At 44.1% G+C, this 1,153,433-nt stretch overlaps 3 protein-coding genes across 4 annotated transcripts; 1 reads left to right on the forward strand and 2 right to left on the reverse strand.

Annotated features, from left to right (window-relative positions):
* Positions 1–158,393: 158,393 nt before the first annotated feature.
* On the reverse strand, positions 158,394–192,920 carry LOC147688881 (uncharacterized). Its single transcript, XM_086939834.1, has 6 exons — positions 192,810–192,920; positions 190,559–191,321; positions 187,575–187,908; positions 168,263–168,324; positions 161,931–162,079; positions 158,394–158,510 (listed from the first exon to the last, which is right to left on the reverse strand). The coding sequence occupies exons 1-6, from the start codon at positions 192,918–192,920 to the stop codon at positions 158,394–158,396; spliced, it is 1,536 nt and encodes a 511-aa protein (XP_086795960.1).
* A 133,338-nt stretch (positions 192,921–326,258) lies between these two features.
* On the forward strand, positions 326,259–582,285 carry C1QL3 (complement C1q like 3). The gene is made up of 2 exons (XM_086939981.1): positions 326,259–327,371; positions 580,983–582,285. Exons 1-2 carry the CDS (start codon positions 326,805–326,807, stop codon positions 581,160–581,162), a joined length of 747 nt encoding a protein of 248 aa, XP_086796107.1. The 5' UTR covers positions 326,259–326,804; the 3' UTR covers positions 581,163–582,285.
* Positions 582,286–592,150: 9,865 nt separating this feature from the next.
* PTER (phosphotriesterase related) lies at positions 592,151–889,464 on the reverse strand. Of its 2 annotated transcripts, none has more exons than XM_086941785.1 (5): positions 889,173–889,464; positions 789,169–789,715; positions 681,836–682,101; positions 666,784–666,924; positions 592,151–594,258 (listed from the first exon to the last, which is right to left on the reverse strand). In XM_086941785.1, the coding sequence occupies exons 2-5, from the start codon at positions 789,685–789,687 to the stop codon at positions 594,048–594,050; spliced, it is 1,137 nt and encodes a 378-aa protein (XP_086797911.1). In that variant the 5' UTR covers positions 789,688–789,715; positions 889,173–889,464; the 3' UTR covers positions 592,151–594,047. The 2 variants fall into 2 exon arrangements, with proteins under 2 accessions (XP_086797911.1, XP_086797912.1); XM_086941786.1 differs by having other exon boundaries at positions 789,169–789,635; positions 889,226–889,367.
* Positions 889,465–1,153,433: the final 263,969 nt, after the last annotated feature.

Raw genomic sequence — 1,153,433 nt, forward strand, 5'->3', positions numbered from 1 at the left:
GGCTCATTGTCCATCCATTCATCTAGGGCTCTTTCTGTGGACTGAAAAAGATCTTCCAAAGAAGGATGTAATCTTTTAATTTTCAGTGACATACGTGGGGTTCACCACTTGGACCCAGGACAATGTCGCGCTACACCCAGGAAATTCATTCTATCTAGTGTCGGACTATCATCTTCCTCTGAGTCGTCCTCCTGTGTGACTTTCTCAGAGTGGATAGTGACAATTTTCTTAACCAGTTGTTGCGTGCTTATCTAGGTTCCTGATCGATACTGTGACCTTATGCCCCTATTCGGCTATAAATCCATTTATTCCCTATATTGGCATAACCGTTCAAGTGCGATTTTCTGAAAAGTCATCTCTGGCCTCACACGAACAGAGCCACATTCCAGCATGACTCTCTGCTACTTCCTTTGCGACCAATTAGTGCAATGACAGAGCAGCAGTCACTATCTGATATTCCTAGATAACACTCCGAGTTCTTCAACAAGATAAAAACTTAGCAAACCTGGAAATACCCGCTTGCTATGTTTTGATTAGTAATGGAACTCTAATGAGCAACTGATAACTGTCACTTCCTAGTGACATCTTTAATTGACGTCTTATGTCCAGCAAACTTGCGTCAAACCCGGCACCTGTCAGGTATAAATATTACCAACGTTGCCTTAAGCAATGTGAATTCGTTGCCTGTTGCTGATGCCAGCTGCCTGCACGACCCCGTGTTGGTAAATCTAGCACTCTGTCGCTGCAGCCTGCTATCCTGTGGTGGTGAAGCTGCTGATTACCATTATCGCCGCTACAGCGCGAACTATGGTGCAGTACGCTTAAGGAGCTGAGCAGCCGTCCTCTGCGAAGACATCCAGCCGATTCCAGCTGCCCGCGGACGCTGTCACCCCTCCTTCCTCGACGCGCTGAGAGGAGCCGCTGCCTTTCTCGTGCAGAGAAATCCAGTCCCGGCGCTTCCGGTTTACCCTCGCGGGTGACTGGGATATCGAGAGAGACCCCTGAAGGAGATACCAATCCTCCATCATTCTATTCAGAGGTATGGTGTTGACTAAACCCTTAGACGAGAATTCTTGAAACAAACCTTGGCAAAACCAACTTAACTTAAAGCTACTTACTTACTCCCTTTTCACGTGTTAGGCTTAGGTCAGGCACACTGGGGTAGGCTTAGTTAGAAGCACCAGTTGAGTATGTTAGCCTAATGTAAATATGACTGTATATATGTTTTATTACTTTTAAACCATTGTATGGCTAAGAAACCATATCAATGCTTTTACAGTTCTATTTCGCAATCCTTATCTTACTGTACGTACTTTTTATAATAACAATTATTGCAATTGTGGCAATACATTTCTCTTGTACGAGAAGAAAGACTGTTCAATAAATGTTAACCCTTTATTGATGAACGCCCGTCTCTCTATTCTCTACATACCGTGAAAGTAAACTGCACTAGACTGACTGAGTGAAATCTCTGTCTATTGTTTCACACGACCCTAGAGATTGACTCTTGATCTGAGGAGCAAAGTTGTCATGTTGCACGGTTGTTGGAAAACTGAATCCCTTCTTGTCTGTGCCAAGGAAGCTGATCACTTCCTATGCAGAGAAGAAAGTTTCCAGTGACCTCTGAGCTAGTTGGTAACACAACCCAATTAAGTTTAGCATAGTCAGTGGAGGCCTGGAATATAAGCAGTTCCACGTCGATACTACTGTTTATGTTATTCCAATGCGCAGGGCCTAGTGGGAAACTAGGAACTACACTACATGGCGCCCAAATGTTTGGAAAGGCGATAAACTAACGCAAGACTTGTAGAGTAACTCAGTCGTGCATATTTCACACCCCTTTCTCCCGTAAATACTCCAATAGACGTCTGGAGTGGGTGAAAGGTTAAAATCCGCCCGACCTTAGTAGGAAGAGATTCCTATGTAAAGCTCTGGTTTATTCAACGTTGAAGGATACAGTGTTCCAAAATATTGTGCATCTAATCTTTGTCTCCTTGGAGACCTACTCTGCAAAAACTGCATTTATACAATGTCAGTAGAAAATAACGGAACCAATGGGGCCGCAGCAGATGCGACTCAGCAAGGTCCCGAATACACAGACCCGGATGCTATTATCATCCCGGTCCAGTTAAGAAGATCTATAACTTTAAAACTTATAGAAAACGGACTGACACCTCAAGGTGGTACAGTAATTTTCGTGATAGAGGCTCACGAGTATCGGCAGACAGAGGTATTCTATTCATGGATAAACTTTCCAGCGGTAAACGCTATAACACAAGAGTTTCACTATTACAAAATAGAGAAACCTCCGGAAGAGTACGCTCCTTTCGAGGAGATTGAAATTCCACTTAAATTTCAAGAGCACCTGCTCTGGTTTAATGGCGCCCTAAAACATAATGATCACATAACCAGGCTCGGTCCACTAGGTAGACCAGGAGCCACGTGGCCGGTTCTAGCCAGCTACACACCACATCCTGACATTGCAAAAATGTCTAAGGGAGAGCTGTTAGCACAGCTAAACACATTAATAAAAATACATAGGCAATTAGTCCAATATGTAATGCGGACTGCAACAGTCCAGCCAGCTGTTAATACACCACAGCTGACCCCTCATCAGGGGAACACAAATAAAATTACACCACAGAACATACAGTCATGTCTTGGTAAAACACCCGTAAAACGGGAACAAATTCCTTTCTGGTTAGCCCAGAAAATCACTCAAATAGAGGCAGTATTTCCTGATACTACCCCTATAGAGAAACACAGAATCTTGACCATCTGCCTTCCTATGGGAATCGCACCACACGTGGAGGACTGCGACACTTGGGGTACAGTCTTTGCTTCCATTTACACAAAAACACACGGTGTTCCGTCTATGGCGGTAATACCAGAAGTGCTAAAACAGATTCAAAATGAATTCGGTCCAGAACCCGCTTTAAATCTAGGTATGAAATTACTGAAAGACTTCAAGCAGGTCACAGCTATATTATTAGCCAACATTAAAGGAGAAGCAGCATCTGTGGCGATTCGCCAGAAGTTGAGGGAAACAGATATAAAAGATCCTGTTGAGCTTGCAAAAATCATAGAAAAGTGCTATGAAGAATTAGGTAGAGACAGCTTGGGTGGGAAACCGGTAAAACCCCAACTGCTCGAAAATCCTGAAAAATTATTTATTAAAAATAATTTAAACACTCCTAAAAAGAGCTGGGATGGAAATAAACAATCCACTCCCAAGGAAAAAGTTTTCCAGTCCAGAGGAAGGTCTCCTCGACGGAGGGAAAGAACTCCGACTCGAGAACGCCTGTCTCCCCAGCGGGAGCCCTCTGAGAAAAGATATAACCTTAGAAATAGGGATAATCTGAAAAAACCTGATAGATATCAAAGTATTGATACACGTCCCTCTCGATCTCTTCCACAGAATTCGGAAAGAAGAGGACGGTCAGACCCAGGAGAGCACACCAAGTCCAAAGACAAGGAACCTGCTCAAAATAAGAAATCTCAATTTCAGAAAAAGAAGGTAGCCAGTATTAGAGTAATCAACCATGCCGAGAATACTGAGGACACAGTTGAAAAACGGGGAGTGGGCATTGACAATGTTGGACAGTGCAGCAGAAATCAGTATAGCGCGCAAGATCTTGATGAGTCATCTGGAGACAGTGGACACGAATAAATACATTCAGGTTGAAACTGCCGACGCCAGACTTAGCGAGCCCCATAAAATATACGAAATAACATTGCGTATAGAGGGTGATAAGACTAGGAAAATTAAGGGTCTATTTTGGGATAAGCTCTCAAAAGGCTATGATATTCTGTTAGCTGAAAAAGATTGGCCCCCGGAGTTTGTCAGGGAGTGCCCTCGTGGCGAAGAAGTGATTATGCCTGCCTTCTCGAATCACATACCGATTCACAAAAAATACACATATGCAAGGAAATGGGCAGTAGCCCAGGCACCTGCATTGTATAAAAATCATGTAGGATGGGATGAGGATTCACCACCTCACAAAATCCAATTAAAAAGTGAACCAACTGCCCAACGGCAGTATCCCATAAAGCAAGAAGCTAAAAAACAAGTCAGGGAGATCTTAGATCAACTTGAGTACCAGGGGGTGATTGAAACATGCACCTCTCAAATGAACAATCCTTTGTTTCCTGTCTCCAAGCCAGACAATTCATATCGTCTAGTTTTGGACTACAGACATCTTAATACATGTTGCAAAACCTTTGCAGTACAAAACTCGCATAGTGCAGCCCTAATGAATAACATAGTTAGGAAAAAATACAAAACGACATTAGACATTTCTAATGGTTTCTTTTGTCAAAACATTGCACCAGAAAGCAGATATTTGACCGCTTTCTCCGCATTTGGGTCGCAGAAAAAATTCTGTCGACTCCCACAGGGGTTCAAGAACAGCCCAGGACTATTCTCAGCTAGGGTAACAGAGTTACTACAAATCTATGATGATGAAGCATTGTCTTACGTAGATGATATTTATCTCACAGACGACGACTTGGATACTCACTTGAAAAGAGTGAACACCATTATACTTGGGTTCGCAGCAGAGGGTTACAAATTCAACTTTAAAAAGTCCCGAATAGCCCATCTGACAGTACTATTTTTAGGGTACGAATTATCAAGTGAAGGGAAAAGCCTAGCGGACAACTTCTTAGAGAAGTCCGCTGTACTCCAAGCTCCAAAAACGCTGAAGAATTTACAATCAATACTAGGTTTTCTGAATTTCGGAAGAACTTACATACTAAATTACGCAGAGAGGGTTAAACCTCTCTACGAACTAATAAAACCTGATTTAAAACAAATCAATTGGACTCAAAAACACACAGAAATTTTGAGATCACTGCAAACAGACATGTTAGCAAAAACAAAATTAAATACACGTGACAACACACGTGATCTTGTAATCCGAGTCATCCCAGGAAGATGCGGATTCACGTACCTGACCTCTAATGAGGGAGAAAAGGTACCAATAGCTTACAAATCACATTTGTACACAAAGGCTGAAATAAAATTCAGTTCAACGGAGAAAATTCTAACTGCGGTTCAGACTGCTGTAGCGAAAGAAAGGCCCCTAGCACAAGGTAAACGAATAATAATCGTAACACCCATACCGGCTTTAGAAGCGGTAACTAAAGCAAGCATTCCTAATGCTAAAGCTTTGCATCCAAGATGGATTCAGTGGGTTAATTCTCTTGCTGCAACAGACGTAGTTTACGAATTTGATCCTAACTTAAAAACACAGGAATTTTTACAATATGAATACAAATGTCCTCTGCCAATTGAAATCCTGCCTCTCGAAGAATACGGAAGTATTATATATACTGACGGATCAGCACAACCCGCAGTTGGGGGTAAGCAAGCTTACAGTGCTGCGTGCGCGATTGTTAAAGGTCGCTGGCACAAAGGAAAATTTAGACCATTGGTCACAAAAACACAATCTCTAGGAGATTGCTCGGCTCAACGAGCTGAATTAGTAGCATTTAAGATGGCGCTAGAAAATACCGATCGCGAATTCCCCACACTAATAGTGTGCGATTCTTTTTATTGCGTACAATCTTATAATGAATACTTGCAGAATTGGGTGGAAAATGGTTTCAAAGATGCAAAAGGTAGCACAATAAAGCATAAAATGCTTTGGGAACAGGTAGTGCTTTTACAGAAAGAACTACAAAAGACTCACGTGATACATACACTGAGTCATCAACGTGATGGCGTTCACGTTGCAGGGAATTCATTGGCTGATGAAGCCGCGAAAGCAGCTGTGCAAACGGCTTCCGTAGCTGCGATAACTCGGTCACAAACAAAAATAGACAGCGATATTCTACAAGCTGTCAGTACGTCAGTAAAAAATGATAAGAAAACACTCCCAAAAGGCTTTCCTAAAAAGTACTTGTACTTAACGGATACAAATAATGTTCCTTTTGCTCGAATCCCTGGAGTGGGGGATAGAGTAATTCCAAACAGGGAACACAGACTAGAACTGATCAAAGCGGCACACGAAGGGCTTGCTTCTGCACACGCTGGCGTACCCGCAACAGTATCACTATTAAAACAGAGATATTGGTGGCCTCGCTTGAGAATACAAACTAAAAAGTATGTATTAGAATGCGACATATGCCAAAGGATAAAAGTATCAACAGTGAAACGACCAGCGCAGACACCCCTTCTCATCTCGGATAAACCATTTGCATGCGTTTACCTGGACCACTGTGGTCCCCTACAAAGGGACGGCAACTATAGATATATCATGGTAGCAGTGGATTCCGGTACGAGGTTCATATGGATGTGGCCCCAGCGCTCGGCTGACGCTAGAACGGTTATAAAAGATTTGCGAGTCTTTATCGGCACATACGCAATTACCGCGTTCCATTCTGACCAGGGTCCTGCTTTCAGCTCTCGAGCCTATAAGGAGGCCATGGCCAGCATGGGAATTGGGTTGCGGTATTCTTGTCCGTCGCACCCCGAAGGGAATAGTGTGGTAGAAAGAAAAAACCGGGACATAAAGCAATCTATAACAGCGAAGGTATTAGGTTCAGGCGCTGGGTGGGTCAAACATTTAATAAGTGTCCAGACTAGTCTTAACAACATGCCAAGAAATTCTCTAAAAGGTTTCAGCTCATACGAACTATTGTTCGGAATTAGAATGAACGTTCAGGACCTCGATAGTCAGATGTCAGTGGTACAAGAAGAAACAACGCAGTTTGATGTAAAAGACCGTTTGGCTGTTTTACAGGAACTGAATGAAACAAGAAAATCATTAAGCAACATAAAGTTAAAGCAACAGCCAAGTACCACTGACGAGGCACCACCCGCAACAGCCCCAGCAAGGCCTGTCTGGATTCCAAAGATTGGGGATCTAGTCAGAGAAAAGATCGCGGTGAAGAAGGAATTTGGGCCTTCTTACAGAAAAGTAGTGCCTGTCTTAGCAGTCACCGGAACAAGATCAGTTGTGCTACCGCCCCTTGCTGGTAAAAAGGAGAACAGAGTTGTGTCTATCGATCTGGTAAAACCACAAGCATGTGGCCTATAATCAACAGTAGGCCCAGTGGACTCCCAAGAAACAACAGAATACCCAAACTTGCAACAATCCAAGAGGTTCAAACTGAAAGACTCATCACATTCGATCAGCCTGCAGTGCACAATGAAGGACTATGCAATAATGCCATGGAACTCGTGCCTCTTGAAACACAGATTGAAACAGTTCGTCAAGAAACAACACCAGTCTACAATGATGTGGCATCAGAAAGTGCTACCGAGAGACAGATTGAAAGAACAATCCCATCAATTGACAGAACTGCCTCTGGTTATTTCATCAACTTCGACAACTTCTCTGAAGATTTAAATGACCCCGAAGTGATGCCAGAAACAAAAAAGTCTTTTAAAGAAAAAGCAACGGAACTCTTTCATCAACTGAAGGAAATCTACCTAATTTCCCCTTGGCTAGAGTTCTGGTTCGGTCTAGGTGTATTTTTCCTCCTGCTTTGGCTCATCATGGTACTGTGCTTGGGAAAATTCATTGAAGGAAAATATATTACAATGGACACAGCAAGTCAGAACATCAACCTAGTCCTGAAACCACACAGATCATCCCACGTGAAGAAAAGAGAACTGTCAACAGTAAATGTCACAGCAATTCCAATACCTGGTGGGGTAGTATGGGAGAAAACAGACTATGAGATCTATGGTCCGGTCGAAATCCTGAAGTATCCTCATCAACTAAAGGTTTCCTTAAGTGACTTTGTGACACCAAGTACATTCTCTGATGATTGGGACTTTAACAGTATTAATGACATGATGTCTGATTTAGTAATGTCAGCTAGATTCACAGATCATGATTATTTACAAGGTTCATCTAGTTATGAGCAGTTATTCTGTTACACCCATTATGGGGATCATTACTTGCATAAATCTGCACAGCCTAGAAATGTTTTTATGTATAATCAATGGGAACATTGTGCTACACCACCTAAAAGCAGTTCTAAAGCATTTTTTGAGAAATTCAAATACTTCTCAGGGTTTAACACCAGTGATGCAGAAACGTTTTATTACAAACTGTTAGATAAAACAGGAATGAAAACAATGCTGACAAATTCTAAATTGATATATTCAGAAGCATTTTATGACAAAATGATGACATTTGGTTTTGATTATTGGAAAAATAATATTGAAACGAAAACAATTTGGGGTACAAAAGATTGGCAGGTGCAAGGCATAGAAGCACTATTTAGAACCTGCATGATACCTGAACAAATGTTATTTTTAAATGACACAATACACCAAACATCTTGTCTTGGCCTAGCTAAGAACAAAGACCTTAAAACACCGTCTATACCGAAGCCAATACCTGAAAATGCAACAGCTGATATTGAGTTAGACGTGTCACAAATTTTACATTTCAACAGAACACATCCTGATTGGAAAAAGTGGTTAATCTGGCCTACAGACACAAATAGCTGTCAAGATAGATTCCTGAATAAAACACAGGGGTTAAAAATGACCAGATTAGACCCTAGATATTCCCAGAGACAACATCCAGGGATTATAACAACATACAGTGTAGGGAAACTCTGCCTAGAATGGCTAACTACATCCACACTGGCTGAAATTAAGCAACACTTGTCTTTGCTAAAAGATGGTGCTGATTTGCGCGATTTCATTCTTGGACCACGCAAACAGCGTCAAAAGCGTTTCATAGCGACCAGTATCTATGCTGCTTACAACGAGGCTTGGAAAGTAAAGCAAATTGAAACTGCTGAAAAAATACGAGAAATTGATCGTATTAATTTGGAGAAATCACTTTCTGTGGTAGACAATGGGTTATTGACTCTGTCTTCCAGAATATATTCTTTGGACAATATTGTATCCTCTGCCTTTGATGTGATAGACAGAGATTTGCTAATGTTACAACATGGCCAGTCTCAATTACGCTCTATTATAGAATTAGGCTGGACGCTGCAAAATCTTCGTTCAGGCTATGTGCCTTGGCGTTTAATCAACACAACGTCATTATTTTACAGTTTTAACCTTACTGATAAACAGATCAGTTTGGCACAGAAAGGAGCAGACTATACAATCCTGAGCATCGAGAAACTCGAGAGATTACCATTGACAATGTCAGAGAGTCCTGTCATTGAATGGATAATACACGGATTTATCACAATTCCGATAACAACTTTCCGATTTCATAAATGCCTTGAGTACATACCTGCTGGCCAATATGAACAATTGGGTAAGGGATATGTTAAATCCGAATGGAAATTACCATACACTCATTCTTGCTATAGTGACAGCGACAAAAATGTATTTCTTAGTGGTGACAACTGTAAACGCTCACTAAGCGGTATACTTTTGTGTCAGGGTATTAATTTACACGGAGCATGTGATGGAAATTCAAACAACCTTTCATGCCACCAGCTAGTCACACCTGCAACTCAGATAGAGCCCTTCTTTATGCAACTCGCAAACAGGAGTTACATTCTTAGAACGGATCACAGGTGTTGTGGCCTCGCGCCAGGGAAAAGTTATCTAGTACAAGTAACGTCCATGGTCAAATGTTGTATGCAAGCATTGTTCCTGAGCGGGCCTCCAGACATAGTGACTCCCATCTGGCCTCGTCTGAATCTCTATTCTATACGAATTGATACATTAAGCAAAATGAAATCTGTGCTTTTACAGACAACAGTGCCTATAACGTCATCTAAAGAGACGTATGATCTTCTAGTCGCAAGGACGGCTACTGAAGTCCATGACCTTTTATCAACAAATTGCCCCGTGCATTTCGTAGAAATGTTCAGCCAACTCCTTAACATGTCTAGTGCAACAAGCATCCCAGGCATATTTAAGACAGTCTTTACGGGACTGCTAACACCCTTCCAGGCAATTTTGGGAATCTTTCCTAATTTTGTGCACTCCATTTTTGGCGGCATACCACTATTTTTGGGACTCGTTGCAGGGATTCTATTTTTGACCCTCCTGCTACGTTATGGCAAGCCTCGGCTCAGACATAGCTCCCATGGGAATGGAAGAGACAATCCTAGCAATGCGCTGCAGGGACAGGATAACTAACGTCCTCGGATTGGCCAGGCTGAGAGATCTAAACATGACCTGGTTCCTTTCATTCAGACCGATATGGCAAAATTGCATTTTACCTGTGCTACGGTGTATGATTTGCGGCGATGAATGCGTGTTGGACATCTGTCTTTCACTTCCATCAGCAGTACCAATGGACGTCGATACTTTGCTCAGTCCAATAACGGCTCACGCATTGTGTTGTCCCCAGCGGCTACCAATCCTGATGACGGCATTCGTGGAGACTCCTGTACTACAGCCAAGTGGTAACAGTGTAGCGAGTGACAAAAGCAACATCATCCAGGTACAACGTTCTGTGAGCATTGCTGGTCCTGCCTTCGATGACAGCAATCATTCTCACACCTGCCAAGTTACAGCGCTATCTAATTTGGTTGAACTATCACCTGATTTTGTAGACCAATTCTTTGCGAGCCTGTCTGATACGATGTTCTCACCCATAGAGAAACAATAACTTTGAGAAGCTTTCCGACACACAGCGTTCCCATGAACTCTGAATTCGGCCTTCAGTTTTGATCAACAAAAGCTGCCAAGAGCTTTGGAAATCTATTTTCTTTGAATTGGACAATTTTTCTAATATTGACCTTTTTTGGCACGAACAAATTCTTTGCTTAACGTAAAAACTATTCTTAGAGAACAGAAGCTTCACACTTCTATTTCTAAACACATCTAGAGACATAACAACATAACACCAGCCTCTAGCACACATGTTATTACAATGCATTTTTATGTGATGATTTATCTCGCATTTCTTCTGTCAGAGATACTTCATGTGTAATTCTTTTTGCATAATCGTTCATTGATTTCATATGCAATAACTTTTTGAATGATTACTATGCTTTTAAAAAACGTACAGTACCTAAATTCCATGTATTACAAGTACGCCTATTTCAAATGCATTTATGTATTTTGGGGTGGGCAATGTTACACATGCATCTTATTGCTTAGTTTTAGTAATTTTGATGGACATGAAAACGTGGAGTGGGTGTTGCGTGCTTATCTAGGTTCCTGATCGATACTGTGACCTTATGCCCCTATTCGGCTATAAATCCATTTATTCCCTATATTGGCATAACCGTTCAAGTGCGATTTTCTGAAAAGTCATCTCTGGCCTCACACGAACAGAGCCACATTCCAGCATGACTCTCTGCTACTTCCTTTGCGACCAATTAGTGCAATGACAGAGCAGCAGTCACTATCTGATATTCCTAGATAACACTCCGAGTTCTTCAACAAGATAAAAACTTAGCAAACCTGGAAATCCCCGCTTGCTATGTTTTGATTAGTAATGGAACTCTAATGAGCAACTGATAACTGTCACTTCCTAGTGACATCTTTAATTGACGTCTTATGTCCAGCAAACTTGCGTCAAACCCGGCACCTGTCAGGTATAAATATTACCAACGTTGCCTTAAGCAATGTGAATTCGTTGCCTGTTGCTGATGCCAGCTGCCTGCACGACCCCGTGTTGGTAAATCTAGCACTCTGTCGCTGCAGCCTGCTATCCTGTGGTGGTGAAGCTGCTGATTACCATTATCGCCGCTACAGCGTGAACTATGGTGCAGTACGCTTAAGGAGCTGAGCAGCCGTCCTCTGCGAAGACATCCAGCCGATTCCAGCTGCCCGCGGACGCTGTCACCCCTCCTTCCTCGACGCGCTGAGAGGAGCCGCTGCCTTTCTCGTGCAGAGAAATCCAGTCCCGGCGCTTCCGGTTTACCCTCGCGGGTGACTGGGATATCGAGAGAGACCCCTGAAGGAGATACCAATCCTCCATCATTCTATTCAGAGGTATGGTGTTGACTAAACCCTTAGACGAGAATTCTTGAAACAAACCTTGGCAAAACCAACTTAACTTAAAGCTACTTACTTACTCCCTTTTCACGTGTTAGGCTTAGGTCAGGCACACTGGGGTAGGCTTAGTTAGAAGCACCAGTTGAGTATGTTAGCCTAATGTAAATATGACTGTATATATGTTTTATTACTTTTAAACCATTGTATGGCTAAGAAACCATATCAATGCTTTTACAGTTCTATTTCGCAATCCTTATCTTACTGTACGTACTTTTTATAATAACAATTATTGCAATTGTGGCAATACATTTCTCTTGTACGAGAAGAAAGACTGTTCAATAAATGTTAACCCTTTATTGATGAACGCCCGTCTCTCTATTCTCTACATACCATGAAAGTAAACTGCACTAGACTGACTGAGTGAAATCTATGTCTATTGTTTCACACGACCCTAGAGATTGACTCTTGATCTGAGGAGCAAAGTTGTCATGTTGCACGGTTGTTGGAAAACTGAATCCCTTCTTGTCTGTGCCAAGGAAGCTGATCACTTCCTATGCAGAGAAGAAAGTTTCCAGTGACCTCTGAGCTAGTTGGTAACACAACCCAATTAAGTTTAGCATAGTCAGTGGAGGCCTGGAATATAAGCAGTTCCACGTCGATACTACTGTTTATGTTATTCCAATGCGCAGGGCCTAGTGGGAAACTAGGAACTACACTACACAGTGTTTTAGTTACTTTGTCAATCTGATGTCCCAGATCGTGTGCTCCTCGGTGTATCTGATCGCTAAGATCTATTAACTCAGAGTCTACACTTCCATTACCCGGGTCTAGTTCCCGGATCAGACAATTTATAATGAACCGCAGGAGCAGTCCTCTGATGGGAACTTTTCTGTTTTTCATGACCTGGACCAGAGCATCCGGACCTTCACCTGTCCGTATGAATTCGTAAACTTTATCCAAATGCTTCGTTATATCAGGGACCTTTTGGAGTTGACCCACGGCTAGTCTTAATCTCTCTGATATCGTGGCCATTGGGCCATTACCAGGTTCAGGGTCGTAAGGACACTCAAGAGGCGGGACATCGTCTTTATCCTCAGCCCCGTTCCCGGACACTCCTAGATCAGCGGTAGAACCACCGGCTACTTATTCAGGAGCACGTATGGACGGGCGTGTTCTAGGCATATTTACATAAGCGGGGGGTGGTTCGGACAGATAGGCAGGAAGGAAATTTTCGGGAGCAGTGGGAATTACTTTAACTGGGGACTTGGGGTGTTCTTCTACAATTTCTTCAGATAAAACGGGATAAATACCAGTAACAAGAACGTTTCTCTCTCTCTCCACCTGTTCGGCTAAAACTTTCTCACCTTCTTCCTGTAATTGTTTTTCTTTAGCCTGTTCCGACATTCTCTTACTTTTCTCGACTTTCCCTAGTTCTTTCTGGGCCCTCCTGTGTGCTTCCATACGCCATAACTCAATGGCTTCTGTCTGTGAGGGCCTCGCCTTTCTTTTCCATAACTCTTCCTCTACTCTCATAATGCATTCTACATCCCATGTGCCTGTGGCAGGCCACCTATACGCCATCTCTAATTTCTTGGTATAGTCTACCCACAGGTCTAAAAATAATATGGCACTCAACCCATGTTTGTTGTACATAAAATATCCAGGAGTATCTCTAGGCGGAATTTTAACTGGTTTCTCTAACAGATTCTTTTTGGTGCCAATTGTACGTAATTTGGAAAACAGAGGCATTCTTAAACTCAACAAATTACGATTTAAAAGACTTGGAATATACAAAAACAAAACAAACACTTTATACACTAGAATATAGTGCAACCGTACCGGTCTCACGAATGAAACACGTCTTTACAGTTTTCCAAAAATGGAACCCGTCTTTATACTATCTCAGTGGTACTCACCAAGAAGCAAAACTCGAGGACCTGGTCGTCGGATTCTTGACGCTTGCGCAGGAATTCAGGGCTCCCAAGACCTCGGACTCGGCACTCTCACTGGTCAGGCTCTGGGTTGGGACGCTCCGCTATCTTCTTCACCTCCTCGTGTGGATAATCAGTCGCAGTCTGCCTCCTCCTCGTCTCGAGGGAGTTAGCGGGAACACCCCGCTGTTGTGCACTTGAAGTCCGTCGAAAGTATGGAAGGGACAAGGACCCGACTTACATCTCCGGCGCGTAGGGAAGAGGGAGCGTCCCTGTTCAGGCGCCAATTATTGTGGTAAATAAAAAGCTAGTTATTTACGCCGTTTCGGAATTTCTATAATTACCCAACAAAATGGTAATGCATAAAATGAGGAGCAGAGTCCGTGGTCTTCGAGTTGAAAGGCTTTTATTCCAGAACTCGAGTTAAGGGAGAGCTCCTTCACCAAGCGGGTTCAGGAGTAGTCTACTTTGCTTGAAACATAACAACACTTATATACAGTACGAGTACAATCAAAAAGAAGGAGTTTCCCTTAGACTCGATTCAATCATTTCATGATGTAATCATAGCATACTTGTTCTCGTTTAAAGAATAACCTGAATAGCATTTACACATAGACAAACATATTGCATCGGGGCGATTGTGGTGGCAAGTTACAAAGTTGCTGGTATCTGAGGACAGAGAATCGAGGCATTGTTACTGGGTCATTTCTTTTTTTTTTCCTTTTTTTTTATTAAACAAGCCGTAGGAGAAACATTGGTACATTAAATACTTCATAATTAGACAAAGATTTCCAGGCAATATACAAGAGACAAAAAAAAAAAACTATACCAACTGCAATAGCATATGACTAAACATTTTTCCTTTCATAAAGTGCTAGAACAAAGACGTACTCAGTTGAGAAATACAACAATTACTGGTCTAGAGCAAACATCAAGATTACAATATGATTTATAAAGTGCTAGTGCTATGAGGAATGAGAGCCGCAAATTTAAACCAGCAAGAGTATTATTGTACATTTTTTTTTTTCCCTTTTCTTTCCTTTTTTCCCCATTTTTCCCCTTAAGTGCTAGTGCAATAACGTGCAAAGTTAGCATATATAAAGTGACTAGTCCATTAAAGTGCAAAATCTGTCCATGTATACCAGCAGGAGTATTATTATATTTCTTTAAAGTACAAATGCAGAATCGCGCAGAATTAACAAATATATATACGATGAGGTGCACAAACTGCTGATATAATATAAAAGATCAAATATATACTTGCAGATATTTAAAATGTAGAAGCGAAACCATCTAAAAATTAGCTTAAATAAAACAATCAACTGCATTTTATCGATTCAAGCATCTCAAAATATTTCCAGTTCCTTTCAAATCTTGCAATCGCTCCCACTCTACCTGCATAGGCTCTCTCAAAGTTACATGTCCTTCTCATTTTGTTAATCCATTTTAATTGACATGGAGCTATCATAGATTTCCAATTTTGAAGAATCAAAGACCGTGCTACAGCCGTAGAGATAAAAATAAACACTTCTTCTGATTTATTAAACCTATTCCTTTCTTTGCAGATACCGAAAAGGGCCACCTCTGCCTCTGGAAGTAGAATTTTCCCAATTGCCATCCCCAAGTCTGTAAAAATCCCCTTCCAGAAGGATTCTAGCTTTGGACAAGAGAAGAAGATATGGTACCAGCCACCCTGAGACCTAGTTTTACATCTGAAACATTTATTTTCGTATTCAGGAAATATTTTCTGCAAGGCCTCAGGGGTATAGTATAAAAGCCAACGAGAAAAAAAGGACATACGTTTGTAATTAGCTGCTCGAAGTGCTTTGTTTCCTAGATGACATATAACTTCCCAGTCTTTGTCTGTAAAAACACACTGGGTCGTAAGGCTTATTTTTTCTAAGTGACTAGTAATTATAGGAGATGATCCAGAAGGGAAAAGCTTTTTATACCAGAATCCAATACCCGTATGTTTCTCCCCATATAGAGCTGATAATAAAACATTGGGTGTTGTGTCTAACCCTATTTCTTTTTTTATAAAATTGACCATTTGTACATATTCAAAAAATCTAATACGTCTAGGATGTGCTCTATCTAATACCATTTGCCAACCAATTACAGTATTTTGAATTAGTAAGTGCCTTATTTCCCCAAATCCAGCAGATTCCCATTCTAACATGTGGGTTAACGATATCTTAAGACCCATCTTTGCACATTCTAACAATTTCAAATAAATAGATCCATCTGAGCCATGTTTTTTAAATAAAAGCCGTAATCTTGATGAGTATCCTATCAGTGTCTTATATCTCGTTCTTTTAGGAAGCTTTGCAGTTTTTAAAAAGAAAAAAATTTGAGAGCCTGATTCTTCAAGCATTTTATCCAAAAAAAAATTGTCCCTTGCCTGTCTATTCCTTAATAATCCCGCCATTATGTCAAAGAAAGCTGCTTCATAATAAGTTTTAAAATGGGGCAGGGCGAGTCCACCTAGGTTTACCGAAAGTTGTACCACCGAGAGCTTAGCTCTTGAGGCTTTTTTATTCCAGATAAATCTTCTTAACATGGATTCAAGTTCATTAAAAAATGCCATGTTGACTTTAATTGGAATATTGCTAAACAAGAATAAAAGCGGTTCGGTGATGGCGTCAATAGGCATTGTTGGTGAGACCAGGGTCGCGTTGGGGTATTGTAGCGGTGCCCTCTGCGGTGCCTTCAGGGCATGGGTTCAGCAGGGTCATCGTAGACGTCGTCGGTGGAGTTCTTTGGGTTGCAGCACAAAACACAGTCCCCAGAGCTGCTGGTCGAAGAACCTGAAGTCTTTGATGTTCCTGAGACTTCATGAACAGGGGGCAAGCTCTACCTCAAGCCCTTGGAGAGTCTCACCAATTTGGGTGCGGAAAGTCAAGTTCAGGCCTTTCACTGCCCAAGACAGAAGCAGCCACTGCAGGTCAGCCCAGCAAAGCATGCAGCAAAGCAGTCATTCCTTTCAGCAGTTTCTCCGGCTCTTCTTCTGTGCAGTCTTCTTGATTCAGATGAGTTTTAAAGTTCAGGGGTCTGGTACCCAGTATTTTTACACAAAAATCCTTTGATCTGCCAGGCAGAGGGTGTCGGTGTCCGGCCAGAACCGGTTGGGCCTTCTCTGGTGTGGTCACCAAGCGGGTTCAGGAGTAGTCTACTTTGCTTGAAACATAACAACACTTATATACAGTACGAGTACAATCAAAAAGAAGAAGTTTCCCTTAGACTCGATTCAATCATTTCATGATGTAATCATAGCATACTTGTTCTCGTTTAAAGAATAACCTGAACAGCATTTACACATAGACAAACATATTGCATCGGGGCGATTGTGGTGGCAAGTTACAAAGTTGCTGGTATCTGAGGACAGAGAATCGAGGCATTGTTACTGGGTCATTTCTGTCGGAAAGGTGAAGAGGACGAGGCATTGTGCGTTCTTTACTTCGTACACAAGGGTGGTGATATTTCACAATGGTATGTGTGTGCAGCGGGGAAGAGGAAGAATGGGCTGCAGTAAACTATTCTTCCTCGTGGCTGTCCCGTGTACTTGATTAGGTTTCCCCTTGGTTGTTAACCCAACCCGTGGCTGTCCTTGCAAACTAGGAAATCATTGACGAGCGAGAGCTGCTCGTTCGGTGACAGAGTCAGGGAAGGGGGTTTTCCGAGTCAGCCATCTTGACTGACTTCGTTCTTGTCTAAGGGGAAAATATCGAACGGGACGGAAACCCTTAGGTTACATGGTAGCTGGTTATTATTCTTGGCATGTGTCAGCTTTACGGAAAAAGAGCAGGCAAGAGGGGGTACAACGGGGTTTGTGTCGGAAATAGGAGGATCGGCTTGTCTGGTCGATGTCAGGGAGGATAGGGTGCATGATGGGACACCAGAGAAAAAGAGAGCTTTTTAGTCAAATTCCACACTGGTGTGAATTCCTGGCAGGAGGTGGAGACGGCTTTGTCAGAGGCACACAAGGCCCTTTAAGGTGCAAGGAAATCTCTTCCCTCTTCCCCCATCATAACCCAGGTCTATTTAGCCCTTTCCTGACCTACCTAGACTATCAGGAGCCACCCTGCTTCCCAGCCATCAGTCGTAAAATACCAGACAGGCAATCCACCTTCCAGCAGAGGCACACGGGATGACTGAGCAAAATAATACCCACTTTCTAAAAGTGGCCTCTATGAACTCAGAATGAAAAAGGCACCCACGCTAGAGGCTGCGTCTTTAAACGCTGAGTTCAGGCATACCAAACTTCAGTCACTTATACCTTTTTCAGACTATGTAGGTGGGTAGCACCATCCGTGCTGCAGGCCCACGAGTAGCGGTTGGCTCACAAGCCCCTGCACCCGCAGTGCCCTTTACTGGGGACTGACAAGTAAGTCACACATCCAATCATAACACAATTTACCACAGGAGCACCAGCGATTTACCACTGATCAGCAGTGCAAAAAGCGCACAGAAACGTTATACCAGCAGAAACAGAGTCAAAACTGGGAGGGCAGAAAGCAAACACTCAGGGGAAACACGCCAAAAGATGCCAAGTCTAACAATATTGCACCTCCTTTTGGCAGGTGGTTCTCTGCTCAAGGTTTATTGCATGCAGCCGTCCTGGCTACAATAAAACAGCATCACTTGCAATGCCATTTTGACTGAAAAGGAATTTTTCGGCCACAACATGATTACTCATACACTTGTAGTTTGGCCCAATGCCCAATGTAAATGAGTGCCCTTGCAATCCATTGCAACTAATGTGATACTATCTGGTTAGCCTGAAAATCTGGCATGGATTTTGTTCCCCTGGTTATACCCCAAACAAGCTGCAACACACCGCGATCTCACAGTTGTTTGCTCTGTATTGTTTTGGCCCAAACGGCAGGCCCAGGTAAGTTAGCGGGTGTTGGTAACCGCTCACACTAAACATTTCCTCAAAGCTGACTTCAGCTTCAGCTTTACCTTGCTCTTGTTGCGCTGGCTACTTTAAACTTATAAGTCCTGCTGCACAGCTTCTTTACAATGTCCTTTTATTACTTTTCTTTGTAGTTTAAAGACTTATAGCTGTAAAGTCCATGTCCGAAAACGTATTTTCTTTCCTTTGCCGAAATCTTGTGATCCAGCTTGGAACACCCCAGACACTGCATCGGTGCATGTCTGATGTTTGCTAGGCACATAGGGCCAAATTCATCAACATTTTGCACCAGGTTTGCGTCAACCGGGGCAAAGTGTTAGTTTTGGGATTTACTTTCCATCACAAAACCCGGAGAGGCCCGTGCAGGTGAGAGCGGTGGGGTGGGGTGATGGGGGGGGAACTCAACAGTTGACGAGGAGGGAACATTTTTTCTTTCATTTTCCCTCGTCACCGTCTTTCGAGTCCCCCTCACACCGCCCCTCCACTCTTACCTGCATGGGCCACTTCTGCACAAAACATATTATACTCTACTTAGTAGCCCCAAAGTAATGCAAGGTACTGCTTTGTGCTACTTTGCTTCAATGGGGCGTAACAATGTGTTTTACATGGGTGTTCCCATGCAATCACCCATGTTCATCTTTAGGTTTGTGTCAAAAATGTATGCCTTCTTGAGGCAGGCATAATTTTTGAGAAAACCTTTCTTTTCTCAATAGTACTTTGTAGTGTAATGGTTCCTTTCCAGTACAAAGTCTATGCTTGACATCCCTCACCTTGTAATATGGCACAAGGTTATCTGTATTGGTGCAATGCAGCCAAAATAGAGAGGAAAATGACGCTGTATCTTATTAGATATGGTGCTGTTCTACTCTCTCCCTTTCACACAACGCAGCATAGCAACATTGGTTGCGTGAATTCTTTGCAAATGTGCCCCTTAAATCATTTAATTCCAGTGTGGCCATATCTACTTTGTTATATTTACCACAGGGCTTTTCGAAGTAGAGCATTGATTTTGTGAGTCACATGTTGCCTTTGTGCTGGTAATACACAGCATGTCACACAACACGAAAGCAAGCATGGGACAAGTGAAAGCTTCAGAATATGAAATAAGATGTGAATGACAACATTCCCACAATATGATCCACTGGGCATGCAAAGAATATCAATGAGGATTCTAGAAAGAAATAATTGGTACAGGAAACCACCTTGACATTCTTATAATACCAAGGAAAGACCAGCTAAGAAAATAGGGTGTAAAAATCTGATCAATACTTATATAAAAATATTGAACAGGGCCTGAAGCAGTGACAATCCTTTCCGCGCACAATTTAGTTTAGGCAGACCTAATAAGCCAGTTGCTTCCTCCGGGCTACTTTATGAACAAGGTGACTGATTAATTAATGTGTAAGTTTATACACACTGATGCAAGCCTTCTGGCACACCAGTGAGGTAGGTAAGAGAGCTAGTGTGGCAATACTGTGTGTCATATAACGAGTCAATAGCTGCACATGACAATAGATTGTATCCGGTAACTTTGGTAAAGTTTGGTAATATATTTTTTAAGAATTTCTACCCATCCAACTTAGTTTTTGTATGACTCAGTGAAGAGTCCTGGGCTTTCTGTGTTTAGGGGACCTCACATGTCTCTGGCTGAAAACTATTTGTGCAGATGGAATCCTCGAGATCACCACCACTTCCTGTGACATCTTACTGCCCCTAGATATTACTCAGCCAACACAAATGTATATCCATCAATAAACTGACAACACCCAACTACACCTCGAAGTATCATCATCTCAAAGACTAGGTCACCCTATCACAGTCTAGAGAACGCAGATGATGATGCATAATATTCCACAAGCACTGGCAAAGATAATTGTTCTGGAATTGACTGCCAGACTTTTAGCCATAATTAGTGTTCCAGTGTTTTTTTGAGAACATTTTATTTCTGGGTGATCTACTGGATCCACCAGAATAAACAGTATACAGTGTCAAAAAGCAACAATGTTTTTGTTTTCAAAAACCCTCATTGTCAGAGCTGCCCCTGGTAGTGAAAAGAACGTTTTTGTGTGCGGATGTGGTCATTGTCACTCATAGTCACAAATAGTGAAGTTATTGGCCTGCCCTAATGCCCCTGCTGTATGCTGCACTGAAACACTCACCTGTTAAGCATGTTGTTTAGTGATATAGAAGAATATTAAATAAATAAATAAATACAAAAATAAATAAATACAATAAAGAAAATACATGTTGGGCTTCCTCATAAATAGGGATTCTACAGGTTTACTAACTAGGTCCTGAATTTCAGAGTGTACTTAGCAGTTGAGTCAAATTGAAATGACAGTGGACTCCTAAACGGTAACGGCTATCATTTTTCAGTGTACACCATTTTGAAAAAAGCAAAATATGTTTTGTATATACTCACTTTGGTTGCGGTTGTTCTTGTTTGAGTCTGTGTCGGCTGCCAGTGTATGAATTGAGCCATTGAGTCTGTGTTGGACTAACAAGCAGACGGGAATACAACAATAGCAGCCTGTAAACGCAAATCCGCATCTGACTGAGGAAACGGACACTCGGCGCATCCCCTGAGAACACAGAAATGGTATGCAACGTCACAGCCGTGTTAAAAATAAAAACACATGGGCACACAATTAGGATACCCGGCGCTGTCTTTTGCAACAGAGAACGATAAATCACGTCCCATAAGAAAGGTAACAAAAGCAAAATCACTGACGTTGAATAACAAAGAAATCAGTTAACGTTGCTGCTGCTCCACAGAAGCATTTTTTCATATTCGGATAGAGTTTTATAAGCTTTTCATCTACGTACTGCGTCCCCTGTGGTTAACAAAGGATTCACAACATCGCTTCTTACAGACAAAAATATCCTTGTCTGCCGCAGAGGACTCGGCTGAATATTGTCCTTTTTTAGTATTCGTGGAATGCGGTGCGTGCCTCGCTGGTATTCTTTGTCCGTTGGCGTTTTTTTCTGAGCTCTAAGGGGCATATTATCAAGGGTTGGCGATAATTATCGCTGAGCGCTCTTAGCTCTCTTTTAAATATCGCTAGCTATCGCTGGAATATATCGCCAAGCTAGCGCTGTATTATCAACGTTTAGCGGTATGGCAATAAATATTCCAGCGATAGCTGTGTTTTCCATGGAACATGGCTGGTTTTCCTGTGATGTTCCATGGAAAACGGCGAAACCAGCCATATGATTTGCATATGGCTGGGTCCAAACAGGGGTGGTGTGTTGAGCAAATGAATGATGGATTAAACCTAGGGGCATATTACCAAGCAATAGCAATAATTATCGCTATTGCTTGGTTAGAGACAAAAAGTTACCGCTGAGCTGCAGCGATTTTAACTGCAAATAAACTTTAGTATTACCAAGGTTTATCGCAAATGCGATAAAAATCGCCGCAATGCATGAATATTGCTGAAAAGTCAGCGATATTCATGCATTACCGAGCTAATGCTCTTAGCCATGTTATCCACCTCCCAATGGATAACATGGCTAAGAACTGCTCAGGGCAGGTGTTAGCTTTTGGAGATATTCGCGCTTAGCGCGAATATCTCCAAAAGTTGGTAATAGGAGATAGCGATGTTAGCGACTGTTTTCAGTCTCTAACATCTTGGCACGCCCACTTTGCATGTCATTAGTTATAAATATCACTGACATGCAAAGTGGGGCCCAAGATGGTCGCTATCTCCTACTAGCTGTCGCTAACTGGTGTTAGCGACAGCTAGGTAATAGGGAGATAATTTTATCTCCGCTTTCTTGGCTTTTAAAGCCAAAAAAGCGGAGATAAACCCCCTTGATAATATGCCCCCTAGATCCTTGTGACTGGGGGTGATTGTTTGCATTGTCCAGCATTCCTCCTTCAAGTGTTTCTTTTTACATATGTCACTCTAAGTGTGAAAGGTATGCCCAGACGTAGGTCCTGCGCTCACTACTGATCACAGATATTATGTCAAATCTGTGTTTGCACTTATTTTTTAGACTTGGAGGGACCGGGAGATAATAATAAATCATTGACATCTACCCAGCCCATCCAATTTTAATGTTTTTTCACTACTCACTTTCTATTCATTTTACACTGTTTTTTTCAGTTGCCACATCAACACTGATAATTTCAATTAAACCTCCCTCCACTGATACGTTTCTTTCACCTTCACAAACGGTCATGGTAACATCTGACCGGCCGTTTTATTATGTCTCCTGGGCAAGGAGTACCCAAATGATGTGAAAGAGGGCGGTACAGTGTGGCTTCTGATGGGAATCTTTCACTATGCCCTTGAGTCCAAATTCGGTCACTATCACACTTATTCCGCCCTGCCTGTTCCCACTCTGTTATCTGTATGGTGCTGGGTTTGGTGTCCATAGTTGAGTGACATATTCGTTTTGACCTCTAGGTACTCTTTGTGTGTTGAGATACCTGTGCTCACTACACCAATGGATTCAAGCTAGCCTGGCTGATGAAGGGTGGTGCCCTGAAACTGGTCCCAGGATGCTTGTTTCTGGTCGAGGGATGACCTGGCTTGGCTGTTTGGGCTGGACTGTTCCCACAAGGAACAGGGTCAAGACTGATTTGCATATTGCTGGGTCCAAACTGGGGTGGGGTGGTGAGGAAAAGAATGATGGATTAAACCCAGATCCTTGTGACCTGGGTGAATGCTTGCATTGTCCAGTATTCCGCCCATCAAGTGTTTCTTTTGCATATGTCACCCTTAGTGGGAAGGGTATGCCCAGACGGGGGTCCCGTGCTCACTACACCACTGGATTCAAGCTAGCCTGGCTGATGAAGGGTGATGCCCTGAAACTGGTTACAGGAGGCTTGTTTCTGGTCCACCAAGGAGGACCTGGCTTGGCAGTTTTGGCTGTACTGTTCCCACAAAGAACAGGGTCAAGACTGATTTGCATATTGCTGGGTCCAACCTGGGGTGGTGTGGTGAGCAACAGAATGATGGATTAAACCCAGATCCTTGTGACTGGGGGTGAATGTTTGCATTGTCCAGCATTCCGTCCATCAATTGTTTCTTTTGCATGTGTCGCCTTAAGTGGGAAGGGTATGCCCAGACATGGGTCCTGTACTCATTTCACCACTGGATTCAAGCTAGCCTGGCTGATAGAGGGTGATGCCCTGAAACCGGCCCCAGGATGCTTGTTTCAGATCCAGCTAGGACCTTGCTTGGCAGTTTAGGCTGGACTGTTCCCACAAGGAACAGGGTCAAGACTGATTTGCATGCATCCAGCATTCTGTCCAGCAATTGTTTTTTTTGCTTTTAAAAGTTAGGCACTAATTCTAAATATGATTACGGTGTTTGCCTGCAGCAGCATTGGAATCTGATTAGTTGGGACCTGTGAAGGACAAAAACTGCTGAATGACCGCATTTTGCATGCTTTATAATCTCTTAATTTGGTAGGATATACCAATGTTCAGAACATGGCTCTATTGAGGGGCACAGGAATCATGCATAAGGAAAGGACCAAATTATGCAGTCGGTTTATAAATTGTGCAGCAAGAAAAGGCACATTAAGAATTAAGCGCCTTATGTATCAAGCAAATTCGCATTCGCAAAGGCCGAAATTCTCAGAATTTCGGCCTTTGCGAATGCGAATTTGCTAAATGGTATGTATGAAGCCAGATGTGGTGCAAAACAAGGAATCGCAAAATTTGCGATTCCTTATTTCGCAATTGCATTTAAGGAATCGCACATTTTGCAATTCCTTAAATGCAATGTAAGAAGCAAAAAAAAAATGTGCAAAATGTCCTTAATGAATCGCAAATTACCACCAACTTCTAGTTGGTGGTAAGTTGCGAATTCCTTGAAAAATTCACATTTTGCATTTTTCAAAGTGCCATGTGACACACATACATGCCCCTAGGGCATGTATGTGTGCCACATGTGCACCCATGCATATTTCAGGGGTGCAACAGGGTGTCCTTTGGACACCCCTGCATTCTTGAAATTATTCTCAATTTGCGATTAGCAAATTGCGAATCGCAAATTGAGAATAACTTCCCATTCATTCCTATGGGCCTCCTGGCCCATAGAAATGAATGGGAAAGTATTCCTTAACTGTGATTCGCAATTTGCGAATCGCAATTAAGGAATTTTAAGAAATCGCAAAAAAATGCGATTTTGTACATGCATACCTATTTGCGATTCTCAAATAGCGATTTCTTAAAAATCGCTATTTGGGAATCGCAAATCAGTTTGATGATACATATGGCCCTTTGTACATACATACCTGTTTGCGATTCTCAAATAGCGATTCCTTAAAAATCCCTATTAGGGAATCGCAAATCAGTTTGATGATACATATGGCCCTAAGAGGCATAATGTAGCACAATTTCTGATTTTATTGCCTCATTATTTTTTGTTTTCACATATGTTAACACTCTCTGGGCTAAGGTTTCATCACACTTGTATCAGTCTGACAATAAGCAATTGAGGGAGGAATAGTTAACGCTTGCGAAAGGCACAGCAGCACATATTGCTGTGTTTTTAGTAATTTTAGTTTTTAGTAATTTTTAATCAGTTTAAGCTAGAATTTGTTTTCCATTTTTTTATGGATTATGTGACAAGTACGACAAATTCACATTTGTACAGAAAATGCCATGGGTGTAAAATCGCATATTTTCAGTGGGCCTGGCTATAGTCAAGGCATGGCTTCATTAGTACTCCGGCAACTTTTGAATGAAGTTTCTGTGAGATTAAGGGCACTGAATTTTTTAACAGCCTAATTTGATATAATGTGCCTTTCACCACTGCCCAAATCTGGGAGTTGAGACTAAGATCCGTATCCCAAATTGTGGTGCTACAATTTCTGACTTTGATAATGGTGGGAGTGGTATCCACAAAGAAAGTCAGACGGTGTAAATGCATTTTCCCTATTTGAAGGCATGGGAAGGTCCATGCAGAGGGCCTAAACCGTTGCAAGATGACTAGCAAGTTGTTCCTTCGCTGTTGACATCTGGTACTGAAGATCATAAGCTGTGATCAAAAGTAGTTGGCCTGGTCAACTCAGTCATTCGACTTTTTGAGGTCAATATATTGAGTACCATTAAATCAGATATAAAACACCAGTGATTTACAGCGGCTTTGAATGCAATAATAGTGATTTTAAGCACTATATACAAAACATGATACCCATATTATTATTTTTTGTTGCTGTCCATCATTTTCACAGATTGCATTGATTGCAACTACATCCTCCTTTAGGTTTTTACACAGTTAGTCATAAATCTGCCCATTTTGTTGCGTAGCAAATATGTGTGCTTCTTTATGTTGTACTGTAGTTCTTCTATGCAGCACAGAATCGAAAATATAATGAACAGTCTGTATGTCTTTGAGAAGCACATCATTATAAATACAGATGCTTCAGTTGTTTATGTCGCAGTTAACCTTGGATATTCCCACATTGGTAGTTTTACTACAGTTGAATTAATGGCAATGTCTGCTCTTATCAACATGGTATTGACTCTATGACCAATGACAGCATGGGACGCATCAGTGCTTTGTTTTCCTCAAAACAATTCTAGTTCTTTAATGAGTAGATGACATGATGTTAGCTTTCATCGTGATTCGTCACCATATAACTTGTGGGTTGAAATGTCTGCTGTGGATATAAACATGTGCATGACAAGGTCTTCCAAATACCTCTATCATTTGTGATGCGACTAGGACACCCAGTGTTTCATGAAAACAGGTAGTGCTGCTTGGATTTGTATTTAGGACCATTAGCAAAGAACGTAAAATCATTCTGGTTAGAAGTTTTTTTTATCTCTACGAAGCAAATTTCAGTAAGATGTTGGCGCCTAGGATGACATGAACAAGTTAAAGCAATTCCTTTTAGGGGCATGCACATTTAAATGTAAAGTGTTGTGACCACTAGGCATTGCAGCAGCTCTCTTGCAGTGACTGCTTGATATATATTCAAGAACATTAAGAATAATATTTTTGCAGAAATTAAAATTTTTACGGATTAAATGTTCCATTCCCGGAGTCGTAGAGGAAATCACCATCCTTAGCACGTACGAGTTATGATCTATCATCAAGTTGAGAGTCAGGTAGGAGTGGTATTCAACACAACATTATCTTTAAGTCGACATCAAAACTCCTTGTTTTAACTGGGTGTCTAAGTCACAAAATGTAAACACACAGTGAGGCTGTACTTAGGACCTTTGATGTACTCTACAAAAGCAAACATAATGGGTGTCAGTCAGGCTAGCTTCTGGGACTCAAATGTGCCATGCATTCAGCTTTTATACTGCTATTGTCTCAGCAAAATAAATTATACACTTCTCTCAATTACAGCCCACATATTATGTTGCATCTTCAGTTTAACTACTTGGTGCCCCATCACCCAAACCTAATTGTTTTTACAAGCTGGACTGTATATGCATGCATGTAATGTCAAGGCGTTTATGGACAGCCAATCCAAGCAATCATAAACTATAAAAGAACCATGAAAGCCAGTGGCTGGAGGGTGCTCCAGCAAAGCCTGCTCTGCAAAATCTGTCTGTATCTAGACCTAAAAACTAGGTGAATGTTCCACAAAAATATGTGTGCCGAACTATGGGTGCAGGGGACATTGTTTCTCCTGATAGTAGGAGAGATATATGTAGGGTGAGAGGCCCACATACGCCTCAGCTGAGTCGTCCTAGGGAAACTTCAGTTGGTTTTACGTCTATAGGTCAGATGTGTGGGCTGCTTTTCCTCTACAAACGAAGTAAAGTGCAATACATTCAGTTTACCTGCTTAGTTTACAACACTTTTCTCTCATCATAGACATGAATATTGTAACAATGTTGCACATTGTAAGATAAGTCAACATTAAATATCCGAAAGTTGCTAATTGACTAAGGGATCAATATCTAGCAGACAGATTGACACTCAAATAAAGAACAAGCCTCATCACTGCCCATGTCACTAAACTCCGTTTACACTACACTTTTCTGTCAGAAAGATGAAACTGCCATGTGACAGAAATATGTTTCTGTCAGAATGATAAATGATTTCAGCAATTTCAACATTGATTTTGAAGCCACGGTTATGGCACAGGATACTCTTAGCAACTGCAGACTGGCAATCTTCAAAATATATTACTGCCCATTCACGGCTGTACAAACTGTTGGACCAAATGTATTCAAAGAACAATGGTCTATGTTTTTTATTTTTAATTAAAAAAGTCAAATTTGTTGTAGGGCTTACATTTACAAACACTTTTGTGTTTGCTACACAAAAGTGACACAAACTGACTCAAAGTGTCGACTTGATATTTATTTTTCAGAACAAAACTTGTTATGCTCTGGAAAGTAGTCCTAAAGTAATATAAAGTAGGTGCTCTGCTCAACTGTCCCCTACTTTGCTTTACAGTAGTGTGCCATGGGTGGAACATCGATGCTCCCTTGCAACCACCCATGATTTTGACGCAAAGTGCGATCTACTGAGAGACATAGACACATACAAACTTGGAAACGTTTTAAGCTGTGTCTAAGCATAGCATTTTGTAGTGGAAAGGAACCCTTTCAGGACTTGTACTGGCAATGTATCCTCCCACTACAAAATGCAAAATTCAAAATAGGCGTTAAAGTTATCAAATTCAATGCTACTTCTTTTATCATTCTTGAAATGATTACAAGGCTTACACCCACCCCTTGCAGTTGCAGTGGCAACTGAGCACCATTAAAGGTGAGAGTGCTAGCATTCTGGACCAACCAGGGCAATGGATAGTCAGTCTGAATAGGAAATTTGGCCTCTTAATCCTTCTTGGCTATCAAAGAAGAGGTTGATGTCAGTCATGGCACAGCTAATAAGAAAGAGTGTAGTTTGAGCCTAGGAACTGTACAATACAGTTATCACATTTAAAGTAGGGATGTGAATACCCATTCATGGCACAATACTTTTAAATATTAGAAATAGATAGACAGACAGACAAACAGACTGACTGACTGACTGACTGACTGACTGACAGACAGACAGACAGACAGACAGACAGAGAGACAGAGAGATAGATAGATAGATAGATAGATAGATAGATAGATAGATAGATAGATAGATAGATAGATAGATAGATAGATAGATAGATAGATAGATAGATAGATAGATCGATAGATCGATAAGAAGATGTTCTGGTGATATCATAAACCATAAGGCCAAAGGCAAAGTAGTTTGTAAATGTCCTATTATTTTGAACAATTCATAGTAATTTTTGGAGTATTTACCTTGAAAAAGCTGTTTTCCTCAGAGTGGCAGACAATGGGAACTGACTCGAATTAGATTGTTTAGTTTTGTTTACCTTTTATGAATACGTTTTTCATAACATAATTTGAATCATTTACAGATTTCACCCAAAAATATTTGTAGCTAAACGCTCATATGCATTAATGATTATTACCTGATTGTAAACATTATAACAACCCTAAAGATTGGAGATAAAAAATAGAACAAACACAGGTTCTGTAAAATGGTTAGATTTTGCTTACAGTGTTCGCCAACATATGACATCTGTGATCACCTCACCATAGTGTGAAATAGTGTATCACAATCATCCTGTCACATTCTAGACTTTGCAAACTTTGCCATATAAATTCCTAATGATCCCAAATACAAAAAAAATATTCTGAAACACAATCAACACAGTGGCAATTGAAAAACAGAGCAAAAGTAATTTTGTATATTTATGAACATTTGTGTGTTTAAAAGTTTGAGAAAAGCATATTAATGGTCATGGAAGAAATTTCCTGGTTTGGAAGTAAGTGGTTTTTGTAACTTTGTGTGACTCTTTAAAGACAAGAGCTTTAAATATACCACATATAAAGCAAGATAATGCACTTAAATAAATCTATACAGCAAAGTCCACATGAGGCAAAGTTCAGAGTAAAAACCTTGATGGTTTATTTTAAAATTTAAGGATGTCAATACAGAAGGCAAAATACAATATGATTAGTAAATCAATTCAAAATGCTCAAAATACAAATAAATGTTAAATACAATTAGTACCAAGATGTAAGTCCTAATCTAATCAATAGCTAGAACCGGTTACAAACTAGCACAAGGCAAAAGAGAGTCAAGAAGCATTTGTTGTAAAGAGTGCTCGATAGAAGCCGGAGAGAGTACTTCAGAAAAAGTGCAGATTGTTAAGCAGACCTGGATGAGAGCTGCTCTATGTGAGGGATAGAGAAAAAGGCCTGTTCGGTTCCCAAATGGTGAGTTTTTATACACTTTTAGGCAGAAGAACTGTACAGTCACTGTGGTACAATGAAGAAAGAGACACTGAATCATCAAATAGTGAAACAGAAAACACATCACATGAATTTTATTCTGCATCTAAAAAAAAGAGTTGTATTATGACTCGGATAGTAAACAAAAGAACATTCAAAAGTATAAACAAGACCTCTTTTTGGCCTAAGGAAGTGGCCTTCAGTTGTTGTATGTTGTAAATCTGTCCTTTTCATAAACATCATGAACAGAAAATAATAAATTTTAATAATGCTACAGTACAAGCAAGACCATTGAGTAAAGTAATGAAAGTGACATTTGAGGTTTATCAATGCACAAGCAGGGGGGAGAAAACAAGTTATTGTCAGACACAGCGCCTCGTATGCATTTAAAATGTGCAGTTTAAAAACATGTGTAGGCTGAGACTACTCATGTCAACCTAACAATATGTCATTAGGTTAAACACTGTAAAAATACTGCATTTGTGCCTCATCTATGTGTATTTAAAGTGCAAAATTATTGATTTGTGAAATCTACCTCCACATGGTGTGGGCCTTTAAGGTAGGGATATATTGTAAATTGGGGGCTGACCTGCTCAAGTGATAAAGAGGTGTAGATAAAATCGGATGTCACAATGGCCACATATTAAACCCTTCAGGCTCCTCTTGATCTTTTAGCAGCAGGCCTAGAGGGTTATGGACATATGTTCATATAACATAATAAAACATTACAAAAGCAATACAAGACTGCAGAGAGAAATCACACACACTATGCAGAGTTATTAATCAGCTTAACTACACTGTTAGCATTTGCTTCTAGAGGCAGCCTTTATCTGATCTCCGGTTGTGGGTAGAGTCGACTTGTCGGTGCTTTGTCCACAACTTTTGACTTCTTGGACTGACTTGGGGCTTCCTTGCAAGTAAGGCACAAGGTGCGTATGGCCTGTAGAATTTCAGAGAGGCCCTCGGCTTTTTCCCAGCAAAGAGGAAATGGTTATCACTCACCATTAAGATCTAGAAGGGTCTCAGCAGGGCCAACGGAGTATGTGTTAAATAATGTGCTCCATAACATGCAAGGGATTTACAGCTTTTATGTACAAGTTCTGGCAGTTACGCAGCAGCCCACAGCTGGCCAGAGACGATGAGCTATGAAGAGGTGGGCATATTTTTTATCCTCAGACGGGCCTCTGGGAAGAGCGTCCCTTTCCTTTTTCCAGAGTTCACTCTGGTGGTCACTATCCACATGTAGCTGGCCAGGTACAGCCTTCACCGGCCTGCTTTATAAGGAATCGTTATATCTTCACCAAAAGAGGGTGTAGAATTGTGGTATTGGCTTAATGTCCACTGTGGGTCGCACCCATTCCATATCTTGCAACCAACATGTGTGATTAGTTAAAGGGTTACCCTCATTATAGGCAGATCTCAGATGATTGCAAGCTATCTCTTGAGTGCATGTTTCAATATTAGTGATCATTATTGCAAGCCTATGCACTTTCATTACAAACATTTCTACTTCTAACAAAATACATATGAAGGGACATCATCTATTACAGGACACTATACTTAATTAAAAAGGGAAACACGAAAAAAAGTACTGCAGGATGCAGCTAATGTACCACAAACGTATTAAGTCCGCCACTATCCGGAGCTTGAACTAACGGTTCCAAGGAAAGGCTACCACCTTGTGGCCTCAGGTTGGGAGACTAATAAAGGATCTCCTCAATCTCAGCGCACATCAAGTGTACCCCTAAGGAACAGCTGCTTTTCAGTGTGCGCAGTCTCTCAGGTCCATGGTCTACCCAAATGGTTGCAAAAATGCAAAAGTACTGCTGGGAGAAATGGAAATATGGCACAATGGCATAGCTGGCCAGGACGTTGTGGGCTATCTTTCCTACAACAGTGAAATTTCATTTTGCCAAAATATGATTAGAAACTGTGACCGCCAAGTCGCCTACAGACATTCACAAATAGAATTATTGCCTACTGTCTTGACAATTATATCCGGGTTGTACCCTGTTAATTCAATGTTTTACTGAGAAATAAAATGAGTTTAGCACTTCTAAATTAGTCACTGGTAAGTGGGCGCTACTAGAATGAATTGAGTGCAGTGGAACTGTGCAAAGAAACACTTTGAATATTTTTTTTAGTAGATACAGTAAAAATAACTGTAACAATCATCAACACACCTTAATCACATTTCCAAAAGGAACAATAAGCATATTTAATCATAGTGGTTTTCACCTTACCTCAACCCCTTTACCCTATATCTCACAGTGCTAACCTGTAACCAGATAGCCTTAGCCCCTAACTCTTTACCCTTAATCCTTTAACCTTAACCATAACCCTATAACGAATTTCATACCCTAATTATTTCCTGTTACCCTCACTTTTTTGACCCTTACACCACATACCCTAACACTATAGCCCTGATACATACTTCTATTTCCCAGAACTTTGAACATATAGACACCCCTTTAACCTTTAGCTCTAACCCCTATTCCTTAAGCACCACATCCTCTACCATTCTTCTGCCACACAACTGTTTAACCATAACACCTAAATCCCAAAGCCATAACCATCACCCTACTCCATATGCTAAATTTCCATACTTTATACTCTTAAACTTAACCCTATGCAACAAAACCTTAACTCTATACTTTTAACCCTATATGCCTAAACCCCGACCCCTAACCCCATAACCTTAGCCACTATACCTTATACTTTATAATCTATACTTTTACCCCTTAATTCTTACAACCTTCGTCCCTCACACACTGTCTATGCTTCACTATGTTTTGGTCAGAAACATTTTGTGAATTATTCATATTAGAAAGTATGTATTTTTTAGAGGTGGTAATTGGTAAGTGTTTTCTTTAGGAGTGTTATTTTTGAAGCGTTTAGAAAAGACCCCATATCTGCATGTCAAGTATATCATCTGGTAAGGTAGCTCAATCAATCAAGGCACCTACGAAAGGGATCCGTATTTATCCAGCAAATCGCAACGTCCAATTATGGTAAAGTAACTCAAGTGGTTGATGTGATGGTGGGAGTGAGAACCTGCTGTGCCCAAGTTAGAGGTGTACTAAGTGCAGTCACATCATGCTCTACTCACCACCACAAATGGGCGAGCACTAGATCTACCATAACATGTTGCAACTTTTAAACAATACTCTCCCTTCTTCCACACAAGCAATACAATCTGTACCAAGGCAATCAGCATCCTTCCACTAATGGTTAAAAGCATAGAGACCTGAGGCTCTCTCAAACCCTGAATTATGATTAGGGCTCACTGTTTATGGTATTTAATATTTTGTACATTTCTGTATGTATTTATCCATATTTATTGTTCGGTCATTTTATCTGTATTTATTCCTTTGTATTTTGTGTTTAGTGTAAGAAAATGAAGCCGCATTGGGTATCTGTCCACATTTATATAACGGCATATGTTTACTCTTGTTTGAATGTCCAATGGGTTTTAGCCAGTTACAGCATAATTACAATCAGTTGAAACAATTTGACTTGCACAATAGCTTAAACCACTGTTCAGCTACAAGTAATTATGCTTCATGAAGACTTCTTTTTAATTTTGTAAGCTCCCCTGGCTGTCAATAGGCATAGCTATTGGCCTAGCATTTGTGATTGACAGTAGTGACAATTGTCCAAAAAAACCTATTTCCTTATTTATCATATTTAAAAGTAAATACAGACAGGAAAATAGTTGATTTACTGTCTGTATTTATCTGTAAAAACCAGTAAAAATGAAAGCTGGGAGCCCAAATTATGGTATGACTTTAGTCATCTTCGCCTTAGACTGATATAATGAGGACATGACATGAGTTAATGTGCCGCAGCATAATACTGTGAAATCTCTTGATACCCTTTTTGAAACCACTATCACACTCACCAAAGATAGCTTACTGAATCCTAACATAGTGTGGAGGCATCTCTAATCCTCATTCTATCCTGGCACGAGGCCTGAGGTGTGACATGGTTTAATTCAGTATGAGAATATTACGCATGTTTCTTCTTTCCTTGTATATTAATGATCTTTGCACAGGACTGATGTAGTTGAAGAATAGATAGCTTAATCACTTGATTAGTATTATCACTCTGAATATTCAATGTAGTGCAAACTGTAAACAAAGTCTGGTATTATTTGGCAGGCTTTTTTTGGTAGAAACACAGTTCTTCCAATGAGGCTAATATTCCATGATAATCTAGATTGTGATTGTCCAACAGAGCAATATTGCTAGTTTCACAATCAGACACGTGTCAGAAGTATTTACGTAAATCAAATAAATGACTCAAATCAGGGTATGGAGGACAACCAAGTAATATCTTAGTTAAGTTGTCAGACCAGGGTCGACAAAAAGCTTTATTTTGCAATGTCATATTTGCCCAGAAACACTCTGGCCAGATCAGATAGCAGCCCTTATTGAACATTACAGGTTTGGCCTTATTTTCCTATCTGAAACATGGCTAGAAGAAGGCAGGCCCTACCCCTACTGAGGAACGTATCTCCACCCCGCTCCCCGCTCAGGAAAGGCCGACCACACAAAATGGGGGAAAGGTTGACACTAATCTGCCATTAATCTTTAAAAACCCACCCTGGGCTTTACAAGCAAATTGTAATATAGAAATTCAGTATGAATTTTCAGCAAATAATAAACGTAAGTTTCTTCTTGTGTGCCGCTCCCTGACTCTCCACTATCCACCTTTCCTAATAGAGGATCTTTTCATCCTGTCACTTCAAAATTAGATTTTAGCGGTGCTTGGGAATCTTAACCTTTGCCTAGAATCCGTCGAGGTTACAAGCCTAAAATATTTAAATGACCTAGTTGCCCTCAATTTGCATTTACTGAATATGAAACCTAACCCCTCTCGGTCATCTATTCGATCCAACCTTTGTTTCTGAAAACTTATTTCAAAGCCAAGACCCCATTACATTTACTCAGCCTGATCACTATAATATACAATTTGAGTTCCTTCTTGTGACAGGGAGGCTATCTTCACCTGAAACAACATGGAATTATCCCGTATCAGGTGACATTTCTATCCGGACACTGTAGCTATGGGATTTAACAAATACTTTTCGAAATCAGACGTGAACGTGAGCAAATCTGAATGTGCATCTGCCTTAAATCAATCCTTACCAGGAACCTAAATGTGGTAAAAGCCACACAACAGAACCAAAAAATAATTTCCATAGTTCTCTGAAGAAATAAAATAAATTAAGCTAGAACTAGGTTGTGCGTAGATATGTTGGTTAGAGCTCGCTGCCCAAAAACGAAAATGGACTTATCGGGCCTGACATCTACTTACAAACACAAAATCCTGAAGGCTACGAAAACCTTTTCTCGAATTTCATTTCTCGAGCTTCAAACCTCTCCAAAAAGGTGTTTCTTTTATAGAAGAGTGGAGTTACAATCTCCCACAGCCTCTTCTGCCACTCTAGCTTTTCCAACAACCTTGCGATGACCTCAACAAGATTACACTTCTTTTAAAGTCAAAGAATCATAAAAATTAATATCGCTTTTACTTTTTTTATACCAGTTTAGGCAACCAATTGTGACGTTAGGCTTGCAAGCTGTCACCTCACATTAGGAATTCCTCCTGACCGCTGCCCGGCAAAACTGATGAAACTCCTATTTGTTTTCCAGCTATCTGATTTGAATGATTGCTCCTTAAGGCTTGGCATTTTCCACCAGGCCTGGAAAACAGACTTTGGGAATCTCCTTTTGAAAAGTACCCTCACTGGACCCAACGGCCATCAACAACTATAGGCCATGGGATATTCAACCATGTATCATATTGTTGTATTTAGCCTGTCTCTTTTCTACCTCTGGGTTTTCATAGTCATTCACATGATGTCACCACTAGAACCTTGGGTGACATCATGGAGTGTTTGGGGCTTAGCCTGGTGACAACTGGTAGTTGGAACCAGGCAGGCTGAGTGGCAAGCTGGTCACTCCTGGTGGGTCTTCTCTTTAGCTTATCTTAACATCTTGAAGACTTGAATAAAGCAACCTAAATGATACCAGGCTCCGGGCTTCTATTTACAACACATATATAAAATACGAGCACGATCAACCTACTTCTAACTTTAAAAAACTTTTCAACTTTAGGCACCATGAATCGTATCTCACATTACTCTTTAGGAGTCTTCCCATACTACACTGCAACTGATATGAATTTGGAAATTGACAAACAAGACAATTTCAACAATTGTAGGAAGAAAGCAAGCTGTAAAACTCTTTTCAGGTTGGATTCAGGCCAGGGCACAGTATAGATTAGGTGGTACTCTCTGTCCTTGATGACCTGCTCTGCCTGGCAGATAAAGGCGATGTCAAGGCCATGGTATGCTAGACCAATTCATCTTGATAACAACCTTAACCGAAGCTGGACTAGGTGGTTATTAGACCTGGCATCCTTGGTGCGTTTTCCCCCTAACTGTTTGCCTTCAGACCTCCTGTTTTTGTCTGACTTCGTTTTTGCTGGTCTTTAGTCTCTGCACACTTTACCACAGCTAACCAGTGTTAAAGTGCTTGAGCTTTCCCCTTAAAACATGTTAGATTGGGTTATATCCAATCAGCATATTTAATTTACTTGTACGGCGCTAGTAAAGTGGGCATACCTGTGCATAGGACCAGTAAATGAATGGCTACTAATGGGCCTGCAGCACTGATTGTGCCACCCACTTAAATAGCACTTGAAACATGCCTCAGGACTACCATTGCAGCCTGCGTGTGTGCAGTTTTAAACTGCCATTTCAATCTGGCAAATGCAACCGTTTGCCAGGCTCAAACCATCCTTTTTAATACATTTGTCACCCCTAAGGTAGGCCCTGGTCAGCCCACAGGGCAGGGTGCAATATATTAAAAAAATAGGACATGTACCTTTAAGTTTTACATGTCCCAGTAGTGAAAAACTATTCATTTGCTTTTCACGTGCAAGGCCTACCTCTCCTATAGGACAAAATTGGAGTTACTTTTGTGCATTTTATAAGTGAAATTTCCAAATAGGAACCACTACCTAGTTCATGGTGGTGTCTCTGGGATTGTAAGGAAAATTCCTAACATGGGGAAGCCAGATTTTAAATTAGAATTTTGAAAATGTCACTTTTAGAAAGTTCCCATGAACATTTCTTTTAGCCATTTGGTGCTTGCAGCCTGTCTCTTTGTCACGACTGGGTGTAGCTGACAGTTGGGCTCTGTGTGTCCTCCTAGACAGCCATACACAATGGGGAGCTTAGGTGTGACTGGATGGGCCATCACTGGCAGGATGGGTGGGGGAGCAGGGCGCAGCACCACTTACACTTGAGTAGGCTGTGTCCTGTTTCTACACAAAGGGCTGCATAGCCCCTGTAGTTAGTCTGAAGCTAGGGCAGGGAAGGCAGGGCACCTGTGCAATTCAAAGACATGCCTCTCAAAGAATCTCCTTAATTCAAAGGTACAACTGTGTATAAATACTGGACCTTAGACACCACCTCTTCAGTGCCCGTCTAGACCTGTTGATACTCTGCCAAGAAGATGGACTTCTGTGCTGCCTAAAGGACTACCACTCTGCTGGACTGCTGCTCTGAACGACTCCTGCCCTGCTCTGCTGACACCTTGCCTAAGTGAGAAGGATGGGACTTGCATCTCTTGAACCTGGCATTTTGATCTAAAGCCTCAGGGACACAACAAATATTCTGCCAAAGTGGTGCACCCCAGTCTTGGACCCTTAGAAGTAGGCTCACGGTGCTCTGCCAGCCTCTGTGGATCCATGTGACAAAAAAGGAGTTTGGCCCATGCGGACAGAAGTGGGGTAAGGGCCCAAATACTTTGTTACGAAGAAGGTAACCCACACTTCAATATGTTTTACACCGTTCTGTTTTGGGTGAACAGATAAACAAAACTTAATATGTTTATCAAGGCGATTGTTTGCGCCGTTTTTATTTTTCAAATTTTGTGGAAAAAGGTTTTTCGTGTACAGAGAAATCCCACTGTCATTTACGTAATAACCAACCAAGTTTGAGGTAGTTCTTACTACACAAAACATGAATTTACAGACATAAACAATATGAAAACAGTGAGAAAAAAGTTTTTTGTTTACAACAAAGTGAACATATATCATAAACGGGGGGAGGGAAAGATGTCAAATTGTTCTTTCAAAAACATCAACCAACGCAATTAAGCAAACATATTTCTAACCAAAAGCAATTATTGCCCAAGGAGCAGCCTTTAGGTGGATCTGCATGAAAACAAAATAACCTCTCGGAAACAATGTTTGTAAGGCTATAGATTCCCAAGTATTTTTTACGTATTTCCAAACTTAGGACGTAATCCTGTTCGCCTACGCGTTTCGAGTTTGCAGGGTTTCTTCGCAAACTCTCTTCAGGGCCAAATTAATTCTTTCCCCTGTTTCTCAACCTATTAGTGAAAACACAAATAATTGTGGACACTCATTATAAATTGCTCTCCTCAGCCCACTCATACCTTCTCATATGTGCAACTTAAAAAAGAAACGTACCTCAGGGGACTTGAGGTAAGTTCGGTTTGTCCGGTTTGTCCGGTTTGTGTCTTTTAGAAAACGCACAGACTCGAAAAATCCAATTTTAATATTCTGGACAAACCGAACTTACCTCAAGTCCCCTGAGGTACGTTTCTTTTTTAAGTTGCACATATGAGAAGGTATGAGTGGGCTGAGGAGAGCAATTTATAATGAGTGTCCACAATTATTTGTGTTTTCACTAATAGGTTGAGAAACAGGGGAAAGAATTCATTTGGCCCTGAAGAGAGTTTGCGAAGAAACCCTGCAAACTCGAAACGCGTAGGCGAACAGGATTACGTCCTAAGTTTGGAAATACGTAAAAAATACTTGGGAATCTATAGCCTTACAAACATTGTTTCCGAGAGGTTATTTTGTTTTCATGCAGATCCACCTGAAGGCTGCTCCTTGGGCAATAATTGCTTTTGGTTAGAAATATGTTTGCTTAATTGCGTTGGTTGATGTTTTTGAAAGAACAATTTGACATCTTTCCCTCCCCCCGTTTATGATATATGTTCACTTTGTTGTAAACAAAAAACTTTTTTCTCACTGTTTTCATATTGTTTATGTCTGTAAATTCATGTTTTGTGTAGTAAGAACTACCTCAAACTTGGTTGGTTATTACGTAAATGACAGTGGGATTTCTCTGTACACGAAAAACCTTTTTCCACAAAATTTGAAAAATAAAAACGGCGCAAATAATCGCCTTGATAAACATATTAAGTTTTGTTTATCTGTTCACCCAAAACAGAACGGTGTAAAACATATTGAAGTGTGGGTTACCTTCTTCGTAACAAAGCCTCTGTGGATCCAGCAGAACCACACATCCTCTCTGCTGCGTGACACAAACCCGAGCAGAAATGGTGCAACTGCTGCTGCTGCGTGAATTGCATCAGTCGCAAAGACCCATATCGCAACGCAGCCCATTGGTACCACCATTGCGTGTGCATCCTCAGCGCAGGCCTTCACATCCCTCTTCAACAGCAGCCTCGACTATGCACTTTGCATCTCAGCCTTGCAGCTCTACGGAACCGACCCTTCACCCCTACCTCATGCAACAATCTCAACACCGGACTTTGCATCGCAAGCCTCTCTGATGGGATTCTCGATGATGATGCAGAACCGACAAATTGCTTCGGCTCTGCAACACATCTGCAACACCAATCCACGAAACGCAAACCAGGATTTAAGGTACGTTGTTCAGTGGGCCTAAAGGGGTCCCGGTAGCAGGCCTGCTCTCCATGACGGTCAGCCTGAACTTGAAACTTTGTCCCGGTCCAGTGTGACCAGATAACAACAGCTGGTGCGTTGTGCTTTTAGAGCTATTTTCACTAAAACCTTTAAAATTGCTATTTCTGGTTCTACTAATTGGATTTTTGTCATTTTGGTCTTGTTATATTTTTCTAACTTGGCATGGGATCATTTTTGTGTGGCGTTTTTCACTTTATTCTTGTTTGAAATGTTGCACAACTACTTTGCGCATTGCCTCTAACTTAAACCTGACTGCTCTGTGCCAAGCTACCAGAGAGTTGAGCACAAGTTAATTTGGGTTTGGCCTGTGCCTCCCCCTGGCAATGATTTTGTTTGCAGCTTGAGCAGGACTCACACCCCAGTCAGCCAACAACCCAATTTCTTACAGTGGTCTTGTCATCAAATGGATGACATTATTTCTTCTGGACCCCCAGGAGATAATTTCCTTACCCCATTTTCTATCAGGCTCCAGGAAATGTAAATTTTGGTGTCCCGCTGCGTTCAATTCTGTTCTCATTTCTCTTCAACCTATAGATATGCTATCACTGGCTACCTTTCGCCTACATCTATGGTCTTGTAGATGCATGAATGCAGAAGACATACAAATTATAGTTGGCCTGTCTAATCTTAATGACAAATTAAGCCCTGAACAAACCACTGCATCCATAACAAATTGCCTTGTTTTAAATCAATGCTCCAAGTGTGAACACTTCTTGAAAGTAAACTCGACTAAAACTGAGGTTTTGCTTACCACCCAAAAGCCTTCTTCTCCCACCTTAAAACATGCTGGCCAGACATCAGCCAGCCTTTTCATCCCCCACCAAAACATTGCAAAACTTAAGCCTTCTCCTGGAATCTCATATATTTATTGAAGCACAGGCGACGAAAGCATCTGTTATGTGCGACGCGCAACTTAAGACCCTGAAGAAGCTACATCAAAGACAACATATCATGATCCAATCAAGACACTATAGTGCTAATGCCATCTATACTGTGGCTCTAGGAGAAGGTTTTTTCAACTGCAACCGGTCCACAATACCACAGGCTTCCATTAACTGGTATTTTAAGACCTGACTGAATTACTCCATTCTAAAAACCTACACTGGCTACCATTCATTCCAGAGTTGACCATCAACCTCGAACATCCACAACAATGTGCGTCATCATACTACTTGATGTTTGTTGTCCAAATTCTGGCTTATCAATGCCCAAGAAGACCATTCATTCTCCGATCAGTTTCTGCCCATGGCCCTTCACCTTTGGAGCAAGATCCTTTTCCATTGAAGCAGCCAAAATGTGAAGTTCATTTTCACTCACTTTTTCGTTCAGAACCTGCACTAGTCACATTTAAGAAAGCCATCAAAACCTTGATTTTTAAACAGTCAATTTTCCTCCTTCCATCTCTTTAATTGTTACTGTTTTTGGCACCAGATGCTTTTGAGATGGTTTGTGCTTTTCAAATAAATATAACATATAATTTAACATTTAGAGTGATAGTGGCCCACATGTGGTCAGCTAGAAGGAAACTGAATTTCTGGCCACAGTGCATCTCCTGAGACTAGATAGGGAGCAGCTGGAAGTTCTGGAGGCTGAAGTTACATGAAAGAACTTCTGGAAGCCCTTAAAGAGCTACCAAGTTATAATACCCCAGGGCTCAACAGTTTTCCGTCTGAATCTATCAAACATAGGTGCACCTGCTTGCAGGTGAACTACTGAAGGGCTTTGCAGAGGTCAAACATTTAGGTACCTTGCCTGGGTCCATGAGGAAGGTGGTTATAGTTATGTTGCCAAAACCTGGGAAGGACCTCACCAAGCCTGGGTCATACCTGCCCCTCTCCATGATTAACACATAAACTAAACTATTGGCCAAAGTAATGGCCAACAGGCTGTGACTGGTAATAGGCATGCTGGTGCATGAGGACCAGTATGGTTTCATACAGGAGGATATTCAATGTTGAACATTCGGAAACTTACTTATGTATTATACTCAATGCAATATATGGAGATAGAAGACTCAAGAGTAGCACTACGTATCAAGAAAGCCTACAGTACTATAAGTTGGTAATACATATTTGAGCTGTTGCTACGGATGGGCTTTGGACTCGCATTCGTGGGCTGGGTTCATCTCTTGTATACAGCACCCAGTGTCCAGGTGTGACTTGGCAACATTGTATTGCCCAGCAGGTGAACTGAACGGCGTACCCATCAGGGCTGCCCCTTATCACTTTTAGTATTCACACTAGTAATGGAACCACTAGTGATAAATCTATACTTGTTCTTGGAGGACTAAAGAATTCTCGTTGAAGACACACTCTTTACAGAGTCAATGTATGTTGACGACACCCTGATCATGACTCACACCACTCCTTACCTATATTGTTTTATATGCTGGACAAGTTTGGGAACACCACTGGTTTGCGGGTGAACAGGGAAAAAGCTGTAGTGTTTCCATTGGGCAAACTGCTCGTCCCTGACCTGGACAGATTATCCCATGTAGAACACCAATGGATATTGTCCCATTTCAGATATCTTTGGGTGCAGATCACACATTTGCCGTAGCAGCAAAACGATCTTAGTATGGAGACTACTACAAACCTATTTTTGGACAACATTCCCACTTTCCCTGGCTGAACGCATTGCACTCACAAAAATGGTATTCCTACCGTGATGCCTCTACTGTTGTAAATAAAGCAGCGATAATGTTAAGCATTCGCTGAAGACATGTTATCCTGTCTTCATTCTAGTTTTCCCGCTCATACTTGAAATATGGCCAGACTCCATTTTCTTTTCTGGCATCCATCTTGTATGCTGCACTCCGCCATATGCTCACCACGAGGCAAGTCCTACTTCACTGACTGTCACCCCTGGAGTTTGCCCAGCAACAGGCTATAAATAGTTCCAGCTTGCCTAGCGCATGCCTAGTATGTGTAACATCTGTTTCTGCTTAGAGGGGATTGGAATGTGCATTCAGTGGGCTTCATGAACCATTAACTCCACCCATGTATCGATCATGTTCGAGAAATGTCCATATATGGTTGTAAATCATGCTTTTTGAGTTGTAACCGCCCACTTATGAGGCCCTTCTTTGTGTATAAAAGGGGACCGCATGTCTGAGTTCTTTGTTCTACCTTGTACAATACTGTAGAGTGTTGTGTGGGCTGTAGTACCACCTTTAAAGGTTTATTAAACTATGTTTTTATATTTCCAGTTTCCGTGCCAATTTCTTACGTAGTCTGAGGACTTTGTGAACCCTTTCGCACTTGCAGGCCTTGCTGAGGCCTGTAATTATCACTACCACCTACAGAGCTTGATGTTTGCAGTTCCATGGACTACTTTCCTAGAAATAGACACACTCCTGACCTCCTTGGTTTGGGTAGGTAAATGGTCTGAGGTCAAATTAAGTGTGTTGAAACTAGATCCCTTCTATTTGGCCAAGCAAATGCAGCATGCTGGTTGGTGGTGCGACATAGAGGATAACTGGGAACATTTCTTACTCAGGGGCTGCTGGGAAGTGAGGCTCGGGTGTGTCAACTTCAACTTTCTCCTGAGCATTCATTTCCCTTTAGAGTTGAATATTGCCTCTCCCCCCCTCCCTCTGCCCCCGGTCAGCTCTCGGCCGAGTGTAGACGCCGAGAGCTGGTTGTTGACAACTTTGGCGGCCATATTGAGTGGGGGTGCGTGAGTGACGCGCTCTAGCAGCGCTCATAAAGGGCCAGGGGAACTTCTGTTCGGATTGCTAACAGCTGGTCATTTCCCTCCTGAGGCGGAAGCCGGGAGGTCTCTGTCTCTTTCCTTTTGCACATTGCGCTTAGCGCCTGATTCATTTTTAAATTGCTCGAATTTTAATGCACTTTTGTTTACAGCGCCTGCATCTCCACGCTTGATTTAAATAGGCGTGTAGAGACTTTCCTTCTCGTGGGATCGCGTTTGTGCCTCTCCCCCCCTCCCTCTGCCCCCGGTCAGCTCTCGGCCGAGTGTAGACGCCGAGAGCTGGTTGTTGACAACTTTGGCGGCCATATTGAGTGGGGGTGCGAGAGTGACGCGCTCTAGGAGCGCTCATAAAGGGCCAGGGGAACTTCTGTTCGGATTGCTAACAGCTGCTCATTTCCTTCCTGAGGCGGAAGCCGGGAGGTCTCTGTCTCTTTACTTTTGCACATTGCGCTTAGCGCCTGATTCATTTTTAAATTGCTCGAATTTTAATGCACTTTTGTTTACAGCGCCTGCATCTCCACGCTTGATTTAAATAGGCGTGTAGAGACTTTCCTTCTTGTGGGATCGCGTTTGTGCCTCTCCCCCCTCCCTCTGCCCCCGGTCAGCTCTCGGCCGAGTGTAGACGCAGAGAGCTGGTTGTTGACAACTTTGGCGGCCATATTGAGTAGGGGTGCGTGAGTGACGCGCTCTAGCAGTGCTCATAAAGGGCCAGGGGAACTTCTGTTCGGATTGCTAACAGCTGCTCATTTCCCTCCTGAGGCGGAAGCCGGGAGGTCTCTGTCTCTTTCCTTTTGCACATTGCGCTTAGCGCCTGATTCATTTTTAAATTGCTCGAATTTTAATGCACTTTTGTTTACAGCGCCTGCATCTCCATGCTTGATTTAAATAGGCGTGTAGAGACTTTCCTTCTTGTGGGATCGCGTTTGTGCCTCTCCCCCCCTCCCTCTGCCCCCGGTCAGCTCTCGGCCGAGTGTAGACGCCGAGAGCTGGTTGTTGACAACTTTGGCGGCCATATTGAGTAGGGGTGCGTGAGTGACGCGCTCTAGCAGTGCTCATAAAGGGCCAGGGGAACTTCTGTTCGGATTGCTAACAGCTGATCATTTCCCTCCTGAGGCGGAAGCCGGGAGGTCTCTGTCTCTTTCCTTTTGCACATTGCGCTTAGCGCCTGATTCATTTTTAAATTGCTCGAATTTTAATGCACTTTTGTTTACAGCGCCTGCATCTCCACTCTTGATTTAAATAGGCGTGTAGAGACTTTCCTTCTTGTGGGATCGCGTTTGTGCCTCTCCCCCCCTCCCTCTGCCCCCGGTCAGCTCTCGGCCGAGTGTAGACGCCGAGAGCTGGTTGTTGACAACTTTGGTGGCCATATTGAGTGGGGGTGCGTGAGTGACGCGCTCTAGCAGCGCTCATAAAGAACGGCCATGACTCCGCGCAGCGGAAGCGCCGGACCTGCGCCGGAGTCGTGCCAGAGTCATGCCCGTCTGCGCCCGTCCGAGCCCAGACGAGCCTAGGGCCAGCCACTCTGCCGATTTCACCAGGTACTCCTCGCACCTATTCTAGAGATGCACTACTTCAGTTACGCTCCCTGCCACCTTCATATTGCTCCCTGTTCAATACGGATCCTTCACCTTTTACTCATTGTACCCTATGCCACCCCCTAATGTAGCACCGGGAAAACACACACTTCACCTCGGCCTGTTGAACTGCAGATCTCTCCCCAGGCACTCGCTTGAGGTGAATCTCCTCATCCTGGAACAGGAGTTAGACATCTTGTTTCTAACAGAAACATGGCTCACACAGGGTGTAGAAGCAGACATGGTTAATGCCCTCCCCCCTGGCTTCCTTATTCTTTCACAGGATCGGCCACTAGGTCGAGGAGGAGGTGTAGCCATTCTGTATAAGAACTCACTGACCTGCAGAATTCAGAAAGGCGAAGTGGAAGACTGTGAGAGCTGTAAGTTCTCCTTCCAAGTCTCACCCACCGTGGCCATGGCTGGGCTGTTAGTCCACCGCCCCCCAGGAAAGATGGGTAACTTTACCAGTTCTCTTATGGAAACGGTAATGGTTGGTGCTGTCTCTGCTACAAACTTCATCGCCCTGGGAGACTTCAATCTCCACTTCGATGACCAGGAAGAGCGGTTGGCGACTGCCCTCTTATATGACCTTAAAACCTATGGAATAGACCTTATAAACCTGGATCCCACCCACAACAAAGGCCACCTGCTAGATCCCATCTTTGCAAATATTTCCACCATGAAAGCAGCCCCCCCTATTCCCCTGCCATGGACGGATCATCTTCTGATCCCCTTCACCTGTGAAACTAAACGTGGAAACATCCCCCCCTTTAGGGTTGGTGCACCTGACAGACCATGGGCCAGGCTATCAGTGGAAAATTTCACTTGTAGCCTAGAAGCCTCACGTCCACCTCTCTCACAGGATCCTATCTTAGCTGAAGCAGACCTCTGCAGGTGGATTTCTAACACTTTAGATGCTGTCCTTCCTATAAGATCGACAGGCATAAGGGAGAAAAGAGTTCACACAGCTCCATGGTATACATCTGAGCTAAGGGCTATGCGGAGGGCATGCAAAAAATTAGAACGCTCCTGGAGGAAAGACTGGGAGGTTGCCAGTAAGATGGAATATCGAACGGCAATGAGGAGGTACAAAACCGCCATCCGGCTGGCCAAAACTCAGTTTTTCGAGGAGAGAATTAACAATGTCTCTAACTCCTCAAGAGAAACCTTCCTGGTGTTTAAAGAACTCCTGAAAGTCCCAACACCCTCTGCCCCTACGGAGAACTTGGAGGCCAAATGTAATAACCTGGCGGAATACTTTCATACAAAAAATGAAAAAATCCTTATTTCGCTACCCCCGCCCAAGATAGGACCCGAGCGATGGGAGGAGGAGGGATGTCCCCAGATAACCTTGGAATCCTTTGGGCCAGTCACTAGGGATGAAGTCCTTAAAGCCCTATGTTCAATTAAGAGTGGCTCCCCCGGGATGTTGCCCCTATGAGAATTCTTAAACAGGTTGCCCCCTCCATTGTGGAACCCATTGCTGAAGTCATCAACGCCTCGTTAGGCACTGGTATTGTTCCACCTAACTGGAAGAGCGCAATAGTGAAAGCCCTCCTGAAAAAACCTTCTCTGGACCCTCTAGACATGGCCAATTACAGGCCTATTTCGCTCCTCCCAGGGCTGAGCAAAATCTCAGAAAAATTGGTTAACTCTAGGTTATCCAATTTTGTGGAGTCCAATGGTGTGCTAAAAAGCTCCCAAACAGGCTTTCGCCCGGGCCAAGGAACTGACACCGCCTTGTTGGCAGTCATGGAGGAGGCACGCTGCATTCTAGACTCGGGGGGATCAGTGGCAGTGATCCTCCTGGACCTGAGTGCAGCGTTCGACACTGTGAACCACCAAGTGTTACTCCAGAGACTATCGGATGCCGGAGTGAGAGGGACAGCGCTAAACTGGCTTAGGTCGTTCCTTAGCGAAAGATCTTTCCAGGCATGGGAAGGGGGCGCACGATCGGCATCCACCCACCTCCATTGTGGCGTGCCTCAGGGCTCCTCTATGAGTCCTACACTATTTAAGGTGTGTATGGCTCCCTTGGAGGACGTGGTGGCTCCATTCAACATCAAGTTTGTGAGCTACGCCGACGACACCCAACTGGTGTTCGCCCTCTCCCAATCATCGGAGAACTCCCAGATACTCCATGCCTGCCTTTCACAGGTCCATTCCTGGATGGGGGACTCAGCACTCAAACTGAATGGGTCCAAAACGGAGATTATGGTGATGGGACCTAAAAATCCCTCCCTCTCCTGCTTAGCCTGGCCCGGTTGTCTAGGGTGTCTTCCTGAACCTAAGGATGAGATCAAGAGCCTGGGCATCTGGATGGAACGAGATCTCTCCCTCAGAACCCAGGCAGCCCAACTAGCGGGTATCTGTTTTGGTCTCCTCAGATCAGTACGTAAGATATTGCCCCTCATCCCTTTTCCATCGAGAAAGCTCCTGATCCAGGGTCTGATTATGTCCAGGCTGGACTTCAGCAATGCGATCTACCTTGGGGCCCCTGAGAGCACTCTGAACAGACTCCAACAAGTTCAAAACGCGGCAGCACGAACGCTCTATAACATCCCCATGTCCCGCTCTGCTAAACCAGCACTGAGGGCACTGCACTGGCTGCCAATACGGGAAAGAGTGAAATTTAAATCCTTATGCCTTGCACACAAAATCTTGCAAGGCAAAGGCCCCCCCGTCCTCCAGAAGATGGTGATCCCGTACAAAGCGAACAGAACCTTACGTTCAGACCAGAAACACCTGACTGTCGTCCCTAGGGTAAAAAAGGCCAGCTCAGGAGGAAGGAGATTTTCAGTCAACGTTTCCACCCTTTGGAATGCCCTCCCCCTAGGTCTACGCGCGGAACCATGTCTCCTGCGCTTCCGAAAACAACTTAAGACTCTCCTCTTCTGTTAAATCTTCTCCGGTTTCTGCTATTATTGATACTGGCTGGTGGCAAAGCGCAGGGATGCTCTAGGGTAACCGAGCGCTATACAAAACCGATTTAATAATAATAATAATAATAATTGTCTCTCTTTCTTATTTCTCTATTGAGCGTTTTTAAACCATTTTTACAATGTGTAAAGCAGCATGTTGCCTCTATGAAGTCCGTACATAGCTAATCAACCATTGGAAGCACATTGTCCACACTGAAGTAAATTGAACATACAAATAAAGACCCCCGCAGTCCTAAAACATCCAGTTCACCACCCATTTTCGTTTGTAGTACTAAGTCCCCATCGTACAACAATACCTCTCGCATGAAATATTATTGCCTCATGCCATTTACTGCTTAGTCCATCTCTTTCCCACTCTCACCTCCCAACACCTATCGTCTGACTATGTTATAAAGGCTGATCTTTATTCCCCCTTCTATTTCTATGTGACCTCCATAAGATATCTTGTATTTCGGTCTATCCCTGTCACACTGCTTGGGTCTCCCTGCATGTGCTCACAGTACACGTGGTGGGGTTCTCCCAAATAGGGTTGTAAGGAGTGTTGGATGGCGCCTCACAATTATCCATTATGGTTCAAGAAGGTAAAGAAATGCACCCCATATGTTTTCAAAAGAAAGGCATACATTCACAACGCAGTATTTTACATCGTGTTCGTTACAACGCAAGTCGTTACAACAACTTGCGCTAGAAGGCGCTGGACTTAGGAATAGTAGGATTTACTATTCCAACTGCAGCTACGTAACAGTAGTACTATTCTTTTGGAGGACCTACCTGCACATAAACAATCTTCCCTTCAACGCAGGCAGCCTTGCACTATGGTGCAAGGGTGCCTGCGTTGGCGCTAGGTAGCTAAAGTTAGCGCCACCGCATGGGGAAATGCAGGGTTGCACTATATTCTAGTAAATATGGTGCAGCCCTACATTTCTAAAGTGACAAAGCATGTTGTTAGCCTTCTTGGCTTAATGACACACTTCTGCACTTTATTTTATATATGCCCCTCGATTTGTACACACTCTAGTTGCTCTGTGTGTAATCCACGAGAAAATAGACAAGATGTGACAAATGATTCACCAGCTAGAATAGGAGCATGTCTGGTAATCGTAGTCCCTCAGCCTGTGTGTCCGCATGTAAGCTGGAGGGCTTGAGCCATGGTTTCCTTCCACCACATAAACTGCTTGATCTTCTTTTTGAGTGTTTGGAGTAGGCATTTGGATATGGGGAAAGGTAACATGACAAAAACGTAGCTGAAGCATGGCACCGTAAACATCTTTATCGTCTGGACCAGCCCCTACAGTAAGAGGTGTAAGGAGGTCCATCATAAGAAGTTCACATCCACATTGGTCAATAGCGGGCCAGGTTGTCAGGGACCATGTTTTCCAACCCCTTAATTACAGGAATGGCCAGATATTTTAGTCTGGAAGTTTTGTAGGTGAAACCAAATGAATTCCCCATTCAGACTTTAGAAGATGTGGCGATGGGGGGCTCTCTCTTCCCCCAGTTTATCTTGGATCTCGAGCAATCAGGGACATGAGAGATGGATAGATGTATCTGGGTCTGCAATCGCCAAAAGGATACTGTCAGCATATAGCATAATCGTAATCACTCCAGCTAAAGTGGAAACACCTTTAATAGCATCCAATTGCTGCATAGCTGCCGCTAGTGGTTTCAAGGCTAGGAGGAACAGGAGCGGGGCAGTGGGCATCCCTGGTGCATACCCCTAATATAGGGAACATCCATGACATGTGGCCACCCCAGTTCATTTGTGCAGTAGGGTTAGAGTATATCCACCTCGATTTGGCCAGAAGCAGGGGCCTGTGCCTGCCCTTACCTGCTTACAGAATAGGTAACCCCATTCGACATGGTCAAATGTGTTCTAAGCATTTAGAGAGGGGAGACTTTCATCCTCAGTGTCAATGCGGGCCTGTCATAGAAAGTTAGCCAGGGTTCTCATGTGGTTCCTGGATGAATGGTCAGGTAGTAATCCCACATGTGACTGATGGAGGCTTAGTAGGTCATTCTTGAGCCTGGTCATGAGAATAATGGCTAACACTTTCATGTCTGTGATTAGGAGAGAGATGGGTTGATAGCTTGCAAACTGGATGTGATCCTTTTCAGCTAGTTATGTTTCATATATGTACCCTAATATAGGCCCAGGGAACATCATACCCTTTCACCTACATCACCTCCCCTACATTACACAGTAATGAGCCTTTTAAGGATTGAACGCCTTTTATGGACTGAACCTTTTACCTAGTTTTAGGCCTGGCTGCAGAAGGGTTTTTTTCCTGAACAATAGTGTTCTATGACTTCATCTTTAGACTGACACTGCAGGAATTAATATTCATAAGGCTACTTGGAAACCAGGCAGAGGCTATACACCACCTTCCTAATATCTATGCACAAGGTTCATCACATACGTCATCCTCATACCCAACAAAGGCTAACACAAGAACAAGGGACAAAGGGACACACACTGACCAGAGACGCTGGGGCTCCTGCATGCAGACGCTTCCGCTGACAGTGATTTGAACATCCCTTGCGGGGTGTCCAACTCGAGACCAAGAAGGGCTGCGACATTCTCACACTTCAGGTAATGGAGTTTGACTAAATCCTAGAGGGATTCTTGGCTTTACACCTACTCACATGCTAGGTACACTTAGGTACATCTAGAAAGACATCACAGGAGTTTGTGCACCTTTATCATGAATTTTATTTTCATGTTTTTATTCAAGCTTATTGCAAAATGGTAGAACTGCACTATCCTTTATATTCATAGTACTGCTAATCATATTTCCTGTCTAATGGTTGTTGCAGCTCATATATTTTACACAAGAATATCAACTGTTCAATAAATCCTTATTGAAATGCCCAGACTGTTTATTCTGTGTACCGCTGAGATAAACTAAATGAACATGAGTGACTGAGTGAAAAGTATTACATTGTTTCCACGATCTTGAGGGATCAGGGTTGTCATGATCTGGGGTTGCCAGAAACTAATCTCTCCCTGATAAGAGGAGACACTAGTGGCACTGTGAGCTAGCTAATGCAAAAACCGGCTAATATACGTGGTAAGGGGGGTGCTCAGAGTTAGTCTGCCACCAATCCTACAGTTTATGTTATCCAAACGCGCAGGTCCTGCATGGGTACTATAGGAACTACACGACCTGGCATCACCAACATTGGTTGGGTACTTATTTAACAGTAGAATCTGAGTAGTTCAGTCATGCTTATTCTCAGAGACCCCTACTCACAAAACGCCAGAGACGTCTGGAGTGGGTGGGCACAAACTCTGCCACAGCTGAGTAGGCGAAATATCCTATTGATTGGCTGCTGGTTAATAAAGCTTGAAGGACATAGTGTTCCTAAAATTGTGCATAAAACCTTATCTCAGTTCCCTCGGATAAACTGCTTCCATTAAAAAATGACTGAGACTGGGACTGAAAATAACGCAGTAGCGGATTTGCACCTCTCAGGAGAAGAAGAGGTGGATGGAGTTTTCATTCTGCCTAAATTCTGACGCGCTATCACCCTGAAACTACTAGAACATGGTTTATCAGCAGGCGGTGGCTTAGTAGCCTTTGTAATTGTGGCACACAAATAAAACAAAACAGATGTATTCTATTTGTGGGTTACATTCCCAGAAGCAGATACTAGAACACATACATTTTACTCTTAAACAGAGGGAGAAGTACAAGCAGAATTTGGTCCTTGCGAGGACATAGAGGTTCCGCTCACGTACCAGGAAAATATTTTCTGATTTAAAGGCGCCCTACCCCACTCATGACATAGAATAAGATTAGGCCCACTCGGAGAAGACGGGGCAACATGGGCAATATTAGTGGCTTACACACCGCATCCTGACATTGAAGCAATGGCACAGCCATAATTACTCATACAACACAAAGATTTAATTAAAATCTACAGAAAACTGATGTCATTTGTCATGCAGACTTTCACAGTCCAACCAACAACAGTTGTAGCAAATGGAACTCAATCACAGGGTACAGCAATTAAAATACCTCCACAAACATTACACACAGTAATGGGCAAAATGCCCACAAAAACTGAACAAATAGCATTCTGGGTAGCTCCCAAATACTACTACAATTGAAAAACACAGAATGAGAAGAACCTGCTCACCAATGAGGATAACACCACAGTTAAAGGATTGTACCACTTGGGGTACAGTCTTTGCTGCTATATATAACAAAACTCGTGGTATTCCCTCATTAGCCGTGGTACCCGAAGTATTGAGACAAATACAGAATGAGTACATGTCAGAGCCTGCTCTCAACTTAGGGGTGAAGTTATTAAATAACTACAACCAGGTATCAGCCATAATACTAGCTAATATTAAAGGGGAAGCAGCTTCAGTGGCAATCCGCCAATGCATCAGGGAGTTTGCTCCATGAGATCAACCACAGGTACTATCCAAAATAATTGAAACTGCATATGCAGAGTTAGGCAGAGACAGTTTTGGTGAGAAAGCTTTAAAATGACAACTGATGGGCAGTCCTGAAAAGTACACTTCTAGGCAGATACCTGCTTCTTCTAAAAAGAAGTGGGATAATAAAAAAACCAAAAAGAGGTATAATATCAGGAATAGGTTTAATATCAGGAATCCTGACGGGTATCAGGATACTGATAGCCGTTCCTCTCGTTCCTTTCAGGGCTCAATGAAAACATAAGAGAGAAGGACGGTCAGAACATAAAGAAGAGCGTACAAAAACCAGAGACAAGCAGCATGCTCAACACTACACTTCTGAAAAAAAGGACAAGCTTAAATTAAAAACCTCAATTTATGAAAAAGAAAGTTGCAGGTCTGAAGATCAGACATACCAGGAATTCTGAGGATGCAGCTTCTGAACGGGGAATGGGCTCAGACGATGCTAGACAGTGCGGCAGAAGTAACAATAGCTCACCAGAACCTATAGGAATTTCTGGTGACAGTGGACTTGAATGATTACAACACAGTGGAAACACCAGACACCAGGGTGAGCGTCCCATATAAGTTACATATGATAACACTCCAGATGAAGGGGGACAAGTCCTGGAAAGTAAAGGGTCGCTTTTGGGAAAATATGTCATCTGGGTATGACATTCTATTAGCAGAACAAGATTGGCCGCCAGCATTCGTTATGGAGTGCCCAGGGGGGAAAATGTAATTTTTGCATCTTTTTTCGAACCTCATTCCCATACATCTTAAAAGTGCATATGCACAGGAGTGGGCAGTAGCCCTAGCTCCAGCATTGTAATCACCCCGGATGGGAAGAGAACTCAACCCACCACATGATGCCATTAAAAGTTTCACCAAATGCTCCGAGGCAATACACTTTAAAGCAAGAAGCTAAAAAACAGGTCCGGGAGATCCTACATCAACTTGAATACCAGGGGGTGATCAAAAGTTGCACCTCACCAATGAACAATCCAAAACCCGACAATTCATATCGTCTAGTTTTAGATTACAGATATTTAAACACTTGCACAAAGACATTTGCTCTCCATAATGCACACAGTGCCGCATTAATGAATAACATTGTGTATTCGCTCGTGGCCATGCTGGACTTCAACTTCCATGAATCCTTCCACTCTTAGCTAGAGCAGTACCTTAAATTGTATGGCCATTGTCCTGATGATGACCTGCAATCATTCAGGTTGAAAGTAAACGCCATCGACTACCCAGCAGAGAACTCAGGCGCTGTTGTGGTCATTCTATTTATCTGAATACCTTGTAAAAATACTGTATAAAACGTGCAATTTTGACTATTTCAACTTTATTGTCATTTTTTCGCCCTTCATGCTGTATTTCACACCCCTGTGTCATTGCGCCATCCCACTCTCTCACTTACACGTCCAGTGCCCATCTTGTGTGCTATGGTCATTATGTATTTATGCACTGTAGTGCTTCTTCACTACTTATGAAAATATACTTTGTTTTCTCCTACCCTACCATTACGTTGTGGTCTCCCTCTCCACTTCTTTTCCCCTCCCCAAATGCGAATTAAATCACTATTTTGAACTGTCTTGTTCTCTAAATATTGTCCAGTTGAGACACTGTTACTCGGGAAGTCAAGGCAGTCACGGCAAGACCTGGCTAGATCCCAAAAGTTGGGGATCTGGTCAGAGAGAAAATAGCAGATAAAAAAGAATTCAGACCATCATACAGAATAGCTGTACCTGTCCTAGCAGTACAGGGAACAAGAACTGTACTTTTGCCTCCTCTTGCCGGGAAAAAGGAGAACAGATTTGTCTGTATTGACTTAATCAAACCACACTATGTGGCTGATAATAAACAGTAGGCCTTGTGGACTACACAGCAGCAGACGCCCTTCTCTCGCTACAATCCAAGAAGTTCAAACAGAGAGACTCATCACGTTTGAGGAGCCTCCTGTACAGAATGATGGACTATGCAACAATGCTATGGACTTGTTCCTCTTGAACCCAAATTTCAAAATCAAATGAAAAGCAATACCCAAGTTGCAATTAGAGCAAATACAGATGTCTACATCAACATGCCCCGACAAAGGCAAAATACAATTTAAACAAATCCCGATGCCATTCCAACAATTGATTGAACTGCTTCTGGCTACTTCATGAACTTTGATAAGTTTTTCTTGTATCCAAGTGAACCGGAAACGGTGCCAGCCCAACACAAACAACGGATCAAGAACCTTCTTCACTTTTTACAAAAGACATACCTGGTATCGCCTTGGAAGAACTCGGGGTAATTACCGGGATACTGTTTTTTCTTTTCTGGCTAGGCTTAATAATAACTTTTAGCATGCTTATTAATGGATGATACCTTCAGCAAAGCTCTACAGCTCAAAAGGTCCACTTGATTTTAAAGCCACATCAATAATCACATTGTGAACAAAGAGACTTGTCATCAGTGAACATCACAGCAGTTCCTATACTAGACGGTATAGTTTGGGACAAGGTTGATTTCGATATTTACGGCCTGACGGAACTATTAAAGATTCCTCACTTATTTAAAATTTCATTAAGTGATGTCATTACCTCCAGTAATTTTTCTGATGATTGGCACACTGAAACTGTTCATAACATGTTATCTGATTTAGAAAAAATTGCTGCATTTCTGAATACTGAAATGTTAGAAGATAACTCAGTCTATGACACTTTGTACTGTTATCATCATTATGGTCATCATTTTCTACACAAATCTATTTCACCTAGAAATGTATTTGAGTACCATCAATGGGAGCATTGCCCTACACCACCAAAGAGTAGTTCGCAATTTTCATATTTTTTCAGGGTTTAACACCACTGACGCGACCTCATACTATTATAAAGTTACACCAACAACGGTACTGAAAATTATGCTGACTAACACCAAACAAATTTACTCTGCTTCCTATATTGCCCAACTGTCTTAACAGGGTTTTGACCTATGGAAGGACACAATTGACTTAAAATCAGTGTGGGGATCTAGGGACTGGCAAGTCCAGGGAACAGAAGCGCTATTTAGAGCATGCCTCATTCCACAGCAGATGATATTTCTAAACGAAACTGTGCAACAGACATCCTGTCTTGGATTAGCCAAGATAAAGACCCTAACACACCTCGGTTTCCAACACCATCACTGGGGTGGCAAAATTCAACTACAAAGGAAGGGGCAACAGTAGATGACATGTTACAGTACAATAGAACAGACCCCAATCTGAGAGAATGGGTGGTTTGGCCCTTAGACACAAACATATGTCTTAAGAGATTCTTGGGTATCACCGAAGGGTTAAGCATCCACAGGCCAGACCCACATTATGTACAACGAGAACACCCAGGGGTAGTAACAGCCTACAGTGTTGGGAAGTTGTGCCTTGATTGTCTAGAAACCCCAACATTCAAAGACGTGAAACAACACTTATCTTTACTCTTGCAAGACATGGATATTAGGGATTTTTTACAAGGTCCCAGAAATACAAGTCAGAAACGTTTCATATATGCTGGCATTTACACTTCCTATAATGAAATCTGTCAATATCCAACAAGAGGCCGTAGAAAGAATCTGGGAAATAGACCGTATTAACTTAGAAAAATTGTGAGCTGTGGTAAACAAAGGGTTTATTGACTTTTTCCTCCAGGAAATATTCTTTAGGCAACATTGTGTCTTCTGCGATAGACATACTAGAACAAGATTTGGCCATACTACAACACGGGCAATCTCAATTATGTTCTATTATGCTAATAAGCTGGACGCTGCAATCTTTCCATGCAGGCTTTGTGCATTGGCGTTTTATAAACAGTACGTCTCTGTTTTCTGAATATAATCTAACAGATAAACAGGTTGAAATGGCACAAAGGGGAGCAAAGTACACAATGCTGCAAATTGAAAAAACTAGATCAACTTCCATTTACAGTAGCGAAAGCTCCGTCTACTGAATTGCTTATCCATGGCCACATAACTGACCGGTCACTTATTTTCAGTTTCAATATTGCCTTGAGCAAAGGCAGGCGGGCAAATATGAAAAATTGGGTAAAGATTACATTAAGGAATCCTGGTATTTACCATATAGATTTCAATTTCGGAGTCGGGATCGAGAAGTGTTTCTAAGTGGTGCAAACTGCAAGAACGCTTTGAGCAATTCTCTCATGTGCCAGGACATTTTGTTGCACAGGGCTAGCAATGAGTCAATAGCAAAGTTGTCCTGCCACATGAAAGGGGCTACAGCTGCCATGATTAAACCGGTGTTTGAGCTGTTCTCGAATGGGAGTTACTTGAAGCTGAATGATCAAGGTTGCTGTGGTATGCTTCCGGGCATTGCCGATCTGGTCACTGTGAACTCCAGGGTTACTTGCTGTATGCAAGTATTGTTTCCACCGACAAATACTGTCAGGGAGGTGCCGCTATGGCCTTTGGTGAATGCTTCTTATATGCAATTTGATACTTTAAGCAGACTGAAAGCCTTGCTTTTACAGCAAACTGTACCCTTAACCTCGGCTTGAGAGACCTTTGATCTTCAAATAGCAAGGACCTCAGCTGAGATACAGGCACTTTTACGTATAAACTGCCCCCTTCATTTCGCAGAAATGATGAGTTGTATCTTCAATATGTCTGATTTGAGTGGTATTGTACACCTATTTAAGACCATAGGGTCCAGATTTCTTAATACCTTTCAGACAATCCTCGGAATTATTCCAAACTTTATACTGCCCAATCACCAACGAGATGGCAGAAACGTTCCTGGAGCGGAATTGCCATGAACTTATGGTACAGCATCTTGGCACACCTCCCCTAAGGGAACTAAGCGCCTCTTGGTTCCTATCATTTAGACCAGTCTGTATGGACTGCATCTTACCTGTTCTTCGATGCCTGTTTTGCGGTGAAGAATGTGTGTTGGATCTCTGTCTGTCACTTGCGATGGACACGCCTACGGACTTGAATACCAGGCTGGAACCCTTGAGGTCTCATGCTCGGCAATGTCCCAAGTGTATTCCAATCCTAAAGACCGCATTCCTTGAGAATCCGCAGGTCCCTTTCACAACTGAAGAGAGGTTTAGCTCCACCACTTGCACCCAGGTATCAACGACAGCACCGGCTGCCTCTATACCAATTGTTGACAGTACTGAATATCATCTGTGCTCCATTGACATATTCTGCGAGATGTTACAAGGACCGTCCACTGCAGCAGCAAGCAGCGATGATGTTGTGTCTCTCAGCCAGGACATTTAATCTATAATTGGCTCATTGTGTGTTGGGAAAGAATTTGGATTTTCCTTTTCATTTCAAAATCGGCTAAATTAAGAACACTTCCTAAAATTGACACTTTCACTAGAAACAGCATGGCCTTCTAAAAGCTTGTAGGGGTTTGATTTGTATAAACAAACTCATTAAGGACTGTGACTTACAGATCAATTTTAAGAAGTAATTTTTCAGAGAACATTTTTTCCCTTTTTAAACAGTTTTTTAAACGATTTAAAAATATATATTTTAAATGGCCCACTGATGATTTTATGCACTGACACCTAGTAAAATCAGTGTTTCCCCTGCATATTATTATTGTTGACTATTCGGAAGAGGAGTGGGTGTTATGTTTCATATAGGTACCCTAATATAGGCCCAGGGAGCATCATACCCTTCACCTAGATCACCTCCCCTACATTACACAGTAACAAGTCTTTTAAGGATTGAACACCTTTTAAGACCTGAACCTTTTACCTATTTTCTAGCCTGCGTGCAGAAGGAGGGTTTTCCCTGAATAATAATGTTCTATGACTTCATCGTTAGACTGACACCTCAGGAATTAATATTCATAAGGCTACTTGGAAACCAGGCAGGGGCTATACACCACCTTCCTAATATCTACGCACAAGGTTCATCACATATGTCATCCTCATACCCAACAATGGCTAACACAAGAACAAGGGTAAAAGGGACTCTATATACTTTTCTGTAAAAATACAGCACCTCTTGCTATCAGTAGTTAGAGGGAACCGGGCCGACACACTGACCAGAGATGCTGAGGCTCCTGCGTGCAGACACTCCAGCTAACAGTGGTCCGAACATCTCTTGCCGGCTGTCCAACTCAAGACCAAGAAGGGCTTCAACATTCTCACACTTCAGGTAATGGGGTTTGACTAAATCCTAGAGGGATTCTTGGCTTTAAACCTACTCACATGCTAGGTACACTTAGGTACATCTAGATAGGCATTGTAAGAGTATGCACACTTTTATCATGCATTTTATATTTATGTATTTATTCATGCTTATTGCAAAATGGTAGAAATGTACTATTCTTTTATATTCATAGTACTGCTAATTATATATCTCTGCTACTGTCTAATGGTTGTTGCAGCTCATATATTTTACACGAGGATAACAACTGTTCAATATATTCTTATTGAAACGCCCAGACCGTTTGTTCTGTGTACCTCTGAGATAATTTTATTGAGCACGAGTGACTGAGCGAAAAGTAGTAGACGGTTTCCACAATCTTGAGGGAGCAGGGTTGTCATGATCTGAGGTTGCCAGAAACTAATCTCTTCCCAATAAGAGGAGACACTAGATGCACTGTGGGCTAGTTAATGCAAAAACTGGCTAACATACGTGGTGGGGGTGCTCAGAGTTAGCCTGCCACCAATCCTACAGTTTATGTTATCTAAACGTGCAGGTCCTGCACGGGCACTATAGGAACTATACGACAAGCTTTGATATTAGCTCTGTTGTATTTGGTTAGTAGGTCACATTAGGTCTCCACCTCCTTGTACTCCTTATGAAGATGGGGAGCTTCTAATTGTCTATTCAACGTATACAATTCTGTGGGGTACCCATTGTCCCATGGGTCTTTTTATATGGCATGATCTCATCCTTCATGATTTCTTTCTCCAGCAGTATACAACTAGCACCGGAATGGGTGGGATAGGTGTATCCCATGTAAGAAATCTTGCTCCTGAGGCTCGTTGGATGCCTCTGCACTGTAAAGGGTACACAGGAAGTTAGTGAAAGCATTCACAATTTCCATACAGTGCATGATTGTAGGAAGGTAGGATCTTTCTGCATGGTTACCCCCACTTTTTGTCTGGTGCTAAGCTTTTTCTGACTAGAATGACTGGGGTCCTGCTACTCTCTCTGCTTTCTCCCCTAAATTGTTATGATAATTACTTAGGTATTTCCCAGATTGGATCCTGGGGTACCCTTATCAGTTCCTACTATATTGTACTAAGATACCCAGGGCATAGGTACCCAAGGGGCCCCCCAGGGGCTGAAGCATTTATTATGCCACCAATGGGAGACCAATCAAACTGTCGCCACAGGCCTGCCATTGCAGCCTGTGTAAGCTGGGGCTAACCTACATCTAGGGTCACTGCACTTAAAACCTATAAGTCACCCCTACAGCAGGCCTTTTCAATCCTGAAGGCTGGGTGGTCGGTTCTAAGTGTGAGGGTGTTCCTGCAAGAGCAGGACACCCCTACAGCCTTCAGAGTCCATTCTCCCGGGTTGTAAATGAGAAAGCCTTCTGACATATACAGGGGGACTGCGTCATTACGCAATGACCATCTCGAAACTGGCTGTAGTAAACCCTATCATATTTGGTATCAAACATGTTGGAGCCATAAGTAAACGGTGTGGGAGGTATGATTCTAAGTATGGTAAAGGCTCTCCATTAAGCCCTCAGTGCTCCCAGTACCAGTCTTCTAGACCCTGACACCACAACATGGCTGCTGCTGACCAGAGACACGATGCTGCCCTCCTGCTGCCGAGTCAAGCTCGAGCAGGTGAAGGCAGAACAATAGGATTCCTGTCACAGGGAGGTGTCACCACCTCCCAGACAGGATTTAGTGTATTGGGGCCGGGTGGGAGCGCTTGCCAGCACTACTCAGTCTACTTGAAGGGCACATTTGATGCCCTCCTTGCATAGTCCAGTTCAAACCAGCCACTCTGGCAAGAAACTGGACAAAGTACATGGGAGTATCCTCCCCATTGTCCAATCCCTCCCCTGGGAGGGAACCCTGAATTGCCCCAACGCTTTTTTAGGGTACTTAATGGCTTACCTGAGGGTGGGTCCTGAGATTTGTCGTGGGACACAATACAATTCAGACACCACTTAAACTTCAAACGTCTGGGGACTCTGGACTTCGCTGGACTTCGCTCTGGGTATCATGGCTGTAAGAGGGAAGACTCCTGCTGCTCCTCATCTCTTCGCCCAGCTTGTCTGCTGCAACGTCGGTGCCTGTGCTCCATACATAAAACCTTCTGAGGCCTGTGGGCATCCAAGACACCTGAAGAAATCTCCCTTGAAGTGTCCCTTCCCAGCATCTGCAGGCATTTCAACTAAGCTGACTGGTCCGCTGATCCTGATCTCCCATGGATTTTGAAAGGCTCTGCAGCACAGGTGGTAGTTCTTCACATCTCCAGAGGCCTCCCCTGTCCTCTTACCAAGTTTGAGGCCAGTATCCCTCGTCAGACCTGCCAGAACCGAACCCCTATCCACCGCGTTAACTTGCAGTTGCAAAGGCTTGGTGGCTTCCTTCCACCAAGCTCTTTTGGGCGCCAAGTAGCCCCAACCCAGGCATCTCCAGTGACCAAGATCTACATCCTCACCACATCATTTGCATCGTAGGCCTGCTTCATTGATGAGCTGCTTGAGGTTCTCTTGCGAATCCAGTGCCTCTGGCCTGTGGGTCCTATTGAGGTTCAGCTTTTAGTTCTTTGGGCTCCACTGATTGCTCTGGCCTTCCCTTACTCTCCTGCTTGTGGTGAGTCTCCTGGACCTTGCTGGTTCCAACATTGCACCTTTTTCCACTTCCACGTTGTTTGCAGTTGCCAAGGCTTGTTGGTGCTCCCGCCAGACACCGATCCCTCAATCCTCGACATCTGATGTGGGACAGCTTGTGTATGGCTCCTGGTATTCCACAGCATTGCCTGGTCTGCAAAAACTGCAGTTCCAAGCTCACCGTCAGCTCTCCTGCAATATCCGACACCGGTGGGCATTCGTCTTCCATACCTCCTTGTCACTCCTCAGTGGCATAGACTCTGTCCTCTCTGCTTGCAGGTTCTTCACAACCTGAACCCACCTTTGGGTTCCACCGGACACTTCACCTTCTCCTGCAGGGGCATCTTCTTAAAGTCTCCCATTGAGTTTAACGACTGTTTCCGATGCCACATCACACCTACGCACCCAGCTTCCCCTAGGCAGGTATCCTGGATCCTAAGGTATCGACGGGTGGGGTGGATTTCCAACCTCTGGTATTCTATGGGGTTTCTTCAGGGTCCACTAGGAAGGGTCCTCTTTCTTTAAAATTGCAACCGCGACTTACACATTGATTTGTACGGAGAACGTGTTTGTGTTCCAACACTGCACATGGCCTCCATGGGGCTCTTAGATACTCATCTTGGGTGGTGCTTTGGGTTCCTGGCACTTCTATGTCCTCTAAGTATGGTCTCGACTTGAGTTGTGGTTCGCATACCACTATTTTATTATATGGTTTGGTCTCCCCCTGGGGACCACAGTGTATTCTGTGCTATGTACCTGTTTCTTTTTCAAAGTATTGTGTGCATTGTGTATATCTCTGGCTAGGAGATATCTGTATGATCTAGTGAGTGTCTTATAATAAATATGTATTTTTATAAATACACTGTGTGGTTCTTTATCATTTAATGTATATCTAAAAGATTATTTTCTGGTAAAACAAGCTGCTTTACACTCCTTCTGCACTAAACCTGAAGGCTGCTCTCCACAGCTACTACTTAGAGAGCTTTCTAAGGTTATATAAGACCACTCAAATCATCATAAGGGTTGTCTGGATCAGTGCAAAGTGTCCACTTACATAAGTGTACATCATATACTGAGCCAGCCTCTCACAATGATCAATGTACCATTCGGACCTCTAATGGCCAGTATCACAAGGTGAGCCTTGTGTTGACTGAATTGCGCCACTCGCAGTCATCCCACTTTTTCTCCTTGTTCATAGTGCAGACACCACAGGTGAAGGAGAGTATATTCAGCTGTGGACGTGAAAAGCATATTCAGGACAAATTTTGCTCTCTCAAGCCACGGCAGCAGATGAGCAGTCAGGTGACCTATGCATTGACGCATCAAGTTTCGGGTCTCCAGTTCCTGTCTTAACTGTTTATTTACAAATATCTGCTTACGAAGTGCTGCATCCCTCAATAGTTCACCCCTCCCATTGGCCGCTTTACCTGCAGGCCAGAGAACTTGAGCAGATGTCACAGAGCCCCTTTTGTCTGCCAGGTTCTGTTGTACATTCGTAGCTAGTTTCTGATTGTCAGTGGGCAGCTTACAACAAGACATATTTAGGCACCATTGTTTGTACGTCGGGGCCACATGTCCCATGTGAAGCTCTAGTAATATGGTCTGATATTCACCAATCTAGTATCTGACAGTTACTCAGTATCTCCAGTGTGGACTAGGTCAAGAGACAAGTTGATTAAAAAATATGTGCCATGGGCTCCTGACACAAAGGTGTAGGCCCTATCTCTGGTATGAGTCAGTCTCCATGGGTCTGACAGTCCAAAGTCTATTATAATATCCATCCACTGGGGCAATCAGACAAACACTCGATGCAGGTAGTAATGCTGCCCTGATTAGATTAGACCTGTTGTCAACATTTGATTTGGTCGACCATGGCCTGCTAATCGACCATCTTTCTGCACTAGGAATAAGGGGCAAGGCGCAACACCTCCTGAAATTCTTCCTCTCAGATCGAGAGCAGTTTCTTGCCTTGGATGAGCTCATGTCCCCACCTTTTTCTTTACTAGGTGGGGTCACATAAGAGTCTTTGTTGAGACCTACTCTTTTCAAACTCTTTGTGACTACCCTGGCCCTGTTGAACAAATCATTCAACTTCACTCTGGTGTCCTATGCCGACGACACTCATATAGTAGTATTAGTGACCAGTAACCCTGACGATACCACCTCCTATTCCATGACTACATGCTTCAAATCAGGAATTAGATGGCCCTTAACTATCTAAAACTAAACTCGGGTAAAACCGAAGTGCTATTCTTTGGCAGGAACACGTCGTTTTGGTCTCCCAGATGGAGTCCACAAGATTTTGGGGCACTCCCCTCCCCTGTCTCCAGTGTTAAAAAGTTAGGTGCTCTTTTCTACAGTATAATTTTGATGGCCATGTTAATGTGAACACCTCATAATCCCTTTCCCTGCTAAAAACACTTAGGAAAGTTTATCCCTTTACCCGTGTGATCTACAAAAAAAATGTAGGTCCTCATTATGATGGTGGTGGGACCGCCAATGTCACCTCGTCAGTGGCGGTCCCACCGCCATCTGTGACTGCATTACCACCAACCTCATTATGATGGCAGGCGGTTCTTTGGCGGTTGGATTGACCGACCGCCTTGGATCCGACGTGCTCCTTGAGGTCCGTCAGAGGAGCAGTAATACCTACAATGGTGGCGGTGCCTGCCAGGCACTGCTGTAAGTATTACAATGTTTCTTTCCGCTGGCCCGTTCATGGTGGTGAATCCACCATGAAAAGGCTGGTTGAAAGGGACATTGGGGGCTCGTAGTAGGTCCCCCTCAATTACTGGGCCTCAGTTTTGGGTCTTGTGCCCCTCTAAATATCGCTGCATCATATGTCAGGCACCGCATGGTGCCTGCCACGTAGTGCAGGGATATGTGCAACGTCCATTTTTTGTACTGCGCCGTGTGCTGCAACCCGCAGCACCCGCCGCAATACAAAACATAGACATTGCAACCGCCGTGGTGGCGGTTGCATCCTAATTAGGCTGGTGGGACCACCGACTTGTAGTAGGACTGTCCCATTTCTGAATGGATGGCGGTCTGATGTAAGTCCGACCGCCATCTTAATGAGGCCCCTAGTCTTTACCCTTCTCATCCCTAAAATTGATCATAATAATGCTCAATTCACCAGCATCCAGAAAATATGCCTACAAAAACTACAAATACTATAGAATGTTGCTGCCCTGTTACTACTGGCAATTAACAAATTTCAATCTGTCTCCCAGGGCCTCTCCCAGCTCCAATGTCTTTCCATAAAAAGAGTATAGACTTCTAAGCCCTCTGCATCGCCTTCTAAGTGATGCACAATGTGGGACATAAGTATTTCAAACAATGCTTCCAATGGTACTCCCTCAGTAGAGTACTTAGATCATATTCAGCTTGAAACCTAGTGGCACCGAAATTCAAAAGATCAAATTGAGGCAGCAGGAGCTTCTTTATCTACACACCAAGCCCTGGAACTCAATGCCCTCAGATCTTAAAAAGAACAAAGAACTGTTGTCCCTCCAGAAAGCTCTTAAAAACTGTCTCTTTAGTAAATAGACTGTGCTTCCTCTCTGTTCCTACAGTTTTTCTGCTTCCTGAAGCAGGAGCACCTATATACCCCAGGGTAGAAGAGCTCTTTATACATTTATTTTTCTATTTTTCTTTTCAAGAACGCATGGTCTCTGCCATTGGATTTGTCATAACTGGGTTCACTCAATGCAGGGGTCCAGCACATGATTCCAGTCTCCGCCTATCACCACCCTGGTTCATCCAAACTCTACAAGGAGCCAGGACAGAGTAGAAAGGAAGGGGGCCCTATCTGTGTTATGTGCATATGTGGATCCCAGGACTATTGTCCGTCCCATTGTACTAATATTGGCCAAAGAATACCATCCCCTTCATGTTTCCAGATCCTGTGCACTGTGCACTGAAGCATTTTCCTGATACGCATGTTGACACCACATTAGTTTGTGAGGCAAGACCTATCATTAAGCATGGGTGAATTTTGCGAATCTCGCGTTCGCGAATTTTGCGGATTTGCGAACTCGCAATCCGCAAAATCTGCGAATTCTCGCGAATTTGCGGATTTTTTTTTGTGTGTTTGCGCGGGTTTCTGCCAGTTCGCGAGGGTTTTGTACAATGTCGCAAATTGCGAACTTACCTGTCGGGTCGCAAGTTTCGCAAACTTGTTGTTTCTACGTGTCCAGCCTGTTTGGGACACTCTTCTTCATCACTGCCACTCTCTGTCACCACTGCCACTCTCTGACTACTCATGCCACCCTCTGGCCCACCCATGCCACCCTCTGTTTCATCACAGCACCCTCTGGTTGTCCAGTCAGTGTACATTATTGTGGCAACGCAAGCACACCTTCCCTGCCTCAAGTGACCTGAATTAATTTGGGGCTGATTAATGTGTCACAGAATATTTTTTTTAGCTGGCACCTGCTTCCTTAGTGCTTCCTGATTAGTGATCTTTTGAACTTGCTAAGTGCTTTCATTGTTGCAAAATTAGTTACAACACCTGCCCTGCCCCAACTGACAATAATGAATTAGGGGCTGATTAATGGATTTGAACCTCCAGCCTGGCTCCTGCTTGTCTCCCTTAGCTGTAATTCAGGACCTTTGTGGCATATGTGTAACTATTCTGAGGTTCAGAGCAGGGTCACATAATAGTTGCAACTGGCAACTGAACTCTGGAGGGGCCCCTCAGGAAGCACTACAGGAAATGGCTACTAATGATGAGCCTGAACTTTTGAACCTGGTAAGTAGTTTCAGTTTTGCTAAGATCGTATTTCTGCAATTTTGCACTTATTCGCGGGGCGCGAAGTTGTACTGGGAAGCCGCGAACTCACGCGAACGGTGCGAGCAGTGCGAGCAAAATCCGCTGCTCGCGGATTTGCGGATTTTGCGGGAGATTCGCAAATCTCGCGGATTGCGAATTTACCGAAAATCCGCAAAATCCGCGAGCGAAACGGATTTTCCGCCCATGCTTACCTATCATCTGCATCGGTTCTATCAGCGCAACTCAGGCTGATAACCCTCTCTACCCTGTACCTTTTTAGTTTCTCTGATTCCACTTTGCAGAGGTGGGTTTCCAGCATTAGTGCAATATTGGGGGATTTAGCGCCAGATGTATGAAGGCAATTTGCATTTGTAAACTGTGCGAATTAGTAAATTTGACTGTTTGCAAATGCAAAGTAGGCTTTCTATATGTATGAAAGGCAATTGCAGTTCAATTTTAGGGAATCACAATTTTGGCAAGTCCCTAAAATTGTGACTCCTAATAGTTAGTTAGTGATTCGCAAATAGTTAAATACTAAATCTGTGTGAATGAATGAATGAGTACAGATTTGTATAGCGCTGGCTACCCGGGGGCATCCCAGCGCTTTAGACCCATCTCAGACAAATCACTCAGCAGAACAGGAAGGTCTTCAGCCACTTTCTAAACTGTAAATGATTAGGCTCAAGCCGCAGGTAATCGGGCAGCTGATTCCAACTTTTTGCTGCCTGTACTGCAAATCGTCGGCCCACTGTACGAGAATGCTTGATCCTCGGGACAGAGAGCAAATTGCGGTGGTTGGATCTAAGAGCTCTGGGCTAAGCATGGGCGAATTTTGCGAATTCGCGATCCACAAATTTGCGGATTTGCGAATTCGCGATCATAAAAAATTCGCAAATTTGTGCAAATTTGCGGATTTTTGTTTTTTTGCGTGTTCGCAGGTTTTTTGCGTGTTCGCAGGGTTTTTTGCGTGTTCGCGGGGATTTTTGCGTCTTCGCGAGCCGCTTGCATTGCGAAGTTACCCATGCAGTCGTTTATGGGAGAGGGAGAGAGAGATAGATAGAAAGATAGATAGATAGATAGATAGATAGATAGATAGATAGATAGATAGATAGATAGATAGATAGATAGATAGAAAGAGAGAGAAAGAGAGGGAAAGAGAGAGGGAGAGAGAGAACGAGAGAAAGAAAGAGAGGCCGGATCTCTGAAGGGCCAGATTCCTGAGTTGCCCCTACAGAACATACAGCTTTTTATTTTTAGCAAAATGCATATGAAAATTGTGCTGTGAAGGTCTCTTTTAGTTTAACCCCTCCTGACAACTCAAAATGGGTGTATTTGCCATCCTCTCCCTTCTTCCTGTTTTTTATATCTGTAAGTGCTTCCTGATGAGGTTTAATTCCTTGGACAGGTGCCTCGTTGCCTACTTGTAACTATTCTCTGACCCTGCTTCAAGGGTCAGAGCAGGGTCAGAGAATAGTTGCAAGTAGGCAACGAGGCGCCAGGAAGCAATTAACAGCAGGTGTCCAAGTTGAAGTTAATTTGATTTTACCGCGATTTCGCGAGATTCGCGGATCGCGAAATCGCGGAAAATCCGCAAATTCGCCCGCAAAACGGATTTTACGCCCACCCTTACTCTGGGCCCTTGATGGTGCCTCAGGAGAGGGCACAGAATGGCAGGGCCCTTGTTGATTATTGATTTGTGGGCCATAAACAAGGCCTTAAACTGGATCCTTTCCTGAACAGGTAACCAGTGTAGAGCCCGGATGGCCGTCTTCACCAAGCTGTGTCTAGGGACATCCATAAGCATTCGGGCTGCGCAGTTCTGGACTGACTGGAGTATCTTAATGGTCCCTAATGGTGCCCCCAAGTAGACCGCGTTCGCATAGTCAAGCCGCGAGAGGATCAAGGACTGAACCAGGATCCGTCTTGCCTCGAACGGAAGAAGGGTCAGGACCTTCCATAGGATCTTCAGAAGGCCGTAACAGGTAGCGGCGACCTTATGGGCTTGAACTTGAAAACTAAAGGTGGGATCAAGCCACACCCCCAGACTTTTAATTTGCTCCTTCGGGGGAGGGGGCGGACCCAAACATATGGGCCACCAAGCGTCAAGATTGATGGGGGCCTTATATCCCAGCATCATAATCTCTGTTTTTGAACCGTTAAGTTTCAGAAAAGAGGCGTCCATCCAATCGAGGACCTTGGTGAGACACGGGGAAAGGTTATTGACCCCAGAATCCACAGCATCTGCCCTAGCCAGGGAAACCACCAACTGCATATCGTCGGCGTAGGTGACCAATTGGATTCCCCAGGGAAGGACCTCATTAGCCAGGGGCCTCATATAGATATTAAATAGGGTCGGGTTCAATGAGGATCCCTGGGGAACGCCGTAATGCAGTGGGAATTGTTTGGATGCTACTTTCTCCTCGAAAACTGCAAAGGATCTGTTAGCAAGGAAGGACCGAAACCAATCAAGGGCGGTCCCCACAATGCCAACATCCCGCAACCGCTGGAGAAGGAGTGTGTGGTTTACAGTATCGAAGGCTGCGTTGAGGTCCAAAAGGACCACCGCAGCGCAGCCTCCTCCATCCACAATTTTCCTTGCCTCCTCCACTACTGCGACCAGAGCAGTCTCAGTTCCATGCCTCGTTCTAAAACCCGTTTGGGTGACATGCAAGGCCCTCATCCTCAATAAATGTTGATAGTATGCGGTTGACATATTTCTCTGCAATTTTGCTAACCCCTGGCAGGAGAGAGATAGGTCTATAATTGGGCCATTCTTCTGGGTCAAGGCTAGGTTTTTTTAGCAGAGCTTTGACACTGGCCTGCTTCCACCGAGGGGGAACTACACCTGCCACCAGAGAGGAGTTAATGACATCCTTGATAACAGGAACAACCATGTCAGAGGCCTGTTTTAAAACTGAAGGCGGGGCAATGTCAGAGGGGGAGCCAGATTTAAGGTTCCTGAGGAGCCCTTCAGCCGTAGGTAGATCTAGTGGCAGAAAGGACTCGAGTTTCGTGAGGGAGGTCGGTCCAGAGGGAGGGATCGTGGACTCGGTGAGACGTGGGGGTGGAAAAGTGGAGTATATGTTGGCAACCTTCTTGGCGAAGAAGTGGGCCAATTCGGTGCACCGTTTCTGGGGATCATTTACCTCAATAGACGGACATGGTGGAGTAACTAGAGATTTAAAGATTTTAAAAATTTCTCTGGGTGAATTGGCGGCATCAGCAATTTTTCCTTGGTAATAGGATGATTGTGCCATTTTAAGGTGCTTCTTATAATCCCTGAGAACCATCCTATACTCATTTTTATTCTCGAGGGAGAAGTTCTTTCTCCACTTTCTTTCCACCCTCTTGCAGCTCCGTTTAAGATCCTTCAGATCAGTGGAGCACCAAGGCAGTTTATTCCCGCCGGTGCGATGAGTAATCTCATTTACCGGCAGGATGGGATCGAGAGAGGTCTCTAGCCACCTGTTGAGCGCCTCATTCGCTGAGATAGGATCGGCACAGAAGGGAGGGAGAGATTTATTTAATGTGGATAGCCATTCCTCTAAAGGGAGTTTCGACCAAATACGCCCCAATCTCTTAGAGGTTGTGGTCAGACGGCTGACATCGGCCGGGATCCATGTGAAAGATAGCAGCGCATGGTCTGACCAAGGGACAAAGAGTGACTCATCCCAAATAATCTCTTCCAGATTAGTGAAGAAGTGATCAATTAGATGCCCTGCCAAATGGGTAGGTCCTGCTACAATTTGTTTGAGTTGCAGCATCCCCAGTCCTTCCAATAAAGCTTGTGAAGAAGGGGCAGATGGATCGTCTAAATGTATGTTAAAATCTCCCAAGATTGAGAAATTGGGGGCGCTACTATTGATATGGGTGACTTTATCATGAAGATTGTCGCAGAAACCTGTGTGTGATCCAGGAGGCCTGTACACCACAATCCCTGAAAGGGAACATGTGGAGGAAAAGGTTAATACAAACGAGAGGCTCTCGGAGTCAGCGAGCGGGCTCTCAGAGATACGGCACCTAAAAGAGTTTCGATATATAATTTCCACCCCACCTCCTCGCCCAATCTGCTGGTCATTCCTACAGATTACGAAACCCGGGGGGAGGGCACAGACTAAGTCCGGGTCAGAGGCCTCGGTTAACCACGTTTCCGTGAGGAACAGGACATCTGGCTCACGCTCCTCCAATATCATGCGGATTTCATGTGCATGTTTTGGGAGTGAACGGCAATTAATGAGAAGTAAAGAGTATTTTTTGGGCTTAGGGAGTGACGAAGTACCCAGTTCCTGCGGGACCAGCAAACCTTTATCGAGAGGACAGGGAATCATTACCTCCAAGGGGAGTAACACATGGGGACAGCGAACTGCGGGGTCATCTCAGAACCTCAATAGCTGGTCTCTACAAAACGTGATTCTACCTGCTCCCAAACCAGGAGTCGCTTCCGTCCTCCCGGCCCCTGGGCCCGTCCTGGCACGGACGGGCACAGACGGGCTATCCTTAGGCGCTCCTTCGGCACGAGGAGGCATGACCGCTAACGCGTCCGCTGCGCGGAGGGAAGGACTTCTTAATTTATGCGCTACAGCGCGTGTCACTAACTTGCTCCCCCGAGTCTAGAGCACCAACCAGCCTCCAACCCAACCCAAGATGGCCGCTCTAGTTTGCCAGCCACCTCAAAGCCCCCAACTCCCTCAGCAGCGTAATGGGCTAAAAAGGGTCGGAAATGAATGAAGATACAGCGAAAATGCTTGTGGGTGTCAGCAGAGAAGAAATACAATTTAAAATACAAATACAAATTTTTAAAATCGAATTCGGCGAGTGTATTAAAATGGGCAGAGCTGTGTAACTCCCGGCTACAGCCTAAGGAGTGAAGTGTAGGGGGCAAGGTCAGGGTGTAAGGAGCATTCACAAGTTGTGAATAGTAAGAAAAATGCTGAGAGTGCATCTGCATTTCCCACAATAGATGGTCTCTGCGTCATAGCGAGGATGATGACAATCCTGGCAGATTTGCAGAGAAGTAGGTAGAGACAGGAGTGCATTTTTAGAAAGCACATTACAATGTTTTGATCAGAAAGAGGAAGAATTCTATCATGAGTATAGATTAAATTCTGCCCTGATTATACAATCCCTAAATAATAAAATGATGGTAGCAACCAAAGTCCTTTGAACCAATAATCCAAGGGTTTCCCCATCTCACCACTGCTCACAAGCGTCAAACCCTTAATATAAATAAACTCACCAACTATCATTGCATCAATGGCCAGATGAGAGCATTATGGTCCAGGAGCTGGGCAACCTCTCCAAAAAAATGTTGTCTCCATTGATGCCCAAATAGATGACACACCTAGTCAAACTACGATATTGGGATGGAAGGGTGATTAAAAATATTTCAGACCCAGATACGGTCTCTCTAAAGACCTTAAACGTGGCAGACAGAAGTGCCTTGCAGGATAGAATTGCTAGGGCTCTTCTCTGGCAATCTAAAAAATTTGAACTACAGATTGGCTTGCTCCAGTCACTTGCAACACACCTGGCTGATGTAGGAAACAAAGTAACCCGAATGGATATTAAATTAAGCGTTCTAGAAAAGGATAAACTTTGCCCTTGGTCCCCTATTATCAACAAGCTAATCTCCTGTCTGGAGGTCTTAGACGCACTGGTGGAGGCCACCAAGGACGGTACTGTAAGATTAATGACATCACCTCAGGAAATAAGCTATGTTTCGGAGGCGCTAATAATCGTACTGATGGAGGGTGAGGGGGCCCTTGTAGACCTCCTGGAAGTTGGTTTCTGTAGTAGGGAGTTGAGCTACCGGCAACCCAGCCCATGCCAGTCTGCATAGAGTTAGGAGCAGCTAATGATAAACAAGCAGGGAATGGTGAACATGGAAGGCTTTTAAAGTCCAACGTCGTCCTAGCCAGCAGAAGCCAAGAACCGGTCTTTCAAATCTCAAGCCCCGCAGCCCTCCACACTATTTATACCCCAAAGGAGTTAGGTCCTTTTTGGACGTGGACCAGGCTGGACCATATATAAATGCAAAAAACACACAAATGCCTGGACCACTCTTTTTTTAAAAAAACAAGAACAATTAATGAAGGTCAGAATACTCTTTATTGAATTCTGACCATGTACTTATATTTTATACCTTTGACTTCTTTTTTTACTTTCAAAGTTTTTTTACATATATATTCATTAGCAAAGCTAGGACAAACTGTACATTTATTTACAATACTATACAAACCAATTTATAAACAAAACATGTCACAATGTATCTACACAAACTTAAAAAAACAACATAATCACAACAAAAAACACAATAAATTGATGTGTACTTAATCTCAATAAATGAGAGACAAAATCAAAAGGAGGAAAATAAAGGCAGGAAGGAAGGAGAGCGTAAGGAATAGAGCCAAATTAATGATACTCTTTCAAGGTGTTAAAGCTAACAAATAGTTCTTGTGAGTAAATTATTCCTTCAAATGTGCCTCCAAGTGTGCCTGTGCCTCCAAGTATGCCGACGCGTTTCGATTACAGGAAACCAGTTCCTGGAATCTCATCAGGGCCTTTTTTCTTTTGTCTGTATGATGTGAACAACAAAACAATAATGTTTTGTGTTTAAAAATCTCAATGTTTATCTCCATTAAAGTTGCACAAAAGACCAATGCAATGTCTCTGACTTAACCACATCGATGCTACAGCAATTCCCCTGCTGTGCTTAAGGGTCTTCATATCCATTATACATGACGAGCTCAGCTCGTCGTTAGTGCAGCTCCACTGTGCCTCATGACGAGCTGAGCTCGTCATTAGCATCGATGGGGTTAAGATAACATACCAGATTTAGGAGGTGGACTGTGGAAGACTCTATTGTTAGGCTCGGAAATTTTTCTTTCTTTAATTCCCCAACGTTTTGGCAGTGAAAGGTGCAGGGGGCTGTTAAGAAAATGCAAAGTGTAAATTATTCCAACCTAGAGCCTCTCTAGCCTAGTGTGAAGGACATTATGCGGCCTACCTTTGTATACGTTGTTGGCAGATTCCTTTCTGATTCTTCGCGTTGTATGTGGAGTTTATTCAACACATGTACACTTTCAAACACTCCATGTCGTGAAAATGCAGAGCTGCAAAACATTTAAAAACGTTTAAATACTGCTGTCCTGCCTTTCAAACAAATCTAGCTTATTGGGGGGCTCCATTGGAGCAATGAGGCCCTTACCTGATCATCTAAAGTGATTTATACAGCGGTTTTCTGCCACACACGTTCGAGTACGGTAAAAGACAAAAGGGGAACCTTGTAACCCCTTTGGATAGCATGCTTAGTCAAGCTGGTTTTAGCACAAATCTGGCAAAGCGCTTACCTATTTCTCAAGTCACTCTGGATGTAACACACGTCCCGGTCGATCTCAACAAAGATGGACGCTCGTTTTGTGGGCGTGCTTTATGTCATGCTCAGACCCGAGGATTGTGGTACTTGTAGTAAAATCTATCTTTTCAATTAAAATTCCCGATTGCAGTGTTGGAAATGGATTAAAGGTATGTGTGGCTAGAGCAGGGGTCTCCAAACCGGTCCTGGAGGGCTGGATCCATTCCAGATTTTTGGGATATCCCCATTGAGATACATGTAGTAATTTTAAATATCTGGCATGGATCCTGCCCTCCATGACCGGTTTGGAGACCCCTGGGCTAGAAAAATGTCGCAAGCTAGTCATGTAGTTATTCATTATGCCCAAGGACATGTTGTGTTTGCGCCTACTGTGTGGGCCTACCACTAAAACGCAGTATGTAAATTGAAGGGCTTCCTGTGCGTAGTGGCTAGTGCCTTAATCCGCGCAGCCCCAAGGTCACCGTTTTTCATTAAGGAAGAGGGCTCAAACCCAAAGCTTAAAATGAGATGAGGGTCAGTGATCACTAACTGCCAATTCGGTCTAAGTGAAGACGAAATTTCATAGTCTTGCAACTTCAGATAGGTTATTCAACCCTGTCTGAGTGCTATTGAATTTTAGAATGAGGTAAGCTTCCTTTTGTAAAAGGACTCTTTCTACATCAAGACAGCGATTTGTTTGCTTGGCCGTGAACAGGATAGACCATTTGAAGTCATGTTCATCGTGGCCTTTCTCGACAAAGTGCTCAACCATGGGTGCGGTCATAACTTTCTTCTTGATGCGTGAGCGATGTTGGCTGATTCGCATATTTACCTGTTGGCTTGTTTTGCCAATGTAAATCAACATGCACGGACACTGTATCACATAGATAACATGCTTAGTTCTGCAATTTGAGAAATCCTGATGTTTCCATTTTATTTCTGAATGGCAAAATTCTTTCCCTTCAATGGTATTGGGCCATGCCACACAATTCCCACATTTATGGTGGCCCTCGATAGGTTTCATGTTCCACTGAGTTAGCAAGTCATTTTTGGGTTTTGGCACTGTAATATCAGCCCTAATTAGTTGTTGCCCTATGCTCTGGTTTTTCTTGTAAGCAAATATTGGTTTGGGAAAGGGACAATCTAGACTTTCCAACAAGTGCCAATTCTTCAATACAGCCTGTCTCATTTTATGTGTATCTGGATAAAAAGTTGTTACACACACTGATTTGTCAAGTGCTGCTCGCTTTTTTACTTGTAGGAGGCATTCGCGGGGCGTGAAGCATGCTCTTTTAAAAGAATGTTTCAGCAATTTTTTTGGGTAACCGCGCTCTTTCATGTCCATACAAAAATTTTGGGCATGGGTATCATACTGGCACAAATCAGAGCAATTCCTCCTTATTCGCAACAGGTGGCCTTAAGGCAAGTTTGCCTTAAGATTTCTAGGGTGTTCACTTCTGTGGTGCAAGATGGTGTTCCTATCTGTTGGCTTTTTGTATAGAGATGTCTGTAATTGTCCCTGGAAGCATGTCATGGCAAGTCTCTCAAGGAGGGCAAAAATGAAACTAAAAAAGTAAACAAAGAAGCAACGCCTATTAAAAAGAGCAGCATCAAAACCTTCTTTGTGCAAATCCACCAATCTTTTTTCAACATTTGGTCAAGTAAACAAGGCTAAGTCTCTGTAGACTTCATCTAATGTCTTGGGATCGGCCAACCGACCAACAAGGCAACCCCACTGGCCGAACTGCCCAAAGAAACAGCTCCCTGGCCATCAGGATTTGCCCTAGCCCAAGGTTCCCTGTTTGACAGCCTGATTCAGCATCAAAATGAATCTCAAAGTTAGAAGAAGAAAGTACACAGACTGAAAGCAAGGGCCTGGATGTATCTCAGGGCTAAGATTCATCCCAGGGCCACATTCTAAGGATTACAACTTGGGATACCTCTACGGGAGCACTGTCCCTGGAAACTCAAAAGCCAGCCAGTGAGGGAATACAGTCTGTGGCTTGGAGTCTCACTCCACCACCGGTGATTTCATGTATCAACCCAGCATTCAGTCACTTGAAACGGGGTGTGAAGTGTGTAAAACCGCACAATAGCAACTCAGCAAAGTATGTGAGGGATTATTGGGACCCTCTGCTAACTACTCCTAACCCCCTACAACCTGCCCAACAGGTCTTCTGCTGGGTGGATGGCAGCAAGCCCCCTTAAATAATTTTTTACCCAGGTACTCTCCCAAGGAACATATGGGATGTACTTAACCATGGGAACCTGCTGAGCTTGTGCAGTTACAGCCCTGCTCTCAAGCATATTACCTTGGAGGATTTGATATGGGTAACATTTGACTCTCCACTCTTAAACTCCAAAGGGGAAGTCTCTAGAATGGCAATGGTATGTCCTACTGAACCCGCCTACATGGCAGCCAACACAAAGCATCCTCAAGGGCATGTCAGATGGAAACAGAAGCTGGAAATAGAGGAAATCGAAGGATCTAGAGCATTAATGATTATACAAACGCTTAATCAGAGAGAGGTGTGTTTCACCCCAAGAGCCGTTCATCAGGAGGTGGGGTGACTGGAGGATCACATGCACAGGACATTGGGCCACATTTCCCAGTCCTGATTGGAGTTCAAGTGAAATATAACGAAAGACAACTTTTAGATTTCCAATAATTTCACGCAGCTCAAGTCAAACAGCACGAACAACACATTTTAAACTCTCAATAGTTTCATGGAGCGTGGCAGGGCTTAAAAAAAATAATTGAAAGAGGTGAAGTGCTATCTTACCTGAATATAGGCAACCTCCTCTGCCTCCAAGAAACTTGTGCTTTGGCTCCCATGGTCTTGTATGGCTTCCACGAGACTTTCATCAAGGCATCCAGCTTTTTTGGGCGCCCGTCAGGGTCTATCGATCTTCATTAAACATGATGCTAAATTAAAAGCCACTTTACTTGATAGCAAATGCACGGCAGGTAAAGCCACCAGAATTCAGGTTCTGAAAATCAGCTGCAAACATATGGGTTTGATTGTGGTCAACTGCTATCTCTAAGCTCCAAGGAAAGCAATGACAGATTTGGTAAGCAAACTCCGCAAAAGCTTCGAAGAACTCCTTTTGGATAATCCTTGTCATGAATTTAAAATCAATGGAGATTTTAACATCAAGGGTTTTGGGGAATCCATCACTGAATCCTCCCAGTCAAGAGCAGGATCTGCCATTAAGGATTTACTGAAGCTCTACAATATAGTATCAGCTCAAATGGTGTCTGAGGATAAAGATAAGGAGCGGGTATTCCCCCCAACCTGTAAAGATATATCGACCATTGATTACACTTTCTATCGGAGGGTTTGGTTGCCCGCCTGGGTAATTTTTATGTAGTAGTCAGACCAGGAAACAAACACAATCCACTGAAGTGTACTCACAGTACAATGTGCGGTCAAAATCAAACAAGTGGGCACTTCAACAGGCTAAGAGCCCATGAAATTATCAATACAAATCAAATGGAAGCCTCATCATAGATCTAAGGTCAGGACCTGGCTAGGGGCACTGGAGCTCACTCTGAAGGCATCTCAACCAGAATACACCCTACAAAGGTGGGAGAGACATATTGATGATCTATGATTGCATCTACTGGAACAGAAGCACAAGTCCAACTTCCAACATGCGGGCCCGAAACAGGTGATACGTGAACACTGTAGCAAAGCAATTACCCTCTCCAAAAGAGCCCTCCATAAAGGCCAGTAAGCCCATCAACCTAACCCATCAAATACTACAGCTGCGACAGTAAGAATGGCCAGAATGTCATATAAATAAAACAGTTTGGGAGCATCAGAAGGAAAGACAGGGCCAGGGATGGGCCACAGTCTTTCCATTCCTAAAATACTCTAACCAGGCTTGATTCTGGGCTCATATCAACAAAATAAAAAACTGCAAAGAGACCAGGGAAAACAGAGTCTCTGAAGCAGCATAGGTGCGACATATTGTCGAGCTGTACACAGATCAGTCAGACATCATACCAAGGACCAGTCCGATTCAAACCACAGGTCGAAAACTAATTCTTGCTACAAACCAGGGAGCCAGTGAGCATAGGCCATATCACCAAGATGACCGTACTCACGTACAGTCTCATGTTAAGGAGGGGAGCCCATCAGACTCAGGATGTCGAACAAGCTCCAGGAAAGGGTGCAAAAAAACTTAATAACCAGCTGAAATCAGACTGGGCTCTGGGGCCGAATGGCCTTCCAGTTGGGCCAGAGTGCTGCCAGCACTTAATAATTATTCATTTCAAAATGTCATTCCTGAGGTCTGGAAGGGATCCATTTTATGCCCCATATTCAAAACTGGAGATCGGATGCTAACTGCAAATTACAGATTGGTCACCTTATTAGATATTGATGCAAAAGTTGATGTCCGAATTCTATTAGAATATCTAGAAGCCTGGGTGGCTGAGGAGGACATTCTGCCTTTCTTCCAATCAGGCATCTTGTTCGGGGCATCTACTATAGACAATATCCAAGCACTGTCAGTTGCTCAGGTACTGTACCCTTCAGAAGAATAGGCTACTGCTCCTTTGCTACTTTATAGACTACAGTGCAGCTTTCGACAGGATGGACAGGGCCACCCTTTGGAGGAAGCTCGATGGATTGGGCATACTGCCTAATCTCTTAAGTGCCATTATTTCTTTATATACAGAGACGTACGTGCAGGTGAAAACTGGTCCAAATATGGTTACTAGAAAAGTTGACACCAACTGAGGGCTAAAACAGGGATGTGTTTTGGCTATCATGCAATTCAAATTATCCTAATGATTTAGGGAAAGCACTGAATGCCAGTAGTTTCATTACTCCAAAGCTAAGCGACATCACTTTGCAAACATCCACTATACTGATGACATTGTGGTCATGGATCACACTAAATCGGGTTTGCACTGGGCTCTGGATGCCTTGAGCAGATTTAACACGCCCAACGACCTACTGGTGAACCAGGCCAAAACTAAAGACTTAATATTTGGCAGGTATCTGCTTAAGAAGAAGGCGACAGTTTTTATTTCAGTCGCAGTACTCCGCATCCTGATTTCAGCCGCATGGAAGGATACAGTGGCACCATCTTTCCAGATTTGGTTGATGAGACTCTTAGGTATGCATAATATAGAGGCCGCCCTATATGAGTTAAAGGACAGAAGAACACAGGGGATGGGTTTAAGGGTGTGGGCACCTGTAGAGTTGTGGAGGGCCTATAGGTTGCAGTCAAGTCAAGTTAAAATTTGTATAACGCACTACTCACCCAGAGGGTCTCAAGGCGCTTGGGGGAGGGGGTTTCGCTATTTATCAAACAGCCAGGTTTTGAGTTGTTTTCTGAAGGAGAGGTGGTTCTGTAAAAGGCGGAAGTGGGTGGGGAGAGAATTCCAGGTTTTGGCCACTAAGTAGGAGAATGATCTTCCTCCCATGGTGGCTCTTCGGATTCGTGGAATCGTGGTGAGGGCTTGATTGGACGTTCGTAGTTGACGGGTGGGGGTGTAAAAGGTCAGGCGCGTGTTGAGGTAACTGGGTCCTAGGTCGTAGAGGGCCTTGTGTGCGTGGGTGAGGAGACAGAACTTGATTCTCTTGTTGACGGGGAGCCAGTGAAGGTCTCTCAGGTGACCGGAGATGTGATTGTGGCGGGGTATGTCTAGGATGAGTCGGGCGGAGGAGTTCTGAATGCATTGAAGTTTTTTCTGCAGTTTGGCTGTGGTTCCGGCGTATAGGGTGTTTCCGTAGTCCAGTCGGCTTGTGACAAGTGCTTGGGTGACCGTCTTTCTTGTTTCGGTGGGGATCCATCGGAAGATCTTTCGGAGCATGCGTAAGATGTTGAAGCATGATGACGAGACGGCGTTGACTTGTCTGGTCATTGAGAGGGAGGAGTCTAGAATGAATCCCAGGTTGCGAGCGTGGTTCGTTGGTTTGGGCGCGCTGCCAAGGGTTGGTGGCCACCATGAGTCGTCCCATGCAGAGGGGGATTATTCTAGGATGAGGACTTCCGTCTTGTCTGAATTCAGTTTTAGGCAGCTGTTCTTCATCCACTCGGCTACGTCTTTCATCCCTTCGTGTAGGTTGGTTTTGGCGGTGTTTGGGTCTTTTGTGAGGGAGAGGATCAGCTGTGTGTCGTCCGCATAGGAGATGATGTTAAGGTTGTGCTGGCGTGCGATGGAAGCGAGGGGGCTCATGTAGACGTTGAAGAGGGTGGGGTTCAGGGATGATCCTTGTGGTACTCCACAGATGACTTTGGTGGCCTCTGATCTGAAGGGGGGGAGGCGGACTCTCTGGGTTCTTCCAGTGAGAAACGAGATGATCCAGTCCAATGCTTTTTCTTGTATCCCGACGTTGCTGAGGCGTTGTACAAGGGTGCTATGGCAGACCGTGTCAAATGCTGCGGAGAGGTCCAGGAGGATGAGGGCCACTGTTTCCCCATTGTCTAGTAGTGTTCGGAGGTCGTCTGTGGCTGCGATGAGGGCCGTCTCGGTGCTGTGTTTGGCTCGGAAGCCGGATTGTGAGGGGTCGAGGGAGCCGTTAGACTCGAGGAAGGTGGCGAGCTGGTTGTTAACAGTCTTCTCTATGACTTTGGCAGGGAATGGGAGGAGCGAGATGGGGCAGTAGTTCTTAAGTTCGGTGGGGTCTGCTGTAGGTTTCTTCAGGAGGGCACTGAGTTCAGCATGTTTCCAGCTTTCTGGGAAGGTAGCGTTGTAGAGGGAGCAGTTGATGATATCCCGGAGTTGGGGTGCGATGATGGAGTCGACCTTGTTGAAGATGTGGTGGGGGCATGGGTCGATTGGTGATCCGGAGTGGATGGAGTTCATCAAGCGAATGGTGTCTTCGGTGCTGATCGGGGTCCAGGCGCAAAGGGTGGTGGTGGGGGGCTTCAGATCGGTGGTGAGGGGAGAGAGTTGTTGACCGAAGCTGTTATGTATGTCAGTGATCTTGCTGTGGAAGAACAAGGCCAGAGAGTCGCAGAGGTCTTGAGAGGGAGTGATGTCGTTGGTGCCGGCACTGGGGTTGGTAAGCTCTTTGGCAATGCTGAAGAGTTCCTTGCTGTTGTGGGCGTTGTTATCGAGTCGATCCTTGAATGCTGATTTCTTGGTGGATCGGATCAGCTGGTGGTGTTTGCGGGTGGCGTCCTTGAGGGCGGTCATGTTGTCTGTGGTTGGGTTTTTTAGCCAGGCTTTCTCGAAGGTGCGGCATTTTTTGGGGGACTTTTTGAGGTCGTCATTGAACCAGGTGGCTCTTTTGCTTCCTGGCTTGTTGTGGTGGTTTTTCAAGAGTGCTAATTCGTCGGCGCAGCGGGTGATCCATTGTGCGAGATTGATGGCTGCATTGTTTGGGTCCGATACTCTGGCGGGGGGGTTTTGGTTTAGCGATGTGGTGAGCTGGTCGGTGGTAATTTTGTTCCAGTTTCTGCGGGGAACCTGTTGTGGGTGGTGGTGTGTCGTGGTTTTTCTGAAGTTGAAGTGGACGCAGCTGTGGTCCGTCCAGTGGAGTCCTGTGGTGTGGTGAAGGAGATGTGTTTGCTGGAGGAGAAGATTGCGTCGAGCGTGTGTCCGGCGTAGTGGGTGGAGGTGTTTACCAGTTGTTTGAGTCCGAGATTGGCGAGGTTGTCCAGAAGGGTGGTGGTGTTGCTATCGTTGTTCTTTTCCAGGTGGAAGTTGAGGTCCCCAGGGAGAATGTAGTCCTCGGAGGGGAGGGCGTGTGGGCTGATAAAGTCAGTGATGTCTTCGCAGAATTGTGTGCGGGATCCTGGGGGTCTGTAGATGAGTGTGCCTCTAAGTGTTGTCTTGGGGACAGTGTGAATCTGGAAGTGAAGATGTTCGGCGGCTGTGAGGGTGTCGTCGGAGCTGGTCGTGATGCGGATGGAGTTCTTGTGGACAATGGCGATGCCTCCTCCTGTTTGGTTGATGCGGTCCCTTCAGATGATCTTGTATCCTTCCGGGATTGCTATGGCTATGTCGGACGCTGATGAGGCGTTCATCCTGGTTTCCGTGAGAAAGGCAGCGTCCGGTGTTGTGGTGTCGAGTAGGTTCCATAGTTCAATGGGGTGTCTGTGGACCGAGCGGGTGTTGAGCAGGATGCACTTCAGGTGGTTGTTGTTTGGGCTCTGTTTGGCATTTGTGGTTGTAGTGTGGGTCCTAATGCAGCAGAACTTGCAGGATTGGCAGGTGAAGGGTCCATGGACGCGTCCTGGGGCGGCTTGGTGGCAGTCGGGTAGTCGGCCGGTGTTGAGTGCAGTGAGGGTTGCGGCCTCGTATGTTAGGCGGGTGGAGTGGTGATTGCGGGGTCTAGGGGTCTGGCACTGGGCGCTGTCCAGGCGCAGACGGGCGTAGACGGGCTTACCTTTGGCAAGCCTTCGGTGCGCATAGGGTGCGCTAGCTGCGCGTGAACGCTGCGCGTATGCCGTACTGCCATAAGTGGAGAGTGGGGGGGGGGGCGAGGGAGGAGCAGCTGGGAGGCGGGAGCGGGGTGGCGCGTGGGGAAGGGATTGCTTGAGGATGCTGTAGGGAGCAGGGGTGGGGCCGCGGGGGAGCAGCGGCAGGGAGCGGGGATGAGAGATGGGCTGGGACACAAAATGGCACCAAACAACAACCAAAGGCAATGCAGGGCGAGATCGGGGCACAGGCTGGCACAAATGTAATCAATTATAAGGTGCGAAACTGTTTAGAGATGTATATAATGTCTGCCTCCTTTTATACCCCTCTCTTTCTTTATATATATAATACTTGTATATATAATTGTACGAATGGTCTCACGATATCTTTTAAGGGTTTAAATGATTTTAATGGATTTTTAAGGATATTATCTCTTTTAATGTTGGATGATATATGATATTTGCCATTTTGTATAATGAATTGAATGAATTTAATGCTTTATATTGTGTCAATTAATTCTCAAAAAAAAAGAAGAAGGCGACATGGCATCTGGGCGGAACGACAATCACCACAGCCAGGCGTTATAAGTCTCTGGGCATGTGGTTTAGAGAAAGCAGCTCAGCCGAAGCCCACATAAATGATCTTAAAAAGAAGGCGACTGCTATTACATACAGGATTGTCCAACTAAATTGCTTTTTAAGCAGTGCCTCCGCAGCCCCCATTTTAAGACCAACTAAGGCAACTTTAACTTCAGCTCTACAGTATGGTCATCATGCCTACCCTTGTGCACTGGATGCTACTCAGGAGCTATGCCATAGTAGAGCAAATAAGAAATGATTTCAGCAACCACAATATGCTTGCAGTTCCAGATTAAGACTAGAGCTGGGACTAGTAACTCAATCTCTTGCAGGTAAGCCATCCTTGCTAAAATACTACATCATGTGCAGGATGGCTCCTAAGAACTCTGTAAAAAACCTTCTAAAAAATATCTATGAAAGCCCCAGTAACCCATTGTCTAGCCAATTAAGAGAAATGATCCTGACACTCAAGATTGAAGAATTTGCTTTTGGAGACAGTGCCATCCCATACTCTGTATGTAAGACAGCTGTTAACAAACAAACAAATGAAAATGGCCTCTTGGGAACAGGATCATACTGCAGTTGATAGTGGTGCACTGGCTCATCCTTTAAAGTGTGGGGAAACCACAATCTTATTTCTTAGATCTCATTAATGCAGAAATCAGGCCCAGATCCTCTATATAATATTACTAGCTCTACCAATAAGGGATTTTAATCCAGTCTAGGTAGGCTATGGTGACTATAGTGCCTGCAGGTTGTACCTAAAAAATCACGAGTAATTGGTTCATCTGCAGCGTAGCCGCCCCGTTTTAGACCAGCAAAGGAGACTCTTGCTCAATCTTATTATTTTTGCCTAGGGAGCACATACTTGCGCGCAGTCATACTTTTTTAGGTCTCGTATAGGGCAGCACATGTGCTGCCTCTATGAGGCATTAAGTAATTAGTAATTAGTAGTAGTGGTGAAACTCCACCAATTGCGTTTATAACTGTTCTTTAGCTTGCCATTGGTTAAATCTGGAATTGCTCTTTTTATGTATCTATTTGATTGGCTGGCGGTCCGTAACGTCACTTCCGTTTTGCTTCCATTGTGCAGGAAGCAGCACCGATCAACTACTATTTACTTCCTCTCCTGGCTGTTATCTATACATTTGGTACTACTTGTTTTTTGATTCGCGCTCAGCGCACCATACCCGCTTTCACTTTCAAAGCAGGGACAATTGCGGCATTCATCATGACTGTGCACCAGCCCTCACGCGCTCTCCTACAGTAAGTGCCCTTTTTCTTGTGAAACCGCTTTGCTTTTTGAGTAGCTTCTCCCATTCAGGCGGTCAGCGCACCATGCGCGCTTTCACTTTCAAAGCAGGGACAATTGCGGCCGTCATCATGACACTGCACCAGCCCTCACGCTCTCTCTTACCATAACTCCCCTTCTTTCTGAAACTGCTTTGCTGCCCTTCCCGCCCCATGCCGTGCCTTTCATTCGCATTGTGTCCGCGGGCTATATGCTTACCTTTCCCTCCGTAAAGTGTTAGTTGGTTTAATTAACTCCTAGCTATTACCTCACTATACTTGTGTAATCCTGTATGCAATCGGCACACATCAGGCAACACCTAACAAGCTCCATATATTTTCACTTGTTAGCTTGCTGGAAACCTTCATTAGGTGTTTTTAAAGTACATCTAGGGATTCTGTATTTAAATGTGTTAAAGCTGCATACACATCTAGAAATTAACTAAGCAAGAAGCTTCAACCCTTCTCAAAGTGAGACACTGATCGGTATTTAACTTTTATATTTGTTATTGATGTGATTTAAAAAACAAAACAAAAATCTGGGGAGTACCCTTGAAGCTGTGGGGTTGGTGCAGCTCATCATTTGCCCCAAAAGTGTTCATTTAGCCGCATTACAGTTGTGCTGGTTTTATGAAAACCAACAAGGTATATTTTATGAGGATAAACATGTAAAATAGACTAATTCGTTTTTCTCCTTAATTAGGACAGGTGCTCTCTATGCTTTAGCTGCTCTTTGTGCTTTTGGTTTTGTTAATAAATGTTACAATAAGCAGAAGCCATGCTCAGCTAGCATTCACTTTAAGCGCTTTTATTTTAATTTTTCACATTCGCAAAGCAATTTATTTCTTTTCCGAACCCCCACAGCAGCTTTTTCTTCTCCTATCCCGCAATCGCCTTCTCCTGCTGTTCACGATGATAGAACTTGTTATATAGAGCTGCAGCACTTCCCAGCTGTTCCCGGCTCTCCCCCCTCACCGGGACCCTGGCACCCCCCCCCCCTCCACCCCACCCCCTCAAAGACACCCCTCTTTTCCCCAACGATGACAGCTTTCGCCCCCACGGCCTCCTTTTTGCGGTGGAGGCGCCCCCACCCCCGGATCATGGATTTGTCGACTCTGAACGGGGCACGCTCAGCAGCAGGGACAGATTCAGCATAGATATGGGATATAGCAGGATATCACTGTGCACACAACAGTGCACCTCTCCGTGCACCATTATACAACAGTGCACAACCCCATGCACAACTTTCACCTCATACTGTCAATTGTTTTACCCACCCACGCACCCCGCCTCAAGTCCCCTCCCTCCTCCCTCGTGTCATGCATTGCAGTGGTTCAGTGCATGCAACGTCCTGCATGCATCCTGTAAAGTAGGACACCAAACACAAGGCTCAACAACAAAGGCTCGGACGTGCACAGCAATCTCAGCTTCGTCACAGGTTTATGTGCATTTATCACAGTGCACATCTCCGTGCACTATTATACAACAGTGCACAACCCCATGCACAACTTTTAACTTTCACCTCGTACTGTCAATTGTTTTACCCAACCACGCACCCTCCCTCATGTCCTCTCCCTCCTCCCTCGTGTACTCCACCAGTTCAAACTGAACATAATCTTCACAAAAGTTATTTAAAAAAGTTTAAGCTATTGCCATAATAAATTGCAATAACTTTAATTTAAGTATTAATTATTAAAAAAATTAAAAGCCATTGTTGTTTGCAATATCAATACATCTAAGTCACGTAAGTACAACACATATTGCATTACAAATGCTATAGGTGTCACATTTGCGAAAGTTAAAACTATTGGTATTGTAAATGACAAAGCTATTAATTCCGCTATTTTCAAAACCAACACATAAATAAATAAATTTGTCATTTACAATATGTATAGCTCAAACTTTCCTAATGCGAGACCTATTGCATTGCAAATGCTTGTTTGTTTAGCAGCAGGTCACCGAGGGTGCTAGGGAGATGTGCTAAATTTGCGAAAATCTTAAAACAACAGCTGTCTCAATCAAAGATAACAGCCCCTCATCAGGAAGAAAGACAGACTTTAATGACATCACTCGCTTTGCACTCCAGGCGACCCATGCAATAGCTAGGCTATTACCAGGACCAGTATAAGTCCCTCTACTCCTGAATAGCCTGAATGTCTCTTACCAATTTTAAATGCTTTTATCATGATATTTATAGCTTTTGCGGTGTGCACTTTGAATTTTAGCCTGTCCTTTCCTTTTAGTGTTGTATGCTGTTTTGTAAGGGCTTAGCAGCTAAACAACAAAGACCTATTATTATTATTATTATTATTATTATTATTATTATTATTATTATTATTATTATTATTATTATTATTATTATTATTATTATTATTATTATCCGTCAATACAATGCATAATGCACTTTACATGCCAAGCAATTGCATGCAATTTAGAACATCTAAGACTAATAACGGAGTGTAAGTTTACTCTGCTCACTTAGTACACTAAATATACTCTTAGACAAGGAACTTATCAGGCTGCTATGTAAGAAGGAAAAATACAGCATAGTTCTAAATAGCACAGTGCACTTTATACTCCCTGCAAGGCCAGTATCAACTTTGCTCATTTGCACACTGAATTATCTTTCTTATGTTGCACATTGAACACTAACTTTACATTAAATGTATATTTTGTTCGATAATTAGAATGAAGTCTGTGTTTTCCAGATTTTGGCTAGCCTCAAGTATTATGGGTTCTTAAATAATGTATACTGCTCAGACTATTTCCACCTAAGGAGTTAGGGCTTGACGTGATGTTAATCAAGTCTCTTTTAATTAAGAAACCTGTTGTATTCTGTCTATTTACGGCTAAAAGTGTTATGGTTTTAATTAGCTAAACAATAAAATTACCTTACCTGATAGGACACCTGTTTCTATAAGTCCACCATCTCACAATGAATACATCTTCAGAAATCGGAGTAACATCGATTCATTAAACTTTAAAGTGGTATACACTGCCACATACCTGATAGCTATAGTGGCCAGATTCCCTGGTAGTACACATGATTCCTTTTAAGTTCAAGAAAATTTTATTAAGGAAAAGCAGGGTGTCAATACAAAATGCGAAAACAGTTCAAGAGTGAAACGTTAACAATCAAGTGAAATCGTACATCAAAAGCAATTAAAAGAGAGTAAAACTAAAACGAAAAATGGGTTTTAAAGCTAAACGAAAAGTATACAATGGTTATAAATATAAAATAGTGCAATAATGAGGAGATATAATAGAGTAATGAAGAAATAAGGAACAGCTAGGGTGATTAAGGGGGCTCGGGGACTTCTTGTTGGGCATGTTGCAAATGAAAGGAACGTTTAGCACAAACATCAAGGTAAAGCATGATTGGGAGCCATAAATCCATACATTTTGTCGCCATGTGAATAGGGAAAACAAAAGCAGTATCCAGTCAATGGTTATGACACACATCATACCACCATGCTTTAAAGGAGATATTTGAAAAATCTTTCCAATTAACTGTAATCTGCTGAAACGCAACAGCTAACAACAAGTCAACAATTCGAACATTAAGTGAGAAATCCTCCCAACAAGAGGAAAGACTACCCAGGAAAGTGTGAGTATAAAAGAAAGAAATATGAGTATGAAAAATGTCATTAATTTGGGTCCAAACTTGTACCCAGAAATTATGATCAATTTTACAGGAGAATAAAATATGAAATAGAGTAGCGTCTGGAGAAGAGCAAGTCCAACATAGGTCTGGGGTTGTGGAAAATCTCTTAATAAGGTCTGATGGTGTGAGGAGAAGCCTATTGTAAATGAAAAATAAGGATTGTGTCAGATTAGCTGCTCTGGATGATTTACAAATTTTAGTCCAAATCTTAGTCCATAAGGACGTCGACCAAGATGTGGCAAAGTCACATTCCCATTGTTCTTCTACCTTAGTCTTAGACCTAGTAGACTCTGTGTGATGGAGGTACTTGTAAATGGCAGAAGCTTTAGATGTGGTGCGCAAGAAGGAGTGAAGTTGTGAAGCAGAGGTAGGAATTGTGAAAGGAGTACAAGATTGTGAGAGTCGAGTGTAAGTGGATAATACTGCCTCTTTAAGCAAAAGATATTTCTGAGCGAAAGAGGCAGGCAAATCAAAAGATTGACAAAGAGTTGAGAAAGATAGGAATGTAGAGTTAGAGAATAAGTGAGATACCCAAACTAATCCCTGCTGCCTCCATGACTTCCAGTAAAAGGGTTTATCGTTGATTAAAATATGTAAATTATGCCAAATGGTCAAGTCAAGTCAAGTCAAGTCAAAAGATTTGTATAGCGCGCTACATACCCAGAGGGTCTCAAGGCGCTTGAAGAAGGGTGGGGAGTTACTTGTCGAATATCCACGTTTTGAGTTGCTTTCTGAATGCTAGGTGGTTCTGAGTGAGGCGAAGGTGAGTGGGAAGTGAGTTCCAAGTTTTAGCTGCTAGGTAGGAGAAGGATCTACCTCCCATGGTGGTTTTGTTGATGCGAGGTACAGTGGCAAGGGCTTGGTTGGAGGATCGTAGCTGGCGGGAGGGGGTGTAGAAGGATAGTCGTGTGTTGAGGCATTCGGGTCCGATTTCGTAGAGTGCTTTGTGTGCGTGGGTTAGGAGCCGGAAAGTGATCCTCTTATTGACGGGGAGCCAGTGGAGGTTTTTCAGGTGATCAGAGATGTGTTCTTTACGCGGGATGTCTAATATGAGCCTGGCTGAGGCGTTCTGGATGCGTTGTAGTTTTTTCTGGAGTTTTGCGGTGGTGCCGGTGTAGAGGGTGTTTCCGTAGTCCAGTCGGCTCGTGACCAGAGCGTGGGTGACTGTTTTTCTAGTTTCGGTAGGGATCCAGCAAAATGTTTTTTTGAGCATGCGAAGAATGTTGAAGCAAGATGAAGAGACGGCGTTAACTTGTCTGTTCATCGAGAGTGAGGAATCCAGGATGACGCCCAGGTTCCGTGCGTGGTCCGTCGGGATGGGTGCTTTTCCAAGGGCCTCTGGCCACCAAGAGTCGTCCCAGGCGGAGGGGGAGGTACCTAAGATGAGGACTTCTGTTTTGTCTGAGTTCAGTTTCAGACGGCTGTGCTTCATCCATTCGGCTACTTCTTTCATTCCTTCGTGTAGGTTGGTTTTGGCCGTGTTAGGGTCTCTGGTGAGTGATAGGATCAGTTGAGTGTCGTCGGCGTAGGAGATGATGTTGAGGTTATGTTGGCCTGCGATGGCCGCGAGGGGGCTCATGTAAACGTTGAAGAGGGTGGGACTGAGTGAGGACCCTTGAGGTACGCCGCAGATGACTTCAGTAGCCTCTGACTTGAATGGTGGAAGGCGGACTCTCTGGGTTCTTCCGGAGAGGAACGAGTTGATCCATTCCAGTGCTTTTCCTTGGATTCCGATGTTTTTGAGGCGCTGTAGAAGGGTGCTATGGCAGACTGTGTCGAAGGCTGCGGAGAGGTCGAGGAGGATGAGGGCGACTGGAACTAAGAAAATTAGCCACCGTGGTAATGGGGGGAGGAGTGGAGGATAAAAGCAATTTAGTGCAAGGGAGATGATAGTGAGGACGGTTTGCAGGAAAAAGATAAATATTCAGCAAAAGAAAATGGGGAAAGTGAAATACGTTCTATCATGACCCAAAAAGGGCAAGGATCGACATAGTCTTGTAACCAGAAAGAAGCTTGTCACAAAAGAAATGCTTTCTGGTAGGCTGGAAAATCCGGAAAGTTAACTCCACGCTCTAGTTTTGGACGTATTAGTCTACTGAGAGACATCCGAGATTTCTTACCTTTCCAAAGAAAGGAGGATAGGATTGAGTTAATCTTCCTAAAAAAATTTGAGGGAATGGGTACTGAGATGTTGGAGATTGTGTAAAGAATTATAGGGGACAACATCATCTTGAAAGTGTCGAGGCAACCCCACCAGGAGAGATAGAGAGGGTGCCATCTGGTTGTTAAATCCGATAGTTTCTGGATGCATTTGTTCAGGCATAAATAAACTGAATCTGGAATTGAAGGAGTAACATGCAGTCCTAAGTATTTAATGTGTGAAGAACTCCAAGTAAATTTGGAGGCACTAAAGTTGGGTTTGAAAGTAAACTTTGTCAAGGGCAGAATTTCACATTTGCCATTATTAAGTTTATATTCGGAGATTAGGGAGTATTCAAGGACTACATCGAGAAAAGCAGGTATAGATTTAAAAGGATTGGATATAAAAAGCAAAATATCGTCAGCATAAGCAGACAGTTTTATATGTGACTGCGAAGTTCGAAAACCATGGATGTTAGGATGCTGACGAAGTTTGGAGAGGAAGGGCCCTAAAGCTAAATTAAAAAGGAACGGGGACAAAGGACATCCCTGATGGACACCCCTTCCTAGGTCAAAAAAGGAGGAAACTAAGCCATTAGCACAGACTGCTGCGCGTGGATTGGAGTAAAGGGGGGAAATCAAAGAAATGAATTTAGGGCCAAACCCAAACCATTTGGGGGCTGCAAAGAGATAAGTCCATTCGACCCTATCAAACGATTTCTCAGCGTCCAATGCAATTGCTGCAAGAGAGTGTTGTAAGCGTGAGGACTTCGATAGGACATTGAATAGAAGTCTGGTGTTATTAGTAATGAAGCGTCCTTTAACGAAACTGGACTGTTCTACCCCCAACAAATCAGGTAACAGACGGTCCAATCTCGCTGCAAGTGACTTAGCAAAAATCTTATAATCGATGTTAACTAGAGAAATGGGCCTGTAATTTTTGCAGTGTCCAGCATCTTTCCCTTCCCTAGGAATGAGACAAATGGGAGCGTCAGAAAAGGAACCAGAAGATCTGCCCAAAGTGAGGAATGTGCCTAAAAGGAAATGCAGTTTTGGTATCAGAAGTTTTGAGAATTGTAAATAGAATTCAACTGTGAAACCGTCTGGTCCAGGGGCCTTATTTTTTTTGAGGTGTTGAAGTGCGGCAAGTAACTCTTGTTGGGATATATCCGATTCAAGAGATGTGAGATCAAGAGGAAAATGTTGGGGTTTGTGAACGTTAGAAAAGAAATGGGATAAGGATTCGGGTGAAGGCTGAGTATCAGAGGAGTAAAGAGTTTTATAGAAAAGGGAAAATTCAGTTAAAATGTCAGCATCATTGTGTTTGAGATTAGAATAAGTGTCATAAATAGATTCAATATTCAACTTATTATGCTTAACTTTCAAATAATTAGCTAAGATCTTCCTAGCCTTATTCCTGCCCCCATAAAATTTAGCACTTGACTTCAGTAGATATAGGGAAGCATCTTCCGGAGATCTTTTGTTAAATTGCATTTTGGCGTCAACAAGGGCTGTCAAACTGTCTTGAGAATGCGATGTATAATAAGTGTGTTCCAATCTCTTGATCTTCTGTAGAAGATCGCCAGTAAATTTTCGGGCAATCTTCCATTTTGTGGCCACATATCTAATTACAAAGTCTCTTGCTGAGGCTTTGAAGGCATCCCAGATAGTATGCTTGGGTATAGAGTATCGTTAGTTTCAAAAAATCAGTAAAGAAGTCAGTGAAAGAGGTGGTGAACTTAGGATCCAATAAAAGAGCGTTATTAAAACGCCATCTCCTAGGTCCAGCCACTTTAGGGAGAATATCAATGTGAATAAAAACAGGACCGTGATCCGACAATAAAATGGGACCAATTTCAGCATTAGTGAGAATCTGGGCAATGTTATGGGAAACAAAAATGTATTCAATCCTCGATTGGGAGTGATGGGAATGTAAGTAAAAAGTAATTTCTTTTGCCGTCGGATTACAGATGCGCCAAGCATCAGTGAGTTTGTGTTGCGAAATAGCCTGAACTAAAAGTTTATGAGACCTATTTGGGATGAATGAAACTTTGGAATTCCTATCAAGAAAGGGGTCAAGGGGTTGATTGCAGTCTCCTGCCAAAATAAAATTGTCATCCACAAATTTGGTGATATGGGTGGAGAACGTGTGCCAGAAGGTAGGATCACCACCAGTAGGGGCATAAATATTAAGAAGAGAAATTGGTGCACCTTTTAAAGACAATTTGACGTGAGCCCATCTACCTTCAATATCAGATTCTTGGGTTAGCACAGTATAAGAAAGAGACTTGCGACACAAAATTGCAACGCCTTTACGTTTACCATCACCAAGAGAGTAAAAGACTTCAACCACCCAGCCCCTTTTGAGTTTGGCTGATTCTACTTCTGAAAGATGAGTTTCTTGCAAAAAGGCAAAATCAACATTCAATTTAGCTAGATGAGATAAAATTCTTTGTCTCTTAATGGGAGAGTAAACACCCTTAACGTTCCATGTAACTACTTTTAGCGACATACAATGTAATACCAACAATGGTGAACAAATCGAACAAATTCAAAAGAAAAACCTGTAAAAAGAGAACATGTAATAGATGACAAATTGTGAAAGAGAGAAAAATGAAGAAACAGGAGCAGTTTACTAAAACATAATGCAATAGAAAGGTGAGCAGGAAAATGAAGAGAAGAAGAGGAAAGAGAAGTAAGAGGGAGGAAGTCAATATTGTGAACTAAAAACCTAGAGAACAAATAATGAGAAGAAAAACGTGAGAGAAAAATAGATGTACAGATGCTAGAGCATGAGAAGCAAAATGACAATGAATGAACATAAGGATGCAAGAGAGAAAGAAGTAGAAAGATTAAGGAAAATGAAGAAGAAATGACACCTTCGAACAAGGGGAGAGCAAAAGGAAGGAGAAGGAAAGGGGAGGCAAAGACTGAAACAAACGTGCCAAACCGTTGAAGAGAGAACATACCTACAAAGGGGAAAGGAGAAGGAGCACAACCGGGAACATAACCAGACGTGAAGGAAGGACGGGGGGGGGGAGCCGCATGGAGCAGGCGGAACAGCTAGGGTCGGCGAGACGTCCAACTGGGAGAACAACACGGAACGAAGTACACAATCTATGAAACAGGAGGAAAACATTAGTAAAGTGCACCAATAAACACAAAAAAAAGAGTAGAAAATCATTGTGATCAAATACATTAGGCAAGACGAGAGCAAACAGGAAGCACTAAAGTGAAAATATTGTCATCTCAAAGAGGTTAACAAACATATGGGAGCACAAAAAGTAGTCCGAAAATTTGAATAACGGACATGAAGGAACAAAATTGGAGAGAGCAACAAGCAGACAGGAAAGTCAGATGGGGAAGGAAGAAGAAGGACCAGAAAGATCCATATCAGCTGCTCTGCAGGAATTCAGGAAGCTCTGAAGTCGCACAGGATCCTCGTATGTCGTTGTTTTATTATTGTAGGTAACCTTAAAGAGACACAGGTGAAAAAGTCTGTATCTGGCTCCGATGGAACGAAGATCCGCTCGCATGTCCAGGAAAGCTTTGCGACGGTTAGCCGTGGCTTTAGCGTAGTCCTGCGCGAAGAACAAGGAAGATCCTGACCATGTGAGACGAGGAGATGCTCTGGCAGACGACAAAACTTTTAGGAGATCTGTGTATTCGAAGAAATACATAATAACACCTCTTGGTCTCGACGCAGTGGAAGTTGAGGAAGGAGCTCGGCCAAGCCTGTGTGCCCGCTGGATGTTAAGCACAGTGTCCTCTGGCAAATGCAGAAGTTTGGGGAGAAAGGATTTGAAAAAGGCAATGGAATAGGACCCCTCACAACCCTCCACCAGGCCGTAGATACGCAAGTTATTGCGTCTATTTTGGTTTTCGAGGTCCTCCACCTGACTTGAAGAGAGGAGATTTGTGAATGCAGGTGAGAGACTTTGGTGGACGATTCCTGAAGTGAAGAGACACTCCGTTCCACTGACGTGACTCTTGCATCCATTTGTGGCCAATTATCCATCAGAATTTGTAACTTAGAATTGGTTTCCTCCATAAAGGGGCGAAGGAGTCTTATTTCCTCCAGCAGAAGCTCCATAGATATTGGCGATATTAGGCGAATTAAACGGTGAGGGAGGATCTTTCTTTAGTCATTTGATGGTGGCATTCCCTGAGGGCAGCACAGAGTATTCCATCATGGACTGTGTATCGCTAGTGTGGGGCCGTTGAGAAGCCTCAAGCTTAGCGAATTCGGAGAATAACTTGGAGTTTTTAAGAAAAGTGCGCTTTGAGGTTGTGTTGGCATGGATTGTCGTAGTCCTGCCCATAAGGTACTAGCCACTGCTGAAGAAAATGCTTAAGAAGCAAGACAAAAAGGACCTCTGTCACACATTAAAATATGTATAACAGCAGAAGGATGTGAGGTTGAAAGTCAAATCCAGCATATGGTGAGAAAGAGTGCCAGAAACAGTTTGGTCACTGACCAGGTGAGGAAATGCTGATAGCTGAAGCAAAAAACAAAAAGCCAAGCAGGTAAAATGCCGGAAATGTATGACGCGCTAATAATGTGAGAATATGACGTCTAACTCCAGGAGGGAGAAGCATCACAGTCAAAGCCAAGAAAAATCCAAATGCAAACATCAATTTTTAAAGAAAAATGCTAGAAGAGGCTGGGGATTACCTAAAATGGCTGCCATGCATGAGAGGAGATAGCGTTCCATAAAGGAAGAGATGAACGCGAATTGTCAATAGAATACTTTCAGTCTCTAAAAATAGCCCACCTTGCGTGAGGAAGTTGCAGTGCCAAGCATTGTGAGGGAAGGAGCCCAAACTGGGGAAAGGAGCAGCCGAGGTGGTACTTCATTCAGAGCGCGCTTCAGACGCACATCAGAGGCTCAAAATGGCGGCCGCGGCCGACATTGAGCCTCAGCCGAACTGTCCTTCGTCTAGAAAGCAGCAACGACAGCCTCAGGGATTTTCAAAGTAATCCTAAGGCGTGCATATAACCTTCCGACATCCAAATTCCCAGTTTGTGAAGCTGAGAGAAGACGCGAACCGCCAGTTCTCGCCGGTGCCGACGGAGCGCTCACACCAGCGCCGCCATGCTCACCGGGCGCCAAGCCACGCCCTCGTACACATGATTCCTTCATCTTTCGCAATAGTGGAATTTACATACAGCTTCTTGGTAATGAGTTTGGAAAAGGATACCTAGTAGGTAAATCTCCTTAATATTGTGCAGTATATAGTAGAGTTGTATTCGAATTTGTCAATACATCATTATTTGATCTTAATGTGTGCTCATTGATTTTAACACCATATTTGAAACCTGCTTCTGCAAGTGAACACCGTTACAACGATGTACTTAAAATGACCAGAAATGTGATTGAGAGGATTACTGGTCTGCTGAAGAGTTGCTTCATGTGTCTCCACATGAGTGGTAGAGCATTACAGTACAGTCCACAAACATGGTGCAACATCGTGGCAACATGTGCCATACTACGGAACATTGCATACCCCTGACCCTGTCAGGTTCTGAGTTAGATGACGATGAACAGCCAGTTCCACCACGGCAACCTGTAGCTGGATCAAGGGCAGCAGACAGCAGAGTAAGACATACAGGGAATACCTGCAAATAATTTTAAGGTAATGAGTAAAAATGCTTTTCAGATTGTATTTGCCAATGTGAATATTTATTACCTTAACTTCATGTAAAAAATGAAATCACATCTCAACTCAAGATGAAATGCACAATTTGTGCAATACCTCAATTGTCACATCAGGCATTATATAAATGTTAACAAATCTTCCTGAACAACAAACTTAAACAGACAAACATGTCCTAATTACTTTTTCCTCCCTCGCATTCCACTTGGCTGTGCTGGGTGCTCTGCACTTTGCCTTGGTGAGGCCTCCATCAATCCACTCTGTATGGCACTACAATGCCTATTTTCCATCACAAGGGCAGTAATACTCATGAGGCTGGAGAGTCCTCACTTTCCCCCTCCACCTAACTCACTATTTGCTGTCTGCATTGGTGACTTGCACTAAACCTTGTGCTATGTCTCCACTACAATGTGTTTATGTTTGGCGCATTTATAAAGCGCATAGCTGCCCAAAGGCTTCCCTGCGCTAAGACGAGAGGTGCTGGTGATGGAGCCATCTCCCCTTGCATGGTGACTGCATGGCAAAACTATAATGCATAGTTGATAGACCGATCTGGTAAACCCATCCAATCTGCGTATCAGTTAGTGATGGCGCCTACAGTGTGTCACATGATTGTGCTGCATGACTATGCAGAGTACCTTTAGGGCTTTTTGTAATTGTCTGCAGCTGATTTTTGCCCCTCCTCCACTGTTGTGTTCATCTGCATGATGCCATCTTGGATGTCACACATGTTTTTATTCTGTGACACCAACTGTTTTTGTAATGACTTCATATATGCTTGCAGTGCAGACACTGAATCTTTAGCATTGATGCCTCCAGGCCAACAAAAGTAGCTGTACTGTCACCTTCCTCTGCAGCATGGCTTACAACACATCTATGTTTTCTGAGGGCCTTGTTTAGGCACATGCTAAGGGGCCAACATCTTTGGAAGGATCTCATGTAAGATGAAGGTGTAGGTATGTCTGTTGTGAAGCTATCGTCTTCTTCTACAAAATCAGAGAGTGGAGACACTGTTGTATTGTGTCTTGTTGGTGCAGGTGTTGCTGGTGTTGGGGGAACAATGTTTTCAGTCTGTATCTGTGGCCGAGTGTCCGGAGTTTGCACTAGTTCATTTTCTCCTGCAACTGCTGCAGGTAATTCTGTGATATGAATGATAAATAGTTTAGTTCAATATATGTTGTTTGTATCAGTTCACATAAATTGTTTCTAATACATTTCTATAACTTACAAGGTGTTTATTCATGTCATTTGCTTTGTCACTTGATAACATGTGACCTGGATTAGTTAATATTAGTAGGTGAGTATGATTTCCTAATTGGTTACCTTTTTACATAACATATTTTTAGATGTAGCAAAATGTATTTCTTAGCTTTGCTGGTGCTAGGTGTGGCAGAGGTGTCAATGTCAGTGACCCCAACAATGACTTTGGGCTGCATAGTTGCCTCAATCATATCCTCCAGAGGTCTAGGTGGTGGCAGAGTGGATGCTTGCATCCTTCTCCTTGGTTTGTATAAGCAGATCATACCAACGCTTGCTTACTTCCTCAAATGAGCGCTGTGTAACACCAACCGCTCTGATCTTCAACTGGATGTCCTTAAAGAATTTGCGCTTCTCACTCTCTGGAACCTGAAGTGAGCTAATGCCAAACAGCTTATCATGGTGTTTCACACACTCCTCTGTGAGCACCTCCAGTTCTTGCCCACTGAATTTAAGCTATCTTTTGCACCCTCCTGCCTCCTTGACATTGTTATCAATAGCCAAGATGGTCAAACTGTGCCAAAAACCCCACAGAAGCTCCTAGCTCCTCTGCTGCCACAGTCTGCCTTTTCGTCTGGAGCTGGGTTCTGAAAACAGCATAAAATTAGTCACATTTGCAAGTGGTGACAGTATGGTCCATGGTAGTGTGTAAAAACGTGTCAATGTGAACTCTCAGGAGGCAGCCCAGAAGTAAAATTAAGCGGAGAGCATTAGCACTGTAATGAGCTGGTTTGGCTCTACCAGGCTAGGTCCGGGCAAGGTAGTCAATGCTAGGGCTTAAGGAACAGAATTCTATGATGTGGGGTGGGCTGCAAAGTGCTGTATATGAGTTGATATGCACTTAGATGAAGCAGAAGTAGTCCAGGGCCATCCTACTTTGTTTATGGAGTGAGTACGGAAGTACACAGAGGGAAAAGGTGAATAAAGGGAGATAAGCAAATTGGGAGTGTACAATAATAAAGTATACCACGCTCTTTGCTGGGTGTCTCCCAATGTTGGGGAACCTACCACTGCTTTCGTCAGGGGAGGCACCTCCTTCATTACTCTAGCGCTTCCCAGTGCCCCTCATGGCTATCGTACAAAAGTTCCCAGCTGTCTTCTAAGAACTGGCAATCCAATCTACAAGTTGATCAAGTGGGGGGCAGTAATCCATTACAATGGAGTGAGGGAGCCGGTGGATGTAGGTGCCAAGTGGTCCCCCCACCATCCCCCTAAAACCCCTGTATGGAGTGTCAAGAAGTTTCACATAGTGCATACTCCCATGTCCCCCCATCCATGACACTTCTACCCTTCATATTCACCCACTCCAATCCCACCAAAAGGCCAGTGATGATCAGATCTTCAAGGCAGACCAGGACTTGTCTCCGGTGTTAATTGAAGATGAACATCAAACATCTCTACCCTCCCATGTCTTCGACATTGTCTCCAGGCAATATCTCTCCTGGCCAGGACCCACAAGGCTGGACGCTAGGGTTGAAGAACTGGTGCCACCTCAGGTTGGAGCGGCAACTTTCTGCCCCTCCTCAGTGGTGGATATAGCCATTACCTCACAGTCGAGGTGTGTAGGAACTTCCAATGTTCGTCCGGGTCCATAAATTCTCTGTGGCTTCCATCAACAGGGATGAAGTCTAGGAGTAAGCGCACCAGTAAACTCTGCTCCACCTGTGATTGGTGAAGTTTTTGCCGAACTCCATGTTCCAAGCAGAGAGCAGAGAGGCAAAACTCGTAAACTTAAACAGCGGTGGCGTTTACAATCCACCCCTATCAGAGACTCACACACCCACTCATAGACCTACTCAGACACTCATATACCCACTAACATCCCCATTCATACTCTCTCACACCCACATACAAAGCTACTCAGACACTCATACACCCACTGAGACATTCATGCACTCACTCACATTCTCAGGGCCTCATTGCGATGCCCCCCTGTTAATTGCTGTACCATGTGCCAGGCACTGTGATGTGCCTGCCACACAATGCAGGGAAAAACTGAAGCTCCCATTTGGAGCTTGTGCTATTGCCAGTTTATAGCCATAGCACAAGCTCCCATAGAGAAATGGGAGTATGCAACTGCACCATGTGCGGTCACATTGTAAAAGCGATGTCCGCAGATAAGTCGGTCCTGAGACAGCAACCAATATCATAATAAGGCCCTCAGTGCCAAAGATTAGGGGGTATCGTTAGGAAATAAAATTTAAAAAACTTTCAAATTCACTGAAAGAAACAAAAGTTACTGGAACATTATAGCTAGGAAATAGACCTAAAAAAACCTTAGAAATCCATTGAAAAAAACAAAAGTTTCAGGTATTTTATAGTTAGACTCACATTACACTTGTTCAAAACAATTGAAATTCAACAGTTATAGTTACCTAAGTTAACTATAACTTATGACCCCGCAATGCACTGCTTATGACATCACATATTACAACACTCATGACATGGTCAGGTCAGTGACATCACTGATGGCATTATTGATGACATCTCACATTTTTCAAATATATTTAATTTTTAAAAAACGTAACAGAGTAGTTACTTTAAAATTAACAAAAATAAATAAAAAATGTCAATATGTACACAAAATAGATTTGTATAAAACTTTAATTTAAATAACCAAACTAAGCATTAAAAAAAGACAACATTATATATATAGGGAATAGGGTGGGCGCAATTCTGTTTTAAAAAAAACTCACAATTGATTGTATTTTTAAAATCCAGAAATTTTCAGGAACTCCCCAACAGATGTGCCACATAACCATTTTTCATTTATATAATCCTAGTAACTCATTTTAACATGTTTTAAAGACATTTCTGTATACCCCCAGGATTAGGCCACAATTCAGCCAACCCGAGGCTCATTAAGCATTTCTTGACATATTTTAACCATGGTATGGTTACTTTAGGATCAAGCACTGTTATCTTACCGAAAGATTGTTACAGCAAAGTGATGAGTCATTTGACCATATTCTAATCCAAAAGGCCAAGGGTCAAAATGAAGCCACATGTGCTATGTTGTTTAGGCCAAGATCCAATCATAATGGGATTAGGGGCATATTTCGGGGTAGAGCAAGGTCAGAGCTCAAGAAGATGTTCTATATTATTCTTAAGTCTTCTAGACTACTCGCTCCCCATACCTCAGCCGGATACAGTGCTGCACCAATACCTTTTGCCCAGTAGATTTCAGTTTGCTGCTGCTAAGCCTAGCCTAAAACGTGATACTGTCAACTTGTTGACTACAGCAGAGCTTACATGTTGTTGTGCTAGCTGACTCTTGGCTATTTGGGGACCAAGATAGGGAAACAGCGTTTACAATGTTGTCATTACATTGCGTCACACGTACAACGCGGTTGTACAATGATGGTGTTGTTAAAATGCGATACCTTTACATTGCAAGTCATTAGATCGACTTGCTGTAGGGGGCGCTCTAACATAAGAAATAGTATAATTTACTATTCCAACACCTTCCCTACTGTTGCGCATGCTGGAGTTGGGATAGTAAGTTATAGTATTCCTAAGTCCAGCACGCCCCCTAAGGCAAGTTGATCTAATGACTTATGATGTAAAGGCATCGCGTTCTAACAATGTGCCTGTTAAAGAAACTGACACCAAGGTAGTCAAGGTGCTTCATTTGCTCTAGGTAAGTGTTGCCCAATTTGACCTTCCCTCTAAAAGTTCTGTGGTGGTAAAAACTCATAAGTTGAGTTTTTCCGAAATTGATTTTGATCCCAAGTTTCTCACACAAGAGCAGGAATTGGTCAAGTAAATTTTGCATCCCCATAGAGAATTTTGAGACTAATAAAGTGTTATTCACAAATACCAATGATGCAACTTTCTGACCTGCAATTAGCAGGGAGTTACCATTACAGTCACTCAGAGATTCTATCAACCCATTAAGGGGAAACAGGATAGGTGCTAATACACAGCCTTATCGCACTCCCCTATCCACCATAAGTCTACTCAACCTTCTGGTTCGATCTCACTTGGACTTAGTTGTTTGTATGGAGCCTCTTTATTACATGTAATAAACTCTGAGGAATCCCCATCTGTTCATGGGTTCCCTATAGTTACCCTCAGGGGATGAGGTCAAAAGCTGCTTGCAGATCTACGAATACTATGTGGATGTGTTCTTTCTTAATGGTTGCATACCTCCAAACAATCAACAAGAACCTGGAATTTTGATCAATAGTACTTGTGTTCCCTCTAATTCCAGTTTGAAAGGGGGATAGGATATGTTCCTCATGCCTCCAATCTTTTCTGCTCTCTAACACATACCTGCAAAACAGCTACTGCGAAATGTCAATTAGATTAATGCATTAACCGCAGCGGTTTTTCTGCCGCGGTGCGGGCGTTCTATTAAGTGGGCGGGGCTCCGTCGGCTGTTGGCCGACAGCAGCACCCGCGAGGTAGTGCTCCCGTCGGCCAACGGAGAACGGGAGCACGGAACAGGTTAATGGACCTATAATTAAAAGGATTCTCTTTCTCACCATTTTTAAATACTGGGACCACTTCAGCTCCCAACTAGGAATCAGGTACCACTGCCCTCTTTGTGATTGTATTAAATCTTCAATTTAAAATAATGATCCATACTTCCAGTTCTGATAGGTAAGGTCACCTGGTATTTTATCAAGACCAGGGGCCAGATGTAGGTAGCCTAATACCGGTCGGTAACGGCCGAAAATCGGTATTTTTGGCCGTTACCGACCGGTATTTGGACTTTGAGATGTAGCTCGCCCAAAATTTACAGATCCGGAAAAAATACTGAATCGGTAGATTACCGGCTCAGTAAATAATCCGAATCGGTAATATTTCCGAATCAGTAAAATTACCGAATCTGAAAATATACTGAGTCGGTAAATGTTCCGAATCGGTAAAATTACCGAATCGGAAAATATACCGAGTCTGTAAATGTTCCGAATCGGTAAAATTACCGAATCGGAAATTAAGAAATGGAAAAACCAACACCATCGAGATGTAGGTGAGCCTTAAATTACCGAAGTTCACCAAAATTCGGTATTTATGAATCAGTATTTAACATGGATTGTAAGCAGGTGGTAATCAGGTGCAGCCTATAAAAAAGGGCCCCAAAATGCAACACTGGAACCAGAATGGCGGCTTTTTACGTCATAGCAAGACGGCTAAGGCTACAGGCAACAGGTGAGAGGGAATGGAGAAGGGAGGAGCAGGTCTATAGGCAAAGGATTACATTCTTCCAATTGACGGAGCCAGAGATACTACAGAGATACAGACTGCACCCCGAAACCATCATGGACCTGATCAGGGACCTGCAACCACTCCTGGACAACCCAAGACCAAGGGCCCACACCATCCCACCCCATGTCCAGGTGCTCTGTAGCATACACCTCCTAGCATCTGGGAGCTACCAGAGTGTTGTGGCAGCGGTAGGTGGGGTGTCCCAGAGCTGCCTGTCGCGTTTTTTCAGAAAGTTCCTGGATGCCATGATGCAAATAATGGATCATTACATCCACTTCCCAGACACTGATGCGGACTTGCTCAGGACCAAGACAGACTTTTACCTCATGGCAAATTTCCCACACGTGATTGGCTGCATTGATGGGACCCACATCCCCATTTGCCCCCCAGCTGCCACTGAGCAACATATACAGGAACAGGAACTCATCACACACAATTAATGTACAAGCAATCTGTGATGCCAAGTACATTATCACCGATATAGTGGGCAGATACCCAGGAAGCACCCACGATTCATATATATTCCAAAACAGTAGGATCTATACCCGCCTGACAGCGGGTGAATTCGGGGAAGGATACCTGCTAGGTAAATAAATGGGTGACACTCCCTTGATAGATGAAGCAGACGTATGTAAATGTGTGCCTCTGAGTAATGTATCTTTTTTCTTCCTCATTAGGGGATAGTGCATATGCACTCCGTTCCTTCGTCCTGACACCCTACCTCAACCCCACAACCCCCAGCCAGAGACGTTACAATGTGGCACATAAATCCACCCGGAACATCATTGAGCACACCTTTGGGCTCCTGAAGAGCCGGTTCCTCTGCCTCCACAAAAGTGGGGGGGCACGGCAGTACTCACCTGTAACATGCTGTAAGATAATTGCAACCTGTGCAATGTTGCACAACCTCGCAACTAAGAGGGGCACAGAGGTTGAATTGGAGGACTATGAACACCATGACGATGAGCAGGCACTACCAGCAGCCAACACAGTAGGAGTACCAACATCCACAGACGGAAGACAGAGATGGGCAGAAATCACACACAACTACTTCTGAGTAAGTATAGGGACAAAGCACGTGTTGTACGTCAATGCACGTACCAGATCCTAAGAAACAAGAACCCATGACTTGTGTCACCACGTTTACGCCAGCATCCAACGCGGCGAAAAGGGTATTGAAGCGTCACTGGCCTATTCTCAATACCGGCAACATTGTGTTTGAGCCGCCTAGGTTCGCCTTTAAAAGGTCACAAAACATGAGGGATATCTTGATTCACACGAGACCCAAAACACAAAAGACTAGGACACAGTCCACCCTGTGGCATCTTCCACCAGTCCAGGGCCACTACCCATGCGGGTCTTGTAGTATATGTCCGTTGACCAGCACATACAAAAGCATCCAACTTACCCCCACCTTCCATGGGAACTACGCAGCCACACTAACTGCAATACAGCGAAGTGTATCTACCTGATCTTATGTCCTTGCAGACTCTACTACGTTGGCATGACCACTCGCCCTGTTAAGGTCCTCATGGCAGAGCACCGCATCAACTTCCGTTGCAAGAAGACTAATACCAAAATGAGTAAACACTTTGCAGAGGCCAACCACAGTGCAGACTCATTCAAGTGGCTTATACAGCTAATTTAGGCTCAACCAAACAGAGCCTCTTTTACAAAGAGCAGCGGTGGATACATCGCTTATGCTCTGATAATGAGGGCCTTAATGAGGATATACCATGGAGCGCGCTGTAGATCAACGCTCCTCATTATGTGTAACCACTAGACTAATTGTCTTTAACTAGGTTTGATACAGGCTCCTACCGACCAACCTCTGTTATCAATGTTCCTCCACACCGTTCCAAAATGGCCACCATCTTTACACTTACCTACCTCTAGCTGTGACACACTCCCCAACCACCTAACTTGGAATTGTTTCTGAAATATTGCTTTTACACCTTAAATAATTTGTAATGGTCTTATCAACAGAAATACTCGTTTCTCCCCCCCCCCTATAACCAACACCTTGTCATATAGGGAGGTCTTGTTATATTTTACACCGCTAGAGTATGTACTATCAGACACTGAGCAATGGCCGCCACTTTTGCTGGAGTTCCACTTCCGCCTTCCCGACATGACACAGACCCCACGTGACTCCAGGCGCGTTTATCACCCCACTGCAGCACCCGTCCGGTTACCTCCCGGACCCGGCAGAGAGGGGTAGGTCTACCAGCGGAGACTCGGGATTCAGAATTAAGTGTACTTACATCCAGTGGTACGATTGAATGATCACAGAGCTGCCTGGTTCGGTTGTTCTCATGTATACCGAATGTGGCCAGTAATAAATGAGTGTTTGTAGATCTGCCGAACATTCGATCACAAGCGCCTTACTGAGAGATACTGGGTACTTCGGCTCACGCTAGGCGCTCTCCATCTTCAGCCACGCCGAGGGCATTTCCTCCACACTCTTCACATTGGGGAGACGTGCATGTGCCCTATTAGTTTAACAAACCCCCGGTAATCAGTAGAGGCACAACCTGTCTGTTACAGTATTAAATTTGCCCGGGTTCACTGCAAAGCTACCCAGATTGATAAGCATCAACTAGCACACCCTTGACAGTGGGGATACGTGCATGTGCCCTATTAGTTTAACAAACCCCCGGTACCCAGTAGAGGCACAACCAGACTGTCACAGTATTAAATATGCCCAGTTTCACTGCAAAGCTACCCAGATTGATAAGCATCAACTAGCATCAGACCTCCACACACTCCAATGCGAACTTGATGGACTTACTTTGCTGCCTCCATTGGTAACATTCTTCCTAATAGCAGGAGGGACACGCATTGACATTCAGTGCTCTTTGCCCACCTATGTCACATTCGATAACTCCGGTGTCTTAAACAATAAATGACTTATGTTTACCACCACTAGCCTGCAAATTAAAGCGGTTGTTCCCGGAACTTGACCTGCCGGGTGCTGATGTTGTAGCATACATCCACAGTGATAGGTGAGTGCCTGATCCATGAAATGGTATTAGAGAACATATTGCTGCACACCGTTTTTAATAAGTATTTTAGGGATTCTTCCCATTGAGAATGGAAAGGGGCGACCACTCGGTCCCCCCGAACGTATGGTGGAGTACCCCGATCCCCCCGGGAAGCCATCTTGGGCGGGAGGCGAGTCTCGGCTGGTATGCCCAAAGCGGCGTAGCCGAGGCGCGCTTTTTCCCGCCCAAGAGTGGGTTGTCCTAGACACCGAAGCCGCCAGCCACGCCCACGGAGGCGGGCGGAGGCGGGTTTACGCCCGCCCGAAGAAGGATAAAAGGAGCGACAAGCCAAGGAAGCATCCTCTTGTTCCTGTGCTCTGAAGCTGCACCTCCCCGCTGCACGTGAGCTCGAGATGGAACGAAGAGCCAATTTTGAGCGTTTTAATTCTTGTCTTTGTTCTTCCAGGAAATCAGCGTTGGAGAATGCCGGGCAAGAAAGCCGGAAAGCGGGTCAGAACCGATCAGATGCTCCGCATGCTCGTAAAAGACATGGCCGAGATGAAGAAACAGATGGCGGCAATGAACGGTGTAGGGGGCCCTAAGCGAGTCGTCGGACCAGCATTGCCGGGAGTAGTCCCTAACGGGAGAAGTAGAAGGGCCAAGAAGGGAGCAACTGGGGAAGAGGCCCCGGTTCCCGAGGCGCCGCCGGCGCACCCTGATACACCGACTGAGGCGCCGATCCCGGTCCCGAAGGAGGGGCAACCGATTCCCGTTGTGGTCACCCCTGTGAATGGGGAGGATATGCCTCCCGAGTTGGCTGCACAGCTGGCAGCGTGGTTGGGGAAAGAGAGTGAGGGGGCTACGGCAGATGACGCCAGGGTAGTAATGAGGCAGTTGCGGCAATCAAGAGAGGCTGCAAAGGCTCCATGTCCTTTTGTTCCCTCGCAGGCTCCAGTGGGTCAACCCGCAGCGGGCGTGAGTTCGGCAGCGACTACGGTTACAGCTTCTGGTTCAGGTAAGCAGCTACTGCCATTTGCGGGGGAGGGGTCAGTACCCTCGAGAAGGGAGAAAGTGGCTCAGCATATTCCGATGGAAATCAAGGAGAGGATATGGGCTGAGAAATATGTAAACATGTTTTCTTTACTAACTGATCATTACGAGATTGAGCACATGAAAGTTCAAAAAGAGTTTATGCACCCGAGTGTTTGGCGCGCCAAGATGGCCGCTTTTAGAGTCGATGAGACGATAGGTAATTGGGGTACAGCATTTGGCATATTCACTTCAATTATGGGGGAACGGAGGCCTGAACTGTTGGCCGAGTTACCCGTGTACCAGACACGTATTATGGAGTTTTCTCAGACATATGAGGGCAATCAGTGGTTTTGTTATGATAATATTTTTCGTAAGGCCAAGGAGTTCGACACATCTCTGACGTTGGATTGTTACGACTCCATTTCCTGGCAAAAAATGGAGAAATCAGGCATGACAAAGGCGCCATTGTTGGGGGGAAACGGGGGCGAGTTTTCCCGCCATTCATCTGGGGCGCCCTTTCGGGCGGGTTCAAGTAACGAGCATCACTCAAGGTCGAATGGCAATACAGGTAAAAAAGGGGTCTGCTGGAATTTTAACAGGGGAAAGTGTACAAGGCCCCAGGGGTCATGCAAGTTTAGGCACGACTGTGGGGGGTGTGGACAGTCCTCGCATCCCGAGACCATGTGCAGAGCCAAAACGGGTGATAACGGAAGTAGGGGAAGCGCCAAACAGGTCTGAAATAGTCCGAGGGGCGCCTTTACCTACCCCGGTTGATACCATGGCAATGATTCCTTGGCTCAAGGAATACCCGGATCATGTCTCCGCTGGGGTGTTGCGAGACGGTTTTTCGTATGGTTTCCGCATCCCAGTGGGGAATTTTCAGGGTGAAGCACATTGTAGGAACCAACTGTCGGTCCTGCAGAATACGGCGGTGGTACAAGCGAAGATTGGGAAGGAGGTGACCCGGGGTCGGGTTGCCGGACCATTCGACATGCCACCAGTTGCTAATTTTGTTTGTTCACCCTTGGGAGTGGTCCCCAAGAAGGACCCGGGTGAGTTTAGATTGATACATAACTTGTCAGCCCCAAGAGGTCTTTCGGTGAACGATGCGATAGACCCGGAGGTGTGTTCGGTGCGGTACACATCTTTCGATGATGCCGTCGCCATGTTAAATCGCCTGGGGCCCGGAGCGCTGATGGCCAAATCAGACATCGAGTCAGCGTTCCGGTTGCTCCCGGTACACCCAGACGATCAGCGTCTCCTTGGTTTTATGTTTCAGGGGCGCTATTACATGAATAAATGTATGCCAATGGGATGCTCCATATCTTGTGCTTATTTTGAGAAATTCAGTTGTTTTTTGCAATGGGCATTCACAAGAATGACGGGGTTTCAGCATGTTATGCATTATCTTGACGATTTTCTGTTCCTGGGGGCAGCCGGGGACCCAGAATGTGCACAGGCTTTAAAAGAATTTTGTGGTCTGATGAGTCAGTTTGGTGTGCCATTGGCGCCAGGTAAGACTGTGAGGCCATCAACTTCGCTCGAGTTTCTTGGAATAGAGCTCGATTCCGAAGAGGGTTGCTTCCGGTTGCCCAAAGAAAAGGTGAGGAAATTCAGGGCCTCTCTTGAAACATGTATGAGGGAGACTAAGGTGAATTTGCATCAATTGCAGCAGACTGTGGGTCAGTTGAATTTTGCCCTTAGAGTAATGCCAATGGCCCGCCCTTTTTCCCGCTCGATTGCACAAGCCATGGTCGGTCTTAAAGAGGGGCACCACCGCACGAGGCTCTCGGCAGAGATTCGCCAGGACATGCGCATTTGGTTGGCATTCCTGGCGGATTTCAATGGTCGGGTTGTCTGGAACAAGTCGGCGGTGTCCTCCAAGGAGTTGGGGCTGTGGACAGATTCGGCGGGGAGTATAGGCTTTGGCGCCATATTTGGTAATCACTGGTCGGCTCAAACGTGGCCGTCATGGTGGCACGAGTGTGGGCTTACAAGTAACATTGCTTTTCTCGAACTGTTCCCTATTCTGGTGGCCTTGAAAACATGGCCTGAGGGGTTTCGGGATCACTCGTTGGTGTTCTGGTCTGATAACATGACCGTGGTTGAGTGTATCAATAGTCAGGCAGCACGATGCAAATGGATTCTGAGATTGCTCAAGGAAATTGTTTTACTATGTATGCAATTGAACGTGCTCTTTAGGGCGAGACATGTGCCAGGGGTGCTGAATCAGGCTGCTGATGCGCTTTCTCGTTTCCGTATGCAGGCCTTCTGGGGTTTTCTGCCCACAGCGGACCCGGTGGCGGCACCATTTCCCGAAGCTCTCTGGTCTCTCGGTGCCCCGAACTACAAAACCTCGTGGGAGAGAGTTTAGCACCCAGGACAAGGAAGGCATATGAAGGGGCGTTCCGTTCCTATTGGTCCTTTTTGGGTTCTGCTAGGGGGGAGCTTTGGGGCCAGGAAGAGTTTGTCGTAAAGTTTTTGCTGTCATTACATCAGGCAGGCAAATCGGTAGCCACGGCCCAGAGGCATCGGGCCGCCATTTCCTTCATGGCACGGGCTCATGGTATCCAGGACCCTACAGCGTCTTTTGTAAGTACAGAAAGCGCTGCGTGGGTGGCAACGCCTTGAGGGTCGCAGAGTAGATGAAAGGCACCCGATAGGTCTGGAAAGGTTGGCCCTGTTACTATCCGTACTCCCTTCGACATGTTCATCCCAGTCAGAAACAGTGTTATTCCGGGCCGCTTTTGCATTAGCATTCCATGGGGCTATGCGGGTAAGCGAACTGGTGGCAAAGAACAAGCAGGATACGGGGGGGGACTGTGCCGAGAGCACATTCAAGTTAAGGGGGAGACGATGATTGTCTCGTTTGCCAGGTCCAAGACCGATCAGGGTGCGATCGGCGACAGTGTAGTAGTCCATCGGATTCCCGGATCTCCCATGTGCCCTGTCGTATGCGTTGAGGAATATTTGGCGCAGAGGGCGGCATCATGGGGGGGGGACCTTGCTGAGACACACTGATGCCACCCCACTGACGAGGTTTCAGTTCCAGCGGGTGCTTGCAATGGCAATTTCGGCCGCGGGCTTGAACCCGGGCGAGTTTGGGACCCATTCCTTCCGGATAGGGGCTGCTACAGAGGCTACAGTCAGGGGTCTGAGTGCGGAAAAGGTGAAACAGTTGGGGCGTTGGTCCTCGAATTGTTATAAAAGGTATGTGCGGTTGCACAAGTTGTGAAGCTGATATCATGTACTCACGCTTCTTGTTTTTGTTTGGTTTACAGTTTCGCAAGCTTACGAGGCGGGGCGGACTGTGCAGTCGACCCGACACCTGGGACCCAGCGGTCAAAGATCACCGGCTGAGAAAAAAGTGGTGTGGGTCGTGGGCCACTCATACGTGAGGCGTGCCGCGGACGTATTCAAAGCAGGTGACATGATTCACATGGCTGGGGAATACGGGTACAGGGTGACCTTCTACGGAAGGGGCGGGCTCTGTATTGACCAGTTTCAAACTTTTTTCGAGGGTTTGTTAGGGCGGACAAGGTCACCGCCATCTATAATCATAGTGCATCTTGGGGGCAATGATTTGGTGACCACTGGTAGACGACTACTTCTCGAGGCGATACTATCCACAGTAAGTTGGTTGGCGAGAAGGGTTCCAGGGTGCACGATTGCATGGTCCCATATGATTCCACGAAAGGTGTGGCGGGGGGCTAATTCAGTGTCTGGTATAAATCATTCTGTGAAGAAGGTAAATAACAAGCTTGGTAGACTGTTCCGTACAAGTACATTGCATTCGATTCCTCATGGGTGTATCAGGGGGGACCATATGTATCTAGAAGATGGGGTCCATTTGTCCCGGATGGGGAATTCTTTACTCATAGGAGACCTCGTAGCTTGGTTAAAGAGTTTACAGCATGACCTTTAGGTAGGAGTTTTGTGGGGGGTCCGGATAGCCGGTCAACTATCCGGCCTGTGGCGGTAAGGTCATGATCGGTGAGCAGTAATTGGAAGATCCCTAGGGGGGGGCGTCACCCATTACGGATGGGAGCGCCCGGGGGGAGGTGGCCATTGGCCCCTCAATGGGGAGGCGGTCCCTTCTAAGGATGGGACGCCGAAAGGAAAGGGAAGGCGGTCAAGGCCCCTCCCTGGATAGGAGGGGCTACGGGCCCCTCCTGGGAATTCCCCGGGGCCAGGACATCTGCGACGGCAGATGTGGTAAGTTGTGTGGGGTGGGGAGGGGGGTCTACGCTATCTTCTAGACACCTCACACGAGTCCTCGGACGACCACTAAGATGGCGTCGAGTTAATTGGGGCCCCCGTCAAGAAAAGGGAAATTGGTATGTGCACATGAGGTGCAGTCCTCTGTGCGGCCGCCCCTCACAAGTGAGGGGGGAGTTCTGGTTTAGGAATCAGACACCGGTTACGACCTTGCCGTTGGCCCTTAACGTTAGGATGTACAATTTCAATTTGAAAATGCATTTGTAGGATGTTAGTATCGGCTAGGAGAACCTTTGTATTAGAAATGTGTTAAGGTCAGCCAAAACATCGTAATGTGGAAATGAAATTGTACATGATATGAAACTGTTATTTTAATGTTTTAATTTTGTTTCATATTTTAATAAATACGGCCGGGAGGGTAACTCCCTCCCGCCTTCCAAAAGTTCAGAAATGTTTCCGTATTCCCATTCTTGGGGATTGTGTTGAGAGGGGGTGGCGGGTATCTCAGCCATATGGAAAGGGGCGACCACTCGGTCCCCCCGAACGTATGGTGGAGTACCCCGATCCCCCCGGGAAGCCATCTTGGGCGGGAGGCGAGTCCCGGCTGGTATGCCCAAAGCGGCGTAGCCGGGGCGCGCTTTTTCCCGCCCAAGAGTGGGTTGTCCTAGACACCGAAGCCGCCAGCCACGCCCCCGGAGGCGGGCGGAGGCGGGTTTACGCCCGCCCGAAGAAGGATAAAAGGAGCGACAAGCCAAGGAAGCATCCTCTTGTTCCTGTGCTCTGAAGCTGCACCTCCCCGCTGCACGTGAGCTCGAGACGGAACGAAGAGCCAATTTTGACCCACCCACCAGCCCCTGAAGACAGCAAGTTGTTTTTGAAATAAAGTTATTTGACGTGGTAATTCACTTTTTCTTACAGGTTGTTCTGAATAAAGTTGTGATTCAGTATGCAATAAAGTGGATAATTCTTTACAGTATGCTTTATCGAATAAAAGTATTTGCACCAGAGGTGATCAGTGATGTTTAGACAGTTCATACTTTGAATATCTTTTTGTCTTTTCCTCTTTAGTAATTAGTCTCTCTAGTTTAGTTTGTCGTATTTATTATTTGGTCGGGCGGTAAGGTCATGATCGGTGAGCAGTAATTGGAAGATCCCTAGGGGGGGGCGTCACCCATTACGGATGGGAGCGCCCGGGGGGAGGTGGCCATTGGCCCCTCAACGGGGAGGCGGTCCCTTCTAAGGATGGGACGCCGAAAGGAAAGGGAAGGCGGTCAAGGCCCCTCCCTGGATAGGAGGGGCTACGGGCCCCTCCTGGGAATTTCCCGGGGCCAGGACATCTGCGACGGCAGATGTGGTAAGTTGTGTGGGGTGGGGAGGGGGGTCTACGCTACCTTCTAGACACCTCACACGAGTCCTCGGACGACCACTAAGATGGTGTCGAGTTAATTGGGGCCCCCGTCAAGAAAAGGGAAATTGGTATGTGCACATGAGGTGCAGTCCTCTGTGCGGCCGCCCCTCACAAGTGAGGGGGGAGTTCTGGTTTAGGGATCTGACACCGGTTACGACCTTGCCGTTGGCCCTTAACGTTAGGATGTACAATTTCAATTTGAAAATGCATTTGTAGGATGTTAGTATCGGCTAGGAGAACCTTTGTATTAGAAATGTGTTAAGGTCAGCCAAAACATCGTAATGTGGAAATGAAATTGTACATGATATGAAACTGTTATTTTAATGTTTTAATTTTGTTTCATATTTTAATAAATACGGCCGGGAGGGTAACTCCCTCCCGCCTTCCAAAAGTTCAGAAATGTTTCCGTATTCCCATTCTTGGGGATTGTGTTGAGAGGGGGTGGCGGGTATCTCAGCCATATGCGAACCACTTTGCTTAGCTTGGATGAGACCATCTACATCTGAGTGCATGTTTAGTATACACTTACTGAGGCATGATACACTTTTTGTTGTTTGGTGTCACAATTTTATTTTAGTGATAACGCGACCTGTTGTGATTTGCTTTTTTTGTCTCCCACCACAGGCAATTACAGCACAACACAGGTACATTTGAACCTTTACACACATTGAAATACTTACCTTAGCAATGTAAAGGCTCTTTGTAGACAGTTTGTAACAGCACATACTATCTTTTATATACACGGTCCTGAAGAATCGCTTGTCAGAAGACACATAGCGAAAAACATGTTGGCCTATTTATCTATTCACTAGTCTAGACTCGCACCAGGGAGCATTATTTCCCTTCGAGTTTATTCTACTTTCTTTTTAACTTGGAGTAAGGGACCGCTAGAATAAACCTGATCCTGGTACCCTTTACCCCAATTTTAATCTCCATAAAAACGTCTACACAATACTGGCCCCTCACCCACACTTCACCCATACGGAAGTTGGCAAAAGATCTCCGCCAAAGAGCCCCTCTTTGAGGTGTTGCCCGTTGGGTATTGCACTGCCGACCCAACGAGGAGCATTGCCGATGATGAAGCACGACACCTGCAAGGGTGTGTAAGGCCATTATATCCAACAAATTGGATACTCAAGCGTTTTATCACTACGCACGGGTGTCACCAACACCAAACTTCCACCTGGAATAGGAACAGCCGGTTACCTTTTGTATTTCATAACAATTGGGGCGAACACCTAGCTGGGCCTACCACTCCTCCCGAGAGTGGCCAACCCGCCCCCTTAATGTCTCCCTTCTTTGAAAACACGGGGCACGGCAGTACTCACCTGTAACATGCTGTAAGATAATTGCAACCTGTGCAATGTTGCACAACCTCGCAACTAAGAGGGGCACAGAGGTTGAATTGGAGGACTATGAACACCATGATGATGAGGCACTACCAGCAGCCAACACATTGGGAGTACCAACATCCACAGACGGAAGACAGAGACAGGCAGAAATCACACACAACTACTTCTGAGTAAGTATAGGGACAAAGCACGTGTTGTACGTCAATGCACGTAGTTTATTTTGCACTACGTTGAAATGACATGAGCCACAAATGACACATACTAGTGTGCCTAGCACTACTTTGTGGACGGGGGTTACCTCACCCTCATATGTCCAACTGAATATGGCAGTCTCACTTTTTGCGCCCATGAACAGCCCCGCGTGATGCCTGAGGTTGGCTCAGTTCCAACTCTGCTGTGTCAGCGCCGGCACTCTGGCGTCTGCTGCTCCTCCTTACTTCAGGGACAGGGGGCTGCCCCTGCTACTAGTGGTATCTGTGTCCCCGACACCTTCTGCTCCTGTGGTGGCTGACTGGTTTGTCAGCAGCACTTCCATTGCTGTAATGACTCTCCCCATCCCCCGTGTGAGATCAGTACAGCAGTGCACCAGCCCCTCCTGCATCGCAACTGAAAGGCGACACATCGGTGAAGTCGCAATTGCAAGTTGGGGCATGCCGCTTGTCTGCTGGTGCGTTCGATGGCTCGCCCTGCGCCTTTGTGCACGGTCCTCACGTAGTTCCTCACAGAGTGTCATCATACACTGAGACATGTCCTTGCCTCCATCTGCGATGTCCCTCATGCTGTCTGCCATTGATGCTATTCCCTTGTTCATGTCACTGAAATTTGTGTTCAAAAGGCGCATTTGTCTGTGTACTGCACTTATTGCTTTTGCCTGCAGGCGCTGCACCTTGACCATTGTGGTCTCAAGGCCTTGGAACACATCCTCATCACGGCCACTGACGCATGACTCCCGGACACTACGACGTCTTGTTCCTCCGGATCGCCTGACAGGAGTGGATGTATGACCTGGTGCATTTACTGCTGTAGACTGTATTGACTCCTTACACTCTCCTTCCTCATTGGAGGATGTTTGTAGGATCCTTTGCGGGGGACCCTCATGCCTCACAGGCCTGCAGAAGTCAGACATCTCTGTGTCTGCTGGTGTGTCTCGTTGTTGTGACTCATGTTGTGGTGAGTCAAGGAGCACTGGAGATGCTTCAAGTAGCATGGTGTCGTCTGCCTCTGGTATGTCAGCTGCTTGTGTGCAGGGTGCTGTAGGTCTTGCACTGCTGGGCCCAGCATCCCTGCCTTGTTGCTCACTCCTATCCCTTTGGGGATGTGTCTTCTCCCTCACCTGCTGTGACTTGCGTGATGTCTCCCCTGTGAACAGATATGGACAGTGTCTTAGTGGTGCTTTCACCGTGTACATCACTATTAAATTACATTTTAATATCACTATTTCCTGCTCCTCCCATGTCTGTGATTGTATTGTGTGGCATGCCTGACGACATTTCATGTTGACTGCTCATATGGGTATTCTTATGACTACCACTCCCATAATGCATTGCAGGTGAATACTGTCAGAATGGATTTCCTCAATACATAACCACATTGGGGGAGGAACATAGGCAGGGGGTGTGGGATGATGGACATGTCCCTTACCTTTCTTAGCTGCAGCTCGGGCTGAGATGTCTGCATCACCAATCCCCACAACGCACTCTGGCTCCAGTGTGGACTCCACAAGCTCTTCCAGGTCCGTGAGAGCAGGTGCCTTGTTCTATCCTCCACCTGTAGCATTGGCCTCCTTGCTTCTTGCTGCCAGTTTTTTCTTAGTGATGATCCTTAGATCGTACCAACGCTTCTTGAGATCATCCACTTCCCTGTTGGTCACTCCAATAGCGTTTATTTTGGTCTGGATCCCCAGCCAGGTGTTCCTCTTGACAGCCTCTGGTACCTGCAGGGACTGCTTTCCAAAGATGTTTGGGTAGTGCTTGACTACCTCCTCCACCAGCACCCGAAGTTCACCAGTGCTGAACTGCATCTTCCTCTTTCTCGCTGCACCTTCCCTCTGCGAGTCTTGGGGGTCCATTTGTTTGTCCTGCAGGGCTCTGCTTCACAACAGCCTGTCTCTGTGTAACTGCTCTCCTGTGTGATCAAGTACACTGCACCTGCATGGGTGTGGCCACTTCCTGGTTGTGGGGTGGGGTCGATGCACAGGATTGGTCTATTGCTCAGTTGGTTGGCTGAGGGGCGGGGTGGAGGCACGTAATTGGTTGATACGTCAACTGTCTGATATTTTGTATCCCCGACTCTGTATTTACCGATTCGGTATTTACCGAATCGGTCAATACCGATTCGGTAGATTCAATGCATTCCTATGGGCCTCCGGGCCCATAGGATTGCATGTGAATTACCGATTCGGTCTTTGCCGTATTGGTAAATACCGATTCGGTAAATACCCAGTCGGGGTTTCCGAAATTTACCGATTCTGTATTTTTTACCGATTTTTGAGCTACATCTTGTTTCCCTTTTCTAAAATACCGATTCGGTAAAAATCGGTATTTTAGAGTCGGTAAAAATGAGTTACCTACATCTGGCCCCTGGTGTTTTATTCTTTTCTTTTTTAATGTGGCAAGGGCACTCCTAGTGTCATCCAAGATAAAAATAATTGTGTCATCAGTGTGCATGTTTCTAAGTATAATAGCCTGATCAGTATCATTTTCCACCCTCTGATAATCTGGCAGGTCAGAGAAAACTGAGCTAAAGTGAAGTACCCATATTTGTGGTTGAATATGGTACACTTCTTCAGTGATTTGATTTTTTGTGCCCTTGGTTATTATATGACTGTTTACTCTCTTTGGTAGTGGCAATCATAATATCTCTCCATTTGAACTCTTCCCATTTCCTTTTGGCTGCGTTTCATACAGCATTAGAATTTCTAAATTTTTCATTCACTGAACTCCTCTTGACATTTTTATAGCACCCATCAGCTCAGCCTTGCTATGGTCATTAAATCATTCAATTGTGTTGTTGCTAACCATCCCACTCCTATTCTCTTTAAAGATTGTTTTTAAGTTCTGTACTTCAGCTGCTAAATATTTCAAATGTTGTCTGGGCCTCTTCCTCAATCTCTTTCAGATCATACAGCAATTGGACAACAATGGTACACATTTTAGCTAGGGTGGCTACATTTTCCTCAATTACTGGCCATTTATCTCTTCTGCTGTTACTAAGGATTTTTGAATTTGTTGGATTCACCTCAGTTTGTGCGTGGAGGGTGTTAAGGGAATAATTCAATTCCAATTCTGAGGCATTGTGGTTACTAACTAGGCATTTGGTTACCTGCATATCTATCGAGTAGTGTCAGTGGGATACATCTAGCAAGAAATAATCTATTGTTGTGCGGCAGTTTGCCCATTTTAATGTATGGCTGAGAGCTACACCTGAATATGTCCAACCGTTACAGGTTCTAAGGCTGTGTTTTAGTTCAAGAGATGCTATTTGGAGTGCTACTAGAGTTTGTAGCAAAAACAACCTGGCTCAACTGCTAGTCCCAGGAAGCTATTATTTGCATTACTTTCTAAAAACTCATCAAGAGCTAAAATAGTTGGCGATTCTTGGTTCTGGGAGGTGAATATATTATAAATGTTAATCAAGACAATTGACTCTTCAAAATTTTCAGTTGGAATTCTTTCAGCCAGTACATATTTCAACCTTATGTCAACATTTTTAATAACACAGCTTAAATATATTTTAATTCAGATAATAAGGTCTCCTAGTTCCTGCCCTACTGGGGTTGGTGATGCCTCGATGCTAAAGTTAAAAAAGTCCACACAGTGAACAAGAGCTTAGGCCCAAGTCTCCTGCATAATGGAAATGTCGAACTTGTAAATAAAACGTCCTCAGTTCACAAATTTAAATTTCTATTTAAGACCAGCTAGGTTCCACAAACAAATCTTAAGTTTTTTATTTTTTCTTGATGATGGTTGAGTGGAATTTAGGGGTTTCCTTCCCTCATCTATAATATTACTAGATATGGACATCAATTGTTAACCTTTCCGTCCCATGACGAGGATGGATGATGGGTCCTCCCCATTCATACCCTTCTATCAACTACCTCTCTCTGAGGGTTGAACACCCTTAGGTCACCTTATGTTATTTAGGCTAAATTATCCAAGGCCTGGTTCCACTGGTGTTCTGCCCTGGTCCCCTTGATGGATGATTAAACTTAATTGTATCTGTGAGCCATTGGGGGGTGATGTGCATTTATCCAAATTCACGAGACCTACTCCAAGGGTATTGTGAGCTGGTTCTAAGACTGTGTAATCAAGTTTAGCATCAAAATTGTGCATGCGTGCATCTAGAATTTCAGATCTTATTAGTGAGCAACAGTTTCTGCTTGATCCAGTGTATGACTTTGTTTATCAATATCTCTGTTTCCTTGTGCACCCGCTGTAGTTTGGGGACATAAATCATATATATTTTAGTACTATGTTCTCTCCCACTAAACACAGGAACTGAGTAGTGGAGCATTTCTTGCACATGTACTGGATTCATCTTCAAGGGAAGTAGTGATATCCTACATGGATTCAATCTTAATCTGTCATCTTGTGTGTCATGCAAATAAGGAGAAAACAGCTCTACCCCATCACAATGTCTTGTTTATGCATCTTCATGGAAACCCTCAGGGTATGGTCACCTGTGGGATAAGTCTGGGCACACACAGGTGCGTCCTTCAAATTAGATTCTGTAGTATTTGGACTTGTCTAAGGACACTGCTGAATCTGTTGTATGAAAGAGCCACCACCATGTCCTCCCTTATACTTGATTCAGAAAAGGGGGTGGTGATGAACCCGGAAGCTTGTTTCCTTCCCAGTATAAGAATTGGCTTGGTAGTTTGGTTTGCCCTGTTCCCATCATGCACTGGGACAGGAACAGACTAATTTGCATGTAGCCAGGTTCTGAGCTGGGATGGTGCAGTGAGCTAAAAAACGGTGATGGATCAAGCCCTGATCTTTGGACTGGGTAAGAGTGGTCTGCTTAATTCAGACACTCTGTTCATCACCACCCCCTTTTCTGAATCATCTCCCCTATACTTGGCTTTCCTGATGTAATTCTTCAATTTGGCACCAGAACCCTTGCATGCAATTCCCTCCTATTTTCTTGGGACCCAACACCTGCTTTGCCTGTTTGGAACAAATGAACAATGTTGATTTTATCGATAAGCTTCCCCTAATTACACGCATGGAGACAACCTCATTAGCCAGTTCTTTAACCATGTCTTTGAGTTGGCTACCTTTCTCATATATATATATATTGAGTTGAGGAAACTTGAATCAAGAATGATTATAAAGTTTAATACCATGATACCTGCAGGGTTAAACTTTGATGAGAAATTGTCTATCCATCTGAGATAATAACCCAAAAATATGAATTTATGAGTCTATCCTTTGCGTCTATTTTTCTCTTGATATGTTTTTAACTGATCGTTTTTATATTACAATGAGAGAGTTCCTCCGATACTTAATTAGAAATTATATGTTTCCATTGCAGAATGAATTATATGAAAAATGTGAAGATCCGGAAGATGAATTTTATTTATGCTCACTTGAGCAGGACTCTTGTTTTCAGCCTAAGCAAAAGTGTAATGAATTTAAATTGATTGTTGTTTAGTGGCAGAAATCATGTAACACTGGTTTAAATATTAAGTTCAAATGCCCACTGGGGCAGTACATTTCAATACCAGTATTGTGACCAAATGCATACGGAAAAAGTTAGTCCGAATGGTCAGGCCACGCCCACTAGGGCTTCAAATGTTTTGACATTTCATTTATTTTGCATTTTATTTATTCAACTCGAGTATGGTATAATTATGGAGTACAAATTTGAGTTTTTGTAAAAATCGAGGTATTTTCACTGTTTACATTTGTTGAAGATATAGCAATGGAGTCTTTCCACTGTTTCTATCAGTAATGGGAGGAACTAGTCTCTAGCACTTTAAGAATACATGTTGTGTTGGTAAAACTTGACCTGTGAACAAGCTGTGACTGAAACAGCGAAACGCGTTGGGAACCCGTTGCATAACTTAATAAAGCGCTTGACAAATTGAGGCCGTGGCACCAGTGTGAAATTCTTTTTTCGTTAACCTGGATGTTGTTCGATATATGGGAGTGGCGTCCCTGCCGCGCTGCCCACCGCCATTGAGGCGTCTCGTTTGCCGAGGACTTCGTGTTGGGACTTTTCAAAATTAAACGAGAGCCCGCCCTGTATCTTGAGTCGAGAAAGGAGTGAACCAAAGGAATACCGGCAACCCCGCCGCATCGCGAAGGTGAGTGTGAGGTCGGAAGACTTCACTAACATTGGTAGCGGAGGGGCGTGTACGGGAAACCAGAGGAATGAGATCCGACTCAGTGTGTGCGTAAGGGAGAGCGGAGGACCGGGAGAAGCACCACGTATTGTATGTGCTCCCGTGGGTCTGTAAAAACGCATTTGATAACGCGGAGAAAAGCGTTGATTTAAATATGGCAATGGAGAGGTCAAATACACGCAAAGAGGCAGCTTTTATGCTGTTTTCGAAATCTGTGACCAATAAATCAGCTCCAGATGGGGCAGCAAGGGGAACAGTTGTACCCGACGATAAAAGAAAGTTATGGGATGCTTTATGGAAAGCTTCGAAAAAAAGAACAATCGAAAGGCTGGGAGGCAATGGCATTAAGACAATATGTAGAGGTTGGCAGGGTACCAAGAGGCCTCAGAATATACACTATTCCCATGTTCCAGAACCCTGACCCTGAGATGATAAGTGAATGGATGGGGAATAACGAGGAGTGTTCTGCAAACATGCTAAGAATCCTCATTAAATATGCAGAAAAAGAATGCGAGAAGCTCAATGAAGAAATCGAGGAACTCATGGGAAAATTAAAAGATCTGTGTAGTGCTGAGGAACTCGAGCTGGAACTCAAGAAGATGAATAAAAAATTATCCAAGATTGAGGAAGAAATCAAGCAAAAAATGTTATCCAAATTCGAACGTGATGAAGCAGATTACCGAAATGGCCAAATACTGACATTCAGTAAAAAATTTGACCACCTAAGAAAAGGAATCTCGAGTGGTCCAGCAGCAACTGTTACAGTTGTGGCGAAGAGACTGTAGGAGAACAAAATGAAGGAAACAATGTGCCTGCTTTCACCAGTGCAGCTTTTGACCCCAAAGACACGGAAGGGGTAAAAGAAAGATTTTTAAAGGAGATCACGCTAATGGCGAAAGGGAGAGCTCAAAATATCCAGGCCGGAAGCGAAGGCCCAGGACCAAGTCGTGGAAGAGGAGGCAGAGGAGGAGGAGGGAGAAGTCAAGCTACTCGCAGCACAGGAGAAACCCCAGTGGGAATGCAAACAAGGGGAAAAACGGCAAAGAAATGAGGTCTGACATCCATACAGTGGTAAATCTCTCTAATTATTTATTATCTGACAGTGAGGTTGAGGTATTGTCCAAAGGACACTCCTTCTGTCCTTCGACCAATTTTAATTATACTGAATCTCGTATTGACCTTTTTAATTTCACTAGACAATTAAAATTAAAGAAGTGGTTTGCGATGCACAAGAACAAAACGAACAAAGTCTCTAATGTTCCAACGAATCTCAATGTGCATGATGTTGATATCCTTCAAACTGTGCAGGAATTGGGAAATGAGGGGGATGTTATCAGTGATCCCTTTCTTAATTTGATTAACACTGACATTGACATTGAAATGACAAGTGATAGTGGCTTCAAGCCCAAATCGATATTTTTACCACAATTAAATAACGATGTCATAAACTGTTTTGAAAGAGGGATGATACAAGAATTCAAGAAGTTGGATTCTGAAAAGCACAGAAGTAAACAAAATCGAACTAAATCACAAAGAGATGCGATTCTAACATTGGAGGAACACAGAGACTTTGTTATCAAAAAAGCGGACAAGGGTGGGAATGTGCACCCGCTGTAGTTTGGGGACATAAATCATATATATTTTAGTACTATGTTATCTCCCACTAAACACAGGAACTGAGTAGTGGAGCATTTCTTGCACATGTACTGGATTCATCTTCAAGGGAAGTAGTGATATCCTACACGGATTCAATCTTAATCTGTCATCTTGTGTGTCATGCAAATAAGGAGAAAACAGCTCTACCCCATCACAATGTCTTGTTTATGCATCTTCATGGAAACCCTCAGGGTATGGTCACCTGTGGGATAAGTCTGGGCACACACAGGTGCTTCCTTCAAATTAGATTCTGTAGTATTTGGACTTGTCTAAGGACACTGCTGAATCTGTTGTATGAAAGAGCCACCACCATGTCCTCCCCTATACTTGATTCAGAAAAGGGGGTGGTGATGAACCCGGAAGCTTGTTTCCTTCCCAGTATAAGAATTGGCTTGGTAGTTTGGTTTGCCCTGTTCCCATCATGCACTGGGACAGGAACAGACTAATTTACATGTAGCCAGGTTCTGAGCTGGGATGGTTCAGTGAGCTAAAAAACGGTGATGGATCAAGCCCTGATCTTTGGACTGGGTAAGAGTGGTCTGCTTAATTCAGACACTCTGCTCATCACCACCCCCTTTTCTGAATCATCTCCCCTATACTTGGCTTTCCTGATGTAATTCTTCAATTTGGCACCAGAACCCTTGCATGCAATTCCCTCCTATTTTCTTGGGACCCAACACCTGCTTTGCCTGTTTGGAACAAATGAACAATGTTGATTTTATCGATAAGCTTCCCCTAATTACACGCATGGAGACAACCTCATTAGCCAGTTCTTTAACCATGTCTTTGAGTTGGCTACCTTTCTCATATATATATATATATTGAGTTGAGGAAACTTGAATCAAGAATGATTATAAAGTTAAATACCATGATACCTGCAGGGTTAAACTTTGATGAGAAATTGTCTATCCATCTGAGATAATAACCCAAAAATATGAATTTATGAGTCTATCCTTTGCGTCTATTTTTCTCTTGATATGTTTTTAACTGATCGTTTTTATATTACAATGAGAGAGTTCCTCCGATACTTAATTAGAAATTATATGTTTCCATTGCAGAATGAATTATATGAAAAATGTGAAGATACGGAAGATGAATTTTATTTATGCTCACTTGAGCAGGACTCTTGTTTTCAGCCTAAGCAAAAGTGTAATGAATTTAAATTGATTGTTGTTTAGTGGCAGAAATCATGTAACACTGGTTTAAATATTAAGTTCAAATGCCCACTGGGGCAGTACATTTCAATACCAGTATTGTGACCAAATGAATACGGAAAAAGTTAGTCCGAATGGTCAGGCCACGCCCACTAGGGCTTCAAATGTTTTGACATTTCATTTATTTTGCATTTTATTTATTCAACTCGAGTATGGTATAATTATGGAGTACAAATTTGAGTTTTTGTAAAAATCGAGGTATTTTCACTGTTTACATTTGTTGAAGATATAGCAATGGAGTCTTTCCACTGTTTCTATCAGTAATGGGAGGAACTAGTCTCTAGCACTTTAGAATACATGTTGTGTTGGTAAAACTTGACCTGTGAACAAGCTGTGACTGAAACAGCGAAACGCGTTGGGCACCCGTTGCATAACTTAATAAAGTGTTTGACAAATTGAGGCCGTGGCACCAGTGTGAAATTCTTTTTTCGTTAACCTGGATGTTGTTCGATATATGGGAGTGGCGTCCCTGCCGCGCTGCCCACCGCCATTGAGGCGTCTCGTTTGCCGAGGACTTCGTGTTGGGACTTTTCAAAATTAAACGAGAGCCCGCCCTGTATCTTGAGTCGAGAAAGGAGTGAACCAAAGGAATACCGGCAACCCCGCCGCATCGCGAAGGTGAGTCTGAGGTCGGAAGACTTCACTAACATTGGTAGCGGAGGGGCGTGTACAGGAAACCAGAGTAATGAGATCCGACTCAGTGTGTGCGTAAGGGAGAGTGGAGGACCGGGAGAAGCACCACGTATTGTATGTGCTCCCGTGGGTCTGTAAAAACGCATTTGATAACGCGGAGAAAAGCGTTGATTTAAATATGGCAATGGAGAGGTCAAATACACGCAAAGAGGCAACTTTTATGCTGTTTTCGAAATCTGTGACCAATAAATCAGCTCCAGATGGGGCAGCAAGGGGAACAGTTGTACCCGACGATAAAAGAAAGTTATGGGATGCTTTATGGAAAGCTTCGAAAAAAAGAACAATCGAAAGGCTGGGAGGCAATGGCATTAAGACAATATGTAGAGGTTGGCAGGGTACCAAGAGGCCTCAGAATATACACTATTCCCATGTTCCAGAACCCTGACCCTGAGATGATAAGTGAATGGATGGGGAATAACGAGGAGTGTTCTGCAAACATGCTAAGAATCCTCATTAAATATGCAGAAAAAGAATGCGAGAAGCTCAATGAAGAAATCGAGGAACTCATGGGAAAATTAAAAGATCTGTGTAGTGCTGAGGAACTCGAGCTGGAACTCAAGAAGATGAATAAAAAATTATCCAAGATTGAGGAAGAAATCAAGCAAAAAATGTTATCCAAATTCGAACGTGATGAATCAGATTACAGAAATGGCCAAATACTGACATTCAGTAAAAAATTTGACCACCTAAGAAAAGGAATCTCGAGTGGTCCAGCAGCAACTGTTACAGTTGTGGCGGAAGAGACTGTAGGAGAACAAAATGAAGGAAACAATGTGCCTGCTTTCACCAGTGCAGCTTTTGACCCCAAAGACACAGAAGGGGTAAAAGAAAGATTTTTAAAGGAGATCACGCTAATGGCGAAAGGGAGAGCTCAAAATATCCAGGCCGGAAGCGAAGGCCCAGGACCAAGTCGTGGAAGAGGAGGCAGAGGAGGAAGAGGGAGAAGTCAAGCTACTCGCAGCACAGGAGAAACCCCAGTGGGAATGCAAACAAGGGGAAAAACGGCAAAGAAATGAGGTCTGACATCCATACAGTGGTAAATCTCTCTAATTATTTATTATCTGACAGTGAGGTTGAGGTATTGTCCAAAGGACACTCCTTCTGTCCTTCGACCAATTTTAATTATACTGAATCTCGTATTGACCTTTTTAATTTCACTAGACAATTAAAATTAAAGAAGTGGTTTGAGATGCACAAGAACAAAACGAACAAAGTCTCTAATGTTCCAACGAATCTCAATGTGCATGATGTTGATATCCTTCAAACTGTGCAGGAATTGGGAAATGAGGGGGATGTTATCAGTGATCCCTTTCTTAATTTGATTAACACTGACATTGACATTGAAATGACAAGTGATAGTGGCTTCAAGCCCAAATCGATATTTTTACCACAATAAAATAACAATGTCATAAACTGTTTTGAAAGAGGGATGATACAAGAATTCAAGAAGTTGGATTCTGAAAAGCACAGAAGTAAACAAAATCTAACTAAAGCACAAAGAGATGCGATTCTAACATTGGAGGAACACAGAGACTTTGTTATCAAAAAAGCTGACAAGGGTGGGAATGTGGTGGTGTGGCTGCTAGATATGTATATTGAAGAAGGCCTGAAACAATTGAATGATGTAACTAAATACAGTAAGGCTTGTAAATCTGAGTATGAGGAGTCTAACAAAATGGTGTATGACAAACTTAAAGATTGGAGGGAACAGGAAATATTGGAGTATAGTGAATACATGTATTTATACTGTAAAGACCCAAAAATTCCTGTATTATACCTCCTACCTAAAATACACAAAAATACCACTAGACCACCATGTAGACCAATAGTATCATCTCGAGGCAGTACATTGGAAAATGTATCTAAATATGTAGATTATTTTCTACAGCCATATGTCCAAAGTCTGCCGGCCTATGTAAAGGACACTGGAGATTTTTTAACTAAGATCAACGGGATTGAATGGCAAGATGATTACCTGCTCTTAAGCATGGATGTATGTAGTTTATACACCAGTATTCCACAGAATGCTGGCGTGGATGCATGCAGACACTTCTTAAAAGAAAGATCATTATCATGTCTAGTACACACGGAAATGATACTGGAGATGATCTGTATTTGCTTGAAAAACAATTTTTTCACCTTTGATAAGACTATGTACAAACAAACCCAGGGGACGGCAATGAGGACCTGCTTCCCCCCCAGCTTTGCAGGTCTTTACCTGGGCTGGTGGGAGGAGCAGGTGGTCCGGAAAATCAAATTGTACCAAGACCATGTCGTCCTCTGGGCCAGGTACATAGATGACATTTTTTGTATTTGGAGAGGTGAGCAGGAGACAGCGGACAAATTTGACCGTACACTCAATGTGAACGATTGTAATTTACAGTTCACCAGTGAGACCAGTAGAGAAGAAATTGTTTTCTTGGACCTTGAACTATATATTGACAGTAACGCAATACAGAGCTGATTGCACAGAAAAAAGACTGCTGGCAATAGTCTGTTACTTTCTCAGAGTTGTCACCCCTGAAATCTAGTTGCCAGTATTCCTTATGGGGAGCTATTGCGAGCGAAACGCAACTGTAACTCAACTGAGGACTACTTAAAAGAAGAAACAGTTATGTGCAATAGATTTAGAGAAAGGGGATATAGTGAAGATGTTATTTCAGCAAGTGTGGAAAAAGTGAAGAATCTGAATAGGGAGGCCCTTTTGAAGAAATCCAAAGAAGATAAAGAGTCAGGTAATAAGCTTAGGTTTATAACCACGTACAATAACCAGGCTTGGGATGTACAGAAAAGCTTAAATAAATTTTGGGAAGTGTTAAGAATGGATGAGGACCTTAAAGAACATGTAGGACCATATCCATCTATCACTTTCCGACGGTGTAAATCCCTCAAAGACACTCTAATGACAAACTCCATAAAAGAAACTAAGAGGAAGAATCCAGTTGAAGGTTTTTTTACTTGCATGAAATGCAAGGCATGCAAGCATAGTCAGAACTGTAAAACCGTCAAATTAAGGAAAGATAAGCCAGCATTCAAAATAAGTAGACACTTTTCCTGCGGCACTGAGTTCGCAGTGTATGTGTTAAAATGCCCTTGCGACCTTTATTACATCGGAAGCACCATCAAGAAAGCAAAATTAAGAGTTCTTGAGCATTTAAGAGCAATCGCTAATAATGACAGACAGTATCCGGTTGCTCGTCATTTCCATGAAACCCATAATCAAAATCAAAACCTCCTCAAATTTTGTGTGTTGGATTCAATCCCCCAGAGGGAAAGAGGGGGAAACCGCATGATTGAGTTGAGAAAACTTGAATCAAGAATGATTATAAAGTTTAATACCCTGATACCTGCATGGTTAAACTTTGATGAGGAATTGTCTATCCATCTGAGATAATAACCCAAAAATATGAATTTATGAGTCTATCCTTTGCGTCTATTTTTCACTTGATATGTTTTTAACTGATCGTTTTTATATTACAATGAGAGAGTTCCTCCGATACTAAATTAGAAATTATATGTTTCAATTGCAGAATGAATTATATGAAAAATGTGAAGATCCGGAAGATGAATTTTACTTATGCTCACTTGAGCAGGACTCTTGTTTTCAGCCTAAGCAAAAGTGTAATGAATTTAAATTGATTGTTGTTTAGTGGCAGAAATCATGTAACACTGGTTTAAATATTAAGTTCAAATGCCCACTGGGGCAGTACATTTCAATACCAGTATTGTGACCAAATGAATAAGGAAAAACCACTGTTTCTATCAGTAATGGGCGGAACTAGTCTCTAGCACTTTAAGAATACATGTTGTGTTGGTAAAACTTGACCCGTGAACAAGCTGTGACTGAAACAGCGAAACGCGTTGGGCACAATTTAACTAAACAGAACATGCTATTGACGGAAATAATGTGCTGGTAGAAATTTCATACTTCACACTGTTATTCTGTATGAGATATGAAATTACCACTGTGATACTATCCCACTGGGGATTTGTATGTACTATACCACTATGGTGTTGTGATGGTTCACCAATTGATGCCGTTTGGCGCAATATAATATAATTTATACCAGCACATTATTTCCGTCAATAGCATGTTCTGTTTAGTTAAATTGTCTAAATGAAAATTATTCTGGCTCACAATAGAAACACCATTTCAAGATGGCCGCCATATCTATGATTTGCGCTGTGGTCCTTTGTTTATGTTTATGCAAGGAAGTGGTTTTGAAAACTTTATTTATTTGTTTCATTTGAGAACACATTTCACCCGTGACCAAGGCGAGTGATCGCTGAAACGCGTTGGGGTTGGTTCCATGCACTGTTTTTTCATGCTGGAAATAAACTGAACATTTACAAACTACTTTTGATTGGTTTAATGGAGTGGTGATTATCGCTGGTCTCTGAGTGCATTTACGCTACGTTGGGAGCGTGTGGTGAAACGAATATATATATATATATATATATATATATATATATATATATATATATATATATATAAACGTAGCTCGTCAATCAAACCAGGCAACAGCCAAAGTCTCTCACAAATGACGATAAGCAGACCCAAATTCAGTGCTCATTCAAGGTGTGTTTATTTCTCCAGCCAGCCAGCCACCATTGCGCGTTTCGCTTCCAACGAAGCTTGATCACATGGCAAGTTGCGATAGGCAGTGACCAGTATTTAAAGTGCCAGTGCATAGGTCATTCATAGTATCAGGTGAACAACATAGAAAAAATACTACTTAATGGCTGTGCAAATTTTGCATAATGCAAGTTTTACATTCAAATGATTTTAAAATGAATAAATATGGTAAAATCATATAAAATTCATATTATTGTTTTCAGAGTTTCGTATCTGTTTTAAAAAAAACTCATCTTTGATTTTTTTTTAAATTACCCCACACATATGTATATCTGCAGAAATAAATTCATTGCCAGTGCACAATTTAATTTCCTGCTGCAGATAAGGGTTATAAATATCTCCATTCTGCTCAATAGCCATTTTATTCCGGTAGTTAATACTGCCCAAGTGGGCCTAGTCCAACTTGTTGTTTTGCTCTGACCACAAGTCACATATAAGTCATACTGGTCCCTAGGAGTCATAGTTAGTGCGAATAACTGAAAAAGTGCTTGTGCTAGTGCAAAAAAAGGATAGTATACCAAGATCAATCTCGGTTTGACCCCCCACCTATTAAAAATTACTCACTTCAGGCGTGAGACTCATCATAATCATCTTAAAAAATTACCTAATTCCACAATTCATTGATATACCGTACAGGTGATACTTAAAACAATGTAGCAAGAGATTATATAAATTGCTGAGACATGCTCCTACACACACAAAAGTAAATAAAAATAAATATAAACTAAATGACTTTCAGATTTGGTGTACTTTCCCACAGTTGAGGCCTAGTTATTGTAAGCAAGTGTGCATATCCTCATTCACATTTAAACCATTAGGATGTTTACTGTCCAACTCCAGAAAATATCTTGTTTCGAGAAGTCGAAGCCTCGCTTCTCTGTCACCTCCTCTTTTCAGAGGCCACACTGAATCAATGACATAATACTGGAGCTCAGATGGATTTGACTCATGTACTTCCTCAAAATGTCTGGCTACCATTAAGCCTGATCTTTACTAATGATAGCCCTTATGTGCTGGAGTCTTCGCTTGTGGGCCGGTAATTTGGTACTTCCCACGTACCTAAGCCCACATGAACACTCCAGCACATAAACTGCGAAGTCTGTTTTACATGTTAGTCGTTTTGTAATCTCATGCGGAAATTGTGTAAACGGGCTGATGTAATTACTCTTATTACATCCATGCCGGCAGGCCTTACATTGAGTATATTTTTTAAAACATTTACTGAGGGACCCCCAAGTACTAGACATATGTGGTTCCAAAGTGTTCTTAACCAAAGATTTAGCCATAGAGGTACATCTTCTAAATGAGAGCATTGGATTATCTGGAACCCTCTGACCTATCACTGGATCCCCTTTAATGAGGTTCCAATTCCGATATATGATTTTCCTTATGTCAGAGTGTTGCCTGCTGTATGTCACAATCATGCATGATTGAATCTTGTCATCTTGTGAGTCAATAGCTATAGCCCGTGGTTTGCAAATTAATGCCACATCACGGGACATCTGTTGAGTCCTTTTAATAGCCGACTCAACAATGCTCCTAGAATATCCCCTTTCTAGGAACCTTTGCCTGCTAGCCTCTTGTGCAATCACACATTCATTCTCCACACTACATATGCATCTGATCCGCAGCATTTCCCCATAAGGGATGCTGCCGATCAGGTGGCGTGGATGGTGACTCGCCGCGTGTAGAAAGGTGTTGCCAGCTGTTGGCTTTCTGTAAAGTTTAGTGACTAGAGTGTTGTTATGCACATAAACTGGCATATCCAGAAAGCAGATGGAAGTCGCATGAATGTGGGATGTAAAACTAAGGTTCAAACCATTGGTATTCAACTCTTTGACAAATTAATTTGCTGCTTTCTCCGACCCCTGCCAAACAGAAAACAAATCATCAATATAGCGGAGATACAAAACAATATTCTGCTCCATGATACTTCAGAGCTGTCCGGACAGGCCCTGTTCCTCCCACAGTCCCATGTGCAAACATGCATAACTAGGGGAGAAACAGGCCCCCATCACGACACCCATGATTGGCTGATAAATGTGATTATTGAAAACAAAATAATTTTGCTCCAAGCACATTCTTATCATGGATAGCAGCATTCTATTGTGAATTGTACAATGCATCGGCCGTTTGTTCAGGAAGTATTCCACCGCCTTCAAACCATCCAGATGACAAATAGAAGTATAAAGGGAAGACACATCTAAAGTCATTAGAAGCATATCCGAACACCACTGAACACCTTCAATTTTGCGGATAAAATCAGAAGAATCCTGAACATAGGACCTCAGTCCCCTAACCCATTCTTGTAAAAAGAAATCAATATATTTCGATACGTTATATATATATATCCACACAAAGAGCACCCAACAGTGAAGGCGCCGCACACAATCGTGATTGCTTCCTTTTATTTTGCAAGGCATGCAGGGCAAACACCATCGCTTATTCCAGCTTTCAAATATGCCAAAAATATCAGACGCGTTTCGGGCGTCATCTCGCCCTTTGTCAATGATTCCGGCATCTATGGAGAAAAGGCAGCAATTAATCCCATCACACTCGCTGTGGAATTTATAGTTCCGCCTATATATGTATATATATATATATATATTTATATATATATATATATATTCACAGAAAAAACCATAGGTTATAGACCATATATAGTTAGGAATTAGCATTTACAAAACCTTATTTTACTCACACAAAACCATTGAAATTCGCATATATAGTTAGTTGCACTAACTATATATCGCGCACTAGCAATCCACTGCTGATGATGTCACATATTACATCATTCATGACATGGTCAGTGACATCACTGATGACATCACTGATGACATCTCAAATGACATCACTGATGACATCACTGATGACATCTCAATTGACATCACTGATCACATCACTGAAGATATCATTCATGTGATAATACGATGCACATCTTTACACTCTAATATAACCTAAGAAACACCCAGTGTTAAATACAAACTACCATTCTTGAAACCATTGACACACCAATACCAGTTACTACATACGCACACACTGATTCCTAGGTCTACACACTCAGTCACTCATTCACCCATAGAATCACTCATACATACAGTCACTCATCAATACAACACTATCATATGCACTCATACACCTATACAGACACTCACACTCTGCCACTCATCCATGGAGTTACTCACACATCTAGTCAGATATGCAAAGAATTAATCACACTTCCATTTCTTCAACTATACAGTTATACACACAACACCTTACTTAATCAAACATATACTAACACATACTTACTCTCTTATACAATCACTGATACAAGTACACGTTGATCTGCACAGAGTCACACAACTTACAAGCACTCACACACACACTCAGTCTCCCATACAAATACTTGGGCAACTAATCAATAACCCATATAGCCACTCATATAGCTAATAAACAACACATGCTGCAGCTTGCACAACAACAGACATAATGATGCCAACATTCAGACAGTTTAGTCACTAACCCATGCATTCAGTAAGACGCATTTAATCACTCACTCATACAGTTAGTCACGCACCTACTAAATCCTTCATCCAGACACTTATACATCCACTCATTCTTCAATATGTAAAACATATTTAAACTTTACAGAAACACAGTCACTGGATGATGTCAACAGTGATGTCATCAGCGATGTCATTTGAGATGTCATCAGTGATGTCATCAGTGATGTCACTGACCATGTCATGAATGATGTAATATGTGACATCATCAGCGGTGGATTGCGGGTGCGCGATATATAGTTAGTGCAACTAACTATATATGCGAATTTCAATGGTTTTGTGTGGGTAAAATAAGGTTTTGTAAATGCTAATTCCTAACTATATATGGTCTATAACCTATGGTTTTTTCAGTGAATTTCAATGGTTTTTTATTAGCAAATATCAAAAGCTGTAAAATGTATTCTTCTTTTAAAGGAAAAATATATTTTATATGTATTTAATATAATTTGTTTATGTATACCGTTTTTTATAGTTACATCCACTGGGCTCACAGGTATACTGATAACAGAAATTTACACAACCTCAATTTACAAAATGTGGAAATCAACTGGATTGGCCAGAAAGGATTGAGATGTCACCAATTGATTCCATTGGTGAAAATCTTTTTGCATCTACCAAACCCTGACCTCTTAATAGTGCACTGTGGTGGAAATGATTTGGGCACTATGACTGGGGTTCGTATGGAAATGCTTTTAAAAGACACCTTTAATCAATTCATGACACTTTTTCCACAAACTGCCTTGGTATATTCCAATATATGCCAAAGACAGAAATGGAACTGGTCCAACCAATTTTGTCCACAATTTGAGAAAGCACAGAAACATGTGAATAAATCTGTTTCTGCTTACATGAGAGACTTTAGAATGGGTTCATTATACAACAACAACTTGCGTTACAACATGCAAGACATCTACAGAGGAGATGGTGTGCACTTCTCAGATGAGGGGAATAGAATATTCCTCCTGAATTTAAGACTGTGCATTGCAACCTACTTGTAGGTACCAAAATCAGCCACAGAACCCAAAAGCTCTTTTCAGAGCTACCCTACCTCTGATCATTCTAAACGTTTATCTTTTTCTAACTTTTTTCACTTTTTTTCACCAAAGTACGCTCCCCGGTGCGCGTACCGGGCGCTCCCCCCGCGAAATTTTTAAATTTTATTTTTTATTTTTTGCCTATATGAGCGTCCTAAGCCCCCCTCAGGAAACCTAGAGGGTCAGGAAGTGTCTACCGTGCCCCCTTCTACCCATTCCCAACATTGTTTGCCCTCCATCTTGTGTCTCAATTCTACCGAAACACAAAATGGAGGACTCCCATAACGCTGCTGGTACGCGTACCGGGGCGCGCACCGGTAAGTGCTCGCTAAAAAAAGGTGGGAAAGTAATTTACAGAAAAACCACTGGAGACACTTTCATCAAATATAGAATAGGCCCTACAACATAGCAGTCCCTACCATTTACCCAAATTTGGTGGTATTCCATTGAGCCATTTGGGCTGTAGACCTGTCTAAATATCCTGAGGTAAATTACATATCAAAAACACATATGAAACTGTTTGAATTTTCAACCAATTAAAATGTTACTTACATTTTGTACTTTTATGTGCTGACATTTGATTGGTTAAGTACATGAATATATATTAAAAATGAGAGAGAAATACAACCATTTTGACTAACACTACCTAAGGTACATTTGAAAAAGAATTTGACAGAAAACTTCAACTACTTTGAAGAAGGTAAGTTGTTAATTTAAAAGGAGAACTATGTTATGCACTTTAAGTTAATTTTGTAAAACGTTTTCAGATAGGTATACACTGTCCCTCTATAAGAGTTAGACATTGAGAAAGGCTTATTTATTTAAATTATTGATTGACTTAGGCTTCTGAGGTATAATTATGAATTTACTTAGGCTTCATCACAGGCACTTTTTAATAGTTCTACTTCCTGCCTGAATTTGAAACCATACACTGCCCAAAGATAACTTCACTGTTAAAAACTCACAAGTACCTGTCTGAACTTAAACCCAACAGTGCCCTATCTCTACTGATATATTTATTTTTTATGCAATTTACAGCAAGAAAATGGAAGCACAACAAAATGAAAATAATATTTCATTTCAAATAAATATGGAAAACAATCCAAAGGAAGCCAAAGAAGAAATAGACTTTTTGGATGACACTGTAGACCAAGACTTAATTAAATGTGTTGAAGAAATTGACTCATGGAATGAAAAGGAGGACATACCAGATGAATTAATGTTGCAAATTCTTTTAGATTTTGAAAAATCGCAACAATAAATTTAAATTTAAAAAGTTAAAAATGTTTGAGACATTATTCTTTTTTATATGAAAATTATGAAATAGTACCCAAAAAGATATAATATAAAGTGAGACTTAAAATATACTGTGCAACTTTTTTGTGTTACATAGTAAGTTTGCTCATAGTTACTTCCTTTCTCCAACTATATTATCTCCAATGTGTATTTAACATCTCTTTATCATCTCCTGCCTCCATATTGTTTCTGCTTTCCTGACTGACTATGGTATGAATTCCATATACCACAATAACTTCTGAAACAACATGCAAGATATCTACAAAGGAGACGGTGTTTATTAATTTTTAGACTCTGCATTGGTACCTACATATTGCTACTTAAATAAAAAAAACAACAAAAAGAACAATCAATAAACATACAATATTTGAAAAGTCTTTCATTCTTTTTTCCCCATAGAACGCTCCCCGGTCCGCTTTCCTGTGCGCGTACCGGGCGCTCCCCCCGCAAAAAAAAACACGATTTTTTTTTTTTTTTGCCCCGCGGGGCCCATTTAAAGCCCCCACATCAAACCTAGGGGGTCAGGGAGGATCTACTCTGCCCCCTTATGGTCATTTCCCCCTTTGTTTTGGCCACCTCTTGTGTCTTGATCCTACCGAGACACAAGATGGCGGCCGCTCCGGACTGTTTAGAATGTTTACAGACACCCGAGAGCCAATCAGCTTTCCGCGCGCAAGTCGCGTAGCGCACCCTGATCGCTCCCCGGTGCGCGTACCGGGACGCGCTTACAGATATATATATTTTTTTGAACCTAAATTACTCAAAATCCACTAGAGCACATATCTTGAGACCTAGCAAAGGCACATCGGACTACCAGCCCCTACAATTTTGCCAAGTTTCATAGAAATCCATTCAGCCGTTCAAGCTAAAAGTGAGTCCAACCGTCCTATGGAAAACTCAATGTTAAAAACATGTTTTGGGACCCCCCTTTTTTCACGGCCCCCACTTCACTAAACCCCCCCAAACTTTCAGAGGACGCTCAGAAACAAAATGTGCCATTTTCCTGAAAATTTCAGCCAATTCCGTCCATCAACGCCAAAGTTATTCAACATAGAATTTTCAGAAATCCCTATTCAAAAAAATCCTAACTATATATACCTACTGGCGACCACCAGTAGGTAATATATATATATAATTCTGAAATAGAAAAATACATTTAACAATAAGATAAAATATAAAAATATATGAAAGAAGATATTATACAGTAAAATAATAAATATAACAATTTACATTTTAAAAAATTGCCCAAAATACATGTTCCTAACAATAATATACACTTTCCGAATACAAAACAGAAAAATTTGAAACAAACATTACAAAATAATTCATATATATGTTGTTTAACCAAAATTAAGGAAAGTATGCAACTTGCAAGGGGTTAATTTACTATTCCTACTCCAGTCTAAGCAACACTAGGAAAGGTTTTGGATACCGGAGGGATTGGCTTCAGTATCCCCACTCCAGCCTAAATAACAGCAGGGAAAGTGTCGGACTTCTGAGGGGTTAGATTTACTATTCCCACTGCAGACTACACAACAATAGGGAAAATATTAGTCTTTCAAGGGATTAGATTTACTATTCCCACTCAATTCTAAGCAACAGCAAGGAAAGTGTTGGAATTCAAAACAGCAAGATTACCTATTCTGATACCAGTGTATTCAACAGGGGGGCAGGTGTTGGATTTCGGATTATTGTACACAAAACCTTTAAAATACCTAATAACTTAAAATTCCTAAACCATATTATAACTAAATGCTACGTGCAATATAATAAAAAACTAATCCAATACATTGAAAATGCAAAATAAAATTTGAAAAAATTAAGTTTCCAATAAATTTAAATAATATTCACTTTCCTGCTAACAAACAAAAAGCAACAAATGCAGAAAAATAAATAAAATAATGAAAACAACAATATTTAATTTGAAATTATACTTACACAAAACAAATAAAATGTAAAATAAATAAAATTTATTTTACAAAGAGTATTATTCAAAAACATGCTACTAAATTAGTAAACAATTAAAAGAAAATCTATATTTTAAATAACAAGTGAACTATTAAAAATATATTTATTTTGAAAATGTATTAATTAAATATGATTAACTATTCATTAAAGGAATATCATAGCTTCAATAACTTCCCACCCTATTTCCCTCCAAAACTAAAAACCCTCTACTGAGATGTAAATTACTGACAAAACGTTTGACATTAAAATATATATTACATTTGAATAAAGAATTTAAAAAAACAAATAAAAGATTAAACAGTTTACTTAATTAGTACGAACCAAATAACCAGCTAATTAAAGAGAAATGTGAACATTTAAATACACAATAAAAATGTAAAAATTAACAAATGAAACGTAATTACATAAAATACAATTAATGTATTAAATGATTTATATAATTAATAATAAATTCCACATTAAATAACTTCCCACGCATTTCCTCAACAAAGGGTGCAATTACGAGTTTGGATTGTGGGAGCGGCCCACCACGCTATCATCCTACTCCAATACTGCCGAACAGGGCCACCTCCCATCCACTAGATTATGAGTATTATTGTGGTCTGGTGGGAGGCGTGGTGGTCTCGCTGAGGTGCAGTTTAAGGGCTTATATCTGAGCCTTACACTGCACCGCCGCATGATCACCAGTGCACATTCCTGCATGGCATGGACTGTGCAGTCTATGCCATGCAGAAATGGGGTGCATGCACACAGGGGGGCACAATAAGTGCCCCCTGCATGCACATGGCCAAGAGGGGGCTCCGTAGGGCCCCCTTTCTTCCCTCACTGCCAGCAGTTCCATGGAGTAAGAGCCTCCATGAGACCGCTTGCACTGATCCTTGGTGGTAATAAGGGGTGCTATGGCAGTCTGACTGCCCAAGTTGTAATCCGGCATCTGGACCACCAAACTCATAATTAGGCAAGAAGCCAACAAAGCACTACTAATATGTACATTTTTCTGAAACATATAAAAATGTTAATATACATTACAATTCATACATTACACCTAAATACTGAAAACAACAATGAAACATCAACTATTTACATAATTGCTAATCAATTAAATATTTGATTTAAAATAAAGAGATAATTAAGTTTAAATTTAAATTAATTCTAATTTAGTTAACATCCCACCTTATTTCCCCAAAAATCGAACAAACTGCTACTATATTATAAATTATAAGTAAATGTAAACTAATAATTAAGCATTTAAAATGAGAAGCTATATTAAAAAATATAAGAATACTGCTAACACTGTAAATACCCACAATTAAAATAATAGCTAAAAACATTAAATTAATACAAAAATCCAATACATTACGTCTATACAAAACATACAGATATTCTTAGAAATTCTATGATATACTACCAAAGAAAAGTGATATTCATACCTCCGATATTCTAGTCCATGATATTTTGGTACTCACGATATTCTTGATACAATATTCATGTCACACAATTTTTTAATTCAATATTTGTGTCATTCACCTTTGGTAGTATGCCATTGATTCGTTTATGGGTGAGAATAATGGTCTCACATTTAGGGCCTTATTTCGATGTTGGATGGACTTGCATCAGCCCAACACCATTGCGGATACGAGGCGGACTGACCTCCTTAAGCCTGTCGGGAGCCGCCGGTTTCAAAACCAACAGCCTCCATTGTAATGAGGCTTTTGGTTTTGAAACAGCAATGAGGCCCGAAATGTGGTATTCCATGGTAAGCCTCAGAAGTTGATGGAGCACAAGAGAAATATGGGCTTTTATGGCATTTGAATTTTTCTCAATGTCTTTGGAGCACCTGTTCCATCCAAAAATGTGGGGATTTCTATTGGTCTGACCAAGGTTGATCTATCTGGTAGGTAACAATTTCTTGTATGGTTATAAAATCATTTAGAGTACATTCCACCAACCTCAAACTTACAGAATACATTGATTCATGAAGATGTGAAGAGTTTAGTCAACATGTTATCTATACTAACATAATAAAGAGAGAGCCCAAACCTTTAAGGCGGGTAATCTCAGGAACCCCAGCACCAATCACAACACCCAATACAGCGTTGGAAAGGGCAGTTGCAGCAGAAGGACATAGGCTATGCAGATATATATATTACTGTACCCCAAAACCCAAACCTAGCCCTGAACCCTTAAAATACCCCTATACCCCAAAACCCAAACCTACCCCTGAACCCTAAAAATACCCCTGTACCCAAAACCCAAACCTAGCCCTGAACCCTAAAAATAACCCTGTACCCCAAAACCCAAACCTTCCTCTGAACCCTAAAATACCCCTGTACCCCAAAACCCAAACCTAGCCCTGAACCCTAAAAATACCCCTGTACCCCAAAACCCAAACCTAGCCCTGAACCCTTAAAATACCCCTGTACCCCAAAACCTAACCTACCCCTGAACCCTAAAAATACCCCTATACTGCAAAACCCAAACCTGGCACTGAACCCTAATAATACCCCTGTACCCCATAACTCAAAACTATATCTGAACCCTTAAAATACCCAAACACCCCAAAACATATACCTCAGTACCATAAAACATATACCCCTATACCAATACTTACCTTATCCAAACACTAAAAAAACATGCTTTTACCATTCATGCATTTACAACGAATTTCGTTGTAAATGTATGCCTGGTAAAAGCATATAAAATGTAATGTCATTCGTTATAATGGCATTGCGGAGTCATGGTACTTTCATTATGAAAGTATGCGGAGTGATGGTATGCAGAAATAAAGTTGCAGAATAATGGTGGGTGTTTACCCTCCCCCGGTAAGTACATTGGTGGGGCGGCGGCCCACATCTCCAGAAACATACTTATATTTTTTCACCACCCATTTGAAAAATGCACAGGTCTCTCTCATTGATGGCCAGCACCGACATACACTTTTAGACACACCTCCCGCCACAAGTTCTAGAATTGCGAACTTTAGAGCTGGGGAGCTACGTTCGAATCTCGGCATCAGCTCAACATCCTGTCATTCCAGGCAAATCTCTTTGTCTCCCCGTGCCTACCAAAAATGAATGTGTTTCTCTGTAATGTAAATTGTGCTCATGCCATGTTGTCGAGTTTGCGCTATATAATATTGCAAGGAAAAATAAAGTAGGGAAACTCGAGTTCACACACTACTGAACGCTCACTCTTATGTGCATCAGCAGCGCACTGTGAATCGGAGCGTTTCACAGGCCTGTCACAGATAAGAAATGCTCTCAAAACGAAATCCTACAAAACAATATACTACTGGCCGGCAGCAATTCATACCCGGACAACGTCGGGACGAGCTGCTAGTAGAATATAAATGTAAGTGGTCCGACCTAAAAGTAACACAATCTAAATGTAGACTATTAGTCATAGTCACATATCATTCTATCACTTTCTAGCAGAAGGAACCTTTAGATGATTGTTGTTGGTGTAACTATCTGTCACCACTGTAAAAATTCCCAATCATTGATAAGGTGTATTTTGTTCTGTTTTTCCAAAAACAATGATCTGTTTCAATGAGCTGAATTGAGGTTTAACCAATTTTTGACCATTCATTATACTATTCTATCAAACACCTTATTAGCTTAAGCCTGATATTTAGCTGGGCTTTAAAAAAATGAAGAACCAATTCTGTGTGATCAGAGTAGCCTTGAAAACTCACCTGAAGGTCTATTAGAAGCTTATGAAAAGGCAAGACATATATAGATTAAAAATTAAAAGAGGAATAAGAATGATCACCACGGCAGTCAATGTTTCACCATCAGCGTGTTCCCTCTATCAATCCCAGCTCACTTTTTTATTTTGAGGAGACATGCAATTTATTATAAAATTTAATAAGCTTTTTACATTTTCCCTATAATTTACCATTGGGAGAGCTCCATCCCAACTGTGGAGTCTTCCTATGGCAAACTATATAGAAAAGTAAAAAAGTTTTTTTTTCTCAAAAAAGTTTGTACAAATGTTTTTAATGTTAAATATGAATACAATTTCATTTATATATTTATATTAAATTTGGAACAAAACAAATTCATACTACAGTACTACTAACTTAATTTTGAATTAAATCTAACATTTTTGAAATATATTACATTAAATTATAAAAAATCTGAAATATACATGAAAAATTCAATTGACATATAAATTAAGGAAGAATACTTTTTTATCGTGCATTATTAATTATTAGGATTGGTGCATAGAAATAGTTATAAGGTAATGTAATTATATTTAATAAAAATGTATGTTACTTTAATTTATGTGGTGAAGAAATATTGTTAAAATGTTTAGAAGTACATAAAGATATGTTTTTTTGTATATATTTTTTAACATTAAATTATTTATATGTATAATTTGAACCATTTGAAATATTTTAATTTCATTGGACGTTATTTCATGAGGGAATTTTTAAAGTCCCAACCTCTTTTATGTTGCTCATATGTGGAGATAAAATTACTCCAGCTCTCAGCTGGAGACATTTGCTACTGTTTTGGGTCCCTTTTTTGCTGTTGTAACTTTAGAAGTGCAGATTACGAACAGAAAATTGCCTACTCTTTTTTAGTTGAGTGTATGTCCTCCCTCTCTAAACATCTCCTTAGTTCTCACTAAACGCATCTCATTTAGTAGTAGGGACGATGCTCCTTTTTCCAGCCACTCCCCAGTCCTTACCACATTTACTACTAATAGGCCTATTCTATTGTCGTTTGGAGAGGCTCCGAATGGGATTCGTTATTGCAGAATCCAATTCAGAACCCTTGTTTCCGAACTAATCGTACACATTTCCCAATGACCGATTGCAATGCCTGGAAACCACCCGAATCAGTTCCGAAAGGTATTTGGACAGCCTGAGTCTCTCAGAGCCGAATCGTACGGCTACATGGCATGGTTTCCGATTGAGCGATTACGATGACTGATTCAGACAGCCGTTCCCATTCGGTCTGCCCGACTCGAAACGGCTTTCGGAATCTAATACACAGCTTCCTACTTCAGAATGTCCCAAAATTCATACACAATATTGTGCAATTATTTTAGCATATTATTTTTTAATTTCTTTAAACCAGGATTCCTCAAGGAAATATATTTTCAACAAACGTTTATTAGCCAGAGGCAGGACAAATAAAGTTGTTCGATTTCTCCCTGATAAACTGAATACAAAAGGGGGGGGCAAGGTAACATCGCATTGTGTGAGGTCACCTGGGTAATCAAATTAATTCCATAATATGAAGAAACACAAGCATAAATGGATTGCTACCACAACTGTTTCAAGAGGGGCTGAGAAAAAAATAATTTACTGTATGAAAGGTTACAGACTATTTCTTGCCACTATCATGTGGAGAAGTGCCTGTCAAAACTTGGAGGTTTAAGTATGTCATGCTTAAGCGGGCAGACTCATCCTTCACTCAGATCACAAGTTATATAAACCACTAGACCATAAAAAACATTATTCTGTTGGAATCTTGGGGCATAGGAGAAAAGACTTGTAGTGCATTAGAAAAAAAGCATATGGAGAACAATAAAGGGAAAACATTTGTGGTTAAAAACATAGATAATCTGTTAAATAGAATGTAAGAAGCAGGAATATTTGGGGTGGAGGTTACCCACATCAAAGAAAAACTTACACCAACTTCTCAGTGTAAACTCCAAAGTCGCTAAATTAACCTGAGCTCAACCCCCTGGTAGTTATGTCACAGAGCAGATAGGCTTAACTTAGATCAATGTATGAAGTATTTATTGCAGTTCCAAAACAGTAATAAAGGTAAAACACCAAGGGCCTTATTTAGAAGATGTTTCCTTATGACAGTGCTGCAAGCCTTCCTGCTGTGCTGCCATACTGCAAAAGAAAAGGGCAGGAATGTGCCGTATCTATCAGATACGATTCAGAAAAGGGGGTGGTGATGAACAGAGTGTCTGAATTAAGCAGACCACTCTTACCCAGTCCAAAGATCAGGGCTTGATCCATCACCGTTATTTATCTCACTGCACCATCCCAGCTCAGAACCTGGCTATATGCAAATCAGTCTGTCCCTGGCCCAGTGCATCATGGGAACAGGGCAGACTAAACTACCAAGCCAATTCTTCACCAGAAAGGAGACAAGCTACCGGGGACCGGTTTCTGGCATTTCAGCCGTCTTCGGCCCGGCTTGCTTGAATCCTGATGGTGCAGTGAGAAAGGGACTCATGTCTGAGTATACCCTGCCACACCTATAGTGGCCAAAAACGATTCAGAAAAGGGGGTGGTGATGAACAGAGTGTCTGAATTAAGCAGACCACTCTTACCCAGTCCAAAGATCAGGGCTTGATCCATCACCGTTATTTATCTCACTGCACCATCCCAGCTCAGAACCTGGCTATATGCAAATCAGTCTGTCCCTGGCCCAGTGCATCATGGGAACAGGGCAGACTAAACTACCAAGCCAATTCTTCACCAGAAAGGAGACAAGCTACCGGGGACCGGTTTCTGGCATTTCAGCCGTCTTCGGCCCGGCTTGCTTGAATCCTGATGGTGCAGTGAGAAAGGGACTCATGTCTGAGTATACCCTGCCACACCTATAGTGGCCAAAAACGATTCAGAAAAGGGGGTGGTGATGAACAGAGTGTCTGAATTAAGCAGACCCCTCTTACCCAGTCCAAAGATCAGGGCTTGATCCATCACCGTTATTTATCTCACTGCACCATCCCAGCTCAGAACCTGGCTATATGCAAATCAGTCTGTCCCTGGCCCAGTGCATCATGGGAACAGGGCAGACTAAACTACCAAGCCAATTCTTCACCAGAAAGGAGACAAGCTACGGGGGACGGGTTTCTGGCATTTCAGCCGTCTTCGGCCCGGCTTGCTTGAATCCTGATGGTGCAGTGAGAAAGGGACTCATGTCTGAGTATACCCTGCCACACCTATAGTGGCCAAAAACGATTCAGAAAAGGGGGTGGTGATGAACAGAGTGTCTGAATTAAGCAGACCACTCTTACCCAGTCCAAAGATCAGGGCTTGATCCATCACCGTTATTTATCTCACTGCACCATCCCAGCTCAGAACCTGGCTATATGCAAATCAGTCTGTCCCTGGCCCAGTGCATCATGGGAACAGGGCAGACTAAACTATCAAAGCCAATTCTTCACCAGAAAGGAGACAAGCTACCGGGGACCGGTTTCTGGCATTTCAGCCGTCTTCGGCCCGGCTTGCTTGAATCCTGATGGTGCAGTGAGAAAGGGACTCATGTCTGAGTATACCCTGCCACACCTAAAGTGGCCAAAAACGATTCAGAAAAGGGGGTGGTGATGAACAGAGTGTCTGAATTAAGCAGACCACTCTTACCCAGTCCAAAGATCAGGGCTTGATCCATCACCGTTATTTATCTCACTGCACCACCCCAGCTCAGAACCTGGCTATATGCAAATCAGTCTGTCCCTGGCCCAGTGCATCATGGGAACAGGGCAGACTAAACTACCAAGCCAATTCTTCACCAGAAAGGAGACAAGCTACCGGGGACCGGTTTCTGGCATTTCAGCCGTCTTCGGCCCGGCTTGCTTGAATCCTGATGGTGCAGTGAGAAAGGGACTCATGTCTGAGTATACCCTGCCACACCTATAGTGGCCAAAAACGATTCAGAAAAGGGGGTGGTGATGAACAGAGTGTCTGAATTAAGCAGACCACTCTTACCCAGTCCAAAGATCAGGGCTTGATCCATCACCATTATTTATCTCACTGCACCATCCCAGCTCAGAACCTGGCTATATGCAAATCAGTCTGTCCCTGGCCCAGTGCATCATGGGAACAGGGCAGACTAAACTACCAAGCCAATTCTTCACCAGAAAGGAGACAAGCTACCGGGGACCGGTTTCTGGCATTTCAGCCGTCTTCGGCCCGGCTTGCTTGAATCCTGATGGTGCAGTGAGAAAGGGACTCATGTCTGAGTATACCCTGCCACACCTATAGTGGCCAAAAACGATTCAGAAAAGGGGGTGGTGATGAACAGAGTGTCTGAATTAAGCAGACCACTCTTACCCAGTCCAAAGATCAGGGCTTGATCCATCACCGTTATTTATCTCACTGCACCATCCCAGCTCAGAACCTGGCTATATGCAAATCAGTCTGTCCCTGGCCCAGTGCATCATGGGAACAGGGCAGACTAAACTACCAAGCCAATTCTTCACCAGAAAGGAGACAAGCTACCGGGGACCAATTTCTGGCATTTCAGCCGTCTTCGGCCCGGCTTGCTTGAATCCTGATGGTGCAGTGAGAAAGGGACTCATGTCTGAGTATACCCTGCCACACCTATAGTGGCCAAAAACGATTCAGAAAAGGGGGTGGTGATGAACAGAGTGTCTGAATTAAGCAGACCACTCTTACCCAGTCCAAAGATCAGGGCTTGATCCATCACCATTATTTATCTCACTGCACCATCCCAGCTCAGAACCTGGCTATATGCAAATCAGTCTGTCCCTGGCCCAGTGCATCATGGGAACAGGGCAGACTAAACTACCAAGCCAATTCTTCACCAGAAAGGAGACAAGCTACCGGGGACCGGTTTCTGGCATTTCAGCCGTCTTCGGCCCGGCTTGCTTGAATCCTGATGGTGCAGTGAGAAAGGGACTCATGTCTGAGTATACCCTGCCACACCTATAGTGGCCAAAAACGATTCAGAAAAGGGGGTGGTGATGAACAGAGTGTCTGAATTAAGCAGACCACTCTTACCCAGTCCAAAGTTCAGGGCTTGATCCATCACCGTTATTTATCTCACTGCACCATCCCAGCTCAGAACCTGGCTATATGCAAATCAGTCTGTCCCTGGCCCAGTGCATCATGGGAACAGGGCAGACTAAACTACCAAGCCCTAATCTCTTGACTGGGTGAGAGTATTCTGCTTAATTCAGAAACTCTGTCCATCACCACCCCTTGTTGTATCTATCAGATACAGCGCCTTCCAGTCCATTTCCCCTGCGCTGGTGCACTATGGGCTACCATGCGCCAACGCAGGCACCTTTGCACCACGTGGCAAGAGTGCCTGTGTTGCAATGATGATTATTTTTGTGCATGAAAGGAAACCTTCCTGTATAAAATCAATCAAGAGGCTTTTTCCTATTTTTATGTTTGCTTCAGAATGCAGAACATATAGGAAAAGGAAATACGAGGAGAAATAAAGGTTTTTCTCCACGTTGCGCCTCCCTTATGGCTCCCCTGGGAAAGCGTAAGTTTTTGGCGCTGCCTCAGAGTTATGATTCCTCGATAATCTGTGTCAGTGTCAAAAAACCATGGTTATTGCTGGGAACGCCCACAGCAACACCCATTGCATGCCCTTTTAAAACAGAAAACTGCTTTAAAGGGAACAATATTTACAATACCGCATTAAGTCATGCAAAGTGATTTAGGGCTGTCTGGTAAATATGGAGCAGATCTCTGCGCCACTGGAGCATAGCAAAAATTGATGCTCTGGTGGTGCACTTATGGAACAATGGAGTAAAACTTTTAAAACAATAGGACACCAAAACAACAAAAATACCAATAATGGGAAATAGCAATATAAATGTTTAAAGTAAAAATAGAGGCAAAAAGAACTAAGTACCAATTATAGTCTGTGGACGAAGTAAACTCGGACCCATGTTTAATTTCAGGCTGACAGGAATGGAGCGTAGGTCAGATTTACTGGGCGGGTTCATCCTGGTCAAAGATTTTACCATCTGGCTTAATGTTTTTTGTTAAGGAATTCAAAATCCTCAAGCGGACCAAACCTGAAGCTGTATCTGAGGAAGTTGAATTAAAATTGGACACTTTTGCTGTATCCCATGACGGCTGCTTAAGACTTGAAAGTCCAAACATTTTACAAGTTCACACTTTTCAGGGTTTCTGGGGTAGCTCCTCTAGGTCAATGCTAAAGTGCCCAGCACTTAAAACATAGAACTCATTCCAGCAATGCCACCAGCAAGGTTCAGTACAGGTGCAGTTGGAACTGCTCAATTGGTCACTTCAGGAAAATGGGCTCTTGCTGCTTCTTGTGTCACTGTAGCCACAAAGAAGATTAGCCAACTGACACTTGGAGTCCATTTCTCTGTCCTGTATACAAGATGGAGCAGTGCCAGTACTGTCGGGCTCCTCTCAGGTTACAGATAGCAGGGTCAGTCCCTTTCCTAACTTAACAGGTCCAGAAGTGTCCTGAGGAGGGTAACTTTGGATGCTGCATATATGGTTGACACTAGCTGGTAGGTGGGGTGTGATTCCTGCTACTTCCTAACCAATGGGGAAAAGAGTTAAAAGGGGTAAGTATATTCACTTTTCCACCACTTCCTGTTTGTTCTACTGTAATAAATCCCACAGTGCCCCTCACTCCTAAAATCCAAGATGGGGAAACCCTTCCTCCTTAGGGCAAAACCCTTGTGCCCACTTTGAGGTGTGGCCAAGGAAATGAGCAATCCTCTCCCCTTGCCTACTCCAAACTAGTTCTGAGGGTAGCTTCCCCCCCCCCCCACACTAGGTTAATAGCCAGCCTGGCTAGTTTGGGTCTTGGAGAGAAAGGCTATCCCTTCTTGAGGTCTCTCCTTCCACTAGTCCACTAGACTATGATAATGCAGGCCTCATCTCTATACCATTCAAATTAATGAAGTCACTGGGTCGATCCCAACTGTCCTTTTTTAGCTGATAGGGATCAAATGCCCCAAACCCCGTCCATCCTGTACTAGGCCTTCTCCATTGTTCGGCTCTGTGGGCAGTTTCCATACCTTATTATGATCAAGCACTTGTTGTGTAGCTGCTGGCAGGCTAATGCAAATTTGTCTCCAGGAGCTTCAGACAGGGTAAAAGTAACTTTTAAAAAGCTACTTTTGCTAAATATTTATTAAAAATCTAACTTCACTAATGAATTGAATATTTAATATATATGAAAGACAGTCTTTGATTTATGATTTAAGCCGTTTACTGTCAAAAGTTACAGATTACATTTATTATCTGTGCATTGACTTTTTCTAGGATGTAGCTACAGCTCTGCCCATGAAAATAGCTTTTGGGAGCTGTTCACTGGAGGAACAAGCCAATTTTAAATTTGCACATATTCCACTTTTGTTAATATCAGGCACAATACTACCTTGCGGGAGATGAGGTGTGCTTAGGGGTGAGTTATTAATAATTAAAAGCAGGATATTCCGCCTGTCAAACAAGTCATTTCAACAGGATAGACAGCAGGTTTTTAGCCTGCTACAGTCAGGCTACACATTTTAGGCCTAAAGTCATATTTTACAGTCCAACCGTGTGGATGGCACAATAGATGCTTCAGTCCACAGTTGGCATTTAACTTCCAGACTTTGCGTCTATTTCCTCCACTATGTACTAGGGACGCACTAGCAAGTTAATATGTCAATCAGGGCCAAGACAATTTAACCATGTTTAAAGGGTGACCACTGGCATGTTACTCCTGTTTAGCAGGGGTAAAGAGGTGAAAAAAAAGCATACAGAGGGCCGGAAAACTGTGAAAAATCTGAGCTCACCATGCAGAAAAGGCGGATTTGCTACATAGATCAGTATCAAAATCATCAAGAGAGGAATAAATGAAGGCCAACTCACTTAAGGAACTTTAGCAAAGGTTATTAAACTGAGGAACTAGTAGTAGGAACACTGAACATTCTTTCTACTAGGTACATTGTGCATAATGTACTGCGGTTGCACAATATATAACTACGGTCATGCAAATAGCACCACATGGAAGAAATACAATATACAAGAATACAAACCCCAATTTAAAATTGTAACAATTGAAATAATTAAATCTACGGTCTTCACAGGTAACTTTCGCAAGGTCAGTGGCAATTTAACTTAGTACTCGCTGAATAAACGTGGTATGCATCATACAACAAATAAAGAAGGAAAAATGTGTGTAAATATAGATGTCAAAGGAGAAACACCTGGTGGATTTATTTCTGATTCCCACATTTTCTCATATAAGCATCTTAAGGTAATGTTTAGTATAAAAATCCAGTATTGTTCCTTTAACTAAGGCAAGTGCTCGATATGTCTGCATTGAGGGTTCTGTTAGTATTTAAAGAATAAATTAATACAGATTACTGTTACATGTGTCAAACGAACAAAGGGCAATTACGTTTCTTAGTCGACCATTGTTTATTACAGATCGCTGAAGAGGACTATAGCAGTTGTTAAAGGCCCCAAACTTGAGTTATAAGGCTCGAGCCACAGGCAAGGGCCAATGACGAAGTAGAGGTTCTCTAACAACCAGTATAGCCTAAGGCACAGGGCTATTTGGCTATTAGAGCATTCCACCTACTGAGGGTAGAATGTTCTTAACTAAAAAGGGAAAAGCAGAAAGACTAGCATTGGAATGTTGGACCACAATATTCATATCTGCCATTATAAGCCCAGAGCCACTTCATTTTCTTCAATGGAGCTCCCAACAATCCAATGTGCTATTATAGCCTTATGGTGGGCTATACCGGCTATTAAAGGTCTGCTCCAGCGTTTTAGCGAGGGCCTTTAACAAGGGAGCAGGACTTTAATAGCCGTATAGCCCAGCTACGAAGGGCTATAAGGCTATTAGAACATTCTGCCACTAGAGGGCAGAATGTTCTAACAAATTAATCAAAGGCTTTATGGAGCATGAGGGGATTGAAATCCCCTCAGGCTCCCTGAAGCCTTTTTTCACAGCCACAGCTGTGAACAAAGAAGCATTGGAATGTTTGAGCTCCGGGCTTATACCTGCCATTATAAGCCCGGAGCTACTCTATTGTTTTCAATTGAGTTCCCAACATTCCAATGTTCTAATATAACCTTATAGCCGCCGCAGGGGCTATACCGGCTATTAAAGGCCCGCTACAGCGTTAAAGGCTTGAGCCAAAGGCGAGGGACTTTAACAAGGGAGAGGGACTTTAATAGCCGGTATAGCCCTGCTACGAAGGGCTTTAAAGCTATCAGAACATTCTGCCACTAGAGACCAAAATGTTATAACAAAATAAACAAAGGTTTTAGGGAGAGTGAGGGGATTCAAATCCCCTCAGGCTCCCTGAAGTCTTTGTTCACAGCCATAGCTGTGAACAAAGAAGCATTGGAATGTTGGAGCTCCGGGCTTATACCAGCCATTATAAGCTCGGAGCTACTCCATTGTTTTCAATGGAGCTTCCAACATTCCAATGTTCTAATATAGCCTTATAGCCCACCGTAGCGGGCGTTACCGGCTATTAAAGACCCGCTGCAGTGTTAAAGGCCCGAGCCGAAAGCAAGGGACTTTAGCTAAGCAGCAAGACTTTAATTGCCGGCATAGCCCTGCTGTGAAGGGCTACGAGGCTATTAGAACATTCTGCCACTAGAAGGCAGAATGTTCTAAAAAGTAAAATAAAGCAATCAGGGAGCGTGAGGGGATCGAAATCCCCTCAGGCTCCCTGAAGTCTTTGTTCACAGCCAGAGCTGTGAACAAAGAAACATTGGAATGTTGGAGCTCCGGGCTTATAACAGCCATTATAAGCCTGGAGCACTCTATTGTTTTCAATGGAGCATCCAACATTCCAATGTTCTACTAACCCTCGCATATTGTTCACTAATTTTTTTCTATATGTATTGTAGCACAGTGTTAAAGGAAGAAATTCACTATGCGATATAGCAGTTTTATTTATATATTCTGCCATTGGGCAGACTTTATCCTCACCTGGCATCCCATGCACTATATGGTTGCCACCATACAATGTCCAATCACTTAGGTTAAGCTTCACAACGTCGCCTGCCTTGTCTTTGATCTTGGATAGACTATTGTATGATTAAGTTTTCACTTTGTACTTTGTGAGTCCATTACCACTATGAATACGAAGGATACCTCAACGCCCATCAGACATCATCAAGGATGTAGGCTGAGTGGGTGCAAGCAGAAGGTTAGGTGGGATCCAGCTAGGTGGACCTGCTTATATGGGTGCCCAGTTGGTGAACCCTCTACCCCCACAGGCACCCGAGGTACCCCTTCAGTGACAGCAGAGCTATGACTGCCCCTAGAAAAAAGGGTCCTGAGCCTAAATGAAAAGGTGCAGAAACTAACAATTATTCTGGCTACAAGGAGTACAGATTCACCCATTCATTAATGGTGTGTGGCTGCACTTCCATGGTCTCTGCCACCACAAAATTGTGACATTACACACAATTTTATAAAAGGCACTTGCCAGTATCGCTTTTTAAAATTGGAAGTAAGGATATACCTCGCTTCAAAAGTCACATGAGATTCCGACACTATATCGGTTCCACAAGAGAAAATGCCATCCATAAGACATTTTCTCTTCAAATCATTCACCTCTGAGTAAAAAAAATCAGTAAATTACTTGGAATTTTCTAGAATTCACAATATGTTACATTTGCAAATTTCCTAAGGTTTCGCAGGTATGATATAAAAAAATTGTTCTGGTCTAGACGGTGCTCAATTTTTACAGACAGGAGCTGGGTGCAGATGGAATCATGGTAAACAAAAATACCTATCCCACATGCTTGTAGATTTGTGCGCGTTTTCTTAATTTATGAATGTAACAAATGACGGTAGAAGATAAACATCGTATGTATGTACATCTTCCCTTACCTTCGGAAGGTACTGCTCTGTGAATACGACCTGAGGGAAATGTGGTAGTTTGCTATATTTAAAAGCCGTGAAAGTGCGCTCGAATATGTACGGTACTCATCTCAGATTCAAAAGGTTCTGACGTCTGAAAGAACTGACTTGTGTTTGGGTCAGATAAAGTCAGGACATTGACAGAAAGAAGAATGAGGGAAATCATATATTTACCAAAGAAAGAACTCTGGCGTCAGATCAGCAACGCTGGGACCGATGGGGGGATGTGATAATGGAAGTGGATGTAGTGTTTTGTCTGCCTGATTTCTCCTATTCCTCTCCGCTGCAGCACTCGGGGCCGGGTCTCTTAGGAAAGAGCAAAATGTGAATCTGACATTTCTGCTCAAAAGGAAGAATCGATGCATATTTCTTTGCCGGTGTCAGGTTCTTTGACCTTATTGTGTTTCGGAGTTGAAAAAAAAATATACTGCGGCGAGTGATAATAAAATACCAGACAGGACCGCGTCCCTTCCGATCAGGAGCGAGTGCGCTTTGTGTCTGCGGATGTTTTTTTGATTCTGGCTCATTGCCTCGTACAAGGCACCCTCTCCCAACCAGAGTTACCGCAGTGACTGGCAAGCGCCGCTCTCTGGTGGCAGATATACACGGCTGCTAAAATGTGGTTTTGTGAGCAGTTGCGGGTGTTTGGGGGCTCCAGTGTTAACCGGGCACATAATAAGGCTGGCTAAATAGCAGGGGACAGCAGAAATAACAAGACTTCAGGACAATGAAATGTTCATTTTTTTGTCCCTGGTGGTCATTACACACAACCCCCTTATCTACTCAAATCCTATCTGATGTAGGCCGGTTTGGGAATAAAATCTGTTCTTCTGTTTCTCCTTATATTTCAAGTTCTCTGTCATGGAGATTATTTACCCCAAGGGCTTTGTAAGAAAGTGGCATGTTCGTTGCCAAGAATGTGAGTCCTTCACAAGCAATGAGTCCGATCCCTTTCCTTTACTCGGACCCAAGTGCCCCATTGTAGCACTTGACTCCCTCAGGGTAGAGAAGCAGAGCAGTCCAAGGCCTCCTCAGGGGAGGTGGTGTGGGGCTTGCTTGCTTGTATGCAACAACCATTACTCAATAAATCATTTTCCAGTCAGTAATATTTCCTTTAAAAATAAAAAGTACTTTATTATAAACATATTACTAGCTACTAGGCTTTAAATTATTACAAATGTGTGCAATCCAGTAGATGGAAATACATTTGAATGGAACAGTTTACACACCCAGAAAGCCCTAAACTCACAACCCACCCCCCACCTATACCGGATACAAAACCACAAAGCAATGGGATGTCAGTATCAATAAGCCAGGCTTTCTGGATTTGTCAGGGTGTCACAGCATTAGTAAAAGGAGGAAACATGTTATAAGCCGGTGCTGTAACTCACACTATGTGGAGGACAGCATAACTATATGTGGAAAAGAATAAAGAATAAAAGAAGGTAGGTGGGCATGGCCATTATATGGACATAAACCATCCCTCACCCAAGGGTGACATGCTTCTTCATAGGCTTCCTCCAACACAAAGGGAACGCAAGGTACCCAATGTGGGCTACAACTTCCCAGCTGGGAAGGAACGGGAATGTTCTCAAAACAAGCACGTTATTGTAATAACCTCAAGAGGTGTCAGTGAGGGGCAGAGTGCAAAAAACCAGGAAAAATGTGCAGGGATTAAAACTCCCTCAGTAGAAATAATCAACCTTTAATATTTACTTCCTCCTGGAGAGATAAAAAAATCCAACATGAGGCAGGGTTATGGATATCTACCCTGTAGGTAAACATGATTCAGCCCTAGTTGACAGTTCAATGTTCGGGGCATTCGTCAGGACTATGATGAAACACGTCACCCTTGGGTGAGTGAGGGTTTACGTCCATATAATGGCCATGTCCATATAATGGCCATGCCCACTTACCTTCTTTTATTCTTTATTCTTTTCCACATATAGTTATGTTGTCCTACACATAGTGTATGTTATATCATTTTGGAAGAGTGTAGGGTAACTGTAATACCTGTTTTGGTATGTACAGACTTCCATATTGACCCTCTTTGTGTGATACATAAGCCACTGCCGTATCACCACTGAAATCAGTGAAGAAAGTATCAACATTCCAGACTATTCATTTTTTCAGGAAATTCACAGTTTCTGCATGGTCAGCCCAGGTTTTTTGTTTCTTGCTGGACCCTACATTTTTGGCTGGTTTTAGAAATCTGTGAACTTTACCTCAGCTAATCAGTAGTAAAGTTTCTGTGCCCTCCCTTTAAACATAGTTGAATTGCCATATTCCTAACTGGTATATTTACCTTACCTATAGATCCCTAATATATGGTACAAGATGTACCCAGGGCCTGTAAGTTAAATGCCACAAGTGGACTGCTGTACCGTTTGTGCCATCCACTACAGTGGCAGTGCAAAAATGGCTTCTGACCTACCCTGTGTACCCCGACAGTGACAGTGTTAAAATTGCAATTTGACCTCTCAAACTATTTTGAGAGGTCAAAAACACCCTATTAAATACTCATCATCATCATCACCATAAAATCTTTATTTCTGTAAAAAAATAACATAAAAGCACAGGTTCAAACATGGACAGATTTATAGGTGTTACAGTTTATACATGACAACTAATTATTGCAAATCACATCCAAATTAGAACAATAAAATTGAATTCTATTAAAAACATGTCAGTATTTTTAAATGTTAAAAAAAGAGATGGAGCAAGTTTACCAATTAGCCCATATACCATGCATTAACCCTGGTCAATTAAAACAGTACGAATACACCACATACCCGCCAGAAACTTTGAAACAGCAAAAACAATTGGTCCAGAGGTGTCAGTTTTCAATATTCTGAGTGCATGCGCACATTGCTGGAAACCAAGGTTTTTGCACAATGGGATAAGCCAATGCCTCCTCGATTTTAAATAGGCAGGGCAAAAAAGAAGACATGTGTCTCCGATTCACTTTCACATTCGCATTGAGGGCAGTTTTTTGGAGCAGACATGGCCCATTTGCATGTGAAGGTTCTTAGGGGTAGAACACCATATCTCCATTGCACATACAGTTTTCTGGCTAACACAGGGTAAATTATATCTAGGAAACATTCAAAACGATATGTATCTTTCATCAAAAGAAAAGCAGCGGTTCTGGAGCCGATATTGGGATTACACAGGGCCATGTTAAAGTTCTCAGCGCGATATACCTTTGCCAGCGTAATGGCCGAAATCGCTTTGCAACCCTGCTCAGGGTCAGACCATAGGACGTAAAGTCCCAACCTGGTCAATTCCTTCTTGATATACATAAGCCAGGGGATTTTGAGTATGCTCGGGGAAATGAGTATTTCCCTGAGCTCCTGCCTATAGTTAATCAGCTTTGGCGTGGCCCAAAGCCGACGCCAGAACCTTAGTGGTTTTAGGGCTAACTCCTCATCGATTGGCAAAATCCCCATATCGAGTCTTAGTGGGAAGAGTGGGGTACTGGGCAGAAGGGCTAGCAAGTGCCTTAGAAAGTTGTTCTCTACCCTAGTGAATTGGGTGTTGTTACAATGACCCCATAGTTCACCGCCGTACATACTTGCACCCCTAGCTTGAGATGTGTAAACCTCCAAAGGGGGGCAAGAGGTTTAATCGTTGAGAAATTAGATAGTTTGAGGATCCCACCAGATAATTGGGCAAGTTTTAGTTGGGATTTAGTTTCCTGGGGACCCCACGACAGACTCTCATTAATTGTGACCCCTAGGTAAACAAAGGTACTTACCCTTTCCAATCTTGTTTTACCTATGGCGGGATTGGGTCTTGTGGTTCTAGGCGGGTTGAAGATCATGTATTTTGTTTTAAGTGAGTTGATCTCCAGTCCCCGAGCAACACAAAATTCTACAAAACCATCCAACGTCCGTTGAATGCCCATTGGGTATCTAGAGAGCAAGAGGGTATCATCGGCTACCCTATTCCCTGCAAGCTTGGGTGCTTCATTATGCTGGACCCCGTTAAGGTGCGCGATTACCCCGTTGACGTAGAGGCAAAACAGGGTCGGTGCAAGCACACAGCCCTGCCTTACCCCCCAGTCAACGGGTAATCTAGATGTTAATTTGCCACTCTTCCCGCATCTAACTTGCGCGAAGTTAGCCTCATGTAGCCTTATCAGGACTGAAAGGAGGTGGATGGGAACACCCAGCTCACGAAGAACACTCCAGAGTTTGCTACTGTGTACAAGATCAAAGGTAGAGCGAAGGTCAACGAACACCAGATAGAGGCTGCTACCCTCTATACGTGCAGTTTTCCAGTGCAATAGCACTAGTCGAAAGATTTGATCCATGGTCGAGGTGTTCTTCCTGAACCCCGCCTGATAAGGGCTGAGTATTGCATGCTCCTCCATCCAGTCCTGTAACCGTTCCAAAATAAGTCTTGCAAAGATCTTTTTGGGAACTTCAATGAGTCTTATAGGTCTGTAGTTAGATAGGAGCAGAGGTGAGCCCGTTTTAAAGATAGGGACTATCTCTGCTCCCAGCCAAGTACTGGGGAGAGCCATACCTCTTAGGATTGCATTAAATACAGTCCGGAAATAGGGACCCCAAACTTTCGGCTGGTGCTTGAAGAGGTCATCCGGGAGTTTGTCCAGACCGGGTGCTTTATTTGAAGCAATTTTGTTAATAGCGATGCACACCTCATCCACCGTTACCTCACACTCCTCTAACAGAGTATTATGTGGGAGAAATGTTGGGAGATTAGGGTGTTCATCCGGGAGAGCCTCGCTCGAGTAGAGAGCCTGGAAATGTCCGTCCCATACTACTGGCGCTAGGTTGAAATGAAATTAAATGAAATGAAATTTGATTTATAAAGCGCATGGCTGCCCAAGAGCGTCCCAGAGCTAACAAAATAGAACAGAGAACAACTGAAGAGGGAACCGAAAATTAGGTGTCCTTGGGGAAAATAAATGTTTTTAGGGCCTTTCCAAACTTAAAATAGCAGGGTTCAGTACGAATCCGACTGGGGAGGGAGTTCCAGTTTTTTTGCAGCATTTACAGAAAAGCGTCGACCCCCTGTACGTACCTTCCTGACTCTGGGAACCTTGGCTAGGTTTCCAAAGTCCGACCGAAGAGCCCGAGATGGTTTATAGGGGCAGATCAGGCTCCTGAGGACAGGAGGACCTTTACCATGAAGCGCCTTATGGGTGATGCATAGTGATTTAAAGATGACTCTTGTCATTGGTTGGGTTCTACAGCAGTTTTCGGTTGACCTGTGCCGTTATTAATTATGAACCAAAATGTTTTATAGTCTTTGGTGTCCAGGGCAGCAGATAAACTGGTCCACTTTTCCTGCTCCCACTCTTCCCTCGCGCACTTGGTGAGCCTTTTATATCGAGCCCTCCTGTCGCTATTCTATTGTTTTCTTTGAGGGCCATCACTAGCTCTGACTTGGCTTTCCTGAATGCCTTGTTATACCAGGAAGAGCAGGGGACCCCTTCACCCTTCTTAGACACCCTGGGATTCAATACCTCAGCTAGGTTATTTGCTAGGTCACCATAGAGCACCTCAAGTTGTGATAGAGAATCCACAGACAATAGGGGTTCAGGTAGGGCTGCAACCTCTGTCAGAAAGGGAATCGCCAATTTATACAATTTCGCTATCTGTTCTGTGTTTTTCTCAAGACGAGACCATCTAATACTGTGCCTATTGTTAGTCAGGGTGAGGTCTTTGTTCATATTTTGACCATCTCCCATCACTGGAGCTCCGTTTTTACCAACCTTTGGCAGGCCCATTTCTAAAATTAAGGCGTTATGGTCACTATCCACTCTAGACACCACAGTGAGATCAATTGCCCTCGACCAGAGCCTAGTTTCCAGTAAGATGTAATCAAGATGAGACGTTTGCCCTAGTTTATTATATGTACATTTGGCTGGAATGTCCGAGGGAGTACGGCCATTACATGCACGTAGAGAGTGGGTGATGGTTAGTGCCATGACCTGAACTGCTAGTGGGGACCATGCCCTAACAGGCGGGGCCTGGGTCATAGGGATTGACCAGTGGTCAATCTTTGCCATTAGAGTTCCTTCATTGAATCCCTCTTGGGGCTCAAAGTGGCAGTTTAGATCTCCCCCTACCACTATATTGAATTCATTTGGAATGGATGAGATGAAGATGGAAAGGTCATTGATAGTGCTGGACTCTTTGCCTATGCTAACGGGACGTGAATAGACATTAATCAGTGCTAGCTTATAGGCATTTGGCCAGCCAAGAACCACGCATTGAATGTCTCTAGAGTGAGTGGTTGTAGCTTTACAGCCCAGGTGTGATCCCACCCCGATAGTGAGGCCTCCCGAAGTATGAACTCGCCCTCCCCAAACTGCCGGGATATGGAAAGAGGCAAAGCCCACCCTGAAATGCTGCTTGCACGCCCAAGTCTCCTGGAACATGCACACATTGTTTGCATCCACAAAGGATCCCCATGCTGGGCATGCGAGTTTGTTAGCTAATCCTGCCAGATTCCAGGACAGTAATTTTATTACATGTTCATTTTGGCCCCTGGCTCTTCTCTTACATTAGTCTGCGTTGGCCTCCTCAAGCGGGCCTGTTTCACCTATAGAGCAATGGGTAGGCTCCCTCTCCCCCATAAGATTAAACACAGGCTCCTTATGCAACAGGCAGCTACTTGTAGCCACTATAGTCAATGCAACCACCTCTCGGCTTGTACTCTTCCCATCCCCTATTGCTTCCTGCGTCTGTCTACCTGGATCAGTCCCCTCTTCCGGGTCTTCCTCTGAATCCACCTGATTTATACCCCCAGTACTGCTAACCAATTTGCTCAGATTCAGTCAATCCACTACGTCTAAAGAACTAAGTCTATTGTGTAGGGAAACGGCCTCAGTTACCTGATATTCTCTGGGTCTTCTCTGTTTAATGCCAGTCCTAGCTAAGGGGCCTACCAGGTTCCATGATGAATCTCTACCAGTACTGGTGCATGCTGGAGCCCGGGGATAAAAATACGAGAGGGGGGGGACTGTATGGCTGTCTCACCTGTGGGCTGTGACACTTGATATATATGAGACACTGTCCGTGTGTCCCTAAAATTTATTATGACACAATCTCCCGTATGATCCTTAATTCTATGGCCCACCCATGAAACCCTACGGAAAAGCAAAATTTCGCTTGTTACCTTTGGCAGGAATGATCTGTGTTTATTAAGCCAATCAGTTGTTTTATTCTTTAATGAAGTGTGTGTCTCTTCGTTGCTATTCATCAACGGTGGGACCCCTACTAAAACTACAACAAAGGGGCTACTTTCTGGAGGGAGATCGATTCGCATGCTAGGTATTTTGGTGTTACAATGGGGATTTGGGGCAGCGTTTTGAGTATTTCTAGTGTTATCCTTACTCTGGGGGTGCCTATCTGACTCATTCATGGGTGGCCCAGGTTTGGCCGGGTGTGACCCCTCAGACCTCTGGCCCCGCCGCTCTTGCGTTGCCATGATGGGCCCGGGTGTTGTCGATCGCATGCTCTCAGCCACCTGGGTCTTTTGATGGTCTGCCATTGGCAGTGACCTTCCCCTGTTTGTAAGGTTTAAATCAATGAGGGTTGGGGGAGAATACTCAGTACTGGGATTGCTAAAGTTTGTTGCAACACCAGAGATCTGGTCTAAGGCGTTAGTAATCGTTTGTAAGTTTGCCTCAATGGCTGACATTCTATTCATTATGGGTATTAAACAATCCACATCAATGGACCCCACTTTCTCCCAAAAAGCACTACTCAAGGTAACCACAGGAACCACAGGAGTACCAGGGGCAGTTGGAGTCAATACAGGTATCACAGTCTCTGACTCTACATTATGTTCCACGGTTTTCTGGCCATCTTCAGGCGGCCTTGGTGACCTAGTTACTGTGGAGCATTTTTCATTATATTGCCCCCCAGCCCACTTCTTGTTTTTGGGACCTTGTTTGTCCTTTAGTGACTCCTTTCTGCCCTTATGGGGTGCATTTTTAGACCTGGTTATTGCACGGGCTGGCTGGACCAGTGATTTGTTTTCTGCCCCCGAATCCCCCAGTGTCAACAATGTAGCATTGCCCAGCAACAGAGGGTCATTGATGGTGAGATTAAAGGGTTGGGGGGGTGGGGAGTCCCGTAGATGTCCATCCTCCATTGGGGACTTTCCTAGTCCCGGTCCCAATGACAGATGTCGTTCCGTTACCGTGATCTCTTGGGAGATGACGTTAGATGCTCTTGTGATGAAGTAGTCCAAGGTTCTCATGGGACCCCCCACTTAGGCCCTTTCTTTTCCTTTGTGACACCACTTGCCATGTCTGAATATGCAACCCTCTGTGACAGTTAGCTAAATCCAGAAGTATAAAGGCCAGTCAATTAGTCTTACCGGTAAATTGCTCGACGGCCAAAGTTCCAGCAGCGATGTTAGAGGGTAGGCCCTGCCCGGCCTACTCCGGCCTCGAATGGGCTCAAACGGGCCCGCCCTTGGCCCTGGCTTCGCGTAGCGGGGGCGTGTACAAATATATAGGCTGAGAGCAGCAAGCAATCAGGCACAGGTGATACAAGTGTGGGGCTCGTGGGAGTTGGATTCCCGCTGACGCTCCCCACACGGCCTCGGATGCGGCAGGTCCCAAGCTGGCAAGAACCGTCCATGCAGTACGTGGCCATTCTCGAAAACTCTGGAGCCATATCTATTGTAGTAGTCGACACTTCTAAAGGGACTTTCTGGCTGGGAATTGTTGATGCGGCCCCTGTTGTAGATGGTCCACCAGCTTCCCGCTGCTTGATCGCCAGTTGGAAAAGTTTTCTATGATAGGTTTTAAGATGATATAACATGGACGTCATCCCACCTGGATATTTTTTGTTCACCCCTCTAGAGAGGGTCTTGTCACAGATTGTGCATTGCACTACTTTTGCAGCAGTTTTAGATTTCCCAGACACTGGCTCTCTTTTGTGAAGGCTCCTCTTCTTCTAAATCTTCAGTCTCCACCTTCTCCGCATCCTGGTCCTGCTGTTGTTGCTGCTGACCCCCATCTCCTTCCTGTGTTGCAATTTTTGTTATGAAAAAAGGGCAGAAACTCTCCACAGCAAGACTGAACCTCATGCTCAAAATAAAGTTCTATGTAGGAGGATTCAAGAAGGGGAATGGGGGTTTACTTCCTACTGATATTGCTTAAAAATATATTATCCAATGATATTCCTTGCTTTACCGTTTATGTGATATGCGCGGTGACAGGCATATTCGCTGTTACTGCGCAGAAGCGGAAATTCAAAAAACAAGTTTAAAGTAGTTTTCTTTAAAAATTGAAAAAAGCAGAACTTTCAATACTATATTAGTGAATAGCTATACTGAAACTTGTTCAGAAAATCTCTATATAGACATGTCTCAAAGTTGTTGAAAAACACATGGTATTCGCGATTACCGATTTTGTCGCGACTATCGCTGTCTTTGTGAAAACAGAAAATAGTGTTTGAGGACTTTTTTCTGGAAACTCACTACAGAAATGTTAGTTTGGAAAGTACACTAATAAATTTTAAATGTACTGTAGAATATGCCTTCATATATGTTTTACAATTTGTACAAAACACATTTCCTCCACGAATACCGATGTCACTGCGACGTCGGTAGTCTCGAATATGACATTTTTTTGCAAAGGTGATTTTCTCCTAAATTGATCACTGAGAAAAAATGTAAAACAATAATTTACTAAATATTTACAGTTAAACTTTCTTTAAACAATGTCTTTAAGTTTATTTTTCAGTTTGTGAAATACATTTGCTGATCACAGATTCTCCATAGTAAATGTGACAATGTTGTGCCGACTCAAAAAGTTACTAAACATAAAATCAGTTATCAATGTACCTTCTGACAAACTCATACCAAATCAATAAATTAGTGGTATATAATATAAATATAATATATAATATCCAGTAGTAAAAAGAAAATCTGTAAATAATAGAGGCTCACTTACCAGTTATCAATGAACTTTCTAACAAACTCATACTAAATCAATAAATGAGTGGTATATAATATAAATATAATATTCAATATCCAGTAATAGAAATAAAATCTGTAAATATGAGAGGCTCACTTAAAAAAATGTTAGAAACAGAATTTAAAATGACCATAGAAATTAACTGAAAAAACCTAAGGTTACAGGGACATTATAGTTAGGAATTAGCATTTAAAAAAACGTAGAAATTCACTGAAAAAAACAAAGTTTACAGGGTTGTTATAATTAGGAAATAGAATTAAAAAATACTTACAAATTCACAGAAAAAAACCCCAAGGTTACAGGGACGTTATAATTAGGCTCAGATTTCACATGCACAAAACCAGAGAAATTCAGCTGGTATAGTTAGCTGAGCTAACAATAACTAGGCCTGGGTGGTAAATTCCGTTCCACTCATGGAATTTGCAGAATTTGGGTAATTTCGGTTTCCGCGGAGAACACAAAATTGCCCAAAGTTCTGCATTCCACCGCCTTCGCGAAATTTTTTGCTTGTTTGCGTTCTCAAAATGCATGTTCACAAGATATTTCCCCCGAGCACGCAAACAGCGATTGCAAACAGTAAAAAAGCATCGCGAATAAGTAATTCTGCGTGCTCGCAGAATTTCTGCGTGTTCTCGGAGATTGTTTACCGTTTTGGGGAGATTTGCATAACACGATTACGTAAATTCTGCCCACCCCTAACTATAACCAGTGCCCCCACCATGCACTGCTTATGACCTCACATATTTCATCACTCAGGACATGGTCAGTGAAATCACTGATGACACAGTGTGACTGGTTTTACCTTCCATGGTATTCAAAGACTGAGTCCGAGGTCATCCATATCAAAACTAGGCCTGGGTGGTAAATCCCGTTCCGCTCGCAGAATTTGGTCAATTTCGCATTCCGCGGAGAACGCGAAATTGCCCAAAATTCTGCGTTCCATGACTTTGTGAAATTTTTGCTTGTTCGCATTCTCAAAATGCGTGTTCATGAGATATTTCTGCCCGAGCACGCAAACAGTGATTGCAAACAGTAAAAAAAGCATCGCGAACAAGCAATTCCGCATGTTCCCGGAATTTCTGCGTGTTCCCGAACATTTTTTACCGTTTCGCGGAGATTTGCGTAACGCGATTAGACAAATTCCGCCCACCCCTAATCAAAACATACATTGTTGTTATAGATTAAGCGCATCCTGTGATCTCTGAGGTAAGCAGAAACAGCTTTATTGACATTCTTCCTATCTTTCTCAATCTGTGGACAGAATTGATTTGACCACTTCCATCTCTGTCTTTGGCATATAGTATACAAAGATAATTTGAGGCAAAAGCAACATCAAATGCAAACATGCTACGTTATTGTAGCAACAAAAAATCTCTCAGATAGCATATGCCTAACCAATGGAAATGTGTTTCACAATTTAAAATAATGTAGGAAGCAATGTGATTTGTTACTTACATTTATTTGTGTGCAGAAAGAGAGCAAAAGTTTGTCATTACTGGTTTTACGTTGTTGAGAGTGGTGCATTATATCTATTGTGTGCAAAAGAAAATCTTTTATGAGTTTCTGATTTTTCATATTCTGCATTACTATTTGAAAGGTGAGTTAGAAATTTGTAAGGTGTGTGATGTATTATGTAGTAGTGCTTTATTGTTTGTAGTGATATTTTTAGATTTGAAAAGTTTTATTTTCAAAGTTTTGAAATTAGTTGAGCAGTGTGAAGTTTGAAATATGTTCAGAAATTGACAGATGTGTATTGTAGTTTATTTTATTGTACGGAAATGCTGAATGATTTTTTTTCATTTTTATTATTTTATTATTCATAAGTATAATACAATACATCACAAACAAACACGTAAGTAGATACAATTAGCACAATCTAATCATAAGTACAAGAGAGCACAAAGGATGAAACTTACATTACACAGTCAGAAGCAAACATGGAGAGTACATTTGTTAACTTAAGCACAAAACAAATTAAAATATACAAATCCTAATTCTGCTTAAATTTTAGCCAAGAACATGGTCCTCTAGCTTTAGCAAGTGCCATCTCCATTTCATATATATATATCTTTCAACAGAACCCAAAAATCTTTTAGACTAGGACTCATTGTTTAAATCCAGGCTCGAGCAATACACAAACGAGCACATTAAATTATATTTAAAACAGAAAATCCAGTAAGACAACCCTGTTCTTCATTTGTCCCCAGTATTATTTACTTTTCAGTCATCTGGATATCGTGGCCCACTAACATAGACAGACCCTGGTTAGCACCAGACCAAATTGAGCTCAGCCTTGGGCAACTATTAAAGATATGCCATAAGTCGGCAGAGAACTCCTGACATTTTGGGTAATATGATTTAGTTGTTAGTGATTGGTTCACAGCCCATTTAGAAATAAACTCAGGACTGTAGTATAGCATAAATATAGCCCAATGCTGCTGCAGTTTCAAATTCACAGATGTTACTGCTAAATCTAGGGTCTCTATAGAATCCTGTATTTCTTCTTTAGTTATGACTGTATTGAACATCCGACTTAGCTTTAGTGTGATCTGCATCCCATTTTCACTAACATTAGCCAACAGTGTCTGATATACTTTGCCTATACGCCCTCGACCTAAGATCAGAAAAAATGTTGACAAAACCTCAGATGAGAAGGGCGTTTGAAGTAGGCTAACTCCACGAATAAAGTAATCTCTAATTTGCAAATACTTAAAAAATGTATTGTGCGATACCCAATGCTTTTTTCTTTCAAAGCAGCATACGACCGAAACCCTGGCCCATCATACAACTGCCCAAGCCGTACTATACCCTTACTTTGCCACCTTTTCCCAACAGAGTCATGGAATATTTCAGGTAATATGGGGTTCCCCCAAAGCCTAATATACACATGTAACTTTGGAAAAGAATAGGCCGTAGAAACGTCCAGCTATATGCTAACAATATCCCTAACAACCTTAAAGCGAACCCATTTGGAGTAATTAGGGTCAGCAGTTTTATATAACAATAACCCGATATCACGACCAGAGGCCACTTGATACGAGAACCAAGATGTCCCATAATCGGGTCCCTGAAACAAGCTTTGAACTCGGCCGAAAAATGCAGCCCAAAAGTTCAGTTCAAAATCTGGTAGTTTGAAACCACCCTGCTTATATGACAGCTTGAAATACCGTAGGGCTCTCCTTCCACGCCGATAACTCCAAATGAAACTGCCTATTGCGCAATCTAAATGTTAAAAAAATGCCAGCTGTACCCTCAAAGGAATTGTACAAAATAAATACAAGAGGGAGGCGATGCAACCACCCTCTAAAGTAAAAATTTAATTTAATCACCTCCTCTACTCAACTACTAATACACACTCCTATAAAAGGTTGCAATTTCTGTAATGCCCAATTCGACTGGAGCCGACTCGGATTGATAATTTAAGATTGAATGTGTTTTGTTTGGATTTTGTTTATAGCCTGAAAAAAGCCCAACTGAAATGCTGATTGAAATAGTTTGTGCATACTAATATCTGTACTTTGGTAGAAGGATTAGTGACTATGGTAGTTTGTCATGCATGCATGCTATCAGGAATATGGTTAGACTTAAAACGCAGACATGTGAAGGGTTGCTGCTTTATATTTGGCTAGGCCCAACACGCTAAGTAGTTGTAGAATGGTGATGGTGTAGCACAAAAGTGAGGTTTAAGACATGTTGGTAGAGGGAATACTGATAAGGCTACTTTGTAACAGTCTGTGGAATGGTACACTTGAAATACACATAATTTTAGGTGTCTGCTTGAAATGCAGTCTGTGAGGTTTTATAGTCTGCATGGTCTTGTGACTGAGGTATGTCTACTTGCACATGTATTCTCATACGTCTTGTGCATTCGAAGATGCTAGACATATAAAACACAGGTATATGTTTGTTTCTTTTAGATATGATGGCACTAGCAAAAGGGACAGACACAAGCATAAATGCTTTCAGGAATATGGTGAGACTTACAACAGAGAAATGCGAAGGTTTGCTGCTTTATATTTGGCTAAGCCCAACACCCTGAGTAGTAGCAGAATGGTGAATCTGCAATTTAAACGTGAGGATTAAGCCATGTTGGCAGAGGGATTAGTGATTATACTACTTTGTTTGAGTCTTCGGAAATGTACACTTGAAATATCCTGCATAATTTTACGTATCTGCTTGAAATGGGAAGTGCAGTCTGTAAAGCTTTATGGTCTGCATGGTCTAAGGTATGTCTGTACTTCCACATGTATTCTCATACGTGTTATGCATCTGAAGATGCTAGATGTATAAAACACAGGTATATGTCTATTTGTATGTTAATTTTATGTATGATGCCACAAGGAAAAGTTGTAGACACATGCATGCATGCTATCAGGAATATGGTGAGACTTAAAACACAGACATGTGAAGGGTTTCTGCTTTATATTTGGCTAGGTCTAACACCCTCAGTAGTTGTAGAATGGTGATGCTGTATCACAAAAATGAGGGTTAAGACATGATGGAATACTGATTAGGCTACTTTGTATGAGTCTGTGGAAAGCTACACTTGAAATGCACCACATAATTTTAGGTGTCACATAACACACAGGTATACATCTATTTGTATGTTTGTTTTATATGACGCCACTAGGATAAGGTGCAGACACATGCATGCATGCTTTCGGGTATACTGTGAGACTTACAACCGAGACATGCGTAGGGTTGCTGCTTTATATTTGGCTAAGCTCCTTGAGTAGTAGCAGAATGGTGAAGCTGTAGCACAAAAGTTAAGTTAAGTTAAGACATGTTGGCAGAGGGATTAGTGATTAGGCTACATTGTATGAGTCTGTGGAAAGGTACATTTGAAATACACTGCATCATTTTAGGTCTCTGTTGGAAATTAAAAGTGAAGTCTGTGAAGTTTTACTGTCTGCATGGTCTTGTGGCTAAGGTATGTCTCTACTTGCACATGTATTCTCATACGTGTTGTGTATCAGAAGATGTTAGATGTCGTAAGACAGGTATTTAACTATTTGTATGTTTCTATTATGTAGAGATGCATGTATGCATATAATTAGGAACATGGTGAGTCATACAATATTAATATTGCAAAGATTCCTGTTTTGCATTTCTGGAGTTCTCTTGCTTCTTTCTGCACATCTCATGACTGTTTCTGCACCTCTGTTGCGTCTTTCTAAATTTGTGTTACACCTTTCTGCACCCGTCGTATCTCTGTTGCTTTTTTTCTGAAATTCTCTTGTTCTTTTAGGACCTTTTTTATTTGTTATAAAGAGAATAGCAATGCAATTGTAATTATTATTTACTAGTTATTATAAACATTGATATGTAATGTATTCAAAATACTTAATTGATTAAATAAACTATTAAAAATATTATTTCTTTTTCAAAAAATTATTTTGTCTGGGTTACAAATTGAAGATGGCAAGAAAACATGAAAAGAGAAGACAACTAAAAACAGAAGTACTTAAACAAAAGTAAAAAGAGGGAACTACAAAATACCAAAATGTTATTGAGGAAGAAGTCTGTTCTGTTAAAGAGTACTAAACAATATCTTAAAATAGTGGCAGAGAGATTAAAAAAGACAATGGCAATGAAAGGAAAAAATATATTTTTACAACAAAGCACAAGGAAACAAAGAATTGTAATGGAAAAAACAATAATTTTTGGGAAAAAACATGTCTCAAAAAGACAAAAACAATTTAAAGAGATATGTGTACAAATCTTTCCAAGTAGAGTAAATCAAAATGTATTCAAAGATTGTAAAAAGTATTAAAGAAGATCAGCAGCGTATAAGAAGAAGTAACACATTGAAAGTGTTGTAAATACTGCTTTTGAATTGAAGCAAAAATCATTTATATTATTATTGAAGAGAATGAAAACATTGAATAAAACAAAGCAGGTTATGAATGAGAAAAGCAAAAGAAGTGACTGGTTATTAGAAGTAACTTTTGTAAAACGTTTACTAGTGAATGGAAGCACACTTCTAGTACTGAGCCTTTCTTTAATGAAGAAAGCTATTTTCAACAGAACACATTAGTTCATGCAGTTGATACTAGTGGTCGATGCAATGAGATGAAAGATTGTTGTCCCATTCCAAAAGAAAAAATGGTTGTTAGGTGTGTGAAAGAAGTAATAGCTGAAGAAAAGAAGTTCAAGGGAAGAGTACACAAGCTCCTGTATATAAGTGGGATTGTATCAGAATTTGCAGTATTCAACAGGAATTTATTGTCATTTTAAGAATTTCTTTACAATAATATGCAAAAAAGTCTTAAACAGAAGATTATGATGTTACAAGGACTAGATCCATGTAATATAAGAAAATATACTAACTTGCAGGGTCATTCTCTGGCTTGTCTTTCAAGAAAAGTGTGTAAAAGTACTTTTCATAATTTAAGAATGTTAGCAGTACACCACTCAAAAATGTGAAAGTTAGTTAGCAGACTCTACTATGTAAAAAGTCTGGCATTATATTTAAGTGAAATGAACACAGCTCTTCTGCACAGTTCACTATCAGATGTCCAAAAAGTTTGTGATGATATACAGTTTCATTTTTTTGGTTCACAAGAAGAGTGTAGAGAAAGTGAGACCTTGATAAGTGTAGGTGTTGAAGAACAGGTGAAAGAAATTAGGATCAATGAGTTTGAAGAAGATATTACAAAGTTTAAGACAGTTTCATCTGAAAAACCAAACAATGTTTGTATTTATTGTTGACATACTCACTATAGAAGTCAAACTAGGAATGTTGATTTATATTTACAAAGTGAAAAGGAAAACAATGATAAGTGGCTGGTGCTTATTTGTTAGTAGAAGGTCAGATTGAGAAGGCTACAGTTCAACTTATTTGTAAAAATTGTTACAACAAATTAGAAAAGAACAAAATGCCAGCTAGAGCAGTTCATAACAACTTGGTAGCTATTCCTCAGGAACTGGCAGATTTGAAAGCATATGAGTTCATTCCTATGCAATCTGTACACCCATTTCAAGATATAGTTCGTATGGAGCCTAAAACAGGTTTCCAAAGAGGTTTGAAAGGAAGAATTGTATACTTACTTTTAGATTTTAGGAAAAAAATTGAAACTGTTGTTTTAGACAGGGAGGAAAATCAGCCAGTCGCTATTCTAGTAAATGATGTACCAACCAAGAGTTGATAAATATGGAAAGAGTTTGTATATATTAATAAACTTCAAAAAGCTACATTATATCTAGTACAAAATAATATTTATTATAAGAATGTAAATGTTGATGAACAGGTAAACTTGTTTGAAAATGAAAACAGAAATTTCAAGTGGCAAAATAGAAAAAGTGGGCAATTCCAATAGTGAAGAGAGTTATGAACATTTTTCTAAACATCCTCTACAATCAAAGGAAATGATTAGAAACAGTATTGAATTATTTCAACTGAAAGAAGCAAAAGGAACTCCCATGAGTGTATGGGAAAAAAGTTTAGAAGCTCATTGTTTTCCATAGCTATTCCCCACTGGAGAAGGTGGATGATTTGATAAGCGAGCCATAAGAATTCAAGCTTCAGAATACCACTCAACAAGATTGTACTCTGAAGATCCAAGATTTCAACAGTGCATTCCATATATATTTCATATTCTGTTTGAAAGTGATTTGCCTAAACTTTCATATGCAATGAACCGCATATTAAAAACAGGAGTTAATCTTCCACATGTTCCAGCAAAGAAATTCATTGACAAAGTTCAACAGAGAGCTGAAAATTTTGAATCTCAGTTAAATAATTTGATGACATGTCAACGTGGTACCAATGAGTATTGGTATCATCGTCATGGAGAACTTAAATGCATGTTAACAAACTCGGGTACTCCTACTTGGTTTGTAACACTTAGCTGTGCTGAATATGCATGGGACGATTTACTTGAATTTCTACGAAAAGCAAACTGTGTTTCTTGGATCCTGTAAATGTGTGCAGATATTTTAATTATAGGTTTCAATCTATGGTGTCATTTATTTGCATTAAAAATAATCCACCTCTTGGAGAACTAACTGATTTTTTTGGGGGGAAAGGAGTACCAAGCCCGCGGAGCTCCTCATATACACATGCTATTATGGATAAATAATGCACCATAATTTGGAACTGATACTGATGAAACTGTTTTGTCTTTTATTGAACAGTATGTTATATGTGCCATTCCAAAAGATGGAGGGGAAAAGAGCTTGAGACAGCAAGATTTATGCTTTCAAAGTGATCAGTTTCGAAAAGATTGCAGAAGAAAATTAAAGTTTATAGGAAAATTTTATACAAAATGTTGCTTTGGATTCCACCGTCCTATAGTTTCTAAAGGAAGAGTAAATAGATTTTTGTTAGTGGTAAGGTACACCAGAATACATACAACTCAAAGAGAACAGAAGCTTCAAAGTACATTATTGACTACAATCCAGTTATTTTGAAAATGTGGAATACAAATAGGGATATTCAGTATGTTGCAAACAATTCAATTTCTGTAGCTCACTATGTTACATCATCTATAATCAAATGTAAAAAGGCAGAGATGAAAGAAATGTGGGAAGGAATTTCACAAGAGAAGTGTCTTAGCAAGAAATGTAACAGCTTCAGGTTGATAACGATTTCTATCGAGAGATTGGATCCTATGAATGTTCGGATCGCTTGAGCTTTGACATTTTATATTCAAAGTCCAGAGAAATCATATGGGTAAGTCTAGGTCTTGTCGCCACATGGAATAGAGTATTGAAATCTTTGCAAGAAATCAAATACTTAGCACAGAATGAACCAGAAAGTACAGATATTGTTTAAACTAATATGTTGGGTACATACTATCCCAAAAGGAGTCCACATATCGAAAAGGTATGTCTGTATGAACAACTTCAACATTACAGCTTTAAAAGAAAAGTTACAGCAAATATAAAAGAAGAAAAATATGCAGTAATTGGATGTGATGGATGTTTGCTAAAACATGCAAAAGTAAATCTTATTAAGCACAGAAAACTCAGTTGTGAAAGACCAGATAATAGGGAATATTTCTATTTAGCACTTCTGCAACTGTTCAAGCCTTGGCGTGGTGAAACCGAATTACTTGGAGAGTTTGACTACTATGAAGATTCTTTTAATGCAAGTAAAGATAGTATTCAGTGCACAATTTCCCCTATAAATCTATAAATGTTAAACAATGATATTGAACAAGAAAGTACTATTGCAGCTAAAATAGATAGAGAAAGGTCTAAAGATAGTCACACTTCTGGTCCACTGAGTCAAGATCCATTGGGACAACCAATTATCGAAAATGAAGCAGCAATAGCCATGAATGAGGTGGAAACTGCAATGCAACAAGTACAACATGATGGTATTCAGTTGGGAAAGTTAGAATAACAACTAAATATTTTACAGAAAGGAATATATCTACAAGTCAAACAACAGATATAACATGGTTTGCTATACGGAAAAAAAAGAATGCCAGTGTTCATTTAATCCTTTTTAATGTACATCAGTGGTCAAGCTGCAAGAGGAAAACGTTTCTTAATTAAAGTTTTGACCAGTTATTTACACAAAACTACAGAATCACATTTATCTTGTGTTGTAACAGCTCCAACTGGATTAGCAGCACACAGCATTAAAGGGATTACTTTACATTGATGATTTATGCTACCAGTTGAACATGATAATAAATTAGAATATCAGAAGCTATCTAGAGAAGATTGTTATGAAGTCTCTAGTACTTAAGAAAATTAAACTTTTAATCATTGATGAGGTTAGCATGGTCTCCAACTTAATGCTTGCCTTTGTACATTTAAGAATGCAACAGATTTTAAAAACAGATTACGATGTTCTTTTTGGAGGAAAACATTCAATTGTATTCAGAGATCTACTACAACTTTCTCCTATAAAAGGACAACCTGTTTTTAAAACACTTGTCCATGAAGACACTAGGTAATATTTGGGAAGTATTGGAAATGTGAACATTTGGTTACATTTAGAATATAAATTACTTGTTAAGAATATGCGAAAAGCAAGTGATGAAGATTATGGAAATATTCTTCAAGACATAAGAATTGGTGTTTTGATGAATAGTAAACAAGCTTTAGAAAGTGGGCTACTAAGGAACTTGTTTACAACTGGAAATACAGCAGCTGAAGTAATGCACAACATGCTTGGAGAAAATCAGACTATAGTCTGCCTAATGCCTACACTGCAAGAGTGTTCTATGTTAAATCAACAACTTCTCAAACTGGAAAAAGAACAAATAGTGAAAATTGAAGCAATTGATCAAATTGAACACCAGGGAGTGACTATTCTTCTCACAAAGAAAATCCAGGCCAAATTGCATTCTTTAGAACAATCTGAATCTAAAACTGCAGGCTTAGAAAAGACTTTACAAATTGTTGGATCATTTTATGGCGTAATTTGAATGTAGAAAACGGTTTAGTAAACGGAGCAATGGGAAAAGTGATTGATTTTGTATTATTTCAGAATGTAGATGGAATAGAATGTTTGATTATAAAATTTGTTCATATTAAAGAGGTAAAACAGATTGGGCGTTGTGCTGTATGTTTTTTGCTTGTAAAAGGTTTGTATGTTCGCAGACAACAGTTACCTCTGTCTTTAGCATGTGCAGTAACTATTCATAAACCTCAAGGTTTCAGTATAGACACCGCTTTTGTAAATATTGAAAGTACAGTGTTCAAAAATGGAATGACATACAGTGCATTGTCTCGAGTAAGAACATTGTCTGGTTTGTATTTGATAGACTTTGATGAAAATTGTGTGAGAGAGTACAATTGTTTCAGAAGACTTTATACTCTTGATTTAGGTGAACATCCCTTATATTAGAAACGAATAGTGTGTCTAAAACGGAAATATGTCAAAGATGCAATTGAGGTTCAAAAAAAGAAAACAAATCAAGAGAAACTTGACAGCGTAAAGAAAAAGAAAATGGAAACAGTTGATGGCATTGTAGGATAACAGCTGGAAAATATTTAGGTATCTATAATAATAATAAAAATAATAATAATAACTAAATTTATAGAGCGCCTGGTTACACTAGGCTAGTGTGTCCCCACGTTATGATACGGCTTAGCGGAAGCCCCTCAGAGCCCAAAATGTCATCCCCTCCCGCTACCCAGCCCAGGCCTACCCTGTGGAAAAAAGATACGTTTTCAGCTCTTTGCGGAACGCCATCTCTGAAGTCTCCAGTCGGAGCCTCGGAAGGAGTCTGTTCCAATGTAGCGCTGCCAGAACGCGAAAAGAGAGCCCTCCCATCCTCGCTCTTCTGATATTCGGGACCTTAACCTGTCCCATCCCACTAGATCTCAGTTACCAGGTTGGATTATATAGGGTTAGCAGGATATGGAGATAAATTGGCCCTTTCCCCTGTGTGATTTGATGACTGACACATAGGGCTTTAAACAGCACACGTTCCCTGATCGAAGCCAGTGTACCATTTCCAGCGCCTTCTTAGAAGAGGCTCTCCTAGGCAGCATCAGACCCAAGCATGCCGCAGCGTTCTGAAAACGCTGCAGCCTCTGAATACACTTAACATTCGCTCCCAAATAAAGAACATTCCCATAGTCCAGCCTCAATGTTACTAAGGCATGGACCATGGTTTTCCTGGCTGTAGTTGGTAATAGGTCCAAGTTCTTCCTGAAAACCTTCAAGATGCCAAAGCAGATGCCTGCAATTCATCTTGTGTGGTACTCAAAAGAGATATTCCTATAAAGCCATACACCCCAATTCCTAACTTGTTTGCTAGGTTAGGGTAAAGTGCCCAACGCTTGAGGCCACCAAGCTGATTTCCACACCGACAGAGCCTTTCTGACGATCAGCACCTCAGTTTTATTTCCATTTCATTTGAGGCATTTGTTGGCCATCCAGACCGCCAGTTCCTGCAGACAACTAATAAAATTACTGGCTGCCTTCTCATCTGGTTGAGTCAGAGCCACAACCAGTTGAGTGTGGTCTGCATAGGACACGACTTCCACCCCAAATTTTTCAGTGATCTCCGCCACTGGTGCTACATAAAGATTAAAAAGAGTCGTGCTGAGACTGGACCATTGTGGCACCCCCTGTTTCAGGCTGATATCTTTGGACCGATATGGCCCCTGTGCCACTAGAAAACTGCAGTTTTGCAGAAAGGACTCCAGCCATTCCCACGCTTTACCAGCCACTCCTCCTCTTGTTAGACACTGCAGCAACGTATGGTGCGCTACCGTGTCAAATGCGGCACTTAAATCCGATAGAATTTACGCCACCGTCTGTCCCTCATCAACTTATTTTCGTAAGGTCTCTGTTGACAAGAGCAGAGCTGACTACATCGAATGGAACACACGGAAACCCGATTGGGTAGGATGGAGAAACTTGTGATTGTCAATATGGGCTGTCAGCTGATTATTAACAACCTTCTCTGCTATCTTAGCAAAGTAAGGTAGGAGCGAAATGGGGTGCAGGTTGTCTAATTGCTCCATGCTGACAGGATTTTTTTTCAAAGAGAGCACCACTGCCTCCTTCCAAGTTTTCTGCATCTTTCCTGAGCTAAAAGATAGCTCTAATAGGTGTCTGATGTAAGGCTCTAAGATCTCCACGCTACCTCTCAGTACTCTAGGCGGTGCAGGATCATTAGGCGAGCCAGATTTCATTTTAGCGGCTATTTTGCTTAAAGAGACCCCAGAAGGGACGCTGAAGGACACTAGTCACTCTGTCCCCATTAAATTAGTAGGAGCCTCATCCGCCATGCACCCTTCTCTGGCCGCAACAGGGAAGGAGGAATAAATCCTCTCCTCCTTATCTGCAAAAAACTCTGCCACCCGATTACAGGATTCCTCTGACCCTGTCACAGGTGCCACAATGCTGGACAGGGCGGAGATTTCTTCCTCCCTCTGTAGTAGGATGCCCGAGTCTTCCTAATTAGGGCATGATATCCCTTAAGACTGTTTTTATATTCGCTCCTGTCTGTCACAGAGAAACCTCTCCTCCAGCGTCTCTCAAGGCGCTTTTGTTTGTCTCATTGGTCCTTTAAACGACCAGGGTGCAGTACTATCAAGTGCCTCCCTGATGCGTCTATCCAGAGCCTTACAAGCTGACTCTATCTCCAGACCACCCGGAGGCCCGCCCTGGCCAAGGGCCTTGTTGAAAATCTCTGAGGAGAAGCCTGCCCACCTCCTTCGCTTCTCCTTGGTTTCCACCTTCCCCTGCGTTTTTACAGCAGGTGCCTCAACCTTAAAGGAGATTAGAAAATGATCTGACCAGACCACAGGTGTCGGGGGTTCTATTATCAAAGTCTCCCAATTTGCATAAATCAGGTCAAGTAAATGGCCATGGTAGTGTGCTGGCAGCTCTGATTTTAAAGTCATCTGTAATGCTGCTAGTTCCTGACGAATCTATTGCACCTCAACATTGGAGGCCTCTTTTAAATGGAGATTCAATTCCCCCAGGAGTAATAACTTCTCATACCTGAGGGCCGATTGAATTAAGCACTCAATCAGACTCGGAGCAAACCAAGTCTCTGATTCCGGTGGTCTGTACACTAAAAACCCCTTTAAAGCGTGATTGCCAAATGCTGAGGTCAAAAAGAACCCAGCTTCACTAGCCACAATGTCAGCAGACTCGAGGGTGCACTGAATCTCATGTTTGTAAACTATGGGAATCCCCCCTCCCCACCCAGTGGGTCTATCATCCTACTGATTCAGTAATCGTGGGCGAGTGCCTCTAAAATTTCTGGCGCCGAGTCCTCGTCAAGCCACATTTCTGTGATGAAGAGTACGTCCACCTGCCCATCTAGCAGGTGTTCCTGTATTTCTACTCTATGCTTCCTCAGAGATCTGCAATCTGTTAATTAAGGAAAAACTCAGCGACTGTCCAATGTCACTGAACTTCAACTGGTGGTTTACAGAGAAGGAACAATGCTTGCATCTCCTGCTGTAATTATTCAACTCAATGCTGTGTTTGCATTTTTCTCCATCGTCAGGCATAATGCATGCATCTGTTGAAAATTGTATTCACTCCTTAAAAGAAAACCGGCAGGGGTTCTGGCCCCTGGCCTCGGTCGGCTGCGGACGGGCGCAGACAGGCTTGCCTTTGGCGTGCCCGCTGGGGCATGTGACCTTTATACCCTGTCTCGCCCTGCAACTAGAGCGCTAACCGCCATAAGCGGAAGTGCCTGGTTCTACCTACCCAGCCCTCCACACAACGGTACTAGCTACCGCGTCGGACGAGGGAGGGAAAGACAGAACACTGGGCCCAATCCTTCGTAGTCAGGTAAGCGAGAAACTAGCAGCCCCCTTGCCTTCTTCCAATTAAAATGTGGCGTTCCTGTGCGCAGACTAACACGGTGCCCGCAGTGTCATAAAATGAATCTTATAGAGATTGCTAAAATAAAAAACCAGCAAGAGTCTTTGTTACCGCTGTGCCGCAAACAGGTCAGAGGGACACTGCCACCACCCCCCTGAGCCGTAATGCGGCCGCGGAACCAAGCGTCCTATATGCCCGGTCTCGCCCTGCAACTAGAGCGCTAACTGCCGTAAGTGGAAGTGCCTGGCTCTACCTACCCCACCCTCTGCGCAACGGTACTAGCTACCGCATCAGACTAGGGTGGGAAGGACAGAACACTGAGCCCAGGCCTCCGTAGTCAGGTAAGTGAGAAACCAGCAGCCTCCCTTGCCTACTTCCAATTAAAATGTGGCTCTCCTGTGCGCAGACTAACACAGTGCCCACAGTGTCATAAAAAACTGTTATGCTAATGTGATTCTGAATGCTGTGTTTTATCTACAAGATCTTCAACATGAAAAAGATTCTGTTCTTTACTACATCATGTATCTCAACAGTTGGTAACTGACAGAAATAAAATCCATTCTACTTCTGATATTTGGCATCTTTTAGATATATGTACTGGTTCTTTGACATTTACTCTTAATATACAAGTTGCACATGAATTGGGGTATTAAAACATGAAGGAATACAGATTGAAAACTTATTTGGACTAAGTTACGGATGGGGTCATAAATGTGAAGAGTGTTAATTTACCTCTACCAATGAAATACAAACAGAACAATTCATATACTTGACGATACCAGACTGCAAATCAGTACCTTTCAACAAATTGATAAAAACAGCCAATCAGGATGTGAGACATTACAATTTTTTTAGGTACTCTTCCTGGCACTCCCCCAGACTATACGGAGGATCAGTCCCGCTCGCAGCCAGAGGATATTGGGTCCTATCAATCTCTACCTGCTCATGAGGGTGTAAGCAGGTAAGTTATAACCAAGGAAGCAGAACCGCCCACTGACATTAACATTGCTACATCAGCAGGAATGCCTGCTGTAAAACGGAAGCAAAAGACTGGACCTGGGAAATCAATTAGTAGTAAAAGGGAGCAGCCTATTCGCAGTGCCCAGGTTCACAACAAAATACATCTTTCCACTTGGATACAACCCTCATCTGGTTCTGGTATAGCTGAAGCTCCTGATTCCCCTGCACCCACACAATTCTATTAGCACAAAGACTGAAACTGCACCTTATGTTGAAAATTACGTGGACATGTTGCCAATATTGTCACGGCGTTGGTGTCTGAACAAATCACTAAACTTATTAATAAAAATGTTTGCTTTAATACAGAGCCACCTAGACAACTTGGCCAGAATCATGGGAGGGGCTGGCCAACTGATAGGGGATGTACAAATGGCAATTGATAATGAGGATGGCGGATGCGGGGCAAACTCAAGCAAAGGTATGGTAATGAGGAACCCAAATGTTGAAACTAGAGCACAAACAGCCAGAACCACTGCTCCCATAAATAACCTGTACTTGCCACATGATTAATCCAGGGGCTGTTTCCAATTGCCCTTGGATAGGCATGGTACTGTACCATTCCCAAAACATACAATCATCCCAAATACACACTCTACTAGGGCTGGCGTTAATAGTTTAAATAGGCATAGTGGATTAGACCAGAACAGGCTGCCTAGTACAATGAGTGACATCAATCCAGCTGCCCTAAGCATTAACTGCCCAATGGAAAATAAGGATGTCATGTATTTGCCATCCGCTGCTTGCCCCTATGTACTGGTACTGGCAGGGGTACCAGCCTTAAAGAAGGACCAAAATGAGTCATGGGATCAGCTACGCAATAAATGTGCGGACTGGCTATCAAGGCAAAGGATGTTTTAAGTATCCGAAATAAAGGATATTATTATGGCACGCAGAGTTGGGTGGGTGGGAGCATCTAAAAAGGATATCAAAGGGGACTGCATTGTTATTAACTTTCGCAGACCATCTGTGTTGAGACACCTACTAAGGGATTGCAAATCTACCACCTTGAGCAATTCTAACATATTTGCATTACCCCTTCGTATCTATAAGCCCACTTTTACCACTCCTAGTATGTTTCATGCTCTGTCTGGATTAGATACCCAGGACTGACTACCAAATTCTGGGGAAAACATTGATCGTGTTATTAATTCACCCCGTGCTCTGCCCGTAACTGAGCCTACTAGTCCCCACACACAAATGATGGCCCCAGCTCATTCAGACCTTCACATTCTAAGTTGGAACATTGCAGGTCTGTACCCTAAACTACACAAACCAGACTGGGTACAACTTAATAAAGACCAAGACATCCTTTTATTTCAGGAAACTTGGGCTACTCAAGATTTGCACATTGAGGGATTTGAATGCCATAATATTTTAGCCACAACCACCAGGTACGGCCGGCCGTCTGGGGGTTTATCAATCTGGGTTAATATTGAGACAGGGGGCAGCATAAAAACTGTATACACAGATAATAATAACTTTCAGTGTATATTGTTTAGCCGAGGAATCTCCTTCTTGATAATACATTTTTATTTTAATGATTTCCACTCCGTTCCAAATACGCATGTTATAAATGTGTTTAATTTTATTGCATCTATTGAAAAATTCAAAGACTTTTTTAAGCCAGCTGGAATCTGCCTAGGGGGTGATTTTGATGCTAAGTTATCTCAATCATGGATAAGTAAATATCAATAAAGCAGTAGAAAAACATGTAATAGGGGTAGAGAGCTAATGGACTATTTAAATACCCACAACTTAGTCAATGTTATGGATATCGCTGCAATCACAAAAGAAAATGCCCCCCTGAACTGGCATTTAGAGGGAGGGGATGCTCATCGACAATTAACTATGTTTTTGTTTCCCCTGTCCTATAAGCTAGCCTTCTTAAAGCTGAGATTATGGTCACAACCTTTAGGGACCGCAATCCAATACAAATAATATTACGAATGCCCCCAGTTCCTGTGGCACAGGTAAAATGTGGGTCCCGGGATCTACTATCAACAGATAACCTCATACTGGTGTGGCGAGGCATTAATACCGCCGACCTATTCAGTTCAATGGTTAAGGGTAACATGAACCTCATTAACATCTGCCTTGAGGCCCTGACCCACACCCTGAGGCTATTACCTCCTTCACTAAACTCTACAGATCCATTAATTTCCCGTTGTCCAAACCCACCTCTACAGTACAGCTTGAACCCAGATGGTTCAATCAGGAGTGCTCCATTGCCAACAGAATGCTACACAAAGCCTTATCTCAAAATCCCAGGAGGAACAAACTTGTTAAGTCCGCAAGGCTGACATATAAGAGGGCTGTTGCTAATAGGAAGGAACAATTAATAAATGAGGACTGGGATGCGTTAATCGATGCTGCCAGTCAAAACAATGGTAATGCATTTTTGACTGCCATTAAAAAGTTCAGATCAATGGGGCAACCACTAACTCCCATTAGCTGCAACATAATGAGCACTACCTAGGAAAGCCATTTTTCTGCTATCTATTTAGCACTTGCCTTTGAACCCGATCTTTTTAACAACCGAGCATTATCTAGAATACCAATATCAATAAATGAGGTCGAGGAGGCCATACACCAAAGTGTGGGCTATAAAGCCCCTGGCCCAGATGGGTTGCCTATCGACCTTATTAAATACAGAACAGACTTTTGGGCTCCATTGCTAGAAAATATTTTTAATAATTTAACAAATGCTCCATTGTCGACAACATGGTCTACGAGTACCATTGTCCCAATTTTTAAAAAGGGTGATTATACTCTACCTTGTTACCATAGACCAATCTCCCTTAAAATTTTAGGCACACTTTTATACACAAAAATGTTAACTTGGTCAGAAGACAATCACATTCTAGAACAATGCCTACTAGGCTTTAGTGACAAAGGTGGCACAAATGAGCAATGTTTAAACCTCAATTTGATCATAGGGAATTATACAATTGCACAGCACTCGCCACTTTTTTGACCTTTTATGGACCTGACCTCAGCTTTCGATTTTGTTAACAGAACCCGTTTATGGTCCATTCTTTTAGAATATGGTCTGGATGAGGCATTCTTCCATTTTCTGACCTATCTCCATACGGACCTGAAAGCGCGGGTCAGAATTGGCGGCAGGGGTGAAGTGTCCAATTACATCAGTGTAGGTAGAGGGGTCAGACAAGGGTATGTTCTGGCTCCCATTCTCTTTATTATTTATATAAATAACTTATGTCACTGACTACATCAACTGACGATATCCCCAGAATAAAAGGCAAAACACACCTGGTGCTTTTATACGCAGATGATGCGGTTTTAATTGGGCGCACACCAAATGCACTACGTACTTTAGTCCGAGGATTCACAGATTTTATGACAGGATTAGATTTATCTACAAATTTTAAGAAATCCTTTCTAACTTCTTGTGGGCCAAGGAAATATCCTTTAAATGTTATCACTGTGGGTGACCAAAAACTAAATCGCACTGTTACCTTGCCTTATTTGGGGATGGTCTTTGCTGCGAATGGCTCTTGGTGTGACCGTATAGCATAGTGCAAAAACAAGTTCTCGAAGACCTTTAACTCAGTACTCAGTCTACCCCTGCCCAAAAGAAGAGGGACAATTCCCGCCATTTTAAAGTTTTCTAAGACCCAATGTGTGCCAGTAGCTACCTATGGGGCTAAGGTATGGGGCATTACCAAATGTGTTATAGTCCAATCTGAAGAAAATATATTTTGCTGGAAACTTTTGGGCACTCCAATCTCCACCCCGCTTTACATATGCCACAGCGAACTAAAATTAAGAAACATCAAAGACGTTATAAGGGCCCGCCCTGCATTATTCTGGCTAGCTATTAAGAAGAACCCTGAAGCATCCCTCACAAGGGATATATTAGACAATTGTCTCCTCTGCAAGGAAGGGATGGATATCCCATGGATTGCTGCTGTAGTTAAGAGTCTGGAAAGCGTTAATCTGGGTAGACTGTTTTTTAACACAAACACAGCCGTAACAATGGATAAAAAAGTTTTAAAAACAGCACTGTATGCACTTTATAGCACAGAAAGACAGATACGGAATCAATGAAAAAAACTGTTGTAAAATTCATGACTATTGACTACCCTGAGCATTGTCTTCCAAGCTACATTGCATTACCAATATCTCAATGGGAAAGAAACCACCTATTCCACCTGTGAGCAGGGTCTGTAAGATACCTGTTTTGTTTTCCATCTGGTATAATGCAGATTTATACTCTTTGCCCTGGCTGTGCAATGGGCACAGCGGACAAACACTCTTACACTTTTTATTTTTTTGTAAATAATACATAAAATATGAACAATGGTTGTTTATCCCATATTTTAAAAAATTGTCTCTGATTAATTTATCTGATGCTCTTGATTGCATACTTAAATTGGACAATGCTGAACTGATCTTGCGTACTGGCACCTCTTTGAGAGTAGCTACAGGTGCTTGGAAAACAATGTGTGATCCGTGATTTTAATCGTATCTTGCTATTTATTATATGTATTTTATCTAAGTTTATTGTATTTTGCCACCCTATGAACTTTGACATTGCTATTAATGTGTTTTTATTTGTATATGTCTACTTTTATGGATACACAGTTATCTGAATAAAGTTTGGAAATGGAAACGGAGTAATGTATCTAAATTACTTAAAAGGTAAGAATACATAATATAATATGCATGAAACATGAAACAATGTTTAAAGTTTAATTATATGTTATTTGTTTCTAATATAAATAATGTTGATCCTGTTGACTACTTGATATTATCATTATGTTGCTCATGTAATCAGGCAGGTAGTCATCCTTTCACATAGATACTACCCATGCACCTATCCATTCTCTGAAGCACAAGTCTTGCGCTAATAGGATAATACAGTCATTACCCTTGCATTCTTTCTTTCTTTCACACAGGCACTACCTAGGCACTCATGCAATCACCCAGGCAGTACTCTAGCACTTATGCAATCATGCAGGCACTGCCCATGCACTCATCCAATCACCCAGGCACTAATCTTGCATTTAACCATTCACTCAGGCAGAACCCATGCACTCACACATTCACTCAGGCACTACTCTTGTACTCATGCAATCGCCCAGGCACTACCCATGTACTCATGCATTCACTTAGGCACTACCCATGCAGTTATGCACTCACTCAGGCACTACTCTTGCACTCAACCATTCACTCAGGCAGTACCACACACTCATCAAATCTGCCAGGCATTAGCTGTATACTCATACTTTCACTTAGGTACTTCCCATGCACTAATACAATCACTAAGGCACTATCCCTGAACTCATTCAATTGCCTAGGCACTACCTATGTGCGTATACAATCATTCAGGCACTACTCTTACACTCAAGCATTCACACAGGCACTGCCCATGGCCTTGCACCCATACTTTCACTCAGGTACTTCCCATGCACGTATACAATCACCCAGACACTACCCCTTCACTCATGCAATCACCCAGGTCATACCCATGCACTTATGCAATCACTCAGGCACTACTCTTGCACTCGACCATTCATTAAGGCACTACCCGTGCACTCAACCATTCACTGTGACACTACCCATACACTCATTCAATCAGCCAGGCATTAGCCTTACACTCATACTTTCATCCAGGTACTTCCCATGCACTAATATAATCACCAAGGCACTAACTCTGCACTCATTCAATCACCCAGGCACTACCTATGTACTTATGCAATCATTCAGGCACTACTCTTATACTCAAGCATTCACACAGGCACTGCCCATGCACTCATCCATTCCATCAAGGACTATCCACACACTCATCCAATGGCCCAAGCATTAGCCTTGCACTCATACTTTCACTCAGGTGCTTCCCATGCACTCATAGAATCACCCAAGCACTACCGCTACAGTTATTCAATCAGCAAGGCACAGCCCTTGTACTTATGCAATCATTCAGGCACTACTGTTGCACTCAACAATTCATTCAGGCACTACGCATGCACTCATTTATTCACTCAGGCACTACCCATGCAGTCATCCAATGATCCATGGATTAGTCATACAGTCATTCTTTTACTCAGGCACTAGCCACGCACTGATGTAAGAACCCAGTTATTACCTTTGCACTCAGGCACTACCCATGCATACTTCCAATCACACAGGCAGTACCCCTGCACTTAGGTAATCACCCAGGCACGGCCCATGCACTCATGTAATCACTTAGGCACTACTCTTGCACCACTCAACCATTTACTCAGGCACTATCCATGCACTCACCCATTCACTCAGGCACTATGTATGCACTCATCCAATGATCCAGGCATTAAGCTTGCACCCATCCTTCCACTCAGGCACTACCCATACACTCATCGCATCACCCAGGCACTACTCCTCCACGTATGCAATCACCCAGGCACTAGCCATGCATTCATGCAACTACTTAGACACTACCCCTGCAGTTAAGCAATCACTCAGGCACTACTATTGCACTCAACCTTTCACTCAGTCACTACCTGTGCACTCAACCATTCCCCAAGGACTACTCATGCCCTCATGCAAAGACTCATGCACTGCCGATGCACTCGTCCAATGACTTAGGCATTACTCTTGCAGTCATCCTTTCACTCAGGCAGTACCCATGCACTGATCTAAGAACCCAGTCATTACTGTTGTACTTATAAAATCAGTCAGGCACTTCCCATGCACTCATCCAATCACCCAGGCAGTTCCTCTGCACCTATGGGATCACCCGGGCACTGCCAATGCACTCACACAATTACTCAGGCACTACTCTTGCACTCATCCATTAAATCAAGCACTACCTAAGCACTTATCCATTGACCCAGGCATTACCTTTGGACCCATGCTTCCACTCAAGTACTTCCCATGCACTCATCCAATCACCAACATACTATTCGTGCACTCATGCAATTACCCAGACACTACCCACACACTCATGCTGTCACCCAGGCACTACCCATGCAGTCATGCAATCACTCAGGCACTACTCTTGTACTCAACCATTCGCTCAGGCACTGCCCGTGTGGCCATTCCCTAAAGGACTACCCATGCACTCATACAATGACTCATGCACTACCCATTTACTCATACAATGACTCGGGCATTACTCTTGCAGTCATCCTTTTACACAGGCAGTACCCATGCACTGATATAAGCATCCAGTCAGTAACCTTGCACTCACAAAGTTGCTCAGACACTACCCTGTAGCAGGGATTTCTGCTCATATACAGAATTGTGCATAGAGACTTGGAACCTCAGTGAATTAGGGTGTGCCAAAACTCACCTCAGCATCCAAAATACCCTACCAGACTAGCTATCAGTGTCTCATTGGTGCTTACAAACCCCAATGATTTAGACAACCCAGAACATGGACTTAGAACACCTCTGTTAACGTGAAACACATGCACACTCTTTTGGTATACTAACATATCAATCCAGAACCAGGAGTCAATGAGGACACGTGCGAGTTTGAAAGGTTTATTTCTAAAGCAGTGTTCTCAAACGCAGTATCTTAGCTAATACAAGCAAACATATTATAAAGATCAAGGTTAACAGCATAGTTACTATTCCATAAAAAACAAAGGGTGAAAGCATGTTAAAATGCTAAAGGAAACAGGTCTAAATAGAACCTCGGTTTACCCTCCCTAGCTAGTATATTATATTATATCTACAGAAGGTCTCTTTGGGTTTAGAAGGACGGGCCCATACCTTTGGGTTCAGTGGAAATGGATCACATCATCTCCTGCACCAACACTCTGCATACGGATATTCATCAAGTATCTGTCCTCCTCTGTGCAGTGCATTATTATTCGTACCTAAAACCAAAGTTGGCCACAGCTGCATCCATATTATATCTACTCTGTGCACTGATCAATCCAAACAATAAGCGCTGTGTTGAAATAACCTTGAAGGCCTCGGCACTCACTGTACAGACATAGCTTACCAAGCAAGACTGATAATATAAGCAAACATGTTATTCTCGTGTAAAGCAAAATACCTAACTAGGCGAAAAGCATTAATAACAAAATGTGTCGTGTGCAGAGGCAGCAGGAAAGGAAAATGGCATTTAACTTCTAACCAGCCTATGCTAACTTAACACAGTGCAAGGTGAAACCAATACCCAAGACACCCTCCCTTTGATCCGAGCACTGATAGGACAAGAATAAAGGGACAATTTTAGGAACGCAGAGTTCAAGTTCGATGGTTCAAAACAAGTCTCTAATTTGGCACTCAAAAAATAAAAGAGGAGAAAAAAATGTAATAATCGTGAAAAAACACAGCATTGGACTTTGACAAAGTCAATGGGCAAGCCTTTCAAAAATAGTCTGAGAGTCCCCAAAAAAAATATGCAATCCAACGAGATGTTTTAGGTTAAGAAACCTAGACTGCAAACATAATTCATCCCAACAATGAATATGCAAAATATGCAGCAACAGCCTCCAACAGGCAGTCACTATTATCATCCAAAAATAGATCAGCCATCCAATTTAACAAAGGGAAGGAACATACATGCTCTTCGATGACCGGAGCCTCTTGCACCATCAGAGGACAACTCGGTGGCATCGCGAGGAAACTGCGAGCCAAGAAATCTTGCGCCGCTGCAAACACATTCCAATGACCCAATATATCATGCATCGCTGCAAAGGCCATAATCCCTCCATCAGAACAAAGCAATTCATGAGCAACTAAGGGGCTCATGAGCTGATTATAATCCGCATCGGGAGACACCATATTGCAGAGACACAAATCCAGGGCCCATTCGAAGTCGCAACTCAGGCAATGGAAAACAGGCTAAACGCATGTAAAGTAGGAATATCGAAATGATAATCCGTAAGCTCCACTCAGTGTAGCAAGAGGCAGAGCACCATAGTACTCAAGCATCCGGGCACGAAGAAGCCCTAGCCGAGACAGCCCGTCTTGTAACACAGAGTGTGCATCCATTTTGAAATAAACAGAACAGTAGAAGCACGCCTGCAGCAAGAACCAGTAGCAAGGGAAATCCACCAAACAGGCTGGAGAAAATAGAATGGAAGAAAGCTGGAATGACTGCGAAAATCATTTGGAAGGAACTTTAAAAAAATGAGCCAGCCCCGAAGTGGAGGATGCATTGAAAATAGTATGAATTAATTCACCGAAGTGCAAGGGCAAATCAGTATTTAATAAGGCATGCACCTCTGTGCGGGTGTTTGCCATGTGAAGGACAAATGTTTCACGAGCAGATGTGAGGGCAACTTCCTTCTGGGACAATAGAGCTCTTATGTGACTCATCTTATTGAACTCTACTTTCAAGGTCGGAATCTTAGGCCAGATGGAAACATCAAGTTTCCCATGCGGGGGTGGATACATTACATTCTTGCAACAAACTACTGTAACAACATAAGCAATCCCTTTTATTAACCCACAACAATCCTCATTGTTCAAAAGTATATAACTCCTGTTAGCCAGCAACGTGAATGTGGGAACTATTGCAAGCATGGGTGTACCTTTCAAAACACAGGCTAAATTAGGCTCGTCTTGGTTGCAAGACCCATGTAATTGGATATGTCGACACATTAAGGATAATCCGGTGTTTCAATGCATTCTTCACCATTCAAATAAATTTCTCTTACCTCCCTAAGACATCTATATGTAAAAGGAAGCGACCAGGCTTCATGGAGATAAGAACTTCCTAGAGGCTAATATCTGCCAATGGCAAAGTACTTCACACAATTTTTAAATGCAAATAACGGAAACGGCAGAGTTATTAAACCATGAATAAGCCATGTAGCAGCATTGGCTTCTGCCACAAAAAACAGTAAAGGCTCTAACTTCTCAATGTGTAACATGGAAAAAGAAGCATCCTTCATTGATAGTAAACGTTGCTTGTCAGTTAAATTAAAAGGGGCAAATAAGGATGACGTATTCATGTAATGCCACAGCACTTTTCCCGCCTTAAGGGTCTGCAATGTCCATGCAAATTGCATAATGGAACGTAACTGATCCTGACCGTGATACAAAGCAGACACTTCATCCTGCACAATATCTACAACAGATGACACAATATTATCCAATGTGTAAATGCAAGAAGAGAGCGTGTTAATGCTGTTTTCTACAACTGCTAGCACTTTTTCTAAATTGGCTTGATCTATAGCCCTAAGGTGAGTAGCCGTCTCAACCTGGGAAGCTTTCCAGATTTCGTTATAAACAGCATATATCCATCTTTTGGATCTACCTTTAGCCGGGCCTTTAATAAAATCATTCAAATCAACATCATCAGTCAGTTTAGACAAATGCAGTTTAACTGACACCAAGGTAGAATGTCTGAGCCAGTTCTGACACAATTTGCCTACAGAATAGGTAGTCACAGAATGGCCACTTTCAAAACGGGGATCTACCCTGACTTGTGTAAAGCCTGGAGCTAAACCCAGAAAACGATGCTGGCATGAATCAGCACTCCTGTACCAGAGCAACCAGCCTTTGGGATCCAAACTGGATATGTTAAAGGAGGAATTCCATAATAGAGTTTGTAACTCTCTCATGGAAAATTTAGTAAAATTACCCCAAACCGGCATATTCCTCTAAATCAGGAAAAGAAGGAGCATTTATCTTTTAGGAGTAGCCAATCTAAAGCATGTTGTCTGTGAAATTGTAGAATTCAAAAACAACATATGGTTTGGGACGAGGCATGCACGGTGCAAAGCCTCAGTGCCTTGCACTTGCCAGCTTTTTGAACCCCAAACTGATTTAAGGTCAATGGTATCCTTCCACAACTTGTAGTCCCCAACGGCCAACTGGTCTAGAAAGGACTTCAAATAAAATAATTTAGTATCGGTAAGTCAAACTTTGGAAATTGACTTTTCAGCCATTTAAAAAAAAAAGGCATTAGGATTAGATTGATTGAACTTTTTCAAAAAGGTAGCAGAACTGCCTTATATAGGAGCTGGACATCGTTCCCACTGGGTGTAATTTACAGTGTATCTCTTGTTATCTTATCTTTATGCAGGTAGTGATTGCCAAAATGTTGATAACAATACAAATCACTGTAATTAGCAGACTCCAAGTATAAATCTTCAGCATAAAAGGCAGCATAATAGTTCAAATCAGAAAACAATGATTCAACGGCCTGAACATCCCAATCATCAGAACGTATATTTTGTTTAACTACATCCCCAATAGACACTCTAAGCACATTAGGTACATTTATAACCTCAGTGGTCCCATGAATTTGAAATCGAACCGCATCCCATACAATCCCATCTAAGACAGGCCAAGCTGTGATGTTAACAAAAGCCAAGTCTCTCTGCACTCTCTGTGCGATGAGGAATGAGGAGCCAAAGTTCCACTGATATGTTGAATGCTAGTTCTCTCCTCGACATAGTGTCCATTGATGAGACGGAAAAAATAAAACACAAAACCAATCGACATAAAATGGTAAATCGAAAAAAGCACTATCCAAATATAAGTCCAAGGGGGAATCAAAAATGTTTTTTAAACAGTCTTGCCAAAACAGAAATCTTCGAGGGCTTTTTTGATGTGTGGGAAACAGTGTCAAATGAAATTCTGGATTCTGTAGCCAAGCGAGTTTGCAAATCAGGCATCGATAAGCCAGTTGGGTAGGTATAGTCAGTTTCATCATGTTGAGTACCAGGCAATATACTCAATAAAGGACTGGAAGTTGCAGGCAACTCGAGAGCAACATCAGGCACAGGATTGGAAACGGGGGCCAAAACAGAATTTCTCAAAATCGAAGGACATGAGACTGCCGGTGTCATACCAAGAAGAATCGGCCACTCTGTGTATCTTGACATTGTCAATGGAGATATATCTGTTCTCCTTACGACCTGGAAGTGGTTGTAAAATGACTGTTCTTGTGCCCGGGCCTTCACTCCAAGCACTGGTACCGGAGCTCGATAAGAGGGACCAAATTCTTTCTTGTTTTCGATCTTTTCACGAACCAGTTCCCCAACTTGTGGTAGCCAGCCAACTACCGGGATCTGCAACGCATCATCCGAGGTGGAGGGCAAATGTTCCTTTGCAAGACTGTCTCTTGTCTTTTGTAGATCCTGTAAAACATTGCAATGTTCATCTACGTCAAAGGAGGCGGCTTGAGCCACCGAGTATAGACCGTTAAGGTCCGGGACATACATCTTGATACCAAAGAGCATTTCATATGGGGTCCGCCCACCCAGAGACCTTCTAGGGAGATTATTAAGAGCACGCTGCACACCACTTTGATGGACCAGCCAGTTTCTGCCAGTGCCTATAAATCGAGCCATCAAAGACTGCTTTAAATTTCGGTTCATCCGTTCCACAACACTATTACCCTCAGGTCTGTATGGAGACGAAAACTTGACTTGGACCTCAACAAAGTCATGGCATCCTTATAGGCTCTAAGGCGAAAGCCGGACCCTTATCCGAATGGATGGTGCCACAGGCAAAAATCCCTACAAAGATACGCAAGTCTCTTATGACAGTCCGTGAATCAACGGTGCAGTGAGGCCATACCCACACAAAGCGTGTGCATGACTCAACTGCTACTAAGATATACTTATACGCAGTATCAGAAGAAAAAGGACCGCAATGATCTAAATAAACCCACCCAAGGGGTTTATTAGAAATGTACAACTTTGTCTGGGGCGGACGCGCGGCAGTTGAAGGCTTAATCTGCTGGCAAATGTCACATTGAAGGACATAATCACACGTCTGTTTGGACAGTCGCCTCCACCAGAAACGTTGTTGTAATTGAGCTACAGTAGCCGAAACGCCCGCATGCGCAGGCGCATCCCCTTCATGGGCTGCGTTAATCAGTGTAGGCCTGCGGTCCGCGTTGGGTCGTAACCTCTCTCCAACGTCAGGAACTTTCACATAAGGAACTTTATCAGGACTTAAGTGGTATGCATACTTTGAAGGGAATCCTTTTGGATATTTTCTTCCCTTCTCAGTTGCAGCAACAGCTGCCAAGATATCATCATCAATCTTACTTTTGGAACGTGTAACTGCTGCAACCAAATATGTCAATACTGCTGATTTTGCTGCCTCATCGGCAAGCGAATTGCCAACAACGTGGACTCCCACGCGCTGATGACCGAGAGTATGAATCACAAACACGAGTGGCAACTGCCCTTTAAGCTCAGCCACTCGGACCCAGATAATTTTATGTTTTATTGTGCTACCTGTGGAATCACGAAAATCCTTCTGAATCCAAAAGAACAGGTTTTCGTCGTAAGAAGAAGGAGCATTTAATCTTTTAGGAGTAGCCAATCCAAAGCATATTGTCTGTGAAATTGTAGAATTCAAAAACAACATGTGGTTTGGGACGAGGCATGCACGGTGCAAAACCTCAGTGCCTTGCACTTGCCAGCTTTTTGAACCCCAAACTGATTTAAGGTCAATGGTATCCTTCCACAACTTGTAGTCCCCAACGGCCAACTGGTCTAGAAAGGACTTCGAATACAATAATTTAGTATCGGTAAGTCTAACTTTGGAAATGGACTTTTCAGCCATTTTAAAATAAAAGGCATTAGGATTAGATTGATTAAAATCTGTAAAGTAAGTGAACCTTTTCAAAAAGGTAGCAGAACTGCCTTGTATAGGAACTGGACAGTGTTCCCACTGGGTGTAATTTACAGTGAGTCTCCTGGTATTAGCTTTATGCAGGTAGTGATTGCCAAAATGTTGATAACAATACAAATCACCATAATTAGCAGACTCCAAGTATGAATCTTCAGCATCAAAGGCAGCATAATATTTCAAATCAGAAAACAATGATTCAACGTCCTGAACATCCCAATCATCAGAACGTATATTTTGTTTAACTACATCCCCAATAGACACTCTAAGCACATTAGGTACATTTATAACCTCAGTGGTCCCATGAATTTGAAATCGAACCGCATCCCATACAATCCCATCTAAGACAGGCCAAGCTGTGATGTTAACAAAAGCCAAGTCTCTCTGCACTTTGTGCGATGAGGAATGAGGAGCCAAAGTTCCATTGATATGTTGAATGCTAGTTCTCTCCTCGACATAGTGTCCATTGATGAGACGTAAATAATAAAACACAAAACCAATTGACATAAAATGGTAAATCGAAAAAAGCACCATCCAAATATAAGTCCAAGGGGGAATCAAAAAATGTTTTTTAAACAGTCTTGCCAAAACATAAATCTTCGAGGTCTTTTTTGATGTGTGGGAAACAGTGTCAAATGAAATTCTGGATTCTGTAGCCAAGCGAGTTTGCAAATCAGGCATCGATAAGCCAGTTGGGTAGGTATAGTTAGTTTCATCATGTTGAGTACCAGGCAATATACTCAATAAAGTCCTGGAAATTGCAGGCAACTTGAGAGCAACATCAGGCACAGTATTGGAAACGGGGGCCAAAATAGAATTTCTCAAAATCGAAGGACATGAGACTGCCGGTGTCATACTAAGAAGAATCGGCCACTCTGTGTATCTTGACATTGTCAATGGAGATATATCTGTTCTCCTTACGACCTGGATGTGGTTGTAAAATGACTGTTCTTGTGCCCTTCACTCCAAGCACTGGTACTGTAGCTCGATAAGAGGGACCAAGTTCTTTCTTGTTCTCGATCTTCTCACGAACCAGTTCCCCAACTTGTGGTAGTCAGCCAACTACCGGGATCTGCAACGCATCATCTGAGGTGGAGGGCAAATGTTCCTTTGCAAGACTGTCTCTTGTCTTTTGTAGATCCTGTAAAACATTGCAATGTTCATCTACGTCAAAGGAGGCGGCTTGAGCCACCGAGTCTAGAGCATTAAGGTCCGGGACATACATCTTGATACCAAAGAGCATTTCGTACGGGGTCCGCCCATTCAGAGACCTTCTAGGGAGATTATTAAGAGCACGCTGCACGCCACTGAGATGGGCCAGCCAGTTTCTGCCAGTGCCTATAAATCGAGCCATCAAAGACTGCTTTAAATTTCGGTTCATCCGTTCCACAACACTATTACCCTCAGGTCTGTATGGAGACGAAAACTTGACTTGGACCCCCAACAAAGTCATGGCATCCTTATAGGCCTTAGAGGCGAAAGCCGGACCCTTATCCGAATGGAAGGTGCCATAGGCAAAAATCCCTACATAGATACGCAAGTCTCTTATGACAGTCCGTGAATCAGCGCTGCAGTGAGGCCATACCCACACAAAGCATGTGCATGACTCAACTACTACTAAGATGTACTTATACGCAGTAGCAGAAGAAAAAGGACCGCAATGATCTAAATAATCCCACCCAAGGGGTTTATTAGAAATGCACAACTTTGTCTGGGACGGACGCGCGGCAGTTGAAGGCTTAATCTGCTGGCAAATGTCACATTGAAGGACATAATCACGCGTCTGTTGGTACAGTCCCCTCCACCAGAAACGTTGTTGTAACTGAGCTACAGTAGCCGAAACGCCCGCATGCGCAGACGCATCCCCTTCATGGGCTGCGTTAATCAGTGTAGTCTTGCGGTCCGCGTTGGGTAATAACCTCTCTCCAACGTCAGGAATTTTCACATAAGGAACTTTATCAGGACTTAAGTGGTATGCATACTTCGAAGGGAATCCTTTTGGATATTTTCTTCCTTTCTCAGTTGCTGCAACAGCTGGCAAGATATCATCATCAATCTTACTTTTGGAACGTGTAACTGCTGCAACCAAATATGTCGATACTGCTAATTTTGCTGCCTCATCGGCAAGCGAATTGCCAACAGCGTGGACTCCCACGCGCTGATGACCGAGAGTATGAATCACAAACACGAGTGGCAACTTCCCTTTAAACTCAGCCACTCGGACCCAGATCATTTTATGTTTTATTGTGCTACCCTTGGAATCACGAAAATCATTCTGAATCCAAAAGAACCCGTTTTCGTTGTAAGACTGGACACAGTAGTAAGAATCACTCACAATAAGAGTCGTCACACTAGGATCAGCATACTCCAATGCAAGCATCAGAGCACGAAGCTCTGCCAATTGTGTGGTGCAGTCCCCAAAAGTCTGCGAGTGCACGACTCTGGACTTGAACTCATCATTCACCATGGCACCCACCACAATAGCGCAAGCGGAAACATATGCGTGTTTAGAGCCATGCGCAACCTGCGCAGAACCATCAGTGTATATGATGCAATGGAAGTCCTCCAAAGGCCGCATAGCCAAAGGGGCAGGATGAACAAATTCATACTGCAAAAACTCCTGCGACTGTAAGGAAGCATCAAAAATAAACGTGACATCCGGAGACGTCAATGATGCTGCCCATTGTATCCACTGAGGGTGCAAAGCTTTAGAATTAGGCACACTGGCTTTAGTCACTGCCTCTAATGCAGGAAACGGGGTTACAACCAACATGCGTTTTCCCTGCGACAGTGCACGTTCCTTGAGAATCGCCATTCGCACTGCTGTCAAAACTTTTTCCACAGGGGAAAACCGCATTTCAGCCGAAGTGTACAAGTGTGACTTGTAAGCGATAGGTACTGTGTCTCCTTTGTTAAAAGTAAGGTACGTGAAACCCACCGCCCCAGGGAAGATTCTAATGACCAGGCTGGTGTGGTTATCATGAGTCAGTAAGAATTTAGATTCTAGAAGATCAGCCTGCAAAGATTGCAAAATAGCTGAATGTTCCGGCAGCCAGCAAGATTTGGTAAAAGTTGGTTGTATCAAAGCATACAAAGGCTTGATACGCTGAGCATATTCGGGAATATAAGTACGCCTGAAATTCAAAAATCCCAGCAAGAACTGTAATGTTTTCAGAGTTGTAGGAGCGTGCAGTTGTACGCATTTCTCGAAGAAGTGAGGAGCCAATCCTCTACCTTCATTTTTGAGCTCGTAGCCCAGGAACAACACTGTATACTCTGCAATGTGGGACTTGGCAAAGTTGAATTTGTAACCGAAGTCCGCAAAGTTACAAATTATGCGGTCAACGCGACACAGATGCGCCCAAAGCTTGTCGTCTGTGAGATATATGTGATCCACATACGAACACGCATCAGTGTATATCCTCTCTAAAAGAGAGACTATACGGGCAGCAAACACGCCAGGACTATTCTTATAGCCCATAAGTAAACGAGTATAGTGGCGTTGTTTGCCGTCACAGGTAAAACTCGTCCACTGGGAACTCAGTCCGTCCAAATTGTGGGCAAAAAAAACGTTGAATATGTCAATTGTGGTTTTAAAACGTTTACGCACCAGACCATCCACAAGAGCAGAGCCGTGAGTATTCTGTACTGCACAGGTACGGCAATGCGAGTTCAAATGCCGGTAGTCCAATACCAAACGGTACGAACCGTCAGACTTGGTCACAGTAAAAAGAGGGGGTGACACACAAGTTTCAATCACACCTGGATATTCCAATTGTTCAAGTATTTTCACGACGGAAGCCATAGCTTCTCGTCGAATGGGATATTGAGGTTGAGGCTGTGGCATAGACCGTAAAGGATTCTCGTGGTGTGGAGATAATTTATCCCAACCACACTGTGTACTGTACAAAGCCGGCGCAAGAGCCTTAGCCCACTCTTCTGCAAAATTCAACGCATGCTCTTTCGAGACCGTGTGCGCGAAACTAGGGAGGATCACCTCCTCCACTCTCGGAGCAGCGAGCACAAAAGGCGGAGGCCAGTCAGCCTCCGCTAACAAAATGTCATATGTAGTCGTAAGATTTTCTCAAAATACCCCCAAGATTGTTTGTTGTATGTAATCTTCAATTAAAAGGATTATTTCATAAAGTCTATCAGGGGGAGCTACTCTAGTATCAGCTGTCTCCACAACAACATATCGATCAGTCGCTGTCACCTTCCCTAGCGGACGCAGGGCCTTTCGCACTATGGTAATCTCCACGGTCCAAACAGGAACACGGCCCGGATAGAGAACACGCTGCAACCCGGTCTCGGATACACGGAGACTCTGGCGTCCTCTTGATTAATATTGAAGTCGTACCCGACTCCAAGCTGGGGCGTTTTTAACAATAAAACCCCTTGAGACTGCTACTGATTACAAATAACATAAACCAACTATCCAATAGACTACCCAGTCTTTCGACGTTTGCTTCAATACGGGACAATTTTGCATACAACCTCCTCATACTGTTTGGAGACCAGTTCCCTGATCCTTCCTCATCTCGACACCAACGGTCACGGGTCCAGCTGGGTCAGAATTATCACCAGCTGCACGACCTTCTGGTTTTGACACAGCCATTATAGCCCTGAGGATTTGCAATAGCGATGAAACACGTGTCGGCTGGCTGTTTGACATAATAAAGGACTCCAACGGACTACTCTCCCTCTGGAGCTTCCGAGATACTTCTGTCGCTTTGTTCTTTGTACTATATGTTTACATGTCACATAATATATGTTTCACTGTTGTTTGAGTGCATTGGGTAAACCCGTAATCTCTACATTTGGTAGCTTAGTCTACTTAAATTTGAGTGGTTCAAAGGGCTCTCCACTCGCCCATCTGCACCACCTAATTATAGCTTATTTATATCCAGTGCGCTCACTTAGGCTGTGCACCCTGTTGCTTTTCTGACTAAAAGCCTTGCGGGATCCCTAAAGGTCAGAGCCCATGTCTGATTCCGAAGCTGCGTTCTCACTATCTGTGGCATATCTCGCTGTTAAAGCGGCAACTTTCTTTTTCTGAAACTGGGGTCTCTTCGGTGTGGAATCGTCCTGCTTGCCTTTACCCTCTTTCGGGCGAGGCTGGTCGCTTCCCTGCTGGCCACCCCAACCTCTGCCACCACCTCCACCACCGGTCGATGAGGCCGATGAGTCCTGAAAAGAACAAGGAGAGCGTTGTTCAGAAACCTGAAAACAATCAGGTGATTTTATCGCCACGCGATCGCGCAAGTCATAAATACGTTCTGTAGGCGCAGGCACTGGTGACGCAGGACGAGACTCCTGTTTCTTTTGTTGTTGTTTACCCAGTTTTTGTTTTTTCGGCCACTTTTGTTTTTTGGTCTTGGGCTGTTCGTCATTTTCTGACTTCGGCCCTTGGGGTTGCTTTTTCTCTTTTGTGGAAAATGGCTTGACACCCACGCTATTGCGGCCCACGGTCTTATAAGCCACCACAATAATCCTCGGTAACTGTTGGGGTTTGTCGGCATCGGGAACCGCCTGCAATGCATTGGACAACGGAAAGCTCAACGCATCTCCCTTGACATTCACAAGTATGAGATTGGAAACTACGTCAAAGGAGCCGCATAGGCGCATACCCAATTCAACCGCTGCCTCAGGTCCGTGCTCATCTTGAACACGTTTAATGACTGTAGGAAGGACAGTCATGGACAGAGTGCCAAAGCACCTCGCACAAACTGCCGTAAAGATCTTCCCCCAAGACTCACAGTCACCAATTTCTGGGGTCAAGTCCTTTGGGATGCTAATTGTCAGAATCCTGTGTTTTTCACCAGGAGTCGTGTTAGGAAATACTGCTTCCAGCTGGTCAAACTTTTCGGCAAGCCAGAAAGGAAATTCATCCTTATCCTGGGGGCGCTTGCCCATCACAGCATTGACCATTAAAGGACTAAGTTTAATTCCGCCCTGTCCAGCAGGAAGCGCCGCACCTCCTGGGGCCCGCTTGGGAGATTGCGGGTAATGTATTGAACTAACGACCTAATTACATTAATTGCGACTGTATGCATATCGGCACCGCTCCATGTCGAGGATGTGGTGTAAATCCAGCCAAAACAGGCCAGGTAGCACACGGAATTGACAAAGGGCCTAACCTCAGTGCCGTCAAAGAGTGGGATAGGATGCCATTAAACCAAACTCGGTGCTGCCAAGCATTAATCAGAACCTCCTGTGTCCTATATGGAGCATATTCATTTGGTACTGCCGTGGGAGTGTACGTGTCGAACACATTAGTATTTGCGTTCACAGCCAGGAAGGTCACCCACGAATAAAAAAAATTGTACGGGTAAGCTACTTCTGCACTCACCACCATGATCACAGCCATGCCATCCAAAGGGACATTATAAGTCTGCAAATGATTGCGCACCGCAATGCGACTATGTTGTGGAATGTCCACCGTGGCCATAGTGACACAGAAAGAAAAAGCTACAATGAAAAGTACGTAGCACAGCTGGGTAGTAGTTCAAGGAAACCGTTTTGAAAGTATCAAGCTTGAAAAGACCTACATTAATATAGGCAGGTTTGTCCGACACCACTGTTTTCCGGAAACAACAGTGAAGGTTGTTAAGGAATGATATAAGTACTACTCAAGTGTCATGTAATAAGACCACCAATGATCAGGCGTCATGTAGCAGGGATTTCTGCTCATATACAGAACTGTGCATAGAGACTTGGAACCTCAGTGATTTAGGGTGTGCCAAAACTCACCTCAGGATCCAAAATCCCCTACCAGACTAGCTATCAGTGTCTCATTGGTGCTTACAAACCCCAATGATTTAGACAACCCAGAACATGGACTTAGAACACCTCAGGTAATGTGGAACACATGCACACTCTTTCGATATACTAACATATCAATCCAGAATCAGGAGTCAATGAGGACACGTGCGAGTTTGAAATGTTTATTTCTAATGCAGTGTTCTAAAATGCAGTATCTTAGCGAATACAAGCAAACATATTATAAAGATCAAGGTTAACAGAATAGTTACTATTCCATAAAAAACAGAGGGTGAAAGCATGGTAAAATGCTAAAGGAAACAGGTCTAAATAGAACCTCGGTTTACCCTCCCTAGCTAGTATATTATATTATATCTACAGAAGGTCTCTTTGGGTTTAGAGGGACGGGCCCATACCTTTGGGTTCAGTGGAAATGGATCCCATCATCTCCTGCACCAACACTCTGCATACGGATATTCATAAAGTGTCTGTCCTGCTCTGTGCAGTGCATTATTATTTGTGCCTAAAACCAAAGTTGGCCACAGCTGCATCCATATTATGTCTACTCTGTGCGCTGATCAATCCAAACAATAAGTGATGTGTTGAAATAACCTTGAAGGCCTCGGCAGTCACTGTACAGACATAGCTTACCAAGCAAGACTGATATTATAAGCAATCATGTTATTCTTGTGTAAAGCAAAATACCTTACTAGGCAAAAAGCATTAATAACAAAATGTGTTGTGTGCAGATGCATCAGGAAAGGAAAAATGGCGTTTAACTTCTAACCAGCCTATGCTAACTTAACACAGTGCAAGGTGAAACCAATAAGCAAGACAACCCATGCACTCATCAAATCACCCAGGCAGTACCCATGCACGTATTCAATCACCCAGGCACTGCCCATGCACTCGTGCAATTACTTAGGCACTACTCTTACACTCAAGCATTCACTTAAGCACTACACATGCACTCATCCATTTAATCAGGCACTACTCTTGCACTCAACTATTTACTCAACTCTACTCATTTACTCTTCCAATCACCCAGACACTACATACAGGATCTAGCAAGTTTATTGATGACAGGATGTTTGACCAAACAAAGCTCTTTCTTTGTGTCACATGGGGTGCGCGACTCCTACGGGGTGCTACCACGTAACGGACGCAATTCCTTTTATTTTTGGGCATTTGAACAATAGTGTGTTATATGTTATAATATTTCAATTTCAAATAACTGTACCTCCTCATTTAAATAACAGTAAATAAATCTACATGTATATACAATTTAATTTTCTAAAAACGAATAGATTTGCGTCCCGTACGCGAGCCCGTAAGTTGCAATCTACGCGGATGTACCGCAATTCCTGAAATGACAATTAAACATTTTTTATATACGTTTTATTTATTAATAAAAAAAGTTTTGTAACTATCTTCACAAACCTGTAACCTTGAACTTCATATTGTTATTGTCTATATGTATGAAAAATATGTATGTGAAAAATCAAACAGGAGCTGCGTTGCGTATGCATATCCAGAACTAATGCTCGGTAATGTACAGGGATTTGCGTCCGGTATTATATATATGTGTATACATATTTTGTTTGAAGTATAAATTGTAATTGAAAAAATTACATACATTTTAAAAATATTTATTACATATGTATGCGTATATTTTGAATATGTCAGGACTGGTCGATTTCGATCTAGATCTGCTTGTTATCAGCCACTCTTTGGTCTAAAGATTGAGAGATTGTTTAATTAACCATTCAGCAAGAGACACAATATAATTTCTAAGAGGCTTTTTTAAGTGTGTTTTAAGTATGCTCATCACAGTTCACGGCGAAATTCCAAGATGGCGGCTGCCATCTGTTTAGTTCCCAGTGAGTGCTCTAGTGTCTTGCTCTAAAGTAAAGAGTAATGTTCTTAACGCTTGTGCTCTATGCACGCTGCACACTTCAACCTGTCAATTCAGGGCGTGACGCAGTGTTTAGTCTTCGCGCATGAGTTTCCTGACGAATTTCCTCAGGGGAGTAGCGTTAGCTGTTATCGCTGCTCTTCCTTATATTTGCTAAGAGTTTAGCAGCATTTCCTGAGGAATAATCTGAAACCCTGTCACTAGGTATTTTGGTGTTCGTCTATTCCTGAATCTAGTGATTTCCCAGTTTGAAAGCAGTTTCATTGAAATTTCGAAGAAGGATTACACACGAACTTCAAGTAAGTCATATGCATTTACCCTAAGAGGTGCCTGTTACTTCTCTCTGTCAGGCAGCCTCTAAAAGATAGTAATTACTGGACTTTTCGAGAAATTTGAGAGAGCAGAGAATTGAGAACTAAATTCGAGGCAGGTGATGTTTTGGAAGTGAGCTTGCTACGCAGTTAGAACAGTCAACGCTGAGAACAATATTCGAGACGGATAATAATCTGGAAGTGAATTTGCTTCACAGTTAGAACAGTCTACTCTGAGAACATTATTCGAATACAGATAAATATTCAGGAAGTGAGCTTGCTGCGCATTTAGAACAGTCAACTTTCAACCTACAACAATATACAGCAGTAGATATAAATATATATATATATTTTTACTTACCATCTTTATTCCCTTCCAGCACCTGTAAGAGAATAAGATATGGAAAGACTTTAAAACAAGAAATAGACTTCTAATCCAATACTACCTAGTAGGTGCACAGTCAGCAGCAGCTACTGAATGTAAATAACTAAATTATGAAGTAGGCCTTAAACTTTATCAAACAAGGCTAAGGAGAGCAGCTAGACCACTGTGTATTAAAGGTAATTAAGGTCAGTTGGGAGGCTGTTTGGGGATTAAGAGAGGGCATTAGAGTTAGAAGTAGTAAACTGTTGCTTGTATTTTCAGGTGTTGGTGAGAATCCTTGCAGGGTTTCCAGTGAGGAGAACACAGCAGTGTTAGTCTCTCTTGTTGTCCCATTCCTCTTTCCCCATCTTCACAGTGAGTGGATACTAATTACTGGCAGTAAAGTCTAGGATTTGCGACTTGCTCTTCTGCTTCTGTATATGTCAAGTTTCTCAAGGTGAGTGGTACTTGAAGACTTGATAGAATATGTATATTTATGTTACCTACTGGCGGTCGCCAGTAGGCAGTTATAGTTAGGACCTATTTTCCATGGAAAATCTGCAACATTCTATTTCCAATAACTTTGGTGTCTGTCGACAAATCTTCGCGACATTTACAGAACTCGTGGGGCGCTCCAGTCCGCTCCTATCCTGAAAGTTTCAGGGTGATTCAGCAAGCGGGGTCTGAGAAAAAGGGGGGGTCCCAAAACATACTTTCCCCATGCAATTTTCCATAGGAAACTTTAGTCACGGCTACAGCCTGAACTGCTGAACGGAATTACACTAAATTTGGCTAAGAGGTAGCCCTTGGTTCAGAAAAGTGCCTTTTTGTCAAAAGTAAACATATATATATATATCTACGGCCGAAGAGGATCACGCGCACCCTCTCGATTATGAGGTGTATGCTAATTGGCTGTCAACACTCCAAACCAGGAAGTGTTGGCAGCCATCTTGTGCCTTGGTAGAAGCGAGGCACAAGAAAACAGAAAGAAAACGTGCAAAACATGCAAAGGGGGCAGGGTTGAAACCAAAAAATTATTATTATTTTTGTTTTTAAATCTGCAATTTCCGCGCAGGGTGCGTGGATCCTGCCGATAAAAAGAAAAAATGTAGTGCGGGATCCCGCACTTTGTTAATATTCAGCCCCCGGGTGGGCCAAATCTTGGAGGCAATGTTAGAATTGCCACCCCCCAGGGCTTTATAAAAAAAATGTGTGGGGGGTTCACAGCCCCCAGCCCCAGAGACCGCCACCCCCGGGGCTCTGAAAATAAATGTGTGGGGGGGCTCAAAGGCCACCTCCAAGTCCTGGGGACTGCCAGCCCCGGGGCTTTATATCAATATATGCAGGGGCTCACGGCCCCCTCTGCAGCACCGGGGACCGTCAACCCCCGGGGCGTGTGTTTATTTGAAATAAAAAAAATTAAAAACCTGTGTGGGGGGGGGGGGGGGGGGGGTTTAAGTCCCCCTCCAGCCCTGGACATACTACACTAAAAAACATTTGGTCCTTGTGTAGAAGTCAAAAAAATAAAAGAAATAGTGTCTAAAAATTCATATAAACCTCATTATGGCATTGAAGCATAGCAGCAAAAATACATGCAAACTAAGCAGTATAAACGATTTAAAACCTAATTATATTAAGTAACAATCATTCATATAAAAAACAGTTTACAAGTAAAAAAAAAATCTCATTCTGGGTACCAATATAACCCAAATGGGTTTATATCTTACAATATACATGCTTCTTTATAAAATGTCTCAATCAGTAAACCAATCCCAAAGTGCAAGGGATGTGCGAAATTTCGCTATATAATAATTTGTGCAAATATTAAAATCATGGGAAACAGGAAGGAGGAGGTCAGTATTATATCATTTCTTATTCAATCGTTCTTATGTTCAGCTAAAACCCTGTAAAAGATCAGCGTACCCCTTGTTATTATGTCAGAAAATACACAATAGAAAGTAAAATATGTGAAACCTGGAGGTATTGTAGGATACAAAAGAGGAACTATAAACATGATTTTAGATATATATATATAATTTTTATATATATATATATATATATATATATATATCAGCATCCAAAGTGATCCCTCAGCCATGTGGACGCGCTCTGCAGTGTGTGCTCTGCCCAGGGGTCAGATCCTGACCCAGGTAATTTTTAGAACAAAGGAGGCGGCACAATCAGGAATCGATTTTAAGCCTTATTTATTACAAGACTTCACCCCACCAACGCGTTTCGGCCTCACTCGGCCTTGCTCACGGTTGGTTAGTCCCTCTACAGTGTTTGTATTTATACTAGCCCATTACTAGCCATTTATGAGGCATTATGGGAGATGTAGTTTCAATGCATTTCAGTGACCAAATTAAATTTAAAAAAGAAAGAAAGACTTTGCATGCTTTTAAATTATAGCACTTTGGTAACAGTTAATGTTCATAATGGTGGGTTTAGTACCCTTTGTCTTCTATTGATGTTTACTCTTAATCCATTATGAACATTAACTGTTACCAAAGTGCTATAATTTAAAAGCATGCAAAGTCTTTCTTTCTTTTTTAAATTTAATTTGGTCACTGAAATGCATTGAAACTACATCTCCCATAATGCCTCATAAATGGCTAGTAATGGGCTAGTATAAATACAAACACTGTAGAGGGACTAACCAACCGTGAGCAAGGCCGAGTGAGGCCGAAACGCGTTGGTGGGGTGAAGTCTTGTAATAAATAAGGCTTAAAATCGATTCCTGATTGTGCCGCCTCCTTTGTTCTAAAAATTACCTGGGTCAGGATCCGACCCCTGGGCAGAGCACACACTGCAGAGCGCGTCCACATGGCTGAGGGATCACTTTGGATGCTGAGAAATGAAGCCGAGTGACGCGCCCAACTTCCTGCACCGAAAGGCTGCGTGTGAGTGATTACCTTGCCGGACTGAAGGAGAAGCTGCGTAGCGCAACCTCAGAGCGAAGCAGTCCCGCACAAGGTAAGCGGAGCATAACTCCCATGAATGCAAGCAGGAATTTGAAGTGGCTGGCAAAATCTACGTATGAAGGATGCTGACTCCGTGAACAAAACGGGCAGCCTTACGAAGAATAGTCAGATCAGGATCGAGCCTTAAAGCGACAGAGACTAAAAACATTGTTTCGCCCTTTAAGGTGTAATAGCGTGCAGCACATTATTAAACTACAATGATGGAGTCTCGTATAGCGAAAAGGGCTTCAAAAGTAACCACGATGTGTAAAACTGGGGGCAAGCCAGATGAAACTCCAGTAACCTCGACAACGTCCTCAACACCTATCAATACTCTGAAGCAGCAGCTAAACGCTTTAGAAAAATTATACAAGAAAGAGATCAACAAAAGTTGGGAGGCAATTGCTTTAGAGAAATATCTAGAAGTGAAACACATCCCTAGAGGGCTCAGGATATTTACAATGCCAACACATACAGAGGTAAAGAAAGAATTAATTGAGGAATGGATAGATAACAATACCCAATGTTCTCTCAATATGATGCGCATTCTTGTAAAGCATGCACGCATTGAAGTGGATGAGATCACACAAAAGATCAAAGAGCTGGAAGATAACATATCAAATGAGACCAATCAAGATGAAGTTGCCAAACTCCGCAAGGAAATGGAAACTAGATTAGACTCTTATGAAAATGAAATTGAAGAACGCAAAGAGCGGAAATTCCAAAGGGATGAACAGGATTACATTCATGGCAGAATTTTGACTTTTGCTAGAAAATATGACAATTTGAAGAAGAACTATCCAATACAAAAATTAGTATCAAGTGCAAGTGAATCCAGCATTAGTGACGATGGGTCGACACGAAGCACCTACCAGTCAAAAAACTGGTCAGTTTTAGAGGAGGTCGAATTGGTCAATCTGGAAAAAAGCATTGCGAGAGGCGGAGGAAGGGGAAGAGGAAGGGGAGACGACCATACCCCAACCAAAGACACAGAGGAAGAGGCAGGGGGCAACAAAATCAAACAACCCCCACATCAGCGCCAGAAAAACCCGCAGGGCAAAACGAGGAAAAACGCCAGTGCCCACTGCGCAATCGCAATCCGAGGCCAACTTGATAGTAAACCTTTCAGATCACCAACTGACAGAGACTGAAAAGCGTGTCTTAAACAAGGGATTATCATTTTGCCCCGAAGCACATTTTGATTACACTGAAACTCGGATAGACTTCTACAAATATGTGAGAAAGTTGAAATTAGCAAAAGTGCACGCCAACAAACAAACAGAGCCCATTAATACTGTTGATGAGAATACAGAGAGAGTTCTTTTCAATACCATTGCAGACATCCCAGATATGAAAAATAGTTTTGAATCACTATTTGACTTAGATGGAACCTCCATATCGGATGCTGAACTGTTAGAGGAGCTCAATATCCCAACAGACGCCAGACCAGCGACCGGATTAAAAAGAAAATCAAGGTACTACCCAATACTGTCACCTGGGAATAAAATAGATCTATTCTCGGAAGCAATAGTAAAAGAACTGGACAATCTCTCTAAAGTCAGAAACAAGGCACGGGAAAATCTCTTGAAAAGTGAGCGTGCAGCAATCAAAACACTAATGAATAATGACAAAATCACCATAAAACCCGCGGACAAGGGGGGCAATATTGTTCTCATGAAAACAACTGATTATATAGAGGAGGCAATGAGACAATTAAACCAAGCAAACAACTATCAAAAACTGGAAACAAACCCGTATGAAAAGATGAAAAAAGAGCTACATGAACATTTGGAAACATGGTACAAAAATGGTTTAATAGATGAAGAAGAGAAAAAATACCTAACCATTGATCACCCAATAACACTGTGCAAATATTTTCTCCCGAAAATTCATAAGACCTTAAATCAACCACCAGGGAGGCCTATTGTTTCTTCATGTGGATCATTATACGAGAACATTTCCAACTACGTCGACAAATTTTTGGCCCCCATTGCCCAAAGTCTTCCATCGTATATAAAAGACACTGGTGATTTTTTGAGAACTCTGATGAATGTGACCTGGAACCCCGAATTTCTGCTACTAACTATTGATGTAGTCTCACTCTACACTTCAATCCGCCATGAAATCGGAATGCAAGCCTGTGAATATTATTTCAAACAACGGAACATCACATACCTGGACCATTCGAAAATGCTAATGTCAATGATTGATCTATGCTTGAAGAATAATGTCTTCTTCTTCAACAAACAACTATTCAAACAAATTTGCGGCACCGCTATGGGCATTTCTCTATCTCCGAACTACGCCAACATCACTATGGGGTGGTGGGAGAAAACCATAGCATGGAATGAAGAAAACCAACAAGATCTGGAACGGATAATGTTATGGGTTCGTTACATCGACGACCTGTTCATTATTTGGCACGGCACGAATGAGCAATTTCAAATATACTTCAATAAACTTAACAATAACGAAGTCGGATTACAATTCACATGCAACACCAGCACTAAGGAAATAGATTTCTTGGACACTAAAATATATGTGCTCAATGAAAAGTTGGAATCAACTCTGTTTCGAAAAAAGACAGCTACAAACAGTGTACTTCATGGGACAAGTTTTCATCCCACACCACTTCTGCGTAGCATACCGTATGGTGAATTCACAAGATTAAAGAGAAATTGCTCGGTAGCTGAAGATGCTGAGAAAATCATCGAAGAAAGTAAATGCAGATTCAGAGCGAGAGGCTATGAAAAAAGAGTATTGACCAATTGTAAAAGAAAAATTGACCAAAAAAAACGCACCCAAACACTGATGGAACAACCAAAAAAAAGTGAAACCCACACACCTCCAAGACTAATAATGACCTACAGCAAAGAAAGTTCTAACATTGCCCGAATAATGAAAAAATACTGGCATCTTCTGACAAAGGACCCTGATATTGGCAGTACCATTGGCAACTCACCACAAATAACATACAAAAAAAACACTTCACTGAAAGACCTACTGGTCAAAAGCTACTTCCAAGAAAAACCAAAACAGAACTGGCTGGAAATGCAGCGAAAAGGATTCCAACCCTGTAACACATGCAAAGCTTGCAAGATTGGAAAAAGTATGAAAGTGATTGAGGAACCGGATGGCAAGTTAATGAGAATAGATCAACAAATCTCATGCACCTCAAAAAATGTTGTTTACATAATTGAATGTAAATGTGGAATGAAATATGTGGGGTGCACAACCTGCATGTTGAAGAAAAGAATTTTGGAACATATTCGAGCAGTAAAAAATTCCAACATGCAATATGCCACTGCGAAGCACATGAGTACATGCCAGAACGGAGATTGGAGGCAAATGCATTTCTTTGGAGTAAAAGTGTTGGACAAAATGGAAAGAGGAGGTGATGTGGTTCGAAGACTGCGACAAATGGAGTCTCGCATGATAATTAGACTCCGAACCAAATACCCGAAGGGGATGAATTTTGGAGAGGATCTGCATATTCACCTGGAATAAGAACCTCAGAACAAAAATGGGTACTATACCCTTAACAGTAACGGATTAAGAGTAAACATCAATAGAAGACAAAGGGTACTAAACCCACCATTATGAACATTAACTGTTACCAAAGTGCTATAATTTAAAAGCATGCAAAGTCTTTCTTTCTTTTTTAAATTTAATTTGGTCACTGAAATGCATTGAAACTACATCTCCCATAATGCCTCATAAATGGCTAGTAATGGGCTAGTATAAATACAAACACTGTAGAGGGACTAACCAACCGTGAGCAAGGCCGAGTGAGGCCGAAACGCGTTGGTGGGGTGAAGTCTTGTAATAAATAAGGCTTAAAATCGATTCCTGATTGTGCCGCCTCCTTTGTTCTAAAAAATATATATATATATATACATTTTACAGTTATTTCATAAGTCAGTATCTATTGCAGTTGTAAACCGCTATATTTAGCAATAATTTTACTGACTTTCGTTATGAATTTCAACATCTATTTATTTACAGCATCTGTATTTTACATTTATTATCGTCAAGCAGCAACCTCAGAAAGTTTGGCATTTTTCACATGTACGAATGTTTTACATGGTTTGAATTGCTATTTTAGCATCTATTTAATGGATTTAATCTGGTATCAATACCACCATCCACATGTGTATAATGTTTGCAGCATCATTATAATTATGCTATTTATTGATGTTGGGCTGAAAAAGACGTACTGTTTGAACTGGGATAGTCATTTTGTCTATTTCCATGATGACGTTTCTAAATACGACATGCACTGCCACTTTAAATTTGTAAATTACACTCCATAGCGTGTCATGTGATCAAGGGCCAAGGTAGGCTCGAAACGCGTCATGGCTGAGGTGCGGGGTTTTATGCACAAATAAAGAAAATTGCACCTTCAACTCCTGGGTCCGCTGTCGTCCTTCCATTGCCTTCAAGTGTCGACTTTCCAGCTTGCGCATATATATATATATATATATATATATATATATATATATATATATATATATATATATATATATATATATATATATATTCACTGAAAAAAACATAGGTTTCAGGGGTGTTATAGTTAGGTTGGACATTTCACTCGCACAAAACCATAGAAATTTCCCCGTTACAGTTAGTTCAGCTGACTATAACTGCACTGTATTCTAATGTGTAGTAGAACATTTTGTGGAATGTGTGTAGTCACCTTATGTCTTATAGACTAGTCAATGTGTTTTGGTAAAATGTAAGGGATAGTGTTGCTTGTCTAGAATTACACAGTGAGTATGTGTGCATTTAGGAATCATTCTTAGATAAGCATTTTGTGTAGTTGAAAATATTGTGGAATGTGTGCATTCACCTTACGTGTTGTAGACTAGTAAATGTATTTTGGTAAAATGGAAGGGATAGAATAGGTTGTATAGAATCACACAGTGAGTCTGTGTGCATTTAGGAATCATTCTGAGAGAAGCATTCTATACTAATGTGTAGTAGAAAATGTTGTGGAATGTGTGCAGTCACATTATGTCTTGTATATTAGTAAATGTGTTTTGGTAAAATGTAACGGATAGTGTTGCTTGTCTAGAAATACTCTGTGAGTCTGTGTGCATTTAGGAATCATTCTGAGAGATGCATTTTGGTATTTCGTGTGTTTGCAGACATAACACTGATTAAAAACCTATTCTGTTCTCACATTTGGTAGGATTAGAAACTAGTCATTTTTTATGTATTTGCAAAATGAGTCAGGCTCCTACACTAATATGGAGTACCCCTTCCAGACTACTAAATGTGTTTTGGTATTATGCAAGGTATAGTGTTTATTGTCTGGAATCAGACTGTGAGTCTGAGTGTATTTAGGAATGATTCTAAGAGAAGCATTTTGGTATTTCATGTGTTTGCAGACATATATCTAATTAAAAACCTATCATATTCTTACATTTTGGAAGAATTACAAACCAGTCATTGGTTATGTATTTGCAAAATGAGTCAGATTCTATAGTATCGTGGAGTACACCTTCCAGGCTACTAAATGTGTTTTGGTAATATCCAAGGGATAGTGTTTCTATATAGAATCGCACTGGGAGTCTGTGTGCATTTAGGGATCACTCTGAGAGAAGCAATTCGGTACTTCATGTGTTTGCAGACATATAATTGATTGAAAACCTATTGTGTTCCACATTTTGGCAGAATTAGAAAATAGTCATTAGTTACGTATATGCAAAATGAGTTAGGCTTTAACAGTAAAATGCAGTACTTAAATATGTGGAATGGTTGCTTGATGTGTTTGCAGACACATAGGTGCATGTACTGAAGCAGTGAGCCAGGCTTTAGGCCACACAGTGCTTCAAACTCCTATGCACTATGCATGTAGTAGTCTACCCACCTTCAAACTTCTATTTCAGGCCTACAATACCCAAGTTAGTATCCATACACTTCAGCAAACACCCTGTGAGTGCTCTTGTAATCCCACAGTGACTCTTTCAGTAGCATGTAGTAATCCTTTCAGTAAAGTGAAAGGGATACTGTTATTTGTCTATAATCACACTGTGAGTCAGTGTGCATTTGGGAAAATTGAGAGAGAATCATTTGGTTGCTTGATGTGTTTGCAGACACATAAGTACATGTACTGATGCAGTGAGCAAGGCTTTAGGGCACGCAGTACTTGAAACTCGCATGCACTATGCATGTAGTGGTCTAACCACCTTCACACTTCTGTTTCAGGCCTACACTTCCACAGTTAGTATCCATACAGTCCAACAAACACCCTGTGACTGCTCTTGCAATCCCATAGTGACTCTTTCAGTACCATGTACTAATCCTTTCACTAAAGTAAAAGTCAATCAATTATGAATTCACCAACTGTATCTCCTTATAGTACTATAATCATTCAGTCAGTATGCATGTACTCATACAGTGAGGCAGGCGTTAGGGCACCGAGTGCTTTAAACTCCTATGCACTATGCATGTAGAGGTCTATTCACCTTCACACTTATGGTTCAGGCCTACAATTCCCCAGTTAGTATTTATACTCTCCAGCAAACACCCTGGGAGTGCTCTTGCAATCCCATAGTGACTCTTTCAGTACCATGTAGTAATCCTTTTAGTAAAGTAAAACTCAATCAATTATGAATTCACTCACTGTCTGTTCTTATACTATTGGTATTATTCAGTCAGTATGCATGTACTGATGCAGAGAGCCAGGATTTAAGACAGAGAGCGCTTAAAACTCCTATGCACTATGCAAGTAGTAGTCTAACCACCTTCACACTTGTGTTTCAGGCAATACAATTCCCAAGTTAGAATCCATACACTCCAGCAAACACCCTGTGAGTGCTCTTGCAATCCTATAGTGACTCTTTCAGTAGCATGTAGTAATACTTTCAGTAAAGTGCAAAGGATACTGTTATTTGTCTAGAATCACACTGTGAGTCAGTGTGCATTTGGGAAAATTGAGGGAGAATCATTTGGTTGCTTGATGTGTTTGCAGACTCATAGGTACATGTACTCATGCAGTGAGATAGGCTTTAGGGCATGCAGTACTTGAAAATCCTATGCACTATGCATGTAGTAGTCTAACCACCTTCAAACATGGGTTTCAGGCATACAATTTCCCAGTTAGTATCCCTACACTCCAGCAAACACCTGGTGAGTGCTCTTGCAATACCATAGTGACTCATTCAGTAGCATGTAGTAATCCTTTCGGTAAAGTGCAAGGGATACTGTTATTTGTCTATAATCACTCTGTGAGTCAGTGTGCATTTGAGAAAATTGAGAGAGAATCATTTGGTTGCTTGATGTGTTTACAGGCACATAAGTACATGTACTGATGCAGTGAGCCAGGCTTTAGGGCACGCAGAACTTGAAACTCGTATGCACTATGCATGTAGTGGTCTAACCACCTTCACACTTCTGTTTCAGGCCTACACTTCCCCAGTTAGTATCCATACACTCCAACAAACACCCTGTGACAGCTCTTGCAATCCCATAGTGACTCGTTCAGTACCCTGTACTAATCCTTTCACTAAAAAAAACTCAATCAATTATGAATTCACCAACTGTATCTCCTTATAGTACTGTAATCATTCAGTCAGTATGCATGTACTCATACAGTGAGGCAGGCTTTAGGGCATGGAGTGCTTCAAACCCCTATGCACTATGCATGTAGAGGTCTATTCACCTTCACACTTGTGTTTCCGGCCTACAATTCCCCAGTTAGTAGCCATACACTCCAGCAATCACCCTGTGAGTGCTCTTGCAATCCCATAGTGACTCTTTCAGTACCATGTAGTAATCCTTTGAGTAAAGTGAAACTCAATCAATTATGAATACACCCACTGTCTGTTCTTATACTATTGTAATTGTTAAGTCAACATGCATATACCGATGCAGTGAGCCAGGATTTAGGACAGAGAGTGCTTGAAACTCCTATGCACTTGCATGTAGTAGTCTAACCACCTTCACACTTGTGTTTCAGGCCTACAATTCCCCAGTTAGAATCCATACACTCCAGCAAACACCCTGTGAGTGCTCTTGCAATCCTATAGTGACTCTTTCAGTAGCATGTAGTAATCCTTTCGGTAAAGTGCAAGGGATACTGTTATTTGCCTAGAATCACACTGTGGGTCAGTGTGCATTTGGGGAAATTGAGAGAGAATCATTTGGTCGTGTGATGTGTTTGCAGACAAATAAGTACATGTACTGATGCAGTGAGCCAGGCTTTAGGGCACGCAGTACTTGAAACTCGTATGCACTATGCATGTAGTGGTCTAACCACCTTCACACTTCTGTTTCAGGCCTACAATTCCCCAGTCAGTATCCATACACTCCAACAAATACCTTGTGTCTGCTCTTGCAATCCCATAGTGACTCTTTCAGTACCATGTACTAATCCTTTCAGTAAAGTAAAACTCAATCAATTATGAATTCACTAACTGTCTCTCCTTATGGTACTATAATCATGCAGTCAGTATGCATGTACTCAAACAGTGAGGCAGGCTTTAGGGCATGGAGTGCTTCAAACTCCTATGCACTATGAATGTAGTGCTCTATTCACCTTCACACTTGTGTTTCAGGCCTACAATCCCCCAGTTAGTATCCATACACTCCAGCAAACACCCTGTGAGTGCTCTTGCAATCCCATAGTGACTCTTTCAGTACCATGTAGTAATGCATTCACTGAAGTAAAACTCAACCAATTATGAATTCACCCAGTATCTCTCCTTATAGTACTGTCATCATTCAGTCAGTAAGCTTGTACTCATGCTGTGAGCCAGGCTTTAGGGCATGGAGTGCTTCAAACTGCTATGCACTATGCATGCAGTGGTCTAAGCACCTTTACACTTGTGCATCACGTCTACAATTCCCCAGTCACTATCCATACACTCCAGCAAACATACTGTGACTGCTGTTGTAATCCCATAGTGACTTTTTCTGTACCATGTAGTAATCCCTTCACTAAAGTAAAACTCAACCAATTATGAATTCACCCAGTGTCTCTCCTTATAGTACGGTCATCATTCAGTCAGTAAGCATGTACTCATGCAGTGAGCCAGGCTTTAGGGTATGGAGTGCTTTAAACTGCTATGCACTATGCATGCAGTGGTCTAACCACCTTCACACTTGTGCTTCAGGCCTACAATTTCTTATTCAGAATTTATAGAATATGTGTTTGTATAGTAATAGAAAACTCAAATTTATAGTTATTAATATACATTTATTCATGATTATTTTTTACAGATACTGTTTATCTTTTTTTTGTCCTCATACCACCATTACATGCAAATAATAGCCTGCCAGCCAATCTATTCCTCCCCAGGCTTTTGCGATAATTCAATAGCTCCTTTGCTCGTGCCCTTCAGCGTCCTGGCTGCACAGACCACGCAGGTGTAATCATTGGACAGAAGAGGCTATACACTTATGTCTCCATCCCAATTCTGGAAGGCCTCCCATATCTTAGATTGTGTATTAGACCCCAGATCACTATCTATTTTCGCCGTTCTTCTTGCTGCACATATCAAGTCCATCCCTTGTGGTGGGGAAGGTTCGATCCATTTCTTGTACATTTCTTGCCTAGCAAGAAGGATTAAGTAGAATAGTAAGGCCTGTTTATCCCAGGTAATATTGTTACACGGCTGATCCACTATCCCCAGCGTTACTAGTAGGAGGCTAATTTTGATGTTCGTGTCAAGAATTTCATTGATTATCATTTTGACCTCAAACCAGTACTCCTATAACTGGGGACATTCAAAAAACATATGCTTATCATTAGCATTAGTCTTACCACATCTAAGGCATTTGGGGGGTGTGGGGGCATTGGTTCCAGACTTTGCTAGTTTTTTTGGGGTCCAGTACAACCTATTTGCTGTAACAAAAATGGTCCCTTTTCAAGTTTTATGGTTTGACTTCTTTGTACAGTATCTTGAAGGAGAGCTGCCATACTTTTTGCGGATCAGGGGTCTGCATCACCACGTCCCATATTTCATAGGGGGCTTTAATGTTTTCCTCCTCAGAAGTCAGTAATATTTGATACCATCCACTTTTTTCCTTCTTTATTATTGTTTCGCTCTTCACTTTTTGATCTCTTGGAGAAGTGTGGCTCACTGGTTAGAGGCGGCAGACCCGGAAGCTGGGATCGACCGCGGACCAGGGTTCGATTTCCCGCCTCAGCGGGTCTCGGGCTCAAAATTCCACGGCCTCGACAATTCTCGCTCCGGTGCCTACTCAACTCACGGGGTCTCACTCTGCAACTCTGGGCAATAGCTTGCTTAATCTCCACGACGGCCCCTTGCGGCGGGATGCCTGGCTTTCACCCTGTGGACACCCTGCCGGGGCCTCTCACAGGGGAATACCAGGACGGGTTCCCTATGCAAGCGCCAGGATGCCCTTTGGGTGACAGGTTGCGCTATATAAATACACCTACATTTACATTTACATTTACATCTCACGCCTGTCCGCTTCCACCCAAGACTTTAACTGGAGAAATTTAAATCTAGACCGGGATCCCCCTGTTTTACTCCATAATACCTCCCATGGGACCACTTCACCCATCACTATCAGTGGGACACTCGGTTGATCCAACAGCCATTCAGGCGTACCTGGTGAGCCCTATATTGGAGCCTCTCCTGAATAATATCCAATTCCTAACATGTTCCTGATCTTGACCCACAAAATCAGAGCTGCCTTCAATATTTTTAATTTTCCTTTTTTGAAAAAATTTCTTAGCACCAAACTTAAACAAAAATCCTTTCCCCCCAACTCCTTAATCATCTCCTCGCAAAGCCCTCCCCACACCATGTGCCCTGTTGTATTAAACAAAACCTTACAATTTTTGAACTGGAATGCCATGCAATATAATTTCACATCTGGTAGGGCAAACCCTCCTCCTGCCAATCTACGCCTAAGTTTCTTCCACGACATACGTGCTCCGCTATCTGCCCAGACAAAACTACCTAGTTTACCCTGTACCTTATCTATCAGCTTATTTGGAAATGATAATGGTATACAATTAAAAAGGAGTGTGAGCTTTGGCATAATAACCATTTTTCTCAGTGCACCCTTCCGTACTCCGTCAATGGAAGATTCCTCCACCTAGTTAAAATGTTCCCAATTTCCTTTAATATTTATTTCCAAATTGTGCTGTGGAATGTCCTGCACTGCATTAAGAATGTTGATAACTAGATATCTGATCTCTCTCTGTACTCTCCCTCTCCAGTCCGGGAAGTTCCAGCACATAATCCCTGTTTTTTCTTTATTTACCAAATATCCAGACAGAGCCCCAAAATTATCCGCCAATTGCTCTACCCTTGGGATTGTAATAACCGGATCTGTTGTATAAATAATTAGATCATGCGCATAGAGTGATATTTTTTTCCAACATTCCAATACAGAAGGCATACCTTGTCGGAGCACCTGGGCAAACGGTTCAATATATAGGTTGAATAACAGGGGTGAAATTGGACACCCCTGTCGTGTCCCTCTTGTAATCTTAAAACTCTTAGTGAGGACTCCATTGAAAAGAATCCTGGCTGTAGAACTATAATATAAGATTTTCATTGTAGTTATAAAGTGAGGCCCAAACCCCATATATTCCAGAACTGCCCATAGGTACTCCCAACAAACTCGGTCGAACGCCTGGGTGGCGTCTAATGTAACTACCGCCAAGGGGACAGATCTTTCTGACGCTATATCAATACATCCAATTAGTTGCTGGGGTAGCTCAGACATCTGCATTCCAGGGATAAACCCCTTCTGGTCTTCATGTATAAGTTGGGGTATTACTCTGGACAACCTCCCTGCAAATATGCTGACAAAGATTTTATAGTCAGCATTTAGTAGGGAGATTGGCGTATATGATTCTGCTTTAACAGGGTCTTTAGCAGGCTACAAAATTAAAACTACAGAGGCTGCATGCCATGATTCCTGAGCCTGCACTTCCCCTCCATATATATCGAATTAAATAGCAATTCCCACATAGATATTATTTCATCTGCTATTATTTTAAATACTTCTGGTGGAAGAGCATTGAGCCCTGCCGCCTTCCTGTTTTTAGACTTTTTTATTGCTCACCTTATCTCTTCTTGTGTAATTGGAGCTTCTAGAAAATCCTTTCCATCTTCACTTAATGATGGAAGGTCCAATCTTTTAAGCCAACACCTAGTATTTACATTGTCAGTGACAATAATTACCATATAAAGCTGTGAAAACATTGTAACTTTGTGGTCCTGCATAGAATCCCAACTGTCCAACGTTTCCCCTGTTTCATTTTCTAACTCTTTTATATCGTTCCTTGACCTTTCCACTCTCGCTTTCCAGGCAAGCAAATCACCTGCTTTTTCCCCATATTCAAATTCTTTTATATTCGCTGCTTGCCATCTAGCTTTACACTTTCGCTCTAGTTTCATTTTAAACTCTAATTGTGCCACTTTCAACCTCTCTTCCAGCCTCAGATGTTCTCCCTCTAAACTCACTGAATGTAAGGCCTCCTCTAGGATCCCTATCTCTATTTCACTAATCTCTAATTCCATACACGCTTTCCTAGTTTCTAACAAATTTAAATTTTTTAAGGATCCCCGAATATATGTTTTAAACGCATCCCAAACTATGCCCAGGGGAGCAGAACCTAGGTTATTAATAAAATATTCTGCCATTGATTTCCATAGAGGTGTCTCCACCGCCTCTTCTAAAAGCAGTGCGCGCCTTAAGGTCCATCTCCTACGCGGTTGTGGGCCCAAAGCTTGTTTAGTTACCATCACAGGCGAATGATCTGAAATATGGGCAGGGAGGTGCTTAATCTGCTTAATATTTGCTGAGGAGGCTCTATGTGCCAGGAAATAATCGAGTATTGAAAAGTGATGATGTTTTTTACTGTGGTACGTATACCCCCTTGTCTTACCCTTCAAATGCCTTCATACGTCCACCAAGGTAAAATCAATTATCATGCTTTTCAGAGCATTCCTCATTCTGGGGACATAAATATTCTCCCTTCTTATATACCGATCTAACACAGGGTCTAAAAGGATATTGAAATCACCACCTACAACTACAGAGACTGACACTACTGCCATCCTCAACTATAGGATTGTCCTCATTAGGACCATAATATCCAATACATAGGACCTCCATATCACCCCATTTTTTCCGGGCAACGGCCCATCTGCCTGAGCTGTCTGTACTTGACTCTTTCATTTCTACCCCAGAACCGATCCTGATCGGAATAGCTACTCCCTTGCAACAATATAATTGATCCGAGGCAATATAATTTTGAACCCAGCCACACCTCCCAAACAGCTCCTTACTCTCATTTGCCATAAGATGCTTCTCCTGAAGCAACATTACCTGGGCCTGACTATTTCTTAAATACTTAAGTATTTTCCTCTGCCTAGGTTTAGACCTCATGCCATTCACATTCCAAGTGAGAATTTTAATGCTTGAGATGTTAGTCAAAGTCATCTTCCTTAGTGAGCTCCCCTAGTTTTAATCTTGCTCCAAGAAGACATTCCTGCATAAAAGTATTGAGGACTTTTTAAAAAAATTTCACCCACTGCTCCCCACCCGTGCTCCCCCACCAGCCCTCACTTCTAATGTGCCCCCCATGAGAAATTCTCTCCTGAGGAACCCGCCCTACATTATTAGGCATAACAATGCCTATAGGCGTGCAGTCCTAGGGGGATTTACTAACACACACAATGTATTTATACATTGTTATACATTTTAAATTGCTGGACAGCTAAAGAACTATATATTCCTTTTTACTTTGGCAAATTCTTGCTACTCATTTTGGTTATTAATGCTTCAACATCCTCTACTGAGCGGTAATTATACATTTTATTGTTCCACATTATACGATGCATAGCGGGGAATTTTAACTGCACTTTTGCTCCTAACCTTCGAAGCGCCTCTATTTTCCTGCCTAGCTCCCATTGCTTTTGTTCTGTAGCTTTACACACATCAGACCTAACCAGAAAGGAATAACCGTTAAACTCAATTGGGACATTTTTCAAAGCCCTTTCAAGTATCTCCTCCTTAATGTTATAAGTAAGGAAATTCACCAAGATCTTTCTGGGTTTAGCTCTCTGGGGGCTACGTCGAAACAGCTCTCTGTGTGCCCTCTGTATTTCATTCTCAAGGTTAATCTCCCCCTTATCCTTCAGAATCGTTTGCTGTAGAAGGGAGATTATAAAAGTCTTCATGTTTAGTCCTTCTTCATTTTCAGGAAAATTTAAGAATCTTAAATTATTTCTGCGAGAGTGGTTTTCGATTCTCTCTATATCTTCCCTTAGCATTTGGTATTGTTTTCCCAGATTACAAATCTCAGTGACATTTTTCGCGACATCCTGTTTAACGGCACCAATTTCCTTCTCGAGAATTTTGGTGAGGGCAGTAACATTATCCAACTTCTGAGCTAGTTCCGAACAGGTTGCTTGCATACCTGATTGGTTAGCTTCTGATAGTTCGAAACGCTCTTTAAAGTCCTTTTTCAGCTCCCATAGGATACTAGCTAATGAGGCATCCATCTCAAAACCTCTTCTTTCTGGACTAGTAGTACAATTCTGGCTGTCACCATTCACTTCTGGTGTGGATTGTACTCCAGAAAGTGCTTCCAGCTCCTCAGGTACTGTTATAGCTGAGTATCTATTACTAGTTGGAACTGTAATAATATCTAGCTGCGGAGGAGTACACTCCTCTCTCAACTTACTTGGACTACCCAAGGTGCTTAATTGGCTTGTTACAGCAGTAGCTTCTAAGACATTAGCTTTCCCCGAATTACTGTCATGCACCATTGTTTCCTTAGATATTTCTTCTGGGCTGATTCTTGTGCTTACTGTATTATTATCTTTCTGCATGCTCGGAAGAACACGGAAAAAGGATTTAAGTGAGTGCGTAACAGATACTGTTTATCATCATTAAAATAAACTTATCATGCCAGACAAAATAAGACAAAGAAAAGAACAGAAAAAGGACAGTTACTTGAAGAAAACTTAACCACAAGTATTGGATGTCCAACATAATGTGGCTAATAAGATAAAATCTTCTGGTAAGCCCACAAAGCAATTTATTAAAAATGTTTGAAGGGCCAGACAGAATGTACAGAATGCTGAAACTACTGACAATGCTTCAACTAGAAAAATAGTCAAAATAATGTGAAAGGAAAAAAAGCAAATGGACAGACAAAGGGCACAATGTATGGTAAAAGAAGAGAAAATCAGTATAAAGAAATCCACAAAAAATTATTTTACAACAGAGTAGTACATAATTTGATGAAAGATACGAAGTAATGTAAAAAGAGAAACTATTTTATAAAAAGAAGAAACATATCGAATCCATTGTTGAAAAGGCTTTTGAAGTAAATAGGAAACTATTCATTTTAGTATTAAACAGAATTCGATCAGTAGATAAACCAATCCATTTAATGAAGGCCAAAAGTAAGAGGAAAAGAGTAATTAACAGAAGTATATTTTGTGATATTTTTTTAGGGGAATGGAAACACAGATCAAGTTCTGAGCCTTTTTTAATGAAGAGAGTTATTTTCAGACCAATGATTTGTTGCAAGCAGTTGACACCAGTGGTCGAGCTTATGAGGTTAGAAATGGTTGTTCAATTGACAAAGAGAAAATGGTTCCCAGAAATGCAGAAGAAGTGATAGCTGATGAAGTTCTAGGCAGACGTCCTAAAGCCCCAGTGTTCACTTGGGATTGTAGTAGTATTTGTAGTGTAAGACAAGAATCTATTGATAAATTATGCAATTTCTTACAAGCATGTAGTAAAATAAGTGTTAAACAAAAGATTAAAGTGTTGCAAGGACTAGACCCTTGCAGAGTGAGAAAAAATACTGGTATGCAAGGTCATTCTCTGGCTTGTCTTTTTAGGAAAATATGTCAAAGTGTTTTTCCCCATTTCAGGATGTTGGCAGTACATCATTCTCAAAGGCGGAAGTTAGTGAGAAGATTGTATTATGCAAAAAGTCCAGCACTAAAGTTCAATGAGTTGAACAGTGCTCTTTTGCGTGGGTCAGTATCAGATGTGAAGAAGATTTGTGATGATATTGAGTTTTGTTACTTTGGTCCTGAACAACAGAGTGAAGAAACTCAGACATTAATAGAAGAAAATGTTGTAGAAAATGTTGAACATAGTTGTATAAAAAGTTTTGAAAGTGAAATTACAAAGTTTAAGGTGATTTCAGGTGAAAGGCCACATTTTTCTTGTATTTGTGGTCGGCGAACTCACTATAAAAATCAGACTAGGAATGTTGATCTGTATTTAAAAAGTGAAAAAGAAAATAATGATAAGTGGAAGGAATTTGCAACTTATTTGTTGGTAGAGAATTGTTTTGATTTGGGTTCTGATCAGCGTATTTGTAAATATTGTTATAACAACTTAGATGAGAATAAAATGCCCGCTAGAGCTGTGCATAATAATTTAGAGTTAGTTGCTTTTCCTCCAGAATTGATAGATTTAAACACCTATGAGTCTATTCTCATTCAATGTGTGCACCCGTTTCAGGCTATTGTTCCTATGGAGCCTAAAACAGGTAAATTGCCTCCTTCAGATTTACGCAGAGGATTAAAAGGAAGGGTTGTGTATTTACCGTTAGATTTAAAGAAAAATATTGAAACTATTGGTGTAGAGAGTGTAGAAAGTGAACCACTAGTTATTCTCTTTAATGGCTAGTGGTTAGTGGGTGTTAGGAAAGTACAGAAGGCAACTTTGTATTTGATAAAAAAACAATACATACTATAAAAATGTTTATATGGGAGAAGATAGCAGAAGATACTGAAACGTCACGTGGACAAATTGAAAAAGTGGACATGTTAAGATGTGAAGAAATCTATGAACATTACAGTGTGCATCCACTTCATTCAAAAAAAGTGATGGGGAACACTATTGAGTTGTTCCAAATGAAAAAAGCAAAAGGAAGTCCCATGAGTGTATGGGAAGAGAGCTTGGAAGCACGGTGTTTTCCGCAGTTGTTTCCAACTGGAAAAGTAGGATGATATGCTGAACGTCCTGTGCAGATTCCTGCATCTGAATATCAAGATCATAGGCAGAAGATCAAAGATTTCGACAATGTATCCCTTATATATTTCATCTCTTGTTTGAGAGTGACTTGTCTGGACATTCATTTGCAGTCAATCACATTTTAAAAACTGGACTACATCTGTAAAATGTATCTGCAAAAGATTTTATGGATAAAGTGCATCAGAGAGATGATCATTTAGAATCTCAACTGATTAATCTGATGGCATCTCAGCGTGGTACTAATAAATATTGGTTCCGTCATCGTGGAGAACTGAAATGTATGCTACGGAACTTAGGAACGAATACATGGTTCCTTACCCTAAGCTGTGCTGAGTACGCTTGGGATGATTTACTTGAATTTCTTCGAGAGGCAAATTGCAATATAAAAAATATTTAATACAGACACCTGGGGAATTGTGCTCTCAGGATCCTGTTAATGTATGCAGGTATTTCAATCATAAATTTGAAGCTTTGATGTCTTTTATCTGCAATAAAAAATCCTCCTCTTGGAGAAGTTGTGGATTTCTTTTGGAGAAAGGAGAATCAAGCAAGAGGTGCTCCTCATATACATATGCTGTTATGGATCAAGGACGCCCCCAAATTTGGAACAGAAGCGGATGATACTGTTTTGACTTTTATTGAACAATATGAAACATGTGCTGTACCCAAAAGCACAGAAGAAAGCAACTTAAGAGAACAAGTCTTACTATTCCAAAGCCACCCATGTGGGAAATACTGTAGATGAAAGTACAAGTCTAAGGATAAGTTCTACACCAAATGTCGTTTTCCGTTTTCACGTCCTGTAATATTCAAAGGAAGCGTGAACAGTTTCTATGTCATCTTTGCAACATACCATCACAAGAAAGTCTCCAAAAAATACCTACAACTTAAGAAGAAATGAAGAGTCAAAATACATAAATGACTACAACCCAGTTATTCTGTCCATGTGGAATGCTAACATGGATATTCAGTACGTTGCGGACAAATCCATTGCTGTTGTTCGATATGTAACGTCCTATATTACAAAATCAGAAAAGACGGATTTGAAGAAAATGTGGGAAGAGATTTCTCATGAGAAGACTCTAAGTAAGAAATTATAGAGTTTCAGTTTGAAGATATCAGAAATCAGATCCCACGATGAGATGTATTGTTAGGCTCCGCCCAAATATATATCAATATTTTTTCCTTTAATATCTAAAAAACTACTGAACAGATTTACACCATTTAACATAAAACACCAGTCTGAACCAAGGACTACCTCTTTGCCGAATTTGGTGTAATTCGGTTCAGCAGTTCGGGCTGTAGCTGCGAATAAAGGTTCCTATGGGAAATTGCATTGGGAAAACATGTTTGGAACCCCCTTGTTTCTCAGCCCCCGGTTGACGAATCACCCCCAAACTTTCAGGATAGAAGCGGACCACAGTGCCCAACGAGGTTTGAAAATTTCGGGAAGATTTGTCAACCGGCACCAAAGTTATTGCACATCCTAACTACAACTACCTACTGGCGACCGCCATATATATTTATATATATATATATATATATATATAAATATATATATATATATATATATATATATATATATATATATATATATATATATATATATATATATATATATATATATATATGTATAACATTCTTTTTTTTTATCTTTGTCCTCATAACCACCATATAGACAAAGTACCAAAAGGAATTTACAGAGAGCAGCTGTCTCAGTTTATCTGGAAAACTGGAAGGGACATGAATCTTGTGGGGGCCATATATCCCTCAGCTGTCAACTGCATTCCAGGAAGGCACAGAGTCCGTGATTTACCAATCTGCGGCAAACCTTGGGGTAGTTTAGCAGCCAAATGGGGCCGGGCATGAACCGGATAACGGCTAAATGTAAATGTATAGGCATTTATATAGCGCACTACTTACCCGTAGGGTGCCAAGGCGCTTCGACCGCTGCGAAACCCTTCCTGGCTTCCCTGAGAGATGGTCCCTTAATGGGTATCTCCAGGGTGAGACCAGGCATCCCCGGCGGTCTGGTGGGGCCGTTAGTGAAGATGAGGCAAGCTAATGCCCAGAGTTGCCGAGTGTGTTCGCTGATCAGAGTGGGCACCAAGGCGAGAGAATTATCGAGTCCGCTGACCCTGGTCCAGAAACCTGCCGCGCCGGGAATCGAACCCTGGTCCCGGGCCGTCCTCTGCTCTCGGGTCTGCCGCCTCTAACCAGTGAGACACACTACTTCACGGCTGTTCCAGAGGTGCAAGATTTAGAAGCACCGTAGGAGATCAATCATTGGACCCGGGGGAAAAAAATGTATAACATTCTTAAACTTTTTAGAAACACTCAGTCACTGGTTGATGTAATCACTGATGTCATCAGTGATGTAATTCGAAATGTCATCAGTGGTGTCATCATTGATGTCACTGACCATGTCATTAGTGATATAATATGTTCATCAGTTGTGCATTGCGGGCATGAGTTATAGTTAGCTCAGCAAACTATAAGGGCTGCATTTCTCTGGTTTTGTATGAGTAAAATGTCAGCCTAATTATAACGTTCATGAACCCTACTTTTTTTTTGTGAATATATATGTTTTGTCTAGAAAATAATATATTTATTTTCACAGGGCAGCTGAACAGGCAAGAACGTGGTACCGCCAGTTATGCAAATCTTTTTCTTGGCTGGTGGGAGGAGCATGTGGCCTGGAGGGAAGTACCAGAAAAGTGGATGGACAAGGTCACATTTTGGACGTGTTACAGCGATGATCTTTTCATCATATGGAAGGGTTCATACTCCTCGGTTGAGGAGTTTATAACATTTCTGAATTCCAACAACCTGAACCTGGTATTTAGCGGCATATAAGCAGCACCCATGTGTTAGACCTGTCTGCTTCTGGAGAGACTCTAACCATTATTATTTATTTTTGTCCCCCTTAGCCTCCCAGAGTTTCTATTTTTATTTTTACATATGTCCATCAGGAATTTTTTAATGCTGTCAGGGGGCTAGGTGTTCCTTGGCGATGACGCCATTTTTCCCTCATAACCTGTGAGGCCTAGTCAGCCCCCTTGAAAATCTCCAGAAACCTAAGATGGTGTCCACCAACTGCCATAACGGACACTACTGGAGGACAGGTCCATAGGATAACATTAGGGAACTTTCTAGAATTGACTAGAGACTTCTGCAGGTCTCAGGCCACCCTATATAAGGCCAGTGACCAGCAGCCATTTTGTGCTGACCCAAGAGTGGAGGAGTGAGGCAGTGGTGAGAGGAGGTGGACACACTGAGAGCAGCTAGTTTGTCTCTGAGGCTGACAGTTTCTTCAGAGGGTTGTTCCCCCTTCAGCCTCTGACCAATCCCTCCCCATACAACAATTGCTGAGAAGAACAGCCACCTGAGTGTGAAGGGAGACCCTTCTCAACCTGCACCCCAGTGGAAGCTGACAGGACACTCTGTCTGAAGATCATTCCCACATCCCCTGCCCAGCGCTGCACCTACCAGTGTGACGAAACAGCTGTGGACCCCTTGACGTGCCCTGGTGAGGTCGGGGAACCGTGAAGCCTGTTGTGACCTGAGGAGCGAGGGCGCCGTGTGTGCACATCCTTCCTGAGAAGCCGGAGTGGGAAGTGACTGAGGAGGAGCAGCAGCGCTGCTACGATCGGCTGTGGGACCCCGGGGGGGCACCGGCCGCGGTAATTGATGAAGGAAGCGCTTCTGCGCATGTCCCCCGCGAGTTCACTGCTGCGGAGGCAGGCCCAGGAGAGTAGCGACCCTAAGGTGAGCAGCGGCCGCTAGAGGAGGCGGGAGCGAAGGCGGAGCCATCGAGGAACAACGCGCATGCCCAGAGGTTCAGCGCGATCATCGGTTTGTCTGAGGAGGCACCGGAAGAATTCCCGGAGCGCCGCCTCGGCTGCATTAATCCCCTGCGCTCGAGCGCTAACTGTGGAGCCAGCGCCTGAGGAGAAGAAGACTGACCGGCCCCCTTCCCCTAGCGTCCTGCTAATAAACGAGTCATCGCGCTGATCTGTAACAATGCCCCTTTGCCCAGCGCTGTTAAGTGGAAGCGCGCTTGGGGCTGAGGAAGTCAACAAGTTTTTCCCCCCACGCCAGCAACAGGAAAGCAGCTGGTTGGGGAAGTCCAGGAGTCGGGTACCATCTAGAGACCTGTGGACTGTGGCGTACCTGCCACTAAGACAGTAAGGAGAGTGGGGGTGAGGAAGGAAAGTGCTGGGCACTAGTGAGTAAAGTTAAAAGAAACCTTACCAGTTCTAGCGACAAACAGGGGGGACCCTGATCATTTTTGGTCATCTTTAATTCTAAACTATGACATAGTAGATAAGGGGATAGAGATCATAGCCCTGTATGTGATAGAATAACCAGTGAATTGGCAGGTTCAATTGGTGAAGTATTGCTGACATTGTGTATTAATGTAAAGTAACCCTGCTTAGTGTGAACCTTATAGGATCCTGTTAATTCCAAAAGAGTTTCCTTTACTCATTACTGAATCCTTGACAATAGATGTGTTATACTGTAATTTCTCCACAGCAAAGAGGAGTGACATGTATTGTTTTTCGCAGACAAAAGTGTAATGATTATTTCTAAGAGTAACTGATGTCGTATCCTGTATAAATTGAATCCAAAGAGTCATATTATTTTTATAAAGGTAACGGTATTTTTCCAAACATTGGTGTTGTGTCTTTTGTTTTAGTGGTTCATCACTGAGTTACTGTGAGTGAGACTTGTAAGTACTTAACCAACGCCTTGAGTTAGCTGTAGCCACTACTGTGCCAAGCTACCTTATGTAGACTTGGGTAAACTAGGTCCAACATAATTGGTGTTTCAGCGGTGGGATCTCGGATTTGTACTTACACTCACTTATTAGTAACGCAGTGCCAACCACGAGACCTCACCTGGAGTTTTCTCCCTGCGGCCCTCCTAATTTAAATTTTGATTTTTCTAAATTGACTTCTGGCGGTGGGTGGAGGTTGACCCCAGGTCACTTTGTGGATTTCTCCTGTGTAGCAGTTTATACTCCAAATAGAAATGGAGATAAATGTGGAAGAGCTGGAAAATTATACTGTGACCCAATTGAAGGAATGGTGTCAGCAGCAGGGGGTGTTTTTCAAGAAAGGCGCCAGGAAATTTGAGCTGCTGACCAGTATCCGGGCATGGGTGGAGGCTCATTCCGGGGAGGAGGTAGATCCTGAGGGGACTGACAAGGACACTGTCCTGGAGACCGCAACACTGTACCAGTCGGGAGGGGAGAACCTTGTAACAGGTCCTAGGACACCTTCCAGAGTGGGCAGTAGTGTTTCAGAGAGGGGCCTGACCGACGCCGAGTTAGAAGATAGGAGGGAGGAGAGGAGGATGAGAATAGAACTAGCCAGGATGGACATGGTGAGGGAGGAAAAGAGGTTGGAGCATGAGCGGACCATCAAAGAGATGGATTTACAAGCCCTAAATCTACGAACCCCCAAACCAGAGAATGGTGGCAGCGATATCCAGACCAACACCAGAGAACCCAGACCGTACCTACCAAAAGATATTATGGCATGCTATGTACCCAGTGACGACATTGCCAAATGGCTAGCCGCCTACGAGGTCTCACTGAGGGCCCATGGGATTTTGGAAGTCCACTGGGGGGGTGGGTTATATAAATACATGTCCCCCACTGGCAGGGATACCTTGTTGGCCCTTGATCAGAGTGAACAGACCTACTACCCGGCTATGAAGTCAGCGCTGCTAAGGAAGTTTGGGTTGACCCCTGAGAAATATAGGCAAAAGTTCCGGGGCAGCTACAAGCTAGGCACGCAAAACTGGGTAGATTTTTTGGACTACTCCAGGAAGGCCCTGGAGGGTTGGGTGAGAGGCAGCAAAGTAGGGGACTATGAGGGACTATATGACCTCATACTCAAGGAACACCTACTCGAGAAGTGTCTTCCCGAACTACGACAGCATCTGGTGGACAGCAAGCTGACCAGCCCCAGGAAGCTTGCTGAGGAGGCGGACATCTGGGTTAGTACCCGGGTGTCGACTAAGGGGGCTGGAGGGGATTCCCAGAAGCATGGACAGGGCGCCCCCCAGAAGAAAGAGGGAGGGGAAACTAAGAGGGAGTTCTCAAAAGGGCCACAAAATACTTCGCAAGGAAGGGGCAGAGGATTCATCCCTAAGAATAACCCCCCTCGCAACCCTACCCCTGGCCAAAGCCAGCAGCCAAGGGTTGTTCATTGTTTTGAGTGTGGTGGTGTGGGACACTATAAAGGAGATGTGAGATGCCCAAAAACACCACCCCCTCCCACTGGAGGAAAAGCCCCGGGAATCACTAGTGTAGTGCTCGGGGAGGAGATGCCTTTGGTTAATGGAGGGGAGCGGGCGGGTGTCACTTTAGTGTCCCTGGGAGATAAGGAGATGGTTCCAAAGACCCAACTGCCCTCTAATACTACTAAGTATGAGCAGTGGGTCACCATCAATGGCCGTAGAGGGGAGGCTCTGAGAGACACAGGAGCCAGCATGACTATGGTAAGGAGTCAGCTGGTGTCTCCAGAGCAGGTCATCCCAGATGTACTCCATCCCGCCGTAATGGCTGACGGCAGATTGGGCCACTACCCTGTGGCTGAGGTTCCCTTTGAGTGGGGAGGGGTTGCAGGTCCACTTCGAGTTGCCGTAAGCCCTGCCGTGCCTGTTGACTGCCTGTTAGGGAATGATATGGAGCACAATGCTTGGAGGAGGGTGGAGTACCAGACTCACTCTGAGATGCTGGGACCCCCTGACTGGACTTGTGTCAGCACAAGGTCAGCGACTGCCCGAAGGGGGAGTTCACTTACGCTGGAGCCTGGAACAATGGCCCAGCCGGCTGCCAGAGAGGAGAAGGACAGGAGGCCGGAGGACCCTGCCTCGACATCTCCACCTCGTGAGACAGATGGACCACCTGCGGAGGTGGATCTGGAGTCCACAGGGGAGAATGTTGCTTCCCTGGAAAACCTACCCATCCCTACTGAATGGCATGTGGAGGGAGGTCCTTCCCGGGAAGAATTCTGTGAAGCTCAGAAGGAGTGTCCTACTCTCGAGGGGCTGCGGCAACAGGCCAACGCCCAGGCAGCAGGAAACATTGAAGGGAGCTACCGGATTTACTGGGAGGATGGACTCCTCTACAGTGAGCCCAAGGCACCTGGCCATGGTTCAGCCAGAGCCTTGGTGGTCCCTCAATGCTTTAGAGCCTTTCTACTGGAACTGGCTCATGAAATACCATTGGCAGGACATCTAGGACAGGACAAGACCTTTGCCCGGCTTGTCCCCCACTTCTACTGGCCTCGAATGAAAGTGGCGTCCGATACATATTGTCGGACGTGTGTGTCTTGCCAAGCCAGTGGGAAAACAGGGGTGAAGCTAAAAGCTCCCCTGGAACCACTACCTGTCATTAGCACCCCCTTTGAAAGGGTGGGCATCGACATTGTGGGGCCATTGGATCCACCAACTTCAGCTGGTCACCGGTTCATACTGGTTCTGGTGGATCATGCCACACGGTACCCAGAGGCAATACCTCTGAGGACCATCACTGCACCTGTGGTGGCAAGGGCCCTGATGGGGATCTTCACCCGAGTGGGTTTCCCCAAGGAGGTTGTGTCCGACAGGGGGACTAACTTCCTTTCAGCGTACATGCGGGCTATGTGGAAGGAGTGCGGAGTTACCTATCGGTTTACCACTCCTTATCACCCACAAACCAATGGTCTTGTGGAAAGGTTTAACAAAACCTTGAAAGGTATGATACGGAGTCTACCTGAGAGCCTGCGGAGGAAATGGGACGTCCTCCTACCCTGTCTCTTGTTTTCCTACAGGGAAGTGCCGCAAAAGGGAGTGGGCTTCAGCCCCTTCGAACTTTTGTACGGGCACCCTGTACGGGGACCTCTCAGCCTGGTGAAAGACGGATGGGAACGGACTCCCAGGAAGCTTCCCCAGGACGTGGTGAGCTACATGCTGGCCTTCCGGAGCCAAATGGCTAAGTTGTGGAAGCAAGCTTCAGACAACTTGGAGGCCAGCCAAGCAGTTATGAAAGAGTGGTATGACCACAACGCTCACCCAGTGGAACTGGAGCCTGGACAGAAAGTGTGGGTGATGGAACCTGGAGAGCTAAATGCCCTCCAGGACCGTTGGACAGGCCCCTTTGAGGTTTTGGAGAAGAAGGGGAAGTCCACCTACTTGGTGGATCTTAAGACCCCGAGGCAGCCCCACAGGGTGCTGCATGCCAATCGCCTCAAGCCACATCATGAGAGGCCCGAGGTTGTCTTAATGATGGTAACCGATGGAGCAGAGGAAGAAGAAAGCGAACCTCTCCCTGATCTTCTCTCGTCCCAAGAAAAGGATGGGTCGGTGGAGGGAGTAATTCTCTCGCCATCCCTAACTCCTGAACAGCAGAGTGATTGCCGCCAGATCCTGGAGCAATTTTCTTCTCTGTTCTCCCTTGTCCCAGGTAGGACCCACCTGTGTACCCATGATGTGGACACAGGAGACAGCCCACCTGTGAAGTCTAAAATCTACCGGCTGTCGGACAAGGTGAAGGCCAGCATCAAAGGTGAAGTTGCCAAGATGCTGGAGCTAGGAGTGATTGAACCTTCTGGTAGCCCTTGGTCTAGCCCGGTGGTTTTGGTACCAAAAGCCGCCCCACCAGGCACCACACCTGAATTGAGATTCTGTGTGGACTACCGAGGCTTGAACTCAGTAACCAAAACTGATGCACATCCCATCCCACGGGCGGATGAGCTTATTGACCGGCTGGGAGCTGCTCAATACTTAAGTACCTTTGACCTAACTTCAGGGTACTGGCAGATTTCCCTTACCGAGGAGGCGAAGGAAAGGTCAGCCTTCTCTACACCTCAGGGACACTACCAATTTCGTGTGATGCCCTTTGGGCTCAAGAATGCCCCTGCCACTTTTCAGCGGCTGGTGAACAGGGTCCTTTCTGGAATGGAAGCTTTTTCTGCTGCATACCTGGATGACATTGCTGTCTTCAGTAGCAGCTGGGAGGACCATTTGCAGCATCTGCGAGCTGTTCTTCATGCCCTGCAACAGGCTGGCTTGACAGTCAAGGCCAGCAAGTGTCAGATCGGACAGGGGTCGGTGGTGTACCTAGGTCACTTGGTGGGCAGAGGGACGGTGCAGCCCCTCCAGGCAAAGATTGAGGCTATCATCGCCTGGGAGCCCCCCAAGACTCAAACAGAGGTCCGAGCCTTCCTGGGCCTCACTGGATACTACCGTCGCTTCGTGAAGGGGTATGGCACTATCGTGGCACCCCTCACTGAACTTACTTCCAAGAAGCAACCCCGACGGGTAGTCTGGACGGAGGCTTGCCAGCGAGCCTTCATGACCTTGAAACAAGCATTGTGTTCCGCTCCCATTCTCAAGGCCCCTGATTTTGCTAGAGAATTCATTGTCCAAACAGATGCGTCAGAACATGGCATTGGGGCAGTGTTATCGCAGCTAAATGATGAGGGCTTGGATCAACCAGTGGTCTTCCTGTCCAGAAGGCTACTCCCCAGGGAAAGGAGGTGGAGTACAATTGAGAGAGAAGCCTTTGCGGTGGTTTGGGCTCTGAAGAAGCTGCGGCCATACTTGTTTGGCTCGCACTTCCTAGTTCAGACTGACCATCGCCCCCTTCGTTGGCTGATGCAAATGAAGGGGGAGAATCCCAAGTTGCTAAGGTGGTCCATCTCCCTACAGGGAATGGACTTTAGGGTGGAACACCGACCTGGGACGGACCATGCCAACGCAGACGGTCTATCCAGGTATTTCCGCCTTAGTGATGAGGACTCCCAAGGGGTTGGGTAGTTCTCCCCACTTTCAGCTGGGGGGGACGCGTGTTAGACCTGTCTGCTTCTGGAGAGACTCTAACCATTATTATTTATTTTTGTCCCCCTTAGCCTCCCAGAGTTTCTATTTTTATTTTTACATATGTCCATCAGGAATTTTTTAATGCTGTCAGGGGGCTAGGTGTTCCTTGGCGATGACGCCATTTTTCCCTCATAACCTGTGAGGCCTAGTCAGCCCCCTTGAAAATCTAGGGATCTCCAGAAACCTAAGATGGTGTCCACCAACTGCCATAACGGACACTACTGGAGGACAGGTCCATAGGATAACATTAGGGAACTTTCTAGAATTGACTAGAGACTTCTGCAGGTCTCAGGCCACCCTATATAAGGCCAGTGACCAGCAGCCATTTTGTGCTGACCCAAGAGTGGAGGAGTGAGGCAGTGGTGAGAGGAGGTGGACACACTGAGAGCAGCTAGTTTGTCTCTGAGGCTGACAGTTTCTTTAGAGGGTTGTTCCCCCTTCAGCCTCTGACCAATCCCTCCCCATACAACAATTGCTGAGAAGAACAGCCACCAGAGTGTGAAGGGAGACCCTTCTCAACCTGCACCCCAGTGGAAGCTGACAGGACACTCTGTCTGAAGATCATTCCCACATCCCCTGCCCAGCGCTGCACCTACCAGTGTGACGAAACAGCTGTGGACCCCCTGACGTGCCCTGGTGAGGTCGGGGAACCGTGAAGCCTGTTGTGACCTGAGGAGCGAGGGCGCCGTGTGTGCACATCCTTCCTGAGAAGCCGGAGTGGGAAGTGACTGAGGAGGAGCAGCGGCGCTGCTACGATCGGCTGTGGGACCCCGGGGGGGCACCGGCCACGGTAATTGACGAAGGAAGCGCTTCCGCGCATGTCCCCCGCGAGTTCACTGCTGCGGAGGCAGGCCCAGGAGAGTAGCGACCCTAAGGTGAGCAGCGGCCGCTAGAGGAGGCGGGAGCGAAGGCGGAGCCATCGAGGAACAACGCGCATGCCCAGAGGTTCAGCGCGATCATCGGCTTGTCTGAGGAGGCACCGGAAGAATTCCCGGAGCGCCGCCTCGGCTGCATTAATCCCCTGCGCTCGAGCGCTAACTGTGGAGCCAGCGCCTGAGGAGAAGAAGACTGACCGGCCCCCTTCCCCTAGCGTCCTGCTAATAAACGAGTCATCGCGCTGATCTGTAACAAGGCCCCTTTGCCCAGCGCTGTTAAGTGGAAGCGCGCTTGGGGCTGAGGAAGTCAACAAGTTTTTCCCCCCACGCCAGCAACAGGAAAGCAGCTGGTTGGGGAAGTCCAGGAGTCGGGTACCATCTAGAGACCTGTGGACTGTGGCGTACCTGCCACTAAGACAGTAAGGAGAGTGGGGGTGAGGAAGGAAAGTGCTGGGCACTAGTGAGTAAAGTTAAAAGAAACCTTACCAGTTCTAGCGACAAACAGGGGGGACCCTGATCATTTTTGGTCATCTTTAATTCTAAACTATGACATAGTAGATAAGGGGATAGAGATCATAGCCCTGTATGTGATAGAATAACCAGTGAATTGGCAGGTTCAATTGGTGAAGTATTGCTGACATTGTGTATTAATGTAAAGTAACCCTGCTTAGTGTGAACCTTATAGGATCCTGTTAATTCCAAAAGAGTTTCCTTTACTCATTACTGAATCCTTGACAATAGATGTGTTATACTGTAATTTCTCCACAGCAAAGAGGAGTGACATGTATTGTTTTTCGCAGACAAAAGTGTAATGATTATTTCTAAGAGTAACTGATGTTGTATCCTGTATAAATTGAATCCAAAGAGTCATATTATTTTTATAAAGGTAACAGTATTTTTCCAAACATTGGTGTTGTGTCTTTTGTTTTAGTGGTTCATCACTGAGTTACTGTGAGTGAGACTTGTAAGCACTTAACCAACGCCTTGAGTTAGCTGTAGCCACTACTGTGCCAAGCTACCTTATGTAGACTTGGGTAAACTAGGTCCAACACCATGTCTTTTATCTGGACCTAGAAGTCTATGGTAATAACATTGAGATCTTAGCCCGATTGTACAGGAAACATGTGGCTGGTAACGCTTTGCTTCATGCCAAAAGCTTCCATCCAAAAAGTAAGATTAATAATATTCCTTACGGGGAGCTTCTGCACATGAAGCAACATTGTTCCACTGAAGAGGACTATACTATAGCAAAGAATGAAGCATGCAGTTGTTTTAAAGCTAGGGGTTACTCAATAAATCCCCTCTGTACATAAGTAAAAAAAGTTGAAAGGACATCTAGAGAAGAACTCTTAGGTCCTAAAACTGTCAGTGGAAGCAACACCTCTTAACATACTGAACCAACACGCATGATTACACGTTTTAACATGCAGTCTTCCAAAACTGTCCAAATGTTCCTAAAAAATTGGCATATTCTTAAAACAGACAATATTCTCAAGAACCAAATTCCCATTCAACCTCTGATAATGTACAGAAGATCTAAATCCTTCAAGGATCTCCTAATTTGAACTCATTTTCAATCCACCACTGGACCGAAAGAACCCATAACTGGGTTCTTTCCCTGCATGAAATGCACGACTTGCAAATATAGTCATAATAAGAACACCTATGAAACACTAGGAAAAGATGCAAAATCTATTAGAAACATCAATAAATTACTGAATTGCAACTCTGCTTTCACCGTATACTGCCTGGAATTCCCTAGTAAGAAAAGGTATATTGGCAGCACTATACACCCTGCCAAGAAGCATGTGTTAGAACACATGCATGCGATTGCAAAAAAGGACAGTAATTACCCCGTGCCTCACCACTTTGCAGATATTCATAAAAGCAGCCATGATCTTTTAACCTTTTATTTTTTAGTTCAGATTCCGAAAATCTAAAGAGCGGGAGATAGGGTCAAGAGATTGCATTCCCTAGAGTCTAAGTATATAATCAAACTTGGTACTATGGCCCCTCAGGGTCTGAATAACAATGAGGAGCTATGGGCCAATTTAGATTGAGGTCCATGCATCATGGGCTATTAGATGATGAGCTATACCATGAGTTGTATATACACAACACATCTATATTTGGTCACGACCGACAAGACTATGGGATTTCTGACAATTTATAAAGATTGGTGCTGAGTTGGGATAAAGACAGATGTCTGTTGCCATTCTTTATATCCTCTTTTTATACATTACCTATGTTGTATTATGATTTGGATGTTTTTTTCTTTGATCATTTTCTATTTAGTATTGTTAAAAAATGTAGGCTTTTGGTCTTGATAAGGAAATACTGTACTTTTTGTGTGCCTTCTTTTATTGTTTGGATGAGTTATGTGACCAATAGGTAGAATTGAATGTTCATTTATGAACTGAGGGTTATATAGCCTCCATTTGCTTTCTCCTCTTGTAGTATTGATCCTCTTGTTTGGTGTAACAGCTATAATTTCCCAAAAAAAGTTGAAGCACTAAAAGTAATGTATAGGGCTTCATATATGATTAAACTCCTTCTAAATATTGAAGAAAGAAAAGATATCTGCTTTTTCTTTAAAAATTGTTTATATACAATTTTTCTATATACTTTATGATACCTCTATTTATGAAAGATGTGAGTTTTGTCAAGATTTTGGAATTAAGACACCATGTTCCATAAACATAGAGGCTGAGCAAATCGATTATCATTGCTTAAAATAATGCTGCATAAAATGTTAAGATGGCCGACACAAAAACAAAGCATTACGCATGTATTGAGCTGTCTTTTAAATTTACAATTTTTTGCACTTTTGTTGACCATGTGATGAGTGATGTAATATGTGACGTCATCAGCAGGGCATTGCGGATGCGCGAGTTATAGTTAGCTGAACTAACTATAACGGTGGAATTTCAATGGTTTTGTATGAGAGAAATGTCCAGCTAACTATAACATGGATGAAACCTATGGTTTTTTCAGTGAATTTCTAAGGTTTTTTACAATGCTAATTCCTAACTATAACGTGTGTGAAACCTATGGATTTTTCAGTGAATTTCAAAGGTTTTTTAAATGATAATTTTGAAATATACTAATTATTATATGTCATTCTTTTTATAGTAATTTCCTACATTTTTATTATAAAGACTTATATTTATTTTATTTTTAAAGTTACATTGCATATTTTTAATCTAAAATAATAACAAAGGTAAATTCAAAAAGAATGCAGTGCTAGTGAAACTGCCTCAGTGAATTTGTAAGTGTTTGTTAGAGGCAGATTTACAACACCCTTGTGCCTCTTTTACACCACCGTTGCATCACTTTTCTGATGAAGCAGTGGTGCAAAAGATGCACCACAATATGTGCTATTTAGAATGTGACGTATCTGGGACATACGTCACATTGTAAATCCCTGTACCAAAAGGACACATTCCTACATGGGAGGGCGTTCCTGCGCAGAAACACCTCCTAAAAGTGGCCGACTACAATCTACAAGATTTCACTTTGCCACTTCTGGGCTCATGCTGTGTCAAAACCCTGCACTACCTTGAAGCAGGTGTAAGGATTGACACAGCAGTCTGAGCATAGGGCCCCCAGACCATTGCTGGAGATACGTTGCACTTCCAACATAAGTCAAACAATGCACCACCTTTACAGCACAGATATATTACATATGTGCCATTTTTATCCCATGGTACACCACATTGTAAAAACGACGCATCCTTTGTGATGGTGTCACGGAGCACAATAACTGACATATTCATGGGGATATGCCAGTTATTGTATATGTGCCCATTAGTGTTTTAATTTAGTGATAGGATTACTACATACCAATAAATGAGTTACTACAAAACTAAAACAACAGTGACAGAGTGTTTGCTGGAAGTGTAATGATACAAACTAGTAAATTGAACGTATAAAACACAAATTTGCAAGTACATAGAACACTGCATACATTGTCTATAAGGATTTTGAAACAGTCTATGCCCTAAGGCCTATTTTAATGCAGGAGTACTTAGATAGTGAGTGGATGATTACAAGACTGCAAGGAAAGAACGTGATTGAATTTATAACAGCCTCAGTTGTACCACAGTACACAGATAAACACATACTGCTGAATGGCTCACTACAATATTGAAACAGTAGTGTGAGAATGCTTGCTGAAAGTATTAGCATACACATTGAGGAATGGAACGTATAAAACATAAGTTTACTGGTGCATAGAACAGTGCATCCACATTCCATAGAGGTTTGAAACAGCCTATGCACTAAGTCCTCTTTTAATCCATGAGTATCTAGATGGTGACTGGATCATTACACTTCTGCAAAGAATGTTCCTCACTAAATTTATTACAGCTTCAGTTTTACCACCGTACAATTTAAAAAGAACATACTGCTGAGTGGCTCACTACAATACTAAAATAGCAGTGGCAGGGTGTTTGGTGGAAGTCTAAGGATACAGACTGGGGAATTGAAGGCATAAAACACAAGTTTGCACCTGCATACAAGACAGCATGTATACTTCATACGGATTTTAAAGAAATCGATACCCTCAAACCCACTTTGCATATTTTTAATCAATACAAACATTTAAAGAATATATAACTGAATCTATACCTGCTTCACTTTTAGTACAATAAATACATTAGTAGATAGTGCTCAAACCTTTATTATTTTTCAACAATAAATTTATTCTTGCAACATCTCCTAATTTAACAGACATTCCAATGCAACTTCATCAGATATGTCATTCAGATCAATTTCCTCGTCAGCAGGTTCTGATTTAATGTGTTCTAAAATGTCAACATAATTTAAAACTTCAACAAAATCTGAACCAAAGCTTTCGTCTTCAAAATTACAATTCATGTCTGCAGCACTAATTTCCCCTTCTTCAATCTCATTGCCTGTGACAGATACGATTAGTTCTTCAATTACACTCAAGGTAATATCCAAAATCCCCTGAGTATGAGGCTGTTTTCGTCCATAATTTTTCCTTTATGTTCTTGCTCCTTGTAAAAAAATAAAAACAGTTAATTTTATCACTTTTTTTTACTGTTTTCACCTATTTTGGCCTTCAAAAAATACTATATAAATACCATTATCTGATAACCTTCCATTAGTAGAGTTTTAGTCCTTTGCAAAATTATACAACTATAATTACTTTTAAGGATATCCTGTTCTTAGCTTTTCTTAAATGTTGAAAGCAATCACTCCTTATGACTATAGGAAAAGACTCAAGATGTTATAGTAAAATACACTACTAAAAAATGTAGAATATGTCTATTCACCTTACCCTTTCCAAAACAGTATGGGGGTCATTATGATTGCGGTTTTTCCGCATCCTCGGGGCCGGCGGAAGCCACCGCTGGCCCAGAGGATGCGGAAAAACCGCAGCGGACTGACCAAAGACCCACCGCCACATTAGGATGGCTGGTGGGTCCTGGTTTCCGTCCGCAGCTTTTCCGCCGCGGTCGGCTTACAACCGCGGCGGAAAAGCTCTAATATGGTGACGGTGTCTTCCAGACACCGTCCACCATATTAGGATGGCCTGTAAATTATGCTTTTCCGCGGCGGGTTTTCCACAGTGGAAAAGCATACGGAACTTCACTGCGGGGGCCCGTTGCGGGCCCCCTAGGTGAAGGGGGGGTGGGGGTGCACATGGGGGGTACCTATGGTACCCCCCTGCATTTGCATGCAGAAAGCGGCAGGCACCGCGCGGTGCCTGCCTCTTACTGCATGCAAATGCAATGCGTGCATTTTTAACATTGCCGCGGGTGCAGCTTGAAGCCGCACCCGCCGCAATATTAACAATAGAGGATGTGACCGCCAGGGTGGCGGTCACATCCTAATTGCACAGGAGGGAACTCCGCATGCCATGCGGAGGTTCCCTCCTGCTCTGGGGTTGCGGGCGGACGCAAGTCCGTCCGCGATCCTAATGAGGCCCTAAATGTGTTTTACTATAATGGAAAAGATACTATTCATTGTCCTGAAAAACACTGTGTATCTGTGTATATTTAGACATCATTATCACACTACTTTTTAAATACTTCATGTGTTTACTCTATCTCTATCTGCTAGAGTAGCTGAGCGCTTAATAAAACCTACGATAACATAACATAGCATATTCTATTCCTCATCTATAACTTAGTCTAACCCTACTAATTACCTACCCCTTCCAATTTCGAACTAGGCTCTCCTCTAGTATTTATCTGCAACCTTGTAGCTTACGGTTCTTTATTTGTCTCACTGCTTTTAACCTATAATTACGTAACATTCATTAACCTAAGACTCTCAGTTTATTGTTTAATTTTCATATTATTAATTTACTTGTGTTCTTCTACTAACATTTCTTTATGCAGTTGCTAGTTATCTATTCTGTCAATCCTTCAAGATCTTGTGTTTTTCATTAATGTTCTTTCTTAATTCAAAAGTCTTTCTACTATTCCTAAATCAATGTGTTCTTTTCCCTTAAGACCTTGCTTAACAAGAATGGTATCATTTCTTCTTTTAAGTTAGAGAAAATACATCGACTGAGTACATTCAATATTGTCTATGATGTCAGGTAAGTTTACTTACTCACTAACTTGTCAAACAACGTTCTTTAACTCTCACAGAAATATTTCCACTTTCTCTTCATGAATGTCTAAAGAGCAACTGAAAATGGGTCTGAACTCTGAAACGTCTTCGGTGAAGTGTGCACTCGTTAGTGAACGCGCGCCTCACCAAGGATTCCCCACAACTCTGTGGTAAAGGATTAGATCGCAACCGCGTCTTTCAGCCATGGCCCATGCAGAGACTTGCGATGGGGCAGGCAGGACGGGCGTGGGAGGGGCAGGGTGAGTGGTGATAAATAACGGAATCTGCATAATTGCAGGTAACTAAACAATTACATTAATAAAAGAATTTTGGGCCATATTATCAACAAAACGCAATATCAACAAAAGGCGACACATTATCCCTGCTTTTATCAGCAGGAAAGTGCTGATAAAGCGGCGATAATCTATCTTGTTTTGTTGATAATATGACCTGAAATGCATGCTAATGGCTTTGTGTTCACGATCACGCGTGGTTAGGGGGTCGTACATGCATGTTTAGGCTCCATTTTTTTTTAAAGAATAATCGCAGCGTACAGAAATATGTACAATTACGAGCAGGAGCTGCATGCTGATTGGCTGTCAATACTCCAAACCAGGAAGTGTTGCAAGCCATCTTATTTGTCACGGCAGCCGAGTCACAAGGAAACAGTAAAACAAAGTTGACAAATAAGGAAAGGGGGAACGATAGAAACATTCTGAACCTATAGTGTTGCTCAGGGGGTGGTAGATTTATTGTATGCGTACCAACCACGTATGGACGACGTACAGCTGTAATGTTGAAAGTCATCACGCAAGCGTACGTAAGCAAGAAAAGTAAAAATTATTTTAGATATTTATGAAGTGTATTTGTTTATGTGTTGTGTGGCTCTAAAATGAGCCATTGTGTTTATTGCGAGATTTTAGTACCTACAAGTAAGTACCGATGTAGAGTCTTAAGTTTATGAGGATCACTCTGCTTTCCTCATCTGTAAAATGTACAACATCTCTCCTATAGATGCCATGCATATTGAAACGCAGATTATTGTTGTAAATGGACCCCATTCAGTAGTCTCGGAGAAAGGCAGAAACAGATTTATTCACATGTTTCCTAGCTTTTTCAAACTGTGGACAGTAGTGGTTGGACCGCTTCCATCTCTGCCTTTGGCATATAGTAGAATATTTTAAGACAGTTTTCGGGAACAGTGTCATCAATTGGGCAAAGGTGTCCTTCATGAGCATTTCCAGAGCTACCCCAGTCAAAGTGACTAGGTCATTGCCACTACAGTACACAATTATGAGGTCAGGGTGTTGGAGATGCATAAAGGATTTCACCAATGGCATCAATTGGTACAACTTTAATCCTCTCTGTCCAATCCATTTAATGTCTACATTTGGTAAACCTAGGTCCTTGTGAATTATTTTCTGTTGTGCGTACCTTTGACTCCAGAAAATATAGCTGTGTCCCACAATCCACACTGTAAGCATTTTGAAGAGAGGTCTGGATGCACTCTGATGGCATATGTAAAAGAAATGCTAGTTTCAAAAGTAAGATTTTTCAAAAATGGTGGACAACATGCAGTTTTCAAAAAAAGAAAAGAAATGATTGGTTGTTTGACAACATTTTACAAAAAACTAGATTCCATGTTTCTGTTTTTTAAAAGCCTTATTTTTACTGGTTAAGAAAAAGTGATAAAAAAGAACGTTACATAAGATAAGCTGGTATATTCTCCAGTCAAGCACAATTGCTGTTTTAATTTGCAACAATGTAGGATGAACTTTTCATCAGTGTGCTGAGTTAGGTGTTCCCTGAAGTGTTTCTATGGTAACTGGCAGGTTCTGGAATGGGGGAAGGGTAGAAAGTTCTATTAGCTTTGGAATGTTAAACCAATAGAAATGTGTGTTTTATTTTGAATAATGTGAACAGGATTTTAATTGGTTATTTATATGTATGTATGCGTAAAATGAGAGGGAAAATGTTCAATTTGACGGTTGTGCTGCAAACACTGAACTCCAGAGATTTTGTAGAAGAATATCCACTGTGTGAGTGGTATTCTTGTTAATCTAGAAATCAATTTGAAAGGTGAGTTGAAAAGTTGTATGGAAGTGCGTCTGTGCGGTGTATCTTTGTACATTAACGAATTATGGGGTATATTATCAAGACTCGGCATAAATACAATTTATATATACAATATATATACAATTATCGCCACTTTATCATCAGGAAACTGCCGATAAAGTGTTGATAATGTTATCGCCTGTATTGATAATGTGCTCCTATATTCATCCGTTGTTAAATGTTTTATAGTAGTAAATGTGTTTTGCTATAATGCATGCTGTTATGTTTTTTTCTTTAATATCATTTTGTACCTCTGTACATTAAGGGATTATGGGCCATATTATCAATAAAGGACGATACATTATCGCCGCTTTTATCGACATGAAACTGCCGGTAAAGCAGTGATAATGCTCTCGATAATATATCCTTGTGAAATCCCTTAGAAACCCAGGTTATAGTGTTAACCTGGGCTTCTATGGAAATTCACAAGGATATATTATCGAGACCATTATCGCCGCTTTAGTGGCAGTTTCCTGCCGGTAAACACTGCAATAATGTAGCGCACTTTACTGATAATATGGCACTGACGGGCATATTATTAAGGACCAATGTTAAAATTATCGACGTTTTATGGACAGGAAACTGCCGATAAAACTGTGAAAATGGGTTTAATAATAGCTTCTTGTAAATTGCTATAGAAGCCCAAGTTAACTTGGGCTGGTGTGGGAATTCTCAATACCATATTATCAAGCTCATTATCGTCACTTTATCCGCACTTTCCTGCCGATACAAACAATAATAATCGATCGCCTTTTGTTGATAATATGTCCCAAAATTCATGTTATTATTTAATTGTTTACTTAACTGCAATGATCCAGGGGGCATATTACCAAGGGGGGCGATAGCCAATTATCACCAATTTAGCGTCCGTTTTCGGCCGCTAAGCGGCAATAATTCTATCGTTTTATTAGCAACCTGTCGCTAACTGATGTTAGCGACAGCTTTCAGACGATAGTGAGCAGTTTGGGGCCCGCTTTGCATGTTAGCGATGTTTATTGCTAATGACATGCAAAGTTGGTGTACCCAACCAGTTAGCAACTGAATCAGTCGCTAATGTCGCTATCCCCTTTTAGCAAGGCAGGCGTACCGTTGGAAATATTCGCGCTAACCGCAGTATCTCCAAATACTAACACCTACCCAGACCAGTTCTTATCCATGTTATCCAATGGCAGGTGGATAACATGGCTATGACCATTTCATCTCAAATGTGTGAATATCACTGTATTCTCAATGATATTCACACATTTCGCCGCTATCGCTGAATATTTTAGCACAATGGAGAAAAACGTTGCTAATAGCATGTTTTCTCCGCTAACATATCCAGCGATAGGCAGCAATAAAAAAATCATCGCTAACCCTACGTAGCGATAAAAATTGCTACTTGTTGGTAATATGCCCCCAGATTCCGTTGTTTATCACTCCTCACCCTGCCCCTCCTCCGCCCCACCTGCCTGCCCCATCGCAACTCCCTCCACGGGCCGCGGCTGTTTCTATATTCCGTTATATTGTACTGTCTATTTATACTCTCATTTTTTATTAAATTATCCTTGCTTCTTACTCTTTGTTCTTTTGTTGTAAGTCCTCTTATTTTTATACTCCGAGGTTTGTCCTCATACTCCTCCCTCTGTTCTTGTAAGTAATATAATAGAATATTTGATATATTTTTTTTGCAATGTTATATATATTTTTTTATTATAGGTTGTGTTTATCGATACTAAAAATACTGCATCATGCCAACGAAGGACCAAAAGAGAAAGCAACAAAAGAAAAGTGTTTATTTGAAGAGAACTCACCAAGAAGATTTACATCAAGAGAGATGTCTTAACAAACAGAAAGAAAGTCCTGGTAGGAGCAGGAGCACTTTTTTGAGGAAAATACTAAAGACTAGGGGACCCATTACGATATCGGGTGGATTGCCTCCGCCAGGGTGGCGGTGGCCACCGCCACCCAGGCGGAGGCAATTCGCCCGACAACCACTCTCATGTTCCCCTACGCCTGATTAGGATGGCGGAGGGGACAGCGGCGGACGGAAAGACCGTCCGCCACTTTACCACCGCGGTCGGCTTGCACCACGGCTGTAATAGATTAATATGGTGGCGGTGTCCAATGGACACCGCCAGCCATATTACAATGGCAAAAAGCAGAGGCCTTTCCGCGGCGGCAATGCCGCCACGGAAAGGCATGCGGTGATTGCTGCGGGGGCCCCCTGCAGGGCCCCCAGGTTGGCGCCACTGTCTGGGGGGCACATGGGGGTACCTATGGTACCCCCCCCATATTTGCATATGCAAAGCGGCAGGCACCGCGCGGTGCCTGCCGCTTTGCATATGCAAATGCAAAACAGCATTTTTTACATTGTGGCGGGGGGTGCAGAGTGCACCGCCCGCCACAATGCAAAAACTACAGGATGTGCCCGCCACTGTGGCGGGCACATCCTAATTCCCCCCACGGGACCCCTGCCCTTATGGCCGGCGGTCCCGTTCTACGATAGGGTGGCGGGCGGACAATGTCCGCCCGTCATCCTAATGGGGCCCTAAGAGTAGTGTTCAGAAACAGAAAAATGTCCTTAGTGTATCAGCAACGAAAACAAAACTACAAATAAAGAAGAGAATAATGGAAAATCAAGTGCAGACAAAACTGTGTATAGTACAAGGAGAAAAAAGCAATTCATGGAAATTAGGAAAAAAATGTTTTATAATAGATTGGTATCAAATTTAATGAAAGAAATTAAGGTATATAAGAACAAAACAGTATTTTATAAGAAGAAGAAAGCTATAAAAAATTTAGTTGAGAAAGCTTTGGAATTGAAAAGAAAAGTGTTTAATTTAGTAATCAATAAAGTTAGATCACTAGATAATCGAATCAATTTAATGAAGTCCAAAAGTAAGTGGAGAAGATTAAATAACAGAAGTACTTTTTGTGAGGTTTTTTTGGGTACATGGAAACATAGTTCAAGTTCTGAGCCTTTTTTAATGAAGAAAGTTATCTTCAGAGTAATGATTTGTTGCATGCAGTTGACACCATTGGCCGTGGTTATGAGGTTAGAAATGGTTGTCCTATTGAGAAAGAGAAAATTGTTCCTAGAAATGCAGAAGCTGATGAAGTTTTAGGGAGACGTCCTAAAGCTCCAAAGTACACTTGGAATTGTAGTAGTATTTGCAGTGTGCGGCAAGAATCTATAGATTTTTTACGAACTTTCTTACGTAATTATACCAAAAAAAGTGTTGAACAAAAAGATTAAGATGTTACAAGGACTAGACCCTTGCAGAGTGAGAGAAAATACTGGTTTGCAAGGTCATTCTCTGGCTTGTGTTTCTAAAAAAGTATGTTGAAGTGTTTTCCACCATTTTAGGATGTTAGCTGTTCATCATACTCAGATGAGGAAATTAGTCAGAACATTGTATTACGCGAAAAGTCCAGCACTAATGTTAAAAAAGTTGAACAGTGCTCTTTTGCGTGGATCTGTATCAGATGTAACAAATGTTTGTGATGAAATTGAGATTAGTTACTTTGGTCCTCAGGAAGACAGTGCAGAAAGTGAGAGATTAATAGAAGAAAATGTGGAAGAGAATGTAGGACAGTGCAGTGTAGAAAATTTTGAGCAAGAAATATACAGTTTAGGTGATTTCAGGTGAAAGGCCAAATTATTCTTGTATCTGTTGTCGACGAATTCATTATAAAAATGAGACCAGGACTGTTGATCTGTATTTAAAAAGTGAAAAGGAAAATAATAAGGAGTGGAAGGACTTTGCAACGTATTTGTTGGTAGAGAATTTTTTGATTTGGGTTCTGACCAGCGTATTTGTAAATACTGTTATAACAAATTAGAATAGAACAAAATGCCTGCTAGAGCTCTGCATAATAATCTTGAGTTGGTAAATATTCCTTCTGAATTGATGGATTTATATACCTATGAGTCTATTCTTATTCAATGTGTGCATCCATTTCAGGCTATTGTTCGTATGGAGCCTAAAACAGGAAAATTGCCTCCTTCTGATTTACAGAGAGGATAAAGGGAAGAGCTGCATATTTGCCTCTAGATTTAAAGAAAAATATTGAAACTATTGGGGTAGAAAATGTAGAGGATGAACCTTTAGTTATTCTTGTTAATGGCGTTCCTACTAAGAGTAAGAAAATCTGGCAAGAATTAGTGGATGTTAGGAAAGTGAAAAAGGCAACGTTGTATCTGGTAAAAAATAATCAATATTACAAAAATGTGTATGTGGGAGAAGAAAAAATAACTGTACAAGAAGATACTAACTTGCCATCTGGACAAATTGAAAAAGTGAAAGATTACAGTGTACATCCATTGCATTCCAAAGAAATGATAGGGAATGCTATAGAGTTATTTCAAATGAAAGAAGCAAAAGGAAGTCCCATTAGTGTATGGGAAAAAGCTTGGAAGCGTGTTGTTTCCCTCAGTTGTTTCCTACAGGAAAAGGAGGACGATATGATGAATGACCTGTGCAGATTCCTGCATCTGAATACCAGACATCAAAATTATATGCAGAAGATGCAAGATTTCGACAATGTATTCCATATTTGTTTCATCTTTTGTTTGAGAGTGATTTGTCTGGACTTTCTTATGCAGTAAACCACATATTGAAAACAGGTGTACATCTGCAAAATGTTTTGGCAAAGGAATTTATGGATAAAGTACAGCAGAAAGATGTTTTGGAAACTCAGCTGATTAATCTGATGGCATGTCAGCGTGGTACTAATGAGTACTGGTACCGTCGTCATGGAGAACTTAAATGTATGCTAAGGAACTTAGTAACTCCTACTTGGTTCCTTACTCTAAGCTGTGCTGAATATGCTTTGGATGATTTACTTCAATTTCTTCAAAAGGCAAATCCAAATATACCAAATATCGAATACAAGACACCTGGAGAATTGTGCTCTTTGGATCCTGTTAATGTATGCAGGTATTTCAATCATAGATTCAAAGCTATGTCTTTTGTCACCCAAAAAAAAATCCTCCTCTTGGAGAGGTTCTGGATTTCTTTTGGAGAAAGGAGTATCAAGCGAGAGGTGCTCGTCACATACATATGCTATTATGGAACAAAGATGCTCCCAAATTTGGAACAGACTCAGATGATACTGTGTTGTCTTTTATTGAAGAATATGCTACATGTGAAGTACCCAAAAGTACACAAGATAAGGACTTAAGACAACAAGTCTTACGATTCCAAAGCCATCGTTGTGGCAAATACTGTCATCGAAAGTACAAATCTAAGGACAAATTCTACAGCAAATGCCGTTTTGCATTTCCTCGACCTGTAATATCGAAAGGAAGAGTGAACAGTGTTATGTCATCTTTGCGACATAATATCACAAGAAAGTCTCCAAAAAATACCTACAACTTAAGAAGAAATGAAGAGTCAAAATACATAAATGACTACAACAGTCATTTTGTTCATGTGGAATGATAATATGGATATTCAATATGTTGCAGACAATTCCATTGCTTTTGCTCGATATGTGACATCGTACATAACAAAGTCAGAAAAGAGGGAATTGAAGGAAAAGTGGGAAGAGATTTCCCATGAGAAGAGTCTAAGTAAGAAATTATACAGTTACAGTTTGAAGATGTTATCTCATCGAGAAATTGGAGCATATGAATCCTCAGATCGGTTATCATCTGCAAGTCTGTGGAAAATAGAAAAATTGATGTACATAAGCAGCGTTCATTTGCCCTCTCCCGTCCCCCTCCCTGTAGGCACCACGTATACCCTGAAATATTGACCGTATCACTCCGCCAGTAAAAGCCCGTGCCCATATGTACATGACAGCCATTTTAGGCACCTTGGCCTCTTGCCCACTCATTAGAATCACTGGCTTCCCTCCTGCGCGCATTTGAGCACCCCCCTCCCACTCTCACATGCATAGACCATGAAACCCAGCACTCTGCGCGACCCTGCGATGAAAGGCAACCCTCCTGCTTGACCCAGGCACCCCCCCCCATTTCCCTCTTGAAGAAGCATCCTTCGCCTCTGCTGACATAGCCCCCCAGCTGTATCTGACTGCCCCTGTTCTCTCATGTACGGGTCTTAAGACCTCTCTCTCTCTGTGCGACTCTGACCCTGCGCGCACCCTGACCCCCTCCTTCTCCCTCACATGGACAAGTCATAAACCTTCCTCCTCTGCAAGACCCTGTCCTTGGGAGTCACGGCCGCGCCTGACCAACACCTCCTTTCCTTTCATGAATAACCCCTCTGTTAGCAAACCCTCCCTCCGCGATGGACTGTCCACACATGTCCGAGGCCATCGCCTAAGCCGGGAGACACTGTTTACTGTCCTTTATTGTATGGAGTCACTCCTCTTCAAAGGACCCACTATTGATCCTGGCCTCCCCCACCCCCTGGGCTACGATCAGGCGTACACATCCTAATAATCAGCGGAACATTCAGCTGCGTCATTGCCCCCTCTCTTATCAGCAGGTCAAGGGTCCCTATTGTGAACACATGTGGGGTAGGATTGACACGAGGATTATGGGGTTGTCTTCTCTTTGTTTCACAATGCTGTGACTGTAATGCCAAGTGTTTTGTAAAGTATAAAAGACAGAGTCTCAGCTCACTTGTTAGAGCACCTCCCGATGGCACCTTGTTTCGTGTCTGACATGACAGGCTCTCCTCATGAGAATTAAACTCTGTTCTTGATTCCTGCTTTCAGCGCCCGTCTCTTTATTTTGGTAATTATTCAGAATGGGAACTAAGAGGCGTCTTGCGCCAGCAGCCTGGGCATCGATGGTAATATGGGCTCCTGTTCCACAATTGGCGTCCCAACGCGGGGTCCATCAGTGACATAAGGTCCAGTAAGAGAGATCCAGACGATGAGGTGAACATCTAAATGATCGGAGTATACCTGCCTTGAGAGGGCCCTCGTCCGGCTGCCGATTAAATGAACTTCACCGATTCTGAACGGACCTCTCTCGAGTGACCTACTGTCCTGACTGGAATCCCACAGGACTGCTGCGGTAAAATCATGGAGTAAGAGAACGATCGGGCGCTGGAAGGAGGAAGGCGAAGAACTGCCCACACGGTCCGGTCCGGGTAAGGTCGCGTAAATGCGACAAATTGTGAAATGATTGTTTTGGATAATACTAGTATTACGCTTTGTTGAAACCTCTGGAGATTCACCGTCTGCAAACGGAGGAACAACAGGCTCTCCCTTTGCAAGCAGTGAAGGATAGGTAACGCAGACTTTTGTCCCCATTGTAATCCGTCGTGCCTATCTTCCTCCCCCACTGTTTCCCGAACTGTCGTTCGTGGAATTATTGTCTGGAGATTCTTTGTCTGCAAACAGGGAAGAACAAGGTCTCTCTTTGCAGGTAGAGAAAGAGTGGGTAACGATAACTTTTCGTGCCCACTTATTCTCCCCACTGATTGTTTTGATTGACCGATTGTTCGGTATTGGTTCTTTTGAGGTATTCACCGCCGCCAAACAACGGAGAATAGAAATATTCTGCCTAGTCTTTGCCCGCCGTGATAAGATAGGTAATGCAGACTTTTGTCCCCGTTGTAATCCGTCATGCCTATCTTCTCCCCACTGATTGGTAGCCTGTTTAGCCCGGACCGCTTATTAGAGATGAACCATCCAGCTCCACTGGAGGGCACACCTAATAAGGACATGTTCATTAAGTGTGGACTAGTCGCTATAGCTTATAATAGGTTATGGCATAAAAATACAAGAAAAAGAGTTGAGCGAAATCAGTAGGCCACTGATGAGTTATCAACTTCGCTAAAAATAAAATAAGAAACGTTAGAAATAACCTGCAATAAGAAACATAAAAATGGCGAGGGAAGACAAGCTTGACACCAAGGCAGCCACGAGGTAGCTAGGTTCCGTTGCCTATTCCTGCCCCAAACATGTCTGCCTCATTGCCCACCACGCCCAAATAACGGTCACATGAAATAGATACAAAATCAATAGGCACCTACCCCCATTCCGGAAGCTCCCGAAGTGCAACAGGTCCGCGGTTACGCCCATCCGGAAGGCGAGGCCTCGATGCGTGCAGGGCTCGCCTGGCCGGAGTTGGAAGGGGAGGCTGTTGGGCGGACGGCCCAAAGAATCGTAATGACCTCTCCTTCTCCCCTCTTCTGCTGCCCTGCAGGCCACGGGGGGGGGGCTGTCTTGCCTCAGCCACCGACCACCCCCCACCCTCTCTCTTGCCTGATCTGGCCATCGACGAGGACCGGAGCCAAGACAAGGTCGGACAACCCTGAGAGTTGCAGGTGGTCCCGCCACATGACCACGCCTGAAAATTACAGGTAGTCCCGCCACATGTCAGCGCCTGAGAGTGACAGGTAGTCCAGCCACACGGCAACGCCTGGACAGTTGCAGGTAGTCCCGCCACATGTCAAGGGGGGGATGTCTTGCCTCAGCCACCGACCCCCCCCCATCTTCAATAGCCGGCACGGCCAATACCGAAGCACTGGAGCCGAAGAACGGCGCGGGGTCGCTGGAAGGGGGAGGCGGCGCAAACGAGCCTCCCCCACCTCCCTCCAGGTGGAGGCTTCCAGCGACACCCCAACGCTCTTGCTTAAAGAGGGTCCACATCGAAAAGCGGTCTTTTGCCCGGGACGGGCACACGCCCCATGCCTTCTCTCCTCAACTTTGAAGATTCTATGAGAGCCGGGGGGGCACCCCGATCCCTCCGCATGGGCGCCCCCATCCCCCTCACTGGGAACCGTGGCATCGGCGCACTCCTGCCAGCGCCAGCCTCAGTTTGGAAATGGCTAAAACACAGCCAAGGTACAGACTTGTTCAGTTCCGGTGGAACACCAGAGTGACCCGGTAGGAAAATTGTTGCCGCCCTCCCCACTCTTTGATTGATGGTCCATATTGTTAGACTGTTACCACATTGCGCAAAACTTTTTGAACTACCAACGGAAGGTTCTGGTCCAACCACGAGTCATTTGAGACATTCTGACTATGTTGGAACCTGCCTGACCTCGCCCAAAATGGCGCCGATACACGAAACAAAACTTTCAAACTCCCTGTTCACCCGGATTGCTCGAATTTTGATGCTCTGAGATACGTGTGCATTTTTGGACAATGAAAGTCGATAAAATGGATAATGATTATGTGCTTAGAGAAGAAAGCAATATAGATATTGATCATATGTTTGGACAATGAACTGACTTAGGGTGGGTACTAATTATGATTTGGAAAATGAATTGGTGTAATTTAGACAGTGAATGAGCATTTGGATAATGAATTAATGAATCAATTGAAAAACTGAATTCTTGACATGCATCATGCTTGCTCTGTAGGGAAGTTTAATACGATTTTATTGCACTGCTGCACTTTATGCAATGGACTGCCACCAACTTCGTTCTTCTTATGTACAGTTTCAACCTGCTCCGTGGCCGGTCCACTGGGTTGTAGGCCTGTATTTATACATCAACACTTTTTATTAAAAGTATTTTGAAAAAGAAAGCATAGTTGTAGCGGTTGCATTAATGAGTTTTGGATGTTTTGCTACTGTGAGCGAAGAATAAGTATGATGAAAGCTGAAGGTTAAAAAGGACCAGATATTTAGCAGCTACATTATGTGTCACAGGCAGCCGGAAAAGTGTTTTAGACGCCCTTAAAACGACACCACAGAAATGCCACCTGACCGCCACCCTTGCACCCAACAAAAGGGGTTGCGACCAAGTAACTCATGTAGATACGCGGATCGTCAATGATTATCTATCTGACATTACTGGTCCCTCTGGGCTTAAACGCCGAGATGGTAAAGAAATGCAGTACGTAGAGATAGGTCGAGTATGTGGTAGGTAAAAACATTTTCGGACTACTGCATGCTGATGTGCTTTGAATGCTGCCCCCCCACCCCTTCTTTCTCCTCCCTTCTGCAGGTCACGTCAGAACGTCGGCTGAAGTGTGGGAGAGCGATGGTCGAACCACTGACGAAAAGGGAAGGAGGGAATATGTGCATAGTCCTTATGACGATAAGTTTTTTTAAAAAGACGTAGACTTAAACATGACTGTTCCTCCTTAGAACATAGCGACTGGGAGGATGGACTGACATAGAAACTTGACGGGTACTGTATGACGAAAATTGACTAGAAATAACACGTTAGATAATGTAACTAGACGTTTGACTAGGTAGGGAAAGGACAAAGAAAAGTGTGTGGGTAAGGGTTACCACGGCACCACCCGTCTGGGAAGTTAGAAATGTTGCTGATGTTCAAAATGCACTGCCCCCTTTCTCACACTCTTATAGATATAGCCAAGCTGTCCGACTGTTCTCCCGATCAATACTTGCCGTTGCCTCAGCCTGGAGAACTTCCCACCAAAGGAAGAAACTGAAAAATGGTTTAAGATCCAACCATGGGTAAATAGCGCGACCAGGTTAATTTCAGATCAACTGACGAGGTGTAAGTATTGGCAATTGAGAACGCTCGCAGAAATAACAAGCGAGAGGGAAAAGGAGGGAAAGGTAAAAAGAACTAAGCACGAAGATAAATAGGATAGTAAAGACATGAAGGATATAAAAAAAAAAAAAAAAAATAGATTTTGTTGGCCAACTGTTGTTTTCTGTTTTGTCGTGAATGTCTTATATATATGTAATACATGTACTGTCTTCCTCTGTCTGAGTTCGTGTGTATGTGCTGTAGGGGTTTATGTTCTCCCTTTGTTTGCGTCTCTCCGTTACCTGACCCCCTGCTGTTCTGTGTTGTGAACGCACTAAATGACCTATTTTTGTACACATCTCTCTGTCTTTCTCTATCTCTATCCCACCTTTTTCCTCTCTATATCTCTCTCCCTCTCTCTCTCTCTCTCTCTCTCTCTCTCTCTCTCTCTCTCTCTCTCTCTCTCTCTACATGGCATACGTGTACCAAATGGCTCGTTTAGATTGCGGACGACTCTCACTCTCTGAGAGTCTCCCTATTTCCTCTTCCTTTTTATGGTAAAACCGTGCCTCACTGGCACCAGCCTGATTGGATACTTATTGAACGCGAAGGTGTTCAGCGAAATTGACCGAAACTAAAATGATTGTATCTCGCCATATTACTACCTCTCCTTTCTGCAAAAATGAATGAACTCGAATTGGCTGAGAAGGAAAGGACAGGTAAGACGACTAAGGTCCCCCAATTTGGCCTTTTTTTAGGGGAACTGTATGTCAATGGAACCTTATTTTTCTGTTCATCAGAGACGAACACCAACGTCTAGATTGACCCCCAATGCCCAGATTGCCCCACCCCCTTTTGCACCCAAGCGCGAGCGCCCGAAGCATCCCCGCCCCATTTGATAGACCCCAGCTGCTGTCCCGGATATAAACATGATGACCATGAGTAACTGTCGTCCCTCGAGAAACCCCTGTTTTACCTGACTCTCGATGATAGCGCCCCGGCCCTGTTTGAAAAGGTTAGCCAGCCTTGAAGGGAAATGTTCCGAAATGTTGAATATGATGAAATGCACAGTTGATGGGAATCTTGTTTGTCCTCACTTGAGTTATAAATAGGACGATGAGTAAACTCGGCATGAACTCAGTAGGAATGCCGACATATGCACTGCTTGGTAATAGACCTCTGACTGTGACCGATGAGCGTATCTCCCAAATGCGTAGGATTAAGGGAGGAACTCACATGCATAAATGTCTTCGTCTGCCAGTTCTCTAAAAGCTTGTTTTGTACCTATTCAAAGATTCACGACCACCGAAGGAGAAGAGTCGGATGTGACGTACAGCCTGGCTGCAGATCTTGAGACACGTGTGACCTCGACCAAAGGTGGAGCTGCAGAGCAACAAGATGCGGGACGAGACAGCAATTTCAAACGTGGAAAATGAAACTTGACGGGCTGCCCTGAAGCCCTCCGTCTGCTAACCCACGTGTGCCTGGAGTCTCCGTCCCCCTTCTTTGGGCCCGATTGATGGGCCTGCCTGCTTGTTATCCTTTGCTCCCTTGGTCTCTTTTGTGTGTCCCAGGAACTCTGACCCAACTCCTCCTCTCTCCTATCGACTGTTTGAACAACACACACCCTCTTTTCCATGTGACTTCACGCCAAAAGGAAGAACGGCATTCAGGTGGGAATAGGGTGTTGCCACGGAAATATAGGTGCCGAGCATAAGGCGCCGCTAAACGGATTGTTTAGGGAACAGGACTGTGGTCTAACAGCAGAGGACTGACCGCACCCTGCAACGCGTAAGGATAGAACCGAGCTGGACCTATAGCTCCACCGCCGGTGCTCAACAGCGCCAACGAAAGGACACGGACTAGAGCCTACCAGTGATGGCTCACTGCTAAAAGACACTGTGACGAAGAGACTTTGTATATTTAACTGATTCCGCCCTCAACTGCTTGGTCAAAATGTTCATTGGTCACATTCTTAAGTCAGAAACATTTATGCTATGTAGTGCTTTTGAAATGATAGGAACTCGACAAATGCAATTTCCTATGTGCTGCATTCTGCCCATCACATCAACTGTTCATGATTTTTGTGCAATATGTTAGTATTGACAAATGCTATTTCATCAACCACATGTTTATATGTACGCCCCTTAACTAGGAGGGATAGGAAAATGAACTTTGTTGTTTATATATACCCCCATCAATTAGAAAAATGAACTCTGTTATGTAAAAAGGGGCGACTGTGGAAAATAGAAAAATTGATGTACATAAGCAGCGTTCATTTGCCCTCTCCCGTCCCCCTCCCTGTAGGCACCACGTATACCCTGAAATATTGACCGTATCACTCCGCCAGTAAAAGCCCGTGCCCATATGTACATGACAGCCATTTTAGGCACCTTGGCCTCTTGCCCACTCATTAGAATCACTGGCTTCCCTCCTGCGCGCATTTGAGCACCCCCCTCCCACTCTCACATGCATAGACCATGAAACCCAGCACTCTGCGCGACCCTGCGATGAAAGGCAACCCTCCTGCTTGACCCAGGCACCCCCCCCATTTCCCTCTTGAAGAAGCATCCTTCGCCTCAGCTGACATAGCCCCCCAGCTGTATCTGACTGCCCCTGTTCTCTCATGTACGGGTCTTAAGACCTCTCTCTCTCTGTGCGACTCTGACCCTGCGCGCACCCTGACCCCCTCCTTCTCCCTCACATGGACAAGTCATAAACCTTCCTCCTCTGCAAGACCCTGTCCTTGGGAGTCACGGCCGCGCCTGACCAACACCTCCTTTCCTTTCATGAATAACCCCTCTGTTAGCAAACCCTCCCTCCGCGATGGACTGTCCACACATGTCCGAGGCCATCGCCTAAGCCGGGAGACACTGTTTACTGTCCTTTATTGTATGGAGTCACTCCTCTTCAAAGGACCCACTATTGATCCTGGCCTCCCCCACCCCCTGGGCTACGATCAGGCGTACACATCCTAATAATCAGCGGAACATTCAGCTGCGTCATTGCCCCCTCTCTTATCAGCAGGTCAAGGGTCCCTATTGTGAACACATGTGGGGTAGGATTGACACGAGGATTATGGGGTTGTCTTCTCTTTGTTTCACAATGCTGTGACTGTAATGCCAAGTGTTTTGTAAAGTATAAAAGACAGAGTCTCAGCTCACTTGTTAGAGCACCTCCCGATGGCACCTTGTTTCGTGTCTGACATGACAGGCTCTCCTCATGAGAATTAAACTCTGTTCTTGATTCCTGCTTTCAGCGCCCGTCTCTTTATTTTGGTAATTATTCAGAATGGGAACTAAGAGGCGTCTTGCGCCAGCAGCCTGGGCATCGATGGTAATATGGGCTCCTGTTCCACAAGTCTATACTCCAAATCTAGAAGAATCATTTGGGTGAGTCTAGGTCTTGCTGCAACACGAAACCGAGTTCTTAAATCTGTACAAGAAATTGAATATTTAGCTGAAAAAGACCCAGAAAATAATGATATTGTGAAAACAAATATGTTGGATACATATTATCCAAATAGAAGTCATCATCTTGAGAACATTTGTCTCTATGAAGTGCTGCAAATCTATAGTTTTTAAACTGAATATTACCGAAAACATTAATATTGATATATATGCTGTTATTGGTTCTGAAGGATGTCTGGTGAAACAAAGAAAATACATTTGATTAATCACCGTAAACTGAGTTGCGAAACACCTGACAAAAGGGAATTTAACTATTTAGCTCTTTTGCAACTTTTCAAGCCATGGAGTTCAGAATTGGAATTACTTGGAGATTTTGAGAGCTATGAAGATTCCTTCAATGCAACTAAAGATACTATAGAATGTCCTGTTTTTGCAAATTATGTCAAAATGTTGAATGATAAAATTGAGCAGGAAGCTACAATTGCAGCTGAGATTGCTAGAGACAGTTCTCAAGACAGTCAAACTTCTGCTTCATTGAGTCAGGACTCACTGGGAGAACCAATTGTTCTAAATGAAGCAGCAACTGCTATGGAGGAGGTGTAAACAGTAATGTATCAAGGTCAAGAACATCTAATAAACTTAGGAAACTTGGAAGAGCAACTAAATCTTGAGCAGAAAGAAATATATGAGCAAGTGAGAGAACAGATTGACCATGGATTTCTTCATGAGAAGAAAGAGTGCTCTTGCTCATCATTTGAACCAATCCGTATGTATGTGAGTGGACAAGCTGGAACAGGAAAACATTTTTTAATTAAAGTAATCATAAGTTTTCTACAAAAAAGAACTGACTCGCATTTGTCTTGTGTTGTCACTGCTCCAACTGGGTTGGCGGCACACAATATTAAAGGACTTACTTTACATTGTTTATTAATGCTACCAGTAGAGCATGACAACACATTACAATACCACAATACCACAAGCTATCTGGAGAAGCTTCTTATGAAGTTTCAAGAGTGTTGAAGAAAATGAAGCTTCTCAATATTGATGAGGTAAGCATGGTCTCAAACTTAATGCTTGTCTTTGTGCATTTAAGAATGCAGCAAATTCTTAAAACATAGTATGACGTATTATTCGGAGGAAAACACGTCATCGTTTTTGGAGATCTTCTACAACTTACTCCTGTAAAAGGACAGCCAGTGTTTAAAACACTCGTGCAAGAAGATACTAGAAAGTCTTTGGTGAGTATTGGCAAAGTAAACATTTGGTCATATTTTCAGTATAATGAACTTACTTCAAATATGTGACAAGCAAATGATGTAGATTATGGAACTATTCTTCAAGATATAGAGTGGGAGAGGCGGGTTGCACTCTATGCAGATGACATCCTTATTCTAACATCCTATCTGGAGACATCATTCCCTGTGGTTATTAAGAGGGCTGAAGAGTTTGGTCGCATCTCGGGGTATGAGATAAATGCCAGTAAAACCAACATCATGGCATGGAACATCCCTAATTTACAGCCGGATGTGACCAACTCCATGCGATATCTGGGAATCCGGGTGATTCAAGAAGTTGGAGGCATCGCTCAAGCCAATTTAGAGAGAGTGTACAATGAGTGTAGAAAATTGCTATAAACTTGGTCCAATCTTCCACTTACCATACTAGGCAGAGTGAGTCTGATAAAGATGTCTATCCTTCCTATATTTACATTTATTTTTAACACCATCCCCCTGGCCTTTGATGGTAAAACCTTGGATAAGTGCCAGAGAGAGATAAATTCCTTCATTTGGAAATATAAATCGTCGAGGGTGGCATGGAAGAAGTTGAGGAGGAGGAGGGGAAAAGGGGGGGCTAGCCTTGCCAGATTTGCAATACTATGCATGGGCTTTCAGTTGTCCCACTCTAGAATGCTTTTAAAATCACCATCAAATACATCTGCTGGGAAAATGTTTAAAGCCAAGCTAGTAGGTGCTGCATTACCAACAGACGGATATCTGTTCAAATTTGGGGACCAAAAATACTTTTAAAAAGTCAAGTTAAAAATAATTTTCTCTCAGGCGGAAGCCTGGCTACAGATAAGGAAAAGACTAGGTCTGTCGTATTTTTCAAACTATGCACCTATCTGGGACTCCCCGGGCTTGCCACTATGTCTGAAAGACAGGCTAGCAATCCCGGTGAGGGATGGAGGAATAACAAGATGGGAAGAATTGATGGCAGGAAGGTCCTTGAGGTCTTGGGAGGAGCTACGGGAACAGTTGGGCCCTGGGTTCTCTAGATTTAAGTTCCTACAATTAGACAGTTGGGTCAAGGCTCTGTGTAGGACAGGGGTACCATTTGGGAAGATTAGTACCATGGAACAACAGTTGGTGGAACAACATAGGGGGGTAAAGAGGTGACTCAGTGGTACTGGGGTTTTCTCGAGGAGGCTGATGGAGAGTTCACTCTTCCGGAGGAATTGTGCGGGGAAGAGTTAGGTGCCCAATGTGCAGAAACTTGGAAAAGATCTTGTACCCTCCCATACAAAACTGTTAAACCAACATGGCTGAGACATAATCATTTTTATACGATACAACAAGCCTACCGCTCACCCCTGAAACTGTCTAAATTCATCCCAGGCAAGAAATGCAATAAGTGTAACTACATTGAGGCCTTGGACGTCCATATGTTCAAGGACTGCCCTTACATTGCCCAGTTCTGGGAGGAAGTGAAAGTAACTCTAGATTCTATCTTAAACATATCCTTGTCCATCACACTGCCACTTATTATCTTTGGCTGGGATGCTAGTATAACTGGTCATGAAAGGTCTCTTTTGTTCTATGCAGTTTTACTGGCCAGGAGACAGATATTTAAAGTCTGGGCAGAAAATACGGCACCATCACACGCAAACTGGTTGTCGTCTATGTATGAAACATCTAAGGTGGATGTGGCCAGAACTTGCAGTAATCGTAACTTGGCTTTCTGGGACCTGTTGGTTCAGTGGAAATAGCTGCCGGTTTTTATTTTTTTTCACGGTCCTATGATTATGCCATTCTACTCCAAGGACCAGGGCCCCTTTCCTTCGTACCATGGTTGGTCCTACAGGCTATTAATACCAAGATGGAGTAAGTGCAGGCCCGCGCCTGTTTATTCCCTCTACCTCTTAAGGTCCATCTACTGCCAATCCTCAGAAATCGTGTCACCGAGTGGGCAACAGTAAACACCTCGTATCTCGGAGTACGACACGCATGGTGGTTGGTGGCTTATTAAGAGGAGGGCAAGGCAAATGAGGACAAAAAAAAAAGATTAAAAAAATAAAAAAAGATATGAGAATTGGAAAATTGACCGAACATGGAAAACAAGCTTTACAGACACGATTACTTTCCAATTTGTTTCCAAATGCAAATATTGTCCCACAGAAAATATACATGAGAATTGCAGAAAACAAATCTGTAATCTGCTTGATGCCAACACTGCATGAAAGTTCTATATTCAGTGAAGAAATGTCAAAGTTGGAAAATGAAATTATAAAATTGGAAGCAATTGATAAAATAGAACATGAAGGAATCATTTTGAGTGAAAACTTGAAGAGGAAATTGGATTCTTTAGAGAAATCAATAAGTAAAACTGCTGATTTAGTAAAGACTTTGTATGCATCTGTAAATTGTAGGGTAATTTTGCGACGTAATTTGAATGTGCAAAAAGGTTTAGTAAATGGAGCAATGGGTAAAATTGTTGATTTTGTAATTATGTAAACAGAGCTGGCATTCAATTTTTGAAAATCTAATTTGATGAAATTGCTGAAGTACAACTAGTTAGTCTTTGTGCAGCTCGTTTTTTGCTTGTAAAAGATGTGTATGTCTGCAGAAAACAGTTTCCTGTTTGTTTGGCATATGCGGTGACCATTCATAAATCTCAAGGTTTAAGTGTAGATTGTGCTTTAGTAAATATTGGAAGTACCGTGTTTAAAGAAGGTATGGCATATGTTGCTTTGTCTCGAGTCAGAACTTTATCTGGATTTTACTTGATTGATTTTGATGAGACAAATGTTTCTGCCGATACAAACTATATGAAAGAGTATACTAGGTTAAGAAGAGAATATGCACCCAATTTAGGTCAATATCCAGTGATTGAAAAGTGTGTGGTAGGTAGAAAAAGAAGATTTGAGAATATATGTTCTGAAACTGTAGAGAAAGAAAAAAACAAGATGAAGTTGCGCCTCCAAGCAAAAAGACAAAGGACAGTGTTGAAGAGAATGTTGGTTATCGGTTTGAAAATACTTCTGGTGTCAACTGCTATGCTAATGTAGTTGTTAATGTTGTTTTATTCTTCAAAGTTTCCAACAGCAAATTGTAGAAAATCGGGACAAAAGATTCTGTTCATTGTTGAATTCTGTTTATGAGAAATGTATTAGTGATAAAAGTAAAATACAAAGTGTTTCTGATATTCGAAATGTTTTGGACATGTGTTCTGGTTCTAGTCAATTTACGCAGAATATTCCGCAAGATTGTCAGGAATTTTTAATGCTTATGCTTGGTGTACTGGAAGATGAAGGTATAGATGTTAAAAACCTTTTTGGCCTTTCTTATAAATAGCATCATGACTGTCATCAACATTATTTATACAAAGATATGGACAGTATGTTATTTTAATGCTGCAACGTTGTAGAACTGATGGAACAAAATTGAAAACTTTAATTAAACATTTTGTAGCTGGTCAATGTTCAATATCAGGAAGAACTTTTATAGCTGTTGCTATTATTTTTCATGATGGACCTTCTACCACATCTGGACATTGCATTGTTTATTTAAAATGTCTGAAAGGTTAGATACAGTGTAATGATACTCAATTAGTTTTTAAACAATGTTTGCCCAAAGAGTTACCAAATTCTTACCTAATATTTTTAAAGACAAAATTTTAAGATCAGAATTTGCCCTTTAGGGTTGCTGCTGTTAAGGTACATTAGTCTGGTGTTGTAGAGTATTTTGTAAGTGAGGGTGAGGAGCTTGAAGGTGATCCTTTTGTTGATATTGAGGCAGTGTAGGTGTATCAGGTGGTTGGTGATGTGGGTGCAGCCGGGGACATTGATGATCAGTCACTTAGTGGTCTTTTGGATTTGTTGTAGTTGTAGGTGTTTGGCTAGAATTCATGTGTAGAGTGTTTTACCACAATGTAGTCTGCTGATGATGAGGGCCTGTGTCACTGTTCTTCTTCTTTTGGTTAGGATCCACTTGTAAATGTGACGGAGCATGTGGAGGGTGTTATAGCAGTACGAGGACATGGTGTAGACTTGCTTACACATGGATAGGGAGCAGTTGAGGTTGAATCCTATGTTGTGCACATGGCTGATAGGTGTTGGTACTCTGTAGTCATGTAGCAGGAGTTGTCTGAGGCTGATGGAGTGGGTCTGAGGATGAGTACCTTCATCTTCTGCCAGTTTGTGTTTACAGTGCTGCTCTTTATGTAGTTAGTGACGTCCTTCATTGTGTCGTGGAGGTTGCTTTTGGTGGTATGTGGCTTCTTGATGAGGAAGAGGATGAGCTGGGTGTTCTTTGTGTAGGAGATGTTGTTGAAGTTGTGATGGTGGATACTTGTGTTAGGGTGACCATGTAGATGTTGAACAGCGTCGTACTGATGGATGAGTCCTGGGGGAACCGTAGATGATGTCGGTGGTTTTGGATCAGAAGGCTGGGAGGCGGACGTTCAGGATTACTATGGAACAACTTCCAAACAAAGGACTTGATGCATACTATTTGGCTGTAACGAAAAGTGTACAAAACCATTAAGGACTTTTTGCTGTGTATCTTGTCAGCATCTATTTGTAAGTAACATTATTTACAGTGTAAGAAAATTAATCAGAATGTATTGTTATTTTATGATTGTTTGAGATATGTTATATTTACGTAAGAAATTGCTCTTAGAAAAAAACATTTAAGATATGTTTTATTTCTATTTTTTATATTGTTATTGAGAATGTTGACTGGGTTTTATGGATTGTCTTTTTTGTGCCCGCTGTTATGTGATAAGTACTATTGAACTCACTGTTTGTAGTGAAATTCAATATATTCTGAGAACAGCAGAAAAGGCAAATGAAATGTTTTACAAATTATTTTGTGTTGTAAAATATATCTATGTTTAATATATAACTGTGTTTTTTAGTATCTTCCACAGGTGACAATTTTATAATATATACTTTTTATTTATTTATTATGCTTAAGGTAAGTACAAGTAACTGACTCAGCCATGGCCCGTGGAGGGAGTTGTGGTGAGGTAGGCAAGTGGGGCATGGGAGGGACAGGTTGGGGGGTTATAAACAGCAGAATATAAATGATTGCAGGGAAGTAAACAATTAAATTATTAAAATTAATTTCGTATCCTGCACCCTGCATCACAAAATACGATGCAGGGCACGAAACAAAGTGGCATATTATTAAAAAAACTACCCGAACACCACTGCACTACCCTAAACCATAAAACAGTAGCAGTCTGTTAGGTCACAGCTGTGCGTTTGGGAGCCGACGGCCCGTAGCTCTCTGTGTGCAAGCCAAGCCCACGGGTCGCAGGTGTTCCTCTGCGAGGCTGGTCGACGGCCCGCAGGTCTCCCTGCGGCTTTAAAAAGAGCCTTTGTGTTTATTAGTTGAAACTACATATAAGTTCAGATGCACAGCTTCAGGTTATTCAGAAACACTCTATTTCCCTGATCTGTGAAGTGTACGCCATCACTTCTGAAGATATCAGCCATATGAAAACATATGTTGTTATTGTAGATCAATCCCATTCTATGGTCTCTGAGGTATGCAAAGACAGCTTTGTGACATTCTTCCTAGATTTTTCAATCTGAGGACAAAATTGGTTTGACCAATTCCTCTTCTGTCTTTGGCATATATTGGAATATACAAAGACAATTTGAGGCAAAAGCAACATCAGTTGTCTCAAGGTGTCCTTAAATTAGCATTTCCCAACCTACCTGTAGTAATAAATAACCTGAAGGAGACACTGGTTGGGTAGTCTTGTGTGAAGTCTTTATTGAACAAGATCAGCAGTAAAATAACAACGACCCCAGCCACAGCTCTATCACTCGGGCGCTTGCCTTAGAACGCTGTCGGTGGTGACATTCTGAATGATGTCACCGTGCGTTCCAAGATCTAGAAGGGAACGGGGGTGGCTCTGGTGACAGGCGCTACTCCCTAAGATGGAAGATACCACACTACCCCAGTCACTGTGCCTAGGTCGTTACTAACCCAGTGCACAATCATGACGTCAGAGTGTTGGAGATGCAAACAGATTTTAACCAAAGGGAGCAATTGGTGCCACTTCAATCCTCTTTGTCCAAACCATTTAATATCCACATTTTGTAAACCTAGGTCTAAGTCAATATGTCTATGGTCTGCATACCTCTTCAACCAGAAAACATAGCTATGTCCTACGATCCACACTAGCATTTGGAAGGTATGGCTGGAAGGTATGGATAGACGTCTGTAGCTCATGCAGTCCGTTCGTAGAATAAAAGATATGTTTAAAAATGGCGAACTATTTTTTTTCTCATGCAAAAGGATAACTGATTGGGTGATGAAAAGCATTGTTTACTAAAAGGTAGGGTGCATATTAGTTTGTCGAAAAGCATATTTGTCACTGGTTAATAAAAAAGCAGTTTGAACGTGGAATTCATATAATAGGATAACATTTGCTCAGTTCAGCCACACCTGCTACTTGCATTTGGAAGGCACTGTTTGAACTTAAAACAATGGTGATCTTTTAACCTGCAGGTGCGTTAAGTGTTCGAGAAAATGTTGCAAAAAAATATCGGTAGGTTTGAAAAAATTATGACATTTTAACCTGCAGGTGTCATAGAATGTTCTAGAAAGTATGTTGATAGAACACATTGAACGTCTCATCTGTATGTGTTCTTACATTTTTTTTTAAACTGTTAATATTTAAAGTTGAAAAATAACCAATAGACAGAGTTTTGCAATTTGAAAAAATCAAGTAACTATTCTGTTTTGTTCCTTACATGTATTTATGTGTGAAATTCTGATTTGTTCCTTACATGTATTTATGTGTGGAGCAACAGGGAAATTGTGCCATTACTGGTTCCATTCTTGATGAGAGTGGTGCATTACATGTATTGTTTGACAAGGAAAGAACTACCTGCGTTTGTGACATTTGGAATCTGCATGCTAATTATGAACGTAATTTAAGAGTGATGGAACAAAAACCAGAAATGTTATGTGGACAATTTGTAGTCTAATTTTTTATTCTGAGAGGTAGATTTCAATATCAGTGAAGACTGGTGTGTTATTGGGAGGTTTTGAATTTTGGTGTTGTTATCAAATGGAATTTGTTAGGGAGCGTTTCTTCAGAAGACATTTTTTTGTAAATATATGAGCTTGCAGCTGTTCCTCTGTGAGCTGGGTTGCAGCTCTCCTTCTGTGACCCGACGGGCTGCAGCTCTCGCTCTGCGAACTATTGGTGGGTTTGTACGTCTTCCTCTACGAGCTAGCCCAGCGGCTCGCAACTCACCCTCTGTGAACCACTAGTTGGTTTGCAATTCTCTGTGTGTGAGACGTCAGGCCCGCAGTTGTAGCTCTACAAACCAAGACTGGAAATATACTGCAGTGTGTGTGTCTACGAGATACCACCTTCACGCTTCCTTTCCCCATATCACCTTCCCACACGCATGATTTGCAAGCCAACCGCCTGCATCTTTTCTTATAGCAGGCGGCCCGCTGCTGTCCTGTGCGAGCTTGCCCACTTCTTTCTTTCTGCGAGCCCACAGGCTGCAGCTGTCCCTCTATGAGTCAGCCCACCAGTACGCAGCTGACCCTCTGCCAACCATTATTCACCTTGCAGCTCTTCGTCTGCAAGCCGTCAGGCCCTCTGTTGTACCTCTGCAAGCCAACACTGGAAATATATCATAGTTCTGTCCGTGCGATATCTCCTTCATGCTCCCTCTTCCAACATTAGCGGTCATAGCTATCTCTTTGCAAACGGACGGCTTGTACTTTTCACTATAGTATTTGGCTGGTAGCTGTTCCACTGCTAGCTGGCCCATAGCTCTCCCTCTGTGTGCCATGTAGTTTAGCAATCCTGCTGTCAGTGTCATGCAGTTCTTCAATCATCCATCCAGCACTATCTACTTACCCTATCACTCTGCAAATATGTAAGCACTTACAGAATTACCATGCACTCTGTTTGCAGCATTCTGGTTAGTAGTTATGTACGTATTGAATGGCCTAGCCACTAAGACAAGTATAGCTATTATATTCTGTGCAGTGTCTATTCACACCTCTAACCAGCTACATACTATTGGTACAGTCCTGTAAATAACCGGTTAGTACCCATGCAGTCTACGAATTATGCTTTCAGTCCCAAGCACCTTTCTAATCACCATTCCCGCACTATATACTTATCATATTATTCTGGTAATATCTATCACTTACAAATTCACCATCCACTCTGTTTGCAGTAGTGTAATCATTCTAGTTAGTAGTCATGTACTTATGGAATGGCTTAACCATTAACACTACTATAGATATTAGTCACTAGCCATGTATTCATTGAATGATAGAGGCTGTTACCATGCAGTTCCATAATTAGATGTGTACTATTAATGCAGTGCTCTAGTATCTTTCACACTACTCCTACACTACTACAATTATGGAGGTAGCACTGTTCCATTGCTGTAATCATTGATCTAGTTCCTTTGTATGTATTTTTATAGTTATATATGTGAATATTTATATATAATTATTTTAATTATATTAAATTGTTTCAAAACTTTTCTTATTTTACTGATATTTTGCATAATTTTTAAGAAAGAGTAAAAATGACAAGAAAAGAGCAAAGAAAAAGAGAACACAGAAAAGAGATTTATTTAAAACAAAAGGAAAAAAGGAATTAGATCAACTACAACATGGATCTTTAAAGAAAAAGTGTTCTGGTAAGAAAAGTAAAGATTTTTTTTTAAAACTTGTTAAAACTGTTTCTAATTTTAAAAAGTAATAAACAGACAGATACAACAAGGACAATAAAAAAAGGAAAATAAAAATGTACAATAAAGTGGAAAATTGGATTATCGGGAAAAGAATTATGTTGGAAGTAGGGAAAAAACATTTTCAGAAATTCGAAAAAGAATCTATAAAAATAGAAAACTCTAAAATGTACTAAAAAATTGTAAAGTATATAAAAGAAGATCAGCATTTTACAGACAGGAAAAGGAGATTGTAAGTGGCATTGAAAAAGCCTTTGAATTGAAAATAAAATTATTTATCTTACTGATAAAAAAGATTGAAGACTTTAAATACAATAATGCAGCATATGAAGGACAAATGTAAAAGGATAAGAATTGTAAATAGAACTAATTTTTGTAAAATATTTTCCGGGGGATGGAAGCATAGTTCTAGTACGGAACCTTTTTTCAAGAAAATAGATTACTGCATGCAGTTGATACCTGTGGTCATTGTTATGAAGTAAAAAATGACTCTCCAATTGAAAAAGAAAAGATGGTTACAAGAAATGTTGAACAAGTAATAGCTGAGGAAGTTCAAGGGAGACGTACCCAGGCTCCAGTATTTACATGTGATTATAATAGTATTTGTAGTATACGTCAACAATCTATTGATATTTTACTAAATTGTTTAAGAGAATATGGAAGAAAAACTGAAACAAAAAATTAAGATATTTCAAGGACTATATCCTTGCAAAGTGGGAAAATATACACAGTTGCAAGGTCATTCTCTGGCTTATCTTTCTAGGAAAGTGTGTCAAAGTCGTTTTTATCATTTAAGAATATTATCTGTACATCATTCCGAAATGTGAAAGTTAATTAAAAGATTATACTACGTGAAACGTCCTGCATTATGTTTAAATGAAATTAATACAGCTCTTTTACATGGTACAGTGTTGGATGTAAAAAAAGTTTGTGATGATATGGAGTTATGGTTCTTTGCTGGTCAAGAGGAGTGTAGAGAAAGTTAGGGTTTGATAAGTGTAGGTGTTGAAGAAGAGATGGAAGATAGTAATGATGTGAAGTTTGAAAAGAAATAACAAAGTTTAAAGTAGTGTCTGGTGAAAATCCCAACTATGTTTGTATTTGTTGTTGACGTACTCATTATAAAATTCAAACGAGGAATGTAGATGTGTTTTTAAAAAGTGAAAACGAAAACAATGATGAATGGAAAGAATTTGCTGCTTATCTGTTTAAGGAAGGTTGTTTGGGTTAGGTACTGTACAATGTATTTGTAAATATTGTTACAATAAATTAGAAGAAAATAAAATGCCAACTAGAGCTGTCCATAATGACTTAGAATTAGTAGCTATACCACCTGAACTTAAAGATGTAAATACATATGAGACCATCCTTATTCAATCTGTGCACCCTTTGCAGGCTATATTTCGTATGGAGCCTAAAACAGGTAAGCTGCCTCCAACAGATCTACAAAGAGGTTTAACCTTTAGTCATTCTTGTTTATGGTGTACCCACAAAGAGTTGAAAAATATGGCAATAGTTAGTAGATGTGAGGAAAGTCCAAAAGGCTACATTACATCTGGTGCAAAACAATATTTACTATAAAAGTGTAAATGTAGAAGGAGAAGAAATAACTTTAGAAGATGAAACAGATATTTCAAGTGGACAAATAGAAAAAGTTGAGAATTCTAGAAAAGAAGAAATGTATGAACATTATACGATACACCCTCTACATTCAAAAGAACTGATAGGAGACACTATTGAATTGTTCCAGATGAAAAAAACTAAAGGAACTCCCATGAGTGTGTGGCAAAAAAGTGTGTAAGCTCATTGTTTTCCACAGCTGTTCCCTACTGGAAAAGGTGGACGATATGATGAATGATCAGTTCCAGCTCGTACTTTACAACTCTACTCAGAAGAACCAAGATTTCGTCAGTGTATTCCATATTTGTTTCATCTTCTATTTGAGAGTGATCTGTCTGCACTTTCATATGCAGTGAACCATATAATAAAAACTGGAACGCATCTTTCACATGTTTCTGCAAAGGAATTTACGGATAAAGTTGAAGAAAGAGACAAACATTTAGAATCACAGTTAATTAATTTGATGGCATGTCAACGTGGAACTAACAAAAGTAAGTAAGTAAGTTTATTACTTGATTATTTAAAATCTTAGCAGTACACACATCAATATAGAATTTATAAAAAGGATACATATATATAACATAATTTCATATTGTCTTAAAAAAGTAATGAATATACTTTAAAATCAAAACGATGTTCTGTTAAAAATAGGTACAATTTGTTTGCGGTAAAATTATAACATTTAAGTAATAGCTATAGGTAAGTCTTCGTCTGGGGGTGACGCCAATATCCGTAAATCTAATAGTCCTTTATGTGGTTGTGGACGGCTGACTCAGGGTCAGAGTGTAGTGGGAGTCAAAAAGAGTTGATGGATAACAGAACTTGAGTGTGCACGACTCTGCTCAGGCTGCGGAGAGAAGCTTCATTTGGGCAGTTTTCAAGAAGCGGATGAAACTACAGGTTAGTCTAACGTTGGCCCCGCTGAAACACGCCTTCACTGCCTGTCTGCACGACCGGATATGCATTTCATTTATATGCGGTTTAAACAGTTCTCTCCTCTCCCGGTCTAGGAACTTACATATGCATAGGAGATGCAGCATATCTTCTTTAGTTTCGCCGCATAGTCTGCATTGGAAAGATGTGAATGTACGTTTCCAGGGGGGCAAATGGGGTTTGACAGGAAGGATCCCCATCCTCAGTGTCAAAAAGCCTTCCTTTAAAGGCCCGGAGAAGCTGGTGCCGAAGTACGGTTGTGGTGAGCATTTTAGATAGCTTTGTATCACGAACCAGCTATGGGCCCTCTTATTTAGAGTTTCTTTATCGTTTTCGGTGGAGACAAGCTTTGTTGACTTATTCACCAAGTCTTTTACGTTCTTAAATGGGAGTCCTGACTCCCAAATGTTCTCCAGGGCTAACAAGCTGATCCCTGATTGGAGGTAGTCTTTGGCCGGTGAGGCATTTTTCCTTAACATTTCCTTCCATAGGAATGAGTTCAGCGAGCCTGCCTCTGCACTCTTTATTTTATACCAGCTTTTTACATACACGGCCTTCCTGCTTATTGTCTGGCTTACTATTCCAAATTCGAGCCGTAGTTGGGCTGGGGAGGTGTATTTAGGAAGCTTGAAGATTATTCTTAACGCTTTAGCAACCGTTTTGGTGAGGGTTTCTTCATCCGTCCCTCGAATGGCCTCACTGCCGTATGTGAGCGTGGGCAGCAGCTTTGCGCGAAGCACTTCAAGCAGCGGGAGCAGGTTTGGTCCTGCTATTTTGCTTTTAAGATTTTTCAGGGTGATTGCTAAGATGGTTCCTCGTCTCTGAATCACCTCTCTTTGTTGGTCTTATGTCCCATTCTTATCAAAGATAATTCCTGGATATTTATAGTCATGGACGACTTCAAGTTCTCTCTTGCCCAACTTCCATTTCAATCGCTTTTTTAGATTGCACTGGTTTAGCACCATTATTTTTTACTTTTCTAGGTTGATTTCTAATTTGTTTTTGAGGCGTGGTTGTTCGTGGTATGGAGCAGGTGTTGTAAGCCGACTGGGGTTTGGCTGATTAGAATCAGGTTGTTGGCGTACAGTAAATTTGAAAGAGGGAGGCCTCCCAGGTTTGGTGAATGATGGTTACAGTTATCTAGGTCAATTGAAAGATCGGCCACGAAGAGGTTAAATAGAGTAGGAGCCAAAACGCAGCCCTGCTTTAAGCCTCTGGAGGTTGGGATCCGCCTGGATACGATTGTACCACTCCCCAGTTTTATTTGAACCCATGTATCGGAGTGTAGTAGGATGAGTTGATTCAGAAGGGCGAGAGGTATTTCCCATCGTGCTAGCTTTGACCATAGCTTTCCTCGATCTATGCTGTCAAAGGCAGCTTTGTAGTCAATGAAACAGACAAATAATGGTTTTCTTGCTGCTTTTGTGGAATCAACTAAAAGGGAAAGAGCCAGGATGTTTGTGGTGGTTCCCAGGTTTTCTTGGAAGCCTGTTTGGTTAATTGAATTAGGGACTTTTCCCTTGCCCATTCCCGGAGGTCGGCTAGAATAAGTCCTGCGTAGTACTTGGCGTCGATGTCAATGAGGGCGATGAGCCTGTCATTTTTTGGATCGCTTTTACAGCCTTTTTTATAGATAGGCGAGAGGATTGAGCCTTTCCAGGATTCTGGGATTGTTCCTGTTACAGTGATGTTGCCAAAGAGCTTTAGTAAGGCACCAGACCAATACTTTCAATCTTGTTTGTATAACAAAGGAGGCAAGCCGTTTGGCCCGGGGGCACCCTCTTGGTGGCTTTGCTGTATTCTGGCCTCGATCGTTTTTACGGAGGAACTAGTTGGTATGTTATTCCTATAACGGGAGGGGGGAGATAGAGCAGCGTAGGGATCAGCTGGTTTTTGCAAGTTGCTTTGGGGGCATGCGTTGAAATAGTATTGCAGGTAGGTTGTCCAAACATCCTCCGTTATGTGTGAGTTGAACCTGGGTGCCGATGGATTTTCGATGCTCTTGACCATTTGCCAGAATCTAGCGCTATTATTCATTTTGGCGTCATGAAGTAGTTTAGCCCAGAGTGATTCCTTGTATTCCTTTTTTGCGCGCCAGATGATTTTCTTTTTCCTTGTTTGAAGTTTTCTTAATGCGTCTACGGTGCCGGCAGTTGCGCTGTTTTGGCGAATAGAGCGGATTGCTCTGTGTATATCGCCCCTTAGTTGTCTTAATTTGGCATGCTCGCTTGATGACAGGTGGCAGCACTGGCTTGTTCCTGCCCAAATGCTTTGTTCTGGCTGAGGCTTTTTTTGTACTGGTTGGGTGACGACGGGTGAGGCTGGTTGGCCCAGAGCTGTGGTAAAAATTTCCCATGCGTGGACGGTGCTTCCTTCGGTCAGTTTGATTTCGTCCCACATTGTTTTTGCAGCAACTTATAGCTTTTCTGGGTCGCGTGTTTTACATTGAATTCTCTTATGTTGGTATCTTGTGGACTGACAGGGATCTGGATTTGCGTATGTTATGGCAGTACCCTGGATACCTAGAGTGAGTTCTTGCGGCTGATGGTCGCTGTAATTGGACACCCCAATCCTGAAGTCTTTTACTAAACTAAGAAGTGGGAGGGCGACTAAGGTATAGTCGATTGCGGTGTTAACCGTATTTCTGTGGAAAGTTGGGGCTTGAGGTCTGTCCCCTGGCATACGGCCATTTAGTGCTACCATTGAGAGACTTTCCAGATCTCTGTGCAGATCTTTCGAGACTTTTGTTGGTTTGCCCCACTTGTAGTTGTCCTGGGAGACGATCCCCCATGCTCGATGTTTGTCTTCGTCTAGGTTACAGTCTCCTGTTGCCTCCCCTAGGAACATGTTGAAATCTCCTGTTAGGATATAGCTTGAGTTTTCGTCCTCCGTTATTAACTGGGTGAGTTTGAGTAACAACTGCTTTGCACGATCCTCTTACCCTGGGGGTGGATATAAGTATTTACCAAGGTTGTGCGCTGTTTGTTATTTTGGGCCCACATTTCAAATTGAATTGCCATTATTTCAAGAGATGTGGTGCTTTTGCTTATGTATTCTTTCCCTGCAGTTATGGCTGCAATCGAGGCGTAGACGGTTAGTCCTCCTTTGCGGTGGCCATAGTTCGATTGTCGAGCTGCGGGGAGGTGGTAAGTCTTGTAACCTTGGAGATGTGAGGGGTCCTCCAGACAGGTTTACTGTAGGAGAACTAGATCGAACTTTTGAAAGTATAACAATAGTGACGGGTCGTTGATTTTGGACCCGAGGCCGATGATGTTCCATGAGCAGAGTTTTAAGTTTCTTTCCTTGTTTCCCTGTTCAAGGTTCGGTCATGGATTATCGGTTCTTAAGTTTATTGTTTTGGATATCCAAGACCAGTCGGTTGGGGGGTGGGTTTCTTCTAGCCTCCTACCCCTCCTGGCTGTGAGGCTGGGTCCATCGGGACCCGTGACTGCGGGCTCCCTTGAGAAATGTCTTGGTTTGATTTTGGAGCAGCGGGGTCGGGTACCCAACTGGTTGATGCTGAAACACTCGGATCCCCCAAGCTTCTAGTTGTGCGTCTTCATTGAGAATTCTTTCTGCTAGCTCCGAAGTTGCCCATTCGGTCTTGGCAGCCTCTTGGTCTGAAAGATGCTTGAAAGTTTCAAATTCCACCGACAGCAGGTCATGGGTTTTTATCCCAGCCAGGTTTCTGATTGCTTTTAGAATTTGGAGGATGTTGCCATGATTTAAGATGTCCCTTCTGCCCTTGGACTTGTATTCTGGAACAAACAAAATTGTTTGTGAGGTTGCTTGTTGATGTTGGTTTGCTAGGTTGCTGCTACATAGGGGCTTGCGGCCTAGTTCTTCGGTCTGGACATTCATTTGGATTTTTTCTGTTTTATTTTCGGTTCCGTAAGTTCGCTCCCTGTGATGTAGTTGGCCGTCTATATCGGTTAGAGTGGTTGGAATTGCTTCAGTTGTCGCTGCTGAATTTAATTGTACAGTTGTGAATTGATGTTGAGTAGTGTCACATGCTAGTGGGAGTATATTCCTTTTTAAGTCATCGCTTCCGTTTGTGCTAATCTTTTTGCTGCAAGTCACTTTATCCTGAGGATTTGTTAGGGGTTGATTAAGGTCCTTGGGGGAGTCGTCTACCACTCGTACTTGACTTCCTGAAGTCTGGGTGGTGGTTGGGCCTTGGCCTAGCTGTTGGTTTATTGGCATGCTGGATTCTTTAATCTCCTGCGGAAGGGCATTCTGGGTGTTTGGTACAATCTGAAAGTATGATTTTATAGGTGAATTCTTATACTTCCCTTTCCTCCTTTGTTTCCTTCGCTGCTTGGAGGATTGTCCTTTGGTCTGCTCGGCTTTGCCTTCTAAAATTGTAGCTTCCTGTATTGTTGGCTGGCTGGCGGTTGCTGCTGCTGATTCCGGATGCTTGGCCTCAACACTCCTTGGAGGTTTTAAAGAAGAGAACGAGTTGGATGCTTTAAGGGAACTTTTAGTTCTGATTTCCAGATATTGGCCAGCCTCGTAGGGAGTTTGTGCCGTCGGATGTGATGCTTCTTCCTTTGTTCTTTCCCCTTGACCTTTGCTGAGGCTAAGAGAGTTACAGGTGGTGGGTGGATTGAACTCTTGGGTGACTGATTCTGATGCCCCTTTAAGTGTCCTTGTTTCAGAGACGGTTTGGCTATTGGCTACTAGTCCTCTAATTCTGAGGTTAGCGCTATCGAACTCGGGCTTCATACTAGAGCCAATGTTTTTCAGGTCGGTGAGGAGGTCACTCATCACTGTGGGTAACGTGGCGATTTTTTCCACGATTAGATGGCAGGTCCAGCTTGGTGGAAGTATAGTTGCCTCCCGTTGGGCCTTTGCAATAAAATTATTCATATCTGAAAGCTTACTATCAATGCTGGTAACATGTAGAGCAAGGCAGTTGAGAATGTTAAGCTGAATATCCATTTTGTCTGAATGATATTCCAGAGCTTTAGTGGAGTTGCATGGTATTAAGAAGTTCGCTTGGCGGAGTGTTTGCGTCAGCCTTTTTGGAAGGAGTTCCCGATCCTTGTGGGCCCACTTCCTTCTTTTCCTCAGATGTGTAAGTGGTGACAAGATTTTCCCATTCTTCCTTTGTAAGGGAAGCAAGATTGATGCTTCCTGAAATTATGTCGTCCAGATCGCCCTCCATGTTGGTCGTTGTAGGGAGGGGCTTAGGTAGGGCTGCTTCGGAGTGAGGTTCCTCCAGAGTGGAATTTGAACTGTTTCGAATGGGTAAGCGATTACCTGTCGGCTGTGTGAAGGCTGTGTCTTTCTTATGGTCTTTATGCTCCTGTCCGTGATTGTGTTTATTTGATTTATTGGATTCATGGTTGCAATCAATGGAGTTGAAGAAATAGGATTTCAGTGGTTGTAGAGAAATTGGCTCCCTGGCTTCCGTTGTGTTAGTTTTGTCTTCAGATGGGAGGGTCGGGTAACCTGTGAAATGAAATACTTCTAACACTGCAGGAGAAGAAACTGGGAATCCCATAACTCGGGGAGGGCTTATATGCTGGCGATGAAGTACTATGATTTTAGGCTCTAATGGCAGCCCAGATGGATCTGCTGGTAATTCCGTTTCATTTACTTGGTTTGACTGGGGAGCTGGTAGAGCTGGTAAGGCTAATAGAGCTGATGAATGCTTAGTTTCGTCGCCTGGCGGGCCCCTTCTAGAGCGCTCTCTGCTGTTTTTTCAAAGTTAGTTGTGGGGGTGTAGTAAATGTCGGTGGTCTGGTTGCGCCTGTTAAGGACTCTGTATTTGATTTGGTCGATGTTTTTAGGTAGTTGTTTCTTCTCTCCCCTGGTTCGGTTAATAAGAGTAGGCAGACCGGTATCGATATCGGGAGTGGCCGGTGAGGCTGAGAGGTAACCGGGTGCCCCTTCTGGTAGCTGGGGATGCAATGGGGAGGGAAGATTCGATTGATTACAGGTGTTGAGATGGAGTAACTTACCTGCGTCTTTAATAAAGGAAAATTTGGAATAAATTTTAGGTTGAAGTAATTTTTTCCCCTGGGGCACAGAGTACTTACAAATAGGCCCTTTTCCTACCTCTCTTGAGTCTTGAGCTAAGTCTACTAGCAGGATATCTGGCATTCCTGAGTTAGCTGCGATATCTGCGCGGGGTTGTGCTCTCCCGTCCAGTCGGGGTGGTCGGGGTAATCCGAGTTTGAGAGTTATTTTCACACGACTCATTTGCAACCTTGGAGTTCCTTGCTTTCCTTTTTATGGCATTGGTAGGGGAGGTTGTGACTCGCCTCACCCTACCAGACCTGATTATCGGCTGTTACCTGTTACCTGTTAGGTTGGGGGAATTGGCGGGTCTCGGGTCTTAGGTGATTCGTCCTTTGCATCCTTTGCATCCTTTGCTGCCTTTCCCCTGGTGGCTTCCTGGGTGTTGATGTTTATTTTCAACTTTTGCACCTCCTCCCAATTAGCAATGGGTTGGCGATTTTTAACAGTGATACTGATTGCAATTCCGACAATTTTGGGTTGGTTGCTGGAGACTGTTAGGGTCTACTGGCTGAATTTTAATCCGGATTTTAAGCAGTTAGGCACAAAGTTGGAATAACTATCGGGTCCTCTGTGTCGTCTTCGATGGGCCACCTTTGGCTTTCTTTTCTCTTTGGGTTTTGGGAGATCTTTTATTTGATAGTAGATCGTGGAGAGATGGTTGACGGTTGAGGGTTGTTGGGGGCTGCCTGCCTCTCTGGGTGTTGGTTGCCTAGTCTCTTGGGCAGCCCTCCTTATGCCTTAGAGATGAATAGGGGGGGGAGAACCAAGAACAGGGGGCAGAGACCAAAGTACAGTGGGTGGATGCCCCTCACCATCAATCAATCAATCAATCAATCAATCAGTGACACTTATAAAGCGCGCTACATACCCGTGGGGTCTCAAGGCGCTGGGGGGGGGGAGCCGCTACTGCTCGAACAGCCAGGTCTTCAGCTTCTTCCTGAAGGAGAGGTGGTCTTGGGTCAGGCGCAGGTCGGTCGGGAGGGAGTTCCAGGTCTTGGCGGCCAGGTGGGAGAAGGACCTTCCTCCTGTAGTCGCTCTTCGGATGCGGGGGACGGCGGCGAGGGCGTGGTTGGCTGATCGGAGGTGGCGTTTGGGAGCGTAGAAGTTGACTCGGCTGTTGAGGTAGCTCGGGCCTTGGTCGTGTAGGGCTTTGTGTGCGTGGGTGAGGAGGCGGAAGGTGATTCTTTTGTTGACGGGGAGCCAGTGAAGGTCTCGCAGATGTCCGGAGATGTGGCTGGTTCGTGGGATGTCGAGGATGAGTCTGGCTGAGGCGTTCTGGATCCGCTGGAGTCTCTTCTGGAGCTTGGCGGTGGTCCCGGCGTAGAGGGCGTTGCCGTAGTCCAGTCGGCTGGTGACGAGGGCCTGGGTGATGGTCTTCCTGGTCTCGGTGGGGATCCACCAGAAGATCTTCCGTAGCATGCGTAGGATGTTGAAGCATGCCGAGGAGACGTTGTTGACTTGCCTGGTCATGGAGAGGGAGGAGTCCAGGATGAAGCCCAGGTTGCGTGCATGGTCTGTCGGTTTGGGTGCGGTGCCCAGGGCGGGAGGCCACCAGGAGTCGTCCCAGGCGGAGGGAGAGGGGCCCAGGATGAGGACCTCCGTCTTGTCCGAGTTCAGTTTCAGGCGGCTGGTCGTCATCCACTCGGCTACCTCTTTCATCCCTTCGTGCAGGTTGGCTCTGGCGGCGGCGGGGTCGTTGGTCAGGGAGAGGATCAGCTGGGTGTCGTCGGCGTAGGAGATTATGCTGAGGTTGTGTTTGCGTACGATGGCCGCGAGGGGGCTCATGTAGACGTTGAAGAGGGTGGGGCTCAGAGATGATCCTTGGGGGACGCCGCAGATGACTTCGGTGGCCTCTGACTTGTACGGTGGTAGGCGGACTCTCTGTGTTCTCCCGTCGAGGAAGGAGGTGATCCACTCCAGCGCCTTGTCCTGGATTCCGACGTTGCTGAGGCGCTGCACTAGGGTGCGGTGGCAGACCGTGTCGAATGCCGCGGAGAGGTCTAGGAGGATGAGGGCCGCTGTTTCTCCATTGTCCATCAGGGCTCGGATGTCGTCGGTGGCGGCGATGAGGGCGGTCTCGGTGCTGTGGTTGGCTCGGAAGCCGGACTGTGAGGGGTCGAGGGATCCGTTCGTCTCGAGGAAAGCGGCCATCTGCTTGTTGACGGTCTTCTCGATGACTTTGGCTGGAAACGGGAGGAGCGAGATGGGGCGGTAGTTCTTGAGGTCGGTGGGGTCCGCTGTTGGTTTCTTGAGTAGGGCGCTGAGTTCGGCGTGTTTCCAGCTCTCGGGGAAGATGGTGGTGTCGAGGGATGTGTTGATGATGTCTCGCAGGTGGGGTGCGATGACAGCGTCGGCTTTGTTGAAGACGTGGTGAGGGCAGGGGTCGGTCGGTGATCCGGAGTGGATGGAGTTCATCGTGCGGATGGTGTCTTCGGTGCTGATCGGGGTCCAGGCGTGGAGGGTGGTGGTGGGGGGTGGTTGTTCGGTCATGGTGTGCGTTGGTTGGTTGTTGAAGCTGTTGTGTATGTCCGCGATCTTGTTGTGGAAGTATGAAGCCAGGGAGTTGCAGAGGTCTTGCGATGGGGTGATGTCGTTGTTTCCTGCGCTGGGGTTGGAAAGCTCTTTGACGATGTTGAAGAGTTCCTTGCAGTTGTGTGCGTTGTTGTCCAACCGGTCCTTGAATGCTGTTTTCTTGGCGGCGCGGATCAGCTGGTGGTGTTTCCGGGTGGCAAGTTTGAAGGAGGTCCTGTTGTCCGGTGTCGGTTCCCTTCTCCAGACTTTCTCGAGGGCTCGGCAGTTCTTCTTGGAGCTCTTGAGTTCGTCGGTGAACCATGGGGCTTTCTTGCTGCCGGGTCTGCTGGGCGGGGTCCTCAGTGGGGCGAGTTCGTCCGCGCAGTTGCTGATCCACTTCGTGAGGTTGTCGGCGGCCTGGCTGGGGTTCGCTGAGCTGGCAGGAGGGTGCTGGCTCAGGGAGGTGGCGAGCTGGTCTGCTGTGATCTTGTTCCAGCTTCTGCGGGCGGTCTGTTGCTGGTGGTGGTGGGTCGTTGTTTTCTTGAAGGTGAAGTGGACGCAGCTGTGGTCCGTCCATTGAAGCTCTGTGGTGTGGCTGAAGTTGATGTCCTTGCTGGATGAGAAGACAGCGTCGAGTGTGTGTCCGGCGAGGTGGGTGGGGGTGGACACCAGTTGCTTGAGTCCCAGGTTGGTGAGGTTGTCGAGCAGGGTGCTGGTGTTGCGGTCGTTGTTGTTCTCCAGATGGAAGTTGAGGTCTCCCAGGAGGATGTAGTCAGCGGAGGGGAGGGCATGTGGGCTGACGAAGTCGGCGATGTCCTCGCTGAATTGTGTGCGTGGTCCAGGGGGTCGGTAGATCAGGGTGCCTCTGAGGGTGGTGTTCGGGTTGGTGTGGATCTGGAAATGCAGGTGTTCGGCGGTGGTCAGGGAGTTGTCGGTGCTGGTCGTGAGACGGATGGTGCTCCTGTGGATGATGGCGATGCCTCCTCCCATCTGGTTGGCGTTTCGGTCCCTCCGGACGATCTTGTAGCCCTCTGGGATGGCGATGGCGATGTCGGGAGCTGAAGAGGCGTTCATCCAGGTCTCCGTGAGGAAGGCAACGTCTGGAGCTGTGGTGTCGAGGAGGTTCCAGAGTTCGATGGCATGTCTGTGGATGGAGCGGGTGTTGAGCAGGATGCACTTGAGGTGGGTACTGCTGGTGTTCGGCTTGGTGGGTGCTGGTGCGAGGCAGGTCCGGATGCAGGTGAACTTGCAGGCGTGGCAGCTGAAGGGTCCGTGGGTACGTCGTGGAGAGGCTTGATGGCATTCTGGGAGTCGGCCGGTGTTGAGAGCGGTGAGGGTGGCGGCGGAGTACGTCAGGCGGGTCGGTCGGGGTCTTCGGGGGCCAGGGGTCCTGGCGCTGGTCGCGATCCGGTCGCGGACGGGCGTAGACGGGCTTACCTTTGGCGCGCCTTCGGCGCACAATCGGCGCGCCCGCTGCGCGTCCGCACGGTCGCCATTTAAGGCGAAGTGCGCGGGTGGGCGGAGCAGCTGGGAGGCGGGAGCGGGGAGGGAACAGAAGAGAAAAAGGGGCGGGGCCAATGTCGGTGGCGGGAAGCGAGAGCGGAGGGCGGCGAGGTAGGCGGCCAATCAGGAAGGAAACTGGACACGGCACAGGGGATACAAAGAAATTAACAGGCACAAATTTAGGGCAAAACAAATAAAAACAGCAAAATACGCGAGCAGACGGCAGAAACAGACAAGCACAAATTTAGGGCAAAACGAGGAAAAACAGCAAAATACGCGAGCAGACGGCAGAAACAGACAAGCACAAATTACGGGCAAAACAAGGAAAAACAGCAAAATACGCGAGCAGACGGCAGAAACAGACAAGCACAAATTTAGGGCAAAACAACTGGGAAACCAGAGGGGAGCGACCACGGCGTCAGCGAGGCCGGCGGCGAGGCAGAAGGCAGGCAGAGGGGTACACACGCAGCAGCTGGTGGCCGTGCGGCGCGGGGGTGTCCCACAAGTGGGTCACACTCACCTGCGCTGCACGGTCGCCATTTAAGGCCAAGTGCGCGGGTGGGCGGAGCAGCTGGGAGGCGGGAGCGGGGAGGGAACAGAAGAGAAAAAGGGGCGGGGCCAATGTCGGTGGCAGGAAGCGAGAGCGGAGGGCGGCGAGGTAGGCGGCCAATCAGGAAGGAAACTGGACACGGCACAGGGGATACAAAGAAATTAACAGGCACAAATTTAGGGCAAAACAAATAAAAACGGCAAAATACGCGAGCAGACGGCAGAAACAGACAAGCACAAATTTAGGGCAAAACAAATAAAAACAGCAAAATACGCGAGCAGACGGCAGAAACAGACAAGCACAAATTTAGGGCAAAACGAGGAAAAACAGCAAAATACGCGAGCAGACGGCAGAAACAGACAAGCACAAATTACGGGCAAAACAAGGAAAAACAGCAAAATACGCGAGCAGACGGCAGAAACAGACAAGCACAAATTTAGGGCAAAACAACTGGGAAACCAGAGGGGAGCGACCACGGCGTCAGCGAGGCCGGCGGCGAGGCAGAAGGCAGGCAGAGGGGTACACACGCAGCAGCTGGTGGCCGTGCGGCGCGGGGGTGTCCCACAAGTCCTACTTCTCCCTCTCTTGCTCAGTGCTTCTCGTCTTGCCACGCAGAGCTGCTCGGTACGGAGATTCGGCGTAAAGAGTCCGTGGTCGCTGGTCACAGCTCGCAGCTCGTGGCTCTCCCCCCGTGGTCTTCCCAAGCTCCCGTGCTCTGTCCCCGTCACCCTCGCGGCAGAGGGGGCAGAAGGGTAGAAAGGGGGAGAGACTTTGCGTGATTAGTAATGCAGAGAGAGCTGGATCCTCCGCGGCGCTGCTCTCTCTGAGTCACAGGCTCTGTCTGGCTCTGCTCTGCCCTGCTCAACAATGCCAAGACCACTTTCAAAGCGCCCCCTGCCCCCAGTACACAGTGCAGTCTTCGGCAGCAGCTGCGGCCCCCTTGCAAATCGTTAATAAAGAGAAATGCGGTGCAAGGCGCGCGGGCGTGGGCACCAGAAGGGCGTGCGGGGATGGGGTGGTGACTTACCCGGTACTCGCCTTGGGCTGGTCCAGATGCAGCCGCTGAAGGCATCCTCCGGGGCACTGCAGCGCTCACTGCGGTACAAGGACCGCACTCTGGGGGGCAAAGACAGCTTGCACCTTGCTCCCCACCGCCGGGTGCCTGCAGCTCACTGTCACCTCTGATGAAAAATCCTCTGCGTGCAGGTCAGCAGGAGCGTCAGAAAACGTCAGGAAGGCAGATAGGCAAGCAGGCAGGAGGGTCTGGGGCCGTGCCTGGAGGGTCTGGGGCCGTGCCTGGAGGGTCTGGGGCCGTAGCGTCTCCCTTGTTCGTTCGCTTGTCGCTCGTCGTTCTGTGAGGCAGCCGTGCGTTGCGGTCAGAGTGAAACCACGGGCTGGACTGACCAAGCAAGCAATAATGAATATTGGTATCGACGTAATGGGGAATTAAAATGTATGTTAAGAAACTTAGGAACTCCTACCTGGTTTGTTACACTGTGCTGAGTACGCATGGGATGATTTACTGGATTTTGTATGAGAAGCAAATTCAAATATAAAAAATATTTAATTGAATACACCTGGAGAACTGTGTTCCCTAGATCCTGTAAATGTGTGCAGATATTTTAATCATAGATTTGAAGCTATGATGTCTTTAATCTGTAACAAAAAAATTCCACCTATTGGCGAAGTTATTGATTTTTTTGGGAGAAAAGAATACCAAGCTAAAGGTGCTCTTCATATACAGATGCATTTATGCATCATGGATGCATCCAAATTTGGAACTGATTTGGATGAGACTGTTTTATCTTTTATTGAAGAGTATATTACCTGTGCAATTCTGAACACAGAAGGACTTAAAATATTAAGACAACAAGTGTTTCGGTTTCAGAGTCATCGATGTAGAAAATATTGTCGAGGGAAATATAAATCAAAGGATACATGTTACACTAAATGTCGATTTGGCTTTTCATGTCCAGAAATTTCCAAAGGAAGAGTGAATAGTTTTATGTCAGCAGTGAGGCATACTATCACTTGAAAATCACCCAAAAATACTCATAATATAAAAAGAACAGAAGAATCGAAGTACATTAATGATTACAATCTGGTGATTTTGAAGATGTGGAATGCAAATATGGACATACAATATGTTTCAGATAACTCAATTGCTGTTGCTCGCTATGTCACTTAATATATTACCAAGTCTGAGAAGACAGAATTGAAAGAAATGAGGGAGAAAATTTCACAGGAGAAGAAACTTAGCAAAACATTGTACAGCTTCAGCTTTAAGATGCTTTCACATCGGGAAATTGGATCCTATGAATGTTCGGATCGATTAACATCTGCAAGTTTGTATTTAAAGTCAAGAGGAATCATCTGGATAAGTCTAGGCCTTGCTGCAGCACAAAATCGAATTTTGAAATCTGTACAAGAAATTGAATATTTGGTGCTGAATGCACCAGAAAGTACAGATATTCTGAAATCAAATATGTTGGATACCTACTATCCAAATAGAAGTGCATACCTGGAAAACATATGTCTATATGAAATACTACAACATTATTGTTTTAAAAAAAATGTTACAGAAAAAATAAATGAAGGAAAATATGTTGTAATTGGATCTGAAGGATGTTTGGTAAAGCATGTCAAAGGAAATTTGATTAATCACAGGAAATCAAGTTGTGATACTCCAGATAAGAGATAGTTTTTCTATTTAGATCTTCTGCACCTTTTTAAACCTTGTCAGACTGAAATGGAATTACTTGGAGAATTTGACTGCTACGAAGATTATTTCAATGCATGTAAAGATAGCATTGAATGTACAATTTTTCCAAATTACCTCCAAATGTTGAAGGAAGAGATTAATCAAGAAAAAACTATTGCAGCTGAAATTGCTAGAGATAGTTCACAAGATAGTCAGAGTTCTGCTCCACAAAGTCAAGATCCACTAGGAGAAGCCATCCTTGAAAATGAAGTGGCAATAGCAATGAGTGAAGTAGAAACGGTGATGCAGCAAGCAAAACTGGAAAATATTGATTTGGAATATTTGGAGGAATGTCTGAATACTGAACAGAATGAAATATATCAGCAAGTTACACAACAGATACTACATGGATTACTGCATGAAAAGAATGATTGCCAATGTACATCATTTAGACATATTCTTATGTACATCAGTGGACAAGCTGGAACAGAGAAAAGTTTCTTGATTAAATGTTTGTCAAGTTATCCACAGAAAACAACAGATTCACATTTGTGTTGTGTTGTAACTGCTCCAACTGGGTTAGCAGCACACAACATTGAAGGGATTACTTTACATCATCTACTTTTGTTACCAGTAGAACATGAAAATAAGTTAGAATACCACAAGCTATCTGGAGATGCTTGTTTCGAAGTTTCAAGAGTACTGAAGAAAATGAAACTTCTGGTAATTGATGAAGTAAGCATGCTCACAAACTTAATGCTTGTGTTTGTACATTTGAGGATGCAGCAGATTTTAAAAACAAAGTATGATTTTTTATTTGGAGGTCAAAACAACAAAGCAGTGTACCATCAAAGTAGGTGAAAAACAAGCATGTTGAAAGAATATAGAGAGAGACCCATTAGGTTTCTAAGAAAGCCCTCACTCCCCAACCTGGTTGGTGGCATGCTTCATCATCGGGCCCCACCAGGAGTGGCCGAATGCCACCCTAGTGTGCTACGACACCAGTTTTACTGCAGAGCTGGTAATAGGTGTTTGGTGAAAAGTGAATGGTGAATTTAAAATTGTCTAGACTGTGTCAAAAATGTTTTTATTAGTTCTGCCAATCAGGCATGGATAAAATATATATCGTTTGGGATAAAAACCTAAATTTAAATGTTCAGTTTTATCCCTGAAGGTGTGGTAAACATGTTTCTGCCAATGTGTAATTGTTAATCAGGCTTTCATCAGGACCAAAGTATAGTAGTGAACCCCGGTGGTATGGGTGGGCTAAGGCCCACCCTAACCAGGGGTTGCTAGTATACAAAATCTTAAAAAACACTAGGAGTTCATATTTCCTCAAGTTTAGAGAGGAACCAAGTTTTATTAGGAGGAACACATGTAATTGTACTTGGTGATCTACTACAACTCACACCTGTGAAAGGCCAACCCGTTTTTAAAACCCTTCTTCATGAAGACACTAAAAAATCTTTGGGAGGTATTGGAAATGTGAACATTTGGAGTTATTTTGAATATAAGGAACTAAGAACATGCGACAAGCAAATGACGAAGATTATGGAAACATTCTTCAAGATATTAGAATTGGTGTGCAGCTGAAACATTTTACCAAAGAATTTGCCTTAAGCTAATACTTAAAGGATGCTGTACATTCAATGAAGAACTGTTGAAACTCGAGATCGAACCAATAATGAAAATGGTAGATATTGATCAAATAGAACATGAAGGAGTAACTATTCTTTTGTCAGAGAAATTGCAGTTAAAATTAGACTCTTTGGAAAAATCAATATCTAAAACTGCTGGTTTAGAAAATACCTTATATGTATCTCTAAACTGTCAGGTAATATTACGGCATAATTTAGATGTTGAGAAAGGATTAGTAAATGGAGCAATGGGGAAAGTTGTTGACTTTGTTAGTTATGCAAATAGAGATGGGATTGAATTTTTGAAGATTAAATTTGATCAGATTGAAGAGGTGAAACGGATTGGACGGCGTCCTGTTTGTTTCTTGCTTGTAAAAGATTTGTATGTTGGTGGAAAACAGTTTCCTCTTTGCATAGCTTATACAGTGAATATTCATAAATCTCAAGGTTTAAGTGTAGACAGTGCTTTGATAAATATTGGAAGTTCTTTGTTTAAGGAGGGTATGGCATATGTTGCATTATATCGAGTAAGAACGTTATCCGGATTGTATTTGATCGATTTGATGAAGAAAAGGTTAGAGTAGGTGTAAATTCAGTAAAAGAGTACTGTAGGTTAAGAAGACTCTATGCTCTTGGTTTAGGTGAATATCCTATTTATGAAAAAATTTTAATACATCCAAAATGAAAATATGATAAAGATTTTACTGAGGTTGCAAAGAAAAAAAGATTTGTAAACAATGATGAGTCTGGAAAGAAAATAGAAGAGAACACGATTGCTAATGTTTTAGGATATCAGTTTGAAAATAGTTCAGGTATCAACTGCTATACCAATGTAATCGTCAACGTTGTGTTTTGTTTAGAAAATCTACAGCATGCAAGTATGGAAAATCGAGAAAAAAGATTTTGTTCTTTGTTACGTTATATTTTTGAGAAGTTGAAAACTGATAAAACGAAAATCCATACTGCTTCTGATGCGCGGAATCTTCTGGATCACAAGTTACACAGAATGTACAGTAAGATGCTCAGGAATTTGTTATATTTTTGCTTGCAGTATTAGAAGATAGAGGTATACAAATTGAAAATCTGTTTGTTCTACGTTACAGATGGGATCATAGATGTGACAGCTGTTCATTTTCATCTACAACTAAAATAGACACTGAACGATTCATATATTTGACAATGCCAGATTTGAAAACAGTGTCTAACAACGATTTAATAAAATCAGCTAATCAACATATGGAATGTACTGAGTGCAAATCATAAATGTTGTCAACATTATTTATACACAGATGTGGACAATATAGTATTTTAATGTTGCAACGTTGTAGAGCAGATGGAACAAAAGTGGAAACCAAAATTAAACATTTTGTGTCAGGTCAAGTTTCAATTTCAGGAAGAACTTTTAAAACAGTGGCTATTGTTTTCCACGATGGACCTACTTCAACATCTGGACACTATGCTATATATTTAAAATGCAATAAAGGATGGACACTATGTAATGATGCACATTTAGAGTAGACATGTCGGTTGCCTTATGAATTACCAAATTCTTATTTAATATTTTTGATGCCAAAATTCTGAGAAGATGTCAACATGAAGTAATCAGTATGGTTTGAATATATTCACAACAAATAATTTCACAGACATCGTTCGGCCTATTGGGAAGGTGTTAATATGAATTGAGAAGTTTATTTTAGATATCCTCAATGGAAATGTTTTCAGAAACATCATTTGGCCTTTTGGAAAGATGTTCAGAATTACGGTTTAAATAATTCATTCTGCTTTTTCATATTGCATTTTGAAAAATGTGTTCGAAAGAAGGTGCACATATATGTAATCTTTGTGTTATATACAATATTAATAAGGATGTTCATTTGTGAAAATGGAAATAGAGAATTGAGTTTGTAGTAGATATTTCCAAGATAGATGTGAGGTTTTTTAACAATCTTATTGATTTTATTTTTTTGCCCGTTGACACCTGATGATCAAAATTGAAATCACTGTGTATGGTGAAATTCAATAGATTCTGAAGACAGCAAGAAAAGGCAAATTGAATATATGATATAATTGTATACTTATGTTGTGTTGTAAAAACTATAAAATTATATGTACTAACATAATTTGTTTCTTTTCTTTTACAGACCTTATTATTAAGGTTTCAAATATTTTAAATTTGTATTAAAAAAAGAAGCGAATATCCTTTTTTTTACCCCATACCTGCAACGCCGAAGAACCGCAACGACTGTGCCCCCTGTAGCGGTTTTGCCAACACCCGGACAACAACTCCTTTGCTGTAGTCCCCCTGCCGCCGCTCTTGCCATCAGCGGCCGCAGAGCGGGGGACTACAATTACCTTGGGGCTTTGCGGCAGGAGCAGTCACCGACATCTCCCGCCCACAGGAGGCGCTACAAAGGCCCGCGCTGCCCGTGTCGCGGGACGCGAGCGGGACGCCATGCGAAGCCCGGGCAAAGGGCGGTCCGTTTTGTGGCCGTTCAGGGGCCGAAGGAGGCCGGGCTGGGCCACCCCCGTTGGCCACCGCGGGACTACTCTGCAGTATATAGTAAGAACTTGATATTTGTGAACATTGGGACTTACTACTTAATTGTATTCAATGAGCTAATAAAATGCCTCCTTCAAAAGCTAAAAAACAAGCCAATCCCACCTCGCATTCCCTAACAGCAATCGACCGTATGCTCCAAAAGACCATTGGAGCAGTGACGATTGCCATTGAGCATACTGAGAGACGCCTCTCGCTACCTGTGGGGTTATTGCCCCCTCTCCTTCTGACTAATATATCTGGGACAACCAATAATACTCAGGATTCGTACTTATTACCGTCGTTTATATCCCTCCCAGGTATGCCCTCTGTAACAAATGTACATCATAGTCAACCCCAAATGGACCTTACAACCATGGAACCATCTTTCCAGCCTATCACCGCAGCTCCTCCCCCTCTGGTCAATGATAACTGTGCCTCCCTGGGGGTAGTCAGTGAGGATAGGTCTCCTTCAGAACGAGCGGATGGATGAGATAACGAAGGTGATATTAGTATCCCCCTTCAATTGCGGGAGCAGGATAATTTACTTGATTCCACAAAAGATTCACTGCAATTGGAAACACCACTAGAGATCGTATACCATAGTAGGGAACGATAAAAGCTCAGGGAAAGATCGAACATCAAATACGACAAATGGGCTGGATAATGAAATTCTACAATTCCCCTTAATTAAAGAATTGGTTGGGAATTTTGAGCATCTGATTAAATCATTAATACTACCCATAGTACACAGGTTAAAAATGATTACAGATAAGATGGGAGACCTGGAAACTACAACACAAACCAATGTAGAACTGACCAGGGAGCTCATAAAACAGGCCAATAAAAATATAATATGCAAGAAAGTAACCATACAACCGCCCCCCCATGAAAATAATAAAAAGATGAATACTAAAATAACCAAAGGACAAACAAATCCCGACAGTATTTCCGAAAATAATAATACTTCACTACAATCACAGCCTGAGGTGGCCATTAATAATCTGCCATCTTCATCTAAAACCCAATTGGGCTCACAAAATACTGGGGGTAAAAGTACGAGGGCCGTTCCTGCTAATAGTATACCCAATAGTAGAAATAATAATAGGACAGAGGGTATTCTGGCCAAAAATAAGGAAATTCCCATACCCAGAAATAGCAATTTAAGTTCCCAAACGGGGCCAGAAAACAGAACTCCCCCAAATGTTCAAATTACTCTTCCCCCTGAATCAGCTCCTTACGTTGCTGTGCTGACGGGGGTTCCTGAACTGCTGGCAGGCCAATACGAGGACTTCAGGAGCCTTAAAAATAAGGTCATCTATTGGTTAAAAAGAAATATACCCCTCCCACCAAACATCAATGGAGAGATACTACACGTGAGAAGGACAAAATGGTTGGGTGTGAGACCAAAGAACATCAGTGGAGACGAAATAATAATTAATTTTAAAGATCACAGGGAAATGACCTGCCTAAATGACTGGTACCAAGAAAATGGAAATCTGGGCATACAGCTCCGGCCATTAAATTATTTTTATCCCAGGTTGTTGATATTACCCCAACACCAAGTTAAATTCCAATACCAGGGACAGCAGGAGGCTTATCACTACTCATTTTCTGTAGTAAATAGATATCATGCTCTTTCAAGTTTAGATGGTTTAGACTGACGCACCCAGGGTGACCCCCGTGAGGCAAATTTTCTGCTCCAAACACATTTGACTGGTGAACAATCAACAGTTGCTACCCAATTTACTAGTAATATGAGGGATACAAATGTCGTTTCTCCTCAAAGAATTAACACTGACTTTATGTCAGTGTCGCTAAGTGATCCATTATCTCCATCCATCAGTGAAAATCTTGGTTCCATAATCACCTGGAATGTAGCGGGCCTTGCTGGAAAATTTAATGATACTAGTTGGCAATCGATAACAATCACCCATTCTATTATAGCCCTCCAGAAAACATGGGCAATTGAAGAATCCCATTTTCTGGGATATAAAACTATGTTTACCCCAGCTGTACCTAGCAGAAGAGGAAGACACAAGGGAGGTTTGTTCATGTATTTATCAATCACCACTGGCCCAACCGTTCTTAAAAGCTTCACAGATAGTAATTACTATCAAATCTTAATTACAACTTGGGGCTCTCAAAAAAATCTAGTTATAGTAAATTTCTATAACAATATCCCCATAACACAAGTAGAGAATGTTATCAAATAATTTGCAGCTATTCTTAGTAACATTGAAGAAAGCTTATCAGAAGACATGGCCCTTATATGGGTAGGAGATTTTAATTGCTCCTTATGTCCGAGGAGTCTACAGGGTGTGTGTGGTCTGGAGGATCAAAATCAAGGAGTGCTGAATAATTTTTCTCATACTAAATTAGGGGATCTGTTGAATAATCTATTGGGAGATCACTCCCTAGCTTTCATTAATGAGGTGTGTACCCCTCCGAAAATATTTAGTCCCACTTTTAATGGTAGAGGGGCAAAATCAATTATTGATTTTACACTCCTTTCTTCCCGTTATGCTGCCCTGGCTAGTAACTGGGAGTCTGTCCTTACTGGTGTGAGTGACCATTACCCTATTTCGGTAACTTTCAACTTTGATCTGGATAAGCCACCTCAAAATACCTCCTCAAAGTACGATTTGAATCCTATTCTTGGGCAACAAAATGGGTTTTGCATTAAGTGGGACAAGGTAATCCCAGAAAATGTTATAAAAAGTTTGATTACTAGCTCCGAACAGGAAATTAATACATGTCTGTCATCAGAAGAAGATCCAACTTCTGTGCTTGAATCTTTTAATAAAATCTGCTCATGCATTAAACAGCTCCTGGTGAGAACCCCTCGTAATGCAGTTAAGGGCTCCCCCGGGTGGTTTGATGCAAATTGCACTAGGGCACTTTCTGCACTCAAAAAAGCCCTGCATTCCATTTCATCAACTAGAATACAGATTCAATCTGCAAGGCGTAGCTATCGTGCTGCCTTGGCTAACAGAAAGAAAGAGCTGAAACACCAAGCTTGGTCTGCTCTCCATGCAGCGTCTGAGCTAAAGGATAATGTTGCCTTCTGGAAGGCTGTAAATGCACCTTTCTATCTAGATCACTAGGGCCCTCGTATAGGCAATGCCATATCGGCACAGGAATGGGTGAATCATTTCCAGGCCCTTTATAGCATTTTACCCCCCCCCTAGAAGACTCGTCTTACTCAAGAACTGCATCAGAAAAAACATGTATTTCCTTTCCATTAGATATACAGTTTGAGATTGAGGAGGTCTATAAAGCACTAAGGGAAAGTCCTGCGGCTAAAGTCCCTGGACCAGATTGTGTTCCCATTGATGTTTTTAAAAATCTCCCGGATCTCTGGGCGCCAATACTTACTACAGTACTAAATTCCTCAAATAAAGTTGGCTTTATTAGGACCGGGCAGGAGGCAGTCCTGGTTCCTGTATATAACAAGCATTTACAATGCAATGGTCTCGGCATCATTAAAAGTAGAGCTATTGGCATTGCTCATGACATTTCTTTTTTTTTCCTTAAATCATAAATAACAGCACTCTGCACTCAACAGCACACACCACTCTGCACCTGCACTCACTGCTCTGCACACTCACTCTGCACTCACTACTCTGCATTCTGCACTCACTACTCTGGACTCACTACTCTGCATTCTGCACTCACTACTCTGCACTCACTACTCTGCACTCACTACTCTGCACTCACTACTCTTGACTCACTACTCTGCACTCTGGACTCACTACTCTGCACTCTGCACTCACTACTTTGCACTCTGCACTCAAACTCTGCACTCAATAGTCTGCAAACTCTCTACTCTGCACTCTCTACTCTGCACTCTCTACTCTGCACTCTCTACTCTGCACTCTCTACTCTGCACTCACTACTCTAAACTCACTCTGCACTCACTACTCTACACTCACTCTGCACTCACTACTCTACACTCACTCTGCACTCACTACTCTACACTCACTCTGCACTCACTACTCTACACTCACTCTGCACTCACTACTCTGCACTCACTACTCTGCACACTCACTAGTCTGCACACTCACTACTCTGCACTCACTAGTCTGCACTCACTACTCTGCACTCACTACTCTACACTCACTCTGCACTCACTACTCTACACTCACTCTGCACTCACTACTCTACACTCACTCTGCACTCACTACTCTGCACTCACTACTCTGCACACTCACTACTCTGCACACTCACTACTCTGCACTCACTAGTCTGCACTCACTACTCTGCACTCACTACTCTGCACTCACTATGCTGCACTCACTACTCTGCACACTCACTACTCTGCACACTCACTACTCTGCACACTCACTACTCTGCACTCACTACTCTGCACTCACTACTCTGCACTCTGGACTCACTACTCTGCACTCTGCACTCACTACTTGCACTCTGCACTCAAACTCTGCACTCAATAGTCTGCACACTCTCTACTCTGCACTCTCTACTCTGCACTCTCTACTCTGCACTCTCGACTCTGCACTCTCTACTCTGCACTCTCTACTCTGCACTCACTACTCTACACTCACTCTGCACTCACTACACTCACTCTGCACTCACTACTCTACACTCACTCTGCACTCACTACTCTGCACTCACTACTCTGCACACTCACTACTCTGCACACTCACTAGTCTGCACACTCACTACTCTGCACACTCACTACTCTGCACTCACTAGTCTGCACTCACTACTCTGCACTCACTACTCTGCACTCACTACTCTGTGCTCACTACGCTGCACTCACTACTCTGCACACTCACTACTCTGCACACTCACTACTCTGCACACTCACTACTCTGCACTCACTACTCTGCACTCACTACTCTGCACTCACTACTCTGTACTCTGCACTCACTACTTTGCACTCTGCACTCACTACTTTGCACTCTGCACTCACTACTCTGCACTCACTACTCTGCACTCACTACTCTGCACTCACTACTCTGCACTCACTACTCTGCACTCTGCACTCACTACTCTGCACTCTGCACTCACTACTCTGCACTCACTACTTTGCACTCTGCACTCACTACTCTGCACTCACTACTCTGCACTCACTACTTTGCACTCTGCACTCACTACTCTGCACTCACTACTCTGCACTCACTACTCTGCACTCTGCACTCACTACTCTGCACTCATTACTCTGCACTCACTACTTTGCAGTCTGCACACTCACTACTCTGCACTCACTACTCTGCACTCACTACTCTGCACTCACTACTTTGCACTCTGCACTCACTACTCAGCACTCACTACTCTGCACTCACTACTCTGCACTCTGCACTCACTACTCTGCACTCACACTCTGCACTCACTACTCTGCACTCACTACTCTGCACTCACACTTCGCACTCACAACTCTGCACTCACACTCTGCAAAGCGCGTCGATTATAATATTTTATCATGAACTTCCTTTAAAACACACCTTTCTGCAGTGTTGTGTCTCCATTGGCGCATGCACCGGAAGTCAGGCAATATCGCATATGACGGGGGCGGGGCGGCGTCCGGACGGGAAAAGGAGGCAGGCGGACTAAATGCGTATCGCGGCCCGGCCAAACGAACGGTCCGTGAATGATTACGCTGCCCGTTGGAAACATTTCCCAGGTAAGAGAAGCATTATGCCCCCCAAATAGTCTGAACATCTGCAGACTGGGACGCGTAGACAGCGTGTACACTTGTTCACAGCCTCACACTTCGTATAACTTTTTGAGAGCTACGCCGCGCGGGGAACCTCTCCGGATGCATTCAATACAGCCTGCAGTATCGTGAGCCGGTTTTAAACCCAACCGGTGCATTCTTTACATTCTGGAGCCTGTTTGTGTGCGACGGGGGCGTGGGGGAGGAGCACTCGTGTGTGTGTGTGTGCGCTTGTGTATGTGTGGGGGGTTGTCTGTATGTGTGTGCGTGCATGGGCGCTGGTGTGTGTGTGTCTGTGTGAATGCTCGACAGCAGCTGCCCACAGCGAGCGTGAGACTTTAATGCATAGTGAGGCGCGGCTGGTGCACTGAGCAGGATGGCAGCAACCGTTTGAGCTCTGTTACGGCGTAGAATTTGAATCTAATATACAGTTACATACAGTGAGAGTTAGCCAACGGGAACCTCTCCGGATGCATTCAATACAGCCTGCAGTATCGTGAGCCAGTTTTAAACCCAACCGGTGCATTCTTTACATTCTGGAGCCTGTTTGTGTGCGACAGGGGAGGGTGGGGGGGTCGGGGGTGGAGGAGCACTCGTGTGTATGTGTGCGCGTGTGTATGTGTGGGGGAGTGTCTGTATGTGCGTGCGTGGGCGCTGGTGTGTGTGTGTGTCTGTGTGAATGCACGACAGCAGCTGCCCACAGCGAGCGCGATTGCGTGCGCGTGCGCGTTTCAAATCGCCTCCAAGGCGATGCGCGCGGCCAGGAGTGTCTCCTGGGAAGCACACTCGCTAACAATAGTTCTCGGCGAGAACGCGCTTCGCGCGTTTTAGCCGAGACCTAAAAAGGGGGACAGGAATGATCCTGTCTGCTATCGGCCCATCTCGCTCCTAGATGGCTTCATGAAGATAGCGGGCAGGATCATTCTTGCCCGTATACAGGATTGGTTAGAGCAGCATGATGTTTTATCCACCCTACAATACGGGTTCAGAAGAGGGAAAGGGACAATAGAGCAAGGCTTAAATCGTTCCCTAATAACTTCTAAATATATACATGCCAAAAAAAACAATTTATATGTAACATTCGTAGACCTTAGTTCTGCGTTTGATTGCGTAAGGCATGATATCTTGTGGCAAACTCTAATGGACATTGGGTTGGATAATAGGATACTTACCTTTATTAGAGAACTTTACTCATGGGCTGGTGCACGCGTAAGATATGGCAGAAGAGGGGAATGCTCAGACTTTTTTTCTATCCATAGAGGAGTAAGGCAGGGGTGCATTCTCGCTCCCCTGCTTTTTAACTTATATATTAACGATGTGGGTTCACTAGTCTGCACACTCACTACTCTGCACACTCACTACTCTGCACTCACTAGTCTGCACTCACTACTCTGCACTCACTACTCTGCACTCACTACTCTGTGCTCACTACGCTGCACTCACTACTCTGCACACTCACTACTCTGCACACTCACTACTCTGCACACTCACTACTTTGCACTCACTACTCTGCACTCACTACTCTGCACTCACTACTCTGTACTCTGCACTCACTACTTTGCACTCTGCACTCACTACTTTGCACTCTGCACTCACTACTCTGCACTCACTACTCTGCACTCACTACTCTGCACTCACTACTCTGCACTCACTACTCTGCACTCTGCACTCACTACTCTGCACTCTGCACTCACTACTCTGCACTCACTACTTTGCACTCTGCACTCACTACTCTGCACTCACTACTCTGCACTCACTACTTTGCACTCTGCACTCACTACTCTGCACTCACTACTCTGCACTCACTACTCTGCACTCTGCACTCACTACTCTGCACTCATTACTCTGCACTCACTACTTTGCAGTCTGCACACTCACTACTCTGCACTCACTACTCTGCACTCACTACTCTGCACTCACTACTTTGCACTCTGCACTCACTACTCAGCACTCACTACTCTGCACTCACTACTCTGCACTCTGCACTCACTACTCTGCACTCACTACTCTGCACTCACTACTCTGCACTCACTACTTTGCAGTCTGCACACTCACTAGTCTGCACTCACTACTCTGCACTCACTACTCTGCACTCACTACTCTGCACTCACTACTCTGCACTCACTACTCTGCACACTCACTTCTCTGCACCCACTACTCTGCACTCACTACTCTGCACTCACTACTCTGCACTCTGCACTCACTACTTTGCACTCTGCACTCACTACTCTGCACTCACTACTCTGCACTTACTACTCTGCACTCACTACTCTGCACTCACTACTCTGCACTCACTACTCTGCACCCACTACTCTGTACTCTGCACTCACTACTTTGCACTCTGCACTCACTACTCTGCACTCACTATTTTGCACTCTGCACTCACTACTCTGCACTCACTACTCTGCACTCACTACTCTGCACTCTGCACTCACTACTCTGCACTCTGCACTCACTACTCTGCACTCACTACTTTGCACTCTGCACTCACAACTCTGCACTCACTACTCTGCACTCACTACTCTCCACTCACTACTTTGCACTCTGCACTCACTACTCTGCACTCACTACTCTGCACTCACTACTCTGCACTCTGCACTCACTACTCTGCACTCACTACTCTGCACTCACTACTCTGCACTCTGCACTCACTACTCTGCACTCACTACTCTGCACTCACTACTCTGCACTCACTACTTTGCAGTCTGCACACTCACTACTCTGCACTCACTACTCTGCACTCACTACTCTGCACTCACTACTCTGCACTCACTACTTTGCACTCTGCACTCACTACTCTGCACTCACTACTCTGCACTCACTACTCTGCACTCACTACTCTGCACTCACTACTTTCCACTCACTACTCTCCACTCACTACTTTGCAGTCTGCACACTCACTAGTCTGCACTCACTAGTCTGCACTCACTAGTCTGCACTCACTACTCTGCACTCACTACTCTGCACTCACTACTCTGCACTCACTACTTTGCACTCTGCACTCACTACTCTGCACTCACTACTCTGCACTCACTACTCTGCACTCACTACTCTGCACTCTGCACTCACTACTCTGCACTCACTACTCTGCACTCTGCACTCACTACTTTGCACTCTGCACTCACTACTCTGCACTCACTACTCTGCACTCACTACTTTGCACTCTGCACTCACTACTCTGCACTCACTACTCTGCACTCACTACTCTGCACTCTGCACTCACTACTCTGCACTCACTACTCTGCACTCACTACTCTGCACTCACTACTCTGCCCACACTACTCTGCACTCTGCACTCACTTCTCTGCACTCACTACTCTGCACTCACTACTTTGCAGATTGCACACTCACTACTCTGCACTCACTACTCTGTACTCACTACTCTGCACTCACTACTCTGCACTCACTACTCTGCACTCACTACTCTGCACTCACTACTCTGCACTCACTACTTTGCAGTCTGCACACTCACTACTCTGCACTCACTACTCTGCACTCACTACTCTGCACTCTGCACTCACTACTCTCACTCTGCACTCACTACTCTGCACTCACTACTCTGCACTCACTACTCTGCACTCTGCACTCACTACTCTGCGCTCACTACTCTGCACTCACTACTCTGCACTCACTACTTTGCAGTCTACACACTCACTACTCTGCACTCACTACTCTGCACTCACTACTCTGCACACTCACTACTCTGCACTCACTACTCTGCACTCACTACTCTGCACTCACTACTCTGCACTCTGCACTCACTACTTTGCACTCTGCACTCACTACTATGCACTCACTACTCTGCACTCACTACTCTGCACTCTGCACTCACTACTCTGCACTCACTACTTTGCACTCTGCACTCACTACTCAGCACTCACTACTCTGCACTCACTACTCTGCACTCACTACTCTGCACTCTGCACTCACTACTCTGCACTCACAACTCTGCACTCACTACTCTGCACTCACTACTCTGCACTCTGCACTCACTACTCTGCACTCACTACTCTGCACTCACTACTCTGCACTCACTACTTTGCAGTCTGCACACTCACTACTCTGCACTCACTACTCTGCACCCACTACTCTGCACTCACTACTCTGCACTCACTACTCTGCACTCTGCACTCACTACTCTCACTCTGCACTCACTACTCTGCACTCACTACTCTGCACTCACTACTCTGCACTCACTACTCTGCACTCACACTCTGCACTCACTCTGCACTCACACTCTGCACTCACACTCTGCACTCACATTCTGCACTCAATAGTCTGCACACTCACTACTCTGCACTCACTAGTCTGCACACTCACTACTCTGCACTCACTACTCTGCACTCACTACTCTGCACTCTACACACTCATTCTGCACTCACACTCTGCACTCACTACTCTGCACTCACTACTCTGCACTCACACTTCGCACTCACAACTCTGCACTCACACTCTGCAAAGCGCGTCGATTATAATATTTTATCATGAACTTCCTTTAAAACACACCTTTCTGCAGTGTTGTGTCTCCATTGGCGCATGCACCGGAAGTCAGGCAATATCGCATATGACGGGGGCGGGGCGGCGTCCGGACGGGAAAAGGAGGCAGGCGGACTAAATGCGTATCGCGGCCCGGCCAAACGAACGGTCCGTGAATGATTACGCTGCCCGTTGGAAACATTTCCCAGGTAAGAGAAGCATTATGCCCCCCAAATAGTCTGAACATCTGCAGACTGGGACGCGTAGACAGCGTGTACACTTGTTCACAGCCTCACACTTCGTATAACTTTTTGAGAGCTACGCCGCGCGGGGAACCTCTCCGGATGCATTCAATACAGCCTGCAGTATCGTGAGCCGGTTTTAAACCCAACCGGTGCATTCTTTACATTCTGGAGCCTGTTTGTGTGCGACGGGGGCGTGGGGGAGGAGCACTCGTGTGTGTGTGTGTGCGCTTGTGTATGTGTGGGGGGTTGTCTGTATGTGTGTGCGTGCATGGGCGCTGGTGTGTGTGTGTCTGTGTGAATGCTCGACAGCAGCTGCCCACAGCGAGCGCGAGACTTTAATGCATAGTGAGGCGCGGCTGGTGCACTGAGCAGGATGGCAGCAACCGTTTGAGCTCTGTTACGGCGTAGAATTTGAATCTAATATACAGTTACATACAGTGAGAGTTAGCCAACGGGAACCTCTCCGGATGCATTCAATACAGCCTGCAGTATCGTGAGCCAGTTTTAAACCCAACCGGTGCATTCTTTACATTCTGGAGCCTGTTTGTGTGCGACAGGGGAGGGTGGGGGGGTCGGGGGTGGAGGAGCACTCGTGTGTATGTGTGCGCGTGTGTATGTGTGGGGGAGTGTCTGTATGTGCGTGCGTGGGCGCTGGTGTGTGTGTGTGTCTGTGTGAATGCACGACAGCAGCTGCCCACAGCGAGCGCGATTGCGTGCGCGTGCGCGTTTCAAATCGCCTCCAAGGCGATGCGCGCGGCCAGGAGTGTCTCCTGGGAAGCACACTCGCTAACAATAGTTCTCGGCGAGAACGCGCTTCGCGCGTTTTAGCCGAGACCTAAAAAGGGGGACAGGAATGATCCTGTCTGCTATCGGCCCATCTCGCTCCTAGATGGCTTCATGAAGATAGCGGGCAGGATCATTCTTGCCCGTATACAGGATTGGTTAGAGCAGCATGATGTTTTATCCACCCTACAATACGGGTTCAGAAGAGGGAAAGGGACAATAGAGCAAGGCTTAAATCGTTCCCTAATAACTTCTAAATATATACATGCCAAAAAAAACAATTTATATGTAACATTCGTAGACCTTAGTTCTGCGTTTGATTGCGTAAGGCATGATATCTTGTGGCAAACTCTAATGGACATTGGGTTGGATAATAGGATACTTACCTTTATTAGAGAACTTTACTCATGGGCTGGTGCACGCGTAAGATATGGCAGAAGAGGGGAATGCTCAGACTTTTTTTCTATCCATAGAGGAGTAAGGCAGGGGTGCATTCTCGCTCCCCTGCTTTTTAACTTATATATTAACGATGTGGGTTCCTTTCTGACACAACAATATTATGATTATCCAGTAGTAAAAGGAAAACCCATCCCTATCCTCCTCTATGCCAATGATGCGGCTATTTTGTCACAGACAAGGATGGGACTACAAAAGGCAGTACAGACTTTTTCATATTACATGAGGGGTAGGGGGCTACATGTAAATGTTTCTAAGACATTCACTATGTCATGTGGACCGAATAAATGTAGAGCACCTTGTCCGATTACCCTGGAGGATAGGCGTGTGGAGTTAGCGGACATATTTTGCTACCTGGGAGTGCACTTTGATAGACAAGGCACATGGAAGCCCGCTGTAAATGCGAGGGCTTTAGCTTTTAACAGAGCAACGAGTGCACTCTCACATTTTGCCAAAAAGTTAGGGGCTAGGCCAGCATGGGAGCTTCTGCAAAATTTAAAGCCAAATCTGTCTCAACTGGAACCTACGGGGCGGGTTTATGGGGATCACAGTCCGAGGAGCCCATCCAACGTATTGAGAATAGGTTCCTACACTATTTACTGGCCATTCCTATGAGCACATCTACATACGTGCTGCATGCTGAAGTTGCCCTACATTACATTTCGGATATCATAAAACTGGCGCCGATCCTACTCTGGCACAATGTCTGGACTAACCCTGCTACAGCATTAAATAGAACTATTATAGAGGACTGCTTGGCCTGTGATGGGGCTAATAATATTAAATAGTTCACCTACATCAAAAATCTTGCATCTGAAATAGGCCATCCTGAATACTTCTCAAACCCAACTACTATGGACCTCATTTCAAGATCTGTGTTAAAAAAATCTCTATTAGAACATCTGGAAATGAAAAGATGGAATGAAGAAAGGACCAAGATAACCGTTATCAGCCACGATGAGGTCACATTGCACAGGGACATACAGTTGTATCTCGTTGTCGACCAACCTTTCTATTACCGTAGGCTTTTAACACATTTCCGTTTGGAAACTTTTTATAGATTAATAACTCTGCCTCGATGTAATGATTGGACGAGAGAAAAAAGAATCTGTCCCTGTGATGAGGTGTCATTTCAATCGAATATTCATTGCACCCTTTTTTGTACCCTCTATAGTTATCCGAGGCGGCAAATCTTGAGACCTCTTCTTTTGTCTTGGGGTCTAAGAAAATCAAGAGAAGGATATAATAAGTTAAGGACATTAGATGATCACTATACTATAAGTACTGTAACCCTGTATCTGAGAGCAATACTTAGACTGAGAAGGTCCATTATAATTGATTAACCCTAGTTTGTACCAATGTATTAGTTTTAACTTTTTAAATAGCTTGAATGTATTTTTTGTATTCTTAAATATTTTTAAGAACTTTCAATTGTTAGTGTTTTAATTATGAGTGTAAATGATATGAATTTTAATTTGTGATTTTATTCTGTATGCTTTTATGAATTGTTTACACACTTCGAATAAAGCTTTTGAATTTGATTTGAAGTGAATATATATTACTATTAATTTGATATCTATTTGGAAACAGGTAAGATTAGTTCACCCAGGTATTATCCTTGCAGTCTATCATAGACAGTGATACTTCCCATTCCCATCTCTAGTCACCCAGCCAGTACTATATACTAATGCAATCTGTCCACTAATACCCAAGCACTTATAAATACACTATGCACTTTCTTTACAGCACTATAATTATCTATTTACTGCTCATGTACTTATGGAATGACCTAATTACAAATATAAATACAGCTACAATTTTCTGTAAACAATCCATACAGACTTCTAACCACCTATATACTATTGATACACTCTAAATATACAGTTATTACCCATACAGTGTAAGAATCCTCCTATGAGTCCGATGCACTTGCCCAATCACCCATCCAGGCAATGCATAACTACTTATAAATTCACCATGCAATGCTTTTATATATTTGTTTTGTAACCATAGGTTTCAGAGAAGTTATAGTTAGTTGGACATTTCACTTATACAAAACCATAGAAATTCCACTGTTATAGTTAGTTGAGCAAACTATAACTCGCGCCCCTGCAATGCACTGCTGATAACGTCACACATTATATCATTCATGACATGGTCAGTGACATATAATCACAAAAGAGGGGCGAGGGTCAAAAAAAGTTTAAACTCTGCCACCCCAAACCCCCAGAATACATCACTGATGACATCTCAAATGACATTACTGATGACATCACTGATGACATCATCCAAGTGACAATCTGATGCACCTCCTCACACCCTAATATAACCTTTGATACACCCCCTGTAAAATACAATGCACCATTTTAAAAACCATCGAGACACCAATACCTGTTACTACAAATGCACTCACTAATTCCTATGTCTACAGACATATGCTCTCATTTACCCATACAACCAATATAACCTTTGATACACCCCCTGTAAAATACAATGCACCATTTTAAAAACCATCGAGACACCAATACCTGTTACTACAAATGCACTCACTAATTCCTATGACACATGCTCTCATTCACCCATACAACCATTCATACATGTACTCACTGATCAATACAACACTATCATATGCACTCATGCACCTACACAGACACACACACCAACATTCTTCCTAGTCAGTCATGCACTCATCGTAGTAGGTCATGGAAAGAATTAATCATACATCCATTTACACACCTACACAGTTATACACACACCACCTCATTTATTCATACAGACACTAACACATATTTACTATCTTAAATAATCACTAATACAAGTATACACTCATCCATACGGCCACTCTCACAATCACTGACTCTCACTTATAGTCATTTATATACTCCAACTCTAACATACACTGCCTTTTACATATGTAGTTACTTGGACATGCACCACTGAGACATCCAATCTCTCACCAACACATGCAAACACACACTCATCCGCCCATATAGCTGTTTCCACATGCACTCTTAAAGTCATATACCCAGTGAATCATCCACTCACACACTATGCAGAGTCACACACCTTCCAGCCACACACACACTCAGTCTTCCCTACAAATAGTCAGGCAACCAATCGATAACCCATATAGACACTCATGTAGCTCCTGACCAATGCATGCAGCAGCTTGCACAAAAACAGACATACTGATCAGACATTCAAACAGTTTGTCACTAACTCATGCATTCAGTAAGAAACATTTAATCACTCACTTATACAGTCAGTCACGTACCTACTAAATCCTTCATCCAGACACGTATACACCCACTCATTCTTCAATACACCTTGGCATATATAGAAAACATATTTAAACTTACAGAAACACACATTCACTGGATGAAGTCATCAGTGATGTTGTGTGAGATGTCATCAGTGATGTCATCAGTGATGCCACTGACCATGTCATGAATTATGTAATATGTGATGTCATCAGCAGTGCATTGCGGGGGCGCGAGTTATAGTTAGCTTAACTAACTATAACAGCAGAATTTCTATGGTTTTGTATGAGTGGAATATCCAACTAACTATAACGTCCCTGAAACCTATGGTTTTTTCAGTGAATTTCAATGTTTTTTTAAATGCTGATTTGAAACTATAACGTCTCTGAAACCTATGTATTTTTTTTCAGTGAATATAGATATATGTAGATATATATATCAGAAATGGGGTTCTCTCGTTTGCAATGGTTTGCACCATTGTCCAAGTAGGGACCCTTCATTCTAGTCAGGATAAGGGAGTTACATTCCTAAATAACCCCTGCTCACTCCCTTTGTAGCTTGGCATGAGCAGTCAGACTTATCTTAGAGGCTGTGTGTAAAGCATTTGCACATAACCAACAGTAATACAGTGAAGACACTAAAAAAGGACACCACACCAGTTTAGAAAATATCCAATATTTTTATAAATCTAAAACAAGCCCAAAAATGATTTTAAAAAATCCACCATACAGTTCTCAGAAATCTTCAGTAATCAAAATAGACTTGAAATGCAGTTCCTTGAAGTCGATAGCTCCGTCTTGGGCTATCACGCCATCATGAACAACGAATTCCAACAGTTCTGTCTGATCACGTATCGCGGGCAAGTTACGGTGTCGGAAAGACCCGTAAAACAGTACCTTCAGAAATGTAGAGCATTGGTGACCTCTTGATGAGCTCCGAATGGCCGACATTCGCAGGCGACGGTTACAGAGGTCGGTGCAGGAGTCGTTGGGTCCTTGAAGTCACACGCGCTGCAGATCGAACTCCTCGCTGTTGAAGTCAGGAGTGCCGGCATTAGCAGGTGTTGGGGCTGTGGTGCGAAGTGTAGCCGTGCGGCATGCGGTACCCTCAGGTCACGGTGCAGGCAGCGGCTTTGTGATGGTAATCCAACAGCGTTGGTGAAACCAAAGCTGCAGTGCGAAGTGATGCGTTGCTCGTTGCGGTGCTGGCAGGTCATGTTGCAACCAGTGGTGTCGGTGTTGCTGAAGCACTGTCATTGGCTGATGAACTGGAGTCAATGGCGCAGGTGTTGGTGGGCCAAGATTGCGGTGCGTGATGAGGATGGTGCATCTTGTAACTTACGAGCGGTGCCCTTGAACCGCGGTGCAAGCAGCGGTATCAATGTTGGTGTGGAGCAGCGTCGTCGAGGATACCAAGGAGGCATTGTAAAGTGAGGTATTGCAAAGTGTGTGCCCAAAGGTCATGGTGCAAGCAGCAGCTCGGTGGCGGAGATGGGTCACATCGTCCATGAGACCAGGGTTGCCATGTGGCATGCGACGGTGCCCTCTGTGGTGCCTTCAGGACACTGAGTTGTCAGCAGCGTCATATATGGCGTTGGGTTGCTTTTTCTTCCGTTGCAGCACAAAATGCACAGTCCCCTGCCACCCCAAAGCTAGACGGTCAATCTACAACCCAGCGGAGGCACTCTGGATGGTTAAGCAAGAAAACACCCACTTCCTAAAAGTGATATTTTCAAACACACAACATAAAAATCATCTTTCCTAAAGGATGCATTTTCACAATCTGAATTCAGGCCTGCTAACCTCCATTTCTCTACCTTGTCCCAATGGGAAATGATTATTGTAAGATGTTACAAAGTATTTCCCATTCTATCCTATGGGACAGATGGCCTTTGAATAGTGCAAAACAAAATACACTTTTTTTCACTATCAGAATATGTCACACTCAAGTGCATGTCCTACCTTTCACATACACTGCCCCTTGCCCATAGGGGTACCTTGGGCCTACCTTAAGGGTGACTTATATGTAATAAAAGGAAAGGTTAGGGCTTGGCAAGTGGGTGCATTTGCCAAGTTGATATAGCAGTAAAAACTGTGCACAGACACTGCAGTGGCAGGTTTGAGATACCTTTACATAGCTACTTCTGTGGTTGGCATAATAAGTGCTGCAGGTCCACTAGTAGCATTTGATTTATAGGCCCTGCACTCTCAGTGCACCTTACAATGGACTTACCAGTAAAACAAACATGCCAATCATGGAAACACCAATCCATAACATAGGATCACTAGAACATTATCACTGAACAGCAGTGAGAAGCTGCACAGAGACACTAACATAGCAAACACAGAGTCAAAACCAGGAGGTCAAAAAGCAAGAAGACTGGGGAAACATTCCAAAAGATGCCAGGTCTAACACCTACTCAAGTGACCCAGGATGCAAGCAGCAGACTCCAAATGGTTGGGATGGGAAAATGCCAACTTTTCAGAATTGCAACTTAAAATCTGACTTCAACATTAAAGAGGGCTTTAAATTGCAATTATTTAGCCTCCAAACACAACATTGCAACCTGCTCCCAATTGAAATTTTTCACTTGATATTTTTCACTTATTAAATGTAATACGTTAACCTAATGCTGTCCTATATAAGTTTTCAATACCAGGACACGTCAAAGTTAAAAGTACACGTCCAACATTTTTAATACACTGCACCCTGCCACCTGGATTATTTAGGGTCTACCATAGGGGTGACATATGTATTAACAAGCATTGGTAATGCATTGGTTTCACCTATGTAATAAATAAAGAGCTGTTTTCATAAATCATAGTCTGGGAGAAGGAAAGAGCTCCTGACAATTTACAGAGGAGTGGAGAGGATGTGGCGCCATGGCCAGAACTTCAGACTTGAGAGCTGGGGATCCCAATTTGAGTCTCTCTTGCACCTCCCAACACCCTGTGATTCTATACAAATCATTTAAACTCTCTGTGGGTATTAAATTGTTATATAAATATGCTGCAAGAGTCAAAGGCACAACTTTATGAAAATACAGTTCCACCAAAGGGGTTGATACAGTGTTTCGGCCACGGGAAACAGATAAGAGAAGCAGACGAGGACAAACATTGGTAAATGAAGGAAAAAATGCTACAGCCAATAGAAATGGAGGAAAGATAAGTATCACGTACAGGAACTAATGAAAAGCCAGGAAAGAGAGGAGGCTGGATGTAAGTCCCTTTAAAGTTCATATTAAAAACAATAGATTTCTCAAACATAGCACAAGCCCTGTGCAGGCGAAACCTAGAAAGGAAGCTTTAGGCCTGGCAAAAGATAAATTTTTCCAGGTTGAAACTGCAGCTTAAACTGCACATACAAGCTCTACAATGGCTGCCCTGAGACATGTTTAAAGGGCTACTTCAGTGGGTGGCACGTTCAGTGCAATGGCCACTAGTAGCATTTAATTTAAACCACTTTACTAGACACAAGTAAATGAAATGTGCCAAAGCAGTGTAAGCCAATTTCCCCATGTTTAAAGGACAGAGTGCACGCACGTTAGCACTGGTTAGCAGTGGCAAAGTGCACAGGGTCCTAAGGCCAATAAAAACAAGATCAGCAAAAATGGAGGTGAAAAGCAAAATGTTTGGGATAAAGCTGTCAATGGAGTTGAAAGGCATAACATTCTGGATCATGTTTTGGCAGTGGAAAAATTAAATGAATAACTTAAAAATCAAACCATCATTGGAACTTGCTCCACTTTATGACACACCTGGAATCTCAGGGAAGAACAATCATAAGAAGTGATGGCTGGACTCAGCGCTAGCTGTATGTAAAGTGTGTATTTGACTAAACTGGAATTTATGAATGCCCCTTACAGTGGAAGAATGGCAGTGGTGGCTGCCACAGAGTAACATGGGTGGGCGGGTAGTGGGGGGATAGAAAAATAATTAAAACATTTACTTACCTTGCTGCCAGACCGCTGCCTAGCGTTGTCCTCTTCTGTTCCGACTTGAAGCAGAAAGCACAAACAGGCTCACTTAGCCAATCACAATGTTACAATACAGTATTGTGATTGGTCTGAGCACCGTAGTTCAGACAGGCAGTGGGAGCCTGTGCATGTTCCCAAACCAGACTGTGAATTACAGCCTAATTGGGAACATGCAAAGTGAGCATAACTGTTTGGCCGTCCAAGACGGATGGCCAAATATTCACGTGCACTTGAGTGCTACCACTTCTCCCCTTCCTGGCTGTGACACAGTCAAGCCCGCCTGCCCCGTAAACTGGAAAAATAAAATGATAGTAACATAGTGTTATCATTTTATTTTTCCTTTATCTACTGCTCAAAATGCAGTGGGGCGAGGATCATCTGCTGTAGAGGAGTAGCCGGCGCTGAAGGATGGACTGATACTATGATGACAATGGCATCATATGAACAGCCGATCTATAAAATTACATGTTGCAAATTTTCAAAGACATTTGGGGACCATATATTATTTAGAAGACCATGGAATTTTGCAAATCTAATTTGTCAATCCATATAAATTCACCTGTCACAATAGTATTGAATCTGGGTGTAAATTGTATGTGAGATTAAAAGTTAGACCTGTTCATTTACATAAATGCACCATCTGGCAATATTGTGTTAGTGCTGTTCTAAGGTCTTAAGATTGGTGCAGAGAGATATAAAGGAGATATAAACCCATGTTCTTTCTCTCCTTACTTTTTCAATGAAAAGTTATGTAATTCTTTATCTTAAAGATGTTGTCCTGATGTATATCTTTTTGCAGTGTATTTGGTCTGTTAGGATACAATTAGAGTTGGTAAAAAATTTATTAATTAAAGCTGATATGCTTGACATGAGCGAAAGATGATGAATATCCTCCACAAGACATAAAAAGCCAGCTGGTCAACACCTATTATATTGTGTGGTGACTTGAATATTTCGGTTGATTTGAACACGTTAGGTGGGTATTCAGGACGAAAACCATGAGTATATCGGGCTTCACTTATGAAATCACACGGGCTGAAGGATGTCTGGGGTGTTAAGGAGCCTATAAATCCAGGTTTTACATTTTTTTTCGTACTCATGTCAGAAATATTCCAAGTTGGATTATTTTCTGATCTCTTCTTTGGAACTCAATAAGGTGCACATTATGAAGCTACCAAAATCAATTTTAGACCACAACCCGTTGATTTTATCTCTTGTAGTAGATAAGGTTGAGAGGAAACACACAAGCTGGACGTTCGAGAGGAAGCTCTTATCTGATAATAGGTTTGTGGAACATCTCAGACAGTGGGCAAAATAATTTTATGATATAAATCGTTATAGTACATCCCGAAATGGATTCTGGGAAGCATTTTAGGCCTCCCTAAGGGGAGAATCGATAAGTTGCTCAGCTAGGCTAAGGAGAGAGGATGAGAGGGAGGTTGAGAATTTGATCAGGGAGCTGGCGGCGGCAGAAGAACTGCATATTAAGGATATTGTGCAGGGGGCAGATGGTCAGGCGAGCCTAAATAGAATTGTTACTATTAAAGCGGGTCTTCAGGGAATAGTCACTCAGAAAGAGGCCAGAGAATATCAGTCTTCCGGGGCAAAGCGCTATGAAACGGGTGAGCAGGCGGGGAGGGCACTGGCACTCTGGATCAGGCAGGAGAGGACTAAAAACACAATTTCCAGTATACAAGAGGATGGTATCGATTATACGATGCCGAAGGATTTATTAAGAGTTTTTAAGACCTTTTATCAAAAACTGTATGATGAGGAAGATAGGGTGCATGATCAGAGTCCAGATTGCGATGATGTTGGTCCTGTGTTAGACAAACATAGCAGGGATTTATTGGACAGAGACCTGACCCTGACTGAAGTAAGGATGGCTTTACGGGAGTTAGCAGCAGGCCCAGACGGGAGCCCCCTGGAAGTCTACAAATGCCTAGAAAAAGAGATCGCTTCAATCCTTCTGGATTTATGTAATGGCATAGCCTATACAGGCGTAATCCCAGACTCTTGGAAAGAGACTAATATTGTTATATTTCATAAAAAGGGCAAACCCAAAGATAACCCAGGGTCATATCCACGAATTTCGCTTATCAACGTGGAACACCAAATTATATTCTAAGATCTGGGCGAAGAGATTGTGGGGGATCATTGGCCGACTCATCTCTCCATGGCAGCATGGGTTTGTGCCGGGCAGGGGCACAACGGACCATACCAGACGGGCCATTGCATTATTTGACGCCCACGCTGCCATGGGGGGGGGGGGATGACCATGATCCTCCTCGACGCGGAGAAAGCGTTCGACCGTGTGGTCTGGGAGTTTCTGTGGGGTATCCTAGCTGGCAGGGGTTTTGGGAATAAAAGCATAAGAGCCATTAAGGCGATGTATAGTGACCCGGTGGCGAGGGTTATGGTCATGGGCCAGCGATCTGACAAAATATTAATTAGAAGGGGCACTCGCCAAGGATGCCCGTGCTCTCCAATTTTGTTTTCTTTATACATCGACCCGCTCATCCAGAAAATCTTAGCCTCTGAACAGATTATCCCAGTGATGCTTAACGGTCATTCCACTAAATTGTTATCATATGCAGATGACTTGGCAATAATAACCACGGATCCTCATCAATCTATGATAGAGTTGTGTCTACTGGCCAAGGATTTTGGGGGGTGATCTGGGTATCGCTTGAACGAAGAAAAAACTCAGATAATTTGCACGAACAATATCAATAAGACAGATCAAAGGTTTGTAGACTCAGCCGTGTATCTGGGGGTAAGGGTGAATGCCAATGTGGATGTGATTGTTAAAGATAACTATCTACCCTTGATAGATTCTATTGAAACGGAGCTGAAAAGAATCGATGATTGGGATGGTGAATGTTCTAAAAATGACCATGTTTCCAAAGGATATGTATTTATTTCGGGCCATTCCACTGCTGTTAGAAGAAAGGGTGATCAGAAAAATAGAATCAGTATTCGCGCAGTTCATCTGGCAGTATGGCAAAACCAGACGATCGATTACCCGTATGTCTTTGCCATTGGCGAGGGGAGGCTTGGCTATGCCGAACCTTAGGTTGTATCATTGGACATGCTTATTGGTACAAATGAATATACTGTTTCAATTTGATCCTGTAGCACTAGAAAGCCAGCCGGATGATCAGGCAACCCCCTCCATCTTTAAGCTCCTATTGGGAAGAAAGGCTACTGGGTTACTAAGGTGTGAAGTGGACCGCAGGTATTATAAGAGAGCTAGATATAAAATTCTGGAAGGGGTGTGGGGGACATGTAAGGCAGTCAGGAAATTTTTGAATATCCCAAAAATAAATGGCAATATCGATCTTTGGAACTCTAACATTTTTCCCCATCTAGGCCAAAATAGGGACAGCCGACTTTGGAAGGAGCGGGGGCTAAAGTGCTTGGGGGACATTATGGTAGGTGATGATATCCTTGGCTTTGACATTTTGCAGCAGAAATTTGGTATTCCATCTAGCCAGTGGCTGTTATATAGTCAAATTGTCCAGACATTGCGGTCAATCAGGCCAAGGATCCCTCTCCCTGCGGCGAACCCAATGATCGAATATCTGAGAAAAGGGGGCAGGAAAATAAGAATAGGGTATAATTATTTACAACAAGGTCTTGAGGATGATCTGGAAAAAATGGAAGCCACCTTGTCCCAGAAGTTAGGGGACCCAGATGTTGACCTAGATCTTGCCTTACTCGTGAATAAGAAAATCTTCTGATCCTCAAATCTGAAGGCCCAGCATTACAAGACTCTGTATAATTTATACTACACCCCGCGAAAATATTTGCTTGGGGTGTAAGGGAAGATGACAGATGCCCCAGATGTAATATGGGTCCCGCAGATTTACTCCATATGTTTTATCACTGCCCCAATTTGGCTCCAATTCTAAGGGAAATACAGTTGCTTTTGGAGGGGCTGCTAGATCAAAACATCGATCTATCCCCTACCGTGGTTTTATTAGGTACTGATGGGAAACTGAAGGAGGCAAGGGATGCTGAAGCCCTGGTTTTCATCTCAGTGGCAGTGTTACGCATACTCATTTCTGCTGGTTGGAAGGATACCGCCGCGCCCACTTTCCAGATGTGGCTCACAAGGTTATTTGGAATGCATAATATTGAGGCGTGTTTATATGAATTTAAGGGAAAGAAATTGCAGGAAATGGGAAGAAACATCTGGGCTCCCCTCAGAAGATGGAGGGAATCTAGGCGTTGAACTTTTAAGAACTCTTTAGAAGAAATTTTCTAATAAGAAAAACTGTTCCTTTTATCCTGCCCGAGCTGTGCTGGCATGCATTTCAATTTTGTGAAGCCTTGAGTCGTTTTATTAATGCTATTAACTGATGCTTTTATCTTGTCCAAGCTATTCTGGTATGAATTTTATTAGACTGATGTCCTCTTATTAATGTTATTGATTGATGCTGATGTATTTATTTTGTACCTCAATCGCACCTTAACGTCTCAATAAATATATTTAAAAAAATAAAAAGACATAAAAAGATGACCTTCAAAAAAGATTGTGATGAAGTGTCAGAAGTCTCCACAAGTGGATTTTCCTCTAAATGTATTGCTTCTTCCACAGATAGGAGTTTTTTGTTTTGGCGCATAGCACTAAATCATGGTCTTCTTTGGCTAGATTATATTTAACTATCTAATTCTTATTCCAGGCAAAACCATGTTCTGAGCCAAATGGTCATTGCATTTGTTGAAATCTATGTATGGATTATGATGATTAATTCCCTGCCCTAGGTCCGATGCTATTGGCTATCTCTATCTAAGGGCATGGTTGTAATAGATCCCTCCTTCAGAGGAGTAAACCATTGGTAGACCTCGCAATCCAAGAATTGTGCCAGCGGCAGTGCTTTCAGAGATGAACTTGATGGTTAGCCTAAGGGTGGAGGGCACAATTGGCATCATAACAATGGTTACATTTGATGTTAATCTTTGACAGGTCAGAGAGAGAGATAAATACCCTTTTCCATGCCAGATATGAACGAGTGTACTGAACATGGCAACATAGAGGAGTTTATGACAGGGGGAGTGATAGAGAAGGTCTGAATGGAAAGGACTTACTGGATCCTAATGCTAGTGCAGCAGGGGCAGTATCCGTCATTAAGGGGCACCATAACAGTTCAGGACAGTAAAAGGCATTGTAGTGTCCAACAAAACACACAATGGGCATGCTTTCTTGGCATGAACATCTTGGGTGATCAGGGCCGCTAGTGGCACCCGGTGCAACATTTTTCTTGGTGACTCCTACCAATTACCTCCTTCTCCACTAATTCCCTTATCCCACCCTCCAACAGTGCCCTTATCCTTCAATAGCCAATCTCTGAAACACATTTCATTTTTTTATAGCGCAACTCATAGTTTACTCACACTCAAGTGATATGTACAAGGAGATACCGCTGCATTAAAGGGAGACTAGCCAAGAGCCTCATTTGAAACCCCACTAATGTCACGGATGTACTACTCATGCAGTTTGGAGCACCAAGAAGGCCACAACAAGCACCACCACTGCGACCGCCCCCCAGAACCACCATGGAGGCAGTGCCGAAGAAGACAGCGGCCACGCCTCACCCTCACAGACATAACGCCAGAGGATGTGATCGCCCATTACAGGCTCAAAAGGTCATCCATCCTCTGCATCCTGACCCAGATAGCCTACAGGCTGCAGGCACCAACAGAGCGGAGAACGTACATTCCTCTGCAGACAAAGCTGCTGGCAGTGCTGCACATGTTGGCCTCTGGTACCTTCCAACCAACCACTGCAGACTTGGGGAAGTCTCACAGTCAGCCCTATCAAGGTTCCTCACAACTGTCTTTGATGGCATCATCAGCCTAACACCCCAGCACCTATGCTTCCCCAACACTGCGCTGGAACAGCTTGAGACGAATCAAGGCTTTTATGCCATTGCTGGCTTCCCGCAGGTGTTAGGGGCAATTGACTGCACACGTCTTACTTGTGCCCCCTGGGATACTGCACACATATACCGCAACAGGAAGCACACACATTACATCAATGAGCATGCAATTGTGGACCAAAGAGGCTTTTTCACCAATGTCGTAGCCAAGTTCCCAGGATGTGTGCATGATTATGACATCTCCCATCATTCCATCACCAACCAGCGGTTTCAGAATGGCTCATATAGAAATGCATTGCTTGTTGGTAAGTGCTAACTTAACACACGACACACCTCAAGTACACAATCATGGAAATCACAAATATGACAATGCACGTGTAGCTAATTTCATACAACATGCCTAGTAACATGTCCACTTACTATACACAACAACCCAAGTGACTGTGGTTACTGGGGCGAGCCTTGTAGAAAATTATCCCCAAAGGCACAGACCCTCTTACCACACATTTGCAAATGCTGGGAGAGGTGGGAAGCAAGTAGGTGTGATGGAGGGTCTGGACCCATGAGGAAAGTATGAGCACAAGGCTGAGTCTTGTGGCCGTGTCCTGTACAGTTGGAGCTTGCAGAGCACAGACTTGTCTATGTGTGCATATATATGGCGTTTCCATACTCCAGTCTGATGGTAATGACTGCGTGGGTGACTGTCGTTCTTGACACGCGGGGATCCATTTGAATGTCTACTGGAGGATGCAGAGGGTGTTGAAGCAGCTGGGGGCCATCGCGTAGACCTATTGGTTAATTGAGAGGAAGGAGTTAAGTATGATGCCTAGGTACCTGGGAATGTTGGGGGGCTGCCGAAGGCGGTGGCCCACCAGGTGTTGTCACATGCTGATGGGGTGTTTATGAGGATGAGGTCGTATGTATCCTCCGAGTTGAGTACTAGGCAGCTGTTGATCATCGATGTCACAACTTCCTGCATTCCTTCCTGGAAGCCCAGTCCGGTGGGTGTGTGCACCTTGGTGAGGGAGAATATGAGCTGGGTGTCCTTGTAGGTGGTGAAGTATTTTGTGTGTCTTGATGTTGCTCCAGTTCTTCTCCATGCGTCTATCGATGCACCTGGCATCTTGGAGGTTGGTTGTGACCGATGCAGCTTTTCTTGCACACTATAACTTGCAGTTGCATAGTGGGCAAGTTTGTATGCACATTTGTAGATCCATGTGTGAAAATCCCTGGCAGCGCCGTCAGTGTCGGTTGCAGTGGTGTGGGTGTTGCCATAGATAGTGGAGTGGGGCAGCTCCTCAGTGACTCAGCTCAATTTCCTTAGTGTGCGGCGGGCTGTGGGCTTGGGTAGCTTGGGTGTTTCCACAAGGCAGTGTACCCAGTGGTGGTTACTCCATGAGGGCTGAGTGGTGTGTATAAAGTGGACACTGTTCCCACATATGAAGATGGGTTTGAGGGTGTGTCCTGCCTTGTGTGTCAGTGTGGTGAAGAGTTGGGTCAGACTGATGTTTGCGTGCTTTGGCGAGAGCGTACTGGAGTTGTTGTGGTTTGTGAGGTGGAAGCTCAGCTCAGAAATGAGTACATAGTCCTTTGAGTAGACGGCATGGTGTGTGATGATGTTGATGGTGTGGCCGAAGCGGTCCCGGCTATTGGGGGATCTGCAGGCCAGTGTGCCGGAGAGTGTTGCTTTGTGGCTGGTCTGGATCTGGAAGTGCAGGTGTTGTGTTGTGCGGTGGTGAAGGTCTTACGTCAGCAGCAGCAGGAGAACTGGATGCGAGTTGTGTCTGGTGTGGCCTATTGGCAGTAGTACATTACCCTAGCATTTACTTTGAGGAGGGCAGGTGAGTCGTCGTGCTAGAACTCAGGAGATCCTGGCTCCCTGCTGCTATTTACGTTTGGCTTTTGTATGCCATTGGAGTGCCAGTGATGGAAAAGTGCAGCACCCATAATAAAATAGGCTAGGGGGGAGCAATGATCAGTTGTGAGGCAATGTAATTTGCATTGATGCTGGTTAATTGTCTAAAGCTACACATGGCTAACCTGTAATCCGAAGTAGCACAAATCACACATCACAAAATATGAACACTGCAAACAGAGCATGCACAACAACTAATTGACACATCTCTCTATTACATGTTTCACATGATCAAGGATATGCACTCTCCCCATGGCTGATTACACCCCTCCGAGCTACAAACACCGAGGCCTAGAGGCAGTATAATTTGGCCCTTGGACGCCCAGGGCCAATGTGGAGTGCACTTTTGGCGTGCTAAAGTTACGTTTCCGGTGCCTTGACATCACAGGTGGAAGACTGTTGTACAGCCCGGAAATAGTGTGCAAGATAATCATAGCATGTTGTGTTTTGCGCACTCTATGTGTACGCGCTAATGCCCCATGGATCCAAGTGCCAGATGCACTGGACGATGCTGAGGATGATGAAGAAGATGAGGCTGGTGCTGCACACCCAACAGTTTCTGCTGCAGGAACTGCCAAGAGGAACAGAATCATAAACAATGTATTCACCTGAGCACATCACAATGTGAGAGTCCTGTGTATAATTGATGAGCAAAAGGCACCTCAGCACAGTGTGTGCAATAAAACAACACAACACACCTTGTTTTCATGTTTAGCCTCTACATAATTACATCTCTCAGACAAATGAAAGTGAAACATTTTGCATGAAGTATTGTACAATTGTAATTTTGAGTGTGCGTATGTCTTTTGTGGTCAGATATGCTTTTTAGGGTGTCATTTGGGGTCAGATATGCTTGTTAGGGTGTCATTTAGGGTCAGATATGCATTTTAGGGTGTCATTTGGGGTCAAATATGTTTTTAGGGTGTCATTTGGGGTCAGGTTTGCTTATTAGGGTATCATTTGTGGTCAGATATTCATTTTAAGGTGTCATTTGGGGTCGGATATGCTTTTTAGGGTGTCATTCAGGGTCAGATATGCTTTATCTAATACTGTTTATCTGTATAACAACTTTAACTTTGTGTGCAAAATATGGCCTTATTAACATTAACAAAATATTACCTCTAAGCCAATTAGTGTGCAGATTTTCAACGTGCAGCCAAAAAACGGGCTGCAAACACATAGGAAGTGATGTCTACATGCTTCCTGCTTACTGGAGGAGTGCTGTACACTTTCACTTTCTCTTTTGAGCACCTTGCTGGTGATTGTGGAGAGGGTTAGAGGTGTTTGGTGTTGTGTGCTGCAGATTTTGGATTGAGAGAGTGTTGTTGTGTCCTGTGTACTGTCAATAGTGTCTCCGTGAAGTGTTGTGTACTTGTTTTTACGTGTTTTTTGAGTCTAGTCCTAAATCTTGTCAGGTGTTTGTCTAAGGGATAGTTTAAATAATTAATAGTTTTTGGGGCATATATTTGGTTTCTTATTTTGTGGGGAGTGAGTTAGGTGTGTGCTGGGAGATGGTGGGTGTGGGTAGGGAGGGCAGAATGTCAGAGGGGGCTTTGGGGGGCTTCCTCTGGCTATTCAAATTTTACCTGCCATTGATGGTGGAGAGTGGTGGTCATATCCTTTTCGGGATATGCCATCCGTGCACGGAAGATCTGGTGGGAGCGTGTGAGAGCACAGATGCTGCATGTCTTTGGTGTGGACAGGACTGTCTGCCAATGGAAGCACTGATGGCAGGATTGCGTCGGACGTGAGGGTGACCTGTTGGACCAACTTGGAATCATCATTGACCTACAGTGTGGTAAGTTCAACTTAAAGTTGATATATGAACACTCATACGAAAGTGCAAAAATACAGTGTGTGACACAATGGACTATATGTGCACACATGTGGCGGAGTAAGGCGTTAGAAGTCATGCATTCACGCCTAACGTTGCCACATAAGAAATGCATTGCTGCACCATTTGTACAAGCATAGGGTGCAGGCTTGTGTTTCCCCCTGCACTGGCGCAACATTTAGCCCTGTAGTGCCAACAATGGTACCATTGCACCATAGTGCATACAGGGCAAATATTGTTCATGTACAGACAGGGTGACTGTACATAAAAAAAATCCAATAAATTGTTTTTGGGACATGTGTGATGCACAAAAAGAAGAGTAATTATGCATCCTGCATTGTTTTGCTAATTTAGGTGTGCTGCGCTTGTACATAGGCTTTGTGTTACAATGGATGATATAGGAACAATTGTTCTATTGGAATAGGACATCTCCAGAGTGTCATAGACCACCAACAGTTGTGACATAGCCATGTGCGATCTGCAGCTATGCTATTGTCCACAAAGCATGTATAACATTGTTTTGTGTGAAGAAATGAGGCCTGGGAATTAGTCACCCAAGTATTAGGCGCATATTTGACAGCATCATTGTCTTGTTGACCTGACTCAGCATTCTCCGCTCTTGTGGGAATAACAGGAAAAGTAGACACAATCATGTAGTAAACATGCACTGCAACTGTACAGTCACAGAGCAGTGTCAATGATGGTGATAAATTGTATGATGAATGTGACATATGTGATTTTACGACTGATAACAAAACAATTTTTTTTTCATGTCTCACAGCTAGAAGACAACTCATCACACAGGGGGATATTGACACCTTCAAGGACCCCCACACTACTGGTGAGTTTAGCAAATAAATATAGGCATTGTGAGATGTGATGAATGTCTGTGTGAAACCATCTTGCAGATGCAGTATGGGTGTGCATCACATGTACCTTGCCTCCAGTGTGATGATGTTTTGGGGAAGTGTGAAGTGTGTACAATTCAGTAAGTGAAGATGGAGGAATGCATATGTCTTCGCGATGTAACTTTGCACATCCCCAGTCAGTGATACACATGCAAGTTGGCCTAAAGGCTAGGGCGCTCAACCTCGGACCTGGGGATCTGGGTTTGAGTCTCATAACAACGCCAAACATCCTGTGATTTTGGGCACATCACTTAATCTCCCTGTGCCTAACAAAAATGAATGTGTGTCCTCAAGTAACGTAACTGGTGCTATGTAAAGCGCTCTGATACCTGATTTGGTTCGGGTCAAGTTCACGCTATACAAAACGCTGCAAAAAAAATATGATGGGTTCTGTCACTACAGCAAACACAAGGAGATCAATCAATCATAGCATTTGTAAAGCGCACTACATACCCGTGAAGGTCTCAAGGCTCTATGGGGTGGGGGGGTGCTGCTACTGTTCGAAGAGTCAGGTCTTGAGAAGTCACATGAAGGAGATGGTAGACAGAGTGCTGAAACTTTTCAGATACTCACCCCTAGTCACAGATCTGGGTTGAATCCATCATCATTCTTTAGCTCACTTCGCCACCTCAGTTCAGACCCAGCTATATGCAAATCAGTCTTGACCCTGTGCCTCCTGGGAACAGTCCAGCCTGAACTGCCAACCCAGGTCTTCCCTGAACCGGAAACAAGCATCCTGGGACTGGTTTCTGGATAACACCCTTCATCAGGCAGGCTAGCTAGAATCCAGTGGCAAAGTGAGCAAGGGACCCACGCCTGGGCATGCCCTGCCACCTTAGGGCGAACAAAGCACACACAAGGAGATGATGGGTCTGATCTGAGGTGGCAAAGTGAGCTAAAGCATGATGATGGATTCAACCCAGATCTGTGACTGGAGGTGAGTGTCTGAAAAGTTTCAGCGCTTCGTCCACCATCTCCTTGTGTTTGCTTTGTTCTCCCTAAGTTTGCAGGATATGTCCAGACGTGGGTCCCTTGCTCCCTTTGCCACTGGATTCAAGCTAGCCTGGATGATGAAGAGTGTTACCTAGAAACTGGTCCCAGGATGCTTGTTTCCAGTTCAGGGAAGATCTGGCTTGGCAGTTTGGGCTGGACTGTTCCCATGAGGCGCAGGGTCAAGAATGATTTGCATATAGTTGGGTATGAACTGAGGTGGAGAAGTGAGCAAAAGAATGATGATGGATTCAACCCAGATCTGTGACGGGGGTGGGTGTCTGCAAAGTTTCAGTGATCCGTCCATCATCTCCTTGTGTTTGCTGCTGTCACTACAGCACATGCATGTGGATTACAGAGCGCACAGGTATGAGAGGAGACATGTGAGTAGTGTTGCTAATAGGTATGACCAGACATGGAATGCATGTACATCCTTGATTGAGACGACTGTTCAAGTGGGCCCAATCATGCTCAAGGAGGTATTTGTTTTCAAGCCGTGCGTGGTCAGACACAGGTCTGCACAGTCTTATTGTAGGTATGCTGCATACCAGCTTCACAGAAGTAGCAGGGCGTAGATGTAAGCCAAGGATATCAATGGCACGTTCCACAAACACCTAGCTAAGATGGCCTTATGTATCTCATTGGCATGTTTTGCCCATGCAATGGTGTTGCCAAGCTGTCTCCTTGGGGTCATTAGCCTGGTAGACTCAGGGACAAATGTACAAGCCACTCTCGACAAATTTGTGACATTACTCTGCCACTCTCGACAAATTTGTGACATAACGCCACATGCATTTACCACCCATGCTTTTGCTCTGCAGTTATTTCTGCACAATTTATTTTAGAACGCAGGCCTCGATAACAGTATCCCTTAAAGCACATTCCACATTCTAACACAATTACCATTATGACTCCAGGGGCCCGTTACTTTGCGGTATGCATTGTAACAGTTTGCGTTGTGAAGCCCTGCGTTGTAAAATTGGCAGTTGAGTAAAAATGGCGGATCAAAGACATGAAGATGTATCAATTTGAGTAAAGTTGGTTCCCCCTCTTGCCAGCACCGCGTCACCTATTGTGAAGTTGTGTTGGAGCGAGGGACTGTACCTCATGTACAAGTCAGTGTCCAGCCACCAAAGGTGTTTCCAAGTGGGCTGCTTAATGCAGCACAAATGTAAGTGTAAGTAGGGCTTTTCCAGGATCGCTCCTGTGCAGGAAGGGTAACCTTCATACACATAAATAAGCATCCCATGCACACAAACATGAACATCACACAGTCGCTGGCAGACACGCAGGGCTGCACCTGATTATAGTACGTATGATTCAGCAGTGTGTTACAGAAGAGGATGAGCAAGGCGCTACACCCAGGGGGCCAATGCGTCACTCCTCAAATTCCTTGTACATGTCACCCTCAGACAGGGTATGTCAGAGCACCATCATTTGACACTGACAGTCTCATTCAGTTGTGCAACTACATGTCACATGCCATGCACTGTCATGTCAGTCTCCCCTGCACGTTGCTACTGATCCTGAATTCAACATTTCATTGTCCAGGTCTCTTTCTAACTTCACAATGTTATGTTAGAGTGTAGGATTCCATGTTTCCCTGACCTTGTGTTTTTGAGTTCAATGGAGAACATTTACATAGTCATTATGACTCACATATTTGACAGATAACATGTTGCCAGAGGAGCCACACACCTTCAAGGTGAAGAAGGACTGGTACCTTCATATCCACAACATCTCCAAGGGATATCGCAACATGGCACGGAGGTACCAAGAAGGCCGGGCAGCTGGGCTTTGGAAGTCGGAGCCCGAGGTATTGCCCCCAGTATGCAGAGTGTGACACACGCCATCCCTGGCTGCAGTGGCGTCAGGCGTGGCTCCTGGCGTGGACAGACAGCAACACACCCCCCTCTAACACCACACACACAAGGGGCAATGTCACCTGCCCCAGCAGATCAGGTGGTGTCGTTCACTGTGCGGGACAGCGCACAATTGTGGACAACAATGTTTTGTTGGCAGAAATTCGGAGGCAAATGGCAGAGCATATCAGGCACCTGGAGGACATGAAGGCAGCCCTGGGTCTCCCATATTGACTGGACATATTGAGCCCCATCTCCCTCTTCTCCCTTCCCCCAATGATCTTTATTGTTCTTAGTGTTAGGTAAGTATTTCAAGTGTTATGTAGTGTAGTTGTACTGTAGGTATAGTTAGTGCTAGATTTTAAGGTAGTTTTAGGTATTTATTCTTCTATAGTATTTGGGGTTACGTTTCCTTTTCCTTTCGGTGGGGGGGGGTTGATGTCTTTGTTGTTATATTAAAAACTAAAATTAAAAATACATATATTTGCGTAGGATAACTGTGTAGTTTGTTTGTGCATAGCTTAGATATCTTTGTCCAGTCTCATGATGTGCTTTAAGGGTGGGAGGGGGGTTGACGTCTTAGATATGTTGTTGCATGTTTAGGATTAGTTATGGTAGATAGTTTAGGTTATCAGTCATTTTTTCCCGGTTAGTTTAGATTAGGTTAGTTGTATTAGTGCTTAGTGCTAGTTTAGGGTATTTTTTTTATTTCATAATAAATGGTTACTACTTTAGAATTTTGGTTGTACTTGTGTCAGGGATGAATTGGTGGAGTGTTGCTTTTTACCTTCCATGCAACTTATTCTATCACAGAACAATAATTGTAATGTGTACATGTGGTCATGACATGTAATTTACCTGCACGGATTGTCTCATGATACTTTAGTTATGAGCATAGTAAACTTGCATGAATAAAATAGTCGAAAATAGGAGTTACGGTCTAGTCTAGGGTAACCCTGGGCGGAGTTGGCGGAGTTGGCGGAGTGGGGCTTCGCGGAGCTACGCGAAGTGGGCGAGAAACTACGCCCACCTCCGCACTCCGCGTAGCCCCACTCCGCAAACACCACTGGCTGCCAGACCCGCCACCCGCCTCCCTATCGCCCTCCCTAAATACTTTAAATTAAAGGAGTCAAATCATTTAAAACGCACTTACCTTGCCCGCCGCTGCCCGCCGGTCCCCGGGGCTCGCTATCTTCCGTCTTCCGTCTTCCTTACTAATGCGCATGCGCGGGCGGCCGCGCATGCGCATTTCTCACAAGAAAATGCGCATGCGCGGCCGCCTGCGCATGCGCATTAGTAAAGAAGACGGAAGACGGAAGATAGCGAGCCCCGGGGACCGGCGGGCAGCGGCGGGCAAGGTAACTGCGTTTTAAATTATTTGATTCCTTTAATTGAAAGTATTTAGGGAGGGCGGGAGGGAGGCGGGTGGCGGCCAGCTACGCTCCGTCTGCGGAGCGTGCATAGTCCCGCCTGGCTCCGCCCGCTCCGCAAAATGCGGAGTAGGCGGCACTACACACACTCCGTGCACGGAGCGTAGCTGGCCGCCAACCCCTAGTCTAGGGACACTCTTTTGTGAAGTTTAACATCTTAAGTGTGACTCACGGAGTTGGACAGCACATTGTTGCCCATTTACAACACAACTTAGTGACATGTGTTTGAGCAGATATTAACATTGCAACTCATTATGAAAATGGATGTATTCACAGGGTACCCCAGATTCCGTCCACCCCCTGCATATCACATGAGCCTGGTGCAGAATCCATCTTCCATGCACAGAAATCGGCACAATTGCTGCGTAGTACAAGTGTGTCAGCATCATTTGAATTGGATGGTCATGTGTATGTATGCTCAAACTCCTGCTCATGCTGAATGTTGTCATTTTGCGGATCAAATGTGCACGGCATATGGCACTACTGTGGGCCAGATTCACAAAAGGGATGTGAGACAAAATCCTAACTTTACAACATTCGGTATTCACAAAAAGGCATTTTGGACTAGAAAACTTAGAAATCCTGACTTCACTACTCCTAAATGCCCTTCATGAATACCAAAATTTGTAATAACAGGATTCTGTCTCAGATCACTTTTTTGAATCGGGCCCACAGTTCTACTGCACACATGAGGTGAAATGTAGCATTGGTCCCTGTAGTGACAGTGTCATAGCCACTTCTCCCAGATGCTACTTTTGGAATTGGCTCATAGTGAGGCCAACTGTGAAATGGTGGTACAGCATCTGTCTATATGATAATTGCAATGCACTACCCATCCCTAGACACATTGCCCTATCCGCTCACAGTGATTACAGCATGAGAGGATTTCTTATTTGTAAGGCATTGCTAGGCCACACGAAGGGGCTGACTGCAGACCTGCACTTTGGGATAAGTCCCTATTGCCAACACAAATTCACTGTAGCAGACATTGTAGTTCCAATAGCGGCTGGTAGACATGTGCCCTAATGATTCTTCATCTAGGTGAATATGGTGTGCTCCATCTTTGAATGTGACGTGCAATCAGCCCCATCACAACAAGCTTTGTCCACCCCATAGAGTGTGAGTAGATCTGCAAAGTGAGACATTGTAGCAATGGTAAAGGAAGACATTTCTTGTGGCATGCGACTGACTTGGACATATTTGCACACATGCCTATTTGCATCATGTACGTAGGGCTAAGTTGGAATCTCGCTAGAATGTTGTATTTGAGCAATGACGGCACAGCTAGTTCACACATACCCAGTCATCTCACTGCCTATCTAGGACACAGTTAAACATGGACATTTCTCATGTCCCTTGGTGTATGTTTTGATGGATTCACTGGACCAACATTTGTACAGACTTCTATACTTGAATGGTCATAGACAACACACACCTGTGTAACTTTAATATTTATTTGTTTTAATGTGCATTGTCTCTTTTGGAGACTGGGACAGTACTTGGCTCTAACCAGCCCCACATTCGAGAGATGCCAAGTGGAGGGCCTGACAGAGAACTTCAGGGGTGACATGTCCAGAGGAAGAGGTTGAGTTCAGTGAGCAGGCTGATTGCAGTGTCATTGGGAACCACACAAATCATGGCAGTCCATCCTGAGCTCCAAGGTGAGTGTCGAAGAGTGGATCTGGGGATAGTGGAAGCTGATGTTCCAGGGCATGATGCTAAGCACTGATTCAAGGCAAAACAGTCCATTTGACACAGATGGATGCTACCACTTTCTTCTTCGCAATAATGCAGAATCATCCACATCTTCGTCCTCTGATGTGTTATGTGCCTCACATGTGCATGGTGGTATATTTGCTGCAGCACTGTGAGGCACTGACACATCAGGGGGCCAAAGTGTAGATGTAGAAGCAGCAGCAGCAGCATTCATCTGTGCCAAACCTTGATGTAGCAATGCAGTGATAATCAGCTGCAGAACATGGAAGATTCCAGCTATGTCTCGTTTGTGTGCATCCATGGCAGCCATTTGTTCAGCTTGCATCCGCTCCATGTTCTCCATTATCATTTTCATGTGGGCCAACTCCTGGCTGGCATCGCTGGAGCCACTCGGACAGGATAGTTGTTCCTGTCTCTGAGTCATGACTCCAGCGGACTCTGAGTGCCTGTGATGTTCTGTAGGTGATCCCGAATGACACTCAGACACCCACGTATGGCATTGAGTTTGGCCGCCAGGTTGTCAAACCCCACCCATGCCTGATCAGCCATCTCCTGCTGGACCTCTACCGCACGGTGTTGAAATGCCAGAAGCGGGTCCTCAAGGTCCTGGGATATGGCTGTGGTGGTAGGTGCTTGCTGGTGAGTGGTTTGTTCAGGGGTGGAGTTTCCATGAAGCAACTGGATGGCCCTGCTTCTGCGGATGGAGTGCTAAATGAGTCCAGCAGCTGTTGGAGGGTGTTGTGGTTGATGGTGGTGAATTCTTCATCTTCATAAGTGAAGAGTGGGACAGGCTGCTGTACAGGAGGTGATGTTTCTCCCTCTGCAATCTAAAGGGGAGATGCAATTAAATGTGTGTTTCAAGTATGATCATGCATTGGATGAGTTTACAGGCATACTGCTTGACAATGTCCATTCTGACTATTCAGGAGGAGATGCCAATTAGATGCTGGATAGTGATTATTTGTACAACATCACGAATGTGAAGTTGTAGTTGTACATTATCATCTCACAGCTTACAGCTATGCCAAATGTGAATGGCAAATTTCTATACACCAGCGGCACCAGTTGTGTCCTCTGTTCAGTAGTGAATGTGATGCAGTTTGTACCACACTCTAGTCAATGTTGATTAGTTCAGATTTATGTGTCTGTGCACTGCATTGTGGGAGCATCACCCCTGCAACATTGGTTTTACTGCCCCTTATCCCTTCCAGCCAGTGAGCCTTTCACTTATGTGCATTTACAATGATGAGAAGTTGCAAGCTGTAGTAAATATGGGTGTTGGACAGAGTTGAGACAATGGTGCATTGTTTGGCAACAGATGTCTTCTTTATATCAGGGGTTGTGTGTAGGCCTGGGTGGTAAATTCTGTTCCGCTTGCGGAATTTGTGGAATTTGGGTAATTTCGCGTTCCGCGAAGAACGCAAAATTGCCCAAAATTCTGCGTTCCGCGACTTTGCTAAATTGTTTGCTTGTTCGGTTCTCAAATGCGTGTTCACGAGATATTTCCCCCAAGCATGCAAACAGCGATTGTAAACAGTAAAAAAGCATCGCGAACATGCAATTCGGCTTTTTTGCGGAATTTCTGCGTGTTCGCGGAGATTTTTTACCGTTTCGCAGAGATTTGCATAACGCGATTACTCAAATTCCACCCACCCCTAGTTGTATGTACATGAGGTAGTGTCAGAGTGTGACCTGCTCCTTTAAGGATGAACTCCACACTCAGCTACTTCAGTGACCGTGGCCTGTACCATGTAAAAATGTTTAGGGTTCAGGCATGCAATTCATCATGCACTGTCACTTGCATTATTAGTGTGGCTCACGGACAGTCAGCTTTGCTGTGTAGTGCACTTGTGCATGGGTTTGGTGTGAGAAAGGTTATGTGTGAGGAGAGACCCCTTTAGGCAGATTGGCAATGATGGAATAATTACTGTTTATATGTGTGCTGCACAATGCAGTACACATGTACAACCACGTAGCTTAGGCTCTTGTGATTTCTCTTGTGTGCATGTCGTTAGTCATGTTTTTCCTTGCATGCATTGCTTGCTGCCCTCCTGTTGGCTTACTCGTTGTCAGTATGGTGCAGCCTGAGTTTCTATTGTTGTTGCAGGCTGAACAGACAGTGACAATACCCATTACCCTCAATTTTGGCCCCACGTGTGGTGTGTACGTGGGCCTAGATTTGATGGATGGGGATTTCCAAATACCTATTATTGGTGCTCAGGCCCTATCACCCCCCACCCCGCCTATCAGTTGCAAATGGCCGGCTAATGTGTGTTTGTGTATTTGCCACGCAGATCGTCACATGGACGATACATGCTGTCCTGGTTTCGATTATTGAATGCCGGGGTTTAACAAACAGACAGGTTTACATGTACATAATGGTATAATGAGCAAACAACAGCAGGACTGATGTGGAATATCGTTTTGTGTATGACACATGTGTACACTTGTGATTGGAGGAGTGGATTTTGACATAAGGGGTGATTTTGCCATTTAGCTACTTGTCATTATTTGGTGCTACTTTGCCATTCTTGCTTGTTGTCATACTTAGGGTGTCATCCATCTTTACAGGAACATTGTAGGTTTGTGAGTATGGCACACAGAAAAGTCATGTAGTACATATTTGGGTGACACATTCCTGATATCCATATTCCATGCACTGTAGTGTTGCAGGCATATCCCCCCTGCTCATAGTATGACATCACATTTGGACTCAAGTCTGCTGAATGTGTTCATTGTGGGATATGCACCATTTAGACAGATGCCTACATGATCACTTTGTTGTGACAATGCATGTGTTTATGGTATGCAGACTCACTAGATGCTTTCTCACTTGTTGTACACAGGACTGCATCTCTTGAACAAGCAAGGGGGCACATTGAATGTAGATATGTCAAAATGTCCTCCTTGCCTCAACACCATGCATATACAATTTGCATGCACAAGGCTGCATCTCTCTGATGCCAAAATGAGGATGCACTGTGAATGTGACTGATCATGTGCATAAGTAGGCATGGCGCAACCAATGTCAGCACTCATGCACCATTGTGCCCGTGTGTCTGAGTTGTGTGCAAGATTGTGTATGTGCAGTAAGATCACCCTTGATGCTCATGCACATGCACATTCTTGCACATAACTCAGACACACGTGCATATGCATATGCCTGGTGTTGAGGCAAGGGGGACATTTTGATACCCTGCTGCATTTACAGTCAATGTGCCCCTCTGCTATGTCATGTTGCTCTAATTTTGCGGTCTGATGTGTATCGTGGACTATATTTGCATTACTTTTCTGTGCACATTTCCAAGACTGTGAGCCCACCAATATGTGTCTTACAATTTATTGGTTGAGTATGGTGATATGTTTCTATGCCACCAGGGAAAAGGGTATCCGGGCCAGGATCTACAGTCATTGTGGGTGTGCACTGAGAGACATTTCATTGTGCATGAGTGCCATTGGGCCCATCTACCCCGTCCCCCCAGTCCCTGGTTGTTACTCACCCTGTTGCTGATGTGTCTGATCCTGTTCAGCAGGATCCAATCCCTAAACTCTAACCACTGTCTCCTCGCTGATGACTTAAGACACCTGTTCCTCCAACGCATCCAGCTCCTCCTGTGGCACTAGACTCCCACGTCCAGTCTGCATTGCTGCTTTGAGATTGGCTTCAAGTTACATCTTGGTCTTGTGCTTAGCATCATGCCGGCGCATCTTGCAGTCATTCACTGTCCTCCTCACCTCTCGGACAGCATTTACCATGGCTGCGATGGACTGCCATATTGCAGTTTTTGATTGCCAATGACCCTGTGGAGCTGACGAAAAGCTGTTGTTTTTCTGTCACCTCCCCAATCAGGACCTGGTTTTCTGCTGACTGAACCTGGTCTTCCTCTTCTTCTTGCCCTTCCCCTGGGTCTCTGCCTGGTCCTCCTGGTTTTTTAGGACGAGCCTAGTGCAGCGCGCATGCGCTGGCTTAGGAGATGACCTTTTGGAATCGGTCAGAACTTTTCCTCACGTTCATGCATGTGGCGGCATCCACCTTGCGGGAGTGAGCAGCGGTGCGGAGGGGCCATCTGTTTCTAATTAGCATGGCCACACTTGTGTGCATTTGCTTGTCACTTTCACTTTCGTGCTTTATTGCTTTTCCTCATTCTGCACCAACCTTTGCGCTCTTGTTCCACAGAACTTCACAGATCCGATGTCCAAGCCGGCACTGGCCTTGAGTGTCTATTTGTTCTTCTTACTAATTCTGTTAATCGCTCGTTATAGTTTGACCTCTTCATCAGAAGTGCAATTTATTAACACAAGCCGGGCACGCAAGCAGCAGTAAAGACAGTGACATCTTGCACACAGCTTTTGCAGAGAAATAGTTGTCCTACAAATGTGATTCATAGATGCTTTATGTGAAACGTGCTGAGTTTTACATTCAATGGCTCATTTGTAGGTTTTTTAAAACCGTATACTCTTTGGTAAAAAACAATTTCATTTTCTTTCCTTTCTTGTGTCCCCTGTGGAGGTGAAAAAGCGTTATGTGGTAAGCAATAGGCTAAATTGTATGTGGTTCTCCTTTTTTTGTGTTTGAGGAAGCGTTGGCCTGGAGACCCTAAGTTGGTAGGCAACACATGGCATACGTGGGTCAAACTAATTTTTTCATTAAGACCATCCAAATTCTTTCAGGGCTTGCTATTATGCATATTTATCACATAACTGTTGTTTTAACTCTTTTTGATGACAGCGGAGGCGACGCCTATATGTGCTGCTGAGTACCACACTTTTTCTTATTTGAATGTGCTTGGGCACATACTACTGATGGTACTGTAATGCAACACAATTTCTTCTGGAATCTGTCAACCTGCCCGTCTTTAGAAAGGAGTTACATAATTCATCTTATGAACACAGACCATGCAGTTTCTATCTCTCTGTGACTGACACAAATCGATTCATATATGCTTTACAATCTAGATAAATCCTACTCCTTCGTGCGTCAGTTGCATTGTTATATTGTAAAAAGAAAATTGGCCTATGCTAACACTGAATAATGTTTGGGCTTGCATAAATGGATTCCCTACTATGTTGCACTCTACCTACCACCTGCCATCTCAAGAAGGAAATATCTTTCCTCAGTTTGTGGAATGGATGAATGGCTCAGAACGGTACTTTGCAAACTGATCTCTTTCATAATCTAATACAAACCTGTACCACCCTACAATCTGCCAAATATGGAAGGTTTACTTGGCACTCCCAGCTCCAAGGTAAATGTCTGACTTGTTGTCTAGTTTATACATGTTACAACCAACAGGGGCTTCCTTTATTGAGCCACCTGAACTGTGTGCTGCAGCTGAGCTGTTGCATAATATAACAAGCATTGGCATAGCCAATAGGTCTTGCTTTTGGGACCTTATAAGTATTTAGCTATGCAGCACAATATCCTTGGGGCAACAACATTAACTGTTGCATGGCTAAACACTTATAAGTTCCCAAAGGCAAGATCTATTGGCTATGCCAATGCTTGTTGGAGGGGGGGGGGTTGTTGTTTGCTTCAGTACTGGGTCCAACTTCCTCCATAGTTCTTCAGTAGTTTTTTTATATTTTTGTTTTGTGTTGTTTGGGTTGCAAAGCGGGCGTTTTATAGTGGTTTTGCTGTCTAAACATGAAAAAAGTGGCATAACACTAAATAGCGTGCAGTTTCTGGCCGCTAATTGGTCTAGCGCTACTTTTTTCACATCAGCGTGTGGATTGTCATCGCCGTGATGCTATTCTTTATGCTGGAAAGTTCACCCATTAAGAGAAACTATAGCCATTTAGCAGTGTGTTGGTAAAAGGCCACTAACACAGCAATAGTTAACCGCAATGCACGCCAATAAAGAAACGAATGCTAACTAGCATTAGCGATAGTTATCACCAGCCCTTGTACATATGCCCTCAGTTCTGTGATCTGCATGGTACACGTACTTTGTAGCAGGCCTGTTAACCTTCCGCGCTACCTTATCATCAGTGAAAACTGCCACTACACAAAACTCCGATCCCCCCAACAACGCCAACCCCCCACCCCACACGCACACACCTTCCAGGGCAGCGCAAGGCGCGGCTGCACCGGGTTGCACTCTCCTGAACCTGGCCCTGTGGTTATTACCGCTCTGGCGCAGTGATGATGGTTATTCATGTAGGGGGCAGATAGATGTTCTTAGAGTCCTCTGCCTCTGATTGGTCTTGTTCATTCATTCTTTCAGTCTGCCCCTCATTTTGTTCCGGAGGGCTGACGGGGCTGCTGGGTGCCACCATCTTAGAAAGGGCAGTCGAGGCCACACGGGTTAGCGCTGCAGGCATCGTGCTTCTAACCCCACTTAAGCACAGCCTCATGCCCATGCGCAGCGGACGCGCGTCGACGGCGCGTCAAAGGCAAGCCCGTCTTCGCCTGTCCGTGGCCGGCCGGGGCAAGGGGCACCCCGCTATGCCCGTTTTATCACTTATTCCTCTGAACAGCTGTGCTCATTCCAGGGCCCCTGGCCCTCCTACCCTGCCACTCTTGCCCACATTGATACACTTGGCCTTGCCCGAGTTAATCTCACGCCTTTTCTCCCAGCTTCCTTGCCATCACTACCCCCTCCCTCCCCTGCCATATCAGGACCCCTCCCTGCGTCTCTCCCTTCACCCACTATTTCAACCTTTCTCTTAAACACCAGGTCGGCAGTCAAGCACCATCTAGAACTGTTTGCATTTTTAGACTCCTACAAACCCGACCTCCTGTTTTTGACTGAAACTTGGTTCTCCTCTGATTCACTGCCCAATGTGCTAGCGGCCCTTACCTCCTCTTACTATGCCCTACGTGCAGACCGGCCCAAGGGGAAGGTGGGAGGTGGCGTTGCCTTGATTGTCCGTGTCCCACTCCACTTTCAGTTGCTGTCATTCCCTCCCATCATGGCGGTCGACGGCTTGGCGGTGCGCTCTGCCTCCTTCCAAGTTCCTATGACTTGCGCACTAATTTACCGTCCTCCCCAGGCAAGGCCTAACTTCATTTCTGATATTCAGGAGCTGCTAGCCACGCTGGCAGTTAACAATTCTTCTGTCCTCGTACTGGGGGACTTCAACTTTTGGCCTTCTGTCTCGGCGAAGATGCCACCTCAAAAGAATTCACTGAACTTCTCCTCAGCCTCAACTTTGTGTCACATGTCCACACTCCCAATCATATCCGAGGCCACACCCTCGATCAGATTTGGTCACTTAACGTTCCTGTCACTACTCCCATTGTTACGCCCTGCACTTGGTCCGATCACTTTTTGATATCATTTTTCCTTGATTTAAGTCTCGCTAAAAGACCCTCTTTCCCCAAAAACACTTGGGCTCTCAGCTGGAATAAAGTGGATATGTCCACTCTTTGCTCCTCCCTCTCAACTTCCTGCCCTGTCTTAGAGGACCTGACTACGCCATCCCAAGCATTCACCATCAATAGTTGGCTCTCTAGAGCATGGGACCAAGTGGCCCCCCTGAAGCGCGTCACTATCAGACGCGCCCATGACGCTAATAGATGGTTTAATGCCGATTTAAAGGCAAAAAAACTTGAAGTACGAGGGGCGGAGCGCACCTGGAGACGCGCCTATAGTCCAACGTTAAAATCTCTGTATATTTCCATTCTCAATCAATATAAAAAATCCAACCTTGCTGCTAAAACAGATTATTTCTCTGGAAGAATTCTCTTAGCCAAAAAACCAACCCAGGGAAATTTTTGCCACGGTCCATGAGTTGGCCTCCTCTGGTAGAGTTACCCTTAAACCCTCCCCTTTCCAATCCATCTGCGACTCTCTCAATGATTTCTTTATCGATAAAATTGCTATCATCAAGGCCAACATATCACCACCCCCCCCCCCCCCCACCCCCCCCCCCCCCCACTTTCCTCAGCCCTCAGCCACCATCAAATACTTCTTACTTGGACCAGATACCTCTCCTGACCAGGGAAACCCTCCTTCCTTTGTTGGTCCGAGTTAAGTCAGGTTCCCCCTTGGATATTTGTCCTGCCTATGTTCTGTGAGAGATCTTTTTAGCCTGTCCTCAGCCCCCTCTTGTTTTTTTAAACGAGTCCCTTAAACATGGTGTTGTTCCTAAACTTCACAAATCGGCAACAATAATTCCCATCTTAAAAAAGCTTGGCGCTGATCCTTCCTCCCTGTCCAACTATCGACCCATTTCCCTTCTCCCCTTTTTGGGTAAAGTCCTGGAGAACCATGTCACCCAAGCTGTCAGTACCTTTATGGAAAATAGTGGCTGTTTGGCATCATGCCAGGCGGGCTTCCGTCTGCTACATTCCACTGAGAAGGTTGTTATCTCCGTCATGAACAAACTTAGAGAAGGGATGAATGCTAATTCTCCCCAGGTCCTGGTCCTCCTCGACCTGTCCGCCGCTTTCGACACGGTTGATCACTCCATCCTTCTCACCCATGTCAAGGTGGAGGGCATTAGTGGGCCTGCTTTGGCCTGGCTAAACTCTTTTTTGAGAGACCGCACCCAGGCCGTCCATCTCGCCGATTTCTCCGCTCCTTCACACAAGGTGCAGTGTGGTGTCCCGCAAGGTTCTTCCCTTTACCCCCTTTTGTTTAACCTATACATTTTCCCCCTCATTTTTGCTTTACAGAAGATGGAGGTCACTGTTTTCAATTATGCGGATGACCTCCAACTTATTTTTAATCTCTCCCACTCCCCAGGTTCTATCCATAATTTTCAATCAGTCATGATCTTCATCAGGGACTGGATGAACTGCAATAATCTTAAACTCAACCCGGACAAAACTGAGCTAGTTCTCACCGGAGGCAGTCACAGTCCCTGGACCCCCATTTTCTGGCCTCTTTCTCTTGGCCCCCCTCTGTCACCTTCTTCAGTTAAAACATTAGGGATAACGCTGAATCACCACCTCACGATGCACTCCCAGATTAGCTCAGTAGTTTCATCTTGTTTTTTCACTCTTCGCACTATTTGGAAGATTTCCCTTTTTTTTTTCCTTCCCGGCCCTGAAACTTATTCTCATGACAACGGTTCTATCACGCTTAGATTATGGCAACATCTTGTATAATGGCGTCTCTGCTTATGCCCTCCGACGCCTTCAAGTGTTCCAAAATCAAGCTGCCCGCCTCACTTGTGGTCTCCCCAAATCTCACCACGTCACTCCCCTACTCAAGGCCTTGCATTGGCTCCCCATTAAAGAACGGGCCCTCTATAAGCTAGGCTGCATGACCTTTCAGGCATGAGCGGGGACTGCTCCCGCCTTTATCAACTCTGCAATCAAAGTTTATATTCCCAGTAGGGAGCTGCGCTCCTTCTTCCAGTCACTTCTCTCTGTGCCTCGGTTTAGGAAGAAAAAAATCAGGAGGCACTAAATTCTCCACCCTGGCTCCCATTTTTTGGAACACCCTCCCTCCACCTGTAAGATCGGCCGCCTCCTACATAGAGTTTTGTAGGGCACTCAAAACTTTTCATTTTACACAAGCCTTCTCGCCTTACCTTTAGCACTTCCTCTGCCTAGGGTTGGTATCCTCAGCTACAAGAAACCGCGTGGTAGTCGTGCGCTTAATAAATACTTTTTAAATTCAAATTCAAATTCAAATTTCTTATTTCAATGCTGCTGATTTTCACATTGAAAGAAAAGTCGATATTACTTCTTGAAACTCTCAAACTCTCTGACTCTTTTTATGGCTCAATGTCCCTCGCTCCCACAACCCACAGTTCCTCGCTTGTTGTTCGAATCTCTTTCCTCAATTTCTATACCTTCTTTTCTCACGTACATATATCATCTATATATGTCCTTCTCCGTCTTTGCCAATAAACCCCTCCCAGTTGACCTCCTCCTCGGGTCTCCACCTCCGCTCTCCCTCCTCCGGTGCCCCCGTGAATCTCTGCCACTCACAGACACTAATGAAGCCCGAGTGGTGGGAGTGGGCAGGGATCGCGCGCTCCCTCCCAGCAGCAGCGCTTCTCTCAAGGAGTGCCCTCCGCCTGCGCTGCTATTTCTTTCACTCTGGCAAAAAACGCGTACAGGAGAAAACGGGAGACCCCAAGCAGACGACAAAGAGAAAAGACAGCCGAACGAGAGAAAGTTCGCCGCAACTAGCACAGTGTGCAAAAAAAGGCGGAAAGTCGATGGTCATTAGTGCATAAAAGTGTGAGTGATGCTGTGGTGCCGGTAGGCTGCCGGGCACTCTGCCACAGGTGGACGAACCGCGCTAAGGAGCGAGGGACTTACGGATTGTATTTTTCTCTTTTAACCGAAAGCCGGCTTTTCTTTGCCATTTGCTCACCTCCTCCGAGGGGGGCAGAGGTCTGAGAGGGGGGCCGTGTGCCTTGCTGAGCAGACGCTTGAGGTACAGAGAGGAGCGTGCGTCCGAAGCCTTGCACTGCCCGGGACATCCCTTCCCGCCCCTGCCCCTCCCTCCAGGACAGCAGGTGCTCGTTTTTACGGCTCTGACGAGGTCCACGCCAGGCTTCAAGATTTCGTCCAAGGGCAGACAGGAGGATCGGCCAGCGCTGAGCCGGCTGGTGGGCCGGCGGAGGCTGGTGGCGGCCGGTGCGCTGGGGGTGGTGATGGTGCTGCTCCTGGTCATCCTCATCCCGGTGCTGGTCAGCTCGGCCGGCACCTCTGCGCACTACGAGATGCTGGGCACCTGTCGCATGGTCTGCGACCCGTACGGGACCCGGCAGCCGCCCAGCGCTGCCAGCCCCGCGGACCCGCTGTTGCAGTCCCTGCCCACGTTCATCCAGGGTCCCAAGGGGGAGCCCGGCCGCCCGGGTAAGGTGGGGCCGCGGGGCCCACCGGGGGAGCCGGGGCCCCCGGGGGAGCGCGGGGAGCCTGGCCGCCCGGGACTGCCGGGCCCACCGGGGACCCCCGGGCTCAACGCGGCGGGGGCCATCAGTGCCGCCACTTACAGCACGGTGCCCAAGATCGCCTTCTACGCCGGACTCAAGCGCCAGCACGAGGGCTACGAGCTGCTCAAGTTCGACGACGTGGTGACCAACCTGGGCAACCACTACGACCCCACCACGGGCAAGTTCACCTGCTCCATCCCGGGCATCTACTTCTTCACCTACCACGTGCTGATGCGGGGCGGGGACGGCACCAGCATGTGGGCAGACCTGTGCAAGAACAACCAGGTGAGAGGGGCAAGGGGGGCAGGGTGGATTTGTACACGGCGGGGGTGCCACCACCGCGTGCCCAGCCCTCTGCATGAACATGGACGTGACAGCGACATGGGGTCCATGGCAGAGGGGATATAAGCCTCTGGGCAGACCCCGCGAGAGGGGTGTGGGGGTCCAGGACAAAGTTATACACGGCAGGGGTACCACCATGTGGTCAGACGTGTGCATGAACTAATTGGCGATGCCTTGGGGTACAGGGCAGGGGGGCGCCGTCATGTGGCAGAGGTGCCCAAGAACAACCAGGTGATACGGTAATGGGTAGGTACAGGGCAGAGGGTACCACAGTTGAGCATAAGAGTCCTGGGCAGAGGGTACCAACATGAGGAAAGAGCAACAACCAGGTGAGTGGGCCACGGGGCTTCAAGACAACGGCAAACACGGCAGGGAGTACATCTTGTGGGAAGATCTGTGCCACAGCAACCAGGTGAGATTGGCATGGCGAGGTACAGGGCAAAGGGCACTACAGATGAGTGTGAGAGTCCTGGGAAGAGTTTACCACCGCGCGGGCGGGCCTGTGTAAGAACTACCGGGTCAGAGAGGAGTGGGGGAACAGAGCTGATGGAACCACCATATGGGTAGTATGTGAAACGCCAGCCAGGTGAGAGGTGCGTGGGGAGCACGGCAGAGGTCTACGTGGAAGGGGTTGCCATCCTGTGGGAGACCCGTGCAAGAACGAGGTGGGAAGGGCTTGGGAAGTGCAGGCAGATGGCACCTCCATTTGGGTGGTACTGTGCCCAAATAACCAGAAGAAAGCTATAGGGAGAGGCTTATGGAAGAAGGGTGTCCTGGATGAAAAGAGGCCACACTGGGCAAGATGCGAGAGGCACATGGACAGACTGAATTTCTGGCAGACGTCTGCCACTGTCCGTGAGCTGTTTGTGGGCAATGGTGGGACCCAGGAAAAACCTGCATATTTGCAGTTTTGAAGTGGCCCATCTAGCAGTGCCCGCCTGTCCGAAATTTCAGTAAAAAAGTGAACAGAGCTGGGCAATAATATCTGGTCTGGGACTTGGCGCTGCCTGGAAGAGGAGGCTAATAGGTTGTGCTTTATTTGTACCGGTGTTTACAGCCTTTGACCGCCTGCATACATTTTGTGGTACGGAGATTTACTTATTCACCCAGAGCGAAGATAGAAGGGAGACATTGTGTTTGGGGAAAACAAGAAAGAAAGAAGGCAATGCCGAAAGAGAACCTGCGAGACGACTGAGACGAAGCGATGAAGTGCGGGGTGGTGGAAGAAGCACATGACTGTAAATGAACGAAGACCAGGCACGTTTCACAACTTCAGCACTTGGCAGCGTCGGCGGCACGCTCCCGAGTCAAAGTTGAAGTTTCTCTACTTTTTTTTATATACAAAATAAATGCATTGCAGGGATTTGATGTTGCCCATAGTCGCGGTGGCAGTGTGTAGGCAAGGGATTTTAATCCTTTGTTTAGACCTTTGCAAGTACAACCAGGCGAGACGGGCGTACGGGGCACGTGGCAGTGGTGTGGTGAGTGAGTGGCATCTCTGTGCTGGCAGATATCTGAGGTTTTTGGGGCAAAGTGGTGGCGGTGGGCAGAGGAAATTCATCATAATCAGGGGGCACCGGAGCACTGTGGAGAAGTGTGGCTCAGGGGTTAGAGGCGGCAGACCCGGAAGCTGGGATCGGCCCTGGACCAGGGTTCAATTCCCCGCCTCGGCGGGTCTTGGGCTCAAAAATTCCACGGACTCGATAATTCTCGCTCCGGTGCCTTCTCGACTCACGGGTTCACACTCTGCGACTCTGGGCAATAGCTTGCTTAATCTCCACAATGGCCCCTCGCTGCGGGATGCCTGGCTTTCACCTTGTGGATACCCTGCCGGGGTTATCTCACAGGGGAATACCAGGACGGGTTCCCTAAGCAAGCGCCGGGAAACCCTTTGTGGGTAGCTGTGCGCTATATAAGCTCAAATACATTTACATTTACATTTGGAGAACGACGCCAGCGTTTATTTGCGGGTGCGAGGCTGGTACTGCCAAACTAATAACTCGAATCCGACCGGGCCCGGCTGGGGTGAGTGGCCTGGCGCCGGAAGGATGGGAGAAAGGAAGAGGAGAGCATCGCTGAGGGGCCCCAGCAGATGGGACATCGGGCAGAGAGGGGGGCTGAGGAAAAGGGATGAGCGGACGGGCATCCGTTGAGAGTGAGCCCGTTACCTGTGTGTTATTCGTTGCTGGACAGGTGCGGTACATGCCCCTTCATGTGTGTGTTTGTAGAGCAGTGGAGTTGTCTGTGTTTCAGGGGGTGTCTACGCAGAGACGTTTTAAGGCATGGGCAAAGTGGGCTTTGGCCTAGTGCCCCAGCCATTCAGGGGCCCCCTGATAGAGCCAGCTCTTTTCTGCAGAGAGTCTTTCCCTGATGACCTTGAATACATCTTAAATAGATTGTTTTAAATACGGATTCTTTTCATTTATTTTTAATGTGGGTGGTGTGTGAGAGTCGATTACAGACATTGTGCAGAGAAATGTTGTTTTTATGTTTCATACATCCATAAAAAAAGTTTTTATTACATGAAAACAGTACCTCACATATGAGAAATGGGAGGGTGTCACAGAGTTTATTTGCAGTAATATTAGTGAACTGCTGCTGTTACAATATTGAAAACACACACCACTATTCCTGAATGTTACATGTAAACATATTTAGAAATAGCTCTAATCGAATCATAAATTCAAAGTTGTTCCAAAAAGTGACCCCCAAAATACCTTTGGCCAAGTGTCCCTGTATCTACGCGTATGCCAGAGTGAGGGAGTTTTTTTGTCTTGTTGCAGTTTTATACAGCGCGATCTCGACTATCCGAGCGCTTTACGTGTGCGCAAGTTGCATTACAGAGGGACACAGTCATTTTATAGGCATGGGGAGATTAAGTGATTTGCCCAGAATCACAGGGTGTTTGAGCCTCCCACTAGACGCAAACCTGGTTCCCCAGCTTCAAGGTCGGCCGCTCTAGGCGTCAAGCCTCATCCTGTGTGTAGAGAAGAAGAGACGGGTTTTCAGTGAAGTCACAAGGAGTAATTCGCGATTAGAGACTTACAAAGTCTTGCTGTAACAAGTCAAAAGGGTTGTGTTCAAGAAAACTTCGAGGCGGGATCTGGGAGTGAGGTGCTGGGAGGGCACCTGGCATCACTTCCGTGCCAGGCAGCACGGCTCTGTGCAGAGCACTAATTTTGTTTCACTAGGGTAGTGTTCAGCTATTGTATGACTGGAAGAAGGCACACAGAGCGCCTAGTGTCAGAGAAGCCTGCTAAATGGACAAGGCGCATTTACCTCCAACTCCTGCAGCACCGGTACAGAGCCGAAACAACTAAACTCACTGATGTAGGTATGGATGCACCAACCGACAGAGGCACATGCAACGAAGACTCACCCCCTGCACGAATCTTCGTGAGGGGGCCCTTCAGGTTTCCCTGGGACAAACCACTTCACAAATCTACAGGGTCCACCGTCGAGGGTAGGCGCTTAAGCAAGGGTGTAAGTATCAATAGTGCAGCACGTGCGCGCTGTGAGCCCCCCACTTCACCAAGGCTGGGTTCACCAAGGGGTGTGGGGGCAGTGGCAGTTTCTGTGCTTCCACGGGGGCCTCCGCACCCTTGAAACGCCACTGGGCCAAGGACGGCTCGCCGCGCACCGCAAGGGCTTGAAGTGGCCGAGTGATTTATCTTTTGGCCCCGTATCCTCCCGCCACTGTTCCTGTTCTAGAAGCTTCCCCGCTCCTACAAGGTCTTGCACTGCCTGCTGTTTATTTCTTTAACATCATTGAGAGGTGTATCGAATACCCCTTCCGGGGCTCCCCGTGAGGAAACCTCAAATGCTTCTCGTTAATGTACGCACCTGGAGTAGAAGTGAGAGCTCTTAAATATAACCCTTGTTTGCAAACATTGATCAAGGGGGAATGGAAAGACCGCCTCTTTCCGCAATTCTGCGGCCCCTTTACAAGAGGAAATGGTAGCACACCTTGGGATACATGCGGCTCTGAGGGGTTCAGAGCACCGCAGACTACACCGGATCACCTTGAGGAGGCAGAACTCCGAGCAGACGTGCAATATCGTATTTATAGCAGAGACTCGGTACTGTGTTAATCCGGGTAATAAATACAACTGGGAGGGGGGGGGGGGGTAGGGGAGTGGTGCATGGGCGTTTATACCATTTATGCTAGCCTTGTCAGTGATAACTTGCAACGGGTTACTTATTACGTCGGGACAGGCCTGATATACGAAACCGAAGTAGAAATGTATACATTTATTGCGTGCTATTAAGTTTTAACACACCGTTTGCATTGCGAAAAGAAGTGAGGTTTCATATATTGAATATCTGTGCAGTGCACGCATCTCAAGCTTTACATTGTAAGGACATCACAGCAGAGGGAAGGCTCTGTTCCTTCAGAAAGTCACACAGCCGTATTCATTTGAATACGGAGCCACCAAATAATCTTTAATACTAAATGGCAGAGTCCTTGTCATGCAAGAAGCCTTCTGGGGCAGACAAGCAGAAGGTACCTTGTTACCCACGGAAAGACATCAAACTAATATGCAGCAGAGACTTATGGGTAATATAAAATTTAAACTTTTTTTGTGTAAGACAAGGTCAAAGCGGTGTTTGCAGTTTGAAGTAACCTTCACCCGACCCTTGCTCGTCTGACTCCCACAGGCGAGCTGCTTGAACACGGCCAGTCCTGCTTCCTTGTTCCTCACAGTTACCAGATTGTTCCAGTCCTGGGATGACCACTAACGAATGAACGCCTTCTGGACCGAAGTCTTTTAATGTATTGAATCACTAGGGCTGTTCCACCTGAAGCCGTAACCGGCGGAAGCAGACCCCGTGCCGGAAACGTTATTCCCCCGGGATATGGAGATATCTTCTAACTCCAGCCATATAATAAATGTGGCTGTCACCGGAAGAAGGCCCACGAGGAGGAATCTGGAGGAAGTTCTCTGGTGAATTAATTGTTTCAGAGTTATTTGCCATTGCACGGGTCTGTTTGGGTTGACCCAGAGGGCCTCTGTAAAGGTCTCGGGAGGTGTGAAGCAGTTTTTCTAAGGCAGTCGTTTGCCGAAGTTCAAATATGCGGTGATTCGATCTTGAAAACCAGGACATTCCATAAATATAGAAGTAGGACTCTCATTTTGCCTTGATCAAGAGGCGCTCGACTTGACAGCTCGCGCACATCGACAGCACCGATGCGGAGGCATTATGTGTAATTAAATCAAACGTGTTAACTCTCAGCAGTATCTGTGTTATTTAAATACATTGCTTCCTGTAGAGGGCTGCTGGTTAACCTTGCACTGGAGCGCATGAAGGCGTTTCTCCCTCGGTGTTTAGTTGGCTGCTCTGAAAAGCGGGGACATGTGTTACATTTATTGAAATTTGGTGGGACAATTGCTGAACAACAGGGATCACCCCGACAAAACCTGATCAGCCCTTACGGACAGTTTGCGAGAAAGCAATCGTGCAGATTACCTCGGTGTCCATTGGTGCCCGTTACATAGCAGTCACTTCCCTATTGGTTGATAGCTTTGGGGCATTTCCTTGTCTGAGTTTTAAAGATGGGGCGTGGGTATACGCACCTTGCCTTCCTCATCACCTGTCGTTGATGGGGGCACATACTTTTCTCTCCTCAGGTGTCAGTCAGTGCCTGGTTTACACATTTTCCCCTCCCAAGGGGGCTTTCAATGCCCTCTTCCCTCCAACTGGGGCTCGCCGTTTGGTGTATAACGCTTCTCTTTCTCTAGGGACTGTCAGAGTAATGCAATCCCCACTCCTGGGCTACGTCCGTTCTTGGTGTACACACCTCCCCCTCCCAGGGGTCTGGCACTTTTGGGTTAACACACCTTCCTCTCGCCCAGACTCTGTTAGTGCTGGGATTTATTCACCTCACCCTCTGCTGAGCTCTGTCAATGCTGGGGTTTATTCATCGCACCCTCTGCTGAGCTCTGTCAGTGCTGGGGTTTATTCACCTCACCCTCTTCTGAGCTCTGTCATTGCCGGGGTTTATTCCCCTCACCCACTGCTGAGCTCTGTCAGTGCTGGGGTTTATTCACCTCACCCTCTGCTGAGCTCTGTCATTGCCGGGGTTTATTCACCTCACCCTCTGCTGAGCTCTGTCAGTGCTGGGGTTTATTCCGCTCACCCTCTGCTGAGCTCTGTCAGTGCTGGGGTTTATTCACCTCACCCTCTGCTGAGCTCTGTCAGGGCTGGGGTTTATTCACCTCACCCTCTGCTGAGCTCTGTCAGTGCTGGGGTTACACACCTCACCGCCAGCGGGAGTCTGTCAATGTTAGAGGTAAAAACCCATCCCAAGGGGCTGTCCGTCCTATGATTACACCCCTGTCCCTTGCTGCGGTCTGTCAGTACCTGCGTTACATTCCCCATGCAAATGTCAGTACTGGGGTTAAACAGTGCATCTAGGGTGTCTGTAAGCAGAGTCACACAACCCCTAGCCCTGTCAACAATAGGCGACTTGTGACGTACTGACCATAACCTATTATGAAGAAATGACATCACAACTCAACTGTAATAACTTATTACATTTCACGCCGATGACCACCTTAAGCTTTGGAGGAAATCAGCAGCCGAATCCTCTTGTTTATCTCTCAGCTGCCCAGGAGGACCGAGCACTGCTGAGAAGTGAGCCCTGAGAAGAGGCGGCGAGCTCTTCCGTGGAGTACATAGCGGACGTGACGTGCAAGGCCGTAGGGTGGCCTTTGAAAAGTGTCAAAACCATGTTGTAACCTCAACACTGACAGACCTGCTGGGGAAGTTTGTAACCCCACTAAGAACAGACTCAGGGACAGGCCGTTATACCCCTCACCATGTTGACAGGCATCGGAGAAGGAGAGGTGTGTAACCCCGATAATGACACACCCCATTATCAGGGCCACTGGAATTATGCAATTGGGCAACCGCAGTGCTTCATGTATTATTACAGATTTGCTGTATTTGCCACATAATCCACCATCTGCCGCACAACCTGCAGATATTAACAAATATATTTTTCCTAGCTCAACTGGTTAAAAAGTTACTAAAATTGCAGCAACACTTGGTTCCACGCAGTGGAAGGTATTTGCAAAGCTGGACTGGACACCTTTCTATTGCTTATTGCTATACTTGGCCGTTAAATGTAAATTGATACTTGTATAGCGCACTACTCACCCGCAAGGGTCTCAAGGCGCTTGTACTAATACCGCTGTGGAACCCATCCTGGCTTTCCCTGTGAGGCATCCACTCCTGGGCACCCCCAAGGTGGAGGCCAGGCATCCTTAGTGTTGTGGGGGCCGTTGTGGAGATTAAGCAAGCTATTGCCCAGAGTTGCAGAGTGCGACTCCATGATTGGAATAGGCACCGAAGCGAGAATTATCAGGTCCGTGGAATTTTGAGCCCAAGACCCGCCGAGGCAGGGAATTGAACCCTGGTCCCGGGCTAGACCTCTGCATCAGGGTTTGCCGCTCTAACCATTGAGCCACACTTCTCCACTAAACTGGTACTAATGTAGTGGAACCAATGTCCACACAGTGAAACCAAGTTTAAAATGTTGAAATAATGAAGTAATACATTTACAAAATGTGGCACAGTATGCCACATAATTGACCTTTTCTTGCTGCATAAATTGCTCAACCTTGCCCTTTCCTGCCTCATAATTCCAATGGCCCTGCGTATTATAAAGAAGTTAGAAAGGTTTTTTATACAGTGATGGCTGAATCCCTGTATTATAAAGCTATATGCACCCAGATTTTTCATTTTTTTCAGACTTGACTACAGGACACTAAACATTCTCTATTTCTCATGGCCTCATTCCATTGTGCATGCTGTAGTTCAGTAATGACCGCACTCAACATATATGTTGAAGAGATATGGCCTTGCAGCCAGAGCTGCAGATTCTTTAACAAGGGAACAGCTACATACCATAATAATATTTCGTTTGATTTGTATTGTAGCTTTTTTATTATACAGCGCAGTGTTTGTATTTTTGTACAATACAAGGGAGCCTATAATCCCTGTAAAAAGCCTGTATCTATTTTCCTTATCAGAGACTACTAGTGACTTCCCTAGTCGACTTCAATAAAGTAATGAGGTTGTTCAACTGGAAACCCCGGGAGGAGTTCGCAGAGTTGCGCTACGCGAAACACTGCAAAGTGGGAAAAAAACTCTGTCGCGCTACGCGGTGCTCCGCAAGCGGCGGAGTGCAATAGAAAAATGCTGTTCGCGGTGATTGCACAGTGCAGGATGCTTATCCGCACTGTGCAATCATTGTGAACGGCACCATGCACAGCGCAAGCTTCCCATTTCTGCCGCTCGAGTAGATTTTTACTCAAGCGGCAGCTTTCTCATTGCGAATGTAACCACTCGCAATGAGAAACCTGACCCCTCCGCGGTGAGAAATATTGCCCGGAGGTTTATTTTCCACGCTCACGCTCGCCAACTGATGTTGGTGAACGCGAGTGAGGAAAACAACTCTGCTCTGCTGCGCAAACAGGAGTTTTTCGGGATTCCGCATGCTCCTCGTAACGCGGAGTGCAGAAAACTCTGCAAACTCCTCAAGCAGAGCAGAGTTCCCCACCCAGGGTTAGTAAGATAATACAGTTGCGTTCTGACCTGACATCACAACTGCAGTTATAAAATGCAAACAAAGCATGGCTTTTTCTTTTTCTGTTCTGCATTTTTAGATGAAAAGTGATAAGCAAAAAGGTGATTTTTATGGCAACATGTTTTTACTTTCCACAGTTTAGGTAATTATTGGAAACACAGAAACTCTTCATGTTTCTTCACATTCTAAACTGCATAGTTGTTTTTAAAGATGGCTTGCATTAATCTGTTGTAGTATCTTTTGGCAATAAATTATTTTCGGTCTGTTTAATATTGTTCTACAGAATCAAATTTAATTCTTCATGTTTACAAACAACCTATCTCTTTTATATGAGTGCGCACCAACCCAATGATTTAAATGGTTTATGGAATGGTTATGGTGTGTCCATGTATTACACGGAGTAAAGTACCCTTGCCATACATTATAAGGACAATACAAGTCACCTTGGAATTCCATGACCTTATAAAGGCATTCGGTCTTAGGCTTTGTTCACCTATTGTCAGAGTACTGGGTGATTTACAATCTCCTTATAATGTACGACGATGGATCTTTATCCTAAATATATAGAGTGTAGATCACTAGTGTGGCATTTCACGCTCCAAACGACACAAAGCGTATACAAGTGGCTCCAGTCTGTACTATATGTGGCTTGAATGGTGAGGCTTACTTACCTGCATGGCGGCGATCTGTAGTAAGGTGGATTTTATTATTATACGTCCTAACCTGTTCATTGTGGTGAATTTCTGACCCCGTTACTGCAACAAAATCGAAGACACGCACCACCCTTTGCTCACTCAAACAGCCCAGATGCATCACACATCAGCCTGTCAAACTCTCCCAGCTAAATTACGCAGCACAATACCAAACCGTGCTTCAGAATATATTTGGAAATGGCTGGCCTTTACGCCTAACTCACCTAAGCAGTAATAAGAATGACTTTTTAAAATACGATTCCCGAGGGCCGTGACTCTGCAACTGAGCACCCGAAGATCAGAGACTTGAAGGCAGCCAAGGGCCGCCGTTCTGTGCCCTCAGACAGCAATCGTATTCCTCTTCGCCTGCACTCGACACTAAGACAGGGTCGCAATTATCCTCAGGTTGTCGTGTTGCTGTTGCAGATTCGCCTGCTCTGGTGAGTGTGGAAAGAGCCGATGCAGATCACAAGTTGCTGAAGCAACGTCAAACCCCTTCCCCCAACGTGTACACAGGTTCCTTGACTCATAGTGAAAGTGAAACCAAACATAAGCAGTTTTTTGCCGACTTCATTGGTATGGGAATGTGCCCGCAGAAAAATAATATTAGCACACACGTATGTAAATATTGGGGATTTAAATAATATAAGGGAATATTTTACAGTTAAAAATGTTTCACCAGAACAGGGAATGGTACTTTTTGGACACGTCGAACATCGACCATATCGCAGGCGCGGTTCGTCCATTGGGGCGTGGGGGCGTTGCCCCCCCTGCCCAACGCCGCCCACAGCTCCCTCATGACAATCATGTCAATGAATCAACATGACATCAGACCGCCGGGCGGGCGTCATGTTGATTCATTGACATGATTGTACAGACGGCAACACAAGTACGCATGCGTGGGGACGGAGGGTGAATTTTTACCCGTGCCCACGCATGCACACTTGTGTTTTGGCGGTGTTGCGCATGCCCATCAGGAGCCCTAATGGGCGTGCTGCGGGCGAGAGGGTACCTGTGCCCCTGGCGCCAGGATTGGCCACGAGCGCTGTGAGCCTGTGACGTGTGCGGGACCGGCAGCAAGGTAAGAGTGTGTTTTTCGGTGTTCCAGTAAACTAGCTTGCACAAATGACTTGCGATAGTTAAGTGTGTTAAAGCATCTGCTGCAGAAATGTGTAAATACATGAATGATGGATGGATGCAGGGTGGGTGCATTAATGATTGTTCGGTGGATGGGTGGGTGGATGGGTGCATGGATGGATGCATGCATGATGGGTGGATGGATGCATGAATGATGGATGCAGGATGGATGGGTGGGTGGATGGGTGGATGCATGAATGAATGATGTATGGATGCAGGATGGGTGGATGCATGCATGATGGGTGGATGCATGATGGATGGATGGATGGATGGATGCATGGATGCATGCATGATGAGTGGATGATGGATGGGTGGATGGATGGATGGGTGGGTGCATGAATGAATGATGTATGGATGCAGGATGGGTGGGTGGATGGATGGGTGGATGCATGAATGATGTATGGATGCAGGATGGTTGGGTGGATGGATGGATGGGTGGATGCATGAATGATGTATGGATGGATGCATGCATGATGGGTGGATGCATGATGGATGGATGGGTGGATGCATGAATGAATGATGTATGGATGCAGGGTGGGTGGGTGGATAGATGGGTGATTGCATGAATGATGTATGGATGTATGGATGGATGCATGGATGCATGCATAATGGGTGGATGCATGATGGATGGATGGGTGGATGGGTGGGTGCATGAATGATGGATGGGTGGGTGAATGGATGGATGCATGAATGATGTATGGATGGATGCTTGCATGATGGGTGGATGCATGATGGATGGATCGGTGGATGGATGGATGGGTGGGTGCATGAATGAATGATGTATGGATGCAGGATGGGTGGGTGGATAGATGGGTGGATGCATGAATGATGTATGGATGGATGCATGCATGATGGATTAATGCATGATGGGTGGATGGATGGATGGGTGGATGCATGAATGCATGATATATGCAGGGTGGGTGGGTGGATGGATGGGTGGATGCATGAATGATGTATGGATGGATGCAAGGTGGTTCGGGCTCGCTCGCTGCGCTCGATCGCTGCTGTGCAACATGCAAATTAGTTTACGCCTCACCACTTTCAAATGTCACCAGCCGCCCCTGCACATAAGTATAATGAGGTATTGACTAAGAACCTCCTCATATGGATCATTGATGCTCAGTGGGTTGACGCACCTGCCGCTTAAGCTGCAGGTCAAGCGTTTACATCGTAGTGTAGTGGTCGCCTCTCAGTGCTTTAAACGGAGATTGAGAAGTTCAGGTACTTAAAATCCACAGTACATGTTTGCTCGTCAAAAGTGCTGGTACTCTCCCATTAAATGCATTGTAGCAGTGCTAAGAAGTGCAAGTAACTTTCGTTTCATAGTAGAGACGTGCAGGTACTCAGTGCTGCACAGCACCTGTCCATTTAAAGACAGCTCCGCCTCCGCCGAAACGGGTCTATGGCTTCACTTCAGGTAAACACCACGTGTGACATAAACATTTCTCGGGACTAGGGATACTGTCTGGCAGAGGCACAACCTCACTTGGAAACAGTTAACGAGGAAGTGCTAACAGGCTGCTTTGGTGACAGTATGCAGCTAGAGTGACCAACTGGCTGGGTGCAAATTCAGGACAGTCGGTGTAAACATTCAGGACAAAGGGCCATCATTCAGGACAAAAATTCAGGACAGAAGGTCAAAATTCAGGACAAAAATTTGGGACAAAACATATATTTTACAGACATATCAGAGGAGGTCGCACAATAGTATATAAGTACATTGACAACCAAAATAACGTTATATAGGTTTGAGACAATCGTGCACTTTACAGTTTATCAGTATGCGCGCAGCTTTGTGGAGGGACATCAGGCCCTTTCTGCAATCAAGATTTGTGCAGGAGAAGGCACACCACATGCTGTCACTATAATGAAGCCCATTGTCATTCTATCAGTGATAATCGTCTGCAGCCTCAGAATGACAATGGGCAGTCCACAGTTTTTGCAAGGTCCGGGAGGGGCTACTGCAGGCGGCTTCAGTCTACAGATTAAAAGATAAGAGTGAGAGGCCCGAGTGGAAACTTTTAAACTCATTGGGCCTCTCCAGGAGAACTGCATATCTTCCTGAAATCCCCCAATTTGATTTTGGACGCCTTACAGACATCATAGTAAAATAACAGACCGTCCGTGAAATTTACGGATGGTTGGTCACCCTATATGCAGCATGTGCACCAGGGTCTCTCCATATGCACCCTTCTGGAGAACATAACAAGACTTCCTTGGGTTCACAAAGCACAAGGTAGTAGCCTTACGGCTAGAGCGGTTGACATTGAAGCTGGAGAACAAGGATCGAGTCTCGGCAACCAGGCTCAACATCCTGCGATTCTGGGCAAATCGCTTAATCTCCCCATGCCCTAACAAAAATGAATGTGTCCTTGTGTAACAAAACTGGTGCCATGGAAAGCCCTCTAATACCCGATATCTTCGGTTCTAGTTTGCGCTATATAAAACTCAAAGTTTAGCTTCCCTCCTATCCCAAAGTTTAGCATCCCTCTCTTTCCCAACGTTTAGTTTCCCTCTCTTTCTCAGAGCAGAGTTTTCCTCTGCATTGATTGATCAAAAGCTGCTCAAGGCATGTCTTCTCTTTCTCAAAACATAGCTTCCATTTGTTTCCCAAAGCAGTTTCTCTAAGCATTGATTGCCTCTGTATAGCTTCTTTCAGGATAGCATCCCTCTGTTTCCAAAGCATAGCTTTCACAGGTTTCCAATTGTATAGCTTCCCCCTGCATAGCTTCTATGGGCATGGCTTTGCTCTGGTTCCCACTGTATGGCTTCCCTCTGCACAGCTTCTCTCAGCCTCACTTTCCTCTGTTTCCCATACCATGGCTTCCCTCTGCATAACTTCTCACCTGGTTCCCACAGCATGGCTTCCATCTGCATAACTTCTCAGGGCACGGCTTCTCCCTGGTTCCGATAGCATGGCTTCCATCTGCATAACTCCTCAGGGCACGGCTTCTCCCTGGTTCCCATAGCATGGCTTCCATCTGCATAACTTCTTTCGGCCTGACTTGCCTCCGGCACCTATAGCATGGCTTCCATCTGCATAGCTTCTTTGGGCATGGCTTCCCTCTGGTACCTATAGCATGGCTTCTCTCTGCGTAGCTTCTCTCTGCATGGCTACCCTCTGTTCCCCGCTGCATGGCTTCCATCGCATAGATTCATTGACATGGCCTCCTCTGGTCCCCACTGCATGGCTTCCATCTGCATAACCTCTCAGGGCACAGCTTCTCCCTGGTTCCCATAGCATGGCTTCCATCTGCATAACTCCTCAGGGCACAGCTTCTCCCTGGTTCCCATAGCATGGCTTCCATCTGCATAACTTCTTTCGGCCTGACTTGCCTCCGGCACCTATAGCATGGCTTCCATCTGCATGGCTACCCTCTGTTCCCCCATGCTTGGCTTCCATCGCATAGATTCTTTGCTCATGGCCTCCTCTGGTCCTCACTGCATGGCTTCCATCTGCATAACTTCTCAGGGCACAGCTTCTCCCTGGTTCCCATAGCATGGCTTCCATCTGCATAACTTCTTTCGGCCTGACTTGCCTCCGGCACCTATAGTATGGCTTCCATCTGCATAGCTTCTTTGGGCATGGCTTCCCTCTGGTACCTATAGCATGGCTTCCCTCTGCGTAGCTTCTCTCTGCATGGCTACCCTCTGTTCCCCGTTGCTTGGCTTCCATCGCATAGATTCTTTGGGCATAACCTCCTCTGGTCCCCATTGCATGGCTTTCATCTGTATAAATTCTCCGGGCATGGCTACCCTGTGGTTCCCACTGCATGGCATTGCTCTGCATAGCTTCTCTAGTCACTTCTTCCCTCTGTGTTCTACAGAATGTCTTCCATATGCATAGCTTCTTTGGCCATGTTTTCCCTCTGGTCCCAATAGCATTGCTTCCCTCCTGTTCCTACGGCATGGCATCCCTCTGCATAGTTTCTCTCTGCCTGACTTTCCACGCCATGGCTTCCCTCGACATAACTTTTCTGAACATGGCTTTCCTCTGGTTTCCATAACATGGCTTTCCTCTGGTTTCCATAACATGGCTTTCCTCTGGTTTCCATAACATGGCTTCCCTCAGGTTCCCACTGCTTGGCTTCTTTCTGCAAAGCTTCTCTCACCTTGGCTTCTCTCTATTTCCCACAGCACAGCTTCACTCTGCAGAGCCTCTTTGGGCATGGCTTCCCTCTGGTTCCTTTAGCATGGTTCCCTCTGGTTCCTACAGCTTGGCTTCCCTCCACATAGCATCTCTCAGCCTGGCTTCCCCCTGTTTCCCATAGCACCGATTCCCTCTGCATAGAGTTTCTGGGCATGACTTCCTTCTGCATAGCTTCTCTGGGCATGGCTTCTCTCTAGTCCCCACAGCATGACTTCCCCCTGGCCCTCATAACATGGCTTCCTCCTGGCCATTTGTCTTATTTTAAAACTTTGCTGCACAGAAATAAGCAACAATGACAATTGTGACAGTAAACCTGTTCTGGGTTACTTAATTGGCTACAGAGAGGCTGAATTTTAAAATATCATACAGGGTTAAGGTACTTTCTGCAGAGATCTTTGAGGGGCCAGCAATTTCAAGGTAATATTAATAATGGTAAAATGAATCTGGTTGTTAATGTGCCTGCTGGAGAGATCCTAATTGGGTCTGGTTACACTTTTGGCTCATAAAGTAGTATAGACAGTGAATGTGCCTCCTGCAAAGTATATTGTGTAACATTCAGATCACTAGTTGTATTTTATACAGATAGCTCAGTGGGTTCCTGCTTTTGTCATAGATCTCCTTTTGTTACTCGCATTTCATAATTTACAGTCCTTGTAATCAGTGCTTATTGTTTTTTTCTTGCTCTATTATTCCAAGAATAGCAGCCCATCCCGACGTTGTCCGGGTATGATTTGCTGCCGGCCAGTAGTATATTGTTTTATAGGATTTCGTTTTGATAGCATTTCTTATCTGTGACAGGCCTGTGAAACGCTCCCATTCCCAGTGCACTGCTGATGTACTTAAGAGTGCGCGTTCAGTAGTGTGTGAACTCGAGTTTCCCTACTTTATTTTTCCTTGCAATATTATATAGCGCGAACTTGACAACATGGCATGAGCACAATTTAAAATACAGAAGAACACATTCATTTGTGGTAGGCACGGGGAGACAAAGCGATTTGCCTGGAATCACAGGATGTTGAGCTGATGCAGAGATTCGAACATAGCTCCCCAGCTCTAAAGTTCGCAATTCTATAACTTGTGGCGGGAGGTGTGTCTAAAAGTGTATGTCGGTGCTGGCCATCAATGAGAGAGACCTGTGCATTTTTCAAATGGGTGGTGAAAAAATATGAGTATGTTGCTGGAGATGAGGGCCGCTGTGCCACCAATGTACTTACCGGGGGAGGGTAAACACCTATTATTCCGCAACTTTCTTTCCGCATACCATCACTCCGCATATTTTCATTACGAAAGTACCATGACTCCGCAATGCCATTATAACGCATGGCATTACATTTTGTGGGCCAGATGTATCAAAGGGTTTTGCCCATTCTGTGTCTATGGGGAAATGTGTTGATACGTATGGCCCTATATGCTTTTACCACGCATACATTTACAACAAAATTCATTGTAAATGCATGAATGGTAAAAGCATGTTTTAATTTTTTTTTTATAGATAATGTAAGTATAGGTATGAGGGTATATGTTTTGGGGTACTGAGGTATATGTTTTGGGGTGTTTGGGTATTTTAAGGGTTCAGATATAGTTTTGGGTTATGGGGTACAGGGGTAGTTTTAGGGTTTAGGGATATGTATGGGTTTTGGGGTACAGGGATATTTTTAGGATTCCGGGCTAGGTTTGGGTTTTGGGGTATAGGGGTATTTTTAGGGTTCAGGGGTAGGTTTGGGTTTTGGGTTACAGGGGTATTTTAAGGGTTCAGGGCTAGGTTTCGGTTTTTGGGTACAGGGGTATTTTTAGGGTTCAGGGCTAGGTTTGGGTTTTGGGGTACCGGGATATTTTAGGGTTCAGGGGTAGGTTTGGGTTTTGGGGTACAGGGTTATTTTTAGGGATCTGGGCTAGGTTTGGGTTTTGGGGTACAGGGGTACTTTTAGGGTTCAGGGGTAGGTTTGGGTTTTGGGGCACAGGGGTATTTTAAGGGTTCAGGGCTAGGTTTGGGTTTTTGGGTACAGGGGTATTTTATGGTTCAGGGGTTGGTATGGGTTTTGGGGTACAGTGGTATGTTTAGGGTTCAGGGTTAGGTTTGGGTTTTGGGGTACAAGGGTATTTTTAGGGTTCAGGGGTAGGTTTGGGTTTTGAGGTACAGGGGTATTTTTAGGGTTCAGGGGTAGGTTTGGGTTTTGAGGTACAGGGGTATTAATAGGTTTCAGGGCGAGGTTTGGGTTTTGGGGTACAGGGGTATTTTTAGGGTTTAGGGATAGGTTTGGGTTTTGGGGTACAGGGTATATTTATAGGGTTAAGATAGGTTAGTGTTTAAGGGTGTTGGGGTATTTTAAGGAGCAAGAGTGGGTTATGATTATGGGGTGGAGGGGTATTTAAAGGGAGCAGGGTGGGATTAGCACACAATATGAGACTTGGCATGAAGGGCGGAACGTCCCACAAGCCCCCACTGTTTGTCACGCCCCCAGCACACGCCCACAGCAAAACGCAGACACGCCCACAAGGGACTACTTTGCTGGTACGGTTCTTTTACCTTTTAAATGTATATGGTGGGCGTCTGCATAGCCTATGTCCTTCTGCTGCAACTGCCCTTTCCAATGCTGTATTGGGTGTTGTGATTGGTGCTGTGCTTCCTGAGATTACCCGCCTCAAAGGTTTGGGCTCTCTCTTTATTATATTAGTATAGATATAGATTGCAAAGAAGGGCTCCTCTGGGAAAGAATAAAGTCTTGTTTGTACAGAAGTCCCCCATCAATATGTTGCGTTTTACAGCCTTAACTTGTGTTTCTCCCGACTGCGCACTGTTAACATGTAATGTCTACAAGTAAGGACAATATATGATACCTACAGCTTGTGGCCCTCACTGTTTTAAGTAACATCTTCTGTACATCGATTTACACACTTGTATGATTTACTGTGCTTTGATGTGTGATGTAAAGCACCCTGACACACCACACTGAGATGAATAGTGCTATAAAAGAACAAAAGTAAAAGAAAAAAACAGTTACATTAAACTCATTATAAGTGTAATTACTCTTACATACAGATAAATCTTGCATTCTTGCATTGTATGCACAACTCTTGGTGGGAGTGTGTGGCGGATGTGGGGAGTTTGAACAAAGTAAAAAACCTGACTCAAAGTCATAGTTTCTCCAAAGCAATTGAGAAATGATAAGCTATGTCCCTTTGTTTCCATCCATTGTCGATTGCATTGGCATCTAGATGTTAAACTCCAGACAGCTGCCAGCCAGAATGATACTTGTCAAAAGAAGAGCTAATGGCCCTTTAAATCAGGCCCTTGTTTGTGTCCGGCTGGAAGTGAAAATAAAAAAGCCCTCTCTGTCTGCACTTTATAGCACCAAATGCACTGCAGACAACCTGTGGATGCTGCCGAATTGTGTCCTGGTGTCGGAAAATGACACCAGGACAAATTCAGCATCTTTCTCTGGGTCGGCTGGATCCCAGTTTAGGCCTCCAATTTACTACCAGAGCTGGGGTCTGATGCACTTCCTCTCCTTTCCAGTTCTGCTTGAAATATAGCACAGTGAGCTGTGAACCAGCAGGAAGTAACTTCATATTAATTGCAAGGCACGGGTAATAATAACCCTATTTTTTTCCTCAATCGTTCCTTATTCTAAGGTTGCTAAAAAGGCTCCTTTGGAAAGTTTTAATGTCTTATTAGTACAGACAACACCACCACGGCATTACATTTTGTGAAATGACTTTGTGTGTCTCCAGACCAAGCATTCTTAATTGTTATTAGCACCGTTACCCTCTCAGATACATAATACTCGTGGCATTCTTACAGTGCATACATATGGCTTATGTGCAGGGGTTGAACAAAGTAAAAAACCTGCCTCCAAATCATATTTTCTCTCATGCACTTGCAAATTAACAACAAGATGTGTGCCTTTGTCTACCTCCACAGCATTGACATCTAGTTGTTATGCTCCAGGTAGCTCCAAAGTAAGATGGAACTCCATAGGAAGGGCTATTGGCCTTTTAAGTGAGGCCTTTGTTTTGGACCCAGCTGGAAGTGAAAGAAAGAAACCCCCTGCAGGTTACCGCTTTAAATAAAAAGTGGACAAGAGCTTGTGCTGCTGAATGTGTGCTGGTGTCGCGTCCGTAAATCATACCCGACAAATTCAGCATATTTCACTGGAGCCACCTTCATCGATAACTACAATGGTGTCCAGATTCAAGATCCGTCTGGATCCTCCTTAAGTTATGTCCTGCCCTACTGCGGAACAACGGACATGTCCGTTGGCCTTGTCGTATTCAAAGTCACGACTCGCTGGGACCTGAGGCAGGCATTAACTCACTGAGCAACTTTGGGGCAGGAGAATGTCACAAATGACCAAAAATGAATAATAAGAGAGAATAGTTCAACGCTACCATTGTATAACATGCTGACTCTTCATGATCATGGCGCGCTTCCGAAATCTTTTACCTCCGATTCTGGCATTGCGTGGACTGCAGAACCCACGTGGGCGAGGTGCTCTGATGCAGTGTGTGTGTGTGCGTGTGTGCGCGCAATGTAGTGCCAGTCATGCAAGGGGGTTTTGAAGTTCTGTGAAGGGCGCTTATAGCAGACATGGCATTGAAAGCTGCAGCATGTAGGGGCGGTCTGCAGCATTTGTCTTTCATAAACTGAGTGGCAGCCAATCACGCGTCTCTTTCGGGACGTGATTCGTTCAGAGCCTTACTAAGGTTGATGTCTGAGCTCCCATATATTAGCCCAGAAGTCTGAGTGAGTAGACAAATGTCCTGTTCTGATTGACAATCCCCATTCATCTTTTCGAGATCGACCAACTGACGACCATAAAGAGGGACATTGTAACCTACGTCTTTCCCAGCTTGTGGATATGATGAAACGTGCGGTATGATGCACTATACCAAAAGCAAGTTCCAATACGTTCACCAACTGTATAAATCATCATACGGAAGACCCAGGCTACGTGCTTCCCAAGTGCTCTGGACTGCAGAGTGGTCTATTAGTGCTCATTCCCCATGGCACTGACCCACTTGTGAGCCACTGTCGATGTTTGTGAACCGCAGAACTGTATTGAACAATGCACACAGAATGCAATGCAAAATGCAGTAGTGATCCAATAGAATTGATTGCAATTACACCCAACAGCTTGGATGCAGCAGGGAGGCAGGTGACTGTGTGCAATGGTGTGGGCAGCGCTTAAGGAGGAGGAGCCTTCTCAGGGGGCGGAGGGTGTGTGGAAAAGCTGTGTTCAGAGGAATTGTAATTTTATTTATTTTTGCAATTTTATATAGTGGGGACATGGCCCCAAGGCCTCAGAGCACTTTACAGCAGTAGCATGATACAAAGGTACAGCAAGATACAGTTACAGTAATTACGTTCAGACATATTGCATCGGCAGGGGCTGATTGGCAATGCGGGCATTCGGGCATCGGCCGAAGGGCCGTGTCTCCGTGCCCACTGTGGGCCGTTTTTTTTCTCCCCTTTCCCAGCCGCACAGTGAAGCTGCATTCATTTCTCTGTCTCTGTCTCCGTGCTCTCTGTGGACTAGGAAAGGGGAGGAAAAAAAACGGCCCACAGAGGGCAAGGAGACAGAGAAATGAATGCAGCTTTGGCCACTCCTTCACCCCCTACCCTGCAAAGCAATCACGCTGAGGGTGGCTGGGGAGGGGGTGAATGTTTGCAAAAATCGGCCTCCCTGGTGGCCAGGTGTTGCTCAGGCCTTTGAGCCATTTTCACCTCGGCCCCCTTGGGGCCCGCAGCACATAAACAGTGTTAGTTTTAACACCTCGCCCACAGCCCTTCACATTCAGGGCATAGTGGGCGAGGAAGAATGGGTCTTGCTGTGGTGGCCAGGTGATCTTTGCAACTTGCACCATCTTCACCTCAGCCTCCCCCTGGCTACCATGGATGACCCAGCAGCTGTGTTTTGTGCTCCCCTGCCAGGCCATTGCCCTGAGGCCTGGAGGGCTTATTAATTTCTAATTGCAGGGTTCTTACTGCTATTCATGTGTTCCTGAGCTGAAGGTCTGGGGAGGGTTGAGTAGGTTAGTAATAGCAGGGGCTTCGCTGCTTATTAGGTGCTCCTTCCCTGGAGGGCTCGAATAATTTTGTGAAAGAAAGGGGCTTTGCTGTTTTTTTAGTTGCTCCGCATGTAGGCCATTGTCACCTTGGCCCTGTGTCCTGTGCAAGAACAGTAAGCAAAGAGAGTACCTCTGATTAGACCTATATTACTTTGTCACAGAAGTCTATCAAAAATATTGTGGAGCTGGATGCTATAGAAAAGAGAAAGGACTGTGATTACTTCTAAACATTATTTTATTATTTTTCTTTTCTGTTTTTGTTTTTTCAGTTTAACTGTTTATACATAAATACAGATCATTTTGAGACACGAAAACATATTCATAAATAACAAGCTTTCAAAATAAAGTGTAAATTTCATAAAGTGCAATTGAAGCAAAACACCCCTAACAAATCATCTTATCCTATTGCCATTCATTCTATCATGCATACCTCTACATTCACTACCCTTTCTAAAAAGACAAATATAGACAGATAGACAGAACCTTACATAAGACTAACACAAAATATATTAGGTAGACCTCTATAGATGTGAAGAAGAGAGGTCCTACCACTTAGGCATAAACTGATCTATACACTGTTTTCCAATTTGTAAAACATGTCCAAGTCTTTGGTGTGTACGGCCTACGTACGTTTCGGTGATAGTTGATAGTTAAATCACCTTCTTCAGGGCCAGAACATAAGACTAACAATTAAGACAACACATAAATACATCAATTAAAAAACGGGGAGTTCTTCAATTTCTATTTGTATTAATCGGGACAAATCCATGTTCTTACACGTAGTGGACTTTATAAGGGAACCGTTTGCCACAGGTATAATTACATCTGAGTAAAGAGATAAGCTGATTTTATCTTCAATTCCAGGAGTTAGGTAAGGGCCAAGTCGAGCGCTTTTTTAACAAGTTGCCTTTCAATTGTAGAGGTATGCATGATAGAATGAATGGCAATAGGATAAGATGATTTGTTAGGGGTGTTTCGCTTCAATTGCACTTTATGAAATTTACACTTTATTTTGAAAGCTTGTTATTTATGAATATGTTTTCGTGTCACAAAATGATCTGTATTTATGTATAAACAGTTAAACTGAAAAAACAAAAACAGAAAATCCAGCTCCACAATATTTTTGATAGACTTCTGTGACAAAGTAATATAGGTCTAATCAGAGGTACTCTCTTTGCTTAGTTTATTTTCTTCTCCCCCCTCTGGACCTAAAAATATATTGGGAGAACTCTTCCTCTTACTGTGCAAGAACAGTATCATCTCACTTTCATTCCTTGTCTGTGCCAAACATCTTAAAGATTTTGCGGGCCCTGGGCCCAACTTATTTTTGGGCCCCTGTTCGGAACAGATTTTGAATTTATAATCCAATTCCTGGTCTTTGATGCCCTCTTTCAGCTGGTCACTGGACAGTGCACTACCATACTTGTCCAAATTCTTAATGTATTTCCATCTAATATTCAAGGACATTGACGTGTGTTTTCAATATTACAACACAGTAGCAGCTCACTAAAAATTACTGAAAATAATCTTAGTGACATCCTCCCATTTCTCATATGTGATGGCCACTTCAGGTTGGACTCCACAGCACCCACCACTAGGAGGATCACATCCAGAAGTCGCAGCAGGAGATCAAAGCAAAGACCTGCCCAGGCCTCAGGTGCCCAGATAACCTGCTTCAACAGGCTGCTGCTTCAGCCTACATCTTCATCTCCTTAGGTGCCAACCTTTTCCTACATGTGTAGACCTTCAGTGACCCAGTCCAACTCCTAAGGCTTAGGAAGAAGACAATGTTACTTGCTCTGTAAGCTTTAAAAGGCTTAATTTACTAAATATTTCTCTACAAATTAGAACTCAAAGAGTAACCAAATGGTGTTTCATGAAAGGGCATGCCCCTTGAATGTGGGCCACGCCCCTTAATTGTGGACCACGCCCCTTGAATGTGGGCCACTTTTTTCGTCAGTGCCCGGGCCAAATTGTGATCCCAATCCGACCCTGTGCATCGGTAACTGTGATAAGGACAAATGCAGCCGTTGGACAAGAGATGTACACGGTTCCAGCATTGATTAAGATGGAGGGTGGACACAATCAAGGTAGTTCATTTAATGGATAGAGAAGTTAGCTATGGTTGCGGGTGAATAAACCAGGTGTCTGTCCAGGGGCGTAACACAGGTCCCACAGCCCCTGCGGTGCAGGGGGCCCCCTCAGCACTGCACTCTGACCAGAGAGCTCCTGATTGAGCCTGGAGGGGGCCCCTCTTCGTGCCGTGCATGGAGTCCCCCTCAATTTTTATTACGCCAGTGTGTCTGTCAAATAGAAGGAGCTTGAGATCCTTTTTGAAGGTGGCTTTGCAGGTTGCTAGGCAAAGGGAGAGAGGTAAGGTGGTCCAGATTCTTGTGGCACTACCAGAGAATGACTGGTTCATGTACCGTTGAAGGGGTTCCAGGAGCAGGGGTTGGGGCTGCTTTAATGTGGTGGATGGGGGTGGGGATTGCAAGGCTATGTCAGAACCCTCCAGTGACAATGATCTGGGAGAAGGAGGGGGTGATGTGGGGATGTGAGGAGACCACTGTAGGAAGTGGTAGCAGAGTTTTTCTTCACAGCAGGGAGATTGTGTATGACCGAGAATAGAACTGAGGAATATGGGAGTGATATAGTAGCAGCGTGTGGGGGTGACCAAGGCATCAGTGTGCTGCCTTTAGTGCTTTTTGGCACTACAGTAGCTGGCAAATTAGCATGCAAGTTTAAAATCCAGATCTTAATAAAATAGCAAAATATCCATCCCTGTTAGAAAAATAAAGTATCACTCTAGATAGTATATGTCTAAACATTCGTTTGGTACAAATAAACTTTGATTTGTTTCACTATAAATTCTCAAGGCTGCTGCTTCGCAGCACTAGACATACAGAGAAAATATTGAGACAGGTAGCAGGCTCCGAGCCTCAACACCTTCCTTAACCCATAAACATGATGCCTGGGTTTTACTCACAGTAAATTACTGCTGTTTCCCATTTGGGGTATCCACCTATTCTTGTGCAAAACAAGAATAGGTGGATTGGAAATCTCGGTTAGACTGTCACATAAACACAAGGGTACTGTCCCAATACACTACAATTACTTCATTCCACGAATTTAGAGTCAAGTACAACCTTCTGCTACAGAGCATTGGAACTGAGTCTCAGGCAATCTTTCAAGAGCTAGAGTGCAGGTATTTATCATCCTGATGCGATAAGAAATTTGATACTAAAAGTGTAAGCTATAAAATCTGGTGAGACGACTAAGGACACACTAAGGTCAAATGCACACAAACTTCTGATGAAAATAATATAGCTCATCAAGCTAAAAACTAGCAAGACGGAGAGATTGAAATAAAAGGCGGACTCCCAGATAAAGACTGGCTTAGATACCTAAATAGCATCCCGAAAACAAATGTTATTAAAGTTTTACATGAAAAAAATACAGCGAGTTATCTGGATTCCATGCACAATGGGGAAGATGTATTACACAAGCTTTTGGCGGTGTCAAAACCTGCAAGAAGATTTTAATCACGTTCCTTGACTGCAGACTAATATTAGAGTGGTGGAAAGAAAGTGATATTAGAAAATATGCGATCTATGACATAACTCCGTGAACGAAAGATTTTTTTTCAGTGACTACTAGGAAAAAGGAAATAATTATGGTTACAGAGAAGTTTTATGCTGGCGAAAAAGATTCTTTTGAAAAACCGAAAGACTGTTTGATACATGAACATAACTTGAACACTTGGGATGGTAAATGTAGAATAAAAGTTTTGCGGAAACTTGGGTGTCAATTGGAACTTTTTAAAATTGAACTTGGAACATTTTCTAAATGTATTTAAATGTTAATGTACTATTTACAATTTAGAAAGCCCATATTTGACACAAATGTTATTAGGGGTGGGCGCAACTCGTGGAATTTCACTCTGTGGATTTCCGCAGAGTTACATAAAAAATCTGAGAGATTCCACCGAGTTCTAGCCATCGGCCAGAAATATGCACTGTACGCTGCAATTTAGCACCGGTAGAGTGTTCCACAATGAAAAATTAGTGTGAAAACGGCACCACGAGATCGCAATAGTGCACAGCCATTCGAGTTGATTTTCCTTGCGCTCGAGTTGAAAATCTACTTAAGAAGTAGCCCACTGATCACAACTGCTCACGACTGTCTGCAATTAGAAAATCTTGCTAAAAGTGCTCCTAGCGGTTCTAACTCATGCTATGAGATGCCAAATATCGCTCACACTCACATTTCTGGAGCATTGTGGGAAAAAAATTCCACCATACATCGATTGGTGGGATTTGGTTGCCATCATCCCACCAATTCCGCGAGCGAAATTACATTTTCTCCCGTGGCCTAATTGTAATACAAGATTGTTTTCAGTGTTATCTTATGGTAAATAAATCATAGCCGAGTATTGGTATATTTGTTAAATAGTGTAATGATACTTTAGATGGGTTTGTAGGTTTGTTAATTCTCTGTACTTGTAATAACTGATCAATATTGTTCTAATCATTTCACTTTTTATGCTTTTTACCTGTACGGTAAGAACCTGAGAAAATTTAAATTTCTATTTTCCAATTACACGTTTTAGTGTACATTTGTATGAAATAAAAATATAGACATTAAACAGGGAGACAAACAGTTTAGGCAGGAGACCTGTTGGAGCTTCTCCCTCCCAGAAGCTGATGTGGTACAATATTTCATCCTTCCCAGGTGGAACTTGCGCTCAAGCAAAGTTCACAAATGAACACAAGAAATTCCACTAGGATGTCAAAGGAGCATCTACATACCATTGCATCAACCCTTTCATACATAATGGGATGGTCATGTGTTTGGACAGTTCAGTGCTATCCATAAAGTTATGCCAGGACCCAATAGTTGAAGTCCAAACTGTTTCAACAGTTCTATGTTACTTGGCCTCCTTGTGATGAAGGACACATTTTCCTTTACTATTTCCTTTTCAGTTAAGAAGAAGAAGAAGCCCATGTATTTATCAGATGAGTCAGCTCTATAGACAACTGTTAGGAATTGGGGTTCTTTTTGGGAGAGGTCTGCAACCTACCCAAGCAGGAACCACAGTCCTAGCCAGGGTAAGCCATACACACAAACTAAATTAACCTGTGTTTACCCCCGGTAGCTTGGCACAGAGAAGTCAGGCATAACTTTAAGAGGCACTGTGCAAAGTATTGTGTAACACTTCAAACAGTAAAAAAGTGAAAACACCACACAAAAGATACCACACTTGGGGGGTCATTAGGATGACGGGCGGACTTAGTCCCCCCGCCATCCTATCGGAATTTGGGACCGCATGCCATAAGGGCGGGGGTCCCGTGGGGGTATTAGGATGTGTCCGCCACAGTGGCGGGCGCATCCTGCATTGTTAATATTGTGGCGGGCGGTGCTCTCAGCACCACCCGCCACAATGCTAAAAATGCACATTTGCATTTACATTAACAAAGAGGCAGGCACCGCGCGGTGCCAGCCGCTTTGTTAATGTAAATGCAGGGGGGTACCACAGGTACACCCGTGTTCACCCCCCACCTGTCCTTCACTCCGGGGGGCCCGCAGGGGGCCCCCGAAGTGAAGACCGCATGCCTTTCAGTGGCGGCATCGGAAAGGCATCTGTTTTGGGCAATGCTAATATGGCTGGCGGTGTCTAATAGACACCACCACCATATTATACCTTTTCCGCCCCGGCCGCAAGCGACCGGGGCGGAAAAGCGGCAGACGGTTTTTCCGACCGCCGCGGTCAACCCCGCCATGCTAACATGGCAGGGGTGATTACGGGTAGGATGACGGTTGGACCAGTGGCAGTGGTTCAGCAGAATAGCAGTCCTAATACGTTGCAGAGTATCCACAAGTCCAGAAGTGTACCGAAGTGATCGGGTAAGAAGTTCAGTTCTTATACCCAGTGATGCCTTTGAAGTGGGGTGGGGGCTTCAAAGAAAGGATTTTAAGTCCACAGAGGTCCTCCCTTCCTGCCCTGGCTCCAGACTCACTACATGGGGGATATGCAGCCCTTTGTGTGGGGACAGCACACCGCCTATTCAGGTGTAAGAGTGAGGATGTTCCTAGCTCCTCCCTTCCATTCTCCCAGGCTGGCCCATTAGGTCAGACCCAAGTTCCCATTGTGTGTCTGTCTAAAGGGAATGCACAAAGTCCAGCTGTCACCCAGCCCAGAAGTGTATTGGAGACAGGCTGCAGACACGACAGACTAAGGGCAGAAAAAAACCATCCTTGTAAAAGAGCAATTAAAAAAATTGTAAATGCCATTAAAGAGAAGTCATCTTTACAATTCCATAGTTACTAAACACGACAGCTCTACCTCCTTTCAATTGGTAATTACAGCTTATTTAGTGTAATAAGGAATCCCCAATGTTAACCTAAGGTAGGTGTAGGCCTCACATTAGTGAAAAACGAATTTGGAAGTTTTTCACTGCTAGGACATGTAAAACTTAAAAGTACATTTCTTGCCTTTTATTTACACAGCACCCTGCCCTATGGGCCTCTAGGGCCTACCTTAGAGGTGACTAATATGTAATGAAATGGGATTTTAAGTCTTGGCAAGGGTTTTTTAATGCAAAGTCTACATGAGAGTGTAAAGTGCACACACAGGCTCGAGACATGTTTATAGGGCTACTTGAGTGGGTGGCACAATCAGTGTACAGGCCCACCAGTAGTATTTAATTGACAGGCCCTGGACACATGTAGTGCACTTTACTAGAGACTTATAAGTAAATGAAATATAAGAATTGTGGATAAGTCAATGGTAGCATGTGTTAAGTAGGGAGTACATGCACTGTAGCACTGGCTAGCAGGGGTAAAGTGTCCACAGTCCAATGGGCAGCAAAAATGAAGTAAGCAAAAATAGGAGGTCTGAAGGTAAAAAGTCTGGGGAAACCATGCCTAGGAGGCCAGGTCTAACAGTGTCATAATCCAAAATTAAGCCTCCCTCCTACAGAATGTGTTGAGCGGCACCTGAGACTCCCATATGTCACAACTATTCACAGTCATGATGCAGATTGGTGGCCCCTGTAGGGTGCCCCCACCATTCGGCACCGCATGATCTTCAGGGGCCTGTGTTAAGCTGCTGATCCTATATACTAGAGCAGCAAAAGGTCACTCAACATTTGTTGAGGTGTCACAAGGTAGACATCTTAGTGAGTTCAGCTCTTGTATATCAAATGCGATAGCAGCGTTGTTCAGGCAGCCAAGTATTTTTCAGTCAGCTAGTTATGCCAGGCAGATATCCAGGACTGGCGGGGTATGAATAAGAATTTCCCAAACAGGCTAGACAACTTAGTGAGTTCAGCTTGTATATCAATTACGATAGCAGAGTTGTTCAGGAAGCCAAAAATGTTGCAGTCAGTTATTTATGCGAGGGAGGTATCCAAGGCTTGCAGGGTATGAATAAGGATTTCCCAAACACCTCTAAACAGGTGACAGGATTTCCTACAGACATAGAGTACCATTCACCAAGCACAATGAGTCCCAAATATGTACATGCATGCACAAACAAAACCGACATGTTCAGTAAGAGATGAAGGCCCCCATTTAAAGGGTGCTGAACAGTTTTTCAGAAGAGTGTCAGCAGACACTCGGCGCGGGTTAGGGGTATAAAAATCTGTACCCCTATTCTGCCACCAACAATGTTACTCTCTGCATAGTCTGATGAGAAGGTAGTAGGCACCTTCAACAGTGGATTAGCAGGGTATGAACCAGGATTCCTCCACTGACCAGTGGAAACTTGCGCTCAGTTGGGTAGCAAAAGAAACATTTGGAGCAAAAGCGCATTAAATAAGAGGTCAGAGGGTAGCTCTTTCTACAGGTCGTAATTACTTTTATCCACACATAAATGACTTTGATTTTTTCACTAGAGGCTTTAGTCCACTGCCTCTGGTTCAACTATTTTGAGTTGGTGTCTGGAATAGGGACATACTTGCAAAAAAACTTGTGAAACAGAACACAAGTTCCAAATAATAAAGCAATAACTAAGCGATTGTGGATGGCCTGTGTGACTGTGACATGATTGGGTAGGAAATGGGAGACAATACAATTGTGCCCTATATCCTCCGCCAAACTATGCTTCTAAATTCTGTTTGAAGAATAGGGCTTGAATAGACCGGGTCTAGAATAACCAGATAGCCCTGGTTGGCACTTTATGCTTTTAAGCAATGCACTTCATTTTATTCTTTAAAAATTCATAACTCTGGTTAAACGTATTGGATTTTTGTTGATTTGGACTTGCTTTCTTCATTATATTTAGCTCTATTTTTCTAAGCAGGTGTGGTATTTTTTGGAGTGTTGTTTTGACTGTTTTGCTGTTTGAAGTTTTGCACAAATACTTTACACATTGCCTCTTAAGTTAAGCCTGACTGTTCTGTGCCAAGCGCCAGGAGCTCTCTCTTCACTTACAATGAGCTGGATCAAGTTCACATTTGAGCTTTTGGAAGTTGCTTTTTGAGCTTGATCACTGCAGCTCCAGAGCCAATCCATTAAGCTCTCTCATGTGAAACCTGAGGAGAAAATTAGGCAAAAGAGTAAACATATATTGACACCTTAATTTCAATATTGCTGTCCAGTAATGGCATTACAATTCATATGTCTTTCATGACTATTTGTAGTGCTTGTGGACTTGTAAGTGCTACCACTACATCTTGGGTCATATCCCAGGCTCTAGGATTCAAGAAATTCTTCTTTTGTTTGTAATTTCGTTTAATTTACCAACATTTCTTGCCAATTAATCTATTTCAAGCATTTATAGGAGTAGCAGTGCTGCCTAGAGATTAAGGCCCAGATTTACTAAGGGCTTGTGTTGCCTCTGTGTCATGCAAGGCGACACAAGCCCTTAAGTCAGTTTTACTATGCAACTCAGAGCCAACCTGCGTGCCCTGATTGTTAACTCTTAACATGTGTCTATAAGCATGGATGATTTGTGCTCCCAACACCTTATAACGCTCATTGTCTTAAGTAACATTTCCTGTACATTGATTTACACACTTGTATGATTTATTTTACCTCTGTGTGTGGAATAACGCACTCTGACACCCTGCATACACCGAGATGAGTAGCCCTATAAATAGAAAAAATATTAATAAATGACACCATGACAACTTCAGGATATTTTTTTGGGTCCGTCGGCCCAGAAATAGCTGCCAGTACTGGGGTCTGGCGCAATCCCCCACTTTCTAGCGCTGGATGTACCACATAAGTTAGGCAGACCTGCTCTTATAAAAAGTGTGTACATCTATCTTTGTTTTCTTCTGAGTGCAAAGTTAAATGTTTTACACACTCTTCTCTAGAAATTAGAAAGGGCCATGTTTATAAAGGGGCATTCTGTGCTTCCATGTAAGACATCATTATTTATTTTGGGGAATAACACCTTCATTCAGATCTAGCTATTAAGTATATGTATTTTGCTTAGCAATGGGATCCATTTTGTATTTATGTGTGTTAAAAGATCAAAGTAAATAGATCATAATGCAACAGATTGTGTTGTATAACCTATTAAATGAATAATATGCTGCTTACTATGCCTTTTTAGCTACTTAATGCAGTCAACAATGCCTCATAATTTGATCCACCATTACTGCATAATTCTAGTGGCCCTACTAATGGGATCCTTACATGGTGTTTATTTGAAATTGTGTTCTGTGCAGGGTTGTGAAATCTCCCTGCCGTTTTGTATAAAATGCATCTGGAGCTTAGCATAGGGCTACAGTTTATAAGTGGTACCTGGTTCGTTGGCAAATAGGTCTGCAGCAGTTTTTATGAGGAGAGGGTGCATTTGTTTTTGGATTAAGGAATGATCAAGCACAGTATTTGCATCATTCCTGATGTCATGTTAAATAAAAATGCACATCTGTCATCTGTGCCTAGGCTGCTCTTGTTGTCTACAAACATGAGTGAATACCTTGTCGGTTGTTTAACAGTGCTCTGTGAAGGGGGGAGGGGGGGACTCAACTGGCAGTTTGTGAGAAGAGTAGTGTAACTGCAGTTCTTATTCACAGCCTATTAGTGTGGATTTCTAATGGTGTTGTATGTAAGTGTATTGGAAGATCTGTTAGGGATGTTATATTAATGGTGTTTTGTGCGAGTCTACAGTGTGTCTGCCATGGCAATATGCAGCAGTTGCGAGGGGGTGGGGGGCTTGTATGTAATAGGAATGTCTGACATATTATCGATGTCGAAAATATTGACGTCAAAAATATCGGAGGCGTTATATGGCCGCCAAAAATATCGAAGTCCTATCTACATTAAGGTAAGTACAAAAATATCGAAAAAAATATCGTTGTTAAAAACATCATTTTTTAAAAAATATTTAAAAATAATATCAAATCAAATAAATAATGCATATAATTAAAATAAACAGTTAAAATATGTTTAAAATTATAAGTAATACATATAATGTAAAACAATTAAACATAAACATAAAATATAATATATATACTTAATAATATTTACAATTAATTACTCTAATAACTTATAAATTATTAAAAACATTTTACAAGTTATAAATACACACATACACATACAACATTAATATAAATAAAAATATCAAAACTATATATAACAAATTATAAAAAATAATTTTAAGTAAATTATACACTACATTAACTAAAACAGTAAATATTGGATAGCGTAGGGGTAAAAATTACTATTCGAACTCCAAAGAGTGCAACAGTAGGGAAAGTTTTGGATAGCGTAATGATTAAAATTACTATTCCAACTCCAGACAGTGCAACAGTAGGGAAAGTGTTGGATAGCGTACGGTTTCAAATTACTATTTCAACTCCAGAGGGTTTAACAGCAGGGAAAGTATTGGCTAGCGTAGGTATAAAAATTACTATTTCAACTCCAGAGGGCGCAACAGTAGGGAAAGTGTTGCATAGCGTAAGGGTTGAAATGACTATTCCAACTCCAGAGGGTGCAACAGTAGGAAAGTGTTGGAAAGCGTAGGGGTAAAAATTACTATTCCCACTCCAGAGAGTGCAACAGTAGGGAAAGTGGTGGATGGCGTGGGGGTTAAATTACTATTTCAAGTCCAGAGGGTTTAACAGTAGGGAAAGTGTTGGACAGCATTGGGGTTACAATTACTATTCCACCCCCAGAGGGTGTAAGAGTAGGGAACGTCTTGGATAGCGTAGGGATTAAAATTACTATTCCAACTCTAGAGGGTGCAACAGTAGGGAAAGTGTTGGATAGCTTAGGGGTTAAAATTATTATTCCAACTCCAGAAGGTGCAACAGTAGAGAAAGTGTTGGATAGCGTAGGGGTTAAAAGTACTATTCCAACTCTAGAGGGGGTAACAGTAGGGGAAGTGTTGGATAGTGTAGGCGTAAAATAACTATTCCAACTCCAGAGGGTGCAACAGTAGGGAAGTGTTGGATAGTGTAGGGGTCAAAATAACTTACTAATATTCAAAATAGTTTTTTTGTAAAAAATAATAATGTAATTATTAAATTACAAATTAATTAACAATACCAAAAATATTTAATTACCAATTGAATTAAATACAATTAAATAATAATTATTAAACATGTTTTACCAAATAATAATACAAAATATTTAGCAAAAAAAAATAATTAACAATAAATTATTGATAAATAGCAATACATTATAAATAATCACATTTAATCCTAATTAATAAATAATGAACAATAAATTAATTAAAAACCATATTAATTATTAAAAATGTATTACCAATTAATAATAATTAACAATAATGTTATCATCAATGCTCAACACTAAAATAAACAATGACCTAATGACAAATAAATGACTTCCCACCCTATAACGCTATAACCTCACAACACACTTCAATAATAAATTAATGCACTTAATATAATTAACAATTAATCAAGTAATAAAAATAAACGACCAATTAATAACAATTAATTACCAATTAATAATTATTGAACATAAAAATTATTATCAATACCAAAAGTAAAAATTAAATAATTACTTAATTACAATTAAATTACTTCCCACTCATTTCCCCTACAAACCCACATTCTGCTACAGAACTAAAACGCATATGGATTTAAAAATATTTAATAATTCCTTAAAAATATTTAATTAATTTACTATAATTAAACTTCCCACCCTATTCCATATAAACCCACAACCGCTACAGTACTAAAACGCATAATTTACTTAAACTAATCATTACTAACTTCTAAAATTTTAATACATATATTTTAAAACTAGTAAAAACATTAACAAAAATTATAAAAACATACATATAAAATACATAATAAAATACATGACACTAATTTAACCCCTTCCATGCTCATGCTCGTGTGCTCATGACGAGCTGAGCTCGTCAGAACCACACCCGTTTTTATTGCTGTCCAGCACAGCAGGGGAAAATCTCTAGCAGCGATGGTGATAAATATTGATATTAGTAACATCAATATTTTTACTATCAATATTACGAACTTTGATATTAACATAAACAATATTTCTTACCTTCAGGTCAATATTCTGGTCATCGATATTCCTGATTTCGATATTCTCTCCTTCCGATATTTTGAACTCGATATTCTTGTAGGTCGTAAATAAAAAGTCGATATTTAGACTGTTTACCATATAATATACCTGCTTGTAGGCTGGAGCTGGCTTGCTGCAACCAGAAAAAACTGAAACCTCAAAATATCGGAGCCAGTAAGATAAATAATTCCACTGTCTTTAAATGACAGCTTGACTTTCAAATTTAGCACCTTGGAAGGGTTGTATGTTACAATAACGAGGACAGAAATATTGTGTTTGAAAAGGTCTTGTGTTGTAAATATCGAACACTAAAATACCGTGAGGATAGGTGTACATAAACTGGTATAGGTTTACTCTTCATAAGTGCACATACCTGTACTTTGAAGTTATCTATCTTTAAGGTATGTACTAGCTATAGTACTTATCTACATCTATTTCTCTTCACAGTATTTTGGTACTTGATATTTTGGCCACCTGCACAAAAACAATATTTGATGGCATTTTCCTATTTCTATGTGTGCTGCAGAATGCGGCATTCATAGAAAGAGTAAAAAGCGAGAAGAAATGAAAGTATTTCTCCTCATTACGCCACTCTTACACCTACCATGAGGAGGCATAGGATTCTGATGCATTTCCAGCAGCTGTGGCCCATACAGGTAAGACTGGGGGGGATTTTGACAGACAATGAGGGAAAATTAATAATTTATTCAATGTTCCCTCACCGTCCTCTGTTGAACTCCCCCTCCAACCGGTCCAATGCTCTTACCTGCACAGGCCACAGCTGAATTCCAGGTTTACGAGACATTGTAAATCTGGGAATGCAGCAGAATCCATAAGTGTTGCATGAGAACACCCACAATAAGATCCATGGTCGCCACTTTCATGCAAAGTAATGTGTGAAAAGGGGCCATATTTACAAGGCCATGAAAAGCCATGCCTGCTTTGCAAATATAGGCCAGCACACTGTGCCGCCAGTGCTTCCAAAAAAGTGAAGCACTGGAGGCACAAGAGGCGTGTAAATTATCTCCTAGGTCTTTATTCTGTAACGGTTGCTCTTCTTATGAGACTCATTGTAAATTTCTCCTTGGAAGCTTACTGCGTTTATGGTTAATTTTTCTGTTCTGTATCAAGCTATGGCGGCTTATGTAGAGTATGAAATGCTTCACAATGTTTTTTACCGATTGTGCAAAAGATTTACTGTTGATTTATACATGCATTTTTATATATTTTTTGCATATTATTATGGCACTAGCTGCTAAAATAAAATTACTTTTACTATTGTCTTTGCCAGTGTGTGAGCTACATTGGCCAAATGAGTACCACAATAATATATAATCAACATTAGTAAAGTGAGACTTATGGCTTATGCCAATGTCTGATTTTTGTTTTGCAGAAATCTACTTCCCCAATGATAGGTAGGAAATGCTATGCCTTCTGCTCCTTACAATCTAATAGATCCTGCTGCCATACACTATTAGACACTATTATAGTTCCTCCCTGCTGCTATGTAATGAACACATGCCTTTGGTGCTTATTTAGACTTGTGCTGGTGTGCAGTGAATGGGGATCAAGTCTTTTGCGTTTGTGTTTCTATTCCAGTGCTTTGTGTATTTTTCTTGTCCGATGTGGTAGCCTTACCATAAGACTCAAACGGGTGTAGTATAGGAGTACAACTTGGCATTTTGCTTGCATTCATTTTTTCTTCTGTAATGGTTCTCTGAACGGGCCTCTATACTTGGTGATACGTATGGTTTTATAGTGTCTCCAGCATGTTAACTTTCACAAAGGTACACACAGTTTGAAATTATCATGGGATTGCTTCTGCTGTGCATGTGATGATACAAAAATAAACTGTAAGTAAATAAATGCACTAATGATAATCCTTAAATGAAGAAATGGGAAATTAGAAATAGGTACATTTTCCTTAAAGTAATGTTTAGGGTTTGATGTAGGCTTAAGGGCCCGGTTAGCTTTAAGGATTTTATTCTACATTTTTGCCACTGTGGATTTCTTTACTTTACATTTGTCATTATATTCAGGTTAATGGTCAAGTAAACCTTTAAATTATTTAGGGCCCCATTAGGATGGCGGGAGGGCTTTGCTATTGGAAATCGGGACCGCCCGCCCTAAGGGTGGGGGTCCCGCACGCACCATTAGGATGTGCCCGCCACTGTGGCGGGCACATCCTGTATTTTTAGTATTGTGGCGGGCGGAGCTCTGTGCTCCGCCCACCACAATACTAAAAATGCTTTGCAGCATTTACATAATCAAAGCGGCAGGCACAGCATGGTGCCTACCGCTTTGATTATGTAAATGCAAGGGGGTACCACAGGTACCCCCCGTGTGCCACCCCCTTTGGCCTTCACTCTGGGGGCCCACAGGGGGCCCCCAGAGTGAACACCGCATGCCTTTCCGTGGCGGCATTGCCGCCACGGAAAGGCATCGAAAAATGCCCATTGTAATATTGCGGGCGGTGTCTGATAGACACCGCCTGCATGTTACTCGTTTTCCGCCCCGGCCGCAAGGCGACCGGGGCGGAAAAGTGGCGGGCGGTGTTTGGCTCCGCTGCGGCCCCCCCACCATTGTCATGTGGCGGGGGGGAAAAGGGTGGCGGGCGGGCATTTCTGTCAGGCAGATCGCCACCGCCACCATGGCGGTGGCGATCCGCCCGACATCATAATGGAGCCCTTAGTCTCCATTTTCTATTCGACATTAGTGTATTTCCTCTTTATAGAATTTGCTGGAAATATGCCCTATCTACAGGCTCACCCAGGATTTTGTTTTCCGTTGGATGAACCCTATTATTCTGGCTATTTAACTTTTTGCACTTTACCCCTGCTAACCAGGGGAAAAGTGCTTGTGCGGCTCCTTTTAACATGATGAAATTGGTATACAACTGATTAGCCTATTTAACTTACCTATACGTCCATAGTACATTGTACCAAGTTGTACTCAGGGTCTTTAAGGTAAATGTCACGTATTTATTACAAGCCATTTCACTGGTAAATTCAGATTTGTGATACATATTTTGGAAAGATGTTTTATAAAAAGTTGTCTTTGACTTGCATGAAGTCCTTTGAAGCTAAATCTGCATTTCGTTCTTCAACTTCTGTCACCCCGTAATAAACATTTCACTAGGTGTGAATTTGCTCCAGGTCAGGGAATGGAAAAAAAGGCTTTAGGTGTGAGAAGGTGTTGTTGAGCCCTTGTCAGGTTGGCCTGTGGCCCGAGCCTATGAACTTGAGACATACTCTGTCTTAAGCCAATGTAGTAAAAACCTAGGCCTGCACCCATCTTATGTCCTCCCAGCCAGACCAGCCTTCATCACAGTGGGCCTCTTGTTGAAATCACAGTGTAACATCCTACTGGATTGCCAAGACCTGCTTGACTGATCTCCTGGTTTTTTTTAATATGACATATGGGGTTCACTTTAAAGTAGGGAAGCAAAATGCCAAAACAATTTATGTGTATACAGTGTCTGGTTGCTGAAAGCTCAGCTTTTGTTCTACCTGACATCGGTCTCTGAGTTTGTTGGGGGCACAGAGCCTGTCAAAAATTGGATTTTAGGCTAAAAATGTGAGAGGATGCCAGGATTACAATACCACACTCCTCACACACCACCAGCCCTCGAAGTCCAAGTTTAATGTGGCCAAAGACTTCCGCCATCATGAAAATGCCAAAGGTGATAGGATTAGCTCTGGGAACCTTTACCCCATTGGCTAGGGAGCCCCTAGGGGCATTCCCACTTAGATTGTACCAGGCATAAAATCTGAATCTCCACACATCACTTTAGAACATCACTGGGCCTGCGGAAGATCAGAAGAGGACTTTATGTGTTGTCTCCAACTGTCATAAGACTGACCTTCTGTTAAAGGTATAAGGATACAACAAGCTACAAGAGTCCTCTTCCTGCAACTCACCATCCTGATGCACTCCTGTGGTGGATTGGGACTCAAAGGACTAAAGTCAGAAGATAAATTCTTTGAGCAGAAATAACCTGGTTGGTTTATACGGCATGTGCTCCATAGCAGTCAACATCAAATTGTGCCTAGGTCTTGGTCTACTGCAGCAACTGATTGTCATTGTCACTTTGTGCTTCTTGTCTCTTTTTCTATTTCAAACTTTAAAAAAAGCATATCTCCAGTTTAGATTATTGGATTCATGTCATTTTAGTGTTATTTCAATTTCACTCTATTTTTCTAATTAATTTGGGGATTTTTATTGTTTGGATTTTTACTATTTAGCACTGCATACATACTTTACACCTTGCCTCTAAATTGAGCCTGCTTACTATGTGCCATAGCTACCAGAGTGTTGAACTCAGGTTTATAAAGTGACTTTAGGGGTTCACCCTGACAAGGGTTGTGATTATTATGTGATGTAGGTACTTACTCCCTTCTGCTTATAACCCATTTTCTTACAGTATTCTTCCTGTTCATATATATATATTTGACATGCTAACAAAATTATATATGCACCCAATACTTTTTTAGGAGGCTAATGTTGGTTTGAACATGGCTCACACATATTACGCTTGCTGCCCTAAAGATAAAAACATGCATCCAACCTTTCTTATGAGCCTGGGAGTGGTCCTAAATAGAGGGTTTGATATTAACCTGGAGGGTGTGGAGTTATGAGGAAAGGGGTCATGATAACAGGTTGTAATAAAACTGGTGGTGAGGTGATTCATCACACAAACGTTGGAAAAACCAACAGATCTGATTGACATTTTTAATCTTGACTGAAAGATTAAGACACATTCTGTTGCAGAGAAAATTTATGAAAAAATTGCTTTCTTAACACAATGAACATCTGGGTGAAATAATTTAATGTGCGAGGATTCAGTATACTTTTGAGATGTAATATATCTCCTCATGCTTTGGTATGGAAGCCCTCCACAGAAGATAGGACTATGCACCAAACAGTCAATAGAATGATGCGAGAGAGAAATGCTCTTTTGTCTGGCGCCCAAGACCACTTAATGTATACTTTAAACAACTGGTAACAATAAGTCATGGACAAAAGTGTACTGTCAAGCCAGAACTAAAAAACAATGGATGGTGACAACTACTCTGGTACTCTGGATTATGGCCCTACTCAAGACATATTAAGACCAGTTTCCTAAAACGTGAGACAATTAGAACATTAGTTCATAGTAAGAGCCCATCATTTTAGACTGGGTACCAGTTCAGGGTGCCTTCTTCCAAATGTAATGAGCAGTGGCTCACTGTAGATGAAAAATATTGATTGCTTAACACGAGTAAAAAATACTGAGCATTTAAGTCTTTTTCAGGTCTAAAATTTAGGCTCAGAGTTTCAGAACTTACACACTACACAGTGCAGCACCCAAAAATGTGTTTCTGCTTTTTATGAGAGGGAGCGAGAAGGACAACACCATATCTATAGAGCTATGGCACTCCCCTCCTCTCTCCATAGCGCTGGCACACAATGAGGCTGCCAAGTGCCACGCACACACCTGTGCAAAATAATGCAAGGGTGTGTGCGTGAGTCTATTTTAGGTTTTGTACTGGAAGGGTAGCCTTCCAGGACAAAGTACTACGCATAGCCTAACTTTAAAATGTTTTTGAAGTTAAAGGTTGAAGTTTTGTAATGTGTGCACAGAGCAGCACACGCACAAAGTGGGAAGCGTTAAGAGAAATAAAAGCATTTCTCCTTTTCTATGCCTGCTTCAAAGCTGCAACATTTTCTGGTGCAAAATCATGTATACTAATGTTAGTCGTTTTTGTGCGAAAAAGCATGGGTGGATGTATGGGAATGCCCATGTACCATCCATGTAACACCTCTTTGACACTAAGTGACAAATAGCAGCGCTCTGCTCTGCTTTGCATTTCTTTTAGTCCACTTTTCATTGCAAAACAAGTCCTGCACTGGAAAGTAAATAAAAACATTTTTTGCATTGGCTTGTGACACTTTTGTGACACAAACACAGATCAAAATGTTTCTAAATGTGGGCCAAAGTAATTGGATCTTAGCCTAATCCAGACAAAAAAAAGAACATATACGATGAAATGAGGGGTTTATCATCAATGAAACAAAGACCGCCTCCCTGCCCTTCCATAGGGTCCTTTTTTTGATCTTGTACATTGATTCAAGATTCCGGGAAGTCCTTATATAATAATGAGCTGCCTGTAAAAACAAAATATTGGACATGAATGGCCAAGGTTGAAAACTAATTTGGAGCTGCCCAGGAAATATGTTCTCTATGCATTATTTGCCAATCAAACTCTACACTATAAGAACGTTCAGAAACAATAGGCTGCTATAATGATTGTTAAGGTTCTTGACTGGAGTTTCAGTGAGCATTTTATAACAGGTAGGGACATTCAAAACCCAGTGTTTTAGGTAGTCCTAGTTATTTCCAATGTGTCAAAGCTCATATTGGATTTCTTTTTTTTCCGATTCAGCAATATTTCTCTGGATTTATTTGTCTTTCATGCTGTCTTCTGTTGGATATGTATCTGTCTGGTTTGATAGAAGAGGGAGAGGTTTACAAGCCAAAACATCTGCCTTTTATGCAAAGTAGGGTCCTGTATTGGAAGTGAGAATACATTCATGGAAGTATAATTACACCAATACAACTATCCGCTGTACGAAAACATGTACGTACAATTTAGTAACTAGTGTATCCTTTGAATATTGAAAGTTAACTTTGTGTTGTTTGTTGCAAATTTCAATTGAGAAAACATAGAAGACCATAGGGAGTACACATGAAGACTGTGGCCAAGTAACCCAGCTGCCAATGCCTAAATTAGGCCCATAAACAGTTGAAACGTTTAAGCAATGCATTAAGAATGGTTTCAGGATTGCTTGCTTGGCTTTTTGTTATTTGTCTAACTTTCCTGGATATACAGTTTTCTCTCGTAATGAATGTGCTTCATTTGAGAGCTGCAAAAAAATACTTTGTTGATTGGTTGTTATAATTGCTGAGATTTGCAAGTAGAATTTCATGGTCCTACATCATTCCCATTCCACCTGTAGAGTTTCACTGTCCACAACTTTGATGTCATCAGTGTGATATCTAGATACCCTTTGTAAAAAAGTTGTTTTAGGTTTAAGAGAATTTTAAAGTGTTATGATATTTGTGATGTCTACTTTGAAAGACTTTGCCATTAGATATTAAGAACTTTTTTCCAGGGAGCATTGAGTGCACAAGGGCTTAAGAGCCTTTTTTTAAATGTATCTTTTTGGCATTTGTGGTTAACAAACATTGATCGGTTATCCATGCTTCGCAGCGGTTATGATGACGTCTACTGTCATATGGTTACTACGTTTCTATATATTGTGTTAAGTTAGCATGTGCTTATTAAATGTTTAAACGCCATATTTTCTTTCTGCTTCGGTTTGCACACGACACCTAATTGTTATTGTAGCTTTCAACCTAGACGAAAGATGTGATTTATTTGAGAATAATATGTTATTGCCCTGGTATCAGTCGTGCTTGGTACACTTGGTACAACTGTCTGCACACTGAGAACTGCACACTCTAAGAATAACCTAACACAAGGATGCTGAAGGCCTGATCCTCGCACCACGTTAGTCATAACATAAATAATGTTGCTGCCAACTTTGGGCTCTACGTGGGTTTAAGATAGAGTTACAGAGAATGAAACAACACACTTGATGCTTCGCATGCTGAGAGCTGGTAGCGGTTGATGTGATCTCCTCCTACTGAGAATTAGAGGTATGGGTCCGCCCTGCTAAGAACCCAGATGAGACCTTCTTAGATATAATATAATATGCTAATTAGGGTGCGCGAAATATAGGTGATACAGAATTATATAGATCTCTGCATCATAACATGCTATCACCTTTTGCTTATTATGGATTAGTGACTATGCTGCTAACTCTGATTTTTATAATATGTATGTTGATATTATATAAGATACTGCGTTTGAGAATGTTGCATTGAAAAATAAACATTTCAAACTTGCACGTGTGTTCTCTGCCTCCCAGTTTCGGTTTGTAATGATTATTTAACGAAAGAGTGTTCATGTGTTCCACGATACCTGAGGTATTCTAAGTTCATGTTCTGGATTGTCTAAAGTCATTGGGAAGTATTTACTACCGATGAGACACTGTAGCTAGCTTGGTAAGGGGATTTCTGAAACAAAGGTGAGTTCTGGGTCACCCTGACTCACCCAGGTTCTAGATCTCTGTGCACAGTTCTGTGGGAGAACGGAAACCCTGCTACACTACAAAGCAGAGAGACAATACTGCCGGTAGCACATGGAGGCAGCAAGGTAGCACAGAAGAAAACTTTAGTTTATATAATTAACATAACAACCCTCCCCCCCATGAGAACTCACCACCGCAGAAGAAGAGCCTTTGTGCACTACATGAATTGAATGATGAGGCTGAGTGTTGTGCCTTGTCTACCAAAACAACTTTGAGAAGAAAAAAGAACATCTAAATAATACTAGTACTTGTAATAATAACATCAAAAATCCATGCCTAATTAGGGGCCGATTTCAAGTCTGGTGGGCCCGACTCGAAATCGCCCCCGACCGCCCTACTACAAGAAGGGCAGATGTTCTGCCATTGCCCCGCCGCAGCCTCCAGGGAATCGCTGTTCCCTGGAGGTGTTGAGGAGGTCAGGAGGTATTAATATGTTTGGCAGAACAGCTATGGCATCCCTAGAGCATATTACAAGTTTCCTCTCCACCACAGTTTTCATGGCAGTTCCACTGCCTTGATAACCATAGCAGAAAAGAAAAAAAGGGAGCCCTCCTGGGCCCCTGGTGCTTCACGAACTGGCGATGAACACGGGGCATAATATGTACCCCTCTGTGTGCATGCCTACCAGTTCCTGCACGGCGTGGACTTTACAGTCCATGTCATGCAAGAACTGTTTTTGGCAATGCACATTTTTAGAGGCACCACCATGGTAATGCCAAAAATAGTCCTGCCAGACAGGAGGAAACTGCTAATCTGGCGAGTGGCCAACCACGGCTTTGGCAGTGCAGCAGCAGGGTGGATCGAGCACCACACCACCAAAGTCATAATCAGACCCTAAGTGGTGTTACCACCACACATCCACTAAATAAACATCTATGGAAGAACAAATGGGCAGTGGTCTTCAAACTTGTTATTTCCACACTCCAGTGTTAAAAAAATGAACCAGGCCCCGCAGAATTATATGATTGCCAACATACTATGTGGAGCATGGCCTCTCTAAATTGAAAAGGTATCCACGGATTGTTCCTTTGTCTGAAATGGAAAGGGACTTTGCGATTATTTGGAGCATCCTGTCCCTTAGATATTTACTCCCAAGCCAAGACAAAAATGTAAAAAAATTTAACAATGACCCATCAAAGAGTGGCTCACGGCTACTTCTTACTAAAAACAGCACTGTTTTCAGCATGATGCTCCTGTTGGTTAGTGCCTGTGCACCGTCTAATAAATTCTGCGCCAAGGGGGGCCCACCTCCCAGTTTGAAGACCTCTGTCCTAGAGAATTGAAAATACCATGTCTAATGCTATTTATTAAAGCTGGGTCTGGTGGCTCAGTGGACTAATGTGTCTACTGCAGGGGCCTGTGTTCGACCCACTCAGGCTTTCATCCATCTGAGGTCGATAAAATGAGAACAAGCTAGTTGAGTAACAAAAAACATCTGTTATTCAGCGCCAAGATACCTGTAGTGGTGAACGTGCGCTTTACAAATATACATGTTTTGTTATGTTAAAGTATACTCTGTAGCCCTGGTAAGCATATTAGTTAAATGCTCATGAGTATGGTGTTTGAGAATTATCAGTTTTGCGTGGGGTAGTGCTTTTAGAATCATTCCCAAATATTTTAACTGGAATGGGCTTGGGTCAGGTTTGCAATCTCATGTTCATTTTTCACGGTAGCTGTATGCTGTGCAGGACCAATTACCACTGGTGCCTCAGGTGCAGTGGCACCCAGGACTTTAGCCCTGAGGGGCACATTGACACCGTCTGGTAATTGCTCTATTTTACTAGCCCAACAGCAGTAAAAAGAGAAATTTTCATTGCTTGCACCAGCGCCCAAGGCATCCTTGCCACAATACTAGTCGAAGCCCTTTTACACTGGATATTAAGGGGATTGTTAAGCTTCTAACGCCAATTTTGTTTTTAAAGCAAACGATCAGTATCTTTTGCTTTTGGTATTTGAATATATGTCACAGTCATCATTAGGATGCACCCAGATCTCTGATGCTCACGCAGAGTGAGAAAGTGAGACTCCTTCCCACTCTTCAGAGCAATTAACACCTGTAAATGATTCACTGTTAATCTCATTTTCTCAGTGCATAGAAGGTGGTAATACTATATTTTCAACATGGCAGAGAGCAATAATATGTGGTATGTACTACGATATTTCATGATCATCTCACAGAATCGTGTTCTTTATTTGTATACAAACAGAAAATGTTTACGTGAGGTAAACATTTCCTGTTGGTATACAAAGTGGATGCACTTATAGTTAACACTACCATGGGATTTGCAACATGATAATAAACCATAAATCAGAAGGGCCATTGTTTTGAGACTATCAGCCCAACCGAGATGTGAACTTATTGGGTCATAATACACATTACACCCAGTATGTATTTTTATGTTGCCTAGGTTGGGTTAGTGTAGTTTAGCTGTCATGAAAAGGGCATCATTCTTCAATGCAAAAATATGTTTATTGGAAGGAGTAAGTTGAATACCACGCCCTCGCCGCCGATCCACGCATTCGAAGAGCCACCATGGGAGGAAGATCCTTCTCCTACCTGGCAGCGAAGACCTGGAATTCCCTCCCCATCCACCTCCGTCTGACCCAAGACCACCTCTCCTTCAGGAAGCAACTCAAGACCTGGCTGTTCGAGCAGTAGTGGACCCCCCTCCCCAAGCGCCTTGAGTCCCTCAGGGTGAGTAGCGCGCTATACAAATTTCTTGATTGATTGATTGATTGATACTGTAGTGTATCATTTTCTTGTCTGAAGTCTAAACAAGAAATAAATACATTGCCCATTTATTGGGCGGAGCTTAAATGAAGGCTTATATTCTGTTCTTTAGATTATTGTTTTGAAAATGTTGCTATTTTAAAATGATGTAATGACTGTGGAATAAGAAAGTTGACAACGGCTGGTCTAGCTAAATACAGACCACTGATTGAGAAAAAGTGTAAGTACCTAGGATTGAAAAGACCTCGAGAAAATCAGTCATAAATTCTATAAAAGTGTGAGCATGAAACTCCCAAGCCATTGCCTGCAATCATTGCTGGTGATGGGGAGATAAAGCCACAATGGCATGAAATGGGAGGCTGAGGCATCCCTTTACAGAGGCAGTAAGAAGTAGCATGAAGCACAGGGAATATTTGTGGGATTCTTCTGCTTGCTTAGCTTCTGCTATCAGGTAATGGAGCGTGCATCTTTTTAGTCGTCATTTGTAGTAATTTTTAGACAGTGGATCCAATTGGTCTCAGGCTCATAGAGTGGCTCCACACCTATAGCTTATGTGGTGTATTGTTAGTTAGATTTTTGATTTTGCTTTTCTCAAACATTTGCATTAGCCCTGTCAAACAATGTTACTTTAATTCACTACCAGCTGAATGGAACCAATGCAGAGAAGGGAGAGAGGTGTTCCAGCAGTTCACAACAATTTGTAGGCTCCTTAATTGTAGGAAGCAGAAATTGAGGACCGAAATATTTGTTTGAGAAGTCACCACCTGAAAACAATCTACTTCTTGCCTGAACCTTTTAGCATGAATATTTTGTTGTGGCTCGAAAAGCAGCCACCCCAGTAGGCCAGGTGTGGTAGCCCAGGAGTACTCAATGGAATCTCCCCCAGCAGCAGCAACTTAGGACATATATCCCTGTTTGAGACATCAGTCTTATGAAAACAATCTACTCCATGCCTTAACCTTTTAGCTTGCATACTTACCTTTAAATCCAGCTAATCCTGTGCCTCAGATGTTGGTAGATCCAGAGTAATGCTTGGAATTTTCACTAGAGAATCATGGCAATGTCATTCTGGAATGATACATTTGCTACAGGGAAATTGAGTTTTACAGCACTAAAGCTGAGGAAGCTAAGTGGACAGCAATCTTCCAAATGCATCAGTTTTCCAAAGATATTTATTTGGTTCATGTTTGTCACAACTTTGCTACCAACCTCTCCCTTTTCATGTTCTCAGGTTCAGTAATTTCAGTCTTCTAATGTCCACCACAGTTCCTGACCATCAACCGAATATATTTCCTTGAGTTTCTTCATCTCATATTTATTATGTAAGGAGTACATTCTTCTTTGAACAACATCTGCTTGTGTGGGTGTGAGTATAAAGAAGAGGGCCAGAGCACAGTGGCCCACATGGCAATCGAGCATTCAAGTTACTTTCGCTGTCAGGTTCTTGTCTGTCACCTCCACCTGGTTAGCATTCCCGTGCAAAGAAGGAGCATGTTCACATCTGCTCCTGGATTCTGATGGAATCTGATAAGTGTATTGAGTGAGGTTATACCTTTTCAAGGACGTGGTCTGCTTAGGGGATAACTCTACCCAGGATGAGAGGGGCTGATAAATTTGCAAACGTGAGGAGCAGTTTCTGAGATATGATTCTGCTGCCGTCTCAGTTGCTGCTACAAAACTGAAATTGTCTGCGGCAATTCAATGCACTCTGAAACAGGGCTTTTCATAGCATCCTAGAATCAGTTTTCCATTTTTATGCACACATATACAAACTTCTACATGACACTTCCAATGGGGAAGATATCTTAAATACGCATTACACGAGCTCAAAAATGGTTTTGTCCTTTGATAAAAGAACAACCAAGAGACATTTTATCTATTGAGTAACTGCAGACAGTACTTTCAAACATGGCAGGCAACGCAAAGACAGGTCAAGCTTCCTCAATGGAGAACTTTACTAAAATGTAATTCTATATATGTAGGGCTTTCATTATATCCAGAATATAACAATGATGTTGGGTTCTATGAAATCTATTGCTTTATCATTCTTATAAATTTGCATTATACCTTTATGCTAAAACCCTTGCAACAAGATTTATTTCCAGCTGACAGTTTAGAGCCAACACCCACATTTTTATTGGAACAGTTTTATATTTTCAGAAAATTGAGACTCATTGGCTGATTGTTTAGAAACTATTTGACCTGGTGATATTATTTGGTCTGTTCCATTTCCTAGTGGAATGTCCTACCAGTTCATGAGGTAGTTCAATGATGTATGCAGCGAGCGGGGTTGATTTTGTTGTCAATTGTGTAGTTTGTCGTTGGAAAGAGGTGACCAGAAACAGCAAAAGGGATGCCCTCTAATCTCCTCTCCTCTTTACTATTTTTCTAGAACAATCAAGATCTATAAGTACAGGTGAAATTATAATTTCATTGTATACCTGAGATGCTCACTAAGATACAATTGTGCACAGCTGATGTTGCTCTACATTCAGTTGCTGAGTGGGAAAGTGTCAAAACAGCTATCATAACTTTTTCTAGTTTCATGGTAACCTTGGGATAAAAAATCACCTGAGGTAAACAAGGGCTATTTTTCAGGATGAATGTTATTCTACTTTGCCATCAGAGCACACAACTGCAGAATGCCCCCCCCCCCCCGAAAAATGAATGATACGTGGGGGTTATATTTTGGACATCCAACACCACTCAATTCTAATGAACATATTCGTGTCCAAATATGTCCAAACATGATTCTCCCCCTCACTAGTTGGAAGGTCACTAACTACCTTGGAAAGTTAAAAGCATTACACTATCAAATTACTAAATTTTGATACTCTTTGTGGATCGATTTCTATCTGGAAGATTCATAACTAGTACCTGAGACGAACCTCATTATAGTAGCTATACCATCAACACAGAGCTCATGACAGCAGCTAACTGTGAATATCACAGAGTTTTAATAAAGAACCAGAGTTTCACGTAGCTCACAGGATATGTCTGCATTGGCAAACCTGTTCCCGGAGAAGACACTCTTATAATATTTTACTTTCCTGTGCAGAAGGATGAGTATGTACAAAAAAGGAGTGTCATCACTGCTGCTACAAGTTCGTGAAACAACTAAGTTTCTAAAAACATCCCTTTACATCTGTTTCTCTGAAAAGGGGATGCCCAAGGGTAACCACGCGCTATATAAAACTCAATAATAATAATAATAAATAATAATAAAAAGTGTACGAAAATGGTGCAGTCCATAACAGTTTTCATTGTGCTAAAAAAACTGATTGCTCTGTCTTATTTAAAACCTTCCCTATTTTAGCACATTTTTATTCAATACCCATGGAAGTAGTTTTTTAAGATATACAAAAAGGTAGTTTATATCCAATAAAAATGTATTTTAAGTATTTTTTATCATTTCCATATATTTAACTCTCAATTAAAATGATTTTGAAGCAGTACACATTCATGCAGGGAGCTGCAACTACTGACAAAATGAAGTGGGAAAAATAAACAAAAAAGATAAAGTCTCTGAATGGAAACTCAGTGGGAGGGTGTCATTATCCATATTAGCACACATTTATTCATTTTAAATATGATATCTGTCTGCCAACGGCCTTCTACACATCTAAAAATAGACTTCCATGTATTTAAATGGAAGGATTTTTAGTTCTTAGAAAACTTTTATGTATAACAAAATGTCCGTATTTTAAAATTAGGGAGGTCTTAAACAGCGGTGAGGATGAATAGTAAGCGTAAGCAGATGGGAGGTGATGATGGAAATCTCTCACATTAACTATTTTAAGCCCTTTAAAAATATGTTTGCACCACTAATTATTAAACCCCCTAGACATGGTTTTGAAACAGCTTGTTTCATATCTGCCTTAACATCCATCTTTCAAGCCTGTCTGTAGACAACCAGCAGAGGAAGTGGAAAGTATATTGCTTGATTTCCTACATCAACTTTGAATGGGGCATTGATTTGCAGAAACACAATGAAGAACTGAATGCACATGTATCTACTTTGGTTATTCATTAAGATCTTGAGCAAGTTGGAGTCCACTCTTAAATGACAGCTGACGAAATCTTTCATAGACACAGATATCAATGGGTATCCTCAGATCCAAAAGGATCTATGTATGTATGTGGTATGTCTAGTGCACAAACCTAGCCAATAGGCAACGGAGCACTGCTGGGTTAGAGACATGCAAAAGGTCAACAGGTGATAGGAGAGGTATTTGGTTTGTGGAATGTTAGTGCATTCTGATGCAGTGTTCTTTAAAGATCTGTATCTGCAACTATATCCTTAACTGCAACAGTGTTAAGGCAGCCCTGATGGATACAGGGACGTTGCTCTCCTGACATGTTTTTGAAACACATTATCCAACTCAATGCATATTTACCTCAGACTTCTCCCAAGGAAAAGTTTTAAATTCAGCAGCTCCTGTTCCAGCAACACGGGATGCAGGAGTACCTAAATTTTTTATGAATGTTTAATGTTTCCATTCTAGTTGTCTATTGTAACTCTGGTGAAGCTGCAGTAGGACATTGGAGAAGCAACTGACAGATTGCTGCTTCGGTTGTAAGGAAGTTATATTCAGCATACCAGACTTTCTTTCTCGCATCAAGGAGTAAGGTATTTGAGAATGTCTCCTCAAATTAGCTTTCTGGAGCATTAACTCTCTTTTCTATGACAACATTAAACACTTCATTTTGTTCACTTGCTACAGTCACTCCAACATGTTCTTCAAATTATATCGCTGCTATTCCAACAAAATGGCATTTTGGCATGCCTCATAGTTTGTCATAGATGTGGAATGTTAGCATTCTAGTTGTTCATTGGAACTAGGTTACAAAGATACTAGAACATTGGAAAATTAGCTGACATACTGCAGCTTTTGTAGCACATACATGTTTTAATCAGCATGTCAGATGTTTGGGGATTTATTGAAACTATGTCTAAGTATAACCTTTTGAATCACCAACCATAATTTCCATGAGAAAGTCTTGCAAGAAAAATATTTTTTCTCGCAGTTGCTCATAAGATCCCACCAGAGGATCACCATTTTACCGGGGACGACAACACATTACAATTCACAATTAACAAAATAAATATGGCACTACCAATAAATTATCTATATTGTGACTAAACTGTGTTATCACCATCTCTATATGCTCATTTTTATGAATCTCAAGTCCAGACATTCATTAAATGCATTTCAATGTGACACGCATGGCAGAGCCTTATCACCCAAAGAAATCCAAGCAGAATGTTTCCTGTAACCTTCCACTTTAGGAGTACTATGAAAGACATTCTCTACCAAACAGTTTTGTGAAGTTCATACAAAATTTCGAGTGTTTGTTTTCAAACATTATTATTATCCTTAGGGGTGAAGGGAAGAGGCAGACTATCCCAGATCGTTATTGACTAGCGTGGAGTATGATGCTTGGTTTCACCTCTGAATCCATGACCGTCCATAAAAAGTTAGCAGTGCCCTCTCCCTTGAGGTGAATGTTGCTTGAATATGCCATAAGTCGGCTTCAGAAAATAGGTTCAGCTCCATCAGAGCTTACAAAGAGGTTAATCATAACCAGAGGTGGGCAATAAATTCTGCTCCCCCAGCAGAGTTGGCCGAGTTTTAGCCACTTCGCGTTTAGGGCCAAATTCCACCAACCCCCAAGTAGCACCAACCCCCAAGTAGCAGAGTTTTTTCTCATGTGTAGCTTCCCAATGGTGAGAGGCAAGTACAAGCAAGCTTTGCGTCCCTTAGTGCAACTTTCAGTCACTAGGAGGGCACCAGACAAAGCTTTCCCAACACGGGTTGTCGCGACTGTTCTTGGTCAGAAAGCTGCCACTTGAGTAGAAAATCTACTTGAGCGGTACCAAAATCAACTAGAGAAGAAGGGCCCTCTGGCACAACTTGATGCAGTTCGCACTGATTTTTCAGTGCGGAACGAGCTCCCGGAGCTAAAAATCAGTGCGAGCAGCACAACTTTCCTAATTGCGCCAGTTCAAGGAACTCAGCGGAATCTTGCTGAGTTTTCATGTAACTCAGCGGAAATCCACTGAGTGAAACTCTGTGAGTTCCGCACACCCATAATTGTAACAGGTCTTGGTAATTGCTGTTAGTCCACACTAATGCAACAATTTATTTAGAGGAATTACCAATATAACAAAAAAAAGTATATGCATTAATGAGATAGTTAGCATGTGTGGTTAGCAAGTACATTTGTTTTTTTATAAAACTATTCTAATTGAAAGACTTTGTATGAAAGGTTTTGGTTAGATGGTTAAGAAATCTCATTTCGCAGGAACCATTTAAGAGTATATTGTACATTACAATGGACACCATTTGGCATTCTTGGAAGTCATGTGTAACAGGTTGGCCTAAACTGGGAACAATGAGGGAGTGGCCCATCGAGGACTGTCCTGGACAAAGTGCCTCTTGAAAAAGACTTCCAGATAATCTTTTCTCTCTTCACACAGGGGGTGGAGTCAACAGTCGGCGGCAGTTGGCAGCAGCGACAGCGAGCAAGTGTGGAGTGAGCGAGTGGCCAAGTCAGGCCGCGGAGCACCAGAGTGAAGTAGCAGAATGGCAGATGGGGAGACTGTCGGGGGGAAATATTAAGAGGGCAGATCTTGCTGCTTTCTCTCTGACTACACCCCTGTCATAGACAGGACCTCCTGTAGTTGTTCACTGGCAGGACCTGTTTACTCGCCAATACTGCCAGTGCCACTCCCTCAGAGCCTGTCCCTGTCTTTGCCACACTATGCTACTGTAGTTATCTCTGCTGTGTTGGGATCACTTACGTTCATAGATGACTTAATTACAATGGCAGGGCTGAGTTGCGGTGGGCAGCAGAAAATAGTAGACACCAGTTACTGCACCAGTAACCTCCAGTCAAAACTTGCTGTTTGCCGGCTGCAGTACTCTGCAGTGCTCCCTGCTGGTCTACTGTGAGTAGTGATTCCCACGATGACTCCCATTTACTTAAGCTGCTCCAAATCTGCAGTGGGGATCCAATGCATGGTAGGGAGGGGATTGGTGGATGCTAGTGAGTACATAATGTGCCCTGGGGAGAGACCACTGTTGAATAGATTGTGAAAGGAGCATAATGAACATGTAGCTGTAGTGGTAGCAGACAAAAAGCAGTTACTTAGAGGGATTGGTGGTAATGGAACCATGCCTATGACAGCTTCCCTCCTGGGAGTTTTACTGTAAGTAGATATTTTCTGTTGGAGGAAATCCTGATGCTGCGACCCCTTCATCCAAAGTCCCCTTTTGTAAGTGGTGTGCTCCTGCCTGCCCACAGTGCTTATCTTAGTTCTAAGTAAGGCCATGGGTGGTGGCGGCGGCTATCACTCTATCAAAGGAAGGTATTGATGATTGAATACAGTAAGATCGGGAAGAATCACGTCCGAGTTACTGATAGTACTGCACTGATTTTTATTGGAAGCATCAGCGGCTGGATCAAGTTCTCCTATTCCTGTCACTTGCACCCATTATATGTTTGTAAAATCGTTTGTTGATTTATCTTACTCTGATTTTGCAATTTTATTTGGTATATTAATGACCTCAAGCCATGACAGCAAAAAGACTTCACTTGGTGAAGTTGATAACTCAACAAGCATGCAAAAAAACTAAATAAATCCCCTAAGGAACACATCAGTCCATATTGACTGCTTAAACGGCATTGCACCTGTAACTTTATTTTCTTCATTAAAAGGCAGAAATAACCCTTTTGCTGCGGAAGAAACAGAAGATATTTATTCAACCTATGGAAAATGTCCCTTATTTATTTTTTGCCTTAAAAGAAATTGTGATAGAAAATTTTGCGATAACCTCTTCCCAAGCAAATGTGCAGATGTTTAATAAAATGAGAGGTGCTGCTCTCCAAGATGTTGGATATCGACACCCCATCCTGGCTGAGATGGCAATACAGTCTTTAACTAGTTTCACTTTACCACATATTAATGTTGCTCTCCCTGAGGTGACCTTGTGGAGGGTATTCTGGTGTGATTCCTCAAAGGCATGCATCGTTTGTGAAAACTGCAAATCCTGTTTTACAACCTTTTATTCACACACCAAGTGTGAAATCTCAGTTGCTATTTAAACAATCGTCTATTCCAGATTTAAAGCTTCAATCATCTTGCCACCTACAAGGTGAGTATGTGTAACTTTCTCGGTCTCTGCAATGTATTGAGAGAATTCTCTCTTCTCTTCTAGTGCTACTAGAGAAATCAGTAGGTAATCCTGATCACATTTTGGATTTCCTTTTTTCAATTGTGAACTGTCTGATTTTTAAAAGGAAATGGATCTCTGATGAAAGAAGGCAAGATCCCTCAGATATGGAGCTCATTGGTGTAGGAGAGTAGGGTCTGCTTCCTTTGTTTACCCCACTTTTTGTTGCGTTTCGCTGGTTTTTCGACTTTAGTATGGCTGTGGCCCTGCTAATCAGGACCACAGCCTAGCTGGTCTATCTCTAAATTGATACCATGTACTTTAGGTACATTCCAGATTGGTTACCGGGTCACCCTTATGAGTCCCTGTATATGGGACCTTAGGTACCCAGGGCATAGGGACCCCAGAGGCCTACCAAGGGCTGAAGCATGTATTGTGCCACCCCTGATTAGCCTTCTAAAATGACACCAAAGGCCTTCACTTGCAGTCTGGGTAAGGTGGTGTAAGCACCCCTTACTTAGATATAGTATACCTATAACTACCCTTACATATAGACACATATTAACTTATATGTCACTCCTATGGCAGGCCTTGACAATTTTGAAGGCAGAGCGCTTGCTTTTGTGTGAGAGGGTGCCCTAGCATGAGCTGAGCCCCTCTGGAGCTTTCAGAAATATCTCCTTATAGCTGCTCTATGATATAGTCATACCATATACTCTTAAGTGCAATATGAACCTTGCGGTTAAATGCTAACTTTGGTTTGGCTTTATCAAAACATGTCGTGTAAGGTGTTAAACGATTTGGAATACTACACCCCCCCCACCAGTTCTGGTGGCGGGGGTAGCATTTCACCCTTCTAGAGGGATTAGACATGTACACATTGGTATACCCGGTTAAAGTTAAACAGAGCCCCAGCAACATAAAATGGATGCTGCTGCCACAGATACGAGTCTGAGCTCCTGCTGCTGGAAGAAACTCTGGCAGGGGAGGCCTGGACAATATGTTTCCTGTCCAGAGAGGTGCTGGCACCTCCCCAGACAGGCTTTAGTGTATTGGGGCAGGGTGGGTTGCATTCAGTGACTGCTTTTCAGACACTACCTGGGGTAGTTCAGACCGGTTGCTGGGGCACTCAGCCCCAGCTCTGGCGCACAACTGGACAAAGGGGAAGGGGTGTAACCACCCCCTCCTCAGGTCCTTCCATAGGTGGGACCTTAGAGTTAGCCTAACCCCTAAACTTAGTATAAGCAGTGGAACCCAGTCCCTAGGACTTTAGATTACCCTGGACAAAACTCTGAAGAAGAAATCCTGGACCTTTGACATTTCATTTTGACTTAAAGACTGAAGAATCTCCCTTGGGGTCAAGGAGTGACCCCCTTGTTCAAACCGGCACCAAAGAAGTGTCTTTGCTGGTCTGCATTTTTGAGGCTCCCGCCGGATCCCGAAGAATCTGTGACACTGGACATAAACTTCCAGACATCTCTGAAGCTGACACAAGTTCCCAGAAGAGCAGAGACCTGTAGTTGACACAAGAGACATGGGACCGAAACTCCTGAACATCATGCATTTTTGCACCTGCACCTACTTCCAAAAGGCTCCCGAAGTTGTGCATTGGGGTATTTGAAGCCCCTGCCCGAGCACCTTTTGCACCGATGTACAGGGGCCAGCACTTCCCGAGTGACCCGTGAGTAGTCTTTCTTCACTGTAGCTCTAGGCTCTTTTGCAGTTCCTAGTCTGTTGGCTAGTGGCCCCCCACGAAGGGCAATTATTTGTTTCTTGGGATTTCCTAATTGCTCCAGATGTGCTCTGACTTCCTTCCAAAGGGTGAGCCCCTCAAACCTTGCTGGTCTGCACCGAAGCCAATCTTGTCACCTTGTGTGGGTTGCTGTTGCCAAGGCTTGTCGGGTCCAATCTGAAATCTGCTACTGCAGCACTCGACTTCCTTTATGAGACAGCTCGAATCCAGCTTCTGGTTGTCATCGACGCCCCTGGTCCTCGTGGCTGAAGAGTCAAGCTTCACCTCTTTCACCTGAAAACACCCGACATTGGCTGGCATCTTCCTGTCACCATTCTGGTCACTGACTAGTGACGCAGACTCTGTACCCTCTGCTTTCAGGTTCTTCACATCTCCGATCCACCCTTGGAACCACCCGTACACTTTTCCTATGGTCGCCTGCAGCACTTCTTCGCAGCTCTCCATTGGAATCGACGACGAAACCCGACACAAAAAGACACCTATGCACCGGCTTCCCTGGGTGAGGTAACAGGAGTACTCCGGTGACTCTCGAAGTATCCTAGTCTAAAAGGGTTCCATCGAAGTTCACCTCTAAGTGCCCTTAATCGCTAAAATTGTAACTTGTTTGTTCTCCATAGAAAGTCAATGGTTAATTAAGTTCCTTGTACCTCTGACCTCATAAGGAGTCCAGAGGGGTTGTGTTTAGAATAAATACATATATATTTGATATATACCTTGTGTGGTGTACTTTCATTTGATCATTCAAGAGATTAGAAACAGGTAAAACAACCTGCTTAACTCGCCTTTAAGTCTTAGCCTGAAGGCTGCTCTCCACAGCTAACACTAGGATAGCTTTCTATAAGGTTGACTTCAAAACTACCATCAATAAGGGTCATTTCGACTGGTGCAAGGTGCCCACTAGAATAGTGGAGATCATATGCCAGGCCAACCTCTCACACTTGGTAAGAACAGGCCCACCAAAAGGCTAGTATTGCTGCTGGTATAGGTTGTCTAAATTAGAAAGCTACTTCCAAGATATAGCTTGTAAGATTGTTGTTGGAAAGTTTGGGGCGTCCCAGTCTGCTACAGTGGGTATTCAAACTGGGGGCTGAAACTGGCAGAAGATTCAGACATTACCTTAATTCCCATTTTTTTTATTGAGAAAGGCAATCATCTGTAAGATCTCTGCCGTTCCAGATTTGAACAACAAGAAGGAGATTAAATTCAACCAAAAAAAGGAAGAATAAGGAACTCACCAAAAAAGAAAAAGAAGGAAAATTCAATTACATCTGTATACCAAACATCCTCTGGCTCATCATGTATAGAAGAACCTTTTAACATACCCATACATAAAACAACAAACGTTTGGATGGGAAAAAATAATAGGAAAAAATGTAGAAAAGATGGAAGAAAAATCTATTTTTATTTTGTTGTGTGAACTTAGCCAAAAACTCCTCTTCTGATTGGAAACAGCCCTTCCTTAACCTCTACCTCAATTTTACCAACACTGTCTTAGTCTCCCACCTCTGAGATTAGGACAATATCTGTGTTATTGAACCCACAAGTAGTGGAGGCTTCTATCTCTACAGTACACAAACTGGAAGAGATGAGTAGGAGGGCTACAACCAACCTAAATCTTGGTGCAACTCTTTTCTCATTAATTGGCTCAGATAATACTCAAGTAAATTGTAACGACTTGAGAAAGAGTAATTTTTCAATGGGGACATCAAATATAGAGTCTAGGACTACTCATTGAAAGAAAGAAAGGCAGAAAATTGAATTGTCGTTAGGTCTAGCATATTAGCTTTTCCTTATTTGATGATCATGTTAAACCTATTAATCGATCATTTTTGCCAAACTGTTTTGCTGAAATGGAAACTCTTAATTTGTTGAAAAGTAATGATATTTGGCTGGTTGCGATTGTAAATTTGGAAAGGGGCGTGTGTTCCAGAGTATCTTTTCAATCTTTAATAGTTGTAATTCTTGTTTACCAAATTTCCTCCACAGAGGCATTGAAGTAATTTCCTTTTATCCGTAAAACCAGAAACTGATAGAATGAAAAAGGTCGCCAGAATGTGATTACTACTACTATGGCCTCTGAGTTACATGTGAACAAGGAGAAGTTACCATGGCTCAATCCACTATGGTAATGCTTCATTTATATGGCAGATCTGTATCTGTGTTACTGCAGGTCACCATGTCTTCCTTACCATTAAGGGATGAGGACTAGAGCAAGTGGTCATTGTTGGTGAGCACACTCAATTTTTGTCACTCTTCTACCTATAAATTGTGGCACCACCTTTAACAAATCCTTAAAGTTTATCTCTGTGAAAATCGGGTGCTGATATAATTTATATACAGGAAACCTGGGGTTTAACTGATATTTATCATAATAATTACCATGCATTTCATTTTCCTGCAAGTGTCAATAAAAGAGGTCATTTCAGTGTTGGGATTAATATATTATTGAAGTAAAATTTAACCTGACCATTTCATTGCTCTAAGCATCCATCTAATGTAGCATAATGAATCAAGGTATTTTGGAATGAATCAGCCAATCTGGCCATTGGGTCTCTTTAGATATTTAACATATACATTCCCAAGGTGTCAAGAATAACACTTTAGTGAGATCTGTATTTGGTTTCTAGGTCAGACATTTAAAGATGAGAATTGGGCCTCAGCTATTATATTAGGGTACCTAAATGCAAGGATTTCAACCACATATCTAGCATATACGTGGACCCAGTAAAAGAAGAAATGGGCTATATTCCTAGGCCTACTTTTCAAGTTAAATTGAAAGTTGCCCCCGTGGGACATTTTTGCTAGATTTCTAAGTGAAGTAGTGTTTATAACAGTTAATGGAAGACTAAGCAAAGATATTCCTGCCAATTTACACATACTTTCATCTTCCATCTTTGCCTCATCCACCCTCGACTACATAATTTCTTCCTATGATATGTTTGACATGCTCTCTGGTTTAGTGTCAGGCTTAGTCGTTCTTGGTCTTCGGAATTGTGCTGAAGATAAAAGGGTTCCACCTCCCGACGTCCCCGGTGTCTAGCTGAAAGCATACAGATCACCAAGGCAGTCGAGCGAGGGAGGGAAAGGAAGGGAACTGCGGGGAGGGAGAACTGTAATGACAATACAAGTACACTAAGTATACTCACAATGAACTAACACAGGTCATAAGAGTTTCCTTTCTTTACCTACAACTACAGTATGCTTCAGGTCCTACCTGGAAAGGAAAAGGTGGTGGCCTCAAATACCAGAAGAGATAAAGGAAATACCAGGGACCAAACCTACCATGAGGAAAACAAAGAACAGCCTGAGCACACTGAAGAGTTGATCATGTAACATGCAACAAGTTGCTTCACATCCTACCAGCATGCATCCAGTATAGTTCTCTGGTCCAAGGCTTCCCAGAATCCCTTGTGATCTCTCCTCTGAAGTTGAGACAAAATCAAAAGGTTGTGGAGACAAAACAAAAGATAGGTGCAACAGGACGTGTCAATACTTCTTAATACCATCTGCACCCAAAGGTTGGAACCGGCTCTTACAAATATATATATATGCCAATACAATGTTTATATCGCTGGATGAACTGGTATTGGTATCAGCACAGTCAGTGAATGATAATGTCTCCAAACAAATAGCAAATAAAGACTTGATCCTTCTCACAGTCTCTTTCTGCAGTTCAAATGAATATCCCCAAAGAACAAAGGACAATAGTTTATAGCTTTAGAAGTTCTGTAATGAATTGCTCCCGAAGGTGGAATTTCTCGTTCCTGAAGATTCCGAGTCGGAGCAAACAACAGTGATGAAAACTAGTTCGAGGAGAATGAGTCTCCTTGAAGGCAACAGCAGGAAGAACCAACCCGAGGTCCAGAGTCACCTCGCGCTCACCGCTGAACCACAGATTCGTACCCAACCCAGCACGGGGTACAAACAAGGAAAATGAGCTGCGAGAGTCCTCGCAATTACTGGTCTGTAGTTGAAGACTCGCACCAAACCTGATTCACCCGGCGAGAATAATCGGCAGCGTCTGACTCCCTCGCTGCTCGTTTATTTCCTGGTTGTGCGCGACTACCCGCGCCACGCCCCTTATGTTCCGGGCATGCCGGGAAATGTAGTTTTCTGGTCCCGCACTCTACGGAGGAACCACAACAGAAGCAAAGGCAGCGGCACTCATACAGATTATGACAGTACATCCCCCTTTACGAGGGCCGCTGACCGGCTTATCCGGTACAGGCGATGGAACCGAGCCACCAAACGAGGGGCATGTACCCCGCGGGCAGGCACCCACGAATTCTCCTCTGGCCCATACCCCTTCCATGAAATCAAATATTGCACCCCACCCCTCACCATCCTAGAATCCAACACCCTTTGAACCTCGTACTCATAGTCCTGTTGCACCCACACAGGCGAGGGTGCACGACGCACCGGACACTGCGTGGGTTTAAGGAGAGACACATGGAAAACAGTATGGATTCTGAGGTGTGCCGGTAAGCGCAGCTTCACCGCCACAGGGTTGACGTGTTTCAACACACGGTATGGACCAATAAACCTAGGGTTAAAAACACTATGCTTCTTGAACCGTATATGCCTGGTGGACAACCACACCCAATCCCCAGCGCTATATACAGGGCCTGGCCTGCGCCGTTTATCTGCCTGAATCTTGTACCTGCACTTGGCCCTGATAAGATTTGCACGTGTGGCAAGGAGTATACGGCGAACCCTCAGAACCCTTTCTTTGACATCAGGCAGCCTGGCATTGGTGTTAGGTAGCAACATAGGATTAAACCGAGGATGATGACCATAGGAACTAAAGAATGGGGTGTGGAGTGTAGATGAATGCTGTGTGCTGTTGTACGCTATTTCCGCCACCCACAACCAATCCACCCAAGCATCAGTGTTATCCCGCACATAACAACGCAGGAATTGTTTGAGTGTCTGGTTCAGACGTTCGGTCTGTCCGTCAGTTTGGGGTGAAAACTGGTGGAAAGGGAAGAGTCAATCTGTAAAGCAGGGCACCAAGTTTTCCAGAAGCGTGCGGTGAATTGCGTTCCCCTATCTGAAACTATAACCCTGGGGAGCCCATGTAAACGAACAACATGAACCAGGAGTATTTGTGCCAACTGTCCTGCTGTGGGTACCTGGTTACAAGGTATAAAATGTCCCATCTTCGTGAGGTAATTGATTACTACCACAATGGCTGCTTTTCCCTGGTCCTTGGGAAGGCCCACAATGAAATCAACAGAAAATCTTTTCCATGGCAGTTCAGGAGTGGGCATAGGAAGCAACAACCCTTGGGGTTGCTGCCTATCAGATTTCATCTGGGCACATTTGGAACACTCTTTCACCCATTTCTGCAAATCAGCACGTATGGAAGGCCACCAGAATTGGCGCAACGCCTTCTCCAAAGTCTTGATATATCCGACATGTCTAGCACATGGCGAGTCATGACACCATGAAAACAGTTTTATGCAGAACGATGGTAGGAATTAACACCTGTGTCCCTTTCATAGGTAGGCCGTGTTTCATTTTCCATTCTTTATGGTGTCTAAGCCAGGTTCGCCACACACAAGTCTGTGTTCCTTGTCTGACTTTCAACAGGAAATCATCTGTAGGTGTTGCGCATACCACCTTGTAAGTTTCAATAATGGCTCTTTTCGGCGTAACAGCGTGCATCGTTGTCAAGGCATCCGCCTTTTTGTTGTTTGCCCCTGGTCTAAAGGTTAACAGAAAATGGTATTCCGCAAAAAACAGCATCCAGCGCAATTGTCTAGGAGTGAGGTGACGGGTGTCTCGCATGTGTTGCAGGTTTCCGTGGTCTGTGTACACTACAATCTGGTGACGGGCTCCCATAAGCCAATGTCTCCATTCCAGAAAGGGGTCTCTTATAGCTAAAAGTTCCTTTTCTGCAATAGTGTAGTTCATCTCAGCGGAGTTGAGCTTCCTGGACATAAACGCTATGGGATGAAGCTGCCCGGTGTTTTCATTTCTTTGGGACAACACCGCCCCCAGTGCGACCTCAGATGCATCTGCTTCTACCAGGAAAGGCAAATCAGGATTGGCATGTACCAGAACCGGAGCAGTAGTGAATGCATTCTTCAACTGGGTGAAAGCGTTTTGGGTGTTGGCATTCCACGTGAACACTGGTCAGACGAGTCAAGGGAGCCACCATCTCAGAAAATCCTCGTATAAACCTACGGTAAAAATTAGCGAAGCCCAAGAGGCTTTGTATGTCTTTTACCGTTTCTGGTTGAGGCCACTCTTTCACCGCTTGGACTTTTCTGTCGGTCATCGCTTGACCCGATGGGGTGAGCATAACCCCCAAAAACTCAACCGTACGGACATGAAATTCGCACTTTGTGATTTTACAATATAACTGGTGGTCTTGCAGTGCTCGTAAGGTGTTTCTCACATGTTCCACATGTTCTTCAGTAGAATCCGAGTATATGAGTATATCGTCAATGTAGACGACTACGTATCGTCAAGATGTTCTCTCAAAACTTCATTTAAGAAGAATTGAAATCCGGCTGGAGTGTTGCAAAGCCCAAAAGGCATTACGAGATATTCGTAGAGCCCGTACTGTGTTTTGAAAGCTGTCTTCCATTCGTCACCCCGTCTAATACGAACGAGGTGGTAGGGTCCTCTCAAATCCAGTTTAGTATATATCTTTGCCTGTCTTACTTGTTCCAGTAGCACCGGGATCAAGGGCAGCGGGTATTGATTCCTTACTGTGATGGCATTAAGCGCTCTATAATCAATGCAGCATCTCTTCTCCCCATTTGCCTTCGGTATAAAAAACAAAGGGGAAGCGGCAGGGAATTGTGCTGAAGATAAAAGGGTTCCACCTCCCGATGTCCCCGGTCTTCGGAATTGTGCTGAAGATAAAAGGGTTCCACCTCCCGACGTCCCTGGTGTCTAGCTGAAAGCATACAGATCACCAAGGCAGTCGAGCGAGGGACGGAAAGGAAGGTGGAATCTCTCGTTCCTGAAGAATCCGAGCCGGAGCAAACAACAGTGATGAAAACTAGTTTGAGGAGAATGAGTCTCCTTGAAGGCAACAGCGGGAAGAACCAACCCGAGGTGCAGAGTCACCTCGCGCTCACTTCTTAACCACAGATTCGTACCCAACCCAGCACGGGGTACAAACAAGGAAAATGAGCTGCGAGAGTCCTCGCACTTACTGGTCTGTAGCTGAAGACTCACACCAAACCTGATTCACCCGGCGAGAATAATCGGCAACGTCTGACTCCCTCGCTGCTCGTTTATTTCCTGGTTGTGCGCGACTACCCGCGCCACGCCCCTTACGTTCCGTGCATGCCGGGAAATGTAGTTTTCTGGTCCCGCACTCTACGGAGGAACCACAACAAAAGCAAAGGCAGCGGCACTCATACAGATTATGACATTTAGAGGGCATGACTACCCCGATGGGTAAGAATAGCATTTTATTGTTTTTATGGAGGCATCTTAAATCAATTCTGATGCTTGGAATCAGAAGGAAGGACCTTTTTTCCCTGAATAAAATGAATGGTTGCACCTTTTGGGATGAGAGGAAAGTAGTTGACTTAAGTATAGCTTTAGTACAGGCAATATCCCAAATATTAATATCTTAGATAGATGTGAATCTGTAATTAATAGGTTGGTAGAAAACAACAGAGATCAGACTGAGGAAAAATATGTCCTTAATATAGATTTTACCCTGTCAAAGTAAATTAATGGTCTTATTAGGTGACAAATAAACTGTTATTCCAAGGAAAGTGGAAGAGTAGATATTTACTTGAAGAAGAAAAAAAGTAGACAAAAGGCTGATAATAGGAAATTAATTGCAGATCAAAAGTGGATGGCCCTAAGAGAAGTTTTGACTTCATACAATTGGAAATTGCTATAATATTTTGGAGTTGTATACTGCCTATGGTAATAATGGTTCCCTTCTACAGGTTGGAGTAGCTACCACCTTAGGGTCGATGGAGTAGTATGTCCCTCCAATAGCAATAAAGATAAAAAGTTACATTTATGAACCCTGATGAAATCCCAATTACTGTAATAAAGAGAGAGGCCCGCCATTGTTCCATCTTTTTGGCCCCAATGTTTTAATTGTAATTTTCTTACTCTAGTGGGGCCTTTCAATCATCATAAAATGGCAGTATAATATTACCGCTTTACAAAAAGGGAGACAAGTCTTCTCCAATGAATTATAGACAAATAGCATTGCTTGATGCAATAGGGAAAATTAAATTGACACTAGGCTTATACTAGAACACCTACAAGGATGGGTAGCTGAATGGGAAATCCTGCGTTTATTTCAAGCCAATTAAAAAAAAAAACCTGGTCAACAATAGATATTATTGCAGTAATGGAAGTAATATTGGAAAACTATTTGGTAACCAGAGGTCAATTTGTGTATGCAGCTTTTATTGATTGTATGTCTTTTGCTTTTATTACTTTTGTCAATTCATTTGAGCTTGCCGACCATCCAACATTTTGGAAGCAAATGGGTGCTTTAGGAATTCAACCAGCCCATTTACATTTAATAATTGCCCTACATTCTTTCTTATGGTGTCAATTACTTGTAGGGGTATCTCAAGGAGTTACACTGAAAATAAGAACAAATAATGTTTTTAAATATGTGTGTCTCCTGGCTCTGGAATTGTTTTCATTGTATATTCCTGATTTGTCGATGGTATTATCAAAGCCTGAAGGGGACTCCCTCACAGTCAGCAATACTGTATGCCAACAATATTTGAACACTTGATTTGTCACCCACAGGCTTACAAAGAAGACTGAATGATTTAAAAATGTTTGCAGATTGTCATTTCCTCCAAAACTAATATGTCTAGAAGAACACGGAAATAAATAATCAGAAAAATATAAATTTTTATTGGTATGTGGGGACGGAACCATTGGAATGTTGTTGGTGTAAATGTCTTTAGTGGTGGGAGGATTTGGCCTATCTTGGGAGCTTCTAAGCAGTTGTCTTGAGTGAAGGGGGTACGGAAAGTGGTGACTAATGGTGAGAGAGTTTCCTCAAGGAAGCTTTGATTCAAGATATCATCTTAATAAGGAGTGGTTTTGCCGAGTTAAGTATGTGGGCAAGATCTGCAAGAGATAGGACTTTGAAAGATGACCATCATTGAATGATGAGGGAAGAGGTGTGTGTAAGAGATTGTGCATGCTTAGTGTTGTCAATGTCTGCCCAACTTGAAAGCACAAACCCTCATGAATCACTTAGTGCCATTTGCCCCACCTCACAGAATAGAATTGGTTTATTTTTAAAATGTAAATTTAAGAGTTAGCCCACACAGTTGTGACGAGTATGGCTGTAGACTCTTCTTCCTATTACGAAACACTGGTAGAACTTCAGACATTATGATGTGCATTTTACTTGTGGAATATAAGGTCTTCACATATTGGATGTCAGGAAAATACATCCAGATCTTTATTTTCAGATTATTGCCATTTACATTTGTTGTTAATGTACTCCCCAGACTTGACCACCCAAATATTGAAATAACAGGAAGGTGTCAAGGGAGGTATATTTTAAATATTTGCGATAAACCTGAGACCACTAATTCTGAGGTTTTTGAGCATTTATTCTGCTTAGTTTTGATAATTCAAAAAGACATTCATAAATCAATTGGGCATGTCTTTTATAGGGAAACACCACCATAGTAAATCACACATTTGGGACACATTTGTATGCGCGATTTAGAACCATTTCTTTTGTGAGACAATATATACAACACATATATAATACCAAGCATTATTTGTGATAAAAATATATACAGCAAACCAATGATCACAAGACAAACATCGATAAATTATGTGTGACAGCCTGAAGTTAAACCAGGACTGCATTTGCAACAGCTGTTGAGTGTGGGGAAAGGGAGAACAGAGTGTGACACAAGGGCTGAATAGAAATGATTTCCCCCTTTTTCTAGGCTGTCAACACCCTTGAGTACGATGTGCATCCCCATCCTCCCACAGGCAGGACAGTAGACATGTGTCTTTGAATGAGCAACCGTTCGCCTTGTGTTTTCAGTGCAAATGCAGGACTGGTTTAATTTCAGACTGGCACACATAATTTATAGATGTTTGTCTTGTGATCATTGGTTTGCTGTATATATTTTTGTCACAAATAACGTTTGGGATTATATATGTGTTGTATATATTGTCTCACAAAAGAAATGGTTCTAAATCACGCATACACAAGTGTTGCAATTGTATGATTTACTAATGTGGTGTTTCCTTTTAAAAGACATGCCCAATTGATTTATGATGTATTTTTAAATTATCAAAACTAAGCAGAATAAATGCTCAAAAGCCTCAGAATTAGTAGTCTCAGGTTTATCGCAAATTTTTAAAATATACCTCCCTTAACACCTTTCTGTGATTTCAATTATGTTTGTACAGAGCAGCTGGAGTAGAACAAAAACTGATGTAGAAGCTGCATGGATAGTAGTGTAAGGGTGAAAGAAAACTGGACCATTGGAAGATTTATGTTGTTTTAGAGCTCCCACAATACTGTAAATTGCACTAACCTGTCAGCGGGTTCCTTAATCTCCTCTAACCTAACTCCTAAAAGAAAGATTTTGTAGTACTAGCAAACCTGAATCAAGTGAGCTCCAAAGCTGTTATTGTCTATGCCTTATTCTTACATGATCCATTTGACGCCTTTAGCTAATGTGGAAGCAAATACAGAGGCACATTTTTTCTGGAAAAAGTTTCATAACAGCCTAGCTGATGTATGGGTATATTCTCGTATTCTGCTGCTTTCCCTGAGACATCTAACAACACAAAGATGAGGAGTGTCAGAAAAAATCTGTTATGAAATAGATCTTATACAGGTTAAAGTGAATGTAACCCCATATGATGTCTACATCTATCTATTTATAACCAACATTCCCACATCTGAAACTCTCCTGCATTAAATTATACATAACAACATAGACAGTTTTCCAAATAGTTTGCATGCATGTCAAGTTCTTGAGGGAAAACCATTGTTTCAGAAATCTTATAACATACTCATTATAGGCTAGTTGGCCACTAAGGGATGATCAGAGGACATGGTGGATGTGTATGAATTCACAGTCCTTAAACCCAGTGCTTCTGTCAATTACAACAAACATTTAAGATGCTAATTACATACATCCCCACAGGATCAAAAACAATTTACATATAATAACCAGAACATCCATTTCATTCAGACTGATTTTGCCCATGTTTTGTGAATGTAAAAGGTAGCTCATTCTGACATTTCTGGGTCCTCCCATCATCCCTTGAAATCCTCCTTACAAGGAAGGACAACTGACTTGACCAAAGAATAAAGCTAGCCAGGTAGAATCCTCTGCATCTGTGGAGACTATGGAAGAAGGATTTGAGAAGCTATACCATTTCATGAAGACGTGGAAACCATTCTTTCCATCTCCACACTGACCAACTTCACTGATTATCTCATGAACTGTGCCTTTTCTTGTGTAATCATTACTAATAGAAGCAAACGCAATTTGGGTGCCCTAGCAAATCCCCAAAAGAGGCCTTCAATACTTAATCTCTGGGGTGTGGTCACCAGATGAAAATTAGCATATTTTCTTTCACACAGGAAGCAAAACAATTGTGGCTGTAATGTCCCCAAATCTCTGTCAGTCTCAAATTCATCTCAGAATCCAACCACTTGTCACTGCGGTCCCTGTGAAACTGAAAGTTGCTGAGCACCATTAGGTTCACTTTGTCTAGTATTTTGCCATGATGGACATTTAGCATTGCAGGCAGTAGAAGGTTTTGAGCAGCTTTTCCAAGAGTCTGGAGTGTTTACTTCCCAATTTGGTTATATAAATAATAGACATATATGACAACATATGACTACTATGTTTCTCTGCTTATATCAAGGGTCTTGCCCTAAATAAGTCGTCCTCTTACTTTTAAGAGAGAAATATTGACAGGAACTCAGCTTGTGTGGAGAAGATACATAAGAGAAATACACACTTTAAATGCTTCAAATCAGCAAAATGCAGAACACCATGTCCAGTCAACAGCAGAACTCCCTCATAGCTGGAGCCAATCCAGTTCCTCTGCTTTGGCAGTGGCCTGCAGGGTTTCCCATGAGTTGCAGGTGGCGTGGCATGTGAGTGGCAGCAGCGGGATTACAGAATGCTAAATGGCACACTGGATGTCAAACTCTGGCTTGTTATTTGAGGTGTAACAAACACCAGAAATTTCCAAAGAGGGGCAGAACCAAGAATTATAAAAATTCTCTTCCCAAGATCAAGGTCAGGCCATTATATTGTAGTATCCCAATCCTCGGTATCACTAAATTTCTTTCAGTGATTCCTGCTCCTATTTAAAGCATATATAAGATAGTATTTGAAAAGGAATGATGTGCTGCATGGCATTTTGTTCTCTGATTTCTCATCATGGTCAATGTTGATTTGCTATTCATTTTCTGAATAATTTTTTTGTCCTGTAGCACACTGAATAATATTATTTATCCCTTTGTGGGTTTTCCCTCCACACTGTAACTCTCTTAAGGAAATGATGTAACACATGGGTACTCACAAACATTTTCCCGGGGGCTGCAACAGTTGGTCTTTGGTGTGACCAAGGGCTGCACTGATGCCAGCGGTGGGTGTAAAGTAGGTGTAGGGGAAGCAAAGCATGTATATTTAGTGGCTGAACTCAATTGCACAATGTGAAACCCGAAAACCTGGGTTGAATCCCAGCTTCTCCACTTGACCAAATTGTGTGACCCTGGGCAATTTTTTTTTTTTCAATTTCCCTCCTTTTTTTCTTCATTATCACAAATAAGAGGAATTCGAAATACATGACTTCAGGGTGCGTGCTGTTCAAAACCACCTCCTGTGCTTGGATGTAATCACTAATGGCATTGTTGTCAGGGTGGGGGGAAGCATGAACTTTTCTAAATTCATGTTTGAAAAACATCACTTTAAGAAAAATACTTCTGAATGCACTGCTATAATTTGATTTACTAAGGTGATATAGATCTACAGGTCAATGAAATACACTTTTTGAATTTTTAAAAGTCTATCGTATTTGCATACATTTGCTGTCTTTAAAAATAAAGGTGTTCCTAAAGTTAAGGGACTCGTTACTTCCTCTCCTTATCTGCAATAAACATTTAAATAAGTGTATGCTGTATATTTATTTTTGTTAGTGCTGATTCGAGTAAACTGCAGCCCAGTGCTGCTGCTGCCCAAGGGGCCGCATGTAAAGGTCAGGAGGGCCGCATTCGGCCCCCAGGCTGTACCTTGAGTATCACCGAGGTAACAGCTCTTATATATTATTCTTTGCAGGGTGGCATTGTTGCTACTGACAGGTATCAAGCTTTCCGCAGGCATCCTAGAAGGACCCTCTATACACCATCTCAGCATTCAGTCCTTAACACCATCAGAACCCCTGATAATTTATAGGTAGCTGTAAGTCTTTGTTGGACCTCTTTCCTTCATTAGAAAGCTCCCCTACCTGACCTGCTACTGCCAGGTTCTATTACAAGCTCTGAAGACAACTCAAAGATCCAATTGCAAGATTTGTGATCTACCACAACTGGATTTACTGCCTGGCCTCTTCTGTCAGATGGTTTGCTTACATCAGGCTGTCCCCTGCATAAGTGAAGTAAGATAGCTTAAATCAAAAAAGAGAATAGTCCAACTACTGTGGCCTAAACTTGCTTTAGCAACAATAAATGATGTACTTCTTTTCTCTTAAATGTTATTTGCTCTGAAGTAGCTGAAGTGTTTGGGTTTCAGTCTTGAAACCCCAAAGTTCCATATATAATGTGGGTACGTCTTACTTGAGTAATTTGTAATCAAGCATGGATTGTAAAAGAATATAAATAGCTGAGGACTAGCAATCTCAATTAATCTGTAGATCATGTAAAATGAAAATTAGATGATCACCCCTAAAGATTTTGCTTACAATGCATCTATAGATGATTCCATATTGTTGGTTAAATACCATAGAGCTGTATGCAGGTAGAAGAGTAAGGCGACAACTCAAAAGTCTACCCCGCCACAATTACTGCTGAAACCTTTAATGACAGTAATTAGGTATGGATAGGTACACATCCTTCAGTTTTCGGTGAGCTGTCTAATTTACTTTAAAGAGAATGTCCCTCAACTGAAAGATAGTCTCTGTTCTGAATGTGATTACATTGGTCAAGCACCTAGTAACTAACATGAGATGAACCCCTTGTCCCTCTTTTTCACTAGAAGAAGGTTGCTGAGGAACTGCTATATATGAGGAACTGCAGTTTGAGCTCACCTTTGTGTAATAAATTGTTGATCTTGTCATGTAGTACCAGCTCTTTGTGTGTAAAAAGGGAAAATTGTCTTTTTTTCTTTAGGTGACTGGGAGGCCTAAAAAAACCTTTTAGAGCCATGGTAATTTTCCCGAAGACACTTACCACCACCAATGACCGCTGATGGGGAAAATGTAGAAAAATGGTTTTGCTCTGTCCATTTCACCCTCCTAGGCACATTTAGTAATCATTGAGGACCTTGTTATTGCAAGCAGTTGGTGGTGCGATTTCTGCCATGGTCATACATCCCAAAATTGAAATATGAGCTTCATCAAAGACCATGAAGATATTTACAATTTGTCTGAAATCCTTACAAAGGTGCGTCCAAAAGTGATTCAGTAGCAATCTGCCACTGAATCCCCCTGTGGACATCATTAGTCAGGTGTCGCAGCTGTGACTCCCTGCTAGGCGTTTATAATTCATAATTAATAAAAAATAATAAATAAAAAAAATATTTGTATTGAGTAGCTTTGGATCAGCATGCTAGAGCATTGCTGTATTGGTGTTTCATTCATATTTTGGTTGAGCCCGCAGGGCAATATATACAGATATGTGGAAGTGAGTCAGCCTTTTCCGCTATTGGCTACTTAGAAGTGTCTTTCACTTTTGTTATCAGCCCACAAGCACAGATATTCATTGGCCGATGGGTTAGCTTTTTACTAGGGTACAGTCATCATCCAGATCGGGTGAAAGCTGAGTCTGACAGGTAAACGTTTCCCTTAAAGAGAAAATGAAACTTCCAGCACACCTGCCTTTGGCTCCTATTTTGAGGAGTGGGATCTTTAGTGCACTAACAAAGGCTAACCCTCCACCAGGTTTATTTCCACCCTCCATGTTGCAGTTTCAGGACACCTTATGGTCCTCCCATCATCTTCACTACACCGCCCATCTCCTCACCGCAACTCACTGTAGTCCAAACACCTACTCTGCTCTGCGCTGCTCTCCGCTGCCTCTGACGCGTTCTCTGTTCTTGCACTACCCACCCTCCTTTCCACTGCGGCTTAAGTAGGTTGTGCTCTGCCCCATCACTGGTTTCATGGCGGTGTAGTGGGTTGGAAACGAGGATTGTTTTTGCAGGAGATTCCCCTGCCACCAGATAGGGAACCAATACCTTTTCACTGCCAATATCTTTATCCAGTCTTTCCTATCAATGCTGCTATGATCATCACTACTAACACTATTGCCACCTCCACAGCAAATGCTCCCTAAGGAGAATGGTCACTCGTTGAAGTCCATTTGGAAGAGATATTGGTTTCCTATTTATTGAACACCTTAAAAAGCAAATTATAGACTGAAACATGCCTGCGTGTTTGCCTCTGTTGCAACCTAACAATACAGTAAGCAGAGGAGAGGGGGCTCTCCCTACCTGCTATAACCTGTAGTGTAATGTTCCACCAGCCAGATTTAAAATTATCTACCTATAATTTCTCTACTCCTCTTATAATGCAGAAGGATTATTAAAGCCATGAAAAATACTTTTTTATTAAAATACACTGCATGAAATGGCATGCTTAATTTCCATGGAAATTGGATAACAGAGTTTCAGCATTAATGCTACTTCAGTGTGATGTATCGAATTACCTCACCTTTCCAAAACATATCTCAGAATGTTCACGAATGATAGGGGACCGACTTTAATGGTTTACAGTGACTGGAAAGTACTTGGGATCGCCATTAAGGATAAGGGCTGAAATTACAATGCTTCTGTTACCAAACTAGCCTCTCTCTTTAGCCGGTTTAATATCCATAAAGTATTCTGCCTGATTTTACTCTCAGCCGGATTTTTCTTGCAGTCTGGCGAGATCAGTTTAACTGAATTCCTATGTGAGCAAAAGGACAACCATTAACATCTAAATGACATGGGGTCATTTGCCATAGACTGCTTATCCTGACCTACTTTCTGGTGCGAAGTGTGAGCAAAACAGTGAAATGCTCTTCCTTCTCCTAACTTTACATCAACATGGTAACATATCTATTAAATATGTTTATTCTGCGCTGTAACTTTATAAATGTAATTCAATTACAGTCTCTCTAAAATGTGTCTAAGGTAAATTTGATACATCTTTGTTTAAAATAAGAACACTAGTGCTCTTGTTCACAATTAATTCATTGATTGTATATTGTTGTTGTTTACCTTACTGTATCTTACAATTTCTGGTCCTGGAGACATATTAGCCGCACAAATCTAGCACTTTGTTGCTCCACCAGAAGCCTTAAAGGGCCTTTTGACAAGAAGTCTTTCAGATCAGCACCACTGTCTCAGGCAGTAGACTCTGTTGTTTAGGCAAGAATGTCACGTTTAACCCCCAAGCCTTTGGGGGTGCGGCTGAGCTGTTTTCCTGGGCCAGTTTCTGCACATTTCGTTACAGCGGCTGATATTTCAGGTATGCTGCAAAAACAGCCCTGTAACAAAATCGGCCCCCAGGGGCGCAAAACCGGGCCCCCAACCCTGGCGACCCACCGGGAAAATGCCCGGTGCCCACAGTGGCCAGTCTAGCCCTGACTGAGTAATCTGAGGACAAAAGAAAATAACTGAGTGAGGGTGTTTTACTTTAGAATTTGGTTGGCTGGTTCATCTATTTTTCTCTGCAATTTGGGGTTAAACAAGTCACCAATCATAACATGCTTATAATTTATAACTAAGTACCAGTATTAACAAACGAAACATATCAAATCAAATAAAACAATCATACATTTTCCCAAATTGAACATTTTGACAAAGGTTTGAATAGCAAAGCCCTCACAGTTCCTGCAAGTTAGTTCATGGCTGCCAGACGCTCCCAAAGAAGGCCATATTTCAAAAGCGATGAAGTATGCTACATCCAATAAACTAAAGTGTTTGCGGCATCATTAATCAAAATACCTTGTTTTAATGACTGAATAACTTAGACATTAAAAAAACTCCCATTGCATATCAATTATGAGCCATTTTATGAATTGCTGTTCTGTTTTGCGTCACCCTATACAATTGTGAGGATATACTGAGTTGTAATACTCAGGTCGGCTGATGCTGGTATCTGGGGATCACGGTTCGATTCCCGGTGCCGGGGGCAGATTAGCCCAGCACCATGTGACTCTGGGCAATAGCTTGCTTAATCTTCCTGATGGCCCCAAGCGCCTGGAGACCCTTACGGGTAAATTTTTGCACTTTACAAATGTGGATTATTATTATTATAATTATTAAAATGCCACACATATTTTCTAGATTTTCAATACAGGTCACCATTAATCTGCATCTCTAGTCCACATGTACATTTTCCACATTTCAATTTATTTAGCAATTCTACCTAAACAGATTGGAACATTCAAAGTACGTAAAGCAAGCCCTTTTGTCGCATTAGACCGTAACTCTATCAGCACCTGATGGCATGAGGAGGCTGTTAGATAGCAGTGGTGTTGGAGCACTCTTTGTATTGGACCTCTAAGCTGTGTTCCACATCATTGACCATGCCATCATCATTCCAAAACTTGAAAGGATTCAAATTAGTTGTGGTTAAGTGTCTGGTCTAATTTCTGACAATTTGTCAATCATTCGCACTACCTCCTTACAGGTCTAAAGCCAAAGGTCTCAATTGTGGTGGCCCACAAGGGCTGATATTTTGCCCTCTTTAAATCTACTTGGGTCCTGTAGGCCATTTACTCCATCATATTGCTTTATCATTCTGCAAGCTGGGTGTCTACTATGATTCAAATCTAAATGTGGACAATGAAGTAACCAAGGTGACCATCTCTTGTTTTTTCTGCTTGGAATGCTTGGCATTCCATTTTTCTAACTCCTTATGCCTATAATCAATGTCCTTATCTAATCAAGAATGGAATATGGTATTGCTATATATCATGCAGCCCCTAAACAAATCTCAAAAGACTACTGCTCATCTTGTTAGGGACAGCAGAAAGTCAGCGATATCTCACCTATTTTGAGAAAGCTACACTGGCTGCATAGTCGGAAGAAATGTACTTTTCATGACATGGTGCCTGTCCATAAAGCTGTCCACACCAGGTCTCCTGAATTTTTGGCCTTCCAATTTCCCTTGTATTAACCTTCTAAACCTGATAGATTACAGTTACTTTTACTGACTGATCTTTTTCTTTTGTAGCAAAACTCTTTGTTGCTGTCTCTACATGGACAACCTACTTTGATACATTTCTGACAATTATTGAAAACTCACTTATTAAGTCTTTTGCTAATGCCTTTAGCGGTTTTTGAAAAAGTTTGTTTAGCAGAATATATCTTTCACTCAGGTCTGGATAGTGAGGTGGGTATATATTGATATACTCATCTCTAAGAGATGCTGGTAAATGTGCGCTATAAACGACCCTAAAAATAAATGAAATCTAAATACTAGATGACATGTTATTTCTGTCAAACGTTTAAAACATCACCACGGTATTTACCTCTAATGCAGGATGACTCAATTCTACTGATCATTTGCCTGCCAAATATGTTAAATATGAACTCAGAATTTTACCAAAGCTCAATTTCAATTTTATTTAAATATGATTTTGGAACTCCTTGGAGATCCACATATTACATAGTGACAAACGAAATATAATAAAATGAAACCATATGTAAACAACTTATACTAGCAAAGAATATACAAAGTTAACGTACCATTCATCTAATACAATTCTAAAAAACATTTGAAAAAATTAAAAATTCTGTTACAAAAAATTTCATTTGGAGGACTAAAGATGGCATCTATCAGAGATCTTGCAGATAAAATACCAAACTGAACACATACCGGCTTTACCCAGAGACGGCGATAAGCCATTAATGCTGGACAGACTAGCAGGACGTGTATAGAGTCTTGAACTGAGACATTGCAGAAGTTACATACATTAGATATGCCGTGCCATTTGGCCAACAACTTATTCAGGGGAAGGAGATCCTGCCTAAGAAGCAGCCAAAAACGGCGTAAACCGTGGGGTATGTTCCAGGAAGCGTAAGGTTGTATTTGTCTAACTAAACAAGAATCAACAGCTTGCGAAACCCCCTTCTTTTGTATAATCAAGTTGTGATCCCTTTCGTGGCTTAGCTTCCATGTGGCTTGTTTTAATGTTAATTTTAATTGGTGCATAGAAAGGTTTAGAAGAGTGGCTTCCTCCAAGTCCAAGAGTGTGATGGCCTTCCTGTAATTCTTTATAAGAATCGAATGCTCTTTTAGGGGGCCCATCAACTCTTTTGTGATTAGGGATCTTAGAGTGGCTGGTTTTCCTTTGATTAAACAGATAACTCAGCGAATAACTCCTGCTAGGCCCTGTGTCCAGCTACTTCTTAGACCGAATTCTAAACGAAGGACTGCTGCACTGCAACTATTATTAACCGAAGTTAAGCTTCTCAAGAGGATGCCCTCGGTAGTGTCCAAGAAACCCCATTCGAGAAAGTCGATTAATTCTACGCCGTAAAGCAGAGTTGGGGGGACTTTTGCCCGGAAAGCCTCCAGCAGGTGGACAAAGTGTCTTTTGCCGGTTGATTTGTACAATGCTCTTAAGCCATTTCCCTGAGACTTTGCCTTACGGGAGCTATTTTCTATATGGGATTTGTTGCTCAAGTTGCTGTTAACAACCTTGCCCAGGAATACATATGTTTTTACTCTTTCTTATTTTTTGGCCTCCCAGCTCCCAGCTAATGTGCTCCAACTTCAATTTTTTCCGCCCCTCCATACACATTATCTTGCTTTTGGAGATATTTATTTTCAGGAAATGCTCTTCGGAGAAAGTGTATAATGAATGCAGACGGTTGTTAAGACCTTTTGGGGTAAGGTCTAAAATCAATATATCGTCCGCATACATTAGACAAGAGATATATCTGTCTCCCAGGCGTGGCGCAATCCCTTCACATGCAGATATAGTAAGGGGAAGATCGCTGACGTAAAGGGAAAATAAGAGGGGAGCTAAAAGACAGCCCTGTTTAAGGCCATTCGCCGATGGAATGAGCCTGGATAGGCCCCTTTCTCCCCCCAACAGCACTTTGCACCACGTGTTATCATGCAAATCCTGTACCAAACGTAAGAGTCTATGAGGCATTCCCAGGGCATATAGTTTTCTCCACAATACTTGTCGGTCGACCTTATCAAAGGCCGTGGAGAAATCTATGAATGCCGCATAGACTCTCCCCTTTCTGGCTCCGATGTATTTGTCGATTATTACCTGGAGGGCGGTTAAGTTGTCCATGGTCCCATGGTTTTTCCTAAAGCCTGGCTGCTCGAGAGGGAGAATATTTGAGGACTCCACCCATGCGTTTATTCGTTTGAGCAGACATCTTGTAAAAACTTTGCCGATTGCATCCAGCAATGCAATCTGACGGTAGTTGTGAGGGGATAGGCGATCTCCCTTTTTAAACAATGGAACCAGGATACTTCCCTTCCAGGAGGGTAAGACCTTACCTCTTAGTAAACAGATGTTAAAAATTGGGCAGAGAAGCGTACTCCATTTATCCCTGTTCTGTTTTAGTACGTTAATGGGCAATTCATCTGGGCCCATAGCCCCTGAACGCCTCATTTCCCCGATAGCTAAGTCTATGTCCTTTTCTGTAAAAGGCTCTAAAGGTAAACTCATTTCAATTGGCCATTCTTGGGGAGTCACCGTATTATTGCTTGCATAAAGGTTAGAGACAAAATCCCTCCATATTTGTTCCTCAATAGGGATGGGTAAAGGGCTAGTTCTCAGTCCGCACCCCTCACCTATAAGGGACCAAAATTGCCTCATTTCCCCGTTAATAGCAGCTTCTCTTATTTTTACCCAGATGGCGTCCTCTTTTTCTTTACGTAGTGAGGCTGAAAGCCTTCTCCTTTTCCTTTTTAGCATTGTTATTTGTTGTGCTATAACACCTGTTCTATTTAAATATTGGGCCCTTACTAATTTATTAATTTCTATGTTAAGCAGTCTCAGAGGACAGGGGAATATACCAATGGACTTTTTCTTATTCAGCTTTTTTGTCCCTGTTATCACTGACTTCAAGAACAGGGAGAAATTTTCAATTTCAGAGCCATACCAGGAAGGAAGCTCCGATATTGCTACATCGAGCATTGCTTCCAAATTTCGATGTGCCCTTGCATTCCAGTAGCACCTTCCTGATTTGGTACCGAAATTTGTTTGATCACTATTCAGAGTCCACTGATCACATTTAGAAGACTTTACATTCATCGAGATGAAGAGGATTCTATGATCACTTAATGGTGTATCGATCACATCGATGTCCTTCAACAACTCAAATGATTGAGTCCCTAGTATTACATAGTCAAGAATTGATTCCCCTTGATAGGATTTATGCGTGAAATTAGCTGGGGAATCCGAAGGGAGTCTCCCATTTGCAATAATCCCATCCGTTTCTGCCAACTCTTTTAGTAATAGTTTGCCACGTTTGTTTGTTTTTATATTTTCAGGGAACATTGCTCGAGGAATATGGAGAGTTTCTTCTCTCATTTTGTCACAGAATAAGTTTAAGCTAGAGTTGGAGATCTTGCAGTTCAAGTCCCCAACTAAAATTATGACCGTTCTTGGATCTTTCTCCCTGATACTCTGGATATGAAGGAAGACCTTTTTTAAGATTGCATTTAAACCAACATCTGGAGGTATATAAGCATTTATCAGAGCCAGACGGTTACCAGCTGTAGGATTACCAGACCCAAATAAAGTTACTACCTGAAAGAGGTTACTCGGGTCCAAAAAATGCTCGTGGTCCCAATTTATTCGGTTTGATAAGAGGCAAGCTATACCCCCACTGGCATGTCCTTTTTTATTTGAGGAGGCGCTACCTTCCAATACATAATAGTCTTTCCCTATTTGAATGTTATCAGTGCACCATGTCTCCTGGAGGCATATTATATTTGCCTCTAGGGACAAAAGGAATGCTGTTTTCTCCGGACTATTTTTTAAACCGGCTGCATTCCAGGATATTATAGATAATTCTTTGCTAAAGGTGCGGATTGGATAGTTGTTTACTTAAGGATTTTTCAGTGAGTACTCTGGGAAGCCAGTTCCATTGGGCATTTTCCTCTCCAATAGCAGATTGATAGGAAAGCAAGGTAGGGATAACGTAGGATACTACACGGGAATCCTTAGACTTACATATTTTCAACTCTGTAATCTCACCCACCTTATTTATATTACCTGTTGCTGCTTGCAACAGAGAAAAGGGGGGCTTCTGTTGAGTTTGGAATTTGGGAACATTGTTTTGACTGGTATGCCCTAACACCGGAATTACATCTATTCCTCTGCTCTGCAGATCTTCTGAGCGTTGCAGAATTAGATTGGCTACTAACTTAGAATGAAACTTCACCCTAGTTATCATCCCCACTTCTGATTTTAATAGTTGAACCCTATCTAGATCGGCTGATTGTATAAGTTTCAGGTTAGCAGATTCTTGAAAATATTTAAGCAGGAGGGATCTATTCAGGATGCATTCAGCATCGAAGAGTGGAGAAAATTCCACCCATACGGTGTCGATATTTTTCTCCTTAGGCTCTATTGAAGAGACACCTCTTGCGGTTGCTCCCAGAAAAGATGTTGCAAGGGGGTTAAGTAATGAAGAATTTGAGAAATATTGCATGGAAAGGTCCCTTAGTAATCATAATGATTGTATCAGAAAAGAAGGTGGTATCAGCACATTGATTACATCTTATTTCCCACTTAAATATTCAAAATGTACTGAACCAAGTGTGAGTGTGTGTGTATATACATGTTTTGTAAGGTTTTTAAGGTTTTAATATTTAAATTATTATAACAACTTTTAGATGAACAGGTTTTATCTGAAAACAATGCACTTTAATAAGTGTAAAACCTTAATATGAATTTATTCCATATATTCTAAGTAAGATCATAGAAAGAAAGTAATATACAAAACATTTGTTATGGCTTGTGATTTTATTGATGTGAATTATCATGGTATTGATCAAATAAACTATATATATATATATATATATATATATATATATATATATATATATATATATATATATATATATATATATATATATATATATATATATATATATATATATATATATAAACAAGAACTCCTCCGTGGGAAGAAGAGAGGCCACAACAGGGGAAACAGCGAAGGCACCTTTATTATATATATTCCAGCTTCCACAGCGTCGGCGAAGGCAATCCTGTCCCCATCGCAGCAACTTTGACACGGACCAAATTTTCCTGCAGAATATTTTATTGTTTGTTGCAACCCGCCATATATATATATTACCTACTGGCGGTCGCCAGTAGGTAGTTATAGTTAGGACCTATTTTCCATAGGAAATCCACAACATTCTATTTGGAATAACTTTGGCGCCGGTTGATGAATCTTCGCGAAATTTTCAAAACTTACGGTCAGCTCCAGTCCACTCCTATCCTGAATGTTTCAGGTTGATTTGCCAAGCTGGGGCCTAGAAAAACAGGGGGTCCCAAAACACGTTTTCCCCATGCAATTTCCCATGGGACCTTTAGCCACAGCTACAGCCCGAACTGCTGAACGGAATTACGCCAAATTTGGCAAAGAAGTAGTCCTCAGTTCAGACTTGTGCCTTTTGTTTAAATGGTGTCAATCTGTTCAGTAGTTACTGAGAAAATTAAAGTTAAAAGCATGTATATATCCATGGCCTCAGTGGATCCGCGCATCCTGAGCGCACCGTGAGCGCACCATGAGCGCACTATAAGCGCTGAACGCTAATTGGCTGTCAAGTAGTGGTCAACATTCGAAACCAGGAACTGTTGGCAGCCATTTTGTGCTTCGGTAGAAGCGAGGCTGAAGAAGTCAATGGAATATGTGTGCAAAACGTAGAAAGGGGGCAGGGTAGAAATATCCTGATCCTCTAGATCTGTTTAGGGGACCCACAGGGCTGATTTTTTTTTTAAACCCGGCAGGTGTTTCCCAACAGGGCTTCTTTTATAATTAGCCCGGGGGGGCAAATCCCGGGGGCAAATTTTAAAAATGTATGGGCCGGGACCGCCATCCCCCCTGCTCTCTCTTTCAAAATACAAACCAAGTTTGCTATGGGAGAGTGAGACTCCCGCCCTCTCATAGCAAACGCAAAAACAACAGTTGATGGACAGAATGCAGAACAATGTCATACATTCACCCCAGTACAGAGATCTGGACCTAAATCCATAGTTTTTTTGCACTCCACACCACCCCAGTTCAGACATGGCCATATGCAAATCAGCCTGTACCCTGTGCCTCATGGGAACAGTCCAGCCCGAGCTGCCAAGCCATGTCTTTCCTGGACCGGAATCAAGCATCCTAGGACCGGTTTCTGGCTATCAGCCGTCTTCAGCCAGGATAGCTTGAACCAGTGGTGTGGAGAGCATGGGACTCACGTCTGAGCATACCCATCCCACTCGGGGTGACAAATGCAAAAACAACAGTTGATGGACAGAATGCAGAACAATGTCATACATTCCCCCCAGTACAGAGATTTGGGCTTAAATCCATAGTTTTTTGCACTCTACACCACCCCAGTTCAGACATGGCCATATGCAAATCAGCCTGTACCCTGTGCCTCATGGGAACAGTCCAGCCCGAGCTGCCAAGCATGTCTTTCCTGGACCGGAATCAAGCATCCTAGGACCGGTTTCTGGTTATCAGCCGTCTTCAGCCAGGATAGCTTGACTCCAGTGGTGTGGAGAGCATGGGACTCACGTCTGAGCATACCCATCCCACTCGGGGTGACAAATGCAAAAACAACAGTTGATGGACAGAATGCAGAACAATGTCATACATTCACCCCATTACAGAGATCTGGGCTTAAATCCATCGTTTTTTTGCACTTCACACCACCCCAGTTCAGACATGGCCATATGCAAATCAGCCTTGACCCTGTGCCTCATGGGAACAGTCCAGCCCGAACTGCCAAGCCATGTCTTTCCTGGACTGGAATCAAGCATCCTAGGACCGGTTTCTGGCTATCAGCTGTCTTCAGCCAGGATAGCTTGACTCCAGTGGTGTGGAAAGCATGGGACTCACGTCTGAGCATACCCATCCCACTCGGGGTGACAAATGCAAAAACAACAGTTGATGGACAGAATACAGAACAATGTCATACATTCACCCCAGTACAGAGATCTGGGCCTAAATCCATCGTTTTTTTGGACTCCACACTACCCCAGTTCAGTCAAGGCCATATGCAAATCAGCCTTGACCCTGTGCCTCATAGGAACAGTTCAGCCCGAACTGCCATGCCATGTCTTTCCTGGACCGGAATCAAGCATCCTAGGACCGGTTTCTGGCTATCAGCCGTCTTCAGCCAAGATAGCTTGACTCCAGTGGTGTGGAGAGCATGGGACTCACGTCTGAGCATACCCATCCCACTCGGGATGACAAATGCAAAAACAACAGTAGATGGACAGAATGCAGAACAATGTCAATCATTCACCCCAGTACAGAGATCTGGGCCTAAATCCATCGTTTTTTTGCACTCCACACCACCCCAGTTCAGACATGGCCAAATCAGCCTTGACCCTGTGCCTCATGGGAACAGTCCAGCCCGAACTGCCAAGCCATGTCTTTCCCTGACCGGAATCAAGCATTCTAGGATCGGTTTCTGGCTATCAGCCGTCTTCAGCCAGGATAGCTTGACTCCAGTGGTGTGGAGAGCATGGGACTCACGTCTGAGCATACCCATCCCACTCGGGGTGACAAATGCAAAAACAACAGTTGATGGACAGAATGCAGAACAATGTCATACATTCACCCCAGTACAGAGATCTGGGCCTAAATCCATCATTGTTGCACTCCACACCACCCCAGTTCTGACATGGCCATATGCAAATCAGCCTTGACCCTGTGCCTCATGGGAACAGTCCAGCTCGTACTGCCAAGCCATGCCTTTCCTGGACCGGAATCAAGCATCCTAGGACCAGTTTCAGGCAATCAGCCGTCTTCAGCCAGGATAGCTTGACTCCAGTGTTGTAGAGAGCATGGGACTCACGTCTGTGCATACCCATCCCACTCGGGGTGACAAATGCAAAAACAACAGTTGATGGACAGAATGCAGAACAATGTCATACATTCACACCAGTACAGAGATCTGGGCCTAAATCCATTGTTTTTTTGCACTCCACCCCCCCCCCCCAGTTCAGACATGGCCATATGCAAATCAGCCTGTACCCTGTGCCTCATGGGAACAGTCCAGCCCGAGCTGCCAAGCCATGTCTTTCCTGGACCGGAATCAAGCATCCTAGGACCGGTTTCTGGCTATCAGCCGTCTTCAGCCAGGATAGCTTGACTCCAGTGGTGTGGATAGCATGGGACTCACGTCTGTGCATACCCATCCCACTCGGGGTGACAAATGCAAATACAACAAAAACACGATGGATTAAACCCAGATCTGTGACTGGGGGTGAATGTTTTGCCATTGTACAACATTCCGTCCATCATCTTGTGTGTTTTGCTGTTCACCCTATCTGGGAAGGGTATGCCCAGACGTGGGTCCCTTGCTCACTACGCCACTGGAGTCAAGCTATCCTGGCTGAAGACGGCTGATAGCCAGAAACCGGTCCTAGGATGCTTGATTCCAGTCCAGGGAAGACATGGCTTGGCAGTTCGGGCTGGACTGTTCCCATGAGGCACAGGGTCAAGACTGATTTGCATATGGCCAGGTCTGAACTGGGGTGGCTTGGTGAGCAAAATAACAATGGATTAAACCTAGATCTGTGACTGGGGGTGAATGTTTTGCCATGGGGCAACATTCCGTCCATCATCTTGTGTTTTTTGCTCTCATAGCAAACAGCAGTGTCCGGGGGGTGGGCACTTCGGGACACTGCAGGAGCCAGACCTGGGGGGTTGAGGTCCCCAGGGGCCTCGAGGGCTCCAGGCGGGGGGCCCCGCAGACTCTTTTTCAAAATACAGAAAGCCCCGGGGGTGGTGGTCCCAACGGCTTGGGGGGGTCGTTAAGGCCTCTAATTTTGCAGAGGGGGGCCTTAGAGCCCCACCCCAACCATCTATTTTATAGCCCCGGGGGGTGTCTCTCACTCTTGCATAGCAAACAGCAATGTTGAAAAAAATCTTCTGGTAAGATAACAAAGGATTTTGAAGTCTATTTTCGCCCGTTTTATTGTAGTTTGCTGCCGTTAAATCAGTGACAATTTTAACACCGTCTTTATAAATATGCCCCTAAGTTTTGTACTGTTGACAATCCCATCTCCCATCTAAATATGAATGAAATATTTATTGAAGTGCATTGTGAATCGTGAAGCAACACTGTCTGATTGTGATTGATAAAGAATTGAAAGAGTTGTGTACTTCTTTTGCTCGTAATGTGCATAGGGTCAGATTTACAAGTTCCTTGCGTTACTATTGCATCACTTTTAAGATGGGAAAAGTGACGCGAAAGTGGCGCAAGGGGCTTGTAAATATGCTACACAGTGTTCTGTTCTGTCTTTCTTTGCTTTCCTTTCTGTCATGTAGAGGATCCTGGGTAAATATAACTGTTTCTGTACAGCCAGTACCTTTCAACCCTACCTCCAAACTGCTTACTGCCTGTTACCATAGTAACAGTTCATGGAACACTTATGTGAGCACAGAAGTTAGAAGTTCACCACAGAATGTTGCTAATCAAAACATTTACTGTGCTGGAGTTGTAAAAGTTTTCCATAGGAACCGTTAGTCGTAGCTATAGACTGCATCTATGGGCGTGGAGTAGGAGGGACATCTGATTGGCTGACGTGTTCCAAGGAGGACTTTCCCAAGCTTAATGTTGATTGGCTGTGAAGCATTAAAAGTTTAAGTTTTGGCAGTCATTCTTTCCTCCTTTGCGGAACCACATGGACATTTTATTGGCTAAAGTGTTTCGAGCACAAGTTTGCTCCTTATTAGTTGGGAACAGTTCACTGTTGTCAGTGATTTTGTGACACACTTCCAAAGGAGGATGGGAAAAGAAAGTAGTAGAGGGGAAGGTAGGAACACTGTTAACTCTGTACAGTGGTTACAAGGTGGTGGACAGGGATTGTGAAGGTAAAAATTGTTTTTATATGTTTTAAGGGCCATTTATATGATTGCCGTGAGGTGTACAAATCACGGCGGAAAAATGACAGTGTCTTGCAGTGTTTTTTTAATCAAGTTTGCGGGTAGGATACTTCCCTTGAGCACTATTTACTTATAATGTGGTGTTTACTTTTCTGATGGAGAGGTGCGGTTGCGCAGCAAAAAATTTCAGTCTAGGTTTGAAACAGTTTTTATTTAGCAAATATAGATAAACTTTCTTCAGAAACTGATGCTGTATATATGAAATGGGTGACAAATAAAAATGGAATTTCATAAAATATCAGTTAAGCGTGGCCATTCTCTCCTTTTTTCTGCTATAGTTTGTCAACGTGTTGCCCCATTTTGTTGATAATGTAAGAGGGCATCAGTTACTTTTAGATAAAGTAGAATAGAAGTGCTACAACAAACACTCCCGCACTACATTATCTGAGGTCAGGAGAACAAGTAAAAACTAGTTAAATACAAGTGACTTTATATTACATAGAAATGTATGCATTATTATTTTTAAAATTTGCATTTTGTACAATTCAGGAATGTTCTGTCGTAGTGTTTAGAGGTCCCACACTGTTTTGCTCACAAATCACATACTCACTTAAGAATATATAGGATAGTACTATTATAATATACAGTACTGGTCCTATATATTCTTTAGGGAGAAGGTGAATAGGAACCGTAACTCAGAAGAATAGAAATTAGAAAATAACATTCAGAATTGTAGGGTTTATCAAATATTTAAAGTAACAAAGGATGTATGAAAGCTATATTGTTTATTCTGCAATTTCGTAAGATATGCTCTCTGAAATTTTTTTTTGATCAAGTACGTTCTGTTGTTTCGTAAGCTGTATTTCCGATGGCGCCAAAAAATCTCCTATTCCTCTTCTGTAACAACAGGATGATATATTACAATTTAACGATTGATACCATTGTTACAGTAAAAAGAAAGGAAAATAAAGTTATCTATTTAACAGAACATCCATAACGAAATTCTTTTGACCGGTAATTATTTTCTGAGCTTCTTTTCTGCGGGAGGTCAAAAAGTTTGATCTTTGTGGCGACGGGTCATAAACTCCTCTGAGATCATGACTGTGAAAATTATAATATATATATTCACAGTATATGATCAAAAGGGGGGAACAGACTAAAAACCAGAAGCTGGTGACATTGCTTATTTATCTTTACTCTTTGTGCCAACGGGTCACGAACTCCACTGAGATCAGCATAACTGTTAATATTATAATATACATATTAACAATATATGTTCCCTAGGGGAAAACACACTAACAACTGGAAAGTGGTGACGTTGATTGTAAATGTTTAGGGTTTGCGCCGATGGGTCACCATCACCTCTGAACCGAAGTACAGTGTCAATATTATAATATAGATAGTCACACTATATAAGCTGAAAGGAGCCAGAAAAGGAGCAATATTTGTTGTAATCTATCTGTTTTTGAAAACAAGCTGCTGACATTACAGAGAAAAAGGGAAAAACATGCAATAACTCTTTTTTCTAGATATAAATGTTTAAATATTGACAAATAGCCACATATTATAACTATCTACTATGCCATAATGAAACAACTTACAACTCCGGAATATGTTTGTTGACACAAAACAAGAATCCGATGCTAGAAAAGGGAACCTGAATCACAGATTGGCGACGCAGAAATAACTTGTGAAAACGAAACTAATCACACAATAGGTGTGGTTTATATAGTTTTTGGTTGTTTAGTAGTCTATGGAAGGAAGATCCGGCTCCGCCTATGTTGATATCATATTTTACAGTTTACACATGCTCACGTTTTAACTGTTTTACTTGTGCACGTGTTGGGAAAAGTTACAAACTGTGAAGCTGTAAAGGTTTCGATTTCCGTAGTAACACGTATAAGGTCCTTATTATCTACGTACGTTTGAGAGTTTAAAAAGTGTTACCCAGTAAACTGTGTCCTTTGTATTCTCATGATTAAAACATCTAAATAGAAGACATAAAAAAAATTGTTTGCAATAGAAGAAAAACGTGTTAATATTTGTTATCACTATGCTGTTAAATTAAAAAAATGCCAGCATTTGTAAAGCGTAAAGCTACCCCCGGAAAGGTGTGCCGGCGCTTGGGGTGTTGGGAAGATTAAGCAAGGTGTTACCTACAGTGAGATAGTGGTGGGCTAAGATGATGATGGACTGTGAACGCTGTTGTTCGAAGTCAGGTATTATAGGTGTTGCGTCATACTTTTAGCACACTTATATGTTAATTACTGCTAATTAAGTTGAAAACATTCTTAAATTATAAGTAGGGCTCCTTGTTTTCTGTTTTTAGTGATTTTTACAGATAAATACAGATTGAAAAGTATTTATTTTCCAATGTATTTATTTTAAAGTGTGAATAAATACGGATATTGGATTATTTTTTGAGCGATTGTAAATGCTGTCAATGATGAGTACTAGGCCAATAGGTCTGTCGTTCTAAAAGTAAACGGGTAAACACAATAAAAGACTTTTAGCACAGAGCCTTAAAGAGCAATATATATGCTCGTATAAGAAAACTTGCACATTTTAATATGAAGGTTGTGTATAGTTGATCATCTAAGAGTGTTTACATGAGTGAAAACGGTCAATCTTTCAGCCATGAATGCATATTTATCAGTAAAATAAATGTGGAAATATACTAATTTCAGATTCATTTTTTTTAAAAAACTGAAATATATAGGGTAAATACAGATACAATTATTTAAAAAAAATATGTATAAATACAGATGGAAATGTCCCAAAAATAAATACCATAATACCAGGAGGTATAATTATAAGTTAAAAAACAAAACTGTTATGTTTGTTTTTACTATAAAAAGTATACATGTGTTTTTAAAATTTACTTAAAAAACACTATAGGTTATAGGGATATTGTAGTTAGATATTGACATTTAAAAAACCTTTGAAATTCACTGAATAAACCATAGGTTTCAGGCAGGTTATAGTTAGGAATTATCATTTGAAAAAACCTTAGAAATTCACTGAAAAAAACATAGGTTTCAGGGGTGTTATAGTTAGCTCGACATTTCACTCATACAAAACCATTGAAATTCCTCCATTATAGTTAGTTGTACTAACTGTATCTCTCACGCCCGCAATCCACTGGTGATGATGTCACATATCACATCATTCATGACCAATTCTATTTGGAATAACTTTGGCGCCGGTTGACGAATCTGCCTCAAAATTTCCTCAAAATGGCCTCGCGGCGTTCCGGTCCTTCCCTGAAAGTTTGGGGGGGATTCGTCAAGCGGGGGCCGAGATAAAAGGGGGGTCCCAAAACGCGTTTTCCCCATGTTAATTTCCCTAGGGCGGTCGATTTCACTTTTAGCCCGAACGGCTGAATGGATTTCCACCAAACTTGGCAAAATTGTAGGGACTGGTAGCCCGATGTGCCTTTGCTACGTCTCAAGATATGTGCTCCAGTGGATTTTGAGTAATTAGGGTTCAAAAAAATATATATATCTATAGCCGCGCACTGGTACGTGCACCGGTATGCGCCCCGGGCCCGCCACGCGAGGTGCGCACGGAAAGCTGATTGGCTCTCGGGTGTCTGTAAACATTCGAAACAGTCTGGAGCGGCCGCCATCTTGTGTCTCGGTAGGATCGAGACACGAGAGGTGGGCAAAACAAAGAGGGAAATGACCATAAGGGGGCAGGGTAGACCCCCCCTTGACCCCCTAGGTTTGATGTGGGGGCTATAAAAGGGCCCCGCGGAGCATTTAAAATATTTTTTTTTTCCGTTTTGCGCGGGGGAAGCGCCCGGTACGCGCACCGGGGAGCGGCCCGGGGAGCGTACTATGAGGGAAAAAGATGACAGAGTTTATAAAAAAAGAAGCCTTTATTTAGAAATTGGAGGTAGTTCTAAAAAGAACTTTTTTTTTCTTCTTTTTGTTGTTTTATATTTTTTTGTGTTTTTTGAACATTTTTGTCCTTTTTTTGGCTTTTCAAAACAGTTTTATATTTTTTTAATATTTTTTTAGGGGGAGAAACAAAAAAAGGGAATTGAAACTGGCTCAACTGGAGCAAAAAAACAAAAAACCCCAAAAATTACTTCTTTTTGGGGCACTTGTGATTATCACCTGCAAGGACGATGAGCTTTACGCTTTTTTCACCATAGGCGATAAGCTTGCCACATGCAGAACAAGTGATTTTAAAATCAGCAAATCTTGGCTGAATACAAGGCATCATCTCTGATGTTTCTGGTCCCGATGAAGTGGGTTGGTTTCTTTGGGAGGTGATCCTTGACGACTGGGGGAGGTTACTGGGCAGTTCCCTGAACTCTGCACGAGAGTAGTTGTTTGGGTGCTTTCGGGTCATATGACGAATCATGGTATAGTTACCAAATGAATATTTTTTGTTTGGGTTGCCCCGTGAAAGTTCTTCATTGCAGATTAGGCAAGTTACCTTGGCCGCATTCACTTTTTTCTTGCCCTCTGGGATTGAAAAAAACTCCCATACAATGTGTGGCTTGGGTTTGTATGGGGTATTTTCTTCAGGCAGCCATCTTCTCCTCCCCTCCTCCTCTTCCTCTTCCTCCTCCTCCTCTTCTTGACCACCAATATAATCTGGAGCTGGTCCTGTTGGTGGTGGTGGTGGTGGTGGTGGGGCAGATGCACCAGCTGCTGCTGTTGCTGCTACTGAAGCCATTATTAAGATCAAAAAGGTACAGAGATGTACAAACAGGATAAGGAAAAAAGGTGGGGTCTTTCATCATTTTGAAAAAAAACTGTCCTGAACCAATGAGAAGTGTTATTTTCAGGTCACAAGACCAGGGGCTTCATCATTATGAAACTAAAACTGTTATGAACCAATGAAAAGTGTTATTTTCAGGTCACATGACCCGACGCTCGAGTACTTCCGGGTGCGCTTACGCCGTGCGTATCACGCGGACGCCATGATCATGTTTTCGTTCGCGATATTGGCGCTTACGGGACGCTCCCCGGAGCGCGCCCGGGGGCACTTTATAAAACTACGCTTTTCGGGGCGCTCCCCGGGAAGCGCACCGGGAGCGCTCCCCGGGAAGCGCACCGGGAGCGCTCCAAAGCAAAAAATAAAAAAAAAATTGGGAAAAATTGTAGGGACTGGTAGCCCTATTCTTAAGTGGTTTTTACGAAAATTAACTTTGATAAAATATATATTGTGCTACATTGGGCTATATCTATGCCAAAATGTAGCCCAAATGTAGCCCAATGTAGCCCAATGTAGCCCAAAGATGGCCACCAGAGACCAAAAAATCCAAATGTAGCCCAAATATCAGCTAGATGTAGCCCAACTGTAGCCCAATGACAGAATGTACCAGAGTGTTCTAAAGAACAACTAGAGTGCTAACAGTCTTATTTATAAAGTGAGACTTATAGTTAGGAATTAGAATTTAAAAAACGTTTGAAATTCACTGAAAGAAACATAGGTTTCAAACCAGTTATAGTTAGTAATTAGCATTTAAAAAACCAATGAAATTCACTGAAAAAACCATAGGTTTCACACCAGTTATAGTTAGGAATTAGCATTTAAAAAACCTATTAAATTCGCTAAAAAACCCATAGGTTTGACACCAGTTATAGTTAGCTGGAAATTTTACTGACATAAAACCATTGAAATTCCCACGTTATAGTTAGTTGGACTCACTATAACTTGCGCGCCTGCAATGCACTGCTGATGACGTCACATATTACATCACTCATGACATTATAATAGGTTTTTTAAATGCTAATTCCTAACTATAACTGGTGTGAAACCTATGGTTTTTTCAGTGAATATATATATATATATATATCCCCAAAAGGGGAGGCTATTTTATATTTGGGAGCTTCTATATGTAATATAACATTTTGAAATTAGCACTTTCTAGTATTACGCACTTTAGCAACAAAATCCTGTCTGGGAAGGATTTATGAGCACACAGTCACTTTATTCACTTGTTGTTATTTGCACAAAATGTCAGTTGAATATAGGCAATTATGACAGGAATGGTATTGCACTGTTATTTGTAGCAATTTTAACGAAATTACCTTTGATATTTTATAAATGTTTGGTAAGCCTTGTTGGTCATCAGCATTTGCAGAAAAACAAGTATTTATAAAAGCATAATGATCTATTTGTACATTCTAAGTCTTTCGACTATATCTATTATTTGTTGAGCACTTGTCACTTTAAAAGAGCCGATCATATGAAAACAGCATTGTCATGTGATCAAGGCCAATAATGGCCAAAACGCGGTCTCGGGGATAAATACTCATTACATTTAATCTTTGCACTCAATTTGTGGTGTGTGTTTGTTTCTTCCCATCAGAGGGGTATATGAAGCGAAGATTTTATATATATATATATATATAAAATCTAGCAGCGGTCGTCAATAGGTAGCTATATTTACAACATAGTTTCCAAAGACAAACAATTTTTTATTTTATTAATAACTTTAGTGCCGTTTGATGAATCTTCACAAACATTTCAAAACTAGTATGCCATTCACCTCAGCCACTATCTGGAAAGTTCCAGGGTGATTCGTTAACCGGGGCTGAGAAAAAGTGGGGCCCCAAAACATGTTTTCGCCATACCATTTTCTTTAGGGATTTTAGACAAGACTGTAGTCTGATTCACTGAACAGAATTACAATGAATTTGGCAGAAAGCTAGATCTTGGTCCAGAAAGATCTATTTTTCGTAGTTTGGTGTCAATTTGTACAGTAGTTTTGGGATATTAAACAAAAAGGATTTATGTATATCTAGAGACATGCATCCACAGCGGTGGATCCAGGCATCCGTGTGCCACCAGCAATGCTGTTATCTGCAGGCCACAACCTCAGAGGAAAGTTGTGGCTGCCATTTTGTGTATCAGACACGGTTCCTGTGGGGTTGAAAATAAACTATAAATAGGATATAAGAGGTCAGAATAGAGTCATGCTGATTCCATGGGACAGATGGAGGGCATGAAATTGCCCCAAAATTAAATTTTTGGGGGATGAGCGAGGATCCGTTGAACCACTACAGTGCCCTGCACGGCCCTCTTCATGAATCTGGGCCAGATCGCTCAATGAATAAAAACTACACCCACTCACAGGCCCACTGACGCATTCTCTCACACCCCCACACCACCACTCACACACCCACTGACAGAGCCACAAAATCTCATTCAGAGGAATAGAAGCCACTCCCATGCCTACTCATACACCCATTCAGACATTCAAACACCCAATCAAACATCTCTACAGCCACTCACACACCCATCCAGTCATTGATACATCCATTCAAACTCAGAGAACCACTCACACACCCACTCACAGACCCTCGCAAACACTCACACACTCAACCACACACCCACTGTATTAAATGTGTTGTTGTTTACATTTATTTTATTGGGAGTTTTTGGATTTCATGGTACATTGGCATACATTTTGCGTTAATGCATGAAAACAGGAGTAAACAGGTTGTCAGTCCATATCAACAATTTGCAACATATCCATCCTACCTTATAACATGTAACTCTAGCACAAGATGACATAATTACATGGATACTGCATCTTCAGTGGACTAGTGTGTGTGCAACTAGGCTGACCAATGTCCAGTGTCTGCATGTGTGGGTTTCCGCAAAAATGCAAAAGAAGCTTTAGTCCCCCACTCTATCTCTGCACACTACTGCATTATATGCCCCTGCCTGAGTTCCCACTACTCATAAGCTACTGCCTGAGGTGACAGGGGGGTGAACGTATAACAATTAACTATGGGGAAGAAACGGGATGGAAGGGTGGTCAGGTGGTCTGCGCTTTGTGTTGTGGAAATCTTCTATCGCTTAGTTGGTTGCATTACCTATGTAGGATATCTGTGACGGTAAACAACGTTTACCACAAAACTTTTTGTCCTCAGGTAATCACAACGCAGTCGTTACTATGACCGGGTTGTGATTCTGCATACCATTACTCCGCAAGTCGGAACAACGACTTGCGGGGGTATGGGGGGCGGTGTTGGATTTAAAATCCAACACCTTCCCTACTGTCTGCACAGACTGGAGTTGGAATAGTGAATCATACTATTCCAACATCCAGCGCCCCTCCTCCGCAAGTCGTTGTTATGACTTGCGGAGTAATGGTATGCGGAATCACAACGCGGTCGTTCCAACAACCACGTTGTGATTCCCTGCGGACAAAAAGACTGCGGGATAAGGAGGCATATTCATCTGGGACATCAGTTGCTCAGGGCGTGTGACGTCCTAGGGATGCTACCTCTCCCAGGCTGAGTTAGGGCTCCAGTCTTGGGAGATCATAGTATATGGTCGGCCCTCCTCCCCCTCCGGCTATAAGATGTTGGTATTGTCTTGTGCCAATGGGGACAGGAATGGGGTTAGGGATTGAGATTGAGTAGCTCCGGGGGAGTCATCCTGCATAGTTTCCTGCATGAATTGGAACATGAGTTGTGCCCATTCCATGGAGATGGGATGTTTTTACGGATCCCCTTCACTTCCTCCTCCCTTATCGTTTCTTCTTCTGCCGACCCCCATTTCTCAACAGCGCCTATCCAGGCAGCTTCCGGGGGGCCTGCCCAAGCCCTCCAGTGCATGGTGCCTCGTTTCACCAGGAGAATGACCAGAGGCGCATATCTGCACTGCACCTTTTCTGTCTTCTGCCTGCGGAAGACCCCCAAGGCACATGCCTCCCATGTGTCAGTATTCGTGAGATGAACTGTCGCCTCCAGCAGCTGATGGACCCTACCCCAGAAAGATTGGATTATGGGACAGTCCCAAAACATGTGTTTGAAGTTTGCCTCGGTGTGTGACTTCTGGGGCAGGTGAACTGTGTATCTGGGAAAAAACGGTGAAGCCGGTGCGGCGTTAAGTATGCACGATGAAGAATATTGAATTAAATGTTTTTGAAGCGTGCGTTTCTTGAAACCTTTTTGGGGTATTCTAAAGCCTTTTCCAATTCCTTGTCATTGAGTACTCTTCCTATCTCATCTTCCCATTTCTGACGCAGGTTTTGTAATGGGGTCATGATCAGTTCCCTTATCGCCTTGTAAGGACACGTGACCAAGTGTCAAGCTAATGCCTTGCTATGGTTCCCCTGAAATAGGTTCTCAGGTGAATGGTATAATCTCACCACTAGATATCGAGGCGCTGCTGTGCTCCACCCGATGGTGTGGGGTCCTATCATTATTGCCAACGGGGCTAAGTGAGGGCTAAGGGGAAAGACCGTCGATTTTTCCCAGTTGGCTTGAAGTCTTGAGACTTCTGCAAAGGTTTGTAATATTGCTCAGATCGGCTTTAGATCACTTGTGATATCCTTCACATATATCAGGAGATGATCAGCATAAAACGATACGCTATGCACCGTGTCTGCAATTGGAATGCCCCAGGCCCCCCCCTGCCTCAACCTAATGGCCAAGGGTTCCACTGCTAGGGCGAAGAGTAGGGGGGGACAGGGGACAGCCCTGTCTCGTCCAACGCTCCACCCGAAACGGATTTGAGAAGTACTTCCCCACTCTCACCCTGGTGGTAGGGCCCCTGTAGAGGAGTTGCGTGTACGCCAGCAGATTCGGGCCAGCCCACACTTTACGGAGAACCACGAAGAGATATGGCCATAGCAATGTATCAAAGGCCTTTTCGAGGTCCAATATTAGGCAGGCTGCTCGTAGGAAGTGCTCCCGTGCTCTATCTTGTATATGTAAGAGTCTACGTATATTTTGCAACACGATTCGCTTAGGGAGAAAACCATTCTGGTTTGGGGGAATCAGTTGAGGCAGGACCTGAGTATATGGATCTGCCAATATCTTCCCCAGGATCTTACAATCGGCATTGAGTAGTGTTATGGGCCTATATGAGGCCGGGAGAGTGGGATCCCTGTGTGGTTTAAGAAAGGTTAACAGAGTAGATTCCCTGAGTGATCTAGGGAGCTCCCCTCTCTGTAGCGCATCCTCATACATGGTTACCAGTCGGGGGTCAATTGTCTCGAGAAATTGGTATAATATTCGAGGGGAAAGCTGTCCATTCTCAGCCCCTAACGTTGTGCCAGGGCCCGGATCGTCGTGAGTGACGTCTGGGGATTTTATCTTTGCTTCCAACGCCTTCCCTTCCTCCAGCTGAATTTCGGGCAGAGGCAGGGAGTGAAAATACTGGTCTAACACCAGCTGTGAGACCGGCGGTGGGGCGCGATATATTCCCACATAATAGTCGCAAAAAATGCTCAGGATATCTGTTTGTGACTGCTTAAGGGTGCCTGTCGCATCTACCAGTGCTGTGACGGGTTGCATATCCGTGTCTTGCTTCGCAAGCTAGGCTAAAAGTGTATCCGCCCTGTTCCCTTCCCGATGTACCCGGGCAGCATATGCTCTGAAATTATACTTGCGAAGGTCTCTCTCCTTTTCCGCATATGTCGTTTTTGCTGCCGCCACCTGTTTGGGGGTTGCTTCACCTCGATCCATGCTCTTCGTTAGGTATGCCAGACGCATTTCCGCGACTTGTAATGCCTGTTCTAGCACTTCCTCACTCCTACTATGTGTTGAATGCAGTGTCCCCTTGCCTCGACTTTAAACACATCCCATTCCACCAATGGTGTTGTTGCTGTGCCTGCGTTCAGTGTAAAGTGTTCCTGAATGTGGTCGCCATGTGTTCTACAGAAAGACTGCTCCGTGAGGCATTCAAGGGGCAATTTTCACATAGGTATCAGGGGGTGTGGCGCTCTCCATCTGAGGAGTACGGTGTGTGTATCATGATCCGACAGGACTCTACCTATATAGTCAGTATGTTGTATCTGCGGGCACAACATTGCCAAGCATAGGAATCTGTCCAGTCTCACTCTAAGATTGTGCGGGGCTGAGAAGAAGGAGTATACCTTGGTATTCGTGTTTTTCCCCGCCATACATCAACCAGTGCCCAGCGGGTTACCCAGTGTTTGAAGTGTTCTGTCTGTTTCAATGCGGGTGATTGTGCTGGTGGCGGATGCGATCTGTCCAGCTCTATATTAAGGACACAATTATAGTCCCCTCCTAACAGCCATGGCACTGCCGTGTATTGTGCTAATGCTCCAGTGAGGCGGTACCAATACGGCTCCTGCTCTATGTTGGAGGCATACAGGATTCCGATTAATATTTCTCTACCCTCAAGATGACCCACCAATAGGGAGTACCTGCCCTCCTAATCCACTAGTCTGGATTGTTCTCGAAAGGGGATCCCAGACTGAGAATCACCCTGTCGCCTCTGTCTGTGAAATTACCTCTGTCTTTTCAATATATTCTATCTATATTGAAGCATAAGTTGTTAAGGTGTATAGAGCCCATGTTGTGATCTCGGAGGAATGGTAGAAACGGTTTTATTGATATGTTTCTTGGATTTCTCTATATGTGGACACATTTTGGTTGACCACTGCCACTTCTGTCTTTGGCAAATGTTGGAGAACACCAAGGTAGTATGTGGGAGAAGTATTATTAATTTACCAAAGGTATCCTTCATTAGGATTTCAGTCATACCACAGTATTGTTGCCTAGGTCATTGCCACCACAGTGCACAATCATGAGGTCTGGATGTTGGCAATCCAAAGGCAGCAATTGATGTCAGTTTAACCCTCTCTGTCCAACCCATGTAATGTTTACATTAGGCAAACCTAGGTCCATGTCAATGCCACTCTTTCTAGCACTCTCTCTGTCCCCAAAACACAAGACTAAAGCCCACAATCCGGACTGTGGCATACTTTGGAGACAAGTAGGAGTACACACACGAAAAAGCAGCTTTTAAGATGAAAGGCAGCTAAAATACAGGACAACTAGTAAAATATAAAATAACTTATTTGATTGGATGGTGGATATGTGCAGGGCACTACAATTAGGTAGCGACTTTAAGGAAAAAAGTAACTACCTCTGTGATTGGCTTTGGAAAACTAGCAAAAAGTTATGTTGTTTGGGATATGCTTGAAATTACTACCAGTCAACCACACCTGCTACAGTTAATGTGAAGCTATTATTCTGTTTAGAGAAAGTCATGTGTACTTTACACCTACTGGTAGGGAGAGTCTACTGGAAACATGGTTACTGTGGAAACTGGGATAAAGAGTATGGGTGGAAGGGAACAAAAGAGACTGCAGTGTGAAACTGAAAAGCAAACTAGTGTAGAAAAATTCCTCAGTAGGCAGTGTATGTCTTGACATTTACAATATTTAACAAAATGAAACATAAATAAAAAGCATTACCAGCATATTGTTGAATACTTTTAAGGGCTTCCATGTGGATCCACCGATCAAGCACAAAGTTACAAGGGCACCAAGTTGGATCAGTGAAAAACCTACCAAATTGGGCTTCTTTACAGGAAACATGGAAAGGGTTAAAAATTGTTGCCATTTAGGAGTGGTATAACAAAAATAAAAGATGATTTGTACAGGAGTATGAGTAAGAGCACATGGTGAAGGATAGCCTTTTTAGCTACTTTTATACTGAAAATGGCGGAGGATTTATGTTAACAGATATTATAGTGATATTTGGACACAGCACAGAGATTTTACAAGTATTTTTATTACATTGTAGTGTGACAAAATGTGAGTGTATACAAGCTAAAAAACTGTGTAGCTTCTAGTGACTATAGTAAAAGGCAAAATAGAAGGGAGATTAGATAAGAACATGAACTAAAAATATAGTGAACATGAAAGGATGAAGAGGAATTGCTATACTAAAAATATAGTTATTTATTAAGTGAGTATGAATGAGTGTGCTAGCCATTATTATATGAGTGCTTGCTTATAGTTTGTAATTTAATAGTAAGGAATTTGCACCCACTCACGCAGTCAGGCAGGCACGTCCACACACCCAGTAATATGCCCACAAAAGCACTTAGGTACCCACCACTCATATGCTACAAGAACAAATGATGGCTGGAATGTTGAACAATGTCAAACACTCACCCCCAGTAAAGAGATATGGGCCTAAATTCATTGGGCCTCATTTATGAGAAATGACGGATCGCTGCGTGAAAGCAGCGATGTGTCACTTCTCAGTGCGCACTCCTTGCGCCATGATTGATCCGTCATATTTATAATATGACGCAACATGTTGCAAGGAGTTACAGATACGTCAGTGTTTCTGATGTATCCGTAGACGCAAAAGTGACGCATTGCTGGAGTGTGTCACAAAAGTGACGCAACTCCAGCAATGTGTACTTTCACATGGGCAAGTCCCATGTTGTTAGTGCCTGCGTCAGTCTTACGCCTGCCATGAAGCAGGTGTAATATTTTGATGCATTAGCGGCCAAGAAATGGCGCAGTGAAATCTTATAGATTTCACTGCGTCACTTACATGACCCTTTCCTGCGTCAAAACGCCCCCCCCCTTGCATACATTATACCTGGCTCAGGTATAATGTGGCGCAGGGGTTTACAAAGTGACGCATCTACCTAGATGCATTCTTTGTAAATATGGCGCAACAAGGTGCATTTTCTACACCACTGGTGCGTCACAAAAAGTGACGCACCGGCGGCGCAAATGTGACGCACAGCCTCATAAATGAGGTCCATTGTATGTTTGATCACCACATAATTCCAGGTTGGAACTAGCCATATGCAAATCAGTCTTGACCCTGCTCCCCATGCAAATAATCCAACCTGAACTGCTAGGCCAGGTCCTCCCCAGACCGGAAAAGAGCGTCCTAGGACTAGTTTCTGGGTATCACCCTCATCAGCCAATATGGCTTGACTCCGGTGGCATGGTGAGCACAGGACCCACATCTGGGCATACCTGCCAACATAGAGGAAAATACACTTTCAAGCACCCCCTGGTTCTCGGACCCCGCTTGGAGGATCACCCTGAAACTTTCAACACAGCAGCTGAAGTGAGCGTCATATCAGTTTTGTGAAAATGTGTCAAACTGTGACAAAGTTATCGGTAAATGAAAAACGCTCTTCCTATGGAATCTGGGGTTTAACTATAACAACCTACTGGCGACCAGTAGGTAATATATGTATGCATATACATATTCACTGAAACAGGAACGTTATAGTTGTGCTCAAGTTTCCCTCACATAAATCCAGTGAAATTATGCAGTTATACTTAGCAGAGCTAACTATAACTCGGGCCCCCAATGCACTGCTTATGACCTCACATATTACATCACCCATGACTCAAATGACATCACTGATGACATCATCCACATAATCACTGATGTACCCACTCACACCCCCAAAGAACCTTTCAGACACCCACTCCCACTCCCACAAAACCATTGACAGACCCATAATATATTTGCAGGTAAAAAAGATTTCAGTTCATCTACCCCTTGTTAATACATGGAACAATCACATTCACTTAAATATTTTGTACAGCATCAGTATTTAATTCATTTAATATTGAGTCAGTGTCAATTTGTGATAGAACTTTAAGATGTAATAGTAATAGCTATTGCATTTTTCTCGTATGTTTCTCTCAGGTTATGAAAATATGTGTGGGAATGCTATTGCCATTTCACACGGTAGGCTCAAAAACACCATTCTCTAAACTGTCTTTCAACCATCATCTGCCATTGAAACAGCCAGCACCACTCACACTCTGCAAGGGATCTGTTTGAGTATGTTACTAATACTTATGCCCCTGTCCCATTAGGGCAGTTCTTCTGTGCGACTGTGCGAGTTGAAAAGTTTCATTACTAGCTTTCCCATAGACAGAATGCCAACACCTCCATTCTGTGAACAAGTAAAGCTTCACCATGGGTGTTTAACTGCTATCTCCCAGAGCATAGGATTAAAGCTGTCCCTAAGCTAAAGTGGTATGTTTTCCTATTCAGAGCACATAAGTGGGCAGTGTATGGTGAATGGTGTATGTGCATCTCACTATCAGTTAAGGCATGCTGCCAAACTGAATATTAGTCATTATGACTGCCTTGGGTGAAATTTACCTTAAACAGGAAGACCTGTTTTAAGAAAGGTTACTATTTACAAGTTCAACAAAGAAATTTTGGAGGCAATTGGCAGCACTATACACAGCAAAGCATATAGTGCAGCGGCAGTAGCTCTGAACTATTGGGTAAAACATTAACCCCTTCGGTGCTCACAACGGCCCCCGGCTGTCACGCGTCTCGGTGGGCGTGTGCGCACAACGGTCGTGGGCCATCCGAATCCCGCACAGCGGGAGAATTAACACCAGGTGGGAGGGGTTAAAAAGTTAGGCTTCCAATAATATACAACTTGCAAGATGAAAATAGAGGACAAAAGCAGGAGAAATGCAGTAGCGGGACCAGAAAACTGTAGCGAAGACATGAAGACTGTTAGATTTGGGGTTCTCTAGTTGGCACAGGTAGCTACTTGTGACAAATAGGGACCCTTGCCACTAGTCAGGGTAAGGGGGTACACTCCTAAAATAACCCCCGCTCACCCCCTTGGTAGCTTGGCACGATCAGACAGGCTTATCTCAGAGGCAGTGTGTAAAGCATTTGTGAACACATACAGTAATCAAATGACAACACTACACATGGACACCACACAAGTTGTATATTAAAAATAAGTATTCTTTATATAGACTTATCACAAGACCACAAACCACAAAAATCCACAATACTGTACTTAAAATGGTAGGTTTAGCAGTGGCAATAGGGAGGAGCAAGATGGCAGGCTGACACTGCCATGGAGCACACCGCATGAGTGAGAGCCTCCCTACACTCTGCAGCATACTGAATCGTGTTTAACTCGGAGCAGGGGAAAAATAGCGGCGGTGTGATTAAGTGCAACCTGCTCATTTACCCATTCGTACCAAAAGGCTGACTCTCACTGACCTTGATCGAAATATTGGATTCGGGAGCGTATGTTGGTGATTGGCGCTGCTGGAGGCAGACGCGGGCTGCTGGCGATCAGGCTGCTGTGCTGGCTGTCTGGCTGTCGTTCGGCGCGCAACTGGTTTGGGTTCGCATACGGCTCTCTGACAATGCTGACAACACTGCAGCGAGATATGGTGCCTTCAAAAAATCCTCAGAGGGAAATGCAAGCTGGTCGTGCCCTCACTAATACTGAAACAGGAGATATGAGTGAGGCTGCTACTTCTGCTGCCAATGCTGCTGGGAGCAAGACTGGAGGTTCTGTTGTCGGTAAGCCCATACTACACTTATTTCAAACAGGGAAAGCTTCTGAGCTGCTTACAACCGGCTCAATGAGCCATATGGACAATAGCAGCAAACTATCTGAGACACTGCTCGAGGCTATACCGATATGTCAGAATGTGATTAAAAATGTATCCCAACCAGGGATACATTGTAACGTGGAGACTGGTGCTGTGACTACAAATATTGCTGGAATACAAATAGAAGCAGAGGCCGATCTGTTTATAGAGGATAGCCAGGTCACTCCTACATCAATGAGTTCACCGGATATGGGGGATTTAATGAATCAGTCCCTAATGGAGCTAAGAGGGGGACATTCTGACAGCAATGATCTGGGGGCTGCAATTAACAATGCTATTAACAACGATGGGAGAGAAAAACAAGATAATGCTTTAGAGGAGTGGGAAGAGCTGGTATCTCACAGCGATGATACTTTAGCAGCCACAGCAGTCCCAACAGTCTCAACAGCCGGTGCTAGATCTACTAAGACTCCTCCTGGGAAGAGAACTAAGGCCAAAGTCAAAAACAAGAAGACACCTCAGAGGCAGGATAACCTACAGCAGAGTTTGTCTTAAAATATTACCTTATTGAAAATGCAATTCAGAAAATATTTCTCTTCGTAAATGGGTCCAAGCAAAGGGAGGAGTAAAAAGTATGGTCACCAGGATTACTGGTAATAGTCCTAGTGAGGACAATACAGCTTGCAAAACGGTGAACGATAGTCCTGCTGTAAAACGAGTGGAGATGGGAAGTTGCTCCATTGGAATATGAAAGGAGACTGGTGCTCAATTAACATCTATCACAGCAGCCTTGTCTTCAGCGGAAGCAATTCAGCAGTCGGATACTTTGACAGGCTCTGACCCGACACTTGCCTCGATAATGCAGTTTCTGAGAGATCAACAAATTGAAGCTCAAGGTCATTTTTCACAGGCGAAATCAGATACAGATAAGATGTTGCAACTATTACAGGAGATGACAGTAAAAGTTGGTGGCCTTGCCAATGATATATCAGATTTACAGCAAAGAGTTGGAGAGATGGAGCCCACTGTAAGCCTTACAGATACTATAGTGCAGAAACAGGCGACTCAAATCTCGACTCTCCAGCTAAAGCTAGAGGATTTGAAAAACCACCAACGCCGCCACAATCTGCGCATATTTGGTATTCCCGAAGGAATGGAAGGGGCGGACCCTAGATCTTACTTGGTACAGCTATTTCGGAGGGCATTCCCAGACTTATCTGACTGGGACTGGGATTCTCAATTGCAAAGAGTATATAGGCTCTCAACGGTTAAACGCAATCAGGAAAGCAGATACTCTCGCCCGTTTATAGTGCTTTTTGGGAACTTTTTACTAAGGCAGGCAGTTGCTCTTAAAGCCCGACCTAGCACACCAGTTACTGTGGAATCTGTTACTTTCTTTGCTCGGTCAGATCTTTGTAAAATCACTACGGATAGACATTGGCATTTTCAACAGTTAAATTGATCCGCTTAAAGCTTCGGGGGCCCAAGTTTTTTTTACAGGAACCGGCACGTCTGAAGATCTTCAAAGATGGACGGTCTTATTTCTTTAATGACGATCATGATGTTAAGCTAGCAATCTCTAAGTGGCAAATGGAAGCTACTCAGAAGCCTTAAAAATGCTTTCCCAAAAAAAAAGGATGCTATAAATGTCTTACTAGGATACAGCAATTAGTTTCGGATTGGGTAATGACATTGCTTATTTTATGCGTTACTTTTTTTTTTCTTTTTCTCTTCTTCTCGATACGCTCGGGTGTGGTGAGGCAACTTTTGCGGTAATGGCTCTAGAATGCTGCCCAGTCAGCGGCAGCTAGCTAAAGGCAGGATTTCTCCTTCAAGGAACAGTGAGGGGGATGGGTTCTCCACAGCCTCTCAGGTCAGAGGGAGAACTGGGTGGGTTCTGGGGGTGGGGGTGCAAAAATTAAAAAAGGACATCACTAAGTTGAAATTTAGCTATAAGAGTTCACTAACAAATCATCAGGTAAAATGGTAGGTTTAGCTTAGTTCTCTTTAGTTCTTAAAATGCGACACTTTGAGTTAATGTACCTTAAGATGCGACACGCAGGGCAACGAAAGTGTTGCAAGATGGAAATGCGGCAAAGATCCGGTGCAAAGAAATAAAGACGTCAAGTTCTTCCTGATGCGGCAAGCTTCTCCGATGTTGCGAGAAGCCTCGGCTCGATGCGTCAGCTGCAGCGGCGACACCCTTGTGCAGTGATGCGACGACATCGGCTTTGGCAGCGACAGTCTCCTCGGACGATGCGAGATGCTACCGCTCAATGCGACAACTGCAGCGGTGACACCCTTGTTCAGAAATGCAACGGCAGCAGCTCTGAAGGCGGCATGCTTCTCCGTGGATGTAAGGCGTTTGTTGTGATGTGATGCGATGCCATGCGACAGCTTCAGCGGCGACATCCTTACTCAGTGATGCGATGGCAACGGCAACACTCTTCTTCCTCGTTGCGAGACGCTTCTCTTGATGTGGTGCAATGCGTCAGCTACAGCGGCGACATCCACGATGCGATGGCAGCGGCTGCGACGGCGACACGCTTCTCCCTCTTGAGTCGCGCTTCCAGCTCCTTGCGAAACGCAGTCCCTCAGAAGGCCCAAAACAGCTGCAGGTACTTCCAAAGACCTCTGCGGAGCTGGGGGTTGAAGTCTGTTGCCCCTGAGACTTCAGCAGGAGGCAAGCTGTTCTCTCAAGCCCTTGGAGATCCTTCATAAGTTGAAATAAAGCACACAAAGTTCCTCTCACCTTTCTTTGGCAGTCAGGCAACCACTGCAGGCCAATCCCCCAAGCAGCACTTCAGTTTAGGGATAGTCTCTCCTCAGTTTCTTTAGGTTCCTCTCCTCAGCAAAGGTTTCTTCTTGTTGTCCAAAACAGATCTAATTTCTTGGGATCAGGGTCCCAATACTTATACCCTAAAATCCTTTGTCCTCTGAGGGCAGAGGGGCCTTTGCCTAGTCCAAACCAGTTCTGGAGCACTCTGTTGACATGACTCCTTCTTTCCTTTCACAGTGCAGGGCAGAAACATCAGACGCCCCACAGGAGGTGGAGCCAGCATTGTGGAGGGAAGGCACAGCCCTGGAGCACTCTGTTGACATGACTCCTTCTCTCCTTTCACAGTGCAGGGCAGAGACATCAGATGCACAACAGGAGGTGGAGCCAGCATAGTGGAGGGAAAGCACAGCCCTATTCAGGTCCAAGGTGCAACTCCTCCCTCCCATCTAGATGCAGATCTCTCAATTCACCACTGGGCTGACTCACCCTGTCTCCTGGAATCCCCCAGTCCTGTCACTCAAACTCCAGACAAGGAATACACAACCTAGCAGAGGCAGGCTTGGATAGTTAGACAAGAAAATAACTACTTTCTAAAAACGGTATTTTCAAACACAGAATGATAAAATACATCTTTTAGTGGAGTTGATTTTAACATTCTGAGTTCAGGCATACTAAACTCAAATTTCTACCATGTTCCCTGAGTCAATTAGGATTATAAAATATAATAATCTAATTTACCATTCTGGCCTATGGAGAACAAGTACCCTTGCAATAGTGAAACACAAGAATGGCTGTAATTCACTATTAGGACATGCCACACACACCAGGGCATGTCATATCTCATACTTACAATGCTCCCTGCCCCTGGGTGTCTGATATGAAGAAAAGGGAAGGTTAATGGACTGGCAAGTGGGTGCACTTGCCCAATCAGCATGGCAGTACCAGACTGCACACAGGCTCTGCAATGGCAGACCTGAGACACACCTTTACAGGCTGCTTCTGTGGGTGGCACAACCAGTGCTGCAAGCCCACCAGCAGCATTTGGATTTACAAGCCCTGGGCGCACTCAGTGCACTGTACCAGGGTCTGACAAGTAAACCAAACAAGCCAATTATGGAACCACTAATCCATAAATCAATTTATAATAGGGAGAGCATATGCACTTTAGCCCTGATCAGCAGTGGTAAAGTGCCCAGAGTCATAAAACCAACAAAACAAGGTCAGACAAAATACAGGAGGAAGGCAAAAGTTCAGGGATGACCCTCTAAAAAGGGCCAAGTCCAACAAAGACAAAAGTGCAAACCTTTGGAAAAAAACTGTAAGACATTTAAAACTGAAAGAGCGCAATATTCATATACTATGGGCTGGGACAAGCCAATGATCTTGCAGGGTTCTCTATTCGGCAGATACAATGTCCTAAATGGGAGGAAGAACCAATCCTTTTGTTGCTCCAGAGCAGTCACTGAGGTAAAGTTTGGAGGTGATGTGCAATTCAGGCAGCATTGTCTGTCCCGGAACCTCTGTGTGACTGCCCTTCCTCAATGCTGCAGCTTATGTTCAAATGTGACTTTGTAAAACCATAGACAGAGAAGTAAGGAAGCACTTTGACATCTTTTTTTTCTGTGTCCGGACAGTTTTCTGTTGGCTGCACAAGACGTCGATGCCAACATGGCACCCTTCATGGCCAAATTTTCACAGCACAGCAAGGAATCTGGACTTGGTACCTCACAATTTGAATGGCAGACAACTATAACTCCCAGGCCAGTCGTAAAATAGACATTCTTAAGAGTCAGAGTTGAGGCCAATTGCTTTAGACTCATAGGGTCAGATGTATTAAGAAACCATTTTGCAACTCCATAATAGCAAACTTTTGCAATTCGCAATTAGGAAATTTGCAAAACGCCATGTATGTAATTGTGTTGAACACTTTCTACGATTCCCAGTGGTTCCAAATAACCTACCTTATGAATATTAATGAGGTAGGTCACAATTTGCCACCCATTATGAAATAAAAAAATCACAGGGACGGTGGCCTCCTGAGATCAGCAGACCACCATGTCTGTCATTACTTTTAAATAAAGCAATGTTTTTTTTATGCAGCCCCTTTTCCTTAAACGAAAACGGGCCGCTTTACAAAAAGAAAAATGAATAGTTTTCCTTTATTTTTGTAGAGCAGGCAGTTGTCTGTGGGACCATGCCTCCTACTAAAATGTTTTTTTGCATACATTCACAAAGTGGAAGGGGTCCCTTGGAGACCACTTCCCGCTGGCTACCACCAAATTGAAGATTGGGGTAAAATGTGAATGTTTTACAACCACATTCAGGGTCACAAAACATTCATATTTACTATTATAATTCGGCATTGGGAAGGGACGCCCTGAACACGCCCCTTCCAAATCCCGAATTGCAAACCCATTTTGTGATAAGGTAACAGGTTATTGAATCGCACAATTGGCTTTGATATATTTGAAAAGCCTATTTGCTTGATACATGCGGCCTTTAATGTTGAAAACCTATTTTATTTCAGGATTTTAAGTCCAATTCAAATATCATATTCGACCCTTGCTTGCGATGTACAGCTATAAAGGTCATTGAAATGTTCAGATTTCCAGGCAAGCTTCTCATTGAGGGAAACACATGTCATTCTCATTGCAGAAGTACCATGCGTGTAGTGTCATATCTTCTTGACCAATATGCTAAACAAATCTAGCTAAGTTATGTAAGTGTTAAAGAAATACAAATCTCTGTATATCAGGGTAACTTGTATTTGTGGTTTATATATGCATACTGATAAAGCCCTCGAAACTACATCACTTTGGGCTAATATGTATTGGTCTTCACATTTGCCTCTGAAAATGTACTGGAATTAAGACTAAAAAATATGACATTCGGGCAAGACTCTCCACTCCAATGACACTGACACCAGTCTTTGACGATATCTCCTCATCAATATAAATTAGACTTATAGGCCAATAGGAGCTGAGGAATGATTTTTACACCTTTTTTTGTTGATTGGCACAATGGGATAGTTTTTTTCAGGATTCAGAAAAGTAAGCATGATTTCCAAAAGCCTTGGACGCCTGGCCTAAGCAGTTATCAAACTGGTAATATGACAGCAGATGTCAGCAGGGCATTAATTCAAAAAGCCATCCCATTAGATTTCAGGCTCATGATAAAGTGGAATTTGCAGCTTGCTAGGAACAGGTGTACTCAGACATCTACCTGTTTTTAGCTCACTTCCCCGTTCGACGGTCTAAAATTCATACACTGCTTTTCAAAGGAATGTGCTGAAAATGAAATAGGATGATCTGCATGATTTTTTAGGAATTGCTTGGTTTCCTGCAATGTGAATATAATCATTCTTTAGAACAAGCATTGGCAAAGCCAATCGGTCTGAAATTTATCTGAAAGTGCTTTCATCCATGCAGTCAATCATTCATCTATCCATGCAGTCAGCCATAAATCCATTCATAAACTTTGACTCATTCTTGCATTCGCGCACTCAGCTACCCACAAGACCTCACACAAAATGTTGCCAATCAATGAAAAGACGCTTTGAGTTTTTAGTGAGACCAAGTGGCTTTACTGCTGGTATGTGAAGAGTGTTAGAGTGCTTTAGGCGTATGAGTGTTCCCCTTAGTATGTGAGTGATTGTGAGGGGTTTAAGACTGCTGTCACTTGTGAGGGTTAGACTGGCCTCTACGGCAATCAGCCAATGCCGGAAGGACTGGTCTGAGGTCTAGTGTGCAACCTTGTTTTTCCTGTTTGTGGGCCTGTTTTGTGATTTGATGGACCAGTTTTTATTGCTGATTTCTCTGATAATAAAACAAGCATTCCCCGCTGAAATCTTAAATCCATGCAGTTTTTTCCAGACCTCTCAAAACTCTTACACAGCATGTCTTTACAAGTTCAAAACTGCCCTAGTTTGCAAACATGGGACACTATTTTAGCTAGCTAATTCACTAATGGGGGGGGGGGGGGCGCTGTAATTCTGGTACCAGGGACTATTTCTGTCCCAATCCAAATCTGTCAGAAGTACAGGACGGCCAGTTTATGAATGGTATAAGAATTGTTCCAGTACTGGTGACTGCCATTTTGTGATTTGTGTAGGTATGCTATTTTTAGTGTGAAACTGTTCTGAATTATTTTCCCCGTACTCTGCCAATCATATTAGCAATAGGACATTCATAGGCACTATAAGTAGAAAGACTTTTATGAAAGTATGTGCCATTTGATGGGTGTCAATATAAACTAATTTCTTCCTAGTTATTGGTACCAAGTGGAACACTCTAGGTACCAGTGGAGGAATGAATAAATGGAGACCACAGGCTCGATACCACTCATGTTTTCCCGGCATGTCTGGCTGTCAAACGCATGGACTTATGAACTCCAGTTACACTTTATTTGGACTCTTGCAGTAAACGTTTGTTTCATCCTCTACCTCCACAACAAGAGGTTCCCAAACCCCCTTAACCGCCCGATACATTCCATTTCTCCTTCAATATATTATTTTCTCAAATTTTCTCAATGTTTTTATGATTGCCATATTTTATGTTCATGTATTTTTCCTATATCTCTTCTTCATTTTTCAATTTGCACCCAGATTTCTTTTTTATTGCTTAAGAATCTTTAACTTTGTATCCCATTGTATTCTGTTTTGACACCTGATTTTCTCTTTTTTATTACAACCAAATAAAATTCTTTTGAACTTAAAAAGATTTGTGCTCCATACATGCGGATATCATGACAAAGGGATGGGCAGAATAGTCTTTATTTGCATAGTAAACATGTTAAGCCTGGCACTGGCCCTTGGACACCAACCCAAAACAAGCTGAGCTTTCAAACAAAGTCAAAGCAGGGACCTTGTGGCTGAACTGCACAGAGTGAAACCGGAGAAGCTGGGATCAGTATCAGCTTCTACACTGCACAAAAAAGTGTGAACCTTGGCAAATAATTTATTTCCCAGAGACTCTTTTTTTCTGCATTATCACATATGAGAACACCATCAAATACGTGAGTTAAGGGTATGCGCTTTGCAAAAGTCACTTGTGATTCATTTAATAGATTATAAAGTTCCTCTATATATTAGAATCTAGGACACACACTGGGTGCACATGATAGCTGACTTGCCTCTTATTTTGCAGTTGTCAGGACGGAAGGGGGCAAGAATGACTCTAAATTCATATATTAAAGCTATTCCTCTTAATAAATGTCTTTCCCTTCAGGGATATAATCTGATGTAGTATAGTGAAACACTTCTGCGTTGAATAAATACACCATTTTGAATTTTGAAGCAACTTTGTCATATTTAAATTCTTTTTTTTAAAGATGGCAACACAAAAACCAACATGAAAAAATCGTAGGTAATTCTGCTTAACAAGAAATAAAGTGTAGTTCTTGCCAAATGCGGAGCCGCATGAAGGGGCGGGATACAGTTCTAGTGGGAACAGCATCTCAAAGAATGCAAGTTTAAGTACACAACAAAAGAAGTGAAGATGAAGTGCCAAATTTGGTAGGCAAGGAGATGCTCTACAAAAGCCATGATTAACGCAGAGAGATGGCTGAAGGGGGGCTGGCCAAGTGCCACTGGCAGCTCCTCCGCTAAGGTGAAAGAGCGTTGCCGCCACTGCATTGCAGCAGTGTAAGAAACGAAAAATAAAATAATAATAACGTGATGGTATTATCATAATATTTGTTCCTGCTGTGGCAACATGGGGGTGCTCTGCGAGCAGGGCAGGAGAGTTATGGTGGGCACACTGAAGTGCGCATGATGCTTTAGCCGGGCCGACTTGGGCCAGCCAAACAGGCATGTGCGCATGTTCTCTACCCACGCTGCAATACAGCCTGGGAGGAGTATGCAGCCTGGCCCCCGTCCCCGTCTGAGCGCCGATTTACGGTGCTCACACCAACCAATCCAATGCTATTTTGCAGCGTTGTGACTCGCTTAGGGGAATCAATCACAATGCTGCATGCAACATTGTGATTGGCTCAGGGGAGCCTGGTTGCTTAAATTTGGCCAACGGAAGAGAGACAACGTGGGGCAGAGTTGCGAGGAGGTAAGTGTATTTTTCTTTTTTTACACTCCCTTATCCCTTCACCTCCACCCGACTCACCAGATCCATGCCGGCCGCCACTGCCAAGTGCCCTGTACTGTATTCTGTAATGGGCGGGAGAAAAATGTGAATGACCCAACAGACCAATGAACGTATGAATAAGGCTGGCCGAAAGACCCAATATGCATGTATATCACATATAATTGAAGTAAAATTAAACTATTTTGGCTAATACCAGACCTAAAAATGAACAGATAAGTTGTGTCTTTTTCGAAGGAGTTCGGGTCCAGGCTGGAATACCGGTCATCTGGCGTTTTGGTGGGCTTGCTGGGTGGCTGGGAACCTGTTTTATTGCTGGGTGCCTGCCGGCCACATTCCTACTTGCAGCACTTCTAAATAAACAATTGTTTTATAGTAGGCTTTAAGCACGTTTAAAAAGCATTAGTTTTTGCATTGTTTATTTAAAATGCTGCAAGTAGGAACATGGCTGGCTTGTCAGCAACAAAACCAGCCCTCATAGCAGAGAAACCAGCTCCTATTCTGCCAGCCTACTGAAAGGCCTGTTCATTTAAGGTTCTTACTTCCACGACTAGTAAGTTAAAGTTTTGGATATATTGTCCACTAAAAATGCTTACATTTGATGCCCACCCTGTACTCCACATTAAAACATGATTCATGTTTATACACTATTCACACGATTGCACTGTAGTTGTAAAAGGGGACACTGTCAGCCACAGGATAAGGGGAATGAAATATGGAAGTCTGCACAAGATAACAAAGGAAGTAAAATCTCACAAAGAACAGGCAGTCAATAGGCAACTCAACATTCTGAATAAGCAATATTTGGAGTCTGCAAGTCATACAGCAATAATTCTAAAGAATATTGCTTTAAGCACTCGTGAACTCACCAAGGTAAGACTGAAGCTCAACAAGTATATCACCCACAACTGGTGTTTTGGGTACTGTCTACACAATCTACACAGGTTCTATGGAGCTGATAAGTTAAGGAATGCCAAATTAAGCGTTGTCCTCATAGTGGGCAAAAATCACCACCTAGATTGTCATATGTTCTTCTATAAATCCTAGCAATGACAGGAACATGTGAAGGAGTAACAAGGAGCCTGGGAACATAATACACAGCCATGACAGACAAAATATTAGTCAGGAATAATGTTTAAGAGAATAGAAGAGAAATAGGCAAGACTTGACAGAAAGAATGCAAATATATCACACTTGGAAACTAGAAACAAAGACGGGAATAAAGACAGCAACTTTAAAAAGTAGCACGTTGGGAATTGTGTGACAAGGAAGAAAGGGAAAGAAAGTCAGTGAACTGGAAAATAAGGCAAGAGGGAAATGAAGTTTAGGACTGCAAGTAGTTGAAGTACAAGATATGATTGCACTGAACTAGTGATATCTCAGGAAAATATTGTGTGCGGAATCAAGCATGCATTGCAGACAGAGATAGTCAAGAAAGAAGGATGCACAACTAAATGGTGCAGAATGAGGACATAAGGAATTGCTATAGCACAGGAATATTTGGGAACAGAGAGTCAACCAAACAGGAATACAGCATCAATGATCAATGCTGAACTGAAGCAGAGGCGTTGAAATAGCTCACTGATAATGTAATGCCTCAGAAGTGATCAAACTAACATTTACCAGCCACAGGCGTACCGATTCCTCTACCTAATCTGTGACACTAACTGCAATGCAACTCAAGCTGTGTACATGTACTGTTTGCAGCTTTTTGATACAGACAGATCTTCATGAAACACAGAGGGATGCATGCATGTTTGGGTGCATTCACAAACTACCTTACAACCCATGACTTCCCTAAAAACGGATTCCTGAAAGAAGACAGAGATTTCCTCCTACCAAGGGTAGGGGCAACTGCCTCTCTAATGCGGGAATGGGAAGGGAACAACCCTACAATTGATGGGGGGCTATGTGACACAATGTCTCCACAAGGAATCATATTTTCCAAGTCGACATTTCTTTAGCATGTGCATTAGCACTTCACCTGCCAATTTTTTCATGGAAGGATATGCGGGTTTACATTTTTGTACCCAGGGAAGGTCAGAAACCTGCACTTGCTGATTTCCAACTTTTATTGTGAATCAGGCCTTTTATTTTCGCCCAAAGTTGCCCATCAGATGCCCTTATATCCACTGATCTGGGACATTTCGCTTGCCTCTAACTAGCAAATTATAGAAATGGGCTTGCTTCTAACTAGACAAATGCCAATAATACTACTTTCAAATTTACATTTAAATTATCAGCTAAGTCTCCTGCAAAAATATGGATTATTCATGGTAACTAGATTTAGCGTCCCTTATTGCACAGAGAAATACAAGATTTCACCAGTCAACCTTGAATTTCTTCATATTGCTAATGTTATAATTAAGCATTCTCATACCTGGAAAAAAATAAATTTGCTCTAGAGATCCCACATTTCTTTTACTGGGTCATTTTATGTATGATAACATTGTCAATTTTGGAAGTCAATGTTTGTTTCCCCAATATGTGGAGTCCTGTTTGGCTTTATCTAGTACACAAGCATGTGGGTTTCCTCTGGGAAAGCAAAACTCCAACGAGGTAGTCTAAATAACAGATCAACCAGTCAAATTCCTATGGTTGCTATCAGGTCCTACTGTATTTTTTGATTACTAGTAGGGTACACCACTTTCCAATAAGATTTGTAACAAAAATCCCTTAAGATAGTCCTCTAAGAATCTTAGGCTAAACGTTTCTCATATTCCAAGTAGAAACCCAAATCAAATCTACAGGTTCAACAGCATAAGTATATAACTATGGCAATCACCTATTTTTCAAAAGAAACACGCTTTACAGATACTTAAATTAATAATACTTTATGCATTTGAGTATGCAGTGGCATTTGACAAAATTATCAGTGATGTAATTAACATTAGGGAGACCACTGTGCTTTTTAAGCATTGATACCATTTACATGTCCATGGAGAATGAAAAAGCCCAAACGAACCCCATAACTTTGTTACTCTGGTTTTTGGTTATAGAATACTGACAACTTCATCACAATATTATCACAGTTGTAGATGTTGGTAACCTTTCAATTTCTTTAGATGTTAACTTTCTTAGACCAACTGTCATGGCTTGATTGACAATGCAACAAAGAATTAGACTGTTCATTTACTGTGAAGTGCCTGATGGTCAGCAGAGCCTACTGTTTTAAAATTAAGTTGAGTGTTTGAAAATACTTATAAGTAAATAACTGTTATAGAAAATTATTTTACATATAGATGATTCCATTCTGACCACCTCAGCTAAAATAATTTTGAATATATAAAATTAGCGTGATTTGAGTAAGATATTTGGCTTAGATGTTGTGGATGGAGATGGAAGTAGGTAGTTTTAGAAGCACTGCAAGGTATGGAATAAAAAAAGGCATCTTGAAACTTTCAGTGGCATTGCGAAAGCCGAAAAAGTTGTAGAATGTGTGTTTTCCCTGAGCTGTATAAAAAAGGAAAAACGATAAGTAACACAATGTGTTCATACCAACTTAGAGAAATATGGGTAGACTCATCTCTACTATAGAGTTTGATATTCACTGCAGTAAATATTTGAAATCCCCAATGTTTGCACATGTCTCGAACTAAAGGATTTAAAGTTGACTAGCAAGTCCTATGGGTTTTGATCATATTTGGGCAAGCAATATGAAAATCAATTCGACACAATCCATTGACAGTTTGTGTGTATAGACATTTGTATATAATGGATGATGATTCAGGGATGAATGTTGGTTTGATTGGTAGTTTGAAAAGGTAAACAGACAAAATATCGACTTCAAAATATCGAATGGACAAAATATCGACTTAAAAATATAGAATGGACAAAATATCGAATGGACAGAATACAGTCATCAAAAATGTTGTTTTTAAGGTAAGTAATGTAATATCGAATTTTAAAAATATAGAAAGTCAAAATATCGAAGTATGTAAGAGGGGTTATTAAAATTATCGAATTTGTAATAATATCGAATTTTTTATAGTGTTTTTTATGGTATTATATGTGTGAAAAGTGTGTATTTATGTTATCATTTATTTTAATTAATTAATTTTATGTTATTTAATTTTTGCATAATTTAATTATGTAGCGGGTTGTGGGTTTATAGGTGAATAGGGTGGGAAGTAATTTAATTATAATTAATTAAATATGTAAATGTATTTATTGGTATTTATTTTGAATTCATTGTTAATTAATTTTTACTTGGTAATTAATTAAATTTTAATTGCCAATTAATTTTATTTAATTGATTAATTGATAATTATGTTAATTTTACAAATGTATGTTCTGTAGCGGGTTGTGGGTTTATAGGGGAATAGGGTGGGAAGTAATTTAATTATAATTAATTGAATATGTAAATGCATTTGTTGGTATTTTTTTTAATCAATTGTTAATTCATTTTTATTTGGTAATTCATTACATTTTAATTGCCAATTAATTGTGTTTAATTGATTAATTGATAATTATGTTAATTTTACTAATTAATTTTTCGTAGCGGGTTGTGGGGTTATAGGGGAACAGGGTGGGAAGTAATTTAATTATAATTGATTAAATAATGTAATGTATTTATTTGTATTTAATTTGAATTAATTGTTAATTATTTTTTAATTGCTAATTAATTAATTGTTAGTTTGTAATTAATTCGTATTAATAGGTAACTAATTGTAATAATTAATTTTAATTTGCATTTTTAATTGATTAATTATTATATTACATTAAATTGGTAACTAATTAATTATTTTTTTATAGATATTAATAGATCATCTTTTTAAAATAATATATGAAGTATTTACTTTCCCTACTGTTGCACTCACTGGAGTGGGAATAGTAATTTTTACACCTACGCTATCCAAAGCTTTCCCTACTGTTGCACTCTCTGGAGTGGGAATAGTAATTTTTACCCCTACGCTATCCAACGCTTTCCCTACTGTTGCACTCACTGGAGTGGGAATAGTAATTTTTACCCCTACGCTATCCAACGCTTTTCCTACTGTTGCACTCTCTTGAGTGGGAATAGTAATTTTTACCCCTACGCTATCCAACGCTTTCCCTACTGTTGCAATCACTGGAGTGGAAATAGTATTTTTTACCCCTATGCTATCCAACTCTTTCCCTACTGTTGCACTCACTGGAGTGGGAATAGTAATTTTTACCCCTACGCTATCCAACGCTTTTCCTACTGGTGCACTCTCTGGAGTGGGAATAGTAATTTTTACCCCTACACTATCCAACGCTTTCCCTACTGTTGCACTCTCTGGAGTGGGAATAGTAATTTTTACCCCTACACTATCCAACGCTTTCCCTACTGTGGCACTCGCTGGAGTGGGAATAATAATTTTTACCCCTACGCCATCCAACGCTTTCCCTACTGTTGCACTTTCTGGAGTGGGAATAGTAATTTTTACCCCTACGCTATCCAATGCTTTCCATACTGTTGCACTCACTGGAGTGGGAATAGTCATTTTTACCCCTAAGCCATCCAACGCTTTACCTACTGTTGCACTCACTGGAGTGTGAATAGTAATTTTTACTCCTACGCTATCCAACGCTTTCCCTACTGTTGCACTCTCTGGAGTGGTAATAGTAATTTTTACACGTACGCTATCCAACGCTTTCCCTACTGTTGCACTCACTGGATTGGGAATAGTAATTTTTACCCCTATGCTCTCCAACGCTTTCCCTACTGTTGCACTCTCTGGAGTGGGAATAGTAATTTTTACACTCCCGCTATCCTACGGTTATAATATTGTGTATTTTTTAATAATATTATGTTAATATATATATATATATATTTTAACAAATAACATTTTTTTATATATCTTAAATTAATTATTTAATAATTTTAATGTTTTTTAAGTATTATTAAGTATATTTTAGTTATTTATTTTTAATATTTTTTGATTTTACATTATTTTTAAGAAATTCGATATTTTTACATAGTATATATTTTTAAACGATATTTTGGAGTCAATATTTTTGTACTTACCTCTTTGTAGATAGGATTTCGATATTTTGTCTGTCGATATTTTGGCAACGATATTTTTAGTATTCTATATTTTGTCCCTCGATATTATGTCAGTGATCCGTTTGAAAAATGTTGTAGCCTGCAATCGTGCAGAGGAATTATCTGTGGGATGGCACACTTTGGGCAAGATTTATGGAGTTTAGACAGTAATTTCCTTAAGGCGCGACAAGGTGTAAGAAAGTCACAACATTTGAAGGTTGAATTTTAAGTGACATTAAATTAAGTTCCTTGCCCCATCTATTTATAGCCCCTTCTCTAACTCTCTAATCAACTGAAAATGGATGATGATTTTTTGCTATATATTTCTTTCAAAAGGCAGAAATGCCTTGAGGATGGGATGTGCATCATTTGTTAGTCCTCTTTACGAAAATGTGCCTACATAGCATGTTCTAGAATCTAGTCATCAAAACTAAAATGGAAATGAGAGATAAGCGAGGATCAATAAGCGTTTACATCGTATACCATTAATATTTTCAGATTTGATCAAACTACAGCATGCACAAAGTCCTGATTATGTTTAGTTTTTTTTATATATGTGGAAATCTATTCAGGACTTGATAAGCCTTTGCAGGGAGAAGTGTGCACATAGTGAAAAAGCAAATTCTTCTTCAAATGCTGGCATTTAAAATTGCATTTGATACAAGAAATTCAGCCTTTAGTAAAACTGAACAATAGGACAACCAAACCCTCCATTACTGATAGCCTGAATTACATTGTTAAGTCTTCTGCATGTCTATACCTCCAGAAGAATAAGATTAAACTAGAGTATATTTTATTAAATACAATACATTGTCAAGATGTGGGAAATCCAAAATAGATCTTTTGGTAAGTTCATCATTTTTACCTATTTCTTTACAAAACTGAAATATGAACGATTTCAAATGTATTGAGTAATATCATCATTTCATACAGATAGGAGGAAGGTTACTATAGGAAATATATTTTTTTAAATGTATGAGATTATTGTCAAAATACTTTGTTTGGATTCTTAAATACTTTTGACATAAATATTCCTTACATGGAGAAACAAGAGAGAGTGAAAACGAAATATCCAGGGTATTCCTCAGCTATCAATTACATGCTATGGAGACAATAATATCGCCTGTTTATTTCAGCAATCAGTAAAGTAAATGATCGTGCTTATGAATAACAACCTCGCATCAAAAAATGAATCGAGTATCTATGTGGGCTGTTGACATGGGTGTGCGAACTGAAAGAACACCCAACGAGCAACACTAGGCATTTGTGGGTAAGATGATGGGTCAACCTTGCATTGAGCAACCTTGCATTGTGTGCAAAATACATAAACAGATGGGCCTGCTCCACCTCCTCCGCATGTAACTGGTGTAAGAAAAACTACTGGTTTGTCGCCTTACACTGGTTCGCCTATGTATCACTACCACTGCAGACAGAATAAGCCTTAGCCATAACACAAGAAGATAGCACTAGGTGTTGGTAGTCATTTAGCTACAAACAGGGGCAAAGCTACTATATTAGCTGGCTTTATCTCATAAAAGTGACGCAAAACACCACAAAATGTTTATTTTGAATTTACTTTCCAATACATTACTTTGTGTCATGGGGTTGCTCAATAAGTAGTACATGCACATTCCCATGTAATCACATGTGGTAACAATAGCAGATAGGGGTTTGTGCCAAAAAATAATTCTTCCTGAGGCAGGCATAAAAAAGACAAATGCTTTTATTTCTCCAAATGTTTCCAGCGTTGCATGTTTGTTGCACTGTACAGCACACATCTAATGTATGAAAAGTTTTTCCGGGCCCCCCCTCCAATACAAAACCTAAGCTCGACATGATGAAGACACACAATGGTGCAAAGGTGTGTGTGTGGCACAGGTAGCGTGATTGTGCTATAGCACTTTGAAGAGAGCAAGACAGTGTTGTGTCTTAGTAGATATACCACCTTCCTACTCTATACAACACACACAAAACAGCACAGCAACTTTGGTTGAAGTGCAGCATTATGTGACATCTTTGTAAATCCAGTCCATAGTGTTACAAATGTGTTAATATGTTAGTCTATAGGTTTACTGAATACCACCTCTCAGTCAAGGTTATTACAGGGATTACCTTTGTAAATGGGGGTGCCATGTTTTACTGGCTTCTTATATCTGACAGACGACTAGGATATAAAACTAATTAAATCTCTCTACTCATGAAATCCAATCATTGTGTCCAAGTTAGGAGTGCTGAGTAAAAAAAAAGTAGGGAGCATCAGCAAGACTTACTAAACATTTCGGCGGAGATTTACCAAAAAGTCACCCCTCACAGCGCAGTCCCCCCGCGAGGTTGTACTGCGTTACATGACAGGGAGAGAGCAGGAGAGCGCCATATCTTCTGAGACATTGCTCACTGCTCCCCTTTCCCTTGCACCTGCGCTTATTTCAGTGGCCCACGGACTCACCTTAGCGTCATAGCGCTGGGTTAGTCTAGCCTATGTTTTGTACAGGAAGGGTAGCCTTCCTGTACAAAATATGATGCCCGGACATGATGCAAAGCTTTTCCCTCTTTGTATGCGTGCTGCACTGTGCGAAAAGGAAGGAGAAATTAAAGCATTTCTCCTTCCTTGCGCCTTCTTGAGAAGGGTGCAGTTTTCTCACACTAAACCCAATCTACTTTATTCAGTAAATTAGGTTTAGCATGAGAAACTTTGGGAGGTTCCATGGGAACACCCATGCTCCACCCTTGGTATGCCACCATTGCGGAATCGCTGTTTTGCATTACTTTTCCATTATTGTCAGAAAGTAAATTGGGAAAAAAAGATTTTACGCTGATTTGTGTCACTTTTGTGATGCAAACACAGTACACAATCTTTGTAAATCTTCCCCCTTGAGTGGTCAGTACAGTGATGTCTGCCACACTTAGGCGACATGCTGAAGTAGTACTGCAGTCTGTTGCAATTTTTGGGAATTCCCTACTCCCTAAGCTTCGTCACCTTGTAAACATATCAATACTATCATACACTGGTGAATGCCAAAAAATGGAAATGAGTCTAAAACTGTTTGAGAATAATAACACAGTCTTATATATTATATTATTCTGGCATTTTGGTTCTTGTCGATTTGTCAGTTGGTAATGTGTCAAAGATGTACTTGTCCTTTGATCAACAGGATATGTGTTTGGACTTTGTCCAGTTACAATTGGAGTTCGACTTGTTCTCTTGTCATTGATAGAACCATGGGCTGCATTTGTTCCTTGGGCTGGATCAGTGACAGCAAGAAGCATTGGTGTGCTCCACACCATAAATTATCGGTGAAGGACGTAATGGAGCCAATTCGGATTCATTGGAGCATGCAAGCAAGGAATGAAGATATCTGTTCCAGGGCTACACCACCCTCCACTGTCCAAGTTATGAGCTAGTTTGAGTATGAGGTCTGCAGGGGAGCTTTCTTCTGAATATGATGGAAGAATATATGCTGGAACTGTCTCTCAGAAATAAACCACGTTGTTGTGGAAGTAGCAGTGCTTGGGCCAGCTAATGGGATACCAGTGAGATTCTTGAAATACTTGAAATACTTGCAACTGTTTCAGGACCTCGTCTTCCCAGAGGTTGCCAGGGATGAGTGGTTATCGGATGACCAGATAATTAGAGAGCAGCATTAAGAATGTTATTTCCTTTCTCAAGAAACAAAATGTATTTCACATAGAGCCAACCTGGATACAGTGAGCATTACAAGCTTTATTCACAGAGGAGGGATCACCAAAACACGGGCATTTTCAAACATTTTTGGATGTGTATTGGCAGATAGAAAACCAGATTTTTAAAACCTTAAATATTTACACATATTTACATCTCTTTACACATATTTACAATTTGATGTGTGCAATTCTTTAGCAGTAGAACTAGGATCCCATTTCTTAAGGCTGGGTACTTACTTCCTTTCTAGGGAATGATTTAATAACAGCAAATGCAAATAAAATAAAATAAAAAGGATGCAGTATATTGGCAAAATCTAACTGTGGCCTCACGGTACTCGAATTTGTGAAAACGGTGTCTACAAGATGTGACAAACTTACCCATAGGGCTTCAGTAAATATTGCATCCAAAACATTTATGAACAACTTTTCCTTTGTCGACTTGGATGTGATTGGGGTCACATATGGGGTTTGTGTTTTAAATAATCTATGGAATACATTCTCCACTGGTTCATAGCCTTGTAGTGGATTGTTTAACCTCCACTTCAGCTACCAGGAAGTTTTTTGTATTCCAATAACCTAAGGGCGGCCCTACAAATTGAAAGAAGGTGTGAACTGCACCAGCATTATGCAGCATAAAGACTCTTCCAGCAGGGCTTTATAGAATGAAGCTGTGAGGTCACATGCAAAAAGCTAATGAAAGGGGACTTGACCCTCTCTGTAGGGCCAACCCCAAACCGTTTGCCGACAGCCCTCATTTCAGAATTTTGTTTTTGTTGCAATTAGGACTCAGTGTACTTTGCCATTTCTAACCGGTGCTAAAGTACTGGTATCCACCCCTTAAAATATGGCACAACATGGACTACACCTGATTTGCACATTTAATTTATTTATAAGTCCCAAGAAAATTGGGACAATTTGTCTAGGGCCTGTTATTTAAATGATACAAGTGAGCCTGCAGCACTTGGTGTGCCACACATTTAAGTATCTTTTTAAAACATGTAACAGGCCTGCTATTGAAGTCAGTTTTAAACTGCCAAATTGACCTGGCAAAAAAAAACATCTCCCAGGCCTAAAACTCACTTTTTAATACATATAAGTTACCCCTAAGTTTGGCCAAAAACAGCCCGGAGGGCAGGGTGCATTGTATCTAAAAAGTTGAACATGTCTTGTTAAGTTTTTCATGTCCTGGTAGTAAAAGAATCTCACATTCGTTTTTCACTACTGTAAAGCTTACCTCGGCCATAGGATAACATTGGATTAACTTTATAACATTTAATAAGTGCAAATGTTTGATTGGGAGCAGGTAGAAATGTTGCGTTTGGCATTTTGAAATCCTCTTTGATGGTAAAGTCAAGTTTTATATTACAATTTTGAAAAGGCCACTTTTATAAAGTTGGCATTTTTGAACCCCATAATTTCTGAGGTCTACTTGGAGATTCCAGCTGCTTGGACCTGTTTATTGCTCTCCTTTTAGGAATGCATATTGAGCATATTCAACAGTGAACAATAGGATCTGAATGTCGCTGGGAAGGGCCATCCTACCAGAATGGTAGGATGGAGATGGTTTCTGCCCTACTTACATTTCAAAGGAGCTGCCTTAGTATGCTCACAAAGTACTTGACACCAGGCATTTGTCACCCAAGACATCTTGGGACCTGGCCAGGAAGGAAGGAAATTCCAGAAACATCTGTTGAGGGAAAACTGCAGTTTCTTCCACTTTAAAGCTGGTACCAGGTATATATAGTGGACCCTCAGACCCACTCTTCTGTTCACTTCTGGACCTGTGGAAGACTACAGAAGGACTGTTTTGGACTTCAGAGGACTGCCCTGCAACCAGATGCCTGCCTTGTTTCTCAGAGGACTGCCCTGCTGCTGCGACAGTACTGCCCTGCTGCTTCAGTCCTGCCTTGTTCTTCAGAGAACTGCCCTGCTGATTGATGCCTGCCTAAGTCTAAAGAGAATACCCTGCTGCTTGAGGCCTGCCTTGCAGAGAGGATCATCTCATTGAACCCAAGTCTGCCAGAGTGACTCTAAAGGTCAGTTGGCTGACCTCCAGTTCTGAGCTACATGGGCAAAACAAGCTCCAATGTCCTCCCTGCACCTCCCCATCTAACCTGCTGATGCCTGGCCCTGCCTGGACCTGCAGCCGGACCTACCTGAGCTCTGCTGAACTCTGCTGGAGTGAGTGAATAGGGGTGGGAGTAACAAGTGTGATTCTCTTTAGTGTAATTTTCTCTGAATTATCTCCAAATGACTCTTAATTAAGTGTAAAGTGCTTATATTCAGTTTAAAGTATTTCGTCTTCATCCACCCAGCCAGCTCAGTGAGCCAAAGGCTAAAATTAGATGACCAGCTTTATCTTACTCATCATATCCAGAGGTAGTATATCACATTGAGAGCCAGACTTAATAGATTCAAACAGAATTTCTAAAATAGTTGAATTTAATGGGCATTGCTCTCCTAACGTATGTGTCAATGAGTTAAATGGGAGCATCCACTGATCCCAGACACCATGGTGGCTACAAAGGTGTACTTATCAGCAATCTCTTTATAGAAGAAATTAACTAGGTCATTACAGTTTTGCTGTGAAAGAGATAGAGGCAAAGATGCTTGCACTGGGTCTAAAAGAGACTTAACAATCATAAAGAGCTCCTTAGATTAATTATAATAATGAAGTATTATATTGGGAGTGGTGTTAGAACTGGGGGTCTCTAGTTGGCAGAGGTAGGTACATTTCATCAAATAGGGACCCTTGCTTCTAGTCAGGGTAAGGGGGATACATACTTTAGATAACCCCTGGTCACCCCCGTGGTAGCTTGGCACGAGCAGACAGGCTTGTACCAACACTCACAGTACAACAGTGAAAACACCACAAATGGACACCACACCAGTTTAGAAAAATAAAGTATCTTTATCTTAACTACACAAGACCAAAACAACAAAAATCCAACATACACAGTTTAAAAATATAACTTCAAAAAAGTTACAAGATCTTGTACCATAGAAATCTATGGATGCTTGACTTTGCACCAAAGTACCTGGAGATGCGACAAAAGTTCCCAAGCGCCACTTTCTAAAAGTGCTACATTTAAACACAGAATTTAAAAACCATCTTTACTAAAAGATGTGTTAATAAATTCTGAGTTCAGAGATCCAAGACTCCAATTTTCTATCTCACTCCTATGGGAAGATCTGCAGGTAAACATGTTACACAGTATTCCCCAATTTGGCGTATAGGCAAGATAGCCTTTCCATAGTGAAAGATGAAATTGGCAGTATCTCAATATCAGGACATGTTACACACACTAGTACATGTCCTAGCTTTCACATACACTGCACCCTGCCCAGGGGGTACCTTGGGCCTACCATAGGGGTGTCCTATGTGTAAGAAAAGGGACAGGTAAGGCCTGGCAAGTGGCTGCACTGGCCAAGTTAACATGGCAGTTAACAAACTACGTGCAGACACTGCAATGGCAGGCCTGAGACATCTCTTTGGGGCTACTCATGTGGGAGGCACAATCAGTGCTGCAGGTCCACTAGTAGCATTTTAATTACCACCCCTGGAGCACTCAGTACACTTTACTAGGGACCTACTGGTAAGACAAATATGCCACTCGTGGATAACCAATCCCCATAACAATTTACACAGAGAGCATATGCACTTTAGCACTGATCAGCAGTGGTAAAGTGCCCAGAGTCCTATAGCCAACAACCACAGGTCAGGAAAAACAAGGAGGAAGAAACAAAAAGTTTGAGAATAACCCTGCAAAAAGGGCCATTACCAACAGGGTTGTTATATCCATTCATACTGCTTGAGAATCTGCTGACCTAGTAAATGTAACTTACCTGAGCCCAGTTGATTCAAGTGAATATTTGGAGAAATGTGAATCAATAATAGAAAAGGCTGAGGTATTATGATCTAAACTATTGAACCTACGGCAGGACCATGTACTAAGTGGATGGTTCAATGCAGAGTGTAAAACGGCAAAGAAGGATCTATTTGAAACAATTAGTGATCAACTCAGACAAAAAGAGAGCCAAATATAACTCTTGCAGAAAAGACAAGCACACAAAAACTGGTGGTGGCATAAAAAAACGTGGTTGATTTAGTATGTCAAATTTTGTAAAGGGAGATTATGTTATGTATATGTCAATTTAGAAGCTCAGTCAATACTATTGATAAAAATATCTGACAGACAATATTTTGTTATGATACTAAGAAAATTCAGCTATAATCGGGTAAGGAGTAATGGATGAGTTAACAAAGAAGTTCAAGTTAAACAAGGGGCTACCAAAAGGGTGCCAACCTTGTTTCATCTTTTTATCAATCACTTAGTTTCCTGCCTACTGCCAGTATCGCTGGCGACTCATACTTGAACTAGAAATCCCAAATACAACTATAAACTGATAGTATGCACAGTTAGTCTTACATAAAATATTTTTATCTTTCAACAGCACTGCCAAAATAAAAAGCTTTACATCAATGAGACCAAGTGCAAGATATGACTTGTTGACAAACCTTATAGTCTAAAAAGTAATTTGCATTAAAAAAATCAAAATTGGAGAATATACCTTATTTTGGTTATTTAGGCCATTGATGTCAGTGGTGACTGGAATGGACAGATTAACAAATGTGCACTATATGAAATGGTCCAGTTTACTTGTTAAACCTATCACACTAGTGCACATTTAAAATTAATTTGCGAAAGCCCTTGATCCATTTGTGTACTTTCCAGTTAGTACGATTCCTCTAATAGATCTCCACAATTCCATGTTCAGAGCCCTGCAAAGGTTATGCACAAAAAGGCTCTTCCTTTAAACCAGCCATTCATCAGTCTTCCCCTTGATTGTCTGCTGCATGCCATAAGGCCAAATTAGCACTGATTAAACCCATCAAATCGGGAGATTGAGAGGCAATTAGGGCAGCGCGTTCTCAATTTAAACCCACAGTGGCTTCCTCCAAGTAGAGCTGGATTGATTCAAACTAGAATGCTCTTGCTGAGACCTCAAGGTAAAGTGACACTGAAGCCTTCTGGCATATCTTGGCACATGGTAGTGGAGGTTCTGCAAGTTCCCTCAAATATGTGTGTAACCACAACAGTGGGTAAACCACTTTACAGTAATGTATGCTGCAACTAGTAATTTAGGGGCATATTATCAAGGAACGGCATTACAATTATTACCGCTTTAGCGACAGGAAACTGCTGCTAAAACGGCGATAATGGGCTTGATAATATGCAGTAGAGAATTCCAACAGAAGCCCATGTTAACACCAGAACATGGGCTTCTATTGGAATTCTCAAGGGCAGTTTCCTGCCTCTAAAGCGGCGATAATTTTAACGCCGTTCCTTGATAATATGCCCCTTACAACGTCCAATTTGTTAGACCTCTGATGAATGTCCCATGATCCAGTTCAAATTACCCAAGAGGATACATAGTGTGCTATTTAATCTCTTCAACTAAAGAAAGCCGCTAGCCCAGATAGGATCCCTGGTGATTTATACTGTTCGGAACCCGCTGTGGGCGTCCTTACATTAATGTTTTGTCAAGATCATGGCTGGGGAAAGAATTCCAGGCATGGTGCTTAGATTATTCCATTATTTAATAAAGGTGACAAGACCATTCCTGGTAATTACTGTCCCATCAACCTGGTTGACAACTTACAGAAAGTATTCTGTCACCCGGTGTTAGATAAACTGTTTGAATGGATGAATGATTTGCAGGTTATTTTCCCATTACAGGCAGGGTTCCACGCTAAGGTTAGTATGGTCGATCAGATCATATGCTTCAACCTTATTCTGTGGAAATATCTGAAGCTAGCAAAATGCCACCTATATGTGGCATTTCAAGATTAAGGAAGCCTTTGATTTTATGCCTGAGGCAATGTCCACGGTCGTTGCTTGAGTCAATCGGAGCTAATCCTGCCCTGCTGGTTATTTTGATGAGACTCCACAAGGGTAATTTCATCCAAGTAGGATTGGGGGTGGCTACCTCACAGACCGCATACCTGTTGAGCGTGCAGTCCATCAAGGATGCATGCTCGCCTCCACTTATTTCTCCCTCTGCCTAAATGGTGTTACATAATACACAGGTTCCTGCAATCCTGATACTCCAAAGTTAGATGGTACCCCACACCCAGCCCTGTTGTTTGCCAATGACACACTTCTGGTTTCCCACACCCCATCAGGATTACAGACCCTGCTATATAATTGTGTGGCTTTTGTGACTACAAACATTTGGAAGTAAAACCAAGGTCATGATGTTCAGTACCAACAGGTCTTTTAGAGGTAGCTTCTTGATGAAGGGTTTGCCCTTGCATTCTGTTGATAAATTTGAGTACCTGGGCATTAGAATAGGCAACCCCAATTCGTGAAGAACACATGTATTAAAAAGTGAGCTGCCCTTGCTACATAGGGCCTCTGTGATCATTAAAAGATATAGAGCTGCTGCGCCTAAATCTGTTTCCCCAGCCATCAAGGTTTACCGCGCCAAAGCACAAATTGTGGCACTACATGGGGCAGAAATTTGTAGAGTCAGGAATTTAACTGGGCTGCCATCCAAGGAATATAGATTTGTCAACTCCCTATTTAGTCTGCCCCAGTGTACTCCTTTGATCCCTTAATTTTTTGATACAGGCTTAAAAAGGGCCGGAGACCTAGCCGCTTTGAGGCCATTGCTCTATTGGGTTAGATATGGGCCACTCCTGAGCTACACCATTATAGATCTATTCTAATAAAAATCATGAATACAGGGAAAACAAATGAAACCCCCTGATTGATTGAAACATATCAAATCTAATTTCATAATAAAGGAAAAATGTTGGTATGAAGCAACATCAATAACTAAAAGCACTTTGGCCCCTTTAAAAGAGGCACTACACGACCAACTCTTATTATAGTAATTTCAAAAAAGATAGACTCACACAGGTGATTCTGTCTAACAAATATGTTTCTTCTCTAGATCTGTATATGGATGTAATTATACTTTGCCAAGCCCAAACACTACATTCATTTTTGGCTTGGCATGCTGTTGGTCAGCAAGTTCACTAGCAATTGGAAGACCAACCCTACCAAATCTCCACACTACACAGTATGTAAGCACAAGGTTGGGGACATAGAACGCATTTTATTTTTCTGTCCATTGTTTATTAAACCAGGACGGGCATGGATCAGGTCACTCTGCCTGGCCCTAGGTGTGAGACATTATTAAGTTGCCCTCTGGATCCTTTGGGCAGATACTAGCCCTATCATAGTCTTTACACTTAGTCGCTATTTATATACAGACTAGCTTTTTGCAAAGAGATTGGGACTTGCTCTATGACTATTGATGCAGTTATAGTATTAATGAATACTATAATTTTTGAAAACCGTGGGTACTGTACTATTGCAATTTGCATGTATAACATGCACTTTATAGTTAAATCCACAAAATTATTTGTTCACATAATTTATTCTCCTGTTTTAATATTTTTTAGTCGTTCAGTGGGTCCCAGATTTGGTTGAGTAACTTAGGGCCCAATTGATATGTTAGTGGTCAGGCTTCCGCTCTAACCTCAGTACAGAAACAGCATTACTGGAGGTAACGGAGACCATAAAGGGAGTGACTAATCGCGGAGGAAAGGCAATGCTGGTACTATTAGACCTCTCAGCGGCCTTTGACACCGTCCCCCACAACCGGCTCCTTTCTAGACTTCAGGAGATCGGGATTAGAGGGACGGTGTTCAATTGGCTTAAGTCCTTTCTCTCCGAACGCCAACAATTGATCTGGTCACCCCCTTTTTCAGCAACAGTTCCATCTCTTGATGTGGGAGTGCCACAGGGATCAGTTCTTAGTCCCACTTTATTTAACGTTTACCTCTCTCCCTTGGCTGAACTAGTGGAGACCTTTGGCACGCGTATCGTGTCCTATGCGGACGATACGCAGCTGCTTTTTACCTGTGACAAGAACTCTGATTTCGTGGGTGACTCTATTAAAAGTTGCTTAGAGGCAGTCTTTTCCTGGTTTCAGTTGAACCAGCTTAAATGTAATTCAGACAAGTCTGAAATTATATTTTTTGGCTGCTCTCCTGATACTCAATGGAAATCTTGGTGGCCGGCAGATATGCATCCTCCTTCCTCTCCTACAGCGGTCGCTAAAAACCTGGGTGTTAAACTTGACAATGGTCTTACCTTCAAACCCCAGATCCTTGCTTTAGTCGGCCAATGCTTTGGCCTACTACGTATACTTAGGAAATTTCTTCCTCTATTGTCTCAGGCCCACAGGAGAATCACTGTTCAAGCAATGATTGGATCCAGGCTTGACTAAGCCAATGTGCTCTATTTAGGGCTCCCAGAATACCTCCTATCTCGCTTACAGTCTGTCCAAAACTCCGCTGCAAGGGCCATTTTCGGATTAAGCCGCAGATCTCATACCTCGTCCCTCCTTGAGGCACTCCACTGGCTTCCGGTAAGGAAACGTATCATCTTCAAGACTTTGACCTTGACCTTTAAATCCTTACACGGTACCGGTGCAGCTTACCTCAGGAAACATGTTCAGTTCTACCATCCTACCAGATCGCTTCGTTCAGCCACACAAGCCCTTGCTGTCATTCCATCTGTAAAGCATTCACGCATTGGAGGTCGCTCCTACAGAGCTTGTGCCCCGCAGCTGTGGAACAAGCTCCCCCTCTCGTTGAGAAAAACTGACAACCTTCTGTCCTTCAGGAAAGGCCTAAAGACCTGGCTTTTCAGCCTCTAGTGCGCCTGTTTTCTGCTCTACGTCTCTCTACAGATCTGCACAGCGCCGGGACACTCTGCCTGAGTAGCCGCGCGCTATATAAACCCCTTTTTAACATAACATAACATAACAGTGGTAAGGATACTCCATCAATATGTTGTAGTACCCTTACTGTCAACATATTGGTCCACCGGCAAGATTTCGAAGTGTACGGATCTTTGGTGTAACAAGTTGGAGGCTACTCCACCTTCTCCATGGTTACACCTCTCCAATGGCCCAACTGAGTAAGGACCTTCAGATACTGGCCTCTATGTCTGCGCATCTAATTTTGGTGGGTGGACATACAAATCAGTTTTCACTGCCCATCACCACTATGAAACCCCTGACTGTAATGGGCAGTAGAAACTGCTCAATGTGTCCTTGCAAAGAAGGAGAACTTCCACTGAGAGGTTACCATTTCTTTTTCTTTCATTTTTAAAGAAAATCCCTTTTTTTTCATGAAAATATAAAAATATAAGTTCGACGGACAGCTCCGTTATGTTAACCGAACCGTGCGTCAAACTTTAAAAAGCATTGGCAGGAACCACAGTGACGGTGGTTCCTGACATTGATTTTGTTAATGCTAATGTTAGAGAGATTTATAGAGCGCAATGTTACCAAACGGTGTCCTGGCACTGACCAATAATTTAAAGTTTAGGCACGCTTCTTTTATCAGAAATCAGATGTACTGAAAAGCCATGCTTTCAGCTCTTGTCTAAAGTTGAGAAGGGAGGTAGCAGATCAGAAGGATGTTAGAAGTAAGTTCCAGATTTTTACTGAAACGTCTTCCACCCCAATTCTTTCTGTTAGATTTTGGTACCACCGTGAGATTCAAATTAAATTACCTTAATGTCCAATTGGCAATATAACATCTAAATTTCTTTCCTACATATTGAGGACCTTGTTTGTGCAAGGCTTTGTAAGTAAAGCTCAAAGTCTTAAACCAAATCCTCTCATTTACTGGTAACCATTGCAACTGCTTAATGACCTTCCAAACTGAAACATGGTTGGGAGTACTTGAAAATACTCTGGCAGCTGTATTTTGCAATACCTGTAGTTTCCTAAGCTGTTCGGCCCTAATATTGAGGTATAGATCGTTACAATAATCCAGTCTTGGCAATACCAGAGCTGAGACCACCAGCCTTTGGGCATTTTCCGGGATAAATTCTAGAATCTTCCTAAATTTCCACATAACAAAGTAGATGGATGAGGTCAAGGCATTAATCTGACTCCCCTAATATAGCTTATTATCTATTATCATCCCAAGTTTTTTGGCTTTTTCATCTGGCTTGGGTAATTCGCCTAAACTGGCTGGCCACCAGCTAGGAGGTATCATTCCCAAACAGCACAACCTCTGTTTTGTTACTGTTTAGCTTTAAACGATTAAAGCTCATCCAGTTGTTTACTGCTGACATGCAGTTATTAAATTACCTACTCAAAGAATCAGATTGATCTGTGACTGCTATCACGATTTGTGTATCGTCAGCGTAAGAGGTTAATGCAAAACCGAATGATCTTACTACTGCAGCCAGAGCTGCAATGAATATATTTATAAAAGTGGGGCTCAACGAGGAACCCTGTCCAAATGGAAGCTCGAACGGAGTTGGCGTATATGATTCCATGGCCACAAATTGTATCCTGACCTCCGGAATATTACTTCCAGCTTTGTGGTTATTTCTAAATATTTTGGGCAGAGAACTCTTAGCCTGGCGGATGTTAAGTCCTCTGCTAGGCAGACAGAATTATCCACCAAAATTGAGATTGGGTCCACATTCTAGTCTGGTTGTCTATATTTTGTACGTTTGTGTGCTGCTCATCACAGTAGCTCTGAAATTCATTTATTTTGAGAACGAATATTTGCTGATCACCAGTATCAGAATATACACATTTTCAAAGTAAAGAGTGCAGTGGCAGTCTACCTTCTTCACTACAACTTCGAATTATCTAGCTCCATCCAGCCATGTAGAGGCCAAGGCCATTGATGTAAGATCTTAAAATATGTATGTTTCAAGTGGGCGTCCCTTAGTTCTCTGTCATGTTTGAAGTAAGGAATCCCAATCCTCTTCTTTGTACTCAATATCCAATAAAGTTTATCAGTGCTGTCTAGTTTCTCAGGTCCAACACACACGGAGAGAGTAGGGTCCAAGGGAATATTTAAAGACCAAAACACAGTTATAACCCCTTAATCAAGACACTATATATATCAATAATAACTGTGGGTCTAAAGAAACTCAGGTCTCTGTGTTCAAAATATGTCTAATCTTCTACAAAATACATCGGGACTCATCACAGTGTGATATGAATTCCCATCAGTTACCCACTCTGAACCGCCCTTCTTATCATCATTTGGGCCAGTTTCACAAGGTGGTATGTCCACAACATACATACAATTAACCTGAATAGTGGTAACCGAAAAGCAGTGCACAAAAAACTGTGAGTGAAAGTGATATAGTTAAAAATGGATAGTGGGTGCACAAATGACTTTAATGAGAAGCAGTGTGAGAGAAACAAGGACCCCCTGGGTATCAATATAGACTCCTAGGGCAGGGTAAACACCTATGTGGGTAAACAAACCTAGGACATCCGCAGAGTAAATGACCAATTCTTCCAGAATCAGTAGTGTGAAGAAATAACAAAAAATGTACTGTATACACATATATATTTAATTGGTATGAATAAAAATCATATAGGTAAACAAGCTATATGATAATATAAAAGTGTAACACATTAAAAACAAATACAAGTATTACAAATCAATATATATCCTATAAATCATACACTTAACAAAACACAATACAATCACATCAAATAATGACATAAAAGGTATGAAAATATTAATCATAAAAAAACCCGACGCGCGTTTCGGCAGAAAACCGCCTTCTTCAGGAGTCTCTGCTGATAATCTAAAAAAACATGTATAAAAAAGAGAAAATATACATCAGAATAAGTTTTGTTTATTTGGGTGACATACATCATTATTAAACAACACCTATATGTTGTAAAGGCAAAGAGAACATATAAGCAACAAATTCATCTCATATCTAAAAAATGTGTCAATCTTCACAATCTACCAATAAAAGACATTAAATTTGGTCATTTCTTGTCATGTGATTGACAGATATTTACGACTCTATTGTGCAGTACTTAATCATACAGAAACCTTTCTATATATAGGCAATGGTACCTATTAAATTGGGTTGTATACACATGACCTGCATAACATCGGGATAGAAACACACGGTCTTTATTTTTTTGGGACCAAGAATCCCCTGTGATATCGGTAATCACTTACATTGATAAAATTCATGGAAGCTGTTGATATCTTCATATATGCGGGTAGTCAGAGCCACTTGATAGAGGCTGATACCTGATTGAAAATAATATAAAGGATGAAATAAATAATGGAGAAATGGCCGGGGCAGTGGATATGCAAAATGATGAGTCACTTTGAACACAAAACGCCACCTAGATGTGAAGTCTGACACATTTTTTATGTTCCTCTATATAGATGGTAATATCTAGTGGGGGGATAACGGATTGAGGGGAGGTAGATACACATTTTCATACGTTTCTCTATTGAGAGGTGTTAGTCTTACAAACATAAAGTATCTATGCTTCAATTCATAATAGACCAGGGGGTACCGATTGATGATCTAACAGGTCAGTCGATTACCTAGTCATGTACTCCTAATGTCTAACTCTATCGGTAATTTTTATGTCTACTGACACCCAACTCTCTACTAGAAATGAAATATACATAAAAGCCACATGATGTTGGTGAAAATACCTGGAATAGCATTGACATCGTCTTAAGTTCAAAACGGTGCTGCTCCAAACAAACGGAGACGTCGCGCCTCGCAGGTACCTCCAGTCGGGAACGTACCGCTCCGCTATTACGGGCTGATATTTAAAACCCCGGTCATGGCACCAAAACTTTCAAACTCGGGCGAGGAAACTGGTGGAAAAAGATAACGGACTACTGGCAACATATCGAGGAGTCAGCCTGTACCAAAATGGCGCTCCATATTGTAAACAGCGCGACACGCCTGAAAGACTTATGTTGTCTAGAAAATGCGCACCGGGAAAGATTGTTTAGGTCATCGTCTTGAAAAACAAGATAAACTGTGTCTAAACAAAAAATAAGTTCTTAAAGTGGCTGTTGTTGTTGATATGAAATCCACAAAGCGAATATATATTCTGTAGGGGGGATGACCTATTCCAAGATGGTGTCTCCGGCTGATGAGGAAGCGTAAAAACAGAGTTATACTTTGTGTATCTTAACTATAGAACAAGGCATGTTATAATAGCAGTGGTTGCCTTTATTTCGAAGGTCGACATATAGTAAACAACGAAAAAGGCGGAGGTGGGTAGAGAGGGGGGGGTTGTTTGTTGACCACAAAATAAGTCAGAATAAAGATAAAAAACAACCGCTCTGATATTCTAATGTTCAATATATACCAAATGGTATATCCCACAAAATTATGGGGTTTGTCCAAAGTGACAATAATAGAACAAAGAAGGATATATCAAGGATATGGAAATTGTAATGGTTAGATAAAGTTACGGTTGGATATGTCAATTCATGAATATACCGGGATATTTTTATATCTATAACCTCTTAGGAATATAAGAGATATAGATAGCTCAAACCGGTGTAGATATGTATTAAAACAGGATAAATGTAAAGACAATATTGGTCTTATAGTTAAACTAGGATGTACCCCTTAATAGTAAAAGTGATATAGGTAGCTCAGAAAGGTGTATATGTATTCTGAAACTAGATCCATGAAAAAGCAAACTTAATCTAAAGAAGAGCCCTAAATGGATCATTACAGTTAAGGGTGCTGAGGCACAAAACATAGAATCTTGTGGCAGTGATCGCGCATTTAGATTATGGCGTTCTCCCAAGGGATTTCAGCATTAAGTCCTTTCTTAAAAGTTCCCAGGGCAAAAATCCAGAAGACTTCCCTTTTCCTTCTGACTTTGTCCCCACCTTTGCTATCTGGAAGTCTGATCTTTTCAAGTATCCGCCATTTAAAATCATCTGGGCCATGTTGTTTTTCCGTAAAGTGCTTGACTAGGGGCGCTAGGTTCTTGTTAGTACGGATGTCCGACCGATGTTCTGTGAGTCTAATCTGTATGGGTCTAGAGGTTTCACCTACATAGCCCAACAGGCATGGACACATGATGAAATAAATGCAATTAGCTGTTTTGCAGTTCCACATGTCGTTGGCGTTGACATGGCAGCCATTGTGTTCAAAGGACTCACCTGTGATGATGTTTTTGCAGGATTTACAGGATGAGCATCTAACAGTGCCTCTGACTGGAAAATTGTCTGAAAGAGATCTTTGAACAAATTCTGAACAACTTGTATTAACAGTGAAACGAGAATGTACAATTAGATATTTAAGGTTTTTGTTTCTCTTATGAGCGAACATAGGTTTGTCTAATTTGCAATTCGTTGGATTGGAATTCAAAATATGCCAGTTTGAATTTACAAGGTGTCGAACCGTATTATCAAGGGTAGAGTGTTTCGTGATGCAGACTAATTGTTTGTTCATCATAGGTGGCTTAGGTCTGAGTAGTGAATCTCTGTCGTAGAATCTCGCTCGCTTATATGAATCTCTAACTAACCTATGAGGGTATCCTCTGCTCAAAAATTTCTGCCGCATGATATTTGCTTGTGTGTCAAAGTCAGCTAGACTGGAGCAGTTCCTTTTGACACGAAGGAACTGGGAGAAGGGTATACTTTCTCTTTGACACCGAGGGTGGAAACTTTTGAAATGGAGGAGAGAGTTCCTCGCAGTGGGTTTGACAAAGAGATCGACGACTAATTTGTTGTTCCAGTGTTTTATTATTATATCTAGGAATTCAACCTGATTATTATTGTATTGAGCTGTGAACTTAAGATTTCTATCTACCAGGTTGATCCATTCTAGAAATTCACAGAGTGTATCTTCCCCATTGGTCCAGATAAAAAAGATGTCGTCAATATATCTGGACCAATGGGAAATTGACTCGAAGAATGGTGCTATTTCATTATAAATGGCTTTAGTTTCAAAAGCTGCAATATAGATGCCATACTAACGCCTTTAGTTTGGCGATAAAGGGTATTCCCAAATTCTACAATATTCTCAGTGAGAACAATATGCAGGAGATCCAGTATAAAATCTTTCGGGCAGTCAATGTTGAAAGTATTGATGAACCAATTTGTTGCAATCATGGCCTCCTTCTGGGGGATGTTACTGTACAGCGCTTCGATATCCATAGTAACTAGGAGGTCTTTATTTGGATCAAAAGGTAGATCTTCAACTTTGGATATCATGGAGCCTGTATCTTTTACGTATGAAGTAATCTTAGGTATATGCGGACGTAGGAATGAATCAATGAATTTGGACAGGGGCTCTGTGTTGGTGCCTATCGTGGATACAATGGGTCTGTAGGGTGGATCGATTACGCTTTTATGGACTTTAGGCATGCCGTAGATGCATGCTGTTTTGAATTGATGGTGGTTCAGGAAATCAAATTCCTTTTGGTTGATATCACCATTAGTTAGTGCTGTAGCAGTCAGATTATAGATTTTGTTGGAAATAGTTTTCATAGGGTTAGTTCTTACTGGACAGTAAGTAGCTGTGTCAGAGAGCATGGATATCATTTTTTGTTCATATTTCTCTGTATCTATCAGGACAATGCCACCCCCTTTGTCACAGCTCTTGACAACTAAGGTGTTATCTTGTCTAAGATTTTTGAGAGAATCTGACTCTTCTCTGCTCAGGTTATAGATAGGTTTGGGTATATACCGGAGGGCTCTTTCTAGTTGTTGGAGAACAACTAATTCGAAAGTCGCAACCTCCGGACCTAACTGGTCTAATGAGGGATTGAAAGTAGATGGCAAGGAAAGATGTCTAATTTCTTGGGGTATATCATTGCTATCTGAGTGCATGGAGAAATATTTTTTAACCTAATTTTGCGAAAGAAAGAGATGATATCTTTTTGCAGCTCAAAGACATTTAGTTGAGAATGAGGAACGTAAGACAAACCTTTAGACAGTAATGATTCAGTTGGAGGATCGATATTTTTAGAGGGCAAATTAAAGATCGGGATTACATCCCTTGCCCCCAATATTGGCGATTGCGTGTCTCGCGGATGAATTGGGGTTCTTGAGGTTGATGTTGAGGGTGTTGTTGGTATTGTTGGTGCTGATGTTGTTGTTGGTGATGGGCTTGTTGAAAATTGCCCCTGGTCTGATTTTGGAAATGCACCCTGGGTCTCCCTCTCCTCGGGCCCCTGTTGGACAAAAAAAGCTGCTTTGGGCGAGGGCCATTATATTGGTTAGAGTTATTTTCTGCCTCATATTAGTTACTTGCACCTTCATTCTCTGAATCGGAGGAGTCAGTAAAATTGTTTACTCTTTGAGGTGTTGTTCTAATATCGTCGACGTAATGGTTCTCTTTGTAAAAATCCTGTCTCAGATATGGGTATGTTCCTTCCAAGGTGTAATAACGTTTGTCTTTGGCTAATTTGTCATTCTTACGTTTATTTAGATATGCACTGAATGACTCTAATTCTTTGTTCGCCTCTTCTATTTTCTTCATGGCATCCTCTATATTACCCGAGGCTTTAAGTTTAGCTTCTAATGCCTCAATTTCTTTTTTGATATCGATAGCTAACTCTTTGGCTGTCTCAATAATAAGGATCATGAGATCCCTGGAGCATCTATTTGCGATAAGGCTCCATCTTTCCAAGAATGGCCTATGGTTTACAAAAAGGCCAGGGATGTTCCGAACTTTCAAACCCATTGGAATGATACCATTTTTCAAATAAGCCAGCATAAATTCCCCGTGGGCTTCCATACGGGTCAGTTTCTTTTTTAGTTTGGTGAGTTTTCTGCAATCCTCACTATTTGATATATTAGTTTGGCCTCCATTATTAGGAGTTACAGTGGTTCCAACAAGAGAAGCAAAAACTTCGTCAGAGAAACCAAATGTTGGTAATTGAGCCATAGATGTTCTCAGAAAAGCGTGTTCTGACACAGAATGTGGGCAAAAAACGAAAGTAAGTACTGACAATAATTGATGTATATTGTGATGATACAATTGGGAAAAGCCCTACACAGACAGGCTGTGGGTAAATGAGTGTGAGAGAAACAAGGACCCCCTGGGTATCAATATAGACTCCTAGGGCAGGGTAAACACCTATGTGGGTAAACAAACCTAGGACATCCGCAGAGTAAGTGACCAATTCTTCCAGAATCAGTAGTGTGAAGAAATAACAACAAATGTACTGTATACACATATATATTTAATTGGTATGAATAAAAATCATATAGGTAAACAAGCTATATGATAAGATAAAAGTGTAACTCATTAAAAACAAATACAAGTATTACAAATCAATATATATCCTATAAATCATACACTTAACAAAACACAATACAATCACATCAAATAATGACATAAAAGGTATGAAAATATTAATCATAAAAATACTCGACGCGCGTTTCGGCAGAAAACCGCCTTCTTCAGGAGTCTCTGCTGATAATCTAAAAAAACATGTATAAAAAAGAGAAAATATACATCAGAATAAGTTTTGTTTATTTGGGTGACATACATCATTATTAAACAACACCTATATGTTGTAAAGGCAAAGAGAACATATAAGCAACAAATTCATCTCATATCTAAAAAATGTGTCAATCTTCACAATCTACCAATAAAAGACATTAAATTTGGTCATTTCTTGTCATGTGATTGACAGATATTTATGACTCTATTGTGCAGTACTTAATCATACAGAAACCTTTCTATATATAGGCAATGGTACCTATTAAATTGGGTTGTATACACATGACCTGCATAACATCGGGATAGAAACACACGGTCTTTATTTTTTTGGGACCAAGAATCCCCTGTGATATCGGTAATCACTTACATTGATAAAATTCATGGAAGCTGATGATATCTTCATATATGCGGGTAGTCAGAGCCACTTGATAGAGGCTGATACCTGAAAATAATATAAAGGATGAAATAAATAATGGAGAAATGGCCGGGGCAGTGGATATGCAAAATGATGAGTCACTTTGAACACAAAACGCCACCTAGATGTGAAGTCTGACGCATTTTTCATGTTCCTCTATATAGATGGTAATATCTAGTGGGGGGATAACGGATTGAGGGGAGGTATGATACACATTTTCATACATTTCTCTATTGAGAGGTGTTAGTCTTACAAACATAAAGTATCTATGCTTCAATTCATAATAGACCAGGGGGTACCGATTGATGATCTAACAGGTCAGTCGATTACCTAGTCATGTACTCCTAATGTCTAACTCTATCGGTAATTTTTATGTCTACTGACACCTAACTCTCTACTAGAAATGAAATATACATAAAAGCCACATGATGTTGGTGAAAATACCTGGAATAGCATTGACATCGTCTTAAGTTCAAAACCGGTGATCATGAACAGCACCAAGGAGGATAAGGCCGAGGCTGTAGGACGGTTATAAAATCAGCATAGCAAAAGATACTATAATGATGAGAAAAGGGACATATGGGGATATCGTTTAGCATATGACCAAGTACATAAACTGATGGAGTGTAATTATTGCAAATAACACGTTAACTTGAAAACGGGGTGACACCCGATTAAAAATGGAAATACCTATAGGATTCTGGTGAAGGGGTATAGAATCCTGGAAGAAATATGGACATCCACAGTGGGCCAACCAGTTCGTGGCTGTAGTTAAAAAAAGGAGATACAGAAATAAATAACACTAAATGAAAATGGAGGATGACGAACTTTCACTAATATAGGGTCATTATACCAGAACCAAGCATGTACAAATGGTTCCAGGCAAAACGCATCTCATACAGTATAAAGTAGACACATACCTTCTCTATTCACGAAAATTCGTAAATTATGTGTCTTAATCCGTTTTTGGTCAATAGGGGTAGTTCGAAGTTGGCGTATAGTTGTGTTAGGTCTAATATAGCTGTAGGGATACAAAAAGGAAAACCGGCGGATATACAAAAGCTATACTTTAAAAATGATGGACAAATTACAAAAGGGAGGTGATAAGCGTAAAGTACGCAAGACGTGGGTCTACTGTTATCTAAGTACTAAAAATATCCTAGCCAAGTCTTACCGTTATGTAGACACGGTGAAACGGGCAGCAAGATGGTGCTGCTCCAAACAAACGGGGACGTCGCGCCTCGCAGGTACCTCCAGTCGGGAACGTACCGCTCCGCTATTACGGGCTGATATTTAAAGCCCCGGTCATGGCACCAAAACTTTCAAACTCGGGCGAGGAAACTGGTGGAAAAATTTAACGGACTACTGGCCACATATCGAGGAGTCAGCCTGTACCAAAATGGCGCTCCATATTGTAAACAGCGCGACACGCCTGAAAGACTTATGTTGTCTAGAAAATGCGCACCGGGAAAGATTGTTTAAGTCATCGTCTTGAAAAACAAGATAAACTGTGTCTAAACAAAAAATAAGTTCTTAAAGTGGCTGTTGTTGTTGATATGAAATCCACAAAGCGAATATATATTCTGTAGGGGGGATGACCTATTCCAAGATGGTGTCTCCGGCTGATGAGGAAGCGTAAAAACAGAGTTATACATTGTGTATCTTAACTATAGAACAAGGCATGTTATAATAGCAGTGGTTGCCTTTATTTCGAAGGTCGACATATAGTAAACAACGAAAAAGGCGGAGGTGGGTAGAGAGGGCGGGGGTCATATGCTAAACGATATCCCCATATGTCCCTTTTCTCATCATTATAGTATCTTTTGCTATGCTGATTTTATAACCGTCCTACAGCCTCGGCCTTATCCTCCTTGGTGCTGTACATGATCACCGGTTTTGAACCTAAGACGATGTCAATGCTATTCCAGGTATTTTCACCAACATCATGTGGCTTTTATGTATATTTCATTTCTAGTAGAGAGTTAGGTGTCAGTAGACATAAAAATTACCGATAGAGTTAGACATTAGGAGTACATGACTAGGTAATCGACTGACCTGTTAGATCATCAATCGGTACCCCCTGGTCTATTATGAATTGAAGCATAGATACTTTATGTTTGTAAGACTAACACCTCTCAATAGAGAAACGTATGAAAATGTGTACCATACCTCCCCCCAATCCGTTATCCCCCCACTAGATATTACCATCTATATAGAGGAACATGAAAAATGCGTCAGACTTCACATCTAGGTGGCGTTTTGTGTTAAAAGTGACTCATCATTTTGCATATCCACTGCCCTGGCCATTTCTCCATTATTTATTTCATCCTTTATATTATTTTCAATCAGGTATCAGCCTCTATCAAGTGGCTCTGACTACCCGCATATATGGAGATATCAACAGCTTCCATGAATTTTATCAATGTAAGTGATTACCGATATCACAGGGGATTCTTGGTCCCAAAAAAATAAAGACCGTGTGTTTCTATCCCGATGTTATGCAGGTCATGTGTATACAACCCAATTTAATAGGTACCATTGCCTATATATAGAAAGGTTTCTGTATGATTAAGTACTGCACAATAGAGTCATAAATATCTGTCAATCACATGACAAGAAATGACCAAATCTAATGTCTTTTATTGGTAGATTGTGAAGATTGACACATTTTTTAGATATGAGATGAATTTGTTGCTTATATGTTCTCCTTGCCTTAACAACATATAGGTGTTGTTTAATAATGATGTATGTCACCTAAATAAACAAAACTTATTCTGATGTATATTTTCTTTTTTTTATACATTTTTTTTAGATTATCAGCAGAGACTCCTGAAGAAGGCGGTTTTCTGCCGAAACGCGCGTCGAGTTTTTTTATGATTAATATTTTCATACCTTTTATGTCATTATTTGATGTGATTGTATTGTGTTTTGTTAAGTGTATGATTTATAGGATATATATTGATTTGTAATACTTGTATTTGTTTTTAATGAGTTACACTTTTATCTTATCATATAGCTTGTTTACCTATATGATTTTTATTCATACCAATTAAATATATATGTGTATACAGTACATTTTTTGTTATTTCTTCACACTACTGATTCTGGAAGAATTGGTCATTTACTCTGCGGATGTCCTAGGTTTGTTTACCCACATTTAATGAGAAGCAGTCCACTTCCAAGATTAAAAACGTAAAGTGCAAAGTGACAGTAGTTTGAAACAAATATCTACTGCGTGTATGGAAAGGTCGACATGTTTCTGCAGTTGACAGATACTAACGGTATCTCCTGCTTCTTCAGGACCAACAATGTACTTTGCTACTGCTTAGAAAGTGCGTGCGTGCATAATAGAAATTATATATATACCAGGATATCACCTGAATCGGCCCTCTCAATGCTCCTATTTAGGAGAAGCGGATTTCCACAAGCGAGAGGAATCATGTGCAGATGACATATATAAAAGAAAACAGAGAAAATAGGACAACATATTAGTGAAAGAGTTATCTCTCCTGAGTTTCATCAATTGAAATTGCTTATACACTGGTGTATCCCAAGAACATTACCCAACCATTTATTATTTGGATATGCCTCTCACTCACCTAGAGTTTGAGGGACCGGCGCCGCTCCTCACCTGGCCACAGCTCAGGAAATAGGGGCACCGCTCTGTTTTTTTAAAAACCATTAAAACGATAGTGAGAACCCCTCACAACAACTTCCAAACCGTAAATCTGATCCATCAACTCATTACCATGAGGTCAATGGTAATGAACGTATCATATTCATCATTAGTCTTATTCTTTTTGTTAGTATTTCTCAGAGCGGTCACAAGCTGTGCTCCACATAACAGGAGAGTATTATATCCACCTTGGGTGGAGTACTTGTTCTTAAGACATCACTCCGTTCTGTTCCGGTGGCCAATGCCGAAAAAACACTTCTTTGAATATCAATTTAAGAAGACACTACAAAGGTCAGCCCAAGCGGGATTACCCGCCAGCGCACGCAATACCTTTAAAATTACAGTCTAGTCCAGTATACACAGAATCGATTTAGTGCATACCTTTCCGTCGGTACTCCGGTCAGGCATCTGCACTGTTTGGGGAGGCACCCGGGTGCGATTAAGCGTCATATTTCAGGTCAGAAAACAGCCCATCAGTCGCGTACATCATCCAATGCGCACGCTCCAGTTCACACCGGCGAGAGCCCGTTGGTCGATGTTACACGCGTCATCCCTCTATGTCAAAATGGCCCATGGGAAATGTAGTTGGGGCGCTGTATGGCGGAATGTGAAGATCCCATCACGACAAACTATAATTTGTAGATCGTGATTTTAAGAAAATGTTCGTAATTTGTATAAAAAACCAGCAAGAATGCGAAGTCAATTGTATAATGGCATTTCGAGTTTTGTTGACAACTTCATTTAGAAGTGTAGGCCATAAACAGCGTCTCAAACACCCTCGTGAGGAATGAATGAATTTGGGATTTCTATAGCGCATGGCTGCCCAAGAGCGTCCCAGCGCTGAGATTGCATTAACATCTGGGGGTGGAAGCAGAGGAGAATGGGGAAGAGTTATTGCGGGAAAAGGTGGGTCTTGAGTAGCTTCCGGAATTTCATGTGGCTAGGTTCGGCACGTAGTTGGATGGGCACGGCGTTCCATAGAGTTGCGGCTATAACCGAAAAGCGACGTCCTCCAGTTCGGGCTTTTTTGACTCTGTGGACAGTGGCCAGATTACCTTGGGCGGAGCGCAGGGACCTGTTGGGTTTATATGGAAAGAGCATGTTCTTCAGCATCGGGGGCCCCTGATTTTGCATTGCTCTATGTGTAGTACAAAAGGCCTTGAATTTGACCCTTTCACGGATCGGCAGCCAATGAAGTGCCTTTAGGGCAGGTTTGGCTGATGTTCTGCGGGAGGTACCTGTTAGAATCCTTGCAGCTTTCAAAAAGGAGGGGAGACGCGAGGACACTATTTACCACTCAAGTTGGTGGAAGGTCCAGTAGCAGCTCAGTGTCCGTACCAAGTACTAGAGATTCAAACAAAAAGGGGGAATGCTGCACTGTTCCTGGAGAAGAAAGAAGAGGAAGTGGGGAGGGTTTTCCTGGCGTGACCAAGGGTGATTTAGTGATACCCTGGGGCATCCATTATGTTGGATGTAATTGCCTCACACACCCCGAAGAGTGTCATGCTTCATCATCGGCGGTTGCTCCTCGTCGGGGAGGCGGTGCAATCCCCGACGGGCACACCTCGAAGAGGGGCTCTTTGGCGGAGATCTTTTTTCCAACTGCCTTTTGGTGAAGTGGGGGTATGTGGGCAGGGTGGTGTATTCCTGTGAATAGGTAATTAAAATGTAACAAGGGGTACCGGAATGGATTTTATTCTGGGGGTCCCCTGGCTACTGTTAAAAGGTGGGGCTAGTTACCTAGGTGTCAACTAATTATGTTGTGTGACCCTAGGAGAAACTAGAGGTGCTTGTGGTCAACATGTTTCTCGCTAATGGTATGTTAACCGCGATTCTTCAGGACCAAAGTGAAAACAACAACATGCTAGTATCATATGTGTTGTGTTTGTTACCTTAGTGGATCGCTCGAGCTCGGCGGTCAAGGGTAGGTCAAGAAACGCGGAACCAGAAGACTGTAGCCACATTCTTAGGGCTCAACTCTGCAGTTCTGCCCCGCCGACCACTCATGTGGCCTCCATCATTTGACTAGTAGGCATAGGAGGATCCACTAAGGTAACAAACACAACACATATGATACTAGCATGTTGTTGTTTTCACTTTGGTCCTGAAGAATCGCGGTTAACATACCATTAGCGAGAAACATGTTGACCACAAGCACCTCTAGTTTCTCCTAGGGTCACACAACATAATTATTTGACACCTAGGTAACTAGCCCCACCTTTTAACAGTAGCCAGGGGACCCCCAGAATAAAATCCATTCCGGTACCCCTTGTTACATTTTAATTACCTATTCACAGGAATACACCACCCTGCCCACATACCCCCACTTCACCAAAAGGCAGTTGGAAAAAAGATCTCCGCCAAAGAGCCCCTCTTCGAGGTGTGCCCGTCGGGGATTGCACCGCCTCCCCAACGAGGAGCAACCGCCGATGATGAAGCATGACACTCTTCGGGGTGTGTGAGGCAATTACATCCAACATAATGGATGCCCCAGGGTATCACTAAATCACCCTTGGTCACGCCAGGAAAACCCTCCCCACTTCCTCTTCTTTCTTCTCCAGGAACAGTGCAGCATTCCCCCTTTTTGTGAGAATCCTTGCAGCGGCATTTTGTGTTCTCTGAAGAACATTGATCGTGGATTCTGGGGCAGCCAAGAAGAGGGCATTACTATAGTCTAATCTTGATAAGATTAGACCTTGGATGAGCATTTTTTATGATTGAGCAGGGAGTAGTGGGGGAATCTTCCTAGTTGAACGGAGTAAGCCCACACAGGTACCGGCTGTTTTTTTTGCCTGCGTTTTCAAAGAAAGGTCCTGTTCCAGCCAGAAGCCTAGACTTTTGAGTTCAGTCTTGGGTTGCGTGAGGGGTCCTAGGCATGATGGCCACATAGCAGAGGGGAGGGATGACATTTGATGTCCCAGCAGCATGAGCTTGGTTTTAGAGCCATTAAGTTTAAGCCTTGAGTTAGACATCCAAGCGTGGATTCCTTCTAGGCAGTCATGGAGGTTTTTGAGTTTGTCCCCTTCCAGTGAAAATGACACAACCATTTGGGTGTCATCAGCGTATGTGACAGTTTTTATCCCAAAGGGAGTAACCACATCCTCCAGGGGGGCATGTATGTGTTAAAGAGTGTAGGGCTCAATGAAGAGCCCTGGGGACCCCACACTGGAGGGGGAAAAGATCCGATTGCACGTTCCCTTCACAGACCTGAAAGGTTCTGTCCTTTAGGAAGGAGGAGAGCCAACAAAGTGCCGTGTCCCTCACTCCCAAGCTAAATAGTCGCTGGATCAGGATCTTATGGTCCACCGTGTCAAATGCAGTGCTTAGATCCAGGAGGATCAGTAGAACCGATCCTCCTGAATCCAAGATGCATCTGGCTTCCTCGACCACTTTCAGAAGGGCTGTCTCGGTCCCCTGACCTGGACGGAAGCCTGTTTGCGAGGGGCGAAGGAGATTGTTGGATTCAAGGAAAGCCGACAATTGCTGGTTGACCACCTTCTCTGCGATCTTACTCAAGCCTGGTAAGAGAGAGATTGGGCGAAGGTTGGACAGATCTGAGGGGTCATGGCCTGGCTTTTTCTGTAAAGCTTTGACTATTGCATTTTTCCAATTGGGGGGGACCACTCCTTGGCTAAGAGAGGCGTTAATAAGGTTGGTGGCCAGGTGTGAGATGGTAGGTCCGACTTGTTTGAGGATACGGATGGGAGCTGGATCATTGGGAGAGCCACTTTTCATGTCTGAGAGAGCTTTCAAAAAGTCCTCATTGGACAGCTGATTGAAACTATCCAGGGTCGGGCTGATAGTGGAGGGTAATAGGGCAACTGGGAGGTTGTTGTCAGCTTTAGGTGGGAGGGATTGCAGAATATTAGTGATTTTGTTTTGGAAAAAGGATGCTACTTGGTTGCATCTGGCAACTGAGGGTTGCTGATTTGAGGGAGGATTGGGGATTTTAAGAAGCTCTTTGACTATTTTATAAGTCTCTCGAGACGAGTTGGATGCAGCTTTAATTTTTTCGTCAAAGAAGGAAGCTTGGGCTGATTTTCGAGCTGCTTTGTAAGTCCTCATTGCTTTTTTGTATTCTTCCTTGATGAGAGGGTCCCATTTTTTCCTCCATTTCTGCTCTTGGATTTTACAAATTTTTCTTAGGTTCCTGAGTTCTTGAGAGTACCATGGAGATGTAAAGGTCTTACTTTTTTTCTTTAGGTCTTTCTTGGGAGCGACTACATCCAAAGTGGAGGTGAGCCATCTAGTGAAATTATCATCTGCTTTTACAGGGTCGGGGTCTGCGGGCGGGGCTGAGAGTGTTAACTCCCGGGTCCAGAGCTCAAATGAGAGTCTGGACCATATTCTGTCATGTTCTCTGGAAATTGGTGTATGGGGAGTATTTAAAATGGTTTGCCAAGTAAATGAGATGAGAAAGTGATCGGACCATGGGAGAGGGAGTGAGGGTAGAACTTCAATTTTGGATAGGTTGGCGAAGAGAGGGTCTAAAAGATGTCCCTTGGTGTGAGTTGCCTCTGAGTTGAGTAAGTGAAGGTCAAGTGCCTTTAGTTCTGATGTGAGGTCCCCTGCAATTTTGTCTGTACTGTCCTCGAAGTGTAGATTTAAATCTCCAAGCAAAATGAAATTGGAGGTCGAGGTGCAGGAGGAAATTGTGGATTCTAGTAATGAACCCACAAAATTTCCTAGACTGCCGGGTGGTCGGTATATAAGGATACCCGAAAGGGATTTATTGGGGGTTATTTGGAGGGAGAAGTGGACGCTTTCGCAGTCCTCAATTCCTCCTTCTTGTAGCCTGCATATGAAGGTGTTTCTGTATACAATCGCTAAACCACCTCCTTTTCCCTTCATTCTGTTCTGGTGCTGTATAAGGTAGTCATGGGGTAGCATGTTGACAATGTCAGCTTCCGAGTGAGACGTCAACCAAGTTTCCGTGAGGAAAAGTATATCTAATTTTGAGTCTTGGATCAATAATTTGATCTCTAGTGCATGTTTGGAAGCCGATCTACAGTCCAGCAGAGCAAGGCTAACAATGTTGGGTGATTGGCGAGTGGTTATCCCTGGAGACTCACCCTGAGGCGAGGGTGGAGGGGTGTGGGTGGGGGTTGAGGCGGCCGTGCAGAATTGTAGAAGGTAGTCACGTGAATGTCTGATTCGGTGACTGTGAGAAACGGGCATAGTGGGTGGCCCTGTGCCCGGCCTGGCCCGGACGGGCCCAGACGGGCTTGCCTCTGGCGCGCCTCCGGCGCGCCATCGGCGCGCCCGCTGCGCCCGCCCGCTGCGCGGACGGGAGGAGGACTCCATTTTATAGCGGTTGGGCCCAAATCGCCCAGCCACTAGAGCGCTGTCCATGCCCTGTTCCAAGATGGCGGCCGTGGATTCTTGCCTCGAGGGGGATTGTCTAGGAGACCGGGAGCCTTGAGAATGGCTTTGTGACTTGTAATTGAATCTACAGTGAAAGCGGCTCAGAGCGGTCGTCAGGGGCAGTTTACACAGAATGTGGTGTAGAATCAAGCGCTGAAGTTGCAGGTTCGATTCCCATACTCGCCATAGTATTACCTAAAGACGCTTTGGCCAATCATTATTTATAAAGTGGATGGACATAATACCTTCAATTGTATATGACTAAACCAATGGATGTTTTTTTCTTTTTAGAGATATTATAACAGATCACATGCCAGTAGGTCTCAAATCACGTGAAACAGTTTGTGATACTGTCCACATGTTCTTCTGTGATTAGTCACAGATTGATCGGTGTGTAGACCGTATTCTAGAGCATGTGATCATATTAGTAAAAGGGACATAGTTTATAATTAGGTCCTCGCAGAGCTCCTGAATATTATGTATATATATGGATACGCCGCATATAGCAAAGAGGCCCCCGACCTGTCGTCTCGCAAAAAATATGGTACTGGAGGTCAAAACTACTACTCTCCTTATAAAGACGTCCAGGGAATGTGTTCATTAAGACCATTTTTAACTGTATTCAAACGATACACCCATTTCTGCTCTAGTTTGAAAAGATGTTTAGTGATGTCTGTGACATGAGGGGGAATTCGCGGTTGTTCCAGGACGGTCCAGGAGAAATCAGTAGGTTTGTGTCCCACCTCTAAGAAATGATTGGTGAGACGGGTCGCCTGCTTTTTGCACCGGATCGTGCTTTTATGTTCCGAGATCCTTGTTTTAATTTTTAAAACCTACTGATTTCTCCTGGACCGTCCTGGAACAAGTACGAATTCCCCCTCATGTCACAGACATCACCAAACATCTTTTCAAACTAGAGCAGAAATGGGTGTATCGTTTGAATACAGATAAAAATGGTCTTAATGAAGACATTCCCTGGATGTCATTATAAGGAGAGTAGTAGTTTTGACCACCAGTGCCATATTTTTTGCGAGTCGACAGGTCGGTGGCCTCTTTGCTATATGCGGCGTATCCATATATGTACATAATACTCAGGAGCGCTGCGAGGACCTAATTATAAACTATGTCCCTTTTACTAATATGATCACATGCTCTAGAATACGGTCTACACACCGATCAATCTGTGACTAATCACAGAAGAACATGAGGACAGTATCACAAAGAAGTGTGGCTCAGGGGTTAGAGGCGGCAGACCCGGAAGCTGAGATCGGCCCTGGACCAGGGTTCAATTCCCTGCCTCGACGGGGCTTGGGCTCAATAATTCCACAGACTCGATAATTCTCGCTCCGGTGCCTACTCGACTCACGGGTTCACACTCTGCGACTCTTGGCAATAGCTTGCTTAATCTCCACAACGGCCCCTCGCGGCGGGATGCCTGGCTTTCACCTTGTGGATACCCTGCTGGGGTTATCTCACTGGGGAATACCAGGACGGGTTCCCTAAGCAAGCGCTTAGATGCCTGCGATGTGGGTGATTTGCGCTATATAAATACATGTACATTTACATTTACAAACTGTTTCACGTGATTTGAGACCTACCGGCATGTGATCTGTTATAATATCTCTGAAAAGAAAAAACCATCCATTGGCTTAGTCATATACAATTGAAGGTATTATGTCCATCCACTTTATAAATAATGATTGGCCAAAGCGTCTTTAGGTAATACTGTGGCGAGTGTGGGAATCGAACTTGCAACTTCAGCGCTTGATTCTACACCACATTCCTCACGAGGGTGTTCGAGACGCTGTTTATGGCTTACACTTCTAAATGAAGTTGTCAACAAAACTCGAAATGCCATTATACAATTGACTTCGCATTCTTGCTGGTTTTTTATACAAATTACGAACATTTTCCTAAAATCACGATCTACAAATTATAGTTTGTCGTGATTAGGCATGGGCGGAAAATCCGTTCCGCTCGCGGATTTTGCGGATTTTCGGGAAATCCGCAATCCGCGAGATTTGCGAATCTCCCGCAAAATCCGCAAATCCGCGAGCAGCGGATTTTGCTCGCACTGCTCGCACTGTTCGCGTGAGTTCGCGTGAGTTCGCGCCCCGCGAATAAGTGCAAAATTGCAGAAATACGATCTTAGCAAAACTGAAAGTAACTACTTACCAGGTTCAAAAGTTCAGGCTCATCATTAGTAGCCATTTCCTGTAGTGCTTCCTGAGGGGCCCCTCCAGAGTTCAGTTGCCAGTTGAAACTATTATGTGACCCTGCTCTGAACCTCAGAATAGTTACACATATGCCACAAAGGTCCTGAATTACAGCTAAGGGAGACAAGCAGGAGCCAGGCTGGAAGTTAAAATCCATTAATCAGCCCCTAATTCATTATTGTCAGTTGGGGCAGGGCAGGTGTTGTAACTAATTTTGCAACAATGAAAGCACTTAGCAAGTGCAAAAGATCACTAATCAGGGCGCACTAAGGAAGCAGGTGCCAGCTAAAAAAATATTCTGTGACACATTAATCAGCCCCAAATTAATTCAGGTCACTTGAGGCAGGGAAGGTGTGCTTTGCTTTGCCGAAAATAATGTACACTGGACAACCAGAGGGTGTGGTGATGAAACAGAGGGTGGCATGGGTGGGCCAGAGGGTGGCATGAGTAGTCAGAGAGTGGCAGTGGTGACAGAGAGTGGCAGTGATGAAGAAGAGTGTCCCAAACAGGCTGGACACGTAGAAACAACAAGTTCGCGAAACTTGCGACCCGACAGGTAAGTTCGCAATTTGCGAAAGTGTACAAAACCCTCGCAAACTGGCAGAAACACGGGCGAACACAAAAAAAAAAAAATCCGCAAATTCGCGGGAATTCGCGGATTTTGCGGATTGCGAATCCGCAAATCCGCAAAATTCGCGAACGCGAGATCCGCAAAATTCGCTCATGCTTAGTCGTGATGGGATCTTCACATTCCGCCATACAGCGCCCCAACTACATTTCCCATGGGCCATTCTGACATAGAGGGATGACGCGTGTAACATCGACCAACGGGCTCTCGCCGGTGTGAACTGGCGCATGCGCTTCGGATGATGTACGCGACTGATGGGCTGTTTTCCGCCCTGAAATATGACGCGTAATCGCACCAGGGTGCCTCCCCAAACAGCGCAGATGCCTGACCGGAGTACCGACGGAGAGGTATGCACTAAATCGATTTTGTGTATACTGGACTAGACTGTAATTTTAAAGGTATTGCGCGCGCTGGCGGGTAATCCCGCTTGGGCTGACCTTTGTAGTGTCTTCTTAAATTGATATTCAAAGAAGTGTTTTTTCGGCATTGGCCGCCGGAACGGAACGGAGTGATGAATTAAGAACAACTACTCCACCCTTGGTGGATATAATACTCTCCTGTTATGTGGAGCACAGCTTATGACCGCTCTGAGAAACACTAACAAAAAGAATAAGACTAATGATGACTATGATACGTTCATTACCATTGACCTCATGGTAATTGTAACGATTTGATGGATCAGATTTACGGCTTGGCAGTTGTTGTGAGGGGTTCTCACTATCGTTTTTATGGTTTTTAAACAGAGCGGTGCCCCTATTTCCTGAGCTGTGGCCAGGTGAGGAGCGGCGCCGGTCCCTCAAACTCTAGGTGAGTGAGAGGCATATCCAAATATTAAATGGTTGGGTAATGTTCTTGGGATACACCAGTGTATAAGCAATTTCAATTGATGAAACTCAGGAGAGATAACTCTTTCACTAATATGTTGTCCTATTTTCTCTGTTTTCTTTTATATATGTCATCTGCACATGATTCCTCTCGCCTGTGGAAATCCGCTTCTCCTAAATTGGAGCATTGAGAGGGCCGATTCAGGTGATATCATGGTATACATATAATTTCTATCATGCACGCAGGCACTTTCTGAGCAGTAGCAAAGTACATTGTTGGTCCTGAAGAAGTAGGAGATACCCTTAGTATCTGTCAACTGCAGAAACATGTCGACCTTTCCATACACGCAGTAGATATTTGTTTCAAACTACTGTCACTTTGCACTTTACGTTTTTAATCTTGGAAGTGGACTGCTTCTCATTAAAGTCATTTGTGCACCCACTATCCATTTTTAACTATATCACTTTCACTCACAGTTTTTTGTGCACTGCTTTTTGGTTACCACTATTCAGGTTAATTGTATGTACGTTGTGGACATACTACCTTGTGAAACTGGCCCAAATGATGACAAGAAGGGCGGTTCAGAGTGTGTAACTGATGGGAACTCATATCACACTGTGATGAGTCCCGATGTATTTTGTAGCAGATTAGACATATTTTGAACACAGAGACCTGAGTTTCTTCAGACCCAAAGTTATTATTGATATATATAGTTTCTCAGGTCACCTCGGTAGAATGCAGTGATGAGAATAGAGTGTTTTACAATCCAGAGATTGTTACCTTTGTATGTCATTTGTTAACATATAGAAGACTTGGAAATTCTGGAAATGAGAGGGACTCTTGGACACGTTTAATAGTTAGTGTCTATGTTGAAAGACTTAAAGGAGTTTGCTTGTAGTAGGCCAGCTAGTGTTATAAATCACAAGATGTCCATTGTTGCCATGTGAATGAGTGTTCTCCGATCAATAACTCCTTGTTTTTCCATAAAGGTGCAGCAATGTGAATAGGCTTCTGTGTGTAGTTGTGAAATATATTATTTATTTGCGTTTTTAGAAGGGAGATTGCGTTGGGGTTAAGTTAATTTAAGATAAATATACCATTACTTTTGCATTGAGAATGTTAATTGACAATGGATCATATAAAATAAAAATAATCTGGAATATATACTTTGCTTTCTGTCACTATTTTTTTTCCTTTGCTTTGTTCCCTTGTCACCGTTTTCCATTTGTAAGGTAAGTGGTCAATCCTTCAATGTCCAGGAGGCTTTCATTGATTTTTTGTTTATACTGGTTACCCAAGCCCCCTGTAACACACGTAAGCAGGGCACACTCCTTCTTTATTGATTCATAGATTGCCATGGGGTAAGTCAGATATCACTGAATCCATTTCCTCTGTTGTAATATCTCCCTCTAGTAAGGATCTGCCTCATCAGGTAACACAAGCATCTGCACATTTTCTAGAAATTCTCTCTCGGTCAAAGATGTATCTCTATGGTCTGAGTTATATAGGTGGCGGTGAAAGTATGTATTGTTTTGTTGATCCTCAGTTGAGGGACCACGGTTTGCAGCAGGAGGATCATGGAATAGACACAGTCCTTTCCAAACAGTTTTGGCAGGGCAATTGTACATTAAACCAGTTAGCCATGTGAATGCCTACTTGTGTAGATTACAATGAAAGGATTAGGAAGATCCCACAAGTGGAACAAGAAGTCATCTGTCTTCTTTTGTGGGATCTCGTGTGGGTTTAGATTGATGTCTGTCTGGCAGTTATTAGCAGTAGGCCAGAGGCTGCGGCCTCCTCATTGACGGGTATTTAAGTGTGGCAACGCTAGAGCTGTTGAAAGACTGGTCATGTGTTTCTGGTTAATTAAGTAAGTCCCCTCTCACCTCTGATGATGCACAACCTTTTTAAGGCAGAGACCAGTGTGGATCACCATTATCAACTCATTTATCTGATTCCTAGTAGTCCAATTACGTTAGATCTTTCATCTTTGTACAGTGCCTGCTACTTTGATTAACACTGCATCCATTTCTGTTTCTGTGATTATCCAGTCACTTTAGAGTGCCAAAGGGATAGCCAAAAAAAGCATGCCTTTGAACTGTGGTGGAGGACCTGGAGTGGCTGTAGTTTTTCACATGCAACTTCTCAGCACAATGAACATTCCCCAGGTGTTCCTTCGTCTCTGATATAAATGACTTCCAAGGATAAAACCTGGAAATATTCCTTTATGTATGTCAATACAATTTTTAGGCCATTATTCCCTGTCCCTTGTGCCATGCTTCCATGCCTACATCTATTTTCCTGTTGTTGTATCATTGTCCATTCAATCTGCAGAAAGGAACACGTATGATGCTCTGTGCTATTCTGGGTTGGGCACAGCAATAAGTCCATGCTGTAATCTTGCCCTAGTGGTAGGAGGGCCTTCATATCCGCATGGAGACCTTACACATTAGCCACCCCTCTTCTCTCTTCTGTCTGTGCCTGCTTTCCTCCCTTTTCGGGACCCAATCACTAATTTATGCCCCTAACGGTCCAACCAGCCTGGGTAATATCTTACTGACAATTACATTTTTCATCACTCCAGTGAAGGATTTTTACATTTTTTATTAAGGTCTTTCTTCTTTCAATACATTGTGCAGTTTCTTTTAAATATCAACCTTTCTAAAGATCATGTTTTGCTTAATAACAATAGTGACTCGATAATGTGCTCCTCTCAAACTATAATTCTTTTCTCACACACACCTGCATGAGCACCGCCCCTACAACAGTGTGTACGCGCAAAGCCGCCAGTCTGTTTTAGAGGGTTCGCCAGCTAATCAGCAGGCAGCCTTTTCAGATGCCAGCATCTGCTTGCAGGTCTCTGCATCCACTGTATGGCAAACCGTTTCCGTATTTGTTTTCTTACCACGTGCATGTGGTACAGTAACCACATTAAAACGGGTTGTATTTTTCAGATACTTATAGGCTGCTGTTTTGCCTCAATCCATGCACAGCAATACATACCACCCTGGGAGCGGTTCCATCTTTGCAATCTATTAGGTGACTGTACTTGCTGCCTATCTCATCAGTCACTCGACCTTTGCTTGGTGTACTCTAGCCTACACTAAATACATATTGTTTGCTCCTTTTTACAAAGCGTTTCTAGAATTTCTCACTGTAGTACTTTTTAATCTTTTTGTATTTTTAACTATGTCTCCACACTGGGTGTCTGTCAACATGTTTGCCCTTAAAAGTAATCCTAAATAAACAACAGGGGTTAGGGGCATACTAAGGGAGCCCACTCGAAGGGCAACACAGGACAGATGATTTTTAACCCTATGCCATGATTTTCCCTTTTCAGTGCCCTGACAAGTGGGAACCTTCTCAAGAAATACTCGGATTATTCCATTCCTTTTTTAAAAATAATATTTTTATTAGAATTTTTTGTAGGCACACGTATGGCATTACACAGAGTACTAATACATATGCTAATCAAGTGTTGAACAAATTATAAAAAGAAATTTATAGAAACAGTACATTGATTATGGTACAGTTTACAAAAAAGAGAAAGAAAGAACAGAAACCCTATATAACAAATTACATCGGTTTACCAAACTAAACATCTCTTAAGGGGTTAAATCAATTATGACTTTCATTTATCCTCTCTTTCCATTGATGAACTGGTTTCCATATTTTCCTTCCCAACCTCCTTGCCCTTCTTCCCTTTCTAGCATAAATGCCTTTTTCTAAATTAAAAATCCCCAGTAGCTGGGCAATCCACTGTTGTGTTACTGGAGGTATTTTGTCTAGCCAGGCTCTGGCGATCAACAATCTATACACCGCCATTGCTACAAACAAAAATTCACTATGTATCTCACCATCGAACCCTCTAACCCCTAACATAATTATAGTTGGTGTTAGCGTCACATCCAAACCAAGTGTACGACCCATAAAGTCTTCCATACCTTTCAACAAAGTTCTTAATTGAGGGCATGAAGCAAAAATATGTATGCTATCTGCTGCTGGATCGCTGCAGCGTGGACAGGTAATCCCTGTAGTTCCTCCCCACTGTGCAATGCGAGCCGGGGTGTAGTAAAGTTGGTATAAAGTTTTATAATGTTGGGATTGAAGCAGATTGATTGCAGAGCAGAGGACAGAATATCCTAATTCCAGCGAGTCCGAGAAGTATCGGCCCTGTATTCCTAATTTTCCTGCCCATTTATTTTCATATTTTTCAACATCATCCAGCTTCAACTCTACCAAGATAGCATAAAAAACTACGAATAGAACACACCCCTCCTTGTTCTATAGCTTCCAAAATACTATTTTTTAGCAAAACCAGCCTCTCCCCCTTTTTTCCTACTGAGAAAACTCCTGACCTGCAGATATTTGAAGAAACTCTGCCTGGCGATGTTAAACTTTGCCACAAGGTCGGAGAATTGTAGTAACTTTTCATCTGGGCCCAACAGATCCCCTATTTTTATGATTTCTTTTCTAGCCCATTCTGCCATAGTAGCATCAGCGAAAATTGAAGGTGGGAGGGATTTATTCCTGAAAAGTCTTGTGTATCTATTAAATCTACCCAACCCACATTTTTTTGCTACAGCTGTCCAGATGTTATGCGCCGCTAAAACAGTCCTAAACCGAGTACGTTTATAATATGAAGAGTCGGCGCAGCTTAGGAAAGCGTTCGCTGTTTCTGGGCCCAACACAATGGAGTACACCATGGTCGAAAAGGCATTAACGTTCAAATCTACACCACTCGTACCAATCAAACCCTGCATATATTGAAGAGCCGAAGCCCAATAATATAATCTAAGATCTGGAACCCCCCACTCTCCCCTTGCCCTCGGTAAGGTCATGAATTTATAAGCCCGCCTGGTCTTCCCATGTGCCCAAATAAACTTATTCAAAATTGACTCAACCTTATTAAACCAGGAGAACTCAAACATTAAGGGTATTGTTCTAAAAAAATTAAGAAATTTAGGGAGTATAAGCATTTTAATCACATTGGTGCGACCCACCAATGAAAGTCTGAGATTGTTCATTCTAACTAGATCTAAGCTTACTTTTGTCAATAAGGGGGTCATGTTCCTTTCTACCACTGTCTCAAGGTTAGCCGATATTTCAACCCCTAGATCGACTGCTGCCGGAACCACCCGTATATCATCGCAGCTAACCATTGAATTCTTAATGATTTGTGTTTTGGTACTGTTAAGCCTATAGCCTGAGATTACGCCAAATTTTTAGGCCTCCTGTTCTATTTCTCCCATTGCCATGGATGGGTCCGGGGTAATTATAGCAACGTCATCTGCATATGCCAACACATTAATATCTAAACCATTCAAGCAAAGGGGGAGAATTCTAGGGTTAGTATAAAGATATCATAAATAAGGGTCCATATAGAGTGCAAAAAGAAGAAGAGAACTCGGGCAGCCTTGCCTTGTCCCCCTTTTTATCTGTACCACAGCCGTAAGTTCTCGGTTAATTTTAATTCTTGCAGTTGGTGCCTTATATAGAACCTGGATTGCTCTAATATAACCTTCACCAAACCCAAAGTGCCTCAGTATTTCCTATAGATACCCCCAGGCGACCCTGTCGAAAGCCTTCTCGGCATCGAGAAATAGAGCTGCAACAGGGCCGCCCGAGACCTCCATGGCGTCGAAGGAAGTAATCACTGTTCTGACATGTTCTGTGGTGCCCTTCCCTGGGATAAACCCATGTTGGGCTGCGGAGACCAACTTCTCTATGACTGCCGCCAATCTTGTTGCCAAAATTTTCGAGTATAGCTTCACATCAGCGTTCATTAAAGCTATAGGTCTATATGACCCAGGGGCTGTGGGAGGTTTGCCTTTTTTCAAGATAACTATAATTTCAGTGCCTCCCCAGGAGTTTGGAATCGAAACCCCCCTCTGAGCTTGAGTGAGCATGTCTATTAACTCCAACCTGAGGGCCGCCAGAAATGTTTTATAGAACTCCACAGGGATCTGATCTGGGCCTGCAGCCTTTGATGATGGGAGGTCTGATAGGGCTGATGTTAATTCTTCTAATGTTATACTAGAATACAGTTTTTCCCTTTCAGCTACCTCTAACTCGTTCAATTGAAGATTTCCTAGATAGTCCGTAATTCTTTCGCTCATATAATTCTGAATAGTATTTCCTAAACTCTTCTCTTATGCCTGCAGGGTCTGAAATCAAATTGCCTAATCCATCTTTCATATTCTTAATATCTCCTGCAGCAATCTTCTGCCTCGTTCTAACAGCAAGAATATGCCCCACTCTCTCACTCAGCTCGCAAGCCTGTTCCTTCCTTGCCAAATAATTTTCTGCTATTTTATTAGCGATATTTTCCGCTATTTCAGCCTTTAATACCATAATTTCCAACAGCTGTTGATCCAGGGGCTTCCATTTAGAATTAACCTGCCCAGCTCTTCCTCTGCAGCTAAAAGAGAATTAACTTGTTGTTCTACCCTTTCTCTTTCCGCTTTCTGTCTAAACATTGTAAAACTAAGTGTCTTTCCCCTTATCCCTGCTTTAAACGCGTCCCATGCCTTAACACTACTGGTACTCCCCTTGTTAATCCTCCAGAACTCCCTAATCCAGATATCCATATGCCTACAATAACCCTCATCTTTTAAGAGAGCTCTCTTGAATGTCCAACTATATAATTTCCTTGTTATCCCTCTTAAGCTAACTGTCAGGATTAGGGGGTTATGGTCTGAAACCAAGCGGGCAGTTTCCTAACCTGTGAGCATGTAAGTAAGGAGTTGGAAATCAAGAAATAATCCAACCTTACCGGTATTCTGTGTGGGGCAGAAAAAAATGTGTCGCCATCCGCCTGAGGATAAAGATTAGCCCAAACATCAGACATAGCATTATGTAGTGCCATATCTACTATCGCCCTGTGCACCCTCTTCTTCCTCCCGCTATACCCCTGCCCAACTTGTAACTCAACACCAGAAGGATGGTTGATATTAAAGTCCCCTCAACATATAACGGGTTCGGGCCAGGTTGGTAGCTCTTGATCCAAGAAGTGAAATATGTCGGGATTATCGCCTGTTGAGCCGTACACAGAGACCAACGTAAACTTAGTCCCTCTAAAGCCCACCTCGATTATGACCCACCTCCCCCATATGTCCTCTTTTTTCCTAAAAACTGTACAGTCTCTACCTTTCCCTAGTATAGCTACTCCACGGGTCTTTGAACCTTGTTTTGTATATGCTAGTACATTAAAACCCAACTGTTCTAACAAATATCCCTTTCCTCCCTTCACGTGGGTTTCTTGCAGGCAGATCAGATCTGGATACATTGATTTCAGAAAGGCTGATACGCGTAATCTTTTCTGAAGATCATTTAGGCCACAGACATTCACTGTCATAATTCGGCAGGCCATTAAAAAAATCTAGAATTGGTACCAACTCTCTATTCCATTTCTCAAATTTTTCCCTTATTTCCCCCTTCCGCCAAATGAATAAGCCCTGTACCTGTACCTTCATATTGTAACTCTGTGTGTGCAACGTGCGCCCTGTTCTCCCCCTCCCCGGACCCCCCCCTCTCTACCCCTCCCCCACCCTCCCCTACAGGCAAATAGGTCACCCATGACCTATGCATGGACGCTAAGGAAGCCGCCGTCACCACCACCTCCCTACCACTATTCACGCCCCAGAGAGACCCCCTTAACTACTCCTCCTTGTACCCCAGAGCCTCCACCATATACGCCTTTGCTTTGATTTCATAAAAAAACATTTTAACCTGGCCTTTGGTAACTATTTTCAATTTGGCAGGGTACAACAAATAAGCCTCTGAACCCAAGGCCTGAATGGGGGAAATCAACTGCCTCAGTCTCCATCTGCGCTCAACTGTGGTATGGCAGAAATCCTGCCTTGCAAAAAAAGTTACATTGTTAAATGTACGTTTAGACTCTGGTTTGGCCTTATCTAATATGAGCTGTCTCAATAGAAAATTCCCAACATAGATCAACAATGCTCTGGGTCTCCCCTCTTGGGCTCCCGCTTGCCCCCTTTTAGCTACAAACGGAAAATGATGGGCCCTCTGAATCTCCGTTTCCCATTGCCAGGTTGCCAACTCTGGGAAAGCCCCTTTTAGGAGATTCACCGCAAACATTCTAGGGTCTTCCCCGTCGAGACCTTCTGCCACTCCTAAAAGTCTAATGTTATTGCGGCGCTGCCTATTTTTGTTGTCCTCCAGCTTCCAATTGACGTCTTCTCCCACCTTTTGGTGCTCTTGCTTATACGTTTTCAGATACCTCAGCTCATCTTCCCATCTGCCAGTTCTTTCCTCCACCTGTGAGACTCTCTCCACCACCTAGTCATGTCTTTTACTCATTTTCCTTAGCGAATTCTGGATTTTACGCGCTTCCTGTCTTGCTTCCCTACTTTCACTCCTAGCCTCAGACTGCATCAATTTCAACGTATTGAATAGCAAGTCCAGTGTGACCAGTGGCTGGGGTGCTTGTGTTGAACCTTGGTCCCCAATCGATGGGAGAGGGCTTTCTTGCTCCATAAATGATAAGGTGGTAGCAGAGTAGTCCCAAGCTAGTTTTTTTGAGGGGTCAGTGGTGCTGCCTGTATTGGAGAGGGCTTTCTTTTAGATAGTCGCTTCTTCTGCGTACTTCTCTGAGCCGGAGAACTACTGCCTGTATCAATACCAGTGGACTCATCTAAGCTTGCTTCATCCGAAGGCAGAGACTGGGACTGGGAGTCTACATTAACTGAAAAAAATGTATCTGGGGAGACAGCGCCATTACCAGTACCAGCTTCAACTAAAGCAGCAGACTCTTCCCCTAATTTGGAGAAACCATTTGCAAAGGTCCATGATCTCTACCCAGTCTGAAGTAGTATCTCCCTTCAATATCATCTGGCAATGTGATTCTGCCCCTGCGGCTACTCCAGCAAAACTCCCGCTTTGTCCGCTTTCACCGAGCAGCCCAGTATATATAGATATGCTATCAGGCCGCCCCTTACTCCCACTTGCCTTTTCAGCCGGCTTCTTGTCCGTTTTAGTTGTTTTAGCAGTCTCATCCTGCATTTCCTCCGAGATCAGATCGGGCGCTTGCTCTAACCTCCGTGGCGTTGCTGTTGCAGGCAATGTTTCTGACGGCTTCGTCTTCACCGGTCTTCCAGGTTGCCTAGCAACCACTGCAGCCGCTGCTCCAGCTTCGACGTCCATGGCGGCGCTGCGATCGTCTCCAACACCCAGACACTCTGCATCATTGCTGCTTACCCCGCTGCCAACAGGTATGTTAGCGAAGCTTTCTGCAACTGTAGGTTGTCGCAAAACACCCTCCTTCGGCTTGAGCTTGCTGATAGCTCCCAGTTCCTTCGAGGTAGCAACGGCATTGTCAGGGCCGTTTTTTTTGCCAAAATTCTCTTGTAGCCAGCGGTCCCTTTCTGCAAACCGCTTGTAGGATTTCTCTGGTCCGTTTTGCTTTTCTCTTTAAGGGTCGGATCTCTGGGCGTCTGTGTCTTTGGTACCCCCTTTCCATCTTTCACCTCGCTCCCTTTTAATATACGGGGAGGCATCCTAAGCCAGGTTTTCAAAATCAACCCGGCAACACCAGCCACCTTCCTCCGTGTACGGGACAGTACTTGCTTTAGCAGAATTCTGCTGGGGTGATTTTTCAGTATTCCTTCATCTGCTCTCAGGTCCGTGAAAATTTGAGAATTGTAGTACCCGAACACCGCAGCGTATAAGGGGGGTTCCACCATTTAGAACCACGGTAGGGAGGAGGAAAGAGTGCGACTCACTCACTGCATACCACTAGCGGCCATCTTGCCTCGGATTATTCCATTCCTGATGTGTTTATTATCCCTTTTCTTGATTTTTTACATTTGCCCATTGCATCCTCAATATTAAGTCTTCATGTGGCTCTTGTTTTACTGAGTTTGCTTCCTTTTTGGTCCTGATAAATCTAATCAAAATCTTTCGTTAGAGTTGAACCGTTGACATCTACACCAGCAGACTGATTTCATATATGTGAATATTTGTAAGCTACTTTAATTTTGAGTCATGTTAAAGGAATATTTGTACATCAGTCTCTTGCATTCTGCATATGCTTGTTTACTAGCACCTGACAACCTTTTTCCATATTTACCACTATTCGTTAGAATGCAATACCTGACGTAGTATTGATAAAGGTCAGCAGTGAATACATCTATTTTCATATTTTTTTTAAAGATTTTATTTTCAAAAGCATTTTGTTTTCTGTTTATAACTTGCCTTGGAATTATAGAGTCATTCTCCTTCTGAGGGGACCACTGTCTTTGTTGTTTTCATGTAACCACCCCGGTTTACAGGAATACAGGCTGCCCCACAATAGTTTGCATGAGGAGGGCCATTGTCAACTCTATTTGGAGGACACTTTGAAGAAGAAATGGAAGGATTCTTTGGAGTAGCGAGAACAGCAGATGGGCACCCTTTGACACGTCATTGATCTGGGGCAAACCTAAGGTCCTTTCATGGAGGAGGGTTCTAGGATATGAAAAGGGGTTTAGAAGGCTGTAAACCTTTCAAGGGCTAGTAAGTAAATATATAGATTTGCCCAGGACAAACATTTCTGTCCTTGGCACCTTTCATGAATAGAAAACGAATTTCATCCAGTGGAATGCGTGGACCAGATTAGGTGCAATATTGGGAAAATACGCAAGGTAAATTATTGCTGGGCGAGTTTGGGCATCATCAGCATATATTTGAAAGTCACCCTGCTATCACTCAAGAGCTAGGCCAGAGGACACACATTATGTTGAACATTAAATAAGATAAGGTATGCATTTACAGAGTGTATGATGTAGTGCATATTGTCATAAACCTGGTGCCCTGCTTCACTTGCCTGGTCATAGATACTGTCTCCAAGTAAACGTCTGGCTTATTTCTGTGAATGAAATAGATATTTCTAAAAGGGAACTTTCTCTATGGACGGCATTAGACGCCTTTCACCTACAAGGATTGCGTAACATTCTTACAAAAAGTGAGCAAACCAAATATTTTTCTTTATTTGTATAAAGAAAGTAGGAATTATATTGATACTTGTACATGTAAAAAGTTACGCACACAAATACTGCAAATGTAGGAATATAACCAATTTTAATATATCTCACGTAATCAAACTGAGGGCAGTAGGCCCACTACCAAACTAGTGTCGACTTGACCTGAGCAGACTACAGAAGAGCTGATCAAAATATATTTAAAAAAAAGTATTGCATAATTTTTCGACTGCACATCCTCGGTTTTGGGAAATCCCTATGCACACAGGCATCCTGTCTGAAAACACTCTTCAAACTAATAGGATAATTATAACATTTCATGATATTAAGTTTCAATTCATTTACATATTCATTTGATAATAAAAATATGGTCACTCAGTCTGTAATCCCCTCTGATTTTGGTGCAATACGTATACGGTGTCCTCCTTACCTTAGCATACAACTGCCACTATATTCTTGTAATAAAAACGCAGTAGTACATGTATTCTTCATTGACACTCCAGCTAATATATTCTGATATCATATCTGATACACTCTCTTATATATCCTATACTTGCCTCATTTGTAAGATCACCTCCCAATACATTTTCACACTTTTCATGCATAGGTGTTTTTGAACGGTTACATTCAATGAAAGCACGTGCTTCTGCATTCATTACAAGGCCATTTAAAGGGAATTCGTGTTGCCCTTTGTACCAATGTTTTGGCTTGTATTTCTTCAGGAAAAATGCTGTGTAAAGTGCTTGTTACATTATTAAATTATAAATGTTTTATCAACCAGATAAATGCAGACCCTTTGCTTCTGTAAAGATAAAAACAACATTTCTATATTTTAGCCTAATTCAGGGTCCTTTTGTCATTAGAATGTGGGGGCATATGTATGAGATTGCCTTTTTCCGAGTCCTTAATAGCGATTTTTAGCGAATCGCTATTATGGACTCGCAAAATGCTATGTACGTAGGAATCGCAATAATAATTGCGATTCCAACATATTCCTTAATTGCAAATTGCGTTTTGCAATTAAGGAATACCTTCCCATTCATTCCTATGGGCCTAAAGGCCCTTAGGAATGAATGGGAAGACATTCACAATTTGCAAGTACCCATTAGGTATTCGCAAATTGTGAATGCAATTTCAAGGGCGCAATGTTGTCAAAAGGACACCCTGTAGCACCCCTGAAATATCTATGTGTGCGCATGTGGCGCACATATATTCCCTAAGGGCATGTATGTGCGGCAAATGGCACTTTGAAAAATGCAAAAAAGTGCATTTTTCAAAGGTATTGCAAATTACAAACCAACCTGAAGTTGGTGGTAATTTGCGATTTCTTACGTCAAAATTGCACAACCTTAGTGCTTCCTACATTGCATTTAAGGAATTGCAATTTGCGATTCCTTAAATGCATTCGTAAAATAAGGAATCACACATTTTGCAATTCCCTATTTTGCGGGGGCCTTTTGGGATGTTAAATCTCAAAAGGCTTGTTTCTGTTTGCAAATGGGCTGATTCTGAGAATCGGCCCGTTTGCGAACGGTAAATGGGCTTGATACATATGCCCATGATGTATTATTCTAGAGTGTAGCCTTCCAACATTAGACTATATTATTTGAAAAGATCCCATTTGAAAGGAGACTAGTTAACAAGGAGTGATTTTATGTGTATCAGTTCAGATCCCAAAAACTCCACACAGAGATTTTAAGTCACAATCTCTTGAGACGTTGTCATTACACAATTAGTGGTTCGGAGAACATTTTCCAGAATAACATCCTGGCCGTAAGGTAACGTTGCCTCCAGAGCATTATTAGCTGCTAACCATTTATATATATATATCTACAAGTCATTGCCTTTCCCAGAGCCTCTGTCCGGTCCAGATGTCTATTAATTCTTATTTTCAGGATATTGTTTTACTGCCATAGCACTTTACAGAACCCTAGAACAGATATTTATTCACCTTGTATTTATTTAATGAAAAAACAATCCTAATGAACAGGTTCCTGCCTTAGATGACCATTGGTCTACTGTGTTCTACCTCTAGCAGTCAACTGAACCATAGCAGCCATGCAAAGCATGATGTTCAGAGGGCTGTCAGAGAAGAGGTGATTTTATGCCATTCTCCAGTCTCAGAAAGATGTCTAAACTGTATTATAGGAGTAAAGTAATAAAGGAAGAGGCATTCTGAAGACAAAAGCATTGAGCATCTAAAATTTCACCCCATATGTTCAGAGAGGTTTTTTTGGTCCTAAGGTTTTTGAACAATGCTACAGCACTATAAGATTTAGCAATGTCCATTCCTCAAGGTCTTGATGCACAAGTTTAACACCCAGATAACAATGGTGCCAGCTATCTCAATTTGAGCACAAAATCCCATTCACTTCCCAAATGGATTTTAAATCGGGATGTAAATCGCAGTTGCTTGTTTCTGCGATTTGTAGCAGGCAAAACGTTGCACAAATCGATTGAGAAGATAGGGCACATATGCTTTTTGTGCATAATGCATTGGGGATTAATATGTATAATGGGTACGTCATTCTTTATACGAGGATGTTAAACTCATAATCAGGTGCAAATAGAGTACCCACTAATTTGCGAGCCTATGCCTTGAACCATTAGGATTAAAACAATTACTGTTGTTCAATTTAGCTCTCTAAAGTTCATATAAAAATTTAAACCAGCATTTGGTTTTTACACTCTATTCAATAATAAGCTAAAATATTAATTTTGTCCACCATGGGCATATCCCTGAGCCTCTTGTAAAGATACAATATATCAAAGCAATGGGGAAGCAAATGTACAACTTTTCCTCTTGCCCTCGAAATAATGGATGCACCAGCAGCCATCCTGCCACTTGTGGCCACTCTGTATCTGGTGCCTGGTTGGGTAATCTCAAAACACTGGTATGTCGACAATTCACCAACATCTATGGAAGTGTGGAAGCCTTTGTGCATTATTGAAAATTGTGCATTATTAATCATGTAATAAGGTTACCCAATGTTATCCTATGGGAGAGGTAGGTCATGAAGTAGTGAAGAACACATTTAGGAATTTTTCACTACAAGGACATGTCAAACAAAACTATATGTCCAATTTTTAAATACACTGCACTAGGCCTTCTGGGTTGTTCAGAGTCTACCCTAAAGGTAACCTATATGTATTAAAAAGGAAGGTTTGGGCCTGGCAAAGATTAATTTTGATAGGTTGAAATGGCAGTTTAAAACTGTACACACCGGCTGTAATGGCAGGCTTGAGACATGTTTGCAGGACTACTTAAGGGAGTGACACCTTTTGTGCTGCAGGGCCACTAGTAGCATTTACTTTCTAGGCCCTGTGTAGTACCACTTTACCCAGGATTTACAAGAACATTGAATATGACAATTGGGTTTAAGCCACTTTTACCAGCTAGCAGTGGTAAGGTGCACAGGGTCCTAAGTCCATCAAAATGAGATCAGCAAGAATAGGAGGGGTGAAGGCAAAACGTTTAGGCAAATACCATCCTAAGGCAGACAGGTTAAACAATATGGCTTGTTAATTTGCATATATTTGGCTTATGCTTATTATGCCTCAGCTAGGCCTTGACGCTATCTTGTTCAAAATGGATACCTCATCCTGTTTGTGCTATGTTTATTATTTCTGCTGCACATATTCAGGCACATCATGTTTGTTTATTTCCTATTGACGCTGTCCACAAAAACTTTCTGGCATGGGGTCAGTTTTGTAACTTTCTTCGAGGTCTTACTGCTTGCACGCAGTATTACAATAATTCATGATGGTTAGAGAGAGGTGTGACACAGTGGCCTGCGCAGCTGACTCTGGAGCGTGGGGATCATGGTTTGGCACCGGCAGCAGCTCAGCTTAGCATCATGTGACTCTGGGCAATAGCTCACTTAATCTCCCTGACGGCTCCCCAGTGCCTGGATGCCCTATGGGGTGATATGTTTGCGCTTTACAAATGTGGTATTAAAGGTTCACTGTTGTTTATGTAACTAGTTTGTTCTGACATCTTTGAATGACATTCGGTCAAAGGGGGCTGAATCAATATTCTTGTAGTGGGATAGTGCTTGGGTGGTAAGGCTATATGATGCGTATTAATTCACTGTTTTAACTTGTTTAACTTGTATTTCCTTTGCTCACACTATGATGAATCTCATGTTTGCCTATGAGAACATTTTCTATCTAAACCCTCAAATTTGGGGGTGAGTCAGATGAATTCTGGGTCTTACTAAGGATGTTGTCCAATTTCTTACAGATTTTTCTCCTCATTTAGGGCCAGGAATATTTTAGATGTTGTCTATTATTCAGTATTGTCTTGTTAAAGAGAGCCTTCATGGCAATGATTTATGCATCTGCATTTTAATTATCCTGTATTGTACCTTTTCTCTAACTTTCTCATTCGACTCTAGAACTTGCTTACTGAGTCAGCCTTTACTTGTTGTACTGTATTTTGTTATGTTGTTTTGCAACTTATCTTGGGACACATTGCCTCTTTAAATTGACTTTTAACACTGTCCCCGATCCACCGAACCATGAGCATGCTATTGAGGTGTTTTTTGGGGTGTAAGATTTAGGGGTACCCTGTGCCCACATGTATGGAATGAAAATTCAGATAATAGCAAATGTCAACACAAGGCTCACAGATAAGAGATGAACCTAGCAACAGTGCTTTAAGGAAACATGCTGGTCTTTAATCAAAGAACATGTTTCAGTGTTCTCAGGGGCATATTTGCAATATTTTGGCATAGGGCAGAATCACAAGCCTTCTAGCTTTGCTGCCCTATGCCAAAAGAAAGCGGCAGGAATGCGCTGTAACTACACCTGGCAAGCAAACTGCAGCAGAGCTCCAGCACACGCACCCTTGCACCATGGTACAAGGGTGTCTCTGTTGTTGGTTCAATTGTTTTTGTGCCGGTAGGCTTAGGGGAGAGGATGTGGCTTATGGCTAGAGCAGTCGACCTCGAAGCTGGGGAACCAGCTTCGAGTCTCGGCAGGGACGTTCACCATCCTGTGATTCTGGGTAAATCACTTAATCTCCTCGTGCCCAATAAAAAATGAATGTGTCTGTCTGTAATGCACCTTGTGCCCATGTAAAGCACTCTGATATGTTCGGGTCAAGTTTGCGCTATGTAAAACTCTGGGGAAAAAAAGGAGGCGTTTTCCTTGTTCTATGTGTGCTGCAGAATGCAGCACACATGGAAGAAGGAAAAATAAGAGAAACATACATTTCTCCTCATTATGACTGCTTTGAGAAAGCATTAGTTAGATTTACGCTATGTTGTAAATCTGGAGCAGTGTCAAAAAACATGGGTGTTGTGTGGGAGCACCCACAGCGCAACCAAGGGAACACCCCTTCCACGCAAAGTAAAAACATTGCCTTACTCCATATTTACAAAGTCATAAAAAGCAACGCAGAGTGGCTTTGCGTGGCCTTGTAAATATGGGCTGGCACACTGCGCCCCCCGGAGCATCACAAAATTGATGTTCCAGTGTTGTCAAAGTGCCACAGAGGCATTGTAAACATGCCACTCAGTGAGTCATATGGGTAACTTACTAGTCAGAGTTATATTACAACAAAATAACTCACATTTTGGTTACAGATAAAGTTGAATGACTTACATGTTCCCCTATATCTTGCAAAAATCCTCCATCACACATGCCCTTGCACCAGAACAACCGCTTGAAATCAGGCATTCTAAAACAGACGTGAGAATTAATTAAGCAAGGTTTAATAATCGATAAGGATGATTATTCAGAACACATCAGGCCCATGGACATGGTTATAGATGTTCCTGCAAGATGACAAGATCACTGAATAAAATGGCCAATCTCAGAACAGGAAACTGAGCCTGGAGATGAAAGCTACCTACAAGTGTTTGTAATGTAGAACTAGACAAGCTTAAAAAACGGGCCATAGCAAATAAAATAAGCAGCACAGAGAAAAGAACCTACACAACACACATACAAACGTATTTTGCAGACCTGCAAGTAAAGTAAAAAGGGCCTCCTGTATTAAGTCCATTGGTAGCATTTGGATTTGAGCTGCCAATCTCTTAAATACACGTATTTAATTATATAAATTGGAAGTCCTGAAAATCCCTCCTCAATAGTTCTGCGCAAGTAATACAAACATAAAGCAGAGAAAGTTTTTTAAATCTACCTTGACGTGCACCACAGGTTCATTGTTGAAGCCAAATGGACCAAATGGGAATTTGAATACCATACCAGCCCCCATTTCCTCCAGGGAGCTAATTCAGTGTCTAAGCTCAGAACATTGCAAACATGGAACACTTGCATACTCCTTGTACAGGAAATTAGCAATAGCACCCCCATGCTTTTTAGAACAATGCAGAAACTAAAGAGTGAATATAATGGTTATTGCTAAACCATGTGTTCATCAAATCTGGTATTCATTCACATCACAGCAATTCTGGCTGGGCAGGGAAACCAGACAGGGGTTCCACTCTCGCCGTTGATATTTGCCTTAGTGTTGGAACCCATGGCGGTATGGGTCTGGGGTGACCCTTGAAAGGGGGATTGAAATGGACTGAGTAGCACGAAGACAGGATATCTCTATACGCAGATGATATTTTGTTATAAATGACGTCCCCTGCATCCTCAATCCACAGTATCCTTCATATTTTCCACATCTTCGGAAACCACTCGGGATACACAATAAATTTGTCAAAGTCTCAATTATTTCCAATACATGACCCTAGGCCCAGATTGCCGACAAGCTCCGACATACCCATTGCAACAAGCGGACTTCATTATTTAGGGATATTTATAACGATGGATCCGGCAAAATGTTACGGAACCAATTTGCTGGGCCTCTGAAACGCCTATGAACCGACTGGTTGGGCACTGGTGTGGCCTCCATCTGAGTCTGCTGGGTAGGGCTGCTCTCTTTAAAATGCTATCGTTGCCACGTTTCCTCTACCTACTGCAGAATACCCCCTATAGAGTCCCAGAGTCCTAGTTTTCTAACATTGATAGCGGAGTGCGTACATTAATATGGGTTGGACGAGCACCACGTATTGCGATGCAGAAGCTAACAGCAGGATGATATGATGGCGAGATTGCATTGCCAGATCTTAAACTTTATGACTGGGCATCGCAATTGACAGTTATTAAACGTTGGGTGTACGGCTCACAGGATGAGCCGAGCCTCCACACGGATAGGTGTCTGATGGGACCGGGAGGATACCAAAGAGCATTATACACAAATCCCAAATTTCTAGGCACAAGGGGACCCACAGCCCAAACAGCAGAAATTTGGCAGACAGTCAATAAAAAACTCGGCAAGGATAAAAAAAAACACGTTAGCAACCCCCCTCTGGGAGCCCGAGCAGTTGGACCTATTGAGTACCTGCCCCACGTTCGATAAATGAAACTTAATAGGCATCTCATCATTAGGAACTATGTGGAGTAAAAAAGGATTGGTTGAATTCGCAGACCTCCAGAAGGAATATCAGCTTGCACAGTCCGAAACCTTTAGATACCTGCAAATCCGCCATGCCCTTAAAGTAGCAATACCTGAGGGAGGCCCACTGCCCGAGGCATCTCCTCTCGAAGACAGGTTGAAAGCAGATCCCATGCCCAAGAAAGCCATTTCCCTAACATATAAAAAAACTGATTAACAATTGGCCGGATCAATTGACAGGATTACGGCAGCTATGGGAGGCAGATTTGGGCGTATTAGAAGATGACGATTAGCGCAACGCTTTGGCTTCCCCCAAGAAAATAACCATCCCCATGAGACTGAGGCTGATCCAGCTCAAGACCCTACACCGAGTCTATCTGGCTACGCGTGTCCTAGTAAAGATGGGAAGGAGGGAGGATACTCACAGTCCCAGGTGATGAGCCCTGGAGGGTACCTTCTTCAACACAATATGGGAATGCCCAATCATTTAAACATACTGAGTGGCGGTCACAACACAAATGGAGAACGCAGGGGGAAAAAGCTGAAGCCCACTACAAAACTCTGCCTATTAAATATAAGGGAAGCCATGGACTTAACTCAAACAGAACAATCATGGACTTTGCTGGGATGGACACTAACTAAATATAATATAGCACAAAAATGGGGAATTGCGGAACCATCGCTGCTACGGGGATGGGTGAGTGATATGGATAGAGCTATGATAGCAGAGAAGGATGTGTTCAAGAATAGAGGGTGCTCCAAAAAATGGGATAAAAAGTGGGCGGCATGGAATAAAATCAGAGCTGGGATTTCTGTTCCCCACGGTTGAACTATGCGAGGGGGTGAGGGGCATCAGTACCTGGAACATGAGGAGGGTTAGGGATACGACAATAAATTATGGTCAAAAGGGCTGTTTTGCATAAGGAATGTACTCACATTATGACTAGACTTTATCAAGTGGCTAACTGTACTGCTGTGATTTTGTTACTTTGTTTAATAAAAAAAGTTTTATAAAAAATAAATCTGGTCTTCATTACCTGAATGTATTCCCTTATTATGATCTCTTCTGTATAGCACAGAAAGTTATTGCAGAGTTGATGAAAATACTCATAATACAGAAAGTGAAGTTGATACAGCACAGCTATGCATACTAGGAATAGTTCCTGATTTTTTAGCCAAATAAACCCAGTTACATCTTGATGCACATAATATTCAGAATGCAAACAATCTGGTTTCTCCGAGCTTGAATGAAATCCAACGAGATGCCTTTTTTGATGAATTGCATTTGTTTTTACTGTAGAGTTGTATGCACTTAAATTGTTTGCCTACCTAGTCACACATGCAAAAGGAGCCAGTACTATCCAGCGACAGCTGCCTCGTTGCTTTTTGGTCCTTTTTACTAAAACTTCGCTTCACTTCCAAAGGATTAGCTGCCACAACAACAGCATGATATTATTAGCATGTTCTATGATTATGACGGACGTGACTCCATGCAGCCTGCCAAATGTGAGTTTATTCAAGCATTTGTTCATACACGTGACACCACACCGCCTTTCTTGAAAACCAGGAAGAACATATTTGTTTGAGGCAAGCTATTACTGATGAAAATAGCTTAGTTAAACTCTGTAATGTCTATAACGACGTAATAAAAAATAACATCTGATCAGTTCATTTAAAAATAATATTATGCAGAAATGTTTTATGTGCAGAGGATAAGGTCTCCAGAACATACATCACAATGGCTCTTATTTTTCAAGGGAAGAAAATGAACAATGCCAAAGTCTCATTTAAGAGGTTTAGAGTTGGAATGGATGGGACGATCGAATGCTCGAGCATACACACAAGAGTAGACCAGGTCTGAAGGTGGTGTGTGCCTGGACAAGTGCAAGCGAGAACACAAGGACACAGGTGCAGATGAACTAAAAGGTTAAGTAGTCACACAGGTCTGAATAAATCCCATCAGACCACCCAGTTGGTGGAACTTCATCATGCGGGAGTTGTTAATTATTCAGGACCATACCTGACCATATTAGTGTCAGGATAACATAGAGCGTCTATGTCAATCATTCCTCTACTCAGTAGTGTTCACAAAGTGCAGTGCTCAAAATTAAAAGTGATGGCTAAAATCGATTACTTAGACTCCAAGAGTATTCAAATAAGAGATCTAGGTATCAAAAATTATAAAAACACGCCAAATAGTTGCAACAGATACTATCATGAGGGCGCAAAGTAAGGGGGTCGACATGTTTCAGCCGTAAGGGGTATTACCCCGGCTTTCTTCAGGACCTATTTTGCAAAGATATCACTACCACTAGCATTGCTTAAATATGAGGAATAGTAAAAAAATGCGCTCAAATAAGTCACATATCTACCAGGAACTTTATGTTCTCCATTGTTCGCTGGAGGAAGGGAGACAAGACTTCTTCCTGTCAGGAGGTAAAAACAGTGCAACAAAACAGAATAATGTCACCTGCATGTATCCAAGCGAATACACAAACACAGCACAGAACAACACACCTGCGTGAACAATTTCTATTCCGCATTATAAAAAAAGGGGCATAGTAGCTACATCACATAGAGGCATTTCCTCTTAGTGATACTCACCCAACTTTGTGTGGGTGATGACCTCACCTCACCCGGCGACCGCTCGGGAGAATGAGGCCCCGCTCTGTAGTGTAGAAAAAAGGCATAATAAGTGCACATCATCTTATATGCCCAGCCACATGAACTCTACACAGAACCCAACAATCGTGTGATAGAAACCCAAAAAATCCGACCACAAAAATGTCTACACAGAAGTTAGAATTGACATAATTAACAAAACTCTGAATACTCAAAAGTGTGGCAGGATCGCCACACAGGTCCCATTATGTACCCATGGGTTGCCATTGGTCAGGCACTCTACTAATAACACGTAGTTACAGGTGAAGTCATAACATAAATTCCAGACCAGAAGTTTTGAGAGATGTCTATAAGCATTGGATCTTAGATTGCAGTGTCTAAAAACTGCCAATGGATAAAAAGCATGGTAGGAGCACTGTAACCGCAATATGTGCCATTAATCACGCGGGAACTACTTCCGCGCCCAAACGCCCCCTTGGTAGGACTCAGCTGTACCAAGATTAACCACAGGATTCCCAGAAGAGGGCGTCTCTCGTGGAGAACGCCGCAGAGACACCACCACGCCGGGTACAAGGACCAGTATAATCGGACGCGCATAGGCTGCGCCGGGTACAGGGACCAGTCTGGTATGACGCGCATGAGCAAAACGGGAGACGTTGGTCTCCAGCGCATGCGCTATGGACAAGGGTGCACAGCCCTAGGGCTGCATTCACACAACCATCGTCCCTCTAGGGGCCCGCCAAATTTAAGATTTACCTGACCAATCACTTCATTGCTGTGCTGTTGGGATACCTGATTAGACTAGTAAGTTGACGAAAGTGCTGCCAATACCGGATAGAATGAGGGAGAGAAGTTATTTGGGCCACAGCCAATATTCCCTCTTCAAAAGATGAAATTAGAGTGGAACTTAAACATGTTTGGGGTGGTGTTCCAAATGATTTTCTTAAAATTCGGAAAGTTAACCCGAAAAGGGTATTTGCCATGAATTAGGATGAGTGCCAGAACATAATGCTGGTTCATAAAGAATGCACTGGTGTGTTTTGAATAAGAATGTGTGCATTGAAGGAAATTAAGAATAATCACTGTAAAAGCGAGAACTCAAATCTGCAAAACACATTACATCTTGGAGAGGTGTGACATTTGGTAAGGAGTTAGCGTCGCAATACACTTCTAGCAGAGCATTTGAACCGATAATGTTTGAATTAGGGAGCGTCGCATAACTTTCTGCTGCATCTGAAAGTGCTTCCTGAGAATGGTCGGGAGGGTTCCTCATAGTACAAATTGCAGCATTAATGAAACAGTGCACATGGTGAGGCAAGTGGAACGATGGAGGCTAATATTTAGGAGTACAGGATTAACTTTGACTCCGATCTGGAGGTAGTTCTTGGAGTTTCCTTGCGTCTTATAAGCAGTTGCCATAATTGTTGCCCGGGCTTGATGATGATCAAGGTATTTAGAATGGTTTGTGCCAACCTGAAAAATGAAAAGTATCAAAGTTAGAGCATTGTCTGAGGAAAAATTAGCTTCAAATGTTTGATTTAAAGTTCCAGACTGTGCAACATTACTCGAAAGCAATGGTGCTATGAGTCTGGCCTGTGATTCCTCTATGTCTGTTATCAGCTCATCACCTTTCTGACTGCTATCGAACGGATGGATGTGTCATCGGTATCTGTATCTTAAGTTTCCATTTCAGGGATTTTGAGCATTTGGAAGAGGTTTTGGTGCTTTTATTTTGCTCACAAGAAAGTGTCACTCATAGTAGTTGAATGTCACTCATAATTACACTGAAATTATGGAAATGTCACACAAAAGCAACCTGAAACCTTGGCAGCTATGCTGTAGGGAAGTGCATGAATGTTCTCCCTTCTTAGAGGAGGTGTGTGGAAAAACAAAATGTTTCGACAAGCAAAAAAGGGAAAACGTGTTTTCTTTATTTCACTTCATGCTATGTTTGTTATAGTTGATTCAATGCCCATTAGATTCCCAATATGGAGTGGTGTGGCTCACTGGTTAGAGGCGGCAGACCCGGGAGCAGAGGACGGCCCAGACCTGGGTTCAATTCCCGACCTGGCAGTGTCATGGACCAGGGTCAGCAGACTCGACAATTCTCACCTTGGTGCCTACTCTAACCAGGAATTCTCACCTCAGTGCCTACTCTAACCAGGGATCACACTTGGCAACTCTGGGCATTAGCTTGCCTTATCTCCATAACGGCCCCCCCACATATGCTGGGGATGCCTGGTTTCACCTTGGAGATACCCAGTAGGGACCATCTCACAGGGAAAGCCAGGATGGGTTCCCCAGTGGTGTATTGCGCAGAGATACTCCTTCGGGAGTCGATTCTAGTGCGTTAGAAACCCGCAATTAAATTAAATTTAATGTTCTGATTTGTTACCTTTGCCTCAAATTGTAAAGCGTTCTGATATCCTTCGGGATCAAGTTCGCACTATATAAAACTTTATAAATAAAAAAAAAATTAAAAACTCGACAGAGACGGGAGATGTGGAAAGAGCAAGAAAACAGATGTTTGTATTAAAATAAACAAGTACTGGGATTGCTTTGAATGCAGTAGTGGCACCTGGAGAGAGTGCTGCCGGGCGGTGACGCAGGGCTGGGAAGAGGCAGGGTGGGGGGTAGTAAACTCTGAATTATGGTAAGTATACAAATAAATAAATAAAATAATTTTGTTTAGCGTGCAATGAAGTTTGTTTTATTTATTTATTTGGATACTTACCTCCATTAAGCCATAATCCGGAGTTACTACCCCTACCTTGCCCCTCCCCCGCCATGGGTCACCGCCCGGCAGCACTCTCTTCAGGAGCTGCTACTGTTTTAATTTGTTTTTGGGTCTTGGGTTATCAAAAACCTTTTGGTTTTAAAAAATTCTTTGTATAATATACTTATAAGTGATTCGGGCAGCCCTCTTCATCCATTGGTTTGTTATGATGTCACTTACATTATTCTTCTCCGCACTACAGCATACAACATGGGATAATAGTTCAGCCACCTCAGCCACTGGCTAACTTCACTGTGAGTGATAGTTTTCGGCCCTTTGACAAGGACATCCAGACTCAAAGTAGTTCTTTCCATTCGTGGGGACTAGGAGGACAATGTGTGCTTTTCGAGACCAATTTTTTGTTTTAGCTTTGAGACATTTTTTTCTGTTTAGTTTGATGACAGCTTCCCCAACAAAAAAGGTTTGCAAGATCCACGATAAACAAAATAAGGTTAGCAGCCAGCACCAGACCTTTTAGCTTTGCGGATGCTTGTTTTAACTGAAATGGGAGACCACATTATTACATAGCTAGCTTGCTGCTATCAGCCTGATTCATCATAGTGCCCTTTTGCGAGTTTGAAATAGCGAATCATAAGGAATCGCTATTCCAGACTCGCAAAACGGCATTCATATAGGAATCGCAAAAACAAAAGCGATTCCTACATATTCCTTATTTGCGATTAGCAAATTGCTAATCGCAAATAAGGAATAACTCCCCATTAATTCCTATGGGCCAAAAGGCCCATAGGAATGAATGGGGAGTATTCCTTATTTGCGATTAGCAATTTGCTAATCGCAAATAAGATTGCGATTTAAAGGGTGCCAGGGGTGTCCAAAGGACACCCTGTAGCACCCCTTAAAAGTAAATACGAACAGGTGTTGCGCACACACATGTCCAAAGGACATGTGTGTGTGCAACATGCAACTTAGAAAAATGCTTTTAAAAGCATTTTTCTAAGTTTTCGCTATTTACCACGAGGTTTGACCTCGCGGTAAATAGCGGGCCGAAATTGCGAATTCGCAATTTTTAAATGGAAGATGAATTGCATTTAAGGAATCTCAAATTGAGATTCCTTAAATGTAATTCATTGCAAAATAGCGAAATCGCTATTACCGATTTTTGCATTTGGGATGATGAATCCCAAATGCAAAAATAGAGCTCGCAAAGGGGCAGATTCTCAGAATCTGGCCCTTTGCGAGCCCATTTCGGCTTGATGAATCAGGCTGTATGTCTTTTATTTGTGTAAAACCTATCCAAAAATGTAGCACAGAACAGTATAATTCAACTCTTTTGAACTCTTTACCTTGTTTGTTACAAGCCGCCATCAACCATTAAAATGTAAGCCAGTTGTCTTATTTTCTTTAACTGCACTCCCTCTTGTATATTATTTTTAACTAGCTTTGTAATGGCGAGGAAGTGAGCTACAAATTCAAATAGTTATCATTGTACATTACAAATCTTTGTAAGATGCGTAAGTCAAATGTGAAGCAGTAACAATCACATGATGCATAATTGTGACGATATTAACCAATGAAGTTTTCAGTGTGGTATTTTGTGAAGTAAAGTTAAATATCGCAATAAACAAGGAAACTGACCTCAGAGTTTTGATGTTGCTAATATTAAAGAAATGCTGACCTCATTTCTATGTTTTCGCTCGTCTGTGCCCAATACAGATACCCTCTTATATGAAAAAAATAAAATATACACTTTTTAATGTATGCTTTCTCCAACTCCAGTACTTTCATATGAAGAACTTCTTTAGTACAAACCATGTTAAAGTTCTATGAATCTAACTGATCATAAAGTAAATTTTGCAGGTAAAATTATGCGTTGCAGGGCTTTTTGTGTGTATGCAGGTTTATCTGAATTTCATAGCTGCAGTAATGCAGAGGCTGGGGAGGTGTGGGGGTGATGCTGTCAACAAGGGCATGGTCACAGTCCTTGTCAATCTCACCTGGATGTTCTCATTTTTTTATAGTTATTAGGAAATTATTCACCCTGTACTTTGCTGTCATAAAATGTTGACCCTGGACATTTTCAATATATTTCTCACACTTCGTAGGACAATTATGAAATATCCTTCTCGAGGACTACAAGTAAGTGGCAAATAAATGGCGTCACACATTAGTAAATAAATCTTTCTAAAAAAAACTAGTACAGAAGTTAGTGAAGGGAGGATTTTTTTCTGAGAAACACACAAACCTGCATGCTGTGACATGTTGTATGTCCCAGAATTCACCACCCTGTGTCATACATACCAGTAGAGTCCTAGAGTGATCCATTTGCCTAGGTGTTAAAATCATACATTTCGATACTTGAGTCATGTGTCTAGTGGGATAGGTGCACATGTGATGGGCTATTCTTTATTTGGGGCTCCATGGAGTAGCAGGAAACCTTTCAATATTGAGTGCACGGGTGCCCAAGAGTGGAGGGAAATATGCTTTAAGCTACTCACTGGGGCATAGATTTTTTGTCCTCCAGTGTATTATCCCCTGAGGTTGTGCGATCATGAGAGGCTGCTAGGAAACGGGGTTTAAAAGGAAGAAATGCTCATATCAAAAGCTTTTGGCCTGTTTAGTCTGTGATAATCTATGTTAAAGCCAAAATATTAGTTAAAAGCAAATACTTTGAATGCTGTATTTAAGCAAATAGACTTGAGGTTTTAAAACAAACTTGCAATGCCAGAGTCTACAGGCCTGTTATTTCAATGTGTACATTTTGTGACAAAACCAGTAGGCCTGGGATTAGTTACCCACTGTGACCTTTTTTTTTATGATCTGTGATTCGCACCCTGATTATTCTGCAAGGCTTAATTAGGAGTTCCACATTGTATTCCACATCATAGAAATGTAGATTGTTAATAACTGTATTTTACAAAATATTTGATTTTGTCTCAAACCTGGGCCCATAGTGAATCTTTCTCTACCTTTGATTGTACAGAGCATACATTAAATTGGGGTGCTCCCTGGTGGAAAAAATAGCTTGGATCACATGCTGTTTGCTCCATACCAGCATACCATCCTGCATGAGATTTGGGAAAGAATAAATTATGGACTCAAAATTCCTCCAGTGGAAAGGGAAAGAATGTCCATGCCTGTCTTCAGGAAGGATGTCTTCATTTGAATAAAGTTTGGGGAAAATAGCCCAAACGTGACCTGGAGCCCCAGCAGAAACTTTGAGTAAAGTTTAAAAAAATTGCCTATACTGTGAGCTTTACAAGACGGGCAGCTGGTGAGGCTTTGAAGCTGTTCTGTAGAAGACTACAAGGTGCATCCATAGGCTGGGCTATCCATTGGTTGCATCATGCAGCCTAACAACAAGACAGCCAGACTGATGGAAATTGTAGGAGCTCCCATCCAAACTTTGTAGGATGCCCATCATCTTATGTGCTAGCTCAGTGAACCACTAGGACTTAAAAAATCCAAGTATCCCAGTTGCTTGCCCCACGGATAAAATACATGTTGCTTTTAGGTCTCGCCTAGGCAGCGCTTGCGCTGTCTCTTTGAGCCATGCAGTGTTCAGTATATGGGCATTAAGCTCCTCCCATGTTCCATCCATCTTTACAACTGGCTCCTTTTCTTGTCCTTTGTAAATGAAGGCTTTTGATTCATCAATAGGTTTAGCAGTTCCTCCTTTTGTGCCTCCCTCTCTCCGGTTGTTACCTCACATAAGTATAGCCCCTCTTCAATGTGTAATTACTCTGTAGCTTTCATTAGCTGTTCGGGAGAACTATTTGCTCAATTATTGTACACAGCACTTTCAGGACACCAGCTTTAGCAATGGTGGTCACTTCTTGTTTATATTTGCAGCACACCACACGCTTTCACTTTAACAGTGTCTACGGCAATTCATTTTAATTCGCAATGGCGCAGCACGTGATATTTTCATGAAGCGTGACTAGCCCAAATTGATTTTATTACCGTTGAGGGCCGAGCGTGATGTTTTAAAAATGCTTGGGTTGCCCGACTTGCACCTTTGCTGTCACGTTAACCAAGCAGCAGTAGGACTGTGAGGTTGCAGCGGGAGGCGGTAACAGTGACAGTGGTTGCGCAAGGACACCAAAATTGCAGAGGCACAGGGAGGCTGCAGTGGGAGGCTCTGGATGCCAGTTCTTCTCCAAGCCATCTCTGCTGGGCAGGCGCTGCTCCCGGGAAGCTTAAGGCTGTTCACACAGTGAGGGCCGCTCACACAGTTTCTTTCTTTTTTTACTATTCCATCACAGACCAACAGGATGCTTCAAACCTCCCTTGCAAACCTGTGAATGGCAGGGTCTTATGAACATTTACAGCTATGGTTCAGGAAGTTGGAATTAACTTTACATAGTTTGCATAAAGAGGGCTCTGTGACACCCGCAGTCTTCTCCTTAAAAACCCAGTCACAGCACTCCACCCTCAACCCTGCTGCTATCTTTTCCCTCCTCCCTTCGACTCTGCTTTAGCTCACCGCATAATTGTGTGGCACACGCTGTTCTATGTGAGTTCGATGCTCATACAAAATACATGACACAGTAGAAAAAATTGACATGTTGCGTCACTGCAGACTTTCATTAACTAGTTTACATTTTTGTGGTTGTCGCGCTCCATGAGAGTGTATGTTCTAGCTAGCTTTCTCCACTCCTCCCCAGTCCTTACTTGCACCTGCTCCCCACACCACTCCGACATCGAGCCTGCTTCCACCCACCCACTGCCCCATCAGAGCACTTCAAATGCTTGCATTTTCCAAAAGTGTAAAATAAATATTTTATTAAAGCCACCTCACAGGGGTTAGACAAGAGACACAAGAGTGTGTACAAGTATATGTGCACATGCATGCCTGCGTGCATGTGAGTCTGAGTGTGCACATATAGACAGGTATGTAAGAGTGCCTGTATGTGAGTGTGTGTGCATGTGAGTGTGTAAATGTATCTCCTCTTGCTTATGCTGCATATGTATGTGAATGCTCGCTTATGTGCATGTCCATGTCCCTGTGTGTCTGTGTTTGTATGGGCTCCTGCCTGCATGCGTATTGCGTATGTGTGCATGAGTGTAAGTGTGCATGTGTGTGCTTGAGTGGTTGCATTGATCTGTGTATAAGGCTGCAGATGGCTGTGTTTCCAAATGTGTGAATATCTGTGTGTGCGTTTGTATCTGTGTATAAATGTTTTTATATCTGTGCTTGTGCGTTGTGTGTTTCTATCTGTGCATTTATGTTGATTTTGGAGTTTTTTTTTAAATTGCAAATAAAAGGCCCAGGAGGTGGGTGAGAGCGCTTTACTAAAAACAATATCTGTGAAAATAACTACTGGCTGGGGAAAAGATTAACCTCATTAGTACCAGTTTAGTACTTGAGTTCAACAAACAGCAACTGTACGGTGACAGGTTAAACTTTGTATAGAACATGCCAGTGCCCAGCACCATGTGTCATGCTTTTTTCTTTGCTTTCGTTTCAGCTACGATTGTCATTTTCAACACCATGCGCTCTAGCTTTCACGAATGCGAGACCTATTGCATTGGAAATGCTTGTTTACATAAGTTTACAAAATATCTATTGGTTCTCTTGCATCTATATACTCAGCACTCTCGTCTAAGCCAGAATTTGAGGAACTACAAATTTGATACTATCCCAATACCGCTTTTTTTTTGTAACATCTTATCAATAATCAATGATATTACAATGAGGAAAATCAATCTTTAGGGGACATTTTCAGTTTGCCTTAAACAGGACAATACATAAATACAACAGTAGACATCTCAAAAGAACACAGGTGTTAAGCTATAACAGGTGAACTACGCACTGTTTGGATTGACAAATGATACTGCACATCCCAATTATCACTTTAATAATCACATTAAACTATTGTCTTCGCTGGGACATTTATATATATATATATATATATATATATATATATATATATATATATATATCAGCGACGGCCCGTGGAGGGAGTTACGGTGGGGCAGGAGGGCGGGGAGGGGGAGGGGCAGGGTGGAGGTTGCTAAAAACCGGCATATGGATAATTGCAGGTAAGTAAACAATTTAATTAATAAAACGAATTTCGTAGCGCGCCTTGCATCGCAAAATGCAATGCAGTGCGAGCTACGAAATTCGTTTTATTAATTAAATTGTTTACTTACCTGCAATTATCCATATGCCGGTTTTTAGCAACCTCCACCCTGCCCCTCCCCCTCCCCGCCCTCCTGCCCCACCGTAACTCCCTCCACGGGCCGTCGCTGATATATATATATATATATATATATATATGTATGTATGTATATATATATATCAGCGACGGCCCGTGGAGGGAGTTACGGTGGGGCAGGAGGGCGGGGAGGGGGAGGGGCAGGGTGGAGGTTGCTAAAAACCGGCATATGGATAATTGCAGGTAAGTAAACAATTTAATTAATAAAACGAATTTCGTAGCGCGCCTTGCATCGCAAAATGCAATGCAGTGCGAGCTACGAAATTCGTTTTATTAATTAAATTGTTTACTTACCTGCAATTATCCATATGCCGGTTTTTAGCAACCTCCACCCTGCCCCTCCCCCTCCCCGCCCTCCTGCCCCACCGTAACTCCCTCCACGGGCCGTCGCTGATATATATATATATATATATATATATATATATATATATATATATATATATATATATTTTTTTTTTTTAATTGGGAATTTACAACCTTGCATTTCAAAAGTATACATCATCATTTTCAACTTGTGCTTGATTGTGTAGTGGCCCTCATTGGCGACAGCGCCCACTCTCAGTTGATGACTTGTTCAGAGTTGTGACTGATTCCTCCCAGCATATTCAGTCCAGAAGCAGCACTGCGAAATCAGAAGAACTCTTCTCGCTCTCGGCAGGACACGATAAAAAATAGCCCATATTTCCCGAGGTCTCATTATTCATTTTTAGATTTGACTTTGTTAAAAGCAATTTCCATTTTTAGCACGTTGGTATTACTTTGGAATAAAAATGTGAACCGAAAAATGAAATGATAAGCCACTCAGGCTTTCTATCACGAACTGCCATCAAAGGCCCTCTAATTATGGCTCATTTCATGAAGTTGGACATGATACAATCAAAGACCACTGCAATTGGTAATTACCTGGTAAAGACTGGTTAAATTAACATGACTAGTAGCCCCCACTCTTGCATAGCATTGCACACGCGTAGTTATTAACCTTAACACTTTTCATTGCACGTGATTGAGCATGGGTGGTCAAGGGGACACTCCACTTTGTTAAGGGACATCTTAAGGATTTCGGGGGCCTTGGGCCAAATATATTTTGTGAACCCCTGTTTAGGACAGCTTTGAGTTTATGATCCAATGTCAGCGTTTCCTGCCCTCTTTGGACTGGTCACTGACAGTGCACAGGAGCACACTCCAAATTCTAAATGTGTTTACATCTAATATTCAGGGATAGTGACATGTTTTCAATATTTTAACACAGCAGTAGCTCGCGAATATTACTGCAACTAATCTCTGTGACACCCTCCCATTTCTCATATGTGAGGTGCTGTTTTGATCTAAAATGATCTTTTTTTTAATGGATGCAGCATTAAACATAAGCACAACCTTGCTCTGCAAAAAACACCAGCTCAACAATAATTCTCGCTGAGCTGCTATCGTTCGGCCCCTTCTCAGAGGAGGAGGTCGAAAAGGTCCTGAAAAAGATGAAGAGTGGGTCTCCTAGTGACCCGGCGCCTATGAAATCCCTCAAACAGGTGGCAAATGTTCTTTCCACTCCGCTTGCGGATCTTATTAATCTTTCGCTTGCACAAGGAATAGTGCCTCAAAGGTGGAAATCCGCTGTTGTCAAAGCACTTTTGAAGAAACCGGGATTAGATCCGTCTAATTTGGCCAATTTTAGGCCCATTTCACTCCTGCCCGGTTTTTCTAAAGTCGCAGAGAAGCTGGTCAATTACCAACTTTCTCGCCATCTTGAAGACCACCATTTGCTAGGGGACTCCCAGACGGGTTTTCGCCCTGGTCAGGGGACATATACAGCCTTACTGGCAGTGGTGGAGGAAGCAAGGAGCATTCTCGATTCAGGGGGGTCAGTGGCAGTGATCCTCTTGGACTTGAGTGCGGCCTTTGACACCGTTAACCATCAGGTGCTCCTCCAACGGCTGACAGAGGTGGGTGTTAAAGGGATGGCCCTCAAATGGTTGAAATCCTTCCTCTCAGACCGGTTCTATCAAGTCTGGGAAGGGGGAGAACAGTCCACCTTGTTCCCTCTTCAATGTGGAGTCCCGCAGGGCTCATCTTTGAGCCCTACCTTATTTAACACCTATATGGCTCCCCTTGAAAGAGTGGTCTCCCCTTCAGGAGTGAAGATCATCAGCTACGCTGATGATACGCAGCTGGTTGTGGGCCTCACCCAGCTGGAAGAACAACCCGAAGTCCTTCATGACTGTCTCTCCAATGTCCATCGTTGGATGTCTCAGTCTGCGCTGAAGCTCAACGGTGACAAGACTGAGCTGATGGTGCTGGGCAAGGCCTGTCCCTCTCTCATCACCAGTTGCTGGCCGCGGTCCCTGGGTGATCCACCATCCCCCAAGAAGGAAATCAAGAGCTTGGGGGTTTGGTTGGAGGAAGATCTATCCTTCAGGACCCATGCTAGGAAAACCGCGGGGGTATGCTTTGGCTTGCTGCGATCCGCTCGCAAAGTGTTACCTCTGCTCCCTAACTCTTCCAGGAAGCTTTTGATTCGCGGCCTAATTTTGTCGCGGCTCGACTTCGGGAACGCACTATTTTTGGGCGCCCCAGAAGCAACTTTCAAAACCCTTCAGCAGGTGCAGAATGCAGCAGCGAGGGTGTTAATGGATGTGCCGCGTAGACAATCAGCTGCCCCCGCCCTGAAAGCGCTCCACTGGCTCCCTGTTAAGGAGCGGGTGAAATTTAAGGCGCTATGTACGGCCCATAAAATCTTGTACGGCAGGGGCCCTTCTATTCTGTCTTCTATGGCACGCCCCTACAAGCCCACACGCCCACTGCGCTCGGATCAAAGACATCTGATACAGACCACAAGAGTAAAAAGAGCTCGCTCTGGGGGCCGACGCTTCTTGGTGCAAGTAGCGTCACACTGGAATTCCTTGCCCCTTAAGATCCGTGCTGAGCCCAATATCCTGCACTTCAGGAAACTACTTAAAACACACTTATTTCCAGTGTAGGATTGAGGAATAGCCTTTCGTGTCTGTGTTCACAGCGCCGGGATGCCCCTGGGTAACTGCGCGCGTTACAAATTTTATATAAATAAATAAATAAATAAATAAAATGTCTGTTAAAGAATCTCACACATCATCCACATTAAAAATAAATGCTTGAAAACCAACCAAGTACCGACCTTTCAGGCGTGGAAGGCTAAATTATTACGAATCCAGGGCAGGGAAAGAAAATACGCGCTTAGATCAGGGGCGCTCAAAAAATATGAAAAGTTTTGGAGTGTGTTTGAATCGTAAAATATATCTTCATAACCACCAGTCTGCTTATATGCACTTTTATGCACTTTTCCACTTTATAATTATTCTTTGCACTTTATAATCATGCTGTGGATACTTGAATGCCGATTACTTATTTATATTCATATGCCATGTACTGTGCGAAAGCGTTTACAAATGTATTTTGTAATGTTGATCTTGTTTTTATGAACTATTGATAAAAATAAATTTAAAAAAACATTAAAAATAAATGAAGGGAAAACGGCATTTAACATAATCTGTTTATGAATTTCCAAAGGTCATAAGGGCAAGACTCTGCAGGACATAGCCGGCTCTATCAGCGAACCCCCAGAAAAGCTGGGGCCCTGTGCTAGAGCCCACTTTGCCCATGACCTAAAAACGTCTCTGACTTTATTTCCATGTTTTGTGTCCACTGCAGCCCCCTTCTCCCCGGATTGCAATCCACCAGGGTTTTTTTCACTCACAGCGACAGAGCAGGGTCAGGCTGACACAAAAAAGGTCTTGGCACAGTCATACCAGTGCCACGTTGCACCTTAAAAGCAACCTAATTTTAGAAAACGAGATTGGCAGACTTGGAAGCGAGGTTCCTTTCCCGACTTTACATTGAAAATATAGGGCCAAACAGTGCACTTTACAGCACAGTTTCAAGAAAACAATAGGTACAAAGTACTTCTATTTCCTGACAGGAAGGCTGTTAATGGCTATTACAGCACCCCGGGCTCTCCTGTCGTACCCAGCAGCAATGTTTCTCCAAAACAAAAAATCAGGTATGCACTAACAAGAAAATTACGTGAAAAAACTGAATGCCCAGTGGGCAAATACATGTGTGTGTCTCATGAGAGGCAGTGCCTATCTCATACACTGATTGGAGAATATATTACTTGGAAATCCTATATTGGGAGAACTAACATTATTCTTTAGTTCTGTATCTTTAAGTTCTCTGCCAGACTAAACATACCAATCATTGTTTTTGAGACAATTAATACTACATAAAACGTTCCAGCTAATATTGTGCTGTTCAATGTACCAGCCCACTCCACTGTGCCAGAGTCCTGCCCACTGTACCAGTTTATTAGTGACAACCACTGATGCTGAGATACCAAGGCTCAGTGTGACATATGGCTGCTGACCGCACCTGCCAGCTTTTGGAGGCGTTTGTACACACTCACCAAAACAATGAGGACACAGACTTATTACAACATATGATGATACCAACCCTGATGTTAAAAGTGCTATACAAACAGAAGCTATTAATATTAAAAGGTATATTTTGACCCAGTTTGTTCAGTAATATTCCTCAAAACGTGGGAACATTTTAACTCTCAAGTCAATTGGCTAGGGCTGCTGGTTTTTCCTGGGGCCTTTGACGTGCCTGTGAGCTCATGGAGCGAATGCTAGAATTTGGTAAGATTTAAAGTCCACTTTCTGGGGTGGATTGTACGGTTTCCGAATAAAATCTTTCATCACATATTACATCAGTGCTATATGGTGTATTTGTAGACACTTTAGTCAAAACTTGGCAACATCTAAAGATAGATTTGTACTCACATTACAAGCATTGTGTGATAATTGGGAGAATTACAAATGCACTTTGAAGGATATACAATAGTCCAAACCCAATGAGGTTTGAGGCATGGTGGGGCTTATATATGAAATACTTGTGCCACCTGGGTGTTACTTTCTTAGACACTTCGGTGGCGCAAGTCTTTTTATCATATCTATGAGGCAACGCATATCCACTTTAAATGACTTTGCATGGCCTTAAAAATATGGGTAAGTCACTGCCTTGCTTTACTCAATGTTGAGTGAACATTGGTTGTTGGCCAATCGGTCCTGTGAAAGTTAATTTTTGTAAAAAGAAACATATAGGGACCTATACATTTGTGTTTAGGACCCAAATATACACAAACAATTAAAAGGCAAGTATAAAGCCGGACAACCTACAATTTTATCATGACATTAGTTTATTCATTGCAGAATATTTGTTGGCTCTTTTTATGTATAATTATCATGATCCAGTGCTCACAGAAAAGTAAAAAAAAATATGTGCTCTTGTAAGTGAAAAATATTAAGACATGCATCCCTTTAAAACATCAAAACACTCAAAGTCTTCCAATAATTTTCTATATTAAATTTACGGAATTTGGTTGTTCTAAGGTAGGTGGCGTTTCAATCTCATTCAGTTGAGATCAATCAATCAATCAATCAATCAGAGTACTTGTAAAGCGTGCTGCTTACCCGTGAGGGTCTCATGGCACTATGGGGAGGGGAGGTGCTGCTACTGCTCAAAGAGCCAGGTCTAGAGGAGTCTTCTGAAGACGAGTGGGTGGCGAGTAGGTCTTGGGTCTGCCGTATGTGGGTAGGGAGGGTGTTCCAGGTCTTGGCGGCGAGGTAGGTGAAGGATCTGCCGCCGGAGGTCGTTCGTTGGATGCGGGGGACAGCGGCGAGGGCGAGGCTGGCGGAGCGTAGCTGGCGGGTGGGGGTGTAGAAGCTGAGTCTGCTGTTCAGGTAGGCTGGTCCGGCGTTGTGGAGTGCTTGGTGTGCATGGGTGAGGAGCTTGAAGGTGATCCTCTTGTCGACGGGGAGCCAGTGTAGGTCTCTCAGGTGGGGGGTGATGTGGCTGCGGCGGGGGATGTTGACGATCAGTTGGGCGGAGGCGTTTTGGATACGTTGTAGTCGTCGGAGGTGTTTGGCTGGGATTCCTGCGTAGAGTGCGTTGCCGTAGTCCAGTCTTGTGCTGACGAGGGCCTGTGTCACCGTTCTTCTTGTTTCGGTCGGGATCCAATCTAGATCCTGCGGAGCATGTGGAGAGTGTTGTAGCAGGAGGAGGAGACGGCGTGACCTGCTTATCATCATCAGGACAGGTGGGTGAGCACCTAGCATCTCTGGAATCGAAAAGAGAAAGGTGGGGGTCAGAAAATTGGACCCCAGGGGCCTGGGTAATTATATTCAATTAATCCTACTTTCCAAAGTGTAAATCCTAAATTGATAAAGCGAATGGAAAATGTATGAAGTGCAATTGGTTCTTAAGGGGTAAATTAATTAAGGAACCAATGTTGGTCCTGTATGAGAGAATTCAATACTTTCATCGACATTTGATTAATCGCTTACTGGAGGATAGCCGTTGCAACTGTAAGGCAGAGTTCCAGTTGATCCCAGGAAGTGGACTAGCAAGATGCACTGTAGTGTGTGAACTAGACCACTGACCACACCAACCAAGGAGCATGCGCCTACAGAGTGGTGAGGTATGAATGCCCATGCAGAATGATTTACTTAAACCCGGAAGTGGATGGGCAAGGTGCACTGTGGTGTGCGAATTTGAGCACTGACCACAACAACCACAGAGCACGCGCCTAGGGAGTGGTGGGTCATTAGTGCCCACGTTCATCAGATTTTGGATAGAATCAATTAAATTAAAGAAGACATATTGTCTTCTGATAGAGTTGGAATGGGGTCTAACTAAAGGTTTATTTAACCCTGAACAAAGAGCTGAAATCTATACAAAAATGTACAGAATAAAAAAAAAAGATTCTTGCATAATCAACATTTACTACACATGAATTACATAAAAGATATGACATTTGTACTCAATTGGTCATGTGGTGAATATGAGATTGGGGGGATTTATAGAATTACTTTCTATTCTACTTGTGTGTTGAGTCCATTCCTGATCAATTGGCATTTAAAAATCCATTTGAATTCCAGTCTGTTGAGTAACATCTGGTTGTTGCCTTGTCTTGACTGTGGTTTCAGGATGTCGAAAATCTGCCATAACTCATTTTCTGAGTGACCTTGTTCCATAAAGGGTTCAACCAATGGTGCTGTGAGTATTGTGCAGCAGATCCTGCTCTTGTGTTGTGAGACACTTGACTTTATTTTTTGCATTGTTTGACCTATATATGCTAAATTACAGGGACGACATATACAATAGATGACATTACATGAATTGCAATAAGAAAAGAAGTCAAGAGTTTTTTTTATATTGGCATGTTCATATTTGTGGGTGTTAGTTTTTGAGTTACATGTCGAAAACTTCCCACATTTGAAATATCCCAGCACTGGGGGGGAACCCTAGCGAGGAATGAATTGTGTTGTCAATATGTTTGTGCTTGTGAACCCTCACCAGATGACCTGTGATAATATGGCCCCTTTTGAAGAAAAATAAGGACAATTCAGGTGACAGACTGAAGTAAAGACTGAAGTAGCTAAGACATTCCAGTGTTTTTTTTTTTAATATTCTTAGCTTGTTACTGATGGGACAGAAAGTTGTCACACACGTAATTCTGGACATAGATGCTTTCAGTTGGAGAAGTAAGAGTATTTCCCTTTGTGAGTACCAGGCCCATTTTAGTGACCGTTTAATCAATCGTCTGGGGTCACCTCTGTCCTGCAGCTTTTTAGAGAGTACTTTAGCTTCTCTGATGAAATTCTCCTTGAGTTTACAATTGCGCGGATGTGCATGAATTGGCCATAAGGGAAGCCATCCCTCAAAGCTCCGGGGTGGGAGCTGGAACATTGGAGTAAAGTGTTCCTCCATGTGGGTTTACGGATTAGTGTGGTATAAAGTTGTCCATCCAGGGTCTTGACTGTGACATCCAAGTAATCAATTAGTGTATTACTGGAGTTATGGGTAAATTTCAAGTCTGGCTGGCAGTTGTTGAGCCAATTGCAGAAGGTTGAGAGTTCAATGCTATTTCCTGACCAAATCAGGAAAACATCATTTATGCATCTTTTCTAGGTTCAAATTTTGTCATAAAATGGGTTACTGTTGTTTAAGATATATGTTGTTTCTATATCAACAACAAATATTTTGGCAACATTTGGGGTACAAATTGCCACCATTGAAGTGCCTTTACATTGCTTGTAGTACTTTTCATCAAATAGAAAGTAGTTATTGGTAAGTGCTAGATCTAAAAGGCAAATAATAAAGTCTGTGGGGATCTGATCGGGGGTGGGATAGGTGGTCTCACATTGAGGTTTTTTTTATTACTTCAAGGTCTTTGTCCTGTGGTACGTTGGTATATAGCGATTCTGTATCCAAAGTTACCAGGAATTCAGAAGAAGGATCAAATTGTTCCAATTCAACCAAATTGATAACGTGGGTTGTGTCCTTTGCATGAGTGGCTGTTGAGCGAACAAGGTCACAAATAAAAACTCTGCATCAAGGGCATGGGCATTGCAGTCACTTTTCCCAAACAACACCCATGGATTTTGAAGCTGCCCCAGATTTACTTAATCATGGAAACCTTTTGCCTCACCATGTGTAATGAGGAAAATATTTTTATTTTTTCTCGTTTTTTTCCTCTCTTCATTCGTGCTGCATCCTCTAGCAAACATAGAAAGAAGAAATTGACTCTTGGAATTGGTTTTGTGCAGGAAGGTGCCCCTTCCTGCACAAAAACAATCCTGCCAGCACTGTGGTGCAAGGTTGCCTACATTGGTGGTAGGCAGCAAATTGTGTGCCAGCACAGAGGGAAAGGATAGGAATGCACCATATTTCTTAAATATGGTGCATTCCTGCCCTTTCACATTGGAATAGTGCAGTGCAAAAAGATGACTTGCAGCACTGCACTACACCAATTCCTAATAAATGAGGCCCTGTGTCAAAAAATGCTGCCATTTTCAGGATATAAGCGTACTAATCAGTGGCATTGCAAAGGCACCAGGGGTCCTAATGTAAGCTAAGAATTCGGCCCGCAACCATCCCTTGTATCATAGTAATTAAATAGCCACTGATTGGAGTGGAATTGCCTCCTCAAATCTCTGGGTCCCAATGTTGCTGCACCTGCTGCATCACTAATAGCTACGCATCTTTACTAATTTTACAGGACACAAAGACCATTTTCTTGGAGCTGGGATAAATCATCAAGGAAATTCCTGGTTAATCTTCAAACACCACTCAGCTAATTTCATTTTTGGCTCTTGCCAACTGCAAATCTAGGGAAATCTTTTAATAATTGTAAATTGAATAATCACATGAACCATTAATATTGTGCATATCAAGTACAGAATTGTCCCACTTGAATCAGCAGTACTACTATTATTGACTGTGAGAAATGGGTTTGTAGGTTGGCTGGGGTGTGAGAACTGGGCAAGCAATATTCATAATCCCTTGCAGGGTGAACCACTAACAGTCACTAAATTAACATGTGCTCAACTCTGTGTAGCTTGGCACAAAAAAAGTTAGGCTTAACTTAAAGGCAATGTGTAAAATATCTATGCAGTACACAAACAGTAATAACGTGAAAACACAAGAGAAGAAAATTCCTGAACCAAATTAGAAAAATAGATTATATTTTAATGAATTATTGGACAAAAAACTACAACAACCCTATGAGTAAAACTGGAGTTACTGAATTTTAAAGAAATAAGTGAAAATAGCGCCAAAAAGAACTAATTGCCTACAAGGGCAATCTGGTTGCACTAGACTGGGACAAAGTGAAAGGTTTAGGCCCACCATGTTGGAGCATGGACCAGGTTGAGCCTGCTAAGCAAAGGTACTTTAGTCCTGGTTGCATCAACGTTGAAGATCTTGTCAATGAGGAAGATGCAGGATACAGCTAAAGCGACGAGTCAATGTTGAAGCAATGCATTTGTTCAAAGCAATGCATTGGTATCGGTCCTGATCTGTACAGCTGCGGGGATGTTTCAGGTCTGAAAAGTGCATGGGCTGCGATGCGGAAATCTCATCATCGAGGCTGCCGCCGACAGAGGTGCGAAGACTTGAGCCGGGGAGAGGGGCACGCAGTGGTGGTTCCAAAGGTGATGCGCCGGCATCGAGCCTCACAGCAGAGGAAATGTGTTGGTTCTGCTCATGCAACAGGGTTGATGGGCCGGTTCCGATCCACACAATGGAGCTGATGCACTGGTTCAAAAGAAGATGAATGGTTTTGGCTGAAGCAAGCACTTTCGGCCCTCTTCCAAGAATCCAGGACTGAGGTGGAACCACTTGGCAGGGCGAACTCACAGATGGGAAAGTCCAGGTGGAGAAGCAGGATCGTTGGAAGTCTTTTATATCCCAGAGGCTTCAAATCAAGAGGCCAGCCGATAAGCCATAGGAGGCACTCTGGGTTCTGGGAGTCGAGGAATGCAGGTTGGGTCCTTCCTACCCAGACAAGAAAGGCAGCAGGCAGCAGGTCAACAGAGCAAGAAAGCAGTTCATTCAGGGCAGCAAACCAGCAGAGCAGTAGCGGTGCCTGGAAGGAATGCTTCCGGGCAGTGATGCAGGGCCGGGGAGGGGCAAGGTGGGGGGTAGTAAACTTCGGATTATGGCCTAACGGAGATAAGTATACAAATAGATAAATAAAATGAATTTTGTTGTGTGTGCTGCATCGACAAATGCAATGCAGCGCGTGCAATGAAGTTCTCACACCCTAGCCAACCATAATTCAGAGTTTACTATCCTCCACCATGCCCCTCCCCCGCCCTGCATCACTGCCCGGGAGCACTCCCTCCAGGAGCCGCTACTGCAGCAAAGGGACAGTTTCAGCAGCACAGTAGTCCTTCTTCCTAGTGGAGTATCTACAAGACCAGAAGTGTACTGAAGTGGTGGGATTGGAGGTCCCACTGGTGCCTTTGAAGTAGCGAGAATCCAAAGAATGGTCTTTGGAGTGCATGGAGGTCCTCCCTTCCTGCCCTGGCTCCAGACTCCCAACAAGGGGGTATGAAGCCCTTTTGTGGGGATAGGACACACACTATTCAAGTGTAAATGTGTAACTGTGCCAGCTCCTTCCTCCCATCCTCCCAAAAGCCCATCAAGTCTCACCTAAGGCCCTATTGTGTGTGGCTGTCTAGGGGAATCTATAAAGTCCACCTGTCACTCTCTCTAGATGTGTATCAGAGACAAGCTGCAGGCACACGTGGCTAAGAGCGGGAAAATAGATCACTGACTAAATATCAAGAACAAAAATATAGAATTGACAGACTATCAACACCAAAATATCGAAGATCAGAATATCGACTCCCTATCTACAAACAGGTAAGTACAAATATATTGAAGACAAAATATCGTTGTTTAAAATATAGTTTGTGAAAAATATCGAATTTTTTAAAAATTTTTTTCACAGTAATATTAACTTAATAAATAATCAATCTAATTAGAAAAAACATACTTAAAATTAATTAAAAAATATTAAAATTAATAAATAATATATGTAATGTCTAAAAATAAATTTACATCAGCGTTGGATAGCGGGAGGGAAAAATTTACTATTCCCACGCCAGTTAGTGCAACAGTAGGGAAAGGGTTGGATAGCAGGAGGGTAAACATTACTATTCTCACTCCAGTGAGTACAACAGTAGGGAAAGCGTTGGATAGCGTTGGGGTAAAAACTACTATTCCCATTCCAGAGAGTGCAACAGTAAGGAAAGCGCTCGATAGCGTAGGGGTAAAAATTACTATTCCCACTTCAGAGAGTGCAACAGTAGGGAAAGCGTTGGATAGCGGGAGGGTAAAAATGACTATTTCCACTCCAGTGAGTGCAACAGTAGGGAAAGTAATGATTTAATTTTTAAATAAAAAAATTAATTATCAATACCCAAAAAAAATAATTCAAATTAATTACCAATTACAACATATTTAATATTTAATTAATTATAAATACAAAAACATAATATTTATTAAAAAATAATTACCTATTAATAATTAATTCACAACCCATTATTTTCAATACCTAAAATGTAATAAGTAATAAAAAAATACTAATTAATAGTTATTTAACAATACATTAAATATCAAAATACAAATATATTTTAAATAATTACTTAATTACAATTAAATTACTTCCCACCTTATTCCCCTATAAACTCAGAACCCACTCCAAATAATAAATTAATACAATTTACATAATTATCAATTAATCAATTAATAAAAATGAATTACCAAATAATATAACTAATTAACAATTAATAATTAATTAACAATAAAATAATTATCAATACTAATAAATAAAAATACATATTTACTTAATTACAATTAAATTATTTCCCACCCTATTCCCCTATAAACCCACAACCCGCTACAGAACGAAAACGCAATATTAAATACAAAATAATTTTAAATTCCTAAAAATTCATAGTTACTTTACTATAATTAAATTACTTCCCACCCTATTCCCCTATAAACCTACAACCTGCTACGGAATTAAATCAAGCAAAAATTAAAAAACATACCAATAATTACTTCAAAAAAAATAAACATACATTAGAAAAATAATACACATTTTTAACACATATACTAATATACAAACCATTTAAAAAATCGATATTATTAAAGAATTTGAAATATTTTAATGCTTTTATTTTGTACTTCGATATTTTGACAGTCAATATTACTTACTTGCATTTCGATATTATTAACCACTATATTTTGTCCATTCCATATTCTGTCTATTCTATCGCTTGACTTCGATATTCTGCCCATTCTATATTTTGTATTCAATATTGTGTCTAGTTACCTAGGAAAATGCCAGCTATCCAAAAGTGGCATTTGTAACATTTTAATAATAAATCCGACTTTGCCATTTATGAATATTTATCATTACAAGCCCATAGGTATCAAGCATGACAGATCTACTTCCTCTCAATTACAATTAGGAATGGCAGAATGTTAAATGCCATATGGAATCCCCAATGTTCTCCTATGAGAGGGGTAGGCCTCACAGTAGTGAAAAACGAATTTGGGAGTGTATCACTACCGGGACGTGTAAAACTTAAAAGTGCATTACCTACATTTTACTTACACAGCACCCTGCCATATGGCTACCTAGGGCCTACCTTAGAGGTGGCGTATATGTAATAAAAGGGGCATTTAAGGCTTGACAAGTAGTTTTAAATGCCAAGTCGACATGGAGACATGGAAATGTGACACTGCTTTCAGGCTGCAAGTGCAGGTCTGGCAAACGTTTTAGAGAGCTACTTAAGTGGAGGCCACAACACATGCTGCAGGCCCATTTGTAGATTATATGGTAGAGGCCCTGGGTATATAGTACACCAGTCTAAAAGGGACTTAGATGTAAATTAAATGTGCCAATAAGATATATGCATATCAAGCCATATTTACAGGGAGTGTGCAGGCACTTTAGCACTGGCTAGCGGGGTTAAAGTGCACAGAGACCTGAGGCCAACAAAAAAGAATTCAGTAAAATTGGAGGCAAGCAGGCCTCGATTTTGAAAGTGAATCAGCATAAAAACAAAATGATTATACGTCATTATAATGATCTATGTGAGAGGAAAATTTGTCACCAGAGGAAAAAAGTACTTAGGATGGTGGAAATTTGGAGTGGGAAGATATGTGTGTGCACGTATGTGTGCATGTGTGTGCACGTGTGTGTGTGTGCACGTGTGGGTGTGTACGTGTGTGTGTGTATTTTGAGGCACTTCCAGCATGGAAATTGCTCATAGCTAAACAATAAAGACTGAAAGTGGCACACATGGTTCAACTTGGCAGATATGCATATTAGGCCAGATGCAGTGCCAGGTGATCTATTCTTCAATGCTACAATATTGACCTCTCCTGATTATCGAGAAAAAACACATTTGTATTTCACAGCAACATTCTGTAGCCTGTTTCTCTTGTGTAGGCCTGGGCCACATTTTAGTTATTCACTCCATTAGGCCATGTCACATGATGAGACACCCATTCAGGGAGAAACTGTAGCACAGTATGTACCAACAGGGTCATTGTGTAGTGTGAGCAGCAGTTCCGTTACCATGGGCAATCAACACACGTTTTAGGTACAATTTTTGTCCAAGCCAACGGTACTGTTAATTTTTTGGGTGCACAACTACTAATCCGAAAGCTAGCGGCAGTGTTTTGAACACAAGAAACTAGAAATCATCTTAAAATTACAATTTCAAAATAAATATTTACCCGAACGGTTCGTTTAGGTAATTAGTTTGCAATCGATAGCTTCTTTGGTGGTGGGGGGTGGGGGGGGGGATGGGAGGGGGGAAATGCATTTGTGAGAGAATAAGAGATTATGTTGCATTGCTGAAAAGAGGTTCTCTGCCTTTCACAAGGGATGCGTCCCCCAACCTGGTGGGTCTCTGCAACAAGCAAGGACATTAGGCCTTAAAGCCAGTTGTTAAACCAACACTTGTTCTCAGAAGGCAGGGACTACATAGCAAGGAAAGCACTGTGTAAGATAGCTTCTTCTGCAGAGCAAGGCCAGCACTTCCGGCATGTCATGATGCTGTGGTACATTGCTATCAGCACACTAACTGAGGAAGGCCCTTCAGACTGGTATCAAAAGAGGAATAAGAGCACTACTATCCAACCGTAAATTGTCTTCTCGCCTGCCTTTAACTGAATTTACTAATCCTAGACATTCTAATTTTAAAAATTATATTTATCATCATTCTTCTCGTCCTAGTATTCTGAGGTAAAAGACACTTTTCACCGATTAACTGAGCAGCTCAACTGCACCAGCACCTACCACCCCTAGAAATGAACACCTTCTGACTGAAGTCGTAATATATTTTTCTTTAACTATTTAACTGCATCTCTATGACATACTTTTTATTAGTACTTCTTGTAATCTAATCCATAGTCTGGACTCTGTTCATATATGTTGGTTTGCTGATGAGCTCTTTTTAAAGCCTGTCTCAGTGGCGTAGCTAGACCTACTGCCACCCAGGGCAGTTTGCTGCCCGTGGCAGGTAAGATTGGGGGATAGGGGGATGGTGGTAGTCGACAGACAAGACTTGCTCACCTCCGCTGCCCCAAAAAACAGTCTGCCCTGGAGGGCTGGCCCACCCCCACTCCCCCAGCTGAGCCACTGGCCTGTCTTCTTTAATAGTTCTTTTCGCTCGATCAACATGGCCAATGTTACATTTTGAATATATATTTATATATGTATATTTGAATTTGTTTTTTTAACATATCTTGTTCTTTAAACCAATGTAAAGTGCTCTGAAATTGACTATTCGAGGACGGTGCTATACAGAACTTCATTAAAAAAAGTAAAAAGTCTGATTTGGTGCACAAGCCATGCACAAATTGCACTCCGTTTTGAATTGCTTGTCCCTGGACTCAGACACAGTCCATGGAAGGGAGAGACATGCCTTTAGGGCATCCTTGGTAGAGGGCGGTGGGATAGAGGGAGGGATGAGGGGATTTGTGGGGAGAGGTGGAGGTTCCTGAAAAGAGGCATGCTGAGCCAACATTTGTTCTAAAGAGACAAACTTATGTGTACAGCAGTTCTTGCTAGCGGTGCTGTCACAAATTTTAACTTCTCTGCCCGGCAGATCTTTCACGGATTCTTCTCAGTTCAAAACTTTTCCCTTGACCCCACTCTTGGGCGTTAACAATGGCTTCTAATGACCCCATAGAAAACACAGGATTTCACATGGGTTAGGTTTGACAATTGTGTTGTTTTGCAATTCAATTCAATTTAATGTTTAATTTTTTTATATGGAACTCCTACAGAGGTCCACAAAAGTACACAGATAAATTAAATGAGAGATACTTTACATACAATACAAAATTCTTCCTTTATACATTGCTTCCTCCTAAAAAAGACTTTTATCAAACATACTGTGTGGTCTGCAAAAGGAAATAAATGAATAGATACATAAATTAAAACATTCCGATGGAAAAAGAAGAGAAATAATAAACATGTATACAAACAAATATCTAACCATCAAGTGTTAGGACATACAAAATTAAAAATAAAAATTTCCTAATAAATAGCCTGAAGCGTTTTAAAAAAAATGATGTATCCTATAGCAAACCATTTCATTTGATGGAAAAAAAACAAATGAATGAGCCTTCTTGGCAGAATGGATATTACATTTGATAAATAATGATCTTAAAAACATGTGCCTGGCCTTTTGTAACTCCGTCCACATAAATAGCACATGATTACAATCTTGAATTTGTAAATAACATATCACAAATTCTCTTCTCTCTTGGTATTTTATCCCAAATACTGGTAACTTCTCTTAGGGGCAACAAGTTGAATCTCAATAGGAGTATCAGCCTTCTAATCCTGTGAGGTAGGTTCCAAGTTAAATAAAGCTGTGGTTTGTTCCTCAAAGCGCTCCCACAGACCACCTCATTACGGGACTTAGAGTGACTTAAAGCAAAGGTCTCTGGCTAGACTGATAGAAGTTATGGACTTCTTTATAAACAGCTTCAATACAGACTTTGGCATGGGGAGTCACTGGATAAGCTGAGCCCAAAAGAATCATTTGCTTGTGCAAAGGACCTAAAGAATGTTGATTGTTCTTTCAATTTATCGAACATTTCTATTCTCAAGGCAGCCATTAGAGTAGCCTCATCCCCCAACTGAAGGAGTTATAGACCTCAGAACCGCTGCCAAGGATAAAATATATGAGGATACTAAACCAAATTCTAGAGAGTTTAGATTACAGATTTGGTGCAGGATTCGGCCTTCGGCCTTATCAAAGGAAAGCCAATGGTTTATATGCAATACCTCAGCAGCAAATGATAATGTAGGGGGAATTTTAACCTTAAAGACTGACAGAACATGACCAAAATGGAGTCTCCCACAAGTTTTATAGAATCTGTTTAATGCGCTAGCCTGGGAGACAACCTTGCTAACACAAAGTTTGCTATGCTCTAGATTGCACCCTGTTTTTGCAAATAACTTCCCTAAGTATAAATAAGAATCAACCAATTCCAATTTCTCAAGCCCCAACGTCCACTTAAAACATCTCTGTTGTTTTGCAGCAAGCAACTCTGAGTGACGTTATTGACACTCAGACTGAAACTTGATTTATCCATGACGTCACACTAAAGCTCTAGGAGGAAAACATCCACTTTTGGATATCTTACAATTTGCACCATGCAACTCAATATCCTGCCACAATGCCCCTAATCTGATTTCATGGACAAAAAAAGTAAGCAGCATGGAGAAGTATAGTGTAGCAGCCAGACACCGATACCACTACTAGATAGCTGAAGGGGAGGGAGTCTGGTAGGAAATGGGGGGCAGGGCAGGGGGATGGTGGAGTTTTGAAAAATATAAAAACCCATTTACATTTTCTGCTGCCTCGCCTCCGTCTATGCTTTGCCTCTCTTCCTGACTACTGTCTGGAAGAAGCTACAAGAAGGACCCAAGCACACAGGCTCCACCTTGTGATTGGTCTGAGTGCTGTGGCTCGGCCCTCAGATGATGGCAGGGATCCTGTGTATATTTACCACCAGGCTATGCATTACAACCTGGTGGGGAATATGAAAAAGTGTGCATGACTGTTTGGCTGGGTCAAGACAGCCCGCAAAACAGTAATGCACACTTAAGTGTGAAAAAACCACTCCTCCCTCCTGAGCCACTAGCCCACCACTCCCTAACACAGCCCCGAGGTAGAGAAAACTGAAATGTTGCCTTCTTCCCTTTTTCACTACTCTTAGATCAGTGGGGGGATGCTCCTCTGCCCTAGGAGAGGAGCCGACACTGGATATCTGTCATCCTAGCAACTTTTTTTATGCCTTCACTGTTTGCTTTCGTCATAACAAAAGTAGACATTTGTCCTACCTTGCTATACTTCCTTACTCCCCTGAGTGTTAGCTGCTCCCGTTAATTCACTCATCAAACTATCAGAGGGACAGAAGTTTTGTCAACCACATTTCCCCACTTACCTTCACCCTCTAAGAATTCTGGGTGACGAGAAGTGGCAGTAAACGCCACACCACCACCCGATTCTCTTTGTATCCCCTATTTTCTGGGCTGATGGGGAAGGCAGGTACAGGTGTAAGAGGTAGCACCACACCATTCTTCCCTTGCTTAGGGGGCTATGACACTGTATAGGGTACCTCAACATTGCTTCCCCCACAGAGATCCAGGTGAGAGGGGAGGGAGCGCTGGCAGCAGGTATTCTCTTCACCACTTCGCTTGCGTCTGTGGAGACCAGGGGACTGTGACTCAAGCCATTTACATGCCCTATACATGTAAAATGGTTGTGAAAATGTGTTTATTAACTGTTGTAACTTCAGCATCTTCCAGAAATGCAAACTATAGATTGCTTTGGAAACCCTATACATCTGTTCTGCAATTGGATGACGCAATATTACGTACATTGGTCACACCGTAAAAGACCAGGCAAGTGTATGAAGCAGGAACTTAAACTGAGGAATTGTGCACACTGAATCCAAAAGTGATGGCAGTGATTTGCATTCTTGAAACTGTCAGACAAATTAAGATGCATTGATTATAAACTGCATTTCAACCGGGTGATTAAATCCGAAACCTGATTTGTAAGAGTGTTTGCAGACGAACCTCTTCATCAGAACGCACCCACAATACCAAATACTGGCTGTTCTCACAATGAATCCGACTTGTCTTCCATTATTGAAAGATTCGCAAAATGTTAAAATATGGGTTAGTATTGCCCACAGTGATGAAGTGCCAGAGGCATTTCTTCAGCCCCTGGGCAAAACACAAATGCATTAAATTATTCTCACCAAAAAAAAGATTTCTAGGCATTTTTTGTACTGGAACGAAAATTGTTATATTACGACCTCTTATTTGAGGCTATAATGTACTTGATATTTTTTGTTCAGAAGATTATTTTGTAACTTAGTTGTGCTGTTTTGTGTCATCTCTTAAGAGAATCCATATATTTACCAGCTAGTGTGCATATGGGCTGATTTATTGTGACCATCTAGATAGCACCACATCAATGACTAAATGCAAGTTGCCGAGGGACATATCTACTTCCTCATCGTCAATTCATTTTATTCTGTGCATTCCACAATGGTTAAATGTCACGGATTCACACTTTACTTTACAATGTGCAAACTGGAGTCTTTTGTTTTAGAAACTACACCATGATTAGCTACCAGATAAAAACGTGTCTAATTTGCGCTGTCACTTGACCACTAACATTTGAGAGGGGTAATTTACGAGCCGGAGTCACCAAACAGTAAATTGATCTTTTTACCATGTCCCTCCGGGAGAAAGGAAACTGAAAGATGTGCCTTCAAGCAATTTTCTGCAGAGACACTCCACCGATCACCGCGTAATGAGTGACAGTTCAAGTGCTTCAGTAAAGAATTGGCAGCTCCAGCCGCAACCATATTGCAGCAGACAACAGAAACTGAAGAATGGAGTGCTGTTAATATACTGGGTTGCATGTTATGTGCTTAGTTACATTACGAGGTTTCATACTTTTGCTTTCCTCAAAGTTGTTAATGTATACATTGTTAAATGAAATAATTTCAACAAATCCACATATTGAACAGTTGACTATTCACGGCAGCTTACTGCTTTACCAGTGAATTGCTTACTTACAAATATTTATTTATTTATTGGGTTTCTAAAGCACACACAATGCCCGTATTGGATTCAGAGTACTGCACATAAGTAATTATACAGTATGGTATATAATTGGAGCAAGTATAGGAAAAAGTATGTGACTGTAACATGGTAGGCAAGATGGGACCGTGAATAAGACTGGGGGCCCAGATTTAACCAAATTTGCATTGGGTTTGCATGACTTTTTTCACCAAAAATCCAACATAAATTCTACTGGTAGGATTTACAATCCAACACGAATCGAGATTTCACAGGATTGTAATTTGCAACCCAAAGTAATGCCAATGACAAAAACAATAGAAAATACTTTATTTAGACAATCAAGTCCCTTAAAGTGGCAACAACATGATATAAAAGATATGCGATTATGGAACATTCCAATATACTAAGCAGATAAAAGATGTCACTTTATACATTCAGGGTAACGGAGCACATCGCAATGCCCTGCCTTGCATTATTCTGGTCAAATTAGTGTTCCATACAGCTGCAGTCCATGAAGGTAACAGCGGTGGGGCCCCTTGGGGGGATTTCAAGGGACGATACAGAGGGAACATTAATTATTTATTGAATTTTCTCTCTGCATTGTCCCTCGAAATACCCCCATGGGGCCGCTCCGCCCCATCGTTGTTAACTGCACAGACCGCGGCTCGGTCCAGGGATGGTGTCTGGGTGTTCCCATGTAACTACCAGGTTTTGATACAAATTCCTATCTACAAAGAATTGTAGACATAAATATGCACCAAGACCCTTCACCTTCCAGAGAAAGGTGCAGTGAGGAAAAATGTTTTAATTTCTCCTCGTTTTTTCTCTCTTTGCATAATTTTTTTGCATTCCACAGCACACATAAAAAGAGGTAAATGCTTTAAGGTATGGTTTTGTCCAGGAAGGGACCCCTTTGTGATCAAAAACTATACTTACCACGATAGAGACACCCTTGCACTATGACTCAAGGGAGTCTGCGCTGGGGCATTGCAACAAAAGTGCACCATCACAAGGACAGAGCAGAACAGCTCCACATCTTAGCACCCTGCTCGACAACCTCGCCAACCTCGCCAACCCCCCACCCACCTCGCCGGACACACACTCGACGCAGTCTTCTCTTCCAGCACAGACATCGACTTCAGCCACGCCACAGAGCTTCAATGGACGGACCACAGCTGCGTCCACTTCACCTTCAAGAGAACGACGACCCACCAACACCAGCAACAGGCCGCCCGCAGAAGCTGGAACAAGATCACAGCAGACCAGCTCGCCACCTCCCTGAGCGAGCACCCTCCTGCCAGCTCAGCGAACCCCAGCCAGGCCGCCGACAACCTCACGAAGTGGATCAGCAACTGCGCGGACGAACTCGCCCCACTGAGTACCCCGCCTAGCAGACCCGGCAGCAAGAAGGCCCCATGGTTCACCGACGAACTCAAGAGCTCCAAGAAGAACTGCCGAGCCCTCGAGAAAGTCTGGAGAAGGGAACCGACACCGGACAACAGGACCTCCTTCAAACTTGCCACCCGGAAACACCACCAGCTGATCCGCGCCGCCAAGAAAACAGCATTCAAGGACCGGTTGGACAACAACGCACACAACTGCAAGGAACTCTTCAACATCGTGAAAGAGCTTTCCAACCCCAGCGCAGGAAACAACGACATCACCCCATCGCAAGACCTCTGCAACTCCCTCGCTTCATACTTCCACAACAAGATCGCGGACATACACAACAGCTTCAACAACCAACCAACGCACACCATGACCGAGCAACCACCCCCCACCACCACCCTCCACGCCTGGACCCCGATCAGCACCGAAGACACCATCCGCACGATGAACTCCATCCACTCCGGATCACCGACCGACCCCTGCCCTCACCACGTCTTCAACAAGGCCGACGCTGTCATCGCACCCCACCTGCGAGACATCATCAACACATCCTTCGACACCACCATCTTCCCTGAGAGCTGGAAACACGCCGAACTCAGCGCTCTACTCAAGAAACCAACAGCGGACTCCACCGACCTCAAGAATTACCGCCCCATCTCGCTCCTCCCGTTTCCAGCCAAAGTCATCGAGAAGACCGTCAACAAGCAGATGGCCGCCTTCCTCGAGACGAACGGATCCCTCGACCCCTCACAGTCCGGCTTCCGAGCCAACCACAGCACCGAGACCGCCCTCATCGCCGCCACCGATGACATCCGAGCCCTGATGGACAATGGAGAAACAGCGGCCCTCATCCTCCTAGACCTCTCCGCGGCATTCGACACGGTCTGCCACCGCACCCTAGTACGGCGCCTCAGCAACATCGGAATCCAGGACAAGGCGCTGGAATGGATCATCTCCTTCCTCGACGGAAGAACACAGAGAGTCCGCCTACCACCGTACAAGTCAGAGGCCTCCGAAGTCATCTGCGGCGTCCCCCAAGGATCATCTCTGAGCCCCACCCTCTTCAACGTCTACATGAGCCCCCTCGCGGCCATCGTACGCAAACACAACCTCAGCATAATCTCCTACGCCGACGACACCCAGCTGATCCTCTCCCTGACCAACGACCCCGCCGCCGCCAGAGCCAACATGCACGAAGGGATGAAAGAGGTAGCCGAGTGGATGACGACCAGCCGCCTGAAACTGAACTCGGACAAGATGGAGGTCCTCATCCTGGGCTCCTCACCCTCCGCCTGGGACGACTCCTGGTGGCCTCCCGCCCTGGGCACCGCACCCAAACCGACAGACCATGCACGCAACCTGGGCTGCATCCTGGACTCCTCCCTCTCCATGACCAGGCAAGTCAACAACGTCTCCTCGGCGTGCTTCAACATCCTTCGCATGCTACGGAAGATCTTCTGGTGGATCCCCACCGAGACCAGGAAGACCGTCACCCAGGCCCTCGTCACCAGCCGACTGGACTACGGCAACGCCCTCTACGCCGGTACCACCGCCAAGCTCCAGAAGAGACTCCAGCGGATCCAGAACGCCTCAGCCAGACTCATCCTCGACATCCCACGAACCAGCCACATCTCCGGACATCTGAGAGACCTTCACTGGCTCCCCGTCAACAAAAGAATCACCTTCCGCCTCCTCACCCACGCACACAAAGCCCTACACGACCAAGGCCCGAGCTACCTCAACAGCCGAGTCAACTTCTACGCTCCCAAACGCCACCTCCGATCAGCCAACCACGCCCTCGCCGCCGTCCCCCGCATCCGAAGAGCGACTACAGGAGGAAGGTCCTTCTCCTACCTGGCCGCCAAGACCTGGAACTCCCTCCCGACCGACCTGCGCCTGACCCAAGACCACCTCTCCTTCAGGAAGAAGCTGAAGACCTGGCTGTTCGAGCAGTAGCGGCACCCCCGCCACCCCCCAGCGCCTTGAGACCCTACGGGTATGTAGCGCGCTTTATAAGTGTCACTGATTGATTGATTGATTGATTGATTGATTGATTGATATGATGCTGTTATGCTGTCTCTTTTTCACTTATCACAGCAACTTTACTTGCTATGCGACATTGACCAATTTCTTTGTAAATTCATCCCTTAGTGTTCTGTTTAGGGAAAAAGGTTGCAATCTCTGGTGATGGCACATACATTTACACATGGGATATCTCAAGAAGATAAAACACCCAGTCTGTTTGTCGCAGTATAGCGAAGAACCTTCAAGACGTTCAGCCTCCTCCTCACGGTCTATTTCAATGTGAATGAAAGACTTTGCACTGACCTTTAAAGGTACATTTTCAGTGGGATTAACCTGGTTCCTGTATCCGATTTACGCTTCATTGTGTTTGACCTGAACTTGTGACTTTTACATGATCTAGTGGAACCAGATGACAGCGACTGGCATTTTGTGCTTATTAGGTGCTATTTTCACAAAGAATTTGAAAACTGCATATCTCCAGCTTTTTTATACTGGTATAATTTTATTTATTAAAGTGTACTCCTTTTAGGTCTCGCTTAGCGAATGTAGCGCATGCTCTATTGTCTTCGCTTTCGTTCGCGAAGGGAGACAAACCATGTGCACGCACTTGGCGTCTCCCAAGGCGCGCTTGATTTATTACGGCTCGGCCTCTCGCTCCCTCCCTGAGCACACGCTGTTTGCCTGCTCGCGGTTAACTTGTTTTTAACCCTGCTGCAGGAACGTATTTTAGGGTTGGTCTATATCTTGAAAGGGAAAACAAGCAGCTTGACATAACTCATGCAATATTGCTTGCCAGCTCGCGTTTTGATCTTGGCTTCCGTTGTGCCCAGGGCAAGGAGTGGGCATGCTTAAATGCCTGCGGTCCCTTTTATGCAACAAGAGACCACAGAGCCGTGGAGAAATGTGGCACAGACCGAAGCTGTGATGAATACGATCTCCAGGGCACCTTCGTGAAGTTTAGATCAGAGATAATGTTTTTAAAGTTGTAGGAGCTCATTTCACAAAAAACACAATGTGAATGTACAATGCACAGTGAATGGCAACAAGAGAGGCATAACGTTGCACCGTGTTTTGCTTAAACAAACGAGTATTTGTAACCGTAACACAGGTTTTATTATTAGGTGCTCCTGAGACCAATGTGCTCGACATGTGCAGCCTGCTTTTGCCACCTTGAGTACTTGTTCCATTCTCAAGCTCTCTATTCGCCCACTCCTTCCTGTTATTGGCTGTCTCTATCACTGTGTGTCAGCTTTCATCCATTTCCAATCCACCTATCTGGCTGCCTAAGTTATATCAAGCGCTTGTCTTGGTCTGCCCCCTGTCCTCCCTGTTTGTCATCACTGCTTGCCACCTGTGTCGCTGTCCCTCTGCACTGGCCATTCCATTTACAATCGATAATCTTCCTTGGTTTTTCACGGACTCACCCCACAACCCACGCATTCTAACCTTCAGCCTGTGTATATCGCTCTTTGCCCATCTCTCTAATCTGGTTTCTGTGTATTTCGTCTACGTGCCTATGCTTTGCTATGCGTGTCTCTACATTACGTTTACAGCGGTCAGTGCATCTCACCGCACTTCTGACTTTGACTTTCTCCTCTGATCCTGTAGTGCTCGTTTCAAGTGGTGTGTTTGAGCGCCTTTCTTGCCCTCTGTACATGCGTCCGTCTCCCTGCCTCCGTTCTCTGGCCTATCATTTCCATATTCCTTCGACCCCTCTGCCCATGCTGCCTCTGCCTCCCCTTGTTAAATCATACTGCTTATGTTTTGTATGGATACAAGCAATGGACATTGAAACAAGTCCTTTCCAGCCCTGTAGTCCCATTTTTAACTTTTCAGTCAAACCTGCTTTACCTAAATCTCCATTTCCTATGAGTTTTTGCTATTTTCAGGATGTTACCTTTTTCCAGCCAGCAAGTTACTCTTGTCTCCCCTACCTCATAACCTATTTCCCACTTTGAGGTTCTCCTGCATCGCAAGGTCATACGAATTGCAATAGCGCTATGCAGATATCATCACTCCACTGCATACAAAAGTAAAAAACATTGTCATTTTTAACACCAAAAGCTCTAGCTTTCAACACCAAAAGCTCTAGCTTTCACAAATGCGAGACCTATTGCATTGAAAATGCTTGTTCTGAATTGATTTGGTATTTTTTCTTGAATTGTGTTTTCACTTTGTTGCTGTTTGTGTGCTGCATAAGAACTTTATGGGTTGCCTCTAATTTAAGCCTGACTTCATTTGTGCCAAGGTACCAGAGGGTTTAGCACAGGTAAATTTACTAACTTTTGTAGTTCACCCTTCCAAAGATTGTGGTTGTTGCTGAGTGGGGCTCCCACCTCCCCTCAGCCAGTAACCCAATGTATTATACTACTGAAGAGTCAAGTTCGTGCCTTGAGAAATACTTCATCATAGTCGTTGTCTTGAAACTCGTTAGCTCCCTTAGGATTATGATAGCGAGATTTCACAAAGTTAGCCCTGCCATTGCCAACCTATTTCTGCCCAGTCTTTTGCGTTGTTATTTGGATGTACTCAGTTTCAGGTCTCCAAGGAAGCACAGGTTTCCTTCTGTTTTAACCTTTATATATGGGATAAAGTAACCCCCTGCTGTACATTATAAGGTTATTACAAGTCATCGAGGGGTTTGCAGAGTTCCCTTATTAAGCTTCTGGCAAAATCCCTAGCAGGTATGTCAGAGGGTATTTTATTCCTGACAATACAAGGTCACACCATCACCTTTCCCACAAACAACTTAAATCCTTGCTAAGCATGGGCGGAAAATCCGTTCAGCTCGCGGATTTTGCGGATTTTCGGTAAATTCGCGATCCGCGAACGCTCGCGAATTTACCGAAAATCCGCAAATTCGCACGCAGCGGATTTTTTTTCTTGGTGATACAATTTTGCGGCGTGCGGCGTAAGTTCGCAATTGCGAACATGTAGGTGCGGCGGGCAGCAACAATCTGGCACTCGCGAAATTACAAAATTTGCAATTCTGCACAAGAAATCCACTAGCAAGCAGCATAGACCTTCTGAAAATGATGATTTTTATCAGAATAACTCCTCAGGTTGACATTTGCCTGCCCTGTTTTTGGATTTGAGGCCTTTTGACTTTCTTTGGATCACTTTTGGATTAGAAATCAACTTTCACAAGTAAGTTTGTTTGGGGCTTTACGTTTGCTGTTCTGCAGAAAAACGAGTTTTGCTAAACTGAAAGCACTCAGCAGGTGCAAAAGTTCAAATTCATCATTAGTAACCATTCCCTGTAGTGCTTCCTGACTGGGGCCCCTCCAGAGTTCAGTTGCTAGTTGCAACAATTGTATGACCCTGCTCTGACCCTCACAGCCGGATCATAGAATAGCTACAAGTAGGCCACAAAGGTCCTGGAAAAAAAAATTGCACTGCAACAGAATTCAAATTACAGATAAGGAAGCAGGTGCCAGACTGGAATTTTAAAACAGTGACACATTAATAAATCAACCCCAAATTAATTCATGTCAGTTGAAGCAGGGCAGGTGTGCTTGCTTTTTCCCCCCATAATCTACAGTGATGATGATGAACCAGAGGGTGGCATTGATGTACCAGAGGGTGGCATGGGTGAAACAGAGGGTGGCAGTGCTGAAACAGAGGGTGCTGTGAACCTGTGATGATGAACCAGACGTAGAAACAACATAGTCGCGACCGTTGCGTGCAGACAAGTAAGTTCGCAATTGCGAACTGGTACAAAATCCTCGCGAACTGGCAGAAACCCTTGCGAACACTATAAAAACAAAAAAATCCGCAAATTCGCGAGAATTCGCGGAGTTTGCGGATTGCGAGTTCGCAAATATGCAAATTTGCAAACGCCAGATTAGCAAAATTCGCCCATGCTTAATCCTTGCTGTGAAGCCTTCTCGTATGAAAGGTAGAGTTTATTTTCAATAATGGAGAATAAAAGTAGAATTTCTAGTGCAAAATCAGGCACATCAGTAAGGCTTTAAGATATTTTTTCAAAAAATGTGGTAAAATCAGTTCGATAGAAGTCAGTCTTTTATTTGTTAAAACAGTGTAATAGCTCGGAATGTGTAGAAACATGCAAATAAAAACTATATTTTCTATAATTACCTAAGGAGCGCATAAAATAAACATATTGCCATGAATATTTTCTTTCTGCATGTCATTGTACAGCTAGAAACACAGCTCAGAAGAAGGAAAAGGCATGTTTAATTTCCGTTGTTTAAACAACTGCTTTCATTATGCTCCGTGGCCCCTTTCTCTTAGGCTGCTGGCTCTGGCAGCAGACCATGCGAGATCAGAACTCAACTTTATAACAGACAACTGGGTTTGTCACAAGCCGCTTATTATAAAGAAATTAGAGAAGGGGTTTTCTACGGGGTTTGCAGAATCACAAGTATTATATATGGGATAAAGTACCCTCTGAAGTGCATTATAAGTATATTGAAAGTCACCATTACCATATAGAACAACAAGGCTGAAAGTTGATTTCCTTTATAAGGTTATGAAACTCCAAGTTGACTTGAAATATCCTTATTTTGAATGGCAGGGGGTACTTTATTACTTATAATACATAGACAAAAGATCACCTTTACAACAAATCACTCAAATTCTTGCTACATAGATTTCTCATATGGACGAGAGAACATGTTTGCAAACATGAAGAAGAAAAATAGAATCTCTAGTGCAAAATGAAACACATCAAAAAGGTTGGGGGTACTTGTGGCAAAAAGATATTAGAATCAGTTTTATACAAGTCAGTTTGAAAACAAAAAGGCGCTGTAGCTCTAAATTTGAAGAAATACATAGAAAGAATCCGACTATTCAATAATTACCAAAGAATTAAAAAAATTAAACATGTTGCTATAAATCTTTCCTGCATGATTGTCTCCGTACAGCTTGAAAAACAGAGCAGAAGATAGAAAGGCCGCTTTTGTTTTCACATTCTATAACTTCAATTATGCCATGTGACCTGTCCTGCCTTTCCCCTTGCTACTTACTGGCTCTGGCAGCAGGCATTGTGACTCAGAACTCAACCACAGTAACTTATTCCAGTTGAGATCTGACATAATTTCTTCATATTAGCCGACTGGGTGCATAACAAGTTACCTACCATAAACAAATTAGAGAGAGGTGTTTATACAGGGATTGCAGAAGCCCATGTATTATAAAGAGCCTAACAAACTATTCAGGAACTAGGTGATGAAATGAGTTTTATATGATACTTATGTTGACTACTCTTTTGGTGAGGGACCAGTTCAGTTTGGAATTGGAATGTGCTGTGAAGAGATTCTAAAGATTCAGGCAAAGAACAGTCTGTTTGTGCAGATTTTAATTTAGACATGAGCTTTTAAGATGCATTGAGCTAGAATGTGGAGCAGTATGATAGCTGGCAGAGTGACTTTTTTTTAATTTATTTTGTATATGGACATGAGAACTTTCCATTTACATTTGGAGTTGATGGGGAAATGAAATGTAATCAAATAGGATTTGAAGAATACTCATTGTTTTAACAGGTGCTGAATGAGACAGATTAGATGTTCCAAATGTTAGAGTCTCTTTTTTGTGTTCTAACATAGGACATACTTGTCCATCCAATCCTTTATGGTTGATACAGAGGAGAAAAGGCTTAAATGTCTGTGAAGGTTTTATGCAAGTTCGGTAGGATCTTGGTGATGTCAGCATACATCTAGAAGCTCATACCTTTTTTATTTTTATTTTCAGGACATGGAGACCCTGTGTCCATTAGTGATGGCTGCAACATTCCTCTTCATGCTGTGTCCAGCCAATTAGAGCGTAAACACCCACATGCCCCTGGAAGCTGAGAGCATATACAAATATTAAATCTGCCAACGGACACATTAGTGTTTTGAGAAGAGTATTGAGACAGCTGTTGCCTGAGGAACCCATCACACTATAGGATTGTCATTAGATATGAACTGTCTGAGCTTGATACATTGAAACTGGTTGGTGAAAAAGAGTGGATGCAATTGAGGGCACTACCAGGAATGCTCAGCCCTTGGTGGAGATGGGTTGGTAACTGTTTGTGATCTGTGGTGTAAAAGCATTCAGATACATCTAGCAGGATCAAGGCAACACTATGGCCTCAGTCTTAGATGTTAAGTAATTATTCATAGTCATCAAGGACTGTCATTTCAGTAAAATGGTTGGGACTAAGCCTGACTGAAAGCCTGAAAGTTATAGGCTGTTTCCAGGTAAGGTTTGCAATAGAGACCTTACCACTCATCATGTAATTTTGGCAAGAATAGGTAGGTTGGAGATAGATTTGTAGTTGGCTAGACATTTCACAACCGTGCCGGGCTTTTTCAGCAGTGGATTTACAATGGCACACCTGATGTAATCCATCCCTCTATGCAGAGATGCACTTATAATTAAGGACAGGATGATGATATGCTATTTGATCAGAGAGTGAGGGAGTAGATCAGCAGTAAAGACTTTGAATGAAATGTGACAATAAAGACTATGACGTCAACTGAGATTTGTTTTAATGGGTGAACTGCTTGCACAGTGCTTCTGATGGCATTCTAGGGAAGGGTGGTTTTAAGTTGTGCAGTGTAAAATTATTTGGTGCAGTTTTGTGCATCATTGGTTTGTTTTTGTATAGTGCTCTTTAAGCAGAGAGAGCTGTTCTTTGTTGATGTGGAGTTGAGCTATACATGTTTGTTTATGTGCAGGAGATCTAATGTGAAAACGTTGCTAAGTTCATATTGTTTAAGTATCTCATTGGGATTCTTTATAAGGTCAAGCTCATTGGAGAGGGTGGAGAAGGTCAGGGGAAATTTTCTCTAGCAGGTCATTTGTGGTTTCATGTTAGTGTGCGGCAGACTGTGTTAGATGTGGTTTTGCTATGGTGAATAAGATTCGATAGGAATTTGTTAAGTGATCGTAAAATAGTATGTCCAGGAGATGGGTGTGAGATCAAGCTTGATGGGTGAAAGGTAAAAGGTTAAAGGTGAACACCACGTTCAGAATACGCTCTGCAGGGTGGGTAGGACTGTGAACGCATAGTAAGATGCCTGACATATTTGTGATATTAATTAATTTGCGGCCTAGGATACACTTTCGTCTAGATGGCTATTAGGATCGCCAAGGATCAAAGTATTGCTGCCTAGGGAACGAGGACCTTCACGATCCTCTTGTGAATCACTCAAGAATCTGTTTTTGCACTGAGGTGGTCGGAATATAAATGATGTTACAGGATGGACTGTGGTCCATCTTTCCTTTGACTCTGAGGGGCCTGTAGGATGAGCAGGTTTTGAATGTCACTGGGCTGCATATATAAATCTCCTACAGCAATGGTTCCCAAACTTTTGATTCCTGAGGACCCCCATTGAGTCACCACTGGAAGCCGGGGACCCCCAAGCAATTTATATGAGTTAAATTTCAAACATTAAAACAGTAATTCGAAAAAAATACACACGTGTGCACACAAAATAAATACTCAAAGAACTAAGGATTTTGGTGCCAGATGTACGACCATTTCATTTAGCGCCTCACAATTGGCGACACATTGCGAGTGGCAAACAGCGCTGAAATGGGAGAGTGAGTTTTATTTTCAATGGTTGGGAAATATGTTGGCATGCTCTTCTTTAATCACTTTTCTGGCGTAATTTATATTCATGTTCGTCGCTTCAATGTTGTTATTGTTTTCTTGTTTATAAATGGTTTGATCAGTTTTTTTGCTAGCTGTTTTTATTAGCTGGCAAGATTCTGCAAAGGTTCTGATGGGAGACGGATCACTTTTAGTAGAGATTTAATGGCAGGGGATACTGAACTAGAAGCATATAATACTGCTGGTTATTTGCTTGCCAGTAAAGAGCATAGACTCCAATCAAGGCGGAAGAGTGTAGTGTTGGGCTGTTCTTGGTGAACATGGTAAAACCCAATCTAGGTGAATGACTTTAGACCCTCTTAAAAATGTGGTTATCCTTCGTAAAAAAGATTGTCACCAAAAGAAACTGAGCAGTCGTGATAAAGGGGTCAGTGGGGGGATGCAGGTGTGGAATGAGAGTGTCCAAAGAAAGGGGTGGAGCAACTGGTAGATGTGTAATTAGCTCATAGCCGGCTTTAGGGCAGTGCGACTGGTGCGGTTGCACTCGGCGCTAACCTGTAGAGGGGTGCACCCAGTGACCCCAGTGGGGCACTGTGCTTGGCAATATCTTATGATAGGAGAGATGAGGGGCACTTTTGCATGTAGTAGTGAGAGAATCCGAGGAGGCGGTCATGGGCCATGGGGCGCCAAAAGTGATTGTCGCACCGGGCACCACCAACGCTAAAGTCGGCCCTGAATTAGCTCCTGAGTGACAGGAGTATTGTGCTGTGCAGTTGGTGTATGGTGACAGAGTACACCAAAGATGGCCACTGCACTAGGTCGAAACGTGAGCTTGGGCTGAGAGCTGACCATAGTGTCTGACGCATGAATGAGTCAGTTGGAGCGGCTGTGAATTAAAATAGCAATTACATACTTTTCCACAGCTTTCTGAACTTCTTTTTCAGGAGTAATGGTCTATGAGTGAGGAACGTACTGAGTAAGCAGGTGGAAAAAAAGCCAAAAGTTCCTTCACTTCCTGAGAAAGGCTCCTTGCACCTGGTAATCTTGGCTGTGGCTTGGATACTTCGAGGTGGTTCCCCTAAACATGGGAGGTGGTTGGCTGACTGGTTTAAGCAACTTCAAGAAACTGTTGAAAGGTTTGCAAATGAAAAGGTGCAGCAGTCCACCTCCCAAGATGCTAGCCATGATTCAAGCTGTCCTCGGCACAACTCCAAAGGTCTGCTAATGAAGGTGTAAATGTATTCGGGCTCCAGCAGTTAAGTAAGGCTCTTCTACTATGTGTTGTCCTGTTTGGTAGCCAGTGGGCCTGGAGGAAAGAGTGGTCAAATCATTGGAATATCCTAGAGATTGTATGCAAGAAGACAGGTTGTAGGAAAGGCCTAAAGAACAATGGAGAGTGCACATGGATGCAGGCCCACATGCCCATTAAATCAAGGGAGCATAAAACAACCATGCCTCATGGACAGCACTAAATGCGCAGCCTACAGCCTCCTGGTTTATGATGTCAGAGAACATCTCAGTGGCATTATAGGCTTGTAATTCAAAGCAAGTCATCAGTTTATTACTCCTTGCTTGAGAAGGCATATGTTATGTTGCTTGTGAGACATTTTATTAACTAACAGGGGGCTTAGAGCCCGCCAATTGCATACCATTTTTTGGCTTCATCGTTGGCCTCATTTGCTAGCTTATTTTTGATCAGTGTGTGGCGGCTAAACTTACTCTTCTTGTGTTTGGCCTTCCCCAGGAGCTACGGCTGAAGTACTGCTTCCTTGCTCAGTGACCTTCCACTGCTCGCACTTTCAGAGCTACTCCTTTCTTTTTGTGGAAGAATTCCATAAGAGTGCATGTGTCTTCTCCCTCTCTCTTCCTCTTGTCTGCTGAGTTGCTTGCTATCTTCAACCCTCCTCCCCCTGTCCATCATGTTCCTTGTCCCCTTCCTCCCTCCTCCCACTGTCCCTAGTGATGTTTGCCTCTCCCGCTATCTGTGGTGTTGCCTGGCTGCTCTCACTCTCATCCCGCTGTCTCTACCGACCTCCTCCCACTGTCCATGTTGGCCCTGCCCTTACCCACCAAAATAAGACAAATCATTATGATGCAGCCAGTGTTGGCCATGTCTTAGCACTTTTGTTTCTAACTTTATGCTTTTTTTCACTTCAGCTGTGGTGATTTGCTGCTTTGTTGCTTGCCCTCTCCTACCCACATGCACGGTGCTGTGTTGTTGCTTGCTCCCTCAATCCTTCCATGTGGTTGCTTGCCACGCTTGTCCCACCACAAATAAAAGCATTGACCAAGCCAAATAGCTCTCACCTATGCAAGATGCAAGATCTATTTGGCTTGGTAAATGTGTTTTTTTTAGCCATGTTGCAGAGCACTGCGGCTGCTGTGCAGAATGGTTGAATCTGTGAAAGGCGCTTTCACTTTTCCCAGCATTGACAGCATCATAGGGCTTTTTTCACTTTCAGCCATAGTGCACTGCTGCCATGTCGCTGTAAAACATAGTTAAAACCACATTTACAAAACCAATAGCTCTAGTGTAGGCAAGACCTATTGGCTTTGTCAAATCTTGCCATTTATCCACTGCAAGTCTTTTTTAGGGGGAGTCATATAATTCAGTGATGTAGCGACTAAATAAAAAATTAGGGAAAGCATGTATGGTATTGTTCAATAGAAAAGGAACATTAACTATAGTCATCTGAGCACAGCAGGGTCATCAAGGAGTACCCAAAGGTTGGGGATCAGGCAGTTCCTGAAGAGGGGTATAGTTTTTTTTTCTTTTACAGAGCGTATACTAACTAGATGCCCTAAGGTAACCTAACATCAGTGTCAGCAGAGACAGGTAAGTCTCAAACAATGGGGTATATTATTACACATCTCGCTGATACTGTTACCAACCTTCGAAGGATAAACATCTGAGTCTGCCATGTACAGTGAGTCGACTCTGGGATGCAGAAGTTACTTGCAGGTATGCGTGGGGGAAGGAGAGACACCACTGTAGCATCTGCTGTGCGGGGGGGTCGCACTTGCCTTGTGAGGTCTACTGAGGGTGGGAACGCCCCTCCTCAGGTCTCATTAAACATGAGGGATCAGACAGCGTGAAGAGAATAGAACTGCACTGTCATTTAAAAAGAGTTGCTTTTGGGGGTGAGGGCATTGGAGGCAAGGGCACACTTATGTTTGAAGAGTAGTGCTGGAGGCAGGTGGTTGGACAATGTAGCCCCCTCACATTGCATTCAATGGTTGGATCTATGCAGGAGGTGCCCAACCCTCATTAGCTACCTCCTGAAGTAGTGCAGGATATGTTGAACAGAGAAAAAAAAGTGTTCAGGCTGCTGAAGGACAGGGATGGATTGCCTCATTACTGAAACAGGAATTTGCCTATACCCCAGGACCCAGCCTGTATAGCCGGGGCAGAATCAGCCATTTAGCTCATCAATAACTCACAGGTACAACATTAAAGTTTCTTCCCAAATCTAAGCTTGGTAGCGCTGCTATACTTGAGTTCTTTGATTCCGGATGTAATCAAACCCCCCGCCAATATCTAACTCCTCATTTTCCGTATTAAGGGCACAATTTACAAAGAAGTCACACAATACAGCAAGACAACTTGCTTTGCTGCATGACAGAGAGAGTAGGAATGTGCCGTATCTAATATATGATGCATTCCTGCTACCTCCGTGCTCTGGCATACCAAGTGCTGCCTAGTGCTAATGCAGGCACACTTGCACCAGGCTGCAAAGGGTGCCTACGTTTTAGGCAGGAGGGTTTTTGTGCAGAAAGCGAGACCTTCCTGCAAAATAAAATATCCTTAGGGGCATTTTCCTCCCTCTACAGCACACATAGAAAGAGGAAATAACGAGGAGAAATTAAGATATTTCTCCCCGCTAGCGCCTCTGTTTGCACGGTGTACCGATTTTACATAATCCCAGGTTTCCTACCGTTGGTAAACCTGAGAAAGCATCAACATCCATGGGTGAATGCTTTGGAATGCCCATGCTCCACCCACGGAATGCTGTTATGAAGCATTAACCTGATCTAGATTCACATGCTGTTCATTATTCTGCCACCAAGTGGTTGTGCCACTATAGTGACACAAAAGCAAAGCATGACTTTTAAAAAGTGAAAGTTTAAAAAAGAAGTGAAAAATAATCTTGGAGTGCTTTTGCCTTTTTCACTGAGACTATTTTACGTGTCATCCTTTCTGCAGTTATTTTGTACAGTTTGAAAATCCCCTCTTCTTGTAGCCTCTAATTCAATCAATTAATTACATTTCTATTACCTAAACCTGTATGTTCATTTTTCAAAGGCAATTTAAAAAAGTTCCTATGTTATTAAATCAGACCTTTTTTAGTTGAATGTGGATAGTCCAGTGAGCTCCACTTGTATTTTGGTCTCAACTGAGACAATGCATGCGCTGTTCCTTGGAAGACATTTTCTTTACGTGCAAGCGGTGTAGAGTCTGCCCACTGCTTACTATCTTTTGGGTCCATTGTCACTCTAAGTTCCTTGCCTCTCTTTGGTCGGTGAATGCCAGCTTCACTTCCTCTTCATGTGTTTGTTCCTTAACCTGGTGAATGGTCCAAGCACCACTTCCCTGCCGAGTGCCCTTCTGGTGCGCGTGCTTTTGGAGCAAACGTTTAGTTTAATTGCAGCACTCCACCAGAGTGCATGTGTTTGCAGGCCATCTCCTCCTCACCCGCCTCCTCCCGCCTTGTTGGTGTTGCCCCATCCTAATTGTTTGCCCCATCATTCCTTACCAAATCCATGTGGTTTGCCCTGTCCCCCTGCTCCATCCTGCAATTCCTTCTGCATTGGTGCTTGCCCCACACTGCTCCTCATTGTTTTGCTTCCCCTGCATCCCCTGTCCTCTCCTCCGTTTTGTTGCTTGCCTCATACCCCCAGCTGACCTCCCACATTGTGTTGCTTGCCCTGCCCCTCCCACGAGGCTCTATGACATGGCCAGCACTGGCCGTGTCATGGTGCTTTTTGTTCTAACGTTCAGCCATCCTATAGAGCAGCCACACTGCTGTACAACATAGCTAAACAACATTGACAAAGCCAATAGATTTCTCTTAGGTAAGACCTATTGGCTCTACCAGTGCTTGTTCTTTGTATATTAGATCGTTTAGATTTAATACTTATTAAATGGCAGTGACATCAATTCCCAATACATCACACAAATAATGTCTGCTGAGCCCAATTATTTGGTGCTAAATATTAGGGTTTCGGCTTTCGAGTCACTTGGCTCCAGTTAATTAATTCCCTTTGTCAGGCTTCCTCTTCATCAATTAATAGTTCCAATCGCTTAGTTTCATTTATTTTCACAGCATTTGGTTCCTCCTGAACTACGTCCAAGAAGAGGACCCATGCTTGTTCTAATTATCAGAGGTATGAAACATCATACTATGCAATGACGCAAACGGGATGGAATGCAACTTATGAACACAATTTCAGAACCAACTTCAATTTTAATGCACATTAACCACAAATCACTCCTCTCGGAGACACCATAATCATAATAAACTACTGACTACCGAACCAAGCGTTTTATCGGATACCTCAATTGCACAGAGTAAGTCACACAATGCAATTTATACCTACGTTCTCCCACCACAGATCTCACCAATCATAAAAAGGGAAAGTAATAAAAAAAAAAAGCAAAAACAAAGTCCAGGTAGGATGTGCTAGAAAGGCTTTTCAAAAGAGCAAATCATATTCTCATTTAGGAATGACAAAGAGGGGCAGCAACAGATTAAAAACTAAAGTTGAAAATAAAAAAAGTAAACACGAATAACAGTTGATTAAATGCATCAAATATATATTTGAGCAACATAATCAGAGGGCTGGAGAACAGTAACTGAGAATTTCAAGAATTCTGAAAAACAAATGCTAAAAAAAACAGAGAAATTTAAAAGTGAGTAAACAAAAGATACAACTTAGTAAGGAACATGAAGGGTGTGAACAATAAAACAAATTCAGCTGACATTGCTCTGCAGATATTATAATATAGAAAATGTAATAGAAAGGATTCAACACTGAAAGGAAAAGAAACATGTGAAGAACAGTTTGACAGTCAGATCTATGGGGAAGGTTTAAGGTAAGGGAGAAAGGAGATGTAAGGTCATCATCGAAAATGTAGGAACAGGTGACGAACGCCTCAATTACTGAATGGTAATTTCCATTACTCTGAATCCATCTTCCTCATCCCATTCCTTCGGTGGATTGCTTACCTACCAGACATCTGTGGGATTGTGTTTAATATTTTTGTGCAATAATAATAATGTATGATACACAATTTGACAAATGATCCTGAATAAGTAGACAGAATTAATATAGTTGGAAAAGGAGTAGTTTATTTCCACTATAGTAGGTGCACTGCTAGTGTTGGACTTACTACGGTGTGGACGTACGATTGCAACAAGTATCTATCTCATTTGATTTCTTCACTGGGCCCATTCACTGGGAAACATGTTTAGTTGTTTCATATTTGTTTGCATATCTCTGGATGAAATTAGCATAGATGATGTTAAATACGTTTTTTTTTTTAAATGGAGTGGTGCTTATGTGTTAAGGTAATGCTGTGTATCCTTCTTCTTTTCTGGTTTTCTATCATCCCAGGTGGCTGACACCACAAAGCCCCAGTCAGGTCAGCTTTAAGCAAAGAAGTGTAAAGACAAGGCAGCTCCTCCATGCATGCACCCAGGATCTTCATCTACAACTTCATAGCCTTCAAAACCTCTCTGACCATAGTCTAATTTAGTAGTGAATTGAAAATGCACTGCCTGTCTATACTGCCTGTGTCTGCCTTTTAAGATAAGGCTGCTACAATGCAGCAAGGGTAAGGGGCCCCTGGTGGTCCGCATATGCACACAAATGTGGGCTGCGCTTGTAAGACTACTGTAGTGCGCAGCCTAGTATGTGCACAGGTAGCCTGGTGCAGTGGGGGTTCTGCAGAATTACATATTCACCTGGGGCAGGCCTTATAATATTAGTGGGCGCTCATAGGTGAAGTCAGTGTGATTTACTGATTTGTCTGCAGTGACACTTTATTAAACATATAGGGGAAAATCTGCCTTTGAGTGTAGTTACGCTTCCCTTTGGCCTATAAAGTCCATCAAAATTTCAAAATGAGGTGAAACTTATGCGCCAAGATGGATTATGCAAGTCCCACAAAGCTATATGTACATCTTATGTGTCATCCAGAATTGTCATAGTTCTCTGGCTCAGCTCAGGATCAGAGTCCAGGCCTTTTTTAATCCCTGCTGGGCAATGGTAATTATATTTTTCTCCAGCAGAGGGAACAAATGTTGCCGCACATAAAAGAAGTGATTAACAGTGCTTCCCTAAGCTCCTGATGAAAAAGTGGTGCGGCGTAAAATCAGCATCTGTTAATCAGATGTCACATTGTGCCACGGTTGGGTAATGCCCAGGCAAACAGAAAAAATGAGAGAGCCCAGGTAACTGAAGCCAACACAGGAGGGGGTTCCTCTTTGGTGCTTGGCAGGAAATGGCCTGGCAATGATGTCAGTGAGGGACGGAGCTAGGGCTCTTACAGCAGAATTGACCAAGGACTCTTGAATGATGCCATCTTGAACTACCTTCAACCCCCTTCAAAAGCCCTTGAACAAGGAAGAGAAGGGGCTTTTCCTGCTGTTTGTGGTGTTAGCTGCTGGGTACTGGACCTGTGACAGCCACAGGCAACTGGAAGAAGAAAAACCTGATGCCTAAAAGGACCAATGACTCTTTCCCAGTTAACCCCAGGACAAGTGGGTCTCTCCAAGTGCGAGTGGGGCTGGACCCTTTACAACCACTGAGGATCAGTTAGGGGAAAGATCTGGATTCTGCACCCAGAGATAACAACCAGGATGAAGCCTGGCACAGGGAGCCAGTGAATCCTGCTACAAGGTACACCGCTGTTTTGCGCAGGGGGCCTGCTGGAACTGCTATTGATGGCTAGACTTCACCACCATGATTAAAACGAGCACAAGAACATAAAAAGTGGACTATATTGATCAGAGTTGTGTCTGTTATAAGGTTGGTGAGCTTGGACCTAGTCAGTGAGGATCCAGCGCATGAGACTCCACTGCCCCAGAAGAAATTATCCCTGGAGTGGGCCAGGGACAGGGGTTGGTGCAAGGAGTCGTTTTTCTATTTTCCACCCAGAAGGGAGCATGTATGATGCCCCCTCTCCAGGCTTATCTCTGCCCCTTGGTGTCCACATCTTCCTGAAAGCATACCAAATCAAGGTACCCACATCCCCAACTCTGGGTCCCAGCTCCCAAAGAAGGCTTGGGGAGCACTGCTTTGCCCCCCCCCCTACCCCCAATGATAATGGCTCGCCCCCATTCCCATGCCCATGTCTGGTCTGGGGGAGCAGGGAAGCTACCATAAGATGCTGCACACTGCCTGCATGGAGCAGACAGAAAATAGAAGACTGCTGGCTCCTGCATCAGCGTTGATGAAGCCAGTCACATGGGGAGCCCGCTGGGCCATTAGGGAGAGTGCTCCCCAAGCGACCCTAACGGATTACTGGTCAAGGGTGCTTGGTTGGGACCATCCTTCCCCTCCCCCCAGCAAAATAAAACAAATGAAGGTGCGTGGAATGGTGCTGCGTGCCAAAGGAAAATAGGAAAAGCAGTTCTCCCAGCACAGCAGAAGAGCTGATCATCAATATTTACCACTTCTCCAGTACAACGCACCATAATGACAAGCACAACTAATTTGCATATTTTTTTTCTCCTCTTGTGGTGGGCCCAGGAAAACTGGGGCACCAACAACAAATTAAAAAGTGTAGTGGATGCTGTAGGATGTACAGCAGCTCCTTCCCCCCAGAATGAATTTGGCTATATTTCATGTGGCCTAAAGGTGTATAAAAAGAGAGGACACAAACATGTTATGTTTATTCTCAACACATTATTAATTCTGTATGTTCACAGTGATTTTGAATCATATAAAAATTGTTTTATTGTCATCAAGGGTTGTATTGACACATGATTAATGACCATAGTGAAAGGGCTATGATTCTTAACCTGTGGTTTATTTGCCTTGTAACGCGATGCCCCTTTGGCAAAGTCAATAGGCTTACCTTATGTGCTGGGATGACACTTGATAAAGTTTATAGGCTTATTTTATTTAAAGCGATACCCCCTTACATTGTGTTGTGCTATCTGGTATAGGCTGGGAGGGTCTGCGATTGTGAGGGCTATGACTCCATAGGGGTCAAATGTGCTTACAGAGTGTCATCAATGGTGTTTTCAATCTGCATTATGCATATATTTGTACATGAAAGCATAGTATTTAATAGTGCGTGTGTGGAAACCAAACTCATTTTATATGATTTATCATTTTAAATCATAAAAGCAGATAAGAATCACACAATTTAAAATGACATTTTCATTGTGTGAAATGAAACTCCCCGCTAAGAACCAAGGGGCATATTAACAAGGAACAGGGAAAATTAACGCTAAGGGTGCTTAGCCCGCTACAGCTGGATAATATCGCCTAGTTATCGTGTTATTAACAATGCTAACCGCCTAGGCGATAAAAATTTCAGCGATAGCGGCATTTTGGGAGGTTATCGCTGGTAATGCAGCAATTAAACTACAAGGATAGGGATATCCTTGTTGATAGCCCATGGTGGACTTAGCCATGTAATCCACCTCCCATTGGATTACATGGCTAAGTCTGAAAATTAGCCGACATACAAAAGCAGCGTTAACCGTGTTTAGCGCTGCTTTTTTTGTCTCTAACAGGGTTAGCGTGAAGCTTGATAATAGGAGAAATGTCGCTTAGCGACAATTCTCCTATTATTTTGCTCTGGAACGCCCATTTTGCATCTCATTAGAGATGCAAAGGGAAGCGTAGTGAAAAAGGGTGCTAACATGCAATTTTGCATGTTAGCACCCTGCTGTTGATAGGGTGATATTTTTATCTACGCTTCTTTGGCTTTTTTTTTCACAACAAGTTTATTGATAAAGATGAGCACATGTGATAGAGTGGCCCCCTACAAGCAGGATGGCACCACCAAACATACCGAGACAATCATGTAGATAGGACTAATCGTCCAGCCAAGAAATCAATGCAATACAAGGATACAGGAAACATTAATCCCGTCTTTATCTTTTCATCTACCCAACAACCCAACTCCCAGAACCCTCCCCCGGATCCCACCCTAACCCCAGGCATGTGTGTATATACAGTATCAACGTAAGTTCCTAGTGCGGCAAGTGTAGGTGTGGGGGAGCGGGGTCACCAGGCCACATGGGGCTAAAGATCTTCCTCCGGTTCAGCAGGGGGGTCCAGGTGTAAGCCCCTGTGGTCTGCCCACCTTTTCCATATTTTAAAGTGTTTACGGGGGCATCCCCGAGCCTCGAAGATCGGGCGTTCCAAACCCATACAGAAGTCAATGCCAGCCTTCCACGCGCTCAGGGGGGGGGGCCTCATATCCTTCCATGCTCGGGCCAGATCTCTCTTGGCCACCACCAGCCCCAGGAGGAGCAGGTGCCTCTTGTAGATATTTCCACCCACCCCCTCTAGGATGTGCAGCAGGCCCAAACGGTGGGTACGGGGGAGGGTCCAGCCCAATACCTCTGACAAACAGCCCCATACACCTCTCCAGAAGCCAATCAGTCTGGGGCACGACCATACTGTGTGGAGTAACGTACCTATCTCCGACCCACACCGCAGGCAGTCCGGGGTCTCAATCAGTCCCGCCTTCCACAGGCGCTCGCGCGTATAGTAGGCCCTATGGAGAATTTTGAATTGTATGAGCCGAAAGCGCATCGCAATAGCCGCACCCCTCGGGGATTCCAGGGCCTCACGCCAATCATCCTCATCCAACTGACCGACGTCGGCCTCCCAGGACGCCTTCAGCGGGAGGAGGGTGGAGGAGCAATGGATGACCATAGTCTGGTAGATGCGCGAAAGTTTTCTATCTCCAAGGTCGCCCATGAAGACTTTTGCTTCGATCGGGCTGAAATCAGGGAGTGAGTCAAGGTTGGTAAGACTGGGCAGCAGCGCATGCCGGAGTTGTAGATATCGAAAGAATTGAGTTTGGGGCATACCAAATTCGGTGCGAAGGGCCTCGAAGGATTTGAGCGTCGTGCCGGACAGCACATGGCCTAATTGCGAGATACCAATCGCGTCCCAGCCGTCGAAGCCCGATAGCTTAGACAGTTCCGGCAGCATGCCGTTATGCCACAGGGGCGTCTCCGCGGTCAGTCTGCCCCACCAGCCCATGCGACGCAAGGCCTGCCGCCATACCGCAAAAACAAGTCGCGTAACCCTCGGCAACGAGCGACGCAGTCTGGGTGAATAGAGGATGGTGTGAAGCGAGTTATCACCCATCAAGGCACGCTCCAGGGCATAAGCTGGGTCTCCACCATCGCCATACCACCAGTCATTCAGGATGAGAAGGTGCGCGGCCTGATAGTATGACAGTAAATCTGAAGTGGCCAAACCCCCACAGTAGGTGGACAGAAAGCAAGTACGCAACGCAACTCTGGCAGCACCTCCAGCCCACAGAAAGCGGCCCAGCACCGAGTTGACCTGCCTAAACCACTGAGGCGGGATGGGATACGGATGGTTCTGTAATTGGTATAATAGGCGCGGTAGCGCCACCATTTTAAATATAGCGGAGCGGCCAAAGATTGATAGGGGCATCCGAGACCAGGTTTTAACATCTGACTGTACCCGCTCCCAGACTGGTATGAGATTACGGTCCCATGCAATGTCCGCCGAGTCTGAGAGAAACACGCCCAGGTACTTCAGCCCGGTCGTGGCCACTTGCAGCCCGGAAGCCCAGGGGTCAGTCACCTCGCCCCCCTCCAACACCCACAGCGTGGATTTATGGGGGTTTAGAAACAGGCCAGAAGCCTCCCCAAACAGTTGCATAACCTCCAGGACACGCGGGCCTGAGCGCCGCAGGTCGGTAAGGAAGAAGAGGACGTCATCGGCGTACAGTGCGATTTTGTCGGACAGGGTGGCAGTCCACTGGAAGCCCCGTATCAGCGCGTCCTGGCGCACCCTGGCAGCCAAAGGCTCCATGGCGAGTGCAAATAAATAAGGGGAAAGAGGGCACCCCTGTCTGGTCCCGCAGCCGATACAGAACATCTCCGAAACTGCCCCGGCGACCCGCACCGAGGCCGTGATATCCGTATAGAGGAGCCGGACATACGACAGAAAGACTGGGCCCAGGTTGAGACAGCGCAGCAAGGCAAATAGGAACGACCAGCTGACGGAGTCAAACGCCTTATCAATGTCGGCCAGTAACAGTGCCGCCTGGTCCCCTAAGGTCCCAATGGCGTCGATCGCCGCCTGTGCGCGACGGATATTATGCCGCGTCGCCCTGCGAGGCATGAAGCCTGCCTGGTCCGGATGGACTAAGTCTGTGATATGCGGAGCGAGCCTGTTCGCCAGGGCCTTGGCCAAGACCTTGGCCTCAACATTAATCAACGAGATGGGCCTATAAGAGTCATGGCGATCCGGGGGTCTGCCCGGTTTCAAGAAGACCACTATCTCGGCATGGCGCCAGTCCGGGGGCAACACCCCTCGCCCACGCGCCACCTCAAGTGCCCGACGATACGGAGAGCCAAGCTGTACATGAAATTTCTTGAAAAATTCACTCGGGTAGCCGTTAGGGCCAGGAGCCCTGCCAGTGCTGAGCTGCCCCAGTGCATCACCCAACTCCTCTGCTGTGAGGGGCGCCTCTAGGGCCGTCTTGGTCTCATCCGATAGCTGTACCGGCGGCAGCTCTGCGAGAAAGCGAGTCAGCTCGCTGTCAGACAGGTGGTCGTGCGGGGCGTATTGGGTTGAATAGTACGTAGCAAAGCTCGTCGCCAGTTCGTGCGGGTCTGTCAAGACCTCTCCCTCACCATTCGTAAGGCCTGGCAGCAGGAGGGGTTGGAAAGTTTGGTGGCACAGTCGATGGAGCATGGAACACGACTTGTCCCCCCATTGATACACCCTACTTCTGGTGGCCAGCCATGCCTGTCTGGCTTCATCCATCAGGAGGGCCCCGTATGTTTGCTGTGCCTGTAACAGCAGACGTATCCCGACTTCATCGCCGCCGTCGCGGCTTTCCTGTTCCAGGGTCGCCACTCGCGCGGCCGCTTCGGTAGTTTGCTCCTGACGCTTTCGCCGAGCTGCCGAGCACCATGCAATATCTATCCCCCGTATGGTAGGCTTCATGGCTTCCCATACCGTTCCTACATCGGCATCCCCAACTAGGTTTTCCCGCCAGTAGTGGTCAATGGATTCGCGCAGGTGATTAGCATACTCCGGTTGCAGGAGATGCCAAGAGGACATCCTCCAACGGAACGGCTGCCTCTTCCGGGTGAGCTCCACAGCAACAGAGACAGGGGAGTGGTCGGACAGGCCCCTAGGCAAGATGTCAGCGCTCTTTACTCTACACAAACATTCCCCAGGCACAAACACACAGTCAAGCCTCGAGAACGAGCCGTGCACAGCTGAGACATAAGTATATTCCCGGGCTGCGGGGTGCATGTGTCGCCAAGCATCCACCCAGCCCAAACCCTCACTCATTGCACGTAGTCTGGTGGGTGAAGGGGACGGGGGCTGAACCTCGATCCCCCCTCGGCGCCTATGGCGATCCACGCATATATTCATCACATCGTTCCAATCTCCTCCAATCACAGCCAACGACCCGGCAATGTCCTCCCATACTGCAAACAACCTCTCAGTCAGGGCCCATTGGAGGGGGGGAGGGGCGTACACGCTGCCAAACACCACTGAGTCCGTGCCCACCATGCCTTTAACAAACAAGTAGCGACCCTGGGGATCAGCCCACTGCTTCTCATGGGTGTACGCCACTCTACGGTGGACCAAAATGGCCACCCCCCTGGATCCCCTGGAGAAACCCGCATGGAAAACTTGTTGATAACCAAATCTCTGTAAGCCCAGAGCCTTTGTACCCATCATGTGGGTTTCTTGTAGCAATAGAACATCTGCAGCCTCTTTTTTCCCCCAGCGTAGCACAGCCCCGCGTTTAATTTTGTCCAATAAGCCCCTGACATTCCACGTAATCACCCGCATAGAGTCTTCAGGGAGTCTATGAGTCCGTTCAGCCATGGTCCATGAAGATCCACCACACAAGCCCTCCACACCCGCGCCACCCACCACACGCCACAAGGAACATGTCTACGACACACATGCACACTACCGCCCACCCCAAGGAAACAAGCCCCAACTCTACAGTCCCACAGCCCCAAACAATCTCAACCCCCAACTCAGCGGTCCCCACCCCGACCGCCCACATCCCACCTCCCCCCACCCTATACCTCAATGAACTATGAAGTACCTGTCGCGGCATGGGTGGTCCCGAGACCAAAACGCAGGGCCCGGGCCCATCCATACCAATGGATCCCAACATCCCCAAAGAGAACAGCAAGCTCACCCCCCTTCCCTCAGGTCCTCTCTCACAAGAGGGAGAGTGGTAGCCACTATCACGTAGTCCCCGACCCCCCACCCCACAACCCTATGTTCGATCAGGAGTCGGACGCAATACAGTCCCAGGGCAGTAGCCGTGCCGGGCAGCCATTAAGGTCCAGACGACACAGTGAGCCCGACCAGGGGGCACAGCAGTGACCGCAGAAACAGAGAGTGAAGGTCCCGGAGTCTTCAGTGGTCCGTCCCAGAATGTTCCGAATCCTCAGTCCTACCACTGGTCTGAGTCCCATCAACCGAGGCCGCGCGTCTGCGCGATTTGGAGCGCTTGGTACGACCCTTCTTCGCCGTCTGATCTCTCCGTGCTCGCGGCGATCCTTCAGGAGAGCCCGAATGGAGCCCCGGTTGAGAATTTGGTCTGAGCCGCATCGTTTCATCCGTCCACTTGAAAAGGTCCTCCGGCGTATCAAAAAACAGTGTCTGTGATTGAAAGATCACCCTCAGGCGCGCCGGGTACAACAGGGAATATTGGAGCTTGAGACCTCTCAGTTTCGCCTTCGCGGCCATGAAAGAGTGACGCTGCTGTTGCACAAGTTTGGTATAGTCAGGGAAGACCATGATCTTACAGTTCTCATATAGGAGGGCTTCCTTGATTCGAGCTTCCCTCAGCACGGCATCCCTGTCGTGATAATTCAGCAGCCTAGCGATCACCGCCCTAGGCCGTTCGCCCTCAGGCGGCCTCTGCGCCAGGGCGCGGTGCGCCCTCTCGATAACGAAGCAAGTTGAAAGCGTCCCCGGCGGCATCCACGACTCCAGCCACTGTGCGAGGAAGCGTTCCATGTTGCCCTTTTCACAGCGCTCCGGAAAGCCGATAAAGCGGAGGTTGTTGCGGCGCGCCCGCCCTTCGGCATCCTCCACACGGAGCGCCGTGATCCGCTGCGCAGATTCCATCGCCGCCATTCTTTTCTTAAGGGAGGTGACGTCTTCCTCCACCACCGTTACCCTGGATTCAGCTTCGGTGATCCGCGCCACAGCATTCCTCAGGTCTTGGCGCAGTAGAGTCACGTCCGCTCCCACTGCCCCTATCTTGGCGTCTAGCGCATCCCTCGACTGGGTGATGGCCGCCATAAGGGCTGCATTGTCCGGCCCCCCTCCGGGCGGAGCCCCCCCGGACTGTCCAGAGCCCCCACTGGGCCCCGTGAATTTATCAATTGTCACCTGTTTGGCGGGGCCACCGCCCCCTCTGGTCATGGCCGCCGAGAGTAAATGGGCTTCAAGATGGGACGGAGGCGTGGGACCCCGACCGCCCTGGATGAGATCTATGGAAGGCAGTGAGGAGGGGAGGGAAGACCGCGACCGGTCGCCAGCCCTCGGGCAAGTCTTGACTGACCCGACCCAGTGCGACTCAGTGTCCAGCTCAGAGCGTGGTCGGCCCCGGCGGCCGCCAAGAATCAGGGTCTCCTCCGGTCAGCGAACCCCCCCCGGGGGAGGAGGTGGACAGGCCTGGTGGATCTCGCGTCAAAGCGCTGGTGTCCCCTCCGGTCCGGGTGGGGGGGGGGGGGGGGGGGGGTTTAGCCACTACTCACAGTTGCTGCCAATCGCCTGCGCCGTGGGTTGAGCACCGCTGGGCGGGAACACCAGGGCCACCGACACTGGGCCGCGAAAATCAAGGTCCGGGCTGCACCCAGTCCGCCAGGCCGCTCCGGCCGCTCCCGGTCACCCGCAGCCTCCACGCCCCCTCAGAATGCTGCTGGGCTCTGGAAGAGGGATCACACACCTTCCCCAGCGTCCTTGATGCCTCGGGTTGCAAGGTGTTGCGGCCGCCACCAGGCCAGGCGGGTTAGTGCGCAGCTCCCCGGCCGGGGAGCGCCAAAATCGAGGCCCCGGCTGCACCACTGTCCTCCAGGCCGCACCTCGCGCCTCGCTGCAGCGTCCGGTCACGGGACTCCGGACCACCGCTGGGCACACCGGAGGGTTCCTGGCACACCCGGCGGCCCTCGCCCCGTTGTTGTTGTGGGTTTCGGGGTCAGGGACCAGGATAATTAGGAGGATAAACGGCGGGCCGGCGGGAGCTCTAGTAAGCTGCGACCGCCATCTCCGCTTGCGTAGCCACGCCCCGCTTCTTTGGCTTTTAAAGCCAAAAAAGCAGAGATAAATCCCTTGGTAATATTCCCCCAAGATACATAAAAACAAACAGTAGAATTGTCTAAAAATGTAAGGTACAGTAAAGCAGGTCTCACTTGCTTAAAATTCAATGGCAAGAGGAGAGGACGTACATACTTATATCTCAGGTTGGCAAATTTAGAACAAATAAAAGTGTCAATTGCAGCAGCATATCACATGTGCAAATAGCAGGTTCTGACAATTTATGTCAGCCAACTAAAAGCTGGGGAAATACATTTAGATGAAAATAAGATAATAAACACCTGTGCAAAATAGGCATATGCAGTGTTAAATGCAATTCTATTTGAACTGGAGTTTAAACCATCACGTAATGGCTGCTCATGCTTTTCAGACGGAACGTTCTTCTCTTTTTCCTTCAACAAAGGCATTAAATGCATCCTTGACCCATGTAACTTCCTCTTTACAAATTAGTTCCAGGCCAGTAAATAATTCAGGCCTTCCCAGGTCACCAAAAAACACCTTGATGCAGTGTAACCAGGAGATTCAGTGAGAAAAACGATCCCAAAACAATCCTTCAGTATCACACTAATAAAATCGAATTAATATTTTACCCAAACAGAAAACCATAAAATTACAAGACGAATTCCTATGAAATCCGAGATGAACCCTATATTCAGTTGCTCCTGTACAATCTCTGCTGTAACAGTCTATGTCAACCTTAGGATTCTAGAAAATAATTTATTTTCATCCACTATACTAGACTATACTTGTACCCCAGATCTCTGAGCCAAACACCACAGTTGGACTGCATTTGGCTTTGTAAAAGTTCACTATAGATTTAACATGGGGCGACCGAGCCACCTCACAAAGGCATCAATGTGCGCTACCCTATTAAAGGATTGCACATGAGCTCTCAATGGAGGGTCCCAATCCAGTTTATGGTCTAGCCTGATTCCTAAATAGGTGAACTTGACGTATTGCCAACGGGCACACCAATAATTGAACAGATTTTAGTTTTCACGTTTGTTGGTCCCAGAAGCATTGTATAGATTTTACATTGATTATTTTGTAAATTTTATGGAACATTTGGATCTGAAAAGAAATCTATCAGACACTGCTGACCATTAGCCATGCATGCTATGAGAACGCTATCGTCCGCATATAGTAAAGCTGGGACCCTCCTGCTCTCTATCCTGGGCACAGCCTTATACTGAGCCACTAAAAATTAATCTAACTGAATAATATATAAGATAAAAAGGAAAGCAGTTGAGATACAGCCCTGGTGGAATTCTTTGTCCCGGTGACTATACTTTACACATTCTCCCTTGGCATTAAATCTAGCAGAGCCCTCCAAACCCACGTGCAGGTCACACAAGAAGGCTATTAGAGATCGATGTACCCCCATGGCCACACCAACACAGCTCATAACATTGTCCTGTCAACTGAGTCAAAGGCTGTGCTGAGATACATGAAGGCATGATGGATTAACTCTTTTCTTACCAAAGAATATTTGGTAACTAAGAGATAAAGATTATGGTTCTGTTCTATTGTCCCTCTTCCCTGCCTGAAGCCGTACTGAATGTCAGACATAACTTTTCCATTCTCAGCCCAGTCCAACAAACGCTTCAAGAGAATCCTGCTTGTGATATAAACTCCGGCAGATATTAAAGAAACGGGATGGTAACAGACCGGCTCAGTACAACTCTCTTTTTTAAATACCCGCACAATTACCAATTGTTTCAAGGAGAAAGGGATATTCCCACAAGCTACAACTTTAAAATCTTGGTTGATCAAGGGACATAGGGCTTATTGAGATCCCCTGGAACTCAATCTGGTCTGGGAGCTTTGTTTAACGGGAGACCCAAAATATCTTTGTTAACTTCACCCATATCAAAGTGAAGCAACACCTCACTAACAAACTGATACACAATATCCCAGTGAGAGGGTATGTCCACCTCATAGATGGATTTGAAATAGGTTACCCAGGCCAGAGCTAGAATTGTATGGACCATATCTGGGACCAACGACTCAGTAAAAAGGGGCTGGTTCACTATTATCCAGAAAGCAATATTATCTCTGTCCTCACAAGTGGACACTAACTGATCCCGACTATAGCTGAGGGGTACTGTGATTGCGAGGGTCATGTCCCTCCCTGCATGGGTCGAGTGTGATTACAGAGTGTCATTAATGCTACTTTCAATCTGTCTTATGAATATGTTTGTAAATTAATACATAATATTTAAAAGTGCTTGTGTGAAATAAATGTTTCAATAGCTTACCAGTAATCTTCATTATTTGAAGTTCTGTTTGTCCCCAGAGTATCTAGGCACTTGAGGGCCATTATTATTATTATATTTGAATTTATATAATAATAATAATGGCCCTCAAGTGCCTAGATACTCTGGGGACAAACAGAACTTCGAGTAATGAAGATTACTGGTAAGCTATTGAAACATTTATTACACACTGTAGCAGGGTTTCCGTTCTCGCACAGAACTGTGCATAGAGATCTAGAACCTTAGTGAATTAGGGTGACCCAAAACTCACCTTAGTACCAGAAATCCCCTTACCGAGCTAGCTACAGTGTCTCATTGGTCATAACGAACTCCCAATGACTTAGACAAACCAGAACATGAACTTTGGAATACCTCAGGTATCGTGGAACACATGAACACTCTTTCGCTCTATAATCATTCCAAACCACAACGGGGAGTCAAAGAACACACGTGCAAGTTTGAAATATTTATTTTTCAATGCAAGGTTCTCAAACGCAGTATCTTATATAATACCAACATACATATTATAAAAATCAGAGTTATCAGCATAGTCACTAGTCCATAGTAAGCGAACGGTGATAGCATATTATAATGCAAAATTCTATAGAAATCTGTATCACCTATATTTCGGGCACCCTATTTACCATACTATATTATATCTAAGAAGGTCTCATTTGGGTTTTAGCAGGGCGGGCCCATACCTCTAAATGTCAGCAGAAGAAGATCACATCATCAGCTACCAACTCTCTGCATGCGAAGCACCATCAAGTGTGTTTTTGCATTCTCAGTAACTCTATCTTAAACCCGCGTAGAGCCCAATGTTGGCAGCAACATTATTTGTGTTATGTCTAATGTGGTGCGAGGATCAGGCCTCCCAGCAACCTTGTGTTAGGTTATTCTTAGAGACTATAGATCTCAGTGTGCAGACAGTGTACCAAGTGTACCAGGCATGACTGATATCAGAGCAATAACATATTATTCTCAATAAATCACATCTTTCGTCTAGGTTGAAAGCTATAATAATAATTATGTGCCGTGTGCAAACCGAAGCCGAAGGAAAATATGTTGTTTAAACATTTAATAAACTCATGCTAACTTAGCACAACATATAGAAAAGCATTAACTATATGACACCCCCCCAATGATGCGAGGACGGTCAAGAAACAAGCCAATAATATAATAAAGGCATAACATGAAAGCAGAGTTCAATAATATTGAGCCAAGCTAAATGTATGTATATGCATATAAAAAATAACAATACAAAATATGTATGAATGACTATAGTGGCCAAACAAAAAATGTAAAAATACTCGAACTTGAGGCCTAATATAAAATCACAGGCCTAGAACATATGAAGTCAATTGTTCGTAAGAAAAATGGCACCATTCAGAATTACTAAAAAGTCACGTGCCCGTATAGTGAAAGTCTCCAAAGCCACTCATGGGTGGATAGAATATGCAAAATAGGTAGCCACAGCTTCCAACATGAAATCACTGTCATCATCCGAAAACAGTTCAGCCATCCAATTAAGCAATGGGAAAGAACATACGTGCTCCTCCAACACCGGACCCCTAGCAACATCAGAGGACAACTCGGTGGGTTCTCAAGAACGCTATGTGCCAGAAACTCATGCGCCGCTGCGGGGATGTCCCACGGACCCATTAGTCCATGCATTGTTGCCAAGGCCATAATCCTTTCGCCAGAACAAACCAACTCGTGAGCAACTACGGAGCCCATCAGGTGATTAAAATCAACTCCAGGAGATAACGGCAAGCAGAGACACAAATCAATGGCCCAGTCAAAATCGCAGCTCAGGCAATGAAACACAGGCTGGACACATGTGAAATAGGAAAATCGAAACGATAATCCAAATGCCGTGCTTAAAGTCGCAAGCGGCAGGGCGCCATAGTAATCAAGCATCCGGTTGCGAAACAGTGTCAGTAGGGGCTGAGCGGCTTCTTGCGCAGGATGGGCATCCATATTTTAGGAAGCAGAATAATATCAAAACGCCTGCAGCTAAGGCCAGCAAAACAGGAAATCCGCCAAACAAGCTCGAAAATATTGAATGGAAGAAAGCAGGGATAACACCAAAAATCTTTTCAAATGTAGTCACGAGACCACTGCTAACCAATTTAAAAAAATGAACTAAGCCAGACGTGGAGGAGGCATTAAAGATCTGATGTACTAATTCGCAGAAATGAAATGGCAAGTCAGTATTTAAAAGTGCCTGCACCTCTGTGCGTGTGTTAGCTATGTGAAGGACATAAGTTTCACGGGCCGAGCTCAGGGCCACTTCTTTTTGAGACAAAAGAGCCCTTATTCGGCTCATACCATTGAACTCGAGCAAAACTACTGCCAACAATCACTTATGGAAGTGAGGTTTTACGAGGCAGAGATACAACAATACTTGACAATACAATCACAGCTGCATATAGAATCATCTTTAGTCTTCCTAAGTGGACCTCCCCATCACAGATTAGGCTGGAGTTTGGCATTCAACAACAGCTCCTGGCACGCCAGGGGGCCCATATCTGTGTATGGGACAAAGTGAGGAAATCTGAACAGGGAACCTTGAACGAACATCTATGGAGGGAAATAGAGCAGACTTCGACCTCGCCTGCAGCTAAATATCTTGCAAAAAGTCTTGAAAACACCGGGCTGGAACAGCTCTGGGCATCCTCCTTAGACCATAAAACCTTCAATAAACTGGTAAAGAAATCTATCAAACACCAGTCGTGGGTACAAGACAAAACAGTTTTTGCAAAAAGAACGCATGCTTGGATGATTTTGAATTCTTACTCGGCAAAAGCTCCTCAGAACTATTTGGGCTTGGGCTATGCCAAAAAGACAAAAATGTGCTTCTTAAAATACAGATTTGGGCTGCTGCCCTGCATCCAGCATCTCCCGCACTGGTTAAAAAAGAAAGCAGGTTTGTCATGCCGGCTATGCGGTCATATAGAAGAAGACATGATTCACTTACTATGCTCTTGCGAGAAATTGCTGGATGAGGCGAAACTCCTTTTAAAACAACACTTTATTCGGCTTGGGATACGTACACGAAGGAGCGCAGTACTAACCTGTTTTGCATCTCAGGACACTCAATTGAGCTGCGGCCTGGTAAAATTTTTAAAGGCTGTGGGGGACAAAATGCCAGGGCCAGAATCTTGAATTGACTTGGTTCCAACTTGTCTTGTAACACAAATTATACTTAACTTCAAATACTGAGTGATAACTGAATGGCTGATATGATTTTATAATTACTAAGAACAGAACACAAATGCTCATACAATGATGGTTTTAAACATAGGTGATTTTATATTGTGTTTTAATTTTCATGTTTTGTATTGCATTGCATTGGTTTTAATTAACTGTGCAAATAAAATTACTTACTTACATACCATTGAACTCCGCTTTCAAGGTTGGGATGCGCAGCCAGATGGAAACATCTGAATTCCCATGCGTGGGTGGATATAACACGTTCTTGCAACACACCACACGTCCTGATACAGTAACCACATAGGCGATACCGACCATTAACCCACAACACTCCTCATTATTCAAAAGCAAATAACTACTGTTTGTCAATAATGTGACTGTGGGAACAATTGCAGGAACTGGTGTGCCTTTTAAAACACAGGCCAAATTAGGTCGGTCCTGATTACAAGAACCATGCAACTGGATATGTCTGCATATCAGTGAACGGTCAGGCGACTGTGTGCATTCTTCACCATTCAGATTCACTTCCTTTCCATCCTTCAGGCATCTGTACGTGTATGGTAAAGATCATGCCTCATGCAGGAAAGCACTGCCTAGTGGTTCATATCACCCTATTGCAATATATCGCATACAATTAGTAAATTTATATAAAGCAAAAGGTAAAGTAATAACACCATGGATAAGCCATGTAGCAGCAGCTGCCTCAGCTACAGAAAAGGGCAAAGATTCTAACTTTTCAATGTGCAACATAGAAAATGATGCATCTCGCATGGAAAGCATGCGCTGCTTGTCAGTCAAATTAAACGGGGCAAATAGGGACGACACGTTCATGTAACTCCAAGGAACGCGACCAGCTTTCAGAGTCTGTAGTGTCCATGCAAACTGCATTACAGAACGCAATTGATTTTGTCCATGGTACAATACAGATACTTCATCATTTACAATGTCAACTACAGAAGAGACAATATTGTTCAACGTGTAAATTCGGGAAGAAAGCATGTTAATACTGTTATCGACAACTGCAAGCACTTTTTCCAAATTTGCTTGGTCAATCGCTATTAGGCGTTTAGCAGCCTCAATTTGCGAAAATTTCCAAATTTCATTGTAAACTGCATAAATCAACCGTCTAGATCTACCCTTAGCTGGGCCTTTTATAAAATCATTCAAATCCACGTTTTCAGTTAACTGAGACAGATGTAGTTTAACTCCAGCTAAAGTGGAATGTTGTAACCAATTCGGACACAGTTTCCCCACAGAATAAGTGGTGACAGTATAATCAGTTTCAAAACGGGGATCAGGTCTGACTTGAGTGAACCCTTCAGCCAAACCCAGAAAACGACGTTGGCAAGAATCAGCACTCCTATGCCACATCAGCCAACCCTTCGAATCCAAACTGGATATATTAAAGGATGAATTGTGCAATAGAGCTTGCAACTCATGAATGGACAATTCAGTATAATTACCCCATCCTGAATATTCTTCCAAATCGGGGATAATTGGTGTATTTAATTTTTTAGAAGTAGCCAATCCAAAGCATGTTGTTTGGAAAATGGATGAATTTAGAAACAACATGTGATTCGGGATGAGACATGCACGGTGCAAAGCCTCAGTGCCTTGTACCTGCCAATCTTTGGTACCCCAAACCGATTTAAGGTCAATTGTTCCTTTCCAAAACTCGTAGCCATCTACAGCTAATCTGTCTAGAAAGGACTTCGAATACAGCAATTTTGTATCGGTAAGTCTAACTTTGGACATGGGTTTTTGTGTCATTTTGAAATAAAATGACTCAGGACTTGATTGATTAAAGTCTGTAAAATAAGTGTATTTTTTCAGAAATGTACTGGAGCTGCCTCCCAATGGGGCAGGGCAATGTTCCCACTGTGTGTAATTTACAGCAACCCTCCTGGAATTTGTCTAATGTAAAAAATGATTACCATAATGTTGAAAACAAAACAAATCACCATAATTAATGGAATCTAAATATAAATCTTCAGCATCAAAGGCAGCATAATATTTCAAATCAGAGAATAATGCTTCTACGGCCTGAATATCCCAATCTTCAGAACGTGTATTTTGTTTAATCACATCCCCAATGTTTACTCTAAGCACATTCGGAACATTAATCACTTCAGTGGGCCCATGTATTTGAAATCTAACCGCATCCCACACAATCCCATCAAGGACAGGCCAAGCAGTAATGTTGACTGTATTCAAGTTTCGTTTCAGTCTGTGTGCTGAATGTGAAGAGGAAAGAGGGGCCAATGTTCCATTAAGGTACCGAATTACTGTTCTTTCTTTAACATAGTGACCATCGATCAGGCGGAAAAAATAAAACACAAAACCAATTGACATAAAAAGGGAAAATGAAAATAGAATCAACCAAATGTATGTCCACGGGGGAATCAAAAAATGTTTTTTAAATAAGGTGGCATATTTTGCAATAGTTGAGGGTTTCTTTGAAAGTTCCGAAACAGAGTCAAAAGAGGATCTTGACTGGTCGGCCAAACGAGTCTGCAAATCTGGCATAGATAAGTCAGCAGGATAGGTGTAGTTCAGCTCATCAATGTTAGTAACAGGAATAGTATTTAATAAAGGACTGGATATGGCAGGCATCTCGAGGGACACCTCCTGTTCTGCACCAGAAGTAATAGCCAGCACAGAATGCCTCACCATGGAAGGACAGGATATAGCCGGTGTCATGCTATGAAGAATCGGCCACCCTGTGTGTCTTGACATTGTCAATAGAGATAAATCTGTTTTCCTTACGACCTGGAAGTGGTGGTAATATGACTGTTCTCGTGCCCTTCACTCCAAGAACTCGAACCGGTGCACAATATGAGGGACCAAACTCTTTCTTGTTATCGATCTTCTCTCGAACCAGTTCTCCAACTTGGGGTAGCCAGCCAACTACCAGGATCTGCAATGCATCATCCGATGTGGAGGGCAAATGTTCCTTTGCTAGACTGTCTCTGGTCTTTTGTAGATCCTGTAAAACATTGCAATGTTCATCTACGTCAAAGGCCGTGGCCTGGGCCTTGCAGTCTAGACCGTCGAGGTCAGGGACGTACATCTTGATACCAAAGAGCATTTCGTATGGGGTCCGCCCACCCAGAGACCTTCTAGGGAGATTATTAAGCGCACGCTGCACGCCATTGAGGTGGGCTAGCCAGTTTCTGCCACTGTCTATAACTAGAGCTGTCAAAGATTGCTTTAAGTCACGGTTCATTCGTTCAACTACACTATTTCCCTCGGGTCTGTACGGAGACGAAAACTTGACTTGGACCCCCAACGAAACCATAGCATCCTTATAAGCCTTAGAGGCGAAAGCCGGACCCTGGTCCGAATGGAAGGTGCCACAGGCAAAAATCCCTACAAAGACTCGCAAATCCTTAATGACAGTCCGTGAATCAGCGCTCCGGATGGGGCCAAACCCACACAAAGCGTGTGCATGAATCAACTGCTACTAAGATATACTTATATGCAGTATCAGAAGAAAAAGGACCGCAGTGATCTAAATAAACGCACCCCAGTGGTTTATTAGAAATGTACAACTGTGTCTGAGGCGGACGCGCAGCAGTTGAAGGTTTAATCTGCTGGCAAATGTCACATTGAAGGACATAATCGCGCGTCTGTTTGTACAGTCCCCGCCACCAGAACCTCTGTTGTAGCTGAGTTACAGTGGCCGAGACGCCCGCATGCGCAGACGCCACACCTTCATGAGCCGCTGTAATCAATGAAGCCCTGCGATCCGAGTTGGGAATTAAACGTTCGCCAACTTCAGGAATTTTCACATAAGGAACCTTATCGGGACTTAAGTGGTATGTGTATTTAGAAGGGAACCCCGCAGGATATTTACTTCCCTTCTCAGTAGCAGCAACCGCTGCTAAGATGTCATCATCTATATTACTTTTGGACCTCGTGACTGCTGCAACTAAGTATTTTGATACTGCTGACTTCGCTGCTTCATCAGCAAGCGAATTTCCGACAGCGTGGACCCCCACGCGCTGATGGCCAAGAGTATGAATTACAAACACGAGTGGCAACTTCTCTTTGAGTTCTGCCACTCGGACCCAGATCATTTTATGTTTTATAGTGCTACCTTTTGAATCACGAAATCCATTCTGAATCCAAAAGAACAAGTTCTCATTGTAAGACTGGACACAGTAGTAAGAGTCACTTACGACCAAAGTCGTCACACTCGGATCTGCGTACTCCAATGCAAGCATCAGAGCACGAAGCTCAGCCAATTGTGCGGTGCCGTCCCCAAGCGTCTGCGTGTGCACGACACTGGACTTGAACTCATCGTTCACCATGGCACCGACCACAATGGCGCAAGCGGAAACGTAGGCATGTTTAGAGCCATGCGCAACCTGCGCCGAACCATCAGTGTAAATGATGCAATGGAAATCCTCCAACGGCCGCATTGCTAAAGGAGCAGGATGAACAAATTCATACTGTAAGAACTCCTGCGACCGTAAAGTGGCGTCAAAAATAAACGTGACATCCTGGGATGACAAGGATGCAGCCCATTGAATCCACCGAGGGTGCAAAGCTTTAGAATTCGGTACACTGGCTTTCGTAACTGCCTCCAAGGCAGGACACGGGGTAACAACCAACATGCGTTTTCCCAGTGACAGGGCACGTTCCTTGAGAATTGCCATCTGCACAGCCGTCAAAACTTTCTCCACAGTAGAAAATCGCAATTCAGCCGAAGTGTACAAGTGTGACTTGTAAGCCATAGGTACTGTATCTCCTTCATTAAAAGTTATGTACGTGAAACCTACCGTCCCCGGGACAATTCTTATCACCAGGTTGGTCTGGTTATCACGAGTCTGTAAGTATTCAGAAGCGAGCAAATCAGCTTGCAATGATTGCAGAATAGCTGAATGCTCAGGCAGCCAGCATGATTTGGAAAAAGATGGTTGTATCAAGGCATACAAAGGCTTGATATGCTGGGCATATTCCGGAATGTATGTCCTCCCGAAATTCAAAAAGCCCAGTAAAGATTGTAATTTTTTCAGTGTTGTCGGAGAGCGCAATTGTGCGCACTTCTCCAGGAAGCGAGGAGCCAAGCCTTTTCCTTCATTAGTTAATTCATAGCCTAGAAACAAAACTGTGTATTCTGCAGTGTGCGATTTTGCAAAATTAAACTTGTAACCCATGTCTGCAAAGTTACAAATAATACTGTTCACTTGACACAGATGCTCCCAAAGTTCGTCGTCTGTGAGATAGATATCATCCACATAGGAACAAGCATCTGGGTCGATTCTCTCCAACAGAGAGACAATGCGTGCGGAAAATACGCCAGGACTATTCTTATAGCCCATTGGAAGACACCGAAACATTTTTTGGACCCCGCCGCATGTGAAAGAAGTCGGACTTTTGAGGATCCTGCTGTTGCCCTGAAGCCTGCCTAATTGTGCCCTTTACGTGACTTGGGAGCCCGTGTGCTCAGTCACCACTCGGACCAAGGGAATCAAGTTCAGAGACCCGGTGCGGGACTGCGAGGACCAGGAGCGCTTGCGGCAAGATCATTCCGCGCACCTGGTGCCTCTTCCCGCCCCCTCCTCCCAGCGAGCTCTTAACGACTCGCGGACCCCGCTTCGCGGGTGCCGCTCGTAGTCGGACTTTTGAGGATCCTGTTGTTGCCCTGAAGCCTGCCTAATTGTGCCCATTACGTGACTTGGGAGCCCGTGTGCTCAGTCACCACTCGGACCAAGGGAATCAAGTTCAGAGACCCGGTGCGGGACTGCGAGGACCAGGAGCGCTTGCGGCAAGATCATTCCACGCACCTGGTGCCTCTTCCCGCCACCTCCTCCTATTTAGCCCAGCCTCCGTACCCGAACGCGGGACGCGCGCAGACGGAGGCACGGGCGAAGACTGGGCAAAGAGCGGGCCGTTTGAGGCCGTTCGAGTACGTGAGAGTCCGGTCCAGGCCCCATCTCTTTCATCGTCACATTTAGGTCTCTTAACCACCAGTGAAATGAGCACCAGGGAAACTAGAAGTAAAACATCTTCCTTAGCCGCGGCCGGAGCAGTCAAAGGTCCTATTGACACCTACTTTGCCAAAGCCGGTTCTCTTTTGATTGAGGAAATCGAGGTGCTGGAGAGAAAAATCTCTCAGGAAATAGACTGGGTAAGGAGATCCTCAATGGGCCCAATGGCCCAAGCCAGAACTCCAGAAGGCAGATCCGGTTCACCAAACAGCGGAAGAACTGACCCAGTACCATGTTCACTCCCTGGTACCTCAACTATCAACCCAGAGCTTACTATTGAAGTCCCGAGTGACTTCGAAGACATGAGCCTAATGGCTCTACCTAACACCCAAATCCCCCAAACAACATCAACTGACAATACTGAGGCAGCTAAAGACAATGAACCCAACATAGATAGAGATAGGGGGGTGAGAGAAGGGGCAATACAAAAAAAGAAGAGGGGGGCCCAAAATAAAGAAGATAATAGGACAAAATCCCCTAAATCCAAACAACCGAGAGTTAAAGGGGGGAAAGGAGCCACCTCTGTTACCATGCTAGAGAAGTCGGGAATAACAACTCCCCCAGAACTATTAATACAACGCTATTACCACAGTCTACAAACACCGCCCTAGTGGATAACACCTCCGACGATATCACACTGGAGGACATAGGCACACTCCTTAGGTCCCTATTGAGTCCCCTTGAAGCTAGACTGATTAAGATCGAAGCTAGATTAGTTATCATTGAGAAAGCTACTGTTCAACTTGCTGACTCGAGGAAACTCGACAGCAGTGGAACTAAAGCTGCAAAAGGGGGACTGGAACCAAAGTCCAACAAGGGTAACGGACCACCTACAGCCATAAATAATAAGCTTCCACCCACAAACCCCAAAACTCCACAAGTCAGACCAAACAATACTCCGCAACCCCCAAATGCCAACAAGGCCCCAACTCCAATCCAGCACACAGTAACTGCCACTCCTAAAATAATCCCCCCGTCCAAAGATACTGCTCTGCCTCCGACTAATGCCAAGGGCGATCCACCATTTACTGGAGAGAAACCAAACCCCAACCGTAAACAAAAGCCTGTTAACCTCCCCCCAGAAGCAGCACCCTACACCCTAGTTCTGGCGGGGGTCCCGGAATTAAAACCCTCAACATTTGAATCAACTACCTCACTTAGGAATAAAGTTATTAACTGGCTCTCCATCAATAGACCACTCCCGAGAGGAATAACCAGTGATATCTCCATGGCCAGGAGGGCCACGTGGGTGGGTTATACCAGGAAATCTATTAGGGGAGACTGCATTCTGGTTACCTTCAGAGAGCCGAACACAGCTGCATATATCTGCACCTGGGCTTCTGATGAGGATTTTGGCAGTAATATTCAACCACTTCCTCTTTCATTTTTTTACCCTTCACGCCTTTATAATTTAGAGGACCAGGGATGGGGGCACCATCAAGAGCTGTTGGAGGACTGGGAAAACTGCCATAGGGAGAGTAATGTTCCCCAATACCATAAGGGACGACCAACAGACCATTTCCTTCCGTATGGGGAGGAGGCTGGCTGGGAAACTGTCACAAGGAGGAGGGGCGGGGGTGGAGGATATAGGAGAGGAATCCCAGGGCCCCATAGAACACACTATCCAGCCTATCTACCCACTCATAATAGATATAGTAGTCTGGAAATGGTAGATTGACAGGCAGATGAAGAGGGGGGTGATCTCCTAGTATCTCCCAGGATTGAGAACAACACACTCCCAGTGCCGGTTATACAGACAAGGGCAATTAACATAGCTGAATTTAGTCTGGCTCCTGAACCTAGTATGAAGGACCCTATTGTGACCCCTATTAATATAACACCTGACATGAACTACTCCCCCATAAACCAATTGGCGCCCACGGAGCATAATCCTAACAACTCGGTCACTATAGGCCTAGCCACTACCAAATTGCATCATATAACTGTGATCTCTTGGAACGTGGCGGGCCTAGCTAATAAAATAGACTCCATAGAGTGGGGCTCTTACATCAGCTCCAAAAACATACTTCTCTTCCAGGAGACTTGGGCGCGTGAGGAAATATCATTTCTGGGCTATGCATCCTTTTCCAAACCCGCTAAGTGGGGGGGAAGGGGCAGGCCGTCGGGAGGACTCACGACCTGGGTAGCAACGGACCTAGGCTGTCACGCTACCTGCCTAGAGACCGCCTCAGATGATATATTGGCTGTCCTACTTGAGTGGCCAGACTCCTCGAAGCTGCTAGTTATTAACATATATTCAAGGCCGGTACCCATGCTAAAAGAATCTGGCACCATAGATGAATTATCTGTGTTCCTAGAAGGCATTCCATGTGAACTCGCTTGCCTGGTGGGAGGTGACTTTAATTCACAGTACGAACCACTACCTGGACTACGTGATGGCCCTTCCTACGAGGAAGATTCATGTTGGTTTGTTCCAGAGACGGTGGCTCCTCCCCTTAGGGCCTGGACTCCCTTGGCCTTGCAGATAACTGCCCTTACTCTTAATCTAGGTCTAAGGGCCTGTAATGGCCGCTGCAAATCGGACATCCCTAGCATCCATACCTACAATAAAATAGGCAGCAAATCTAGACTGGACTACATTATGGTTAAACTGTTTATGTGGCCACTAATAGTTGACTTTAAAGTCACCGAAAGAATGGATAGTGACCATAACGCCTTGGAATTGACTTATTCCCTGCCAGGGCGTGAGGCCACATCCTATGGAACGAATAAAGATAAGGCGGGGCTACTACTTGAAAATAATCGGAGGAAAGTCAAGTGGGAGAAATTGGCCAATAGTCTAGATAGAATACCGCAGTTATACGCAAGGAGTATCCCGTATTTGGAGAAGGCCTTTCAGATAGGGAAGGAGGTGCAAGATGATGTTAACAGAGGGTAGCTTGCACAAACACACGCAGATATAATTAATACCTTAGAGCTGGATCTGTTCTCATCCTCAGGGAAAAGGAAAGGTCCCTCGTCCAAGACGTCCTGGTAGAATGCCACTTGTAGGGAATCCAAGGCCCAATTGCTACTTGCTATAAAAGGACGCCATAGTAAGGAAGAAATCCAAGCTAGGAGAAGATCCTATAAAAAGCTCCTGGAGAATGCGCGGGCGGAATGGGACCAAGACTACTGGGAAAACCTTGTTAGATCACTAACCAATAGAGACTCGCGCAAATTTTGGCGCTTAGTCGCCAATGGCACAGAGGATTTATCCTCAGCAATAGAGCCCAACATAGCCCCTACGATATGGCAGCGCCACTTTGAGGCGTTGTATTCTGAGGAAGTTGGGGACCCAAATAGAGCTGGTGGCATAAAGACATCTAGTCCAACGGGGGCTCCTTTTACTGAAAAAGAGGTGAGGGAGGCCATTACAGGTCTAGCTGCTGGGAAAGCCCCGGGACTCGATGGGGTGCCCGGGGACTTGTTCAAGTAGGAACCAGGGATATGGGTCCCATATCTTACATTGATATTCAACGCCATTCTGGGGGGAATGGAGGTTCCCGATACTTGGCTGGGAGCAGAGGTGGTTCCAATTTACAAAAAGGGATCCCCTCTGCTCCCAGCCAACTATCGTCCAATCAGTCCTATCGACATATCCCAAAAGCTTTTCGGAAGACTGATTTTGGACAGGCTACAGGCCTGGATAGATGAGATGGGTATCTTGTCCCCCTACCAGGCGGGCTTTAGACAGGGCGTATCGACAATAGACCAAATTTTTAGGCTGAATCTCCTTTATTGGAGAACAGCTGTAATTGAGGGCGGTACTTTGTATACTATTTTTGTAGACTTACGTGCCGCCTTCGATTTGGTACCTAGAGCGAGGCTGTGGAGAGTTATGGAAGAGCTGAACGTCCCTGGTGACATCTTGGCAATCCTGATGAGACTACATGATAACAACTATGCCCGCGTGAGGTGTGGCAAAGGTGGCAAGCTAACCGAAAGGTTCCCCGTTCGCAGAGGGGTTAGACAGGGTTGTGTGCTCGCACCGACCCTGTTTTGCCTCTTCGTGAACGGGGTGGTTGCCCACCTGAACGGGATTGCCAACACCGATGCCCCCAAGTTGACAGGCAGCAGGGTGCCTGCAATTATGTTTGCAGATGACACCCTGCTGCTGTCTAAATCCCCTATGGGCATTCAACGTATCCTGGACGGTTTTTTACAGTTCTGCTCTGAGCGGGGACTGGAAATTAACCCACAGAAAACTAAATTCATGATTTTGAATCCCAACCCCCATAACCAAGCCCCACCTAGGCTAGGCACAGTCCAATTAGAACGTGTGCATACTATTGAATATTTGGGGATTACTCTTAATGAACATTTAACGTGGACGTCCCACCAGTCAAAAGTGACCATCAAACTGGCTCAGTTGGCGGGTGGCACTATGCGACTGGCGAATAAATCTTCCTACCGCCCACTAACCCCAATTATTCATATTTACAAAACTCAAGCCCGTGCGGGTGTCACATACGGGGGTGAGCTGTGGGGACACACTCAACTGTCTAAATTACAGTCAACTGAAAATAAATTTCTGAGACAGATTGTTGCCCTCCCTCAGAGCACTCCACTACTTCCTCTTAGATTGGACTTGGGAATCCGACCGATAACGGAGGAGCTTGGTCTTAAACCCCTGACATTTTGGAGGCGTTTGTGGTGTAGCCCAGATCTTCTAAACTACAGAGAGGAGCTACAGGAATTCCTGCAGTTACGCAATGCCAAGAGAATTCCGTGGATGACTTATGTTAAGGGAATGCTAGAGGATATTGGTTACCCGGAACTATAGACGGACCCTTTAAACACCTGTCCAAAGACTCCAAAAAAGGTACTTGTGAGAGCCTACCAAGATCTGAAGCTCACCAGAGCTATTGACGCTACACGAGAAGGATCTTTGACCCACCTGTTCCTAAAAGCAAAAGACTCCTATCATCTTGAAAGCACTTTAGATGCCATGTCTCCTGTACTAACGAGGAAATTATTCTTTCAATGGAGATATGGAATTCTTCCCTTAGCATCATTCACTGCGTCCTGGTCATGCCGCTCCTCCATAGAAACTTGTCCAGTGTGTGCACATCCGAAGGAGAATGACGCCCATGTTGTTTTCTTCTGCAAGGGCTATGAGAGGAGCAGGAAATACTGGCTAGTCCCTCTACTCAGGAACCTGGGTTTTAGATCTTTCCAACCTGCCTACAGAGTTTTAAAGACAGACCTCTCCCCCACTGTAGTCTTTGCTCTCTCGAAATTTTTAACCTCCATGTGGTACACTCGTAGCCGATGGGTAAAAAGACTTGTATAAAAAGACTCCTCGAATGATATAGACTGCACTTCCGCCACCCTGTTTCAACACTGTTTTAATCATTGGATCACACTGCTGTTTAATACGTTTTTAAATTTTGTATAAATGTAATGCATCTTTTATGATCTGTGATGGAAATAAAGATTTTTGGAATGGAATGGAAAGAAGTCCATTGGGAACTCAGACTGTCCAATGAATGGGCATAAAAACCATTGGAAATGTCAAGCGTGGTTTTGAACCGCTTACGCACAAGACTATTTACAAGGGCAGAGCCGTGAGTATTCTGTACTGCACAGTTACGGCAATGCGAGTTTAAATGCCAGTAATCCAAAACCAAATGGTAAGAGCCGTCCGGTTTGTTTACAGTAAAAAGGGGGTTATTCATCGGTGACACACACGTTTCAATTACACCTTGATATTCCAATTGTTCAAGGATCGCTGCGACCGAAGCTTTGGCTTCACGTCGTATGGGATATTGAGGTTGAGGCTGTGGCTGAGACCGTAAAGGAATCTCGTGGTTCGGGGACAATTTATCCCAGCCACACTGATTACGGTACACAGCCGGTGCAAGCGCCAGAGCCCACTCTTCTGCAAAGTGCAGCACTTCCACTCTCGAAACTGTGTTCGCGAAACTGGGGAGGATTACCTCCTCCCCTCGTGGAGCTGCGAGCACAAAAGGTGGGGGCCAGTCAGCCTCTGAAAGCAAAATGTCATATGTAGACAAAAGATTTTCCCAAAATACCCCTTTAACCTTACGCTGTATGTCACCTTCAATTAACAGGACAATTTCAAAAAGTCTATCAGGGGGAGCAACTCTTGTATCTGCTGTTTCAATCACAACATAAGTGTCAGTCGCTGTCACCTTTAGTAGTGGACGGAGGGCCTCTCTCACTATGGTAATCTCCGCCGCGCTGTCCAGCAAGGTCAGAGCCCAAGTCAGATTCCGAAGCCTCGTTCTCACAATCTGGGGCATATCGATGCGCTGTCAAGGCTGCGACCTTCTTCTTGGCAAACTGCGGTCTCTGAGGTGTAGAGCCCTCCTGTTTGTCTGCACCGTTGCGCGGGCGGGGCTAACCACGTCCTTGCTGGCCACCCCGGCCCCTGCCGCCCCCTCCACCACCGGTTGACGGAGCCAATGAGTCCTGAAAGGAACGAGGAGAGCGTTGGTCAGAAGCCTGAAAACGTTCAGGTGTCTTAATCAATGCGCGGTCGCGCAAATCATAAACACGTTCTGACTGCGCAGGCAACGGAGACGCAGGGAGCGAAACCTGTGTTTATTGTTGTTGTTGTTGCTTACCCTGATTCTGTTTTTTAGGCCAATTTTATTTTTTGGACTTGGGCTGAGCATTCACCTCCGAAGACTGTCCCTGGGGCTTCTTTTTCTCCTTATCAGAAAAAGTCTTAAGACCCATGGCATTGCGGCCAACCATTTTATAAGCCACCACAATTATCCTTGCTAACTGACGGGGTTTGTCCACGTCGGGAATCAACGCCAAGGCGTTAGCCACCTAGAAGTTCACTGCATCCCCCTTGACATTCGCAAGGATCAGATCGCAAACCACCTCAAAGGAGCCACACAGGCGCATACCCAACTCAACCGCAGACTCCGGTCCGTGATCATCCTGAACACGTTTAAGGACCGCAGACAGGTTGGACATAGACGGGGAGCCAAAGCACCTTGAATAGACTGCTGCAAAAGTCTTACCCCATGTTTCACAGTCAACAAGCTCAGGGGCCAAATCTTTTGGCAAACTAAGCGTAAGAATCCGGTGTTTTTCACCAGGATTCGTATTAGGTAACACAGCCTCCAGCTGGTCGAATTTCTCGGCAAGCCAGAAAGGAAAGTCATCCTTATCCTGGGGCTTCTTGCCCATTAGGGAATTCACCATGACAGGACTGATTTTCAAACCAGCCTGACCTGCTTGAAGCTGCGCACCCCTAGGGGCTGCGCCTTGAACATTACGACTTGTGTAATGAACAAGTGCCCTAATCACTTCAACCGCGACCTCGTGAAGACGTCGCAGGTCACCCACGTTACAAGTGGCGCAATTAGGGTGAGGAGTAAATCCAGCCAAAGCGGGCCAAGGTGTGCCCGGAATGGACAAAGGACCTAACCTCGGAGCGGTTAAAGCGTGTGGTAGGGCGCCACCAAACCAAACTCCATGCTGCCAAACATCAATAGGTACTTACTGTGCTCTGTACGGAGCATATGCAGCCGGTACAGCTGACGGAGTGTATGAGTGGAACACACCAGAATTCGCGTCCACTGGCGGAAATGTCACCCACGAATAAAACAGTTCGTACGGGTAAGCATGTTCCGCACTCACCACCAGAACCACAGCCAAGCCTTCCAAAGGTACATCATAAGTCTGCAAATGATCACGCACTGCAATGCGACTATGCAGCGGGATGTCCACGGCTTGCGCCATGACCGCACAGGAACGAGAAAAAACAAAGATTACATCGTAGCACAACCGGGTAGTAATTCAAGGAAACCGTTTTAGATAGATTCAAGCTCGAAAAGACCAATTTCAAAAATAGGTAGGTTTTTCCGACACCGCCGTTTTCCGGAAACGGGAATGAAGGGGTTAAGGAATGAATGATATACCACTCGAGTGTCATGATATAAGGCCAACAACCGTTGGGCGCCATGTAGCAGGGTTTCCGTTCTCCCACAGAACTGTGGATAGAGATCTAGAACCTTAGTGAATTAGGGTGACCCAAAACTCACCTTAGTACCAGAAATCCCGTTACCGAGCTAGCTACAGTGTCTCATTGGTCATAACGAACTCCCAATGACTTAGACAAACCAGAACATGAACTTTGGAATACCTGAGGTATCGTGGAACACATGAACACTCTTTCGCTCTATAATCATTCCAAACCACAACGGGGAGTCAAAGAACACACGTGCAAGTTTGAAATATTTATTTTTCAATGCAAGGTTCTCAAACGCAGTATCTTATATAATACCAACATACATATTATAAAAATCAGAGTTATCAGCATAGTCACTAGTCCATAGTAAGCGAACGGTGATAGCATATTATAATGCAAAATTCTATAGAAATCTGTATCACCTATATTTCGCGCACCCTATTTAGCATACTATATTATATCTAAGAAGGTCTCATTTGGGTTTTAGCAGGGCGGGCCCATACCTCTAAATGTCAGCAGAAGAAGATCACATCATCAGCTACCAACTCTCTGCATGCGAAGCACCATCAAGTGTGTTTTTTCATTCTCAGTAACTCTATCTTAAACCCGCGTAGAGCCCAATGTTGGCAGCAACATTATTTGTGCTATGTCTAATGTGGTGCGAGGATCAGGCCTCCCAGCAACCTTGTGTTAGGTTATTCTTAGAGGCTATAGATCTCAGTGTGCAGACAGTGTACCAAGTGTACCAGGCATGACTGATATCAGAGCAATAACATATTATTCTCAATAAATCACATCTTTCGTCTAGGTTGAAAGCTATAATAATAATTATGTGCCGTGTGCAAACCGAAGCCGAAGGAAAATATGTCGTTTAAACATTTAATAAACTCATGCTAACTTAACACAATATATAGAAAAGCATTAACTATATAACAACACAAGCACGTTTAAATATTATGGGTTCTTGGACTGAGTTGAACAGCCAGGTCTTGAGTGCCTTTCATTGGAAGTCCATAGCTGCAGTGGGAGGTTGTTCCAAGTTTTTGCCACAAGGTAGGTGAAGGAGCATCCTCCACTCTTGCTTTTGTGGATGCAGGGGGTGTGGGCAAGTGGGAGAGATGCAGAGTGTAATTGTCTGGTAGGTTGGTGGAAGTTCAGGCAGGGGTTGATGTAGGTAGGTCCTTAGTTGTTCAGTCTTTGTAGGTGTGGATCATCAGCTTGAATTGGCACCTCTTCTGTATAGGGAGTGAGTGGAGTTTCATGAGGTGAGGGGTAATAGGGTCTGTCTTGGGAGATCGAGGATGAATTTGACAGCAGAGTTCTGTATGGTCTGGAGTCTCTGCAGAAAGTGGGTGGTGATCCCTGCCTAGAGTACATTGCCACAGTCTAGGGCATGAGTGACCGTATGTCTGGTGTTCAGGGGGAGATTTCTTGTAACATGCAAAGTGTGAGAAAACAGGCGCAGGAGACTTTGTTGATCTGGGACTTTATGGTAAATTTGCTGTCCAGGATTATGTAGAGGTTTCTGGCATGGTCGATTTGTTTGGGTGATGGTCCTAGTTCCGAGGGCCACCAGGAGTCATTCTAAGGGGCGGTGTTTTTACCGAGGATCAGTACTTCCTCTTTGTCCATGTAGCGCTTTAGGCAGTCGTGATTCATCCAGTCGGCGCCACTCGTCATGTACCTCTGGAAGTTGGTTCTTGTGGTGGCAGGGTCTTCTGAGAGTAAGAATATGAGCTGGGTGTCACCTCTCTAGGATATGATGTTTAGCATGTGGGATCTGAAGAAGCTGGCCAAGGGTGTCATATTGGTGTTGAAGAGGGTGGGCTGGAGGGAAGAGCCTTGAGGAACACAAAAGATGATGTCCTTGGGTTCAGAGGTGAACAGTGATAGGTGGACCTTCTGTCTTCTTCCGGTGAGCAAGAGGGTGATTCACTTGACAGTGTCTCCTTGGATATCAATGTGACGTAGCCTTTTGATTAGGGTGTGGTGGAATGTAGTGTCGAAGGCTGCGGAGAGGTCAAGGCGGATCAGAGCTGCGGTTTCTTCCCTGTCGATGAGGGCTTTGATGTCATTGATGGTTATGATCAAGGTAGTCTTGGTGCTGTGGTTGGTGTGGAATCCAGATTGGGAGGTGTCTAGGAGAAGTTTCTGCACCCAATGTTTCGTGAGTTGTCAGTTGATGGCTTTTTCCAGAACTTTGGGGGTGGGAAGGGAGCAGGGAGATGGGGCAGTAGTTTTTGAGTTCACCGGTTCAGCAGATGGTTTCTGGAGAAGTGGTTTGACTTCTGCATGTTTCCAGTCTTCTAGAAAGGTGGCCCTCAGTGGTGAGGAGTTGAAGAGGGTGATGAGCTCAAAGCTGATTCTATGGTATCAGAGATTGAAAATGTGGTGCTGGCAGGTGTCATGAGAGCTCTTGAATGAACAGAGTTCATGATGGTGTTCTGGGGGGTGAGCTTGTTCCATGTGGTAAGTCGATGGTCAGTGTTGGTTTCAGTGAAAGCATGAAAGTGGAGGAAGTCTGAAGGTTTGGAGGTTTTTATAGATGCTGGTGATCTTGTTGTAGAAATAGTCTGTCACATAGTTCTTGAGTGGGGGTGATGCTGTTTTTTGTGCCTGTGTGGTTGAAGAACTCTGACAATGTTGAAGAGCTCTTTGCAGTGGTTAGAGCTGGACTCAATGCAGTCAACTAGGGCATTCCTCTTTGTCTCTCTCAGTAGTCAGCGATAGTGGTTGAGGGAGGTCTTGAAGGGGATCCTGTCGGAGGTGTCCTTGCTTTTTCCCCATCTTCTTTCCAGTTGCTTGCAGTCTTGTTTTTCTCTTCTCAGTTCTTTGGTGTACCATCTGGCCTGCTTGGTGGACCTCCTGTGTCTGCTGGTCTTGAAGCGGGCGATGTTGTCAGCGCAGTTGGTAATCCAGGAGTTGAAGTTTTTGACAGCCTGGTCCAATTTTGATGCAGTGTCAGAGTAAGATGTCTTGAGGGCGTTGGGCTATTGGCTTTGTGATACTTTGTTTCAGCTGCCATGGGGGGCTGGGTGGTTCAGAGGTGGTCGTGCAGGGGCTGCAGATGTTAAAGTGGACAATGGAGTGGTCGGACCAGGTTGGTCCAGTGATGTGACTGTACTTGACCCTGTTGCTGGAGGTGAAGATGTGGTTCAGCGTATGTTCTACCTTGTGGGTGGGTGATCCACCTCAGGAGACAGACAAGAGAACAGGAAATAGCCTATACGGGTACACTTCACAGAGCATTACTCCTGAAACACCAAGCTCCCTCCAAAACTCCTGCATTCGGGAGGAATGTAATGAATCGAATGGGGACAAACAGGACTGAGAGTAATGAAGGTCACCAATAAGTAATTGAAACATCCCCTCCACGTCCTTTATATCCTCGTCCCATTCTTTACTAATGAGGAATACCAGAGCGGCCCACACAAGACCGTCTGATTATAATTGCAAAGAAAACACATTAAAACTAGAAATGCTGCCAAAACCCACACAGGCTTTAATGACAAACAACATAACAGAAATCTAGGGCAAGGCCAAACCCAAAACCCCAAGCCCATAATTTTTATGTACAATCAAAACATTCTGAAGTCGATAGTGCCGTACAAATGTTTTCGACCTGTCCATGTGGCTGCAGTGCATAATTTAGGACTAGAAACCCCTCTTGCCTCAGCCCAAGAGGATGAAAGGTTTCTAGTAGAGTGGCCTTGAATCCCCCCCGGGAGGGCGTTGCCAAATGTGGAATAAGCAAGGAAAATAGTCTGCTTGATTGACCTGTTCATAGAAACTACAGCTGACTTCTATCCTCTGTTAGAGGAACCAAAAGTAACAAATTGATACTCTGATATACGGAAAAGGCACTGCCCTCACGTAAAAGACCTGCAGTTCCCTTTTCACACCCAGAGGTGCCAACCAACTTCCTAGGAAGGCTCAGACACATCAGTGAGAGCTTGGGAAACCACCTTCTAATCCCTGTGAAAGGCAGAAACCACTCTCGTAAAAAAGATGGATCTGGTCGAAGGACCACCCAGCATCGAAAAAGTAAGGAAAGTTTTCCTGGCCATAAGGGGCTGTAAACTCCCCAGTTCATCTAGCAGATGTAATAGCTATTAAGAACACTTTCAGGATGACAAACGTATGCATAAGAGGCTCCAAAGGATCAGATGTGAAAGCCCTTAAAACCAGAAGTAAATCCCACAAGGGAAACAAAGGCTTGACCAGGGCCTAGAATAAGAACAACAATCAACAAATGGGATACCAACTCATCTGAATCACTCAAGTCTCTGCATAGGTCTCTAAAGGCCTTGATTGTCCCCTACTTGGCCCTCAATGTAGAAACAGACAAATGATTCCCATAACCATCCCGTAAAAACTGCAACCCATCAGGAAGAAAGGAAGCCGCATGAGAAATATCATGCTCAGCCCACCCTGTTTGGAAATTTGCCCATTGGTGCCAATATTAATGTGAAGTCGAAGAGCGATGGGAATTCTGAACAGCAACTGCCCAGTGACAAGCTAATCCTTAACACTGCCAACCCTGCCTCTCAACTCCCAAACTGACAGTTAAAGCCTCTGGGAGAGAATTCGGTTCGAGAACCTGAGAGCAGAAGGATAAAGAGGAAGCAATCAAGGATCCTGAAGGGCAGTGATTTGAGAATCGCAAACCATGATCTCCTGGGCTAAAAAGGAACCGACAGAATCAAAACCCTGTCCTCCCCAAAAGCCTGACCAGGCGTTTCAGAATTAGAGAAACAGAAGATAAGGATAAATAAGGTAGTTCGGCCATTGGGCTGTTAGTGCATCCCCTCTTCATGCTCCCCCCTGAGGAGCCCTTGTGCAACATCTTAACTGGGCATAAAGTTGTAAAACAAATATATCCAGATATGGGATCCTGAACCTTTGGTATATTTCCCTGAAAACGGATACTGACAGGGATAATTCCTGAGACGGAGGGAACACCAGATTCTGTAAGTCTGCCACCACATTGTCCACACCCCTTATTGTGATCCGCTGAAATGGAGAGTAGCTGGTGCTCTGCCCAAAACATCAGCTGCTGTGTGATCAAATTCAGGGTACTTGAAGTGGTACCCCATGGTTGTTTATATATGCTGTTGTCACCCTATTGTCTGTTCTGACACATGGTGCCCCCAAAGAACCTCTTGAAAATGTAACGGTGCCATCGAGACTGCCACAGCATCCTCCAATTGAAGATATTCCTGTTCTAAAGAGACCAATGTGCCTGAGTAGAGGCAGTCTCCAGAGTCACTCCCCATCCAAATGCGCTTCTATTCATAGTTAATACGCTTGTCGCATCTGGCTTGAGATCCACCCCCTTGCACAAGGAATGCAGGAGAAGCCACCAGGTCTGAACCTCCTAGATCCTGGGAGCTACTGGTGGCAGTCTCTCGAATTCCACCGAGGATGGGTACCAGAAGGCATGAAGATGAGTCCAAAGTAGACAAAAGGGCAACCTGGCCCATAGCACTGTAAAAGCTGATGCTGTCATATGCCCCTTCAGCCTTAACCAATGCCTCACTTTCAGGGACTGACTCTGGAGCGCTTGCAACATCAACCATCCCAGATTCATGCCATGGGAATCAGGAAGAAAGCCCCTACAAAAGTCTGATCCTGTGCAGGTTGGAATTGATAGTTGTCCCAATTGTGGAGAAACCCATTGTCCTGGATTTGAGTTAGAACTTCCCCAATTGGTGTACCACCTGTTGGTCCATGAGAGCATGAAGTAGCAAGGCATCCAAATATTGATACAGGTGCATACCCTCAAAATATAAGGAGGCCACCAAGGAAACAGAGCTGACTTGAGGCCAAAGGGAAGCAAATTGAACTTCCAGTTCTGTTGGTTGACACAAAAATGAAGATACTTCTGATGAAAAGATAACACTGGTACATGACAATACAATGACCCGTCATACCAATGGAATAATCCCCTACAGTGAAGAAATTGGTTCAAAAACTTGAGGTCGAGAACAATTGAAAAAACTCCTGTGGTTTTCTGAATCAGAAAAATTATGAAGTAGAAGCTCTGACCCCTGAACTCTATGAGAACCTCCAAGATTACCTCCTTCTGTAACAGAGAGTCTGTCCCCGGCTGGATTGCAAGCCTTTTGTCCATGTGGGATGGCGACAGAGTCTGCCCTCCCTAGAATCTGAAGGAAGAGAGACAGGCTTTATTATGGGTCCTAAATGAATCACCAAAAGGACCCAAGAATTGGAAGTTGATTTGAACCAGATTCCCAGAAAAAAAAACGCAGCCTTACTCTGACGACACAGGGCTCGCCAATCCCTTCACAGTCAGGACCCCTGCTTTTTAGCTGACCTAGATGTTGTCTCTGGCTCACTCCGAGGGTAAAACTTCTTTTACTGGCTTTGATGTTGACACCGAGAAGCCTGATGAACTGAAAACATTTTGGCAGGAGCCAGAAAAGATGACTGCTTAAGAGGAAAGGAATGCTTTTTTTCTTTGAATAACTTATGCAGCCGAATCGTTCACCAGTCCTTAAGAACTATCGGCCACATGCATCAATGTTGCCGTTTGCGAATCCTTAATTGCGAAAATTAAGGAATCACAATTAAGAATTCGCAAACGGCAATGCATCAAAATTTCGCAAATATTTTTGCGATTTCTTATTTTTCCTTAATTGCGATTCTCAATTTGCGAATCGCAATTAAGGAATCCCATTCCCATTGATCCCTATGGGCCAAGAGGCCCATCGGAATCAATGGGAAGGCATTCACAATTTGCGATTTTCAATTTGCGAATCGCAAATTGAAAATGCAATTTCAAGGGTGCAGGGGGGTCCAAAGAGCCCCTCCCTGCACCCCTGAAATTAAACTTAAGTGCAATTTACACACACACATGTCCCAAGGACATGTGTGTGTGTAAAATGCAACTTTCAAAAATGCAATTTTGTGCGTGTTTGTAAGTTTTCGGTAAATTAGCATGAAGTCCAACTTCATGCTAATTTACCTCTTCCAAATTGCGAATTCGCAATTTTGAAATGATCATGCATTGCATTTAAGAAATCTCAAATTGTGATTTCTTAAATGCTATCGCAATTTTAGAAATCGCAACACAATTACGATTCCTAAAATTGCAAAAATAGCAAAAAAGCTTAATGCATCCCAAATCAATGAATTGCATTCGCAAACGGACGAATTTTGCGATTCGCACCGTTTGCGAATGCAATTCAGTTGGATGCATGTGGGCATAAAAGCCTGGTTTATGAGGTTCTGACATAGGGCAGCGTTGCAATGAATCTTGCTGTGATGCCCTACTTCAAAACCAAAGGGCGGGAATGCGCGTTATCTCTGCAATACAATGCATTCCTGTCCTTTTCCTCAACTCGGTACACAATTGGCTGCCATGGTCCAATGCAGGCACCCTTGCACCATGGTGCAAGGATGCTTGGCTTGCTGGGCTGATTGATTTTGTGCAGGAAGACACACCTTCCTGCACAATATCAATCATAAGAGGTTATTTCCATTTTCTATGTGTGCTGCGTAATGCAGCATCACTATGCGGCTTACCTGCAGCACCACGCTAAATACTCTACCTCCATCTGTGGCCTGAAGAGTAGCTATACTTGAATGAACATGCTCGTTCTCCCCGGGGTCCAACACAAACGTAAGCCAACACAGGAAAAGTACACTGGGAGATTACAAACGACTGCCACACAAGGCTGTTTGCTCCCAGCAATATTAATTTCTGGTCTTTTCCATCTTACACTTTTATGTTACCTCTGTTCTCATATGAAATGGTTAGTTTTTGTCAACCAGGTATGTTGATGTGTCAATTCTTGCTGCTTTGTGAGTGATGTAACAGGGTTTGTAAATGATACTGTTTTAAAGGAGCAGCTGCTGTACTTCATTCAAAGTTAGGGTGATATGGTTGTGTTTGTTCAATTCCACGTCATGAAGAATGTTCTTCAAAGGAATCAGCGCTGATATAGGGACAATGTCACTCAACCATGTACTTCATTCAGTTGATAGAGAATCAGGGCTTGGGATTAACCAGTCATCTGCAGTCTAACTTTTGATACAGGACTTTATTTTTCCCCACAAGGAAAGTTGGTACCCCGCTGTCTGGATATTCATAGCAATGGGAATCTTGAAGGGGAAGTTGTTGTCAAGGGCGAACCTGAGGGATGTGCTATTTGTGGAGAGTAGACAGATTAATAAGTCTGGCTCATGTCATAATGCCCATTGCTGTTTGTTTGATGAGTAAATGTGGATTTTATCTTATTCAGGTTTAGATCAGTGCTTGCCATTCAGATCTGTATGAGGACCAAGAGGAGAAGATTTTCAAATAGAGTGGTATATCATCTGCACGTATGCTATATCTTGATATAAATATAAAAAAGTAGGACTCCAAGAACGAGGATCTCAGTAAAGATAATACCTGCCTGGAAAACATTCTACTTCCTGGCATTCTGAAGGCCCAGCTGGACAAGTTGCTGTTGGATGAGGGATTCATGGTAAATCAGTCATGTACAGTGTCCAATAATATTCCAGTTTCCAGAAAGTAAGAGTATGATGGTCAGTTGTCTTGAAGGACGTAGTGAGTTAAGCAGAATCAATAGTCAGAGATTACACATCTTTATGATCGTCAGGGTGTCACATTTAACTTGGATGTTTGCTGCTTCAGGGGTATAGCGTTGGGGACAGATTTTGCACATTTTGGAGTGTTTGCAAAGCAATGTTTTCTTGGAGCTGGAGCTTACCTCTAGCCATTATTGTGCAAAGTAAGACTGTTTTAGGAAGTATACTCTATCATTTTGCTCTTTATTTCAAAGGTCTATTTTCGTTAAAATGTATCCTCCTAACAATTTGCCAACCGAAAAATGCTTCAAACTAAAACGTTCTGTTCAGTTTTGCAGAATTCCCTAACATCTTTTAACAGACATTGTGCTTATACCATTTATAATTTCACTATTTTCTCCTTTCTATTTAAAACATAGTACAGAATAATACATTCTTCATTCATTTTGTCCTCCTTTTTTGAGAAAGAGACCCCATTTTAAATAGCTTTCCTGTCACTAAAATCTAACATGTTTTACCAATAAGTGAATGCAAAAGCTCTATATTAACTTTTTTCCTGCAAAAAAGATTTCAGGGATATCAATATTTTTATGACATGTTGTTACTAATTTAACAAAGTAAACAAAAGCAAAGTGGTGCACACTACCTCTCTAAATCTGCTGTGGGAACTGGTGCATTCGGGTGTACTAGATATTTTACTCCCTCAAAGATGGCAACCTTACTTGGGTGCAGAGCAGAGGATCAATTCTTTACAGTAGTGCTTGCCAATCAGCAGTACAAACAAAAATAGTCATAGCAATAAATATTTACACAAACATTTAACAATTTCGTTAGACCTCCTTTAGTCTCTCTGGCTGTGACATGTGTATCTAATACACCACCTCCGCACCAATCTACTTACCTTAAATATATCACACCACCATCTGTAGACCGACAGGTGAACTAAATATAATATGTACTTGTGAGATTTTGCTAATTAGAGTTATATCTATTGTGTTCAAATGAATAATAAAAATTGCCAAAACCTATTTTCCAAAATGTTGTATCATTAAGTTTGACAATACTGTAGTTTATTAGTTGTTAAGATGTGGGAATATACATAATTTGCTGTACACATTAATAAAATATGCAATATTTTTTAAGCATATATTTACATGTATTAATATAGACTTTTTTTCCAATATAGGTTCGAGCAAGCGCCATTGCACAGGATGCGGATCAGAATTATGATTATGCCAGTAACAGCGTGGTTCTACATTTGGAGCCAGGGGATGAAGTCTATATCAAGTTAGATGGAGGAAAAGCACATGGAGGAAACAACAACAAATACAGCACATTTTCTGGATTTATCATCTATGCCGACTAACTCATGATGATTAAACATTTGACAATTCTTGAGAGCCTGTAGATGGATTTGTTTGGCTATAGTCAATGGATCGAGCATCTATAGTGACCGCATTATCGTCACCACTCTGCAGCAGTGAAACAAAATCCAATGCTACCTGATTCACATCTGCACAACTCAGAAAAAAATTTACGTTTTGAAAAAACATTAAAACTTATATCTATACAGACCTTAAAGAGATGTGTGACCCTCTACTGCCAAAGCGAATACTCTTTATTGTTAATTGTCCATGTGAATGAAGTTCTATATAGAAAACATTTTTTACAGAACAATTTAAGACACTGATTTATTCCGTCAGCATACAAGGCGTTGATGTCCAATATTTTTTAAAGCTTTCCTCATGTCTTAGCTTTGGTTCTTGTGGCTTGTCTGCTAATTGTGATGCTTGGGCTGTGCTCAGTGTGGGAAGGAGTGATTTTGGAAGAATTGGGAGATGAATTGTGTTCACAATATGCTGCTTTCCACCATTGGAAATGTCTGCCTTTGGATGTTTGTTGCTGCTTCTCTTATCTTTGGAGATAGATCTTACAATGAAAGAGATTAGGATGGAACGAAGTGAAGAAGTACACTTGCTGCACTATATGCATCATCTTACCAAATGTGGATTTTGGGAGTCACATACAATAGGAAGGGCCATGCTCATTATGTATTCGCTCTCCACTGAAAGCAACATTACACATCAAACTTCAAACTCCACCTACAAGGGGGGCTAATTTGTACAACCAAAAATGAAAAGATGAAATGCCTCAGAAATACAGTACCAGGCAATTTTAGTTCTCACCAGTTTAGCACTTTAAGTCCTTAAATGCAGTGAGATAACTATACAATACTGGATAATCATTTAATATAACTACTACTCCAAATAGTGCGCCAGGTTCCAGCTTATACATGCAGCATATTGTAAATTGGTGCAGATTCTATGTTTTTATTTACAAAAGGTTTAAGAAAATATATGTGGATTCAAAGCTTGATAATATTTTTGTAGCAAGAAGTAGTTCAACAATGTGTGTGCCAACAATTAACAACATAATTATTGTTACTTTGATACAAATTTAAAGTCATTCTATCATTAAAGCACAACAGATGAAGCTAATGTTTGTAATTTTAATTTAAAAATTACTTCTTGGAACTGCTAGTTCTTTAGCACAGACTGCGAAAATAATTAAGGCTTTTAGGCTGGAATGAGAAGTAGGCAGTAAGCGCACTGCCTTGCACTATTTATGTATATTCAGCAAGAAACAGAAACAGTTATGTAAAAAAGAAAAAGAAAGGTTCAGCTCATATATGTGGCTCACTACATAAATACTTCCCCACCTTCCAGTTCATGTGAAATTTTCAGACACCTTAACATTTTCAGAGACTCAATATTACTTTATTATGTATTATATTTGTGGTCACTTATACAGTTGGGATTGTGTTGGCTTTGTTACACCTTTACTTTTTGGGAAATGTATAACTTATGTCTTACTACTATGTGCAAGCAGCTTTTAAAGTTTCCATCTAAGTCACTAGCTAAAATCAAGTTGGCTGGAAGTAAATGAAGAGGGTTATTATTTAGTGGTCTAATTAAAGCAACGTGTTACCAACTAACAATCATCCCAAATTAGCAGATCCTCTCAGCAGAGAGATGCTGAGCAAATATGGGGCTGATGTAGCATGTTGCTATCTGTAAAGTAAAGAATGTATGCTGTAACAGACAATGTGGAAGTCCTTACTACTGCTATCCGCTGACCTTTAGACACTGCTCTATGCCAGACACCTTTCATGGACCCACAATCCATGCTTTACATTTATTCAAGATTTTGGTTCACTCATCATCATCAGAGACTCTTTATTCGGTCACTAAAAGCCATAAAAGCACACAGGTAAAACACTTATAAATTCAATAGCTTAAAAAAGTTACAATACAAACATAGAAAATCCGGTTAGTTCGAATGAATTTTTCTAGTGCTGTTTATACAGAAAGATAATAATAAAAACTCATTATTAAAAACAGGTACAAAATGCCACTCTAAATATAAAATTCAAGGAATAAAGTGCAACAGTAGCAGTGCAGTGAACAAGCTGCGTAATCAAGCCATACCATCCACAAAAATAGTCACGTATATTTCACCGAGAGCATTAGACAAGTTCAGCCTAACTACACCATAAGCATCTTCTTCCTAAGTCTTAAGGCCCCTGTAAAAAAAAACTTGCAGCCCCAAAAGAGACCATAGGGGAGGAAAGCATTTGTAAATATAATAATGCAGGACTTACTTGGACAGATTGGTCGGATCTAAGGAGCAAAAGAATAATTTGTTTACGCAGGTGGGCATAAAATTCACAGAAGGTCAAATGTAGAGTTTCCTGATCAGGAAAATGATCACAGGAACATGGCTTTAGAGCACCGGGCTTAGTGTAGCCTTTGGGAAAGGCTAATAACCAGTGAGTGAGGTTTATTCTGAATCTGGTTAGCACAAAGCAATGGTGCATGTTGTTGACCAGTTATGAATAAGGCTGCACCGTTGAACTCAAACTTAGTTTGATATAGTTTTTTAAACTCCCTTACCCCCTGCTGCCTGGCCAGAAACAAATGTTTGATGTTCCAAATATCTACTGGGTGTAAAAGCCTGGGGTTAGTAAACAGGTCAGGGCAACTTAGCCACATCATCTGCTCCATAATGTACCTTAACCAGGGGGTACGTAAAGCCCCTTCAAGTGCAGTGCAATCAGCTATAACAGGTTGGTTTAAAGTGGTGGCTGGGCAGGACCAGATTGTTATCCAGCACAATTGAGGCGCAACAGCAATAATATAAGAGATGTATTCCTTGCTAAGCACCTCATGAAACGTGAGGCTGGCATGCAAGGGGGGACAGCGAAGAGCCTACGTATGAATTTGTTTTCCACCCCCTGCACATCACTCACGTCCTTGTTTCCCAACACATCACATCCGTAAGTAGCCATTGGATACATTTTTCTCTGTACACCTTTAGCAGGACGGATACAGGCTTTGCCCCAAGTCTTTTTGCGAAGTCCATGATTGCCCCCACTGCCCTTGCCAGAACCTTCTTTTTGTGGGTTCTTTGCGCAACCCAAGACCCTCGGTCATCAAACAAAACACCCAGATAAGGGAAGGTCGAATTTTTAAGTAGTTCTTCCCCTTACAAAAAAACTTAGGTCTAGTGGGAATACGTTTAGAGCTAGTTCTCGGGTACATCTTTCCTGCTGTCGGAGAGAAAATCCCTGAACTTGTTAATATAAACTGTAAACAGCAAGGGGGCCAGAATACACCCCCACCAGAACCCTCTCTTGACTTCCCAAGAGGCTGACACGCAACCATCCTCATTATATCTCACCGCCGCAGTGGTGTTATTATAATAGTGTAGAAAAGCCACCAGGTCTGCGTCCAGACCCAGATCCAAAAGAGTCAACCACAGTTTATATCTATTAATGCAATCGAACTCTGATGTTATGTCCATAAATGCCATGTGCAAGGATCCCTTCTTCGCTATTGTGTATTTCCCCTCCACCAAGTGTAGGTTGATACATTGGTCTAGCCTCCCTTTACCTTGCCTAAAACCAGAAATAACATTAAAATGATATAACCAAGAGGTTGGACGATGCAGAATCACTTTCCCCATAATTTTAGTGGCCGAATCTAAAAGGAAAATAGGTCTGTAACACGGTGGGCATCCCAAGAACCCTTTTTAAAAATAGGTAAAATAATGGCCTTAGCCCAGGAAGAGGGGATTCCACACAGACAGGCCGCATTGAAAACCTGTGTCAATATCCTGGCCCAAAACAGAGCTTCAGCTTTATACAGGTCCGAAGGGACCCCATCCGGACCCGGCGCTTTCCCTCCGGCTGTGGCCAGGATAGCTTTGTGTACCCAATATGTATTAAAATGCAAAATTGGTTCACTCCCTTTCTCATTCTATTATATTTTAAAATTACATGGCAGGCTGATTTCCAAATATTTGCCACTTTTTTCAGTTTAAATTAACGTAAGAAATGGTCCAAAATAAATGTTTGTTTTAATCAAAGAAAATATGTTACCCAGCAATGGATTAGCTAGTATAGCTTTCATGGTTATGCTATCTGAAAAATGCTTTACAACTGGATAAAATCTGTCTTTTTATCAAAATGATTAGGGGTCCTTCAGCATTACTTTATTCTCTTCCAAGAACTAATATGCAAAGGCAACGTTGAGTTAGAAAAATATTATTCATGTCCCAATGTTAACAACTCAACAATGTGTGAAACAACATTTGGTCTATTTTGCACTATTTTTGCCTCTTGCATAGAAAGAAAACAATGGAAGAGGATTTGCTTTAAAAGTTGTCTGGGGCTGTACTAAACACAATTTTGCACCTGAAAAATATTGCAAAGTGTATTTTAATACTTTTTTACTTTCATTAGAAAGAAAGGAATATTAATTTGCTAATGTTTTCAATTGCAAAATCGCAAGCTGAGTTGTAGGCAACACCAGACGGCTCTTCCACTCATAAGGAAAAACAGAAACAATTTAGCAAAAACCGTCAACCCCATTTTAATTCCATTGGCAACTTTATGTAATATGTTTTCTGTAATATTAAGTGGGGCTATCTTACCCAATTTATATTTTAAAGAATAACTTGCCTAACTAAATGAATTGTCACTGCTATCAGCTGTTTACATTTCTGCTCTTCCAAAGGCATAGTAGTTAGCTTTTAGGTTTCTGGAAAACTATTAAGTGGCCTTCAGCGTGTCCTTTTTATAGCTCATTTATTTGTGTACTTTTATATTTACTTGTTTAGCTATTTCACAGTTTTCTATAGGCTTTAGTGCAAGAACATGTTATAATAGATTTATAAAAAAGAGCATTAGACAGCATTTGACATTAGATGTAAAGTTTTTGACCGAGTCCCGGTGGAGCCAGAACAGTTGAGTTTTCAAGACCTTCCAAGTCTAGAAACTGGTTCCATTTTGGTCAGTAGTAAGAAGGCCTGGTCAGTGAACTCCGCTCCGCTCATGGAGTTAGCAGAGTTTTCTGCACTCCTTGGAGCACACAGAGGTTTGAAAAACTGCACTCCGCAGAACTATGCAAACTCCACCCAGGCCTAGTAGTGAGCTATAATAGGTTAGTTGCTGAGACTCAAAATCACTTATTCAGTGCTTGATCCGTTTCTTTTTATTCTGGTCTAATTCTGAAGCAGCATTACTCCCGGATATGTTCTGAAGGTTGGAGAGGTATGATGGCTTCTTTAGGAGGATTGCTCTTAAGGCCTTGTAACAATTTTTTTAATTAACCGTTACATCAAAGGGGAGCCAACATACTTTCTCCGTAGGAGCTTAATCTTAGCACTGAATAGAAAACAGCTTTTAATCAATCGAGGTATGACTGTGGCACTCAGATCAGGATGGCAATTGCGAGAGTCCAGATGTGAAATGATCAGGGTATAAACTGCTGAATTAAGTTAGCGGTGGGCTAACAAATGCTTGAGTGAAGGTGGAAATTATCAGTTTAGACATATTTGCTGATGTGGGCCATGAGGTGAAATGATAGTGTCAAATGTGAATCCTACTGATTTAGGTGATGAGGTAATTGCTGGGAAAATCCTTCAGTGTTGAGTTCATTTAGAAGTGTGGCGTTCAAACATACTAAGACTCTTCAGGTGATTACAAGGCATTTTATTTTTTACAGGTTTATCACCAAAGTATTCTGCACCCTTTGTTGGAGTTTCATGAGGCAGGCTTGAAGGAAAAGGATGACTTTAAATACATTTCTAAATGCATAATATCAGCATCCTGATGACTGGCAACCCCTGATCACTTCAATATCAACCTCAGTGATTTGTGGTCTAAGTTGAACAAAGTTGGTGCAGGTCTTGAATCCTGATGAATACCACATGGCCTCATTGCCCTTTTAGAGGTATGCACTCTTATCTTTACCAAATGAAATAAATTAAATAAACAGGAAGAGGACCAGTGTAGGACTTGAACTTGACACCCCAAGTAGTTAGCCAGAGTTCCAAGCAATCAAATACATTGAAGGTCATTGTTAAATTGAGCATTGTGAGAAAGAAGTACTCAACCCCATCCACAAGCACTGAAATTCATCATTAATTCGTATAGTGCTGGTCTCAGTACTACAAATGCTCCAAAAATCAGATTATAACCAACCAGAAGGAGTCTGTCATTGATATAGGAAGTCAGTTAGCTGAAGATACATTTCCCCATTGCATTCCTTAGACAGGAGAGATAGAAGAATCGTCTAAAAGTGGCAAAAATATATTCAGGTTTAGGTTTACATTTATAGGATGGAAGTCTTCCTTCATGTGTTAGGAAACTCCAGGAAGTATCTTGAGTAAGTGAAGCGCTGATTGATAAGCAATATGTTTGTTCAAAAAGTGAAGATCTGATTTTATGATGCAAGGCAGGAAAGAGTCTGAGAAGTATTAAGTACGTTAAAATTGCTTTTACCAAGTCATAAAGTATTTGGTTGGGGGATGTATTAGTGGCGAGATTGGAGAGAATAAGAATAAGTAGTTAAAGGGAATATTTTTGTTAGAGAAGAGCAATAGGAATGTATTGCAGTATCTCCTGATTTCCCTTGGAGTGAGACAGACGAAAAAGCAGAGTTGGCAAGTATGAATTTGAACAAGGAATTTGCACGATTAGAGAAAGAGGTGATTCATTTTCTAAAGGATTTGGCCTTTGCTCACAAATCATTTGTTTGTCATCTGTCTTCAAAGCTATTAGGTTGGTGGAAAGCTTCAGTGATTTGTATTGTAAGGACAAATGGTAAGTATGTCGACTTAGTTAGTCTTTGTTTGCAAGGACAGGTTATGTTCTGTAATCAATATTTATATTGTGCACAGCTACTCAAAGAGTGTCCTGGCACGTGCCCAGTGAGGTTAAGAACAAAACAGGAGAGCAAGCTAGTTAAAGAGGAAGGCCTTATGTTTCTTCCTAAAGATCTTCAAATCCTGGAGAGCACGTAACTCGAGTGGAAGTTGGTTACAGGCTGCAGCAGCCATATAAGAGAGGGAGCTGCCACCTACCCTTTGTCAACAGAACCGAGGAGTGCATGCCATAAGCTTTGTAGGAGAGTGCAACTGCCTAAAAGGGGCATAGAACCTGAAATACGTTCTCAAGTACACCAGGTCAAACCCCTGGAGGGCTGGGTGAGCATGACCAAGGACTTGAGTTTCACCCTCTCTTTCACCGGCAGCCAGTGCAGGCTACACAGGTGACGCTGACCGTCTTAGAAAGGTTCAGAAGAGCTCTGGCCGCAGCGTTCTGAACAACCTGAAGTTTATTAAATTGAATTGTTGTGACAGAGGTTTACTGAAAATATTTATGCTTGAGTGATTCTTTACAGATGATAATAATGCCAACCCCCTTCTTTCTGCTGCCTACCACCTCTCAGAAAGTTGTATCACTAAGTGTCCCGTGAATCTGCAATAGATTAGTAGTGAGCAGTCAGGGTTTGGTGCTATAGTGAAAATCAAATATCTGTGCATTTATGACATTGGCAATGTATGTATGGTGAGCATTCATGGATCTGGCATTTTGGAGCAAGCAGATGAGAAAGTGGATTCAAGAATGGGAGCTTCAAATATGACTCAGTCCATAATAGTTCAATGTTAATTACATTCAAATGTGTGAGAGCCGAGTTAATAGGAGTGCTTGTGATGGAAAGTGTGATGCATGGGAATATGTAGTGCAATTGTTTGGATGCAGCTATTCAGGGCATTAAGGACAGTCTTAAATATATGAAGCTGCAGTTGCTGTGGAAGACACTAAAAGGGAGAATATAAGAGTAAAGGATCAAATGGCATAGGGCAGATAAGAAATTACTGTACACCTCGGAGTTCCGGATATCCGGTGTTCAGGTAGTTTTATGCAAGAAATCGCAGACTAAACAGTCAAGGTTTGGAGAGAGGACAATAGAGGGATACTATTACAATTTAGAAGAATAATTGGCAAATAAATGAGCTGATGCAGATTATAGGCAATACAACGAGTAGCTAATATGCAAATTTTATGAGCACTTACATGTGAAGGGAACATGTATTATGTTAGAAAGATGCTCAAATGGGTTGGTTGTGTGATGAAGTTCAAGACTGCTGCTGGATAGATAGCAGATTTCCAGCTGCCTCTGCCTTATGGTGAAATGCTCTAACTTCCTCCAGAACACTGAACTGAAGGAGGAACTGAGGTAGAAATTGTTTGAAGGATTAATGATACTTGCATTTCAACACGTTCCCCATGTGTTGCAGTGCCTGGAGTTAACCGGACCCTTGCCAGAAGTGTAACTTATATTTCAAGGCCTGGTATAGGCACTGGGTATTCCGGCTTAGTCTGCCAAATCGATGAGGTCAGAAGGGAGCAGGAGTTGAGTGCCCCAGAGTCAGACCGTTTTCAAATGAATCTTGAAGAAGAGAGGTAACTGTGTCTAGGACGCAGAGCCACTGTAGGAGCTGGTAAAGTGGCAGCAGTTGTCCGCAGGACCCTGATGCCAGGGTTGGACTACATCCAGTTGGAGGTTCTTCCATCTGGGGTAGCCAGCTTGCCCAGCACCCACCCACACACACTCACCAGGGGGAGGGCAGATGCAGCAAACACACTGGTTTGGAGTCTGGCTGAGATCAAGAGTATGATGTTGTCTTTCAAAAAGCAAAAGTACTCTTCCTGAGGGTTGGAGCCAGAGCAACAGAGTTGTTAGAAAAGAGAGATCCCCCATCTGAGCAGGTGCAGGTTGGCGTTGAGGGCTAACATTAGGCTTGTGCTAGGCTGCTTCTCTTTGAGAGCCTGAAATGTAAGCTGGCAGCAGCTTTAGGTCAGGACTAGACACAGGTGAGGAAGATGTCTCAAGTAGGGAAACATCCGTTACAACGCGGATGTTTCAACGTGGTGCTGTTACGACGCGTCCGTAACAACGCAAGTCGTTACCACGACTTGCGCTGGAGGGCGCTAGAAGATTAAAAATAGTAAATTTACTATTCCAACACCTTCCCTAGTGTCCACGGGGACTGGTGTTAGAATAGTAAATTATACTATTCGATATCCGCGCCCCCAACGCAAGTCGTGGTAACGACTTGCGTTGTAAGGGACGCGTTGTAACAGCACGCGTTGTGACGGTACGCGTTGTACCGTCACCCATCCCTCAAGTATGATCCTAGTAGTTTAGCACGAACAACCTCTTGTAAATCTGCAGCTACTTTCCATGTGCGTCATCTGCACTTCTTTCTTTCCCAAAAGAAGCACAAAACAGCAGACAAACCTGAGCACACTGACATTATTCATCATTATCAACACACCATGAACATGTAAAAACCGGTGCGCACTCGTTTCTAATGAAAGGCTTTAATAAGGACCACTGGAATTATGTGGCAGGATTTAATAAATTATGCAAAAAGTAAAGGCAAATTATTTTACCCTTCAAGAGAGTAAGAGGAGGAGGAGTAAGGTCAGTGTTGTTCCCTGCCCAGTCCCACACACTATCGGGCAATGCGGGATGGCAGCAGTGAAAGCTAAAGAAGATTGTGAAATAATTGTACCACAAAGCAGGCAACACTTGTTAAGTAAAAACTTTAAAGGCATCGCCTCTGTGGCAGAACTGAAATCTAAATAAATGCTAGCAGTTAGACTGTGTGGGGGTCGCACAGGAACTTTAAGACTGACTCTTTACTAGATCAAACTGAATTTGTAACACTTTTTCTGGTATCTAGGGTAGGTCACCATTTTATAAAAGTTAGCCAGCAGTTTAACAGTGGCACAGAGTAGTTGTATGTTAAAATGCAGTCAAATCTCATAGATTTCACTGCAACAATTCTACGACCCTTTTTCGTGGGGGAACGCGCACCCTGCATACATTATACCTGACATAAGTATAATATAACGCTGGGGTTTACAAAGTGATGCATCTGCTTAGATGCATCACTTTGTAAATGTGGAGCAATGTGGCACATTTTTTACGCTGCCGCAGCATCACACAAAGTGACCCAACGGCGGCTCAAATGGCTCATGAATAGGTCCCAATTATATTATTAGTTGTACCCTGGAGTAAAGATGAGTAATTATTGTAATTATTTCTAAACATATTGAAAAATTAATCACAAGATTTCTCTATAAAAGCATGAATGTTGACATAATAGGATGAACTGATTTTGGAAACGAAAAAATGCTGCCCGAATTGCAGTTTATGATGAAAAAACTGACATCCAAGCAAGTGGTAGGCAACGTTTTGTGCTAACAATTTTTTTTCTCACAACAATCAAAAGACCATGACTTTTAAACCGAAATCTCTATTTAGCTCTGTATGAGTTTTTACTAGAACCCTACTTAGGCCTACTTAACTGTACAGGAATCACGTCACAGAATATGCACTCATCCATCAGCACATTTGTTATAAAAGAAGTTAAACAGGAAAACAATGCATCTTGGCACTTTATTTAAATACAAGCCATTTTCTTACAAGGATATCCAGGACGTCAGATGTTCTGTTCCAATTGAAGATTTCCAAAACATCTGTCTTAAAAAACTTACATAAGTGATGATTTGTAAATATTTAATTTATATTTCTAAAAGCTTGTTATGAAAGAAGAGCACAGCATTAGCAATGATCTATGTGAAATACATGCACTCATTTAAATGTTGCAATCCATTTTTTTCTAGTCATTTTCATATTCGAAGCACCTTTTAATTGAAGCCTAAAATAGGCTTCTTTCAACGAAGAATCATCATAGAAGACTTGCTTACTTGTTCAAATGTTGGTGGGAAAAGGTATTATCCGACTTTACCCTCTAGCCATGATTTCAGTATGTGGGGTCAGTTGATTCCTAATCCATTTTCAGATAGTGGCCCATGAGTCTCTGGAAACAGTGTCTCTGCTAAAATGTGTTTGACTAAACCATTCTTAACCCAGTTGAGAATATAAGATAAAAGAACAAGAGGCAAATTAAATAAAGTACTTGTACATCAAGTGGTGTTGTATTTTTTTTATTATGTGTGTAAATTACAAATGAAACAGCATTGTGATTTTAATGGGAGAAAACAAAAAAGTAGGTCATGGTGATTGCTATTCATCTTAAAAAATTACAATAACGAAGTGAAGTGGAACATCTTTCGCCAAACTTTCAGAGAATTGGGTACTTGTTAAAATTACTTCTTTAAAACAACAAATCGGCTCGTAATTAAAATGTATATTTTTGTAGTAGTCAGTTTGCAATTGGATCCCTGAGAGTGCATTTTCATTAAACCAAATGAAAACGTACAACTGAACGTCCTCTCCAGTACATACACAGGATCATCTTTATCCAGCGTTAATTAAAGAACAGCAGGGTAATTACAAGCATCATCAATAATATAGAGAACATAAAATTCTTGCAGGGGTGGGCATTTAATTGGATGGGCTAATTTCCCTCTAGTAGTGCAAAAATCCTTTCCGCGTATAGGTGATGTGCCTTTGATAGCGTTATGTAGAATAGCTGAATAACTTACTTTACATCATTTACTAGTGTATTAGGTTTTAAGACACTGAATCTTCTCCTATTGTCAAAAATGATATTAAAACACAGAAGGCTCCCAACAGCACTAAACACTGAACATAGAGCAAAACAAATTTTGATGCGACCTCTCCAGTAGGGCGCCCCAAAAATGTGACTATAAATTTATTGGGATTTGCGCTCATCTAGGTTAATCGATCTCTCCGTTCAACATAATTATAGGCTAAGGGCCAGATGGACGACCATTTTTTGCGATTTCAAACGGGAGATCGGCCCATTTGTGAGAGCAAAACAGGGTCCTGGCATGTACAAACGCTATTTTGCGAGTAACTGACTTACAAAACAGTGTTTGCTACTCTAGCTATTAGGACGAGGCGTCCCTTCCTAATAGCCAGTCTCAATGAAATGTACAATTGTTTTGCAACCGCATTTGCGACTGCATAACACTCACAGTTTACCACCTACTTCAAGTAGGCGATAAACCACTCACAAACAGGAAGGGGTGCCCAGGGGACCCCGTCCCCTTTGTGAGTGTTTGCGAAAATATTTTCTAAGAGCAGGCAGTGCCTGCACTTAAAAAATGAAACTGAAATGTTTCCTTTTTCTTTTTTAAATGCGTCCAATTTTCCTTTAAGGAAAAGGGGCTGCATTAAAAAAAAACTTTTATTTGAAAAGCAGTCACAGACATGGTGGTCTGCTGACCCCATTAGGCCACTATGCATGGGAGTGCTACCCATTCACAATGGGGTCGCAAATTGCCTCATGAATAATAATGAGGTATGTAATTTGAGACCCCATTGGGAATCGCAAACAGTGTCTGAGACACTGTTGTACACTGTTGCTTTTGCGAGTCGCAATTCGAAACTCGCAAAAGTGAATGGTCGTACATCAGACCCTAAATTCTTTATCTTTCTATTTTCTTCGGTCCTGCTATATGTCTGTACCTTTATTCTGCATATTTGTATGCATGATTTCGTCTGCATTCATACATTTATCTATTTCTCATGTGTGTATGGCAAACATACATGATGTAATATAGCTTTGTATAGCGTGCGATTGCCGCCAAGGTGTCCTGGCATTAAGGGAATGGAGAATGCCACTGACCAGTGGAAGAAGAAGATTTAAAATGCCAGGTTTGAAGTTTCTTGAGGAAGTCAGAGGGGTTAGAGGTGGTTTTAATGTCCAGGGGCAGGGGTATAAAGTTTGCCTGAGAGATGGGAGAAAGTCTGGCCTTCGGATCTGATTTGCCTGATAAAGGGTAATGCTGACAGCCTTGAAAGAAGAAGAACAGAGGTTATGAAATGTAAAATAAGGCTATATGTTTATGACAAACATCCATCATGTGAAAGCTATAACCATTGTTTATGAGGCACCTTTATTTAAATGTCAGCCATTTTCTTGGGTTCTCCACCAGGATCTTATTGACTGAAGACTGGGATATGCCTCGAATTAACATTTTAGGCCTGATATTAGTGAGGATATGAGAATACCCATGCCCTCCATATTTCATCAGACGATTCTTAGTGTGAATGTCTTGCGCAATAACAATCCTGTCTTCATAGCCTTCATCGATCAAACGCCGGAGTCTGAAAAACATAGAAATGCGAAATCAATCTTACTGGAATGAGGCGTCACAGACTGTAAACCACCCTACATTCTTGGCTTTTGTGCATATTTCAAAAACAGGCCTTACTACCACAGTAAAACAATAGATTTTAAAATACTATAAATATTGAGAATACATTCTAATTACTCCTGCACAAATAGTGCTTCTAGTTTAAAAAATGTATTTATTGCAGCAAAATAGGGTCTGAAAATATCTCTGTGCGAGAGAGATTTGAATAAATACAAGCAGGAAAGCAAACAATTACGGAACAGCAAAATCGGAATTTGCATTTGAGTGCACAGGTCACCGTTCTTTTGAAGAATCAATGTATGTGACTAGGATCGAAGCAACATGCAGCCCTACTTTACCACTAGTGAATCTATACAGCGTTTAAAGTAATACTTTCGTATCCTGACATAATTTTCTAGTTCCTTTCGGTTATTGTAGAATGCACTCCTATAAATTGTGAATATCATCCTGAAATTCTATGGGTGTCATCTGGACTTCTTTTTTCCCCAAAATCTGCACTAAACATCAGACAAACTCACTCATCCTAGCATAAACAAAATTATCAACACAGCCCAACCTACCCAACCTACAAACAGTGCAACAGTCGGTGCATTGGTTCCTATTAAATGACTTTAGTCAGGACCAATCAATCAATCAGTGACACTTATAAAGCGCGCTACATACCCGTAGGGTCTCAAGGCGCTGGGGGGGGGGGGGGGGGGGGGGGGGAAGCCGCTACTGCTCGAACAGCCAGGTCTTCAGCTTCTTCCTGAAGGAGAGGTGGTCTTGGGTCAGGCGCAGGTCGGGAGGGAGGGAGTTCCAGGTCTTGGCGGCCAGGTAGGAGAAGGACCTTCCTCCTGTAGTCGCTCTTCGGATGCGGGGGACGGCGGCGAGGGCGTGGTTGGCTGATCGGAGGTGGCGTTTGGGAGCGTAGAAGTTGACTCGGCTGTTGAGGTAGCTCGGGCCTTGGTCGTGTAGGGCTTTGTGTGCGTGGGTGAGGAGGCGGAAGGTGATTCTTTTGTTGACGGGGAGCCAGTGAAGGTCTCTCAGATGTCCGGAGATGTGGCTGGTTCGTGGGATGTCGAGGATGAGTCTGGCTGAGGCGTTCTGGATCCGCTGGAGTCTCTTCTGGAGCTTGGCGGTGGTACCGGCGTAGAGGGCGTTGCCGTAGTCCAGTCGGCTGGTGACGAGGGCCTGGGTGACGGTCTTCCTGGTCTCGGTGGGGATCCACCAGAGGATCTTCCGTAGCATGCGTAGGATGTTGAAGCATGCCGAGGAGACGTTGTTGACTTGCCTGGTCATGGAGAGGGAGGAGTCCAGGATGAAGCCCAGGTTGCGTGCATGGTCTGTCGGTTTGGGTGCGGTGCCCAGGGCGGGAGGCCACCAGGAGTCGTCCCAGGCGGAGGGAGAGGAGCCCAGGATGAGGACCTCCGTCTTGTCCGAGTTCAGTTTCAGGCGGCTGGTCGTCATCCACTCGGCTACCTCTTTCATCCCTTCGTGCAGGTTGGCTCTGGCGGCGGCGGGGTCGTTGGTCAGGGAGAGGATCAGCTGGGTGTCGTCGGCGTAGGAGATTATGCTGAGGTTGTGTTTGCGTACGATGGCCGCGAGGGGGCTCATGTAGACGTTGAAGAGGGTGGGGCTCAGAGATGATCCTTGGGGGACGCCGCAGATGACTTCGGTGGCCTCTGACTTGTACGGTGGTAGGCGGACTCTCTGTGTTCTCCCGTCGAGGAAGGAGATGATCCATTCCAGCGCCTTGTCCTGGATTCCGACGTTGCTGAGGCGCCGTACTAGGGTGCGGTGGCAGACCGTGTCGAATGCCGCGGAGAGGTCTAGGAGGATGAGGGCCGCTGTTTCTCCGTTGTCCATCAGGGCTCGGATGTCATCGGTGGCGGCGATGAGGGCGGTCTCGGTATTGTGGTTGGCTCGGAAGCCGGACTGTGAGGGGTCGAGGGATCCGTTCGTCTCGAGGAAAGCGGCAATCTGCTTGTTGACGGTCTTCTCGATGACTTTGGCTGGAAACGGGAGGAGCGAGATGGGGCGGTAATTCTTGAGGTCGGTGGGGTCCGCTGTTGGTTTCTTGAGTAGAGCGCTGAGTTCGGCGTGTTTCCAGCTCTCGGGGAAGATGGTGGTGTCGAAGGATGTGTTGATGATGTCTCGCAGGTGGGGTGCGATGACAGCGTCGGCCTTGTTGAAGACCACTGGAATTATGTGACAGGGGAGGACCAAATTATGCGGCAGGATTTACTTAATTATGCAAAATTAAATGGCAAATGATGCTGCATAATGCAGAACTTTACTGATAGTATTACTTCACTTTTTGGTCATTGGTACACATGTTAACACTATCCAGGCAAAGGGCTCACTCATTAGCACAGGTCTGACACCCAAATACAACAATTAGCAACAAAAAGTTGAATAGTCAACGTTTGCAAACAGCCTTTCATTTTTAATAACTTTTGATCCGTTTCAGCCAGATGATGAATTATGTGGCAAATATAGCAAATCTATAAGTATGTGGAAAAAGCATAATACTCAGACAAATGTCGGAACCAATCTCTTACAACAATTTTGAGAAAGTGTATTGTTACGTGGGGTGGGTGGTAGTCCATCACAAGTAATAATGGCACTATTCTTGGTAGTTCCAGTAAAGGTGTCAGTAATTTAAACCCAAGCTCAACCCTTAGTGTAGTGTACCTTGGTGTAGCGGTTTGGGCGGTCGATCTCAAATCTGGCGTATTCCAGGGATACTCTCATCACAGCGGCAGTTTAACTCTGGGGCGCATCACCCGACCACATTATGCTAACTCCTGGTGCACGTAACCTACTAAGCGCCAACCCTCCCCTTTTTTAACAGAAGTAGGACCCTGACTCCTTCCCATGCATTCACTCTGGAATCATCTCACCCTATTTTTGCGCTTTGTCTGTTACAGACATGGACTTAATTTCTTCTTTTTCTTGATTCTGTAGCACTCCCTCTAGTAACTGACACACAGTTCTCTCTGGTACATGCACTGTTGCCTAAACCATTTTATGATGTACAACTTGGGATTGGCTCCCTCTGTCAACTTCCCTATATGTCAACTTACTTAATTTAACTTGCACACAGACGTCATTTTCAGAGGATATAATCCCTAGATTTAATACAGTAACTATCAGTCTTCATTGTTCTTCTCGGGACCATATGTTGATTTTTTATTTTCGTTCTAACAGATTCTACCTGCTCACCGTTGTTTCGTCCTGATGATGACCTCCCAGTTATGAGATCGAAACGCCGTCGACCTCTACAATCAAAACTCCTCCATTGAAATTAATTAATTTGGAGTTTTGTATAAAGTTGTTGTCAATGCGATTTAATTTTTAATGTCACAAACACCCCGCACTTCACGCACTTTCACTGTATGTGTGAGCACAAGAACTATTATTGAAAATTATACTATGATACTCCATTTATGTTGTTAATACATGTGATGCCATACCATACCTCGTGTCCCAGCATACATTGCATAACTGGTCCCACCCGGACTACATTACTTTTGCTCTACCTGACTAAAGGCTGTTTAAAATAGTACAGTAGCCTAGGCTACATGAGGACCCGAGAGGCCTTCCCCTGACTGCTGTTTTTCTATACATGGCTGGCTAGGGGGACAGAGTTGTGGGCAAATAACTGTCGGGGCCTTTTTACTGTAAGGACATGTTTTACATTGAAACATTTACATGTCCTAATTATAAATAGCTTGCACTTGACTTATTGGGCATTATTGCCCACTTAGGTGGGATTTATAAATGTTTTTAGGAGAGTCTAGACTGGTTAAAAGGGTTATAGGGACAGGTCTAATTTACAGTTTTAAACCGGATTAGGCAGGCCACAATAGTAGGCCAAATCAAACATGGAGTATCTCTCTTGTTGTGAAAGTTGAAGAAATTGATGTACATAGACAGCATTCATTCCCCTTCTTCTCCCACTCCTCTCCCTGTGAGCACCATGAATACTGTAAACTATTGACCGTATCACCCTGCCAGTAAGAGCCCATACCCCTATGCATATGTACAGCCATTCTAGGCACCATGGCCTTTTCCTGCGTGTATCTTAAACCCCCTCTCTCATGCGTAGACCATGAAACCCTCTCCCTCTGCGCGACCCTGCTGTGAAAGGCAACTCTCCTGCTTGACCCGCACAAAACCCCCCCATTCCCTCTTGGAGAGGCATCCTTCGCCCTGGCTGACGTAGCCCTCCCCAGCTGCACCTGACTGCCCCCGCTCTCTCATGTACGGGTCATCAGATCTCTCTCTCTCTCTCTCTCTGTGTGACTCCGTCCCTGTGTCCACCCTGGCTACCCCTCCCTTCTCCTCACATGGGCAAGTCATAAACCTTCTTCTTCTGCAGGGCCCTGTCCTTGAGAGTCACGGCCGCGCCTGACCAACACCTCCTTTCCTTCCATGAATACCCCTCTGTTGACGAGCCTTCCCTCCGCGCCCGATTGTCCACGCGGCATGAATACCACTCCTTTGATGACCCCTTCCCCCGAGTCCGGCTGACCACACATGTCCGAGGCCATCGCCTAAGCCAGGAGATACCATTTACTGCCCTTATTGTATGAAGTCACTCCTCTTCAAAGGATCCACTATTGATCCTAGCCACCCCACCCCCGGGGCTATGATCAGGCGTACACATCCTACGGAACACTCAGCTGCGTGATTGCCCTCCCCTCTTATCAGCAGGTCAAGGGTCCCCATTGTGATCATATGTGGGGTAGGATTGACACAGGATTATAGGGATGTCTTTCTTTTGCGTCATACTGTCCTGATTGTACTATCAAGTGTTTTGTAAGGTATAAAAGCAAGAGTCTCAGCTCACTTGTTAGAGCACCTCCCGAAAGACACTGTGTTTCGTGTCCGAAATGACTGGCTCTCCTCATGAGAATTAAACTCTGTTCTTGATTCCTGCTTCCAGCGCCCGTCTCTTTATTTGGTAATTATTCAACATGGGAACTAAGAGGCGGTTTGCGCCAGCGGCCTGGGCATCGATAAAATTATGGGCTCATGTTCCACAATTGGCGTCCCAACGCGGGGTCCATCAGTGACATAATGTTCGGTAAGAGAGATCCAGACGAAGAAGTGAACATCTAAAATGATCGGGGTATGCCTGCCTTGAGAGGGCCCTCGCCCGGCTGCCGATCAAAAGAACTTCACCAATTCTGAATGGACCTCTCTTGAGTGACCTATTGTCCTGACTGGAATCCCACAGGAATGCTACATGGAGTAAGAGAACGATCGGGCGCTGGAGGAGGAAGTCGAAGAACTGTCCGTATGGTCCGGTCCGGGTAAGATTAAGTAGGGTGTTTTTACGCCTGATTGGTAGGGTGGTTCTATCCACCTGATTGATTGATTGATTGTATTGGAATCGGTATTTGTATACTGATATTGTTGGTATTGGTTCATTTAGCTTTGAATGCTACTTGACATATTGGTTCTCTTTTGAGAACGAGACATTCTCTGTTTGCAAACAGCGGCGAATAGGAACGTCGTCCCTCTTTGCAGATAGAGAAGGGTAGGTAATGCAGACTTTTGTCCCCGTTGTAATCCGTCATGCCTACTTTTCTCCCCACTGGATTGTTTGAAATCGATTAATAATCGATTGTTGCTCTTTGAGATCTTCCCTGTCTACAAACTGAGACGAGTAGAAATATTCTGTCTTCCTTTCTGGATAGCGAAGGGCAGGTAATGCAGACGTTTGTCCCCGTTGTAATCCGTCATGCCTGTTTTTCTCCCCACTGATTGGTTGGTTGCCTGGACATTGTTGTTCCAGGAATTGTTTCGTTTGAGGTATTTTCTGCCTGCAAACAACGTGGAGTAGAAATATTCTATCTAGTCTTTGCAAGTAGTAAAGAGTAGGTTATGCCCCTTTGTGAATTCGTCAGTCCTACCCACTCCCCACTGTTTGGTTATTTGGGGGGTAGCTCGCATGGTCCGCCCAGGAGACTACCCTTATGGAGGACATATGCTCCCCGCTCATGGGCCATTTAGTGGAAGTAGACCATCTGGTCCGTCCAGGAGGCTACCCTAGTAAGTGGAAGTACATCGCTCGGTCTGTCCACGATGATACCCTAATGAAGGAATATATGTTCCCCTTTTTGATCGATAATCTCGTTCCACCCCGGACCATTTATTGGAGGGAACTCGTCTGGCCCGTCCAGAAGTACCCCCCTAGTGAAAAGGACACATAAAAATATGAAGTGATCACCGTTCCCTACTAACAGAAAAACTTTAGCTCGAAACACGCTAAGGAAGAGAAAGAAAAATAAAAAGAAATCAGGCTAAGTCAGTAACCCCCTGATGAGCTTTTGACTTCACTAAAAATAAGAAACATTAGAAATAGTTCGTAATAAGAAATATAAAATGGCGAAAAGTTTGGCAGCAAAGATAGCCACGAGGTAGCTAGGCTCTACTGCCTATTCCTGCTCCCAACATGTCTGCCTCATTGCCCGCCACGCCCAAATAACGGTCACATGAAATAGAAACAATTCAATAGGTACCTACCCCCATTCCGGAAGCTCCCGAAGTGCAACAGGTCCGCGGTTACGCCCATCCGGAAGGCGAGGCCTCGAGGCACGAGGGGCTCGCCTGGCCGCGGTCGGAAGGAGATGATGTTGGGCAGGCGGTCCAGAGAATGGCAAGGACCTCTCCATCTCTTCTCTTCTGCCGCCCTGCAGGCCGCGGGGAGAGAGGGGGCTGTCTTGCCTCGGCCACCGACCACCCCTCTCTCTCACCCGATCCGGCTTTCGTTGATGGGCGAAGCCAAGGCAAGGATGGCGGCATTTCTTTGTGCAATAATGGCCGCAACTACACCCAACGCCTGACAGTTGCAGGTAGTCCCGCCACATGCCATCGCCTGCATAGTTACAGGTAGTCCCGCCACATGTCGACGCCTGGACAGTTCCAGGTAGTCCCGCCACATGTCAAGAGAAAAGGGGGGGCTGTCTTGCCTCAGCCGCCGACCACCCCCCCATCTTCAATAGCCAGCACGGCCAATGTCGAAGCGACGGAGCCGAGGAACGGCGCGGGGTCGCTGGAAGGGGGAGGCGGCGCGAACGAGCCTCCCCCACCTCCCTCCAGGTGGAGGCTTCCAGCGACACCCCAATGCTCTTACTTAAAGAGGGTCAACATCAAAAAGCGGTCTTCTGCCCAGGACGGGCACACGCTCCATGCCTTCTCTCCTCAACCTTGAAGATTCTATAAGAGCCGGGGGGGCACCCCGATCCCTCCGCATGGGCGCCTCCGCCCCCCTCACTGGGAACCACGGCATCGGTGCAACTCCTGCCGGCGCCAGCCTCGGATGGGAAATGGCTAAAGTGCAGCCACGGCACAGACTTGTTCAGTTCCGGTGGAACACCAGAATGACCCGGTAGGAAAATTGTTGCCGCCCTCCCCACTCTTTGACTAATGGTCCATATTGTTAGAACTGTTAACCACATGATTCAAAACTTTTTGAGCTTCCAACGGAAGGTTCTGGTCCAACCACGAGTCATTGGAGATATTCTGACTGCGCTGGAACTCGCCTGGCCCCACCCAAAATGGCGCCGACACAAAATGAGACTTTTGAATAAACTTTATTGCACCCTGACCACGCAGCTTTTTGCCCCGAGATATGTATGTAGTTTTCTTGGATAATGAAAGTAGATACGAAGGATATTGAGTATGTGCTTGGACAATGAACTGACTTAGGGTGGGTACTGATTATGATTTGGAAAACGAATTGGTGTAATTTAGGTAATGAATGAACATTGGATAATGAATTTATTAAAGATGAATTACTGACATGCATCATGCTTGCTCTGTAGGGAAGTTTAATACTATTTTATTGCACTGCTGCACTTTACGCAATGAACTGCCACCAACTTCGTTCTTCTTATGTACAGTTTCAATCTGCTTCGTAGCCGGCCCACTGAGTTGTGGGCCTGTATTTGTACCTCAACGCTTTTTATTAAAAGTATTTTGAAAAAGAAAGCATGATTGTAGCAGTTGCATTAATGAGTTTTGGATGTCTTACTACTGTGAGCGAAAAATAAGTATGATGAAAGATGTAGATCAAAAAGGATCAGATATTTAGCAGCTACATTATGTGTCACAGACAGCCAGAAAAGTGTTTTAGACGCCCTTAAAACGACACCACAGAAATGCCACCTGACCGTCACCCTTGCACCCAACAAAGAGGGTTGCGACCAAGTAATTCATGTAGATACGCAGATCGTCGATGATTATCTATCTGACCACTGGTCCCTCTGGGCTTAAACGCCGAGATGGTAACGAAATGCAGTACATGGAGATAGGTCGAGTAAGTGGTAGGTAAAAACGTTTTCGGACTACTGCATGCTGATGTGTTTTGAATGCTGCCCCCCACCCCTTCTTTCTCCTCCCTTCTGCAGGTCACGTCAGAATGTCGGCTGAAGTGTGGGAGAGCGATGGTCGAACCACCGACGAAAAGGGAAAGAGGGAATATGTGTGTAGTCGTTATAACGATAAGTTTTTAAAAGACGTAGACTCAAACATGACTGTCCCTCCTTAGAACATAGCGACTGGGAGGATGGACTGACATAGAAACTGGACAGGTACTGAATGACGAAAAATTGACTAAGAAATGACGCGTTAAACAACGTAACTGGACGTTTGACTAGGTAGGGAAAGGACAAAGAAAAATATACGGGTAAGGGTTATCACGGCACCGCCCGTCTGGGAAGTTAGAAATGTTGCTGATGTTCAAAATGCACTGCCCCCTTTTTCATACTCTTATAGATATAGCCACGCTGTCCGACTGTTCTCCTGATCAATACTTGCCGTTGCCTCAGCCTGGAGAACTTCCCACCAAAGGAAGGAACTGAAAAATGGTTTAAGATCCAACCATGGGTAAATAGCGCGACCAGGCTAATTTCTGATCGACCAACCGAGGTGTAAGTATTGGCAATTGAGAACGCTCGCAGACATAACAAGCGAGAAAGAAAAGGAGGGAAGGGTAAAAAGAGCTAAGCACGTAGATAAATAGGATAGTAAAGATACGTAGGATATATATAAAACAGATCTTGTTGGCTAACAATTGTTTCCTGTCTTGTCGTGAATGTCTTATATATGTGTAACACATGTGCCGTCTTCCCTGTCTGAGTTTGTGTATGTGTAATGTACGGATTTATGTCTTCCCTCTGTCTGTATTTGCGTGTTACCTGACCTTTGCTGTTCTGTGTTGTGAGCGCACTAAATGACCTATTTTCGTACACGTCTCTCTCTCTCTCTCTCTCTCTCTCTCTCTCTCTCTCTCTCTCACCACCCCCTTATCTCTCTCTCTCTCTCTCTCTCTCTACATGTCATACGTGTACCGAATGGCTCGTTTAGATTGCGGACGACTCTCACTCTCTATGAGAGTCCCCCTATTTTCTCTCCCTCTTTTTGGTAAAATTGTGCCCCACCGGCACCAGTCTGATTGGATATTTATTGAACGCGAAGGTGTTCAGCGAAATTGACCGAAACTAAAATGATTGTATCTCGCCATATTACTGCCTCTCCTTTCTGCAAAATGAATGAACTTGAATTGGCTGAAAAGGAAAGGACAGGCAAGACGACTAAAGTCCCCCAAATCTGGCCATTTATAGGGGAACTGTATGTCAATGGCACCTTATGTCTGTTCTTCAGAGACGAACGCCAACGTCTAGATTGACCCCCAATGCTCAGATTGCCCCACCCCCTTTTTTTGCACCTAAGCGCGAGCACCCGAAGCATCCCCGCCCCATTTTTGATACACCCCAGTTGCTGTCCCGAATATAAACATGATGACCATGAGTAACTGTTGACCATCAAGAAAATATTGTTTTGCCTGACTCTCGATGATGGCACCCCCGCCCTGGTTGAAAAGGTTAGCCAGCCCTGAAGGGAAATGCTCTGTAATGTTGAATATGATGTAATGAACAGTTGATGGGAATCTTATTTATCCTCACTTGAGTTATAAATAGGACGATGAATAAACCTGCCATGAACTCAGTAGGAATGCTGACACATGCACTGCTTGGTAATGGACCTCTGATTGTGACCAATGAGCGTATCCCCCAAATGCATAGAATTGAGGGAGGAATTCACATGCGTAGATATCTTCTTCTGCCATTTCTCTAAAACCTTGTTTTGTACCTATTCAAAGATTCACGATCACCGAAGGAGATGGGTCAGATGTGACGTACAGCCTGACTGCAGATCTTGGGACACGTGTGACCTCGACCAAAGGTGGAGCTGCAGAGCAACAAGATACGGGACGAGACCGCAATTTCAACGTGGAAAATGAAAAATGACGGACCGCCTTGAAGCCCTCCGTCTGCTAACCCACGTGTGCCTGGAGTCTCCGTCCCCCCTTCTTTGGGCCCGATTGATGGGCCTGCCTGCTTGTTATCCTTTGCTCCCTTGGTCCCTTTTGTGCGTCCCAGGAACTCTGACCCAACTCCGCTCTCTCTCCTATCGACTATTTGAACCATGCTCACCCTCTTTTCCACGTGACTTTTTGCCAAAAGGAAGAACTGCCTGCATATGGGAATAGGGTGCTGCCACGGAAATATAGGTGCCGAGCATAAGGCGCCGCCAAACGGATTGTTTAGGGAACAGGACTGTGGTCTAACAGCAGAGGACTGACCGCACCCTGCAACGCGAAAGGATAGAACTGAGCTGGACCTATAGCTCCACCGCCGGTGCTCAACAGCGCCAACGAAAGTACACGGACTAGAGCCTACCAGTGATGGCTCAATGATAAAAAGACACTGTGACGAAGAAATCTTGTGTATTGAACTGAATTCCGCTCTCAACTACCTGGTCAAAACTGTTCATTGGTCACATCTTTAAGTTAGAAGGATTAATACTATGTAGTGCGTTTAATTGTCAGGAACACAACGAAAATGCAATTTCCTATGTGCTGCATTCTGCCCATCACCTCGACTGTCTATGATTGTACGCCAAATGTTAGTATCGACAAAATGCTAATTCATCAACGATGCCTGTCCACCTGTAAACCCATCAATTGCAAAAATGACTGCTGTTATGTAAAAAGGGGCGACTGTGAAAGTTGAAGAAATTGATGTACATAGACAGCATTCATTCCCCTTCTTCTCCCACTCCTCTCCCTGTGAGCACCATGAATACTGTAAACTATTGACCGTATCACCCTGCCAGTAAGAGCCCATACCCCTATGCATATGTACAGCCATTCTAGGCACCATGGCCTTTTCCTGCGCGTATCTTAAACCCCCTCTCTCATGCGTAGACCATGAAACCCTCTCCCTCTGCGCGACCCTGCTGTGAAAGGCAACTCTCCTGCTTGACCCGCACAAAACCCCCCCATTCCCTCTTGGAGAGGCATCCTTCGCCCTGGCTGACGTAGCCCTCCCCAGCTGCACCTGACTGCCCCCGCTCTCTCATGTACGGGTCATCAGATCTCTCTCTCTCTCTCTCTGTGTGACTCCGTCCCTGTGTCCACCCTGGCTACCCCTCCCTTCTCCTCACATGGGCAAGTCATAAACCTTCTTCTTCTGCAGGGCCCTGTCCTTGAGAGTCACGGCCGCGCCTGACCAACACCTCCTTTCCTTCCATGAATACCCCTCTGTTGACGAGCCTTCCCTCCGCGCCCGATTGTCCACGCGGCATGAATACCACTCCTTTGATGACCCCTTCCCCCGAGTCCGGCTGACCACACATGTCCGAGGCCATCGCCTAAGCCAGGAGATACCATTTACTGCCCTTATTGTATGAAGTCACTCCTCTTCAAAGGATCCACTATTGATCCTAGCCACCCCACCCCCGGGGCTATGATCAGGCGTACACATCCTACGGAACACTCAGCTGCGTGATTGCCCTCCCCTCTTATCAGCAGGTCAAGGGTCCCCATTGTGATCATATGTGGGGTAGGATTGACACAGGATTATAGGGATGTCTTTCTTTTGCGTCATACTGTCCTGATTGTACTATCAAGTGTTTTGTAAGGTATAAAAGCAAGAGTCTCAGCTCACTTGTTAGAGCACCTCCCGAAAGACACTGTGTTTCGTGTCCGAAATGACTGGCTCTCCTCATGAGAATTAAACTCTGTTCTTGATTCCTGCTTCCAGCGCCCGTCTCTTTATTTGGTAATTATTCAACATGGGAACTAAGAGGCGGTTTGCGCCAGCGGCCTGGGCATCGATAAAATTATGGGCTCATGTTCCACATTGTCTGTTATGTTATGTTATGTTATGTTAAAAAATTTGTACCGCGCACGTACACCGAGACGGTTTCTTGGCGCTCATAACAGACATGACGAACCGGGGCAGGAAGTATTACTCAAAGGCCGACTTAAAGAGGTAAGTTTTCAAGGTTTTTCGGAACAGTTCGTAGGTGGGACAATGGCGAAAGGAAGAAGGGAGGGAATTCCAGAAGGTGGGGCCTAAAAAAGAGAAACGAAGGCCGCCGTGTTTTTTGCGGCGGTTCAATGGAATGCAAAGAAGATTGTCAGCAGAGGATCGAAGATTGCGAGATGGGAGGTATCGCTTGAGTTTAGAAGAAATTAACTCAGGGGCGTGATTGTGAAGGGATTTGAATAAGGTGCAACTGAGTTTGAAAGAGCACCGTTTAGCCACCGGGAGCCAATGAAGGCTCCTCAGGAGGGGGGAAACATGCTGGTGTTTGGGTTGGTGAAACACCAGGCGGGCAGCCTGGTTCTGAATTAGCTGAAGTTTCTAAAGCTGGTAGGCAGGGATCCCCGCATACAAAATGTTAGCGAAGTCAACCCTGGAGATGACCAAAGCCAATATAGCTAGTATGAGTGCCTCTCTGGTTAGAAATCTACAGATCTTGCGGATCCTGCGCAGCTGGAAAAAGCAGGATGATGTTACTGCGGAGATCTGAGGTTTCATGGATAGATCCTCAGAGATGATCACTCCTAGGCTTTTCACAGTGCTGACCGGGCGAGGGGGGGAGCCAAGGGAAGGGGGTCAAAAGTTGTCATCCCAAGGGTTGGTAGGGCCGCCCACCAGAACAAGTTCCGTTTTAGACGGATTCAACTTGAGTTGGCTATGAGCCATCCAATCAGAAATGAGTAGCATTGTGGTTTGGATGATAAGACGGGAAGAGGGTGAGGTGTCCAGAGGGAAAATCAATTGCAAATCGTCAGCATAATTATATATAGTAGCTGGGGAGTGACGAAGGGATGCCATGAGTGGTTGCATATATAGGTTAAAGAGAAGAGGGGAAAGAGCTGAACCCTGGGGAACACCACAAGTGAGGGGGGTGAAAGGGGCAGAGAAGGTGGAGAGGTGGACTGCCTGGGAACGGCCTTGCAAGAAGGATCGAACCCAATCAAGGGCGACGCCGCGGATGCCGGCGTTGCTGACACGGTCGATCAAGATGGTATGATCGACCGTGCCAAAAGCCGCCGACAAATCTGACAGTACAAGGGCTTGGGGGATATTATTGTCGGCACCAGTTCTAAGTGTGTCCATTACTGCCGCAATCACCATCTCTGTGGAATGTAGTGGGCGGAAACCAGCCTGATGAGGGTCAAGGAAAGAGGAAGTTTCCATAAAGGTGCTCAGACACTTGGTTACATATGTCTCCAAGATCTTTCCTAAGAAAGGGAGGAGAGAAATAGGTCTGTAATTACTCATCACAAGAGGGTCTGCATTGGGCTTTTTCAAAATAGGTAGCACTATGGCCTGCTTGAGAGCCTCTGGAACAACTCCTGATGTTAAAGAGGAGTTGAGAAGGGCCAGGGCGGGGTCGGGGCAGAGCCTAAAGATTTCTTTGAAGATATGTGGAGGACAGCAGTCCCTAGGGGAGCCAGAACTGACTTTATGGAGAAGGCTGTGAAATTCAGTGATGGAAATGGGAGGGAAGGTGTGGAATTTATGGGCGTTTTCAGAAGGGAGGGGAAATGATTTGGAAGGAGAAGGAGGAGAGATATTGTTTTTAATTGTGGAAATCTTGTCCTGAAAAAAGGCATTGAGCTCATCACACAAAGCCTGGGTGGGAGCGGGCGGGAGGGTGATACGATCGGGGAGGGAGAGCTCATTGACAATTAAAAAGATGTCCTTAGCTTTTGAAGCCGACTCCAGGATTTTGCGTGAAAAGTAGGACGTCTTAGCCTCTAGAATGGAAGATTTGTATTTATTTAGTAAGGTCGTAAATTCAATCTTGAGTGCAGGATCGTACTTCTGGCGCCAGTGACGTTCAGCCTGGCAGAGGGCTAGCTTATCAAGTTTCAGCTGGTCAGTAAACCATCGCTGGGCGTCATGGGGGCGTGGGATTTTGATAGTCTTTAGAGGAGCTACAACGTCGGCAGCTTCCTTCAGCCAAAGCTCAAGAGTGGAGGCTTGGTGAGAAACAGATTCAGGGGCTGGAGGAATTGAGGCTGCCAGAAGAGAATGAAGTGTAGTCATGTTGGCATTTTTCCAGTTGCGAGCCGTGATGCCAGCAGGGCGCGAAGGGCGGTGAAAACTGGGAAGGTCGACAGAAAGGGAGATAAGATAATGGTCTGACCAGGTACAAGGTGTGATCAGTGGAGGCGAAAAGTCAAGATTGGCCACCCAGACCTGGTCAAGTATATGACCCTTACAGTGAGTGGAAGTAGAGATCAGTTGCTGACAGTTCAAGCTAGTAAGGGTTTCAGTGAACAGTTCAGACAGTCGGCTTTCTTGGGGGTCGGAGGGCCAGTAATTGAAGTCGCCCAGGAAGAGAATTCTGGAGTGATTTATAAGAAGCTGGGAAAGGAGTTCCCCGACTGAAAGAGCGAAGGAAGGCATGTAGGTGGGGGGTCTGTACATGAGAACACAGATGGGAGAGGTAGTAATAGAGCGGAGCTGGATAACAAGGGTTTGGGAGTTGGGGATAGGGGTGCAGTCTAAGATGGAAAAAACGTGTTCTTTACGGATAATGGCTGCGACTCCACCACCAACTTGCCCTCCAGGACGGTTGACATGTAGGATGTAGTAGCCGTTAGGAAGAGCGGCTAGGATATCAGGTACAGAATCTTCTGTCAGCCAAGTCTCCGACAGGAAGAGAATATCTACATTGGTGTCATCTAATAGGCGGTAGATCTCAAGTTGGTGTTTAACCATGGAGCGCGTGTTAAGGTAGAGGATCTTAAGGGTACCGGTGGCGGGTGTAGGAGAAGGGGAGTCAGCGGGGACGGGGGAGGGGACAGGTCCTGGCGAGGGAGGGATCACCGTGCAAGGAAAAGTTGAAATCCCGCACTCCTGGGCCCTCCTAATGGCCTCAGGGGGCAGTGGAACTGAATGTTGTAGAGAACATAGGTCCGCTGACGAATAGCGGAGCGTTCGGGCAGGGTGAAAGGCCGCAGGGCGCGACCGGTCGCGGACGGGCAGGACTTGGGCTTGACTTCGGCGCGAAGTCGGCGCTCCCGCTGCGCTCGTCCGCTGCGCTTCCGCCAAGCCGCCATTTTATGTAGAGGGGGCGTTTAACCACTAAACCGCTAACCTGCGCTGTATGAGGCAGGGCGGAAGTGGAGAAAGGAGGCGGGTGAATGGCGCTCTGCAAGGCGACCCTCCGCGCAAACGGCACTCAGCCGGGGCGGACCGGGGTCTAGAGCGTGAGAGACAGGTAAGAACTCGCACTAATCACAAAATCAGAAGCCACATCGTAGTTGAAATAACAATAATGTTAAAATACAGACAGCGCTAAAATACGGAAAACCGCTTTAAAAGCTATTAATTAGCTCAACTTTAATAGAAGAAAGATAGCGAGTAGTCTACACAGCCTGCAGCCTGGGTCGCTGCGTCTATCAATTGTGTCCTGCTAAACTCAGGGATTTATACAACACGAACAACAACCACTAAACCGCTAACCTGCGCTGTATGAGGCAGGGCGGAAGTGGAGAAAGGAGGCGGGTGAATGGCGCTCTGCAAGGCGACCCTCCGCGCAAACGGCACTCAGCCGGGGCGGACCGGGGTCTAGAGTGTGAGAGACAGGTAAGAACTCGCACTAATCACAAAAATCAGAAGCCACATCGTAGTTGAAATAACAATAATGTTAAAATACAGACAGCGCTAAAATGCGGAAAACCGCTTTAAAAGCTATTAATTAGCTCAACTTTAATAGAAGAAAGATAGCAAGTAGTCTACACAGCCTGCAGCCTGGGTTGCTGCGTCTATCAATTGTGTCCCGCTAAACTCAGGGATTTATACAACACGAACAACAACCACTAAACCGCTAACCTGCGCTGTATGAGGCAGGGCGGAAGTGGAGAAAGGAGGCGGGTGAATGGTGCTCTGCAAGGCGACCCTCCGCGCAAACGGCACTCAGCCGGGGCGGACCGGGGTCTAGAGCGTGAGAGACAGGTAAGAACTCGCACTAATCACAAAATCAGAAGCCACATCGTAGTTGAAATAACAATAATGTTAAAATACAGATAGCGCTAAAATGCGGAAAACCGCTTTAAAAGCTATTAATTAGCTCAACTTTAATAGAAGAAAGATAGCGAGTAGTCTACACAGCCTGCAGCCTGGGTCGCTGCGTCTATCAATTGTGTCCCGCTAAACTCAGGGATTTATACAACACGAACAACAACCACTAAACCGCTAACCTGCGCTGTATGAGGCAGGGCGGAAGTGGAGAAAGGAGGCGGGTGAATGGCGCTCTGCAAGGCGACCCTCCGCGCAAACGGCACTCAGCCGGGGCGGACCGGGGTCTAGAGTGTGAGAGACAGGTAAGAACTCGCACTAATCACAAAATCAGAAGCCACATCGTAGTTGAAATAACAATAATGTTAAAATACAGACAGCGCTAAAATGCGGAAAACCGCTTTTAAAGCTATTAATTAGCTCAACTTTAATAGAAGAAAGATAGCGAGTAGTCTACACAGCCTGCAGCCTGGGTTGCTGCGTCTATCAATTGCGTCCCGCTAAACTCAGGGATTTATACAACACGAACAACAACCACTAAACCGCTAACCTGCGCTGTATGAGGCAGGGCGGAAGTGGAGAAAGGAGGCGGGTGAATGGTGCTCTGCAAGGCGACCCTCCGCGCAAACGGCACTCAGCCGGGGCGGACCGGGTTCTAGAGCGTGAGAGACAGGTAAGAACTCGCACTAATCACAAAATCAGAAGCCACATCGTAGTTGAAATAACAATAATGTTAAAATACAGATAGCGCTAAAATGCGGAAAACCGCTTTAAAAGCTATTAATTAGCTCAACTTTAATAGAAGAAAGATAGCGAGTAGTCTACACAGCCTGCAGCCTGGGTCGCTGCGTCTATCAATTGTGTCCCGCTAAACTCAGGGATTTATACAACACGAACAACAACCACTAAACCGCTAACCTGCGCTGTATGAGGCAGGGCGGAAGTGGAGAAAGGAGGCGGGTGAATGGCGCTCTGCAAGGCGACCCTCCGCGCAAACGGCACTCAGCCGGGGCGGACCGGGGTCTAGAGCGTGAGAGACAGGTAAGAACTCGCACTAATCACAAAATCAGAAGCCACATCGTAGTTGAAATAACAATAATGTTAAAATACAGACAGCGCTAAAATGCGGAAAACCCCTTTAAAAGCTATTAATTAGCTCAACTTTAATAGAAGAAAGATAGCGAGTAGTCTACACAGCCTGCAGCCTGGGTCGCTGTGTCTAGCTAGAAGAAAGCCCTTTTCCAACTGGATACCCTGTCATTTAATACTAAAGAAAAAGGAATCTTTTCCTTTTGTAAAACTCTAACCCTCTCTAGTACTGGCATGCTTCATCATAGGGGAAACCTAGGTCTGTTTGATATAGTTTATTTAGTCTAGCTACCCCTGTCACAGAAATATCTACAGTGTTCCCTGGAGTATGGTTGAGCCCAATCTGGTTTTCAGGGACCAGGATGAGACACAATGGGTGAGGGTCTTACAAAAAGAAAACATTTATTTTTTCTTTACAAATAAATGGCACGTCATCCAGTTGGGAAAGGACTTTCTTCTAGATAGACAAGGGATACCCCAAGTTTGATTTAGCATTGAGATTCTAGGGAAAGTGCATCCCGTGAACCAAATAACTCAAGGTCTCCTGTCCCTCCCCGTAGGGAGGGTTCCACTATGAGCCATACTTATTAATTGATGAAATACAGTAGTAGGCCTGCAGTCATGCTTTGCACTGTCATTCTAGTGGTGGCAGTATTGTGTACCACAGTCCACTGGTTACATTTAACATACAGGCCTTGAGCAAATTTTTTACAATATATTAGGGACTCATAGGTAAGTTAAGCATGCAAATTAGGAGCATAGCTAATTTCAACACGTTTTAGGGCTCACAGCACATGCACTGGACAGCAGTGTTCTAGTGTACTGAGCCTGAAAACCAATGCAAAAAGGGCATTATCCTACACAGGTCCCCTGGGTTAAAAAGGCATGGAGCAACAGTCATTACCTTGGCAGTTCTCCTTAATTTTCATCAGAGGGGATGTGGAAAAAACCCTCTACCTCGGAGGGGTAATTTCTAGCCTCATATCCTCCTGTCAAGTTCCTTTCATATAGGGGTTTGGGACCACATCAACAATTAGAGGCCTTCCCTCAAAGTCTGCCTTGAATAGGACTGTTACTCTATAAAGCTCAGCCTCAGCCATTTCCCATGCCCCCCCACCAGGATAAAGCTAACCCTTGCCTACCCACAGAGGCAACCCTGCATGTGAACTGCACCAGTACAGCTCACTAGGTGATGTGGCTCATATTGCCTCAAAGGCCAGGCTTCTGCCCTCAAGTGAGGGCCAGTGCTGCCCCAAATGTAAGTAATCAGTAGAGGCCACAGACACCTGCCAGTGTCAGGAACCAGGCCCCTAGCCATATACTGACATGGGGAAGGTCCAATTTTCTGCCTACAGTAGTCCTAGCTTCCAGCATCAGGGCTGGCAAGGAGTCACCCACTTGTTCGTGAGCTCATTTTGACCTCTTAAGTTTCTCACAGTGGGGGGCTAAACCTCAGGTTGCAGATTCCCACCTTAAACTCTCAACTCTGCCCTCGCAGGATCTGCACCCTGAGAATGAGCAGATACCTGGCAGGACAGAACTTCTAGAGTAGACACACAGTTCCCAACAAGTGTGACCCACTCTGGTCGTGTTCTAAGGAGTCTGACCCAGATCGCTTGTCTCCTGTCGCTGTGACAGTGCAGGCTGCACCCCTAGGCCTCATCATGGCCAGTCTGGGGGCCCTTTGCTGTCAGAGCAGGTAACCCCTGGCTCTTTGATCTTCAACTATGGGGGTCTCCTTTTCCTATAATGCCAGTCTGCGGGTCTTGTCCTGTCAGAGCAGGTAACTAATGGCTCTTTGGTCCTTAACTATGGTGGGCCTCCTTCTCATACCCTTTCCTCTTCTTTAGGGCCTCTCTACTTTTCGCTTAGGGATCATACACCCAGAAATCTGGCTTTTGGGGGCACATTGGGTAGCTGCCACAACCAGCTCTTTTTGCTTTTAGGATCTCAGTGCCAATGATGCATGTCTTGGGTAGGTCAGCACAGACACTTCCTCTCCTCTCATCAGCTACCCATGTCTTTCTATAGATACTAAGGCTAGAGGGCTGTCAGATTCCCAACCATGGGCATTCCTTACCCTGCAACCCTCTCTTGGCAGATACATTAAATATTTGGGCGAACCAACCTTTCCAAGACCATGGTCTGACTGGCATCTGTATCCCTCAGAGCAGCATCAGGTATCACATTCACTGTGATGCTGTAGAAATGATTCCTATCATCCTCAGGAATCACCAGTGTACCTTGTGTATCCTTTTCCGACCGAAAGGCCTTTTCTTGGTTAATCCTCCCCAAAAGCTATACTAGTCACTCCTGTGGAGTGCCCACCAGGTTTAGCCTTTGGTGTGGGCCATGAAGAATAACCCGTTCTGATCCATAGCAGGTGACAGTTAAAAGCACCTACCCCTCTCAAAGGATTTTATTCCTCCTACGTTCCCATTTTCCTGCTTGCTAGGAATGGTTTGGTACTCTCCCCTTCTCAGACAGTAGGTGCCTAAGGTGTTTTTTTAGGCTTGTTGCTCTACTTCCTTACCTTGTGTGAGCTTGGTTTCTTCTTGGTATTACTCCCCTGGGATCCTTTTCACACCCTAGTGCAGTTCAGTCAGCTTGAACTCCACTCGGTGGTGGAGTACCTCTGAAGAACAATTACTAAAGAGGTGCCCTGACATAACCGAACTGTACAGCCCATCATAAGTGTCAACTGCATTCCCATTCACCCAGCCCTTCAGTGATTGAGATTGTTGCGGGGATTCTGCACATACACAGAACTATGCACAGGAAAACAGGACCTCAGTGAATAGGTGGTGTACCAACCTACCACATCTGTATACAAAATCCCTTACCGACTAGCAATAGTGTCTTATTCATTCTCCGTCTACAGCTAGGCTACCAATGATTAGACATTGGAAATCGTTGGAGCCAGACACTCTTTAGCTTAGCCACTCATACTTTTCCACAATGCGAGTATTCAGAGACGCAGTATAGTTTAAAATGTTTATTTCAACTAACGTGCTCTATGGTGCAGTACACGAGCCAATACTAGCACCAGAATTCATAAACAAAATATTGTCAGCATTGTTACAATTCCATAGAATACAAACAGGGATGTCATGTTATAGAAAACAATGGAAAAGGACGAAATAACCTAACCACTCTCCCTGTGACAAGATATAGTCTTATATATATATATATAAAAACGAAAGTATGTCTGTTTGCCCTTTATGCATTACTACACCATTCATCCGATCGCCATGAAACTTTGGGAAGTTGTTGAGTACACTCCCGCGAAGGTTTCTGGCAAAAATAAAAAATAAATAAATCTAAAAAAAAATTGTTAAAAGTTGTTAAGTACACTCCCTCGAAGGTTTCTGGCAAAAAAATAAAAAAAAAATCTAAAAAAAATGTGTTAAATATCGGCCCCCGGCCCCCCAGTGCCCTCATAATCTTTCCAATACTGAACGTTTACAGTTTACGTTGCGACTCGCTTTTGCAATGACCATCAACAAAGCACAAGGACAATCGCTGCAAGTCTATGGACTACATTTGGAGAATCTGTGCTTCTCACATGGACAACTGTATATGGCCAGCTCACGCGTAAAAACTTCTGATTTAATTGTGTACGCACCAGATGGAAAAGCAAAAAATACCGTGTATCCACAAGCACTCGAATAAATAAACAGAATTAAAACAACACTTTAAAATGTTTTCCATATTAAAATCAATAAGTTTCAATAAAAATGACAATGTAAATTCAATGTTATCATAACAAGTTTCCTTAAATTTCCTTTCTTCTGAGATCGCAGCAACGCACAACGGGTAAGCTAGTTTCTTATAAAAAAGAAGACCTCTGGGCTTTGTCAGCAATGTTCACATCGCAGGACAAGCATGGGTCTTCTCTCTGGAAAGGTGTCTCTCCGTGTGTGCAAAAACAGCCTGTGGTTGCAATATTAAAGTACACGACTTTAAGAGGTGCAGCTGTGTGTAGCCTTTTATGTCTAGGTGCAAGGGCCAGAATGGAACCGAATAAAAAGGGGAATTGTTGTTTAACCTTGAACATCGTGTGCAGACTAAACCTCAGAGCACAGCAAAGAACCTGCAAAGCAGACAGTTCTCAGGTGTAAAAGGGGCCCAAATAAGTGTTGTGAAATAGATGCTTGCAGTGTCGAGCGCCAAAGCAGGTTCATGGCAGCGAAGCTCATGCTAATTTAGCAATTGTCGACAATGGACCTATAAGCCTTAATACAAGATCTCCACTGAATCTGCCCAAGTGAGTTGTAATTCTTTGTGTGTGCACCAGAATTTCTTCCTGTAATATTTATTTGTGAGACCAAATATCTGCAATAGCACATCCTTCACATGAGTTTATCAGTCAGTTAGCCATTTCTCTAGAGTCAGGAGCATATCCCGTCACAGTGTATGTACTAACAGCCTCAATAATGCTCTCAGGTGCTTCTGGTCCACTCTGTGCATTCTTAAAGCAGTTTCATAGGAGGCAAACCATTTGTGAATGTCATCCTTCATCACAAAACTAGGCAATAACCTTTCAGGCAAGTGAGGGCAGTGTGCCCTCTATAGACACTCAACATTGCTTCTACCATCATCACTGGACTCCTTTAAGGTCAGTGATAGGGCTGTCAGCTTGGCTTGATACACCCTCTCCAACTGCTTGTCTTGAAACTCCATTTAGTGGACTGCCAGTTGTGAGGTGCTTAGGCTGAGGGCACTTTCACTTCCCACCCTGGAAAAGGCACATTTGGGACCATATTACACAAAGTGCCCTGGGGGCGCAACAGGCGTTTGTGCCGGCTTAGTGTGCCCTGGGGCACTTTCGTAATACCAATAGTCAATGACTACATCAGCCTGCAAGGGAATCTCTAATCCACTTTAAAAGTGCAAGGTGGTTGCTCCTGCACTGTGAAAACACTAAGTGGCGTTAAAGCAGCCGGTCCGTTTTTCACATGAATGGCTGCCCCCAGTCCAGCACGAGTTCGTGGCTGCCCTGAGGGCAGTGTATTCATCATAATATGGTGCTTTATCCTTCATTGCACTGGGCGCACCTTTTAAAAGGTGCACCCAGCGCAATGAAGGGAAATGCGCTGCATGTTTTATGTAGTCCTAGAAGCTTTATTGAGACAAAGCATTCTCTTCTTCTACCCCTCCTGGATATTCATCACTGGCACTTCCTTCGCTAACGCAGTGGCAGAGACTGAACGCATGTCAAAACCTTTTAGCAAGAGAGTCACGCCCTAGCTTTGTCTACCCGATTGGAAGAATAAGTGGACACTTGAATAGTATGCTATATTGAATACATAAAGATATACCAGACATACACATCTAGTACAGTAGGGGGTGAATTCAATAGTAAGACAGCTTGTCCTGATGAGACACTATAAATAATCCAAGGCTCAAAAACATTGCCAAAAAAATCCCTTGTTCCTCTTGTCAGAATTTATTTAGGGAATAAATGTGAATAGTAACAGGCTTCAATTCATTGTACTTTAAGACCAAGGATTCTATGATATGAACTGCTGCTTTACTATGTACGTAATTACTGTTGGCACCTTGCTCACACATTGCCCATCTGCACTATTGTCACCATTTGAAAAGACGCTATTGCTATGCACCTACTTGAGGATATGAAATGGAATGCAAAGAATATTTTTTTTAACGAAGAAGGCCTGCCTCTAGAATTTAATATATTGATCTAAAAGATTGAAATATTACGTCTACCAGATATATGTACATAAACATTTTGCAGAAAAGAGTCTCACAGGATAAGTAATTCAATAAGACATAGACCCAGGTCCTGGAGAGTATACTGGGTTGTTCTTTCTGTAAAGTTATACAAAATGAGGCAGCCATCATTTTTTCATTTATTTATAGATCCAAGATAGATTGGTAAATGACATATTTTTTATTTAAGTAGCGCAAAATTGCATCTATAGTTTATAGTAGATAGACCAACAGCAATTGGATGCCTGCCATACACACACATATATATCTATATATATATATATATATATATATATATATATAGTATATATATATATATATATATATATATATATATATATAGATAGATAGATAGATATATATATATATGCTGCAAAGCTCGTCCTCCAAGACTTTTCTCCACCAAACTTGCAAAAAGACGAGGTTGACCCAATTCAGTGCGTCTTTTTTAATTTCTTTCAAAGTGCGACCACATCATCACGACGCGTTTCGGCAGCTCCCTGCCTTGATCACATGACAACAGTGTCGTGTGATGCACCTCCTTTTAAAGTGCTAGTGCATAAATAGACATAGGAAACATACTTAACAGTCGTACATGTTTGTTTTTGATGTGTGATAGGTAAAATACAGATTGGGTTTGATTCTATATGTAAAATACATTATTAAAAAATATGTGTATGTTATTGGGAAAGCAAGATAATTATATGTATAATACATTGCTTCATATATGCTTAAAATGCAGTAAAGAACCATAGGGTTTTGTTCTATTTGTAAAATACATAGTAGAAAACTCAAATCTAAACTATCAATTATTGCTATCCCAACATTATTTGCATTTTCCAAACCCTGAATTTATATCACCTCTGACTGTTGTTTTCCTAGACATCTATTCACCAAATACTATAGTGCATCTCCCTGAACCTTCATAAAACTGATATAAAAATAATATTGTGCCAAATCATAACACCCTAAGTGATTAAATAACTCTTCTTCATTTTGTACATGATGCATTTCTCCAGCCAAAGACAAATTAGACTTTATGAATGGTTGGATGTAAAGACGGAATTTTCATGGGTTTAATTGATTTAAGGCTTTTCTCTCAACTTTCTAAGAATGATTCCCACAATTGATAGAACCAATATTAATATCAATCAATTCATTTGTAGCAGGGTTTCCGTTCTCCCACAGAACTGTGCATAGAGATCTGGAACCTCAGTGAGTTAGGATGATTCAAAAACTCATCTCAGTGTCAGAAATCCCCTTACCTAGCTAGCTACAGTGTCTCATGGATCATTATGGAATGATCCATGTCTTAGACAAACCAGAACATGATCTTTAGAATACCTCAGGAGTCGTGGAACACATGAACACTCTTTCGTTATATAATCATTTCAAACCAAAACTGAGAGTCAAAGAACACAAGTGCAAGTTTGAAATATTTATTATTCAATGCAAAGTTCTCAAACGCAGTATCTTGTATAATACCAAAATGCAGATTATAAAAATCAGAGTCAGCAGCATAGTCACTAATCCATAGTAAGCAAAAGGTGCTAGCATGTTATAATGCAATTTCTATAGAAATCTATATCACCTATATTTCGCGCACCCTATCTAGCATATTATTTTATATCTAAGAAGGTCTCATTCGGGCTTTAGCAGGGCGGCCCCATACCTCTCAATGTCAGTAGGAACAGATCACATCAACAGCTACCAGCTCTCTTCATGCGCAGCACCAAGTGTCTACGTTCATTCCGTGTAACTCTATCTTAAACCCGCGTAGAGCCCAAAATGTTGGCATCAACATTATTTGTGTTATGTCTAATGTGGTGCGAGGATCAAGCCTCCCAGCAACCTTGTGTTAGGTTAATTTTAGAGTGTGCAGCTCTCAGTGTGCAGACAGTTGTACCAAATGTACCAGGCAAAGCTGATAACATAGAAATAACATATTATTCTCAAATAAACCACCTCACCGCTTCTAGGGTGAAGGCGACAACAACAAGTATGTGTCGTGTGCAAAACTGAAGCCGAAGGAAAAAAGGCTGTTTAAACATGTAATGCACTCATGCTAACTTAACGCAATATATGTAACGAAGTATCCATATGACACCCTCCCATTGGTCCGAGCACCGTCAAACATAAGGGAAAAGGCAATACTAAATCAGATACAAAAATTGAAAGCAAAGTTCAATAATCTTGAGCTAAAATAAGCTAAAAATATGTATGAATGAATATGTATGAATGCCTACAGTGGCCTCAAGTCTAAAAATAAAAACAAAACTTTCGAACCAAAAGTTATTCGCCAGGTCTCAAAAATATGAAAGTAGGACCAGGCCGCATCAATCCAAATGTCTGTAAGAGAAAAAACAAGGCACTTATCCGATATCCAAAGTCATGTGCCACAATGACGTTATCCTCAGCGACATCACGTGATTGAATTCTCCATCAGCTGAACACACTCCATCTCTCCAAGTCAGCGAGGGGAAAGTCATATTTCACAACAAAGCACTCCTCCCAGGCATGTCATGAATGGAAAGTATATGCAAAGAAAGTTGCAACAGCCTCCAGTATGAAATCACTGCCATCATCCGAAAATAGTTCAGCAATCCAATTCAGCAATGGGAAAGAACATACGTGCTCCTCCAGCATCGGATCCTCCTGTAACGCCAGAGGACAACTCGGTGGGTTCACCAGATCGCTGTGTGTCAGAAAGGCATCCGCCGCTGCAGAGATCTCCCATTGGCCCAAAACTCCATTTATCGCTGCCAAGGCCATAACTCTTTCGCCAGAACAGATCAGCTCATGAGCCACCACGGGACGCATTAGTTGATCAAAATCGACGTCAGGAGCAGTCCTCAAGCATAGGCACAAATCAATGGCCCAATCGAACTCGCAGCTCAGGCAGTGAAACACAGGTTGGGCACACGTGAAGTCGGTGAACCGAAATGACAATCTATAGGCCGTGCTTAATGCTCCAAGCGGCAATGTTCCATAGTAATTGAGCATCCGATTACGGCACAGTGTCAGGAGGCGTTGAACGGCGTCTTGCGCAGGATGGGCATCCATGTTTTATGAAGAAAAACACCAACAGAATGCCTGCGGCTACAGCCAGCAACACAGGTAGTCCACCAAACAAACTCGAAAAAATTGTGTGGAAAAACGTGGGAATGATACCAAAAACTTTTTCAAACGTAGTCACGAGGCCACTGCTTACTAACTTGAAAAAATGTGCAAGCCCAGTCGTTGAAGAAGCATTAAAAATCTGGTGTACCAGCTCGCAGAAATGAAACGGCAAATCAGTATTTAAAAGCGCCTGCACCTCCGTGCGGGTGTTAGCTATGTGAAGGACATAAGTTTCCCGGGCCGAACTCAGGGTCACTTGTTTTTGAGACAAAAGGGCCCTTATTCTGCTTAAACCATTGAATTTTGCTTCCAAGGTTGGAATCCGTGGCCAGATAGAGACATCTAAAGACCCATGCGTGGGTGGGTATAGAACATTCTTGCAGCACACCACACGCTCTGATACAGTTACCACATAAGCCACACCAATTAATAAACCACAACATAATTCGTTGTTTAAAAGCAAATAACTACCATTAGCTAATAATGTGAATGTGGGAACCACTGCTGGAACTGGCGTGCCTTTTAAAACACATGCTAAATTTGGGCGGTCCTGATTACAAGAACCGTGTAACTGAATGTGTCTGCATATTAATGAATGGTCAGGTGACTGTGTGCATTCCTCACCATTAAGATTCACTTCTTTCCCATCCTTCAGACATCTGTATGTGTATGGTAATGACCATGCCTCATGTAGGAATGCATTGCCTAGTGGTTCATATCGTCCTATAGCAATATACCGCATACAGTTAGTAAATTTATATAAAGGAAATGGTAATGTAATTAAACCATGAATAAGCCACGTGGCAGTAGTGGTTTCAGCAACAGAAAAAGGCAAGGATTCTAGCTTCTCAATATGTAACATAGAAAATGATGCATCACGCATTGAAAGCATGCGCTGTTTTTCAGTAAGATTAAAAGGGGCGAAAAGGGATGAAACGTTCAATGAGGTCCAGGGAACTCGACCAGCCTTAATTGTCTGTAGAGTCCAGGCAAACTGCATTACAGAACGCAATTGATTTTGACCATGGTATAACGTGGACACTTCATCATGTACAATATCAACAACAGAAGAAACAATATTATCCAATGTGTAAATTCTGGAAGAAAGCATGTTAATACTGTTATCGACCACTGCAAGCACTTTTTCCAAATTTGCTTGATCAATAGCCCTCAGGCGTTTAGCTGCTTCAACTTGTGAAAATTTCCAAATTTCATTGTAAACAGCATAAATAAAGCGTTTAGACCTACCCCTAGTCGGGCCTTTTATAAAATCATTTAGCTCTATATTCTCATTCAACTGGGACAGATGCAGTTTAACTGCAGCTAAAGTGGAATGTTGTAACCAGTTCTGACACAATTTGCCTACTGAATAAGTTGTAACAGTGTGATCTGTTTCAAACCTGGGATCTGGCCTGATGTGTGTAAAACCTTCAGACAAACCCAAAAAACGACGTTGGCAAGAATCAGAGCTTCTTTGCCACAAAAGCCACCCATCTGGATCAAAACTGGAAATATTAAAGGAGGAATTCTGCAAAAGTGCTTGTATCCCACTGATGGATAATGTAGTGAAATTACTCCAACCTGAATATTCTTCCAAATCAGGGATAGTAGGGGTATTTAATTTTTTAGATGTAGCCAATCCAAAACATGTTGTTTGGGAAATAGTAGAATTTAAAAACAACATGTGATTCGGGATGAGACATGCACGATGCAAAGCCTCAGTGCCTTGTACCTGCCAATCTTTGGTACCCCAAACCGATTTAAGGTCAATAGCATCCTTCCATAACTCATAGCCATCCACAGATAACCTTTCTAGAAAGGACTTTGAATACAGCAATTTTGTATCAGTTAGTCTAACTTTGGGCATGAATTTCTGGTTCACTTTAAAATAAAACGACTCTGGATTTGATTGATTAAAATCTGTAAAGTAAGAGTATTTTCCCAGAAATGTACTTGAGCTCCCCTGTAAAGGAGTAGGGCAATGTTCCCACTGAGTGTAATTCACAGGAACCCTCCTGGAACTTGTCTTGTGCAAGAAATGATTTCCATAATGTTGGTAACAAAACAAATCACCATAATTGACAGAATCTAAATACAAATCCTCATCATCAAAGGCCGCATAATATTTCAAATCAGAGAACAATGCTTCTACGGCCTGAAGATCCCAATCATCAGAACGAATATTTTGCTTAATCACATCTCCCATGTTTACTCTAAGCACATTAGGAACATTAATAACTTCTGTGGGGCCATGTATCTGAAACCTAACCGCATCCCACACAATCCCGTCAAGGACAGGCCAAGCAGTAATCTCTACTGAATGTAAGTCTCTCTTTAGTCTGTGTGCTGAATGTGAGGAGGAAAGAGGGGCCAATGTTCCATTAAGGTACCGAATTCCTGTTCTTTCTTTCACATAATGGCCATCGATCAGGCGGAAAAAATAAAACACAAAACCAATTGACATAAAAAGATAAAATGAAAATAGTATCAGCCAAATGTATGTCCAAGGTGGAATTAAAAAATGTTTTTTAAACAACGTGGCATATTTTGCAATAGTCGATGGTTTCTTTGAAAGTTCCGAATCAGAGTCAAAAGAGAATCTGGACTGGTTAGCCAAACGAGCATGTAAATCGGACATAGATAAATCAGCAGGATCTGCATATGTCACTTCATCAATGTTAGTAACAGGAATAGTATTTAATAAAGGACTGGATATGGCAGGCATCTCGAGGGACACCTCCTGATCTGCACCAGATGTAATAGCCAGCACAGAGTGCCTCACCATGGAAGGACAGGATACAGCCGGTGTCATGCTATGAAGAATCGGCCACCCTGTGTGTCTTGACATTGTCAATAGAAATAAATCTGTTTTCCTTACGACCTGGAAGTGGTGGTAAAATGACTGTTCTTGTGCCCTTCACTCCAAGGACTCGAACCGGCGCTCGATACGAGGGACCAAACTCTTTCTTGTTATCGATCTTCTCTCGAACCAGTTCTCCAACTTGGGGTAGCCAGCCAACTACCGGGATCTGCAACGCATCATCCGACGTGGAGGGCAAGTGTTCCTTTGCAAGACTGTCTCTGGTCTTTTGTAGATCCTGTAAAACATTGCAATGTTCATCTACGTCAAAGGCCGCGGCCTGGGCCTGGCAGTCTGCACCATCAAGGTCAGGGACGTACATCTTGATACCAAAGAGCATTTCGTATGGGGTCCGCCCACCCAGAGACCTAGCAGGGTTTCCGTTCTCCCACAGACCTTCTAGGGAGATTATTAAGCGCACGCTGCACGCCATAGAGGTGGGTCAGCCAGTTTCTACCAGTGCCTATAACACGGGCTGTCAAAGATTGCTTTAAGTCGCGGTTCATTCTTTCTACTACAGAATTGCCCTCAGGCCTGTAAGGACTTGAAAACTTCACCTGTACTCCCAACGAAACCATAGCATCCTTATACGCCTTAGAGGCGAAAGCCGGACCCTGGTCCGAATGGAAAGCACCACAAGCAAAGATTCCCACAAAGACACGCAAATCCTTAATGACAGTTCGCGAATCAGCGCTTCGATGCGGCCATACCCATACAAAGCGTGTGCATGAGTCAACTGCTACTAAGATGTATTTATACGCAGTATCAGAAGAAAAAGGACCGCAGTGATCCAAATAAACACAACCAAGTGGTTTATTAGAGATGTACAACTGTGTCTGAGGCGGACGCGCAGCAGTAGAAGGCTTAATCTGCTGACAAATGTCACACATAAGGACATAATCGCGCGTCTGTTTGTACAGTCCCCGCCACCAGAACCTCTGTTGTAGCTGAGATACAGTGGCTGAGACGCCCGCATGCGCAGACGCCACACCTTCATGAGCCGCTGTAATCAGAGACGCTCTGCGATCCGAGTTGGGAACTAGACGCTCTCCAACTTCAGGAATTTTCACATAAGGAACCTTATCGGGACTTAAGTGGTATGTGTACTTCGAAGGGAACCCCGCAGGATATTTACCTCCCTTCTCCGTGGCAGCAACAGCTGCCAAGATGTCATCATCTATTTTGCTTTTGGACCTCGTGACTGCTGCAACTAAGTATTTTGATACCGCTGACTTCGCTGCTTCATCAGCAAGCGAGTTGCCAACAGCGTGGACCCCCACGCGCTGGTGGCCGAGAGTATGAATCACAAACACGAGCGGCAGTTTCTCTTTAAGTTCTGCCACTCGGACCCAGATCATTTTATGTTTTATTGTGCTACCCTTGGAATCATGAAAATCATTCTGAATCCAAAAGATTGTAGACATGTAGCAGGGTTTCCGTTCTCCCACAGAACTGTGCATAGAGATCTAGAACCTCAGTGAGTTAGGATGATCCAAAAACTCATCTCAGTGTCAGAAATCCCCTTACCTAGCTAGCTACAGTGTCTCATGGATCATTATGGAATGATCCATGTCTTAGACAAACCAGAACATGATCTTTAGAATACCTCAGGAGTCGTGGAACACATGAACACTCTTTCGTTATATAATCATTTCAAACCAAAACTGAGAGTCAAAGAACACAAGTGCAAGTTTGAAATATTTATTATTCAATGCAAAGTTCTCAAACGCAGTATCTTGTATAATACCAAAATGCAGATTATAAAAATCAGAGTCAACAGCATAGTCACTAATCCATAGTAAGCAAAAGGTGCTAGCATGTTATAATGCAATTTCTATAGAAATCTATATCACCTATATTTCGCGCACCCTATCTAGCATATTATTTTATATCTAAGAAGGTCTCATTCGGGCTTTAGCAGGGCGGCCCCATACCTCTCAATGTCAGTAGGAGCAGATCACATCAACAGCTACCAGCTCTCTTCATGCGCAGCACCAAGTGTCTACGTTCATTCCGTGTAACTCTATCTTAAACTCGCGTAGAGCCCAAAATGTTGGCATCAACATTATTTGTGTTATGTCTAATGTGGTGCGAGGATCAAGCCTCCCAGCAACCTTGTGTTAGGTTAATTTTAGAGTGTGCAGCTCTCAGTGTGCAGACAGTTGTACCAAGTGTACCAGGCAAAGCTGATAGCATAGAAATAACATATTATTCTCAAATAAACCACCTCACCGCTTCTAGGGTGAAGGCGACAACAACAAGTATGTGTCGTGTGCAAAACTGAAGCCGAAGGAAAAAAGGCTGTTTAAACATGTAATGCACTCATGCTAACTTAACGCAATATATGTAACGAAGTATCCATATGACACCCCCCCATTGGTCCGAGCACCGTCAAACATAAGGGAAAAGGCAATACTAAATCAGATACAAAAATTGAAAGCAAAGTTCAATAATCTTGAGCTAAAATAAGCTAAAAATATGTATGAATGAATATGTATGAATGCCTACAGTGGCCTCAAGTCTAAAAATAAAAACAAAACTTTCGAACCAAAAGTTATTCGCCAGGTCTCAAAAATATGAAAGTAGGACCAGGCCGCATCAATCCAAATGTCTGTAAGAGAAAAAACAAGGCACTTATCCGATATCCAAAGTCATGTGCCACAATGACGTTATCCTCAGCGACATCACGTGATTGAATTCTCCATCAGCTGAACACACTCCATCTCTCCAAGTCAGCGAGGGGAAAGTCATATTTCACAACAAAGCACTCCTCCCAGGCATGTCATGAATGGAAAGTATATGCAAAGAAAGTTGCAACAGCCTCCAGTATGAAATCACTGCCATCATCCGAAAATAGTTCAGCAATCCAATTCAGCAATGGGAAAGAACATACGTGCTCCTCCAGCATCGGATCCTCCTGTAACGCCAGAGGACAACTCGGTGGGTTCACCAGATCGCTGTGTGTCAGAAAGGCATCCGCCGCTGCAGAGATCTCCCATTGGCCCAAAACTCCATTTATCGCTGCCAAGGCCATAACTCTTTCGCCAGAACAGATCAGCTCATGAGCCACCACGGGACGCATTAGTTGATCAAAATCGACGTCAGGAGCAGTCCTCAAGCATAGGCACAAATCAATGGCCCAATCGAACTCGCAGCTCAGGCAGTGAAACACAGGTTGGACACACGTGAAGTCGGTGAACCGAAATGACAATCTATAGGCCGTGCTTAATGCTGCAAGCGGCAATGTTCCATAGTAATTGAGCATCCGATTACGGCACAGTGTCAGGAGGCGTTGAACGGCGTCTTGCGCAGGATGGGCATCCATGTTTTATGAAGAAAAACACCAACAGAATGCCTGTGGCTACAGCCAGCAACACAGGTAGTCCACCAAACAAACTCGAAAAAATAGTGTGGAAAAACGTGGGAATGATACCAAAAACTTTTTCAAACGTAGTCACGAGGCCACTGCTTACTAACTTGAAAAAATGTGCAAGCCCAGTCGTTGAAGAAGCATTAAAAATCTGGTGTACCAGCTTGCAGAAATGAAACGGCAAATCAGTATTTAAAAGCGCCTGCACCTCCGTGCGGGTGTTAGCTATGTGAAGGACATAAGTTTCCCGGGCCGAACTCAGGGTCACTTGTTTTTGAGACAAAAGGGCCCTTATTCTGCTTAAACCATTGAATTTTGCTTCCAAGGTTGGAATCCGTGGCCAGATGGAGACATCTAAAGACCCATGCGTGGGTGGGTATAGAACATTCTTGCAGCACACCACACGCTCTGATACAGTTACCACATAAGCCACACCAATTAATAAACCACAACATAATTCGTTGTTTAAAAGCAAATAACTACCATTAGCTAATAATGTGAATGTGGGAACCACTGCTGGAACTGGCGTGCCTTTTAAAACACATGCTAAATTTGGGCGGTCCTGATTACAAGAACCGTGTAACTGAATGTGTCTGCATATTAATGAATGGTCAGGTGACTGTGTGCATTCCTCACCATTAAGATTCACTTCTTTCCCATCCTTCAGACATCTGTATGTGTATGGTAATGACCATGCCTCATGTAGGAATGCATTGCCTAGTGGTTCATATCGTCCTATAGCAATATACCGCATACAGTTAGTACATTTATATAAAGGAAATGGTAATGTAATTAAACCATGAATAAGCCACGTGGCAGTAGTGGTTTCAGCAACAGAAAAAGGCAAGGATTCTAGCTTCTCAATATGTAACATAGAAAATGATGCATCACGCATTGAAAGCATGCGCTGTTTTTCAGTAAGATTAAAAGGGGCGAAAAGGGATGAAACGTTCAATGAGGTCCAGGGAACTCGACCAGCCTTAATTGTCTGTAGAGTCCAGGCAAACTGCATTACAGAACGCAATTGATTTTGACCATGGTATAACGTGGACACTTCATCATGTACAATATCAACAACAGAAGAAACAATATTATCCAATGTGTAAATTCTGGAAGAAAGCATGTTAATACTGTTATCGACCACTGCAAGCACTTTTTCCAAATTTGCTTGATCAATAGCCCTCAGGCGTTTAGCTGCTTCAACTTGTGAAAATTTCCAAATTTCATTGTAAACAGCATAAATAAAGCGTTTAGACCTACCCCTAGTCGGGCCTTTTATAAAATCATTTAGCTCTATATTCTCATTCAACTGGGACAGATGCAGTTTAACTGCAGCTAAAGTGGAATGTTGTAACCAGTTCTGACACAATTTGCCTACTGAATAAGTTGTAACAGTGTGATCTGTTTCAAACCTGGGATCTGGCCTGATGTGTGTAAAACCTTCAGACAAACCCAAAAAACGACGTTGGCAAGAATCAGAGCTTCTTTGCCACAAAAGCCACCCATCTGGATCAAAACTGGAAATATTAAAGGAGGAATTCTGCAAAAGTGCTTGTATCCCACTGATGGATAATGTAGTGAAATTACTCCAACCTGAATATTCTTCCAAATCAGGGATAGTAGGGGTATTTAATTTTTTAGATGTAGCCAATCCAAAACATGTTGTTTGGGAAATAGTAGAATTTAAAAACAACATGTGATTCGGGATGAGACATGCACGATGCAAAGCCTCAGTGCCTTGTACCTGCCAATCTTTGGTACCCCAAACCGATTTAAGGTCAATAGCATCCTTCCATAACTCATAGCCATCCACAGATAACCTTTCTAGAAAGGACTTTGAATACAGCAATTTTGTATCAGTTAGTCTAACTTTGGGCATGAATTTCTGGTTCACTTTAAAATAAAACGACTCAGGATTTGATTGATTAAAATCTGTAAAGTAAGAGTATTTTCCCAGAAATGTACTTGAGCTCCCCTGTAAAGGAGTAGGGCAATGTTCCCACTGAGTGTAATTCACAGGAACCCTCCTGGAACTTGTCTTGTGCAAGAAATGATTTCCATAATGTTGGTAACAAAACAAATCACCATAATTGACAGAATCTAAATACAAATCCTCATCATCAAAGGCCGCATAATATTTCAAATCAGAGAACAATGCTTCTACGGCCTGAAGATCCCAATCATCAGAACGAATATTTTGCTTAATCACATCTCCCATGTTTACTCTAAGCACATTAGGAACATTAATAACTTCTGTGGGGCCATGTATCTGAAACCTAACCGCATCCCACACAATCCCGTCAAGGACAGGCCAAGCAGTAATCTCTACTGAATGTAAGTCTCTCTTTAGTCTGTGTGCTGAATGTGAGGAGGAAAGAGGGGCCAATGTTCCATTAAGGTACCGAATTCCTGTTCTTTCTTTCACATAATGGCCATCGATCAGGCGGAAAAAATAAAACACAAAACCAATTGACATAAAAAGATAAAATGAAAATAGTATCAGCCAAATGTATGTCCAAGGTGGAATTAAAAAATGTTTTTTAAACAACGTGGCATATTTTGCAATAGTCGATGGTTTCTTTGAAAGTTCCGAATCAGAGTCAAAAGAGAATCTGGACTGGTTAGCCAAACGAGCATGTAAATCGGACATAGATAAATCAGCAGGATCTGCATATGTCACTTCATCAATGTTAGTAACAGGAATAGTATTTAATAAAGGACTGGATATGGCAGGCATCTCGAGGGACACCTCCTGATCTGCACCAGATGTAATAGCCAGCACAGAGTGCCTCACCATGGAAGGACAGGATACAGCCGGTGTCATGCTATGAAGAATCGGCCACCCTGTGTGTCTTGACATTGTCAATAGAAATAAATCTGTTTTCCTTACGACCTGGAAGTGGTGGTAAAATGACTGTTCTTGTGCCCTTCACTCCAAGGACTCGAACCGGCGCTCGATACGAGGGACCAAACTCTTTCTTGTTATCGATCTTCTCTCGAACCAGTTCTCCAACTTGGGGTAGCCAGCCAACTACCGGGATCTGCAACGCATCATCCGACGTGGAGGGCAAGTGTTCCTTTGCAAGACTGTCTCTGGTCTTTTGTAGATCCTGTAAAACATTGCAATGTTCATCTACGTCAAAGGCCGCGGCCTGGGCCTGGCAGTCTGCACCATCAAGGTCAGGGACGTACATCTTGATACCAAAGAGCATTTCGTATGGGGTCCGCCCACCCAGAGACCTTCTAGGGAGATTATTAAGCGCACGCTGCACGCCATAGAGGTGGGTCAGCCAGTTTCTACCAGTGCCTATAACACGGGCTGTCAAAGATTGCTTTAAGTCGCGGTTCATTCTTTCTACTACAGAATTGCCCTCAGGCCTGTAAGGACTTGAAAACTTCACCTGTACTCCCAACGAAACCATAGCATCCTTATACGCCTTAGAGGCGAAAGCCGGACCCTGGTCCGAATGGAAAGCACCACAAGCAAAGATTCCCACAAAGACACGCAAATCCTTAATGACAGTTCGCGAATCAGCGCTTCGATGCGGCCATACCCATACAAAGCGTGTGCATGAGTCAACTGCTACTAAGATGTATTTATACGCAGTATCAGAAGAAAAAGGACCGCAGTGATCCAAATAAACACATCCAAGTGGTTTATTAGAGATGTACAACTGTGTCTGAGGCGGACGCGCAGCAGTAGAAGGCTTAATCTGCTGACAAATGTCACACATAAGGACATAATCGCGCGTCTGTTTGTACAGTCCCGCCACCAGAACCTCTGTTGTAGCTGAGATACAGTGGCTGAGACGCCCGCATGCGCAGACGCCACACCTTCATGAGCCGCTGTAATCAGAGACGCTCTGCGATCCGAGTTGGGAACTAGACGCTCTCCAACTTCAGGAATTTTCACATAAGGAACCTTATCGGGACTTAAGTGGTATGTGTACTTCGAAGGGAACCCCGCAGGATATTTACCTCCCTTCTCCGTGGCAGCAACAGCTGCCAAGATGTCATCATCTATTTTGCTTTTGGACCTCGTGACTGCTGCAACTAAGTATTTTGATACCGCTGACTTCGCTGCTTCATCAGCAAGCGAGTTGCCAACAGCGTGGACCCCCACGCGCTGGTGGCCGAGAGTATGAATCACAAACACGAGCGGCAGTTTCTCTTTAAGTTCTGCCACTCGGACCCAGATCATTTTATGTTTTATTGTGCTACCCTTGGAATCATGAAAATCATTCTGAATCCAAAAGAACAAGTTCTCATTGTAAGACTGGACACAATAGTAAGAATCACTTACGATTAAAGTCGTCACACAAGGATCAGCGTACTCCAATGCGAGCATCAGAGCACGCAGCTCCGCTAATTGTGCGGTGCAGTCCCCAAGCGTCTGCGTGTGCACGACACTGGACTTGAACTCATCGTTCACCATGGCACCGACCACAATGGCGCAAGCGGAAACGTAGGCATGTTTAGAGCCATGTGCAACCAGCGCCGAACCATCTGTGTAAATGATACAATGGAAATCCTCCAACGGCCGCATTGCTAAAGGAGCAGGATGAACAAATTCATACTGTAAATACTCCTGCGACCGTAAAGCGGCGTCAAAAATAAACGTGACATCCTGAGATGTCAAGGATGTAGCCCACTGAATCCACCGAGGGTGCAAAGCTTTAGAATTCGGTACACTGGCTTTCGTGACCGCCTCCAAGGCAGGACACGGGGTAACAACCAACATGCGCTTTCCCTGCGACAGGGCACGTTCTTTAAGAATTGCCATCTGCACAGCCGTTAAAACTTTCTCCACAGTGGAAAAACGCAGTTCAGCCGAAGTGTACAAGTGTGACTTGTAAGCAATAGGTACAGTATCCCCCTCATTAAAAGTAAGGTACGTGAAACCCTCCGTCCCAGGGATAATTCTTATCACCAGGTTGGTCTGGTTATCACGGGTCTGTAAGTAGTCAGAAGTGAGCAAATCAGCCTGCAAAGACTGCAGAATGGCTGAATGCTCAGGCAGCCAGCATGATTTGGAAAAAGATGGTTGTACCAAGGCATATAAAGGCTTGATACGCTGGGCATATTCCGGAATGTATGTCCTCCCGGAATTTAAAAAACCCAGTAAAGACTGTAATTTTTTCAGCGTTGTCGGAGAGCGCAACTGCGCGCACTTCTCCAGGAAGTGAGGAGCCAATCCCTTTCCTTCATGGTTAAGTTCATAACCTAGAAACAACACTGTGTACTCCGCAATGTGTGATTTTGCAAAGTTAAACTTGTAACCCATGTCTGCAAAGTTACAAATTATGCTGTTTACTCGACACAGATGCACCCAAAGTTCGTCGTCTGTGAGATAAATGTCATCCACATACGAACATGCAACTGGATCGAAACTCTCCAAAAGAGAGACTATGCGGGCGGAAAACACTCCAGGACTATTTTTATATCCCATTGGGAGTCGTTTAAACATTTTTTGTACGCCGCCGCACGTAAAACTGGTCCATTGGGAACTTAGACCATCTAATCTATGTGCATAAAAACCATTGGAAATGTCAAGCGTGGTTTTGAACCGTTTACGCTCAAGACTATTTACTAGGGCAGAGCCGTGAGTATTCTGTACTGCACAGTTACGGCAATGCGAGTTCAAATGCCAGTAATCCAAAACTAGACGATAAGAGCCGTCCGGCTTGTTAACAGTAAAAAGGGGATTATTCATTGGTGACACACACGTTTCAATTACACCTTGATATTCCAATTGTTCAAGGATAGCCGCGACCGAAGCTTTAGCTTCACGCCGTATGGGATACTGGGGTTGTGGCTGCGGCTGTGACCGTAAAGGAATCTCATGGCTAGGGGACAATTTATCCCAGCCACACTGATTTCGGTACACAGCCGGCGCAAGCGCCAGAGCCCACTCTTCTGCAAAATGCAGCGCTTCCACTCTCGGTACAGTGTGCGCGAAACTGGGGAGGATTACCTCCTCCCCTCGCGGAGCTGCGAGAACAAAAGGTGGGGGCCAGTCAGCCTCCGAAAGCAAAATGTCATACGTATCCGAAAGATTCTCCCAAAATACCCCTTTTACAGTTCGCTGCATGTCACCTTCAATTAACAGGACAATTTCAAAAAGTCTTTCAGGGGGAGCAACATGCGTATCTGCTGTTTCAATCACAATAAAAGTCTCAGTCGCTGTCACCTTCAACAGTGGACGGAGGGCCTCTCTCACTATGGTAATCTCTGCCGCGCTGTCCAGCAAGGTCAGAGCCCACGTCAGATTCCGAAGCCGCGTTCTCACTATCTGGGGCATATCGATGCGCCGTTAAGGCTGCGACTTTCTTCTTGGCAAACTGCGGTCTCTTTGGCGTAGAGTCGTCCCGCAGATCCCCTTCACTTCGCGTGCGGGGCTGGCCACGTCCTTGCTGGCCACCCCTGCCCCTGCCGCCCCCTCCACCACCGGTTGACGGAGCCGATGAGTCCTGAAAGGAACGAGGAGAGCGTTGGTCAGAAGCCTGATATCTCTCTGGCGTTTTAATCATCGCGCGATCGCGCAAATCATAAACTCGATCTGACTGCGCAGGCTGCGAAGGTGCAGGACCAGAAACCTGTGTCTGCTGTTGTTGTTGCTTACCCTGCTTCTGCTTTTTAGGCCAATTTTGTTTTTTGGACTTGGGTTGTCCACCCGTTTCCGAAGACTGTCCCTGGGGCTGCTTCCTCTCTTTTTCAGAAAAAGCTTTCAAACCCTTAGAAGTGCGGCCAACCATTTTATAAGCCGCCACAATAATTCTTGCCAGCTGACGGGGTTTCTCGGCCTCGGGAATTAACGCCAGAGCATTGGCCACCTGAAAGTTCACTGCATCCCCCTTGACATTTGCAAGGATAAGACCGCAAACCGTCTCAAACGAGCCGCTCAGGCGCATACCCAATTCAACCGCCGACTCTGGTCCGTGATCATCCTGAACACGTTTAAGGACCTCAGAAAGGTTTGACACAGACGGGGTGCCATAGCACCTTGAGTAAACCGCTGCAAAAGTCTTACCCCATGTTTCACAGTCAGCAAGTTCAGGGGCTAAATCTTTCGGTAAACTAAGCGTAAGAATCCGGTGTTTTTCACCCGGAGTCGTATTAGGAAACACAGCCTCCAGCTGGTCGAATTTCTCGACAAGCCAGTAAGGAAAATCATCCTTATTCTCTGGCTTTCTGCCCATAACGGAATTCACCAAGACAGGACTGATTTTCAAACCAGCCTGTTCTGCCCGAAGCTGCGCACCTGCGGGGGCTGCGCCATGAATATTACGACCAATGTAATGAACAAGCGCTCTAATCACTCCAACCGCGACCTCATGAAGACGCCGCAGGTCACCCACGTTACAAGTGGCGCGATTAGGATGAGGAGTAAATCCACCCAAAGCGGGCCAATTTGTGCCCGGAATGGACAAAGGACCTAACCTCGGAGCCGTTAAAGAATGGGGTAGGGCGCCACCAAACCAAACTCCGTGCTGCCAAGCGTCGATAGGTACTTCCAGTGCCCTGTACGGAGCATAAGCCGCCGGTACATCCGTGGCAGTGTATGAATGGAAGACACCCGAATTAGCGTCCAAAGCCGGAAATGTTACCCAGGAATAAAACAATTCGTACGGGTACGCATGTTCCGCACTCACCACTAGAACCACAGCCAAGCCTTCCGCAGGTACATTATAACCCCGCAAGTGGTCGCGAACCGCGACGCGGCTATGCTGCGCTATGTCCACGGCCATGTTAGCACAGGAAGTGAAAAGAGACAAAGAACAGTTTATAGCACAACTGGGTAGTAATTCAAAGAAACCGTTTTCAGAAGAATTCAAGCTTGAAAAGACCTATTTAAAAAATAGGTAGGTTTTTCCGACACCACCGTTTACCGGAAACGGGAATGAAGGTGTTAAGGTTTGAATGATATACTACTCGAGTGTCATGAAATAAGGCCAACCAAACCGTTGGGCGCCATGTAGCAGGGTTTCCGTTCTCCCACAGAACTGTGCATAGAGATCTAGAACCTCAGTGAGTTAGGATGATCCAAAAACTCATCTCAGTGTCAGAAATCCCCTTACCTAGCTAGCTACAGTGTCTCATGGATCATTATGGAATGATCCATGTCTTAGACAAACCAGAACATGATCTTTAGAATACCTCAGGAGTCGTGGAACACATGAACACTCTTTCGTTATATAATCATTTCAAACCAAAACTGAGAGTCAAAGAACACAAGTGCAAGTTTGAAATATTTATTATTCAATGCAAAGTTCTCAAACGCAGTATCTTGTATAATACCAAAATGCAGATTATAAAAATCAGAGTCAGCAGCATAGTCACTAATCCATAGTAAGCAAAAGGTGCTAGCATGTTATAATGCAATTTCTATAGAAATCTATATCACCTATATTTCGCGCACCCTATCTAGCATATTATTTTATATCTAAGAAGGTCTCATTCGGGCTTTAGCAGGGCGGCCCCATACCTCTCAATGTCAGTAGGAGCAGATCACATCAACAGCTACCAGCTCTCTTCATGCGCAGCACCAAGTGTCTACGTTCATTCCGTGTAACTCTATCTTAAACCCGCGTAGAGCCCAAAATGTTGGCATCAACATTATTTGTGTTATGTCTAATGTGGTGCGAGGATCAAGCCTCCCAGCAACCTTGTGTTAGGTTAATTTTAGAGTGTGCAGCTCTCAGTGTGCAGACAGTTGTACCAAGTGTACCAGGCAAAGCTGATAACATAGAAATAACATATTATTCTCAAATAAACCACCTCACCGCTTCTAGGGTGAAGGCGACAACAACAAGTATGTGTCGTGTGCAAAACTGAAGCCGAAGGAAAAAAGGCTGTTTAAACATGTAATGCACTCATGCTAACTTAACGCAATATATGTAACGAAGTATCCATATGACACATTCATTTAAGTCGCTAAAATTCCATAAATAATTAAAAACCCGTATTGTATCAAAAATATATACTCTAAAAATACCTCTCGTCTTAAAAAATATATGTTTCTTCATAAATATTGTACCAAAGCTAATAAGACATTTGCATAAAAATATTTGACGGAATTATGGAACATTTTCTCATCAATAAATAACCACAAAATATTAAAGTGCAATTTACATTAATGGTCTGAGTTGTTAATCCAAAAATGTGTACATGTCCTCACTCATTCAAACCTTTAGGCTGTTTCGTATCTAATGTTAATATGTAATGTGTTTCTAGCCGGCGAAGCATGCCTTCCCTGTCCCCTCCTCTTCTCTGCATTGGGACAGTGTCAATTATGAAGTATCTCAGGTCTTTGGGATTACCTCCATGTACTTCATGGAAATGTCTTGCCACAGGGTAATTTCGGTCATTGTTGTTGATCGCCCTAATGTGCTGCAAAATTCTTTTGTCGCTTGGAAGTTTTGTAATGCCAACATATTTCAGATTGCAGCTACATTCTAATATATAGACCACATATTCACTTTTACAGGTCAAGTGATATTTTATGGTCTGTGGTTTTGAGCTAAAGGCTGTCATATATGAAGTTTTATTAACTCCATATGTGCAGGCCTTACAACTAGGTCATTTATAAAATCCCTTCCGGGCTAGTGACCAACCCGTATTTTCCCTGTATTCTGGACTACTCTTTACCAAGACATCCCCCATCGAGGTCGCCTTTCTGTATGTTATTGCCGGGTAATCGGGGAGATTATTACCAATTACAGGATCATCTTTAACTAGATGCCAATTGCGCTGTATTATTTTGCGCAATTCTCTATGCTGTCGATTGTAAGTCATAATTAGTCTGGGTGTTTCCTCAGTTGTTTGTGTGTTACCTTTACTTTCTGTTGCAGAGGCATCCACACTACCCAAAAGTTCTTCCCTTGACTTTAATCTCGAATTAACAATTGCTGCATCTAGTGTTTTAGCGCTGTAGCCTCTATCCAGAAATCTACATTTGCTTTCCTGTTGGTGTTTCTTTAGTTCCCCCTCATCGCTACATATTCTGCGAAGCCTCAGCATTTCCCCATAGGGGATGCTGTGAATGAGGTGGCTTGGATGTGCACTGCTTGCATGTAGCAGGGTATTCCCTGCGGTTTCCTTTCTAAATAAAGTGGGCTTAATGTTGTCACCATCAATTTTGACTAGTACATCAAGGAAGGAGACCTGACTATTGCTGATGTCTGATGTAAAACACGGATTTACCTGGTTTGTATTTATGCTATCAATGAATGCCTGTGCCTCCTCTTTGTTGCCCTTCCATACTATTATCAAGTCATCAATGTACCGTAACCATGATACAATGTTGTCCCTACAGGTGCCTTGATACTGCCTCCTAAGGACCAGCTCCTCCCACCAGCCCATGAATAGGCAAGCGTAGCTGGGGGAGAAGCTGGCCCCCATGGCAACACCCTGAACCTGTCGATACATTTGCTTGTTAAAAAGGAAAAAGTTATGTTCCAAACAAAATGTTAACATATCAATAAGCATTCTGTTATGCATTGTAAATTCCATTGGTCTCTTTGCTAGAAAGTATTCAACGGCTCTCACTCCATCAACATTCCTGATACATGTATATAATGAGGAGACATCAAGGGTTATAAGGTAATATCCATTCTCCCATTTAACTTTTCCAATTTTGGACAAAAAGTCTCCAGTGTCTTTTACATAGGACTCTAATTTGCATACATGTTCTTGCGGAAAGAAATCTATATATTGGGACAGGTTTTCAAGTGGACCGTCGCATGCCGCAATGATCGGTCGTCCTGGAGGTCTCTCTCTATTTTTATGAATTTTTGGTATGAAGTAAATCACTGGCGTTTGTGAATGTTCTTTTTTTTAAGAATTTGAATTCTTCCATGTTTAGGAGACCTAGACTTTTCCATGCCAGTAATTTACTGGATAAATCATCCTGCATCTGTTTGTATTTGATGGGAGAGCTGTGGTGGTAACATTGTGTATCGCTGAGCTGATTGTTTGCTTCAGTTAGATATTGTGAAAGGGGCCATAACACAATGTTTCTCCCTTTATCTGAGTTTCTTATTACCACATTATTTTCTTTCTTTAGTTTTTCCAGCAATAGAGCATATTGGATTTCTTCTTTCGATCTTTTCCTTCTAGTCATTTGTATCTTAGTATGTAGTTTCTTAACTTGGGCAACCACTGCATCGTTGAAAACATCTATCGAGTCTTTTGTCATAATGGGCACAAATTTGGATTTCTTTTTAAAAGGGGTTTCCGGCTTTTTATTGGCCAGGCTCCTCACTTGTTGGGTGCTGAGGATTGGAAATGCTGATGATATTGAGACCTCTTCATCTTGTGACTCCATGTCGCTTTGTGTATTGTTTTGCATGTTGATTATGCTTTGAACCGATGTCACTAGTTCATAGTCACTGGCTGCCAAATTCATAGTGGTTCCTGTTTGGTCTGCTCTGGGTTTCAGTTTTGATTTACTGGTTGATTGTAACTTATGAAACTTCTGCAATTTAAGCTTTCATATAAATTGGAAGACATCGGCCCTTGTTTTCGTGTATTGAAAGTTACTTTCAGGGCAATATGAAAGTCCTAATGACAGCAGCTGTTTTTCTGCCATCGTTAGATCTATATTCGCTATATTTATGATGGTATTAGCATTCAAACTCCTTTTCAGAGTTCCTATGTTTTTTTCGGTTGTTTGTTCTTCCATGCCCCGCGGCCCCATCCCCCTCGCTTCGTTGCGTTTCCTTTGAGCGGCCCTCCTCTCCCGCCTGCTCCTTGTTCGTTTTTTGCCGGCTGCTTGATCCCTGCTGAACGCAATGTTTCACGCCGGCTCCTATGTATATATTCCAACTCTTCACCCATAGTTAGTCTGGTGGTTTCAACTAAATCATCGCCCCCTTCTGACCCACTTTCCGTATATACACTGGATCCCGATGGAGAAGACGTTTCCGGTTCTGGTTCCCTCGCGGGTTGTGAGGGTTGTGGGGTTTGGCGGGTTTTTTCATTATTTGGTTTGCCAGTATTGTTTTTTCGCATGGTGTCATATTTCCTGGAAAATGTGAAAATTCTTCAATTTTCGTAATCCTCTTTGTCCCTCCTAAATTTGTACGCCTTACGATTTTTTATTTTGTCTTCTTCCTTCTTTAATTTATGTTCCATTTCCTCCTCAAATTTTGTTTTGGACGTTTGTGGGTCACTCATCGCCTGTATTTCACTGCGCATGGTGTCTATCTTCGGTAGGATCTTTTTCTGCATGTTTTACCAGTAGTTCCACCAGCTTTCAGGAAGAATCTAGATTGCATTCCGCCCACTCTGCCAATAAAGTGGGATTTGACGTGTCGTAAGAAGGGGCAATCATTATTCTCAACCCCCTAGGTATACGGTTCACTTCTAAGTATCGGTGAAGCGATTTAGCCTCCCACCATTTGACCATTTCTGTGCACATCAACTTTTCGAGTGCTTTATATTTGTCCTTTAATTCCGTCCCTTCAGCTGTACTTTTATCGGTATTCATTTCCTTTGTCTTTGGCCGAGTTGCCTCATTAGAGAACAACTCTTCCGCTGCGCTCTCTCGGTTCTTTACTGTTGCCGCTGACATGGTCGCCAATTATGTGTTAGTTACTATTTGCTTCACCCACAGCCTTTTTCGACTTACTTAAGTCTATACTCTTTCGGCTCTCAGGGGTTACTGTAAGCACACCTCCCACCTTCCGACCTCTCCCGGATTTGCCAGGTACCTGCTCGAATTTGTCGTCCACTCTCACCGTCTTACACCCGCTCCTCCGAGCTGCGCCGGACCGCTTCAAGCGAACGCTTCCTTCTCACTAGACCAATATATATTCATTTTTAATTTTTTTTTACCTACTGGCAGTTATGGACCCCAAGCCCCGGGGACCACCACCCCCCGGGGCTTTGTAAATTGTGGGAGGGGGGTCATGCGGCCCCTCTCCTGGAGGCTTGTTGTGGCCCTGGGGACCGCCACCCCCCAGGGACGGCTCCTGCCCTGTCCCCGGGACACTGTAGTTTGCAATGACAGGGCGGGAGCCTCGCGGCTCTCACCCTGTCATTGCAAACTGCTTTGCTTCAACAAAGTAAAGCAGATTGCTTTTCCACATGGGGAGCAGCATGTTAGCTGCTCCCCATGTGGAAAAGGAACGCCGTCTCCCGCAGGACACAGGGAGCCAGCTGGGACCATGGTGGGATTGGGGACCCCGCCCATGGTCCCCAACAAAGAGGGCCAGCCCCGGGGAATAGGGTCCCTGGGGCTACAAGTGACCCAGGAGGGGGACCACGTGGCCCGCCTCCTCAGAAATAAAAAAATTAAATAAATTGGAATTTGTAGTCCGGCTGATTTTAGAGGAATATTTGTAAGTTTAAAAAATCGACACAAAGTTTTTCAGTAAAAAGCAGGCAATGATATCCTATGGAAGGAAATTCAAGTTACTGGTAAGTACGGTTAGAATTATTTTTCAGGATCAGTACTGGGCTCAAAGATACAGCACTGAGGTCTCTCCTGATAACAGGTGAGTAAATCGGAATTCGTAGTTCGGCTGATTTTAGCGGAATATTTGTAAGTTTAAAAAATCGACAGTAACTTTTTCAGCAAAAAGCAGGCAATGATATCCTATGGAAGGAAATTCAAGTTACTTGTAAGTACGGTTAGATTTTTCAGGATCAGTACTGGGCTCAAAGATACAGCACTGAGGTCTCTCCTGATAGCAGATGAGTAAATTCGAATACGTAGTTCGGCTGATTTTAGATGAATATTTTAAAGTTCCAAAACTCCACACTTAGAAGAATTTCCAAGTGAAACCAGTCAATGTTAGCCTATGGAAAAAAGTGAGTTATCGGCTTTTAGGTACGTATTTGACTGGCAGAGTTAAGGTTCTGGGCATAGACTCAGGGGTCTCCCAGGGTCAGGTAGGTACATTTGGTACACCCTCAGTGGCACAGGGGCAGCCGGGTGCAGAGGTAGTTAGGCCCAATGTATCCAATGAGAGGAAGGGGGCCTTTGGTTGGTGGCTGCTGGCTAGCAGGCCACGCAGCTGTGGGAGCTGGGCTCCAGGTCACTTGCTCAGGGAAAATGGGGAAATAGGATAGGGCAAAGGTTGCACTGCCAGGGGCACTCGTGCGGCTTGGTGCAGGGTGCTTTTAGCCGTCGGGCGCTCAATGTTATTCAATGGAGATCTTTAAAAGGGAACAAAGGCTGCAGGCTCAGGGACGGTGGATCTTCTGGAGCGACCAAGACTTCGAGGGGTAAGTTGGAATCTTGGAGGGTAGGTAGGCTCCCTGGAGTTGGGCACAGGAGGCTGGGGGGCACCGGGTGTAGGGGTGTCTTTGGACGTCGGGAAATCTTACCCTCTGCTGGTTGCGTTCGGAGGGGTCCCTGGTTCTGACTCTGCAGGCGTCGTCTGGGTTGTCGAGGAGGGTCCTTGGCCACTGGATTCCAGGTCAGAATCCCTGAGGGGACATCCTCAGGGTCTTTGTCCACTCGGGCACAGGCTGGGCTCGGCGGGTGCAAAGGGGGCTGGATTTGCGGTTCCAGGCTGGCACCAGGGGTGTTGCTGTTTGAACAGAGCCACTGCTCGTGGGAGTCACAGTCTCTAAGAGGGTCAAGGCAGGCAGGTCCTCTGGGGTTCGTGAGGTTGCTGTCTGCAGGAGATGCTGGGATTTAGCAGGAGCAGGTTGAAGGATCAACAGGCCTGTAGGGCTGGGGCCAAGTCAGTTGGTTAGCAGCTGCACGGCAGGTCTTCTTCTTCTTGGTCTTCTTTCTTGTTTTGAAATTGGGATCTGAGGAAGTAAGGTTCAGGGTGCCCCTAAATACTACATTTAGGGGCGTTGCTGGTAGGGGAAGGGCAGGGACCAATAGTTCCCTGTCCTGGGGTGAGTACACCCTCTATCCTGCTCCTCTCCTGTGGGAGGGGGGCAGGAGCCTATCTCAGATTGGGCAGGGCTCCCCATCCTCAAGATGCCTGGGGCCCGGAGTTGTGTTTCAACTCGCCTCTCCCACCTGAAGGGTGGTGTTGGCACAGGCTGGCCCACCTCCTTTCCTCACGTAGGGTTTCCAGCCAGTTTTCCCGCCCAAGTGGGGGTCAGAACCGGTGGGGGCCAGTTGCGGAGTACAGCAGGCAGTCTGGAGAAGCTCACAAAGGCTGTATGCCTTTGAAGCTTCACCCTGCCCATCCTGGGGAGGAGAACTAGCACCTCGCCTAGGATGTGCATTGTTGCAGGCCTAGGAGAACGTGGGGGCTCTCCACCCAGGGGTCCAGCAACATGTCTGCTGTGTGGCAGCCTAGGCAGCCTCTCAGACAAGACATGGAATGTAGGTTAGGTTTCAGGCGGCATCTCTACATTAAATCCCACACTGGCATCAGTGTGGGTTTAATGTGCTGAGAAGTTTGATATCAAGCTTGTCAGTCTTCAGTGTAGCCATTATGGTGCTGTGGAGTTCGTAATGACAACCTCCCAGCACCATATACTCTTAATGGCATCACTGCACTTACAGTGCCCAGGAATGGCCCTGGGTACTGTAGGGGCATAGGGCTCATGCACCTGTGCCCACACCACTGGCATAGGGCACCCAGCTAGAGGGGTGACTGAGGTATGCCAGGGCAGTGGGTTTGTGGGCATGGTACACAGGAATGTGTGCCATGTCAACTCCTTATTTAGTTCTGCACCAGCACACTCAGTCTGCAAAGGCAGTGTGTAGGTGTCAGGGTGCAGGTCCCCTAAGGGTGGCACAATAAGTGCCAGGGCCCTTAGGAGTCTTCTCTGATCACAATGCCCTGGGGACCCAGGGTACCATTTACCAGGGGTTGACATGTGGCCAGAGATGCCAATTGGGTTTCAGCTTCAATACAGTTTTAGGGAAGGAACACAGGCCCTGGGCATCCGATTGATAGGAGCATAGGGCACACTCAGTCAAAGCACATCAGCAATTTAGCAAAAAGTGGGGGCATACCATGCAAGAAAGATGGCACTTTCTCACACATGGGGCCTGAGGTGACATGTGCAAACATGCCCTGAGGCAAGTTTTAAAATGGGGAAATAATTCCCTTTCTATCCAGATGGACACTGGTGGCCAACTAGTGCACCAGGTGCTTCCAGTAAGCGCCACTGCGCTGTGTTTCAGAGAGGTGGCCAAGGCCGTGCCCCTTTTTACACCTCTCTGCAATGCAGCTCTGTGGCGCTTACTGGAGGTACCTAGTGGGCTAATTGGACCCTAGGGACACTCAGGGTTCAAGGGGACTTAATCTCCCCCCAAAAAAAAGGACACAGTGCACGTTTACACAGTGGTGAAGGGAGGGGGTGGGGCCTGAGGTGTCGTGTGCAAACACACCCTGTGGGGGGGGTTTAAGATGGAAAAATAATTCCCCTTCAATTCTGGGGGACCTTGGGGGCCAACTAGTCCACCAGGTGCTTCCAGTAAGCACCAATGCGTTTCGTTGCATAGAGGTGGACCAGGCCGTCGCCTTTTTTACACCTCTCTGCAATGCAGCTCTGTGGCGCTTACTGGAGTTACTTAGTGGGCTATTTGGACCCTAGGGACCCTCAGGATTCAAGGGGCCTTAATCTCCCAAATTAAAACGGCCACAGGGCATGTTTACACAGTGGTGAAGGTAGGGGATGGGGCCTGAGGTGACGTGTGCAAACATGCCCTGTGGCGCGTTTTAAGATGGGGAAATAATTTGCCTTCAATCCTGAGGGCCCCTCGAGGCCAACTAGTCCACCAGGTGCTTCCAGTAAGCACCAATGCGTTTCGTTGCACAGAGGTCATTAAGACACACATTTACTGGATGATGTCATGAGTGATGTCATCAGTGATATCTTTTGAGATGTCATCAGTGATGTCATGAGTGATGTCACTGACCATGTCATGAGTGTTGTAATATGTGACGTCATCAGCAGTGCATTGCGGGCACACAAGTTATAGTTAGCTGAACTAACTATAACGGGGGAATTTCAATGGTTTTGTATGAGTGAAATGTCCAGCTAATTATAACATGTGTGAAACCTATGGTTTTTTCAGTGAATTTGCAAGGTTTTTTAAATACTAATTCCTAACTATAACGTAGCTGAAACCTATGGCTTTTTCAGTGATTATATATATATGCACTGGAAAACTAAACACACACTTCCTTTACAATGAAATGGAAAGTTGCATCTCTGCAACCTCTCTAATTTTTCACCTTACTCATCTTCCACTCAATCAACACAACAACCACAAATACACACACCTACTTGCTACCATTCTTGGCTGAGCTTATCAATTATTTTTCTTTAATTCAAATTCAAAGTGCAGGCCCTTTATTCAGCCTTCTTGGTAACTACTACCCGTGAATAGCAGTGGGTAATTTGCACACTTCCGTCCTTTCTTGCGTCTTTTCTACCACACACTGGGGCAGGTTTACAAGCCCCTTGCGCCACTTTTGCATCATTTTTCCCACAAGCTTGTAAATCTGCCCAACTGTGTGTACTTTATGCACTAGCTTTCTTCCTTAGATGTGGTACTAGTTTCTCTTGCTCCTACTGCGGAATCCAACACCCTATCTGTGTAATGACCTGGAAATCCAAAGATCCACTTCACTGACAATACAGTGGGTAGTTTGCGTCTCTCCACCCTTTCTTATTTTTCACGTTTTTCATCTTCCACTCAATCTACACATCATTCTCAAATACACACATCTAATTGCTGCATTCCTTAGCTGTGATTATCAACTATTCTTCTATTTTATATTCATATTCAAAGTGCAAGCCCTTTATTGAGCCTTTTTGTTGTAACTACTCTTCCAGGAATTCTGCTAATACACAGAACTGTGGATAAAGACTTAGGACCTCAGTGAATTACAGTGTACCAAAACCCACCTTACTACAAAAAACCCCTGCCAGACTAGCAATCAGTGACTCATTGGTTCTTCACCCTAGACCAAAAACACCAATGACTAGTCAACCCAGAACATGCGACTTAGATTACATGAAGTAAAGTGTATAACAAGAGCACTCTTTCATTATAGTATTACACCATTCCAAAACAAGATGTAAATAAAGACACGTGCAACTTTGACATGTTTATTTCTAACGCCATAATCTCATGCACAGTACCTTAGATAATACAACCAAACATATTATCAGAAACAAGGTTGTCAGCATTCTTACTATTCTATGAAATACAAACGGAAAAAGCATCCTATAAAGCTAAAGGTAAACAAATTTAAAATATACCTACAGTTGACCCTCCCTACCTAGCAGATTAGGTTATAACTACAGAAAGTCTCATAGGATTACATGGGCAGACCCATACCTCTGGTACTCAGCAGTAGTGGATCGCATTCAGTGCTCCACAAACTGTCAAGATACGAATGTTCTCCAACTGTGTGTAACTTTGCCTCCAAAATGTATTATATAGCGCGCCAGTATCAGAGGTGGCCACAGCTGCATATGTGTTATGGCTCGAACGTGCGAGGATCATTCTGAATGACAGACACAGTATCAAGATAACCTTGATGTTCCATGCTCTCACACACAAAACTAGTGATGCAGTTTACAAATCTAGCATACCAAATTCTTCTCATATAAAGCAAAATACTCAGCCTTCTCTAAACAATATCACAAGTACGTGTCGTGTGCAAAGCAGAGCAGGAAAGCAAAAATAGCGTGTAAGCTTCTAATAAACCCAGGCTAACTTAACAGGGTGTGAGTGCAAGGCTCAGCCCCACGGCACACTTCCTTCAAAGCACGCGATATAAACGTGAGCGAATTAGGAGCGCAGAGTCCAAGCCTAAAAAGCAGAGTCAAGTTCACATTTCCAAAAAAAAGTTATTCGCTAACTTGGGTCATCTTTAATGTAACTGCGTGCCAAGAACTCAAGCGCCGCTGCAAAAACATTCCAACGTCCCATTATTCCATGCATTGCTGCAAAGGCCATAATTCCGCTGCCAGAGCAGACCACGTCATTAACCACTAAGGGGCTCATCACCTGGTCATAATCCGCGTTGGGAGACACCGTACTGCAGAGACACAAATCCAGGGCCCAGTCGAAATCGCAGCTCAGGCAATGGAACACAGATTGAACGCATGTGAAAAAGGAAAATCGAAACGATAATCCATAAGCTGCACTCAATGTAGGCAGAGGCAGCGCTCCGTAATAACTAAGCATTCGGTTGCGAACCATCAACAGCCGGGACATATTGTCGTCTGCTGCAGCAAATGCATCCATATTTATGTAAACAATTTAATAAAAGCACACTGGCAACTAATGCGAGTATTAAGCGCAATCCACCAAAGATGCTGGAAAAAATCAAATGAAAAAATCCCGAAAAGACACCAAATATAGTTTCTACAAAAGTCACAAGGCCACTGCTTCTAACTTTAAAAAAAGAAAGGTAACCCCATAGTCAAGGATACATTAAAGATACTCTAAATTAACTCCCCAAAATTCAAGAGCACGTCTGTATTTAATAAAGCATGCACTTCTGTGCGGGTGTTTGCTACATGAAGGACAAATGTTTCTGTAGCAGATATAAGAGCGACCTCTTTTTGAGACAATAGTGCTCTTATACGACTCATTTGGTTGACTCTGCTTTCAAGGTCGAAATTGACAGCCAGATGGAAACATCCAGCTTCCCATGCAGAGGAGTTAAGACAACTTTTTTTTAATCAAACCACACGCTCATTTACCGTAATCATGTTAGCGATGCCTGCTAACATTGCACAACAATCTCCATTATTTCAAAGTAAATAACTCCCGTTTCCAGTAAACTTATCGTTGTTTTGATAGCACGTGTCAGACTACCTTTCAAAACTCAGTCCAAATTAGGCGCATCTTGTTTACAAGAGCCATGCAATTGTATGTGTCAACAAATTAAGTGATCTGGTGCTATTGTGCAATCCTTGCCATTCACTTAGACTTCTTTTCCCTCCCTCAGGCACCTACATGTAAATGGTAATAACCAAGCTTCATGGAGGTAAGGGCTGCCTAACCATCCCTATCTGCCTATAGCATAGTATCTCATGCAAACCTCAAACAGGTTAAAAAATAACGTTATGATACTGTGGATAAGCCACACACCTGAATTGGATCTCCAATAAGTGACCACTTCTAACCATTCTCATAGCGCGCCCTGTGCTCTGATTCAACAGTGAGAGAGTGATCGCAACATAGTTTGTACTGCTAATCATTCTCAGCATACGCTACGAATACGCTTTGACGTTACGCGTCGCATCAAAGCTTCCGTGTTACGTCATGTACGACGCCCGTACAAAAAAGTCGAGAATGTTTTCAATTGTTTAAAAACATATATTCATGTATTTAATGAACATACTAACAGAAGACTTAATCTAGGATAATTATGAAATCATTTTTTTTAATTTTAAAAATCCTATATTACTTCTATATTGTATGAGTGGAGCTGCGTTGCCCTCCGCCTGGTGCCCTAGACTCCACCACGCCCAGACCCGGTTCATAAGCACGCGTAATCGTCACCACAAAACCAGTAGCACGCATATCGCTTTACCACACATGCTTTTACAACTAGTATGCATTTACAACGCATGATAAACGCATAATCTTAATAATGTTTTTTTGTTGAAGAACACGTGTTGTAATGGCTGTGGCTTACGTCCTTCAGATTAGTTTCTAGGTATACTTGTGACAAAGTCTGATAAGATCGGAGGCCAAGGACAAACATCGTGGTGTCTGTGGCAGGAAATCTCATTGATCACAGAGAAAATATGCGCAGGGTAAAATGAAAGTAACAAGTATAATAAAAATAAAGGAGGAAAACTACTAAAATGGCGGTTGGACGGAGTATGTAATCAACGTTTGGCGCCTCGACACTACAGTTCAAACAAATATACATACAATATATTTATTAATATATTACAAAAGTATAGCACCGGATGACACACACGACACAGGAAAAGATAGCGGCAAATTTAATACCTAAAATCAGGAGAGGTTTGCTTGGCGAACTTGAAGAAAAAAAGAAAAATGTGCACTTGCAAACAAGGCTGCGCATACGTAACTAGTACAACTGATGCAGGAGAAAAAACGGAAAGTTTTACATACTGTCATAGAAATATAGCTCTAAAACTGCCTCCGGAATTTGCCCCCGAGACCTAATGAATAAAACAGACTTCTATTTTTTATTTCCCTTCTCCACCGCATACGTATACCATACGCATACCCCCCGATTTTTTATTTAAAGAAAAATAAAAATTGACCCTAAAGATCCATGTACGACCCCCTGAGCAAGCCTAGAGGGTCAGGATGATTCTACCCTGCCCCCTTTCCTTATTTCTCAACTTTGTTTTACTGTTTTCTTCTGACTTGCTTCTAGCGACGAACAAGATGGCTGCCAACACTTCCTGGTATAGAGTGTTCACGCACAGTTGACAGCCAATCAGCATGCAGCTCTTGCTCGTAAATGTATGGATTTCCTTACAGGTGCAGTACTCCGTCTCTAGATATCGCTATGATTTTACTTGTAATTTTCTAAGGAACTACTGAAATGATTTACACCATTTAACAAAAAGCACAATCTGCGAACCGAACTCTACCTCTCTGACAAATTTGGTGTAATTCCGTTGAGGGCGTGTGGTATGTTCCGCCCTTCATGCCATGCCTCATATTGTGTGATAATCCCACCTTGCTCCCTTTAAATACCCCTGCACCCCATAATCATAACCCACCCTTACTCCTTAAAATACCCCAACACCCTTAAACACTAACCCATCTTAACCTTATCAATATACCCTGTACCCCAAAATCCAAACCTATCCCTAAACCCTAAAAATACCCCTGTACCCCAAAACCTAAACCTAGCCCTGAACCCTATAAATACCCCTGTACCTCAAAACCCAAACCTACCCCTGAACCCTAAAAATACCCCTGTACCCCAAAACCCATACCTAGCCATGAACGTTAAAAATACCACTGTACCCCAAAACCCAAACCTACCCCTAAACCCTAAAATACCCCAGTACCCCAAAACCCAAACCTAGCCCTGAACCCTTAAAATACCCTGTACCCCAAAACCCAAACCTAGCCCTGAACCCTAAAAATACCCCTGTACCCCAAAACCCAAACCTAGCCCTGAGCCCTTAAAATACTCCTGTATTATAAAACACAAACCTACCCCTGAACCTTAAAAATACCCCTGTACCCCAAAACCCAAACCTAGCACTGAACCATAAAAATAACCCTGTACCCCAAAATCCAAACCTACACCTGAACCCTAAAATACCCCTGTACCCCAAAACCCAAACCTAGCCCTGAACCCTAAAAATACCCCTGTACCCCAAAACCCAAACCTAGCACTGAACCATAAAAATAACCCTGTATCCCAAAACCCAAACATACACCTGAACCCTAAAATACCCCTGTACCCCAAAACCCAAACCTAGCCCTGAACCCTAAAAATACCCCTGTACCCCAAAACCCAAATCTAGCCCTGAACCCTTAAAATACCCATGTACCCCAAAACCCAAACCTACACCTGAACCCTAAAAATACCCCTATACCCCAAAACCCAAACCTAGCCCTGAACCCTAAAAATACCCCTGTACCCCAAAACGAATACCTATCCCTAAACCCCATTAAACTACCCCTGTACCATATAACCCAAAACTATATCTGAACCCTTAAAATACCCAAACACCCCAAAACATATACCTCAGTACCCCAAAACATATACCCCTATACCCATACTTACCTTATCCAAACATTTAAAAAAAACATGCTTTTACCATTCATGCATTTACAACAAATTTAGTTGTAAATGTATGCGTGGTAAAAGCATATAAAATGTAATGCCATGCGTTATAATGGCATTGCGGAGTCATGGTACTTTCGTAATGAAAGTATGCGGAGTGATGGTATGCGAAAAGAAAGTTGCGGAATAATGGGTGTTTACCCTCCCCCGGTAAGTACATTGGTGGCACGGCGGCCCACATCTCCAGCAACATACTCATATTTTTTTACCACCCATTTGAAAAATGCACAGGTCTCTCTCATTGATGGCCAGCACCGACATACACTTTTAGACACACCTCCCGCCACAAGTTCTAGAATTGCGAACTTTAGAGCTGGGGAGCTACGTTTGAATCTCGGCATCAGCTCAACATCCTGTTATTCCAGGCAAATCGCTTTGTCTCCCCGTGCCTACCACAAATGAATGTGTTCTTCTGTAATGTAAATTGTGCTCATGCCAGATTGTCGAGTTCGCGCTATTGCAAGGAAAAATAAAGTAGGGAAACTCGAGTTCACAGACTACTGAACGCGCACTCTTAAGTGCATCAGCAGTGCACTGTGAATCGGAGCGTTTCACAGGCCTGTCACAGATAAGAAATGCTATCTAAACGAAATCCTACAAAACTATATACTACTGGCCGGCAGCAAGTCATACCCGGACAACGTCGGGGACAGGCTGCTAGTAGTTTACATGAGTCATTTTGTGACTGTGTATCTGTGTGTGAGTAGGTGTCTGAGTGACTTTACAGGTGTGTGAGTGGGTGGTTGAATGGCTGTTTGGGTGTATAAATGGGTGGCTGAGTAGCTGTGTGGGTGACTTAGTAGCTGTAGGAGAGGCTGTATTGATGAGTGAGTGGATGTGTCAGTAGCTGTATGGGTGGGTGGGTGAGTGAGTGGCTGTGTGAGTGGCTGTATGGGTAGGTGAGTGGGTGTGTCAGTGAATGTATGAGTTATTGACTGGGTGTCTGAATAGCTGTATGAGTGGGTGACTGGTTGTGTAAGTGGCTGTATGGGTGAGTGAGTAGCTGTTTGAGTGAGTGTTTGGTTAAGTGAGTTGCTGTGTGAGTGGCTGTATGGAAGAGTGAGTGTCTGTGGGATTGTCTGTATGGCCGAGAGAGTGACTGTGTGTGTGATTGTATGGATGTGTGAATGGGTATGCAAGTGGTTGTGTGGGTCTGTGAGTGAGTGTGTGAGTGGTTGTATGGGTGAGAGAGTGGCTCTGTTGAGGGCTATATGAGTGAGAGAGTGGGTGTGTGAGTGAATGTATAGGTGAATAACTGAGTGTGTCAGTAGCTATAGCGAGTCTATCTATACGTGCAGTGGCGTTCCACTCACCTCAAGGTGACAAAAGTCCTACCAGTGGTTTATAGTTAGTCCAAAAGATGAACCTACTTCTCAACACATTGTTTCAGAAATGTTCAACTGCCCGTACACAAGCCAAAAACTCTTTTTCAATTACTGGATACATTCTCTCCATGTCACTCAGTGTTCTGGATGCAAATGCCACACACCATTCATCCTTTCTACATCTTTGCCCCAATACACCTCCAACCCCATGTAAACTGGCATCCACAGTTATAATGCAAACCTTGTTCAATTCAAACAGTTTGAGTGTAGGCGCTTTTGCAACTGTTTTCTCTGATTAGTTGAATTGATGATCGCTGTTTCTTAAACCACATGATCTCAGTTATATTCCTCATCAGTTCTCTAAGAGGTTACATTTTGGTGGCAACACCTCATATGAACTTTCTGTAATATTCACACAGACCTGCAAAGGACAGTAGCTTTTCCTCATTTTCAAGAGTAGAAGCCTTATTAATTGCTTCCACCAAGGATATTTTTGGAATCATACCATCCCCAGACAACGTGTGGCCGAGGTACTCCACGTAGTTACAAAATCTTGCACTTTCCCCTTTAAGTGTTAATCCTAGAACTATCAAAATGTTCTGCGATGTCTGACTCCTCAGATCATTCAACCACAATCTGTATCCAAACTGTTGCACACAATAATCTTCAGTAATAGTAGTCCATGGCAAACCAGAATCTGCTATCAATTTCAGCTCTGCATTCAGTATCCGAACAACGTACTTGGGAGGCCCCAGAGTATCCTCCTTCTCCATATATCTTCCAACATCCCTGGTAGATAGTACTATGCCAATTTTGCCTCCATCTTCTCCACTGTGGTTAAAGTCCTCACTCGCACACAACACTTTCTCTTTGACATTGTTGCTCCTACTCCTTTTCTTGAAGTCCCTACGCACTTGCAGAAAATGTTGAATGTGGCTACATTGGCTACACTCCTTCCGCATTGCTGGGCATTGTGATGATGATGCAAGATTGATAGTGCTCCCACACCTAATAAAATGACAATTTTTGTCACGCTTCTTATAAATTTGAGTAACCCAACATGAATTACCAGCAGTCAAAGTGCACACACCCTCAGAGATTTTATTCTCCTTGTCCAAAGACTTCATCCACCTCTCTGACTGCTTAAAGGCTTTGGCAGAACTGTTGATATCCTGAAAATCCAGATCACCCATTATCCACAAATGTTCCTGCACTGTTTTTTTCTTAATATGTACAATAATCCATTCAATAATCTAGGATTATTTAGTCAGTAATGGGTCCAAAATTACAGTTTGTGGATAAAGCTCGTAATCCTGTGAGGAATTTGTCAAATAATGTATTCTCCTCTTGTGCACAGGTGTACAATTTAAACCTGTTGAGTGCAACACTAGTCGTGGACTTGAAACGATTCTCCACCCTTGGCATAGCTTCCCCATAAACATTCCTGTTGTCATTGCCTTCTATTTGTGGTAGTGTTCTGAAGACCACTCTGACCCTAAACAGTGTAAAATGATGTTTTTCTTCCTCTCTGCTGACATCCTTTCCCCAACTATGGTTTTGAGATGTGTTACAAACTCATATTTCCATCTCACCCATGGAATGGGAGGTTCTCATTTATTTTTCAGGAACTTGGGTGGCGGATCAAACTGCATGTAGTAACATGATGAAAGAGAGGTGAATTCCACCCAAAACCGTTCTTTGCAAAACAGTTTCCACACTTAGGGCCATATGTATCAAAATTCCCTTTTGCGATTCCTAAATAGTGATTTTTAAGGAATCGCTATTTAGAAATCGCAAAATGGTATGTATGTAGAAATTCGCTTTTTTTAGCGATTTCTTAAAATTCCTTAATTGCGATTAGCAAATTGCTAATCGCAATTGAGGAATAATTTCCCATTCATTTCTATGGGCCAGGAGGCCCATAGGAATGAATGTGAAATGATTCTTAATTTGCGATTCGCAATTTGCTAATCGCAAATTGAAAATAATTACAAGGGTGCAGGGGTGTCTCAAGAACACCCTGCTGCAACCCTGAAAATGACATGTGTGTGCATATATGCAAGGAACAAGGAAAAATGGAGAAAGGAGGGACCGATCTATACTGTTATTTCAAAATAGGAGACAATCAATTCACCTATTCCTATCCCATAAATTCAATGTGGAATTAATCAGACATTCTAGACATCACCACTAGCACAAGGGAACATGATTACACATTTTATTTTTTGTAATCAACATTAATTCTTTTTATCTCAATTCTTATTCTCTTTTTTTCTTTTAACAAAACAAAATGTTTTTTACGAACCCTTTATACACCATATACCACTATATACATACCTATATACACATCTATATACAACATTTAACAACATAAACACTTTTGACAAAAGTACAAAATGACAAAAAAATACAAACTTTTTCTTTTTTCACCCTAAATAAATGTTGCAGCAAAGGCTGAGTGCCCTCCCATTAACCTTAGGGGGTGCACTAGGAGGTAGTCAGACACCAATGGTTCAATACACAAATTCATAGAACCTAAATCAAAAAATGTGTCGCAGGGCATTAATTTCCAAATCAATTTCAACACAAGGACTCCTCCATTTGGAAAGTGTCGACGCGGTCGAGTTTCGGCCTTCCAGTAAATCTGGCCTCTTCAGGACAGAGCGATAAAGAACAAGAGAAATTCATTCCGGCAGCTGCAGGAAAAATGGGCCACTTCAAGGACCACCAATAACTTCTCTTGGTCAGCTGGTTTAGAAGTGTATTCAATCGCATCCTACTCTCTTTTTCTTTCCTCAGTTCACGGGCTCACTCTCCTCAGCGACTAACTCCTCTATTCACCACCGCACGGAGCCGCCATCATGGTCGGGATTACCCTAAGGGCATGTATGAGAGTCACATGGCACCTTTACAAATTGCATAAAGTGCATTTGTAAAAGAAATCGCAAATTACCACCAACTACAAGTTGGTGGTAATTTGCGATTCCTTAAGGGCATTTTAGATTTTTTTTTCTTCATACATTGCATTTAAGGAATTGCAAAATTTGTGATTCCTTAAATGCAAACGCAAAATAAGGAATGGCAAATTTTGCGATTCCTTATTTTGCACCCAAATTCTTTCATACATACCATTTTGCGAGAATGGGTTTTCAAACGCCGAAATTCTGCGAATTTTGGCGTTTGCGAACCCATTTGGCCTTGATTCATATGGCCCTTAGTCATTATATATTTGACAACAGATTGCACAAACTTCATGGATTCCCCCACGTAATTGGCTGCATAGATGGGACCCCCAGCAACCAATGAATATATGTATTCAGAAACCGGAAATCATACCATTTCCTGAACATACAGGTCATCTGCAATGCTAAACATATCATCAATGAAATTGTAGCCAAATACCCAGGCAGTACTCACAACTCCTTCATCTATAGATATAGTCGGATACACAGAGGTCTGAATGCTGGCAAGTTTGTTGAGGGCTATCTGCTAGGTAAACGCATGGAACACATACCTACATACAGTACATCTTTGGTGGGGGGGGCATTGATTCACCTCTTGTTTTCATCCCTGCAGGTGACAGTGCGTATGCAGTGCAGGACTTCATCCTGACCCCGTACCTAAATCCAGCCAATGCAAGGGAGAGGAGATACAACTGTGCACACAAATCTACGCGCTGTGTAATAGAGAGGACATTTAGGATCCTGAAGAGCCATTTCCACTGGCTGCATAAGAGTGGAGGAGCCCTCCAATACAGCTAATTCTAATTCGTTACCATTAAATTAGAAACCCAAGCAATACCATCCCCAGTGGAGGTGGAGGGTCTCTGAACTGGTCCATGAAAGATCCCCTACTAGGACTAGCCAGCCATTATAGATGTGAAAAGACACCAAAGGCAGAAAATAAGAATGAGTAAGAAGATCACTTAAGATAATCACAACACTATAGAGCATTCCCAACGGTAAACAGACAATTAGTGGAAGGACCTGAAGAACAAGGATAAGGGCAAATAACACGTAGCCCAAGCTCCTTGCCATCGACATAAGTGCTGCAAAAAGGACCACTCAAAGCAATAACAAAGCATGACAAACAACAACAACAAGGACGGCCATAGACCATTCTCGGCCTTAGGAAACACTTCCAGAAAAAAGCGAGCCCTCTAGGACCATACAGCGGAGAACCATAGAGAAGGAAGGTGATAAATTGCAAAGCAACAAACAAGTGAAAAAAAACTCCCTCCCAGAAAGGTAGCATGACATGACTGTCTACAGAGAGACCGATAAAAAAGAAGTATGACTACAGACATAACAAAATAATATTTACTGACATAAATGTATAATATATAAAATACATATAAATGCATCATATACACTGTATAATACAAGAAGGGTACATAGAAACATGCACAACAGTGGAAATTGGCCAAAATGTGATTACGGTGGGCCAGCAACAGCCATATGGTATAGCGTAAAAGAACATATGAAGTTGAAGATATCACACACCCCAGAAAAGAAAAGCAATCAAACATAAAACAACAATACTGACTTACTGAATGGCGACAATCAGGCAGCTGAGAGATGACTGAAATGGAAAACAGCAGGTGAAAAACAACCTGCTAGTATAGAGCAATGTAGACCACTCTCTGGGGCTGTAAAGGAACAAGTTGAACAAACACCAACACAGGGGAGTCTTATTGAGACAACCAGTCACCATCTTAGAAGAAAAAATATAGGAGACAGAAAAAGAGGGAGGGGGACTGACTTAAGCCATGGAGAATGACAGAATTATAAGTGTGGGGACCTAACAAGCAGAGATCCATAACCAACTGATCAGTATAAGAACTGGAGCAACAGACAGAGTGGCAGCGCACAGAGCATAACAAGTGCTGAGGCCACAAAAGAAATATATTCATAGGAGACTGGGCCCATAAAGGATCAGAAGGTATAGGTGAAGCACAGCCAGAGACCTGTAGTATACCATGACTATGGGGGGAAAAGAACCTCATCTCTTCCAGCAGAAGAGAAGGGAGAAAAAGAGAGAAAGTTCCACAAGCAAAAGGAAATCTCCAGCATCCACGGGGCAATCTGTGTCGAGTCAACAATTCCTCTGACGTCAAAAGTGAGGTTCTCGGCGTCACCCAAGAGCGTTATTAACCCACTTAGGAGTGCAAGGGATAATGATCCCCCAAGGAGATGGAACTGTATCCTCGCTCACGAGAAGAGAAGGAAAGGTCTAGAAGAATCCAAAAGGAGGACCAAAACCTCTGTACGAACCAACCCAAGAGAGGGTGATCAAGAAACACATACTTAAGATTAACAACCAGTTAAGTAACTAAATGTTGAGCTTAGCACAGGAAGTGTCATGGAAATGTTCCAAACAAAGCACAAAAACATTAACCAAAATGAAAAGAATGTATGATGATACAACGCATGCTTTTACAACGCATACCATTACAACGCATTTTTCACAGAGCAAAAACCATTCCAACAAATGACATTACTACGCATACCACTACTACGCAAAATAATAAGAATGCATTAAAAGGGGCATCACAACGCAAGACAATGCTATGCATACCATTACAACGCACTCCAAATTTTTTTATAAATCAAATTATGTAAAATAAAACCAGGCACGGGATGCAGGGAAAATAGGGGTTTTGGGTGTGGAAGTGTATTAAAATGTGGGAAGCAACGGAGCATACATTAATTTTAAAAAGAGCATGTTTTTACAAATTGAATACTCTGGTATTAGAAGGAATACTCGAGTATTAATCGATTAACAAAAAAGTTGTAAAAAATCATTTTCAGTCCTACAACAGTTTTCATGAAATTAACTGGAACGCTCCACAAACAAAATGGAGGAGTAAACACTAGCTAACAAATCAAACTGACACTTTTTTAACAATAAATTAAAATATACGTTCTCACATCAAACGAATACCAATAAAATGAGTAAAAAAATGATTATTTTCATGAAAATAAAGGTGAAACACCCAAAAAGGTATAAATACAGCTATGAGCGAGAGCAGACATAATTTACGCTACCTGTAACGCTCCAACAGAAAAAAACCTGTGAGATTACATTACAACGTTTCACAAAAAAACAAGTAAGTAAGATATATTTAAGTAATATTACTATCTCAAAAAACAAATTCTTTTTTTAAAATGATACTAATGTATATAAAAAAAATCAGTTTTTGACAAACTTGGCAGTAAATTAATCAAGGTGCTGAAAACATTAAAGCAATAGTGGACATTGGATGTAAGTAAATTAATGTTACAAAATATATATTTAGATAACAGAAAAACCTGAATATTGCCAGAAAAAAAAAAGAAGGTTTTCTCAATAAAGTTTTCAAAAGGAGTTTCATTCAGAAAACAAATCATCAAATAGATTCCCTTTTATAAAGCGAAAATACAATCTTTGTTTAAAATATGTTATAAAAAGACAATGTATGCAATGAAATCAAACAAATTTCAAAGAGTAGTGTTAAATTTCTGTCAAGCATTTTAACCACGAAAAACAGCCCTTTTTAAACCGTAAAAATAGGGAATTAATATTTGGAAAATCAACAGCCTATATATCTTATATTCTACAACAGATATCTACAAAATCATCTCAGGTGAAACAACAAAGAAAAACAACCAGCAGAAGACCAACTTCAATAAAAAAAATCAGCATATTCAATACATCCTACAACAAAAAGTAAAGGTAAATACATTTCTGAAAAGAGTAGTAAAATAAATTAACCCCTTTTTCTCCATACAGAGTAACATCAGCAAATGAAATTGGAACATCATTTTGTGTTTTAAAAAAATATAAGAAACATTTTAATGAAAAATTGCATTTGTATTAAAAATGTCATGTATTTTAACCTTGAAAAACTTCAATTTTATAAATCATAAAAATAGGGAATTAATAATTTTAAAATCAACAGCCTATATATCTTATATTCTACTACAGATTTCTACAAAAACATCTTATCTGAAGCAACAAAGGAAAACATCCAGCAGTACACCAACTTCAGAAATTAAACCACCATCTTAAATACATCCGAGAAAAAAAAACTAAAGCGAAATATATTTTTTGAAAGTCATGAAAAATAAATAAACCACCTTTTTTTTCATTTTTCTAACAGAAGAAGAAACTACCAGGTGAACCAAACAACAAGAAAATCATCCAAATCCATCTAAAAGAACCAGCAACAGTCCAAAAAGGTGAAAATAATTGTAGCATACTTCACAAGATATGTCAACAACTTAAAAAATTATAAAGTGAATCTTAAAAACTTGCAAACTGTTTAATCAAATCTTATAAAAATTGTAAAAATCTTTTTCACAATTTCTTATAATTTCAGATAATGTCAACAAATAAAACTGCACATTACATTACCTCCAGCAAAGGAAACAGACTTCTACAACATGCAGGGTACATTTATTGCAAGGAGAGAATAACAGAACCAAGGAGACATTGGAGGTGCGTACAATACTACTCATCCCATTTCAAAGGCAGAGCGGTTACTCTGGGTGACACAGTTGTCAAAACATCTGAGCATAACCACTCTGCCTCTGCAATGGATATTGAAGTAAGAGAAACAATAAATTAAATAAAGGATATTGCAAGCACCTCCAATGACTCCTCTGGTTCTATTTTGAGGGAGGTTGCTCAGCATGTCCTTAGTCATGTTGCTAGCAGTATGCCCATCATACCTAATCTGAGACAAATTATTCAACGTAAAAAACAGGCAAGTAACCCACAAAGAGTTACACCCCAAACATTCTCTGATATTCTCATTCCACCTGAACTCTCTATTTCTATTTCTAATGAACCTTTCATCCTGCATGACAACCAAAACCCTCAAAACGAATAATTTTCTTTAGTGCACCCCGTAATCTAGCCAAGTTAGAGAATATTGATATTTGGATGATGGATGGGACGTTTAAAAGCACACCCCATCCTTTCACCCAAATATACACTATTCATGCAAAAATGTACAATACAGTAGTACCCCTAGTTTACAGTTTGCTACCTGATAAACAATCCACAACCTACACTGAACTTTTGACAGTGATAAAGGCAAAAACATCAAACAAAAATCCTAAGAAAATAATTATTGATTTTGAATTCGCAATAATAAAACGTACCTGGATACCCAAATTCAGGGATGTTTTTTCCATTTTTTCCAGGCATTTCGGCGTAAGATACAAAAAACATCCCTAGTTGTGGATTACTTATCAGATAGCAAACTTTAATTCGAATTAAAAAAACTAACTGCACTTTGCTTTGTTCCTCCTGATAGTGCAGACAAGTATTACACTGCAATTACTGAATCAGAATTTTATACATCAAACGAAAAAAAATTGGCACCCTTGTTAAATTATTTTGAAGACAAATGGATTGGGCATCTAAGCAGGTCGGGTCGCAGGAGGAAACCTTGTTTCCATGTGGAGTGGTGGAACTGCTACATGAGCTGCTTAGAAGGAGGAGCAAAGACAAACAATGCCATAGAGGGATGGCACAACTCCTTCAACCACACAATTGGAAAACCTCACCCTAACTTTTATCCTTTTTTGGAAACTTTGAGGAAGGAGCAAAGTTTCCTAGAAATAAGAGTCACAGGCTTTAACAGGTAGTCTAAACCCACGCATTTCTAAAAGATCAAAAGAAATGTCAGAACGACTATTGGGTGCTTTCCAACAATTTCCGTTGTGTGTGGCTTCAGACTACCTGGATAATGTTGCACACATTCTACATTACTAACACAACCTACAGTATTACTTTCCTGTTTTGCCCTAAATTATATAAACACAAAATTAAATTGGCTTTTTTCGAAAACTTTTTAATAAATTAAAGTCGGGTCACCTTACCTTAGATGTCTTCTTTTTTCTTTTCTTCAATAATCCATTCCAAAACCATGCTAGATTTTTTTCCAATTTTTTAAACCACCAAATTAATTCCAATTCGAAAAAATCTTCTAAGCAAAAGTCATCCCAAAAAAATGATACACCATTCCAAATTCAAAACAATCGAAAAAGATTGATTTACAAAAAGCATTCCATTATAAAAAATCTTCTCCAATTCGAAAAAATTTGGAAGTCCCAAAAAATCCAAGTAACGCTCGATCATCATCCTCTTTTCAAAATCGGCAATCCTTCAAAAATCCTCTAAGTTTTGTAAAGTTCCATTTTAAAATACAACCATAAAAAGTAACAAATATATCTTCCACGATCCCCCCCAAAAAACATCGAAAATCGATCTATTTTCTCCTTTTTAAATCCAATGTTCGTAAATGGATCTTCTACCATCTCCGATGTTTTCACAACAAAATAAAGTTCCAATTTTTCATCCATAAACATTTGTTTGAATTGTAATTTAAACAGTAAATACAAACATAACATCCTTTATTAGAACTTAAATATACACTTGACCCGACGTGGGCATATAGTAACAATAGGATCGGGGACTTGCTAAAAACATACAAACTAAACATTACTTTTACATATCTGAACCTCCCTTACCTCTCCTTGCAATAAATAACACTCACACCATGGTTAACTATTAAAAAAAAGTTTTAAAAGTTTCCTACCTGAGCGCAGGTCTCCTTGCTTCTGCTCTCTCCTGCGACGCTCCTCAATATGGCTGCCTAAGTGAATGACGTCCTCGCGTATATGTCATCTAAAGCTAACAAAAAAGAAAAAGGACAAATAATTTTCTTTTTTCTTTTATTACTAATGTATGTTCAAAATTCATTTTTTAAAATAAATAAATCATTAAAAATATGTTTAATAAATTTAGAAAAATGTATAAAAAAGTTTCCAAGTAATAAATAAAGTTTATTTGAAATTGATATTTAAAAATCTGTCTCGAATATCTAATATATATTTATCAATATTTATTTTACAATGTTCTACTTTTTTTAAATAAATCTATTTCATTATTAAATACTATTCTTACCTTTAGAATGCTCCCTTTAGCTTCTGTTTCTTCAGGCGTTACTCTCCAACTAGCTTCCTATTTGTAAGACGCGACAGTCAGCTACACACCTATTGAAATAAAGGAAGGACTTTACTTTCTATTGAAATCAATGTAAAAGTGTGGGAAATGTATTTAAAAGTAATAGTTTAAAATATATTTCTAACACATTCATTATTTTTATTTATAAACTTTACAGATACATTTATATTAATTATAAAACAAAATTTTACATTTAAAAAAAATTCTTTATTTAAAAAAATAACAGAATTCTTTTTAACATTCAATCTCTTGTGGTTATTATTTTAGAATGTATAGCTAATCTTAAAAAAGTGATGGCTTGAGTAGGGGTTACAATTACTGTTCTAACTCCATAGGGGTTTAAAAGTAGAGTAAGTGTTGGATAGTGTAGAAGTAATAATTACTATTCTAACTCCAGGGGGGTGTAAAAGTAGGGTAAGTGTTGGATAGTGTAGGAGTAATAATTACTATTCTAACTCCAGGGGGTGCAAAAGTAGGGTAAGTGTTGGATAGTGTAGGAGTTATAATAACAATTCTAACTCCAGGACGGTGTAAAAGTAGAGTAAGTGTTGGATAGTGTAGGAGCAATAATTACTATTCTAACTCCATGGGGGTGTAAAAGAAGAGTAAGTGTTGGATAGTGTAGGAGTAATAATTACTATTCGAACTCCATGGGGGTGTAAAAGTAGAGTAAGTGTTGGATAGTGTAGAAGTAATAATTACTATTCTAACTCCAGGAGGGTGTATAAGTAGGGTGAGTGTTGAATAGTGTAGAAGTAATAACTGCTATTCTAACTCCAGTGGGGTGTAAAAGTAGGGTACATTTTGGATAGTGTAGGAGTAATAATTACTATTCTAACTCCAGGGGGGTGTAAAAGTAGGGTAAGTGTTGGATATTGTAGGAGTAATAATTACTATTCTAACTCCATGGGGTGTAAATGCTGAGTAAGTGTTGGATAGTGTAGGAGTAAAAATTACTATTCTAACTGCTTGAGGGTGTAAAAGTAGGGTAAGTGTTGGATAGTGTTGGACTAATAATTACTATTCTAACTCCATGGTGGTGTAAAAGTAGAGTAAGTGTAGGAGTAATAATTACTATTCTAACTCCAGGAGGGTGTAAAAGTAGGGTAAGTGTTGGATCGTGTAGGATTAATAATTACTATTCTAACTCCAGGAGGGTGTAAACGTAGAGTAAGTGTTGGATGGAGTAGGAGTAATAATTACTATTCTAACTCCAGGAGGGTGTAAAAATAGGGTATGTTTTGGATAATGTAGGAGTAATATGTACTATTCTAACTCCAAGAGGGTGTAAAAGTAGGGTAAGTATTGGATAGTGTAGGAGTAATAATTACTATTCTAACTCCAGGGGGTGTAAAAGTAGGGTAAATGTTGTATAGTAAAGGGGGTTAAAATTACTATTGTAACTCAACGGGGAGTAAAATACAAAACAAAACAAAATAATACTTACACAAATACTTACGTTGTAATCACTTGTGTTGTAATAATATCTGCTTTGTAATGGCATACGTTGTAAATGCATGTGTTGTAATGGATCATGCGTTGTAAAAGTTGCGTTGAAATGGTACTGCGTTGTAAAAGTTGCGTTGTAATGGATGTTTTCCAATGAAAAGCAATAACAGCTTTGTGTTGAGCAGAAGCAGAGCAAACACAGACGACGCAGTGGCATAGAAAAGAAAGTCGGCAGAGTAAACCACCGATGACAAGAAACAAACAAGGTACATCTACAAAGAACCTTGAGAGAAAGAGAAATTACAAGAGTCCTTTGCACCCGCCCGTGCATAATGGGATCTAGCACAAAGAGGAAGAAAGAAATAAAGAAAGAAAGAAAGAAAGAAAGAAAGAAAGAAAGAAAGAAAGAAAGAAAGAAAGAAAGAAAGAAATAAAGAAAGAAAGAAAGAAAGAAAGAAAGAAAGAAAGAAAGAAAGAAAGAAAGGACCCGCAAGGGTCTCAAGGCGCTTGTACGAATACCGCTGTGGAACACATCCTGGCTTTCCCTGTGAGGCGTCCACTCCTGGGCACCCCCAAGGTGGAGGCCAGGCATCCTTAGCGTTGTGGGGGCCGTTGTGGAAATTAAGCAAGCTATTGCCCAGAGTTGCAGAGTGGGACTCCATGATTGGAATAGGCACCGAGGCGAGAATTATCAGGTCCGTGGAATTTTGAGCCCAAGACCCGCCGAGGTGGGGAATTGAACCCTGGTCCCGGGCCTGACCTCTGCATCAGGGTCTGCCGCTCTAACCATTGAGCCACATGTAAAAAAAAAACAGGTGACCAGACCCAGTACAAACTTAGTACAGGGAAAAAGAGGAACAGGCGGTATAGCAATCAGGGAGTATGATTTTGCTCCACAAAGACTATCCCGAAAACAGTGTGAAGTTGTGTCAGTTTGAGGGCCAAACAGATGTTGTCCTTTGAAAGGAGTGGTAACCAAGGAGAATAGCCTCTGAAAAACCAGAGGTGTGTAGCCAGGCACACTGGGGAAGAGCTACTGAAACACCCATGGCTCGCCTAACCGAATCTGTGGTCTTCATGCCACTGCGAATCAGCAATTTAGCCACATGATGGTCATCCTGGAGCAGCTGAGTAAGAGTGTTCAGGGACGGAGGGGAGAAGGCGCAAGAATGAATCCCATAACACTTGAGAAAAACAGCCTAGAACACAAGCAGTATTAAGGGACCGCAAAGCGGAACTGGTGGCAGAAAAGGTATATCGACCAAGAGCATCAAGACTTTTAGAGTACCTGTCTGGAGTGACATCAGGCAAGGTGCGAATCTCAGGGGAGGCTGAACCACAAAGCTGTGTGGATTAGGATGTCAGAAGAGGCAGATTGAGTCTCCAGGGGCAGGGCGGTGCCTATGTTCTATAGAGCAGTCCACGGACACCAATGAAACAGGGTTAGCCCAAGAGCCCAACATAATATCAAAGAGGGTTTCACTGAAGGGGAGCACAGTCTCAGCCCCCATCTGGCCCTGATGAAGTATTCCAATTAGAGGATGAATCGCCACCTCTACAGAAGGAAGCTGCAGCTCCAGAACCAGAGCAAGGCTCTGCATGAGCTCAGCAAAAGTAGAGCTAGCCTCAGTAGTGCATGCTAAGAGAAGAAAACAAGTCTGAGGAAGGGGAAGAGTCAAGGCCACTAGCCTCTCCAATGTCAGACACCCAATGAAACTTCGGAGGAGGCGAAGTAGTGTCACCAATGTCATCGCAGACATCACCAAAATACATGTCTCCCGAGGGAAAAAAGCAGGGGGCTCCTCTGAAGGCGGTGGAAGGTAGCCCGAAAAGAACTGTTCTGCTGATGCCGCACCCAATGAAGAGGCAACACTTCAGCATCAGGGAGGAAAGCCAAAGTAGTGGTGATTGATGTTTGAAAACATGGTTCTTCTCTCACTAACCAGCTGTTGCTCCCCAGGTCACCAGTACTCAGCGCCAGAACACCTCAGGGTAGCAGTACGCTTAACAAGTACAAATAACATAAAATTGAAGCCATCAACATCAGAGCCGGTGGATCCAGCACTGACAACACAGATGGGAACTCCTAAGGGCTGTGTACCGGAGCTGATACGGATTCGGTCACAGAACCAGAGGGCCTCACTGATGCCAAGGGAGGTCTCTCCAGCATAAAGTTAGTAAAGGCTCATTTGGCCTCCTTGGGGCAGAGAGGTGCACCAGAAGGAGGCATAGAACCAAAAATATCATGAAGGGAGAGATGATATCCCCTCATGTGATCCAGAGTAGCCTCAGTGCCGGCAAATACTGGAAGACAAAGGGTATGCTCCCTCTGTCTCCAAAATCGGAAAAATTGGTTGTGTGTCAGAGACACTACGCAGGTGCGGCAAATTCGGAAATGACCGCGACTTCGACTGCATATGGCTTGACTTATTAGTCAACAGTGAAGATGAAGGACTTAGGGAGTAGGCCCTTGAGCGGTCCTTGGATGGGAGAAGAAGACCGCAACCAACAAGGTAACTATTCGACCACTGCGTCGCCAAAAGTGCCATGCCACGATCCTGCAATGCTGGCGACTGAAGCTAAAGACATGAATCGCAGCCTTCGGAGTCACGGTGCACACCCAGACACTACGTGCAAACAGAATGATGGTGCAGGGCTGACATCATCATCCACTGCAGATAATCAGAAAAAAGCATACGGTGTCATTGACAAACGTCGAGAATGGGCAGAAGTACTCCTGTCCGGATCTGGCAGAAGCACGGAAAGAAAGAAACTGACATCAGCTCATCAAGAGAGGGCTTATATGGACTCTGTTGATGCCAAATCCAGTGGACGACATTGTTACGGAGTCACTGGATGCCCTCTACTGATTCGCAGAGGTACTGCTGTAGAAAGTTTTCCATATTCAGTCTGGTGCCTGGGGATAACTCAAAAGTAAGGAATCTGCAGCTAAATGTCTCTATTAGATCTGCATTTCTGCAACTCATATGTTTTGCTCTGGAAACTAGTAGGACCTGGTTGTACTGAGCTCTTGTTTGGTTTTCTGGTCATTGCTCTACTAGCGCTGGGAAACCACTGTGGGGCAGCCATGCGCTCTCTAAATTCCATTTGAGTGATTGATTTTCTGTTCTTGAGTGACCTACCAAATCTTGGAACTTGAAAGCTTTAGCGCGTAAGGATGAGGTTGTTGTTTTCATACATCTCAGGGTAAGGTGAAGATACGCCAGCATGAGATTGAGCCTGAGAATAAGATTGATAAGAAAAATAATCTAAATTCAAACTAGGGTCATGTATATATAAGCATTTCAACGTTTAAAGTAAATATGGTACTCTTTCACGAATGCTCTCCTTTTCATAACCCTCCCTGCCTCAAAGGTCTCCAAGAGATGCACTTCGGAGGTCTAATCTCCCGGGCAATTACTGATACCATAACTCTTGAATGCCAGGTTCTAACACGTTTGATTTTCTGTTACCTACCTTTTTTACTGCTTTGAATATTTATATTTTAGCATATCATCTAAACCATTATTGGACACCTTAAGACATGAATACATTTTTCATAAACCACATTTAAAAAAAAATCAACCATTGAGATTCAATGTGATTGTGTGGATCGTACTTATCGATGGACATTTAAATGGGAACTGTTTGAATCTGGATTTAATATTAAAGTACCATGGGCAGAATAGGAAAGGAAGCATCTTTAATGGGTACCCTCATACGTGACACTATATGATACGCATGCATTTACTGAATCATTATCATCTACTGTGAATTAACGAATGATGATTGTCCACTTGGGCTTAATGCATAATATATTTGACCAATAAAGCAAAGATTAATAACCTATTCGAGCTTTACCACATAACTATGAATCAAATCACAGGCTGCTTAATATGTTTACAACATATTCATTTTCTAATTTAACAAGGTTCTGTGCCTTGACGAGATATATACCTTCAAGTTACGACAATGTGAAGTTAAGAATAGTACATATATACTTACCTATATGTATTTACACTCATGATATTTTGGTGGTCCATATTTAGGCAACGATACTTTGCCACCTCAATATTTCACGTTTTTTTCTGATATACAACCAAAACAGACTGAAAACCTGATGTAGTGCAACGTTCAGTAACGTAAAAGCAGCATACATCATTATAGTTTAACTTTCCTAAAACATATACACTTAACCTGTGATAGACTTCTTTTACAAAATAAAATGTTTTGTCTCACGCCTTCTTTCATCAAACAGAAATGTCCAACACAATGGTTTTGAAAGTATGCCTGCATGTATATTTTGATGTTTGAATAGACAAAGGGGCAGAGTATATTGGCACATGTTTTTCTATAAAATAAGACACTAACAGTACCTGTTGATTCTTTCATTGTCTGATGGCATATCCACTTTAGGGTTGAATTGGTAATTAAGTAGTTCCGTACCAAAGAGGTCATACTCCAGGTAACATCCAAGTTTAGCAAATTCAAGTAGCTTCTGCTCATCAAATATTGTTCTAAAAGGATAAACAACAAATTAGACATTTAAAATCTCAATCTTGAAGTAGACTTTACTTTATTGCTCATCAGTGTGGCAGAGTTGTTACATGTGGCACAATGATGGAAGAAAACTTGCTCCATTGTGCGCCTTTCGTGAGGATATTTCCAGCAAAGTATGTTTCTGTCACTGGAGGTGCTACCTTGAGGAAAAAACTAAGGGCCATTTTTTTTTAACATTACTCTGGTAGATAATGAAATTCCCATTAACATATATTGGCCTGAGGAATGTGCTCTTAAATTGGGGGTACAATGTCTTCATCAGGAGCATGAAGATCTACACAAATTCAGCAATACAATATAATGGCCTCGTTGTAGGGCCCCCTAACATGTGGAGTCTTTTTCCTTGAATGTTATGGACACTCTGTACTCAACTGTGAAAGACAGGCTTAATTTTCACAGTGGTATTTCATTCTGGCATTACTATCAACCATAGTTTTGACCTGGTCATTTTAGATGTATGGCCTAGTTCAATCCAAATGTTCAAACCAGCACCATAATTCAGGTGTCAAGAACTAGAAAGCTGCCACAGGACATGATTGTGCCATAGCAGCCAGCACATCATGCTTTTAAAATAGGCTCCCTAGCCAGTGGTTCACCTGGAAATGCCAGAGTGACGGAATGGGCAGTGTGGCCCTGTCAGATTGGGTGTCCATTGTGCCTGGATTTCTGGAGGCATTGCCAGATGGACACAATAGTGGAGCATCATGAGCTGCTTATGAGAATCTGACTATTTTCAGTCACACTCCTATACATTTGTGAGGTATTCCACAATTGAAGGAAAGATTGGTGTAGCAACCCGCTTTTCTGGATGGTCACCCCAGATTTGTAGCGTTTTCTGCCCCCTATTTGTGCTGGTTTTTTAACTCTGTGTACTTTAACCCTGCTAAGCAAGAGGATAGTGTATGTGCTTCCCCCTTTAAACATGGTTAACATGGTATATCCCTGAATGATATATTTAAATACCACCTGTTTACTGCAGCAACTACCGTTGCCATCCACAGGGTCACCATGTAAAGCATGGCTTTTGACCTACCATGTGTACAATTACTGTAGCGGCTAACAAAGCTGCAGTCAAACCAACTCTTTTTGACAGGTGGAAACCTCTGCTTTTTTCAATATTGATATGTCACCACTAACTACACCTTGTCAAGCACAAGAAGGAATTCCTGATATCTGACTCATTGTACTATCTTGGTAAACTTTTATAATGTTGTTCAAAAATTAGGCAGTGAACTCAACGCATTTATTAATGCCAGTGGAAAAGAGACTATGATAATTTGTGGGGGCGATTTTAATTGTGCAATATGTCCTCACGAAGATAGCAGGATTTGTGGTAACACTGATGAAGAGGGCACATGTTGTACAAACTTTTGTCACACAGTGATGGGGGATCGGCTTAACGAGTTGAGTGTGAGCACTGAGCTTCGCTTTGTGAATGATCTAGTGATTAGACCTTTTCCTATTCCCTCGACATTCAATGGTAGAGGTCTATCGACAACAATAGATTGTATATTGGTCTCACTTAACCACACTCACAGGTTGCGTTCTTTTAAGGTGGGTGACAACCTCATGAGTGACCACTTCCCGTTAAGCCTAGAGGTCAATTTGCCATCACGTAGACTCGCCAGAGTAGATAATGTTGTAGAAATGGCAGTAACACTCAATAGAACCAATGGTTACTACTTGCGGTGGTCAAAGGTCGACCCTGAAGCTGTCACAACACAATTAGTAACAAAATGTAAAATAGCCATTGAAAATTTTCTGAGTGAATCAGCCCCACGTGATAGTATTTTACTGTCTTTCCAGCAAATTGCGGCTGGGGTCAGAGATTTACTATTTGTGCAAATGAGTAACATGGCTAAAAACAGGGATGGTTTACCACAAAATGCACATGCGCACTCACTAATCTAAAACAGAAGCTGCACAAGCAACCTAGAAACCTTATCAAGGTCAGACAGGCAAGATTAGAGTATAGATTGGCCCTCAAGGAAAGAAGATGTGCCCAGAAAAGGGAAGCATGGGAATCCCTTCACAGTGCAGCACAACTGAAAGATAGTGCCGCCTTCTGGAGAGCTGTAAAAACACCATTTTTACAATCTACAGGTGGCCCCCATAATAGACATTGCCATATCAAAGGAGCTATGGATTAAACACTTTTCAACAGTGTATAATGGGCAGATGAATCCACACCTCCAAGTTAGTGATACACCAGGGTAACGTACTGACTATGCAGATTTACAGTTCACCTTGGAGGAAGTGGCAAGAGCCCTGTCAGCGAGCAAGAGCGGACAGGTGCCTGGACCTGACGGAGTACCTGTAGATCTCGTCAAGTCAAATACCTTGCTCTGGTGCCCTATTATAACTCAGGTGATTAATGACAGCTGCTCGGTCCCATTGCCCAAAGCTTGGGTGGAATCTATTATAGTTCCAGTCTTTAAAAAAGGGGACCGAGATGATCCAGGGTGCTACAGGCCGATCTCTTTAATAGACGCTATGGTTAAGGTTGTGGGATGAGTTATTCTGGAATGTCTGTAAGCCTGGGCTTAAGAAAACTCAGTCCTTTCAGATATACAATATGGATCTAGAGAAGGCCTGGGGACTATTAAGCAGAGCTTGAACCTGTCCTTATTGGTTGGCAAATACACGCGAGTCAAGAAAGGTCGTTTGTTGACCTTACTGCGGCCTTTGACTCAGTATGACATGACAGGCTGTGGGAGATTCTTGGAGCTGTAGGGATTGATCCCCACATTATACTTTTTCTAAGGCACCTGTATAAAGATGCATCGGTGAGTGTGCGCTTTGGATTGGCTGGCGAGCTCACACCTGCTTTTCCTGTTAAGAAGGGGGTATGACAAGGTTGTGTGCTGGCCCCCTTTCTTTTTAATCTCTACACTAAGGGTATAGGCCAAGCCCTTCTCAGGAATAATCAAGATTTCCCTTCTGTGAATTGTCGTCCCATACCTGTACTCCTTTATGCGGATGACACAGTTTTAATGTCTAGAACCCAAATAGGTCTTCAGAAGGTTTTAGATAGTTTTACTATCTTTATGAAAGACCTCGGTCTTACCACTAATATCTCTAGGACTTTTACTATGCGTTGTGGCCGTGGGGTTCAAAGAATGAAAACCATGTTCATGGATGGACAAAAACTAGCTCAGACAAAATGTTTTTCCTACCTAGGCATCCTATTTAATCAAGGGGACTCGTGGGCACAGGCTATCCTTGCAAAAAAAACTGGCATTCATTAAGACTACAGCCACCTTGGTGTCATTTTCAAGAATGCTAGGCAGGAAACCCCCAGGTGAGCTTACTCAAATTTATAAGGCCAAGTGCACCGATAATGCAATGTATAGGGCGGGAGTACAGGGTTTTGCTAGTACCCTTCCAATACAAATTGTTGAAAATTCTTTCCTATGATACATATTATCTGTGCCACCTAGCACACCTTCATGTGCCTGTCATGAAGAGTTAGGCCTTTCTTATATCTCAGACCTTATTAAGTTAGAACCAGTTCTCATATGGTATAGGATCTGGTCAAAGGATCAGCCAAAGTTAAATAGGGGGAAATCATACAGGATTGCCTCAAGCTGGAAGGGGTCTTAAAGATACCATGGATAAAGTATATCTGTGATTTTACGAAGGACATTGGGCACCCAGAATACTTCACCAACCCTACTGCTTTACAGATGAGTTCCAGAAAGGCTCTAAAAAAATGAGTGTCTTGAAGTATTGGGTATAGTAAGAATGTCAGTAGAAATTTTAACACCCAGTGTAAGGCAATATCCGTTAAATGTAACTGTATACTCACATGGAACCTTACCTCACATTTGTACCAGGTAGGTTTGATAGACAGCTATTGACCTGGTTCAGACTGAATATTGTTCATAGACTCCTAACCCTTCAAAAAACGAATGACTAGTCACAGGATCTGCCCCTCTGTCCGTTTGACAATCATTCTACCCAGTCCACAATTCATTTAGTGTTATTTTGTACATTTTATGCTGGGTTGAAGAAAGCATGGATCTTACAGTTTTTAAAACTACAGGGATTGTGGCAATGCCGCCCCGTATTAATTAGACTTCAGATGTTGGAGGACGAAGAAACTGTCTAGTGCTTAGCCATGTTCTTTAAGAAGGTACTCCTCCAAAGGAAGACTATATATAAAATGACTTTACTGCCGTTGCTTTCATTAACATCTGATACTTTCACATCGCTATATGATTATTGTTTTTAAATTGTGTATAATATTGTGATAATGTATCTTTTTTCTTTTATGTGCTTTTATGATTGTTAAAAAAATCAGTCAAATAAAGCTTTCCTTGACCTTGAGTGCCTGATATTTAAAAGTGGAACATGTGTAAAATACAGTTGGCTGTATGACTAGACGACAAAAGATTTTTCAGCAGCACAGCGGGAGCTGGAGCCTAGAAAATGTCAAAGTACAAATTATAAAATGTAATCTTTAACTTTCACCAGGAAACAGTTAAAAGTCTAATTCATTGATGTTAGCTTTTCAATAAATATCTAGGAAAAGTATCCTTCAAAAAGTAAATTTTTCTCTGCCGGAATCTCCTTGAGGTTAATTTGAATTAGCTTGCAAGCTACTGCCCAGCAAATGCTTGACCTCAATGAGGAGTAAAAACTGCTCAGAGAGCAAAACAATGGATTAGGGTTGGTGGCAAGATGGACTGGGTTTGGATCATTTGATTCCTAACAAAACAGAAAAGACAGCTAAGCTGACCCAAGAACGATATTAACTTGAAAGGATCAGGGGTGAGGCCTGCCCATTCATAGTTTAAATTACAGAGAGACATGAAGAAGGGAAATATTATTCCCCAAGGCCCACACGAGCCAAGTTAAATACAAACACAGTAGAATGGAAGAAATCCCCAGATCCGGTTTAGAGTGAACATGGGGAATAGGATTGATTTATTCCTTGGCCACATCTCTTGGTGGATAAAAGAGCTCAAAGGTCAAAGGGGTTTCTCAAGTTGGAATTTAGTAGTGAGAGGCACTGTGAGATTGCAGTAGGCCAAACAGAAACTGCTTAAAATGGGTTGGGTTGCTAATTGGAAATTTACCCTATTGGGAGGGGGACAAAATCATAAAACTTGCTTTGAAGTGCTATGGTTGCAAGAATATTGCAGCAAGGAGCTACAGGAGAATACTTCAGATTAAGATTGGGGACAAGCAACCTGTGATAACAAGAACATTTTGATGGAATGGGAGGTATCCTCAACTCCTCCCGAATTGATGGCCGTCAGACAAAGCACCAAATATTCACTTAGCCAGGAGAAGAAAACAGAGGTGGAAATGGTTGGAAAACAATAGGTTGATGCGTCATACCCAGAACACATTGAGAAAGATGACTCGTACCAGAATGAGAACCATATAATAAGTACATCAAATGAGGCTTCCCACTTAGAACAGAGTTTCCCTGTAATCACAGCTGCTAGATTTCAATTTAAACAAAAAGAAGTTCAAAACAGACTTAATGATAAAGCAAGCAACTATACTTCGATAGTTAGCTCTGACCACCTCTCTTTTTTTTAGTACAGAGACAAGACAAATTCTGCTGAACTTAATCGGCCAAATCTCTCTTGCCTAACTAAATCCAATCAAAGGCACAGAATGGGGAAGTAAGCTTTTCAAATCGAGAGAGGATAACAAGTCACTTAAATAGAAGTAAAAGGAGCAACTTTCAGTTGATCAAATTCCAGGAAAGTTTTGTTACCCATCACAGATAATAAAGTGGCCAGGTACCCTTACACTATACATCATATATTCTCCAAGAGAAGTCCAAGTACCAGCCTTAACATCAATAAACTTACTCCATTGTCACAAGTGATCTAGCAGAATCTAGTAATGAATACAGCATGTCATAGGGTCCTAAGAAACAGGAAGGGATTACAAAAGTGGCATAAGACCGAGAAGATAAGTTCTAAAATGTTAGAAGAAAGTCAGATACATACTGAAACTTCTGCTAAGAAGTAGCTGAAATTAATATTGAAGGAGGTCAGGTAGATTAAAACCCCCTAAAAGATACATAATGAGCAATTTAAATACTTAAATAGAAAGGAGGGTGAATTACCCCAAAAAGTGGAAATGATAGTATAAGATATTATTCAGACATACGAACCAGTGGAGAAATTAGAAACTGATATGTAAAAGATATTCAAGAAGGAACTGAACAGTATGAAACAAACCGTGTGCATAGGTGAGTAGATGGCAGATAGATCTCGTCTGAAAAACCTTCTGATCATTGGAGCACCCAAAGGTTCTGAGAATCAAGCCAAGGGGAGTTTCCTTCATTAATACAAATACACAACTGCTAAGAGCAAAATATTAGAGGAAGATAGGGACAATTATCAGAAGCTACTGCCAATCTCTAGGGTACATTGTATCTATCCCTTTCTTTCCACCAAAAACAGAGGTTCCTTCAAGAGCTATAACAGTGTTCTTTCAAAACTAGTAAACTAACTAGCTGTTGGGGATAGACCAGAAACACTACCTCCCTGAATGCTTCCAAGTGCATTGAGTATGAACCAAGAAGAGAAGGAACTGGCCTGATATTTAATATTGGTGATTATCAGGATCTCTTGCCTAAAAGTGTCTGAAAGGGAAGGTGAGGGGTGGGCTAAGGGACTGGTGACAAAAAATAACACTGCCAGGAGAAAAATATATATCAGTTTAAGAATAATAAAGAATGCTCAAGGTTGTGACTATTAACATGAATGGATTAAACAATGTTTGTAAGGTAAGCTCTCTATTAAGCACAGATCATATTAATTCATGAAACACAAGCTTCCAAAATAACCGTAGTTATTTTGTTCTAGGGATGGTTAAGTATAGTTGGATTCAGGAAATTATATTTGCTAGTGCCACTGCATGTCATAGAGGAACAGCCATATTCATGCAAGGGCTACAGAATGGTTGTATAATTAGGTTGAAGACTCATCCTCAAGGTCAAAAGGCAAAGGTACATTTAAATTGACTCAGTCATTCATGCATAATAGTTTTGTATTATGGTCCCACCATGAATGATCTTCAGGGGGACCCTTGGCCATAGGGACTCTTCAAATATATGGTAATGAGATAGTAAAGTAGGAAAAGATAGTAGAGAAAATGTTTGCTTGAATTAAACCAAACATATTAACTGATAGACATCGGGAGAGCACTGTACCCTTATGCTTGGCAATATACTTATAAAAGGCCATGGTTCGCTATCTCTGTAAGGTGAATTGTTTTGTGATATAAAATGTAGTAACACAAAGAGCTACATTTCTTCCTGTTATATTTGTAGATCATTGTATAGTTGAATTCATGAAAGAATGGGAAAGCATCATCCAAATGACTGCCAGACAGTCATTGTGATGCAGTGGCATTCTTTTAGAAAGTAGTAAGAATTGATGGACAGGATAAGTTTAGGTCAATTTTTCATGTGGCAAGCAATTTTAATGCTGGTAGGCAGACAACTAAGCAATTATGTTTAATCCAAAATATGGTGCAGCCATTATAAGCAGCAATGCACCTGGCAGGGAAAATAAAACCTGAAGGCATTTTTGTGCATTTTTAAACAATTTCGCAAATTACCACGAGGTTGAACTTCGTGGTAATTTGCACATTTTTTGGAAATGATGCATAGCATTTAAGAAATCGCAAAATTGTGATTTCTTAATTGCTATCGCAATTTTAGAATTCGCAAAAAAAGTTGCGATTTCTAAAATAGCATGATGCATCCCAAACATGCATCCCAAACAGCACTTTTGGAATCGCAAACGGGCGATTTTAAGGAATCGCACCGTTTGCGACTCCAAAAATGCTTGATGCATGTGGGCCTTTGTGTTCTTTTTAAACCAAAAAAAAACCCTAAACAATGAAGCTCATATGGTTTACTATACTTTTTAATACAGATCATAAGATCTTCATGGAAGTATTAGTTAATTTGTCAGTCAGTATGGATAGGGTAAATAGGGCCTGGTCAAACTGGTTTCATAACAGGACGACAGCCTGCAGCACACACGTTTTTAGCTGGAGGCAATTTCATACCTGTCGTAAAAAAATCAAACAGCCTTAAAGGTTTTCGCAGACACCAAAGAGACATTTGACCTGTCAAGTTGAAATTTCCCTTAGAAAATTTAAACTGAATGAATTCACCCACCAGTTCATCAAAGTTGTATTGTGTGCATATCAGTAGGAAAGGATTAAACAAAAAAATAACTGTATATTAAGCATCTGCTAACGGTCTGCTGAGGGACTAGCCAAGGATGTATCCAGTCTCCTTTATTATTTTCCTTCTATAGAGAACAATTTTCCTTTAAACTGAGGAATGATCTTGCCGTGAGCAGTTGTCTTTAAAGGGATATTAAAATTAGATGATAAGCTGATGCGCTACAGGGCACTGAAAATACTGATCAAACGTTTAAAATAATTCATCTGTACGAGCAGGTATCTGGGTATAAAATTAATTAAGGGAAAAGAATCAATACAATTTCTTTCAAAATGTGACCGCCCAGCTTAAAGGCACTGCAGTGAATAGGGCATATCTAGGTATTTACACAACTAATAATCTGAATAATTTATGTGAATTACATTATATCCTCCTTATCAGGAAGATATGGATTAAACTGCAAAGATGTTCTCAAAAGAGAAATTCATTGATAGGCTGAATGAACTTGATTAAAATGACAATACTATCTCAATGTTTGTTTCCAAAACATGTCATGTAATTAACAAAAAGATTCTTTGCAGAATGGAATACGATTGTAACTAAATTTATATCAGCTAGAAACAATTTTAGAATTGGCAGAAGTAAACAATGCTGCACTGGGTAAAGGGGCTACCCAATCTGGAGATATAATATAGTGAGCAGATACTTGTTTATCTGCAACACCTTATGATACCCGGTTCAGAACAATGGGCTAATAGCGTTCTGGAAGCAACAACTGGTCCAAAGAACTGAAATGAGTTTTCTGTTTAAATATGGCCACCTCAAATTCTTAAAAATAAATTAGACCTCAAATCCTTCATATTGACATACAATGTATATATTTGTTACGTAAGCACTGAAAATTGCCTTTTTGCTTGAGCTCACTCATTTCTGAGAGAACACAGAAATTAGAAAAGGTAATAAGACCTTGGAACTTTCCGGGGTCTCCCATTAAGTCTACCTAATGTATGAATTTTAAATAAAATCTATTTCTTAACTTAACCTGTTCCACGCTGATGACAGAACCGCTCCGTCACGAGCCTCAGGTGGGCTGTGCTGATGACGGAGCGGTTCCGTCATGGCCCGCTCGGCGCGCATGCGCGGCGCTGATTTCACGCCTGCGCGGCGGGTTTCATTAAGCGGGCGGGGCCGTGACGGAACCGCTCCGTCACAAGCACAGCCCACCCGAGGCTCGTGACGGAGCGGTTTCGTCACGAGTACGGGAGCACTGCACGGCCCCCCCTCCCCACTAGCGCTGCGGCGGAATAGCCGACACAGCTAAGGGGTTAAAGCACAGTTGAACAACCCACCTTAAGGTACTTTTGTATTAAATATTAACAAGTAAGGGATTGGCTAAGAGGTAATAAACTGAAATATACCTACATATGTAAAAGGAGAGGGATAAAAGGAATAAATGTCTAAATGCATGTACAATCGAGGTACAAAATAAAAAATTGAAAAATAGGCTCCGCTTTCTAAATTGAGACTAAATGGTTAGAGGCAGGAGTATCATTAAAGAAAGATGATTTAGCTCAATTCTATGAAAAAACATGCAAGGTAACAACAGGCTCAAACTATCGGCTTATATTATATTTTACAGTATTTAAGCTTTGTTGCACACCAGTCAAATTAAGAAATTGGTATTAGGTGCTGATGCAAAATGTCCTAGATGCAAAAAAATTGGTTCTTTGGAAAATCTGTTTGAGGGGTGGTAGAAGATACAAGGAATATGGGTTGCTGTTCAAAGCGTTCTAACTTTTCTATTCAGAGAGTACTAATAAGAAAGAAAACTGGTCTTACTGGCATGTATCCAATGTATAAGGGATAAGGGAAACCTAGAGACAATATAATCTAATATAATCGAATGCAACAGTCTACATTGCAACATTTGTGGTAAGCAGGTGGATCACCCAATAGCAGAAAGGCAACAATTCTCCCAGATTCTTGAATGATATATCACAACGAACCAATTAATGTGCTTGGAAAATATATCCTAAAAGAGGAACAGTTGCAATTCATAAATAAAAACTATGGGGACACTTTATGCAAAATATCATAAATTGGGGATAATTCTGATTATGCAGTCATAATTTAGGATTGAAAAACTGATCCAATGGTTTTTTTGGGTCTTTTTGCTGCTGCTTGATAAATCCAATATTGAGCCTTCCAAGAAGAACAGGTGGGGACAATTTATACTGTAATGCATGTACATGATTAATCATTACATTGATGTGAAGTATTGTTATATGGTTCCTACAAAGTTAGTAGGACTGTGTAATTAACAACAAAACTCCATAATATAGAGATTGAGTCTTCTTATATATCAGTAAACGTTGGTTTTTGGCTAGCTCACAGTATCATATATAAACCCATTTCAGAGTTATTGATGTTACTAATAACCTTGAACATGACCACTCTGATTACCAAGAAAATCGTGGAAACATATCTAACCCTTTTGTGTTTCATTTTTGCATGGCCAAAGTGTCACAAAGACATGGTACAACAAAGCATTTTCAAACATTTATTGAAAAGCTTTAATCTTGGAAAATAAAACATAATCTGTGGTTATTACAAAGAATCATTGTAATAAGCATTATTAGAAGGGTGGAAAACACAAACAATTCAACCATGGGAATTGTTCATAAAGTTACCTCGGTTACTCTTACCTATCACTAATATTCCAATGCTAAAGAGAACATGTTATGATATCCATCTGCCAGGTCTGTTGGAATGACATTACCCCATACCCTGGACCTATATTTCAGGAAGCGGCATTAGTGCACTAACGAACGCACCAGTCTAAGTGTGCAGACCTGCACACCTCTCTTGCACAGTTATCTTCCATTTAAGGATGAAAGTCGAAATAGGGCCACTGCATCTCAGTCACAGCTCACAGCAGTGTTCCATAATGACTCTAGCGGGAAGTGAACCTTTGACTGACTTCATCATGAGCACTGTTTAAACAATAATATGGCAAGCTTATCCCACTGTGACAGAGGTGCAGAGCACGTCTTCTCAGCTATGCGGCCCTTGAACTAAATGTGTAGATCACAGGCTGACAATGTCTATCAGAAATAAATGCATGCATGGCACATTCTTGCATTAGGGAAAACGTGCAAATCGGTGATCACCACTGGAAAATGAAAAACTAAGATGGAGACTAAATATAAGCTGCATATAGTATGTCCGATTCTCTTTTGGCATAATAAAAAATATATATATAAAAAAAATAGTAGTAACTTATTTTAATCTTGTGTATTTAGAGTCATAGCGCATGAACTGTGTGACTGAATGGCAGTTTCACATTACTCAGACAAAAACAAACCAGCAGGAATCATTCGATAACAAGGCGAATAATCTAGAGAAACAAAGCAGAATAGGCCAATTGCTACAACCATCCTTTTGGCCTATTGAAATAGGTCTTTGGTCACTTCTTGTTAATTCTGAACACAATTTATGGATCAAAACTGACAATTGCCTTCAGATTGATATTCAGGTGATTTCATTGATATTCGGCTGTACTAGTCAGCTAAGGAAACTTTGAAGGATAGTCTACCCTTTAGTCCAGCAAAGTGTAACATACAAGTGTCTGCACTGATTGCCAGCACATTAGACTTTGGTAATGTTCTGTATTCTGGGCTTTCTTCAGTTTTGTTAAAGGAACTGCAAGTAGTCCAATATAATATGGTTAGGTTAGCTACTATATCAGCAAATTTTCTGTTGCAAAATCTTGGTTCATGCATTATAATGTCTTTTTTTAGCTCCAGTGTCTCCTGAGGAATACTGTGCCCTGTTCATAGAGTGATCGTTGGTCATACCCCTTACATTTTTAAAAAACATCTTTACTATGCATTCCAGGTGTAAATCTTTGTGCTTGTTCTGAGAATTTGGTCTTGCTTTGGGTGTCCAAAGCTGGAGGAATGAGCTGGACTTTCTTGTGTTAGCTCCCAAGCTCTAGAATTTTCTAACTCCCCATTTGAGACAAATTTCTAATTTGTTTGCTTTGTGTACACTGCTGTTCTAAAATATCTGAGGTCTGTGAATGTTACACTCCTGATTCCTACGACCCAGTGACCCGAGGAGCGAGTTCTGCAATTATTCAAAAGTCAATAGAAAATCATCTCTATTGTCAAATGTGAACCTGAAAACCTTTCATGAATGATACCCTCCTAGGCATCTGTTAGACAGCACTGCTCCAAATCATTTTTCTCATTCCTTCCTCCAATAACTGGTAAAATATTTGTTGAGAAATTGGTGGGTCTTAGTTATCATTAACCCGTTTATCTAGCAAAAATTCTTACTTTTCTCAACTTTCTATAAAGTGGTACAAACTGTCCTACACTTTAAATAGGAACATATTATAGGGGGAGGCAGCCTCCTAGTAGGCCCAGCCGGGCTATTCTATGGAGTGAGATGTAGGAAGTATACGGCTTCTTAAGGTATGGAATTCTCTATTTTATTCCTTTAAAATCCAGTGAGGATTGCTTCCTTGTGTGAATGCCTTCCAGCGTGTAAAATTCTTCCAGCAAAGGCTGTATTGATTGCTAATTCTTTTAAGTACGGTCCCAAAGGATCCGAGGACATCAGAGAAAACCGGCGCAGAGGATCGCTCTGTCCCAGTTTGGCTTCATGATGTCATGGTAAATTTTCCGATTCGGTAAATATACAGAATCGCTAAATTTCAGGCCCCCTACATCTGGAAATACAAATACCCTTCGGTAATGGCCGAAATCGGCCGTTACCGACCGGTATTTGTCCACCTACATATGGCCCTTTATCCACTACTTTATAAAGTTGACAGCCTGTAAAACGAAAGTACTTATAAATGAATACAATTTATAAAGTATCTGGAAAAACTACAGTCGGTTTGGATACCTTGTTTCTCTTTCGTAATTTTGCATTTCATTTGCTCCTCCTGCAATGAATGAAATAATTGTAAAAAATATGAGATATATGAAGAAATATAGTGCACCCGAGTGAACCAATTGTGTATAATTTTGAAAAGGAAGACTGAACCTGCACCCTTCATCCCAGGCTAAAGTAATTCCAAGGGTCAATTGACTGGCCTTCTGTTTTGAGCTACAGGGACATAAGCCCCAGAAGCTTCCTGCCAATGCCTAGCTGAATGTCTGTCTGAACCTGCATCTGGACCTGCTTGAGCTCTGCTGGACGCCGCTGGAGTGAGATCCTGACTCCCAAGAGGTGACCATCAGGTCCTGAATTGTGACATCAGTTGTGCTCTCTCCTCCAGAAAAACGAGAAATCCTGAGTTTTTCGGCTCTTCACGATCATGAACTGGCTTGTTCGTGGCATGGTCTTTCAGAATCTGCGACCTACCAAAGTGAGGCTCTGGTGAACCCGAGTCTTTGCACCAAAACAACTGCAAGCGACACCCCGCAACGCAAGATCTGCACTTTGCGCTACAGCAGGAACAGATTGCGGTGACCACCAGCATGATGCTCCAACAACAACTTTCCACGACACCAGATAGGATCTTCGCAGCACAGCGAAGACCATCTGCGACTCCCGGCCTGCTATTCGTGCAGCATTAACGACCATCCATGACGCTCTCCCCACTCCATGAATGGGACTCATTGCACTGAACTTTTAAAGGTAACTCTTTCAGCTGGACTAACCTGGTTCCTGTATTCCCGGTCCTACTGATAAGTTTTTTGTATACTTGATCTCAAATAATTTATTACATTTTGCTCTATTTTTCTAAGCAGGTGCAGGATTTTTCTTGCCTGTGTTTTCATTTTAGTAGTGTTTGAAGTGCTGCATAAATACTGTACACATTGCCTCTAAATAGAGCCTGACTGCTTTTGTGCCAAGCTAGCCAAGGGGTAAGCACAGGTTAATATGGGGTTTGCTTGTGTTTCACCCTGATAGAAACTGTGGTTGTTGCTTAAGTAGGGTGTTCCACCACCCAACCAGTAACCCAATTTCCTGCAGCTTGTTACTGTAGTTTCAGTTTTGTAGGTACATTATTATTGTGTGGATGTGTTGTTGTTGCAACAGAGTTGTTTTAATGTTGGTGCAGGTGTGTTTTAGTTGTAGGGCTGCAGTGATACAATTATAAGGGTGGTGTTGTAATTGCATGGTTTACTATTGTAATATAGTTAAAGTGCAGTAATGGTCGTTGGAGGAGTTGTGCTTGCGGTAAAAAAGAGAAAAAAGTAAGGCTGGGTTGAGAGCAAGACCCTTCTGTGGATAAATACTCGTCCTGCAGTCTAATACCCACATGACAAAAACATTGCAAGATTACTTAGTTCTCTTGTGGCAATGGATGCTGTGTTACCCTGCTTCCTCATATTCATAGGTTTGGTCTGAGTGGCCCTTAAGCAATATTAATACCAAACCTAAGAACTTACATGTTCTGTTTAGGATTTCCTGGAATCACAGAATATTGCCAAAGATGTAATGCCTTTGCAAAAGCAAATAACCTTCTAATACAGAGTTGTTACACTAACTTCTACTATTAAAGTGGCATAACCAGTTACACAGAATGCAACTAATAGATAACGGACCAATCCAATATGCCTCACCAACTCTACACCAGGAATGAGAAAAAGGCCTGAGATGAGTTTCTTTGCAGGTTACTGACACTGTTTCCATTCAGACACAGTATTAAGATTATGCACAAGGAAAATAAGGTTTACCTGTCAAGATGAGACATTACTGTTTTGGAGATATCAGCGCCAGCTTCTTGGAGAATCTGGATAATCTGGAAGGGTGCTTCACTGTCCCGTCCTGGATGAACAATCACTGGACAGCCAAGCTGAATCTGCGCATGGGCAGTTGCATGAAGAACCTTCTTTTCGCTCTCTGTAATTGGCCAGGAGCAACCAATTTCTCCAATCACTCCACACTTGATATCGGTTCCATCCGCTCCGTGAACAACTTCATTTATTATCACCTCTGTAAGCTATAAAAAGTGGAATTCTTCAACAGATCTAAATATTGAAAATCAAAATTTGCAACAAAAACAAATCATGGAGAAACCATTATGAGCCATGTGTTTTAACACAACGCTAATCCTGCACCATAAATGCAGATTGCTGTGATAGCTGTACTTCCTGGACAGTCGTGCTATTAAGGGTTAGTTCCAGGGAAATGGGTAATAGTATTTGTGAATCGCTGGTTCTGCACTGATTCCACTATGTTTTCACTATTTTTTACGAGTGTCTCCCCAACACATTTCTCCTGTTGAACGTGTTTTCCTGCATTACTTAAAATCCCGATTCAAGCAGTTAAACCCATTTATTTACCTGTCGAATTGAAATCAGGAGTTACATCGTCATGGGGTTTCTAAAGTGATATCATTACATATTTAAAAGAATTGTGTTAGACATTAAGTATTTTATGTATCTTTTATTAATATTCACTGCTTAATAGTGTTTTTTTCCTGCAGTTATAAACAGCGCCTTTCAGAAATACAAAAATATCGTAGTCATATTACAGAAACCTTGTACTGAAAAAAGGGAGAGAAACAGGGCAAAGGGGAATTGGTTTTGCACCAGGAGAGCTGAGCTAAAATAATTTCTACTATATTTACACAATACATTTCCTTCATTTTTCCAATGTGAAAGATGAAGCTATGTTTGAAGCAAAATCAGTTTGTCCCATGTTTTATTACATTCCCAGGAAAAGGTTTTAGGTTAAGGTAGGAGTTGTTTGTATAGGGCAGCTTCACAAATTACTGGGCCTCTTGTTGCACTGTGTGGTATTGTAATTGCAGTTATATAGTGCTTTCTACCCCTGATGAGGTGTTGAATCACTTTTCCGGCAAGTAGCATGCTACTCCGGGACCCCTAAAGGATTAGTAATGACTTAGTACAGTGAAAATAGAAAGTAATTTGAGTGGTGGATATGTTAGTCAAATATTTGGATTTGGAAGGCTAGTGGAGAGATAGAAGAGGGAAAAAGGTTTGCATTTATGTATGTTATGTTATGTTATGTTAAATGAACTTTTTGAGCACAACTAACACCATTAGGATCCTTGGCGCTATACAGAGGGAGCAGGGAGGAAAGACAGAAAATAACAGCTAATTATAAGCCTCAGTGAAGAGGAACGTTTTAAGGGAGGATCTGAACCTGGAGTAAGGAGAGGACAACCTAAGAGATAGGGGTAAGGAATTCCAAAACGACGGGGCTAAAAATGAAAACCTGAGGCCACCGTGTTTCTTCCTCTTGAATCTAGGAACTGATAACAGGGCCATCTGAGATGACCGAAGGGTTCGAAGGGGGACATACGGGTGAAGCAAGGAGGAAATGAAAAGGGGGCTGTGACCTGTAAGAGATTTGGAAATGATGCAGCCAAGCTTGAATTTGCAGCGGGCAGATACCGGGAGCCAATGGAGACTTTTTAAGAGGGGGCGAACATGTTGATCTCTGGGTTGGTGGTAAATCAGGCGAGCAGCCTGATTTTGGATCAACTGGAGTCTCCTAAGTTGATAAGCAGGAATGCCTACGTATAATGCATTTGCGTAGTCAAGCCTAGACATGACTAACGCAAGCAGGGCCAGAATAAGGGCATCGGTGGTAAGTAGGCGAGAGATTTTGCGTATTTTCCTGAGTTGGAAGTGGCTTGAGGAAACTACGGCGCTTATCTGGGGCGTCATAGAGAGGTCGCTGCTTATGACTACTCCCAGGCTTTTGGCTGAGTTGACGGGGCAGGGGGGGCTGCCAAGGCTGGCAGGCCAGAAGGAAGAGTGCCAGGGATTGGAGGGTCCCCCGACAAGAACCAGCTCGGTCTTGTCGGGGTTGAGCTTCAGATGGTTTGAGCCCATCCAATCGCTGATGAAACAGAGGGTGTTTTGAAAGGTAGTGATAGATTCATCAGAGGAGTCGATGGTGAAAACCAGTTGAATGTCATATGTAGCGCCTGCTACTCCTGATAGGGTGTTGAAACCGCTTTTACTTCAAGTAGCACGCTACTCCGTAACCCATAAAGTATTAGTGGTGAATTAGTATAGTGAAATATGAAAGTAATTTGAGTGATGGATATGTTAGTCAGTAATTTGGATTATTGAGAAGGATAGTGGAAGGATGGAAGAAGAAAAGATTTAAAAATCTTTTTTTGGGGGAACTCAGTAGTCGGAGGAGGCTTAGGATGAGTAAAAGTGAGCTGGAGGGGGAAGAGTCAGAGGGAAAGGTTTAGAAAGGCTTGTTTTGGGGGATTGGAATAATAAAAGAGGTATGAGAAGATGCAAGGAGGGGTAGAGTAGGGAAGAGTCTAGAAAAGGTTACTTTGGGATCATAGTAGTGGTATGGTGAGGATATTGATAGAGGTGTAGGATGAGAAATAGAGTAGGGTAGGGCATTGGGAAGAGTAGTAGAAAGATGTTTGAGATGAGTGAGAGAGTTGAGGTAGAGGATATATTGAGAGCAGTATATGGTGAGAAAAAGGGTAGTGCATTGATTAAGCTGAATTAGAAGAAAAGTAATAAATATATAGATCTATAAGTACATGGAAGGTATATAGAAGCATAAAGGAAGGTAGTATATATAGATTAAAGATGCATTAAATAAACTCCGGCTTTCAAGTGTTGTTGTATTTAAAATACATTTTATGTACTTTTAACGGGTGTACCCCATATAGATGTGAGCAATAGGTCAACATGATCAGTGACGAGACTGTATATAATAACTGTGCTGTGTGTATATATTGTATATAGAGAATGAATATAAATTGATTAATTTAGGAATTCCAATGATGCATGATATGCTTATGATGAAATGCATTAATTTGTTTCGTCTGGTTTCATTGTCAAGGTTGAATCATGTGTTAAAAATTGCCATGACAACGGCGCCCGCCGACATTGACAAAGGAAGGATTGGCAAAACACATTTGTCCTTGATTTTTTAGCTAATAAATCTATAACAAGATTTCAATAATGAGAGTGCTGGTCCAATCTACTTTGTGTGGGGAGCGGGATATATATATAAGCAAAAACTCCGTCACTCCTGGCTTCGTTGCACAGACGGAGAGGGACCACTGGATTTGTGCATTAAAAGTATTTTATTGCGTGCTGCGGTCCTGCCGCGTTTCGGCTCGGGTGAGCCTTGATCACATGACACGGAGGTAAGCTTTTTTCTTGTTTTTAAAGTGACAGTGCATTGAAAAACTTTACACGTGGTATCATCATTGTACTAGACATAAAGGACATACTACCCATACATAAAGGGTTCAAATGGGGTTCCACCACAGCTAAAACCAGCTAAAACCAGGGATACTAGGCAAGTAAATATAATTGTAATTAATTACATAAAAACATTTGACAGTCATATCATGTAATCATTCATGGTCTGTATGTTTGTACATGTACCCAAGGTATGTAAAGAATGTTCGTTATCAATCATTATGAATTAATACATAATTTTTCTTCATAAACTGTGACTGTTGTTGTGTTCCTTCAGTCAGGGTGGCTATTTTATTTATGTTGTCTAGTTTGTTGTTGATCACCCCCTATGTATTAGTGCTCTATTAGTGTAAAAAAACAAGTGTGTTAAAAGTGATCAAAGTGCTCGTGCATTCCTGTATGTTACTCAAATACTTGCCAGACTTACTGTGTCTATGTGGAGTGTATGATGCCAATATACATTGTTTCCATATGAGAATATACTTCCGTTTGAGTTTTACATTGTCTCTCAATATCGATATCTTCTACCTTGGATCAATAGATTTTTTCTTTTTTCACATTTTGTTACAGTAAAATACCTTGTTGAGACCATAGGTTTCAGGGGCGTTAAAGTTAGTTGGACATTTCACTCGTACAAAACCATAGATATTCCCCTGTTATAGTTAGTTCAGCTAACTATAACTCGTGCGCCTGCAATGCACTGCTGATGATGTCACATATTATATTACTCATGGCATGGTCAGTGACATCACTGATGACATCTCAAATGACATCACTGATGACATCAGTGCATTGCGGGCGCGCAAGTTATAGTTAGCTGAAGTAACTATAACGGGGGTATTTCTATGTTTCTATGGTTTTGTACGAGTGAAATGTCCAACAAACTATAACGTCCCTGAAATCTGTGTTTTTTTCAGTGAATATGTATATATCATCCATATATATCCATATATTTATATCTATCTATCTATCTATATCTATATCTATATCTATATCTATATATATCACTCCCAACACGCCATCGCTTCAAATTCCACACGAACAGACGAGCGTGGACCCGGTATTTTAAGTGCATTCTTTATTCAGCCAGTGCCGCCATAAGGCGTTTCGGGAGATCCCTCCCTTGATCACAGAGGGGGTTACTTCGGAAGCACTTTATTTCTCAGGCTGTACAGGTAGGTAACGGCAAATGCATTTCAGCATCTAAAATGCCTTCTTCAGCGCCCTGCACCCAAAAGAGTCTTGCAATGCATTCAACTGCTCTGCTGCCTATGATATGGCGTTGGCGACACTAAGCTCCTCCCCAAGCAGATCCTGCTCACCTGTTTGCAATCCAGAGCAAGTAGCGGACTTAAACTCCTAACATGCAACAGTCCATGCATCTGGGTCGGCGGTATGGGGGGGCAAGGCAAATGATTCCAATGTCTGTAGCAGGCTTGGATGGCGTGTCTCCTTCCCATGCAATCAGGATCCAAAGCGCCTCCTCGGGTCCCCTCAGACTGCTAATGCCAGACAACAAAGGAACTCAATGTGCGGGGGCCGCCATGAGGCTCACAGTACCCTAACGGAGGTAAAATACCTCACACCGCACGCGTCTTCCAATTGCTGTGGCGGACACCGGAACTCCTGATTCCTCGAGTATCTATAGCGCTGCAAAGCAGTACAATGCCAGTAATGTCCGGGTCACTTTGAAAGCAGGGCCATCCGTACTGCGCATTCTGGCATGGTGCAGAAAATACATGAAACAACTCCTTCCCACGAAGAGAAACAGCGGAGGCCAGAGGGGGTTACTTCGGAAGCACTTTATTTCTCAGGCTGTACAGGTAGGTAACAGCGAATGCATTTCGGCATCTAAAATGCCTTCTTCAGCGCCCTGCACCCAAAAGAGTCTTGCAATGCATCCAACTGCTCTGCTGCGTATGATATGGCGTTGGCGACACTAATCTCCTCCCCAAGCAGATCCTGCTCACCTGTTGCAATCCAGAGCAAGTAGCGGACTCAAACTCCCAACATGCAACAGTCCATGCGTCTGGTTCGGCGGTATGGGGCGCAAGGCAAATGATTCCAATGTCTGTAGCAAGCTTGGATGGCGTGAATCCTTCCCATGCAATCAGGATCCAAAGCGCCTCCTCGGGTCCCCTCAGACTGCTAATGCCAGACAACAAAGGAACTCAATGTATATATATATCCCACAGCACACTTCTTTATAGAAGCACTCGCACTCAGAACAAACCAGAGTTTATTTTTCAAAGGCTACGCATTTCGACAGCAAAGCTGTCTTGATCACACCACGCATGCCTGTGGCGCTTACTGGCGGTACCCAGAGGCGTAACAAACGCCCCCGCAGGCCCCGCAGTGCGGGGGGGCCCCCAGGCTTCAGTAAATGAAGGAGGCCCGGGCCCCCCTCAGCTATTCGGTGAAGCTGTGAGAGAGGCTTGCGCTGAAGCAAGCCTCTCTCCCTCTGAAGCAGGTGCAGGCTGTCTGCAGCCTGCTCTGAGCCCCTCGCCCCCTCCCTCTGACTGAAGAGAAACAATGTTTCAACTTACATTGTTTCTTCAGTCAGAGCCGGAGGCAGGCCCAGAACAAGGGTGGGAGTGAGGGCCCCAGAGACAGCATTCCCCACAGGGCTCTGCTCCTCTGAGAAGTATCAACTACTCCGATCTCCCACAAGTGCCAGCCTCTCACTCTGCCACCAGTGCCAGCCTCTCACTCTGCCCCCAGTGCCAGCCTCTCACTCTGCCCCCAGTGCCAGCCTCTCACTCTGCCACCCGTGCCAGCCTCTCACTCTGCCACAAGTGCCTGCCGCTCACTCTGCCCCCAGTGCCAGCCTCTCACTCTGCCACCAGTGCCAGCCTCTCACTCTGCCACCAGTGCCTGCCGCTCACTCTGTCACCAGTGCCTGCTGTTCACTCTGCCACCAGTGCCAGCCTCTCACTCTGCCACCAGTGCCTGCCGCTCACTCTGCCACCAGTGCCAGCCGCTCACTCTACCACCAGTGCCAGCCTCTCACACTGCCACCAGTGCCTGCCGCTCACTCTGTCAACAGTGCCAGCCTCTCACTGTCACCAGTGCCAGCATCTCACACTGCCACTAGTTCCTGCCGCTCACTCTGCCACCAGTGCCTGCCGCTCACTCTGCCACCAGTGCCAGCCGCTCGCTCTGCCACCAGTGCCAGCCTCTCACACTGCCACCAGTGCCTGCCGCTCACTCTGTCAACAGTGCCAGCCTCTCACTGTCACCAGTGCCAGCATCTCACACTGCCACTAGTTCCTGCCGCTCACTCTGCCACCAGTTCCTGCCGCTCACTCTGCCACCAGTGCCTGCCGCTCACTCTGCCACCAGTGCCAGCCTCTCACTCAGCCACAAGTGCCAGCCTCTCATACTGCCACCAGTGTCAGCCCCTCCCACTTCCCACCAGTGCCAGCCTCTTACTCTGCCACCAGTGCCAGCCTCTCACTCTGCCACCAGTGCCTGCCGCTCAGTCTGTCACCAGTGCCTGCCGCTCAGTCTGTCACCAGTGCCAGCCTCTCACACTGCCACCAGTGCCTGCCGCTCAGTCTGCCACCAGTGCCAGCTGCTCACTCTGCACCGGTGCCAGCCTCTCACTCTGCCACCAGTGCCAGCCTCTCACACTGCCACCAGTGCCAGCTACTCACTCTGCACCAGTGCCAGCCTCTCACACTCCCACCAGTGCCTGCCGCTCACTGTGCCACCAGTGCCAGCCTCTCACTCTGCCACCAGTGCCAGCCGCTCACCCTGCCACCAGGGCCAGCCTCTTACTCTGCCATCACTGCCAGCCTCTCATACTGCCACCAGTGCCTGACGCTCACTCTGTCACCAGTGCCAGCCTCTCACTCTGCCACCAGTGCCAGCCGCTCACTCTGCCACCAGTGCCTGCCGCTCACTTTGCCACCAGTGCCAGCCGCTCACTCTGCCACCAGTGCCAGCCTCTCACTCTGCCACCAGTCCCAGCCTCTCACTCTGCCACCAGTGCCTGCCGCTCAGTCTGCCACCAGTGCCAGCCGCTCACACTGCCCAGGTTTGCTACACTCCTGCCCAGTGCCAGTTCCTTTACAGTGATGCCACCTATATCACACTGTGCACCAATGCCCAGCAGTGCCAGCTCCGTGCACTGCCCTCATGTGTACGTCAGTCCCCCTCAGGTAGTTGATGGAAAGGTTTAGACTCCTTGGCCAGCACTAATATTTGTTCACTGTCTTGCAGCTTATCTTTTTCACATGAAATCCCCTTAACTCCGTGCCCAGAATGCATTTGAAAAGGTACAGTCAAAGCGCTATAGCTTAAGATGCCTACTTCATTCCATAAACTTCTCACTACACAAAAGCCAAAGCAATTATCTCCATTAAGTAGGGTTCGATGAAGCAGTTGGAGCAATTAAGACAATTAGACACGCAGCTGTGTTCATTGGGGCCTCTTCGCAAAGGTAAGTTTACACATGTACATTTACTCAGGGCACAAGTCCGAAAAAAAGAAGTGGGGGGGGGTTGGGGGTTAGGGGGTGCTGTCGTCGCGACAGGAAGTGACGTCAGGAAAGGTGGCTTGCACCATCAGACTCATTGCCTCCGCTCGCTCACCCCTTAGATGTGATTGCATCAGAGAAGCCAGCGCATGAGCAGCGTTCTGAATGAGCTCCGATCTCGCCCCAGAGAGGCCAAAGAGTGAATGTGTGGCTCCATTTGCTCCAGTTATGGAGATCCCGGTAAAATAAGTGGGGGGACGCCGCCCACACGCGTGGTACCCCGACTCGAGCCCTGCATTTACTCCTGTAAACCCCTGCACCTAGGTGTAAATCTAAACCTTTTTGCCGTCCAGCATTTCCTACTGTAGATTTGCACCTAAGTGTAAACTTACATGTTTCCACCCACTAGTGGACTTTCCTTCAATATGATTTATGAGTCTAAAATAACTACTAGTAACTTTTCACTCGTAGGTAGTGATTTCCACCACTGTAGTGGATATCTCGGTATGAGGAAGTATAGGGAAATTATTAAAGCTTATTTTTAATTTGAAAACAAAATGAAAATATTGAAATATAAATGTAAATTCATTTAGGATATTTATAATAAATCTAGATGTAATAAAATAAAATGTTGCAGCTGGGGAGACAGTGGAGAGAGAGTGGAGAGAGACAGTGGAGAGAGAGTGGAGAGAGACAGTGGAGAGAGAGCAGAGAGAGTGAAGAGAGAGAGAGAGAGTAGAGAGAGAGTGGAGAGAGAGACAGTGGAGAGAGAGTAGAGAGAGTGGAGGGAGACAGTGGAGGGAGAGTGGAGGGAGATAGTGGAGAGAGTGGAGAGAGAGAGTGGAGAGAGCGGAGAGAGAGAGACAGTGGAGAGAGTGGAGAGAGAGAGAGTGGAGAGAGAGTAGAGAGAGAGAGAGTGGAGAGAGAGAGTGAAGAGAGAGTGGAGAGAGAGTGGAGAGAGAGAGAGACAGATTGGAGAGAGACAGATTGGAGAGAGACAGAGTGGAGAGAGAGAGAGTGGAGAGAGTGGAGAGTGGAGAGAGTGGAGAGTGGAGAGAGTGGAGAGAGTGGAGAGTGGAGAGAGTGGAGAGTGGAGAGAGAGTAGAGAGAGAGAGAGTGGAGAGAGAGTGGAGAGAGCGTGGAGAGACAGTGGAGAGAGTGAGCGAGAGAGAGTGGCGAGAGTGAGCGAGAGAGAGTGGAGAGAGAGAGAGTGGAGAGAGAGAGAGTGGAGAGAGAGAGAAGGGGGAGAGAGTGGAGAGAGAGAGAAGGGGGAGAGGGTAGAGAGAGAGGAGGGAGACAGTGGAGAGAGAGTAGAGAGAGAGACAGAGAGAGGGAATGGAGAGAGAGAGGAGAGAGAGAGAGAGAGAGAGTGGAGAGAGAGTGGAGAGAGAGAGTGGAGAGAGAGAGTGGATAGAGAGTGGAGAGAGAGTGGAGGAAGACAGTGGAGAGAGAGTGGAGAGAGAGAGAAGGGAGAGAGCATGGAGAGAGAGTGGAGAGAGTGGAGGGAGACAATGGAGAGGGAGAGAAAGTGAAGAGAGAGACAGTGGAAAGAGAGTGGAGAGAGGGGTAGTGGAGATAGAGTGGACAGAGTTGAGATAGAGAAAGGAGAGAGAGAGGGGAGAGAGTAGAGACTGACTGGCTGACTCAGAGACTGAATACTGACTGACCGAGAGACTGGCTGGCTGAGTAACTGACTGAGAGAGAGAGAGACTGGCTGACTGAGAGAGTGACTGACTGACAGAGAGAGAGACTGACTGACAGAGACTGACTGTTAGACCTGACATCATTGGCTTGAGTCTCTCCTCCATTTTTTCTGTTTTGCCTCCACTGTTTTACGATGTTTTGCTGGTATATGCTTTGGGCGCGGTGTCACTGCTGATCAGTGCCACAGCGCAAGTGCTCCCTATGATAAATTGATGTATCTATTGTATCCATGTTTGGCTTATTTGGTTTACTGTCAGTCCCTAGTCTAGTGCACCAGGAGTGCCATGGCTTGTAAATACAAATGCCGCTCGTGGGCTTGCAGCACGTGTTGTGCCACCCACAGGAGCGGCCTCGTAAAAGAATGTCTACGGGTCGGTCATTGCAAGACCCACGTACAGTCTGGTACTGTCACGCCGGCTGCGCAAGTATACCTACTTACCAAGCCCCCAACCTTCCCTTGACTTCATGTTAGTCACCCCTATGGTAGGCCCACGGGCAGGGTGCATTGTAAGTGTAAGGTAGGACACGCCTGACCAAGTTGGCATGTCCTAATAGTGAACTACAGCCATCTTCGTTCTTCACTATTGCGAGGTAGCCTGCTCTCCATTGGTTAGAATGGGCCGCCGGGATTATTAATGCTATGATCCTAGCTGGCTCGGGGAGCATGGTGCAATGTCGAGTTTGGTATCCCTGAACTCGGGGTTTAGTTACGCATCCGTTGGTGTGGATGGTTTTTGGACTCTGGGTTCGAAAATAGCACTTTTAGAAAGTGTCTATTTTCTTGTCTAACCATTTCGGGTTTCTGCTGGTCTTGCGTGTGTGTGACAGGAGCTGGGTGGCTCCACAGGTCTGGATGAGTCAGTGTGGGATGAGTGGGACATTTGCGTTGAGAGTAGGGGGAGAGTAGTTGTTGATAGCCTGCCCTGCCTGATACAATGCTGGCTCCACTTCCTGCCAAGCGGCTGATGGCTCTGTGCCTGCCAGGGACGATCCTAGCCCCACCTCCTGCCAGGAGGCCGATATCTCTGCTCCTGCCAGTATCAATGCTGGCTCCACCTCCTGCTGGGGGTCTGAGGACCCAGCCCTGCGCAATGAATAGGCCAGGTGCTTCTGCCTGGCTCCACCCACAACAGACCCAGGATGTTGGGAAATTCCCCTGCATGGACAAAGGGATCAAAGCCGAAAAGGGGTATAAGAGAAGGACCCCTGAACCAAGAATTTAGATCACTTCTGACAAGGAACCCTGTAACCAAGGACAAGAGGCCTGCTGATCTGAGGACTTGCCTACCCCTTCTGCCAGTGTGCTGTTTGCTGGGGGGAATCCTGCAGTGCTTCTTTATTTTTGCCAAGGAACCAGGAGAGAGGAACTGTGTGTGTACTCTCACGCTTGCTAAGAAAATCTCCAAGGACTGGAAGAGTGCTAGTCTCCTGCTGAAGTCACAGGGCTAAAGGACTTCATCTGCTTAAAGTGCTATTTGCTGGAACCGTGAGTCCAGCACCTCTGAAAGAACCAGCAATCTCGACGCCGACGGACGTCGCCGAATCCAGCTCGACGCAGTGGGTAACGGCCCCAGTGTCCCGCTTCCTCGACGACCGGCCGCCGGGCCCGACCGACGCCAGCAGCAACGCCAGTGAGTGGGAGTACGGCTCTAGCTCCAGAGGACCTCGTGTCTGCACCGCTGCTGATCGCATCAACTGTGTGCCCTCTCGACGCCGTGAGCGCTGCTCACTCTGTGCAACCGCATCATCGACGCCGCCTGCTGAGGCCTGATCGACACCGAAGACGCGACGCCAGATTGCTCGACGCCGCTGATCATCGTGTGCTTCATTTTCCTAAAGGTACTGTGTTGTTGGGGGTCCGTGTGACTCCGGGCTCGACGTAGCGCTCCTCGCGGTCGACGCCGAACCTTTGGATTAACTTTGCCTCGACGTCGTGTAGCCCCCGTGTGGGTTACCCTGTTGCTAAGAACTGTATTGCCAAGAAGAAGATTTGCTTTGATACTAAAGACTTTTGTGCTAAAGAAGAACCTACCTTTGAATTATCCCGCTCCCCTTCCCAGAGTATTTATTACGATTGTGTACATTTTTGTCGTTATTTGGTCTTGTGCTAAGCCTTATATAAAAATACTTATTTTTATAATACTACTGTGTCGTGTCCATTTGTAGTGTATTCACTTTATTACTGTATGTGGTCATAATTGCTTAACACACAGCCTCTGAGATAAGCCTGTTCTGCTCTGCCAAGCTACCAAGGGGGTGAGCAGGGGTTATCGAAGGGTGTGATCCCCTTGCCCTGACTAGAAAAGGTGTGTCCCTATTTGTCAGAAGTGTATACCTCTGCCAACTAGAGACAGCCGGTTCTAACATTGGATGCAGCGGTGAGGATTTGGACCTTGCATTTATGACCCATGTGCAGTGATTAGTGTGCGCTACATAGTGAAAGCAGACCATAACGCAGTCACAATCTAATTTGGAAGGATCCTATTTTTGGTTCTCCGCTTTTCTGAAGCTTGATTTTTTGAACACTGCCAGTTTTGACCATGAGTGACACCGGAGTCACTACCCCTGTTGTTGTTGTTGTGGAGGAATTCGACAGAGCGAAGATAAACGACTACGGCTTGAAGAAACTAAAATCCTTCTGCAAGCAGTTTAAAGTTCCCACCAAGGGCCTCTCGTTGAAGGAGGAATATCTCAAAGCTCTGGAGGCCTGGTTGGAGTCCAGAGATCCCACTGATCCGGTGGTGGTACCGCCAGTGGAAGGGGATGAGGAGGCGCCAGCGAATGGGCCTGAGTCCTCTCCCGGAAGCAGTGTTTCCTCCAAAGGTCTTTCCCCTGAAGAACGAGAAGAAAGGGCGAAGGAGCGAACATACAACTTGGAAATGGCAAGGCTAAAGATAAATGGGCAGTTGGAGTTAGAAAATGCAAGAGGTAGAAGAGAAGCTGATTTGGAGACCAAAAGGTTAGATTTTGAAAGAGAGAAGTTAGCTTTGGAGCGTGATACCAAGTTGAGGGAGTTGGACATCCAGGCTAAGAAGTTAGAATTGAATCCCTCTGGTGGCAGCATTCCATCTGGGCCTGCAGAAAGTAAGTTTTACTTTCCCAAAGATGTGATAAAGGATTATCACAGAAACGAAGATATCGGTCAGTGGTTTAAAGCGTATGAGTTAGCATTGTTGGCCCACCAGGTCCCTGAGAAGAATTAGGGAGCGGGGTTGTGGGGTCGCTTTGTGAATGAGGGGAGAGATACCCTGTTAGACATGCCTGTTGCGGATAGGATGTCGTATGCTCATATGAAAGATGCTTTAATGTTGCGGTATGGCCTAACCCCCGAGAAGTACAGACAAGCTTTTAGAGAATGTAAGAAGTTGCCTGGTACGACGTGGGTTGAATATGTGTCTTATTTTTGCAGAGCCATGGATGGTTGAGTAAAGGGCAGCAAAGTGGAAAGTTATGAAGCTCTTTATGATTTGTTTGCTTGGGAGCATTTGTCTAATAACTGTTTTCCAAAGCTGCGCCTGCACCTGATTGATAGCAAGATATCTAACCCTAGAAAACTAGGCGGACCGCTGGGTCAGTACCAGGGTCCACAAGGGTCCAGTGGGAGACTAAGCCAAAGGTGGGCAGGGTCCCCAGCAGAAGAGTGGGGGGGACAAGGGTAAACAGAAGGAGTCTCAGAAAGGGCCCCAAAGTAATCCCCAAGGGAACCAAGGGAAAGGTTCCCAGCCTCCCCCTGAGAAGAAGCCAGGGGCCCCGACGGGTAAACCTGTTCATAGGGGCCCCCTAACCTGCTACGGTTGTGGGCAGGTGGGACACCGGTTTTATGACCCCCAGTGTCCCAAAAAGGATTCGAATGCACCGCCGCGTGCACCCCCCGTCAGTTGGCGAGTGTAGCCCTGGGAGGGGAGGAGATGGTTGTCCATGGTGGGAGGGGTCCCGCAGAGATGTCCCTGGTCTCGCTAGGAGACATGCAAATGGTCCCTCCACCCCCTCTGCCTAGTAACACTAGTAAATATAGGCAGTGAGTGACCATTAATGGCCATAGAGTGGAAGCTCTGAGAGACACCGGAGCGAGTGTGACAGCTGTCAAGTGTCACTTGGTGTCCAGAGAGCAGGTGGTTCCCCACGCATTCTACCCCGTGATAGCTGCCGACAACTCCCAGAAAGAGTGTGAGGTGGCTCAGGTTTCCTTTGAATGGGGGGGAGTTTCAGGTACTCTTCAGGTTGCTGTGAGGCCCGCCATGCCTGTCGATTGTCTCCTGGGCAATGATTTAGAAGACTCCCCTTGGGCTAAGGTGGAGAGAGAGGCGCACTTGAAAATGTTGGGTGTGCCAGAGTGGGTGTGTGCAACCACTCGTTCGATGACAGCGAGTAAGGGTGTTGATGGGGTCCCGGAGCCTGAAAGTACGGCCCAGGACCCAGCTGTGAAGAGAAGAGGCAGGAGGTGCGGGAAACCGGCCCCCGTAGTTCCCGTGGTGCAGGAGGAGGTAGACCCTGAGGGGGATGCCCTGGAGCCCACAGGGGAACAAATTGCTGAACTGGGAGACCTGCCCGAGCTGACCCACTGGCAGCAGGATGGTGGTTCCTCCAGGGAGGAATTCTGTGCGGAACAGAAAGTGTGCCCTTCTCTTGTGGGCATGAGGCAGCAGGCCTCCGCCCAATCCTCAGGTGATCAGTCAGGGTCACATTTTGTGTACTGGGAGAACGACCTCCTGTATAGCGAGCCTAAGGCTGCTGAGCCTGGGTCAGCCCGTGTGCTGGTGGTACCCCAGCGCTTCAGAGCCTTCCTACTGGGTTTGGCTCATGACGTTCCGTTAGCTGGACATCTGGGGCAGGACAAGACCTATGACAGGCTTGTCACCCATTTTTATTGGCCTCAGATGCGTAGGGATGTAGACATCCATTGCAAGACTTGTCGCACTTGCCAGGCAAGTGGGAAAAGCGGGAGGAAGCAGAAGGCTCCCCTCCAACCTTTTCCAGTGGTCAGTACCCCCTTTGACCGGGTGGGTATTGACATTGTTGGGCCCCTGGACCCCAAGACAGCCCTGGGCAACAGGTTCATCCTGGTCTTGGTGGACCATGCCACACGGTACCCGGAAGCCATCCCTCTCCGAACAGTGACGGCCCCCGTGGTGGGACGGGCACTGATGGGTGTTTTCTCCCGGATGGGGTTCCCCAGAGAGGTGGTGTCAGACCGGGGCACCAACTTCATTTCGAACTATATGAAGTCTCTGTGGAAGGAGTGTGGGGTAACCTACAAGTTCACCACTCCTTACCACCCTCAAGGAAATGGACTGGTTGAGAGATTCAACCGGACCCTTAAAGGCATGATCATGGGTCTTGAAGAACCAATGAGGCGGAAATGGGACGTCCTCTTGCCATGCCTGTTGTTTGCTTACCGAGAGGTGCCGCAAAAGTGGGTTCAGCCCCTTTGAGCTTTTGTACGGTCACCCGGTAAGAGGGCCTTTGAGTCTGGTCAAGGAAGGCTGGGAGCAATCTCCCAGGAAACCTCCCCAGGATGTATACAGCTACATGCTGGCCTTTTGGAACCAGACTCGGCGCTTCAGAGAACTTGCTCAGGCAAATCTGGAGGCCAGCCAGGAGGAGATGAAGCGTTGGTATGACCGGAATGCCACTCTGGTAGAGCTTCAGCCTGGTCAGGAAGTGTGGGTCATGTCCCCTGTGGAACCTTGTGCGCTCAAGGACAGGTGGACTGGACCGTTTAAGGTTGTGGAGAAGAAGAGCGATGTCACCTACTTGGTGGACTTGAAATCTCCCAGGAACCCCTTGCGGGTCCTGCATGTCAACCGTTTGAAGCCCCACTTAGAGAGGTCCGAAGTGGGCATGCTCCTAGCTACAGATGCTGGAATGGAGGAGGAGAGTGAGCCTCTTCCTGACCTCCTGTGTGCTAAAGAGCAAGACGGGTCAGTGGATGGTGTGGTCCTCTCTGACACACTGACCCTTGAGCAGAAACAGGATTGTCGCCACCTGTTGGGACAATTCCCGGATCTGTTTTCTTTGGTTCCGGGTGTCACTCATTGGTGTGTCCATGACGTTGACACCGGAGACAGCCCTCCTGTGAAGCACAAGGCTTAGAGGGTGACTGACAAGGTCCGAGCTTACATTAAGGAGGAGGTCTCCAAAATGTTTGCGTTAGGGGTGGTTGAGTCCTCTAGCAGTCCTTGGGCCAGCCCAGTGGTCTTGGTCCCGAAGGCTGCAGCGCCTGGTGCTTCACCAGAACTCCGGTTCTGCGTGGATTACCGAGGACTCAATTCGGTCACGAAGACTGACGCGCACCCCATCCCCAGAGCTGATGAGCTCATCGATCGGTTGGGGGATGCCCGGTACCTTAGTATGTTTGATCTAACGTCTGGGTACTGGCAGATCGCCTTGACTGATGGGGCAAAGGAGAGGTCCGCATTCTCCACACCAGATGGGCTATACCAGTTCCGGGTGATGCCCTTTGGGATGAAGAATGCCCCTGCTCCTTCAAGAGGTTGGTCAACCAGGTCTTGGCTGGACTGGAGGATTTCAGTACCGCCTACCTGGACGACATCGCAGTGTTCAGCGCCAGCTGGGAGGAACACTTGCGCCACCTCCAGGAAGTGTTGTTGGCCCTGCGCGGAGCAGGCCTCACAATCAAAGCCAGTAAGTGCCAGATTGGGCAGGGTTCGGTGGTGTACTTGGGGCACCAAGTAGGGAGCGGCAAGGTTGCCCCCCTGCAACCCAAGATTGATACCATCCTGGCTTGGGCGCCGCCCAAAACCCAAACTCAGGTGAGAGCCTTCTTAGGACTCACGGGTTATTACAGGAGGTTTGTCAAGGATTACGGTAACATTGTGCACCCCTTGACTTCGCTGACTTCCAGGAAGCAGCCACGAAACGTGATCTGGACTGATGCCTGTCAAACGGCCTTCGACACCCTGAAAACTGCAATGTGCACAGCACCTATACTCCAGGCACCCAACTTTTCAAAAGAATTTATTGTCCAGACGGACGCTTCAGGGCATGGCGTGGGGGCTGTTCTAGCTCAGGTGAATGAAGAGGGCCGAGACTTGCCTGTGGCCTTCATCAGTAGGAGGTTACTTCCCAGGGAAACGAGGTGGAGTGCGATAGAGAGAGAAGCATTTGCTGTGGTCTGGGCGCTGAAGAAGCTAAGACCCTACCTGTTTGGGACTCACTTCCGGGTTCAGACAGACCACAGGCCCCTCAGATGGTTGATGCAGATGAGGGGTGAGAACCCGAATCTGTTGAGGTGGTCCATTTCCCTACAGGGGATGGACTTTACGGTGGAACACCGCCCTGGCACAGATCACGCCAATGCTGATGGTCTGTCCAGATTTTTCCGCCTTAGTGATGAGGACTCCCTAGGTCAAGGGTAGTTCTCCCCACATTTCAGCTGGAGGGGACACGTGTTAGACCTGACATCATTGGCTTGAGTCTCTCCTCCATTTTTTCTGTTTTGCCTCCACTGTTTTACAATGTTTTGCTGGTATATGCTTTGGGCGCGGTGTCACTGCTGATCAGTGCCACAGCGCAAGTGCTCCCTATGATAAATTGATGTATCTATTGTATCCATGTTTGGCTTATTTGGTTTACTGTCAGTCCCTAGTCTAGTTCACCAGGAGTGCCAGGGCTTGTAAATACAAATGCCGCTCATGGGCTTGCAGCACGTGTTGTGCCACCCACAGGAGCGGCCTCGTAAAAGAATGTCTACGGGTCGGTCATTGCGAGACCCACGTACAGTCTGGTACTGTCACGCCGGCTGCGCAAGTATACCTACTTACCAGCCCCCCAACCTTCCCTTGACTTCATGTTAGTCACCCCTATGGTAGGCCCACGGGCAGGGTGCATTGTAAGTGTAAGGTAGGACACGCCTGACCAAGTTGGCATGTCCTAATAGTGAACTACAGCCATCTTCGTTCTTCACTATTGCGAGGTAGCCTGCTCTCCATTGGTTAGAATGGGCCGCCGGGATTATTAATGCTATGATCCTAGCTGGCTCGGGGAGCATGGTGCAATGTCGAGTTTGGTATCCCTGAACTCGGGGTTTAGTTACGCATCCGTTGGTGTGGATGGTTTTTGGACTCTGGGTTCGAAAATAGCACTTTTAGAAAGTGTCTATTTTCTTGTCTAACCATTTCGGGTTTCTGCTGGTCTTGCGAGTGTGTGACAGGAGCTGGGTGGCTCCACAGGTCTGGATGAGTCAGTGTGGGATGAGTGGGACATTTGCGTTGAGAGTAGGGGGAGAGTAGTTGTTGATAGCCTGCCCTGCCTGATACAATGCGGGCCCCACCTCCTGCCAAGCGGCTGATGGCTCTGTGCCTGCCAGGGACGATCCTAGCCCCACCTCCTGCCAGGAGGCCGATATCTCTGCTCCTGCCAGTATCAATGCTGGCTCCACCTCCTGCTGGGGGTCTGAGGACCCAGCCCTGCGCAATGAATAGGCCAGGTGCTTCTGCCTGGCTCCACCCACAACAGACCCAGGATGTTGGGAAATTCCCCTGCATGGACAAAGGGATCAAAGCCGAAAAGGGGTATAAGAGAAGGACCCCTGAACCAAGAATTTAGTTCACTTCTGACAAGGAACCCTGTAACCAAGGACAAGAGGCCTGCTGATCTGAGGACTTGCCTACCCCTTCTGCCAGTGTGCTGTTTGCTGGGGGGAATGCTGCAGTGCTTCTTTATTTTTGCCAAGGAACCAGGAGAGAGGAACTGTGTGTGTACTCTCACGCTTGCTAAGAAAATCTCCAAGGACTGGAAGAGTGCCAGTCTCCTGCTGAAGTCACAGGGCTAAAGGACTTCATCTGCTTAAAGTGCTATTTGCTGGAACCATGAGTCCAGCACCTCTGAAAGAACCAGCAATCTCGACGCCGACGGACGTCGTCGAATCCAGCTCGACGCAGTGGGTAACGGCCCCAGTGTCCCGCTTCCTCGACGACCGGCCGCCGGGCCCGACCGACGCCAGCAGCAACGCCAGTGAGTGGGAGTACGGCTCTAGCTCCAGAGGACCTCGTGTCTGCACCGCTACTGATCGCATCAACTGTGTGCCCTCTCGACGCCGTGAGCGCTGCTCACTCTGTGCAACCGCATCATCGACGACGCCTGCTGAGGCCTGATCGACACCGAAGACGCGACGCCAGATTGCTCGACGCCGCTGATCATCGTGTGCTTCATTTTCCTAAAGGAACTGTGTTGTTGGGGGTCCGTGTGACTCCGGGCTCGACGTAGCGCTCCTCGCGGTCGACGCCGAACCTTTGGATTAACTTTGCCTCGACGTCGTGTAGCCCCCGTGTGGGTTACCTTGTTGCTAAGAACTGTATTGCCAAGAAGAAGATTTGCTTTGATACTAAAGACTTTTGTGCTAAAGAAGAACCTACCTTTGAATTATCCCGTTCCCCTTCCCAGAGTATTTATTACGATTGTGTACATTTTTGTCGTTATTTGGTCTTGTGCTAAGCCTTATATAAAAATACTTATTTTTATAATACTACTGTGTCGTGTCCATTTGTAGTGTATTCACTTTATTACTGTATGTGGTCAAAATTGCTTAACACACAGCCTCTGAGATAAGCCTGTTCTGCTCTGCCAAGCTACCAAGGGGGTGAGCAGGGGTTAAGGAAGGGTGTGATCCCCTTGCCCTGACTAGAAAAGGTGTGTCCCTATTTGTCAGAAGTGTATACCTCTGCCAACTAGAGACAGCCGGTTCTAACACTGACTGACTGAGGTAGAGAGATAATAACTGACAGAGAGACAGAGACAGAGACAGAGAGAGAGGCAGAGACTGACTGACTGAGAGAGATAGACTGATTGACTGCGAGAGAGACTGACAGAGAGAGAGACTGACAGAGAGAGAGAGAGAGAGAGAGAGAGAGAGACTGATTGATTGATGTAGAGAGAGAATGACTGACAGAGAGAGACTGACTGGGAGAGAGAGAGAGACTGACTGACAGAGAGAGAGACTAAGAGAGAGAGAGACTGACTGGGAGAGATGGAGACTGACTGACAGAGAGAGGGACTAAGAGAGAGAGAGACTGACAGAGAGAGAGAGTGACCGAGAGAGAGACTGACTGAGAGAGAGACTTACTGACAGAGACTGACAGAGAGAGAGAGACTGAGAGACTGACCGACAAAGAGAGAGACTGACTGACAGAGAGAGTCACTGACAGAGAGAGAGAGACTGACTGAGCGAGACTGGCTGACTGCGAGAGAGAGAGAATGACTGACTGAGAGAGACTGACAGAGGGAGAGAGAGAGAGACTGAGAGAGAGAGACTGAGAGAGAGAGTGACAGAGAGAGAAACAGACAGAGAGAGGGACTGACAGAGAGAGGGACTGACAGAGAGAGGGATTGACAGTGGGAGGGACTAACAGAGAGAGACTGACTGACTAAGAGAGAGACTGACTGACTAAGAGAGAGACTGACTGACTGACTAAGAGAGAGACTGATTGAGAGAGAGAGGCTGACCGAGAGAGACTGACAGAGAGAGACTGACAGAGAGAGAGACTGGGACTCTGACAGAGAGAGAGACTGACAGAGAGAGAGAGACTGACTGACAGAGAGAGACTGACTGACTGACAGAGAGAGAGAGAGAGACTGACAGAGAGAGAGACTGGCTGACTGAGAAAGAGACTGGCTTACTGAGAGAAACTGACAGAGAGCGACTGTGAGAGACTAACTGAAAGAAAGGGAGAGACTGACTGACAGAAAGAGAGAGACTGACTAAGAGAGAGACTGACTGAGAGAGACTGACAGAAAGAGGGACTGACTGAGAGAGACTGACAGAGAGAGAGAGAGACCGACTGATAGACTGACTGACTGAGAGAGACTGACTGACTAAGAGAGACTGACTAAGAGAGACTGACTGACTTAGAGAGAGACTGACTGACTAAGAGAGAGACTGACTGACTGACTGACTAAGAGAGAGAGACTGACTGATTGACTGACTAAGAGAGAGAGACTGACTGACTAAGAGAGACTGACAGAGAGAGAGAGAGACTGACTGACTAAGAGAGAGAGAGAGACTGACTGACTGACAGACTGACAGAGAGAGAGAGAGACTGACAGAGAGAAAGGGAGAGAGACAGTGATGGAATTGGGGCAAAGTGTGTATGAAGCTATGAAATGCCTCTTAAGATTGCTATTGTCTAATAATAAAAATGTATTATCAAAATGTGCTCTTTGTAGTTACATCTGCTTTTGAAATACTGCTTTGTCACATTGTGTAATGTTTTAAAAAGGAAATGAGAAGGAGCAGTGAATGCACTTTTGTCAAATCTGAACGATGAGTGAGCCCGGTGTTGTATATCATGACAGGAGTCTGCATCAGGAAACCCACCTAAAAATGGGCAAACTACCCCGGACTACTGATGGCAGGAGCCCTGTAATGAATGGTCCACCACCTATGATAGCCTGTGGGCAGACTAAGCCCAACCTTTAACTCCACCATCCAGTGTTACTTATAACGGCTGTATTGGTGACAGTGACGTAACAATAGCCCCGCATCCCCTGCAGTATGGCGGGTCGCTGGCCTGAGAGATCTAGAGTGGCACGGAGAATGGGAGGGGGGTCCCTCCATGTAGTTTGCAGGGGGGCCCCCTCAAGTTTTGTTACGCCATTGGCGGTACCTGGTGGCCTAGTTGGCCCCCAGGGGCCCTCAGGATTGAAACGGACTCAATTCCCCAACTTCAAACGCTCCACAGGGCGTGTTTGCACATGTCACCTCTGCCCCGCCTCATCTCTTTACCACTGTGCAACGGCGCCCTGTGGCAGGCTTTAAATAGGTGGATTAAGTCCCCTTGATTCCTCGGAGTCTCTGGGTCCAACTAGCCCACCATGAACCTCCAGTCAGAACCACAGGGCTGAGTTGCAGACAGGTGGTCCAAGGCCATGCCTCATTTTACACCTCTCTGCAATGCAACTCTGTGGCACTTACTGGACGTATCTGGTGGGTTAGATGGCCCCTAGGGACCCTCAGGATTCAAGGGGACTTTATTCCCCAACTTAAAAAGCGCCACAGGGAGTGTTTGCACACTTGTAACATCAGGCCACGCCTCCTCCCTGCACCAATGCGCAAATGCACCCCCTGGTGCGTTGTGAATTGGGGGATGAAGTCCCCTTGAGTCCTGAGGGTTCCTATGGGCCATCTAGCCCACCACTTACCTCCAGCAAGCGCCACAGAGCTGCGTTGCAGTGGTGTAAAAAGGGGCATGGCCTGGGCCACCTCTCAGTAAGGCAGCGCAGTGGCGATTACTGGAGGTAAGTGGTGGGCTAGTTGGCCCCCAGGGACCCTCAGGATTGAAGAGGAATTAATTCCCCAAATTAAAACGCACCACAGGGTCTTTTTGCACATGTCACCTCAGGCCCCGCCCCCTTCCTTCACCACTGTGCAAACGCACCCTGTGGTGCATTTTAAGTTGTAGGATAAAGTCCTCCTAAATCCTGAGGGTCCCTGTGGTTCAACTAGCTCACCGGGTACCTCCAGTAAGCGCCACAGAGCTGCACTGCAGAGAGGTGTAAAAAGGGGCGTGTCCTTTGAACACCTCTCTGCAAAGCAGATCCCTGGCACATACTGGAAGTACCCGGTGGGCTAATTGGCCCCCAGGGACCCTCAGTATTGAAGGGGAATTAATTCCTCAACTTACAACTTTTCAGGGGGCACGTTTGCACAGTGGTGAAGGAAGGGGGCGAGCTTGAGGTGACGTGTGCAAACACACCCTGTGGTGCGTTTTAAGTTGGGGAATTAATTTCTCATCTGTCCTGAGGGTCTCTGGGGGCCAACTAGCCCACCAGGTACTTCCAGTATGCGCCAGGGAGCTGCCTTGCAGAGAGTTGTTCAGAGACCATGCCCCTTTTCACATCTCTCTGCAATGTAGCTATGTGGCGCTAACTGGAGGTACCTGGTGGGCTAGATGGCCCCCAGGAACCCTCAGGATTGAAGAAAAATTAATTCCACAACTTAAAATGCTCCACAGGGCGTGTTTGCGCACGTCACCTCAGGCCCCGCCCCTCCCTTAACCACTGTGGAAACGCGCCCCATGGCGCGTTTTAAGTTGGGAGATTAAGTCCCCTTGAATTCGGAGGGTCCCTGGGGCCCAACTAGCCCACCAGGTACCTCCAGTAAACGCCACAGAGCTGTGTTGGAGAGAAGTGTAAAAAGGGGAGTGGCCTGGATTACCTCTCTGCAACGCAGCCTTGTGGCGCTTTCTGGAGGCACCTGGTGGGCTGGTTGGCCCCCAGGGACCCCCAGTATTGAAGGGGAACTAATTTCCCAATTTAAAACAAGCCACATGGAGCATTTGCCGAGTGTGTTTGTGAGGGGGCGGGGCCTAAGCATGATCGCGTGTCTTTTTATTGTTTTTGGAAGGGGGGCTGTGTAGCCCCCTTTCTTTTCTCTTTTTTGAGTCCCTGGGGACCCCATCCCCAGGTCCTCACAACCAATTAAAAAAAATATTTATATATTAACGGGAAGGGGGCCGCGTGGGCCCCAGTTTGCTATGACAGGACGGGAGCAAGATGCTCCCGCCATGTCATAGAAAACAGCAGTGTCCTGGGGGTAGGCACCCCAGGACACTGCAGGAGCCGGCCCTGGGGGGTGGTGGTCCCCAGGGCCATCACAGGCTCCAGGAGGGGGGCGCATGGCCCCCCTCCATTACATGTAGGGCCCCGGGGAGGTGGCAGTCCCCAGGGCGTGTGGGGCTCTAGCCCCCCACACAGGTATTTTTTTTTTTTTAAAGAAGCCCCGGGGTTGGCGGTCCCCAGGGCAGCGGGGCCATGTGCCCCCGCCCAATAATTACAGAAATCCCCGGGGTGGTGGTCCCCAGGGTTTGGGGGACCTTTAAGGACCCCATACATTTTAAAAAGAAGCTCTGAGGATGGCAGTCCCCGGGGCTGCGGGGATCCCCCTGGGCCCCCGCAAATATTTTGGGAGATGCCCCCAGGACTTGGTCCATTGGCTAATTATTAACGAAGCTCTGGTGGCCGCACATTTCGCCGTTTAAAAAAAAAAGGGGTCCCTGGGGGTCCTTGTGGGACCCTGTAAGCAGGCCTAGGGGCGTCAGGGTATTTCTACCCTGCCCCTTTTCTTGTTTTGCACTATAGTTTTTCTCTTTTCTTGTGCATCAGTTCTACCGAGGCACAAGATGGCTGCCAACACTTCCTGGTGTGGAGTGTTGACAGCCAATTAGCATGAAGCTCGTGATCGGCAGGGTGCACGGATCCAGCGCGACTCTATATATTAATATTTTTTTAATTTTAATTTTCTCAGCAACTACTGAACGGATTTACACCATTTAACGAAAAGAGTACTTTCTGAACCAAGGGCTACCTTTTTGCCAAATTTGGTGCAATTTCGTTCAGCAGTTCGGGCTGTAGCCGTGTCTAAAATTTCTTATGGAAATTAACATAGAGAAAACACGTTTTGGAACCCCCCTTTTTTCTCGGCCCCCCTTGCCAAATCACCCCGAAACTTTCAAGATAATAGCGGACTGGAGCGGGCAATCCGTTTTGAAACTTTTGCGAAGATTCTTCAACCGGCGCCCAAGTTATTGGGAATAGAATGTTACGATTTTCCTATTGAAACTAGGTCCTAGATCGAGGCTGGGGTATCCAGTACAAGCAGCACTCGAACATGGCTTAGATTTCTCAAGTAAAGCTCTTTATTGGTGTGCAGACAGCTTTCCTCAGTCCATTATTCCAAGGCACACGACCATAGCCTGACGTGTTTCGTTATCACTTCCTCAGAGGCATCGGTCGAAAGAAGCATGTCGGGCCACACCTCCCCTTTTAACCAATTCATACGCTGGTGTTCAGCTGCTCCAATGAGACCGCATGTAAAGGTTTTCTGGAATTTGTAGTCCGCTCTTAAAATCCACAGATGGATGCCTCTTAAATTAATGCAGATTTAAAGCTCCTCATGAGCCCCGAGGAAAGATGTGCCACTACATCCAAAAGCCTCATTTTATTTCCGAGTCCATCTTTGAGACTCCATGACCCCCATGAGTCCGTAGGGTGGTGCTGCTTAGCGGCTGGACAGACGCTTTGATAAATCGAGGCTCGGTGGGGTATCCAGTACAAGCAGCACTCAAACACGGCTTAGCTTTCCCCAGTAAAGCTCTTTATTGGTGTGCAGACAGCTTTCCTCAGTCCATTATCCCAAGGCACACGACTACAGCCTGACGCGTTTCGCTATCACTTCCTCAGAGGCATTGGTCAAAAGAAGCATGTCGGGCCACGCCTCCCCCTTTAACCAATTCATTCGCTGGCATTCAGCTGCTCCAATGAGACTGCATGTAAAGGTTTTCTGGGATTTGTAGTCCGTTCTTAAAATCCACTGATGGATGCCTCATAAATTAATGCCGATTCAAACCTCCTCATGAGCCCTGAGGAAAGATGTCCCGCTACATCCAAAAGGCAGATTTCATTTCCGAGTCCATCTTTGAGACTCCATGACCCCCATGAGTCCGTGGGGTGGTGGTGGTGCTGCTTAGCGGGGAAAGCTAAGCTGTGTTCGAGTGCTGCTTGTACTGGATACCCCACTGAGCCTCGATATTATATATATATATATATTCAGCCAAAGTTCTTTGTATTGCACCGCCACTGCTCCAAACCAAAGGGCGCATCGTCTTGCCGGACCACACAAGAAAGGTCTGTTTACTTATCTCTGTTAACCTTTCATAAAAAGGATGACGATGTCATGTGAAGATGCGTAAATATGTTTATTTGCCAGCCACCATTGGACTCATTTCGACTGCCCTGCAGCCTTGTTCACCAATACCGAAGTAAAGTTTTAAATCACTTTATAAACACATTTGTTTGCACATAATTATTGCGCACCTCAGACTACACGCATCAATTTAAAGATAGAAATATCTTGTTGCAACTATTTCGACCAAGTGGGCAATTTCCAAGTTATAATTTGAGCTTGTGCAATTATAGACTGTATTCTGCCCCACTTGGGCCAAATTGGTGCAACAAGATATTTTTATCTTTAAATTGATGCGTGTAGTCTGACATGCGCAATAATTATGTGCATGTAGGCAGTAGAATATCACTGATACACCAGTATTATGAGGATCATTTTGTAACATTTAAATCCAAAAATGTATAATTTTGTCGCAAAAGTGCAGTATTTACCTGTTTTGTAATGTAAAATCAGTCAGTATATATCTAAAAATATCAGTAATATGTACATTTGTTAAGCAGAATTAATGAATATCTATATTTTTTCTAAGCAATTATCCTACATGTCTATGCAAAGCAATTTACATATATGGATACATATCTATAGTGCAAATAAATGCCTATATACACTATCCCGCTAGATGAGGCAAGGCAAGAGATAACCCGGTGTAAGTCAGGCTCCCCAGAGGACCCTTGTCCACCTAAATTGTGGGCACCTTTAGCGGACGCTATTGCACCTTTGCTCCAACATATCTGGAATACTTCCATAGACACTGGGGAATTTCCAGAGAGTTGGAAGCATGCGACGCTCCTTCCACTGAAGAAGAAGCCAAACGGGGATGCGCAGGATTTAACTAACCTCCGTCCTATCTCTCTGCTGGCAGCTCCCGGGAAAATGCTGGAAAAACTAATTCATCGCCAGCTGAATGCTCATGTCGAATCTAATAACATCCTTCATGAGACTCAGTCTGGGTTCAGACCCGGCTTCAGCACGGAGACGGCGCTGATTGAGGTGGCTGATTCTCTGAGGTGGTCGTTAGATTCAGGAGACTCAGCTATGCTGATGCTCCTGGATCTCTCGGCCGCGTTTGATACGGTGGATCATGCTAGGATGATCCAACGTCTGGCAGACATCAGCCTACAAGATCAGGCACTCGGCTGGATGCAGTCCTACTTGTCAAACCGAACGCAGAGGGTCACTCTAAGCACTTGCGACTCAAAGCGTAAGCCGCTGCGATGCGGGGTCCCGCAGGGATCTGCCCTTAGTCCCCTTTTGTTTAACGTTTATCTTGCCCCTCTTTTCTCTCTCATTGCCAACTGGGGAGTCACCGCAATATCTTATGCTGATGACACCCAGTTGGTTTTCCCCTATTCTGAGGTTACAGATGCGGCATTTGCAAACTTTAAGGGGTGCCTTCAGGATGTGGCTTCCTGGATGAATACTAATAAGCTGATACTGAATCCGGGAAAAACGGAAGTGATCTTCTTTGGTAAAGGCAGTCACCCTCCAGCTGAGCTCTGGTGGCCGACTGAGATTGGTACTCCACCTTCCCCCTCCCAGGGGGCAAAAAATCTGGGGGTCAAGTGGGATGAAAATCTCTCCTTTGTGCCCCAGATCCATCAAGTCACAGGCTGCTGCCTGAGCAAAATGAGGAATCTCCGTCCAGTCTTGAAACTTTTGCCTGAGTCTTGCCGGAAAACCGTGATCCATGCTACCATCACTTCAAGACTGGATTATGCTAATGGCCTGTATAGCGGTCTCCCGAAATACTTGGTTCAAAGGATGCAGACGGTGCAAAACGCGGCAGCCAGGTTGCTTAAGCATATTCCTTTTAAAGAGCACATCTCCCCCCATCTTCGGGCCTTACACTGGCTCCCGATTGCCAGTAGAATAAAATTTAAAACTCTTACTTTGGCCTACGGCACCTGTCCCAATTATTTGAGAGCCCGTCTGCCTAGATATACACAGTCCCGCTCCCTTCGTTCAAATGATCAGGTGCTACTGAGTGTGCCGCGAGTCAAAAGGGCTAGATTGGGCGGCCGGACCTTTTCAGCCAACGTGACCCGTCTCAGGAATTCCCTACCTCCTGAGCTGCGAAAGGCCCAATCAGAAACAAGTTTTAGGAGACAGCTTAAGTCGTGGCTGTTCTCGGTGCCTCTCTAGGCTGCAGACTCCCAGCTAGCTTTCTTGTTAGGCCCTCACAGCGCCGGGACGCCTCCTAGTTGAGGCAGCTGTTCGCGCTTTAGAAATACTAGTATTAATATTATTATTATATGCTGTATATCTCTGTTTGCATATGGTGGTTATGTTGAGAAGAGACAATTCTTGAGTAGTTTTCTGAAGATATGGTGATTATCCATGGTTCTTATGTTAGGGTGTAAAGAGTTTCATAGTTTGGCTGCTTGAACAGAGAAGGATGTGCCGGTGTCATAGGAAGGATGGTTCCCACTGAATCCCCTCCACGACTTAGTGTGACACTTGTCAGGAGTAGGAAGCGCTATATAAATGCAACGACAATTACAATTCTGAAAAGGCCCGACAGGCCCATTCCTCAGCACTGTCTCCTGTGTAGCAGTCTAGTTAATCCCCTAGAGAGAGTGCATAATGTAAGAGCAGGCAGGGACGCGGCCATGCCTGATGGTCATGCAACCCTTCCCTGATGTCAGTATCTATGCAGCTAGGTACAACAGCATGTATGTGTGGGTTCCAAATATAGCAGGACTCCACTATGGAATGAAGGCTCTGTGGCCCTGGCATAGGCTGACCAGGTGTCCCAGATTTGCTATGACAGTCTCGGTTTTTCAACAGCGGTCCTAGTAGATTTCAACAAATTTGGCTCATGTGCCAGTTTTTAGAGATGGTCAACTGAAAACAGTGATAGGCATTTTTTTAGGTGTTCCAAAACAGGGCTAGTTAGCATCAGTTATAAGTAAGCAATTTAATTCACAGGTATGATGCTGGTTTGAAAAATGTCATTTTATATATCTTCTCAGTGCCTCTTCTGTGCTGCTGAGTGCTGTCATTCTCTGCCACTTTGTTAATGTAAAATTATAGTCCTTCCTATATTTTTGCGAAATGTCACGGTTTTGGGGTTGCAAGATATTGCCACCCTCCTCTGACAGCTTATTACACCGCCAGAAGACAATAGCCCCTCTACGACTGGAAGTGCAAACAGTGGTGGGGGGAGGTGCATGACTAAAAATCACGACAGCTTTGCTGCACAGTCCAGCCTCCACGTGCCTCAAAGATTTAACATGCTTCCTAGCATGGTACGCTAACCATTTGAGGCCTGCAGCAGGAGGGAGCTACTGTGCTGTGGGTTGAAGCTGTTGTGTACAGTAGGTTTATGTTTAGAGCCTACAGTTAAAGCAATATTTTTCTCCGAGCCAGAAAATAGAAGCAAGTTGGTGGTTTCTGTCTAAATGTTTTGAGGATAGTTCCAATGGTTCCAAGCAACTGGGAGAGGTGTGGCGCAGCAGCCAGAGCGGCTGACTCCGGAGCGTGGGGCTCAAGGTTCGATCCCTGGAGGCAGCTCAGCTCAGCATCATGGAACTCTGGAAAATAGCTCACTTAATTTCCCCAACGGCCCCCAGCGCCTTGAAACCTTAAGGGGTGATATGTTTGTGCTTTAAAAATATTAATTATTATTATTAAGCAAGAGGTGGGCATTGTGATCATCCAGCAGAGGCAGGCAAATGCCAGGTTGGCAATGACTGTGAATTGGAAGATAAGGGTCCTTTTGTCTGACTACTGTGTTTGCAAGATACAGGCAATTACAAAGGAAGTGCTCTAAAAAGAGGGAGTGATGTTGAACCTGGTGGCCTTTTTCTGATCCCAATTTGACTTCCATAGGCCACATAAGCATATGAGGATAGCCTAATGTTGTGTGTGTTTATGCGGGTCAGTATTCTCCTGGTGTCTGTACTTTGTTGACCAATACTTACTTGAAGAAGCTATGTGGGACATGGGCTGTTTGGAAGGATGAGAGTACAATGCCAAATGCCATATGACATGATTTAAACAATGTTTAATCAATGGTGCACTACTTAAATTGTATTGAACAGAGCAGAGCTAAGGATTCTGTTATAGTATGGAAGGGTGTGATCTCATGGACTGAAATATGTTGTTTGATGATATGGCATCACTGTGATATAGGATGCGTAAAGGTAAATTAGTAATATAGCATGTACAATGAGGTAGTGTGTAATGTAGTGCAGTATGGAGAGTTGTTGCAAGATGAAGTGGTAGAAAGTATGAAGTGGTGTGTATGGTATGAAATACAGGAATGATGATGAAGGAGCAATGAGAAATACTAGGGGTGATGTTCAGAGAAATGGAGGGTAATTGTTTTGCTTGTTTTGGTGACAGGGCAATGAGGAATGGTGGTATTCATATTTATGTCTCAGAGTTACCCTTGTTCCAGGAATACAGTTATGATGCTGAATGCAAGATGGCTAGACTATTGATGACTTCACACTTCATGTAGAGCTGGTGCATTCAACTGTGTATTTAGAGTTTCATCAAGAAATCCACAGATTTTTTAGCAGCCTCCAAACTCTCAATGAGGTCCCTAGATATTAAAAAAGCCAACAGCAGTGTATAGATTGAGTGTTGAAGTTACTCAGCTTGCACTGACACAACTTTACTAAAAAGAGAGCCCATGAAGTTGAGTGTAAGTGTATGTGTGTGTGAGTGTGTGTGAGTCTATGTGTGATTGCAGTCTTACTATTATGCGGGAAGTTGTAAGGTCAGGCAAGATGTGATTCAGTAGTGCAGAGATCAACCCAATCCACAGGAAAGTGTTGCAAGCACAACCCATATGGTTTACCCATGGCAAATTAATGTAGTGATGGCTGAAGTAGAAATTAAGGGAATTGTATTTTGGGTGTTAAGGGTTAATCAGTTTAGGAGTGTCTGGCTGCAGACTTTTTTCATATAACATACAGGATAGGAGGGTCTAAGGGAAGTTTGAAAACCTAACCAGGCTAAATCCCGTAACAACCAACATGAATTCATCAAAGAAAACCTGGGGGTCTATAGTTGAGTAAAATTAATACTAGAAAGTGATAAGACTAATGCCCAACGCTTAGGTGCAAAGTAAAATTATTTCAGTCTTTAGTATAATTCTCATATTCCAACACAAAGCTACCAGCAACAGTAGTTGTGACCCAATGTCCAGAGATGGATTCCCATCAAAGTCTTGTTAATGATCAATATTATCATCTGGTCATCCAAAGGTAGGGATGGTGAGTCTCTAGATCATTGAGACAAAGTCCATACCCTCCATAAGAGACAGGGTTACAGCCCCCAATTACTTGTAGACCATATGTGTGACCATTAAATGGGAACAAGTGCAGTGCAAAAAACAAAGTGTAAGTGAGATTAAAAATTGAATAGAGAAAAAATAGCAGGGAAACTTTAATAGCTATTAGTCTCTTTCAGATTAAAACCAAGAACAGCGCAAAAATAGCAGTTTTACCAAATAGCTGCATCTGGGCCCAGACGTTTCCCTGCAATTTTTTCTCTATTCAATTTCTAATCTCACTTACACTTTGTTTGATAATATTGATCATTAACAAGACTTAGAAGGGAATCCATCTCTGGACATTGGGTCACACCTACTGTTGCTGGTAGCTTTGTGTTGAAATATGAGCATTATACTAAAGACTGAAAGGATTTTACTTTGCACCTAAGCGTTGGGCATTAGTCTTATCACTTTCTAGTATTAATTTTACTCAACTATAGACCCCCAGGTTTTCTTTGGTTAATTCATGCAGAATGTTATCCCCAGTAATGTGTTAGTCAGGCCCAGGCAATCCAGCTGCACTATTATCTGACACCACAACCCCCAAATATCTGCTCCTATATGAGAATTGAAAAGAGTGATGATTTAAGAGTTATTTCATTAAGAAAGTAACACTTAAGACAAAGAGCCTTTATATGACTTTTTGGCGGAGCAGTGGCGCGGCAGAGCCAACTGTCACGCGAAGGTCGCTGTGTCCTGCCAGAATATGACCAATTTTGTGGTCTGGCGGGAGGGCGGTGTCTTGGTCCCCCTGCAGTGCATCTTTAAAAAGTGACCGTGCCTTTGAAAGCTGCACCGCAATGGGAATGCCACATGCGTTTCTGAACGGAATGGACTCGAAAATCAATGGAGTGCAGGAATCTGGGTGCTTGCACACAGGGGGGCACATGTTGTGCACCCTGCATGCATACCCAGGCAGACGGGGCACAGAGGGGCCCAATGGTCCCCTTTGATTCAGCACTGCCAGCCTTTTCATGGAGGAAAGAACTCCATAAACCGCTGGCTGTCCTGAGACTTGTAATATACATAGCGGTGCCGCAGTGGCACCACCTGCATATTACATAAGCTCCTGACTGCTGCGCCACCTCCAGGGAATGGCGGATCTCTGGCAGAGCTGGTGGTCCAATTAGGGTCTGACCACCCAAGTCGTAATAGGGCAGTCAGACCGCTGGTATGACGGTCACTGGACAGCCACTGCCGCGCCACCTCTGGTTTTGTGGTCCTTGTACGGCCAGACTCGTAATCTAGCCCAAAGTAAATTGCTGCACATACTGGAAAGAGTTTAGTGCGCTACACTGTTATTCATCAAAATCAAAATCCAGCAAACCAAACTGAACAGATCTCTATGAAATCTAGCTCCAGTATTGAAATGGGGCACACAAGCATCGATATTATCACCAACTTTCTTCACCATGTAAATGGAACATCCAACAGTCCTAAAACAATCAAACCTCTCTGACGATCTATGTACTGAAAAGACTCTGTTATATAAAAGTCTCTTTGCAAGAATAGACTGGCTCTTCTTTAACCACCTGAATCTTTTGAACATGAAATTCCTTCTTATTCCTCTCTCCTCCACACAGCCTGCAGACTGAAAGTTATTTACCGTATCAAATCTCTTAAGGATCACCTCTGAAAAGAGTCTGAAACTCCAAGCGCACAGCATGCCTGTCTATTGTGCTTTACTCTTTTGACACAAGAACAGACAGAACATTACCTCCTCATTGTCAAATCATGCTCCCCACTTGAATCTTGCTCACCCAATGTCTTGCAATTAGGAGCTAAGATTATTATTCCCCATCTCACTGAAACCTTGAACAAAGCCATCACATCTGGTTGCTTTCCTCAATCTTGGAAAAGGTAGGTGGTCAAGCCTCTGCTTAAAAAGCTTAATTTGGACCCTGCAGAACTAGAAAACTAGCGGCCTATCTTCTTGTTGCCTGAACCCACTAAAAGCCTGGAGAAAGATCTTAATTTCCAGATGATGAACTATCTAGAACAATACCAATTGCTGGATGGATCTCAGTTTGGCTTCAGGAACAACCATGGGACTGACACTGCACTAGTGTCTGAGGTCAATAACATCCGTTCAATGGTGGATGCTGGGGAAGCTGCTGCACTGTTCCTCTTGTACCTGTCTGCAGCCTGTAATACCATCTTCCTGACCTGCGCTGTTCAGAGGCTCCGGGAACAGGGGGTTACAGACTTGCACTCAAACGCCTGGCATCTTTTCTGAGTAACAGGTCACACACAGATGGTTATGGTAGATCAGTTCTGCTATAACGTTGCTATGCAGGCTGCCTCAGGGTTCCTCCCTGAGTCCTACATTATCCAACTTGAATGCCCCCACGCTGGCGAAATTCATAAGAGTTTTGCACCATCCTATGCTGATGACACCCAACTCATCTTGTCTGTCTCTAGGACATGGATGCGACTGCTACTGAGGTTCCGTGACAATCGTAAGTGGTGTTTTTGACTCGCACGAATATGGTCGAGTCTGGTATCTATGAACCGCAAATGACGAGTTTAGTAAGTGTGCGCAGTTTCGCTGTGCTAACTTAAACCGTTCGTTTGTTAGGTGGGTTTTTCATCTGTACCCACGGGTTCCATCTTAGATACGGCATCCATTTTGTCTCTTGCCCTCAAGTAGCCAGCGAACGGACGCTGTCCGCTTCGCGACCCTGGGACTCCCAAGATATTTGCGGAAGACACATGTTCTTTGTAATTGTCTTTATGACGAGGGGGATGATGCTGTAAGGCAGATGGCGCCGCTCGAGGCTCATCTTGCCGCACGGACTTATTGTCTCAGCTGTGCATCTCATTAGGCACGTCCCTTTGATGCCTGTTTTTCGTGTTTCCCGATACCTCCCCTTTTACACCCTTTCCGATCTCCCCACTGTCTCCGTCTTCCTCTACACCTGTCCTTGTTCCTATTTCGATCTGTTTTACTGCTGATTGGAATTCGCTAATGGTGGGAAGATGGTTTTTACAGTTGGGAACCACCAAATGTTTCCGCACTTATGTTCCGGACCTCATGTGTATCAAAGTGACCAAAGCGACCCCTCTGGAGGATAATGGTGGGAACCGGGTTGTAAACTTTTGTGTTCAATGTAACTCTATGGGTAAAAACTGTATAAAAGGAGCGATCCACAGAACCAATTTGAAGCAGTCTCCCCAAGTTGCACGTGTTGTACTTGTCGTGACTTCTGTGTTCCCTGCAGTAAATAAACCTTGAATCTTTGACGCCGAAGGAAGTGTCCCGTGTCTCTGTCATTCGTACGCCGGAGCAGGTTACCCACGAAGGTTTCAGGTGTTGTGCCCTGGCACCGCTGGGTCGTAAAGAACCCAGTCCTTCAGTTGGCGCCCAACGTGGGGCTGCATCAGTGGTACCGGTCCAAGCCCGACGATCGTGAGGAACTTCGTGTGAAATCTCCGAGGGAAGGTGCACTCCGCTTCATCGATCCTGTTGTCGAAATAAGTGGCCCGAAGACTTTTCCCGCGAAGATTCCCGCCTCCTGACGGCTGCGACGGACTGCTGCCCTGACTGTAGACCTGTTTTGGCGCCTGGCGTAGACCTTGGTATAGCGAGACGTTTGACGGGCCTTCCTGGAGACGCCATCGATCTTTGAGTTAAGTATTTGTGGGTCGCTCCCAGAGTCCTTAGTTGTTGACACTTTAGCGGGTGTTTTTGTTGTTGACGCTGTGTGAGTGTTTTTGTCGGTGACACTTTGCCAGCGTACTTTGTTGTGTTATTTGACGACTGCAGCCGCCAAAAACCGAGGGTATTTGTTCTTTGCTGGGACTTGGTAAATCCCGTAACCCTTGAAGTTTGTGAAACTCGGCTAGTGTGCAAGATGCCTGGCCGCAGTACTTTGTTTAGTTGTTTCAGGCCTTGTGGTATGGATTCCCGACTGGAGGACTCGTGTCCGATACCTCCGGTTGGAACTCCCACTTATGAGCTCTATAGTAAGCATGGGCTAGGCCCAATTACCTTTAATGAATACTGGATCAAATATACAAAGAAGGACGGTGACCTTCGTTGGCCACCGCATGGTAGCTTCGAGGCCCCGATCTTAGATAATCTAGAGGTTAAATTGTTCGCGAAAAAGTCAAGGCCGGCCATGTTTGATGCCTTTCGGTTGTGGCGTAAAGAAGCCCGACAGAAAGAAATCAGACAGACTAAACGAAATCAGCGAGATAGTGCTGGTACCATTGTAAAGAAAGCAGAGCAGTTTCAGCATGATAAGGAGATTAGGGAAAAGGAAGTGTTTGACAGATTGCAGCGTATGACTATAGATAAATGCTATCCCACTTTGCCTACGGAGTCGGACACGAAGGATGAGTCAGTTGAGGATCCTTTAATGTCTTATCTAATGAAGTCGCCACCTCCGTACGTACAGGGTACCACAGCCCCTGTGATTCCCCCTGTACCTGTTCTTGCACCTATTCTTCCTTTGCCTGTTCCTCAACCTGCACCCGTTCTTCCGATTGTTCCTGCTCCTACATCTGTTTCTATTCCTACTGCTCCTCCGCTTCCACATACTCCTGCTCACGCTACTGCTCCTGTTTTGTTAACCCCTGCTGTTGTTTCTGTTTCTACTCCTTTACTTGTTAGTCCTGTGTCCTATACTTCTCCCTCTACTCGTAGTCGCAATTCTCCTCTTGCGGCTAGTTTCTTTCATTCACTCGGACCTGTTCTTGGGTCCGCTGGTTCAGATGGTCCTCAGAGACGTAGTCAGCTTCCTGGAAACAGAGAACGCGTTGCGCTATATAATATGGCGATGGGTTGGATGATTAATCCACTTAGAAGTCCACCCCGTGTTGTCCTCGAAACATTTTGTCAATTCAACATACCAACCCAGAGATATGTGTTTAATGAAATGTGTAAGTTCCTTCATGATCAGATAGCGGCCGACGCACCTGACGAGGTGCTGACCGCGTTGTCTGATTTACAGCTTCAGTTTTCGGCTGGACTGATAGTGGATACCAATGTTCGACGTGCTTTTGAACGATTGCTATCTTTTCGTCCCACTCCTATACCTCAAGCCTTGTTTGTTGAGGATGTTGAAAGACAGCCAGATGAGTCTGGTCAGTATCCTATGCGGGAAGTTCCGCCGGTTTGGATGCCAGGTAACCCCGCAGCTGCTCCTCCGATCTTGCCGTTCTTCCAGAGAGTGTGGATTCATCTCCCATGGAAGCGATCGGAAGTGTTACAGGTGAAGCAATCTTTGCCTGACCCTCGCAAAAATCCTGCAGGGTATTATAAAGAATTATCGCAGCTCGTGGATGCTACGATAATGAATCTTGCCGATATTGATATGTTGTTTGGCAATGTCGTACCACAGCCGGTATGGGCTAAGATTCGCCATGAAAACCATCCGAATGAGTTAGGTGGTGCTTGGGCTGCCATTATAGCGGCAGATGCCGGACAAGTTGGTGGCGCTAAGCCCGACCAGCTGATTACTGATCTTCCCCAAAGAATTATAACGCTAATGAAAACTCTTATGCCAGCTATGAAGGTGAACTGGGATAAATTGTCAGCTTGTAAGCAAAAGAAGGACGAGAGTGTTTCCGACTACTTTACGAGGTTCGAGGAAGCATTCATTGATCATAGTGGTCAGGATATGAGCACTGAGGGTGGCCAAAGGTTGTTCGTGGATAAATTTGTCTCGAACTTATTGCCCGATTTGAGTAATAAATTGAGGAATTCAGAAAGTGCATGGGCTGTTTCTACTTCAGCTCAGATATTGGCTACGGCACAATATTATGAGAACAGAGAGAAAGAAGAAAGCGACCGTGCTGATAAAAAGACTAAAGAGCTTAAAACTAAAGTGTTACTTCAGCAAGCGTATCCTCCACGTTCGAATCAGAATAATACACAACAGAATAGATCGCAGCCGCAATCTAATAGATCACAAACTCGTAATGACTCCCCTTCCCAAAGATCTTCGTTAGGGTACAATCAATGTGCTTATTGTAGACAAGAGGGTCATATTAAATTCAATTGTCCTGTTCTAAATGAACGTACTAGTGGTAACTCGTCTAGAGGAGGTCGTGGTGGTTTGCAGCAGGCACCACGTGGTAGAGGTCGTGGTACTCAGAACGATCGTTTGGATAACTCATCAAATTCCGATAATTGTTTTGATCAACGTGGATCGTCGCAAGGACGATCTGCGCAGTACAATGTTGACGATTATTACGTCGATCAGGGAACTGACGACAGTAATTACTAGGACAGCCAAAGACAAGGAGAGGGAGTGGTATCAGTTCCGGTTGATCAGAGAGGGCCTTACGTCGCAGTTGCTACATCGGGCGTCGTTGAGCCTTTTCTGTTGGACACTGGTGCAGCGAAAAGTTCCATTAAGCATTCGAAACTCCCTGGCGCACCTTTGTCTGGCTTAACAAATGTTTCCGTTGGATTCTCTGGCGCCCCTGTTAGCAATCCAGTTTCTCGCCCTTTGCCCCTTAAAATTGGGCCACGTGAGCTAGAAGCTCCGTTGATTTTGACTACGGGTTGTGGTGAAAATCTTTTGGGCCTGGATTTGCTTAAACGTTTGTATGCGACTTTGTATTGTTCTCCTGCGGGTGTGAAGCTTACGTTGGGAGAGAGGGTTGTCTCTCCCATGTATTTGTCCCTCGATAAGCTTCCACCGGAATTGAGTTCTCTTCCTGCGTCTTTGTGGGCAACGGGTCCCAACGATGTGGGCCTGCTTGATATCTCCCCATATGTTGTTCAGTTGAAATCTAATGTGCGATTGCCACGTATTCCCCAATACCGTATCTCTCTTGATGGTGAACGAGCACTGTTGGCGATCATTTATGATCTGATCGAGAAGGATGTCATTGAAGAGACTAGGGGAAACGTGTGCAACAGTCCTGTACTACCCATTCTTAAACGGACTGATCCTTCAAAACCGCCTGTTTATCGCTTTGTTATCGATTTACGGGAGGTTAATAAAATTGTGGTTCCTCAATTCCCCGTTGTGCCTGACATCATGGCACTACTGACTCTGATTCCAGCTTCTGCATCATGGTTTTCGGTGATTGACTTGAAAAATGCGTTTTTCAGCATCCCGATTGCCGAGGAGAGCAGAGACCTTTTCGGTTTCTCTCTTGGTGGACGCAGCTTCCGGTTCAAACGCGCTCCTCAGGGCTACTGTGAAAGTCCATCTATTTACAGCCAAGCTTTGAAGGGTCAACTGGATGCGTTTAGGTTGCCGGCTGGTGCGGCTTTAATCCAATACGTCGACGACTTATTGGTAGCTGCAGATACTCAGGACATTTGCAAAATTGCTACGGTGTCGTTGCTGCAACATCTCTGTGAGTTGAATCACAAGGTGTCACCTACTAAACTCCAATATTGTTGTCAAGAAGTAACCTATCTAGGTCACTTATTGTCAAAGGAGGGAAGGAGGTTGACCCCAGAGAGAATTGCTGCAATTGCGCGAATGGCTGTGCCAACAACCCAAAGAGATGTGCGTGCCTTTCTAGGTATCACGTCGTACTGCAGGCAATGGATTCCTAATTTTTCATTGCTAGCGAAACCATTGGTGGCTCTTACGTGCAAGGATGTTTCGACTCCTTTACCATGGACGGAAGAATGTCAGAAGAGTTTTTCTGAATTACGTGATTCATTGTGTTCGGCTCCTGTGTTAGGTACTCCTGACTATAGCAAGCCGTTTACATTATATGTTCACGAGAGAGAAGGTTGTGCGTTGAGTGTCTTAACGCAACCTTTTGGTGGTAAGCAACGTCCATGTGCATATTTTTCCTCGACTTTGGACCCGGTAGCTAGAGCATTGCCGAGTTGTTTGAGAGCAACAGCGGCAGCCGCGGTCTCTATCCGACAATCAGCAGGACTGGTCATGGATAATATGCTTACGGTGATGGTTCCGCATGCAGTCGATACTCTTTTAAATCGTACGAAAACTCAGCACTTGACGAGTGCGAGGTTGTCTGGATACGAGTTGACGCTGTTGGCAAGCCACATTCAGATAAAACGTTGTAATGTTCTGAACCCGGCAACTTTGTTACCTATTAACACAGAGTCAGATGAAGTAGCAGAACATGATTGCTACTTGAGGACTGAAGAGGAAACAAAAGGTCGAGTGGACCTTAAAAACACCCCATTGGACGATCCGGATGGTACACTGTATGTGGATGGTTCATGTTTTAAGTTGCCGAATGGCGATGTGACTACTGCTTATGCTGTTGTAACGTTGAACACTGTTGTTGAGACTGCAAGATTAAATCAGAATTCTGCCCAGGCTGCAGAGCTGATTGCTCTTACTAGAGCGTGTGTGTTAGCGAAAGGGAAACGTGTGAATGTGTTTACCGATAGCCAATACGCATTTGGTGTCGCACACAGTTTTGGACGATTGTGGAGAGAAAGAGGTTTCTTGACGTCGCATGGTACGAAGATTCAGCATGGCCAGCTTGTGAATGATCTTTTGGACGCACTTACGATTGTTAAATGTAGTGCGCATCGTAAGGTGACGGATGATGTTGGTCGAGGTAATGCGTTTGCGGACGAGACTGCTAAGGAGACTGCCCGGAACCTTAGCACTCGAATGTATGTGACGAGTTCGGTTAGGTGGCCTACAGAATCGAGCATGTGTGAAGACACTATTGAAAGTGTGAAAGAAATTCAGAATGAGGCCACCGAGACTGAAAAGATGAAGTGGAAAGAAAGTACGGGAAAGTTGGATGCGAATGGTTGTTGGATTGATTTGTCGGATCAGAAAAGATGGATGTTACCGGATGCGTATGTGCTGGCCGTTGTGACAATGGCGCATGGGTTAGCACATATTAGCGCGAAAGGTATTTGCAAATTATTGTCTCATGTGTGGAAGAATGATGGTATCACGAAATGTGCTGAACGCTTGGTTAAGAATTGTATGGTGTGTATGATGTACAATCCTGGCAAAGGAACCCCAACTCCTCCTGGCAGTTTTGCTCCCTCTTCATGCCCCTTTGAGGTGATTCAATTGGACTTCATCCATATGGAGCGATGCAATAACTTGAAATACGTTTTAGTTGTGGTTTGCGCATTCTCCCGATGGATCGAGGCCTATCCTCTCAAAGACAATACTGCTTTGTCTACTGCGAAAATCCTGCTGAAGGAATATTTTCCTCGGTATGGAATGCCTAGAGTCGTGTGGTCAGATAACGGAAGTGAGTTTGTGGGTAGTGTAATGAAGAGTGTGTGTAAGGGCCTTGGAATTAATCAGAAATTCCACAGCGCCAATCATCCCCAGTCAGCTGGATTGGTTGAAGGGTACAACGGCACCCTTAAACTAAAGTTAGCGAAGATTCAAGCTACGACTGGTCTTTCGTGGCCTGACGCTTTACCTTTAGCATTACTGTCAACTAGGGCGACTGTACACTCCCGAGTAGGGCTTAGTCCCTATGAAATAGTGTTCGGTCGTCCTGCGAATGTGTGGGGGGTTCCTAGGCCAGGAATGTTCTGTGATCTTGAGTACCCAATGTTGATTGATTATCTTCATGACTTGACTGCTAAACTGAGGTTAATTCACCAACAGGTTTACGACGCATTGCCGACGCAGACGGAGGGTCCAGGCCACCAGCTCCAGCCCGGAGATTGGGTGGTGACGAGAAATTTTTCACGCAAGAATAACCTAGACCCGAGGTTTACTGGACCCTATCAAGTGCTCCTTGCCACGAGGACTGCAGTTCGTCTTGAGGGACGTAAGAATTGGGTGCATGCCACCCACACCAAAAGAGTCCCCATTCCTTTGTCGGCAGACCCGTGGGTAAGGAGGGGCATTGCGTCGTCTGAAACAGAAGCATTGCCGGCGTTTGTACCTTTTAGTGACGCACAACCTGTCGGAGAATCCTCAGTGCAGCAGAAAGACATTGTTGAACATTTGTCAGCAAAAGACTCAAGACCAAAACACTCAACTGATCATCGGGACGCTGTCTCTTCAACGGATCCTTTGTTTGACGAGCAGACACGTCCTGGGAAAACTCGATACTTTTTGCGATCTAGCACTAAAGACTAATAAAAGATCCTGCTTTGTTGTATTGATAATTGCATTATCCCGTTTTCCACGATCAGTTTTGAACATTCGTACCATTGTAATTATTTTGTACATATATATTGAGTTTCATTCCTTACATTTTTCTTCCTTTCACAGCTGAGAGACTTTGTTTTTGCACACATATATATTGTGCATTGAAGGCCGTAGGGCCGCGCGCGTACTTCCTTCTGGATAGTAGGTCTTGACGCTAGGTTAAAGGCCGTCGGTTCCTGGGAACTCCTAGGGATTGACTATTGCTACACAGAACGAAGTGCGTCAAGAAACGTTGCGGACGGTCGTAGGGAATGGCATTCTCGAAGCTGAATGATTTGGAAGGAGCTCAGGTTCATAGATTCAAGCTGCAGCAACTCAGTCGTACTAAATGTTTTAGATTCCAACTGTTCGTTTTGTTTTTGACTGCTTCTGCATTGTTAGCGGGTGGGGTGTATTACATGATGTCTTACTTCTTACCTTCTGCTACACCTACTCCTACTCCTGACCCTAAACCTACCTAAACTGTTTCTCCTCATTCCTTTCATATGTTACCAGAACACGAGCAGGCTAGACGTGTAGAATTCCGCAACAATTCCTTTATTCAGCTCCTACATCAGCATCAGTTAGTGGTTAACACTACTAATTGTTGGGTGTGTGGGTTGATGCCACATACTACGGATAAGGGAATTCCATATCTGGTGTTACCGTATAGTTCCCAAGGGTCAGCTCGAGCATTTCAAACAATGTTTCGAAGCGCACTGGGTTTCCACCCCATTCGGGAACCACGTTCTCCCTACTCTGGTCCTACCTCGTATCAAAAACCTTTGTCGATAGCAATAGAGGATTTAGATAGTGATATCTATGATCCCTCGCTTATTCCTGAAGAAGAGGTACAAGCTTATAGGGTCCTAAGTAGAGGTGAATATAGTGTGTTCACTAGCGAAAAGCAGCTTAAAAGCTCGCCTCCGCTATGGGTCGTACCCCACACTGGTAATTTTTGTCTAATAGGTCGTGGCCGCAGATCGAAAGCCCGACTTGGAGAAAGTGCTTGCACTGAAAATTACATTCTGCCGATGGTCTCGTCCCCTGTGTTTCTGGCTGCCAAGGGTACATACTTTATCTGTTATGATCGTGCATATGCATGGGTGCCCGCTGACTTCATGGGCTCATGCTTCATTGCAAATTTGTTGCCTCCGACGTTCACTGTAGATGCCGATTATCATAAGACTAGAGTTGTGCGAGGCGTAATTAGCGAAGAGGATACTGCCGGTCAAGAGGCAGGAGACTTTTTCAAGGGTTTCCTCCCGTTTTGGGGACCTATGGTTAATAGTAGGAACCTGAGACAGTTGACTCGAGTGGTAGAATCGACAGCTAATATTACTGCCAGTGCCCTAGGTAATATCACCACTGAACTTCAGGCGGAGAGACTTATGACGTTACAAAACCGTATGGTTTTAGATGTCATCTTAGCAGATCGAGGTGGGGTATGTAAGGTGATCCATTCGAGCTGCTGCATTTTCATTCCAGATAACGCTCCAACTGTCTATCAAGCCATCTCGAGGTTGCATAAGATCTCCGAATCCATACACGTGGATGTAGGGGATTGGACGCTACTTGGGTGGTTTTGGGGCCTGATGTCGACCTGGGGTTGGAAGATTCTGATGATCATCGGAGTCGTTGTGGTGTTCCTGTTCACGTGTTGCCTTTGTGTGCAGTGTGGTCCTGCCTTATGTGGCCTCTGTGCTACAACGTGTATGAGACAACCACCTGTTACCAAGGGGACTCGGTTGGACAGAGCTATGCTACAGCAACATCTAGATGGTCTGATGAATATCGAATATGATTCCGACTAGTGCTTGCCTACATGAGGGCAAAAGGAGCGTCTGAGGTTCCGTGACAATCGTAAGTGGTGTTTTTGACTCGCACGAATATGGTCGAGTCTGGTATCTATGAACCGCAAATGACGAGTTTAGTAAGTGTGCGCAGTTTCGCTGTGCTAACTTAAACCGTTCGTTTGTTAGGTGGGTTTTTCATCTGTACCCACGGGTTCCATCTTAGATACGGCATCCATTTTGTCTCTTGCCCTCAAGTAGCCAGCGAACGGACGCTGTCCGCTTCGCGACCCTGGGACTCCCAAGATATTTGCGGAAGACACATGTTCTTTGTAAGTGTCTTTATGACGAGGGGGATGATGCTGTAAGGCAGATGGCGCCGCTCGAGGCTCATCTTGCCGCACGGACTTATTGTCTCAGCCGTGCATCTCATTAGGCACGTCCCTTTGATGCCTGTTTTTCGTGTTTCCCGATACCTCCCCTTTTACACCCTTTCCGATCTCCCCACTGTCTCCGTCTTCCTCTACACCTGTCCTTGTTCCTATTTCGATCTGTTTTACTGCTGATTGGAATTCGCTAATGGTGGGAAGATGGTTTTTACAGTTGGGAACCACCAAATGTTTCCGCACTTATGTTCCGGACCTCATGTGTATCAAAGTGACCAAAGCGACCCCTCTGGAGGATAATGGTGGGAACCGGGTTGTAAACTTTTGTGTTCAATGTAACTCTATGGGTAAAAACTGTATAAAAGGAGCGATCCACAGAACCAATTTGAAGCAGTCTCCCCAAGTTGCACGTGTTGTACTTGTCGTGACTTCTGTGTTCCCTGCAGTAAATAAACCTTGAATCTTTGACGCCGAAGGAAGTGTCCCGTGTCTCTGTCATTCGTACGCCGGAGCAGGTTACCCACGAAGGTTTCAGGTGTTGTGCCCTGGCACCGCTGGGTCGTAAAGAACCCAGTCCTTCACTACCAACTTTAAAAACTGTATGCAAGCTGTGGCCACATGGATGGAAAAACTACTCAAGACTAACTCAGTACAAGACAGAGATCTTGATCTTTGGTAGTCAACCATTCTTGTGGTCCAATCTGTGGTGGCCAGGTAGGCTGGGGGCCTTACCTACTGCAACTGACTCTGCTAAGAACCTCAGAGTACTGTCTACAAAATCTATTGTTAGACCTGCAGGTCAGCGGAACGGATTTGACCAGTTTTTTGATAATTAAATCCCTTAGGAAAGTGTTTCCTTTTATCCCTCTCCCAGCACATAAGCGTCTCTGGCACTTATTATATGCTGGTTGGATTATTGTAATGATCTTTACCTGGATATTAATAAGATTGTACCTGTCACATTGCAGCTGGTTCAGAATGCAGCAGGCAGATTGATTCTTGATGTCCCCAAATGTCAGTAATTTTCCGAGGGGATTCGGAAATTTCACTGGCTGCGAATAAGAAAATTATCTTCCAGGCTCTCTGCATCCTTCACAAGGACCTGCATAAAACTGGCCCAGGAGAATTCATGAACTTGTTCCAATGATACACCCCCCAGAATGCTGCGATCCCCAGCAGAATCCTCTTAAGTGTTCCTAAGCATAGAAAATCGAGATGGGGAGGTAGAATCTTGTCGGTGGCCACATCCAAGCTGTGGAATTTGCTCCTTCATTCCGTTTCCACTCTCCAGTTTCATGTTCAATTTTGCAAGGCTCTGAAAACTCTGATTTTTTACTCTTTAACAGACAGGCAGTGGGATAAACATGGTGCTTCTTCTTCCCACTCCTATGCATAACTGTTACTAGCATGTTGACACCTCAGGGCAACTGTTGCACTTAAGTATTTTTTCATTCATTCACATAAACTCTTCTACAAAGAGTGCTCACTATCAAATCAAAAATATCCAAATTGCTTATTGCTTAAGTGGTCTTTAAAATTATAGTACAATCCCTAGCAATAACCAGACTAGAGTAAAGCACATTCTACTTGCGGGAATTTCAAGGATACACATAGCTCCAATGAAAGCAACCCTCAACATGACAGTGAGACTAGTGTCTGGTGCTTCAATCACATCAGTTGTGTGCTGATCACTCAACTGGCTGACAATAGAAACCAGAAGGACATTCAAAGTGGCTTGCAGCACTGAAAGAGCACTGCACTATGGTACCATGAAATACCTGCTACAGAAACATATCATATTGTGGAGTAACGGCTCTCTCAGAAGGGTTGAATCCCTTCTCCTGGAGTCACCTAGGTTCAAGTAATAAACTATATCCCAGTCCTTCTCTAGTAGTGCTCCCAGATTCAAGACTATGATACCTCCTGAGACATGCATGAGTCTTTCATTCAAAACCTTCAAGAACAACTTAACATACCTGCTGATACAGAAATACATACTAAGCGAACTCCATTGCCTTTTGTTGCTTTGCAAATATGCTCTTGGCCTATCTTTCTCCAATGAAGGTTAATGACTGAAATCCCTCTGCTATCACATTTTCGAGTGTTACAGTAAAGCACTCTGACACCCATGGGTCTTGTTTTTTCCATATAAAACTGCAAGAAAATAAATATATAAAACAAACATGTGACCGAGTATGTGAACAACCCCTTCAGAGGAGGAAACAGCAGATTTGATAATCAGGCAGGATGCAAAATCTCCTTCCGGAGACCAGGAGCACTGCTTTGACCTTTCCATGTAAGAAAAGGGCAACATTTAGGAGTCACCGCAAGAAGTTACTCTATAACTGGGATGCCCTGTCCAGCTTGTATTTGTAGAAGACTCCTATTGCCAGAGAGGATCTTAAGGACAGACCACACCAATCAAGCCACTGATCTTACCACTGGTCTCAGTAATGTGCCCCAGTGGTCACTTGCACTCACCAGTAAATCGCCATGGTGTCTGCAACCCCCAAAATATCCACTTATGGAGAAGACCAATCAACCCTGGAGGGTGTGATTGAGGGAAAACAGGGCAGTAGAAAGACACAGGGGAAAGACGAAAGGGCTCGGATTGCGACAGAAAAGAAAATGGAGAGAGACAGAGAGAAATAGAAGTTTGAGAAAAGGGAATGAGGCTTCAAGGGGCCATGGAGAAAAGGAAGGAGGGGGAGGGAAAATACATCAAACGGAATGGAAAGAAGGTAAATGGGCAAGAGGTCGTGGAAATAAATATTGGGAATGCAGAGGCATGGAGAAGATAGAAGCAGGAAAGAGAGAATGGGATAATCCAGAGTAAGCAAGTGAGACCCTTAGGGTCCAAATACAAGCGGTCATGGAGTAGGACAAAGTCAGCTTCCTCTTTTTTTAAAGTTTATTTGTGCATTCTTTTTATAACCTATTTTTTATCAAAATTATGAGGAAGCAATAGAAATTTAACACAGTTTCCCATTCCATTTCCTTAATTGTTGCACAGGTGGAAATATTTTTCTCTACAAAGGTGTGACAAAATCAGTTTGCCTCATTCAGAATTATACAATTACCAAAGATGGTGCAGTTGTATTTGTTCCAAAGAAAGACAGATTATGGGAAATAATTATCCCTAAAGAGAAAAAAGGAATTCAGATGATAGCTTCAAATTGTTACTGATTTCTTAACCCTGTGCATGCGGAATCAATGAAATACAGAGATTACTGCAAGCTCAGTTTTGGAAACCATTAAATTGAATGTGCATTACATACTCATCTTTAGCCATTCCGCCTGTATAGTTGGTGAATCAAATAAGCAGTTGTGAACTGCTGCAATGGTCAGCTATAAGCTATGCATTCCGGAATTTCCAACATTGGATTTACAACACTGATTATCACCTTAATTGTGTTGTTGTAATCTTCATAATTTTGCAGGATTTCATCCAAATGAAAGTTTTGTATTTGTACTACAGCATGATTACGAAAGGGCTACGGTTAGGCATTCCAAATGACAAAAGTACCCTATCAGAGAGATCACAAAAAGGTAGCAAAGTGCCTAGCCATCCATTACATCAAGGAAACCGCAGTGTAGAGCAAAGGATGCTGTTTTTTTGAAACGTCAATACCACCTCTGTACGGGCGTATATGCTGCATTTCATTATTGTAAAATTATGCTAAATCTCTCTGCTTAAAAGTCCTGTATTTGTTAAATATTCAAAATGTATCTACATGAGTTTGGATAGGCACTTGCGGGATATGCGATTTTCTTTAAAATATTTATAAAATGCAGAAACATTTTTAAAACATAGTAGAATGACTTCATAAAACTGGGTCAACACAATCTCATTATATCCTAAACCAATCATTAGAAAAGCCAGTAGGTATTGCCATTCAAATGCATAAGTCGAACTTTTGTCTTTGCCTTTCCAAGATCTGTGCATCTATCCTCACCCATTCCACCTGGCCCTCAAGCGGCAAAGCAAACAGCATTGGCAAGAGAGGGCATCCCTGCTTCGTGCCCCTGTAAAGATGGAATTCTCAAGAGAAATATCCATTGACCCATACATGCGGGCTTGGCCTATCATATAACAGCCTTCCACACCTCCTGTATTTAGAATCAAAGCCCATTTTCGTGAGGACCCCAAAAAATTACATCCATTCCAGGAAATCAAAAGCCTTGTGGTATCCAGCAAGGCTATCACCTGACCTGCAGGTAAGGCCATCATCACCGCCAAATTGTTATGGAGTCTACACAAGTTCAATGCAGTCAACCATGCTGGCTTGAATCCATTCTAGTCAGGGTGTACCAGGTGGGTCACCACCTTTCCGAGCCTGTTGGCCAACACTTTAGCCAGGACTTTGTTATCTGCATTCAGGAGGAATATAGGCTGATAGGAGTCGGATCTATCTCTAGGTTTTCCAGCTTTGGGGATAAGGGTTATAGTCGCTGCCCGCATATCCACTGACAGCACTCCAGACCTTCATGCATTCGTAAATGTTGCACATAAGGAGGCAGCAGTCCATCTATACAATTTAGGGGAATAACTCCACTGGGAACCAGTGGGGTCCCGGGGCCTTCCCGGCTTGCATTGTGCTCATAGCTGCAGACATTTCCTTCACAGATATGTCTGCCTCCAAATCCATCATTTGTTGTGCACCAAGCTGATGCATGGGGCAGTCAGCGATAAACCCCAATACCTCTGATACGAAAAACAGAAGTGTAACTCATAGAAATCCGCAATCTGTGTTGCCAGTTCTTCCACTATGTCTTGGCTACCCCATATCTAATCCTTAACAAGTATACTCTCACTTTCTTTGCTGCCACTCCATGCCAACAATTTACCCACCTTGTTCCTGGCTTCGTAAACCACTTTTTCATTGCAAGATAAATCATCCAGACCTCATTCTTAGCCACTATTCGGTACCCAACCCGCGTAAAGTCCATCGCTGCTGTATCCTCCATTGAGAGCGAAGCCATGTATTTCCTCTCTAGACATATCAGCTTGGACTGTACCATGGCCAGCCTCTGTCTGCGCTCCCTACGGTCTCCTGCTTCTTTTAATTATGTTATGTTATGTTATGTTATGTTATATAGAGTTTTATTAAGCGCACAGCTACTCGAACCGAGTGTCCTGGCCCAGATAGTAACCTTGTACGCTTCTCACAATGTAGTGCGGCTCTGCACTGTCCCCGTTCTCTGTGAAATAGAGCTTAGGGGCCCGTTCAAGGCACTTACCCTCCTTCTTATTCAGGAGCCACCATGTGTGCATCCTCCACCCACTCCTCCGCTTCCTCTACATCCTCCAGACTATGCCCTATAAGTCCTCGGATTCCTTCTTTGCGAAGATTGAGGCACTGGTGCAGACTCTGCTGTGGGTGGGTGGTCAAGCCAAAGGTGCCCCTGTGAGTTCTCCAGCGATCTAAATACAGGGGAGGTGGGGGTAGCATTGTTGAACATTAGAAAGTATTATGATTTAGCACAGGCATGCATCATCAACCACTGGGAATAAGCAGAATGGGTTGATCCTGTGTTCCTCTTAGAAAGGCAGGCGGCGGGGGGTAGGAGCTACTTGCACTTGCTTTATAGGGGTAGATCGAGACCCAAGATCTGTCTGGACACAGACACTGTGGTACAGACTTGGAAGAAACTGACCAGGGAGCTGGGGTAGGGGACAAGATTGACATTGAGAACGCCACTGTGGAAAGGGTCCAGGCTCTGGAAGGTGGTAACTGTGATGGGAAACTGAAAGTGGGACACTGTTGGTATTTCTACCTTTGCGGATGTCAGTGACACTAATGGGCTGGTTCCCTTTGCACTTTTGTAGTCTGAGTATTAGATGTCCCCGACGCAGTGCCTGAAATACGCTCAATTGAGGACCGCTTTAAAAAAACTGTGTGTCCCCCAAAGAAGAAATGCAAGAATACTCACCGTCAAGAAGGAGACTGTTGGATGGCCCAATCGGGAAGAGACTAATCTCCTTCACATATGGGACCCTGATGAGTAACACAGGCCCCCCTGACTCAACTGCTGGATAAGTGGTCACATATCTGCCAAGACCTATATGACGAGGACTGGCGAGAGGCACTAATAATTCCTGTGGAGGTGGCCATCCCGATAAACCCCCATTTGATTCAATTCACAAACTTTCACAGAGTATTTTATACATGCACTCTGCTCCATAGACTAGGTAGGGTTGAGGAGGTCTCCTGTCTCAGAGGGTATGGCCAGGAGGGTGCTTTTTACAATACACTTTGGAGTTGCCCTAAGATTTGGGGCTCTTGGGAGCTGGTGAGGGGCACTTTAAAGATAGCGATGGGTGTCCCACTGGAGGATCAGCCTAGACTTGCAAATACTGGGTGAATGGGGGCAGACTGACCTCTGCTGGTATCATAAAATGGTTGCAAAGCATAATATTACTAAGAAATGGGATCCTCCCTCATTATCGGGAATGAGCTTAGTGTATTGACCACTGCAGATAGCTGGAGCAGGAAGTATACCAAGACAGAGGGTGCCAAAGAAATTCGAGAATATTTAGGGTGGTTGGGAGCCTGCACTGGCCTAGACAGGACTTGTTATGTGGTAGCCTGCTACTGTTTTTCCTAATCTCAGAGGAGGGTGAGGGATGGGAATATGGGGGTCCCTGACTGAGAAGGAAGATACACTGACCAGTTCAACGGGGACATGGTGCTGATACAAACTAAATGTGACTTTATATGTTTTGCTTTAAGGGCATGATGGGAGCGTGGTGGGAGGTGGATACTGTGTTGTATTGTGGGTGTCAGGTTAATTTTGAAAATTAATAAACATATATATTTTTTTACTTTTGTCTTTGCCACTGCCTGTGGATAGTGACAAACCGCATTGTCAAAAAGAGAAAAAAATGCTTGCTGCCGATTGTGATCAATAAAAACATATTTATTCTATTTACCACTCCTAGAAAGCTTAGTTTGAAAAAGGAGCAATCTGTTGGCAAAACGTAGCTGCCATGCCCACCAAGAAAGTTAAAAAAAAAGTGAAAATAAAAAAAATGAAAAAGGGTGGGATGGAGGGAATGCAAGATATCAACAGACGAGGAGTGAGGAATGCAGGATCAAGTCAAGACCAACAAAAAAGGCAGTGGGTGGAGGTAGGCAGGGGAATAACAGCAGAATCAAGAGAGGTAGGGGAGGCACATTACTAGTTAAGAGAGAGCAACATGGCGAGAACTGAAGATCCGGGATTTGAAGGGTGGAGCATCACACAAGGTAGTGGGAGATAGCTCAAGAAAGACGTACTCCAATGTAATGCTGAACGCAAATGAAAAAAGAAGTTCCCTTAATGGAATCAGTGGAAGGATAAAGTCAAAATCATGGTAAAGAAACCATGCCGTGGGGGCAGAAACAATATATGCTACAACAAGCACAGGTAATGCCAAAAGCTCTGACTTTAAAGGAATTTTGTATGGTAACATAAAGCATTACAAGTAAATAGCATGGGAATTAATATGTATTTGTGTGTAGGCAAAGTACTGTGGAATAATATTGGTGTAGGTTAAAAGGTCAGGGGACAGTTGCACTGTCAAGACAGACCTAAAAAGGCATGTAGTTTAATGAGACTGCCCTCCTCTCATCCGTGCTCCTACTAGAGAAAGGCAAACATCATAAATTAACTAGTTTATTTAAGACACGTTTATAGCATTACAATGTCATGCATGTGTCACTGAAAGTTCAAGCTAAGCCAGCTTGGTAAATAAACAAAATGATCACTGCTGGTGGAGGGCAAAACCTCTGCCCAATGATAATATGTACTCCCATCTTCCAACTTGTGGTTGGATCCAAATCCCCTCTATTGATGCTCACATAAATGTATGGCAACAGCTGTGCTGTCAAGCCAGACCATAAACTAGCTCTGTCAGATACACCTAAGAAACAAGTTGTAAATAAAACACAAAGGATGTTTAAAGAAGATATTGTGGACGAAATGAGTACTATAACATACAGTTGTTTTAAAGGGCCTTTTTGACATTCATTTTTGCATGTTCTTTTTAGTCCTTTTGGGAGAAAAGGGATTGGTTTGTACCCTTTGTGTCTTTGTTACAAGTTGTTTGTTAAGTGAATCCGACAGAATCATAAATTTTTGCAGGATATTGTAGGAAGCCCAGGTACTGAGGAACATAGGATCACCCCATAGTTGGTAGCAAAGGGTACAGAAACAAACACAAGAAAACAAAGGAAATCCAGGAAAGAAAAGCAGTGCATGAAAGCAATTTATCTCAGATGATGTGTAGAAACAACAAGATTTTGTACCACCTTATTTATTTATTTGAGGTTTTATATAGGGTGGACAAAACCAGGAAGATTCGCTGCGTGTTGTACAGAGGAAAAACCACAATAAAAACAAGCTATGGCATAGCTAGTATTATTATTATTTATGACTATTCGCATGTTGTATTTTATTGCGCACTGTTCATTTCTCCAGCCCCAGGGCCCCGCAGGTCAGGGATAGGGTGGGCGGGGCTTGACTGTTTCTTCAGTCTGCGTGGCTCGCACTGCCTCCTTGGACCCTTTCTCAAAAGCCACCTGTCCCAGTGTCGAAACAGGTTTGTGTGCTATAAAGAGTGCTGCCATTGACAGAGTCCTGGGAGATACCGACTCCGCAGGACTGTATCCAGCCAGAACAGAATTCAAACTGGCTTTACAAAAGCTCTGGTGGGCTGAGCTGAGCTGAGCTGTACAGTGCACCCATTACTGTAAAGGGCAAACATGAATGCGGCTTCAAACATGTGTGCTAACAGCAACAATTAAAAGCAATATCCGGGGCTGATCCATAATACAGAAATGTTTTAAGCAGGGCACAAACATGAGGACCTATTACACCAAGGAGCTTAAGGGATTTAAGGATCAGGTCGTCCCCCTCTCCATATACTAACAGCAACACAGGACCTGTTCCTATGGTGGCAAGATTATACCTGGTCAACCCCACCTATGCTCGCATTAGGATAGGGAAATAGCCCACCATTCTGACTGATAGTTTTTTAGACCAGGCTCACCACTTTCAAAGTGTTCATTAAAAGAGAGAGCGCTGTTCACCCGATTTCCCCTGTCTTACTCTCCCTCCCCTGCCGACAGACTAGAGTCAGTAGAGAGAAAGTAAAAGGGGTAAAACCCCAATAAAAGGTGAGGAAAAGAGTGGTGTCGCCTCACGGGAGTAACACCATGGAGGCTTTGCAGGAAGGTACTCGCCTGCCGCCTAGGTTCTCATCATCAGCGTTCACCACTCGAACAAAAAAGTGTGGGGTGAAAAGAAGAAAGAATAGTGAAGGTGCTAGGGCAGCAGTACCTGCTTGTGCACCAAGATTGGTACACTGCAAGCCGGGACCCAACAGTGCAGAGAAGGGTGACACAAGTAGTGCCACTCTGCTCTAGTGAAGTTAAAAGTGAGCTAGTACTTGCTTGCCCTCACTACTTTATTCTCGGCTGCGAGTCTGCTCGTATTAAAACGCTGACATGTTTCGTTGCCTATTGAAAAACTTACATTATGTCGAGACTCCGCCTCCTGGAACACGAACAGAATTTAAAACAAGTGACACAGACACTACCAGAAAGGAGGTATAGGTATGCCTTCCACAGCATGTGAAATGGTAAATGCTTTATGATATAAGCAAACTAAGGGGTATTCAAAAGTGTATTCAACACTGAGTGCACGATTTCCCGTAGAGATAGTCAGCCGTCCATCTGATTAACACTGACAAAGAGAGCGCTCTTTTCTTCTGTTCTTTTTATTTCCACAGGAACACCAGTGAATTGGTGCAGGGTGGAGTGACAGACCTAAGCCCTGAAGAAGTTGCCGTAAGTTTTTCAATAGGCAACGAAACATGTCGGCGTTTTAATACGAGCAGACTCGCAGCCGAGAATAAAGTAGAAAGGGCAGTGAGTACTAGCTCACTTTTAACTTCACTAGAGCAGAGTGGTACTACTTGTGTCACCCTTCTCTGCACTGGTGGGTCCAGGCTTGCAGTGTACCAATCTTGGTGCACGAGCAGGTACTGCTGCCCTAGCACCTTCACTATTCTTTCTTCTTTTCACCCCACACTTTTTTGTTCGAGTGGTGAAGGCTGATGATGAGAACCTAGGTGGCAGGCGAGTACCTTCCTGCAAAGCCTCCATGGTGTTACACCCGTGAGGCGACACCACTCTTTTCCTCACCTTATTTTGGGGTTTTACCCCTTTTTCTTTATCTCTACTCACTCTAGTCTGTCGGCAGGGGAGGGAGAGTAAGACAGGGGAAATCAAGTGAACAGCGCTCTCTCTTTTAATGAACAATTTGAAAGTGGTGAGCCTGGTCTAGAAAACTATCAGTCAGAATGGTGGGCTATTTCCCTATCCTAATGCGAGCATAAGTGGGGTTGACGAGGTATAATCTTGCCACCATAGGAACAGGTCCTGTGTTGCTGTTAGTACACAAACATGAGAACCCAGCCATGGGTACGAGCCGCACTGCACTGCATAGCTGCGGTCGGACCAACCACCATTAAACAAGTGATTGTGATGCTAAATAATGAATGTGTCCTTGTGTAACATAACTGGTGACCTTCAGGTCTGGTTCGTAGTATATTAAACTGCAAAAAAAACACAAGCCTGACCTGCAATAGCCAGATGGGAGGAGGGAAGAAGGGGAGAGAGGCCATCACACACTGTAGTGTGTGATGGCAGATCAAAATAAACACATGTGCCTCCACCGGACGCGCAGCGGACGGGCGCAGCGGGCGCGCCGTCTGCGCGCCGAAGGCGCGCCTAAGGCAAGCCCGTCTGGGCCCGTCCGGGCCCAGACGGCCCTAGGCCCAGACACCATGCCCGATTCCCAAGGCCGTATATCTTACTCGCAGGATAAGCTCCGTGCTTTGAACCCGAGCAAACACCCCAATTGCTCACATATCCTCAGGGAAGATACCCCATTTCTGGGCTGTACCCTATGCAACCCACCAGAGGATCTGGCACACCAACAAACCCTCCGGCTCGGACTTCTTAACTGCAGGTCCCTAGTTAGACACGCCCACGAAATAAACCTCCTCGCTCAAAATCTTCTGCTGGATATATTGTTTCTTACAGAAACATGGCTAACGCCGCACAGCGATTTCGATATAGTCAACGCCGTTCCCCCCGGATACCAAATACGTCTCGCAAATAGACCGGTCGGCAGAGGCGGAGGCCTAGCCATCCTATATAAGGACCATCTCACCTGTAGGATTCACTTTGGCAATATCAAAGACTGTGAGAGCTGCGACTTCACCCTACAAATTTCGCCTACAGTCTCCCTTCACGGACTGTTAGTTTACCGACCGCCAGGTCCACTTGGGGAATTCCCCAGTTCTCTGATGGATCACGTGACTCTAAAGGCATCCACTACCTCCAACTTCCTTCTCCTTGGAGATCTCAATATCCATTTCCTTGACCCCACGGATCACCCTGCAGCTAACATATTGACAGACCTCTCCTCAGTTGACCTGCATCTTATGAATGCACAAGCTACACACGAAAAAGGCCAGCTTCTGGATCCGATTTTCACGAATCTCAATAACTTTAAAACCGATACACCCATTTCTTACCCATGGACTGATCACTTTTTGATCCCCATGCACTGGCGTCTCAAATCCACTCCGACGCAAACACCCAAAGCCAGGACCCTTGCGCGCCGCTGGCACAAGCTGGTACCCGAGATATGGGAAGCTAAGCTGAGAGAATCCGCCCCCCTCCCCTCTTTGGACCCCAAAACTGCGGATAGAGAATTTAACGACTGGCTTACCCATTCCTTAGACGATCTTATCCCCCAAACCAGTATGCTCAAACATGCCAAGAGGATCAACCCCGCCCCTTGGTATACCCCTGCACTAAATGCCCTTCGTAAGGAATGCAAAAAGTCAGAACGGTTATGGAGGAAGGACAAGTCTGCGAATAAAAAAAGAATTATTCCAGACAGCCATGAGAACATACAAAATGGCACTCCGCAGAGCCAAAAGCGTCTTCTATGATGAAAAAATAAAAAATTCTTGCTGCTCCGCCAGGGAAACTTTCCTTATTCTTAAAGAGCTCCTTCAGGTCCCTGACCCCCCTGAGAAACATCTGAGCCCCAAAGAAGCGGAGGACAAATGTATCAACCTAGCTTCATTCTTTGATGAAAAAATCAAAAAGATTCTCGCCTCCCTCCCTGCGACCGCTGGCGCTTTTAATGAAGGAGAAAACGGCATTTCCCCCCCGAACCCCCGGAAACCATCCTCCCCTCACCTGCCTTCATTCGGACCGGTTACCAGGGAGGAAGTAGCCACCACACTTGCATCCATCAAGAGTGGCGCCCCAAGCGACCCGGTGCCTATACGGTTCCTAAAAAAAATCATCCATACCATAGTGCCCCCGCTGACCGCATTGATTAATACCTCCTTACTTCAAGGAGAAGTACCGCCGAGCTGGAAAGCGGCGGTCGTTAAGGGTCTCCTCAAGAAACCTTCCCTAGATCCAGCAGATCTATCTAATTATAGACCCATCTCCCTCCTCCCATGGGCGGGCAAGGTCGCGGAGAAACTGGTCAACAAAAAACTGTCTGAGTTCTTGGAAACTAACCATCTGCTCAAGAGCTCTCAAACCGGCTTTAGACCAGGCCAAGGCACTGACACCGCACTCCTGGCAGCAGTGGAGAAGGCCAGAGACATTCTGGACACGGGAGGATCAGTGGCAGTGATCCTCCTAGACCTCAGTGCGGCTTTCGACACTGTCAGCCACCAGGTCCTTATCCAACGCCTGGGGAATGTCGGAGTGAAGGACAAAGCTCTGGAGTGGCTTGCGTCATTTCTCGGCCAACGTTCCTTCCAAGTCTGGGAAAGTGACAGCCGCTCTCCTACCATCCCTCTCCGGTGTGGCGTGCCCCAGGGCTCGTCACTTAGCCCCACGTTATTTAACGTGTATATGGCCACACTGGAGGAAGTGGTTACTCCATTTGGAGTAACCATCATCAGTTATGCTGATGACACACAGCTGGTGGTAACGCTTTCCCACCCCAAGCAAGACCCCTCGGACCTTCATGGCTGCCTCTCCAAAATTCATCAGTGGATGAATGACTCCGCCCTAAAGCTCAATGGGTCAAAAACGGAGATCCTACTCCTGGGGCACAGAGAGATCTCCCTTCCCCCAAACACCTGGCCTGCCTGCCTCGGTGAACCACCTTCCCCCAAAGCTGAGGTGAAGAGCCTAGGGGTGTGGCTGGAGAAAGATCTCACCTTTAGGACCCAGGCAAAGAAGACGGCCGGCGTTTGCTTCGGCCTTCTCAGGTCATGCAGGAAAGTCCTCCCCCTGCTACCTTTTAACTCCCGGAAACTGTTGATCCAGGGCCTGATTGTGTCCAGGCTGGATTACTGTAATGCCATTTACTTGGGAGCCCCGGAAGCAACCTTTTACACTCTGCAGAAAATTCAGAACGCTGCGGCCCGGATGCTCACGGGCACCCCAGCCAGAACATCCGCGAAACCCGCCTTGATGAAGCTGCACTGGCTGCCGGTCAGGGAGAGGGTGGTGTTCAAGGCTCTCTGCCTGGCCCACAAAACGCTTCACGAAGAAGGTCCTCCAATCCTCAAAAACTGCATCACCCCCTATAGACCGGCCAGAGCGCTCAGATCGGACCACGAAAACCTCTTAGTGGTACCGAGAGTGAAGAAAGCCCGGGCAGGAGGACGCCGATTCTCGGTGCATACAGCCAAGCAGTGGAATGTGCTGCCTCTGAAACTTAGAACGGAACCCAACCATCTCCGTTTCAGAAAATCACTCAAAACCCTTCTTTTTCCCAAACCCTCCTAATCTCCTGTTCTGTGCCCCCGTCTGACTTCTAGGTATAGCGCTGAGATACTCCCGGGTGATTACGCGCTCTATAAAAACCTTAAAAAAAAAATAAAAAAAAAAAAAAAATGCTCTCTGAGTGAAATGTCCGGAAAGAGGGCGAAACAAACAAAGGAGGGACTTTCACAGAAATACACCAATAAGAAGCAAGCATTTCTGAATGCCACAGATAGTAACCAATGGCAATTGGTGGGTTTGCCAAACTCCACAGAAGAGATATAACAGGTCGATAGAAGCTGACCGAAAAATGAGGACAACATGGCATACAGTCACACAAAAACAATAATTAAATGGTTTCATATAACAAAAGAGACATGAGATGAAGACTAGATGCTTATGAATCTTTGTACTAGAGGACCAATAATGCATGAATAAAGGACTGCAACAAAGGGAACATAGAAATGTAACAGAGTTCATACTATACATACTCCTTGGACGTCACCTACCCAGTCGGTCTTTAGACAGACTTCCTTTCGTCTCTCTTGTCATCTCCTCTCGCATCCTCCCTCTATTTATGTCTCTCCTTCTCTCCTCTCTCAATGTATTAAGACTGAACTTTTTTGTCTGATGCCCGATGGAGCTACCTGGTTTAGCTATAGGGGAGATGGGCCGTGGATTCCCTCCTTGGTTGCCACCTACCCAGTCGGTCTTTAGACAGATTTCCTTTAGTCTCTCCTAGTTGTCTCTTCCCTTATCCTCCCTTTCTCACCTCCCCTGCCCCTCCACTACTTTTCTCTCTCCTTTCTCTCCTCTCCTAATTGCATTGCCGATTTTTTTATGTATTGTGTAATTGTTGATCTTTTTCTGTTACATTTTTGATTCTCATGTAAAGCGCTCTGATACCTTCGGGTCTAGCCAGCGCTATATAAAACTCTTTAAATGAATAAATAAATAAAATAAATACATATTTATATTTGAAATCATTCACTTAGGGCCATATGTAGGTGGACAAATACCGGTCGGTAACGGCCGATTTCGGCCGTTATCGACCGGTATTTGTATTTCCAGATGTAGGGGGCCTGAAATTTAGCGATTCTGTATATTTACCGAATCGGAAAATGTACTGATTCGGTAAATTACCGATTCGGTAAATGTGCAGAATCGCTAATTTGGGATGTAGGTGGCACTGGAAACAGTGCCACAGGGCCTGAGAAATTCGTTATTTACCATGGAATACAATGGCATGGTAAATAACGAATTTCTGTGTACATGCACATCTGTGCATGTGCACCTGTGCCATGTGGCACATATACATGCCCTAAGGGCATGTATGTGTGTCACATGGCACACATGCCAGAATCAGGGGTGCAACAGGGTGTCAAAGTGACACCCTGTCCCCCTTGTCAAATCGGTAAATTTACCGAATCGGTATTTACCAATTCGGTAATTGCCATTGATTCCTATGGGCCTCAGGGCCCATAGGAATCAATGGCAATTACCGAATCGGTAAATACCGATTCGGTAATTACCGAATATTACCGATTCGGTAATTGTTTAAGGATTATTACCTACATGGCATTTACCGAATTGTAAATACCGAATCGGTAAAATTCAGTATTTACGATTCGGTAAATGCCATTTACCTACATATGGCCCTTAGTTGGCTCTGAATACACTGGATGCTGTAATTGACAACCCGTCACAATATAATGTCCCCTTTGGACAGATCATAAGCAGGCAAAAAGACTTGCATCTAAAACACACACTAGTCAGTTCAAACTTTCAATTTGAGCAACAATGAAGATGATGTAAGAATAGTCAGAAATTATAAAAAAGTACACAATTTATTATACCATTAAAAAGAATCACAATAAAAGGGATAAACAATATATCCTAATACTAGCAGCCCGCCCCGACGTAGTCCGGGGGCAATCAGGCTTCGCGCAGGCAGTCCGCCAAACTTTACCGCTCCTCCCCGCGCTCCAAACGGCCCACTCCAGTCCGCCAAAGTTTCCGATCCTCCCCTTGCTTGACCCTCCGGGAGCAATGAGGCATCGCGCAGGCAGTCCGCCAAACTGTACCGCTCCTCCCCACGCTCCAAACGGCCCGCTCCAGTCCGCCAAAGTTTACTGCTCCTCTCCTTGCTTGACCTTCCGGGAGCAATCAGGCATCGCGCAGGCAGTCCGCCAAAGTTTACCGCTCCTCCCCGCGCTTCTAAGTTAACCGCTCCTCCCCTTGCGTGACCTACCTCAGCCCGCTCCAGTCCGCCAAAGTTCACCGCTCCTCCCCGCGCTCCTGTCCGCCGCTCCTCCAAGCGCTCCTGATGATGTCAGCACGCACGTCGTTTGCGCACACGGCCGGCGCTACTTCCAAGGGACTACTTTTTTTTGGAACGTATATTTTTTAAGGAACGTATTTTTTTTGTGGTATATAGCCTATGTCACTCTGCAGACCAAGACAATTACAATGATGTATTGGGTGTTTGGATCGGCGCTGTGGTTCCCGAGTTTACCCGCTTCAAAGGTTCACAGTTCTCGCTTTATAATAGTAGGATAGATAATACATGCAGGTAATAATCACATAGTGGGAACAAAACAACACATTGGTTAAAAATAGAACGGGATACTGTAGTTCGACTTAAGTAAATCAAACTCCAAATTTATATGAGTATCTTTAAATTGGAGACGTTGTACAGCCCAATGATTTAGTGCATCCCAATACACAAGCCCTTGTGTATTGGGATGCGCTAAATCATTGGACTATACAACGTCTCCAATTTAAAGATACTCATACAAATTTGGAGTTTGATTTACTTAAGTCGTACTACAGTATCCCGTTCTATTTTTAACCAATGTGTTGTTTTGTTCCCACTATGTGATTATTACCTGCATGTATTATATTAGGATATATTGTTTATCCCTTTTATTGTGATTCTTTTTAATGGTATAATAAATTGTGTACTTTTTTTATAATTTCTGACTATTCTTACATCATCTTCATTGTTGCTCAAATTGAAAGTATGAACTGACTAGTGTGTGTTATAGATGCAAGTCTTTTTGCCTGCTTATAATCTGTCCAAAGGGGACATTATATTGTGACATACTGTCTTTTGGAACCCTACCCCTTTGGCTGTTGGGGTCCCTCTCTTTAATTAGAGATACAGGTAATCGACAACCCAGCAGCAACATCCTCTGTACTATTATCATATTATAGTACAGAGGATGTTGCTGCTGGGTTGTCGATTACAGCATCCAGTGTATTTAGAAATACCTTTTAGTCCTTGTACCTCGGCGAAGTGCTGTTATTTCAGACAAGACATCAACTCTCTTTGGATACGTCAAGTGATTCGGTCTAGTAGCACAGGGGGTGATAAATCCTCACCTTAAATGCTTGCATTTGAGCTCTTTTCTTCCTACATTTTCATCCTGAGCTACGCAACAGTCTTTGTCCTCCAGAAATGATCACGTTCTGGGCCAGCTAGTTTGGTGTTCGAGCCTGGACAGTTTTGTCAATTATGCAATCCAGCCTTAATATACTCCTGCCCTCAAGAGGGAACCACTTGAAGAAAATTAAGATTGATACCATGTGGTTTAACGTTATCCACAATTTCAGTCGCGTTTTGCAAAGTATTAAACATAAAGAGATTAAATATAAAGTATGGAGTTCTGGAAAGCAGGTACAAAGACTAAAAAGGCTTGATTCAGAGTTCTAGGATGTTTTGCCTTTGGAAACTCAAGCTGAAGAAAAGATCAGCTGAAGCAACCATTATATTTCTTACGATACCATTGAAACTATTGTTCTAAACATATCTAACTGCATTACTACAGAATAAAAAACATCTTGGCTGCCTGGGTGGGTGGTATTTCTTTCCAGTGAGTAAGCAGGATGAAATACTGAAAGTAATTAGTCTCTGTAGGGGTTTGTACTTCGTTGGCATATACACTCTGCATCCCCACTGAGATGGTGGAAGTGATCCCAGGAGACCACACCACCAGTTTCCAAGGTAACCGCCAGTGCTCGCTGCATACGCCACCCAAAACTGCCCTTATTTTGAAAGAAGCATGCCTGATCACAGTCAGGTTAGGTACTGCAGAATCAGCATTTTTGGGTTAGTAATGGTGCAGGATTCCCTGAAACAGCTTGTGCCTGTGTACTCTATGCTGGACAAATGCTACTGATTCTGAAATGTTCCCACCAGCAGGTGGGTCTGCACATCCCTAAAGGCCTTTGGACAACGTGGTGGAATTTGGAACCATTTAACACTGGATAAGAGCAACCGACTCTTAAATAATGAGGTCCATTAACTTTTTAGAGAGCAAAGACATTTTTCAGAGAGCTCTGTCAGTAAGCCTTAATAGTTTTACAAGACAGCATTACCACCAACCACCAAAATGAGTCTTCACCTGATTATGCCAAACTCAGCAATATCTCATATTAGAACAATGGAATGTTGCTAGCTCCATAGAAAACAATGGAGTAGCTCCAGGCTTATAATGGCTGGTATAAGCCCGGAGCTCCAACATTCCAATGTTTCTTTGTTCACAGCTCTGGCTGTGAACAAAGGCTTCAGGGAGCCTGAGGGGATTCCAATCCCCTCGTACTCCCTGAAGGCTTTGTTTTATTTGTTAGAACATTCTGCCCTCTAGTGGCAGAATGTTCCAATAGCCTTATAGCCCTTCGTAGCAGGGCTATACTGGCTTTTAAAGACCCACTGCCTTGTTAAAGTCCCTCGCCTTCGGCTCGGGCCTTTAACACTGCAGCGGGCCTTTAATGGCCGGTATAGCCTGCTACGGCGTGCTATAAGGCCATAATATAACATGTTGAAAGTGAAAACGTTCCTTCGTACTATGGCTCTCAAGCTTGTTGGCAAACTTTGTTCTGCTGAAAGCCTGATAGAATTCCTCCCAGTTTGAAGCTTACTAAACTTTTCTGCAAAACACAGTACACATATCCATTAGATTATTCTATTACATCTTCTAAAGCACATAGCTGACCATTAAGTGCTTAAAGGGTAGAAGTCCCTTCTACCATCGCATTATGCCACCAAGCTCCTCATTTTGCATTTTAGTTGGCATGGTTTGTTTTCCTGTGAAGAGGACCTGTCTTATGGGCCTACTGATAGGTGGCCTACAGGAGTTAGACTGCAAAGGTCCCCCCAAAAGTTTACTAATTTCATCTTGAGTTACTACTGATCCCATGACCAGGCCAAGGCATGACTAAACTGGTGAATTGATGGAAACTGATCTACAGTCATGAGTTACGGAACTTTTTAACTGCCCCCTACAGTGAGTTGTCTGACAATGGCTCTCACTTTTAAAATCTGTGTAGTCTCGTCTGACTGGGCCTCCACAATTGCTCTGGAGTGTAAGGAGGGTGTGATATAGTGCTTGGAAATATGAATGGTGGGGCTACCCAGGTTTGGAGTCTCTCCATATGTGCATAAAGCCTCAAGGGCTTAGGTTGATTTATATGTTAAGTGATAGTCCGGGGTATGCTTTCTTCTATTAATTACATGCCCCCACCTTCCGGTCACTCATTAGTCCAATGTATCTGGTTTTCAATTCACATTATCTTTGTGTCTGCCTTCCCTCGATCAAGTCAAATGCAGCAGGGTAAAATATGGCCTGAGGGATGAAAAACCTGCACACTGTCCACATGAGAGTAGGGTTAAAGTCAAGTAGCCTTCAGCATTGACCACTTCTTCCCTGTGGTTTGTGCACTTGGGACTGCTGCCCATCTGCAGTGATTCCCTGAGGCTACCTGACATTTTTGACCCTCGACTGCTACTGCTACGATCATCTCATGGATCGCTTGAGCTCGTCCTCCATGGTGACCTCTACACACAGAGTGAAAAGAAGGGGAAAACTTTAGGGCAGAGGATGTAATCTCCACATGCCTAACAAAAAGAATATGTCATCATGTAACGAAACTGGTGCTCATGTAAAGCGCTCTGATACCCGATGTCTCGGTCTAGTTCGTGCTATATAAAACTCTGAAAAAAACTGAAGAAAAACTGACAAGACAGCTTTTTCATATGAATAGTACCCCCACAATAAGTGCCAACATGCTGTCATCAAATTACCGTTTGTTTACGAGCCAAAGTGAGATGTTCGGTAAATTACTCATTTTCTCTCATTTGGCACAGATTCCCTACATCAAGTGGTAGGCAACATACTCAGTGAGGGCCATTTTATAGGGATTATATAATTTTCTAAATTACTGAAAAATTCCTCCACCCTTTTGTCTCTTAAAACATGTTCCTGGGCAACTAAGAAAGGGATTGGACAGGCCTATGTAAATCATTGTTGGTGCCTTCAGACTACACGTGCTTTTAGGCTGCGTACCCCTTCTTGGGGCACACATTTTTCCTGTAGTGGTACACTATTACATTGTTCCTGGCACTATGAAAGTAGTCTAAAACTCACATACAGCAGGTATTTTATCTGCTACAATGAGATTAAGAACACTTTAACTTTACATTCTTGCAACATGATCATTACCACATCTTAAACCTTCATTTTATTATTATTTCTAAGCCTCGAGTTTGTTTCTCCAGCATTCTCTCCTACTTTTGTTCTTCTAAAAGTGAAAGCATAATCAGTTTATCAAATGGAATACAAATTCTTCCTTAACCAGTAGGGAATATTTTATTTCCTGTCACCAGCACTGGCAATTTACGGCCTACTTTGGTGAATTTAAACCATGTCAGAGTGTGATGGGGAGTTTTTGTGTCAGAAGCGTTGATGAGAGGAATCTATTGCATGCTACAGTGCCTTTGCTCGCCTCGGTTTAAATATCTAGCACTACTTTAGCGTTTGTGACTACAAACATATCCCTTAATAGTTTAATATTCAAAGTTTTGTTATTCACTCATTTATTGAATAAGATTGTCTCCAAACACAGAATCAGGTACATTGCAGTCATTTGTGTTTTTGTGTGGCTTTTTGCTACCTCTTCAATAAAGCAGATGATAAGAACGTTTAGTAATTCTCATTTCATTTATTACATTCGATTAAGCAGTTGGAACCCCCATTATATTGAGAATTCAGAAACGGAACAACTTTGGTTATAGGTTGTGCGTAAAGAAAATTAAACTTTTAAAGCATGGGTGTATTTTGAGTAAATGCTCTTCAATGACTTTCAAATGCATATTATGAAATTCTGGTCGTTTTAGAAAGCACGTGGGCCCAACACCCTTCTATATTAGGAATACGACTTATTAGATTTATTTCAAATATTCATAGACTTGATAGCGGCTCCTACACATATCCACAAGACATTCTTTCTTTATTGTCGAACATTAATTAGTATTCCACAAGTCCACCTTCTCATATTGACTTAAGGTACTTATTATTACATTGTGGAACAAACTGTAACAATGACTTAAACAACAGTTTACTATCAAATCTCCAAAAAGAAGGTTGAAGTAACTGCGTACCAAGCATGAAATGTAAAAAATATTTTATATGTTGATATCATTATATTTAATGGATTCAAATTAATGAAATGTAAAGGTAGTCATAAAACATTTGCAACACTGCAGTACTAAATCTGCCCATTTATTCATTACACCATCTGTCCTGCCATCTGGGCAAGCTTGATTTTCTAGGATAACGGAAGGGAAGAAAAACAGGCTTATGAACCCACATCTTAGAATGTTCAAATGCAAAGGCGACAAATATATCACAGGGTGCACAAAGACATTCCTTATGAATCTATTTCTCTTCACACTATAAAATATTGTTATATATAATAGATCTGCCCAGATGGCTCTATTACCGACCAGCTGACTCGTTATTTCATATCTCACACAACGTGTGCAGAATTACACCTTATTTAAAACTGTTTCGTCAGAAGGAAGAAAGCCAGGGACTGGGAACGTGGCAGCCTAATCATTGGGCACTCAGAAGCCTAGTCGCCTCTAACCCAATTCCTCCATTGTTTTCCAGAATATCTAAATAAATGTGATATGGCAGGTGCCCAGCTATGAATTATTAGAGTCTGGGATTTGGAATGACTGTGGATTTATGGGATGGTGTAGTTGATGCAACAAGTCTCGAAAAATGCACATAAACCTATCTTGTTGAGACCTAAGGAGTAGGCCTCCTACATTAATTGTATTAAACCGTACTGCGGCTTTCTGTTTCAGTTATCAATATGCTTTTCTGGAACTTCTGGAAGCTAGATCATAGTCACCAAAATAACTTTATACCTTTTGATGCATCGTTTGACTCCACGACGCTCGTGCAATGAATGCAAAACAGACTGACTAGATTGCAGAATTGAACCTTTGAGAGGTAGTGCATCTAAAGTTATTAGACCTTTGTTGATATACACCTTACATTATGTAGGAGAACCAGAGAATTGATGATATTGCCCCGAAGAAGCCTTTGTTAAGGTGAAACGCGTTGGCTGTGCTTTTAGTAAAATGAATGAAAAAACTCTATTAAAAATATGCTACACTTACATCAAGAACCTATGAGTTATAATTTGAGATTGACTATTTAAGAAAAGAATTGTGTTCTTTGCCTCTCTTATATGTGTAAATAAATTGCGAATTTATGGTCAATGATCAGCTGGCCATTCAAGGTGGGCAACGTGAGTGCACTAATACAAGTGATACCTCCAGGTGGTGCAGCATTAGGTTCCCTGACTGCCATTTGTTTGTTCAGTACTCTTGTAACACGCAGCTGTTGGGTAAAACTGATGCCTTTAATCCATTCATGTCATCAGAATACAAAGATTATTCTCCTTAATTTGAGATAAAACTTAAATTTTCACGTTGGGAACCTCTTGTTTTACCTACTGTATTTCTCCTGGTCTGCTAATGTAAAAAGACAAACTCTCACCTCCAAATCTATCAAGAATGCAACAATTACTCCTGAAGAGAAAGTTACTTCAGCACCCATTTCACTCAGATTTCTAAAATTTGCAGTTTCCACTTTCACCTCACTCAGTATGGCACTTTTCTCCACCCATCAAATACATTATCTTACTTATCAGGATCACTGCCCTGCTGCTTGTGGTCTACTACAACACATTGTACGTCTGGCACCCTAGGAATCATCCATAACTTGTATACCATTAAAAAACAATTTTTGAAGCTAATGTTTGACGCATAGCCATCTGACGCTGTAACTGATCCGACTGCAGTGTGCGTACCTTTCAAGATGCAGTTCACCATTCCCAATGAAATTTGGAAAAAACACCATAGATTTCGCTACAAAGAGGTTTTAAACCTCAGAGTTCCCTTATAACATGAAGGTCTCGACACTAGGGACCATCCGAGCTGATCGGCCGGAGGGCAAGAGGGGTGGAGGAGTGGCCTTGATAGCTCGCACTGATCTCCACTTTCAGATCCTTCCCTCCCCCCTTATTCCGGAAGTGGACTACCTGGTAGCACGCTCGACCTCATACCAGACACCTTTGACTTGTGTTCTTATTTACCGTCCCCCTCAACTCAACCCCTCCTTCAATTCCAGTTTTCAAGATCTCCTGGCCACACTGGCGATAAATAACTCATCAGTTCTAGTCCTAGGGGACCTCAATTTCTGGCCCAATGACCCCGCTGAAAACTCCCACTCCAAGGACTTTACTGACCTTATGACCAGTCTTAATTTCATACCCCACATCCACAGTCCCACTCACACCCATGGTCATATGTTGGACCAAATCTGGGCTTTAATGTCCCCACATCACTTCCCATCGTTTTTCCCTGCCCCTGGTCTGATCACTTACTTATTTCATTCTCCCTTGCCCTAGCCCCTGAGGCCAAGCCCCTACTCCGCAAGAATATCTGGATCAGGATATGGGGCAAGCTGATATGCCGTCCTTCTGCTCGTCCTTGGCCGAGACCAGCCCTGACCTCTCAGGCCTTACAGCCCCAGTTCAGCTGGCAACCATTAACAACTGGCTGACCCAATCGGGCGACGAATTCGCCCCCCTGAGACGGATTACGGTTAAAAGGGCCCATGCAGCTAATAGATGGTTTAACTCAGACCTCAAGGCGAAAAAGCTAGCTGCACGGAGAGCTGAGCGAGCTTGGAGGAGAGCTTACTGCCCTGTACTGAAAACTGCATATCTTTCTGCCCTCCAGGCCTATAAAAAAGGCATTCTCGAGGCCAAGACTGATTTTTACTCCAACAGGATATTAGCGGCAGAGTCCCAGTCCAAAGAAATTTTCGCCACTGTCCACGAATTAGCCTCATCCAACAGAGCCACGGCAACGATCCCCCCTTCCCAGCATTTATGCAACTCGCTCAATGAATTCTTCATTGAGAAGGTTGCAAAGATCAAAATCAACATACCCCTCCCTTCACCAACATCCGTTAACCCCTCTCCCCCACCCACCGCTTCTAAACTGACCAGTATTCCTCTGTTGACCATGGACTCACTTCCCCCGTTGCTTCAACGGGTAAAGTCGGGCTCCCCCCTGGATTTCGGCCCCGCCCACGTCCTCAGAGAAATTTTCCTGGCTTGCCCTACCCCTCCCCTCACACTCCTTAACGACTCGCTCAGCAATGGAGTCGTCCCCAACTTTCACAAAGCAGCGGCTGTTATCCCAATCTTAAAAAAACCTGGCGCCGATCCCTCATCCCCTTCCAATTATCGTCCCATTTCCCTGCTGCCCTACTTGGGAAAGGTTTTAAAAACCCACGTCACCAGCACCCTGAGTACCCATGTGGAGGCAAATCACTGCCTCTCTCCCCGCCAGGCGGGCTTTCGACCTCTACACTCCACGGAGAAGGTAGTGATTTCGGTAATGGATGAACTTCGCGAGGGCATTGACACCAATCTCCCGCAGGCCCTTATCCTCCTGGACCTGTCCGCCGCCTTTGACACGGTGGACCATTCCATCCTCCTCACCCGTGTCAAGGCGGCGGGCATAGAGGGCTTAGCCCTCTCATGGCTTGAGTCCTTCCTGTGCGACAGGGCTCAGGCGGTCCACCTTGCTGGCTTCACTGCCGCCTCTCGTAAGGTGGAGTGTGGCGTTCCTCAGGGTTCTTCACTTTCCCCCCTTCTGTTTAATTTATACATCTACCCCCTCATTTTTATGTTACAGCAGCTGGAGGTCACGGTGTTCAATTACGCCGATGACCTCCAGCTAATCTTCAATCTTTCCCACTCCCCCTCGTCCGCTCAGAATGTTCAAACTGTTATGTTATTCATTCAGGATTGGATGAACTGCAACCACCTCAAGCTTAATCCAGACAAGACTGAGCTGGTCTTGACTGGAGGTGGTTGCAGTCCATGGTCCCCATCTTTTTGGCCCTCCTCACTTGGTGCCCCCCCCACTCCCGGTCCCTAATATCAAAACCCTTGGGATTCTGCTTAACTCTCAACTTTCTGTGCACTCCCAAGTCAGTTCGGTGGTATCCTCTTGCTTCTTCTCTCTCAGGATAATCAGGAAAATATCCAGTTTTTTCTCCCTTCCGGCGCTAAAGGTTATTGTAATGGCTATGGTGCTCTCGCGCCTTGATTATGGAAACATAATCTACAACGGCGCGCCGGCCTACGCCATACACAGCTTGCAGCTAGTGCAGAATCAGGCTGCCCGCCTGATTCATGGACTGCCCAAATTCCATCGAGCCACTCCATTGCTGAAGGCACTGCACTGGCTGCCCGTGAGAGAACGGTCCTTATTCAAACTAGGCTGCCTCACCTTCCAGGCCAGGATGGGCACTGCTCCTGAGTTTATTTGCTCAGCTGTCAGGCCCTATTTACCGGGCAGAGAACTCCGCTCTACTCACATGGCACTCCTGGCCATACCCCGTTCTAAGAAAAAGAAAGCTGGCGGGGCGAAATTCGCGGCCCTGGCACCTGTGTTCTGGAACTCCCTCCCCCTGGCGCTCCGAACTTCATCCTCTTATTTAGAGTTCCGGAAAAACTTGAAAACTTTTCTTTTTTCTAGTGCTTTTGCCACCTAGTATGTCCTCTCCTGCTGCTGTTTGCTGGTCGTAATCTCCAAAGCGCCATGAAACCGCTTGGTATAAGAGCGCTCAATAAATGTTTTTAAATTCAAATTCAAATTCAAATTGAAATTCAAATATATATCAAGATATCCATTTGCTATTCCCAAATAGCGATTTTTAAGAAATCGCTATTTGAGAATCGCAAATAGGGATGTATGTACAAAATCGCATTTTTTTTGCAATTTCTTAAAATTCCTTAATTGCGATTAGCAAATTGCGAATCGCATTTAAGGAATACTTTCCCATTCATTTCTATGGGCCAGGAGGCCGATAGGAATGAATGGGAAGCTATTCTCAATTTGTGATTCACAATTTGCTAATCGCAAATTGAGAATAATTTCGAAGAGCGCAGGGGTGTCCAAAGGACACCCTGTTGCACCCCTGAAATATGCATGGGTGCACATGTGGCGCACATACATGCCCTAAGGGCATGTATGTGGTTCACATGGCACTTTGAAAAATGCAAAAATGTGCATTCTACTAGGAATTCGCAACATGGTGGTAATTTGTCATTCCTTAAGGGCATTTTTCAAATTTTTTTGCTACATACATTGCATTTAAGGAATTGCAAAATGTGCGATTCCTTAAATGCAAATGCAAAATTAGGAATCGCAAGTTTAGCGATTCCTTATTTTGCACCAGATTTTGCTTAATACATACCATTTAGCAAATTCGCATTATCAAAGGCCGAAATTCTGCGAATTTCAGCCTTTGCGAATGCGAATTTGCTTGATACATACGGCCCTAGATGAGCAAAGGGAGATTATATAAAGGACAAACTTAGATGATCAATCAAAAACCACAACAGCAAAATGGTTTGAACCTCTCGGAAAAGACAAACATTGGTAAAGACCATGGATTTGATTAGGCAAGCAGCTGTAATCGCTATTTTTTAAAACAAGTTTATGCTGCAAAAATGAAAATAAAGAGAATATGCCACCACCTGAACGTGGCAGCATTATGAGTCCAAGACATACTGTAAATTATTCATTCTATATAATTTTAATAGAACAATAAATGTGCTTCCTTGTAGGCAGGTGCACTAACAACAGACACAGAAACCCAATTTAGTTTTGATGCACAGCATAGGAAGATGATTTGTATTGGCACTAGGAAAATGCTATCAGTTTCAAATTACTGTAAGCTGAAGGCATAGTTAAACAAGCATTTACAATGCAAAGGACTCGCCTTTGCAAAAGTTAGAGCTATTGGCATTGTAAATGACAACATTTTTATTTATGTGTTGGTTTTGAAAACAGATAAATAAATGGCATTGTCATTTACAATGCCAATAGCTTAATCTCTCGCAAATGCGAGACCTATTGCATTTGCAATGCAATAGGTTGTGTATTTACGCGAGTTTGAGCTATTGACATTGCAAATAACAAAGGGGTATCTGATGATTAATCCTCACCATTGCTGAAAGCCTATGACCTCTGTATATGTGTGCCCTGAACCGACGGTGTCTCACCACCTCACAGCATGAACCTCTTGTAGCCTTCGAGGTGTGAATACCTGTGAACATGGATCACCCCTGCGACATGTTTGTCTTTACAATGATGAGCTGAGGTCCTACGGCTAGCCGAGGGTGCACAGTGTTTGTGGCTAAGAAGTGACGTTGACGTTGTTTCATAAGAAATTCCAATAAAACGCACTTGGGTAAAAAAATTTTTTTTAAAAGAGTGGTGTTATTTCTCAGTTCATAAATATGGCAGGCCCAGGCCACTAACAGACCTAAGGTGAGATGGCCATCAGCAGGTAAGATCATAACAGAGTTTGGAATTGCACACAGCTTCCCAACTGAAACACGAACTGCGTGCATATAAAGTGTGCTTTCTAGTACTTGTATCACCCCAGTAACTTCAGGTTTTAAACATAATTCTGCATCGCGATGCTCTAAGCTGTGAGAAAAACAATCCTTGGTTTGAGTATTTGTGTTGTTTTTACATAGCACATGCTAAGGTAGTTTTGAAGGAATGTAAACGAACAGTTGTTTATAAACACCAATTCAATGTATTCAAATAAGGATTCTGAGGCATAAGCAGATTTCGTAAATGGCCTACAGTCAAGCATGTTTGTAGAAAAATTAAAAGCATATATTGGTACTCAGGCATCCAGCTTGGGGACTGCCGAACGCGTCAGCCATTAGGCAAACCCTGCAGCTAGGGTGAGCATCGCATTTCTTTGCGGCTGGGTTACAATAACACACAGACGCGTCTGTTTACCCCGTGTACTCTGGGCCGGTCGCTGTGTGTTTGCTGATAACAGGTTGTGTGGGGTCTCCCGGCCCCAGTAATCCACACGAGGCTGTACTGCGTCCAGATTAGAAGGGCATGGCACGCCCTGGATCCGAAGAGAGCCCTGTGAGCCTGGGCACGGCGCCCCGCCAGCACGATGCTCAGGGGCCCCCTCGCCGGCTGCAGAGACCAAGCCACAAGAAAAACTGCAAAATGGGTTCCATGCTGCCACCGGGAACCGAAGGGATCTACAAGATGGACTCGCAGGAGGGGCGCACTGCATCCCAGAACGGGCTGAGGACCGCACTGCCACCGCAGGACTGAGCCCAAGGCTCAGCATAACCACAAGAGGGGTGCAATGGTACCCCAAACACGCAATGAAACCACAGAGGGGAGTACTACCACCACGAAACCACAAGAGGGGCCACCCCCAATCGCTGGTCTCATCTTGAACCGCGCGAGTGGTTCACATCCACTCCAAGTGAGAGCGGCCTCCGCTCACCACCTGGGATGAACAGAGCCCCCACTGAACTCGCTGCGGAACAGAGCCTAAACGAATGAGTCCAGCACCATCGGATCTGCAAGTAACTGATCCATGTTTAACACTAGAAGAGCGCACCAGGCTCACTGCGGGCGCACTTACGTCTGTCCGTGCAGGGCCGGGCTTCTCGACAGCCGGAGCTCCAGGGTCGGCCGTTCCTCGGCCCGAGGTGTCACCGTCAGCCGCTCCCTGCCGGCTCTGCAGCCGCGCGATGTGCACGTGTAATTCAGGATAATTGTTGTGTCCGAGTTGCAGGGAGGGGCAGGCTCTGAGGATTTCAGGTGATTTACAATCTGCAGCTGTGCTCCAGGGAGAGCAGCCGGCTCAGCGCTCACGGGGGAGGGGGTGGGGGCAATGGGGGTCGGGCCGCACTCAGACTGCATGCCAAGGAGCCCGGAGGCTGCACATCCCAGCCGAGCGCTGCTGCTGAAAGGATGGGCTGCTAGGATGGCAGCTACAGACATACCAGAGTGCTCTTAACTAGGGAGCCCAGGAAGGGGACGGGAGCGCACATCTGTATCGCCCACCCCATTACCCCCTTTCTCCATCTATCAATGCCCAGTGGGGTTCTGCTGCTGTGAGGAAAAGCACCAAAAGGGACAACACCCCCTCACCCCAACAGCACCTGATAAAAAGATGGGGCGATCAGAAGCACATACCTGGACCATGCCATCATACTAGAGGTGTAGAGACGTACGGTTCTGGTGGGACCTCGCACCTGAACACCCCTTAACAAGCTCCAGAGCCCCAGTTAAAGGGACGGGACTTCGGTAGTTGTGCGCCCTTTCTTCCCACTGTTCATTCATTCGATGCTAAAACTAGTACTCCACACCTACAGACCATGAGTAGCAAGCACCCCATCAGGAGCGTGCAGTATATGAAAAGGAAAGAAGAAGTGCCCGACAAGCGCCTGACTTCCTGCTGGCATAAAAGGTTCCTTATCTCCTTTATGGGGCCATCTCAAATTCATTTCAAATTCATTTTCATGCCTGGTCTTCTCTTACCTTCTTATATTTGAAGTACCGAATGAATGCAGATCTTCCTGTCCTGTGTTCAACTTCAGGTCGCAGATTTTGTATGTTACCGTCTTACAGCTGACCTTTTTCTGTCCTGGTGATATGAGAAATACTTTCCAATTAAGGAATCATTGCTTGTTTTTCTTGTGCCACAGTCTGCCCTCTGTAAATCACCTCTTTCTCTTCTTGGGATGCAGAAGCACAACAGAACCCTCAGCTCTGTCAGCCACGACTCAAATAAAATAAAAAAGCTGTGCCACTAAGTCCCCCTGATTGTCTCGAATTTTTGGATGTGGCTCCCATTGCTGAGAAATATTCACTATTTGCTGTGGTGGAAGGTTAAATAACCTTCAAAGGATGGAAGTACAAGAATGCTTTTTAAACATGGCATACCGCCTGCAGACACTAGTGCAAGCAATCTCTGCAACGTGGTTAAATTGACATACCAAATTAAAACTAAAGGTGCATGTCTGGTGAATGTTGTCTGGATTTGGCAACGGTTATTAGCAAATTAACAATTGTTTCCTCTTTAGGTAGGCCTTCCCTTGATGAATCTGCATGGAACTCAACATATCAAGGGTAAGCTAAATGCACTAAGGGGACGATTAACACATTTTAGCACAACACAATGCAGCAATAGAAGTTGCAGTGCTTTGTTGCGCTAGGAGGAGACAGCAGGACAGCGCCAGATTTACTACAGTATGACGCTGCTGTTCTTTTTCCCAGTGCTGATGCTTTTTCATGGCAACTAGAGCCACACACACACCTTTGCACCATAGCCAGAACGCAAATCCAGTTTTTAGAACCAGTAGGCCCCACTTAGCTCACTGACCAGATCATCTACAGTGGGGGTCATATGCCGCTCCCTCTTGATGGCAGCATTTGGTGAGGGCACATCAACGCATATGTGTACCTCACAATGTTAAATGGGGACACCCACAGGGTATGTCCCATCACCTTTTTAATGATCCCAGCAGATTCTCAGCTCTTTCTCAACCTGGGGCCTTAAATGGAATGAAATCCACCTGTGTCAGAGGGCAATAGGCTGCACCAAGGGATCTCTGTGTAGCTTTATTTTACGGTCCTTCAAACATCCAATGCCATGAAGCACCTTGGGAAAGTCTTCAAGTATGTGCTTGATCTCCTCTTGATAGACCTCAAATACAAAAGTCACAATACCAAGGGCTTCTGCAGCTCGGTATCCCTGGAGCATGCAGTGGCCTTCTTCAGCCACATAAAATAGGGCCAATTTTGATCACAGCCCATAGCTAAGGGTCACCCAGAACTTTCCTCGCATGATTAGAGGCTGGTCCTGTCCATAGGCAAGGGGTGGGCGCATCGTCTGGTATATTTCAGCAGACATTATATTGATTGACGCCCCTGTACGACTGCTAGTATTGGGTTAGTGCCCACCTGTACTTGGCATTGAGGTAGTCAATGTAATGTTGATGATATTGTGACAATAGTGAAGATGGAATGGCTCGTATGTTCCGCACCGTCATCTTCATCCATGTCACTGTTGTGCTCTTGCACTTCCGGGACAGCATTGACTGTTAATTGAGGAACTTGCCCTTTGCTAGAGTCTCAGATAGAAAGTATCAACTGATTATTCTCGTTGCTGGCAAGGCAAAACACAAACCTCTCATAGTCCTGGTTCGTCATGGGTTTAAAATAGGCCTTAAGTGCAGTGAATAGGGTGGCGTGTATTTAGGGGCTGCCTCTCCGCTTGTTTTGGCGACCTTGAGTATGTATTTGCATCCAAGATGAAGGATCATTACCCTCTTCTGCTCATCTTCTACTTTTGTGGCCACAAAGAGAAAACCCGTTCAGCCCAGTCTCCCCATCTGGGTCCCTGTCCAGTAGGAGCTCCTTCCATGACAAAAGTGTAGTATCTTCATGTTGTTATAATGTTCTCTGTTATCTTGTTCCTAGCTGCTCAGCCAGTGTGAGTGTTCTGTGTGGAATGTTGGTGTGAGTGGTAATAGTTGGTGGATGGGCTGAGCAGCTAGCAGGTTGCTCCTGGTGGGGCTGCTGAATTGAATATTCTCTACATTATGATCTACTTCAAAAAATCTACTTATTCAACATGTTAACAGTACGTTACTACATTATATTCGGCAATGAGTTGGAGACTTTCTCACGCTCTACATTTGGTATGAAGGAAACTAAAAATGACACTGACAAATAGTCAACATGATGGAAGAAGCTTTACAGTCTACAAGTGCAGACAACACTCAGAGAAAAATGCAACAAGTCTGGGTCACAAGAGGCCATACATACAGCGCAAGTTGTCTTTCAAAAGGTTGTTTTGAAACCTGAGAAGCCACAAAGGAAACTGTAACAGCATGCCTTGCAGCCCCACCAGTGTCCTTTACATCGGACAGCCCCAACTCAAACGTGCTGTACTTTGTTTCATCTGGACACATCTACAAGAATTGCGCCTTCATGGAAACTAAGTCCCTTCACAACTCATCTAACATGGAGTCAGCAGGCCTATCTACCTTCATTTCATGTTTCTGGCAACCTGCACCTGGAGAACTTTATAGTGGAGGTTGTGATTGCTGTGTGTCTCCTAAAGGTTTTATTGGTTTGGTGTGTACAAATATCTGTTATCTCCACTGGAGCCGAAATCGCTACATACTGGGAATTTATACTTTGGCTCCTTGTCCTGTGTGGAATGTCAGACGGTGTTGGTTTTGCACGACTTACCAATTTGGAGTGTTTTTGGCATGTTTAGTAGTCGGCCTGGGTGTCGGTGCATGGTGCGGGACATTTATGGTGAGATATTTATCATTTTTTTTAATGATAATTTTCCTTTGAGGCCTCCCTCTCAACAGTGGCAGTTAAACCAATGTTGGAGTGGTTTAAAAACAGAGACTCAAGTCAGGTGTAGCAGGGGGAAAAGCTGCCGTCATCATGCAGACATGCAGACACTTTCCTTCGAAGTGTTCATCACTATGGATCCCGGGGTGCTGCTGAGGGACGTTTTCCAAATGGAATACACATCTTGACCAAATTAATGGATTAACCTTGCACACTCCACTGACAGGTGAGTGCTCATTTAATTATTTACCTGTCCAGAGTGATAGACAGGGCATGTAATATTGTGCCATGAGGAAATGGGCAGTTAGCCAGTTTTTCGTTTCTTTTGCATCATGTAGGTTGCCCTCATTCATTTAGTGTTGGGACGCGACCGGCTTGTCACCAGTTTTGGTAAAGAACCCAACCATTCATTGATTTGCACCAGTATTTCTCAACTTTAGTGATGGATTGAGTTATTTTAAACTATTTTAAATTACCTTGTAGGTCCCTCCTGTTGTTCCACATCCCCTCTCCCCATCCAGTCCTGAAGAAGACCCGCAGCAGAGGCATTAAACTCCCCTTATTGCGCCAGGGTCGAAACATCAGCAGTTTTTTACCCCATGTTTTGAGGCCTATACCACATCTCTGATGTTCCCTCCCTTCCCTGTTTAAACCATCATTGTATATAAAATTGTGTGGGTAGGCCCCTGTAATTTCTCCAACTAGAAGGATTGTATATAAAATTTGAACCTTGCTTCTCGAGCTCTCTTTTTTTCTCTTTAATTCACTTGAGCACCGCTTTTGACTGCATTCTTGCAGCCCTTTCTTCCCTATTATCTAATTGTTTTTTATGAATGTTGTAAATAAATTATTGACCAAAAAGATTGGTTGTTCCTTTAAATTGATTTGTGTTGGGTACAACATACTGATATGTATTACTGGCTTTGAAAATATTGATATTTTCTGTGTTCTGTTGTGGATTAATTTCCTTAATATATGAATAATGAGTAATACATTTATTGATGCTTGAAGATATATCGAAAATTGTTGTTTTATATTAATTGATACCCAGGTCCTTTGATTTAGTTGGGGAACCCCATTGAATTAATGGAGGGACGTTTTGCAGCATGGTCGTGGCGTGAGCCACTCTGTGCACGTGGAAGTTTTGACAGGTTCTCACTCCAGGTCGGTCAGTCTTTATACAACCAGTCTTTGAAGAAGTTATTTTGCCACACCGTTTTTGCAAATGGAGAGCTGTGGTGGAGTGTGAAGTAATTTGGTAGTTAAAAGTATGTAGGAGCAGCATTTGAGGAAGTCTGCCAAACGATGGTGAAAAGCAAAAGAAAGACGTGGTGAAGAACGGTAATTTAAAGGCTGTGCGGTAAGGAGAGGCACTTGGGGGATTTGGGCTGTGAAGTGTGCCCACTGCGGCCCCCGGGGGAATGCAGGTCGGCAGACTAGTCTTCCCCCGGGGTGTTCGCGTGATGATACGGCAGGCAGGAAGTTAGGTAGGGGGATAGGTCAGGGGTGGGAGGGGTTAGATAGGAGGCTATTTAGGGGGACAGGAGAGGAACAACTTTCTTTTCCTGTCCCCGGTGCCTCAGGGAAAAGTTAGACTTGGGAGCGGAGGCGGAGTGTGAAGTGGGTAGGCGGCTGCTTAATTAGTTGACCGGTGGTCGTGCCTGGTGCCTCAGTGCGACGACTAGGTTTGTTTACTGCCTTACTTGTTAGGTGGAGTGCCATTTAGTATTAATTTTAGCGTTACCGTCACAGGTGCTCCGGAGCATTCGCGCGGGTGCTGAAACCCACGCATCTCGAGGACGGGCCAAGCGGGTGCTAAACCTCACGCATCTCGCGGAGGGTGCGAACGGTACTGTGCTGCTATGTCTATTCCTGATGCAGAGGCTGTGCGGGCTGCCCTGCTAGTGCTGGGCCGGGCTGGGAGGGCAGATCTCCTCCAGCCCGGTGTCCTGGATCAGGCTTGGGTCGGCATGACCCGTCCGAACAGGTCTGCGTCTGCTGGGGTGGCTGCAGTTGTTGCAGCCTGTATGGATAAGCCCTCTGGGGCTCGTGAGGGGGGGGCCAAAAGAGGTAGGGGCAAGAAGACGCAAAAGGCCCCCAAGAAGGGGGGGGAGGAGGCTGAGCCTCCCAGCCAAGGTGGGGGCAGGGGAAGGGGTCATGGAGGAGGGGGAGGGGGCCGCAGGGGAAGGGTCTGAGGGCCCCCAGTTCGCGTTGGGGGATCCTGGGCAGGGCCAAGCTCCGCTGGCGTCGCAGGCCAGGTTGTCTAGGAGCTTGAGTCAGTTGGCAGGATATGGTGAGAGCAGTGACGGCAGTGGGGGGGAGGACTCTGATGAATGGGAGGTGGCGGCACGAGAGGAGTTTGCTCTCACGCTGTCTGGGGAGGAGTCCGGGGGAGAAAGGGGGTCTGCTACCATTGAGCAACCGGTCGACCTTTCGGGGGGCCGGAAGGGGGTTGTGAGGTCCCAGGGTTCCAAGGGCAAGGGCCCCCTGAAAGCGCAGCAATAAAGTGGGGGCAGGGCAGGCGGGGGGAGTGCTGCGGCACCCTTGCCCGGAAGGGAGGCTCGGGGGGGACAGGGCAGACTCCCATGTTCGACAGGTGGGCCCACATGACCGAGGAGGAGAGGGCCCGTGACCAACGCCGCGTCGTTGCGGAGTATGAGAAGGAGTGGCAGCGCTTATGTGCTGCCAGGGAGGCGAAGGCGGGTGGGGTGCCCAAGGGCGATGGGGCCCAGGCACCCGGGGGTCGGCTGGGGGTCCAGGAAAGGGAGTTCCAGGGGCCCAGGGGCAGTGGGGTCTGGGTTGAGAGTTCAGGGACTGCCTTGACGGATCAGAGACCTGGTGGCACCGGGGCCTCCCCGAGCGTATACGGCTCGGGGGGGGGGTGGACCAGGCCAGCAGGGACAGCTGGCAGAGGCCGGGGTGGGCCGGCGGGGCGCAAAACGGCCTCCAAATGCCGGGACGAAGAAGCAGGGGGGTCCGCGGCGGCCTGCCCTCCAACGAGGGAGCGGGCACCGTCGATGTTGGAGTGTGAATTTACGCCTGGAGTGAAAGGGAAAGGAGCGAAGAGAGTTGTGACGGAAGTGGTGCCGTTGGATGTGCAGGATGAATGGTTGGACTAGGAGGATGATGAGGATGAATTGGAAGAGGGTGAGTTGCGTGAAACTGAAAGGGTGTGCAAGGCTAGGGTAGCAGTACCCAGGGTTGGTGCTTCCCATGAGGCAAGAGACGGCGCCAGTCGGGCCAGCAGAGGGATGTCGAAGCTGCCGGACGCACGGCGACAGGAGCGGGACGCTCCTGCAACTTTGTTAGGTGAGGGCGCTTGGTGGGACGCCTGGCTGGACGGGGGGAGTGGGGGGAGGAAGAAGCCCTGCCGGTCGGTGGGGGTGGGGGATGGGTCTGTGCGCTCTGGGACCCCGGATGGGGTGGTGCCTGCGAAGGTTGATGGGGTAAGCAGGTCACGACGGCCAACGCACAGACTGACAAGGTGGAAGACTTGGAGGGGAAGGAGGATGGGGTGGAGAAGCTACGAAGGAAGTTGCCGTACATGGGGCTGGCGATGCCCCTGGGTTCACATTTGTCGGACAAGACTAAGGCAAGGATCTGGAGGCATGAATATGTGGATGTGTTTAAGCTCCTGCACAGGGAGATTCAGGCGAAGGAGGGGTCTAGAGAGGAGGAATGGGAATTGACCAGGCGGCCGAGGGTGCCGGTCACGATGGAGAATTGGACGTCTGCCTTCCTGATTTATGCGAGTATTTATTGTAAGAAGTATGGGGATCGGGCTATTGCTTTGTTCAAGTATATGGATGTGATAAGGAAGGTGCAGCTTCATTTTGGGGGTTTTGTATGGTTGAGCTACGAAGAGGAGTTTCGGGCTAGGGTCAGCGTTAACCCTGACAAACCATGGGGGGATGTAGATCAGGAGCTTTGGATTCAGTGGATGTCCTCGACGCAGGCGGCGGCGTCTACGCATACGGCCAGTGGTCTTCCGGTCACGTATCGGTCTTTTCAGCCGCGCCCCGCCCAGTCTGGGGCGGGTAACCAGGGAGCTACAGGTGGACAAGGGAGCCAGCCTGTGTGGTCTGGCTCAACAGGATAGCAGTACAAGCCAGTCGCTTCGGGGGCCTGCTGGGGGTTCAATAAAGGTTTCTGCAACCGCCCCTCCTGTAAATTTAAACATGAGTGTTCGAAGTGCGGGGGCGTCACCCGGTCACGCAGTGCCTCACCTTGGCTACGCCGTCAGAGCAGTAGAAATTTGCCAAGGGTAGGGGGCAGCCTGGGCCGAAGGGCCCGTACTCCGGTTAAGGTGGAGGCCATGGGTCCTTGGCTCTCCCGGTACCCTGATAAGGAGGCGGCGTTGCGTTTGTATTGGGTATTTGTGGAAGGTTTTCGGATTGGATATCAGGGGCCCAGGGAGAGGCGTTGGGCTGAGAATTTGCGGTCTGCTAAGGAGTTGCCGGGGGTTGTGGCGCGTAAGTCCGAGAAGGAGGTTTCTGAGGGCAGGATTGCAGGTCCTTTTTCGGATTGGCCGCTATCAGATCTCATTGTATCACCTTTGGGGGTGGTGCCCAAGAAGGAGCAAGGGGAATACAGGTTGATCCATCACTTGTCTTGGCCGAAGGTGGGTCGGTGAATGATTTCATTGCGGAGGAGGACTCTAGAGTGTTGTACGCTTTGGTGGATGATGCCATTGGTCTGGTACGGTCTTGCGGGAGGGGGGCAGAGTAGGCCAAGTGTGACATCAAGTCGGCCATTCGCCTTCTCCCCATTCATCCGGCGGATTTTCCTTTGTTGGGTATGCAGTTTGATGGGGCCATCTTTGTGGACATGGTGTTGCCGATGGGTTGTGCGATTTCCTGCGCGCTCTTCGAGACTTTTAGCTCCTTTTTGCAGTGGGCCTTCGTGGACCGCAGTGGTCACCGGCTGGTGTCTCACTATTTGGATGACTTTCTGTTTGTGGGAACGGGACGATCTGGCGAATGTGGTCAGGCTCTGCGGCAGTTTCAGTTGTTGGCGCAAGACTTTGGGGTGCCTTTTGCACCGGAGAAGACGGAAGGGCCCAGTTGTTGTCTGACATTCCTTGGTATTGAATTGGATTCGGTGAGTTGGCAGGCGCGTTTACCGGTGACGAAGGTGGCTGAGATGCAAGATGCTTTGAGAGGCGCCCTGAAGGTTCGGAAACTGGATTTGAGGTCGGTGCAGCATTTGCTGGGATTGTTGAACTTTGCCTGCAGAGTGGTGAGGGCTGGGAGGATGTTTTGTAGGCGGCTCGGCATGGCCATGTCGGGCATGGCCCTCCCACATCACAGGGTCAGGATCACGCTGGGGGTCCGGTTGGACTTGCGGGTGTGGCTGGTTTTCCTCGAAGACTTCAATGGCGTGTCTTTGGATTTTGCGCGGGACAGGATGGTGTGGCAGGTTCAACTCTACTCGGACGCGGCGGGAGCGGCTGGTTTCGGGATTTTCTGGGACGGTCGCTGGTGTGCAGAACGGTGGCCGGCTCACTGGCTGCGTCAGGGCAGGAGCATTGCGTTCTTGGAGTTTTTTCCCTTCTTGGTGGCACTGCTGGTGTGGGGCCCGGAGTTCAAGAACAGGTCGGTGTTGTTTCATGTGGACAACATGACGGTGGTGGACTTGGTCGACAACCAGAAAGCGGGGGACCTGCCAGTGCTACGCTTGCTGCGAAGTTTCATGCTGCTGTATCCGCGGTACAATGTGCTGTTTCACGCGCAACATGTGCCTGGCGCGAGTAACGAAATTGCGGATGCGTTATCTCGTTCGCAGTGGCAGCGCTTCAGGGAGCTGGCGCCGGGAGCGGAGGCTTGCAAGACCAAGGTGCCGGAGGGTATCTGGGCATGGGGGGGAGTGAGAGTGGTTGGTTTGGTGGAAAGGTCTTTGGCGGAGTCTACTAGGCGGGCGTACAGATTGGCGTGGAGTGAGTTTGGGGACTTTGTGAGCTTGGGGAAGGATGTGGTGAGATTGCCAAAGGACGAGTGCGAACAGAGGGTGGTGCATTTTGTGTTGGATTGCATGGATAGGGAGTTGTCGCAGACGACGATCGCAGGTAAGTTGGCGGGAGTTTCTTTCTACTGCATAGTGTATCTGGGTTTTGATCCAGCCAGATCGGATCTGCTGAGCCGAATGTTGAAGGATTGGGGGAGGGTGCGGGCTGAGTTGGGTGGGGGGGGAGTTGCCTAGGGAGGCGGTCACGTTTGACTTATTGAAGGAGGTTTTGCGGGAATTGGAATTTTGTTGTTACGACGGGGAAGAGGTGGCACTGTTTCGCCTATGCATGATCTGGATGTTCTTTGGAGCGTTTCATGTGTCCGAGCTGTTGGGGACTCGGGGGGCGCCGGGTCGGTTGTTTGCTGATGTGCGTGTGGATGGGTTGCGATTGGGCATTTGGGTGGGACGTTCCAAGACTGACCAGCTGGGGCGGGGCAAGTGGGTTTGGTTGTCTGAGAATGGGTGTGCGGGCGTGTGTCCGGTGCGGGAGTGGCTTAGTTTTGGTGGGAAAGTGCGGAGGTCAGAAGGGGAAATTTTTGTGCATGCGTCACGGAAGCGTTTGACGTCGTTTCAGTTGTTGGCGGTGTTACGGATGGCTTTGAGGAGGCTGGGCACGGATCCGGCTCGTTTTGGCAGGCATTCCTTTCGAATTGGGGCGGCTACGGCGGCGGCGGGTTTGGGTTGGTCGTGGGAGGAGATCAGGAGGATTGATCGCTGGCGGTCGCGGTGCTGTGAGCGCTATGTGCGCAAGTGAGGGTGTGGGGCGCAATGCTTGGACGGCTGTGCTGCAGGGCGTTTTTCTTGTCATGCCTTGGTACTAATATCCTTTTCTTCGTAGGTTGTGTTCGTGGACCGGGGGCCAAGAAGGTCACTTGGGTCGTTGGGCACTCTTTTGTGCACTGGGCTTCGAAATACGCTGACAGGCAGGTTTACGGCCGTAGCCTGGGCCTGAGGAGCAGCCATCACGAAGTTCAATGGTAGGGTAAGAGCGGAATGAGATGGGGTGAACTGTTGCCGTGGGTAACAAGGAAAGTGTCGCAGCTGGGCTGCCCGGACATGCTTATCGTCCACTTGGACAAAAATGACTTGGTGAAACAATCGGGGGTGTCACTGTTGCATTTGATGCAGAGGGACTTGGAGGTGATGAAACGCAATCTGGCTGGCGCCTGCATTGTGTGGACTGAATTTGTGCCATGGAGAATTTGGAGGGGTGCACTCAAGCCTGCGGCCGTGGAAAGGGCCCGCAGGAAACTAAACAGGGCAATGAGACTCTTTTGTGCGGATCGGGGGATTAAAGTGCTGGCTCATGTCGGGCTTCAGCTGGAACAACCTCTTCTTTTCAGGGACGACGGCGTGCACCTTTCTCACATGGGAAATGCATTTTACCTGATGGAGCTGCGCGATTTGATTAGTTTTTTATGGAATGAATCAATCTGGTGTCAGAGGGACTGAGTTTGAAAGGTGCACGCTTGGTGGGGCAGGTAACCACCCTCCAGGGGTTCCCTGGGTGGCGGGAACTGGGAGGGGTGGGGAGTCCATGACGGGCAGAATCACCCTTCCAGGGAGGGGGTTACAGGCGCAGGATGGGAGAGAGTGGTAGATGGGAGTGCGATGGATGGAAATGACCGAGGAGTCGGAAAGTGGAAAGGGGAAGTGAATGAGATGCAAAGAGGTTGTGGTGTGATTTGGGAATGGCTGGTGGAGCACGTGAGTGGATGACGGTTGAAAGGCAGGATGTTGGGGGGATTGTTAAGTTAATAATGTTATGTTTATTGTAAGATGTCATGCCTGTCCTAATAAATGACCTTTTACGCAAACTGATGCGTGGAGTGGTTATTGCGTGATGCGGCCCCCGGGGGAATGCAGGTCGGCAGACTAGTCTTCCCCCGGGGTGTTCGCGCGATGATACGGCAGAAGTTAGGTAGGGGGATAGGTCAGGGGTGGGAGGGGTTAGATAGGAGGCTATTTAGGGGGACAGGAGAGGAACAACTTCCTTTTCCTGTCCCCGGTGCCTCAGGGAAAAGTTAGACTTGCCACCCACCCACCCTACATTGTAAAAGGGAAGTTGGGTGCGGTTTTGTTGTAGTTGCCATGTTGGGCAACATGCCAGTTTAGGACAGGATGGCACGTGAGGGGTATGTTTCCGGGAACTGGGAGGGGTGGGGAGTGCATGACGGGCAGAATCACCCTTCCAGGGAGGGGGTTACAGGTGTAGGATGGGAGAGAGTGGTAGACGTGAGTGCGATGGATGGAAATGACAGAGAAGTCGGAAAGTGGAAAGGGGAAGTGAATGAGATGCAAAGAGGTTGTGGTGTGATTTGGGAATGGCTGGTGGAGCACGTGAGTGGATGACGGTTGAAAGGCAGGATGTTGGGGGGATTGTTAAGTTGATAATGTTATGTTTATTGTAAAATGTCATGCATGTCCTAATAAATGGCCTTTTACGCAAACTGATGCGTGGAGTGGTTATTGCGCGATGCGAGGGACGCGCGTTGAGGAAAAAAAAGAACTGCACAATTTTATCTATGACAAAGGGCAGGTTGTGCTGTAAGGAGCGCCGCATGGGTGAGTCAGCCTGCGGACTGTAGCTTAAGCGCTGAACTGTCTGCAAAGTGTGGATACTATAAAATAAAAGACACTCAACAACCATTCTTAGACAGCAGTTAGTGCAGTTACAAGCGACATGTTTTAATGTGAAGTCTGCCCTCATGTGCACAACTGACTGCTCTGTGTGGGACTAAATAAGCACGTTTAATAAAGCCGATATCCTACGAGGTTTAAAGTCAAGCTTGGGAAGACACAATGTTAGAAGTGTAAATCTGCCAGTTTACTAATGTTCTCTTATCTTAAGGCGCAGTTTTCACTTCAAGTATCTCCAACTTGGATTAATTATTAAGCTAACTATATTCAATATTTTTGGTGCATGTTTAAATAATATGCTTAGTATGTAGTTTTTAAAAGTAATAATGATTTGGTTGTTTGCCAACTGTTTTGGGTTCCACTGCAAAAAACTTTTTGGGTTAGCCTATTTCGTTTTGTTGGAGGCACTTACTCTTACAAGAGGATGCTTGTCTGTTTCTTTATAGTTGGTTTCCCAAATGGAATGGGTCTTAGTCCCAGATCCACACTTTATGACACAGCAGCCTTTCTAGAGGGTTGGGTTAAGGGTTTTTTGTTTCCCTTTTGCGCAAGAATGGGTTTTAGTCCCATTTCTTCACTGTGAGTCATTGTACCCTTACATGAGGGTTGGTGTAAGGGGTTTGTTTCCCTTTCACGCTAAAAATGGGGTTTAGTCCCATATTTACACTGGAAGCCACTTTTTCCCATTACACAAGAGATGGCTTAAGGGTTTTTGTTTCGTTTTCATGCAAGGAATGGGTGTTAGTCACATATCCTCACTCTACCCTTACATGGGGGGTGACTTTAGTTATTTTTTTCCTCTTTTCACGCACAGTATGGATTTTTGTAGTTCCACTTGTTGCAAGGTATTTTTGTTCCTTGATTCCGTAAGTCACCATGTGCTGCACATTCGTTTTGTTGGAGTGGGTGTTTTCACTACCTTTCTTTGGGGTTTTGGTACCGTGTTTACGGGTAGGAATTTGGGTCCCAGTCCCCTTTTCCACATTTTTACATGGCAGTTCTCCTTACATGGGGAGTATACACATTGTGTTTGCATTTACTTTTCGATTTTAACCTCTTAAGCGCTGCTGACGGCCAATGGTCGTCACGAGCGCTACCTCCCCAGTGCTGCGCACGACCATTGGACGTCCATTCAGCACTAGTTCCAATGGACAGCGCAGCACTGGGGAGGGATATTTGCGAAGCAGCTAAGGTGTTAAAGGGAGGAAATAATGGGTATTTCGTATGTACCTTTTCACTTTTTCTTCCTCCTGTGTAGTCCTTGTTCCCTCTAGTGATATGGTTCTTACTGTTCATCCATGGGTTATGGATTATTTACTGTTTTTATGTTCTTCGTTCTCTACAGTTATTTATCATTTGGTTTTATTTTTATTCTATTTAAAAGGAAGGAGATAATGTAGTATCTTCATGTTGTTATAATGTTCTCTGTTATCTTGTTCCTAGCTGCTCCGCCAATGTGAGTGTTCTGTGTGGAATCTTGGTGTGTGGGCCATGAATGGAATGCTTAGGTGACTGGTGTGAGTGGTGACAGTTGGTGGATTGGCTGAACAGCTAGCAGGCTACTCCTAGTGTTCTGCTATATTGGATCTTCTCTACCTTAAGATATACTTCAATAAACCTACTTATTCAACATCTTAAGAGCGTGGACTAAGTTACTACAAAAAGGTTCAATGGGCAGAATGGCGTTCATGGCGGGAGTCTGTGAAGATGGCGTACCCCGCTAATTCAGCAGTGGTGTAGCTGGCTCTGTTGAGCACTGTGGGTAACTATGTCCTGCTTCCATTTTGATTATCACTTGAGGCAGCACTTGGAGTTTCTCAAGAAACTATATGAGGCAGATAGAGTGCTGCCTTTAGGTTGCTAGGGCCAGAGAGACACTGGTTGTTTGATTTGTATACAGGTACCTGACTCTCACTTGTAAACTAGGCTCATTCAGTTCTTCAAAGTGAGTACTCTTTTTTTTAACAGACTGCTCGAAAGCATCTGATCGCAGTCAGCAGCCAGCAGCGGGCATGAGACCGGTGCTTTTTTATGGGGTTTTTCATTCTGATGTGAGGTCCCTGGTGGACTCAGGCAGAAGGAGCCTGGGAGTTGACGTGCTCCGTTGAGGTCCACACATTCCTCCTATAGTGTCAGGGCGTCATTCCTGGCTCCGCTCTGTGGGGCAACGCAGGCTTGATACTACGGAGAGGCAGGGGCAGGGCCGCAGAATCCCTCAGGCATGAGCACCGCACACTAGATCCGAATGTGTGGCCACCACTCTTGTCGCCAGTGCAATGTTGACAGAAGGGTGCCGATCAGCTGGCGCCCAAGTGGAGGGCGAGTGGAAGGCCTAGAACCCAGACTCTTAGGACACAGTGGGTGGTCTCATCCATTCCGGCGCAGGTGGTCTCTCTCGAACCCGCCTGGGCATCCCCGCATTTATTAACTCCAGTTCATGTGGTGCAGGGATCACACCAACCATTACAGAAACATGGTCAAGCACCTCTAAACCCCCCATGTTCAAATACACAAATAGGGGAGTGCATAATCATAATCTAGCTGAATAACTGAACCGACATTACAATTGCTAGCAGTAAACTAAACATCTGCTTATTTTGAGCAGGTTCATTAAACAGCCCTAAAATTAAAAACCACTCTGTGTAAAGTTCTAGTTAATGCCAAGTTTAAGTAATTCCGATCAGTGGATTTTACTGAATCAGAGACCTACATTTCCATTGGGAATTAAAATATCAAACACTGATTTTTTCACACCCTTTATTTCCACCCAGAATGGGTCGGTTTCAAAGCTTGATATACCAAAATATAGCCAGATTTGTTATTGGATTGAAAACATATGTGCAGACTTTTCCAATTACAACAAAGTTAAAAGCAAAAATATCCTTTTAAATCCTTGTCAGCCTGAATGGGTTGGGTAAATAGTCTGACTGAAAGCCAAACCCTTCAATTCACACATTCTGCACACAGCCACGCTGCAGGATTAGCCACTCACAGTATGTTAGCCTACAGGGCCTGGCTAAAGGTGAGGCCCCATGGCAAACCCCACTATGCATAGCCAAAATCACATGCACAATAGGCTCTGGCCACCCATAGTAGACTGGGCACAGGGCAGCACAGGGCCAACCAATGCTGTGCACGGCCAAATGCTGCATGCAGAAGTGAAGGGAAGGTATTCAAAGATGTCAAAGATAGTATATCATAAAAGCACCCTAAAAGTTTACTAAAAACCCTTGTTAAATTTAAGTTATGGCTTACTTTATTTGTAAAACCTTAACGTATCCTTAAAAGGTCCTCCAAATGGCCCTGTCCTGAACTTGCACAAGTCCAACTCAACTCTGAGGCCGCGCCATGTCAGCACAGCTTTTACTGCCCTGCAGAGCCTGGCCAATAATTCTTGCCAGGGCTGGCATCATTGGAAGTGCTTTTGCACTACCAGATTGACTGTTCTGGGACCGGTCGGCAGGGTCAAAAATGTTGGTACACATACTGCACCAGCTCCAGCATCCTCAGCTAGTGTAGGGTCCAGCAGGTGCGGGCTTGTACTTACACTCACCTGCTGATAGATCCAGCAAGTGTAGTTAGGCACTGACCAATCATGCCTAGCCATGCTTCATGCATAGTGCTCATTCGCTAAACTTCCAAACGCAGGTCCGCAGCAGATACATACAATGTATTAAATCAAGGAATGTGCTCTCAAGCCCTGCCGGTGACACTATAGCAACAAGTGAGATGAGTTATTTTCCCCACCAAAGCCCAGCTTGCAGGCCATAATGATGTCTCTGCAGGCAGAGCTTCAGCACAGCAGTTCAATTAAGCACTGCTCACACTGAGGCTGATTTTATGCCACCAGCTTGCCAAGGCTGACAAACAGCTTGGGGTCGCAAGCAAGGTGGCAGGGGTCGTAATGGGTGGCTTAGGGGGTCACAGTTGCGACCCCTCGCGACACCGAATTGACGTCCATGAGTGGAGTGCAGCAACAACAATGATGGCAGCATACCTACAGTGTCCTCTAAGGCACCCAAAACAATCTACAGGGAAAAGGGTTTGGTTCTCATTCTCAATCAGGCCATCAGGAGAAAACCTACCCTGACAAAAGACAGCGGCCCAAAACTCCCAAGTGCTATTGATGCTATGAGTATGTACACTACAAAGGGGATCCCAAGTGTCAAAAAAGAGCACCACCTCCCACTGGAGGAAAAATTCCAAGGGTGGCTAGAGTAGTGCTGTGGGAGTAGTTTGTCCCAGATAATTGGGGGCGGGTAGTTTAGTGGGGTTTCCCTACTGTCCCTGGGTGACAGGGTTCCTAAGATCCATGAGTCCCCAAATACTACAAAGCATAGACAATGGGTCACCATAAATGGGCATGGTGCTTAGGCTTTGTGGGACACAAGTGCCAGCATGACTATGGTAAGGAGTCAGCTGGTGTCCCCAGGGCAGGTAATTCCCACTACATTTCAGCAGGTTGTGGTGGCTCACAACAGAGAGGGTCTCTATCCAGTGTCCCTTGATCCATTTGAGTGGGAGGGGGGGGTCTCCTGAGGATCGCTATGAGCCCAGCCATGCCTGTTGAATATTTGCCCGTTAATGACCTTGAGCACACTGCCAGGAAGAAAGTGAAGCTCAAGGCTCATGCAGAGATTTTGGAGATTACCTGACTGAATCTGTGCTACAACAAGGTCCAAAGCTGCCCAGGATGGGAGTCAAAAACGGCAGGAACCGAGAACAATGGCCCAGCCAGCTGCTAAGAAGGGGAAAGGCAGAAGATGCAGGAAACCAGCCTCTGAGTGTCTACATAGTGAGGTGGATGAGGCACCTGAGTGGGGCACTCTTTCCCTTAGTGACCTGCTTGAGCTTGCTGGATGGCATATGGAAGGAGGACCCACCAAGGAGGAGTTCTGTATTGCAGAGAAGCAGTGCCCCACCCTTGTGGGACTGAGGCAACAGACTGAAGCCCAAGCCGCAGGTGATGCTTCTGGGAGTCGTCACAGTTACTGGGAGGAGAAACTCCTTTACAGTGAGCATGAGGGTCCTGTGCATGGGCCAACAAGAGCCTTGCCCCCCCCCCCCCCCCCCAAAATGCTACAGGAGCTTCCTACTAGACCTGGCTCATGCAATTCCCTTGGTAGGATACCTGGGCCAAGAAAAGATATTTTCAAGGTGTGTCCCCCACTTATATTGGCCAAGGATCAAGAATCCATTGAGGGCGTGGGAAACGAGCCTCTGAGTTTCTACCCAGTGAGGTGTGTGGACTATAGAGGGCTAAACTCAGTGACCAAAAAGGATGCTTTTCCAATCAGCTGCCCAATACTTAAAGAACCTTTAATGTTAAATTAGTGTACTGGCAGATCACCCTACCTCCTCTCACATTGAGCCCCACCTCCCCGCCATCCCCAACATCCAGCCTCCCACCCTTTATCACCACCCCCTCCTTTGACTTATTTTCCATCCCCCTCCGGATACTTTTCCACCCCACCCCCTCTCATATCGAACCACCCTTCCTCCTCTACCACCACCACCCCTCCTCCTCCCCATCTAGCCCCCCTCCTCCCTTGCCACCCCTCCTCTTTGCACACCTAATTCCCCTCCTCATTTTCCACCACCCCACCCCCCAAACCAAGTCCCTCCTCCTCTTCTTGCATCATCACTAACTTCCCCCTCACACCAAGTCCCCCCTCCCCCTCCACCACCCCCCTCCTCCCAAACCTAATCCACCCCCCTCCTCTCGCATCTCTCACACCTAATCCTCCCCTTGCTCTCACATCTTCACCCCCCCCCTCCTCTCACACCTAATCCCCCCTCCTCTCACACCTTCACTCACCCTCCTCTCACACCTAATCCTCCCCTCTCCTCTCACATCTTTAACCCCCCTCCTCTCACACCAAATCCCCCTCCTCCTCTCACACCTTCACTCCCCCTCCTCTCACATCTAATCCCCCCTCCTCTCACACCTTCACTCCCCCTAACCCCCTCCTCATCTCAACCCCCCTCTCCTCACTTCTACTCCCCCATACCACTTCGTGTCCCCCTCCTCCTATACCACTTTTAGTCCACCCCCCCCTATACCACCCCCACCCGGTCACTCCCCCACACCCTCTCAATGTTACCACACAAATCGCCTCCACTGAACTCCCTACCTCACCTCCTCTCCCTTCACCACCCTCCCTTACCTCCTCTATTCCCACCCCTAATACATATCCAACACTCTATCCACCTCCGCCCCCATACTCTTTCCACGCCTTTATCAGTTCTCACACCGTACCGAGTCAAATCTCCTCAACATATACCTCGCCCTTCCATCCCCACCACTACTGTTCCTAACTCCACGCTGGACAAGATTATGTCCACCCTTTTCCAAAGTAAAGACGAGCTACAAACCTTCAAAGAACTATTTGCAAATCAACTTAGACACCCCTCTCCACCTGATACCCTCTTATACCGTGAATCCTCTACCCCACCCACACCCTCACACAAGCACAGCCCTCCTCACTGGACATCTATCCCTGCCCCCAACTCTTCCACCCAATCCATTTGATGCATCAATCCACTGACACAGTATGACATACGTGCCCTTCCACACTCCTACAATACCGCCCCCATGGCCCACACAGCCACCACGCACCTCCCCATCCCCACTATCCATTCCAACCCTCACAGGCCCCCCACTCTAAATACTAGAGGCTCCATCTCTAACAATCTTACTAAAGTCACCCTCACTTTTGACCCCTCCGCCTTCAGCATCACCCCAAGGTTCAAATGCACATTACTTAACTGCAGATCTGCCCCCAGACACGCATCTGACATAGCCAACCTCAATATCGCACGTGACCTTGACCTTACCATACTCACTGAAACCTGGTTAACAGAATCCTCCTCCCCCTCATGGACATTCTAGTTCCCCCGAACTATCACATCATCAGATTAGACAGAGCCGGCAAGACAGGAGGTGGAATAGCATGTATTCACTGAAGTAACTTCTCAGTAACCAGAGCGGTCTCCCCTACATTCTCCTCTTGTGAACACATCTGCCTCAACGTCAACAGTGAGGGCAATCCAGTATGTTCTCTACATATTATTTACCACCCTCCAGGAGACAACCTCACCTTTACTGAACACCTCATGGACGTGATCACTACGAACTCAGGTCGACATATGACACAAATATTCCTTGGTGACCTCAACCTCCACTGGAATGATCACAATGACACGGTGGTCAACAGTCTCAAAAACTTCCTCAACACTCTAGACCTCTCCTAAATCTGCAACAGCCCCACTCACGACAAAGGCTCTATCCTAGACCTCATCATTTCCAAAGGTGGCGCCAGCCAACTAGACTCAATCCAACCCTGTGACTGGTCTGACCCCCACATTATCACATTATTCATCAACAAACTTGTGAAACTTTGCCCAGCCCAATCGTCCAAACCCAAGACCTGGAAAAGGGACCTGAAGAAACTTAATCCCGACTCTTCACCCTCTCCCAGCTACAACCTTCTCCTGCCCCCCACAGGCAACAATGATGTTCAGTCCCTCACCGATCACTACTTCAAGTCAATGACCACGATAATCAACAAAGTTCCCCCCTTCAGTTAAAAAGAGTCTCTCCCAAAAGCTCTAAACCATGGTACGACGGTCCACTTAATGACGATAGACGAGCTCTAAGACAAGCTGAATGTAATTGGAGATCTACCCCATCAGCTATGCACCTCAATACACTTAAGAAAAAAAATGCTTACTTCAGGAAAATCAAAAGATCTAAAGCTGACTTATTTTGCCATCAACAAGACCAAGCAAAAAAACGACCAAAAAAACTCTTTGAAATGATCAAATCTCAGTCCAAGGACGTTCAACGACTACCTAACACATCCAGCATTCTACCGTCATGTGCAGAATTCTTTACCTTCTTCAATCTAAAAACAGTTAACATCAAGACTGATCTCCTCATTGATCTAAACCTATACTCCAGTCCCCACAGCAAAACACCCATCAAACTAAAAAAAATTGCTACCTGGTCATCCTTCGATACTTACACAGAAGATTCTATAGGCAAGATCCTTCGTACCCTGAAACCCTCCAATCACCTATCGGACCCTCTGCCTGCAAACGCTGTAAAGGATTTCAGCCCTTGGCTTCTCCCGCTCTGGACCAAAATCATTAATAGCTCTCTTCAACAAGGATGCATCCCGAACTCCCTCAAAGTGGGACAAGTATCACCCATACTGAATAAACCTACAGCCGACCCTACTGACCCTAATAACTATCGCCCTATCTCCAACATCCCTACTTTAGCCAAATTGCTAAAAAAATGTGTTCACCTACAACTGACTAAACACATCGATCACTTTGACCTCCTCAACCGACACCAATCCGGCTTCCGTGCAGGTCACAGCACTGAATCAGCCATGACACACATTATTGATGATGCTCTTCAAATTCTTGACCAAAATGGTACCTGCCTCCTCATCCTACTCGATCTTTCCTCAGCATTCGACACGGTCAAGCACGAGAACTTACTTGATCTGTTGAACACCAGAATGAGTCTCTCAGGGACTGTACTCAAATGGTTCACCTCCTTCCTTCATAACCGGACTCAAGGATCATCCTTATCGCCAACCCTGTTCAATCTAGTCATGGAGACACTCACTGCACTGCTTCATGCCTCTAATGTGCAATTCCACATGTACGTGGACGATATCCAACTCTACCTCAAACTACAATCCCTGGAAAACATCAAACTTCTCAACGCAACGCTGAAGGACACACAGACATGGCTAGCAGAGAACCATCTTAAACTTAATGCTCTAAAGACAGAATTCTTACTAATAGCCCCCCCTCCAAAATCCCCATTGCTCATGACTGGCTTAAACACCTCAATGCATTCAATGTCCAACCTATCATTGTAGACTCAGCCAAATCCTTAGGTTTTACCCTCGACTTCAATCTCAATATCCAACGACATATCGGCAATGCAATGAAGGGAGCTAATTTCCAAATCAACACCTTGAGGAAACTGAAACCCTTCCTCCCAACCAACGACTTTCGAACTGCAGTCCAAGCGCTAGTTATCCCTCGGATTGATTATGGAAGTACCGTCTTCTGCGGCCTCCCACTATCTACAACTGCACCATTAAGAGCCTCTATCAATGCGGCAGCAAGGCTCATCACTGGATCAAAAAAACGTTCACACATCTCTCCCGACTTAAAATCTCTGAACTGGCTACCTTACGAAGCCAGAATACATCTGAAAATCGTGTGCATTACGCACAAGGCCTTACACCACAACTCCCCCAATTACATTGCTCAGAAATCGACAATCTCAGGATTCTCAAGAGCAACAAGAAGCGCACAAACTCTCCTCCTGAAACCACAAAGATTCCACAAGAAAAAAAACTTACAAACACTCCTTCTCAGGGATGGATCCCAGGATCTGGAAATCCCTCCCCCCAGAATCAAGACTTATATAATCCACTGCATCCTTTAAAAAGTAAGTCAAATCGATCCTCATGGCTACATTCACTTGAATATAAACTTTGGAAATATTGTTTTGACTGTCTATCTCTCCACTGTATTATTTTTCTTTTGTAGTAACATTACTATTTTAGAAATGGCACCTTTAAAAAGAGGACATTTATCTGCTCTTGTCTCCAATACATACCTGGGGTGGGTGACAGCTACACTTTGTGCATCCCCTCTAGACAGCCATAAACACAGGAAGGGTGGGTGTGACCGAGAACTCATCTGCATATTTATGCATTCCGATAGATCTTCCTGGTCAAGAATTTGGGGTGCTGACACTTATACCTGAATAGACACTGTCCTGTTTCCCACACTTGGTATAAGTACTGGGCCTCTGAACCTACCAAGACAGTACACTACTGGACCTGTGAAGAGCTCTTCCAGGAGAAAGGACTACTGTGCTATAAAGATTGCCACTTTGCTTGACTGGTGCGCTGGAAGAACTGCTTTTCTGTGCAGCCCTGCTGCTTGTTGCTCTCTGCTCTGCTGATGGTAAGGACACTGACACATCTCACTTGAACCTAGAGTAACTCCAAGGGCTTGCCCCATTTTCTGATGTCCCAGGGCCAAAGACTTCCTTCAATGCAGGAGATGATCGACGACATCACTTAGACAGACTGCATGGTTTAGCAATGATGGACGATGCAGCTTGACGACAATGCAGTGCCTGCATCGTAAAGGGGTTCATCGACGAAGCCTTTATCATCTGGGTAGATCAGAACTAACTAATCGAGTTTTCGTGGATGGTGATTCCTCCATCCAAGTTACTTTTTCAGCGGGACCTGCGCGAGTCTTGTAGCCAGTCTGCCCTCCATCGCAGTCGGCCTGAACTTTCACCCTGGTCCAGCCCGACCTCAAGTAACCTCTAAGAGCTAGTTGCTTCTAGTCACTACACTTTGATTTAATCTTGAAAAATGTATAACTCTTTTTCTACCTATTGGATTTTTGTAATTTGGTTTTGTTTTACACATAAAAATAGAATTTATTATTCTAACCCTGTGTGGAGTATTTTCGTGGTGTTTTCATAGTGATACTGTGTGTGTGTGTGTGTTACACAAATACTTTACACATTTCCTCTTTAGATAAGCTGGACTGCTCTGTGCTAAGCTACCAGAGGGTAAGCACACGTTATCCTTTAGTGTGTATCTAGCTTAACCTGACTAGAGTGGTGGTTCCTGATTGTACAGGGGGAATACTCAGACAACCTGAATCCCCAGTTCTAACAACTGCACACATTTTTGTGTGTTTTCCAATGGAGCAGTCCTTTTTTAACTTTTGATTCTTACATTCAATTTCCTTCATTGTATGCTATATATTTCTTATTCAATGCATTTCTTATAAGTACCCTGAATTTGACTCTTTAAGCCCTTTATTTGCTAATGGTATTGTTATTTTGAATAGTCGTGCTCATCAACCATAATAACATGTTCAGAAAAAAGTTCAAGGCTTCTGAAATGAAATGAAATTTAGATTTACAACCCGTGCTAATACCCGGAGGTGTCTAGGCGAGGTGGCTCATCATGATCAGTAAGCCTGCGCAGGGAGTTCGGAAAAAGTGGAGATAGGCTAGTTGTTAAAAAGCTGAGTTTTTAGAGCTTTACAAAAGGCCAGGAGATTGGTTTCTTCTTCAGTGCTAGTGGGAGTGAATTCCACAGTCTAGCTGTGTCTGCAATAAAGCTTCTCCCCCCCCCCATGAGGACGTTCTGTCCCTGGGAATTACAAGATTTGCGGATGTTGCGGAGCGAAGCTGCCACTCTGGAAAATACCACTTGAACTTGTTTGCCAAGAAGTCAGGGGCGAGTCCATGAAGTGCCATAAAGGCGATGCAGAGGGCCTTAAATTTGATCCTTCTTTTAACAGGTAGCCAATACAAGGTTGGTAAATCATGAGTCACTGATTGATGTGTCGGGATACCAAGCAGCAGACGAGCTGCTGCGTTTTGGAGGACCTGCATTTTGTTGAGGAAGTGTGCTCGTATGTTAAGGAACAGCCCACTGCCATAATCTACTCTGGACAATATAAGCGCTGTTACCACCGCTTTCTGGATCTCAAGTGGGATGAAGGGAAGGATCTTTCTGATAGTTTTGATCATGAAAAAACAGGTGGAGATGATTGCATTGATTTGCCCCTCGAAGGATAACTTGGAACCTTAGAGACAGGAATGGGAATTTCACCCATTTCCTGTGGTCACCAGCTTAGTTGCCAGAACGAGGTGTCACGTCCAAATAGAAGCACCTCGGTTTTCCCTGTGTTTAGCTTGAGGTAGTTATGGGATATCCAGTGTCCAATTTTGCACAAACAATCTTGGAATCGCAGTTCAATGTCTGTAGGGTATCAAGAAAAGGACACCACGATTTGCGTGTCATCGGCATAGGACACTGTTTTGAATCCAAAGGACTTTATGAGCGAGCAGAAGGGGGTGACACACAGGTTAAAAAGTGTTGGGCTCGATGAAGAGTCCTGCGGAACCCCGCAGGGCAAGGTGAACCAGGACAACCTGTGCTCGTCAAGCTCCAACTGTTGCTCTCTTTTTTTTGTGAAATATATTTTTATTGCAGGAATCAGCAAACTGTTACATATATGACCAGCATCAGAAATCCACTGAAATCAATTAACTGCATCCCGTCCACCCCCCGCAGCACGTTTTCATACATAATCATTCAGCCCAAAGTTCAAAGGTCGGGCGACAAAATCCAGTGGGGGCTCAGCAGGAGAGCAAGGCTGGTCCGGATAGTCCACTGTCCGTCATCTGCTTTTCTAAACAAGCCCCAAAACCCAAAAGAAAGTCCCACCCACAAAACACTAAATTACAAAGAAATCCCTCCCCACCCCAACCCCGCCATCAGTGTATGGTAGCAGCCGCAATAGGATTCGTGAGAGGACCCAAGATGAGCGTATCAGAAACAGAAAACGCAATCGCCTATCGGGACTCAGGGCGCGCTGCAATCTCACTATCAGAGTCGCTGGGGGCGCAATAGTCTCTGAGGGCCTGCACTAGTGTCTCCCATTCTAGCGCTGCCTCCTGTGCTTTTTCGTTACGCTGTCTCCCAGCCAGTTGGTATCTCAGCGTGCTTTCCCCCGCCGCCCACTTCAAGAGTTCGCTATGCCACCTGCTCCCAGTCGGACCAGCTCGTGCCTTCCAGTTCCTGGTCACCTCTCGTTTGGCCAAGAGAAGCCCTAAATCAATAAATTTACTGGAAATTTTGTTTTTGGGGGTATGTGGAAACCAATGCAAAAGACCCACCGCCGCATCGACCGATAGGGGTCTCCCCGTCACCTCCGTCAGAGTCTTCTCCACTTCCACCCAGTAGGAGGACAAACCCGGGCAGGCCCACAACATATGGAGGAGGTCCGCCTCCGGCGCCGGGCATCTGGGGCAGGTTGCCGAGCCCGTGGCGAAGTACTGTTGGATTTTCGCCGGGGTCAGGTATGCCCGATGGAGTACATAATAGTGGACCAACTGAAAACGGGCGTGGCGCGTCCCCTTCCAAGCTCGCCGCACGAGCTGAGACCAGGTCGCTTCCGGGATTTCCTTGCCTATGTCTGCCTCCCAACGGGCCTTCAGGGTCGTAAGGGGGGTCAGCCCTTCATTGATCAATCTGCCGTAGAGGCAGGTGACCGCCTTCACCGTGCCCGCAGACATCATGACGTATTGGCACACCGGAGACGTAGGAGGTTCCTCCTGTCCACCTTTCCAATGCGCCTGGATCGCACGGACCAGGGCCGAGTGCAACAGGAAGTCTCCGCGGGGAATCTCGAAGCGGTCAATGAGCTCCTGAAAGGGCAAGAGTACCCCAGCCTCATAAAGATCCCCCACCAACTGCAACCCCGCGTCCTCCCAGTCCGCCAATCGTGACCAATCACCGCCATGGGGCAAGGCCGTCAACATCCCCAATGGTATTTCAGGCGCATATGGTATCCGCAATTGGCCCCGGGCGTGAGCCCGGTTCCAACACAGGCGAATGGTCTTTTCCTCCAGCGTCAGGTCCTGCAAGGTCAAACGTTGGCGTAGAGCTATGAAGGATAGGACATGCCTGGCCATCCCTATACCTCTCCTGTCCTCCGGGCCTCGGAATTCCCTGGCAATCTCCTGGGTGAGGGTCTGGAGCTGCGCTGCCAGATAGTATTTCTCAAAATCCGGCACCGCGAGTCCACCCTCGGCTTTCGGCCTCATCAGGGTCTTAAGGGCCACTCTACGGCGGCCCGAGCCCCAGAGGAATCCGACTATCATCGACCGTAGGAGCCTAAATGTGGCTGGCGGGATCCAAACTGGTAGCGCCCGGAAATAGTACAGCAGCCGGGGAAGGGCCACCATTTTGAGGAGAGCGACCCGCCCCGCCAACGAAAGCGGTAGCGTAGCCCAGAAGTCCATATTCCCCCGTAGAGCTCGACTGCATCTGGTAATGTTTCCGTCCAGGAGGTCAGATGGATCATGATAGATGTACACTCCCAGGTACCTGAAGCAGTCAGGTTCCCATCTAAGCTCTCTATTGAGGACTGGACTAGGGGTGCCTCTGCGAACCGGGAAAAGGCATGTCTTGGCCCAATTCACTCGTAGGCCCGAGACCTCCCCAAACGCCGTGAGCGCCGTCTCAGCTCCATGTAGGGCCTCGACTGGGTCCTCAAGGAAGAGCAACAGGTCGTCGGCATATAACGAAACGTGGTGCGGGCCCGAAGGTGTCCAGAAACCGTTGTAATGCGCCCCCGATCGGAGTAGCAATGCGAGGGGCTCCACCGCCAGCGCGAAGAGAAGTGGGGATAACGAACAGCCCTGTCTCGTGCCTCTTTCTACCGGGTACTGCGAGGAAATTAACGGACCCGCCCGAACCCTGGCCGATACGGAGGTATATAAGACCGCGGTCCACCTGATGAAGCCCTCGCCGAGGCCGAACCGCCGCAACACCGTGTGTAGGTAGTCCCATTCCAGGCTATCAAACGCCTTCTCTAAGTCCACCGATAGGACCACCGGGCACGGAGCATCCATTAGCGGTTCACCCAGCAAGCGGAACAACCTACGGATGTTCATTGTCGTGTTGCGCTTGGGGATGAACCCAGCCTGGTCCTCATGCACCAGGGAGGCCATGTGGCCCAGCAGTCTCGAGGCCAAGATGCTGCTCAGAATCTTATAATCGACCGTCAGCATCGATAAGGGACGGTAGGACGCCGGATCGGTTGAGTCCCGCCCCGGCTTGAGGAGGGGAACCACCAGGGCCTCGCGCATCGAGCCAGGCAGTCGGCCAAGCCTCTTCGCCTCTCTATAAACAATCACCAGTCTCGGAGCCAGGAGGTCGGCATAGGCCGCGTAAAATTCCACAGGAAGACCGTCTAGCCCTGGGGTCTTATTCCGCGCCATCTTTTTAATGGCGCTGCGGATCTCCCCCAGTTCAATATCGGACCCCAGGGCTTTCGCCACGTCAGGCTCCATCACTGGGAGCTCTAGGGGCCTCAGATAGTCCTCGAGGAGGTCAGGGTCTTTGGCAGCACGACTGCGATATAACTGGTCATAGTAGTGCCGGTAGCAGCCTAAAATCTCCGGTTGAGTGTGCACCATGGTCCCGTTCGCCATGCGCATGGACGTCGTCAGTGAGGTCTGGCGCGTAGGGTTAGCCAGCCATGCCAGCAATGCGCTCGATCTATCCCCTTCTGCAAGGGACCGAACCGTATAGGTCTTGTAGTCGAAGCAGCGCAGCCGCTCGACCTCAGCCGCCACCGCCTCCTTCGCCTCCGCCGTGCGTCCCTGGAGTTCAGGGTGCCCGGGGCGGCGGAGTTCCAACTCACGAAGCCTCCGATCAGCCACGTCCAAGTCATCGAGGATAACCCGCCTCATACCTACCTTCTTGGTGATGCAATAACCCCTCACCACCACCTTAAAAGCGTCCCATTCCAGTGCTCTCGAGCTCGCAGAGCCCCCGTTGGACGCGAAATACTCCTCGATCTTATCACTAAGTCCGCTCTGAATACAGTGTCCTCGAGGATCTCAGGGCGTAACTTCCAGGTGGGCACCGCCGGCGCCCCCGGAAACCAGCGAAGGGCCAGCAGGAGGGGGTTATGGTCCGAAATGGTCCTAGTCAAGTATTCGGAACGGCTGGCCGCTGAAACCAGTTCAGTCGAGCCAAGAAACCTGTCCAGCCGAACGTGCAACTCGTGAAGGACCGAAAAGTAGGAGTAATCTCTAGCGTTGGGGTGTTGCGCTCTCCAAATATCCGTCAGACCCCACCGTGTCTGCCAGTCCCTACGGCCCTTGGCCACACGGCGGACCGGAGAATCAGGGAGGGGCGGGTGCGAGCGATCGGTCTCCACATCCACTACTGAATTGAAGTCCCCACCGAGCAGGAGGGGCCCCGTGAAAAAGTGGGCCAGCGAGCCCGATAACCTAGAAAGGAAGGCAATCTGGTCCATGTTAGGTGCGTAAACACAGCAAACGTTCAGGTCCCTCCCCCCCAGAGTGCCCGAGATGGCCACGTAGCGCCCCTCTGGATCTACCACTGAGTTTGTGACCTGGAAGGGAACCCCAGCCCTAATCCAGATTAGCGCCCCCCTGGCATACGCTGAGTACGACGTGTAGAAGACCTGCCCCCTCCATCTACGCTGTAGCGCCGCCCCCTCCGCCTTGTTCAGATGGGTCTCCTGCAGCAGCGCCATTTGTATTCCCCTACGCACTAAATAAGCGTGGACTTTGTGCCGCCTAGACATGGTATGAAGCCCCCGCACGTTCCAAGTAATACACTTGACATTAGCAACGTCAGCCATTGTCCCATACTGTCCGTGCAAAGTCTCCCCATCTGGGTCTCAACAAAAAGCGAACAACAATCCCCCCAGCACTGATGGCGGCTATTTCCCCCAACCAAAACTCAACAACTCTTACGTTAACCAAACCCCTGCCCACCCTCCCCAGAACAGGACCCAAATAACTCCATCTAGTTCCCATCCAAACCATGCCCTCAGAAAAACCCTTCGTCCCAAACTAATCCTACGGTCGCCTCCGTAGGAAGGCCTTAAGGGCCAGGTGCGGGCTGGGTGGTGGCAGTGGGCCCTCGATGCCCTGGCTACCAGGACTAAAGCAAGCCCCAAACAGTAACGGAAACCCTCAGGGCAAAGGCAAGGCACCCCACCCCCCGCTTCTCCGGAGATCATGCTGAACCATCGGCTCCCGCCACCCCCGCTACGGGCCCCCACCCAAAAGGATGCAGCTCACCCCGTCAACCCTGTCCATCAAGAAGGTCCTCAACCGATTTTGGCGTGATCACCGGTGTGCCGGTGCTATCAGTCACCGAGTTCTCCGAGTCCGTCGATGCCCCCTCGTCACCAGGGTTCTCTTCTTCCGCGATGGTATCATCTCGTGAACCAGACAGTGCAGTCAGCACCTCCAGTACTCCTTTCCGCTCCGTCGATGTCTCCGCAGTAGAAGGGCCGCCCGACCGGCCCCGGCGACTCCGCACCCTCGTGGATCGCCGTCGCTGTCCCGGCTCCGCCGTTGGCTGAGATGCGGAGGCAAAGCCATCTTTCCCAGCTCTATAAAGTTCAAGCCAGTTACAGGCATCCTCCGGGGTATCAAAAAATTGAGTCTTGTCATCGACAATGACGCGGAGCCTTGCAGGAAATAGGAGCGAGTATTGGATGCCCTCGCTCCGGAGCTCGCGCTTGACCGCCAAGAATGAAAACCGCCTGCGTTGGGTTTCATAGGTGTAGTCCGGGAAGATGTTCACCTGGCTGTTCTCCACCTTGAAGGGGCCATTATGTCTAGCGGCATTGAGGATGAGGTCCCTGTCGCGAAAGTGTAGGAGGCGCGCCACCACCGGACGCGGCGCACGGCCCTGTTGCGGTGGCCTTGCTGGGACTCTATGAGCTCGTTCAAGGGTGTAGAAAGAGGATAGGCCCTCCGGGGCCACCGTGTCTCGGAGCCAGGCCTCCAAGTAGGCCACCATGTCGCCATCCTCGATCTTCTCCGGCAGGCCTACCACTCCGATGTTGTTGCGCCTGTTACGGCCTTCCGCATCCTCCGCTCGCTGCTCCAGGGCAGAAATCCGGGTTAGGGCATCTTTCATTGCCGCGGCCAAGGTTCGCTGCGCCGGCTCCAAGGTTTTCACCGAGCCTTCCACTTCTTTGACCCTGTCCGACAGCTTGCCATGATCCGCCCTGAGGAGGCCCAGGCTCGTCGCCACCTGGGCAATGTCCTGCTGAAGGGCCGAGCGTGTGGTCGCAATCGCCTCCAGGACGCGATCAAACTGTTGCTGCAGCGGCGCGCCACCAGCACTCCCCGGGTTTCCATGGCCTTCCTTGTCCGGGGTCTCCGAGTCAGAGGCGGCCGGGGTAGTACCCTTGGCCCCTCTCGGCTTCCCCATGTCGCGGGAAGCGCACAGTGTGGACTCAGATGAAGGTGCCACCGAGTGCGGGCGCCGACTATAACTCTCCCGAATGCAGGCCCTCGGGGTGAGGGCCGGTGATCCTCTTCTCCAGGGCCAGGTGGATCCCCACAGTTTCGGCTCGCGCCACCACCGTGTCGTCTGAGAGCGCTGAGGAGGAGGCGGAGACACTCGGCGCCAGGCCGGGCAGGCCCGTCTGGTTGACGAGGATCCGGAGCGAGGGCCACCCACACCACCAGAGACTTTGTGGCGCCAGGGGGTTGTGCTTCCCATGGGATCGGGTCGATCGGGGGATGCAGCCAAGCGCCGCGTCGGGGGTCGGCACCACCGTCGGGACCTCCAGGCGTCCGTGTGCCGGGGTTCACTATGGTAGGGGCTTCCGACCGTCCGGGCGCAGTCACCAATATCAGAGTCTCAGCAGGGCAAAGTCCAGCTCCTCACTCTCCAGGAAAACACAAGAGCGGAGGGCACGCTATGACCAGCGACGTTCTTCCAGGCTAATGGTCCCGTCCAAGGGGACAAAGGGGTCCGGGCGCCATATTGGGTCGCTCTCCTCGGGACCACAAACTTCGAGTTTCGGGCGGATCATCACCCGTCCAGGCTGTGCCAGGCGTCTCAGTAGGGTCCAGTTGGGTCGAACGACGATTTGCGGGGGCTAGGGTGCCCCGCGGCCTCCGCTTAACAGGATAATCCCGGGCTCAGTCCCGGAGCCGAGCTCTCAGGCGACCATCGCCATCGGCGCCCAAGCCACGCCCCCCAACTGTTGCTCTCTGTCAGAGAGACAGGACTTCAGAAGCGCCAGAGCTTTGCCCCTGATCCCAACAGAAATAGACGGCTAACGAGCTGATCACGGTCAACCGTGTCAAAATCCGCTGAGAGGTCCAGAAGGATCAGAGTGGACTTCCCACCTTTATCCAGAACCTCTCTAATTTCTTCTGACAAATTGATCAGGGTCACCTCTGTACTATGTTGACTTCCGACGCCATGTTGCGCGCAGTCTAATAGCTTGTTATCCTCCATGAACTTGGCAAGTTCTTTGTTCATGGCCTTCTCTATGATGTTAGTGGGCAGGGGAAGATGAGAGATGGTTCTGTAGCTGCTCGCATCTATACCGTCCAAGTTTGTTTTTTTCAACAGCGAAAAGAGTTCTTTGGTGGAGTTGAGGGAAGCACTTATTTTGGTAGAAAAATACAATTTTTTAGTAGTCAGAGATTTGTAATTTATAATCTGCAATGGCTTATTTGTACTTGACCTTGTGATCGATTTCATAATGTGAGCGCATCACTTTTCCTGCCTTTGACAGACTTGCTTCTGTTGTCTCAGGTTATCGTAAAACCATGGCTCGGAGGGAGAGGTCCTTTTAATGGTTGTATATTTAAGTGGCGCTATGGATTCAAGATTATTTGTGATCCAATTATGGTACGATTTTGTGGCCTCATCCAAGTCCACAGGCAGACCCTGTCTGAATTGGTCCAGGTGTTGCGTAAGAATTTCTGCGATGATTTTGTGCAACGGGTGTTTTACTAGTTTGATTGGGAGAGGGAGTCCCAGCTCGGTAGCTGCTTCTGGGTAAATGTTAAACCTTAAGGCTGAATGATCCGACCAAGTTAGAGGGACGATAGAGGAGAATTTGAGATATCGATTGTCCGAGACGATCCTATCTAATGCATAGCCGGCCGTATGGGTAGGGCAGTCCACTAACTGGACCCGGCCCACATTTCCCATAAAATCGGTGAAGGGGACTGCGTCTTTAGATGTTACATTTTCAAGATTAAGCTTAAATTCCCCTAAGCTGTTGATGCTGTGAAAAAGGACTTTAACATCTGACTGTTGTTGTGTAGAAATGTTGCACTTGGACCTGGGCGTCTGTAAAGTAGTGCTCCATTAAAGGAATACTGGCTGGTCAAGGTGATTTTGAAGACCAAAGTTTCACAATTATGGGCGGCTTGAAGGAGACTTACCCTGGGAGATAATAGCTAAGCCTCCTCCCTTCTTTAGGAAACGGTCAAGTCTTGAGATGGTAAAACCCGGCGGTGTGGCCATAATAAGACCTGGGTCCGACCCGGCGTCTGCCCAGGTTTCTGTGGTGAACGCTAGATGCAGACCCTGGGAATCAATAAATTTGGCAAAGACCACTGTGTTTTTTTATCAGTGGCCTTGCATTGATAAGTGCTGCTTTGAAACACCTAGCACCTGTCTCGCACCGTGTTGAGTCTAAGATTGAGGGTTTTGGGTCGGACCGGAAACTGGAGGTCGTGATGGGGGGGTGTCCCCTTGATTTTATAATTAGTCAGAGTGAGATTGCAGAGAGGACAGGACCTCAGAGTCAGGGGATGCAGAGGTTTTAACTAATCGCGGACGGAGAACTCTGCTCCGCCCGCAGAGAATGCAGAAATTCGCCTTGGCAAATCTCCGCACACTCTGCAGCGGAGCAGAGTTGACCAGCCACCCCCCCATCTCCCCCAGTAAGATTTAAAGAAATATGCACTAAATGTAAAATAATAAACACTTAGCTTGCCTGCGGCATCCCCGGGCTGCCGTCTTCCTCTTCCTTGGCATTTCACGGTGATCTGCGCATCCTTGCGTGACGTCAATGCGCATTGCTTGCGAGAAAAGCACGCGTGGAGGCGGACGGCAGAGCGAAGTTGGTCCCCAAATCCGTGGACCTACACTTAGTGCCCCTCCACCAACTCCGCCCAGGGTTAGTTTTAACGTTAGACCAGAACAGTAAGTGCCTGTACTTCTTATCTGAATCACTTATCTCACGAATATTGCTGGTGTTCCAAAGTAAAATTGGCAGTTTGGCTGATGCTGAGCACGGTCCGACTGCGAACGGGTGCAGACAGCTTGACTTTGGCTGCGCGTCAGCAGTGACATTGGAATTAAATACCGAGAGGAGCCCGAACCACTAGAAGGTTGTCCTGTGGTGCGACCAGAAGTGGTCAGGCCTCACTTCACCTCTCTTTCCCTCCCAGCGCTCTCTCCACAACAATAGGGAGAATTCCATGGTGGACCGAAGAGTGGGAGAAAGGAGACCTCGGTGGCAATGAAGGTGAACCCTTAGTAAAAACAACTTAGCAGCTACAAAGAAAAATTTGATATTTAAGAGTAAGCTTTTACAAATAACAACAGCATGAGGCATGTACGATTGCTGCCTTCGTAGATCCCTCCAGTTGAAACTCACTAGCAGGGAGGTCCGTTGTGCATCAGATGTGACATTGGATTTAAATATCGAGAGGAGCCCGAACCACTAATCCGTCGTCCTGTGGTGAGACCGGAAGTGGTCAGGCCACACTTCCCCTCTCTTCCCCTCCCAGCACTCGCTACACGACAATTGGGAAAATCCTGTGGTGGACCGCAAAGCGGGAGAAAGGAGACCTCGGTGGCAATGAAGGTGAGCCCTTATTAAAAACAACTTAGCAGCTACAAAGTAAAACGTGTTATTTCAAAGTAAACTTTTATAAATAACAACAGCATGTGGAGTGTGCGATTACCACCTTCGTTGAAACCAGTTAAAACTCACTAGCAGGGAAGTCTGCTTGCAATAAGGCAAATAGGATAGCCATCACATTTCTAGAAAGACATCTCCAGCTACTTACTTTCCAATCCACAACTCTCCATATCTAGTATTGCAATACTTCCGCTTTGTCTTTCCCCCACATTCTGGACTATGGTACTGTAGCGGATTATGGTAATACTTTTTACTGTTTCCTCAAACACTTCTAGATTGCCAAAGGGTGTATCCACTGCTTACCACTCCACCCTTTTCAAGTGCAATCTCATTAACATCTTCCTCAACTTTGTGATAACTCTAAAATTATACAAGACCGATTTATGAATACTGAAAACAGCATTACTGGAATCAAACACATTAAAAGCTGTCCTATAATTGCACAAATTACTCCTAGTACAACATCCTAGCACATTCAGCTTATGGTCAGCAATCTGCTGGCAGTGTTTAACACTATAAAAGCACACCTAGAAAAACATAAAACTTAGTGCCTTACCCATTTTTATCAATTTGACACAGAAACAATATTTCTGGTGAAATCTGCACATTTTGCAAATGATGTGGCAAATGCAGTAAATCCATAAATTTGTGATAAAGGCTGCAGGCCAGAGTGCTATCTAAATCCACTGCCCTCCTCGATTATAAATGTGTTCAAGAAAGCTAAACAATGCCTAAACATTATAATTTCAGTCTCTCTCTGATGTTTGCTGCTCTTTGAAGAAAACAACTTTTTCAAGCAAACTTTCCCATAATAAACATGGAACATACAAAATACATAACAGGTAACACGTATAATATGGTCCTATAGTGCTATCTTCAGGTTTTCAACCTGTTGTTGAGGTTTATAATTTATCTAGAATCCTTCTATGGCAATTTTGGTCTATATTACACAGTCACCATTTTTGTATTTTAATATATATATATGAATATGTTTGTTTATACACATATACACACAAACTTTGGGCACACTCATATCCTTCTTAAGATAATATGGTTTGAACATACAAAATTAAAATGAATTCGCAAATCATAAATATGTATATTTCCGTAGATACCTATATAAGCTGCACAAAAATGTTAAAATAAAAAAAATTGCACTTTTATTTTTTTTAGTAACCTTGAATCAAGAAAGGTATTATAAGCACGTTCAATAGTGAGAAAGACTAAGGAACCAATTAGGATGGCAGGCGGATTGCCCCCACCAGGCCGGCGGTAGCCACCGCCGGCCTGGCGGGGCGATCTGCCCCCCATCCGTGCCGGAATGACCCCCCACCATCTTAGCATGGCTGGGGGGTCCACGGCAGACAGAAAGACCGGGGCAGAAAAGGATTTATATGGTGACGGTGTCTATCAAACACCGCCAGCCATATTTTGATGGGCATTTACCAATGCCTTTCCGTGGGGGCAATGCCACCATGGAAAGGCATGTGGAGTCTACTTTGGGGGCCCGTTGCGCCGGGGGAGGGAGGGGGTGGACATGGCGGGTACCTATGGTACCCCCCTGCATTTCAAAGGACAACATGGCAGGCACCGCGTGGTGCCTGTCATGTTGTGCTTTGAAATGCACAAAATGTATTTTTAACATTGCGGCGGGAAGTGCATTCAGCACCGCCTGCCGCAATGTTAAAAATACAGGGTACTTCACTGAAAGGGAGGCCACCGTAATAAACAAAATAAAATTTGAAGTACAAACTTTTAGCTTATGAAAGTAATATAAACTACATAGACCGTATCATATTTCTAGCTGAAACATTTAATTCGGATGTTATAACTTTGCAAAGTTAAAATAAGTTAAATCTAGATTCAACTCTTAGTACTGTTAAAGCACATCTTTTACTATCATCTCCTAGATTCTTTTTTCAAAATGTTTTGTTCCTTGCACAGCAGGGCTAATTCATTTGAAATTGAAATTCCCTATTAGACCTATATGCTATGTTTTAGCAGTGAAGAATATTTGTGATGAACTTGCTCAAAATGTAACTGAAAGGCTGATAAGTTCTTACCTGCTCAACTGACATAGCTTGTGTTTCAGCAGTGTGGGTGGGACCCACATAAAATCCAGCCCCAGCGATAATGTGCACTCCAGTCTTTTCTGCAAGCCACTTTAAAGTCCTCACATCCCTGCCGAGACCAGTTGTTGTATTTTCCACAATGGCTCCACCACCAACAGCCTTGTAATGTAACAACTCCTCCTTTACAGCTTCTGTCTCCTCATTCAGTTTAAGATTATCTTTGCTGCTGTAAGGATTCTGTTTCAGCCAAAACAAGTTTTTCATCAAAATAGGCTCATCAGACAGAGCTTCTTGGCCTGCTGGAGGGGGGCAGTAGAAGTTTTGGAATGTCATAGTTAAGTGTTCGTGGGTCATAGTGCAACCAAGCTTGGCAGGTGAAATAAGACCGAGAACTGTCTGCACTTTACCACTTAGTGAAGACATCTTAGGTGTATGATAAAACAGGAATTTTACAGATACTGAAAATAAAAATAAAAATGTTTTAGTGTATGAATATGACAAGTAGTTCATGGGACATAGACTACTGATTGTTCACAGGCTAGGTTATTACAGTATGATAGAGTTTACTTTTATGCGAGTATTGATTGTACATTAAAACTGACACTAATAAAAATCATTTCAAAATAACTTTTTTAATTGTAGCACAAAGCTATCAATTACAACAGAAAGGAGACATGTTTCCAGCATAAAAAGAAGTCATACTTGTGAGTCAAATTATTAAATTGGATATTAGCCAATTTACAGAAAACTATGGAAGAAACCAGAAGCACCACATGAATGTTGGCATACGTATTATCTTTAACTTGTATTAAAATTCATAATAAAGTTATTTCTGTCAAATAATTATTTCTTGGACAAATTAATAAAGTTGAGAACAGGTCATATTAGCAACTCTTAACTTAACTATAGATTACATTCCTTCAGCATCCTTTGCTTTATTTTAGTTCTTTCTTGTAAGATCTCTCAAAACCAATAAGTTGGGAATACAAAAATAACAAATGAGAGCAGGTCAATGAATATTGAACAATTAATTAATCATTACATGAAAAACAACAGAGGCGCATAAAGGAAAAAGGAGTGGAAAGAATTAGTGAAACAAGTTTAAAAAAGAGCAGAAAGGTTTAGAACTGAGTGCCTGAGCGGTCCTAAATTATTTTCCACAAATAAAGACAAAAACAATAGTACTGAGTGCAAATGTAACAATATAACACTACATGGTGCCTATATCAAAAAACAGAAATGTTTTTAAGATGGCTGTACAGTTTAAGGACACTAGAACAACTGTATGTAGAGTATGTCTAGATAATGACTTTTTCAAGATGGCTGCTAATGGTTCTATCCACTATATCCATGCACAGCCCTTCATTGTAAATTGTGTACTTACCATGTGTTACTGTGTCTATTGTAATTAACTAGCTTTAAATTCTTTCATTCAATGCACATTTGAGTGTAGCTAAAATGTTTGTTTTTTTAATCTATATTTAAGGTACAATATTTTATTTAAGAAATTGTATTAAAAAAACAGATATTGTACATTGAATAATAATCATTATGATAATGTCATTAAACGTCACAAGATCACTGACACAGGATAATTATCACTTGCTCTATTCCCAACCAACATGTGCAATCTGCAAACCAGCAACCACAGATCGTTCTCACTCCTGATGAACAAGCTGTGAAGACTAAAGCTGCTGGCCAACCTCTACAAACAACTTGCTCTAAACATTTAAAATTTCCATCACTTATTGCATATAGGAACACCATTAAAATGCATCTGTTCACCCAAGGTTTGTGCTCTTTTTCTGCTCTGCTTGCAACTAGAGGAAATTTCAGGCCCAAGGTACTAAACATTTTTGCGTTTGCAAACCCAGTGATTCACAAAACCACAGGATTTTTGACTGAATAACAGTATATTGTACTGTATAAGATCCTTCTGCTATTAGGAAAAGTGTTCTTGATTCACAAAAGAGGATCTCTGACTCATCTCGAATGGCAAGTAGGAAGGGGCATAAAAGGTGTGCCCTTCCTAACTGAGATTTGAGTTATAATGTATCAAATGTTACGCTTGCAAACCATTGATCAGATACCAATACCCAACTTTGATAGTATATGATTTGCTATGGGACATATTTCCTTGATGCATCAGATCCGTTGACCTTTTGGGGTGCAGACATAGGTCGAGACGTTCACTGCGTCCCCTCCCAACCCCCACTCAGATGTCCACACTTTCTGGGTAACATCTGCATGCATTGTCAAAATTGGCAGTATATGTGTGCATCAACAATGTGTAGAGTCGGAATTGGCAATGTCACAGGGTTGTGCAGCATTCTATTAGCCGGTCTAAGGGCCTTTGGTGATGATTGGAAGGGTCACCCTCTGCAGCATCAGTGCTCAGTGTTCTGGTGGACAGTGTTACAGTAAGCAGTTATTATATTCAATATAGTTACCCTATCTAGGTGCAGGTAACATTGCAACCTTTCACCTATATTCTTCCCTACTTTACATACATAAGTTCAGTTCAAAGTACTTTATTCAGTTAAAATTAATAACCATAAAAGCATACAGCGTACACATTTCATTTACAATAAAATATAATTAAAAAGACATAAATCAATTTTCCCTGTGGACAGACAGTAGGGAGTCAACCCAACAAGATGAATTTTGCAAGTTAAAAAAAAAAGACAATTACAATTGAGGAAGTGAAATAAATAAAAAACTGTATCTGGGCTATGTAAATGAGAGCACATAGGTTACATCAATTAAGATTCATTCCATTTAACGACACAAAAAGGTAACTGTGCTTATTGGATGCTTTCAGTTCATCAAATCTAAACCATAAAGATTGTAGGTGGGTACTCGTTCCTGCCCATCCCATGGTTTTCCTCTGCGCTCCATCTTGTGGCGGGCAGATACGTGGTTCTGGGATAGAAATCGGACAATTCTCTTGTTACTATCGGCCCGTCTCCTATTTGTGAGTCCCAGCTACGTAGATATGAGATGACCTGGTTGTCCCTGAAGTTAACAATTACCAGGTCTCCATCCATGTCTTTAGGATGGAAACCTAACCATCCCACCCTTCTGACATTTAAAATTCTTCCATCAATATTAGATGGAGGGGGTCTATTCTTAGTTAACAAAAATTGTACCTTATTTTTGAGGTCCTGATGCCCTTCAGTTTTCCCGTTTGTGAGCACCGATACGCCCGAGAGGGCGCACACGTAAGGTGTTGCCTCTGGTGGTAGATTTTTACAATGGATTTTTCTACTCATATTACTTTGGTTAGCAACTGACCCCTCAGAACTTGTGGCTACCTTGGACGGCCCTGCTCTGGCGGCAGATCTCGACTCCTTAGTCAATTGTTTCGGTACTTCCTTGTTTTTTGAGGGTAGTAATGTAGAATCTAGTGACCCATTTTGGGCGATTTTACTATGTGCAATGGTTTCAAGCATATTGGAATCAACTAGGCTCTGCGGTTGCTTACTTAGCTTGATAGTTTCTTTTATCGTCGTGAGCTTTTCCCCAATTGTCTCTATCCTTTCTATGAGCGGGGATAATAAGGTTTTAACCAGTTCTTCGAGCTGAGCCAGAAGATTGGGTGGTAAAATGGATACAGAAGTTTCCAATATTGGGCATGCTTTAAGTGCTTCAGGTGTGATGGTGGCATTTTCCGAGGGGGGGGGGCTTAAAATCATTTTTGGATGTTTCGCTAGACTCCCCCTATGTTCCGCACCTTTACGCTTTCTGTTCTGGGGAGGGACCTGGGAATGTGTGGTCGCTTGAGTGTTAGCTTTGTCTATTGATGGAAAGGGGGATTCCAGAGGACTATTATTCGAGTGGGGAGATTTACTAAACTGGGGGCTACTATTTCCCATAGGGCATGTTGGGGGACTGAAATGCTCGGTTTCCGGTGCGACTGGGAGGTACCTAGTATTACAAATTTCATTTATTTCCCTCAGAAATAAAGAATTCGGTGAATCCGTTGGAATCGAAGGGGATCGTTTGCAGGATATAAAATCGTTTGTTTGGATGCCCCTTTGAAAGCCATGGTACAACTAAGTTATAGCCAGTAATAACATACGCAAGCCTATATTGGTCCAGTGGGTATCTTACTAACCAATAAGTAGACCATTTAGAGAAAACAGAAGTGTTCATGAATAGTCTCTAGATGCGCATACCTTAGTTCATGTACCTTGTTCCCCAGAACCAAGGGGGCGTGCCCGGCCCGACCTCTTCTGGCCTCTGAGGGCCACAGAGGGCCCGCCCTTTGCCCAGGCTTAGCCCGGCACCGACGCGGGTGCTGGAGTCCTTTTTGAAGCGCCTCCTGGCGCCGGATTTCCATGTGGCGGCGTGTTCCGCCGCTAGGGCGTCAGGGTAGTGTAGTTTTTTGTGGCAAAGCGCCCCCCTTGCACTGCGGCCGCTGGTCTGGCTATGCGGGGGCGGAGGGGAGCGATGGTGCTGCGCTGGTCCCTGAGAGCTGGTCAAGGTATGCCCCCAAATGTAGTCTGGTAATGGTTCTTAGGGACTGACCTTTTACCGAGATACAACACTGCATTCAGAACGCAGGTTTTTCCCTAGTTCAAATCTCATACATTATGCATGAGGTTTCTTGGAAGCACAGCAGGACTACCATCTCCTGTATAATATCTCTGCATAAAGTTCAGGCCCGATGTCATCCTTTAGGCCAACACAGTAACACAGCAAGGTAGGACCCCTGGAGAGACCTAAGGGTATATATACACATCAGATCTTGCTTACAAGGATAGAGGAGACCAAGACTTCGTGGCAGACACACTGACCAGTGACGCTGAGGTTCCTGTATGCAGACACTCTAGCTTGCAGTAGTCTAACATCCCTCACGGGGTGTCCAACTCGAGACCAGGACTGGGTCCCATATTCTCTCATTCTCAGGTAATGGGTTCCCTAGATCCTAGAGGGATTCTTGGCAAAACACCTGCACAGATGCTAGGTACATTTAGGTACATCTAGTTAGGGAGGCATCGTAGGAGTACGCACTTTTTATCATGTATTTTATGTACTTGTAAATATCCATGATTGCTGCAAAATGGTAGATCTGTACCATCCTTTTACTTTCATAGTACTTCTAATCATATATCTCAGCTACTTTCAAATGGTTGTTGCAACTCATCTAATCTACACTAGAATAACAACTGTTCAATAAATTGTTATTGTAATACGCCCAGTATGTTTATTCTGTATATCTCTGAGACAAACTAAGTGAGCACGAGTGACTGAGCGAAAGGTAGTAAATTGTTTCCACGATTCTGAGGTATCAGGGTTGTTATGTTCTGAGGTTGCCAAGAACTATTCTCTCCCCGATAAGAGGAGATTCTTTGTGAAGGAATTGTGAAGGAATTCGGTCCGAATTCTTTCCTATTCTCTGCCAGTTATGTGGTCAATCCCTCAGCACAGGCACCCTACCGGTTGGATGGAAGCAGGCTGTTATCACACCTCTGCTGAAGAAACCATATCTCGACCCTAGCTGCCACAAGAACTATCAACCTATTTCGCTCCTGCCCTATCCAATTAAGATCACGGAACGTCTGGTTAGTAAGTCCCTGTCCCCCTTCTTGGAGACGAATAACATTCTAGAGGAGGAACAGTTTGGGTTTAGACCAGCCCATGGGACCGAGTCAGCACTGGTGATGGTACTGGACAACCTACGAATGAGGGCGGACAGGGGCGAGTCAGCAATTCTAATCCTGCTGGACCTGTCCGCCGCATTCGATACGGTGAGCCATGACATTCTGCTGACAAGGCTGGAAACCTTTGGAGTGAAGGGAATGGCGCTTAATTGGTTGTGTTTGTATTTGTCAGATAGGTGGCAGGCAGTGGCACTCCCTCCACACCAATCTGAATTTGGCAAAGTTCCACATGGGGTTCCAGAGGGATCATCCATCAGTCCCATCCTGTTTAATGCTTACATGCAACCCCTGATGGGCATCATTAAGGCTTATGACATCAGCGTGATTAATTACACTGATGACACACAGCTTATGATCTCCCTCAATGGTGCTCAGGCGGATTCACTAGAGAGTTTCCATGCCTGCATGCATGAAATGGCAGCATGGCTAAAGGGAAACTCGCTCCAGTTTAACGACGGAAAAACAGAGATCATGAAGTGCAAGGTGGGGAGAATTGCCAGAAGCCTGCCTGCAGACTTTTGGCCTTTAGCCTCGGATGGACCACTAACACTGGTGAAGACGGTGCGGAATCTGGGGGGTCAGCTTTAATGAAAATTTAAATCTGGAGACCAACGTCAATAAACTGGTGGGCTGTTGCTTCACTTTAATGCGAGGTCTCCGAAAGCTGCTGCCTTTTCTACCGGTACAGGCAAGAACAACTGTAGTCAGGAGTACCATCCTCAGCCGCCTGGACTACTGCAATGCCTTGTTAATGGAATCACCTGGATATCTGATTTCAAGACTGCCGAATATCCAGGCGGCAGCAGCTAAGTTGGCACTCTCACGAGCCTGCCGATCTTCTACAACTCAAGCGTTGGCTGACCTGCACTGGCTCCCAGTGCCTCAGAGGATCCTCTTCAAGTCCCTATGCACCGTCTTCAAAGCAGTACATGGGCAGGGCCCTAAACCACTCCAAGACAAGTTCCAGTGTTACGAGCCCACACAGGCCCTCTGCTCCTCTTCCACTAACCTTGTCAGAATACCTAGGATTAGAAAAGCAACCCAGGGTGGCAGAGCTTTTAGCATAGCAGCGGCCCGCCTCTGGAATAGCCTTCCAATTGAAATCAGGAAAATCAGCGAATTACTGCTGTTCCGTAAAAAAATCAAGACCTGGCTCTTTCCAAGGGTATAACCCCACCCCAGGGGTAGTAGTAACAGACCCTTATCGAGACACCCTCCTCTTGCTTTCAAGACTGACTGTTCTTCGTTGCACCTTTCTTCAGCGCCAGGATACCCGCAGGGTTACAGCACGCTCTACAAATGATATAAATAAATAAAAATAATGGCACTGTGAGCTAGCTGATACAGAGAGGCTAACATACCCAGTGGGGGTGCACGGAATCAGTCTGCCACCAATCCCACAGTTTATGTTATCCAAACGTGCAGATCCTGTATAGGTTATGTAGGAAATACACGACATGGCGCCCAACGTTGGTTGGGTACTTATTAAACAGTAGAATCGGAGTAGTTCAGTCATGCTATTCTCAGAGACGCCAACTCACAAAACACCAGAGACATCTGGAGTGGGTGGGGACAAACTCTGCCACGGCTGAGTAGGCAAAAAAATCCTATTTATTGGCTGTTGGTTAATCAAGCTTGAAAGACACATTGGGCCCGATTCACAGAACTATCTTAAGACAAAATCCTAAATGTACTACTTTTGGTATTCACAGAACGTACTTGCTACTTTTGGTATTCACAGAATGGATTTACAACTACTAACTTTACGTCTGCTCTCGGGCCGGAGATTCTGGCCCCGTGGGAGAGATTCAGGCCGGGTGGCGGAGATTTCGGCCCGGTGGCAGAGATTCCGGCCCGGAGGTGGAGATCTTGGCCGTGGCTAAGTCTCTGCCACCAGCCGGAATCTCCACCTCCGGGCTGGAATCTCCAACTCCAGGCCAAACAATCCAGCTCCGGGCCGGAATCTCCACCAACGGGCCGAAATCTCCGGCCCGAGTGCGGACTTAAAGTCAGTAGTTGTAAATCTATTCCATGAATACAAAAAGTAGTAAGTGCATTCTGTGAATACCAAAAGTAGTACGTTTACAATTTTGTCTTAAGTTAGTTCTGTGAATCGGGCCCCATTGTTCCTAAATTGTGCATAAACACCTTATTTTAGTTTCCTTGGAAAACTTCCTCTTTACAGAAATGACTGAGGATAGAGATAACGTAATAGTGAATCTACATCTCTCAGCCGGAGAAGAAGATGCAGACGCAATACACATTGCTGAAAAGTTTAGACATACATTCACCCTGAAATTGCTGGCGCATCGACTAACAGCTAGGGGTGGCATAGTAGCTTTCATGATTGAGGCACACTAATTATACAGAACAGAGATATTTTATTTGTGGGTTACATTCCCAGCAGCAAATGAAAGAACAAAAACATTTCACTCCTACACAGAAGGAGATGCACCAGCGGAATACTGTCCGTTTGAGGACATTGAGGTTCCGCTGACATACCAGGAATACTTATACTGGTTTAAAGGCGCCCTAACCCACATAAGAAAAGGAGTAAGACTCGGCCTGCTCGGAAGAGAAGAGGCAACATGGCCAATATTAGCGGCCTACACACCACATCCTGACATTGAAACTATGCCACCAGGAGGCGTACTCACACAACACAAAGAATTGATAAAAAAAACAGAAACTTGACGCAATTTGTCCTGAGGACATTAACAGTCCAACCAGCAATAGTTGCAACAAATGGAACTCAAGATCAGGGTACAGAAACTGAAATCACACCACAAACATTACACGTGGTGATGGGTAAAATGCCCACAAAATGTGAACAAATGACATTCTGGGTAGTTCAGAAAACAACACAGCCAGAGGCAATATTCCTGAATACTACCCCGTATGAAAAACACAGGATGCTAACAATCTGCTTGCCCATGCGGATAACAGCACAAAAAGAAGATTGTACCCCTTGAGGTACAATCTTTGCTGCCATTTATACCAGAACTCATGGTATTCTGTCATTAGCAGCGATGAGGTTAATAGGTAACTATGCTCAGGTATCAGCCATAATATTAGCTGATATTAATGGGGAAGCAGCTTCAGTGGCTATCCACCAGCACCTAGGGGAGTTCAGTCCTTCAGAACACGAACACAAACTACCAAAAATAATTGAAACTGCATATGCAGAATCAGGCAGAGACAGTTTGGGTGGGAAAGCTTTAAAACCACAACTGATGGGAAGTCTCGAAAAGGAAACTTCCAAGCAGATACCTGCTTCAACAAAAAAGAAGTGGGACAATAAAAAACAACAAAACTTTAAAGAGAACAGATCTCCTTCCAGAGGTAGATCTCCTCCACATGAGCCCTCCGAAAAGAGGTATAACCTTAAGAATATGGATAATGTTAAGAAAGCTTACAGGTTTCAGAATACTGATAAACATTCCTCTTGTTCCTTTCAGGGTTCATCGAAAAACTCAGAGAGGGAAGGACGGTCAGACATACAAGAAGAGCGTACAAAGTCCTGAGACAAGCTACACGCTTAGGATTACACTTCAAAACACGCATTTGCAGTGCCCTAGGTGTTGCATTAGTGAGATTTAGAGCTATTGGTGTTGGAAATTACAAAGTGCCTGTAAAAGAGGAACTAATTTTGGCCTACAGACATAACATCACGAGGAAACAACAAATGTACAAAGCATAAATACTACAGTAGATACTATATAATAAGATCATGTTTCTGTTGTAAGAACCCATAATGTGGTGTGTATGTGCAAAGCATTTCTTTCTATGTGTAAGCAGCTCTTTTTCCATAATTTATATTATATATTTGGTTAGCATAGTACCCACTGTTGCTGGATATCACACTTATTGTGCCTTATAATTGCAACACGTAACTTTTTAAATGAAAGAATCTGCAAGCGAGTAACAATGTGGTCTGCTGGAAAAGCGCTTCAGCGCCACATCAAGATCAGAAAGCACTACCTAAATGTTACTTTAAAAAAACAAGATGACAGTTGTAAAAAGAGCTGCGAGCCTAACTTGTTCGAAACCTCACAAGCACCGTGTCCAAGCAAGCCATGGTATTTTGCAGGAAAGGACTATGCAGTGATTGAGTTTGAACAAGCAGCATTTGACAGTGAACACACAGGATTGTAAATACTTTCAGATGGGCTGAGGGGAAGTTGTTGTGGAGCTTCTTTGGCAGCGTTAATGGGGCAGAAACAGAAGGCGAGCTTCAATGGCTAAATAAAGTCTTACAACAAGCTAGGCTTGCCAATAACTTGAAATTTGGGACTAAGCAACACTATTAAAAGGACTGCAAGGAGGCGTGGCACAATGAAAACAAACTACGATACAGGACGGAAGTCCACAAGTTAGAAAACATGTAATAGGACCCTTAGTAGTGCATAAACTGTTATAAACCAACCAGTAAGGTATTATGTAGTAGAGAAGAGGGCAATTATTAGACATTTACCCAAAAATCTATAGTTTGTGGGATGGTGCTGGCTTTTAACAGAGACCGTTAGCATTCCACAACTTTGCAACACATACGATTTCATTACAGCTCTAAATACTATACAATGTTTAAAAGCATTTGAGCTTAATCAGTTTTATAATTTTTTTTAATGTTTTCTACTTTTTGTTTTCCACATAAGCCCCCCTCACCCACTTTATATGTCATGTTGAAATAACTTCCAGAGAGCTGCAAACGATCGTCTACTAATATAATGCAAAGATTCCTGCTCAAACATGACAATATCACAATGTTTTATTGACTTTTTGTGTATGCTTAGAGAGGCTGTTGAAATATTCAGCTGAGTAAATAGCACCTAGAAAATGTAGATCTCTGTAAGTAAATAGTTTAAGTGCTTACATGTCTTGTGTTTCAGTTAAGTTAATGTTGCACAAACAGAGATGGAGACGTTCAGCACGCTATTGCAACTTCGTTAAACTACGTGCTTGGGCGCTGAGCACTTGAATGTTTGTAACAGCTGTTGGAAAGCAGATTTATTTTTACTGGGCAGATCTTCCTTTTTTAAACTGTGGGTGTTAGAAACACGGAAGGTTGTTTGCAGGACAGCAAGGAGTATAACAGTGGACGGAAGGCAGTAAATTATTACAAAACAATTGAAAACTAACAAAAATTTGTAATGAAAAGCAGTAGTGTGAATTAAAACAAACTGCACCGGGCCACAAGAGAAACTGTTATGGGTGGAAGGTGAAAGCAACATTTGCATTACTAAATTCACTGACACAATAGGGAAAATCCGGGATGGACATCAGCGCCAGTGCCAGGATGTTTTTTTCCGCCCGTAGGGTGCAGGAATAAATAGAATGAAAGAAAAGAGAAATGAAGGGTCACTGGAGGAACGGGCCAGATCTAAAAGAGAAATCCCAACACTTACTTGCAGGTGATGGCTGTTCAATAAGAGTCAGGATCTTGCAGTGGGAGGCGGAGGCCTCTTCCCCGTCTCACTAATGATGCAAAGCAACAGAGGCATGGGCAGTGGAAAAGATAGAAGACGGACACCATCTTTAGTGTATTTGATCTTCTTGTTCTGCTGTTTGCGATCAGGGAGATGAAAATGTAAGGAACACCTCATGTCTCCCAGCAAGCAGCTCACAGTGTAAAAAAAAAAAAGCACAAGCAAAGTCAGTGTATCTGATTTAAATGTGTTGATGCAAGGAAATAAAACCGAGGAGGACCGGAACCTAAATAGGATAGAATGCGGGATGACTGCTTAAACTGAAGACCACCCGCATTGTCTATCCAGTCTCCCGTGTAAAGGTCGAAATCCCCAAATTGGATGGAGTCTGGCAGATGACACACACATTCTTTTTACATAACACAAGGAGCAGCTACTCTGCCCTCGCTTTACTGATAGGATAGGGACCTCCAATCCTTTAGTTCCCTCACATTGGGGATCAATCTTGCCCTGAAGAAAGTCCTGGACCTTTTTGGCCATTACGGACTGAAACATGTCAGCACTAGGGTCTTAGGACCATAATACTCCAACAAAGACCCGATATTTGATCATTTTAATGACCCAGACAGGGTTCAGTAGTACCACTGACCACTGCGTGGTCAATTGGAGTATTTTTTGTGTTTTGTTACTACGTAGGGAGGGTATACTCCGGTTATAATTACCTCTCAAAACCCACTAGGTATTGGGATCTTTCCCAGCACCTTAATGTGTTGATGCCAGGAAATAGCTTTTGTATATGTCAGTATCATTATGCATCAACACATTTAACAACACCCACAGGGCTCCATCAGCAAATAGGCACAAGCACACACATGCCTATGTCCTCACCCTGAACCTAACACTCACAAGACTGGTCCAACAGAGGGGATGGACTAATAATGCTTTGTGACAGCGCATTTTAACATCACCAACATCAGCCTGAAGAGGTAGCAGAATGAGTTAACGGCAATGCAGCATAACAAAAAAGCGTTCCACAGACATCAAATGAACACTAAAGGCGAAAGGAACCAGTACTTTACCGGAGCTCCTTCTCCTTCAAAGGAAGTGATGTGCCGGTTATTGCAACAACTTAGGAGGCACCAAAGAAGAGCGTCACGAGAATCAATCAATCGCAAGCAGCAGGCTGGAAACAAAAGGCCAAATAACAATTACAGGAGGTCTTGCAGACAATGTGTGGAAATTTAGTCTAAACATCGTCTGCGCCAACCTGTCACCCACGTACAACATGCACGACAGCCATTTTAGGTATCATGGTCTCCCTGTCCTCGATCGATCGCCAGCGTGCTCCCCTGACCCTGCGAGCATCCTCCTTGCACCCTGGCTCCCCCCTCCTCCCTCACATGGGCAAGCCATAAACCTTCTTCTTCTGCAAGACTCTGTCCTTGGGAGTCACGCTCGCGCCTGACCAAACACCTCCTTTCCTTTCATGAATACCCCTCTGTTGGTAAACTCTCCCTATGCGCCTGATTGTCCACGTGGCATGAATACCTCTCCTTTGATGACCCCTTCCACCGAGGCCGATTGTCCACACAGGTCCGAGGCCATCGCCTAAGCCGGGAGATACAGTTTACTGCCCCCTATTGTTTGGAGTCGCTCCTCTTCAAAGGGGCCACTATTGATCCTGGCCTCCCCACCCCCTGGGATACGATCAGGCGCACACATCCTAAGAATCGGCGGAACCCTCAGCTGCGTGATAGCCCCCTCCTCTTATCAGCAGGTTGAGGACCTCTATTGTGGATGTATGTGGGGGTGGGATTGACACGAGGATTACGGGGACGTCTTTTTCCTTACTTCACAATGTCTTGATTGTAATAAAGAATGGTCACATGCCATAAACCAGTGTATAAGAGGCCAGGCCTCAGAGAGGCTGTTAGAGCACCTCGAGACGATACCTTGTTGTCTGATTTGATGTGTTCTGCTCCGTCAGAATAAAAACTTCTGTTTCCTGCCTTCAAGTCTCCAGCGCCTGCCTCTTTGTTTGATAACTAGAGTGGTATAGAGGCGGATAACGCCGGGCAACTCTGAAAAAGGTCATCAGCCCTACCCTTTTTATTTTTCTACAATTGGCGTCCCAAAGCGTGGGGCCCATCAGCGACACGTGGATCCAGTGGGAGAGGTCCCGACGACAGAGTGAACGACTGCAACGATCGGGAGAGCTCCTGTCCGATAGACCCTCGTCTGACAGCCGATCATCCGAACTTCACTAGTTCTGAACAGACCTCTCTCGAGTGATCTACGGTCCTGACTGGGAACCATCAGGAGTGCCGCGAACATCACGAAGAATAGAGGACGATCGGGCGCTGGATTCGGAAGACAGGAAACTGTCCATGCGGTCCGGGTAAGGTCGTGTAAACGCGACAAAATTACGAAATGATTGTTTGATTTGGATAATACTAGTATTACGCTTTGTTGATTCTTCTGGAAATTCACCGTCTGCAAACGGAGAAACAACAGGCTCTCTCTTTGCAAGCAGTGAAGGATAGGTAACGCAGACTTTTGTCCCCGTTGTAATCCGTCGTGCCTATCTTCCTCCCCCACTGTTTTCCCGAACTGTTGTTCGTGGATTGTTGTCTGGAGATTCTCTGTCTGCAAACAGGGAAGAACAGGGTCTCTCTTTGCAGGTAGAGAAAAAGTAGGTAACGCAAACTTTTAACCCGTCGTACCTACTTATTCTCCCCACTGATTGTTTGATTGACCGTACATTAAGTGTTCGGTATTGGTTCTTTTGAGGTATTCACCGCCTGCAAACAACGGAGAATAGAAATATTCTGTCTAGTCTTTGCACGCCGTGATAAGATAGGTAGTGCAGACCTTTGTCCCCGTTGTAACCCGTCATGCCTATCTTCTCCCCACTGATTGGTAGCCTGTTTAGCCCGGACCGCTTATTAGAGATGAACCATCCAGCTCCGCTGGAGGGCACCCCTAATAAGGACATGTTCACAAAGCATGGATTAGTCGCTATAGCTTATACTAAGTTATGGCATAAATACACAAAGAAGAACCCTGAAAGTCAGTGGCCACTGATAGGTTCCTTTGATGATCATAAAATAAAAACATTAGAAATAGCGCTCCAGAAAAATAAGACTACGCCCACTATGCTCGATAGTATCGGCATGTGGCGCAAAGAAACGGAACAACGAAGAAAAAGAGAAGAAGCAAAAATAGGGAAAGAATTACGAAAGGCAGCCCACCTAGCCGCTAAGCAACTAGAAGAAGAAATAAAAGAAAGAAAGGAGGCTACACAAAAACAAGAATCAGGGTCGACAGGTCAATGTCCTGTAAGGACCCCCTCTGCGCTCTACCCTGAATTGCCCTCCAAACAACGGGTGAACGATGAGTTACTACTAGGTCCCCCAATCATCTACATGCCCCCTCCATATGCCCCCTGCCAACAACACCTGCAAGCCCTGAGTACGAACGAGAGCGACCTTAGCGCTAGTGCACCAGCCCTCACGGCCTCCGCACTAGCCACATTAACAGCACTGCCAGATGACCCCGAGGCTAGCAAGCAACCACCAGCCAGACCAAATAGGTTGAGCAAAGATGAGCGGGATGGGATTGACAAAATAGCAAAGACGCTAGTAGAACGAAAGGAGAGCGAAGAATACACAATGAACATGTATAATTCGCATGCCGACAGCCACAGACGGCATTTCATTTTACGATTCAGCTACCACACCCTGAACGCATATGAGGATAGGTATCAGAGTAAGGGCCCCGCTAAACTGACAGCGCTGTATAGAAAGATCGATGTTGGAGATGGGACGGAACGCGATGCGACGGACCTCTTCATGCAAATGCTTGAAGTCTTCCGCCACCTCACGGAACAGAAACCAGAAGTCAAGGTTACAGTCCCTGAAACAACCGAGTCCTCAGTAGAAGTAGCCAACTCTATGATGCCCATCAGAGAGGCGGCCCCTTACTGGGTTCCGCCACGTGGTCAGGGAACAAACGATGATATTAACCATGAAGATGCAAAAGGGAGGGTTGTGTACAATTGGGTTTACCAACCATGGGACCGACAAGATATCTTAACTTTTAGACAAACTCTGCCCGATTTAAGAAAGAACCCAACAGCATTCTATACCGAGTTAGGCACAGCCTTGGGTTCGACGATAATGACTTTAGCGGACATTGACTTGTTTTTCGGGTTATGCCTGCCAGCTGACGTGTGGAAGCAAATCCGGAAGGCTGACCACACGGATCTGTTCGGACATACCTGGAAACAACTCAGTGACCTAGATAGACAACGAGAGCCCGGAAAGAAACCAGTAAAGGACATATTAGAACTCCCCGACAAATTAGTTCAGAAGTTAAAGACACTGATCCCAGAGAAAAAGGTAGATTGGTCGATCGTCACGGCCTGTCGTCAGAAACCCCAGGAAGATGTATCGGAATACTTCTCCCGATTCGAGACAGTGTTCTCCGACTACAGTGGCCAAGACATGACCACCGCAACCGGACAACACCTGTTTGTACAAAATTATGTAAAGGGCCTATCACAAGAGGTCTCCCAAAAGCTGCAGACGAGTGAGAGTAGTTGGGGGGCCTCCAAACCCGCAGCTATCCTTCAGATGGCTCAGTATTACGAACACCAGAAGAATGAGAGTGATAGGGCATCCGAGAAAAAGAAGAAAGATTTGAAAGAAAGGGTGATGATAGCACAGATACAAGGTATAGTGGTCGGACGGGAACCCCACAGGGGGAACTACCAATCGACTACCCCTAGAAATCCACCTCCCAAAGACCACACCCCAACACCCCACATTGGACGTAGAGACATTAGCGAGGACCAATGCACCTTCTGCAAAGGATTCGGCCATTGGAAATCCCAGTGTCCGGTTCTGTTAGAGATGAACAGAAATAGGGACCCCAAGGACGTAACGGGTGGGCCAAGAAATAGGGGACAAGGACGAGGGCACACAAACGACACCAACAATGACAGATCAGGGAGATCGAACACATTTGATCGTCCCCGACAGAACCAGTATCAACTATCCGACGGTGAGAATGCCCCCGATTTTGCATAGGACTGCCAGGGGCAAGGGAGGGATCCAGTCGAGCTCTGTGTTGACCAGCAAGGTCCTTACGTCACTGCTAAGGTCCTAGGTACAGAGTCTCCATTTTTGGTAGACACTGGGGCGACACGTAGTGTGTTATCGAAACGACTGATTCCAAGGGCACCCTTGTCTAGCTCACACATTACATCGATAGGCTTCGATGGGACGCCCTCCACTAACCCCCTGTCCGTGCCTATCACCTTTGACCTAGAAAGCAACACCACTGACACAACATTTCTGCTCTCCTCCAACTCCCCTGATGCCATAATGGGCATTGACTTACTGAAGCATTTTCGAGCTACCATTAGGTGTTCCCCAGATGGAGTCCGAGTCATCCTGTACGACAACCCAGGCATGCCCAAATCCTGCCCTGCACGACACATGTGCTCCATAACTGACGCTGATCTGTCCTTGCTCGACACCCTGCCCCCGTACCTATGGGCCAAAAATGACTCTGATGTGGGACGAATGATGATTGACCCCATTCATATAACTGTAAGACAGGACGCCATGCTCCCGAAACTCCCACAGTATCGGATATCGCCCGAGGGCGAGAAGGCACTGGTAGCGATCATTCAGTCTCTGGTAGATGCAGGAGTGGTCGAAGAAGTGGTTAGCAATGTCTGCAACAGCCCTATCCTACCCATTGTTAAAAAGCAAGGCGAGGGAGATGAGAAAGCGTACCGCTTCATCATCGACCTGCGAGAGATTAACAAGGTGGTTGTACCCCAATACCCCGTAGTCTCAGACATCACCACCATTTTGACCCTCATTCCGTCCACTGCCACCACCTTCACTGTTATTGACCTCAAGAATGCGTTTTTCTCTATCCCCATCCACCCAGACAGCCGTTATCTCTTCGGCTTCACCCTAAAATCCCGCTCGTACCGATTTTGTAGAGCTCCCCAGGGGTACACTGAAAGTCCCAGCATTTAAAGCCAGGCCCTCAAAAGACAGCTGGACGCCGTCCAGCTACCAGATGGAGTGGTGTTGATCCAATATGTCGATGATATCCTTTTGGCGGCCGACACCACCCCACTTGCAATCACAGCCACTATCCAACTCCTGCACTTTCTCGCATGGCCACAAAGTCTCCAAAAAGAAATTACAGTTCTGCCAGCCACAAGTGACATACCTAGGCCATCTCCTGTCCAAAGAAGGGAGGAAACCTACGCCCGATCGAATCCAAACCATCCTAGACACCCCCATCCCAAAAACACAAAAGCAAGTCCGCTCTTTGGTTGGCCTTACCTCTTTTTGCAGACAATGGTTACCAAATTTCAGCCTCATTGTAAAACCCCTACTTGCCTTGTTGACCAAAGATGCCCCCTTCCCGCTCCCTTGGACCCCTGAGTGTCAGACATCCTTTAAGGAGTTACGGGATGCCCTCTGTTCAGCACCCGTCCTGGGAACCCCGGATTACTCCAAACCCTTCTCCCTCTTCACCCACGAAAGGGAGGGGTGTGCATTATCTGTCCTAACTCAGTCTATTGGTCCTAAGCAGCGCCCTTGTGCCTACTTCTCTGCCACTCTTGACCCTGTAGCCAGAGCTTTGCCTGCCTGCCTTCGAGCTGTAGCTGCCGCTGCTGTCTCTATCCGTCAGAGCAAGGGAATCGTACTTTCGAACTCCCTCACTGTGTTAGTACCCCATGCGGTCGACACCCTTTTGAACCAAACCAAGACCCAACACCTGACTAGCGCACGACTGACAGGGTACGAATTGACGCTACTTGCACCCCACATCACACTAAAGAGATGCACGACTTTGAATCCTGCCACACTGTTGCCCCTGCCTGAAAATGACCCCGACGTGCCTCCCATACACGACTGTGTAACCCTCACGGACGAACAAACTAGGAGTAGAGTTGACCTCCGAGACACTGCTTTTACAGACCCTGATGGAAAGCTATGGTTAGACGGCTCATGCATCAAACTCCCAGATGGCACCACTTCAGCTGCCTATGCAGTCACGACAGCCCGGACAGTAGTTGAGACAGCCCGCATCACACAACGATCTGCACAGGCAGCGGAGCTGATAGCCCTCACACGAGCATGCATCATAGCCACAGGAACCATCGCGAACGTATATACAGACAGCCAGTATGCCTTCGGGGTGGTTCACCATTTTGGGCTCCTATGGAGGGAAAGGGGATTCCTGACGTCACACGGCACACCCATCCTTCACGGAGATCTGGTTTCTGCTTTGATTGAAGCAGTTCTCCTCCCCAAACGATTAGCAGTGATCAAATGCCAGGCACACAAGAAGGTGACAGACTTAGTCGGACAAGGGAACGCACTGGCCGACATCACTGCACGAACAACAGCTGAGAATAAGATGGTGACACACATATATGTGACCAGGTCACAAGCAGAGAAATGGACTGACGCTAGGGAAATGATTAGAGACATCCAGTCGGCCAGCACCCCTCATGAACTGACCGAATGGGCACGGGTGGGTTTGAAGGACGACGAGGGCTGCTGGCGGACAAAAGACGCAAACAGATGGCTGCTGCCTGACTCATACCTGATCCCGATACTGACTATGGCACATTCCCCCGCACACATAGGATCTGCACCCATGATCGAACTCATTTCCAAAGTCTGGTACAACAACAAAATCCCCGACTCAGCCAAACGCCTGGTCCAGCAGTGCCTTATCTGTTTACAACATAACCCCGGGAAAGGAACTGTGGTGCCCCGGGGAGGGTTTGGGATCCCCGATCACCCCTTTGAGGTCCTCCAGATGGATTACATCCAGCTAGAGAGATGCCAAGGCTTGAAGTATGTACTAGTCATTGTATGTGCCTTCAGCAAATGGGTAGAGGCCTATCCAACCCGTGACAACACTGCCATGACTACTGCCAAAGTACTACTGAAAGAATTTTTCCCTCGCTATGGCCTTTGTCGAATTTTATGGAGCGACAATGGCCCCCACTTCATAGCTGAGGTTATCCAACTAATTTTAAAAGGGTTGGGGGTGAAGCAAAGGTTTCATGCGGTCTTCCACCCCCAATCCGCCGGCTTGGTGGAGCGACATAATGCCACATTGAAGCTGAAACTGTCAAAAATAGTGGCCACCACTGGACTTAAGTGGCCAGATGCCCTCCCACTGGCATTGCTGTCGATGCGCTCCACTCCCACCAAACACCATTTGACTCCCTACGAGGTTGTATTCGGGCGACCGATGAACCTCTGGACTGCCCCCAAACCAACTTCCATTCATGACGTCCCGGACGTCCTACTGTCTGATTATTTGTGCAAGTTGACTAAAACGTTGTCTGTAATTCATTAACAGGTGCAGCAGGCCATCCCCGATGCTTCCAGGGGCCCAGGCCACGACATCCAACCGGGGGACTTTGTGCTAGTCCGAAACTTTCAACGGGCCAAGAGTCTGGAACCCCGGTGGACGGGCCCCTGGCAAGTGCTGATCACCACCCGGACGGCGCTTCGAGTGGAGGGGAAGCGGCACTGGCTGCACGCACACCACTGCAAGAAGGTCTCCCCGACCCTGGCCACGACAGAAAACGTCAACACCCAAGAAGAGCTTCTGAACAAAGACCGGTCAGCATTGAACTGTTATCCCGACACCGAGGCACTTGAACTTGCAAAATTCCCTGATCCCACTGTGCCATCCAGAGAAGGGTATTTCCTGCGACGAAAGGAGGGAGCTTCGGCTAAGCAGGCCACGGACTAAGTTAAAATCTCAGAACGGTGACCTAAAACACAACCAAGGGTTACCGGGAGAGAAGCTAAACAAAGTCTGTGGTTCTGCCCGCTACTGAGCACCTTGAAGATGATGGAAGCGCCAGATAAGAAGATGATGGAAGCGCCAGATAAGAAGATGATGGAAGCAACAGGAAGTACCCGCTGCAGGAACCCAAAGACTGACAATTTGCACAAATCAAAGACAATCGCCTTCTTCGTTGTCTTTCTCTTTTGCCTCCTCCTCATGACCTCCTTCTGGATCCTGGAGGAAAACACACCCGCTCGTCAGGTATTGCTGCCCACTGCTCAGCCAACCCCTACGAGAGAGCATCACCTAATCTCCCTGTCACCTCAGCTCCGAGAAAGGCGCAGGGAGTTCTGGAACAATTCCTTCGTGCAACTGTTGCACCAACACAACCTTGCTGCAAATGCCACGAACTGCTGGATCTGCTGGTTGCTCCCGCACGCCACTGGACACTCAATCCCTTTCATCCCTTCTCCTTTCTCAGTTCACGGCTCCTGCCTCGCCTGGCTGATCCTCATGCAAGAGAGCCACAAGGACAACGCCACTTCCGGCCAAACAGTATCACACTTCTACTATGGATTCTGGCTGAACAAAACCGGAAGGACCTCTGCTCCCCTGTGTCCTGTACCCTCGGGTGCCACCTTCCTTAAGAACATCCCAGCCAAAGAACGTGTTGAAGTGCAAGTGCTCCACAATCCGGCTAGACCCACCTTCTCTCACCTGCAAAAACAAACTGCCGCCACCCTGACTGCGGCTCTGTCCGTTATCAATATCACAGGACTTGTGTGTCTCGAAGGCCAGGGAACGCAGCTGGTGGGTCACAGTTCTTGCCGCATCACCAGAACATTGGACTCAGTTGATCCTCCTTCCTTTGTTGCTTCTCCAAATATGTACTTTGTTTGTGGCACCAAAGCTTACACCTGGTTCCCGAAAGGTTGGAAGGGTACCTGCTACATCGCCTTCGTTCTACCTCCCACATATGTAGCCCCTGCTAACCATCACCGGCAGAGGCGCGCAAATGACATTGAACAAGCCGACTCCACTGGAGCACAGTTCTTGGATGCAGCAAAGGGACTTGTTCCTCTGTGGGGCCCAATGGCGAACAGTCGCGCTATCCGACACCTGACCCAGGCAGTGGAAACAACGATCAACATCACGGCTGGCATCCTCGCTAACAACACGGCGGAGCTTCAGGCAGTCCGCCTTGTGGCCCTTCAAAACCGCCTTGTTCTAGATGTGGTTCTAGCAGATCGAGGAGGAGCATGCCGCATCATCGGATCTAGCTGTTGCACCTACGTACCAGATAACTCGCCCTCAGTCTACAAGGCAATTGAACACCTCCACAGACTTTCCTCGGAGGTTCACCAAGAACAAGAAGGATGGTCGCTTGGGAGCTGGTTCTGGGGCACTTTGAAGGACTGGGGTTGGAGGTTGTTTACCTTTTTATTGATACCGATTGCGATATTATGTGTGTGTTGCTTAAGTATTCAATGCCTGCCATCCTTGTGTGCACTCGTTTCTAACTGTATGTGCCCAAAGACTTTGGACTTCAGAAATGAGCGCATGAGTCCCCTCTATGAAGTAGAAATACGTGGCCTTATGGGGATAAATCCGAACTGACAAGTTGGCGAGACTTGTTAAAAGGGAGGACTGTGGAAATTTAGTCTAAACATCGTCTGCGCCCACCTGTCACCCACGTACAACATGCACGACAGCCATTTTAGGTATCATGGTCTCCCTGTCCTCGATCAATCACCAGCGTGCTCCCCTGACCCTGCGAGCATCCTCCGCGCACCCTGGCTCCCCCCTCCTCCCTCACATGGGCAAGCCATAAACCTTCTTCTTCTGCAAGACTCTGTCCTTGGGAGTCACGCTCGCGCCTGACCAAACACCTCCTTTCCTTTCCTGAATACCCCTCTGTTGGTAAACTCTCCCTATGCGCCTGATTGTCCACGCGGCATGAATACCTCTCCTTTGATGACCCCTTCCACCGAGTCCGATTGTCCACACAGGTCCGAGGCCATCGCCTAAGCCGGGAGATACAGTTTACTGCCCCCTATTGTTTGGAGTCGCTCCTCTTCAACGGGGCCACTATTGATCCTGGCCTCCCCACCCCCTGGGATACGATCAGGCGCACACATCCTAAGAATCGGCGGAACCCTCAGCTGCGTGATAGCCCCCTCCTCTTATCAGCAGGTTGAGGACCTCTATTGTGGATGTATGTGGGGGTGGGATTGACACGAGGATTACGGGGACGTCTTTTTCCTTACTTCACAATGTCTTGATTGTAATAAAGAATGGTCACATGCCATAAAACAGTGTATAAGAGGCCAGGCCTCAGAGAGGCTGTTAGAGCACCTCGAGACGATACCTTGTTGTCTGATTTGATGTGTTCTGCTCCGTCGGAATAAAAACTTCTGTTTCCTGCCTTCAAGTCTCCAGCGCCTGCCTCTTTGTTTGATAACTAGAGTGGTATAGAGGCGGATAACGCCGGGCAACTCTGAAAAAGGTCATCAGCCCTACCCTTTTTATTTTTCTACAAATGCATACACTGTAGCTCGACCTAAAAAGAAGAGAAACCAAAATAAAAGCCACAGTTTAAAACAAAGAAGGTTGCAGGTCTAAAGATCAGACATGCCCAGAATTCTGAGGACCCGACTACTGAACGGGGAATGGGCTCAGACAACGCTAGACAGTGCTGCAGAGGTAACAATAGCTCACCAGAACCAGATGGAATTTCTGGAGCTAGAGGATTGAATGATTATATCACTGTAGAAAAACCCGATACTAGGGTAAGTGTCCCACATAAAGTATATGAAATAACGCTCCAGGTGGAAGGGGACAAATATAGAACAGTGAGAGGTCTCTTTTGGGAGAACCTGACGTTTGGTTATGACATTTGGTTAGCTGAACGAGATTGGCCGCCGGTATTTGTCATGGATTACCCTAAAGGGGAAATGGTAATTGTACTGGCATTCTCAGACCATATGTGCAGGAGTGGGCAGTAGCCCAAGCGCCAGCATTATTCAAAAACCATGTTGGATGGGATGAGGATTCAACCCACCACATATTTTCTTTAAAAAATACTGCAATTGCACAGAGGAAGTATCCAATAAAGCAAGAAGCTAAAAAACAGGTCAGGGAGATCTTAAATGAACTTGAATACCAAGGGGTGCACCTCACTGATGAATAATCCTTTGTTTCGGGTCATAAAATCTGACAATTCATATTGTTTAGTTTTAGATTACAGACATTTAAACACTTGTACTAAGACATTTGCAGTCAAACATGCACACAGTGCAGCAATAATGAATAACATTGTGTGGAAAAAATATAAAACAACACTTGATATCTCAAATGGATGTTTCTGCCAAAATATAGCTCCTGAAAGCAGGTATTTAACAGCATCTCAGCGCTAGGTTTGCAGGCAAATTTTGTCGACTGCCCCAAGGGTATAAGAACAGCCCGGGAATGTTTTCCGCCAGAGTAACTGAGTTAATCAAAATTTAGATGAAGAGGCATTGTCCTATGTGGATGATATTTATCTGATGGACAAAGACCTAGAGAGCACTTGAACAGAGTGAAAACCATAACTTGAGGGTTAGCATCTGAGGATTACAAATTCAATTTTAAGTGCCCACCTCGGAGTCCTGTTTTTAGGATATGGGCTTTCAAGTGAAGGAAAAAAGCCTGGCAGCCATTTTTTTTTTTAATGCACGCTGCTCCAACCACCAAAATCATTGAACAATTTACAATCAATACTGGGATTCTTACATTTTGGTGGAATATACATTTTGGATTATGCAGAAAGAGTAAAACCTTACTATGACTTAATAAAACCTGATTTTTCAGTAAGACAATGTACACAGGAACACAAAGATAGACTTTGTTCCTTACAAGCTGACATGATAGCTTTCAAACACTTACAGACACGCATAAACATACACAACCTGGTGATCTGTATAGTTGCTAGGTCAATCTGTATACACCTATCTGACATATAATGAAGGTGAAACAGTACCAATTGCATACAAATCCCATTTGTACACAAATGCTGAGATGCGCTTCATATCAACAGAAAAGATATTTACAGACTGCTGTAGTAAGAGAGAGAGCACTGGCTCAGGGGAAATGAATAATAGTAGTAACTTCAGGTACAGCCTTAAAGGTTGCAACAAAGGCAAGTGTTGCTAACGCTAAAGCCTTTCATCTGAGATGGATACAATGGGCTAATTCTCTCACTGCAACAGATGGAGAATACAGGTACGACCCAAATTTAATGACACAAGCATTTCTGCAATACAAGCAAAAATATCCTCTACCAAACAAAATAATGCCTTTAGATCAGTATGAATAAATGATTTACACTGACGGATCTGCTCAGCTGGCCATAGGTAGTAAGCAACAATATAGCATGGCATATGCAATCGTTAAAGGTCACATGCGGGATGGAAAGTTCTATTCAGGTTGCACAAAAATGCAATCTCTCGGAGACTGCACTGCATAGCTGGCAGAGTTAAAAGCCTTGATACTGCACTGGTAAATACGGATCAAGAATTCCCCACACTAATTGTGTGCGAGTCCCTTAACTGTGTACAGTCCTATAATGAATATTTGCAGTACTAGATTCAGAATGGGTTAAAAGATGCAAAAGGTGGCACAATTATGCACAAAATGCTATGGGAAGAGGTAGTGGAGTTGAAAACCGAACTACAGAGAGCTCACGTGATACATACACTGAGTCATCAGCATGATGGCGTTTATGTTCAAGGGATTTCATAGGCTGATGAAGCCACAAAGATGGCTGTACACACGGCTTACATAGCTGCAATCACTCGTTCTTAAATGATAATTTATGGTGGCTGTCATTGCTTCACGCAAAACCAGCAAAGCAGTACCTAAAAAATTCCCACTAAAGTACTCCTACAAGTTAGATGCCAATAACATTTCAATTGCTCAGATTCCTGGAGTGGGGGATACAGTAATTCCAAACATGGATCGTAGGTTAGGTTTAATTCTAGCAGCACACAAAGGAATAGGTTCTGCACATGCAGGAGTTACAGCGACTGTTTCTATATTGAAACAATGCTATTGGTGGCCTGGATTAACAAAGAAGACTAAAGACTATGTCTTAAAATACGACATCAGGCAACAGATGAAAAGTTCAACCATAACACGTCTAGCGCAGACACCATTATTAATGTCTGACAAACCACTAGCGTGTGTTTACTTGGACCACTGCGGCCCCTTACAAAGAGATGGCGCTTACAGGTATATCATGGTTGCAGAGGATTCCTGTTCAAGATTCCAATAGTGTTGCCCCAACGCTCGAACTGTTATATAAGATTTTTGAATCTTCATAGGGACATAAGCAATTGGCACAGTACATTCTGACCAGGGCCCTGCATTGAGCTTTTGGGCTTACAAAGAGGCCATGTGAGGATTGGGTGTAGTATTGCGATACACCTCACATTACCATCCTGAGGGAAATTTGGTTGTGGAGAGGAAAAACGAGACTTAAAGCAGTCTTTTACAGCTAGAGTATTAGGCACGGGTGGGAGCTGGGTAAAACATCTATATGGAGTGCCACGAGCATTGACCAATATGCCGAAAAGTTCTCTAGGGGTGGTCACTTCATATGAGGTCGTATTTGGGACAAAAATGTGGGTACCTGATCTTGATTGTGAAGGTGCAGTAGCAGATGAAAAACTTTTTGACATCCATGATCGTTTGGCTGTTTTACAGGATCTAAATGAATCCAGGACACAACAAAGCAACGTCCATCTGAAGCAGACCGCCACTGGGGAAGTCAAATCAGTCATGTCAAGACCTGTCTGGATCCCAAAAGTCAGGGATCTGGTCAGAAAATAACAGACAAAAAAGAATTTAGGCCATCCTACAGAAAGCCTCTACAGGTCCCAGCAGTTGAAGGAACAAAAACTGTACTTCTACCTCCTCTTGCCGGAAAAGAGGGGAAAAGATTTGTCTCAATCAACCTAATCAAACCACACTATGTGGCCGATACGGAGTAGTAGGCCACGTGGACTGCAAAACAGCAGACGCCCTCCTCTCATACAATTCAAGAAGTTCAAACAGAAACACTCATTACGTTTAAAGAGTCCCTTGTATGGAATGAAGAACCTTGCAATAATGCTATGGAACTCGTTCAAATTCAGAATCAAAGTGGAAGACAAATTTCAATTTGACCAAATACAGAGGTCTACATCAACATGCCTCAACAAGAGCAAACTATGTTTTCCACAAATCCTGATGCAATATCAACAATTGATGGAACTGCTTCTGGCTACTTCATAAACCTTGAAACGTTTTCATTGGATTCAAGTGAACGGGAAATGATTCCAGCCCAACAATCATGCAAGCAGCAAGTTAAACACTGTCTGAACTTTCTTAAAAAGACTTACCTAGTGTCACCTTGGGTAGAACTATGGGTAATCACTGGGATACTTTTCTTTGATTTCTGGTTAGGCTTAGTAATAGTTTTTAGCATGCTTGTTAATGGAAAATACCTTTGACAAAGCTCTGCAGCCAAAAAGGTGAATTTAATTTAAAAACCACACAAATCATCTCATCAAGAACAAAGAGACTTGTCATCAGTGAACATTACAGCAGTTCCTATACCTGATGGTATAGTTTGGGACAAGGTTGATTTAGATATATTTGGTCCAACCAAAATTTTGAAAATTCCACATTTATTTAAAATTTCGTTAAGAGATATCATTACCTCAAGTACATTTTCCGATAATTGGGATTTTGAAACTGTTAATAACAGGTTGTCTGATTTGGAAAAATCTGCTGCATTTTTCAGTAGTGTAACATTGAAAAGCACACCAGATTTCGGATCAATGTATTATTATCAACATTGTGGTAATCACTTTTTGCACAAATCTGCTAATCCTAGAAATGTGTTCACATACCACCAGTGGGAACATTGTCCAACACCGCCGAAAGCAAGTTCAAAAACATTTACACAAAAGTTTACATATTTTTGAGGGTTTAATAGGTCTGACCCAGCCTCATATTATTATAAGGTTGCACCAACATCAGCACAGAAAAATATGTTAACAAACACCAAACTGATTTACTCTGCTTCCTTTATTGCCCAGTTGCCTGAACAAGGTTTCGACTTATGGCACAACACCATAGACTTTAAATATGTCTGGGGAACTAGAGAATGGCAAGGTCAGGGAAAGGAAGCTTTATTTAGAGCATGCCTCATCCCTCAGCAGATCATGTTTTTGAACGAGACAGTGCAACAGACGTCTTGCCTTGGACTAGCCAAAAACAACGACTTGGACACACCTCGGATGCCACCTCCATCACACGCCGAAGGTAATGACACATCACAGAAAGAAATTACAGTACATGCCATAATACAATACAACAGATCAGACCCTGATTGGAAGAAATGATTGATTTGGTCCACAAACACTAATAGTTGTCAGGCAAGATTCATGGGTAAAACCAAAGTGTTTAGTATCCATAGGCCAGATCCTCGTTATGTACAAAGAGAACATCCAGGGGTAGTGACATCCTACAATGTTGGGAAGTTGTGTCTTGATTGGCTAAAATCCTTAAACACTCACACAGCTGAAACAATACTAGGGGTGGGCGGAATTTGTGTAATCGCGTCACGCAAATCTCCGTGAAACGGTAAAAAATCTCTGCGAACACGCAGAAATTTCACGAACACGCGGAATTGCTTGTTCATAATGCTTTTTTACTGTTCGCAATCGCTGTTTGCATGCTTGGGGGAAAATATCTCGCAAACAAGCATTTGAGAACGTGAACAAGCAAAAATTGTCGCAAAGTCGCAGAATGCAGAATTTTGGGCAATTTCGCGTTCTCCGCGTAACACGAAATTACCCAAATTCCGCAAGAGGAACGAAATTTACCGCCCAGGCCTAAACAAAACTTATCCTTATTGTCACAGTATGTGGGTCTTAGGGATTTTTTACTAGGTCCCAGGAAGCCATGTCTACAATGAAATATGGAAAACAAGAGGCCGCAGAGAGACTATGTGAAATAGACCGTATACATCTGGAAAAATCTCTAGCAGTGGTAGACAATGGGTTAAGTACATTGACCTTCAAGATATCTTCCTTAGGCAACATTGTATCTTCTGCAATAGACATACTAGAACAGGATTTGGCTATATTACAACACGGGCAATCTCAATTACGTTCTACTATGTTGTTAAGCTGGATGCTGCAATCTTTGCGTGCAGACTATGTGCATTGGCAGTTTATTAACAGCATGTCTCTGTTCTATGAATACAATCTAAGAGATAGAAATGGCACAAAGGGGAGAAAAATATACAATGCTGCGTACCGAAAAACTGGATAGATTAGTCTTTACAGTGGCAGAATCACCGCCCACAGAATGGCTAATCTATGGCCACATAACGTTACCGGTCACTACTTTTCAGTTTCAGAATAGCCTTAAACAAAAGCAGGAAGGCAGATATGACAAAATGGGTAAGGAATACATTAAGGAATCATGGGAATTACCATACAGATTTCAATTCCGGAGTGGGGATCAAGAAGCTTTTCTAAGAGGTACAAACTATGAAAGCGCTTTAAGTGGATCACCCATATGTCAGGATAAAATGTTGCACGGGGCTTGTAATGGTTCTGTTGGAACTTGTCCTGTCATTTGCGGGGTGCACCAGCTGCAGTGATTACTCCAGCATTTAGGCTACTTTCACATGGGAGTTACTTGATGCTGAACAGTCAAGGCTGCTGCGGAATGCTCCCGGGCATCGCATATCTGGTAACCGTAAACTCCAGGGTTACTTATTGTATGCAAGTATTGTTTCCACCGACACATACAGTCAGGGAGGCACAGTTATGGCCTTCACTGAATGTTTCTTTATAATACGGTTTGATACTCTAAGCAGAAGGAACGCTTTTATAGAGGTCTGTGCCCTTAACCTCCGCTCAAGAGACTTTTAATCTCCAAATTGCAAGGTCTTCGGGAGAGATACAGGCACTTAACCATACAAATTGCCCTTTCCAATTAGCAGAAATGGTAAATCGTATCTTTAACATGTCTGATAAGACAGGCATGGTCCACCTATTTAGGAACATAGGTTCTGGACTTCTGGGCGCTTTTCAGACAGTACTTGGAGTTATACCAAACTTCATACACTCAGTGTTTGGAAGCATCTTTGGAAAACTTCCGCTAATCCTGTTTCGAGCAGCAGGTATCTGGATTGCTTTCCATCTGCTAAGCAATGGACATCCCAGTCACTAAGGAGATGGAAAAAACACTCCTTGAGCGTAAATACCATGACCACATGGTAAAACATCTAGGCACACCTCACCTAAGATAACTAAGTGCATCACTTTACTGATAGGATAGGGACCTCCAATCCTTTAGTTCCCTCACATTGGGGATCAATCTTGCCCTGAAGAAAGTCCTGGACCTTTTTGGCCATTACGGACTGAAACATGTCAGCACTAGGGTCTTAGGACCATAATACTCCAACAAAGACCCGATATTTGATCATTTTAATGACCCAGACAGGGTTCAGTAGTACCACTGACCACTGCGTGGTCAATTGGAGTATTTTTTGTGTTTTGTTACTACGTAGGGAGGGTATACTCCGGTTATAATTACCTCTCAAAACCCACTAGGTATTGGGATCTTTCCCAGCACCTTAATGTGTTGATGCCAGGAAATAGCTTTTGTATATGTCAGTATCATTATGCATCAACACAATTAACAACACCCACAGGGCTCCATCAGCAAATAGGCACAAGCACACACATGCCTATGTCCTCACCCTGAACCTAACACTCACAAGACTGGTCCAACAGAGGGGATGGACTAATAATGCTTTGTGACAGCGCATTTTAACATCACCAACATCAGCCTGAAGAGGTAGCAGAATGAGTTAACGGCAATGCAGCATAACAAAAAAGCGTTCCACAGATACCAAATGAACACTAAAGGCGAAAGGAACCAGTACTTTACCGGAGCTCCTTCTCCTTCAAAGGAAGTGATGTGCCGGTTATTGCAACAACGTAGGAGGCACCAAAGAAGAGCGTCACGAGAATCAATCAATCGCAAGCAGCAGGCTGGAAAAAAGGCCAAATAACAATTACAGGAGGTCTTGCAGACAATGCATACACTGTAGCTCGACCTAAAAAGAAGAGAAACCAAAATAAAAGCCACAGTTTAAAACAAAGAAGGTTGCAGGTCTAAAGATCAGACATGCCCAGAATTCTGAGGACCCGACGACTGAACGGGGAATGGGCTCAGACAACGCTAGACAGTGCTGCAGAGGTAACAATAGCTCACCAGAACCAGATGGAATTTCTGGAGCTAGAGGACTTGAATGATTATATCACTGTAGAAAAACCAGATACTAGGGTAAGTGTCCCACATAAAGTATATGAAATAACGCTCCAGGTGGAAGGGGACAAATGTAGAACAGTGAGAGGTCTCTTTTGGGAGAACCTGACGTTTGGTTATGACATTTCGTTAGCTGAACGAGATTGGCCGCCGGTATTTGTCATGGATTACCCTAAAGGGGAAATGGTAATTGTACTGGCATTCTCAGACCATATGTGCAGGAGTGGGCAGTAGCCCAAGCACCAGCATTATTCAAAAACCATGTTGGATGGGATGAGGATTCAACCCACCACATATTTTCTTTAAAAAATACTGCAATTGCACAGAGGAAGTATCCAATAAAGCAAGAAGCTAAAAAACAGGTCAGGGAGATCTTAAATGAACTTGAATACCAAGGGGTGCACCTCACTGATGAATAATCCTTTGTTTCGGGTCATGAAATCTGACAATTCATATTGTTTAGTTTTAGATTACAGACATTTAAACACTTGCACTAAGACATTTGCAGTCAAACATGCACACAGTGCAGCAATAATGAATAACATTGTGTGGAAAAAATATAAAACGACACTTGATATCTCAAATGGATGTTTCTGCCAAAATATAGCTCCTGAAAGCAGGTATTTAACAGCATCTTAGCGCTAGGTTTCTAGGCAAATTTTGTCGACTGCCCCAAGGGTATAAGAACAGCCCGGGGTTGTTTTCCGCCAGAGTAACTGAGTTAATCAAAATTTAGATGAAGAGGCATTGTCCTATGTGGATGATATTTATCTGATGGACAAAGACCTAGAGAGCACTTGAACAGAGTGAATACCATAACTTGGGGGTTAGCATCTGAGGATTACAAATTCAATTTTAAGTGCCCACCTCGGAGTCCTGTTTTTAGGATATGGGCTTTCAAGTGAAGGAAAAAGCCTGGCAGCCAATTTTTTTTTTAATGCACGCTGCTCCAACCACCAAAATCATTGAACAATTTACAATCAATACTGGGATTCTTACATTTTGGTGGAATATACATTTTGGATTATGCAGAAAGAGTAAAACCTTACTATGACTCAATAAAACCTGATTTTTCAGTAAGACAATGTACACAGGAACACAAAGATAGACTTTGTTCCTTACAAGCTGACATGATAGCTTTCAAACACTTACAGACACGCATAAACATACACAACCTGGTGATCTGTATAGTTGCGGGTCAATCTGGATACACCTATCTGACATATAATGAAGGTGAAACCGTACCAATTGCATACAAATCTCATTTGTACACAAATGCTGAGATGCGCTTCATATCAACAGAAAAGATCTTTACAGACTGCTGTAGTAAGAGAGAGAGCACTGGCTCAGGGGAAATAAATAATAGTAGTAACTTCAGGTACAGCCTTAAAGGTTGCAACAAAGGCAAGTGTTGCTAACGCTAAAGCCTTTCATCTGAGATGGATACAATGGGCTAATTCTCTCACTGCAACAGATGGAGAACACAGGTACGACCCAAATTTAATGACACAAGCATTTCTGCAATACAAGCAAAAATATCCTCTACCAAACAAAATAATGCCTTTAGATCAGTATGAATAAATGATTTACACTGACGGATCTGCTCAGCTGGCCATAGGTAGTAAGCAACAATATAGCATGGCATATGCAATCGTTAAAGGTCACATGCGGGATGGAAAGTTCTATTCAGGTTGCACAAAAATGCAATCTCTCGGAGACTGCACTGTATAGCTGGTAGAGTTAAAAGCCTTGATACTGCACTGGTAAATACGGATCAAGAATTCCCCACACTAATTGTGTGCGAGTCCCTTAACTGTGTACAGTCCTATAATGAATATTTGCAGTACTAGATTCAGAATGGGTTAAAAGATGCAAAAGGTGGCACAATTATGCACAAAATGCTATGGGAAGAGGTAGTGGAGTTGAAAACCGAACTACAGAGAGCTCACGTGATACATACACTGAGTCATCAGCATGATGGCGTTCATGTTCAAGGGATTTCATAGACTGATGAAGCCACAAAGATGGCTGTACACACGGCTTACATAGCTGCAATCACTCGTTCTTAAATGATAATTTATGGTGGCTGTCATTGCTTCACGCAAAACCAGCAAAGCAGTACCTAAAAAATTCCCACTAAAGTACTCCTACAAGTTAGATGCCAATAACATTTCAATTGCTCAGATTCCTGGAGTGGGGGATACAGTAATTCCAAACATGGATCGTAGGTTAGGTTTAATTCTAGCAGCACACAAAGGAATAGGTTCTGCACATGCAGGAGTTACAGGGACTGTTTCTATATTGAAACAACGCTATTGGTGGCCTGGATTAACAAAGAAGACTAAAGACTATGTCTTAAAATACGACATCAGCCAACAGATGAAAAGTTCAACCATAACACGTCTAGCGCAGACACCATTATTAATGTCTGACAAACCACTAGCGTGTGTTTACTTGGACCACTGCGGCCCCTTACAAAGAGATGGCGCTTACAGGTATATCATGGTTGCAGAGGATTCCTGTTCAAGATTCCAATAGTGTTGCCCCAACGCTCAAACTGTTATATAAGATTTTTGAATCTTCATAGGGACATAAGCAATTGGCACAGTAAATTCTGACCAGGGCCCTGCATTGAGCTTTTGGGCTTACAAAGAGGCCATGTGAGGATTGGGTGTAGTATTGCGATACACCTCACATTACCATCCTGAGGGAAATTTGGTTGTGGAGAGGAAAAACGAGACTTAAAGCAGTCTTTTACAGCTAGAGTATTAGGCACGGGTGGGAGCTGGGTAAAACATCTATATGGAGTGCCACGAGCATTGACCAATATGCCGAAAAGTTCTCTAGGGGTGGTCACTTCATATGAGGTCGTATTTGGGACAAAAATGTGGGTACCTGATCTTGATTGTGAAGGTGCAGTAGCAGATGAAAAACTTTTTGACATCCATGATCGTTTGGCTGTTTTACAGGATCTAAATGAATCCAGGACACAACAAAGCAACGTCCATCTGAAGCAGACCGCCACTGGGGAAGTCAAATCAGTCAGGTCAAGACCTGTCTGGATCCCAAAAGTCAGGGATCTGGTCAGAAAATAACAGACAAAAAAGAATTTAGGCCATCCTACAGAAAGCCTCTACAGGTTCCAGCAGTTGAAGGAACAAAAACTGTACTTCTACCTCCTCTTGCCGGAAAAGAGGGGAAAAGATTTGTCTCAATCAACCTAATCAAACCACACTATGTGGCCGATACGGAGTAGTAGGCCACGTGGACTGCAAAACAGCAGACGCACTCCTCTCATACAATTCAAGAAGTTCAAACGGAAACACTCATTACGTTTAAAGAGTCCCCTGTATGGAATGAAGGACCTTGCAATAATGCTATGGAACTCGTTCGAATTCAGAATCAAAGTGAAAGACAAATTTCAATTTGACCAAATACAGAGGTCTACATCAACATGCCTCAACAAGAGCAAACTATGTTTTCCACAAATCCTGATGCAATATCAACAATTGATGGAACTGCTTCTGGCTACTTCATAAACCTTGAAACGTTTTCATTGGATCCAAGTGAACGGGAAACGATTCCAGCCCAACAATCATGCAAGCAGCAAGTTAAACACTGTCTGAACTTTCTTAAAAAGACTTACCTAGTGTCACCTTGGGTAGAACTATGGGTAATCACTGGGATACTTTTCTTTGATTTCTGGTTAGGCTTAGTAATAGTTTTTAGCATGCTTGTTAATGGAAAATACCTTCGACAAAGCTCTGCAGCCAAAAAGGTGAATTTAATTTAAAAACCACACAAATCATCTCATCAAGAACAAAGAGACTTGTCATCAGTGAACATTACAGCAGTTCCTATACCTGATGGTATAGTTTGGGACAAGGTTGATTTAGATATATTTGGTCCAACCAAAATTTTGAAAATTCCACATTTATTTAAAACTTCGTTAAGAGATATCATTACCTCAAGTACATTTTCCGATAATTGGGATTTTGAAACTGTTAATAACAGGTTGTCTGATTTGGAAAAATCTGCTGCATTTTTCAGTAGTGTAACATTGAAAAGCACACCAGATTTCGGATCAATGTATTGTTATCAACATTGTGGTAATCACTTTTTGCACAAATCTGCTAATCCTAGAAATGTGTTCACATACCACCAGTGGGAACATTGTCCAACACCGCCGAAAGCAAGTTCAAAAACATTTACACAAAAGTTTACATATTTTTCAGGGTTTAATAGGTCTGACCCAGCCTCATATTATTATAAGGTTGCACCAACATCAGCACAGAAAAATATGTTAACAAACACCAAACTGATTTACTCTGCTTCCTTTATTGCCCAGTTGCCTGAACAAGGTTTCGACTTATGGCACAACACCATAGACTTTAAATATGTCTGGGGAACTAGAGAATGGCAAGGTCAGGGAAAGGAAGCTTTATTTAGAGCATGCCTCATCCCTCAGCAGATCATGTTTTTGAACGAGACAGTGCAACAGACGTCTTGCCTTGGACTAGCCAAAAACAACGACTTGGACACACCTCGGATGCCACCTCCATCACACGCCGAAGGTAATGACACATCACAGAAAGAAATTACAGTAGATGCCATAATACAATACAACAGATCAGACCCTGATTGGAAGAAATGATTGATTTGGTCCACAAACACTAATAGTTGTCAGGCAAGATTCATGGGTAAAACCAAAGTGTTTAGTATCCATAGGCCAGATCCTCGTTATGTACGAAGAGAACATCCAGGGGTAGTGACATCCTACAATGTTGGGAAGTTGTGTCTTGATTGGCTAAAATCCTTAAACACTCACACAGCTGAAACAATACTAGGGGTGGGCGGAATTTGTGTAATCGCGTCACGCAAATCTCCGTGAAACGGTAAAAAATCTCTGCGAACACGCAGAAATTTCACGAACACACGGAATTGCTTGTTCATAATGCTTTTTTACTGTTCGCAATCGCTGTTTGCATGCTTGGGGGAAAATATCTCGCAAACAAGCATTTGAGAACGTGAACAAGCAAAAATTGTCGCAAAGTCGCAGAATGCAGAATTTTGGGCAATTTCGCGTTCTCCGCGTAACACGAAATTACCCAAATTCCGCAAGAGGAACGAAATTTACCGCCCAGGCCTAAACAAAACTTATCCTTATTGTCACAGTATGTGGGTCTTAGGGATTTTTTACTAGGTCCCAGGAAGCCATGTCTACAATGAAATATGGAAAACAAGAGGCCGCAGAGAGACTATGTGAAATAGACCGTATACATCTGGAAAAATCTCTAGCAGTGGTAGACAATGGGTTAAGTACATTGACCTTCAAGATATCTTCCTTAGGCAACATTGTATCTTCTGCAATAGACATACTAGAACAGGATTTGGCTATATTACAACACGGGCAATCTCAATTACGTTCTACTATGTTGTTAAGCTGGATGCTGCAATCTTTGCGTGCAGACTATGTGCATTGGCAGTTTATTAACAGCATGTCTCTGTTCTATGAATACAATCTAAGAGATAGAAATGGCACAAAGGGGAGAAAAATATACAATGCTGCGTACCGAAAAACTGGATAGATTAGTCTTTACAGTGGCAGAATCACCGCCCACAGAATGGCTAATCCATGGCCACATAACGTTACCGGTCACTACTTTTCAGTTTCAGAATAGCCTTAAACAAAAGCAGGCAGGCAGATATGAAAAAAATGGTAAGGAATACATTAAGGAATCATGGGAATTACCATACAGATTTCAATTCCGGAGTGGGGATCAAGAAGCTTTTCTAAGAGGTACAAACTATGAAAGCGCTTTAAGTGGATCACCCATATGTCAGGATAAAATGTTGCACGGGGCTTGTAATGGTTCTGTTGGAACTTGTCCTGTCATTTGCGGGGTGCACCAGCTGCAGTGATTACTCCAGCATTTACGCTACTTTCACATGGGAGTTACTTGATGCTGAACAGTCAAGGCTGCTGCGGAATGCTCCCGGGCATCGCATATCTGGTAACCGTGAACTCCAGGGTTACTTATTGTATGCAAGTATTGTTTCCACCGACACATACAATCAGGGAGGCACAGTTATGGCCTTCACTGAATGTTTCTTTATAATACGGTTTGATACTCTAAGCAGAAGGAACGCTTTTATAGAGGTCTGTGCCCTTAACCTCCGCTCAAGAGACTTTTAATCTCCAAATCGCAAGGTCTTCGGGAGAGATACAGGCACTTAACCATACAAATTGCCCTTTCCAATTAGCAGAAATGGTAAATCGTATCTTTAACATGTCTGATACGGCAGGCATGGTCCACCTATTTAGGAACATAGGTTCTGGACTTCTGGGCGCTTTTCAGACAGTACTTGGAGTTATACCAAACTTCATACACTCAGTGTTTGGAAGCATCTTTGGAAAACTTCCGCTAATCCTGTTTCGAGCAGCAGGTATCTGGATTGCTTTCCATCTGCTAAGCAATGGACATCCCAGTCACTAAGGAGATGGAAAAAACACTCCTTGAGCGTAAATACCATGACCACACAGTAAAACATCTAGGCACACCTCACCTAAGATAACTAAGTGCATCTTGGTTCTTGTCATTTCGACCATTCAGGATGGGCTGCATCTTACCTCTCCTCCAAAGTCTGTTTTGCGGAGAAGATGCGTGTTAGACCTTTGTTTGACACTCCCATCATGTGCACAATCGGACGTGAATGCTCGACTGGACCCGATAACGGCCCATGTTCTGCAGTGTCCTCAGCGTATTCCGATGTTGATGGTGGCATTCCTTGAGCCATCACAGGTAGTAAATGCATCTGTTGGTATGAACACCGGCTCCTCCACTGACACCCAGGCTTTGGACAGTGCACAGGCTGCCCCAGCACCGACTGCGGACAGTGTGGAACATCATCTGTCCTCAATTGACGTACTCTGCGAGGTGTTACAAGGGCCGTCTACTGCAGAAGCAAGCAACAAAAATGTTGCGTCTACCAGTCAGGGCACACATAATTGACTAATTTGGCTCGTCGTGTGCTGTAAGAAATTTGCTTTTTTTTTTAAACAAGCTCAAATTTTGAACTCCAAAACAAATTTTACATTCCTTTCACTTATTGGGCATACATGGCTTTCTAATGCTTATAGTGGTTCGGACTATAACTACGGACACTTTAGAGCTATGGCTTGCAAACATTTTTCGTTTAAACAGAATTGTTTTTAGAATTGTATTTTGAAGTTTTTAAACATTGTATCAATGCGAATGTTTTATGAACTTTGATAGTACCTCTATCTAGTTAGGCTAATCGAACGGTAATAAGTTACATATGTAGTCCAGTCCGAACAGGAGTGGGTGTGATATTCCAAATAGGTATCCTATATAGGTGCAGGTAACATTGCAACCTTTCACCTATATTCTTCCCTACATTACATACGTAATGGTTCTTAGGGACTGACCTTTTACCTAAATACAACACTGCATTCAGAAAGCAGGTTTTTCCCTAGTTCGAATCTCATACATTATGCATGAGGTTTCTTGGAAGCACAGCAGGCCTACCCTCTCCTGTATAATATCCCTGTATAAAGTTCAGGCCTAACGTCATCCTTTAGGCCAACACTTGGGTATATATATGGATCACATCTTGCTTAGAAGGACAGAGGAGACCGAGACTTCCCGGCTGACACACTGACCAGAGACGCTGAGGCTCCTGCCTGTAGACACTCCAGCTCACATTGGTCTAAAATCCCTTGCGGGGTGTCTAACTCGAGACCAGGATGGGGTCCCCTATTCTCTCATTCTCAGGTAATAGGGATGACTAGATCCTAGAGGGATTCTTGGCATAACACCTACACAGATGTTAGGTGCATTTAGATACATCTAGTTAGGGACGCATTGTAGGAGTATGCACTTTTTATCATGTATTTTAAGTACTTGTATATATCAATGATTACTGCAAAATGGTAGAACTGTACCATCCTTTTACTTTCATAGTACTTCTAATCATATATCTCTGCTACTGTCTAATGGTTGTTGTAGCTCATCTACTCTACACTAGAATAACAACTGCACAATAAATTCTTATTGACAAATGCCTAGTATGTTGATTCTGTGCATCTCTAAGTGAGCACAAGTGACTGAGCGTAAGGTGGTATATTGTTTCCACGAGGGATCAGGGTTATCATGTTCTGAGGTTGCAAAGAACTATTCTCTCCCCAATAAGAGGAGATTCTAGTGGCACTGTGAGCTAGCTGATACAGACAGGCAGATCCTGTATAGGTTACATAGGAACTACACAACACTTTGTCTAAAGTATTAAGGACTACAGTGTTTTCGTTGTGCAGGTTTTTTGAATCGGGCATTCATAGAGGACAAAATGTGAGAGAGGCCAAACTTGTTATGAACACAGACCTAATCTGCTGCATTCACCAGGAGACGAGGGAAAGTTTGCAGTACATCCTAAACCTCTGGTTATTCTGCTCCGGTACAGGCAAGCACTCAGACATCCCCTTTTATAGGTTCCAATGTCTTGGAATTCAGAGATCCGTATCCCCAAGCATGTTCATATTCTCATCTTTCTCTGTTTAGTTCTTTGCCAGTTGCATTCCCTCTAATCCTGAATCACCATGGTATATTGTTAGAATATAGACCCTGTAAACTGTATTCTGTCCTAAGATTTACAATATTTAGGGAGCCAATTGCCTACCTGCATAAGAGGCCGTCCGGATTATGAATCAATTTAGAAAGGAAGAAAAGAAAGACATTGAAAAGGCCAAAGCAAAGAGGTGTTACCTGTGGAACTCCACAGTTGATAAACATTTGATACACTGAAAAGCAGAGGTAAATGAAATGAGGGCAATGGCCTACTTCCATGAAGACAGGCACAGCTGGATCCAGGACAGTAATGTTTATTTCAAAGCCTTGGATGTGGACAGCTGAGACCTCTTGGTAAATGGTGTCAGGTGGTTGATGGGTTTAAAACTAGAAGTGCCAAGAAACAGTCACTGTCGGCTGTAATTCTGTGGTGGTTCAACATGTAGAAAGGCTCTGATGCCGTGCCCAGACTGAACCTCAATACTGCAGCAATGCCTGCTTTTCCCCAGGAATAGAGCTGTCATTTGACACCACAGATTAGTGTTAGGGAGTTAATAAAAAAGAAATAAATGCCGAGTCAGGGATTTCAAGCTCTCACCCTCCAGTCTCGTGACCCCCACACCCATCCACCCAAGCTCCATTCTGGTGAATTAAACTAATGAAAAGATGAGGTATTCCCCTAATGAAGTGCCTAGCTAGTCGGGTTGTGTTCCTCTCCTTACTACCCATTAGACAACAGGAACTTGTACACAGGTAATTAACTGTCAAACATGTAACACATAGTGTGGTATCCCACTAGCACAACAACTGCTAACTGCTTTCACTTCCTTCCTTCACATTCCAATAGTAGTTTCAAAACACTTTCTGTTGATGGCCTGTTTAGGGCACCCTCATTGCAGCCAAAAACAAGGATCACTCCTAGACTTAACACACAACAGATGATGAGAGGATGCTTCCAACATGTTTAACCACTGGCATTGGCTTGGGGTAGCTTCCCAACACATCGTTATTTTGCCGGACATGAAACCTCAGATTGGGCCCAGCCATATGCAAACCAGTTTTGGCCCTACTCCAATGGGAACAGTCCAGCCCAAACTGCCAACCTGGGTCCTCTCCAAATGAGAACACAAGCCACCCAAGACTGGTTAGCCCCGATTATGGCTCTAAGGTTTGGTATAACTTGCACCAAGTGGCACAGTGAGCATGGGACGCACATCTGGGTAAACCCTTGGCCACTTCAGGTGTTGGTTAGATCAAACACATTTATTGAAGAATGCTTGCTACAAGTATAACTACTAGCACTCACTTGAGTAGCATTTTTACCCATAGTTCTTTTGCCCACCATTCCACCTAAGAATAGACCCAGCCTATAGGAGTTGAGTCAAAACTGATTTGCCTACCCTGGATCCGAACTGAGGTGGTTCACCATTTGAGGTCACTTGGAACATCTCAGTGTGAATAATAAAATGTTATCTACAGCTTTCCAACTCTAATTCCATGTGGTAGACAATTCTGAAGGTACATAGTCCTGAGATGACAAGTAGAATTTAAAAAGCTATAAAGAAAACACTTTGGCATGAAGAAAAGTGGTTGAAAGTTTGCATTACGATTTATGGGACAGAAAATAGTGAATATCAAAGGTAGGATGTCACCCATCCTAGTATCTAAACCTCTGTACCAACAGTTGCACCGCACTGGTAACACAAAGGATGTGCGGTACTATCAAAACAGTATTTCAGAGAATCAAAAATTTGCTAGCTATCGCACCAAGAATTTTCAATTCTATTAAGGACACGGAGGCGAGGGTTATGCTTCTCTTTCTTTTTAATGCTACAGACAGCAGCCAATGAAATCGTTGTATATGTAAAACAAACTACATTTCCCATGATGCAAACATACATCACTTCCTGTCATAGCCCATAAGAAACAGGCAACACCGGATATAGTCCTCTTTCTTTGCTACGAACATGAGTCCATTAATAACATTGATCCAACATGAATCGCCTCCAACGTGGAAGAACAGCCAACTGGAAAGAATTCCATCAGTTCGCAAGACATTCAGTCCATCTTCTTTTCAGATCCTGAAAAAATGACAAAATACGCCCGTAAAATCTGTCAAACAGATCATATCAGGGTGGACATAGTATTAAAATACATGTAATCAACTGGGTGGGATAATCCTTGCCTCCGTGTCCTTAACAGAATTGAAAATTCTTGGCGCGATAGCTAGCTAATTTTTGATTCCATTACAGGACCGGAGGCTTCGTATTATGCTAGTTTAATGCTCTTAAAACACTACAGAGGAAATATCACCCACTGGCTTATAGTAAAACTGTTTGAAAGTAGATTCGGAAGACCAATCAGCTGAATGCATTATATCTTGAATAGTACAACCCAGCATAAAACTTTTAGACGCCATGGCGCCCCTAACAGAATGAGCCCCAAACACCTGGGTATCAATGCCCGCTTCCTGCATAATATATCTTAACCACCTGGCTATAGTAGCCACAGTAACAAGTCTGAAAGGTTTCTGTAAAGCAATCAATAATTACATCTTTTGTACATTCTTCGTATGCTTTGAGGCATTGAACCACACAAAGTTTGGCATTGCTAGGAAAAGCATAGCAATCAACACATCTAGACATTGTTTTGGTTCTGGCCGTTATATTAAAGGAAACCCCTTCAGGGGTGAATACTCTACCCGTAACATCCAGGGACTTCAGAAGAACGTCGGCAAGCCGACAGACACAGTAACATAGCGAGTTCAGCTGAAAGTTGTTTCCTGGACAAAAGATCATTATGGGGCCATTTTGCGAGAAAATCGAGTACCCGAGAGACATCCCACAAGGACGTATATTTTGGCTTAGGTGGATTCGCAACCCGAATCCCCTTTAAGAGTTTACATACCATAGGATGCATACCTACCGGCTTATCATCGATCTGGGAATGGCCCGCCGAAATCGCGGAACGGAAGTTATTAACAGAACAATAAGCTAACCCTTCCGATGCTTTCGAAGAAAGAAAATTTGCAATGCAGGGTAGTCCTGCCCTCACGGGATCCACGTGCTGTTCCACGCACCAACGAACCCAGCCTTTCCAGGCAGAAGTATAACATTTCCTGGTGGAGGGAGCCCAGGCTTGATCAATGAAGGCTGAAGCTCGTTCTGAAAACTCCGGCATTTGCCAACGGAACGTGAACAGGTCAATCTGACACGTTCCCCACATCTTTTTCAACCATTGCACCACCATTTGGTTGAGTTGCCAATCGCTGTAGTCCTTCAGGTGACGTGAATGCCAATCCGCCACCACATTTGACTGACCCGGGATATACTCTGCCGCAACTGAAATCTGATGGGTCAGACAGTAATGCCAGAAATCCTTCGCTATGTCTACTAACATGGAGGATCTTGTGCCCCCCAGTTTGTTGATATAGCCTACTGCCGATACGTTGTCCATCCTGAGGAGGATGCAACAGGACACCTTCCTGGGTGCCGGAGTTCTGACCGCGAACGAACCGGCGAGCAGCTCGAGACAATTTATGTGCAGCTCTAGTTCCTGCAGAGACCACCTGCCGCCAGTGGAAATATTTCCACAACGCGCTCCCCAGCACCAACGGCTGGCGTCGGACTCTATGATGACCTCTGGAACGGAGCCGAAGATGGCCCGGCCGTTCCAAGCCTCCACGTGACCTAACCACCACTGGAGTTCCTGACGAACCTCCGATGACAAAGGAACTAGATCCGTATACGAGAGACCCTCCTGTAGATGCCGAATGTTCAACCTCCGAAGGGCCCGATCATGAAGGGGTCCTGGAAATATCGCCTGCACAGATGATGCCAGGAGACCCACCACTCTGGCAATAGCTCGCAGTGTCACACTCTGTCTGGACAAAAGGACGCACAACTCCTTCTGTATGTCGCGAAGTTTCGACCGAGGAAGGCTCAACTGAGCCTTTTGCGAGTCTATGACAAAACCCAGAAAGTCTATCCTCTGGGTTGGGCAGAGAACTGATTTCTTTTCGTTGACGACAAAACCTAGGTTTCGAGGCGTAGCAATGGTCAAGCGCAGATGTTGGGTTGACACCTCTTGCACCTGAGTCATGATCAGGATGTCGTCTAAGTACACTATCATACGGAGCCCTTGCTCCCTGAGATACGCAATCACCGGTTTCAACACCTTGGTGAAGCACCAAGGAGCTGATGAGAGACCGAAAGATAGGACCAAATATTCGTACCATTGGTCCCTCAATTGAAACTGTAGAAACCTCCGATGGGGTGGGAAAATCGGAATGGACAGGTAGGCGTCCTTCAGGTCCAAACGGACCATCCAGTCTCCCTGCTTCAACAGATCCGTCAAAAGATGGATGCCCTCCATCTTGAAATGCTTGTAAACCATGTACTGATTGAAGGTTTTTAAATTGACTACTAACCTGTAACCTCCACCTCTCGTCTGTAATAGAAAAATATTGCTGCAGAAACCACGAGGGCCCGCGTCGCAGCGTGCTATCACGCGTTTCCGCAGCAATTCTCCTATTTCTGAATCAATAAAAGTGCCCTCTGCCTTGGAAAAAACCAGCTGTCTGGGAAAACTGTCTTGCACAGGGACCTGAAAGAAATGCAGATGAAAACCTTGAACAGTCTCCAGGATCCAAGCGTCCTGAGACAATTGAACCCAATTGTGAAAGAAGTGGCGAGTACGACCCCCCAAAGGCAATGGGTAAACATCCAGAGCACTCACCTCTGATTCTGAGGCCTGGAAGCCACCACAGTAAGATCCCTTGTTGAACCGTCGTTTGTTGAATCGCTGCCTGGTAGGGTAGAAGGTTCCCCCTCTGGTGGAATCCCACTCGCCCCTGCCACGTCCAAAGTCACCTCTATGGGGGGCTTGGAACTGCTGACGGCCAAACGAGCATCTCCGGCCTCGTCCGGCCCTGTGAAAAACACCAGCCTGCAGGGCACGTTTGATACCAGATTGAGCCTTATCCAAAGTGGTGAAAGTACCCACATACTTCGCCACATTCTTGACAAAGCGGTCGCCAAATAAATTGCCATCTGCCAAGGGGCCAGGTTCTGCGGTGGCAAGCTCAGTGAGATTTGCATCCATCCTCATGAAGAGGGACTTACGCCGTTCAGTGGAAATTGCACAGTTTGCATTGCCCAATAGGCAGATAGCCCTTTGGGTCCAGTCCGCCAAAACATGCGGATCCATAGGTGAACCGGATTCCTGGGCCTTCAAAGCCATCTCGAGGATCTTGACTAGCGGACCAACCACGTCCAGGAGTTTGTCCTGGCAGCCCCTCCATGCGCGATCTATACCCTTCTTGGGGTCCTTCGCGAACTTTTTATGGAAAATTAGCATGCTGGGGTCAATATCGGGAGTCTCTGCCACCTTGTCGGTAATGTCCGGACGTGGGCACTCCGAAGGGAGTCTATTTCTGACCTCCTTGTCGAAACTCTTGCGGAGGTTGTCATGAATATAGGCTGCGATCTCTGGTGCCGGAAGCCAATCAGAAGATCGTGGGTGGACAATATCTGCCAGGTCGAAAGTAAAGGGAGTGGACAGAGACTGGATAGATTCCACATTCTTGGACTTCTTTGTTTGTTTTTTAGGTGGAGATTCATCGGAAGTATCAGTAGTAGTAGCAGTAGCCGTGTCGGTATCTGTGTCTTGTGTCTGGGATTTCTTACCCGAGTCTGGAGCAGGCAGGGAGGACAAAGAATCCGAATGAGGCCAAGCCTCCGAAGGTGCCTGAGAGGCAGCTGCTCCCTTCTGTACGGAACCAGTTGAGGTAAAACCATGCATTTTCGCAAATTTCTCCAGTTGTTTAGTGATTGGCTTCAGAGCGCTAGCCAGAGCCTGCTGAACAGTTCCTGGAACTGCCTTTTCCAGGGCCTTGTTGACGGAATCTTGGACCGAGGCATCCAGAGCCTCAACAATCTTTTCTTCAAAAAAAGGGGGGGTGACCACTTCCTCTGTATAGACATTCTCCTCATCATACGTCACCCAGTCCTCCATGGTGGCACCAACTTTATACAAAGACTTGCTCATGGAGCAGCCAAGAGCAGTATCAGAGGAGTAAAAAGGGGGGAGCCAACCCACAGCACAAGAATTAAGGTGGGCAACCAGGTACCTAGCTCCTCAGCCAAAGGCTGTAAAAAGTTATTGCAGCCCACAGGCGTCAAATGGAGCCAAAATTCACTGGGAAGAATAAACAAGTCCAAAGAGGTGTGCACCCTCTAGGCCCAGCAGTTGTTGCAGCTTGCCAAGCGTCACTGAACTTCCTCCGATGGAAGAGAGCCCCAACCTGCCTGAAAACTAACTAAACTAGCTAAAAAACGGGCAGAAGCGATGTGCGTAGCCCAATCCTACTAGAAACCAGCCCAATTGGGCTACGCACGTCGAAACTATCTAAATAACCCTAACTACCGGCTCCGAGCGTCAAAGGCCAATGAGGGAGGCCACGTGCTCATAATGATATAATATCTCGCCGTCAGCGAGTCGGTACCGTGCCCAACACAAATATTGAACCAAAAAATTATGCCCCAAAAGTAATTGGCAACCGCCGTTACCGCCGCGCCTCACAGCGCGAGTGAAACTTCACCGGAGCCTCTGTCGGGAGCGAGCGCGAATGTCAGCCCTGCTCCCGAAGCACCCGCGCGGCGTCCTGGCGAGATTGTGGCCTCCTTCTCAAAAGAAGGAGAGGCGCGATGTCACCCGGCGCCGAAGAGCGGAGAGTGCTAGCAATTCAGGCACCAAAGCAATAGCGCGCTGCAGCGCGAGCATGAGAAAACACACAGTCCCGAGGGACAAAGCGCCCAACAATGCCACACAATAGCATATAAGTAATAACAACTTAAATAATAATTAGATATTCAGATAGAAAGTAAAGGCACTTAACTGGCTGCGTGAGCAGCAAAGAAAGAGGACTATATCCGGTGTTGCCTGGTTCTTATGGGCTATGACAGGAAGTGATGTATGTTTGCATCATGGGAAATGTAGTTTGTTTTACATATACAACGATTTCATTGGCTGCTGTGTGTAGCATTAAAAAGAAAGAGAAGCATAATACGAAGCCTCCGGTCCTGTAATAGAATTCCAATCTCAGGAGTCAATGTATGGTAGACAAAGACATTCTATTCTTTGAAAAGGTTTTTTGTCTGCCATGACATACTTTAGGACCAGTTTGTCTAATTCAGTGTTAAAGTTGACAAATTAAGAAACTTCGGCAGTGAGACAAAGCTTCTTTCATGCAGAAAACTCAAATGCTGAATCTGATGCAAGGCATGAAGAAACCACTAACTACACCTGATTCAGAAGATAATAGAAGATGTGATTTTTGTTTACCTTAATGAGTTTTAGTTTTCCTTCCCAACAGCATCAAGGTACTCTCCCCAGGCAGGAAATAATTTAGTAAATACATGATAATGATAAATACTACATACTCATCTCTGTAATGCAACTGGTACCATGTAAAGCGTTTTGATACCTTTGGGGGCAGTTTGCACTATGCAAACACAACATTAAGGCTATTTTGAGAATAAATCACTTAAGTAGCTAATATGTCGCTTACCATTGCTGAAACACATTGCGGACTTAGGGCCAGATGTAGGTAAATCTAATTTACTGACTCTTAAATACCGAATCATACCGATTCGGTATTTATGAATCGGTAAATTAGAAGGAGGGAGATGTAGGTAATTTTTTATTTTAAATTACCGATTCTGTAACATTCGGTATTTACCGATTAATCGGTATCCCCCATTGATTCCTATGGACTTTGGAGCCCATAGGAATCAATGGAAAATACTGATTCAGTATTTACTGAATCGGTAAAAACCGAATCCATCAAGGGTGCAGGGGGTGTCATTTTGACACCCTCTAGCAGGCTCTAGCAGGCTTGTGTGCCATGTGGCACACATACATACCCTAAGGGCATGTCTGTGTGTCACATGGCACAGTTGTGCATGCACAGATGTGCATGCACACCTGGATTCGGTATTTTACCACCCAATAGGATTGGGTGGTAAAATACCGACTCTTAAGGGACTGTGGCACTCTGCGGAGTGCCACCTACATCTTGATTTTCCGAATCTGTAAAATTACTGATTCGGTATTTTTCAGATTCGGTAAATTTACTGATTCTGTAAAATACAGGCCCCTACATCTCAAAAATCAATTACCGGTCGGTAACGGCCGAAATCGGCTGTTACCGACCGGTAATTGGCGACCTACATCTGGCCCTAAGTGTTTGTTTGCTTACAGTAAGTTGGTGTTTGGTGTTTTGGTGCTGCTGAGTTTGACACTCACTCAATTGAGTCTTGAAAACTACTGCAACCAAATCTAAACTGAAAAGATTTCAGCATGCTAGTTGAGCGCCTGCAAAGCATTCACTTCTTGGTTAATGCACAACTGGTGAGTAAAACACAGCAACCAATAAGTGGAGACACAAATGGAAATCAGTGACTAGTTATAATATTACTCAACAGGGCACACTGCACAGCTATGAACAAACAGCAGTCTTTTTTTCTGTGCTAAAAGGAAAAGATGGTTAAGAGTGGACACTGAGGAAGGTGCGGGGAAAGGAGGGAGCAGAACAGGGCAATGAAGAGTCCAAGAGAGGATATGGTGTAACAGTTAGAGCACCAACTTTGAAGACTTTGAAGGTGGGGAACCGGGTTTGAGTCTCAGTAGGAGTTTGTAATGCAGCTGGGGCTCTTGTAAAGCTCTCCGAATGTAAAGCACTCCAATACCTTCGGTGGAGATTGCACAGAGGCCGTTTCTCCCCGTGGGCAGAAGAGCGTTGCTCACCATTAATTAATGTTGCCAGCCGCCACTACGTTTGCACTATAAAAACACATACACACATGCACTTGTATGGAGTGTGAGGACAAAAGTAAAAAGAGGACTTCAAAAAGGAAGAGGTAAAGTTCAAAGTGAGAGCTACACAAATAACATGGGTTGCCAAACATGCTTAAGAAAATGATAGTGCCATAAAAGGTGGAGAAAAAGTTCAAAGGGAGTACTTGGTCCAAATTCTACTGATAAGAAAAAACCTTAAGAGAAAGACGAACACAGCAGGAAATTGCAAAATAAGGAAAACAGAGTGACAAGCATACAAACAAACGAAAAGTAACAGGCGGGTGGTAAGCCTCGTTTATGTTTTTTTTTTTAATACAAAAGACTCAGCACAAGCTCTGTGCATTCGAAATCCAAAAATTTCCTCAGGAAATCAAACCAAGAATGACTGATTTCCCCACAATTCATCATTTCTAAGTGGATTCTTCAGGTCCAACTTGTAATGGGATGAATTTTCCCCAATCCCCTCGGACCCCAGAGATATCCACAACTAGCCACACATAATGAGTGCCTAAGAGTCTGTAAATTATTCTGCCAAGATTGTTCCGTTTTCTCGGTTTCTCATGTGAATGTTATATTGATAGAAGCAACTCAGTGTGGGATACCTTAATGAAAAGAGCTCGACCATTACACGCCTTGTCTGCTACAGATCACAATGACCTAGATCCCAGTGATTTATGGTTGAGGAATACGTGCACTTGGCTATAAATAAATACCCCCCTTCCCCCCAAATGGAGCATTCAAGTGGAAATGTTTGTATAATTTGCTGCACATATTTGTGAAGCCACTGAAAACATCGTGCTGTTCAGTGAGTGACTGCAAGAAATGTTTCAACTTTTGCATTTAGAAAAGACAACAGTTTCAAACAAGAAAAAAAACACTTTATGCAAGTCAATTAGATACTAAACAGGAAAAAGCGTTGTTCAACGTGCAAAGTCTCAGCTCTGGCGAGGAAGCTCATTAGTGATTGGCTGGACAATAGTGGGCGTAATGGCAGCTACAGCTAGTGTAGAATCAAACACTTCTGATGAACATGAGCGTATGCTATGTAATTAACACTTCCAGGGTTTGGGTGTTTGTGCATTTATGCTGCTTAAAAATGGCCCTCCTTTACTGGTGGTGTAACCAGATATATTAGATTTTTTCTACGTAACCAAGGCAATGTCTTACTGAAAACATTTATGTGACTGCTCCCAACGAAAAGACAAACAAAAATGCATCGCTGTATTAGTATTTTTTATTACTTTTGGATTTTTTTTAAATAATCAAAAAAATTCCAGAACATGTACCAGGACATGAAAAGTTTAAAAGTACATGTATAACATTTTTAATACAATGCAGCCCGGCATAATGGCACACCTGGGCATGTCAAGGTCTGAGCTGTTCTAGAGGACTAGAATATTTTCTGTGCCATTGTAGGTGGACATGCGGCCAGGAGGATGGGCAGAGTGCCGTGTTCTATGGTACAATGTACTACTGGGTGAGGTTGTATTTGTCATTCAGAATGCACAAACTGCAGTTAATCGTGGGCAGAGGTTGACTATGCACAGAGCATGGCTACTTTGCTGAAGAGGCTGTGCAAACCTTTTCAGAGGGTGTAGAGGCTATATGTGTGAATGAGTCAGGATGTGCAATATGCATGGTGACGGGTGAATATAGAAGTTTGTAGTATGTGGCTGAGTAGTGAATGCAGAGTACCACTGAGCATTTGAAGACGGCAGCTGCACATGCGCAGAAGGAAGCTAAAAACGTGAAAAGTAAAGTTGAGCATACATATACATATATATATATATATATATATATATATATATATATATATATATATATATATATGCAACAGCTGTAGCCTCCCAAAGCTCTGTGTTGAAACGACCAAGGAAAACCACACGAATCCAGCGTAGATGAAGGCACAAAGGTTTATTTAAAAGTTGAGCCCAACAAAATCTGACGCGTTTCAGGCATCCGCCCTTGCTCACATATCACAGATATATGCAGTGACAGTCGCCAACCACGAAATCCAAAAGACGACAGCAAACCCAGAAGTTTGGAAGTGCTAATTCTTTATTGTGCTTTTCCCCGCACCTCCGCCATAACGCGTTTCAAGCCTAAAGGCCCTTGATCACATGACAACGCTTTGGGGAAGTATCCGGCTATTTAAAGTGGCAGGGCAGTATAAGTTACAAACACGTCATCATGGACATAGAAAAAGTATCTAATGGAGTTCGTAATGTTTCTAAAACAATGTTGTTTTAAAATACATAAAACCTTTCAAAATTTTCAATTCATTTCATAAAATTGAGATAATCGTAAAATACGAAATAAAAAATCAATTCTAAAATAGAATATTGTTGCAAGGCAAACAATGGTCTGTTCTCTCGAATCTTAAATGCCACCATTGTGAAAGTTGGTGCATGTTGGACCTGGGCCTCTTGGCAGGGTCATCCCTAAACTTTTTGCCTTCCTCCAATACTCTCTCTGACCTATTTTGTTTGGTTTAATGACTCTGGGCACTTTACCACTGCTGACCAGTGCTAAAGTGCATATGCTCTCCTTACTGAAAAGTGTACATGTGATTGATGTCCATGATTGGTTCATTGGATTTACTGTTAGTCCCTAGTAAAGTGCACCAGGAGTGCCAGGGCTTGTAAATGCCAATACTGCTAGTGGGCCTGCAGCGCTGGTTGCGCCACCCACAGAAGCAGCCTTAAAATGTGTCTAGGGTCTGCCATTGCAGAACCTGCGTGCAGTCTGGTACTGTCATGCTGGCTGGGCAAGTGCACCCACTTGCCAGCCCCTAAACCTTCCCTTAACTTCATATTAGTCACCCCTATGGTAGGCCCTAGGGCAGGGTGCATTGTAAGTGTAAGGTAGGACATGCCCTGATGTGTGTGGCATGTCCTAATAGTGAATTACAGCCAAATTCGTTTTTCACTATTGTAAGGCTACCTGCTCCCTTTAGGCCAAAATGGGCTGCTGGAATTATTACACTCTATAATCCCAGCAGGCTCAGGGAACATGGTAGAAATTAGTGTTTAGTATGCCTGAACTCAGAATAATAAAATACTTATTTTAGTAAAGTTTATTTTAATATCCTGGGTTTGCAAATGCTACTTTTAGAAAGTTAGCATTTGCTTGTCTAACCATTTCAGCCCGCCTCTGCTCTTGTGTGTATCTGACTGTCTGAGTGTGTGAGTGACAGGGCTGGGAGTTGACAGGTTGTGTTGGACGCAGCGGTGAGGATCGCGAATTTACATTTGCAGTGTTTTACCTTAGCTACTGACCATTGCATAGTGATTACAGTCCAGTAACCTAAGCCACAGACTTTTTTTTGATTTATGTTTTGCTAGAAGAGATCTCCATGTGTTTTTGAAGTCATGCCTGTGTCAGTGAAAATGGAAAAGGCACCATCCATTTCTTCTATTGACTGTGATTGGGAGAAACTAGAAAACTATACCGGGAAACAGCTCAAGAGCTTCTGCAAAAATTTGAACATTTCTATGACCGGACTCTCCAGAAGGGAGCAGTTCCAAAAGGCGCTGAGGGCCTGGGTCAAGGCAAGGAATGCCCCTGGAAAGGATTTTGAATTTGAGGATGCAGAACAGCAGCTGGAGGGACCCCTGACTCCAGAGTGGAGGGGTGCAACCTCCCCATTGGGTAGCAGTGTTTCTGGCCGAGGTCTGTCACCAGAGGAGCTGGCGGACAGACAGGCCACCCGAGAACATGAAATGAAGTTGGCGGAGCTGAAATTGAATTGCCAACTGGAGCTAGAATCTAGGAAGTTAGCCCTGGAAGAAATGAAAATGGAGCTTGCGCATGACTTAAGAATGAGGAAACTTGACTTGGAGCTCGAGGGGCTTGAGGCCAGGAGGGCTTCAGCCCAGCAACAAGAAATATGTGTAGCTCAGAGATTGAGCTTTGCTGAGTTGGAGGTGGAGTCCAGCTCAGATGGTGGCAGCAACATTCAGGTATCTAGTGCTGACAGCATAGTGCGCGCACCTAGAGATATGGCACCTGACTTGGAGGGGGTTAACATACATCAGGAGGTTCAAGGGCATGAGGTAGCTCCAGTAGTGCGCAGCGTCCCTGAAGGGAATAGGGTGGCTGGCGTAGGAGTTCATGGTCCTAGTGGTGGGAGGGATTCCCCCATGGTTGAGGTCCTGGTGGGTGAGTGTAAGGACCGCCCAGAAGAGTGTGGGTTGTGTGACAGAGACAGTCCGCTACTGTCTGGCCAGTCTCAGAAGGATGGTGTGGAGTATGTGTGTGAGGCGCTGGATGGTGAGGTGAAGGATAGTTTGGTTAACCCTGCTAGGGGGCTGTGTAATCCAATTGTGGGAGAGCATACTTTAAGTCCCAGTTTTCCAGAGCTATGCCAACACCTGTTTGAGAGTGAGTTCTCTGACCCCAGGGAGCTCACATTGGAGGCAGACCTTGTGGTGGATTCCAGAGGGTCTGGAGAGGCATTGGGGTGTGATCCTGTGGGGAGTGGCTCAGGTATCTTCCAGCCCAGAGTGGTGGGAGTGGCGCAGAGTAGCCCAGCTAGGTCCTGTAGTAGTGAGAGGGGTGTAGGGCCTCACGTCCTGTCCTTGAGGGGAAGGAGTGAGAATGGGTTTTGTCCCGGTAGTGCCCAACCTCAGTCTCAGAGCATGGATGGTTCTTTAAGGAAACACCAGGTGGGGAGCCTAGGCTGTCTGGATGAGTCACCCGCTGAGGGGGATCCCCCAGTGGCTAGAGAACGTGGAGGCTCTGTAAACAGAGCTCCAGTAGTTCTGGTGTCTGGCAGTACCACTCCAGTTGGGAGGGTGCAGAAGTCCAGGAGGAGGGGCGAGAGGGGGAAACAGTCCCCAGTGGAAGAACCAGTGGGTCAGGGGCCAGCCAGCAGGGCTGCGTCCCCAGTGAATGACCATGGGGACACCACTTCTGTCCTGGGGGATCTTCCCGCACTGTCAGATGGACAGGGGTTGGGAGATCTGCGCCAGGCAGACTGTCGCACGGCACCTGAGCTATGTGCCACCCTCAGGGGGGGCATGCGTGCTCCCCGGGAAGTCCTGGTGCGCCAGGCAAGAGTCCAACTGCAGGGTTGGGTCCCTGAGTTGGAGAGCCAGGTTCAGGTGTTGTCTGACCTGGAGGGCAGGACCACTGTAATCAGTGTCCTGGCCCATTTCACTTCTAGGGGTACCACTCCAGTTGGGAGTGGGCAGTACTCTGGAAGGGGGTGCAGAGGGAGGAAGTCCTCGCCTCTGACCCCGGTTCAACTAGAGGGTCTAGACCCTAGGTTTAAGGGCCAGGTGCAGGGTGTCCCCCCTGACCTAGTGCCCCAGTTGCAGGATAGCACCCCTGAACTGGTGGGCGAATTGTGCAGGTCACCTGCCACAGGTGCCCTGACAATTCTGGAAGGGGGTACCACTCCGGGTGGGAGGGTACAGAGCCCCAAGGAGGAGGACCGGGTGTGGAAGAGCCCATCCCAGTTTTTGGTTCAGCTGTCAGGTACAGGCCTGGAGCTGGTGGGTCAGTGCCAGGATGACATACCTGACCTGACAGGAGGGAGAGTGGACAAAGGGTGCCAAGCACCTGGGGCTACTGCCCCCCACTCTCTGAGGCCACAGAGGTTTGGGAGCCCTGAGAGGCATGAGGCCTGGGTCTCAGCCCTGACTACTGTCAGTGGCCACTGTGATTTGAGGACTGCCTGTTGGGACACACCAGTGAGCAAGTTAAGGTTAGAGGCTGCACAGGTGGTGTCCACAGAGGAAGAGAAGGGTGCCCCATGGAGTAGCTGGGTGGACCCTGAGAGTATGTACAGAGGATTTAAAATAGGTTCTGATTGGCGTAGAACTGGAATGTGCCCCTGCTGTTGCGGGCCAGGTCCATGTTCTATCGCCCCAAGCAGGGAAGCCCATCACAGTGGTGATTGGTCTACCCTGCGTTTTGGCTGGAAGGGGGTTGTGTTGGACCTGGGCCTCTTGGCAGGGTCATCCCTAAACTTTTTGCCTTCCTCCAATACTCTCTCTGACCTATTTTGTTTGGTTTAATGACTCTGGGCACTTTACCACTGCTGACCAGTGCTAAAGTGCATATGCTCTCCCTACTGAAAAGTGTACATGTGATTGATGTCCATGATTGGTTCATTGGATTTACTGTTAGTCCCTAGTAAAGTGCACCAGGAGTGCCAGGGCTTGTAAATGCCAATACTGCTAGTGGGCCTGCAGCGCTGGTTGCGCCACCCACAGAAGCAGCCTTAAAATGTGTCTAGGGTCTGCCATTGCAGAACCTGCGTGCAGTCTGGTACTGTCATGCTGGCTGGGCAAGTGCACCCACTTGCCAGCCCCTAAACCTTCCCTTAACTTCATATTAGTCACCCCTATGGTAGGCCCTAGGGCAGGGTGCATTGTAAGTGTAAGGTAGGACATGCCCTGATGTGTGTGGCATGTCCTAATAGTGAATTACAGCCAAATTCGTTTTTCACTATTGTAAGGCTACCTGCTCCCTTTAGGCCAAAATGGGCTGCTGGAATTATTACACTCTATAATCCCAGCAGGCTCAGGGAACATGGTAGAAATTAGTGTTTAGTATGCCTGAACTCAGAATAATAAAATACTTATTTTAGTAAAGTTTATTTTAATATCCTGGGTTTGCAAATGCTACTTTTAGAAAGTTAGCATTTGCTTGTCTAACCATTTCAGCCCGCCTCTGCTCTTGTGTGTATCTGACTGTCTGAGTGTGTGAGTGACAGGGCTGGGAGTTGACAGGTTGTGAATAGCAGGATGACACCTTAGTGGGTGGTGGGAGTTTCCCCTGAATGATGCATCTTGCTGTGCTCTGCCTCCACAATGCTGGCTCCGCCCTCCTGGGGAGCGACTGATGACTCAGCCTGCACCTGGCCCAGGAAGGACCGAAGCTTGTCAACAAAGTGCTCAGGCTGCCCCTGTCTTCACAATGCCGGCTCCGTCCCCCTGGGGAGCGGCTGATGTGCCTGCCCTCACACTGAATGCAGAAGCAGAAGTACCCACCACAAGTGCTCAGGGACTGAGAACAGTTATGCAAAGGCCCCCCTGGCCTGTAAGAACAAAAGAAACTGGGTATAAAAGTAGGAGCCCTGCTCCTTGTAAATTAGATCCTGTTTGCACAAAGAAGAAGCTCTGCCCGAGGAGAAGGACCCTGGAAGCTGCATGGAGAAGTACTGCCTCTGACCCCAAGAGACTGGCCTGTGGTGGGTGCCTTGCTGCTGAAGGAGAGCAGGAGAAGAAAGACTGAAAGACTTTGCTTTTATTCAACTTGTGCCAAACTTTTACCAAGATCTCCAAGGGCTTGCTGTGGAACTTGCCCCCTGAACTGCGCCCCAGGAACAGTGGGCGCTACCCCCCCCCTGGAAAGAGAAGCTGCTGTGAGATCTGCATCTGCCTGGTAAATCCTCCTGAGGAAAAAGCGGAGTGCGCTGTGAAGGAATCACTGTGCCCTCTGAGAGGCCCTTGGCACCCCCGTCCCGCCGAGCAACGCATCTGCTTCCTGGCAGGCCCCAGCTGACATCGCCAGGACCAGCCTCGCTGGCCCCAGCACCGTGCCTGTCGCCTGCCTAACTGCGGACTGCACCGCAAGACCGGACTCTGCCTTTGCCCGCCTGCTCCTGAAGAAGAGAGTGCCTTGAAGCCCCAGCCGCCGCCGTTCGTGTGCAGCAGCGGCGTGGGGAGAGAAGGAGCACTCCCTGTGCTTTGCCAAGGCTTGTTTTGTGCCTCACTTTGCTGCCCGGGGCGCCACCCCCTCTTTCCAGGACTCGAGGCGCTTTGTCTCTCTGGCCCGGCCCGCGCCGCAACGCCAACCTTCAAGCCCGAGCCGAGCCGCCGCTCTGACTGGCCCAGGAAGGAAGACAACACGACTCAGGACACCGAGCCGACCTCGACCTTGCCGCCTCGACCCTCTTCTCATCACTCAAGGTACTGTGTGCCCCCGCGGTGCGAGCATCCTGCCCTTTGCAGCTCGCACCGCCCTCTGTGACCTTGTGTGCCCGGGAGCCCCCAGCTGCAGTCTGCACCTTGGCACGAGCCTCCCCTCTTCAGAGAGGCTCGCACCGCTCCTGGCTCCCCGAGGCCCCCCCTGACATTCCCTGTGGCCGGCGCCCCCCTCTACAGCGAGGCCCACACAGCCTGTGACTCATCCTGAGAGCAGACCCGGCCGTGCCCTTCGCTGCTCACGCGAGAAGCGTGAGCTTTGGCAGGCCGGGCCCGATTTTCAAGCAGGAGGTGCACAGAGGCGCTGGGAAGCACACAGAAGCGCTAGAAAGCACTATACTTGGCAGGAGCTGGGCAAAAGGCCCCAAAGAACACCTTTGAGAGACTAGAAGAAGCAGAATAAGAACTGTGGCCTATTAACAAATAGCTGGAACCATTTTTTTGTACCAAGACCGTATTTACAAGCCTGCGTTAAAATATATATAAAGAAGATATTTTTACAAAAATACAGTCTAGTGTCATTGTGTGGTGGGTTGGTGGTGTTTGGTGTGATACTGCAGATGTTTAACCCTATGTGCCCCAGAGATTAGCCTAGACTGCTTGCGCCACACTACCTAGAGGGTAAGCAGAGGTTGTTCTTGAAGGTAACCCTCAGCCCTGACCAGGAAGAGAGAGTCCCTGCTTGTCGCTAGTACTGCACTGCGCCAACTAGAGACTCCCCCTTCCAACAGTGCATAATTGTAAAATACAAAAACATATATTAATAGCAAATGCATTAATCTAACTGGCACCTATAGCATTATGTACATGCAAATTGCCTAATATCATTTCTTCTAGTCATACAGTCTCATGATAACCTAGTAACCAACTGAAAATACCCCAATGTGTAAATATAATGAAATGGTGCTACCTGATAGAATAGTGACAAATAATAAATAAAGTGCAAAAAATGCTATAACTTAATAAAAATATTTCATGTTCACAAATAATCAAACGACTAGCTCTAAAATTCACAAATTGATGGTACAACGTCCCAAAAAGTAAGCAAATGTTATTTACTTCAATTCATTTATGTGTAAAATCTATATACAAATACTTGATAATGAGTATGTATTACTGATAAGAATAAAGACTTCTATATTATTTGGAACTTTAGCTGTAGACATGTATAGAAATCCTCACTTGCATTTAGACCTGTAGGTTGCCTACTATCCAGATTTAAAATGTAGTGTGTCTCCAATCGGCGAAGAATACCTTCCCTATTACCCCCCCCTTCTAAGAGGCATAACTGCATCTATAGCATAGTATTTTAAATGTTTCACATCTTTATTATGGCAGTCATTAAAATGTCTAGCGACTGGGTATGTTTCGTCGCAGTTTGTGATTGCCCTCATGTGATGGAGTACCCTTTTGTGTACCGGGAGCTTTGTGCTCCAAACATATCTTAGGGGGCAAGGGCACTCCAAAACATAAACAACATACTCCGTTTTGCACGTCAAGTATTTGGAGATTGGGATTTTGTGATCTACATAGTGTGTTGAATCCAATGTTATATTTACACTGTTTTTGCAAGCTTTACATGAAGCGCATCTAAAGAACCCAGTGCGGGAGCTGAGCCAGTTGGCCTTGGATTTTGGATTTGGATTTGGATTTGGATTTATAGAGCGCATAGCTACCCTTGGGGATCCCAGCGCTAACAAGACCTTGTTTTCCTGAGGGGGGGGGGGGGGCGGTAAGGAAGACAGGGTTTTAAGGGAAGAGCCAGGTTTTTGATTGTTTCCGGAAGGAGAGGAGGTTATGTTCTCTCCTCATGGCTACTGGGAGGGTGTTCCAAAGTTTTGGTGCGTTGTAGGCAAACAAGCGGCTGCCGGATCTTGACTTTTTTATTCTTGGGATGCTGGCAAGGGCAAGAGAGTTGGATCTCAGGTTTTTGGTAGACTGGTGGGGTTTCATCAGGGATCTGAGGATTGGGGGGCCTTTGTCATGCATAATCTTGTGAGAGATGCAGAGCGTCTTGAAGGTAATTTGCTCCTTCACTGGGAGCTAATGCATGCTTTTGAGTGCTGGTTTTGCCGAGCATCTTGCTTTGGTACCTGTAAGGATTCTAGCTGCCGCGTTTTGAGCCACCTGTAGTTTCTGAACAACTGATGCCGGGGCTCCCAGGTATAGGACGTTACCATAGTCTAATCTGGAGTTAACCAGCCCCTGCATCAGTAGCTTCCTGGACTGGAAGGGGATCAGGTGGAGGATCTTTCGGGACATGCGGATAAGGCCAAAGCAGGTCCCTGAGGTTTTTCTGGCCTGGGTCTTAAAATTTAGGTCCTGGTCGAGCCAAATGCCTAGACTTTTGACCTCGGTTTTTGGGGAAGGGTAGGTTCCCATGCAGGGAGGCCAGGAGAGGTTTGTTGGAAGTTTGTTTGGGTTACCAAGGAGAAGGATTTCCGATTTGTCTCCATTAAGTTTAAGTCGAGAGTCACACATCCATTGGGAGACTCCTTCTAGACACCTGGAAAGATTTTCTAGGCTGGTATTTGATTGATTGATGGAGACCCCCAGCTGTGTGTCGTCAGCGTACATTACTGTTTTGACGCCGAAGGGGGTGATAACGTCCTCAAGGGGGGACATGTAAACATTAAAAAGTGTGGGGCTCAGGGAGGAGCCCTGAGGAACCCCGCACTGCATGGGTAGAGCTTTGGACGTGGAAGTACCATCTGACACCTGGAAGGATCAGCCCTCCAGGAAGGATTTAATCCAGGCAAGGGCGGAGTCAGTGACTCCCACTCGACTTAATCGGTGGACCAGGATGGCGTGGTCCACCGTGTCGAAGGCGGCGCTTAGGTCGAGGAGGATCACTGCCACTGATCCTCCTGCGTCTATGATGCTTCTCGCTTCTTCGACCACTGCCAGTAGGGCGGTGTCGGTGCCTTGCCCCGGTCTGAAACCGGTCTGAGAGTCACGTAGCAGGTGATTCGTCTCCAAAAAATTAGAGAGTTGCTGGTTTGCTATCCGTTCGGCTACTTTGCTGATCCCGGGGAGGAGCGAGATGGGTCTGAAGTTGGAGGGGTCCGTGGGGTCTAGATGGGTTTTTTTTAGGAGGGCTTTGACGGTAGCATTTTTCCAATTGGCTGGAACGGTGCCCTCTTTAAAGGAGGCATTGATGAGGTTAGTGATGGGTGGGGCTACAGTGGTAGCTACCAGTTTTAGCTTACTGATGGGAGCTGGGTCCGATGGGGAGCCACTTTTCACAGTTTGCAGGGTAGCTAGGAAAGTCTCCGTGGTGATATGAGTAAAGGCACGTAGGTGTGGAGCCTCAGGTTGGAGGGGTAGTGGGGTAGCGGATTGAGGGGAGGTGGGGACCGGGAGTGAGGTTAGTATTTTCTCGATTTTCGCGGAGAAGAATTCGGCAATTTGATTGCATCTAACGCCCTCAGGATCTGGAGGGGGTAGGGGGTCTTGGATTTTTGTGAGGAGACGTACAATGCGTTAAGTTTCCTTCGCAGAATTTGCAGCTGCTGCAATCTTTCCTTCAAAGAAGGTGGCCTGTGTACTTTTTATGGAATTCTTGTAGAGCCTGATGGCAGCTCTGTACTCATTTTTGGATTCCGTTGACCAAGTTACTCTCCATAGGCGCTCAAGTTTTTTGCATATCTTTTTTTGGTTTCGAAGTTCCTGGGTGAACCATGGTGATTTAGGCGTTTTCTTACTGCTGGGCAGGTGTTTGAGTGGGAGGGAGGTTTCTAGGGATTGATGAAGCCACTCCTGTAGTTGGGCGTCTGCTTTGGAGGGATCTTGGTCGAGATCAGGTATAGAGGAGGAAAGGGCTTGGGCCCAGGAGTTTATGTCCAGTTTATTCCATGGGCGAGCGGGGGGTTGGGGGGATGTCTGTCGGGGGCCTTGGTGGATAGATGTAGTTTGAAAGGGACCAAGAAGTGGTCTGACCATGGGAGGGGGATGGGAGGTTGAGTTGTTAGTCTCGTGAGGTTGGAAAATACGGGATCCAACAGATGTCCTTTGTTGTGAGTAGGTAGGTTATTTAATAATTCGAGACTGAAAGAGCCCAGGTCTGCTTTGAGGTCCGCAGCTGGTTTGCTGGAGGAATCATCGAAGTGGAGATTTAAGTCTCCCAGAAGCGTGAAATTCGGTGATAGGCAAGCGAGGGAGGAGATAGAGTCAATAAGCGACTCATTGAAGCGTAGTATCGGTCCCGGTGGGCGGTACACTAGCAGCCCCAAAAGGGTGGTCTAAGGCGGCCGGTGGACGGAAAAGAAGACGTTTTCGCAGTCTAAAATGGGGCTGTCTTTGAATTGGCAAGAGAGGTAATCTCGATATAAGACCGCTATTCCTCCACCGATACCTACGGGTCTGTTGTGGAACTTGATGAGGTATTCCGGTGGGAGAGATTGGATGATGTCTGGTTCTGAGCCGGCTGTAAGCCAGGTTTCCGTCAGGAATAGTACTTCTATATCCGAGTCCTTTAGAAGTAGATTAATTTCAGTTTGATGCTTCGGGAGGGATCTGCAGTTTAGCAGGGCCATGTTGAGGCAAATTGGTTTTGACGGGGGCTGAGGACAAAGCCTATAAGGGCAGTTAAGGCAGCGGGAGTGTCCTTCCTCTGGGGAGATCGAGCCGTAGCATGTGGGAGCTGGAAGGCTTCTTAAACTTAGCAGGGTGTCGCTAGAGTATTTGATGATGGTTTGAGTGAGGCGAGCAAGGGTTCTGGGCTCTGGGCGCGGTCTGGCGCGGACGGGCGCAGAAGGGCTTACCTTAGGCGCTCCCGCTGCGCTCGTCCGCTGCGCTCGTCCGCTGCGCTTCCGTCCCAGGCACATTTTATAGGTGCTTGCTGGTGGCGACTGTGAGGGGCGTGGCCTAAAAAGGGGCATGGCCTGCGTCCTCGCGGTGCTCGTCGAGGGGGAGTGAACAATGTCAGGCAGCGCGGTAGCGTTAGGCTCCGCTCCCCGTGCCTGGTGTTCTGCTCATGGGTGCCCTCAAAGTGGTGAGTTAAAAAGGAAGTTTTCCTGCTACAAGTGCGCAAAGTATACAATTTTAACAGTTTTTAAAAACAAACAAAGTGCTCTCCCGGCTTCCGCCTCGGGAGTGTGGTCGAGTTTCTGGTAGGGCGCTTGTATTCAGCGTTTTTATCCTGGAGGAAGGGGGCGTGGCCTAAAAAGGGACGTGGCCTGCGTCCTCGCGGTGCTCGTCGAGGGGGAGTGAACAATGTCAGGCAGCGTGGTAGCGTTAGGCTCCGCTCCCCGTGCCTGGTGTTCTGCTCGTGGGTGCCCTCAAAGTGGTGAGTTAAAAAGGAAGTTTTCCTGCTACAAGTGCGCAAAGTATACAATTTTAACAGTTTTTAAAAACAAACAAAGTGCTCTCCCGGGTTCCGCCTCAGGAGTGTGGTCGAGTTTCTGGTAGGGCGCTTGTATTCAGCGTTTTTATCCTGGAGGAAGGGGGCGTGGCCTAAAAAGGGGCGTGGCCTGCGTCCTCGCGGTGCTCGTCGAGGGGGAGTGAACAATGTCAGGCAGCGCGGTAGCGTTAGGCTCCGCTCCCCGTGCCTGGTGTTCTGTTCGTGGGTGCCCTCAAACTGGTGAGTTAAAAAGGAAGTTTTCCTGCTACAAGTGCGCAAAGTATACAATTTTAACAGTTTTTAAAAACAAACAAAGTGCTCTCCCGGCTTCCGCATCAGGAGTGTGGTCGAGTTTCTGGTAGGGCGCTTGTATTCAGCGTTTTTATCCTGGAGGAAGGGGGCGTGGCCTAAAAAGGGGCGTGGCCTGCGTCCTCGCGGTGCTCGTCGAGGGGGAGTGAACAATGTCAGGCAGCGCGGTAGCGTTAGGCTCCGCTCCCCGTGCCTGGTGTTCTGCTCGTGGGTGCCCTCAAAGTGGTGAGTTAAAAAGGAAGTTTTCCTGCTACAAGTGCGCAAAGTATACAATTTTAACAGTTTTTAAAAACAAACAAAGTGCTCTCCCGGCTTCCGCCTCACGAGTGTGGTCGAGTTTCTCCAGCCAAGACCTCCGGACTACTGCTCACCAAACAGTTTTCCATAGATAATGCTTTCCTGTAAGTGATTGTGGGGGCAAAGTAGGCCTGCATTTTTAAACTAGGGTCATTTCTAATCAAGGCCCAATGTTTATTCATGATTTTTTGGATAGTACGATGTTGTTTACTATACGTTGTGATTAGCCGAACTGGTTCAGACTTTGGAGCGGAGCTACGGGTTTCCTTCATCATCTTAATTGTAAGTGCTTCCTCTCTAGTTAGGGCCTCTGTTCTGCTTATAGCTGCCTTAATAACACAATCAGAGTACCCTCTAGCCAAAAATCGTAAGCGACAAGCCTCTTGTGCCTCCCTTACATCTTTTTGCTTGCTGCATATAAGTTTGATGCGTAGCATCTCCCCGTAAGGGATGCTATGAATAAGATGTTTCGAATGATGACTGGAAGCATGCAGTAACGTATTACCTGCACTGGCTTTTCGATGTAGTTTAGTTTGGATGGTACTGTTTTCTATGTATGCTTCCACATCCAAAAAATTCACAGAGGACGTGCTAAGGTGAGAGGTAAACCGTAGATTTAATGCATTGTCATTTAGGTTATCTATGAAAGCCAAAGTTTCCTTTTCTTCCCCCCTTCCAGATGATGACTAAATCATCAATATATCTAAGAAGGTATACTACATGTTCACAAAGTGTTTCTGAGTGTGTGACCCCCAGGACCTGCTTCTCCCAAAGCCCCATGTGTAAACAAGCGTAGCTTGGGGAGAAGCAGGAACCCATCGCCACACCTCTGGTTTGTTGGAAACACATCTGCTGGAACATGAAGAAATATATATATATATATATATATATATATATATATATATATATATATATATATATATATAAATATATATATATATTACCTACTGGCGATAGCCAGTAGGTATATATAGTTAGGATTTTTTCCCTATGGGATTTCTGAAAATTCTATGTCTAATAACTTTGGCGTTTGTGGACGGAATTGGCTGAAATTTTCAGGAAAATGGCACATTTTGTTTCTGAGCAGCCCCTGAAAATTTGGGGGGGGTTCTTCAAGTGGGGGCCGAGAAAAAAGGGGGGTCCCAAAACACGTTTTTCCCATTCATTTTTCCATAGGGCGGTTGGACTCACTTTTAGCCCGAACGGCTGAATGGATTTGCACGAAACTTGGCAAAATTGTAGGGACTGTTAGCCCGATGTGCCTTTGCTAGGTCTCAATATATGTGCTTCAGTGAATTTTGAGAAATTAACGTTTTAAACAAGATATATATCTGTAACAGCGCTCCGGGCAGCGCTCCGGTTCGCGTACTTTTCGCGTATCGGAACTTTGCGATGCGAAGCTGATTGGCTCTCTGGTGTCTGTCAACATTCTAAACAGTCCGGAGCGGCCGCCATCTTGTCTCTCGGTAGGATCGAGAGACAAGAGGAGGCCAAAACAAAGGGGGAAATAAAGGAAAGGGGGCAAGGTAGACCCCTTCTGACCCCCTAGGATTGATGAGGGGGATATTATAGAGCCACGCGGGGCAAAAATTTTTTTTTTTAAAAATTCCGATTTTTTCGCCGTAGAGACGCGTCCCGGTACGCGAACCGGGCAGCTAACCGGGCAGCTAACCGGGCAGCTAACCGGCAGCGTAACGGGAGTCTGAGGAGTAGCTGATTGGCTGTCAACATTGTAAACAGTCCGGAGCGGCCGCCATCTTGTCTCTCGGTAGGATCGAGAGACAAGAGGAGGCCAAAACAAAGGGGGAAATGAAGGAAAGGGGGCAAGGTAGACCCCTTCTGACCCCCTAGAATTGATGAGGGGGATATTATAGAGCCACGCGGGGCAAAAAAAAAATTTTAAAAAAATTCAGATTTTTTCGCCGTAGAGACGCGTCCCGGTACGCGAACCGGGCAGCTAACCGGGCAGCTAACCGGGCAGCTAACCGGCAGCGTAACGGGAGTCTGAGGAGTAGCTGATTGGCTGTTAACATTGTAAACAGTCTGGAGATCGAGAGACAAGAGGTGGAAAAAAAAAAGGTGTAAATGAAGGAAAGGGGTAAGGTGAACCCCTAGGATTGATGAGGGGGCTATTAAAGTTGCCCGCGGGGCAAAAGAAAAAAATATTGCGATTTTTCGCGGTAGAGGTGCTTTCCGGTACGTTAACCGGGCAGCTAACTGGCAGCGTAATGGGAGTCCGACATATTGTGTTTTTGGAACGTTTGTGATATGTGCACGTGTGGATTTTGTCTAATTAAGGTAAAAAAAATATATATATATCTTTAAGCGTGCTCTGGCGCGCTTACGTTACGGGTTTGGTTTGCGCTGCAGAGACGATACGTCACGGTTATGCGATGCATCATGAGGCGTCTCACGGGCTACGTGATACGTCACGTAATAAAGAATATATTTTACAGCTATAGATATTAGCTTTTAAAAAACCAATGAAATTCACTGAAAAAACCATAGGTTATAGACCATATATAGTTAGGAATTTGCATTTACAAAACCTTGAAAATTCACTGAAAAAACCATAGGTTATAGACCATATATAGTTAGGGATTAGCATTTACAAAACCTTATTTTACTCGCACAAAACCATTGAAATTCCATATATAGTTAGTTGCACTAACTATATATCGCGCACCCGCAATCCATTGCTAATGATGTCACATATTACATCATTCATGACATGGTCAGTGACATCACTGATGACATCACTGATGACATCTCAAATGACATCACTGATGACATCACTGATGACATCTCAAATGACTTCACTGATGACATCACTGATGACAACACCCAGTGACTGTATGTTTCTGTAAAGTTAAAATATGTCTTACATATTGAAGAATGAGTGGATGTATAAGTGTCTGGATGAAGGATTTAGTAGGTGCATGACTGACTGTATGAGTGAGTGATTAAATGTGTCTCACTGAGTGCATGGGTTAGTGACTAAACTGTCTTAATTTGGCAATCATTATATATGTTGTTCTGTAAACTGCTGCATGTTTAAATCAGTAGCTATATGAGTAACTATATGGGTTATTGAATGGTTGCCCAAGTATTTGTATGGGAGACTGAGTATGTGTGTGGGTGGCTGGGAGGTGTATGACTCTGTGCATAGATGTGTGAGCAGTTGATTAACTAAATGTATGGGTTCAAAAGTGCATGTGGAAACAGCTGTATGGGCGGTCGACTGACTGCATGAGTGTATTGGTGAGTGAATGGATATCTCAGTGCTACATGTCAAAGTAAGTACATATGTAAAACACAGTCCATGTGAGAGTTGACATATATAAATAACTGAACATAAGAGCTAGTGAATGTGAGAGTGGCTGTATCGATCATTGTGAACTTGTATCAGGGATTGTATAAGAGAGTAAATATGTGTTAGTATATGTTTGAATAAGTAAGGTGTGTATAACTGTATAGTTGAGGAAATGGAGGTGTGATTAATCTTTTGCATAACTGAGTAGGTGTGTGAGTAACTCCATGGATAAGTGACAGTCTGTGAGTGTCTGTTTATACTGATTGTATCTAAGGTTATATTAGAGTCTGAAGATGTTCATTGTATTATCACATAAATGATATCATCAGTGATGTGATCAGTAATGTCAAATGAGATGTCAGTGATGTCATCAGTGATGTCATTTGAGATGTCATCAGTGATGTCATCAGTGATGTCACTGACCATGTCATGAATGATGTAATATGTGACATCATTAGCAATGGATTGCGGGTGCGCGATATATAGTTAGTGCAACTAACTATATATGGAATTTCAATGGTTTTGTGCGAGTAAAATAAGGTTTTGTAAATGCTAATCCCTAACTATATATGGTCTATAACCTATGGTTTTTTCAGTGAATATATATATATATATATATATATATATATATATATATATATATATATATATATATATATATATATATATATATATATATATATTTCTTCATGTTCCAGCAGATGTGTATATATATATATATATATATATATATATATATATATATATATATATATATATATATATATATATATATATATATATATCACTCCAACTTGGCCCCGATCTTCAAGGAAGCCACTCCACAAGGAATGATTCACAGAATCTTTATTCCAAACTGACACCAGTGCTTCCAATCATTTTTCAGTCGTGAAAGATGCACCGCCCGTGTGAATGAAGGACGGGGCTGCGGGCAGAAACCCTTTCAGCCTGGTTGCAGCACGTGGAATTTCCGAAAGCAAAACTGAACTGGTAATTCTGAGGCCCACTGGAGGGTCACAAACATTGTTTTAATAATTGGATGCAAAATTGTTTGGCCAAATATCACGGACCCCACTGGAGGGGACAAAACGTACTACAAATCCCAACATGCTACTCACCTGGGAGTACTTGTTGGAAAAACGGAAATAAAAGTGCAATGCTTCCGTGTTGGTCAAAATTCCCCCATGAAGAAGGAGCAGGCGCTCTGAAACGCGTTGGGACTGAAAAATGATTGGAAGCACTGGTGTCAGTTTAGAATAAAGATTCTGTGAATCATTCCATGTGGAGTGGCGTCTTTGAAGATCGGGGCAAAGTTGGAGTGATTATATATATATATATATATATATATATATATATATATATATATATATATAGCTACAATCCTGATTAAATCCAGTCCAAAGGAAATCAGGTACGGACCACAGCGTGCTTGGATATAAAAGTTCTTTATTGCGGAAAATTCGAAGCATGACGTGTTTCGACCAGGCTCTCCCTGGTCTTGATCACAAGCTTGAACAAGTAGCAGTGTTATATAGTGACACAGTGATTACTTAAACCCTCCCTCTGACAGGATAAAGCTGAACAAAATACTTGGAAAGGACGGCATATTGTGTCGAGTAAGTCGGGACCCTGTGCAATATTGTATGAAGAGCAGGAGGGAAGGTGGATTTCGCGTGCAGTTTGCATAATATCTACACGGCCAGATAGCCATGTGAATACGTAATTAAGATTTTAAGTGAAAGAATCGTTTAGCCTCAATATGGATGAAACCTTTGCTAATCGCGAAAGGGCAGCAGAGGAATTGTTCCTTAATCTACCAGTGATTGAAGCACGTGTGAATCGAAATGAAGAACCAAAGGCACAGAGTGCAGATTTGAGAAGTTTATTTAAACAACTAGAAAAGCATCACAAAAGCGAACTCACCAAATGGTGGGAGGTAAAGTCGCTGGAGAAATATCATGAAGCGGGGCGTGTGCCGAGGGGTTTAAGGATTATGCTGGCGCCAAGTTTCAATAATCCTAATCCACAGCTCTTAAAAGAATAGGCTGAGAACAACTTGGATGCGTCAATGTGCCTGGTGTGCCTACTTATCAAGTAAGCGAAAATAGATCGTGAACTAGATCTTAAAGAAATAATACGCATACAACAAGAAATTGATGCATTAACCAACGACACCAATAAAGATTCTGTCGAAAAATCCACCAAAGAAATGTTGGACAGAAAAAATAAACAAGAAGAAGTCCTCAAAACTCGCAAAATTGATTACGAGCGAGGGCAGGTCTTTACCGTCACTCGGAAATACAATACAGTCAAGAAACAGAAGGCGTTAACAAGGTCTAATATGCTACCAGCCGGTTTAGAATCAACAAGCCAAGCCACAGCGCTAAGGAATGTTAACTCGAGTTCCGAATCAAGCTTAGTCTTTGTAGTAGCGCGCTCTAGTGTACGCACGTCACGTAAGCCACATGACGTGCCACGCCCGCGTAAGGCTGCGCGCGCTGCGTAAAGCATTGGCGCGAAGAGCCGTTAGCGGCAGTAGAGGCTCGGCGCTCTTTAGGGATAGACGTGTCTAATAAAGCACAGTTGAACCAGCACCAAGGTTGCAGCGTCATCTTTGGGGAAAAAGCAAGAACATTACAATGGCGACGAGGGTGGGATAGCCTATCCCCAACCCCCACAGCAAACCAACCGCGTTGAGGGGCACATCGAACACCAACGGCAAGAGACGCAAACAGGACAGCAACCACCAAACAGGTACCCTAAAGAGCGCGGCAGAGTCAAGCAACCCTGAGATCCCCAGGGGTCGAACGACGGCCTGGAAAAGGGAAAGAACAGAGGAAGACACTGCAAGAAGTGCGTCAGATAGGGCCAGCGTCCACCGAGCCAAAGGAACGAGCTGGATACCCTAGTAAAGAGCGAGGGGGCTGACGCAGGTAGTCCCCAGGACCACGCAGATAAGGAAGAACAAGATAGCGCGCCGAGAAGCCCCAGGGGCCAAACGAGCCACCAGCCCACGGTTAAGAGCGAGAGGATGAGCGCGCAAACGGGGTATGCGATGGCGCCGGTGCAGTTTCTACCCAGACCGGGAGAACCGCTGATGAAGTGGGAGGACTGGAGAGAGTATATCGACAACTTCATCAGGGTCCTGGAAGATGAGAATGAAGAGACATTTAAACCATCGAGGAAGAAACGCATCCTGCTATTGAACTTAGGCCCCGAAGGGTTGAGGGTCTACAAAAGCTTGGTGCCGAAGCAAAGAAACAGCACTGACGATGACGTGTACGCCCTTGCGATCGACGACCTTAACAAACATTTCAGACCGGCTGTGTGTTTGTCGGTGGACAGATTTAACTTCCAACAAAGGAAGCAACGGCCAGGAGAGACAGTAGAAGAGTATGTGGCAGCATTAAAACGTCTGGCAGCCACGTGCAAGTATGACAATTGGGAGGAAGAGTTCATAAAAGACCAGGTGGTGATGCACACCACATGCACATCCGTGCAAGACAAGCTGTGGGCCAGCGGAGACACTACCCTGAAAGACGTGATGGTCATTGTTAAAAGGGCAGAACTGGCCAGGAGGTGTGCGGACGCAATGAAGAAAGAGACAGCGTCCAGTGCCATAGTAAACAAGGTGGACGAGGAGGAGCCCCGTAAGGACCACCAGACCAAGAAGGCAGTGGACAGAGGTAACCCCAGGTGGAGCAGCAATGGAGGTCCGCCAGGAAAGCAAGCGGGAACCAACCGGAAGCCATGCTACAGGTGCGGAAACTGGGCACACGAAGCGCACGATAGGAAATGTCCGGCGTTTCGCGCCAAATGCATGTACTGTGGAATAATCGGACACTATGAGAAGGTGTGCAGAAAAAAGGCCTCCAAAAGCATGGTGAGATTAGTTGGCCACGACAGTGACACCCAGGAGGAGGCAACGGAGGAAGATGTTGTCACAGTATTATGCATATATGATCAGGTACTGGGAGTGGATGGACAAATCATGAGCATCGATGGCAAAAGAACTATGAAACCTGTTTTGGAGATGGCCATAGGAGGAATCACGATCAGCGTGGTGGCCGATACCGGCTCACCGTACACCATTGTCCAGAGAGCAGTGTGGGAGGAGAAGTTTGCGCCAAGATTAGGCCCGGAACTGGAAAGACTGGACATCCGCCCGGTCACGTACAACGGGGACCGCATTCAAATGGCGGGTTTTCGGCCGCTGAAATTCGAGTTCCGGGGCCGAGCCGTTAGCGGCAGTAGAGGCTCGGCGCTCTTTAGGGATAGACGTATCTAATAAAGCACAGTTGAACCAGCACCAAGGTTGCAGCGTCATCTTTGGGGAAAAAGCAAGAACATTACAGTCTTGAGCGATTTGGACTCAGAAAATGGCAGTGGCGATTCCTCCGCATCACTAACAGCCTTGGGTCCGATCACGTATGCTGATGAGTTGGATTTTATCAGGCAACAGAGACTGCACTCCTTACGACCGAGGAACCATCAAGGATTTCAAACAAAGAAAGGAACCAACGGAGGTGAGAAAGGAGGAAATGCGCAACTTTTACATACTTTCTACTTTCCCTAAACAAACTTTACAATTCTTCCAATTCATATTCTTCAATGGACTAAAACTTCTAGTGTTCCTTCAGTCGTTTATGGAACACTGTTGTATGTTGAAAATAGCTATCTGCCAACGTGCACCATGTGCTACCTCTTACATGTAATACTCACACCCACATACCTCTTTAAAAAACACATATCGATTGTCATTGCAATTCTTGTTTATATTTTTTTATGATTTCCACTCTAACATTGTGCAGAGAAATATGAAATGGCGACACAAGTGATCTAGGATGTTTTTAAGTGACTGAGACCCCATCAGCACAATGTAGATGATGAGTATGAATTGGTTTTGATTGGTCAGCATTTACATATGTGATTCTAATGAGGAAGAATGCTAACAAACCCAACCCAACAGGGGATCATCAGTAAAACAGCAGGTATTGGCTGTAAAGCAAGTTTATACAGACAGCCCTACAAACCTTTGCCTGGGAATGAGAGCTAAATGGTACCTGCATTTTCTTTACAAGTAAGACCTGAACTTATCTAAGGGCAGCATGATATATGGGCCGGGTGGATGACAAAACACACATCATAGAGAAAACAGAGAAAATTATAGTTGTTCTTGTCTTTTTTTTTTAATCGTAGCAACTTTCTAGTGCGTAAAACATTTCATAGGGATCAAACTGCTTTAAACCAAGAACACAATATCCTAAAGAAATAAAAAGAATCCTAGAATCAACCTGACAGTATAAAATGCTAAAATGTTAGCCATGAAAATAGATGGAACAGATATGTTACATGTACAGGTATTCAAGTTATTTTTCTTTAAAAAGTTAAGAAATTCCAAATGTACGATAGGAAAGCTCTTATAGATCCACAAGATTATTCAGTTATAATTCCATCCACGGGCTGTAAAATGGATAGAGCTCATAGTTAGCAAAAACATATAGATGATTAGTGAGAAAACGTCACAAAAATCCTACTTACGCAATGTTATGTTATGTTATGTTATGTTAGTGATCTTTTATATAGCGCACGTACACCCAGAGGTTTCATGCTGCTGACTAGCAGATACCCAAGGGGAAAGAAGGTTATGCCATGCGCCTAAATGAATAGCCAGGTCTTATGCGGTCTCCTAAACATTAGGGGGATTGGTGCAGGAGCGGATTTCCAAAGGGAGGGAATTCCAGAATCTGGAAGCGAGAGTCGCAAACTTGCGTCCTCGCTGACGTTGAAGTTTGAAGGAGGGAGTGGCCAGAAGATGAAGATTGGTGAACCGGAGGTTGCAATAAGGGATGTATCTGGGCAGGAGAGTGTTGATGAACTGGGGACTGCGGGCATGAAGAGATTTGAAAATGATACAGTTTTGAGTTCTACTCGTTGAGAAACGGGAAGCCAATGGGGTTCTTTTAATAGGGGCCTGGCAGATTGCCAACGAGCTTGCTGGTGGATCAATCTGGCTGCTTGATTCTGCACCAGTTGGAGGCTTTTACTGAGGAAAAGAGGGAGGCCCAAGTAGATGGAATTGACATAATCCAGGTGTGACAGTACTAAGGCTATCACCACCTGGATCAAGGCTGAGTGAGTTAACATCCGACTGATCTTCTTAATCCTGCGAAGCTGGAAAAAGCAGGAGGATACCACTGTGCCTACTTGGGTTTTCAATGACAAATCCTTATCGATGACCACCCCCAAGCTTCTTACCGAGACGGAGGGGGTGGGGCAAGTTCTGGAGGCCAATAATGTGGGCCCCAGAATATTTGACTTTTACCATTAAGGACTAATTCGGTCTTACCGGGGTTCAGTTTTAGGTGATTAGAATCCATCCATCGATAGATGCGCAGCATGGTACCCTGAAACTCCCTGATAGATTCGAGAGAGTTGTCTATGGTGAATATAAGTTGAAGGTCGTCTGCATAATTAAATGTGACGGCCTTGAATGCTTTCAAGGATTGAATCAAAGGGACCAAATACAAATCAAACAAAAGAGCGGACAGAGAAGAGCCCTGAGGGACCCCGCAGGAACTGTGGAGTTTGGGGGTAGTGAAGGGGGCAAGGCGGACCGCTTGAGTGTGGTCGCTAAGAAAGGACCTGATCCACCTGTAGGCTGGGTTACGGATGCCGGCTTGTTCGACACGGTCTAATAAGATGACATGATCGACCGTGTCGAACGCGGCTGAAAGGTCCAGTAGGACCAGGGCCTGAGGAATTCCTTTATCAACATTGTCACGAAGGGAATCCATAACAGTGGTAATGACAGTCTCGGTGGAGTGGACAGGGCGGAACCCAGGTTGATGGGGATCCAAGTAATTGGATTGCTCAATAAAGTTGGAGAGATGGGTAGTTACATAGGCTTCTAAAACCTTAGCCAGGTAGGGAAGAAGGGAGAGAGGCCTATAGTTGGAAAGGGTAAGGGAGTTTGCGCCCAGTTTTTTCAAAAAGGGTACAACTACCGCCTCTTTAAAAGCTTTAGGAACCATGCCCTGAGACAGGGAGGCATTGAGGAAGGTCAGGATAGGGGCAAAGAAGGTCGAGAAAATATCTTTTAAAATGTAAGGAGGGCAGCAATCCCTAGGGGAGCCGGATTGCACCCTTGTCAGAAGGGCCTGTAGTGAGTGTATATCAAGGGGTGGAAAATGATCAAAGAGGCAGTTGCTAGAGGTATATGCATGGAAATTCAATTTGAGGTCAGTAACTGGAATAGTAGCCTTAATAATTGTGATTTTATTAAGAAAATATTGATTAAGGGAGTTGCACAAATTTTGAGTAACTACCGGTTTGGGAAGAACCTTCTCGATATTGGATAATTTATTAACAATTGCAAAAATATCTTTAGATTTATTTCCTGAGTGTACAATTATGTTTGAGAAATACGAAGCTTTGGCTTGGAAAATCACTTTCTTATAGTCTGCGCGAGCGGCCAAATAGAGGGTCATAGTTTCTCCTCCAGTTTCGCTCCTTTTGGTGGATGTCCAATTTTTGAGCCCTCAAGTCGTTGGAAAAAAAATTCTGGGCATCCGAGCGGCGGCCAGTTTTAAGTCTTTTCAAGGGGGCATGAGTATTACTTGCTGCTGATAGCCAAGGTGAGCTGTTGGCTTCAGCCTGCTCTAGGTCAGTATTGTCGGCCGGGATAGAGCTATCTAGGCTGTCCAAAAGGGCTTGTTTGTCAACAGTGCTCCATTTTCTGATGGAGCACCCCTCCATTGTCGGGGCTTACTACCAGTCGGGATAAGAATGGTAAACGTGACAAGAAAATGATCAGACCATATGCAGGGACATATGATGGGTTTGGAGATAGTGAGATTTGTACTCCACACCTGATCAAGGGTATGTCCCTTAACATGGGTGGCGGAGAAAATGTGGTGACTGAAATTAGGGTCAGAGAGAAGGTCCATTAATTCGCTGGTCTGAGGGCCGTCTAGGTCATTATTGCACCAATAGTTGAAATCACGGAGGGGGAGAATCTTTGTGTAGTCTGTGACCACCGTGGCTAATTGTTCACACAGACAAAGAGGACATAAGGGCATATGTTGGGGGTTCTGTAGATTAATACACAGATTAGAGGGCCAGCCTTAGATTCAAATTTAATAATTAGATTGTCTGCTGCAGGAAGATTTAGAGCGGACATAGAGGTAAAAACATGGTCTTTATTATTGATGGCCGCTACTCCACCTCCAACCTTCCCTGGAGCCCGGTCAGCATGTAAAATATAATAAGTGTCTGGAAGAGCTGCCAGGATGTCCGGGGAGGTGTCAGTGTTAATCCATGTTTCTGTGATAAAAATAATATCAGGTTTGTCTGATAGGAGAAAAAGAAAAATATCTAATTGATGCTTCACTAAAGAACGGGTATTAAGGTAGGAAATGTGAAGTTTTAGGTCACTGGCTAATGCTGGGGTGTGCTTCAAGGATTGTCTGCCAAGAGGTTTCATGTTTGCTTGGATGTTGTGATTCAAATATCCCGATTTCGTGAATACCCAGTGAGGTGTCAGCAGCCCGATTCGCTTAAATGTCACCTACACTGACCACAGCCCAGGAATTCATCTTGATAAGTCTCCTGGCATTGATTAGAGTCCGGACGGCAGTCATGGAACTGTTCCCAGTCCTACATAGGGAGACACTTTTCAATCCAATGCTCTGTCTCCTTTCTATTTGGGTGACCCCAACGGAGCTGCTCATACCCACCTCCCAGCACCTTGAGACCCTAACGGGTGAGTAGTGCGCTTTACAAAACCCTGATTGTTTGATTGATTGCTTTTATTTAATTCACACAGAACCGGTGCAATTTCCAATATATATTTTCCCAAAAATATTTAAAAAAGGCACATTTTTAGAGAATGTGTTACATAAATAAAACAGAGATGTCTTAACAGAGCCAAAAGGATTGTACAACGATATAGATTTATATAGTTAATGTTATCCTATTTAAGAGAACCTATAAGATTGTAGAATGATATAGAGTTTATATAGCTAATGTTATCCAGTTTACTAGTATTACAAATTCAAAAACATTGATCTTTTTCTGCCAATCTTCTTCATGCTCCTGTTATATGACAGTGGGAAGCAACCCGATTAGAATTTCTCTGAAAGAGATGAACGCGAAGATCCAGTGTCACTTTAAGATCATATTAAATTTCCTTAATAATTGTGGGTTTACAAATATAAGTCTATTTTATCGCTGTACACACATAGCGTGTTTGCAATACAGCAGGCTTTTCTTAATAAATCATCTCTGCTGTAGTGTATCAGGAATCTCATCATTAGTGGCGTTCAATTTACAATAAGCCTCACTAATAGTTACTAAAAGGGAAATTTAAGGGAATTATCACGTGCTAGCCCTGAACTGATTAAACAAAGTAAAGTGTCTAATGGGGCACTGTCTAAGCAAACCACGTCCTGATTGTAAGTACACGTTACACTTTATCACATTTAAGGTGTCTTAGATGAGATGTGTATTTGAAAACAACAAGGGAACCCAAGTTAGTCGAAAGGGACCTTGGGGGTAATGCTATTTAAACAACAGTGGTCCCTTTGGCGGAATTTTACACGAAGAATAAATATAGGCACAATCGTAGCTATATTTTTGGGACATACCCAGCCAGGTAGAGGTCTAATATTTACTTAAAGATAGATATAAAAGATGTTACACAACAATTCATAAAGTGGGGCACAAGCCTGCACCCTACTCAACACATGTGCAACAAAACAATCATATGACAAGACAGAAACATAAGGGCTTGTAGGCAAAAACATGAGGTTTACAGTACCAGTGATTACACAGTGACCAGGTACAGTAAAGTATAACAAAACACATTTACAGTAGTAAGACACATGAGATTTAGAGCTTGTATAAGGTGTTATGAGAAGTCAACGGCGTTTCGATCCGTTATCTTGGTACACGGATCATCATCAGGACAAGAATAATATGCCTAATGTTTGTAGCCTCAGATGTCGAGTGCTAAGTGCAAAACCCACTGTTAAAAAATGTATTTTGAAAACTGTACTGTAATATGTATTGGAATGTTGAGCACTCCATTGAAGGCAAAGGAGTGCTCCGGGTTTCTAAGGGCTGGTAGAAGCCCTGAGCAGCAACATTCCAATGTTTGTTCCCAGCCATTGCTGTGAACAAAGGCATCACTGCATTTGAACCCCTGTGAGCCCTTCGTTTTACAAATTAGAACATTCTGCTCTCTAGGGGCTAATGTTTGAACAGCCCTAGATCCATCTGTAGCGGGCTCTACCAGTCATTATATTCCTGCTCCCTTATTAAAGCCAAAGCGGGCCTTTAATGGCCGGTAGAGCACACTACATTGGCTCGAAGGCTATATTAAAACATTTTCCATGGCTGGATGTGGTTAAAAGTCCTGTCCTGGATTCTGCCTCCAGCTTAAAAGCACAGGTGAATAGCCTACATTTGTTTTGCAAACAAAAATATTTTTTTTTTTCTGACTACAAATATGCACAACTTGCGTGATGATGAGAGCTTACATGTCAGAGCATATCTATTGTAGCTGCAATGAGTTGAAAGGTTTCCTGTTGGCACATTATACCCAGGGTAAGACTTGTAAACCATTTGTAAGGCTTTTCATACAACCAGGCCCACCTTTCTTGTTATGATAAGCCTTGCAAACCACTCATAAGGTTTTTAATGCAAGCAGTACCCTTTTTTCTCATAATGATCTATAATGAGTCTGTTAGCAGGCCTTTCCAGGAAACAAAAGAATACTTGTTGTCGACCACCTTAAATTAACCGGTTCCATGCTCATGACGGAGCCGCTCCGTCATGAGCCGCGGATGCGCTGTGCTCATGACGGAGCGGTTCCGTCATGGCCCTGCCGCCGCGTCTGCGCGGCGCTGATTTCGCCCCTGCGCGGCACGTTCTATTGAGCGGGCGGGGCCATGACGGAACCGCTCTGTCATGAGCACAGCGCAACCGCGGCTCGTGACGGAGCGGCTCCGTCACGAGCATGCGAGCGCCGCTCGGCCCCCCCTAGCGCTGCAGCGGAATTGCCGCCGCAGCGAAGGGGTTAAAATGCAAGGCTGATAGTGGATTTGCATTTTTCGTCCTATCTTTGTTCAATGTTGTACTGATTGCTTGAAAAACATTGGTATTTAGAAAAACTAGCGTATAGTATTGTAAAGCAGCATTTATTGCACTACTTAGGCTCCCATGAGGGGTGCCAAGTTAACTTTTATGGTAGATAGGAAGGCCTACCTTACAGGACTGTGTGGTTGTATGGACATTGTCAATGGGAGTGAGCCTACATGGGAAGCATTTTTTGTTGCACATGAGTAACCAGAGAGATGATTTTTGTTTGTTTTGGAGTGCAGTACTTAGTGCTGTAATGGTTAAAGGCAGTGTGAGACAGACACACAGATTAATTGTTCTAGCTTTGCAGATCCCCAATTGTTTGCATTTATGTTTTTTTCAGTACTGTTGTCAGAAATTGGGTTATTAATTTGGAGGTGGAGACCCATACGAATTTAATTAACGCAATCTAGATTAAGCAAAACAGAATTCGAAGAGAATCTCATCTCAGACCCTCAAGGCTGTGGCACAAGCAGAAGGGAATTGTCAGTGAAGAGTGTGTTAAATTCAAGCAGTACCAGCATTTTTAAAGTAAAGAACACAATTCAGTTTAATGTAACAAACAAAAAGACATACAATTGTAAAAGGAAAAGCGTAGAATGAATTTTTAGTTAAGGCAAAAAGCATTAAAAAAATTAAATCCCTATTGAAAAGCAAGAGTTCATGGTTTACATGGACCTAGGAGTGATTTCAGGTGAACTAAGAAGAAATGGACTCTAAATATCCCAAGCGGGTCTTTCCCAGTCAATGTTTCTATCTTCGGACTTCATCACTGAAATGGAAATTAAAATCTTCTAGTGGGACAAGGTGTAAGGCTGTGGCTAGCCAGGCTCCCTTGAAGTCAGATATGTAGTTGACAAGCTTCTGCTGAAGCCTTGGTTTTGGCCCAAAAAAGTCAGAGCAAGACAAAGCTGAATTTCATGGTCACCAAAGGCACTTCACTTGCCAGATAGATTTGCCACCAAGGTTTTACCTTTGGATGTAGTTATTTTTTGGTAGGTCTAAATCAACCAGCAGGGCTGGCTCTTTAGTATGGCAGGACATCATGCACTGCAAGGCCAGATTACCTTTACAGCCAAGCCCCACTTAACATGTTTCAGTGCAGCGAAAAGCTGTGAGCAGACAACCTCATTTACTTAGCTAAAAACAACAAGATTGGGGAATGTAGAAGTAGCGCCCTAAATGGGCACTGGAGGTGGATACATCCTCCACTTAGAATGAGTAACATAACAAAAGGATCCACCTCTAAAAGCGATACAGTCAAGTATGGTTATCACTGTGTTATGGCAAGTGTGTATCCAACAGTGGTTGGACGCACGCTGTGTTTGCTTAAATACCCCTCACACATCAAAAGGGCCCTTGGTGTCATGCTTCATCATAGGGACCTTCCCACCCCGCTGCAGGACGGGGCGTGCTATGATCTGCGATTACGCTGGAGCACTAGTAATATAATACTAATGAAAGAAGAGGAAAAAGGTCCTTTAGTAAAGGACCTTTTTCCTCCTCTTTCATTAGAACCCGGTGGCAACATCATTTTCCACCTGTTCTTGAGGCTCATGGGGCATTGTTTCTCATTTACATAAGTATGTATCAACCTAACCTTACGCTATTTGCATACTTTTCCTTTCGTGCATTTACTACAATTGACTTTATGATAGAGAGTGTGCTTTCCGTTTTTTGTGTGTCGGTCTTGTTTGTCATTTTCCCCACAGGTCACAGCACCTCATTTGATAATGATTACGGTTAAAATAACACCATAATCACAATGTGGTGAACTGCTTATTTTTGAAGGTACTACGTGCTTGCATATTGAAGACGCGTAGATATCTTAGAACTGTTTTTCTTTTTTACAGACATTGATTAAGACATACCGTTGAGTATTGGATAAATGCTTGATTAATTGCATTTTATTCTCACATTGTACATATCACATTATTCTAGATCACAACTTTGAGTAGCATAGTGTATACAGGAGGGATCTTTGTTTGTCCTGACGAAGAAGCCTTGAAGCTTCGAAACATGTTGACTCATTAGGAATATCCACACATTACGCAGGACATCTCCGAATCAAACTTTTAACAGCACCAGCCTCATTTGACCTATTAAATTTTGATTGTCTACGAGGGCAGGTTCTTTTTAACTCACTTCCCTGCATTCACCCCTGACCCTCCCTCTCACTTGCACCACACATAGCATTATATTACTAGTACTCCCCCGTAATCACAGGTCGTAGCACGCCCCGTCCCGCAGCGGGGCAAGAAGACCCCTTGATGAAGCATCAACCAAGGGCCCTTTTGGTGTGTGAGGGTATTTAAGCAATCACAGCGTGCGTCCAACTACTGTTGGATACGCACTTTCTATAACACAGTGATAACCATACTTGACTGTATTCATTTTAGGAGGTGGAATCTTTTTTTTTTTTTGTCACCTCATTTACTTGCCTGCAGTGGGTGCAATCTTTCTAGGCAAGCTCTGTACCCTGTGTCTGTCCTCAGGAGTGGCAATGGTTCCATTTTCCTCCAACTCCTGAGAAAGATCCTCCTGGTTAGTAAGTAAATAAGTGAGTAATATTTTTCTAAAGCGCGTGAATGCCAAGGCTTCTTAGCACTAATGAGTGTTATCACTAATCAAGAGACAAATAGACATACTTTAAACACTAGAAACAAACAGCCACGTTTTCATGGATTTTCTAAAGACCTCCCTGCTTGTTGGAGACCTCAGTGAGAAAGGAATGGTGTTCCACAGCTTACAGGCTAAGTGTAAAAAAATTCTGCTCCCCCAATTTGTCCCCCCAAATTTGCCTTCTTGACCTTGGGGATGACCACCAATCGGGCAGTGGATGATCTTAAGTTACGTTGAGGGACATGCCTCCTAAGTGACTTCTGAAAGATGGAAAGGCCCAAACCACAAGGGCTTTGTGTACAATACATACGGCCTTAAATGTTACCCTTGCCTGGGCAGGCAGCCAGTGTAGGTCCCTAATGATCTTTGATATGGGACTAAATTTTTTTAGTAGTAAGTGGGCTGCCACATTCTGCAAAGACTGAAGCTTCGACTGCAAAAGCTTTTGTGCTCCCAATTAGAGAGCATTGCAGTTGTCTATCTTCAATAGAACCAAGCCAACAATTACCATTTTTTGTAAGTCTAATAGGATGAATGGAGAGATTTTTTTTGAAATCTTCAATGTATAAAAACATGAAGATGTAATATTATTGAACAGTTCTGAGAAACACAATTGATCATTGCACATAACTCCCAGACTTTTTACTTTTCGAAATGGGGATAGGCACGGCCCAGAGACAACTGGCCTCCAAGAATTATTTCAGAAAGAGGTGATGTTTCCAAAAAGTAAAACCAATGTTTTCAAAGTACTTAGCTTGAGACAATTTTCCTGCATCCATCTGGTGATGTGTGCCATACAGTTGTTAAATTCTTTGGCCACACTGTCTGACTCAGATGAAAATGATACCACTATTTGTGTATCATCCGCATAAGAGATTGCAGAAAAACCATGAGATCGAATGAGTTGTGCCAATGGGGTGACATAGATGTGTAATAGTGTTGGGGATAATGGTGATTCCTGAGGCACGCCACAGGGAAGAGTGAAAGAGTTTTATACATATCCTCCCACACTACAGTCTGCTCTATGTTTGACAGAAAAGAACTGAGTAGTCTCAGCACCATACCATTGATCCCCAGAATCTGTAGTCGGTTGACAAGTACTTGATGGTTAACCGTGTCAAATGCCTCTGAGAGGTCGAGAGAATAAATGCTGCCTTCCCTCCCCTTTCTACCTGCATTCGAATCTCTTCCGTAGCTGCAATTAATGCTTATTCTGTGCAATGCTGTGGCCTTAAACCGTGTTGTAATGGATCCAACTGATCAATTGCCTCCAAGAAGGCCATCAGGTCTTCATTTAAAGCATTTTTTCTAAGATCTTAGAGGGGAGCAGGAGGCAGGAAATAGGCCGATAGTTTTTGACCTCTGTAGGATCTTGTGAAGGTTTTTTCCAAAGCTAGGGCAATCCAGCAGCTCCTTGGGGTAGGTCTGTAGGCACCAGGTTTCTCTTCAGCCAGGTCTCAAGTAGGGTCCAATCCTTTGTAATCAACTGGGCCCTCTTGGACTCAGGAGTCATTCTGCTGTTTGGGTCCATGAAGCAGGCCATCCACTTGACCCTGAGAGAGCTGTTCCAGCCCTTTGGTGCCAGAAGTTGTCAGGAGTCTTTTTTCAAAGAGTTAGTTTTTCAGGTGAATACTTCAAAAGTCAGGGAATATTCTGAAATCATGGGAAGGTGGTTGCGTTGCCAAATTTATGCTGTGCATTAGCCAGTGATTTTAGAAACTCTGCCAACCAATCTAAAGATTAATCCCATTGCCCTAAATCAGAGCGAAACCGGTCTTTGGTTGCTTGTGTAATGGTTCAGGGAGGACCTGGCCTAGCAGTTCAGGCTGTACTGTTTCCATTGAAGCCGGGTCAAAACTGATTTGCAAAAGGCAGGGTCCTAACTGTGGCAGCATGGTGTGCAAAAGAACGATGTGCTGGGCAATAGCACGAGTAAATACCAGTGGCTGAGACTAATCCAAGAATTCCACCCATCACTGTTTTTGTAATATGGGCATTGTATTAAATTATCCATAAGCCAAGAGAGTGCATTATCTTTCATTGTTTTAATCCAGCAGTCTGGGAAATTATTTCGAGAACTGGCAAGTTTTAAATTCTTTGCTGAATTTCAGGTGTTTTTGTATACTACGTATTCTAGCTGGCAGTTATTTCCACAGTCTAACCGCCTGTCTGAGAATGCAGATCCACTCCTAGGAATAGCTGGCGACTCAGACAAAACAAATGGCTAACACACTGGTGGAGTTTTTGCTACAGTAATATAGGCTTTAGGGAGAGGACATTACTTAACCAAAATGCTTGTGAAAGTAGAAGTGACATTACACAGACTTTGCTGCCCCACAATAGCACAGGTTGATAGTCCTAGTCCTACCTTTAATTATGTCATCTACGGTATCCCTTCTGCTGATGAGCCACACAAGGGAATTGTGGGAAAACTACAGAAATTAAACAGGGCTCATAGAATTTTCTTAAGGTTCTGCTCCTGCCCTCTTGAATCATGAGAACAGGGGTAGCGAGGGTGGTCTTGTGGGTAGCATTCCACTATACAAGACACTTAACAACTAAATATGAAGTTTCACTGGTATTTTGTGCTTACATTTGGTATAAAATTGAGGTTTTAATTATGAATTTTAGTTAACGACTGAGAAACAACTTTTTGTTTGATACCTACTTGCCAGCAAAAAAAATCTTCATCCAAATCCTAATCCAAAAATTCTTTATTTCAGCCATTTGAGACCATAAAAGATTCATTAAAACATTTAAAACACATAGAACATACAGTAAAATCAGGGCAAGGAGCAACATACAAATCAGTTCGGTTCCAGGAAAGTCAGGGGAGCTATGGACACAGTTAGCTACATTTCATTACAGTCCAGTACATATTTAGTGGGAAATTAGCCTTTCAGTATTTTTCCCCTTATCTGCCACATGGCCATTAAATACTTGGCAACTGCAAAAACTATATGGTGCATGGTACTGGTCTTTAAGATTCTATAGGATTGTAAATAGTTTCTAATGCCCAAATTCCTGCACAGTGGCGCTAGCCAATATTTCCTCGGTCTGTTGTAGGCAGGGCAAAAAAACAACACGTGTAGTTCGTCCTCCACATTCCCACTGCACCCAGGACAGATTTTATCGTCCGACATTGTCCATTTACTAGTAAGGGCTTTAAGGGGCAGCGTTCCAAACCTCCATTGAATGAACAGCTTCCTTGCAAGAAGGTAGTTAGGGTGCCAACTTTCGATGTACACACGAGCGAGATTAAGCTTTTATCCTTAATAATCTTAGTAACCACCTTGCGTGACACCCCTTGACAACCTCTTTCGGGATCATCCCACAACTCAGGCAGTCCTAGGCGGTAGAATTCTTGCTTGACATATGCCACCCATGGAATTCTGTCAGTGTGGTGTACGTCGAGGATGTTCTTGAGATCTTGCCTGTAGTGGGAAAGTTCGCCCGTGGTCCATAACCTGTGCCAAAACCTCAATGGTTTTATGGCCAATCCGTCCCCTATTGAGGGGAGCCCCAGATCTAATCTCAGAGGTAACAAGGGTGTGCCTTGGGCAAGGGCCAACAAGTGTCTAAGGAAGTTGTTTTCCACTTTGATGAGTTCTATCCCAGCTTTGTGGCCCCATAGCTCACCACCGTAGGAAGAGGCTGCTCTGACTTGGGTTTTGTACATCTCCAAGGCTGGACTAACAGGTTTGAAGGTTGATGAATTTGAAACCTTCAAAATTGCTCCCACCATTTGGGACAACTTTAAACGGGATCTTGCTATCTGCGGAGCCCACGATAAATTTTCATGTAAAGTTACCCCCAAATACTGGAACGTTCTAACCCTTTCAGATCCCAGGGTTGGGTTGGGCCTAGTTTTTGTGGAGGGATTGAATACCATGAATTTGTTTTTTTCTGCGTTGATCTCCAGGCCATGCGCCCTGCAGAAATCCCCAAACCCATCCAGTATCTGTTGGATCCCCATCGGGGATTTGGAGAGCAGGAGGGTATCATCAGCAAACATAATTGCCGGGACACTCCTACCTCCCAACCTAGGAGCATCGCTGTCCCTAACATTATCGAGATGGGATATGACATTGTTAACAAAGAGGCAAAACAGGGTCGGTGCAAGGACGCACCCCTGTCTTACTCCCCTGTGGACTGGAAACCTAGAAGACAACGCACCATCCCTCCCACACCTAACCTGGGCAAAATTGCCTACGTGGAGTCTGATTATTGCCTGTAGCAATTGTGGTGGAACGCCTAGCTCCTTAAGAACCTCCCATAATTTCCCGCGGGGTACCAGATTGTATGCGGACTTCAGGTCCACAAACACCATGTACAGACTCCCCCCCTCGATCACCACTGTTTTCCAGTAAAGAAGAACGAGGCGGAAAATCTGGTCCATGGTGGACGTGTTTTTCCTGAAGCCCGCCTGGAGGGGACTGAGAATGGCATTGTCCTCCATCCAGTCAAGAAGATGGTCCAGGAGAAGGCGGGCAAAAAAGTTTTTGGGATACATCTATGAGGCTGATCGGCCTGTAGTTGGCTGGGAGCAGAGGAGAGCCCTTCTTGAAAATCGGTACTATCTCTGCCCCCAGCCAAGTACAGGGGATCTCCATCCCTCCCAATATGAAATTAAGTATAACTTGGAAGTAAGGACCCCAGATCTCTGGATGGTGTCTAAACAAATCTCCGGGGAGTTTGTCAAGGCCTGGTGCCTTCCCCCGCGCTAATCTCTCCATGGCATTTACCACCTCGCCCAGTGTGAATTCTAAATTGTCTGCGGACTCATGGGTGGTATCGAGTGTTACCTCGTTGGCAGAAACGAGAGTGTCTTGATGCAGTTTACTAAAATGTGATTCCCAAACTGTGGCAGCAATATTCGGCTCCACAGCTGATTTCAACTCGCCTGTACCCGTATTGACGAGAGACCAGAATTTTCTTGAATCCCTGGTTTCCAATGCCAGGGATAGGTCCTGCCATCTATCCCAATCCCAATCTGACTTTGCCTGAGCAATGGCTTCCCTGTATTTACGTCTCAGCTCAAGTACCTTACCCTTATCGGCACCAGACTTTACCATAAAAATCAGCTCAGTTTTAATCTTTTTACACGTAGAGTTGTAACAAGCTGAGGTTAATGTCCTCTTCTTCCTAGTCGCCACCTTAGGGTAAAAGACCTCTCCTAAACTTCCCACTAAATCTGCATGGATTTGGGCTAATTTTTCATTTGAATCGGTGGTTCTTGGTTTGCCGATTAGTTCATCCATTTCAACTAGTTTTGGGAGTGGCAGGACATCAATTTTAGCGATGCACTCTGGTGAGTTGACCAGTTTCCCCCATCTTACCCTACGTCTATTATTGGATAGAACTAGGTTCCCTGTGTCCTCACTTAGATCTGTAGGTGGCATCACTTCTTCGGGCACAGGGTGTACCATATCTAAGCAAAGGGCATTATGGTCACTGTCTAGTCTTTCAATTTCCCTGAAATCCAAAACCTTGGGCCACATGCCTGTATCTACAAAAATGTAGTCCAAGCGAGACTCGTGATCCTTTCTATTAAAGGTACACAATGAGGGGGTATCAGATGGAGTACGCCCGTTGCAGGCCCTCAGGGCATAATTCAAAGTTAGGGAGGTAATCTGCACCGCTAGAGGGGACCATGATTTCGGGTTGGGGGATTGGCAAGGGGGAATCCCCCAGTAGTCATCCTCAGCAGTTAAAGCACCCTTCTTCAAACCTTCCAATGGTTCAAAATGGCAGTTGAAATCACCGCCCAACAGTATTTTACAATCGACGGGTAATTGCCCCAGAAATAAAGATAGATCATCCAAAGTGGGTGATTCCGACGACACACTGACTGGGGGCGAGTACACATTGACAATCGCATGATTGAGGGCGTTTGGCCATTTGAGAAGAACACATTGAATGTCCTCCGAGGAAGTTGGTATTACCTCCGCACTGCAGCCAATGTGACTCGCCACCCAGACAGCGAGTCCACCGGAAGGCCTGCCTTTACCACTCCACCTAGCATGGGTATAGAAGGTAGCATAACCCGCCCTGGGATAAATTTCCCTAGCCCAAGTCTCCTGGAAGAGACAGATGTCATAACTGTCTACTAGGGTACCCCAGTCATTAGAATCTAATTTATTGGCGATGCCTGCAACATTCCAAGAAAGGACCTTCATAATTCCCGAGCCTGACTTAGGTGCCATTCCCCTCGCTTTCTCACCAACATTATCTGCAGATGATGATAAAGGCCTATCCAGTAATGCTGCTTGCCCCTCAAGGACCCCCAGATCAGTTGTAATTTGGGATTTAAGTTACAATTAAATGATCTTAGGGGCGGGTTGGCGGGGTGGCCCAGGGTACTAATGGTAGGTGAACTCTCCAATGTTAATGCATTAGGGCTAGAGTTGATATTAACAGTGGCAACTGTCCCTGTTTCCAGCAGAGCGATATGGGGGACCACCCCTTCACTATCCTCAGTGCATGCACCCATCGGGAGTCAATCAACCTGGTCAAGGCAACTATATCTATTAACATGAACATAATTGCTGTATGCTGAAATGTCATGACGGGGGGGCCTATATCTTGAGCCATCAAAAGCAAATCCCACCCTAGTCCAGCCGTCGTTTGCCCCCAAGTTCAAGGTATCTCCACGTGGATAAAAAAACGAGAGCGGGACCAGTTCTATGGATGTGTCCCCTGTACTCCCGAACCAGTTACATATATGGGGGATAATCTGGGAATTCTTAAAGCTTACAAGGATACAATCTCCCCCCTTTTTCTTAACAGTATACCCTACCCATGGGACCCTCCTAACCATGCGTACTTCTCCTCTCAGATTACGTGGTAAGGGCCGGTGAACATTCAACCAATGAATGACTTTATTGCGTAAGGAATCAAAGGATTCCACCGCATTACTAGAAAGCTCAGGTACCCCGGTCAGGATTACAGTATAGGTCGCTGCCTCAGGAGGCAGGTTAACTATTTTTGGCCGATTTAAGCTATTACTAGTCCGGGTAGGGCAGTCGGTCATTGCATTGGGCAATTTTTCCTGCCTCATTGCAGTGGTCGAAGTGGGCAACTTCGACTTTCTAGCAAGAGGCCCCGGGGGGATTTGCCTTGGGAGAGGTAATGGGTCGGGTTGGGGTAGGGTGACTGTGGGAACATTCGCCGTGAGAGAGGAAGTGAGCTGAATTAGATTCACAGCAGTAGGAGCACTAGGCGGGAGGGGGATCCCACTTTTTGTCCCATTTACTCCGTTAGTGCTAGATCGCGGCCCTTGCTGGACGACCTTACCCCCACTTAAATTTTCTATGGCTAAAAGTCTAGCATCGATACAGTCGAGCTTAACCAAGAGGGGCTCCAGAAAATGTTTGAGGATGTTAGTAAAGGAATGAATAATATGGTCCGAACTGTTAGAGATTCCCTCTCCAAAAATAAACGGGCCAGGGGGCGGTGGTGTATGGGTGTGGATTGGGTGTAAAGGGCTCACGGGAGGAGATACTTCCGTGGCGTCAGTAGTGTTACCAATGGTGTTTAAGGTATGATCTACGTTTGCCCTCTTGGCACCCTTTGACAACCTAGGGCTTTTCCTTTTCTGGACTGCACCCTCCCGGAGACCCCTAGGATGTGGTGCAGTGGAAACATCCTCCTCTGCCCGAGTTGGAACTGAATGGAATGTTGAGGGAGGCGTCGACTCTTTGACAATTAGTAATGAGTCTCGATCTCTTTGTGAGTGAGATGGTGTCCTCAACTGCTGCAGCACTGACTCTATTGTTTGGTCGATGCTACCCAGAAGGGATAGATGTGTAACATCCAGCAGTTCGGGGGATCTAACAATCATAGATGAGCCCGGGGGAACCTGCTCCGAACTTTCAAGCCCCCCTACTGTCTGTTTTTCGAGGGCTGTGAGGCCGTTGTTAACCACAGTATTTGCCTTGACAAAGAAACTATCTAGGGTACCAGTAACCAGGGCGGCCGCTTTGCTCCTTGTCTCCCTTGATGCCATGTTGTTCAGCACCGGTTGCAAGGAGCCCAATCCAGGTAATGAATAAATCCGCTGGAGGAAAACTTAGGGTGGTAGCCCGGTCCGGTCTCACCCGGGCTCTAATGGGCTACAACGGGCCCGCCCTTGGCCCGGGCTTCGCCCCGGTCTTCGTCCTGCATGCGCGGGTGGAGACACACCTATATGCAGGGGGGAGGGGCGGGAAGAGTCACCCTGGTGGTGATCGCACTCCGCCTGCTGGGACTCGCAGTCCCGCACCCTCTGGAGAGTAGTTGGGAAAGTCACTTAGTCCCCGGCAGCATGCGCCCCGTTGAACTCCTCGCAGGTCTCTAAAAAGCCTTTCTCCTCTTCCACTCGGGAAACAGATTCAGAATCACCTCCACACGGCTGCGAGCGGCATAAAGAAACATAAAGAAAAACAGCAGTCGTATGGACCTGGCGCAAACTGTATATGGCTGGTCTCCAACTATTTGGATGAACTAATGCAATATTCCATTAATTATAACAATGTTTTCCAGCAATCACTTCTTCCATGTCAAATAGGCTTTGCAAATGTATAGTTTATACCGTGGTACTTGAAGCAGAGATGTGGGGTGCTGGAGCACCACGTGACGATGAAGTTCAGATGCGAATTAACAACAAAGAGGCATTTGTTGTTTAGCCTTGAACCATTTATTGTGCTTCCAAGTACAACTGTCTATTGATAGAGAACTTCCAGACCTGCCAACTTCTAAATACATTTCCCAGTGTGAGGATGGAGGTGTTGGAAGGGGTGGTCCATCATGCCAAGACATACCTATGGCTATGAGGCCCTCTGCCTTCCTCCAAGCCCACCATCCACTCAAGTCCCCCCAAAAAAACAAAAGGATGCTGAGGCTTTCACACACCTTAATGGACACTGGATGCTCACTGCCTCTAAAGACCTGCTGGAAAACCACATTGTGCCGTGATTTCCAGCTCGTCTTTTTTGCCACTGTGTCATTTTGGTGCCTCGTCAGGTGACCATGTGAAGGGAGACGAAATTGTGTAACACACGGTGTGAGTTGGCAGGTCTGAACTTCGAATGACAAAGTTTTGCTAACTCTTTTAACATGGAAAGCTGTGTGTTTACTATTACTTTCCTTCAGTGCATGTTTGGAGAATGTTCTCATTTTAACTATTAGCATAACTGCTGGGAAACAGGTTAAAGCTGAAGGCAACAGCATTCCAAAGATGGTCAATACATTTATAAATACAAGACATGATTGCCTTACAGAGTAAAGCACAATTCTCTCAAAATATATATCACCAGCAAGCAAATAACAGTCATTGCGCTTAAGTCAGGCAATGCTGATGGCCAGTATCCCCAGTATGATTCAGGGCTGGCCCCTCTATTAGAGCGCAAGGGCGTTTCTCCTCTATTTATTTTACCCCCTGAGATCCAGGTGATAGATAGATAGATAGATAGATAGATAGATAGATAGATAGATAGATAGATAGATAGATAGATAGATAGATAGATAGATAGATAGATAGATAGATAGATAGATAGATAGATAGATAGATAGATAGATAGATAGATAGATAGATAGATAGATAGATAGATAGATAGATTGTGCTTTTATTCAGGGTCCCTGCATAATGACGAGGCAGGAAGGCAGGGTTTATAAAAGATCGCCAGCACATCAGGCAGCCCAATTGGGTTGGGACACTCACTGTTTTTCAAAGTGCGCATTTCGGGTTGAGCAGCTGCTTTTTAGTGACAAGCCCGACATGCACACTAATAGCGTCTCCCCATCTGGTCAATTAATGATCCGGGGATTTTACAGCTGCAGCCTCCCGGACTCCTAATGAGCTTTTGGTTCTCCACCCCGGCCAATCCTGGTACTGCTCTTAAATTGTAATATAACAAGGGAGCAGTGTCTGGATTGGCCCCTGACACACTATTAGGCCTCTGCTCCAGTGGTCGAAAACAATATGTTGTTAAACACGCGGGCGCCGCCATCCCTGAAAAGTTTTTTAATCTGCGATTCTGCGGAAAAACAGATTATGGCAGGTGCAGCACTACAGGTTTGGAAAAACAGGGTTGAACTGCTGAGCTATTGTGCCTTTTCATGTGCCTTCATTTATGTCATTAAGGTTTGCTATTGTGTATGTGTAATTTTGCATGTGGCTTTGAACGACTATCTCCAAGCTTTGCTCTCTCTAGACAACATTGTCGCCTCTTTAAATAGATAATTAAAGTAGTCAACACCCAAAGTCGACCACTTAGCTCTAGTAACATGTCTAGCGCACAATCCACCGAGCATGCTGTGCAGAAACATTTTACTAACTTTTAAACCACCTGCAATAGAAATGCTATCTGTGAGCATTTGATCTGCTATCAGCAAGTCCATTCCTGTGCATATACAGTAAAGTTGCTCCGGCTCAACATGGAGTAGGCCTGGCTCCATCAATTATGGTTTGTCTGATTATTGTAGAATGCGGCACAATATATGTATCCTCATTTGGATGCAGCGAGATGAAGCAAGGAGTGGATGTGGCATCACGGCCGGAGCTGCCAATTTTAGAGCTGGAGAAAGAAGTTCAAGTCTGGACGTCATCTCAGGATCCTATGATTCCGGGAAAACCACTTAATCTCCCCACGCCTAACAAATGAGTGTCACTGTGTCACTTAAAGCCCTCCAATTCCTTCAGTACGACCTCGCACTATACACAATTAAAATACAGAAGTGATTTTACCAGGTACAGCCAGAGGTTTGATGCAAGGTACCTCAGACCAGATCCAACCACTGAAAAGTCTTCAGGCTCATGTCCCAAGCACAGGCTGGCCAGCATGTAGGTCAAACTGGTGTTTTCCTGCCAAGACAGCACAAGCTTTTTAAGGTCCCAGGACTGGGCCAATGCCAGTCGCATGAATGATTGAATGTTTCCCAATCCCAATGGCCTTCACAAGTAATGAAAGGGGACCTTCACTCTCTGCCTAGAAGGGCATTTCTAGAACATAGGTTTGTGCTTTATATGGTCCAAGCAGGCAGCCCATGTCTTATTCACATGAACACGAAGTTCTTGATATGGCATAACCGCACTCCAAACATATTGCCTTCGCCTAGACCAGGAAGCAGCTCTCTTGCCACAAAGGATATTCCTATTGTAATATAGGACATGCACAAAAATGAGATACGTACTAAGTTTTGTGAGTTCGCTTTTATCAGTGTCTCAAATTTCTGGCTTGACCTAGGCACAAGGGCTAAATAAATCAGACCTCTAGTTGGTATGCAGAGGTGGTGGTGGTGGTGGTGGCCTCCAGCATTAAATTTTGGGCCACTATATTAGCTGTAGATTCTGTATCCTAGTGCACAGCCAAGTGTAGGGCTTTGCAAAAGAAGACACTGATTACCTTCCTATTTGCAGTATTGGTGTATACAGGGATGTTGTTCCAAATCCTGGGTGCACAGATAGAAAAGGCCTGCAGGTTTGTTGTTTTCTTTTTTACACTTCTTAGTCTTCAGTTGAATTGTGTCCTGGCTGTGGGTTTGCCTACAGACCCCAAGAGATGGTGAGCTTGTCTACAAGATAAGAGGGAATCCTGCAGGGCAAGCTTTGGGCATGGGCGAGTTGGACCCAAAGCCAGCACGCCAATATTCCATGGGGCGCAGCAGGAAGCTGCCTGACTTGATGCTATGCAAACAGCAGCTCATCCATCTCACTTGGTCTGAATCGAGTCAAATAAAGACTTTGTAAATAGCCCTTAATGTACCTCAGTGTAATAGTTAGCACCCTTTCAAGCCCCTGCCCTCCTCCCATCTTCCTCATACCTCCAGCCGTCACATTGCATTGCCCCCCACCCCACAAGATACACCACTTTTTCATTTCCGCCCAGGGCGCTGTCCCAGTCAATCAAATTGAGTGCTGTGCTAGTAATCGTGGCTTTGCTGGCCCACTACACCATCAAACCCAGGCCATCTGTAAATGATGCAGCTGATATTGATGATGTAGTGGTCCAGCAAGGGTAAGTATTAGAGCTCCATCAGGGTGGTGGTGATGATGAGATCATATTTCTTCAGGCTCTGGCTAAGGTGTTCAACAGTGTGTAGGATGTCACTAAATGTTTAAGTCTTTTTGACTCATCATTGTGTCCAGTCAGCTAAATCATAGTAACTAGACCTTGTATTTTCTTAGTAGAACTAATTTGTAAAGGAATTAAATAAAGAAATATGTGAGAAACTATGCATTATTATCTCAAGTCAGTTATGATGTTTGCGGAACAATTGCATCATTATCATATTACATGTAATTCTTGATGTCATAACTAGACTGTAAGAAGAACATTTGGGGAAGGTTCATATAGAGAGAATGGAGGCTCCTACCATGTAATGTGTATATATATATATATATATATATATATATATATATATATATTCACAAAAAAAACCATTAGTTTATAGTTAGAAATCAGCATTTTGAAAAACCCTAGAAATTCACTGAAAACCATAGGTTACAAGGGCATTATAGTGTTTCACTCGTAAAAAAAACAGAGAAATTCCGCCGTTATAGTTAGTTCAGCTGACTATAACTCACCCCCCCGCAATGCACTGCTGATGATGTCACATATTATAACATTCATGACATGGTCAGTGACTTCAGTACAGAGTTGGGGACAGGAGATGGACGCTAGGCACAGGGCGCCGCACTTCATGTTTGTTAGGGTATTACCAGTTAGCGTGTTATGCATGTGTAAACAAACTTTGTTGTATACTGTGTGCATTTTAACTACATACCATTACCATCCCTGGTTTCACAACGCCTTTTAACTAAATGCCCAATTTCCTTTTGACAATCGCGGGGTCGTATTGTTTTAATTTTTATGCTGCGCGTTTTTTTTAACTACATGCCCACTTCCTGCAGCTCTCTCGCTCTTCCCTTCCCCACATGAAAGCTCTTGCAATTCCACCATCTTACCGCCACACTATTCAGGTACTGGATTTCTACGCTGCAGCTATTGGCGCCATATTGCTACACCCCAGTAGAGCCCCATTAGAAACATATATTTTTGTCCGGTGACAAAAGTACGTCTGCCCAGCCCACTGCAGCCGAAATGCGTTCAGGTGCACCACTGGCCTGCCAAGGAGCTAGGACATGCTAGCTCCGCTGCTCAAAAGGTGACGGTCACTGCACCAAACCTAGAAGCATCTGTTGAGGTTCTCATTGTCCCTGTGGCAGAAGACAAGTAGCGCATGACTGGGAAGCTACTGAGGGAATGAAAGGAGAGTATGCAACAGACCAGGAAAAAGGCCTGCCTGGGAACTAACTATCCAATATTTAACTGGAGCAGTTTAATGTTTATTCGTTACACTGAAGCCGAGTGAACCAACACTGTTCTGGCACCAATAAATGATTACAATCATGGCCTGCTTTTTGAGGGGCCCACAGTGTCTGCACATAGGGTGTGTATGCAGCAGTCTTCTTCTGACTGGGCTTCTGCTATTCTTCAAGGACTGCTTTCCTCTTTTTTTTCTTTAAATATGCTGCAGGCACCGTGTTTAGCACCTATGAACTCCCACAATCGGCCACCTGATCAACCCTTACCTCCCTCCCAACATGAAATACTCAAGCCGCTTGTTTGGAGTATTAAGAGTAACAAGCTGCAAAGCACAGCACAGAAGGCACACCACTTTTATACTTCGAGTAACTTTTTATTCAATGTTTAATTAGCGCGAACTAGCTTAAGTACATTATGTGACTTGTCCAGAACCACAGGGTTTTGAGCCAAAGCCTGCACTTATTTTTAAACATCCTGTTAACTAGCCCTCCCGTCCTCGCATCCTGTTTTCCACACTCAGCCAATGAGCAGAGCCAATCACTCATTTTCTATAGATTCTGGCTCTCTAACTTTTCCACTTTTCTGTTGCCCATTAGCCTTTGTTTGTCTGTGTATTTGTCTGCTATTCATCTTCTGGCTGTCTACTTTTTTTCAGTTTCTATGTGTTCTCCTTTGTGGCGTTCTCCCGCCTTTTAACCTCGGCACCTTATTTTTCTGTGCATTCATCTACTTCTTTTTTATATCATATTCTATGTACTGCGCCTCACGTCTTCCCTTTTTCTGGCCTCTCCTCTGCTGCCGTTCTTGGTGTATCCCCTTTTGGCTGGCTGTGTCTGTGGGTGTTACAGAGAGTTTGTGTCCCCGCCTTGCTCTCTGGGTCCCTTGCCATGTTCTTCTGTAGTTCCCCTCTGTCACTTCTGTTTATTGGCTGGAGTGGCCCAGCCATTTGGGGCCCCCGAAAATGCCCACTAAACATATTCAAATGAAAGCTCAAACATTTCTTGAGCAAGGAGCAATGCCACCAAGTTAAATTCATTTTAGACCTAAAGGCACCTTAAGGCAGGCTTGGAATTTGCATTTCTGTTTTTGGGTGCCTGCTTCTCAACACACTCAGGTCTTATTGAATTTGGGCAATTACTAACCATTTCCATAACCATGATTCTTTCAATATTCTGTTGCACATAAAATGTTGTCAGGTCTTTTATGGTTACCTCGGGGAACCACTATATGCAAGACTTGTCCCTTATTGTAAATATAACACTGATCCCTTATTGTGAATGTGAGATTTGTTTTCTTGTGATCAGGGTTTTTAGTGAAATATGGAAGTGCAGGGACTCACTTTACAGAGCCCTTGTTTGGTTCTGAGGAATGACACAGCTGCAGCAGTGCTGAGAAGTGCTTCAAATAAAAGGTGTGCAGGGACTCAAAAGCCGAGCGTACCAGCCATTACATCACTGCCTCCGATTGCTTGTAACATTCTATGCGTAAGTCCTTAAAGCATGCATTGATTTACCACAAACCTTGATGTTTTTTAATGGCTAATGTAATATTATGGACAATGTGCTGCATGGTTAAACACTTGTGAGGTCCCAAAGGCAAGACCTATTGGCTGTGCCAATGCCTGTTTAATTACAAAACCATGCATGTTATGAGTCCACCAATAAGACATGAAGGTCTTTCAGGTAAGAGTATTAAAAACCTTTTTTGTCACTCTACAATTTGCACACTAAAGTTGAACGTGTTTAATGCATTAGGTTATGGGGCAGTTTTTACTGTGTTTAAATATTTCAAGGATATATGTTCACGATTGCCTTATAAGGAACCATTTGTCTACTCTTTTAACAAAACTTTCTCGGGGAGTAGGGAGAACTTCTTCCAAACTCCCCTTATGTAGTATTGCTTGCGATGGAACAATCATGCCCAACTTTTACAGGTCACCACTATGAAATGTTACCAGCTGCCACTAACTATTCTCAACCGTCAATGAATAAACGAATGCCTGGTCTAAAACACCGAGTGGCAAAGCCCATGTAGTAAAGGATGTGGACCGTGTGCACAAGCTTCGCATGCTCCTGCTTTCTGTGTTAGATCCAAGATTCCCAGCGGCTGAGGGCGACTAAAGAAAAGCATGTGGATTTGGGATGAAATTCTGCAAACTTGCAAAGTTCACAGGACTGAGGAAGAAAAAAATAGAAGCTCTCGGTTTGTACTTGTGACAAATAGGAACTCTTGCCTCTAGTCAGGATAAGGGGATTACACTCCTAAAATAACCCCTGCACACCCCCTTGGTAGCTTGGCACGAGCAGACAGGCTTATCTCACAGGCAGTGTGTAAAGCATTTGTGACCACATACAGTAACCCAGTGACAACACTACAAATGGACACCACACAAGGTTTATATAAAAAATAGGTATTCTTTATATAGACTTAACACAAGACCCTTAAACGACAAAAATCCACAATACTATACTTAAAGATGGTAGTTTTAGCTTAGTTCAGTTCTTAAGATGCAATACTTTGCGTCAATGTAGCTGACGATGCGTTGCACTTCCACAACAAGCAATGTTGCAGCGATGGAAATTCGCCGAAGTTCCGGTGCAAAGAAATAAAGACGTGAAGATCTTCCCTATGCGGCACGCTTCTCCAATGATGCAAAAAGTCTTCCTTCGATGCATCAGCTGCAGCAGCGACACCCTTGTTCAGCGATGCGACGGCAACAGCTTCAGCTGCGACACTTCATCGACGTTTGCGAGAAGCTTCAGCACAATGCGACAACTACAGCGGCGACATCCTTGTTCAGAAATGCAATGGCAGCAACTCCGACAGCGGCGCGCTTCTCTGGGGATGCGAGGCGCTTTCCTCGATGCGGTGCAATGTAACAGAGGCGACACCCTTGTTCAGAAGTGCGATGGCAGCCACAGCGACGGCGACACGCTTCTTCCTCGTTGCGAGACACTTCTCTCGATGCGGTGCAATACAACAGCTCCAGCGGTGACACCCTTGTTCAGAAGTGCGACGGCAGCAGCAGCGACACGCTTCCTCTTCGTTGCGAGACACTTCTCTCGATGCGGTGCAATACAACAGCTCCAGCGGCGACACCCTTATTCAGAAGTGCGACGGCAGCAACAGCGACACGCTTCTTTCTCGTTGAGTCGCGCTTCCAGCTCCTTGAGACACGCAGTCCCTCATAAGGCCCAAAACAGCAGCAGGCACTTCCAAAGAACTCTGTGGAGCTGGGGTTTGAAGTCTGTTGTCCCTGAGACTTCAGCAGGAGGCACGCTCTGTTCCAAGCCCTTGGAGATCCTTCACAAGTTGAAAATAAAGCACACAAAGTTATTTCTCCTCTCTTTGACAGTCAGGCAACCACTGCAGGCCAATCCCCTAAGCAGCACTTCAGCTTAGGAATAGTTTCTTCTCAGTTTCTTCAGGTTCCTCTCCTCAGCAGAGGTTTCTTCTTGTAGCCCAAAAATTATCTAATTTCTTGGGATCAGGGTTCCAATATGTATACCCCAACATCCTTTGTCCTCTGAGGGCAGAGGGGCCTTTGCCTAGACCAAACCAGTTCTGGAGCACTCTGTGTACATGACTCCTTCTTTCCTTTCACTGTGCAGGGCAGAAACATCAGACGCCTCACACAGGAGGTAAAGCCAGCATTGTGGAGGGAAAGCACAGCCCTGGAGCATTTTGTTGACATGATTCTTTCTCTCCTTACACAGTGCAGGGCAGAGACATCGGACACACCACAGGGGGGGGGAGCCAGCACTGTAGGGGGCAGGCAAAGTCCTAGTCCTATTCAGGTCCCAGGTGCAACTCCTCCCTCCCATCTAGACGCAGATATCTCTATTCACTACTGGGCGGACTCACTCTGTCTCCTGGAATCCCCCAGCCCTGTCACTCAAACTGCAAACAAGGAATACACAACCTAGCAGAGGCAGGCTTTGGATAGTTAGACAAGAAAATACCTACTTTCTAAAAGTGGTATTTTCAAACACAGAATGTGAAAAACAACTTCACTAAAAGATGTATTTTATCATTCTGAGTTTAGGCATACTAAAATCGAATTTCGAACATGCTTCCTGGGTCAGTTAGTATTATAAGATGTAATAATATAACTGTCCATTCTGGCCTATGGAGAACAGGTAGCCTTGCAATAGTGAAAAACGAAAATGGCTATAATTAACTATTAGGACATGCCACACACACCAAGGCATGTGCTACCTTATACTTACATTGCACCCTGCCCTTGGGCCTACTATAGGGGTGTCTGATATGAAGAAAAGGGAAGGTTTAGGGATTGGCAAGTGGGTGCACCTGCCCAGTCAACATGACAGTACGAGACTGCACACAGGCTCTGCAATGGCAGACCTTAGACACATTTTACAAGGCTGTTCCTGTGGGTGGCACAACTAGTGCTGCAAGCCCACCAGCAGCATTTGGATTTACATGCCCTGGGCACTCTCAATGTACTGTTCTAGGGTCTTACAAGTAAACCAAACCAGTCAATTATGGAATCACCAATTCATACACAGCCCTGCCAAGTGTCACGCATCAGGCGTGACACTAGCGCATTTTTAGAGTGGTGGTCCGCACCACCGCACTGAAATGCATTGTCACGCATTATAGCGCCTCTTCAACTGCCACCTGGAGTGCTGCTAAAATGAGCATGATCAACTAAGCAAGCTGTGAGCAGGGTGGCACTTCTCCCAGCATGCAGAGGCTAAGAGGTGCTCGCAGCTCTGCAAGTACTGCAGTGCTACATTGAATGCAAGTGTTGTAGAGACACACCGCCCCGGCCAACACACATGCGGTCTAACTTAAACTGACGTCACAATCAGTGCCCAACGGTAAAGTAGACAGACAGTGAGATTCAACCTAGAGCGCCGTTCATGCTGTAATTTGTTTTGGTGCGCGCGGCCAAAAGGTATTATGCAAATGCATGTTGATGGGTTCCTTAGCTTGAGGCGTGCGTTTTAGATACGTTTGTATTTCGAAGTTCGTTAGAGTGAGGTTTATCGACACTGTGCATCAATGGAAATTAATGTGTCAGTGCTTTTTTGAAAAATGTGTCTGTCTTTCTCCTGGTTTTTAAATCATGACAGCTGAATTTGGGATTTGGAGATCTGTTTACAAAGGTCGGTGTTAATGGTAGTGCACATTTTGGCTATGATTAAGCAGCTGTTCTCTTCCTGCATGATAGCGGGCTTCATAATATAATTTTTTTCCCGCGCTTTCCTTTATAAGATGTTGATGTTTTTCGAGCATGTCTTTATTAAAAAAACATGTTTATAAGCCATTCTTTTCATGCAGCCAAACAGTGTTGTACAAATTACCATAAATAAGTGGTAACAACTTTAAAGTATTTATGTTTGAATGCATTATTAAATATAATACAAACTTTAGTTGTACACACTACTTAACAGACATCATTTGCTGTTCAACTTGAAAGGCACTCTGGGCCTTGACGAAAGTGCATTATAGCAGGATATCCGCCACCCTCAGCCTGTGTCCGAGTCTGGGCCCCCAGTTATTGTTGTTGTCCGCTGACATCATTAGAGCTCTCCTTCAACACATGCTCGGAGTCTGGGAGAGGCTGAGTAAGTGGTGTTTAGGGCAGGCCCACAGCCCGCCTCTTACATTAGCCGAGCAGTACCGCTGTGACCCGTTCTGCATTGAGATCTCCTCACCTCCAGCATCGTGACTGGGGACAGACAGACTGATTTGGCTACTGTACAGCAGCTGAGTGTATGCAGCCGGCTGAGCCAGTGAGTGTAACAGACACAGAGACACTTCTGAAGGACATTGGCAGCTGCATTATTTTTCCCCACCTAGTCGCATCAGTGTAGTGTTGTGAATTTACTAGACACAAGGTATTATTAAATTAAGGCTACCGCAATATTGTCACACTGAGGAGGGGTTAAATATCCCTGTTAAAAGTACTTGATTGTACCAATGATGCAACGCATATCCTCAAAACTACCATTCATTTACAAGGGTACTATAAGCTTCTGCAACGATTATATTTGCCATGACGTAAGCAACATGAGAATTAGATATTCATTGAAAATATATGTCAATGAAAAAAAGGTACATTGTTAGATTAACAATGGCACGGTGCTACCATTGTGCAAATCGAAAATGAAGAGGTAATACCAATACACAGCCATTACCTATTGAAATTGGAATAGCTTAGAACATGTCAAGTGTTGGATGCTATGTCAAAAAAGTGGGGTCGCTCTAATAGTGTATATTGGTTAATTATTTGGGGAAGGCCTAGCACATTATACGCCTAGCCAAGGCTTATATTGGTGCTTTCCTCTGCACAATTTTTGCATTGTGTATGTATATTCCTTATTTGACTCTAGTACTGATGTTACCTCATTCCCTCAATTTGTAAAGCGCTCGGATATCCTTCGGGATCAAGTTTGCGCTATATAAAACTGTATAAATATATAAATAAATAAATAAATAAATAAATAAATAAATAAGTAGGTTAAATCTCTTGGATTTCTGGTGATATGCAGCAGGTTTAAGACTTTCTTAGAGTGTCCTGTTGCTCAAATGGGTGTCATTTTTGATATTTATAGGTTTCCTTTGTCTTCATTGCTTGATTTCATTGCTTGATTTTGCTCGCGAAAAAGTGTCACTCACAGTGGTTGAAATGTCACTCATGATTATACCGATTTTAAGAATGTGTCACACATAGCAATCTGAAACCTTGGCAGCTATGCATACATTACTTTACAATAGGGAGAGCATATGCATTTAGCACCGATCAGCAGTGGTAAAGTGCCCAGTGTCATAAAACAGCCAACAACAGGTCAGAAACAAGCAGCACTGAAAGCGATCGCTTTCGCGATCGCTATTGTTTAAAAACAAAAACGTCGGCGAGTGGTGCACGCGCGCGCGCCACTGCCAGTATATATCTTCAACTACCACGGCCGTGACGGCCGCGATAATTGAAGATATATGGCTTATGGTGCGCGTAACAAACACCAATAGGCCATGGGCGGAGCTACGTGACCGCCCATGGCCTATTGCGTGTTCTGTTTTAAAAACACACGCACACCTTGGCCAATGATAATGGACCTCGGAAACAACAGTCACGATCTGCCTGGAATTTCTACGTCCATTTTCAAAACGCCTGGAAAAGGACTCTGGGCTACGCCCACACTGCTTACGCAGTGTAGGCTAGGCCCGATACCTAAAAATAGAGGAAGAAGGCAAAAAGTTCAGGGATGACCCTGCAAAAAGGGCCAATTCCAACATGCTTGCGATGGAACAATCATGCCCAACTTTTACAGCTCTCCACTTTGAAATGTTACCAGCCGCCACTAATTCAGCCGCCACTAATTATTCTCAATCGCCAATGAATAAGCGAATGCCTGGTCTAAAACACTGAGAGGCAGACCCCATGTAGTAAAGGATGTGGAGCGTGTGCACCAGCTGCGCATGCTCCTGCTTTCCGTGTTAGATCCAAGAATCCCAGCGGCTGAGGGATTCTCTAAAGAAAAGCACGTGGATTCGGGATGAAATTCTGCAAAGGTGCAAAGTTCACAGGACTGAGGAAGAAAAAAACCAGAAGCTCTCTGTAGCGATCTCGTTTACAAATGGGATTTAAGATCATGGCTTTCAAAAGTTTCAGATTTCTAACAAAGTCTAAACAGACCGGACCCCGTTCTTCCAGTTGCAGGATTTCTATTCCGTTGGAATTAAAACTAAAAATAACTCCGGCACATGCGCATTTGTGTTAGAAATCGGCAACCGGTCTTTCCCCCCAATTTAAGAGGCGCGTTTGTTTTCATTTTCATAAAACTTTGATTTTGTCTTTTAATTTTAAGAGAAAGCGCTGACGGTTCTCTGGTCGAAATGTCAGCGTTACAGTACAATCTTCCGGAGAGCACAACACTACAACGTCTGCGCTATGGCTATTTCGAGGATCACACCTCCCCTGTCACAGTGGCCACAATCCCACTCGGTCTTTCAGACTAGCCACGGTATTGGGGGCTTCCCTTCCTACCTTGTCTGCCGAAGCTCACTCCGCCCGGCTGGCAGTGCAGCTCTGCTTCCCGTTCCCGAAACGAAAGAGTATTCTTTGTCTGTGAAAAACTCTGAGCTTTTTGCCTGTCCAAAGCAGCAGGCAGTGACCCGATCAAGAAGTAGGCGTGCCAGGCAGGGATTATAAATGTGTAACTCGCCGGCCTGCTGGGAGGTGCGCGGGTTTGTCCTGATAATGTCCTGAACTCCGTACTGGTTTTTAGTACTCTGACAGTCACATGCCTCATGCTGCTCAAATGAAATGAAAGAGTAGTCAGCTCACTAACACTTTTTTTTTTCAAGTCAAAGATAGCTTTATTCGATTTCAGTATAAAAAAATCACAAAAGCACAGTAAATACATGATAAAATACAATGGAAGTTAATCATCAGTAAGCATTTAAAAATTCATTTAAAACAAAGCAGTTCCAGGATGCAGTTCTATTAAGGGTTCAGTTCATTGTTAATCTGCATCTAATCGCGCTTTTTAAAAACATTGATACTAAATACATTGACATCTCGTCTTCTAGCATTTGGAGTTTCAATAGGGCAGGTCTACATTGTCTCAGGCCCCATTTCTTCAATAAAAAAATTAAATATTTTTTCCTGGGGAGCGAGTAAAATTTACAAAACAAAATACAATGTATCGTTGACTGTTGTGATATGTCATCGCAGGGGCACAAAGTCAGGTTTTTAGACCAGGTATTGGCTTGGGGAATGTAATTAATCTGAAAAAACTTCCCCCCCTAAAGCATGTCAGTAACATCCGGGTATAACTACTCTGGATGAGGATTAGATATTGTTGAATACCCTGTCCCTGCAAAATTAGTTGATTCTCCAAAACAGAGACCTTTTTACGCTCTAGCTGCCAACAATTTTTCTCTAGCATGAGAGGGCAAATTTATTTCAGCTTTTTCCTTGAGATTGTTGCTAGAGAAGTCGGGGAGTCAAAATATTCAGGATGTCCAATCTCTTTTAGGAAGCCCTTAACTTATATAAACCAATCAATTTTGAGGGCCCCCTGGAGCTTTAAACAATCCCGGATTATTTCCCAATTGAGCTCAGTTTCATCAGAGGTCCATACCTTGTGCCACAGCAAAACAGGACTCACTTTAATAAGATACAAGACATAATCCAGGTCTAGTTCCTTGTGGCATGCATATGTAGAGGTTGATTTATCTATCTTTGACTTTGCTAAAAAATGTTGCACTGGACATTTCTCTTTGTTGTGCAACACATACTAAAGGTTTGCCAATATTAATTTTTAAGCCTCTGGCACCCATATAGTCTGAGAAGGTGGTAAGCGCTTTCTGAAGGCCCACTTGGGTCCTGGCCATGATTACCGCGTCATCTGCATAAAGTAAAATGGGGGCTGGGCATCCTCTGAATTGGGGGAAGTCCTGTTTGTCTCGCGTGAGATGGATAGCCACGCTATTTATGTAAAGATTAAATAAAAAAGGCGCAAGTATGCAGCCCTGGCAGACTCCTTTTTTTATAAGGAAATTAGATGTACATTCGCCCTTACTTCCAAATCGTACTTTTGCACCCACCCCCCGGATATAGTTCTTTAATAAAATTCAGCATATTAGTTTCAATGCCTAATTGTGACAGGGTATCCCATAAGATTTCATAGCTCAAGCAATCAAATGCCGAACTTAGGTCGACCAATGTTAAAAATAAGTTGCCCTTTTTTGCTAACACATGTTTACCTATTATTATTGCCAGTTTTAACCCTTGTTCCACAGTGCCTAGTCCTGCTTTAAAACGTACTGAAACTTTGAAAGAGCACCTGTGTCTTCTGCCCACGTCTGCAGTCTATTTAATATGACTCTTCCTGCCACTTTCATCAGGGAGTCTAATAACGAAATTGGTCTATAGCACTTTGGATAATTTCGGTCCCCTTTCTTGAAAATCGGGACCAGAATAGCCTCTTGCCATGTACGAAGATACGCGGAAGTGGGTGTAACTAAATACGGGCAGGAGTAGATGGGAAGAGTCCCAGCCGCCGCCGATGTTCTTGCGCTAGGGCTGCTGGTCCTCGCAGTCCTGCAGCGCTTCTCCCAATGGCAGCGGCAAGCCCAAGTTACAGATCCAGGTCAGTGCAAATACAGGCAAAGTCAAACCCACAGTGAAACACTTAATAATTAAGGGGCATATTAGCAAGGCAGGCGATTTGAAATTATCGCCGCTTTTGCGGCCGTTTTCGGGCCGAAAAGCGGCGATAATTTCAGCGCCCTTTCAGCAAAGACACGCTATTGCGTGTTCTGCTGATTTTGCGCCCTTGTCAACAACGTCCAGCTTTGCATCTCTAATGAGATGCAAAGTGGGCGTTCCAAGGCAAAATAATAGGAGAAATGTCGCTAAGCGACATTTCTCCTATTATCAAGCTGCTCGCTAATAAGCAGAGCGTTTGGAAAAGTAGCGCTAACCACAGTTAACGCTACTTTCCTAACGCCTGCTTGTGACCTGTACTTAGCCATGTAATCCAATGGGAGGTGGATTACATGGCTAAGATTGTCCTGCCCTATCAGCAAGGTTATCGCCATTTTCAATGGAATATCGCTGGAAAACCAGCGCTATTGCATTGAAAACGGCGATAATCCCCGCTATCGCTGGGATTTTTATCTCCATGGCGTTCAGCGTTGTTAATACAACGCTACCATGGAGATTATCGCCTACGATAGCGGGCGATAGAATTCCTCACGCTAGCAGCGGTCAGCGATAATTATCGCTACCGCTTGCTAATATGCCCCTAAGTTTTTATGTGTATGCTAATTTTAAGTTTAACCCCTTCGCTGCAGGGGATATTCCCCTGCTGTGCTGGGGGGCAGGAGGGCGTGCACAGCGCTCACATGCTCATGACGAGCTCAGCTCGTCATGAGGCACGGCGCTCCTGTGCTCATGACGAGCTCAGCTCGTCACGGCCACACCTGTTCCCGTGGAACGCTCAGCACAGCAGGGGAATTATTCCCACATGCGAGCGTTCCACGGCTCATGAAGAGCTGAGCTCGTCATGAGCACCGGAGCGCCGTGGCTCATGACGAGCTCAGCTCGTCATGAGCATTCAAGGGGCTAAAAAGATAAAATGCTGGATTTAAGTTTTTCCAATATTTTGCCAGCCTGGATTTAATAATAAAGGCCAGCTTGGTAACAACATCTACCTAGTGACGGCCTAGTGGTAATGTATGATACAAATGATTGATTGTTCAAATCTGTTGTGTGGCATTTTGTTTTTTGTGGCGTTGTGTTTATTTTTCTTTTGTGCGCTGTGTTTATGTACTGCGTTAGTGCAATGTGATGTGTTGTACTGTGGTTGTGTTGTAATCTGTTTTGATTGTTTTGTTGTGTTGTGCCGAACTATATTTAAATTGGGTTGGTATGTTTCTTTGCATATGTTATTGTTTTTCTCTGTTTATTACTCTATAGATATAAACAAATGCTGCTGCATTTACAGTCAAAAGCAGTACTGCCCTTAAAGTTCCCATGAGAAGCAACGTATTACATAGTCTCCAGATGCCTGCTTTTACCTTGCAGCCTTGAAAAGTCATATACTGGTGTGTCGGCACTAATGGTAGTATTTATTGACACAAGCTACTAACACCAGAATGCATCACAAAGGTAACCAATAGGGCTGTACTTATATTTTCCCCAGAAATAATACCATCTAAAAATCACAAGTGTGACTAAAAATCACCCTCACCCATCTCTGGGCCCTAAAGTTAATTTAATCATGGTGTTATTTAATGTACGCAACTCCACATTACAATCAAAACTAAGAAACCCATTGTTTTGCAAAAATCCAATTGTACGCACCATTAACAATTGTTTAACACCAACATTTTAGTTGTTAATCACCAGTAAGATGGGGTACTCCCCTTTGGCTGGAGTGTTCTAAGGAACAACTTGTACCTCATTTGCTCTCAAATACAAAACTTGATGTGTGGCATACTTATAATTTAAAATCAAATCTTGTTGAAGGACACTTTTTTTAATTGTTGACATTTTCATAAATACATCAACATCTGTTTTAAGGAGCAAAAATGATAAAGTAGTTGTCATAATGACAACAACATGCCATACACAATGCACATCTACACCTCCCTCCACTTTGAAAGCACAATGAGAAATGGCAATGGCATCTGTTTAAAACCATTAAACATTTTACTCTACTATAATGCAAAGTGAACTAATATCATTGGTTTATTCTTAAAATTCTATGGAAAGCAAACGCATCATGTATTTTTAAAAATACATTTATGGGGAAACAGTTTATAAAAACTATATACTTCTACAAATTCAGGTATTAGGCCACGAAAGGGGAAACTTGGCAAGAAATAGTTAAAAGTAAACGTTTTTAGGTTGAATGCATTGACATATACTGCCCTTGCCTTGCCACTGTCTGAATTAGTCCTACTGCTCTTTGGGATTCCCCATCACTGTATATTTTTGCCCAAATACCCCAGTGGGTGGGGAGGAGTGGTCATAAGAATGGGTGTCTAACCTCTCAACAACTGAGAATTTAGGGCTGGTAGAATGGATGGACAAGGGCTCGATAAATGTTGTCCTAGTTTTCCAGGAAGCAACAACATCTAGAGGCCTCCGGTGCCGGTCAGTCAGTGCACAGTGGATGCCCTACAGGATCTGGACCTTCCTGGTGAAACAGGGACATAAAGCACAGGGAACCCAAGCTCTTCGTCTCCTGGCCAGGGAGTGCCTCCTTTCTGGGGTGCAGGAGAAATGGTGGTTGTGATTTGGCAGCTCCTGCAGCCGTTGTTTAACTCTCATCCACCACCACAGGGGGGGCTGAACAGGGCAATGCAAGTCACTCACTGTGTGACTGCTGATTAGTCTAACGCTGATCTGAAATATTTGCCAGCCCCCCCCCCCCCCCCACCCTCTATGGAGCTTGATTCCTCTGTGCCGCATCGTCCTCCCTCTAACTCCAGTGGCATCTTTCGCATCAACCTAGATGATTGGCCGACATCTCCCTCAGCTTGTCCAGAGACAGCCATTACATCGTTACCAAAGTAATTAAAAACACACACTATTAAGATGTCCTGACCAGAATCATGTCATAAACACATACAAAGCATCACATGCAGAGTAATACCATCAGATAGCTCTCTAAAATTAGTACCAACAACACATTTCAAATCAAATTAGAAATATTTGTCCACATGTACAAAATTGTAAGTGTAATTGCATTTATATAGCACTCACTAACATTGATGAAACGTTAAAGCCCTTTTTGCCAGACAGCATACTGCTTCGGATTCCAAGGTTAGTGGTTAGTCAAGTATTGGTTATTGTTGATTATTGGGATTAGGCTTGTGTGCTCTAGCAAAATGTTCAATACATTCACTTAGGTTTCTTTGAGGTAGATTAAAGTAATAGAAGATAGCTGTGATCATTAGTGGGTAAAGGGGGATATGCAAGTTCATGCAGATGTTTAATCGCAATGAGAAACTGCCAGTCCGCATTTAGAAAGCTACTGCCCGCGTGAAAATCTACCCGAGCGGCAGTAAAAGACAGCTCGCACTGTGCAAGATGCAGTTTTTATTGATTGCACAGTGCGGACAAGCAATCACTGCAAACAGCACACTTCGCAGTTCTCTTAGTGCTACGCGTAGCTCGCTTAGTGAAAAGTGCGCTTCCCGTAGCTACGCTTAGCGCTACTTCTCGAACAACACCAAGGCTTCATTAATATATGAGATTAGGTAGTGTTAGGTTGCAGCTGTATCATTTTCCAAAAGTAGAGGTAGATTAAAGTAATATAAGATAGATGTGATCATTAGTGGGTAAAGGGGGATATGCAAGTTCATGCATATGTTTAATGGGGTTAATATTAACCCTGGGCAAAGTACTACGCTACGCTCGTGTAGTTCATGAAGTTTGCGCTACTTTTCACTACGCGAATTGCACGTAGCACAGTGCAAACACGCGTAGCGTAGTGCAGCGGTCATTTTTTGCTTGTCCGCGGTCCTTAATGTCAAGTTGGCTACCGCGAGCAAACAAAATGACATCCCGGCGAGACTTTTTCCTCGTTCGCGATCAGCAACATCAAGTTGCCGATCGCGAGCGTGGAAAATAAACCTCCCAGCGAGATTCTCAACGTGGGGAGGTCAGGTTTCTCATTGCGGGTGGTCACGTATGCTCGCGACCGCTCGCAATGAGAAACTGCCAGTCCGCGTTCAGAAAGCTGCTGCTTGCGTAAAAATCTACCCGAGCGGCAGTAAAAGACAGCTCACACTGTGCAATATGCAGTTTTCATTGATTGCACAGTGCGGACAAGCAATCACTGCGAACAGCACACTTCGCAGTTCGCTTAGTGATACGCGTAGCACGCGTAGTGCAAAGTGCGCATCCCGTAGCTACGCTTAGTGCTACTTCGCGAACAACACAAAGGCTTCATTAAGAGAGATTGTGATCATTGAAGCTAGTCATGGGCAATTTGCAGAAAGCAATAATAGAGTTTAAGGCAAACACATATAATTCATAGAAAGGTTGTGCTCAGAGCGAAAAAACATGCAGAGGATGGAAAGCAAGGAGAAAGCCATTTGTAAGGACAAAAAAGGTGACCATCAGGAGTTTTAAGTAAAAATCAGTTCTTAATGTTCGAATTCAGGGCAGGCACAAAGAGGACATTTTTTGAAATAGCATGCAAGACTATAGAAAGAAATAACATTATTTGCATGTGAATATAGTGTATATCAGATACTTTGGAAAGTGCTAGAGTAAGGCGATCAGCTCGTTCACTGCTAGATTACCACTAGACCATTTCTTCAGCAAGGAGGGCTGATCAGCTAGGGTTGGATGTGTAAAGTAATAGCTGGATTCAAACATTTAAAGGAGTCTCTGCAAATGCTGAAGTGGATGTCTACTGATGTTCATCCTTTTGAGCGGCTCAAAGTATTAATTATAAAACACCATGGTATTAATTTATGACACCTCTGATTTGGCATGGAACAATATAGAGGCTTAGGGCAACCTCCACTGACAGTGGAAGTATATTGCATGCAATTCTGCAGGCCAGGATCCAGACTCTGAGGGGGCTCCCTTTAACAATTAAATGAATACTTTTTTTTACAAGAGGTGCTAGTTAGACTTCCTGATTCACCGGTTTTAGTTAGTGGTAGGGGTGAGGGTGGGACTAGAGATTCAGTTCTGCAAGGTGAAGGGTACCCCTTAGAGGAGTCCCAGTCTTTTGTCTTCCTTGATCACACTTTCACAATGGATGTTGACTCTCAAAGAAAGGAGGTAATGTGTACATTCAACCCATAAAACTACTAGGGCACGATAAAGTTTGTCCCACCACCTCAGTTTGCAGTGTCTTGCCCTCCAAGCATTATGCATGCAACATAGAGTTCATGCAAAAATCTTATTCTTTTGTGCAGTTTGTCAATGGTAAGTTGACAAGCGCGATGGAGATTTGGCATCTTCTATCAAGATTTTTTCAATGCGGGTGGTTGGGACCGTTCAAAGTGAGAAAGCTGACGCTCAAGTAGAAAATCTACTCGAGCTGCAACTCAGAAGCAGTGCCCTATGGCTCACCACATGGTGCAGTTTGCGCTGATTTTACAGAGCTGAACAAGTCCCTCGTGCTATAAAATCAGCATGGTGTGGCGATTCTGTCCGCTTGCAGAACTCCACAGAATCTTGCGGAGATTTCATAGGAATCCATGGAATTCCGCAAAGTGAAATTTGTGAGCTCTGCCCACCCCGTAAAGCTACACAATAATCATTGTAGTGCAACTGCAACCCCTATTTTTTATCAATTCTTTGATGTTTAGACAGAATATTGGAACCAGAAATATCTTGGTGTCAAGAATATAGAGGGCAACAATATCCTGAAGGTAAATTTCTATAGGTTACCTAAAGTTTTTCTATATATAACTCCACATATATGTACCTTGGCAATATGTATATATTAAAGGTACATAGCTGTATATACCTATTTGCTCTTACCTTCTTGATATTTTGTCATTGATATTTTTGACATGATATTTGTCCACACAATATTTTTCTGATATTCTGTCAGTGATCCCAATTCCTGATTACCATACTAATTATCAATATACTTGTATTTCAAATACAGCATCCTAGGACCACATAGAACCCACACTTCCACGACTTAACTCATGTACTGGTTTCAACATTATACATCATTGTACACACCCCAAGTCTTCAATAGACAAGATACAGTCTCAAATGGTAGCCACAACATCAACCCACAACATAGCTAAAGTCGGTTGGTTATTGCCAAGTTAAGGACAGGCTGAAAAGAATCCATTGTAAAAAGAAAGGATAATGTTCTACTCTTTAAACCTCACTTGATAGCTTATCTTCCTTTCCTACCGCTTTACCCTCTAGGACTGTTCCTAGGTCCTGGTCCCTCCATGACGGAAATAAAAAATGAGAGTACAAACCATGAAAGAAACTGATCCTTATACCAGCTTTTCTAAGTTTTCAAGAATTGTCTGCATACTTCTTCAAACTGTTTCATTCTGTCATTGACTTTATAGATACATTTTTCAAACTGCTCTTTTTTGAGCATTTCTTCAAGCCATTGTCTATTCATTGGCACCTTAGTAGTTTTCCAAAATCTCAGAATTTCTACTTTGGCTATTGTCATAGCTGTCAACAAAGAACATCTTACATGAGAGGTTATCTCTAAGAACACAGTGGTATGATATAAAACTGCTATTCCAGCAGTAAAATCTGTTGTTATGTCTAATTCCCCTCGTAGTGTGCTCCATAACTGTTTCCAATATCGGTTTCCATTATGAGTCCACATTCCCATAAGAGATGTACTATATCCCCCCCACATCACCATCATAGGGAGTGGGGACTGTATGACTACGTGGAGTCTCATCAGGGACCAATGCCATCAGTGCAAGTTCTTAAATTAGCTATTCTTTACCCATGCTTCTTTCGATCTCCTGTCATGGTCTTCTAATAGTATCCCCAAGGCTTTGTCCTCAAAGTGTGTTTGTAAATGTGTTTCTCACTATAACCTCAAATCATGTGAATGAAGTACTCTGGCAAAAGGCATAGTAAATGAGAGGAGTGTATATTCCCGATATAGTGCCTCCAAACACTTTCCAGGTAAAAATATACTGCTGAGCAGGCGATGGTACCACTACATACAGTGTATTCCATAGTTTATCTTTTAGGGCTTTTGTCAGTGGGTATAATTCCAAATTTGAGTTCGTGGAAGAATATATTTGTGCTGAAGATCCAAATAGGACTTAAACGCCCCATCGTTATTCTCGCCAGCCACACTGTTTATCTTATAACACTTCCACTCTCTCCAACTGACGTTTTCCCCACCTATTATAATCAATCCATTATAAAGTTGGGGGCTGTTGAGTGAAGGTACTCCGAGACTCCCAACATTGTATGAGCCCTTTGTCAGGCATCACAGGATGACTGCAAACTTGGATTAGGCTTTCAAGTGTCCCATATTGATTTAGTATAATAGATTGCCAAGTCCTCCCTTGACCTCAGAAGATGTCATCCCAATGAAACCCACATTGGTGTCTCTCTATTGGTTTTAGTCATGTACACTGAGTGGTTTAGTTGATGGGCTGCCCTGTAGTATTCCATATGCGGTAATCACAGTCCTTCCATTTTCAGTAGTGGCATATAAATTAGAACTTTTCAATCTAGATTTTTCCACATACCCTTTGAACGTTGAGATACTTTTATCTGTGTGTTTCAAGGTGGTCGTTGGGATTTTTAAATGTAGCTTTCTGAAGACCTAATTAATTCTAGGCATAACCATAATTTTCACCACTTATACCATCCCCCATTAAAAAAGGTTGAGACATTACCACTTTATAATAATTTTGTTTGTCTTTTCTATTTATAGAGATATTGTCCTATACCATATTTTCTTCCCTACTGTTACTATAAATACCCAAGTATTTTAAGCATTGTTGTTGGAATTTAAAGGGTAGGTTGCCAAGTAAAGCCTGAGTCCTTATGCACTTCATTGGTAGGGCTTCACATTTAGACCAAATGCTACAGTTGCTGCAGTAACTAGAGAATCCAGAAAAACATTCAGAGTCATCAGTGTCCCTGCGATCTCTTGGGTTGGGACAGTGTCATCAGTATGTCATCACTCCTGTGGGTAATCCTGTCTCATGGCTATGGTCAGTGGTTCAAGCGCTTGGATAAACAATAATGGTGACATGGAACAACCCTGACGGATTCCACGATTTATCAATAAGTAAGGTGAAGTAAAACCTCCACAGCTAACGGATGCTGAGGGTTCTTGATACATTCCCCTGATCCATTATAAAAAGTTGCGATTGAAGCCCACCCAGGCCAATGTACTGACAAGGTATCCCAATTCCACCCTATCAAATGCCTTCTCAGCAAATAATGAGAGAAGCACCTTCTCATCCAGATAGTCCTTAACCTGCCACAATACATAAGACTGGAACCGTAAATGGTTAGTTGATGAGCGTCCAGGGACAACCCCATGTACCTGATTAGTGTGGATTAAAGTAGTGATACATTTTCTCTGGTGAGCTGCCAATATCTATGCCTGAATCTTGCCATTCACATTGATGAGCAAGATCGGCCAGTAATTGGCACACTCTCGCAAGTCTTTGTCAGGTTTGGGAACTAAAGTAATTTGGCCTTTAATAAAATCAGAAGGCAAGCTGCCAGTTATCAGTTATGAGGGCCTCTCAAAATACTTGCATAACAGAGAGACATTTTGGCTTAGTGATAGTGCAGAATTCTACAGGGTAACCATCTTCCCCCAGTGCTTTCCCTAACTTCATGTCATTATTAGCTTACTCTGTCTCTCCCTCTGTATTGTCATCATCCAGAAGTTCTGTCTGAGCTACAGAGAGCTTTGGTATGAATACTGTTTCTATAAATGTATCCTCTTCTACCAGAGCACCAGTAGTTTCTGATCTATATAGCAGTTTATAAAAATGTATACAATTCTTGGACAATGTCACATAGGGTCATCACTAAAACTACCTGCTTATTCACAATGGCGGGGATTGTTCTGCTTGCTATCATTTGTTTTAGTTGGGCACCTAATAAACAACCAGCTTTCTTCCCTCTCTCATGAAGTCACTCTCGTAATCAGAAGAGCCCTTTCCCCTGCCTGCACCATATATAAGTCATTCAAGCCATATTTGACCTTGGTCAGTTCCCCAAGAATATTTGGATTCGGTGAGTGGGCATATATGAATGTGAGTTGTTTGATCTTGGCCTTTGCATATTGTCCCTTACTTCCAACCATTTTTTGGGCCATGTCTAAATCTTTCATGATCTCCCCCTGTTAGACTTGGCATCTTTTGGCATGTTTCCCCTGAGTTTTTGCTTTCTGCCCTCCCAGTTTTTACTATGTTTTTGCTGGCATAGTGTTTCTGCGCACTTTTCGCACTGCTGATCAGTGGTAAAGTGCAAGTGCTCCTGTGGTAAAGTATGTTATGGATTGGTGTTTCCCTGATTGGCTGTTTGGTTTTCTTGTCAGCCCTTAGTAAAGTGCACTGGGTGTGCCAGGGCCTGGGAATCAAATGCTACGAGTGGGCCTGAAGCACAGATTGTGCCACCCACGTGAGTAGCCCAGAAAAGGTACCTCAGACCTGCTGTTGCAGAGTCTGCGCACAGTTTTTGACTGTCATGTCGACTTGGCGCGTGCACTCACTGGCCATTCCCTAACCTTCCCTTTTCTTACATGTCAGGCACCCCTAAGGTATGCCCAAAGTACTCCTGTGGGCAGGGTGCAGTGTATGTGAAAGGAAGGACATGTCCTGGCGTGTGTGGCATGTCCTCATAGTGAATTACAGTCTGTTTTGTTTTTCTCTGTATCAAGGCTACCTGTTCCTCATAGGACAGAATGGGAAGTTTGTTTAAACTGGCCTTGGGAATTAGGTGGGAAAATAAAATTTTGTACGCCTGAACTCAGAATCTAACGGTGCATATTTTAGTAAAGGTGATTTTTACAAAGGTGATTTTTACATTCTGTGTTTGAAAATGCCACTTTTAGGAAGTAGGTATTTTCTTGCTCAGTCATCCTGTGTGCCCCTCCTGGAATGTGGATTGCCTGTCTGGGTTTTGGACGACAGATGGCTAGGAAGCAAGGGTGGCTCCCAATAGTCTAGGTAGGTAAGGAAAGGACTGAATAGATCTGAGCTGAGATGGGGGAAGAGGGAGGAGATTTCCTTGCACCTCAAAGGGCCTGGTTTGCCTCTGACTATGCCGTCTCCTCCCCTGCTGTGAAATCACATCAGAAAAGGCAGGACTGGTTCTGGCTGGGCACAGACACCCTCTGCCTAGAGGATCAAAGGATTTTTGGATACGAATACTGGGGCCCAGACCCATGAACATTAGAACTCATCTGGATCAAGAAGACTGCCAAAAAGAAGTGCCGGAGAAGCGATAAAGAGGAACAACCGCTTTGCTGAGGGCTTTGCTGGACTGACCTGCCGTGGCTGCTTCTGTCTTGGGCAGTGAAAGGCCTTTGTGAGTCTCTCCAAGGACTTGAGGTAGAGCTTGCCCCCTGTTCACGAAGTCTCAGGAACCGCAAAGACTTCAAGCTCTTCTGCCCGCAGCACTGGGGACTGTCTGTTTTGTGCTGAAACAGAGGAAAAGTAATTCGACGACATCTACAATGCCGCTGCCGACTCTGTGACCTGACGGCACCGCAGAGACTCACCACAACCCTGGTCTCATTAACGATACCTGCTGACACTGCCACTGAGCCGCAGCTCGCACCGTGACCTGTGGGCACCGCACTCCACACTGCCTTGCTTCACGCCAAAGCCTGGGCATCGCACAGAGCACCGCCGCAATGCTGCACCGGGACCCTGGTCTCACCAACGACGCCTGCTGATGCAGCCACCTAACCGTTGCTCACACTGCTACCTGTGGGCACCGCACTCCGCACCGCCCTGCTTCACGACGACACCTTGGCCTCCCCGACGACGCTACTCCATGCCAAAATCAATGCTGCTGCTTGCATCGTGGTTTGAGGGCACTGCTCGTAAAGTTACATGAAGCATTGCCCTCATCCCACACCGCAGCCTTTGCCTCCCTACACCAGCAGCATCGACTCCCATTCATGAACTGACGACAGCGCTTCAGCAGTGACGATGCCGCTGCTTGCACCGCGACCTGCCAGCACCGTGACGAGCACCGCCTTCACCTTGCACCATGACCCTGGTCTCATCGACGATGCCATCTGACGCCGTCACTGATCCGCTGCTCGCACCGCGACCTGAGGGCACCGCAGAGAGTACCGCCACAACGCCGCACCACGACCCTGGTCTCACCAACAATGCCTGGTGACACCGCCACTGAGCCGCTGCTCGAGCCGTGACCTGTGGGCACCGCCCTCCACACTGTCTCGCTTCACGCCAAAGCCTGGGCATCGCAGAGAGCACCGCCGGAATGCTGCACTGGGACCCTGGTCTCACCAACGACGCCTGCTGACGCTGCCACCGAGCCGTTGCTCACACAGCTACCTGTGGGCACCGCACTCCGCACCGCCCTGCTTCACGACGACACCTTGGCCTCCCCGACGACGCTGCTCCATGCCAAAATCAATGCCGCTGCTTGCACCGTGGTTCGAGGGCACTGCTCGTAAAGTTACATGACGCATTGCCCTCATCCCACACCGCAGCCTTGGCCTTCCTACACTAGCAGCATCGACTCCCATTCATGAACTGATGACAGCGCTTCAGCAGTGACGATGCCGCTGCTTACACCGCGACCTGCCAGCACTGTGACGAGCACCGCCTTCCCCTTGCACCATGACCGTGGTCTCATCGACGATGCCATCTGACGCCATCACTGATCCGCTGCTCGCACCGCGACCTGAGGGCACCGCACGCCGCACCACTGCTCTTCGCACTGCAGCACCCGACGTCTACCGACGCCACCGCTCCTGATCCCAACAGAATGGAACTCGACCTGCAACGCCAGTGACTTCAAGGGCCTTGGCGCCCTGCATCTCTAACAGGTACTGTTTGCGGGTCTTCCCGGCACGTAGCTAGTCCTTGACGCCGCGACCAGCCTGAACTGTTTGGATTTGTTTGCTCACGATGCCATGATATCCCCAGACGGAGCTATCGACATCAAAGAACTATTTTTAAAGCGCATATTGATAACTGTAGATTTTTAAGTTCTGTATTGTGGCTTCTTATTGTTTTTGGTCTTGTATATAAAAATATTGGCTATTTTTTTAAACTGGTGTGGTGTCCTTTTATAGTGCTTACACTGTATTACTGTCGGTTATGTGCAAATGCTTTATACACTGCCTCTAAGATAAGCCTGACTGCCTGTGCTAAGCTACCCAGGGGGTGAGCAGGGGTTATTTTAGGAGTGTAACTCCCTTATCCTGACTAGGAAGAAGGGTCCCTACTTGAAAAAATGTGCAAACCCTTGCCAACGAGAGACCCCCATTTCTAACACCCCGAATGCATACTTTCCCTCCTCCCCACATCATAGATGTGGATTGTACTGGAGCCTCATTCTCATTCAAAGAGCACTTAACATGAGTGAGCAGTTCTTTTTTTATCAGTGGGGTCCTAATATTTAGACATATTCAAATATCAATGCATGGGGCTACTAGATCTAGGTCTAACTTGCTGTCCATCATATCATGATTGGAAATCCCCCTGGTACAATCATGGTGTCAACCAAATGTCATAAAACATAAAATGTTGTTAAAAAAAATGACCAATCCTGGTATGTGTTCCATGAACACATGAAATTAAAGTGTAGTCCCTTTCTCTGGTGTGCCTCCGACACAATGGGTCTACCAGGGTAAAGCCACTAATTAAGGGTATGATTTTGATCTTGGTGGACGGGTTAGACGGGTCAGTCACACCAGTGATGAATATCATGTCCTCTATAATAGAAATACCATAGGATATTCTTCACCATTTTGATGGAGTATCCCGTCTGGCAAGATCAAAATCAGGCCCTAATTACCTTAAAAAACAACAGTCCTTATCATGTTTTAAGTCTGGCTTACCTGACTTGTGTATTATCATATCAGGAGTGACACTCCAATCTCCTCCAGTGGTGACCTTCTTCTTCCCAAAAGACTCAAACAGTCTAGATGGCTTACAGAGAACATTTGAATCAATCAATCAATCAATCAATCAATCAATCAATCATGTCATTTGTAAAGCGCACTACTTACCAGTGAGGGTCTCAAGGCGCTGGGGTTTGTGGAATGCTGATACTGCTTGAAAAGCCAGGTCTTGAGGAGTCGTCTGAAGGCCAGCAGGTCTTGGGTCTGCCGTAGGTGGATGGGGAGGGTGTTCCAGGTCTTGGTGGCAAGGTGGGAGAACAATCTGCTGCCGGAGGTTGCTCTTCAGATGCGGGGGACTGTGGCGAGGGCGAGGTCGGCAGAGTGGAGCTGGCGGGTGGGGGTGTAGAAGCAGAGTCGTCTGTTGAGGTATGCTGGTCCGGTGTTGTGGAGTGCCCTGTGTGCGTGGGCGAGGAGCTTGAAGGTTATCCTCTTGTTGATGGGGAGCTAGTGCAGGTCTCTCAGGTGAGGTGTGATATGGCTGCGGCGAGGGATGTCGAGGATCAGGCGTGCTGAGGCATTCTGGATGCGTTGAAGCTGTGTCAGGAGTTTGGCCGAGGCTCCTGCGTAGAGGGCGTTTCCGTAGTCCAACCTGCTGCTGACGAGGGCCTGGGTGACCGTCCTTCTCGTCTCGGTGGGGATCCACTTGTTGATCCTGCGGAGCATTCAGAGGGTGTTGAAGCAGGAGGAGGAGACGGCGTTGACCTGCTTAGTCATGGAGAGGGTGGAGTCGAGGATGATCCCTAGGTTGCATGCGTGGTCTGTGGGTGTTGGAGCTGTTCCCAGTGCAGTCAGCCACCAGGAGTCGTCCCAGGCCGAAAGGGTGGATCCGAGGATGAGGACCTCCGTCTTGTCTGAGTTCAGCTTCATTCTGCTGCTCCTCATCCATGCAGCGACGGCCTTCATTCCTTTATGAAGGTTGGTTTTGGCGGTGTGGGGGTCCTTGGTGAGGGAGAGGATCAGCTGGGTGTCATCAGCATAGGAGATGATGTTGAGGTCGTGCAGTCGGGCGATGTGGGTGAGCGCTGCCATGTAGATGTTAAACAGCATTGGGCTGAGGAATGAGCCCTGGGGTACGCCGCAGATGATCTCGGTGGCTTTGTAGCGGAAGGGGGAAAGGCGGACGCTCTGTGTTCTGCCAGTGAGGAAGGAGGTAGTCCAGCCCAGGGCCTTGGATCCCGGCGTAATGCAGGTGCGCTCCCGCCCCACGGCCCGGGTGCGCATGTCCAAACACATTTGAGGACCAATAGCCATAGCAAGAGGCACCAGACAGGGTTGCCCACTCTAACCGCTCCTATTCATCCTGGCCCTTGAACCACTGCTCTGTAAACTCCGGACAGCGGCTCCCCGCTGTGGCATTCGGAGAGATGGGACGACACATATAGTGTCCGCCTATGCCGACGATATTATCCTGTATCTCCATGATCTACGGGGCAACCTGGATCCTATACCTAAAATATTCGAGGACTTCAGGTCATTGTCAGGCCTCACCATAAGCGAACCCAAGTCCTACGGGTTCACCTTTGCGGCCACTGGCTCGTCCACTCCGTTATCCTTCACACCACATACATTTCAAATGGCAGACACCACCTTCCGATATCTCGGGATACAAATTTACAGAGATGCCGAAGTAATGATTGATGGCAACCTCGGAAGAGCTATGAGAGCACTGAAAACACAAATACAATTTTGGCTGTCATTGCCCCTATCGGTGGCCGGCAGAGTGGCCATCTCCAAAATGGTAATGCTTCCCCGCCTCATTTACTACTTCACCAACTTGCCATTCCTGATCCCTGCCATGATGTTTAAAACACTAGACACACTCCTCACGGAACTCGTATGGGGAACAGGGCGAAGGCGCATAGGCCTTGCTAAACTGCAGCTCACCTCCGGAACCGGAGGCATGGGAGTACCAGACTTCAGGGCCTACAACTACGCATGTCATCTGCAATGGCTGGCCTATTGGCTAGCGGGTCGGAACCTACATGAGATTAACATGAAGGAGGAAGATCACTCTAAAGGGAAAATTCATGTTTTGCTATTACCCCACTCGGAACTGCCGAGAGACACCCCACCGCTTCTCTGACTTGCAGTACAATACTGGCGGAAGGCGTTGAAATGCACGTCACCGACGACATCCTATGCCCCCACAATTCCACTTTTGGGTATCCCACTGGAGTCGGGACCACTCACAACACACAAACTTATGTCATGGCACGACACTGGGGTGACTCATGTAGGAGACCTTTTTGCCGAAGGACAACTGCTGTCCTTTGAAGACTTCAGGGCCACGCATGGTGTCCCCGGGGGCTCGTTCCTCCTGCATGCTGGCCTTCGCCATTATGTAACGAGAAGGTGGACACATGAGGGAGTGGAACCACCCACAAACCCCTTGCCAACGATGCAGTACCTCATGGGGACGGGAAGCCACCTAACTAAATGGCTCACTGCTAGCATCAGAACAGGGAGAGCGGTCACACTGTCGCCTCTCAGGACGAAGTGGGAAGGTGATATAGGGAGGCCACTAAGGGACAAGGAATGGGAACGTATCATCCAATTTCCCAAAAAGGTAGCCAGAAACCCCAAGTTCAAGTTCATCCAGCTGATGCTACTACATAGAGCTTATTTAACGCCACACCGCATACATGTTATGTTCCCTAACGCTATCGAGGCATGCCCCCGATGCGCCGCAGATGACGCATCACTGGTACACATGTTGTGGAACTGCCCCAAACTGGGCTATTACTGGACCACAATTAATGAGCTGCTCACCGGAACAGGCGCCTTGCCACAAAAGCTCACTCTAGAATATGCACTCCTGGGGCTGGGGCCAGCAGCGCATACAAGGAGTGTGGCAACACGTTTTACTGACATGGCCAGACTGCTGGTGAAACGGGCAATCACGATGAGGTGGAAATCACCCAACCCACCTGATCCTGATTTATGAAAAGCGGAAGTGATACGTTGGGGCAAAGCGGAGGGTGAAGCGCTGCAGCGAGAGGAACGTAGAGGCCTTAGGAAAACACCGATTTTGCTGGACTGGTTTGCCATACTGGGGATGTTCGAAGCAGGGGACGATGGGGATTCTAATGATTTGATACCCATACATTAAAAAGTGTCCTACCATTATTGAGCTTCCATGTACCGTTACCAAACTTGGTGCACTAGACAATGGTACGGGAGATCCCGTGATGTTCATGCTTATGCCTCTGTCTGACTGTATGGAATGATACTTCTGGGAAAAACTGCAATATGGGTGCAGCCAAGTACAACCTGATATTTACGCGCATACGGTAGGAGTGTCGGGAGTGATTTTTGAGGATAGAGGGAGGGATTATTCTGGTTCTTGCGGGGTTTGTACACTTACTTAGAAACAAAACAAAACAAAACTAAAAACGTATAATGTAACTGTTATTATCGTGCATATAGGAGCATTCTCATTTTGGTTCAGTAATACAATAATTACTCTGTACTGTTGCTCTGATTACTATGCTAATAAACAGATACAAAAAAAAATGCAGGCGTGTTCATAGTGTGCGGTGGCAGACCGCGTCGAAGGCGACTGACAGCTCCAGGAGGATGCAGGCAGCAGTTTCTCCGTTGTCTAGCAGGGTCCATCGGTGGCGGCGATGAGGGCAGTTTCGGTGCTGTAGTTGCTGCGGAACCCGGACTGGGAGGGATCCAGAATCGTTACCCACAGGGGCATATATTGATCCAACACTGAGAAAGCCTCCAAGGGCTCTTACCAAGAAAAGTCAAGTTCTGGTAGCAATATAGTAAGTAGTCATCAGGAATCCTACCAGAGTCCAAAGTCCTTCAGTACCCACTGCAAGAAGACAACAAGCAAAAATCGTTCTGTAGGCCGAAATTCAATCCACAATTTTAACAGAATATAACATAAGTGTTAAAAAACACAACATGCAGAAAGAAAGGGCCATATAGTGCATACATCCCATACATTCCTTAACCATTAGAAAGTTATAAGTGACTTGTGACCAGAAGGTTCACACACAAAAGAACCCAAGACACTATGATCAAACAGTGCACATAAAGATACTAACAGCCAATTCATGAAGCAAAATTGCGCCCGCAATAGCTGCGAAAAAGCTATCACGGGCGCAATTTCAAAAATCGGAATTCACCATCAAAAATGCGAAATCGCAAACACAGATTTGCGAAATCGCTAAAACATTCGCAGAATGACCGCAGGATACCAATAGCGAATCGGAAATAGTGAGAATGCACGGAATTTGCGAAAATAATAGCGAATTCGCACATTACTCGCAATCGGTATTCATGAAAAATCGCTATTAGCGAAAAAGCCAAAAATCGCATTTTGCGAGGCGCAATTTAAGGAGAACCCAAAGCAGGTGGTAACCATCAAACCCATTGGAATTTTTTTTTTGAAAAACCGTTGGCCAATCAGTAACTGGTGCAGGCCTGGCCAAACACACTTAAGGGGAAGCAGCCACAGCAGAAGGAGTCTCACAATGCCAGGAATGTACATGGTGGTCAGGCGGCGAAGGCTACAGCGAGCAGCAAGGAGGAGACGCAGAATCCAGGAGAGGATATTCCGCCAGCGGGTCACCCTGCTGGGCCAGACCAGAGAGCAAATATACGCAAAGTACCGGCTGAATGGGGCTATGATCATCAAGCTCATACAGGACCTTGACCCCCTGATGCAGCACCCAACAAGGCGGACCAATGCCGTCCCAACACATGTCCAGGTATTGTGTTGCCTGCACCTCCTGGCCTCTGGGAGCTTCCAGGGGATAGTTGCGGTAGCTGGGGGGATATCCCAGCCCAGCATCTCCCGCTGCCTACGTAGTTTTCTTGACGCAATGCTGACCCAGCTACACCAGCACATCAAATTTCCCACCAGCCAACAGGAATTGGATGAGACCAAGCTACAATTCTACAATGTTGCCCGTTTCCCACACGTGATAGGATGCATTGACTGTACCCACGTCCACATTTGCCCACCTGCTGGAACGGAGTACATGTACCGCAATCGCAAGTCCTACCACTCCCTCAACATCCAGATGGTCTGCAATGCAAAGACATACATCACCGATATAGTGGCACAGTACCCGGGGAGTACACATGACTCATTCATATTCCGCCACAGCGACCTCCAAACACGACTGGTCAGGGGAGACTTCGGGGAAGGACACCTACTTGGTAAGTACACTTTGCCCACAATGTCACATTGCCAATGACTAGCTGCGCTGCACAGGCACTCACACTCTGCTCCTCTCATCCAGGTGACAGTGGCTACGCCCTGCGTGAATACCTCCTCACCCCATACCTCAACCCTGCTACACCACAGCAACGGCGTTACAACGTATCACACATACGCAATAGGAATTGCATAGAGAGAACATTTGGGCTACTGAAGAGCAGATTCTGCATACTTCACAAGACAGGTGGGGCCATGTACTACAGTCCTGAAGTGTGCTGCCGCATTGTGGCTGTGTGTGCTATCCTACACAACATTGCTACCAAGCGCAGGATACCTGTCAACATCTCTGGCAGTGAATCGGAAGGGGACGACCGGCCACCTGCACATGCGTGCCATGCACGCGGCGAGAACCCAGCTGAAGGCCACAGACGCCGCAACCACATCACAATGAACAGTTTCTAGTGCACCCTCTACCCTCACCCCACAAATCACAAATGCATGCAAAATGTAATAATGACACAACCCCAATGTGTGCTGCAAAATAAATTATTATTGTTTCATTCACAATAATGCTACCACTATAAATGTTGTCATTGGTAACAGTATTTCGGCATACTGCTGTGTGAAGGGACAGGGCAGGCTTATACTCAGCCTGTGCCAGAAATAGTCATATGAAGTCAATTGCGCCTCCTGCGCGTACCACCCAAGCGCCTCTGAGGCTCATCCTCTTCCAAGGCACGTGTACCTGCCGTGGGCCTGGTGCTGCACCTGAGTGACCCTACTTGTGAGGCAGAGTGGCTGCTCATGCTCGATGTCCCCTCACTGACATCATCACCCCCAACAGTTGCAGGTAGGGCAGGAGGGTGTAGTGCTGTCACGGCAGTGGTCAGGTGCTCAAGGACCCTGGCCACATCCTCGCAGCACTGGATGAGCTGCTGCTGCTGTGCAAGGGACCGCCGCGATAACTGTGATGTTGCATTGCCTACAACATAATTGGACCTGGTGTAGGCCGTCAGCGGGGTCAATAGCTGACGGTGGAGCCGGCGTGCTGCGTTGCGCTGAGATGTTATAGCTGCAGTGTTGCGGTCCATGCGGTCCCCCACTCCGGCCACATTGCGCCCAATGTTGTACAGCTGTAGCTGTATGGCACCTTGCCGGTGTGCCTGAAGCTGATGAATACGCAGCATGCGTCTTTCTACGCTCATTCGCACCAGCCGCTGTCCATTCCCCCTCCTGCTGATTGCTGCATTGGACTGCTGGCGAGACCTGCCACGCCTGCTCTGCTGGCCTGACACAGTGGCTTGCCACTGTGTTGCAGCTGTCGCGGGTGCGGCAGGGGCTGGAGGCACGCTAGTTGTGGGCCTGGCTGCGGCAGTGATTGCTGCGCCAGACGCAGGAGGCACACTGCTGGTGGACCTGGCTGCTGGTGTTGTTGCTTCGGCAGGGGCTGGTGCCTGTGTTTGTGGCTGTACCTCCTCCTCATCCTGGGCCTCCTCATCTATTAGCAGCCTCTCGCTGTCGCTGCTGTCTGCCCCACCTGTGAGGGTAAGTGGACGTTCATTAGTTGCATGTATCTGTCACACGTGCAGTTGCTGCTTGCATGCTGGGTGACATTCCCTGACTGGCTATGGCTTTGCGTACTTTGGAACCTGTCTGGCTGCATTGTGGTACTACTACATTGTGGCCACACTACATGTCCCACAATGCTTCAGGGCATTACCTGATGTGCAACAATGGCATGACTATGGAACATTATGGGAGCCTATATGGACATGGACATTCATAGGGGACAGGGTCGCAGTCGCATGCCACTTACCTTGGATGTCTTGGGTGGGGCGGGATGAGTCCAGACGCGTTGCTCCAATGCACGCCTCCCTCTCAAGCGTGTCTTCCACTTGGTCCTCCAAGGCTGTGTTTGGAGGGACTGTAGGTCCTCCCCCTCCAGTGCCCGATGCCTCTCAAAGGCGCTCTGCCACCTTCTCTTTGGCACGACCTCGGAGGTCGTACCATCTTTTTTTAAGTTCGTCCAGTGACCTATCAGCCACACCCACGGAGTTCACCGTGGACGCTATTCCCTGCCAGATCCTCCTTTTTTCCTGCTCCGCCACCCTCCTAGAGTCCTTGCCAAACAGTTTGGAGTGGTTGGCCACCACCCCTTCTATCAAATGCTCCAGCTCCTGTTCGGAAAATTTTAACTTCCTCTTCCGCCCTATGGTGTTGCTGGGCCCAGGAACAGCTTCCTCAGACATGGCAGCACTGTTGTTGCAGAGTAGGAATCCAAAAAGATTAGCAGGAGCTCTCCCAGTTGCTGAATCGAGGTCTGCCTCACTGTGGTGAATGGGGGTGGGAACTGGCTGCTTCCTGGTTGTGATGTCATCCCTGTGCTCAAAATGCGACTTCCCGTTTTCCCGATCTCGCGATTTTGCGATCTCGCAATTAGCGATATCGCTATTTGCGATATCGCAATCCCGAAACGGATGTAGCCAGAAATAGCGATTTTTCTGCGATTATCGATAATCGCGAACGGAATTTGCGGCCGCGTGCGAATCGCATTTTATTATCGCAAAACATCATGAATTCCGATCTGCGATTTCTCAATAGCGAATCGCAATTTTTCGCTATTTGAGAATCGCAGTTTCCGGTTTTCATGAATCAGGCTGAATGGGTTTTCCAATATGTGTACAACCAAATCCAAATTTGGAAAGTTCCACAGTGAAAACCAAAAAAGCGTAAACTTATATCCATATACCAGAGCAAAAGTCCAACAAATTTATAGAATGTAAATGAGATGCCTGTTCATATTCAAGCCAATATTTAAGAAGGTCTGTAGCTTTAACCAAGCCAACCGTCTCTCGGTACGCACATTTTTATATTTAGTTCCGGAGACAGTTTTCCCAGACAAATAGATACTTCAAAAAAGAAAAAGCAACAACAACATAAACAGACCTAGTACCTTTAAAAACATTCAAAAAGCACTACTCCTGAGGCGTGAGCCGGGAGCTTTCTTTATTTGGCTGCTGACAGCTTTTTATTGCTTCTTTTATAATTTGTGTAAATACTGTGAGGCTGCTATCTATATTTGCACTGACCTGTTCGACGCTATGGCGTGTTTTTAAAGTTTTAGCATTTTTGAAATAAAGGAATATTTTTTAAGACACTGACCTGTTTATTGTGCAATGTTTTGCATGGGGAGCCAGGGACATCGAGGGGGTGATTCTTGGCGGGCGGACAAATCTGGCCTCTCCCGAGACTCCAGTGTAGTCGGGACGCCATCTTGGGGGAAATTCCGGGCAGCAGACTAGTCTACATAGTCTACATAGACTATAAAAAGGGGAATATGGCGCGATCGCGTAAAATCACTACTCCTGAGGCGTGAGCAGGGAGCTTTCTTTATTTGGGTGCTGACAGCATTTTATTGCTTCTTTTATAATTTGCGTAAATACCTTGAGGCTGCTATCTATATTTGCACTGACCTGTTTGACGCTATGGCGTGTTTTTAAAGTTTTATCATTTTTGAAATAGAGGAATATTTTTTAAGACACTGACCTGTTTATTGTGAATGTTTTGCCTGGGGAGCCAAGGACATCGAGGGGGTGATTCTTGGCGGGCGGACGAATCTGGCCTCTCCATAGACTCCAGTGTAGTCGGGATGCCATCTTGGGGAAAATTCCGGGCAGCAGACTAGTCTACATAGTCTACATAGACTATAAAAAGGGGACTGTGGCGCGATCGCGTAAAATCACTACTCCTGAGGTGTGAGCTGGGAGCTTTCTTTATTTGGCTGCTGACAGCATTTTATTGCTTCTTTTATAATTTGTGTAAATACTGTGAGGCTGCTATCTAAATTTGCACTGACCTGTTCGACGCTATGGCATGTTTTTAAAGTTTTATCATTTTTGAAATAGAGGAATATTTTTTAAGACACTGACCTGTTTATTGTGCGATGTTTTGCCTGGGGAGCCAGGGACATCGAGGGGGTGATTCTTGGCGGGCGGACGAATCTGGCCTCTCCATAGACTCCAGTGTAGTCGGGACGCCATCTTGGGGGAAATTCCGGGCAGCAGACTAGTCTACATAGTCTACATAGACTATAAAAAGGGGAATATGGCGCGATCGCGTAAAATCACTACTCCTGAGGTGTGAGCTGGGAGCTTTCTTTATTTGGCTGCTGACAGCATTTTATTGCTTCTTTTATAATTTGTGTAAATACTGTGAGGCTGCTATCAAAATTTGCACTGACCTGTTCGACGCTATGGCATGTTTTTAAAGTTTTAGCATTTTTGAAATAGAGGAATATTTTTTAAGACACTGACCTGTTTATTGTGCATTGTTTTGCCTGGGGAGCCAGGGACATCGAGGGGGTGATTCTTGGCGGGCAGACGAATCTGGCCTCTCCCGAGACTCCAGTGTAGTCGGGACGCCATCTTGGGGGAAATTCTGGGCAGCAGACTAGTCTACATAGTCTACATAGACTATAAAAAGGGGACTGTGGCGCGATCGCGTAAAATCACTACTCCTGAGGCGTGAGCCGGGAGCTTTCTTTATTTGGCTGCTGACAGAGTTTTATTGCTTCTTTTATAATTTGTGTAAATACCTTGAGGCTGCTATCTATATTTGCACTGACCTGTTCGATGCTATGGCGTGTTTTTAAAGTTTTAGCATTTTTGAAATAGAGGAATATCTTTTAAGACACTGACCTGTTTATTGTGCACTGTTTTGCCTGAGGAGCCAGGGACATCGAGGGGGTGATTCTTGGCGGGCGGACGAATCTGGCCTCTCCCGAGACTTGAGTGTAGTCGGGACACCATCTTGGGGGAAATTCCGGGCAGCAGACTAGTCTACATAGACTATAAAAAGGGGACTATGGCGCGACCGCGGAGGAGCGCGCAGCGGGTGCGGCTGGCGCGCCAAAGGTAAGCCCATCTTCGCCCGTCCGCGCTCCATCGGCACAGAGCGCCAGTACCCTGCCCGTTGTAATACAGAAGGCTTAGCCCTCCAGGGATATAAAAGGGCACAACTTATGAGACTGAGACCAATCGGTAAGAGAACAGGCTGCCTGTGTCTCACATTTGACTTAAGTCCTAAGACTGGATTGATCACTTGCCCAAATTGTAACACCACACTCCCCAGGCTTACTTACATGCCAACTAGACCTACTAAGGCCGGAGTTGTGAAAACTAAATCTACAGATACTATTTCAGTGTTCAAATGTCTTCTACTTAATGCTTGGTCACTGGAGAAGCACAGTGTTGAATGTGCCTCGCTAATAGAAGATAAGAACATTCAAATTGCCTTCATACAGAAAGATGGACAGATACTAGTTCTGGTCCTGATATTTTTAAAGCTACTCCTCCAGGCTACCTCTGTCACCTCCTTAATAGGCCTAATAAAAAAGGAGGGGGTCTAGCTATAATATATCTTGCTTCAATTAAAGCCACCTTCCGTATAGCCTCTAATTCTGCCTGTGAGGCACTGGTCTTTGGTTTCCAATTAACAAGCCACCATACGTTTAAGGGCATCCTGGTATATAGACCTCCAGGACTGGAAACAACCTTTACAACGCAACTTTTACAACGCACTACCATTACAACAAAACTTTTACAATGCAACATCCATTACAACCCATGCCCTTACAACTCAACCATTACAACGCATGACACTACAACGCATACCACTACAACGCATGTCATTACAACGCATACCATTACAACGCATACCATTACAACGCATAGTACCCTTACACTATCCAACACGTACCCCACTGTTGCATCCCCTGGAGTTAGAATAGTAATTTTTACCCCTACTCTATCCAACACTTACCCTACTGTTGCACCCCCTAGAGTTAGAATAGTAATTTTAACCCCTACACTATCCAACACTTACCCTACTGTTACACCCCCTGGAGTGAGAATAGTAATTTTTACCCCTACACTCTCCAACACTTACCCTACTGTTGCACCCCCCTGGAGTTAGAATAGTAATTTTTACCCCTACACTATCCAACACTTACCCTACTGTTGCACCCCCTGGAGTTGGAATAGTAATTTTTACCCCTACACTATCCAACACTTACCCTACTGTTGCACCCCCTGGAGTTAGAATAGTAATTTTTACCCCTACACTTTCAATACTTACCATCCATGCAATGTAATGGTATGCGTTGTAATGGTATGCGTTGGAAAGGTAGTATGCGTTGTAATGGAATGCGTTGTAAAGGTAGTTTTTAAAAATTTGTTGCAATGGCATGCGTTGTAATGGAATGCGTTGTAATGGATGCTGCGTTGTAAAAAATGCGCTGTAATGGTATGCGTTGTAAAAGTATGCGTTGTAACGTCATACATCCCTCCACAACCCAGACGTCTGGCTACATCTGCTTTTGGGAACCTACTGGAAGAGGGAATGAGTTCAGATTCCTTTACCATCCTAGGGGATTTCAATTACCATCTAGAAGTATCTGAGGAATCTGACACAACAGCCCTCACAGATTTGATGAGAAGCGCTGACCTGATCCAACATGTGACAAGCCCCACACACTTGGCAGGACACACCTTAGATGGTATTTTTTCAAACCATCCCAACCTACAGTTAATGGGCATACTGACTTTGACCTGGACAGATCATAGGGGAGTGCAATTTGAAATCCTCCCTGATGCCTGTCCTTTGGTAGAGAAAAGCCTTAAGACCCAGATTTTAAGCAGATCCTGGAACTCCATTGATTGCACAGATTTACAGGCAGTACTTATGGCCTCTATCGGTCAGATACCTGCAGATCCAGAAGAAGCAGTTACTCATTATACAGCTTGGGTAGATTCAGCCTGTAGCAAGCTAGCCCCCGCTAGAATGAGATGTCTGAGGAGAACAAATCTTAAAGCCCCCTGGTATTCAGAGGACCTGAGGCAACAAAAACTTTCCTGTAAGCTCTCTGAGAGAATTTGGAGGAAACATTATTTGGAAGAGGACAAACAGAAATATAGATTAAATCTATCTACTTATAAATTTCTCATATTTGAAGCAAAGAAAAACTTTTACACTAAACAAATTAATTTGGCAAATAACTCTACGAAAGAGCTTTTTCAAACTGTTTCTAGCCTGGCCTCCCCCATTATGACAAAAGTCGAAGCAAGTCAGAAACTTTGCGATGATATTGCCAAGTTCTTTTTGAATAAAGTAGAAGCTATCTTTTTAAACTTTAGTCACCCCAATTCTGAGGAAAGCAGCATGCGGAGAGAGAGAAGGCTACCAATTACTGAGTCCTCGAGTTTTAATAAATTTGAGGATCTGTCCACAACAGATACTGAAAATCTTCTTCTTCCTGCCCGATCAGGTTCCCCTTATGATCCCTGCCCAGTTTCAATAATTAAAAAGGCATATGTGCCTGCAGCGTTGGTCCTTACGCCATTGTTTAATACAATGTTTGAAGTCGGACTCTTCCCTAGCCCCTGGAAATCGGCTTCAATACTTCCACTACTCAAAAAGCCCAACCTGGATGCGAAGGAGCCAAATATTTTCCCAACTATATTCCGTCCCCCGTTACCAGCAGACCTGGTCGAGAAAAATATGAATCTACAGCTCAGCACTTTTCTAATTGGGAAAGATGCTTTGGATACAACTCAATTTGGGTTCAGAAAAGGGCATAGTATTGAATCTGCATTGATAAAATCTACGGAGGAGATCAGAGAAGCTGTGGACGGGGGAGGCAAAGCGGCCCTGATTTTGCTGGACCTGTCCGCAGCCTTTGATACGGTCCATCATGATGTTCTGATGGACTGTTTGGCTGAATGTGGCATCCAAGGCAAAGCCCATGACCTCCTTAGATCGTTTCTGTCAAGCAGATCTCAGACGGTGGCATTAGGTAATTTTAGTTCCAAGCCCTTCTCACTGCCATGTGGAGTACCCCAGGGGTCTTCCCTTAGTCCTACTCTTTTTAATGTTTATGTTATTTCATTAGCGACCCTGATTAGATAATTTGGTTTCAGTTTGACGTCATACGCAGACGACACACAAATAGTGGTTAAGAGAAACAAAGGTCCTAAGCTAAAAGGAAATAACGAACAATGACTATATAGACCACAGTAGGTTGCTATATATTTTTCCTTGCCCAGCCAGAAAAGGAATTTATTATAGAACAATTCAAGTGTTTAAGGGTTTTAGATACATTTAGCAACAAACAATTTTTGCAGTAAGGCACAGTCCTGCACCGTACTGGAGAGGTACGAATAGAGAGGAAAGAAAATGAAAGAAAAGGTTCTTCAGGCAACAGGAGTGAGCAATCTGGGCACTGTTTAGAATCAATATTATCAGTGTTTCCCAGAGTAGCACATACAAACCATAGTGTACAATGATCAGCAGTATGTCTACTAGAAGGAGTCGACGTTTCGATCCCGTGCTCAAATTAAAATGGGATCATCTTCCGGACTTAACAATATGATTGCCTGGTTAAACAATATATATGCCTGTTAGGAAGGAAAACAGGGAAAAAGAACAAAAAAACAATGCGGTTTTGGTTTCGAGACGTTAGCTGAGCCACGTTACTTAACATTCGAATTTGCAGTGATTTAGTGCCTGCAAGGGCGTGCTGTTTATTTTTAGAGTAACCGTGATGCTTGGTGCATTTATTACTCTAGTGGTTGAGTGGGGGGAAAAAGGGGTTGGTTACTAGCTGGGGCCTCCGTGGTGGTGAGGAGGGCACCAGCGTGACTGATTTCAGGCATTGGTGGATGAAAGCCAGCAGGGTCTGCGTGGGGTTTCAATTGGGACTTGGATAATGGACCACGGGCGGCAGTGAATCTTCCCGGTGCCGGTGGTGGCGTGTAGAAGGGCAGTGAAACTGTGAGCCCTGGAGGTATCGGCAAGCAGACAGTGAGTCTGTGATTGTCAAGAGAAAGTATACCTCTTACAGAGTTAAATGAGGCCAAGGCGTACGAGAAGACAGTGTGTCCTGGAGGGACTCGAAGGCTCTAGCGGCAGTGCTCCTGGGAGCAGGGCGTATGATAACGCTGGTGGCACTGTAATGGGAGGGACTGGTTAGCGCTACTGAGAGAGGTCAGGTCCTGACAAATAATGTCGGCAATAATGCAGTACATACCTAGGGCTGATGGGAATTAAGGATTTCCTGTATGTGCAGCGTGGAGAGTCGTTACAGGCAACATGGGTTGAGAGGCCTTCTTGTTAAAAGTGCGGTCGACTGAATCAAGGTGATCCGCTGAGAAAAAAGGCAGCGCGGGTTAGTTGGGTAGCCTGTACAGCGGGGTCGACGGGCCTACGGGCGATTGACTTACCATTTATAGAACAATGTCTAGAGGATAGCTGGCCTCGATGGGGCTTCGCTCTGGGTCCAGCGCTGAATGGGGAGCCTAAGCTTTGCTGGAGCCATGTTGGTTTACCCTCGCGTTGTCATGTGATCGCGTCACGTGACGGTTAGTTGAGGCGTGTGCAATGCGCTAGGGGCCTCCGGGAGCTATGGCGGCCATCTTGCAGTGATGAAGATGGAACCGTGTAACTAAGGGGTGTTGAGCCAGAGGGCATAAAAATGGTGATTGTAAAAGAATTACGACGCAAGTAAGTGTCACATAATAGAGCGTTCGCTCAGTGTTAGAGTACATTGGAGCAGGGGCGAGCCACAATGTTGTGTTAATTAGTGAAATTAAAAGCTGGCGCAGTGAGTTGGTGACATGGTACAATGTGACATAATAAAATAATTTACATTGCAATTAGGAAGAAACAGGAAGAACCAGGTCCATCTCTCTTGGAGATATTATAAAGTCTGCCTATGGCTGGTCAGAGTGCCAGGTTGGTTCTTAAGCAGATGGTAAAGGTGTCGTCCTATAGAAGGGTTGTCCAGTCCTCACTTCTATTTAATCCGGCATACCACCTCCCCTGTATAAAGCAAAGAACAAAGAGTGGCCCGACATCATGCAACCACTATTTTTGGAAATCAGATTATTAAACACAATTTGAGAATCCTGGCAGGGTTCAACGATTGTCCCAATCCACAAAAAGGGAGATAAGGCTGTGTCAAACAACTATCGATTAGTAGCCCTTATTGACAACGAGGCAAAATACTTTGCCGGCACCATATTAGAGGAGGATACACTTTGGGCTGAGTCAAATCAGACAATTCCGCTGAATCAGACAGGCTTTAGAAAAACAACTGGAACATCAACAAATATTCTTGCCATGTCAGTAATTATTGATGCAGCAAAAATATCTAAGATTCCCTTACATCTGTGCTATATTGACTTCAGCGCCGCATTTGATAACATAGAGAGAGGCATACTTTGGGGGAAACTAGCGCAATGGGGCCTACCACAGCCAATTCTAAATATGCTAATGCTCCTCCACACGGACACATGGGTGCTGGTGAAATTAGGAAGCAGCACTCACCTGTCCTCAAAAGAACCAACTACTAAAGGCCTAAAACAAGGGTGCGTGCTTGCACCAACCTTGTTCAATTTTTTTATGGGGGATCTATCGAAAGCGCTTGATGCCTGTAATTCTCATTCTCCAAGGATAGGCGGAAAAACCTTGAGCAACCTTCTGTATGCAGACGACGTTGTGCTACTCAGTCACACTTATATCAACCTTAAACGTCTTCTTACTGAAATGCAGAACTACGCCAAGAAAAATAATTTTAAAAAGAATCTTAGCAAGACATGTTCAATGTCTATAAACGCCAACATAAAAACAATGCAAGTGCTGGCTGATCGGTGACACAAAAATTGACCGAGCTCGTGAGTATAAATACTTGGGAGACATATTTGATAAAGAAGGCTCTTTCGTGCACCGGAAGCAGGAAATAAGAAGGAGAGGCGCACTGATTGATTTGACGATGAAAAATCTGGCAACTAAACTGATGGGTCAGACCATGACCCCGCTTCTGAAGGTAATCAAGGCAAAACTGCTGCCCTCGATCACTTATGGCAGCGAGGTGATGAGGGGAAGGGACTCCAAGGATCTGGACAGCATACAGGTGAAGGCCTATAGAACAATGTTCTCGCTTCCGACTTATACATCTCCAGCTCAAATAAGACTGGAGTTCGGCCTGCAGAAACAAGATCTAGCTGGGCAAGAAGCTTACATCATTTGCTGCCACAAATTAAGAATGTCAAATTACTTTCCTTATTAGAGGATAAGGTCTTATTTTAAAAAAGATCACATGCATGAATGACTCTAAACTCCTACTAATTACTAATGCCACAAATATACTTTAATCAGGGGTATGCCAGAGCCATAAAAATGAGCTTTTTCAAGTACAGACTAGGGATTCTGCCATGCCCGCGGCACTTATCACCATGGCTGAGTAAGGATGGCAATGAGACCTGCAGGCTATGTAACTCCAGCAATGGTGACAACCTTCACGTAATCTGCATATGTGAAGACTTGCAACATGCCCGTCAATCGTTTCTCAAAGATCTATTTAGGCAGAGAGAGATTGGTACCAGAAGGCAAGCGGTGCTTGCCTTTTTGAATCCATCAAATACGCAACTAAACTGTAGATTTGTGAAATTCTTGAGAGTGGCCGAACAGAGAATGCCAAAACCGGCGGATAATACTACAGAAGTAGGCCGATCAACAGATAGACACTGAATGTCATCTTACTGAACATGAATGTCTAGCGCTAGTGCTACATCGTTGAGCAAGCAGATGCCATGGGGCAATCACAGTAACCGGCTGAACAGGACTAGAGATTCCTAACATAGAGTCTAGGACTACAGATAGTGAAAAAAAGGAAAGCACTCTATCCAGCTTTGCTGAGGTTCTTCATAACGAATTTTCTATTTTATGACCTATTTTAAGTGTTTTATAAGGATGTTTTCAGAATTTTTGATCTCTGTGTTGCATTGGTTTTAATTAACTATGCAAATGAAAAATTTCTGACAAACTGAGGAGTAAGAACAGGCCATTAGACAGATAGATAACTACAAACAAGGTAATCGATTCACTACAGAATATGATGTAATTCAGGGTCAACATTCAGTCCCAGCTTTACAGTATGCAGAGTGCAAATCCACCCCCTTCTAATTGTCTAAGCTGTTGTTTTCTATCCCCACCCCTTTTATCAGGTAAGGCTAAGTCAATGTCATGAAATCTAAAATTTGATCTATCAGACCCCATCTTCCATTCATGAATTACTAAAGAATATACAGTGTCTTGATTAATACATTCCCTATGATGTTCTTGGATATGTATTTTCAGTTGGCGTGTTGTACAGCCAATATTGGTCTTATTACATAGACAGATATTAGCATATACCACATAATAGGATTGGCAGTTAATGAAGAGGTGAATGGTATGTTTCTTCTGTACATTGTAGCTGAATTCTTTGATCTTATTACACCTCAAATGGCAAGTGTTGCAATCACAACACGTGTAGAAGCCCAAGGGACTCCTTAACCAGGTTAGTGATTTAGGTGCTTTTGGTAGGGTATAGCTTAGACATAGTGTCTCTCTTATAGTCTTACTTCTCCTATGGGTAATCAAAGGTTTCTCTGATACCAGTTTGCATCACCCGGTACCCCTTTGAGTAACGTCCAATGTTTGTTTAGACCTTTGAAAACTTGGAGATTGAAGCCTGAGTGTGTAGTTATGAACGACAACCGTTTATTTGTACCAACCTTCTCTTTACTGATCCATATGACCCTTCGGCTAATTCTTCTAGCTCTGGCCACAGCCTGTTGGAGGACTTGCATCTTATATCCCTTCCTTTCCATCTTGTGGCAGACTGTTTAGCATGGTACTCAAAGTTTGTCTCTGCGCTACAATTCCTACAGATCTGAAGTAATACCCCTAATGGAAAGGCCCATTTGGTGCAAGGGGGATGTGCACTATCAAGTGCAGAATGCTGTTTACGGCTGTTTTCCTTCCGGAATAAAGTGCTTGTAGTCTGTGGTTTGAGATATAGAACTCCACATTTAAAAGTGTATTCATGTTTGAGACATGTTGAGTGTGAATGTCACATTAAAGGCATTGTAATCCAAGAAACCAAAGTGCATTCTCATCTGGATTTCAGTTCTAGTCCAGATGATTATCACGTCATCTTTATAATGGCCCCAAAACTGAATGTGCTTGGTCCATTTTGCAGCCGCTACGGACCATCTATGAGTATGCTCTACCCACCCCATAAGGAGGTCTGCGTATGAAGGTGCAAATTCCGAGCCCATGGCCATTCCCTGTAGTTGTTGATATCAGTCTTTATCATGGAGAAAATAGTTGTTGGTGAGAATCAGTTTCACCATTCCTAGTAGTATCTCATTGTGTTCCAACGGGTTAGCCCTTCGTGTCATGTTTTTGGTGAGAATCCGTTTCTTTCACTATTCCTAGTAGCATCTCATTGTGTTCCATTAGGTTAGCCCTTAGTGTATTAGAAAGAAATGAACAGCCTTAGCTCCAACTTATCTCCTTATGCAAGTGTAGAGTAACTCTATGTCTAGAGTGACAAACCACATGGATTCGTCCCATGTCAGGTCTTTGAATTTACTCAGAATACCCATAGTATCCCTTACATTAGAAAGAAGATTTTGCACTAAAGGTTTTAAAAAATAATCGAAAAACTGTGACAGGTGTTGTGTCAGGGATCCAATCCGCTATATAGTAAGACGTCCCAGAGGAAAACATTCCTTTTTATTTATTTTTGGCAACAGGTATAGACAGGGAAATCTAAATCAAAATTGAGCATCTGACCGCAAACCAGTTTCCTTTCAGTGTACTAGTCTCACATGAACATATACTGTAGCAAAAGCACAAGGATTGCTTTGTAACGTTTTATAATCCATTACATTGTCCACTTGTCGGTGGACTTCTTCTTCGTAGTCCCACCTATTTATTAAAACAACATGACCTCCCTTTTCACAGGCTAAAAGCAATTCCTAAAAGTAAATAAATACAAAACTCACTCTGCTGTATATATCACCCAGTGGTGGTTCCCACTGGGTAGTTATAGTTAGGTCACATGTTCCATAGGAAAAACATGTTTTGAGATGCTAATAACTTTGGTCCCCTTTAATGAATATCCTCTAAACCTTCCAGAACTGTGCTACTTTTTGACTAGTTTGTGGATGGAAAGTTCTGGAGATCTGTCAAGTGTTGGCCGAGGAAAAAAAAGGGGTCCCAAAATTAAAAATCCTGATGCATTCTCGATAGACTTATTCAGGTAGGGCTACAGCAAAAACTGCTGAATAGAATTTCATCAAATTTGGCAGTAAGCTACATCTTAGTCTGCAGATTGTGCCTTATGTGGTTTGGTGTAAATCTGTTCAGCAGTTATTGAGACAGTAAGTGTAAAAAAGGATTGTATATCTGGGCGGTTAGGCCCATGAGAGTTTCACAAGATGTCCGCGAGAACGCAAAAAAAACAAGCATTGGTATAGCCAATAGGTCTCGCTTTTGGGACCTTATGTGTTTAGCCAGAACTCAATGAGTTTCTTTATAGTGCTTGCACTGTCCATCAACTGCTTCAAAGTGCTCTACCGGAGAGGGTGGAGGAGGGGGAGGTGAACAAGCCCGGACCCTGATAATGCACCAGGCAGAAATGTATCGGTAATTCTGTTCCAAGCAGTCCATTCTACAGGTTATTTTCTGGGGTTTCCAAAGTCTGCCTGGAGGCAAGGATGGAGGTTTAGAGGTCGGGGCTGCTCGGGATGTTTTTTGTACAGTCTCAGGGGAGTTGTCGTGTAAGATCACATCAGGGCAACTGGTAATGTTAGGAGGAAAAAAAGCAGAGGCAAAAGCAACCAAACTGGTTATTTTCCTGGGTTTCCACAGTCTGCCGGGGGGGGGGGGGTCAAGGATGGAGGTTTAGAGGTAGGGGCTGCTTGGGATGTTTTTTGTACAGTCTCGGGGGACATGTTGTGTAAGATCACATCTGGGCAACTGGTAAGGTCAAGGTGAAAAAAAGCAGAGGCAAAAAACAGCAGATTAGTGCCTGATCAGAAAAAACGTTTTAGTGTTTATTTTTTTTAAGGGGCCTTTTGAACTGGCAGAAGCTCTAAGCAGCAAAGAGGGAGAAAAACAAAGTTTAAACAAGTGCAGCCGCAAAAGTGACTGTGCTTTGTTTAATTATTAACATGAGCTAAGATAACAATAAGGAAGGAATGCAGCTGGCACAATGTGCGCCGCTGCTCGCTCCAGAGACCCCTAGGCCATGGGAATGAAAGTTTAGAAGAAAGGCGGGACATGCAACTGTCTTTGGTCATTTGCGTCCTTTCATTATTGAAAGCTACACGCAAAGGCAAATGGGCTGTGTGGTAGGGGTCCGACCCACACGGAGAAGTCTTTTGGAAGTCTGGCGTCATTCCAAGAGGCCTTCTCCTAGAGCAACGCATGCACGCTGCGCTTGGCTCGACCTAAAATGTGAGACCTCTGATTAGTCAAGAGGCCAATTTTTCCCTTGAGCCTTCTCGTTCCCTCAGGAGCGAGAGGATGCCGCCAGCCCTCTGATTGGCTGGCTGTTGAAGGTTGAACATTTAAATGGCTTCTATTACTCTTTACTGGGAAAAATTGCAGGTGTTGTAGAAATGAAGTAAAAAAGCTATATAATGGGGCAAGAGAAAGGCATCCTGTCCCCCTAGATTTGATGAGGAGGTATTCTAGGCACAACTACTGTGATAAAAGTAAATAATATATTTGTTTTGAGAAAATGTTGCAAACTCACGGGACTCTTGCGGGACAGTGAAAAGTAAAAAGGAGTAGGTGAGTTCTCAATATACTCTACTAGGAGAAATGCATATTGTTACCCTTGTTATTAAAAGGAGATGTGTAAGGCATAAGTACTATGATGAATAAACTGTTGATTCTTTCTTTAAAATGTTGCAAACTTGTGGGACTCTTGTGCGATCATGAAAAGTAAAAAGGAGTAGGCAATTTTTGAATACACTCTGGTATTCGCACTTGTCACTGTCGAAAGCAGTCTTACAGGAAATGGTAGTTGTTTATCAGAGCTTAGTATTCATGCCCATCAACTTGGGAAGTGGTCTGAGCCATACCCTACTACAGAGTTCTTCAATCTGTGGGGGGGCGCGCATTTCTGCCTAAACTCTTCGCTTTGTTGTAATCTTTTTCCTCTACTGTCCCACGGCGGATGTCTTCACCCATTCCTAATGGTGATGTTTGATTCGCTGCTGCTCGGCTTTCTCCAATCAGCCTGTTAATGAGTGGGACAGCAGCTAACATTGCCGGAAATGCCGCGAAATGTTCGTGCATAAAACTCCGGCATACATTACTTGCTGCCTTTTTTCGTGTTTCCTGTGGAGGCTTTCCTACGGCACCACGCTCTAAACAACTGCTGAAATCTGAAACAGGTGAGAGGGCTTTTTCGAATTCCGGTGGGGGTCGGGGGGTTGATTGTTGTGCAGAGGTTCCGCCATAACAGAGGGTTGGAGGGGGCGGAAGAAGGAGAAATCGGGCCCATGCTCCTGCACTTTCACAAGGTTAATGACTAGAGCTGAAATACTTTATGTGGGAGGCAAGGAGACTCCTCTGTTGAAACCGAAAGCGAACGAACTGACAGTCCACAGTGAACTGTCTGTTCATTTGCTTTCGGTTTTAGCAGAGGAGACTCCTTGCCTCCCCTGCTGAAGCATTTCACCTGTATGAATGTAACCCCCTCCTGGGAGTATTAGCTTTTCCCAGAACGGAAACAACGTTTTGTTTTATAATTATCGTCAGTAAAGTATCTATTAGCTTCCTAAACTGTATTGCTCTGGCAATTATAGTGCGTTTTTTGCTTACTGTGAGGGCTGAAGTACTTTTGGGAGTGATGAGGTACCATAGCTGCCAAGGTTTCAGATTGCTGTGTGTGACATTTTCATAAAATCAGTGTAATTATGAGTGACATTTCAGCCACTATGAGTGACACTTTTACACAAGCAAAATCCAGCAGTAAAGACGAGGGAAACTTATATAAATATCAGAATGACAACCATTTAAGCAACAAGAAACTCTAAGAAAATCTTAAACCTGCTGCTAATCATCAGAAATTTAATGGAATTAACCTAGTGCCTTGCAAACGGATCGTAATTTTGGGAATATGCAATGTAACATTCAAATGCTTTCCACAGTGGTAGACTTAATTTAATAATACCTTGTGTCTGCTGCTGTACAGTGGCCAAGTTAGTCTGTCCCCAGTCACAACGCTGGTTTTGAGGAGATCTCTATGCAGAACTGGTCATAGTGGCACTGTTCGGGTAATGTGAGAGGCAGGCCTGCCCTAAACACCTGCTCAGCCTCTCCTGGACTCAGGAAGTCCTAGTGAAGGAGAGTTCTAGTGTTGTCAGGCGACAGCAATTCCTAGGGGCCCGGGCTGGGGCTCAGGCTGAGGGTGGCGGATATCCTGTGCTATACATAAGCTACAATGCACGTTAGTTAAGGCCCAGAGTGCCTTTCAAGTTCAACAACATATTACGTCTTTTTAGCAGTGTGTCCAACTAAAGATACATATTTTAACGTTGTTACCACTTATTTGTCGTAATGTCATTTGTACAACACTGCAAAGCACACTCACAGACACAGACCCTGCACTCAAAGCATCTGAGCTTATTTTCTTTTCAAGCATTAGGACCGAGGTGATGATCCGTCGTGGTAGGGTAGAGTTAAAAGATGCAGAGGAGATGGACTGCAGTTATCATAAGTGCAGCAGGTGTAGTTGCATGGGTGTCGACCAATGTGAGGGGCTCACAACCTCCCAATTATGGGGAGCAGTTTCTTTGGGATGAAATCAGTTTTGTTTGATGCAATTGCTGTTTTATAAGTCTCATATTTAGTGCAGTTCATAAGCTATAGAAAATGTATTCCTGATATCCTCTCATGGCCCCGCTCCCTGCACGCAGCCATGTCCCCCCAATGCTTGCCATAAAGTTTTGGAGGGGGGCCCGACCTCAAAACATTTTGCTTAGGGGGGGCTCAGAGTAAAAAAGTTTGAAGACCTCTGCCCTACTACATAAAGCAGATGACTTGGGGATAGCTGTCAGCAGACAGGACAGTCTCTACCCACAGACTACTACGTACATCCGTCATCCCAGGGAGAGAGGCCTCAGTGGAGAGGCCAGTACCTCTCTATACCCCACTATGCACACCCATCATCGAAGACTGAGGTCTCAGCAGAGAGGCTAGTTCCTTCCAACACACTACTATATATGCTTATCACCCTGTCAAGGAGCATTTGTGGGGAGTTTATTCTCTCCCCACTCCCTACTATGTACACCAGATGCCCTGGGGAAATATGTCAGAAGAGAAGCTACCCCCTCTTCAAACTTTACTACGCACGTTCACTGTCCAAGAGAAATAACTCAGCATAGAGGCCAGTTACTCCCGACACATAAACACCAGTCACTTAAGAGAGGAGCCTTAGTGGAAAAGTCAGTCTTCAAAACACTCCAATAAGCACACCTGTCATCTGAGACAGGGGTCTCAGTGGAGAGGCCATACCCTTCCTACACCCTACTGTGCACATCCATTTTCCATAAGAGAGGTCTGAGCAGAGAGAGACTAGTTTCTCTCCACCCTATGCATGGTTATCACCCTGCGTAGTTGTCAAGTTTCCCAGGTGCATCCGTGATGTACTGATTCAGTTTGTGTCTTTTTCCCTTTGAATTCTGACACTTGTAGTCCTGTTTATATGGAATCAACATAACTACAAATCCCAGAATTTAAAGAAATAAACCAGGACTGGAACAGCACATTACACATGGACCTGGAAACTTGGCACGTCTGACCCTGTGGAGGGGTATTATTGGAGGTTAGTCCCACCACACACCCTACCACATACACCTGCCCCCTGGGGAAAGCTGCCAGCAGTGAGGCCAGTCCCTCCATACTACTACACACATGCGTCATCTGAGAGAAAGGTCTCAACTGAGAATCTAGTTACTCCCCACATACTACCACACCTGCTTATTACAAAGTGGATGGGTGTTGATGGAGCAATTAGTCCCTCTGCACACCCTTCAAAGCATACGTATCAGCCCAGAGAGAGGTGTCAGTGGAGAGGCTAGTCTTTCTGCATACCCTACTATGCACACCGTCATCCAAGAGCGAGGTCTCAATGGGGGAAGGGGCTAATCCCCTCCCAAATCATCATATGCACTTCTGTTATTCAAAAGAGAGGTCTCAGGAGAGAGGCCTGTTCTTACCCACATCCTACTGCATATTCATCATCTGAGACAGGGGTCTGAGTGAGAAGGCCAGTTATGCCACACACCCTACTATGCACAGCTGGATAGGGTTGTCAGTGGTGAGGGTAATCTATTGCACATACTATTACCTATGCTTATCACTCTGTGGTGGGGTGTTGGTGGAGCGATCAGTCCTTCCATACACCATACTAAGCACACCCATCAGCCCACGCAGAGAGGTGTCAGTGAAAAGTCTAGTGTTTCTACACACCCTGCTATGCACACTTGTCACACAAAAAAGGGGTGTCTCCAGACACCCTACTAAACACATTTGAGAAATGAAACAGAGGTCTCTCTGGAGAGCCTAAGCACCTCCCAAACTGTACTATGGAAACTCATCATCCAAGAGAGAGGTCTTAGTGTAGAATGCAGTCTGTTCTCACATCCTACTATGCACACTTGTCATCTGAGGCATATTCGTCAGTGAAGAGGCCAGTCTTTCCTCACACCCTACTATGCACAGCCATCAGTCAAGAGAGAGGTTATAATGGAGAGGCTATACCCTCCCAACAGACTACTATGCATGCTTATCACCCTGTGGAGGGTTGTTAGTGGAGAGGTTAGTCACTCAATATACCCTACTATGTACACCTGATGCCCTGCGGAAAGTTGTGAGCAGAGAGGGCTGTCCCTCTATATACCCATCATCCAAGAGAAGGTTTTCAGTGAAGAGGCCAGACTTTTTCCAATACTGTACTACACACAACTGTCACTTGAGCGAGAGGTCTCAGTAGAGAGGTTAGTCTCTCCTCTCACAGCCTACTATGTAAATCCATCATCCAAGAGATAGGTCTCCTATAAAAGGCCATTCTTTGTCTGTAACCTAGTAGTCTGAGTGATGAATTCGGTTTGGAGCCTTTCTTAAATATCAGACTCATGGGAGTCAGATAAATGTATGGATGACGGCAGCTGTTTGGATACTTCCACTATTGTGAGAGTCGTGTGGGTATGCATATCTCAATAAAAAAGGAGATATTATATGAAAAAAAATATTGGTTAAAGATAGTCAGTTTTGTAAAGGTGTATGGTATTCAATGAGCTAGCAATTCTGTGGCACTTCTGCAAGTGTCTTGCAAGAGTAGTTTGCATGCTCAGTAAGTGACGCTTTGCACATGAGGCTCGAACGATCCAAGACCTGCATGGAAAATCACTGAGTCAGCCTGCCAAGATGTGCTTTACGATCCAGCAAGAGTCTTTCGAGATTGTATGAGGAGAAGTAGAATAAAAGGACCAGGTTATATTAAGGTCAACAAATAGTTAACATTGTCACTACATGGTTGAAGAAATGCTGTGATGTGATTGGCTGCACAACCACATATGAGATTGGGCTTTGTGGTTTGAAGGAGAAGGAAGTCTCTTTGACTTGTGCTCAGCAGAGATGATTTTATTTGGAAGTAAAAGAGATTGGTGTCTTAAGCTACAGTTACAAAATAGCCTAAAATTCAGATAATATAGTTTATGTACTTTGTTGAGAAATGTCAGCATGTACCCTACTGTTTATAAACTGATAACGTTTTAGCAGTAGACATTAGAATGGAGAGAGATTTCAGGAGGGATTGCATATTATATTAAAAAAGAAATGTTCACCCTGTATACAGTTGTAAGTAAAAAATTGCAGTATTTTATTGGAGTGCATTAATATGATGCATAGTGTTTTCCTAAACTTTAGCACACATATTCTTTATTCTTATCGGAGGTTTCAGTGGATAGATTGCCATTTCTACAGTGAAACACCCTGCTCACTGTTAGCAAAGGTGTGTCACAAGGAATGTCTTACCCAGTAAACCTATGGAACCAGCTTTTACCTTGTATAGAGGTGTTAATAGTTAAAGTGTATGTAATACAATGTAGGTGCATTCACCTGCTTTGTCACTTTGAGGTATGTATAGTATGTTGCTAATGAGGTTCTAAGGCCAGCTAATGTAAACATTGCAGTTATGAATCATCCAACTCCTGGTTAATTGTGCTGTATTGAGCTTGCAAATGTTTGTAGGTAGCACAACCACACATATGAGGCCATCTTTCCATTTATCTGTAAACTATAAGAAAGATGCACTGGGAGAGGCTGTGGAATTGTTCAGGTGAAAGGAATAACAAGTTAGTGGTACACTAGATATAAATATGTTATTGTGGGTGAAAAATATACAAATGTTTAGACAATAAAGTGATGAATCACTGTTATCAGTTGTTGAGTAGTATATAACGTTTAATTTTTTGGGTTTTTTTTCTTTTTGTAGGAGGAAAATGCAAAACAGAGATTGTTGAAAAAAAATCTACCATTTGACAAACTATTTGAAGGAGAAAAACAAAACATTTTCATTTTTGAAGAAGCAGGAAACAATAACTTTGTGGAAAATTTGAAAAATCCTATTGCTTGGAGGAGTATTTATATTCCTGTGAAGCTTATCCTGGAAGGTGTACTTGTTTCACCAGAACAAAATTTTTTTTTTACAGAAGGAGAAAAATAAAGCCTTCTTAAAAAAGGTTGGATTGGTAGCAGCATATGTGGATAGTACTTGAGGTGGTATGTATTTATTTAGTTAAGAGTTTTATATAGCAACTAGCAGCCCGCCCCAGAGTTGCCTGGGGCAGAAGGGGGCTGGGGGCAGCATTTCAGGCTTGCGTGCACTCCCGCCCCGGCCCCCGCCCGCCACGACATTGTCCGTGTCCCGGACAATGTTGTGGCGGGCAGGGGCCGGGGCGGGAGTGCACGCAGGCCTGAAATGCTGCCCCCAGACCCTGAGCCTTACCGCCATTGTTCCGGCCCAACCTCCCGCACCGCCTCCCTCCCGTCCCGTGTCCCAGAGCCTTACCTGAGCCACCGCTCCTCCCCGAGCTGCTCACTTCACCGCCGCTCCTCCTCGTCATCACGTACGTTGCGGCCAGCGCTACGTCGTGGCCGTCAGCGTCGCGGCCGGCGCTACTTTCAGGGCACTACTTTTTTTAAAGTGATATTTTTAAATGTACGTTTTTTAAAAATTTTCTATAGCCTATGTCCATCTGCACACCCTGATGATTACAACAATGTATTGGGTGTGTGGATTGGCGCTGTGGTTCCCGAGTTTACCTTGCCAAAAGGTTTGTTTTTTCTCTTTATAATAGTAGTATAGATGGCAATACCCAAGGGTATCAGAGCTCTTTACATCCATCCATGTTAACGTCAGAATAGCAATTGTAATTAGAATAAATTAAGTAATATCAGTGGTTGGGCACATGGGCATGGAAATAACAGAATGGTTATTGGGAGAGCTGAGGGTGTAGATGCTGTCTCGATGGGTGATCTATGTTCAGCTATGTGAGGTGCCAGTTGAGGCAGAGCTCTTTTAGTTGTCTGTACAAGCTCAGGAATGAAGGAATCATCCTGATGTGGATTGGGATGGAGTTTCAGATTTTAGGTACTCGAAAAGGAATGTGCTGAGTTTTATGTTTCTGGACTTTTGGCGATGTGAGGAGTAGGGTGTTAGAGCTCCTGAGGTTTCTCGTCTATCCTGCCTTTTTGGGTTTAGTGGGGAGTATGTTGGTTTTCCAGGGTGTAGGACTTTGTGAGTAAGACAAAGAGTTCTGAAGTTGCAATGGTCTTCAACCAGGAGCCGTGACAGTTCTTTCAGGGCTGGGGAGATGTGTTCATATTTTTTGATTCCTGTGATCTTTCTGGCTGCTGTATTGTGAGTGGTTCTAAGGTATGTACGTTGGGATTTAGCAGTGCCTGTGAGGGTGGCATTTCCATAGTCTAATATAGACAGCACAAGCACATGTGTGGCAGATTGACATCATTTTGTGGTAGGTAGGATTCGATTTTGTGCAGAGGTTTTGGCTGAAGACGCCACTCTTCACACTGTTCGCTATATTGTATTTCATGAACTGTTTGGAGTCCAGTGGGATACCTAGATATTTGACTGTGTTAACTGGTGTTAGGGTGCAGTTAAGGGCGTTTATGGAGTTTATACATTCTTGGATCTGAGGTACTGCTTTCTCGTTGATATGAGCAGCATTTATGCGTTATCTTGTTTGCGTTTTAGGTGTTTACAAGGTAGCCATTGTTGAGCGTGGTATTTAATCATTGTATGCAGGGACAGCTTTAGGGCGGTGCGACCGGTGCCACCGTGCCAGGTGCTGACTCTTGGATGTGGTGCTGTGTTTGGAAGTATTTTATTGTTTTAAAACCACCTCCTGCTGCATTGCTGGCCTCTGCTATTTTCATAGAAAAATAAAAATGTCAAGATATAAAAGAATATGCAAAGAATATGTACCATGCAGATCAAAAGTTTAAATCGGTCAGTTCTTTTGTAAGAGAGATTCTTTTTTCCAAGCAGTGTAGTTGTTAAAATCCTAACATGGCACAGTGAGCTAATAACTTCTATGAAAGAGCTGCATGCAAAGGGCAAGGTATAGATTAGAGAACTATGATGCTTTCCATTTCCGTATGATGCTTTGCATTTCCGTAAAAAAAAATCCTTATTATTAAATGTAACCCCCAACCATGGGGTTATGTTTCAAATTCTGAATCTGTGCTTCTCCAGACCAAGCACTCTTAAACTATATTGTCTACCAGAATGGATGACATGCTACTCCTACACCTTGTAAAAGTTGCTATACACTGAGTTACTCACTTATGATTGAGTGTCGCTGTGTAGTGTTTGTGATGTAAAGTGCTCTGACACCCTACACTAGTTCAGGTGGTGCTATTAAATACATCTGAGAGAGAGTGGTTATGGAGACTTGAGGGGAACTGTTAAAGGGTAGTAGTGATGGAGTCTGTGGGGAGCACGCATGGGGGGTGCCAACAAACACTGTCGCACAGGGTTCCACCAGCGTTAAAGCCTGCCCTGATTGTATGTCATCTAGTGAGGAGAAATTCCATGTACAGCTGGGTGGCATCTGCGTATTGATACTACTGGGCTTATCGGCTGCCTTTGATACCGCCCCTCATGACCGTCTCCTGTTGGTCCTTCAGGAATCCCGTTTTGGGGGACTGAACTCAAGTGGTTTGCCTCTTTCTTGTCAGACCGCCAACAAACAGTCTGGGCTCCGCCTTTCTCTGCTTCCTTTCCCCCCTTAAAGGTAGGAGTCCCGCAGGGCTCTATTCTCAGCACTACACTGTTTAATATTTACATCCCCTAGCAAATCTGGCTGAGACCCATGGAGCAATATTAGTGTTGTATGCTGACGTCGCGCAGTTGCTCTTTACCTGCTACAAGGATGCAGACCTCAGAGGCAAAGCAATCAACTCCTGCTCATCAGAGGTGCTTGCCTGACTTCAGCTAAATCAACTGAAATACAATTCCGAACAATCCGAAGTTATGTTTTTCGGTCTGCCCCCCAACAATATGTGAAACAGCTGGTGTCCACAGGACATGCATCTGCCTTCAACCTCGGTTAGCTCAGTTAAAAACTTAGGGGTGGTAATTTAGGACACTCTAAACATGAAAGCACAGATTCAAGTGGTAGTCAGACAATGCTTCGGCCTTCTGAAAATGTTAAAACAGTTTTTACCCCTCCTTCTGGTTCCTCACAGGAAAACAGTGGTCCAGGCCCGATCAGATCCAGGTTGGACTATGTTAACATCCTGTACCTAGGATTACCGGAATACTTACTTACCCGCCTACAGGTGGTCCAAAACGCTGCAGCCAGGGCGATACTCTTACTTGGCCCGAGGACGCCGATGCCCCCCCACCTGAATTCTCTTCACTGGCTCCCGATCCATAAGAGGATCCAGTTGAAGGCTCTTGTCTTGGCCTTTAAGGCCCTACATGACATTGGAGCCCCTTATCTTAGGAAAAGAGTTCAGTTCTACCATCCTCGGCGCATCCTGCGCTCCTCGTCGTTGTCGCTAGCACGCACTCCTGTGTTCCTCCGCTCTAGAATTGGAGGCCGATCTGTTCAGGTGCAAGTTGACAAACTCTGGAACTGTATACCACCAACGCTAAGACAGATGCACGATCTTCTCTCCTTCTGAAAGGCCCTAAAAACTTGGTTGTTTCAGCAATAGTCTCTGTGTCGTCTTACTTAGCTAGCTCTGCCACACCCACCTAGCGCCGAGACACTCATCTGAGTAGCTGCGTGCACTGCCAATATCCTGTTAACATTGCATACCATAACATAACTGGAAGGGGATTTTTGCTTGGTTGAGGATGACGGTCAGGGGTTCCATGTATATATTGAACAGTGTAGGTAAGAGGATGGAGCCCTGGGAAACCCTCTGGTTATTGTTGTATCAGAGGTCTGATTGCTTATTTTTATTTGTTGAGCGTGGTTTTGTAGAAAGGATGTAGACCAGCATAGGGCAACCCCATCCTTACCTATTGCAGGTAAACCAAGAGAAGCTTGTGGTTGACTATATTGAAGCCTTCCAACTGGACTAGGATTATGAGGAGGGAGCATCGGTCTGTATCCAGGGATTTGTGCAGGTCATCTACTATGTTCAAGATAGCTGTTTCTGTGCTGCATTCTCTTCTGACGCCCGATTGGTGAGTGTCCATGTGATTGTTGTTGTGAATATATTGGTTAAATTGTGAGAGGACATATCTCTCTAGAGTTTTGTCTAGAAAGGGGAGATTGAAAACGGGTCTATAGCTGTCTTTTGTGCAACGGCGTGACTTGAACAAGTTTGGGACAGTCTTGCATCACTCCAGTCATTAAGGAGCTGTTTATTATTTTAATCCAGACGGGTTTTTAGGGCGTGTTTGAGTTTTTTTGCCAGGGAGGCTGGGAGGGGCTCCGGAAGGTGGGAGGAGGGTTGGGCTGAAGCTATCAGAGAAGTTATGTCTGCCTCCACAAGTTGGTTAAACACATTCCCACTTCTAGGGTTTATGTGGGAGTCTTGGGTTCTGTTCTAGTTGTTGATGTCCTGTGAAGTGATCGTTACTAGGGAGAGGGTGAGAGGGGGATAGTTATCTACATTTCTGGATCTACATTTCTGGATGGGGTTCCCAAAGGATGCCAGGGTGAGGTCAAGGGAGTGTTAGATCTTGGTGATTTTACAGTTGAAGAAGATGACGAAATTGTCACATTGTTTTTTGGAAATCTTAGGGTTTTGTAAGGCAGTCTTGGAGGGTTGGTGATTGATGATGTTGAAGAGTTCTTTTGGGCACTTTTTGGCCTTATCTAGAGAATTGAAGATAAAGAAGGCTTTTTCATTTATAAAGTGTTTTTTTATATTTCCTACGTTCCATCCTTAGCTGGTCCAGATGGGCTGTGGAAGAGTTTGTTCACCAGAGTCTTTCAGTTGCTTCGAGTGGTCTTTCAGTGTGAAGGTCTTTCTTGAACTAGGATCTAGAGGGAGTCTTTTTCACCTCTTTCAGATTTGGAAGGGCTACTTGGTCCAGGTTAGAGGACATTGTTGAGTTGTAGTGGATGGTGAGTTCAGTTGTTAAGATGTTCTCTGATAGGGGGGTAGTGGTGATGCCATTCTTTCTTCAAGGTCCTGAAGAACTTGGGTGGCGAGACACTTTGCCTATGTGAAATCAAATCAGGTGGCGGTCTGACTAGTCAACACAAAGGATGCTATCTAAGGTTAGTGGTACCTCATGAGCTATGATAGCTTCCAGGATTGAACCTTAATTGTGGGTTTGATCTTTGCAATGCTAGGAGAGGTTCTTGCTGCTGAGTAAGAGGTTGTTTAAAGATTGGATTGGAGTGATGATTTTATTGTTCAAATGAAGGCTGAGGACACCCAGGATGATATTACTGGTGTGTGAGCAATGAGTTATCATGTTTACTAGCTGTTCGCCAAAGTATGGTACATTACCTGATGGGTAGTAGAGAAGGTGTTGTCCTTCCTCCTCATGATGGTGCTGATGTATTCAAAAGCATTGTAAGAGAAGGTATTTGTTTCACTTATGTTGAAGTTGTTCTTGTGGATAGTGGCAATGCCTCCACCATGACAGTCATTCCTGTCTTTCTTTATGATTAATCACAGGATTGTTTCTGTAAGTTCTGTAGCATATTTTGTTGCGGATCTGCAGTTTAGGAGCATGCATTTGGCCTCACTGCCTTTCCTAAGATTTTGGAGGTTAAGAAGATGTTGATGAGGTGAGCTGGTGGCCTGGTCATTCTCTTTGGTTTTACAGTGGGATATTTCCCTCGTCCCATGATAACCTGGATTTTATAGGAGGGGTTGTGTTGATTAGATGTCAGGTTATTAGATTTGGCTAACTCCGTTGCCTCACTCATACAGTGTTTCAGTCTGTCTTTTGGGCCTCAGAGCTTTGTTATTGAGAGGTGTAGTGGTGAACCTGCAAGGCTGTGCCTTCGTATGACTACTGAAATGTGTGCTGATGCTAGTGGGGGTTGATGGTGGTAGGTAGTACTTGGACATCTATTTAGGTTCGTTGTGTGGTTGTTGAGATCATGTACTAATTTGTCAAGTAGGTTTTCTATGCGCATTAGTCAATTGTTAAGCTTGGACATGGGCATTTGTTTTAGGAAGGCGCGAATGCAGATGGATCATTTTATGTTAAGTGGGGTAAGGCTCTCTCTAGTCTGGGTCGCTGAGTCAGTGAATCGATTCCTGTTGTAAGGGGGAAGGCTGTCTAGAGTCATAAGATGTGTGTCAGTGGGGACTAGAGATGAGGTGTCTCTGGGGAAGGTACAAGGGCTGTTTAGATCTTTGTGACTAGTAAGAGTTTCAGTGAGGGGGTGAGTGGTGAATAGGGAGTGGATTTAGTAGTGTGACTTGTGAGTGTTTCATTTTGTATATTGTCCTGCGGGGAAAAGTAGCTTGAGGAGTAAGAGGTTTGCGGCAGTGATTTGACAGATTTTAGTGCAGAGAATATGGATTCAAAGATGTGTAGGTTGGCATCATTGCCATAAATAATTATAGTCTCATTTTTGGAGATGGTTATGGTGGCATTATGATTATCAGCCATCAACCAGGGATTCGCTTGCCATTTAAGGGCTCCAAGGAGGCTGTGTGACTGAGACAGAGACCGCAGCTGCAGGTGGCTTCCGAGATTCAGAGAGGGTTGCAGGTCAGACTCTCGAGTCAGTGTTTGTGACAGAGTATGTGAGCGATGATCTCTCCGCTTGGTCAGGAGTGGCGTCAGCACCACACAGTGCCCAAATTAACACCAGAGTTCTGGCTGGGTTAAGGGGGGACAGAATTCGAGGCCTCATCTTCCACCAGGGGCACAGGCATCTTCCGAGGTTCAGCGAGGGCTACAGGTCGAAGTTCAGAGTCTCTGACCTGAAATGTGGAATTTGAGTATTGGAAATGTCTGTGGATGCATAGATCTTAAATGTGGCTACATAGCAGTAGTGATCATGCTGTACTGTTTCTTTGTCATTATGCTGAATTCTTTGTTACAAACTTGGCAGATGCCTTTTATCTTCACACTTTAGATTTCAATATTATTACAGTATTGCAATGTTCAGTGAAACTGGTGGTTCTATCTCTTTGGACTGCACAGGTGAATCTGCATGTATATGTATTGATATGGTACTATGCACCTCTTTTATACCAGGGAGAGGTGTTAACAGAGAAGCCAATAATTTGTACTCTATACTACACTCACTTGTCATGCAAGAGTGAGGTCTAAATAGAGAGATTAGTCCATGTCAACACTGCAGTATGAAGAGATCTCATACTCAAGAGAGATCCTTGCAGAGAGACAGTCTGTCCCCATACTCTACTATGCATACCCATCATGCAAGAGAGGGGAAGGTTTCTCAGAGGTCGATCTCTTCACCCCTGCTGTATGTATGGACATTAAACTGATAAAAGGTCTTAGGTGATAGTCAAGTCTCTCTCTACAACGTACTACACAAGCCTGTTACTCTGGGGACAGGTCTAAGTAAAGAGGATAGTCTTCCTCACACCCTCCTGTGCATGGTTGTCATCCTGGGGAGAGGACTCAGATAAGGCACAATTCCCTCTGCACAGCCTACTATGTACACTAATGTTTCTTGCAGAGGGGTGTTACAGAGCAGGTCTGTGTCTCTTCACATTCTACTACTTATGGATGTGAGTTTGGGGGAGAGATTTTAGCACAGATGCACTAGTTGACACAATGTCGTACACATTCACATCAACCTGTAGAAAAGGAAGAGCGTTCATAATCAAAGGGGAATGGATCACATGTACCTGTCAGTACTTTAGAAGTACTTCAAAAAACCTCATTCACATAGACAAGTCGTGTGGCAGTTTATCTTGATTCTCCACTTGTATCAGGAGCATCATCATCGGGTCTCTTTTTGTATGCTTCCTCCACCTGGAGGGAACCACTGGTTTATACAGTAGTGATCAGTTATAGGTGACAAGGGGAAAGTGCTCAAGTGAAGTGTGTGGTTTTGTTAAAAAATGATCCTCATACTGTCTGTGAATAGATTTTATTCAGTTAGGTGTACAGGAAAACTATTTTTAAAAAGTGAGAATCGTGTGGAAGAGGACTGATTATGAGTCCACTGCACTTTTGTGTTTTAGATCAATGGTCTTGGCGGTGTGGCCACTAAATGCTCTATAGATTGGATGGCCCTCTCTGTTGAAACGGCATTGAGATTGAATGAAGAGGAACCAAAGCAATCAAGGATTTAGAGAAAGAGATTCTAGGGGACAGCACTATTAAAGATGCAAAGAAATTACTAGAAGTAGCTGAAAAGACAATTGCAGATTTTGCTATACATAACACCAACCTGAAAATCTCTAAGGTAGCAAGGGATATAAAGAACTTTAAGACTGAAGATATATACCCTTATTTGAAGGACAACTTTTTCACTACTAACAATCCAAACACGCTGAATTTGCAATATCGAGGTAGGTCCCGAAACAAATTTGTAACTTTTTCTGATACTTCATCGGATTCTAGCCAAGGGTCAAATAGTGGTAATCAACAGTATCCTAGATCCAGACCTCCTCTTTTCAACAGAGGAAGGTTCAGACCATGGGGAGGGGGACCGAGATGGAGGGGATACAACTACCAAGGGGATGCATATCCCCCACAGATGGTCTTCCAACCAGGGGACCAATATCAGAATCAGGAACCGGAACTCTTTCGAACCAGGAAGAGGACCTACAGACGATAACATCTCAGACACTGGAGAGAACACAGAGAGATATGATCCCGATTTATAATCTATCGGACCACATTCTGTCCGAACAGGAGATATCCATCTTATCCAAGGGCTTAACATTTGTGCCGATGAGACTACAAAATCCCATTGATACGAAAATGGAAGTCATGGCTTTCTTGAGAAAAATAAGGTTGAAAGCTTTCTTTTTAGAAAAGGAAAATCTCACAGCACTTAGCGTTAGTGGACTAAAAAATAAATCTAAGTTCCTACCTGATAGTGTCTTGCTACCCCAGAAATATTGTTTTTTGAAAACCAGGTGCTAAGAGACTTGGATTTACTCCAAAGTAAGAAATGTTTTTATAAATCTAACTGTAGTAAACTGGAAATGCTTGCACTTAAAAATCTATCTCAAAATTCTAATATTACTGTAAAGCCTGCAGATAAAGGTGGGGGGATTGTTTTGTGGGATACTGCAAAGTACAAACAGGAGATTATGAACCAACTATCTAACCAAATGTTCTTTAGGGCGTTAGATACGAACCCAACGCCACGCCTCAAAGAACAAATTAGGAACATCACACAAGAAGGTCTGGACTTTGGTTGGTTAAGTAAGAGTGAATTTGAATTCTTGAATAGTGAGCAAAACAAAATTCCCAACATATATGTATTGCCTAAAATACATAAATCATTGACGAATCCACTGGGGAGACCCATTGTGGCAGCGTGTGGCTCCCTATTGGAACCACTGGCCCAATACGTGGATATTTTTCTATTTCCATCGGTAAGAGAAATACCAGCATATATCAGAGATACCATGGATTTGATATCGATGGTGGAGGGGTTAGATTTCGACCCTATTAAACAATTGCTCTCCACCTTCGATATTGAATCATTGTATATGAACATACCTCAGGAGGATGCCCTGAGTGTGTGTGAACTTGTTTTGGACTCTAGGACTCTAGGCCACGACCACACCCATCTCATTTGTACCACGAACTCTGGCTCACCGGAAGATCCATGCCCCCCTTCCATTCTCAAAAATTTTCCAGACATTATGGGCCACATGTAGGTAGCCCTTTACTGATCGGAATCGGCCGAAAATACCGATTTTCGGCCGTTTCCGATCGGTAAAGGGCTATTGAGATGTAGGGGCACATTTTCGGTAATTTTACCGAATCGGTATCATTACCGAATCAGTAAATTTACCGATTCGGTAATATGTACCGAATCGGTAAAATAATTACTGATTCTGTAATATTTACCGATTCGGTAAAATTACCGAAAATGCAATGTAGGTAGGCAATGTACCTTCTGCACATGGCTTACAGAATCGGTATTTTACCATGGAATACAAATCCATGGTAAAATACCGATTCCGGTGTGCATGCACATGTGTGCATGCACACCTATGTCATGTGACAGGCAGACCTGCCCTTAGGGCAGGTATGCCTGCCACATGGCACCCAAGCCTGTTTTGGGGGTGCCAGGGGGTGTCAAAGTGACACCCCCTGCACCCTTGTGAATTCGGTATTTACCGATTCGGTAAATACCGAATTGGTAATGCCCATTCATTCCTATGGGCTTCAAAGCCCATAGGAATGAATGGGCATTACCGATTCGGTATTTACCGAATCGGTAAATACCGAATTCATCCGATTCGGTATTCCAGCACATCTGGAATACCTACATATCGGACCCATAGATTTACCGAATTTAAATTACCGAATCGGTAAAATTCGGTAATTTAAATTCGGTAAATCTTTTCTACCTACATCAAGCCCTATAGGTCCAAAACTCACAGAAAGTTTTAATGTCATGTTTTCGTCCAACATCTTTCCTTCCATTTGGAAGAAAGCGACCATCAAACCTCTCATTAAGAACAGTTCCTTAGACCCTTCTGTAGTCGCCAATTATCGCCCTATAGCCTGCCTCCCTCTTCCCGCCAAAATTGTGGAAAAGATTATGAACATCCAAATCTCAGATTTCATAGACCAAAACAACTGTCTTGACAATTCACAATTTGGTTTCCAGAAGGGACACAGGACTGAGACCGCGCCTATTAAGGCTACAGATGAAATTAGGATGACACTTGATGGCGGAGGATCAGCAGTGCTCATTCTGTTGGACTTGTCAGCAGCTTTTGACACGGTCGAGCACTCCATCTTGATCGACCGTGTCACAGCGGCAGGGATCACAGGGGCTGCTAAGTATCTTATTTCCTCTTTCCTCACTGATCGAGTACAATCAGTCGCCTTCGGCAATTTCAATTCACCTCCTTTCACTCTCCCTTGTGGTGTCCCCCAGGGATCCTCGCTACTATTTAATATCTATGTGTCGGACTTGGCGAGGATCATAAAAATCCATCACCTGGCGGTGACATCCTACGCTGATGACACCGAGATTGTCTTAGCCATTAACAAAAATGGAGATGAAGTGGCTTCCAATTTTAATCAGGGAATGTTAGCAATAAGTAATTGGATGTCCATAAATTGCTTGAAGCTTAACTCTGATAAAACGGAGGTGATGGTGTTTGGCAATCTCTCCCCAGCCTGGTCTCCCACCTGGTGGCCTGCTGCCCTGGGACCACCCCCTTCCCCAGTGACCAAGGCAAGAAATCTGGGAGTTTTACTGGATACCAAACTCACTCTCATGCACCATGTTAATGCGGTAGTGTCTTCCTCATTTTACACCATGAGAATGATTAAAAAACTTCTACCCTATCTCCCCATGAGCATGGCAAAAACTCTGGTCGGTGCACTGGTTATGTCTCGCATAGACTATTGTAATGCACTTTTAGTCAATGCTCAGGAAGGAGTTTTAAAAAAGCTACAATTGGTGCAGAATGCTGCGGCCAGATTGATCACGGCCACCCCCAAGTATACTTCCATCTCTGGCACTATTGAACAGCTTCATTGGTTGCCAGTGAAGAAAAGAACCAAATTCAAAGCACTCTGCATTGCGTATAAGGCAATCCACGCTCAAGGCCCAGCCTTTTTAAAGGATGCACTCTGCCCCTACAAACCTGTCAGACCCTTTCGATCTTCTACTGCAGGTCTTATGCAGGTTCCCAGGACTAAGAAGGTCTCCTGGAGAGACAAGTCCTTTATAGTGACCACTACCAAACTATGGAACAGTCTTCCAAGCCATATCAAAACTTGTACTTCCCTTCTCTCTTTCCGCAAACAGATAAAGACCTGGCTGTTCAAACAATAACTACTCATGGACAAGTTCAGTGGACACTCAGCGCCAAGACACCCTCGGGTATTTGTGCGCTTAACAAATTTCCCAAAATAAATAAATAAAAAAATAAACCAAGTGCCTACTAAATTCATTGTCCAATTGGCCCGGATTTGTCTGAAAAACAACTTCTTCCATTTTAAAGATAAATTGTACCTCCAGGTCTCAGGAGTGGCAATGGGGTGCAGTTTTCCCCCCGAAATTGCCAATTTAGTGATGGGGCAATTTGAACAGAGATGGATATATAGCGACACCAACCCATTTAAACATTATGTGGGTCTTTGGTGTCGTTATATAGATGACATTTTCATGATTTGGAATGGGGATTCTGGAAAATTGACTGAATTCCATACCTGGCTCAATCATAGAACCCAAGAGTTTAACTTTACGGTATCAAGTGACCCCTGCAAAATCAACTTCTTAGATGTGTATATTGAACATGAGGATGGGAAATTAGCTGTCAGTTTATATACCAAACCTACTGACCGGAACACACTTTTACACTTTAATAGTGGCCACCCAAGGTCTTTAAAAGAAAATTTACCCTATGGCCAGTTCCTCCGTATTCGGAGGAACTGTAGTAGTAAGGAACAATACTTTTTACATGCCAATAACTTAAGAGAAAAACTGACTGTACGAGGGTACCCTAAGAGACTGATAAAAGTTGCACTCAAAAGAGCATGGTACACGCCTAGAGAGACTTTATTGGTACCTAAAGACAAAAACACAAGTGACAGCCCATTGACATGTGTATTAACTTATGACCCCAGAGCAAATAAGGTGAAAAAAGTGATTCAAAACAATTGGAAATTACTGGGGGAAATTGATATTCCAAAACCCTTATTTGCATTCAAGAAGGGCTCCAATGTTCGCAACCAATTAGTAAGAGCCAAGACCAACGTGTCGAAACCTGTACCTAAAATTACTAGAGACTTATTGGGACTACCCCCGATAATAGGCCATTATAAATGCCACAATTGTGTGGCATGCGAGATGACAAAAGACTCCAAAGAAATTGACATCAATGGTATTTCACACATCCAAAACTCATTCTCCAATTGTAATTCGAAAAATCTAGTATATTGCATCATGTGTCCATGCAAACTATTCTATATTGGACAGACGACCCAGACTGTTAAAACAAGGGTCCTACGACACAAATCAAGAATGAAGTGTATGGCCACAGGGGCTCCTTTGGTTAGTCATTATCAGAGATACAATCCCTCTTTTAATGACATATACTGGACAGTATTATGCGTGGTAGTAAAGAGAAATAAAGAAGACACAGAGACCAAGCTTAATCATTTGGAAGCTAGACTAATTGAGAAATATCACACTTCGAAAACTGGGCTTAACGACAGGGATGAAATATGGTCTCTAATTGGCTGAAATTTGTAATCTGTTCTGGCCAGAATACTGTTTTGAAATTATATCATATTATGAAATGTACCTTTTCCGGTGTGCTTTTGTGTATTTGAAATATTATGTAATGCTTTGTATATATAAGAAGAAATAGAAGAAGAAGAAATATATATATTCTTTGGTGGTATCATGCAATTATCATATGGGTTTAGAATGGAAGAGGGGCGAGGTATCACACGGGGTAATGGTTTAAGCTTTCCCTCCCTTCTTATTTTCTTTCCTTTTCAGTTTATTTGATTTAGTTACCTCTTTAGATTTAATTTTGAAAAGTGTTTTTTTAATAAATTTCTATTCTTCGATATTTTCTTCCCCTGTATAATTTCGTACATATCTATAGTTGTCATAAGAGGCTATGAGAGTACACTCCTTGTATGCTTGAACGAGTGGATATCGAATATGCCTATACGGCGGCCATGTTAGCTGAGGCCGACTGATGGGGTAATAGTCCGTTTTCGATGTTTAGTGTCACAACATCCGGTTAGGCGGGTTCACTGCTCTTTATGGGTTTGAATTCTACGCCTCCCTCCCGGCATTGTTTTTCGAACGCCGAGTAGTAGAAGACTCGGGCACCTTTGGGAATATGTGGATTTGTCTTAATGTTCTGGCGAACTCTACGAGAGCTTGCAGTTTAAAACGAGTAAGGAGCAAGGTAAATGAAGAACGTTTTTGTCCGAATTTCATTAGTTCGCTAGGTTTTTGACATAGGTACATTAGAACCTCGGGGACATGCAAGATAGCGTGCATTTCCCTTGTTTCGTTTGCGGTTGAGAGAGTAGGTTAACACATGAGAGGTGTGTCGAATGGTAATTTGTATGAATTTTTGTCTAGCTCTGAGGGTATTTTGACGATGCAATCGCTTGTTATTTGCTTACTCCGAGTTTTGGATTACCAGTTTGGCGATCATTAGGATATACAGACTTGGACAAGCTGTGCGTACCAAAAGAATTCCAACCCGCTGTTTGCTAGGAGAAATTTACTTTTTTGACATAAACTATAACCCCTGGATACCTTAGCCGGATTTGGGCTAGGAGATAATTGAAACTATGCTGCGGTATGTAAGGCTCCATGCCCCATTTGATTGTTGCAGTTGGCACCTGGCATGTTTGATTACGACACCTGCGGTGTATGCATGGGAATTAAATAATAGTGGTATTGAATGTGTTTATAAATGAATAAGAACAACTTGGTGTGGGTTTGACTATGAACACTTTCCCCTTCGGTGTGTAAATATCACATGATACCAGAACCTTGAGGAACTTTCTCTATTTTTAGTGGTAGTGGCGCCCTCGGGTGCATGTGTCCGTGAAGCCTACAGTCGTGTTTTTTATATTACACCTTAAATAGATGTATTTATTGATATTTCTATTTCATTTGTTTTGTTTTAGGTTAACTATTATGAGTTTTGTTGCCCATTGTCCTGATGAGGCCTGAAACTGCTTGACAGGCCGAAACGCGTCGACAGTTACCATCGATTTCGACACCTTTTTTGATTTTTGAAATTTCATGGATATAAGCCTTAGGAGTACTATTTGTATAGAAGCTACAAAGACATTGATTTTTGCTTCTTATGCTCCTTGATACTTGGGTGTTCGAAAAAGGAAATTAGGCCAGTAAAGACATTGCCAGTATTTTCCTTGGAGATAAATAATTGGGCTTCATATATAACCCATGGATTAAGGGTTAATAAAAGCAGAATTTTTGGTTCTTGAATGTTGGAGATTGTTTCACACAAGATTAAAAATTGTTTGACCAGTTGATTTGTATATATGATGTAAAAAAATGAAAAAGGACTTTTAAAAGAAAAGTTACAAATCATAACAATCTTTTGTGTGTTTTCTTTTTTAGTTGGTTTAATAGCCACTAGATGAACGTTATAATAGTGTGAGATTGATTCTGTACAATCCATAATGTTTTGAGATAGATAATTAGCAGTATCTGTCTCAACAAATAACCTTTTTGGGAGTAGAAGACCGTTGGCATCACTTGTCTTTAGTTAGTTATATTAACCCAGATGCCTCTTGGTTTATCGGGTACCCCCTGTTGTTAATAATTTAGATCAATGGTCGACATGTTTCAGCCCCTTTGGGTTGCCCCTAGGGGGTCGTAGGGCTTTGTCCAGGACCTAGAAAAGGGAGCAAGAACAGTTGGGTCTTGTCCAAGGGGAGTAACTATGCGTTATTTATTTATGTAGGGTCAATTGTACCTAGAATAAAGAGGAAGAAACAAATAAGCAGTGCTAATAATGAGAAAAAATAATAATAAATAATAAAAATAAGGAATTACAAATTTTAAAAGCACTGTATGAAATCAATTTATAAGTTCTCATGATGATGTGTCCTATTGTTCAACTTGAACATGAGATAACCAAATATAGAAAAATGGCAATTCTTTATGAGCTGTATAAATCTGTTACACCAGGGTGGTTCACAATTTCCTACAGCATACATACATCCTACTAGGATAGTTCCTCCCGAACACTACGCGCATATATGTGGGGTGGCACACCGGTGGATTGATACAGGTTGGTGCTCTCAATAGTAGTGTTCATTATGGTTTGGTTTAAGTGTCTCGGTTGTTCTTAAAAAGACAGGTTTATAAATGCGCTGTGATAGAACTTTGTTATAGCGGAAGGCTTACTAAGCAGGGGCGGCTTGGTGATCATTCCGGCTTAAAGGTTCTTCACACATTGGCGGGCGCTATCCCCCAAAACTGGTCAAATGCTGGGGTTATGCCTATCAGCCCTAAGTGCGCGTGGGACCAAGGCCCTCCGTGCTCACCAGACTGTGGTGGGGAGGGTTAAATATTAGCGCTCTCAAATGCTTACCTTGTGAAATCCTATTTGGGCTTCAGCGGGCGGCTGGCAGCGCGAAGTCCGCACCGTATTAGCAATTTGTACGTTACGTGTCTTGAAAGTGGGAATCCAGCGATGTTCGTACCTCATCATGCAGGTTGCACAACTTGTGCTGGCGATGTCTCCAGGGACCCAGATGGCGCGGGATCTCATGGGAGGTCATTAAATGGGATTTTCATGTTGCGAGTAAAGATAGACTCCCATTCTAGGGGAAGACTCTGTCTGAAAGTGGCTTGTAACATAAATGTGAACACTCTAAATGGACACTAATTATGTGTAGAGTTTCAAAATGTAAATCCGTTGGTTATTAAAGAATATTAGAGAATATTAAAGAATATTGCTCTTTCAGTCAGTCATTTTGTCCCTTTTTTCTGGAGTGCAGAGTGGGTGGGGATGGTTTCCAACTCAAAAGGGAAAAGAGAGACGGAAGTGAGCAGAGTTCTTATAGACTGGAGGGCAATTATTTTATACTGAGCCAAGGTATGTTATCATTTAAACCTGATGAGTCTTTTTTAAGACCGTGTACCCATCTCTGCTCTTTTTCTAAAAGGATTTTCTCAGCATTTTGGATTGACCCTGTCCGTATCTCGAGGACCACTCAGTTTAGATTGTTGATAGAGTGTTTTTGTTCAATGTCATGTGTGCTCATTTTTGTCGTTTTATGTTTATATTTGACATTACTCCTGTGTTCAAAGATCCTCTGACTCCGCCATGGAAAGGCATGCGGAGATTGACTTTGGGGGCCTGATGGGGGCCCCCGGGGGTGGGTGGCTACACTGGAGGTACCTGTGATACCCCCCTTCATTGCCATACACAAAGTGGCAGGCACCGTGCGGAGCCTGTCACGTTGTGCATTGCAATGCAATGCACAACATGCGCCTTTAACATTGTGGGGGGTGCTGTTTACCGCACCGCCCGCCACAATGCTAAAGGTAAGAATGCGCCTGCCAGTGTGGCAGGCGCATCCTAATTTGCCTCGTGGGACCGCCGCTCCTCTGGCGGTCGGTCCCATTTTCCGTTAAGGTAGCGGGCGGACAGACTCCGCCCGCCATCAGTCTTTTATGAAAAACATTAATAACATCACGTAAACTTTCTTCTGCAAGTTTAAGTTGTGATAAAGATTTGTCAACATCTAACAAAAAATCTTATTGTTTTTGTAAAAAATGTAATGCCAGAAAAGAAACAGAACAACCAAACAGATTTAAAGAGAAGAAATTGCATCAGTTCTTCCCACAAAGAGTAGTGTTTAATATTATGAGAAGCATGAAGAAGGTAAAAAGCAAAAAAGCATCGCAAAAGCAGAGTTAGTTGAAGAGAATGAGATGTTTAGATAAACTCATTAATTCACTTAAACAAAAATTTCACCAAAAGGGTCAAGTTAATAAAACAAATATTTGCACTATTTTCCAAGTAGAGTGGAAACACTCTTCTAGTAGTGAGGCACTTTGTAATGAGGAGCACTGTTAACAGAAAAATGAGTTAGTGTGACAGAGATGCTAGTGCATAAGAAATAAATGAAAGCTCTCCAATTTAGAAAGAAAAATGAGTGCCTAGAAATGTAGGCGAAGAAATAACCAACGAAGTATTAGGTCAACAACCTGTTTTTGAATGGAACTGTAGAAAAGTATGCAACAAAAAAATAACAGTCTATTAACAAACCTGGACTCTTCTTAAAAATATACAGCAGAGGAACTGTGAAAAAAAAATAAACTACTGCAATGCCTTGATCTTGATCCTTGTCAAGTTAGGAGACTAATAAACCTGCAAGGACATTCATTGGCTAGCTTATCAGAACAAATCTGTGAAAGTACATTTCATCATATACGGATGCTGTCTGTGCGAATGTATGACGTTACAACGCATACATTCACAAGGCATACCATTACAACAAAACTTTTACAACGCAGGAACCATTATCCATTACAACGCATGCCATTACAACGCATGTCATTACAACGCAGCTGCTATTACAACGCATGCCATTACAACGTAAGTATGGGTAAGTATTTTTTTTTATTTTAATTAATGGGAATGTAATAGTAGAGTAAATATTGGATAGTGTAGGGGTTACAATTACTATTCTAACTCCAGGGGGGTGTAGTTGTAGGGTAAGTGTTGGATGGTGTAGGGGTTAAAATTAAATTAAATACTTACGCATACTTACATTGTAATGGCATGCGTTGTAACAGCAGCGGCGTTGTAATGGCATGCGTTGCAATGGCATATGTTGTAATCGATACTGCGTTCTAAAAGTTTCGTTGTAATGGTAGTGCGTTGTGAAAGTTGCATTGTAATGGCTGTTTCCGGTCTGTGCACCACACTAAAATGTGTAAACCAGTAAGAAGACAGCATTTTGTGAACAGTCCAGCTCTACAGCTTTAGAAATTAAATAATGTGTTACTAAGAGATAGTCATTCTGAAACTAGTTCTGATATAGATGATATTCAGATGACATACTTCGGTGCCTGAAAGGCCAACTGCAGAGAATGACATAATTGTGGAGACCAATGCTGTCATTTGTAATATATGCACAGTTTTAGAAAAGGAAATTGATGCATTGACAGCAACAACTACAGACATTCCTAGCAAAGTCTGTGTTTGGTGTAGGCTAACTCACAACATATCCCTAACCAAAAGAATTGATATTTGTGAAAAGCAGAATCAAGTGACCTTTTACAGTGATTTAAACTGGCTCTTTACTTGATAGCTGAAGATTGGTCAGTCTTGTGCATAATGCAGATTGTCTGTACGTATTGCATTAACAAACTGGATGATAATAAATTGCCTGCTAGAGGTGTTCATAATAAATTTGAGGTTTTTCTAATACCTCCTAAGCTTTAAAACCTCAACATCAATGAGAGTTTTCTCATACACACAGTGCGTCCCTTCTAGGAATTCTTAGAATGGAGACCAAAAATAAGAAACTATCTCCTTCTGAATTATTAAAGGGTCTAAAAAGGAAGGTTGTCTTTTTGCCTTTAAATATGAAGGAGAATATTGAAACTATTGGTGTAGATCAAGAAGAAGATGAACCTCTAATGGTTCTAGTAAATGGAGCACCTACTAAAGATAAAACAAATTGTCAGGAAATTGTAAGCATTGATAGGATTAAGAAGCTTTGCAACATCTTAAAATAGAAAATGTGTTTTACAAAGATGTTGCTGTAAAAGAACATGTTTCCTGTCTTAGAAGTGGAAGTTCTTCTTCAGCTCCTTCTGCTCAGTTTGAAAAAGTTGACTTAGGTAAAAGAGAAGAAATATATGACCATGACAGCATTCATACTCTACATTCAAGAGACATGATGGGTGATTCTTTGGATTTGTACCAAATGAAGCAAGTTAAAGGGGAACTGTTAAGTGTGTAGGAAAAGAATCTAGATGCACAGTGCTTTTTAACTTTGTTCCCTATTAGAGAACGTGGTCATTATGATGAACGTCCAGTACAGATTTGATTATATTCTGAAGATCCCAGCTTAAGGCAAAACATTTCATACATTCACCACCTTTTGTGCAAAAGTGATCTGTCAGTGCTATCTTATGGTGTGAGCCATGTTATGAGAAGAAGGACATAGTTTGCTGACATCACTGCATGGGATTTTGTGGGAAAAGTACATGGTAAAGATGAAGTACTAGATGGTAATTTGATGAATGTTATGACTTGCCAATGTGGCGCGAATGAATATTGGTTCCGTGGCCATGGTGAGCTAATGTGTATGTTACGCAATCTAGGTGCACAGACCTGGGTTGTCACTTTGAACTGGGCAGAGTAGGATTGGGATGATCTTCATGACATTCTCAGGCAAGGTAATGCAAACATTGCAGGAATTCATTTCAAGACTCCTGATGAACTGTGTTCTATTGATCCTGCAAATGTCTGTACATGCTTTATGCACATATTAAAAGCCATACTCCATTTTATCTGTAACAAAAAGATTCCACTACTAGGTGCAGTTGTGGACGTTTTCTCGAGGAAAGAATACCAAGTTATAGGTGCACTGCACATACATATGTTATTGTGGGAGGAAGATGAATCAAAGTTTGGTCAAGATACTGATGAGTCAGTGTTGTCATTCATTGGGCAATATGTAACTTGGGACATTACAGAAGTGTCTCAGAACTGAACTCTTAGGCAACAAGTCTTATGACTTCAGTCCCAAAAAAGTGGCAAATATTGTCAACGGAAATTCAGAGCAAAAGGGAAATACAATGCTAAGCGTTGTTTAGATTCTTTAGGCCTGTAATATTCAAAGGAAGAGTGAACAGTTTTACCTTTGAAGTCGGATACACTGTTACTGGGATATAACCTAAAAATACATAAAACCTAAAAAGGAGTGAGGCTTCAAACCTTTCACTGATTACAATCCAGTATTCCTGTCCATGTGCAATGCCAACATGGACATTCAGTTTGTAGCAGACAATTCAATTGCTGTAGTTCGATACGTCACTTAGTATATAGCAAAGTCAGAAAACACAGAAATCAAGGATGTATGGAAAGAGTTAGCAGCAGAGAAGTCTTTAAGTAAACACTTTATAGTTTTAGTTGGAAGATGCTCTCACACAAAAATTTGATCCTATTAAGCTTGTGACAAGCTCAGTTCTTCTAGCTTATACAGGAAGTCTAAATCAATAATTTGGGTCAGTTTAGGTCTGGCTTCAACACGAAAACGTGTTGAAACCATTTCCCGAAATTGAGTATCTTGATCAGTTTTATCCAGAATGTAGAAAGCTACTTAAAACAAATATGATGCACACCTATTCCTAATCGGAGTGTCCTTCTAGAAAACCTTTGTTTATCTGAAGTACTATAGTACTATACACAAATAACATAGATGCAAATATTGAAGAAGGAAAGTTTAGGATGACTGGCTATAACGGAGTTTAATGACACATTCAAAACCAAGTCTCATTAATCATTGTAAACTGAGCTGTTAAATAGGTGAGAAAGAGAATTCTTTTACCTGGCACTTTTGCCACTGTTAAAACCTTGATGTTCAGAGAGTGAACTGCTGGGTGACTAGCGGTACAAAAGGGGGTGGTGATGGACGGAGCATCTGAATCAATCAAACACTCACACCCATTCAAAAGATCCTGGTTTAATCCATCACCGTTCTTTAGCCCACTCTGCCACCCCAGTTCCGACAAGGCAATATGCAAATCAGTCCGACCCTGTGCCTCATGGGAACAGTCCAGCCCGAACTGCAAAGCCATGTCTTACCTGGACCGGAAACAAGCTTCCGAGGACCCGGCAGTTGTATGTATGTATGTATAGGCATTTATATAGCGCACTACTGTATAAATGTATTTTGTGCGAATCTTTTATGGTCTTAAGGACCGAAATAAAGAAATTTTGGATTGGATTGGATTGGCTATATGCAAATCAGTCTGACCCTGTGCCTCATGGGAACAGTCCAGCCTGAACTGGTGTGGTGAAGTAGTGTGGCTCACTGGTTAGAGGCGGCAGACCCGAGAGCAGAGGACGGCCCGGGACCAGGGTTCGATTCCCGGCGCGGCAGGTTTCTGGACCAGGGTCAGCGGACTCGATAATTCTCTCGCCTCGGTGCCCACTCTGATCAGCGATCACACTCGGCAACTCTGGGCATTAGCTTGCCTCATCTTCACTAATGGCCCCACCAGACCGCCGGGGATGCCTGGTCTCACCCTGGAGATACCCAATAAGGGACCATCTCTCAGGGAAGCCAGGAAGGGTTTCGCAGCGGTCGAAGCGCCTTGGGACCCTCCGGGTAAGTAGTGCGCTATATAAATGCCTATACATACATACATACAACTGTCGGGTCCTCGGAAGCTTGTTTCCGGTCCAGGTAAGACATGGCTTTGCAGTTCGGGCTGGACTGTTCCCATGAGGCACAGGGTCAGACTGATTTGCATATTGCCTTGTCCGAACTGGGGTGGCAGAGTGGGCTAAAGAACGGTGATGGATTAAACCCAGATCTTTTGACTGGGTGTGAGTGTTTGATTGATTCAGATGCTCCGTCCTTCACCACCTCCTTTTGTACCGCTTTTGGCCGCCTTAAGTGTGGCAGGATATGCTCAGACGTGAGTCCCTTGCTCACTTTGCCACTGAATTCAAGCAAGCCGGGCTGAAGACGGCTGGAATGCCAGAAACCGGTCCTCGGAAGCTTGTTTCCAGTCCAGGGAAGACATGGCTTGGCAGTTCGGGCTGGACTGTTCCAATGAAGCACAGGGTCAGACTGATTTGCATATAGCCATGTCTGAACTGAGGTGGCAGAGTGGGCTAAAGAACGGTGATGCATTAAACCCAGATCTTTTGACTGGGTGTGAGTGTTTGATTGATTCAGATGCTCTGTCCATCACCACCCCCTTTTGTACTGCTTTTGGCCGCCATAAGTGTGGCAGGATATGCTCAGACGTGAGTCCCTTGCTCACTTTGCCACTGGATTCAAGCAAGCCGGGCTGAAGATGGCTGGAATGCCAGAAACCGGTCCTCGGAAGCATGTTTCCGGTCCAGGTAAAACATGGCTTGGCAGTTCGGGCTGGACTGTTCCCATGAGGCACTGGGTCAGACTGATTTGCATATAGCCATGTCTGAACTGGGGTGGCAGAGTGGGCTAAAGAATGGTGATGGATTAAACCCAGATCTTTTGACTGGGTGTGAGTGTTTGATTGATTCAGATGCTCCGTCCATAACCACCCCCTTTTGTACCGCTTTTAGCCACCATAAGTGTGGCAGGGTATGCTCAGACGTGAGTCCCTTGCTCACTTTGCCACTGGATTCAAGCAAGCCGGGCTGAAGACGGCTGGAATGCCAGAAACCGGTCCTCGGAAGCTTGTTTCCGGTCCAGGGAAGACATGGCTTGGCAGTTCGGGCTGGACTGTTCCCATGAGGCACAGGGTCAGACTGATTTGCATATAGCCATGTCTGAACTGGGGTGGCAGAGTGGGCTAAAGAACGGTGATGCATTAAACCCAGATCTTTTGACTGGGTGTGAGTGTTTGATTGATTCAGATGCTCCGTTCATCACCACCCCCTTTTGTACTGCTTTTGGCCGCCATAAGTGTGGCAGGGTGTGCTCAGACGTGAGTCTCTTGCTCTCTTTGCCACTGGATTCAAGCAAGCCGGGATGAAGACGGCTGGAATGCCAGAAACCGGTCCTCGGAAGCTTGTTTCCGGTCCAGGGAAGACATGGCTTGGCAGTTCGGGCTGGACTGTTCCCATGAGGCACAGGGTCAGACTGATTTGCATATAGCCATGTCTGAACTGGGGTGGCAGAGTGGGCTAAAGAACGGTGATGGATTAAACCCAGATCTTTTGACTGGGTGTGAGTGTTTGATTGATTCAGATGCTTCGTCCATCACCACCCCCTTTTGTACAGCTTTTGGCCGCCGTAAGTGTGGCAGGGTATGCTCAGACGTGAGTCCCGTGCTCACTTTGCCACTGGATCCAAGCAAGCCGGGCTGAAGACGGCTGGAATGCCAGAAACTGGTCCTCTGAAGCTTGTTTCCGGTCCAGGGAAGACATGGCTTGGCAGTTCGGGCTGGACTGTTCCCATGAGGCACAGGGTCAGACTGATTTGCATATAGCCATGTCTGAACTGGGGTGGCAGAGTGGGCTAAAGAACGGTGATGGATTAAACCCAGATCTTTTGAGTGTGTGTGAGTGTTTGATTGATTCAGATGCTCCGTCCATCACCACCCCCTTTTGTACCGCTGCTGGGTGACTAGGACTGTTATGAATTCACTTTCAATGCAGTCAAAGATAGTATTAAATGTGATGTGTTTCCCACATATCAGAAAATGTTAGGTGATGAAATCCACCAAGAGGAAACAATTGCTATAGAGGTTGGAAAGGACAGTTCACTAGATAGCCAGCGCTTAGGGCCAAGTGATGAATGAGACCATTGATTTAGTGAATAAATAACAGCTAGGAATGTTTCAGCAAAGAATGCAATCTGTTGAATACTCCTACATGATAAGTCTGAATGTTGATGTAGAACATTCAAGCCTAAACTTGTCTATGTTAGTTGCAGGTAGAGGAAAGTCTTTCTTTTGAAAGTGCTGACTGCATTTATTCACAGGAACACTAGGTGTGATCTTTGATGTATTTTGACTGCTCCTACTGGACTAACTGCTCACAAAATTAAATGAATTACATTGCACAGTCTACTTATGTTGCTGGTGGAACATGACAACAAGCTAGAGTACTCGAATTTATCTGGTCAAACATGTCATGAAGTCTCCAGAATTCTGAAAAAATTTAAAGTTCTTATTGATGAGGTTAGCATGGTATCTAACTTAATGCCCGCTTTCATTCATCTAAGGATGCAAGAGGTCCTCAGAATTGAGATGATGTTCTGTTGGTAAACACATCATAGTTTATGGTGACCTTCTATAGTTGACTCCTGTCAAATGTCAACCAGTTTTAAGAAATTGCTTTATGAAAAAACTAAATGTCCTTAGGGAGTATTGGAAACGTTAACATATAGTTCAATTTTCAGTATGCTGAGTTGACACAACATATGAGACAGGCTGTACATGTAGAGTATGGCAATATATTAAAGGACAAAAGTATAGAAATTATTAGCAAAGAAAGCTCTTTATTCTCACATGGTTGGGTCTCTGTTACCACACAATGACTCACCAAATAATGCAAGATATTATGAAAACTCAGTAGCAGATTGTATGCCCCGTTCCAACATTGGACAAGTGTGTTCAATTTAACATAGAAATGCTTCATTTGGAAAAACAAGATATTGGGAGTTTTAGTAATAAATATAAAATGGAACATGAAAGTTTAAACTTACCAGTAAGTCAACCAGTAGTAAAGAAACTTGAATCGATGGAGAAAACACATACTGCTGGTTTAGAAAAGACTCTAAATCTGTGTAAAAATTGCAGAGAAATGTTGTGACAAAATCTAAACATCGAGGAGGGATTATTGAATGCTTCAGTGAGAAATGTGATTGACTTCATTGCATATCCCAATAGAACAGAGTACGAATATATTTTGGTTAGATTTGATCATATTGAAAAGGGTAAAATAATTGGAAGGAGCATTGCTAGATTTCTGTTGGTAAAATACCTCTATGTGAAAAGACAACAGTTTTCACTGTGTTTGGCCTATGCTGTCACCATTCAGCTGTCACCATAACCATCTTGCGCGCCGAGCATGGAATGCACTGCCATTGTCTTTGAGGAAGATGGAGAATCTGCTGTCATTTAGAAAAGAGCTCAAGATGTGGCTGTTCTGCCAATAATTGTCAGATACTCCCTTTTCGTGCCTTGCTGGGTCTGATAGCGCCGGGATACTCTGCTTGAGTAGCTGAGCGCTCTACAAAACACCAGTTAACATAACATAACATTCACAAATCTCAAAGATTAAGAGGCCGAATATGATGGTGGTGAGACCCCCACCGACAGCCCATCGGTGGCGGTTTCACCACCATCGCAGGCAAGTTTCCCATTTGCCATGTTACAATGGCGGGCAGTTTGTTGGTGGTCGGAAAAAGGGACCGCCACAGATCTGATGGGCTCCTTGAGCCCACCGATGCATCAAAGGGAACTATAATCCCTACTATTGTGGTGGTGCCTGCCAGGCATCTGCAGTAGCTATCATGATGTCCCTCCCCGCAAGCCATTTCATTGCCATTTACCCACCATGAAAAGGCTGGAGGAAAGGGACCTTGGGGACCTGTAGCGGGCCTGCCTTGCCCCCTGGCCCTTAATTTTGGGTGTTGGGGGCACCCATGGAGCCCTCCTATATATACGATTCAGAAAAGGGGGTGGTGATGAACAGAGTGTCTTAATTAAGCAGACCACTCTTACCCAGTCCAAAGATCAGGGCTTGATCCATCACCGTTATTTATCTCACTGCACCATCCCAGCTCAGAACCTGGCTATATGCAAATCAGTCTGTCCCTGGCCCAGTGCATCATGGGAACAGGGCAGACTAAACTACCAAGCCAATTCTTCACCAGAAAGGAGACAAGCTACCGGGGACCGGTTTCTGGCATTTCAGCCGTCTTCGGCCCGGCTTGCTTGAATCCTGATGGTGCAGTGAGAAAGGGACTCATGTCTGAGTATACCCTGCCACACCTATAGTGGCCAAAATCGATTCAGAAAAGGGGGTGGTGATGAACAGAGTGTCTTAATTAAGCAGACCACTCTTACCCAGTCCAAAGATCAGGGCTTGATCCATCACCGTTATTTATCTCACTGCACCATCCCAGCTCAGAACCTGGCTATATGCAAATCAGTCTGTCCCTGGCCCAGTGCATCATGGGAACAGGGCAGACTAAACTACCAAGCCAATTCTTCACCAGAAAGGAGACAAGCTACCGGGGACCGGTTTCTGGCATTTCAGCCGTCTTCGGCCCGGCTTGCTTGAATCCTGATGGTGCAGTGAGAAAGGGACTCATGTCTGAGTATACCCTGCCACACCTATAGTGGCCAAAATCGATTCAGAAAAGGGGGTGGTGATGAACAGAGTGTCTTAATTAAGCAGACCACTCTTACCCAGTCCAAAGATCAGGGCTTGATCCATCACCGTTATTTATCTCACTGCACCATCCCAGCTCAGAACCTGGCTATATGCAAATCAGTCTGTCCCTGGCCCAGTGCATCATGGGAACAGGGCAGACTAAACTACCAAGCCAATTCTTCACCAGAAAGGAGACAAGCTACCGGGGACCGGTTTCTGGCGTTTCAGCCGTCTTCGGCCCGGCTTGCTTGAATCCTGATGGTGCAGTGAGAAAGGGACTCATGTCTGAGTATACCCTGCCACACCTATAGTGGCCAAAATCGATTCAGAAAAGGGGGTGGTGATGAACAGAGTGTCTTAATTAAGCAGACCACTCTTACCCAGTCCAAAGATCAGGGCTTGATCCATCACCGTTATTTATCTCACTGCACCATCCCAGCTCAGAACCTGGCTATATGCAAATCAGTCTGTCCCTGGCCCAGTGCAGACGACGGCTGAAATGCCAGTAACCGGTCCCCGGGAGCTTTTTTCCTTCCCAGTGTAAGAATTGGCTTGGTAGTTTGGTTTGCCCTGTTCCCATCATGCACTGGGACAGGAACAGACTAATTTGCATATAGCCAGGTTCTGAGCTGGGATGGTGCAGTGAGCTAAAAAACGGTGTTGGATCTAGCCCTGATCTCTTGACTGGGTGAGAGTATTCTGCTTAATTCAGAAACTCTTTCCCTCACCACCCCTTGTTGTCTCCTATATATACAACAAAAATATCCAGGGGTCTAGAAGTCTAGAACAAAACAATATATGCGCCAACTTCCTTGACTAAGGTCGCTAACACAGAAAGTCCTATTCAAGAGGACGGATTCTCATCACTCACCAATGGTGACATGCTTCATCATCTGGGTCTCCTCTCGATGTCACACTAGTGGCACTCAGGGCTACAACCATTTCAGAGGGAAAGGGGAGCCAGAGGATGTTTTCTTAAGGATTATCAGTGAGACCCTAAACTTCTAACTGGACCTCCAGATGTGAGTGGTTGAATTGTGTGGGAAAGTAATGCAGTGTACTATGATAAGGTGATAAGTGAGTTTAAAATTGACCTATGAGAGAACCAACCTTTATTAATATCTCTCATAGCCCAAACTAAAAACAGTGCAAACGACAGTTTATAACAAATAACTGTCTGTTGTTCGTAAAAAGGTCAACATGTTTCAGCATATAAGGAAATCCTTTGTCCTATGCCTTCTTCAGGACCACTACTATTTTGCTACGGCAAATGTGACAAAAATAATTAAAAATGTTGATCAATACAAGTACATACGAAACAGTTGGAACAGATACAACCGAATCACCTGTAATCAGGAATGTACAACCCTTCCTCTGCAAATTCCATAATGCCGACGGCATCTGTAACAGAGTGAAGGGAATGGACGCAATTGTTTTAAAATTCATAAAGCTCTCATGTTCAAAACAGACATTATTTGCTGTGGTGACATTCTCATTATCATCTACATTAATTTGATTATAAGTACATGCCATTCGTTCTTACCCGAAATGCATGAGGAGAATACCTCACCTCACCTGGCTGCGGCTCCGGGAAAAGGAGGCACCGCTCTATGAGAAAAAGTGGAAAAATACCACACTCGTCATGGTTCCCTACTAAACTCAACATCTATTTGTTTATCTCTTTTGCCAGGCCTAAACCTTCCTTTTTAATACATTTAAGTCACCATTAGGGTTGGCTCTATACAGCCTATTGGACAGGATCTGTTATATTTAAAAAGCTGTGCATGTTTTACTTGTCCTGGTAGTGAACAACTCTCAAATTTGTATTTCACTGTTGCAAGGCCTACCTCTCCTATTGGATGACTTTGGGTAACCTTATTACATTTATTAAGTGATAATTTTTGTTTGAGAGCACGTTGAAATGCCATGTTTAGTGTCTAAGAAATTGTAATTTAAACACTTTGTTGCGGGGATTCTGCACATACACAGAACTATGCGCAGGAAAACAGGACCGCAGCGTATTGGGGTTGTGCCATCCTACCACTTTGGTGCCCAAAATCCCAACACCAACTAGCTATAGGGTCCCATTTGTTATCCTGAAAAATCACGAAGCTACAAATGATTAGTCAACCCAGAATACAACACTCCAGACTCTCTCAGGAATCGCAGTAGCAAAACATACCCTTTCGCTCACTCACGTGTACTTGTCCACAAGAAGGATTGTCAGAGTCACTGTATAGTTCAAAATGTTTATTTTAACTATTGTGCTCCAAAATGCAGTGTACGATCCACTACCAGCAGCAAAATGCATAAACCTAACACAGTTATCATTGTTACAATACCACAGAATATAAAGAGGGATGTCACCGTATACAGACCGGTGACTAGTCACAATATCGAAAAAAATATATCGACTGGACAGAATGTCGAGTTTTTTATATAGAATGGACAGACTATCTAATTGCAAAAATATAGTTGTGCAGAATATCAAAATTCAGGTAAGAAATATCAATTTTCATAATATCGAAGTTAGTAAAATCGACAGTCATAATATAGTTGTTAAAAATATCCAATTTCTTTTTAGTGTTTTAAGTGTTAGTATGTGTTTAAAGTATGTAATATTTTTGTAATGTATCTTTGATTTTTTTTAAAGTAATGAACTTTATGTTATTTAATTTTTGCTTAATTTTTAATTTCGAAGCGGGTTGTGGGTTTATAGGGGAATAGGGTGGGAAGTAATTTATTTATAGTAAACTAAATACTAATTTTTAGCAATTATTAATTATTTTTCATTTAATTTTGCGTTTTAGTTCTGTAGCGGGTTGTGGGATTATTGGGGAATAGGATGGGAAGTAATTTAATTGTAATGAGGTAATTATTTATTGGTATTGATAATTAATTTATTGTTAATTAATTATTTATTGCTCATACAGTTTTATTAATTGATTAATTGACAATTATATTAATGGTTTTAATGTATTATTTGGAGAGGGTTGTGAGTTTATAGGGGAATGAGGTGGAAAGTAATGTAAGTGTAAGTAAGTAATTATTGAAATTATTTTTGTGTATTGATATTAATTTACTGTAAATTATTTATCAATTGGTATTTTTTATTACTTATACATTTTGGTATTGATTAATTATTAAATATAATTGGTAATAATTGTAATTCATTTTTTATTGGTATTGATAATTAATTTATTTTTATTTAAATATTAAATCATTACTTTTCCTACTTTTGCACTCACTGGAGTGGGAATAGTGATTTTTACCCCACGCTATCCAGCACTTTCCCTACTGTTGCACTCTCTGGAGTGGAAATAGTAATATTTACCCCTACGCTATCCAAGACTTTCTCTACTGTTACATTTGGTGGAGTGGATGGAGTGGGAAAAGTAATTTTTACCCCTCGCTATCCAACACTTTCCCTACTGTTACACTCTCTGGAGTGGGAATAGTACGTTTTACCCCTACACTATCCAACACTTTCTCTATTGTTAAATTTGGTGGAGTGGGAATAGTTAATTATTCCTACCCACTATCGAACACTTTCCATACTGAATGGTCATTTTTACCCTCCCGCTATCCAACGCTTTCCCTACTGTTGCACTCACTGGAGTGGTAATAGTAATTTTCACCCTCCCGCTATCCAACGCTTTCCCTACCGTTGCACTCACTGGAGTCACCAGATAGGTCGCCCCCCTCAGCCGCCACACGGTCCCCCTGTGCCACTGTCCGCTGTGTCCTCGCCTGGTTGCCTGTAATTGTTTCTTCTGCCTCTGACTGTTTCTTTCCTTTTTGCCTCTGTCACTGGTTTCCTTTTTGCCACAGTTTGCTGTTGCTTCTTTTTGCCACTGTGCCCTACCCGCTCCCCTCCCTCGGGCATCCCGCCACTGCCTCCCTGTGGCCCCTCCCCCCTGGTACCCCATTCGCGGCCCCACTCCCACCTGCTCCTCCCTCCCATAGCCCCTCATATGGAGGCCGCGCGGAGCAGACGCTTGCAGCGGGCGCGCCGAAGGCAAGCCTGTCTGCACCCGTCTGCGCATGGACCGCGCCCAGCGCCAGAACGTCTGGCCCCTGCCGAAACCAAGAAACCCGACTGAGATACAACACCATCACCCTCCACGCACTCAACACCGGCTTACTAGCCACCTGCTACCAAGCCACTCCAAAACGCACCCACAGACCCTTCTCCTGCCTAATCTGCAAATTCACCTGCGTCCGAACCCACACCCCACCACCCAGACCAGGCAACAACAACAACCACCTCAAGTGCATCCTGCTCAACATCCGCTCCGTCCACAAGCACGCCGTCGAACTCTGGGACCTCCTCGAAACAACAGCACCGGACGTCGCCTTACTCACAGAAACCTGGATGAACGCCTCCTCAGCCCCCGACATCGCCATAGCCATCCTGGACGGCTACAAGTTCACCCGAAAGGACCGCTTCAATCAAACCGGAGGAGGAATCGCCATCATCTACAGGAACCCTTGTCTACAGATGCCCGGGCCCACGCACACAATTCAGTGAAGCCATCGCCGACTTCATCAGCCCACATGCCCTCGCCTCATCAGACTACATCCTCCTACGGGACCTGAACTTCCACCTGGAGAACAACAATGACAACAACACCACCACCCTACTCGACAACCTCGCCAACCTCGGACTCAAGCAACTGGTGAACACCCCCACCCACTACGCCGGCCACACGCTCGACCCCATCTTCTCTGCCAGCAGCCATGTTGCCTTCAGCCACTCCACCGGAATACACTGGACCGACCACAGCTGCATCCACTTCACCTTTAAGAAGACCACATCCCACCACCGCCCGCAACAGATCCCCCGTAGATGCTGGAGCAAAGTCACTGCAGACCAGCTAACCACATCACAGAGCCAGAACCCACCAATCAACACTACTGACACCAATGACGCAGCCCGCAACCTCACACAGTGGATCGTCAACTGTGCCGACACCCTTGCACCACTGAAGAACCCTCCAGGCAAGCTCGGCAACAGGAAAACAACATGGCTCACCGACGACCTCAAAGAATCGAAGAAATCCTGCCGAACCTTCGAGAAAACCTGGCGCCGCAAACAGATGACAGAAAACATGACAACCCTCAAGAACGCCACCCGCAAACACCACCAGCTGATCCGCACCACCAAAAAGACATCGTTCAAAGAACAGCTGGACAGCAACACACACAACAGCAAGGAACTCTTCAGCATCGTAAAAGAGCTTTCCAATCCCAGCGCCAACAGCAACAACATCACATTGTCGCAAGACCTCTGCAACTTCCTCGCCACATTCTTTCACCGCAAGATCGCCGATATCCACTACAGCTTCGGCACCCAGACTCCGCCCCCAGCCTATGAACCAACGCCCCCTACAACCACCCTCAGCGCTTGGACTCTCATCAGCACCGAAGAAACCGCCCACGCTATGAACACCATCCACTCTGGCTCTTCTTCCGACCCATGCCCTCACCACATCTTCAACAAAGCCGACACCATCATCGCTCCCCACCTACAGAATGTCCTGGACGGCTACAAGATCACCCGAAAGGACCGCTTCAATCAAACCGGAGGAGGAATCGCCATCATCTACAGGAACACTATCAACATCACGACCAACTCCGAAGATGCCCTCACCACCGCTGAACACCTACACTTCCGGATTCACGCCGACCCCAAGACTACCCTCAGAGGAACCCTTGTCTACAGATGCCCGGGCCCACGCACACAATTCAGTGAAGCCATTGCCGACTTCATCAGCCCACATGCCCTCGCCTCATCAGACTACATCCTCCTACGGGACCTGAACTTCCACCTGGAGAACAACAATGACAACAACACCACCACCCTACTCGACAACCTCGCCAAACTCGGACTCAAGCAACTGGTGAACACCCCCACCCACTACGCCGGCCACACGCTCGACCCCATCTTCGCTGCCAGCAGCAATGTTGCCTTCAGCCACTTCACCGGAATACACTGGACCGACCACAGCTGCATCCACTTCACCTTTAAGAAGACCACATCCCACCACCACCCACAACAGATCCCCCGTAGATGCTGGAGCAAAGTCACTGCAGACCAGCTAACCACATCACAGAGCCAGAACCCACCAATCAACACTACTGACACCAATGACGCAGCCCGCAACCTCACACAGTGGATCGTCAACTGTGCCGACACCCTTGCACCACTGAAGAATCCTCCAGGCAAGCTCGGCAACAGGAAAACAACATGGCTCACCGACGACCTCAAAGAATCGAAGAAATCCTGCCGAACCTTCGAGAAAACCTGGCGCCGCGAACAGATGACAGAAAACATGACAACCCTCAAGAACGCCACCCGCAAACACCACCAGCTGATCCGCACCACCAAAAAGACATCGTTCAAAGAACAGCTGGACAGCAACACACACAACAGCAAGGAACTCTTCAGCATCGTAAAAGAGCTTTCCAATCCCAGCGCCAACAGCAACAACATCACATTGTCGCAAGACCTCTGCAACTTCCTCGCCACATTCTTTCACCACAAGATCGCCGATATCCACTACAGCTTCAGCACCCAGACTCCGCCCCCAGCCTATGAACCAACGCCGCCTACAACCACCCTCAGCGCTTGGACTCTCATCAGCACCGAAGACACCGCCCACGCTATGAACACCATCCACTCTGGCTCTCCTTCCGACCCATGCCCTCACCACATCTTCAACAAAGCCGACACCATCATCGGTCCCCACCTACGGAATGTCATAAACAACTCCCTCGCATCTGCCACCTTCCCAGAGAGCTGGAAGCATGCAGAGATCAACGCCCTATTGAAAAAACCCACAGCGGACCCTAAAGACCTCAAAAACCTACACCGCATCTCTCTTCTTCCCTTCCCTGCAAAAGTTAACAACAAGAACATCAATTACCAGCTGATCACATTCCTCGAGGCCAATGGATCCCTCGACTCATCCCAGTCTGGATTTTGAGCCAACCACAGCACCGAGACCGCCCTCATTGCAGCCACCGACAACATCAGGACCCAGCTTGACAACGGGGAAACAACCACCCTCATCCTCCTAGACCTCTCAGCTGCCTTCGATACAGTCGGCCATCAAACCCTAATAACCCGCCTCCACAATGCAGGGATCCAAGGTAAAGCTCTGGACTGGATCACCTCGTTCCTCTCCGACAGAACCCGGAGAGTCCGCCTCCCTCCCTTCCTCTCCACGGCCACCGAGGTCATCTGTGGCATACCCCAAGGCTCATCGCTCAGCCCGACCCTCTGCAATATCTACATGAGCCCCCTCACCACCAACACAACCTCAACATCATCTCATACGCCGATGACACCCAGCTGATATTCTCCCTCACCAAAGACCCAGCCACCGCCAAACTCAACCTCCAGGAAGGAATGAAAAACGTCGCTGAATGGATGAAACTCAGCCGTCTGAAACTGAACTCAGACAAGACAGAGGTCCTCATCCTCGGACCATCCCTATCCGCTTGGGACCACTCCTGGTGGCCCACAGAACTGGGCACCGCACTGACACCCACTGACCACGCATGCAACCTGGGATTCATCCTGGACTCCTCTCTCACGATGACCAAGCAAGTCAACGCCTTCTCATCATCATGCTTCAACACCCTGCGCATGCTCCGTAAGATCTTCCGATGGATCCCTACCGGAACTAGAAAGACGGTCACCCAGGCCCTCGTCACCAGCCAACTAGACTACGGGAACGCCCTATACGCAGGAACCACAGTCAAACTTCAGAAAAGTCTCCAACGCATACAGAACGCATCCGCACGACTCATCCTCTACATCCCCCGCCACAGCCACATATCTGCCCACCTGAAAGACCTGCACTGGCTCCTCATCAACAAAAGGATCACGTTCAGGCTCCTCACTCACGCACACAAAGCGCTACACGACATAGGTCCCGAATATCTCAACAACCGCCTCACGTTCTGCACTCCAACACGCAAACTCCGCTCTGCCAGCCTCGCCCTCGCCACCGTCCCACGGATCCGCAGAACCACCACCGGAGGAAGATCATTCTCCTACCTGGCGGCCAAGACATGGAACTCCCTCCCCCGCCCACCTAGGGCTGACCCAGGACCACCTCACATTCAGGAAAGACCTCTTCGAGCAGTAGCGGCATTCCCCCCCCCCCCCCCCCCAGCGCCTTGAGACCCCTACGGGTGAGTAGCGCGCTCTACAAATGTATTGATTGATTGATAGTAATTTTTACCCTCCCGCTATCCAACACTTTCCTTACTGTTGCACTCACTGCAGTGGGAATTGTTATTTTTACCCTCCCGCTATCCAACGCTTTCCCTACTGTTGCACTCACTATAGTGAGAATTGTAATTTTTACCCTCCCGCTATCCAACTCTTTCCCTACTGTTGCACTCACTGGAGTGGGAATAGTAAGTTTTATCCTCCTGCTATCCAACGCTTTCCCTACTATTGCACTCACTGGAGTGGGAATAGTAAATTTTACCCTCCCGCTATCCTATGCTAAAAATATTGAATGTTTTTTTATATCATTAAGTTAATATATATATATATGTATTGAAAAACAAAAATGCATGTTTATTTTTTTTTAAATTACAATAATTATATATTAATTTTAAGGTTATTTAACTATTCCTAAGTATGTTTTACATAATTATATTTATTTGATTAATTTCACATTACTTTTAAGACATTTATAAAATGCTATATTTTAACAAACTATATTATTTACAACGATATTTTGGATTTGATATGTTTGTACCTGTTTGTAGATAGGTATTCGATATTCTGGTAGTCAATATTTTGTCACCAATATTTTTATAGGTCGAGATTTATTTCTTCTATATTCTGTCAGTGATTCCTACAGACCATGGAAAAATGACTATAAGGCCTAACCACCCTCCCCTTGGTAAGTTAAGGTTTGTTATAAAAAGGAAGATCTCTGGGCTTTGTCAGCAGACCCCATACCTTACAGCCTACATGGCGGGTTTACATCATAGGAATAGCATAGCTCTTCTCCAAGGAAAGTTTTCCCTCCAAGTGTGTGTGAACAAGCATCCCCGTAATATGAAAGCACTAGTTTCCAGCAGTGCCGCTGTGTAGCATGTTTTGTCTAGTTGCTAGGGACTGACCAGAGCAGAATATCAAGGGCTTATTCTCTCCTTTAGAGACCACTCGGACACTGGGCTCGACAATTTTAAATCCTGTCTCATCAAAATAGTGGATTGGATGACATCTAATACATTAAAACTGAATACAGATAAGACTGAGGTGCTAGTTTTTTAATTTAAAAACATCTCTACCCGCGTCGGTATGGTGGCCGACTGAGCTTAATCCACCACCTATCCAATAGTTTGTATGTAGGGGCTCCTGCATACCTATGCCACCGACTACAAGTCATTCAGAATGCGGCGGCTAGATTGATTTGTCATGTCCCCTATCGGCATTCCATCTCCCCTTACCTGAAGAAGTTACACTGGCTTCAAATCACCTACCGCATACAGTTCAAAGCCCTGGTCCTAGGCTTCTGAGCGCTCAATGCCCTCGGGCCACGCTATCTTAGAGATAGACTGAAGCAGGTACACTCTGTCCGCTCTTTAAGATCCAACCACCTCCGTCTCATAATACCTCCCCGTTTTCATCGTTCAAGAAGAGGTGGTAGAGCTTTTGCTGTAGTCACCGCCAAGCTGTGGAATTCTCTACCTCTTGACCTTAGACTTATCGAATCAGAATGTCTGTTTAGATCCAAGCTAAAAACATACCTGTTCTCACGCTGCTAGGTGTCTAATCCCTGCTGTCTCTGTTCTCAGCACCGGGACAACCCCGGCGGGGGTAGCTGTGCGCTTTATCAAATTCCATAATAATAATAATAATAATAATAATAAGGGGCATGTTTACCGACCTTGCACATCGTGTTCAGTCTAAACTCCAGGAGTAGTAGAGAACGCAGAAAGCAGACAGTTTTCATGTGAAAGGCACACACAGAGTCTTGCAAAATAATGTCATGTAGTAATGTGCGCAAAAGCAGCATCATGGCAGCAGAGCTCATGCTAACATAGCAATGTCAAGAATGACCCCAATAGCCATATAACACCTTCTTTAATGATAAAATCGAATATTTTAAGTTACAATTCTGAAAATGCCACATGACTAGGTGTATTTGGCACTTGGCCTTTGTGTATTCCTCCCAGTAACACAAAATGGAGAGTGGGTGTTGGCAGGATGGGCCATCCTGAGAGGATGGGAAGGTGGAGCTGAGCACAGCCTCACTTGCACTTCAAATGAGCTGACTCACCCTATACACAAATATATTTTCAATGCATTGTGTCCCTTTTGTGCTCCCAGACATCCTGGACCAGGACAGGTAGAAAAGAAATTCCAACACCATCTGTAGGGGAAACATTCTAGAAGCTTCTTCTACTTCAAAGTTGGCACCAGGAATACAATTAGGATCCTCTGACCCACTCTTCAGTTTTCTTCTGAATCTGTGGTCGACACTCAGAGGACTGCACTGTTGCCTGTAGCCTGCTGTGCACTTCAGAGGAATGCCCTGCTGCACCAATAGGACTGCCCTGCTACCTGAGACCTGCTTTTCTATTTGAGCCCAGGACTACCAGAGTGACTTCATGGGCTAGTTGGCTGACCTCCTGAACAGCCTCAGACAGAAAAGGCTCTAATCATTTTGATCGTGCATGTAGACCCAGCCTAACTGAGTCCTGAATTTCCGAATGGGATCCCTACAGTCCTGGACTCTTTGAAGGTGCCCAGGTTGGCCAAATCCAAAACTTGGTGCTGGGAACTTTTTAGCCAAAAAACGCTCTGAGAATCAAGACGAGACCGGGACCTACTTGCTTGCTGATCCCACCGAGTTGCATTGCCGGCCGGATGACTTCATGGTAGTATCTGATCCACAATCCATCACAGTTGGCTATAACTTTTAACTTTGCCCATGTCTTACTTGACTAGATGTCTGCAGTTGACCCTTTGATCTTTCAAGCACTATTTTCCACTTTAAACTTTAAACAACCATTCCTTCAATTTACTGATTTTGATTTAGGAGTAAAATAATGTATTACAATTTAATCTAGTTGTATAAATTGGTGTGGGATTTTTCTTGTGTTGTGTTTTGACTTCATTACTGTTTATGACCTGCATAAATACTTTACAGATTGCCTGACAGCATTTGGACCAAACAACAACAAGGTTAAGCACAGTTTAGGTTAGTGTTTTTTTGTGTTTCACCCTGATGACGATTGTGGCTTTGCCTTGAGAAGGGCTCCTTCCCCCATCAACCAACATCCCAATTTCTCAAAATATTTATCTATGAATTTGGTATTACTAAAAAACATTAAGGCAGATTTCTATGGTTTGTGAGGAATACTGTGTAGTTGTACACCAGGTGGCATTGGTGACACCACACGATTGGGAGCAGATGTACTACAATGACAAGCACATTCATGCAATCAGTGTGCTGGAGCAGGAGAAAGGAACAGCTTGAAAAATCCACAATGCGAGTGTCTGTTGTTGATTTTTGGTCTACTTCTAACAAAAAACGTGTCTTTATGTCAAAAGTTGACTCAAAGATGTTTTTTCACTAACATATATGCTAAATGACGGATGTGCCTTTCACATAATTTTCTATAATTTTGCCAAAGTTTCACATATTTCTGGGAAGCTAATTACATTAATTTCATACACTCCAAAGCCAGAGTAGTGGTGCATTATTTGCTAGACAAAACCATAAAAACAGGACAGACTTGTGGGAGAAGGCAGAAAAATGATACTGAAGTTGCATTACTGCACATTTCAAGAGTCTCTCCTAGAAAAGCAAGTTTAGCAAGAGCGTAAAGATTTGAGAAAGCAGGGATATCCATTTTGCAGTTTAATGAGCAGTTGATAAATTTAGTCAAAGTCCAGGGAATTCAGAAAGATGAGGCATTAATCATAGGAAACTAAATGTCTGTGATCTTAATAGAGATTATTTTTATTACAAAGACAGGAGTGTGGTCAGTATCCAACATTGCTTGGTTTTTACATTTTTGGAGATTGGGAATCTGAACAGTCACAATGACGATGTTTGAGAGGGGAGGAAGTTTACATGTTTGGCATTGTCTTAGAGGTAAACAGAGTGTTCTATATTTAGATAGAGAAGTAAATGGCCACCCTGTATCTTTTTCCATCAATGCAGGTGCTACCTGCTCTACTGTTAGACCTATGGAGGTACCAAACTGACCCTTCAGTCCAAGTTATAGGTATCTCAAATAAACAGATTGTGAATCCCGTTTAAACTAAAGTTCCTGAGAAAATAGGCCCCCTTGGAGAGGATTTACTTGGCAAACTTAATTGTGAGATGTATTGCACACTGGATGATGCTGAGCTTCAAGCACAAACGGTGAGGACGCTGACTTCAAATTGAGTACACCAGAGTCATCCCTTTGAATGACTTTCACAGTTGAGTAATATTTACCTCCTGACCTAAAAGATTCAGTAAAGGAGGAAGTGTGGGATTTTACTTGTAAAAATATTGGTGTGATCAGAGATATTGAACCAGCGAGAATCACCCTTAAGGCAAATGCAAAATATTCCTGTATACTCCATTACAACCTCTCACCAGAGACGGTGACTTGAATTACGCCTGTGATTGAATCCATGGTAGTGCAAGCATCTTAAAAGAGATGCTGGGAAGTTCCTGAAAATGAACTACAATGGGTTTGCAGAAGCCAAACTTAAATCAGGGCTTTGTTCACGACTCACCAAAGGTTAATCATATTGTTGTCCAATGTTGTCCTGAATTCCGCGAGATACTTTTCCAAATACCCTGTGACGCTTGGTGGTTCACCGTTATTGATGTTTCTCAAGCATTCCTTTCTATCCCTCTGCAGGAGGATAGGCAAAGTTTTGGCATTGTGAAGAGTTTTACAGGGGTGTACAGAGTGCCCCTTAATCTACATTTAGATACTGAAGAAGTATCTAGAGGCTGTACAGTTGTCATTTTACCCAGTCCTGGTCCAGAACATCGACGATCTACTGCTAGAGTCGACAAACCAATATGCATGCAGACAAGGCTCAAATTTCATTGTTGAGCCATTCATCTGAAAACCTTCACAAGGTATCTCCTCCCAAACTGCAGACTGTTGGAGGGAGGTCCCTATATCTGGGACATCATATTGAGAAGGGAGTTTTAAAAGTATCCTGAGGAAGAATCACTGCCATTGTGAGAAATAACAACATCACCGTGGCCAAATTGTTGTTGAGGGAGTTGATTCGTTTTTTCAGCCTACCGGTTTCTCTGGAGTCAGATCAGGGTACTCATTTCAAAAATGAAATCATGCAAACACTGTGTGTAGTTCTTCCGAGCTCGGCGGCGATGGGTAGGTGAATCTGTGAGTACACAGGAAGTATGAGCCATACCTGAAGGTTCTACCCTGATATTCTAAACCCGCCGAACGCTCATGTGGCATATATTTCCTGACCTTTAGGCATAGGAAAATACCACAGAGGTAACCAACACCCACAATATTGGTATTATACACATGACACTAGCATGTTGTTGAATGAATGTATTGTCTATATTTTCTATACTTGATAGGTCCTGATGAATCGCGGGCAATAGCCTAATGCGAGAAACATGTTGACCAATTCCTCTCCTAATCTCATCTAGGGCCAATATACCTAATTGGTTGGCACCTAGCGAGTTAGATTCACGTTTTTATTTGTAGCGGGAGACCCCCAGAATAAAGTAGTTTCCGGTACCCCCCACTACATTTTAAATCACTCCCTAGGCTACTTGCTTTATCACCCACATACCCGCACTTCACCATAAGGCAGTTGGATTCAAAAGATCTCCGCCAAAGAGCCCCTCTTAGAGGTGAGCCCGTTGGGGATTTCATCGCCTCCCCGACGAGGAGCAACGCCAATGATGAAGCATGACACCCATATGGGTGTGTGAGGCAAATACATCCAACAAAATGGATGCCCAAAGGTGTCATATCTACACCCCCGGTCATGCCAGATACACATAATTCCTTTACTAAGGAACGGTTCAGCAACCCACTTTGTTTACCTAGTTCTTCAAGTGGAACAAAAGTTTCATTATAGTTACTGTTGTGAGGCATATGGCATCAAAAAGATAAATCAATGGGATGCTGAAGTCCTCACTTGCAAAAATGTGTGTGTCCATGTCTCTCAAATTGCCTAATACCCTTCCCTTGATTCTGATGAGTCTCTGAAGCACTCCAGATCAGAGGGCAAGATTAAGACTGCCCTCCCACTGGATTTTGATGGGAAGAGCCATGAGACTTTCTGCCTTGCCTACAATTGTACTTGTGAATGTTATGGATTCTGTGGTTCTTGACTGCTGCAAAGGAATAGTTGATTAGAGGCGTTATGTCTCTTACCAGTTTGAGTAGACAACCCCTCTTCCAAGCCAAGAACAGTGTCATGACCTAAGTCCAGGACACTGGGTTCTGGTGAAGAAGTACATTAGGAAATTGTGCTTGGAGCCCCACTGGTGTGGGCCATAAAGTCACCCTTGTGACGAAAACTGCTGTGAAGAGTGGTGGTCTTCCAAACTGGCTCCATACTTCCCACACCAGTAGTGTGAGACAAACTGGTGAAGAGGTGGTGACAGCAACCACTAATTTACAGTCAAACTACACTGCAACCTCAATGCTCAGAGGGGGAAGAAGGTTGTGCCCACATGTCTCAAAGTCAACCCGCTGCAACTGCCGAGCCTGTGGCGGACGAGCCCAAAGTAACTACAATGAACCAAACTGAAGAAACTTTAAGCAATACCTCTGAGCCTGAAAAAGAGGCCAGCCACTTAGCCATAGGAGAGCTGAGAACAGAAAGATGGTCAAGGAAAGGTGAAAGTCTGAGAGCTATTGTGCTGGAGGAACACATCAGAGAAACCATTAAAGAAGAAATCAAGACAAATGAGCAGACAGTAAACAGCCAGTAATGAAGAAGTCAAAGACTAGTCCTCGAACCACTGGCGGCGTGGATAAGATGGGATCTCATGGTCCGAGTTCTTAAATGGAGGTAGGAAGATCGTATCTTCCTCTATGCGGATGATGTACTACTGTATATCACCTCACCCACGCGATCCCTCTATGAGTTACTCAATATCTGCGTTGCGTTTGATTCCTTCTCCGGATATGCCATTAATGTCAAAGCCCAGCTCACCTGAGCTTCTGTTCAGTTCTGATGGAGGTTGAAGACAGTCCGACCCCACCCTGAAACTGCTTGTTCCAGCACACTAGTTTTAAAACAGTTCACTAAGAACCAGAAGCTCAAGGGAAGGGGGGGAAGTGGATAAAATAAAAAAAGAGAGACAACACAGTTCTTGCGTTTCCACTGTAGAAGAGCTGCTAAAATCTGCGGCCCTCTCTGACTTCTGTAGAAACTGGTGCCTAATGAAACATAAACAAAGAACAGATAAGTGCAACCTATCCCTAAATGTGTTCCTGACTAAACCTTAATCTTATTGGATATTCTCTTCTAAAATAACCTCTTGGATCCTGGTCTAAAGCTTCCAGGTTTGGAATGTGTTACTGTTCTGGGATGTGCTTTCTATTACTGTAAAACTTCTGTAAAATCAAATGAATATCATTATCAGAATTACCAACATCTAACATTCACCTTAATATAACTAAAGCCTAAATGCTTAATAGCAAACTCACTTTTCACACATTTCCAGACTTTTTATAAAACAAATACTATACTTTTACATCAAAATACAGCAGGTAATTTGTGCAAGTCCTTGATTTACTGTTTGCCTTGTTGTCAATGGTTTCCTCTGTTCGATTCTTAAAAAAGTTCCATGTAAAACAATGTTTATTTCACAAAGTTCCACAAAGTATTCTTGTAACAAAGGGTTTGAACCACAAAGTTTGTGGGAGATATCTTGTTCCAAATTGTCTTTACATGAATCCAAAAATCGCTGATAAAGTTCTTTCAGGTAATAAAAGGTTTTGCACTTACTTGTTGCTGAAAAAGGGATACTGATCAGTCTAACCTTGACCTCTTTCTCTTTTGCAGGTCGATTGCAGTGGACAGAAGAGGGGCTGAGGCAAGAAGTAGCCGGAAACCAGAAGAAGGAAGAGCCAGAAGCCGCGCCCGTTGAAGTCAATGAAGGTCTGGAGAGAGCAGGAGTGCCAGCGCCGAAGGGTCTGTTCTCAGGTAAGTGGGAGGTAGACAAGCACAAGCACTGGGTGAGGCTCAGGGGCTGCCTTTTATAGACAGAGCTGGGTGTAGTTCGAAGAGCTGGGTGTGGTTTGAAGAACTGGGTGTGGTTCTCACAAGCAGGTGTGCAGAGCTTCAGTTATTATGCTAATGAGTTGAAGTAACACGTGGCCTAGGGAGTAGTGTTCTAAATAAGCCTTGATAAAAGCAAGGTCCAAAGTTTTCTATATAAGCGTTTGTAAAAGCAAGGTCCAATGTGCAAACAAGACAGCAAATTCCAAACTTGTGAATACATTGAGCAACATTCACAGAAGTCTTAGGGAGGGGCTGAGATAACAAGAAAAGGCTTTTAGTAGTATGTTTAAAGAGAGCTATTACAGAGACCACTAGTGCAATGAGAGGGGGCATGCTCTTTGCTGTGCCCAAACCCTAACAATTAATTGGGACAAGTCTGTGCTGTACATATTATTACATGGGCCGCCCCCGCGTCTCCCAAAAGGCTGCAAGGTTCAAATAGTCAAAGACACTTTTAAGTGCCTTGGCATACATGTAACATCAGATTGCGACACATTTTTAACACTTAACTTACAAGCCCCTCTCCAAAACTGAAGTGCAACATTAAGCATTGGAAAGCACTACCACTCAACGTATTAGGTAGAGCAGTTCTCTTTAAAATGATGGCCCTGCCCAGATTTCTATATGCCCTATACAATACGCCATATTCAGTCCCTGATTCATATTTTAGAGCAATGAATTCCGAGGTTGCGGCTCTCCTATGGTATAGCAAACCGGCAAGAGTTGCAGCGAATAAACTAGTGAAGAGGTGGTATGACGGTGAGATATCCCTGCCTGATATCAAACCACATACTGGGCTTCACAACTCACAGTCAACAATCAGTGGCTTCACGTGCCAGACACAGGCCCGGCCTACCACCTCGACAGAATGACTCTAGGGAAAGGCGGTGTTAATAGAGCGCTCTACAACAATCAGAAAGCCTGTGACCTTATAGGCCCGGCGTCACACACTATCCGCATATGGCACGTGGTAAATAGACACCTGGGTTGGTCAGGCAGACTTACACAACACACCACCTTGTGGGGCACATGTAAACTTGGAACAATGAGCAACAGCAAAGGATTTCAAAAATGGGATCTGATCAGAATCTCCCAGCTTGGGGATCTCTGGCATAATGGGAAAGTCATTTACATCTATAAAGAGCATTACACAATGGCTCAGAGCGAACAGTTCAGATATATGCAAATTAAACATAAGATAGAAGCAGCCCTCCCTACAGCTGAGATGCTCCCGTAATCATCCCCCTTAGAGGACCGACTACTCACCGACTTCCTGCATAAAAAAGGGACCTCACTAACATTTAAGCAAATCATTAACAACCGGGCAGATCCACTTGACGGGCTCAGGGAACTTTGGCAGTCAGTGGTGGGAGACAAGGATGACCCTGACTGGCGAGAGGCTTTGACTTCGCCGAAGGAGGTGGCAATCTCCTTTAGACTGTGATTAGTGCAATTTAAAATACTACACAGGACCTACTACACACGGACAGTATTACACAAGATGGGAAGGGCTCCTGACCCATGTTGCTTACGCCTCTGTGGGGAGATAGGTACCTATTATCACACCTTATGGGACTGCCCAAAACTTACATCATACTGGGAGGCAATGGTAAGAACTATCGCAGAAATCACAGAGAAACATGTCCAGCTGGAGCCTAAATGCTGCCTTCTTAACATCTGGGGTCCAACAGACGTTAATCACGCCAGTGGGCAACGAAAGGCATGTTAATAGCTAAATGGAACATAGCACAATAGTGGGGAGTGGGTTCGTACCGACCTTACTGAATTGGTGTAAAGATAAGGATATGGTTATAGTAGCAGAGAAGGCCACATTTATAAATAGGAAATGTCCCAAAAAATGGGGAAGGGTGTGGGGAAAGTGGAACATAATAGGGAAAACATCTGTACGCCCCCAAAAGAGGATAGTGACTCGGACGAGGACATGTAATGTTGTTAAAGTCATATGTGTACAAATGTAGAAATGTATATCAAGTGACTGTAAAGAAGTAGCATTAAGATTGTAAAATTATACAAGCAGATCATTGTTGTTTTAATAAAATCTTTAATAAAAAAAAATAAAAAAAAGAAGTCAAAGACAACAAAGGTGCCTAGTCAAAGGTACTCAGCTCCTGATTGGACTTACTTTGCTGAGAGTGACCCTGATTTAAAACACACGAGTCTGAGGGCAACAAAATGTTTTGAAAAACCTCCATGTATAGAGCTTCCATAGCAAATAATGATTGTTTTTCTATTGACTTAATTCAAGTGACATGTCTATAAGACTGAAGGTTTTTGCGGACAATTTGTGAAAACGTCTTAGGGTCTAGACTCCAAATAGAAGGGTGTGGTTTCCATTATTAGAAGAAACTTTTTGTAAGGTTTGAGTCAATATCTAAAGCTAAGTGAACTAACATATTAATCCTAAACCTATGTTTTGCACATTTGCACAAATCAACGTCAAGGAATAGAATTTGCATTTTGCTTTTGATTTTTGTGCTCTTTTTTTTATCTGACTGGAGAGAAACCATGGTTCTAATTCACCAAACAAGTATAGAGTGATAATAACCTTAGTGGCAATTGCTTTAGTTATTTTGATGATTGGTCTATTAGTCGGCTTCTGTTGACCATGCTTCCACTGTCACTAAAACAGAGTCTGCTCATATAGAAGAACAGTGTAGATTTAAAATGAAGATTTTACATAGTAATGGCACTGATGGAAATTTCACAATGTTTTCTTTAAAATGTCACATGAGCCCTCTTATGCATGCACATGACTGCTTTATTTGCACCTATTTACCCACATCCAGAGCATGTGGAGTTTGGAGTTATATGAAACCCCTTGCTCCTCACCGTCTTCTAGTTGAAAAGTTTGTTTTAAATATTTTGTTTTGCAAATTATTACACACTTTTAAATGAAATGCCTATGTATTAAAATTTTAATCTGCATACTAATGCTAGATATATATAGAGAAAGTGTCTCTCACTTTCCTAAAGAAAGACTTGCTTGTAAATTGACTAGACGCAAAAAGCATTTTATTGAAGAACTGGAAGAAAGAAGGGGAGAGATTGAGTAAGGGCCAAGAGAGGGGATTGGAGAAAAAAAGAAAAAAAAATGAAAGTTGCTGGGGTGCTTAAGCTCATGAAAGAGGTTGGAGTGTACCACATGTTATGTGTCAACAGTGCTACAGTGCTACAAGTATGTACCTAAGAAGAGTAATGCAATTAATAAATATGTCACTATTATTTCTGAGGTTTCTAAGGATTTGAAAGAGTTAAAAGAGACAGGTGTCTGGGAACTAACAGGGAAAAGATTTTCTGCAGTTGGTAGATGGCATAGTGGCATTGGAAGTAGATTATTGGGAATATACTAATCACTATACAAATCATTGCAATATCTGTGATATGCTTATTCCTATTCCTTTTCATAAGGGGAATTAAACGAATGACTGTGGCAAGTGGAGGAAAGCAGTAGATAAATGGGGATCTGAGAAAAGGAAAGAGAGAATAGGTGGAACTTGTGAAGTTGCAGGAATTTAAGAATGTAATGTGTGGTGACTCTAAGAGTCATCAGAGGCGAAATTGGTTAAGATTTTATTTTTTTAAATCATTTGCATATTAATTTACATTAATTGGCAGCACACATACATTTTCACTATGTGGTATTCACTTTAAAGTTGGTCATAGTGAAAGTAAGACTCAGTTTAAATGGCTATGTTTAGTTGCCATATTTCCTGCTTGTACTGTAATTTTCCTTTTTTTCGTTACATTAGTCAAGCTGTATCAGCCACCGTTAATTAAATATGTTTCTTGTCTGGTTTTCACGTGAATAGTTATCGGTGTATGTTCCTTGGAGAGTGAAATTATTAAAACACAACTACGAGTTGTAACATCCTGATTGAATTGTATCATCTCGCTACAATTTCCAGCTGAAGGTTATGCAGCAAATTCTCCATTGTAAGGTAGTTGTGGAAAAAAACTGGAACTTCTTTTATTGCAACATGTTCGATCCTAACCGGTCATGGGGCATTATATCTTTCTGTAGAAGAAATTATTTGACTATGCATGCTATGTTAGATGATTCAGGCACCCTTTCCACTCTCCTTAGAGCAGATTCTTCTTTGCTTCTTTTAGAGCTGATGTCCTTTTTAGGTCGAGCCTAGCGCAGCGCGCGTACACTGGCAGGGAAAACGCCCTCCTGGAATCACTCTGGACTTTTCACACTTTTTTTTTGCATTTTTTCTATTTGGCTTTATGTGCGTCTTTCTAAAAAGACAGCACACAATTGGGCATGGGGGGGTGCATGTCCCACCTTTTCCAGGAAATGTTTCCACCCACGGCCTATGGCGTATGGTTACGAGCAGGGGCGTCATCTGTTCAGGGTCATGTCACCAACTGTTTTGAATTAGCGCTTTCGCGTTCGCCACGCTGCCTTGCTCACTCGCCCTGCTTCTCTCTCGCATCATTCTTTTTAACCAGCTTTCCCTTCACATGCACATGCACAGTCCTGCCAATGCTCTATTTGCAATGAGAAACTTGTGCATTCGCTGTCATGCTAGGCCCATTACTGAAGACTTGTAGAAGGAGGAGGGCAGCAGAATCGTATTTTGACAGTGGTGGCCGAGGCAGAGGTAGCAAGGGCTTTGCTTATCCACACGGCTCCTGATTTTCTCTACTGTGCTCCCTTTCTGATTTGGGACTGGCATTATATAATGCAATCTAATTGTTAATTTAGTTTTCAGGAGACAATGCTCCATAAGCCTCAAGAACAGATTATGAACCTGGCCCGGCTGGAAGGGATGAGCACTGTGTGTTCATGTTTTGCTTTACAGTAAGGTCAGGGTATGACCAACGACCAGTGAAGCAAATCCGTTACCGGAGCTGCGGGTAGGTGTTTCATTGAGCGAGACAGTGTCCATGAAACTAATTCAGTTGCGACACCCTTCCCACCCGTTCTTGAGGCTTATGGAGCAATGTCTCCTAAAAAACAAAATTAACAATTAGAATACCAAAAAGGTATTCTATACAGTGCATGACTATTTGCATCATCACTAGTTTCACTTTATCAATATCATTCTCTTTAAGATAGTGAGAATAGAAGGGATCAGGTGTATTCCTGATGAAGAAGCCCCAGAGCTTTGAAACATGTTGTCTTGATTAGGAGTATCCGCACATTAACGCAGGACATCCCCAAACCACTGCTTTTAATAGGACCAGCTCCAGGGAATATTACAGTTTTTAGTCCATAGGGGACAGGTACTTTTTAATTTCACTTTTTCACTCACCCTTGACCCTTCCTCTTACAAACTCCTAAACCACACATAGTACTGAAGATCAGTGCGCCAGCGTAATCGTTGGTCTTAGCATGCCCTGTCTCGCAGCGGGACGGGAAGACTCCCCTGATAAAGCATGCCACCAAGGGATCTTTTGGTGTGTGACGGGTATTTAAGCAAACACTGTGTGCTTCAAACCAATGTAAGAGACACACTCTAACCAATGAGAGAACTTCCACTGAAATAAATCCATCTACAGGTGGATCCTTGTGTTTTATATAGATTTCCAGAGGAGGACGTATCTACCTCAAGTGCCCGTTAAGGACACTACCTCTTCACTCACTCCCTCCCTTGTTTTTTGTGGTGTTGTTCTCATTCACCTGACCATGTGTTGCGGACCACATGGCCTGCTCAGAAAGTTTGTGAGGCAGCTAGGCAATTTGCTTCACTTATCTCTGGTCATGCCCTGGCCTTACTGTAAAGCAAAACATGAACACACCAGTGCTCATCCCTTCGAGCAGGGCCAGGCTCATAATCTCTGTTAGAATTTGTCAGAGGCTACTGCCAGAGCAAGCCAAAATTGCACTGGCTGCTTTTGTGAAATGCAGCCAGTCATGTTGAGTGTCTTGTATTCTTAGTCCTTGGGATGCTATAATGCATGGCTAATGGATATAAGTACGGTGATATGGATACCAGCACTAACAAACATTAGTCTGTCCCCTGGTGTGTGGTACTTGGCAGGGCTGGCTGGTTTATATTGAAAACCACAAAGGGCCTAATAGTATTCACATTCACAAACCACTTTTAGCTGGCAAATGACACTGCAAATTGCAATGCAACCTATGTTGGTAGGTCGCCTATAAATTGTACCTTTCAACGCTGTGGGAAGATGACCTACCTAATGAATATTAATTACGCAGTTCACAATTTGCAGCCACATGTGAATTGCTACATATGCAGGCTTCCTAGAGACAGTAGACCTACTATCCCTATTTGGATTCCCAAATGGAAAACAGTTTTTAAAAGCAGTCTTTTTTCATCAAAGACTTGGTGGAAACGGTTTTAAATATTTTTTGTAAATGATTTACATTTCAGAACATGTTGGGTAGAGCTGGAAATTTGCGCCTGGACCATTTTCCTTCCTGAGGCTGTCAACATGATTTCGAAATGGGAATCTGTCCCAAAGTAAAAGTCTCCCCTTTGGTGAGTAACTGATCACTGGTTTGCGACTACAATTGCGTTCACAAGACCATTTACGCATTCAATAGCCAATCCCAAAAAGGAGGGGGACATCTCTTTCATGCTACTTTCTTATTGGGATACATATTGGATAGCAAAACCCTTCTTGAAATTCATAAAAACCTTTTAATATGATAAAAGGTCTTTAAAACACTTTAAAATTGTATTTTGCCATTGCAAACCGTTTTTTGGGAATCAAAGGATTTGCATTTACAAAACACCTATGTACTTAATGCCTAAAAATCTTTGTATAGTGAATTGGCAGCATTAACTAAATCCTCTTTTGTCCTTGATGAAACCACATGAACCCCTTATTTTCTACCTGCCAGTACCATTTGAAATTGCTGATTGTTTGATTTACTCTTGTCACATATTCCAAACTCTTTTAAACCACACCTACTTTAAAATTCTAAATACTAACTAAATAAAAAAAAGTCTTCCTAATGTTCTGACTGCAAATCTCTCAATCCCTTTGTCTCTACATAATTATTATGCTGTTTTTGCTTGAGTAGTTGTGCATCATAGTTCAGATTATTCTAAGATTCTCATGTCCATCTGTTGCTTACTTCTAAAAATCTAGGGGCATATTAGCAAAGCAGGCGATTTGAAATTATCGCTGCTTTTGCAGCCGTTTTCGGCCGAAAAGCGGCGATAATTTCATCGCCCTATCAGCAAAGACACGCTATTGCGTGTTCTGCTGATTTTGCGCCCTTGTCAACAACATCCAGCTTTGCATCTCTGATGAGATGCAAAGTGGGCGTTCCAGGGCAAAATATTATGAGAAATGTCGCTAAGCGACATTTCTCCTATTATCAAGCTGCTCGCTAATAAGCAGAGCGTTTGGAATAGTAGCGCTAACCACAGTTAACGCTACTTTCCTAACGCCTGCTTGTGACCTGTACTTAGCCATGTAATCCAATGGGAGGTGGATTACATGGCTAAAATTGTCCTGCCCTATCAGCAAGGTTATCGCCATGTTCAATGGAATATCGCTGGAAAACCAGCGATATTCCATTGAAAATGGCGGTAATCCCCGCTATCGCTGGGTTTTTATCTCCATGGCGTTCAGCGTTGTTAATACAACGCTAACATGGAGATTATCGCCAGCGATAGCGGGCGATAGAATTCCTAGCGCTAGCAGCGGTCCGCGATAATTATTGCTGCCGCTTGCTAATATGCCCCCTAGTCTACAAACACCTGTGCTTGTTCTTTCCATCTCTTCAAGCTTTACTGACATTTACAAATACATCTCAAGGGCTTATCTAGCCGAAAAGATGAGGGTTCAATATAAAACTCCAAAATGTGCCTACACTCTGAACTTGAAGTTCCGTGGGCAGGGGGAACTCAAAACAATGTCAGTGGAAGCCTCATGTGGCTCTTCTGTCTTTTTTTCTGGTGGCCAGACGCACATGCTGAATACTGTCCATGCTAATTCCTGGTCTCTTTTTATCGCAATAACTGTGTGAGGTAAAACTTGCTCCTGAATCTCTTGTGTCTATATCGTAGGACAGTGAGCTTATATGGGATGGGACTACATCTAGCCCCAGGGAACCAATTACACTGCATCATGCCGCCCCTGGCGTGCATGTTTTTTTAAAAGTTTTAACCATTTCTCCATAATATGCCAACTTTTTTTTCCATAGTTTCAATTTCTCTTGAACCATTTTTTTCTCACTTTTGTCCAAATCCACAAACCGAATGCAATGCCAATTTTCAATTTTCTAATATTCCAACTGTGCCTCAGGCCTCTTGAAAGAATACGGATAATACCATGTTCATCACAAGCAGTCTTTATTTGTGTTAAAACCCAATGCATTTCGGGCTATTAAGTGCCCTTCCTCGGGGGTCACTGCAATTCATAATAAAACAATAATTATTTACACTATGGTTCTCAAAACATGTATTATTGCAACACACTTAAGTCAATGCTACGCTTTTTGCTACAATGCCTGTCCGCCTATTACATTCTTTGCCTTTCATTTCTCCCCACCTAATATCTACATGGCACGCCCATCGTTCATCCACATCTATCTTTAACCCTGACTGTCTGTCCCAATCCAACAATAAACGCTTTCCATGTGATCCCAATAAACGCACCTCCCCTCACCATTAGCCTCCTCTAGTACCTTTTGTGAGCGTTTAAGAATCACCAAATGAAAACATGTTCCCTCGAAAGATGCTGCTGCGAATAACAGTTGTTAAAGATTATAAAAACACGCATCCTGCACAATTCCTGTACTGTTCTCTGAGCACTAAGAACATGCTCCTCTGTTTTCCCGTTATATTATCGAGTCAGAAACATTTCTGCCAGCCCAATTCCCTGCGTATATCGTAGGACAAGCATTTTTCATGGGATTGGCCACTTTTGTAACTTTTGGCACCATGATGGCCATTCCTTAGGAAGGAAGAAAAGGTAGTATTCATGCCCAAATGAAAAAAACAGTCCAACGAGTGATGCTAAGATCCTGTACAGTTAAAAGGAAAAGTTCCACCATCTTTTAATTACTTTTTTCATAGATGTGCTAATTTAAAGTGTACTGTTGTATGCCAACTAACACATTTTCTTTCAAATTATGACTTTTATAAATGAATGAGTCCTTAAAAATACAATTGCTGTTATATTTTACGCAGAATTATATACGTCCAAACGTAATGCTTTGTCATAATACGGAACAAACACAAAGTTAAACTAACACCGTGGCATCACATTATTGTAATTCATTGAACTAATATTATCTCCCAAGTAGCACTTTCTAGATTCTTCCTCCCTCTATCCCTCCTTTGGCTCTTCCCAAACCTCATTTTACTACTATGGTCTCTCAAATAACACTTTCTACACTCTTCCCTCCTCTGTCCCTCCTCTATCCTAATAAATCCAACTAACAGACTCACGTGTCCAGTGCTTAAATTAGCAATCTATATTTCCCTATACTATCCACAACTAATCCATTTTGAGTTCCAAAGTAACATGCTACTCTTCGAAAAGCACTTCAACGCCTCATCAGTGGTAGTACGCTCTTTAGCAATACAATTACAATTTCCGTTGCATAAATTTTTATAAGCCATTAGCACCACAGAGCACACATCGTGCAATCCAGCCATTCGTATCATTCCACATAAAGAAATGCCATCCCAGGTGAATGATGGTGGTACAAATGTGTCTTCATGTCAATCCATTCTCTGCAGCAGTATCCCCAACATGTTCATTTATCTCCCTCAAAAGTCAACAAGTGACAGGGGCCAGAGCCAGCATTGGTGCATCAGATGAAGTAGTGTAACTGAATTTAGTACAGAGGATGTGGAGCTGGGGACATCATAGCAGTGTTAGGAGAGAAATACTTTGGAGAAGAGGTCTTCTAGAAGAGAGATCAAGAGGATGGTTTGGATTTTTTGTATTATGTCATGCTTGCGATCTAGTTTCACTGTGATCAGTAGTAAGAGGGTATAATGAAGTATGGGGAGAGTAATCACACCTTACATATGAATAGTGCCTATAAGCGTTGGAGTCCTTCTGTGGACAGTCAATTTGTGTGTTGCTGATTTTAGAGTAGCAGGACTGGGGAGAACTGGGAGGTCGGTTCATGCAGAGTGACTATCAAACACTCACACCCAGTCAAAAGGTCGGCTGGAATGCCAGAAACCGGTCCTCGGAAGCTTGTTTCCGGTCCAGGGAAGACATGGCTTGGCAGTGTGGGCTGGACTGTTCCCATGAGGCACAGGGTCAGACTGATTTGCATATAGCCATGTCTGAACTGGGGTGGCAGAGTGGGCTAAAGAACGGTGATGGATTACACCCAGATCTTTTGACTGGGTGTGAGTGTTTGATTGATTCAGATGCTCCGTCCATCACCACCCCCTTTTGTACCGATTTTGGCCGCCATAAGTGTGGCAGGGTATGCTCAGACGTGAGTCCCTTGCTCACTTTGCCACTGGATTCAAGCAAGCTGGGCTGAAGACGGCTGGAATGCCAGAAATCGGTCCTCGGAAGCTTGTTTCTGGTCCAGGGAAGACATGGCTTGGCAGTTCGGGCTGGACTGTTCCCATGAGGCACAGGGTCAGACTGATTTGCATATAGCCATGTCTGAACTGGGGTGGCAGAGTGGGCTAAAGAACGGTGATGGATTAAACCCAGATCTTTTGACTGGGTGTGAGTGTTTGATTGATTCAGATGCTCCGTCCATCACCCCCCCTTTTGTGCCGATTTTGGCCACCATAAGTGTGGCAGGGTATGCTCAGACGTGAGTCCCTTGCTCACTTTGCCACTGGATTCAAGCAAGCTGGGCTGAAGACGGCTGGAATGCCAGAAACCGGTCCTCGGAAGCTTGTTTCCGGTCCAGGGAAGACATGGCTTGGCAGTTCGGGCTGGACTGTTCCCATGAGGCACAGGGTCAGACTGATTTGCATATAGCCATGTCTGAACTGGGGTGGCAGAGTGGGCTAAAGAACAGTGATGGATTAAACCCAGATCTTTTGACTGGGTGTGAGTGTTTGATTGATTCAGATGCTCTGTCCATCACCACCCCCTTTTGTACCGATTTTGGCCGCCATAAGCGTGGCAGGGTATGCTCAGACGTGAGCCCCTTGCTCACTTTGCCACTGGATTCAAGCAAGCTGGGCTTAAGACGGCTGGAATGCCAGAAACCGGTCCTCGGAAGCTTGTTTCCGGTCCAGGGAAGACATGGCTTGGCAGTTCGGGCTGGACTGTTCCCATGAGGCACAGGGTCAGACTGATTTGCATATAGCCATGTCTGAACTGGGGTAGCAGAGTGGGCTAAAGAACGGTGATGGATTAAACCCAGATCTTTTGACTGGGTGTGAGTGTTTGATTGATTCAGATGCTCCGTCCATCACCACCCCCTTTTGTACCGATTTTGGCCGCCATAAGTGTGGCAGGGTATGCTCAGACGTGAGTCCCTTGCTCACGTTGCCACTGGATTCAAGCAAGCTGGGCTGAAGACGGCTGGAATGCCAGAAACCTGTCCTCGGAAGCTTGTTTCCGGTCCAGGGAAGACATGGCTTGGCAGTTCGGGCTGGACTTTTCTCATGAGGCACAGGGTCAGACTGATTTGCATATAGCCATGTCTGAACTGGGGTGGCAGAGTGGGCTAAAGAACGGTGATGGATTAAACCCAGATCTTTTGACTGGGTGTGAGTGTTTGATTGATTCAGATGCTACGTCCATCACCACCTCCTTTTGTACTGCTTATTCAGTACAACAGGAGACCTTCAATTTACAACCCCCAAAAACACAGCACACGACTCACCTGAAAACAATCTATATATATTTACTTTTTCCTTCTCGATATATTAGCTAGTGTGTGTACCTCCTTCACACATAGTTGCACAGAATTACAATTGCAACTGGAATAAGTAACAATTGCTCTGTTTGTTCAGCAGAGAGGCCAAGGATTGGATGACCAAGTGTTCTGAACACATTTTTGACCCACTGCCAGGCACTTCGAGAAATTTGCACTGCCTTCAGCCTTTGTTCCAGAGCTGTCAGCTGTGGCCTATTAAAAAAGCTGTCAACCGTGGCCTGTTAAAATGCCTGAAGACGACTCAGTCCAAAGTAATCACCATACAAGAGAAATATGCTACCCGGAAAAAAAAATACAGACACACAACATCCTGAAAATAGTGAGCACATTTAAGGAATGCAAGATTAAGTGAAACATGTGCAATATAGACAGGAATTAAATCGCTGACATGAAATCGATCTGTGTTATTTGCCAGTTGTGGATGGGTGGATTGGTGGATGCATATGTGCAGGTATGTATGTATGTATGTATGTATGACAGGTGATGTGGATAGTTGGATGTATGGATGGGTGGGTGAGTGGGTGAGTGGATGAATGTTTTTGATTAGGATAGAAGGATGGGTGGGGAAATGTGCTGATGGATGAATGCACGGATGTGTGGGTTATGGGTGGATAGGTGGATGGATGAGATTGTCGGGTGAATCGATGGATGCAGGAAGGAAGTCAAGTCAAGTCAAGTCAAAAGATTTATATAGCGCGCTACATACCCAGAGGGTCTCAAGCCGCTTGAAGAAGGGTGGGGAATTACTTATCGAATATCCAAGTTTTAAGTTGCTTTCTGAATGCTAGGTGGTTCTGAGTGAGGCGAAGGTGAGTGGGAAGTGAGTTCCAGGTTTTAGCAGCCAGGTAGGAGAAGGATCTACCCCCCATGGTGGTTTTGTTGATGCGAGGTACAGTAGCAAGGGCTTGGTTGGAGGATCGTAGCTGGCGGGAGGGGGTGTAGAAGGAAAGTCGTGTGTTGAGGCATTCGGGTCCAAGTTTGTAGAGTGCTTTGTGTGCGTGGGTTAGGAGGCGGAAAGTAATTCTCTTATTAAGGGGGAGCCAGTGGAGGTTTTTCAAATGACCAGAGATGTTTTCTTTACGCAGGATATCTAGTATGAGTCTGGCTGACGCGTTCTGGATGCGTTGGAGTTTTTTCTGGAGTTTAGCGGTGGTACCGGCGTAGAGGGTGTTTCCGTAGTCCAGGCGGCTCGTGACCAGTGCGTGGGTGACCGTTTTTCTAGTTTCGGTGGGGATCCAGCGAAATGTTTTTTTGAGCATGCAAGAATATTGAAGCAGGATGATGAAACGGCGTTGACTTGTCTGTTCATAGAGAGTGAGGAGTCCAGGATGACGCCTAGGTTCCGTGCGTGGTCCTTCGGGATGGATGCTTTTCCAAGGGCCTCTGGCCACCAAGAGTCATCCCAGGCGGAGGGGGGGGTACCTAGGATAAGGACTTCTGTTTTGTCAGAGTTCAGTTTTAGACGACTGTGCTTCATCCACTAGGCTACTTCGTTCATTCCTTCATGTAGGTTGGTTTTGGCGGTGTTAGGGTCTTTGGTGAGTGATAGGATCAATTGAGTGTCATCAGCGTAGGAGATGATGTTGAGGTTGTGTTGGCGTGCTATGGCCGCGAGGGGGCTCATGTATACGTTGAAGTGGGTGGGGCTGAGTGATGATCCTTGTGGCACGCCACAGATGACTTCAGTGGCTTCTGATTTGAATGGTGGGAGGCGGACTCTTTGGGTTCTCCCGGTGAGGAACGAGGTGATCCATTCCAGTGCCTTTCCTTGGATTCCGATGTTTCTGAGGCGCTGTAATAGGGTGCTATGACAGACTGTGTCGAAGGCTGCGGAGAGGTCGAGGAGGATGAGGGCGACTGTGTCTCCATTGTCCAGTAGGGTTCGAATGTCGTCTGTTGCTGCGATGAGGGCGGTTTCAGTGCTGTGTTTGGCTCGGAAGCCGGACTGTGAGGAGTCGAGGGATTTGTTGGTTTCGAGGAAGGCGGCAAGCTGGTTGTTGACAGCTTTCTCGATGACTTTGGCCGGGAATGGAAGGAGCGAGATGGGGCGGTAGTTTTTGAGTTCGGTGGGGTCGGCTGTGGGTTTTTTCAAAAGGGCGCTGAGTTCGGCGTGTTTCCAGCTTTCCGGGAAGGTGGCAGAGTTGAGGGAGCAGTTGATGACGTCTCGGAGGTGTGGTGCAATGATGGAGTCTGCTTTGTTGAAGATGTGGTGAGGGCAAGGGTCTGTGGGGGATCCTGAGTGGATGGAGTTCATTAAGCGGATGGTGTCTTCAGTGGAGATTGGGTTCCAGTCATTAAGGATGTTCGAGGGGGGTGAAGGTCCTGCAGAGGGTTGGGTGGGTTGGTCTTCGGGTCGGTTGTCGAAGCTGTTGTGGATGTCTGCGATTTTGTTGTGGAAGAATGAAGCTAGGGAGTCGCAAAGGGTTTGAGAGGGAGTGATGTCGTTGGAGTTGGCAGTGGGGTTGGTAAACTCTTTGACGATGTTGAATAATTCCTTGCTGTTGTGGGCGTTGTTGTCTAGTCATTCTTTGAATGCCGCTTTCTTTGCAGTCCGGATCAGTTGGTGGTGTATGCGGGTGGCGTTTTTGAAGGCGTCCCTGGTGCTGGTGTTTGGGTCTTTTTTCCAGGCCTTTTTGAGGGAGCGACAGAGTTTCTTAGAGTTCTTAAGATCATCGTTGAACCAGGAGGCGTTTTTGCTGCCTAGTTTAATTTGACGTTTTTTCAACGGTGCTAGTAGGTCGGCGCTGTTGGATAGCCATTGGGTGAGGTTAATGGTCAGGGTTTGAGGAGTGGGCAGGGGGGTTTTGAAGAAGCGATGAGGAGATCTGGTCGATGGTGATTTTGTTCCAGTTTCTACGCAGAGTAGGTTGAGGATGGTTGTGGGTTGTGGTCTTATTGTAGGTAAAGTGAACGCAGCTGTGGTCCGTCCAAAGGAGAGCTGTGGTGTGACTGAAGGAAACATGTTTGCTGGAGGTGAAGATAGGGTCGAGTGTGTGACCTGCAATGTGGGTGGGGGTAGTGACAAGTTGTTTGAGTCCAAGGTTGGCGAGATTGTCCAGGAGGGTGGTGGCGTTGCTGTCATGGTTCTTTTCCAGGTGAAAGTTGAGGTCTCCCAAAAGAATGTATTCCTCGGAGGGGAGGGCATGTGGGGTGATAAAGTCAGTGATGTCGTCACTGAATTGTGCACGGGGTCCTGGAGACCGGTAGAGGAGGGTGCCTCTAAGTGTGGTCTTGGGGTCGGTGAGGATCTGGAAGTGAAGGTGCTCGGCGCTAGCGAGGTTGACGTCTGAGCTGGTTGAGATGCGGATGGAGTTCTTATGGACAATAGCGATGCCTCCTCCTGTTTGGTCGATGCGGTCCTTACGGATGATCTTGTAGCCTCCCGGGATGGCAATGGTGATGTCTGGGGCTGATGAGGCGTTCATCCATGTTTCTGTTAGGAAGGCGACGTCCGGAGAGATGGTGTCTAGTAGATTCCAGAGGTCGATGGCGTGCCTGTGGACCGAGCGGGTGTTGAGCAGGATGCATTTTAGGTGGTTGGTGTCAGATAGCTGTTTTGTGTTCGTGGATGAGGAGTTGTTCTTGTTGCCGTCGAACTTGCAGGAGTTGCAAGAGAAGGGTCCATGGGTGTGTCCAGGAGCGGCTTGGACGCAGTTGGAGAGACGGCCCGGGTTTAGGGCTAAAAGGGTGGAGGCATCGTATGTAATGCGGGTGGGGTGGGTGGTGCGAGGGCCAGGGGGTATGGCGCTGGGCGCGGTCCAGGCACGGACGGGCGTAGACGGGCTTATCTTTGGCGCACCTTCGGCGCGGCCGTAGCGTGTGGACACTGCGCGTTGGGACATCTGCTTTTAATGGATAGTGGAGGGGGCGGAGCATGGAAGGGGCAGCTGGGAGGCGTGAGCGAGGTGGAGGGAGGGCTCTGGTCAACAAGGAAAATGGCCGCAACAACAACAAACAAGGAGCAGTGGGGCGCTATGAGGGCAAATAAAGTTACAGGAACTGTCGCAGTGGGAGCGGGTTCAAGCGCGGAGACAAAGCGCTATGCTAATAGTGATACAATATCGGGTAATGAGCAGCCAAAACAATTACAGGTAATGCACAGCCAAAAACAATTACAGGTAATGCACAGCCAAAAACAATTACAGGTAATGCACAGCAAGTACACACAATCAAAGCGCTGTGGAAATGAATAAGCAAAGGTGCGCGCTAGCGGGATTGCAGAGGCAGAGATCAGCGCTACGATACCACAAGTGATGGGTGAAGGAGGGAGCGAGGGGAGCGACCACTCGCTTTGGAGGCAAGATGGTCACAGCTCTCCATGTGGGTGAGGACGGCCTGTAGCTCTCGTGGGTGGGAGGGGCAGCTGGGAGGCGTGAGCGAGGTGGAGGGAGGGCTCTGGTCAACAAGGAAAATGGCCGCAACAACAACAAACAAGGAGCAGTGGGGCGCTATGAGGGCAAATAAAGTTACAGGAACTGTCGTAGTGGTGTGTTGTGGAACGATGGATAACCTGGAATAACTTGGTGAATGGAAATATGACATGGATTGATGAGTGAATGGAAGGTCAAAAGAATAGTTTTGGTGGCAAGACGGATGGACAGGTCATGGATGGGAGGGTGGATAGAATCTTGACAGAAGGTTGAATGACTGGATATCAGTATGGTACGATGGGTGCATAAAGCACTCCTTTAGCACAATGCACAGTGCCAACAACAGTGGACAGACACTGTGAAATAGTGTAGCATGTACATAAAAACTGAGAACACACACTCAATTTCATGTGTTGTCTTCCACCCCCAGGCAGGACAATTCACAAACACAAGTTCAGTTTAGGCTCAAACACCACAATTTGTGAGTATATAGGTATATTTTTTATTTATAAATCATGCATTTATACTATGGTAGTGTTAACATGTAATATTACGCTAGTAGTGTAATGCGAAATGTGAGCAAATATGCTTCAAGTGTCTGTTTGACTGCTCCAGGACAAGAATGCGTACCAGAGTTGGAAAGAACAGGCAAATTTGTGCAGTTTGTGTGCATTCGGCAACAGTGTATATGGCTGAAGAGGTGTTCCTGTGAAAGGCAGAAAGAAGTGTGTGTCCTTGGTGGGCGCAGGGAGGGAACACTCCAAAATGCCAGGGCTCTAAGGGAAGGGGGTTGCGCACAGGAAAAAATAGTTTTAAGGTAAAATAAATCCATTTAGAAACTTAAAAAGTCAGTAAGTTAATTACACTCACATGGTAAATGTAGGCATGTTAAAATGAGTTCACAAGGGAGTAACCTGAAATGCACATCATTATCCCAGAACAACTCCTGGGGAATTGTGATAGTCCTAGAATCTTTTATACAGTGCAGACAAGTGAGACATACATCCAAATGTGTATATGAGTAACATAATTTCCAGCTTTTTTATGAACATAGCCTGTAGCATTCATGGACTGAGACATATAACTGGGGTGAGAGATTTAAAACACTGAAGCCTAGCTTCAATAAGTAAAGTTTGTAATGGGTGCACTGCAGACATACCGGATTAAACCCACAGCCGAAACTGCCTCGGCACTCACACCTTCCAATAGTGACTCACCGTCTGTCAGAGTTTCCTCCACTGGAGGCCATGTCTCCCTCCAAGGCATGCACTTGTGACAGCCCACCGCACAACATAGGCTCGACTCTCGATCTAATCATCCCCAATCCCAACTCCATTCAGCTGGAATTGATTGCCCCTTGTGACTGATCAGATCACCACTATATCACCTTCCTCATCTTTGAACGATGGAACACCAAAAGTATCCAACCGAAGAAACAGACACTGGAAAAGATTGCTTCAAAATGCAAACATGAATGAGCTCATATCCCCGTTGCAATGCATTCTTGCCGCCTCTGACGTTCATGTCAGATGTACAATAACTCAGTGAGCACTACAACAACTCCATGCGGAAAGTACTGGATGCAATTGCCCTCAACAAAGACTCCAAACCCGACAGACGCAACCTGAGACTGGCAGAACGCTCATGGAGATCTTCTCCATCTTTTGAATTCCTTCAGCCTTTAAGACTCAGAAGAAAGTTTTACAACAAACACATCAGAACGGTGAAAGCGACCTTCTTCAGAAGCCAACTGGACAAAGCCCAAAATTGCCCCAAAATGCTGTTTGATCTGATTAAACTTCAATCCAATAATACTACCATTCAATCATCACTCCTCTCTAGTCCACATCCAAACTGCGAGGACTTTTCCGCCATCTTTCTTGAAAAGTCTAACAAGATCGATTCTGATCCAAGGTCTGCCCTGACTGATCTATCATTCTTACCAGACTCCTCCTTACCTTCGCAGCCACATCTTGTGGAATGCCACACCCTTAAAACAATGCCTTTTGGAGTCAATTCTCACCCTTCAATGATACATCAGTTATCAATATTCTTTCTACCCTGATAACCTCAAATCACTTCAACGGACCCCTTCCCTTCAATTTCTTCATAAAGGTGATAAGGACATTAATCCCACTCTGGGCCAAGATTATTAATGCCTCCCTACTGCAAGGGGAGATGCCTGACTGCTTAAAGTCGGGCATGGTTTTGCCTATCCTCAAAAAACCCATGGCTAACCCAGAGGATCTGAATAACTTCCGACCTATCACAAACATCCATACTCTGACAAACCTCCCTGAGAAATGTGTTCATGTACAACTGTGTAACCACATTGAGGAATTCCACCTTCTTTATCAATTTCATTTGGGCTTCCGTCAGGGCCACAGCTCTGAAACAGCCATCACTCATATAGTTGATGACGCTCTTTCATTGCTTGACCAAAAGGAATCCTGCCTATTAACCCTACTTGACCTCTCATCAACTATTGACACTGTCAAACATGATACTCTCCTGAGATTTCTTGAACAAAGTATGGGGCTCTCCGGCTCAGTACTAAAATGGTCTACCTCTTTTCTCCATGAGAGAGAAATCCTCTCCAATCCCAGTTCTTGCACTCTGGGGGTTCCCGAAGGATCCTCTCTCTCACCCACATGTTTCAACCTATTCAAGGAACCTCTTACAGAAATCCTCAAAGCCTCTAACATCCAGTATCACATGTATGCGGATAAAACCCAGTTGTAAATGAAAAGCTTGTATCCGCATGATATCAAGACACTCAACGGTACCCTGCACAAAATCCCAAACTGGTTAACCTTCAACCATTGCAAACTGAACTCCCTCCTTATTTCCATATTTCATTGCCCAAGCAAGCCCCTATCGAGGAGAAATATATAAAAAATCTCTCCGCTCTCAACTGCACACCACACGTCATAGACTCTACGAGATCCTTGGGAATTGTGCTGGATAAGAACTTGAACATGCAGGATCACATCAGTGCATCTACCAAAGGAGCGAACTTCCAATTCAGCATCTTAAGGAAATTAAAACCCTTCTTTCCCCCTGATGATTTCAGGTCTGCTGTGCAAGGATTAGTCATCTCACGGCTGGAATATGGCAGTGCAACCCTCTGCGGTCTACCAAGGTACAGATTGGCCCCTCTCAGGGCTTCACTGAATGTGGCCGCGAGGCTCATTACAGGCTCCAAGAAATCCAACCACATTTCCCCGGATTTGAAATCTCCAAATTGGCTACCTTTTGAAGCAAGGATTCAACTTAAACTTGCTTGCATGACCCACAAAGTACAACACTACTCTGTACCTTGTAAATAAGCTAGTGGTGACCGTTCCTCCAGGAGCTCGAGTACCATGTTGCTCAAACCAAAGAAATTAAAAAAAATTGAAATCGTACAATCGATCCTTCTCAGACATTGCCCCTCAAATCTAGAACTCCCTACCAATGGAAACTAGACTGACATCAACAGTGTCCTTCAAAAAGGAAGTGAAAGCTTTACTGATGAGTACTTTTCTGAGTTAGAAGTTTGGCCTCGGCCTTTCAGCATACCAGTCTAGACCTGGCTGGTCCTCCAAGACTAACAGCCTGTTCCTCCTCCTCTAGTGTCACGTTGACGCTTCTTGCCTTACTCTACTTACATGCTCTTCTGCCTTCCTTGTCTTGCTCCTCTGCTCACTTATGATATTTTGCAATTTTATGGTTCTGATGCTCTCCATTATTACTTCATTATGTACTTGTTGTTATTTTTCTTGTATACTGCTCCTATTTTGCCACAATTCTCTCCTCTATGTGTGTTGTAAATCTTCTCTATAGAGCTCTGATACCCTCTAGGGTCATGTTTGCACTATAAAAAACTTTTTAAAATAAAATAAATAAATGCATGCTAGTTGTACTGGGATAGCAGTGTTTCGGAGCTGTGAGCATGACCTCTGCTGCGATGTCAAGGAAGGGGGGCTGGTGCTCAGCCACATCTTCATCACCTGCCTCCATACCTCAGCACGATGACCACACATGATGTCATATCTCCAGCTGATCGAGCTGTAAGTGACTGGACTTGAATGGAGTGTGAATGAAGTGTGAATTCATGTCGCTGGCAGTCCTGCACTGTGACACCGCTTCTGAGGACTCCCGTTCAGATGTGAGAAGTGGGAAGAACACTGTTAACTTTAAACTGCCTCCAGGTATTAATAGAAGTTGTGACGAACTCTGCATTTCCCAGTTCCACCCCCACATTTCCTAAGCCAATCTAGATGCTGCTCCCTTTCTGCTCATGCTAGTAAACAGCACGAGGGTGGCACAAGGATTGACTAAGTCGGGCACTACCAGTGCTCCTTAGGAGACTTAGGGGCTATGGCTTGAATCCCTCAGGCTCCTAACATTATGCTGGCAGGACTCGGTTCAAGTGCACATGTCAAAGGCGGAAGGGAATATTTCACAACTACTCATTTATTGAATAACCTCTCTACTTGTATTTGCAGTACAGCTCACCGTGCATTACATTATGCACATATCACGAAGATGCTCTCCAGGACTGAGAATAGCTGTACGTACAACTCCAAGAAGACCGTGGCTGATCTTGAAGGCATGCAAGTCTCTCTGTTATTTTGTCCCAAACCCCCTTCCCTTATTGGGCAGCAGCTGATTAATGGCTACAATTCCCTGACTTTGATGTTGCCTCACTGTGAGTCTCACCGTAGAGCGCCCCTGCCCTTTCCTGCAATGACTCTACTTGGTGTAAGAAGCAGACCTCTGCCTTCTGCACCTGCACCTGACTTCCCATCTATCCATACATAGTTCAAATGAGTGTGAGTTGTTTTCTTATCTGTACCAGTGGAACCCATGCTATTGTGAACAGATGTGGTTATGGTCATATTATGCATCAGGAGGCAGTCTACATGGCTGCTGGCCCTGGCAATGGTTGGCAGTGTTTACACAGTTTGTATCTGTTGATTTCATATAGTGCAGCATGAGGCAAACTAGCAAGACTTTTCTGTCTGCAGCAGATACACATTTCTTATGCACCTGGTGAGGACTCAATCCTTCTGCCATCCTGTGATACTGCTGATGTCGCTATGTGGTTTTGTCCTACCTTCAGTCCTCTTTTCAATGGAAAGCTTTCTGTCACATTGCAAATGTTGCTCCTCTGCCAGAACACCTTCACGAAAGATGACTAACTGATAGTGCCATTCCGTTTTAGCCAACAAAGTGTGCATTTCAGAAAACATGCCTGTGACTAGTCTGTTCGATGGTGCCCTAGAAATTCTCTTTTTTAGAAGGTTACACGCCCTAGGTCTTTGCTGGTCTTTGCTATTGCTATTGCCACCTAATATCTAAATTGGAATATTTTCAGGCTTAACTGAATTCTGCTGTGTGTGGGACTTTCCAACCACCTCATGTGTAAGTAACATTATATTTGTTGGTTACTGATATGTAATTTACTATTATATATTCGTTCTACCAGGGTCTATGATCTCTCCCCTAAAGCGAACACTCAATGCATATGTTAATCCTTCCAGATAAATATATAATGTGCCGGATCACTGAGCATATCTGTCTCCCTAAGAAAACCAAGCTAACTTTTTTTCCAATTATTCGTATAGAATTTTCCCATAGTGAAAAAATGAATACTCTCAACAAATTGCCCAAGCCTGTTAAGAACTTTCCTGTTGTTTTGATATTTTGCTAGTGGGAAACCTACAGCCTCCCCCAATTTAAAATTGTGTTTGATATCCAACGCTTAAATGATTTCTATTCAACAACATGTTCAACCCTAGTAAAAGTCCTTCGCCAAGTTATACTATAAGACCATGCCAATAAAACACTTTTTATGAATTCTGCAAGGTCTTCCTATGCCCCGAATAGTCAAAAGCTACTTCTCTGAATGGCAAAAGTTAACCCAAGTGTTATAAAAGTAATGGAAATTAATACTTGTCCAGTGAGAAATGCCTCACGTTGGTTTTGGTTGGCTAAAAGTAAACAGTTTTACATAATACTTTTCATACATACGCCTTGCTGTTGAGTTTTAATAACTACAACTTCTCCCTAAACACTGTTAGGCCTGTCGTTAGCCAAAACCTTTTGATTTTACTAAAAATATAGCCTTTGCTTTTACCGGATTTTAGGCCAGCTCTCTTCAACCCCAAAAAATATTTTTTCATTTTAACAAAGGTTTTTTTTTTTTAGAATAGCAGAGCCCAGCAGCTTTGCCAACAATGAGGTTTTACAAAACCTATGACAACAAAATAGACCTTTATTAAGTCAAAAGGATAGCAGCCAGCATCAGCCCTATTGGCTGTACCAATGCTTGTTTAATGTTTGCCATAGCTAAAAGTTGTTCACGCAAAATATATTCAATAATGAACCCGCACAACAATTTCAGACAGGAATATTTCAACACCTGTATACGTAGATGAAAAAGGGGAAAGGACGGTGGGTAGCTAATTGGGATGATGAATGTTAGAGGACTCTGAAGCCTACTTGCTAAATCTATAAGAATTCTGCAGCCCCAAAAAAACATCTCAACAGGGACTTTGAAGCACCATTACTGCCTTTATCTTAGTTGAGATCGATGGCACTGCACTTTGCTATTCATTGTAAATACTGCAGAGACTTGGGTGTGCTATTATTTCCATTTAGACTGTGCGGTTGATTTACGTATGCAGGATTTCTCTCCAAATACAGTGAGCAAGATAAGTGACTGATCGAGCAATACATTCTTAGGCATAGCATTACCAGCCCGATTGAAATTTAAGTCATAATCAAAGTATTAGAATCTATAATTAATAATTGTGATATTTAATTTTTTTTCTTCCTTTACATAAATCAAGAAAAACAACATATTTTTAAAAGAAGTCGTTTTGGGCATATGATATTAAGTTGTGCATGGTCAATTTTTTCCACTAATTTTCGGATTCAAATATTTAACTTAACTTAAAATGCTTTATTTCAGAATTTGTGTTCCTAAAATGTAATGCTAACACAGGTAAAATCTGGATTGCCGATAAACACAGATTTGGAAGTGAAAAGTGGTATTGTCGCGGAAAGACAGCCTATTTGTTTTGGGTAATTTTGGCATAAAAACAGAACAACCTGAAAGGTCTTCTTGTTTCCAGAGTAAAGTGGTGTTGAATGCCACACATTGCATTTCCTAAACTACGTGTCAAATTTCAACCAGGAAAATATCCACATTGGAAGTAACAGCATTTCCAACATGCAGGCAGGCGCGAGTCGGGGGTACACGCGGGTACACGGCACCCCCCACTATTTGCACAGGGTGGACGCCGTCCACCCTGCCAAGAAGTTGAGCCTCACTGAAATATGCTGCTCTTGCCCCAGTGTCATTTTGATACACCGGGACACTTTAAGCAGCTCCTGCACGTTGTCTTCTTTCCATTCCCAGCAGCAAGTGGAGGCGTAGGGGTTGCTTTCCTTATGTCCAGCTGGCAAAGATAAAGACAGAAGTTAAGGAGTCATCAAGCATCCTTTTGATCGTGTATCAGACTAGAGGCATCCTGTAACCCTACAAATGCAAATGCACCGGCAAGGAAACAAAAGCACACAGCTTGTTATCTCTTCACAGGTACTTAAGAGATGCATGCTTTTTACTTTGTTGCATATAAGTGTATGCACTGTAAGAATGTCAGATGGGTGGGTCTGTCATAGTATTTACACAAATAACAATTTAAAGAGCACTATTTTATTTCTTTTATAGCGCTACTCATCCCAATCCAGAGTGTTAGAGCGCTTTATATAACATACACACTATCCATTCCAAATAAATCATGTAAGTGTGTAAATCAATGTACAAGATGTGTTACATGAGACAGTCAGGAATACAAGGTGTAGGATTCAAATACTCTTCATAGCTCACTGTGGTCTACTAGAAGGATTACAATTTATTAACTGCAAGTAACAAAAGGATCGCTGGGTTCAAAGCTGTAATCCACATACCTATCTACATAAAATAAAAATCTGTGATATGCAGGTTACATGATATGCTTTGCAGGAGACAACTTAAAAAAACATATTTTATTGCATTTACAGTTCACCCCTGCTATAGCTATAAGTATAACGGATCACTGAAATAATATCGTGGACAAAATATCGACAGTCAAAATATCGAGTTTGTATCTACAAACAGGTAAGTACAAAAATATCGAGTACAAAATATCGTTTACAATAATATAGTTGTAAAAAATATCGACTTTATTAAAAACAGTGTTAAATTAAATTAATATTAAAATTTAATTACTAAAATATACTTAAAAATACTTACATTAACTTATAATAATTAAATAATAAATGAAAATAATAAAAATAATTTTTTACAAACTTATTTGTTAAAACATATATATATAGTAACATACTATAATTAAATAAGATACTATTATATTACCGTACGATACCAGAAGTGTAAAACATACTATTCCCACTCCAAAGAGTGCAAGCGTAGGGAAAGCGTTGGATAGCGTAGGGGTTAAAATTACTATTCCCACTCCAGTGGGTGCAACAGTAGGGAAAACTGATCCTGAACCCTAAAAATACCCCTTTACCCAAAAACCCCAAACTGACCCTGAACCCTAAAAATACCCCTTTACCCTAAAACCCAAAACTGACCCTGAACCCTAAAAATACCCCTTTACCCAAAAACTGAAAACTGACCCTGAACCCTAAAAATACCCCTTTACCCGAAAACTGAAAACTGACCCTGAACCCTTAAAAATACCCCTTTACCCAAAAACTGAAAACTGACCCTGAACCCTAAAAATACCCCTTTACCCAAAAACTGAAAACTGACCCTGAACCCAAAAAATACCCCTTTACCCAAGAACTGAAAACTGACCCTGAACCCTAAAAATACTCCTTTACCCAAAATTAATTAATATTATTTAAATACCAATTAATTATTAATTAACAATAACAATAAAGTAAATATAGTAGCACATTAGCTGTAATTAATTTAATTTAATAATTAATATTTTTTTCCCAATTAATTAATTAACAATAACTAAAAATGATATATATATAAATAAATTACTCTAATTAATGTAATTAACTAATTAATATTATTTAATTACCAATAATTTACTAATTAAAAATATGTACAAAATTATATTAATTAATTAACTAATTAATATTAATTAATTACCAATTAATTATTAATTAAAAATATTTACAAACATATATTAATTAATTAATTATTATTAAATTACTCCCCACCCTTATCCCCTATTAACCCAACATCCCGCTCCTAAACATTAACTACAATTTATATTACTATTAATATATTTTTTTTTAACCTTTTTTCTACATATTATCGAATTTTTTTACTTTGACTATTTATATATATTTTGTCGATATTTTTGTACTCAATATTTTTTTATCATTATTTTAATCGATATTTTGACCAACAATATTTTTGTTATTGATATTTTATTAATATCGATATTTTTAACTCAATATTTTGTCCATTCGATATTTTGGAGTCGGTATTTTGTCTGTGCACGAAGTATAATATACACATATCATAGCACTATTGCATAATTAAGTGGTACATTTATGCTCACAGCATTGTATAACAAACCCGAAGAAGGTAGCAACAAAATAGAGGTTCAACAATCCCCAAACCAGCCTCCCCCCAAGAACAGTGGGTGATTATGTTTTGGAGGAGACTACTTAATCTTCTATACTACATTGATTACAATTTGAGACTGCACAAAACACAGATGTCTCCAACAAATTTGTTAAGCTCCAAAGTTATAACATCATTATTATTTTTCCCTGAGATCTACTAGGCACCTCTGCAGCAGATGATTTAACCACATAAAATATTTTAAAACGCAGAATTTGCAACCAATTAAGCAGAACATATCCCCTACTATGCTTTTCCTCGTTGCCAATTTCTTTGTGGCAGGTTTAAAAAAAAATATTAGTTGAGCCCAGATCTTGCATGAGGATTGTGCCACTTCTCTGGCACAACCCCAAAGCCAAGTCTCATTTGTTAAACATCATAATGCACAGAAATGTACTCATGATTCACCTGATAAACATATGTGTTGTCACTTCTTGTGATGTCACTTCCAGCGAGGTCACTTCCTGTGATGCCATGTGGAATGTCACACGTTGTAACGTCATTTGCTTTGATGGCAAATGTCATGATGTTAATTGCATACTGCCTAAGGTGGTCAGTCCCCCTACTTCATTGTTTAGGACTTGTGCCCTGCATGCAAGGGTCTATAGCAGCAAGTGAACTGGGGGGTCAGTTACCTCAGTGCACTGCCAGCGTATAATAATCACACTCAACAAGCACAAAATGCTTCGTACACGGCCATTCATTGGGTAAAACGATGTATGTGTACCATGATAGTCTTTTCTGGCATGTTCATAATTTTATGTTATTTGTTATTTGCATATTGCAGCATTTGCCAATTAGTTATCCTCTTGATGTCTAATTTAAACATCTTTATGTGGTTTTGATTCATTCAGCAGTAATTCTCCACTATGGGACTCCTACCTGGATCACACATATTGTGTGTTGGAGGGTGTGTCTATCTCCAAAGAGGTGCAACACACACAAGATGATGGACAGAATGTTGCATAATGGCAAAACATTCACCCCCAGTCACAGATCTGGGGTTAATCCATCGTTATTTTGCTCACCAAGCCACCCCAGTTCAGACATGGCCATATGCAAATCAGTCTTGACCCTGTGCCTCATGGGAACAGTCCAGACCGAACTGCCAAGCCATGTCTTACCTAAACCAGAATCAAGCATCCTAAGACCGGTTTCTGGCTATCAGCCGTCTTTAGTCAGGATAGCTTGACTCCAGTGGCATAGTGAGCACGGGACCCACATCTGGGCATACCCTTCCCACATAGGGTGAACAGCAAAACACACAAGATGATGGACAGAATGTTGTACAATGGCAAAACATTCACCCCCAGTCACAGATCTGGGTTTAATCCATCATTATTTTGCTCACCAAATCACCCCATATCAGACATGGCAATATGCAAATCAGTCTTGACCCTGTGCCTCATGGTAACAGTCCAGACCGAACTGCAAAGCCATGTCTTCCCTGGCCCGGAATCAAGCATCCTAGGACTGGTTTCTGGCTATCAGTCTTCTTCAGCCAGGATAGCTTAATTCCAGTGGCTTGGAGAGCACGGGGGGATTGCCCGGTGCCAGCAACGGCCAGTCCGGGCCTGCCTCCAGTCCGTCATCTATCAACCGCCATCAGTTGTGCAATTTGTTCAAAGGGGCGCACTTTCAATATGTCGAGGTCTGGGGCATACGATTCACGCTTTATTACTCGTTGTAAGTACGTTCCCATATCCAGCCCATCAGGTGAATCAAATGCGGTAGGGATGAAAACAATCCCCCTCCCCACATCAGCAGTGCACCAAGCTAATGACTGTCATGTGTGCTTTCTAGCAAGGCCTGTGCCCAGTTGGGTTCGCCATCTAACCGGTGGATAGCATGTTGCATCTGGGCTGCTAAGTAGTATATTTCCAAGTGTTGGACTTCCATTCCACCTGTGTCCCATTCCCTTTTGAGAGCATTGAGACCCATTCTACATCTCCTGCCATTCCAGAGGAGTTCCACACGTAAGGAGTCCAATTCCCTGAACACCACTCAAGGTACTGAGTCCGGGAGCTGTTCCACCGGTAGGCCTCTCAGCCGTCCCATTGGGAATAGAATCGACTTGGCTGCATTGACCCAAAGTCCAGAGAATTCCCAAAATTCTCTCATTACATTAAGCAGTATCGGGCCAGACGTGTACGGTCAATGCAGATAAAACATGGCATCATCTGCATATTGTGAAACTATATGCTCCGTCTTTCCAAATTGTATGCCCTAGCCACTGAGAGTATGAGAGCCTGCAATCCAAGGGCTCCAATGTGAATATGAATATCAGTAGGAATAGCGAGCATCCCTGTCGGGGACCCCACTGCAGGACAATTTCGGCCGAGACATAGTGTCCTGTGCGCACATGCGCCCATGGGTCCCTATAAAGTAATTTTACCTAGTCGACAAAGTAGCATCCCAATCTCATTCTCTCTAACATCTGCCAGACATAGTCCCACTATTTAATGTCAAAGGCCGGCGTAATATCCAGAAGCACAAGTGCATAGGGGCAGATGTATCAATAATGTGTTTTGCGAATCTGTAATTGCGATTTTTAGCGAATCGAAATTGCAGAATCGCAAAATGGTATGTATGTAGTATTTAGCGATTATTTAGCGATTCCCAAAAAATCGCAAAAAAATCTGAGAATATTTAGCAATTTCTTAAATTGCGAAATTCGTAAATTAAGAAATCGCAAAAAACGTGAATCTGCAATGCAGGTACAGGCTGATGACATCACACCCAGGAAGAGGGAGTGATTTCCTGCACCTGCTAGCCTGAGCCACACCCAGTGGCAGTTGGTAGACAGTTTGGAGGCAGAGCAGACCTGTTTGGAGTGTAATGGAGTCCTAGAACACACAGGAGGGAATGGCAGGAGACAAAAGGAAGAGAAAACACAAGTTTTCAGAAAGGGAACAAGAAATTCTGATTGAAGAAATGGTGTGCAGCCATGAGTTGCTTTTTGGGAAAAAGGCATTAAAAGTTCCTGAATCAAGGAAAAGAAAAATCTGGCTGGAGATTCAGCAAAAAGTCAATGCTGTTGGAGTGACAAACCGTACCATAGAAGAACTGAAAAAAAGATGGTATGACATGCGTCAAAGATCTAGAGAGAGAGTTGCTGAAAAGAATTAAGGAAGCAAACAAAACTGGTGGTGGAACTTCAACAGCAGATCAACCGACACCACACGATGGACTTGTTGAATCCACTCTGCTGCCAGAGAGTGTCAGTGGAGTGGCTGATATAGACAGCTCTGACCCTACACCAACTGCACAAGGTAAGATGCATGCAAAGAAGTGCAGAAGAAAAGTTTAAAGCATGTGTGTTTGTGTAGTGCATGTACTCAGTGTGAGGAATGCAGTAGTATTGGGAGACAGTTTAACATATAGCAAGCAATGCATCATGGGAGTTGTAGTGCACTCATAATTATATCAAATTTCCATCACAGATACACTTGAAAAGTTTGTAATTTTACTTTGAATGCAGAAATATAGTATAGTGAAACTTAGTTGTACCAAAAAAAAACATTATATTTGTCAGAAAATGCACATATTAACACAAACTCATATATCTCACTCTACATCCACAGGACAATCAAAGGAATCCAGGGATCAAAGTGAGGGCAATGATTCACCTCCCCATGTTGTATCTGATGCTGAAGGAGGATGCACTGATGAGACTGTCTCCACTCTAATTGTGCGCAGAAAGCGCAGGCAGGTAGCTCCTCTGCTACCATTGGAAAAAGATGACAATAATGATGGGGATAAAGTAGACAGTGGCCATGACACAGTGTGCCCTTGTGACTCTCAAGAGCAACCCCAAATTCAAAGAAGGCCACGTTCATACAGTTTGAATACATGTAGGAGCAGCAATGGTCAACTGGAAACACCAACAGTTTTTGATGGTTTATAGCAGGACAAGCTTCACGTGCAGCGCCTGCAACATAAGGCCCCTAGATCAATAAATAGACAGCTACTAAATTTAAAAAAAAATCAAGAAAGCATGGCAGCATCAATAGACCGACAGTGTCTGACCCTCGAACATACTGAGACTTCCCGCAATAGGGCTGCACACCATGCACATGTGAGAATGGAAAGTTATACAAAAGCCATTAACCGGCAATGTACTGTGACATGCATCTTCACTAGGCGCAGCATCAACATGCAGCGTGAAATGAGTGAATGCACTCATAACATGGCAAAAGGCTTGGATAAAGTCACCTCTGCAGTTGAAATGTTACAAATTGCAAACTCTGGCGCAAGCGCTCTCATTGCTTCACCTGACAGCGAGGACACCTCCAGCAGGAGTAGTAGGAACCCCACACCAACTTCTCAAATGACCTAGTGCAGAAGTGGAAGGCGTGCTGGCACTGCACCTGATCATGAAAGCATGCAATCAGAAGAACGCCCTGAGCCAAGCCGCCAATGCAAGAAGTGACAGTTTACAGTGCAAAACATTTTTCAATAATGCATTGTCTAACATTGCTTTCTTTCACATTTGTGTTGCTTTTCCCTTACTGTGAACTAACATTTTCAGTTTGAAAACAGTACTATGGTTTGTGTGTTGTGAATAAAAACAACACTGGCAAAACAAGAGAACTTTTGTGAGATTGCTTGTCTTACCTAAAAGTAATTCTGTGTAATCTCAGACCGTCTTTGACGGCCAGCCGCTGCTCCTACTCCAGCTGCAGCCCTTCTCGGTGGAGGTATGTCATTATCATCAGATGTGTCTGACTCACTCACTTCAATGTCTGTGCCTTTGCGCATAGCCATGTTATGTAGCGTCTATGAATTCCACTATGTCTGAAAATGAAGGAGTCATGTGTGCTGCCTGGGTTCTCTGACACTATATCATTGATGATATATTTGGCATTGCACACAATCTGGATGTTGAGGGAGTGGTAGCTTTTCCAATTTCGAAATACATATTCTGTGGCTGCTGGTGGAGTGATGGCAATATGGGTTCCGTCAATGCATCCAATCACATGTGGGAAAAGTGCAATTTGATAGAAAATCAACTTGGTTTCTTGTATGGCTTGTTGGATGTTTGAGAAGTAGATGTGATGTTGAAGCCTGTTCAACATTGCATCCAGGAAGGCATGGAAAAAGCGTGAAAGGGCACTTTGTGACACCCCGCCAACCTCTGCAATGACGCTTTGAAAAGACCCTGAAGCCAAAAGGTGCAGTGAGCACAATACCTGCACATGGGTTGGAATTGATTGTTTTCTGCCTGTTGGATGCTCCAAAAAAGGTTTCAATTCATCAATGAGATCCAAAATGGTGTTTGGCTGAAGTCTGTATTTGTCATATATGTCCTCTTCAGTCTTCTGGAACAGCGTGATGCGTAGTCTGAAAATTCTCTCCTGTCTCTGTCTCCTCTGTGCAACAGCTTGAATACGCAGCCTCCTGGCTATCAGGTATAGTCCAGTCATTTTGCAAAAATACTCAGTGCATTGGGGGTGCCTTTTTATATTTTTTCTTAGTTACCACCTGCATGTAGTTGGTGTTAACTGCGATTTCTTAATTTGCGATTTTCTGAAATTCGCTAATTGCAAATTTTTCATACATCTTGTTGCGATTTCTTATGCTGAGATTTCTTCTTTGCGAATTTCGCTAAACTTGAAACACGCAAAATAAGGAATCAAGAAAAAATTCTCAAAATGCCAGTTCTCGCAAATGAAGTAATGGCAAATATTGCGATTTCTTAATTTGCGATGCGATCTTTAACATACATACATACCGATTTCATATTTTTTAGTCGCAAACGCTGTTTTTTTGCGATTCGTAGCATTTGCGACTAAAAAATTCATTGAAACATCTGCCCCTAAGTGACCTATGGACAACTCTGATGGCCATAGTCATGGAGGCAGAAAGTTCTCCTTTTTCCAGTGCCTCTGTGTACACTATCAACAGCTTGTCTATCAGGGTGTTTGAAAACATTTATAGTATTCCGCAGGAAGGCCATCACCCCCAGTGTCTTAGCAGTTTTCAAGGCAGACTGCACTGCGTAATTCCTGTCTGTTTAGCGGGCCCCCAATGCATCCCTTTCTACCTAGGTATGTCGCTGTAGTGGCAATCCTGCGAGGAAGGCGGACAACTGTTAGTTCTCCACCAAACATGATGGCCCAGCATATACCTTGTGTAGATGTGCTGAAAATAGATCATTAATCACCTGTTGCATATTCACTACTTGGCCCTCCCAGTCCCTGATTGCCAAAAATGGGCTGTATTAAGGTCTCAGATTGGATCAGTTGCACCAGCAATCGCCTTGTATTGTCCCCTTTCAAATACCAGCATCTCCGCCCTGATGTTCAAAAGTTGTCTGTACCAGTCTGCAAAGACGCTGCACTCATGGAGAGCATTCTCTCCAACTCCTCCAGTGCAGCCTCTTGCCGGGTTAAGTCTCTCTAGCGTTCAGCATATGCCTATTGTAGGCGCAGGCACCCGAATCCTCCGCGTAGCACCACCTTCATGGCATTCCATTTGACTGCCCTGATACCCACACTCTCCCAGTTGTGGTCAAAAAATAGCTTCTCTGACCGTGTACCCCTGAAGGCCTGGTCAGTCAATGCATCAGCATTAAGTCTCGCTGCACGATGGATTTAGGCCCAGATCTTTCTACTGGGGTGAATGTAAGACATTGTTCTGCATTCTGTCCATCAACTGTGTTTTTTGCAATTTTCACCCTGAGTGGGCTGGGTATGCTCAGACGTGAGTCCCAGGCTCTCCACATCATTGGAGTCAAGCTATCCAGGCTGAAGAAGTCTGATAGCCAGAAACCGGTCTTTGGATGCTTGATTCCGGTCTAGGAAAGACATGGCTTGGTAGTTCGGGCTGGACTGTTCCCATGAGGCACAGGGTCAAGGCTGATTTGCATATAGCCATTGTCTGACCTAGGGTGGTGTGGAGTGCAAAAAAACATGGATTTTGGCCCAGATCTTCGTACTGGGGTGAATGTAAGACATTGTTCTGCATTCTGTCCATCAACTGTGTTTTTTGCAATTTTCACCCCGAGTGGGCTGGGTATGCTCAGATGTGAGTCCCAGGCTCTCCACATCACTGGAGTCAAGCTATCCAGGCTGAAGAAGGCTGATAGCCAGAAACCGGTCCTTGGATGCTTGATTCCGGTCTAGGAAAGACATGGCTTGGTAGTTCGGGCTGGACTATTCCCATAAGGCACAGGGTCAAGGCTGATTTGCATATAGCCATTGTCTAACCTAGGGTGGTGTGCAGTGCAAATAAAACGATGGATTTAGGCCCAGATCTTTGTACTGGGGTGAATGTAAGACATTGTTCTGCATTCTGTCCATCAACTGTGTTTTTTGCAATTTTCACCCCGAGTGGGCTGGGTATGCTCAGACGTGAGTCCCAGGCTCTCCACATCACTGGAGTCAAGCTATCCAGGCTGAAGAAGGCTGATAGCCTGAAACCGGTCCTTGGATGCTTGATTCCGGTCTAGGAAAGACATGGTTTGGTAGTTCGGGCTGGACTGTTCCCATGAGTCACAGGGTCAAGGCTGATTTGCATATAGCCATTGTCTGACCTAGGGTGGTGTGGAGTGCAAAAAAATGATGGATTTAGGCCCAGATCTTTGTACTGGGGTGAATGTAAGACATTGTTCTGCATTCTGTCCATCAACTGTGTTTTTTGCAATTTTCACCCCGAGTGGGCTGGGTATGCTCAGACGTGAGTCCCAGGCTCTCCACATCATTGGAGTCAAGCTATCCAGGCTGAAGAAGTCTGATAGCCAGAAACCGGTCTTTGGATAGTTGATTCCGGTCTAGGAAAGACATGGCTTGGTAGTTCGGGCTGGACTGTTCCCATGAGGCACAGGGTCAAGGCTGATTTGCATATAGCCATTGTCTGACCTAGGGTGGTGTGGAGTGCAAAAAAACATGGATTTTGGCCCAGATCTTCGTACTGGGGTGAATGTAAGACATTGTTCTGCATTCTGTCCATCAACTGTGTTTTTTGCAATTTTCACCCTGAGTGGGCTGGGTATGCTCAGACGTGAGTCCCAGGCTCTCCACATCACTGGAGTCAAGCTATCCAGGCTGAAGAAGGCTGATAGCCAGAAACCGGTCCTTGGATGCTTGATTCCGGTCTAGGAAAGACATGGCTTGGTAGTTCGGGCTGGACTGTTCCCATAAGGCACAGGGTCAAGGCTGATTTGCATATAGCCATTGTCTAACCTAGGGTGGTGTGCAGTGCAAATAAAACGATGGATTTAGGCCCAGATCTTTGTACTGGGGTGAATGTAAGACATTGTTCTGCATTCTGTCCATCAACTGTGTTTTTTGCAATTTTCACCCCGAGTGGGCTGGGTATGCTCAGATGTGAGTCCCAGGCTCTCCACATCACTGGAGTCAAGCTATCCAGGCTGAAGAAGGCTGATAGCCAGAAACCGGTCCTTGGATGCTTGATTCCGGTCTAGGAAAGACATGGCTTGGTAGTTCGGGCTGGACTGTTCCCATAAGGCACAGGGTCAAGGCTGATTTGCATATAGCCATTGTCTAACCTAGGGTGGTGTGCAGTGCAAATAAAACGATGGCTTTAGGCCCAGATCTTTGTACTGGGGTGAATGTAAGACATTGTTCTGCATTCTGTCCATCAACTGTGTTTTTTGCAATTTTCACCCCGAGTGGGCTGGGTATGCTCAGACGTGAGTCCCAGGCTCTCCACATCACTGGAGTCAAGATATCCAGGCTGAAGAAGGCTGATAGCCTGAAACCGGTCCTTGGATGCTTGATTCCGGTCTAGGAAAGACATGGTTTGGTAGTTCGGGCTGGACTGTTCCCATGAGTCACAGGGTCAAGGCTGATTTGCATATAGCCATTGTCTGACCTAGGGTGGTGTGGAGTGCAAAAAAATGATGGATTTAGGCCCAGATCTTTGTACTGGGGTGAATGTAAGACATTGTTCTGCATTCTGTCCATCAACTGTGTTTTTTGCAATTTTCACCCCGAGTGGGCTGGGTATGCTCAGACGTGAGTCCCAGGCTCTCCACCTCACTAGATTCAAGCTATCCAGGCTGAAGAAGGCTGATAGCCAGAAACCGGTCCTTGGATGCTTGATTCCGGTCTAGGAAAGACATGGCTTGGTAGTTCGGGCTGGACTGTTCCCATGAGGCACAGGGCTGATTTGCATATAGCCATTGTCTGACCTAGGGTGGTGTGGAGTGCAAAAAAATGATGGATTTAGGCCCAGTTCTTTGTCCTGGGGTGAATGTAAGACATTGTTCTGCATTCTGTCCATCAACTGTGTTTTTTGCAATTGTCAGGGAAGCCTGATCAGCTGTCAACAGTTTGCTAATAAAAACTCCGTCGTCTGTGTTGGGCACAAATACATTAATGGGGCAGAGTTTGTAGGCATCAACCGAGCCCTCCATAATTACGTACCTCGCTCCCGCTGTACAAGCCGACTCGGGTGTATTTAAATGGGAACCCCGGGATCACCCTTATCAAAGCTACTCAGGCATACCCCAAGTAGGACGTGGCATATACCTACCACCTCCATTTGTTTGTCAGATATTTAATACAGTAGCCCCAAAGGTGGGTCTCCTGAAGGGACACCACTGCTATGCCATCCCTCCGGAAGCCTGCATGTACTATAATGCACTTCTCAGGACTATTTAGATCCCTCACATTCCATGCCATCAACTTGTATTTAGTTTCCAAACTCTCCATGATGGTTAGTAGATATTGATCCACACTCAATCGATCGGATAAATGCTTTGAGGTTCCACACATATTGTTCATTGTCCCTGGAAGCTCCCTTTCCCAACAATACAAACCACAACGGATTCCACCAACCCCCGACTCAAGTAAAGGCTCAGAAGGTAGTAAACCTGGCCTCAATTGCCCTCCCATCCCACCTACCCCAACTAAGCTATTAATCAAGCACCAAATAGCAAGTCTGTCGAAAATATCGGGACTCCCACGAGTCATGAGCCTCAAGAGAGAGCTCAGCAATCCACTTTGGCCTAGCTCCCGGACTGTTCCAAACAAGGAATTTCAAGTACATAGCCATTGTGGAATCCCAAGTGTCAAGCTCAGTAGTCCTCATTAGAAGAGCATGGACATTGTTATTGACTCTGTCAAACGTTTGTCTCTGCCTCATCTGAAGGCATTACCTGAGTACCAGAAACCAGCCTTGTAAGCCCAGCATTTCAAGTTTTACTCATTCCTTTCCATTTCCGTTGCACTGGGTTTCCTGAACAAGGCACAGTGGGGAGTAGGTGTTATGTGTCTCTAAGAGTTCTGGTTCGATTTGCAGCGTGCCATCCGAGCATACCAGGATGATTTTCCCCCTTATCTCCGCCAGGGTGTCCGACAGTGTGGTAGTCGCTACCCAGGTCGTAGTCGAGCGGTCCAGCCCTGACTTTTCGAATCTCGCCATTCAAGACTCTGATCTTCTCGTTGCAGGTACAATGATTCCAGCCAGTCTGCTGGTTCATGTTGCAAGTTGTAAAAATGCACCTTGCTCTTGTGTTGAACCCAAATCCTGGCTGGGAAAGTCAAGCTATATTTGATGTTGTGATCACACATTTGTTTTTTGACCTGCAAAAAGTGTTTGCAGAGGTCCTAGACTTTCCGCTTGTAGTCAGGAAAGATGTGTATGTTTTTTTCTCATAGCTAGGGGGCTGCAGACACAGGCATGCTGTAGGATTGCATCTCTGTCACCATGGTTGAACATACAAGCTATGAGCGCCCTAGGTGGCCCTCGGGTAGGATGCAGGAATCAATGCCCTGCGGGCTTGTTCTATGGAAAAGAATTTAGAGAGGTGTTTAGGTTTAAGGGCTGTTGAGATCCAATCTTCCACAACGAGGGGACCTCCACTCACTCTGGGAACCCAAGGGATCGCAGGTTGTGCCACCTGGAGCACCCCTCAGCGTCGTCCAGATGAGCTTCTGTGTGAGTTGTGCTGCATTTTAGACCTGCTACTGTTGCTTGCAGTTCTTGAATGTTTTACTGGAGCATGGCACTTTCTAGGGGTGGGCGTAGTACTCTGATCCGTCCACGGAGTGTGCGTAGTGTTGCCTACTTCACGATTCGCAAAGTAGGCGTATTAGGCAACACTACGCACACGCCATGGAGGCCGAAGTTGCCTGCCACCTGCCTCCCTCCCGCCCTCTTCTAAATGCCCTTAATATAATTTTAAAACATTCTAAAACTATAAAATGACTTACCTGCGATGCGGCGTCCCGGGGCTCCTTCTTTCTGGTATCTTGCCGACGTCTTCCTCACAAATGCGCATGCACGGGTGCACACGCATACGCATTTCTTGCAAGAAATCATTTTCTAGTTTTAGAATGTTTTTAAATTATATCAAGGGCATTTAGAAGAGGGCGGGAGGGAGGGGGGCGACGTGTAGTGGGGCTCCGCAAAGTGTGTGGGTGCGCGTAGATGCCCCCCCACTTCGTGGTGCTTCGCATAGCCCCACTACGCCCAGGGTTAGTAACTTCCTTATCAGTACTGCTCACCCTCTATACGACCTTCCGAAGAGCCAACCTCAGATGATTAATGTCCATAGCCATTGTGTCCACTTTAGCCTCCAGTTTCACTTGGGAACCCCTTCTAGCTTCCAGGATCCCCACAGTGCCTTTTGCCAGTTCCCCTCTCTCTGGGATCACACGACTCCCCTGACTCATCTCCAAGTGGCTAGGCACAGTGTATACCGAACATGAATAAATTGTTGATAAAATATTGGACAATGGTGTGGGCCAATAGATTTATATGATTTTGTGACTGCAGTGTTTAATTTTTTTTTTTTTTTAAATATATTTTTATTGCAGGAATCAGTAAATTTTTACAAAACGACCAGCATTATAAGTTCAATCAAAATTAATAGAATACATCCCTCCGTCCCCCAGCAGGATGAACCATTACACAGCCATTTAGCCCACAACCCAAGGGTCGGGCGGCGATACCCAATGGGGACTTAACAGGAAGTCGAAGCTGGTCCGGATGATCCACTATCCGTCATCTGCTTTTCTAAACCATCCTACAAAGAAAGCCAAAACCCCCCCCCCCTCAAAACACTACGAACCAAACCAAAACCCCCCCCAACCCCGCCATCAGTGCACGGTAACAGCCGTAATAGGATCTGTGAGAGGACCCATGAGGAAAGCAACAGACATGTAAAGTGCAATCGTCTATCGGGACTCGGGGCGAGCTGCATCTTCGCTTTCGGAATCGCTGGGATCGCAATAATCCCTGAGGGCCTGCACTAATGTCTCCCATTCTAGCGCCACCTCCTGCGCCTTCTCGTTGTGCTGTCTCCTAGCTAACTGGTACCGCAGCGTGCTTTCCCCCGCCGCCCATTTCAAGAGTTCGCTGTGCCATCGGGCCCATGTTGGACCAACCCGTGCCTTCCAATTCCTGGTCACCTCCCGTTTAGCAAGGAGAAGCCCCAGATCAATGAATTTACTAGTGATTTTATTTTTGGGGGTATGTGGGAACCAGTGCAGGAGCCCCACTGCCGCATCAATCGATAAGGATCTCCCCGTTCCCTCCTCCAGGGTATCCCCCACTTCCAGCCAGTAGGAGGACAGCCCCGGGCAGGACCACAACATATGAAGAAGGTCTGCATCAGGCGCCTGGCACCTGGGGCAGTCCGCGGAGTCCGTGGCAAAATATTGTTGGATCTTCGCCGGGGTCAAATATGCCCTATGGAGTACGTAGTAGTGGACCAATTGAAAGCGGGCGTGGCGCGTGCCCTTCCAGGCCCGCCTCATGAGTTGGGACCAGGTCGTCTCCGGGATCTCCTTCCCTATGTCTTCCTCCCAACGGGTTCTTAAAGTAGTGAGGGGGGCCAACCCCTCATTGAGCAGTCTGCCGTATAGGCAAGTGACCGCCTTAACAGTTCCCGTAGACATCATAACGTACTGGCACACCGGAGAAGTAGGAGGTTCCTCCTGCCCGTGCTTCCAGTGCGCCTGAATCGCTCGGACCAGGGCCGAGTGCAAAAGAAAATCACCGCGAGGAACCTCGAAGCGATCAATGAGCTCCTGAAAGGGCAAAAGCGCCCCGTCCTCGTAAAGGTCACCCACCAACTGTAGGCCCGCGTCCTCCCAATCCGCTAATCGTGACCAATCACCGCCATGAGGCAGGGCCGTCAGCATGCCCAGAGGTATTTCGGGTGCATACGGTATCCGCAACTGGCCCCGGGCGTGGGCTCGGTTCCAACACAAGCGAATGGTCTTCTCTTCAAGTGTCAAGTCCTGCAAGGCTAAACGCTGTCGCAGCGCTATGAAGGAGAGAACATGCCTAGCTATCCCTGTGCCCCTCCTGTCCTCTGGGCCTCGGAATTCCCTGGCGACCTCCTGGGTGAAAGTCTGCAGCTGCGCTGCCAAGTAATACTTTTCAAAGTCCGGCACCGCCAGCCCACCCTCAGCTTTCGGCCTCGTCAGGGTCTTGAGGGCCACTCTTCGGCGGCCCGAACCCCAGAGGAATCCGACCACCATTGACCGTAACAGTTGAAATGTGGCTGGCGGGATCCAAATCGGCAGCGCCCGGAAATAATATAGCAACCTGGGAAGCGCCACCATTTTAAGCAAAGCGATCCGTCCAGCTACCGAGAGCGGTAGAGTAGCCCAGAAGTCCATGCTACCACGCAGCGCGCGAGTGCTGCGAGCTATGTTTCCATCCAGGAGTTCTGACGGTTCATGGTAGACGTATACCCCCAGGTACTTAAAGCAGTCAGGTTCCCACCTAATCTCTCTACTGATATCAGGGCTAGGTGTACCCTTACGAACCGGGAAAAGACAGGTCTTAGCCCAATTCACCCGAAGGCCCGAGACCTCCCCAAACGCCGTGAGCGCCGTCGCAGCTCCATTCAGGGCAGCAACCGGGTCCTCAAGTAAGAGCAACAGGTCATCAGCGTACAGCGAGACATAATGTGGGCCCGAAGGCGTCCAGAAGCCATTATAGTGGGCTCCCGACCGGAGCAGCAGCGCCAGAGGATCCACCGCTAACGCGAAGAGAAGCGGGGATAATGAACAACCCTGTCTCGTGCCTCTCTCCACCGGATATTGCGAGGAGATCAGCGGGCCTGCCCGTACCCTGGCCGACGCCGAGGTATATAGTACCGTGGTCCATCTGACGAAACCCTCACCGAGGCCGAATCGTAGTAATACTGTGCGCAGGTAGTCCCATTCCAGGCTGTCAAAAGCCTTCTCCAAATCTACCGAGAGGACTACCGGGCATGGGGCGTCCACGAGCGGTTCTCCCAGCAAGCGGAACAGCCTACGGATGTTCATGGTCGTGTTTCGCTTGGGGATGAATCCAGCCTGGTCCTCATGCACCAGAGAGCTCATGTGACCTAGCAATCTCGATGCCAAGATGCTGCTCAGTATTTTATAATCGACCGTCAACATTGATAAAGGACGGTAGGACGCCGGATCGGACGAGTCCCTTCCCGGCTTGAGGAGGGGAACCACTAAGGCCTCGCACATCGAGCCGGGGAGCCGACCAAGCCGCTTCGCCTCTCTGTAAACGATCAGCAATCTCGGTGCCAGGAGATCAGCATAAGCGGCATAAAATTCAACCGGAAGGCCGTCCAGACCCGGGGTCTTATTCCTTGCCATCTTTTTAATGGCGCTGCGAATCTCCCCCAGTTCAATGTCGGAACCCAGGGCTTTCGCTACGTCAGGTTCCACCATTGGGAGCTCTAGGGGTCGCAGGTAGTCATCAAGCCGGTCGGGGTCTCTGGCAGAGCGACTGCGGTACAAGCGTTCATAGTAGTGCAGGTAACAGCTCAGAATCTCAGGCTGAGTGTGCACTTCAGTCCCATCCGCCGTACGCATGGACGTCGTCAGAGAGGTCTGGCGCGTAGGATTAGCTAGCCACGCCAGCAATGCGCTCGATCTATCCCCCTCTGCGAAGGACCTAACAGTATAGGCCTTATAGTCGAAACAGCGCAGCCGTTCGACCTCCGCCGCTACCGCCTCCTTCGCCGCTGCCATGCGTTCCTGGAGTTCCGGGCGCCCGGGGCGGCGGAGTTCCAACTCACGGAGTTTCCGATCTGCCATTTCTAAATCGTCAAGGATGATTCGCCTCATGCCCACCTTCTTGGAAATGCAGAAGCCCCTGACCACCACCTTAAAAGCGTCCCATTCTAGCGCCCTCGAACCCGCAGTGCCCCCGTTGGACGAGAAGTATTCCGAGATCTTGTCTTCTAGGTCCGCTTTGAATACAATGTCCTCTAAGATTTCGGGACGCAACTTCCAAGTGGGCACAGCAGGCACCCCCGGAAACCAGCGAAGGTCCAGCAGGAGAGGGTTATGATCCGAGATGGTCCTGGTCAAATATTCAGACCGGACCGCCGCTGAAACCAAGTCTGCCGAGCCCAGAAACCCGTCCAGTCGGACGTGTAACTCGTGCAAGCCTGAGAAGTAGGAATAGTCCCTAGTGTCGGGGTGCTGTGCCCTCCAGATATCCGTCAGACCCCAGTGCGTCTGCCAGTCCCTCCTACCTTTAGCCACACGGCGAACTGGAGAGTCAGGGAGGGGGGGATGTGAGCGGTCATTCTCCACATCTACTACTGAATTGAAATCCCCGCCGAGCAGGAGGGGCCCGGAAAAGAAGTGGGCCAACGAGCCCGATAACCTGGAAAGGAAGGCAAGCTGGTCCACATTGGGTGCATAAACACAGCAAACGTTTAGGTCCCTCCCCCCCAGAGTGCCCGAAATGGCCACATATCGACCCTCCGGATCCACCACTGATTTCGTAACCTGAAAAGGAACCCCAGCTCTGATCCAAATTAGCGCCCCCCTGGCATACGCGGAGTACGAAGTGTAAAAGACCTGCCCCCTCCACCTACGCTGTAGCGCCGCCCCTTCCGCCTTGTTAAGATGGGTTTCCTGCAGCAGCGCCATTTGCACCCCTCTACGCACTAAATAAGCGTGGACTTTGTGACGTCTAGACATAGTGTGAAGCCCCCGTACATTCCAAGTAATGCATTTCACATTAGCAACATCAGCCATTGTCCCATATTGTTCGTGCAAAGTCTCTCCATCCGGGCCCCAACAAAGAAAGAGCAACAATCAACCCAGCACTGATGGCGGCCATTTTCCCCAACCAAAACACAACAACCCCGGTTCGACCCAAACCCTTGCCCACCCTCCCCAGAACAGGACCCAAATAGTACCATCTAGTTCCCATCCAAACCATACCCCCAGCAAACCCTCTGTCCCCGACTAATCCTGCAGTCGCCACCGCAGGAAGGCCTTAAGGGCCAGGTGCGGGCTGGGCGTTGGCAATGGGCCCTCGATGCTCGGGCTACCGAGACTAAAGTGAGCCCAAAACAATAAGAGGAAACCCTCAAGGCACGAGCAGGGCACCCCACCTCCACTTCCCCGGGGATTATGAGCAATTGCCTACCCCCGCCACCCCCGCTGCGGGCCCCCACCCAAATGGACGCAGATCACCCCGTCAACCCTGTCCATCCAGAAGGTCCTCAACCGAGTTCGGAGTGATCACCGGCGTGTGGACACTGTCGGTCACCGATTCCTCCGAGTCCGTTGGTACCCCCTCGTCACCAAGGTCCGCTTCCTCTTCTATGGTACCATCCCGTGAGCCAGACAGCGCAGACAACACCTCCAACACTCCCTTCCGCTCCGTCGACGTCTCCGCAGTCGAGGGTCCGCCTGACCGGCCACGGCGACTCCGAATTCTTTTGGACCGCCGTCGCTGTCCAGGCTCCACTGCTAGTTGAGATGAGGAGCCAAAGCCATCCTTTCCGGCTCTATAGAGTTCGAGCCAGTTACAGACATCCTCCGGGGAATCAAAGAACTGAGTCTTGTCATCGACAATTATGCGGAGCCTTGCAGGAAACAGGAGCGAGTATTGGATGCCCTCGCTCCGGAGCTCGCGCTTGACCGCCAGGAATGAGAACCGCCTGCGCTGGGTCTCATAGGTGTAGTCCGGGAAGATATTCACCTGGCTGTTCGCCACCTTGAAGGGGCCATTATGTCTGGCGGCATTAAGGATGAGATCTCTGTCCCGAAAGTGCAATAACCGTGCCACCACCCGTCGCGGGGCACGGCCCTGTTGCGGCAGCCTCGCTGGGACTCTGTGTGCTCGCTCCAGGGTGTAGAAGGAGGATAGACCTTCCGGAGCCACCGTGTCCCGTAGCCAGGCTTCCAAGTAGGCCACCATGTCGCCATCTTCAATCTTCTCCGGCAGGCCCACCACTCGAATGTTATTTCGCCTGTTGCGACCTTCCGCGTCTTCCGCTCGCCGCTCCAGGGCATCAATCCGGGATAGGGCATCCTTCATCGTCGCGGCTAGGGTTCTCTGTGCCGGCTCCAAGGTTTTTATCGAGCCCTCCACTTCCTTGACCCTATCTGAGAGCTTGCCGTGGTCCGCTCTAAGGAGGCCCAGACTCGTCGCCACCTGGGCAATGTCCTGCTGGAGGGCCGAGCGTGTGGTCGCGATCGCCTCCAGGACCCGGTCAAATTGTTGCTGCAATGGCGCACCACCAGAACTCTCCGGGTCCCCACGTTCTTCTTTGTCCGGGGCCTCCGAGTCTGGGGCGGCTGGGGTGGTCCCCTTGGCTCCCCTCGGTTTCCCCATGGCGCAGGAGTCACACGGTGGAGAGCCAGTCAGAGGCGCCACCAAGTGCGGGTGTCGGCTATGTCTCTCTCGGCTAGTGGCCTTCGGGCCGAGGGCGGGCGATCTCCGTCTCCAGGGCCTGTTGGACCTCCACAACTTCGGGCCGCGCCACCACCGCGTCGTCGGAGGGCACTGAGGAGGAGGCGGGGACAATCGGCGCCAGGTCGGGCAGGCCCGTTTGGCCGATGAGGATCTGGAACGAGGGTCTCCAACACCACCGGAGACTTTGTGGCGCCAAGGCGCCGTGCTGCCCATGGAAGTCAGTCACTCGGGGGGATGCAGCCAGGTGCGGCTCAGGGGATCGGCACCGCAGCCAGGGCCGCCAGGCGTCCGTGAGTCGAGGTCCACTGTAGTGTGGGCATCCGATCATCCAGGAGCGATCACCGTGTTCAAAGTCCGATCAGAACGACACCCAGACCATCACATCACAGGGAGATGAAAAGGTGGAGGGTGCGCTGTAGATAACGACGCTCCTCCAGACTAAAGGTCCCGACCAAGGGGACAAAGAGGTCTGGGCGCCATGTTGGGCCGCACTCCGCGGGACCACAAACTTCGACTTTCCGTCGGATCAACTCATGTTCGAGTTGCACCAGGTGCCTCGGCAGGTCCCAATCAGTCTGAGCGACGGTTTGCGGGGACTAGGGTGCCCCACGGCCTCCGATCTGCAGGATAATCCCGGGCTCAGTCCCGGAGCCGAGCTCTCAGGTGACCATCGCCATCGGCGTCCAAGCCACGCCCCCCCTGACTGCAGTGTTTAATTTGCCACATAATTTGCATAAGAGACAAAAATTATTGTTTCTACTTTAAATGGATGTAAATAATATTGCCTGAGCATGTGCTACAACATTTGCATTTCTTCCAGCATAATTTAGACAACCTTGCAGCATAATTTGATTCTTCATGCCACATAATATTACTACACCAGACAATGATAAAGCTCTGCATTTGGTGGGGGCTGTTGCTGACATGATGAAATCCATATTTCACGGGGAACGTTGAAATACTTTCCATATTTCCCATCATCTTGTGAAATATGGGGATTTATGACACATCATTTTATGAGTTTCCCTTCAATTTGCAGACACTTTACTAGTTTCTTTAAAATGCCCTGCGCATTTGTACCTAGTACCAGGTTTCCATAGTATCTTAGAAACACCTCTGACTTGAGGATACATTTCTATTTGAACATTCTAGCGCAACTCATTTTTAGTATGACATCCGCTTCCTTATCCATTTTATCACATATGCACCATTTTTCAGATATAAACATAACTGTATTTTTCGGTCTCTACCGTAGACGGCGATTTACAAATCTCAAATTGAACACAATGAACACATATTATGCATTCTATTACAAGGGTTATTGATGTCAACAGACGCAATTGCCAAGCAAATAAATGACAACGGTGCTTTGCATCTTAAACAGATTTAGTACCGGGAGCATGCGTGGGGCTGCCTTTCTCCCTCGAACTGCTTTGTAAAGCGAGGGGCTGCATTCACACTGACCAATTTGCAGGGAACAACCTTTACTCTAAGACAATAAAAGAAAAGCACAACAAATGTTCAAGGGACCGCTATTGATCAGGAACAAGAGTTAGTATTGGACCATCTTATTCCGCTGAAACCACGCATATTAACCTTTCTTGCCCACATGTAAACACAGCCGAAGTTGCAGTGCCTCTAAATTATTTTCCAGTATTTTATGCCAACCAAATATTTAAGTTTGTAGATGTGATGTTGTTTCTACGGATGATTTTGTTTCTCGAAATACATATTTATATTTCAGCCTTGCATACTTTGCATGATTATATTCTAATCAGAATATCATAAAGAGCCTTCCCAATGAAAGGTGGTAGGCATACTGCCTTGTGGTCATTTAAAATGTACTTTTTTTAAAATATATTTTTATTGTATTTTTTTTACAAAGACAGGATATACATAGACATACACGGGTACAATGCTCTTTCTGACGCGGCGATCACTTCGCCCTTACATTTTACATCCTCGACAAATGGGTGATCTATGCGTTGTTTTACCCTGTTGGGCGGTTACTTCCCTGTCCATTTGGGCTAATAGTTCTATTCCATATATTGGTGGACTTCTTATGTTGGCTCTTAGCTTTTTCGTGAACATGTAACATGCAACATGTAACATATAGCTGTTGGCAGGTGGTTAAAGATCATCGTCCCACCGTATTCTACAGAACCGTGGTTTATTTGGCTACGGTGGTTTGAAAGGGTCAAGTGCACTGTCTAACACTGAACACATCTGTCTATTGGGCTTCTTCCAGGGAGTGTATTTTAGAGCTGTTTTGTCAGCGCCTCTTAGGAATGTAACCCAATTTGTCCATCCCTTAAAGGTGGCTTTGGAGATGTTTTTCCATTTGGCTAGTATGATTTTTGTGGCACTTGTTAGGAGGAAATCTGGAAGGTTTCTGTCTTGTTGTGTGTTGATGTCTGTGTTGGTGTGTGCTGTTGTTAGGGTGCAGAACTCCCGCTTGAGGGTGTAGCCTAGTGTCTGGTTTGTGAATTCAAACACTTTGTCCCAGATTTTTCTGACCTTGCAGCAGTAGAAGATTAGATGGGCCAAGTCCCCTGTTGCTTTGTTTCAGTTCCAGCACTGACTATTTTCTCTTAGGCTCAGTTTTGCTAGTTTTGCTGGGGGAAGGCACACCGCTCTCCTACAGCACCATAAAGGGTAGGTTCGGCCTCCCAGAGGTGGAACTATATAACTTCCTGACCATCAAAACAGCGATCACAAAAGCGAACCTAAGTAGCCTCACCCCTTCTATCTTCCAACTCATAGAAGACCTAAACAAAACTGGGCACCACATATCCCACCTATACAAACTTCTCCGCCCAAAGACCTCAAAACTCAATGAAAAACATAAACTCTACTGGGAGAACCAGATAGGCCGTACCCTCACAGAGAAGGAACAGTCGACCATCTGGGCCTCCCCCACACAGAACATAGTCTCGCCAGTACTAGCGCAAACCAAATTTTGGCTGATTTAAAATGTACTTTCAGCAGTCAGTACTGCCCATGAAAGAAAGGGGAAATACCGCCTTAAGGTACAATTCTCTGCGCTTTAATACAGGGGCAAAACTACAGCCAGCAGTAAATACATTACTCTTGATGTTAGATGTTTGAATTTGGGGAGTTTACATTTTATTTCGGTTAATTCAAACCTTTTTGTATAATAATAAATCTATAATAAACTTACAGGAAGTAATATCTTTTACATGAGAGATATAACATATAAAGTGTGCAACCCAAAGTTTAAGATCAATTAAGACAAATTACTAGAAAAGGAATATTAATATTTCTGTAAACAGAAAGTGCTTTAAGCACACTTATTACTACATCATGTCAATTCAAGATAAGCTCCTGATATGCTGTGTACTTCAACATGGAGAATTAGAGTGCTGTGCTTACATAAAAGACATAGCAGCATATCAGGAAGCGCCCATACTCCAGTTAGGCTAGTTTGAAAATGCACTGATTAGTCCCAGAGGGCGCAGCACATAAAATGTCAAATGGCGAATGCTTCGATAGTCTCACTAGCAGACTGTCAACATACTTGATATATCTGATTAATTTAGACACTACTTGGGAGTAATTTTGCATACGCAGATAACGCATGGTGGTTGGTGTGTATGCAAAACTATTTCATTAACTAACATAGTGCAGGTTCAGAATAGGTGGACCAGTGGTTCGTACTGCTTCTTACAAAGTCAGCGTTCCATCATAATTCGGTTTCTGCCCTTTTCGATATAAAATCCACGGAAGGAAAGAGCCCAAATCGTAGTTGAAATAATCTAGTTTTGAAATGTACTTCAGTCAGTCAGTCAGTCAGTCATTAAGTCTTTATTGCGATTCTTCATCATAAAAGACAATCTATAACAAATTAATACGAATTCCATACAAGAAAAAATTCTTCATATACAGGGTTCTATCTAAACCCATTTCTAAAATCCAATAATAAATAAAAACATGTATATTTACATTATAAAACCATCCCTAAAATAGAATGAAATATTTAAACAAGCAATAGACTTAATACATATCTAATATAAAAAATCTATAGCGTGGACTCTCCAATCCTGTACTAATTTATGAAACTAGCCCCTACTTCAATTAGCCACAGCTACAATCATTCCTGCCAGCTATACCCCCCTTTTTTATTCCGAAGAACCCAAGCCCAGCTCAAAAACTTTGCTACTCCAATTACAACTAAGTTTGAAGTATCATTTTTCAGTATTCTACTTGCAACCAATGCTGATCTTGTTCCCATATGCGAACATACAGGTTTTAACCAGACGCGCCTTGGTTGGTGGTACACACGGCAAGCAAATAGGAAATGATCTATGGTTTCAGTAAGATCTAGGCAAAATGCGCATTTATCACTACCAGCAGAGTTCCATCTACTAGATAACCATCGTAGGGGTAGGGTGCCTACTCTGAACTGGTGATAAAGTTTGCGGTCGGATAGCTTCGTAATAATATCCCAGTAATCTTCCTGGAAGGGATCATCCTTAATATCGAGGAAAACTGTTGTCTTCGACCTACTGACATGGGAGGAAAACCTCTTAGCTTTAATCATCTCCCAATTCACAGCACTGTAAACTTTTTTTGATGGAAACTCAGCTGTGTCCGGATGGGCCCAGAGTTCCCCTATCCGTTAACAATGACTTGATTTCAGACAGCCAAGAGATCTTATGTGAGCAACCCAGCCCTCTTACTTCCGCCAAGGCTTTGGCATACAAGGAGAGCTCTGGAGTAGTCCAGAGGCGTCTCCAGAATGCCAAGGGTCTGAAGCGTGCTACATCCTCAAGAGCTTGGCAGCTGAGGTCTAACACCAGAGGTGCTTAAAAGGTGTCTGCTAGATAATTCTGTGGGCGGAGCACCTAATAGGAGTTTATTACTGTCTATGCATGACTTCTTTTGATGAAATTGGATTTGTCCACTGCTAGAAACGTTTGTTTTGCCAGTTTATTCAAACTTTTCTTGAAAGAGGGGTATGGTAGATCGTCTTCTCACAGTGTGTCCACCCCCAATGAGGTTAGGGCGGATGGAAAGGTAAATTGGTTGTTGTTGCTGGCCGGTACTGGTTTCATTTCTCCCCAAATGCAGGGTTTCAGTTTTTACATATATTTGAAACATGCTGTTTTCTCAGGCACATGCTGGTCCATTAGGCCAAGTTGTAGCTTGATCTGGGCTTGTGATGAGTTTTGTGGTAATTTGAAAGGAATTCTGCACACTTTGCTTTGGCTAATGTTAAGAAAAGACGAGTATATCAGGATATGCCTCTGTGCCATATCGGACAGTGGGGATGCGCTTTTATATTGCCACTTTAGTAATAGGTATTGGTGACTAATTACTAGTTTTGTGCAACAAAGCTCGGAAAGCAGAGAATAGGGAAGAGGCCTTTTGTTTGAGGAATTCAGGTGTTGTAAGTCCCACCCCCCCCGTTCTTCGAACCTTACTCTCAAATATTTGTATTTAGTGGTTTTATCCAGCCATCTTTCGACCAGGTACTAGGAGCCTGGACTTGTTTACTTTACTTCCAAAGACGATTTTTTGTTCTTTTTAGATTTACTGTCAATTGGTTAATTTTGCATTAGTGATTTAGCACATTAAATAGTTTCTAGAGGCCAACCCCTGTTAGATTGAAGAGCTCATCATCATAGGCATACTGTAGTGATGTAATGGACTGAAACCAAATCTAGGAGGATGTGAATTGACTGCATCAAATGGAGGGCTCAAATCAGCTATGCATGAATCAAAAAGCATCGGGTCAAGGATACAACCTTGCATGGGTGTAAATTGTTGCTGAAATGGACTGATTTATGCTCAGCTTTGCCTGTACCCAAACAAATATCTGTGTATAAAAGCTGCATTGCTTGTAGGTGGCTAAAGGGAATGTGCCAACTCCCAAACTTTTTACACAGCAAATTTCTATTCACATGGTCAAAGTCCATACTGAAATCTATAGACACAAGAGTACAGGTGCTGCTTCTTTTCAAGCAATTATTGGATTGTCATTGCTACAGCAACCACATTGTATGTGGTACTTGGGACTGCTTAGAAGGCAGTTTGGTTGAATGGTATCAAATTTTGGGTTCATGACTGTAGTGTCTTGGCAACCACAAAGACACGGACTCGGTGGGAACTGTCGTAACACCTTTAATGTACATCTGCCTTCTTCACACTCTATGGGCTAACTGCCTCACTTGTACCCCGACTCCTCCCTTTCCGCCCGCCTATATCCTGTCCCCGGGCAGGTCCTAGTGCCCCATACATTTCACATCGTTACATCTTCCGCCTCTGTAAAAAAAATAAAACCACAACAGTACACCAGCTCCTCTTCTTTTCTCTTCACTGGACATCTCACTTACAATTCTTCAATGAGGTGTGATGGTTTTCTAATGGTCCGTCTGGGACGCAACTGAATGTCGGGGTTATCAGGCTCTCGTCCATCAGGGACCAGCAGTGATGATTGACCACTACCGGATGGTGCCTCAGCTCTTATATCCTCAGAGACTGGTTCAGCCAATAGTTCTCTGACACCGGGATTGCACTTCCTGAAGTGCGTCACGTTCCTGGTGACTCTCCTACCATTTGTTTCGGCAGTGATCATAGCTCCTTTCTGCTTGGTGACCCTCAACGGAGTCTCGCGGTAGCTGCAGTCAGTCTTTCTGCAATCAGTCTTGCTCGGTTAGTCTTGCCGCACCAGCACCCAGTCCTCTTCCGGGAGCGAGACAGGAGTGGTTTCCTACGGTCATCTGCATACCTTTTCATCTTTCCTTACCAACCAACGCACACCATGACCGAACAATCACCCCCCACCACCACCCTCCACGCCTGGACCCCGATCAGCACCGAAGACACCATCCGCACGATGAACTCCATCCACTCCAGATCACCGACCGACCCCTGCCCTCACCACGTTTTCAACAAGGCCGACGCTGTCATCGCACCCCACCTGCGAGACATCATCAACACATCATTCGACACCGCCACCTTCCCTGAGAGCTGGAAACACGCCGAACTCAGCGCCTTACTCAAGAAACCAACAGCGGACCCCACCGAACTCAAGAACTACCGCCCGATCTCGCTCCTCCCGTTTCCAGCCAAAGTCATCGAGAAGACCGTCAACAAGCAGATGGCCGCCTTCCTCGAGACGAACGGATCCCTCGACCCCTCACAGTCCGGCTTCCGAGCCAATCACAGCACCGAGACCGCCCTCATCGCCGCCACCGATGACATCCGAGCCCTGATGGACAATGGAGAAACAGCGGCCCTCATCCTCCTAGACCTCTCCGCGGCATTCGACACGGTCTGCCACCGCACCCTAGTACAGCGCCTCAGTAACATCGGAATCCAGGACAAGGCGCTGGAATGGATCATCTCCTTCCTCGACGGAAGGACACAGAGAGTCCGCCTACCACCATACAAATCAGAAGCCTCCGAAGTCATCTGCGGCGTCCCTCAAGGATCATCTCTGAGCCCCACCCTCTTCAACGTCTACATGAGCCCCCTCGCGGCCATCGTACGCAAACACAACCTCAGCATTATCTCCTACGCCGACAACACCCAGCTGATCCTCTCCCTGACCAACGACCCCGCCTCCGCCAGAGCCAACCTGCACGAAGGGATGAAAGAGGTAGCCGAGTGGATGACGACCAGCCGCCTGAAACTGAACTCTGACAAGACGGAGGTCCTCATCCTGGGCTCTTCCCCCTCCGCCTGGGACGACTCCTGGTGGCCTCCAGCCCTGGGCACCGCACCCAAACCAACAGACCATGCACGCAACCTGGGCTTCATCCTGGACTCCTCCCTCTCCATGACCAGGCAAGTCAACAACGTCTCCTCGGCGTGCTTCAACATCCTACGCATGCTACGGAAGATCTTCCGGTGGATCCCCACCGAGACCAGGAAGACCGTCACCCAGGCCCTCGTCACCAGCCGGCTGGACTACGGCAACGCCCTCTACGCCGGTACCACCGCCAAGCTCCAGAAGAGACTCCAGAGGATCCAGAACGCCTCAGCCAGACTCATCCTCGACATCCCACGAACCAGCCACATCACCGGACACCTGAGAGACCTTCACTGGCTCCCCGTCAACAAAAGAATCACCTTCCGCCTCCTCACCCACGCACACAAAGCCCTACACGACCAAGGCCCGAGCTACCTCAACAGCCGGATCAACTTCTACGCTCCCAAACGCCACCTCCGATCAGCCAACCACGCCCTCGCCGCCGTCCCCCGCATCCGAAGAGCGACTACAGGAGGAAGGTCCTTCTCCTACCTGGCCGCCAAGACCTGGAACTCCCTCCCGACCGACCTGCGCCTGACCCAAGACCACCTCTCCTTCAGGAAGAAGCTGAAGACCTGGCTGTTCGAGCAGTAGCGGCACCCCCCCCCCCCCCCCCAGCGCCTTGAGACCCTACGGGTATGTAGCGCGCTCTATAAGTGTCACTGATTGATTGATTGATTGATTTGTTCCGTCCACGGTGGCAATCTCTTCATGACCAGAGTCAGGATACATAGTACCCTCCGGTGAGTTCATCATGGGCGATCGAGTACGCACTGCCTGCCCAGCATGAGGGTTGCCGGAGACTTGCCCTTGGTGGAGTGAGGCATATTTCGATAAGCTCGTAACACTTCGTTGAGAACTGTTTGTGAATGTTGTCGGGTGAGCTCCGCTTGTTGAATAGTTTTTTGGACTGTGGCCATGAATTGTTCTGCCATTCCGTCCACCATTATGTTGGCCTGTGGCAGGAGTGACGTGACTTTGCGATGTTCGAAATTCATGTGTCGAGCAAACTCAGCAAAGTCCTGACTGTTAAATGGGGGTCCATTATCAGATTTTACCACGTGGGGAATGCCCCATGCGGCGAAGACCTCATCAAGAACTGATATGATGCTGGATGCCTCGGTGGACATGATGTGTTGCGCAATCGGAAATCGAGAATATTCATCCATAGCGACTAGGATGTATTGTCCAGATTTGAACGGCCCAACGAAGTCAACCGCAACTTGTTGCCAAACGCCATCCGGCAATGGAGACATTTGCAGTGATGCAGGAGGGTCTGGGTGGCTCACTAATTGGCATTGTGGGCAGTCCTTAAGGGTTAGCTCAACTATTGGATCCAGCGTCGGAAACCAGTCCCGTTTTCTCAGTGCCCTTTTTGTAGCTACGATGAATCAGTGACCTTCATGGGCCAAATTGATGCCTCTTTGCCGCAGTTGTTTAGGAATTTCTATTCGACAGTCTCGTGGAACTAGACCTTTGGCTGCGAGCGACAATTTGTCTTGAATGTGCTTGAACGCAGACATCTATTGGGTGTCAATTTGGGTACCTCGTCCCTAGTCTTCTATGGGTCTCCTGCTGTCGGTTTGTATTCGACGTTTGAGCTCTTGCCGAGTGTCGTCTTCTTGAATTGCGTCACAGATCACTTCAGGCGGGACAGCGGGTGAGCTGTCTTGAGCCACCACGAAATGTATGTCCACGAGTTTTAGTCGTTCAGCCGTAGGAAGACTCAGGAGGCAGTCAGCTTCAGGCCCCTCGATGACATGGATGTAGGCTTGGATGGTGCGATTTTGATAGGTCAAGTTTGTTGGAAACTTCCCAAGACAGGGAAGTGGCTTCTTGGACATCCACGTGTATACTCGCACATGGGCCTTGTTCAGCTGGGCCGGTGTCTTCATCCTTTGATATTCAGCCACTGGAATGTAATTGAGAGAAGCTCCACTATCCAGCACAAACTTGGCACAGTGAGGATCGATTTTGATGTCAAACCGTTGGTATCTCTTTAAGTGGTCGGGATTCGCCACCAGGCATATATATTCGTCGCTGTCCTGCGAGATGGGTGACAACGATCTGGACTCTCTTGATGAGGAACGCTGAGATTGGTAGTTCCGGCGAGAGTGACAGCTGGAGTGTGACGACCCGGTGGACGAATCTCTGCGATCTTGCACCGCTTTAGCCTGATGGCGACTGCTTGATGGACGAAACTGTCTGGTGTGTTCTCGTTGATCATCTTTCCGGGAAGTTCCACAGACACTTTCAAAATGATTATCCCTTCCACACTTCCGGCACCTCTGACCTAGTTCTGGGCACGTGTCCATATGAGGGAAATCATATCCGCATCTTTGACATTTGAGTTGGCGCTCCGATCTCTTCTTGGTGGGACTTGAGCTTCTGCGTCAACGACTTGAGGGATGATGCTGTCTTCTGGATCTGGAGGAGCAAGTTTGTGGCGGGGAGCGTCTATGCGTCTGTCGAGACTGAATTCTGAAGGCTTGCTCACGTTTCTCACTTCGCCCAGCCTCCATTTTCTTCGCATGCTCATCAGCCTGATCATTCACTCGCGTCATTTCCTCAATCTCGTCTAGTGAATAGCTTTTCTTAAGCAGTTTGCGTCGCAAGGATTCTGATACGCAGCCTTCTATAATTCTCAGTCTGAGTGCATCTTCTGTGGAAAAAGAATCAAAGTCACAGTATCGTGCTAAGTGTCTCAGACGTGTGATGAATACACTCATGCGTTCCCCTTTCTCCTGCGATGCCAGGTTAAACGCATATCGCTCATAGTCCACATTCTTTTTGTGTAGGAACTTGCGGTTGAGCGCCTCACAGACAGCAGCATACGAGGCTGCCGACGCAGCTGGCAATTCTTTTATGATCTGACCGACTTCTTTACCCACTACGTTCCTTAGAGCGATCAATTATTGTTCTGAACCAGTCACGTGGGACCCTTTCATGAAGTCCGTGAAGTCCTCTAACCATTTTTGCCACCGGAGACCCATACCCCCAACAGATTCGAGATTGAGGGGTTCTGGAGGGGGTAAGAACGACACTCCTAGCACACCCATGGGACCGGGTTCAGCGCTCGCTTGATGAGACCCAGACAGCGTGGGACCCTTTTCTGTCGATCACGCGCTGGTGATTCTCGCTCTTCGAGTTGTACTTGACAAGGCTTGTTGATTATACTGGTAGCATACACCAATGCTTGTTGTGTATTTTTTTTCGCTCAGGTGAACTCGCCAATGCTTATTTACTTCTCTCGGTGTATTCGCCAATGCTTGTTCTAAGTATTCCTGTATTGGTTGCATAGACCAATGCTCGTTGATTTTTTTCCACTCAGTTGAACTCGCCAATGCTTGTTTACTTCTCTCGTTGCATTCGCCAATGCTTGTTTACGTGTTCCAGTATTGGTTGCTTAAACCAGTGCTTGTTGAATTTTTCACTCAGTTATACTGGCCAATGCTTGTTTACTTCTCTCATTGCATTCGCCAATGCTTGTTTACGTGTTCCAGTACTGGTTGCATACACCAATGCTTGTTGAATTTTCACTCAGTTGAACTCGCCAATGTTTGTTTGCTTCTCTCCTTGCATTCGCCAATGCTTGTTGGCTTTCCGGCCCTCTGCCTGACTCCAAAATGGCCGCCGATGACCCCTGACAGGGGATTAGACGACGTGCCTGACCTCAAGATGGCCGCCGCGAGAATCTCGTTCAGGCCGGGAGTTAGGGCCTTCAGCAGCCGGTACTAGGGGCACTTTCCTCCAGAATCGCAGGCACTCACCGGCCCCCCAGGCACAGCATCGAAGGCACACCAGATGAGGGAGGTGCATTCAGGCAGCCTCGGACGACAACACCATCATCGGGGTGGGCTCCCAGCAGGCAGGCAGAACGGAGCGCTCTAACTCCACAGCAAGCTACACACACACACGGTGCAGCAGGGGTGGGCTCCCAGCGGGCACAAACAAACCTCTGGACAGCTGGGGTGGGCTCCCAGCGCGCGAGGACACTCGCGCAGCAACACAGCAGCGAAGTAGACAGGCGGCCCAACGCACTGGGCGCGCCACGACTGCCAGGCATTCACCGACGTACTACGACACAGTTAGCCAGTTCCGCACTACCGCAGGTCCCGTGGCCACCCTCGTCTCCAGTTGTAGTGTCTTGGCAACCACAAAGACACAGACTCGGCGGGAACTGTCGGAACACCTTTAATGTACGTCTGCCTTCTTCACACTCTATGGGCTAACTGCCTCACTTGTTCCCCGACTCCTCCCTTTCCGCCCGCCTCTATCCTGTCCCCTAGTGCCCCATACATTTCACATTGTTACAATGACCAACTCTCCAGATCCTTCAATAAAAGTTATTGAAGTATTTTAACTTTACATCCAGCAATGCTATCAGCTGATAGCTATTTGGGCTAGCAGTGGGACCCATTTTGTAGATTGGTTACAGCATTGAACCATGCCAAGAGGATGGAATGGTTTGTGTAATTAAACTGAGTGTATATAAACTTGAAACGATTTTGACCAAGTAGCAGGGTCCTGTTTATATAATGTGCCTGGAAGACTATTCAGTCCTGGAGTGCTGTCTGCTCATTTGTTTGATAATCATCCCGAACATGCTTTGTTTTTTATGTTACAGGTGACGTAAAGATCCAACAATTCCTGATTGTATGGTTTCTATTTGCCTCCCATACCTTTTTTTCGTAAGGTTTGCATGGCAGGTTAACCTTTTACAGATGGTTGGTCTTTATCTGGGATAGTTTTTGTTTTCTTCATATCCTAGTCTCTAGTCCTTCGGGGACTTAGCATGACAGTGATTTCGGAACCTGAAATGGATCATCTCATCAGTAGGATGCCCTTCTCGGATGAGGGCAATAATTATCTGGACCTGAATGTCTTCCAATGCACAGATTAGATTTGGTTCTTGAAGAAATGAGAAGTTACTGTTCCTTTTTCCAAAAGCAGTAATTAGTGATGACTGGCGGGATTCCATTTAATGTTTTCCAGGTTCCTGGAATTTCCCACGGTGAGAAGCCTTTTCAAGGTTTATTAATGTAATGAATGATTATCTTTTGAGGCTGATGATCACTTTCGCATCTACCTTCAATATTAAAACTTTTGACTTTGTCAAACAAACTGAGCAACACGGGCGGGAAATTCAGAACTGCGACCTATTGATAGAATCGTGTAAATGTGATAGAGGACATTATTTTTTAAATCATCCACTGAAATTGCAAACTCCTAGACTCTCAAGGAAATATAAAAATAAGGATCCTAGTTGTTCACCTCACTGTGGTCTGGTTTCTTGGGGTGGAATTTCCCACTTTGTCTTTTCTATAAAATGTTGATATCTCTCAATGAACTGAGGAATAGGTTTAAATTGAAGTCGCCAGTGACAATCCATGGGCTATCTCCATATATGCACACGATTGCAGTGAAATTATGTTACATTTTGTTAATGATATATTTTTCCCTTTTGCAGTAGACTGATATAAACATTGATTATTATCAAAACACCGGTTGTACCGCCAAAATCACAGTTTTCAACAATTATTGGCAGCATGAAGGGGTTGTCAAAGGATAATTTTCTTTTGTTTTCTTTTAGTGTTGTAACATATGCAGACAATCTTCTTTTTCGTGGCCCATTTTTTTAGCTTACTCATCTGGTAAGAAATATTCACTTTATGCCTAGAGCAGGAATTCAGTTTTGCTTCAGGTTTCCTGGATGCAAATGAAATGATTTGAGTGCAAGTAGGCCACAGTCTCAGGGTCTAATAATACTTTCTTCAGGTCGGCCATGTTCAGGGATATACATCGTATTTGCGTTTGCTGACTGATTGCGACGCTGCTTTGCAAGTGGGGCTATTGTTCAGTATGTTCTATTTGCAAATAGGGTGGCAGAGTGCCACCCCCATTCTTCCTGAGCGATTTTCTCTTCTCTTTTTTTCCCCAGTTTACAGTGTCACCCATTCGATTGCTCCCAAAAGACAAAGATCAATGCTGTTGTGAAGCATTGACCTCTGGTCCAGGCAAGCACCCCCCAGCAGCTCCAGCTCGCAGTTGCATCGCTCCGGCTCAGAGCCCCTCCACAGCAGGGTTCGCGCCGACAGTGTGCCTCCGGTGTCTTTTCCTTTTTTGCTTGCCGTTCCGTTCTTGCTTGTAAACCTCTTTTACTCTCTCATTTTTGTATTTGCTTGGGCCACTGTGTGCTGTTACTGTTTTTTCACTGTGTACGGTTTACTCTTTCCCGCTGCTGCTGCCCTGCAGCCCCGCCCGACTCAGCCCCACTCCCGCCACCTTACCTCTGGTCCGATCCCTTCCCCTAATTAATGCTGACCCCTGCAGGGGGAGCGCTTGTGAAGCCTTGACCTCTGTTCCAGGGCAGCACTCCCCAGCAGCTCTGGCTCGCAGTCGCATCACTTCGGCTCAGTGCCCCTCCAAAGCAGGGTTCGCGCCGGCAGTGCACCTCAGGTGTCTTTTCCTTTTCTGCCTGCCGTTCCATCCTTGCTTGTTAACCTCCTTTACTCTCTCTTTTTGTATTTGATTGGGCCACTGTGTGCTGTTACTGTTAATTTCACTGTGTACGGTTTACTCTTCCTGCCCCTGCTGCCCTGCCCCCCCTGACTCAGCCCCGCCGCCCTACCTCTAGTCCCGCCCCCCTCCCCTACTTAATGCCAACCACTGCGAGGTCGCACGGCTCGGACGCCGAAGGCGCGCTTAAGGCAAGCCCGTCTGCGCCTGTCCTAAGCCCGACTGCGACCAGTTCCAAGAACCCTGGTTCCCCTAGATCTCACTGCTATGACTCAACTACCCTCCATGCACTCAACCTTGGAAGACATGCCTACTGCGCAAGAACCTCGCCGAACACCACCATGGTCAGTTCTCATGCAGACCGTGCAGCAGATCCTTCGCCATCGACAAAGCTCCCACGACCGCTGAAGGACCGCCTGATGCAAGCACCACTGAATCCCTGACTTGCATCCTTCTCAACGTGCGCTCCCTGCACCGCCATTGTGTTGAAAGTTGGGACCTGAACAACACCCTCTCGACCGACGTCACCTTCTTCATGGAGATCTGGACCAACGCCACCTCCGGCCCCAACCTCGCCACTGCCATCCTAACGGCTACAAGATCCAGAGAAAGGATCGCCCGCACCGCCCATGAGGAGGACTTGCTATCGCACACAATACCCCCCTCCAACTCTCCACCTCCAGCACGAGTGACCCCCCACTCCAACACCTCCACCTCCACTTCCAGATCCAGATGAGCCCCAGGACCATGCTAAGCAGCACCCTCATCTACAGACCACCAGGACCTCGCACCCCGCCTGCAACTACCATTGCCGAGCTCGCCGCACCCCCCCACGCCATCACCTCCACATACTATATTCTACTCGGGGACCTGAACTTCCACCTCGACAACTGCATCAACCCCAATCCCATCACTCTCCTCGACAACCTCACCAACCTAGGACTGAAGCAGCTCGTCAACATGCCCACCCACAGAGCGGTTCACACCCTCGACCCCATCTTTGCGGGAGGAACAAACAACAAACATCCGCTTCAGCCACACCACCCAGCCCCTCTGGTCGAAACACCACTGTGTCCACCTCGACTTTAAAACCACCACCGCACCCAAGCCCACCTGAGCCAGCTTCGACAGACAGGAGCACCACCCTCCATCAAACCCCCCCCCCCCCCCCCATCGCTACAACCGACACCAACACTGCAGCCAGGGAATTTCAGCACTGGGTCTCCTGCTGCGTGAACAAGCTTGCACCCCTCCACCTCCCCGCAAAAAAACACCCCCTGAAGGCCGATGGTTCATCACAGAACTAAAAGAAGCCAGACGCTCCTGCAGAAGCCTAGAGAAAACCTGGAGAAACCAGAAAACCACGGAAGCACGAACAACCACAAGAGCGCCCTGAAGGTATACCACCAGCGCATAAGAGGCACCAAACAGAACTTCATAAGAGACAAAGTCCAGACCAATGCGTCCAATGCCATGGAGCTGTTCAACAGCATACAGCAGTTCGCAAAACCCACCTGCAAAACCACAGATTTCACACCTTCCCAGGAATTCTGTGACAAGCTCAGCTCCTACTTCCATCTGAAGATCAAGGCCATCTAGGCCATCTACAACAGCTTCAGTGAACCAGCCCCAGACACCATCCCCCTACCCTACCCACTGCTGCAGTTAAGCCGACCATCACGTCCTGGAATCCCGCTAACATCCCGCTAACATCAAACTCATCACTGCGACCATGAAGGAAACTCACTCAGGAGCACCAACGGACCCCTGCCAACTGCACATATTCCACAGGGCCGCCACTGTAATCGCACCCGAACTAGGACGCACCATCAATGCCTCCCTCAGATCAGGTATCTGCCCAGATGACTGGAAACGGGCTGAGGTGAAACCCCTCCTAAAAAAAACAAATGCCAACCCAACAGACCTGAAAAACTACCGGCCCTTCTCTCTCCTCCCCTTAGCGGCAAAAGTCACAGAGAAACTCGTAAACGCCCAGCTGACCGCCTTCATCGAAGAGAACTCGATCCTAGATGCCTCCCAGACCTAACGGTGATCCCTTCCTCTTGACAGCACCTAATATCCAATAGCCCTATCTATGTTTCCAGTTTTTCTCTAAATATTAAAGAAGGGGAATCGTGTGCACACTGAGAAGCACCCACCGTCACGGTGCCTATTCCCTAGGGAATTCAAACTTATTTTTACATCAGCAAAGGTGCACCACAAACAATAGTGTGTCAAAGTATATTTCACAAAGAATCGCAGGTGATGATTTTTTTGGGGGGATTTCCAATCATTATTTTAACAAATGGAGTACCACACAGCCGACGCGTTTCATCCCTCGCAGGGGACTTCTTCAGGGCTTGTTACAGTTAATGTTGACCTCAAGGTATGGAGAACTGCTATTCTGAAAGTCGGTATTCCTCCGGCCTCAAGTCTCTTAATGTTTTATATTTGGCCAAGACAATTATTCATGGATATCTCCTGTCTCGGGGAAAAGTCAAAGAGAGCTTGTATCACCCGTCACTGGAGAGAGATCGAAATATGTAGGTCTCTTCTCAACATAGATCAGGTCCGTGGTGGTTCAAGGTGCTTTTAAGAAAATCATAGAGCTTTTACAATGGCATCTAGTGTGTTGACAGCAGGTTCTTTGATGTGTTGCCACCTTGTCCCCTGGCAACCGGGGAATGCTGGTGGGTAAAATGCGTCTCTCCTCTGAGGCTGAGATGCGTTTCCAGCTGAGAGCCAACACCAAACTGGCATCAATGGGCTTCAGTAAGCTGCAGCAGGGACCGTCTCCAACTCCTTGGAGTAGTGGGAGAGCCCCAGGGCTGCTGAGGGGTGAACATTCCCATATTCTAGTGTCTGAGCTACTAGTGCATTTAGAAGGCCACCCTATACAGGCTCAGTCGCCCCTACCACACTGCGGTGCTGTTGCTGAGCAGATTCACTCCCTTCCTCTGGAGGCATTTGAATGTATGCTCATTACTTTCTCTCGGTAATATCACCAATACAGGAGCGAACACAATGCAATACTGACGGAATTTTGTGCCACAAATAACATCAGGGATGAGATGGTGTAGAAATGAATGAACCCTAGAAATGTTTTTTGGGCTGTAAAAATTCCTTTTTATTCTAGCACACACAACCAACTATGATAAGCTCTGCCACAGCAAATTAGCATTTCCCCTGCATACTCCTGGCTAATAAAAGCATAAAGCTCTACCAGCATGCGGATGAAACACAGCTACAACTGAAGGTCTTGACTGTTAGCAAAAACAACCACCTGAAAGACTGAATCTCCACCATTGAAGCATGGTTCTCAAAGGCATACATAAAGCTGAACCCACAGAAAGATAATATCAGATGGAAGGATCGATCTTAGCCATTAACCTGGGCAGAATCAACTTCCAGATAGAGCCAAATGGCTCAGTTTATAGATGGATAATAACCGTATTTTCAAGACCCACTTAGCTAATAAGAGACAAATAGCTTTTATGCGATCGAGTGTCAAGAAAAATCTTCTGGACATCGTCTTCAGTACTGCTTTTCCAATATTAGCCCTTTCCCTTTTGAACAGTGGTAGTGACCGGCTCACCATTATCCCAAACACCAAAGTGGCACTACTGAATGTCCTTCTGCACTCAGCTATCAGACTCATAAAAGGACCAAGGAAGTATTTTTTAGATTTAATGAATGACTCCTCTGTCCATGTATATCACACTCAAGATCTATGACTTTTTCCTCAAGGCTATAGTCATAGATTTCATCTGTCCAGGCTGGAGACCAAGAAAAGCTACTAGGAGAAAACCAGTGAACAAGCTAGTACTCTTTTGTTTTTATTCTTTTTTTTTTTTTTTCAACAGCAATGTCCCTGATGGAGTAGAAAAACCATGATATGGCATAATAACTGACGGCTTCAGGTACCCCATATAATTACATTGACAGTGAGCAGTAAGCAACATTACAGGTCCATTGCATGCAGTTGTTTTCACTCCCCTCATCTGTCATCATAATAACACAATATCGCCATGTTGTTGACATCGTCTTCATAAATCTCATCCTCTCTACATCCCAACCACTCTCATCCCTCAGGGTCCCAGAATGTTGCCCTGGATGTCTCTCTGTTTTGAACATATTGTATCAAACTTTCTGGGACCCCCTCTTGCCTTATAGACTGCGGCTTCCGCCTGCTTGCACCAGTTCATGTTATAGATGCAGGTGCCCAGTCTCTGTCACTTGAGCTTCCAATTGGCCGCCCAGCATCCCTTTTGGGCCCTGCCAGGGACTTGTTACAAAACAGTAAATAATGTTTGGATAGTGTAACATCACCCCACAATCCCAGCAATGTCAAAGGTGCTGTGAGTGTTATCTTGTCCTCTCCCACCTCTGAAATGGAGTATTCTACCCGTTCCCAGAATGCTTGTAATTGGTGGCAGCTCCACTTCGTCTGAACCAGAGTCCCTCACTTACTGCACCCCCTTGGGGCATCGGCCATCGCTCGCTGTGCCCATTTGGAAAAGCCACGCTCTACTTTAATAGGCCCTATATAAAAGCTTTGGTTGTACCAGGTGGAACCGTGCTTTCATTGTGATCTCCCTTCAGTAGCAGCACACATCTGCCAGACCTGCATCCTCCCGAGCTCCCTGATCTACCTCCCATCTATCTTTCAGCTGTCAAGGGTGCATTTGTAATTTGTCATAAGAGTTTAGTAGATGAGGGAGATCGCATATTAAGGGTGCTCCAAGTCCCGATACTCCAATTGGGTCTCCGCGACATTCACCAGCACGTCTGTATTGTCGTTTCGTGTCTGCCGTACTTGTAAGTACTTCAGAAACTGACAATCAGCCAGGTCATATCTCACCTGTAGCTCAGCAAACAATACAATCTTTCCCTCCTCTCAAATATCCCCCATCTTGACCAGGCCTATCAGGTCCCACTGATGGTGCCCATCCAGTTTCTGCATCTTGGCCATTAAGTCAGTCTCCCAGTGTGGTGTTTCTAGTGTCAGGCGTGTCCCCCACCCATTGCTCTTGTAGTTGCTTTCCATACTCTGGAGACCTTAGCCACTTTTTTGTATGTTCACATCCACGTACAATGTCCTCCAAAACCCCCCCACTTACCAAAGACACATGGTATGTCTTTGAACTGATTACAAAAAAGGTGCTCCCTGAGAGGGGTGCAAATTTTGCCAAGTTGGGCACTTACGCTTTTTAGGCAGTTTTCATGCATCTGCCATCCTTTCATGAAGTCAAAAGTATTTGCAAAGTATTTAAAACCCCAGCGTGACCTGAAGGAGTACGATCATAGCACCTCTGTTGCAGTAACTGTTGCTGCAGATCATCAGGAATCCAAAGCACATCTTAGTACAAGAGCAATCCATCGTATTATGGATGCAAAGGCTGACCTTTCGGTACTCATTTTGTAACCTTCGCATTTTATGACGGCCAAATGCCATTGAGATATTCCTCTGCGCTAGCACCTGTAAGTACCCTTAGGTTTTCTAAAACTAAAACTTATGGAATATATGAGAAAATATTGGCTTAATCTTTTAAAGTGAGCAGCAAAATCCAAACTTGAACATCAAAGGGCGCACTGTTTTCATCATTGTTGGTTCATTTGAAGACATTTTAAACTCATTGATTTGTGTTATTTGATATGACAAACTTGCACACCCGTTAGCGATTCTTTCTACTCTATGAAAAAAACAAAAAAATGATGGACAGAATGTATGAACTAATCACAGCCAATCCAGAATATTTCTCACTGACAGTATAGACAGGGAATAATGCAAATCAGGCTTCTTCCTGCTCTAGTAGTAACAAAGTAACAGGCCACGCTAAACCAACAGGCTGCATTCCTTCTGAATGGGAGCAATTGCAACCCCAATCATCATTCTCAACTTTACAGAAAAAATCACCAGGGGGCAAATTATGAGTTGCAAAGTGCTGACTGCTTGCAAACTTCACAACTCTAAATACCAATACCATGCAGAAATCTTTTCTTGGTCAACATATGCATAGAATTCTCAATTATGTATGGATTAAGCTACCACTTACCACCTGCTCAGAGCAGGGGATAGGTGGGAGTGGGTTGGCCTTTGTGTATGGGTGCCAAGGGACAGTGCAGACTGGAATGCTCTCCCCCATGCGTAGAAGAGGGTAGGACCAAGGCCAGGCTGTGCTTGTGCTGCATCACCTACCTTTAATTTTCAGAATTTCTGCTGCTATGGTAAATTTATTCCGAACACTTACCCCTGTAGAGAGCAGGGCTGGAAGGATATTCCATTCCCTTGTCTCTCGCTTTTTCTAAAACGTTGCAAAAAACCTTTAGTAAACAGTATTGAAGACTTTCCAAGAAACCTTTATCTAGAGATTTACATTACATTGACACCATTGCTGGATCAGAGTTCCATCACCCAAACAAATTGTGCCCCCAAATCTGCCCCATTACCTAGATGCTTCCTGTCACAGGGACATGGAGCATTTACTGTGTTTAGCTTGAGCCGGTGTTTGCGAGTGGGGCCACTGGCACTCACCGTTGGGGACTGGTCCTTATTTTTCCAGCAAAGGTCCTAAGCGTAAAGGAAATTTTGCAATAATATTATAGAGACCACAATAGGCTACTATATGTTTCACTCCCTTGTCCAGCCGGACAGGGAATTTATTATTCAAGTGAATTATTAGGGTTTAGGATACATTTAGTAACAAAGCATTTCATTACAGTAGGGCACATTCCTGTACCGTACAAAAAGGGAGGTAGGAAAGAAAATAGTAGAAGAAAAAGTGTTTCAGGCAAAGGAAGTGAGCAGACAGGACACTATTTCAAATCAAAATTATTAGTGTTTCCTGGAGTAACACATACATACAGTAATGTACATTGGTTAAGTGTATGTCTACTCAAAGGAGTCGACGTTTCGATCCCGTGCTCAAGTTACATAGGGATCATCTTCAGGACTTTAGGAATCATGTTGCCTGATGTTAGAACATTTTTAAAAATGATATACACGCCTGTTGGGAAGAAACCAGGGGAAAGAAAAAGATAACAGTATTTAGGTCAATCTCGGAAAGGAGAATGAAAGACATCAACGTAGCCATCTTAAGCATTGTATATACAAAATTTCGGAACCGCAGTGGTGAAATGTTGCCTGATGGCGTGGGCATTGGTTGAAAAATAATAAAATAATATAAAACAACTTGGCATCGAGTGTTTAGTGCACTGACGAGAGTAAAAGTGACTAGCTGGCTCCTCTGTGAGTGTGGTGAGGTAACCAGTGTGCACATGTACCGGGGGAGGGTACCGGATTCAAGAAGCCGAGTAACAATTGCAGGTGGTTACGCGTTTCGGGAGGATAATTTCAAGTGCATAAAATGTGGCTTACCTCCGCTGAGGGTGATAAGACGTATATAGGGATATGCGCTATTTGTTGAATAACATTTGGAGCTTGCGCTACTTGGTAAAGTCCGTGTGGAGCTTGTTGGCAAACCCTCGGGACCCGGATGCTGTGCATAAAAGGGGGTTTGGTAATTGTGCCGGGGCGCTATTACTAAGGTGAATTGCGAAAGCGGAACATGATGTTCGGTTTAACCTTCCGATGATTTAAAGGGTCACGTGTGGGGACAGCCAAGAGCTATACATATATTGGCATGTCCAGTGGGATTTGCAGACTCGGTCGAGTCTTGGCGCGCAGGCTTTTCGAATGCTGTGGGGGAGGAAGCAAGGATTAATTAAAATGCCTGGTTCGTGCGTGGGCGCTTCCAAGGTGAAGGATAAGAGAGCGCAGAAAATTACCGTAGGCTCAGCAGATGAGAGATGCATTCGGGATTTCCGTTGTGGCTTCAATTTGCAATTGACGTGGGCTAGATGGCCGTCGTTGCAGCGTGGTCCATTCAATCACGGATCCGCTATGAAAAGGGGGGGTGGGACAGTGATTAGGTTGAACCAAGGGTGAATATCTAACCGGCAAACCACTAAAATGAAAGCTTACCGGAGGGTTGGGAGATGTCCGGATGCGGGCTGGCGACTGTGCCTGTCCGGGTTGCGAGCACGGATGAGGTTGGCAGACATCTTGATATGGAATAGGGAAGTCACATGACATGAGCCTAGCTGGGGCCCAGTGTGACTTCAGTCTAATATGGCCGCCATCTTAGAGCGGTGCGCGGGTGTTCTTGCCGTGCAGAAACCGAATTGATAAAATGGTGATTTTAATAAAAAACATTCGGCGCAAGTGTTGGTGATATTGGCATTATTTTAGGTACAGGTGCTTAGGTGAGAAGCTATGGTGCCTAGTTAATGTGAACAGCGATCATAGTATCATGAAATGGTGGTGCTCTGGGCGTCACAGGTAACAGGAAACACTAATAATTTCGATTTGAAATAGTGTTCTGTCTGCTCACTTCCTTTGCCGGAAACACTTTTTCTTCTACTATTTTCTTTCCTACCTCCCATTTTGTACGGTACAGGACTGTGCCCTACTGTAATGAAATGCTTTGTTGCTAAATGTATCCTAAACCCTAATAATTCACTTGAATAATAAATTCCCTGTCCGGCTGGACAAAGGAGTGAAACATATAGTAGCCTATTGTGGTCTATATAATATTATTGCAAAATTTCCTTTACGCTTAGGACCTTTGTTGTCTTTAAACTTAGTTGATAGCCATGGTCCACAGCTACCTACTGGGTCCCCCTTGTTTTTTCAATATACTTATTTTTCCAGCATCAGACGTATCACACAAAACGGAACAACTCAGGAAGAGAAATAACGGAAAAAGCAGCACAACCGAAGAAAGCAGGAACCTGCAAGAGTGTGATAAATGGGTAGGGTGCATATAGTAATGGAGTGAAGAGGCATGAGTGAGATTTAGGACTATGGAACCTTGCTAATGGCCATTATCAGGCTCGGTTCCAACTTCCTCGGGGCTGTGATGAGAGTCCAAATCCCGGCCCTACCGAACGACCTCAGAGTCCATGAGTAAAAACACTGAACAACTAAGGGAGTGCAGCAGGTCGCGGGAAAGGAAGGGGACAGCGGGGAGGGAGATCTGTAACAACAAAGAACAAGATATTAGAGCACCCTATTTTCCCTACACTATAACAATGTACTCTCTAATCTCTTAACCCAACACCTCCCCACTTTTCACCAGTCAATACCTGTAAAGAAAAATACACAATGATCAAATCCAGTGGAGACAGGGGATTGTTGAGGTTTGAAGAACTGCGCCCAACTGTGAAAACAAAACGAACACGATTCAATTCCCTCTGCACTAAGCTCTGGATTGTCGGTTATTGTTCACAACAGAAATCATTACACATACCCCAAATACTTCGGTAATTTCTATAAATGGGCGACTTCACAGTTCCCTTCTCACTTTTCCAATACCCCTTCTGTCTCCTGTTAGAATGAAATAAGCAAACAATAATGAATACTGCACTCTTCAGAATCACTTCCGTAAGACACAGTAGGATGATCACTTCCCATTTGGTTCTCAGAGTTAAGGCTCACTCTGTAATGGGACTTCAGTAGCCTGCGCCCTATTGAGTTCTACAAGATGATGCTCTGACAGGGCTAGAGAAGGCGAGGCTCAGAAAAGGCTCCAGGTGAGTCCTATCGCCACAGTGCAAGCTTACACGTATTTACAATATATGTACAAATTTTGGATACCATGGAAGGCTCCGTTTGGTTATGTGCAATTAGCAGGTCTATTTCCTTGTGAACAAACGTGCAGCTACTAAAGTTTGTAACTGTCCACGAAGACAAGGAGCCTCTGAGTAACACTGCACCAAGTGCCACTCTAAACCACCGACCAGGTTGCGGGTGCGTTGTTGGGATCGAAACTACCAACACACCCCAACGAAACGGATTACTCACTGTTCAGGAGAACAAGGAATCACCAGACACCTCCTACCGCCTCCAAACAAGGACTCTGGAAACGCCACCGCAAAACGGAATTATCGGCGTCTCACCGCCGTTTGGAAATGAACTTTATTTCCTGACATGCGTGCGCAGCTCACGTTTGGTACGCGACGTCAGCGCGGCATGCCGGGAATTGTAGTTTTCTGGTCCTTTTGGCGGCCCATGAGCGCCTGGCGGCCCGGAACCTGACAGTACACCCCCCTTCACAAAGGGGCCCCACCACCCCCCGGTTTACCAGGAAACAAACGGTGAAACCGGGCCACCAACCGGGGAGCCCGAACAGCTGTCACCGGTTCCCAGGAATCCTCCTCCGGACCAAACCCCTTCCAGGAAATCAGGTATTGCAAGCGACCCTTCACCCATCTAGAGTCCCGGATGCACCTCACCTCATACTCCTTATCCTGCATCACCCAGATAGGCAACGGGGACCTACGGATTGGACTTCTGGAGGGTTTCAAGAGGGAAACGTGGAACACAGGATGTATGCGAAGCTGCGCAGGCAAACGCAGACGCACAGCTACCGGATTCACATGCCCCACCACCCGGTAAGGGCCTATGAACCGAGGGTTAAACACGCTGTGCTTTTTGAACTTAATGTGCTTGGTGGACAACCATACCAAACCACCCTTTTGGTACACCGGATTGGATCTCCGGTGCTTGTCAGCCTGGTGTTTGTAACTAGCTTTGGCCTTCGCAAGGTTTTTGTGTGTGCTCAAAAGAGTTTTGCGCACCCTCAACAACCTTTCCCTCACCTCTGGCAGCTTCACATTATCGGACGGCAACAGCATAGGTGTGAACCTGGGATGGTGCCCATAGGAGCAAAAGAAAGGCGTGTGTTGAGTGGATGCATGTTGAGTGCTGTTATAGGTTATTTCGCCACCCACAACCAATCAACCCATGAATCGCTGCTTTCTTGCACATAGCATCGTAGATACTGTTTTAAGGATTGGTTCAATCTCTCCGTCTGTCCGTCCGTCTGCGGATGGAAACTGGTGGACACAGACGAAAAGATGTGTAACGCCTTACACCAGGTTTTCCAAAATCTCGCAGTGAACTGGGCCCCTCGATCGGACACGATGTCACGAGGAAGGCCATGCAGTCTTACTATGTTCACCAGGAGTAGCTGAGCTAATTGTCCTGCTGTGGGTACCTGTGCACAAGGGATGAAGTGGCCCATCTTGGTCAAAAAGTCCATTACCACGATTATGGCGGTTTTGCCTTGGTCTTTTGGAAGTCCCACAATAAAGTCGACTGAGAACCTCTCCCACGGATTCTCCGGAGTGGGCAGAGGTAGTAACATTCCTTGAGGTCTTTGTCTGTCTGTTTTCATTTGATTGCATATGACACACTCAGCCACCCAACTGCGCACATCAGGTCTGATGGAAGGCCACCAGAATTGCCTCTGTATTTTCTCCAGGGTCTTGACAAAACCCATGTGACCAGCACACGGAACCTCGTGGCACCAAGAGAACACAGTTCTGCGTAAGACCTTTGTGGGCACCAGGACCTGTTTTCCTCTCATTGGAACGCCGTGTTTTGGTTTCCATTCCGGATGATGTCTGAGCCATGTGCGCCACACACAGGTTTGTACTCCCCTCCTGACACGAGACAAAAAGTCGTCGGTATGTGTTACCCCTATGACTTGTGCCAGTTCAATGATTGACCGAACTGGTTTCTCTGCTGGTATTAAGAGATTCTCTCTCCTTGTAAGTGCATCCGCCTTCCTGTTGTTGGTACCAGGCCGAAAGGTGACTACAAAACGAAATTCTTCGAAGAACATCATCCACCTTAATTGCCTGGGGGACAGGTGTCTCGCGGCCCATAGGAACTGTAGGTGTCGATGATCAGTATAAACTGTGATCTGGTGACGAGCCCCCATTAACCAGTGTCGCCATTCCATAAAGGTATCTCGTATGGCGAGCAGCTCCTTTTCTGCGATGGTGTAGTTTATTTCTGCGGAACTGAGCTTTCTAGACATGTAGGCAATCGGATGAAGGGTGCCTGTTGATTCATCTTTTTGAGACAACACTACCCCTAGGGCTATTTCTGAGGCATCCGCCTCAACTATGAACGGGACATCCGGATTGGCATGTGTCAACACTGGCGCTGAAGAGAACGCTGCCTTGAGCTCATCAAATGCTTGTTGGGCTTTGTCCGTCCACACAAACGGGATGTTTTTCTTCGTAAGCTGCGTGAGGGGTGACACCATTCCTGAGAAGCCAGCTATGAATCGCCTGTAGAAGTTGGCGAACCCCAACAGGCTCTGGATGTCTTTGACGTTGTTGGGACGTGGCCAATCCACAATCGCTTGGACTTTTCTCTCGGCCATCACTTGCCCTGACGGAGTAAGCATTACACCCAGAAACTCCACCGTTGTAACATGGAATTCACACTTGGTGATTTTGCAGAAGAGGTGATGTTTCTGAAGCGCTCGCAGCACCGATTTTACATGAGCGATATGTTCTTCTGTTGAGTTGGAATAGATGAGAATATCGTCTATATAAACGACTGCGTAATGATCCAGGTATTCACGGAGGACCTCGTTTAGGAAAAACTGAAAAGCGGCCGGGGCATTGCATAGCCCAAAGGGCATCACTAAATACTCATAAAGTCCGTACCGCGTTTTAAAGGCCGTTTTCCACTCGTCACCCCGTCTTATGCGAACAAGGTGATAGGCCCCACGCAAATCCAGTTTCGTATAGATGTGTGCCGCCCGGACCTGTTCCAGCAGCACCGGAATCAAAGGAAGCGGATATTGATTCTTCACGGTGATGGCGTTCAATGCTCTATAGTCTATGCAGCATCTTTTTTCGCCATTAGCCTTAGGTATAAAGAACAAGGGGGATGCTGCCGGAGATCTAGATGGTCGGATATATCCTAAAGCCAGGTATTTATCCAGATATTCTCGCAGCGTCTCTGTTTCTGGTAGTGTAAGAGCGTAAATCCTTCCATTAGGGATCTCTGAGCCAGGGATGAGGTCAATGCGGCAATCATACGTGCGGTGAGGTGGAAGCACCTCAGCCTCTTTATCGCTGAAAACTGTTCCAAACTCAGCGTAACACAAAGGCAGGGTTACGTCTTTTTCCGCTGCTGTGGCTATTGAATGCATAGGCTCTGTGGTTTGTGCCGGCTTCCTGTTTGTTGGGAAACAGTGTTCGCGGCAATAAGGGGAAAGGAACTGAATTGTTTTGGTAGTCCACCGTATATCCGGATCATGTGTTTGTAGCCATGGGAGACCCAGGATGATCCCATATTGCGGGGCTTCAATAATGTTGAAGACCAGAAGTTCATGGTGGGCATCAGAACAGACGATTTCGTACTCCCTCGTATGATAGGCAATCGGACCTGCTTGAAGTTCATGTCCATCCACAGCATAGACTGTTTCGGGTCTTTCTTTGGGGACTAGAGTCACTCCCAATTGACGATCCATTGAACAATCCATAAAACACCCTGTAGCCCCAGAATCAACCATCACTTGCACCTCATGTTGTTTGTTGTTGATGGTTATTGTCATGTTCACAAAGAGGTGGTTTCTTACGTCCACGGATTTCGGGGTGAGTGAAGGGATGATGTGTATGCTTGAGGGTTTCCCTTCGTTTGCCATCAAGCCGTGTAGTTTTCCGACTCCTTTGCGGAAACGCCTGCTACACTCTGTCCTCCTCGCACCCGGCTGCCTTTTGGCTTAACTGGGCACTCCCGTAGGAAATGGCCTTTCTTCCCACAATAGAGACACAATCCTTGTTTACGTCTGTGTTCTCTTTTGCTGGCAGTTAAGGAGGCTCGCACCGCCCCTATCTCCATTGCCTCAGGAGAAGGAGCCGGTTTGTCACTGTTACTGGCTTGTTCATACGGCATCACAGCTCTTTCCTTCTTCTTATGCTCTCCTTTCCTTTCCTTCATGCGATGGTCTAAACGCAATGTAAGGTCTATTAAAGCAGAACAAGTACGGGGCTGGGAGTCTATCTGGGCTAAGACGTCCTTCATGTCTTCGTTGAGGCCTTGATAGAACAAGGCTGTTCTTTTTGCTTCAGGCCAATCTATTTCTGCCACAAGTCTCCTGAAATTGTTGAGATAGGTGACAAGATCAGCCTCCCCCTGTTTCAATTTCAACAACTCTCTGTCTGCCGTGAGAGTCTCTGCCCTCCTATCGAAGGTCTTTTCAAACTCTTCCCTAAAATTGTCCCAGTGGTATAGGAGTGGGTCATCCCTTTTTACTATTGGAACCGCCCACTGTGCAGCTTCCCCCCCCAAGTATGAAATCAGGAAAGCTACCCTCGCTTGGTGTGTGGAAAACATCTTAGGTTTGCACATAAAGTGCATCTGTACCTGTGTCATGAACACTTGAATCTTCTTTATGTCTCCATAGTAATGTTCTGGTGGTGCTAGTGGGATTTGTGCCGGCATTTCCACCACCACGGAAGTGGTAGGAGAAGTGCTACTTGATGCCCCGGTGGTGGCAGTAGTAGTAGTGGGCATTCTATCAAATCTGGCTCGCAATTGTCCGTTCTCAGCCCTTGCAGCCGCTACCTCCCTATTGGCAGCTGTCAGCTCCACCTGAACTAAGGCCAAAGCAGCCATGACGTCCTCCAAGGTGGTCATGGTGAACTCTCAACCCAGCCCAGAGGAGGCAAAATCCTTGGGCCGATAATTCTATCAGGCTAGGTTCCAACTTCCTCGGGGCTGTGATGAGAGTCCAAATCCCGGCCCTACCGAACGACCTCAGAGTCCATGAGTAAAAACACTGAACAACTAAGGGAGTGCAGCAGGTCGCGGGAAAGGAAGGGGACAGCGGGGAGGGAGATCTGTAACAACAAAGAACAAGATATTAGAGCACCCTATTTTCCCTACACTATAACAATGTACTCTCTAATCTCTTAACCCAACACCTCCCCACTTTTCACCAGTCAATACCTGTAAAGAAAAATACACAATTATCAAATCCAGTGGAGACAGGGGATTGTTGAGGTTTGAAGAACTGAGCCCAACTGTGAAAACAAAACGAACACGATTCAATTCCCTCTGCACTAAGCTCTGGATTGTCGGTTATTGTTCACAACAGAAATCATTACACATACCCCAAATACTTCGGTAATTTCTATAAATGGGCGACTTCACAGTTCCCTTCTCACTTTTTCAATACCCCTCCTGTCTCCTGTTAGAACGACATAAGCAAACAATAATGAATACTGCACTCTTCAGAATCACTTCCGTAAGACACAGTAGGATGATCACTTCCCATTTGGTTCTCAGAGTTAAGGCTCACTCTGTAATGGGACTTCAGTAGCCTGCGCCCTATTGAGTTCTACAAGATGATGCTCTGAGAGGGCTAGAGAAGGCGAGGCTCAGAAAAGGCTCCAGGTGAGTCCTATCGCCACAGTGCAAGCTTACACGTATTTACAATATATGTACAAATTCTGGATACCATGGAAGGCTCCGTTTGGTTCTGTGCAATTAGCAGGTCTATTTCCTTGTGAACAAACGTGCAGCTACTAAAGTTTGTAACTGTCCACGAAGACAAGGAGCCTCTGAGTAACACTGCACCGAGTGCCACTCTAAACCACCGACCAGGTTGCGGGTGCGTTGTTGGGATCGAAACTACCAACGCCACACACCCCAACGAAACGGATTACTCACTGTTCAGGAGAACAAGGAATCACCAGACACCTCCTACCGCCTCCAAACAAGGACTCTGGAAACGCCACCGCAAAACGGAATTATCGGCGTCTCACCGCCGTTTGGAAATGAACTTTATTTCCTGACATGCGTGCGCAGCTCACGTTTGGTACGCGACGTCAGTGCAGCATGCCGGGAATTGTAGTTTTCTGGTCCTTTTGGCGGCCCATGAGCGCCTGGCGGCCCGGAACCTGACAGCCATGACAAGATTCAGTTGGATCAGCCGTGGGCTTCTGAGCAGAGTCCTGGGCAACAGCACTCTTTTTTACAATTTAAGTACTGCACTTTAGAACCACCACTGAAGCCTGTCGGTACAAAAATGAAGTAGGAATCTCCTTGGATCAACCTGCAACTGGTGTGACTCTTGGTCAACCTAAAAAATGCATCCATTCCAAGTACTGCAGTGAATATCAAGAGAATGTAGGAGTGGGGCTGGGTAACTCTAATTCTGACCACCGTGCTGCATCAATATACCTCTTCTGATTCATGGTAATGAATGCTGTCTAGTAAGGAGAAATATACTTAGACTTCAACTCTTTGACTGTCTTCAGTGATCTATTTTCCATTGATTTCAACATTGTCTACCGGAACAGAGAAACCAAAAAACGGGGAGCAGCTAATTTTCTTTATAACTCTAAACTTTTAGTAGCTGAAACTCCTTCCTGAACCGTCATACTTGACTTTCAAATGCATTGTTGTCAGACGTGCAGTGACTAGAAAATTGTTCTTGGCTTCAGTTTTTACACCGTTTTTTATGAGGAATTTTTCCACCTAAAATTAGTACAGAAAGTCATAATTGTAGGAACATTCAACTTGTAAGATGGCAACGTCAATATGAACACCTCTAGTGAACTACAGCAGACTGTCAAGCAGCAAGTGAATGACTCACTTCATGCAGCCAGACAGGCACATTACAAGGGCGTGCCACCAAGAATATTTTACCTGGGCCTTACTCTAATTAGGGCTCAACACTCAAATAAGGTGGGCAAATGGTGACAATGTTTGGAAGAATAGGGGCAATGTTCATGCAACTCACAAGTAGTTAGCTGTGTAGAATCCACACACCTCATTTGACATTGGGCAGCCTCTAAGTATCATAAATACATAATGTGTGGTGTTTCATGCTAGTTTTCCACCTGTTCCTAAGCCCTCTATTTGTTTTTTACAAGACCGCAAACCAAGGACGCTGATCTTTTGCCTTTGTCCCTGGGCTCAGAAGGCACCCTGCACTTTATTCCCGGCCCCCGGAGTGGCTTCATAACTTCGGCGGTGGTCCCGCGATGGCGGGAAAAGCAAACCAAGGACGCTGTTCTTTTACCTGTGATTTTGCACTCCCTTATACAGCCCTTCAATAAAACGACTTACAACGTTGAGGTGGGATATAGATTTAGACTCCTCCAGTCTTTAGACTAGAACGATTGACTCCAGGATAGTGTTGACAATAATATCTGTGCAGTTAGTGATGTACATTGTAATCCCCGGGAGAATATGTTACCGACCATTGCTGGGTAGCTTAACACGGTCCAAAGTGAGATAATGGTTATTAGGGACGAGATAGTGAAATCCCCAGCAATAGAAATTGGTGATGTAAGTACACACAATGCAATTGAAGGGGCTGAGACGCTTGGGCAGGTTCAGACTGATCATGTTGTTCACACTCTAAATGTACCTGCCTCAGAGAGAATTAGAACCCTTTTTTGGAACATGCTGGTTTGCAATCAAAAGTGAATAATCCCACCTGGACCGACTTTATATACAGTTTCAATATTTTGTGTCTCCAGGAGACATGGCTATTGGATAAAATAGATATAGATGGCTATAAGACGTTTCACGCACCAGCAGAACAGTAAGTACATGGAAGACACTAAGGTGGGATCTGTGTATACATTTCAAATTTGTTAAGGGTCAAAAAATTGAAATGATAAAAACAACAATATATTAGCAAATTGTGGCCATTCATCTGAATTCAAATGTAGTAGTGTGTATAGTTAATTTTTATACCAACATTGAAAGGGGACATTTGGGTGATATTTTAAATAAAGGTCCCAAATGGTGTTGATATGATTATTCTTTGGAGTGGTGATTTTAATGCTAGTATTTGTTCTCATGCTGAATGTGGGATGTGTGGTGTATACGAGGAAGAAAAAGATCACATGTCACATTTTGTGCATTCTGAGAGGGGGGAGAAGTTTAATGACTTAATGGGTCTACATGACCTGGGCTTTGCAAATATGTTGTGCTCCCTGCCTGTCAATTTCAATCATCAATAGATTTTATAATTGTACCCAATCACTAGGCAACATGGATTGACAGTTTTAAAATCCATACTATTGTTTTGAGCGATCACTTGCCCTTGAGTATTGATTTAGTTATTCCAAAGCAAGTTAATCCTCTTAAAATTAACAGTATAGCAAGGATGCAAAACATTGCCCTAGCTTGCCAAAATGGTTACTCCCTACAATGGGGTAAGATAAACCCTGAGGAGGTCAATAACATATAGTTGTCAATACTTATGAACAAATAGTAGCATGTTTACAAGATAGTATAGATTATGATGACACCTTGAGTGCCTTTTCCCTTATCACGCTAGAGATTCAAAACTCCTTAAGAGCCCAAAATAAGGTACCCCTGGTTTAGATTAATGGCTGGTTCGATTCAAAATGCACCAAAGCCTATACCCAACTGACAGAAGCATTACATAAGACAGAGAAAAATCAAGAAGAAATGAATGGGTGTAGGAAGGCGAATAATTTAGTCGGAAAATATAGGAAAAAAGAACTGCAAGACTAGGCCTGGGATACGCTCTATGAAGCATCATTGAAGAAGGATTGCACTTCATTTTGGCGGGCTGTTAATGCTCCATTTATTTCTAATAATGAAGGTGCTAGGGTTGAAGTAGCAATTGTTGAAAAAGTATGGATTGATTTATTTTTGAAGGTCTATGGTACCAAGGGGATTGAAGAATTATCTACTGACGCTGAACTAATAGAACAGGAAGGCGTGGTAGGCTTTACCCCTATTGAGTTACATATAACATTGGATGAAGTTACTGCGGTAATTAATGCTAGTAAAGGAGGTAAAGCCCCAGGGCCAGATGGAGTACCGATGGACTTATTTAAATCCATCCCATCATTGTCGTCCCCGCTGTTGACTCAGGTTTTCGAGGCTTGCTGCACGAAGGGCTTTGTAAAGTCCTGGTCAGAATCTGTGATTATTCCGAAATTTTTTAAAAGGGCAACGTGAAAATCTTGCCTGCTACCAACCTATTTCCTTTTTAGATTCTCTAGTTAAGGTAGCAGGCAGGATTGTTCTGAATAGATTACAAATATGGGCTGAGGACAATAATATTTTAAGCACGGTACCATATGGTTTTAGACAGGGTATAGGGACAATCGAGCAGGTTTTAAATTTTACTATTTTAATGGGTAAGTATGTTCAAGCCAAGGAGGGGAAACTGTACGTGGCATTTTGTGGACCTCTCCACAAATTGCCTGCGTTATACACAATAGACTATAGGAAATCCTTTCAGGTCTAAATTTTGACCCACTATTAGTGCAATTATTGAGACAGATGTATACTGGGACATCTGCTAAGGTGAGGCATGGATTGAAGGGTGAATGCACTGCGCTGTTCCCCATGGAGAAGGGAGTAAGGCAGGGCTGCGTCCTGGCCCCATTATTGTTCTCCTTATATACTAATGCCTTAGAGGAGGAACTGGTGGCCAAGACCAGAGATCCTCCATAGTATAAAAACAAGCTGATTATGTCCCTGCTCTTTGGGATGATGCAGTGCTTATGGCCAAGACCCAGATGGGTCTAGAGAGTGCTCTTGCGGCATATATTGGCTTCATGGATGGTCGGGGTTAAAACGTAATAATAAACCTTCATAATGACATGTGGGAAGGGAAGAAACAAATGTAAAAGTTTGGTACTGGGGAACAACAGGATAGATGAAACTGATAAATTTTCTTATTTAAGCGTTTTATTGTAACACACTGGCTCCTGGCACCCGGCGGTCAAAAGTAGGACTCTCCTTTTTAAGAGGTCAATTGGGGATGTGGTTAACATTGCAAAAAAAATTGGGCAAAAGTCCTCCGGGGACCCTACTTAAAATTTACCAGGCCAAATGTATGAGTGTCGGATGTACCGGGCAGGAGTCTGGGGTTACCATGATGTACCCCCAATACAAATTGTGGAAAATATATTTTTAAGGTTTATTTTAGCATTTCCACAGAGTTTTTTAGTTTTAATTGCCACAATGATTTTGGGATCCCTATTTTTCTGACATGATTAAAATGCAACCTCTGCTATTATGGCATAGAGTCTGGACATCCACAAATACCCGGTTGAATAGGGAAATCATTGGAGATGGCATGAGTCTATGCTATGCAAATAAGATCACTTTGCTGAACTGTAGTAGAAATATTTTAACAGATTTGGATAGACTTGATTATTATATTAATCCTGATACTATGAGCTCCATTTCCAGGAAGGACATTAAATTGCTATGTCTGTCCCACTTAGAATCCTTAAGAGCTGTAATGGAAATTAAGAAAAGCACTGTGATTCAGCACCAGCTAACCCTGGTGACTTATTGAATACAACCATATTTGGTTTGGTGAACAGGAGGGTATGACAGGTATGTCTTTACCAGATTTAGGTTTGATAGTTTTCACCGGATAGTTAGTTTCCCGACTGTAAATGATTGGTCTAGAGATTTATGTCAATCCCCATGCAATGAGATGTCTACCCAATCAACAGCACATGATTTTATTTTGTTAATTATAACACTGTGAAAGAGTAAGATGGTTTTTACCAGTGTTGCAGAGCGGGGGGGGGGGGAGTGGAAGCATTGTTGTCCCGCTTTTTTATACTTACAAACGTTGGAAAATGTTCACTGTGTGGGAGTTATGGCTGGATTTCTGAAAAGCATATTGAGAAAAAGGAAAAGTATAACTCCCTAAGCAGGAAGTTGGTTAATATACACAATTTTTTCTATTTCCTTTAGACTGATAGGATCGAGATTTCTGTATAGATGGAACTAATTGTATGTATTTGTCTGAAAGTATTTTTTAAACATGCTACTTTTATGATTTTTAATGTGAAAAATCGCATAAAGTCTATTTGAAATTGAAATACAATTTGTGTGATACCTCAGTTGGTTAACGTGCATCTTGCAGATGTGATTAGTAATTTTCAGTGAAGTGATCAAACTAAACCTACATATAGAGGAAAGGGGCATGCATCTACTATTGATTATGTATTTGCATCAAAATACTTTTCACAGAGATGTAGGCAGTGCACTTTAATTGAAACACAGTGGAGTGATCTTAATGCCCTCCTTATTGAAGGAGGCTTTCCAATATCCACGGATAAAAGACAATGGACGACAGTATAAATATACATTCCAATGATGGCTTGAGATTAGTCTTTCTATTGAAGAAAAATATACCACTCTTTCTGGATTGTCTAGATGTAGGATCTCGGGCTGGATTATCCTTTCATTATCATCAATTATCCATTATTATCAAGAATGCTTTACTGAAACCCCCTGTATTCGTGTCTGAGCCCTCCCCCCCGTGGTTGATGGGAAATGTTCCGCTGAGAAAAGTATTATTTGATTCCCCTATGGTTTTGGTAGTGGTCCAGGAGGATAGGAAGTCCCATAGATCTACTATCAAGGAAAGGAAATGCCTACTGTTTTCCAAAGATTGGGAGATCCTAGAATTGGCAACGGCGCAAAAGTGCAGTAAGATTTTTTGGGATACTGTAAATAGGCTTTCTTTTCAAAATGCCCCTTCAAACCCTCTTTTGATCTGTAATATCACAGGCCAGGATTGGGACAAGCATTTTTCTTGTATTTAATATTCTTGTATTTAATATTTAGAAAGAAAGGGATGTTGAGCAAGAGGCTTTATTAAAACATCTCTTCCTCAGAACATATTTTATTGCAGTTTACCTCTGGTGATCTTGAAGATGCTATACAAGCAAGTGCTGGCTGTAGGGCAACGGGTCTTGATGGGATTCCCTATGGATCTGTATAAATGCAATCCCGAACTCTGAGACCCATTACTTACCAATCTTTTTAATAACTCCTTAAGTTGCATTATCTCGGCGTCATAGTCCTTATCTACAATAGTGTCTATTTTAAAAAAAAAGAGATGGGGGGTCACCTAATTGTTTCAGACCTATCTCTTTGATGGATTGTTCCATAGAGATACTGGGAAGAGTTTTTTTTACAGGCTGCAGACTGGGCTGCAGATAACAGTATTCTAACTAACTGTCAATACAGTTTCTGCCCGAGTTGGGAACAGTGTATCAGTGCCTGAACTTACATCTGATAGTAAGTAAGTATGCTATTGCCAGGCACTGTCCACTGTACCTAGCCTTCATGGATCTTTCCTCAACTTTTGATTGTGTAAATCGAACTAAACTTCTAAGTTAGAGGTGGATATTGCGTTGGTAAATGTTCTATATGACCTTCAAGAAAACTTAAGCACAAACGTACAGTACAGTCTTTCATATACTTTTCTCATGTCCAGTGGAGTGCGCCAGGGGTGTGTGTTAGCACCGCTACTATTTATCTTATATATTAATGATTTGAATATACCTTTATTAGGCTTTACCAAAGTTGTGCTCATAATTGGCAATCTAGCCGTGCCAACTTTCTTATATGCTGAAGATGCTGTGATGCTGGCCAGAACCCCTTGAGTACTCTGCAATTCGTTGGACTCTTTTGTCCTTTTTATGAAAAACCTAGATCTGAAAAACTATTTTGCAAAGTCACACATGAAGGCGTCCGAACTGGGCAAGAAAGTTGTTTGAGTATTACATCTGGGTGACAAGCATCTAAGCACAGTTAATAACTTCTGTTACCTAGGGCTGGCCTTTGATGCGAGCAGTATCTGGAAGTTGCATGTAAATACAACACGCAGGAAACACGGGAGGGCAACATGGTCCCTGTTTAATCCCTGTTTAATCTTGCTAAGAGAGACGGTAGGGCTACTATTTTTCATTTTCTCACAATCTCCCAAATGTAATGCGTACCTACTGCCACTTATGGAGCAGGGGGTTGGGAACATCATAACGCAACCCCTATTCAGGTGGAAGAGAACAGAATCTACAGAAAATTGCTAAGTCTCCCGCACTCAAGTGCTAATTTTATTTTGCACTCTGAACTAAAACTAGAGTACATAATAGATCATATTAGCTCCCCTTCTGTTATGTGTTAGTGTTTGGAGTAATAAGGAGGCTAGCCTCAATAGGGCAGTTATTGAGGAATTCTAGAAATTGGATAGGGGCTCTACCATACCTTAGCTGAGATATGTATGTAAAATTATGGGCGATATTGGTTTTCCAGAAGTGTTCAGCACCCCTGATCTGATCACCAATTTTACCAAAAAATTGGTAAAACATAGATTTCTGGAGTTTGTTACTGCTTTGAGGTTTCAGGATACTGCCAGTCATCATACTATCTGCTATTATTGTACTATGTTTGCAACACACAATATTGCCCTGTACCTAACACTAGAGCTAACTCATTGGGAAAGATCTATTTTCTTCAGATTTAAGTCTGGGATGGTTTGGCTTTTAGTTTGCTTATATGGAACTCAAGGTATGTTGAGTACAGTACTCCCCCCTCCAAGTCATGATAAGTCAGAACAGTCTTTACTGCATTTTATATTCTTTTGTGAATGCTATCGTCAATTATTTCAACTGTGTCTTAAACCTTTATTGATTAGGTCTGCTATTCGACAATGTAGGATGGCATTCATTTTTATTCAATTGTTAAATAGTCCAGAAATCTGTTTTAATGCCTGTTATTTTCTTAAGATGGCCATCTGAAGCAGAAAATTCACGGAGATTACATGAAATTAACGTAGTTGTTTTTAAGATCATGAATTTGTAGCGTGTGAAATTGTATATTGCAAATTGAATTTTGTATGTATATTTTAACATATCTCTCTGTTTTTGTTTTTTGCAGGATTTATTAGATTTTTCATCAAAACTAACATGAGACTCAATACTTCAGAGTGGCGATAGCAATGACACATGACGTTCAAAAATATTACAGCCGAATACCAAAGGCCAGTAGACAGATTATTTTCAGCCAGCAGTAACCTACTGTCAGACGTTCGTGATGGAGTGGCACCTCACAGGTTTGTTAATAAAACCCTCACACACCAACCTGGTTGGTGTCATGCTTCATCATCGGGTTCCAGCCAGGCAGCCGAATGCTACCTGGCTGTGCTGCGACACCTGAATTACAGTGGAGCGGGTTGTTTTTTGAGGTGGTGTGATGTGTGATTATATGTGTGAGTTTACTATTAAAAATACCTCCAGTGTGCTACCATATGTTTTATTCTCGGAGCCCTGGGGTATGATTAAAAATTACAATAGAGAGTGGACAATATATTCCAGTTACTATGCGTAGCTGCGAATAATGTCAGTTGGTCGACATGTTTCGGCCCTAAGAAAAAATGGACGGGCTTTCTTCAGGACCTCTCCAAAAAAGTGAATAAGAGTGCAGAAATTAGTGAGTGGTAAAAAATTACCATGTGTGTGGCATATTCACACTCGCACTAAGGAGTGTATATTATGCTTAGTATTATGCTTAGAGGACTGCCCGTTTAGTGTCCTCTAAAAATGTTAGATACCTGTAAGGCAAAATACAGATTTAGAACAATTACATTTATTGTAATACCTGATGGTATCTATCATCACCAGTGCTAGCTAATGATATCCAGTGATCAAACTCATTCATGCTGTAGATATCGACTGTACTGGTGGTAAATGGTAGGTGCAGCGTAATTATCATTATATCAGACTATGTGGTGTCTATTTAGAGACATTTCATGCTGTGCACTCTGACAGACAAACAAACATCATGCTTAATTATATATAGATAATAGGTTCAGGCTTGTGTCTAGTGGTATCCATTATCAGCGTGGAATACAATGTGAGCCTATATCTATATAAGCAGACACTTGTGCTGTTCCTTTGTATTTTAGCCAGGAAAATATGTGCTGGAAATATTCACAAGGAGAACATGCGTAAACTGTCATACTGCATGCATCTGTAAGAAGAAAAGAAAATGATCCCACACGTAATTACATGGTTCCAGTGGTTGATTTTCTAATCTTGTCCTGGGGAATGGGGGAGTAACGGAGGGTTAGAAGTTGCCTCCTAGTGACAATCTCTATAAAGGAAAAACAGGGTCATGGCCGATTTTAGAGGATTAACAGTCTACGATAAAAAATCATTATTTCAGTAAGTGACCTTGCGGCTGAAAAAGCCGCCGTCTATCAAGGTAGAGTCTTACTTGTGCGTTGACCCCGTTTTTCCCCGGGAATCAACCACTTGAACCATGTGTCAAGCACTAACAATATCGGGGAACGGTCCAAAAGTGTATGGGGAAGCACCTCACAAGCACAAGCTCTCTCAATTAACTGCCTGGCTGCCAGCCAATAATCTATGCAGGTGTGCAGGTCATGATAGGCTGAGTGATGCGTAAATCCCCCTTTTTCTGGGAACCTCTGGCGCCACACGTCACACAAGTCAAGCTTTACCATTGCACTGTCAACTGCTTTAGCTGCCGCTATGATGCGTCTTTCCGACCCCGATCTAGGCAGCCGTAGGTTCCTGACTAAATTGAGATCCCCACCCCAAAGCTGTTGCCCCTCTCCTCGCAAGCCGACCTTGTCTGACAGGGCAGTAAAAAAATCAGGGTTATTCAAGTTTGCTCTGTAGATGTTAACTATGAGGAGATCAACTCCCTTTCCGCTACACCTGGTAATCACAACTCTACCTTCCCTGTCCGTGTCTACTGGTACTAGTGTCAGGGTGGACCTAGGATTTACCCAAGTAAGTAACCCATGTGCATGTGTGGTGAATCCTGCCGCATGTTTGTTACCATTTAAACCTCTACAACGCAGCAAAGGACTGTCATGAGGGAGAAGCGTCTCCTGTAGCAAAGCTACATCTATTTCATGTCTCGTCAAGTAAGTCAGGAATTTTCAGAGCTTCCGGTGGTCAGTAAGTCCTCTGACATTCCATGTGAGTGCTCAGATTGTGTCAACCAGTAGGTCCCTGCGGGACCTACTGGAATCTGTCATGGGGCGTGTCAAGCCTGTCTCGCCGAGCCAGCCGTGGTACAGATAGGATGTGTGCTCACCATGTGTAATCATGGATAGAACATTAGGAATGGCACTTTTTTTAAAGTTTCATGTCCCGCCCTCCCCCACCCATGTCAGGCCTACCCCTACTGTGTCCCGACAAAATTCTCCCACAAACTTCCCCTGTGTCGTCAGAATGGCAGCAGCTCTCAAAAGCATAACATTACCTCAGAATCTCCCGCCTCCCCCCTAAAAACAATACCCAAACAGTGTAATTCATACGTGGGCAGACGTTGCTCGCCCAGCAGGACTATGCGCCCTAACCAGGTACAGTTCTTACCCCGCCCGCCACCTGGCAATAATAGTACATCTGCTATATAAAACAAATCTGCCATCTAGGTCCTATAACCTGATTTATCAGAATAGACATGTACATTACTCTCACCCAAATCTAGTCACAATTCAATGAACACTATATCTCTGCCTATCATGCTGTGTTCTCCAATCTTTTCTAACTCAGTACCACAAACCCTTACACCCAAGGGCTCATATGGATCAGTACTGTTTCTGCCCAGTACCCCCCAGCTGCCAAGCTCTTATCTGCAAATTGTGTGGACAAGGGATCAGTCCTGATTGTCCATTTGAACTCCAACAGCTCTCTCCAAGGTACTGCGCTCTGGACTGCCACGCAGGTCCTTGGACCACTCCTTCAAGGCCTTCTGCAATGCCTTCGGGTCAGTGAAGATACGCGAACGACTCTGCTGGTTTATTCGCAGCCGAGCGGGATAGAGACTGGTATAGTCTATGTGCTGGCCTTGAAGCTGGTGCTTCAGTAGCGCTAACTGTCTGCGCGCCTCTTGCACTCATGGTGTGAAATCCGGATACAAAAAGATGTTGTCACCCGCATACTGTAATGTTTGTTTGTCCCTGGCAGCTGTCAATGCTGAGTCTCTGTCCCAATAGTTCAGTAGCCTCACAATTATCGGTTGTGAGGGGGCACAAGGGACTGGGCAAGGGCCCAAGGAGTGGTGAGCTCTTTCCACCACAGATATGGGAAAGAACATTTCACTGCCAAGGAGTGTTACCAGGAGCTTCTCGATTAACTTTTCCATGTTGCAAGTCGAGTCGATTCCGGAAGGCCCGTGATCCTCAAGTTGTTGCATCAGGAAAATGCTTCTAAGTCCTCCGCTTTATCAGGCAACACCTGGAGCACTCTACCCATTTGCTTGGGGTCAGTGTCCATAGTTGACTGCGCTTCCTTCACCTCAGAAATTCTGTGTTCCATCATGTCTAGCCTTTCTGCGTGCTTACCCAGTCGCCCAGACATTCTGTCCATCCGGTATGAGAGGGAGTCTATTTTAGTACCCAACACAGAGAGGCTGCCCTGCAAGCTTTTTTCCATAGCTGCCAGTATGATGCGAATGTCACAGGCATCAGGACTGCGCCCAACTTTGTGCCCGCGTGCTCCGGAAGGCCGCCTCCAGCCTTCAGGAACTCTGCAGTCCCGCCTGGTGCAAAGGTATCGCCATAGCAGGTCAAGACACAGGCGTCCCAGCAGGACCCCACGGCAGCGCACCGGCACCTCCAGCACGGTGTCAGCGCCTTAACAGCCACAGACCTCTTCAGATGGCTCATTCTCAATTCCGGACGCTACTTCTGGGACACCACCGGGAATGTCCTGCAGCAATGCGGCCGCAGAGTCGCGGGTGGCCCGCCTCTTTCACGACAGACCGGGGCTCACAGTCTCTCGCAGAGCCACAGTAGGCTACTTCTGTCTTCCCGCAGTGCATGGGAGTACAGGGGCCAGAGGCGGTCTGTTCCACTCGCGTGCTCTTCCGACACTTGCGGCTATCAAAGTTAGGTCAAAATCAAAATGCAGAAGCAGCATATGTGCAGGATAGTGTGACAGTGGAGCAGAGCGTTTTGCTCAAGCGTCCATCTTCTTGACTTGCAAGATCCGCCGCCCCAACCTAACTCTTTATTACTTCTGCATTTTTATGATCTTTTTCTAAGATTGAATAAAGGAGATTTGAATTGAATTGAAGTAATTTATGATGTTTTATGCTGGTTTTCCACCGGCTCCTAAGCACTCTATTTGTTTGTTTTACAATTGGTGTGATGCTTCACTTTGTTGTCGTGCATCTAGAAGATGTCTATAAGGAACCTTAAAATGTGACTGTTGAACCCTGAAAAAAAAGTGAGTTCATTTGACATCTTTATTAACATAGATCTAATGATTTACTTCCTTCAGGTCATTATAAACATCCTGTTAGGAATTATATCCTAAACTGACATTTATAGTTAGGTTATTCATTGGATATGTTAGTTTTTCTTTCCACTGAAATTGATTATGAAAATACACTTACTGTTTGTCTGCATACAGTTTTCCATATTTAATGCAGTTCTTTCGTCCTTCTGTTGTAATAGTTTTTTAGCAATCAACAAAGGAATTCAAAGGGGTAGGGACACTTGTTATGGTACATTGTGGGAGTTGCATTTAATGTATTACAAACAGTGGGGGCATGTTAAAGATGGCGGCCGAGTACATTGGAATTTTCGGAGCTCCTCAGAGTGGAACTTGTAAAGGGCGGTCGCAGCAATCAATTGGCCCCTCACTGCCGAGACCTGCTCTCTGTTTCTTGTCTGTATCCTACTATCAGTGCTGAGCCCTAGATGGTGTGGGGAGACCTGAGACACCACTAGATTCTGCAGAGGCTGCACTGGTAGAGGCAAGATGGCAAGATTCAATGGCACTGATTGGGAGACATGACACGGTAGGCTCACTCCTGTCATTGGGCATTAGTGCAATATCTTTCTCTCCCCATCAGTGTTTTCTCCCCATACCCGCCTGGCACAAATGCAGAGCCCCTCTTCGGGAACTGTGAATTTTTGGCAGCAGTGCATGAGTCAGGCCTATCCCCACAGTGGAGATTGTGTTTGGGGCATGTGGTGTAGTGGGGGCCTGCAGGCTTTTGGCGCACTAGCTGCCTTACCCATTGACCTCTACTAGACACAGGTATTGGATGCAGCTTGACTGACCGGCTCTGCCTAGTGTGTGAATGCTTGTGGTGGGGTGATGCGAGATGAGGGTCCTCTTGGGGTGGACCTTCTGCAGCCCACTGACCCACGGGCTGCCCCATTTCGGCACCCAGCTTCCCCCCTTCCACTACTTCCTCACCTGGATGGTTGCGGATCATGAAGTAGAGAAAGTGCTGAGGCAGCAGTAGCTGTCCTGAAGAGAGGTATACACAGCTTCCCCACCTCCATCTTTTATGGTTTTCTGGGCCAACTAAGATGACTTACTGTTTGATGGTGCATTGTGGAGAGAGGTCTTGAGACCACAGTGGAGCATACATCTTTGAAATTGGCTGAAAAACTATATTAAACACACCCAGCTTCTTACTCTTTGAACTGACACAAGGCATTTTTCCCCCTCTTCTTTTTTGGCATCCACATTGTTGTGGCCTCACAGTTGCGGTGACCTTCATGCTCTCTATCAACCTCAAGACACTCCTAGCCTACAGAAGTGTGCACAAATCTGTCTGGTGGCTCTTTTATTCAAGCCACTTACCTCTCCAGAGCACACAGTTGGGCCTCAGCTGAGCTCAATCAGGGACTTCCGATTTATGCTTCTAACAATGTGGCCTGTCCTTTCATATGAAGGGGCTCGACCTGTAGCCGCCTCCAGAGCTTTTGAAAGTGGTCAGGAGCAGCCGACTTTACCCCATATATGGTCTTGCTGTTGGTCTCAATATGTCATCTCAGCATAGCACTTAGAAGGATACCTCTTTGAAGAACATTTTACTAAGACCCCAGGGAAGAAGCCGGATCTGATTCACGGGATTTTGTTGACTGTCCTATCCACCGAGGGTCCAGTGGCTGAAGAACCAAGTGCTGGCGAATCCCTCATCATGAAATCCTTTTTGGAACAACTTCTTGGGGCACTATGAGATGACTTTGCGGCCCTTAAACAAGATATAGCTACATAGGTTAAAGATATCCATCATTATGTGGATTGGCCAGAGAGTTAATACACTAGAACAGAGCCAGGACTCCTTGGAGGTGGAGATGGATGACCATCGGCGTGAACTTTTGGTGTTGCGAGACAAGAACCAGGAGCTATGCTACCAGTTAGAGGATCTCGACAAAAATTCCCGCCATTCTAATATATGCATGAAAGGAAGCTTGAAGACTTGTTGTTCTCCTCTTTTGCTAAATTGCACCGGTGGACCCAGCGATCATTTTGGACCGCACCCACCCCGCCGGCCAACCGGCCACTACACCTAGTCAAGCCCAGGATATCCTTATATGTCTTCATGATTATTGACAAAAGGAGCTCATCATGGTGTCAGTACCAGAAACGGCGGCTATTGAATTTGAAGGTTTATGGTTGTTGCTCAATCAGGACCTTTCCACAATAGCTTTATTGGGAAGCTCTCTGGCCTTTAACAGACTTTTTAAGGAAGAAAAACATCAGATACATATGTGGTCACCCCTACTGTCTTCAATTTGTTTGACAGGATGAGGTAAGAAGTGTCTGCACTCTTGGAAAATGTTTGTTCACTTTTGGATATTACCGCGCTGCCCAATGGCCCATTGACTTCCTTGTGGCTGGCAATTGGCTGTTCCCCGCTCTACTCACCACAGGAAGGAACCCTTGAGCAAACCCTCAGAGGCCAACAGTCGCAAGGAACAAGCGAGGTTCCTCCAACAGCCGAAGTCGATAGCGATCATTGACCCTTCACACTGATGTAAAGTTGTCTCATCCTTACAGTGGAGGACCCCCTGGCTTACCCTTTAGGTCACTATTTTTCAGGTTAGCAATGATTTTCCCTGAACATCTCTTGTAACCTTTGATGGTGGAGTGCCATCGCCATATGGTGTTACTGATCGAAAAGTGACATTGCCGAGGACAAGGACCCTAACAAACCAGTCAATATTGTTCCTAGGTGGGCAACCCTCTTGCTCTGTAGTTCTTTCATTCCCTTCAATACCTCCTCTTGTCATCCTTTGTATGCCCCTACTTTCTGTGGTTACCTACTATTGTCCCTTGAGCTTATGGCTGGCCTTTCTTTGTCCCGAATCGCATTGCTTCTCTGCATACAGGTACGCAATGCTTTCTATACTTAGTCTTAATGTAAGGGGCCTCAATACCCTGGTGAAGCACCTGGAACTTGTCTCCTTTCTTAAACTTGTGAAATGTTGTGCTTGTCTCCTGCAGGAGACTCGCCTGCTTAAGACTGACTGGAGGCGACTGCGTTTTCGCTGGGTTGACTGCCAATCCTTCTCATCTGGGGGGTCAAGAGGGCAGGGGTTGCGATTCTTTTGGTGACAAACTTCCCAGAATGCATGACACAGGTTCATACTGACTGACCCGGTAGACTTTTGGCCCTACAAATGGGTCTGTTGGGGCGCTGGCTCACTCTGGCAACCAAATATGATCTCAATGTCCATCAAGAAGCCTTTATAAAGGATGCTTTGGGCTGGTGGCTGTCCAGACCGGATGTGGATATCATTGTCGGTGGAGATTTTAACACAGTGATGGATGCACAAAGGGCTAGTTCCACTCCCAGGGCAGGTCATGTGGGAGGTCTCACCCTGGCTACAAGACAGCGGCTGACAGATGCAGGTTTAATGAACGTATGGAGACATACACATCCCGCAGATGCAGAATATACCTTTTTTACAGCTGTGCACCAAACATACGCATTCATTAAGTTTATTTTACTTCTCCACCTATCACACAAGCAACATCAGCTGAGGAAATAGGTGTGTAAGCCCTTTCGGATCACTCTCCAATAGTTCTTCGGTACATTCCCCGTAATTGTCCTCCGACCACACGGACCTGGAAACTCGATGTGAAATTCCTTACCTATGATCACATCCTCACCGACAATTTCAACAGCCATTGGCACATTTTTTAGAGACTAATGACACCCTGGGTATCCCTATCTCAACTGTGTTGGAGGCACTAAAGGTAGTTATATGAGGCCACTCACAACAATTGAGATAGACACAAGAAATACCTCCAGGCAGAAAATCAGTTCAAAGAAATTGAAGATTCCCACAAACAATTTAGTTCCTTGTCGATTAATCATCAGTTGACTGTGGCTCAGAAACAGTTAAAGGCATTGGACATGGGTAGAGCAGAATACACACTCTTCAGGGTGAGGCAGCAATATGATGTTGGGGTAATATGGCAGGTCACCGTCTTCGAGCATAAGCAGTGTATTGCAGAATAACAGAACTTACAGGACATGATGGCTCCCCGCGGATTCAGGCTGAAGACATTGCTCATGAGTTTCACACATTCTTTGCCACCTTATATTCGCTGATGATACTCTACCATCGGCTGATGTTGAGGCTTACCTATCTGGGTTCCCCTTGTCTACCATCCTGCAGGTTGCTGACCCTGTCTTGACATGGATATCGCTATTACTGTAGTCCTTATGGCTATACAACAATTGAAGCTGGGTAAGGGCCCTTGGCCAAATGGCTATGGTGCTGAATCCTATAAGACCTTTGGTGCAATGTTTGTGCCCATATTAATGCACCCTTTCAAAGCATTTAGTGCTGGTGGTACTTTGTCAGAGTCAATGCAACTTGCCCCATTACTCTGATTTTCAAAACCAGTAAAAATCCTAAACAATGCACTTCTTACCATCCGATTTCTCTTTTAAATGTTGATACGAATATTTACACAAGTGTTTTGACACGCAGACTCACTCCCTACTTCCAGGGGTTGGTGGATCCTGACCAAACCGGATTTGTCTTGCAGAGGAGTTGTAGTGATAACCCAAAGTGGGAATGTCAACTACTGGATAAAGTTCAACTCGCTCACATACTGGCCCTACTTCTATATTTCGATGTGGACAAGCCCTTTGACCAGGTCCATGGTCCTGTGTATGGGCCTGGGCCTGGGTCCATGATTTCACCAGTGGGTCCACTGCTGGTATTCTTCCCCCAGAGCTAGAGTACGGGTTAATGAGATATTCTCTGTGCCCTTTTCAATTGCTTGTGGGACTAGACAAGGTTGCCCCCTCTCCCCTCTACTCTTTGCTTTATATATGGAACCTTTTGCAGAACAGATATGAGGCCACCCACAAATTGTGGGCACACAAATGGGGGTAGGGAGCATAATATCATGCTATATGATGATGATTTTCTCCAGATCCTGACTGATTCACTGACCTCTTTGACTGCGGTAATGTAGAAACACAAGGCATTTAGGGGAACATCTGGCTTTAAAACCAATTTATAGAACTCCTTTTTACTCAGCTTGACCATTCCAGAAGCAGTCCGCACTCAGATTGCCTCCAGGTTCCTCTTTGTGTGGTCGGAACAGGGATTAACATATATATGGTTACTGCTTCCTTCTATTCATGAAAATACAGTCGCATATTCTTATGGTGGCCTTTTAGCACCTAGACATTTGTATCTTTCCAAAATTATTTACATAATGCAAACATTGCCACTGCGGCCTCCCCCACACACTATAGATAAATTGTAGTCCCTTATATGGGGCTTTATTTGGAAGAACAAGGGCCCACAAATGGCTATGTCCTGGGCTTATCTTCCACAAGCAAAAGGTGGCTTGGGTGCCCCTAATCAGCAAAGTTATTACCAGGCTGCACAGCTATGATATATGGTAGAGTGGTCCCAATCTAATACTAAAAGAAATTGGTGCTTCATCTACCAGGCAGTCACTGGCATTCCTATATGGAAGGTGCCCTGGAAGCCTAAACCACTTAGACCTACGGGAGATTATATTTCTCCAGTGGTACACACCCCAGTAGGTGTGTGGGATATAGTGCAGCTATGGCAGTGTCTGTCTACCCCTCTGTCTCCACTGACATTGATCATAGGGAATCTGGACTTTACCCTGGCACAGTGTGGGACTGTCTTTGTTGTCTGTCAGGAGGCCAATTGCAAACTCATAGGTGATCTGTCTGATGTAAATGGTCTCATGGATTTCCCTGTGCTCCCATTGACATGTGGACTCCACTCCATAGCTCGCTGGCAGTACATACCCATTTGCCACTGGGTGACACAACCTTGGCTTCGACCCCAAGCCAGTCGATTGCTCCTACCCTTTGAGACATGGCTTCATACCCATTTCTACGACAAGAGAATTCTTTCTGACATCTGGTCTTTTCTCAATGCCCCAGGCAAACCACTGAAATCTGCTACATGAAATAGATGGGAAAAGGAATGCGAACGCACCTTCACAGACAAGGAGTGGAATTATATCCTCCATCCTGTACGGGCCTCTGCCCTTAACACCACCAGCAAGGAAATGCTCCTAAAAATCACCCATTGCTGGTATTTTACCCCGGCTAGGATAGCTCAATGGGATGTGAATAGAGACAGCACATACACAAGGGTGTGGGCAGCTGGACACCCTTAGACACTTACTATTGCATTGCCACAAGCTTAACTTCTTTTGGGACGGGGCATTAGGGGCAGCACAATAAATGTTTCATACAGATATCACAAAATGTCCTAGCTATATTATTCTATAGAGTCCCCCCAATCTATTGACATATTACTGAAATCATGTAATGGTAGAACAATCGCCCTGGCCAGGGGAGCCGCTAAACAGGTTCTTCTCTCTAAATGGTGCACTGATGTAACACAGGTACAACTAGACTGGTTACAAGAACTTTGGGATATACTGGCAATGTTGAAATTAACTGCAGTAGTGCATGTACTCTCAAGATATGAGGACCATGTATCCATAGCTACCACTTTAGCATCAATATTTCCTTACTGTTTTTTTTTGTAGACTTTATTTGATTTGATTTAGACCTCAACTGAGGTCAACACATACATAGTTAAGACAAGTATGATATTTCAGCACTAAAACTTACACGTTTCAGCCAATGTGAAGTTTTGAATGGTACCACACTTTTCCCTCATCCCTTTCTATGTTGTCCCCAGTGCTCCCTCCTCCTCTTTCTAGTTCTAGTGAATTTGTTCTTTGATAAGCCCATGGATTCGTTAAGTTGAATTAGTCACCACTGGCCAGTGGATGTAGGTGGGCTGTTGTACTCTCTTTGTTTTTTTTATATAAATAAAATGATCTTAAACCTAAAAGAGTGAAATTGTGTGTATTCGTCCATAAAAAGAAATGAGAAACAGTGTTTTGAATCAGTTATTGTCATTTTCCCCAATGCTGAACAAGTTTCTATTTAATCATATGAGATATGTGAGTAGCAGTCATTATGTACATTGTTTGTGATCTATGTGTGTCTCCATATGGGAACTTGGTAGTCACTCCACAATACTTTGTATCACGTCTGTTGTGAGAAAAGTTTCTAGGTATTATAGCCATAATTGTAACAATATGGAATAAGGATCAATCTAGTAAAGAAACACAGGAATAAGGGCATATGACTGAGTATGTGTATATTGGTCATGCCAATGATAAGCCACCCAGCCTATCATATTTTGAAAATTGTCTCACGACTTAGAAATTAGTACACAGAAGACAAAATATATGGTTTTTAATCTCCACAGATCCTTTAGGGAGCACTTGCTTTTTAGGTAATGATGCTTTGGAGAGGGATCAAGATTGCTGACGCCTTGTCATATGCTACCTAAACTATGAAAAGTAGAATAACTTTACATTATCATGCATCCATAGTGAGCAGGACATACAAGTCAGATACTACAAGATCAGTATCACCAGTTTTAAAAGCATCCTGGGCCAACGATTTAGGTGCAGCTCCATACTGTGCTAAATGCGGCTATGGCCATCTCACTCACTTAACAAGTATGAGAATGCTTTCATAATGTTGCTATTTAATTTGCTGATAAGTGCTCCTCTTCTTCTGCCACATCTTGATCTTGATTTGAAAAAAAGTGTCTCATGTGACCAACCTTAAGCCACTACTATACTGGATACATATTTGGTCAGTAGGTGAGTTGGAGAGCTACTGAAAATTTCTTAAGGATTTGATTGATTCAGATAAAGTATATGTGGCCGCGTGACGGAGCAATTTAAGATCTTGGCTTAACAGACAAAATCTGGACACTTTGAGGGACAATCAGTTGGAGTGCAAGGATGCCACTAAAAGTGTGGTGAAAATGAATTATTGGCCATATGTTAGGAATGAATGAGCCAGGGCAACAAAAAGTGGGTGTCTAAATGATGAATTTGTATCCTTCAAATCCATTGTGTTATTTGAAGCATATATGGACAGCATTTTACCATACAAAGCCTAATTGTATTCTGACTGTTGACATACTTGCACTATCCTTAGCTGATAAGAAAGCATTTTATCTTCTGATACTAAAATAAGTGATTTGAGGGACTTTTAATTTTTATATTTATTTTAAGGTGTAAGACTCATTTTAAATGCACTTGTTAATTAATTTACATTTTTGTTTTATGTACTTGTTGGAATTGCCGATGTTGTTTTATGTGGCTGGTTCCCTGGTTGTATTTCTTTGAGCTCTGCATAAAGAGTGTCTGGGTAGAGCACAGAATGTTCACAAACCCAAGTGCAAGTCCTGCATCACCCCCAGTAATGCCATGCTGGTGTTCAGAAGGCGAAAGAGAGGTAAAGATGCCTTTGCATTTTCTGGTAACCTTGTCACATTTTCTGCATGTTCAAAGACAAAGGTTTGTTTGTTTGTTTGTAGAAGGCTTTATTTCGATAAAATTTTATCTTAAAAAGCATCACAATAAAAACAATTTTACATTACAAATTCCACAAGATAAAACAAGAAGGGAATGGTCATACACAGTATACTATCCAATGATAATAATTTGATAACACATTAAAGTTAAGAACAGAATAAACATTATAATCATTTATTTTTAAGCCTTCTTGCTCTAATGATCCATGCCCAGCTAAGAAACTTAGAGATAGCACAAACATATACTAGCCGAGTATCTGACATGAGGATTCGCAATGGCATCAGATGAGACCTAGTACCCATATTCCTGCACACTGGTTTTAACCGGTATGTAACTGTTATCACGCATCTTTTAGCACAAAATACTGTTACAACGAAACTTTTACCACGCAGGACCCTTCACAACGAATACCTTTACAACGCATTACACTACAACGCAGATACTATTACAACGCATACCATTACAACGTAAGTATAGGTAAGTTTATCTTTTTTTAAATACATTTATTAGGAGTTTTGGGTTTGGGTTTTGGGGTACAGGGGTATTTTTAGGTTTCAGGGTTGGGTTTGGGTTTTGGGGTACAGGGGTATTTTTAGGTTTCAGGGCTGGGTTTGGGTTTTGGGGTACAGGGGTATTTTTAGGTTTCAGGGCTGGGTTTGGGTTTTGAGGTACAGGGGTATTTTTAGGTTTTAGGGCTGGGTTTGGGGTTTGGGGTACAGGAGTATTTTTAGGTTTCAGGGCTGGGTTTGGGTTTTGGGGTACAGGGGTATTTTTAGGTTTCAGGGTTGGGTTTGAATTTTAGGGTACAGGGGAATTTTGAGGTTTCAGGGCTGGGTTTGGGTTTTGGGGTACAGGGTATTTTTAGGTTTCAGGGTTGGGTTTGAATTTTGGGGTACAGGGGTATTTTTAGGTTTTAGGGCTGGGTTTGGGTTTTGGGGTACAGGAGTATTTTTAGGTTTCAGGGCTGGGTTTGGGTTTTGGGGTACAGGGGTATTTTTAGGTTTCAGGGTTGGGTTTGAATTTTGGGGTACAGGGGAATTTTGAGGTTTCAGGGCTGGGTTTGGGTTTTGGGCTACAGGGGTATTTTTAGGTTTCAGGGCTGGGTTTGGGTTTTGGGGTACAGGGGTATTTTTAACATATATATTTACAAATTCTTAAATAAAAATTAATATAATTATTTAAATTATTTATATAATTATTAGTTACATTATTTTAAAATATTATATACTTACCTATACTTATGTTGTAATGGTATGCGTTGTAATAGTATCTGCGTTGTAGTGTAATGCGTTGTAAAGCCATTCGTTGTAATGGGTCCTGCGTTGTAAAAAATGCGTGGTAATGGTATGCGTGCTAAATGTATGCGTGCTAACATCATATATCCGTTTTAACCACCTGGATCTCGGAAGTTTATAAGCAGTGCACTCGAATAAGATATGGGGCAGTGTTTCCAAGGTCAGCGGACAGAATGGACACGAGCTAGAGGTACTTGAGGACATGCTCCAGCGTGCTGTAAACTTGCCAAGAGGAAGGGTGCCAATCCTAAATCTAAAATACAGCATGCGATCACGCGGTTTTGTAATAAAATCAAAATAGGGCTCTAATGAGGGTACATCCTTTAAAAAAAGCCAGTTAGAAACAATCCTACCATTTTTAGGGTTTGAGTATTTTTTATTGTACACCCAGCTCCAGTAGATCTGCTTCCATTGGGATTTTGGCACATCAGATCTAGTTGACCATGCCTCCTGAGGTTCCGTGAGAATCGTAATGGCGTTTTTGGTTTGATCGAATATGGGTGAGTTTGGTATCTACGAACCGCAAATGACGAGTTTAGTGGGTGTACGTGTTTTCGCTACACTACTCCAAAGGGTTCGTCTTATTTACAGGTTTCTTCATCTGAACCCTCGGGTTCCATTTTAGATACGGCATCCATTTTGTTTCTTGCCCTCACGTAGCCGGCGAACGACCAATGTCCGCCTGGTGACCCTGGGACTCCCAAGCTCTTGCGGAAGATGCATATCCCTTTGAGTGAGTCTTTATGACTAGGGGCATGACACGCAGAGGCAGATGGCTCCGCTCGAGGCTCATCTTGCTGTGCCGGTCTATTGTTTCAGCCTTGCATGCGCCAGGCTCGAATCCTTTGATCCTGTGATCATGCTTCCGATATTGCTCCCCACACTCTTTTCAATCTGTTGTCTGTCTTTGTTTTTCCTTGCACCTGTTTCTGTCTCTTCTCTTCGCTCGTTTACAACCAGAATGGAATGTGCCTGATAGTGGGACAGCGTGCTTTTACAGTTGGGAACCGGCAATGCTACTGTAATTATGTTCCGGGCTTCTGAAAGCATGAATGCGACCCTTTTGAAGTTTACTGTGGGAACTGAGTTGTAACCTTTTGTTTGTATGTTGTGCAATGGCGAAAATGTGTATAAAAGGAGCGATCCACTTTTGCAATTCGAAGCAGACTCTCAGAACCTACACTATGTTGTACTTCTAGCGATCTCTGTATCCCTGCAGTAAATAAACGCTGATCTTTGACCCGAAGGAAGTGTCCCTTGTCTCTGTGATTTGTACGCCGGAACAGGTAACCCACGAAGGTCTCAGGTGTTGTCCCCTGGCACCGCTGGGCCTTAAATAGCCCAGTCCTTCAGTTGGCGCCCAACGTGGGGCGACATCAGCGGTACCGGTCCAAAGCCTGATGATCGTGAGGAACTTCGTGTGAAATCTCTGAGGGAAGGTGCACACCGCTTCATCGATCCTGTTGTCGAAATAAGTGGCCCGAAGATTTTTCCCGCAAAGATTCCCGCTTCCAGACGGCTGCGACGGACTGATGCCCTGACTGTCGACGAGTCCTTTGTACGGCGAGACGATAGACGGGCCTTTCTGGTGACGCCATTGTTCTTTCAGTTAAGTATTTGTGGGTCGCTCCCAGTCCTTAGTTGTTAATCCTTTGGTTCCTTTTTGGGACATTTGCTTTGTTGTTGAAACTTGGTTGTTTGCATGGTTCCATTGCATTTGTGGTTCTTAGTTGTTGATTCTTGGTTGTTGGGTTTTTCTTTGACGATTGCAATTGCCAAAAACCGAGGGTCTCGTATTTTTGCGAGGATATCGTAATTGGATAACCCTTGAAGTTTGTAAACTCGGTTAGTGTGCACGATGCCTGGCCGTGGTATTTCGTTTGGTTTCTTTAAATGTTGCAGCACGGATTCCCGGCTGGAGGACTCGTGTCCGAGACCTCCAGTTGGAACTCCGATTTATGAGCTCTATAGTCGACACGGAGTGGGCCCTATTGCATATAATGAATGTTGGATCCGTTATACGAGACATGATGGTGTCCTTAGTTGGCCACCCCATGGTAGTTTTGAAACTGAGATTTTAGATAATCTCGAAGCAAAATTGTTTAAAAGGAAAGCTAGGCCAGCAATGTTTGATTCCTTTCGGTTATGGCGCAAAGAGGCTAAACAGAAAGAAATCAAGCAGATTAAGAAAAATAAGAGAGAGGGTATCATTACGATGATGCAAGGTGCTGAACAGTATCAGCGAGATAAAGCAGAGAAGGAAAAGGAAGTTTCTGCCAGACTGCATCGCATGGCGGTGGATAAATGTTATCCGGTTTTACCATCTGGCTCTGAAAAACAAGGAGAAGAATCGAAAGAGGATCCTTTGTTATCTTATTTATTGAAATCGCCACCTACTTATGTACAGGGTACTATAGCTCCTGTAGTTCCTCCTGTTCCTCCACCTGTTGTTCCGGCGGCTGCTGGTCAGCCTGTTGTTGGTCCTGTTCCTCCGAATCCCCTTGTTCCTCAAGTGGGCCTTGCTCCTTTACCACCTCTTCTTCCTACTGCTCCTTTGCTTGTACCTTCTCAGTCTATTGTTACTACTACTCCTGCTATCTTGGCTACTCCCACTGCTCCCACGTTTAGTTCTCATGTTGTTGCTCCTGTACTTCTCTCCTCTTCTCCTTCCGTTCGTAGTCGTATACCTAATTCTGTTGCTAATCTCTATTCTCCACTTTGCGGATCGTTGCTTGAATCCGATGCCTCTGATATCTCTCAGAGGCGGAGTCAAATCCCTGGTGGAAGGGAGAGTGCGACGTTAGTGACTATGGCGCGCAGGTGGATTAGACACCCTGCAAAGTACACGTCGCGCATAGTTTTCGATACGTTTTCTCAGTTTAACGAGCCCACACAGAGATTTGTGTTCGAGGAAATGTGCAAATCCTTGAGAGAAGAGTGGGATAATGATGAGTTAGATAATGTACCGCCCGATATGACTGAACTTCAGAATCAGTTTTCGAACAGTATGATTGTAGGTGGAGATGTACGACGTGCATTAGACCGATTGTTAGCTTTTAGGACTACAGTGCCTTCTCGAGTGTCGTTTGACGACGACTCTGATGATCCGAAAACGACATCTGGTCAGTATCCTATGCGCGAAGTTCCCCCAGTGTGGATGCCAGGTGATGCTAATGCCAATCCTGTAATTCCGCCACACTTTCAGAGAGTTTGGATACATCTCCCATGGAAGCGATCAGAAGTTTTGCAGGTGAAACAATCCTTGCCTGACCCGTGGAAGAATCCGGCAGGTTATTATAAGGAGTTATCCCAATTAGTGGATGCTTCTATTATGAATCTTGCTGACATCGACATGCTGTTTGGTAATGTCGTACCGCAACCGGTTTGGGCAAAAATTCGTCAAGAGAATCATGCAGCTGAGTTAGGTGGTGATTGGGCTGCACTTGTAGCGGCTGATGGACGACAAGTTGGTGAGGCTAAGCCTGAACAGTTGATTACGGATTTGCCCCAAAGAATCATTACGCTCATGAAAACACTCATGCCAGCGATGAGGGTGAAGTGGGATAAATTGTCTGCTTGCAAGCAAAAGAAAGACGAGAGTGTCTCCGATTTCTTTACTAGATTTGAGGAGGCATTTATCGATCATAGTGGTCAGGATATGAGCACTGAGGGAGGTCAGCGGTTGTTCGTTGATAAGTTTGTATTAAATCTGTTACCTGAATTATGCAACAAGTTGAAAAATTCAGAAAGTGCATGGGCTGTTTCAACCACTGCTCAAATATTAGCGACGGCTCAGTATTATGAGAATAGGGAAAAAGAAGAGAATGATCGTGCAGACAAGAAAATGAAAGAGCTTAAGACTAAGGTCTTGTTGCAGCAAGCGTATCCTCCGCGCTCGAATCCAAATGACTTGCAACAACAATATCGACCACAAGCGCAGTCTTCTAGGATGCAGTCCCGCTCTGACTCTTCTACATCCCGATCTATGCTTGGGTATAATCAGTGTGCATATTGTAGGGTAGAGGGCCATTTAAAGTTTAATTGTCCCGTTTTACGTGACCGAAATAATGGTGTTTCGGCCCGGGGAGGTCGTAGTGGTCCTCAGCAAGCATCTCGAGGTAGAGGTTGCGGCACCTCTCAAAATCAAAATGAGCGTTCTACTCCCTCATCGGACGGGACCAATTGTTTTGATCAACGCAATACATCGTCTGGTAGATCTGCTCAGTATCATGTGGATGACTATTACGTTGAGCATAAGATTGGTACAGACGATAATTACTAGGCCGGCCATAGACAAAGAGAGGGAGTAGTATCAGTTCCGGTTGATCAGAGAGGGCCTTACGTCACAGTTGCCACATCGGGCGTAGTTGAGCCTTTTCTGTTGGACACTGGTGCAGCAAAAACTTCTTTCATGCATTCGAAACTCCCTGGCGCACCTTTGTCTGGCTTAACGAATGTTTCCTTTGGATTCTCTGGCGCCCCGGTTAGCAATCCAGTTTCTAGCCCTTTGTCCCTTACGATCGGGCCACGTGAGCTAGAGGCTCCTTTGATTTTAACTACTGGTTGTGGTGAGAATCTATTGGGTCTGGATTTGTTAAAGCGGTTATATACGACTCTGTACTGCTCTCCTACGGGAGTGGAGCTTACATTAGGTCAGAGAGTGATCTCTCCTATGTACTTGTCAACTGATAGGTTCCCGCCGGAATTGAGTTCCCTTCCTGAGTCTTTATGGGCAACGGGTCCCAATGATGTGGGTCTCCTGGACATACCAGGTTATGTAGTCCAACTGAAATCGAATGTGCGATTACCGCGTATTCCCCAGTATCGTATCTCTCTTGATGGCGAGCGAGCGCTATTAGCGATCATTTATGACTTGATCGAAAAGGATGTTATTGAAGAAACTCGGGGAAATGTGTGTAATAGTCCTGTGCTGCCCATTTTGAAACAAACTGATCCATCCAAGCCTCCTGTATACCGCTTTGTAATCGATTTAAGAGAAGTGAATAAAATCGTGATCCCACAGTTTCCTGTGGTGCCTGACATTACAGCTTTGCTGACCCTGATTCCAGCATCTGCCTCCTGGTTCTCGGTGATAGACCTAAAGAATGCTTTCTTTAGCATTCCGATTGCTGAGGAAAGCAGAGATCTATTCGGCTTCTCATTAGGTGGTCGCAGTTTTAGGTTTAAACGTGCACCACAGGGCTACTGTGAGAGTCCTTCGATCTACAGTCAAGCCCTTAAGAGTCAACTCGATGCGTTTGTGTTACCTGCTGGTGCGGCCTTGATTCAATACGTTGATGATCTGTTAGTTGCTGCTGACACTGAGCAAATTTACAAAACTGCTACAGTATCGTTGCTACAGCATTTATGTGACTTACATCACAAGGTGTCACCTTCTAAGCTACAGTATTGTTGTCAAGAAGTAACCTATTTAGGTCACTTATTGTCAAAGGAGGGAAGAAGGTTGACCCCAGAAAGAATTGCAGCAATTGCTCGAATGACTGTGCCAGCAACTCAAAGAGACGTACGTGCCTTTTTAGGTTTCACGTCATACTGCAGATAATAGATTCCAAACTTTTCATTGCTAGCGAAGCCATTGTTAGCTCTCACATGCAAGGATGTTCCGACTCCTTTGCCATGGACTGAAGAGTGTCAGAAAAGTTTTTCTGAATTGCGTGATGCGTTGTGTTCGGCTCCTGTTTTAGGTACTCCTGATTACAGCAAGCCGTTTACACTATACGTTCACGAGAGGGAAGGTTGTGCGTTGAATGTCTTGACGCAACAATTTGGTGGTAAACAGCGTCCATGTGCATATTTTTCTTCGACCTTAGACCCAGTAGCTAGAGCATTGCCGAGTTGTCTAAGAGCGACAGCGGCAGCTGCGGTGTCCATTCGACAGTCCGCAGGTCTGGTCATGGATAATATGCTTACAGTGATGGTTCCGCATGCAGTTGACACTCTCTTGAATCGAACGAAGACTCAACACTTGACGAGTGCAAGGTTGTCCGGTTATGAGTTGACACTTTTGGCAAGTCATATACAGATAAACCGTTGTAATGTGTTGAACCCAGCCACATTGTTGCCGATTAATATGGAATCAGGTGATATAGCGCCACATGATTGTTATTTAAGAACTGAAGAAGAGACGAAAGGTCGTATTGACCTGAAAAACACTCCATTGGTAGATCCCAATGGTACTTTGTATGTTGATGGTTCGTGCTTTAAGTTGCCGAATGGTGATGTGACGACTGCATATGCTGTAGTGACGTTGAGTACGGTTGTGGAAACTGCGAGATTGAGTCAGAATTCAGCGCAGGCGGAAGAATTGATTGCGTTAACGAGAGCGTGTGTTTTGTCTAAAGGGAAGCGAGTGAATGTGTTTACAGACAGTCAGTATGCATTTGGCGTAGCGCATAGCTTTGGTCGATTGTGGAGAGAAAGAGGATTTATGACGTCGCATGGTACGAAGATCCAACACGGACAGCTCGTGAATGATCTTTTGGATGCACTTACATTGCCTAAGCAAGTGGCGATCATTAAATGCAGCGCGCATCGAAAAGATACAGATGATGTTGGTCGTGGTAACGCGTTTGCAGATGAGATTGCTAAGGAAACGGCCAAGAATTTGATGAGTCGAATGTATGTTACGAGTTCAGTGAGATGGCCGGCGGAGACTGGTATGTGTGAGGACACAGTTGAAAGTGTGAAAGCGATTCAGAATGAGGCTACCGAGACTGAAAAGACTAAGTGGAAAGAAAGCACAGGGAAGTTAGACACAAATGGATGTTGGGTTGATTTGTCAGAATATCAGAGATGGATGTTACCGGATGCATATGTGCTTGCCGTTGTTACTATGGCTCACGGCATGTCACATATTAGCGCAAAAGGTATATGTAAGTTGTTGTCTCCTGTATGGAAGAATGATGGGATTGCTAAGTGTGCTGAGAGAGTGGTTAAGAATTGTATGGTATGCTTGATGTATAATCCTGGCAAGGGCACCCCCACTCCACCTGGTCATTTTGCTCCTCCTACATGTCCCTTTGAAGTTATCCAATTGGACTTCATCCATATGGAGAGATGCAATAACCTGAAATATGTTTTGGTTGTGGTTTGCGCATTCTCCAGATGGATTGAGGCCTACCTTCTGGTTCTGGCTATCCACAGAGATGGCCCTATTGTGGCAGCTAACTTCCAAAGAGCCATGCTTGAGGTCAGCACCTGGATGGCCTCGAATTGTCTGAGGCTTAACTCGGACAAGACCGAGATCATGACCTTCGGCAGGCTCTCCCCCGAATGGTCCTCCATCTGGTGGCCTGAAAAGCTGGGCACTCCACCTGTCCCAGTGGAAAAGGCCAGAAACCTGGGAGTGATCTTTGACAGTATCATGTCCTTTGACCTCCTCACTAAAAAGGTTGTCTCCTCATCATTCTTCATTTTGAAAAAAATTAAGAAATTACTGCCTTACCTCCCTACCTCAGCTGGGAAAACTCTGGTTTCTACCTTAGTTTTCTCAAAAATTGACTACGGGAACGCTCTCTTTCTACATACTCAGAAGCGTGTCCTAACGAAGTTGCAGTCCATCCAGAATGCGGCTGCGAGGATTCTCCTAAATATCCCTCGCCGCAAGCCCACCACCCCGGCCATCCGCCACCTCCACTGGCTGAGAGTCGAGAGCTGCATTAAATTTAAGGCCCTCTGCATTGCCTATAAGGCAGTACATGGCATAGGACCCAGGTTCCTTACCGAAGCTTTTCAGCCTTATACTCCCAAGAGGCAATTAAGATCGGCAAACACCAGTCTCCTCCCTGTACCGCGTACAAGAACTGCCACATGGGGAGACAGGAGTTTTCTGGTGGCCACTCCAAAACTCTGGAATCTCTTGCCACTGACTATTAAGACCGCCCCTAACCTGATGAGCTTTCGCAGGCTCTTAAAAACATGGTTGTTTAACCAGTAAGATGATGGTTGATTCTAGTAGCTCCACAGCGCCGAGACACCCCAGGGTATTTGTTGCGCTATAAAAATTTCGAAAATAAATAAATAAATACCCTCTTAAGGATAATACTGCCCTGTCCACAGCAAAAGTTCTGCTCAAGGAATACTTACCTAGGTATGGAATGCCACGGATCGTATGGTCGGATAATGGAAGTGAGTTTGTGGGAAGTGTGATGAAGAGTGTGTGTAAGGGCCTGGGAATACGTCAAAAATTCCATAGTGTTAATCATCCCCAGTCGGCGGGTTTAGTGGAAGGGTACAATGGTACTCTGAAACTAAAACTTGCCAAGATCCAAGCGACGACTGGTTTGTCATGGCCTGACGCATTGCCTCTAGCTCTCTTATCGACCAGGGCGACTGTGCACTCTCGAGTAGGGCTTAGCCCATATGAGATTGTGTACGGCCGTCCTGCGAACGTTTGGGGAGTCCCTAGGCCTAAAGAGTTCGACAGTCTTGAATATCCAATGTTGATCGACTATCTTTACGATCTGACTGCTAAATTGAGTTTGATTCATCAACAGGTTTTTGAAGCTCTACCGGCACAGACAGAAGGACCCGGACATCGGCTCCAACCTGGTGACTGGGTGGTCACACGCAACTTTGGGAGAAAACGTAATCTTGAGCCAAGGTTTGTGGGACCCTACCAGGTTCTGCTGGCAACAAGGACTGCAGTTCGGCTGGACGGCAGGAAGCATTGGGTGCATGCCACCCATACGAAGAAAGTCCCGCTTCCTTTTCCAGCAGATAACTGGGTAAAGACAGGAGTTGCCCCAACGGAGACCGATGCCCTTCCACGCTACGTGCCATTCAGTGATGCCCAACTTGTAGAGAACGATTCAGCTCAGTCAGACACACCTGTTGAACCATCTGAAACCGTACCTTTGTCTTCAGCATTAGAGAATTCAAGTTCTGAACTGTCATCTGAACAATCGAACACTGTTTTGCCATCTGAACCGTTATTTGAAGAGCAAACGCGACCTGGAAAGAGTCGATATTTTCTTTGATCGCGTGACAAGGACTAATAAAAAATTCCCTTTTTGTTTTTGAATTCACATTATCCCCATTGTTGCTATGAACATTGTGAACATTTGCATTTTTTTCCCTGATTTTTGATTTTTTTATATATATATTATGTGTGTTTCTCTTCCGTGCAGCTAGGAGACTTATATTAAAATTGAATGTTTAATTGATTAAACCTACCATCTGGGTTGACCGTAGGGCCATGCGGGTACCTCCTTCTGTTTAGCAGGTTTCTGACACTAGGTCGGTTACTTTTGTCGGTTTCTGGGAACTCCTGGGAATTGATAATCGCTACTCAGAACGAAGTGCGTCAAGAACGTTACGGACGGTTTTTAGAGGATGGAGTTCTCTAAGCTGTCGGAAACGGAGAGGATGTCGGCGCAAAGGTCCAAATTGCATAAGATTTTGCGAACAAAATGTTTTTTACTCCAGGTTTTCATGTTGTTCCTAACTGTTTCTATGCTACTGGTGGGTGGAGTGTATTTTGGGATTCAGTCATTGTTGCCTTCCACTTCACCTACCCCTCCTTCTCATGATCTGAATTCTGTTCCCACTATTTCTCCACATTCCTTTTATCTTCTGCCCCAACATGAACAGGTTAGACGTGCCAAATTTATGAACAATTCCTTTGTCCAACTTCTGCATCAGCATCAGTTGGTAATGAATACTATCAACTGTTGAGTATGTGGGTTAATGCCACATACCATGGATAAGGGTATTCCGTATTTGGTTCTTCCCTATAGCTCCCAGGGGTCAGCTCGAGCATTTCAAACCATGTTCCGTAGTGCACTAGATTCCTACCCCCGTCGAGAGCCACGCTCCACAGACCTTGGTCCTGGCCCGTACCACAATCTTTGGCGATAGCAATTGCTGATTTAGATAGAGATATTTTCGATGCATCGCTTATTCCAGAGGAAGAGGTGCGAGCTTACAAGGATCTGAGTGAGGCTGAGTATAGTATGTCAGTGGGTGATAGACAGCTTAAGAGCTCGTCTCCGATCTGGATCGTACCCCACCTAGGTCATTTTTGTCTGCAAGCTCTTGGTCAAAATCCGAGAGCTCAGCTTGGGAAGAGCGCTTGTACTGAAACGTACGTGTTACCGATGCTCTCTTCCCCTGTCTTCCTGACTGCCAAGGGTACCTATTTTGTATGTTATGACCGCGCTTATACGTGGTTGCCCCGTGACTTTTCGGGCACCTGCTATATTGCGAATCTTTTGCCACCGACTTTTACAGTTGCCTCAGACTATCATAAGACCAGAGTTGTGAGAGGCGTTATTAGCAAAGAGGACACTGCCGGTCAAGAGGCAGGAGACTTCTTTAAGGGTTTCTTACCGTTTTGGGGACCTATGGTCAATAGTAGGAACCTGAGACAGTTGACTCGTGTGGTGGAATCGACTGCTAACAAAACTGCAAGTGCTCTTGGTAACCTGACGGCGGAGCTTCAAGCGGATAGACTTATGACGTTACAGAACCGTATGGTTCTAGACGTTGTTCTCGCAGATAGAGGTGGTGTGTGCAAGGTGATCCATCCGAGCTGCTGTATTTTCATACCTGATAACGCTTCAACTGTTTATCAAGCCATCTCGAAGTTGCATAAAATCTCCGAGTCCATACACGTGGACGAAGGTGATTGGACGCTTCTAGGATGGTTTTGGGGTCTGATGTCGACTTGGGGTTGGAAGATTCTGATGATTGTAGGGGTTGTTGTGATGTTTCTGTTCACGTGTTGTCTTTGCGTACAGTGTGGTCCTGCCTTATGTGGCCTCTGTGCTACGACGTGTATAAGAAGGCCATCTGTTACCAGAGAGACATTGATGGATAAGATAATGTTCCAGCAACATCTGAACGATCTGATGAATATCAATATTGATTCTGATATCGACTAGTGCTTGCCTACATGAGGGCTAAAGGAGCGTCTGAGGTTCAGTGAGAATCGTAATGGCGTTTTTGGTCTGATCGAATATGGGTGAGTTTGGTATCTACGAACCGCAAATGACGAGTTTAGTGGGTGTACGTGTTTTCGCTATACTACTCCAAAGGGTTCGTCTTATTTACGGGTTTCTTCATCTGAACCCTCGGGTTCCATTTTAGATACGGCATCCATTTTGTTTCTTGCCCTCACGTAGCCGGCGAACGACCAATGTCCGCCTGGTGACCCTGGGACTCCCAAGCTCTTGCGGAAGATGCATATCCCTTTGAGTGAGTCTTTATGACTAGGGGCATGACACGGCAGAGGCAGATGGCTCCGCTCGAGGCTCATCTTGCTGTGCCGGTCTATTGTTTCAGCCTTGCATGCGCCAGGCTCGAATCCTTTGATCCTGTGATCATGCTTCCGATATTGCTCCCCACACTCTTTTCAATCTGTTGTCTGTCTTTGTTTTTCCTTGCACCTGTTTCTGTCTCTTCTCTTCGCTCGTTTACAACCAGAATGGAATGTGCCTGATAGTGGGACAGCGTGCTTTTACAGTTGGGAACCGGCAATGCTACTGTAATTATGTTCCGGGCTTCTGAAAGCATGAATGCGACCCTTTTGAAGTTTACTGTGGGAACTGAGTTGTAACCTTTTGTTTGTATGTTGTGCAATGGCGAAAATGTGTATAAAAGGAGCGATCCACTTTTGCAATTCGAAGCAGACTCTCAGAACCTACACTATGTTGTACTTCTAGCGATCTCTGTATCCCTGCAGTAAATAAACGCTGATCTTTGGTGCCGAAGGAAGTGTCCCGTGTCTTTGTGATTTGTACGCCAGAACAGGTAACCCACGATGGTCTCAGGTGTTGTCCCCTGGCACTGCTGGGCCTTAAATAGCCCAGTCCTTCAACCCGAGCTCAACAAGTAGGGATTTTACATTTCGCAGCCAGCTTATTTTTGTCCAACCAGACATAGACAGAATTTCCATTAGCCCTTCCGCATAATGAGCGAGTTCCGGTACTCGCTATAAGCGTGACCACAATAACAGTGGACGGAACTGGGCCTGGTCCTTTATTGGGCGATTCCCCAGATCGTACAATACCGGAATCATAGGTGTACTTTAGGGAAGGGACAATAATGACCTAAAAAATGTGTTCTCTGACTGGGTAAGCTGGTCAATATTACAGGCACCCCATAATTCTGCCCCATACAGGGACTCACTAACTGCTCTTGCGTTGTAGATCTCTACAATGGGGGAAATAGGTTTTATTGTAGAACTGCACTGTTGTTTTAAAAGTGTGCCTGTAACCCTTTTAAGGGAGAGGACCATTTTATTAATGTGAGGGCCCCAATGCATTCGGTCAGAGAGTCTGATGCCCAAATAATCGAATTCTGTCACTCTATCCAGCTGTACCCCATTCAAGTTTGGCGGAATTCCCATTTTTTTTGCCCGATTTATTACTAGATATTTAGTTTTGCCGGTATTAATTACCAGACCTCTAAGTGTGCAGAACAGATGAAAACTATCAAGTAGCTTCTGCAAGCCTACTGGGAACTTCGAGATGAGGAGGGTGTCGTCCGCAAATAACAGGGTCAAGATAAGTTTGCCCGCCAGGGAAGGAGCATCTGCAGATATTCTTAGCAGATGCTCCACCACTCCATTAACATAAAGTGAAAATAGAGTGGGGGCTAACACACAACCCTGGCGGACGCCCCTACTCACAGCTATTCTAGATGTTTTTTGGCCCTGACTACCCCACCTCACCTGGGCGAAGTTTCCCTCGAGAAGCATGATTAGGATACTCAGAATGTATGAAGGCATACCCAGATCCTGCAGAACCCCCCATAAACTCTGCCTCGGCACTAGATCGAAGGCAGTCTTCAGGTCTATAAAGGCCAGATAAAGACTGCCTTCGCCCAGAACAACTGTCTTCCAGTACAACAAATGTAGTCGGAAGGCTTGCTCAATTGTTCCCGTTCCAGAGCAAAACCCTGCCTGTAAGTCGGACAGAATTTTGTTGTCTTCGGCCCACTGGAGGATTCTGCCTAATACTGCCTTCCCTATAACCTTTTGCGTGGAATCTTTTAAGCTAATAGGGCGGTAATTGGCGGGGTCGTCCCTAGAACCCTTCTTCAAAATAGGGACCACCTCCGCCCCTCTCCAAGACTCCGGAATTGGCACACCCTTCATGATGGCATTAAGGAGACTTGCCAGAATCCTCCCCCACTCTGAATAGTTTAAGCGCAAGAGGTCTCCTGGAACCCCACGGGGCCTGCTGCTTTGCGCGGGACCACGGAGCGAATAATCGCTTCAACTTCTTTTGCCGTGAATTCAATGGCCTCCTCTTCAGATACCATAAGGCTTTCCAAAGACTGGACTTGTTCGCCGAGGGAGTCAGCTGTATACAGGGAAGAAAAATGGGCAAACCAACTGTCACCAGTGATGTTGCAGGTGATCAGGGAGCTATCCGGTCTATTCCTTGATCTTGATGTTTGATGTTTGATGTTTTGATGTTTGGGGGTTTTTATATAGGGCACGCACACTCCAGGGAGCATCTTGGCGCTATTGACTTCATTACAGATTAGAGTGTTAGGAGGTTTTAGCTGAGCTTTAAATGTCATTTAGACGAGGGTCTTGCATTTTGATTCCGATAGTCCATAGATCCAGGTTTTTAGTAGTTTTTAAAAAACTTTTTCTGATGGAGATGCTCTGAGGTGAGCCAGAAGAGTATTCCAGGCTTTAGCGCCTAGTACTGCCAATGATTTTCCACCTTTGGTGGCCAGTCTGAACTTGGGTATGGCCATTAAGTTGGCCGTGGCTGACCTGAGTTCTCTATTCGGATGGTATCTGTGAAATTTGTTGGACAGGTATTTAGGACCACTCTTGTGAAAGCCTCTGTAAGTAATCAGGAGGATCTTGAATAGTATACGTTTCTGGATGGGGAGCCAGTGCAGCATGTTCAAGGCGGTTGAAGCAGATGATTTTCTAGGCCATCTCAGAACCAGCCGAGCCGCCGCATTCTGGACCATCTGTAATTTATGTAGGGTAGATTTTGCCACCCCTTCGTACAGACTGTTACAGTAGTCAATTCTCGATGTTATGAGAGCAATTGCTACTGTGCGACGGGCAGACAATGGCAGATAGTCAAAGAATTTGCGAAGGCCTTTGATTATGTTAAAACAGACAGCAGCCACTTCTTTAGATTGCTGTTTGAAGGATAGCATGTTGTCAAATTTTATTCCTAGGTTACGTGTTGCACTGATGGTATTAGGAGGGGCTTCCGCATCTGAAGGCCAACAGGTGTGTGGGGAAAAGATGTTGTTTTTTCCGAAAGGCAGGATCTCTGTCTTGGCAGAGTTGCATTTAAGATGGTTGTTATGCATCCATTTAAAAGTCGCGGTTAGGCAGTCTTTCAATACCTGTTCGGCCCTTGCTGTGTCCTCATCCAGAACCAGGACCAGTTGGGTATCATCTGCATATGCAACTGTAGTTACATCACGAGAAGCAATTAGATTGATCAGGGGTGCCATATACAGATTGAACAAAGTAGGGCTCAAACTAGAGCCCTGAGGCACCCCCGAACTGATATCCTTCTCCTCTGAATAATACTGTCCCAGTCTGATTATCTGTTTTCTGTGTAGTAGAACATTTTTAAACCATTTCAACACGGTGCCCCCTATGCCTGCCTCAGCTAGGCGATGTAATAAGATGGCATGGGACACCGTGTCGAATGCTGCAGATAGATCAAGGAGAATTAGGACTGCCTTCTTCCCCTGATCTAGTGCCGCTCTTATTGTTTCTGTTGTTGACAGAAGTGCTGATTCTGTAGAGTGGTTAGCTCTAAAACTTGCCTGATTTGGATGTAATATGTTCTTTGTCTCTAAGAATGTTGAGAGTTGTTTGTTAACCAGGGTTTCAGCACATTTACATAAGGCGGGAAGTTGTGAGATGGGTCTCAGGTTGGTTAGGACAGATGGATCATGTAGCGGCTTTTTTTGTAGGGGTTTTACAATCGCCGTCTTCCATGTGCTGGGAATTTCCCCCGACTGGAGTGATGTATTAACAATAGCGTTGATCATGGGGTTGACCTCATCTTTAATTGCGTGGGCCAGTGCAGGGATCAAGTGGTGAGCCTGATTTAATTTTTGACATTATATGTGAGGTGTCGACCAGATCAGTTGTAGTGAAAGTATTCCATCTGTTTTTTCTGGATTTTCTTCTGGGGCTATGTTATCGGTATTTAAAATAATATCAGGGAAGTGTTTTGTAATGGTAACAATTTTTTGTTCAAAGTAGTCTGCGATCTCATTGCAGAAACTCTGTGATGGGGGTATTTCCTGAGACAAAAACCTTGGGTCTCGAAAGCTCTTCACCACACGAAATATCTCTTTTTGATTATTCTGAGATGTTTCTATCTTATTTGTGAAGTAATTTATTTTGGTACATTTAATTTGTGCATGATAGTTTCGTCTGGCTGTTTTAAAACTATCCTGGTCATCCTTATTATACTGCTTATGCCATTTACGTTGGAATTTGCATACTTTACGTAATGTATCTTTTAGATCATTTGTGTGTTCGGATTTATTTGGTCCTCCAGAGATTATTTTTTTCCCTATAGTTCTCATCCATTTTTCGTAACTAAGATTGTCACTGGTCACATTCTTAGTTATCAGGGGTTTATTCTCTTTGACCCATGTGGGTAAATCCGGGTGTTCAATTATTTTTGTCCAACAGGGAGTTGGTTTCTGATGTCTGGGTCCATTATGTTTTGTATTATTAGTTTCCTTCGTTGTGAGGTGAAATGCTATAAAATTATGATCGGTCCAGGTCTGGGGGAGAGAAGTGGATACTTTAATGGTGTTGAGATTAGAACAAACGCAGTCTAATATGTGGCCCACTATGTGTGTGGGATCATTCGTAAGAATTTTTAGTCCTAACACCTGCATGATATCTTTAAAGCATTGTACAATTGGGTCCGTCATATTATCGAGGTGAAGATTTATATCTCCCTGTAGTGTAAAATTAGCTGCTTTGAGCGTCAATGCAGTAATTACTTCCCCCATGCTATCCAGGAAATGGTTCATTTGTCCAGGAGGACGGTAGATTAATGCTCCAGAGAACATAAAGGAGTCATGGGCCTGTAAGTTAAAGGCTAAGCTTTCAGCTCCTTTAATATCATGTAGCTCAGAGATGATGCAAGTGAGTGTCTCACGGTGTATAATAGCAATCCCCCCTCCTCTTTGTATAGGTCTGGCAAGTCTTTGTATCCTTTAGCCAGGTGGTAATGCACAGGTGATATCTGGGTTGGACCATTCTCTCAGCCATGTTTCCGTGATCATAAGGCAGTCCAGTTTGTTCTCTGAGATCAGGTCATATATATGTAGAGCATTCTTGCACATGGAACGTGCATTTATTAATCCCCCTGTAATAGTATTATAAGTGATTTTGGGGGGGTTCTTAACATGGGGTTGTAATGTGTGTTTACATATCGTGCATGTAATGGGTCCTAGCCATTTGTCAACTTCTATAAAATGAGTACAATTTTTAGGGTTAGTATTTAGAGACAGAAGTTTTTCTCTAGTTACCTGGCCTGATGGCATTTTAAGCCGGTGATGCAGCCCTCAGCCCGTCCTTGGCGCAGACGGGCGCAGACGGGCTGGACTTTGGCTCGACTTTGGCGCGCTTCCGGCGCGCCCGCTGATCGCATCCTCTACGCGGAGGAATCACCGTATGCTTTTATACACAAGCCTCGAAGTCTAGAGCGCAGGGGCAGTGACTACGCCCAATATGTCTGCCAAAATGCTGCCTCTCACTCCTTAGTCGGCTGGGTGTGGGGCGGTTCTACGATGTTTGGCCGTCTAATCACGGCGGTTATCAGAGGACAGTGCTCCTTATTAAAAACACACACTTTGCGGCGCAAATTAATATTTTAAATATGAAACAAACAAATTTTTGCAAAACGCTTTACAGCTCAGTACTAACCTTACTAGATCTTACTAGATCCCAGAAACCTTGTGCGTCCTTCCCCGCACTGGCCTTCTTGAGGTCTTGCCAAAACTTATCGTCCCAGTCCCTCTTAGCTTTCTTAAGGGCCAGATTATAATTGTGTCTTGCTACTTTGATCAAAGACTGCTGCTTACCCTTAATAGCCTGGATGAGGAGCGATTTATTTACTCTGCAGTTCTTGGAATACCAGCCAGGTTTGTTACTGTGTTTCTGGCGCCCCTTGGAGTTATTGAATTTAGTCAAAAATAAATCTCCTAGGGCTTTAATTGTACCACAGAATGTAGATGAAATAATAATCAGGTTTGAGCCACCAAGTTCTATTTTGCTTTGGTAAGAAGCCAGAATAGAGCCAATAAGCTGGACCTTTCCCTCATCAAGCAGAACTCGAGGCCAATTGAGGCGTCTGCCACAATTTGAAGGGCACACCTCTGCCGTAGAGAGACATTCGAGAGGGGCCATAGACGATAGGGAACTTGTCCATAAGGGATGCAGGGTCAGGGAAAGCGGATTATGGTCACTAAGGATCGTAGGAACAACCACCATATGAAGGACTGGGTTCTCTAAGACCCAGCGGTGCCAGGGCACAACACCTGAAACCTTCGTGGGTAACCTGCTCCGGCGTACGAATGACAGAGACACGGGACACTTCCTTCGGCGTCAAAGATTCAAGGTTTATTTGCTGCAGGGAACACAGAAATCACAGGAAGTACATCGAGTGTAGTTCGGGGAGACTGCTTCAAATTGGTTCTGTGGATCGCTCCTTTTATACAGTTTTTACCCATAGAACAACATGGCACACAAAAGTTTACAACCCGGTTCCCACCATTATCCCCCAGAGGGGTCGCTTTGGTCACTTTGATACACATGAGGTCCGGAACATAAGTGCGGAAACATTTGGCGGTTCCCAACTGTAAAAACCCATCTTCCCACCATTTGCGAATTCCAATCAGCAGTAAAACAGATCGAAATAGGAACAAGGACAGGTGCAGAGGAAGACGGAGACAGTGGGGAGATCGGAAAGGGTGTAAAAGGGGAGGTATCGGGAAACACGAGATACAGGCATCAAAGGGACGTGCCTAATGAGATGCACGGCTGAGACAATAAATCGGCACGGCGAGATGAGCCTCGAGCGGGGCCATCTGCCTTACAGTATCATCCCCCTCATCATAAAGACACTTACAAAGGACATGTGTCTTCCGCAAATATCTTGGGAGTCCCAGGGTCGCGAAGCGGACAGCGTCCGTTCGCTGGCTACTTGAGGGCAAGAGACAAAATGGATGCCGTATCTAAGATGGAACCCGTGGGTACAGATGAAAAACCCACATAACAAACGAACGGTTTAAGTTAGCACAGCGAAACTGCGCACACTTACTAAACTCGTCATTTGCGGTTCATAGATACCAGACTCGACCATATTCGTGCGAGTCGAAAACACCACTTACAATTGTCACGGAACCTCAGACGCTCCTTTTGCCCTCATGTAGGCAAGCACTAGTCGGAATCATACTCGATATTCATCAGACCATCTAGATGTTGCTGTAGCATAGCTCTGTCCATCCGAGTCCCCTTAGTAACAGGTGGTTGTCTCATACACGTTGTAGCACAGAGGCCACATAAGGCAGGACCACACTGCACACAAAGGCAACACGTGAACAGGAACACCACAACGACTCCGATGATCATCAGAATCTTCCAACCCCAAGTCGACATCAGGCCCCAAAACCATCCAAGTAGCGTCCAATCCCCTACATCCACGTGTATGGATTCGGAGATCTTATGCAACCTCGAGATGGCTTGATAGACAGTAGGAGCGTTATCTGGAATGAAAATGCAGCAGCTCGAATGGATCACCTTACATACCCCACCTCGATCTGCTAAGATGACATCTAAAACCATACGGTTTTATAACGTCATAAGTCTATCCGCCTGAAGTTCAGTGGTGATATTACCAAGGGCACTGGCAGTAATATTAGCTGTCGATTCTACCACTCGAGTCAACTGTCTCAGGTTCCTACTATTAACCATAGGTCCCCAAAACGGGAGGAAACCCTTGAAAAAGTCTCCTGCCTCTTGACCGGCAGTATCCTCTTCGCTAATTACGCCTCGCTCAACTCTAGTCTTATGATAATCGGCATCTACAGTGAACGTCGGAGGCAACAGATTGGCAATGAAGCATGAGCCCATGAAGTCAGCGGGCAGCCATGCATATGCACGATCATAGCAGATAAAGTATGTACCCTTGGCAGCCAGAAACACAGGGGACGAGAACATCGGCAGAATGTAATTTTCAGTGCAAGCACTCGCTCCAAGTCGGGCTTGCGATCTTCGGCCACGACCCATGAGACAAAAATTACCAGTGTGGGGTACGACCCATATCGGAGGCGAGCTTTTAAGCTGCTTTTCGCTAGTGAACGCACTATATTCACCTCTACTTAGGACCCTATAGGCCTGTATCTCTTCCTCGGGAATAAGCGAGGGATCATAGATATCGCTATCTAAATCCTCTATTGCTATCGACAAAGGTTTTTGATACGAGGTAGGACCAGAGTAGGGAGAACGTGGTTCTCGAATGGGGTGGAAACCCAGTGCGCTTCGAAACATTGTCTGAAATGCTCGAGCAGACCCTTGGGAACTATACGGTAACACCATATATGGAATTCCCTTATCCGTAGTGTGTGGCATCAACCCACACACCCAACAATTAGTAGTGTTAACCACTAACTGATGCTGATGAAGGAGCTGAATAAAGGAATTGCTGCGGAATTCTACACGTCTAGCCTGTTCGTGTTCCGGTAACATATGAAAGGAATGAGGAGAAACAGTGGAGGTAAGTTTAGGGTCAGGAGTAGGAGTAGGTGTAGCAGAAGGTAAGAAGTAAGACATCGTGTAATACACCCCACCCGCCAATAATGCAGAAGCAGTCAAAAACAATACAAACAGTTGGAATATAAAACATTTGGTACGACTGAGTTGCTGCAACTTGAATCTATGAGCCTGAGCTCCTTCCAAATCATTCAGCTTCGAGAATGCCATTCCCTACGACCGTCCGCAACGTTTCTTGACGCACTTCGTTCTGTGTAGCAATAGTCAATCCCTAGGAGTTCCCAGGAACCGACGGCCTTTAACCTAGCGTCAAGACCTACTATCCAGAAGGAAGTACGCGCGCGGCCCTACGGCCTTCAATGCACAATATATGCAAAACAATGTCTCTCAGCTGTAGAAGCAAAAAGTGTAAGAAATAAAGCTCAATATATATATATACAGAAATAATCACAGTAATATGAATGTTCAAAACTGATCACGGAAAACGGGATAATGCAGTTGTCAATACAGCAAAAACAGGATCTTTTATTAGTCTTTAGTGCTAGATCGTAGAAAGTATCGAGTTTTCCCAGGAAGTGTCTGCTCGTCAAACAAAGGATCCGTTGAAGAGACAGCGTCCCGCTGATCAGTTGAGTGTTCTGGTCTTGAGTCTTTTGATGAAAATTGTTCAACAGTGTCTTTCTGCTGCGCTGAGGATTCTCCAACAGGCTGCGCGTCGCTGAAAGGTACAAACGCCGGCAATCCTTCGGTTTCAGTTGATGCAATGCCTTTCCTTACCCACGGGTCTGTCGGCAAAGGGATAGGGACCTTTTTGGTATGGGTGGCATGCACCCAATTCTTGCGTCCCTCGAGACGAACAGCAGTCCTCGTGGCAAGGAGAACCTGATAGGGTCCAGTAAACCTCGGGTCCAGGTTATTCTTGCGTGAAAAATTTCTCGTCACCACCCAATCTCCGGGCTGGAGCTGGTGGCCTGGACCCTCCGTCTGCGTCGGCAATGCGTCGTAAACCTGTTGGTGAATTAACCTCAGTTTAGCAGTCAAGTCATGAAGATAATCGATCAACATTGGGTACTCAAGATCACAGAACATTCCTGGCCTAGGAACCCCCCACACATTCGCAGGACGGCCGAACACTATTTCATAGGGACTAAGCCCTACTCGGGAGTGTACAGTCGCCCTAGTTGACAGTAATGCTAAAGGTAAAGCGTCAGGCCACGACAGACCAGTCGTAGCCTGAATCTTCGCTAGCTTTAGTTTAAGGGTGCCGTTATACCCCTCAACCAATCCAGCTGACTGGGGATGATTGGCACTGTGGAATTTCTGATTAATTCCAAGGCCCTTACACACACTCTTCATCACACTACCCACAAACTCACTTCCGTTATCTGACCACACGACTCTAGGCATTCCATACCGAGGAAAATATTCCTTTAGCAGGATCTTCGCAGTAGACAAAGCAGTATTGTCTTTGAGAGGATAAGCCTCGATCCATCGGGAGAATGCGCAAACCACGACTAAAACGTATTTCAGGTTATTGCATCGCTCCATATGGATGAAGTCCAATTGAATCACCTCAAAGGGGCATGAAGGGGGAGCGAAACTGCCAGGAGGAGTTGGGGTTCCTTTGCCAGGATTGTACATCATGCACACCATACAATTCTTCACCAGACGTTCAGCACATTTCGTGATACCATCATTCTTCCATACAGGAGACAACAATTTGCAAATACCTTTCGCGCTTATATGTGCTAACCCATGCGCCATAGTCACAACGGCCAGCACATACGCATCCGGTAACATCCATCTTTTCTGATCAGACAAATCAATCCAACAACCATTCGCATCCAACTTTCCCGTACTTTCTTTCCACTTCGCCTTTTCAGTGTCGGTGGCTTCATTCTGAATTGCTTTCACACTCTCGATAGTGTCCTCACACATGCTCGATTCTGTAGGCCACCTAACCGAACTCGTCACATACATTCGAGTGCTAAGGTTCCGGGCAGTCTCCTTAGCAGTCTCGTCCGCAAACGCATTACCACGACCAACATCATCCGTCACCTTACGATGCGCACTACATTTAACAATTGCAACTTGCTTAGGCAGCGTCAGTGCATCCAAAAGATCATTCACAAGCTGGCCATGCTGAATCTTCGTACCATGCGACGTCAAGAAACCTCTCTCTCTCCACAATCGTCCAAAACTATGTGCGACGCCAAATGCGTATTGGCTGTCGGTAAACACATTCACACGTTTCCCTTTCGCTAACACACACGCTCTAGTAAGAGCGATCAGCTCTGCAGCTTGGGCAGAATTCTGATTTAATCTTGCAGTCTCAACAACAGTATTCAACGTTACCACAGCATAAGCAGTAGTCACATCGCCATTCGGCAGCTTAAAGCATGACCCATCCACATACAATGTACCATCCGGATCTTCCAATGGGGTGTTTTTAAGGTCCACTCGACCTTTTGTTTCTTCCTCTGTCCTCAAGTAGCAATCATGTTCTGCTACTTCATCTGACTCTGTGCTAATTGGTAACAAAGTTGCCGGGTTCAGAACATTACAACGTTTTATCTGAATGTGGCTTGCCAACAGTGTCAACTCGTACCCAGACAACCTCGCACTCGTCAAGTGCTGAGTTTTCGTACGATTCAAAAGAGTATCGACTGCATGCGGAACCATCACCGTAAGCATATTATCCATGACCAATCCTGCTGATTGTCGGATGGAGACCGCAGCTGCCGCTGTTGCTCGTAAACAACTCGGCAATGCTCTAGCTACCGGGTCCAAGGTCGAGGAAAAATATGCACATGGACGTTGCTTACCACCAAAAGGTTGCGTTAAGACACTCAAAGCACAACCTTCTCTCTCGTGAACATATAATGTAAACGGCTTGCTATAGTCGGGAGTACCCAACACAGGAGCCGAACATAATGAATCACGCAGTTCAGAAAAACTTTTCTGACATTCTTCCGTCCATGGTAAAGGAGTCGAAACATCCTTGCACGTAAGAGCCACTAATGGTTTCGCTAGCAATGAAAAATTAGGAATCCATTGCCTGCAGTACGACGTGATACCTAGAAAGGCACGCACATCTCTTTGGGTTGTTGGCACAGCCATGCGCGCAATTGCTGCAATTCTCTCCGGGGTCAACCTCCTTCCCTCCTTTGACAATAAGTGACCTAGATAGGTTACTTCTTGACAACAATATTGGAGTTTAGAAGGGGACACCTTATGATTCAACTCACAGAGATGTTGCAGCAACGACACCGTAGCGATTTTGCAAATGTCCTGAGTATCAGCAGCCACCAATAAGTCGTCGACGTATTGGATTAAGGCCGCACCGACCGGCAACCTAAACGCATCCAGTTGACCCTTCAAGGCTTGGCTGTAAATAGATGGACTTTCACAGTAGCCCTGAGGAGCGCGTTTGAACCGGAAGCTGCGTCCACCAAGAGAGAAACCGAAAAGGTCTCTGCTCTCCTCGGCAATCGGGATGCTGAAAAACGCATTTTTCAAGTCGATCACCGAAAACCACGATGCAGAAGCTGGAATCAGAGTCAGTAACGCCGTGATGTCAGGCACAACAGGGAATTGAGGAACCACAATTTTGTTCACCTCCCGTAAATCGATAACAAAGCGATAAACAGGCGGTTTTGAAGGATCAGTACGTTTAAGAATGGGCAGTACAGGGCTGTTGCACACGTTTCCCCTAGTCTCCTCAATGACATCTTTCTCGATCAGATCATAAATGATCGCTAACAGTGCTCGTTCACCATCAAGGGAGATACGATATTGGGGAATACGTGGCAAGCGCACATTAGATTTCAACTGAACAACATATGGTGAGATACCAAGTAGGCCCACATCATTTGGACCCGTTGCCCACAAAGACGCAGGAAGAGAACTCAATTCCGGTGGGAGCTTATCGAGGGACAAGTACATGGGAGAGACAACCCTCTCTCCTAACGTAAGCTTTACACCCGCAGGAGAACAATACAAAGTCGCATACAAACGTTTAAGCAAATCCAGGCCCAAAAGATTTTCACCACAACCCGTAGTCAAAATCAACGGAGCTTCTAGCTCACGTGGCCCAATTTTAAGGGGCAAAGGGCGCGAAACTGGATTGCTAACAGGGGCGCCAGAGAATCCAACGGAAACATTTGTTAAGCCAGACAAAGGTGCGCCAGGGAGTTTCGAATGCTTAATGGAACTTTTCGCTGCACCAGTGTCCAACAGAAAAGGCTCAACGACGCCCGATGTAGCAACTGCGACGTAAGGCCCTCTCTGATCAACCGGAACTGATACCACTCCCTCTCCTTGTCTTTGGCTGTCCTAGTAATTACTGTCGTCAGTTCCCTGATCGACGTAATAATCGTCTACATTGTACTGCGCAGATCGTCCTTGCGACGATCCACGTTGATCGAAACAATTATCGGAATTTGATGAGTTATCTGAGCGATCGTTCTGAGCTCCACGACCTCTACCACGTGGTGCCTGCTGCGAACCACCACGACCTCCTCTAGATGAGTTACCACTATTACGTTCATTCAAAACAGGACAATTGAATTTAATGTGACCCTCTTGTCTACAATAAGCACATTGATTGTACCCTAACGAAGATCTTTGGGAGGAGGAGTCATTACGAGTTTGGGATCTGTTCGACTGCTGCTGTGATCTATTCTGTTGCGAATTATTCTGATTTGAACGTGGGGGATACGCTTGCTGAAGCAGCACTTTAGTTTTTAGCTCTTTAGTCTTTTTATCAGCACGGTCATTCTCTTCTTTCTCTCTGTTCTCATAATATTGCGCCGTAGCCAATATCTGAGCTGAAGTAGAAACGGCCCATGCACTTTCTGAATTCCTCAACTTATTGCTCAAATCGGGCAGTAAGTTCGAAACAAATTTATCCACGAACAACCTTTGACCACCCTCAGTGCTCATATCCTGACCACTATGGTCGATGAATGCCTCCTCAAACCTCGTAAAGAAGTCGGAGACACTCTCGTCCTTTTTCTGTTTGCAAGCTGACAATTTGTCCCAGTTCACCTTCATAGCTGGCATAAGAGTTTTCATTAGCGTTATAATTCTTTGAGGAAGGTCAATAATCAACTGGTCGGGTTTAGTAGCAGCCGCTTGTCCGGCATCTGCCGCTACAATGGCAGCCCAAGCACCACCTAATTCATTTGGATGGTTTTCATGGCGAATTTTAGCCCATACCGGTTGCGGTACGACATTGCCGAACAACATATCGATATCGGCAAGATTCATTACCGTAGCATCTACGAGCTGCGATAATTCCTTATAATACCCTGTAGGATTTTTGCGTGGATCAGGCAAAGATTGCTTCACCTGTAACACTTCCGATCTTTTCCATGGGAGATGTATCCATACTTTCTGGAAATGCGCCAATACCGGGGGTTGAGCATTAGGATCAGCTGGTATCCAAACCGGCGGAACTTCACGCATGGGATATTGGGCAGACTCATCTGTCTGTCTTTCGACATCCTCGACAAACAAGGCTTGAGGTATAGGAGTGGGACGAAAAGATAGCAACCGTTCAACAGCTCGTCGAACGTTAGTATCCACTATCAGTCCAGCCGAAAACTGAAGCTGTAGATCAGACAAAGCGGTCAGCACCTCGTCAGGCGCGTCGGCCGATATCTGATCACGAAGAACCTTACACATTTCCTCGAACACAAATCTTTGGGTTGGTATATTGAACTGACAAAATGTGTCGAGTACAACACGGGGTGGATTTCTAAGGGGGTGCGTCATCCAACCCATCGCCATATTATATAGCGAAGCACGTTCCCTATTACCTGGAAGCTGACTACGTCTCTGAGGACCATCTGAACCAGCGGACCCAAGAACAGGTCCGAGTGAATGAAAGAAACTAGCCGCAAGAGGAGAATTACGACTACGAGTAGAGGGAGAAGTATAGGACACAGGACTAACAAGTGAAGGGGTAGAGGCAGAAACAACAGCAGGGGTTAACAAAACAGGAGCAGTAGCGTGAGCAGGAGTATGTGGAAGCGGAGGAGCAGTAGGAATAGCAACAGACGAAGGAGCAGGAACAGTCGGAAGGACGGGTGCAGGTTGAGGAACAGGCGGAGGAAGAATAGGTGCAGGAACAGGTACGGGGGGAATCACAGGGGCTGTGGTACCCTGTACGTACGGAGGTGGCGACTTCATAAGATAAGACATTAAAGGATCCTCAACTGACTCATCCTTCTTTTCCGACTCCGTAGGCAAAGTAGGATAGCATTTATCTATAGTCATACGCTGTAATCTGTCAAACACTTCCTTTTCCCTAACCTCTTTATCATGCTGGAACTGCTCTGCTTTCTTTACAATGGTACCAGCACTATCTCGCTGATTTCGTTTAGTCTGTCTGATTTCTTTCTGTCGGGCTTCTTTACGCCACAACCGAAAGGCATCAAACATGGCCGGCCTTGACTTTTTCGCGAACAATTTAACCTCTAGATTATCCAAGATCGGTGCCTCGAAGCTACCATGTGGTGGCCAACGAAGGTCACCATCTTTCTTTGTATATTTGATCCAGTATTCATTAAAAGTAATTGGGCCTAGCCCATGTTTGCTATATAGTTCATACGTGGGAGTTCCGACTGGAGGTATCGGACACAAGTCCTCCAGTCGGGAATCCGTACCACAAGGCCTGAAACAACTAAACAAAGTACTGCGACCAGGCATCTTGCACACTAGCCGAGTTTCACAAACTTCAAGGGTTACGGGATTTACCAAGTCCCAGCAAAGAACAAAACCCTTGGTTTTTGGCGGCTGCAGTCGTCAAACAACACAACAAAGTACGCTAGCAAAGTGTCACCGACAAAAACACTCACACAGCGTTAACAACAAAAACACTCGCTAAAGTGTCAACAACCAAGAACTCTGGGAGCGACCCACAAAACTTAACTCAAAGATCGATGGCGTCACCAGGAAGGCCCGTCAATCGTCTCGCTATACCAAGGTCTACGCCAGGCGCCAAAACAGGTCTACAGTCAGGGCAGCAGTCCGTCGCAGCCGTCAGGAGGCGGGAATCTTCGCGGGAAAAGTCTTCGGGCCACTTGTTTCGACAACAGGATCGATCAAGCGGAGTGCACCTTCCCTCGGAGATTTCACACGAAGTTCCTCACGATCGTCGGGCTTGGACCGGTACCACTGATGCAGCCCCACGTTGGGCGCCAACTGAAGGACTGGGTTCTCTAAGACCCAGCGGTGCCAGGGCACAACACCTGAAACCTTCGTGGGTAACCTGCTCCGGCGTACGAATGACAGAGACACGGGACACTTCCTTCGGCGTCAAAGATTCAAGGTTTATTTGCTGCAGGGAACACAGAAATCACAGGAAGTACATCGAGTGTAGTTCGGGGAGACTGCTTCAAATTGGTTCTGTGGATCGCTCCTTTTATACTGTTTTTACCCATAGAACAACATGGCACACAAAAGTTTACAACCCGGTTCCCACCATTATCCCCCAGAGGGGTCGCTTTGGTCACTTTGATACACATGAGGTCCGGAACATAAGTGCGGAAACATTTGGCGGTTCCCAACTGTAAAAACCCATCTTCCCACCATTTGCGAATTCCAATCAGCAGTAAAACAGATCGAAATAGGAACAAGGACAGGTGCAGAGGAAGACGGAGACAGTGGGGAGATCGGAAAGGGTGTAAAAGGGGAGGTATCGGGAAACACGAGATACAGGCATCAAAGGGACGTGCCTAATGAGATGCACGGCTGAGACAATAAATCGGCACGGCGAGATGAGCCTCGAGCGGGGCCATCTGCCTTACAGTATCATCCCCCTCATCATAAAGACACTTACAAAGGACATGTGTCTTCCGCAAATATCTTGGGAGTCCCAGGGTCGCGAAGCGGACAGCGTCCGTTCGCTGGCTACTTGAGGGCAAGAGACAAAATGGATGCCGTATCTAAGATGGAACCCGTGGGTACAGATGAAAAACCCACATAACAAACGAACGGTTTAAGTTAGCACAGCGAAACTGCGCACACTTACTAAACTCGTCATTTGCGGTTCATAGATACCAGACTCGACCATATTCGTGCGAGTCGAAAACACCACTTACAATTGTCACGGAACCTCACATATCCTCCACACCTTTCCATAGCTGGAAGTCTAGGAGGATATAATCGATGCATGACGAGTGACCAACTCTATTGTAAGTATCCGCCCCCACCATGTCCGAAGCTGACCTTCCATTTACTGCTCTTAAATCAAATTCCAGTGCCAGAGCATTAAGTTGGACTACTCTGGGAGACCACCTTTTGACAGAAGGAATTGAGAGCTGCGGAATACCCCTCCTACCATCCTCTTCCATAATATTAAGAAAATCTTCAGACGCAAGAGGCTCAAAAGTACAGTTCATATCGCCCGCCACCATGACTAGTGAGCCTTGCTTCAGATTCCTGAGCTCCTCCTCGAGCTTGGTAACAGTGGTTGATGGTAAGCTGCCCTTCGACCCCCTGGCATAGATATTAAAAATAGTTAATGGTTCCCCTCTCCTAGGACCATACAGAGTCACTTTTTGTAGATCAGGGGAGTTAGTTTCGATTTGGGTAACACGGAGCCCTTGGGCAATATCCACCCAGATGAGTAATCCTCCTGCTGGGCGGCTCCGCCCTGAACAAGAAGCAACTGCTGGGACATGATAGGTCGAGTAACCAACTTTATGGCAGGGAACAAGACTCCATGTTTCTTGGAAAATACATATGTTATGTAACCCAATAATTGAATTCCAATCTGGGAGATCAAGCTTCCTACCAATCCCGGCCAAATTCCAGCTAATGATTTTGAGATTCGGCCTGACGGATGGGGAAACCGGGGAAGCCAACTTGAGGAGATCACAGCCAGTGGCAGGACTGTGGGGTATAGGAGGAAGAACAGGTGGCACGTTCATGGTGTCAGTACTTGGTAGATGTGGAAACAGTTCTCCTAAGACAGGGCTACGTGGTGTTTTGTCGCAGTTTGGTGTTGCTGAAGCATGCATACCCAGGGCTAGCCCCTAAGCCTCGTTATATCAATAGCCAAAAGGCCAACCTGGGACACCCCTGTCTCTTTTGAAGAAAACAAGGGCTATTAGGAAAAATAGCAGGACGATAGGGCGCTCCAAACTCAGTTCCCCTAAAGTCATAACCCACAAAGCAGGGGGGCAAAGTTTGCTGATGGAAATAGCTTAAGTCAAAAGTGCCAATCCCCGTGCTTCCATTTTTGGGTTGCTGGTTGCATATGTGGCTAACTGCCCTAGGGTCGCCATAATTCACCAAAATACAATCGCCGCTTATATCCTTCCTACGGTCGCCCACCCAACTTGCTCTTCTTACATTTAAGATTTTCCCATCATGGTATTTTAAAATAGGCCTATTTGTATTTAACCAGAATATGGTTTTGTTTTTCAATTCCTGGTAAGATTCATATTTACCCTCCTTTAGTTTAGGGACCCCTGTTAGGAGCACTACATAGGGGAGACATGCTGGGGCAAACTAAGATGAACCAAGTCCGTGGTTGCCTCAGCTATGGGATCTTCAGGGGTTACAAGTGGAGGATAATTAGAGGCCAAGGGCCTACTAGTAATGCCATTAGAGTTGGAACCCAGGTTCGATATGGGTGTGATATCTGTACCCAGAGCCTGGGGGTTGCTCCCTCCTACGTGGGATGCTAGATTTTTAGGGCATCTCCTTTTGGCTAAATCATTGGAAGCCTTAGGTAAGGCTTTCCCTGCCGAGGGCTTCTCGCTTTCACTCCCCCGATCTTGGGTTGCCGGCTCAAATGCTCCCCTCGAGTTATTGTCAGATAAATTTACCAGCTCCCTGCCTTTTGCCTGGGTTTTTATTAAGGTTTTTAAGGAGTGGAAATTATCCAGGGAGGTTTGTTCGAGCCTATCAACCCTTCCTTTTAAGTATTCCAAGCTCTCAATAATAGGTGATAACAGAGATTTCATGAGTTTCTCTAAACAAATCAAGTTAGGCTCTAGAGGGCCAAGGGGGATAACGTCACTAGGATTTACAGTGGCCAGAGTGGCAGGCATGTGACATGATTGAATATTATCTACACAGACTGCCACATCCTTCACCCCTCCCTCAACTCTAAAACTTTCCCTCGATTTTTTGGGCTTCTTGGTGGATTTTTTACTCCCACCCCCTACACCGCTAACAGCTCTTTTCCTTTTAATAGATAGCCCTCGGGCTCTTAATTTTACAGCTGCCGCTGATTGCACCTGTGAGTTCTCAATATCTACAGCCAAAATGTTTGGGGCACGAGCTGGAGCCGAAGAGGAACTCCCTACAGATGCAGTTGGAGGGCCAGAGATCTTATCTACCGCAACAGGTGCACTGCCATCTTGGTGCCCCTCTGAAATAGCTATAGCTTTACAAGTAGTAGATGGTGTCGCCGCAGAAATTATCAGCGGTGGGGGGGATAAAGGTAGGGGAGAGAGAAGGAGAGATAGGAAGATCAATTACCACAGGACTATCTGTTCCTAGAGAAACTCTCCGCTCATTATTTATTTTATTAACTATTTTTACCAGATAGTTGTCCATAGTGGGCCCCCCAGAAGAAATTTTGTCAACCTTCGGTTTCGACATACTCTAAGCAATATACAGAGACAAGATGCTTATTCAAGATAGAATGTCAGACAATGCGTCGCCTGTCCCCTAAACAAGATTTTTAACAATGGCAAAGAACACAATGACCTGAATATTTGGCCAGGGGTTGTGGCCCAGCCCAGACTCCTCAGACCTCTGAGGGCCGCAGAGGGCCCGCCCTTTGCGCGGTCAGGTCTGATAAATAGTCACATGGGTGTGGGAGGGCGAGCTGGGCGATGGAGTCAGCCCAGGTGTGTGTGCGTGCGGAGGCTCCTGGGACACTGAGTCCCTGCCCAGTTCACTCCGACTTCGCACACTCCCCCTTGATGCACAGAGTCACCTCCTCAGGCCCACAGAACGAAGCGGCACCCGCGCAGCGGGTGCGCCGAGGAGTGGATTCCAGACAACAAACAATCAGCAATGGTGGCACCGCAAATCACAAAGTCCTCAAGGCAGGTTCCCACTGAACAGGTGATCCGCTGGTCTTTTCTGAGGTGCGGGTGCGGGAGGGCCGGGCCGGGCGATGGAGTCAGCCCAGGTGTGTGCGTGCGGAGGCTCCTGGGACACTGAGTCCCTGCCCAGTTCACTCCGACTTCGCACACTCCCCCTTGATGCACAGAGTCACCTCCTCAGGCCCACCGAACGATGCGGCACCCGCGCAGCGGGTGCGGTGAGGAGTGGGTTCCAGACAACAAACAATCAGCAACGGTGGCACCGCAAATCACAAAGGCCTCAAGGCAGGTTCAAGACAAAGGTGAAATATCAGGCTATACCTTCTGACAAATTGGTGCTTATTTGGAAACTGGAGTGTACTTTTACTTCTCTGCAAAGTGAGAGGATTTTGTAAAAGTGATCTAGGTGACAATCCTTCTGGGATACAGACAACGAAAAGAAATGCTGTACCATGTCAGTTTTTTTAACATGCAACAGCATTTGAATATAGGGACATTTTACTATAAACACATTTTGAAGTATATCAGCAATTAGGAGGGCACAAATGAAACACTTTTTAGTAATTCTGAAGTGTGATGGACATAAAGATTTTAATAGTATAAAAACAAAGCAAGACAATTTACTTGGTGATGTGCAAATTATAAATATTCACTGAAACCCAATTTCCACACATTATTGGTTAGATGCTATATAGTTTTACCAGTAAAACAGTAAAACAGCATGTGTAAGCAAATTTAGTGGTCATTTCAACAGAAAGTGTACTGTCTGGAAATGACAGTGCGATAGCACACTAATGCTCCACAATGCACCACCATCTATATGCCACACCCTTACTACTCTCCAGCTGAATGGACGTGGCACATTTGCAACACTAGTTTTTTTGTATGAGTTTTTTTGATCCAAACTAAGGTGGCATGATGGGTGAAAATTGGTGGTTTGGGATGCGACCCACGTGATTGCCAATGGCTGAAATGAATTCAAGCATTCCATCCATCACCTTGTTGTTGTCATAATATTAATGGCAGCCCCCCCCACTCTAAAAATTGTTCCGGGATCACTGCATTTTGATTATGTTTGGTGGAAATTCAGGCACTACTGGGGTTATGAGTTTCCAGCTGGTAGGGCTTCAGACCTCCAGTGCTATGAGTTTCCATATCCAAGCATAACGTAATGCATAAAGGCAAAGGGAAGTACAGAACCGTCTAGCATGAACATTTGTTATTTTAAATAAAAGTTTCTCTATCATGTTTTAATAGCATTGTTTCAGTAGTGGCTTTGCAGAGCTGTGTTAACCTTGTGTGTATTACATTTACATCACAATCGGATGTCTGACAACAACTAGAACTATGTACTGTGATTTACCAACATTTTCAGTAGGTATATAATGAGACAGGCAACCAAAAGGTCTGTTGTGTAAATATCGACTGACCCTTAGTAAATTAATTATTGTTGTATAACCGGTTGCCTTTTCCATCTTATCCTTTGTACACCCAATACACGCTAAGCTAAAAAATGACAAAAAGCATTTTACATTTTCAGGTATAGTACTGTAGCTTTGGGTTGATAACATATCATACAACCCAAAGTAGAATACGTAAAATCTGCTTCTTACACATGTGCCACTCTTGTTTGAACTCGTCATAAAAGAATAGCTTTGTTCAGGCACGAGGGAGCAGAGAGGATAGGTTCAAACCATGTCCTTGCAGGTTACCTTGGATGGTATTTTATCAATCTAAAACTGTCTTGGTGTATCTTAAATTGTAAAATGACTTTGTAATTTTTATCTTGGCTTGGATAGCACTTGCTAATCTTATGCTGAAAGACTGTTGAAAAACATATTGTTTTTCCCCTATGCTCTATCTGTAGCTCTTAAAATTAAAAGCCAGCATATATGTTTTACTAAATCTCAGTAGGTTAAGAGCTCACTGTTGTGAAGTGGGCTGCAAGTCACAGGTTCCAACGTAGCAAGTCACAGGTTCAAACGTAGCAAGTCACAGGTTCAAACGTAGCAAGTCACAGGTTCAAACGTAGCAAGTCACAGGTTCAAACGTAGCAAGTCACAGGTTCCAACGTAGCAAGTCACAGGTTCCAACGTAGCAAGTAAAAGGTTCCAACATAGCAAGTCACTGGTTCAAACGTAGCAAGTCACAGGTTCAAAGTAGCAAGTCACAGGTTCAAACGTAGCAAGTCACAGGTTCCAACGTAGCAGGTAACAGGTTCAAACGTAGCAAGTCACAGGTTCCAACGTATCAAGTCACAGGTTCAAACGTAGCAAGTCACAGGTTTAAACGTAGCAAGTCACAGGTTCAAACGTAGCAAGTCACAGTTTCCAACGTAGCAAGTCACAGGTTGCAACGTAGCAAGTAACAGGTTCCACCGTAGCAAGTCACAGGTTCAAACGTAGCAAGTCACAGGTTCAAAGTAGCAAGTCACAGGTTCAAAGTAGCAAGTCACAGGTTCAAACGTAGCAAGTCAGAGGTTCCAACGTAGCAAGTAACAGGTTCAAACGTAGCAAGTCACAGGTTCCAACGTATCAAGTCACAGGTTCAAACGTAGCAAGTCACAGGTTCCAACGTAGCAAGTAACAGGTTCCAACCTAGCAAGTCACAGGTACAAACGTAGCAAGTCACAGGTTCCAACGTAGCAAGTAACAGGTTCCAACGTAGCAAGTCACAGGTTCAAACGTAGCAAGTCACAGGTTCAAACATAGGTGTGGTCAACTCAGCTTTTCAGATTTTCATAGTCAATGAAATGATGAAATGATTATTGGGGGCTATTCTGCATAATAACGCTTGTATACAAAAATGTTCAATATGAAAGACTGTGCTTCATTAGGCTCAACAAATTCATACCTATTCAGGATTTAATGGTAAGCCGCATTTTTATTGAATAGACTTGGGGGCTGATTTAGATGTTGTTGGACGGATGGTAAATTACTCATTCGTCCTGGAGAAGTACTCGTCTGTCAAACTTTAAAATGACTGTCAGTCCTGATGGAAATTTCACTCATTGACAGGAACCCAAAATTTAAAACAATGCCCCCCTCGCCATGGTAGTCATCTCGGGTGTGGCAGCATTTTTTGTTTTTTGCAGCCTCCTAGCGACAGGATTTTCATGGAGGTAACAGATAATAAAAAACAACCACGTGTCCACCCATCTATATTATATTACCATTTTTTTGACGGCCCTTTCTCAGTTGCAGAAGTTTAGCCACAGTGGAGACGTTTTAGTCAATGGCGTTGCCAAACTATGGTCCACCCACTTCAAAATTCAGTGGGCAGATCATTATATTGGAGGTGAGGCCACTCTGTCACTATTGCAACGGAGTATGCCTACTGCCAATATATAAATCAGGCAATCAGTGTATTTGGGTTTCATCCACAGTGAGATAGCAACACTAAAAGAGAATGTCTTGATAATGTTTGCTTATAACATGCATTGGTGTAAACCAGAAGGTAGAACGATGATGAGCTTGTAGCAATCCACATTTAAACACCTTGCTTGCCAAAGTAAAAATGTTAGCTTTAGCCTGCAGATTTCAGGTTCTCAAAAAATGGAATGCTGTCTTTCCCTTTGCCCTCTAGGCAAGTCTAGTGACGATGTAGTGAAAGGCTAACTTGGTTTAACTGTATTGAATAACTGGAAGGATGTCAAGAAGCACAAAGTCCTGCCATTGCATCTCACCTAGAGAACACAATAAAAATATGACAGTGCTTCTGCCAAGCTTAATACCTAACTTGAGCTTACCAAAGAGGTAATGAAGAAGCTGGGCTTTAACTTTTTTTGAAGTCCATTGTAAAACTATTCCAGCGTGGTAATGGTTCTTGATAATACAAATTAAATGTCCAGTGAACTCTGCATTGCTCTCTCAATAATTTGTCTATGTGCTCCAAACAGGCATGTGATCTGTTTTTTTGGGCCCTAAACTAACAGAAGTAGAGCTAAAAGGACAAGGACCGATTTCGAAGTTTAAACAAACTGTCCTGCAGAGAAAGAGAAATCAGTGCAGGTCTATCATCTGGCGCCATCTAGAGTTAGTAGCCGTGTTAACTGCCTCGTCATCTATAAGTAGGACAAAAATCTATAAATGGAAGCGCAAGTAAGTAGAGGGCCTTGAAAAAGTGCTGAACCTGATGAACATTGAACTATCTCCCCCACTTTTGATGATCCTTGCTCGAAACATTGGCATGAAAGCCATCACTTTCTACCCTAGATCTCCAATCTCAAGTTCCAGCAGAACTGCCCATGTCATGGACGACCTTATTTTCAAGGCAGGTGTTAGAACCGGCTGTCTCTAGTTGGCAGAGGTATACACTTCTGACAAATAGGGACACACCTTTTCTAGTCAGGGCAAGGGGATCACACCCTTTGATAACCCCTGCTCACCCCCTCGGTAGCTTGGCAGAGCAGATAGGCTTATCTCGGAGGCTGTGCGTTAAGCATTTATGACCACATACAGTAATAAAGTGAATGCACTACAAATGGACACGACACAGTAGTATTATAAAAATAAGGATTTTTATATAAGGCTTAGCACAAGACCAAATAACGACAAAACTGTACACAATCTGAATAAATACTTTGGGAAGGAAAAAGGATAGTTCAAAGGTAGTTTCTTCTTTAGCACAAAGTCTTTTGTATCAAAGCAAATCTTCTTCTTGGAAACACAGTTCTTAGCAACAGGGTAACTCACACGGGAGATACACGACGTCGAGGCAAAGTTAATCCAAAGGTTCGGCGTCGACCGCGAGGAGCGCTACGTCGAGCCCGGAGTCACACGGACCCCCAACAACACAGTACCTTGGAAAATGAAGCACACGATGATCAGCGGCGTCGAGCAATCCTGGCGTCGCGTCTTCGGTGTCGATCAGGCCTCAGCAGGCGTCGTTGTCGATGATGTGGTTGCAAGGTGTGAGCAGCGCTCACGGCGTCGAGAGGGCACGAGGGCGATGCGATCAGCAGCGGTGCAGACACGAGGTCCCTTGGAGCTGGAGCCGTACTCCCACTCACTGGCGGTGCTGCTGGCGTCGGTCGGGCCCGGCGGCCGGTCGTCGAGGAAGCGGGACACTGGGGCCGTTACCCACTATGTCGAGCTGGATTCGGCGACGTCCGTCGGCGTCGAGATTGCTGGTTCTTTCAGAGGTACTGGATTCACGGTTCCAGCAAATAGCACTTTAAGCAGATGAAGTTTTTTAGCCCTGTGACTTCAGCAGGAGACTGGCACTCTTCCAGTCCTTGGAGATTTTCTTAGCAAGCGTGAGAGTACACACACAGTTCCTCGCTCCTGGTTCCTTGGCAAAAATAAAGAAGCACTGCAGGATTCCCCCCAGCAAACAGCACACTGGCAGAAGGGGTAGGCAAGTCCTCAGATCAGCAGGCCTCTTGTCCTTGGTTACAGGGTTCCTTGTCAGAAGTGATCTAAATTCTTGGTTCAGGGGTCCTTCTCTTATACCCCTTTTCGGCTTTGATCCCTTTGTCCACGCAGGGGACTTTCCCAACATCCTGGGTCTGTTGTGGGTGGAGCCAGACAGAAGCACCTGGCTTATTCACTGAGCAGGGCTGGGTCCTCAGACGCCCAGCAGGAGGTGAGGCCAGCATTGTCACTTGCAGGAGCAGAGCTATCGGCCTCCTGGCAGGAGGTGGGGCTAGGATCGTCCATGGCAGGCACAGAGCCATCAGTCGCTTGGCAGGAGGTGGAGCCAGCATTGTATCAGGCAGGGCAGGCTATCAGCAACTACTCTCCCCCTACTCTCAACGCAAATGTCCCACTCATCCCACACTGACTCATCCAGACCTCTGGAGCCACCCAGCTCCTGTCACACACACGCAAGACCAGCAGAAACCAGAAATGGTTAGACAAGAAAATAGACACTTTCTAAAAGTGCTACTTTCGAACCCAGAGTCCAAAAACCATCCACACCAACGGATGCGTAATTAAACCCCGAGTTCAGGGATACCAAACTCAACATTGCACCATGCTCCCCGAGCCAGCTAGGATCATAGCATTAATAATCCCGGCGGCCCATTCTAACTAATCGAGAGCAGGCTACCTCGCAATAGTGACGAACGGAGACGGCTGTAATTCACTATTAGGACATGCCAACTTGGTCAGGCGTGTCCTACCTTATACTTACAATGCACCCTGCCCGCGGGCCTACCATAGGGGTGACTAACCTGAAGTCAAGGGAAGGTTTGGGGGGCTGGCAAGTAGGTATACTTGCGCAGCCTGCGTGACAGCACTAGGCTGCACGTGGGTCTTGCAATGACCGACCCGTAGACATCCTTTTACGAGGCCGCTCTTGTGGGTGGCACAACACGTGCTGCAAGCCCACGAGCGGCATTTGTATTTACAAGCCCCGGCACTCCTGGTACACTAGACTAGGGACTGACAGTAAACCAAATAAGCCAAACATGGATACAATCGATACATCAATTTAACATCGGGAGCACTTGCGCTGTGGCACTGATCAGCAGTGGCACGGCGCCCAAAGCATATACCAGCAAAAACATCGTACAACAGTGGAGGCAAACAGAAAAAATGGAGGAGAGACTCAAGCCAATGATGTCAGGTCTAACAGCAGGTATTAGAGTGTAGGTCAATGAAGGAAAAGCCAGAAGTTTAAATTATGCATACATTACATGACTGTCATCACACTGTTCACTAAGTTCTCTGTTTACGATGTGAACTGTACTAATATGTATGTGATATAAAATGTCTGCACACTGTCCAGTGCTAGGGGGGCAATCTACAAATAATGTATGTACTCACTCAGTGGTCATTCTGAAAATATGGCACAGGTCAGCCCTGCCATTTACCTTTAAATATTTTGCATTTCTGTGTGTCACAAACTAGACCTCAAAGCAGTAAAAGCACTTTACAAAAGAACTGTTTTACATTCGGAGAATTTAATAGTCATGTTCCAGGTTTCAGGCAGTAATACTTCATGATTCAGCACATAACTGTTCCAATCATGGATAATTTATAGTATGGCATTTAACATGGCTTTGAGGTAGCTTACAATGCACAATCAGCCACTTCAAAAAAGTGTCGGCAGCAGGGTGGCAACACTTAAGATGACTGTCCAGTCCTACCAATTGACCTACCGGTGATACAGTATCATCTGGTTCAGGTCACTCTATTGATCAGTTTTGTAGAATGGATGATGTGTGCCATCATAGCCTGCAGGAAGGTTGATGTTTTTTGCAAGCCTTCTGCAACACTGTTGCATTGCATGTGACCCTCATCACCTGTGTGTGTGAGTGGGGGGAGGGAGTTCAGAGTACTCTTATGTTTTGGGGCATCCAGGTAAATAATTGCTAGGCATGGTTGTCTTTAGCGCTTGTGACAATCAGTTCGACAATCTTTATTGGCTTCCCTCATGACCTCCAGCACTACCAATTTTCTTACTGAACGTTATCCTAAGGGTGAGCGCGATGTGTGTAATCTCGTTGTATTTACAGTTTTGTTCTTTAGAGCGTGGCAAACAAAAAAATACATCTGAGGAACTGTGAATGAGTGTGCTTGCTATATGAAACATAAGATTCCAGGTCACTGCCCTGATATTTTAAGGGTCTGTTCTTAAATAGTCCTGATGAAAACCTCATGACACTACTGGGCAGGAATGGCTGAAACATGTAGACCATGATTTTTGTGGGTGGTTGTGAAATGTCAGGGATCACTAGTTTTTCCCTGTGCACATCCTCCCTTGTTTTTAGTCTTATCCCAACCCCAATAGTATACAAAATAGGGATTTAGGAGTTGGGGGTAATTTTAATGGTGTTCACAGACCCCACCTAATCTGTGGGTTTGATCTGCCCAGGCAAACCAAGTGTTTGGGCAGGTGGCCTGCTGATGAAACATAATACTAGGATCGACCGGCAGTGATGATATATGCCACACAAACACACTAGTGGGTGAGGGTCTCTTCAAAACATGTTTGTGAGTCTTCTGAATTGAAATTTTCTACTTTGGTTCCACTCTCTTTTGATTGTTTGATTCTGTCCTTGGTAGCAAAGTGGATGGATTCAATTGCTTCTTTCTCCCTCCTTTCTTTGTGATTTTTGATATGTATGTCCTGACCTCCCACCTCAAGGGTTAAGAGATTGGAGGGAATGTGATTTTTCGAATGCAGAGCAGCTAACACCTGGGCTGCAAGAACGATGCTCCATTTTAATTAGGTTTAGAAAAAATCAAAATACCATTGAACAAAGCTAAAGAATAGAGAACAGGGATTCTAGACCTAAAGTATGGACAACTATGTCTGTTTTTCAGAAATTTTCTCAAGAATAATCAATTAATTATGACAGTGACAATGAGAAACCATTGTTTATGCTTTAGTCCACATGTGTTTGACAAATCTTTTAGACCTGATCATGGTCGCCTCAGATGGCAAATAAAAGTGATGTCTATGAATGTTGGTTAGCAATGTAGAAGTGAAATATTTAATTAGAAAATAGTGCTGATATAGGTTTGGTTTACTTACCATAACAAGGCCATATTACCAAGAATGCTTGTCACATTGTGAAAAGTCCTCCTTTTGACTCTTTTATAGGTCCTGGGGTAAGCGCAGGAGAGATCCTGAATATAGTATTCTTATATCCAAAGCCAGGCTGTTGGTGGGGAATGCCCCTTTTGTCTAACCTACCCCGCTTCCTGGATTTGGCTCCAAAATGTATTGGGTAAGAAAGGGCAGACAGGCGTAGATGTCAGCTGCATTTGTCAGTGGCAGTGCAGGCAGCACTTGGAGAATCAGATAGCGGATCGCATTAGCCGCGAGGCAGATCTTTAAAGCTCAGGAAGGCTGAGGACAACCTTCAGGACATCTTGCTCATGAGAGAAATACCCTGGCCCACGCTCAAGGCCTTTTGCCCCATGTCTGAAAGGAATACACAACATTCCACAGGAAAGATATTCACAGTCATGTGAACCCAGACACTGGCAGATAGGCACATTTGGTTTAGACAGAAAAATGCCAACTTTCTGATAGTGCCATTTAAGAATTACTGGCGTAACGAAAAAAATTGAAAATTGAGGGGTCCTCCCTGCAAGGTATGCAGAGGGGCCCCCTTCAGGCTCAATCAGGAGCTCTCCGGCCAGAGTGTAGTGCAGAGGGGGCCTCCTGGAGCTTGGGGCCCCCCGCACCGCGGGGGATGTGGGGGCCTGTGTTATGCCCCTGGTCAGAGTAGTCATTAAAATCCGACTTGACCATTAAAGAGGGATTTAAATTGTAATTCAAATGAGTGGAAGAAGCATTTCTTTATCTGTTCCCAAGTGGTAGACCGGATGCACAATGAGTGTAGTAAATGGTACTAGATGGCTATGGCCCTGGGTACATTTAGTACTAGGAAATGAAATGTAACATTCCAGTGTAGGCCAATTTTACCATGTTTTCAAGGGAGAATTTTGTCATGTATTATTGAAGTTTCTCACTCATCCTCTTCATTTTTGTCAGGTCCCAGTTAAACTATTTGTTGTTCACTTTGTCTTCTGCTTTAGATTTTTAAGGGCAACATAGATGTTCTAGGATCATAATTGATACTCACTATTGTAAATGGAGGACAGTAACTGCAGTGAATCACATACAAAATATGTGGTTGTTTACTAAGCTAGGGTGTCCACAGTAGCTCAACTGATCGGAAGGGCATAGGCCATAGAATGCTTGTTGTTCTCATTGAAATAAAACAGTGAAATGAAAGTGTAATGTATGAACTTGACTGGGTTATATCATCAATCTCATGTTCCATACAGAGAGATACGATGAATAGACTGGATGGATTGGGCCATTTCTAAGCATTCCAAATTGTCAAAGCCTGTTTTCTTTGCTTTCCTGATTAGTCACCTATAGTTAAAATCACCCACATGGAAGATCTTTTGAGACCATGATTGGATGATGAGAGCCCGATTAAAGACCTTCTTTAAAAATGCAGGCGTGTACTGTAATATCTGAAGTGCCATTACCAAGATAAAAATTATTTAGATTTGATTAAATATTGCAGGACCAGATGTTCAAAGTGGAACTACCAGGTTCTTTTCTTTAGGTGAATGAGTTGTTATTCACGTGGGTCACTGCTATGTCCTCATTTCTACCAGCTGGTTTGTCTTTGTCGGTGATGCTGGTGCCTGGAAGAAAATGTATTAAATATTTTAAAAGCATTATTGGAAAACCAAATCACTGTAGGGTTTTTTCTAACAATGGGTTATGTATTTTCAGGGCATGCTTTACTCAGTTCCAATGGAATTTTTGCGGCAGGGGAGGGCCAAATTTTCCTGTAGGCATCAAGAAAAGGCAAATTATGCGGAGTAATGAAGCACATTTTCTGATACTATTTCTTCATTATTTTGTCATGTTTACGCTTGTTAACACTGTCAGGCCATTGGTTGCGCCTCATTAGTATAATAGTTTAACACTCAAATATAGCAATACGCCCCAGAAAGCTGACCAGCGAACCTTTGCAAAGGGCCTTCCACTGCACTGCAACAAGTGTCACTGTGCCTTTAGTACCGTTTGAACTAGAAACAAAATGTATTTTGTTAAAATCTTCAGATTATGCAGCGGATGATGGATTATGTGGCAAATGCAACAAGTCCATAGCTATGCAAAAATGACTGCAGCCACACAATAGCAGAATTACAGTGTCCTAGGCTTTACTGATGATTGAGCTTCGATCCTGTTATTGTCAATGAGCCAAATGTTGATCTGGACTGGGGGCTTGTGGCTCATTATTTAAGAATGAGTTTTGTTTGTGAACTGGTCAGGTGCTTGGGTGTTTGCATTGATGGCATCTTAGATCGGATACAATAGTGGAAATATCAACAATATAATTCCTGTTAACATAAGACCGGCCAAGAGTGATATTTATTATGGTACATCAATTGGATCTCTATCCTCCTGATTGGAGACTAATGCCAGCCAGTCCAATGCACCTTGCCTCTTACCTGAAACAAAATTATTCCTGATCATGCCCAAAACAGACTTATTGCATCTGTCCAAGTGAGCTCTGATATTTGAGGCATGCACTAGAGCCCCCTATACCTTTTTCTTATCCTCTACATCTTCATGGAGCCCTTGTCTGGATGTCCTAAAGATCATGTACTAGTTGCATATGTTGATTTGTTCTTTGCTACAGAAACAACATCTGGAAATGTAGAAGATGGAACTCCTGCAAGAACAGGTCTTCTGGAGGAGATTCTTATTTCCTTTCCTACTATTAAGGGGCAGAATCTAGAATAAGGATTGTTTACATTTCTCTGTCCAAATAGCCTGCACACAGCCTGCCATTAATGTTATTTTGCGCTGCTGTAGGCTCTAGTGTTGGAAATATAATTGACCTTTCAGCTGTTGTGAGATATACAATTCTTCCTAAGTGACCTGCTGTTTGTTTTTTCTATAGCTCAGAATGTTACTAGGACACTTTCTTAAAAACTAAATGGATGCTGTATCACACTTTTACCATTTTTGGAGATATCATCAATGGCATGCTTTCCAACAACTGACTCTGCACTCTTTTCTAAAGCAGATGAGAAACGTCTATTAAGTCTCAGATGTGGCCTTGCCAACATATTTATTGATTCTATTTCTGTCTTCCACCAATCATTGCAGCAGGCTAGTTTCTAATATTGACTTTCCACACTAGGCATGACAATTTCCAGCCCATTTCCCTGCTTCCACTCTTAGTTAAAATAACAGAGTTGCACTCCAATACCATTCTAACTCATTACTTGGAGCTCAATTCAATACTGTACCCCCTGGAAATAGTTTCTGGAGCGCATCATTTGATACTGTTTCACACAAGAACTTGTAGCACCGGCTGTGGGAGATCGGCATCAAGGGTATAGCCCTATCCTGGTTTGCGTCTTTCTTGGCTAATAGGACCTTTCAAGTAATTTCCCACCTTTTCCTTCTCAGACTTATCTTCTACACTGTGGTGCCCCCAGGGCTCGGCATTCAGTTCTACCTTGTTCAATGTCTATATCCGGCCTCTGGCTTCGGTAGCAAAAGCCTGTAATATCTCACTGGTGTCATACACTGATGACACATAGCTTGTGCTCTCCTTCTCTAATGATCCGAGTCAGGACGCCATAAAATTTTAGGAAGACCTGACGGCCATCTATTTGATGCTTACACCCGTCAGATGATTGTCCAACACACTGTCTTGACTAGGCTGCATTACTGTAATGCGCTGCTCCTAGGTTCTAATAAGACAGTGATCAAAAGGCTCCAGGGCACTCAGATTGCTGGAGCCGGCGCTCTCTGAGCTTCCTAAGTGCCATTCTGTTTCTGGCCTCCTCCGTTGACTACACTGGTTACCAATGGAGAAAATAATCTAATTCAAAGCTCTCTGCATCAGTCATAAGATTCTCTCGGGAGTCGGTCCTGCGATTCTGAGCTTTTTGTGCCTTCAATATGCCTTCCATTTGTGCCTGCTGTTTCTTACGCTTGGCGGACCTTCATCTGACCAGCGTGCCCCGGATTCGCAGAGCTAGTGCTGCAGGGCACTCTTTCCATGCGATTGCGCCTGCTCTCTGGAACTACTTGCCTCTTTCCACCCGCATCATTTCCAATCACTGGGCCTTTAGAAAGGCGGAGAAAACCTGGCTTTTCTCTGATCATTAGTTGCCTCTGTGCACCGCTCATTCCATGCTGTTTCTTAGCATTGGGTCATTCCGTCGCTAGGAGAGTCGGGCTCTTTACAAGTATTGTAACATAACATAACAAAACATAGCACTTACTAGCAGAGACCTCATTGAAACCTAACTTATTAACAACTCTTTGGTAAATCGTATCTTACATAACCTCCGAAATTGTTTATTATCTGAGAGTTTTGTCTTGTTCACGTCTCGCTATTTCTTTATCACGCTCTACTCCCTTCACCCAAGATATTGCTACCTGGGAATTTCCTGATGATCATGGCAACCATGGAATAGGAAATGTGATCAAATCATTGTGATTTAGTCTGGCAATTTCAAGGGACTGGAGGCAGAGGCAGCCATTCCTCCTTAACTTGCCTATTGCCTAGATAAAGAAGCAATGCTGGGGTGTTTGCACATTGTGAGCTTTGCGCCGTGGAGTTTTGTATATCCATTAACAACAAACTGGTTAGGTTTGTTCCAAAGTTTAAAGCAATCCTGAAAATGAAAGTTGTAAGACCAAACTGCTGGAAAGATATCATGATATGCATACTATCATATGGAAGTGGAAAACTTTTTTAAAGATTAGAAAACATGGTAATGACTGTTCTTAAATTTGTACATATTGACCTGAAGATATTGTGAGCCTGCCTCAACATAAAAAAAATGACCAGATGAATTTCAGCACCAGCGATATGAGTTTAACCATGTGTTGGGAGAGCTGAGTGTTGTAAAACCAAAAAAGTACATTAGTAGGTTTCATGTTGTAAAGCTGACCTTGGCCACGTGCAGTAGATTCCCCTTGACCACCAAGCAGTGCAGGTATACCATTTATAAGAGTGAAAATAGACAGGTGTCCTGTGAATCTCCCCCAAACATGCATGAAGCGGATCCAGGGTAGGTAAAGGCAAACCTGCCTGAGGCAACAGGCATGTTTTTCTGGGCTTCTCTCACCCTTCTGCCAGAATGAACACCTACAAATACATTCAGACTAGAATTATTAGTGCCTTTTTTGGAAGTCAAAATACAACAGAAAATGTGTACAATAATGGCTGCAAACATTGCAACTACAATAGCAATACAGAATATGAAGAATTTAAATATTATGAAAAGTATTTGCTAATTAGAATGAGCATGCAAAACATCATGACAGTGTGAGTGTTGGTGGAACACAGCTTTGCTACCTGGTTAGATTGGGCAAGCTACCATTTGCTGACAAGGACACGCCCTGTATGTGATAGCTAAGCTTGTTATCAGACTCTGTCCCTAGAGGAGACTGAAGATCCATGGGTGCAAGCGTGCGCAGAGCAGCATGCAATTGTACTCTTTCCAGTGAAACTGTTAGAAGGTGTCCTTGTATTTTATGAAGCAGCATGCGAAGCATAACATGGGCGATCCCATAGTCTTAGGTGTGAATATACCTATAATAAAACACTAGACCCAAGCTACATAGTATAGCATACATGACTATATGAATGAGATTCTCACCACCATAAAATATGAAACCTAAGCAATAAATTGTTATATGGTTGCAGACATAATGCAATAACACAATCAGTATTATCAAAGACTAGCCAGAGCCTACGGCCACAAATGAATGGTGAGCAGGTGAATGGTCAGCACCAATCCAATCAATGTGTCATTGGAAATGTTAGTTGCAAAAATGCTTTCAGAGGTGGGCCAACATATCTCTCTTGTTTAAACTTTTCATTTCAAGCATGAGGAATTCAATATAAGGAGATCCTGTAGGTAGATATTTTGTATTAAAGCTCTTTTTGTACAAATAAGCAATGTACATGACAAAGTGCAAGGACAACATATGTCTCCATTAGAGGATTAAAAATGTACTATACTTTTAACACAGCCCCTTTTTCTGGTGATATTTTTCCTTATCTGATCGGAAATTAGCACTCTGCCACCTGGCATGCCTGAATTTACTTCCATCACAATCACAGTTTTTGCAAGACCATCATCTCTACTGTAACACACTGGGTTCGGAGAATGAGGCGATTATGTCCTCCACCCTACACCCCCAGTGTAGAGAACACGAACGTCTCTTACTCAGAGAATGGGGGAAATCCTTCCGGTACTCACAAAATAATTATGTCCGCTTTTAAAATTAATCTTGAGCTGTAAGGAAAGAGGTTTTCTCATTCTCAAAGACTGTCTTTTTTTAAAATTAGTTTGACAAGCAGAGTGCACAATGCACTGATGTCACACTGATTGAAAGTAATCAGTGCTATTATTAGCAGATTGCTTTTACTTTGCTCAGTGCTTGAGGAGATTATCTCAGTACCCCAAGCACCAATCAAGGAAGGTGAGGTACTGCTGAAAAGCACACAATGTCTTCTTTCCACCAGTACATCTCTCTAGTGGATCTTGTCTTGGGGAACATGGCAGGAAGTCAATCCTCAAGCTGAGATACATCCCCTCGTCACAATCAACAGGGTACAGCTCCCAGTCATGGGGGAGTGCTCTCCCCCAAAAGAATTGCAATTCAGTTTTTCTGTTACCCTGAAGAGCACTCTTCCCCCCGAATCAGGGGCCACCTCATTTGGGGGGACCCCAAATGAGGGGCCTACCCCTCTAAATTGATTCCTGCCACATTTAAAGGCTCCCTCAGTTTTCTATCCCTTCAGGAATACACCCAATCTGTCCTTGAGTGGCACAGAAAGCTCACTGGATGCCAAGGATGGGTTTTTTTATTAGAAAAAGAAGGGGGTGGCCTATCCTGGCATTCTGGCATCAGACTGCCCCATCACCTATAACATTCTTCCAGCCCCACCTTCTCCATCTCCAGGACATAGAACATTCCGATGCTCATTACAAGTGAGAGAAAATGTTGATTCCTTTTGGCATAGTTTTGACATTTAGTCTGGCAGACATGAGCTTAACCCTTCTGTGTGGCAAAAAGACAGTCTGGCGCCTGGGGGTGGGGGTCACAGTGCACTGCCAGGACGGGCAAACCCTTCAGACCCATTCTGTTTCTCACTTTTTTCTTTGTAGGTCTGGTGGGCCTTCGCATTTTGACAGGTTCTAGTTGCAGGCAATAGGCCGAGCCACACAAGAAGAGCACCTTTTTTAATGGGAGAAGTGTGGGAAGGCTAAGTGGTAGGAGTTTTGTTGATCCTGCAGATTCTGAAACTTTCCATCTCAGAAATGTATGGGAAGTCAGGTAATTTAGTACAGATTTGAAATTTGCAGGGCATTCTGTGTATGAAATATAGTGTGATAAGTAAAAGTCACACAACCCTGGACTCCTGTAGGCTTTGAGAAATGTCTGGGTTTGGTAGGCTTAGTACACTGCGTGCAAAGCCTGGGCCCAAATACAAGAACTACCAACATCATGAGACTAGATCAATTTGAAAGACAACATCTTGATGTTTCCTTGCTCTGTTTGGACTCTTTCCTGTTGTGGATGGTAGGTTCTGCCACACAACAGGGGTGCTGTTTTTATTTGGAGAATCCTAGGTTTGGTTGGCGGTTGACTTTCTATTGATCCACTCTGTTTACAGAACTTTCCCTCACAGAAACATATGGAAATATGTGATTTTAACTGTATTTTGATGTTTGCATGGCATTCTGGATAAGAACACGATGTGGGATCCATGCAACTCAAACCACCCTGGACTCCTAGTTTTCAGAAGTGTTTGGGTTTGTTTAAATGCTCATGGTGCCGGCTGGACCCTGACTGAAATACTGCAGCTACCCACACTGCCAGGTTTGGTCAACTTGAAAGGCAAAATCTTGATTTATCTCTTTTTCATATTGGCGCCTTGCTTGCAACCGGCGACAGGCCCAGCCGCACAAGTAGGGTACGGTTTTTACAAGAAGTGTGGAAATCCAGAATAGAACATGTGTTATTATCTGTTGAATCTCTCTCACTCTCTGGCTTCCAAATCTAAACCAGTTTGGAAGAAACAACACTTTTTGCATAATTCTTCTGAATCAAATGAGAATATAAATAACTCGAAATTCAGTGTTATACAAATAACCTCTATTCCTAAACTTATTACTATGAATATATTTTAACAATTGGTATATTTCATTCAAACCCATTTCTCATTCTTTAGATTTCACCATATGAATTGATGCATGGTCAGTACTCACTGAAAAAGTCATTATACTAAGCATGGGCGAATTTTGCGAATCTCGCGTTCGCGAATTTTGCGGATTTGCGAACTCGCAATTCGCAAAATCTGCGAATTCTCGCGAATTTGCGGATTTTTTTTTGTGTGTTCGCGCGGGTTTCTGCCAGTTCGCGAGGGTTTTGTACAATTTCGCAAACGCGAACTTACCTGTCGGGTCGCAAGTTTCGCGAACTTGTTGTTTCTACGTGTCCAGCCTGTTTGGGACACTCTTCTTCATCACTGCCACTCTCTGTCACCACTGCCACTCTCTGACTACTCATGCCACCCTCTGGCCCACCCATGCCACCCTCTGTTTCATCACAGCACCCTCTGGTTGTCCAGTCAGTGTACATTATTGTGGCAAAGCAAGCACACCTTCCCTGCCTCAAGTGACCTGAATTAATTTGGGGCTGATTAATGTGTCACAGAATATTTTTTTAGCTGGCACCTGCTTCCTTAGTGCTTCCTGATTAGTGATCTTTTGCACTTGCTAAGTGCTTTCATTGTTGCAAAATTAGTTACAACACCTGCCCTGCCCCAACTGACAATAATGAATTAGGGGCTGATTAATGGATTTGAACCTCCAGCCTGGCTCCTGCTTGTCTCCCTTAGCTGTAATTCAGGACCTTTGTGGCATATGTGTAACTATTCTGAGGTTCAGAGCAGGGTCACATAATAGTTGCAACTGGCAACTGAACTCTGGAGGGGCCCCTCAGGAAGCACTACAGGAAATGGCTACTAATGATGAGCCTGAACTTTTGAACCTGGTAAGTAGTTTCAGTTTTGCTAAGATCGTATTTCTGCAATTTTGCGCTTATTCGCGGGGCGCGAAGTTGTACTGGGAAGCCGCGAACTCACGCGAACAGTGCGAGCAAGCCATAAAATCCGCTGCTCGCGGATTTGCGGATTTTGCGGGAGATTCGCGAATCTCGCGGATTGCGAATTTACCGAAAATCCGCGAGCGAAACGGATTTTCCGCCCATGCTTACATTATACGCTGCTGGTCATTTGTTGGCTCTGGGTATTGCCTGTTTTTGAACAACCAACAAACTCTATATATCCTTGTGATAGAAAGAGTCTAACAGACGTAACAGTTTATTACTATGAAAACATTGTCATTTATTTCAATTTTTTTCTACTTATTTTCAATATATATTTTTTTATTTCAACAATTAGTTTGTTTGGGAAAGCCATGAGCTAGCTGCGAAAAAAAACCCATGCTGAATTCCGAATATTGTGTATTTTCTAGAAATATATAGCTTTCCGGGTTCCCCTATGTTTCACACTAGTTTCAGCCCCAAGCTGCAAATAGGCGGAAACCAAAATAAATAGGATACATTAACTTTCACTTAGAAAAGTTTAAACAGTTTGATGAAATAATGCATTTTGTACATACCTTCCTGTTCTTGAAAGCTGTGAAGACAGTGATTTCATCAAACCTTTTCTTGCCATGTTTAGAAGGAAACAAAAACACTTCTTGCAAAGCACTTTTTTTTATAGTGCGGCATTTTGGCTATTTTGGCAGTTCCCTCCAGGGGAACCCATAATCCTTTAACTTTCAGGAAAAATGGGATGCAAATTTGGCCTGCTTACCATTTGAGGAACTAAAGATGTGAGGGTGTAAGCATGAACTGCTGTCAAAAAAGCAATGACTCCGCGTCAGATGAAAGAAAGCGTCAGTGCTTAATGAGGCAAAACCAGTCCTCAATATATGATATATCCCTTTTTGCTATTGGTTTGATCCTGATGCCAACAGTGCAATCCATATTTCATGCAGCCTGTTGACATTTGTATGTGCCATGAAAGCTGTTTGGCATTTATTAGTATAATCTTTCTAATTATTGTTCAGTACAAATATATTGCAAGCCATTGCTGCATGAATCAGGGTGTGATACCGAATGGCACATAAGAATATACGTTGTGCTCTTTCTGTTCGAATCCTGTGTATCAGTGGAAGACGCTATCAAGCCAAAGCAAATTGCTCCAAATGCCTCAAAGTGCTCCCTGTCTGTTCTAATTCTATTGATACATCTACCAGACCCGTAGTGTAATTGTGGTTGTAGTTGCCTATTAGGAGTGTATCTGATGGGAAAATGCACTTGCCAAACAACCTTATTGCTGGCAGCTATACAGATGTTTTCTTTCAATTGTTACATGCAATGCTTACGGCAGTTTTGTAAGAAGTCATTGATGGCTGCAGTACCAGGTGAATGCAACATGATTCTCACCAAGGTGTCTTTGCAGATCAGAATCATAACGCACATTTAATTTGTTTAAGACGTGCTTTATATATACATCTTGCCTAATTTTCAGTAGCTCTACTTGTAATACTATTTTTAATCAAGTGGTTCGTAGCTTTCAATAAATGTAACTCTAATTTGATCAAGGGATCAGCCATTTCATATTTCATTTAGATACCTTTTAAATCACGCTTCAGTGAGTGTAGCCTTTCGTGCAGTGTATGAAACACGATAAAGATGCACACATTATTCTTAGAGTATAAAAAGAGATGCTTCGCCTCATCTGTAAAAGGCTAGCTTCTTTGTGAAATTAACAGCAATTCAATCAATCAATGAACTTGTAAAGCGCGCTACTTACCCGCGAGGGCCTCAAGGCGCTGGGGGGAGGGGGAGGGTGCTTCTACTGTTCGAAGAGCCAGGTCTTGAGGAGCCTTCTGAAGGTGAGCAGGTCTTGGGTCTGCTGCAAATGGGTGGGGAGGGTGTTCCAGGTCTTGGTGTCGAGGAAGGAGAAGGATCTGCCGCCGGAGGTTATTCGTTGGATGCGCGGACGGTGGCTAGGGCGAGGCTGGCGGAGCCGAGCTGGTGGGAGGGGTTGTGGAAGTTGAGTCTGTTATTCAGGTAGGCTGGCCCGGTGTTGTGGAGTGGTTTGTGCACGTGGGTGAGGAGCTTGAAGGTGATCTTCTTGTTGATGGGGAGCCGGTGCAGGTCTCTAAGGTGGGAGGTGATGTGGCTGCGGCAGGGGACGTTGAAGATCAGTCGGGATGAGGCGTTTTGGATGCTTTGTAGTTGTCACAGGTGTTTGGCCAGGATTCCTGTGTAGAGTGCATTGCTGTAGTCCAGCCTGCTGCTGACGAGGGCTTGGGTCACTGTTCTTCTTGTTTCGGTCAGGATCCACTTGTAGATCCTGCGAAGCATGCAGAGGGTGCTGTAGCAGGAGGAGGAGATGGCGTTGACCTGCTTTGACATGGTGAGGGAGGAGTCGAGGATGAATCCTAGGTTGCGTGCGTGGTCCGTGGGTGTTGGAGCTGCTCCCAGTGCGGTCAGCCACCAAGAGTCGTCCCACGCAGAAGGGGTGGGACCTAGGATGAGGACCTCTGTCTTGTCCGAGTTCAGTTTCAGACGGCTGCTCCTCATCCACTCGGCGACGGCCTTCATTCCCTCATGGAGGTTGGTTTTGGTGGTGTGTGGGTCCTTTGTGAGGGAGAGGATGAGCTGGGTGTCGTCGGCATAGGAGATGATGTTCAGGTCGTACTGGCGGGCCACTTGTGCGAGGGGGGCCATGTAGACGTTGAACAGGGTCGGGCTGAGTGATGAGCCCTGGGGTACGCCGCAGATGATGTTGGTGGCTTCGGATTGGAAGGTCGGGAGGTGGACTCTCTGGGTCCTGCTGGAGAGGAAGGATGTGGTCCAGTCCAGGGCCTTCTTCTGGATTCGGGCTTCTTGGAGGCATGTTCTTAGTGTGCTGTGGCAGACCGTGCCGAAAGCGGCTGACAGGTCCAGGAGGATGAGTGCTGAAGTTTCGCCGTTGTCTAGCTGAAGCCTGATGTCGTCTGTGGTGGCGATGAGGGTGGTCTCGGTGCTGTGGTTGCATCTGAATCCGGACTGGGATGGGTCTAGGATGTTGTTGTCCTCGAGGTGGCGGGTTAGCTGCATGTTGACGATTTTTTCGATGACCTTAGCCGGGAAGAGGAGCAGGGAGATAGGCCGGAAGTTCTGGAGGTCTTTGGGGTCCGCCTTGGGTTTCTTGAGGAGGACATTGATTTCAGCGTGCTTCCAGCTTTTCGGGAATATCGCAGTGTCGAAGGAGGTGTTGATGACCTTCCACAGTTGGGGTGTGATGGTTGCGTCGGCTTTGTTGAAAACGTTGTGTGGGCAGGGGTCTGACGGAGATCCTGAGTGTATGGAGTTCATGACCTTACGTGTCTCTTCGTCGTTGACGTGGGACCAGGAGGTCATCTGGTTGGTGCAGGTGGCGTTCGGGGTGGGGTCTGTTGCACTCGGGGCGGATGAGGAGTTGAAGCTGTCGTGGATGTCGGCGATCTTGCGATGGAAGAAGGTGGCTAGTGAGTCGCACAGATCTTGTGAGTGCGGGATGTCGTTGGTGTTGACGCTGGGGTTGGAAAGTTCCTTCACTATGTTTAAAAGTTCTTTGCTGTCGTGTGAGCTGTTGTCCAGTCTGGTATTGAAGGACGATCTCTTGGCTTTCCTGATGAGGTGGTGTTGTCTGTGGATGGTGTCCTTGTAGGCTGCGTGGCTGTCTGGTGCGTGGTTGTGGAACCATTTCTTCTCCAGCTTCCGACATGTTCGTTTGGAGGTCTGGAGTTCTTCAGTGAACCAGGCGGCTTTCTTGCTGGGGTGGTTGATGGATTGTTTTTTGATTGGGGCGAGGGTGTTGGCGCAGTCGTCTATTCACTGTCTAAAGTTTCGGGCGGCGGCGTCTGTGTTGGTGGGGTCGGTGGGTGGGTTCTGAGCGAGGGTAGAGGACAGCTGGTCTTCTGTGACTTTGTTCCAGCAGCTGCAAGGCAGCTGTTGGGTGTGGGGGTGTGTGGTTGGTTTCTTGAAGGTGAAGTGGATGCATTGGTGGTCAGTCCAGTGGAGTTCGGTGGTGTGGCTGAAGGCGACGTGGGTGCTTGTGGAGAAGACGGGGTCGAGCGTGTGTCCGGAGGCTTGGGTGGGTTCGGTGACGAATTGTCGGAGGCCAAGGTTGGCGAGGTTGTCGATCAGGGTGGTGGAGCTGGTTTCGTTGTTGTTCTCGAGGTGAAAGTTCAGGTCCCCAAAGAGGATGTGGTCTGCGGAGGCGAGTGCGATCGGTACTGGCGAGGTCGGCGACGGAGTCGCTGAAGAGGGCCCAGGGTCCAGGAGGTCTGTAAATGAGTGTTCCTCTGAGGGTGATTTTGGGGTCGGTGTGGATCCAGAAGTGAAGGTGTTCGGCGGAGTTAAGGGAGTCATCAGCGAGGGTGTGGACCTGGAGGGTGGACTTGTGGACGATGGCTATTCCTCCTCCCATTCTGTTGGTGCGGTCTCTGCGGGAGATCTTGTAGTTGTCCGGGATGGCTATGGCAATGTCAGGTGCTGAGGAGTCATTCCACCAGGTCTCGGTAAGGAAGGCAATGTCTCGGGCGGTGGTGTCGAGCAGGTCCCAGAGCTCGGCGGCGTGTTTGCGTGCGGAGCGGGTGTTGAGGAGTATGCAGCGGAGATGGTTGGGTCCAGCCCTTGGGGTTATGGTGGTACTGTTGCACGTGAAGTTGCAGGTGTGGCAGGAGAAGGGTCCTGCCTGGAAGCAGCGGTGGTCTTGGCCAGTGTTGAGAGCGTGGAGGGTGTTGGCGTTGTATTGGAGTCTGGCGTTATGTCGTGTGCGGGGTCCAGAGGTTCTGGCGCTGGGCACCGTCCAGGCGCGGACGGGCGCAGATGGGCTTGTCTTTTGCGCACCTTCGGTGCGCAATCGGCGCGCCCGCTGTGCGTCCGGGTGCCGGCCGCCATTTAAGTCAGGGAAAGAGGGGGGAGCAGCTGGGAGGTGGGAACCGGGATGCGGGGGGGCATGGTCGCGAGGTCAGTGGCAGCAAAGAGCGTGAACACTGATCAAAGCGGGGGTAGGGGGAAATACAACAGCGCTACAATGGGCAGAAAACACACAATGGGAGCAGAAATACAGAGTAAGCAGGAGAAAAAACAGTGACAAATCAGACCAAAATCACAGCGGCGATCCTGGGGCACAGGAGGCTAGAACACGCGACAGGCGCGGAACAGGCAGCTGCGACGCGAGCCCACACAGGTGGTGCTGCTCAGCAGTAAAGGGGCCGCGACCTGGCCTGCGAGCAGGGTCAGGGGTCACCTCTACTGTCGGGCGGCGGCCGCAATTGAGGAAAGGTCATGAATATGTTTTGCATGGTTTTTCAGAAAAGAGAAATGGTAAACAATAGGAAACCGATGGGAAAGCAGAAATGCATATTGCATTGGTATGAGAAAGGAAAGTTCTGTTGATTTGCTATATATTCGGTGTGAATAGATCGATAGACACAATTATTCTTTTTGTGATTTCAAGAAGATTTTATTGAGAGAAATAATAATAAAAATAGTAAGAACCAAATACAATATAAGTGATACAATTTTACACAAGAGAAAAATACAAACATGGGCTAGGCTTGAGAAGTAAATAAAATAGCTGTGTATAAAATAAAAAGTCAATCAATAATAGGTAGAGGATCTGATCAAGTAGTGGCCTTATCAGCCAATAAGCAAACGTATCACTATCAAATTCGAAGGTGGGGACAAGGGAAGAAGCAGAATAAAAGAAAGAAAAAAGGAAAGAAGAGAAAGAGCAATAGAAAAGATGAACGGGAAGAGAGGACAAGAAAGAAAAAAAAGAGAAGAAGAAGAAAGAAGAAAAAGAAGAAGAAGAAGGATACCCACAGGACTGACCCAACCTAGAACAAAAACAGACAACCATTAGACAGACAAATCAAAAGGAAACTGAGGGACCAATCCTTTCGAGGACAATTCCATATAATCATCCAAGGCTGTCCAAACCCCTTTAGAAATGGAAGGCGAGAGGTGCGCCTGGTCAACCGAGGTGTGAGCACTGCGTAAAAAGGATACCCAAGCCCACCACGTATGATAAGAGACCGACGAAAAGGATTTCCATTCCATAAGAATGATTTTGACCGCTACAGTCAGGAGAAGATCCAGTAACTGTAATTCCAAAGGATCTAACGGAAGAGGAGTAGAAGCAGCCAATGGGCCTAACAAAATTGAAGGAAAGGAAAGTTGGAGCTCAATGTTAAAAATAAGAGATAAATGTCTCTGAATGAGGTCCCAAAAAGGTTGAAGCAAGGAGCAATGAAAAAACATATGAGGAAAATCGCCTGCCACCAAACCGCAACTCCAGCAGAGATCATCGTCCTTAAGGTTGAGCGAATGAAGACGCACAGGCGTCCAATGGAGGAGATTGATAGAGAAAAATTTAGACTGCATTAGGGAAGGAGCTATTTTATTACGGAGAGCTAATTTACCAATGGATTGCCAAGCTTCGGAAGAAATATGGTCCGTAATGGCGTTATCAAAATGACGTGACCATTTTTGTTGCGCAACCGTCTGTGCAGGAAGTGAAGCAGAGGACAGAAATTTATAAATTTTGGAGGCAACATGACCAGATTTGAGCCAAATGTGAAAAAGCGAAATGGTGGAGGAAGAGGGATGAAGACGAACTTTAGAAACGGCAACCTTAATTTTAAGAAAAGTATAAAAGTCAAGATTTGTTAGAGAGTGCTTTTGAGCCAAGGTAGAGAAAGGCAATGGTTCACCAGAATCACTATAAAGATGCTGAACAAGAGAGATTCCTTTGTCTGCCCAGTAGGACATGAGGGTGGGAGTAATATTAAGCTTAATTTTGGAGTTCCGCCAAATAGATGACCACCTAGTTTTATGTAGAGGAATTGCCACCTTCTTAACTAATTTCCTGACCGCAGCAATTGTATCAATAATGATAGAACGGGAAAACAGAATATGCAAAGTAGATGCAGTACAGAAAGAGGCAGTAGGCAAAGGCGATGCTAATTCCTGCTCTATGAGCAACCAAGAGGGAACATGAAGAGTTGGAGGAGAGAACCATAAAGCACCTTGAGAGGCCAGAAAGGCAGTTTGGTATTTTTCCCAATCAGGAAAGTTACAACCTCCCATATCACAGGGTCGACGTAAAAATTTGTATGCCAATCGAGCCCGTTTGTCATTCCACAGAAATTTAGAAGTCAGATTATCAATTTCTCGAAAAAAGGAATCGGATAATTTAAGTGGAAGCATGGAGGAAACAAAATTAATAATCGGCGTAATCATCATTTTTAGAGTTTGTAAGCGACCCCACCATGAGATATGTTTCGGAGACCATGTATCCAAAAGACGACGCACTTTGAGGAGAGTCTGAGATTCATTATAAGCAACGGTAGCATAAAGAGTAGAACAAAAATAAATTCCCAAGTACTTCAGATGTGTAGCCTGCCACTTAAAGCCAACCAAGCCCATATGAGCAGGAAAGCAATAGGCATTCAGAGGGAACATCTCTGTCTTATCCTTATTTAGGGTATAACCCGAGACCGTTGAGAACAAGGAGATGGTGTCAGAAATAGCAGGGATGGCTAAGGCGATATCATCTGAGAAAATAAGAACATCGTCCGCGTATGCAGCAGTTTTAGGACAGTGAGAACCAAAAGAAAAACCTTTGATATCAGGGTGTAGGTCAATCAAACGAAGAAGAGGATCAATAGATAATAAAAATAAAAGTGGGGATAGGGGACAACCCTGTCTCGTGCCCTGACGAAGATTGAAAAACGAAGACGTAGCACCATTAACTCTAATGTTAGCTTTAGGTTGGGAATATAAGGACATCACCATATTAATGAAAGAGTCTCCAAGGTTATGCGCGCATAAAACAGCCTGAAGGAATGGCCAAGAGACCTTGTCGAAGGCCTTTTCCGCATCAAGGGCCAAGGCCGCGGCAGGGAGTTGAGACCGTTTAGCAGCACCGATAATATGACAGAAAGTGCGTATATTGTCTCTTGCAAGACGACCTTTTACAAAACCAGTTTGGGAAGGATGTACAAGATGGGGAATAAAGGATTCTAATCTTTTATTCAGGATTTTGGCAAAAATCTTTGCTTCCATGTTAAGGAGAGAAATAGGTCGGAAGTTTTTAGGATCCGAATGATCCTTTCCCTCTTTCGGGAGTACAACTATAGTGGCTTCAGCAGCAATACCAGAAACAGATCCATCCTTAACAAAAGAGTCAAAAACAGATTGCAACTTAGGGACAAGCGAAGGGAGAAAAGTTTTATAAAATATTATTGGATAACCATCAGGGCCTGGAGCTTTACCAGAACGAGTAGCCTTGATTGCAGACACTATTTCTTCACGGGAAATAGGTTTATTTAGAAACGAACGATCATCCTCAGAGACCGACTGAATCGGAACCGATTTTAAAAAATCTTGACATTGGTCAAAAGAGGATTGATTAGAAGGGGTATACAATTTATTATAAAAGTCGCGAAAAACTTCAAGTTTTTCCCCTGTTTGGAATTTTTTAGAGCCGGTGTGATCAGTAATAGAAGAGATTTGCGAGGACTTAAACGAGAAATCTTGAAATTTTAAGGTAGCAGCCAACAGTTTCCCAGCCCGATTCTTTAAGAGCAACTTCTTGGATTTTTGTGCTTGGACACCAATATGGGCCCTTTTAGTAACAATGGTATTATATTTGTATTTTAGTAACTTTATTTGTTGTAAACAAGTTGGATCCTTAGAATGCCGAAAGGAAGCCTCCAGAGTTTTAATTTCAGATGATAAATCTGTAAGTTCTTTTTTAATAGCTGAATTACGTTTGGACATACATTTAATGGCCTGACCACGGAAAGTGCATTTAAAGGAGTCCCGTAGAACGATTGAGGAAGAGACAAAACCTTCGTTTTCACGGAAAAAAGTGTCTATATCCTTAGAAAATTCATCAACCTGAGAAGAATCATGTAACACTTCAGTATTTAATCTCCATGAACAAGCGCGAGGTTTAGGGGCAAAGGATGACAGCGTAAAACTGACGGCAGCATGATCAGAAATCAAAATAGGGTGTATAGGCGGAGAAGAAGATGAAACAAGAGAAGAATGAACAAGGAGATAATCAATACGAGAGAAGGAAGAATGAGGCGAAGAAAAGAAAGAAAAATCACTACCAGTGGGGTTATGGAGACGCTAAATATCCTGAAGATGAGAAATGGAACACATGTTAAGCATTTGTTTGTGGGATTTAGGAGGGCGAAACTGAAAAGCAGAATTCCTATCTAGGAGAGGGTCCATCGGTAAGTTAAAATCGCCGCCAACAATGAGATTACCAGCGTGAGGGGTGTCGTTTAATTTTTTGGTAATGGATTTCTAGAAAGCTGGTTCATCAACATTCGGAGCACAGATATTCATAACATATAAATTGTGCTGTCCATCCGACAGTTTAGATAACAGCCACCGACCCTCAGAATCATGATCAGAAGAGAGTATCGATAAACCAGAGTTCTTCGAAATTAATGTTACAACCCCATTTCGTTTGCCAGAGGCATCATAGCAAGAAACATCCGAAACCCAATCCTTCTTCAAAAACAACGCTTCTCTATTAGTGATCTTGGACTCTTGAAAGAGAACCAAATCTGCAGACAGAGATTTACAGTAATCTAAAATTTTTGATCTCTTCACTGGGTGATTCAAACCCTTAACATTAAGGGATAACACATTTAAACCCGGCATGGGAAAAAAGAAGGATACCAAAGAGACGACACTGATAACAGAAAAAGAACCAACGTCAGAAATACAAGGGACCAACCAACAAACAGAAGAAACACTGAGGGAGCGTCCATGTGGGAAAACCCAGAGAAAGAAAAAGAAAGAAGAGATGAAAAGAGAATAGAAAGGAGAGAGAGAAGAAGCAGAAGGGGAGGCCTAAAAGAGACCAGCATCATGCAAGGGAGAACGTGGAAAAGGCGAGCAAGGGACCCGTACTAGGAGCAAGGGTGAGCAATAACAATAGACCAAACTAAAATATAGTAACTGATAGCAGGAAAAATCGGAACTGGTAACAATCACAACATAGCATAGCAAGACAGCGTAATAATGTAAATATCAAAACAGATAATGAAGAAATTACTACACTCAAATGTAGAAGAACAGCATTCTAGCGAGAGAAATATCTATACTAAGCAACACTATTAGAATAATTGATAAGCAAAATATTCATATGAGGTAAATCATGAACAGTAGATACATGTATGGTAAACAATATGCATATCCTAAAAGAGAACTACATAATTAAAGAACAAGCTATATCTGTATATAACAATACTATGAATCTGAATTACAGAAGCAAGAATATAGAGACGTATAAGAAAAGAAATGTAGGAAAATAGCAGAATAGGCAGATAAAGAGAGATAGAAAATGACCTGTAACAAAAAAAAAGTAATGCAAATGTTGAAAAGATAAGCAGGAAGAGCAGAGAGAGACGACACGTAGGAAATAAAAGAGAGAGAATATGGACAGGAAGCTCTGAATAGAGGAGAAAAACCAACCAGAGAAAAGGCATGAGTATAAAAGAGAAGAGTAAGATAGGTAAAAATACCAGGAAAGGAAGTAGAATAGAAGAGTAATAAAACAGTGGAAGGATAAAAAGGGGTACTTTAGGAAGAATACTATGAGTAAGATAGACAAGTACAATGCAAGGGAGAAAGATAAAATCGAAATTAGTATGGATAGAAGAAGAACAGAATTAGCACGAACATTCCCAGAAGGGAAGACCAACAGATAAGCTCAACGGGAGAGAGGAAAGAAGCAGACATACAGAAAAATACATCCAAAAAGAAACAAGAGTCAGATCAAGTTCCCGAGGCACCAGGAGTCTGCGAAGTTGCTCTTTGGATCTCCATCTCTATCTCCAACTGGTTGTCCAGGAATGTAGCCAAGTCCGCCGGCTCATCGAAAATTCTAGAGCGTCCTTTATAAGTGATGCGGAACTTTGAAGGACCAGAAAACGAAAAAGGAATGCCCATTTCAGAGAGACGTTTCCGAAGGTTCAGGAAGCCTTTTCTCCTTATAACCGTGTCCCTAGCAAAGTCTTGAGAAATGGAGATTCGATGACCATCCCAGATAACTTGTTTAGCTTTCCGCATATGAGAGAGAATCAATTCAGTATGCTGATGCCGCAGTGGTTTAAAAATTATTGCTCTCGGCTGGGTTGCCGCTTTAGGTCGAAACGTTGGAACACGGTGTGCTCTTTCTATCTCAAACTCTCTGTGGAATGAGATTTGTAAGGTATCAGGAATCCAATGAGATAAAAACTCTATCATAGAGGAAGATGATTTCTCTGAATCTTCCGGTAAACCAAAAATACGTAGGTTAGATCTACGATTACGGTCCTCCTGCTCAGTGAGATCTCTGCGCAATGCTGCCATTGAGCGCTCCAAGTGGTTGAGGGATCTGGACTGTTTTTGTATACCATCCTCTGCACAACTGATTCGTGATTCTGTAGCAGATACACGAAGAGAAAGGGCTTTAAAGTCATTTCTGATAGCAGACACCTCCACTTGTAACAAGTCTGTGTTAGTTTTTGTTGACTGCGCAATATCATGCACTTCATTAAGGCGCGCCAATATCGTGTCCAATGTGGAAGCAGTGTCTGACTGAGGAGCCTTGGGCGTCGGAGAGACTGACTTAAGCCTTTTCAACGACGTGCCAACATCCTTTGAGTCTTTGGTGGTCGTAGAACGATTCATATTTGCAGTGTTGAAGGAGTAGACTCCAAAAATACCACTTGAGGGAAAAAGGAAAGCAGAAGCAGCGCAGAATGTCTCACAAAAATAGATAGAGCAAGCTGAGTTCAGTGTGCGCTAAGATAATACTAGCGGCGAGATTATATGCAGAGCAGGGGAGCACAGTAATGAGTTCGTAGAAAAAATATCGATACCTCTATGAGAGAAGCGCTCTGAGAGAAACAGCGCATGAGCAGCTTAAGACCCAGCCAAGCAGCAATAAAATAACAGAAAAAAATGTTACCAGTTGTAGGCCTCATAGAAGAAACACACTGGGCAGCGAAGTGGCACTGCAAAATTGTATCCAAAGCGGCGCATCTGAGGTAAGATGTCAGCAACGTCAAGAGCGGGAAAATGGCGGCCGCTCGTGAGGAAGACGAGCGCCTTTGAAGCGTGAGGCAGAAATCATGCAGCCGGTGACCCAAACATCAGGAAAACATCGTTAAACAGCTCTCTGCATGTTCCGCTGCTGAGGGTTGCCTTTTCCGCATACAAGGGCAGCAAGAAACGGAGAAATTAGCTCAACAGGACAAACTCGCCTCGGAGCTCAAGCGCAACACGCCATGCTGAAGCGGCGCGCAAGCCACGCCCAGACACAATTATTCTTGAGGGCAAGGCATCCCTAACATAGCTCATGTTTGAACTGTGAGAAACTCCTTCTTTTTCATTGCTCCTCCCATTCTTTAAATGTTTATACTCAGGGCATCTGGTATTTGACCTGTGGTGTTTCTAGAAGTTCCCGATCGGACATTACTGCATGTGCAGCGTCATAAACATGAAATGTAATGTTCATGTTTGTTGGAAGGTGGGTTATTGGTAGGGGTAAGTATGCACCTACCACTAGCAATAAGGCCACCAATGCAATATACGGTCCAGTCAAGGTCTCAGTACATTAGCCCTGACTCAACCCTTGGTAGCTGGATGTGAGCTGGCAGGCATTAACTTAAGAGAGAGGTGTGGGATGCATTTAAAAACACCAATACATTAAATAAGTAAAACACAACACACAATAAAAATCCACAGCCAATATATAAAAATAGGAAATATGTTTATGATCAAAATGACATCAAAATTACAAAACTCCAATATAGGGAACTAGATATAGGAATTTTTGGAGAATAAAAACTTTCTAGTGCTTAGAAATATATAGTGCCAACTTGGGACAGCTGGTTGCACTTGACCAGGACAAAGTCAAACTTTGAGGCCGTCCGCGATGGAGCCCTGGTGGTCTAGCCTAAGTAGGAGGCCCCGGTCAAAATGTTACCTTTGCACTTAGAAACTTTTCTAGTGGATTTTATTTTAGCGTCCAGTGAGTCTCCCTTTCAGGCCGGAATTCAAGTCAACCCTGCCGGTTTGGCTCAGCATGAGACCTCTGTGAAATTCTGGAAGTCTTGAGCTCTGGAGCTTTCAGAGGGATGAACCTGAAATCAAGGCTGGGTCGTGGTTCAACGTTGGCCGCATGACTCTCGTCGACGGGTTCGTCACATTATAAAGCTTTTTCCACAAGTTGCTCCAAACTTCTCCAAGCTTCTGCAACTTCTTCCTGAAGTTCCTCCTGAGGGGTCAAAGTGTCCAAAGCACAAATCGAATGGTCTAAAAGCTATGAGATGGTCCCCGGAAGTTTAGGATTACAATTTCTAACTATGCTCTGGCCAAATTCCTAAAAGCCCACTTGCCGCACTACAGACTGGGGAGGTCTTGGGGGAGATTGTGCAGCTGAGCTCTGTTAACCTGTTGCTTTCAGGGAGTCTGCTCCTTAATCCTTTTTGAAGTAAGGCAGAGTCCTCGGGCTGTGGTTTCAAGTGTACAGCAGGAGCAGTTTTCAGAGTGCAATCCTTTGGGGTACGGAACAGGGTTCCAGCAGGGAAGTCCTTCTTCTCCTTGAAGGTTCGGGCAGAAGTTTGGAGTTGCTATGCATCTCTCACATAATTATCCAATGTTCTGGGGTGACAAGCAGGGAGGCACCCATGTCCAATGGGGTACAGAGTACCAACCAAAAGTATGACAGCTTCCTCCAAAGTATGCCATATTCTTGTCCCAGAAAGCACTGTACTTTACAATTCAAACTGGAGAATGTATCTCCTTGGTAGTAAGATCTGGCTAAGCCAACATACTGGTGTTGCTCATTTCCCTTAACACTCTCTTTCCAGAACTTCTGCAAATTCCATTCCTGGGGCTATGGAAGCTGCGGGGTCCAAGGAGAGATGGTAGGCCTGATTGGCATTGCTTATGGTCCAGCTCTCTTTAAAGCCCAGTTTGATTAACCAGCTCCCATCCCACCCTGTTCTCTTTAGCTGCAGAGCTCCCCCTACCAGATAACCTCTGTCTCTATGCAGGCCTCTTATCACCTCATCAAAGCAGTTTGGCTAAGCCTGTTAAGAGCTGGCTAATCAGGAGAGGCTGTTAGAAGGCTGAATTTTACTCACAGAAAAGAAAGTTCTATAACTTCTTTACCGTATTAGTCATGAGAAATTCAACAGTGGCAAGTTGTTGGATTTGTTATTACCAGTCGTTTAAGTTCTTGAACTATTATTTTAGCTCACTCCTGTCAATAGTTTTTCCTCACCAGGACATATAAAATATATTTTAAAATGCTCCTGTTTATTTTTACATGGCACCCTACCCTGGGGCACCTAGGAGAGCACTTAGGGGTGATGTATATGCAAAAATGATGTCGTTTATTACTTTGGGAGTAACTTTATGTCCAAAGTCGAATTTGCTGTCATTTTAACTTGAAAGTAGCGTATAAAGCGCAACTGACTTTTAAAATGACAGCAGACAACACAGCAGTGCACACTTAAGTGCCTCAAAGCTGCTGGGCCTCTAAACCTACATACCCACCATATACCACAGACTTAGAGGTAGTTTGTCAGTGCTAATTGTAATTAAATATAATTACCATATACCTTTTTAATCAGATCACTTGTCCTTGGCAGAGCCCAGGGCACTGTGAGAGTCAGTTACCACCAGTTTCAGTTAAAAAATGGGGGTGATGAGGGCAAAAATGATGACTTTCTCACAGTTTTAAATGGCAAATTTGACATTTCGATAAGTTAGCCAGCTACAATTGATCGCTAAAGCTTTGCACAACGTTAATTAAAATAACATATCTTTTGAAGATCATGCTTTTACTCAAAGCATACTCAAAGGCATGTATTCAGTTATCTGACATGGGCCAAAATTGTTAATATTAATTTAGGAGGATGCTACAAATCAAAAAATTCCAACATATGGTACATACATAACAATGTAAGCTTTGGAGCACCAGGAAAGATGTTATAAACCAATATGTAGTTATCTGTGATTTTAGACTTGTTTAGGACTGGCATAAGGTGGTAAGCTTACTTTACAAATACCCCCCCACCCCTACCCCTAATCCTAAAGTGAAAATTCTAGGCATCCTCTTCGAGGCTGAGCTATCTTTTGAATATCAGATAAAGGCCACTGTGTGCACCTGTTTTGGATTACTGAGGCTGTTAAGAAAGTTTTTGAGATGAATACCGGACTCAGCACAAAAACCAGTAACTCATGCCCTGCTGGTGTCCCGGCTTGATTACTGCAATGTGCTCTATTTGGGAATTTCTAGGGGCAGGCTGGCGATGCTGCAAAGAATACAAAATGCTGCGGCCAGGATGCTATTAGAAATTCCAAAACGGAGCACCGTTCGTTCCAGTTTGGCTGATCTTCACTGGTTTCCTGTAAAACACAGAATTTCATTCAAAGGTCTGTGTTTCATGCACAGGATAATGAATCGGAGAAGTCCCTATTTCTTCCCCCTGATCAGCGCTCACACCCCCTCCAGGGTACTTAGATCTGGTGAAGCGGCTTTGGCAGTGATTTCCAGAGTGCGTTGTGCATGACTGGGGGGTCACTCCTTTGGGCTCCTTGCAGCCAAGCTATGGAACTCAATGCCACTTAACACCATCAACTCTTATGATTTTCCCCCCCTGCGCTGAAAATCTGTAAAACCCATTGTTCATGACGAGCTCAGCTCGGCATGAGTGTACGAGAGGTGTACCTCATGACGAGCTGAGCTCGTCATGAGCGTCGAAGGGGCTAATCTAAGAATTCAAAAGTCTGAGACAAATTTCCCCAAAAATCTGAAGACCTGACTCTTTAGACAGAGTTATAAGGAGTTCTGAACCTCTTGCCCCTGACCATTTCTGACCTTGTTATGTGGCTATTGCTTAGCGCGGGGACGCTCCTTGGGAGTAACCAGGCGCTCTATAAATCATATTACATTACATTACATATTACATTACATTACATTACATTACATGCGTAATGGAGCAGTTTGACCCTCTTGGAGTGTTTAACAGCAAAGATTGAGGTCACTATTGGACCATAAATAAGAAGTATCCAATATTGAGGAGTGCGGCTTGGTGTCAGCTTCCATCCTTGTTGTGGAGAAGTATTTTAACTTCCAAAAACTCTCAAAGTAAATTCTGTAACCCAGATAAGCCACCAACATTTCCCCACAGGACTCTATGATGCCTGATATGGTGTTTGGGTCGAGATCTACTGCACTTCAAAGGGTAACAATGCTTTTTATTTTTTGTTGCTAGCTATGTAATTTGTTTTGTTTTTATTATGACTACTGACACTTGCATCTGATTATCTTTATTTTTGTGAAATTTATTCAATATACCTTTTTATTTTTACAAAATTGGTTTCTGGGGCCAGCAATAAATAAACTTTTTGAACTGCATTTCCTTGTTACACCTGCCAAGAATTGCCAAAGCGAATCGTTTGAGGAATATATGGTTTTATAAGGGTCGGGGTTGTCTGCTATGCCCCTTCACTAAAGAAATAGAAAGAGGGCATTTCTAGCTGTGGTTTTCCTTGGAAGTTAAGTAACTGCCACAATCATACATGATTATGAGCATTTCCAAATTTCAATCTGACCCCTTTATATAATCAAAATGGTCGGCGGTGTACTCCAGCACTGGGTTGATGTAACTCCCCTGCTAGTGTGGGAAGGAGTACAGATCACTCCCACATTTCATTGAGGCAGAAAGGAAGGGCTTTCATCACAGAGAAAAATGTGTTTACTGCAGAGAAAAACAGTGTGGCTTTGTACAGAGTGCTCCATTTACCCCGTGCAGATTCTATATTTCCAAATATTTAGGGTGAAGGACAAAATCTTACAGAAGGTGATTCTACTTAACACTACAAATCCTGGGGATTTTTCATTTAGGATTTTTCTGATGTCTCTTTTGAAACTAGACACTGTTGGGCGTTCAAACACCTTGCTGATAAAGTTCCCACTTATTTACAGCCAAGAAATGTAAAGATTTATGGTTCAGTTGATTTCTAATTTTTCTGAACTTATAGATGTAGAAAATCTATTGACCTCTATACAGAATTCAGTGAGACAATGACTGCTACAGCTGCTTTGCCTTTTCTTTGAGGAAGGGTTGTTAAATCTCAGCGACTGCACAGGTGTGAAATTACGGCACCATAAATATGTGTACTTGTGCACCCAGTCTGCAGGCCCAGGCTTACAAAAAAGGGGTGAAACTCATGGGCGGGAGACGGGGGGGGGGGGGTAAGGGAAGAAAAGACAAGAAGGTCTGAGAGGGATGCATTAGGAGAGGCACAGTTTGGAGTTGTGGGACAGTTAAGGAAAGGAAGGGGAAAAAAGAAAGATTAAACTTTACACTAGCAATGGAGAAGAGTGACGTGATAAGGGTGGTGAGTAAAGACTCAGAGTACTCAGCTTTGCTAATGATATCAGCAGAAGTTACCACTAAATTATGGAGAAAGTTAACCTTTATTAGCTTTAATGCAAACAGCCTTAAATAATACATTTAAGAGGGATGCCATTTTCACTTGGTGTAATCAATTTACCCTGAGCATTATTTTTTAACAAGAAACAAATTTTATTGAGGCGAAGGAAGATAACAAGATTAAATATTCATATATTTGCAACAGGTGTCACTTTTCCACTAATCGTACTCAAACAGGGGTAGTGATATTATTTAAAATAAAAAAAACTCCACGTGTAGTACTAGTCCCATAATAAGGATAAGGAAGGACACTGGATCCAAGGGGAAATTGTGGGCCAGAGATTTTATTGCGTCTCCTCCTATGGCCTGTACATGATAATGAGATGCTGCTTCAGAAGTTAGAATGGGAACTGTACAATCTACCAGGTGATAATGTTATAGGGAGAGATTTTATTTTTTACTGGATCCTTTTTTAGACTCTTCTAATTCACGTCAAGTCTAGCACAAGAGAAACACTGAAAATATGTTTAAAGCTATATGTATTCTTTAGGGATCTGCAACATTTGGAGACAGAAAACCCCACAATTAGATCCTACACATGGTTTGCACATAGCTCCCATTCCACTTATAGAATCAGCATGTTTTTAGGGCTGTCCTTCTTCTCCGTAATAGACATACAGCACTATGCCAGTAGCTTGTCAGACAACTCAGTGGTAGATCTTATCTATGCTATGTCTATACCTGCTAAATTCCCTAGATGGTATAAGCGCAAGACTCTTCTTCGAAAGAGGAAAATATCAAATTATTTAGTTTAGAAATGTAAAACTATTTTACACATAATGAGTTTACAGCAGACGAAACCATAGTGTTGGAAGCTTTTAAAAGCACTATTAATGGAGGTTTGATGTCACTAAGGCCCTAATTATGAATTCGGGCAGATCGACACTGACTGGTCATAGGAGAGAGTCATCCGACATCTGAGGCAGTGGTCAGACTGCTGAATTAGGATGCAGGCAGTCAGAGTGCTTTCAACGGGGGAAAGACCGCTGATTCCGACACGCTCAAGTAGCCTGTTGGGGCGGTAGTCAGAGCCAAATCCTTACAGCGGAGTCGGTGCCTGTGGAGACACCGCTGTAGTAATCAGGCTGTCAGTTTCTGACAGCCTTTTCATGGAGGCTTGAGCTCTGTGAGAAGGCTGTCAGAAAGAGGCGTTGGGGGCCTCCAGCAGGGCCCCTCTCACCTGTGGGCCTCTGCTATGTGGCCTGGGGGGCACATTTGGTGCTTCCTCAAACATCCATGCACAGTGTGCCAGGCACCACAGGGTGGTTGGCACAGGGTGCCATGTATGTTTAAAACATGCCTTTTTCTATTGCGGCTGGTGCTGCAGCCCTTTTCAGGACGCAGCAGAAGCCACAATAGGAAATGGCATGTTTCTGACAACCTGCACGAGGTTGTGTCATAATTTGGTGGGTGGAGTCACCGACTACATGTTGGGCGGTCTTCATCCCGATACAATGGCAGTCGGATGCTGGTCCGACCACCATCGTAATGAGGGCATGAGAGTGCATTGATCTAAAAAATGGCAAGGAATTAGTAACTCCTTGCAGGTGCAGCAGGATGCAGTTTATTAAGCTATGGAAATAGATAGGTCTGATATCACTCTGAAAAAGTGGCAGGCGAAGAAGGAAAAAATCAGAAACTTTCATTTGCAAAGGGAACTTGTAAAAAAACAAGACATTAAAGCAACCGGTTTTGAGGAAGGAGAGAGGGTGGGATGATTCTTGCCTTTGAGCTCAAAGGTTAAAAAAAAAATGAAATTGATCTTTTACCCAAATATGTAGGGAAAAATAAAAAATTGTTTAGATTTTTATGTACACTTGAATAGGCAGATAACGGTATCAAAAACACGGATTATTAGGTGTGTGCCTATCCCCAAAATGGTTTGGAGTTATTATTAAGGTACTAGTGCATGTGTAAAAAAGTCTTCCCAGACACCCCCATAAAATGTGGAGTTTATGGGCTCTTCTTCTTACCTCTGTAAACCTCACTTCAGTAACCATGAGTATTTTAAAATGGGTATGAAAACTCTTTGCCAAATATCCACAAAACCTTGATTTTATGTGTGCTCACTGTCTTCCTAATCTCCACTCTCTCACTACTTCTTAAAAACATCGCTGCTCCTTGAAAGCAGCAATGTTCCTGACCTTGAAGCCTAAACAACTGGTGGTGGAATATCCACCACAACCACATATTGTTATTTAGCCTATTTGGAAGTTGCAGTATAAACATATAAAAATCCTCATTCCCTGAATCAGGATGTTGGCTTCCTTAACATAAATTGAGCTCATTTCCCCCAAAGTGACCATAAAGTGTACCAAAGATTCTGGAAGTCATGCCCTATATTCTTTTAATGCAGGGGTCTCCAACCATTCTTATAACGAAAGCTACTTCTGCTCAAGGAAAAATCATCCAGAGCTACTAACGAGTGTTCTCATTGTACTATACTGACCACATCAGTTAGCAGTATCCTAGTGACCACACAATCTTTTCAATGGGGTTACAAGCAGAAATGTAAAGAAATGTATTAATAATTTGAAATGCCTTGACATAACTAATGAAATAACAGATAAAGCGCTATGCGCCATCTGGCAGTAAAGAAATTATCACAGAAATACGTCTCTCCAACCAAGATTGAAGTACTAAGTATTGGCCTTAAATATCTTTTGGAAATTTAAACACTATTGTCTCTTCACAAGCATAGCAGTTTCTCAATATAACAATATTTTTCTATCAAATGCATCTTCCATTTTAAGCAAACAAACTCAATTTTCCAAATTTCTTTCCAGTTTTCATTGTTAGACAATATTAGGTCCCCCAAACAACATCATGTAATTTTCATCAAGTACTCCCATGTACAAATGCTACAAAGTCTGCTTTAAACGTTTAGGCATTGTAATCGTATGCCATGTAGGCTCACCATAATGTCAAAGATGATTATAATCTGCCCAATAAGCCACACTGTTATATCAGAGGTATTTGGGCAATGAGTTGTAAACATGGGGAGGCAGAAATATTGAGAAATGAAAAAATATTGTGATACAATAATATTGTGATGCAGAAATATTATTTTCAAGAATATCATTTTTTCATGTAAGTAATATTGTTGTTAAGAATATTGTTGTCATTATCGTTTTCAATAACATAGTTGGAAAGAATATGTTTTTTGATTAGTTTAATGAGTTTTAGTTTAATATTATTTTATGTGTTAATAGTAATTGTATAATTGCTATACATTTTTTAAATATAGTTTGTTATTTTAAGGGATTTAGAATTGTTAAAGTAATTGTAACTAGCATTTTATAGTCTCATACCTGGTTGTTGGGATTGTAGGTGGATAGGGTGGGAAGTTACTAACAATTTTTAATAAATACATAATTTTTAAGTGTGATTGATAGTCATTATGTATATTACATACTATTGATGTATTATACTTATTTCTGGTATGGTTTGCTACATTTGTAGAGGTGTATAATTTATAATGTATCATTAATTAGTTAATTGGTTAATAATTATATACATTGTGTAATAATCATATATTTTTTAGGTGTGGGCTTCTGTGTTTGCAGGTGTATAGGGTGGAAAATTAATTCACTAACAATTAATTAACAAAAAACAATATGTTATGAATAATTATGAATTTATTATTAAGTATATACATTATATAACATTGATTTATTTTAGTTATATATTTAGTTGTCGGAGGTTTGTAGGTTTGTAGTAGTATGGTGTGTAAAGTTAATTAAATAATAACTAAAAAATAATTATTAATAGATAATGACATATTTAATTGACATCATTTCTAAATTAAAAGAGTTATTCATATATGTAATGTGTTTGAAGTGAAATAATTGACCTACGATTTCTTGGACTGGAGTCGGAATAGTACATTTAACCCTTCTGAAGTCCTGTACTTTCCCTACTGTTGTTGTATGAACTGGAGTGGGAATAATAAATCTTACCCTTTGACGTCCAACACTTTTCCTACTGTTGCACAGACTAAAGTGGGAATAGTAAATGTAATTCATCCAAAGTCCAACATTTTCTCTACTGGTGTTTAGACTGGAGTGGGAATAGTAAATTTAGCCCCTTTGAAGTCCAACTGTTTTCCTACTGATGCTCAGACTGGAGTGGCAATAGCAAATCTTACCCTTCTGATGTCCAACGCTTTCCCAATTGTTGTGCTGCCTGGAGTAGTAGTAGTGCAGTTTACCCCTATGATGTCCTACAATTTCTTTACTGTTGCATAAACTGGAGTGGGAATGATATATCGACTATTCCCAACTCCAGTACATTTCCTAATATTGGTTAAATATATTTTTATTAATATTTGTTTATAATTTTAATTTTACATATTTTTATTGGTTTCTACATTTGGACAATATTTTAGTTAATTCGTTTTTAATTTTTTTAATTTCATTTGCCTGGTAATTTAATGTTTTGGAATTGCATTGTTAATATTTTTTCAGTTTCATGTAATATTTGTATATACTAGGCCTGGGCTGTACTCCCGGAGGTTTACTCTGCTGAATTCTGCGTGCTTGCTGAAAAAGAAGAATTGCTCTGACACGTGCCACCGCTTAGGCCCAATGCCTTTATACACCTAATAGGTTTTATGCATCCCAATTTACAAAAAGCATTGACTAACACATTTCTTTTCATTATTCATTTGCCTTTATATATATAGATAGATATCTATCTATATCTAGCTATCTTGTTTCCAATTCACGCAACTCACGCAACATCCTAGTACGGTCTCTCACACTAAGTGGAACTGCATCAATCACAAAATAGCTGATTAGTGTCGGATTTTTTTGATGAAAAATCTCAGTATCGTGCCACTGGGTAAGATCAACCTCCATTGGCTATTGGCCTCATTTGCTGTAAAATGTGTTTATGCAATTGCAGTGTGGTGCTACCCACATACCTCAAGTTGCAAGTGCACATCAGCACATAAAATGCAAACTCTGTTTGGCAATTGTATGCAACCCTGATTATTTCCTCCTCTTTTGTAAATGGGGTGCAGTATGCGGTGGTGTTCTGGCCTATACTACAAGCCTTACAATGAGTACAGCTCTTAAATCCACTTGGGGGTCCTAACCAACGTTGTTAGCTCTACATCTCTGGGCTGCTGTTTACAATTGCATCTCTGAATTGCATCTCTGAATATTTCTTTATCATTGCCTGTACTGTTTGACTGTGCCCCCTGCCCGCCCCGCTCCCCGCTTCCTGCCGCCGTGCTAGCGGCCACGCCCCCTTTTCCTTCTGTGCCCTCCCCACTCCCGCCTCCCAGCTGCTCCTCCCTCCCTCCCACTTGGCCATAAATGGCGACCGCGCGGCGCAGGTGAGTGTGACCTGTTCCCAGGACACCCCCGCGCTGCAAGGCCACCAGCTGTTGCGTGTGCAACTCGCCCCGCTGCCGCCCGCAGCCGGGGCTGAGCCTGCCTTGCCCCCCGCCGTATCTTCGTGTCTGCTGATTCTCATTTTGTCTCCTTTGTCTCTTTTTTCTCCCTGCAGCTTGCTAACCTATATTTTATTTACCATTTACAGTGTCTGAATATTTCTTTATCATTGCCTGTACTGTTTGACTGTGCCCCCTGCCCGCCCCGCTCCCCGCTTCCCGCCGCTGTGCTAGCGGCAACGCCCCCTTTTCCTTCTGTGCCCTCCCCACTCCCGCCTCCCAGCTGCTCCTCCCTTCCTCCCACTTCGCCATAAATGGCAACCGCGCGGACGCGCAGCGTTCACGCGCAGCGGGTGCGCCGATTGTGCACCGAAGGCGCGCCAAAGGTAAGCCCGTCTGCACCCGTCCGCGCCTGGACCGCGGCCAGCGCCAGGACCCCTGACCCCCACCGAAGCAAGACAACCCGGCAGACCTACGATGCCCCCGCCCTCAACGCACTCAATGCCGGCCGGAACCCCGCCTGCTGCCGGGCCGCCCCGAAACACTTCTACGGACCCTTCACCTGCACAACCTACAAGTTCACCTGCCTCCGGACATGCACAACGCCCGCCAAGCCAAACCCTAGCAGCGACCTCGATTGCATCCTGCTCAACACCCGCTCCGTCCACAGACACGCCGTCAAACTCTGGAACCTGCTCGACACAACAACACCAGACGTCACCTTCCTCACTGAAACATGGATGAACGCCTCCTCAGCCCCCGACATCGCCATCGCCATCCCGGATGGATACAAGATCATCAGGAGGGACCGCGTCAACCAGACCGGAGGAGGCATCGCCATCGTCCACAAGACGACACCTACACCGCCGCCGAACACCTCCACTTCCAGATTCACACCGACCCTAAGACGACCCTCAGAGGCAGCCTCATCTACAGATCCCCGGGACCACGCATACAATTCGGCGAAGACATCACAGACTTCATCAGCCCACACGCCCTCCCCTCCGCCGACTACATCCTTCTAGGGGACCTCAACTTCCACCTGGAGAACAACAAGGACCGCAACACCGTCACCCTGCTGGACAACCTCGCCAACCTCGAACTCAAGCAACTGGTCAACACCCCCACCCACTACGCCTGCCACACGCTTGACCCCGTCTTCTCATCCAGCAAACACATCACCTTCAGCCACTCCACCGGACTTCACTGGACCGACCACAGCTGCGTCCACTTCAGCTTCAGAAAACCCCCCACCTACCACCACCCACAACAGGTTCCCCACAGAAGCTGGAGCAAGATCACCGCCGACCAGCTCACCGCCTCCCTCAGCCAGAACCGACCTGCCAGCACACCGGACCCCAACGAAGCAGCCCACAACTTCACACAATGGCTGACCGCCTCCGCCGATGACCTCACACCACTAAAGAACCCTCCCAGCAGACCCAGAAGCAAGAAGGCCCCCTGGTTTACCGACGAACTCAAAGACTCCAAGAAGACCTGCCGCACCCTCGAGAAAGCCTGGCTCCTCGACCGGACCACTGACAACATGACCGCCCTCAAACACGCGACCCGCAAGCACACCCAGCTCATCCGCACCACCCAGAAGAAATCACTGAAGGATCGACTGGACAACAACGCCCACGACAGCAAGGAACTCTTCAGCATCGTCAAGGAGTTCTTCCACTGCAAGATTGCCGACATCCACAACAGCTCCGGCACACCATCCTCGGAACCAACCGTCGAACTAACGCACCCCACTGCCACCCTCCGCACCTGGACCGCAGTGACCACCGAAGACACAGCCCGCACGATGAACACCATCCACTCCAGATCTCCGACTGACCCCTGCCCCCACCACGACTTCAACAAGGCCGACTCCACCATCGCACCCCAACTCCCAGAAGTCATCAACACCTCCTTCGAAACCGCTACCTTCCCGGAGAGCTGGAAGCATGCCGAGCACAGCACCCTACTAAAGAAACCAACAGCGGACCCCACCGACCTCAAGAACTTCCGCCCCATCTCGCTCCTCCCTTTTCCTGCCAAAGTCATCGAGAAGATCACCAACAGCCAGCTTGCCACCTTACTCGAGACGAATGGATCCCTCGACCCCTTGCAGTCCGGTTTCAGAGCCAACCACAGTACCGAGACCGCCCTCATCGCAGCCACCGACAACATCCGAGCCCTTCTCGACAACAGGGAAACAGCGGCACTCATCCTCCTGGACCTCTCTGCCACGTTCGACACTGTCTGCCACCGTACCCTAGTCCAACGCCTCAGCAACACTGGCATCCAAGAGAAGGCATTGAAGTGGATCATCTCGTTCCTCGCTGGAAGAACACAGAGAGTCCGCCTCCCCCCATTTCGCTCCGAGGCCACCGAAGTCATCTGCGGCGTCCCACAAGGATCATCACTCAACCCCACCCTCTTTAACCTCTACATGAGACGTCTCGCAGCCATCGCACGCCAACACAACCTCAACATCATCTCCTATGCCGACGACACCCAGCTGATCCTCTCCCTCACCAGAGACCCCGACACCGTCAGAACCAGCCTCCATGAAGGGATGAAAGACGTCGCCCAGTGGATGAAGAACAGCCGCTTGAAACTGAACTCAGACAAGACGGAAGTCCTCATCCTTGGGCCATCACCCACCGCCTGGGACAACTCCTGGTGGTCCCCAGCCCTGGGCACCGCCCCCAAGCCGACAGACCACGCATGCAACCTGGGCTTCATCCTGGACTCCTCCCTCTCGATGACCAGACAAGTCAACGCCGACTCCTCTTCATGCTTTCACACCCTCCGCATGCTCCGCAAGATCTTCCGATGGATCCCGATTGAAACCAGGAAGACGGTCACCCAGGCCCTCGTCACCAGCCGGCTGGACTACGGAAACACCCTCTACGCCGGAACCACAGCCAAGCTGCAGAAAAGACTACAACGCATCCAGAACGCCTCCGCCCGACTCATCCTAGACATTCCTCGACGCAGCTACATCTCTGGCCACCTGAGGAACCTGCACTGGCTCCCCGTCAACAAGAGGATCACGTTCAGGCTCCTCACCCACGCACACAAATCTCTCCACAATCTGGGCCCCAAGTACCTCAACGACGCCTAACCTTCCACACGCCCACCCGCCAGCTATGATCCGCTAGCCTCGCCGCAGTACCACGCATCTGAAGAGCCACCGCTGGAGGCAGATCCTTCTCCTACCTGGTGGCCAAGACATGGAACTCCCTCCCGATCCACCTTCGGCTGACCCAGGACCACCTCGCCTTCAAGAGACAACTCAAGACCTGGCTGTTCGAGCAGTAGCGCCCCCCCCCCAAGCGCCTTGAGACCCTTCCGGGTGAGTAGCGCGCTATACAAGTGTTATGATTGATTGATTGATTGAGAGATGAGGCACTCCAATATGTAATAGGATGTTCACTATATGCCAGTTTCTATTGAACAGACTCCTACACTCTTTATCCTGCATATTATAAGTGGTTATGAATCTCAATGGGGCCTTACTTTCCATTTTCCTTGATTTTTCTGTGAAACATAGAATCGCCTCTCTTTGTTTTCTGTTGGCTGCTCTGCAGGCTTTCTCAATTACAGAGATATTGTATCCCCTTTCTAGAAATCTATTAGTCATTTTTTCCTGGCACTGTTGTAGATCTTTCTCTATGCTACAATTTCTTCTCGCACGGAGCATTTCACTATAAGGAATGCTTTGTTTAACGTGATTATGGTGGATGCTACAAGCATGGAAAATTGTGTATCCTGCGGTTTCCTTCCTGTGAAGTCTTGTTTGTAGCTTATCATCTTGAACAAGTACTTCTATGTCAAAAAATGTTCCCTTTACCACACTGATTTCGTGTGTGAATTTCAAATTCAACTCTTTCCTGTTAAGAGGTTTCACAAACTGCTCTACTGTGATGATAGTGCACCTTCAAATTACAAAGTGGTTGTCGAAAATTCTGGTCCATATTACTAAGTGCTCATCCCATATTCTAGAATGTTCCCTGCACAGCACCTGCTCCTCCCACCAGCCTAGATGTAAACACGCATAGCTTGGGGTGAAGCAGTTGCCCAATGCAGTCCTACGCTGTTGGTGATACAGATCTATCCCAAACAAGAAAAAGTTTCCTTCCAAACATTTCTTCGCCATTGTTATCAACATTTGGGTGTGGCTGCCCATACCTACTGGCCTATCTTGAATCAAATGCTGAATGGCTCTCAGGCCATGCTTATGAGCAATACTGGTGTATAAAGTTGTTATATCCAGCACCATTAGTACATAATCTTGTTCTATGGGTACATCGTAGATAATTTTTAGGAAATCACCACTATCTTGCACATACAATAGAAAGTTCTTCACAAATGTTTGTAAAAAGTAATCCATGTGTTCTCCATCATACTATCGATCGCTGAAATAATCGGACATCCAGGGGGACAGCTGGCATTCTTGTGCACCTTTGGAATTAAATTAAGTACTGGAGTTTTAGGAGTATTATTTCTCAGAAATAGATATTCATCATGGGATAATAAGCCCTCATTCATCCATTGATCTAGTTGCTGTTTGTTTTCATATTGGAAGTTAGTCACCGTCATCTGATTACTTTTTTTGTAATTTTCTCTCTTTCCCAGTTCAGCATGTGCTTCATGTAAGTACATATCCAGCGACAACAGCACAACATTACCACTTTTATCCAAATTTAAAAAATATATTTTTTTGTTCTTCCTTAACTTGGCCACTTACTCATTATATTTCTATTCTGTGGCTGTTCTTTTCGTTCTGTCTTGGTTACTATCTTTGTATAGACTTTTAAGCCCTTCAGAAATCAAATCATGAATGGTATAATAGTATTCTTAGGTGTGGCAGGTAAAGTTCTGGAACGTGGTTGAAATGGTGTGATCGCCGCTTCTCCCACTTCTATGTCATATTGCTGTATGACATCTTTACTTGTCACTTCAATACTGGCATCTTCATTTCCCATTTCTAGTTCTTAAAAGGGAAAGATCTGCAATAGTTGTAATCTCGCTCGATTCCCCCATTGTACTTGGCTCCACCCTGTTCCTGTTGGTAGATTATTTACTGACTATGTGTACTTTCAATAGTTTTTAGGTTTGCAAGGGATTCTGGGTAACATAACCTGGAGGGAGGCAGTCGAGTCACCCCATCCTGGATGCCCTTGGGTGTCTAGTTTAAAATAAAATATAGGTTTGCTAGGGTTCCCTAGGTGCCAGCAGAGCTAGGGTTCAAAAACTACAGCTAGGCACTTTACCAAAAAAGGGTCATTTTTCACTGTGAAGTTGTGGTGTCTCCAAGTTGACTTTTGCACTGTTTCATGTCGCGGGAACTAGCCTACCCATGCAAGTGAGATACCATTTTTCTCTGAAGACTTTGGCAAATGTAGGGTGTGTGGAAATTTGTGGATCCACGCAGATTCCAGAACTTTCCACCACAGAAATATGAGGAAAATTTGGTTTTTTGAAAAAAATGTAGGTTTGCAAGGGATTCTGGGTAACAGAACCTGGAGGGAGGCAGTCGAGTCACCCCATCCTGGATTCCCCTTGATGTCTACTTTCTAAAAATGTATAGGTTTGCTAGGTTTCCCTAGGCACCGGCAGAGCTAGGGTTCAAAAACTACAGCTAGGCACTTAGCAAAAAAAGGGTAATTTTTCATTGTGAAAATGTGGTGTGTTCACGTTGCGTTTTGAGACATTTCCTGTCATGGGCACTATGCCGCCCACACAAGTGAGGTACAATTTTTATCAGGAGACGTAGGGTAATTCAGATTTGTAAAGCAAGTGTTATTACTTATTGACTTTCAATGCATTTCTGCCTTCCAAATGAAAGACAATGTGAAAAATTACCGATAATTCTCATGCTAGTATGACTGTTCCCAATTTCGGAAATGTGCAAATATCTACTGTTTCTAAACTCTATATTTTGTTCCCATTCCTGAAATCCCTAGGTGTCTTTTATACTAATGTTTCCATGTATACATTTTCCCAGAGTAATTGCTACATACGCGCTACATTTTAAAAAACCATTGCAAGTCGCTGCTCAGTTTTTGGCTCTGTGTTCGTCGGGTGCTTGGTGAACCTACAAGTCCTATATATCCCCACAACCAGTAAGGTTCTGCAGATGTAACAGTATATTGCTTTCAAAGACCTGTCATATTTTGAAGAAGTTACAGGTGAAAACGTTGACACAAAAGGTTGTTTTTTTCAACTATTTTTCAATTTTTCCTATATTTATCTGTTAGTTTCTATAAAGAAACCTTGAAGTATCTACACAAATCGCTTCCTGAATTCAGAATTTTGTCTACTTTTCATAAATGTATAGATTTCCGGGTTCCAATATTGCTTTCATACCCATTTCTACCATTAACTGGAAAGAGGTTGAAACAACAAAAAATAGCAAAAATAGGCTATGTCCCAGAAAAATTTTAAAACTGTGTAAAAAATGTTGGTTTTCTGACAAAAGTCTGTTAATCCCTAAAAGCTGGGAAAATGCTGATTTCAGCCTCATAAACCCTTTTTTTTATACCATTTGCAGGGAAAAACCCAGACACTTTCATCTGCAGCAATTTTTTCCCATTTCCCCCCCAAAAAACAAAAGATTAGCTGTATTTTGGCTAATTTCTCGGTCCCCTCCAGAGGAATCGACACACCGTGGGTACCTTTAGAAAGTTAGGCACTGGCAGGCTCTGTCCACTACAAAGGAATCAACCGTTATGGACTAAAAAGCAGGTGTCAGCAAGTAATAGTGCAAATTGCAAGGAAGATCAACCAAAGTGCATTAATAAAGCAAGTTAAAAACAGAGTAACCACTTGCCTGTGAGCCAAGGTCCAAAAAAAGGGAAAATAGTTTACGGCAGGAATATGCAAACTTTCTAAATGCCATTCTCAAAATTGTAACTTAAATCCAACTTCACCATTAAAGAGGAATTTTAATTACAATGTCTCAGATACCAAACATGAAAGGCCTACTTATTCCCAATCAAATGTTAGCACTTACTACATGTAATAAGGCTACTTAATGTTATTTTATGGGGGAGGTAGTCCTCACAGTTGTGAAAAATGTCTTGCAGAGAGGGCCACATCCAACATTATTTCAGTAGAGCTAAATAAACACAACATTTGGAAATGAGGACTTTATATTCTTATATTCTAGAAATCTTTGGTAGTGGGTGCACCACTTCCAAAAACATATTGAAGAACTGAGAAGGGCTGGTGTTATGACCCTTACTAGCTATCCTCCTAATAGTCTAATAGATGTTGTACAAACAATCTATGTTAAACGTCTCCTTCACAAATTGAAGGAATGATTGAAGTTATACTAAAAATAACTGTAATTATCAGCAACAAATCATAATTGCATTACCAACAGTGACTGTAAATAAACACAATGATAGTGGTTAACTCCTGCACAACATAACCTCACCCCAGGTACCCTAGATCCCTCTTAGGCCCATAGCCTTAAACTCTGAACACACTGCTCTGTACCCTGAGCTCTACACCCCCAGCCTCTATCTTCTTAAACATAACACCTTATACCCTAAACCCTAACCCTATTTCTTCAAACCTATAGCCCAGCCCTATGAATGTAATGCCTATACCCTTAACCACAACCTTTAGCCCATACCTCTGTATTCCAAACCCTTAACCCTATACACCAAATCTCTCAAACCATACCTCTGTACTCAAACCGCCATTCCATAACATTTAATTCCTAGTCCCATATCCATATCCATATAACCTATATCCTATACTCTAAAACCATAATCCTATACTTGTGACAGCTAGTCCCATATCCATATAGCCTATATCCCATACCCTACATTTCAATACCCATAACCCTATACTGTTAACCCATAATCATATCCTCAAACATTTGAACATTTGACCTCACTCTCAAAGTCTTAACCCATCACCTTTAACCCTATATGCTTGATTCCAATCCATAACACGATACATTTAACCCATATTCCCTATATGTTTACCCTTAATACCTCCACCCCTTTCACACTATCCATATATCAATATATTTTTGGAAAAAAAACACTTTTGGAATTGAAAGGATATTTTTTCAGGACTTAGAATACAGAAGTATTATTTTTAGAAGTATTACTTTTGAAGTTTAGCGGTAACAGCCATCTGAGAAGGAGCTTAGTCCCTGTATCTCCTTCATCCTGCTATGATCCAGATCCTATATCTCCAGTCACCAACACACTACAGGTTTAGGCAGGATAGGTTAAGGTTTAGAGTCTTCAAATTATTTCACAGGTGAAATGTGCAACTCAGTTCAATGCCTCTTTTACTCCTTTGGTTAGAAATCTTAGCGTGTCCATAGACTCAACTCTAAGTTTCAGTTTTTTTGCATGACAAATGAGTATTTGTTTGGAGAATTAGTATAATCGCAGGCAGGAAACCTTATTACCAGTTTGGCTGTCTTCATCTGGGACCGCAACTGCGGTGGTCCCAGGAAGATCACCAAGCCTGTGTTGGATCTGTCCACCGGATTCCAAGTTGAATCCATGGCGGACGGGCAGTGCGGCAGCAGCTGTCTTTTAGGATCACAGGAGAGTCTAACAAGCAGACAGCTGTTGTTACTGCAGCTACTGCACATTCCAGCACCTTGTCATGCATGCCAATTCGTGCACAAACAAAGGTGCACTTACAGCCAGTCCGCACCCCTATGGCCAGATGTGCCCATTTCTGCCACCATATTCATAGAGGCCTCCCCACCATGAGTTGGGCATTGGAAAAGCATATCGTAATGTACTCGGCAGTGCCGGCATCAGCACGGCCAGCATTAATTGCGCTTTTCAACATAGCCATTGCCATGGGATCAAGGTAGAGGTGGCGGTCTGGCGGTAGACCCACTGCCTCCATCGTAATGCCAGCCAGCTTTTGTAAAGCGCACCGCTACCTCCGACGGAGGTGTCCCAGCGCTGAGGGGCCGTCGGGAAGATTAAGCAAGCTATTGCTCAGAGTCACATGGTGCTGGGCTAACCTGCCGCCAGAGCAGGGGATTGAACCGGGAACCCTGTGGTCCGGAGTCAGGCACCCTGGCCGCTGCGCCACACCTCTATCAGTTGACTGACCCGCTGTGGTGGTGGTGGTCAGACAGCCATTTCGAGTACTGCGGTCCCAGGACCGCCGTACTCGTGATAAGACCCTTAAACTTTGGGCCTTACCATAGTAATTGCTCACTAAAGAATATTGACATTTGTAGTAACCCTATACCATAACGCACTATTAAATTAGTAGACAATTTTAACTGTCAGCTGATAATATAGTGGCAAAATCTGAAACAATTGCACAGATAAAAGGTTTGATGAATCACTATACAAAAATCAACATGAACTGAATTCATAAACTGTAAAGCTATATTTTTATGATGATGAAATTGGAGTGGGGCATGTAAGAGTTTCATTGTTTTTTTAATTTTAAATATTAAAAAATTTTTTGATTGACTTCTGAGAAGAACTTGAAACTGAGAAATGTATTTTACTGTACATGAAACCATTCCACATCATCTCCCTTGAGCTGGGCCTCAGTTGTGCAGCAATTCCTGCAGGGAGAGTCAAGTACGTTTAGAAGGCCAACCTTCCATCTCAGACCCAATACCTAGGTCCTGATTCCAAGTGTAGGGGACGTTTGTGATTTCTGTGCAAGCAGAAGTTTGTGCAGGAATCAGAATTACGATTTTTGTGTTTTTCTCCTGACAGGACTCAGCAGGCCCAGGCTGCTGAAATTTATGAGAGGGGAAAGGCCTAGAGAAAAGGCAAATGTGAAGAATTTGTTTCGTTAAACTAACACCAATGTATGCTAGTTATGCCTCATGTTCATCAAATGATATTCCCAAGTATTTATATTTACTAGGTTTGATCAATAATTCACACTGTCCGAACTGCTAGGAAGCAGGGTCTAGACTCTTACCTTAGTGTGGAACAAATCACAAAATTATACTCTTATCCTGTACACACTCTCCTTTATGTGGACGGTATCGTCCTGCTAAACCTGACCTCTAAAGGTCTTCAGAGACGTCTTGATATTTTGTCATCGTATTCAGACCCTCAGTTACTGAAGGTAAACATAAATAAAATGAAGGTCATGAGGTTTCATGCAAAGGGGCCTCAGATTAATTCGAACGATAAGGGGTCTTGTAGTAACTCTTTTATAGAAGTAGTAAAATCCTACCCTTATCTTGGAAGAATTATGTCAGCAAACTTGGTGGTCAACCAACATTTTGCACATATATTAAATAAAGCTTTTGCACATGGGAATGCACTGAAGGCACTTTATGGAGCAACAGGTCACAGACACTTTAATCATCCTGTAAATGTATATAAAATAAATACTTTTATATGCTATAGAGACAATAAACACCAATCAGTGGCACTTTATGCATAAGGTAGAGGTAAATATTTGTCGCACTATTTGCACTTAAATTCTATGGTCTCTATAGAAAACCGTAAGGTTAGAATTAGGACTGGTGAGCACTTTCACAAGAGGATTGGCTGCTATTTTAAGATGGTACCATTGTATTTTACATTCCAAAGGAAAGTCCTTAATGGGACTCATGGCCTCGTAATGTCTTGCTTCAAATGTTGAGGCTGGATCATTTTTAACTAATATTTTAACCGCTATTCAGCACTCTTCTTTGAGTACCTTAGATATTCAAAATAACATTTTTCTAAAATGTGTCTTGAAAAATTGCTCCATAGAAAAGGATATAGAGATATGTAGATCAAAACGTTGTTTCCATTGTATTACTCAATCATGTCAGGTAGCAGTCCACCAAGTATATTTGAACTGGAATTTGGAACATAGGGTCCGAAGATGCATAGGGCTGTGTAGGCTGAAATGTTTACCGTTAAAAACTGACAGATGTATGAATGAATGTAAATTGGGATGAAATAATATGCACGTTATGGTATAATGATGTACAGACCATTGAACATGTTACCCTGCCTTAAAAATGCATTTACTGAAATCTTTTAAACGACTTTTTTTAAGTATGATATTTAATCGGGAAGAACTGCAATTAATAAACTAATGTGTTGTAAAATGTTTACATTTTTTAGCTCTTTTTTAAAATTGTACTAGGGGATGTAATATTTTATATTGTAGATCTCATTGCGAGATTTAAATCTCTAATAAACACATTGAACCTTGAACACAATCTCTCTCACTTTAATGTTGCTTAATTGCACGAGGTGCATAAAGCAAAAAGCTTGGCACGCCTGTTTGAACTCACCGCAGGATTCATTGAGAGAAGAAGAAGGCTACTGCAGAATCATTCCCTCCCATAATGCTGTCAAAATCCAAAGTATCATCTGGAATTGCCTGTTTTCTAACTAGAAGTGGATCTGTGTTGGGAGTGTGGTTTCTTGTTGTTTTATTGCAGTTTACTAGCATTGATATAGTCAAGTCATATAAATCATCAAGGCTTGGTTTACTTAGCTGACAGTGATTGATTGGTAGGCATCTGTAGGAGTCAGTCAGAGTCTCACTAGAAATTATCTACTAGACCAAAATACTGAAGAAAGGCAGTTTCTGTGTGGCTAGACCTATAACGAGAATGATAAAAACACATAATGTGATATTACTCTACCAGGACTTAAGACATTAGAATCTACCGAGGGCCTCATAACATTATTGTCTCTGAAAAGCTTTAAAACATGTCTTTAAAGTTATGTGCTGTAGCACACCCACATTAGAAGCCAGTAAGTTCATGGTGATAAATGTTATGACCACGAATACCAAAGGAATAAATGGTGATGATTAGCCACTTGCTTTAAAATGTCAAACACTGCTTCTCAGTTTGAGGGGATTTATGCACACCTCTGTGTTCATTTAAAGTTACAGATTCCTAAGCATGTTTTACTGGCTTTCTGCAAAAAAGTTAAATGCTGTGTATGCTTAAGGTGAAGACCAGTAGCATATATTTTGCACTTGCTCACCTGGTTTCTTAGCAAACATTTGTCCTCCCAGAATGACTAAACATTCTACTATGTGTTGGAGAAAACCCTTCTCTTTCCTATTGCTGAATTATTGCTTGGTTTGTTGTCATAATTTGTATAATACTCAGAGGTTATAATTGCCTGAATTTCACTAACATGCATTAGTAGAGTGGCAGCTGAACGACTACCGTTCAGTGACCTTTTGTATATTTTTTCTCCCTGTTTTTAGTATACCTTTGAACGGTGATGCTGGCTGAATTTCGTGCATGGGTTGATACCTATGTGAAAATAAAGTGTCATAAGCATTTCTGTGTTGGACCTGGCCCTCTCTGCCTCTGCTGGAGTGAGTTCCTGATCCCTAAGAGATGCCTCCCCAGATCGTGGATGGCATCAGAGAGGAATCCTCCTGGCCTAACTGAAAGTGCTATCAAATCTGGTGAAAAGTGACACAAACCCCTGCAAAGCCTTGCTACACAGCTGCGAACTTAATCCAAGTTGATGTTGAGCACTGCAGAGTCTCACTGAACAGCTACAAACTTCCTCAGACCTTACGTTGAGCAACATAAAGCATTGCGAAGGCACGCAGCATAGCTACAAGCTTCATCGAAACAGATGCTGAGTGGCTCACATCCTGTATATCTAACATTGCGGCGGGTGGTGCTTGAAGCAGCACCCGCCGCAAGGTTAAATATGCATGCTTTCCATTTGCATGCACAAAAAGGCAGGCACCGCGCGGTGCCTGCCACCTTGTACATGCAAATGCTGGGGGGTATCATAGGTACCCCCCATGTGC

The sequence above is a fragment of the Lissotriton vulgaris genome, chromosome 10 (genome assembly GCF_964263255.1).
Source record: "Lissotriton vulgaris chromosome 10, aLisVul1.2, whole genome shotgun sequence".
In the NCBI taxonomy this organism is placed as follows: domain Eukaryota; kingdom Metazoa; phylum Chordata; class Amphibia; order Caudata; family Salamandridae; genus Lissotriton; species Lissotriton vulgaris.

Coding starts and splice junctions, on each gene's coding strand:
- LOC147688881 (XM_086939834.1), bottom strand. CDS start 192,920: ATGGCTGTGTCAAAACCAGAAGGTCGTGCAGCTGGTGATAATTCTGAC. Junction 187,909..190,558: donor TGATTTTCGTGATTCCAAGG/GTAGCACAATAA, acceptor GTGATTCCACAG/GTAGCACAATAAAACATAAA. Junction 158,511..161,930: donor TAGAGACCCTAGATTTAGCA/GTAACATCTGTG, acceptor ATTGCAACACAG/GAAGGAGATGGGGGTCAGCA.
- PTER (XM_086941785.1), bottom strand. CDS start 789,687: ATGAACTACTTGTCATATTCATACACTAAAACATTTTTATTTTTATTT. Junction 666,925..681,835: donor GTAATGTCTCATCTTGACAG/GTAAACCTTATT, acceptor TTATCCTTTTAG/AACAATATTTGATGAGCAGA. Junction 594,259..666,783: donor GACAATGAAAGAATCAACAG/GTACTGTTAGTG, acceptor TATGTTTTTCAG/ACTCCGGCGTTTGATCGATG.
- C1QL3 (XM_086939981.1), top strand. CDS start 326,805: ATGGTGCTGCTCCTGGTCATCCTCATCCCGGTGCTGGTCAGCTCGGCC. Junction 327,372..580,982: donor ACCTGTGCAAGAACAACCAG/GTGAGAGGGGCA, acceptor TTTCCAATATAG/GTTCGAGCAAGCGCCATTGC.